Raw genomic sequence first — 1,153,433 nt, 5'->3', positions numbered from 1 at the left:
GTTTATACCCCTGCATCAGTAAGACAGACATTGGATGGTGGGTGTCCTGGGAGGAGTGGCAGCATAGCTTCCTGGATGAGACACCTCTCCTTATGTGAGGACCACACTCTGATGGACACAACTGGCAGCCTTTAGCAGCCAACAAGCAAAGCAGACAGGAAATAAGTGCGACACCTCTGTTAAGGGGCTAGGTAGGGTCAGGGCATCCTTACACTCCCTTCTTCACAACACATAGATTAGCTTGTTTATCAATAGCACATTATGGACAAATTCTGTGAAAAGTAACACAAAGAACATTAGTGTGGCCAACTAGAATCTCTGCTGCTTCAGTTGGTCCCAAATCTGATAACTAACATGTCAAACCCCGTATTCTCCCGGCGTCTACATTCTCTTTCCATGCACCTATCACTTCTGCAAAAATCACTGTAGAGCCACTTGTTGATGGCTTCCCTGGTGGGGGATATTGACTCTGACATATTATCTCTGAAGAGTCTGAACACCTGATAACCACAGAGCCCTGTAAGGCCCTGCCTGTGGGTAAAATGTTCACAGCTAAATATGTTGTAGGAATACTGAAAATGACTCTGCTGAATCTCCTGGGCTTGCCAGCCTACCGGGAGGCTATTAATAAATTCTGAAAAGACTAAAATATAAAGTTAATTCAAAATAAGTCATAAAAATTAAAATATAAGCTTATAGATTAAAATATATACTTGAAGGTCAAAATTATATAATGTAAAAATAATAACTTTCAATTTCTTATCTAGATTAAAAATATCAGATTATATTTACTCATTCCTGAAAACAGTTTGGGAAGAGAAAAGGAAAAAAAAATCTACTGTATTTCTTGCCTTTAACAGGGCTGGAAACTGTGAGGCTAGAGTGTGTCAGGGATATAGTTTGACATTTCAAAATATATGGTAATTTAATGTCTTTTTTTTTTAAACTGGATGTAAACAGTGGGAGGGTTCTAACCAGAGAGACAGATCTATAAAACACTATTAAAAAAAGAAAAAATGTTATAACAAGTTCATTTCACACTAGAAAACGGTAGGCAGTTTTGAGTGATCATAAAGAGATGAAAGGTGTCAGTTAAATATTACCAGTCTGCCAAAAAGGTCGAACCCACACATATCAAAAGTTTAAAGCCAATACTTCTAACACATGAATTTGTGTTTCTTTATATAAGGCAACTCACCAAGGTGAAAAAAATTAAGGGAAGAATTATGAAAAGATACTTGAAATGGAAGCAAAAGTGAAGCATAGATGTCATTAGTAACATCAAAATGAGCCGAACTCAAGGCATAAAGAATGAACTACAGCAAAGATGGTAAATTTATACCAATAAGTAGTTCAAAAGTAAATGAAGCCACAGTTATCAACTTGTGACTGTGAGTTCAGTATACATAATGGGTAAAAACAAACCTTGCTTGAAGGAAAAAAAAAAGTTACATTTCTCACTCTGATGACTCAAGAATTCAAAATAAATTCAGGGTATAGAAAATATTAACAAGAGTGTCATCTTGGTTATAAAATATGAGTTTCCATATTTAAGAAAAATCTTGAAGTAGGAACCATTGCACAGTTTATAACAGCATGTTATCTTTGTCTAAAAGCTACTTTAAATCAATAATGTCTATCAATTGATGGTTTAGAAGATAAATGTCATATTGTGAACATTTATATTAATTGAGAAAATGATTTGGCTGCTGTGACAGGGCAAAATCTATGTGGCCGAAAGAAAATGGAAGTTTGTTTATTTTCTCATACAATATTCTAAGCATAAAATATTGTGTGCTGAAAGGATGTTGCTATGATAGTGAGGGATCTGACTCATTCTATTCGGTTGCTCCACTTTTCCGAAAATGCAATTTCCTTTCTGAATAAGATGGTTTTCTTGCTCATATTTAATTTCACATTAACTTTAAAGTCAGTGGGAAACACTTAAGAGGGGGAAGTATATTTACATACAAAATTTTAAAAATAAATTTTACAAGAAAAATTTAAAAAGCATATATTTTAATGCTTTTTTTTAAAGTTTATTTTTATTTTTGAGAGAGAAGGACAGAGAGTGAGCTGGGAGAGGCAGAGAGAGAAAGAGAGAGAAAATCCCAAGCAGGGTCCACACTGTCACCATAGAGCCAGATGCGGGGTTTGAACCTACAAACCCTGAGATCATGACTTGAGCCAAAACCAAGAGTTGGATGCTCACCAAACTGAGCCACTCAGACACTCCTTACAATTTATATTTTAAGAATATAAATACTGATTTAACTGAAGAGCATGAAGAACACTTTCGCATCAAAATAAAGGAGTTTCAAAAGCATTAACTCATTTTTAAAAACATTTTCTGTTGGCTATTTGTATGTCCTCTTTGGAGAAATGTCAATTCAAGTGTTCAGCTCATTTTAAAAAATCAGGTTATTAGTTTTCAATTAACCTCTTATCAGATATATGGTTTGCAAATACTTGCTCCCATTCTGTAAGTTGCCTGTTCACTCTGTTGATCCTTTCTTTTATAGAGCAGAATCTTTTTAGTTTGAAGTAGTCCCACTTGTCTATTTTCCCTTTTGTTGCCCTTGCTTTGGTATCATATTCATGCAATCTCTATGTCACTAATCATCAAGGAAATGCAAGTCAAAACCACAATGTGATATCACCTCTCATCTGTCAGAATGGCTATTACCAGAAAAACAAAAGGCAGATATTGGCAAGCTCGGAACACTTGTATGCTATTGGAGGAAATGCAAAATTGTGCAACTACTATGGAAAACAATATAAAGGATCCTCAAAACATGAGTAATAGAACCACCATGCGATCCAGCATCCTCCTTTTAGGTTTTTATTCAAAATAATTGAAATCGGGATCTCAAAGAGTTATTAGCACTTCCACGTTCAGCATTATTCACAAAAGTCAAGATGTGGAAACAACCTAAATGTCAATTGACACATGAACGGATAAAGAAAATGTGGTGTATACATACAATGGAATAATATTCAACACTACAAATGAAGGAAATCCTGTCGTATGCAACACAGATGAATCTTGAGTACATGATGCTAAATGAAATAACACAGTCAGACAAAGATAAATACTGCACGACGTCACTTAAATGAGGTACTTAAAATAGTCAAATTCTTAGAATCTTAGGGTAGAATGGTGGTTGCTAGAAGCTTTGGGAAAGAAGCATGGGACAATTACTAAACAATAGGCATGAAGCTTTAACCAAGATGAATAAATTCTAGAGAGCTGCTGGACAAAACTGTACATTTATTGATTAGCAATTGTGTTAACAATTGGGTATTGTACACTTAAACTTGATAAGAGGCAGATCTGTTGTTAGGTATTCTTACAAAAATAAAATTTAAAAACAAAATTTAAAGCATCATTCAGTGGAAAAGAAATGGAATTTTCATTCAATTCTTATAACTGTTCACAAGCTCCCGTTTTCTTTTAGAGGTGGGAGAAAGTATTATTGCTATAAATAGTAACCCAAATATTTCTCATTTAAAACAATCACTCAGAAATAAGCATTGGTTTATATCCCTCATTTTATAACTTTTGGACCAAATGTGAATATGAAATGATAATTTTGTTGGATTTTAGAGAAGTAAAGTAGTCCATATATTTTCTGAAATGTCCATTAAGCTCTCAGGCAATGGACCATAATCAAACACATTCATAATTCTTCCATAAAATCTGTGACAATTCATATGTAGTTAAATCAGTAACAACTTGAAATAATTTCACTGTCATCAAATTATTTTGAGGGCCATTTGCATATTGGAACCATGGGCACAGAGTTGTGAATCTGGACCAAGTCTGTCAGTGTTTCTCCATTTCCTTTTATTCCCTGCTGAGTTCATCTAAATTCCTGGGAACCTTGCTATAATTCCAACTTTGGGGGATGATTGGGTGACTATACTCTTTTCTTTCCGGTTTGGTTTCTGCTGCAAAAAATGTTGATACTGTGTAAGAACTTGATTATATGTAAGGAAAAATAGTATGAAAGTGTTTTCCAACTTCAGGTACATGCTATTTAATCTTCTTATGTTTAGAAACTGCCCTCACTTTTTTGCATATAAACACAAACTTTTTCTAATATAATAACTGATTTTTTTTAGGTTGACTATTTAACATGCATTTAAAAATTAAAAATACAGTAAAACCTCAGATTGAGAGTAACTTGTTCTGTGAGTGTTCCACAAGACAAGCAAACATTTCTGACAAATTTTAACTTGATAAACGAGTGATGTTTTGCAAGATGTTGAGTGTCACATGATCACAACTGAGCCATTGGTTCTTGAAATTCACTTTGATATATGACTGTTTTGATTACAAGCATGCTTCTGGAATGAATTATGTTCCCAAACCAAGGTTTTACTCTACTACTAAAATGAACCTATATATGGTGCCCACCATGTGCCAGGGAATGTTATATGTGCTTTATAAATGATAATTTAATGGGCATAAATATTTCACTAACATTACCCATTTTTATGCAAGGAAGTTAGTTCACAGAACTTAAGTCCCAAGAACTACATAATTATTAAATGTTTTGGTATTTCCTTCCTGTACTGTTCAGTGTTTTTAAACAGTTTCTATATCATCTACCATTTGTGTTTTCTATATTACAGGGATTTAATAATCAGTTTTAATTTCAACCAAACCCTAAGTTGCTTCAAATCCCATAATCTTTTTTATTCCATATACTTTCCTTGTTATTGTAAGAAAGAACAACTCTTATTAGGAAAGATATCATTCCTATTATTTTCTACACTATGATTTTTAATTTTTGCATTGTTTTTTGGTTGGTGTCTCTGCTTAAATGTTTAAATTATGTCTTCTTTAACAAATACCAGGAAAATCTCAGTCATGATTGCCTGTATTACTGGTTTTTAAGCCATGCAATGCTTCTCAGTAATAATTTTTAAAGTAACAATTGCATTTTTAAAATATATTTGCTGCATAAACTACTATGAATCTATTTCATTAGTAAGCAGGAAAAAAATTAATAATAATAATAATAATAACAATAACAATAATAATAATAAAATTCCATCTCATCTAAGTGCTTTTCAGAATTCAACAGAAGAGGTGGGAAGAGTAGAGAAAAATTACCTGATTCCTCAGCTCATCTCCATTTTTGTAAATACAAACAACAATGGCTTAAAATGTTTTCCTTTAAAAACTGCAGCTGCAACTTTATTGCTTTTCTCAAATTGAATGTACATCTTGTCATATGATGCTGTTATTTTTAAAAAATTATTTCATGTTTTCATGCAGCTAAAGATTTAGACATTGATACAAAGATGGACTTTTTGGTTTTCTTGCCAATTCAACAAGCTGCTGTTATACTTCAGAGCGAAAAATCAGAAAAAGCACCACATGTATTAAACTCAAGACAGGAACAAAACAGAGGGCAAGAAGAGGTTCTTAAAACTGCTTCAGTCCTACCCTATGAAATTCCTGGCTCCTGTACAGAACAGCTTGCATTAGATGCATGAACCTTCGATAGATGTTCACCAGAACATTAGAAACCATGACACCAAGACTGTCTTAGCAAGATACTTGCTTGTTTCAAGTGGTAACAAAATTGGAGAAGTGTCTGCATCTTTCCAAGTGTTTCTTTCTCCTGGGCCATCATATCCTCTTTGTCTGCTGATACTTTTCAAAATTATTTTAAGAACGTATCTTTGACACCTCCCCTTATCCTCATCCCCACTATGGATCCACCTTTTCTCCCTTGACAACTGAGAAGGGTGGGGCTGTCAGGATGAGCAGTAACTATGATTTCAGGTTCTCAAGTTTTAACCTGCAGAGATAAGAAATCTTCATAATGTTTGCTGACTGTCAAGCTGGGCAAGTCTGGGCTTTGTTAGCAAAGTAACAGCTTAATTTTCAGAAACTGGAAAACAATTGACTGTTCTTTTTGTGTACAGAGAACTTAAATGAGCTCCTACTGAGATCCCCATTTTCTTGTTTTTGTTTAGAATTCCTATAGGGTTAGGCCAATTATAAATTAGGTCTACTCATTAAAGAAGCAATAAAGTCTCATTTTTCTCTGTGGCAAGCTACTTTAGTGAATTTCAAAAAAAATATTTCTGAATGATGCTGAACTACATCAAATTCTTAAAATGTTTTATACAATTATAGGAAAGATGGAACTACTGGCATTTGTATTAAATAAAATATTTGAAGTAAAGAGAAACTGATATTTTTGTTTAGCCTGATATTTCATAACAAGACAGAGATAGTGAAACTTTTTCCTTAGATCATCACATTTTAGATATAATGAAACCCAGAGAAGTTCAGTTAAGCACAATTAAATGATATCCACAAGCAATGCGACATAATAGTTGAGCAGATGGTCTCTGGAGTTTGACTCTGGATTAAAATACTAATTCTACAACATCTTAGACAAATTAAAAATTTAAAGAGTAATTAAACTAAAAAATCAACCATCTATAACGTTTTAGTTACTCTATTACACACAAAGACATAGATATCAAAACTGCAGTATGTAAACAAGAATATTCATTATTAAAATATCCAATCTCATAATCAATTCAGTATCATTAAAAAGATATTTGGAAGAAATAGTATATATTTTTTAAAATATATTAGAAGCAGAGAGAGAAAGAATGTGAAAATAGATTAAGCTAGTGAAACACATGATTTTTAAAAAATAAATTTGTTTTTTTAAGAGGAAAATTCAGAAAGTATATTTAAAGTAACCTATTCATGACTTGGGAATAATATATAAAAATAAAAATTTATATAATTGTATAAATATAAAAATCAGATCATGAGGATGGATCCCTAATGAAAGAGATTAGTGCCCTTGTAAGAGACATGGGAGAGAGTCTCTCTCTTTCCCTTTCCCACTGCCATCTGACTATACAGCAAGAAGGCAAATAATCTCAAAGCCAGGAAGAGGACTTTCACCAGAAGCTTATCATTCTGGAATCCTGAACTTGGACTTCTTAGCTTGCAGAACTCTGAGAAGTAAATTTCTGTTTAAGCCGGACATTATGGTATTTTGTTATGGCAGCCTGAGCTAAGACATTTGGATGGTTGTTGGTTAAGAACATATTCTGGAGTCCTTCTACCTGGGTTTCAGTCTTGGTTCTGCTGCTTATTGGCTTTTTGTTTGGTTTGCTTTGCTGTTTATTTATTTTCTGTTATTTATTTTCTGTTTGTTTCCTAGTTCATGTTTTATATATCTTAGTCTGTGAAAAATCTCAGAGCACAAATCAATGGCGTTTCTTCCACAGATTTATGTTTCCCTTTACCAGAGCAAGGAGAAAATTCTAGATCTAGGACCATCTTGGACCCTTTCCTTCTACTTAATCCAGGAGAAAGATCCTTTTTGTTTTCTCCTGGTTTAAAATTGACTAATATTTGCACTTGCCCACAGGGAAAATCCTCCCCTTTTATTCTTCTCGCTTAGTCTTCATATTTTATACACACACACACACACACACACACACACACTTTACGCAAGGTATTTTTTAGACCATGAAAACTAGCCTCTCACATTGTCAAAACTCTAACTACTTTACATGCTAAATTAATGGTAACTTATTTTATTATAATCTTAAATTATTGAAATAATTTAAATATAGGAATAATCATATCTTGTTGTAAAGGTTTTATAGCCATATACAGTGTTGTTACATTCATCCTTAAAATTTTCTTTAGTAAAAGTTTAGATCATAGTAATTACTTACATTTTGTGGTGATGTTCAAATTTTAATGACTGAATTAATAAGGACAAAAGCTTATGCCTTAGTTGGGGAGTGAAGTATTATGTATAATTTGGCAGTTCTATTCGTTTAGGGAAAGATATAAAACTAAATCAAGCTGCTTATAGTACTCTTACAGAACTTTAACAAAATATGTTTTTGAAAGTTTATTCTGACAAGATTTTAGGTGTTTCTATTTGTTTTCAGTTTTGGTTCTGCTGCTTATCAGCTTGTTTTTCTTTTATTATTTTTGCTTGTTTCTTAGCTCATGTTTTACAGTATATGTTACTATAGTAATCACATTTAATGAATAATAATAGTAATTATATTTAGTAATTCATTCAGAATTTTTCTCATCCTTACATATTTACACTGTCTGAGTTGTATTGGAATTGTGAAAATTTACGGTTCTTTATAGAGTTTCAGAGGCCATGTCACAAAACAAGGAAAGAGCAGAACTGGCTTTTGAATCTATTCTATGAGGATTGCTGGGCTATTACTCTTCTTATGTATATTCTGTAATTTATACCAGTTATTCATGGAATAAAGGACACAAGAGAGTGTTTTGTGACCGAACTCCAGATTATGGTCTCCACATCCAACCATGATCCCCATGATGTGCTCAGAGGGTCACCATTTAGAACTTATAATCAAACACGTGGGGTATGGGCTGGTGGCAACTCACAGCAATGTGTATTGTATTCAGTACCTTCCTCCACTGCTCTACATTAAGAAAACTCTCCGTAGCTGCCCTTTATTGTTAAGAACAGTCTATTTCCCTCATTTTCATTAATGAACACAGGGAAGTGTGGGTATAAAAATATGCAGCCATGAAAAGTAATCATGTTGAAAGAATTAAAACAAAAAGCTTGTAAATGCCTTTTTAATGCCTGCCAAGTTCCTTTATCTTATGTGAACTTTGGTAAAGGAAAATACTCAAAGTGAAGATGATTGTGGAGACAAGATTACACTCAACTAATCAGGCATTAGTTACATGAAGTCACAGACCCCATTTTTATTTCAAATTCTTCTATTCCTCAATGAATATAAAAATGAGTATAAAATTATAAATTCAGCAATGATCACTGTGGCAAATAATGTAGGCCATGAAGATCATATCTCATTTTCCTCAATTATTTTATTTACATTCCTTCTATTCTTTACTTCTCTGGGAATAATGCCATATATGGAATGCTCATTTATTGACTGCACCTTTTTAACGTTTACTTTTGAGACAGAGGGAGACAGAGCATGAACAGGGGAGGAGCAGAGAGAGAGGGAGACACAGAATCCAAAACAGGCTCCAGGCTCTGAGCTGTCAGCACAGAGCCCGACGCGGGGCTCAAACCCACGGACCGTGAGATCATGACCTGAGCCGAAGTCGAACGCTTAACCGACCAAGCCACCCAGGCGCCCCGACTGCACCTTTTTAAAGTAGGCACATGAATATGAGTAAATCAGCTTTCGATGAGATGTAGTGAATCTTACAGCCATTAAGAATAACTGTATCTGGGGGAAGCTCTTTCTACTCACAAGTCCTGTCTCTATGCTTTAATAAAATTACCATTTTGTGTGAAAAAAATATATTTCTGGGGCACCTGGGTGGCTCAGGTGGTTAAGCATCCCACTCTTGATTTCAGCTCAGGTCATGATCCCAGAGTCGTGGGATAGAGCCCCATGTCAAGTTCCATGTCAAGCCCCCTGTGGAGCCCTGCATCAGGCTCCATGATTGTGTGTGGACCCTGATTATGATTCTTTCTCTCTCTCCCTCTGCATCTTTCCCCCATTTGCACTCTCTCTCTCTCTAAAACAACAACAAAACCCAGAATAAGTATATCTGTTCAATAATCTCCTTAAATAGTAAGTTGTAATTTGTCTTTTTTGAGTTGAGGTATAATTGATACACAATACTATATTATTTTCAGGTGCACAACATAGTGATTTGGCATTTGTGTACATTGCAAAATGGTCACCACAATAAATCTAATTACCATCTGTCACTTGGTAAAGTTAATGCAATATTATTGACCATATTCCCCACTCTGTATGTTACATTCTCATGACTTATTATTTTATAACTGGAAGTTTGTACTTCTTAATCCCCTTCACCCATTTAATGCCCCTAAACACCCTCCCCTCCAGCAAACATCAGTCTCTCCTCTGTATATATAAGTCTGAGTTTTGTTTTGCCTGTTTTGTTTTTAGATTCCACACATAATCACGCAATATTTATCTTTCTCTTTAAGACTTATTTCACTTAGCATAATATCCTCTAGGTGTATTCATGTTGTCATAAATGGCAAGATTTCATTCTTTTTTATAGGTGAGTAATATTCCATTGTAGACACATATCGCATCTTCTTTATCCATTCATTCTTTGACAGACACTGCAATTGTCTCCATATCTTGGTTACTCTAAATAATGTTGCAGTGATCATAGGGGTGCGTATATCTTTCTGAATTAGTGTTTTTATTCTTTGAATCGATATCCAGTAGTGGAATTACTGTATCACATGGTAGCAATATTTATTTGTACTACTTCATCCAGTCTGCTGTTAAACCCAGTTGTGTTTTGTCTTGAGTGAGGACTACTGTTCATTTACATTTTTCAGAACATAAAGAGACTCAGAGTCAAAACTTACTTTTAATAAGATCTCACTCTAAGTGAAAAATGAATATATCATTATTTATTTTAACCACACAGAAGAACAGAAGCTCTAATCATTCTGCTACCCTGATAAGAACATTTGTTTGGCTCAGTTAAAATGGAGAAAAACCTGAAATTCACTGATGTATTTCCATGTGCTTAGGGTGGCTGGATACTTTGACCCCCCCCCAAGAAAAAAACAAACAAACATTTCTTTGCACAACTTTATTTCCTTAATGTTGACTGTTCATCATTTTTGTTTTAGTTATCATAATAATACATAAAACGTACATTGTGTGATGTCTAATACAAAAATGCAGGATACCCAAAAAGATACCCATAACTATTGTTATGATACTTGTAGTGCATTAATATATTTTCAAAAGGAAGAAAATATGTTAGTGCACTACAACTATCATAACAATATTTTCAATTGGATATTCTCCTGAAAATTTTTTCAATGTTGGTTTATTTTTGAGAGAAAAAGAGTGTGAGTGGGGGACGGGCAGAGGCAGAAGTAGGAGAATCTCAAGCAGGCTCTATGCTGACAGCAAGAGCCCCTCAAGGGGCTCCATCTCATGAACCACAAGATCATGACCTTGACCTGGTCCGAAATCAAGAGCGAGACACTTCACCAACTGAGCCACCCAGGCGTCCCTCCTGAAAATGTTTTTGATCAAAGGAGATCAAAGGAGGGGCACCTGGGTGGTTCAGTCTGTTGAAAGTCTGACTCTTGATTTCTGCTCAGTTCATGATCCCAAGGTTGTGGGACTGAGTCCCATGTTGGGCTCTGCACTGAGCATGGAGCCTGCTTAAGATTTTCTCTCTCTCTGACACTCTGCTTATTTACCCCACTCATACTCTCTCTCTAAGTAAATAAATATAAATAAAATAAATATATATTTTTTTTATTTTAAAAAAGGACATTAAAGGAGAATTCAATCTTAAGGGATTTCTTTTTATTTTAATCTGGAAAGAATTTTACAAGATAATTCACACTAACTCCCTTATTTTATCAATACAGATATAGAACTAAAACTCAAACTGACTGATTTTTAAGGTTAAATGCCAAAGATTTCTACCATGTGATTTTCTGAAGATGTTAATGAGTCTCTCAATGATAATAAATTAATTATTGATAAACTTACTAAAACCCATGTCAAAGAAAATTTATTAGAATCAGCACTGAAACTATATATTCATTGGTGTTATTTAAACCAAAAGAAATCAACATTTTTATAAAACATCTTCCAAATTATAATTAACAAGCCTGTTATTTTGCTTCACTATTCAATAAAGGTAGCCAAGATACAAATTAGCATAAAATTGAATTTCCTCTTCAACTCATTGATACAGAAGTCAATTCTTTGCCATGTGACTGCCTATGCTCATATTATTTTGTCATTGTGAGTTTAGTCTGATCTCAGAGCCAAGGTCTCTTTTCAAGTGTCCCTAATGGGTTTTTTCCATTTTTACAAGGAGGATAAAAATTGGCAGAGAATAATTTGTTCAAATGTTCATGGTAGGTGTCTAACACTGAGAAAATATTCCAGTAAAAATGTTGCTTAAACCAGCATATTCTGCAAACTTCAGAGGAAACTTCCTGCCACAATGTTTCTTTTCTATCAAGCAAAAAGAAACAAACAAACAAAATAGTCTGTTGGATCTATTATATTTTTCTAATTGTATTTTATTTATTTCATTGGTTCATGAAGAATATGTTTGAAAATATATATTTGGTTGGCAAATTTGTGATCATTTTCTCCAACTGAAAAAATATTTCTTAATAAATAATTTTACTTTTTGAAAATGGTTTAAAATTGTGGAAACTTGTAGCTCCACATGCTGATTTTCATCAGTTAAGAGAGAAGGAGAACATTTCCTCCGATGTGAGACTCATCCTTTTTCATTTTCAGTGTTTGTTTTGATTTTGAGTTTTGTTTTAAAAATATTTTTAATGTTTCTTTATCTTTGGAAGGGAGACACAGCATGAGTGAAGGAGAGTAGAGAGAGAGAGGGAGACACAGAATCTGAAGTAGGCTTCAGACGGAGCTGTACTCACAGAGCCCGATGTGGGGCTCGAACTCATGAACCATGAGATCATGACCTGAACCCAAATCCAATGCTTAACTGATTGAGACACCCAGGCACCCCTGATTTTGAGTTTCTTGTTGCAAAAATAGACAATTCTTCTGGATAAATTAATTAGACGAGAAAATTTTGGAAGGCTAGATGATAGGTCTTTGAATATATGGAAGGGTTAACAAGAAAACTTGAAAAATAGGCAAAAGCCTAGAGCAAGTCTACAACAGAAAACAGTCTTACTGTGTTTGTAATCACACCTGTAGATTCAAAGACCCATGCAGGAGGGGCTCCTGGGTGGCTCAGTCTGTTAAGCGTCCGACTTCGGCTCAGGTCACGATCTCGCGGTCCGTGAGTTGGAGCCCCGCGTCAGGCTCTGGGCTGATGGCTCAGAGCCTGGAGCCTGCTTCTGATTCTGTGTCTCCCTCTCTCTCTGCCCCTCCCCCGTTCATGCTCTGTCTCTCTCTGTCTCAAAAATAAATAAATGTTAAAAAAAAAAGTTAAAAAAAAAAAAAAAAACAAAAAAACAAAGACCCATGCAGGAGTTCTGATTGGCTGACATTATGTCTTCTGTGCTTGAACTAGTTCCCAGAATCTGTGGAGGACTGACTTGCTCGTTCTTTTTCTGTTAATGAGGATTCCTCAAAAATACAAAGAGTTCAAATGCTAGGGAAATATTTACTTTAGTCTATTCCTTTGGAGACCTAGTATCAAAGGAAACATTGGTTGATGTACATACTCCTGCCTTGCAAATCTGTTAAAACTGACCCTTGTTTAACCAAAACACATATTCTCCCAGGGGAAGCCCAAAGTCTCATCAGTTATGATAGCCAAATCCTAGTTTAGTACTTTCCCAATGTAATCATCCTTCCTATAATTTTCCTTTACCAGTTATTAATACATTGTGATTTTGTGACACTGTTGGTTTGCTTTAAATCTAAACTTAATTACTATCCAACAACACAGGCGCATAGTGAGGGGCAAATAAGCAGCCTAATCAGTACTTTGACTATTTTTTTAAGAGTTTGTGACATCGTTAATATTGTGTTAAATATCTCCATTGATCACACAAAAACTGTTATACTCAGTTAACTTCCTACTGACAATTGCTTTTGAACAAAGAAAGGTCTCATTTGTAACTCTGGACTGGGGATAGTTTCACTTGCACCATAGTGATATTCCTTATAAGACTACAAAGCCACTTTGAAAACTTTACTGTAATTCATATATATATATATATATATATATATATATATATATACACACACACACACACACACACACACACATATATATATAATTTATATATAATCTGTCTATATAAAATATACATTATATTAAATTTACCTTTTTAAAAATTTATTTATTTTAGGGAGAAAGAGAGCATGGACAGGAGAGAGGGGCAGAAGGAGAGAGAGAGAGAGAGAGAGAGGATCTCAAGCAGACTCTATGCTCAACGTGGAGCCCAACACAGGGCTTGATCCCACAATTCTGGAATCACGACCTGAGCTGAAATCAGGAGTCAGATACTCAACCAACTAAGCCACACAGGTGCCCCAAATTTACCTTTTAAAGTTGAAAAATGAATTAGAGATTGAAAATCAGATACCTGAAATACAATAGAGAAAATTATGAAAATAAATTTTAAAATCATGAACATCCAAACATCCTGAAAACACTGAAAGTTATTTAAAAAACAACGTTGAATATGACAATATATACAATGAACATGGGATTATGAAGAAATTGTCACCATCCCAAATGCAACTAATAAAGTTACATTCATCAACTACAATCTTTAACCAAACCGCTTAATACATATTCTGATGATTGTTTTAAATAATTCTTGTTATTGAAGAACTTGAAAAACCAGAACCTCAAATTCTTTAAAAAAGGAAATCAGTAAGAATTGCTTGCATAAAGCTCCCAATTCTGCAGTGATTTTTTAATGCAAAATTAAAAAAAAATAATAATTACTTGGAATAGATTACTTTTATAAGAGAAGCATCTTACCTAAGAATGATGTAATCAAAAACAAATCAATGCATTTAAGATTGCTGAACTTTTTTTTTTAAAGATAAGTTTCCGGGGCGCCTGCGTGGCTCAGTCGGTTGGGTGTCCGACTTCGGCTCAGGTCATGATATCGCGGTCCGTGAGTTCAAGCCCCGCATCGGGCTCTGTGCTGACAGCTCAGAGCCTGGAGCCTGTTTCAGATTCTGTGTCTCCCTCTCTCTCTGACCCACCCCTGCTCATGCTCTGTCTCTCTCTATCTCAAAAATAAATAAATGTTAAAAAAATTAAAAAAAAATAAAGATCAGTTTCAGAAGTCACCTTGAAAATGTTACAAACCATAAATTATGATGTTAGCAGTAAGTTTTTATAGCTGTTCTTAATAGTTTAGGAAAATTGCTTTAATTCTTAACTTGCTCAGAGTTTTAATCATGTATGGATATTGAAATTTGTCAAATGATTTTGCTGCATCTATGGAAGAAAACCTTTCTTATATACCTAATGCATGTATATTTCATCAAATAACACAGTTTGCAAATAAATAGTCTTGCCCTTAGATACTAAGCGTGACTGAACTCTTCCTGATTTGGATATAATCATGAAGCTTCTCAAAAAATGACACTGTGGTATCATGTCCAAATTCTCTGTTATTTCCTAATTTCTCTCTTTACTAGAGGAATGAAAAAGAAAGAAAATTCAGTTTACATCACCATATTTTCACTACATTTTTAATAAACTCTTTTCCTTCAGAATAATGTTGATTTACAGAAAAGTTACAAAGATAGTACAGAGAAATCTCATGTACCCCTCACTTAGTTTCTATCATTGTTAACATCTTACACTTCCATGATTTATTTGTCAAAGTCACGTATTCATTTTCTAAACTCACTTATTAGTTCTAGAAGTTTGAGCTAAGAAACTGACATTTATAACTACCATATTTTAATGTTCAGATACCACTTCTAATAATAGCAGGCATTTTACTCCTTTCCCCTTTTCCAGGTAATTTCTGAGAATCCACCTCTGTGGTACTAACCTGATTGATATTGTGCTGTTGATATATGGTACAGTCTGTCAACAGTCAATGTCAGCTATGGATGGGACAATACAAAGGCTAAGGTTGCCTCTGATATTTCATATTATTTCTCAATGTCTTACCACTTCTTTTTCTGAGGATGCTGTCTCTCACTTTCCAGATACACTGCGAATTTGGCACACAACATTTCCCAAATCTATCACTAAATTTTACACATAAACTCAATCTCAAGTTTTCTTACCTACTATTCCCCAGGCCACCATGTAGGAGGGAGAAAAACCAACTATAACTTTAAAATACATATTCTTGCACTAAAAAATTGATAATTCTCCTGGTGTTTTAATTATTCTTGTGGGAAAAATCTTCACTGATAATTTACAAACCCTTACAAATGGTTATATATTCTACATCATTATACAAAGAGTGAATTTGAAAAAGCCCATGGGACTGTGCTTCCTCACAGCCCAGAGATCAGACTTATTATGTGACAGTTCAAGTTTCCACAAGTTAGTTACCAAAGAGAACCAGATGGAAGCTGTATGATATAACCTCAGGAATCACACTGCATCATTTCTGTCATACTCTCTTGGTAGAGACATTTGCAAGCCATCTGAGATTTGGGAGGTCCAGAAGCAGAATTCACCTTTTAAAAAGAACACACCTCTTAGTGCTTTGCCAATAATTTACAAGCATGTTTTAAAATTTTGCCAACAAGATGGTTATTTAATTATAAATTGTGTGAAATTCTGGTAGAGAAAGCAATTCCTTCTAACACGTCAAAAAATATAGAGTTTACATCCAATTATTGGCAACTCAAAGTTCCACGTATATAAGCCCTGGCAGTTCACTACTGGATTAGTTGAATTTATAATCGTTCCAATCTGGTTATGTATAGTATGTAACTATTAACTATCATAACTAATTTCCAGCCTTTCTTTGTTTTGTACTATATCTATTTTGTAGCAAAGACAAATTTCAGTTCAAAGGTATTTAGTTTGTAATTAAATCCATGCCCTTATCATATCATTCTAAATGCATTTGCATTCCCATATATAAAATGAAGCCATTATAAAGCTCTCTCATAACTTGGAGATATCCTGTATATAGTATTTTAACAGTAACTATTTCCTTGGAGAACAGAATCAAGAAACAAATCTATAATGTGGCAGGTGGTTGTCTGACTAACACCCATGGAGAGTTCTAGCTGTGATTTGGAAATCTTTTCTACCACAAATCCCAAAGAACAGGTTACCTTGACAACAGACAATTTAAAATAACATATCAGCCACCCTAAAATGCTCTTTTACTTTTACAAAAATTTGGTTGTAGTTGTTTGGGAAACACAAATACTATATTAGAAACTATTTTAAGAGTTTTGAAAACTTTCTCCATGCTCTTTATCTCATTAATTCCAATTGATAACATTCCTGGTTTGTCAAAAACATGTAATTATTTAATAAGCAAACTAGCAATGGTTCCTATGCAGCATGTTGGTTTCTCTAGAGCTATTTCTCACACCACAATGGATGATTTTTCCGTATTATTGACAAATTGACATACTTAATTAAGTTCATTTAGCAGATGAAGTTTCAGAACCACAGATAGGTTAAGCGGCTTTGCCAGGATTTCCCTGTGAGCAAGAGGCAATGCCGCAGCAAAATACTCAGAATCACAGACTTTATCTTCTCCATTAACACCTATAAGGTAAAGAGCGGTGTTTGACAACATTAAATAAAATGCAGAGTAGGAAAGATAAATAAATAAAGATAAATAAATAAATAAATAAATAAAGAGAAGACATAAAAAGTCACATGGCAGTCAAAGGGCTTCGTGACCTGGTTAGTGAATTCTGAAACTTCTTTATCAGATTCTTTTCCACCTGTACTGAAACAGTTCCAACTCTCCAGATACACAAACTGTGTTCTTTCTCACATCCAATATTTGGCAAACGACTTTCCTGCTCTTTGATATATACTTTTCCTGGTTTAAGTTTTTCTAAATCATTTTCATCCTTTAAGATTACCTCACATGTCACTCAGTCTGGAAGTTCATCATGGTCTTTCCCAGTTTGGTATCCTTGCCCTTGTTCTGTTTTCTTATAGCAACTTGAGCGTGTCTTGATCTTACTGCCAAGCAAAAGTCACACTCTATTGTAAATCTTATAAATTTGACTGAGCCCCTCACTACCCTGCTAACAATTTGGTAGCAAGAACTGTATTTAAAGAGCTTTTTTTTTTTTTTTAAATGGGTTTCCTAGTCCTACTTTGCTCTTTTACTAACCCATTGCTTCATCACAATGACAGAGTGAAAATTAAAAAGGAACTTAAGCGTATTAACATGATTGTCTTAATTTGGACACTATTTTGGCTATCAAGAACTTAAAAGTTAAGTATAAAGATACTTTATTGACTTAATTTTTTTCTTTTTCCTGAAGGTCTTATGTAACCAAAGATCAGATATTTCAGTAGTATAAAGTATAGCATATCGATAAATACCTTATGAACACTTTCAAAGTATACACTTATAATTCTAATTGTTTTCCTTTCTTTATCCTTATGGAAAACTATTGATACCAAAAATTTGTGTCCCCAGAGTTATGAAACAATAAATAAATAAAAATAGGATATCTGCTTAAAGGTGAATTTCAAAAAATAGTAATTCTTATATAATTATTTTATGTTTAATTGTATGTAACTTGTGTTACAATGTGTATTTTTACTTCTTATTTCATTTTTAACCTATTTATTTATACTTCAGTATTTTTCTGGTAACACCATGTGATTTGGTCTTGCCATTTTTTCACTAGGATAATCTGTCTTTTAGATAGGTTATTTAGACTGTTTATAATTAATTCAATTATTGATATGATTAGCTTTTAGTCTATCATCTTACTTGTTTTTATATTGGTCCTATCTGGTCTTTATTCCCTTTCCCTCTAGTTTTTATGTTATTTTTTTCCTCCTTTTTGAATCAATACAGTGTGTTTTTATAATTCATTTTTGTCTCCTCTCCTGCCTTATTAGCCAAAACTCTTTATATTATTATGTCAGTGATTAAGTATTTACAGTGTATACATTTTAATCTGTCACAGTCTTTACCTTGAATTAAGTACCTTTAATTGGTATTATACCACTTCACATATAACATAAATACTTCCATTTTTCTTCTTTATGCCCTGTGCTACTATTGTCTCATATTTTACTTATGCATATGCATATATTGTTATTGTTCTTATTTTTATTCAAATAGCCAATTATATTTTTTAAATATTTAAAACATTCTATATTTTAATATATAATCTACATAATCATTCATCCATATATAACCATCTAGTTATCATTTCCAGTGTTCTATATTCCTTAGACCCATATTACCATAAGTAAAAAGCTGTGTTTTTCCCACACTTATTTTGAGATGCTTCACAGATAAGCCAATTAGCCATGTAGCAGGAACAGGTTATGACTGAATTTATTACCTTGAGAGTAATGGAGTTACAGTTTATTGCATGTAATCAGAATGGGACACATGATTTCAGAAGAACTCTGAGCTGACTAAATAAAATAGGGTATGTTAAGAACTAGACACATAAGTAGCTTAAAACTGAATTTGATAACGATAATAATTAACTTTATATGTAGTAATAAATCACTTTTTATATTTATGAATGTTAGGATGATATGTGAGTTCCATCCAAAATTTTGCCTAAGGATAAAAGAGAAAAACAAGTGGACTTTCAAATGATTCTTTGTATGCTAAATATAAAGATAGATGTAGAGTTTCCCCTAAGTGATAACTGATGCTGAAAGGAACTCAGTCTTCTCAAAAGACTTCCTAGATTGGTTTGATCTTTGAGTTATAGTCTAGGGTAAGTTTAATGTAAAGAAACGGCCACAAACAATATGTTATGATTATCTTGTATGCATTTATAAATGTATTTCTTTGAATTTTTTGTGTTAAGTATATCTACTGAATAATATTCATATTAGTTATTAGGGTTAGGGTTTCTTTGGGATAAACGTACACGTTAAAAGAGAGAAATTTGTACGGACTTCATAAACTGCTTAAAAATAATGATTTCTTCAACTCGATAGTCATATTTTCTTTGATTGATTTAAAACACTTTTAGAAATTAAATTAGAATTATGACATTACAAACCATTTTAACTTTAACTTCAAACTCCAAGTAGGTCAGTTGCATCACAACATTATGTTGCGTAAGTAACAGGGCACAACAGTATACACAAAGTATGACTCCTGTTGTAGAAAGTTCGAAAACAGGCAAAATTATTCTATGCTGTTAGAAGTCAAGGTAATGTTTTGCCTTAGCTGAGAAGTGGGAAGTAGATAAATGGTGAAAGAGAATAGGAGGAGAGCATTTGGGGCCCTGGTAATGTTCTGTTTATGAATTTGTATACTGGAAAACAGTGCCTAATAATATATGAACTTGCCTGAAGGTAGGTTACATGTTGTGAAATTTTGTATGTCAACTTGAGTGGATCATGGGATGCCCAGATATTTGACTGAACATTATTTCTGGGTCTGTCTGTGAGGGCGTTTCTGGGTGAAATTAATATTATATCAGTGGATTCATACAGCAGTTTATCTTTTGAATATGGGAGAGCATCACGCAATCCAGGTTGAAGGCCTGAATAAACAAAAAGGCAGAGGAAGGAAGAATTCTTCTCGTTCTGCCTGATTGCTGGAGGTGCAACATTGGTCTTCTGCCCTTGGCACTCATGGTTGTCAGGCTTTCACACCCAGACTGCACTGTGAACTCCCCTGGTTCTCAGGTTGTAGGATGCGATCTGAATTACACCACTGACTTTACTGTCAGTCTCTCTCTCTCTCTCTCTCTCTCTCTCTCTCTCTCTCTCTATATATATATATATATATATATATAATACAATATATATATATATATAATAGAATATATATATATATTCTATTTCTCCTGTTCCTCAGGAGAATGCTAATACATCCTATTCCATCAATAAACATTTATAAGATTCTTAATCAAAATACTTAGAAAGCTTACAGTTTGTAAAAACGTCCTCTCTGAAAACCATTGACCTACCAGTTATCTTAAAATAATAGATTCTGTTATAACCTATTCTTGTTATGCTCCTAATTGTTATCACCTTTAGGCAATCTAAGGGACATTTCAAACATGCATTCAAAACAAAATAAAGCAAAACATTAAAAACATTTTTTTTTGCTTTGGCTCTCTCCCACTCTAACCTCTTTTTTTTTTTTTCTTCCCCTCCCCCATAGGTTTCTGTTAAGTTTCTCAGGATCCACATAAGAGATTGAAAAAAAAATAATAAAATAAAATAAAATAAAATAAAATAAAATAAAATAAAATAAAAATATTTTTTTGCAAAGGCAAAAAGAGAGGCACTATTTTTCCTATATTCATTTTTAATTGTTATTATTGTTGATTTATTATTATTTTTTACCAATATTCCTAAAGCTAGTCTATCAATGTCTTAAATGATGTCGCTAACAAAACAAAACACATGGTAAATCCATCCACTTCTTTCTATCTTCACTACTAGGATTGCAAACTAAGCCCATATTATCAATCAACCAAACTGTTAAAATAATCTTACTTTTTTCCTTCCAAATTTTAATTTTATTTTTCTAAAACCCATTCTTTGCACAGCAATCAGAATGATATTTCTGATTATGCCATTTCATTATCCAAAACTCTCAGATGGCTTCCCATTATACCTGGAATAAAATGTAAACTGGAATTAAAACTAAATGCTCTGCCCCACCTCCTCTGTGACAGCATCTTACAAAGTCCCAATCTAGTTTCTGGTTTGGTCCCTGGAATGCATGGCCCTATGACCTTAACATTTTCTTTTCATCCTTAAGATGCCCATGAGATCTTGTTTAATACTGAATTATCAACCATGTCTCAAACACTTCACCTTGTTTTAATTCTCTGTAAGGTTTATTCATTTCCTCAGTATTTTTCTAAACCCACTAGAATGTACATCTGAAAGAGTTATGACCTTGTCTCATTTACTATTATAAGCAAAATATTTTTTAAAAAGATGCATGAGACATAATAGATGCTCAGTGAAAGAGAATGAATAAAAAGAAGTTGTACATATGCTATTAAATTAATATTTATTTAATTTTTACTTTTATTATTTGACATGCATATATATATATATATATCACTTTTAAATTTAATTCTACTTCAATATAAATATTTTCTATTCATGTAAACTACTAACAATGTTTATAAATCAAGATAACATTTTTCTCTATAGTCTTTATTAGCCCTTCAAATATAGAGTAAATTCATCACTTTTAAAGATAAGGCTTGTCTAATTAAAAAATTAAAAGGAAAAAAAGTAACATTAAAAATAAAGAAAAATGTGTCACTTCGATCTTTACTATAGCATCTAGTATTGTCAACTTGATTAAAGGGTAATTACCAGCTCAGAGAGTTAAAAAATAAAAAAAAGTAAGGATGATTTTGATGAGATTTCTTCTAATTAGTTTTCAGATAAAAATCAACCTTCACTACTGTGTGTTTAGTCTTGGCTGGGAGGTGGGAAAAGTCATCTATTTTATCATTATCTATCACTGTGTTATAAGTAAAAATTAGATTTAAAAAGCTTTTTTCTACCAAAATAGGTTATGAATCATTTATTAGCTTTTGAAGTATGCCAGAAATTACTAAATTGAAATTACTTACTGAAGCCATGTGTGTTCTCTCAACTTACCAATTGGATGAAAATCAATCAGTAAATTTATATGAGTGACAGGGTATGTTTTGTTTTGCTAATCAGTATCTTTTACACCATGTACTTGTATTCTTAAAGCATGGATGGACCTTGAGGTATCATGCTAAGTGAAATAAGTCAGACTGAGAAAGACAAATACTATATGATTTCACTTATATGTGGAATCTAACAACAATAAAAAACAAATAAACAAACAAAAAGCAGAATCAGATCTGTAAATACAGAGAACAAACTGATGGTTGTCAGAAAGGAGGGGGGTCGGGGAATAGTCAAAAATCAATGAAGGGGAGTGAGCTTCCAGTTTCACGATGACTAAGTCATGGGAATAAAAGGTTCAGCACAACGAACAGAGTCAATAATACTGTCACAGTGTGACAGATGGTACCTACACTTGTGGTGAGCATAACATAAGGTACAGAGAAGTTGAATTACTGTGTTTTCACCTGAAACTAATATAACATTGTGTGTCAACTCTAGTCAAATTAAAAAAATTTAGAAACTGCAAGGACATAAAAAAAGAAAAAACGTTTAATTTTACATAATCGTTTACCTAGAATTATATATATATACACACAAATATAGCTTTCTTTTCTAATTGCTGATACCTAGAAATACCTTTACAACTATAAATGGATACATTATTTACATATATTTAAAGATTTTAAAAGTTCAAAAATGGAGAGGAAACCATGATATGACCAAAATAGTTTCCAAACAAATAAGAAGCAATAAAATTTCAATTATAAACAACTTCACATCTTCTTGCTCTATGATTTTAATCATACTTAAAATATTAAATATCCTTGGGGCACCTGGGTGGCTCAGTCTGTTAAACATCCGACTTTGGCTCAGGTTTTGATCTCACACTTTCTGACTTCCAGCCTTGTGTTGTGCTCTGCGCTGACAGCTCAGAGCCCAGAGCCTACTTTGGGTTCCGTGTCTCCCTCTCTCTCTAACCCTCCCCACTCACTCTGTCTCTCTGTCTCTCTCTCAAAAATAAATAATAAACATTAAAAAAATAAAAAAATATATATTAATTTTCCTTCACTATATTTAAGGCATGTTCTTAAATAAATTTAACTTCTTTTTACTTTTGATTTGTAAAATATTCCCCTATAAATACTAAATGTCAGTTAATTGGTGTGCTAAACATGTAACAAATCAGCATGAACATTTTTACACGGAAGCAAGAGCCAGTGATGGTATCTAGTATTATAATGTTCTGAAATTCCTCATTTTGATATTGCGGATTGTAAGGTCTTCTTAATCCTTTACTGTGAGGTAAAATATTTCTTTGTTTTCATTGAAAAATAAATGTCACAGTATTATCCTTATGTGTAGCCATTTTACCATATAAAATCTATATTAATATTGACCAAATTATAAGGGTCACACAGCCTGTAGTTTTTAATATTTTTAATTCAGGCCAAACTTACTCCAGTGTAATAAATCCCATTGACAATCCACCCAAATTCCCTCATCTCACCCCTATATTCACCTGCAGGAGTGGTAGACATTTTCAAGCACTCTGAAGCTTTGGCAATTCACAGGGAATTTAAGAAATTTTAAGATAACTGTGATGTGGTGGTGATACTCAAATGGTTAGCTTTTTTCCCCCCATAGGCCCCTGGAAATGGGATTAAATTCTACATTAGTAAAACAAATAAAGCAATGAGCAATTATTGTACACCTGACTTTCTGATTGATAGTCACAAGACTGATAGATAATCTCGCTATGGAATATTAATATAGATAATGTCTTGTAACATTTACCCATACTAGGGAGTGACTACACATTCCAAAATGATTCTGATATGTGCCAAGGATCCCAACTTAACTGAATTTTAAGTTTTCCTTAAAAGTTAAATGACTCACAAATCACAGTAATGATGGCAGAAAGACTATTCAAAGTTACATCATGAAAGGAACTAGACCTGACTCCTTTCTTCTGAGTCTTAATTCACAACTCATCCTTTATCACAATGGAAGGAATGTTGGTGCGTTAAAAGCACCCTGTGGACCTTTAGGAGCTTTGTTCATTGCTAGATATTTCCCAGGGTTTATTTCAGTGCCTAGTCCAGGGTGAGCATTTATCAAATAAAGAAATGAATGAATGAGTGAATGAATGAATGAATGATTCAATGAATACTGATATGAAAAAGTATTATTCTATCATTGTTCTGAAACGAGTGATCAAAGTTGTCTGAGCATCAGCTTGTTAATTTCGTGAGCAGACAGTAAAATCCTACAATAATTATGTACAGGGAAAGGAGTTCCCAAAGGAGCACAAGTTAGAAAGACTTGGGTACCTTTCTAGGTAATCTCATTCAGTGGAACTTTGAATTAGCAGCCTTCCCAGACATTCTTATAAATACGAGACTTCCAGGTATTCTCAAACATTTAATAATTTAATTAAATAAAATGAAGCACATCCCCTGTTAATTCCACATGTGGTATAATGACAAATACCATCGTATATTATTTTGATATTTACAAAGCACTATTTTACTATTTTTTTTTCCTCATTAAAAACTCGTATTTGGTTAAAATGAATAAAAGTGATTAAGTGATATAAACTGACAGTTATAAAAGAAATAAGTGCTGGGGTATATAATTACAGCATAAAAAAAAAAACCCTGATTTTTAAAAGTCTAGAGGTGAATGATGACAGTACATTTTAAAGGGAAAAAGAGACAAAATGAAACCCAAACTCAAACCTTCAGCTTCAACCCATTATATTTCACCTATACCACATTTATATAAAACTATGATCTATCTTCCACTTTCTAATGGAGCCTCAACATATATGATGTATACATTTAATTTGTAATTTTGATTTTTTTTGTCTATTGTTTCTTCTTTGACCAGAAGACTAAATGGAAAATGTTAAATCCTTCCTGCCATACAGGTTGGTCCACAAAATTTCACATCTTCATATCAATAACTAAAGAAGAATGAGGCCAAACTGAAGATCTGAACATTGTTAATAAGGTAACCTTATAGGATAAAAAATGGTGAAGTGTGAATCTGAAATCCCATAGAACCCCACGGAGATACTAGAGACTTCCAGTAATCAAAATTTAACTAATCCATAAAATATACCATACTCTTCCAAATATTTTAGACTCTTTAGGACAAAGGATATAAGGTAATTATGGAATGCAGTTTATCTCATAGATGTTCTGTTCTTTTATTGTGCTTTCTGTACAAACAAGTCAGTGTTAAAAAAAAATAGGACAAATATAAAACATCAAAAATATTATCATAAGCACATATAATTAGTAGTATCTCTTATCCAAATAGAAGTGAAAGATATATAATATAATAACACAATCCTAACCATGAATATATAACATGTATATGTAACATTTATATAATATTTATTACATTTTCCAAACCAGAAAACATGTCTGCGAGTTTTATACTTTTTGGCTTTAAAAAAAATGGTGGACCAGTTTCATTCTTTTGTATGTTGCTGTAGCAGATTTTGTTGAAGAGACATTAGTTTTCCCACTGGACATTCTTTCCTGCTTTGTCAAAGATTTATTGACCATATAGTTGTGGGTTAACTTCTTGTTTTTTTATTCTGTTCTATTGAGCTATGTGTCTATTTTGATGCCAGTACCATATTGCTTTGATCACAATAGCTTTGTAATATAACTTGAAGTCCAGAATTGTGATGCCTCCAGGTTTGCTTTTTTTTTTCAAGATTTTTTTGGCTACTTGGGGTCTTTTGTGGTTCCATCCAAATTTTAGGATTGTTTGTTCTAGCTCTGTGAAAAATGCTTTTGGTATTTTGATAGTTAAAATGTAGATTGCTTTGGGTAGTACAAACAGTTTAACAATATTTGTTCTAATCCATAAACACGGCATGTTTTTCCATTTTGTAATGTCATCTTCAGTTTATTTCATCAGTATTTTATAGTTTTCAGAGTAGCAGTCTTTTACCCCTTTGGTTAGGTTTATTTCTAGATATCTTATGTATGTTTTTAAGTGCATTGTAAATGGGATCGATTCCTTAAATTCTCTCTGCTGCTTCATTACTGGTGTATAGAAATGCAACAAGTTTGTGTACATTGATTTTGTATCCTATGATTTTACTGAATTTGTTTCTCAGTTCTGGCAGTTTTTTGGTGGAGTATTATGGGTTCTGTATATATAGTATCATGCTATCTGCGAATAGTGAAAATTTTACTTCCAACAGACCCGTGAAAAGATGCTCAACATCACTCATCATCAGGGAAATACAAATCAAAACTACAAAGAGATATCACCTCACACATGTCAGAATGGCTAAAATCATCAACAATAGAAACAACAAGTGTTGGAGAGGATGTGGAGAAAGGGGAACTCTCTTGTGTTGGTGGGAATGCAAACTGGTGCAGCCACTCAGGAAAACAGTATGAAGGTTCCCTAAAAAGTTAAAATTAGAACTACCCTATAATCCAGCAATTACACTACTAAGATTTACAAAAAGAATACAAAACTACTAATTCAGAGGGCTACGTGCACCCCGATGTTTATAGCGGAATTAACTATAAGAGCCAAATTATGCAAACAATCAGTGTTCATTGCTTGATGAATGAATAAAGAAGATGTGAGGTAGGTGTGTGTGTGTGTGTGTGTGTGTGTGTGTGTGTGTGTGTAGAGAGAGAGACAGAAAGAGAGAGGGAGGGAGAATTGAATACTACTCAACCATAAAAAGGAATGAAATCTTGACATTTGCAATGACATGATTGGAGCTAGAGAGTATTATGCTAAGTGAAATAAGTCAGAGGAAGAGAAAACATGATTTCACTCACACATGGAATTTAAGAAACAAAAAAAAAATGAGCTAAGAAAAACAAAGACAGAGGCAAACCAAGAAACAGACTCTTAACGTTAGAGAACAAACTGCAGGTACCAGAGGAAAGGTGGGTGGGAGGATGAGTTAAATAGGTGATGAAAAGTAAGGAGTGAACTTGTGATGAGCACTGGGTGATGCATGGAAGTGTTGAATCATTATATTGTACACCTGAAACTAATATTACATTGCATGTTAACTACCTGGACTTAATACAAAAACTTTTTAAAAATACAAAAAAAAAAAGCTGTAATCTGTTCCTCTTGATTCTTATAAAAACAGACATGCAAATATAATTATACATTTTGTTTTGAGAATTTGTGAAGTACTTTTTCTCCTGGCCTCATGTACTCATTAAAAAATCCAATTGGCACCATGGGAGCTATAGATCGTTCATTGAAAATCTTGCTGCAAGATATAATTAATTTTCAGATTATAGTATTTCCACATAAAGTAGAACATATTTAATCTAAAAAACTGGCAATGAAGTTAACAAAATAAAATTTCCAAGATTTCCATTTATAAGCTCTTTTCATGGATTTACTTAAATATTTCTTTTTTCTCAACTTTATTTTTTATTTTTTAAAATTTACATCCAAATTAGTTGGCATATAGTGAAACAATGATTACAGGAGTAGATTCCTTAATGCCCCTTACTCACTTAGCCTATCCCCCTTGTCACAACCCCTCCAGCAAACCTCAGTTTGTTCTTCATATTTATCAGTCTCTTCTGTTTTGTCTCGCTCCCTGTTTTTATATGATTTTTGTTTCTCTTCCCTTATGTTCACCTGTTTTGTCTCTTAAAGTCCTCATATGAGCAAAGTCATATGATTTTTGTCATTCTCTGACTGACAATTTCGCTTAGCATAATACTCTCCAGTTCCATCCACATGGTTGCAAATGGCAAGATTTCATTCTTTTTGATTGCTGAGTAATACTCCATTGGATATATATATGTATCACATCTTATATATCTATTCACCCATTGATGGACATTTGGACTCTTCCATACTTTGGCTATTGTTGATAGTGCTGCTATAAACATGGGGGTGCCTGTGTTCGTTCAAAACAGCACACCTGTATCCCATGAATAAATGCCTAATAGTGCAATCGCTGGGTCGTAGGGTACTTCTATTTTTAGTTTTTTGAGGAAACTCCATTCTGTTTTCCATAGTGGCTGCCCAGCTTGCATTCCCACCAACAATGCCAAAGAGATCCTCTTTCTCTGCATCCTCGCCAACATCTGTTGTTGCCTGAGTTGTTAATGTTAGCCATTCTGACAGGTGTAAGGTGCTATCTCATTGTGGTTTTGATTTGTATTTCCCTGATGATGAGTGATGTTGAGCATTTTTTCATGTGTCAGTTGGCTGTCTGGATGTCTTCCTTGGAGAAGTGTCTATTCCTGTCTTTGCCCATTTCTTCACTGGATTATTTGTTTTTTGGGTGTTGAGTTTGATAAATTCTTTATATATTTTGGATACTAAGCCTTTATCTGATATGTCATTTGAAAATATCTTCTCCCATTCTGTCGGTTGCCTTTTAGTTTTGCTGACTGTTTCTTTGCTGTGCAGCAGATTTTACTTTGATGAGGTCCCAGTAGTTCATTTTTGCTTTTGTTTCCCTTGCTTCCAGAGATGTGTTGAGTAAGAAGTTGCTGCGGGCAAGATCAAAGAGGGTTTTGCCTGCTTACTCCTCGAGGATTTTGATGGCTTCCTGTCTTACACTGAGGTCTTTCATCCATTTTGACTTTATTTCTGTGTATGGTGTAAGAAAGAGGTCCAGGTTCATTCTTCTGCATATCTCTGTCCAGTTTTCCCAGCACCACATGCTGAAGAGCCTGTCTTTATTCCATTGGATATTCTTTCCTGCTTCGTCAAAGGTTAGTTGGCCATACGTTTGTGGATTCCTTTCTGGGTTCTCTATTCTGTTCCATTGATTTGAGTGTCTGTTCTTGTGCCAGTACCATACTGTCTTGATGATTACAGCTTTGTAGTATAGCTTGAAGTCTGGGATTGTGATGCGTCCTGCTTTGGTTTTCTTTTTCCAGATTGCTTTGGCTATTCAGGGCCTTTTGTGGTTCCACACAAATTTTAGGATTATTTTCTCTAGCTCTGTGAAGAATGCTGGTGTTACTTTGATAGGGATTGCATTGAATATGTAGATTGCTTTGGGTAGTATCGACATTTAACAATATTTGTTCTTCCTATCCAGGAGCATGGAATCTTTTTCCATTTTTTTTGTGTCTTCTTCAATTTCTTTCATAAGCTTTCCATAGTTTTCAGTGTAAGATTTTTCAACTCTTTGGTTAGATTTATTCCTAGGTACTTTATGGTTTTTGGTGCAACTGTAAATGGGATCCATTTCTTGATTTCTCTTTCTGTTGTTTCATTGTTGGTGTATAGGAATGCAACCAATTTCTGTGCATTGATTTTATACCTGCAAATTTGATGAATTCATGAATCAATTCTAGCAGGTTTTTGGTGGAATCTTTTGGGTTTTCCACATAGAGTATCATGTCATCTGCAAAGAGTGAAAGTTTGACCTCATTGTGGCCAATTTGGATGCCTTTTATTTCTTTGTGTTGTCTGATTGCAGAGGCTAAGACTTCCAATATTATGTTCAATAACAATGATGGGAGTGGACATCCATGTCTTGTTCCAGACCTTAGCGGGAAAGTTCTCAGTTTTTCTTCATTGAGGATTATATTAGCGTTGGGTCATTCATATATAGCTTTTATGATCTTGAGGTATGCTCCTTCTATCCCTACTTTCTTGAGGGTTTTTATCAAGAAAGGATGCTGTATTTTGTCAAATGCTTTTTCTGCATCTATTGAGAGGATCATATGGTTCTTGTCCTTTCTTTTATTGATGTGATGAATCATGTTATTTGTTTTGTGGATATTGAACCAACCCTGCATCCCAGGTATAAATCCCACTTGGTCGTGGTGAATAATTTTTTTAATGTATTGTTGGATCTGGTTGACTAATATCTTGTTGAGGATTTTTGCATCCATGTTCATCAGGGAAACGTCTATAGTTCTCCTCTTTAGTGGGGTCTTTGCCTGGCTTTGGAATCAAGGTAATGCTGGCTTCATAGAAAGAGTTTGGAAGTATTCCTTCCATTTCTATTTTTTGACACAGTTTCAAGAGAATATGTGTTAACTCTTCCTTAAATGTTTGTTAGAATTCCCCTGGAAAGCCATCCGGCCCTGGACTCTTGGTTTTTGGCAGATTTTTGATTACTAATTCGATTTCCTTACTGATAATGGGTCTGTTCAAATTTTCTAATTCTTCCTGTTTCAGATTTGGTAGTGTATATGTTTCTAGGAATTTGTCCATTTCTTCCAGATTACCCATTTTATTGTCTTATAATTGCTCATAATATTCTTTTATTATTGTTTTTATTTTCATTGTGTTGGTTGTGATCTCTCTTTCATTCTCGATCTTATTTATTTGGGTCCTTTCCTTTTTCTTTGTGATCAAACTGGCTAGTGGTTTATCAATTTTGTTAATTCTTTCAAAGAACCAGCTTCTGGTTTCATTAATCTGTTCTACTGTTTGTTTGTTTTGGTTTTGATAGCATTAATTTCTGCTCTGATCTTTATTATTTCCTGTCTTCTGCTGGTTTGAGGTTTTATTTGCTGTTCTTTTCCAGCTCCTTAAGACATAAGGTTAGGTTGTGTATCGGAGATCTTTCTTCCTTCTTTAGGAAGGCCTGGATTGCTATATACTTTCCTCTTATGACCACCTTTGCTGTGTCCCAGAGGTTTTGGGTTGTGGTGTTATCATTTTCATTGACTTCCATATAATTTTTAATTTCCTCTTTAACTTCTTGGTTAGCCCATTCATTCTTTAGTAGGATGTTCTTCAGTCTCCAAATATTTGTTACTTTTCAATTTTTTTTCTTGTGGTTGATTTTAAGTTTCATAGTGTTGTGGTCTGAAAATATGCACGATATGATCTCAATCTTTTTGTACTTACTTAGAGCTGATTTGTGTCCCAGTATATGGTCTATTCTGGAGAACGTTCCATGTGCCCTGAAGAAGAATGCATATTCTGCTGCTTTAGGATGAAATGTTCTGAATATATCTGTTAAGTCCATCTGGTCCAGTGTGTCATTCAAAGCCATTGAGTTTTTGTCATTCAAAGCCTTGTTGAGTTTTCGATTAGATGATCTGTCCATTGTTGTTAGTGGGGGTGTTGAAGTCTCCTACTATAATGGTATTACTATTGATGAGTTTCTTTATGTTTGTGATTAATTGATTTATGTATTTGGGTGCTCTCACATTTGGCACGTAATCTTTACAATTGTTAGGTCTTCTTGGTGGATGGACCCCTTAATTATTTACAAGGCCCTTCTTCATCTCTTGAGACAGTCTTTATTTTAAAGTCTAAATTATCTGATATTACTATGGCTACTCCGGCTTTCTTTTGTTGACCATTACAATGATAGATGGTTCTCCATCCCCTTATTTTCATTCTGTAGGTGTCTTTAGGTCTAACGTGGGTCTCTTGTAAACAGCATATAGATGGATCTTGTTTTCTTATCCATTCTGTTACCCTATGTCTTTTGATTGGAGCGTTGAGTCCATTGACATTTAGAGTGAGTACTGAAAGATATGAATTTATTGCCATTATGATGCTTGTAGAGTTGGAGTTTCTGGTGGTGTTCTCTGGTCCTTTCTAATCTGTTGTTGCTTTTGGTATTTATTTATTTTTATTTATATATTCTCATCTTTTCTCCCCTCAGAAATTCCCCCTTAAAATTTCTTGCAGGGCTGGTTTAGTGGTCACAAACTCCTTTAATTTTTGTCTGCCTGGGAAACTTTTTGTCTCTCTTTTTATTGTGAATGACAACCTTGCTTGATAAAGAATTCTGGGCTGCATATTTTTCTGATTCAGCACACTGAATATATCCTGCCACTCCTTTCTGGCCTGCCAAGTTTCTGTGGATAGATCTGCTGCAAAGCTGATCTGTCTTCCCTTGTAGGTTAGGGACTTTTTTTTTTCCCTTGAGGCTTTCACAATTCTCTCCTTGCCTGAGTATTTTGTGAATTTGACTATGATATGCCTTGTTGATGGTCAGTTTTTGTTGAATCTAATGGGGTTCCTCTGTGATTCCTGGATTTTGATGCCTGTGTCTTTCCCCAGGTTAGGAAAGTTTTCTGCTATGATTTGCTCACATAACCCTTCTACCCCTATTTCTCTCTCTTCCTCTTCTGGGACCCCTATGATTCTGATGTTGTTCCTTTTTAATGAGTCACTGATTTCTCTAATTCTTAAATCGTGCTCTTTTGCCTTAATCTCCCTCTTTTTTCTGTTTCATTATTCTCTATAAGTTTGTCCTCTACATCACTGATTCTCTGTTCTGCCTCATCCATCCTTGCCGCCACTGCATCTGTCTGTGATTGCAGCTCACTATATCATTTTTAATTTCTTTCTGGCTATTTTTTACTACTTTTATCTCTGCAGAAAGGGATTCTAATCTATTTTCAACTCTAGCTAGTACTGTTACTATCGTAATTCTAAATTCTGGTTCAGACATCTTGCTTGTATCTGTGTTGGTTAAATCCCTGGCTGTCGTTTCTTTGTGCTCTTTCTTTTGGGGTGAATTGCTTTGTTTTGTCATTTTGAAGGGAAAAAAGGAATTAATGAGGTAGAAAAATTGAAATTAAAAATAAAATTAAAATTAAAAACACATACACACAAAAATAGAATAGATGATGCTAGATCCTAGGTGTGTTTTGGTCTGGGTGTTGAAAGTGGTTTCATAGATTAGGGAAAGAAGGGGCGGGGGAAGGAAATCATTTGAGAATTTGAAAAATGAATACACTGAAGTAGACTAAAATGAGATGATGGGGGTAAGATAGAATTTGAGAAAATATACACAAAAGTAAAGAATACAGTTGAAAAAATTAAAGAAAAATATTTTTAATAAACGTTAAAAATAAATATTTTTTTGTTTTCTGTATTTAAGAAAAAGAAAAGAAACGAAAAAGGAAAAAAGATTTAAAAAAAGAAAAAAGAAAAAAAAAGAAATCATTTGAAAATTTGAAAAGTGAATACACTGTAGTAGACTAAACTAAAATGATGGAAGCAAAATAGAATTTGAAAAAAATTACATAAAAGCAAAAAATGTAATAAAAAATTAAATAAAAATATTTTTAATAGAAATTGAAAGTAAAAAATGAAGTTTTTCTCTTTCTGCATTCAAGAAAAAGAAAAGAAACGAAAAGTGAAGAAAAGAAAAAGGAAGAAGAAAAGGAAATTGTTTGAAAATTTGAAAAGGTGAGTACACTGAAGTAGACTAAAATAAAATGATTGAAGTAAAGTAGAAATTGAAAAAAAATTACACAAAAATAAAAAGTATAGTAATAAAAATTAAAGAAAGGTATTTTTAATAAAAATTGAAAATAAAAATGAATTTTTTCTCTTTCTGTATTCAAGAAAAGAATTGCAAAAGAGAAAAAGGAAAAAGAAAAAAAAAGAAAGAAGAAAATTGAATAGATGGACCTGCTAACAGATTGAAGTAGGACTGAAATTGGTTCATTTTTCCCTAGAAGTCAGTCTATGTAGCTCTTTATAATCCATAAATTAAGCCGGCAGTGAGACTTGTGTTCTTGAAGAGCAAAGTTGACCCATTTGGGCAGGGCTCAGTGTAACAGCTCCGCTGTCCACTAGATGGTGCTGCTAGCCTACTGGGGTGGATTGCTGGGACACTGGTAGGTGCCTATGCGCATGTGCGGGAGCAGTGAAAATGGCGCCACCCAGCCACCCAGTCTGTTCTCCTGAATCAGCAACTGCGCACCCGTCCTCTGTCTTCAGCTCTTGTGCACTCCCCACTTTTTCACTCTCTGTGATCAGGCCCCAGGCAGTACCTCTCTCCCAAGTTTTGTCTCAGATGCTGCTGGTTTCCCCTGCCCCTTACTTCGGGAGGACTGCAGCTTTGAGCCGTTCTGCCCCTCTGCGGGAGGGTCTCACTGGGCAGTGGCCGAATGAGCAATGGCCGAATGTCGGCTGCACCCAGGAACGCCCACTGGACCCTGTTGCTGCTGGTGCCCTGAGACTGCAGCCAGGTGCCAGCCCGCCCCAAAAGAAGATCGCGAGACAGTGTAGCATCAGTGTTTCAGGGACCATGGAAAATCGCAACACACATCTGGCACCAGGCTTCACCCTCAACGACCTTGCCCCAGCACCAGCAAACATGGCCGCCTTCTGGTGTCTGCTGGGACCAGGTGGCTTCAAGGGTCTCTACCAAATGTCCTTCCAGCAGTGGAACCACTTCCTGTGTGGCATGAGGACTTCCTGGACCCCACTCTGCCCCTGGGGATTCGCCCTTCCCACCAGAGCACCACCAGGTATGGAGCTGTGGAGTTGCAGACTGCACTCCCCTTGTTTAATGGAATGGGATTTAAACCCTCTCCTTTCTCCCTTTTTAGTTTAGTCCCTGCAGCTGTTTCCAATTTTCCACTTTCTCTCCAGCTGCCTTTGGGGAGGGGTGCTTTTCCTGTATTCTATCCCCTCCCCAGTCTCCGTCCTCTCTCTGCTCGCAAAAGTGGTTCCCTACCTTTCACAGCTTCTCACTGCCCAAGTTCAGCTCTCTGTGCCGCGTATCTGCTGAATTCTGTGGTTCAGGTTGTGCAGATTGTTGTGTTAATCCTCCAATCAGTGTTCTAGGTGTGTAGGATGGTTTATTGTTGGTCTGGGTGTATTTCATGGACACTAGACACACAAAAAGCTTCCATGCTCTTCTGCCATCTTGGCTCCTCCAAATATTTCTTAAATATAAGATAGTCATCTAATAGGACCTTATTTATAGAAAGCATATATTTGTCTCAAGAACGTATTAATAAATTAAGCTTTTGCTATTCTTGATTGAAACTTGGTTACATAAACTGAAAGCTTTTGCGAAACCATTAAAAAGCTAGTAAGAGCATTTAAACAAATTCGATTTCAGCATTTGGAAAAAGACATTAGAAACTATAGATATTTTTCTTTCATGTTCAATATATTTATTAAGATGCCAGGTGAGTAAATAGAATGAAATATTTAGGGACACAGAAAACAAATGAGGAGGGATTTAATATTAGTGCAATTAGTGAGGAATATTGATTCATGTAATGATAACAATTCAGAAAGTATTTACTGAAGATTCAGAAATAATCAAGACCCTTTAGGTGTTGAGCAGCATGGGAGAGGTTAGAGGTGGAGAGGAAAAGATAGTGTCACAGGTCACTAAACTTGAGGGTTTAGAATGACCATTATAAATGAAAAAGTGGTATGTATATTCAAATGAAAGTTTATATCTGGATAAGAAATCAATAAAGCATCAATAAAAGAGAGTTGTCTGAGTTGGTTCTTTGTAGATTATTGTGCTGCTAAATGGATTACGTTGTAAACGAAAAGGCTTCTGGATGAGGTGGGTAGCAGGAGCAAATATAAGCCATCTTGAGGCAAATTAAATGACCTTCTGTAGTTTACGCTGACTGGAGCTTAGGGCACCTAGAAAAGTGTAATGTGAACGAAGGCAGGCCAGGTTTATTAAGATAAACTGTGGAATGCTTTGGACAGTAGCACTGAATTACACATTTTTTAATCCATAGGAGATAAGGAACAAAGGCTTTGTTTGTCGTCTGGAACTATCCTTGCATTAAGTTCTTTGGAGGGTTGCCTGTCCGATGCTGAAGCATACTGAGTACGCTCTTTCACTCCACTGTTGAGTTAAATTTCAACAGTTTACAATGACATCAAGAGAAATTTTAGAATTACTTTTTGGGGAACTTGACTAGTTTAAATATCAAGCAGCTTGCTAAAACTGCTTAGTCATGGTTTTCTCACCTTGAATTGATTCACTCCTGACTGCTTCATTATAACTCCTTCAGACCTTCTTTAGTCTACTCAGAACACATGTTCAGCCCCTGCTGCTTTCATTTTGGTTGCTGACTGTACTGTCTACTATGAGGACTGATTTCATGTGACAGATGTATATTTTTTTCTAATCTTCTTCCTTTTAAAATGTTCTGAATTCTCATGAGTTATTTTCCATTTTCTTCCACATTTACAGGAAGTTGGTTCATCCCTGCTCGTCAAGTATCTCTTCCTACCTACACTCTATTCTTATGTCTTCTTTAATCCTCTTTCTTCTTTCATGCATCTTGAGTCACTCAATTTGCAATTCATCTTTTTTGTTTGGCAGATCAAAATTATTAATTCAAAAATTTGATTTTTATAAATACTCTAATTCAAACTATATTATGTTGCCTTTCTGGTCTTTCTCTCCAATTATTTCATGAAATTTTAAGTTAAATTTCTATCTCAACTACCATTTTCTCAAAGAGCTATACTGGAAATGATCCATGATCTTATAATCATTCAACAAATAGTTTTTTGTTTTTTGTTTTTTTTTGTTTTATTTTTGTTTTGTTCTGTTTTTTTGTGAGCACTGTGTCCAATCTTAGTTGTCTCAACTCTGAGTGAAATTTGTGTAAACCCACTTTTTAATTGGCTTTTAAGATATTTCACTTTACTTGTTCTCTGACCTGAAGGAACAATCTTCTTAATCTTTATTTCTCCAGTACAGTTTTGACAATATGATTATTTCCCCAATAACTGTGACAATTTGAAATTACATGATGACTTGGAAGCCAAAAAGAGTTCACTGTGCCAAACTACACCAATATTTTGGAAATGTCCTCCTATTTCTAGAGGTCTGCTCCATTTCCTTCTCAATGCTACCATGCAATAAGTTATTGGATCAATTACAGGTTGCTCAGGCATTAGAATCAGGTAGAGCTAGGTGCAAATTTCTGTTTCATAATGTATTAACTGGACAAATCTTCTTATTCCTTTGATATTAACTCATAAAGCTGTTATGGGATATAAGCCAAATAATGCTGATAATGTGAATGGATTAGTGACTTTCATAAATTCGACTCTCAACTCATCCATTTTTCATTGAATCTCTAATTGCATTTCCATAATCTGCTTGCGTAAGTCTCTACCTCTAACAACGACAAGTATCCTCAAAGTTTTCCTTGGAATCTGTAGTGTACCATCTTGTCTTTATGCCCAGGATAGTTGGCTGCTTAATTAGCTGATGCCTTTTCTTGTTATATTTTCGATTTCTTTCTTCGGCTGATTGAAAATCTGTGACAGTATGGTTACTTTGTTTTTATGCATTTTAACTTAACAAATCAAAACGTCAATGGCAATTATATTGATTGAAAATTGAACCTCACAGTAGTACATCTAGACACAGCTTCAAAGGGTTTTTACCTCAAAACAAAACAGAGCAAAAATGATTAAATCTGGAATTACCAAAATAATCTAAAGAATACTACTTAATATCTACTTATGTCTTAACCCAAGGGGTTGTGGAACATAGTAAAAAATACTTAACACGATTTTATTAATCAAAAGAGGGATAAACTTCAGTCTTCAATTTCAAGACTTCAAATCAGACATAAGACAGAGAGTGAATTCTGTTTGAATGATTAGAGAAGGCTTCCTGAGAGTCAATTAATTGAAGTGTATCCTTGTAAATAAGCAATAAGTGTTTCTGCTGATTCATTTTCCAAGATTGGAGAAACAATTTATGGTAAAGAGTAAACAAGAGGAGCATCTTTTGCCTCCAAGAATAAAGGACTTTTCTCAGATGCAGCATGTAAGTTGTTTTTATATTTCCTAATTTGTAAACAGTATTAGTAACACTTGTATGTTGCTCAAGAAATTTCTCTTCTTTCTCTGTATACAGTTACTTTATTTAAAAAAAAAATAGCAAGGTGAAATAAGTTACCATATAACCTATGGCTCTGAACAAACACAGAATTTTAAGTATTAGTTTGCTCTAATGTTGCAAGCCAAGGTGGAAGGATTAAGAAGATGAGTACAGAAGTCATGAATGGGCCTTGTAGTCCAGTGTGAAGACTGAACTCCAGACTTAGACAATGCTTCTCAGAAAGGATACCTACACCAATGCTACTGCCATCCTTTTGTTTTCCAAATCAAAACACTGAGACAACCAAAGAATTCAATAATTCATCAAACACCATGCATTCAAGTAATAGCAAATAAAAAAGAGCCTGAAATTATACCACCGGGGTTTTAACATCATGTAACACAAAGCAATGCTCCCAACCCAGGAAGCTGAGAGGTACAATTTACTTTTGTTTTGATAGAAAGCACTTGAAAGGAGATGTGTTTTGAAATCTATGGAGAGATATCCTTTTAAAAAGTATTCTTTTCATCTCTTTACATTTTTCTATAAGCTTAATGAATAAGCTTACAGCACCATCAAAGTTTGATTACTGTAAGTCAGTCAAACCATATAATTTGTCTCGAAATGACTGTCTTAGAAAAGAATGTGTTATCTATCCAACACTGGCCAATGAAATGTGAGGGAAAGTCTGCCACTATGAAATTTGGGGAAAATTTTCTCTGCTTTTAAAAAGGTCTGGTCTTTTCCTGGTTTTAGAATTTTGTGTGTGAAGATATGCCGATGACCCTTGAGCAACATGGGTTTGAACTGCATGGGTGTACTTCTATGCAGTTTTTTTTTTAATTATTATTTTTTGAAAAGCCACACGCATTTATTTACAACAGCCCACCCCAGTCTCCATGGGACCAAATGGAAGTTGACTGGCACGGAGGTCACACTTGCTGCCTCTGAGTACCCAGGGAAGCTCACTGAGGCTATTAGCAGCCCTGGGGACTGGGCAGGGCTGCAGGCCACCCTTCCTGCAGAGGGAGTGGTCTAGTCATGAACAGGGATTGTACGGGGATCCTTCCTTGAGGCAAGGTGCCCCACTGTGCTCATGTGTGTCTGCAGGTCATGGCCAAGAGCTGGTGGTACACATTCAAGCAAATTGGGCAGCTATAGTATTCCTCCAGGCTGCTGTCGCTGCTGGTGGGCCTGCCCAGCAACTGTTTCTGCTAAGCCAAGGCCACCTGGCTATGGAACACCGCCCCCACCAGGACCAAGCCCGCCACTGCAGTCACCACTGTATGGGCCTGGCCCTCCTCTCCTGTGTGTAGATTTTTTCCAATCAATATACATACAGTACTATAAATGCGTTTTTCTTTTTTTAAATTATTTCCATAATATATTTTTATCTTGCTTATTTTCTTATAAGAATATAGTGTATAGTATATATAATATACAAAATATGTTAGTCAACTATTTATATTATTGGTAAGGTCTGGTCTACAGTAGGATATTAGTAGCTAAGTTTTCAGGGAATTAAAAGTTATATGGATTTTCAATCATGCAGGATCTGGGCCCCTACCCATCATGTTGTTCAAGGGACAGCTCTAATTGTTGCTTCTACAGACATCTTGTAACCTTGAGGAAAACAGAATGAGGGTGGCAGAAAAGAAATACGGAAAATACCTTTGTCTTTGATGGTGACACTGAGCCACTAAAGTAACCTAATCGGGGTCTTCATGATCTCAGAACCTGATTTAAAGTGAGAAAATCAGGGGCGCCTGGGTGGCGCAGTCGGTTAAGCGTCCGACTTCAGCCAGGTCACGATCTCGCGGTCCGTGAGTTCGAGCCCCGCGTCAGGCTCTGGGCTGATGGCTCGGAACCTGGAGCCTGTTTCCGATTCTGTGTCTCCTTCTCTCTCTGCCCCTCCCCCGTTCATGCTCTGTCTCTCTCTGTCCCAAAAATAAATAAAAAATGTTGAAAAAAAAATTTTAAAGTGAGAAAATCAGGGGTGCCTGGGTGGCTCAGTCAGTTGAGTGTCACCTTCAGCTCAGGTCAGATCTCATGTTTCCTGAGTTAAGTGCCACATTGGGTTTGCTGCTGTCAGCACAGAGCCCTCTTTGGATCCCCCCTCTCTTTCTGCCCCTGCCCCATTCAAGCATTCCCTTTCAAAAGTGAATAAACATTAAAAAATAAATGAAATGAAAAAATCAATGCTTCTTTCTGAGAAAGCCACGTCAGTTGCGTTTTCTATTATAACAAAATAATCTCAACTGACCATGGCTTATAAAACCTAAAATGGAAAGTATGTAGGACACTACAATGATCACTGAATTAAAAAAACAAACAAACAAACAAAAAAAAAAACAAAACCACTAGAACATGCAGAGAAAGCATGTAGTAACTGTAGTACCTAAGAAGAAGGAAGTACTAAACAATTTTGTAAAGATGTTATCAATGAAAAGGACTGCATTTATTTCTACTTGTCATTTTGCTAATGATATAAATTCCAGAAAGGCAATATTTGATTATTGTAGCTTCTACTATGTGTTTAGTTTTTGGTTACAGGAATAAAATTTGGGCGCCTGGCTGGCCCAGTCTGTTAAGCCTCCAACTCTTGATGTTGGCTCAGGTCATGATCTCACGGTTCATGGGATCAGGCCCCAGGTTGGGCTTCGTGTTGACAGCATGGATCCTGCTTGGGATTCTCTCTCTCCTTCTCTCTCTACCCTTCCCCCAACTCACACATATTTTCTTTTTCTCACTCTCTCTTAAAATAAATAAACTTAAAAAATCATCTGATTAGCAGTCCCGCAAGAATATATCTAATAGAACAGAGATTTTTAAAAAGTGAATACTATTAAAGATGGTGGGATAGGTAATGTGAAACCAAGATTAATTTTTTTTATGAGTTCTTCCACCTGGTGAGAAACTGACGTAAGCACTGGAACTGTAAGTACTAGGAAGTCACCAGCTCTAGTCCAAACCCTCATGGAAGTTATGGTCGGGAAGGTAGACAATGCATTGCAATAAGTTTCATGAAAACATGAATAGAGTACAGAGGCAGGCAGTAATGATGGTTCTTGAATAAGCATGATTTAATTTTTTTAAGCGTAAAGAAAAGGGGGCACAGAATCCAAAGCAGGCTCCAGGCTCTGAGCTGTCAGCACAGAGCCAGACACAGGGCTCAAACTCACGAGCTGTGAGATCATGACCTGAACCGAAGTCGAACACCTAACCTACTGAGCCACCCAGGTGCCTCTAAATAGGCATGATTTAAAAGGACATTTCTGACAAAGCCAATCAATCAATAAATTAAAAAAAAAAAAAAAAAAAACATTTTTCTGACAGGCAATATTTAACGGTGAAGGATAACCATGGCAGCATAGTAGAGCCATGTGGCAAGTGTTCATGGCGGAGGAAAGAGCACAGGTAAAAAGTTTGGATGAGGAAAATGCTCAGTGTGTTTTAGAAAATAAAAGGAAGCAAATGGGCTTATGTGTAGAGGAAACAGGGGAGACAGGAACACCATGTGTTTGGCGAGATATGAAAGGCTCTGCTCAAACACAGCTTCTAGATCACAGTAAAGATGTTGAATTTTATTTGAAGTCAATAGAAAGCTTTCACAGGATGATGTAGCCCAATTAGTAAGTTTTTTAAGAATATCTGTGAATCACATGTGGAAAACACATATGAGGGGCCCAGGGGTGAAATCAAGAAGATATGTAAAAATGCTACTTGATGCTCTAACTGGAGGAGTGTAGTACCAATTTTGGAGACCTCGGCAGGATCAATGTGGGGGCTGGAGTAAGAGTGTAGCGTGAGGATGCCAAATTTGAGATAGTTGTAAATTGTGCATCTATAATTATGTGAATATTCAGTATTTAAAGACATGAGAATATATTAATCACTAAAGGAAGAAAGCAAAGGGGTAGAAGACGCAAAAGAATTTCCAACACTAAGATATAACATATGGAAGGAAGCACCAACATAAGAGTATTATCTGCCAAGAGTTCAGAGGAAAATAAAAAAAGTATGATATAAACGAAAGCAAAGCGAGAATGGTAATACGCAAAAGATGTAGTGGAATCTCTTATTTCTGGCACCCAGCTCAATTTTCTTTCCTTACCCTGATTCATGGCTTTTGTATGCTGTGGAACATGGGTAAGAAAGAGAAGAATGTTGGCTCTCTTTTCGTCATCTAAATGGCATGGAAATTTATAATGTGCCATGACTGTAGCACTTGACTTCACCATTTTCTTTTGGAAGCCAGCAGTGTTTTTAAGTACATTTCTGTGCTTTGGTAATCTAGTCCAAAAGCCTGGACGGTAGTCAGTCTTCCAGCAGAACATGCAGTAACCGTAAACTGAAATTAACTATCAGGCATTTATTAAGTACCGATCGAACCTGTGTGTAATTATACTGAGAACAGAGGGGCAGGGGATGAGCTTCAAGTTCAACTAAACTGATATCAAGGACAGTCTCATTTAAAGAACATTATCATAGTTCTCTAACACTCACATTAACGTTGTTTGCTCCATCATGCAAATATATTTGCTTCTCTTTCTAATTGGAATTAATAAACATCATTTATTTACAAAGACAGATTTCTCTTCTGTCTTCCTATGTCCCTCGGAAAATGTTGAAATTCTGTCAGTTTAATATGAAACTGTGTAAAGTTACCAGAAGTATATTTGGGTTGCAAGTTTTTTTTCTGTTGTTCACGTGTAAATTATGATATTGGGATACAAATGTCCCATTCATAATATACTTTTGAAGACATATCCACCTACTTTAATAATCGTACGTGCTTGAAAACCACTTAATATTGGCAACATGTTTACATTTAAAATAAACTAAAATAATAAGATTATATTAATATTATTTTATTTATCTTATCTTATTTTATTAATATATAACTTATTGTCAAATTGGTTAAATCAGAGCAAAAATGAGTTTCTATAGTTCCTGTAGCCAGGAAAGAAAACATGCATAACAAAATGGTCAATAAAGTTTCCAGCATCTTGTATTTGACTCCCTTGTTCTTCACTTTCAAACTCTCTTCACAATCATTCTGGTTTCTATCATTTAATTTTAAATGTGTTGAATCTCACAGCTTGTCTTATCACAATGCCGAATTAACGATCCTGAAGGAAATGTCCCTCCCTGGAAACATGAATAGACATTCTTAAAAGAGAATAATGTGACTTGCTATCCAAAGCATCTCATCAAAATACTTGTTTCAGACCAGTATGTTTGGTGTCGTAAAGTAATGTTTCCCTTCTATTGTCAATTCTTTCTGCCTTTTTCTTAGGAATGGATTTCACTGTGTTGTATTGGAGAGGGAATATTCTATCCCTGCATCTTAGAATGAAGGAAACCTCAATCAGTGTGGGTAGGATAGAATTTATTAAGAATTATGTAACAAGATGGCCCCAGAGATGCTCAAAGACATGACTGAATTCTGAAAAGAAAGTTTTGGGACTTTTTTTTCCCATAAGACTTTAAAATTTCTCTTAGCTTTTCAGTTTTATTTTGACTCATGATTGTGAAGTAGCCAAAAAGGTTGTACAACATGAAAGGAGACCTCAGTTCAGTCACTAACTAGATGTATGAATGGAATCCAGTTACATAGAATCCCAACGTCTCAGTATTATGTTGGGAAAATCAGAGTTTGGAGATAATAATTATTAAACCTCCTTTTTCCATTTCTTTAATTTTCCTGTATTGTTTTTCTAAACATTGATGGCTTCCAATAACATATTCTTATCAGTTTGTTTTGCCTCATTTACATCCTACTAAGGCAATCAAGTCAGAGTACTGTGTCAAAAGTTACTCGACTCAATTGTTCTGCATCGGCTCTATTATCAGTTTGATATATGTATATGACTATGTACATTGCTAGCAGTTTTGTATTCAATTATAGTCCTTGCTTCTTTTTAAAAAAAAATTTAATGTTCATTTTTGCCAGAGAGAGACAGAGCATAAACAGGGGAGGGGCAGGTTCCAGACTGTGAGCTGTCAGCACAGAGCCTGATGCAGGGCTCAAACTCATCAGCTGCGAGATCATGACGCGAGCTCAACTCGGACACTTAACCAGCTGAGCCACCCAAGCTCACCTCCATGCTTCTTTTCTTTTAAGTTTACTTATGTATTTTGAGAGAGACACAGAGAGAGAGAGAGAGAGAGAGAGAGAGCGTGCAGGGGAAGGGCAGAGAGAGAAAGAATCCCAAGCAGGCTCCACGCTGTCAGTGTATAGTATGAAGCTCAATCTCACAAACCAGGAGATGACCTGAACAGAGATGAAGAGTCGGACACTTAACTGATTGAGCCACCCGGGCGCTCCAATGGTCCTTACTCCTTAATTTTTTAATTATTTTTATTTGTATTTTGATTATATAAAATATTTGTCTTTCCCTAGGTTGAAGTACAATGTCCTTAACTGATAGTGTTTGGTTGATGGTGTGCTTCCATTTTTTATCCTGGTTCACATTTCTTAATTTCCCTTACCTGCTTCCTTCTTTCCCTTTGGTACAATATCTATAAAAAAAAAAAAATCCTTCTATATCCAGCTGGATTTCTTTTTGTTGAGAAGCTGAACCCTCCTGATAATGCTATCGCTTGCCCCTTACATTTTCAAGTCCATTTCTTTAAAACATGAAGTGCACTGGTTTATTGGATTATGAACGTGCCCTTAGCATCTCGCCCTCTTGGTTGCATGCTCTATACTTGAAGAGATTTCTATGTCCAATCACCAATGGGCCCTCTCCCCACTTGTTTCTATATATCCATTCATTTGTTGGACATATTTGCTGCCAAACATGACTCCAGGAATTAGGAATCCAGCAGTGACTAAAATAGATGAAAATGTTTTTCTTAAGTAGGTTATATTAGTTTGTGTATATTCAGATATAAATGCACAGAAAAAATATAACTAACAGACCTGATAGCAGCATTTCTCCTGCAAAAAAATAATGGTCAAGAGATTTTTGTTTTATTTTATTTTAATTATGTTCTAAGCATTATATTTTCTGTCCTATGTAAGTGAAAAGAACAGAAAACAGATTAAATAAAGTTTGCCAAAAATATATTTTAGGACAATAAAAGTAACATTTTTATTATAACACATTATTTTTCTAAGGCATATCTCTCATTCAGACATTGTTATGATAAAGATTTTAATGTCCTACATTGACTATGTTCTTATCAAGTCACTGTATTCTTAAATTTCCATTTTAGATATTGTAATACTAAATTTGTAATGATGATCTTTCATATTTGTAACCTCAAATATTTTTAACAAGTAAAAATATGTTTTTCTTCTTAAAGGAAGGTAAATTACCTTTCAAGATTCTTCTGGTGGAATTACTAAATTCATTTTACAGTTAAGAGACATAAGAAAAAGATATTTAAGAAATTTACCCACAGCCTCGTAAGAGAGAAGAAGATATGTATATCTGAGGAGATACAAATAAGAATGGCTATAATTGTGTAATGGAGTCTAAACAAATATCAGAATTTATTCAGAATCACCAAATAGTAAAAGTATCTGGGGTAAGAGACTTTGGTCTGCTCTTCTCTTGGAGATAATGCTGTCCAAAAATGGTGCCCAAACCTATGCTCATTCATTTGTCCATAGAGAGAGGAAACTGCCTCTAATCTTCACTGTGTATACTTCTCAAACATGTTAAAATAATTTCTCCCAAATACATTTTCCTTACGTCGCCATTCTATTGACAAACTTTTTTCTTTCCATGAGCTTTACAACCTCCTTCTATTCTTACTCCCTTACCTGGTTTGTATTCATTCCTATAAAAATTGTGCCTTTATCAGACAGTGATGTTCACAGTCCCTTAGCTCTCACCTTAGTGCTTCAGTACTCCCTGTAATCACCACTGATCTCTCTATTGCCTCCCTCATCCCTAAGCTTCCTTCAAATTCTTGCTCAAGTCCTGCTTCTCTACTGGCATGTCCTTTTTTTTAAATTGAGGTATAATTGATGTATAACACTGTGTAAGTTTAAGTTATATCAATGTACCAAAACACATTGTATATATCACAGTATGATTAGTGTCATAATATTAGCTAATACCACCATCAAGAACATAATTACCATTCCTTTTTCTGTGGTGATAACATTTAAGATCTAGTCTCTCAGCAATTTTGAAGTTTGAAATACACTGCTGTTGACTACAATCATTATACTGCTCATCAAATCTCTAAGACTTATTCATCTTCTAGTGGCAAGATTGTACCCTTTAACCTTTGTTTTCTGAAAAAGTGGGGCAATGTCTTAATTGGTTTTTATTCCTGTTGCTTGGCACTTCATGATTTCACATTAATCATAGATGACAAAAGTGCATTTGAATAAAACTATAATACAAATAGATTTTGTGATTCTAACCATCAGGTTATCCCTAAGCTTGAGTGAAGTCCTAGAAATTGCGAAAGAAGAAGCAGACGTCACATCTTTCAGGATGCTTGTAGTCAGACAATTGCCCTTTTCTGACCTGAAATAAACGTATTTTAGCAAAGACACTGGTCAATAAGAGGGATCAGTCTGCCCCAACATTCATTTTGCACTAAGGAGATTGTGCTCATCACTTCCTGAGAGTTATGTTCAGCATTCCATAAAAGAAAATCAATCAAAATTAATGAATAAAATAATCTTTATTATAATAAGTAAAACTATAAACTAAATGGTTTTCATGCTCTGGTATTTGCTGAGCTGATGCTCACTTGTACTGTCCTGGGAAATATTTTTTTATTAATATCAAAATGGTACTTATTTCTAATCTATCATGAAGAAAGCATAAAATACAAGCTGCTATAGTCTATTAAGATTTAGTTGCTTAGCTAATGAAATTCTTTCTCAACTTTGGGTCTGACCCTGTCTGTCATAGAGATTCATCATGAAATTTTTCATTTTTATTTTCCTTGGATAAATATCAGATCATTATAAAATATATTTTCTATCATCAAAAAAGTCAGTAATTTTTTTTTTATTACTTTGGATTGTTATTCAAGATGTCATTATGGGACATCATCTCATCACATTGCCTGATGTTACTGAATAAGTTAACATTGTGGTATCTGTTTCTAAGGGAGCTCTTGCTTGCTGCTGAATGATACATGTCTGTGTTTATTCTAGAAAGCTTACATGAGGTCTTTTGTATTATCTGTGAACAGTTTACTTCGTATTTATGTAATTACTCTAAAAGTGAGCTTTCTTTTCTTGTCATTTGCTTGTTTTAAATTTTATTTTATTTTTTTTTTGAGAGAGAGAGAGAGAGAGAGAGAGAGAGAGAGAGAGAGAGAGAGCCAAGCATGGGCGAGAGGGGTAGGGGAGGAGGGAGAGGGAGAGACAGTCTCAAGCAGGCTCCATGTTATCAGTGCAGAGCCCAATGTAGGGCTCAGTCTCACCAACCATGAGATCACGAGCTGGACCAAAATCAAGAGTCAGACGCTTTACTGCCTGAGCCACACAGATGTTCCTTAAATTCTTGATGTGTGGATTAAATTGAATTTTTTTCTTGCCCAAAATTTAAAAATAAAAATAGCTCAAGTTAAGTGTTAAAACTTCCAAAGGTAATGAAGATAACTGATTAAATTAATGAATGAAGATCTATATTTCACATATGATATCATCAACTGATTCTATTATTCAATTTTCATTGAGGAAATCAGTATTAATTCATGACATTTGGATTCAGAGGACTCTAACACAGTTTCTCCTTATATTAAAATGATAAATAATAGTTTCTTAAATTATAAAAACAAAGGAAATATGTGTTTCTAATCCATTCCCCTGTATCAGACACACAGTAAGCAAACTGTAGCTCGAAGTATTTAAATGACGTCTCCAAGGCTGATGCAGAAACAAGTGGAGGCAGCTTTGAACCTAGAAATGGCTCATTCCAAAGCCGGTCCTCTACACTTTCACCAGCTCCAGAGCCAGTAGCATTTATAATTTCAATGCTTCAGAGCCCTTTGTTCTTTTCTTTTCCTGCCCATGCTTCTGTCTATACACAGATACACAAAACATCTAGAATGAGTTTTATTTCATGTTAATGATAGTTTGGGCCCGTTAAGGAACAAACTTCAACTAAGTAGATTTTAAATACCCTATGTGGCTTAATTCAATAATTCACGATGCAGGCAGCATCCAATCTAGCAGAGAGAAAGGAGCTCTGAAGAGCTGTCTAAGGTGAGAGATTTTACAGACCAGAGTGAGTAGAAACAAGGAAGTTAGACTGGGCATTTGTTAATTGGTTAAAGCAGGGTTACTTTCCTTATAAGGGAGCCACAGGGACGTCTTGGATTTGGGTCAGGTAGCTTGTGCTGAGCACATTGGTGGTGACTGGATGACCTATGCCTTTCTTTTCTGGGACAGCCAAGCACAGAAACACAGGTAGGTTTTGGTTTGCTGATGTGGTGTGGGGCTCAGCATGAGCAACTCCGTGGTGAGCCATGACTGGATTCTTCAGAAGAATCGAAGTTTTGGATTGGAAGTGACTTGACCATATTTTTCATCATGATTTAAAGTTTTCTAGTGATCATGGTGAAGTGAAATCTAACCCAAAATAATAATTTTTAAATGTTCCATTTAAATATTTAGAGAGTCTATTTAGAGAGTCTATTTTAAAGAGAAGATCTAATTTGTAAAACTTGATTGCTACCACCACCTTAAATTGAGTAGATTAGTTTTATATTCACATAAACATATTTAAACACATTTATTTTTTTGCATTTTCCTGAAGAAATTAATTCTCATATATCACTCATTTCTTTTTTTTTTTTTACATTTTTAATTCTTTTTAGCATTTATTTTTGAGAGAGAGAGAGAGAGAGAGAGAGAGAGCGAGCACACGTGTGAGTGGGGGAGGGGCAGAGAGAGGGAGACACAGAATCCAAAGCAGGCTCCAGACTCTGAGCTGTCAGTACAGAGTCCGACTCCGGGCTCGAACTCATGGATCATGAGATCATGACCTGAGCTGAAGTCAGACACTTAACTGACTGAGCCACCCAGGCACCCCTATTTTTTGTACATTTTAAAGATGATGTCACTTATACTCTAATTGTATTAAACATATTTTTGCACATCCAAATAAGATCTCTGTAAATTAACTTTTATGTCTGGATAATATTCAAAACTTGGTGGTCTGGTGAGTAATCATGATTATAATTATTATAAGAGCATGGGTACATTAATATATCTGACCAAGCTGAATGAATAGCATCAAAATATAGCTGTTCAGCCTTTCAACAAAAATCTGTTGAATTCTTTGTCATTTGCATTAACTAAGCCCAAAGGTGAGTATACACTCTCTAGAATGTGAGAGACTAAAAAGGTACAGATAAACATAACAATAAATAAATAAAAAACAATACATTTCTCAACAACAGTAATACAATTTTGGAAGTTTGTTACATATTACAGGGTCCTATTTGAGATATTAGAAATAGCAGATGTGAACATTTGCATTAATGTAACTCAATAATAAGAAATTGAAAATTTTGTAAATCTTTAGTAGTTGTAGCTTATGTTCCCAATCTTCTTGTTTAAGGTAATGATTAATGGTGTCCACAGACATTTAGGCATCAGGAGTACATGCCCATTATTCACCATGAGTTCACACATCTTTCATGTATTGAACAGATAGAGGTGATCTCCTGTATCTAGAAGAGTATGTTATTGAAAGTCTTAAGGCATTACTGTATAATATATAATATATTATAAATATATAATATATAACATATAGGCATAGTACATATATTACAACAATGGGATTAAACCAAAGCATTTGTTGTTCTCAATATTTATAGATTTCCATATATCATTAAAATGGTTGCATGTTTAGGGGTGCCTGGCTGGCTCAGTCAGTTGTGTCCAACTCTTGATTTCTGCTCAGGTCATGATCTCATGGTCTGTGAGTTCAAGACCCTCTTAGGGCTCTACACTGAAAGTGTGGAGCCTGTTTGGGATTCTCTTTCTCCTTCTCTCTCTGTCCCTTCATGTGCTTGTGTTCTCTCTCTCTCTCTCTCTCTTTCTGTTTCTCTTCCTCTTTCTGTTTCTCTTCCTCTTTCTTTTTTTTCTGTCTCTCTCAAAAATAAACATTTTTTAAATGGTTGCATGTTTATTTGTAGTATCTATAATAGAATAGAATAAAACATATCTTTCTATAGCTTGAATAAGAATGTAAATATGGTTTAGGTATCATCACCACCAACCCTCTTTGTATAAAAAAAGTGGGGGGAGGTAGGTATTCTTGAGCTAGAAAAGAAATAGACAAATGTATACCTGTGGTAGCTGATTTCTAAGGATCTTCCTGCTATTTATAAAACTGTTGGAAATGGAATGGTACCTGTTCTCCTGACTCCTTTTCGCATTCCAAAACAAGTTCTCTTACTTGCAGAAGTCTTACAATAGTATAATAATATCTGATTCTTAGTTATTGTATTAGTGGATAAAGGAAATAGATACAAAAATTTTATTGACTACTTCTGTTCCTTACAGTTTTTAACCTTTTTTAATTCAAACTTTTCAATCAAAAGCATAAAACTCTATTAATTAATTTGGGATCCAGCAAGAGAAGAGGATTATTTTGATATTTGACCAAAAATTCCCAGATAACAAATTTTTTTAGCAAACTGTGGATTTCTTTGTTTATTTGGTTTTGGTTGTTGTTATTTTAATCCCTTGTCATGTTAGTTTATAGGAGGGGCACTTACTCATGATCTATGTTGTCAAACAGTTGATGTTACCATTAGAGCAAAATTCAGCATTCACCCCTAACCTATATAGAATTTCAGACTACTCTCTGGCAATTTTGAAGACCACTGGAATTGCTTGTCTTTAAGTAATATATTGCATTGGACTTTCTGTACTTCCTGATGGCCACTCATAGCATTTGAATTTATGGAAAAATTGAATCTTTGTCTAAAATATGTGCCTCTGTATCAATACTGGTACATAATCAAGACAAAAAGAAACTTACTGTGCTTCATTGTTACAACAACTGAACTTAAAAGCCATTTTTTTTCTTTCTTTGCAAATTTATTTATATCTTAGTTTAGTATTAGTTATTAGTTATTAGCTTTAGTTTCCTTGTTTCCTAAGCAAGAAAAAAGGGAAAAAATCATATATATTTATATTTGGGGAGGACACTAGTGAGAACGGTAGGGAGGGGGGAGAGATAGAGAGGGAGAGAGAATGAATGTGAGAAAATGCTTCCTAAAAAATATCAATCTTCAAAACTAAGAACAAAAATGAGAAATCTCTATTCTTTAGCAACTTCAAAGGCATGCTTTTTTAGAGACAACCTAAGTAAGTTTTTCACCTTTGTAAATCTCTAATTTCTAAGATAGGCTTACTAGGGGTTAGGGCCTGTTGTTTGGCAAGTAAAAATAAGTTAGAGGATGAGCTGATTCATGAATTATTCCACTGATTTGACATTATGACCCACTGAGTTTGTTTGGGCCTCTTGATAAAAGCACTCTGAAACGTCTGCCACTAAACACTAATGCATTTTGCATTAGATCTAATCAGCGGGAGATCCAGAATCTTACTTTTTAAGTGCAAAGAGGATAGTTTCCAGTATTGTTTTTAATAACTACATTTCATTTTGTTCTAATAATCTGTTTCTATGTTAAAATATCTCAAATAATCTATGTTTTAATTAATAACCAATTCAAATATACATTATATTTGTCCAAATTTCATATTTAATCAATTTTTCAATGTCATTGACTACCTCTTCATTGTTAAAGCCATTTTGTTCCTTATTCCATTGTCTGGATGTAAAATAAGTATTTCTTTAAGTCAAAAAGCAGTTGAGTTTCTATAAACTGCATGTGTTCCTCTATCCTAATTTATATTTCCAAATACATTTTAAGTAAATTGCACTTGCAGTATCAATGAAAATTAAATCCATGATAATTAGCATTAAATAAGAATGTTACTGATGGATCTTTTTCTATCATTTGTGGAATGCCTACTCTTGAACTTATTATTCCATTATGTTTTAAAGTTCAATTGTCTTCTCATTATGTAATGGTGTTTTTGTTTTCCGATCTACATATCTATTTTAGTAGTGATATCAAAGATTCATAGAGCTAAAGAAAATATTCTTACTTGAACGAGGTGAGTATGCTGTTATATCCTGTTGTGAAAAAATTACAAACAGGAACAGAAGATAGAACAAATTAGAACAAAGGGTGCTAGTTCAGTGAGACAGTGTGGTTTGTGCATAGTTTTCTCCTCTCCTTTTAGTTTGTTTTTTGGGAAAGAAGAAGGAGAAGGAGAAGGAGGAGAAGGAGGAGGAGAAGGAGGAGGAGAAGGAGGAGAAGGAGGAGGAGAAGGAGGAGGAGAAGGAGGAGAAGGAGGAGTAGAGGGAGGAGAAGGGAGAAGGAGGAGAAGGAGGAGAAGGGAGAAGGAGGAGAAGGACGAGCAGGAGAAGAAGAAGAAGAAGAAGAAGAAGAAGAAGAAGAAGAAGAAGAAGAAGAAGAAGAAGAAGAAGAAGAAGAAAGAAGGAGAAGAAGAAGAAGAAGAAGAAGAAGAAGAAGAAGAAGAAGAAGAAGAAAGAAGGAGAAGAAGAAGAAGAAGAAGAAGAAGAAGAAGAAGAAGAAGAAGAAGAAGAAGGAAGAAGGAAAAGAAGAAGAGGAGGAAGGGGAAGAGGAAGGAGAAGAAGAAAGAAGAAGAAAGATATCAAATGTGTATCATGGGCCTTTATCCACCTTAGCTTGGAAAACATCTGTAGTGATTCTCTCAGTAAGACCATATTCACCACCAGGCACCTATGAGATCAAGCCCCATATTAGGCTCAGTGCTGTGCAAGGAGCTTGCTTGAGATTCTCCTTCTCCTTCTGCCCCTCTTCTCTCCCTGGCTCATGTCTTTCCTCTCCTAAAAACAGAACAACGGCAACAACAATAACAATAACAACAAACTAAAAAAATTCACCAAAGAAATGAGGAGGCTGGAGTCTTTTCCTGTCCGTTTATAGTAATCCGAACCATGAAAATTATAGTTTATTCAAATCAATTTTGCATTTGGTATCTTTACTGCTTACCATAAGCTTTCAAATGTGGCATTATTCATATTTGACAGGTCAAAAAAGAGAAAGATGAAGAAAATTGGGTTATTTGATGCCAATATCCCCTGAATAGTAATTTCCAAAGGTGGGCTTGCATGTTGACCCACTCTGCTCCCTTCCACTTCACCCCTACATGTCCCAAAGGCTCCATCCAGGTCAAAGGCCCTCTTTTAAACATGGATGTTTCTACCTGATATGCTCCATTCCTGTTCAATGATGAAGTTTTATTTACAGGTTTAGATTCAATGATTTTGATATATGTACACACACATATACATATGTGAATATATACATAACATTATATTATGTATAATATATACAATAGGTTTTTTTAAAAGCGTGAATAGTAGTCAAAACATTAAGGAAAAATCATGACAAAAGGCTCAAATATCGATGACCCATGAAAATCATACAAGAAATATCAATATAGTATTTTATTAAGTAGCACTCATCAGATAGAACAATCATCTCTGTAATGTGTATTAGAGAGACTTGCTATGAAATATTTTCTTCAACAGCATATGAGAACAAAACGGCAAAGAGTCAATAGTCCCTGTGTAAAAACTGACACTATATAAATTAGAGAAGAAAAATGAATACAGGCAACTGAAATAAAAAAAAAAAATCCGTAAGGAAATTTGTAAATCCATAAGGAAATTTCAGGAAAACTTACCTACTTAAACAGACAATATTTCATTTTTTATAAATCACATCTTTAGAATACATTTGATAGTTAAAGTGGAAGTTTTAATATAATTTTTTAAACTTATGTCACACAAAATCGATTTCCAAAAAAAAATTTTTGAATAATTACTCTAGTTTTACATTTAGTATCTATTCTTGTTCTGCCAAATGTAATGTCAATATATAACTTTATTCATTCAAAAGACAAAAATCCCAGACTTTAATGGCATCATATCCTAAAAGTTAGCATGATTCTTATTACTAATATGACTGATATTTATATTATATTTGCATTTATTTTTTTTAATTAAAAAAATTAAGTGTACAAAAAACATATATACAAGAATAGCACAGATAGCATTTTTCTCCTGTACTATGTAAGTTAAATTGCTGATATACCTCAATTTTACTTAGAGTGACATTTATTTCTGATTAGCTTAAAATATATGATTGATTTTTATTCCTACTATTATAATGTGACTTTGAAGAAGCTTTTAAAGGAATAAGTACACAATTTCCTTTTTCTTATGAGAAGATTGTGTGAGGCTCAGGGAAGATAAAATAAAGTCACTGTGACATGCAAAATCCCTTTATGAAGGGTCTGAACATATTACTACTCTAAAGCATTTCTGAATTGAAGCAATGAAATAAATAACAGTTGTACCTAATATGAATGTTTCATTCCTCACACTTTGTTTTATTAAATCAAACATTATAAATTGTATCCATTTAAATCATCTACTTGTTTGCTTTTGACATACATATATATCCATAGTGTCACTGTCATAATTAAGATACAGAATGTTTTCACAATGCCCAAAAGGCTTTTGTGCCCCTTTGTAAGCTGATTTCTACCCCTGACTTTAGACTCAGGCAACCACAAGTCATTTATTTGCATTTTATCATATTTATAAAATTTAAGCTTTACACTATAAATTGTTTTATGTCTAAGTTTACTCAGCAAAATAACTTTGAGATTAACCCTTAGTTTATTCTATATAGTTAAGAGTCTGTTTTATGGTTTGCCTCTTTTCCTCACCCCTTATGTTCATCTGTTTTGTTTCTTAAATTCCACATATGAGTGAAATCATATGGCGTTTGTCTTTATCTAACTATTTCACTTAGCATGATACTCTCTGGCTCCAATATCATTGCAAATGGCAAGAGATTTCATTCCTTTTTATGGCTGAGTAATATTCCATTGTACACATATACGACTTCTTTATTCATCAGTTGATAGATATCTAGGCTCTTTCCATAATTTGGCTCTTGCTGACAAACACTGGGGAGCATGTATCCCTTCAAATCAGTATTTTGTATCCTCTGGGTGGATACATAGTAGTGCAGTTGCTGAGTTATAGGCTAGTCCTGTTTTTAACTATTTGAGAATACTTCATACTGTTTTTCAGAGTGACTGCACCAGTTTGTATTCCCACCAACAATAAGAGAGGTCCCCCTTTCTCTACATCCTCACCAACACCTGTTATTTCTTGTGTCGTTCGTTTTAGCCATTCTAACAGGTGTGAGGTAATATCTCATTGTAGTTTTGATTTGTATTTCCCCGATGATGAGTGATATTGAGCATCTTTTCATGTGTCCGTTAGTGATCTGTATGCCTTTAAAAAAAAAAAAAAAGTCAATTCAGATCTTCTGCCCTTTTCTTAACTGGATTATTTTTGGGGGGTGTTGAGTTTGATAAGTTCTTTATAGATTTTGGATACTAACCCTTTGTCTGCTACGTCATTTGCAAATATCTTCTCTCATTCAGATTGCCTTTTAGTTTTGTTGATTATTTCCTTCACTGTACAGAAGATTTTAATGTGATAATATCCTAATATTTTATGTTTACTTTTGTTTTCTTGTCTCGGGAGACTTATCTGGAGAAGTTTCTATGCCCAATGTCAAAGGTTCTTTGAGAAGACCTATGTTCTTCCCTAGGATTTCAATGGTTTCCTATATCACATTTAAATTGTTCATTCATTTTGAATTTCTTTTTGTGTGTGGTGTAAAAAAGTGGTCCAATTGCGTTCTTTTACATGCTGCTGTCCAGTTTTCCCAAAATCATTTCTTGAGGAACCTACCTTTTTTTCCATTGGATATGCTTTCCTGATCTGTCAAAGATTAGTCCACCATATAGTTGTGGGTCCATTTCTGAGGTTTTCTATTCTGTTGCCTTGATCTATGTATCTGTTTTTGTGCCAATATGATATTATTTTGATCACTACTGCTTTATAATATAACTTGAAATACAGAACTGTGATGCCTCCAGCTTTGCCTTTCTTTTTCAAGATTGCTTTGGTTATTCAGAGTTGTTTGTGGTTCCATAAAAATTTGGGGATTATTTGTTCTAGCCCTATGAAAAATACTAGTGGCATTTTGATAGTGATTGCATTAATTGTGTGGATTGATGTGGGTAGTGAAGCCATTTTAACAATATTTGTTCTTTCAGTTCATGAGCATGGAATGTTCTTCCATTTTTTGTGTCCTCTTCAATTTCTTTCATAAGTGTACTATAGCTTTCATGTTCTAGAGCTTACAGAACTTTTACCTCTTGGTTAAGTTTATTCCTAGGTATCATATGGGTTTTGTTGCAATTGTAAATGGTATCGATTCCTTGATTTCTCCTTCTGCTGCTTCATCATTGGTATATAGAAATGCACCAGATTTCTGTGTGTTGATTTCATATCCTAAAACTTTACTAAATTTATCTATTAGCTCTGGCACTTTTTGGTGAAGTCTTTTGGGTTTTTTGCATAGAATTTCATGTCAACGGGAAATAGTGACAGTTTGACTTTTTCCTTGCTGATTTGAATGCCTTTTGTTTCTTTTTGTTGTCTGATTGCTGAGGCTGGGATTGCATTCTGGACATTGTGCATATTATGTTGTGGGAACTGAATTCTTTTATATTCCTCTGAGGTAGCTGATATATTTGTTTTAAACTAATTCACTTAGATAAAATGTATACTCTGTCTTGCCTGTGGTGAACGACAACTTAGGTCTCAGTGCAGACTGCATTTAGCTTATCACACATATATGTGGTTCAGGGGTCATACAGAAACTAAGATATTTCTAATATACAACATTTGAGATCTCCTTTTTGTCTCCTTTCTGCAATAGGCTCTCACATTCCAGCAGCAGTTGTTGCTGTAGTCTCTTTTCTCCACTTCCTCTGGCCAAAGGCAGTGGAGTTTCTCTAGATATTTTAGCTGAACTGCACCATACCAAGTTATTTGGACATTGAGACAAAGCCACAAAAATGTGAAACTCTTTCTGTGGCAGTCTGTTTTGCAAAGTTTTGACAACACTCCAAATTCTCCTTACTCAGGTAATTTTCTTCTTTCTTCCCTTTTTCTTTCCTTCTCTTTCTTTCTTTCTCTTTCTTTCTTTCTTCTTTCTTTCTATTTCTTTCTTCTTTCTCTTTCTTTCTTCTTTCTTTCTTTCTTTTTTTCTTTCTCTTTTTTTCTTTCTTTTCTTTTTTTTTCTTTCTTTCTTATTTCTTTCTTTCTCTTTCTGTCTTTCTTTCTTTCTTTCTTTCTTTCTTCTTTCTTTCTTCTTTCTTTCTTCTTTCTTTCTCTTTCTTTCTTTCTTTCTTTCTTTCTTTCTTTCTTTCTTTCTTTCTTTCTTTCTTTCTTTCTTTCTTTCTTTCTTTCTTTCTTTCTTCCCAAAATGTGTAGTAGTTATCCATGAGTGGGTAAGTTTGTTAGTTATTTTTTTTTCTTTCCATAAGAAAATGGAACCTGCTGTAAATATTTCTATAAGGCAGTTCCTATGTTTTAAAAATACATAAAATTAAATGGTTGCCTTAAGGCTAGTATTGTCTTCCAGATTTACTAAAAACAAAATAGGTAGAATGGAGTGATCAGCTTTAGCAGTGAATAAATGCTTACAGGCTGTCAGAGCTTCACATATAAAAGGTTAACACAAGTAAACATTGCCAAAGAAAATGAAAATCTGTGCTCATTCATTCCCTTTCTGTCATCCATCAGTGATGACGCCAATCATCACCTCAACAGCCAACATAACTATGGCTGTTTTTTGTGACTTATTTAGCCTTTACATTACTTCCTTGATTTTAGCTATGTCTTCTTATATGTGAGTTCAGTTGGGGAGAATAAACCCTACCATATTTAATTTGCTTATGACATGGGTGTTTAACTTCTAGTTTTCCTCATGTTCTGAAGTTTTAGAGCATCAACTGATATTGAAACAGAGTGATTTAAGGACTTACACCTTCAACCACAACTTTATTCCAGGAAGAAAGAAAAAGTAGAGAACTGGAAAGCCTATGTAAAATAACTATTTTTAGGCATTAGATAACAGGCTTCACAGAGCTGCAATTCCAAGAGAAGGGAAATGTATGATATGAGCTCTACAATTGCCTTATATTTCTACCTGGAGGTATTTTTCCAGAATACTGGCTCAAGAAGAAGAACCCAAACTGAGTCCAAAAACTTTACTATGTAGAAGAGAAAAATATCAGAGTTCAGGAATGCTGAGACTTAAGAAGTAGCAAGGCAGAGTTTTGGAAATAAGCATCCAGACAGAAAAAAGAGCTATGGAAAGTCCACATAGCAGCTGCCTGGGTGGCTCAGCTGGTTAAGCATTCAAATCTTGACTTCAGCTCAGGCCATGATCTCATGGTTCATGAGTTTGAGCCCTACATCAGGCTCTGCACTTACAGTGTGGACCCAGTTTGGGATTCTCTATCTCCCTCTCTGCACCTCTCCTGCTCTCTCTCTCTCTCTCTCTCTCTCTCTCTCTCTCTTTCTCTCTCAAAATAAATAAATTAATTAAAAAAAAAAAAAAGTCCACACAGGGCTACCCTGGGTCTTTACCAAAAATCAGTGGCAAGATGGTAAATTTAAAGCCAACCATATTTTAATTGTATTAAATATACATGTTATTAACACAACAATTAAAACACAAGTTGAGAACCTGAAAAACAAAACAAAAATAAAACAGGCTCCAGCTATATATTATCTACAAAACAAAATGGCTTGTGCCATCATCTTTTGTACTGGAAGTCATATTCAAATACCACTTATAATCTTTGGAAAATAGTGCCCAATATTTTTCCTCATCATTATGCTACATTTTTCTGACTTTACCATTCAATTTTGATAGCCAAAAGATTGTCAAGGTGGCTTAATTATTATACTATCTCTCTTTAAGTCTTATTTCATCATAATGAATACAGAATTATGGGCATTAACATATCCCTTTATGGAATAAATTATTTGTACATAAATCTCTCAGACATAATTAATGTTGTGTTCTAATAAGGGTTAAAGAAAGTTCAGAAAACACAAAGTATATATATAAAGGGAAAAGAATCCACTTTACCAAACTGATTTTTTTTTCCCTCATAATCTTGCTCTATTCCTATGCTTTAAGCACTCAGGCTAGTTGAATTAAAGGATCAGGAAGACGGTGGCAATTCTGTGTTGAGACTTCATCAGTATTTGAAGTACTCTCTGATTCTTATATATTGTGCAGACTTTGGGTTTTCTCTGTGAGTTCAAAATGTCTAAAGATGAGGCTACTTGTTATAGGTGAAAGAGACAGTTACAACTACATGTAGGGAAAGGTAGAAAATCGGATGTAATGAAAAAAATATGGCATCATCTTTTTTATCAAGATTTTTATTAAGTTATGAACCAAAAATTTTTTAAGGTATGCCTTACATAATTAACCTATATTAATATTATTATATCATCTAAGTAACATAAAGATTTCTAATGGAAAATGTTCCCTCTTAATTACAATGATTATTTTTTAAGAATCCTGTGTTTGACCATAATAAAAATGAATTCTTTTATAGCTCATTGTCTTTTGTCTGTAGTTCGTGTTCTTTTGTTTCAGCATATATTGTATTCATTTATTTATTTATATTTAAAATAACCTCCAATTCCAGCCAGAGATTCAAACTTTCAAAAAGAATTGAATAGTTATATTATTAGCTGTGCATGACCTGCAGTGCTGAAGCAATGAGATTTAAAGGTTTGGTAAATTAATAGGAAAATAAAGTTCCAAAGCATAAGACAAAACTGTAAGTTCTAACATATTAAGTCATTTCCTTTGTTTGTCTGCCTACTGGAAGAGGTTTGCCTTACTAGTCTTTACAGACAAAACTCAGGGTAAAAGAGTTCCTTTTTATTTGAGTATTTTAAGAAATTAAATTATCGTGTAAGGTGCTCCCTCGGAGAATGTCCTTACTTTTTGTTAGCGTTCTCTCCCTTTCATGACCTTTGAAAATATTTTGCTTTTCAGACATACCTTTCCTCCAACTGTTGTCTAGAAAATAGATTTAAAGTTCACCTGATGGTGATCAGCTAATAAGAAATACTTTTCAATGTCAGATTGAAATTGGAGAAGCATATTAAAGTGTATTATGATTTTAGATATATTTTTTCCTCAGAAGCTAAAGCATTTTTCTCAAGCCTTCTGTTTTTTTCTTCTAAAAAATCAAATAAAAAACTCTTCTCTCTATAGAGTTTTTGAGTGGATTAAATAAGGTACTGTGTACATTGACTCCTAATATAGGACCTGATTTATGGCCTTAGAAATAAATAAATATGGTAATCTTTTCTTCCTTTACTCAAACTGTGGTTATTTATGTGCATGCTTTATCTTCCCTAGAATCATAATCATGAGATTATATGCAACATATCTATTTTATTTGCACAATTTCTCAAAACTAATGAAATGGTACATTTAATCCATAAAGTACTCAATAAACGTTTATTGGTGAATGTGGAATATTACATTTGTTATGAGCTTCATTGGTAACCAAATGGTCACAAATTCATTATTTATATTGATTATTTGATAAATCTTTTGAGGAGGGCATCTTTATTCCCATTTCACTGATGAATAACGAGGGCTTTCAAAGGTTAAGTAGTGTGCTAAACAAAGTCATACACTTAGGACATAAGTAATGTTTCAAAGTATAGAAAATATCTTCGCATTTTATCATTTTAATTACATGGCTTATAAGAAATTAATGTCAGCACAAGTGTGTAGCATACTATTTTAAAATAATATGACAAGGATAAAATGTGTTTTATTTCATTATTAATAACTGTAGTCTACATTATTTTACAGTAAATCACAGGACAGAAAAAGCCAATGGACAGCTTATCCTGTAACATCAGAAGGTGGTCAGCTTGATAGGATTTTACTAAAACCACTTTACAGGAAGCGCTAATAAAAGGGCTGTTATAGAGGTGGTGTTTAGTACATAGTTGTAGAATGAATGAAAAAATGGAAATTACACTAAATTTCATATTCTGAAGTAAAACCACCACTAATATCTGCATCATTTGGTAATCAAATTCTCGAAGGCTTTCTAGAGTATGCTGCCCACAAAATATATTTTTCTTCTTTGAACTTCCACTAACTTTTGACTTGCTGTTTACTTCATGCTCCTAAAGTTATAAAGGATAAAAATAATCTAATAAATAATGTGCAAAATAATCACATTCAAGAATTTTAGAAGATAGAAGAGACAAACATTGAATACAAAGTTATCATCATTAAATTATCAAACATTGTAATACTATACCAATATGATGCTGTTATTTGGATATCCCCAAATAAATGTCACAGGGTACATCCCCACACACATACAGGAAAATCTAGGAAAGTTTACTTTTCAAGAATAAATGAGTTAGATATGTCACAAATATATGCCAATTCACTTTATTGATTGACAAAAAAAAGAATGTTTTGTCTTGTTTCTATTTTGCTGTTTTCTGCAGGTGTTTTAAAACTAGAAAACATGTTAAAATGTTGGTAGGATAATTCAACCCCTGCATACCTGAAGGTTAGGGATTCTTTTCTATTCTATTCACTGCCCTGTGCTCCATATCTAAGACTTCTGGTTTCAGCTCCAATATTTAAAGAGCTTGAAAGTCATCACATTTTTACAACAATAAAAACCTTATTAACCTCCATATCTATTACCTGATACAACATGCTTGGCTTTTAATAAAAACTTACAAGACATGCGAAAAGGCAAGAAAAACACCATCTAAAGAGACAAAGTAAGAAACCATCAGGACCAGAAGTGAGACTGATGTCGGAGTTATCAGACAGGAAATGTTAAATAACTATGTATAATATTTTAAGGCTCTATTGAAAAGTGGGAACAAAATGAAATAACTGACAGGTAATATAAAAGATAGAAGCTCTAGTAGAGAATAAAAAGTAAATTTCTGACAGAAAGACGGATTGCTTTTAGAATGTTAAGGAAAGAATCAGTGACTTTGAAGATATGTCAATAGAAACATTTGAAATTTAAATTCAAAGAGAAAAAGAATGAAAAGTGAAACGAAGCATTCAAGAACCATGTGGCAATTTTGAAAGATATAATATATGAATAATTGGGATACCAGAAGAAAGAATGAACAGAAAACATATACTTGAAGTTATAATAATTCAGAACTTTCCAGAAGTAATCTCAAACACTAATTCAGAAATCCAGAAAAATCAGAGAATTCCAAACAGGATAAACACCAAAAACAAAACAACAAAACAAAACACTCTAGAGGTAGGTTATATTCAAACTGAAGTGAATCAATGACAAAGAGAAAATCTTGAAAGAAGACAGATATCTAAGGGACAAAGAGGATAAGAATTAGTGCAGACTTTTCATCTGAAACCACACAAGCAAGAAGACAGTGGAGTGAAATACTTTAATGTTGACAGAAAACAAAAAACAAAAACAAAAAACCACTATTCTAGAATTGTATAACCAGTAAAGTATCCTTTAAAAGCGAAGGAGAAAAACAAAACTTTCTCAGAGAAACAAAATCTTAGGAATTCATTCCCAGCATTCCTTCCCTGAAAGAAATGTTAAAAGAAGTTCCTTTCGGAGAAGGAAAATGATATAGCTTATTGACTCAGACCTACAAAAAGGAAGAAGGAGTGTCTGAGAAAGAATAATTGAAGGCAAGGTAAAATCATTTCTTATTCTCATTATTAGTTACCTAAGAGGTAACTCTTGAAAAAAAATAACAATGTATTGGGGGATCATACGGAAAAGTGAAATGAATACTAACGGTAATGCCATAAAGGACAAGATGGAGGACTTTAATAACTGGTACATATTGACTCAGTGCTATCAATATCAATTTTAAACATGAATGGTTTAGAATGTAACCATATTTGGAAGATATATGGATCCTAATCCAATATGATTGGCATCCTTATGAGAAGTGGAAAATACCATGTGACAACAAAAGCAGAGATTGAGATCATGAAAGTGCAAGCCAAGGAGCACCATGGGTCGAAGACAACCCCTGGAAAGGAAAGGAAAAGAAAGATTCCTTTCAGAATCTCAGAAGGATCATGGCCTTGATGGAATCTTGGGCTCCAGAACTGTGACAGAATGCATTTCTTCTTCTTTTTTTTTTAATGTTTATTTATTTTTGAGAGAGTGAGACAGAGCGTGAGCAGGGGAGGAACAGAGAGAGAGGGAGACACAGAATCAGAAGCAGCCTCCGGGCTCTGATCTGTCAGCACAGAGCCCGAGGTGGGGTTCAAACCAAGAACCGTGAGAACATGACCTGAGCCGAAGTTGGACACTTAACCAGCTGAGCCATCCAGGCACCCCAACAGAATGCATTTCTGTTGTCTTAAACAAAACACACAAATAAAAGAATGGTTTAAATCAATTAAAAGGAATAATTTGTCAGAGTGGATAAAAAACAGAAGATTCGTTTCTTTGTGCATGAGAAGCCCACGTTTAATACAAAACTCAAATAGGTTTAGGGTTAAGATTTTGAGAAAGATACATGATGCTAACACAAGTCAAAAGGAAGCTGGAATAGTTGTACTAATTAAAGACCAGAAAAAGTAGGCGGTTATAAAGGTATCAATGCTCTAAGAAAGCATAACAATTTTAAATGTGTATGTACCTAACAAGAAAGGGCCAAATTATTTGAGACAAAACTGATAGAACTGAAAGACTAATAGAGAAATCCATTAATGCAGTTGAAGGCTTCAATCAATACCTTTCTTTCAGTAATTGATAGGCCAATCAGGCAGTTAATCAATAAAGATAAGGTTGATCTGAGCAGTACTATCAATCAACATGATTTACTTGATATTTATAAACTCTTCCATTGGAATAGTAGCAGAATATACATTCTTCTCACACTCTGATGGAGCATTCACCATGATAGACCAAATTCTGCATCATAAGACATCTTAACAAACTGAGATAAAGAAAAATCATACAAAGTATTTCTCAGTTCACAATGGAATTAAGCTAGAATTTAATATGAGAGATGGAATATCCTCAAATATTTGGAAAGTAAACACTATGTTTCTAAATAACACATTGGTTAACAAAGAAGCCTCAATTAAATTAAACTTATTTAGAATTAAAATGAAAATAGAACAAATCCAAATTCGTAAATGCAGCAAAAGCAGTGCTCAGGTGGAACTTTATAGCACTGAATTCATATACTGGAAAAAATTGAAAATCAATAAACTAATCCTCCATGTTAGAAAATTAGAAAAAGAAGAGCAATTTAGTCTCAAAGGAAGGATAAGAATAATAAAAAGCAGAGCAGAAATGAATTAGACCTAAAACAGGAAATCAATAGAGAAAATAAAGAAAATCAAAAGCTAGTTCCATAAAAAGATGGTGACAATGGATAAAATACTAGACAAGCTAACCAAAACAAGTGAGAGTTATGAGAAGGAGAGAGAAAGGGAGGGAGTTGGGGAAGGAGGGGAAAAGAGTGGGGCAGGGGAGGAGGACAGGAGGGAGGAAGAGAATGAGTAGGAGAAAGAAGGAGGAAGAGAAGGAGGAGGGGTTGGGAATAAAGAAGAAGATACAAATTACTAACACGAGAAATAGTCAATCAGTACTGATCCCATGGACATTAAAAAGATAATAAAGGTATACTATGAACAATTCTGTGCCCATAAATTTGATAATTTAGATGAAATGGATCCTCACATAAAAAATAAAAACCACCAAAACTCACACAGGAGAAATATATAATTTAAATAGCACTCCCCCAACTTCGTATGTTGAAGTCCTAACTGCCAGTACCTCAAAATGTGACTGTATCTGGAGACAGAGTCTTTAAAGAAGTAATTAAGTTAAAATGAGGTCACTTAGGTGAGCCCTAATCCAATATGACACATGTTGTTATAAGAAGTGGAAATTAGGACACAGACACACACAGAGGGAAGGTCATAGGAAGATACACAGAGTCGATTGCCACCTACAAGTCAAGGAGAGGAGCCTCGGAATAAAACCAACCCTTCCAGTATCTTGATATTGGACTTCTAGCTTCCAGAACCATAAGGAAATACATTTCTGTTGTTTAAGACACTCAATCTGTGTACATGGTTATGGTAACCCAGGAAAACTAATACACAACCCAATTAAAACACAGGCAAAAATCTAAACATAACCACTCATCAATGAATATATACAGATGGAAGATATGCATATGAGAAAGTGATCAATGCCATTTCTCATTAAGGTATTGCTAATGAAAACAACAGTGGAATATGACCACACAACTATTAGAATGACCCAATCCCAAATACCTGGCAACAACAACACACACAATACCGCTGATTCAGTGTCAGTGGGAATGCAGGCTACCTTGTGAGACATTTCAGCATTTTCCTGAAAATAGTCTTACCTTACAATACAGCGATTGTGCTTCTAAGTATTTACCTAACTGATCTGAAAATGAATCCCGACACAAAAACCTGCATGTTAATGTTGACAGTTTTATCCACAATAGCCAAAAACTGGAAGCAACCATGATGCCCTTCAATAGATGAAAAGATAAAGAAATTGTGATGCATCTGCCAATGAGCTATCATTCAGCAGTTAAGTGAAGTATCAAGCCACAAAAAGATTTGAATGAATCTTTAATGCGTATTGCTAAGTGAAAGAAAACCAGTCTGAATAGGCTACATAATGTATGACTCCAATTATATGACATTCTGGAAATGACAAAACTATAGAGATAGTATTTAAAAAAAATCAGTAGTTGCCATGGTTGCAGGTGAGGAGGGAGGGTTTAGGTGAAGCGTGGAGGATTTTTTAGGGTGATAAAACTATTCTGTAGGACACTAATGGTGGATACATGACACTGTATTTGTCAAAGCTCATAAAATTTTGAAGCCTAAAAGGTTTATCTAATGTATTGAAATTAAAAAACAAATTAGGATACCAAGGGGACCTGGAGATGGAATGGAGAATGTCATAAAACTGTTACAAATGTGTGTACAGTCTGATTGAAAGTGATGAGGAAGGAGGTGCTGACCTAAAGAATTCTGGGAATAAGTAGAGTCTGTTAGACTAAAGGTAAAAGGAACTAATCACTACATTCTAGTTGTTAAAGCTGTGTCCATGAGGATATTGGTTAAAAATTCTGATACTGCTCTATGTGTAGAATGGAACTGATCAATTCAATAAATCAATGACAGATGGTATGATTTGAGTTTCTTACAGCTGGAGTGGAGGTTTACAGATACGTTAGGAGAAGAGGCTGAAAAAATCCATGTGGTAATGAATTGTAGTTAGACTTCTACTAACTCTTGTATAAGTAGATATATTTACTTACCTAAATATTTACAGTATATGCACAGTTTAGTATTCACACATATACTTCCTTATTCTCTCAGTTGAGAGGGCGTAGAAGCAATGACATCCCGGTAGCAATGAGTACACTGAGATATCAGATCTTGATTTCAAATACCATTCTCTAGTAAAAGGAGCTAGGCGTCTTAGAAAGAATGCCTGATTCTAAGAGTGAGGCGGAGATATCCAAAATAAGCCTGGAGTATCTTGTAGTGCCAGAAACTAATAAAATGCTTGAAAAAACCCTAGATCCATGTAATGATAGATGTATATCAAAGAGACACAGGACCCAATAGAAATACTTTTGTGGTGAAATCTGTAACAACTGAAGCAAAAATCAGCAATGTAGTATTGTATTATAGCCCAAGGGAAAAAAATAAATATGGATGATACCATGCAGATATAAATGAGTGAATGAGAAAGGGAGGAGTGGAGGAAGAGAGGGAGGGAAGGAAGAAGAAAGGAAAGGCAAAGGTCTGATGAGTCAGGATTTCAAACAGATACTCTGCTCTTGAAAAGGGGGACCATAACTTCCATCCCTTAAGTGTGAGGAACACATAGTGACTTTCTCTCCAAGAGTACACCACAGAAAGCAGTGAAAGGAAGAGTACCTTTCCAGTGGAGAAACTGACAAACAGTTCTTCGGCCAGATGGTCAAGGATACTATCAGCAATAATAATTCAGGTTGATAGTATGTACTGTTGATATGATATCATGAAAATGGCTCTTTTCTTTTATCATCCTCCTAGTAAAATTATATAACACTGGACTATTCATGAGAAAAATATCAGAAAATTTCCAATTGAGGGACATTCTACAAAGTAAGCAAACCGTACTCTTCAAAACTGTCAAGGTCGTCAAAAACAAGTCTGAGAAACTGTCACAGCCAAGAGGAGCTTAAGGAACATGGTGATTTAATCTAATGTGGCATCCTGAATGGGATTCTAGGACAGCAAAATGGAACTAGGTAATAACTAAGGAAATCTGAATAAAGTAGGGAATGTAGTTAATAATAATACACCTATATCAGCTCACTAATTATAACAATGTATCCTACTGATATAAGATGTCCTAAAAACTTGAGAGTCTTTCTTCATCACTGCCAAACTTTGTGGTGAACCTGAAAAGTGTGCCTTTTCCTAGTTTATTAAAAAACTTAAAGGAGGATTGCCACACTTTAAGCAGGCAAAGAAGGTACTTTTTTTCTTACATTTTTATAAGTCTTTATCACAAAGTTTTAAATCATATGCCTGCTGACAGAGGTTCTTTTTAATAGTACATCAGTTAAATAAAGATAGATATTACCCTGAAGGTGTTATTTACATAATATTACATTATATCGGTGTGATGCTTGTAATATCCAAAGTGCTTTTACATTCATTCCTTCATTCAACTACAAAATTAGTATTTCAAAAAGTCAGCAGTCTTCAGAACTATTTCCATTTACATTGTGGCCTTTCAACACATTATCCCTATATACAGAAATGGTCCTTTTAATGTGGATGCTGTGTTGTGATTCTCATAACCTTCCTCCTGGGTAGACACTCTAGTCCCAGGCATTGGGAGTGTTTACTGCTGACATCACAGGGAAATGCAGTCTCCACAGGGGAGCTGTCACCCTCACATTGTGCTCCCTCATGGGGGAAGTCTACATCCTTTTAGAAATCCATTTATGATTAAAAATTCCAGGCCCATTTGCTCAATAGGAAACATTCTGAAGTCACATCACAATTTTAATTATTTCTGTAGGATTATCTGGATCCTCTTTGTAACTGCACCTTAGTTCAACATTTCGGTTCTTTCAATTCTACTTCCCTCAAACCCTGATCGTGGTTATAAGAGAACTCTGCAATAAACCCCCTGCTTCCCAGATTCATAGTCCGATGTCTGGGAAAACCCTCCCAAAGACCAGACATTCAGGCAGCACACCTGATTATCCAATTTGTTCAGGAATACAAGTGGCCCAAGGGAAGAAGAAATGCCTGTGAATAGTGAGAAATGACTTACATGATTGGTGAAGAACCTGCATGGAAATATTTGGAGGTTAAGTGTTTATACCTGTGGAAGCAACATGAAGGAGGATCTGTGTGAGTCAGAACAAGTTATGAAGCTCTTTGAATTGCATTTTAACTCAACCAGTAAACACCCACTATAGAAAAATTAGTCACTAAACAACCACATAGAAACAATGACTTGGCGATTTCTATTTAGCCATGCTGTTGTTGGCTACCACATAGCCCAAGATGCATACATGGAGTAGACAAAGTATCAAACTGAGGCTATTCATAGTTCAAAAAGCATATCTTCCTACTCATGAAAGCTAATTTAGTTAATGCTGCTACTGGAATAACAAATCTCCAAGAAACAGAGACTGATAGTTCTTTGATATGGGACCATTTTTTTTAAGGAGAACTTCCTGCTGTATTCAATGAATATTTGATTACATTGGATACTCCCAATCTGGAAGCAGACTTGATTTTTCATTATTATAATACAGTTTTGCATTGTCTTCTATTCAAGGACTTGGCCCCTAATACTACAAAAATAATTTGTTGTAAATTTGAACCCCCAATTTGGTGATCTTGCAAAACCATTCTTTACACCATAAGAACTATTTTACAGCAAAGGAAATGTAACAGTAGGGATATGACCATGGGATCCATTAATCCTATCATATACTACGCTGCCAGAGATCAATAGGCAAGGAAAGGAGCCAACATATTGTCAAGAGTAATTGACCCTGATCATGGTGGTGGGGGGAGTGGGGGGATAGGGTTGCCATTATTCTACTGATCCAAGGTAGTAATTTAAGAAATTATCCTGTACCTACATTTCTACTTTACAATAAATTACTGCCATTTGTACGTATGTATTTTCCTAGAGATTCTCTTCTATTCCATTATTTTGTGTGCCTTTTTGCTGATACTACATTTCTTTATTTACTGTAGATTACAATAAACTTTGTCATCTAGCAGAATATACCCCCCACTTTGTTCCTCTTAAGATGTGTTTTGGTTTCTCTTGATCCTTTTTAATTTCTTAAATATTTTTTTAATTTTTTTGTTTATTTATTTATTTATTTAGGGGGAGAGAAAGAACCAGTGGGGGATGGGGGGAGAGAGAAAGAGGGGGGCAGAGGATCTGAAGCAGGCTCCACACTGATAGCGAGGAGCCTGATGCAGGGCTCTAACTCATGAACCATAAGATCATGACCTAAACCGTAAATAGACTATTTTAAGAAGAGATTGGCCTGGCTGGCTAGTTAAGGGTGCCCGGAATGAAAATCATTGGAACAACAGAAACAAGGAGTTCTAGGTAGACATATGGATGATCTTTATCTCCTTTTAACACTCAGCAGAGAGGATATTAACACAGTACAGGCAGTAGACAACCAAGTAAAAAAGATAGCCAGGAAAGTTCATGTCATCCATTGTCATTTTAGTCATTGGTGACACTAATATTGGCATGATGAGCACATGAACAACGTGGCATTAGTAATAGAGATGGAGACTAAGCATGAGAACCCGTGCATGACTGTTCTGGCTATTGACCACTAATGTCTGTTCCGGCCACAAGAAAAACCAAGGTTCCAATCTCAAGAAGATGAGATGACCTTTTAGTGACATGTTACTTATACCAGTTCTTTCCACTCTGGACTGGTGAGCACTTTATTCTCATAAGAAAACACATAAGGGTGCCTGGGTGGCTCAGTCGGTTAAACATCTGACTCTTGATTTCGACTCCAGTCATGATCTCACGATTGTGAGATTGAGTCGTATGTCAGACTCTGCACTGGGTGTGGAGCCTGCTTAAGAGTCTCGCACTCCCTCTCCCTCTGCCTCTCCCCTGCACACACACATGCTCTCTCTCACTTAAAAAAAAAAAAAAAAAGAATACACATAAATTTTGCATAGTGGTTTTCTTTTCTCACATGCATATCCTTAGCCAGTACCAATATCTGAGTGTTACTAGCCTGAGATCTCATATAATATCACATAAAACTACAGTAAATGTATTAGGACAAAGAATGAGGGGAGGGATTTTATGACTATGGTACTCACTGATCATATCACACCACCCAGAAGCTTCTACACTGATAAGCACTGTAGTAGCCTGTTGACTGCACAGATGAAGTACCAATCTGGAGTTAATACTGGGCAAGGATGGAATGCCATCCTTCCGGATAAGGAATGCACATTGAAACAAAGACATTGTGTTCTCAGTAGACAGCAACCATGGGTCTGGGGTTAAGTTACAGAAACATGAGTGCCCCCACTTATCACTCCCAGTGCCCCACTGGGTTTGTGTTACTTATTACTACATTTTGGAGTTCTGCAGGAGTAGAGGTATTAATCTCTAAATGGGGTATATTTTCTTCAGGATACAGAGCAAAAGTTCATTTAATTATATTTTATGACCAGTGCCTATATACCCATATACCTTGGGTATATGGATCTGTAAGTAAAAGAGAAATCACTGGCTTGGTAGGGATACCTGACCAATCATCAGGAGGAAATAGGGTTGCTCTTGCACAGAGAGAGCATGGAGAGATATATGTGGAAACCAGGTGATTTACTTGAAGCCTTCCCTTAGCTAAAATATTCATCATGGAAATGGACAGGTAAAGCAACCAGTAGGGATTACGGTGATAAGAGGCTAGGGCTCTTCATGAATCAAGATATAAGTCACCACACTAGGTAGGCAACTGAGGCCAAAACAGGAGCTTAAAGTGAAGAGAATCTAGAATGGATGATCAAAGAGGAAGATAAACAGAATCAGTTATAGTTCCGAGACCACCTACAGTGTCAGAGGTAAAGTTAATGTCACAGACTTCCTTCTTCTAAGTTTTCCTTAGGAAGATATGCCACCATATATGTGGTGGAGTGGATCCTTGAATGTTTATGCAGAATAGGAGATGATTGGCCCAAGGATTAGATTGCAGTTGACATGAAGATGTACTGTCATTTTCCTTCTTTAAGGGAAAACATTTTCCATGGTTCTAGGGAGTTCAGTCAGTAGAAGCCTCTAACCAACCATCAGTCAGTTCAGGATCTTCCAAAGCTGCAGATACCTTTCTTGCCTAAAGTCACATCCTTGCCACGGTCTGACCTAGGTGGTGATATAAAGGCTAGTTTGGCCTCATGGGGGATGACTGTCATATGCGAATCTCAATCCATGCTCTCTGCTGGTGGTTTGTACATTTTCCACAGCTCTGATTTGTCCTTCTACGCATCCTACTTTTTCTCACTCTTTTCACAGGTGTTGACCCTAATAAATATCTTAAACTCCTAATTCTGGCTTATCTCCTTCTGGAGATACCCACCATTAGGTATTCACTAAAAGAAGACAACAAATCACACTTCTTTAAAGACAATTACTATTGCCACAAAGCAATATGGTCTGCTCATTTTTTTTCTAAGATTTTTCTAGGCAGAGAGAATTCCAAACAAGCATCAGGTATACTGGCTTTCTAAAGGTAAGCCCACAACTTCTACATTTTAGGAATAAATAGACTATAGATGCAAATTTGCTTGTTAACAAAACCCAACATTCACTTCTAACATAGCTCAGAAAAATAAGTGCCTGGGAAGAAAATTTTAACATATTTGATGCTTTCAACAGCTTAAATTTGTATGTGATACATTTAGCACCAAATATCAACACTAACACTTATCTGAAAAAGCATAAATACATTTCTTGAAAACCCTTCCCCTTCATTACGATTCATTTAGAGCAATATAAAAGTATTGGGCTATAGAAGAAAAATTCAAATGCTCAATTTAACACATTTAAATTCTTAGATGGTTTTAGTACAACTTACTTTATTTTTGTATAGGCATATAAGAAAACATGTTACTTCATGAAATTGATTTTGCAGTTATTAAGTGTTCTTTCACCCTTCTTCACACCAATGTTAATTACTCGTAAAGTAAAAATTTGATCTTTGACAATATTACAATTCCTTCTAAATATTTATGTCTGCCACGTGTATTTATTCTCCTTTAAAAGAGCAAGCCAGAAAGGTGCCACCAAAGTGTTGCATCTGATTCAAATGGTATATTGAAGATGTGTAAGACTAGAAGTCAACATTTTTCAACAGTACGTTCCTTTTGATATTTAGTAGTTATACATTTGTCATTGTTTCTTTAGTGTTTCCTAATGTGTTTCATCAATGTATTCCAAATTTTAAAAAAATACACTAAAATTTGTATTTTTATTTTGGGTCAGGGAGTGAAATTATTTGAATTACATTTTGCCCTGGTTTCTTTGTCATTTCCCTATATTTAAATATGTATTTAGTATAAAACTAAAGTGAGCAGTTTTTTTGTTTTATAAAGCCCAAATATATTATAAAAGTGAACATATACAAAGAACATTCATAGAACTTCAGCTCCTAGGTATAAACACCAGATTGATTTGTTCGTATGTGTAAGGCAACCAGATGTTCAAAACAACAGGTTTTGTAATTTCAAAAACAAAAGTCACAAAATATCAATACACATCAATTATAGGGTTGCCAGTAGATTGAAATATACTTATAGACTTGATTTCTATGCAATAATGAAAAAGAACAGGGTACAGACATATATGTTAGGACGGATATATTGTGATTTGGGAGAAGAAGCCAAGTTGTAGGCAAATCTACAGAGTATGTTCCATTCCTAGGGAGTCCACAGAAAGGGAAAAACTAAGCAAACAAGCAAAACCTACAAAGAGAAACAGGACAGTAATTAACGTATAGACAGTCGGAAGTTGATCCCCTCTTGGAGAAAAGGAAGGTGACGTGGTTTTAAAGGATCATGCAGGAGACTCCAAAAGTTCTAGTGTTGTTTTCTTAAGTATACACGTGTTACTCAGATATTTATCTATCACTTTCAATTGTGTATATATGCTTTAATATGTGAAATAAAACAATAAAAATACAAATGATGGCATTTTATTGGAAAAAAATTCTGAGCACTTGTAGTTCATTTATTTAATAAATGTTTATCGACAATTTCTAGGTGGCAGGCACTGTACTAGGTGTTGGGGATAATAGTGAATAAGGAAATTAGGAAACTCGTTTCTTAAAGAAACTGATTTTAATTGGATCATGAGTCATGTAACAAGTTAATGAAATTACATTGTTACCATGACTATGCTGGGTGCTGTATAGTGTAGAGGCAGGCAAGTGAAACATTGTAAATGAAGAAGTCACTCTAACTGTGGTAGCAGACACACTTCTACTATACTAGTAAGACACATCTTACTAATATAGGGAGACATCCCTGTAAAAAGATAGAGTAAAATTTCCAGGCAAATAGGTATGAGAACTTAAGGACATTAGTTCATGATTTTGAGCCCCGTGTTGGGCTCTGTGCTGACAGCCCAGAGCCTGGAGCCTGTCTTGGATTCTGTGTCTCTGTCTCTTTCTGCCTCTTCTGCACTCACGCTCTGTCTCTCTCTGTCTCTCAAAAATAATTAAAAGTTAAAAAAAAATTTAAAAAAAATGAATAGTGAAAATGGATTTTAGGGAATGTGATTAGAAGTTAGTTTGGGACATAGAAGCCAGGTTCAGACAGTGATGATGGGTTTTGATTTATTTGAAAGATCTATAAATGGTTACATTTTTGTTTTATTTTACTATTATTCATAAAAAAGGAATAAACAAAGAGATGAAAAATATCCTACTGTATTTAGATGAAAGTATTGTGAGCCAATTGACATACTTTGTGTTATATTTTCAACATTTCAATTTCTTGACAACAGTAAACTCATCCAAAAGTTCTCATTTGAAATGGAGAAATACTGTTGCCTGAAGCATATTTAATTTCCTACACTGGTTTCCGCTGGGATTTGTCAAGCTTTTTCACTGACTCCAATATCTCTGATGTTCAATTATGACCAATGTTTTGATGTTCCCTTAATGTCTGAAAACTATAAATCACAAGCAAATAAATTAAGCACATTTGAATGAGGCCTAAATTTTGAAACAATATATTGATAAAACATCTATGAATAGAATAATAGTCTGCCGACCCAGTGTAATAGATGGCTACTCAAATAATTTAAAGATCTGAGAAAATATTCAGAACAACACAAATGGAATTTGTGATTTTATTGAAAATTGAAATATTACAATTAATTTTTAATTTATCAGGTTTAAGATATAAGCAATCAGATTTTTTTCCTTTATAACTTGAAATTTGACAATCAAAACCTGGTTCAAAACACATATTTCTGTCTTTGTGTGCTGTACACAGTTAGATTGGTATTCAATGCAAGCTGGCCCTAGTTTAGGGAGGATGGTTTTAACTACCACCCCATTAGCTGTTTACTCTGTAGTTTAAGTGATAACTCATACTTGGGAACTTATCTGACATATATAGACATAATTTTCAAGAGAAAAAAATAACGTAAACTTTTGTAGAATCTCTTATGGCCATCTTGGTTAAAAAGATAATTGACTTTTATGTTTGGTAATGATCTGTGATCCTATTTAGGTGTGTGCCTTGAAATCTACTTAAAATATTTTTAACAAGATTCCCAGAAATTCAAATCCAGATAAAGTCTTCTGGCTAATCATAAAAAAGAAAAAAATCTAAAATCTTATTGCCACCATTAAAAAGTTAATCCAGTAGCTATTTAGAAAAATAAACTTGAATAGGTCAAGTTGAGAAGCTATGAACTGATGTTTGTATTACAGTGTTTGTAAATCAATTTGGGTAATACAATAGCTATATATCATCTTGGTAGGAAATGATTTTTTTTTCTTTCTTCTCCCTCTACATCTTTGTCTCTTTCTTCCTATCCTCTTCTTCTTCCATAGTCTGTTATACTCTGATTCAGAGAAATAATATTCTGTGTTAATTTCCCATTTGGAAATTTCCCCTCCTCATCTGGAAGTAGTGGAGCATCTGACTTATGAATGCTAAAACAATAATATTAAAGAAGATTCCAAAAAAAATTTAACTTACTTTGAAGTATGAAGAGATCATCTTCCAAGAAAACTGAGATATAAAAACTCAAATCCATGTTTACATCTGGTTTATTCTCTTCAGTGTGGAGATCTTCGATTTTTCTTCTGTATTTCTAGAATTTATGCGTGGCTTTTTTTGTAAGATATGTGACATATTGGTGAGCCGCATTGCTATTAGACTTTTTTTTTTAACAGAAAGAATAAAATACACAGTCTTTCACTATAACACAGGACTAAGAGTGTATGAACCACTTAATAGTTGCCCATCCCCCTTGCCATGCCTGCTCCAAAGATTACTTCTCTCCTTCCCTCTCCTGAGGTTTTTGAAGAAACATCTGAGCCAAAAGAGTTGATCATATTAACATGGAAATTAGCATAGAATATAACTTCTCTGAATCAAAGTATAAATTTTTCCTGCTTTCAATTCCCTGGAACCCCAAGTGTGACTTTTAGTCTAAGCTATTGGGATAATTATCTCAATCCCTCATTTCTCCTGGTTATGAAAATTCAGCCTGGGTGTTTTATATAAACGAGAATACGGAATTGAGCTGTTAAATGAATATAAGCTCGGGCCATTTAAAAATTTTAATAGAATTATTTGGTGTGTGCACTTAATACTACCAGACCCTTCTATCCATTTCTATAAGTGCAACTACGAATCACTTAAATTAGAACGAACTGATATGTCAATAGCATCATCTTTAAACTCTTGGGGCTTGTATCCAAGCATATGAGGTACTTAATTTCATGCTCTAATAAAATTGTTGATTTATACTCTCTACTAACTAATCCTTCTAACTGCGTTTAATAATAATTAAATTGTATGGTGTTTTCCAAGAAGACAATTTTAAGCTGTCATTGAAAAGAGAAAAGATTTGCATGCATAAATGTAAATTGGCTCTGTTGTTTATTAATATAGCTAACATTTCTCACTAACTTGAAATATACCAATGTATAATGTAAGGATATAGGAGCTTAGAAATTTTTCAGAGTTAGCTTATGCTCTATACTTCCATTATGATTCAAGTGCAGAATTTAAATAAACCAACTTAGAACTTCCATTATTTTCTTTGGCAAAGCAAATCACACTATTTGCAAATGATGATGCATTTATATACTTTTACATAATTCCAACCAAACAAAACTGCTTAATGTGTAATTCATGCCCTCAGTTTGATCTTTTAAAAATGTTAATCCCATAGTAATATTGTGATTGTTATTTAATTACTTGATTTTTTTTATCTTTGAATTTATAGAGTTCTAGCTCCATAATAATAATTTAATAAGACCAAAACGCATGATTTTAAGAACATAATTTCAAACATGTGTTGAGCAATATAACAAAGAATAGTGAGTAAATTACTTTTCTAGAGTGTAATTCATTAAAAAGTCTTAGGTATGTTGTGCATTTATTTTCTACTTATAATTTTAATAAATTGTATTGAGTTAAGGGGGGACCTAGTAATGTCTATATGTTGGAAAAAAATATCATTTCAAATACCTGCTTTGGAAATAATTCAAACATCATGTCTGCTACCATTTTCACCTAAATCAATTGTGTGAGTGTGTGTGTGTGTGTGTGTGTGTGTGTGTGTTTTCCCTTATGGCATACTGTTTTAGATACATGGGTGTGAAGACAGTGACTTTATATGTATTTCCTGCTTTTTCTTTGGACCATCTGCTGCAATTCACTTGTGATTTAGTTTAATTTGATTTTCATTATAGTCTATATTCTCCTCTAATTTCTGGTGATCTTAGCTAACAGCTCATGATAAAGAGTAAGACACTAAGCAAGACTACTGTTCACTTCTACATGCACAGCAAGGCTTTAATTTTTCTTTACTGTTTATCATTCATTTTTGAGAGAGAGAGAGAGAGAAACAGACGGAGCATGAGCGAGGGAGGAACAGAGTGAGAGAGAGAGGGAGACAGAATCTGAAACAGGCCGCTCAACAGAGGGAGCCACCGAGACTCTCCAGCAAGGCCTTAATCTAAGGGTGACATTACTGGATTTTCCTTTGGGAGAACAAATGCCATTATTTAGATGTCTTTTCTTGGTACTTTTAGTTTTTCTTACAGAGAAATCTATCATTCTTCTTAATAAGGGGTGAAAGTTTGAGTGTAAGAGTCCTGGAGGCATGGCAAGAGAATAGGGATGGGAGAATGGCCACGTCATTCAATAAATACATTTTCTTCTAGTTCTTCTGTTTTCCATATGGTCTTCCCACCTCAACTGTGCCTGATTTCCTTAAGGCTGTATTTGGTGCGGAATTCTCTAGAAGTCTACCTGTATCTTTCAAACATTCCTCCTCTTTTAAATCCTGCAGCCATACTGAGGGTGCCTGGTGTGGTGAGAATCTGGGCTTAACCTAAGTTCTACAGGGCACTCAGAGAACATCTAGGCTTCCTATTCTTTTTTTTTCCCTCTCTTTATATTCTAGTCCAAGTCAGTTATTACTGATCTGTTTGCTGGTCCACTTTCAAGAAAAAAGTCAGCCTGACATTTTTCTCCTATTTCCTTTGTCCTTGTGTGATGCATGCCTCCTCCCTCTTCAGATATTTTTGTTGTCTTTTTTAATAGGAATTAAGAAGACATTGAAGAAAATATATGTGATAAATTTACCATCTTTATTTGAAAGTGTTCACTTGAAACTATTTAAAGAAAAAAATATTTAAGCAAAATATTTTAGAATCCAGTATATAGTCAATATATTTCCTCAATTAAAAGGTTTTAATGCATTATTTCTGAAAAAGAAATAGTTGTATATCCTAATTTGAGCAAGGTGTGCCTTTTTGGAAAGAAGCTATCATCTTGCTTTTCCTTTTCAAGACACTTTCATTGTTAAATAGTCAAAACTCTAGGTTCTAAGACCAAAAATTTATGACATGTTTTCCCCTGATGAGGTATACAGTAAGAAATATACCTCTCTTTAGAAGTTTCTTTTGATCTTAATTTGGAGGAATGCTTAAAAATCACTTGGCATTCTCTATAAATTGTCTGTTTAGTGTTGGTATTTGATTGGAAATTCAGCTACTTATCAAAGTTCTAAGTAAAAATTTCAACAATTGATTTTCTTGTGAGATTAAAAAACCATAGTTTAATGAATGGTTTTCCTGCCCCTAGAAATTTCTTTAATGTACTTCTTAGAAAATTTTTAAGTTTATTTATTCTTGAGAGAGAGAGAGAAAGAGAGCAAGCACAGCACAGACCCCAAACTCACAAACTGTGAGACCTTAACCTGAGCCGAGATCAAGGGTTAGATGCTTAGCCAACTGAGCCACCCAGGCACTCTTGCCCCTACAAATTTCTTAAGCTCTTTAAGGAGAGGGGGTTGAAGACAGTCACATCTACCACAGAAAATGGAGCTGAGCAAAATGGTAGATATTGTAGATTATTGGTCCTTCCAGAGTCCACATCTAATTCTCCATTATCTCAACATCCTCAGAAATAGCTTTTAAGGTTGTGTGTGTTGGGCGCCTGGGTGGCGCAGTCGGTTAAGCGTCCGACTTCAGCCAGGTCACGATCTCGCGGTCCGTGAGTTCGAGCCCCGCGTCAGGCTCTGGGCTGATGGCTCAGAGCCTGGAGCCTGTTTCCGATTCTGTGTCTCCCTCTCTCTCTGGCCCTCCCCCGTTCATGCTATGTCTCTCTCTGTCCCAAAAATAAAAATAAAAAAAAAAAAAAAAAAAAAAAAAACGTTGAAAGATTGTGTGTGTTAGCTGCATATTAAACGGTCTCCTAATTTAAGGAAAATTCTACTTGATATCATTAGGTCACTTAAAATATTTCAGAGATGTTAGCTGCCTTGTTGCCATAATGGATTAAAATGTTCTTGTTTGTTTGTTTTGCTTTGTTTTATAAACAATATTCTTTCAGATTCGCTATATATCACCTGATATCTTAAAAATATATATTTGGTTGAAGTTTATTTTTTAAATTTAATAAAAAATTATGTTTTAAAATACATATTGAAGGAAAGAAATGAAATAAAGTAGTTCTGCAAAAGAAATGTTACAGTTCCCAGGAAACTAAGATTAATTATATATGTAGCTCCCTCTTCTTTAGTATCTCTTTTAATAGGGATTTTATGGTTAAATCATTTTTGTTAAATCACCCAATTTCTTTGCCCTTCTTTTGCTTATATTTTCCTTTTAAAAGGTTATTAAAGTAAACCATTCCCTGTAGCCATAGTGTACTCAGGTGGCTTTAATGTATGCTATTACAACCTTGTCCCCTGTGGTTTTATTGGTCAAATGTGACCTGTCTATTAAATCAAAAATAAAGAATGGGAGGTTTCTTCTTGGTAATGTGGAAGAGGTCACATCACATGAAAATTAGACTGAAATGGTTTGCTTTAGAGAGCAGGTGGCTCTTATATCTGTTATTGACATGGAATTTTAAAACTCAAATGTCACTTGGACATCATGTTCACCACTATCCTTAGTCAGGAAATGTGAAAACGAATGTAGAAACATTCTTGTCTAAGATCACAGAGCATGTCATTAACATGGTCGGATGATGAATCCAGAAATTGATGTATAAGTCTATTGTTCGTAAGTTTTTTAGTGATTTACAGATAATATTTATGTTAAACAAAAATAAATGCCATAGGGACACTCTAGGATATAGTTATTATAACAATAAGTAATAATATGTCTTGTATTAAAGATATATTTAAGCAGATATATTTATAAAACAATTAAATAGAATAAACAGTAAATTACTTAGAGGTGATTCAGACCTTTCTTATATAACTAGCTCTTAAAATATATTTATATCTTTAAAACTGTTTTACACCTATAAGATATAGGGCTGTGTCACATGTGTCGAAGGACAACTAAAAATTTTGTATTATTATAAAAATCCATTTTTCTCTTGATTCTTTCAAAAAAATTACTAAGGATTTAAATTATAGAGACTAAAACTTATTTATTGATTTTCTTTTATGTTTTCTCTCCATATATACAAATATTTTCTCCTAGGATGACTACCCATTGGTACTTAGAAACTGGGGGCTCATCTGGTATCTGTGTCTCTTTCTCAGAATTTATATACATATATTATATGTGCATATAATATACTTCTATGGATAAAATGATTGACTTTATTTATTTTATTTGTTGTCTCCAAGATTTTATTTTTAAGTAATCTCTACCCAACATGGGCTCAATTCAAAACCCCAAGATCAAGAGTCACATGGTCATCCATCTGAGTCAGCCAGGCGGCCCATGACTTTCTTTTTTTTTTTTTTTTTTTAATTTTTTTTTCAACGTTTTTTATTTATTTTTGGGACAGAGAGAGACAGAGCATGAACGGGGGAGGGGCAGAGAGAGAGGGAGACACAGAATCGGAAACAGGCTCCAGGCTCCGAGCCATCAGCCCAGAGCCTGACGCGGGGCTCAAACTCACGGACCGCGAGATCGTGACCTGGCTGAAGTCGGACGCTTAACCGACTGCGCCACCCAGGCGCCCCCCCATGACTTTCTTTAAAAATTTGCTTTGACATCTCATGTCACATTGTTTTAATTACACATTTTTAACATACTTGATTTGCCTACATATATGTATACATATGTATATATGTATACACACATATATATATTTACTTATATTTATTTTATGTTATTTTGTTTTTCCTTTTACTATTTAAATGTCTACTTCCTAATGCCAGTTATGCTAGTTATCTAAGGAATTATTTAAATTTAGGTAATTTGGGCATAGTCCCTATGCATTTGGAGTATCCAGACTCATGTCCCTTTTATTTTTCCTTTATGTATTAATCCTACTACAGGTGAATGAATTTTACAAAGTAGACTGTAGGTTAGATCTGAAGATTATGATTTAGCAGTCCGTTTCAGGAGCTGAAGGTCTCCAGCATTTATTTACATACAAATGTATTTTGACTGTATAATGTTAGGAGAATAATCTCTATAGATGTTTCTTTGTTTTTTCTTGAAGTAATACAGAAATAAATAACAAATTTTTGCCCTCAAGAGTTAGCAAAAATATTATTGAAATAGTATGGCAAAAAAATAGTTTCCTATTAGTTGGGAAAGTAGTTTTATCCTGAAACAGTAGTCACTTTAATAAAAAATTATTTTATCCCTTTGGGTGATTCTGAGATCTTGAGTCACTGAGTGCAAGATTAACTAATACTCTTAATATTAGAAGTGAAAAGGATTGGAGGGATAGAATAAAGAAGAGTAAGAAAGAAAAGAGAGTGATAAGGTGAATAAGTCATCCTTCCCAGATCATTTTATATGAAGTGATCTCTTCATTCTATATCATTTTATATTTTATATATTTATATTTTATATATTTATATTATTTTATATTAAAAGTATGTAACATTTCTATATGTATAACTGTATTATTATGAAATGAGACAGTGCTTCATAGTCTCTCTTATTTTCTATTTCTTTTAAGTGGAGTCACTGATAGCTTTTATTCTGGACAGCGATTACAAGGATGATTGTATAGCAAATGCTGTGAAAAGTAGAGATACTCTCTCCTTCCAGAACAGAGGACTGATTTGTTTGCTTTCCAGGATAAGAAAGGTTTCCTTGTGTTGCAATGCTTGGACAGGTTTTTTACACTGCCCCCCTCTTATAGTCATTGGCATTTCTTACACTTAGGCTTCCTTGGCTGAGGCCCAGAGACACTGAGGGTACAGCATCCATGGTCCAACCACTGCATGACCCCAGTGGAACGAGAGAGGCAAGTGGAATTGATGCCATCATGAAGCTCATATCTCCTGCTGTGTGCTGAGCAATAAATTTCTTTTCTCTGAACCAATAAGCCTTTGTCTTCTCCTAGCACCCATGAAGCTGTGGCAAGGTAAATTGTTTGCTTACAAGTAGGGCAAAATCACAGACACGTCACAGTTCTTTAGACAGTATTCTCTTTAAAGATCTTTCCAGTTGTATGATGAATTCTAAAGTCCAAAATTCTTTTTGTTTTCTTAAGTTTATTTATTTATTTATTTATTTATTTATTTAGAGAGAGATTGAGCATGCACAAGCAGAGGAGGGACAGACAGAGAGGGAGAGGAAGAATCCCCAGCAGGCTCTGGGCTGTTAGTGCAGAACTCTACTTGGGGCTCGAACCCGGGAATCATGAGATCATGACCTGAGCCAAAATTGAGAGTTTGTCGCTCAACTGACTGAGCAACCCAGGTACCCCTAAAGTCCAAAACTCTTTATTGGTTTTGTTTACTTGAATTTTTTTGTTTTTCTCTTCTTCTTTCTTTTCTTTTTTTAAAGTTGTTTGTGTTCTTGCTTTTAGTGTATATCACAGAAATAGTCTTAGTCTTCTGGATTCAGATGACTCAGAATGACAATACCTGGGTCAGAGTGATATGATAAGATACATAACTACCAAAGATTCCTCAAAGTAAAATTGTGAGTTACGAAATGAACATGAAATATTCATGGGACTCATAGAAATATTGAGAAGGTGTAGAATTTTCTCCTAAGCAGACAGAGCCCAAATCTATCTGATGTAGATGTTAAAGGGCAAATTCATACAACTGACATCTGTGTTTCAATATGTTAGCACAAATAATGAGACAATATGTGAAGATATATTCTTTAATAATAACTATGAAGTCAATTCACAGCAGAGACATAGAGCATTTTGTATATATTTATAATCTACAGTTTGTAACATAGATTTTCACATTTTATGGGGCTTTCACTATAATCTACCTTCAGTTGTTTTCAACAAGGCAATCAGTTAGTGCTGCAGATTTAGCTTACTTTACTTTTAATACTCTTTCTTCCCCAAAATGTATCTTTAACTTATGAATTGGCCTACATTAGAGGACAGAGAGTGAATTGCCTTTTCCTTTGTAACAACTCCCAAGAGAAATTACAACACTAGGTAAAATTAATTCAGTTACTCTCTAGGGCCTTTGCTGGTCTCCCAGATCATTCCAGTCTACTTATAATCATTGTCAGAAAAAGCTATACAAGCAGTAGATGCAGAATTATCAAAATACATATTCTAAAACTGTTCAAACTTATTGATTTATTTGCTATAATTTTTTGCAACACTTGAAATAATAAAACAATGCAAACATACAAAAAAGAAACATTTATAATGACCTAGGTGAAGTCAGATCAAATGGAAAATAGTAACTGAAGACCTTGAATAATAACAGAAGAAAAATTGTTTTATAATTTCACAATGATATTTTCCTCCTTCCATTTTTGTCATTAATGTCCTCTGGGATCACTTTAATACAATATTATTCATTTAAACTATTCAATGTAACTTGAAATAATATTCATTAGAACAAACTTTGATTTATTTTTAAATTGTTTTCCATTAAAATTACAAACTTTGTAACTAGAGTAGACCCAAGAGAAGATCTTGTCCAAATTTCTTATTGTACAGATAATGAGATAAAGGAATTGAAAGATGAAGGCATATTCCCTAAACCTTTTCTCCACTATAGAGAATACTACAAGTTGTCATTAACATTCATTACACTGCTCGTTCCTCCATAAGATCCTGCATTGGAGATACTCACCTTGTTGTGAATTCAGGAAAACAATGCTTGGTTTGTTCCCTAAAGTATTGCTTACTCTCAGGAATTTACATGAATGGTTTATCCTAATTTTTCTCTGAAGTTTTACAGCCCTGCCAGAAACATTATAAAAATGTATCCTAAAATTTTCCAGATTATATTCACTATGTTGAGTAAAAATTGCAGTGATTGTTTGGCAGTTAAAGTGTGCCATAATGTAACAGACTTGCAAAGTTAAACACACACACACACACACACACACACACACTCAGAGGCTAGATTACAAAACCATTAAATAAATTATAAATATTTATTGGAATAAATGATGCATCAAGGGAAATATTAGGAATTTAAAATATATATTCACAGAGTAGATATAAAGACTCAAATTAAATGAAAAATAGCCTGGCACCTAATTAGCTCCTAATATAGTATTTTAGTATCACTATAATTGCCCCTGTTGTTATTTGGGTAGAAAAATAGAAATTTAAATGAAACAAATTCTTACCTTTGGGAAATTAATAGCTTCTGAACTACATGCAAACAGAATAAATATTTGATTAAGATGATTTCATATAAATCAAGTGCTATATCTATATACCAAAGTTATACCTAGTGAGGTTTTTATTTTTTAAAAAGTGTGATAAAAGTCTTATCAAGAAGGAGATGTTTTATAACCTAGATAATCTAGAAAACGGAGCCTGAAGTGAAGCTTAAATACTAATATTTAATTGTGGGCTGCAATCTCATGGCATTCATTTTTGAAATCCAGATCTTGACTGACCAAAAGATGTCCTATCTCCTGCAAACAGGGGAAGTGTCTGGAACTTCTTTGGAGAGGTGAAGAAGGTCAGTATTGCTAGAACATTAAGCAGTGGTGGAGGCAAGCAGAGCTCTACTGAGCAAGTTGCCAAAGCCCAAGGACCAATTGGGACCACACTAATTTGGACCAAATGGAAAGCAGGAGCCAGGGGTGCTAAAATTGGATCTGATACAATGTTCTTAGTTTGGTATTAGTTTTGTTTTTATTTTTTTATTTTTTAAAGTTTTACTTATTTATTTTGAGAGAGAGAAAGAGAGAGAATCCCAAGCAGGCTCCGCACTCAGTGCCAAGCCTGATTTGGGGCTGTCTCACTACCGTGAGAAATCAAGAGTCAGAAGCTAAACCATGTGAGCCACCCAGGCACCCCTTATTTGTTTTTACGTTCATCCTAATAGTGTTTATGTGTACCCTGAATTTGCTGGAGAATTTCTAACCAATTTAATTTGCTTCTTATATATAAGGATACATTTTTGATCAATGTGCTTTTGTTAAATTTATATGGAAGATAGTATAGTTATACCTCTGTCATCCAAGGTGTGTCCTTTTGTGGGATCCCCCTTTCATGTGCCAGGACCCAGAGTACAGTATATATCACTTAGTGTGGAAAAGGATATGCAGAAATTATTCCATTCTCTCATCGTACCATGGAGAACCGCGGTATTTGTCCATCCAGTGTTTTGATGATCTGTGGGACACACAGTTGGCTTGTATTCTAGTATAGGCACTCCAATCCTATTACTCTCCAATAAAGTTACAGCTTGTAGAAACACCTGGGTGGCTTAGTCAGTTAAGCGTCTGACTGCATCTCAGGTCATGATCTCATGGTTTGTGAGTTCAAGCCTCCCATTGAGTTCTGCGCTGATAGATCAGTCTGCCTGGAATTCTGGGTCTCCTCTCTCTCTCTCTGCCTGTTTGCTGCATGCTTTCTCTCTCTCTCTGTCTCTCAAAACTAAATAAACATTTTTTTAAAAGCTAAAGCTTATAAAACTTTACACAATTTTTGGTTCTAATCTAGAGACTAACAAAAATAATGATAAAGTAAATGCCATTGAAATAATTATGTTAAAAGATGGGCCCTAGAATTTAAAACTCAAGTATATAAAAGTTATTTTATCCTGTATTATTACAAAAATATGCATTAGAAAAACATTTTCTGAGAAAATGTATGTGCCTATCATTTTCTTGCCACATTGAGGCCATATGAATAAAATATAGTGAAGAAATTATATTATGAGTTAAATAAATAATATTATCTTTTGGCTTCAATTATTTGAATACTTAATAAAACCAAAAATTCTGAGTTTTAATCTAAAAGAGTCCATTTAAGTTATTCATGTTAAAAATAATATATTTTATGTTTTGAACTAAATAATCTAAGTGGATCAATAATTTACATTATATTGCCAAAGTAAGCTTGGCATTGATCTGGCTTATAAGAAAGAGTTCTAACTTGGTTAATTAATAATTATAGTCAAATACATAAAGTGTTTTTATTAAGATAATTGTGTTAGAAGAAATCTATACATGTGATTCTAAAATATAGTGAATATATTGCAACAATATACACCCACAAATTTAATGTATTTATGTAAAATTATGCAGACCACAAAACCTCAGTTTTTACAATAAGTGAATGAAATGATGTTTCTTTTTCTAGGATAGAAAATACTAAAGCTAAATATTAAAATGAATAAAAATAAAAATATAAATAAATATATATATACACACATATTCCCCTATTAAAGTCAAAATTTTCAAGGTAAGAAAACTTTAGAATATATTAGTGATTGATACTAGTAAATATAGAAATATGTAGGACTTACTATATTTAAACATTTCTTCTCTTGTAGTTGCATTTTTTATGTTGTTCATTAGTCATTATTTTACAAAATTGATTTTATGTGTTGTGTACCTATGTACATTTCAGATAAGTTATATCTATCTGAATGTTGTATTACAAAAAGGAAAACACATTCTGTCTGATAATATCTGAGCTGTGTTTTTCAGAAAAATTATATGATCTACAGAGACCATACAGTTTTTTGTTTCAATAAGAAACTGAGGAGCCGTTCACACAATAGCCATTTTTTTTCCAATGATTTCAGTACTAACCATTCATTACTGTAAGAAAATCCAAATTACAAAGGTCAAAACTGAAAAAATAAAAACCGATCACTTCTTCTCCCTTCAATTTGTAAACACATCTCTATCATCTTTGGACCTGACTTTACTCTATTTTTGTTGCAACCTGGTTTACAACTGCTAAAAAAACTACAAGAACAACCAGGTCAATGATGGAGCTGTGAATTCCTTCGGCTTTTCTGACTTTCAAGGTGTAGTTTCCTTTTGTTAGACATAAACCCAATAGCAGTTTGAAATATATAATTTGTGATATCTAATTAGTCAATCATCTAGATTCAATTTATCAAAATTAATGCTGTAGAATAAAGGGCTGTATCACACATAACAGGGGAATGTAATAAGCTGCTTTCAATACCAGCCCAACTTGTAGGGTAGGAAATCATGACTTCCCTGAGGTGTCCAAATTAACCTGGAACAAAGGTTAGAAATTCTCTTGGGGAGGCCAGGCAGTGAGGAACAAGCCATCTCTTCCATACCTGGACTTGAACCATCACAAATGTCCCTGGTGTTTCATAAGTCAGAAGCAGTCAATGGTTTCTCACTTCTCTGCTCTGAGGCTTCTCATCCTTCACCTTCCTCTTTACTGCTACAATATGATTTAGGTATCATTACATTTATCATGATGTATTATAATTTATTTGCTTATTTGTTTATCTTGTCAACTCCACGATGAATTATTTAAGGAAAGAGAACTTGTCCCATACTGGTTTATTCACAGTATCTTGCATTTGGGCCATTCCTGGAAATGTGAGGTAGGGCAACTCAACCCATTTGAGCTTGCCCAAGACAATTTTATTTGAAACAACAGCAACAACAACAAGAACAACAGGAATTGCTGGCATTTTCAGTGGGTCCCTTAGATATGATTAAAGAAAGAAGTTTTGAAGTCAGAATCAGAGCCATGTAACCCACTCTCCCCAGCTTTGGGTCCAGAACATTACAGTTGAGGTATCCAAAAAACCTAGCAGGGCTTTTTAAAACATACTTCCAGATCCACAATTTTAAGTTGCAATGTAAAAATTGGTAATTGTTATTCAAATAGAAGCTCCTATTCTTTCCTTCTTGTGAAAGTAATTATCAATACTTATTTTAATTTTTTAAATAGTATCACAAGTTTTTATTTTATTTATTTATTTTTCATTTGTTTATTTTACAAAGAGGGAATGAGAGAGAGAGAGTACGAGGTGGGGATAGGGGCAGAGGGAGAGAGAGAGAGAGAGAGAGAGAGAGAGAGAATCTTTAGCAGGCTCCAAGTTCAGTGTGGAGTCCAACACGGGGCTTAACCCCGTGACCCTAGGATCATGACCTGAGCCAAAATCAACAGTCAGACATTCAACTGACTGAACCACCCAGACGCCCCTTAATTTTAATTTTTGTATATTATCTGCTAGTCTCTTCCGCTGAAACTCAAAAACAATAGTTGATACATTGAAATGTTGGAATTAAAATTACTTTCTGCCTCTAAGAGTGATAGAAAAAGCTCATACCTGATTGCAGAGTGGAAAATTGTGAAGTAAGTGTCAGTGAAAGTTTAATATGGCTGTGTTACTTTGCTAGGGCTGCTGTAAGAAGGTATTACACTGTGGGTGGCTTATAAACATCAGAAGTCAATTTTTCTACTGTGCTAATGGGAGGCAGAAGTCCAAAATCAAGGTGACTACTGGTCTTGTTCCTTTGAGAGCCCTGAGGGAAGGATTTGATCTAGGCCTCTCCCCTTAGTTTGTAGATGATTAGCTTCTGTCTTCACATCATCTTTGCTTTGCACATCTGTATCCAAATTTCCTCTCATAAGGGCAGTAGTCATATGTGATTAAAACTCACCCCAAAGGGCCACCTGAGTGGCGCAGTCTCTTAAGCATCCAACTCTTGATTTCAGTTCAGGTCACGACCTCACAGTTCATGAGATCCAGCTACACATCAGTCTCTGTGCTGACAGCATGGAACCTGTTTGGGATTCTCTCTCTCTTTCTCTCTCTCTCTCTCTCTCTCTCTCTCTCTGCCCCTCCTTCACTTGTGCTCTCTCCCTCTCTCAAAATAAATAAATAAACATTAAAAAATCTTTATTAAAAATATGGGGCGCCTGGGTGGCTCAGTCGGTTAAGCGTCTGACTTCAGCTCAGGTCACGATCTCGCAGTCGGTGAGTTCAAGCCCCATGTTGGGCTCCGGGCTGATGGCTCGGAGCCTGGAGCCTGATTCCGATTCTGTGTCTCCCTCTCTCTCTGCCCCTCCCCCGTTCATGCTCTGTCTCTCTCTGTCTCAAAAATAAATAAAAACGTTAAAAAAATTAAAACAAAAAAAATAAAGACTCACCCCAAAGACCTTATTTTAATTTAATTACCTCTAGGAAGATCCTATCTTGAAAACAGTCACATCTGAGGTAATGGAGATCAGTACCACAATGTACAAATTTTGGGAAGGACATAATACAGCTTATAACAATAGCTAAATTAGTTCTGCAAAAGCCTTAAGACAGATCTTATTGAAATTACCGAGATTTGAAGTAGATATTCTCTTCTCTAACAACAGAGCCTCAGTTTTGCTGTTTGATTGCTAAAGAAAATAATGTGATTCCTTTCCAGGAAGATCACACCTACACAAATATATTTCAAAATGTTTATTTTGGACAGCTGCATCAGGAATGCAAATCTGCTGTCACCTTGTAGCATCACGTTTTCACTTACTCATGTGGAATGCCATAAGCAACATTTTAGAAACACACTCACTTCAGGTGGTAAAAATTCACAGTAAGGTTTCCTGTTCTGTTGCCTTAAAAGAACATCTATGCAGCCCATCTTCATTCTTCTGGATATTTTATTTTGCACATTAATAACTGATAATTTGACAAGTAGTGACAATTGCTTTCTGTAGAATCACCTATGCCAGATAATATATATGCTACTAAAATTTCACAATAACATCTGGCTAGAAGAATATGATATAAATGTCTAGACACATCATTTTGTGATTTTACTTGTATTTCACCTTTATTTGCTAGCAACATTAAAATGAAATTATTGTATATTTATTCCTTCCATCTGGGTAAAATGTACTTAAATGTCTTAGTGTATTAGTTATTTATGTCTAAGCAAATGCAATTATTTGACTAATAAAACAAACTGCTAAATAAGCCAGGCAATCATATAAACTATAAACCTATTTAAAGCTTTCAGCCCTCACCATGAGGAATCTTGCCTTAGAAAATGATAGTGAGTGGGGCGCCTGGGTGGCTCAGTCGGTTAAGCGGCCGACTTCGGCTCCGGTCATGATCCCGCGGTCTGTGAGTTCGAGCCCCGCGTCAGGCTCTGTGCTGACAGCTCGGAGCCTGGAGCCTGTTTCGGATTTTGTGTCTCCCTCTCTCTGACCCTCCCCCGTTCATGCTCTGTCTCTCTCTGTCTCAAAAATGAATAAACGTTAAAAAAAAAAATAAATAAATAAAAATAAAATGATAGTGAGGTACTTACTCTGTGCCAAACACAGGTTGAAATTCTTGAAACATATTGTCTACTTACACGTATCATTTTTGTGACTACCTTATCAATGAGGCCCTACTAGTATCTCTTTTGCATATGAGGAAACTAAGACACAGAGAGATTAGGTGATTTATCCAACATCACACTACTGATTATGAAATAGTGTGACCAAAATTCAAACCAAGGCAATGCGATTCCAGAATTACGACTATGAGCACACGCTAACATCTATGAGAACCGTTTGAAAAGTGCTGACGATTTAAATGCATTGACTTTAGACCGTGATACTTGAATTCGAATACTAGCTCTATTACTCATTGTCTGCATAACCTTCCCGAGTCTCAAAATATTCTTACCACCCAGTCTCAACCAAGCCAACCATATCTAGCAAATATAAATCTCCCTTGGGGTTGCCAGTCTCCTTGATGTTTATTCTAGATGCATTCCTTCAAATATATTATAGATTCTCTTTCTATGATAATGTGCCCCACATATTGCTATTGGATTAAAAGTGATAATAAACTGAAAAAGCTTAGTATAGTCCCAGTCACAGAGTAACCACCTAATTCTTAGCAGTTACTATCACTAAAACTTTTATCAATATTTTTACCAGTCTACTATGATTAATATTACTACAAGGACTGATCATACTACTAATAAATTTGAACTACAAGACCTAATATAAGTAATTAATTTTAATATTTTCTAATGTAAATCTTCTACTGGGATATAAAGTTCAATAAAATACATAACTTTTATACACTAGCCATAATGTTCAGAAGACAGAAGAACTTGTAAGTCAAAACTTTAAAAGAACTGCTATCATAGTTTAGAGACAAGAAGAGAGATGTCCTTACACCGCCTTTCACAGACACCAATGTTTCCTACATTTGTTTTCCTTGGGTGAGAGTTTCTTTCTAAACTAAGAAAAAGAATAAGAGTTCAATTTGACAGGTTCCCCAATATATTATATATGAATACATTTTTTCACTGATAAATACATATCCATACACTTACTTTACTGATTCATAAGCTATCAAAACTGTAGTGTAAAAAAGTCTTGTGAACTTTAGGAAATCATCAGCTACTCTTATTTTTCTACTTTTAAATAATTTGTATTGTTTTATTTTTCATAGGCAGCATATAACTTAGTTCATGATGACGGGAAGGAAATGTAGATATTTAGATTATTATCTATTTTGAATTTTAAAAGCATAAAAATTGGGGCGCCTGGGTGGCGCAGTCGGTTAAGCGTCCGACTTCAGCCAGGTCACGATCTCGCGGTCCGTGAGTTCGAGCCCCGCGTCAGGCTCTGGGCTGATGGCTCGGAGCCTGGAGCCTGTTTCCGATTCTGTGTCTCTCTCTCTCTCTGCCCCTCCCCCGTTCATGCTCTGTCTCTCTGTCCCAAAAATAAATAAATAAATAAAAAGTTGAAAAAAAAATTAAAAAAAAAAAAAAAAGCATAAAAATTATGTACAGCTGAAGATGCAAAAAAAAGCCTGTTAATTTGAAAAATAACTCTGATTATTGAGAATAATCATACAAAAATATGACATAGAAGAATTAGAAAACAAATATGTTTTCCCATGCAGGGATAGAATTTGTAATTTAAAAAAAAGTAAAATTACTTTTTACTTAAGAAAAAAGGAAATTACTAACGTTGTTACAGTTACTAATGGTGAAATGTATTTTATAGTAGGACTACTTGGAAATTTTCATGCTATGTTCTAAACAGTGATGATGACTAAAATGATAAAAAAGTATTATTTATTAATATCTACCTGATGAAATGTATTATTCTTTCTGCAAAAAAACAGTTTTATACTAATCTATATATTTTTATTTATCTTTTTACATTACTGAGAAAATTAAAAAATAAAACAAATGTAAATTCTTCTTTAGATTGTTTCATTAGTGCATGTGATTATAAATATTTTACTTACATAAGATCCCTGTTTCCAGCACTGTATTTAAAAATAATTTTGAACAAATAAATGGTAGTGTTATGAAAATATATATACTGTTTTATTGGCCACATAAGTGGTTAATGAAGGAATCCCAAATAAACAAGATAACTTAAACTAAGTTTTTTTTTTTATTAAGTAGTTCAATATTAGAGAGTGATACAACACTTAGAAAGCAAGGATTTTTATTCCCTATAATTTCTTAAAAGTTAGGGGCGCCTGGGTAGCGCAGTAGGTTAAGCGTCCGACTTCAGCCAGGTCACGATCTCGCGGTCTGTGAGTTCGAGCCCTGCGTCAGGCTCTGGGCTGATGGCTTGGAGCCTGGAGCCTGTTTCCGATTCTGTGTCTCCCTCTCTCTCTGCCCCTCCCCCGTTCATGCTCTGTCTCTCTCTGTCTCAAAATAAATTAAAAACGTTGAAAAAAAAATTAAAAAAAAAAAAAGTAAGTAGTATGTGAAAAATAACTAGTCTATTACTAGTTAACAGAAGAGACCCCAATGGTGGCATATTTGAGAACTATTCTAGATTGCCTTGATATATACTAAATAAAACATGCTTTCCTTTATTCTGAGTATATGTTTAAGAGCAAACTAACTGCATTCTAAATGTGGAATTAAGAATGGTGTCGGGGCGCCTGGGTGGCTCAGTCGGTTAAGCGTCCGACTTCAGCTCGCGGTCTGTGAGTTCGAGCCCCGCATCGGGCTCTGGGCTAATGGCTCAGAGCCTGGAGCCTGCTTCCGATTCTGTGTCTCCCTCTCTCTCTGCCCCTCCCCCGTTCATGCTCTGTCTCTCTCTGTCTCAAAAATAAATATAAAAACGTTAAAAAAAATTAAAAAAAAAAAAAGAATGGTGTCAATGCCATTAGTATCCGTTTTGTAACATTACAATGTATAGACCAAATAAATTCACTAGTGGATCAAATATCCTCGTGAAATAGGTAGAGGGCCAAGAAAGAAATATTTGAAACCTATGCATGCAAGCTTCATTTAGAGTATATTCTCATACAGGTCTACATCGTAGTTAATGAAAATCTCTTATTAAGTTTGAGACAAAAATGAAATCCATCAGGGGACAAGGTGAAAAATTGAAGTTAAAGAATAAATCAATTGATTAAACTAGCATTTCTGACTTTTAACAAACTGTACCCTTTCCTAAATATAGCACCTATCTGCTGACAGGTTAGTGCCATGATAAATTTGAGGTCTTGACCTAGTCTGTCAACAGAGTTTTTCAAGACAGTGGCCTGGACAAATTCTTCTCAAACTGTCTGGGAGAAGAGCTATACCATTAATTTCTAATTCCACATGTGTAAAATATGGAAAAAGTAAATAACTAGAAAAATTAAACTAAAATCATAAATATACAACCCAGACTCCATTAAAAAATTATTGGATCCTGTGGTCATGAATGACTCTATTATGCTACTAAAAATGTTCTGTTTTTTCTTAATATCTGTCCTTATATTATCACAGACTGATGACAGATGGAAATTGCCTAGGTCAACTGACCACACGATGAGTAGCACAGGGCTAGATCAGGTAGCTGGAATTGCACCGAAAGGTTAGAGATTCTGATTAACAGAGTTTTATGATTCACAGAACAGGTGTTTTTACTGTTGGTAATGGTGGCAGTAGCTTGTTTGTTTTGATGGTTGTTTAGTTTTGTTTTGAGGTTTCTATAAACCCAAGCTTCTAGGGGAAAGACCTAAAATCAAGTCACGCTTTTCTTCTGTCCCCTTACCAGTTCCCCTCCTCATTGTCAACTTTGCAACCAAAGACATGCATGTGTGCTTTGGTCGATCAGAAACATGACGTATAGCATGTAGAGAGTATTTTCCTCTGATGTGATGACAGCAGTCTTGCGTGGGATTGGAGACATACCTGGACCTCATTAACTCTAGTATTTATCCAGTCAAGTTGGGAAAACATTATTCAAAGCTGCACAGATTTTTTTCCACTTTAATTAATGTGACACATCCATTGAAAAGCTGTGTCAGTGCTATGGAACAAGGAAGTTATGCTTGGTAAATTACATTGTCCAAGAAAATGGGAACTTCATCTCATTCTCTTAGATGCAAGCTGTATCTGCATTATAACTGTAGTCAAGTACGGACCGATACCATCAGTTCACTTGGCAAATATTTGCCAAAGTTGCAGCTTTGCAAATGCTTTAGACAATTCATGGAAGTGCACTGATGAAAAGTAATTTTAGTTTTGGCATACTTGTTCTTTTAATGTAGCCTCTTTTTATTTCCTTCTTATAATACCTAAGCAATATCTACATGAGGATGCAACACAGAGGAAAATAGAGAGAGAGAGAGAGAGAGATCAAGGACAAGCCCCCGTGGAAACTTCATTCTAATATAGTTAACTTTTATTAATTTTTGGAGCAATATTCTAAGTCAGATGGTATGTGGATAGGGACAGATTTGGGAAAGGTCAAACATTTCAAGGCACCAAGTGAAATATCCACTGTGAGGGGGTTTTACTGAAAAGTTGTCTTTTACTGCTTTGATTTAAGCACTTATTATTTCAATGGCATTTTTCCCCTCATTAATGGTATAAGCAACAATTTATGAAATTAGACAGATCACCTCATTCCACTAAATTACTGATGGTACTTATTTTAAATCACTTAAAATGTTCTCTGTTCCCAATGCCATGCTTGGAAAAATGTGAAAAGATGTAAATATTCATAAATTCATGGATTTTATATATATTATTGAAAATTAAATACATGAATAGTTCATTTTTACCCACACAGTGATATCAGGAAGGATATCAACCAAAATATTAACCATAGTTAATTTGTTATCTTTGGTTTACAGATTTTCACTTATTTTACTTTGTCTTCATATTTTTGTATCATTTTAATTTTTCTATTAAACAGTTATAAGAATTTTAAGTCAAGAAACATCATGCTATTTTAATTTTGTAAAACACAGATATGTTCCCAACACGTTGGGTAATTATGACAGGTTAACATCAATCCTAATTTCACTCAGGGAATATAGTAAAGAGAATATTTGTTAATCATACTCCATTATGTCTCTGGACAATTACTGATGACCTCCACTGGTAGATAACTATGCTGTCCAATACAGTGGCTACTAGCCACGAGTAGCTAATGAGCAATTGAAACATTGCTAATCAGAATTGAAATATGCTTCAAGTATAAAATATACAATTGATTTTAAAGGCATAGTATGGAGTAAAGAATGTGAGTAACTCAACAGTTTTATATTTGTTTCATGTTGAAATGATATTTTGTTTATATTGGTTGACAAAATGTAGAATTAAAATTCATTTTAGTTGCGGCTTTTTCTTGCTTTTTAATTTCTTAATGGAGCAATTGAAATATTTAAAATTGTATGTGGTTTCTATCATATTTCTATTGGACAGCATTGTTTATAGGGTATATATTGAGAATTGTCTCATTCTTAGTGTCATGCACCTACCATTGCTGTGCTGCTGAAACTTGACATTGATTCAGCGCAGTTTACCATTCATTCTCCCTTCCTTTCCACAAAAGAGATGGCCCCAAACTATAAAACATTTTATATCCAAAAACATATCTAACAATATATGTAGAAAATGTATACACTGAAAAATGCAAACATTATTTTGAAATGTTATATAAAACATAAATAAATGGCATGATTCATGAATTGAGATGTTGCATTTTTACAGATCTCAATTGTTTTGAAACAAATCTCAGATTAATTCTAGACCAGTTCTCAACAAGCACTAATTTAATCCACTATATGGACTTATTAGCTATTTTACTATATGTAGAAAGTACCTTTTATCTAAAAGATGATATGTATTTTTTTAAAAAATTATAAAAATATGAAGGATCTGATTTTGTGATTGAAAAATGAACTCCACCTTGCTCTCAGCCCTATTTCATCTAAGCAGTTTCATGACATTTGAATTTCTACATTGATTTCATTTCTCTAGTTTAAAACATTTCTTAGTTTACCAACCATTTGTTACACCCATTCAAATCCAACAACCCCTGAGAGCTGTAGCTATTTGAGCTATAATAATTTACAACTAATGAGGAAAATGACTTCAGAGAAGACTTTTTATGAGGAAATTGGAAATAGGGAATTTAAGAGTATAGGAAAGGATCCAATGCAGTTGATCCTGAACTAAAGCTTTCATTTATAGCAATGGAATTAAAATGCTGGTGCACTAAAGATAAACTTTGACTTTTTAACAATTTTATCCAGTGACAATGTTTTTTTGACACGCATTAATTATAGCTGTGGAGTGTATTATTAATGTACTCTATCAAATACAGTGTTCTTTCTTCTGGAGAGTTCAAAGCATGAAAAGGAAACAATTGATCATCTTTGTGGTAAAAGTCATTATTTTCACTCCCACAAAACTGTAGAATAAAACTCATGTGTACTTTCACTTATAAAGTAATAAATCATTACCATTCATATTTGATGATGTTTGACTTTGGTCTCCTCTTAACATCAGTTGTACACATTTGTCCATTTTCCTCCTTTGTAAATACTATTTATTATTCTACATTAATACCATTGCTATATCTTTGCATCAATCATTAATTGAATATGAATGATTGTAAAAATAAACATAAAACAGATATATAATATAAACATATAAACATAAAAATAATTATAATTTATTCACCATTAACTTATGCAGGATTTCCAAAGTTAAGTACTTTGGCTTCCAACAGAGGTACCATTATATATAGATGAAAATATATGAGTGAGTGTTGGATTTCCCTGTATGTGTGGGATGATACCAAAGAAACACATTTCTTTCTCTCACTATCTAGAAAGCTGAGGTTTGATGCATGACTGGAGGGTGGGGAGGAATGGGGAGAATAGGAGCCAGGGCCCCTGGAAAGTATCAAAATGGCACAGATCCTAGGAAACCTGTCCATGAGATGCTTGGGATGGTATTTTTTGCAGATTTTGAAATTAGCCCACAAATACCATCAATGCTCTACAGATCTCACCTACACACACCCTACCCCAGTCCATGGCCAATTACTGGTGCACACTCCTAATGGCATTGAGTCTGAGCCTTTGCAGATTGCTAGTGACCATCCCCCAAAAACCAGCCCGACTGCAGAATTGGGAGCACACAAATGAGCATTCAGCACTTCCCTAAGGAAAGCAAGAGAACAGGAGGCTATCTGAACTTGGCCTGGCTTTACTGGACTGAGAGAAGGCATGCAACCTTAAGAATTGTGGAGAAAGGTATATACAGATAAGATATGTGCAGCAGGTATATACAGATGAAAATTCCTAAAAAGGCCTCCAAATCTCTAACAAGGCTGATGAAGTTTACTTCCCTCTCAAAGTCTAGTCAGTAAAAAACTGGAGAAGGTTACTCTTTCTTGAAATGTGAAGGCAGAAATATAAGATTTCAAGGAACATGAAAAATTAAGGACACATGGCATATACTACCAAAGAAATACAATAATTTTCCAGTAACTGACCTCAAGGAAATGGAGATCTGTGATTTGTCCAATAAAGAATCCAAAATAACTATTTTAAGAAAACCTAGTAAACTACAAGAAAAGACAGACAATTCAATGAACTAAGGAAAACAATACATGAACAAAATGAGAAGTTTAATAGAGACATAAAAATTATTTACAAAAAAGAATCAAACACCAAACTAACTGGAATTTAAATAAAAACTTTTAAAAAGTAGAAATTTGAGGGCAGGAAGCTTATATAAATAAGTAATGGCTGAGAACTTCGCAAATCTGGGGAGAGATCTGAACATCAAATTCATAAAGTGTATAATTCTCCCCAAAATTTAAAACAAAACAATCTTCTCTAAGAAACACACCAAAACTGTCTAAAATCAAAGTCAAGGAGATAATTTTAAAAGCAGCAAGAGGAAAAAAATACTTCACATACAATGAAGCCTCCAGAAGACTATGAGCAGATTTTTCAGCAGTAACCTCATGGGTTAGGAGAGAAAGGGAGGATATAATTAAAGCACTGAAAGAAAAATAAATAAATAAATAAATAAATAAATAAATAAATAAAACTGCCAACCAAGTCTACCTTACTCAGTAACGTTGTCTTTCAGAAATGAAAGAAAAATAAAGACTTTCCCAGAGAAACAAAGTTGAGGGAGTTCATCATCACTAGATGTCCCTACAAGAAATGATGAAAGTTTTCTCAGCTAAAACAAAACAAAACAAAATAAAACAAAACAAAACAAAACACCAGTGAATAACAAAATATGAAAATACAAAACACACTGATACAGGTATGTGTATAGTTGAATTCAGAATACTCTAATATGGTAAAGTTTTAATCATTTAACTCTAGCATAAAGGTTAAAGGATAAAAGCATTTAAATAACTTGAGCTACAATAATTTGTTAATGGATACACAACACAGAAAAGTGTCAATTGTGACATCAAAATTATAAAATATTGGGGGGTATAGTAGAAGAGTAGAGTTTTTGTATATAATCAAAGTTAAGTTGTTAGCAGTTCAAAATAGACTGTAAATATGTTAATATCTATAAACATGTTTTATTTATGCATCTTAGTAGCTACAATGCAAAAGCCTACAGCCTTAATCTAATCAGGTGTTGGTTCAGTCTTTTAAATTAAGCAGAAAGTTTTCATCAGCTAGTAGCAGAAGAACTCCCGAGATAAAGAATGAATGGGAGTTGATATGAAGCTGGTTTTACGTGGCAGAGATGTCAAAGTCACATTGACATGTAGTGCTGACATGAAATATTTGAGGGTATCTTTAGAAAATGAAAGTGGTCCTTGACTCATTACCAACAAGAAAACCAACATCTCAGCTCCACAATTAGAAGAGACTGGCTTCTTCCAACAACCTGAATGAACTTACCAGTAATTTTGCCCCCAGAGTCTCTAGAAAGAGTTTATGTTGGCCTATACCTTGATTATAGCCTCATGAAAACCTAAACAGAGAACCCAGTCAAGCCTAGACTTCTGTAGTGTGGGCCTGTGAGCTAATAAATATATTGTTTTAAGCTATGAAGTTTATGATCACTTGTTATACAGCCATGGAACACAAATGAAATTTGTTACCAGAGAAGAGTTGTTACCTCTAAGTAGAATTTTGGTTCATTAACTGTCTTATTCCATGGCTTTCCAATGAGCAAAACAATAATGTTTGTAATTTATCCACTTTTCCTTTTATTGTAGCAGCACTATGGTCTACCGCTAACAGCAACATTCCAACTAAAACCCAAATCTGTGCTCTTTTTTTTTTTAATTTTTTTTTCAACGTTTTTTATTTATTTTTGGGACAGAGAGAGACAGAGCATGAACGGGGGAGGGGCAGAGAGAGAGGGAGACACAGAATCGGAAACAGGCTCCAGGCTCCGAGCCATCAGCCCAGAGCCCGACACGGGGCTCGAACTCACAGACCGCGAGATCGTGACCTGGCTGAAGTCGGACGCTTAACCGACTGCGCCACCCAGGCGCCCCCCAAATCTGTGCTCTTAAACATAGACAGCTAGGAGTAAAGAGAAATGCAACTACTATCTGTAGAATGAAAGAGCATTCTTTTAAGAACTGAGTAAAAGTCTCCAGGGGAAACAAATTTCAAAGAACTGAAAAAGAGTAATAATGACAACAAAAATAGGACAAAGAAAAAAAAATAAACTCTTGATTGGTGACCTTGGAATTATAATAACTATACAAATACGTTGATTTTATTCATAATGCTTTCTAAAGTTTTATATGTATGCATTCACTAATTACTCACAAGAAACTTATCAGATAGTGCCTTATCTGTTTTATCAATATAGAAATTAAAGCACAAACAGAAGTCAAATAAATATTTTGCACAAATCTAGGTATATAGGTAGAATCAGAACTAAAACTTGAGCTGAAACAGTTTAAATCCAAAACCATGAAGGACAATACAGTACAAAATAAGGAATATTTAGAAAAACAAATGCATGCATATATCTATGTATGTATGCATGTAGAAATTTTAGAAGTTACAAAATATTGTTGAAATGTTTAGAGTAGTATCTAGACATAAGAATCATAAAAAAATATAAGGGAAATATGCAAAAACAATAGGGATATAAAGTAAGCTAAGGACATATGAGTCCCATGAAACTGCAAATATAGAAATCATCAAAAAAATTAACTGAAGAAATCTTCTTAGATTGGAAAGTGATAACAGCTGCCCAACAAACATTGAAATAGATAAATTCTGGACCCATGCCTACATATACTTCTGTAAAACTTTAGAACATTAAGTAAAAGAACAAAAATGAAAAATAGGATTTTGAAAGGAAAAAAAAAGAAAAAATCCCAACATGGCAGAAAAAAATGCTCCAAAAATTTGGACTCAGACTATCATTATTGGTCAAGCAGAGACCATTTTCATTTAAACAGTCCATGCATTGCAATAGTAGACTAATATTCCTTTAGCTATGTAGTGACTTATATGTATACTGCTACGATAATGTAAGTGAATTTTACTTTTTTTAATTTTTAGAATCAACTATACCTAAGACCCAGAAAAACTATTGCTATAGAATAGAACATTTCATGAATATGAAAACATTTACAAAAAGAGAAGAGAATGACAGCATGAGGGAATGGATGCTTCTCTTTATCTTTATTTTTCCTAAGATGAATCATTATCTAAAACTCATAAATAAATCCATATTGCACGAAATTTCATGAAAGGCTTTCAGCTGAAAACTATATATAATTACGTATATATCAAACTAGGGGATGGGTATATGAGATAAACAATGGATATTACGTTAGTTGTATATCCAGTTAGTCAGGCTCTGTGCTGCCAGCTCAGCTTGGAGCCTGCTTCAGATTCTCTGTCTCCTCTCTCTCTGTCCCTCCCCTACTCACACTCGGTCTCTCTGTCTCTCTCTCTCAAAAATAAACATTAAAAAAATATTTAAAAATAGTTATGTGTTAATCTGAAATATTAAGAAGTAGACATTCAAGTTTATTGTTAAAATTATGGATGTAACAATCCTGAGGGGAAATGAGGGCTAGGGGAAGAAGCTATTGTTTCTGATAGTAAGTACTTATGTATTCCTTTGAGACAATACATGTTACTTCTTACAGAAAAGTTTCTGAACAGCTTTCATCAAATCACACCTCTCAACTCTTTTCTGGATTCAAGTGCAAAATTGCAATCATAGGTGATGTATTCATGATTAAACATATATTAAGAATGTTGAGTAAAAAGCTACTTGGTTTTTACTGTGAACTATTTACTGTTTTACTATTTACTCTTTACTATTTACTGTTCTACTATTGCTGTGAACTATTTACTGTTTTACTAGGCTTTTCAAGATCAGTAGAATGTAGTATTGCAAAATTATGGTATGATTTTATGTCATATTCTTTTAAATTCAGCATAAGTCTTCCATTTATTATTTTTAAATTGTTATATACAGGTACCCCAACTATTTGGTGTCTCAACACCCATCTATGAAATAGAAATAATACCTTACTAACCTATCTAATAAAATTTATATTCAAATAAATTCATATCATCTGAAATATAGCATATATTTAAAAACTAATTTTGTGTACTTTACTCATCCATTTGAAAGTTTGTGTAAGTGACAAGATTGTATAATGTTAAATAATTACTAATACAAATTCCACCCAAATTTGAGGATATTGATTTAAGAATGTCTAACATGCAAAAAATAATGTATGGAATAATTTACTAGGTATGACTTGACAACATTTCATTTAAAGTCCAATTAAACAGGGGCGCCTGGGTGGCTCAGTCGGTTGAGCGTCCGACTTCGGCTCAGGTCACGATCTCGTGGTCCATGAGTTCAAGCCCCGCATCTGGCTCTGGGCTGATGGCTCAGAGCCTGGAGCCTGCTTCGGATTCTGTGTCTCCCTCTCTCTCTGCCCTTCCCCCGTTCATGCTTTGTCTCTCTCTGTCTCAAACATAATAAATAAACGTTAAAAAAAATAAATAAAGTCCAATTAAACAAATTAAAGGTATTTTAATTGTGAAAATGTTGAGGGTATAGCCAGTCCCGAATTCTAGAATTTGGAATACAGTTAGAAAACAATTTTCTGTACAATTCAAGTTATATGACAGAGAATAAAGGCAATATTTTTTAAAGTGTTATAAATAGAGCCTAGAGGAAATTTTATAAATTTATCCTAGAGAATTACACAGGCATATCACACAAGGTATTTTATACTTTAGCAAAAGGTGACTGCTTTGTGTATCATTAGGATACTGTCAGTGAAAAACAGCTTCCAATTTATGAATCATGATTAGTGATGTTTGTCCTAAAAAACTAGGCAACCAGTATATTAATTCTATACCAACTTACCCTTAGTTATAACTGTGTAGTATGGCTGAATAATCATTCATGTTTAAAATACGTTTTGAATTATTTTACTATGTATTTCAAAAATACACACTTTCATTGACTCTGGCATCTAGGTACGTGCAAAGTAACTCAACTTTAAGGTACTTGGAAATGAAAGAAAATATAGTATGTGACAAGTGCTGAATATATTCTAAGTACTTTCATATCTAAAACTACAATTTATTATCACAGCATCTTGAAGTAAATCAGATTATGGTCTGAACATTACAATTGATCAGGTAGGAGATTGAATCAAATATCACTGTAATTGGTATTGACACCAATGAAGCTGACTGTCTTCTAAAATGTGGAAGCTGTGACAATAATGAAAAGAACATCTATATCTGAATGTTTTACATACAACATCTCATTCTCTTCTCATTCAACAATCAGTTATGTGGCAGTTCGGAAGCACATGGAATACTTAACACTCAGACCCACATTGTATGAAGGAGAAACAAGGTCAAAAAAAAAAAAAAAAAAAAAAAACCCTGCAGCGGTTACTCTAAATCCAAATAAGCCCCTTGTGAATTTGTGTTTCCTGAACTATCAGATACTTACTGATAGATTATTTATCTCAAAATATAAAGGGAGAGGCTAGTTAAAATTCCTTTTCCACTGTGGAGGCCTGTCATATGCTCTGACTCGGAAATAAGATAGCACCCTGCATTAGCTCCAAGTAATGTACAGATTACTTAAGGATTTTTCAATAAGAGTTGCCATATTCTGGGAAAAAGTAGCATTTATAAAAAAAAATCAGTAGAAACAAACCATCCCAAAACCAATTAGATTAGTGTTTTGTGACTTATGATATATCGGCTTCCTTTAGAACAGATTTCATCCATTTCAAGTCATTCGTTCAGCCTTGAAAATATAAGCATTTTGTGCCATTGTTTTCTAAAGGGCAGATCATGCCTTTTCTATTTGGTATACTATTTTCAAAATGTCACAAAATGGCAAAGAGTAAAGAATCTTAGAGACCAAGAGAAACAAGTTTTGCATATTTAATTACAAAAGAGAGCAGAAAAATATTTCCAAGGCTTGCAAGTACTTTTAATCTAAAATATCCGTGAATACTTCATTTAGAGATATATCAAATAAAGAAACAATCATCTCCTAATTACTTGTGCACAGATATCATGCTTAAGTATATTCATGATTGAAAACATTTAGGAAAACTATTCTGAAAAAGCACATGTTTGGGATTGGCAGTTTCAAGTCTTTGCTTCTGTGTCTTCTCACCTCTATGTCTGTTAGGATGGGCGATAATGACACGTTCAAAGTTATGATCATCTGAATTTGGGGAAGACGTTGCACAACTTTCTCTCTTCTTGTTTAAAAATACCATGGAAAAAAACAAAATAATAAAAGTACCATTTTTTCCAGTTATGATCAGACTGAATTCAGGGAAAACGTTTTGCAACTTTCGCCCCTCTTGTTTAAAACTACCACTAAAAAACAGAATAAAAATAAAAATATCATATTTTCTGTGATCTCAATTATTTTCATACTTTCCAATAGTTGTGTCACTCTCCTGATAATATCCAAATTTTAAGGCCTTTTGAAAATTCAAACATGTAGGTTAAAACATTATACGTTGTTAAATTATCATCACTCATTTACACAAGTCAAACATGGCCCAAACTGAACTATTTATGATCTTGGCTGGATTCTGCGCTTTTCTGCAATTCATTACTCTATCTATGGCATAATCAGTTACTTTCAAACTGAAGCTTTTGGAGACATCATTGGTTCGTTTGTTTCCATCACTTCCTTGCACATTAGTCTGTAAATTATGCTAATTCCCATCTCAAACTGACCCTTTTTGGTAATAACTTGTGTCATTGTCTAAGCTCACCTTTCATTGTCTCCTAAGTAGGATTTTGTACTATTCTGTTAACAACATTAAATTTCTTTTTCCAATGCTGAAAGACCTTACTTTTTACCCCTACCCACCTTACCCCTCCTGCCCTGGCCACATACATGCTGGAGTCATTTTCTGCAAATAGACTATATACTGCAACAGCAATTACCTATCTTCTTTAACTTCGTTTTGCTCCTAGATTGTATTACAAATACCCTGACATGATGTAAATTGTTCATCAATATCTGGTCCCAACCATGCTCTCAGGTTTCATTTTCTGCTTTGCCCACATATCTCAGGAAAATTACACTATAGGCATAATCAACTGCTCACCTGTGATTAAGTGTATACATTATTTTATTATTGTTGCTTTCCTCTGTCTGAAATAGCCTTCACCCAACAAACTTCTTTTAAGTTCAACTTAGTATATCAATTTACCTTTCTCTGGGCTTTCCTTAAAATCCCTTAAACATTCAAAATTTACACTAAGTGTAATAGAGTATACGGTATAAAGTATACTAAAGTATACGGTAAGTGTAGGAAAACTTTTTTTTTCCTGAACCATTTGAACCAGTAATGTATCATTCAGAGTACAGCCAGAGAAGCAGAACCACTAGAGGATAAAGATATTGGGAAATACATTCCAAGGAATTGGCTTTGTGATTTTGGAGGCTGCCTAAAGTTGTCTGAAATCCACAGGCAGGTAGGCAGGAAGGGAAGGTCACAGGGAGTCTAGAATTCCATTTCAAGATTTTGTCCAAAGGTAGTCAGAAAGGAATTATCTTCCTAGACTTAAGTCAACTAGTTACAGACTTCACATTGCAATATTCTTTATTACCTTAGTCTAGTATTTGAATGACTGGGAAAAGGCATATGTTGGCTACAAAGTGATTGCAGCCCTCCCTTCCAACTTAATAGTTTGGCTTAAACAAATTGACTCAAAGAAACCATCACAAGTAATGACCTATTACCCCGAATACTTTAGTGTTTATATCCGACATCAACATTTATAAATTAACTTTACTACTACATTGTTATCTTCGAATTCTCAGATCCTACTCCCGTTAATTTTCTTAATAATGACTTATGTACCTTCTTTGAAAGACAATTTGGTAGGGTGTTACAAAACTAAGAACAGTCATCATATGGTCCAGCAATTACATTCCTTGATATTTACCCAAAGGAGTTGAAACCCTATATTCACACAAAAACCTTCACACATTTGTTTATAGCAGCTTTATTCAGAATTCCCCAAACTTAGAAACAACCAAGATGTCCTTCAGTAGCTTAATGGATAAATAAACTGTGGTACAACCAGAAAATAGAACATTTTGCTGCCAAAAAGCAATGAGTGACCAAGCCATGAAAATACATTGACAAATATTCAGTGTGTATTATTCAGTGAAAGAAGCCAATTTAAAGAGGCTACATATTGTGTGATTCCAACCGTATGACATTCTGTCAAATGGTAAAAGTATGGAGGCACTAAAAGGTCAGTGGTTGGCAGGGACTGGAAAGAAATGAGTTTTAGGACAGTGAAAATACTCTGTATGATACCATAATGGTGGATACATATCATTATACACTTTTCCAGACCCATAGACTATACAACACAATGAACATTAAGGTAAACTATGGACTTTGGGTAATTATGATGTGTCCATGTAGATCTATCATCTGTAATAAACGTACCACTTTCTTGGGGAATGTTGATAATAAGGGAGGCTATGCATGTAGGGAGGCAGGGAGAATAAGGGAAATGTCTACATCTATCTTTCAATTTTTCTATGAACCTAAAACTGCTCTAAAATAATGCCTTTAGGATACCTGGGTGGCTCAGTTAGTTGAGCATCTGATTTCTGTTCAGGTCATGGTCTCACAGTTCGTGAGCCCTGCATCAGGCTCAGTGCTGACAGCTTGGAGCCTGGAGCCTGCTTCTGATACTGTGACTCCCTCTCTCTCTGCCCCTCCCCTGCTCACTCACTCACTCACTCTCTCTCTTTCTCTCTCTTTTTCTCAAAGATAAATAAACATTAAACAATTTTAATAATAAAAATAATGTCTTTAATTTAAAAAGCATGAATTCACATCAGTGCTTTTCATCTAAAGGCAAAGGGTTCATTCTACTTTTCTTCTTCTTCATATTTCCAGTGATAAGTATGACCTGATGATTTTTAATAAATTTACTTATTTGATCAATCCCTCTTATGTAGTCAATATATCTCTGACTCCACCCTCCTCCTTGAGCAGATTACTTTACTGCTGTTTGTACTCTGACTCCCTATTCACTCTGCTCAGTTTCCAATACCTCACAACAGGCCTGCCATGAAAATCCCCTCCTCATCCTCCTGGGGACTTAACTATTCACTCAAAGTTATCAGTCTGTTTGAATAGAGGCTCTGTCCACCTTGCCTAAGTCTGACATCTTGGGAAGGTCATCTCCTTAATTTGTTGCTACACCTATGCTCTTCTCACTCTAGTTAGGCTTAAACCCTTCCCTGAGTTACCCTCACTGATGATTACCTCCTCTCACTGCTTTGGCTCTAACACCCTACAGCTATGCTGTCCTATCTCCATGTGGACATCCTTCTGAAACTACTCAGGTTGTAACACACTACACTTCAGAGCTCTAATGCATGGATACCTGGCTCACATTTAGGTTCTGCCTCCCAATGCTGGACCATCCTCTGGGTAGAAGCTCTCCTCAGCCTCTCTTCTGCTTTGATTTCCCATGGTAGGTTTCTCACTTGAGATGCCTTAGCTGTCCCACTCAAGCTCACAATTCCCACGTGGGAAGTCCCCCTGCATAGAAACCCTTTATATTAGAGATCCCTTACCACACTCAAAATCACACCTCTGCACCGTGCTTGGGTCTGACTCATCAGGCCAACCGTGGGGATACCATGCCCAGCCCACTTGGGTCCTGACATTCTGCTCTGGGACACGACAGCTTCCTTAGACTCAGAAATTGATCCCTGGCTTGTTCTGATCTATCTAATAGCTTTAAGACTGAATTATTCATTAATAGAAGGGAAGATAATTGGAAAATGAAGAGACTCAACTCTATAGCAAATTATTTTCCTATGTATTTGTGCAAGTGTTTTTGCTAGATTCTCTTGAAATTACAATATTCACTTTTAAGAAATCAATACACACTCAAATAATCTTAAGCTATTCCATAAAAAAGTGGGTATCCCACTCACACTATATGCTCCTGCTACCTTATATTTTAATTCTACATGTTATAAACTTCATAATACATTGTAATTATCTTGCTTTAAACTACCAACAATCCTTTGCATAAAATAAAGATGAATAGAAACATGATAAAATGTACTTTCATTTATGCCCACACATTTACTGTTTCTGATATTCGTTGTTATGAATATGTCATTTGATATATTCCCTTAAACTGGAGAGCTTCCTTTAGTTTTTCTTGTGATATAGGTATGCTGGCAACAAATTATTTAAGATTTTCATCCAAAAAATCTGCTTATTTAACATTTGTTAAAAAACTTTTTCTTGGATATATGATTTTGGGTTCACATCTTCTTTTTCCCTTATCATCCACTATCTTTGTATTTATTAATAAACTTATTTAGCTTCTTTTTATTGACCCTAAGTGGATTTGAGAACACATGATTGCTTTTTCATTTTCCTGGACTAATCCCATTCTCTCCTCACTCAGAAAATTCCCATAAAAAATTACTTGTTGAAAAGAGTTAACAGTGTGCTTGGGATTCCTTTAAATTCCAACCCAATATGTTAGCTCAGATTTGGTCAAAATGTGGCTATTATTTCAAGTGTTTTCTTAGGCGTTTGGCTCTTATATCTGTTTTTAACTCAACCTTAGCAACTGGACCTACATGTAAAAGTGTCTCATAACCCTATTCACCTAGGAAGGGCACCCCCTGCTGGAATTTAGTTCTTTTAATTACCCTGTGTCCACAGATCCTTATTATAGCTTTAAAGAAAAGTATGACTCCTTGTAATTTCTTACTGGTTTTTGTAGGAGTGAAGTTTATCCATGGCCTTCTATAACCTAACAGTAAGTGAAATGTCTCAAGTCTCACTTTAAAATGTATTTCTGCAAAAAATAAATAAATAAATAAATAAATAAATAAATACCTAATGTTTTTGTGAAAAAAAATAAAATGTATTTCTGAGGTGGAGTTCTTGATGCTATGCAAATAAGATGAAAGTTAAAATAGACCACAATTCCCTTTGTTAGAGGAATTTGCTGTTAATTCCCACATTCTTACATATATTACATGGTACTCATATATCATGGCATCTACCCATCAGTTTCTAAATACCTAGATACCTGTTGATCTTCTTGTATCTATCTTTCATATATAACAGGCTATTTCTTATTTTTACATTTAAGGCCTCTACTACTTAGGATATGCTTGTGAAATAATTATTGAATAAGCAGGTGAATGCATGAATGAATGTCTTAGACATATGCTTGCAGGGGCTACATTAAAAAAATTATACACAATATTTTACCTTTGATTAACACCCAAAAATCATTTTATATCATTATAGAAAAGGCAGGATAGAGATAAAACATCATCAAATAGGAAAATTTAGTATTAATGATTGCCTTTAGACCCCCACATTTGTCTCCTCAGGATGTCATCTCTTGGGATCTTGCCTCAGCATACTCATTTTTATCCACGGATATTTTGTGAAATTAACTGGACATGAATAGTAGTCTTTTTTTTTTTCTTTTTTGATAAAGACATTTACTCAATGTTAAAGTCTTTTTTTTTTAACTGATGTCCAAGTTATTTATTTACTTATTTTTTTAATTTTTTTTTTTTTTATTTATTTTTGGGACAGAGAGAGACATAGCATGAACGGGGGAGGGGCAGAGAGAGAGGGAGACACAGAATCGGAAACAGGCTCCAGGCTCTGAGCCATCAGCCCAGAGCCTGACGCGGGGCTCGAACTCACGGACCGCGAGATCGTGACCTGGCTGAAGTCGGACGCTTAACCGACTGCACCACCCAGGCGCCCCTTTTTTAATTTTTTAATGTTTATTTATTTTTGAGATAGAGAGAGAGAGAGAAGCAGAACACAAGCAGGGGAGGGGCACAGAGAGAGGGAGTCACAGAACCCAAAGCAGGCTTCAGGCTCTGAGCTGTTAGCACAGAACCCCACATGGGGCTCAAACTCACAAAGTATGAGATCATAACATGAGCCGAAGTCAGACACTTCACTGACTGAGCCACCCAGGTGCCCCACTGATGTCCAGTTTTTTAATCTGACTTGCTTATGTAATTGATCATTGACACCCTTGCTTTGCTTTTGTCTCTGGTACTTGTATGGTCCCTGCTTTTTGAATACACGAGTTCAGACTAATGTGTAAGTGGCAACAGGTTAGCACTGCTCAAGATGAGTCATGGTGATGAGCTTGTTAAGAAAGGAACCAGTGTATTCTAAAGTAGCAATAATGTCATAATGATAATTTGTATGCAGTTTCTCAAATAGGAAGTACAAAAAATAACTATAATAATAAATATAATAAAAATAATTCAGGAAAAAAGAGAATATCAATGGTATGGCTTTCTAATTCTGGTGAAACCGCTGTTGATAATTAATACTGGCCTCATGCCAATGCTTCTGAGACCCTGGCATCTATTCACCGATTAGCTTACCTCATGTCATTTCTGACTAGTTTTGAATATGCAACTGTTTCTGTATTTAGGTGTTTTGTATCTTTCCACATCTATTATTTTCTGCCATATTTTGGGTAAATAAAAATCAAGAGCTGAGTAGCATAAAAGAATGGAAGGACCAAGTGAAAACTGCAGGCAGGGCTAGTGAGGGCAGAGGTCAAGTCCACCTGAGACAGTTGAGAGCTGATGGGAAAGAGGATTGGGTGGCCCACACGAATGAGGTATACGGGTCAAGCACAGTGAGCAGTACTAAACAGACCTCACTAAACTGACCATTGATTCTCAGGTCACGACCTTGCTAGCTTTAGCCCCATCTGGGTGAATACGTTTCAGATTTAACCACAAAACGTGTTTGAAGCTTACAGGAAACTTTTGCCTCTGATTAAGACCAGCATAGATGCTGCCTGATATTGAACTGTATTTCTAACCTCGTAATTTCATTCTGACAACACTTCTGGGCGGTGTTAAAGATGGAAGGAGTGTGGTTTGTGGCTTTCATTTGCTGCACTGCTTCCATGTGCAAAGGCTTGGCTTAAAACCCTATTTTAAAGCTCCCAGCGCATTTCTTCATCACAATTTCCAAATGGGTTTAAGAACATGTCACTAGATGAACAATAAGATTTAAAAGGTTCTATTAGAGAAAAACATTAGTACCATTAAGTCTACAAGGAAGAATGCTAGGAGTATCATGGCAACTCTTTCCTTGCACATGCAAAATTACTAAAAGGGGAGCATCACCCTAATCAGCTATTTTCCAGTTCCACCAGTGGACTGAGATGTAGAAAGGCTATTACAACAGAGAATGGATGGAAATTAACTACGGAAGAAAAGTACTCTAGCAGTAAGTGTCTTTTTTTAAATGGAATGAGCTAATACATTTTCCTTCCCGAAGAAAAAGCTAACATCACAGAGGTATTGGAAGGTCTTTTCTCTGAGAGTTTGATTAGGTAATCATGGGAGATCCTTCCTTAAGTGCAATTCTCGCCCTTGTGAAAGCAGTAACTAATGAACTGAAAGCAAAGAGAAAAATAGTCTAATGCAACTAGAAAGGAATCCTGCCAGTGCTACACACATCTTGAGGTCCTTTTATTTTGCAAATGAGTACATGTCCAAATGACAAAGAAAAAGTTTAAATGTTATATTTGGATATTACAAGACAGTCTTACTTTGTATTTTTTTCTTTAGAAATAATCTAAATTTTGTGACACAATATTTTCACAAATGTCATATTTCACATTTGAACATCTATCATCAAAATAGTAAAATTAATATTTGACTTTACCAAGATCTTTACAGACTTAAACATATAGCATTTACTAGGAAAGTATAAAAATATTTATTACCTATTTGTTTCTTACAACATGTGATTATTTATGTGAAATCAAGATACTCACAAAAGTAAGATTATTTTTCAAAAGAATAGAGAGTACAAAAAACCAAAGTGAACATTTTTACAAAAAATTAAAAGTTATAAAAGAATATAAATAATGTAGTTAGACCAAATTAAAGTTTTACTATAATTAGGACAAATTGGAAAAGCTTGTTCTTTTGAATGTTATTCTTTCTGCTCTATAACAATAACTCAGGCTTATCAAAATAGGTCAGCAACTGTTTTCAAATTCAACATTATTAACCACATGATGTGTGAACATTTATGTATTCATTTTCCTTCTGTGGAATAAAAGTCACATTCTAGTTACTTTATTTCAAACTAATAAAAACCAGACTATAGCATTCAAATGAAGAAGGACTTCACACTGAAATCACATTGAATAAGATAGAGGGAAATTAATATTTGAGGATTTTCTTATTTGTCGTATTCATAGGAGGCTAGTGGAAAAAAAAGTATTCTATATAATTTTTGATCAGGTGAATTTATTCACAAGTCTCTTGTTATACAGATAGCAGGAGAAGTGGAAAGAGGGGTGGGCTAGACCCTACTAAGTTAGGCCATGATATTTGATTCCTGGTACAACGCATACAAAATATCAAATTGAGGACAGGCCAATTAATGTGCTGCATCTTAATTTGGGATAATAAATGAGTAGGATAAAATATTTCCTATTTGCCACATAGGATTGTTGGTAGAAATAAGTGAAACAGGGGGCGCCTGGGTGGCTTGGTCGGTTAAGCATCTGACTTTGGCTCAGGTCATGATCTCACGGTCCATGAGTTCGAGCCCCACGTCGGGCTCTGTGCTGACAGCTCAGAGCCTGGAGCCTGTTTCAGATTCTGTGTCTCCCTCTCTCTCTGCCCCTCCCCTGTTCATGCTCTGTCTCTCTCTGTCTCAAAAATAAAAAAAATTAAAAAAATTAAAAAAAAATTTAAAAAAAAGTTAAAAAAATTAAAAAAAAAGAAATAAGTGAAACAGTAGTGTGACAACTTTTTAAAACAGCAAAACCATCAATGAATATACAATGTCACTTTTAAGTGCCTGCTCTCTAGATATTTCTCATTTGTGACTCAATAAATATGAGATCAAAGAACAATTTTTAAATTTAAGGTAAGATATATTGTGAAAAATATGTGGTATAGAAGAATGATAAATGTAAGAATAATGAAAGCATTAGTGTGGTGTATCAGTTGACCATTGGAGAAAAAAAAATCGAAAAGTGTACATTTGTACATTCATTTAGAAATGAATTTTAGGGGCGCCCGGGTGGCTCAGTCAGTTGAGCGTCCGACTTCGGCTCGGGTCATGATCTCACAGTCTGTGAGTTCGAGCCCCGCATCAGGCTCTGTGCTGACAGCTCAGAGCTTAGAGCCTGTTTCTGATTCTGTGTCTCCCTCTCTCTCTGACCTTCCCCCATTCATGCTGTCTGTCCCTGTCTCAAAAATAAATAAATTTAAATTTAAAAAAAATTTAAAGAAAAGAAATGAAATTTATATGATGTATAAGTACACTGAAAACCATATTATAAAAAAACAAATACAACATTTTCAGATCATTAGAAATAATAAGTATATGTTAAAATATTTTCTAGGTTTCATGTATCAAATTTGTAAGTTGGAAATCAAATTATAGCATTCTAAAATTTTATTTAATAAAAGTAACAACAATGCATTTAATGAAAAATTAAGATATCTGCAAAATATGACTGATAAAAAATATTTGCTACAAATTTTAAAATATGTAATATTTAAAATTTAATGTAAAGTAATAAGAAAGTTATTCAAATTACAAGTATAAATAGACAAGGATAGTGAAATATTTATATAAACTGTTCTAAATAATTAGAAATTAATAAGCAGAGATAAAGACATGGTAATACAAGGTAGGAAAAAGTACATGAGCAAACTAAAATAAGAAAGAGTAGGATCCATTTAGCAAAATTCCACCAGTTCTGTGTAATCATGTGGACTTTAAGGTTGTATAATGGTGAGAATTAAGATTAAAGTATAAGCAGTTGAAGCTGTTTGTGTTATGGTGCTTCTATGTTCCTCGGTATGTTCATAATTTACAGTGTTTAAGTTCAATGCCTAAAAAAAGTGGAGTGATGTGTCTAACAAATGAGCATGAGAATCATGTTTGCTATTTTAAAAGATCACCAGGGAAATTTATGCCAACCCAAAACTCAGGAAAATATGATAACCCAGAAAAATGACTAGCATTAAAAATCAATATTGTCCTCAGGGTACTTACCAATAAGAAAAAACACAGTCATAAAATAGCTGAAAATTAGCTTTGCTACTTAAAAGGGACAGAAGTTATAGCCCAAAGCACTCCTAGATCGAGACCCCAAGTCTCCACACACCCACATTCACATATGAAACACAAATCTGGGACTCTAGAAGACTATATCCTACGGATAAGAGTGAATGGGAATGAAGTTAGTCTTCCATGGGCTTGCAGGTCTGATTAGTTCTACAAGGTCTGAGGAGCTTCAATTCTTGAATTTGGGTTAAAATTGCTCTGGTCTAGTAGGAAATGGACTCCTGGTAGATGTTGGATTCCTGACTAACAGCACATTCTCTTCAGCAAAAGATTATTTTGTACCAGACTTCAAATTATTTCTACAAATGATTTTTCGAATAAATGGCTGGTACAAGGTCAAAGATAACCAGAGGCTTGAGGTAAAAAAATCAAAAAGAGAAAACATTATGATCAAGAAGTAGCAGTAATAGTCATGCATTGGCTTCCAAATTAGAATTATCATACACAGAATATGAAATAGGTCAAAGGGACTAAGAGTATACTCATCATGATGATCACTGAGTAATGATGTATAGAATTGTTGAATCACTACATTATACACCTGAAACTAACATAACACTCTATGTTAACTACACTGGAATTAAAATTCAAAACTTAATTTAAAAAGATGATAAAAGAACTGTTTATAATCCATAAAAAATAAAAACAAGACTAAAATATCTTCATGAAAGAGAATACTATAAAAAAGTATGTAGCATATTAAAAATAAGGATAACTACATAAAAGGAAAAAAATATAATTAAAATTAAGAATCCAATGACTGTGATTAATAACAATTTAAACAGAACAAAAGTGGGAATTAACTATAACAAAAAAATAAAAGATATACAGCTTTGCTTTGGCAGAATAACCAATATTCTTAGAAAAGAGCGATAGTTTCATTTCACATCTTTTTATTCATATTGGTTTATATGTGTATGTGTTAAATATACTAAGTATACCATTTATATGGATATCAGATATCTAAGATACTTGTTTCAATACATGATAAATATATAGAAATTTAATAAAACTAAAATTCAAAATGCACTAAATTGTCAAGATTTTAGTTTCATAATTTCAAACAGTTAGAAAGTGGAGATGAGAGCTTATTCAGAAAGAAAGAAAACTACGAAAAATGTTGCATCTGGCATTCCACACTGCCTATTTTCTCCCGAGAAATAAAACAAGAATTAAAACACTAGTATTTGTTTCCCTTGTCAAAATGTCAAGTTCTATAGTACTGCAGATTATATAAATAACTCGAGTTTAACAAATAGATATAACTTTATGTTACTGATCAAGCTTGCAAAGATGAATTTAGACTCATGGTATATATCTGGGAATTCTATGAAACTCTAACAATGAACTTTGCTTGTTACTGATCACACTCATCGTCTTCCTGCCATGTGTAGGAAGTTTTATGACTCTTAAATTCTGGGTCATTAATGATAATTATCAAGACTCTCAAAGGTGGCGTGTTATTCTCATATTTGTGTGTTGTTTTCTCATACTAGAAGAGATATTTTATAAAGGATCCCATGAATATATTTTCTCTTCTCATGTCCTTCTTCCTCTAGCACCAATGCTCCAATAAAAACAGGCTTTAATATCAATGTTTTGGTGACTTCCTATATATAAAAGAAGCCATATTCCAATATTTATTTGTAACTCTAGAATGTAATTTTTCTTAGACGGTAAAAACATTTTATAAAAATTTTCCATTTAAAAATACTTGTTAAAAGAAAAAGAATAAAATATTGGACTCCTGGAACAAAATGTATTATTACGTATTTCTTTAAAAAGATGGATTTTCTCCATTTTCTCTGTTCTCTCACAGTACATGTATGTGTACTGGGAACAGGCCATCACAGCACCCTTATATAAGCATTATTCTTGAGTTTTCTGTGGATTCATGAAGTAATACAAATTTGAACACTTTAAATACTTTTGAGAGATCTGATCTTTTGTCTTGCTGTCAAGAACTTAATTATTTAGAAGTATGACTGGTAAACATTCTGGTCCTTCCCTACTTGACTTATAAGAGGAAAATCATGAAGAAAAAAATATAATGTGCTACAGCTTCTGTTTTACACAAGATTTTTGTGCCGAAGAAGACACTGTTCAATTCCCTATGGTGTGTGTGTGTGTGTGTGTGCGTGTGTACTGCAAGTAGAGAGTAGACACAAGGAAGATTGAACAGGCATAAACTTTGATTAAGAAATATCCTAAAAGCTAGAATTCTCTACCTAATGATGACAACTGTTCTTCATATGACCTTAAGTTGGAAAAACAAATGATTTTTGTTTGAAAAAAGTGAAACATTTTTGCAAATTTAGCATAGTTAATATACTTGAACGTGACTGTCTTGTGACTGCGAAATAGACAAGGTTACTCTACGTTGGTCACGAAGGTAATGAGCTATATTTCTCAGACATACTGCTCCAAAGACACGGTTAAAAAATTTAACAGAAATTCATCTGACAGTGCAAAAAGAGCAGTCAGGTTCTGGCTCTGTCTCCAAGCAGGACATATCCCTCTGTGGCCAAAGATATTTAGATTCCCTCTAGACACAGCTTCAGGATGAGCAAGACCTATAACAGTAGTCCCAAGGAGTAATTGCATTAAGCAAAGCCCTTTTGAATGTTGATTTCAGTGGGTGGACAAAGACTTAGAACACTTTATGAGAGTTGAGAGCAGATGGGAACCGGACCAAGTAAGAACTAGAGTATAAGCCACATTAGTTCAAGAGTACAAAATTATTTATTATAACATCATTTTTAAGATTTTAACAGAAACTGAAATCTTAAGCTACTATTGTTCTATATAGAAAGGATGTTAAGAACACTGGCTTTGACATCAAACTGGTTTTGGAGTCAAATCCATCTAGTCACTTACATCTGTGCTCTTTTTAAATGTCAACAAATAAACTATATAAATTGCTTAAAACAAGATTTGGCACATTATAGATACAGAACGCCTATTATTCATAGACAGCTAACTTAGTTGCTATTATTACATTGGTTCTTTTCTATGAAATGGTTTATAATACCCTCTCCCAAACCACATAGGGGAAGCACTATTACAATGTCTTTTGAAATTATAGTAACACAAAGAAACTAATAAATAGTTCATGTGACTTGCTCAACTCTAATAGATTGAAAGTGACAAAGCCAGGATTTGGACTCAAGAGTTTTACTATGTTGCTTACTAATGTAAAAACTTTTCCATGCTGTGGGATAAGAGATACTCAAACAGACACAGACAAAAACCAGGTTAGCTGATTAAGGACTACTGAGGAAAGTAGAATAATATTGGGAAATTCACACTAAGCCTTCAATTAGCAGTCTACCTATTGTCCCCACAGATTTTAAGACCTTACAACAAAAAGTTTTTACATTGCTGAAAATTATGAAGTGCTTGCTGTAGCCCTATCTACTAAGTTTATTACCTTCTCTTTATAGTTTAGTCATGGTGTGACTTTTTTTGGTTATTTGGCAAAGAGCAACTGGAAATACACTGACATCACCGTTAAATTACTTGTGATACTGACTGTGAATTAATACAAATGTCTTTTCCTCAAGGACATGCTTCTGAAAATTTAACACCAGGAATTAAAAGTTAAGAATTCTCTGCGATATAGAAGGAAATATAAAAGTTGATTATGTTAACACCACTATTAAAGGTGGTGCTAACATTTCAGTTAAGAATTTTACCCTGTAAGGGTTCAGAAATGATTTAAAAGAAAATTTTTGCTCCATTTGATTTTACTGAGATTTTATTAAACCAATAGGCATGAATTTTAGTGAAATGTTTAATTTTTTTTTTATATTTTCATGTATTTTCCCTATATTGAAATAGGGACTATTTCAATTTCAAATAGGGACTATTGAATAGTCTTCTGGAATTCAATGTTAGAGAACATATTTGCAAAAACAAATGATAAAAAAATGATCAAACTAGTATTTAATTTTTACCAAATCATGTGCACATGAACAGCTTAAAGAATAAAGAATTGAAGATCTGGTGATGATGCATTCAAATAACAATCCAAATTTCCTTTCTTGAAATTTGGGTTTTTGCTATCATAAAACCATAAAAACACTTAAATGATATAAAGCTTATATTTAAGGGCATTACATAAATATGGTGCAGCCAGTCCAAAATCATCTTAATCACAGACCTCGTTTTTGTTGTTTTTTATATGTTTTGCTGTGGGTTTTATTATTTGTTTTTTTTTTAGGACATTCCAAGTGTATACCTGTTGGGGTGGAACACTAATAATGATAATAATAATTATTATTACTAATTATCTGATTAATAACAGAGTTCCTTCCTTTCACAAAAGTGTCTATTTCTAAAATAAATTGTGTGATCACCCTTATTCCTTCTTTTTATCCTTTCTTCCTTTCTAGTATCTGTCTGTCTCTCTCTTATCTATCATCTCTCTAACACCTCTCTATCATCTATTGATTTATTTTATAAATTGCTTGTAGAAACACATTGTTAATGATTTCTAAAATAGAAAATCAAATACTGCATATCATTGAAGACTATCCTAAGGCTGTTTCTAAAAGAAATTTGTTTTCAAATATAACAAGAAACATAAAAATATTCAAGAGAACAATTGTTAAAACAGGTAAAACCTGAAAATAACCTATGTACTCATACATAGAACAGTGGATGTTTAAACTATGATATATTATCGCCATGCTATATTATATAATAGTTAAAATGAAAAATTCATAGCAAAATAATTTTAAAGCTGTGTCATAGTATATATGAGCTAAAATAATTTAAAAGAGAACATTTTACCTTGTAAGTAGTATGAATGCTATAAATTTCATTTAAAAAAACAAAATAAGATTATTAGTATCAGCTTTCAGAAAATGATCTTATCAAAAGTTAGGGTGGGATAAAGACACAAGGAATAGAGTGAAGATGTATCTATAAATTTTCCACATCCCAACACTTTAACTTGTGGGTGTGAATAGTTTTATAGGTTCTTATTGCATCATGAAAATAATTAACAATAAAGCAGATTATGCATAGGATGAGTTGTTTTGATCAAGAATTATGACAAATTCACTTCCATGGACAGGGACTCCCCCCAACACACACATGCAGACAACAGACACACCTACACATCAATACTCAGTGCTGGGTAATACTAACAACACATTCAAAGCAAATGGGAGTCAATTATAGTAAGTGTGATTATCGTGAGAGCTGTTAGTATTATCAGGCATAAAATATTTAAAGGTTATATTTGACAAACAAATTATCCCTCTAAATTGCAAAATATTTCTAGGTCATGTCTTACACTGAGATTATGAGAATGAAAATTCAAGTTCAGTTTTAGAAGTGATAGATATTCAAAAGATTGACTTACCTATAAACGTAATTGTAATGTTCCACTCTAAAACAAGCAGTATTGGTCATATTCACAGTAACAAAATCGGTGATTTTGCCACTAACAGAAACTGATCTCTTTTAATGTATACTATTTGTATTCTTTTTAGAAATATGTATTGAATTTGACAGTTGTAAACCTTCACTTTTAAAGCATCCGAACATACGCATCTCTCTCAAATAATCAGTAGTCTCTCATGGGAGCAATTAAGTCGCAGAGCCTTTCCTGAGCATGAGATATACAACTGGCTTCAAAAATATGTTTTTCCTTTAAAGCTGAGCACACAACCAAATGTAAAAGATGTTTTATGTAGGATACTATGTCCTTTAATAACAGAAGTCACTAAAACTATGAAGCATTAAACACAGGAATGAGCAGATAACTAATTCAAATGGATATCTGAGATGCAGGTCATTTTTAATTGAACTTCACATTATATTTATTCAACACTGACACTGATATTTTCAGATTAGTATATTAATTTGTTAGCTACTTAATGAAAAAAATGAAATATACAACCTGATATATTTTCAAATGGTGATCAAAAAAAAAAAACTCAAAGAAACGAACAAAGTATGTCTTGGATGAACTCACATTTTTTGTTTTTTTTTTAATTGTGATAAAATACATGTAAAATTTACCAATTTAACCATTTTAAGTGTACATTCAACAGTATTAATTTCATTCACATTGTGTATCAACATTACCACCATCCATCCCCAGAACTCCTTCCATCTTAAAAACCAGAACTCCACACCCATTAATAATAACTTTGCATTCCTGGGGACACCTGGATGGTTAGGTTGGTTAAGTGTCTGACTTTGGCTCAGGTCATGATCTCATGGTTCATGAGTTCAGGCTCCACACTGGGTTCTGTGCTGACAACTCAGAGCCTGGATCCTGCTTCAGATTCTGTGTCTCTCTCCTTTCTCTCTGCCTTTCCCGTGCTAGTGTGCTCGCCCTCTCCCTCTCTCTCTCTCTCTCTCTCTCCCTCTCTTTCTCAAAATAAATAAGCTTAAAAAACAAATTTATAACTCCACATTCCTGGTCCCCCAGTCCCTGACAACGACCTTTCCCAATCTTTTGTAGTAGCTTTGCCCACACCTAATGATAGCATTTATTCATTTTGTCTGCATGTTTGTTTATTTTGCTCAAACAGCATTTATTTCTGACAGTTCTGAAGGCTGGAAAGTCTGAGATCAAAGCACTGGTAGATCAGGTTTATGGTGGGAGCATTTTTCTGGTTTGCAGATGGCCTTCTCCATGCATCCTTCAAGGTGGAGACCAAAGAGAGAGGAGAGCCTTTATATTCTCATTTTATCAACCCCGCCCCCAGCTTAACTGAAGCATCATTGACAACCAAAATTTGCACATGTTTAAGGAATACAATCTGATGACCCAATGGTCCTGAATTCACATAGAAACATGGTCCCTTTCCTTTAATCATGTTACTCTATTCTCTTGCCAAATAAGTTGATACTAATTTTTTTAATGTTTATTTATTTTTGAGAGAGAGACAGGGAGAGAGTATGAACAAGGGAGGTGCAGAGTGAGAAGGGAACAGAGGATCCAAAGTGGGCTCTGTGTTGACAGCAGAGTCTGATGGGGGACTTGAACTCACGAACCATTAGATCCCGACCTGAGCTGAAGTCGGACACTCAACAGACTGAGCCACCCAGGTGACCCAGATTTTTAAAATTTCCATACCTGTGGATATTCTTTTTACTTTTTGGGGCACAAGTAATATATGCCCATTTATTTCCAAGGTTTTTATTCTTTGATTCCACACATACTGTAGTTTCATCTAACCACACATTTGTGAACTAATTTTTAATGTTGACGGCAGGATGTTACGGCCAACTTTCAGTTACACCAGACTTTGTAAAATACTTTGTATTTTTTATTATTATTTTGTTGAGTGTTGTATTAGACTTCCAGGAAGAGTGAAATACCAGTTATCAAATAAATTGTGGGGCTATAACATATAGCCAGAAGGAATATAGTCAATAATATTGTAATAACTTTGTATGATGACAGATGGTAACTAGAATTATCAAGGGGGTCATTTCATAATGTATAAAAATAAAGAATCACTCTGGTGCACACCTGAAACTAATAGGATATTGTGTGTCAATTATACTTCAATAAAAATAAATAAAATAATCATTTCTTTAAGAAGAAAGTGAAATTGAAAATGAGTCAGACTAATTTTTTTCTATTTTCAAACTTCTTTTTAAATTCCAGTTAGTTAACATACAGTGTAATCTTGGTTTCAGGAGTAGAATTTAGTGATTCATCCCTTACACACAACACCCACTGTTCATCACAAGTGTCCTCCTTAATACCCATCATGCCTTTAACTCATCCCCCACCACCACCCCTCCTGCATCTTTGTTCTCTATTTATGAGTCTGTTTTAGGGTTTACCTCTCTTTTTCCCACATGTTCAACTGTTTTGTTTCTTAAATTCCACATATAGGGGAAATCATATGGTATTTGTCTTTTTCTGGCTGATTTATTTCACGTAGCATAACACTCTCCAGCTCCACCCACATCGTTGAGACTTATTTCTGAGAGAAAAAGAGGTAAAAATATCACTAAGGATATCCTGCCTCATTTCTGTTTAAAACAAATACATATTTTATTCTTTGAAAAGGAGCCTTGCTGAGCTCTGACAGTCTCTTACAGCACCAAGATTTCCACTCACGTCTAAACTGACATCAGTGTTCTGTCAGTGGTAACACTCCCCCATTTATCATTTGGATCACCTTTGCATCAACAATTTTATAAACAATAATTCTTATAGTTCTTTAATGACCGCTTCTTTGTGCCAAATATCATACCTTTGCTACTAGCTTGTAATAGAGTCCGTATAGTACTACATGCACATTCCTTATATCTTCATTTTATGTCCTCAAAATAAACTTAACAACCTTTTAATAGATAAAAATAAGTATTTCTTACTCTATTGCTTCATGAAGAATTTCCCTGAGAAGACTGTCTCTACCATAAATTCAAGCTTTAATTAGGATGCCATCGGTCTCTTTTATGTGTTTTGATGGATTTATGGCTCCCGCTATGGAAGTGAACCAAACCATGCAAAGCTAATCTCCCTAGCAGGAATAAGCCTCTAGTACAGGACAAATGAAAGACACCTGAGTAATAGAGGTTCCCTATGTTCTTCATCAAATGTGTGGAGAAGTGCTTAATCAAAGAAAAGTACCACATAACATTAAACAGAAGTATTATTTTATATACCAAATAATGCCTCAAAATCCTACCGCTTATAGGAGTATGTGTATAGAGTAGAGAGACATAGCAATTCAATGTTGGCATTTAACTTTTAGTTAATTAATTTTTTCAGAATATTTTTGAGTGTACCATTTTTACAACTTTTGTAAAGCAAAATCAAAACAGCCTAGCAGGATTGCAGTTTGTTAGCATTTCATATTTATCAATCACGTTAAGGCATTCACAAACATCCTCTTGTCTTCCCCTACGTAACAAGGTATACCTTGTTTTTATTTTTTCCCTAAATTTTATTTGAAGAATTTCAAATTTATGGAAAAGTTACAAGAATATTTGCCTACATTTTTCTGCTTTCTCTCTTTCATATATGCATATTTTTTTTTCATTTTGCTAAGCCATTTACATATAAGTTGCAGACACCATTAAATTTTAATCCTAAATATGTTAACATGTTTTTCTTCAGAGGAAAAAATTTTTCCTATGTAGCTGCAACAAACCCCACTTGATCGGATTGTATAATCCTCTTTAATGTATTGTTGCATTTGATTGGTCAGTATTTTGTTGAGGACTTTTGCATCTATGTTCATCAAGGATATTGGTATAGAATTGACCTTTTTTTATGGTTTCCTTATCTGGTTTTGATATCAGAGTAATACTGGCCTCTAAAACAAGTTTGGAAGGGTTACATTCTCTTCAGTTATTTGAAATTGTTTAAGAAGGATGGGTATTAAATCTTATTTGAATGTTTGGTAAAATTAATTGGTGCAATTGTCTTCTCTTGGACTTTTGTTTGTTGGGAGTTTTTTGATTACTGTTTCAATTTTCTTACTAGAAATCAGTCTATTCAGATTTTTTTATGATTCACAAAATCATAGAGGATTGTGTATTTCTTGGAATTTATCCATTTCCTTAAGGTTGTTCAGTTTGTTGTTTATAACTGTTTATAGTGTTTTTTTTTTTTTTAAGTTCGTTTATTTATTTTGAGACAAAGAGCAAGAGCATATGAGTAAGCAGTAGGGAGAGAGTCCCAAGCAGGCTCCACGCTATCAATGCAGAGCTTGACATAGGGCCCAACCTCAGAAACCATGAGATTATGACCCGAGACGAAATAAAGAGTTAGGCACTCAACTGACTGAGTCAACCAGTCTTTCCATTTATAGTAGTTTCTTATGATTGTTTGTATTTTTCCCAAATCAGTTGTAACTTGTCTTTCATTTCAGATTTTATTTACTTGAGCACTCTTTTTTTTCTTGATGATTCCAGTTAAAGGCTTGCCAACTTTATCTTTTCAAAAAATCAGCTCTTAGTTTGATCCATCTTTGTTATTTTCTTTTCAGTCTTTATTTAATTTTTCCCATTCTATCTTTATTATTTCTTTTTTCTACTAACTCTGTGCTTTCTTTGTTCTTCTTTTTATAGTTCCTTCAGGTTTAAAGTTGATTGTTTACTTGAGGTTTTTCTTGCTTCTTGAGGTGGACCTGTGTTGCTATGAAATTCTCCTTAGAAATGCTTTTGTTGCATTTCATAGATTTCTGTATGTCACATTTCTGTTTTTATTTGTCTCTAGGTATTTTTTTTTATCTCTCCTCTGATTTCTTCAGTGACTTATTGGTTATTCAGTAACATGATGTTTAATCTCCACATTTTTTACCCAGTTTTCTCTAAAGATTGATTTCCAACTTCATACCATTGTGATTAGAAAACATGCTTGATATGATTTCAATCTTCTTGAATTTATTGAGATCTTGTTTTGTAGTCTAACATGTGATATATCCTAGAGAACGTTTCAAGTGTACTTGAGAAGAATTCTGCCAAATTATGGAAAGAGCCTAAATGTCCATCAACTGATGAATGGATAAAGATATTGTGGTTTATATACACAATGGAATACTATGTGGCAATGAGAAAGAATGAAATATGGTCTTTTGTAGCAACGTGGATGGAACTGGAGAGTGTTATGCTAAGTGAAATAAGTCATACGGAGAAAGACAGATACCATATGTTTTCACTCTTATGTGGATCCTGAGACACTTAACAGAAGACCATGGGGGAGGGGAAGAAAAAAAAATGTTAGAGAGGGAGGGGGCCAAAACATAAGAGACTCTACAAAACTGAGAACAAACAGGGTTGATGGGGGATGGGAGTGATGAGTGGGTGATGGGTATTGAGGAGGGCACCTGTTGGGATGAGCACTGGGTGTTGTATGGAAACCAATTTGACAATAAATTTCATATTAAAACAAAAGAGAAGAATTCTGCTGCTTTTGGATGAAATGTTCTATGATCTATTAATTCTATTGGCCTAATGTATTGTTTAAGGTCACTCTTTTCCTATTGATTTTTTTATTCTATCTGGATGATCTATCCAATGTTGTAAGTAGGATGTTAAAGCTCTCTATTTTTATTGTATTACTGCCAGTTTCTCCTTATAGGTCCCTTTATATTTGCTTTATATATTTTGGTAATCCTAAATTAGATGCATATATATTTATAAATGTTATATCTTCTTGTTGGATTGACTCCTTTATCATTATGTAGTGCCTTTCTTTATCTTTTATTATGGTCTTTCCTTTAAAGTCTATTTTGTGTGCTGTGAGTATAGCTACCTCAACTTTCTTTTCATTCCCATTCACATGTAATATCTTTCTTTATTTTTCAGTCTTGTGTGTGTCCTCATTCCTCATTTCTGAAGTAAGTCTCTTATAGGCAGCATGTAGATGGGTCTTGTGTTTATCTATCAATTCAGGCATTGTGTTTTCTGAATGGAGAATTTATTTCATTTACATTTAAATTAATTATTGATAGATATTTACTCATTGCCATTTGTTAATTGGTCCCTGGCTTTTGTGTAGTTTCTCTCTAGTTCTTCTCTTTCTTTATTCCCTTGTGATTTGATGGCTTTCTTTACTGGCTCAATTATTTCACAAAGAAAATGGAGGCCTTTATTACTTTCTGATAATCTATAAATTTTGCATGATAAAACAGGAGAATTTATAGCATGTCTGAGTCAAACCACAGTACTTGATAAGCTTTACCTTCATTCTGTTTTTGTTAGCATTTTTTAAGACACATCATTCATTTGGTTTCTTCAGAATTGTTTTAGATTTGCATATAAGGGTTTTTGCTTTTTTTTTTTTTTTTTTTACTTATTTCAAACTAATGCTCCAGAGAGCAAAAAAATTTTGAAGCCCCTAATGAAAATTTATGTGAACAATCTGCCATAAGTAGAATAAACACAATGGTATTATACTTCTCTGGGGTAGAGAAAAAAAAAATACTTCACAATAACATTGACTTTTTAATAGTGTGTTTGAATTTTCTACATTTACTTTATGTAAACTTGGCTGTGAACTCTGTTTATTTTTCCATCATTTGAATTACAGATTTTGTGTTAAGTCAAAATATGGGATAATTTGCCTTATAATATTAAATCCTCTTTCATTGAATGATACCCAAAACGTTAATATGTATTAGGTGATGCGTCCCACTGTGAGCATTAAAAAGTAAGTAAAAGTAAGGCAGCTTAAGAGATTTCCACCAGCTTTACACAGAAATCACTGTTCTTATTCAGGCACGTCTGTCATTTATCCTGTTGTTTTATACTTGTTTTTTTATATGACTTACATTTTATTCATTAAAGAGGATATCTATTTGTGTATTTATATGCAATTACAATTAATTACATTACAAATTAGTAGGTAATATATAGGTAATCTGTGGTTAAACAGTATATGTAGTCTTGATATTAAAAGAAAATAGTCTTTCAAAATATTTATAGAACACATGATTTGATATCTGGGATTTCAAAATAATGCAGTAGAGAAGATTGGGTGGTAATAGGGATGAAACAATATTAAGCTTGTGCTGACGATTGTTGAGGCTGAAAGGTAAGTACATAAGGATTCACGTAAAGTTGCTCTACTTTTTTGTATATGTTTTATGTTTTCATTTTAAAAAAAGGTTTAAAAGAACGAGAAAGAGAGAGAGAGAGAGACAGATGCTGTTGGTTGGAGAAGAAGTTTTTGTCCAGTGAAAAACCACAAACGCTACTTGGGGTTTTGATACCGCCTCTGAGTCCAAGGCTTTATTTTTCTTAATATGCAAAATACTTACAACAGTTATTCTCAAATAAGTCTGTTTTTCAGTGCTGTTGCCTGATGTGGTCATCTTGTTAAAGTAAAGAAATGTGTGGGTTAGTGGGAGCCTACCTTCCATGACAATAGTGTAGCATGAAGTTAGTCAATGAGGGAGATCAGGAAGGAGCGGAACAGTAGACAAATAGCCAAACACCAAGATTAGATGAAAGGGGTGCAGAGGAAAGACAGAGAAAGGAAAAAGTATGTCCCCACAACCCCATGCCCCCCACGCCAGCTGACCAAAAACCAAAAATTAAGGGAAAAAGTAAGATGGGGAAAATTTTTGATTTTCTATCTTTCTCATGTAATAACAAGTGGTTCTGTCCTACTTGGCTTGAAGACTTGCAAACAAAGCTCGTTGAGTTACATGAGAGACTGCTCAGAGTAATTCTGTGAAAAAGTAGGCAGAGGGAGTTCAAATTCTTTAGTGTAGAATTTTGAGCTAAAGTACAGCTTCTTAAACTATAGCTTGCTTCTATTAAATGTCGAAGTAGAAATAAAACATCCTTGGGTCTAGTGGGAATTTTTAAAAATGGGCCCAAAGAATTCCAAAGAAATTGGCCCAAAGAATAAGAATTTCATCCTATTTTTGTCGTCTCTGTCACTATTTTGCCAGTTTTATGCTTGCCCCATGGGACCCTGCCTCCTGATTTTATGCCACGTTCAGGCTCAAACTACTTCTTGACTTTTAGTATGGTTTGACTGTTGAAATACGGTCGTGTCCATTTGAGAGTATATATGCTATAGCTATTAAACTGAAGGCTAATGTTCCAGTCTTTCCAAGACATCTGCTCATTTTATTAGAAATTTCTTTATTTCCTTGCCATGTTAATAGTTGCCTTGGTCCTGATCAGTATACTTCACAAGTCCAGCCTACTCAATTTATGTTTAGACATTATGACTCCCATGGTAGTGTCCTGGCTGCCTGCCCAGAATGTGTTATTGGTGACCCTGTTGTTCTCTTTTTTAAACACAAAGTTAATTATGACTTGTTGGAGCCTCTAATGATATCTGGCGACTTTTTAGACATCATACACTCCCTTGCTAATCTTCTAACAAGTAGATCAGATTCTGTGTGAGAAAGTACCTTCTAAAAAAGTTCCAAATCTGACTAAAACAAAGCTAAATGGTCCTTTCTGATGAAATTATGCTACATGTGAGGATGTACATTCTTGGAATAGGATTCAATTATTTGGTTCCAAGAGAATGGAACTTCCACTCCCTCACCTCTGACCAGTATGTGCTGAATTAAGTATGAACTAGAGTAATCAGGCTAAGGAAAGAGGATTTTAAAATATGGGTAAATTTTTCCTAAGAAGTCTGGATTTTTATAGGTTTATGTAAAATCCCAGCCCTAAATTAGATTCATTTTATTGGTTAATTTTGTGTGACTTGAATCTAGATGTATTAGATATCAGAAACAATTTTAGGAGAAGATTTAAATTTCATTTTAGAATCCAACATAATAGCAAGTTTAGCAGATAGGTTCATATTCATGTGATATTTTGCAAGTATATGATTAGAAAAATTTAGCAAAATGTATATCATTTCATTTAATATTTTCATATATCATTTCATTTAATATTTTCATATAAATATACCATTTGCTATTAGTTTATGAAGATTTCCTAAAGTGATGCAGCTTTCCTTTGTAGAATAAAATTGAATTCATTCAACAGGAATATAAATTCAGTTATTAAGATATTCCTAGATAATGGAGTCTGACTATTTTGTATTAAAATCATGAAAAACATAGGAAAGTTATTTTTGACCTCTCCATTTTATTAAAGGGTAAGCAAACTTACATGTATTAGAAAGGGGGTATAACTTCATCAATCCATAAATATATTTACGTTAACCTTATATTCATAACATTGATAGTCTGAATTTGGGATGTCATGGATAATGAACAAATATACACTTAGTTATTAGGTACTGTAACCGTACTATCATTATTTGGACATGCGATCTGTAAAAATTATTCACTTAGTTATTAGGTACTATAACTGTATTATCATTATTTGGACACACTATCTGTAATATGACTTTACATTAATGACAAATTAGTTGAAAAATCGGTTACTCCAGAATATGATATTTATTCCTAAAAAAAAATTAAAAGAATATATATAATATTTAGAACATGCCTGAAAGGAAAAATAATGCAAATTAAATGATTGTGTTATGAAGCAATTAAGGGCAGCAAACAGGCTGATAACAGTTGAGACAAGTGGAGGATAAGACAAATAGATGCTTTTAAAAGACAAGGGAATATTGAGCTAATGAATACTGTCATCCACCTTTCTCTTCCCAAGTAACATGACACTTTCTACTTCAAGCAGTTCCTTGATTGGACACAATTCTCAGGAAAGAATTGATGCTATGTGTTTTTCAGAGGTTCCTAAACTGAGTCAATTGTAGCAGAAGTAGCAGAGAAAGCAAATCTTCAGTTTGCAATACTCACCTGTCAGCTGGCAACAGGATGCCATTGCTTGTAGCAAGTAAGACATGTTAACCTAGGATATGTCATAGCGTTATGACCCTGAGGTGGTCACTCTGAAGGACTGGAATGAGACACAGGTAGGAAATGAACGATTAAGTTATAACTTGTTCTAGCCCTTGAACAGAGTGAAGTCAATAGTAAAGATAAAGACTTAGAGGTTGATTGGTTTCTGTGGTCATTGGAAACCTGAAATCAAAAAAGGCTTATGTGGGCCAAATAACACTCAAACTATACTTTTGGAAGCCAGAGGCTCTGAAAGCATCTTAAGTTTGCAATTATTTCTGAGAACCACCAGAAGAACCACTTTTGTATTGCAGACTGAGAACCTGTGCTGATGTTTGTCACGATAATGACTGCGTAAAGCGATAATTCTCTCCACTCAAGACTTTCCTGTCTGGAATACATAGAAGGGCTTCTCATTCCTGATAGAATGTTACAAAGGGGTAACTGCCAAAAATATATTATGTCCCCTGTTGTGTAATCTCATTGTTTTACTACAACTGTAATTAAGTTATTGCATCTGTATTTCTACAAAATGATTATTAGTTTCCTAAGGACTCAGTAAAGACAGAGGATGGAGGAAGAAGAAATATAGATAGCAAGGTGAAGAATTTGAATGATGTGCAATAAAGATGTTTGAATAAAGAAATGAGTGAAATAGTAAAAGCACATTATATGTAATTTTATATTTTTATTTGTCTGATGTTTCTGACATTGACCATTTTGCTTTTTTATTTTGAGATCCCTCAAAAATGGAGTTAGGAGCAAATAGGAGCACCTGGGTGTCTCAGTCGATTGAGCATCCAACTCTTGATTTTAACTCAGGTCATGATCCCAGAGTCCTGGGATGGACCCCTGTGACAGGCTCTGTGCTGAGTTTGGAGACTGCTTAAGATTCTCTCTCTCTCTCTCTCTCTCTCTCTCTCTCTCTGTCTGTCTCTGTCTCTTTCTCTCTCTGCCCCTTTCTCACACTCACACTCTCATTCTCTAATATAAAAAAAAATTAAAATGCTGTTATAACTCAAGCATCGTAAGAATATTAGTTGTCTATAAATCACATGTGTTATAGCAAAAAAGAAAAGCAAAAAGAATCTGCTTGATAATTGTTTTTTGGGGTTTTTTTAGTTAAGTTTTATAAAAATCCAAAAATAAGAGAAAATGCCAAATGAGTGTCAGGCCAGACTTAAAATAAGTCGATATAAGTGGATTTAAGAGGTTTCCCATCCCCTTGCCCCCCAAAAAGTGATTTACAGTTTAAGGCAGTTTTGGAGACTGTGAGGACTATGTAAGAGGCAGCTTTGAAATCTGTGTGCATCTTCTCCCCGCTAATAATAATAGCAATAACAATAGCAGAAAGACAATACTCTGTCACCCATGGCTTGACTTTAATGACTGGAACACCGGGTGTATCGGTTGGCCCAACTATTAGTCTGGGCTCCTTTCCTTTTTCTAAGCTTCAGCTACGAAAATGCACTAAACCTTATGGGGAAAAGATAAATTACCAAGTCTTATTTTAACAATTTTAAATGATCTTCCGTTCCTGGAATGCTCTTAAGTCAAGTTAATGCTACCTTATAGGTTTTGCACAGAAGAATTCTTGCTCACTGGTTTCTTTTTATTTTGATGTGTGGTTTCACTAACTGATATTGCACATCACTTGTGACCAGGATCAATGTTGTATGCATGTTGAACTTGAATTCTGAAATGGCAGCAGGGGTACATTTCTAACAGAAAAGGGAGAGAAGGATAAAAAATCCAACTGTATGTGTGGGAAATAAGATGATGTTTAATAAATAAATGAACAGTCATACAAGTACTGATTCAGGAAAAAAGGAAAAGAAATTTCAGAGTAAATTTAAGGTGACAAGAGTTGGAGACCTTCTCTTTACTGACCACTACAGTTTCATTGCAAACTAGAGGAACAGCAGCAATTTATTTAGGTCTTTTGAAGTTATTTCTTAAATAGATAAGATAAAAGGATGAAAATTAAATTGTGTTGGTTAAGATGCAACCAATAAATAAATAAAGGTACAGCATTTTTTAGTAAGAACCAAGCCTGTGATTTTATTCTCCTCCAAAGACAAACATTAATTTCTTAACTGTATTAGTTTCCTCTTACTGCTGGAAAAAATTTAACCACAAATTTGGAAGCTTCAAACAATGAAAATGAATTATCTTACAGTTCTGAGGTCAGAAGTCCTACCTGCATCCCAGCAGGCTAAAATCAAGGTCTAACCTGTGTCCTTCTAATGTTCTAGAGGAGAAACTCTTTGCTTGTCTTTTTCACCTTCTAGAGGCTGTCTGTATTCTAGAAGGCTCATGCCCCTTCTCCATCTTCAAAATATTCACATTCAAATCTAGCAAGGTAGCATCTTCAAATCTCCCTCTGATTCTGCCCCACCTGCCTCTCTCAATCACTTGGAAGGACATTTGTGGCTACATTGGACCCACATGGATAATCCAGGATACTCTCCCTAAACAAGACTTTTGGCTTAATTACATGTAAAGTTCCTTTTGCTATGTAAGGCAAAATATTCATACTTTTGAGAGATAAGAAGATGGATATTTTGGAGGATTGTTATTCAACGACCTTACCATTATTTATTTCAAATTACATGCTTTCTCAGAAATATAGGAAATTACAATTAAAAGTGCATTCCTCTTCAGTGTACTCTATCTTCACTGGTCTTTTCAGTACCTTAATCAGTCAGTATTTTACCTCGCAAAATATTCAATATGGAACTCATTCAACAGGAGCATCAAGAAAAATCGTAACAGAAAATAAAGCATGAGAGTTAGGATGGTTAATTTGTGATGTGTTAAACTTGGCTGGGCTAAGAGATAGCTGGCAAAACATTGTCTGTGAGGGTGTTTCTGGAAGCGATTAGCATTTGAATCTATAGAATGAATAAAAGAAGATGGTTCTCCCCGGTGTGGGCAGGCATCATCCAATTTGTTAAAGGCTGAAGTAGAATCAAAAGGTGGAGGAAGGAGGAATTTGTTCTTTTTTGCTTGAGCTGGGACATCCATCTTCCCCGGCCTTGGACATTGGCTCTTTCAGTTCTCAGGCCTTCAGACTTAGACTGACTTATACCACTAGCTTTTGTGGTTCTCCAGGTTGCAGGCAGTAGACCATAGGACTTTGGGGCCTCCATAATTATGTGGGCCAGTTTTTTTTATAATAAATCTCCTCATATATTTGAGAACCTATTGGTTCTCTGGAGTACACTGACTGATAAGTAAGCTAAAATAGAACATAATTTCATGTAAATATGATTGTATAATACAAATAGTTTCCTACCATCACATATACTTATTCTATAGGTCTGTTAAGTTATACTGATAAATTGATCACTAAAAGTAACACTAATATTGCCCATTATCTTTATTAAGCTCTAAATTTCTTTTTTTAAATATTTTTAAAGTTTATTTATTTATTTTGAGAAAGACAGAGACAATATGAGTTGGAGGAGGGGCAGAGAGAGAGGGAGAGAGAGAGAATCCCAAGCAGGCTCCACACTGCCAACACAGAGCCTGATGTGGGGCTCGAACTCACGAACCGTGAGATCATGACCTGATCTGAAACTAAGAGTTGGACACTTAACCAACTGAGTCACCCAGGCACCCAATTGAGCTCTAAATTTCTTAAAGGTATTGTATTAAGAAAGACACCATGTTCTTTTATTCCAAAGGGTTTTTATCCATTTGTTTTTTAATATTGTAGTCTCTAAATATTACAAATTTAAATAAAAATATATTTGAAATCTACAATAAAAATACTTTAGCTTTGTCAAATTTGGGGCAAAAGGATTAGCTATTGAAAAAGAACGCAAGGGGGAAAAAGAGAAAAAGAACACAAGGTCAGTGAATTTTTTGGGAGTTAGAAGTGTGAAAACTAATATTTGATGGCAGGCTGAGATTGCTGTATCCATATGCCTCTGGAAATTAAAAGAATAAAATATAAGCTTTACACTGCCTTTGAAAGTATAGAATTAACCGGTGGAAAAGGTCCAGTATGGAAAGGTAAATATTTATGAATGCAAGTGAAAATTAAAAGAATAGATTATTTAAAATAATGTTGTAAAAATAATAAAAGTCACACGTATAATCTCTGATTATACATTTTCAGTTTTAAGATAGAATACTAAGGGGGTGCCTGGGTGCCTGGGTCGGTTAAGCATCAGACCCTTGATTTTGGCTCAGGTCATGGTCTCCTAGTTCATGAGTTTGAGACCTCTGTGAGGCTCTGTGCTGACAGCGTGGACCCTGCTTGGGATTCTCTCTCCCTCTCTCTCTCTCTCTCTCTCTCTCTCTCTTTCTCTCTCTCTGTCTCAAAATAAATAAATAAACTTAAAAGGATAAAATAAAATAAAAGAGAATATCAGGTAGGCATGTTCTTACCAGACTATAATTTGTTCAAAAATTATTTCAACTCCCATGTATTGATGGCTTACCTTGAAACACACATTGTGTTAGATGCCAATAGACACCAATAAGATAAGCTGTTTATAATCCAGTGGAGACATCATCAGACTTTTCAGTACGATTCTATGTAAGAAGGACTATAAGAAGATCAAGGAGCTATATATGCTTATAGGTGGGAAATCTGATCCAAACTTTGTGTGCCATGAAGGCTTCTCATAACTTTCATTTCAAACAGTTTGTTCAATAATTTCTAAAGTAAAAAGATGAAATCAACCCATTAAATGTAATTAAACCAATTATGAGACTTGTATCTATATATTTTTTAGTTTGAAATCTCAAAGCAGAATTTTAATGTATTTTCTTCTGATATACCTTTCTTTATTTTAGCCCAGAACTTCAAGTAGTTTATTATAGGAGAGTTCTGTTTGTGATCTTTTTGAGTTCTGGATCTGTAAAAGTCTTCATCTTACTTTCATTCAAGTCAAGATATCTGCTCTGGGTGTAGCATTTTTGGTTAACAACATGTGTCAGATTTCTGAAGACTTCCCACTGTCTACTAGCATTTAGTCATGAAGATATATTGCAGGCCAATTTGATTTTCTTCCTTTTTCTGTACCTGACTCTTTTTTTATTTTTTTGATCTAAAAATTTGTGGGTTTTCTTATTTTTAATGTTTAAAAATTAAAACAGGACTTCCTTTCCTCCTCTGTGTCTACTCTTAAGATTATAACTATAGTAGGAGCATTTTCTGTTACAAATATTGTCTGTCCTGTTATCTCTGAAATTTTAATTTCTCCACAGGATAAGTGTCTTAGATTCATTTCTCTTGACTTAAATGTTTACATTACTTGTTAAATCTATTTTTCTTACTTATTTTTATTTAAGTTCTTAGAATAATTTTGAGTTATTTTTAATGTGATTGTATTATTGGCATAAATTAAATCCATTTTTCCCAGTTTCCAAAGTGAATTTAATTTAAGTCATTCATTTTTACTCATATTAATGTGTTGAATGTGCCTTTTATGTTCAACTTACTTTACTGCATTAAAAAAAATCTCATTAGCATTTGTCAAGGCTTTTTAATGTTTTTGATGGCTTATTAAATATATTAACATTTTAGTGGTCTGAGTCATGTGGCTTACATACTGAAATATGTTACTAAATATTTCATCTGAAATATCTTGCACAAATAGTGGAATTTTTAAGTAAGAAAAAAAAAAATCAGAATTATGCTCAACAACCACAAAAGCTTCATCCCACACTTGGGTTAAAACTCAGTCTTTAACTGACCTAAAAGGTCTGAATGATCTTTGTCTCTCCTAACTCAGCTACCTCTTTGAACTCACCCCTAAACACTCTCACTTCCCAAAAGCTCCAGCCATACTGGCTTCCTGCTAAGCTCACACCAGCTCAGGCTCATTGTACTTAATATTCCTACAGCATGGAACTTTGCTGTCTGATATCTGTGCTTTATTTCCCTACTTTCTTTGGTTTTCTGCTTAAAGTTCACTTTCAGAGGGGTCTTCTGACTTCACTTTCTAAACTAGAACTCCTTCTTGACCCATCAAAATTGTCACTTTCTAGCTCCTTGTTTATTTTTATTTGGAGCTCCTTTCACAAGCTGGCATATACCATTTTCTTTGTTTATTTGTCAAACCCACAAAAGCATAAACTAGCTTTAAAACCACTCTTATTTTTAATATCTAGTGCTTCTCCAATGCTTAGAATAGTATCTGACATAGAAGAGGCTTTTAATTAATATCTGAATGGTTGAATGAAATAAGTTGCATTTTAATTTGTATTCTTAATATTTAATTACTTTTTTCAGAATGATATGCCAACATATTTCAATATTCCTTAATTTATTAAAATATATTAAAGAAGTTACTGAAAAAAAAATGTCTTCTCTGGATAAAAGCAGTTTTTTTGCTGTGAGATAATCAAGAAGTTATGACTTCCTAGTGCCTCATTGAACTGCCAAAGGGTAATCATGGTTACAAGAAAATAACAGAAGCTTGTTTAAAATTAAACATTGTGTATTTTATAAATTGAGAGAGCTGCAATAAATTCCATATCCTCTATACCACAATATAGTAAAGAGGCACTCTCTAAATCAAAGCTTTTACTATGTAAGTGGTAAAATAAATCAAGCCATTTACCAACACAACATAAGTTATTGAATCTTTGTTGAAGAAAATGTCACTTCAGGTAGAAACCTCCTTTGTAAACATGGCAACATCAGGGTAACTTCAACCAACACTAAATAAAGACTTTCACGTACACTGAGTGGATTTATACACAGTATTCTTCCAAAGGAAAATTTCACTTTATGAAAATGACAACACTCAGCAAAGCGGCAGCTATTCTGAAATGCTAGTCATCTAAGGAAATAATAGAATTTAAATGATGCGCTATTCAAGGTAGAAAGAGAATTAATGTGACATTTTTTATCAAGAGAAATACGACAAAATATCAGAATAAAGAAAATGGGCAACAGCAAATCAAATCCTTCTATCTTGACTGTAAGATGAATGTTGGTGAATCATTAATCTTTTAAAACTGTCTTTTGGGAAGAAATTACATTGTCAAATGCATCTGTTACACAACTCAGTGTTGCACTGGTGCACTATTAATATACCACACATTGGATTCTCTCTTCACCCCAGCAACTTTAATTGCTGCTTCTCATTTTCTTACTATGGCTGAAACCAGTAAACTGATGAAGGTGTTATCATAGGAAAGGAATATTTGTATATAGAAATGACAAGCTGCCACAATACATCACAGTACAACTACTCTACTCTAGAGTAGCATTACTTAAGGCCATAAATAAGATCTCTGCTAAACAAGAGAAGAACATCAATGACATTAACTGTCCAGTTGGAAAAATACGTAAGGATTCCCAAAGGACATCTTAGATGATAAAAAAAAAAAAAGGAACTTCTTAAAGACTGTAATATGAATTCAAAACACATCCTTACAATTGTCAAGGTCAATACATTTTCCCTATGTAAGTTTGTTGTTTAGATCATGCAAGTCAAGAATGCAAAGTGATATTTGCTCATTGCTTTTTTTAACCTATGTGGTACACTTCAGAGAGCTCTATTCCTAATCATAAAATCATATATATTTTCAATATAGTGGTTGTGTCCATCTACTCACTTTTTTTTCTTCAAATGACATTTGCCAAGGTGAAAAAAAAATGTTGTCATTGGATACACTGCCACTCTTACTTTATCCATCTGTGTGATTTTCTCACCCAGTAAAATATAGGGAGGTCTAATGCTGCTAAACTAATGCAGCATTCAAATGCTTATTGCATTTTCCTTTTACTTAATCTGATTTTTTGATTTGTACTTCACTTTCTGTAGGGAGAAAATATAAAAACATGAGAATAAAATTTGGGATGATTTTATATAATACTTCAGCTATTTATAAACAGTCCTATTCCACAAAGATTTGGAGAATGATAAGAACAAAAGCAGAGGCCAAAAAAAAGTAAAATTATTAACAGAAATACACCATTAGTGCAAGAAAAAAGATAAATAAGGACAGAATATGAAGAATGAGAGAAAGTATATCTATAAAAATATTGCAAAATTGATTAAGTGAACCTTGCTTGAATTTTAGCTTCCCAAAAGGCAAAGTGAAGTGGAGTTGTAACCATTTCATTGGTTTTAGTAAAAAGAGAGGAATACAGATATCTTAAAGAGAGTAAATAATTAACCTATTACAGTGATCTCAAATACAATTACCACACATTATCTCATATGTTGACAAGGAGGAGTATATTGAGTAATGTCATTAAAACTACTGTTGTGATAAAGAATGGATTTTACATTATTCTTTATTAACATGATTTTTGATCATGTAAAAATCACTGCAAGGTTATTTTTGGGAGAGTGCATAACATCATTTTAGTAAATTGCTTTATTGTCTGAAGAAAATTCTTATGGTAGCCTTTAGATAAAGAGATAGAATCCTTTACTGCAAAATATTTTCTATTAACACCTTATCTGTATGTCTACTTATGCTTCTTAAGAAGCTGGGTGGGAGATCATTTTTAAGGAGCATGCTCAGAACTGGAGCTAGCCCAAGTTCCGGGCAGGTTTGGCTAAAGATACACTGTCAGACAAAGTGAGGGTTCTTTTTTCCCACAAAAGAGATGTGAACCTAGTTAAGTGCACCAATGACTGGCTAAATAAATACCTAAAATTATGAACCATACAGCATGTTAATTTTAGCTTGAGAATTTCAAAATTTGGGTTATTATCAGTTGCTTATAATGGCATGAGGGTAAGAAGATCAATAATTCCTCCATGAAAATTTAACTTTCTGTAACATTGTGTCCGAAAATTTAACTTTCCGTAATTCGAGAAAAAAAAAATGTTTGCGAGTTACATCTGATATGTATGTGAAAAATGTGGACTGCTCTAAACATCATTAGAAAAAAGTAAACATGGAAAGCATGTCAAAAAGGAGATAACCGGTTTTTATAGTTGATAATTAGAATTTTGGGATGGTTTTGTAGACATTACCAATTTAAACTCAGAGCTAACTGTACTAACTAGTAGTTAATGACTACCACAATACCTAAGATTTATATATCTTGGTTATTTCTATTGGACAGCAATAACTTCTGATAGTGGTGTGCTGGCAATTACTCTGAGGAAGGAGGGGAGTAAGCCCTGATTTGTACGTTTGCTAACTTCACAGTATAAATACTCCCACCATAGCCAATTTCAAACTACTGACATGATGTCACTAAAAGTGGAATCGGGAAGAGATCATAGCACAATATTTTATAGTATTTTCAGCATACAGATTTCACCACACCAGTATATTTAAATAACTTTGAGTCAAATAGTAAAATCTGATAAAAAATTACAGATAAAGAATTCTTAGTGTTATTTATTTGTAAGCTTATATTGTTTAATATTTAATAGTGGCTATGTTTAACTGGTTAGCAAAATGCCTGAAATTTTTATAATTGACTCTTAGGAGTCTGTACGAACAGGTTCTAGCACACACAACACCAGCAAAAGACAACAGAATAAAAAGAAATGTTTTTAATTAGTGGGAGAACTAGCTTTAAAAAAGCCAAACATATATTGATCCTGAATTTGCTACATAGAGTAAAAATACATATAGAATATAAGCTCTAATGAATCAGATTTTACATTGCATGCAGGCAACAGAACTACAGACACAAAACTATTCCTAACCAGAGTCAAAAGTCAAGAAAAAGCTTAGAAACAAATATCTACATGTATGTGAGACAATGTGGAAGTAAATTCCTGTTGTCTTAGAATTGTGGCTGAATCCACGAAACTGAACCAATTGTAGCTTAGTGCCTCTACATTTTAAAGAGAAGTGCAAGACACATTTCTCTATTATTTATAAGAGTTAGCAGAACCTGCTTTGAACTTCATGAAGCTACCACTCACCAATTTTGCAAGCAGAAAATAGAGGAACTCATGATTAGGGTTAAGAGTTGTAGACCTAAATAATTCAGTGATCCTCCAGTAACCTCAGCTACCTCTTGCCCATTTTCTTTTTTCTCCTGGACCAATAGATATGTGGGGCAAACCAATCAGAGACTACAGAGGCAGATGGCAAATACAGGAATAATTTGCCAGCATCCTTTTTGCAAGGACCCCTATTTCCACAATCCCTTCCATGGAGGACATAGAAAAGAACTCATGTATTCACCCATACCTGGAGGTGATTACAGGAGCAATAGTTAGATAAAACAACAGTTGTATCCCCCCATTTTCCCTCTCTGCTTTGGACCGAAAGTTTGTGCTTCCTTTCAATTCATATATTTTAATCCTAACCCCCAATATGATGGTATTTGGAGGTGGGGACTTTGGGAGGTGTTTAGGCCCTTATAAAAGCGACCCCAGAAATCTCCCTTATTCCTTCTCCTATGTAAAGACAATCAAAAGATGGCCTTTTATGAACTAGGAAGCAGGCCTTCATCAGACATTGAATCTACTGGCCCCTTCATCCTGGATTTCCAACCTCCAGAACTGTGAAGAATAAATTTCTGCTGTTTATCAGCCACCCAGTCTACGGTATTTTTGTTATAGTAGCTTGAATGGATTAAGATACTCCCATTCTCCAATACAATAAAAGAGAAATACCCAAAGAAAGAGAGAATGCTACAGGGTAAAAAAGTCAAATTTTTATCCTTCCCATTCCAGATTCCTCAAAATCGAGGTAGTAATGGGCAAGAAAATATAAGAATGTGAACCCAGAGTTAAAAAATTTGAACTTTATGGACTGTTTCATACCCAAATTGTCAGAACCTCTATGGTACCTGTCCGATATGTAGCAGGAAAAGAAGATCTGACAGTTCATGCTCAAACACAATGATGGGGGGTAAAGAAAACAAAACAAAACAAAGTACATATAATTGATATGTATTAAGCTAGTATTGCAATTAACAACTTACTCTTCCAGAGATTATAAAGTGATTAGTTCTGTTAAACTATAATAAAACTCATATTACCCACATAATAAGTTGGTTTGATAAAAACTAATAAATACTTAACATATATTAGGAAAGAGGCATGTAAAATTGAGATGTAGGAAAGAGGAATGAAGGCACACTGCCTCATGAAGATTAGAGATGTATACATTTAGCCTCTCCAGTCTAGATCATATCATGGCGTTATTTAGTCTCAACTTGCAATAACCATATCTCTTAAACACATACAGAAAGAACTTCCTTTTTTTTTTTAAAGTTTATTTATTTATTTTGAGTGAGAGCATGAGCCGGGGAGGAGCAGAGAGAGATAGGGAGAAAAAGAGTCCCAAGCAGGTTCCACACTGTCAGCATAGAGCTCTATGTGGAGCTTGAACCCAGAACTGTGAGATCGTGACCTGAGCCAAAATCAAGAATCTGATACTTAAAGAACTGAGCCACCCAGGTGCCCCCAGAAAGACCTTTTTATCTATAATTCCATTTAAGACATTCTATGATGAGAAAACACATATTTAACAGGAATTCAAATGAAGTGCTTTAATTTGTAGCACATTGGTCTCATAATCAAATATAAAACCCTAACTCAAATATTAATAATGTGCCTTTTACTTCTGAAATAAAACATATAGCTGTTCACTTACTTAAGCGTACATTTAAAACTATCAACAAAAGTTACAAGTGTAATATAAAAAAGAAATTATAAGGAAAGTAATTTACAATAAATTAAGGCTCATTTTAGTCTGTAAAAGAACGGGAGTAAGTCACCACAAGACACAATGAAGATGCCAGGTGCTTGCAGCTGTATGTAGAATTGCGAAGAATGTTACAGCTCTATAGACTGACGTAGGTGTCATAGGTGGCTCAAATTGCACAAGCAGCATTGCCCTTGAAGATAAGAGTTTCCAAGATGGTAAGCCGCTCTTGATAAAATCTTGAAATTTTTCTTGATTTAAAGGGAATTTTAATTTGTAGAAGATTTTGCATATATTAGAACTTCAAAATATATCTTACGCTGATATCTGTTTTAATAGGTTCTAAATTAGATCATTATAAAGGTGTGTTTCACTTCACTGAATAACCGATGATCATTTGAAATGCTAGTGGAATACAAGACATGAGTTTCTTGCAGTCTTCAAACTTTCCTTCCAATATCTAGGACAACTGGAAACAACTCTATAAATTTGCAAGCTATTTCTTACTAGTCACACTACAGCCACTGAATATCATTGTTAGTGAGCATTATAAGGGAATCAAAGTAGCTGGGCTGTGGGCCTGTCTGTTAAATAGCAATAAATGCCTTTGTTAATCTCTTACCTAAAAAGTAGGTCCTGGTATCAAAAGTATTATTTTAATAATATCCAGTTAATGAAAATAAGGGTATTGACAAATTATCAAGAGGTCAATTCTTATTTCCTCCTAGTAACTCCCAAATTCATTATACTTGAAATTTCTGTGTGAACGTTATTCAATAAAGACTAACTTTTACCAGCCATGTATTGCTTTTATTAAACATAGCCGCAATGTGCTGTGGGGATTGTATTTCTACAATTTGTTGAGGTTATATTCCATAAACCACTTAGAGGCAAAAAAGACATAGATATTGATTTCTGTAAGTAAATTAGGTTTTGATTGTAAAGTGTTTGTCCATGTGATTGCTCACCCATTTAAAAATGACATCTTGAAGTACCCTAATTGCTACCTTGGTTAATATATCTCACATAGATACACCGTTAACCACCTAAAGAAACCAAGAGAAGTGCAGGACATAATTGCGTCTTAAAAATATAAGTATAACCTTCTGTATCATTCTAAGCTTCTTTTGAGATTACAAAGTAAAACGTGTAATTTTCAATGGCTTTTAAAGCAATGGTGCTTTCCAAATAAGCAGTTACATTCTAGTGGTATTTCCAAAGCTTCACACAAATTAAAAAATAAAACAAGCTATTTTCTTATTGATGTATAAATTATTTCTGTTTCACAAGTCTAAAGATTTTTAAACTGTGCAGCTGGATTGTTTTTACAGATTCATTTGATATAAGCAGGCAAAATAGTTTAGCCACGTAGATTCAACCTTAGATATTACTCCCATTTATGCTTTAGAGATCAATGGATACTTCCAGATGAATCTCAGATACCAATCTTTTTATCAAGATCTCGTGGTCTTATGGCTGGAACAGGTTCATAAATAGATCATTTGAATACAAAATGTGAAATGTTCATAGGGCATTATGGACTTTTAAATTAAGAGATTATGTAAATTAGAGTAAATCAAGCGTCTACAAAAAGTAAATCCCGGAAAACCTATGTGTTCACATAATTCAAGTTTTCTTTTCACTCACGTAAAGTTCAAAAATGGGATTCCTGAGCAGTGCCTGGGGGAGCTGGGAATGGGACAGTGCTCTGCTCCACTGAGTCACTTAAGAACCATAGTTTTCACCAATGTTTCTGGAGTCAACACAGTGATGGTTTCAGGTTAGCATAGCATAAATGAGTAGGGGTGAAAAAGGCATTACTTTCTTAACAGCCTTGTTACAAAGGTATATATAAAGGTAAGTAAATAATCTACTTACCTTTATTTTTGAAAGAGAGAGAGAAAGAGTGTGAGCTGGGGAGGGACAGAGAGAGAGGGAGACACAGAATTGGAAGCAGGCTCCAGGCTCTGAGCTGTCAGCACAGAGTCCAACATGGGACCTGAACTCGTGAACTGTGAGATCATGACCTGAGCCGAAGTCAGATGCTTAACCAACTGAGCCACCCAGGTTCCCCTATAGTATATATATTAACACACACACACACACACACACACACACACACACACACACACACAGAAGGAGAGAGGGAATAGAAGCAGGGAGAAAGGGAGAAAGGAAAGAAGGAGGAAAAAAAAAGAAAGAAAATAAGTCCATTTTGGAGACTATGTAGCATTCTCTGCTATTTTCCTGAGTGTTAAAAAAAAGTTCAAAAATCACAGCTGTAAGCAATAGGAGATTTTAAAGTTTCAATCAGAGAAGTAACATGATCAGTTGTGCATTTTAGATAGATCGTTCTGGCACCTGTGTGTCTGAAGGAATCTGGGGGTGGTACATTTCTGGAAAATTATATTTTTAGCCATCAATTAACACCAAGCCTGAACAAGGAGAAATTAAACATAGCATAAGTATCCTCATCTAAATATTCTTCAACGGAAGAAGTGGGGTGTATAATAGAAAAATCATTTTAATGAGGGTCAGATATTTCAATCAAACTCTGCCACGTTTTGTTGTTGTTGTTGTTGTTTGTCTTTCAAGTATAACTCTCTGTACCATAGATAAATGTGAAGATTTTGACCAGGTAAGCCAGCAGATCCCAGTAGTAATCCTGCTATTCTAGTGAATATTTTTCAATGTTTTATTTTAGTTTTGAGAGAGAGAGCACAAGCAAGGGAGAGGCATAGAGAAGGGGACAGAGGATCAGAAGCATGCTTCTTGCTGACAGCAGTGAGCCCAAAGTGAGGCATGAACTCAAAAACTGTGCGATCATGACCTGAGCAAAAGCTGGATGCTCAACCAACTGAGCTGCCCAGGTGCTTCTATTCTAGTGAATCTTGAGAAGAGTCATTAAAGATGAGTTAGGGCAGCTCCAACACCACCCACTGGACTTTTCCAGGAACATGCAACCCAGTCATAGTGAAAGGGTTCTGATTCCAGCTAATTCCCATGTATGTGTGTGTTGGGGGGTGGGGAGTCCCCATCAACAGGCAATTCTCTATACACTAGCTGGGTGTCCTACAATTCGACTCAATTCTGACACCAGCTACCCAGAAATAGGATCAGATTCCACAGGTCATGGGTTTGATTCTACAAGACCAGCAACCTCCAGCAGACTCTAATCACAAGTCCATGTTGTCACGTGGACTTTGGACCAAATGGCTCTAAATCAGAAGTTCCCATGACCCCCTCCTTGGGTTCCATTAGTTTACTAGAGTGACTCGAAGAATTCGGAGAAATATTTTACCTTCTGGATCACCAGTTTATGTAAAAAGATATAACTCAGGAACAGCCACCTGGACGAGATGTGCAGGGCAAGCTGCATATGGGCTTGGAGCTCCAATGTCCTTTCCTAGAGTACCACTATCACTATAACTCCACATGTTCACCAACACAGATGCTCTCTGAACCCTGTGTTCTTGCGTTTTGATAGAGTCTTCACTACACAGGCATGATTGATTAAATAATTGGCCATTGGCAATTGATTCATCCTCCAGGCTCTCTCCTCTCCCCAGAGGCTGGGGGTGAGACTAAAAGTTCCAGCCCGCTAATCGCATAGTTGTTTCCCCTAACAAATAGCCCCCATCCTCAGGGAATTTCCAAAAGTTACCTTATTAACTTACACACAGTTGTGATGAAAAGGAGCTTGTTATAAATAACAGGACACCCATTTCACCTTTTATGACTTTGCAGTAATTTCAGGAACTGAGGACAGGAGAACAAATATGATGACAATGCTCCCTTTGCTGTTATGGCTTAGGAAATTCCAAGGGTTTGGGGAGCTATAAAACAGGAAACATGCAAGACCAAATAAGTATGAAAAAATTATTTTGGTTGTCTGAATGACTAAATATATTTTATTTATAAATCACAATATCACAGAGAGTAATTTCACAATGAATGGCAGCAGAATTTACGGTGGTCATACAACCTGAATTCAAGATTTGAAAAATAAATTATTTTACTTGATTTTAACATATATAAAAGTAAGAAAGCAAGGTACTACATTAACCATATTACCTGAAGCAATCATTTAATATAATGTCATGTCAGTTTCTGTTGTAAAATGAGGCTTACCAAATCGAGTAGTTGTTTTGATTAAATCAGATCATCCATGTAAAGCAATCTACATATTTCATAGTGCAGAATAAGGAGTCAGCGAAGGCTACTAACTATAGTCATTACAAATTAGGTTATGTTTTACCTCTTAGTCCACCAGACCTGAAGGTGGAGTATAATTCAACTCAGTCCTGACACGATCTAGAATAGCATCAGATCCCACAAGTTAAGGGTTCAGTCCTTACAAGACCACCCCCTGTATACCACCACAGACTCTAATCACAAGCCCACATTGTCACCCAGGCTTCTGACCACATGGGTGTTAATTGTCAATTTTGCTCCTCCCGGCTACTTCTAGACCAATCTTCTAAACCCTGCTCCCACCATCTCCAGCTTCCTATCTCTTGTCATCACACTATCTTACTGATCCTCAAATTTTAGAGTGCATCAGAATCACCTGGAAGACCTGTTAAAATAGACAGCTGAGCCTGCCAGAATTTCTGATTAGCAGTCTTGCATGGACTTAGAATATTGCATTTCCAATAAGGTCCCATTGATGCTATTGTTGCAGGTCCACCCTTTGAGAACCACTGTGCTATACCTTACACAACCTCTCATTGTCACTAACATTCATAAACCTCTAAGCCTCTCCTCATTTCTCCCTTGGCTCACTGTCACTCTTTCCAAAGTACTTTGATGTTATCTTTAGTAATTTCAGTTAACATTTACATGGCCCTTTTACAAGTCTCTAGACCTGAAGCTTGGGCAACTGCTCTCTTGCAATAAACTATTTTTTCCACTGTACCCCAAACTGTTTTTGTCTGACCAACCCTACACGAGAACGCGCCATTAACAATAATAGGTCTCAGTCTCACACATCCCTCTCACAGATCAATATCTCTTGTATTTCCGCCTCCTTCTCACTAATGCTTCAACTCCAGAAATCTTCTAGACCTTCGTGCCACTCATCTTGTCATGTATTTGTGTGCTTCCTCTCAAGTTTTATTTCATAGTAAGCTATAATTGTATAAACTATCAATTTCATTGCTTCCCTTGCATTTAATCTTATTTGCCTAGGAAAAACAAACAGGATTAAATATAACTCCCCCATATTACACACTACATTCATAACTCAGAATACAAAAGGAGGGGAAAAATTAATACAAAAGGAGGGAAAATAGGGATACACTGACTTGCATTTTAAATTCATGATCCCTAATCTGAAAGTGCCTTTAACATTGCTTGACAATTAAATCTTTCTCATTCAGTTGACTCTCAGAATGATTATTTTATATTTTCTCATGTCTCTTATAATCTTTTCTGCCCTCTCTCCAATCTTCGTCGTATTTCTTCACTTACTTGTAAGTCATCAGAAGTTACCCAAACTAACATGTATCCTTTCATGCACCAAAGAGAATCTACCTATGTAATCTGACTCCTAAGACCCAGTTTCATCCAAAGGGAGCTCTTCACTCTTGGCATTACAACTTGTCTGCTCTTCGCAACTCAAGGACAATGCTAACAATTTGCCTGTATCTCTCCTAATCATTAACATTTCCCCACCTCTGGGTATTACTAACTCTAACATACAAACAAGTCTTTATCTCTCCCATTTTAAAGGAAGCAAAAAAAAAATCTCTCTCATGACCATTCTTTCCCTCCCAGTTACTGCTATGCTATTTCCCTTCTCCTTTTACTCCAAAGTTCATTTAGAGTTGTCTACTCTCACTTCTTCTTAGCCTTTCTAAGCCTATTTCATTTAGATTTTCACCCATACTATTGCACCAATCCTGCTCTTAATAAGGGCAATATGACTCACATTTCAATAATGTAATGGCCAAGTCTTGGTTTTATCTGACATGTCCTACCAAAAACAGAGAAAAAGATGGTCAAAATTTCATTATGCTTATAGAACACCATTTTTAATTGGTTTTCCTGCTTCTTCTTTGGCAGCTAATTGTCAGTTCTCTTTGCTGGTTTTGCTTCATCTACCTAACGTCTTAATGTCTGTTTAATTGTGTTATATTACTAACATCTAAAATAGAGAGTGGCACATAATTAGTGATCAAAAATACATATGTTGAGATCATTATTTGATTTGGCAGAGGATCAATGTATGCCTTCGACTCTGAAGGCAGACTTGGATGGATTTGGGCGTTGCCTATATTCACTGATAACTATTTGATTGAAGCTACTTAATCTCGCTATGATACAATTTCCTTGTTTGCAAATTCCTATGCACATATAATAAAAATTTAACAGCATTCTCATAAGGATTAAGTGATATAATAACATAGGAAAAGAACATAGTGCATTAGCTGTCATTATTATCAAGAATGACATTGGATCCTGTAGTTCAGAGTCTCGTATCACAAGGCTAAAATCAGGAGTTGGACAGGGCTGAGGCCTCAGCTGAAGTTCAGCTGGGGAACCAGCTTACGTGGCTACTGGCAGCATTTAGTTCCTTGTGGAGAGCTTCAGCTTCTTGCTAGCTGTCAGCAAAAGGCCATTCTCGGTCCCCTGCCATCTATGTCTTCCCAGAATTCCCTTTTGTTTCTTCAAAGCAGTCAAGGGAGAGTCTCTGTGCAAGAAGGCAATTATGATTATACACACATAAATCCTGTTCAAGTGTGCTCTATTCTACTGAGTGCGAGCTGGGGAGGAACAGAGAGAGAGGGAGACACAGAATCTGAAGCAGGCTCCAGGCTCCAAGCTGTTGGCATACAGCCTGACGTGGGGCTCAAAGTCACGAACTGTGAGATCATGACCTGAGCTGAAGTCAGATGCTTAACTGACTGAGCCACCCAGGCACTCCTAGACCCCTGGTCTTTTAATCTGGTCTATTCAATTTATTTATTGAATATTTATTGTATATTAATCACTATCAATACCATTATGTGAGGCACTGGGAATGCATCATGAACAGTTGTACCATCTGAAGTGACTAGTGTTTCCAATATTCCTAATATATTAATTACTTTTGATTTTTGCTGGACAGACGGACACCTAAGCATTTCCACTCTTTCTTGCAACTAGCACTGGCCATTGACTCAGTTCATATCTGAATGATGTCAGTGGAAATACTATGTATAAATCCTACTGAGTGTCTGAAAAACAGAGAGGTCATAAACCATTCCTCCTCTTTTCTCCCTGTTGCTGGTTGAAATATTGAAATAACAGCTCCAGTTGGGGTAACTGTCTTGGACCATGAGGTAGAGACTGCATTCTGTGAATGGCACACCAAAACAAAAGAGGAGCCAGAATCACCATGGTTCATAGAACTTCAGTACATATGTGAACTTTGCTTATGAGAGAAATAAACTTCAATTTTGTTTGTTACTATTAACTAGGTGTCTTCACTAATCAAAGCAAAACCAAACTGATAACAATAAAAAGAAAAAATAATGAGTGAATCTGATATTGTCCTTACCTTCATGGATCCATTAATTCTCATTTACAACATATTTTAAATAATATTCTATAATTATTCTATAATTAATAATTATATGTATTCTATAATTATATAATTAAGATGTAGATACTTCCTACAGGCCCTTTAAGCAGGTATCCAATTTTTTTTAAACTGTTGAATATATAACTACATTCCAGTAGATTGTATCTATACACTGAATATAAAATTAATTTTATGTCAGCAAACTGCTGTTTTTAACAAGTTGTACAATTCAGAGAACCATATAATTGTCTTGCTCTCCAAATATGCTGTCTTTCAAATAGAGATAATGAAGATAGCTAAAGAGCAATGCAAAAAAAAAAAAAAAATCACGTCTGTTCAATGAATTCTACTTTACAGGTGGTTGGCTGAAAAATTAGCAAGCCCTATTTTCTGTGGTAATAAATCCTAATATTTGAAGAAAGGAAGTGTAGATGAATTACCAGTTCATTGCTACTTGCCACAGTACAATGAAGATTTAATCTTTATGGTGAGAAATCCAATCTTTATACAACTGCCGTAGTGATATTATTAATATAAAATGCCATCATTTCATTTATAATGTGGATATCATGCTCCTTCATAGTTTTGCACAATTACAATATTGACATTTTGGATAATGTTGCAATTTTAAGTAATTGCAATGGTGTTTGTATGTGTGCTATACTCAAGGTTTTAAAATGGAAAAAGGGAATTATGGTTGTTACATAATCACACTATGTTTCTAGTGTGTTTAGATGAAAATTTTTAAACCATTTAAAAGGCAAATGCATTGAGGTCAAGTCAAACAAATTATTCTATGAATGAGATTTATGGAGTTTTTCATGACCTATCAATTTTCAATATATAAATAAATGTTGCTTACTCCTTCAAGTAAACAAAATTTTTAAAGCTATTTTCAATGGATGACTTTTCAAATTTACAAATAAAGAATAGTTTCCTAGGTATAAAGTTCACTTATAAAGATGAAAATTAAAATAAATTCAGGAGGTTGAGATGTTGTACATATGTGGGTTGGGAATGGTGAGGAGACATGGTATTATGGAGGCATGGACCACAGCAAACATTTTTATACAATGTATGTATAAAATGAAATATTTTTATACAATGTATATTGTTAACAAGTAGAGAGTGATTGCTAATGTGGATTTATCAATACTGTGTAACAAATGAGAACATTTCACCTCATCTGTACACAGATAGTAGATCAAATTCTAAAGTTAGTTGTTTGGATGCTGCATTTTGCAATATGTAAATGGGATATGTTTTTGTATTTATCCCATCGGTCCCTCTCTCTCTGTCCCTCCCTTCTTTATTTTCTACTCCTCTTCTCTACTTGTTATACCGCTGAGATTTCCAGGTAATCACACAGTCATTATTTAAAAAGTAAAAGGCTGCATGGGCACCTGGATGGCTCAATCCCTGGAGTTTCCCACTCTTGATTTCAGCTCAGGTCATGATCTCAGGGTTGTGGGATTGAGCCCTGCATCAAGCTCCATACTGAGTATGGAGCCTGCTTAAGATTCTCTCTCCCTCTCTCTCTCTCTCTCTCTCAATCTCTCTCTCTCTCTCTCTCTCTCTCTCTCAATCTCTCTCTCTCTCTCTCTGCCCCTCCCCTGCTTGCTTGTATGTGCTCTCTCACTCTCTCAAAAGCTTTTTTAATTAAAAAATAAAATAAAATAAAACATAAAATTTACTGCAGTAAATTTGTCCAAATAATATTTTTTTATGTTATTTCCTCCCCAAGGTCTGTTTGTTACTCACACATTGCTGATACCTGCTTTGTGGATGTTTCTTAGGACATCTGCTTCCTATCAAAGTCATGGTTTATTTTTGTTACTGTTTTTCACCCATTGTGTAAGGAATTATTGGGATCTATTTAATAACTCCACTAAAAATATAGATTCAGAGTATATACTTAGTTTTCTGGGCAAGAGGACATCTCACTCCCTTTCTCTATCTTTGCATCACAGGTGGTTGGCTACTTGGTTAGAGTATTGTTTCTTTTTCAAGTGAGTTAATCAGCTGAGGCTCTTTGATTGACAGACCATGCTCTAGTTTTATTCTTAGCACCCAGTCTATATTAATATATATTCTATAATATATATGTATATATATATATAATTGTATACATATAATATTATACATATATATAATACATATTATGCATACATTATATATATTATACATATATAATATTATATTAATATAATTTTATACATATATATTATATAAATATAATATTATATATATAAAATCTTTAACTCTCCTTTGACTTGTTTCTTTGTTTCATACCAAGTGTAATCATGCCAATTGGTTAGCCTGAGGCATTCTCAATCTGTTTCTGTTTTCCCAGTTTTTTCCAATTTAGCTTTCAAGTGATATTTTTATTTTTAATAAAATAATATTACTAATAGTTCCATTAAGTTAAGGCAACGTGGATTGCTTTCTGCATGTTTGTTTATTACAGATTCTGCCATGATCTCATCTGTTAGTGATTGAGATGCATGTGTAGTAAACAGTTCTCATTTGAACATGTGTTATGAAAGATGTGTATTGATAATTTCATCTCTCTTTTCTCAAAGCTTTCTGGACTCATCTTAATGAACATTTCTTTTTCAAGCATACCATTCAGAATGTTCAGTGAGTAAAGGAAAAAAAACCAAAAAGCAGTTCTCAGGCACAAGTGGCAAAAAAGCAGCCAAGGCCTTCCCGGTGATAGACGAAGAATTATGCCACACAACTGTCCTTACTAGTCACTAGCCCAAGCCAATATGCCAATGGTTTATCCAAAGCCTATAAGCTTTAGGCTGCCAGTTGGTGAAAGCCAGTGAGAAACAGAAAAAAAAAAAAATCAATTAAGTAAACATACAGTATGTACTGCAAATAGAGGATGAGTGGATGAGTTTTGTATGTCGAACGTGAAGAGATTAGTGTAAACACTCATTGCTTTGTCAGTTGTTATATATCCTAAACCTTCAGTATTTTTATTAGGAATGCTTTTCAAGTTTTTTTTTTAAGTCCTTAGGCAGCAATTAATGCAAATAAAGGTAAAATGCATATTAAATGGAAAATTGAATACTAAATTTGTTTCCTGAGAAAATCAATGTTGAGCATTTAATCTCCATAGTATCATCATTGATACTTATGATGCACTTTGAGTACCATGCTGATACCATAACCACATGAAAGTCAAAAGGAACAAGATATAGCAATTTCTGCTTGAAAAGTCAGTATTTTCCCAAGCTTATCCTTAAAAGGGGAAATTTTAAAAATCTAGCCACAGAAGATATGTTTACATGTCACCCTGTGAAGCAAGAATTTTTATTACGATCAAATGATTGGCTTCCTGAATTAATTTGTCTCATTTTTAAAATCAAACATTCTGTTGTACATGAGAAATTAAGTGACATCCATTAATAAGCTAGTTTGTGTTTTTTTTGTTTTTGTTCTTTTTTTGTTTTGTTTTGTTTTGTTTTTTTGGCAGCAAACTTCACAGGTAAATGATGCTCTCACCATCATCAGGTGCTTTAATGGAAAATGAATTAAGTAAATTCCAATCATGGAAATTTTTACACAGTTCAGTGAAAGTAAAACCTTTGAAATATATTCAGTCACATATATATTAGAAATTATATTGAACACTATGGTAAATGGTAAACAATGTTGAAATTTCAGGATTGGAGATAAAATTATTAGTCTCTGATAATAATACAAATTCTACATAAAGAAATCTATGCAGGAAACTTGTACTTCAAATTCATTGTGATGAAAAACATTATTTATATTGTATTCAAACATGCATCAGTATTTTGCCAATCGAAACTAAAGTGATTTTTCATTTTTTAAATTTGTTATATTGTTTTTAAATATACACACATAGAGGATTGATACAAAATTTTTTGTGATGAAACTCATGTTGAATGTAGAAAAAGTTTTTAGCATGCAAATATACTTTACTGTTCATTAGGAAGCAAATTTTAGGAAATCTTTGAAGAATCACTTTATAATCAACCTATATGTTCTATTAATGGTTTTGAACATTATCACAAATGAGTCCAGTAAGTTTTTATTTTATGTTTCTAAACTAGTTATGAACCTTCAATCGAAGTATTCAATAACTGAACACCTCAAAATCTTCACTTTTGAAAGTGATAGAAAATGCAATTACTGAAAATAATTGTTGCAAATGAAAAAATTCAAAAATATCTATTAAAGCAAATAAAAGGAGAATATCTAGATTTGGGGGAAGAATTATTGCCTGGAGCTCCTATTTTTATCTGCATTAGTTTATATTGTAGTTTTGGAATGAAATGAAATTGGGAAAATTTCTTAGCCTCTTCATTTAGCAGTATATCCAAATACTAGAAGTTATTTGAGAAGTTTTGTCTTCAAAAACTCTTTCTTGAAAAATGGCACCATGTGTAAAGGCAAATATTTGGACTGAAATATTAATATTTAAAATAAAATTGAATAGAAAATGTCTTCCAGCAGAATTTTCTGTGAGTTTACCAGTTATCTCAGTTCCTATAAAAAATAATTTCTCAGTTAAGTTTGTTACGTTGCAAAGAATAGAGTCAATTGAGTATCACAATTTTAAATTTATTAACCAAAAATGCAACTTTGAAGCAGATTATAGGAAATTATATGAAAATAAAATAAAAATCACACCATATTTTAAAAATTATATTCTTTAAAAATGAAGGTGATATAGACAAACACAGCTAAGAAATTGATTAAAATATATGGCAGTATATGTAGAATAATTATTCTGCTTATGAAATATTTTAATGTTCAGATAGTAAATTTAAAATTCTTTTTTTTAGGGGAGCCTGGGTGGCTCAGTCGGTTGAGCATCTGACTTTGGCTGAGGGCATGATCTCACAGCTCGTGAGTTCGAGCCCCGCGTCGGGCTCTGTGCTGACAGCTCACAGCCCGGAGCCTGCTTCTGCTTCGGTGTCTCCCTCTCTCTCTGCCCCTAACCCACTCACATTCTGTCTCTGTCTCTCTCAAAAATAAATAAACATTAAAAAAAAATTAAAAATAAATCTTTTTTTTTAATTTTAGCTTTAGGTGTATATATCTATTCTATTTATTTAAAAGGAGTTTTTACCTAAAATATTTTCAATACAATTGTAACTCAGGCCCACTAGTATCATGAAAACAATTTGTCATTCACTAAAACAATTGCGTGTAAATACTTTCAAAAATTCAATATATCATTTTAATTATTTTGCCATCCTGTTCCACTTTCAAAAGTTTCCAGTGTGGAAAAAAAATTGTATGATATCTTTATTCACATGCTGCATCCATACGCAGTCAGGAAATTTCTGCATCAAGAAATCATGTTGGTTAAACTCTGTGTCTCACTCCTTCTCTGCATCTCTGATGTCCTAAACCATTCCAAAGCCAGTATACTCTTTCACCAAAATATCTAACACATCTTCCTCTATTCTGGCTCTGCTAAATGCTGTTGTCAATACAACAGGTAGAACGAAACTTTTTTAAAATGTAAATCTGTTCAAAAATTTGTAGATGTTCTTTATTTCACTCATAATAAAAGGTCAGTCTTAATTATAACCTTCAAAGGCTCTATTAGAGTTCACCCCATTACCTCTTGGACCTTATTCTAATCAGGTCCTTGATCACTCTATTTTGGTTACATTCACCATTAACCTGCTATTGCTCTGACTGGAGAGTCACCTTCTTTATGTAAGAGTTTTGCTCTAGCTGTTCTCCCACAAAACCCTGTATGACTAACATCTCACATCCTTCAGATCTTGACTCAAATTTCACCTTGTCAATGAGCAATCACACCCTCCATGCATTCACCCTTCATGCTAACTGTTCTTTCTTGGGCATGAGAACTTCAGGTTCACCAAACCCTGCTTCCTTCTCTCCAACTTCCCTCTAATTTTTTCAGCGTGTAGTAGGCCATGTGATTTACTTATTACATGTTATGTTTACGGATTCTCTCACCTTCTAGAATGTCTCAGGGTGGACCTCTATTTGTTGTTCTTCACTGAGAAGTCTCAAGTACCTAGAACCATGCCTGAACATAGTAGGTTATCCTTAGGAAATAAAGCTCACATTTTTGAGCACTGATTAGAATTTATTATGAATACAGGGCACCTGGGTGGCTCAGTCAGTGAAGCATCCAACTTCAGCTCAGGTCAAGATCTCACAGTTTGGGAGTCCAAGCCCTGTGTCATGCTCTGTGCTGACAGCTTGGAGCTTGCACATGCTTCAAATTCTGTTTCTCTCTCTCTCTCTCTCTCTCTCTCTCTCTGTTCTTCCTTTACTCATTCTCTGTCTCTCAAAAATAAATAAATGTTAACAAAATTTAAAACAAAAGAATTTATTATGAATATATAGTAAAACTATTTTATAAATCTCTCTCTATATATATAACTACACATATCCCTTAAAATGTATGTGTGTATAATATATATACACATGCAATATATTATATACGTATACAATATACATTATATATATATATATATATATATAGCCATTTTTATTGTGATTTGGTGACAAAGGATTGTTTGGGAGATATATAAAGATATATCTAACATTTACCTATCTATATATGTAGATATCTAATCGCATATGTACATATGATTAGGTACCTATATATATAGATCTGTATTTATATACACATATCTACATAGATACATGTAGATATATTTGTATGTAGGTACACAAATCTATCCTTTTTGCCACCAAATCAAAATCTGCTATCCAGAAAAACTAATTTGAACAACACTTGGAAAAGTATCAAACATCTCCAGTTTGAAAAACCTCACAATTCAGCAAAAGCAATACGTTTAATGTTATAATAATTGAGAAACAGAATAAAGACTTGTCTTTTTTGGAATAAAATGCTCTATTTACCTTTTACATACTAGGTAAGATAGTTCAAACTATTTTGTTGTTTGTTTGGTTTGGCCGTTGCATTTTAACACCTTGAAGAGTGTTTAGATTTATGATACAGTAATTGGAAGATTTTACATAAACTATAAAAATCAGAAATAGAGCCCAAGAAACAAAATGGTTAGAATGTTTTTATTTTTCTATCTGTAAACACATATGGCAAAAAAAAGACAAGGGAAAACCACAACCATAGTAGGGTGTGTTGTGGGGTGTAAACAATACATTCAACTACTTTGAAGACCTACTATTATTTGTCAAAGATTTTAGAAACTGAGTGTTAAGACTAATTGTTCTTAATAATTTAGATTGCTTACCCTATGCCTTGCTCACATATTTCTTAAATTATAATTCAGAAAACATTGAAATATTTTAAATACCTGCATATTTTTTCTTCATATGTAAAGAACCACAAGCATAAGCAACAAAAGACATTGTTTTGTTATTATTAAGGGATAAAATATATTTTAATCTTATCTATTTTAACGTAATCCACTTAAAATTTCATTAGATTTTACTAAAGTTGTCTCCAGTGAGTAGAATTTTCATTTTCTAATTTAAAACGATGGAATTATAAGAGAAATAGTGTCCTAGAAAAGTTTATCTAGATATTTTTTATCCCTCAGAAGAATCCACCTTGGGGTTAAATGGAGCATTTGAGTGTGATGAGATAGACATAGTAGTAAGAATGTATTTTATCCTACATAATTTTGTTTTTCCCTAGTGTCAAAACTACTCCTGAGGTATGGAGAAATTCAAATTTAAATTAAGTATTAAATACTATAGTCTACTGGAATATGAAAACAAATGAATTATAATGAATAAAATAGGTAAATTAGAAATATATTTAGTTACAAGTAGGGGTGCCTGGGTGGCTCAGTTCGTTAAGCATGTGACTTTTGATTTTGGCTCATGTCATGATCTCATGGTTTGTGAGTTCAAGCCGCACCCGGGAATCCTCACTGACAGTGCAGAGCCTGCTTGGGATTCTGTGTCTCCCTCTCTCTCTGCCCCTTCCCTGCTTGTTCTCTCTCTCCCTGTCTCAAAATAAATAAATAAACATTTTTTAAGAAGAAAAAAAATAGCTACAAGTAGAGAAGAATTTCAGGAAATTTCTCAATTCGGGGAGGATCATTTCTTTTCTTTTCTCCCTGTAGCACTGTGGAGCATTATGCTAATGCAGTTCATAAGTATTCATTGCAAAAATGTAAAATTATAAATTTGCATGTTTATTTATATTGGTAAGAATACAGAGAAATAGTTTCAAAATCTTAAATCACTCAAAATATAATAGAGTAGGGTGGAGTAGCCTCAAAGGTAATTAATATTAGCTCTAAGAGCAGATAAAACTGGTCTGTTAAATTGGGAGTTTAGGAGTAGAAAGAGAGGAATTTGTGAATCCACAATCACATGAGGAGAACAGACTTCCACGCTGGACAAAAGACAAGAATGGTCAAAGCTCCGTGAGCAAACACTTCGGGTCAGTCTTCACTTAGCTCAAACCATCCCAAGATGCAGAATTTCCTTGGCCTCCTCCATCCAAATATTCTTCAGGAGACTTTTATTGACCATTTGTCTCCAAATTCAGAGCAACTGCAGAGAACTCTCCTGTAACACCGACCCTTGGCTCAATCCTGTTTTCTTTTGGCCCCCAAATAGCCTCAGAGAAACGTGTCTGTTATTGTGAGCAAGATAAGGCACTTGAGATTTAAAATTCAAACCCAAAATAACTTTCTTATAAGGAAAGAAGGAAGACAGAGCTCATCACTAGGAAGAAACTTTTTATTATCTATCAGAATTCATTTTAATTTTACATGAAGTAAAGTCATATGCACACAGATGTAACCACGGGGCTGGGAGCAAAAGTGAAACTAGCTGATTCAGATATGTATTCAAAAGGCAGAGGGAAAATGAGTCCCTCAACAGCCATTGTCCTGCTTAGCATCTGAAAAGAGGGAGCTAGGAACTGCAAAATGAAGATAAAGACTGAGTAGGGTAATATTGAGGAATAATAGCCGGAATACATACATATATAAGACTGAGCCAAAATTGTACTCACTTGGCAAATATATATTTGACATTGTTCTTATTATCAATACTACTAAACTCGAACAAGAGGAACAATATTTATCTCAATATATTTGGGTGTGCCTGTGAATTTATATCCATTTTATGAAAGAAATGGGAAAATCATAACAGTGTTGTAATTTTAATTTTGCCCGTTTCACTAAGCAGTTTATTTAACATAATTGCAAAAATCCCTGAAAACTTGATAAGTATGATTTGATAAACACATTAGTTTCCTAGGGTGGCAGTAGCAAATTTCCCCAAACTGGGTGTCTTAAAACAACAGAAATTTATTTTCACAGTTTTGGAGGCTAGAATTCTGCCTGAAAGGCAGAGCTGTGCTCTCTTGGAAGGTTCTAAGCCAGGGGGTCATTTCTTACCTCTTTCTAGCTTCAGTGGTTGCTAGTAATGCTTGGTGTTTCTTGATGCATCTTTCCAATCTGTCTATCTCATCTGGTCTTTTCTCACTTTGTCTTTAATGTTAAAAATGTCCTCTTCTTGTAAGGACATTAGTCATTGGATTCAAACTCACACTAGTGCAGTATGACCTAATTTTAACATCATTAAATCTGGGAAGACTCTCTCTCTAAATAAGGCTACATTTACAGTCACCTGGAATCAGGACTTAAACATATCTTTTTGAGAGACATAATTTAATTGTATAACAGGTAAGATAAACATGGATGAGTAAAATAAAGAAAAAATACTTTTGCAAAGCATATGGTAGGAGGGGTAAAAGTCACCATAGGCTGAAGAGGACAGTGGAAAAGCAAGAAAGATGGATATGACAGAAAACATGAAAGGGAGATAAAAAACAGATAAGGTAAGAATCATAAGATTCATACATTTCATATATATGAAGACAAGTAGCAGAATTATAGAAAATTTAAAGTCCATCTTTATTTAAACACAACAACTTGAAATAGATAAGCCAGTAGGAAGGCAACTGTGTGCCTCTCTCCAGACTTATGTCTCTATTACTATTAACTGAGAACTTGGGAACCTGAAATTCTAAAGCCACACAAGTGGTTCTTGCTTGTTGAAATCTATTTGGTTAATGAGAAATAAGCCAAAGTGTATTTTTTGTTGCAAACTTAATTGTGTCTCTTGAATTAAAAGGCATCTATGCGGCCGTGTGTAATATCAGAGCCCGTGCATTTTTCCACCCAGCTCTGTTAAATCAATTAAGTTCATCCAGTACAAGACAGCTCGTAAAAAGGGGCAATGTTTGCATACAATGAATCTTTCACTCCTGATTCTTTTATAAAAATTCAAGTGTCAATACCATTCACAGAACTAAGGTAACATCCAGTCACAATTTCCAATTTAAAATATCCAAGGTAGGATATGAACTTGCTGGAATGCAACACAAATGTTCTATGCATAAAAGGGTTTCAATTTTACTATCAATGTGACATGAAAAATATGTTGCACTTCTTTAATAAACTAATCTATATCTGTAGCTGTGGAAGAACTCAGTGAAAAGCACTCTTTAAAACTTACTTAAGTTATATTAACTTTGGAAAATACAATATCATTATTCAAAATACTTTAAAATTCTGAAGACACATATTTATGTATCTGTTAATTTTTTTTAAAGTTTATTTACTTATTTTGATAAAGAGAGAGCACATGTAGGGGAGGGGCAGAGAGACAGGGAGAGAGAATCCCAAGCTCTACACTGTCAGTGCAGAGCCTGATGTAGAGCTCGAACTCATGAACCAAGAGATCATGACCTGAGCCGAAATCAACAGGCAGATGCTTAACCGACTGAGCCACCCAGACACCCCTATATATGTTAAATTTTAAGTGGGTTATTATAAAGAACTTTTCTCATAAACCACAACACTCATATCAATTTAATAAAATGACAATACTTCTATCACCTAATGAAAGTAAAACCAAATAATAATGTACCTATGTAGAAATATACATAGCGATATTAGAGCATATTTCATATAAAACTATATTTTTATATAAAACCGTGTGTGTGTGTGTATATATAGATATCCATATGTGTATGTCCATATACATATATGTATGTGTGCAAATAATATAACAAATATTGATCTTCTATTTTTGAGAATCTTGCTTGTTGCAGAAAAGGAATATTTTGTTTTGTTATCCTGCTATGCAGTGAGGCACTTGCTTGAGGGGAGACAGAGGAAGCCCTTTCTTGTCCAATTTGACCTAAGACCAGATGTGGGTGTGAATCAATTTAAGTAAGTCAAGAGAGTATTAAAATATTGTCCCCATATTTAACTGTGCATTTTAATTAGTAACAGAAATGGACATTTTGATCTCTATCTTTCTGAATCCTGGATAATTATCTCAATGGATTTTTTTCTAATTTTTTTTAACGTTTATTCATCTTTGAGAGACAGAGAGAGACAGAGCATGAGCAGGGAAGGGGCAGAGAGAGGTCGACACAGAATCTGAAGCAGGCTCCATCCTCCGAGCTGTCAGCACCAAGCCCGATGAGGGGCTGGAACTCAGGAACTGCGAGATCATGACCTGAGCTGAAGTCAGACGCTCAACCAACTGAGCCATCCAGGCACCCCTCAATAGATTTTTCACTTGTGCAATAAATAAGGGTGTGATTTATCCACCCTCTAGGATTCCAAAAATATTTATACATATTTAACACAAATCCAGATTTACACATTTATCTAAACCAGAAATCTGACAGTTATCCTAGAATACCTTCCTTATCTTCAAATTGATGAAACTCATTATTCTGTCACCAAGTTTTATTGATTTGACCTCCAAAATAGATTTTTTTTTTCAATTTCATCAGATTTTCTCCATCTCCACGGTCATTGTTTTGACTTGGTTTTCATCATTTATTATCACACTAGTGCAGTTGCTTTCCAGCTTCCAGTCTTTCTCTTACCCACGCAGTTTACAAAATATTAATCAAACCCAAACTTAACCATGCCACTTTGCTACTTAAAATCCTTCTCTTACCCCTGTCCTTAGAGGATAATGTCCAAACCTGCTCGAGTGGTATTTGAGGACACTCAGGAGCTCTTTCACACTTCATCTCCCATCACTTTTCTTATCATTCTGTGTAGACATCCTCCATAGAATTCCTTGAAAAGGTTATGCCTGGAATCACCTCCCTCCATTAACTCACCTAATTCATATCCTCAAAGGTCAAGTTAAGATATGCACTGACACTTTTTCCAGTTTTCTCTCTGCTCAGAAATACGTGCTACCTCCATCGTCCCATACACCTCTATAAATGGCTGAAGCGTAGCATGCCTTGTCTCTTAATTATCAATGCACATGCTGTTCCCCCACGCCCAGGACACTGGTAAATATTTGAGCAAAGAACTATGCCTTAATCATTTATGTAAGATCCTATTCTAGTATATAACATATCATAGGAGGTGACCTATGATATAAACATCTTACAACTGAAAGAATAAAACAAAATTTTGATTCTAAGTTGAGGTTCAACCAAGAGTATTCATAATCTTTAAATACAGGGAAAGCACACTGTGAACTTTTTTTAACTTTTTAAAAATTTCGGTACAGTTGACATACGATGTTACATTAGTTTCAGGTGTGCAACAGTGATTTGACAAGTTTATACATTATGCTATGCTCACCACAAATATAGCTACCATCTGTCACCGTACAACGATTACAATATCATGGACCATGTTCCTCATGCTGTGCTTTTTATTCTTGTGACTTATTCCATAACTGGAAGCCTGTATCTCTCACTTCCCTTCACCCAGATTGTCCATCTGCCACCCGTCTTCCCTCGGGCAACCATTCGTTTGTTCTCCGTACTTATAGATATGATTCTACTTTTTGTTTGTTTACTCATTTGTTTTGTTTGTTTTTAGATTCCTCATATGAGTGAGATCATATGGCATTTGTCTTTCTCAACCTGACTTATTTCACTTAGCATAATACTCCTATGTTGTCACAAATTAACTCTTATTTATTGAAAATTTAGAAGAGGAAAGTCCTATGAGCCAGAGGGAGTCATATTTTCAGGATTCCACTGAATCCCCAAATTGGGACACATCCTCAACTGTATTGAACACACACCATGGTAAAATAATGGAAGAGTGAAAGCCAGAGAAGAGAAGGTCCTCACTTACACGTTGAACACAATGGTCACATACTCTTTGGATGTTGCCAAACTGAACACAGTGAACATAATGTTCACAAACACTTTTGGGTAACGCGTACAGATGCTTCTGGTACAAAATAATTGCTTGGGGGCAGGTAGGGAGTCTCACCCTATGTTTTAAACACACACACACACATACACACTCACATAGGGAAAATCAAGGATCATGAATAGGTTGGGCAATAATAGTTCACATAACCTTTAAAATACCTTGTTAAGATATTTGCAAATATAATAAAGTCATTTTTGCTTAAGCACATTTTTCAAGACTTACACTTATTTAAAAGAAAAAATGACTTTAAATTTCTGACATTTAGCATCCTATTTTCATGCCAAGTTTTCAGTAGATAGCAGTTTTTAGTGTGACATACATTACAATAAATCACAAGGCTTTCATTAAACACTTACCCAACTCCCATGCACTGATGCATATTCACACACACACACACACACACACACACGAAATCCCCTCAAATTTTCCCTCATCGTTTCAATTAGCATACACAGTTTTAACTTCTCTCACAGATTTTTTTTTTCCCTTCTGGAACCCTGAAACCATTTAGAATACTTTCAGAACAGAATATCCGTTTTAAAGTATATACCAAATGCTAACTGGTTCTTTCTAAGAATTACAAGCATTGTGTTCTCATTAGAAGACAGATTCAGTTTTCCCAAGAGCATAGTAATCTCAAGTAGGTCTCTCACTTTGTCCTCTGGCATGAAAAAAAAAAATTCTCTTAATGATACCAATTAAGAGGTGTGAATGTCATTTCTACATCTTTGTTCTGTTTCAGGTCAGCAAGTCCAGGGCTCAAAACAAAGTCATATCAACCTTGTTAAAGTTTATACAGACTTTTGTAACATTCGATCAGGAAGGCAAATATTTCAAAATAACTGCAAATATCTTAAGGTATTCTCAATAAGAGATTTACATTATTTATACCCTATTTTTATTTATTTTCTCTCTATAAAACAAAAGAAGGAAAAGGCATGAAATGTATCACTCTAATCTTACCTGAATTTCTCTTTTAGTTTCTACTTGTGAGTTTAACTATGCAGTATTAACTTTTCCTAAATCCCTTTACACAAATAATGCAATTTTCATGTAACATTACTTTGATTACTCTTTTCAAGAATGACAAGGGCAGCCGTTCTTGCATACTTTTTCTTTTGACCTTCCATCTCAAGATGTTGATTCCCTCCTCCTTAATGTTTACATGTGCTCATCCAGCAATAATTTGTCACTTTTGTCTGGATCAGCTAGTGTCTCAGTGCCATTCAAAACTGGTTCAGCTCAATGAGGCAGTAAAGATCTATGGCTTCTAGAGTACTCTGGTTAACAACTAAAAGTGAAGTATGGAGAAAAGAGGGCGGGGTTATATTGCAGGAGGCATTTTAATCCGGCAGAAGCTGAAAGAGCTGTGCCTTTTGCTGTAAAAAAGTCACGGGTCCCTTGTACATAAAATTAATGTTTTGTAACGATAATTGAACAAAAATATTAAGAGTACAATTGTTTACAATTGATTAATTTCACATAAGCTAATTTATAGTACACAATCTGGTTTAGTTATAAAAAATAGTATATCTTTGCATTATGTCTAATTTGCTTGAAGGGTTTTTTTTTTTTTTATTTTTTTATTTTTAAGTACACATTAAAGCTAAAAAATACATTTAGGAGAGCCTGGGTGGACCAGTCCGTTAAGCGTCCCACTTCGGCTCAGGTCATGAGTTAGTGGTTCATGAGTTTGCGCCCCGCAGCCTGCTCTGTGCTGACAGCTTGGAGCCTGGAGCCTGCTTCGGATTCTGTTTCTCCCTTTCATTCTGACCCTCCCCCACTCATGCCCTGTCTCTGTCTCTCTCTCTCTCAAAACAAATAAACATTAAAAAAATACATTTAGGTAATATTAGCATCAATAATATGAATTATCTCAAGCATGATTGAGAGTTCCAGATAGAGTGCTTACTATTTTTTCTCATATCATTTGAAATTTGTACTCAATTTTTTAGAGCAGTTTTAAAATTCAATACCATCTTGGGGCGCCTGGGTAGCTCAGTCGGTTAAGTGCCCGACTTCAGCTTAGGTCATGATCTCACACTCCTTGAGTTAGAGCCCTGTGTCAGGCTCTGTGCTGACAGCTCGGATCCTGGAGCCTGCTTCAGATGCTGTCTCCCTCTCTCCCTCTCTCTCTCTCTCTCTGCCCTTCTCCTGCCCATGCTCTGTCTCTCTGTGTCTCAAAAATAAATAAAAACATTATTTTTTTTTAATTCAATACAATCAGCCCTCAACACTTTGAAGTGCATTGGGCTATTGTTTCTATTTTATATATGAGAAACCCCAAATCCATAAAAGTAACAATGATTTTCCATGCTCACTAAGGAATAAGCAAACAATTTTGGAGCCCAATAAAATATCAGAGGTATAATTATATTTAGGGTCCTGAATATTATTTTCCCCAAATATGATTAAATCTTTTCTGAATATTAATTTCAGGGAACAGGTTGAATATAATCAAATTCTTCAATATATTTCCAAGAAGTTATAACTAGGTGGAATCAAATTTTATATTGAAGATTATATTCAATTTCTTTTTAACAGAACTACTCAAGAGTATACTTGTATTTCCTAATTTCTTCAGCATTCATTTTCACCATTAAAAGTATTACTCTTGAAAAAAGTAAAACATATAAACATAGTTTAAAAAGGTGTATTTTAAAATGAAAAGTCAAGTTCTCTCTCTACCAGAAAAGTATCAGACACACTCCTCTAGAAGTGAACACTCTTGAAAATTTTCTTAAATATCTTTCTATAATTGTATGCACAGAGAAGTATACACATGTACAGACACACACACACACACACACACATATATATATAAAATATGTGCACATGTACATAATGTTATTTATATATTTAAATATATACTTTGAGGGTTTTTTCAGTGTGTCATATATCTTGAAGACCTTTTCATATGGACACATATAATTTTATCTTATTTTTTCTAATGATAACCTAGTATCCTATCATCTTTAAAACATGGTATATAGTAATTGCTTACCCAATCATATTGTATATTATATTAGCATATATATAATATCAGATTATATAAAGTATCATATTGGTAGTTTGTTTTTCATTTCTTCAATAATGAACATGTTTCACAGTAATTTATGAATTCCCTGTTCATGTTCTAGGCCCATATTTCTCTCATGTTTCTGATGATTTGTGTCAGTTAGGTCAGTAGCAACTTTGCAATTTCTTTTTTGGTCTTTGACCCACTTAGAAACCTCACTGCTCTTCTCTTGCCATAGATCATCAAATAATCATGCAATTACATGCATTTTGTTATTTCCTTTCTGGCCTCAAGGCATTTCCCATGCACAGAAAACCAGGAGCATGTCAGTGCTTGGGGAAATCTTCCCACCCATCCGTTTGCTACTATCCTACTTCGGATCTCTTCCAATCACTTTCAAAAATAATTCTGGGAAACTCTAGACTAGATTAGATACTCTACAAGAGTATTTATCATACTCTATTAATGTTTTTCATTTAATTATTACTTTTCACTACTAGACATTTAAGTTTTAGGAATGAAGTCAGGGGATGCATCTGTATCCCCAGCATTTAGCACAATGCCTGGCACATAGAAGGTATTCAATAGATAGTGTTTTTATCTGAGTAAAATCTCTATTGGATTAAATACATCTTGAAGCTGTTATACACCTGTAGAGTAATTAAAAAGGAACAGTGGGATTAGGATTAAATTACATTATCTGCTTCTTCAATTATTCATGCACATGATCATTCTTTAAACATAGTTACCTATTATAAATTTGACATCAGTAACAAAAATAGCCAGCAATAACACTAAACTATTGAGCAAGTGGTATTTATGTACTTAAGACATTTGCATACATTTTGCATTAATTCTTCCAAAAATCCTGAATTGAACACTAGTTATGGAGGCTTTTTGAACACACACACACACACACACAAAAGTAAAATTAAGAAAGTTTAAGTGATATGTTAGTATTGCAGACCTCATAGGTGATAGAATCAGGAAAATTGAATTCTATATTTCATTGATTCTATTGTCTAGATTTTTTTTAGCCATATCCATAAAGAAGATATTATTTTTTAGTAGCCAATGATAGCCAATGTAGACCTAGTTACAAGATCATCAGTAAAATATTTCCATGAAATCCCTTTCTTTAATTTTCTATGTATCCCTTTGTGATTTCTTTTCTATCTGCATTTATTGAAATAATGCCAAGATTTGTTTCTTTTTATTCTGGTAACGTATTCAAATATAGTGATTGATTTTTAGAATGTTGAAATTCCCTTGAACTCCTAGGATAAAACATTCTTGGTGAAAATTTATTAAAATTTTAATATTCTACTGAATTTGATTTGTTAGCATTTTGTTGAAGATTTCTGCATCTATGTTTATAGGTAATTTGTTTTGATTTTCAGGTTTTTAAAAAATCTTTGTGTCAGGTGTTATTACGATTCATCTAGCTTTGTAAAAATCAATTGAGAAGTGTTTCCTCTATCTCTACTTTCTGAAAGAATTTGTGAAGTGTTGACATTATTTCTTTTTACAAGTTATGAAAATATACTCATAAATATAAAATTATGGTCCAGACAAGAGGGTGTGCACTCATTTCTCCTCACTGCTCCCTGTTTGGTACAACCGTAAACCCTATGACGAATGCAATAGGTAATTAAAAAATAAATGCAAAGGTAATAAATAGAACTTAAAAAGTGGACAAAGGAAGGCAGACTGATTTGAGATTCCAGAACTGGAGGAATAGCATAGTGTGTCTTGTGAAAACCCACCCAGCAGAAGAGGTGACTCAGACTTGCTGTTTTCCACCCTCCAACTTAGCAAGTAGAAGCGGCCAGGTATGTTCATCACTCGTTTAGATCAAATGGGAGTACTGGAAAGGCAGTACTGGAAAGAGAGATTGATAGAAACTCCACTGGCAGTGATCAACCAGGGGAAGTACGGTCTTACCCCACATGATCTCAATGGGGACAAGGAACACACACAAAAACACCAGGCAGTTGGTGCCACCAGCAGGTGGGAAGCTACCAAAACAAGCATCCAGCCAGGGACGACGTCTCAGTCTCCTACAAGCAAGGGGGCTCCCACTACAAAAAGAGGCCTCACCCAGGACAGATATTTTGTCCTTTTGGGCCTGAGTCTCCCCTCTCTCACCTAGAGATATTGGTGGCCAGTGGGCAGCAGCAAAGTGATCTGTCCACAAGCAGACCAGCTCCTGATGCATTTTTAATCACCACAGACCAAAAACGCACCTCCCCCACTGTGACCCAATCAAATTAAACAACTTTTGTCCACTTGAGCACCAGGAATTGTGACTCTGGAAGCCCTCTTGGAAGCAAAAACAAGCAAACAAACAAAAACAAAACCAAGGAGACTAAACTAGCCATGCAAAGATTCTAAAAATCAAGTAGTCATTGGACCCACAGCCTACAAATATAGGCCAGAGTTTGTATGGTAAACCTAAACAGAGTGAATGCCTGCCAAATTAAAAAATTAAACAGGACTCTAGTCTCCTAATATAATGCTCAAAATTGTCCAGAATACAATAAAATTGTTTTCATTTTGCCTAGAATCTGGTAAATCACAACTTGAAGGAGAAAAGGCATTTGCCTGATACCAACCCCAAAATGAATCAAATGTTGGAATTATCTAGTGATATTAAAATAGTACTAATAAAAATGCTTCAACAATACATTACACATCCCCTTGAAACAAATGAAAAATGAAAACATTAGCAGCAGCACCTGGGTGGCTCAGTTGGTTAAGAGTCTGACTTTGGCTCAGGTCATGATCCACGGTTCTTGACTTTGAGCCCAATGTCAGGCTCTGTACTGATGTCTCAGAGCCTGGAGTCTGCTTTGGATTTAATGTCTCCCTGTCTCTGCTCCTTCCCCACTCTTACTCTGTCGTCTCTCTCTCGGTCTCTCTCTCTCTCTCTCAACAATAGATAAACATTAATTATTTTTTTAATAATAAAACATTAGCAAAGAAGTACAAAGTTTGAAAAAGAACCAAATGGAAATCATAAAAATTCAATACAATAACAGATAAAAACTTCCTAGAAGAGTTCAATAGTACAGGGAGAAAATACAGGCTACAACCATTGAATTTGAGGGCAGATCAATAGAATTTACCAAATCTGAACAACAGAGGGAAGAAATATTGGGGAAAGCATAAACAGAGCAATAAGGTTTTGTGGGAAAATAACTTAAGATTCAATATTCTTGTAGGAGTCCCACCTGAATAATTAATATGTATTATGTATTGGATATGTGTTATCTGGTTATGTGGAGAATTTTCCAAATTATCAACTACTTGCTTCTCTTTACTTAGCAAGTTCTTCAACATATTTCTTTCTTCTCCCACTTTACTATATGCAGTAAGGTGCATACTCCACCTCCCACAATCTGCTTAGAAATCTACTCTAAAAAACATCCAAGTTCATCACTTTCCACCCAACATTAGAATACAATTTAGCCAAGTACTGATTTCAACAGTATCAATAATATATCAAATGCCTTTGTCTTCTAAGGCATCACCAGAAACACCTTTAACATTCGTAGCTCTACCAATATTCTTTTCATAATGATATTTGTATTCTTTAAGATGATGAGAGAAAGTTCTCCGTAGCTCTCCTCTTTTCAAGCTTTCACAGTCTCTACTGACTGTATTGCTGCCAAAAGTCCCTTCAGGGCAATCCAGGCTTTTTCTACAAAACATCTGAAAACGCTTACTAGCTCTATCCATTACCTGAGTCCAAAGCCATATCTACGTTTTTAGGTTTGTGTTACAGCATCACCCCTCCTTCTCTCCGCAAAGATCATTATTAGTTTGCTAGGACAGCCATAACCAAGTCCTACAGAATGTGTGGCTTAAAACAACAGAAATGTATTTTTCACAGTTCTGAAGGATAAAGGTCCTAAAGTGTGGCATTAGGAGAGTCACATCCTCCCTTCTTTGCCTCTTCCTAGATCCTGGTGGTTACTGACAATCCTTGTTATTTCTTGATTTGTAGTTGAATCACACCAGATTCTGCCTAGATAGACACATAATATTTTTTCTTTGTCTTTGTCTCTGCTTTCTTTTCTTTTCTTTTCTTTTCTTTTCTTTTCTTTTCTCTTTTCTTTTCTTTTCTTTTCTTTTCTTTTCTTTTCTTTTCTAAGTTTATTTATTTATTTTGAGTGGGGAGGGGCAGAGAGAGAGGGAGAGACAGAATCCCAAGCAGGCTCCATACTCTTCACAGAGCCAAGAGTCGGTCGTTTAACTGACTGAGGCACCCAGACACCCCTCTATTTTCTTTCCTCATAAGGACACCAGTAATTGGATTAGGGTACACTTTAACCAATCTGATTTCAACTTAATTTAACATCAGTTGCCCAGTTTCCAGTATGGTCACATTCTGTAGTTCTACATTTCTGGGAGACACTGCTGAAGACAGTATACCATCCTTCTTATGAGTTTTATGACTATCTGATGATTGAAGCATAAATTATAACACAATATTATACTCAAGATAATACAATTTGTAAGTGGTGAAACTAAAAAGAACTAAATGTAATTTGAAGTGCCTATATTTCACCCCATGTATTAAATGTCTGAAACCACACTTGAAATATTTTTTGTGGGAGGGTTTTGATTATGAATTAAGTTTCTTTAATCAGATTCCTTATTCCAGCACCTGGGTGGCTCAGTTGGTTAAGCGTCTGACTGGTGGTTTTGGCTCAACTCAGGATCTCGAGGTTTCATGAGTTCAAGCTCTACATCGGGCTCTGCGCTGGCAGTGCTGAGCCTGCTTGGAATTCTCCCCCCACCTCCCTGCCCCTCCCCTACTCACACTGCCTCTGTCTCTCTCAAAATAAATAAACTAAAAAAATTTTAATCAGATTCCTTATTGCTTCTTGAATTAGTTTTGCTATGTTATGTTTTTCAAGGAATTTTTTCTCATCTAAGTAATAAATATTACTATAAAGCTTTCCTTTCCTTTTCATTTTAATCTCTATGATCAATAATGATAACTCCTCTTTTATTCCTTATGGTGTTTGTGTTTGTCTTCTTTAAATTCCTTGACAAATCTTGATTTTGGTCTATCAATTTTATTTAAACTTTGAAATAATCAACTTTTTACTTTTTTTCCCATTCCTGCTTTCTATTTCTTTGATTTTTGTTTCCACTTTTATTCTGTTCTGCCTGTTATTTTAAATTTAATTTGCTCTTTGTTTTAATCTAGTTGAGTCAGAATTAATATGATTGTTTGGACATTTATTCTTTTGAAAAGTATAGACATTTACAGTTTCAATCTGCATCTGCTGCTAATCTTATGTCTTACAAATTTTGATATTTGGGGTTTTCCTCATTCATTTTCCAGTATTTTTAAATTACCCTTTGGACATTTCCTTTGGCTCATGTGTGACTTGGAAGTGAGGATGTTCCCTCAAATTTGGGAGTTTTCTGTTTCTTATTGTGTTGATTTCTAACTTAATAATTTGAGTCAGGTGATATACTGTGTATGATTTGTATGTTGTGAAGTTTATTGAACCTGATTTGATGGGTCAGAATATGGTCTTTACCATGTGAACTTTTAAAGCATGTTTGTTTGTTGCAGATGCAGTTGTTGGGTACCGTTTTTTTGTAAATAGTATTACAGGTTTATAGTATTGCTCTGATCTCCTACACGCATACTAGATTTTTATCTATTTGTTTTCTTAATTACTAAGAGAGCTACATTATAATCTCAAATTAAGTTGAAGAATTTGTCTATTTTTTTTTTTTCTTTAATGCTGTAGTTTTTGCTTCATATATTTTCAAATTCTGTGGTTAGGTGCATACACACGTAGAACTGTTAGGTCTTTCTAATGAATCTCCCCTTTATCGTTATGAAAGGTCACTTTTTATTTCTCCTCTGTTATTTTTTGTGAGGTTTCTTTTGTCTGATAATATAGCCTTAGGGCTTTCTTATGCTTACTGGCTGTATGATGTGTTCTTTTACTTTAAACCAATCATGTCTAATTTTAATGTATATCTTTTGGGCATAGTCCTTATTCCCAAATCAAAGCTTTCCCATTGTCTCTGGTGTCAGGCTCTGGGGATGAATGAGTGGCTGATGGGCTCTCACCCCTCAGGCAGGATTGAATCTTTAATATCCTTCAGCACTGTTTGACCTCTCTCACCCCTGCTCCTTTGTTCTCAATTTGGTTACAACCTTTCTGTTGTAAACCCTTTGCCTTCTTACCCTACACCTTCTCAGCCAAGCATTCATCAAAGATTTGCTGGAAGCCCTCATGTAGATTTCTGCCTCCCCATCCCCAAACCTTTGAAGTGAAGAGACTCTACAGAGCCACACCCTGAGGATTCCAGGTTGCTGTTCTGAACTCTGCCTCTTGAGTTCAGTAGTATCACCCGTGCTCTGCTAAGACTCCAGTGTTCTGTGTTTGGAAGATTTTCATCGGCAAGAACCCCGGGTGAAAATGAGATTCACCTCCTGACCGCCCCCCCCCCCCATGTTTTTCTTTGACTGAAGATAGTGGTCTCAAATGTTCTGTCCAGCTTTGAATATGACAAGTCCAGGACCAGTTCCTCTATCATCACAAGTCTCTGATTTTTGTGGTTACTTCATTTTATCCTTTCAACCTTCTTTATATTGCTTGTGGGAAACTAGCCAGGACTCAATAGGTATTAATTTCTGACATCTTAATATCCTCCAGGGGGAGCCAAAACATCAGTCTGCAGGTATACTGCACCTGGAACCCTGAGGTTCTGCTGACCATGAAGAGATTTCAGAGGAAAAGCGTACGAAGAAATACCTTTTTTTTGTTTTAAGTTTATTTACTTATTTTGAAAGAGACAGAGAGAGAGCGCGCGAAAGGGGTAGAGAGAGAGAAAGAGAGGATCCCAAGCAGGTTCTGCGCTGTCAGCACAGAGCTGGAGGCTGGGCTTGATCTCACAATCCTGGGACCATGATCTGAGTGGAGATCCGGAGTTGGATGCCTAACTGAGCCACCCAGGCGCCCCAAGAAATACCTTGAAATTTTAAACCACGATAGACATCTCCACCTAAACCAGGTGATTTACAGGAAGATTTCCTTGCAAAAATGGCCAACACATCACAGCCACATCTGTAAAGATTATCTATAGCTTCAGAGGAGATTAGAGGCCTTCGGACTTTAGAAGGAATTTTGAATTTTTGAAGTGGCAAATCTGCTATTTGATAAGTTCTTGCAATGGTGTTGTGGCAAGGATATTGTTTCACTTGAGTGGTTCCTGTAATAAAAGAAGCAGATTGTAAATGTGATGCATGTGCATATTTTGTGTAGCACTGTTTCTTTTCTGTTTTTTTTACAATTTTTTTTTAATATGAAATTTATTGTCAAATTGGTTTCCATACAACACCCAGTGCTCATCCTAACGGGTGTCCTCCTCCATGCCCATCACCCACTTTCCCCTATGTAGCACTATTTCTTTAAGTTAAGAATATTTCACCATAATTTTTTGGGGCTTAATTTATTTACATTGATTGAATTTAGCTTTGACTTTTTTTAAAAACTCCAGGCCACTTTCCATATTTTTCTTTTTGGCAATGCCCTTCCCATTATTTTTTATATTTGTTTGTTTCCTTGTTTATTTCTTGATTCCTTGTGTCTGCCTCTCCCTTCCAAACTTTGGCTCTAGGGTTCCAGTAATTGAGATTGAATTGGATTGTGAACAGAAGTCAAGTTAGAAATGGTTAAAATCTGAGGAGATGGTAAAAAAACAATTGTGATAGAAATGGAAGTAACTCCTTAAGTCTCCTGCAGTCATTTCCTAACCAGTCTCCACAATGTTAATTTCATCTTTTTTAATCCTCCCTCCCTTGTGCTTTCTCTAAATACAATCCTGTTTATATCCCTCTCCTGTATCCAATCTGTGAGTGGCTGACCATGACATAGAACTCAAAATTGCAGAAATTAGGAAGAAGTTAGGAAGGCATGATGGAGCACCTCCGTATCCATTAATTTTATCTCTATCCCTGTCTTCTCTGCACACTATGTGCTTCAGACATTCTATGAAGTTGTTAAATTCCCCCAGTGACCTGTTTACTTGCAACTTTATGTTTTTATGCATACTGCTTCTCAACCTGAAATTCCACTTCCAACCATATCCATCTGTAAAGTGCCTATTATGGTCTGAAAGCTTGTGTCCTTCCAAAATTCATATGTTGATATCCTAATCCCAAAGATGATGGGGCCTTTGGAAGGTAAGGCTAGTTCATAAAGCAGAACCCTTACAAATGTGTGTACTGCCTTTATAAAGGAAGCCCCACAGAGCTTTCCAACTCCTTCCACTTTGTAAGGGTACAAAGAGAAGTCTATGAACCAGAAGAAGGCCTTAACCAGAACCCTACCATGCTGGTACCCTGATCTTGGACTTCTAGCCTCCAAGAACTATGAAAAATAAATTTCTGCTCTTTGGTAAGCCATCAATCTATGGTATTTTGTTACAGAAGCCCAACTCAAACAGACTAAATTGGTGGCTACTTTCTTTTGTATTACTCCTTTTTCAAGTGTTAGTTTTTATGTTTAAGACTTTATTGACACCCTGTTTCTCCTTGAAGGAGTCTATAACTCTTTATTTCATTATAAACAATATTCTATGGACATTTCTACTGTAATAAGGTGTTGAAGCTATTTGTGTAATTTATGTTTTATTCCACATGTAGTGTGTGGTTCTTATATCCTTATGGGCTGAGTCCCACATAATTCTAAAATTCTAAAAGTCTGGAAATCAGTTTTATTTATTTTTATGATTCCCAAAACCTTGCAAAATTGCCTGATGCATAACAAATGACCTGGAGTTAGTAAAAATAAATGGAAGATGGAAGGAGCTCTATTCATATATAAACAAATATTTAGGCCAAATACAGTGTAAAACTCCTCTTAATATACCAGAAATGAATAAAAATTCAAACATAATGTATTTTTAACCATTGTTAAAACATTTTTAACCATTTTAACCATTGTTAAAATTTAACTTTTTTAACGATTGTTTTTAGTCATAATAAGAAATGCAGAAGAGATATAGATATGCGATGAGGAAATATTTTAATGTCTCTGGAGGATACTTTCTTTCCTATGTGAGTAGTTTAGTTGACATGATTCAACTGGTCTTCTGCAGAGAGACAAAGGATTTGGCTGATCTCAGTGTTCCTTCTATGCAAAACTCCTCTGCCCTCAATGTGTAGACATGGTCCTTGATATACACATTCCCTATGTTCCTGGGCCTGGGAATTTCTTGATACATTTTTTATTTCTTTGAAAAAAAGAGATACTTAACACTTCTTGGCATACCCTCTAGATATGCAACACAGGGTAGGAACAGGGCATATTCTCTTCCTTGGGGTACTCTCAGTCTCACATCCAGTCTGCTGGCCTGGGCATGATCCTCTCAGTTGGAAATTTTGAAAAATTATACACTAGTATGCCAGAGGCTATGGAATAATGAGGTAGGAGGACAATATGCACTATATTTCACCACTGTTATGAACTTTATCCAATAAAATGTGTGTTATAGCTGCACCATGAGGCTAGCAGTGTGTTTCAAAAGACAGGAGAAAACTGGCATTCAACATAGGTCACACTCTACTCATCCTGGTGCCATGCTTTTGTTCTTATTTTTATTTTTTGTTTTGTTTTGTTTTTTTGTTTGTTTGTTTTTGTTCTTTTTTTGGAAGTGAGAAAATTTCACTTGGCCATCTTATCCCTTAGGAAAAACAAGTAACCAGGAAGTGTTGTGGCTTGGTAACCTGTAACTCAGGACTGGACCCAGTGGTAATAGTGTCCACTAGCCCATAGTACTCAGATGGAGCTTCTGAGATATTTGTTCAGATTTCAGGAGGAGGCAGGGTGCCCACAGATTCCACTAGCCCAGAACCAATAAGGCCTCAGAAATGACTGGTCCAGGCCTCAGATAGAACAATGGCAAAGAAGTCTGTCATTAAAACTTCTAAACAAGTAGTTTCTTCGAAAACAAGATGGATTTGTCAAAAAGGAAAATAAACTTAGTAAAACATTGGTAACCAAAGGAAACAAAAATAAAACCATAAAATATATGTATTTTTTGGCCAAAGTCTAGGGGACTGATAAAAACATAATGAATACGCAGTTTGTTGAGATGGGAGCTTAGCAACTGAAAGTAGCACTGTGTGGAGAAGCTGATACCAAGACCTGTTTTTTGATTTTAGAAAATTCTAGGGATGGGATGAGCCAGGATAAAGGATAGGTAGGACATATTTCACTCTTCCTATCCCAAACAAAAAGTTCAAAAATTCCCAGGATAACAGGGCATAGATAGCTATTACTTTTACTTTTAAACCTGCATATAGGGGCGCCTGGGTGGCTCAGTCGGTTAAGCGTCCGACTTCAGCTCAGGTCACGATCTTGCGGTCCGCGAGTTCGAGCCCCGCGTCGGGCTCTAGGCTGATGGCTCAGAGCCTGGAGCTTGCTTCTGATTCTGTGTCTCCCTCTCTCTCTGCCCCTCCCCCGTTCATGCTGTGTCTCTCTCTGTCTCAAAAATAAATAAACGTTAAAAAAAAATTAAAAAAAAAAAACTGTGTATAATTATTATTCTTTTGACAGTGTGTACAAGTGATAGGGATGTTTTGGTGGTCAAATATACAGACAAGTCGGTTGGTTGGATCCAATGATATCTGCATCTTATGCATCAACAAAAGTCAATAGAACATAGCTAACTGTAGTCTCTACCTGGGAAGCTTGCTAGGAGCGTACAGTTGCAGTGATGTACCAGATCATAAAGAAAAAATTACTTTGTCTTTTCACAGAAGAGTTAGTATAGACTGAGATGCCACCTTGCTACCCAAGGTTATCTCCAGTGTCATATCCCTTACTGACCAATGGAAGCCACTAGTGCTTGAAGTGTTTGCGAAATTTAAAAACATAAACAAGAAAGTAGTTGCTATTGTTCCCATTTTGCTTGACATCATAGTGGTTACTTCTGCTGCCCCTATTGGCATTTGTATATATCCTTAGATATTGTTGATGCTTTACTTTTTATAGCCACTGGAAAGAAAACCAAAGCCAATTTCCATTTACATGGAAAGGCATTCCAATAACAGGCCATTAATGAGATGAACAAACCCAACTACAAGATGAACTCTTGGTGGACATAGAGATATTCCCTTGCAATGGCAGTTTTTTGATAATGACCACTACTGAGAAAACTATTTTTACTGTATTGCATGCCATCCTGGCTAATGGCTAATTGTGACTCTGAATGAAGACAAAGCTGAAGTCCCCACCATACCAGTGATCGTATGGAGAGTCATACAAAGAAATATTAAAAATGTGTTCTTGCCTCTGCAACCACCAGTTACCAAGAAAAAGACCCAAAATTGAACCGACCTCCTTGGATATTGGAAAAAACACATCCCACACCTGCAAATTTTATTCTAGCCTCTATACCAAAACACTAGGTAGCTAAATTTGAATGGAAGTGTCCACATCTGGAAGCCTTGAAAGCAATCCAAACAACTCAAGCCCTTCCCTGGAATCTCATATTTCCTTCAAACCCCATGAAATTGCAAATATCTGGGTTAACTTCCCAGTAGATTGAAACTTTTGTCAAAAAACTTTTGCCACAACTCTTTCTGTTGCTGGATGTCTATACGTAGACTGTACCTGCCCCCTAATAGAAAACGTTCACAAAAGGAAAATCTAATGTTATCAGTCTGATTTTCTCATTCTATAATTAAGTCTCCAATTAAGGTTTCATATTGGCCTTTAAAGTTTTAGTCTCCATTACCTACAGGTGTCTGCTCTCCCATTGGACACAGAGACAAACTTGCCTACTAGTGTAGCTAAATCACCAGATCAATGGGCCCTTGCCCTCAAGTCTTGATGCTGAAAAACACAATATCATTTACTGATAAAAGAGTCTGAGGGGCGCCTGGGTGGCGCAGTCGGTTAAGCGTCCGACTTCAGCCAGGTCACGATCTCGCGGTCTGTGAGTTCGAGCCCCGCGTCAGGCTCTGGGCTGATGGCTCGGAGCCTGGAGCCTGTTTCCAATTCTGTGTGTCTCCCTCTCTCTCTGCCCCTTCCCCGTTCATGATCTGTCTCTCTCTGTCCCAAAAATAAATAAAAACCGTTGAAAAAAAAATTAAAAAAAAAAAAAAAAAAAAAAAAAAAAAGAGTCTGCCTCCAATACCCTATAGAATTCAGCAGTCATCATAATATGGAGGCAGGCTATTTTGATATCTATGGCATTAAGTATTTTGCTTAATAGTCTCAACTTCAAATGGTTGTTAGCCAAAAACCATACCACCCCAAGTGTTATTAAAGATATATATTCATAAGCCAAAAAGTAATGGCTTAATTCTAAGGTTAGGCCACTGGGATACTAAAGAACATAATAGGAATGACAAACCAGATGCAACAATTCACTTATAATCTTAAACTCTATATCATGTAAAGAAAATATGGGAAGTATCAGACAGGTGCAACTATCACCTGTACTATGGCATTTGACATGTATGGATGCTCTTGCTAACGCAGGCCTTATTATTTTACAACTATGCCAGCGTCTGTAACAAGGATTTCTGTAGACAGGCATCTCTGTCACAACCCTGACAATGCAGCACACAGGATTTCTGGCCAAGTTGTAGAATAATGAATATTTGGGAGACAGCATCCACTCTGCTATTTCTCTGCTAGTACATTTTCATGATAACCCGTGGGTCATCTTTGCATCATGTGGACCTCATTGTCTTTGTATGTGACATTACCTTGCAAAAAAATATGCAATCAAATATGTATATGTTTGGAATACATTACTTTCCATTTAATATATATGAACATGTATGGAATACATTAGTCAATCACCCATATTTATGCAATGCTTGCAAATCTTTGGATTAAATGGATCTTTGGATCCGAACTCATTTGAGTTTGGAATACCGTTACATGGTAGATAATTAATTTTAACTTATCACCTCACATTAAGTTGACTGGCTGGAATACTATATGCATTCCTATGTTTTAATTTGAGGGTCAAGTAAGCAAATTACAAAGTAAATTATTCAGACACATGACCTGACAGTATGTGATTAGCTAACAAGTATTATTTATCGATGACGAGCATCGGTATTCATACTCTGGGAAATGTCCAAAAGTACTGTCTGATGCTGTACAGCATGGTAAGGACACAATCGAATATGTAAATAATTTCTTGTGACTAGTCAGTGAGAAAAATTAACTCTGACAGTGAGTCTCTGTAGTATACATGCAATCTTCACTGACAAAATACTTCTTGACCTTGCCAACCCTCAATTATTCCAGGTTTTTTGAAGACATATGTTTTAATTGCTAAAATCAATAAACTAAAACTACCTCTACCAGAGAGAAAAATTATGTTATGTTGGAGTTGAGATGACGGTATTTCCTCAGAGGTGTCAGGATAAACTTGCACTTAGAACAGTCCTTGGCCGAGAATAATTATGTAATATTTTCATACATGTAAGGATGATGCTGTTTTTATGAGATCCAAGAGGACTCCCAGTAAATAAATTTTGGATAGTTCCCAGTTGTAGGAAACCCTATAGTCCACTATCAAGTTTTATTGCTTTTACTGTATATTTAGATTGCTTTGGAAGTGCCTTAAGGATAAATGTTTAAATTAGTAATTAATCATTATTATCAGTGTTTGCAACATTAATTCATTATACCCAATATAATTCATTATTTAAATATAATTCATTATATTAAATATAAATGAATGTTTTATGAAATCCAGAATTCTGTTCACTTTAAGAAACAAACATAATAGATATATTTAAGAGAGAAAGATACTTTTATTTTGCTCTTCAGAAATAGCCTGGATCTAACTGTAAATCTAAAATGTCTCTGACCTTTTTTTACACTTGCAGGTTGAAACAAGTAATTACATTTGTCTCTAAGCAATTCTTGTCCATAAAGCCTTCAGAATCCAAAGAAACATCATTATTGTGACTATTGCTTCTTAGGTTCTTCCATTCTCTCTTTTGAGAATAATAGTATATATATAAAGAGTGCCCATCTAAATTTACAGTAAGAAATTTCAGAATATTTATAAAGCCTTCTATACATTGTGAAATTATAAAATGGGAAGGGTTAATTGGATCCAAAGAAAATAGGTTTGTTAGAAATAGCTTTTCTTTTCAATAGTCACATTTCCTGTGCCTTTTAGCTTCTCTTATAGTTTTTGCTTCCCCTTTTTGCTCAATTGGAACAAGAACAATGATGCCAGGAGGGATAAGGGACTCGCACCATGCTTACTAGAAAGAAGGGCACCCACGCTGCATGACAGTTATCACTGGATTTACTATCTGTCAGCAGATGCTCACCGAAATGAAAATGTTCCCTGAATTCATGTTGTGCCTGTCTTCTCTACTCCCCAGCGCCTTTCCTCCTCAGGGAATTACAGGGATAAGAATCTTTCTGTCTTATAACTAATGTTTTAGAGCTCACAGAGCAATATGTCTTTTGCCCCTCTCTGGGGAGTCATTTATCTCCTCGAAAGCACATTTTTATTATTTTGTTTTAAAGAGAAAGGTTTGGGTGCACATAACCCATTCTGTTATCGGGGTTAGATGCAATTGTTTCCATCTTCCAAGGTGCCTGCTTTTTTCCACATAATGAGTGATTTATAAATGTTTCACTACGTGGTTTCTGGCTTTGCTACCTATCCACTTTGAGAAAATCATCATTCATTCAAATGCACACTGCACACATAAAAATCCGGGGAAAATTATTTTTGCTGACAATATCCCAATTAGATGAGCTGGAAGGAAAGAGGCTAGTTGAAGAAACAGGGTGACACGGGGATATTTTGTAACCTCTCCAGGCTCCTGCTGCTGCATTTTGTTCAGAACCTGTGAGTATGGTTTTATATATCTGTTTGATATTCCTTCCCTTCCCTTCCTCTTCTCCTTTCTCTCTCTCACCATTTTGCCCATTCCTTTTTCATTGATGCATCTGCGGATTAGAGTGGATTAAAAAGTACATTAAGGTGTTACAAAGCTATTTAGAAGATATTTGAAATACATCTAGCAATATTAGGAATACTTCTATTAGTAATACTCTAGCAACAAGGCCAATAAAAATACTTGATATAAAAAAATACTTGATATATTCAACAAGCCTGTGAGGTAAGCAGAAATTAGAGGTATTCTTATCTCCATTTTGCAGAGGAGAAAAGCAAGGTTAAACTACTTATCCACAGTTACAGAATGGAAATGAAGCAGAGAATCAAATTTCACTCACCCCTTTTTAATTCTGGAAGATTGAAAGAGGTTTGCTCTTTGAAACCACTTGGTTTTGGCGTGCACCCTCGAGTGGTCAGGAATGTGTTATTTGCCTAACACACCAAGACTTATCATGGCCCTTTTGCTGTATTCGTCAATCCATTATTAGATGGCGATCCCAAGGGAAGGCTCATTGCATATAACGCTGAAGGCACAATACCGGCAGAGTATGAGACTCGTGTGTGCTCTACATGCACCCTTGTCAAAAGAGCACATCAAAGGCATCAATGACAACAAGTCCCTCTGGAGAGTATTGGGAGCACACGTAAGGACACAGATGATTTCACACACAGCACATTCTTCATTGAGATCGGTCAGCTAATTGAATGTTGATAATCTCCAAAATACACACAGGTTGTATCCCAAAAGAAAAGAAAATGAAAGAAAAGAAATCACTGTGCAAGTTGGTTATTTTTGTATCTAATACATTTTCCTAGAAGATATGTTCTAAATTGCAGTTAATTTACCAAGCTAGGAAAAAGATGACTTCAAAGGAAAATCACATATTATATAATACACACACTGCTATTCCAACTCTGGTACGTGTCCCGATGAGTGTACATTTATTGTGAGAGGGGTGAGTGTGTGTGTGTGAGATTATTTTACATTTTCTTAAGATAAGTCCTTATTCTTTTTTTTTTTTAAGTTTATTTATCTATTTTTGAGAGAGAGAGAGAGAACATGAGCCAGGGAGGGACAGAGAGAGAGGGAGAGAGAGAATCCCAAGCAGGCTCCAGCCTGTCAGTGCAGAGCCTAACGTGGGGCTCAATCCCACAAACTATGCGATCATAACCTGAGCCGAACTCAAGTCGGACGCTTCACCAACTGAGCCACCCAGGTGACCCAATGAGTCTTTATTCTAAGATAACTTACCACGTATTTCAACGATCCTTCTCTAGATCAATTGTATGAAGGGAATGGGAGGGAGTTATTACTACATTTGGACAGATTTTGAATATCTGTTAGAGTTTAAAATACTCCTCGGATGTATGGTGATGCAAAGTTTGGAACAGCAAGTGTTGTTTCAGTGAATATGTCACCAGGATGGCCTGTTTCCTAGAGAATGAACAATACAATGTACTCTTTTACTTATTTATCAGAGCATTTGGATTTTTTTTTAAGGAGAATCTCTACTTTTTTACTTAGTAATGCTGATTTGATTACAATCAATTACATCTTCAACCAAATACATATCTAATATTACACACCTATTACCCAATAGTACAGAGCAGCATGCTTGATAGCATTTTGCCAAAAGCTTCATTTCAGTTCTCAAGGCAAAAAAAGATAGGTAGTTATAAGCACACTGAAGAGCTTATTCAATACCTGTGAAGGCATGGACGTGTGGAGTATGGTTGCAATTCTGACCATGTTTTGATCCAATGAGGCTGCTATCCCTGCCTTGTGTTATTTAGAATGAGAGAACTTTCTCAGTAAAGCTACCAATTTCTATTGATGTCCCTGTCACATTCACATGCCTTTGTCAAATAAGTCATAATATGATTGTATTTTAAATAGATTTTGTTCTCAAAGCAATTTAAGTTGTCGGAGAATAACACAGAGCTTAGGTAAATTTGAGAAAAGCCACAAATGAAAATATGAAGGGCCATAAATCATTTGGCTTTCTGTTGATTAAAACAAGAAGGGAAAAAATATATATTGAACCAATCTGCCATTTCTTCCTCTTTTCTACAGTCAGTTCTTCCATAACCATGCCCCATCCCACCCACTCCATCCCAGCCTGAGAAAAACTATGCTAATATTGTAAACGGACAAAGATTTTAAAAAGTCACCAAATTATTACAAATATGTGACCAAACACTCCCATAATTGCTATATCTTCCTTTGTCATTGATGCTTGTGGCAGGGGAATAATGGACAACTAAATACATCAACGACGCATACTATCTGAAAAGAAAGTTAAAGATCACAGATGTGAATTTTTTTCTTCTTTGTGCTTGCAAGGTCCCAGATGTCATTGCCAAAATGATAGAATTTGTGAAACATAAAGCAATTCTTGAAGATTACTTAATTCAAGTACATTTCTGTTTGTATAGCTAAGTCACCAGTAGTTACCTTATTTTTGGAAAAGCTTATAGTTTCAAACTCTGTAATTGTCGAGAAGTTTACCCTTTAAATTTTTTTACAGATGATTTATTTTGAGAGAGAGAGAGAGAGAGAGAGAGAGAGAGAGAGAGAGAGAGAATCCCATGCAGGTTCCTTACTGTCAGCACAGAGCCCCGAAGCCACTAACCATGAGATCATGACCTGAGCCGAGTGGGATGCTTAACCGACTGAGCCATCCAACCAGGACCCCCACCCTCTAAATCTTTTTTAAAGTTTCTAGAATTAGAATCAATCTTATTCTTTACCTTAGTTTCATCTTATGGTACCTGTACTTTTTCTCAAACATCACTGTATTTATTTTGTTTTTATTTTTTTTGTTAACCTACCTAAAATCTTTCTACTTCAATTTTGCTGTAAATTCTAGTCTGATGTGATCAATTAAGTAATGGTAGTCAAAAGCAACAGAAAGCTCTTTTTTTCTCACTTTATATCATTTAGATAGATAGTTCTGTGTGTGTGTGTATGCATGTACGTCATAGGATAAATAAAAAAATAAATCTCAAACTGTTTGCAGATACAACTTGCATCTAATACTGTGACAGTTTTGTTTTGCTTAGCTTTGTTTCCTTAGTGGCTTTAAGTGATCGAGGTTAATTTGTTTCAGTGTCTTTGTAGAGGGTCTTTACTACTCCATTCCCTGGTTTCTCAGTATTAATTCTTCATTGGTAGTTAACAAGTTTGTTTATGGCCTGGAAATTATTGAAGAGTTCACCTCTTTCTAATTTCAGGAAATGCTATCTTTTTCCCTAAAAACTCAACTTAATGCACTTTCTCTTCCCCCTTGGGAAACATATGAGATATGGCAGGGAGTTTTGAATTAATTATTTTTTCTTCTCCTGTTCACTCATATCTTACACTGACCACTCCTCTAAAAGTCTGAAAGTTTACTACATAATATTAAAAAATAATGATTGTTTGGTGGAATATGTCCTTTATAATTTGGAATATTAGAATAGTTTTAAATGTCTGTTGGTGAAAATGGTTATATTTAGGTTAAATTTAACATAGTACTGACATACATATTTGCATAGCTTGCACCTATCTGGAAGCATACTAGAATGGAAAGTCTGAAGAATGTCATTTAACCTAACTATACAACACCAAGTTATCACAACACGATACCAGACTTGACTTTTTTTTTTTTTTGAGTCGTATAGCTTTTTCAGTGTGCCAGACTCACATCTCCATCCACAGCTATTAGAGTGACCATGTTGCCTCATCTTCAAACCATTTTCTTTCTCCTTGGGAAATTAGGCTGAAGACAAAACCAATACACATTTTTAAAAGCCATAATGTCCTTCGGTATGTGAATGGATGCATACATTGTGTTACATCCAGAAAATGGAATATGGGTCAGTGCTAAAAAGAAATGTGCTACAAAGCCATGAAAAGACATGGAAAAACTTTAAATGCGTGTTGCTAGTTGAAAGAAAACAATCTGAAGAGGCTACATACAATATGATTCCAACTACATGACATTCTGGAAAAGATAAAAGTATGGAGGCAATAAAAAGATGAATTGTCACCAGGGGCTGGAGGGTAAGCACAGAGGATTGTTATGGCAGTGAAATTACTCTGCATGATACCATAATGATAGATACATGCCATTATACATTTGTGCAAACCCATAGAATGCACAACAGCAATAGTGAATCCTGATGTCAACTATGGACTCTGGGTGATAATGGTGCGTCAATGTAGGTTCATCAATTATAACACATGTACCACTCTGTGGGGGATGTTGATAATGTGGGAGGGCTAAGTGTGTTGGGGGTTAGGGAGCATGGAAAACATCTATACCTTCCTCTCTATTTTCCTGTGAACGTAAAACTGCCCTAAAAAAATAAAATATTTTAAACACTAACAACTACATCAACCACAACAACTTAAGTTATTTATTATACCAGAGGTTCTCACAGTATAGTCCCAGAACAACAGCTTTGGTATCACCTGGGGACTTTTTAGAGAAGCAAATTCTTAGGCCCTCCTCTTGCCATACTGAATCAGAAATTCTGGGTGTGAGATCCAATAATCACCGTGAAAGAAGCCCTTCTGATCATAATGATGCACGCTAAAATCTGAGAAGCACAGTGTTTGATGATGTCATTCTACCCTTGGCCTCCTTGCAAGTCCAGTTTCCAAATAGTTTGTTCCTTATGTTCTCAATATTCTGTCCAGGGTCCAGGGCTTCAATTCTTGCTTCTTCAAGATATGAAATCTTACTGTTTTTTGTTTTTTTGGTTTTTTCAACATCTTGCGTATTGTCTTAGAATTGCATTTCCCCACTTGCCACAAAATTGAGTATTAGCTCCTGGATCTTCTCTCGGCTTCATCTAAATTTCATTGTAATAGGTAGATATATTTAAATGTATGGGATGATGATGGGAACTTGTCTAGTTTTACTGTAGATGAAGTTTTCATCTCTATTTTATTGTGATTTATATCACTTTTAATGGCTGTCAAACAATTTTGGAAATATGCCCCAACTCTCTATCTTTCTTGGAAGACTCTCAGTGCACTGCATATTTATTAGATACTAACACCTAATGGAATGTAACTTCTTTGCTTTAAAATATAAACTTCCTTGCAATGTCATGGTTTCAGGTACACAGGAGAGCTATTTCAGTGCATCGTTATCTCCACTGAAATGGAAAAGGGAATCTAGGGGTTATTTCTCTCTAACAGCAGAGAGGTATACCAGTCATGCTGGAAACTAAAGTAGGCTGTCCTGAAGTATTGACCAAAAAGAAAGTGGTATTTCAAAAGAGCATAACCCCACCACGTGTTAGAAGGTTCTGAAGAACCACGTTTGTTTCGCCATCTTGCTAAATATTCAGGTCACATATTGGCCTGTCACTGGTGTTCTTAATAAGGAAAGGTGTACTAAAGAAAAACTGGAGAAGGAAACTACTTAGGTTAGATAAAAAGAAATGCACATAAAATAACTGTAGGAAAAAAACACCTTCTCTGGAAGTGAACACCTTAGGACAAAACCTAAGGGGACAGCTACCCTAAATGCTGCCCACAGAAAAACACATGAGCCAACATGCTCAGCAACCAGATCCTCTTTCCTACTCACTTTGTTGTCCTTTCCTAAAAACAACTCCGGTTTTCTCTTTCTAGGCACGGCCCTGGATTCACTTTCATTGTTTCTTATTTGTCTCTGTATTAAAATCTTTACGGGCCTTGTCAGGAAGAAGGAACCAATTCTCACTTTCCTCATAATGACATAGGGATACTTTTAACATGATATCAAAGATGAAACTATTCTGAACAATATTTGGGCATTTTTTTGCATGCAGTTAGACCACTGACTGTAAGATCTAGCCATGACCATGAGTAATATTTTTGATTCTGAGCTACAAAGTTGTATATACACTAGCCACTGCTCTATCCTGGAAGCATTGACATTCATAACAAAATAAGAAGTATCCTTTCAAGGAGCACCATATTTCTTTTTTTTTTTTTTAATTTTTTTTTAACGTTTGTTTATTTTTGAGACAGAGAGAGACAGAGCATGAATGGGGGAGGGTCAGAGAGAGGGAGACACAGTATCTGAAACAGGCTCCAGGCTCTGAGCCGTCAGCACAGAGCCCGACGCGGGGCTTGAACCCACGGACAGTGAGATCGTGACCTGAGCCGAAGTCGGATGCTTAGCCGACTGAGCCACCCAGGCACCCCAAGGAGCACTATATTTCTTATACAAAGAATTCATGTCAGAGGCAAAATTCATTTGAAAAATTGGGAGACAGAGCAGTCGAAGGTGAGGTAAAACACCAGGATAAGGAAAGATAGACAAGAAAATGAGTTTTATTTTAAATGTGTTTGAAGAATTGGACTTAGACTATTATAAGTAACAATAAGAAACAGTGAACACGTTAACTTATTTTATTATTTTACTATTATGTAAACAATTAATTAATGTTACATAAAATATTAATTAATAGATTATGCTCTTTCTTGCTCCTGCCATATGTTTCATATACACAATCTCTCCTATTGACAATTCTTTATAAACTTAAAAAAATATGTTAATTATTCATAAAGAATACCACAATCCCATAGTTTATCAGGGACCTATTTTTGAAAATTCATTATTTTTAAGTAGTTTTATGTATAGTAACTACCTTTTAGGAAACACTTTTACAGACAAGATTTGGGGTATAAATTTAAAAATTCTCTGTGTAAATTAATTCCCAACACAAAACAATCTAACTTCTTTCTTACAGGAAGCAAAATTGTTCATCAACAATCCATAAATAAAATTTGCATACCTGGGAGTTAATTAAATATAGAGGATAACATAAAAAAATTAAACATGTAAATTTTAGTATAGCATTATTTAAATCTTCTAATAATACATAAAATTTGTATATATGTTAAGGAAAATTTCATAATGACTAACACATTTCATTTTGAGAGTTCCTTAATTTATAATGTAATATAATCCAGCATAAAATTTCCATTTTAATGATATAGCATGATGGGGAAAGGTGAATACGTCCTTGTAGTCCAGCAGAAATGGTCATGAAATTCAGCAGCTTATTTTAGGTATTTGACTTCATGCAATTATCTCTCAGAGCTTTAGTTTTCTCACACACGTATCAAATTCCAAGTGTGTGGGCATGCATGTACGTGTGTGTGTATACAGATCAAATTATACAACATTTCTGAAGGCACTATATATATGAAACAGAATTTTTTCAGCGGACTACATATCTTTGTTTATAAATTAAAAGATCAAAATAATAAGTTATATGATAAAATTCGGTTTTCTTAACTTTTATTTACCCTTAATTTTAGGTGAAATGGCACTTTGGGCTTGAATTATCCACATGAATCTCTCCAATTTTTATTATGATTTACATACATAGACATGGGTTATATAGAAATGCACTATGGCCCTTGTTTGTCATTTTTATATTGAAAACAAAGCAGCAAATTCATGAAATAATTGGTGTCATAAATAACAGATGCACTTGCCACACTTTTTCACTTGAATAGGTACATTTATTTTTCATCTGGTGTTAGATAGTGCTCTGCTTATATACCCTTGGGAAACAACAGAGTTATCTCTTTGTACCTAGAGAACAACCAGACTTTGATAAATGGTATGGGGCAGTGCTCGTGTACCATTGATTTCATATATTATTTCTTGCAACAGTTTTTTTGTATATTTAATGTGATACCAACAGTGTTTTATTTTATTATTTAGTGTCTTATTAAACGTTATTAGTTCCTGAGTATGAGTTTTGAGCCAATCAAGAATTTTCAGTGGAAAAAATTGTAGTTGCAGCAATTTTCCCAATTAAAGTAGAGAATACTTTTACATATTACAACCAGGCGGTAAACAAAACGTGCTACACTAAAAAAAAAAATCTTCATAATCCATATAATGCTACTACGACCTTGTTTTCCACAATTGAATTACAAGTGTGCACAAATGGGTAAAAAGTCCACAAAAATATTTATCTCCACTGGGTACCCAGTTAGCTAAGTGGGATATGAAATATTAAGCCAGATGCCTCTAACATCAAGTAACTTACTTATTTTCTTCAGCATGTCATATAATTTTAACATTTTCTATGCATGCCGTGGTATGAAAAATTTGAGAAGCAATTTAATGAAGGCAACTTTTTAAAAGAGAATTAAGTTGTCAGATGAAATATTTTAAAATGATATTCAAAATACATCACTTATATGTTTTCTTTTTAGTTTTTTTAAATGTTTATTCACTTTTTGAGAGAGACAGAGCATGAGTGAGGGAGGGGTAGAGAGAGAGAGGGAGACACAGAATCTGAAGCAGGCTTCAGCTTCTGAGCTGTCAGCACAGAGTCCAATGTGGGGCTGGAACTCATGAACCAGGAGATCAAGACCTGAAATAAAGTCAGATGCTCAACTGACTGAGACACCCAGGTGCCCTCTGTTCCTTTGTTTGTTTGCTTTGTTTGCTTTGTTTGTTTGTTTGTTTTTAATGTAGGATGTCTCCTGAGGCCAATAATAAAGTAAAAGTTGGATCCCTGGTGAGTAAGCAAACTCCAAAGGAAATCTTTCTCCCTGTGTCTTTTGGAAAAACTCTGGTGAAATTTAGCCTGTATAGGACAAGAAAAAAAGGAAAATACCCAAGAATGCCTGGGAAATCCCCAAATTAATAGCACTAGGATCAACCCAATTAGAGTTGGGCACAAAAGGAATATACCTCCAGTTTGTCTGAATACATCTATGAAACAGAAAAAAGCAGCAAGGAATCTTGGCTGTAGTACTAGATTGAATGAAAAAACAAATCCCTTCTGAGAAGCCATAACAAAGTAGCTCAACATAGATTTTGGATGGAATTCATCCCACTTGCAGGTCTGAAAATATTAAGTGAGGAATTAAAATGTTGTATGGCTGATAATGGCTCTGGAAACAGAAAGAAACATAAATTCTATTTTGAGGGACCCAGTTTTAATCTGGGCCTCAAATAATTGCTGAAAATAGTGTTTGAAAAATTATAATGATCAGTATAAGTTCAAAAATTACCAATAAAACACAAAAGGTACAATACCATGAGAGGTGTTAGAAATAAGCCCAAAAAGATCAGTAATCACAATAAAAGGTAACAGATTAAATCTGAAAACTGAAAGATCAGAAATCATAATAAATGAACTAAACTCAGAAATCAATAAAAAGACTTTCAAAATATAAAAAGGAAAAGAAAAGTAAATAAAAGAAAAGAAGGAAAGAAAGAACTAAAGAAAGAAAGAAAGAAAGAGAAAAAAGAAAGGAGGAAAGAAAGAAATTAAGCTCAGCTTGGTTTATGAAGGAAACATTCCAGAGTCAAAGACTTTTAAACCATGTTTTCAAGCATGCAGTCATTTGCACCTCCAGAGACTGGAGAATGTTAGACTTCATATTCTCAACATAAATATTTCGTGTATTTTATACATAAGAACAATCTAATACTGCTCCAGAAATTGTTCTGTATGTAACAGTTGGGGTAGGATCTTGTGATATTTATGTAGAAAAAGTGAGAACTCTGAGAGCTCTGAGCATTATCTGATCCTGTTTTATTTAAAATTTAAAATACAGAGGCACCTGGGTGGCTTAGTCGGTTAAGCATCCAACTCTTGGTTTTGGGCTGGGGTCATGATCTCTTGGTTTATGAGCTCCAGCCCCCATCCCCTTCTGTGCTAACAGCATAAAGCCAGTGTGAGATTTTCTCTCTCTCTCTCCCTCTTTCTCTGCTCCTGCTCACTCCTCTCTCTCTCTCAAAATTAATAAACTTTAAACATTTTTTAATAAAATTAAAATGTAGATATTTTCTTTGCTATTGCTATTTGCATTAATTTTGATTTTTAAAACTATATGGCATTAAAATATCATTTATCTAGTTAAATCACTTATCTAAATTTGGGGGCAACCTCACTTGCCTCACCCTGCTCCTGGTGCTGGTATTGGATGTAGCTGGTTAACCCTTTCTTTCCTGTAGGCTAAAGCTAGCAGAAGGTAGTGACAATATATGCGTGTCTTTCAAAGCTTCCATGGGGTATTCCACTGCAATATACAGTCATGGGGATGCATGAGATAACTTTAGAGGACCTCACCCACGCGTTGGCAAGGGATTTATTTTTCTGGAATTCCTTTACATAGATTTAATCCTCCAGCTATAATACTTCAGTTAGTGTGGAGTCTAGTGTTAGCCTATCAAATAAGAAATATGCTAAAAGAATGTTGATATTTTGTGAATCCTTGAAAATAAGATATAAAATTAAATTGCAACTGGGTAGCAGACCTCCGTTTTCCGTTTCACTCTATATGTTATTTGCACAGGTTTCTCCATTTTACAAGTAGCACATGTAAGGCAACATAAGACAAGAATTTCTACTGACTGAAAGTCACTATCTTCTCTACTACATATTATATGAAAAATATACACAAAAAATAGAAATGGCATTAAATAGAAAAAGAGTAAAAAGCGTTTTAGTAAGCAACTACTAACATAAAAGAAAAAAAAGTCAAATATTACTTTTCTTTTTTTTAAATTTTTTAAGTTTGTTTTTTGAACATGTAAGAGAAAAAGAGAAACCAAAGGAGGGGAGGGGAGAGAGAGAGAGGGAGAGAGAGAATCCCAAGCAGTCAGCACAGAGCCTGATGCGGGGCTCAAACTCATGAACTGTGAGATTGTGACCTGAGCTGAAACCAAGAGTTGGACACTTAATCCACTGAGCCACCCAGACACCCCAAACATTACTTTTTTGAAGATAATATTTGCATAAGAATAAAATCTCAATCCCCAATTAAATAATAAGGCATAGGGGCGCCTGGGTGGCTCAGTCGGTTGAGCGTCCGACTTCAGCTCAAGTCACAATCTCACGGACGGTGAGTTCCAGCCCCGCGTCGGGCTCGATCTCACGGACCGTGAGTTCGAGCCCCGCGTAGGGCTCTGGGCTGATGGCTCAGAGCCTGGAGCCTGCTTCCAGTTCTGTGTGTCTCCCTCTCTCTCTGCCCCTACCCCATTCATGCTCTGTCTCTCTCTGTCTCAAAAATAAATAAACGTTAAAAAAAATTAAAAAAAATAATAATAAGGCATATTTGTAGCTATAAAAGTTTAAAATATTGTATTTCTTTTAAAAAAATCTTTAAGTGACAACACCCACACACACAAAATGTCAGAAGCACTCAAAAATGCATACATATTTAGCTCATGATTGTTAGGTCAGCTATTTAAGTGTGGCTTTACTGTGCAGGGATTCCGGTCTGAAATGAATTTACTCATGAAACTGGTCACCAGTCTACTGCCAGCTAGTCTGGATGATCTTGCTAGAAAGTCTCCAAAAGACTGGCCTGGGCATGATCTCATGTTAATCAGCAGATGGCAAGAAACGAGCACTGTTCAAGCTCATGTCAGGTTTGCTAAAACTCCATTGACCAAAAAAGACAAATTCCAGAGCCAAGTGGGAGAATACTGTAGGGCACACAACAAAGGGTGCAGATTCAAGGAGAACTGAAGAATGAAAGTTACTGATGCAATCTACTATCATTATAAAAACAACTACAAGGCCAAATGAAGAATTTCTCCATTAGGGGCGACGGGCTCTTGGTTTTGGCTCAGTTCATGATCTCACGGTTTCATGAGTTCCAGCCCTGCATCAGGTTCTTCTGAGCTGGCAGTGCTGAGCCTCCTTGGGATTCTGTCTCTCTTCCTCTCTCCCTGCCCCTCCCCCACTTGTGCTGTCTCAGTCTCTCTCAAAATAAGTAAACAAACTTAAAAAAAGTTTTTAAAAAGGTTCTCCATTATTTGCAGATATTTTAACACATTTCTCTCAGTAATTGGTAAATACAGAAAAAAAATTAAGAAATGAAATATTTGAAAAACCAAGTTAATATATTTGTACATTTGTAGAACATAGAAGCACTCACATTTTTACCCACAAACATGAACATTCACCAACAATACACATATGAGGGGTCACAAGCAAACCTAAACAAAGTTGAAATAATTCATATTATTCTCTAACTAAATGAATCCAGTTAGAAATTTAAAAATACATGATTAACTATACCAAATAGATTGAGATTTAAAACACATACACTCACACATACACACACACACACATACTTCAACACATTTATGGCTTAAAGAAAAATTCACAATGGAAATTAGACATAACTTAGAATTACTGTTAAAAAAAAATCATGTCAAAATATAGAAGATGGGTCAATGAATACCTAAAAGGAAATTTTACTTGAAGAACTAATTTAGAGAAGAATGGTTAAAAATTAATAAATTGACTAATCAATTTAAAAGATTAGAAAAAGATCAAAGTAAACACCCAAAGAAGAAAGTGAGCAACAAACTAAAAATCTGAAAGAAATAAAATAAAAAAGAGAGAGAAAATAACAAAAGAGGGAAAGAAACACAAATGGATTAAAAGAAAACAAGTTGTAAGAAGAAGAGTAACACATTCAAATTTGGTTATTTGAACAACTGACCATCTAATCTCTGGAGAAATTACCAAATAAAAAGAAAATAGTACATACAAATATAGTAGATATGATATAAAACTTCATACAAATATATTTGAAAAGATAGATAAAATATGTAGATTCTTAGAAAATTAAGACTCACCAAAAGCAGACTCAGTGTGAAATAAGCAACCAAAACATTTGTAATTATTTAATCTTTGTTTATTTTTGAGAGAGAGAGAGAGACAGACAGACAGAGTTCAGGAAGGGGAAGGACAAAGAGAAAGGGAGGCACAGAATCTGAAGCAGGCTCCTGGCTCTGAGCTGTTAGCACAGAGCCCGACATGGGGCTCAAACTCACAAGCTGTGAGATCATGACCTGAGCCAAAGTCGGACGCCCAACCAATTGAACCGCACAGGCACCCCAACATTTCTATTTATTTAAAGGTACTAAATCTGTAATTTCAAATATTTCATTGAAAAGAACCCCACCACATTCAAATGTGCTTGCAACTGAGTTTTACTTAATATTCATAGAATTGATCATTCCAATCTTACACAAACTCTTCAAGAAATTAGAAGATGAGAGATTATCCCTAAATGAATGGGGTGCGTCTGGCATACACTAGAGATTGAAGAAACTTATATGTTATCTCTGCTATAGTAAATAATTTTATGTTTTAATTTTTAAGGAGTATTTTAATGGGTCACAGCGAATAATTCAGATTGAGCAGAAGTATTTGATTTTGTTCATTTCTACAAGAATGCCCCAATATGAGTAGACAATGACACAGTAAATAATGCTCTTTTGGGCATTTTATTGATTCCATTATTTTGATATTTAGTTAATTATAATATAATTCTACTTAAATAATTAAAGACACTCTGAATTTTCAAATTGATCATACTTTGCGTATTTGCAATTTATTAGATTCATTTTTATCCATTTTAAATACGCCATAGTTGCCACAGAGATTATGTTTGCTCAATAGATAGAAAGTGGAGCTTTGTAATTATTTGGTTAGCTAACAATCAATAGGAGATTACAAGCACTAAAGTGAATTGAGGGTGAAGTTGGTGCTAAATTATCTGTGTGGTTGTGGTTATTGATCAAGTTAATAACATAACAGCAGAATCCCTACTTCCTTCTCTAATATACATTCAATTCCACATTTGTAGTTCATTTGTTCCTTCAAGAAATGTGGAGGTTCGTGGTAATCACTTTCTCTTTAAAAATGTGATTTTTCACATACGTTTGTTAAGAGAAGCATCATAAGACTCTATTTTGTCCTCTCTATTTTATCCTTATTTCATTATTTACTCATTGTTCACTCCCCTGCTCCATATTTCCACTTTTCAATTTATTCACGCCTTCCTTATTTGGGTTGCTTGCCTTGTTTATCTTGATATTTGCCATCTTGTCTTCATCATTTTTCCACTATACTAAAGCCTTCCTCATTCTCAGGTAATCAAAGTTTGGTGGGACTTCATCACGAAGAAAGTGAAGAAGCAGGAATATTTTGGTTGCCACCAGTCAGAAATCCCCCAACACTAGATTAAAATGTTCTTAGTATCTTAGTTAAAACTTCTATGTGACTCATAACTGAGTAACCTACTTAATACATAAGTCCTGCTATATTATACCCTGCCTCTGCTCTGTGACTGCAATTTTATATGACATGTGTTTGGCTTTTTAGTTTCTCTTCCTGCTCCCCAAATACACAAGAACAAAGAAACTGCAGATTTCTGCTTTCTTCAGGTTTTATTAGATGGTCGATGAACATAAGCTTGGAGAAATAAAAGTATCGTAAATGGAAAAGTCCTTTGGCACGTTTTTTACTTCATGAGGTTTAACATTTAAATCCATCTTTGTTTTGTTTCTTTACCATTGGGTTGAATCCCTGATGTCTCGTTTCTACCTTCATGGAATTAGATCCTAAGGTGTTTTAAGAGCTTTATATTCTATTTACAGACGTTATGTCGAAACAAGAAGCAGTGTTTCACATGGTTCATAACTAGGTTGTTACTTTTAAAACAAATTTTAAACATGAATGACAATAAAAATGGCATAACAATCATGAAATTAAGAGACTATAATGAAGAAAGTGATGTTCGTAGAATAACATTCTCAATCATCTTCTCTAATAGTAGTATATAGATCTCTAACTCTTAGGGTAGAATATTCTATTCAAAATGATGTATTAAAATAAGTCTTGAGTCTTTAGACGTCTTTGTCTTAAGAACATAAAAAGATCTTTACACTATGGTAGAAAAAGCAATATATTAGAGCTTATCTGAACAAACCTTACAGCTTAACAAGATATTATATTTTCTTCGAGAGAGAAAGCATACAATGTTCAAAACTGAATATTCTTGAGTTCTTTTATTTTTTACCTTCTTGAAGATGCTATCTTTCTTGTATATTCCATTATAATTCATACATAAATGCATGAGATTCCTTAAATCCTTATCCATATCTCTGTTCTATGCAGTGCAGGCTCTCACTACATTAAAAACAGAATTAGAAAGCTGTATCTTCGGGTCTGCTTAAAACCTTGATCATAGTATACGTTAGCTAACATTGGTTTTCCCACTGCCAGATCTAACCATAAAGGTGAATGATTTTGTCACCTGTTCCTCAGTCCTCAGTCTCTGCTGACTAATCCTATTACTCCACCCCTTCAAGTGAATCCACAAACAATTCTACGACTTCTTTCTGTATACCTTTACGAAACTTTCCTTTTGCAATACTGCTAGGTAAAAGACAGACTTGGAATCAAATACCCATAAGCTCAAATCCCAGGTCCTACACTCCTTAGTTGTGGTAGCTTGAGAGGTTGACATTTTCCTTGACTTCTCTCAGTTTTACAAGTCTGGGTATTCTGCAAGAAAATAAGAGATCAACACAATGAAAAAGCTTGTGACATTCTAAATTTATTTTCTCATTTCTGCCAAGGTGTTACACATGGCCCGAGACTCCAAATCTAAAAGAAAATTTGTGTTCATAGAGAACACGTTTTTAAAAAATGATGCAAAAAAGATATCAGTGATCTCACATTTGGATCCCAATGTTTTTCTTAAGAATTTTGTGACAGATGTCATATACAACAGTGAATCCCTGGCCTCTGATCTAAGTAAATTTTTACTGAACTATTGAATCTAGCCCTAGATGCCTTTGTTGATTAAGCATGTGACTTTATAAACAGTAACAACTGTTACAAAGTAAAATGTTTTACTGGAGAAATTGCCCTTCAACAAAGAAAATCTGGTTTTCTGAAGCTGACGTATTAGGCAAGTTATTTCTTCAGGTTCCACCTAAGTAAAATGGAGATAAAAATTGCAGTAAGATCTTATGAAGTTTACTAACTTGAATTTAAATAAATAAATTAAAGGGAACCTGGATGGTTCAGTCGGTTAAGTGTCTAACTCAGTTTCAGCCCATGTCATGATCTCACGGTTCTTGAGTTCAAGCCCTGCGTTGGGCTCTGTGCGGTCAGCTGTAAATCCTGCTTGGGATTCTCTGTCTCCCTCTCTGTCTGCCCCTCCCCTACATGCTCTCTAACTCTCTCTCTCAAAATAAATAAACACTAAATTAATTAATTAATTAATTAATTAGTTAATTTTTAAAAAAGATCTTATGAAGTTTAAATATGGTAACACATGGAAAACAACGAAGCTAGTGACTATCAAAAGGAAAGGTTTAAGAAAGGTTAGCTATTATTATTATATGAGCTCTGTTTTTATTATTTACGAAACATGGGATGATTGCGTTTACAAATCCCACTGTTCTTCCTCTTGGAGAACTTCTGCTTGTCTGTTATAATTTTATTTTATTTTAATTTTTTTTACATTTATTTATTTTTGATAGACAGAGAGAGACAGAGCACAAGTGGGGAAGGGGCAGAGAAAGAAGACACAGAATCCAAAGCAGACTCCAGGCTCTGAGCTGTCAGCACAGAACCCCATGCGGAGCTGGAACTCACAGACTCTGAGATCATGGCCTGAGCCGAAGTCAGACCCTTAACCGACTGAGGCACCCAGTTGCCCCTTGTCTGTTATAATTTTAAATTGTACACCAGAGTGAAGATATTAGCTCTTCAAATATACTCCATGGATAAACTGCATGTTTAATTATGAGGACTCATTTCTTCCAAGATATATTCTGTCTTATCTGGATTGATTCATTAATGTGCAGTTTAGATCATCTTAACATGAATATTATTTAGATCACATGATGATAATATATATATATATATATATATATATATATATATGTGTGTGTGTGTGTGTGTGTATGTATACATATATCTGGGTGTGTGTGTGTGTGTGTGTGTGTGTGTGTATGATTTTGTCATCTTAGTGCCATACTTTACATTTTTTGGGACAAGGGAATAAACAAATGTCTAAAACACCATAAATCCCTTACTACCACCTATAAACATCCACACCCTTTGGACAAGTTGATGCCAGCTGATTGTTTGCAAAGAAAATTGTGTTGCTAATTCTATTTGCAAGAGAAACTGAACATCCCTCTCGCCTCTCATTGTAACACAGAAGAATGAATCAGCTTCTCCTTTTCCAAATCATCAGTGTTGGCAGAGTCAGAAGCCCAGTCATCCCCTACATGGGAAAATCAGCATTTGGGAATTGAGCAATATTTTTGAAATCTGAAAAAAACATTTTTCTGAACTTTAGTTTTTTTTTTTTTAACATTTATTTATTTTTGAGACAGAGAGAGAGCATGAACAGGGGAGGGTCAGAGAAAGAGGGAGAAACAGACTCCAGGCTCTGAGCTGTCAACACAGAGCCCGACGTGGGGCTCGAACCCACCGACCGCGAGATCATGACCTTAGCAGAAGTTGGACGCTCAACCGACTGAGCCCCCCAAGCGCCCCAGAACTTTAGTTTTTAAGAATGTAAGTTGAACACTTTTAATCGGAGAGAACATACCATTTTGCACTTTGCATTGTTTTACGTGAAAGTGTATTATAAATATTTTCCACATGTTATCATATTCAGTTATAATTGTATATGCTGCATAATATTCTAAAAATTTATGAATATTCATTTAGTTAAAGCTATCATTCCCAGTATTTCATTCTTTTTGATCCTGTAGTAATTGACATCTTTGTTCATGTAATTTTTACTTTCTAAAAATGTCCTTAAGATAAAAAGGACTATAATTATTAAGATACTAGAATTTTTACTACTCTTATTAAAAATATTCTAAAGTTGATGGAAATTTACACCACATATTTTACTGTTTGACAACTTATTTTTTTTATTTTTTAAAAAGATTTATTGATTTTGAGGGAGAGAGAGAGACAGAGTACGAGCAGGGGAGGGGCAGAGAGAGAGGGAGACGCAGAATCTGAAGAAGGCTCCAGGTTCTGAGCTGTCAGCCCAGAGCTCGATGCAAGGCTCGAACTCACGAACCGCGAAATCATGACCTGAGCTGAAGCCAGACACTTAACCAACTGAGCCACCCAGGCTCCCAGACAACTTACTTTTTAAACTTTGCCAAGCCCTGCAATTAACTTACCTCTGTCATTTTACTTCACTTGACCCTAAGAGATCTTTACGCTATTAGATGGCATTTTAAGCCATCATGTTTAATAGAATGCACCTGCGGCAACGAGTATTTGGGAGAATTATACATAAGCTAGAAGGAAGATTTCATATCTAGGTTACAAGGAAATAAATTGCATTTAATTGAATTTCCATTAAATACTAAGTACTGTGTTAAGACTAAGGAATGTTTTTAGCACTTAAGTTATTACGGCTAAAGAAGACTCAGCTTAGTTTAACTTAAATATTGTGTCAATTAATCAACTCGTTTGATTGATGATGGCATATCCATTAGGGTACTCTATGTACATAATTTCCTCTTTACAGGATTGATAGATGATAGAGGACCAGGAAAGGGGGGTCTGTAGTTGTCTAGTATCTTAAAGTTCAGCTCTAATATACACATTTTTTAATTAAAGTAGTAAGTTTTTTATTCATCCAACACATACTTATTGAGTGATAATATTTGCCCAATAATACTCCACACTCTAGATTTATTAACAAAAATGGGGAAGAAACAGCCAGAGATGATACTATTTACTAATTGATAGCACTTTAATTATAATGGAATATCTGTATACATTTAAAGTGGACTTGAATGAAAATTAAATTGATCTGCCTCTTCAACATGTCATGACATAATACTGAGTGTTTTTTTAAAAAAAATTTTTTTTAACGTTTATTCAGTTTTTGAGAGAGACAGAGTGCGAGTGACGGAGGGGCACAGAGAGAGACACACACACACACACAGAATCCAAAGCAGGCTCCAGACCCTGAGTTGTCAGTGCAGAGCCCAATGCGGGCAGGAACCATGAGATCATGACCTGAACCGAAGTCAGCCACTTAACTGACTGAGCCACCCAGGCGCCCCAAAACTGAGTGTTTTGCAAGGGCAAAAAGAGACAAGGGGCAGCAAGAATCACGCCTCAGAAATTGGGTTGGAAAGACTTATGCGCGGAGAGTTCAATGCTGTTTTAGAAATGAGAATGCCTTGGGATTAAATTTTCATACAGCCAGATGTATATAGCCATAAACTGGCAAATAAATAACAGGAAGTTAATAATAATAATAACATGCAACATTTATATATTAAGTACGCATTCTGCGACAAGAGCTACTCCAAATACTTTACATGAATTATCTCATGCATTCCCACAACAAATCTGTGAGCATGATATTGTCAAATCCGTTTTACAAATAAGGAAACTGAAGCTCAGATATATGAACTAATTGTGCCTGAGATGATACTGTTGGTATATGGTAAGGATAGTGTGCACTAAAAACACTCCTCGTAATATTGGAGCCTGCAGTCTTAGAGTTACGACCTAGATGTGACCAGACTTCTTAGAGTGCAGATGCTGATAAGACTGACTTATCTGGGAATGTTACAAGGAAGCCTATACTCCTCTAGAGAAGAAACATGTTGAAGCTAAGAAACGGAGACTTCTTTTATACCTTGGATGATTTGTGTGCGTGTGAAAATGTGTTTGTAATCACTTCTTGACCTTTGGGCTAAGATCAAGTGAAAATGTGTTTGTAGTATAATTGAATTTATCATATCTTTAAATACATACCCGTCTTTCCAAATTGCTAACTTCTCCAAAGAAATGTATCCGTTTGTGTGCTGGGACCATTTGAAATTGTCACTGTGTTCATTTATTTGCCATAATCTTGTGCAAGTTATAGTGAAATAAAAAACATAAGCAGGCTGTGATAGTCTAGGCATGACCAAATTATAATTAAACACATTTATTCTGCTTTATGTTTTCCCTGAGTAGATAAGTCCTGTAGGGATATTACCTAATTATTTAGGTCATAACTTTCTATTTACAAGTAAGAGAATTAAGCTGATGCCAAGTGCAATGGCAGAATGGTTACTCTTTGAAAGAGTAACAATTGCAAAAAATAAATAATAATAATAATACCCCCAAAACAAAACAAAAAATAACACAAAACTGCCAAAGTTGACCCTCTATTATTATTATTACAGTGATAGAATCATGTCATCTGATTTTCCACTGAGGTTATGGTAGGAAAGTTACAGTAATGATTCTGCTGTGCTCAAGAAGGTCTTTATGGGTCAAATATGTCACAGAAATTAAAAGGTGCACTTGAACTTTGGGAATTGATTTACACTTTCTGCTTTGGTTTTCAAAATTAATATTTGAAAATTTCCTTGGGTTGTATCATAGGAGGTAGCTGGTTATCTGGCAAAAGCTGTATGATTGGGCTTGTGAAATATAATTTTGAATACTTTCTCTTAATACAATGTTGAAATATAAGATAATGAATTCCCTTAGTAGAAAATTCATGATGAGTACCCTAAGACCACAAATAAAAACAATTTTCAGAGATCTGATCTTACTTACCGGTCTAGGGAAGGATTTTACCTTAAGGTTGGGAGTTCTGGTTTGGAATTGATGCAATGTATTACATCTATAATAGCCTGTTTAAAGGCCTGGTTATTTCATCATGTGTATTTGCTATCGAGATTTAAAATTTTATATTTAAAAAAGAATCAGTAACTTGGAGAGTGTTTTCCTCGGTGAGATTATAAAAACCTAAAAGTGTGGAAGATTATACACCACAGGGAAAACTAGAGAGTGCCATATTATATAATACTGTATAAAAGATTTTAGTAGAGTAATAAAGCTATAGTTTTACAAACCAAACCTAATGGTTGTGGTAAAAAGGATGTCTACATGATTCAGAAATACTGTAACTTTTACATTATATTAAGTTAATGAATATCAATGGGGAAATGTAATTCCTTAACCTTTACTAAAATATATTATATTTATGATTTGAATTAAGTGGAACATTTATATTTTATTTGTATTAAACAAGATGTTTAGGCAAAAAATGGGAAATTGAAGGAAAAATTTGAATGTCATACCTTTGGTATTTTTACACTATATATTTCAGGTTTATGAGATATTAGAAGAACTAGGCAAATTTCTTAATTCTGTTCTTTCACAGCCATTTACTATTTTACTATTTTAATCTGTTCCATCTGAGAGTAGAAATATATAGGATACAGATTTATAAATTTTAAATTCCTTTAAAAATGGAGTTATTTTATAACCTAATGCTTATCATTTTCATTCCATTTTTCCAGCTTCTAGTTATATTAACTGAAAAATAAACTCTAATTAAGTAAAAATGATTAACTTATTTATTTACACCATGTTTGAGGTTGGTACGCTATTAACTCCACTCATTTTTATATGCATAAGAAAATTCTTTTTTCTTTCCCTTGATAAAATTGTTATTTTGGAGGTTCCTCTTTGTTTTGTTTGTTTGTTTTAACTTTTTTTTTTCAGATCAGGGGCGACCCTGATCAGGGTGCATGAGAAGAAAGTGCATGGGTGTTGGAGACAGAAAGTTGAATTAATAATTAACTTCAAGGCTTATCACTAAGTAGTTCTGTGACTTTAAGTTAGGTTTATAAACAAAACACTGAAACCCAGGATTTTTGTCAATATCAGATAAGAAGACATAGGTGAATGGAGTTTATAAAATTCAAAGGCACTACAAAATTGTTGATTTTTACACTTAGAAAGATATGGGTATTATTTTTAGGTTAATGAAATAGTTAAAATTAATTAATATTAACAATTAATTTAAATTTCCCAACAAATCTACTTCGCTGGATTTCCAAGTACCTAGTCTTAATTAACTTTGTCAGTGGTTGGATATATTAGTCAGTTACACTGATCTTTTAGCACTATAGTGTAGGGGTTTCTTTCTACCAAGAGCCAGGTAGTAAATATCTGAGGTGGCGAAGAATACACCTAATAAATGCAAGGATAGGAAAATATCCTTACTGGCATATAGTCTCTCTTTGATCTTCTTCTTTTTAATACTTACATGTTTATTTGCTTACCTGTCTTCTATAACCCTTTAAAATGTAACAAAGCAACTTTTACCTTAGGGCAGTAGAAAAATATGCTGTGAACTGGATTTGGCCCAGGGGTCATACTTTGCCAATCCCTGGTCTAGTAGCATTAATGTCATCTGGACCTACACTACCTTAAATTCCCAGGTGAGAAATTGAATTCCAACTAAGGAAGGTTGACCTGGTTGCCCAAGGACGCAGTGTCATTTAAAAGATTACGTCTGATCCACTTCTCTGGGTATACACTTATTTTGGAAAATCATTCCTTTCTCATTTATTTGAAAATTACATTTGATATTAAAACTTTCAGAAGCCAGTGAAGATGCAATCAAATTGATGTTACTTCTTGAAAGCATGTAACTTAGTAGATTTCATGACGCAATGATCTAGGATTTGTGTAAGAATCCATTACCACCTTATGGACATATACATAAATGTTTTCTCATTTCAATTTCAAGAGCTTTCAACAATATCATCTGGCAGAAGTCAGGTATCCTATTTAAGCACGCACATGGGAAAGAAGAACTAAAATGATTCCACGCAGTGTCACCAAAGAGAAAAATAGCAGAAGTTGGAGTAGAACACATTGTCACATCCAGATTATATCTGGATTTAACTGCCCATAGATGCTAATTTTCAACTATATCCCAGATGGTGATTAAATTAATAAAATCTTTCACGTGTATTTTAGAACATCAGAGAAGCCATCTGGCTTGACTGTCACCTTAACTTTTAGTGTCTTTATTGTGAATTTTACAGTCCAGTGTACCATTTTAACACCAGGGAGTGTTGTATCATCCATATTTAATTATTAAGTACCTAAAAGCATGACATTCTGAAACTAGATAAGACTAAGATCATGCCAAATAGTGTGTTGGAAAATTCTTTGCAACTCAAGCCAGAATATTGACCTGAAATAGTCAGGTACCTTAGGTGGAAGTATTTATATAAATTGCATTATATATGTGAGTGTGACCGTTACCCAATTCACTGTGTGCATACAGACTCAGTTATAATATATTGTTAAGTTGCTTTCATAAAAATTCATGAGCAATAATTGTTGTGTGGAAAGTATAATAGATATACTCAGAACCAGGAAATGAAGAAATGTCCTGACTTGAATACAAGTTTGCTATTTGAGGGTAAATTATAGATAATGAAGAAGTTATCTGATGCTATTTTACTATGCTGAAAAAAATTAAAAATGCTATATGCTATACACTTTGGATACTAATTAAAATGTGACGTCTGCCCTTTGTGGCATTGTGTGTTTTCTAGTTTTATTCTAGAAGTGAGGAAAATATTTGGAAAGGTCACCCCACTACCACCACTATGACACACACGCTAAGTAAGAAGTATGATTCTCTAATGTCCATAAAGGGATAGTTAGCAATTCGGAAGTTATCAATTTTGAATTTCTGTGTTGTTTCTATAAAATGTAGATCTTCTCATGGATTTTAGTGTTTGTACAGAGCCAGATGAAAATTTGTTGATTTATTACATGAAGAAAGCATGTCAAAAGAGACGTGTGCAAAAAAGAAAAGTCCATTTTACTCTTTAGAGCCTAGTCACTTCTACATTTAGGCAGAGAACATGCGGTCAATACCGTGTAGGATTTACAAGAGGGAAGCAGTAGAAGATGAGACACTGATGACCTGTGGGAGAGATCAGAGGCCAGGACCTCTTTTTGCTCATGTATAAGTAATTCTTGTAGTCCAGATTGTCCACAATAGCTCTCTGTAGATTGTGGAACAGTAAAGATGAGGGTTGGAACACACTGGAGTAGAAGCAATAGTGAAATCATCAGTACTATTAAGTGGCATTTACATTGATTTGCAATTTGCTTTCTTCCTCGCAGTCAAATTAGTAGTTCTTTAACAACCGGGATGGTGTCTTATTTGTCCCTGTTTCCCTTACATTTAGCACTGGGCACTTTCTAAATGCTTAACAATATTTGGTGAACTCAACTGACCTAAGAAGCTACAATCACATGGAGGCTAGAACTCACCAGCAGGAGTTCCATATTGTCAGAAAATCGAGGTCATGTCAAGAGAAAGCGGTCAGAGTAGAAGACATAGTCGGTCCACAGCTCCATCACAAATTATGGTAGAATAAGGAAAACAAGACTCATACAGGTAGTGTCAGATTTGAAGGCAAAAAGACTTGTCCATGATGCCTAGCAATGGCCACATAACCAGTGGAAAATTAGACTGGAGTAAATGATACAGGGGTGGACCCTAAGCATCCATTAGTCAAGATTGGGTTAGAAACATCCCTAAAAGTCGTGGATAAGAAGAAGTGTAGAGCAGAATTGAAATAAAAGTGCATTAGAAGAAACTGATTAGGACAGTGTACAAAGACTCCAAATTACCTCTCTTTGGCCCAATTAAATCAGTATTAAAGGGAAAGAAAGAATGTCTGAGAGCATTTTCCTTTCCAAGGGAAGGAAGAAGCCTGGAAAGTAATAGACATTACTCATTATCAAGGACAGGAACTGGGAAAATGTTCTGACTAATTCATGTTTATGATTTTGAGACTGAGATATAAAGACTAACATGAGACGTGAAAATCCGGAAATTCAGTCAGATATTAAACCAGAATATATAAAATTACTTTCTAGAAATATATTTGTCCCCAAAATATGAGAATAAATACACAAAAGTCATTTTCCTACATTTTACAGATATTCACCTTTTCAGCTGTTTGACACTAATTAGGTTTCCATAAAAATGCAGGTAAAACTTCTAAAAGAACATTTGTGAGACAGCCCTGATTTATTCAAAAGTGATAGAAGTGAGAGTAGTCTGAGACTATTTCTCTTTATTTATGAGTTTGTCCACATTGTCTGTATTTCTTTAACATTTTTAAAGAGTACAAACTGTATGTGACAAAAATATCAAAGCCAATATTAAGCTTAAACTTCCAATTAGTAAGCCTTAGTTTGGGTGTTGTGTGTTTGTGTGTACATATTTTAAATATCTAGCTGAAAAGGAGAATAATGCATGTAATTACAGAGCAATGCCATGAAGGAGTCACTGAGAGTCTTGGTACTCTCCTCCTACCACAATTACTCATCCAGTAGTGTGGTCCATTTATTTCACCATATTGGATGTTTCCCATTGATATTACCCAGATTCTGTTGCACCATATTGTAGAAGATTCAGTACACCAAAGGACATTTGCTAAAAGTAGTTTAAGGTTTTCTCACTTAACATTCTTTTATCACAGGATACCCTCATTATGGTGATGGGGATACTTTTTTAAAAACTTTGTACACAGATTACACAACTTAGAAATATATGAAAGCCAAAGGTAACATTTCTATATTGTTATGGTGGTTGTAACACCCCCAAATGAAGCATTTAAAAATGTGATAGAGTAGACAGCTGGCAGACCATTAAATTTTCTTAGGAGGTTAGTTAATATTACATGGAGCTTCACAGAGAAGATATAAATATTTATTCATAACAATGTATTCGCTGTAAATTGACTTTTAATGGGGAAAAACTGGTAGATTCACATAAAGAGATCCACACGTATTTCCATCAATAAAAGTTTTCCTAGTGACATCTCAGTTTGAGAACATCTCAAGTCCCAGAACCACAGTTTTTTTGTTGTCTTTTCTTTTCAGAGAAGAGAATTTTATATATATATATTTTATATATATATATATATATATATATATATATAATTATATATATATATATAATTATATATATATAATATATAATCTACAACGTAAGGTATAAAAAACAGTGAATAATTGTTTCCTTTTCACAACAATTTCTTATTTCCTACTCCCCTAAAACAGTGTTTTGTTTTGTTGAATGGGACAGTCTATTTTGGTGTTTCTCCAGTGTAGATACACTCAGACCTCACTAATGTAGTAAAACCTTTTGCTTGAGAAGACCATTAGCTGAAGAATTGATTCTAATATGGACTGATAAATGGAAGCAAAGGAAGACGGATGTGGAAAGTAATCTTGGAGATTGAACATAAATATCAAGTCCCATCATGGGTAAAAATTTGCTGAGAGGACAAAACTGTAATTAACTGATGGCCCGTTCCCTCCTTATTATCTCATTTGTATTTTATCTTATCATTTTATTTATTTTAACAAGGGAGTCTACCATTTTGTAGAGCTCTGTGCTAAAAATTTCCTTCCCTAGTAATGGGTTTACACTTGGAGAGGAAATCTAAATTTTCTTATTTTATCTGCTACAGAAGAATGAATTCTTTTGGTTTTAAACTTAGAGTGAAAAAAAACTTGCTTTCTTTGATCAGGCCCCTGTCGAGTATGGGGGCATCTAAACATCAGGAAGATATGGATTGCTTATGTTTTATCAGATATAATTTAAACTACCTTTTACACACAGCACATGGTCAGTCTTATACATCACAGAGTGATATGAGACTCTGTAATAATCTCATACGTAATTTCCTTTCTCATTGTACAATTATTTACAATCATTACCACGTTCTCTCTAAAAGTAATTGATGCTAAAACTATCAAGATGAAACAAATGTCTTAACAGAGGTTATAATTTGTAAAGTGGAAAAGGAGTAAACACGTTTTTAGAGTGCAAAGTTGTTTTCATTTGTTATGCATGTCTCAGGTAAACATAATTGATTTGGCAGATGTATTGTGTCATTTAGGATGGCATAATACATGTCATCAGGGAAATATGTTGTAGTTATCACACTTTAAATTGGGCTGTCTCCCATTGTCTAAAAACAGCATTAACTAGAATGAATTCCAGGCATACCTTAGAGCTTTGCAGGTTTGGTTCCAGAACACCACAACTGAATATCACTATTAAACAAGACAAGTGAATTTTTTGGTTTCCCAGTGCATATAAAAGTTATGTCCTTGCTACACTGTAGTCCACTAAGTGTGCGATAGCATGTCTGAAAAAATTATAGATCTTAATTTAAAATACTTTATTTCCAAAAAATGCTAACCATCGTCTGAGCTTTCAGCAAGGAATAATCACTGATCACAGATAACCTAACAAATGTAATAATAATGACCAAGTTTGAAATATTGTGAGAATTACCATAATGTGGCACAGAGACACAAAATGAACAAATACTATTAGAAAAATGCACTGATATACTTGCTCAGCACGGGGTGGTCACAAAGGTTCAATTTATAAAAGATGTAGTTTCTGTGAAGGGAAGTGAAGTAAAGGATCATAAAATGCTTGCATTGAAAATATCAATGGGAAATGAGTAACACTGTACACAGGATTAAATCCTTCAGCCAAATCCAATATATTATGCTGTATTATATTTTACTAGTTAATTTTGTGGTTTTCTTGTATATTTCCAGACTGGGGAATGTCATTTTGTAAAGATCTATAAATATAGGGAAGATTTTCTGAATTATATGATACTGATATCAGTCACCCTTAATGGTGCTCTACAAGGTTTAGAAATGCTTCCTGTGTTGTTGGTGAAACTGATCATATTGAGAATCTGTCCCTGCCTAAGATAGAACCTCATCTAACTAGGCTTTCTATCCATCAGTACTCAGCCATGTGAAATGAGCTCCAACAACCAGAAATCCCACGTGAGCCTTTTATTCATTAAACTGGAGATGCCAATGGGGCTCCTGGGTGGCTCAGTTGGTTAAGCGTCTTACTTCGGCTCAAGTCATGATCCCATGGCTCGTGAGTTCGAGCCCCTCATAGGGCTCTGTGCAGACAGCTCAGAGCCTGGAGCCTGCTTCAGATTCTCTCTCTCTCTCTCTCTCTCTCTCTCTCTCTCCCCCCTCCCCTGCTTATGCGCTCATGCTCACTGTCTCTCAAAAATAAACAAACATTAAAAAAAATAAAAAAGTAAAAAATAAACTGGAAATGCCAAGAAATGGCACCCCTCCCCTCGTGCCTTTTCAACCACCATAGAAGCAGAGCTTCCCAAGACAAGGCACCTTGTGCGGTGTCTGTGAGGCAAACTGAGCTGGTTGCACCCAGCTCAGCAGTTTGTGCTTATGGGCCTGGAGCGTAGTTCTGCCATATGGTTGGAGTAGAACTTTGGGTTGTATAAACTCCAAAACTGAGTCTTCAGCCCTTATTGAGATAGCAAATATCATTTCATACATTCATGGTTCTCTCTAAACCAGTTTTTTTTTTTGTTTCTTTATTCATAACCAAAAAGTGAAACAAATTATTTAAAACACTGTTTTTCAAACTGATGGGTCATGAACTCAATTTATCCCTCTCATATCCAAAGAATTCAGTTCTGTCTCATGCTCCAGTAACTTTTTTCCTGTCCCAGTAGTACCTAAAATAATGTAATTGTGCTCGTTCTAAAATACATGATTTTATCCCTTGGCATGATCTTTATCATCAGAGATAGGACGCTCTCAGGATTATCTCTCAGAATGGCAAGAATCTATTCTCCAGAATTATAGAAGAATATCAAGAGATTCCTGGGGCCCTGGCTCAGTTGGTTGGGCAGCTGACTCTTGATTCTGTCATTCCGTCCCACGCCATGATCTCACGTCTTGTGGGCTCGAGTCCTGCACCAGGCTCTGTGCTGATAGTGCAGCATTCTGTCTCCCTTTCTCTCCCCTGCCCCCCACTCGGTCAAATCCAGCTTTTTTGAGCTATTTTATTTTATAAAATTCAATAATTTATTTCCTTTGTGGCCTTCTGTGGTCTTTTGTCTTTGTGAAAAATCTCTCAACAACCATGGAGACATGAAACTACTCCTGGGCAGACAAAGCGCCTAAGATCTTCACGACTTGAGGAGATTCTGTCTGATGGAACCTGCTACAAGTTAATAGCATCAAAATAACAACAGCAACTACTGAAGAAAATAAAACAGATGTGGGCCTCTACCAACTCGTTCAGTATGAATTCAATATGTGATTGAAAAGTAATTGATTTTTAATACGTTACTTTGATTTCAGAGCACGAGGTAATTAGGAGATGGATGTGCATACTCAGTAAGAGAGATTGGTATTGTAGATTTGACTTTCTGGGTTGATTTTATTTATTTACTTCTTAAATGTTTACTTTGTGAGAGATAGCATGTGTTTATGAGCAGGGGACAGGCAGAGAGAGGGGGAGAGAAAGCATCCCAAGCAGGCTCCATGTTGTTGGCGTGGAGCCTGACGAGGGACTATCCAATGAACTGTGAGATCCTGACTTGAGCCAAAATCAAGAGTCAGATGCTTAACTGACTGGGGCACCCAGGTACATTACATATACAATACATATACATAGACAATGCCCTATAGTACTTTTCTACATATAGCTATGTCATAGAAGCACAATCTATAACAACTATAACACCATTCAATTGTTTTACTGCACATATGACAATGCTCACACAATTTTTGATCTGTAACAGCAGTCATCAATAGGGAATTAATGTGATCATTTTTTCATGCATAAAATATCCAAAGACTGGATACCTCCAAAACAAGAGAAAAAAAAAAAAAAAAAAAAAAACAACACTTTCAAGATGTTTGATTTGTATCTGGGATATTGGTATGTGAACTCTCATTTTATCTTCAGAAATGTTTTCCAGGTATGTCTTATTATCCTGATTTAGACATGCAAAAACTGAGGTTAGACAGAAAAAGTTGATTTTATTTATAGCCAGGAAGACAAACTTACATTATAAAAGTAAAATATTTTTAAAATAAAATGTGCAATTGGATCACATTTGCCACTCTTGCCATGCTTTGCAGGGGGAGCACATTTTCTGCCCCATTAACTTCAGGTTTGGTCATATAACTTGAATTGCTCAATGAAATGTGGATAAACATGTCATAAGTCACATTGAGATTACAGCTGCGAATGTACTTGTGCGGTTCAGGTCTGCCTCCCCCCACCACTTCCAGCTTCTGCCCTCACCCAGAAGAATAGCTTGATCAATAGAGGAGCTTCTCCTTCATCCTAGGTCCTAGAATGAGAAGACAAAACTTTGGCCCGGCCCAGCCCCACACAGTCCAGCTGCAGATTAAGCATTTCCCTCACTTGCTATACGTGAGAATATAATGAAAACTACTGAGTTTTAAACGCTGTGTATCATTGAATCAAAGGCTTATTAATATAGAACGTAAAATAGTAAAGATTTTCTTGGATGTTTAGCTTATATTAGGTAAAAGAAAATTTTAAGTGTAACTCACAAGAAAAAACAAAAGAAAAAAAAATTTTTTTTATTCTTAGACAATTGGGAGCAACTGCTGAATTACTGTTTTGGCGTATATAAAATTAAAATTTCTGTACATTTCTAGATATGTAGAAGCACTTGTGATCCAGATTTTTTTTTTAAATCTTAGTTAAAAGAGAAGAAGGTAGAACATGAGTATTGCTTTTTTCAAAAGGTTTTTGAGTCTCAAAAGTGGCTTGATTGTTAATTAACACTTTGATTTTTACTATTTATGCTGTCACTAAGGGACATAAAGTAAGCAGTTTAATCTGTTACTGGAAAGGACAAAATAACCATAACATTTTAGAGTTTCCTCTCCCTAATCTGTTAAACTAAGGGTAAAGAATATCAATCTTAGATTTTCTTTTAGTTTAGGATCAAATTAGAAAACATACAAGGAACAAAGTTGTATCGGAACATTTATGATCACAGAGCTCCTGGGTGGCCCAGTCAGTTAAGCATTAGACTTCGGCTCAGGTCATGATCTCATGGTTCCTGAGTTTGAGCCAGGCACTGACTGTGCTCTGCACTGACCATGCGGAACCTGCTTGGGATTCTCTGTCCCTTTCTCGCTGCCCCTCCTCACCCTCTCTGTATCTCCAAATAAATAAAACTTAAAAACAATTATGATCACAATTCTCTATTGTGGTTATAAACCTGAGAACAAATAGTAACACTTGGTGGTGGAGAGCATTTGAGATGCAGAATTATCTGTTGATTTCCAGACTTTACACGTTTTCCCATACTTCCTCCCCTCCAAGCCCACTCCTGTAATCTGTGAAGTTCACCTGCTGCTTATTCTGTTACTCTACTTCCTGAAGTCACAAACCTTTGTGTCATCCTTGACTCTTCTCATTCATATATGTCTATTTTCAGTGAATCAGATTGACTCTACATTTAAAACATTCCCCAAACTTGACTTCTCATCAACTCACTTGTCACCATCTCGGTACAAGTCACATTGTCTCTCTGCAAAATTATTGCAAGAGTCTGATAGCTGGTGTCCCTATTCCTCCCTCTGCCCTCTTCAAGGTACTATCAACACAGCAATCATAGTGCCGTGTTCAAGCGTAAACACGATCATTTTCATCCTTTGCTCAGAGCCCTCCAGTGGTCTCCTGTTATATTCAGGATAAAATAGAGTCCAAAAGGCCTCCTAATAGCAAAGGGTACTTCTCAACACCACCACTTTAATTTTCTCCACCTCCTTATCTCATTTATTCCACTGCGTTGACACTGGCCTCAAGATTCCTTGAACATCCAGGCATGTTCTTACCTCAGGGCACTTTGAACATACTATCATCTGTCTGCAAAGATCTTCTCCCTTATCACCAACACTCATTCTCTCTCCTCATTAGGTCTCTACTCAAAGGTCATGTTCCCAGAGAGGCTGGCCCTGGACACCTCTGTCTAAAATTTCAACTGCACCCACCCGTGGAAATACACATCTTATCGTTGTCTTTCCTGCTTACTTTCCCTCCTTAGCATTTATTGCCATGTGGCACATGATGTATTTAACTTTTATTTTTAAAATGTCTAAGCTCAATGAGGGCATGATTTGATTTCTCCTTTGTTTTATAATATATTCCTGGTGCTGGCAGTTTTCAGGCACTGAAGAAAAAAGGTATGGCCTGCTGAATCAACCTACTGCAAAGAATTGCAAATAAATGCTAAATTTAGTGTTGGCACTCTTATCCTATCATGAGAGCAAAAGTGAATAAGCGATCAAGAGGCTTAAGGAGAGAGGGAGTGTGGTTTGGTTCGAGGTGCTCTATAAGTGTGTTGTATCAGAAAGAGTCTTTGTAGAAGGAGAATTGTAAACAGCCAGACTTGGAAAAAGTAGCTTCCTTATCAAAAGACTATTAGTTGGAATTTTGGCAAATGAGGGATCTAGGGAAGCCATAAAAGGGCCTTTGAAAAAAGAAAAAGCTGAAATCAGCCACTAAGCCAATGCTAGCTTCTACATTGCCTGCCATGTGAGAATGTGTAATTTCTAATCCTCACCCATGAACCCAACATTTGGAGAGGTGGGGATAATAGTAAATATGCATGCATGTGTGTGCACATGTGTGCGTGTTAGCATGGTAAGGCCAGTGTATCAAGATAGGGGTATCTAAGATAGGGGTGAATAGCCCCATGCCCACTGTGCATCCTACCATCCCTAGGCTGAAACAGTATGTAGCCAGAGGCTGGGAAATGATCTCAAATCTCTGACTCACAGCAGGTGCTTAGTTCTATTTCCGTGAGTTGGTAATACTGATGAAAGTATAAATTTTCTGCCAAAAGCTGAGGTACAAACAATATGTACTAGAGCTTAGAAAAACAACAACAACAACAAACCAGCATTAGCTGGGACATGAGGGAGGTTTCATGGGAGAAAAAAATAAAATTGTCATTGAAAATCTAGATGGGAAGGGACAGGTTTGGTCTTCAGGGAACAGGAGCTGGGGTTGAGAGACCTGAATGGGTTACCCTAAAGAATAACAGGTACAGAAGGAAGAAAAATGTGTTTGTGGTGGACTGAGAACTTTGATACATTTGCTGTGAATTTCTGGTGACTATGTTCAGCTGCCTCATAAATCGGAAACCCAAGGGTTGGTGGTTGTCATATTTGAAATAAAAAAAAAAAAAAAAGTAAATCAATGTTAAATTCACAACTGCACCGATGTTAGTGATTCTAGTAAAAATAGCCTATGTTGATTTATGAGTTGATCTGTAGGCTGAGGTTGGCTAGCTGTTCTATACATCTTATGTTAATCAGGGTTTGATATGTAAAAAGTAAGTTTTCATCTCGATTTCATCACCAATAGCTCTACAGTATTTTTTTTAAGGGACATGGTTTATCTTAAACGTTTTGCTTATCAACCTGGTATTTAAATTGGAATAATAAAGGAATATCTGAATATCAGCAGCTTATAATTAAGAACCAAAGTGAATGGTCACTTATGATCATTCACAAAATAATTGATTGATCAACAATATTTTCTCTTTTATGCTGCTATGTGGCAATATGTGCCAGAGTGAACTGATCTCTAGAAGTTTCCTCAGGGAACATGTATCATGTTTCCATAAGGAACAAGACTAATCTCTTATTTTGGACATGAAAAAAAAAGTACACTAATTAAAAATATATTAAATCTAGTTGTATATTTCCATTAAAAACCCTACAATACCACCCAATTTAAAAATGCTAATAAATAGAGAACTCATCTTACAGAACAATAGAAATAAGCTAGTTTCCTAACTTTATGAGGATGGCCTTAAATAAATTATTAATGTACCTTGAAATAAGTTGAATAGCTTTTTATGTTTATGGTAAAATGCCCTTTTATATTTTGACTTATCACTATGGATTGTTAAGCACATATTGTGCATAAATAATTTTGATAAAAATGTTAAGAGAAAATCATATTATGTGCTAACGAATCAATAGAAAGGTGGCTACTTCAGTTATATCCCATAATAATAACTTCATCTTTGTTAGGGAAGAAGCCTTGAAAGGCTACGTTATTGTAGCTACAGAAAATTGCTCTCACATCTGTATGTTAATAATAAAAAAGTAGAAATGTAAAATTTGAATGTGCAAATATAACTCCCCAAATTATAATAGAATTAAACATGAAGACATTATGTTTCATGCATATTTAACATTATGCACTAGGTATGTGCTGTATCCTCAATTCTGTTGGCATATTTGCATATTAAATTCTCCTTAGACCCGATTCACAAAGACATCCTAAGGTGTGATGCGGTAGTTGCTGTATCACAACAAATCGTTACCGTGGAACATCTTGACAGAGAGTATTATTGACTTGCCAAATTTCTGTTTCTTTGCATCTTTCTTAATGACTTTGGTGGCCTTAATCTTCAGCAGCTAAACTGGTTTGATTACAAGTACTAACCATAGCATGTTATGAATGGCAAATGTTCAAATCCTCTCTGCAGCTGTATCTCTGAGGAATGCACATAAATTCTCAAGTTTGCATCAAGGGCAGTGAGTTTATTCTCTGCGCCCAGGGTCAGCTCTCATGACCAAAAAGCAGACGATGAAGTTCAGGTGTGGGGTCTGACTCCCAGGCAGAAAGCACATTTCGTTGATCATTGCTAGTATTTTCATTTTTCCTCTTTTAATACAATGGCTTTTCTTCTACAATTAGTTCAGGAAGCCAGCAGGTGCAACAACACAATTGCAGTGATCTAAATCCTCTGTGAATTAACCATCATTACAATTGATTCATTTGTGCTTGTAAATGGGATGCTATATCCTTCGGGAATTGTATTATTGATCTCATTTCTAACAATGTAAACACTTGAAAACTTTAATGTCATTTATCTATTATAAAGATAGTATGAATTCAATTTGTTTGGAATTTTTGAAAGTGTATTGAGTTGATTAAGGTAGTTAAGAGTAAGATTAATAAATTCTTAAACACTACTTATGCTGATACTAGCTATGTTCATGAGTTTTAGTGTGAGACATATCTTTGGGACTGAAGAGGGCTAACTTTTATAAAATTACTTAGTTTTAAAATAAGATTTTGAATTTTTAAAAATGGCTTTTATGACAATTTTATGCCACTGGATATTTTTAACATTTTATTTTTGTATTTTTTAATGTTTATTTATTTTGAGAGGTAGAGAAAGCACAAGCGGGGAAGGGGCAGAGAGAGAGGGAGAGAGAGAATACTAAGCAGTCTCCATGCTTAGTACGAAGCCCAACACAGGCTCGACATGGGGCTGGATCTCATGACCTTGAGATCAAGACTTCTCATGACCTTGAGATCACAACTTGAGCAGATATCAAGAATCAGAAGCTTAACCAACTGAGCCACTCAGGGGCCTCAGATTTTTTAACATTTTAAAAATACTTTTTATTTTATTATTAGAGGGACATAATCATTTGCTTTCACAAAACATTATGATTAAATAATATGAAAAGAAGGGGTGCCTGTGTGGCTCAGCGAGTTAAGTGACTGACTCTCAATGTCAGCTCAGATCTTGATCTCAGGGTCTTAAGTTCAACCCCCCACACTGAGCTCCACACTGGGCATGAAGCCTATTTAAAAAATAAAAATAAATGACATGAAAGGCAATTTAAACATTCATAATATTTCAGCGTGGGAAATGGAATTGAAGACTGCGTTTTCAAAAAGTCTTCTTTAATACTTTATACATTGCCATAAAGATGGGTTCTGGCTACAATAGTTCATCTAAATTTTTAAAATATTATTACTTTTATGTGTAAAAATTATCAATACATGATTCTCTCTTTTAAGTCACAAGATTTTTATTTAATGGAGAAGATGCAAAGGTGCTCAGATTTTGAAATACTTAAGAGTATGTATCTATCAATGTTTCTCAAACAACTAAGGAAGCATTTTTTTTTCATTTAAAAATTTTGGTTATCATCTTTAAATATGCTAATACAATAGGTCTGGCAGAGTGCCCAGAAATCTAAAGTTTTAACCTCAGGGATTAGTACTCAAGTGACCACGATTTAAAAACACCAATGAGGATTTTACCCAGCATATTCTGTATCTCCCTTTAGTTGATACAAAATGGAAAATATATTTATTTATATAATATATATTAAATAATATGTAGAATATGTTAGGGGCTCCTGGGTGGCGCAGTCGGTTAAGCGTCCGACTTCAGCCAGGTCACGATCTCGCGGTCCGTGAGTTCGAGCCCCGCGTCAGGCTCTGGGCTGATGGCTCGGAGCCTGGAGCCTGTTTCCGATTCTGTGTCTCCCTCTCTCTCTGCCCCTCCCCCGTTCATGCTCTGTCTCTCTCTGTCCCAAAAATAAATAAAAAACGTTGAAAAAAAAATTAAAAAAAAAAAAAAAGAATCTTGCCAATATGTAGAATATGTTAAAAATTAGATAAGCATAGACAAGAAATTTGTAATAATACTAGGCATGCCCAGGATAGACATCAATTGATGTTTATTTTCTTAAATGTTTTTATGCACAAATAGCAAATCACAGAAAACCGTACTTGTTTGGCTTAAAAAATAAGAAAGAAATCATCCTGCCATCAAATAAAGGGCTAGATGTAGAAGTCTCCAGGATTGTGAGTTTAGCTGCTAAATTATTTCCTGAAGGACCAATGAACCTTTGAGAACCTGTGATGCCACTCTTAGCATATTGGCTTGTTCTCAGGCTAACTCCACACAAAACGCAAGGAACCTGCGGCAGTTCCAGCCAACACACCCAGAAATGAAAAGGAACAGTAAATGTGAAGGGGAAAAAAAAAAGAACATGATAGAAACCTATCCTGGAGGTTCCTGGGAAACATGGCTTTTTTATCTAATTGGCTAGAATTGCTTCACAAGTCAATGCCTAAATCCATCATTGGAAATAAGAATGGCACTTAAATAATTGGTTCTGACTGATCGAGTATGAAACCCAGAGCTGGAGATAGGTAACTACTGAGTTAGTGAAGGATGAACACAAAAATTTGATTTTTCCAGCAAAGAAGTAAATATCTACTGGTCAGGCAACCAGAAGTTTCTGCGATGATTCTAAGCTTCTCTTCAAATATTTTATAAAGGTTGTGTCTTTTTTTTTTTTTTGCAACCTGGATCCCATGAAATATTAATAAACCAGCTCTCCATTTTGTTTCCCTTGGATTTTTGAATGGATAAGGCAAATACGTTATTCAATTTGAATATTTTTATAATGTCATCATTTGCAAAGTCCACTTTGACGGATTTTAGATATTCCTTAAGAGTAGCAATTGGAGTTGTCCTAAGAGTATGTGGTGTAATGTTTTTGTTTTTTTTTTGCATCACTGATTATTGTGCAGGGAGAAGGGGAGATAAGAGATGAGGGCAAGAATGATGAATTACATAGGATAAGGTAATCAGGGTTTCTATTTTTAATATAATGTTTCTCAGTCCCACTAGATCCTCCATTAGTCACTATTTTCTATATGCTGTCTATCTCAAAGGATATAAATCACTAGTTAATCACGTTGCTTTTTATCGTCCCCTAATAGATCAGCATGCATTTCACACTGCACTAGACCAGCATGATAGGAATATGCAATCCAGGGTCTTTAGGATGTTATGCTTTCTCAGCTGGTACCTATGATTGATGCTATGGTTGCTAACATGGAATTCATGCTAGCTCCTATCAACGTAAGACAATTGGAACGGAAAGCTGAACTAATATTAAAGTGATAAATAAACCTGTCATCTAAAAACCAAATCTTCCTTTGAAATCTACCCCTTGTTTAACATATATTGTTAAACTGCATGGATTAGGAAACTCATCATCATCTACACTAAAATTTCTTTCCCTTAAAAGGAAAATATTTCTTTTCCTTAAGAAAGCTTGCTTGCTTTCTTTCTTTCTTTCTTTCTTTCTTTCTTTCTTTCTTGCCAGTGATGATATAAAGTCATTCAAATTGACTAAAACTGGGTCAAGACACAATGAACTAATTGCACTAATGAGTTAAGAATCGCATTTGGGCGAGAGAAGCAATGAGCCGCCAAGCAATGCTTTAAACAAATTTTAAAGTTGTTTTCACTTATAGGAACTTTTTAAGAAAAGAAATCTGGGACTGATGTTATGGCTCCGACTGGATTTCAGAGCAAGCCACTTCTTCCTTCCTGACGCCTTTTGTTTCCATCCTTTTGGTATGAGTCTTATTTTCACACTTGCAACATGTCTGCTAGAGATTCGGCCTTTAAGCTGGTGTTTCTTCTAAAGTAAGAAGACAAAACACCAGAGGTTCACGTGGAATTGATGAGCTCTCTTGGAAGGGCTCCTCGAAACTTCTGCCTTTATCTTGTTGATAAAAACTATTATACGATAGCGAGAGGTGCAAAGCAAGTTGGAGAAACTCTTTATGGGAACAAGGGAGGAACTTATTAGAGCCAGAAGTAAAGTTCTATACTTAAGAGAAAGGAGGGAATGGGTATGGGAGTACTTAGCTCTTCAGTCACATTTATCAAAGTGAGAAAAGGTTGCTTTTAGCAACTTGCTTCACTGTGCAAAAAAGAAATAATTCCATAAATAGATGAAATAAAGTTCATAATCAAGGAGAATTTTGATGGAGATGCTGATAACATCATAGGCAGAAAAGGTCAAAGGAAGAGTAAAATGCATTTTAACTCCTCCCCTTCAGGCCCGCTAGAATCTCATATACGTCCACAGTTTCATCTATTTGTTTTCTGTAGTGATGACTCTCAAATACACCATCAAATCTTTTTCCCCTTTCATCATTATTTTATGGTCACAGACATCTAAATATCCCAGTGTTGGTGAATTCATGTCAATGTATCCAAAACTGCATCTGATGCTTTTTCTGATTTCTGGTATCGGCCTGACCTTTTTTTCCTCAAGCAGGATTAAAATTCTGTAGTTAACTTTTATTCTGTATTTCCCTTAATTTACCATAGACATTAGCGCCCAGTCCTATAGGAACATCTGCAGAATTTCTTTAAATAACCATTTCATCTACCTTTACTCCCATTATCTTCAGTCATCTCTTGTTTTTTGTTTGTTTGTTTGTTTGTTTGTTTGTTTTTCTCCCAAGGGTGAACTTGTTTCCCAAGCTTTTACTCCTTCCTTTCTACAGTTCTTTTTCCGAAAACCTTGTGTATTAGAGTATCCAGAGAAAACAACTAACAGGATTATGGAAGCTGAGAAGTCCATTGATAAGGGAGAGTGGGGCAAGCTGAGGGCAAAATACAAGCTAACAGCACCCCCCCCCACCACCCGCCCAGTGGAATATGTGTGATATTCCTCAGACACTCTGGGCTACCCAAGAACAAAGAAAATTTTTTTTGTTTTTGTTTTTTTTAATATAAAATTTATTGTCAAATTGGTTTCCATGCAACACCCAGTGCTCATCCCAAAAGGTGCCCTCCTCAATGCCCATCACCTACTCATCCTTCCCAGCCCCCATCAACCCTGTTTGTTTTCAGTTTTTAAGAGCCTCCTATGGTTTGGCTCCCACCCTCTCTAACCTTTTTTTTTCTTTCCCCTCCACCATGGTCTTCTGTTAAGTGTCTCAGGATCCACATAAGAGTGAAAACATATGCTATCTGTCTTTCTCTGTATGACTTATTTCACTTAGCATCACACTCTCCAGTTCCATCCACATTGCTACAAAAGGCCATATTTCATTCTTTCTCATTGCCATGTAGTACTCCATTGTGTATATAAACCACAATTTCTTTATCCATTCATCAGTTGATGGACATTTAGGCTCTTTCCATAATTTGGCTATTGTTGAAAGTGCTGCTATAAACATGGGGATAGAAGTGCCCCTATGTATCATCACTCCTGTATCCCTTGGGTAAATTCCTAGTAGTGCTATTGCTGGGTCATAGGGTAGGTCTATTTTTAATTTTCTGAGGAACCTCCACACTGTTTTCCAGAGTGGCTGCACCAATTTGCATTCCCACCAACAGTGCAAGAGTGTTCCCATTTCTCCATATCCTCACCAGCATCTAGTCTCCTGATTTGTTCATTTTAGCCACTCTGACTGGCGTGAGGTGGTATCTGAGTGTGGTTTTGATTTGTATTTCCCTGATGAGGAGCGACGTTGAGCATCTTTTCATGTGCCTGTTGGCCATCTGGATGTCTTCTTTAGAGAAGTGCCTATTCATGTTTTCTGCCCATTTCTTCACTGGATTATTAGTTTTTCGGGTGTAGAGTTTGGTGAGCTCTTTATAGATTTTGGATACTAGCCCTTTGTCTGATACGTCATTTGCAAATATCTTTTCCGATTCCGTCGGTTGCCTTTTAGTTTAATTGATTGTTTCCTTTGCAGTGCAGAAGCTTTTTATCTTCATGAGGTCCCGATAGTTCATTTCTGCTTTTAATTCCCTTGCCTTTGGAGATGTGTCAAGTAAGAAATTGCTGCGGCTGAGGTCAGAGAGGTTTTTTCCTGCTTTCTCCTCTAAGGTTTTGATGGTTCCCTGTCTCACATTCAGGTCCTTTATCCATTTTGAGTTTAAGAAAAGGGGTTTAAATGCTTGCCAAGGTGATGTGGGAAAGTAAGGCAAATGAAAAGTTAAATTCCCTTACTGCCTGTAGCCCATCGATAAGTCCTTGACACCAACAGTGTTCTCCCTCTAGGAGCTCAGCTGCCTCAATGATGACACTTTGCTGGGGGCAAAAGAGAATCTTGCCTTAACATTATCTTGACCCTCCAGGAACTTGCAAGTCTACTTTAACATATAAAAATTCCTTTGGAAACTTTCTGTATCTCAACTCCCCCAAGATGTATGCTGGCAATCATACTCCAAGCTTATGGCCCCCTGATATACATCTGAAGGGTCTCATGACTCAAGTTTTACTAAAAGGTGATAAATGGCGTTTCTCTAGCAACAGCTAGCCCCACAATGTCCTGGAAACCTTGCTTCAAAAATACCTTAGAGACTTATTCTATCCCTAATCCCCTCCCAACCTGAGGGTATATAATAAGTTACCTGTCACAACCACAGTGCAGCTCTTCCTGCCCCACAAGTCCTGTCCCCGTGCTTTAATAAAATAACCTTTTTGCACCAAAGATGTCTTCAGTATTTTTCTTGGCCATTGGCTCCAGAACACTTCACCATTACCCCCAAATTCATCAATATGAAGATTCCTTCTGTTACAATATGAAGGTAGTCTAAATCAGTGTTATTTGAACTTTAATGCTCATATGAATCACCTAAGGATCTTCTTTAAAATGCATATTTTAACTCCGTAAGTCTTTGAGAAGGCCCGAAATTCTGCATTTCTTATAAGCTTCCCAGTGATGGTGAGCTGTGAAGCCTGGAACCACATGTTGAATAGGAAGGGCGATGGATAAAGGAACAGTTCAGAAGAAGAACATTTGAAAGTATTTTTTATGGTTATGTCTAGACAGCTATAAATAGTACTCTAGTAAAAATAAGATCTACCTTATGCTACTAATGCTACTACCTGCTAGAAGGTGTTTTAGAAACATCATTGTCTTACTCCTTTAATCAATATATCAATTGTGGAAATAGGTATATATTTTTCTTTAGAGAACTGAAATTATAGATGCTATAAATGGAAACAGAAGCTATTCATTTGTTGATGAACAAATCACATATATCTTTAATCGTAACCATTCAAAACCAATATTCTATTGTTACTTGGAAGACGTCTCAAAGATCTTTCCACTGACTTTTTCATCAAAATTTTTGCATCTGAAGTCCCTACAAAAATGATCAAATAAATTTAGAACATTGGACCCAAGATATCTGTTCCTAAAGTATTTTAAGTTACTCTGTAAAATTCTACCTTGTTTAAGCTTTAGAACACCTTGAAAAACTCATACCCAATACATAATAAGATATATGTAGCTAAAAAGAACATTTAAATACATTGACGCATTGTCAGTGAATCAAGGCAGCCACGCCATTTAACAATTAGCACCCACAGTCACAAAATGCCAACTAAATCCAGAAGCATGTTTCTCGCGTCAAACAGTCCAATAGTTTGTATTGATGCATGGTTTAGTCATAGACCAGGTGCTTGGAGATTTAAATATGAATTCATTTTCTGAAATTAAGTCTGAAAACCTAATGAAAAAGCTGACTGTAATTGCAAATGACACATTACAATCATGAGAATCACCAGTTGTAAATGATTTAAAGAGCAAATGAATATGTCTCTAACTTGTTTGACATAGGTAGTCCTTTAGCTTTACTTTTTGTATTTTACAGATACATTTCTAGAGAATATACAGCCCATTTCCACAATTAAAAGGCCAGTGGATTTTCTCTGCACAACATTCTATTGCATTGCCTAGCCCTGGCAGGGATACACATTTATCCTATTAAAAAAAAAACATTATTTCAAAAAACTTCTCCAATATTACAATGAAAATTGCAGTAATTGTTGGTGAAGATGATTTCTGTTTTGCTTTTTCACTAAATTAAATGTTTCTTTGTAACCCAGCATGATGGCTTTTGTAAACTTCTCAACATAAAATGAGCTAAACTGTTTACCCTTTACCAGAGTTTCTTTTTTTTCAGATAAATGAATTCAATTGATTGAAGCAATAAATTCATCCAAAAAAGTAAGAGGTTTATTTTTCCTATTTGCCCTATCTCTAAGGAATTTCCTGCTTTGAAAAGCTATTCCTCTCAAATATTATATTTGTCTGTTATAAATAAAGTCATATACTTTAGACTTTTTAATTAAGAAATGGCATATTTATTAGTGATTTGATGAATGAGAAAAAAAGAATAACAGCCCTAAGTTTAAGTTGGCATGTTAATGTTGGGAAAATTTCAAAAGGATAAAGTTTTTATAAAATTATCATAGTGTTCTTTCTCTATACTCTGCTACTCTTACAAATAATTCACCTATCTGAATTTTTAGCATACAGTTTTTAATACACAGCTGTTCAGTTATCCTATTCTGAACTTACTAGACATTTCAAACAAAATTGCCAATTTATTTCCCCATTTAAATTGCAAACGGTATTAGAAAAAAAAATTAATTAAATAGATTTTTGATCCCCCAAATTAAAAGTAAAGTATATACTTTATTTTAAAAAAAAATTTAACGTTTATTTTTGAGACAGAGAGAGACAGAGCATGAATGGGGGAGGGTCAGAGAGAGAGAGAGACACAGAATCTGAAACAGGTTCCAGGCTCTGAGCGGTCAGCACAGAGCCCGACGCAGGGCTCGAACTCACGGACCATGAGATCATGACCTGACCCAAAGTCGGAGGCTTAACCGACTGAGCCACCCAGACACCCCTAAAGTATATACTTTAAAGTAACCACATTGATCATGATTTAGTATTCTATAAACTTGAGAGTATGATCAGCAGATATTGTCCTAAAATATTAAACACTACATCTATAAAATCAGCAATTAATCTCAAATTGCTTTACTACATAAACCAAAGAATAATTTGGCAGTTGTGCTACCTAATTTAATCTCCAATATTCTGTAAATTTTGGTGGGGGGGGGGGAAAGGATTATCTGTGTATTATTGTGATGATAAGATCCTCAGATCAAAGATTAAATATTCCATGTGTAGGTTTTATTTTCCAAAATTGGTGGAGGGAGTGCAAATCATTCATGGGCGTGCCATGATCTCATGGGATCTGTAATCTGAGGGCACAATGGCTGCTATTTCAGCCAAGTGATAAAGTCAGGTAGCATACTTCATTTGTCTCAAGGAGACTTATTTTCTTTAATTTTTATCATATCAGTGTTTTGAAGTCTCTGTGACAGTCATGAACATTATATGATGAACGTGTGTGAAAAAAAATAGGATTAGAAGTCGTACAAAATATTGTTATTAAAAGTAGCATTCATCATTCTACTTCTATGATTTGGGTTACTGTAACATCAGTTTCATAAAAAGTATGTAATTTTTTTTTCATTCAGAAAAATAATACTGAGCATTTGTATACTTTGAGGTCAACTTACTCCAGGAACAATGGAGATTTTTCTAGGGAGCCTGCAGGAACATGTGATTTATAATGGTGGAACTGTGACCCATGAGGACAGTAATTATATTAGCCTGCCTTGAGGAGAACAGTCCGCTTCCACACTATCAATTTGAAAGGTCCCTGACAGTGGAATTCACACTAATGAAAGAACGAGTTTGTATTAAAAATTGTAACCCCTGATAGAGTGGACATAGTAGCAGGGAGAGAAACAGGAAAATCAATTCAGATGTAAGTGGGGTATTTTGAGAATGAAATCATGGAAATAATTGCAACTTGGCAGATGAAGATAACAAATTACAATATTTACTAAATATCTACCATGTGCTAGGAATCTTTCTGTGAGAGAAATAATGAAAAGTGTTGTCCGAAGAGGTAGGGCAAATGCTACTTTCAAAATGCAATAATAATGGAGTAGTTTTGAAGGGTACAGAAGATAGAATCTAACAGATTGTATAGTTGTAAAGTTGTAATAGCTTCCTGGCTTAGCTTAACCTGCTATAATAAAATACCATAGACTGGGTGGCTGAAACATTAGGTAATTATTTCTACCAAACTCTGGAGACTGGGAAGTCCAACATCAAAGTATCAGCAGATTTGGTTCCGGGCTACAGCCAGCCATCAAAAGTAACTAACTCCAAACACTCTTCCCCAAATACCATCACGCTGGGGATTATGGCTTAAAAGTATTATTTTAAGGGGAGGTGGGGCACACATATTCAGTCCATAACAGTTCCCTTGACAGTGAAGAGAAGAAAGTTAGTGTTGATTTCATACATATTCTAAATTACTCAGGTTGATTGTGTCTCTTAACCTTTATCACCTTTTGGGTAGCAGGGACCTTTTCTATAGTCTCGCACCTCAAATGCTCAGACTAAATCTAAGGAGATGATAAAGAGTATGTGCTTTCATGTCAGAAAAATCTGGTTCAGAATTCTGGGTCTACCTTCTGCTGGTTGTATAATACTTAGTAAATTGTTAACTATTTTGACACATGTTTTACTCATTGGGTAAGTATACTTAATACTATTTATTTCAGACTTTTTATTTTTGAGGATTAAATGAGTTAGCATATCCAAGGCACTCTGAATAGTTCCTAACCCAAGGTCAAAAGTTCTAAAAAAGTGGTCGATAAAAAAGAGGAATTGACCATTCTTTTTCAAACTTAATGAGGGTAAAATTTAGAAGAGCAGGTGTTGCTTGGAAGACCAAACAACATTGATATATATTAAAACAGAAAGTAATCCACCCAGACCCCATTTCAGAGTGCTGGATATTACAGAATCTAATGGAATTTAGTGAGTACCACTAAAGGGTACTTACACTGAAGACTGAGTTAGTGAATGATTATTCTGTAACAGGCATAAGTCAAATGCTGGAGTTTAATTACACTGCCTTCTTTTGTCCTCAAAAAAAATTCCTTTGCAGGTGTTTTGTTTTTTTTTTTTTTCCATTTTAAAGATGAGGAGAATAAGTCATAGATGAATTTTCTTGATGATATTCATACAGTCAGTAGGTAGCAAAACCAGGCCTAAATAGGCAATTTGACTCTGGAGTCCCTGCTTCTACAGTTTTCTATACTTATTCTCAAGATTAAGAATGGATGTTTAAAGTGGCATGTCCGGGTGCCTGGGTGGCTCACTTGGTTAAGCGTCCAACTCTTCATTTTGGCTCAGGTCATGTTCTCACCATTCTTGAGATCCAGCTCCACGTCGGGCTCTGCACTGACTTTGCAGAGTCTGCTTGGGATTCTCCATCTCTCTCCCCGTCTCTTTCTGCCTGTCCCCCAACTTGCTCTCTCTCTCTCTCTCAAAATAAATAAACTTTCAAAAAAATAAAGTGGCATATTTATTTTATTTGTAATATTTCTAGAATACTTGGAAATCTTATACTATACATGTTAAATATTTTCATAAATGCAGGTTTATTTTTTAAATTGATAATTGGCTTTCTGTTCAGAGAAATAGATATATTTTCAACTTAAATCTTTAAAGATCACAAATTATGTCTAGTGATAGATATATACAATTTTAAGTCGACTCAATAGCATCTCCTTGCATAAAAAATGCACATCCCAAGTTTATCGTTAAATTCTCAAATACTTGCAATAAAAGTATAACTTAAAAATGAATTTGATGATGATGAGATAGTAATTAAACACTGTGAAATAAATTTCATTTTTCACAATATCTATGACACCAACAAGTAAGCAGTTTGTATATATTTAGCATCACAAAATAAACTCAGAAGGGGCGCCTGGGTAGCTCAGTCGGTTAAGCATCCGACTTCAGCTCAGGTCACCATCTCGCGGTCCGTGAGTTCGAGCCCCGCGTCGGGCTCTGGGCTGATGGCTCAGAGCCTGCTTCCGATTCTGTGTCTCCCTCTCTCTCTGCCCCTTCCCTGTTCATGCTCGCTCTCTGTCTTAAAAATAAATAAAATGTTAAAAAAATAAAAAAATAAAAAAATAAAACAAAAAAAAAAATAAACTCAGAAGAAACCATCTCTTGAAACTGACCCCCCCACCCTCATCTTGGAAATATCCAAAGACCTGTAACACTACTAAAAATAAGAAAATAAAAATAATGTTTGAGTCAACATCAGATGACCAAATGCTTCAGATTTTCTACAACCAATATGCTTCGGGTCTCTATAGCTTCAGGATCTCCTTCTCCATTGCAATAAAGTTTAAAGGAAGGGATTTAGGAGTGGTGCACTCTCCAAATACATTCTCTACCACGATGTCATTCACTACAGAGCAACTATTAATATGTATAATTCTGGTTCAAGACCTTTCCAGTAATCTTAATTAGAATTTGGATCTAGTTTAAATTGGCAACATAGAAATTAAAATATATAATTATATTAAAAGTTCTGTTTGGGGGTGCCTGGGTAGCTCAATTGGTTGAGCATCCAACTCTTGATTTCAGCTCAGGTCATGATCTCAAGGTTCATGAGTTTGAGCCCTGTATTGGGCTTTGGGCTGGCAGCACAGAGCCTGCTTGGGATTTCTCTCTTCCTCTCTCTCTCTGCCCCTCTCCCCCACCCCTTTAAAATAAACTTAAAAAAAGACTTTTGTTTGTAAATAGCAATTTTATAAACCTAATAGGCACTGGATATGTGAAAGCAGCACAAATACATATTGCCTGTCATTATTCTTATAGATTGAAAAATTTGGTCAACTTATTAAACACACAAGGATTGTTGATAAATAAAATGTATAGTAATAATTGTGTGTCTTATTTGCACAACATCTTATTACTCTCACGAACTTTAACATCCAAGCTACTGATTATTTCTTTATTAATTTATTTAATGTAATTGCTCTTTAAGAAAGATTGGTTAAAGAGACATGTTTTCTTAATGTTTTAGACATAACATTAATAAACTAATATATGTAATTTAAACTAATAAACGTTAATAAACTAATATATGTGATCTAAATCCATATTTAAAATTATGAAAAGAAATAAAAATAATAAGACAATAAAATGATGGAATAACAGAAATAGCACAGGAGTTTGAGAGGTATATTATTATATATTATTCACCTAATGTGTGACAATGAACATTTTATAACTTCTTTGAGTTTCATTTCTATCATTTGTAAGATGAGGATTAAAACACATATATCAAAAATTCAAAAGGCTTTTTGTCAAATAACTACTTAGTGTAAGTTACTTAAAACAGTTTTTCAGCATCCAATTTACACCTTAATGGATTCATTTATTCATTTATGTATCAGGTATTTATCATGTACCAGGCACTTTTCTGGGAATGAGTAACATGAAACATGGGGAAAACAATGACCATACTTCATAGTTGTATTTCACACATTATACATGGATAGATAGATAGATAGATAGATAGATGATATAGATATTTGCATTGTAGATAAGAGTGTTATAAACATGGATATCATCTTAGGGGTTTATTTGGAGTATATCTCAAGTTTCATTAGAATTTAGTGATATAGTAAATTAAAGTCATCAAAAATCTATGTCATGATATCTATATTTTAGCTTGAGTTGAAAGGATATGACTTCTCTGCAGCCAGAACAATGGAATATTCTTTATTACTAATACATAGTGTTTATAATGAAAACACACCAATATCTGGGGAGAAAAATACTTAAGGACTGAGTTAAATTTTCCATAGAATGCACATTAAGGCTACAAGCAATACATTTTTATTGTTTCAGTAATAACCACAATAATGAATTTCAAATATGAATTCTTATAACAGCTCTCAAAATCTTATGTGTTTGAGTTAAAATGATTTTCAAAGGACCTTAGGATTATCAGTACATGGAATTCTGTGTCTAACAACTGACAACCTGTGGGTCCTCTTCAAACATTTTTTGAGCTAATTAAACAGTTTAGAATTACTTTTCAAAATTTGAATCTCTGGGGATATTAAATTAATATCCAGATTTCAAACTTCTTTCCCCAAACTGGAAGATACGACAGCACTTAGCCTTCATTCCTACCTAGCAATCAGGCTCTCCTTCCTAGAGTTTCTGCTACCTCTTTAAACAGGCAAGTTTTCTAGTTTGCATTGCATGCTTTGGCCTTACAGTTTGTCTACTCCGTGTGTATGTTTTTTGTGTTGGAATCCTGCAGAAAGTGATGTTGAAGTTTCCTCACTTTATCTAAGAAAAAACCTTAGCAGTGTAAGAGATATGCTTGGCTCTTTATTTTTTGAAATTGTTCTTTCACAATTTTTTGAACTTTTGATTAACATATGGAAGCACAAATTTGGAGCTCATTCTTCCAAATAACTTATCCATATTATCAAATAATTAAAATGGATATATGGTCAGATGATCTCCATTCTGGGTGGGCATTATTCTCTGAAATTGGAAGACATATGGCTTAACACAAGGCCAGTCATCTTATAAGAGTGTATGACCATGCTAAGGTCTGAAGGTTTATGCCTTCCAGATTTATATGATGAAATCCTAACCCCCAAAAATGATATTGGGCGGAGGGAGTCTGGCAGGTGCTTAAGTCATGAAGGTGAAGCCTTCATGAATGAGGTTATTGCCTTATACAATAGGCTTCTGAGAGATCCCTAGCCCCTTCTTCCAAGTGAGAACACAATGAGAAGGTGCCACCTATGAACCAGGAAGAGGGTCCTCATCATATGAGTTGAGGAATAAAATGCCTGTATGTTGATTTTGGACTTTGCAGCCTCCAGAACTGGGAGAAAAAAAGTTTTGTTATTTGTAAGCTATGCAGTCTGTGGCATTAGTTCACGTCTTCATGTAGTTTCCATTTTGGTGGAAAGACCAAAAATAAATCGACAAAAAAAGTAGATTTTGTAGATAACAAATACAATTTAAAAAATTAAAGGTAATAACAGATAATGATAGGGCATGGGGGATGTGTCCTGTAAAAGGTGGGTACAGAAAGTCCTATCTGATGACCCAATGTGTAAGCAGTGACATAGAGGAATGTGAGAGATAAGGCTTGTTGTGGGAGGAAGCATCAGAGGAGGACCTCTCGAGGCAACTTAAGATCACCCTGATGAAGATCCATTCACACTCCTAACAATCGTGTTATTGTCTTGAGAGCCTTTTCCATAGTGTGGAAATGGTTTACTTAAATCCTGTTTACTTCTCATGAAGAATATGTAACGTTATTATTCAAGGAGAAAACCAGCATATTATCTTAGATGGACTGTTTGGTAAGTTAATAGAATAGTACCTAATTTGGGAGACGATCCTACCTTTTAAAACCGGTTATACCACACTCTGGAATGGATAATAATTGATACCAACCAAACAGGATGGCAGATGGAAAACAGTAAATGTTAAAAGATTGTAAATTACTTCATGTGTTGTCAGATGGAAAGTCTAGATATCAGGACCATTGTATGAAATTGGGGCTATATTTTTTATTGTCTCAAAGGATATTAATTGAGTCACTTTTATGTGTAACGACCCCAAATCTTGGAGAGTGTGGAGGAAGAAATAAGGATTATGTCTAAGTTTCTGTCTTTGGGGAGGTGGAGGAGGCAGGTGGAGAGTTGTGTAACCCAACCATAACCAGGCTCTGCTGCTTTCAGGTAGGGGACAGAATGACAGCATTTTGGTAAGGTAAGAACATGGCCTGCACTGCCGATATTTCAACTGGTGCTTCCTTGAGGAAGGACTAGGGGAGGAGAATATGAACTCACAAAATGTTTTAGGGAGCTATTTTTGACTTCATATATCAATTAGACAAGTGGGACTGGTCCTTCGAGATGGATGCCACATGTGCAGGATGCACAGTACTGCAACATAATAGCCCATAACCTTGGCTGTCCCTGATGTTGAAATGCCTTCAGGTATTTCTTTTAATCACAGTAGAGATTATGAGAATTTAAAAACTATAATTTTTTCTTACACTACCACTTCAACATATTTCAAAGCTCAAAGAAGACAGCGTATCACACTATCATAATTCTTTCAGTGCATTCAGTCAACACTCACAGCCTGAAACACAAATGTGATGTTAATAAAATATTATTTAGTCATTTTTAGAGTATTTGTTATATAATAAGAAAATACAGTAGTATGAAAAATGTTCTGGGTGGCTCAGTTGATTGAGTGTCTGACTTCTGCTCAGGTCATAATCTCATGGTGAGCTCCAGCCTCACATTGGGCTCTGCGCTGAAAGCACCAAGTCGGCCTGGAGACTGCTTTGGATTCTGTGTCTCCCTCTCTCTCTGCCTCTCCCTTGCTCACGCTCTGTCTCCCTCTCTCTCTAAAAATGAATAAACATTTTAAAAATTAATTAAAAATGTTCTTTGCCCCCTCATTTTAAATCGGTCCAATTACAAATTAGAAAATTGGTAATTTGTAGAACATAATATTTATATCAGCTTCAGCCATGTAATATAAGATGCATCACAGAGTATTTGTGCAGAACTACCTAATGGGGTGCCCAGCTGCAGAATCACCTAAGATGTTACAATGAAATGGCAGCTTATCGACCTGTGAAAAATGTATTTATGTTTCCCAAACACTGACAATGTTAAAAAAAAAAGAGAGGGAGAGGGAGAGGGAGAGGGTGAGGGAGAGGAGAGAGACAGAGAGAGAGAAACCAAAACATGTTTGGTCAACTGTAGCTTATATAATTTTGGAAGATGTATACTTTTCTTCATAAAATTATGCTGTGTCTTTTGTAAATAATATAACATAAAAAAGGATGTAATCTTTGAATACTAAGCAGAGAGATTTTAGAATTAGTTGGGCATAGCTTTGGAATATTTAATAATATCATAATCATCATGAATTTTTACTGACAACTTCAATAAACTAAAATGTCAATTTTGGAGAATCTTCATCACAATTCTGTAACTGTCAGGTTTAAAGTAGGTTGTAACTTTATTTTGTTTATATTCCCCATTAAAGTCAAAGATTCTATTTGTTGGGTTTTATTTCAATATCCTATCTTCAAATTAAATCCACTATGTATCTGAGAAAATAATCTCGCATATAATAATCTGTTTTCCTACATTTTCTTAGAAATATATATGGTCTAGAAATGAAAGTTAACTGTTTTAATATGTAAATCATTAATCCATAAGTATCTGATTTACATGGTTGTTTCTTTTTTCTAATTACATATGTAGACACCTTAAAATAATTGGTATTATATTCTATAGTAAATAACAGGCCATACCTGTGTCCTAAATATATTTCATTTTCCATGAATATTATAGCTTATGTATAATCTTTTTTATGAGTGTTTTATAGGCTTCAATATTTCTGATGTGAAGTATATGCAATACGTTTTTTCAGAACTTTGATTTTTTTCCTCTCTGACACACTATAAGCAGTCTATTAATTTTGTGCAGATGATTAAAGTATAGTCAGTCTGCTTTGTTTATGGATTTTCCTATCTATCTGGAATAAAACCCTAAGTTAATATATCTGTAAAAACATAAATTAAAATACAATGACAATCTGTATATACATTAATTTAAATATAATACCATTTCAAATACAACATGACTGTTGACTGGCACCAGCTCTCAGACCCTTTCTTTTTCAATAATTAAAATATATCCTCCTTTGTCTTCTAAAAGTCTTTTCTATTTACAAGCTTTATAAAGAAAGAAAGGAACTGAGCAAAAATGTATCTGATTTCAGAATGATTTAATCTTAGAGACATACTCTAAGGGGTGCCTAGTTGGCTCAGTCAGAAGAACGTGTAACTCTTGACCTCCAGGTCCTAAATTCAAGCCCCATATTGGTTAGAGATTAGAAAGATAGAAAAAAAAAAAACTTAAAAAAAAAAGAAAAGAGAAAGTTACATGAACCTTGCAAGAATGTAAAATTCTTATTTGTAAATCTTTGCCTTATTTAAGCAATAGTCTTGATAGTTTGTCTTCCTATTTTTTTTATTTTTTAAACATTAATTGGTAGAGAATGAGATATGTTCTCTTTTTTAATAAATGAAAATAAACTAAATCTCCACCTTATACAAATAATACTTTTTTTATTTTTAGTAATGTTTCATTTTCAGAAAGTTTTAGATTTGCAGAAAAACTTCAAAGACAGTAGAGAGATTCCATATATCCTGCACCCCATTTATCTCATTGTTGACATCTTACCTTAATATGGCCCATTATTCACAACAAATGAACAAATATGAACACAGTTCTATTAACTAAAGTCCATATTTTATTGTATGATCTTAGTTTTCACTTAATGTCTTCTTTTTGTTCCAGGATTCCATACAAGATACATTATATTTAGTTGTCTTATATCTTTAAAATCTTTTTGACAATTTATTGTACTTGTTTTTCATGAACTTGGCAGTTTTGAGGAGACACATCTGACATTTTTTTGACTATCAATTTTGCTTTGTCTGATTTTTTTTTTTTAAGAATTAGAGTAGGGCTGTATGGTTTGGGGAAGAAGACAGTAAAGGTAAACTGGAATTTTCAAAACATCATTTCAAGGATTCATGGTATCAACATGACTTACCATTGATAATGTTAACAGAACTTATTTTTATAATAATTTATACTTACATGTTATAAAAATTAGAAATACATTTTTACTTGAAACACATTGACTTGAATGGTAATGTTAGCACACTAAGAGGAGATGTATGTGTGTGTGTGTGTGTGTGTGTGTGTGTGTATACATATATACATACATCTTGGGGAAAACTCATTTCTCAAGTATGTAACACTGTAATAGAGCAAAAATTTTACCTATGTAAGATGAAAAGGAAAAGTACATGTGCATATGTGGCACTAAATAGTCCATTCTTCTCATGCAGGCTCTTTGGGTAGTCAGATCATATTTAGTATGTTGTTGTTGACCTACTGTAAGTAAAACAAAGAGGAATAAACAAACTAAGTATTAAGAGGAAATGATGTAGAATAATTGGATGTATCCTTCTCTGCATTAAGCAGAACCTTGCTAATGAAACAGGAATAATTGAGGTCTGTGGGCTAAAATCTTCTGGGCAGTGTTGGATGGGTTTTAGTTGGATCTTTCTGTAATAAATAAACAAAAATGATCCAAGTTCTAATGACTTACACTTGCCATCATTTATTTCTCATTCATATGCCTATAGATTGGCTGTGGTGGTTCTGATCCAGATGTGAATCGAATTTGGTTCTGATCCTCTAGTTTTCTGATTTCAAAGCTCAGGAGGATGGAGCAGTGTCACTTGGACTATATTCTTCTCATGGTAGAGGGAAAAGGCTCGAGGGATCAAGTCAAGCCATGCAAATCATGTAAATAATTGACGTAGATGTGGAGTGTTTTATGTTTCAACTACTATTGGTCAAAGCAATTTATATCTCTAAGCTCAATACCAATGGGTGGAGATGTATACTCTTTCCCAGAAGGCCATAAGGGTAGTGAACGTTTAGTGAAAAAGCATACAATCTGCCAGAGATGAAGATTTACATTTTTCTATGCTTCTTTTGTGTCTATATGTAAAAGCAACATCATGAAGCATATTACTTATCTACTATTGCTTTCTGGTACTCTATCTTAGTATGTTACCAGTTCATATCTAAATCTATGCAAGTTTGAGAACCATTTTGTTTCTTTAAAAGTGCTATGGGGGTGCATCTGGATGGCTCACTCAGTTGAATGTCTGACTCTTGATTTCAGCTTAGGTCATGATCCCAGGATTATGAGATCAAGCCCCATGTTGGGCTCTGCACCTGAATGTGGAGCCCGCTTAAGATTCTCTCTCCTGGTTCCTCTGTCCCTCTCCTTGCTCCTCACTCTCTCTCTAAGATAATAAATAAATAAATAAATTTAGATTCATCATGTGTCATGTTATCTTAGTTTCCTTAATTGAAGTTTTGGTTTGAGTAGTGCCTAATTTTTTCTTCCAAGAAATAAAAACTCATGGTTATGCCATTACACTTTAAAAAATATAATTATTCTGTCATATAGAAAGCAATTTTAAAGATATATTCAAATATATATTCAGATATATTCAAATATTATAAATAAATAAAATATAAATATTTGACCAAAACTCAAGGTGCTTAATGCATTTAGATCATCTTTATTAGAAAAATACCTGATCTAAATATCAAGTCTGGCTTATACAACAAAATGTCACTATAAATTTATGATTATTTTATTGAACATAAGCAGAAAGGGCAATTCAAGAATAATATTTAATTCATTGTGAATGAGATAAGAAAAGTTAGCTTAAAACTAGGGCTTCCATAAAAATAGAAAATGTATATATATATATATATATATATATATATACTAATTCATATATTTTAATTAGAAACTCTGAGTTGGTTGAAGTGCTCATTACATGAAGTTGGACTGAAAAAGTTAGAGAGGGAAGGAGCCAAAGCATAAGAGACTCTTAAAAACTGAGAGTAAACTGAGGCTTGATGGGGGTGGGAGGGAGGGGAAACTGGGTGGTGGGCACCTGTTAGGATGAGCACTGGGTGTTGTATGGAAATCAATTTGACAATAAATTTCATATTAAAAAAAAAACCAAAAAACTACTGGCCTGTAAGACCAAGCTAAAATTACACAAAATGCTGCATAGCTATCCAAAGACTTGGGAAATTAAAATAGAAATTAAATATATAATATTAAATGACAATGTCTAAAATACATAAACTTGCATATACATATACATAATATATTCAACTGGTTGGATACATGGCTATATATGCTTCTTTCCACCTCATTAAGTATGGGTTTTACCTATGACATAATAATACCAGCCAGAAATCCATTGCTACTTTTTTCTCCCATATCTCTTCAGGATAGGAAACCAATTTCAGACCTTGATTTCAAGGAGTCAGTAAGGTTTGCATTGTAGGTACCCCTTTTCATGAGTTGCTTTGTCTTTATATTACATGTGCTTTCAGAATATGTTCTAGGAGAAATTGAGTGATGAGTTCACAAAATACATAATTTCATAAATACATAACTGAGTAAAAATGTATATGTTAAAAATAAAGAATAAATAAAATTATTTTCTAGCACACAAAAGCCAAAATAAGTTATTATTAGAACACAGACTACAAGATATATTAAAGGAAATGTGTCAGGCGGAAGGAAGAAGACACCAGATGGAAATATGGATTTACATACAAGGAATGTAAAACACCAGAAATTGGGACTACATGGATAAAAAATGAGATCTATTTCTTATTATTTAAATCTCTTGAAAGATAAGTTACTGCTTAAAATAATAATGCATCGTGGACTTTATAACATTCACTTGTATATCCACACATATATACAAATACATACCCACATGTAGTATTAAAATACATACACATATGTAGAAATGCATGGAAACATTTTTATAAGGGCTAGAAAGGAAAACAATGAACATATACTGTTTTATGGTTCTTATAAACTCTGTAGAGTGGTATAATAACTCTCGAAACCAGACTGCGTTTAGATGGAGTAATGGCTACACTAACAAAAACAAAGAGATAAAACTGAATAGGCTATCATGGTGATAAAATGCATACATAACAATACTCAGTTAACCCAAAGAAGGTAGAGAAAGAAGAAAAAAGGTGAATTAAGGGGCAAGACAAATAGAACATAAATAGTGTGATATAAGGCATAAACCTTACTCTATCAATAACATATTAAATTTAATGGTCTAAATACTTAAATTAAAAGACAGTTTTCAGATTGTATTAAAAAGCAAGCTCCAACTATATGCTGCCTATAAGGGAAAAATATCTACAAATATAAGACCACAAGTATATATAAAAAAGTAGAAGGATTGAAAAAAAAGAAATTAACAAGAAGCCAAAAGAAAGGTGGAATTACTATATTAATATCAAACACTATTGAATTCCAATCAAAAAGTATTACTGGGTATGTAGAAGATCATCCTATAATAATAAAACGGTCAATTCATCAAGACGATATAATAATCCTAAATGTCCATGCATGTAGTAACAGACCTTCAGAGTACAAGAAAATAAAGCCAGTACACTTCAAGAAGAAACAGAGGAATCCATAATTATAGTTAGAACTTTCAATTTCTCTTTTCCAGCAACTGAGAGAACAAATAGATTAAATCAATGGATAAAGAAGTCATGGTATATATTTAGAGCTCAGTCATAAAAAAGGATGAGATCTTGCAATTTGCAACAACATGGATGGACCTGGAGGATATTATGCTAAGTGAAATAAATCAGACTAAGAGAGACAAACATCATGATTTCACTCACATGTGGAACTTCAAAAGCAATACAAATGAATACACAGATAAAAAACAGAAACAACCCATAAATACAGAAAACAAACTGATGGTTGCCAGATGGGAGACGATTGAGAGGTTGGACCAAATGGGTGAAGAGGAGCAGGAGGTATAGGCTTCCAGTTACAGAATGAATAAGTCACAGGAATAGAAGACGCAACATAGGGAAATACAGTCAATAATATTATAATAGTATTGCATGTTGACAATTAGTAGCTACACTAATGGTGAAGCAAAGCATAACCTATAGAGTTGTTGAATCACTACGCTGAAAAATGTCACATCACGTGTCAACTTACTCAAATAAAAAGTGATTTTTTTAATTTTTACTTTTTGAGTTTATATATTTATTGAGAGAGAGAGTATTGCACATGCATGCACACGTGAGTGAGGGGCAGACAGAGAGGGAGAGAGGATACCAAGCAGGATCTGCGCTGGTAGCACGGAGCCCCAAGCAGGGCTTGATCTCACGAACTATGAGATCATGACCTGAACTGAAACCTAGAGTTAGGCTCTTAACCAACTGAGGCACCTAGATGCCCCCAAAGTGTTTTTTTAAATCATTGAGAATATGGAAGACTTGAGCAGCCCTACCAACCAATCTGACCTTACTGACAATGACAGACTTTCCAACCTATAACAGCAGCCACATACTGTTTTGAAGTACCTGTGAAATATTTAGCAAGTTGCACTGTATATCAAATCTCAATAAATTAAAGAGGATTGTAATCACATGAAGTATTCCTTTTGACTATAGAAAAATAAACAGCACATGTATCTGAATTAGTGGGATGCTGCTGAAGCAATACTAAAGAGAAAATTCATGGCAATAAATAAAAATAGTCTAAAAACACTACTCTCAGCTTTGACTTTAAGATACAAGAATAGGAAAATAAATTAAACCACCAAATAAACCAATGAGTGGAAGCCTGTATCTCCCTCTCCTCTTTACCCATTTTGCTCAACCCCCCATTCACCTCCTCCACTCACCCAACTACTATCAGTATGTTTTTTGTATTTATAGGTCTGATTTTTTTAAATGATTATTTATTTATTTTTGAGAAACAGAGAGATAGAATATGAGCAGGGGAAGGGCAGAGGGAGAGGGAGACAGAGAATCCAAAGCAGGCTTAACACTCTCAGCAGAGAGCTGAACTGGGGCTCGAACTCACCAACTGTGAGATCATGACTTGAGCTGAAGTTGGATGTCCAACCAACTGAGCCACCCAGGTGCACTTATAGGTCTGATTCTGCTTTTTGTTTATTCATCATTTTTTTAGATTTCACTTATGAATGGAATTATATGGCATTGGTCTTCTTCAGTCTGACTTATTTCATTTAGCAAGATACTCTCTAGGTTCATCCATGGTGCTGCAAACGGCACAATCTTATCCTTTTCTGTGGCTGTGTAATATTCCATTCACATTTTCCTTATGCTTTCATCTACTGATGAACAGGTTACATCCATATCTTTACTATTGTAAATAATTCTGTAATGAACATAGGGTGAAAATATCTTTTAAAATTAGTGATTTTGTTTTCTTTGGGTAAATACCCAAAATTATCAGATCATATGGTATCTCTATTTTTAATTTTTGAAGAACCTTCATATTGTTTTCCACAGTGACTTACCAATTTACATTCCCACCAACAGTTCATGAGGTTCCTTTTTCTCTACATCCTTGCCAAAACTTGGTTTTCTTGGCATTTTGATTTAGCCATTCTGATAGGTGTAAGGTGATAACTCATTGTGGTTTTGATTTGCATTTCTCTATTGATTAGTGATGTTGAGAATGTTTTCATGTGTCTGTTGGCAATCTGTATGTCTTCTTTGGAAAAATATCTATTCAGGTAGACCTACCTGTCATTCTTTAATTGAATTGTTTGGTGTGTTTTCAGTTGGTAAATTCTTTCCATATTTTGGATATTAACCCCTTATCAGACACATCATTTGCAAATATCTTCTCCCATTCAGTAGGTTGTCTTTTTGATTTGTCAATGGTTTTCTATGCTGTGCAAAAACATTTTATTTGGATGTAGTTTTAATCATTCATTTTTGTTTTTGCTTCCCTTGCCTTAGGACATATATCTAGAAAAAAGTTGCTCTTATGGCCAATGTCAGAAAAATTACTGCCTGTGCTCTCTTCTAGGGTTTTTATGGTTTTAGGTCTCACATTTAGATCTTTAATCCATTTTGAGTTTATTTTTGTGTATGGTGTTAGAAAGTGGTCCAGTTTCATGGAAATAAAAGGCACAGCATAGGGAATATAATCAATGATAACTGTAATAGCAATGTGACAGGACAGATAGTATCTACACTCAAAGTGAACATAGCATAATGTGTTAAACTTGTCACATCACTAAGTTTTACACCTGAAACTAATGTAAAATTGTGTGTCAACTATATTCAAATAAAAGAAAAAAAAAAAAAAGAAAGAAAAGAAAGGGGAGCCTGGATGGCTCAGTCAATTAAGCTTTGGACTCTTGATTTGGCTCAGGTCATGATCTCAGGATTTCTGGGATCAGCTGTCAGTGCAGACCCTGCTTAGGATTCTTTCTCTCCCTCTCTCTTTCTTTCTCAAAATAAAAATATAAATAAACATTAAAAAACTAATTTGCATTAAAAAGAAAGAAGGAAAGAATAGATTAAAATGTTGTAATAGGTTTCTAAAACTCCAAGGTTTTTATTATATTCCGAAGTTAGTTGCTTTTATTGAATTATTTTTTTAAATAAAGTGATATTTTTAAGTTGTAAATTAATATGAAAGAGATGGATTATTTAATTAAAAGTATCAGGGCAATTAGTCATTTGGACAAATAACTTAGGTACTTGCCTCAGGTCATATAACAAATTAATGCCATGTGAGTTTAACAAGTTAAATGTTAACTTTAAACTATAAAGAGGATTTGTTATTGTTTAAAAAATAAAACAATGAAAAGGAAATAATAATGAACAGAATAGAAATCAATGAAAGAGACAACAGATAAAAAATAAAGAAATAGTTATAAAACAAAACTAATTGTATGAGAAAATGAATAAAACTGACAATTCTCTAGCCAGATTGCTTAGGAAAAACAAAGTCACAATCCATTATTATAAGGATTCAGAAAGTTAACAAAACTCTAGATGCTTGATTCCAAAAATTCAAATTAAGTTCATATTTTAAATTCCTTGAATGTCAAACATGATCAACTTTACTAAAGAAGAAATACACTTAACAGATAAAAGAGACCTGGAAAAAATGTGTGTTTCGTGTAACCTGAATATTCTACAGCAACTAAAGACATTGAAATTTCAGTTAAATTTTTTTCTATAAAGACAACTTTAGGCCTAAATTGTTCTTCTAGAGAATTATAACAAACTTTTAAGAAGAGAGAACAGCACTTTTACAAAAACTCATAAAATTTGAAGAGGATGGAATGCTCATTCTATGAGACCAACATTACTTTAAAACAAAGACCAAACATATTGTAAGAAAACTCCAGTTCAGTAACTCTCTTAAATATAGATGCCAAGAAAATGTTTATCAAAATTTTAGCAAATAGAACCCAATATGTTAAAAAAACGATATTCGCCAGGATCATTATTTTAGAAATACAAATTTGGTTTCACTCTTAAAAGCACTTAATGTAATTAGCCATATTAAGAAACTAAAACAGGGGCGCCTGAGTGGCTCAGTCCGTTGAGTGTCCGACTTTGGCTCAGGTCATGATCTCACAGTCCATGAGTTTGAGCCCCATGTCAGGCTCTGTGCTGATGGCTCGGAGCCTGGAGCCTGCTTCTGATTCTGTGTCTCCCTCTCTCTCTGCCCCTAACCCACTCGCATTCTGTCTCTGTCTCTCTCAAAAATAAATAAACATTAAAAAAAAAAAAGAAACTACAACAAAAGCTAAAACATAAGATCATCTCAGAGATGCAGAAAAAAAGTTTGAAATTATCCAATATTTATTCATAATAAAGACTCATAAATCTAGAAACACAGAGGATAATCTGATATAAGGCATTATGGTAAAGAGAAAAATGTCCCTTTCCTCTAAATTGCTCAGATCCTAAAGGTACTAAAACTAAAAAACTAGTAAGTGAGCTTAGAAAGTTTATAGGATACAAAAGTAACCTACAAAATCAATTGTATTTTTATATACTGATCATAAAAATCAGAATTAATTAACAAAATACATTTAAAAAGGCTTTAAAACATAAAATGCTTAGGGATAAGTCTGAAAAACATACATGACTTGTTCACTAAAACCCATAAAGCTTGCTGACAGAAATTAGAGACCTAAAGAAATAGAAAAATACATGTTGTTCCTAGGTGAGTAGACTCAAATAATGTTCATATTTAATCCCCCTCCTCTAATTGGCTGGTTGGTAGATTTAACACAATCTCCAAATCTCATGAGACTTTTTTTTTTTGGTAGAAATTATCAAATTAATTATAAAATTCCATGAATTTGGAAGAGCCAAAATAACTTCGAATAAGACTCTGGGCTGAACAAAAACAAGCCTTGCAGAGTTAAAGGGATATTGTAGGTCTCCAGAGACCTACAAAATGTTATCTTCCTGGAGGTATATGTTTACATTTCAAAGGGGGAGGAAACATTCAGAATTTGTTTATAAATGAAAAGATTATAAACTAAAGATCTTCACCTTGTCTTCCTAGGGTAGACTTGACTCTATAGGAAAATAAACTGGTCTCTCTTCTCTTCTCCCCTCTCCTCCTCCTCCCCCCATCCCCCTCCCACTCTGTGTCTCTGTATGCTTCAATATAAACCTGAACTTCATTCATGTAAGGAAAGGAATTATAATCCACATCATCATATATTAGTTCTAATAATGCATAAAATATCATTAATAGCTGTGATAAAATTAGTTCAAGAGACAAATTTAATGTTAGAGATATGGCTAAAATATGATGAAAACTGTCTCTTTTTTCAAGTGTTTATTAAGACCCTATTAAGATCCTGAACTTTTCTTGGAACCAGAGCATATCAGTAAAAAGCACATATTTTTTGCCATTCAACATATTTAGATTAAAATGGTGAATATAGACCAAGAAGACAAAACAAAACTTACAATGGGTGCAATACTGGAGATTATACAGATGATATACCAGCGCAGAATAAAACCACTAGAAAACAGAAATACCAAGGTGTTTTATCTCTTAAATGTAGATTTAGTTCCCTCATCCCCATATCTCCCACACTCCCCATAAGAGAAAACAGGTATGTGCTCATGGCAAATGATGATTCAAGGAGAGGGATGTTAATTAACCCACCTACCTTCCCTTCCACCCAAAAAGGAAAGAGTCAGCAGTAGCATAACATAATGGGCAAACACCACAAACTGGTAACATAATACGAGGAATATCTCCTCAATGAAGATCACTAAATTAGAATAGGGATAAGACATAACAGTGGTAAAACATCAAAGTGCTAGAGTGCTCTATTTAAAGAACTTATAGTACACTGCTTACCTTCCTTATATAAAATTTTATTTCCCATAATATTGTAAAGGCAATAAGGGCTATTATTGTACTAGACTAACTTTGAATAAGAAAGATGAATTGTCTGGTAAAAATGTAAAATGAAAGCACTATAACTTGAAATTAGTGATTCTGAATGAATGATTTGGACATGTATCCTACACTTAAACCAGTGAAAATGCAGTTATTAAATCAAGGTTTGAATTTTTTTAAATTGTAAAAAGATTTAAAATATTTTGAAAATTATAATCTGAAAACATAATTTTAAATGAGCCAAGTGAGAATGAAAATGAAAATGATGTTATGATATTAACATATTTAAGATCAAATTCCAAAATTAACATACTTAAAGGTTAAGAAAAATGGAAAGACAGTTCATATGCAAGAAAATAAAAATGTCAGGAGTCCATAATACAGTATTAGGAGACCTCAACTTTAGAATATAACTACTGCTTACAAAAAACAGAAGACAGAGACAGAAACTCTTGGTTGTATCTGGAGGGAAAAAACAAAGAAGCCATAATTCTGATGCTTAGAAGAAATGGTCAAAAACCAAACTGAAACATAAGATAAAGTCCTCAAATGTTATTTTGAGTCCATTTTCTCTGTAATTTGGGAATGAGATGAAAACCACCATCTCCAGGCACTGAATGAATTTGGTAAGTTCATTAAAGTGATGCCAAATGTGTCTGAGAATTATGGGAAGGCAAAGTGTTGGTGAAGAGGCGAAATGTAGACTGAGTTTCACAGGAGAAGAAGATTCAGCCTAGACTCTTCACTAGACAGAGCTTGATATTGATTATGTGCAAGATGGCAGAACAACATCAGCTGGTTACATTGGAGGCACTTAAAAAAAGAAATGATGAAAATCTAGAATGTTATAAAATAGGGATTATTTAGAAAGAATGTAGATTAAATTTAATAAATCATAATGTATAGAGCAAGAGAGATAATAGGAGCACTATTTTCTGTGCTGGTTGTATTCACTTGGAATATTGTGATAAGTTAGTTGTTCTTGAAATACATTAAGAAAAATGCTGACACACTAAAGCAGTTTATATCTAGAAGTATAAGAATTATGTGCACAATTAAAGCCATGAAATGCAGTTGTGGGGGTCCAATGAAGATGTTCAATAAGAAGAGACACTTAGGAGAGACTATTATAAACATATATTTGAAGGGAGGACATTTGGACAAAGACTTGGAGGTGTTCTATTTAGTTTCATGAAAAAAAAAAAAAACCCACAGATGCCATAGCAAAAAAATACTTTCTAATAATTTCCCCCCTCCCCTAATAGTCCATTGTGGTATAATTTGATTGAAAATGTAGATACTAAAGTTGTGTTACCACTTATTGGAGATGTTTTACAAAGGATGCCAAAAATATGGAAACAATAGAACTGCTTACCTTAAGACTTTCTTCTAAATCTGAAGTTATGAATGAGTGATTGTGTGCTAATAGACACAACTATTGTGCCCACCAGTGTAATTTTGAGAGAAGAAAGTATAGTCTGATATTTTTCTACCGTTACTTGACTTACTATTATCAATATTAAAAAAAAAAAAAAACTATTTTGCTCTGGCTATAGAGCCACTTTTAAAGAATGATAGCTTATATTATTTAAAACTTGAAAAAATGCTAAAAAATATACTGTGGAGAATACCCTGCCTGTCAAGGTGATGATCCAGGTGACCCAATAAGTTTTATCTACCTATGAATTCTTTAGCACTGTAGAAAAATACCTGGCAGAAATAATATATGTAGTGCATCACCCTAAATATCTATTATAGTCATTACATTGCCAAATGCAATACATTTTCTCCCATTTAATCTGTAAATCTCCATAATTAACATCTTACTCATTACAGAAGCTATGTTTCATATATCATCCATTCACAGGATTAAGTAGCAGAGTTCCCAAGGGTAATTGCTTCATCTATCTATAAAAGAAAACAGAGCATTGCACAGTTTTACTTATAAAACATTTTCTCTCAATAAGTAGACTAACATATTTAATCTCATTATATATATTTTTTCACTTAGAAAGAAAATATTAGCCAATAAACAATGAATCAAGAGTTATAATTTGACTTCACTCTAAGCACTTCATGATATTAGGAAAACTACAAAAAAGACTATTTAAAGAAATAATCTAAGTTCAAAACAAACATCTTCTAGGAGCAAACAAAATACAAACATACAGCAACAGACAGGTTTAAATATACAAGCCTGTTAGTTTCAGGGCCAGAAACGAAGCAGAGAAAAAGGAAGATTCTTTGGGGGTAATAGGAATTAAGAGTTCCCTGAAATGCAGGACCTGGTTAACTATATAAAATAAAGATATCAAATTAGTTTCCTAGTCTTAAAGGAAATGAAAAAAAGTTGTGATGAATGTTCTGAATGGAGTTATGACTTATATAAAATGGTTACTTAATGAAGTGGAATGAATGAAGTAGGTACAACCATGCAGCCAACCATGTTGGCTAGGTTATGCATGGATATCACTATGGGACAGAACTTTGAACCAACCATATATAGAGAGTTCTGGTTCTGGTTAGGAGAAATGTTAAGTATGATATACAAAATTGCATTATAAGGAAGGGTGAGAGCATACACATACACACACATATATGCACACATACTTAAAAGAGAAAACTTTAGGAGCGCCTGGGTGGCTCAGTCCGTTAAGTATCTGACTCTTCATTTAGGCTTTGGTTGTGATCCCAGAGGTGTGGGATCAAGCCCCACCTAGGGTTCCCTTCTGACAGTGCAGAACCTGGTTGAGATTCTCTCTCTCTCCCTCTTTCTCTGTCCCTCCTCATTCTCTCTCTCTCTCTCTCTCTCTCTCTCTCTCTCTCAAAATAAATAACTAAACCTAAAAAAAAAAAAAAAAAAAAAACAAGAGTGAGAGAAAGAACCTTAAACAAAAATAAAAAGAACCCTTGCTTAACATGAACTTGCAACCCAAAATTTGGAAATTCAAATTGATATCAGGAAATATAACAAGGGTGCCTGGGTGGCTCATTTGTTGAGCATCAAACTCTTAATTTTGGCTCAGGTCATTATCCCAGGGTTATGGGATTGATCCCACATCAGGGTCTATGCTGGGCATGGAACCTCCTTAATATCCTCTCTCTCCTTCTCCCTCTGCCCATCTACCCCACTCAAGCTCTCTCTAAAATAAAAAAAAATTAAAAAGGAAATATAAAAAAACAAATCAAACAAATCTATTAGAAGATGAATTTACGCTAGATAAAATGAAAACAGAGAAAACTGAAAATGACTTTAATATAAATATTTTAGATACTTTCAAGGATAAAAAATTGAAGAACATTAATAAAAAGAAAAATATGTAGAAATTACATACATATATATGTAGTTATCAACTGAACTTAACAATCTTGAAAATGAGAAAATATGATGATTCAATTGAAAACAAAAAAAGAATTAGTAGAAAAAGCTATAGGACACACATAATTTAAGAAAGAATTAGTATATCAAAAGGCAGTTCTGAGGAATTTGCCTAAAGAGCAACATGGTGAAAGAAAGGGGGAAAAAAATAAAGAATAATAAGCAAAATTTTATTTTATTTTATTTTTTTTAAATTTTTTTTTCAACGTTTTTTATTTATTTTTGGGACAGAGAGAGACAGCGCATGAACGGGGGAGGGGCAGAGAGAGAGGGAGACACAGAATCGGAAACAGGCTCCAGGCTCCGAGCCATCAGCCCAGAGCCTGACGCGGGGCTCGAACTCACGGACCGCGAGATCGTGACCTGGCTGAAGTCGGACGCTTAACCGACTGCGCCACCCAGGCGCTCCAAGAATAATAAGCAAAATTTTAAAACAACACATGTCTAATCGGGTTTCTAGAGGCCAATAATAGAGGAAATGTCATAGACATAGTATGTGAAGGTAAAAATAACCTAGAATTTCCTCTGACTTTAAATGCTATGCAGGGATCCTGGTGGTGCAGTCAGTTAAGCGTTCCACTCTTGATTTTGGCTCAGGTCATGGTCCCAGGGTCATAGGATTGACCCCTGTGTCAGGCTCCATGGAGCCTGATTGGGATTCATTCTCTCTCTCTCTCTCTCTCTCTCTCTCTCTCTCTCTCCCTCTCCCTCTCCCTCTCTCTCCCCCTCTCTCCCTCCCTCCTCCTCTCTCTCCTACCCACATGCTCTCTTTCTCTCTCTTAAAAAAATAAATGCTATGAAACTTCAAATTGAGAACATACATTGAATGCTGGGAATGATAAACACAAGTAAAAACATACCAAGACACTTTTCAGTAAAATTGAGGACAGCTAAAAATGAAGAGTAAAGTCTTAAGAGCTGACAGGAAAAAAATGAAAAGAAAAAAAAATCCTGGAAAAAAAAAAAAGATAATTAGATTGACAGTAAGTTGGGTTTTTTTAGTTTTTGTTTTTATCATCAATATATGCCAGAAGTCATTGGGGTAAAATCTTTAAATTTTGCAGAAAACAACTGTCAACAAAACATTCTCTGTCCTGGTATATAAGTAGTCATAACTGAGGATAAATAAAGGCATTTTTCAAATACATAACTATGCAGAATGCTCACCTACAACATACTTTCACTTTAAAATCTACTAATAATAGGGGCGCCTTGGTGGCTCAGTCTGTTGAGCATCCAACTTCGGCTCAGGTCACGATCTCATGGTTCATGAGTTTGAGCCTCACGTCAGGTTCTGGGCTGACAGCTCAGAGCCAGAGCCTGCTTCAGATTCTGGGTCTCCCTCTCTCTCTGCCCCTCCCCTACTTGTGCTGTCTCTGTCTTTGTCTCTTTCTCTCAAAGATAAATAAACATTAAAACAAAAATTAAAAAATAAAAAAAAAAATCTAACAATAGATTTTGGCAGATGTGACCTTACGTCAAAGGAGTGAGGTGACAAAAACGATCAGTACATGGTGTAACTAATTGGCTCAGTTGGTAAAGCAGATGACTCTTGATCTCAGGGTCTTCAGTTTGAGCCCCATGCTCAATGTAGAAATTACTTAACAATAAAAATAAAATAAAATAAAAGGATTAACACAAAAAAGACTACACTATCGCAGTAATTTAACTATTATGTGCAAAAACAGTAATTGTTACCAATGTCCACCATTAAAACAAATATCTCTAGATAGAAACACTAAAGACAATATGAAAAAAAGTGTGTTTACTAGGTCTTAAATTTTGCTGAGTTCTTTCTCTTTTATAGCCAAAAGCTGGAGACACTGAATATGAAAATATTTACTTAAATATGTACACTAAATGTAACTACTGGTAGATTACAAATGCAATGTTTAAATTCCAAACCATCAAAACAAAAAAAAAGGGCTCTGAGTTGGGCATAATACAGTATGGTGGTGGATAGAGAGAAAATGTAAAACTGAGTAAAAAGAAGGTAATTAAGAATTAAAAGCAAGATTAATCCCAATGAAATTATACTAGGGTTTGGAGAAATTAAAGTCACTGGCAAAAGAATATGGGTTTGAATCAAGCCTCGCTATGCAATTGGTTCATATTTGAATTACTCATTCAAATACTTAGCACAGATCATTATGTATATATTTTTTGGAACATATCTAGAATTCTGTGCACTTAATCTAGGTTCACATGTCTTTTTGAAGAAGTCAACTTTTACCTTTGTAAAACAAAAATTGGGAGCTAGTTTATTTTCTCAGTGTATCTATGTCAGAATACAAAACTCTATTGAAAGTGCTTCCTTCTAGAATAGCAGTCATGGGTACAGAACACAGACGTTTCTTCCTCTGAATTTCTTACCACGCATGTGTCTTTCTTGTTGTGCAATGTACCGTCGCTTTGCTACCTTCAATTCACTCTCCAGCCTTCTCTACCTTCACTTCCACATAAGGCTGACCCCTGTTATCTACCTCAGTGAGCTTCCTTGAACTCTGGTGCTCTCCCTGGGCTCAGTCAGTGAGGCGCTTTGACAGGAAATACAGAGAGGTCAGGGTACTCATGCCTCTGGTTCCCTCCCTCTGAGGTTGCTTTGAACTGACTGTGTATCTTAATTGAATGTCACTGCTACTCTCAAAAGATCCTATATTGTACAATTTTCTCCTATTAAGTTATTGTTACTGCTCTCTTTCTTTTCTCCAGGGTTGTGGCTTGATGATTGTTCCATTGTTACCAAGCCCAGATCACTGTACAGTTATTTATGCTTCATCCACATCGGGTACAGAAATTCTCCTGATTTGACTGTGCCATCTGGTTCCTTCAGAAATTCCAATAGGTACACTGTTCAATAAATACGTAATTGTAAAAAGTGGTCACAATCTTCATGTACCAAATGGAAATATTTTATCTTTTACATATAAGGAGATAGAAGTTTCAGGGAGCTGTGGAAACTTGAGGAGTCATCATCCTCATTAAAACCTCTCTCCTTCAACATCTTAAATATAAAGGGTTCTTACATAGTATTTTAACATATAAATGCCAGATACTTGTCTCCTGAGGAGCCATTTTCCTCCTCTTTCCTTCTTGAAAAAAACAACCTTCCATGACAAAGACTGAAGACTATTGAAGTCTGTCTTCCCAAACTTCCTGCAGATAATAGTGGCCAAGCAACTCCATTTTCACCAATGAGATGTGTGATAAGACTGAGGTGAGAGGGATTTGGAAAAAGATTTTCACTCTAATAAATGTGGGTGTTGAAAGAAGAAAACATCTTTTTCCTGCTTGGAAAGCTGCTAACTTTGGATCATGATCCTTTTTTTTTTTTTTTTTTTTTTTTTTAAATTTTTTTTTTTCAACGTTTTTTTTTTTTTTTTTTATTTATTTTTGGACAGAGAGAGACAGAGCATGAACGGGGGAGGGGCAGAGAGAGAGGGAGACACAGAATCGGAAACAGGCTCCAGGCTCCGAGCCATCAGCCCAGAGCCTGACGCGGGGCTCGAACTCACGGACCGCGAGATCGTGACCTGGCTGAAGTCGGACGCTTAACCGACTGCGCCACCCAGGCGCCCCTCATGATCCTTTTAGATGGAACATTTGAATTTCAACTATGAGTGAGAAGAGTGGAGAGCAAGAACCTGGGTGATTTAGGGCTTACTGAGGCTTTGAATCAATTCTGGAAGAGCCAATTTTTGGCTTCTCATTATGTGTAATTTAATGTTGTTATTTTTTTTTTTTTTTAAAGAACCGAGTTTCTTTTTTTTTTTTACTTTTTTTTTTAATTATTTTTTTTATTTTTGAGACAGAGAGAGACAGAGCATGAACGGGGGAGGGTCAGAGAGAGGGAGACACAGAATCTGAAACAGTCTCCAGGCTCTGAGCTGTCAGCACAGAGCCCAACGCGGGGCTCGAACTCACGGACCGCGAGATCATGACCTGAGCCGAAGTCGGATGCTTAACCGACTGAGCCACCCAGGCGCCCCTAATGTTGTTATTTTTAATACATTATGATTTATTTTGTTATAGCCTAAACCATGTTTTATTGATAAAGAAGATGAGTTGCAAATGTCACAAAACCCAACTTAAAATATATGAATCAAAATAGTGATTTGAGTGAAGATATTGGGGACTTCCAAGGAACTCAATTATATAAAAACATCCTAGTTCCAGGAATAGTTGGAAGAAGTTTTACATTCCTCTCTACTTCTCTGTTCACTGTTGCTTCATTGCTTATGGAACCTTGTCACAAGAATGAAAGCTTAGTTTCTAACATCAGCCCCCAGGTACCCCTACCAAAGCTTTTACCTTATAGTGCGAGACACTTAAGAAGGTATGCTCAGTTCTAATTTTGAAATTCCACATAAAAAGCATACTGTATAAACATGCATCAATTTTCCAACCTACAACATCCAGCATGACTGATGGAAGGACGGTCGAGTAAAATGGGAAAGGCCTGGCAAGCCTTTGCCCTGAGTGCAATCAGTGGGGCTTTGCATTGCAGACAATTTATAAATAATAATAAAATAGGCCAAAAGTTGTTCTGCTTTACACTGTCATCATGTGTCAACCATTCCAAACAATGTTAGTGATGAAACAGTCCGCTTTGCTGAGGCAACTGCAGTCACCCACTTTTGCTATGTCACTGGGCGGTTCCAAAAGAGCAGTGAAGAGAGTGCAATCCCAGAAAGTAACTATAGTGTTTAGCTACACCATGAGAATTGAGTGTCTCTACTATATAGGCATTATGCTAGCCAATAGGAAGAGAGTAACATTTAAAACAATATTACCTGCTCTTATGGAGTTTATAATCTGGTGTCAGACAGACATTAATCACATGTAATACATGCTTTATTTACATTATCTTATGATTATATAGTACATTATTACACATTTTATATAAATACAATTGTATATTCTAATGCATACATATCATACTTTATATTATACTTGTATTTAATACACACAAAATAATGATAAACACAAATTACTCTATTCATATTCTATTTGGGCATAATACATTATCACCGTCATACATTCTATAAGAAGAAAGTACAAAAACCAAAACACCTTGAGGTACATTGGGATTCCAAGAAAGAAAGTTTAAGTAAGAAATTTTTAAGATGAAAACTAAATTGTATGCCAGGTGAAGCATAGGGTAAGAATGTTATAGATAGTAAATGAAGGATTTGAAACAAAGGAAAACTTGTTTCTATGTATGTACCACATAGTAGCCTTTAGAAAAGTGAGAACAAATTTTTAAAAAAAATGTATTTCCTTCAGAAGCTGCCATCAATTATTTGCTTTATTTTCTTCATTTGAAAAACAGGGATGATAGCTGTACCTAACTCATTAAACTGTGATGATCAAATGCAGTATTGTACTATACTCTGTACTTCTAACAATGCTTGCAGACCAGTATTCTGTAAGTGTGTGTTAATTAAACAAAAATGATGGATGAGTAGATAGGAGAGAAGAAGAGAGGGAAGGAGGGGCAAGGAGGAGAGGGAAAGACATAAGGAAAGGAGAGAAAGAGGGAGAAATAGTTAGAAAGAAGGAAGAAAGAGAGGAAGATAGACTTTTGCAATTGTTCAGAAGTTTCTAGTTTAGGCTGTAGGTGGATAGATAGATGATAGAATCTGAACATGCTGATTATCTATATTTATACCTGTATCTATATATCCAACAAGAGCAGAATTTGTGGGTCTTGAAATATGTACACGTTTAACTCTCTAGGTTGTTGCCAATCTGCTTTCTAAAGATTTTCTTTCTTTCTCTTCTCATTTTTGTTTCCAAACTTACACTTACACAGGTAGTTATGAGGGTTTGCATTTTACTATATCCCTACCAACATTTGTTATTATAGGCCATTTAATTTGTGTTAGATATAAAATGATTTTTTATTGTGATTTTATCTACTTTCCTTTGCTTACTATTGAGGTTAGGCATGTTTTTCTTTGGTGAAAAGTCTGTTGATGTCTCTCCAATGTCTTCAGCGGATTATCTTTGCCTGAGTTCTTTCATATTTTTATATTCTAAAGTTTTCTTTTTTTTGGTTTCGATTTTCAACAAATTTGTAAGTTTGTGAGCATATCTGCAATCTTTTCATGAGACACTTTAGCAGAAATATTAATTTAATTATATATTCCAAACTATCAATTTTTAAAATGTTTATTTATTTTTGAGAGAGAGAGACAGCGAGCATGTGCAAAAGCAGGGAAGGGGCAGAAAGAAAGGGGTACAGAGGATCTGAAGCAGGCTCTGTGGGTCCAAACCCACTAACCAGGAGATCATGACCTGAGCCAAAGTCCAACACTTAACCGACTGAGCCACACAGGCCCCCCAAATTATCAATCTTTCAAATTCTATTTCATTTTTTGTCTTGTTCAAAGATATTTTAAAGCTCAAAAGTGTGCCATTAATCACCTATATCTTTCTTAAAAGCTTTGAGTTACTGTATTTCATATTTAGGTTATTTTTCATCTGGAATTCATGTGCATATAAGCCCAATATAATATTTTCCACATTTATAATTAATTCCACTGCCAGTGACTAAAGAGTTTATCTTTTCTCATTAATGTGTTATTTTAAATATTTAATATTGAAATATTATATATATTATAAATATATATTCTAAATGTTATATATAATAATATTATAATATATATATTATTATGTTATAAATAATATTATTTTAAATATTTAATATTTAATTTAATTAAGTGTTTAAATATCTCATGTGTTATTTTAAATATTCATGGGTCTGTTTTTGAGCTCTATGTTAATTTGGTTATATCTCTGAAAAAACTTCCTCATTTACTTATATATTACTTATTAATGTCCAAATTCATTATGTACTTTTTTCCATTTTTTTTCTTTTTTTGATTTTAAACAGCCATATACACTTTTTTTTTTAAGTTTATTTATCTATTTGGAGACAAACAGAGATAGCACAAGCCAGGGAGGGGCAGAGAGAGAAGATGACAGACAGAGAATCCCAAGCCGACTCAGCACTGCCAGTGCAGAGCCTCATATGGGGCTCAAACCCACAAAATCATGAGATCATGACCTGAGCCGAAACCAAGAGTCAACAATTAACTGAGTGAGCCACAGAGGCACCCTGTCACATGCACTTTTGAAGCGATTTTCAGTTGTATTAATTAATGTAAAATTTGGTTATATGAGACAGTGTTCCAAAAAAATCTATTGCTTATAAAAGACAAATGTTTATTTTTCTCACTTAAAATATCCATTCAGTGGAGATCCTATTCTATCGTATTGTCTAAATTCTATTCTAAACTAAATTCTATTAATTTTTTGTTGTTGTTGTTTCACCATTCCACACACGTTGGCCTCATCCACATAAATGAAAACAGTTCTGCAAAACATCCTTGTTCCATACAGAAAGAAGGCAGGGAAGTCAAGGGTGACGGGCAAGTCCCATTTAATTAATGGGAAAACCCTGAAATTGAATACATATAAAAAATGTTTTTGCCGTCTTATCAGAGAGAATTTAGTCCTATGACCATATCTACATGCTGGGGAGTGAAGGAAATGTTATCCTTTTCTGTAGATAATGATATACTCAGTATAAAATTTAAAAATCAAGATTTGTTACCATGAAAGGACATAAAGGGACCTTTTTGTTGTTGTTAATTTATTTCTGTGGCTATCCGAATATCCACGCACTCACTTCTCATTCATGGTACAGACTCCTTTTCTCCAGCAAGAAAATCTTAAATTAACATTGTAACTAAATAACCATGAAGAATGAATAATGTTCAGCAAGTTTCAATATGGACATTTAGTTTAGACAACTAAGAGACAAATAATATGTTTATACACACCATGTTGAAATATGGATTAAGAATAGGAACACTGCAATAAAAATTCATTTGGAAAAGGTAAGAAGAAGAAACACGGTCAGCCTTAGCCAAAGCATTTATCAAATGTCACTGGGTAGGACACAGCACTTTAGAAACAACTCTGTTATTCATGGTCTATTGTGCATTCTAGCTCCGCCTCTGGGGAATTTTCCCTTGTGTAGATATGCCCCAGGTCACATTTAAGAGGAAATTGGAGAATATTCTCTTGGGAGGCTAGTGCTGGCTTGGTCTATTGGAGATTGTTTATTAGTTATACGATGCCTCTGCATATCAAGCTCTCCATTTCTTTGCCAACACAATTACTTGGGCAACCTGAAGTCCCCACCCCTTAAGTGTGTGATGTGCATAGCAACCTACTTCTAAAGGGTAGGAAAGCGGAGACTAAAGAAAGTAACTTGACACTGGAGAAAGCTGACGTTTAAACACTCCTTTAGTCAAGTGATAAAAGATCAACGTGAAATATTACATTGACTGTATGTATTCTTGATATGACAGGACATGCTATCCACTCTGAAGCTAGGTGGGATCGTCACCACCGTCCCCACCATAGGCTTCAGTGTGGAAACCATGGAGGAGAACGTCTGTTTCACCGTGTGGGGAAACGCGCGCCAGGACAAGATCCAGACTCTGTGGCTCCACGACTTCCAGAGCACGCCAGGTCTCGTCTTTGGGGGCCGGCGGCATCAACAGAGGGCTCGTGAACCCTGCCCGTGAGTTGCTCATGCGGATGCTGGTGAAGGGCGAGCTCAGGGACGCAATCCCGCTGGCGTTCGCCAACGAGCAGGACCTCCCCAACACCGTGAAAGTGGCCGAGATCACAGAGAAGCTGGGTGTGCACCACAGGAACTGCTACGTGCGGGCCACCTGTGCCACCCGTGCCCATGGGCTCTATGAGGGACCGGACTGGCTGTCCAATTGGCTCCGGAACCGGAAGTGAGCCACGCTCCTCCTCTTCCCTTTGGCTGCTTTAATTCCTTCCACCCTGCTTTCTTCTGCAGTGGTGTGAGCGCGGAAACGGTGTCCCTGGTGGGTCAGTGCGCCGCACCCTGCTGTAGATGTGCAAGCGCAGCCTGCAGCCGGGTTTTATTGACTGTAAATAATTATTGTTACCAACTAGGCAGTCTTCTGGTACTCCTATGCAATATTACTCAGCTTGCTTTTTTGGTGTTTTGTTTTGTTTTGTTTTTGTTTGTTTTTTTATTGTAAAAAGAGAATCAACTCACCGTTGGGTACTGAGAAGGGATGTTAGGCACACGGCGATCTCCAGGAGTCGCTGTGTGGGATCAGCCTAGCGCTCCTCCTCTGGGATCCATTCTGTGTGCTCAGGATAGGATCCCTGAGATTCGCTGTGTCTCCGGTCATCCCGCATCCCCTAGCTTTTGTGCTTACACTTGTGCTCACCCAGCGGCCCAGGAGATGGGCTGGGGGCTGCGGCCACCACTCCTGGGCCCCCAGCCTTTCCCTTTCCCCGGCTTCCCTGGGCTGCCCGCACCCCCAGAGCCCCCATCTATATGTGCTTTTATTCTTTCAGCCTGCAAGGGTCAGATTTGCCATCGAAAGGGCGACCGCTACTTTTTTCTTCTGAACTTTTTGGTAAACATGAAGAAGCTGGAGCTGTTCAACTTTAGCTTGGGGAAATCATCAGAACTGGTTTATGTCATGTGGAACCTCGTACAGCTTTCAATGCATCATGAGTAATCAACTGTTTTGTGTACTTCAGTTTTCATTTCAACAAATAAGCACTGTAATTATAGCCACTATAATAAAAACTCTTAACTATTAAAAAAACTACAAAATCTTAATAAAGTACTGCAGATAAAAATATACCAATAATATTTCATTAGCTGTGACAAATGTATCACATTAATATGAGATGTGGGCAACAAGGAAAAATGAGTACAGGGTAGAGGAGAACTCTTTCTACTCTGCTTGCAACTTTTCTATATATCCAAAATTAGGCTAAAATGAAATTTATTTAAAACAATTTAGTAGTATCTTGTCCATCTGTTTCCAATCAGCTCCATTTGTGAATGATGATGTCCAAATATTCCCTCTAACCATGATTTAAACCCGAAGTATTTGGTCTTCAATTTAATGTTCTCTGCTCTCTTATTCTTCATCCCTCCTGCTGTACAACAACATAATGGAAGATGTCTTGCTTTCCTAGACAGAATTTGAATGTTCTTCTGCTAGGCAGCTAACAGAATTACCCACTACTGATAATTTAAATTAAATTACAGGCTTAGGGTTTTCAGCCACATAAGTACCGTGTATTGTAGACCCAGAAATCTGTGAAGACAGGCTTGTCTGTATTTGCCCCTTCACCCAAAACTATTTTCCAAATTTCAACTGACAACCACGATTGTTACTTGTGTTCCTCAATGTGGAGAATGCCAAAAGATTGAAGATCTTAAGATCTATATCTGTATATTCCCGTAGTGTGAGGGCTCTAGTTCTATCAGTAAATTGAGTCATTTTGCCAGGATATGGGATTCTTACCAGAATGTAATTGCACAGCTACACTTTTAATTTAAGAAAAATGCTTTCTTAGGATTATTTCTTGGAAAACACCTACTACACATTTTTAAAAATATTAGAATTGGCTACCATTGCTCTCGTGGTCAGGTCACTTGCACATCTAGTAATCTTGCTAGAAAAATAGAGAATATATGCTCAAGTTCCAAAATCCCATATAGTAGTTTAATTCCTTTTTATGAAAGGCAGGAGAATGTGTCAAAATTGTAATGATTTGATTTGCTTTTCCATCTTGGACACCATTAGCAAGTGGTCTTTTATATTGAGTGGAGAAAGACCAGCAATTAGGTTGCTGAAGCCAAAGTAGAGGTTTAGACACAGGGTCAGTTGATTATTGAGTAGAGGGTGGAAAGGAAAATGATTCATCCAGAATTTAATCTTGTGAATGCATGATTCTGACTACTACATACTTTTTGTTTATGTTGTGATCTATTTATTTGAGGCTGAAGCAACACCTATAAATAGGTTGCCTTTTATTAGCATTTTTTCCTACTATTCTTTATTTCTTTAATTTTTATTAAAATGTCATATGCTCTGCTCACATATATCAGTATATATCACTGCTGATAGCCTTCAGAGCAACCCTACTTTCTTCTTCTTATGTTCACAGTTCTCATTTTGTCCAGTACTCAGACCTACCCTCTGGGACTTTGGTAAATCTTATTGGAAAGACAAGCTATGTCACCATGGTTCCACAACGATCCCATAGTGGCGTCACCATGATTGACACATGAATGAATTCCAGTGACTGACATGTGACTGAATGCTGAACAGTGAGAAATGGGGCAAGTCTGCAGTGGTCAGAAGTCTTTTTGGCATAGGTCTTTAGCTCCTAATTCAAGAAATGCAAGGAAGTGAGAGTTCTTTTAGTGACTTGGTTATTGGTGTGTGATGTGATGCCTGATGCTGCTGCAACCATCTTGTGACCATGAGAAAGACTAACCAATACTCCCAGAATGTTAGCATAAAAAGATGAAAATAAGCAAGAGCTACTGAAATGCTTACTTCCAAATTGCAGCTGTGTAATATAACAAATTTCTTAAAATTTGTTTAAAATGCTTAAATCATTTTGATTTAGATATTTGTTTCTTGAAAGTGAAAGTATCTTACCAATTACTGAGAAAATTGATACACTGTGAAGTAAATAAAATTTACCAAATTGTAACTATATGCAATAAGAGTCTGCTTTAATACAGTTAGTTTTAAAGAAGGCAGCTATTTTTAAAGACTACATATAGAAAGGGCTTGTTCATATTTATTTGTTTGATACTTTAAAATATTCTTTATTTAAATTTAAGTATCTACATGTGTTTTGTTAAATTTAAAACTAATATAAACAAATTAAAATCTATATAATCATATAATGAATATGGCAAAAAACAGTAAATCTCTCTCTTCCCTTAAGTAATTTTTTTTGTACTTTATAAAGGGAGGGGAGATATCTGAAGGATACTGTATTCTAAATCTCTGCCCACTACCTTTAAAATATTAGTTTATTTTGTCTCAAATTATGTTCACACATTTTTCATATGCATTTGGTAAGTTTTAAAATTGACTCTCACTCTTAACTCTATGTATGATCAGATAGTAATAAAATAAAAGATGGCAACACAATTCTTAAATAGTAGTACTGAATAATAAGACTAGAGAATTATGCTATTATATGTGACAGTCATAAATTATATCACCAGTTGTATGATAAACATATTGTTTTCTCTAACCCATAAAAGAAATTAAAAATTCTCATCACCAAAGGTAAGGCTTACCTTTGCACTAAAATTTGCTTTTTTTATTCATTGAAACTCAAACTTTATGAGAAACACACTAAAATAATTTTGACAGATAATGATAGTAAAGCCCATTGTCTGATATTTCTATCCATGCAAATTACTTCCTCATATGTTGCCTCATTTATTTTGTACATTTCCTTTATGGTCATCATTCATTTTGTATCTTAAATCACTTTGTATGCCAAATCCTAATCAACAGATCGTACCTTAATTATTTTGATTGTATGTCCTGATAACATGTATTGTGAATTTAATTTTATGAATTCATGAATAACTATTTCTCTTAATATCTACATTAGTGATGAGATTTTATCTCATCAAGAAGATGTTTATAAACATCTTCTTCCTAGCCTAGAATAAGAATTCACTTCAAAAATAATACATATCCTAATTATTGAAATGGTTCTGATATCAAAATACTTTAGCCTACAAAATTCTGCAAAATCTGAGACTATTTTTCCTTGAAATACAGTCCAGCTCATTCTGAATTTTGGTCTGAGACGAGGTTTGCACAATCACACTGATGAAACCATGCCAGAGATGTTAATATGTAAACTAAGAATATGCTTTATCTTTCTAGATCAAGGCACAATCCTATTGATTAAAACTTGGGAATATATTGAGTCCAATTTATGATCTTTCAGCCTAATGTTCCATACAGTAGTTTTTATTGTAACTTTATTTCACATAACCTGTAACTGCTTGGAATGGGTCTCAAAAATGATAAACTGAATTAAAAATCTTATGGTTTTCTTTAGTCAAAAGTCTCATCCAAAAAAAAAAAAAAGGTCTCATCCACTTACAAAAAAAGTGTATGAAATAGTTTCTATTAACTCTGATTTTAGAAATTTGGTGAGACAAAGACCTGTTTTCTAATTTTTTTTTTTTGATGTGGCTTTAGGTATTAATTATATCCCTTGTTTCTGTTTACTTTTTCTACCAAACTCTAGATTTTCAGCCTAGTTCATCACCTTCACCCATAAATCTAAATCGTGTCTTCTTTTCAATACAATAATTCCATTAAATAGCTTTTTTTTGATGGTAGAAATTGTGATTTGAGAGGTAGATTGATAGGAGTGTATGAATGCCTAAAATGCTATGTATCTTTATTTGTGGAGCTATAGTGGTTATTTATTAGACAGATTTTATTTGTAGTCTTTTCATCCCCTCTGTGTCTTCACTAAATTTGTCTAAGTTTTGTATCAATCATAGTGAAATTGTGATTCCCCAATAGAATGGTAGATTTGGCAATATACTTTCATCCTGTATTTTATCTTGGTTTTACATATTTTGAAAATACAGTATGCGACGCATAATTGTTTGGAATGAGTTTAAAATCTGGGATATTAACTTCAATCTGATATGTTTTAATACATTGTTACCAGCTTGTCTTATTTATTTATTTATTTTTCCTTTGGGCTATTATTTACTGGTTTGACCATTTTCTTTTTGCGAGTATATTTTCCATGTTTCATAAATTTGTGTGGTCTTATCTTCTGGGTACGTTGATTGTTTATATTGGGTATAGCGCGGAAGTACCACCTTACCCTCCCACCCCCAAACACATAACACACGCAATAACTAATACAGTAGATTCAACATCAGAAGACTTTGAACTATAAATATCAAACGTCGAGGAAAACTGAAAGTTTCTTTCCTGGATATGAAAAGTGAAATGTTTCCTTTCCAAACCCAACTTAAGAGACAGCTCTTGGTCACTAAATTTCCAGAGTGGGTATATGTACCCCAGCTCCCTGAGTCCTCTAGTGGGCTGTTACGTATGTCTCATGCAGTTTCCCACAGTTTGTTTTTGTTTGCTTGTTGTTTTTGTTTGCTTGTTTGTTTTTAAGATAAAAGTTTACTTGTTCTGTTCATTAGCAACTGAATGCATATTCTTTGCTGACTGCTTCCCCAGCCCCCACTTCTTTGCTTGTGTTCATGCAAACACCAAATGAATTACATGTACTTAAATCCTGTCTTTAAGTCCACTTCTGGGAGAACCAACAGAAAATACCAGTTCCCAATATTCAATTTATTAAATAGAAAACTTATTTATATTCACATTTATTGTGATTTTTGATATATCAGAATTCATTTCACATCTTATTTTACCCTTTGATTTGCCTCACATTTATGATTGTTTATCGCTTGGAGTACACACAAAGACCAGATACTTTACTTTGGACTTGCTTTTGTCTTCATTTAATTTCACCCAAGGGAAATGAAAACCCAGAAGAAGCTGGAAGTTAATTTCAGTGCTAAAATGTATTTTTAATATAAAGAGGAAAAATAAATATATGTATGTTAAAATAGAGGAAGCATTAAAAAAAATGATTCTAGAGTCAGATTTAAAATTACCAGACCAAAAGAAATGGATATAATTATAAATTGCTGAGAAATAGTTTATGCTCAAGCATGTGCTTTAATCATGTAAAAAAGTTAATATATCAAAATATGATTTATTTTGCAACTTTGAAGGCAGGAAGAAATTTTAAAAAATTGAATAAATATTAGTATAATAACAACTGCCATTTATCAAGTACTAGAACAAAGACATAGCACTCAGAACATTACATGCATTCTCTCTTTTACTCTTCATGACAACCCTGGAGTTGTACGCTGTTATCCCCAGTTTTTGATTTACAGACGAACAATCTGAAGTTTCTATTCATTCAGTAAATTGTTCACATCACAGACGGAAAGTGCCCAAGTCATTCTGTGAAGCACATGATCTAAGTAGCCGGAAATTGTAGCATACTGGAAAAGGTTGAAGTTGCAGCTGTTTTTCTGAAGCAAAAATATAAATTTTTTCAAGTACATAACACTATTCTGCAGCACAATACTCAATACTGTATAGTGCTATAATAAAGATACCGGTATTCTAAAAATCATCTGCTATCTAAACTTTTAAAATTATATTGTAAAATTTCAAAAGTGATTATTTTTATTGTTTCATAAATATCCTCCTCAATCTATAGGGTAGGTATACTTTTCAGATTATCTATCTATCTATCTATCTATGTGTCAAAATTTATTCTGCTTCTTCATGGAATCTTCATGAGAGAATAAGCTGAGTCCTACAATTACCTTGAAATGTCATAAATGTTTCTAACATCCTAGTATGGTGTATTTGAACACCACTAACTCTACTTAGCTTGAGGTCAAGTGCTATAAAATGTAAAAAGTATTGACTTTAAAATGATGTAAACATAATATTTCAGAGCAAAGATCAATGCATTTACTCAGAAAACTTTGAGCTTTCCATTTTTTAGTAATAATAAGTTTTTGAGCTAGACTTTTAACATCTCAAACCTTCTTTTCTCACCCCGCCCCCCACTCTAAGCATAAAACTGTCTCCACATTCTTCAGAGTTGTTGTAAAGGTCAAATGAAATCAGGGTAAATGCTCTAAAAACTGTCAAGTGATATATGGAGAAAAAGAATTAGGGTGTTATTGTTAATAAAGTAACCATTTACAGGAATTTCCCCTTTATAGTCTCCTCTACAGTCTCTCTGATGGAACGTTTTGCCTTAGCCACTTAAACTATGTCCACCGTAGATAGCCTCTACCGTCTTGACTTTTTTTCTGACGCCAAAATGATAAAAATCCTGTTCACTGCCTGTTAAAATTATGGGAAAATAACCCAATCTGCCAAGCCTGACTTTATTTCCCATAAGGTTCCTGTATGAAGATACAGCACCTGTCATACCGTCTCCCCAATGGAATTCTCACTAAAATTTTTGGTGATTTCAGTATTACTATTAAAAATCCTTTTAATCCCTTAACTCCAGAACTGCTTTAATGCTTCAACTCCAATGATCTTGACTTTCAGCCATTTACTCTGTGGCCATTGTTATTTCCAGCAGCCATCCTGCCTCCTGAATATCAGCTTCAACCATTCTGTTCTCCAACCACTGCCTCCTATTTTTCATTTTCACTCTATTATCACAGAATTCCAACAACATCAATTTGTTTCCATCTGAGAATAGTAAGTCAATCCGTTGACCTACAACTGGTATTCATCCCATCATGTCTTTATTTTCTCTATTGCCTGACTTGGTTTCATTATAATTACTCTACTGCATGAACTTGCAATTTCCTTCTCGCTCTCTTTTTTCTTTTCCTGCACTTCTCTATCTTAGAAAGATTCTAACCTTAATTAAATCTGATTTTCTACCTGTTCTGTTGCTGCATCTGAGCAAGTTAAAGTGGCTGGTGGAAAACACATACCCCTATTGACTGATCTCACTTTTAACCCATGGCCAGTAACCTCAATTTTCTTCCTGCTTGAGAGCCTGGTTCATGTTCTTTGTCTATGTACACTCCAATTCTAACCTCAAGGACTATATCACATCTTGTCTTTCATCTCAAAAACCTATTTAAAAACTGGAGGTGGGGGCACCTAGGTGGCTAAGTCCATTGAGCATCTGACTTCAGCTTAGGTCATGATCTCACATTTCATGGGTTTGAGCCCCATGTGGGGCTCTTGTGTGGCCAGCTCAAAGCTGTAGCTTGCTTTGGATTCAGAGCCCTCTTTCTCTGCCCCTCCCCTGCTCACGCTTTATCTCTCTTTCTCTCCAAAATAAACATTAAAAAATAACAAATTGGGAAAATATAATAAATCAGAAATAAAATATAACAAATTTCTACGATCTGTTTACCCATCTTACCTGCATTTATACTCACACTCTGGTTGCCCTGTTGGTTTAATTTTTTTATCTGTATTACCTGGCCAAAGGCCAAAGGTCAAATCCTACACTTTTGCAGTGAAATTATCATCTCTCAAACTATCTTGTTGCATATTTTCTTTGTATTTATTTACCAGTTAAATTTATTATTAATTAAAACTGAATTCAGAATACAGCTTTACTTGGGCTACTTTAAATGTTTAAATGTTTAAATGTAAAACTTTAAATGTTTTCAGCCACACATTCTCTTACCGACCACATTGCTCTCTTCTCTCTACAGTAAGACTCCCCCAACAGTTGTCTACATTTTGTATATCCAGTATTTCTCCTCCTACTCTCTCTTAAATGCAGTCATGTCAGGTATTTCAATGATTAAGCTAAAGTGCCCAATGAGATTTTGTTGTTAAATCAAATGGACGTGTATATGTCCTCATCTTACTTATCAGAAACAATTGGCACAGTGGATCACTCCTTTTCTAGAAGCATATTCTCTAACTAGTATCCAAGACCTATGCCCTCCTAATTCTCCTCTAACCTTACCTTTCAGCCACTTTTTCTGATTCCTTCCTACATGTTGAGCACTTTATTTTTGTCTTGGTCCGTATCTACTATCTGAAATATACCTACTCAAAACACTCACTTTCTTGCTTCTGGATCATCACAGTCTGAGCATAGCTGAATCCACAGTTTTGTTTTCATTCTCCCTTGAACTTATTTCTCATTCAATTGTCCCGGTTTCAAGAAATAACAACTCCATTCTTCCTGTTGTTCCTACCAAGACCTTGGATTCATCATGGACTCACCTCTTTCTCCTTCCTGACATATTAGTAACGAAAACTAAATGATTACTGTGTGATTACACAATTCTAGCTGCTATGGACACATAAACACACACACATATTAACAACAAATTTCTACAATAAGTAAGGTAGGAAACATAATTATTCATTTTTTATAGACAAGGCATTATAGTAAGTTTAAGAAGCACTTGGCTATAAAACATGAAACAGCCAGTTCTGGGATTTAAACCAAAGTAGTCTGTCTCCAGCGAACATGCTCTTAAGTCTGTCTTAGTCTGTTATGCTTTTGAAATATTGCCAAGATCCAAATCAATCAATTCTAAAGGTCTTCAGTTTACTGACTTGCTCTAAGCAACCACTGTCTAATTCTCCTGTTGCAGTGTCCTGCTAACTACTCTCCAGGTTTCCACTCTTACTGTAGAGCTCAAATTCAGAATGATAAGCATTTTTTAAATATCCACATAATATCATATCTCTCTGTTCAAACCCCCACTGTCCCTTCTCATGTCTCTCGCTCTTTAAATAAAAATCCACAATCTTTATCCTACAGGCATTGGTAAATCTGTTCCTCACCACCCTCTCTTTCCTTTCTGCCTTCACACCTTACCACTCTCCCCGTCTCTAGCCCGGAAGCCTTCTTGCCAAGTTCACTCTTGCCTTGGTGTATTTGCATTTGTTCTTCTTTCTGCCTGGAATGCCTTTCCTCTGGACACTTGCTAGTCTTTCTCCCTCCCCTCCAGCAGGTCTGTTCCAACATCACTTGCTTGGAGATGCTATTGCTTAACACCTCATAGAACATCACACCAGTCTCTCTCTGCTTATTATTTGACTTTGTTTTCTTCTTAGCTGAGTGTTCTGTTAGGTCAGGTGAATTTTACTTTTTTTCTTTTTTTTTTTACATTTTTTTCATTAGGAAAAAAATACATTTTTATTTCTTCAAAATTACCAGATATTTGTAGAACGTTCAGTATATGTGTGGTGTGTGGACAAATACTTTTTTGAATAAATTAGGAGTCCACGCATACGCTGAAAGTAGCCCAAGTTGTCCGTATGCCTTTGTAGTTAAGCTAAAATTTAAATTAACTAAAAATCACACACTGTGTCTTCTTTGAGACAGAAATTGACAACTCTAGGTGCTTATCTACGTGAAAAAATATTGTCACACATTATGGGATAATTTGATGTGAAGTTTTCTGGAACTGGTTCGCTACATTCTATCCAAAGATAGCAGCAGAATGGAATAGCTAGTCCACATCCATAACAAGTCTGGAATTAGACAACTTCCTAATTACCGAAAGCTGATTTACTAGATCTTCTGCTAAGTCTGTTTGAAAGTCTCCAGATACAATTCAAAAATTTTGGCATATACCCTTGGTTGGCTGCATTAATTTGTTCTCCGTTTTCCCTAAATTAGTTGTCTCTCAAGTGAGGTGTATGTATTTTCACAGGAGGTGAGCAAGATAATCCATCAGGGTGCAAGAAGGAAACATTTCAATAAATGACATCTAAACATAGAGAAATAAAGTAATTATATTAATATATAAAATATGGGTGAATAACGATCTTCTCACTCTATCTAACAACAGATGGAGGATTGGCCTACAGGGTACAACATTCTCCTTGAGGGAAAGGGTCAGAGTTCAACCAGAAGGGATTTACCGTGAATATTTTCCTTTTTTTCCCCCTGAACAGGTTGTTGGGGTTGTGACATACCTGTTTCGGGTTCAGGAATTTTCTGGATGGTATTCTCTAGTTGCAACAAAACTAAGTCTGAAGGGGACAAGCAGCTGAGAAAATCTCCCTACAAAGAACCGTGAATTGAAGATATCGCGAGTAGTACAAATGCCTGCCAAGAAGAAATAGCAGAGTGTATGCTTTTCTTAAATATAAGCACTTTGTCAGCAGCGACAGGATAAAACAGTGCCAGTGTAATAAGGTTTAAAAGAAAGATGACACACACTGAAATGGTCTGAAAACAATTGGAAAAGTGCAGTTAATTCCCATCTAACTGTGTGCTATGCCTTGAGATAATGGTGAATAATACTGTTAAGCTATTATTGTGAACAAAGCTGTTAAGGACTGAGTGCTGAGAAGTGTCAAATTTTACTGAGCAATCAATACCAGTAATTGATTGCATTGGAATTTTTTTGTGTGTCAGTAAGGAACGATATAAATTAAAATATCAGCTCATGTAAGTATTATTGCTTGTTTATACTATTCTCTTAAAACAGGATTTTTCAAATTTCAATTTTGTGTTTTTTTTAATAATTTACATGCCTATATGTCAGTATGTCAATATAGGTATATAAAGTATAAATGAATAGTGTGCATTTGTTAGGGGGGCATAAACTCAAAAATTTTGATAATAGAGGTACATGATTAAAATGGTTTGGCTATAACTGTCTCAGGATATGAATGGCTCATAGTCTACACATATTTGTACAAATCTAAAACCACTAATGGAATTTGTTTTATTCAAGCAATTGGTTAATATGATAAATATTTAAAATCCATTAAACAGACTGGCACCATGCAGAAAAAGAACGTGATTACATTAATGCTAAAAAGTCCTGTATTCAAAAATGAGAACTTTGATCATGTTTTAGCTAGTTTTTCTCACAACATGTAGTTAAATGAAGCTAATTCATCATATTACACAGACATGAGTTTAGGTCTCCTTATATAATGTGAAAAAAAGGCTTTCTAAAAAATAATAAAAGTAAAAATAGGTAATAATTTACAGTAACAGGTTAATAAATTTAAAAAAAATGTTGCGACATGCATAAATGAACTTACATTGACTTACAACTCCAAAAAGCTTGTTTTTGTATAATAAATTGGTAAATTTAACATAAACACACTATATAATTGATACTATACATCATTAAACTTTAAATATTTTAAATACAAATACTTATATTAATGTGAATTATAATTGCTCCTGATTAATAGAAAATACAAACATTTTTACAGACATACAATTGTATCTCTAAGGTATTATTAATATTATTATTTGAATGTGCAATATACATTAAATTTGTAAAATATAATAGTGCAATTTTTAAATTTCTGTACCTGCTAATGATTCATCTTTGTTTTTTAAATATAAAAATTATTTTATAAGTGCAAGATATTCACCTAAGTTCTGCATTCCACTTAGAGTTAAATATTCAAAATTAATTAATAAAATGTGGTTTTGAGAAATAATTTGTTCTTACATGCTTATTATTTAAAATTCAGAGGTATATTGAAAAGAACCCAAGAAATTGCCACAAGAATAGTATATCATGCTGTCACACATTTTAAATTGTATTTCCTTAAAACAAAGTCCTTAAATTTCCCAGTTAGAATCAATATGTTTATTGTGATTTTTGGCAATTTTGAGTGAAAAGAATAAAACAGAGCTATTGTACCTTAGAATAATCAAACTTGTCTAAAAGTCTTGGAGAAATTCTTACACCATGGTAACATACATAATATTCAAATTATTGTTTTAATTCTTCAGTTGGAAAACAGTGGTTAACACTTTATTTGCAAGGGTGCCTGGGTGGCTCAGTTGGTTAAGCATCTGACTCTTGATTTCAACTCAGGCCATGATCTCATGGTTTGTGAGTTTGAGCCCCACATTGGATCTGGACTAAAAGCATAGAGCCTGCCTGGGATCCTCTCTCTGCCTTTCTCTCTGCCTCTCCATCTTTCAGTCAAAATAAATAAATAAACTTAAAAAAAAATTTTTAATGTTTTATTTACAAACTTGAGTTTTTATTTTGAAGTTTGGAGAACGTATGGAAAGAAGACTTTCCCAATGTTGGTGAAAAGAGTCTCCTGAGCATTTATATAATTTTAATAACCCACTTAAATTTTTCCTCCTCAAATTAAGAAAATAAAAAGTAAATGAAAAACAAGAGCAGAGAAAAAAGAAACTACCAATCTAAAAAAAAAAAAAATGTTCCCAACAAAGAAATACACAATAGTTCTATTTTCAACTCTCAAACTCAATTGGTATTTCAATTAAATATGAGGTTGTCAAGTAGGGTAGTCAAATAAATGTAAGATAATGAAAAGATGAAGTGCTCTTAATATAATCATCCTCAATTTAGTGTGCAAATAATAAAGTGAGCTAACTGATGGCAAACCCAAATGCAAAGCAGTCCAGGCATTAATATTTATCACGTTCAAGGGAATTCCACACTTCGAGTAACGCCTAAGTAGAGTGAAATATTTTAATACGTTAAACCCACAAACTGCATTTCTGTAAAAAATGTTTGCACTATCTAATAATCAAGAGTAATTATAATTCACATGGTTGTAAGCTTTTGACCCTTAGAGGAAACTTCTTAGTAAAAAAGGCTATTCTTTGCTTTGTGCATCATTTATTAGGGCATGGCATCTTCCACATCTAAAATGTTAACTAAATAGGTCAATTCTACCTCCAAATTATCTGCCGCCATAATTCTGCCTATCTTTCCTGTGTGAAATGTTCTGTAGTTCCTTTTAGGTGAGATAATATGATTTCTCAACTTTCTTTTAAAATACTCGCCTTATTCTTAATCATGGATTCAAACCAACCACCACTGACACAAAATGTTATTCCTTAAAAACAAAGATATTTTGTCATTCACTGTTTATTTTATTTTTTTAATGTTTATTTATTTTTGAGAGAAACAGAGACAGAGTGCGAGTGGGTTGGGACAGAGACAGAAGGAGACACAGAATCTGAAACAGGCTCCAGGCTCTGAGCTGTCAGCACAGAGCCCAACGCGGGACTCGAACTCAGGAGCTGCGAGATCATGACCTGAGCTGAAGTCGGATGCTCAACCGACTGAGCAACCCAGGCGCCCCTGTCATTTCATTTAAAATAAGAAAAAGCACCAATAGTAAGCCGATATGCATGTCAAAACAAGCTTCTGTTACCTCCGTATTGCCTACCGGACAACCGTGTAATCCTGACTCCTTACCCTCTCCAGAAACATACTGGTCAATTTCCCCCTGGCCTAATTGTTCAAGACTATCACTCAAACTCAACTTCCTTTGCAGGACATCTAAACTTTGAGATTGCCACTCATGAACACATCTGACCTGCTCCACGCACTCCACCTTTACAAATACAGGTTAAAGAAGTCTCCAACGAATATATTTTACGTACAGTCTAAAAGTATCTTCATCAAAATATGTATTTCTGTTATTGTAGTGAATAACTTTCCCTCATACTTGTTGATACTTCTCCTCCTAGGACCTGTCGCATCCTTCTTTTCCCATTGACCTTAGATTATGCCCAGTTTGTGTGCAGACAACTTCTCCTCCTAGGACCTGTCGCATCCTTCTTTTCCCATTGACCTTAGATTATGCCCAGTTTGTGTGCAGACAACTTTAGAAGTTTATGGACAGGTACAGGAAGTTTAGACGTATTTGTAAAGAAACATACAATTAATCAGATCTTCAACTTCCTAGAATGTTCTAAAAATATTCACTTGAATTGGGGTAAATTCAGATTTTTCTGGTGCCTGGGTGGCTCAGTTGGTTGGGTGGCTGACTCTTGATTTAGGCTTAGTTCATGATCCCAGGTCATGGGATCAAGCCCGTGTCAGGCTTCATGCTCCTGCTTAAGCTTCTCTCTCCCTCTCTCTCTCTCTCTCTCTCTCTCTCTCTCCCCCTCAAATAAATAAATAAATAAATAAATAAAATTCTTTTAAAATGAGATTTTTACCACATAATATGTAAAAGACGAAATCATAAAGAGAGTTGTAAAATTATTGAAAACTCTGATTAATTATGTATTTGTTGTGAATGGATTTTGAAATTTTTGTTTGTAGTAAGATAAGAAAGTAAAACAATTTATAGGCTCTTTTTAAATTACACTTTATGTGGAGGCTATTGACTTCAAAGTAGCATAGTGGGAGACAGTTACATTATTTTAAATTAATTTTTAGAACAAATCCATGAAGTCAAGCTAAGAAAATGTTGCAAATTTGTTTAAATCACAGACCCATGAGCACATCTAGTTCCCCTCCCTAACTCGTAAGTAACCAGTCAGCAAAGACACATGCTAATAAACTGAAATAACACTCTTGTGGGAACCTACAAAAACATAAGAAGCTATACAGTAGCTTTTTTGCAGTAAATTTTAAAGTGTCCTTTTTTTCCATTTATATCTGAAAATAAACTTACTTCTGGATTAAAGTCTATTTCCTATTGTTTAGTCATCTGGGGACATGGAAAACTGCATCTCCTTCCTAATTACTCTGTGAATGACTCATTTCTATAATCAGATCAGCCTTGTCCTTCCTTTCTCTAAGCTAAACAAATCTAATTCATTTAATTTCTCTTTGCCAGAAGGTTAATTATCTTTGCTTCTTCTCTGACCATCTCCTGTTCTTTCATCTTTTTTTTTTTTTTTACTTTTTAAAGTTCAATATCTAGAACTAGAGACAATTATAAAAACTGATTGATGTAGAACAGCAGGAAGATTACTGTCTATTCCTTCCGTAATTGTTTTATTTAATACTCCTCATTACCTTATCAAATTATTTTTTATCATGACATTTCACTGCAGATTTCACATTGGCCATAGATACCATCTTCAGTGATCTTTAAAAAAATTTTTTTTTCTAACTCTTATAGCATCCTCCCTCCCAAGGAATCTCTCTTCTCAATTCGTTCATACATCAACAATTTTGAGGCTCTGACAGTGTCTTCTATCTGTGTCTCTATCCCCTCCAACCCATCTATGTTCCACCACCAGATTAATCATCCTAACGTAGCATTGCTTCACTATATCCTATGGGAAACCGTTCCCTGTTAACTGTCATATTGGGCCATAACCCCTCTGGGTGCTTGCAAGATGTTCCTTATTTCATTCCTGGACATGAAGGTGAGTTGCCTATACCAGCGACATCCCTCTGACAATTTCTCCTATGATACTCCCATCCTCCTCTACTGTAGCATTTATAATACTCTTCTGTAATTTTCTTTTAAATTTTCTTTTTGTCTTCCCCGTCCTACTCTAAACTCACTGAGAACTTAGACTATGCGAGTCACTACTTATCTTGATAGCCTGGCATTTTGTACTAGCACTGAGACTTTCAATACATTTTTGTTAGAAGAATAAATATGTAAATTAATTTACATGCAAATAACACTGTGAAAACATTAAATCAATGAATTCTAACTATGAAATAGTTAGAATTTCTTCCACACAATTACACCTGCCTGAATCTAAACCTTTGTCTATCCTACAAAAGGGGAAGGTGTGAGTATAACCTTGGAATGAGGAGAATATGACAAAGCAGTACCTCCTGGGTAGAGAAACTCTTTGCTTATAGAGGGGGAAGGAGAAAGATGACAAGCAGTGAGACTTGAGTTCCCTGATCACTCATCTGATTTATAACTTCATAGAGAAGAGGATCGCAGCACTACAAAATGCCTGCAGATAGAGGAGACAGTTGAGCCCAGAAGGGCTTTTGTTTATATTGCCATTTAGGGACTCTGGATGACCTTGAAAAGAGCCCAATATCTGTATCATTTTAAGAGAAGATAAATGGTGCTTGACTTATTCAGACCCAGAGGGATGTTTAAGAGTATTCCTATTGTATCTGAGTCCATTTTTGGCCACTGTGAACAGAGATGGTCAAGAGCAGTAGATCTAATGTATTGAGAGAAGATGATGACCCCATGGGAAAGGCTGCAGTTCAAAGAGCTTAGGGCAAGTACCCAACAGACAACATGTTGAGTTTCCAGAATTCAACTGTACCAGCAAGAGCTGTGATGGGGATGGGTCTAAAAGAAGGTCCCAGCAGGCTTCGACTATGGCCAGGACACAGATGAGTCTTCCCAGCCATAATCTGCACCATAAATGGCAGTAAGACACCCAATGTTATGGAGTATCAACGTATAAGCCAGTGAGTACCCAGAGGACAGCAGAAGGGTCTCATCAGAGGTTAGGCTCATTTTTTTGTCATGACGAAAGCACACAGGCAGTCCTCTGCACTTCAGGCATATTGAGGAGCAGAAGAATCCCTGGAAGACTGGGCATTTTCCCCAAAGGAGACAATTTTAAGATGAAAACAGGCTTTTTTAAAAAAAGTTTTAATGTTTATTTATTTTTGACAGAGATAAACAGAGTGCGAGTAAGGAAGAAGCAGAGAGAGAGGGAGACACAGAATCCGAAGCAGGCTCCAGATTCCAGGCTCTGAGCTGGAGCTCAGCACAGAGCCCAATCCAGGGCTTAAACTCACAAACTGTGAGATCATGACCTGAGCTGAAGTCGGACACTTGACCGACTGAGCCACCCAGGCACCCTGCTTCTTTACTTTTGATTGTAATTTTTCAAAGCTCCCCTGTCCTCAGCAGTAATGGAAATGACTTTAATGAAACTATATTTTTTGGAATACCTAAATGGTGCTATGAAAAAATTCTACTCAGCAACAGGTGAATGAAAAGACCACATACCCCATTAGCAGCAGGGTGGATGTATGCGAATATCTTGCCGCTACACACGCTCTGTGTATCCACTCTAAAGCCACAGGCAGAGCAAGAGCATAAAACTTTCCCGTGAAATCTGACTCTAATGTACTTGTACAAGCCTAACATCCACCTTACCTTAATATCTGTATCTCCTTGTTATAGGCTTCAAACTTCATCTGTTGAAATAAGTCCTACTCCCAGTGTGACTGTTTTTGGAGATAGAGCATTTAAGGAGGTAACTGAAGTTAAATAAGATCATAAGAGTGAGTCCCTAGTTGACAGGATTGGTGTCCTTATTATTGGTGTCTCTTTTCCTCAGTACACAGAGAAAAGGTCATGTGAGGACACAGAGCAAAGGTGGCAATCTATAAATTAGGAAGGGAGGTCTCGTGATCTTGAACTCCTTGCCTCCAGAACTGTGTGAAAATTAATTTCTTTTGTTTAAGCCATCTAACCTGTGACATCTTGTTATGGCAGCCCGAGCAGACTAATATAGCCCTCTAAATAAATTTTCTAAAGTCATACCAATCTCTTCACCACTTTGCATACCCATTGTTGTGTCTTTATTCATGAGTCACTTTGCCTTTCTCTTCATTTTTTCTAATCCAGCTACTATTGATCTTTAATTTTTTTTTAATGTTTATTTATTTTTGAGACAGAGAGAGACAGAGCATGAACGGGGGAGGGTCAGAGAGAGGGAGACACAGAATCCGAAACAGGCTCCAGGCTCTGAGCTGTCAGCACAGAGCCTGACGCGGGGCTCAAACCCACGGACCGTGAGATCATGACCCGAGCCGAAGTCGGCCGCCTAACCGACTGAGCCACCCAGGCGCCCCACTATTGATCTTTAATAACTAGGTCAGCTTCTACCTTCTAGATATTAGCACACATTATTCTCTCTCCATGCTAAAGTCCCAGAGCCACTCTTAAGTAAACCTATATCGCTCATGTGTAATTAGACTTCGTTCAGCAACTAGACTTTGGATTTCTCAGGAAAGTATGCGACAATTACAATTCTCTTTTTTTTTTTAATTTTTTTTAACATTTATTTATTTTTAAGAGAGAGAGAGAGACAGATTAAGAGCTGGGGAAGGGCAGAGAGAGTGAGACACAGAATCTGAAGCAGGCTCCAGGCTCTGAGCTGTCAGCACAGAGCCCAATGTGGGGCTCGAACTCACAAACTGCAAAATCATGACCTGACCTGAAGTCGGATGTTTAACCCACTGAGTCACCCAGGCCCCCCAACAATTACACTTCTTGAGTAAATGTTACTACATCCAGGAAGTTTGATTAGTTAGAACATTCTTTCAAGCTTATGGTTGGCGCTGACTTTCCAGGTCTATTCCATTTGTAGTTTCAAGAGGTTATTTTTTTTTAAGCATACATTTTAATCCCATACTAAGGATTAATTTCCTTTTCATTCTCCTTTCTTTTCTTCTTTTCTTTTCTTTTCTTTCTTCTTTCTTTCTCTTTTTTTTTTTTTTTTTTTTTTTTTAAAGAAAGGCAGATTGTCACATGCACCTCCTCATTTGGATGTGTCTGGAGTCTTGGAAGCCTGACCAGCCCATATTGTACAAATGGACCTGGAGAGCTTGTTTGGAGGTAATAGGAGGGGAGCACAGCTACTTGCATACCCTTGGCAGAACTGTCCTCCTCTATCAGGAAAGATCATCCTCTTTGATCCAACCTGCTGCTTCAGGAGGGACACACATGTAGCAGTGAGGGAGGAAGGGACACCCCCCTAGCCCGCCAGATCAGCTGAATCAACCCTGGCAATCAATGGGGTGACAGATGTCACAGCTAGGTCACCCTCACATCTTAATTTATTTTTCAAGTGTACTCTTCTTATTGATTTTATACTTTGGATAGTTTTTTAGACAAATGTATCTTTTTAGTTTCTATTGTTTGCTTGGTTTTTGTTTTGTTTTGTTTTTAAATTTTATTAAGTGGCCACCTGTTTAAAATATATATATTCCTTATATCTGAATATCCTTATAACATGTCTAAATATTATAGAAAAAGCAAAATGCATGGAGTCCAAAGACAAATAATGATCTTTTTTTTTTCTTTTGAGCTTCTTAGCACCCTCTTAAAATTATGAGAAATCTATTGTCTACTTTCTTGTAAAGAACAATTAGACAAATATATAAAAGTGTTTTTAAATCATGAAGAATGATAGAAATATATTATTCTTTGAAAAGACCAAACATTTAAAAATTCTGTTTCAACTAATTAAAACACTATATAAATAATTTTAAAAAATTATATCGTATTTTGTACACTGTTGCAAATGTCAATAGCTTATCAAATTCATTTATATTGTATTATTTGGTTAAAATAGAACGAAAACATTTAAACCCCTAAATTAGCATGGCAACTATATTCATAGCTTAGGTATAGTTATTCTCCTACAAACTTGCTATATGAACTATAACCAGCTTATGGTGTTTACGTAGGTCAAAGTATTCATCACATCACCAAATCTGTGATTTTAATGTTACTATTTCTCTGTATCTTCCTTTAAAATAAAAGGACCACATGAGATTAATAAAAGATGTTAGAAGGTGTTTGATGATGACATTGAGAGCAAAATCAAGTTTAAATAACACAGTGGCTTGCGTTCCAATAGAAGACACTTGAATTGTGCACAGAGAGGTAGGGAGGGGCCAAGAAAACCACCATTGCCTGTGGTTGGGGCACGAAAGAATGTGTGTACACAGATATGGAAGAACATGTGCAAGTTTACACACCCGCACATTTGATAGATTATTTTTTCCTTATATAGAATATGTACTCTATTGTACATATTCCCAGGACACATAAGGGCCCTGGGAAATCATTTACTTTGCCATCTGTTACCAATCACCATTCTATTTCAGCTTACAGTTATTACTGAAAAAAAAATGTTACCCTAAAAGTACCTGGTATCTCAAGCTTGATTTACATGTTACTATTTCATAAACACCCTCATACAGTCATATGGAGATAGGAACTTTAATTGTATAAGATTTATTATACAATGTTGTCTTTTCTTTTGTTTTTTTATCATCTTTCAGAATGTCTACTTTTTCATGACATAGCATAATTTTAACCAAATAAGATATCTTTATGTTGTTCATAGAATAAAAAAAAAAAAAACCCTCACGATTAAAGGCAAATTATAAAGTGTAAGTATCATTTCTATCTGGCTCTTAACTCTCTGATCAATATGAAAGTATCCAGGAAGCATAGGAGGTAATCTATTCACTAATAAACTGTAAATGAAACTCTGTGATTTATGATAGTTTTAGAATTTAATGTGCACATAAATATTTCAATTTGCTCATTTCAAATATATTAAGAAACATACTAATAGATATTTGGATAACACCAAAGTCATGAAGTCTAAGGTTTTTAAACTGAATTATTATACTAATGGAAATAACCAGTGATGAAGGGCTATTTTTTTATAAAGTATCATACTCCCTAGTTTTAATTATCTTTTACTCATATAAAATTTCCCTACTCCACTATTCCAAATCCTACAAATCCATAATAAAGCACCTTTTCATACATTATTGGTGTCTCTCTTAGGACACACTGCTTTCTATCTGAATTATACTCATGTACTTATGTAACTATTTTTCCATATTAGAGTCTATAAAAAGTATTTGAGGAAATATGCTTGTTCTCATTTCTTTATTTGCTGTGGAACCTCATACAGTGTCTTACACAAATTCAATGTTCCATAAATATCTCTGAGTCAGTAAATCTGTAACAGGTTGTTAGAGGGAAGTTTTCCCAACTCACTTTTGTCTGACACACAAAATTAATAGATGCTACATTCCAGAGTAGCTTGTGAGACATAGCTCCAAGAAGACTTTTTTTTTTTGTTTATTTATTTCTGAGACAGAGAGAAACAGAGCATGAGTAGGGGAGGGGCAGAGAGAGAGGGGGACACAGAATCCGAAGCAGGCTTCAGGCTCTGAGCGTCAGCACAGAGCCCGACGCGGGGCTTGAACTCATAAACTGGGAGATCATGACCTGAGCCAAAGCCAGACACGCAACTGACTGAGCCACCCAGGCGCCCCATCCAAGAAGACTTTTTATAGTAGGTGGCTGACAACCAGCTAGAGGATTCACCATACCTAACATATAAAAGGGTCAGAATATTGTAAGGAAAGTGTCATCAGAGAGGTCTGTAGATTCCACTCTACAGCAAGGTGGAGAATGCAGGCCACTTTTCTCAAGTCCACGGGGTCCAGTACCACTTGAAAATCTTACTATTTGTCTCCTACTGTTGGAGATGCAGGGGGCTGATGTCTGACCCACGTCTGACACCGATAAGGGTAGGGGGCTGACTAGCCCAGGACTGTGCCTGGAAATGAACAGCACTTTTCTCCCAAGTCAGTCAAGGTGTGTGAACCCCAACAACCTCTGAAATGTTTCCATTTCCCCAAAAATCTTACCAGAGAGTGGTATGTCCACAGAAGAAAGAAATGGAGTATATCTTCAAATACCAAAAGAGAAGCTGGGATTGAAAATATGCAAATGAAAGATTGGCATTGTCTACATTGAAAGAGCTGAAGTTGAAGGGGCCCAACATAGAACACACGACCACAGACCATGATAGCACTACAATCTGTCAGCAAAGACATGTTAAGATAATACTTATGTTGGGTAAAACTTTTTGGCTTTACTTTCACCTCTTCTCTTCTCTTAGATCAGCTTTGGAAAGGCCAGGAATCTTATACTGAAAGGGAAATATTAGACAGAAGAAAGAAGAAGGTCTCCTAATCTCCTTCCAAAACTGTAGGTTCTCAGCAGGTCTCAGCTGAAAATAAGGGAGAAAATTTCCTTTTTTCATCTCTTAAGAACTTTCTTGAGATGTAATTGAAATACAGTAAACTGCACAAATTTAAAGTGCAAAGTATCATAAGATTCAATGTGCATGTGAAGCCTACAACATAATCAATATGGTCAACATATCATGATCCCCCCAAATGCCTCATGTTACTTTATAATGCCTTTCTCCCTCTCAGCCCCACCTCACCTTTCCATCCCCATGTGACTACTTATCTACCTTATCACTACAGATTAGTTTGCATTTTCTTGAGTTTTACGTAAATGGGATCATATGGTATGTATTCTTTTGGAGGGGAGGGGAGACCTGGTTTCTTTCATTCAACAATTATTTTGAGGTTCATCCATGGTATTGAATATTTCAATAGTTCATCCACTCTTATAGATAAAATTCCATTTTTTTCTGGCATACCACAATTCACTCGTGAGGTAATAGACATTTAGATTGTTTTTGTCAATTAAACTCTCTCTGCTATGAATACATGTACAGGGCTTTGTATAGATACACGTTTCCTCATTTTTTCCCTTGAATAAAACTTAGTAGTAGAATGCCTCTGTCACATGGTTGCTATACTCTTAACTTAAAAAAAAAAAAAAAAGCACCTGCCAAACTTGGGCATATTTTAATGTGTATATTTGTAATTTACCTAAAACGGAGCATTTCAAAGTACAACATTTAGACAGTTTTTATGGCTTTAAGAGACTCCAGGTTTGTCTGTCCTTGCTTAAACAACACAACAGTCATAACTAAATACACTTTTTTCAGCATATTATTTCAGTAAACATCTTCTGACTTAGTAACTCATTAAAGCTATAACATGTTTAATTAGTTAAAAGTTGTGTAGCTGTTAATGTGGCAGATTCTTAATTGAAGAAAGCTGCTTTTAGGAAACAGCAGAACATTTTTCTTCGACTGTCATAGAACTAGGCAAGGCATTTATGAGAAATTAAACGTAATCCCAAAAATAAATGGCAAAGCTGGGGGATGGTTTGAGGTCTGCTGGATATTTTTTATATGTTTCAAAACAGATTTCAGACAACTGCTTCAGACTAGAGGCACCGCACTGAATATCATCTAACTAATAAATGAAAATTAAATGTAACTTCAATAAAATGTCACTGCAAAGTTGATTTAAAATAATTCAGTGTGTATTAAACACCAATATTATATCTAGTAAATTACAATTTAATAGAGGCTTCAAATCCATCATATATGTGTTCTGAAATCTTAGGTATGTTCAATTTTTAATATAAAACAGAAAGGAACTTAGTGTTACATAACCTTACATTTATTATGTTTTATTCTATTTACCAACTATCCATGTATTTCCCTCAATTTGTATGCTAACTTGGTTCATAAAATCTCCTAAAGTTATTTATTGATTCAATAAAATTCTTTCAGTAATGTTTTAAAACAGGCAGCAGGGTGGTGGGGGGAGTGCCACAAGATATTTCCAGTTTGATAAATGCAAGTCCTTTGACATTACATTAGACCTTTTGCATTATTGATCTAATGAGGAAGAAGAATATAAGAATGATGATTTAATATTAACCCTCAAAAGTAAGGCTTCAACTGCATCCATGCCATCAGTCTACTGGGACGAGTGTACTAAATTGGAAATAAATGCCACTCTACTAACACTCGCCTCATAATAAAAGACAAAATGATCACAAACTCAAATAAGTTTCTTTTTTCGATGTCCACATACTCTGAGAGAGCATAATGGATTTCTGATGTATTTTTCTTACTCAAGTTTTACGTTGGAAGATGGAGATACCAGAGAGGAAAAAAATGAACTCCACGGGTTAAAACATTTCCAGAATTGTTCAATACTTTTTATTAGTAACTTTTAAGAGGGAGGATAAGATGAATCACCCTTTTTGGGTTGAAATATGAGGAACATTGTCCTCTCATTAGCTAAACAAGCTGATACTTTCCATTCCAGTTCCATACTAGAAGATCTACTCTCTGTCCAACCCCTTCCTGTATTGCTACTCCCTTTCCCAAAAGGGAAACACCTTGTTACTGTGGTCCACAGTACGCATTCTCCTTTGTCAGTCTCGCAATACACAGAAGGCAATTTCAAATTTACTAATCCATGCCAATACAGAAAGCTTGCCAAGCAAATTTCAGAACCTTTAAAAAAAATCTATTTTCTTTTTTTGTCTTTATACCGAAGGCTTTATTGTCAAAGTACTGTGACAATGTGCTCACAAGTTACTTGAGTTATTTCTTTGTTCCACTTTTCAGTTTGGCTGTGCTAGTCATTTGAAATACAGTTAAGTTAATTTGTTTTCCATTTTAAAGATTTTCCCCAAACCTCATTTATTTTTATTTTATTGGCTCTATAAAAGTTTAATGTGGATCCAAATGACAAAACTATATCAAAAAGAAGAAAAGGGAGATCTGAGAAGTTTTAGAGCAATCATTCTTAGGTTTTGTTTTTTTTAGAAGTTGTGGATACATATATATTTCCTAATCTCCCTCTCAATGCAAATGTTAGCATACAGTGTATACTCTATTATTGTTGTCTTCACCTAACATTATATGGAAATTACTCCATATCAGTTAATGTAGACTTTCCTTGTTTTTCTACTAACTGAATAGACTCCAGTGTGTAATTACACCATAGTTTATTCAGCCAATATTCTATGCTTTTGAATGTATTTTCCTCCAGTATCTCATCCTTTTAAGCAATGTAGCAATCAATAACCTGTTGTATATGTATTTTCATATAATTGGAGATATGACTTCACTCTAAAAAGTGACACTTCTGGATCCAAATGTAAATCCATGTATTGTTTTAATATATATTGAAACATTCTCCTCCTTCAAAGTAGTACCAACTTATATTCTTTTTTTTTAATTTTTTAAAGTTTAATCACTTTATTTTGAGAGAGAAAGAGAGAGAGACAGTACTAGCAATGGAGGGGCAGAGAGAGAGAGAGAGAGAGAGAGAGAATCCCAAGCAGGCTCTGCACTGTCAGCACAGAGCTCAACACCGTGCTCAATCCCATGAATCAGACAGAGATCATGACCTGAGCGGAAATCAAGGGTCAGAAGCTTAACTGACTGAGCTACCCAGGGGTTCCACAACTTGTACTACTAATAACAATCACGAACAATATGAACAATATGAATGTTCATATTTATGAGAGAGAGAGAGAGAGAAGGGGAGAGAGAAAGAGAGAGAGCGTGGGGTGGGGGTGGGGGCAGGCAGTAGGGAAGGGAAGACTGATGTCAGACTGAGAACAAGCACTGAATGGAACCCAAAGCACAAGGTATAGCCCATGAAGAAAAGCTAAAACCTGGGTCCGTTTTGGTTGCTTCTTCTACCCTTAGCTCTTGGGTGTTCCATAGAGGCGGGCTTTCCATCACAGAGCTAAAACATGCCCAACTTATGAGTTGGTGAAGCCATAAAGGAACAAGGGGAAGGGGAAGCTGCTGTCTTACATGACGATGAGTTAACGGATCAGCAAGAAGGTGTGAGGGCTACAGAAGGCTCTGCTTCACTATCACCCCCCAAACCCTCAGAGTCTCTTCTATAACCTGTCCTAACTCAAAACATACAGGTGAGGAAACCATGGCAAACACATTTCATCATAACCAAGTTAACACGTTACTAAGTCACGTAAGAATTTAATACCAGAGTTTTCTATTTTCAAAGTCCGAGTTCTCGAGTTCATTGCTATATGATTATCATTGGAAGAGGATTGGAGACCTCTTTCATGGTTTCTAAGTGTAACTGTAGTAGAAGCTGCTCATGTCCAGGCAATGTTGAAAAACTCATTATCAGAGACATTAGATCTAACCAGAATTAACAATATTTGGCACTGTGCTTAGCACAATTGCTGACAAAAAGTAGGCAATTAATAAGTACATATTACATGCATGACTAGATTGGGAAGGTGGAGAAAAGGAGGAGAAACATAATTTATAATGGATATGAAAGCAGGACACATGGCGCCAGAAAGTCGATGGGCCTGGGAAACCAAAAGATGTCTGAGAACTAAATATTCTGAAGTCACAGCTAAAAGCTTAGTGAATCAGACTCTGGATTTTTACATAGTACTTGTAATCTAACACAGAGATGATTTTTTTGTTTGCTTTAAACTTCTTTCTACATCTTTACATTAAGAGGAACATTTACAAAATGACCTATGGATTTAGTGTTTTCCGGAATATGTACTGGAAAATTCTTGCCCTTGCTCTCTATCATCACCCACTTGCACAGATTTGTAAAATACTGATGAGTCAAAAAATTACTTTTCTTCTATTCAGTAAACACCATGAAGCCAGCAACTGTCCTTTAGAGCTATTGGCTTGTTAGTAAAGAAAAAATCTTTTATGATGAATTCTGAATGAATTAAACCTATAATTTTCTTTGACCCATATTTTTTTGGAAAACATTTTTAGAAATGGTCTAAATATTCTAGTTTTTCTAGAAAAACTTTCAGTACAAATGAAAGCTGGTAATTATTAAAATTTTATTTTTAGTGTTAGATTATCACAATAGACTAGGGGATATAATCAGAGACCATTAATTGTCCTAACAAAAGACCATGAGATATAATTTTGACCTGGAGTCCTGTCTTGATGAAGTATAAAAGCAACCTGTATAAGGGCAAAGTTATTTTAAAAATCAATAGTGGTTAGTGTTGGATGGAAAGTGCAAATCTATAACTTTGTAAGCAATGGTGTTTTTAATGGAACTAACCTACATGGCCAAAAGTGTATCATGTATCCCAGTTAGAGTTCATGCAGGTGAAAGGTGGGAATTAGTTTTGCAAAAAGCATAGGAAAAAAAATGAAAAGCTAGTCATTTTTTATCTTAAATACCATAGAGTATTCTATTCATTAGACTTTGAAGTTTCCTGTTTTTTCCATTGATTATTCAGTGTAATTATAACCATGCATTAAATAAGGTCACCTAGGACACAACTGAATATAGTAAGCTTGAATTTTAGTTTTGGAGACTCACTCCAAAATGGAAATGAATGTGGTTACATAGAAAAATAATTCGCAAAATAATTAACATATTCCCATTCTTTCCTTAATGATGCAAATTGACATTAAAGAGCTGTGCAAAATTTTACTGCACATCACTTCATGAAATAGAAAAGTCCTTGCCATCTAACTTTAACTTGTATAAGGAGGATCATTATAAATATTCCCACCATTCTAAATTATCCCTTAAACATTTCTCACCAAAATTCACAAACCTGTTATAACTGCCTGGCCACCTTATCACATCCGACAGTAAATTCCATGAAAGGAAATGGTAAATTGATTACTGATAAATGCACACATGTGCACATGCCCAGAGCACAAGATACCTAGTAGTCAACTTTTTGCTCCTACTTCTTGATTCACCAACAGCTCAGATACCCACTTTAGCTTTTGCTTCATTGTAAGCCATCCCCAAACCTACAACATAAAAACACAACCAACTCTTTATTTCTCAAATATATACCCATACATTGTGAAAGACACAATCAAGTTAATTAGCACATCCATCACCTCACAAAGTTACCTTTTGTCCCATTGTTTGTGAGAACTTTTAAGATTTCTTCCAGAAAATTTCAATTATATAAGACACTATTAGTAATTATAAACCTGCTATAAATTGGATCTTCAGAACTTAATCATCTTATAACTGAGAGTTTGTACCCTTTTACCAAACTCTCTCCATTCTCCCCCATCCCCAGCACCTGACAAACACCATTCTGCTCTGTTTCTATACGTTCATTTTTTTTTTTCCTTATGTAAGTGATAAAATGAAGTACTTGTATTTCTCTGTCTGGCTTATTTAACTTAGCATAATTCCTGCCAGGTTCATCCATGTAGTCTGAAGAGGAAAAATTTCATTTTTTTAGGGCCTGATATATTCCATAATACAGATATCACATTTTCTTTGTTCACTCATCTTTAATGGACCCACAGGTTGTTTTCTTTTCTTGGCTATTACAAAGAATGTCGCGATGAACGTGGGGGTACAAATATCTTAAGGTAGCGATTTAATTTCCTTCAGATATATATTTGGAAGTAAGATTGCTGAATCATAAAATAGTTCTTTTTAAATATTTTTGAGGAATCTTTATATTGTTTTCCATAGTGACTCTACCCGTTCACCTTCCCACTAACAGTGCGCAAAGATTCCCTTTACTCCACATCCTCAGGAACACTTCTTATCTCTTGTCTTTTTGATAATAGAGATACCTAATAAGAATAAGGTAAACAGCTCATTGTAGTTTTGATTTGTGTTTCCCTGATATTGAGCATAAATATACCTTTGGGACATCTGTATCATTTCTTTGGAAAAAAATGTCTATTCAGGTTCTCTGTTCATTTTCTAATTCAGGTTTTGTTTGTTTGCTACTGCATTTTATGAATTCCTTATATACTTTTGACATTTAACCCTTTGGATGTATGGTTTGCACACATTTTCTCCTATTCCATATGTTGCCCTTTCATTCTGTTGATGGTTATCTTTGCTGTGAAGAAGCTTTCTAGTTTGATATAGTCCCACTAGTTTGTTATTGCTCTCATTTCCTTTGCTTTTGGTGAAAAAAAAAAAAAAACAATAACAAAAAAGAACATTACTAAGACCAATTCAACAAGCTTATCCCTTAGATATTCTTTCAGGAGTGTTAGAGTCTAATGTCTTAAGTTCAAGTTTTTAATCCATTTTGAGTTAGTTTTATGTGCAGTGTTAAGCTAGGAGCTCACTTTCTTTCTTTTGCATGTGGATATTCAGTTTCATCAATGCTGTTTATTAGAGAGACTATTTTTCCCTCATTGTGTATTCTGGAGGCCTTGTCAAATGTTAATTGACCATATGTGTAGGTTTATTCCTGGGCTCTTGATTCTGTTCCATTGACCTCTATGTCTGCTTTTATTTCAATACCATACTCTTTTGATGACTGTAGCTTTGTTATATTGTTTGAACTCAGAAGTGTGATGCCTCCAGTTTTGTTCTTCTTGTGCAAGATAGCTTTAGCTATTTGAGGTCTTTTGTGGTTCCATGCAAATTTGGGGATATTTTTTCTATATCTGTGGAAAATGCCTTTGGAATTTTGATAGGCATTGCATTAAATCTACACTACCCAAATCACTTTGGGTAGTATAGGCATTTTAACAATATTAATTCCTCCAATCCATAAACTCAAATATCTTTCCATTCATTTGTGTGTTCTCAATTTCTTTAATCCATGTTTTATAGTTTTCCATATACAGAACATTTACCTCCTTTATTCTATTTATTCCTATGTATTTTATTGTTTTTATACTATTGTCAAATGGGTTTATTTCCTTAATTTCTTTTTCTGATAGTTTGTTTTTAGTATATAGAAACACAGCTGATATGTGTATATTGATTTTGTATCATACACCATTACTAAATTAATTCATTATTTCTAACCTTTTTGGTGGAATCTTTAGGATTCTCTTTATATAAAACCATGTTATGGAGCACCTGGGTGGCTCAGTTGGTTAAGCATCTGACTTCAGCTCAGGTCATGATCTCACAGTTCGTGAGTTCGGGCCTCATATCAGGCTCTGTACTGACAGCCCAGAGCCTGGAACTTGCTTTGGATTCTGTGTCTCCCTCTCTTTCTGCCCCCTTCCTGCTCACATTTTGTCTCTCAACAATAAATAAATGTTAAAAGAAAAAAATTAAAAAAAACACATGTTAGCTGCAAACAGAAACAATTTTCTTGCATTCTGATATGAATAACTTTTATTTCTATTTCTTGCTTAATTATACTTACTAGGACGTCCAGTACTATGTTGAATAAAAGTGGCAAGAGTGGACACCTTGTCATTTTCCTGACCTTAGAAGAAAAACTTTCAGCTTTTCACTGTTGAGTATGATGTTAGTTGTGAGCGTGTCATATGTGGTTCTTATTATGTTAATATAGGTTCCCTCTATACCCACTGTATTGAGAGTTTTTATCATGAGGTAATGAACTTTGTCAAATGCTTTCTCTGTATCTATTCAGATGGTCAAATGTTTTTACTTTTCATTTTGGCTGATGTGGGGTATCACATTTATTGATTTGCACATGCTGAACCATCCTTGCATCATAGGAATGAGTCCCACTTGATATGGTATGATCTTTTTAATGTGGTAGTGAATTTGGCTTGCTAAATTTTTTTTTGAAAAAAATTTTTGCATGTTTGTTCACCAGGAATATTGGCCTATAATTTTCTTTACTTTTAACAGCCTTATCTGGCTTTAGTATCAGGGAAATTCTGGCCTTACAAGATGTGTTTGGAAGTATTCTTTCCTCTTCAATTTTTTGGAAGATTTTGAGAAGTTTTGGTATTAATTCTTAAAATGTTTCGTAGAATTCACCAGTGAAGTAATTAGGTACTGGACTTCTCTTTGTTGGGAGGTTTTGGTTATTGATCCAATCTCCTTACTCATAAATGGTCTTTTGAGGGTTTTTTTAATTTCTTCATGATTCAGACTTGTTAGGTTGTATGTTTCTAGGAACGTATTTAGTTCTTCTAAGTTATCCAATTTTTGGTATATAATTGCTCATAGTAATGTCTTATGATCCATAGTATTTGTGTAATATCAGTCGGAATGTCTCATCTTTCATTTCTGCTATTGTTTATCTGGATTTTCTCTCCTTTTCATTTGTTAGTCTAGCTAAAGACTTATAAATGTTTATCTTTAAAAAAATTATCTTTTAGTTTCATAGATATATTTTATTGTCTTTCTGGTCTTTATTTCACTATTACCCACTCCAATATCTGTTATTTCCTTCCTTCTACCTACTTTGGGCTTTGTTTGTTCTTCTTTTTATAGTTCCTTGAGACTAAAGTTAAATTGTTTGAGATCTTTATGAGTATGTTTTGATGTATACTTACCTTTTTAGAAATGTATTTTGCTGCATCCCTTAAATTTGGTATGTTGTGCTTCTATTTTTATTTCTTTAAAGATATTTTTTCTTCCCCTTTTGATCCTTCTTTGATCCATTGATTGTTCAGGAGCATGTGATTTAATCTCTATTGACTTGAGAATTTTCAATTGTTTTAATTATTGAATTCTAGTTGCATACCATAGTGGTTGGATAAGATACTTGGTATGATTTCAATCTTCTTAAATTTATTAAGATTTGTTTTGTGGTCTAACATTAATCTGTCCTAGAGAATGTTCTATGTGCACTTGAGAATAATGCATTCTTGAGAACAATGTATATTCTCCTGCTCTGGATGGAATGTTCTTTATATTCTTGAGGGACATGTACATATCATTGCAGGAAATGCTCACACACCCATGTAAAAACTGTCTATTTGCTAACTATGGTTCTGTGGGATTCATGAAAGCTGAGACCTATTGGTTCACACATAGGTAATTTGGGGGCTCATTCTTATGATGGCAGCCTTAAAAGTTGGAGTGCTATATTTGTGGAGAAAGATCCTCACAGGGAGAAGCTGGTGACTTGGTTTTATTGTTGCAGTGAGACAGAAAGAAGGCATGGAGATTGCCCACTGGCTCTTTCAGGCTTCCGAGAAGATCTCATCCAGCTCTTGGATGTAGGCTGATTAGAAGCTTGACCCTGAGGTAGGTACTTTTTAAAGTTGTAGTCAATTCCCTTCCAGGGAAAGACTAGGAGATGGACATTTTTGCTACTTCTTCTATGCTGAGCCTGGAGTGGATAGTTGAAGAAAGTGATGAGTTTTAAAAGCTTAGGTGCTATATGTACAGTCCAACCCTTTACTCCTCACAGAAAACTTGGAGTTTTGGATTTCCTATATATTGTAAGGTGCTGTGCTGGGCGTGGGGTTTATGGTTATCGTGTGTCTCAGTCTTTCTTATCTGTTTCAATATGGATGTTTTCTGTCACCTGGTGTATTGGATTCATTCAACAAGTACCTGGATTTCTCTCAGAGGGAATTGATCATTTGTAGTTGTGTATTCAGTGCATCTGTGGGAAGAGGGAAAGTCAGGATCCTCCTATCCTGCCATCTTGGTCCATGTGCAAAACAAAAGGAAACAAAACAAAGCAAAACTTCCCCTCTCTTTATGCATGTTCTTTGGTAGTGCCTTCTCACTGATGCTGGGCTTGGCCATGTGACTTGCTTTAGACAATGACACAATAAAAAATGTACAAGCAAAGCTTTCCAGTTGCGCTCTGCAACTCTCTCTTTTGTGACAACACCAAGCCTTCCTAGAAACAGATTTATAGTTATGTGTGTTGGAAATAAAAAATACTGTCAGTGTTTCTCCAAGTACAATACCTAATTCATTTGAATCACCGGGAACTTGTTAAGAATGCAAACTACTGATTCACATCCCACAATGACTTAGTGAGAATCATGAGGATGAAGGAAAAAAAATCTGATTCTTATGCACTTCAAAAATAAATGCATCAATAAATAAATAAATAACAAAATGAAAGGCACTAAAAAGAAAATAATGTAAAATGTACATAAGAGCAAGGATGTAAAAAGTTTAGATGACATAACTAATCCACTAACAATTACGTATGTACTTAAAATTGTCTATATTATTCTGTATAAATAATCCAATTATACTCTCTCCTTTAAGGTAGAACAATCCCCTGGTTTAACAAAAATTGTACCAAAGTGTCAAGTATACAACGACCATAGAAAAGAAATATGTCAGGAATCCTTCTGGAAGTGAACTGGACCTTTGAAAATAATATCATATTGTTGTTCTTCCAAGGAATTTGAAATTCCAGATACTATTGATTACCTCTGAATAATTCTTTGTAGCTCATATGAGAGTTCTTATTATTAGCCTACCTGGTTAGCTTCAAGATCTGAATTTTGGATTATTTTCATAGACTTCATAGACTTTTAGATACAGATTTAATTCATAACTTGTTTTAAACAAGCTTGTGTTTAAAATAACTCCTAAAGTAGTTAAACAACTATTTGCTTTCTTAAAGTAATTAGGTTAGTTGATCTACTGAGATTACCAAATGTTCACTATTTTACAATGAGTTTATATATAATTTCTAGGTAAGAATGAACTTTTAAGCATCTTACACACTAAGGAATTTTTTTTCACTTCTGTTAAGTCATCTGTAATATTGTATGCTTGACTAGTAAAAATAGTGTTAGTCAAGACATTGTTGAAGAATACTGCTAATCAGCATAGACTGCTAATACAATTATTTATGCTTTTTGTATCAATTATAACCAGATATGGGCATTCAATAATTCTAAACAATCTTATTTCTGGAATTGTCTTAAACATGAGTGAGACTAAGACAAAAGATTAAGTAAAAACATACATTAAAGTAAGTATGGGACATCTGGGTGGCTCAGTCCATTAAGCATCCAACTCTTTATTTTGGCTCAGGTCCTGACGTCATGTTTCATGAGTTTGAGACCCACATCAGGCTCTGTTCTGACAGTGTGTGGCCTGATTGGGATTCTCTCTTCTTCTCTCTCTCTGTCCCTCCCCTGCTTGCTCACTCTCTCTCTCTCCTGCTCTCTCTCAAAAAATAAACTATTTCCTTAATTAAGTAATTATGAAAATGCTTATTGAGCTTGAAATATTAATTATTTGGCCTATATTATGATTTCACAAACCACTGGGAAATTGGTTCTGAATTCAGACTTCTTGGCTCCAGATTTGAAGCGTGTCACAATATTAGGCTTCTCTAAGTCTCAATTTCCTACTATAGATAGTTTGAGGACCAGTGAGTTATTAGTGAAATGTGTAGTTAATGCTCACTCAATAATAGCTATTATGAGATTATAGAGGTTTTTTTCTTAGTTAAAATCTTTTTATATTTCAAAGTAGCTATTTTTTTTCTGAGAAAAAGAGAGTGCGCACATGCACGTTAGTGAAGGAAGGGAGAGACAGAATCTTAAGTAGGCTCCAAGCTCAGTACAGAGCCCAATGCGGGACTTGATCTCAAGACCTTGGGATCATGACCTGAGCCCAAACTAAGAATGGGGCACTCAACTGACTGATCCACCCAGGTGCCCAAAATATATATATTTTTAATGTGGGTCTTTCTAGCTCTGTCACTGTATGTGTGTCAAACACATATCTGGGCTTACCTTTTGTGAACTAGGTGTCCTTCATTTGATGTGATAAGAAATCAAACTAATGGAGTTGTAAAGATTTTCCTAAGGGCAGAAGAGAATCTCACATAAGGTATAACATCAAGTTTTCTAAGGGCACTATGACTATTATTTGAAGTATAAGTTTCATTTAGAATTGTTCAGGTATTTTATTTTATTTTTTAAAAAGTTTATCTATTTATTTTAAGAGATAGAGACAGCGGGTGCATGTACACATGCTTGCACGCACGTGAGCAGGTTAGGCACAGAGAGAGGGAGAAAGCCTGATGCAGAGCTTGAACTCAGGAGCCGGATCATGACCTGAGCCAAAACTAAGAATCAGAGGCTTAACCAACTGAGCCACTCAGGCACCCCAAGACTTATTCAGGCATTTTAAAACATCTCAGATTCCTCCCTGTGTTTCCTTAGGTTTCCATTTTACAAATGAATACTCATCAAGTAATCGGTATGTTTTAACAGCATATGGTGATTCTGATCATCACAGATGTGGCCAAAGCCAGCAGATACAGTGGGCTACTCTTTACCATATGATGTGCACACTCAGGTGAAAAAATCCTAAAGGTGGAGTTCATCTAGTTTCCATTCTCAAGTGATGGTGTATTATAATAAAAAAGAACATGAGAAAGAACTATGGAATCTCAACCATTTTATTAAATACATTAAAGGGAGAGAATTATAATATCAGGTAACAAGAAGGAAAAATATGATATTCTACAGTGAATTTGTATAAAATGGAGTAGTGTGTATTATAATGTGAATGAGATAGGTTTTTTAACAAAGAACAATGTAGACTTCTAATTTTGTAACCTGTGACTTAACGTAAAAGAAATTCTATTTTTCATTTTCCTCAGGCTATTCCAACCAACTTCTTCTTCTAATTTACCAGCCAAATTGGTTTCCCAAATTCTAATGTCTGCCTATGCTAATAGAATCTATAGAGTAATGTAATTACCTAATCCATTCATTATATGGGTTAAAGATAGTACAGTTAAAATGTCAAATAGAATCAAGGCTATCTGAATGAGAAATATTTTCAATTGTAATTTTTCCTTTCCCAAAAGAGATATGAAGGTATAATTTCTTGCATGCATGAATGTTTTATATTAAGCTACTGAAAATAAAAGTCTCAGGAACCATTTCAAAGTATAAAGTACATCATATTTGTGACCTTGAACTAGTTTCCAAAATTTTAAGTCCTCAGTTTCCTCATCCCTTAAGTGAGGATTATCAGCCAAATTGTCCCCTCACTATATAATGACCAAGGAATTTATGAGTCCAGAAATTAATCAGTTTTTTAAGTAAGAAAAGAATTTAGTGGGATTTAGCAACTTAATGGGATTGAAGGAATTACAATATTTGATTGATTGACATTGAAAGCTGAAATTTAATTGAAAAGCATTTTATAGTAAAAGGTTAAAACTGCAATTCGGAATTGGCCGTCATATAGTTTGAAGAACTTTTATCTCTCGTAGACACCATGTATCTCTGGAAAAGGATGTGACCCAGAAGCAACATATTATCAAAAAGGAGAAAACCTGTTCAGAGCCCATTATAATTATTCTGTGAGAGTTTTCAACAGAAATATACTCATCCAGGATGGAGAATGTGAATGAGAACAAAAACGTTAATCAACATTTTATCTGCAAAACACGCACACATACACATATGCACATAAAAATAGATGTGATTTGGGAAATCTCAGTGAGTCCAAAATCAAACAATTTTCCTACAGTGTAGAGAATCTGAAGATGAGGATGTAAATTAAAAAAAAACATATTGTGTATATTCTTACAGCAAATATCTATGAATGTTTAACATATTAGACATATGTCTAACACAGACTTGATATATACCTGTGAACAAATCATCAAAGATCCCAGGTCTTGTAAGGATGTATGTTCTAAGAAAGGAAGTAGTCTTTAATACTTTATTTTTCAACACTTCAATTATTATAAATAAATAGTAACCAAATATGCAGATTACATAATAGTGTTGAAAGCAAGTAAGTGCTTTGAGAATACTAAAGAGAGAGAGAGAGAATGGGTAGATAAAGGAAATTGAGAATCTGTTTGCAAACTACTTTCCAGCCACATTCAGCTACATGCAATATAGGCATGGGACAGTCAGGAAGGTGAATTTAATCAGGTTTTTCAAAATCAGTATGTAAAACTGAGAAATGGAAAAGTGATTGGGAGACATAGGTAAGGGATGATTATTATGACTGATGATAGCATTAAACCTAGCAGGCAAGAGAAAGGAACCATCAAAGTAATGAAGAACAGTTGAAAAAAATGGTATGTAGGATTAATGAAATGTATGTTTGGTGAGTCAGGAAATGATTTAAATGAAGGAGTAAGAGGGAATACATTTATTTTAAACCTAGGTCTTTACATGCAATGAAGATTATTATAGATATTGGAGATATATAACAATAAAGATTCTTATCAAGAAAAGGTAAACATTGTTGGTATTCCTATAAAAATCATAAAGCAATAATAAAATAATATAACAAATTATTGAGTATTTTTATTAGGAAAAAGAAAGTCAATTGAATCATGTCATAGTGAATCCAACGAATGATGTAAATGTTTTTCTTTTATTTGCAACTTGACGTCCTTCATTGAGATAACATTGGAAGTGTGCATTTGTTTCCCTTACTTATACTGGCTGACATTTTGCAGACATGGAAACAAAGGCACAGATAAGAAATGGTGAGCTGATAGAAGTTACACGGCTTAGACTCAGGGATCAACTTCTGCTGGTACTTTCCAGAAAAAGCAAAACAAAACAAAAAAACACAAATCTTCTGTGGTACAAATGTTCAGCCACATCTCTTCACTCCATTCTGTGAGGAGAGCCCCAGACACAGAAGAAAATTAACTGCAATGTCACACGATAGGAGTTCACTGCAGATATTTAAACTAATATTTGCATTATTATGTAACATTCTGATCATTATATTTGTTATATATATGTCAAAATCAAATTCTGAAGATTCTTTTGTTTGTTATTTTGGAGGGAGAGGGAGGGACTCTCAAATACCTTGAAAGTGACTTCTGATTAGTTGTATTTTTACCAATCTCCATAGCAAAATTGCCATTTTTCTTGTAGCAAAGATGTCAATGATTGTTTTCCTAACAGCTGCAGTGGTGTCCAGTTTTATGCAATCCTGATGCCCTCCCCAAATACAACACAATATATCACTGTGCAATTTTACTATAATGAAAATCCTTCAATGTCATTTTTTCCTCCTTGGAATGTACTAAATAGAGGTGAAATTATTTTATTTCCTAATCTACAGTGAGTGTGCCTTTAAAAGAATAGAGGCTAATATTAGACTTTTTGATTGAAACACAATTAAACCTTAGTGTCATATTTTGAAACACTAAAATCTTCAGCTGTAATTGGTAAAACTAAATATTTTTATGCAGCCCAATATTTTTAAAAAGAAGAAAAAAAGTCTTTTTTAGTGCATTTAAAAAATACCAGAATCATCAGTGACAAGGCTAACATTTCAGGGCATTCAATATGTCTTTTGAATATGCATTGTCAGACAAGCCCTAGATATCACCAAAATATGTTTCCCTAACCGTAAATCATCATCATGATTGCCATTATTGATCTGTAGAGTCAGTAACCGAATCTATCCATGAGATTCAACACCATCTATCTTGATATTATATAGCCCCATCCTCCTGCCCAAACCCATTAAACTGTCATCTGTGGGTTTACATCATTTTTATTTGAGGGGCCTAGTGAAACTTTGCACTTTACTTGTTTTCCAAAACACTTCTAAAACCAAACTATCTCATCAGGAAAATTCCATTATTTCCTGTTAACATCTGTTACCGAGAATGGAGGCCATAATAACTTTAAACAAGAGGTTAACCATCATCACTGAACCTAGCAGGGCATGGATTGTGCATGCTTATTTTCATGTCTATACATATACTCATATGAGTGTATAATCCGATGATAATTTATACCCAGTGGAACCTGGGAAATATCATGTAACAAGGCCTGTGTTGGGGTACATTCACAAATAATTAAGAATTGGTGAATACCATTTAAATACAGTTATATATCTCCCCCAAATAATAAACCAGTAACAAATAAAATAGATTACTTGTAAATTATATAGTTAATAAAATTTGCTTGGGGTTAATTTGAAGATATTTTGGATGAGAAGGGTCTTTTGCTACCTTCTTTTCCAAGGATTTTCAGGGATTCATTAATGGCTTTGTTTCACTGTGTGCATGGGTATCTTGATAATGCTTGTGAAGAATTATGTCTATGTGCATTTCTGCTAACTGGTGAGGAAAAGGTCAATAGTTTTCAGTAAAATCTCCGAAGATATCATGATCCTTAAATTATTAAGAGATACAGGATAACAAAAAGGCATACTTTTTTTAATTTAAGGGATAATCACAAGAACCAATTTGCTGAAAATAAAAATGTGGCATATTTTGCTTAGTTTATACTCAAAACATTGAAAATGAGCACTGAATATCGGTTGCATATTAAAATGAAACACAAAACGCTACATCTGTAACCCAATGCTCATTGCATGAAATGTGTTAGAAGTTATCAGAAAAAAAACATGCAAAAGAGAAGAAATGTATATTTACATTTGGCTTTTGCATAACTTTTTATGTTCTATATGCTTATATCTTATCTTTTCCATGATTATAAAATTATTTCTTATACTTATAAAAGTATAAAATATGCCACTGCAAGATAGTCTATTTTGTCCATTATATTCTGTAAGTGGTGAAGTTTTCAATTTTTAAATCACAGACATTGTGTGCCATTAAACACTTTCATTCTAACCACTGTTCTAATTATGAGGTAAGAAAAGAAACTACAGCTAACTGACAATAATCTTTCCCATTTATGGTTCACATTTTCTCACATATCAATATCTTCAGAAAAAAATTGAGAGACTGGTAAGACACACAATTTTCTTTGACATGATGGAAATGACAATGTTCAGTTGGAGAGAAATCAAAATCTTTCCTGGCCATGTTTGCAAAACTACACTGTTGTTGTTGTTATTGTTTTTGTTGTTGTTGTTTTTCTTAAAGCCCTGAGAGACAAAGTTATAACGAATCTGCTTTGTTTTGTTTTTTTAATTTTTTTTGGAAAATGTAATCCTTTACATTAATGTAAGTTTTCTAGAATTTGTGATATCACAAACAAAAGCAATGCTTAAAGATTTTTAAGGACACACACTGTATCTTCTCTAAGGAAATGCATGTAATATAGGGTGTTTACCATATAATTATAAACACATTCAACTATCATACAACCAATACACAACGTACTGGATTTTCGGCATCAGAGAGAGAAAATTATAAATCTATTGTCTCTATCTTCAAGGAGCTCACACTGGTGAATTATATAATTATAATGCAGCTATAACAAAATGAGTTCCTTGCAGTGATGGAGATATACCCTAAGCAAGCTTAGAGCGCATCAATATTAGAGCACATTAGAATATCAAGTGACACTTTTCCTTACAAGATTAGTAGAATGCTAAAAACATTTTCCAAAGTCAGTGACAGAAGAACTATAATGTTGATAGTTGCATATTTATCTCGAATGCTACTATGCTGTGAGCTCCTTGATCACAGTCACCTTGTCTTGTATGACTGAATATAGCACAAGGCAAATATATCTCATGATATACATCGCATGGAATACATGACATGGCAAAGTACATTGCGTGCATTGGGTGCTGTAGAAATACTTGACAGTGAATGTATACATTCATCCAACTTTTATGATTTTCCATCCAAATTAGGTCTAAGTTATTTCTCTAAAAACTTGCTTTAGGTTAAGCATGTTTTGAAGATGGAAATTGAACATTAATAATAAAATATACATCTCAATTTTTAAGATTTCTAAGATATTGGTCATTGAAATCGTTCTAGCCTTGATGAATTTTAGTCATAGATACAAATTCTGTACACAGAAGACTTATTCTCTCTATACATATATATATTTCTTTATATACTTATATACATATAAGTATATATATATATATTTATATACTTATATATATATACTTATATATATATAAACGTTTCAAGATAGATAAGTTTTAGATTAAATCATCTCTAAAGATATAATTGAACATAGTTACTGACTTTTGTGTTTAAATTATATCTTGAAAATTTTCATGACAGATCTGTGTTTTACTCTGGTAGAATCCCATTTTATACTTTTTTTTTTTTAACAATAAGCACTTACTTAACATATGGTGGGCATATTTCTCACACTAGAAATTTTAATGAGAAATTAGAAATGTGCCTAAAAGTGGACCCAGAATTATGCATTCTGCATGACAGAGTCAGGAATATTTTCAGATAAACAGGTATTTTTCTGGGTCTTAAATTAAAAAAAATATCTTATCATCTCCACTCAAAATCACTAAGAGCTTTAAATTAAAAATGAAGCAACATGTCCAAGAGCTCATAGGTGCAAAAGAATCTGGCGCACTGGACGAGGAGGGACAAGCTGACCTCTCTGAGAGCTGGTGAGGACTCTGGAGGGGGTGGGGGGGGGGCGGATAGTCAGGGACTAATACCGGATGGGGTTAACGAATTAAAAGCATTATTCTACAAGCACAAGAAAGCAACTGGAGGATTTGTAAACAGATTCGTTTTTACAAAGTCTGGGTTCTGTGTGAGAGGGGGACTCAGAGAGGAAGTAACTCAAGGCAGCAACAGGGATTTTTGCAAGGGCTGAATGAGAGAGAAGCTAGCTGCCCTAATTCAACCTTTCCAACTTCCCTCAGTGAACACAAGGCTTATGTGTCTTCATTTAGTTGTATGACAAGAGTGGGGTAGCGGGAACAGTTTACCCTGGGGAAAGGCAATAAGCAGATGGGTACAATGTCTATGGAGAAATAAATTATTTGTTTATTTATTATTTATTTTAATTTTTTTTTTTATTTATTAGACAAATTGAGAGAGAGAGAGAGAGAGAGCACCAGAGTGCACATGCAGGGGAGGTGCAGAGAGAGAGAATTCCAAGCTGACTCTGCCCTCTCTGCTCTCTGGAACCATGAGACCATGAATGACTTGAGCGGAAATCAAGAGTTGGACACTTACCCAACTGACTGAGCCATCCAGGCACCCTGAGGAGTTTAAAACAATAATAACACTGACTGAAAGTCAGCCTTTCTTTTTTTTTTTTTTTATCATCACCAAAACCTAACAATGCCAAATAATTTCAAAAAATATCTTTCATTAGCCTAAGTTCTAAACAATTGCTGCAGTTAATGTTTAGTTTCAGTATTATCTCTGTAAGCTTCAGCTTCTTACATTTGTAATACTTCTACTTTAATAAACACTAATACAGAGTATTTTTACGTGAAAGTTAATACAGAGAATTTCTATAGTTATACAGACATCTCCGAGTGCTCTGAGACTCAGTTCGGCATGTTCACCTTGAGAATAAGTTTCTAAGAATTCATAATTGTTTTGACCTTCTTTCTTTGAGTGTATTTTGTGTCTCCAAACTCAAAATATTATATAATTTTTTGCAGGAGATGTATGCAATTCTTCTTTTGTGAGTTATCTTTCTCCCCCAATGTAAAGTTTTAAATGAAGTTAATCAGAAGCAAAAGGTATTCACAAACAGCCAGAATCAGCCTTAAAGAACGTACAGTGAAACACTAAGCTTTGAAATCATTCTTTGAAAGTCGGTGCATGGAAATTGTGGAGTACGATATTAATTATGCAGGCACACAAGTAAGAAAATGGAACCTTCCAAAGTAGAGTAGAATCAAATCTCAAAGAAGAATGCCCAGAGAACTGATAAAAGATGTTCATCTTATACTGTCAAAGACATCAAAAGAAATATTGTATTGTCTTGATTATTTCATGGAGAACTGATACTCATTCTAAATTAATGAATCAATAAAGTCAATGTTCACTATCATTCAGCCATTTAAAATAATTATTATAAAAGAAAAATAACTTCAGTAGTTTCTAATAAATATAATTGAAATTTATAATGTTTACTTTTTGTTTGAGATATTATAATAGGAAAATTATGAGAAGGAAGATAAAGAACTATAATAGATTCCCAAATAGGTTTTATGAATCTCTGAAACACTTGCATTTAAGACTTTTCTTAATTTGCATAGGTTGCTTCATGTGAAAGAATACTTTTGAAAATTAAAAAGCTTTCAAAATTAAAATTAGTAAAAATCATTCTTTGAACAACAAGGAGAGAAATAAGATTGATAATTCTGCTGATAATACCTATTGGGCATGAAGAAGATCAATTTTTAAAAAGTCATGGACAAATTTGTATAACTTAAGCCTCAAAAAACAAAAATTATAATTTATCAATGCAACAGATGAACATATAGGAATGACTTTTTTAATTCTTTAAAAAATTTTTGGAGTTAATTTATTTATTATTTGAGAGAGAGAGAGAGAGAGCACGAGTGGGGTAGAGGCAGAGAGAAAGAAAGACAGGACTCCAAGCAGGCTCAGCACCATCAGCACAGAGCTCGATGTGGGACTGGAACCCCCAAACTGAGATCACAACCAGAGCCAAGATCAAGAGGCAGACACCTAACTGACAGGGCCACCCAGGCACCCCTAAAAGAATTTTTTAATGTTTATTTTTGAGAGAGAAAGAGACAGAGCATGAGCGGGGGAGGGACAGAGAGAGGGAAACATAGAGTCCAAAGCAGGCTCCAGGCTCTGAGCTGTCAGCACAGAGCCCGAGGAAATCATGACCTGAGCTGAAGTCAGATGCCCAACAGACTGAGTCACGCACCCAAGCGCCCCAAAAAAAATTCTTAGTGCAAGTAAAAAGTATCCATTATTTTCGTCTTTATTATATATATATATATATATATATATATATATATATATATATATATATTTGTTGTTGTTGTTGCTGTTTGTTTGTTTGTTTTGTTTTGTCTGTTTTCCTGCCATGATTTCATCTATATGAAGTTCCATAAAATAAAAATCTTGCTCTGCAATTTTCTGGCCCCATTATTGCCACTTGTTTCATCTTATTATTATTCCTGAAAAGATCGTGTCATGTAGATAAGGTGGATGTTAAAAAATGATCCACTCTTGGGGCACTTGGAATGCTCAGTCGGTTAAACATCCAACTCTTGGTTTCAACTCAGGTCATGATCTCACTGTTTGTAAGTTCAATCCCCGACGGCACTGAGCCTGCTTGAGAGTCTCTCTCTCCTCTCTTTCTGCTCCTCCTCTGTTTGCACATGCTCTCTCTCTCTCCCTCCCTCTCTCTCTCTCACTTGCTCAAAATAAATAAATAAAACTTCAAAAGAAAAAATGATCCATTCTGGCTGTCAAATAAGCCAGGAATGCCACTACATTCATTAGACCTCCCAAAAATCCATTTTAAACATTTTTTTAATGTTTATTAATTTTTGAGAGAGAAAAGAGATAGAGCATGAGCAGGACCGGAGAAGAAAGGGAGGGAGACACAAAATCTGAAGCAGCTTCCAGGCTCTGAGCTGTCAGCACAGAGCCCGAGAAGGGGCTTGAACCCAAGAACTGTGAGATAATGACCTGAGCCAAAGTCAGACACTTAACCGACTGGGTCACCCAGGCGCCCCCAGAAAATTCATTTTAAATCTAACCTTGTGACAATCTCTAGGAAAGTTCAAATAAATTCTGCCAAGAATTCATCATCCTTATTGAATACTAAGGATACTAAGGAGTTATTATAAATTCTGTTAGGTATGATAATGGCACTGAGATTATGTAAGAAAATAACCCTATTTTTTATAGTCATACAATGAGTGAAAGGCTATGAAGTTCTGAGATTGGCTTAGAAATGCCCCATCATGGAAAAAGAAAGAAAATAAGGGAAGAAGGAAGAAACTGAAAAGAGATAAAACAAATTCAGAAAAATGCTGGTCATTTTCCATCTGAATCATGCATGTTTGGAGGGCTATTACCTTATTCTTCCTACCTGTTGAACAATTGGAATTTTTCATAATAAAAAATAATCAAAGATATGTTCATCTGGATATCCTGTCCTGGATTGACACATTATGGCATTGTATTTTCCAAGAGATGCTGACCTTTATCATTACTGATAAAAAAAAAATAAGTTTTATTTTCTTGTACTTGCCTTAAAGACCCAAGACTCAAGGTCTACAGTAAGGGTGTCAGAAAAAATAAAAGATGGAGAGGGCCCTTGTTGTGATGCTTAAAGGGAATTATGAATTAGTTCACTCATTAGGCCAGAGATTCAATGAAAAAAACCTCAGTGGAAATAAGAGAGGAATCCAACTTAATATAGTAATACCCCACTAAATAATACTAGTGGCTTAAGTTTGTCACTTTTTATAAACCAGGATCTTTTTCAGTTAACTAGATTCTATTTCTAGTTCATGAAAAAAAATTAAGGAAGGTTCACTAATTTAAAGAAAGTAAACCCCTCCCCCCCAAAAAAAGTTAGGAAAACGTTGCTATTAGTGTGGCTTTGGAAGTGGGAAAGGAACATAAACGTACTGCACTGAGAAAGCTGAACCCCAGCACCTCACCCATCACCCCTGTAGGCCTCAGGTAAGGCAGGGCAGCTAACACAAAATAGAAAATATGTTGAGTTAAGCTTAATAAAGCAATCAGTTGAATCTTACAAGGCCAAAAACCGTAGGAAAGCATGAAAGCAGTGATATACTTACATGTATGTAACTATTCAAGAACTGTCCTGAGTCTGAATAGATGGCAGGAATAAGAAAAGATCAACTCTGCAGAGGTGGGTGGCAGGAAGTTTGGAGTCATGAATGGGCAGATTTCACGGCTGGCTCAGAGACGAGCTGGCATGAGATAGAAGGGAGTCTGGACAACGCAAGACTGACAGCAACATCACAAGCCTGGTTATATACAAGATTGGTGGCTTACTGAACCCCTAAGGTAGACTTAGCAAGATTACTGAATAGAAACAGCTATAGAATAGATCAAAAACAAAGTTCAAGGTAATACGAATAATTAAAACCAGCAAAAGTCTGAGAAACAAGTAAAGTAAGCAGTAGGATCAAGGTTTGAGACAGGACTTGGGAGTGTTCTCAGGCAGTAGACAAACAAAAAAATTAAACCTGAAAAGTTGAACAGATAAGGAAGACAATTAAAGACTATTGCAATTGTGAAGAGAAAACACAGTGCAATCAGAATTCAAATCTGTTGGGGAAAAAAGGAAAAAAAAAAGATGGGAGAGCTTTTAAGTTGTGGACTAAAGGGTAGTGGTCTTTTTCTGTTTGCTAATTGGCTTTACCTTTAAAAAAAAAAAAGGAAAATTTCTCCTATGTTCATGACAAGAAGGAGTTTTATAACTTGGAGTTAGACTGGAAGGTGGTAGCTTTATCTTCCTTAATGATTACATTTCAAAAGGATGGCTCCTAGCTTTTTAAGAAACATAGTCCTTGGTTATAAAATCGGCAAGAGACTTTTTAGAAAGATTTACATTTCAAAAGGTAGAGAAAGAATGTTCAATTACAAATTTTCTAAAATAAATGTTCTAAGAAAAGGGACATCAGAAGCCTAGAGTCAGTAAGAAGCCTGTCCCAGTTTTATTAAAGCTGAGGGAAATGGTTAGGCTATCTTGGTAAGGCTATCATTACAATGGGAACCCAAGAAATGAAATGATCTCAACTTGGTAGTTAACTCTGCAATTCTTGAAGTAGATGCCTTCTATACTTCAAAGAGTCTCAGTTGTTAAGATTGGCCCTAATTCCAAACATCTATGGCCTTTTGCATTTTTCATATGATACTTTTTTTTTAATCAAGGCACATTTCTCTTTGAAGATTTAGGCAGAAGGATTAAATGGTTTTCTTCACCAAAGCCTTCAATAAGCCTAGAAGTCAACCACTATGGGAAGGACATGAACTAACTAAAGGATGAGGAGGCAAGACTGCGAAGAGTCTCCTGAGTGTTTACCAAATCATTATTTTCTTCCTGGATACAAAGTTAAATTATCCCTGCCTCCCTTACAGCTTCCCATCCCCCTGCCCCACCTTCTGGAAATGTGAGACAATGTGATCAGGTTTTGGCCAATGGAGTGTGGACTGAAAACATGTAGCTGTCTTCCATGTCTAATTAAATTTTCTTTTCTCTTTCTTTCCTACTGAGGACTGGCAGATGAAGAGGATCCTGTGAAGAACAGCATCTTCCTTGAGAACACGGGAACAACTTTGGGAAAAATCAAGAATCAAGAGCAAGATTTCAAATTGCAAAGAGCAGGGCATATGCATCTGTTGTGCTAAACCATTGGCTATTTATTTTGGCAGTATGTGGAGTTCATAGTTCCAGAGTTAAAGTGAAAAAAGGCAAGGCTTGGAATATAAATGTGAAATGTGGTAAAAAGAAAAAAAAATAAGTGGAGATGCATAAACTCTTCATGAAAAAGAAAAAGGTCAAAACAAAATGATGGTCCAAAATACACCCTTGGAAAACATCAAAAGTAAGAAACAAAAGAAGGATAAGTACCTATTAAGGGTGAAAGTAATCTGATTACAGAAGAAAAATACAATAACATAATGTCATAGAAAATAGTGGAGTAGAGATTTTCAAATTAAAGGGTTAAACTAAATGAGATCCAGGAAAATATTGATTAAATATTTACATGACAGATTTTGAAATTTGATTTTCTATTTATTATATGTTTTTTATTTATTCTGAGAGAGAGAGAGCAGAGGAGGGGGAGAGAGACAGGCAGAATCTTAGCAGATTTGGTGCTGTTAGCATGGAGCCAGATGCAAATCTCAGTCTCACAAACCATGGTACCATGACCTAAGCCAAAATCGAGTTGGACGCTTAACTGACTGAGTGACCCAGGCTCCCCAAATTCAATTCATTATGTAAGGATAGAAGACAATGTTTTCAGTGTTTTTATTTTTAAGAGATGTGGATTAATTTTGATAAAGGAAGATTGAATTATTATAATTGTGTCATATAGCTCTTAAAAAAACATAGTGTTTAATCAGAATAAGATACCATGGAGATGTGAGCAACAAATATTTTTTAAGGATTTGCCTGTGTTTGTTTTATGTCAATTTATATGCCAGATGCTAAGGCAGTCAATGCAAGTATAAGTAGACAGTGTTTCTGCCTTTCTGTTCCAAGGAGATTATTAGCAATTATTTTACTATTCTTCCTTACATAAGATGAGGGAGCTTTGCTCCTATTATTAGATAAAAGAGATATCTGCAAGTTTACAAAAATACATGTAAACTCCAGATAGTGATAACACATAAACAAAAGAGGGATTCTAGAATTTCATGCAATTGTAGATTTTGAGTCTGAAATTATTAACTAGTAAGAATCTCTGGAGATTATCCATGAATAAGCTTCAGGGCATTACTATATTCCTGAAATTAAAAGTAAAATTGTAGGGACGCCTGGGTGACTCAGTAAAGCCTATGACTTCAGCTCAGGTCATGATCTCACAGTCCATGAGTTCAAGCCCCACTTCGGGCTCTGTGCTGACAGCTCAGAACCTGGAGCCTGCTTTGGATTCTGTGTCTCCCTCTGTCTCTGGCCCTCCCCTGCTCACTTTCTGTTTCTCTCTCTTAAAAATATATAAACATTAAATTTTTTTAAAAAAGTAAAATTGTAAGAGCAAGATACTTTTCTGGAGAGAAGAGACATGATTTTCATCAAATTTGCAAAATGTCCTTGACTCAAAAGGATCAAAAGCCACCACTGTGGTCCATCTTTATCCTTTTTGGAATGAGGTACATGAAATTCAGGACAATGAAACATCTTAACACAAATTCACACAGGCAGTTATAAAACTAAAACCAGAACATCTGTTTTCTCATCTACAGTCTTTGATTTGCTTCCATATATCCTTTTCAGGATCTTTTCTTTTCTCTGAAGAATTCTAGAAACAGGAAAACATTTCAATTCTAATGATTTAGTTATAGTTATCCCGGGAGGCATTGGGCATGCGGCATCGGGTTTTTGAAGCTGCTATTTTCGTTGCTTTCCTCTGCAAAGCTGTTTGCAGCCATTCTAATAAACGCAACCTTCCATGTGTTTGAGGACAGATATTAAATCTGTGTGGGCCTCTCAGGAAAGATGCTTCTAATTCTTCTCTTTCTTTATATGTCACACTTTCCATTATGTTGTATTTGCTCTTTTATGAAAACCTCCAAGTCTTCTCCATGCATTTTTGTGCCCAATAACCACAAACAGAAGGTATGTAAATACTCTAGTAAAATATGCAGTGCGTGAAGCATTTTCTGTTATTTGTTCTCTGATTCTGTAGATATGTCCTTTATGCAATTACTTCTGTCTCTTTACAGCTGAAAAAAAGCATAGAAACCATTCATATAGTTGAATCCAATACTTCAGTGTTTTAACCCAAATTTTTGAGATTTTTATGAAATTTCATGGCAGTGTGGTAAAAAGACAATAGGCTATGACGTGTTTTCAGCTGCTTTGCAATCCTCTCTTGAACAACCCAATGTGTATCACTATTTTGTTTTACTCCTGTGAATCCCCAGCTCATTCTTAAAACGGAGGTATTAATACAGAGATTGAAATTTTTCAACCAAATCTATTAATTAATTAATTAATTAATTAAATTTCCAGGCCCTCCTCCTAAAATATGTATTTCCTCATTAAAACTGAGTGTGTTGTTTGCAATATATATTAGCATCCTTTCTCGAGGCTCATTTATACTGAATCTCTAGTCTCAAGGCCGTTTGCCATGTTAGAGTTGAATTCCACAAATAACTTATTTCAGTGCTTCTCAGTTGTATTTAGCCATGAAACTCCTCTTTCACAGGGGATCCTTGATGACCAAAATATCAAGTAAATAAAATCTCACCTGTCATTTAATCATAAGGTGGTAAGTCAGCAAGCACCTCATCACATCACTTTACCTTTTTCCCCATACCACTAACCGTCCAGAGAGTTTATTTTAAAAAGCACTCACTGGGGCGCCTGGGTGGCTCAGTCGGTTAAGCGACCGACTTCGGCTCAGGTCATGATCTCACGGTCCGTGAGTTTGAGCCCCACGTTGGGCTCTGTGCTGACCACTCAGAGCCTGGAGCCTGTTTCAGATTCTGTGTCTCCCTCTTTCTCTGACCCTCCCCCGTTCATGCTCTGTCGTCTCAAAAATAAACGTTAAGAAAAATTTTTTAAAAAAGCACTCCTTTAGGTATATATTGATAGGAGGATCACACTTGAACTGTTTATCTTCTCTAAGGTATAGATTTTTTTTTTATAAGAATACAATGTTTTTAAGATATAGGCTGTATGTGTGATCTGTGTTTATAGTGTGTGTGTCTGTGTGATTTGTGTGGTATGTATATGTGTGTGATGTGTGTGCATGTGTGTTATATGTGTGTGCGGGTGTATGTATATGTGGTGGGGTGTGTGTGTATGTGTGTGTGTGTATGGTGTGGTGTGTGTGTGTGTGTGTGTGTGTGTGTGGTGTGTGTGATGTGTGTCCATGTGGGTCTGTGTGGTTCTAGGTGATGGTGCTATGTGTCTATCTTCAACCCTATATATAATTTTGAATCCCAAAAGAATCAATTTTACTTCCTACAACTTCTTGTTACTCCATTTCTTTTGTCTAATAATTTATCTTTAAGGAATATTTTTTGAAAGTTTAAGGAGAGGGGCACCTGCATGGCTCGGTTGGCTAAGTGACCCACTCTTGATCTTGGCTCAAGTCATGATCTCGTGGTTCGTGAGTTCGAGCTCCACGTAAGACTCTGTGTTGACAGCAAGGAACTTGCTTGGGATTCTCTCCCCCTCTCTCCCTGCCCCTTCCCTGCTTGTGCTCGCTCTCTCTCTCTCAAAAAAGTAATAACTAAAGTTAAAAAAAAAAAGTTTGAGGAGGAAAAGCAAAATTGTCTTTCCTGCTTATAATGTTGTGAACACCACCGTCCCCATCAAGCCTGAGGAACACGGATGAAGAAGAACGGCAGTGCTATTATACAGCAAGTGCTCTATTAAAATAGCGTACTCCATGTTCTAGAATTTCATTAACTTGCAGCTCTTTGCTTATTTTATTTATGTATTTGCTTATTTTCTCAAGTTAATTTAAAATATGTTTACTAGTATATTATGAAGAATCCCAATAAATAATTGGAGCTAGTACTGTGGAAATAGATATATTTTGTAGTCTGAAATATGCAAATTCCAGCTTTTGAAGGAAATGAGAATACTATCTTTTTTTCTAGATAAAGGATAGTAGTAACATAAGTTAATGTCTGAATTACAGTATTATATAGCACGAGATACCATAATATGTCACAATAACAACAGTAGGTATAATGTGCCGGTGTGCTATAAACTTTGAATTGTTTTATTGATAGCCTAGCAATGTAAGTATGAGTATCTGGTTATAATTTAACATGAACAATGCTTCTTCAGGCATTTTAACAGTGGAAATTATTATTGTTAGTCAAATCTAGGTTTATGGATGGCAGGTAAGTATAAAACAACAAAGACATGTTACTTTATAGGTTAGTGACCAATATATTCAAAACCATTTTTTCCAAATGCAAATAACATTTGCATTTGTCATGCCAAAAGAGATATAATTTTTTGTCAATACTGAATTTGGTAAATGCTTTGTGTTTTACATGTGGTTTTTTCCACTGTTCTGTAAGTACATCAATTTTAACAATTTCACTCTTCATGCTCTATATTTATAAACAAAATATATAATTATATGAATTAATTAGAAAAGCATGTCATGGTTCTCTGAAGCTTGTTTATAATTATTAAGTACCTAACACAGTACATGGTACTCAACAAGAACTTATTTCTTTCAATTTCTTTATTCACCAAGTTTAAGTTTATGATTCACTTTCTACTGAGGGTTACTGGAGGGGTTGTGGGAAGAGGGATGGGCTAAATGGGTAAGGAGCACTAAGGAAGCTACTCCTGAAATCATTGTTGCACAATATGCTGACTAACTGGGATGTAAGTTTTAAAAAATAAAAAATAAAATTAAAAATAAATAAATAAATAAATAAATAAATAAATAAATAAATGATTTTATTTACTGTCAACCCACAAATTACCAGTGCATGTCAAAAGCCCCCCTTATCTTCAAGGTCAATACTCTTTTTCTTGGAAAGTCTCATTCAGTTGTTATATCTAAGCAAATTTCTCACAAAATTTAAATTAGATTTTATTTTCTTTCATTTGTTAATCTATTCAGAGGCTTGTATTGTATACACACATACATATATCACTCTAAGTGCTATAGTGAATATGGAAACACAGTGTCAACAAGAAAAATAATTTTCTTGTTTTCATGGGCCTCACATTCCAATGGGAGAAAACAGAATATAGAAAGAAAGAAAGAAAGAAAGAAAGAAAGAAAGAAAGAAAGAAAGAAAGAAAGAAAGAAAGAAAGAAAAAGAAAGAAAGAATATAATTTCAGAGAGTACTATGTACTTTGAAAAACCACAACAGAACTCTTGGTCAATGAATGACAAGACTCCCAACTATTTGAGTAAGATGTTGAAGGAGGGAGTCCTTGAGGAGGGTGTCAAGTCCTGTGATCTTGTTGATAATCATATGAATATCTGAGGCAAAGACCTTTCATGTAAAGGAAATGCAAAGATAATGCCTTGAGACTAGAACCAGGTTTGATTCAGCAAAGAAAAAGACACTCAACCAACTTTAGTTTACATTACAGAAATGATTTTCTATTTCTCTCCTTGCCACCCTGCATTTAGACTTACCATACCAGCAAAATCAAGTCAGCCTGAAACCTGAATTTCTGCCTGAAATCTTCCATTGGTTTTCTCACTCACACTGACTTGATGGTCAAGGGTATAACTCTAAACACACACATCAATTTATCAGTTTGTAGTTAGTGTTTTTGAAGACTAAGATGTAACAGTAAAGATGAAAAAGTCGGTGAAATTTGGCATATAATCATAATCTCTTCTCTCTGTAGATTTGTTGTAACAGAGAAAGAGACATCGAGAATATGCCCAAGACCCTTGGTGTGAGGATCCAGATTAAGAGGTGCAATGTGACCAGGTGTAACTCAGCAAAGACTGACTCTATTACTGCCCTCCCAATTTTAACCTTTCTGTCCATTAGCAGGAAAATAATTCATTTGGAGACTTTTTAGACTTTATTACCTGCACTCTCCATATCTAATCAGTAATCAGATTCAGTTGATTATAAAGTCTTAATATTTTTTGTGCCTGCTCTCCATATCAGAGTCATGTATTACCTGTGTTAATATTATCAGCTATATATGCACTGACCTCCCTGCTTTTAATCCTTCTCTCCTTGAAATGTTCTTCCTAAAATGCAAATCCAGCTATGTCATGTACTGAATAAAGTCTTTTGTAACTTTTTATTACCTTCAATATCAAATCTAAACTTTGCAGAATGAGATATATATGTGCCTCCATCAAGACTTTTACTTCTACATCCAACCTCTCTTTTACTATGTCCTATCTGGGACTTCCTGCTTCGGCTATTCAAAAATAGTTGAAGACCTTTAAAATCTGAATGTTTCATAATTGTATCTATTTATTTCCCCTTGACAGTACATCTTCCTCCACCGCTGGACATTTACTCACCTTTGAAGACTCAGTTCAAGGGCCTATCCTAATGAAGTTCACCTGCCCCTTATTGATCATGGTTTCTTTTGTGAACCCATTTGCAATAGTATACTCTTGCTTCTCTTTAGCTTTTTTGATTGCAGGAAACTGTGTTCATTGGTGACAGAGACGAGTATTATAAGAATTCAGATGGTACAATAAGGAAGAGGTAGTTTTCATGGGGATTTAAAGACATGAGTCACAGACAGCCAGCCTTCATCAGGATTAGCTTTATAACTCATCTGGATTCAAGGTCACAATGGCAAATTTAACAACATGATTTTCTGTTTATTCTCCCTTGCTCTGCATGATACATTCATATTCTAACAATCTTTTTGCTTTTCTTTTTGAAAACAAACCTTTTTTTTTTTTTACTTTAAATGTAATTTTATTTTAGAATCTAAGGGTTTTGAGAGCTGAAAGTAATTTTATTTTATTAAAAATTGTATTTTAATATAGTACAGTGATAGATGGTAGCTATGTTTACAATGAGCATAGCATTATGTATAAACTTGATGAATCACTGTGTTGTGCACCTGAAACTAAATATGTCTTACTGTCTCTGTTTGCCCAAAGTTTCTCTTTCTTCTCTTTATAAAACCCCATTACTTTGATAAACATAAAACTCAATATGTCCTTCTCTAGTTCCAATGCTCCTTTTGCAAATCATGTTTTTTGTTCAATTTTTAGAAAAGATAATCAGAACAATACAGCTAATCTTGTTATGAAACATGTCACAAAGTCTATATAGTTCACAGAAAAGCTTCTGGATTCCTTGCTTTACAACTTTTACTCCCGATCATTAGCTATGTGGTACAAACCAAGTATCCCTGGCTAAAAAATGGGCTATGAATCAAAAGTTTCCATGATAAGGAATTATGGGTGAAATGAACACCAACCCACCCAAACTATCTCATCCTCTATTATGAATGTTTTTTTATTTATCTGATATTCATGACATCGGTTATAAAGGTGGTGGTGTTTGCTAACTGTGGTCTAACCATCATATACAACCCCCATAGCCACCTTCATATCCACCATACAAAGAGTCTGATCAGACATACAACGTGTTATTCAATCCAGAGGTAAGGACACACAGTGTCCTTAAAGGAACCTACCAATCTTAGAGTCTAAGATTTCCAAGTGGTATTCATTAATTTTCTACTTCACTCACAACCCTATTCTGATATTATTTATAGTTCTCATGAATCTTATAAATAAACAGTAAATAGAGCCACCCTATTTGGCCCTGCTTAAGTACAGTATTAGGATAAAAGCAGAAAAACCGTAATAGTAACTCCCATTTATAAAAGGAACGTAAATTGCTACATAGGAACATCACAAAACTTTGCAGACTAAGAGAACAACAGTTATTTACTCATCATTTTTTTTCATGTATCCGTATTTTCGGCAGAGCTTGGATGGGATTCAGCAGGTACCTTGTCTTTAATTCAAGAGATTCAGCTGAAGCAATTCAACTGGAGCTGCTGAAATCCCATCTACACTGCTAGCCAAAACTCATGCACATAGTCTTTCCATGGAATCTCTCTCATTTTTCAAGATCAAGCATCCCACAAAACTATGGTGGATGGGCATGGCACTCTAATGCTTAGGTAGTCACAAAAAGCCATTCAATTTCAAGGGGAGAGGAAGCAGATCCTATCATAAGTCACACTATAGAAAGAACACATGGGATAGAGACATTGTTGGACTCCCCATTGAAAAAATCAATATACCACACTCTAAAACACATCACTGAAATTTCTGACTGTCATTCTAAAGCAACCAACCATTTGTTAGTGATAATAAATTTGATCAATTATTTAATCACATGGCAAATATTATTTTCCTCATGTATGTCCTCATTTACAGAGGATATGCTTTATGCTCTTGCCTAGAAATGACACGGTGGGGGGAGTCTCACTTTATTTCCCGTATGAATAACACACAAAACAAGGATCATCAGGCTTGGAATATTTTGGTAATTCAACTTCCCCCCAAAGTCAGCCCACATTCAACAGGATTATAAAGTCTTCCCAGCTCTGTTTACTTGGAGGTGATGACATCAGTGAGGATTCTCTTGCTTAACAGATTTGGCCCAGGCCAACTAATACCAGTTTACCTATCACAGTTCTCAACATATCCAATGTCACTCAGGTACTAACAGGAAGTAATGCACTCTTCCAAATGCAAGGAAACATGGTCCGTAATAGCTTCCCCAGCCTAACTTAATCTAATGACCTTTCAGAAACTTTTATATGACTCAAAGTCTTTACATAGGCTTAGCTTGCATTTCTGTGTCAGAAACTGTCCTTAGTTATTATCACCTTTTTAAGCCCATTCTGCATAAACTGTAGGTGCCTAGAAATTGAATGCTTTCATGATGAAATCTGATCAAATCTCCACGATAATGAATTGGAAAGTCTAGGTCACATAGTATGAAGTTTGACTACTGAGGCAGATGGAGCTGGAAGGATGAGGGGTGGGGAAGAAGCAGAAATAGGAAACTTCCATCACAAAAGCATATGGGAGAGCAGACATAAATATTTACATGTCCAGAATGCAACGGAACTTGAATTCTCAATATGTAGTTTCTTATTATACTACATCCCTTTTGCATTCACAGTATGTCTGATTCATACTCTGTGTAATATTGTAGGCACACAATAATACTCTACTAATGTTATATACATTAATAAATGACAGATTGAAGGAACCGACGGGTTATAGTCTTTACGATGGCCACTATGGTACTAGGAGATTACTGTCAATAGAGTTCATGTCAAGTATTAGTTACAATAAACCATGCTGTATATGATGAAAGTCAGAAAATTTTCAAAGACTGAGTCACGCACTTTCTACACAATGGAAAAGAAATAATGTGTGAAGCAATTTGCTTGTGTGCTTGGTTAATCAATTATTTAAATTTTTGCTATTAAACATATTTTCAGGAGATATGTGCACTCTAACCTGCCTATTAAAGGAAAATATTTCAAGCTTAGTTCCTAATCAGGAGACAGACATAATACTTTTCAGTTAAGTGCATGCTTATGAATTGATAACATGAATTTTCCTGTATAAAACATTAAAAGACTAATGTAGAAGCTCAATAAATTGGGTTTTAGAAATATTCTGTTCAATTCAGTGCATAGTCAACATTTTAAAACATCACATGGTTATCTTAGTTACATTTGAAGGTAGGCCCAGAAGAGTCAGAAAGGCAGAGTGGGAGAAACTGATCAAGACTAAGTGATATGAATAAGTTAGGAGTATTTATGTTGTGTAGGTAGGTCTTGAAAGGGGAAATACATAACATCAGAATACAAAGAGATAGCAAAAAAGTTTGCTGACAAAATAATGCATAAAAGACCATACGTATTTTTTCTCTGTTATTTTTCATTAAATAGTGTCTTCTAAGTAGAACAAAAACAGATCATTGAATACAAATCATAATAACAGAGAAATCATTCAGCTTACTGCTTCATATAAAGATTGAAATTCTGTCCAAAATTAGGGTTTAAATAATTTGGTGGTAGACACGAGATGGGAATGTTGATCCACAGATTATAACTGTAGAAATAACATAAAAGATGCATTTCCAGGAGAAGACTTGAACAACTTTAACTTGTCAATAATGTTTCTGCAAATATTGCCCTTCCAATGAGAATTAACTTTAGCAACACAATACTTCCATTGATGCAAAACACTCGTAAGACCCACGATCATGTAATTCTGGCTATAACTACAGTCCTTTTTGAAGCCTGACCAGGCCCTTGTCATCTGCTCTGGACCTTTTCTCATTGTGAAGTGATGCATTGTTCTTTGGGGGCTATAGCTCATGACCTGTTTGCTGGTAAGTTTGCCTGGGGAAGGGGTCATCCTACTGAACTTAAGTCATCCGCGAAAGGACTCAGAGATGTGGAAACTCTTGCCCTCCTGCAGAGAGTGTGAGATTGATATATTAAACTTGCTGTAACAAAAATGCCATGTGTGCACTCATTATATGCCTCGTTTTGAATTTTCATATGTTTAATGCAATCTGTGATTGTCAACAATTCAACATAGAATTACCTACTTACTAACAAGATAAGTTTTCCATCTCAGTGCTTTCAGGAATTAAGAATATATATGTATAAATATATGTGTGTTTTTAAGATATGTGTGTGTATGTGTAATTTTACATTAGATATCTTCCAAGCTGTGCAATTAAGGTATGCCTATATTAGGAAAGGTATCTAATAGGAAATAGCCCATGATGTGCTTAGGTGGCTCAGCGGGTTAAGTGTCCGACTCTAGGTCTCAGCTCAGGTCTTGATCTCAGGATTGTGAGTTCAAGCTCCGTGTTGGACTCCATGCCAGGCATGAAACCGACTTAAAAATAACAATAAATAAAAAAGATAATAAAATAAAATAGCCTAAATTTGACTCAGGAAAAACAACAGTTATCTGTATTGATTTTTGTTACAAATCCTCCTTGATTACTAACCCTTCTTAAGCTTCTTTGCACTAAAAAGTTGCACTTTCATCCTTTTCCTAGTAATTTGATGAATGTAGTATTTGGGGCATTTTTTTTAACACATCAATCTATTCATGCATTCTGGCAATACTTTTACATGTTGATCCAGAATGCTTCAAGAGGATCTGGAAGCTTCCAAAAGATTTAGACTTGACTTTTTGTATATCACACTGTGGCAGACCATCCTGGGGGACCCCTCATTATTCCCCCTTCCTGGTGTTCACATCTTTGTATGTGCCCCTCACCTTGCTGCAGGTGGGACCTGTGACTTGCTCCTAACACACAGAATGTGGCAAAGGTAATGAATCGTCACTCTTATGATTAGGTTAGATAACATGACCAAAATGATAGGACACCTCTTTCATAGTTTTAGCAGTCTTAAAAGAAAGATTCTCCCTTCCTATATTTGAAAGTAAGCTGGAATTTGTGAGAGGGTCTACAGAGAGTGCCATTTGGCAAAAATACTACAGATAGTTTCTAAGAGCTGAAACCAGTCCGCAGCTGATAGATAGCCAGCTAAAAACCAAGAAGATCAGGACATAGACATAGAAGATAAATTCTGCCAATGACCTGAGAGAACTGGGAAATGGGTCATGTCTTAGTAGAGCCTCTGATGAAAATGCAGCCATGGCCAGCACCTGGGGTGTATCATAGGCTGCTGTCACCCAGAGAATCCAGTTCATCTGTAGCAGGATTTCTGATTAACAGAAACTGTGAGGTACCGAATCTATATTATGTTAATATAACATAAAATGTGTTTTATATTAATTTGTGGTAATTTGTTATGCAGTATAGAAATTAATACACTCATATATTAATGTGCCTGATGCTTAATAGAATACTTCATTATATCTGAACCTTATGAGATCACCTATGATTAAAAACTTTATATCATTAAATATCATTTAACATTTTATAGAGAGATCTTTAACAAGGAATTATTTTCTTTCTGTAGTTTGTGGCTTAGATTTATTAGAATAAGCACCAACACAGACAAAGGAAAGGAGGTATTCTTCTCCCCTTGTTTATCATCTTTTTTTTTTTTTAATGGTTTTTTTTTTTTTATTTATTTTTGGGACAGAGAGAGACAGAGCATGAACGGGGGAGGGGCAGAGAGAGAGGGAGACACAGAATCGGAAACAGGCTCCAGGCTCCGAGCCATCAGCCCAGAGCCTGACGCGGGGCTCGAACTCACGGACCGCGAGATCGTGACCTGGCTGAAGTCGGACGCTTAACCGACTGCGCCACCCAGGCGCCCCTCCTTGTTTATCATCTTTAAATGTTATGGTTCTAAGGCAGCATTGTAAATCAGAATCATCTGTGCATGCTATGAAAAAGCCATAATAATAATTAAATCTGATTCACAACTTTTTAGTATTTGGGAATGAATATCTCCATGCTCTCTTTCTTTAGAAACACTGGGGGGGGGGGGGAGCAAGTAGCTTGTACCTTTCTTCAAAGGGAAGTGGCCTTTTCAAGGACTGTAAAAATAAATCTGATGTACTCTCCCAATTAAAAGCTACTATTTTAAAGGCTCTCTAGTTCCTGTAAGACGAAATGTAGTCTGACATTCAAGGCTGTTCACAGTATGACTCCACTTACCCTCCTAGTGTTACGCTGCATTTAAGCTATAGCAACATGTTAAGCTGTTTGAACAGCAACAGAATGTAAAGCCATTTGGTCTATGTTTCTTTAGTTCCTTCAAGCATGACTCCCTAAGCTGTGTCAATGAGCACCTCTTTCACACTGCAATCCTGCTACTGAATTCATTCTCCTTTTAGAGCCAAGAATGTTGTGCTGTGATGATTTGTACATATATTATCTTTTTTGTTAGACATCAATGTTCTTGAGTTGATGGTCAGTGTCTCATTCATCTTTATGTGCTTATGCCTTATGTTCAGTGCTTAGTAGATATCTATATATTTATATATATAATGTTATATTGTAAACACCTATCTAGTAATACATAGAGATAGGCTAATACAATATTACATAGAGTAATACAATAGAAAGCGACTGAATCAATAGATATAAGAAAATATTTAATTTAAATGCCATGACACAAATAACAAGTCCTTCGGATGAAGCATTTATTTCATGAGAATTGACATAAATGTGTTTAACAAATGTGATGTGTGTGTTTAGTTACACATTAGTCTAGATTTTGCTGTAAATGTAGTTGTGTATTTGCACTCAGTTGACTTAAAGTAAAGCAGATTACTCTTCACAAAGTGAGTGTAACTCATCCAATTAGTTGAAAGCCTTAAAAAGAGACTTAAGTTTCCTGAAGAAGTTCTTCCTCAAGACAGCAACATGCAAACCCTGCTTGAGTTTCCAGCCTGCTGATTGACCTATAGATTTTGAATTTAAGCCTGCAGCTTCAACTCTTACCTGCTAATTTTGGACATACCAAAATAAGCCCCCAGAGTTGTGTGACCCAATTGCTTGAAACAAATCTTTCTTTAGTTAGATGATTGACTAGATAGATAGATAGACAGGTAGATACATTTCTTAATAGTTCACTGGTTCCATTTTTCTGGAGAACTCTGTACACTGAACAAATTTAATTACTGATGGCTTCTTATTTACCTAGTTTTGAAAATTATCAATTCAGGGGCACCTTGGTGGCTCAGTTGGTAAAGCATCTGACTTCGGCTCAGGTCACAATCCCCAAGTTGAGGGGTTCGAGACCCACGTTGGGCTCTGTGCTGACAGCTCAGAGCCTGGAGCCTGCTTTGGATGATGTATCTCCCTCTCTCTCTCTCTTTGCCCCCTCCCCTGCTCATGCCTTCCCTCTCTCTCGCTCTCGCTCTCTCTCTCTCTCTCTGTCTCAACTATAAACATTAAAAAGATTTTTAATTATCAATTCAACTGGAGATGTAAAGGAGTCTTCCTAATTCCTTTATTTTGGACCTTAAATAGGATTTATCCTTTGGAATTTTTTTAAATGCTTTTCTCAGTGATAGCAAAGTAAAAATGTCAGATTCATAAAATCTGTTATATCTAAAAGATGAAAAAAAATATAAAGGAAGGTAAATCTTGCTTCTGATGTATGCTTGTTAATGTGTAAATCCAAGCCTTGGTTGGTTTGGATGGAAGATTAGATGATTTAAGGAAATCATAATGAGATAAGCTAATTTTAAAAAGGTTTTTCGTTGTTATGTGGGCAGGCAGAAATATTTTTATGCCATTGCAATGTGTTCTTTGGCAGAATACCTATGTGAAAGGAAAGAAATTATTACTTTTAACAGATTTATGTCCTGGAGAAAGACTCAGAGCAGCAGAGGTTGTGGTAAGCAGAGTAGTATCCCCCCTCAAAAGGTGCCCACAGCCTTCTAAGCACCAGAATCTATTAACATGCTATGGTAAAAGCAATGTTGCAAATGTGATTAAGTTAAGGATTTTGAGATGGGTAGATTATCCTGGGCCCAATATAACCACATGAATGCTAAGAAGGGAGGAACCTTTCCCATTTGGGTTCAGAGGGAAGATGCAATTAAGGAAGAAAGGTTGGACAAAGGCACTGACTTTAAAGATGAAATAAGCTGACCATGAGCCAAAGAATGTGGGCGGACTCTAGAAGCTGTGGAATATGAAGGAACAGATTCTCTTAAGAGCCTCTGGGGTATAATGTAGTCCGTGCCAACACCTTGATTTTAGCCCAGCGAGGCCCATGTCAAACAGTTAACATACAGAAATGCAAGGTAATAAATGTGTGTTCTTTAAGCCAAATAGTTTTTGATAATTTATTACAGCATTATTCAAGAACAAACACAGAGGTTTTCAAAGTAATGATGACACGGAGGCATAGCCCTAAAGTTACAAATACAGTAGAAAAAAACACAAAGCAGAAGGAAGTTCACAAATGTCCATCCTGTATCCCGTAACACTGATAGTCCAAAGTGGGCAACTTATTTGTAGTCACATTAATAGTCTAGCTAGAATTTTTCCCTTTCTCAGAACACTTCACATAAAGTCATCTGGCACATAAAAATGCGTTTGCTAACACCACTGACATCTTACCGTCAGCAGACAATTGTGAGCACACCTTCAATGGTTCAGCTCAACTATGCACAACTAGAACTTCATATTATTCCCATGAAGCAGACCATGGTTTAGAGCCACAGCCAACTTACCTGAGATGTGAGGCATTAACTAAGGAAAGACAAATTTTGGATGTCATAATACTGTCATCCTTCTTAGCCTATCATGGGCTGGAATCATTGTCTTCGGTGTTTCTAAGGAGGAGTTTTGCAATGCCATTGTCTCCGATAGGCCACAGATGCAATATCCAAAGTGAAACGAAATATCCAAAGTGAAATGATAACTTGAGAAGTAGAGCAGATTCATGCAGATGGAGAAGTAGCATGTTGAACTCCAAAAGAATGATATTGAGGACAGTCAGCTTTTCAAAAGTGTATGAATGTCATGAAAATAAGAAGCCATTGACTGTGAATGTTGAATGAATGACTACACTCGGAGTTTATATTTTCTTTAAGCTGCTCTATTCCCTAGATAGAGGCAAATGTGTAAAGGAAATGTAAAGATGAAATGGAGGTAATCTCTGTCTTGTCACACAGGGTTATTACGAAGATAAAATGAGATAAACAAAAATGTTTGAAATGACATACATAGAGAATAAACAAGAGGATTAAAAATAACAAAGTTACTGAAAAGAAGCAGACATGAAAAAAATCCATCTTTTTATTGATGATTCGTTAAAATTTTGAAAAGATCAATAGTAGCCATAACTTCAGAGCATTTTCCTTTCTAAGTAAACTTTTGGCTCAATCTTTACAAAAACTGAGGGTTTGCAAACAGCTAATTGCCACTGTGGTCTATGCCTTGTTATTCTTTGATGTTTTTTAATGCTCAAGTGCTTTGAGATCAGCATTGACCATCAAAACACAATGTGAGAAATATATTTAATTTCAAATTGTTAGTAGCTGCACTAAAAAGTTATAGGAAAGAAGGTGAAATTAATATTAATCATGTACTTCACCTAATCTAATATGCCCAAATGGTATTATTTCAACATGTAAATAGATATCAAAAATTATTATTAATGCATCTTATCCTTTCTTTTCAGTATGTCTGTGAAATATTGTGTGCAGATTGTATTTTATCCTAGCCACATTTCAAGGGCCTAATAACCACATGTGGTTAGTGGTTACCCTACTGGAAAGAAGAATTTTCAATTTAACATTTTACAGTCCTTGGCTAAACAAAGAAACAAAGAAACTAATCATTCATCAAATTCAAATATTTTTCTATTTGATTCCTTAGAAAACGTTTCCATATACTCTTAGCCCATGACTATCGACAATCTGCGATGGAGGTATGGTTGGCTGTCTTTACTAACCTCTTTTCACACCCTTACAGCTTCAACCAGAGTCTTTTTGGTTTATTCTAATAGGTTATTGTACATTTCTATATCATCCTTTTTGAACAAACTCTCCTTGATAAAAGATAACAATAATAATTTCAAATAACAATGCTTTAAGCCAGGGATCATAAAATATAACAAATCAGCAGGAAAAATAAAACATGGATATCATATATTTGGGGCCTATACAATATTTTTATTATTATTTCTCACATAAACAGCTACAATTTGTAGTTTCTTTCAAAGCAAGAAGAAATGCTGATTTACACATTCCTTGCATACCTATTCCTCAATCACCCAGAGACCCCTCTGCAACTAGAATCTTACACCAATCCCCAATATTTACTTGTGTCATCTATCAGGTTCCTGTGGAAAATGAAATTTGCAATTTGTGCTCTGGCATTAAAGGTAGCATCCAAGACGAGACACCCAGGATATCTGCTCATATCAAGAAAAAGTCTGCTATTTTCTTCTAGGTACTTGAAAAACACCAAATACTATGATTCAGCAAGAAATCTCAAAGTATATCACAAGCAAACACAAATCCCATTAATAAGCAATCCTGATAGGTGTTTCAGAAATGATAATTCAGGTACAGGAGTATATCAGAGATATTGCCGATTTGATTACAGAAAAAAGCAAGCAAAATGATTTTTTTTTTTTTTTTTGGTTTCCAATGCATATAGAAGTCATGTTTACACTACACTGTAGTCTATTAAGTATGCAATAGCATTATGCCTTAAAAAACAATGCACCTATCTGAATTTAAAAATATAACCAGGGGCGTCTGGGTAGATCAGGCAGTTAAGTGTCCAGCTCAACTCTTGATTTCAGCTTGGGTCATGATCTTGCAGGTTCACGGGTTCAAGCCCCATGTTGGGCTCTACTTTGAAAGCGTGGAGCCTGCTTGTGACTCCCTCCCTCCCTCCCTCTCTCTCTCTTTCTGCCCCTCCCCTTCTCTCTCTCAAAATAAATAAATAAACTTTTAAAACATTTAAAAAAATAAAAATACAAGCCATTATCTGTGCTTTCAGCAAGTTGCAATCTTTTTGTTTGTGGAGGGTCTTGCCTCGGTGTTGATGGCTACTGACTGATCGGGGTCATGGTTGCTGAAGGTTGGGGTGACTGTGGCAATTTCTGAAACAAAACAACAATGAATTTTGCTGCATTGATTGACTCTTCTTTTCACAAACGGTTTCTCTGCCATGCATGGTACTGCTTGATAACACTTTATCCACAGTAGAACTTCTTTCAAAATTGGAGTCAATCCTCTCAAAACTCGCCTCTGCTTTATTGACTAAGTTTTATAATATTCTAAATCCTTTGTTGTCATTTCAACAATCTTCAGAGAATCTTCACCAGGAATAGATTCTACCTCAAGAAACCACTTTCTTTGCTCGTCCATAAAAACAAACTCCTCGTCTGTTCAAGTTTGATCATGAGATAGCATTCATTCTGTCACATCTTCAGGCTCCACTTCTCATTCTAGTCTCTTGCTATTTCTACCACATCTGTAGTTACTTCCTCCACTGAAGTCTTAAAACCTTTGATTTATAAAAAATGCAGTATCTGCAAAGCATACAGGTATGTATGTATGTGTGTATATATATATGTATATATATACACAGGTATGTATATATGATATATATATGTATATATACATATATATATACATATATATATATCAGATTTTAAAGGAACACTAAAAAAATTATATTATTTATCATCTAGCATTACTTAATAAATTGAACTGATAAAAACCAAGAAAAATAGTGGATGTACTAAGGTTATCTCAATATAAAAGGCCCCTATCTAACTGAGAAGTTCCTAGTCAGATGATTAGCAAGGGAAATTCACTTCTGACCAAGAGAGAATAACAAAGAAAGGATTTTCTCTTTCATCTGAAAAACCTAAAAATCAGAACAAAATACATGAAAGGGTGTTTACAAAAAAAAAACCACAACATTGGACAATCAGCAATGAAGGATAGCAATCCATGAGATAGGAAACAAACTGGAAGAACACTACAATTGTCCTAAATTATTGCCTTGAGCATGCTGGCTTCAAGGCCATGAAACCTGTACAGTTGCAGAGTCAAACACTTGGTGTAATGTCTGCTGTCACTGTCTTGAAATTCTTAATAATATTTGAACAGAACTTTCCATTTATACTGGGCCTGGAAATTATGTAACTGGTTCAGGCTTTGAGACTTTCTACATTGCAGTGCAAAATGGGGGATCCCAGTTAATGGATTCCCTGAGTGGCAAAGATAGAGTTGGGAATGCGGAGAGGCAGAAGTAGATGAAATTGACAAGGCAGAATACCAAGGGGGAGAGGACTACACAGAAAATTCCAGAAAACTGCTGATGATGGGCTTTGAGTATTTATCAGATATGTAACAAACGGTACAGGAGGCTAGGATAGAAAAACCTGAAGGGGTCAGAGCAAATGATGATTTGAGACCTGGCTGAGAATAGTGACCACTCTCACTTGCCAGAGTTGAAATCATCATCATTCATGAGACACTGGGTTGAATATCGAGATAAATGCTGCTCTGGTCCAAGTTAACAAAATTTAAAAGCAAATGCTCAAAGGATCAGACTATTTCCAAGTAACTTCAATGCACTTTAGAACAAAGCACAAAATTATCTATAGGAGTACACACACACACACACACACACACACACACACACACAATGCATCCAGGAAAGTACAAAGCATCCAATACAAAGAAGTAGGAATATTCTATACATAATGAAAACAACAATCTACCATTTGAAATTTACATAGAATTGGTACATATGCTATAATGAATAGATAAGGATATTAAATACAGTTATTATAACTGTATTTCAGATATTCAAACAATGAATATTGTGAAAAACATGAGGGAAGAATGAACATTTTTAGAGAGCCATGGAAGATATAAGAAATGAACAAATCAGGCTTTGAGTGCTGAAAACTAGAGCGTTCAAAATAAAAAATAATACAGTGGGTAGGATTATCACCAAATGGACATTGTAGAAGAAAAATTAGTAAATTTGAAGTCATAGCAAAAGAAACTTTCTAAAACAAAACACTAACACAAAAAATAACAGTAATGTAAAAAAAAAAAACAGAGATGGATGACAACTTCTTGGGATCAAATGTGTAATGTAATTAGAGTCACCAAAGGAAGGGAAGAATAGGAAAAAAGAAAAAGAAAAAGTGCAATTATGTTTCACATTGCAAATTAAAGCTTTTACAGGAATGTAATATACATTAGTTCAGCTGATAACTCTTGGTCAGATCTGGTCATAAGAGCACCGGTTAGAGTATGATGTTTCCTAAAGACTGTTAATATTTAGTGAACAAGACAATGACTACCACACTCGCATTCTTTGTTATCATCTATATAGGTCCAAATCATATTTTCTTAGTGCATTATTTAGGAAGTTAGAGTAACACTAGCTGCTATTACTAACAAATTCTACAATTTTGGTAGCTTAACATGATCAGAACTCTTTTTTTATCACATAAAAATCTATTGCGGGTGTTACATTCATGTAACTTGTTTTCTTACACTTAAAATCCCAAGGAAGCAGGCTATTCTTCTGCATTTTCCTAAGACCTCAGATCAGTCTTCATCCAGGCTTAAAGAAAAACAGAGAGTGGAAAAGGCATTCATGCTTCCTAATTCATTTGGGCTCGAAATAACACATATCATTTCCAATCACATTCTACTGGGCATGGCCCCAATTTATTGCAAGGAAATGCAGTTTTAACTTGACAAGTTTATAGGGTACGTTTTTTGTTAGACAGCTATCTTAAAAAAAAAAAAACAGCAACAAAAAGAATTATTTCTTGAAAGACACCAAGATACCACAGTGTACTTCCAACTTAGAGGAAAGATTGGACAATCACCACACAGGAAGGTCAGGGCTGGAACTGGAGCACCTTAATAGCTCTCCTCCTATCTCTGATTCTCTCTTCTGTTTTTATTTGTCTGGTGTCTTTCTTCCACTTTGAGTTCAGACCGTCAGTTCCACATGGTGAAGAAAGACTCTCACAGAGTCCAAGTCTCACCCTTAATAGCTCCTCGTATTACAGAAGGAATGACTTGTGTTTATTCTTATTCCAAATTACAGAAGTCATGGGGAAGGGCTCTAACTGGTCCTTGACGGTCAGGTACTTATTCTGGATCATACTATTTGACACAAAAACAAGATATATAAGTATATGAGAGCTCTCTTATGGACGGCATTTTTTTTTCAGTGTGGATTTATTTTTTTCTTTCTTTTTTTTTATTATATGAAATTTATTGTCAAATTAGTTTCCATACAACACCCAGTGCTCATCCCAAAAGATGCCCTCTTCAATGCCCATCACCTACCCCCCTCTCCCTCCCACCCCCCATCAACCCTCAGTTTGTCCTCAGTTTTTAAGAGTCTCTTATGCTTTGGCTCTCTCCCACTCTAACCTCTTTTTTTTTTTTCCTTCCCCTCCTCCATGGGTTTCTGTTGAGTTTCTCAGGATTCACATAAGAGTGAAAACATATGGTATCTGTCTTTCTCTGTATGGCTTACTTCACTTAGCATAACACTCTCCAGTTCCATCCATGTTGCTACAAAGGGCCATATTTCATTCTTTCTCATTGCCACGTATAACTCCATTGTGTATATAAACCACAATTTCTTTATCCATTCATCAGTTGATGGACATTTAGGATTTTTCCACAATTTGGCTATTGTTGAGAGTGCTGCTATAAACATGTGGGTACAAGTGCCCCTATGCCTCAGCGCTCCTGTATCCCTTGGGTAAATTCCTAGCAGTGCTATTGCTGGGTCATAGGGTAGGTCTATTTTTAATTTTCTGAGGAACCTCCACACTGTTTTCCAGAGTAGCTGCACCAGTTTGCATTCCCACCAACAGTGCAAGAGGGTTCCCGTTTCTCCACATCCTCTCCAGCATCTATGGTCTCCTGATTTGTTCATTTTGGCCACTCTGACTGGCGTGAGGTGATATCTGAGTGGTTTTGATTCGTATTTCCCTGATGAGGAGCGATGTTGAGCATCTTTTCATGTGCCTGTTGGCCATCTGGATGTCTTCTTTAGAGAAGTGTCTATTCATGTTTTCTGCCCATTTCTTCACTGGATTATTTGTTTTTTGGTTGTGGAGTTTGGTGAGCTCTTTATAGATTTTGGATACTAGCCCTTTTGGATGACATTTTTTAATGTAGTGCTTAAAAGGGAATGTTTCCAGAAGTAGGAAAAATGTTCATGGGCAGAGCAAACAATAGAAAACAGTCGTTTGCCTGTGACCTTTTCTCTTCTTTTAAATGACTTCTCCCCCTAAGAAATTTCTGATCTTTACCCGCCCCCCCCTCACCAAGCATTCCAAGTTATGCAATTCCACAGCTGCAAGTGATTTTGTCAGCTCTCTACCTCAATTTCCTCTTTCCCTTTTGTCACTGGGGAGACAGCACAACCACTCCTTAAGAGAGGGATTGGAGGCTATTGGGCATGAGCATTCCAGCTTCCTGCTATTTTAGTGGAGACTATTCGTATCTAAGGCATGTGTTACCTCCTTTCCTTTTGCTCCCTTAAATTTGAAGTTTAGTATCTCCACCTCTACTCTACCTCCTACCCTCTCTCATCACCTCCAGGGCCATTTATTCTATTGTTATGCCATTTATTATATTTTCTAACCCTTTTTCTCTTTATGTGCTTTTTGACATACTCTCATCCACATTACATATCTGTAGCCTATCTAGGAAACAGCACTATTATCTATAGTTTGGCGGATGCCAAACTGGGCTGCACTGGGACTCACCTGGGGACTACTGCTCCTACCACAACTTCTGAATTAATTGTGAGGGATGTGGCTTGGGTATCAGGCTTGTTCAAAGTTGTTCCAAATTATTCTAATACGCAAAAGTTTGAGAAACATTGATCTATATAATTTCTTAGCTAGAGGCCAATTCAACCTTTATTTAGTCTGTAGCTGTACCAATCACATGCAATTAAGAACAAAAAAAAGAAGCCCTGTTAACTCACTTCTTGACTGTCTGTCAAATTCATTCCCTTGATGTATACACACTACCACCTCTTTATTGGAGGAACCCCTCTTTTCTCAGTATTATTTCATTAACAAAATTAATCTTACTAACCTCCATCTGCTTCCTGGTCAGTAAACACTGCAAACTGTCATCAGACTATTCTTTAAAATCACAGAACATGGAGCTTCCTTGTGGCTCAGTCAGTTGAGCATAGATTTTGATGCAGGTCAGGATCCCAGGGTTGTGGGATTGAGCCCTGGGTCAGGCTCCATGCTGAGCATGGAGCCAGCTCAAGATTCTCTCTGTCTGTCTGTCTCTCTCCCTCTGCCCCTTTGCCCTACTCACATTCTCTCTCTCTGTCTCTCAAAATATCAAACTAAAATAAAATCACAAAGCAGATATTTCACACCTGCTCAAAACACATTTGGAAATTCACTATTGTGTTCCGCATGAGATCCAAATGCTTTATTGGAGGGATTACACCATATTTAATCTGGCACCGGCCTAGTTCTTCAGTAATCTACTTTATCACTCTCCCTCTAGCCCAGGCTTCACCAACCTAAGCCCTGTGCCCTGACTAGTGTAAACTTTCTTGGAATTGAACACTTAGCTGCAACATCAACTCCTCTAACTTTTTTTTGCTGTTCACCTTTCAACTCCCCTCCCCCCCCCAACATAGACAATACTCCAACATGAGTAGAATTGTTATCCTCTGCTTTGGTGCCATAAATGAACTTTTTTGTCATTTTGAATGAGGTCTATATGCTTTGATGCATTATTTGCTTATAGGTTGAGTTTCATTCTGTAGATAGTAAGGTCCTAAAGAGCAGGGACCATACATTATTCATCTTTGTATTGCATTTGTGTCCGCCGAAGTGGTCATAGATGAATGAACAGACACTATCCCTCTCAAAATATTAATTCCCTTTAACAAGAGAAAATATGCTAGTGGAAAACAATGGTTTTCTAATGGTGGAATTCCAGACAAGAGGAAATATTTTGTGAATGATATCCTGCAATTAGATGATAGCCTGACCTTATTCAACCATAAGTAGCAAATACACTTCCTTCAATAAGGCCACTTTATAACCTTGATGGGTTTCTCCACATATCTGTTCTAGAACAGTGATGCTCAAAGAGTTATCCTGGAACCAGCAGCATTATTGCCACCGAGAATTGGCTATAAATACAAATTCTTGAGCATCCTCTTGAGTCCTAATTAACTGGAAACTCAGAGGAAGGACCCAGCAACTGATGTTTCAAGTAGTCCCTCACATATTTCTGATGGCCCAAAGTTTGAGAACAACTGTAAAGGGTAGAGCTGTAGAGGGAAAGAGCTGACATTTGCTACCTGACTAATTTTGTCCCCCTTGCATCATGTGTGGTGACTGCAAGGGCCAGCTGTGAATGGGAGTTACAGCCAGCATGCATCACCTGGGTCGCAAGAGGAAGTGGCTTAATCTTTTGAACCTAAGTTTCCTTATTTATGTAATGGGCGAAAATATTGCCTACCCCAGGAGTTGCTGTGAATATTAAATAAGTTAATCGATAGAAAAGGCCTAAAACAATTCATGGAGAAAATGCTTAGCATAACGCCTGCTCCACTTAGTTGGTTTCTTTCTCTTCGATGTTTTGCTGCTATTTGTACTGTTATCGCTGCACAACTGTGGTTAGTATCACTTCTGCCATGACTATCAGTTTTATAATGAAACTAAAAAAAAGTAGCTGTGACGTGTTGTATTCATGATCATCTTAGAGAGATGGAAACAGGCCAGAAGAGGTAAATGAAGAGGGTCACAGGGATTACGAAGTGAAACCAAGATTAAGCTATAAATCAGCTCGATCACACCAAAGAACAAAATTTTCACAGTAAATATTACTACTTAAATGACTTACATTTCAAGAGAAGCCAAAATACTTACTTTAGGAAATGTTTAGAGGCTCCATGGATGGCTCAGTTGGTTGAGCATCTGACTTTGGTTCAGGTCAGGATCTCATGGTTCGTGCCCTGCATCAAGCTCTGTGCTGACAGCTCAGAGTCTGGAGCCTGCTTTGGATTCTGTGTCCCTCCCCTTCTCTGCCCCCTCCCCCGCTTGCACTCTGTCTCTGTCTCTCTCTCTCTCAAAAATAAATAAACATTGAAAAAATTTTTAAAAAGAAATGTTTGGTACCTACATGAAAAAGAAGTTCAGTCATCTGATAAAAACTGCAGATACTGTTAATGCAAGGATAGTATATTTTTGGAGAGTAGTAACTCAATATGTCAAAGTGGAAGCATGTTAAAAGATGTCAAGAAATTGGGGCACCTGGGTGGCTCAGTCGGTTGAGTGTCCGACTTCGGCTCAGGTCATGATCTCACAGTTTGTGAGTTCGAGCCCCACATCAGGCTCTGTGCTGACAGCTTGGGGCCTGAAGCCTGCTTCACATTCTGTGTCTCCCCGTCTCTCTCAGCCCCTCCCCTGCTCATGCTCTGTCTCTCTCATCCCCTCCCCTGCTCATGCTCTGTCTCTCTCTGTCTCTCAATAATAAATAAACGTTTAAAAAAGTTTAATAAAAAAAATGTCAGGAAATATACAAAGTTTATGGGCCTATTGATATTTTTCTTTTGAGATTTATTTGTAGGTATGAATATCAACCCAAACTCAAGTGTGTAAAAGAAATAATATATTTTCCCCAATTATTCAACTTTTCTATTTTTTTTTTTATTTTTTTTTTATTTTTTTTTTTTAATTTTTTTTTTTTCAACGTTTTTTATTTATTTTTGGGACAGAGAGAGACAGAGCATGAACGGGGGAGGGGCAGAGAGAGAGGGAGACACAGAATCGGAAACAGGCTCCGGGCTCCGAGCCATCAGCCCAGAGCCCGACGCGGGGCTCGAACCCACGGACCGCGAGATCGTGACCTGGCTGAAGTCGGACGCTTAACCGACTGCGCCACCCAGGCGCCCCACAACTTTTCTATTTTGATTGCCCGTAACATTGGGGTTGAAGACTTTCACCCACTCCATCTATAGTTTGTACTCAGTGCCCAGATGGTGTTTTGCTCACTTAACCCTTGAAATAATCTCCTAACATGAGAATGCTAGGTTTTCTTCATCCCGTCTGGTCTTCAGTCAGGGATCCAGTCAGCTCGTCATTGAAACATTCCTCTTTCCTCTCTGCTGACTTTATTCAGATTTTATTGTTTTTGCTACCACTTTCACAACAAACCTAACATTATGGGCATCTCCTCTGACTTCTCTGCCACCTGGGACTGGAAATACCTGGAAGGTTATCTGTGATCTTTATCTGCTTAATGCTGAAAACATCCATTCCTCAATATATTGGTTATAAAATAGCCTAAATACTTTGCGTGATACAGAGTGAGTTACCAAGGGAGCAAAAAATATGTTAATATTTATCACACTCACAAAAATCAGCTACATTTATAAGTGTATCATATTTTCTGTGATATTACAAGGCTTAAGCCGTATGTCCTTCTTAAATTCACCTTCAGTCTGCAGTCACCTAAGCCCTTTAGCTCTCCGTCACAAAACAAATGAAAAAGTGACCATTCAGCTGATAAACTAATTCAATTCACTGGAACATGAGCTACACACAGTTCTAATATCTATAATGTGTTTGGCAACGATGAGAAAAGTTTGTATGTACCAGCACAGACATTAAAATTTTTACCCTGGAGGAAGATGAGGAGAAACATATGGTCCTCAAATGTTAGTGATTAAAGCTCAGCAAGTATAGACAGAATCATTAAACATACTGAAACTTGGGGAAAAAAAGAGAATATCAGTAATACTGCATACATTGGTAGGGAGTTAGGGGGAAAAACCGGCTGAAGAAGAAAACGTGAGTTCAAACTGATAAACTTATTTCAAATGGGCAGAAAGAAGTTCAAAACGGCATCAAGCCCCAGTCTCAGCCGTTGGAAAGAACTGACTCATGATAATTAGCTTTGGGTCCCTACACACTCATCAAACACACCCACACATATATACACCTATGTACACGTCCTTTCCTTTCTTTTTTTTTTTTTTTTTTTTTTTCCTGCTGTGGCACTTCTTTTAATAGGATCAGAGGCTATTTCTAGATTGAAACAAGTTGAAGTAAACATCCGCCTTTAGGAACTATTTTTCTTCAGCCAGGGTAGATTTATTTTTTTTTATTTAATTTTTTTTTTCAAATTTTTGTTTAAATTCTAATTAGGAAACATATATGATAAAAAATGGTTTCAGGTGTACAATTTAGTGATTCATCACTTACATATAACACCCAGTACTCATCCCAAGTGCCCTCCTTAGCCCCCGTCATTCGTTGAACCCACCCACCCCCTCCTTTCTCCATCAAACTTCAGTTTGTTGTCTCTAGTTGGTTATAATGTAGGAGTCTCTTACGGTTTTCTCCCCCCTCTATTTACTTCTGATATATGATTGTAATAACCTTTAGGCCATAGACAGTTTTGATTATGTAGGTTTATTTATTGCAGCAAATAACTCATACATTCATTTCAAAGTTATCCTAATAATTAAGGTGATATTTTCATCATCTATGTAAATTGAGTGGTAGTTTATCAGACTGAACAAGCTCCCTTCATGATTTGAAACTTAAATACCTAATCCCACTGGTAAGCTAATTCATAAGATTGTTATTGATCCAGAAAAAAAACAAAAACATTAACACAATAGGCGCTTACTGAGTATTTTTTTTTAAATAAAAATATTTAAAAACAGTGAAGAAGAGAGAAAGGTAGAGAAGGAGGAAAATGGAAATAAAGAAAGAGAGAAGAGAGAACTGAGGAAAGGGGGAAAGAAGGAAGGAATGAAAAAGAACTTTCAGAAGCTCTAGTGAGATAAAAATTCAAACCTCCTCTTTGATACTGTTCTATTATCATTAATTATTTCTTCTTTCAATTTAAACACAACTTTGTATTATGGTATCAGCCAGTTTTTCACAGTAGAACTGAAGAATCCTGTTTGTTTCAATATTCTTCCAGTTAGTTAACCTCAGAAACCACTTCTAAAAACTCACTTTCCTTAGACACAGATTGCAATAGCTTCTCATGAACTATTGATACATTCTTCTACTAAAGCATCCATGTTCCTTCTAAAAAGTTTGCGTCTACCCCCATATTTAGATTCTTACGTTCACCACTTTAATAATTTCCAGGCCCCAGACTCCTTATAGACTTTCCCCAAAAGGCACGTGAGAACTGTCAGGTTAACTTCCCTCAAAAATACTTGCTTGCTGTTACTTTTTTCACCAGCTCTCCATTTTCTGCAATATCGTATCCAAATGTGTACCCTCACGCTATTCACAATCTGCTCCTTGATTTCATTTCCAAATCAATCTCCCACGATCCCTAGACATAAAAGAAAAAAAAATATCTCTATGTGGGTCGGCCCCTAAATACAACTCTCCTATTCTTTTGCCATCCCTGTTTCAGGGGTTCCCTAATGGGAATATCCTGGGCCCCATTTCTGTCTCCTTTACTGTCTGAAAGTTACTTCTTACCCAAAGCTCATCAACCCCCACTCCTCTTGCAAGCTTTCTGGAGCCAGCTCAGCGCATGGGGCACTCAAACTCAGCTACAGCCTGGCCACAGGTACTGCCAGAACACGGTATGCCATATTCAGTGTTTCTAGTTAACATTTCCCAGAGGACTGCAATCACCTCCACCTTGTAGGCGACAGGGGTTTAGTTTTGGCAAACAGGCATTATGGTATAGTGGTTCGGAGCACGGATACTGAAGCCGGCCAGAGTGCACACATTCTGACTACATGACTACAGCACTTACTCTCTTGAACAAATTACTTAACAACTCTGGGTCTCAGGTTTCTTCCATGTCAAAAGGAGATAATTACCATATTAACCTGATAGTTATATTGTAAAGAGTAAATGAGTCAACGTATGTAAAGTTCTTTGAACAGTAATGAGGTGTAACAGATGATATTTGGAGTTTGGATATAATACCTTGATCATTATCATTATTATTTGAAAACAACCAGCGTTGAGGCACCTGGGTGGCTCAGTTGGTTAAGCATCCGACCTCAGCTCAGGTCATGATCGCATGGTTCCTGGGTTCCAGCCCCGTATTGGGCTCTGGGCTGACAGCTCAAAACATGGAGCCTGCTTCCGATTCCGTGTCTCCCTCCCTCTCTGTTCCCCCCTTGCTTGCACTCTGTGTGTGTGTGTGTCTCTTTCTCTCTCTCAAAAATAAATGAAGATATAAAAAAATTAGAAAAAAGAAAAGAACCAGTGTTTCCTGAGACACTGGACATGACATTGATGATTTACATATATCATGGCATTTAATACTCACAACCCCATTTTATGGACAGGCAAATGGAGCTCAGGGATACGAGTGACACTTTGTAGGACTTGCAGTGTTGGGCTAAACTCTAAACCCAACTGTGTCTCACTCTCAAGTTCTGCAGACCTGGCGTCAGTTCCTAATAAACTGGTTTTGATTTGTTTATTGACCTCGCCATCATGTGAAAAATAATACTTAATATAGCAGAAGGCAAATTTTAAGGCTCTTCTTGGTCTTTTGATTTCCATAACCCAACAAGTAGTCTTTTCTTTTACTTCCTGTTTTCCACACGAATGGTTTCAGTGACTTTCTGCAATAGCGTTTCTAGTTTTTTCGGGTCTCTAAGTATTTGTGATACTCCTATGTTTTAATCTCATTATATGTTGAACTAGTATTTCTGAAGCCAGATTATAAGCTAATAAAATGTATAAAAATAGCTGGTTTGCAAGGCAACACAAAACTAACACACAAATAGCAACAATTTAGTTTGCAGAAAAATATCCAGAGCTTTTCTATTGAAAATATTGCCAAGTACTAGAACATGTGTTCTGTGCATAAAGAGAGGGAAAGAGTAAAATGTTACCCTGAGTGTATTGACATATGTGCATTAGGTATGATGTTTTTCTTATGATGGTATTCATTTGTTTATGTGTAAGTCCAGTGTGAAAGCAGGTCTGTAAAATGCATCGATCTATGTTGTCCTACTGTTATGTAGCTTTAGCGATCTAACTATCTACAAATAAAGCCAGACTACCTCAAGAAACCAGACCATGTAACATATAAAGTGAAAAAACACAATATATAATCTGAGAAACCTTAACATACCTAACATCTGTTACACCTTTAAAATGATATTTTACCTAAATGATTATTATTCCAACTCTACTCCCAAAAGAGACTTCACTAAACAAAATATAAATGTTTTTTTAAAAAAAACAGATATTTAAGGGGTGCCTAGGTGAGTCAGTCAGTCAAGCATCTGCCTGTTGGTTTCAGCTCAGATCATGATCTCACAGTTTGTGAGATCGAGCCCTGCATGGGGCTCTGCTCTGACAGCGTGGAGCTTGCTTGGGATTCTCTCACTTCCTCTCTCTGCCCCTCCTCAATCTCTCTCTTTCATCCAAAATAAATAAATGAACTTTTAAAAAAAACAAACATATTTAAGAGGATTAAATTTTTAATAGCCACTCAACATATTTTCATTCATTGTCACAAAGAAATATTGAAATTTTTACATACCATTTTACCTTCCTTTATCATGACCTGGGCCATTGAATCACTTAAAACATTTTTTCACCAACATTCTTTTTTGCCGAACATACTATTAAAATCTGTCAATCACAATCCTTCCATTCTTTCAAGCAATCTGACTCCAATTTTAATTTGTTCTCTGTATCCTGCTGTTCTTTTAATTTTCAAATTAATGAAAAACCACATAAAGACAAACACTTTTTACTCTCCAATTGCAAATACCTAATCTTTTATTTAACTGTTTTGTTCATTGTCATGCATTAGTTTCTTATCCCCTTAACACGATTTTTAACTTTCAGAAAAAATATTCATGTCTTTTGCCCTAATAGATTAAGAGCTACAGAGTAAGGTTTCTCAATGACTTTATTTGATTAGGATGAGAATTCCATTATTTTCCTTCATTTCCAATCATATAATAGTAAAAGGTATAGGCAATACTTAAAGAGAATCCATCAGACTTGAATTTTATTTCCACACCAAAATGTACAAAAGTGGGGTGCCTGGGTGGCTCAGTCGGTTGAGCGTCCAACTTTGGCTCAGGTCATGATCTTGCGGTTTGTGAGTTCAAGCCCCACATCGGGGCTGTCTGTGCTGACAGTTCAGAGCCTGGAGTCTGCTTCAGATTCTGTGTCTCCCTCTCTCTCTGCCCCTCCCGCACTGTCTCTGTCTCTCTCTGTCAAAAATAAATAAACATTTAAAAAAATAAATAAACAAAATGTACAAGAGTTATAAAATAGGATTTTTAGCATTTAAACTGCAATCTGAAACCAATTAGAATCTAAAGCATTTGTATTTCAAGTGGTAGTTTCCAAAAGAACTGTTAATCATAATTATATTTAATTTATAATATTTATGCATGTTTTTTTAATATGAAATTTATTGTCAAATTGGTTTCCATACGACACCCAGTGTTCGTCCCAACAGGTGCCCTCCTCAGTACCCATACCCACTTTCCCCTCCCTCCCACCCCCATCAACCCTCAGACTGTTCTCAGTTTTTAAGAGTCTCTTATGCTTTGGCTCTCTCTCCCGCTCTAACCTCTTTTTTTTTCTTTTTTTCTCCTTCCTCTCCCCCATGGTCATTGGTAAGTTTCTCAGGATCCACATAAGAGTGAAACCATATGGTCACCACTGTCTTTCTCTGTATGGCTTATTTCACTTAGCATAACACTCTCCAGTTCCATCCACGTTGCTACAAAAGGCCATATTTCATTCTTTCTCATTGCCAAGTAGTATTCCATTGTGTACATAAACCACATCTTCTTTATCCATTCATCAGTTGATGGATATTTAGGCTCTTTCCATACTTTGGCTATTGTTGAGAGTGCTGCTATAAACATTGGGGTACAAGTGCCTATATGCATCAGCAGCCCTGTATCCCTTGGGTAAATTCCTAGCAGTGCTATTCCTGGGTCACAGGGTAGATCTATTTTTAGTTTTTTGAGGAACCTCCACACTGTTTTGCAGAGTGGCTGCACCAGTTTGCATTCCCACCAACAGTGCAAGAGAGTTGCCGTTTCTCCACATCCTCTCCAGCATCTATAATCTCCTGATTTGTTCATTTTAGCCACTCTGACTGGCATGAGGTTGTATCTCAGTGTGGTTTTGATTTGTATTTCTCTGATGAGAGGCAACATTGAGCATCTTTTCATGTGCCTGTTGGCCATCTGGACTATGTTTTATAATCAACTTTATCTTCTGGTTATGGGTCTCATCTACTAACTATATATTTTTGTATTTTGTATATTCCTGATGCTCTGGCATCTGGACCTGGCACTGACCAGAGAGGACTGTCCACCCCAAGGTTATCTATTCCTGAGAAATAACAAACAACTTCCCAGGAGTGTGCCATTCACTTGCCAACGAATCCATACTCCGTATTCCCCCTGTCCCCACATTCGCTATCTGGCTTTTTCACTATAGGTTAATAATTCCCTGTCCTAATCACCCCAGGGTCAGGAACCAGACAACTCAGGACAGCCCTTAAATCCCCCAGCCTGCAAACTACTCAAACTAGCCAATCCTATACCTGCTTATCTGCCTCACCCATTCTTTCTCAAGGAAACAACAAAGGACCTTGCCACATTTTCTTCCCATTTCTTCTGCCTCCTTACTGATCCTAGTGTTTCCCCATGGGCATGGCATATCCCACCATCTTGGAAGCTGCAATTAACAAATTATCTTTTCAGTGACAGTTCTCTCCTGATTTTTGTCCTCGCCACACCTGAAAAGAATAACACCTGAATTTCACAACAATTAAGCCAGGGTGGCTTAGCCTCAGACTGCTTTCAGCTCAGACAGAGACTGAGACTTAGATGGCTTTTGGATGTAGACTTCGTCTCTTGGATTGGGTTGTGATTTTGCATTTTGGATGAGAACTAGAATGGTAATTCCCTCTTCTAATGACTAGAGCCTAGCAGAGTGTAAACTACATGGTGGTATGTAAAAACAATTTATAAATTATAAAATACCGTAAGCTATAAATTGCTAGTACATCAAATAAGAAAATACTAAGAAGCATTTTACTGGGCAGGTAGACCATTACCTGAGATATTATAAATAAACAATAATCACTATTATAAATATATAAATGTAGGTCATGTTTTTAGTTTTAATTATTTGTAGTTACCCTTGCTTATTACAACTATTTACAGACAAGTAAATAGACACACTCAAATTTCAAATTTTTCACGCAATGGATCATTTGACCCTCTGGTAGTATATGACTAATTTACTGTGTATAAATAATGACAATTTTTATTAAAATCTAATGACTTCACTTAAGTAAGCTAACATGGGATCAGACCTCAGCCAGAATCAAAGAAAGAGCTTAGATGAATAAAAATAGTTAACCTCATTTGTGAACATGTATTTTTCATTTTCTTCAGTCCCTTAATAAAGAGCAGTTAGTATTCCCATATACTAACTTTTCCATTCCCACAGCATTACATTTTCCTTCCCCCATGTCTTTATTTGTATATATTTAAAACCTATAAAATGAGTGTATGCCTGTCCCTCACCAACTTGAATCCATTAATTTTTAATTTTTTGCAATATTTGTCTCCTTCTACTTGAATGCACATACACAAGCACACACATGCACGTTCACACACACACACACAATAACATATGTGCTGAAATATTAAAAAATAACCCACACAATATACTACCAAAGACTCTATGTATCTACTATAAAATAAAACCCATATATTCTTCTACCTTTGAGATACTGATATTGTTGAAGAGTTCAGGCCAGATGCCTTATATGTAGAAATAAGTGGACCATGCAAATGAGAATAAGCAAAATCTGTTTATTCAGAGCTTGTTGTACAAGGAAGTCAATCACCATCATTTGTGTTCTGGCAGATTCAAAGGCAGGCAGATGAGTGAGGAAGCATTTTAGTGGAAAAAAGAGACGGCTTCATGCCCGATTAGAGGCATTTACCTAAGGAAGCTCTTAGCTGGGCTACCTACACAGAGATATGCTGTGTAATTTGTTATGTGGCAGGATTCTTGCACAGAGAGTCGTGACACTGAGGCTTTTCTCTTCAGGAAGCAACTGTATTCGTGCCGGCCCCAGCTCAGTTGGGTTCATACCCTAAGAACTGAGCCCCAAGCGCCACATGGCATAGTTTTTTATATATTTTCTATTTCTTTGTTTCCCATATATGGTAAAACAATCATGCAGTCTGATAAACTGGTCTCATGTTACAAGGTTGTGAGGGATGTTGTCACGTATATGTACATCCAGGTTGCCTTGAGTTATTACTTTTTTTTTCTCCTTAGGGAGGGGACCCTACCACAGTTAGGGTACATATTTGGCTTTCTCCTATTAACCCTGAGTTAAAAGTGGAAGTAAAAATTAGGGAAGCTGTCAGTTATTAATTAGTTTTAGCCCTTTGGGGCCAAATTTTATAGGGGTTTTGTTTGACTTCCCAGGTTGGTTGCTAAAGAAATGTTCTGACTCTACAAGTCTTGTAGAAGTTCAAGATTCTACAAGTCTTGTAGAGATATGGTAGGTAGACTGGTTACTGTAGATTATGAGTTGTCTTGCAGAGCATGTTGCTCCAGATTGTGGGTCAAAATTCTATTTTCATGTATGGCCTAGACATTGTCCATTTGTATATTCAGTCTGTTATGAAATATCACACAATCTGGATATGGATGATCTGTTCTCATGATTACAACCTTATTAAACTTTGTTGCAAGTAACATTATGGTAGTATATATTTTTGTTGCATAACATATGTAGTAGGTAGGTATATAGAATTAGTGTGTCCTAATATTTATTAAGTTAAATCACTTGGATAAAATGTTCACAAATTTGCCCATTGTAAAGGATTTTTTTCTCTTTGCTATCAATAAGTAATTTGTTAGGTGATACTTTGAGATATTGTAAATATCTTATAAATATCCTGGTATCCAATAACATTTTACCCAATTTTTAGCTCCATTGATGATTATTACATAGATGGTGGCAAGGTAATGATATTTCCAATTTTATCATTCTTTCTCTTCATATTAGCTTTCATTGTTCAGCAACTAAGAGCTTTCTCTTTACTCTTCCTTCCTTGTTAAAATATTATTATGGATCCATGGAAACTTTTGTTATTCAAATTTTTTAAATCTGTTAACATCAATCATTTTCTTATTTCATTCTGTGCTTTTTTTTTCTTTCAGTACACAATCTGTCCTAAATTTGTCTTATGGAAACACCTTTGAACCAGATTTTTGCCCTTTTCATACATGCACATAAAAATTTGAATACTCCCTTGCTTTTTAGAACACCATATTGCATGCCCATATTCTAGTTTGCCTCACCTAAATATGAAATCAGCCATTTCTCCAAAGAATATTGGTGCTTTTATTGGAAAACATTATTATTTTATAATTAATGGAGACAAAATAAAAATAATATTTTCTACCTTGCTGAAAATAATTTAAGAAAAGCTATATTAAAAATATTAATAATCTTAACATTAAACAATTCTGCAATGAGCAAGTAATCAGTATCAGTATCATGTATACCTCCAAATTACTTATTTTCTTTAAAAAAAACTTTTAATGTTTATTTATTTTTGAGAGCGAGAGAGACGGAGGGTGAGCGGGTGAGGGGCAGAGAGAGAGGGAGACACAGAATCCGAAGCAGGTTCCAGGCTCCAAGGTGTCAGCACAGAGCCCTACGTGGGGCTCAATCTCACGAACTGTGAGATCACGACCTGAGCGAAGTCGGACACTTAACCAATTGAGCCACCCACATGCCCCAACTTAATAATTTTCTATGTCACTGGTTTATTGAGTGATACTGATCTCTGTTCTTTTCTTTGCATGTGTAAATTCACATGAGTATTCATGGACTAAAGTGATAAAACAAAGTAAAGTCTTGCAAGAGACAAAATTATGTCAAATCAGATGTTTTCTTGACAGTGACTTCTTTTTTGCAATATATCGGTAAATAAAAATGATAATGTCATTTTTTTTCAAATTTCTGAGTATGGATGAAAACAAATGCAGGAGAAGAAGGAAAAAAGTATTTTATGTATTTTAAACGTAATTTTATATAATTTTTATGTAATTCTCCTCAGCCAGAGAAAATATTTGCTAGTTGTTATAATATGAAAATTTTTGGACTTAATGAGTAAAAAGAAGTGGGATTTCTCATACCTAGCCACAATTAGAAAATAATTAAACTTACTTGTTTGACTACTTCCTAATGATGCAGGATGACCTCAACAATATACATATACAGTATTCTGGCTAATACATGATGAATGAGATATAATTTAAATAATATACACCACTTAGAAAGCTTATAAAAGAAAAGAAAAACAGCATGATTTACAGGCAAGTTTAGAAATCAATTAAAATTTGAATAATTCATTAAAATAATTTTTCAATTTAAATGTGACCTTTTCTATCTTTTATGTCAAATAGATCACATATTTCCAACATATTAAACTATTAATAACTCATGTAATATTCTTCCTAAACCCAGAAAAAAGTATTTGAGCAATACATTACTGGGTTTCTATGGAATGGTGTTAAAATAATTTTCAGTTAAATTAATGCAATTGACTTTTCATTTATATCAAAAATAATTACTTATTATGAGAGTTTTCTGCATTATTTCCAAGTTTTCTGTTCCCTTTTTAAAGGACTCTTAAAAACATTGAAAATGTTGAGGGCACTCATCAATATGATTTGACTCTAGAAATTAAATGCATGCATTTGCTTTATATGTTTTTTACATCAACCCTAAGCTCATTAGAAAAATTAACAAAAGTTATATATATATATATATCAAAATATAAAGCCAAATAATATAGGTGATCCTCAAATTGGTAAGAGAAGAAAATAGAGAAAGTAGAAATTCCATCCAGCCCTGTTTTATAACTATGCACACATGTTCATTGATTTAACAAACCTCTATTTAGCATATACTGAAAATGGATTAGAAGGAACATGGAAGTGTGTTCATGATGATAATCAGAAGAATCACAATGCATATTTACTATATGCTTGGCATTGTTGTGTTTGACTACCTAATCAATCTTCTTGACATCCCTATAGGAAAGAGACCATTACTGGCACCATTTTATAGAGGGGGAAATGAAGCTCAGGTAAATTATTGAATAATTCACCTGCAGCGGCTTAATATTTGGTGATAAGGCTGAGACTCCAAACCAGACAGTGTTATTCCATAATCTCTTGTCCTAAATCATGAGATAATAAGCCTTGAAAATAGCTTAAGAATAATATTAATAAAAAGGGAGATATATGCAACATAGAATATTTAAATGTCTACACATTTTAACAAAGAATTTTGTTTGAAACTTAAAGGAGAAGAATAAGGACACTCATTTTTGTTTGTGTCTTGCCATTTTATGCATAATAAAACTAACTTTCTTTAAAGTTAGATGATTTGCCATAAAATTCAGAAAGTATTGGGATGGGGACCAGGTCATATTTTCTCAAAATAAATTCAGTTGTATTTTTACAAGAACATAAAGCATACTAATGAAAATTACCAGGATTGTGACTGCTTAAATAAGGGAAGAAAGGAAATAATAACAACAAACTCATATATAATGTTCATTGTATGCTATACTCTTCCCTAAGTGTTATAGATTTCAATGCATGTAATACACAGAACAACCATGTGAGGTAAGTTTTTGTTATTAACCCCACTTCTGAGATGAAGAAAGTAAGGAACGAACAGAATAAGTAAATTTCTTACTAATAATTAGCTAGTAAGCTCGTGTAGTTTGGGTCCAGAGTGCTAGCTTTTAAATCCAAGAAGAAGCTGGCATCCCAGTTTTATGACTGGGAGAGCTATCGCTAGAAATAGAAAAGGTAGAGAAAGCAAATGGTGTCTCATAACTTTTCCCCTAACAGACGAAGGTGAGTAAAAGTTTTTCATATGCTATTTTTGAGGTTTTGAAGGTATGTCATCCAAACAGAAATTGCATCTAAAGAAAAGTAAGATAGGAGACTCAATCTTAGTACAGGAATCAGAATTGACATTTGTAATTCATTTACTAGAGGGGATATTTAAACTGAGAAAGTGGAAATAATAATACTATTAACAAAAATAATTCTTATTGCAAATATAATATAGACTATAATAATTCGTTACTTTTATATTTATTTTATAGTTTACAGCTAGAGTTCTTGTCCCATGTATTACCTTATTTAACCTCATATATTGTTTAATTTAATCTCAAAAATGAAGTTACAAAAGGAACAGAGTAGAATGCCAAGGCAACTCAGGAAGCAGTCAGTCAGGAGTAAGGAATGGTTGCAGAGATGAGAAATGATTCTAATATAAACCAGGTTTCAGGGGCTTGAGTATGGAGTGAATGATGAGCTAGTGAAATTGACAAGTTCTTTACATTTTCAAGAGGTTTGTAGAGAAAGAAAAAAAAAGATAAAGAGAAATTAAAGAGCTGGTCAGAACTGAAGAAAATAATAATTCTGGGGATAGAACAAATTAGAACAAATTTGGAAACAGGGAGGAAGAATTAATGAAGAAAGATGAATTAAAGCATAAAAGTGGGGAAGGAACAGTAAATGGATTGTGTTCCTTGAGACTTGAGTGAAGAGATGAGAAAGCCCCATATTCCCCTCCCGTTGGAGAACATGGACAACCTTATAGATAAAGGAAGTTTTGGTAGGAAATATGGTGTAGGTATATAAAAATTTTTGAGCCATACGGCTTCAGAAAGGTAGCTGGTAAATTAATCTGTTGAGAATATGGAATGAAAAGCACAGTACTGAGAAGAAAAAAATGGCATAGACATGTAAGGAAGTGTATTACAATGTCAAGATGAGAATCATTTTCAATAAAGATTGTGACATCTGTTAGTCAGCTTTCTGTCTAAAGCACTTTTAGTAAGACTATAGTTTTTAATCACTTCAATACTTTAAAATTAAAAAATAAGAATCATATTCCACTATAATAATAAAATTATTAGATATTCCTTTAATTGTTGTACTAAACAGGCAGTCAATGGCAAAATCTAAGAAAAACTGAATGGATTCTCAAATGGACCAGTAAAGGATTTCTGTCTTCATGAAATGTTAAATGGGAAGAGATTTTTAATAATAATTTTCATAATCTATATTGGAGCTCAGAGAATGTAGTAAAGTCAATCGCTAAGATTGGCAAACAGAAGCTGGGACATATTTTGGCATAGGCTTGTTGTGGCATGATAAATATGCAAATTCAGTTTTGTTCCAGTTCCTAATCAAGACATGAGGCTCAATGCCTATGTGCCACTAATTGGGCTATTAGTACTGTTGTCTTTGATAGTTAATGCTTCATGTGTTTAGACAATACCTCTTCAACTAGCATTGTTGCCCCTCACGAGATACAGCATAGATATAAGATATAAGCATGCACAACAATAAATATTCTGAGAAAAATATTTTCCCTTTTGACAGCAGAAAATCCAAGAGTTCAAAGTGAATTGTGTTCTAAAGTCACTCCAGCAAATCTTTTCCATCTATGGAAATGCCTAGCATAGCACCTGATACATAGAATGTCATAAGTAAAAGTATATTGAATAGAACCCATTGACACAATTTGTAAAAAACAACCAGTACCCAGATTAAAAAAATGTATTTTAAAAACAAGCAAAAAAATAGTGCCCGCCATCAGGAAATTCTTAGGCAAATAAGATACTGTCATGTTTTGCTGTGGAAAAATAATAGCACTCAGTCATGAGTTGAAGACTGTATCATGCTCATTTTTCATCTACCAATGACTTGAATTCATGGACATCACTCAGATTTCTAACTACGGCTTAAGATAGCTTCTCATAATGAAGGAAGGAGGGAGATGTTACAGAGACTATTCTATCTGGGCACATAGCCAATCAAAATAAAAATACATGTCCGAGTATAGTTTTAGATAGGTATAGTTTTGAAACTAAGTTCTGGACCCTGGGGATATAAGAATGCATAACCTTTGTACTTACTGAAATGTAGACGACTCAAACTTCTCTCTTTTTTTCTTGTCCTTTATGCAGTTTGGAATTTGTCCATGATAGTTACAGCTGGAACGGCTATCATACACTGTGAGAATCTATGTGAATAGAGTCTTTCTTCACAGGTTGAGTTGCAGATACTGAAATGCAGTTTGGAATGCAAGATGTTTATGAAGAATACCTTTCAGATCATCCACAGTAGAAGGTAGAGAAAGGATAGAGGATTGGACAGAGCGACAAATTGAACTGAGTGTGGGATCCCATAAGAGACTCCAGCAATCTCACGACATTTATGGAGATAGAATTGTCCTTCATAAATAGTCTCAAGATGGGTTGAAGTGGTATGGTCTTTATATTCCTGTATTGATCAGTCCCTGGCTGTGGCTAACCCTGGGAAGGCAGGAGGCCTTGGGAAAGACAGCTCTTTTCTCCTGAAACAACCCCTTAAGTGGTTGGCAACCACGTGCCCACAGCCCATCAATGACTGGGAAAGCAGATCCTTCAGTGACGGGGGCATTACAGTGTCCAAAGCAAGGGCATGTTCAATGGATAAGAAAATAGAGAAGTATCATGAGTCTTGGACCCCTGACAGAACTTTCCAGTCTTGGACTGCCGACTTCTGGACTTCAATATGACAGAAAAAATTCAAGTGATTCCATCTATTCCAGTTTTCTCCCTTTTCCAGTTCAGTGCCCACAGGTGATAAAAGTGGTGCAAAAAAACCCAAAAAACAAAAACAAAACAAAAACCCTGAAAAGTATATTAGAAAAGGTAAATTAGACTTAATTTTGTAGACAAAGTGGAAGAAGTCTTCAAGCAAAACCTTGAGTTTAAGTTCCAGGCTTTAGTCAATTAAAGATAACCAGAATGATAATTGCAAAATTGGAATTCTACTGGAAGTGTGTGGACAGTGTTCAGCTGTGAATCATTTAACAGATGGAACTCTGGAATCAAGATGATAGAATACCAACCCTGCTCATTAAGTCTTCAGATAGCATTAAACAGCAAGAGGGGAAAAGGAAGTAGCTTGAAACTAAGAGACTATGATAACAATTTAAAGTGACCTCTGGGAGTGTAAAGGCACACCGAACAAAATGCATTAAAGAGAAGATTAGGGGAATATAACTAGAGAGGAAAACAAATTTCAAAATGCAAAAACGTTAAGATGTGCAACTGTGGCAAATACATAGCTAAGTGTCACAGTAGATGACAAACCAGCCATGGTCAGTGGCACTGCTCCCGGGAGAGCAAATATAATGCTGAATCCTGAGAAGAAACGGTGCCCTCAGATAATGCAGTGATTCCCAAATTATATTCTCAGTGCTTTGGTTGTTTTTGTTTTTGTTTTTGTTTTTGTTTGGTTTCTTTGTTTTGTTTTGTTTTTTGTTTTTGTTTTTGTTTTTTTGTTTTGTTTACATTCGGCATCAAGGAGCTTTGTCGAAAATGTAGGGCAGATTCAGAGGAGGGAAAAAAATGTGTTTAGTGGTTAATTAGTAAAGGAAAGATTTGTACAGGAAAGGTAAGTAAGTGTGACCATACTGATGGTGACTGAAAGTTGGGTTCTGCAGATGATGGTGTCCAGGCCATCTCCCCCAAACTTTACAGTTTGGAAGGCAGTAAGAACAAACAGTAGTGTGAGGGACTTTATTATGACGAATGATTTCCCAATAGTTAAAAAAAAAACAACACAACAACATGAGAGTCTATAAAGGCAAAAACTAGAACTGAATTAAATAAAATTTTATTGAATAGAAAAGGATGAAAGAAATACTTTTTTGAATCACACTCATTCATAATAAACATTTTGATAGTTTTTTTTTAACGTTTGTTCATTTTTGAGAGACAGAAAGAGACAGCATGCGAGCAAGGGAGGGGCAGAGAGAGAGGGAGACACAGAATCTGAGGCAGGCTCCAGGTTCTAAGCTGTTGGCACAGGCCAGACGTGGGGCTCGAACCCATGAACCGCAAGATGATCTGAGCTGAAGTTGGATGCTTAACCGACTGAGCCACCCCAGCACCCCTTTATAGTATCTTTCTTGAATATTAGTCTGACAAACTGATTTAAAAAATATATTGTCCAGGATAGATATTCATATAGAGAAAAAAAACAATGATAGCATTGTAGAGAAAAAGAGTGACTAACACTTAGGCAAAATGACACAGTGGAATGAATGCGAGCCTCAGAGTGATCTTGAAAATAGCAATGAAGGTTATTACCAGTGATTTGGTGGGTTCTCTGCTGGGAACCATGCCATTCAGTGCTTGGTCACCTTGAATTCTGTTGATGATTCTGTGGATAAATACTATCAAATTTACAGTGGAGAAACAGACTTAACTAGACTAAGCAACGTGCCCACACTCATGTACCTGGAATATATACCGAAACCTATGTTCGTTGGACAGCAAAATACATGTTCTTAAGCATAAATAATACAAGAGTATCAGTCTCAAAAAAACCCCAGGAGAGTCAGGTTTTTTTTTTCTTTTATTCCTCTATATCCCCAATGTTAAGCACATGGTATTTACTTAAATATTTGTTGAAATGATATTATAAATGAAAAAAATTGGAAAATAAGATGAAGGTTGCTAATGAATTAATGTTAAGATTATGTATCCTTCTGTGATGTTAGATTGGATGATATATGGACTGAATTGTGTTCCCCCAAAATTCATATGTTGAAGCCCTCCTAATTTGAGGAGAAGTTCTTAAAACTGCATTTAGAGTCAAACCATTTTGTTGTAAAAGTCATTAAGAGTATTTCCGGATAAGGCAGAAGTATTTCCAGGTTAACAAGACCAGATTTGGCTTTGGCCTGTACTCTTTAAACAAATTGTAGAAAGTGGAGAAAAAATAGGTTGTTTACAGAAAGCAATATATGTGTATATACTCAGAGGTACAAATCTGATGACAGAAGAGACTTAAATACATGCTGCCATCTCAGAAGCAGTTCTCAAAAAACTTGTTTCTTTGTTTTCTTGAATTTTAAGAATACCTAAAACCCTTTTCCATCCTGGATATTTGGAGCCAAACAGCATTTTCCATGCCCACATCAGCAATTTTTTTTTCCTGTTAGGCACATTTTATTCCAAAACATTTTGGGGGCCATATTTTCAATGCTACTGAAAATTACAGAGAGTACAACCAGAACTTAGCTGTTCTAGAAAAACACACCAATGTAAGAGCCACTGACCCTCAGAATTCATAATTTTTAATTACATGGAAAACAAGACTTAAGGCCAGAAGACACTGAGCCTGAGATACACATATGCATGCACATGCACACACTTACAGTCTAACTTATAATGCACACTTATAGAATAACTATTTGTACAAGAAAAACAGATAATGTATTATGTATTATGAACATAGTTCAATATATTACAAATTCTAAAATAATTGACTGGATGTACAGTACACCAGAAAATCTCTAGTTTATTGCCAAGCTGCCGGTTCAGAAAAAGTAACAGCTGTTCAAAATGTCACTTTGATTTGTGGATCCAAGGCAGGAAGTAAAAGTATTGACATATCCTCTCCCATACATGTTCAGTATCATTGTTTAGCAGAGGAGGAAACAAAGCGAATCATAATCTAGATTACCAAAAAGATGGAACTAAAGTACAGTATATGATAGCGGACTGAAGTTCATATTAGGAAAAAAAAAGGAAAAACAGATTTTTGAACGAACAAAACTACTATGAGATGCCTGTCATCAATGCTGACAGGTGGGGACTTAAAAAGGAAGTAACGCGTTGAGTTTTTACTTGGATTGAGTCACTAAAGAACACAATGATTGGATGGCCGGCTGTCAAAGAAGGCAGAATATATCCAAAAAGAAATACACATGACTTTCTTAGACTTATATTCTGATTAACTAAAAATATATATAATTTTTATCTAATTCTATTTACTTATTTTTAAATTATGAATGTAATATATGCAAACTGAAAAATTCCAGGCAGTAAAGAAGGGCATGAAATAAAAAGTAAAAACTACCCTCTCTCCCAACAGTGTATTTCTCATATAGTATGCACTCTAAAAGTGTGTCAATAAACTACGTGCAAACATAGTTTTCTTCAATTTTTTTTTGCTCCTAGGAAAATATTGTAAAAATTTTTTTACATCTGTGAACACAATTAGGTATATGATGTGGTATTTCAAAGAAGAACTATAATATTATTTATGGATATTTGAATTACTACCATATTTTTTTATTTACTACATTGCCTTTTTCTCCTTTATTTTTTTTAATTTTATTTTTTATTTTTTAAAATTTACATGCAACAATGATTTCAGGAGTAGATTCCTTAATGCCCCTTACCCATTTAGCCCACCCCCCCCCACGACCCCTCCAGTAATCCTCAGTTTGTTCTCCATATTTATGAGTCTCTTCTGTTTTGTCCCCCTCCCTGTTTTTATATTATTTTTGTTTCCCTTCCCTTATGTTCATCTGTTTTGTCTCTTAAAGTCCTCATCAGCAATTTTATACTCCACAACAAGGTGTCCATCCACAGACATGCTGAGTGTTACCCTAGGAGAGAGTGGAGGGCTTTTGTAAACAAGTCAGATACTTTAGTGCAAAAGTTAGCTAAACTGGCTCCTTTCATCTCTGTGATAACAGATTCCTACTCTTTATTGAGATTACTTGTTTCTGACAACTTAATATTTCTATTTCCAAGTTCTGCGTGTGCTAAAGGAATAGACAGGGAGATTTGTTGTATTATTGTCATTGTCATTTTTTTTTAAATCCATTGTTAAGCATAGGAACAATGCTTTTAAATTCCCTCTTCATGTTTTTATTTTTTATTTTTTTGATATATTGTCCTCTACTGATGTTAAGTAGATCTAATTTTTCAATATTCATGTAATATTTACAATAATTGTACATATGCAAGAAAAGATAGCATGGAAGTAGGATGATAGAAATCTGTTGGGGTGGGAAAACACAGAAAATCCCCTTCATTATCATTTTTTTTAATAATTTTCTTTTTCTTCCCTTTTTTTTTATGTGAGAGCAAGAGTGTGCAAGTAGGGGAGAGAGGCCGAAGGACAAAGAGAATCTTAAGCAGCCCCCACGTTCACACATGGGGCTCGGTCCCATGACCACAACCCTGGGATCATGCCCTGTGAGGAAATCAAGAGTCAGATACTCAACCTGCCGAGCCACCTCGTAGTTCTTCATTCTTAATGTCACTTTATGATCTTTCTGGGGAGAAACTCGTCGTAACTTTAAGAGAACTATCCTGACATCTTAGGTTTATTTAAGTAGGAATTTGATTCATATTAAAAAGTAAAGTGGTTTGTCTTTACTTAAAATTGTACAGTGAACTAAAACTTGTGAACAACACAATATCACCATAATGTCATTTCCTTGATTAACCTTTTGAATTACTTCCAGTAGCAAAAAGTTTAAATAAGAAAACTAAATAAACAAACCACATTGAATTTCTTTGATAAAAGGAACTAAAGGGTTATAAGTAATTAGAGGATTAATGGATAATGGAATATATAGGGAAAGATTTTACTTTCTCCAAAATATAAATTTGTTGATAGAGATTTGGTTTTATATTCTAAGCCATTCCTTGATCCTCTGTGTCCCTCATGCATAATTTGTTTTCTGAGGAGAATGACTTTCTGTTATGATGTGATTTCTGATCCAATATTTTTAAGGATGTTCTTCATCATTTCTTGCAGAAATATATAGAGAGAAGGCTTTTTGATCATCAGTGTTGCTGTTTGTTAATTACAGATATAAGAAAGAGTATTTCACTGACTTTTGAAAAATGTAAGCCCCTAACAGTATATAATCTTAGTTCAATTTTTAATTATGTAGCAATGTTGGGAATTTTTACTATTTTCTGTCTTTAAGTATTAAGCTTCTCTGAAACTGTTTCCTTATTTATATTTTGAAAAGAAAAATTGCATCAATATGGTAGGCAGAACTGATGTGAGAAGTACCCGTTTTGCTCCAAAGACATAAAAATAATGCATTAAAAAAATCACACTTTAATTCATAACAAGGTCTTTACCACATAGCAACAAAATATTGACAATTTGCCCCAAAAGTAACCAAACAGGTGACATTTAGTCATATATAATATTAATTATGTTTCAACTTATTTGGTCTCCAAAATAGTTACATGTGTTCCATAAGTAAGCAGTGGCATGTAGGTAAAGATTGAAACATAGTTATTAATAATTAAGCATTCATTAGAAAAGAAAATGCATATTACGGTCTCAGAATAGAGATTCCAAAATATCATTTTAAAAGGAGAGATTATATAGAAACCCCATATTATAAATATATTAGAAAAATATAAAGCCTGAAATAGCATTTTTATAGTTCAAGTAAAATATCTTAGTGTAAAGCAATTTTAAATAGCATGTTACGCTACACTTATGGGTAAAGCAAGACCAATTTAATTTCTTGTTAGCTGTGTAGCCCAGGCAAATCAAATGCCATTTTGTGAATACCATTTTCAAAGTGAAAATCTTTTTTTTTTTACTTTTTTAAAACCACAACAACCAAATTGTTACTCAGAAACTAATCATATTTATAGAAAATTCCATTTTTGAAATGTGCATTTGATAGAACCCTTGCAGTTGAACTTCACTGAAGTTTTTCAGCTCTTAAGTTGCATTATTTGAGCCTCTGAATCTTAATAAGCTTTTACAGACACATTTTTTGCTGTTTGAGTAGCACTCTCCATCAATGTTAATGAATATTTTTACAACATAACTTGTAAAGAACTGTGCTGTCCATTAAATTAGATGGGACTTTTAGCATCATCTTGAAAAAAGGGTGCATCAGCTGTTTCCAAGCACTTTTAAGTACGAGATACAGAACTTCTAGACTACAAAATGAAGTTGGCAGAACTCATATAAAAATGCTCTTGATATTCTCATATAGAGTTTTCTAAGACTAGTATCAATGGAGAGGGCAAAGGTTAGATAAAAAAAGGAAGAAAATGTTGCGAATTCTGAGGAAAAATAGGACACAACACTTGGTAAATATGTTTGCAGCCAAAATGTGTGGAGAGCAATAATGAGCATACCTATTAAGGATAAACAAAGTTTTAGCATCGTATAATGACCTTGAGACAAATACAGGCAAAGACAGACTTAAAATATGTTCTAATACATATCTCTGATAAAGTTTTGCATTGCTTTTTCTTCCCAGAGACTTAAGGAATATTAGGAAGAGTTTTAGACATGACTAAATTGAGACTTTTTATTGCTGAAACTTTTTCTTGCTAGAGGGCTCTGGGAAATAAATTTATGTTACAGGAAGAAAATAAATATGTTATTAGTTCCTGCTGTGAAAGAAAATGCTACTTTTTCTGTATTGTTTTATAAAAATGTGTAAAGGGAAGGAAATTTTTCTTGAATGTTTTCACTGCTCACAATATTAACAAAATATTGTATTTTAAAAGTAAGAATAATTGAAATAACTCTTAACATTTACCAAATTAAACCGGTAGAAAACATTAATGAAATAAATATTTTATCACACCATGTTTTATGAGAGTACCTTCCAATATTTAAATTTAATAGCAATATAACCCAGAATGTAAAAAGAAAAAAAAATTAAACACATGTAAAAGGCAGTTTCTTTCCCTCAGTAAATCTAATGGCAAGTGAATTATGTTTTTGTGGAAGCTACTGAACTTTCTCTGTTCAGGTTGGAATAATACATCAGAAAAGTGACGGAAAACAAGTGTCTCCCGTGCCATAAAATTATGGCAACATAAAATACATTGTGAAGTCATCCTCTGGACATCAGTGAAAAAATATATCAAAATGTCTGTGTGTGTTTTATGTTTCTCATCCTGCCAGAAACACATCCTCCTATAAACTATGAAAATGTGAACAAGTTTCAATTAAACATGTCTTGGATTTTATGTACATTTCATTATTCAACCAGTGCTCAGATACACATTAGAGATAGTATATTCTGTCAATATTAAAATTTAGATCAGATAAAAATCTGAGAACTTAAGCTTTTGTATATAGTCTCTTTTTAGAATTGACAGCTAAATCTTCAGTCTCCTCAAAGTATTTCTGTTCCAAAAATCTTCAATTTTTTTTTTTTTTTTAATTCATCATGGCAGCCTAGTTTTACCATATGTCAAGATAGCACATATTGTGGGGCATTAATTTAAGGCCATCCACCACAAAGTATATTTGAAGCTTTTTATTAATCTTTTTTTTAAGATTAAGTGACTATATATTTGCAGCAACTGAGATAAAACATATGATAAAACACAGGTGCATAATTACTTATCTGAGATTAGAAAATCCAAAAACTCCTGGAAACTGGAAGTATTCTCGTAACTCAATGGGGAGTGATACTTGACCTGCTCTGTATGCACTTAGGATGTGACTAGATTTGAAGTTATTTACAGTTTTTCTTTCCTACTTAGTGTGAATATTCATATGACTTTCTGTGAACCTGACACTATGCTTGATGATAGACTTCACTAGGTGTGTTAAATATATAATATATGTGAAAATATCTCTAAAATTCTAAATTCTAAAATATACTGGTTTCACGGGTTTCAGGGAAAAAAACATTATGGATATGTATAAAGATTTAAGGACATTGGTTGACTTGCATATGTTGAACTATCCTTGTATCTCAAGGATAAATAACAATTGGTCATGACGTATGGTCCTTTTAATGTGCTTTTGGATTTGATTTGCTAGTTAGTATTTTACTAAGGATTGTTGCTTCTGTGTTCCAAGGATATTGACTTGTAGTTTTCTTTTCTTGTAGTGCTTTTGTCTGGTGTTGGTATTGGGGTGATGCTGACCTCATAAGATGAATGTAAAGTGTTTCCTCTTCTTTTATTTTTGGGACATTTAAGAATTGGTAATATATAGGGGCGCCTGGGTGGCTCAGTCGGCTAAGCGTCCAACTTCAGCTCAGGTCATGATCTTGCGGTCCATGAGTTCAAGCCCCGCGTCGGGCTCTGTGCTGACCGCTCAGAGCCTGGAGCCTGTTTCGGATTCTGTGTCTCCCTCTCTCTCTGACCCTCCCCCGTTCATGCTCTGTCTCTGTCTCAAAAATAAATAAACGTTAAAAAAAATTAAAAAAAAAAAGAATTGGTAATATATATTTTGTAATATTTGGTGGAATTTACCCATAAAGCCATCTAGTCCTGGATAATTTTTTCGATGGGAGGTTTTTGATTAATGATATAATTTTTTAAATTAAAATATGTTTTTAAGTTTATTATTTGTCTTTTTTAATTTGTTATTGGTCTGTTCAAGTTTTGCATTTCATCTTGATTCAGAAAGACTGGTGCACCCAGGCACACACAGAGAGATGTTGTACAGCCTTTAAAAAGAAGGAAATTCTGCCATTCGTAAAAACATGAATAACCTGCAGAACATTATGTTAAATGAAATAAGCTAGATAGAGAAAGACAAATATTGCATGATTTCACTTACATGCAAAATTTTAAAGTCAAAGATACAAAATCAGAGAGTAAAATGGTAGGTGCTAGAGACTGAGGGGCAGGGAAATGGGGAAATGTTGGTCAAAGGGAACAAAATTTCAGTTACTCAATGTGAATAAGATTTAGAGATCAGCGTTGTGACTATAGTTAACAACTGTGTCGTACACTTGAAATTAGCTGAGGAAAAATCTTAAGTGTTATCACCACACACACTCAAAAAGAAAGAAAATGGCCCACTCAGTCAGTGGAGCATATGACTCTTTATTAGGGTTTGAGTTTGAGCCCCATGTCGGGTGTGAGGAACAAAGAAAGAAAATGGTAAATATGTAAAGTGAAAATAAGTTAATTATCTTATGATGATTATTTCACAACATATCTGCATATCAAATCATCAAGTAGTACACCTTAAATGCATATAATTGTTAATTGTAACCATATCTCAAAAAGAAAAAAAGATGTATGGGTAATATTCTAGAGTAAGTAATTAAAAGCAGTCTTATGTTTTCCTCATATTCCTCATTGTAACAAGATCAGAGCTATGAAAGTCTCTCTGACCTTGGACCTACACCTCCTACATCTAGAAATTGCATCTATCTGGATGACGTTGTACTCACTATTTCACTTTTTGGGCAGTCTCACTATCCATTTTTGGCACCTGGGGTATCACCAGAGAACTCTCTTCCATAGTGGCAGAAATGAACTCCTTTGGCAATAATTTTGTTGGAAGAAAATATTTCCTTGTTTCACAGTCAGAACTCCCCATAAAATGCAGCCCTCCGATCTGACCACCCTAGGCTGAGCTGGGGTTACCTCAGGAGCCACCAAACTGGTGAACCTTTGTCCACTGTTATAACTTTAAGTTCACTTCTTAATAAAACAATTGGCATAAGTCATGCCATTCTTTTTACTAAAACTTTGCTGTGGTTCTCATTTCCATCAGAGTACAATACAAATTCCTTCTGATAACCCAAAGGCCCCTTTCTGTCCAAGCTTACCCATCTCTGATCTCCTTTTCTATAATAAGTGTCACACACTCTTATTTGCTCCAGCTACATTGGCCTCTGCATGGCTGTTCTCGAACAGCTTAAGAGTTTTGTGCTGACTACTTCCTCTGCCCAACATGTTGTTTTCCAAAATGTCCACCTGGTGAACTTTCTTAGACCTTTCTATTCTTTGCTAAAATCTCACCTCTTAAATGAGGGTTACGGACTACTCTTTTCAAGTTTCAGCAGTCTCTATACTCATTCTCTGCACTCTAAATGTCCCTTAATCTGTCCCATGTCCTTTTCCATAGTACATACAGTCTTTTGACATAGTATATCATTTGGTTAGTTAAGAGTCACAGTGATAATAGGGGATTTTGTATGTAATGCCAAGTTTATATGATAGATTTGTCATTCGAGAGCCACCCACTAAATACTTGTTATATGAATGAAAGAATGAATGACTAAAATAAAAAGATTGTTATTGATTTAATTCAGCCCGAATTCAGAAAGTATTGTATTACTAGAAAAAACATTGAGTGGGGTGCCTGAATGGCTCTGTCGGTTGAACCTCTGACTCTTGATTTTGGCTCAGGTCATGATCCCAGGGTGGTGGGATGGAGCTCCACACTGCTTAAGATTCTTTCTCTCTGGGCACCTGGGTGGCTCAGTTGGTGAAGCGTCCGACTTCAGCTCAGGTCATGATCTCGCGGTTTGTGAGTTCGAGCCCCGCGTCAGGCTCTGTGCTGACAGCTCAGAGCCTGGAACCTGCTTCAGATTCTGTCTCCCTCTCTCTCAGCCCCTCCCCTGATCACATTCTGTCTCTGTCTGTGTCTCAATAATAAATAAACATTAAACAATTTAAAAAAAAAAGATTCTCTCTCTCCCTCTGCCCTTCTCCCACACTCATGCTCTCTCTAAAAGAAAAAACAAAAAGAAAGAAAGATTAAAAAAAACTGGATGAGGAATTAGGAGATCTGGGGATTTTTTTTATTGTTTAGTTTGCAACTGATTTGGCTAACTTTGGACAAGTTACTTATATGGGCTTCAGTGATGTAATTTATTACAATAGAAAAAAAAAAAGGAAATTGGATGAGTTCATTTTTAATTTTCTTCCCTTCTCATTTTCCATCCTCTCACTCTGTGAGTATTCTATAGTTTTCCATAAAAAATATAGGAAACATGTTCAACAATCAGCTTACAAATGTTTGCAAAACATGACATATGATAGGGATTGAATATATAGCTGTTGAATAAATAAATGTATGGATGGCTGAAAATTTTCAAGTGCATCATTTTAAATATTCAAATGATAAGTTTGTGAGTATATTTTGGAAAGTAATTCTGGGACTAAATAGAAGTTGGAGAGGCGCTGCCAACTCTTCCATGATCTGAGCATTGAAAAGGGGCAACAACATAAAAGCCATTGATGGGTCACATTCCACTAAGTGCAATGAGAAATGATCCTTGTGGGATTATAGAAAGGATACTTATGGAAGCGTGCCATGCCTGGGAAATTCTTTCTTAGTCTTGTTAGTCTTAAAAATGTATCTGTAGTGGAAGGTGGATAATGGCCTTCTGGAAATAAAGGATGACCTAAGCTTTCACAATCTTGTTCTGAGCAGAGTAAGAAGAAATGTAGCCAACAATTAGTCCATGCGCTGTATTTCTGAAAACGCTGCAGTCTCTGTCTTCAAAACAGATGATGACATAGTAATACATTAATTTGTACTTTTACTACAAATCTGAAAAAATCATTCAATTCCACATGCCACCAATTCATAACACCCTTGAAAAGTTAGGCAAAGGTTAGTTTAGTCATACCGTTACACAATTTAAAAAATTAACTGGACTTGTCGAGGTTTCGATCAGAAATATCTTGGCTCAGAATTAGTGGTTTTGTGCTATTAATGATTGTGGTACAGTAAAAATAATCACTAGAGGTAAATACAAATGGATGTATTAAATCCTTTTACATAGGAGCAATACGTTGCATTGAGAGAAATTAGAAAGAATTTTGAAAGTATTTTTTTGGTCTCGTGTGAATGATAGAGTGTATCTGAGTATTTTCTAAAAGTTCAGGGTTAAAAAAAAAAAAAAAAAAAAAAAAAAAACTAAGTTCAGAGTAAACCAGGAAGGAACATAATCTACAGGGCACGGGAGTGACAGAAATGGATTAAGAGCGTTCTTTGAAATAGTCAAATCAGGAAGGAGGAAAAATCCACGGCGGCCTGAGGCAGTCAAAACGCAGTGGAAATTTGAAACAAAATTTGCGGGAAGCCAACACCATCATTTATGAGTCTAAGTGTTCCTCATATCAAGGGGATATAAGTAGTAGGAGATAAAACAACATGTGGAGGCAAACTGTCTGGGTTTCAGAGGTTCAGAAAGGGCCGCAAAGGGAGTGATTCTGAAGTAGACACGGGCAATCTGAGGGTAAAATAGAAGTGAAACAAGAAGCCCTTTAAGGGTGTCTGTCATGTGCCCTCGTAGGTGGCAACCTAAAACACGCACGTAGAGCGGACTGTCCCCTCCCATCACCGATGTGGGTGTGACGCTGTTATTGCTGTGAGCATCTGGGACTCAATCCCTTGGAGACCCTGTAAAGCACTATATAGAGCAGATTCTAGAATTGTCCTGCATAGGACAGGAGACTGGCACATTCATCCATTGACTCTCATCCCTAGGAAACAAGGTTTTTCCTAGTGGCCTTAATGTCCCTGAACTTCTGTATAGCACTTGCAGGAGGGCTGAGTGACCTGTTCAACTTTAGAAAAAAGGCTTCTTGTAGAAAGAGAAATGGGACGTGGCACTTTTCATGTGGGATAGTCAGCCTACAGGATATTTTCATCGAAGTTGTGCTGAAACCAGAGGTGTGCACCAGTGATATGATATGAGGCTTAAAAGCGTGTGCTGCATTGGGGCATTTGGGTGGCGTGGTCGGTCAAGCGTCCGACTTTGGCTCAGGTCATGATCTCCCAGCTCACCGGTTCGAGCCCTGCATCAGGCTCTGGGGTGGCCGCTCAGAGCCTGGAGCCTGCTTCAGATTCCGTGTCTCCGTCTCTCTCTGCCCTCTCCCACTTGCACTCTCTCTGTCTCTCAAAAATACAGAAACATTAAAATTTGTTTAAAAAGTATACGCCACATCAGGTTAGTTTAATATTCTATTTTTTTAATTTTATAAATCATGTTAATTAAAACGTGATCTCAATAAATTAAGTGGTTGGCAATATATCATAAAGTGCCAGTATATCATTTCTATACATGATCACCAGTCAAGTGCATGCCTACACTTGCGACAGAGAGCTCTGTCGCTTCAGGTGTGGTATTGACGGGTGAGTCATTTGCTATGCCTCAGTTGTTTATCAAGTAAGCATAATTTTTACACTTGAAATGATGAATGGGTAAAGAAATGGTGTATACATACAATTAAATAGATTTCAGTCATACAAAAGAATTAAATCTTGTCATTTTCAACAACATGGATGGAACTAGATAGTATAATGCCAAGCAAAAAAGTCAGTCAGAGAAAGACAAATATATGACTTCACTCATGTGGAATTTAAGAAACAAAACAAACAAGACACTTAATTATGGAGAATAAATTGATGGTTATCAGAAGAAGGGAGGGGCTTGAGAGAGATGGGTTAACTAGGTGATGGGGATTAAGGAGTACACTTGTGATGTATGGAAGGGTCGAATCCCTATATTGTATACTTGAATATAACACTGTATGTCAATGAAATGGATCAAAATAAAAACTTAGGGGCACCTGGGTGGTTTAGTTGTTTGAGCATCTGATTCTTGATTTCAACTCAGGTCATAATCTCACAGTTCGTGGGATTGAGCTTCACGTTGGGCTCTATGCTGTCAGCTCAGAGCCTGCTTGGGATTCTCTCTCTCCCTCTATCTCTGCCCCTTCCCTGCTCTCTCTCTCTCTTTCTCTCAAAATAAATAAGTGAACATAAAAAAAGACAACTCCATTACTCAGACTAAAGGTAAACACATTTCTTCCAAGAATTCTTAAAGTCCCAGAAGACAGTAAAGAGTGCATCGTATTTTCAAAGCATGTTTCATTTGTCACATAAGCTATGTATGAACTTAGATGTCTTTTTTTTTCTCCTTTCACAGCTATTAAGAAAAGACATTGGAAATATTTTTAAAGTGTGCTTTATCATTTTTGTCTTTTCCAATTCTTTTAAGTTATGATGCATGTTTACTCATCCTAAGTAAATGTATATATTTTAACAGAAGCCATGTTGATTGACCAGATTCTGGTCTTCACATTGTATTTCTAATGTTGCCTCTCTCTATACATCTCGAATCATAAGCATTGAGAAAACAAATCAGAAAAGTCGAAATAATTTTTAGTTTTAAATTGTATGTTATCTGTTGCAAAGTAAAACTTATTTTGTAGCTTATGTCCAAATCAACAAACTTTGACCAATATAGACCGTGATTTGACCATTTCAAGCCCCTCCCTTCTTCTGATAACCATCAATTTATTCTCCATAATTAAGTGTCTTGTTTGTTTTGTTTCTTAAATTCCACATGAGTGAAGTCATATATTTGTCTTTCTCTGACTGACTTTTTTGCTTGGCATTATACTATCTAGTTCCATCCATGTTGTTGAAAATGACAAGATTTAATTCTTTTGTATGACTGAAATCTATTTAATTGTATGTATACACCATTTCTTTACCCATTCATCAGTTGATGGACACTTGGCTGCTTCCATATCTTGGCTATTGTAAATAATGCTGCTATAAGCATAGTGATGCATGAATCCCTTTGAATTAGTGTTTTGGAATCTTTGGGTAAATACCCAGTAATGCAATTACTGGATCATAGGGTAGTTCTATTTTTAACTCTTTGAGGAACCTCCATACTGTTTTCCGCAGTGGCTGCACCAGTTTGCATTCCCACCAGCAATGCACAAGTGTTTCTTCACATCCTCACCAACAGTTTCTTGTGTTGTTGATTTTAGCCATTTCCCTGATGGTAACTGATGTTGAGTATATTTTCATGTTTCTGTTGGTCATCTGTATGTCCTCTTTAGAGAAATGTCTGCTTATGTCTTCTGCCCATTTTTTCATTGGATTATTTGTGTTTTGGTGTTGAGTTTTATAAATTCTTTATATATTTTGGTTACTGACCCTTTATCAGATACACCATTTGCAAATATCTTCTCCCATTCTGTAGCTTGCCTTTTAGTTTTGTCCATTATTACCTTCACTGTGCAGAAGCTTTTTATTTTGATGAGGTCCCAATAGTTTATTTTTGCTTTTGTTTCCCTTGACTCAGGAGACACATCTAGAAAAAAAGTTGCTATGGCCAATGTCAAAGAAGTTACTACCTGTGTTTTCTTCAAGGATTTTTATGGTTTCAGGTCTCACATTTAGGCCATTAATCCATTTTGAATTTATTTTAATATGAAATATTTTAATAATGTACATTTAATTTTTAAATGATGTTATTTTATTAGATACTATGTAAGAAAATTTTTGATTATTTGCACAGTAAATTTCTGTATTCTTTTAAGAAATGTTTGTTGAGGGGTACTTGGGTGGTTCAGTCAGTTGAGTGTACAACTCTTGTTTTGGCTCAGGTCATGATCACAGGGTGCTAGGATTGAGCCCTGCATTGGGCTCCATGCTGGGTGTGAAGCCTGCTTAAGATTCTCTCTCTCCCTCTGCTCCTCTCCCCCGCTCATCTATCTCTCTAAATAATAAGTATGTAAATAAATAAATGGAAAAAAAAAAGAAAGAAAGAAATGTTTACCTAGTACCTACGATATGCAAGGCATTATAACAGGTATTATGAGGGAGGAAAGATTTTAAAACATGTATAATCCAATGCTTAACTATTTTACATAAATACCTTTTGTATATAGTCTTCCTTTTTCATAAGCTTTATTTCCCTTTTTCTTTCTTTCTTTCTTTCTTTCTTTCTTTCTTTCTTTCTTTCCGCTTGCATGTTTCTGCTTCAACTGCTACATAAGCCATATCAACACTCAGAAAGCAAATGGTGAAAATAGCATATCTGCCATATATTCTCAAATTTGGAAAGGCCCTGACATTTCTATGTAAAGAAAGATCAGAATAAAGAGAAAGTGGATGAAGATAAAGGGAATTCTGAGGCATAAAGAAAGGGTAAAAATTTATATTAAACATATCCTTCATCTTTTCCAATTCATTAGCAATTTAGGCCACTTGATATGAGAAAGTGGGATAACTAATCTCCCCAACAAAGTAAAGTGTGAGCCTCATCCACTGGGCCTAGCCAGAGGATTCGAATAATTTACCTGACTGGGTACAGAATGGGGAGGGACATGCCATGGCTCCTGTGTGTTGACTCAAAGGAAGAATAGGAAAAACAGTTTTACAGAAAAGTTGACATTGAAAGCCAATGATATACTCTAATCGAGTAATTCCTCTGTAAAGGCGAAATAAAGAGCAGCTAGTAATGAAGCATAATAAGTCATGGGAAACCAAAATAAATATGGTGGGTAGAAGGTACAGTTCATACAAAACCCGTGAGGTCTGTGAAAAGAAATTCGCAAGTGTTGTGTACATGTGTGGGTGTGCATGTATGTATGTATTTATGTCAGTTTAGAGAGAATCCCTCATACAATGTGCTAGATGAAGCTATCAAGAAGACAAACCAAACTATCAGGGAGCTTAAAAAGTGGAAAAAGATTTAAAAACCCCTTTGGATTAGGTTGTGGGAAATCAAACAGCTATGTCCTGGGTTAGGAGATTATAGGAAATACATTGCAAAGCAGACCACTGCTTTCTTGCCTTGCTGAAAACCGCGGGCAAGCTTTGCTCATCTAGTTAATATATATCTAGGGGGTGGGTCCCGCTTGTGCTCATCAATTCCTTAGACCATGTTATCAATGGAGTATCTTATCTTGTTTCCCACCATTTTCTGCATCTGCTCTTTTGTAGTCTCTGGGATGCCTTAACTTCTTTTTCTGCACACGTTCTATACTTCCTAACTGGCACATAGCCCACTGACATATTGCACAATATTTTCCCTGTAATGTATACCTAATAAATATGGGAACTTGAGAGCAGCTTGGGGAGGCTTCCTTTAGCCTCCCTCTCACCTCTCTTGAATTGCATGGAGTCTGGAGTAATCTTTTTTGCTGTCCTCGGCTTTGCTGGACAAAGCTGAAAGTTGAACCCACATTATGTATTAGGGAAAATAATTTCAATGAGTAAAAGTTAATGATGAAGAATTATCTTAAGCTGGATGACAAGAATTTAAGTAGCCATCATTCATTTTAGGCTTTTTCTTACAACTTTTTAATGATGCAGTGGTATCAGAACAGGGCTGTCTAAATGTAAGGAGTTTTAAGATTGATGCAATTAAAAGCCAGAGAAAAATTAAGGGTGTTATGAGTAAGTTGACTGACGGAATTCAAGATGGACAGAAAAAAAGGCAAATAAGACTAGAAAGAAAATGATGAACTCTGATAATAACATTTTGAAGAATACATGGTGTGATGAAGGAAATATCAGATGTGTTAGACATGAAGGTGTGATAAATGAGAAGGATGGTATACAATAAAGGGAGACAAAATTTTAAAAATGTGAAGATTAGAAATGACTCTGTGTCTCTGTATTACTTAGTGAAGGCTACCATAACAAAATACCACAGACTAGGTGTCTTAAACAATAGAGCATTTACTCTTAACTATTACACAAAATAACTGTATATTGATTTATTCCCTGCATCAGACTCATTGAGGATTAACATAATAATAAGTATTTTACTTGCTATTTGAATTATAAACAATATAATTTTAACTAATATTTTTGTCACTTGAGAAAATACACCTATAGACTAAGCTTTCCTACTTACTGCATAACAGGTTCATAAAATTTTAAATATAAATCAGGTAGGTAAAGTTTTATTTTGCCTTATATCTTGCTTCTCCTACCAAATCAATTATTTCCCATCTGATTTTGCATTTTATTGTATACCTTAAAAGTTCCCAGACAGCTCAAATAATTTATTATTCTCTGTATGATTGTTTTTTAAAATCAAATATTGGAGAAATGTGACCTGAGCCTAGCCATAGCACAAATTTAGATATTCATAAACACCAAATAATTTTATTTATACTTACATTATACACTATGTATATTATATTTCTGAGATTATATATATATATGTATATATATATATATATATATATATATATATATATATATAATTTCTTCATATAAAGTAAAGAATCTATATTAGGAAAAAACTCTTCAAGTTCTTCACACTTTTTGAAGGCCTTTGCATTTTTTAAGACTTGTAAGTATAGGGGTGCCTGGGTGGCTCAGTCAGTTGAGCGTCCGACTTCAGCACAGGTCATGATCTCACATTCCATGAGTTCGAGCCCTATGTCGGGCTCTGTGCTGACAGCTCAGTTGCAGATTCTGTGTCTCCCTTTCTCTCTGTCCCTCCCCTGCTCATGTTCTGTCTCTCTCTGTCTCAAAAATAAATAAAAACATTAAAAAAAATGTAAAAAGACTTGTAAGTATGTACTTGTAGTATTTTGGGATATATTCTAAGTATACACCATACATAAATTTTATAGATGTTATCATATTCCTAAAGAACGTAGCTTTAAGCAATGTGAAAACACAAAACACTGTATATAAATTAGTATTTTTCATATTTTGCATCGTTGTCTTCTTTATATCCCAGATTTCTTTTCATGAACAAATTCACGATTTTGTTGTCATTTATGAGGTTTCTACCCTGTAGTATTCTTGATTCTTTAAGCCCTGTGTTCATAGACACATGTGGACTCTGCCAATATACCAGAGCATCTATTAAATAGAATAAGTGATATGACAGAATTCACACAAATAATGATCTAGAATTGAATGGATCTTAAAATTTTTGATTCATATGTGCAGCATCTTAGAGGTACGGTGCTAAAAAAAACCAAATATTTTAGAAGTGTTATTTATATGTTATAATATCACCACTGATCCTTGAATAAAAGTAATAATTAGCCAAATGTTAGCATCCTCTGCCACTGAGCCCTGGTATTCGTGTTCTCCAAAGAAACGGAACCAATGGGATTACATTTCATATAAGTATAAAATGAGGTTTATTATAAGATACTGGCTTATATAGACTAAGAACTCTCACAATCACCATCTGTCAGCTGGAGACCCAGGAAAGCTGGTGGTGTCATTTGAAGGCCTGGGAGCCAGAGAACTAATGATACAGACTCAGTCCATGTCTGAAAGCCAGAGAACCAGGAGAATAGAAGGCAGACTTCCTCTACCTTTGTGTTCTATTCATGCCCTTTATGGCCTGAATGATGCCCACCCACATTGGGGAGAGTCATCTGCATTAGTCAATTCACCAATTCAAATGTTAATCTCCCTCCAGAAACACCCTCACAAAGGTACCCAGAAATACTGTTTAGCAGGGTATTTGGGCATCCTGTGTTCCAATCAAGATGACACATAAAATTAACAATCACTGGTCTCATAAACATATTTTATCAGGCCAAGATGATTCAGTGATGATCTTAAATATTTGATCTTTCCTGGTATTTCTGAATAGCCAGTCAACTGAGCTCGTATTTTTCTCCCTTATATTCTAAATTCTAAAAAAAAAAAAAAAAACAAAAAGGCACCTTATAATCACAGTCTATTTCAGAGAAGAGAATGTACTGAATTTCTTTCTTCATTTGTACTTCCACCTGGTGAAATTGCAGCAAAGCATTAAAATCAAAGAGTTGATATAGGTCAGAGTGATTCTCCATACCACAGTTAAAGTTTTGTTTAACTATACAAGAAAACAATGGTTTAAGCCATGTTTGAGTTATCAACCCTTTGTAAACATAGTTCTAGAATTTTTTGAAGGCTCATGAATTTATTCCCATAGCTAAATTTTAAACAACTCATGAAAAAAACAAAGATCAAATCATCGATGGATTCTTTTTTCTTTAAAAAAATTAATGTTTATTTATTTTTGAAAGAGAAAAAGAGACAGAGCACCAGTGGGGGAAGGGGCAGAGAGAGGGAGACACAGAATCCAAAGCAGTTAGGCTCCAGGCTCTGAGCTGTCAAAACAGCTGACATGGCTCGAACCCATGAACCATGAGATCATGACCTGAGCCAAAGCCGGGCGCTTAACCGACTGAGCCACCCAGACACCCCACTGATGGATTTGTAATTTTTACTTTCCCATTTGAGACAATGTATTAGATATTAAACTTTGTATTGTTCATTATGGGGCCAAACACATTTGTTTCAAAGGGACTGTTTCTTACCCTAAGAATTTGGAATTTGGTTGGAAGGACTAATGTTCCTATTTTCCAATATCTTTATGAAAAGATATTTTGTATTCCCTCAGTACATTACTGGTAGAAGCTTAACTTAAACTGTGATTCAAAATTTTCCAAAGGGCAGGTGGAGACAGACAGCTAGAATTTTATTAAGATGTTAAGGAAAGTTCTGGGATAAACTCATTTTAAAGGATAAGTTGGACATAGTGAACCTGGCCTGACTAAGCCATTGGAGAACATGGTCATCGCTTCTGTCCTCAGGTTCTTCTCTAGGTTCTAAGGCAAATTTAAATTTAAATTCAGAAAGAACTATTTCCCTAAAATTATTTTGAGATATTGAGGCAGAAACAGAAATACTTTAGTATATTTTAAGCCAGAAGAAATGATCTATTGTGTTAAAGGCAGCTGAGATGTCTAATATGATATACTAAAAAGTACTCTTTGGACTTACAGACTAAAGCTTTATTTTGACATTTGACAAACCCCTCTAGAGTAGAGTGCACAGAGGAAGTGAATGGTGATGACTCTTCCAAAAAAAAATCTTGTGGTGAAAGCAAGATTCTATCCTCAGAGATACTGAATGAGTATATTGACCACAGACAAACTTCTGCTTTGTTTTGTTGAACGTGTGCCTATTTGCTTTAACAATGGGGAATATTGAACCATGTTATATGAACAGAGAATCAAAGAGTAGAAAGAGCGGAATCAAAGATCTTGGAGAGAAGTGAAGTGGAATGATGAGGTACCAAGAAAGAATGCAGGGATAAAATCCACAGCAGGTGTGGAGGGTTTAGCTTTTATCACAAGCAGATTCTGCCACACTGTAGTAGGAGAGAAAAAGAGTACAGATACAGATATCCTTGTAGAACTGGAGGTTGAAATTTGAGGCTGCAACCACCTATGTCCTCAATATTGTCTGTAAAGTAAGAAGTGAGAGCATATAGAAAAGTTTTGGTGTGCAGATGAGGAAGGAAGCAGAAATGAAGTTCATGTATTTGAAGACGGTGAATAGATGTCTGGCAGATAGCTCTCTAAAGACACACACAATGGTATTTCTGACCTTATATGCTCTTCCCACTGTGGAATGACCACTTTCCCCTCAAGAATTGAAATCTGCTTCTTAGCCTTTCTGAATCTGAGCAGACCAACTGACTGCTTTCACTAATAAAATACAGGCAAAAAGATAATGTGTCCGTTCCTGATGTAGACCTTAACTGAACATTCAGTTTCCGATTCCCATTCTTGGAAGCCAGCTCCTTATAAGATGTATGGATGTCCTGAGTCCAGCATGCTATACGAAGGGAAAGCCATGAGGAGAGGCCATAGGGAATGAGATACCGTTGAGAGAGAGATAGGGAAAGAAGCATCAGAGTTAGATACCCACTTTGAATGTGCAGCACACTTAAGAATTCAGACTAATCTATCCTGGGACATATCTGTCTAAAACTAAAGGACATGATTACTCAGCTGAGCAGAGGAAAATTGCAGAACTATGAGACATGTTAATGAGTAATTATTGATTTAAACCACTAAGTTTTGAGATCATTTGTTACATGGGAATAGATAATTGGAAAATAATGTAGAATATGTTGTTTTGGAGGGTTCCAGGCTGTGCTATCCAGAAAAGTACAGTAGGAGCTATGAACCAGTGTTTAAAGCCTAAATAAGTGTTAAACTAAACTTATTTTGGAAACTCGATGTGCAGTTGAGTAAATACAGCCAGCTGTAACCATGAGCTAAGTATGAGCACTGACACAAAGAAAAATACTTGTTCATAATCTAAAGAATGTTTATTCAGGGTGAGTACAAGAAAATGAAAGTCATTCAAGGAAGTAAAAGATCATAATAAAGAATATTTAAATTATTATTTTAAATAAATTATTATTTTAAACTAAATGAATGTTTCATTGTCTTTTTTATTTTTTAATGCTTATTTTCGGGAGAGAAAGAGAGACAGAGCATGAGTGGACAAGGGGCCGAGAGAGAGGGAGACACAGAATCCGAAGCAGGCTCCAGGTTCCGAGCTGTCAGCACAGAGCCCCACGCAGGGCTCGAACTCACAAACAACGAGATCATGGCCTGAGCTGAAGTCGGATGCTTAACCGACTGAGCCACCCAGGCGCTCTGTCTTTGATTGTTTTTACCACTTTTACTCAAACTGTTCTGGAGTGCTCTCAGTCTCCATCATCATCACCTCCATTGCCACTATCATCATCATCATCATCATCATCATCATCATCATCTCTTCTTTACCACCCCAAAATATGCTTTTCCACTGAATCTAATCAGAATTTCTCTGTAAAAAATTGTGGGTGGAAATCACTTTTCCTTTAAGCTGGTGTATAGTTTCTAACCTTCCTCAAATGATTGGCATTAATTATAGATCGTCATTCTTGGGAGGATCCATTCTTTCAAATGGTCTGATTTGGCACTGAAGATTCTTTTTGTTCCTCCACAAGTTGATGCTTTGTAATTTAAGATCCAGAAGACTGTATTGAATCTGGAAATAGCAGGCGGGCCCTTGTAAGCCCTTGTAATTCCTCCTAAATAAATTTATTTAATGTAGTTTCTTTCTTTTCCTTCCTTCCTTCCCTCCTTCCTTCCCTCTTTCCTTCCCTCCTTCTTGCCCTCCTGCCTTCCTTCCTTCATTCCTTGAAAACACTTCCTATACTGTTATTTAGGATTAGGATTATACCTGAAGAAATTACAGAAACTATCTAGAACAGAAAGTGAACTTTCTCTAGGTTTGCTTTATTTTTTAAGAAGTCTTGAGTACATGAAACTGTTGATGTTCTTCAGCAGGCAACTTTACAATGATATGTCACACATATGTCACACCTACGTTTTCACCACACTCCTGAACTGTGAGTTGCAGTTACAACTGCCAAGAAAAAAGAGCACTTTAAATTTTAAGAACTGATTTTGTGTGTTTTCTGTTTTGCTGGCTGCCAGAGAGGAACTGCTAGTCCTTTTTTTATGCCAATGGAAACCAAAATAGATTGAGACTCATTTATACTGATTGTGCCAAAGGGGAATGATGTGAGAAGCTGATATAAATGAAGTTGAAATGTTCTTTCTAGTTTTATTACTCCTTAGGAAAGGAATTTTCCTAAGAAAATATCAGAATCACATAACAATAATCATGTTGAATTAACTTTTTAAATTAAAAATTGAGTATTCCCTGTGTCCCTCAGCAATGCACAGGGGTAAATACTTGATGGAAAAATTTTAGCATAACTGTTCAAAGAAGTATGTAGAACATATTCAGTGGATAAAAAAAAAATGTGACCTCACTTTTTCTATTCAGTCAGTCATGCAGCCTACACCTAATTCTCTAGTTCAGCCATTCTATTAAGCAGTGCAGTCATGTCCAAAAAAGAAGAAAATATAAGCAAGGCGATTTGTCTTCTGAGGTAGTTTAGCCACTAGAATTTATCCCCTCCATTTTACAACACAATCCTGATAGATATTCAAATTTACTTTTATTTACATAATAGGGGATTAGACAAGCCCACATTTATATTCTCTTTCCATTTACAAATGCCCTATTTAGTCATCTATTTTTGTCTAATAGTCTTCCATAAGGCAAGGACCCCATATATCATTACGATAAGATTTCAATACTGCCCGTCCTCTAACCTGTAAAGACTTAACATCCATGCACGGAAAACATGAGACTCATATTATTGTTGCAGGGTTTTTTTCCCTCAATACCCGGGGTTCATGGTCTCACCACTTTGAAGACTGAAGAGGTGGACACAAAATGAGCAGCAGGCAAAAGTTTATTAGAGTAGAAGATCAGAAAGACAAATAGAATGAAAGCTCTCTTTACAGAAAAGAGGCATTCGAAAGTGAATGCGATGGGGCGCCTGGGTGGCTCCGTCGGTTAAGCGTCCGACTTCAGCTCAGGTCACGATCTCACGGTCAGTGGGTTCAAGCCCCGCATTGGGCTCTGTGCTGACAGCTCAGAGCCTGGAGCCTGTTTCAGATTCTGTGTCTCCTTCTCTCTGTGACCCTCCCCCGTTTATGCTCTGTCTCTCTCCGTCTCAAAAATAAATAAACGTTAAAAAAAAAATTAAAAAAAAAAAAGTGAGTGCGATGACTAATGCAAGGGTCCTTGTTTTGTAAGTTTCTGGTCAGCCCTTATTTCTCTTCCCCCTCCTTCCTTCTCAGGTCCTACCCTTATTGGCTTGATAACTCTAGGTGCTGGGTTGTCCATTCCTGATTGGTTTGATTCTGTTTCATGAGGGATGTTCTATGGCCCTATCATTCCTGTGGGTCATATGTTTTATTGTCTGCTACTTATTTTTAGCAGGTCTTTTGTCAAATTCCTGAAGGAAACCCGAGGGGGACTAGGTGGTGTGTGTTACATTCTCATGAGGAACCTTATGCCTGAGAGAGTTTGCTATGGTCAGATGCTCCCAGCATTGTTCCAAAATACCTGTTTTTCCCCACCCAGGGACCTCAGGTCCTATCCTTTTCCTCTCTGCCTAAAGAATCCTATCTTTTCCTATCATACTCTCTGTGTTGTAGTAAAACCAGAGATGCCTGATAAACCATTCCTTTCTGCTAGTGAATTATCTTTGAAAAATTTTAGACAAACAAATGGGCATGCACGCCGATATTGATTACAGACCCTTTTTATCCACCATTTCACTTTCTGAGGTGTCAGCTACCCACCCCCCCCCCCACCCCCCCCAGTCAACCACACTCAGGAAGCAGACGATCGTTCTTCTGACTATGGTCAGGTCAATAGTAGTTGAAGAGATGTCACAATGGCTGTGCCTTTCACCTCACTTCATCTCATTCTGTAGGCCTCGTGTCATCTCACATCATTACAAGAGAAGGGTGAGTACAGGGCAAAAAGATATTTTGAGAGAGAGAGAGAAACCACTTTCACATAACTTTTATTACAAGATCTATTATCTCAAATTTGTACGGAGTTAGATGTCACAGTGATAAAATACTCTGTCTCTCGGGTTCACATATTCCTAACAAACCGCAGTAGATAATATGATCCTAGTGTTTTACAGCTACTCAGAACTAAGATTGTCAGAGAACTTGAAAAAGCAGATAAATAATGATAGAATTAAGATTCAGACCCAATCAAGACCAAATCCAATATGACCTCCATGAACAAAGGAGTACTAATAAGAGAGTAATAAAGTAACAAAGTAATAAAAAGCACTATGAATTTTATCCTTTTTGAGAGAAAGAAGTTCGAATCATTACTTTTTGGGAGGAAAGAGTAAGAATTGTTTTTTTAATGTAGGTAGATACATGGAATGATACATAATTATTATGAGGTGCTAAGTTTTATTCAGTTCAAAAAATTTCTTTTATATAATTATCTACTGGTAATAGTTTCTAAAAGTTTTTTTCTTGAAAAATAAAAGAAATTGATATGGCCAAGGTATTTTTATATCTGGACCTGCATGTTTCACTTTATTCCTTTTCCAAATTAGCTTTGAAATTTAATGATAATAAAATTCACTGAGTAACAAAATCTCATCTTAAATGCTGCTGTCAGATGAAACTTAAGACAAAATATTAAACATAGAAAGAAATTTTTAAATATTCAATACTAAATATTTAAACATAATTCTGTAACATTTGGATATTGTAATTCCTTTAGTGTTTCTCTAAGATGTAATAAAACTTTCCCAGTTAATGGGGTGCCTGGGTGGCTCAGTCAGTTGAGTGTCCGACTTCGGCTCAGGTCACGATCTCACTGTCAGTGAGTTCAAGCCCTGCATCAGGCTCTGTGCTGACAGCTCAGAGCCTGGAGCCTGTTTCAGATTGTGGTTCCCTCTCTCTCTGCCCCTCTCCCACTCATGCTGAGTCTGTCTCTCTCTCTCTGTCAAAAGTAAATAAACATGAAAAAAAAATTTTTGAAAACCTTTCCCAGTTAAAATTGTGATTATGCACAATAATGATCAATCACTTAAAAAATAACATTTAACAAAAGTATATTTTATTTTTCTACACTGAATTAAATGATAACATTCAGGAAATTAACAATGTTCAGAGAATATTTTATTCTGGGCTTTGAATTTATTCCTTTTTTTCTTTCATTTGTCTATAGTATATCCTGCTAGCTGAATAAGTAATTTGCTATTTGTTATTGTTTTTCTTGATGGGTTAAATACCTTAGCCAGTTATAATTATCTGCATATTTTTTAAATGTTTATTGATTCATTTTGAGAGAGAGAGAGAGAGAGAGATAGAGCCTGATCAGCAAGCTGATGAGGGACAGAGAGAGAGGGAGAGAGAGGACCCCAAAGAGGCTCCATGTTGTCAGAGTGGAGTCAGATGCGGGGCTCAATTTCACAAACTGTGAGATCATGACCTGAGCTGAAATCAAGAGTCAGACCCTTAACCAACTGAGCGTCCCAGGTGCCCCAATTATCTGCATATTTAAATCAGGTACATTTCTATCTTAAAGCTAATTTTTAAAAAATGTTTATTTATTTTTGACACAATGCGAGAGACAGAGTGCAAGCAGCAGATGGGGCAGACAGAGGGAGACACAGAATCCAAGGCAGTCTCCAGGCTCTGAGCTGTCAGCACAGAGCCCGACGCAGGGCTCGAACTCATGAACCGTGAGATCATGACCTGAGCTGAAATCAGACGCTTAACTGACTGAGCCACTCAAATGCTCCATTAAAGCTAATTTTTAAAGAGTCCTTAGTAGTACTTAACTTGTCTTCCTATTTTATCTAGAACAGCCCTATACAGTTTAAACACAACATAAGTGACACATGTAATTTTTAATTTTCTCATAGCCACATTAAGAAAGTTAAAAGAATTAAGAAAATCTATCCACTAAGATATTTGCATGAACCAATATATTCAAGATATCATTATTTAAACATGTAATCGATATAAAAACTATAAATAGGATATTGTACTTTCTATACTGTATATGAAATGTATTGTGAATTTACACCTTAATTTAAATTAGCTACATTTCAAGGGCTCGGTATTCATATGTGACTAGTGGATATCACATTGGACAGTGTTGTTCTTGAAAGCAGAATGTGTCTTTAAATTACTCCAAATAAGTGCATAGAAATTGCTTAATTAAACTAAGTGCTAAAGTATGCTCACTTTCTCTAAATGTTAACATTGTTTTTAATTTTTATAATGGAATATTTCCCCACTAATTGAAAAGTAGATTCAATAATGTAATAGATCTCTTGGGTGCATCACTCAGCTGCCAGAATGATCCACTTATGGTGGTGTTTCTTCTCAACTCATGTGTCATCTATATCTCCACCCACTCTTACCTTTATTTTTATGATAAAGCAAATTAGATACATCATAGCATTTTATTCATATGGTTAAGTATGTATCTTTTCTTTCTTTCTTTCTTTTTTTATATATTTTTATTTATTTTTTTTATTTTAGAGAGAGAGAGAGAGAACAAACGAGTGGAAGAAGGGGAGGGGCAGAGGGGAGGGAAAGAATCCCAAGCATTCTCCACACCCATCAGGGAAAGGATGCAGGCTGGATTCCCAGGACCTTGGGATCATGACCTGAGCAGAAATCAAGAGTGGAATGTTCAACAGACTGAGCCACCCAGGTGCCAGGTTAAGTACGTATCTTTAAAAGGTAAGCCTTTTAAAAAATATAACCACAGTATCTTTAATACACCTAAAATATGTGCAAATACTTTTAACATTCAGTGTCAGTATTCGAATTCCAATCATTCTATAAGTGGCACAATATTTTAACAGTTCATTAAAATATATGCAAGTTGCTATTTTTTTAAGTTTCTTTTCCTCTACAGACTTTCATTCTTTCTCTTCTTTCTCTCTCCTCCTTCCCCCCTTTCTCTCCTTTTCATTCATTTGCTGATTCAACTGTTCTTGAGTTTTGTGTTATTTCCATTTTGTTTTGTTTTTAAAGTTTTTGCTCTGAAGGATTTCCCACATTCTGAATTTTGCTGACTATATTGCGGTGAAGTAATGAAATGCTTCCTCTGTTCATGGTATACCCTATGTATTGGTAGATGAAATCCAGATTCAGGTTTGATTTTTTTAACAAGATTATTTTATAACATACGTATACATTGTTTTTTGTGTGTGTTTTGTTCTGTTTTGTTTTCAACAGAAGATGTAGCAGGATTCTCCCAGAGAGAGTCTTGACACGGAAGCTTTTATATCCAGGAAGCAACTTTATTCGTTCTGGAAGCACTGAGTCCCGAAAGCCATGTGGCATAGTTTTTTCTACATTTTCTATTTATTTGTCTCCCATATGTGGTAACACACACAAATACGTAGTCTGATAAAGCAGTCTCACTTTACAAGATCTTGAGGGATGTTGTCATATAGGCACATCGCCAGGTTACCTTGAAGTTACCTCTTTTTTTTTTTTTTCACTCTCTCCATAAGGAGGAGACCCTACCGCAAGGACACGAATTTTTCATCAGGCGACACACATGGTCTGGTCATCTTTTTTTTTTACGATGCTAGCAACTATTGGTGATTGGTGATTAATGCATAAAATCATTACTTCACTGAAGATTGAAAAAAAAAAAATCCTTGCCCAATTGTTCATTCTTCAGGTATTATCTGGAAAATTTCTGTGAAAAAAAAAAAAAAGTTTCCCATCATTTGCTGTTTGATTACCCAGTAGCAAATACAATTTTTAAGAGAAAGGCTGAAATACTTAAAAAAAAATTAGCAGTTAATAACACAGTTTTTCCTCAAGTTTCAAAAATGAATTTTTAAAAAAATTAACTAATTCATAGGTCTAAATACATTTGATTTTTGTTTTGTTTTGTTTTGTTTTGTTTTGTTATTTTTGTGATGTCAAGCATGAGCTACCTTTGGCCAGTGGACATTGCTTCCCTTAGGTTGCTGACTTTTTTTTGAAATAATACTAACATTTTTCCAGAGCTTCCTTGCTATCTGATATTAGGATGTGGGGACTCATCTTGTTTATTATATTATCCATAGCTAGAATAAGACATTTCTCCTCCATATCCTGACTCACCTTTTGTGGAAAGGCTATCTGGGCACTACCTATATACGCTATCACTAGGGGATAAGCCATTGTTTCTAGGTCTTCTTAGTAAAGTGCTAGAAAATTTTTGTTATTGTTTGCTGCTTTTCAAGATAAAGTACATAGTGAGTTCATGGTAATATTTATTTAAAATGCCAGATGATAGGAATTTCACTTAATCTATTTACCTTATATTTGTATCTCCTTTACTTATGATGGGAAGGTCATTCTTATAGGACCTCAGGAGTGATTAGAAATAAAATATTATATAATTACTCAATTTGTATGCTTCACAATACATACGGCTATCTCAGAATGGAAATATTAACCCTACTTTAAGCAATATGATTTTTGAAAAAAATTAATATTTTTATAACACTTATTTGGGTTCTGCTACAAATTTAGTCACATTACTGTGTTTGAAATTCATTTGGCATAATTCCCACCCGTGTGGATATGACCAACTTTGTGCATATTTATATGCATTTGTTACATTTTACTGTTTGTATTATTTGGGATTTTTAATTTAATTTTGTTTAATAGTCATATGAAATATTTGCATGGCTCCAAAGCAAAATGTACAAAACAAGGGTTATTTAAAGGATCTTATTTTTTACAGAAGTCCCCTTTATTTTATTTCTTTCATTATAGAAAAACTTTATTTTTTTATTTTACTGTATTTTTTATGCTTTGCTTATTATAAGCAGATATTTTTGTATACACCACCTTTCTGAGATAAACTGAACCATACTATAAATCACCTCTATATAATAATATATAGACATGAAATGTTTTTTTTTTATTTCTTTTTAACATTTATTTATTATTGAGAGACAGAGAGAGATAGAGCATGAGAATGGGAGGGGCAGAGAGAAGAGGAGACACAAAATCCGAAGGAGGCTCCAGGCTCTGAGCTGTTAGCATGGAGCCCGACGCGGGGCTCGAACTCACGAACTATGAGATCATGACCTGAGCCGAAGTCAGACGCTTTACGGACTGAGCCACCCAGGCGCCCCTGGACATGAAATGTTTTGACTTTAATTCAGAAATTCTGTAACCTAAAAAACCTTTTTACATAAAATGGAAGAGTAAGATTATTTTTCATATTTTGTAATGTCATATTTGTATTTCATATTTTATATTATCATATTTGTATTTCATATTTTGTATTGTAAACTTTCTGAGGTAAGAACATATATCCAAAAGGTGAAAACTTTATTGTCTCCTTATGAAGGGAAGGCTACATGGCTTTTATATATCATAGACTTTTTATTGGGATACATAGTTGAACCCAGGTCAGTCTTTCAGAGAAGGGGCAAAGATGTGATAGAGTTGCCTGTCACTTAGGGTGGAAAAAATGGCCATTGTATCTGGTTCATTTTGGAAACTGGAGGGTGGTTTCTAAAAACCTCTTATTTCTTTTGAGTTTGAGAATACACCTTCTCCAGCAGGCAGTGAAATTGGCCCTCAGCAAGATGAACCCATCTTCTATAAGTATCTTGTATTCAATTAAGCTTTGCTTTTTAAAATAGCATTTATTAATATGTCTCATTTAATGGATGATAGATCCAAGTGAGAACATTTCGCTTTAAGTAATGTAAACCAATTCAAAATTGCCATTAAGTTGTGAATTTGAATTGCTCTAGTCATGGCTAATTACCAAAGAACTAGTTTTAAATTCTTTCCATTAGTCTTCTCTCTTAAATTTACAAAAGAGAAAAGATGTTGATGGCTGAGGTGGAGTGTCATTTGCTCCAATCAGAGAATTTTGTCAGGTGTTTATACTTACCCTCTCCAAAGAAAATTTACATGTCCAAAATGCCTGGAAACAAACCTGCTAGAAATCATCAACCTCACATTGCACATTTGGGAATTTTAAGTGTGTTTACTTTATCCAAAAATGATATTACACACACACACACACACCCACACACACACACACACACACACAGCTAGAATTCCTGTAAGAACTCATTATGAGAAGGTCAGAAATAGATTGATTCCATGTATGTACGCATGTATGTATATTTATATATATTGCATAAATTTAAACATCAACTACCATGTCAATTAGACTACATATTTTAAAAGTAAGCACTTAGGAAATCAGTTCTCTCTCCAAAATAAAATATTCTTTTATTTTTATTTTAACGCTCAAGAATATGAACAAGGACTTATCAGTTAAAAATAAAGGAAAACATCCACCCATAGCCTAGAGTGTTGCATGCATGTGATAAGAGAATATGTGAGCAAAGGTCACTACAGTGTGAGAGAGTAAAATGTTCTGATAGAGAGATTTAAGGCATAAGAAATGCAACTTTTCTTTAAGTATAGATAATATTGACCTCATATCCTCCAGTTACAGAGAGATACAATTCATTTAGTAAGCCATCTTCACAAAAGATTGGCGTATTGAGACAGGGACCAAAGGATAGCATAATGATGATGAAGCATGTTTTGAAAAATCCCATGAGCTTATATGGCTTTTGAGATAAGCTGCTTTTCCAACTTCTTGGTTTTTGGGAATCCAACCACACGAACGAAGTTAAAGCAGTTAGGAGCTGGTTACAAAAGCCGAGCAATGATTAGCTGAAAGTGTATGCATCGGGTAAGCAGTTGCATGTTGAACAGAGTCTCTGTATCTAACTTTATTGCAAAAATATTTACCAATTCCCTCCATATTATAATTGTTAAATTATATGTGACTCTTCCACTATCATGGATAATTCAGAGCTGAAATCTAATTCATTTCATTTTTCAAATGCACCAGCAAATGATTAATTAAAGATTTTATGATATGCAGGAAAAAAAAATACCTAGAGGCTTAAAGATAATCATAACAAAAGAGATCCACTGAAATTGACGGAAAATGCATGAGTCAAATATCTTATTCCTTTCCATTCCCTGTTACACATTGTCCTTCTAGCAATTAAGCTCCTTTTCATTCAGCTCTTGCCGATATTGAATTCTAAATATTGAAGAAACCACATTCATTGAAAAATGCAACACTTTCATTTTGGGATAAAAGATTTAGTTTATAAGAGATGAAACTTTAATCTGAATTTCTCTTTTAAGGGTATTGCATTCCATTATCTGAAAGCCCTACATATAAATGGGGGATGATAGATTATTTTTTCCATACTCAGGATGTTTAGAGATCTTTTCAAAAAATGTTAATTTACTTTTTAGATATGGAGATTTGATTTTTGAACTGTTGGATTGTTGGATTGTTATTTTAAGGCTGAAAATTGTTTATCAGTCAACCTAATTTTCCATTGCTCACCTTTAAATGAGTCCTCTCCTTTCTTAGCCATTATTTCAGATGTGTGGTAGGTGGCTGAATTCCTATTTGTAGCAACGTTACTATGCTTCACCCCAGGAACACAGAGGCATTGACAATTGTCTTCACTGTCTCAGCTCCTACTCTTGTCTACTAAAGTCAATAGGAAACGCATGGATTTTACTGGTGACCCAATCCAGCTTACCAACACTGTCTTAAAAGTTCCAAGATCAGTGGAAAATGTAGTTTTTAATCAAACCACTCCATAAAACCTGTGTTCGTATAAAGCTGAATTAAGAATTTATATAAACTACAGCCCTAATTTTTAATTTACTGTTAGTACAGAAGGATGGGTATTATTATTTTCACTTTACAAATAAGGTGACTCAAGCCCAAGAATAGTTACAAGTCATGCTCAAAAAGAACCAGCTTGGTGAGACTGAAGCAAAGATTTAACCTACAAGCTCTGGCTCCAAATCCAGGGTTTCTATACACAGTCTCCATGCATATGTGTGGACCAGGCTTAGTAAAAAGTGAATGTCTTGAAAGATATATAGATGCTTAATTTCTCATTCCATGTTTACCTCCTAGTGTTGAGCATCTCGGGATTAACTTTGGTCCACTTTTTCCTTGTCTGTTAATATCCATTCCCCAGGCATTTCACCCCTCCCCTCTCAATGATAGCAACAATGGTTTTAAAATCATGGAATAAACAAATCTGTACTTCAATCCTGTCTTCTCATCTGTTGTTTTGTTTTGTTTTGTTGTTTTGTTTTAATCTCAAGTGTCCAACTTTATCACGTGTCTTTTTATAAATGTCCTACTAATGTCTCCAGAGTAAGTGCTCAATTGTTGCCTTTCTTCATAATTTCTCTGCAATGCCAGTAGTTTTGCATTGCCATTTAACTTTTGTTAAAAGTTTGATTGTCCTTTACCCTGAATAACCCATATACGATAGTTTTTTGGTCCAAAGGCCTTATTATCTCTTCTCACCATTGTCACCCTATGCCAGCATTTGGGGAAACATGAACTAGAGACATTTACCACAGAGTGATAAAAATGCACATGTAAAAAGTAACTTTAAAAAATAACTTCAGGGGCGCCTGGGTGGCGCAGTCGGTTAAGCGTCCGACTTCAGCCAGGTCACGATCTCGCGGTCTGTGAGTTCGAGCCCCACATCAGACTCTGTGCTGACGGCTCGGAGCCTGGAGCCTGTTTCCGATTCTGTGTCTCCCTCTCTCTCTGCCCCTCCCCCGTTCATGCTATGTCTCTCTCTGTCCCAAAAATAAATAAAAACCGTTGAAAAAAAAAAAATAACTTCAATATTTCCATCCAAAATTTACATCAAAAAATATCATGAAATAATTGTACTACAAAATTAAATATATATACGTATATATATATACGTATATATATACGTATATATATTTAACTGAACATATTGCTGAAGCAATTATGCTTATTAAGAGGTCCTTACTCTAAGATATTATCTCTAGATCGTCCAGATTCCTCACTCAGATGGCTCAGTCACATATGGCTCACCTTCAGAAGCAACGTGAACTCCTAAGGCTGTTTGTAAAACAGCTACTCCTTTTAAACAAAAAACAAGGAGGAGAAAAGAGTTTTAGCGGCATATTGAATTTCTGGTAACCTCACAATTTTCATCTCTCATTTTGTAGATTTTACTCCTTTAATTATAATCATTTCTTACCACCATCACAGCCATCTTCCTATGACTTATGCAATCAATCTTGCAAAATCTCCATTGGTCACCACACCCACCAGTCCTTCCACCCAGCCTCCTGTTGTACCTCTAAGTTATATCTAATTTCCCTGAATGTTCTTATCTCAGACAGAAAACTTCCTCGGGTTCATGCTGTATACATTCTTCTATTTTACTTATGTTATTATTATTTTCTTAATTTGCTTTCAAGTTTTCTTGTTCACCATATACTAATTCTCTTAGCCATTTCTTCTTGGTTGCATGATTGACAAATGAATGGCAACTCCTTCCAATAGAGGCTAAAAAGGTGGTTAATCTCTTTTATAAATCTCTCTATCACTTATAATGAAGGGTCACACGGAAACTTGCTTGACGAGATTATCTCTCCTTAAGTGTTACTGCCAATAACCCATTTTGCTAAGATATTGATATTGAACACACTTTTTCTGTTTTCCATTGTTCTCTTTTTCTGTAGGACAATATTATGTAGCAAACCAAGAATTGGACTCAGAGTCATGCAAATTGAGTTTTAATCTCAGTTCTGCCACTGAATAAATTTTTTGTCTACTCTTAGGCAAAGTCATTAAAACACTTTGGGCTTTAGTTTTCTCAGTCATGAAAAAATAATGTAAAGTTGGTAATATTTCATTTTTCTTCCAGTTTTAAAACACATTGAAATATTTTCATATATCATATTATGTCAGAGCTACAGTAAATCTGTCAAAAGCAGAAACAAATTCTTTTCCTCTTTCCCTGGTCATGTGTAGTGCATGAGACAAGATAAAACTTCTTGTGCTCATGAAATATTTAGTAATTAAAAAAATAAAGGAAAATAAGTCTTGCTATTTGCTACATATTATTTAGCTATTTAATTATTTTCAAAATCTGAGTAATGTGCAGAAATACATATCACTAGATTCAGTTTGACCTAAGTAGACTAATGCTTGGACAAGTTATCAATATAAAAATACTGGAACCAATATTAGTTTCTAGAAATTAAGTAAATATTTTTGATAATATACTTATTTAGTACTTTTAGTACTAGCTCACAGCCTATTTTCATTATATATTTGATTACTTGTATATTTAAGGAAAATCTGAGGGCGCCTGGGTCGTTCTGTCGGTTAAGCATCCAGCTTCAGCTAGGGTCATGATCTCACAGTTCCCAAGCTCGAGCCCCCCACTGGGGTTCTGTGCTGACAGTGCGGAGCCTGCTTCTGATTCTCTGTCTCCCTCTTTCTCTGCCCCTCCCCTGCTCGCATAAAATATATTCTCTCTCAAAAATAAATAAACATTAATTTTCTAATAAAAGGTATTTTTTATCTGATTCATAGACTTTTTTTATTTTTTTAATTTAATTTAATTTAATTTATTTATTTATTTATTTATTGCCAGACATGTAGTACCTGCACAAACAATATAAACAGATTTTTCCCAACCTGGCAAAAAACTTTCACCAAATATCAGAATTATCAGCATATCAGAATATCAGAATTTTAAAGACTTCATGCTACAATAGTAATTTCTAAGAATGATCACATTTATCCATCTGGGTTTTTTTGTGTGTTAGTTTGTTTCGCAAATGTTCAAAGCAATTTACACAAAGTATTATGTGTAAATTTAAACTGAGTGTTACTGAGAGACAAAATAAATCTGTAGGCTTCCTTATTCTATGTTCATATATTTGCAGGTTCTACTACCAATTTTTGAAAATACATTTAGATTTGAATATATTTTTATACTTTTAACCAATCCTTCCCCAAAATGTTATTTAGTAAATTCAAAACAAACAAGTAAATAAATAAAGACTTCTAAGATTCAGTTTTGTGAAGATGGTATTTATCTCATGTCCTGAAAGACTGCACTTTGCAATAAACCTGAATTTAAGAAAAAAACGATATTTTCCTTGTATGCTGCCAGAGACCCAGGCATTCTTGTTAAACATCATATTTAAATTTCCTTTATGGACCCACACTAAATTACAATGTGAGTGTGTATAATAAGATCTTTCCCACTCTCGTAAAATATAAAGACTCAGTTAACGTGCTATCAACGTATATTTCCAAAAAGTTAAAAATGTGATTTCCATCCAGGTATAGATTTAACACATATCAAAGATTTATAAACTTATAAATGAGGGAGCCAGCAAGATCGTAAAGCTGCTTACAAGAGCACTTGAGAAACTGATTCCGTCTAGACAAAAATAAATAAATAAGTAAACCGATAGTATTGCTAGTTTAGACACAAAATTGGTTAATGTGTGTCTTAGAGCGCAATTAAACCATATCTTTTGAATTACTTTTTCTTACAGACAGAAGTATATGACTCAATGTGTAATCTTATAGCCTCAATCTAAATAGTAACACCAAACAAGTTCTATTCTTCTACAGCTGGAGTCCCTAAAAGGCTGTTCTCAGTAACTCTTTGTGATATCAAAAGTTATTGAAAACTTACACAGAGAAAAACATTCAAGATACTAATGGGTTTTGGGGCGCCTGGGTGGCTCAGTCGGTTGAGCGGCCGACTTCGGCTCAGGTCATGATCTCACGGTCCGTGAGTTCGAGCCCCGCGTCGGGCTCTGTGCTGACAGCTCAGAGCCTGGAGCCTGCTTAGGATTCTGTGTCTCCCTCTCTCTCTGACCCTCCCCTGTTCATGCTCTGTCTCTCTCTGTTTCAAAAAACTAAATAAATATTAAAAAAAAAAAAGATACTAATGGGTTTTGTTCTTGCAGCTTATAGCTGCTGATTTTTAACATATTAGAAATTAAACCTAACAAATCCTTAGACATGTTTAATATTTCATTTAAAAACAGTAAATCCATTGAACATTAACATAAATAACATGCAGTATCCTGAAAAATAAAGATATTTCCATAAAAAAAGGAAAACCTGGTGGCAAGTGTAACATTATGTTATATCTATTTGCAAATCTTTTCAATATTAGGAATAAAGCTGCAGGATTTTTATTTCTGCTTCTGCATTCCATAGGATGTAATATATTATTTACCTTGAAATATATGAAGAAAAATCAGTCTCACACCACTATGAAGTAGGAAAGGTAAGTAGGAAACAGAGATTTTTGAAAGGATTTTGGAGAGGGCTTGGGACCTCCAAACTATACTTTGAGAATCAAATAGTTCTTAGACAGACCTGTTGAAACGAACCCAATTATAACACTAAAAGAACATTATAGCAAATATTCCATTTCTCCTTGTTTCCAGATTTTAGATAATTTTTAACACTCTATCCTTTTGACAAATCGTATTGTTCTGCCATCTTCAATCAATTTCTTTTATTTTATAGACATGTTTTATTAAAACATTAGTCACATAAGAAAGAAAGGAAGACAGGAAGAGAAGCAAAGAAGAAAACTCATAATATGTAGCAGTGTAAAGCTATGAAGAAATAAAACTACTAGTTTCAAGAGCTATTTCTTCCCATTCTTGAACAGGAAAATGGTGGTGATTCTAGTTTCCACACAAGCATTATACCCAGTTTAAAGGAATCTGTCAGAATCTAAGGAATGAATAAAAATTATATTTGATTTGATCTTTCAAGTAATCTATGTACAAAATTTGTGGACTAGAATAAAAGCAAAACGCTCCAAGTACAATGAAGATGAAGAAGGTCCTTACTCAAACTGAGCTTCCAAAGGCCTCTCACAGTACTTACTATTCAGTACTGACTGGGTTCAGCATCACATTAGTCCCAGGGAAACTGTCGTGGGCAATAAATGACCTTGTGTGCCCTCTTTCATACAGTGAATAAGATTTGCATTATTCGCTGTCATCAAGGAAGCAGAGTAATAACCACGAGTGAGTTCTGAGAGGCCAATACTAACAGGTGGCACAATGGGTGATGCAGAACCATGAGTAGTGATGTAACCAGCATAAAATGTTATGTCAAGAAACCGTGAGGAAACATTCATTTAGTTTTAATACAAAGCCGTGGCTTTGTGCTGTCTTTTTTCGATGTGGATGACGTGGAATTAGCCAACAACGCTACAAATGACAAACACACACACACACACACACACACACACACGCACAGACACACACGTGCATGCGCATGCCTGTATACACATATACACATTTCGATAATCCCATACAGCATAGGAAGAAATGTACCTGAACACCGGGAGCATTTTCACAGGCCCTGACTGAATAATAAACAAGTATGCCCGTGCTTCTTCCCATTCATTATTTTATTTTTTTTTTATTTTTTTTTTTTTAAATTTTTTTTTTCAACGTTTTTTATTCATTTTTGGGACAGAGAGAGACAAAGCATGAATGGGGGAGGGGCAGAGAGAGAGGGAGACACAGAATCGGAAACAAGCTCCAGGCTCCGAGCCATCAGCCCAGAGCCTGACGCGGGGCTCGAACTCATGGACCGCGAGATCGTGACCTGGCTGAAGTCGGAGGCTTAACCGACTGCGCCACCCAGGCGCCCCCCCATTCATTATTTTAAAACTTAATTGACGAATTACAATAATTCACATTGGCCATATATAAATAAGGCCCAGCAAATATTTGCCTGGCCCTATGTCTTCTCTATGTGATCTTGACCTAGTCACAGGTCTGGTCTTCTACTCTTAACAGCCAGTTGCCTCCATAAGGTTAAATATTAAGACAGCAGGTTCATGAGAAAACTATCTACAACCATCAAGTTGAATTTACTAATTAAAAAAACATGTCAAGTCAATTGTACTATTCCGGGACATTTCTCACCAGAAAGATGAGGTTGCATATAACATTATTGTTTATTTAGGTAACTTCCTGAATATCTCTTTATCCAAATACCAGAGTAATAGTCCTCTTCTCAGAACGACTGATTGTTGAATTTTAAAAAATTATTTCAGAACTTTTGACTTATTCTGAGCACTATTACGTCACAAAATTTGATTGGGAGTCTAATTTTTAAAATCCACTTTAAATCAATCTGAAATTCTTATAAATATCCTGGCTTTGACCCCTCCTCACTGTATGGTATCAAGATTACAAAGTGTAGGAAGCAATACATTTGGGGTGACTCTAGCGGCGTCTTTGGGAAGTTGACTGTTGACCTACACGCACAGTTAAAGTCCTTAAACAAATATGCGAACAAATAGAGTAGTAAATATTTATCCTCTTGGAAATAAGACAATTTTAATAAATATAAAATTATTTTATTTTCTTAATTTATTTTTTAAATGTTTTTTAATTTATCTTTGAGAGGAGGGGTAGGAGCAGAGAGAGAATCCTAAGCAGGCTCCGTGCTGTCACAGCCCACCATGAGGCTTGATCCCATGAGCCGCGAGATAATGACCTAAGTCAAAATCAAGATTCAGACGCTTAACCAGCTGAGCCATCCAGGCACCCCCTGTAACAATGATATATATTAAACTGTATTTTACAGTATTTATTAGTTACTTATTACCGTAAGTGACCTAATAAAGGGTTTTGCATTTTTTTTATTTTTTTTTTAAGGTTTATTTATTTTTGGGACAGAGAGAGACAGAGCATGAATGGGCGAGGGTCAGAGAGAGAGGGAGACACAGAATCTGAAACAGGCTCCAGGCTCTGAGCCGTCAGCACAGAGCCCGACACGGGGCTCGAACTCACGGACCGCGAGATCATGACCTGAGCCAAAGTCGGCCGCTCAACCGACTGAGCCACCCAGGCGCCCCGGGTTTTGCATTTTAAAGACAACATTTATAAGACAAAAGTGTCTTATGTACATTCTAGTTTCATACCTATATGTAAAAATAATACTGTTACAAGGCGAGAACTACTCTAAAAAAATTGACTGCCAAATGACGGAAAAACAATTCCAGACAAATCGTGTATATTAAGGTTTATTTAAACCTCTTTATTGCATAATAAGAAAAAAACAGGCCCTTTATTATGCATACCAAATAGTTTCAAATACTTATCTCTCTTCTTTGAAGCTATTTTAAGGATTGATTACTAAAGTTCATCTTTCCATTTTAATATCATGTTAATCAACATCTTAAAATGTAAAGCATTCAAAATATCACTTCTTCAATACTAATTTTTCCTCCAGTAGATATTCTAATCTAAAACAAATTTTAGTATTCCTATCTCATAGATGGACATGGTTTAGTCTGTCAAATAAATGTATGTGAAATGTCAAGTCTCACTTTTGCTCACAGAAAGCTCTGTAGCATTCCATGATTTTTAGCTTTGGGTTTTGGCAATCAGTATGGATGTAAGGGGGATGAGACTCATTCTGTGCCTTAAAGTAATGTATACTCCGATGAAACTCCAGGAAAGTACAGAGGGAATTGCAATATAACTGGCTAAATATGAAGATTAAAAAGGAATAGTTGGAACTAGAAGAGGAACAAGCGAGCCTTGGAGGTAGAATTCTCACTAAGAACTACTAAGAAAACTAGATGTGATTTGAACATTTTGTATCATATGGGAGCTTATGTAGTTGACAATTAGGGTTTGACTGCCCAACGATGAGGGAAAACCCCCCATTTATAATCAGCAGAACACTGTGATATATGTACTAAACCATCAAAATATATCTTTAACGATTTTTACTCCTTTAATGTTTTATTTCCTTTTGATTATTTTGTATTCTTATTTTTGTAATTACTGTGACTCACTTTGTTTTCAAATATGTATTTAAATATCTCAGTATACTTTGCCATTATTGAAATTTCCCTTTTAAGAAAATGAGTATTTAAATATTTTTTCAGATGTAGATTTACCTTATTGCTTCAGTCCTCACCCTTTCCGACATGTACAGTTAAATCACTTTCCAAATACATATTACTAGGCACTGTAATTTCTTTTGCTTTTGAATGTAAAAAATTTTCCTTCCTTTTCTAATCTCAAAATTGATAATTGAAAATGTGGGAAAATTTTGAATTGCACTCATAGCATTAAAGTGTTATAACTGGTGTGGTATCTACTGTTTCTGGATGGTGCTCGATTCCCTTAGTTTTTCCACACAGAAGATTTCCAGTAAACAACAAACTATGTGTTTCAGGACATGTGCTTTCATGAAAGATTTCTTTAAAGAGTGTGCTTTTGTTTCTTTAAATCTTGGCTTTACTGGGGGAAGTCCCATCAACTCAAGATTGATTTCAAAAAAACTGAAAGTATCAGCCTCTGTTGGAGTCAAGATTCAGATATATAGCACTGGTTTGCCAATCAGATGAACTCAAGAGAGACTTAAATTTGGAAGGGACTACAGTTGAACAGCATGGGTTTGAACTCTGGTCCACTTATATGTGATTTTTTTTTTGATAAATATAGTAAAGTATTATTGTATTTTCTCTTCCTTGAGATTTTCTTAATAACATTTTATTTCCTCCAGTTTACTTTCTTATAAGGATACAGTATAAAATACTGTACAAAATATGTATTAATTGACTTTTATTGATAAGGTTTTTGGTGAATAATAGGCTGTTTCTAATTAAATTTGGAGAGTTCAAGTGTTGTATATGCAGCTTTTCAATTGCACAGCGGTCAATGCCCCTAAACTCCACTACGTTCCAGGGTCAACTGTCATTGGAAAAAGCAAACACACGCCCAACTCTCAGAAGTGGTAGTGATTGTAGGCTTGAGTCCTTTCTTTCTTTCTTTCTTTCTTTCTTTCTTTCTTTCTTTCTTTCTGTTTTTAATGTTTATTTATTTTTGAGAGAGACAGAGTGCAAGCAGGAGAGGGGCAGAGAAACACACACACACACACACACACACACACACAGAATCTGACGCAGGCTCCAGGCTCCGACTTGTCAGCACAGAGCCTGATGCGGGGTGGAACTCATGGATGGTGAGATCATGACCTGAGCAGAAGTCAGACGCTTAACCAACTGAGCCACCCAGGTGCCCCATGAGTCCTTTCTTATATCAGTTTCTGTGGCTCTGGAAGCTTCCTCTGGCTGTTAGCCTGAGGTGGTTTAAAGATACTTGTTGGGTGGGCCCTCTCACGTGCCAGTTTGCTTCATCAAAGAACAAATTGGGGAGGCAATTGGAAGAGTGTGCTAGCAATACAGATGTTACAGTCTTTTCTAAAACATCTGGGAAGTGACATCTCCTCAACTTTGCTATGTACTGATTGTTAGAAGCAAATGACTAAAGGATAATACTCAAGACTGAATATGAGGAACTGAGACGATTGTTCGTTCTCTTGAAGTCTGCTAAAACACAATTAGACTTTAACCAACCTACAGATGACCTTTCTTAGGCTTAGTCAAAAAAATAGCTTAAAAATAAGTTTTTATGTTGAAAGCCATGGAAGGTATTGACATATAGGTAAAGCAATTGCATTTGTTAAGGAATTCATTTGGGGGAAGATTTGAGTTTCAACTATTTGTGTGGATTGTATAATTAGAAATTAACAACCTAAGAGCTCTAACATGAAATAATAATAATAAAAAAACTGTAGTAGAGGGGAAAAAAATAGTGAATGAAGACAGATTTGGAAGCTTCAGAAGACATCCACAAACTTACTCTCTTTAATTACTGCTTCAACACAGATATAAAGACATTTCTATTCAATTGTGAATATTGCAAATAATATTCGACTAAAAATAGTTTGTGCTATAAAATGAGACCAAAAGAAGAAATCTTAGATAACAAAAAGGAAAACACTATAGCATGGTGAAGGATTTGATCACAACTAGGGAAAATTTTAAAACTACTTTTTATTTGACTGACAAATGTGTTTTTCCCCCCACATTTATGGTAAGCCTATGACATAGGCAGCTTAGATTTTTGACTCCCCAAAAGATTATCAGAATAACCTGTTCATCAACCAAAGCTGAGTTTACAACCTGCTGTATTAAGGGCAAGTATCAATTTGACAGGATTTGAGTACTGCCTGGGAAAAGGAAAAATAGTGACAAATAGTAGTGTCATCAGTTAAAGGAGACATTTTTACCAAGAATAAAAATGTGCAAATCTTATTATATAATTAGAGAATTGTTGAAACAGGTTCTCTTTCCCAGGGAAAAAAAATAAACTCAGAATTTGGGAAATGGATGATAGGAAATTAGAACTCAACCCCATTTAAATCATCAGTCTCCATTACTTTTAGAGAGACCTCAGAGAAGCAAGTCATTTCTGAAACAGGAGTATTGAACAGCAGTGGTAAAGGGACTCAGTTCCATCTTCCCAGGACTTCTAGGACTGTTGGCTATAGGTCTCCAGAAGATCATCAGAGCTGATCACTCAAAGTTGAGTTTATTGTCTGCTCCTATAAGGCATCAATTTGATGCATCTTAGTGGTGCGGCCATGGGTCAAATAATACTAGGTGTTCACTGTCTGGGAGTAAGATTTTAAGGTAGACCTATCAATGTGGACATTGATTGAAGTGAGCAAATTTTATGAAATAATTGTTTTTTTTAGGATTAATGGGCACAGTGAGTCTTGAAAGTGAGTGTGAACGAAGGTTTGTTCCAAAATTTAATGGTTTGAACAAGTTATTGTTCAAAGGGGGCTTTTGACCCAGATAAGCTAATTGCTGTCCCGAGATGGGAATTACTTGAGTAGGTTGTCTTCAGATAAATTGATTTCTGAGAAGTTCCAGAAGCAAACAATGAAATGATTTACTGACTTACAGAATTGTCTTCCAGGGAAAGAATTTCCTGGAACAAATAGCAGAACGTAGGCAGCTTTAATTCTCAGTTTTAACAGATATGCTGTGTCTTCGGGCAGTATTAGTTGTCAGTATTGTTATTTTCCATACTTGTAAACAGGGAAAATTAAGCTTATAAGAGGTTTAGTAAGTTTCCATCAAGTATTCTGGAATAAGAGCCAAAGGAATAGAGAGAAGGAGAAAAGGAAAGTATTAATTACTGCTAGCAGGAAGATTATTCTGAAAGTAAGAAGATACCTATTTATTGGCCATGAGGAGACATTTTATATATTATTCACATTTAGATTGGTCATGCATGATAAAAGGGACAGAAAAGCAAGAATTTGGGTTACTAGGGGATGGGTATGAAGCAAAATGAATGAACAATCTCTAGTTCTCAGAAGCACATGTCATAAGGGTAAATAAATTGGGGGTAAATACATTTTGAAGATTAGGTTTATCAATAAATTGGGTGATTTAATCCCTATGACTGTAACTTTGGCAACATTAGCTTTGCAGGAAACATCTTAACTACTTACCATCCAAAGTTATACAATTATGGCACAATCTATAAGGGCATCTAAGAGTACCTTAATAAAAAACAAAAGAAACAACTATGCTTTCAAGTAGGGGTTGCATTGTCTTATAGATTGTTATGTCACACACACACACACACACACACACACACACACACACCAGATGCTTGATGTACATATATAATAGATGTTTGGCAAGCAAATAAATATGCTATGATGTCTCCAGTTTTGTACATTGATAGTTATTCATTATTTTAGTTTTATCCATTTACTATGCATAGGTGAATACATGTGGGGGGGAAGTAAATATATGGCAGCTTATTTTATTTCTTGTGCTATTTAGAAGGCAATGTAATAATGGATACTTATTCTGATGAAATAAAGTGATTTCCTGTTCTTTTTCCTAATAAGGAGAAGTAAGAGAATTTATTATTTTCCTTAAGAAAAAATGTGCACTGAACTTTTTGTTCTAGTTATTCTTTATCCAACTTTATTTAAATATTACCACTTAAATACATAGATTGAAAAATTTTATGGCCATAAACAAAAAGTATTATAGGGCTGTAGGAACTGACAGACAACACATTCATCTATTGGTTGATTTATTCAGTATATTTAATAGAATATTTATTAATGATTTTTATGTGCCAGATGCTGTTCAAAACAATGGTTTAATTTTAGGATCCTTATATTGGCTTAATACAATGATATACTATTAGATAAAACAAGTTATAGGACAATCATATAAATTCACATGTGATGATTTTATATATATAAAACATATACAGATATGTATGTTATATATGTACATATAAATATGAATACATAAATATATCATTTGTATTTCGTCAATAGGTCCAAAAAATACTTTTTACCTATGAACACTAACATTTGAAAAATAGGAAAAAGTATTTAGCTTTCTTTTTTTTCCTCAATTGAGAATATTTGTATGATTTTTACTTTTACAACAAGCATACATTATTCAAAATGAAAAATAAAGTCAAATATTATTATTGAGCAAAGTTCTTGTTTAGCAAGAAATTTATTTTAAGAAATGCATTAAAATAGTGTCAGTACTAGCTCTAATACGAGAACAAGTATTACATATGTCGAATTTTTTAATTAAATTATCTTAAATCATTACTTTTATTTTATTTGTTTATTTTTATTTTATTTTAGATATAGAGAGATTAAACACAAGTGGGGGAAAGGGGCCAAAGGTCCTTAACGTGGCTCTATCCCATGACTTTGAGACCATGACCTGAGCCCAAATCAAGGGTTGGATCTCAACTGACTAGGCCACCCAGGCACCCTTGTCATTACTTTTAAAGCAAAAGCCATATATTTTCTGAATAAACAGGTTCTTCATCTGTGAAGTGAGTTACTTTAGTATAAAGTAATGTAATATCCAATATAAAGTTCAATGTCTTCTGATTCTAAATGACAACCAATCGGAATACCCATGAAAGAAAAATATGAAGAGTAGGGAAAATGCAAAACAAACTGGTAACCTTATGGTCACTAAAGTTTACATATAAAAACAGGAATCTTCAGATTTAAAAGTATGCCTTCATTTTTCTCCATAATTGTATAAGATTTTTTAAATATGTCCACTGATTGCAATTTGCATAAAGCATGGGGAAAAGAGACAATCGCTCAGGTAAGGGAACCAACTTAAATCCTTAAATAATTTTTCTCCAAGCAAGGTCTTTGGAAAACTAGAAGCAGAATAATTAGAGTTTATTAAATATGCTGATTCCTGGACTGCACCCATTGAGCCATTGAATTAGAAACTTGAGGTGGATCCCAATAACTGACATTTATTCTTATAGCCGATGACATCGGAGAACCACCTAGAATTCGTATCAGAATTAGGAAAACATGGTAGCCAGTAATAACTAAGAAATAAAAGTAAGCAGTTAATTGTAGACTTCATCATATATGATTTAACATGTTTTTTAATGAACCTGCCTTGAGTCCCCAACACTGTATCTGGATGACCACTGACTTAACTTATACAAATTTGAATTGATAACCTTGGAAAGAATGTAGCAGTAATATCGCCGGAGTGAAGTTAATGAGAAATTTCCAGGGTAACGCAGAAGTAGATTTAAGCAATGGTAACACATCAATGGCTGTGCAGTGTGTTCACGTAGTTCAGTGCGACCATAAGGAAGTTTCACAAGTTAGAGTCACTCCCATACCAACTAATATAAAGCTCTCAAATATACTGCAATTATAGCAGCTTTCTTAGCATTGACTCTGAAGGGAAATGTGGTTGCCCCACCACATGTCAAGGTAAGGTGTTAAAGGACAAAGTGGTTATTCCCAAGTTCTCCACACTGAGCCTAATCAAGCAGTGACGTGTTAACCCCTTAGAAATGACACAAGTCCAAATGCAAAATAAGACCTTTTGTACTACTCTTGCTCAGCAGTGCACTTAAAGCGAACTATTTCAAAGGATTTCATGTCAATAAAGACAGCCGACAATTTTAAGAGATACAAGTAAGTTAGGGAATGGTATATTTGGGTGGGGGGGGGGGGAGAGAAGAGATTTATATTAGATTCTTCCACTGGAGCCATACATTTGCAATATATTTTTGGTAGGGTCATCATTTTATTATTTGTTCCACAAATGCTTTAAATGTCATATAAAGCAGTGACAGTAACATAACTTTACCAAAGTCACAAACTTGACAATATGATGGAGATTTTGAACTTCGCACAAGCAAAGAGCATATATATATATATATAAGAAATGTTCATATTTTCCAGAATCTCTTGGAATCTCATTCATGGAATCTGAATTTTTAGTTTAGAGGATGTTTCTGTGAAATTCGCGTAAGAAAGTAACAAATATAAATTGATCTTATTAAAGATTCAGCTTTTCAAAGTTGGAAAACTGAAAGGTGCTTTATGATTTTTTTAAGTGTCAATCACACCACAGCATTAGGTAGGTTGTTCTACATATTAGTCATTTAATTTTATCTGTCAAAAGGGAAAATATGTGGGTAGTCACTTGAAAGTTCAAGCAAATTTAAATGAATTAAAGGTTCAAATAAGTAATTACTGTCATTGGATAAAAGGTTACTTAGGATTAAACCTGACCACTCCATCTATTTTATCGTCTCCAGTCAGTTAGGTGGCTGTATATCATTGCCACTCTTTTTTAAAAAGCTGACATAGGCATTAGCATGCTGACATTGAAACTAATTTTACAAGATATTTTGAATGTAACTAAGCATGAGACCTGAGCTCTAAAGATAACCTGTTCCTCTTTAATTCTAAGGACGAATCTCTGACAGGTTAAGTGCTGTAAATCTCCTCCAGATGCTGTCATCACTGCCTTCAGATGCCACTCAATGTCCCCAAAATGCTGTCAAGAAAGAAAGATCAATTATGGGTAAACATAAAGGGAAAGTAGCAGGAAAATCAAATTCTTCAAAGAATTATAACGCTGATTTGAATTTCATAAAATGTTAGTCAAAATCCTTGACGACAGAATTAATGACAGTTGAGAAGGTCAATTACGAGCTCTAAAGCTTTGACAGCAAAAATTTTAATAATAGAAATTTAAGGAAACATAGATAAATTATATTAAGCCTATATAATGAACATGTAATGAATAAATTAATAGTTTATTGAGCATCTACTACGTGTTGAGTGTATTTTATTCACCAAGTTTAATCATCCCAAATGAGCACAACACTCCGTTTTATACACTGGGACCAGTCTCCTTCTCTTATGCGTACGAAACTGAATCTTGCATTTATGGAAAATAATTGAGCATAATCAGCCTCTCTGATGAACAATCCATGAGATATGGCATCTTCAAAATTTTCCTGAAATCCTTTGCACCAGTTAGTATTCAGGTGTAGCCAAGTTATCATTTACAGACTACGAGTGTGATGGTAAAAGTGCTTCATATTACTAGATTAAAAAATCAACTTTGTTTTTCATTGTCTGTAACTTTCATTTCCTACCCATTTGGGTTTTTTTTTTTTTTTTTTTTTTTTTTTTTTTTTTTTGGGACAGAGAGAGACAGAGCATGAACAGGGGAGGGGCAGAGAGAGAGGGAGACACAGAATCGGAATCAGGCTCCAGGCTCTGAGCCATCAGCCCAGAGCCTGACGCGGGGCTCGAACTCACAGACCGCGAGATCGTGACCTGGCTAAAGTCGGACGCTTAACCGACTGCGCCACCCAGGCGCCCCATTTCCTACCCATTTGTAAAAGACACTTACCAGGACATTAACCAGCACATTTAAAAGCTGGTATTTATCAGCATGTTTGAACTTTTTTCTAAAATAGTAATTGTTTGATATCTATGTTATAGATTTTTACTCTTCCCAATGTATATAAGGGAGTACGATGCTCATAGTCTTCCTATGATGCTTGATTTTGAATGTTTTCATAATGATGATTTTGAATTATTCTAAGTGAAATAAGGAACTAAAATTTACCCTGAATTCAGAAGAAAAGTATTCTCTGAAAGCATTAACTAAAGTTTAAAAGGCCATCTTAACGTATGTATGTATGTGTATGTATGTGTGTATGTGTGTGTGTCTGTATTCAGCCATTTGTCATTTTATGTTTTACATTAAATGTATAGATATGTGCTTTCATTCCCTTTTCACCTTGTAATTGCCTGGCAAACTTCACAATAAAAGGAAATCATTAAAAAATTGCTGAAAGAACATATATATTTGGATAAAAAAAAAAAAGGGATCACTATGGTGCTGTCATAAAGAGTAAAGCCAATACGTCCAGTGTTTTACCAATATGCTATGTGGATCTAAATAAAACCAAAAATGGAGAATTCGCCTTTATTGCCTCTTTCTTACACATCTTTTTACTTGTCTCCCAACCCTACCATATAATTTTTTTCCTAGATATAGGCTATCTAGATTAAATATGCTAGCTAGGACACTACTTCAAACTCTGGTCTATTTAAGGAACTACCTCTGGTTTATTCTCTCACAAGTCTCACCAGACCCAGTGCAGTTTTCAAACATGGCTCCAAAGTGTTTGGTATTCATTCCATCAAGAGTAGGATCTCTGTCTCCTCCCCTTAAAATCCGCATGGGCTTGCGCCAGCCTCAACCAATAGAGTATAGAGGAAGTGGTGCTCTAACACTTGGGAGGCTCTACCTCAGAAGGGCAGCTACCGCCTGGTTATCCTATTTCACTGGCTGTCTGCATGGTCTCTCTTGGGATGTACCCTCTCACAATCGAAATTCCATTCTGGGAGAAGTTCCAGCCTCAAAGACAGGCATCTATAGGTGTTTTGATCCATCTTCCTTGCTGATCCCAGCCTTGGAATCATCCCACTCAGGCATCGGATATGGGAGCAAAGGAGTCTCCAGATCTTTGATTTTCCCCAAATCCTTGGCGTCTTTCCATGGGAGATAAGCCAGTCCCTCTGTGTCCTGGTTCTAATTCAAAATATAGAAAATAAGCAGTCATAGGGAAATGGTGGGTATTGAAGCCATTAGGTTCTAAGTTTGTTATACCTCGATAAGCAATTGGAACACTTAACAGCTGCTCCTCACCCTAACTGAACAACTGATTATAAGCTGCTCTTCTTTAATCAAGATGCGTTTACATGAGCAACCCAAAATTTTGGGTTATCATTGACTATTTCATCATGGAAAGAAAAATAGATACTGATAATCCATCAAGGAAAAAAAATCTACAAAATAGGTAGATCTCTTAAAACACTCCACTTAACATGGTCCCCATAGCTGACCTAGAAAGAAGCACTTTCTTTCTAGGTCAGCTAGCTTGTCAGGGACAAATTGGCTGCACCAGTGCATTCAATAGAGACACCTCTACCCCATTGCAGTAAGAGGAGCCAGCTAAACCTGAACTGATATTATAGCTATCGTAACATAGCAAAAATAATCTCTTGTTAAAGTACAAAGAGAGAAGAAAGACAAGAATTATTGCTACTTCCAACAAATACCGTGAAAGCTGAGAAGATTTAGTTAGTAAACAAATCATAATTTCCACTCTAGAAAATATTTTGTGACTCTATAAATGCAACTTACATGCACATCAATAAACACACTTATAGGAGAAACTCAGTTGTTCATAGCTAAGGCACAAATTAACGTTTTTCAAGTAGCCACTAAATTAATCCATATATTAAAAAAGAGATACATATAAATTGTATTCAGTCTGACATCTTCAACAAAAAACAAATCTTTGACTTAAATGTCTATAGTTGGGTTTTCATATACATGCCAAAAATTATAGCACTAATTAACTAAATCATCTGTAAGTATTTTGATTTTAATCAGTTTTACCTAGACTGTTAATGGCCAAGGGATTCTACCCCCACCCCGAGGGATTTTTTTTATCAATTTTATTAATAATGCATTTCAATAACACTTATTTGCCTATAATCCATTTTCACTTTTAGTTTACTAGATTTCTGTTATATATGATACTGCTGTATGTGTGTAACTACATGTATATAATTATGCATGATCAACACTAAAGAATATGCTATAATCAAAACGCTATTAAAGAGTGTTACATTAAATGCATTACATTCTTAAATTCACATTTGCGATTAGAAAGGCTTTTTCATTTACCTACATTCTGTGATGGTTAATGTGGAAGAGCAATGAGCATAGTGGCAATATTTCTGTAAAAATGAATCAGCAATGAAGAAAATAGTAATTTATAAAAAAAAAAGTACATAAAATCCAAAGAACTTTGTCTTGTCATTTTTTACATTACCCACAAATATTGCATTTATTTTATTTCATTTACATGTTTAGTTCATCACATATTCCCCTCCTGAAGATTTGTTAAGAGTTACCTTGGTAGGCTGGATTGAAAGATCGTTTAAGTAATACTTCTCAAAGCTGCACTCAAAATCTTCTATTGGCCTTCATAAGCAGCCTCTATCTTAATTCGTTCTAATACTTTTTTCTGGGGTTGGTGGTGGGAAGAAGAGAGGGGATTCCCTCCAAGTTCAGTACAGTGTCCCAGGTATTAGAGAAGGTACTTAGTGTCCACATCTTCCTGAGTGTCTAGGCCTAAAGAGTTGACAATCAGTCTCAACAAGTCTGGTCACATGATTCCCATGAATTCCGTCACCTTCTCAAGCACACTGATGATTTCAATCACTAAAACCTCTGCTGACATGTCTGAAATCACAGATTCTGCAAATTGGGCTTCTTCTGGGGGCTCTCACCATGTATGTCACCCTTAGAAAACATATTTAAGGCTATTTACTTAAAGTACTTTATATAAAGACATTTATAATTTTACACTTATTTAAACCGTACATATTATAATACACCCTAAAACATCTTTTGAGGACATGCTCCTGCTGAAGGCCAAAAGTGAGTGAGGCAGCATCTCAGTTATGATTGGCAATGCATGCAGGTTTTGAATACTATCAAGAGAATAACTAGTTAATTAAGTGACTCCTTCGCACTTACTGCAACTAAGTTCTCGAATCCAATTCTCATATGGGTCAGTTAGCATCACCCTATCCTGTCCTCCAACTGCAACACTAATGTCAACCGGACATTTTAGGAGTGTTTGTTGCCTCTTGGTAGCTAGGCCAAGATAATATGAAGGATTTCATGCCAACCGTCAAACTTCTGGGGGAAAAGAATTCAAAGCCTGTGCTCTACTAACAGAGGGTATTATACCATATTTCATAAGTGACACTCAGGCTAGAGATACTAGCCTATAGGTATGATAGATAGTAGTTTTAGAAAAAAGCTTAATGTGTATTCCATATGCCAGTTGAGAGCAACAAAATATTTATTATAATGAAATGATTTTATCAAAATGTCCCTTTTAATCAAAAATTTGTATTAAGTATATGGAGTGTAGATTTTCTCTCTCTCTCTCTCTGTCTCTGTCACACACACACACACACACACACACACACACAACCGAGGAGTTTATTAAACTTAACTGGGAGTAATTCAGCATTCTGCAAGATTAGATAGATGACCAAAATTGATCTCTAGTTCAGCAGTGCAATTAAGTCATCGTCCAGATTACCTGATTTAGTCCTTATGAAACATGAGAATGGGAAGGAAACTCAGGTATCTTGAAAAGTATATATCTTGCCACTTGAAGAAACTTCCAACATAAATGAAACAAGATAAGTGTATCAACATCTGTATGTATGTCAATAACATTACAACCCCCCTGGCCCTTGGAAAATATGTTCACTCTTCACATCACTGAGGAATGAACATCAGGCATTGGTTGGGAAAATTGAAATTAACCTTACTGTCTTACAATCCTAAGAATAAAGTAGAACTGTAACTGTAGAAATGCCGAAAGTTAATCAAATTTGCAAAGCTCAAATGGCAACACTCTCATAATGTTACAGAGACATTTGTTCCATATTGTACAGTGGACACTTAATTTTCAAACATGCATAGCATATATGTGGGTAAATTCTCTAGATTTGCAAGCAAACTAACAATGTTGTTGAATGAATGAGGATTGGGGAAAAGGGAACAAAATATGTAACACAATACTGGTTAATATCCACAAATACTATCCCATAACACATGATGTCTTTTGAGAAGTGATTTGCATTTGTAAGTCATACTTTAAAATAGATGAATCCCACTAGTGGGATAAGAGAGTTTATATTTAAGATAAGAGTTTATAGTTAAAATGGCTGAAAATTCATACCTAGAGTATGCATTAAATAGAGGCTTAATTTTTTTTTACATTTATTTATTTTTGAGAGACAGAGTGAGACAAAGTGAGAGTGGGAAGGGGCAGAGAGAGAGGGAGACACAGGATCTGAAGCAGGCTCCTGGCTCTGAGCTGTCAGCACACATCTCGACATGGGGCTTGAACTCACGGAGGGCGAGATCATGACCTGAGCCGAAGTCAGACACTCAACCGACTGAGCCACCCAGGTGCCCCTAGAGGCTTAATTTTTTTAAGTCACGTGCTTCTATAGAAGGGAGAAAAGAAGGGGAAAGAGTGAGCATCACATTACTACAGGCACTTGTAGGATTGTGATTTAGGGTTCTTTACAGTATACTCATGTTCACGCGCTTGAGCTAAAAGAGTATATGTCCCAGGACTGTGGCCTATTTAACTGAAGCATGTGAGGTGGCCAAAGTAGGTCACTGTTACTTAAAAGTCACATAAGGAATTTAAGGTTCATGAAATTAAGATGAATTTATAGTATTCTGGGTGTATGTGTGTGTTTGTGTACTTGCACGTAATTCTGAGACTAAAAGTCACATGATATCAAATCGTCAAGGGTTCCAACGGAAAACATTAGCGAGACTCATCCGACCATAAAATTTCACGTATTTTATTACTCAGAAACCTTTATTAGTCATCTTTTTAACCCCAGAAAAATTGGCCATGTTTGGTGGTCTACTAGGGTTGGGGCAGATTTACATCAAGGAGAAAATAGAAATTCTAGACACAGAGAAAGGAAATACCCAACTCTGGAATCATTTGCATTTATTCAACCTGTAGCTATTGTGGCTCCACTTGTCTGCAGGCACTAATTCCAAGTGCTGGATATTATCAGTTCGATCAGGTCCCTGCTCGCATAGAGCTCGCATTCACGTGGGATGTGACAGACAATAAACACAGGCTACATCTCTCAAAGCTAGCTGGTGGCATTTTTGTAGAGAACAAACATAAGCAAACAGGAGGAAAGGGAATCCAGGGGTGGAGATGCATATGAGTGTGCAAAAGGCCTTTTGAATGAGGCGAAAATTGAGCCTGGAAGAAGTCTCAGTACAGTGTGTGTGCAAGTTCATCCAAAGCAGAGAGAAAAGCGAGTGAAAAGGTCCTGGAGAAGGAACGAAGTTGGCATGCTTGAGAAAAAAACAGAGCAGCGTAGGGAAGGGAAGGGGTCAGAAGAGAGTGGACAGACTTGCACCCAACACGAGGGGATCCAGAGCAAGAATACAAGTGGGGCTCAAGAATTTCATGTCCGGTACGTAAGATGTATAAATCAGTGCAGCCGACTCCTGAATAAAATACATTCGAGCTTCCTACATTGACAAATTTACTTTCCAAACAATCGAGAAGTCTGTTTGAAGTTAGAATTCTAGGACTCCATAGTGTTATCACAAAAATACAGTGACACAGAGAGCCCAATAGGGAGACCAGTTAGGATCTACTGCAGTTATCTACATGAGATGATGGCGGGGTAGGGCTGGGTTGTATAGATGAACACGTAGGACCTGATAGATTCTGGATATGTCTCAAAGGCAGATTAGATAGGGTTTGTTGATGGACAAGATGTGTGACATCAGATAAAAAGAGACATCAAGGATAAATGCAAGATTTAGAACATAAGTAATTGGAAGAATAAATCTACCCCCTCCCTTTTTAGCATGGGATTGGAAGGTTTTTTTGGACACACTAAAATTTGAATGTCTCTTACACATCCAAGTGTGTATGGTGAGTAAGCTTCCAGATGTATTAGTCTGGAGTTCAGGGGAAAGTTTACGGCTAGGGTTAAGTATTTGGGAATGCTCACTGAACAGGTGCTGTTTAAACCTGGTGTATTCACCCTGTGAGCAGGCGGGTGAATTTTGTGGTCAGAACATGTGAATGTTCTCTTCGGCTTGTTCATATTCTCTCAGTAAAATAGGAAGTAAGATTATCTTCTGTGAGTAAGGATGGTGGGGGAGCTTTGGAAAGTTTGAGAAGAGGGGGCAAAGCATGAAATCACCCAGGAGCATGGATCGGAGAATTCCCACATAGCATTAATGGCTTATATCTACAAACAAATGTATCTCCCTGAGGACAAACCCTATGTATTAACTTCCTTTGTGTGCCCACAATATTGATAGCATATCTAGCATATAACATTTACTAAGATTTTATGGAGTAAAATTTGAATGAAAATGAGTGCTACATCATGAGACTTATCCCTGACCTAATAGTTATTGGCTCAAGCTCATCTAGGATTCAGTCAAAGGGAGAAAATCTTTACATTTGATTTCCTGATTTTCCTTCATCACTAATGCGGGGACTTGGATACAGAGCACTGGTGTTGGACAGTGTTGCACTCCCTCGTACATGATTTTTGTTGCATTCGTTGCCGTCAGTCCTTAGAGAGGAAGTTGTAAGCTTGGGTAATGGAGGACTGCCTTTGCTTAAGTCATTTCCACCGGAGTCAACTGAGGTGATTCTGGGGAAGAGAGCTCAGCAATTTTAGACGCTTCTTCCTGTGATTGCACTGCTGGTCTTAATCCTTCCGGCCTTTTCTAGTGTTCTACTTTCTCTTCCCTCTTTAAAAGTGCTTTCTCTCCAAATATCCTTGAAAATGAAATGTCCCTCTTTTGTAGACCATTTAAGCTGAGAGAAAACAAAAATAATAAAGCGAAGCTTCTACCTTTCCGACTCCTTTTTCCCTCTCCCCACCTTGCATCACGTCAAGAACTCATTGTGTCGTACCAGAAACCTGAGAGCCGCTTGCCTAGGGGTGAAGGTATAATAATTATCTTTTATATGTACCCCTGGGTTTTTTTTTCTGAGCACCCCTGGTGATGCTAGCTCATGACCATTGAATCAAATTGAACTGTAATTTTAAATATCACACTGAACTTAATTTAATGTAGTAATTAAAATGACTTATAGCTCAATCATTTTTCACTGTTCAATTTAGATACCCTCCCTTACTCTCCCTTTTACTGAGTGCCTCACACACTGCACTGTGCTTAGCAGAGAAGACAGTATTGAGAAGTATCATACTAGATCTTTCTCCTCAGGACATTTACAATGTTAATGGGGAGACAAGAAATGTATGCTTAAGAGTTTTGAAAACCACTGTCAAATTTCTGTATCATAATGAAGTCCAGAGAATTACATTTTTGGTGTAGAAGAGTTTAGTTTAAATGGTGTCAGTTAAATGGTGTCAGATGATGGAAAAGCATTCAAGTGGAAAAGTCCTGCAGGCAGTTGAAAATGTAGGGCGGATGCTCAGAGAATGGTGAAAACGAGAGATAAAGATGAATTATTCTATCGCATAGAAGTGGGTGGGTTTTTAAAGAAGCTTAACTATACGGAGAAAAAAGTAGTAGGGCATTGAAATGACTGAACACATTGGAGAACTTTGAGTCAAGCCATGGATTAGAACCTGATTCCACATCATTCACCTGAGTGTTATGGTACAAATCAGTTGCCTTCTCTGAGACTCCATTTCTTCATTAAGTGCTAAAAGAAAACATTTCTACCTTTGCAGTGTATAAAATAAGTGTAAGTTGTCAAGCTGTCAAGTAAGTGTCGACTGCTGACGTCATCACAAAAGCAACAGAAAAATCTGTTAGTCAAGTAAAGTTTACTGGTCCTACTACAGAGAGAGAGTCTAAGAGTCTTTGCAGTGTCTCAGAAGGGGATGGTCAGAGGAGGACATTTATAGGTTATCGGGGTCTGAGATAAAGCAGGTATATCAGATTACTTTAGATTATTCCCCTCCTTCAAAGAGGAGAATTAATTGGGTTTGGGCAAAGATTATGACATAATAATTTAAAAGTAATGGAAACAGTGAGTTGAGGGTCTTGCAATGTAAATTGGTGTTTAATAAGCAAGGGTTTTGGCCAGTTTACAGCCTATTACCTGAGGGGAGACTTGTTTGCTCAAATGAGCTAATTCCTTGCTTGGAAAAAAAAATAGCTTGTAAGAATTTCCTGAATAAAAGTAAACTTGTTTATTGATTTACACCCTTATTTATCTGGGTAAAATTTATGGACAAAATTGATAAGTCATGCCACTTGCCTTTAGCTCAGTGAGACTGATTTTAGACGTCTGGACCTCCATAAATGTAAGATAGTAAATCTGTGCTATTGGAAGCCACTAGGTTTGTAAAAACTTGTTATGACAGCAGTTGGAATGTAATACAACTGAACCCACAAGTCCCGAGATATTTTTAATTTCTGTCATGTTGGGTATACTCAGTTCTTGTGGAAGGGTAGAAGTGTTTGAGGTCAGGGGGATAGGAGGGACGCATTCCTACCAAAGTGTTTCAAAACTGACTGCACTATAGAATTACTCAGAAAACCTAAAACAAAATGTAGTAGGCAGAATTCTAAAAATATTCCCACCAACTTCCCAACCCCTGGTTATTTCATCAAACACCAATCTAGATACTGCAATGAAGGGGCATTATAGGGGAAAGCAAAATAAGGAGATGGTTTTGAACTATCCAGGTGGGTTCAATGTAATCACATGGGCCTTCTGATTTGAAGGAGGAAAAAAGTCACATGGATACGGAAGAATAGGCAAGAGAGATGAAGCATAGGGTTGGTCAGAGGGATTTGATACATAAAAAGGACTCAGTCCAGTGATGGAGTTAGGTGGGTCATGAGCCAGGGAATGTGAGAGGACTCTAGGATCCGGTAATAGTTCACAGCTTAGAACCAACAAGGACACAAAGACCTCAGTCCTACCTATGCAAAGAATTGAATTCTGTCAACAATCTGAAAGAGCAAGAAATTCATTCCCAAAATCTCCAGATATGAACATATACCTGCTGACACCTTTTGGTCTTTTGAAATTCTGACCAGACTAAGGACCAGCGAAGTCATCTGATCTACAGAACTGTGACGTAATAGATTTGCATTGTTTTAAATCACTGTTTGTGGTCATCTGTAATGGCAACAGTAGAAAAGTAATAAACAAAACAATACCAGACTCCCATCCCAGATGAATTTAAATAGAATCAGTTGGTAGGAGCTTGGGCATACATTTTTTTTTTCTTGCAAAAATTCCAAGATAGTTTGTACAGTTGGAACCAAAGTTAAGGTGATCCACTAGTCCTGCCTTGGTAGGATTTTCCTTGTTTGAGCACTCGAAGTCCTATGTCCTGAGAAAGACTTTAGTGTTGGACAACAGATGCATTTGGTCAACCCAAAAGTCTTCCTAAATGAAGTTAAAGCCATATGGAATATATAAGAGATGTTTTTGGAATTGTACCTTTTAAACTCCCTGAAAATTCCTGTGCAAATAGTTTCTTTCAGAACCATTTCAAGAGTTCTCTCCCTGTCTTCCTAGAATATGGTCCTGTGCTTGTTGAACTTCTATTCCTTCCAGCATTTTCATGTCAGTTCAGCCTGCAGCTTAACTAAAACTTTCACCAAATATACTTCGTGTCTTTGCAGGAAATTTGGTATAGCCATTCATGCAGTTGTTGTTAGCTATTATGGGATGAAAGTGTTACTGAAACTTTACTGTGTTATAATTGTACCATGTTGGGCATTTCCACCGATAACATCTCAATTATGTTAAGAAGCAATATTCCTTCATATTGCATTGAATCCTAGTTCATACTTTTGTGAATTGTTTTTACATGATTTGAAAGAAAATCAGTATTCAGTTTTAGCATGCAATATCTGTATGGAATATCTGTAGACTATAATATGACTGTATTTATCTTTTTCAATTCTTGGTGACTAAACTCTTATTGTATGTTACCTTTATAATGAATACTTATTCATCTATATTCAAACAATTTGTCCTCCAAAAATTATTTTCTATAACGAACAACATAATATTATAGAAGCAGCTAGTTTCAGCTATGCATAGCATAAGTGCTCCCCTCAATAATATCATTCTTCACATTTTACATAATTTTTTTTTGCTAACCCATATTCAAAGAGGCAAACAAATGTATTTACCTTTACTGCAGATTTTTCAAGGGAACACACACACTTAAACACTGCAAGGCAAAATTACTTGATATTTGCATATCAAGTAATACTTGATAAATGCATCCTTAGCATAAAAATGACAAATATATTGATTTAAAAGTTTACATGTTTACATACTAAAATAAAATCCAGGGGGGAAATCATAAGTTACAATAATTAGTATGTCAAATTGCTGACTTTGTGTTGTGTAATCTAAATAAAACAAATAAAAATATAAAAGTAAGCTCTACAAGGAAATACTGTTAAAATTTTTCCATTTAAAAATGACAATAGTAAAGGAAACTAGAACATCAAGTGATTTTTGCTAATGCCACCAAATAAAACTTTGATTAGAGTAATTATAGGCACTAAAATATATCAACCTTCGTTTTTCTTTGAGTATTCCTTATCCTATTTTTGCTTTATCATATTCTCAGCTAGATCTCAATAATTATTAAGTTTTGTATTTTACACAAGTCCTTAAGGTAGAATATCTGCTTCAAAAATTGTTATACTTCTTATTAAATATTAAATTTTTCAAATTTGTGTTCCATTTGTATATTTTATGCTTACTCTGGAAAACTGAAACATGAGGTTCGGAATTATATTTGTCTTTATGTCATATCCTTCTTCATGTATAAATAAACATGATACTTTTGGCTAAATTGATTTTTAGCTCAGGGAAATATAAATATAGAATGGATATGAATATCCTGTATTATTTTAACCAAAATCTCTCTCTAGCCTCAAGTAAGATTGATTGAATCTTATCTTTCTTCAAACTAGTTCCAAAAATAACTCAAAATTTCTTTTTTGAAGGACATTTATTTATTACACACTCAAATCAAATATTTTCTGAACAGTTCAAGAGGGTTTCTTTTCCCCACCTTAGAGAGGATCATGCAAAGTTAATATCACCTGACCAAGGTAGTTCACACTATTGAACACTCTCTAAATTTAGTATTTTATATTAAGTTGGATTCTCCATGCGTGTTTCCACAATGACATGTTCAAATGACCTGAAACTATTTAATTTGTTCATTGTGATCAGCATGGTCAAATTGCAAGACTGAATCTAATATGAATAAATTGGAATTTGTTAACCCCATCCCCCAGTTTGGTTATTTTAATAGCAGGGCTAGTGAGATGTTGAAACAAGTAATTACATAAGGCAGCTCATTGTAGTGGACATACAAAGAGTGACCCCTTATGTGTTATGCCCTTGAAAATCCACTTACCGTGAGTGCGGTGGAAACTTTTAACTTGATTATGCTAATAGAATATGGCAAAGGTGGTGAAATAGTCACCCCTATGACTGTGTTATGTTATAAAAGACGCCATCTTAGAAGACTAAGCCAGAGAGACTGCTAGTCTTTAAGAAGCACACTGTCATGAGAAAGCTCACATGACAGAAAACTGGATGGTCTCTGGGAACTAAGAGCAGTTCCCAATAGCTGCCAGCAAGAAAAGTAATGCCATACTTGTATAGTTATCAAGGAGATGGATTCTACTAATAATCACATGAGCTTGGAAGAGGATCCCAAGCTCCAGAAAGGAATCCAGCCTTACCGACACCTTCACTGTGAAAATTCTGAGCAGAGGCCCTATCTATGTAATGCCTGGCCTCCTGGTACACACACACACACACACACACACACACACACACACTATGAAATAATACACGCTTACCAACGGTCGGTTTCAAACCTTATTATTTTGCCAATATATTATGTATAATATGGTGTCTTACTTATTTTAATTTGCATTTCTCTACTTATAAATGGATTTGTACATCTTTTATATATTTACAAGACATTTTAATAGAAAATTTTTATTGAGGGTTGTCTGGGTGGCTCATTTGGCTAAGCATCCTACTCTTGGTTTCAACTCAGGTCACTATCTCACAGTTCATGAGTGCGAGCCCTGTGTTGGGCTCTGTGATGACAGGGCATTGCTTGGGATTCTCTCTGTCTCTCTCTCTCTCTCTCTCTCTCTCTCTGCCCCTTCCCCATTCTGTCTCTCAAATATAAATAAACATTAAAAAATAATTTTTAGAGATAATTGTAGTTTCAAATACAATTATTGGACCTGTAATGTCCAATATTTATTATGTTTTGAACCAAATATACTAAACATATATTGTTATTATTTCTACTTTATTAATTAAATATATTTGTTATATTATATTTTGTTAGTTAAACACATATTTTTCTTTTCAGTGTATTTGCTCTCCAAGTAAACAAGCAGTAAAACAAGCATAAAATATGCTTATTTGGTGACCATATTTCTTCAGTAAATATATATGATTTATTAATTTATTTCAGGTTGTCTGGTAGTAAGCAACAGAAACAAGTATGGCACAGTAAGCAAGTAAACAAACTCAAGTATATAGTCTGACTCATAGAACTTACAGAGAAGCTAAGCACATGTCATATATAGAGCAAAAAATGGATAAGCTTCAAGGATATAACTAACAGACACCAAGGGACATTCAGTCTTAGGTTCCCCTGTTGAGATTAATCAGCTCTAAGTGTTGAGTGCCTGTGTCGCTCCACTCAAGATACAAGAGAGTGGAGGACATTTTGACACTTCTCATCAGGACTCTGCCCATTCTGTGGGTGGCAGGAAGAGAGGTAGGAGTATGAAAAGGCTAATTAGTATGAGTAACCAGAAAAAAAGGTCAAATGGATGTGATTCCAGCAGCTACAACAGATGTCTACTACATCTATAATGTTATTTTAATGACTTATTAGTATTCCACTTAATGGATTATTTAATCAATCACTTTCTGTTGGACATTAACTGCTTTCTAATTTTTGTCAGTTTATTCAACATTGTGATTATTGAACTAGCAGTCAAGGCTTTCTAAGACATCTCCAATGTCTGGTTCAATGCAATATGAACCTTTTTCAGCTGTCCATCAGAAAGTTTATATTAATTTCAGTGCTTGAGTGGCTGAGTCAGTAAAAGAATCTGACTCTTGATATGGGCTCAGGTCCTGATGTCCGGGTGGTAGGCTCGGGCCCCCATGGGGCTCCTCTCTGAGTGTAGAGCCTGCTTGTTATTTTTTATCTGCCTCTCTCTCTCTCTCTCAAAATAAATAAACTTAACAAAAGTTTATACCAATTTAAACTTAAACTCCTAATTGAAAGGACTATTTTCTAAACACAAGACACTTGCTTGGTGTTTTATTTCATGGCTATTTTATTTGCAGTTCTTGGATCTCCAGTTAGATTTTCAAAATAATGTATGTGCTATTCATGATAAGTTTTTCTTTTGTGTGTTGTCTGGCCTAACTATAGGCTCAATTTTTTCACTAGAAAGTTTGTCTATTATTTATTGACTTACAAGAGGTCTTTAAATGTTTTGTTTGTTAACTCTATGTATCTTATATATACAGTGATTACTTTTAAGACATTGTTGCCTCATCTCTGAGCTCCCATTTCTGCCTAAATTGCATAAAAAGAGGGCTTTCCCCCTAGAATGTACATGCTGCAGGGAGGTTCTACTAAACTGTCTGTTACCTACAGGTAAGATACTGACAGTGCTATTGTCAAGGCAAACTTTATTCTGGAGCTGACTTATACGGATATTTAAAAGTACTGGAAGCACAATTAGCCATGGTCAAACCAACATATGAACTCCAACTTTGAATGGTACTTACTTAAAAAAAATATATGGATGTTGGGTGCTTGGGTGGCTCAGTTGGTTAAGTGTGTCACTCTTGGTTTTGGCTCAGGTCATGATCTCACAGTTCATGTGTTCGAGCCCCAGCACAGAGCCTGCTTGGGATTCTCTCTCTCCCTCTCTGTCTGCTCCTCCTCTTCTCAATCTCTCTCTCAAAATAAACAAATAAACAAAAAATATGGATGTCATAATTTTCATTTTTGAAATAAAATAGAAATTCTGACATTTAAATGTTAATGGGATATTATCATGTAGACTCTAAATAAAACTTACATAGTTTTGGGTATCACAGAACGAACAATTGTATTTTTAAATTATTTCCTGATATTGTAATATGGAAATAATAGGCAGTGCTTTTTTAAAAATTTACTTCTAAAAGATAACCTGAAAATAGTAGGATTAGCAATTATTAACAAAATTCATTTCAATCTATTTTCACAAAAAAGAAAACATATGAAGTCACAGAAGTCAATACAAAAATTTTTTATACAGGTTTTTGAATAAACACAAAGGTATAATTCTTCTCTCACAAATCTGTATTAGTGTCACAGACATTTTTGAAAGGAAATACTGCCTCATTTCTTTCTCTGGACCAATCTCTCTTGTCCTAAGCTTGAGGGAATTCATTACATAGGTCAAGGTTTTACTATAGTTAATGGTTGGCTTTGGCTTTCCTGATTTCCTATAATTGTAACAGCATTGGTATTATTTCAGGCTACAGTCTAGAGTCTTTAATAAAAGCATGGACTTTTTTTTTAATCCTTGATCATCCTTTTCCTCCTTTACTCTGTCACGTAACTCAACAGGACTTGGTTCAGAGTGTGAACTGCAAAGCTGCAAGTGAACCAGTTTTAGAATCAGAAGGTCTAGACTTATGGCTCAGCACTTTTTCCTAAAGAGGTGACCTATGGAAAAAGCTGTATGATACAGAGCATTGACTAGGGGCTTTGGAAGCAGTAGAAATGCATGCAAACCCAGGTCATATCTCTTTACAGTTGCATAAACTTGGCAGGTTACTTACTCTCCTTGAACCTTGGTTATTTTTCTGTAGAACAGTGATTGATGCTGTCTGCACATCATTGCGCTGAATCTTAACCAGGAAAACTTTCTGAAAGATTGGACCCGGAAAGAAGTTCCAAAAAATGGTAGGTGTTTGCAACTTCCCTGTCCCCCTGTACTACAACTGTTTATCTGTATATAAACCTTCTTGATGCTTCTGTGATCGTACCTAAGCACCCCTCTTCCATCCCCTCAAGATTTCGGCCCCAATTATGTTCCCTCTAGCACAGAAGCAGTACCTTTTGAATTCTCGTTTGAGAATTCGAGAAAGGAGACATTTGTGTTTCCATCTGTCCCCTTACAACCGTCCCCTAATTACAGCTGTCATACTCAGCTGGCTGTGCTCTCATTTCTATCTCATTAACTTTGGGAAGATTTTTACTCTGTACTAAAGCCACAGTTATCTTTACTAGACAGTGTCCATGAGATGAGATTCTAAAAAAATGCATACCAACAGAAGACACTTGCTTTCCTATGACTATGAATATTCTTCAGAATTGAGCAGAGGGTGAGCAAGGATTTTAGTTGTTACACTTTGGATCTAATGTCACTGATGGAGAACGTTAATGACACAAAGGATGTTAAATCTCTGTTTTTGGTACCACACAGGATGCCTTTAACTTATCCACAAGAGTTTCAGAGTGTGCAGCCATATATCCTTTCCATCAATGCCTCATTTTTATCAAGAAATACTACTCTCCAGAACCTTCGTTTGAATCAAATCAACCAGGGAATTTTCTGCTCTGCTTCCCTGGTTCATTGTTCTTCTTTTTCCTCTATTCATGATTTCCATTTTCTTTCTAAAATGTTCAGTCGTCACCTATTAATTTTTTTTTTCTATCCTCAATGGATGTATTGTTTGGAGGAATATGGAAATTTGGATAAATAGCTATTTTTTCAGAGATCTTTGCTCCACTGTCTTCTAGTCTCTTGTTATTGGTAAAATACGTGCCACCAGGTTGACAATTGTTACTGTTTACCGGTTTCTTGTTTACTGTTTGGATCCACTGTGTCGTCTCTTGGCCGTAAGAAGTTGGAAATCCCACGGTGTTATGTATTGCCTAAGTCTTTATGTAGTTGTTCCATAATTGTTTTGAACAATCAATAGACCTTTTCAGTCAGAGGCATAGATCCTTATTCATCAGTAGAAAAATAAGTAAGTAAGTAAATAAATAAATCGTTAAGAAATAAAGCTTGATATTTTTTCTCAGTTCTGCTTTCTACTTTTCTTTGTTTTGGAAAATCTCTTAAGTCTAGTATGGAATCTCCTTATGTCTTTGGGTGTCACTTCTTACTACTTTCATGCATGGTGTTTGCTTCTGCTTCATCCGGATTTTATTGGTAGGACTGCCCCCCTCCTCTGAAGCAGACCTCCCGTATCCAAACAGTTTCAAGCTGTGACTTCATTTGGGCTTGCATTTTCATTTTCAGTCAAAATTCATGTCTCCTGTCTTAATTCCATTAATCTGTTAAAATCTCTCAGGTGCTATTCCCTATGTCATGCAGTGACTCGATAGTCCCATTGTCCTTAGTCCTTTGCTGTCATTTTAACACACATAAGAAAAGATAAATGCGTTTTTTTTTTTCAACACAATATCCTGACTTAGCTATCTGAGAATTTAGAAATAAATGAAGAACAAGTTGGCTGATGTTTTAATTTGGACCTAGAATGTCCACAATTTGATACTTTGCAGTGATTCTTAGTGAAAGGTGAGGTCCTATCACAACTGCCTGGAAAGCTCTAACAGACATATGGCCATCTCCTCTCTGCTTTTACTACGCCTTCCGAGAGAGGGCACACCATTCTTTCCACGGAGAGGTCTCTGAACAGGAGTGGAATTAAAACATAACAAGGTAAGACAAGACCTGTCCAGGAACCTCAACTAAAGTTCCTTAAACTCGACAATCACCAAATACAGAGATTGTTCTTATCTGTTCAATCTTACTTCAATTTATTCAGTCAGATCCTCCACTGTTTTCTCTAATACTTAGCCTGATGGCACTTTTTCAAGTTCTAATACAAACCAAATGGAAAAAGCGATGTTGCTAGGTGAATGGTTGATACTTCTGCTGCCTCGCTTCCAGGGTGCCCTAATCAAAGAGCTGTTGAAGAGTAAACCAATTTGCTGCTTCTGGTTAAGAACTCTCCCTAATCTTTCTTATACCCTGCTTCCCTTGCTTCCATTTTAAGGTCTATAGCATTTCTCATTTGTTACTACATGGAGACAGTAGGACAAACTTTCAGGAGACAGCTTTCAGGACAAGTTTTAATTATTGATAAAGCAAGTCATTTAAAATAAACTCTTTCTGGGGTGCCTATGTGGCTCTGTCTGTTCAGCTTGAGACTCTTGATTTCGGCTCCAGTCATGATGTCATGGTCATGAGATGGATCCCTGTGGGCTCTGTGCTGAACATAGAGCCTACTTAAGATTCTCTCTCTCTGTCTCTCTCTCTCTCTCTCCCTTTACCCCTTCCCCACTCACACGCAAGGTCTTTCTCTCTCAAATAAAATGAAATAGAACTCTCTCTTTGTATTTCCCAGCTGGTTTTGCTATTAAGAAACCGGTGTTTACAATCCACTTTTTAATTCAGGAAATATTCCATGAAATTTCCAACTTAACTATCTAATACAAAATTGTTGAGAAAGAGCCTATAGAAATTTCATATCTGTGGAAATTCACAAAAGACTAAGCCAGGGGACACCTGGGTGGCTCAGTTGGTTAAGCTTTGGACTCTGGCTCAGATCATGATCTCACAGTTCGTGAGTTTGAGACCTGCATCATGCTCCCTGCTGTCAGCTCTGATCCTGCTTGGGATCCTCTGTTCCACCCCCTCAATCCCCACCTCTCTGTCCCTCCCCCACTCATGCTATATCTCTCTCAAAAATAAATATACATTTAAAAAGAAAGAAAGAAAGAAAGAAAGAAAGAAAGAAAGAAAGAAAGAGCAAGCCAGAAGTGAGCTGCCGCCTTAACACTTTAGAAATACTGCATAGACATTGTTTACAAACTTAGAAAGAGCAAAGCAGAGATTCTGGAAACCCTCACCCGTGATAATTTATAATGGCAACGCTTGAAAGAGAAGCATAATGGGAGGCTGAAAGGAGAGGAGAGGTCAGATATATGGGCAATGACGGGGAAGATGTGAGTGTAGAATATGCTTTATTTTCTTCTCTCAGTATTTCAGTAGGTGAGTATTTGACACCGAGATCAAATCACAAACTTATCCTGAACTCTGAAACTTTGTTTCTGATGCTTTCTTTTTTCATTTATATCACAATTTTTATGAATTCTATTCTTTAATGACCATTTTATTCTGTAGAGTCTCCCTCAATTATTTCAATACACATTAAATATGTGTCATTTAAATGCCTATAATTTTTTTAAGTTTATTTATTTACTTTGAGAGAAAGAGAGAGAACATGAGTAAGGGAAGGACAGAGAGAAAGGGAGAGAGAATCCCAAGGTGGCCCCCCACTGTCAGCACAGAGCCTGATGTGACACAGGCTCAGTCTCACAACCTCAAGATCATGACTTGAACCAAAATCGAGAGTTGGACGCTTAACTGACTGAGCCATCCCGGTGTCCCAAGTCAAAATATTTCTATGTAGGTGGCAATGCCTCGGGATTCTAATCCCCACTTTATTATATTACATATTTTTTCTACCTTCCAGTTAGCTTTAGTCAGAATGGAAATCTCCCCCTGACACATGTGCACAGGAAATAGCAAAGAGAATAGAGTGATGGCTTCAGATTTATACTAAATCCCTTAGAAAAGTGTTGGAGCTACTTAAGAATTATAGGGGTGCCTGGGTGGCTCGGCCGGTTGAGTGACCGACTTCGGCTCAGGTCATGATCTCACGGTTTGTGAGTTCAAGCCCCACGTCAGGCTCTGTGCTGGCGGCTCAGAGCCTGGAACCTGCTTCTGATTCTGTGTCTCCTTGTCTCTCTCTGCCCCTCCCCCACTCATGCTCTGTCTCTCTCTCTGTCTCGGAAACAAATAAACATTAAAAAAAAAAGAACTATATGAAGAATCTTTATGTGAAATATTTTATATGTTTATAACAATAGATGAAGAAAATTATTAGTGAGATTTTAATTTCAGTTTTATTGGACACTGAGTGCAAAAAATGCATTGTAGAAAAAGTATGTATTGAAGAAAGCTGATATTTTAGAATTACTTGTAACTGTCCTTTCAAAAATTCATTATGCTCACTTTTTATTATCATGATCGTGACCAAAAAACATTTATGTGAGTGTGCCAACACCTTTGTTTCATCTCATTTCTTTTTCAGTCCAGCTGGGCTTGTAGCCACATCAATTGGGCAAAAATGGTAATTATATAAATATATAAAAACTACAGAAAACTCCATACTTTAATAAATCATTGCTAAATACTTAATTCATTAAACAATTAAGAAATGCTTAATAATACATATGTCTAGATTGTCACAAAGTAAAAAATCACACTCTCGTTAATCTAAATTATGTAACTGGTTAATAACATCAGTTATAAAAAAAAAAGACATTCTGGAAAAAAATCAAGTTAAGTCTCCTCAAATACAATTAGAAACCCACAGAATTTCTCTCTTGCTGAAGTGATCTGCAATTTCATAACAACATGTTCTGCTCTATAACGTTTCTCCCTTGAATCACTCATAGCAAAATTGGTACAGCAGAAGGGATTTTGTTTATCTCTATAGTATTGTTCTATCATGCTTCAGGTCATGTTTAATTTCTTCACACCACTGTTTGAAAAATCAACTTCTGACTTCAAGGGTAGAAGAACAACCCTGAAGGATTCTGTTTGTTTTACAGCTCTGTAAGACATGTTTAATCTTCAGATTCCTACAAGTTCAAGATGACAATGGAGTACAAAACACAAGGGTCTTAGGTCTTAATAAGAGTGCTGATATTATAAAATCCTTGCTTTTCTTAATCACGTAAAATATTTATTAAAATCAGGTTTTAATTTTTGCATTAGCCGGCGTGCTTCTACAAGATAGAGTTTCCAGACCAGATTTATCTTTTAGTTTATTCTCTTTTCCCAGAGGCAGTGCTGAAAAACTGTGCTGCCTTTATAAGTCAGCCTACATAATTGGAGACAAGTGATGTAAATAATTTGCCCTGCATAAGTAAAACTAAAAGACAGCATGTTAAATCTTTTTAGTTCCAATTACTAGGTAACACTGCTATTAAATTATTGAGCTCAAGGTTTCTGGAATAAATTTAGAATTTATACTTGGTATGCAATACCGTTTTTGAAATGTGAAATCTACATCATTATTCTGTCAAGATGTAGGTTTAGTGATTGAACATGTATATGATCAATTTCTTGCTCTGGTTGAACTTCAACCTTGTGAGAATTATGATATTGGCTTAGGTTTCTTCTAGAAATACAGTGTGAGAATCTGGGCCAAAATTAATAATCACCCTAATTTTTAACTTCTCCACAGACCCATCTATCTCATCTTGCATGAAGGACCCTTTAATTTCAAGGAATTCTCAAAGTTCAGTAAAGATATATGTGTGCGTAAAGAAAGGATTATAGTAGAGGACGTAATAGCATGCTGCAGTAATGCAGCATCTGTATTAAAATGACTTCCCTTTCGGGCGCCTGGGTGGCGCAGTCGGTTAAGCGTCCGACTTCAGCCAGGTCACGATCTCCCGGTCCGTGAGTTCGAGCCCCGCGTCAGGCTCTGGGCTGACGGCTCGGAGCCTGGAGCCTGTTTCCGATTCTGTGTCTCCCTCTCTCTCTGCCCCTCCCCCGTTCATGCTCTGTCTCTCTCTGTCCCAAAAATAAATAAATAAAAAAATTAAAAAAATAAAAAAAAAAACGTTGAAAAAAAAATAAAATGACTTCCCTTTCTTTTCCTTTTCAGTAATATCTTGACATATTCATGGTTATTTTTAAAAATTGTAGGGTGGGGCAATGAATGGATGTTGATTTTATATAATAGCTGCATGGTGAAACTGTTGGGCATAGGAATCAGGTAGGAGCAAACCTACCCGGATGTGCATTGTTGTTTATCAGTATACTGAGAGAAGACTTGTATAACAATATTTCCAATATCCCATATTTCTCTATAAGAGACAAATTATTAAGACAGTAAATCATAGGTCAATGGAAGAGAATGGATTCTGAAGTCAAACTTGCGTGTGATCACTGGATCCATCGACGCCGGCATTATATATAACTTCTTAAGGATCTTTGAACTACACTCTTAAGGGTGGAATTAAATCTTTACTTACATACATCGTGGACAACAGGGTAGGTTTTCAGTATAATTTATGTTTCTTTCCTGCTAAACTCTCATTTGCTGAGTAACAACTGTCAGGTACCATGAAAGCAGCTGGGCTAATTCATTCAAAAACCAGTTGCAGAGTCCTACTGGGTCTCTGGTTTTGAATTACATATGAGTATGGTCTGATCTTGGATACCAGCAGTCTCTACTCTGTCTGGTCTTCAGTTAAATATGAATCTGATTTGATCTTTGCCACCGAAGCTCACAATGAAACAGCTATGAATATGTTCTGGTCAGATCATCTCTGAAATGGGATAACAATGAAAAAGTAGGGTTGTTTGGGGAAGGAAAAACTGGATATCTTTTCACTAGAAACATGTATATCATCCTTTGTATTAAATATTTTTTACACAGAAAATTTTGTTTTAAAGATTTTGAAGGACAATAAAACAGCTGTGCATAAAAGCTGTCTTTGTAAAAGAGTAAGTAGGTTATATATTTAGGAGGGCAGAGGCTTTCCTTACAGTTTTGCGTTGCACGATACTCAGCGAGTGTCGATTGTGCGACAGTCCAGAATCCAGAACTGAAATGGAGTTTGATAAAGTATGGGTTCCGGCAAAGTTCTTTAGCAATTGTGTTTTCAGTACTAATGAATTTCCACAATGTGTGTCTCTGTTAGTCTTTTTCATTACCACACTATCTGTGTTCAAGTCTTGTGAACTCTTCTTTGTGCTCTAGCTTCTCCTGCATTCATATACAGTCCCCACCTTACAGCCACCACAACTCTACCGATCCACCAACTATACCCCAACGAAGTAAGATTACAGCTTGATGAATATAAGAGAAACTGCTCCAAATGCTAACCCAACCAAGTGGATACATTTGACTGAACCTCAAGAAAAATATCTAAAAGAAGTGTAATTGTTGTAAATCAACAAATCATGCGGGGAGTGTGGGGAATACTCAAGGAGTAGTTGCAGTCATCATTTGCTCTCTATTGTTAGATTTGCTTTCAAAGAGAATGCATTTTTTTTTCTCTTTTGTCAGGGTTGATACAAACTTTCAACTGTGTAACATTTTATGGAATCACCACAACACTGAATTTGTGATGAAGCAGTTGCTGCCCCAGACCTCTTAAGCCTTGCTCCTAGAAAACAAGTTAGCAGCTCAAGAAGGATCTATTGTTTCTGTCAATAAAACATGGTAAGAAAAAAAATCTAAGTTGTACTCATTTTAGTTGCTTATACTCTTTACTTCTCCTCCTTTCTATTTAAATTCCTTTTTAATTGAAGTATAATTAGCATACAAGGTTGTATTAGATTCAGATGTCCACCACATTGATTCAACAATTCTATACATTACTCACCATAAGTGCAGTCCCTATCTGTCATCAAACATTATTACAATATTATTGATTATATTCCCTGTGCTGTACTTTTAGTCTCTGTGACATATGTGTTTTATAAATGGAAGTGTATACCTCTTAATCCCTGGATTTATATGTATCTTCTTTTAACCTCTGTCAAGCGCCAATTAAAAACTGCATGCCTCATGGAGTTGTTATGATTCAATGGTATAGTGGAGTTAAAATTCTTAGCCCAGAGCCCAGTATATAATAAATGCTTATTTAATCCTACTTATTGTTCAGTATTGTTGCACCATACACATGAAAATTGAAAGTTTAACTGTTTGCCACTGTTAGGGTATTTTCTTTATGACGTGTTATTATGACTTGGATTTTTCATGATAAATATATCAGGATTTTAAGCTACGTATGATTGCTTAAACTTTTCCCTTTTCAATAGCAATAATAAAAATTCCCACCCCCTTATACATTTAAAACATAATGTTTATGCAAAGTATCAGAATTTAGTCCCCCCAGATCAATAAGGTACCCTTTGAGTTTTATATTTAGAGGAGATCTTGGACTGTGGTCTTTCAATTACTACCTACCCTTTTGACAGATATCCATTTGAATGAAAACCTAATCTGTCCACCATTATGGTACAGGTCATAAGACAAGAAAACTACCTGTTTTTTTTAGAAATGAGCCACGGATCTTTGCTTTTATCAGCTGTGTGCAACTTTCACTTGATAAAGAATGCAGCTGATGTTTAAAAATTGCCCTGGATGAAAGGCATTAGTGTGGGCAAGGTGAAAATCAAGAGCTTGTGAATGCATTATAGGCTTAAAGAATTTTTGGAAACTATTTCCAAGTATGTGTAATGCACAATTTTAAAATGAATAAAAGTTTGAAATAAGCTTTAAATAAGATGTTAAGAAGATGTAAGAAGTGTAGCTACTTTCATCTTAATCAATGCAGCTTGTGATGAGGTAATGAAGAGCAGGCAATCAGTCAGAACCCAATCTACCCAAATGAAATCTCGAACAACAACAGAGGTTGTTTTTTCACTTTAGTTTGTGTTAAGAGAAATGGGCAATGTGAGTGCTGTGCCGACTTAATGTGCTAATGAAATCAATTCATCAAGTTTTAAATTATGTAGGAAATTAAAATAAGAAACTGTTCTGTACACAAAAGAGACTATGCCCCAAGAGAATATCCAGTCTTGGGAGGGAAAAAAAAAAAAAAAAAAAAAAAACCCTAACAAATTTAGGTAAGATTAAAAAAAAAAAAAGTTATACATCAGCTGCTTTTATAGACTTTCCTTCTCTCTCTCTCTCTCTCTCTTTTTAATTTCCCTGTGAGTCTCCAGAATTCCTATTTAGATGGGAGACCAGGAATGGAAATCTGGAAGAAGCACTCAAAATATCCCTTGTGAAGCTGTTTGGCTAACTTGTGAGGTGGTGTTCCTCAGATTAGGGGTTGACCACCTGGCTTTGGGGCACCACTGAAGTATGCAGAGGCATTCAAGGAGAGGTGAGTACAGATAGTTTGACAAATTAAAGAATTACATATTTTACATTAAATCTTCCCTAAGAGTCTTTGGCAGAGCTTCAGGTCTAATTTTCCACTACTGTATAAATTCTCCAAACTTTTAAAAATAAAATACCTCCATCCCAGCACTAAACCTATAGTGGTAACCGTTCCAGAATATTACAAATCTATGAGGTATCATTACAAGGGACCAATTAAAATACTGTTATTGATTTTGAGAAAACAAAGAATTCCAATGACAAGATAAAAATAAATTTGAAAGAGCAGAGGTTTTCAACGAACTGTCTTCAACCAAATTGATGGAGTATTTACATAAATTGTGAGCTGACAGATCATTTAAGAAGGATATTTGTTGAAGAATTATAGCAAGGCTTTTGCATACACCCTAAGAGGAGTTCAAATAATTCAATGATACTGCTAGATTAACACTCCTCTTTGTTTCACAGCCAATTCTTATTTTCTTTCTTTCTTTTTAAAATTTTTACTTTTTATTTTAATTCCAGTATAGTTAACCTACAGTGTTATATTAGTTTCAGGTGTACAATGTAGCAATTCAACACTTGTATATATTACTCAACGCTTATCACAACCAGTGCACCCCTATTCCTATCTACTTACTTATGTGAGCAAGGTATTTCAATACTTACGTGTTTAAAAATGAACCAAAATATAGTAAGAACAGATTTTATAGTAAACTTTGTCTCATCCTAACAATGAGTGATTCATGCATAGACAATAGATTTAATATAATTAAAAAGTCCAATATATTTCATAAAGTGATATGTTTTACACAAAAAACATATGTGTAAAAGTTGTTTATGAATATATGAATAGGGGCGCCTGGGTGGCTCTGTTAGTTAACTGCCCTACCCTTGGTTTCAGCTCAGGTGATGATCTCATGGTTTGTGGGTTCCAGCCCCATATCAGGCTCTGTGCTGATGGTACAGTGCCTGCTTGGGATTCTCTCTCTCTCTGCCCCTCTTTTGTTCTCTCTCTGTCTCAAATAAATAAACTTAAAAAAATAAAATATGAATAAATTTATATTGTCAATTCAATTAGGTACTATTAATTATCATCATAATTTATCAGCATTAATAATTACCCACAATAACACTCCTGAAAGAATTTTTCAATATTTAGAGAGGCTTATGGTCACAAAACTAAATTAAATCAATAAAAATCTTCCTAGCAAAAAAATATATCACCTTAATGTAAAAGTTAAGTGTGGGGAGTTGAATGGAATTGGTTTTAGAAGGGAAAAAAATGTAAAATTTCTGATAGTTAAACAAAAAGTGTTGATAAATTTCAAAAATGGATATTAGTGGATATCAAATCACTATAGTATTTTTATTTCATTGAAAATGTTGAAAGCAATGATGTGACTGCTTCACTTTAAAATGTCAATATCTACGTCACATTGGAAATTAAATTCTTGGTAATTATTAAAGCTTAAGATATAAAGCATAGCTGTCTGTTTAAAAGTATATCTTATGTATTTCATTTATATAAATTCTTTTTTTTCCCACATTTTTGTAATGTTGATTTATTTTTGAGAGAGAAAGACAGAACACAAGCGGGGGCGGGGTAGAGAGAGGAGGACACAGAATCCAAGGCAGGATCCAGGTTCTGAGCTATCAGCACAGAGACTGATGTAGGCCTCGAACCCATGAACCATGAGATCATGACCTGCGCTGAAGTCGGACACTTAACCAACTGAGGGACCCAGTCTTCCCTATATAAATTCTTATGTAAATTAAAGTCAGGTTAAATATTGATTGGGGTGGCTTAGACATATCTAAGGAAATCTGAGGGCTGGGAAGAGGTCAACACTGAAAATACTCATTTGCCCATTATGAAGTAGAATCTCATTAGTTCAATATCCTTATTTACCCTGTTATATTTTACTAGTCTTTAAAGAAGCTAAAACTTTTATAGATTTTTATAATATACTACCTTTTAAAACATTGTTGAGTAATAGGTATTTTCCATAAATTATTTCACATAAAGTCTCACTAGACCTGTGACAGCCTTATACTGGTCTCTGGTTTAGAGGTGGTTAACATTCAGAACGAGGAAGGGAATGTTCCATGACCACCCACCTACAAATGGAAGAGTTGAAATTCAAATCAGAGGACTCTGACCATGGATTTTTATCCTTTAATCTTTTATGTCTTGGCATTTCTCAATTCCTGAGACAAAAAAAAGAAAAAAAAAAAGAAAAAAAAAAAAGAAAAAAAAATCTGCCCATCTTAATTGAACAGATTCTTTCTACTTACCAGTAATACATAAGACAATAAGAGCCATATTTGACCACACTTTCACTATGTCACAATAACTTTCCCATACATTTAAGAAAAACTATGTCTTGGAGAGCCTGGGTGGCTCAGTTCGTTAAGCGTCCAACTTCCACTTAGGTCATGATCTCACAGTTCGTGAGTTCAAGCCCCTCATTGGGCTCTGTGTTGACAGCCTGGAGCCTGGGGCCTGCTTTGGATTTTGTGTCTCCCTCTCTCTTTGCCCCTCCCCCGCTCATACTCTGTCTCGCTCACTCTCTTGAAAATAAATAAACATTAAAAACCAATATTTTTAAAGAAACTATGGTCTCATTTAAAATATGCTCACTTAATTTTTTCTTTGGTATATTGGAAAATAATTATTTTCTTTTTTTTTTTTTTTTTTTTTTTTTTTTTTTAACATTTTAAATTTATTTTTGGGACAGAGAGAGACAGAGCATGAACGGGGGAGGGGCAGAGAGAGAGGGAGACACAGAATCGGAAACAGGCTCCAGGCTCCGAGCCATCAGCCCAGAGCCTGACGCGGGGCTCGAACTCACGGATCGCGAGATCGTGACCTGGCTGAAGTCGGACGCTTAACCGACTGCGCCACCCAGGCGCCCCGAAAATAATTATTTTCTAAATAAAAATAATATTAATACATTTCTATATTTTACTGCAGATTATGTATATCTCTGGTAAGTAGGGACAAAATAAAAAAAAGATTTAGAGTGAAAATCTAAAGAAACTGTCCATGTTAAATAAGAACTCTATTTTTTTTTTTTTTACTGAAATTTCTCTTAAGAATACTCAAAATAATTACTGGAATTGAGAAATTTGTTTAACTTCCTATGAAATATTTATTATAATGCAAAGATCATATTTTTCATAAAACTGTTTTCTGAAGACAAATGTCAATACAATGAGATATGTAAATTTAATTGTTTAAATTTATCACTACCTTGTTGATGAATGATGCAGACTTGAAAGGAATTCATAACAATTCACATATTTTTTAACAAGTTTATAATACAAATTCTAACTGCAAAAGACTGAATGTGTCTCCCCACCACACCATAATTCAAGTATTGAAATCCTAACCTCCACTGTGATTCATCATATGAGGAGGTGGAGCCCTGTGGAGGTGATTAGGTCAGAGGGTGGAGCCCTTAGGAATGGGATTAATGCCCTCATCTTAAAAACACTCAGAGTTCTCACACCTTATTTCTATCATGTGAGAACTCAGAAAGATGGCAATCCACAGTCTAGAAAAGGACCCTCACCAGAACCTGACCATGCCGGCACCCTGATCTTGGACTTTCAGCCTCTAAAACTGTGAGAAATGATATTTATTATTCACAAGCCACTCAGTTTATGGTACTTCATTATAGCAACACCAACTAAGACAATAACCACATATGAAGAAATGTAACAGAAAGGTTAACAAAAGCATCAAAGTCTGACCAATTTTCAGTCTTTAGCCTAGCAATTACTATGTCACTAGTTTTACATTTTGTTTCATTTATGCTAGATATCCAAACAGATTTTTAGTTTTATTTGTTTATGTTTTTACAAATGTGGGTGGATGCTCAGAGTGTTAATTTAGGCTAAATAACTTACTAAAGATGATTTGGTAATTACTGAGACTAGAAAATAAATGAAACTTACAATTTTTGACTTATCAGCTATCGTCAGACATGGAAAGGTATGAAGAAATTAACAAATTTTGGTTAGGTTTGATCTGTTCAGAAACTATTGACCAATTTGTCTCTGAACTATACTTTCCACATTCAATACATCTTAGAAAGCAGTAGATCACTGAGGAAGACCAAGAGAAACAAGTGTTCTAATCATAATCTATGTATTAAGCATATATATATATATATATATATGTATATGCATGAGTATATGTGTATATATATATTCATGTATAGTCATATATACTTATATACCTTCATACACCCATATACTTACACACACACACACACACACACACACACTCACACACACACACACACACTCACACACACACACGCAGTGGTTAACTGATGACAGAGAGGATACTGTAATTTTCTTAGGCATTGCTAAAGAACATTGCACTAAATCTAATCAGGAATGGGGGTTTTTGTTGTTGTCTTTTGTTTTTTGATTTTTGGCAAAGGACAGCAGCTCTTTTGACTTGCTGAGACCTCCAGGCCTACTCCACACCACCGTATCCTATTAGCCACAAACACCATACTCAAAATTATTTACTTATCTAACTCTTTTTTTCATTTCTATTACTATTTACTAAACTCAGATCCTTAACATTAGCTCATCACCCCTCAAGCCTAAGTCTTCCTTCAACCCAGATGCTTCACTAGTGCCAGACACCTTTCTAGCATAGACACAATAACAACATTCAACTTTATACCTTTAACGGACTGTCCTTTTCCTTTTGCATCGTGTATGACATTAATTACGTTCGAAAACAAAACAAAACAAAATCTTGTTTACCTAATCTCTTTTACCTAATCTTGGATGCTTTCATCCAGTGGCTTTCTATTTCTTTATTCCTTGTTAACCCATCAGTGCAAGCTCAAGGAATTCCTAAGCTTATTCCCCACAATGGAGAAGTGGGAGGAAAACCAGAAGAGATATGTTGTCATAAAAGACAAGGGAAAAAAGTGTTTCAAGGAGAGCTTTAGTGAAGATCAAACATGGGACCCTCTCTCCAATGTTTGCTAACAATTGTGATAGTACCTTCTGCAGATGAGTGAGAATGTAATCCACACTGAAACAGATTGTTTACAATGGAGATAATGCATATATATATATATATATATATATAACCTTTCAAATATTTGACTTAAAAAAATGAGGAGATAACGAAGATGAGAAAGACCAGGGCATGTATAAATATCAGTTGTACAGAGCTGGTTGGGATGGATAAATTGCTTGAGACCTCATGATCACAATTGAAATAAAAGGAGTAATTAACAAGGTTTGAGCAGTGGGTCAAATTTCACTTTCTCCACTTTTCATTTGCTACTAGTCTCCACTTTCTATTTGAGTTGAGGTTTGTGGAGTACATCTGCATGTCCTTAAAATGCGTAGAGCACTCTCAGCCTTGTGTTCTGAGAGGGAAAGACAATTTGAAAAGCATCAATGAGTAAATGCTGATACCTCAATGCAAATAGAATGCAGCAGAAACATGAGGAGTAGAGACCTTTTTACATCATTTGTGTAGAATTTTTGTCAACTAGTGTTAGCATGGGTGAAAAACTAAGGTTATTTGCTTATGTTAATCACTAGTTGTTACTCTCAACCATTGGTTACACAAGCACACACCCACACACACATATGCCTGCCTGTTTCTGTAGCAATAAAATAGTAAAACAATGAAAATGATAACACAAGCACATTATGAAACGGATTTCAGTAATGTCTGGCACTTATATTCAAACTTTCATTCTAAATGATTGGTATGTTCTTTACATAATATATGCATAGCAGGTGTTTCAACCTCCAAAACAGAAGCTCCACTGAGGTAGAAATAAAATAATTTTTCTGCTTCAGCAACTGGGAAGATATTTTTTAAGGAAAAAAATAATTTTTGCCACCAAAGCAGAAATGGGGAGGCAAGATAGGGTCAGTCTTATCTTAATTATTGATAATAGACCTGACAAGATAAAGGCTTGTATAGTTGGCAAGGGTCATTTAATCAAATATTTACAGGTAAAATTAAAAAAAAAAAAGGCTCTGATTTGAATGTATCCAAGTACATAAATATTCAAAGTAGCGTAAAAAAATCCACATGACTGTATAAATCACTATCTTATTATCTATACATTAGGCTGTAGTTTATTTTGCTGCAGCTGTAATTCCTGGTGATGAAAAAAATCAGAGTGTGGCAAAATAATTAGAAACATTCATTTATAGCCTGTTTTATTTTAACTGAAATGATCACTCGGATATGATGAGCTATGATAGCTAAATGCACTCAGGTTTGTAAAGTATCAGCATCAATTAATAATGTATTTTATATTCAATATGTTAGTCTCTAGAACTTCAAACTAAGATTTTAGAATTTTTCAAGAAAAGAACAGAAATATTATAAAGGTTTAAGTTGGTTTTACCAGTCAAGTAACTCAGAACTCTTTATTAAGGCTGATAAACAACATAGCATTGCAGTTTGGAAGTTTAGATACTGCAGGGGGGCCTGGGTGGCTCAGTCAGTTAAGCATCCAACTTCAGCCTAGGTCATGATCTCGCTCTTGTGAGTTGCAGTCTCACATCGGGCTCTGTGCTGACAGCTCAGAGCCTGGAGCCTGCTTCAGATTCTGTGTCTCCCTCTCTCTCTGCCCCTCCTCCACTCTCTCTCTCTCTCTCTCTCTCTCTCTCAAAAATAAATACTCTAAAAAAATTTAGAAGTTCAGATATTGCGATAACTACAGGTATCAAGTAGAAAATAAATAAATTTTAAAGTAAATTAATATACACTTTTAAGATTATATACGTGTTTATGCCATAAACAGAACCAAAAAACGGCTTTACTTTAAGAAAGATACTTGGGTCATTCCTTTTTGTTGTTATTGTTGTCATTTTCACCCACCTATGGGCAATGAAAGTGTTGAAATAACTCTTGAAAGCCAAGATGGAACTGCTCCTGCCCCACGTGGAACATCAGCAAACTGAAACTCAGATAACTTTCATGTCCCTGAAAATCTTTGCTTGACTAGAAATGTAGGGCTGTAAAGCCAGTCAGCCAGTCCCCAGACACAAAGCCAACTCTGGGCTCCACACTTACTTCTTGGTTCCTTCTCTCCCCAAACAAGGTTGACAATGTGGCCAATCAAAAATGTTCTATTTGTCTCTTCCTTGTTTGTTATTCTTTATGTTATAAAAGCTTCCTGCCTTTCTCTCTTTTTGCAGTTCTCAAAATGAAGACTGCATTTTCAGTAATTGTTAAATAAAGTTTCTTTGCATCACCTACTGTTTGTTTAATCATTTTCTTAACAAAAGTGAACAAATGAAAATGAAAATAGAATTATTAACTTTATTATCTTGTGTCTTAGTATAATAGCAAAAAGCAGCCAAGGGCAACCTCTTTATCCACCCTTGACTTGAAATCTACACAGGAGCGTTTACCACAAGATTTTCCAATTAGAATAGTCATCCTTTGAGTTAATAAGTAAATACAGTCTGTTCTCAGTATTCTTTTTATTTTTTTATTTTTTTAATGTTTATTTATTTTGAGAGAGAGAGAGCATGAGTGGGGGAGAGGCAGAGAGAGAGGGAGACACAGAATCTGAAGTAGGCTCCAGGCTCTGAGCTATCAGCACAGAGCCCTATGTGGGGTTTGAACCCACAAACCGAGAGATGATGACCTGAGCCAAAGTTGGATGCTCAACCAACTGAGCCACCCAGATGCCCCTGTTCTCAATATTCTTGATAATTATAAAGTCTCTGTGAACACTGATTTGGCAAGTTTGGAACCATTGTTCCTAGGGAAAATATAGAATAAGAAACTGTGAGACTCTGGTCAAAACATGTTCATCAACCTTATACATAACCTTTTTTTAATGTGTGTTTCTGTTTAAAGACACTTTATTTAATGTATAGTGCTCAATCACTAACACTGAACTCAAGGCCAACAGCAGTATATCTCATTCTTGAATGAAGCTTACCTAACACATGTATTTTATCAATAAGGCACAGCATAATCACCTTGCCTTTAGGAAATTTAGACCACACTTTAACAATACGCTCAGTGGTCATTATAAACAACTAAATCATCATCAACAACAATAAAAACAAAAATACAGAAAACATGGCACTAAACAGACCACGGAAAGGATACTTGTCTAGAGTATGAATGCTGACAGTAAAGCCAGAGTGGCTTTGTTCCATGTCAGCTGGGCAAATCAAATTTTTTGCTGTCCTGAGCATGCCTGTGAATGCCCTTGAAAGTGCTGGGAATACTGATTTGGGGGTTATATATATAAATTTAAGCAAGTCAGCAAATTTGCAAATATGAAATCTAAGAATCATGAGGATTGACTGTCTCCTTTATACTGTCACTTCCTGATAAATGTCTCCAATGGCATGGCCAGCTAGAATTTGGGGAGTTGTCAAAAGCACTTGAAAGACTTCAAAACTTTAAAAAAACTAAACACACGGATTAAGAGTAAATTACTAAGAGTGTGTCATTGAATAAAGACACACAAGACCATAGCAACTAAAAATAAGCTGCACATCTAGAAACTTTTTCTATAGTTAAATTAGATGTAAGGGTTTTTTGGTGTTTCTTGGTTTTGTCTTTGCTTTTGCTGTCATTGGGAAGGAAATAATGTACGGGAGGATTGATCTAAAATTTGCATTCCTGGAAAATAAATAAATAAATATTAAAATATGCATTTCGGTCCCATAGCAGATCTGTGGGTAAAATCAATGCCCATTGTATTGAATTGAGGTTGTCAATTCTAGCTGATTGATAGTGAACCTATCCGGTAGCATGAGACCATTAGAAAGACTACAAGACCAGCTTCTGAACCTATTATTACTCAAGTTTTCACGGTTCCAACTGCCAACAGCTAAAGTTATAATATACCATGGTCTTCTGGGGTGACTGTTTTCTATCTTTTTCTTTTTTAAATTTTTTTAATGTTTATTTATTTTTGAGAGAGACAGAGACAGAGACAGGATGAGCAGGGGAGTGGCAGAGAGAGAGGGAGACACAGAATCTGAAGCAGGCTCCAGGCTCTGAGCTGTCAGCTCAGACCCCGACGCGGGACTCGGTTTCACAGACTGCAAGATAATGACCTGAGTCAGACGCCTAACCAACTGAGCCACCCAGGTGCCCCTGGGGTGACTGTTTTCTAAGGGCAAATGTTTATTAACCTATTGAGATACCTGTGTATATATGCAGGCCACTGATTTTAAGGAGATGCTTAAAGTATAGGCATCATTCTATAATCAGTTTTCAAAGTGATTGATGTACTCTTATGTGGACTATAAAGCAAGTCCGAGACGTTACTAAAATCTATTAGCAGAAGCATGGGCACCTGAAAATCATTTCTGAGTTATTTATAATTCTTAACAAAAATGAAATGCAGGGACTCTGGGGAATGTAAGTGGTGAATTTAAGGGACAAAAATGAGTGCATTGGGGGATAACACTAAATACCAAGAAGTGACTTTAAGAGATAAAAGAAGCTTTTGTATTGTTTCAAAGATTCATTGAAAAAAAAACTTTCATATTCCAAAGAGAATACAGAATATAAAATTCAGAGATATGGAGGCAGGAACAAAAGAGATTAAAGTGAATGGGGGAATTTCTAGATAATCAAGGTAGTTTGACTACATGTGGTTATCTCCTCTCCCACTCAAACCTAAAATATAGAAAAGAAGTTTAAAAAAAAAAAAGGGAAAGTCAATATGTACAAACCCTAATGAGATTTCAACATGTTTTTGTAAGAGATACAGATGCATTAGAGACTTTCTCTGATTTAGCAGAGAAAGGGAAGGAACAATTCAGGAGCAAAATGTCCCCGTCAAAGCCTAGAATGTTTAGCATGAGGGTGTATCAGGTACCCTGAAACCATGACTGAACACATGAAGCTTGAGGCTGAGACTGAAAAGAGAAGATAGAGAATTCTAGGAAGATCAAGAAAGAAAATCAAAGTTGATAGTTTATCTGATATATTTGAGCATTTGAGAAGCAATATTCCTAAAAATATATATATTTGACAGGCTTAATGGAGCAGATTAAGTGAAACCTATTTGATTTAAAAAAAAATGCATCATACTCATAGCCCTACGTGACTCAGTGGAGAACAGTATTGACATAAGCTAAATATTCACATAGTCCAAATAAACACTGACTCATAATGTGACCAAAAGATTCTATTTGAGGAGAAGTAGGAGTGGATGTCAACTTGGCAGGATGACAAGAGATGATGTCTGAAATTGAAAATTTAAGATGAAACAGTATAAACATTACGTAGAAATATGAAGCTGATATATAAAGAAACATGAAAGTATTTTTCTCTAGTGTGGAAGTGTGGGGAGGAGAGAGGCTAACAAGACAGAGGCAGACAAAAAGGCAATTTTTAATATAAACCTTGGTAACATTTATGTTTTTACAAACTCACTTGAATGTGTTGCTTCTGCTAAAATAAATGTGAAAAGAAATGATAATTTAATCTGGGAGGGGATGTTGGCAATTGTCTTACATTGTTTGTGGTATCATCACCCATATAATTTTGCAGGGCCAGAGACAGGATGATATTACTGATATCTATAACTATATCTATATCTGTCTATATATCTAAAGTATATATATATATATATATATATATATATATATATATATGTGTGTGTGTGTGTGTGTGTGTGTGTGTTTTCCCTTCTCTATCGGTTATTTGTATTCCTCTTTATAGGCTTCCTGCATAATTTCAGTTTCGCTATTCCATTGCTTAAATATGAGTGCCCTTAAGGTCATCTACCAACTGCTAACTTTGCTGAACTGAGTCCTTGCCCTTTTATAAAACTGTGTTTCTTTACATACATGAAGCCACCCTATATTATACATAATTAGACTTTAAACTTCACACTATGGATTTTTGCCCTCTACATTTTCCCTGTCTTAAATGTCCTTTTCATCCTTCCCTCTCAATTGAGTTTTTTTTTTTTAATTTTTTTTTTAATGTTTTATTTATTTTTGAGACAGGGAGAGACAGAGCATGAACAGGGGAGGGTCAGAGAGAGGGAGACACAGAATCTGAAACAGGCTCTGGGCTCTGAGCTGTCAGCACAGAGCCCGACGCGGGGCTCGAACTCACGGACCGCGAGATCATGACCTGAGCCGAAGTCGGACGCCCAACCGACTGAGCCACCCAGGCGCCCCTCAATTGAGTTTTAAACAGCATTCGGGATTCCGTTCAAATCAATCCAAAGAAGTCCTCTTGAACCATTTCAGCCATCAAGTGACTACTCCTCCTGTGTGAATCAGGACTCATGTAGTGGCTGGTTTTGTGATTTCAATTTAAACTGATATAGGAATAAAAGGAGTTTTTTGGCCAACATCCCTGGGAAAGCCCCGTGGCATAGAAGACCTTAGGTATAACGAGATCCAGGAATACCTCTCTGCATCTCTCAATACTATTTTCTTTGTCTTAGCTTTATTCCCAGAAGGGTCGTCTAATTGAGGGGCCAAGATGATCAGGACACCCATGACTTAATCCTACTAGTCTATGACCTGCACAGAAATAGTTCCATCTACAATCGGTCCAGTAAATCAGGAAGCAGATTTTCATTGGTCCAGCTTGAGACAGTGTCGCTAGCAGAAGGATATGCTAATTAACCAGGCAGGAGTGTTGTACATACAACTGGGCTTGGAGATTCATTGTTATATCACATGGTCTGAAGGGGTCTGACTTCAACTCAGGAATGTACCTCTGTACATTCGTAAAACCACCTGAGTGGATAAAAAGAGATTTCCACCATAGACCCCTCCTCTAGCCTCCATATTTTTGGTCTGTAGCCTCTGACATTTAGCATTTACTTTACATGACGATAACTACACTCTATCTACCCACATAGGTTCATGAATGCATGTGTTTTCTCATCTAGACAAGTAGTTTAGGCTTTTATAGAAGGTTACATTTTATATTTATTTTTCATACCCAGAGACCAAGCCAGTGATCTGTGCAAAATAGAAGTTCAATAAAAATTTGTGGATAATGCAGAATTACAGGAAAGGAGGTCCAATAATTAACCAGCATATCTTATGCCAGCTTGTGTGTGAAAGCCTATGATAGGGAGATGTTTCAATACGTATCACATCACTCAGTATAAGGATCGGTTATGAAAAAATGCTATGTACACAGAGTCTAACCTATTAGCTGTGGCTCTATTCTCCTAAAGACCAAAAATTGATTTAGTTTGTCAAACTGCATATAAACAGGCAGAAAATAATTCTGACCTTATGCAACAACAGAGCATGATATTTGTGAAACCAAAAGTTTTAAAGAAACACATCATCTAATAAACTGGAAATGGTGGTGACATTTTATAGCTTAAATGTGAAATGAAAGGGCATTTCATCAACATTCATGATGTTTTCAAAACAAAGGAAATTACATTGTATAAACTGCATTAAGTAACCTACCAGTGTTTCCCCACTTTGTTGATTATTCATGAAGTCTCTGGATGGGTCTCCGCTGGCTCATACACTGCTCTGCCCTGCTCAACTCTGCACCCCTGTGTGTGGCTCCCTCTCACTTGGCTACATAAAAGCAGCCACTTTATCCGCTAGGTTGGCCTCAGCCACCTCTGTGGCTTCTGAAGCGTACTCACGGCTCAGGGTTCTCTGGTTCTTGAGCTGAGACCAGAGACAAGTCAGGGTTCTCTGGGTCTTTAGCTGAGACCAAAGACAGCTTCTTATCCCAGGCTCTGTATGAATCGAGCTGAGAGTTTCACACAGGCAGAAAGCCCTTGGATACTATGGACTGTTCTCTCCCATCTAAATCCATGGGCATCCACCTGCAAGAAAGGTATCAATGGACCTGGAGGGGACAGAGACTCAAAATCTGTGTAGTGTGAAATTAATGGTCAAGCTGAACGGAGATTGGCAGAATATGGAAAAGTCACCTCTAAAGAGCATGGAGACCGGAGGTAGCTGTGTAGAGCACAGGGGCCGCCATATACGAAGCGGTCTCAAGGTGTACTGTGTGTTGCCATTGTTCTTAATGGGTTTGGGGATCGCTAGGTGTTCTAAGGCCTTTTCATTGGCAGCTAAAAGGTCAACCGACTTATTTTCATAAAAAGTAGAGTAAAACCTTGGATTGTGAGTCACATTCGTTCTGCGAGTGTTCCTCAAGGCAAGCAAACATTTCTAATAACTTTTAACTCGATAAACGAGTGATGTCTTCCAATACAAGTAGTACATGATGCCGAAGGTCACGTGATCACAACTGAGCCAAAGGTTCTTAAAATTTGCTTTGATATACAAGTACTTTAAAATACAATCACGTTTCCAGAACGTGATTATGCTTGCACACCAAGGTTTTACTGTACTAAGATTTTACATATCTTTCACTCTTAATCTCCCAGGAACATACAGTGTAATTTCCTTACTGATACCATTAGTCTAAAGACTAATGAATCACATACTTGTGTGTGTAAAGGAAAAGGATCGTTTTAAGAGACAGAAGGCCTATTTCCAGTCTGAACTATGATCCTACAGAATTTATTTGAATTCTCACTTTTGTTTCCTGATGTAAAAGGGGAGGCTAAGGGTATCTGTTCAGTCTACTTCATAGGTTAATTGCAGGTGTTTGAGGACTGTTAAGATCATAGAAATGGGAAAGAAGAGGTGGTAAATCTAAATGATACATTACCACTAATAACAGCTAACACCCGGGTACTCAAAAGACAAGTAGTGTTCTAAGCAATAGAAATCTGCTGATTTAGCCTTATAACTATTTTATGAAATGGAGGTATTATTACCTTCCTTCTACATTTGATAAAACTGAAGTTGGGAGAGGGTAAATAACTTTCATTTAATTCATAAATTTAATTTCTTAGAGAGGTTTCATTTACATGAGCAGAAAATACAGAGAGTAGCTATATACCTCCTGTCCCCACACATGCATAGCCTCACCCACTGTCTAAATCCTCCACCATAGTGGTATATTTGTACAAAAATGAAGCTACATCAAACCATCATTATCATTTAAGGTCCATAGTTAACATTTGGGTTCACCCTTGGTGTTGGGCATTCTATGAGTTTTCACAAAGATATAAATACATGTGTCCACTATTGTAGTATCATTCAAAATAGTTTCACTGCATTAAAAATCCTCTGTAATCTGCCTATCCATCCCTCCCTCTCCCCTAACCCCTAGGAAACACTAATCTTTGCATCTTCTACACAGTTTTATCTTTTCCAGAATATCATATACTCGAAACCATAAGCTATATAGCCTTTTCAGATTGGCTTCTTATTGGCTTCTTTCACTCAGTGATGCACATTTGCATTTCCCCATGTCTTTTCATGGCTTGATAGCTCATTTCTTTTTTTAAATATTAAAAAAAAATTTTTTACTGTTTATTTATTTTTGAGAGAGAGAGACAGAGTGCCGGGGGGGGGGGGAGGGGTGGAGAGAGAGGTAACACAGAATCCAAAACAGGTCAAAGTTGGACACTTAACCAACTGAGCCACCCAGTTTCCCCTGAAAAAAAATTATTTTAAGAAAATCCCCATTTTAGGGGCGCCTGGGTGGCTCAGTCGGTTAAGCATCTGACTTCAACTCAGGTCACGATCTCGCGGGTCCATGAGTTTGAGCACCCGCGTTGGGCTCTGGGCTGATGCCTCAGAGCCTGGAGCCTGCTTCCGATTCTGTGTCTCCCTCTCTCTCTCTCTGCCCCTCCCCCGTTCATGCTCTGTCTCTCTCTGTCTCAAAAATAAACGTTAAAAAAAAAAAAAAGAAAATCCCCATTTTATGTAATCAGTGGAAATTTTGGAGCTGCAATCTTTCTTCCTAGGTATTTGCAAATATATTACATGTGAAACTTCAGGGATTGGTTTAGTGGCATTATTGTAGGCAATATTCTCTTATCCTATTCCTGGTATTCCTGGTGTGATCAGAGTATCTGTGTTTGCTAATTGCCCCTTATTGGTAGTTAGACTCAAACTTTCCCACTGACACTGGGAGATGGGGCACTATCTTTCTTGGTAAATAGATTTCAAAGGAACGGCTCCCAGGTTCTTGAGAAAAACATTCCTAGGTTGTAAAACTGACAGGAGGCTGGCAGATATATATCTCAAAAGGCAGGGATAGAATTACAATTGAAAATGTGCTAAAGAAGAAAGAAATACAGAAAGAAAGATGGCAGAAAGAAAGAAAGAAAGAAAGAAAGAAAGAAAGAAAGAAAGAAAGAAAGGAAAGGAAAAGGGAAAGGAAGGAAAGGAAGCAAGAGGGAGGGAGGAAGGAAGGAAGGAAGGAAGGATGGAAGGGTGAAGAAAGAAAAAGTAAAAAAGATAATTATTTTTAAAAAATCTTTGAATTTTATGTAATTATACTATTCAAATCCATTACCTTTATTTTTAGAATTATTTCCTAACCTATTGGTATTCTCCCCAAAATAATTTGTATAAAATTTTAAAAATTCCAAGTGATTTCAGTATCTACAATGCTTCTCCTAAGATTCCTGGCCTCAAGGAGCCTTTTCTTCTCCAACAAACTTGCCCTTCCACAATCTATTCTCATGACCAAGCTTTGATTTTAGCATTACCTATAAGTCCCAAATCCCATGTTCTGATCATGACTAATTATTTGCATACACCATCAACTTGCTTGCCTTTCTCTTGCTCTGTTGTATTCTTTAACGCACCACCTTAATGAAATCCACTTTTTTGCTTCTCTTTGTTTGTCACCTTGAATTTGAACATGGCTAAAGGGGGAAAAATGTGTTGACTGGTCTTGATTTAAAATTATTGCTGTTTTTTTTTTCATGCAGAAAGCAGGCACAGATACTTCCCTTAATTCTTTACTGTAATATCTGAGGACAAGATGTATGTTTATCAAAATTGAATGGACATGTGTTTAACAAAATTCAAGACTTGTGCTTTCATTTACTTTGTCTTAATTTTTTTGTAACAGCTTTTGTGAGATATAATTTACATTCTATACAATTGACCCACTTGAAGCATACATCTGAGATGGTTGTTAGAGGGAAGGGGGTTTGGGGGTTGGGAAAATGTGTGAGGGAGAATGGGAGATACAGGCTTCCAGCTGTGGAATGAGTAAATCACCTGAATAAAAGGTACAACAACTAGTCAGTGGGATTGCAACAGTGTTGAATGGTGACAGAATGTACCCATACTTGTGGTGAGCGTAGCTGCTACCTGTTAGATGTTGTCTGTTAGAACCTTGAGAGCATTTGAGTTTGGGTTTCCTGGGAGGAACTAGAACATGCCTTATATAAATAAAATATAATTATGTAAACCTATGCAGACATTTTTAATACTGTGCTGAAATCTTAATAAGAAGTTATGGTCACGGACAAAAGTTACTTAACTTTTTCTACCTGAAATGTCTCCTCTCTGAAGAAAGGTTAATAGCATGTAACTCATGAAACTCTTTTAAGTATCAAACAGCAATAACAACAAAAATGTGTTAGGTGAACGTACAGTGCATTAAAAACTGAAAGCTTTAACACACTTTAGTTCTTTTCTTTAATATTTTATATTCATCTTCAATCCTTCTTGGTTGACTTTTCTTTATTCAGGTAATAAAAGAATATTCAAAATTTCTTTGAGGATATTATTTCAGAATTCACTTCTTTTGGGGTGCCTAGGTGGCTCATTCAGTTACGTGTCTGACTTGGGCTCAGTTCATGATCTCACAGCTCATGAGTTCAAGCCCCATGTCGAGCTCTGTGCTGACAGCTTGGAGCCTGGACCTGCTTCGCATTCTTTGTCTCCCTCTCTCTCTGACCCTCCCTTTCTCATGCTCTGTCTCCCTCTCTCTCTCAAAAGTAAACATTAAAAAAATTCATTTCTTTTTAACAAGAAGTAACTTACATTGACTTTCTCTCTAAAGGGCTAAAAACAAAACAAACAGAAACAAACCCTTCTAATTGAAGACATCAGTCAAACATCCATATTGATTTAGAGGTGTTGTGGAATCATTGAATTGGAAATGTTGAACCACACCTTTGGTATTTACTCCAGAATCTATGCAGGAGGACATCAAAGGGTGTGTTACCTGCTGTGACTGTCACAGTTCAGTTTCTGTAGGTCCTCCTTTTCACTTTCTCATTCATATGGGGTTAAACCCCAGGTTTTCCCACCACAGCCCCACCCCCACGCAAATACACATTTCAAAAATTATTTTGGAATTCAGAAAAATAAACACAAATCAAAACCATGATTAAATACCACCTCACACCTGTCAGAATGGCTAAAATTAACAACACAAGAAACAAGTATTGAAAAGAGGAGGAGCCCTCTTGCATCACTGGTGGGAATCCAAACTGGGGCAGCCACTCTGGGGAATAGTATGGAGATTCCTCAAAAAACAAAAAACAGAGTTATCCTACAATCCAGCAATTGCACTAGTAGGTATTTATCCAAAGAATATAAAAATACAGATTTGAAGGGGTACATGCACCCCAATGTTTATGGCAGCATTATCAGCATTATCAACAATAGCCAAACTATGGAGAGAGTCCAAATGTCCATCAACTGATGGATAAAGAAGATGTGGGGTGTACACACACACACACACACACAGGAATATTATTCAGCTATCAAAAAGAATGAAATCTTGCCATTTGCAACGATGTGGATAGAGCTAGAATGTATTATGCTAAGATAAGTCAATCAAAGAGAGACAAATACTATATGATTTCACTTATATGTGGAATTTATGAAACAAAACAGATGAATGCATGGGAATGGGCGGGGATTGGGGGGGAAGAGGAGAGAGAGAAACAAACCACAAGAGACTCAGTGATAGAGAACAAACTGAGGGTTGTTGGAGGGAGCTGAGTGGGAAATGGCCAAATGGTTGATGGAAATTTAGGAGGGTACTACTTGTGGTGAGCACTCGGTATGTGTGTGAGTGATAAATCACTGAAAAAAAATAAAGTAAGGAAACCCTAAATTGATTATATGTATTTGAAGAGTGATTCAAGTATATATTTTAAACAATGGGAAAAGTAAGAGTAAATGAGGTTAAGTATATAAATATGCATTTGCAAATAAAGAAAGTTAGTATATGGAAAATTTACAACTGAAAGGAGAATCAGATAAAATAAAAATATGCATGTTTGTGTATACACACTGACTTTAAGAAACAACATGTTTTCATGGGGCGCCTGGGTGACTCAGTCGGTTGAGCGTCCAACTTCTGCTCAGGTCATGATCTCAGGGTCCGTGAGTTCCAGCCCCGCATCGGGCTCTGTGCTGACAGCTCAGAGCCTGGAGCCTGCTTCGGATTCTGTGTTTCCCTCTCTCTGCCCCTTCCCCACTCATGCTCTGTCTCTCTCTATCTCTGCCAAAAATATATAAACTTAAAAAAAAAGCAATATGTTTTCAGATTCAAAAGGAATCTATTATACTAACTCTGAAAATTTTAATTCTAAAATATAAAGCCATCATAACACCAATATTTTAACAAATTAATTTACATAATTTTAATAAATATTTTAATATTAACAATCTGTGCAAAAACTGTATGCAATGGTGTTTACAACATTAAATATAGATGAATATTTCAAAATACCACCAAAATATTTTTGTTGAAAAATTATAGCTATTATTTACATAGAACTTTTATATGTTAACTACTATCTTAAATTATTTAAAGATTAATTCATTAACTTATTTAATACCCATAGTGATCTCACTCATGTATGAGGAAGCCAAGACAAGCCAACGGAAATAAACTTGCCTACAGTCACACAGCCAGAAAGCGGTATAGTCAAGATTTGAACACAGACTAGGCCCAGAATCCATGCTAATACTTATTTTACTAAAATTCATACAACAGAAAACAAAGAAAATCAAAGAATTTCACCCCAGAATCAGAAAAAGAATGAGTTAATAAAACTTTTCTTCAAGTTTTGCTAACATGTATTTTATGGACATTTATTAATTGTGATATATAAGGAATATTTTTCCTTGAAAAGTGAGTAACAATAACCAAAATTTAGAAGCAATTACAAAGTACCAGATTCTCTACCAGATCATGTAATCTCCATCTTACTGTCTATAAAGATGTTGCCATTCTCCTGTTCCAAATGCATAAAATGAGGCTCAACAATGTATAGTAATTTATTCTTAAGAGGTGTGTGAATGGTAGGATCATGACATTAACCCAGGTTGGCCCTGCTCCATTGGGTGTCGCTTCCATATCATAATATATGTGTCTAGAGATACCTACCCTGTTTACCTTTCTGATATTCAGGCCTCTGCTACTGGCTCATCCTGACCACTTTTATCTGACCAGATAGACATTCATTCCCAGTACTTATTTATTTTAAGAAAAAGGAAAAGGAACTATCAAATATTGGACTGTATTGTTGACATAACACTGGAATGAATAGATTTCTTACTGTTAAAGGATAAATGAGAGTCAGAGAATTCTCAGAGCCAGATGAGAACCCTAACTACCTCATTGGTTGTCAAAGGATATTTTTCTGAATGATTCTGCCAGACCAAAATTTTCTGGGATCATTATTTGGTCAGTATTTTCTCCACTGATGACAAGGCCTTCAAAGTTCCTGAAGTCGGCTTTTAGGAAAACTGATGTCATTCATATAATTTCTATCACTCAAAAAATCCAGTCGGTAGGCCCAGGTGTTACTGAGGCATTAGGACACATCATGACTTTAAAAGGGCAATGGGTCTCCTGGGACACAGATTTGAGGGATCATCAAAATGTCATATCTCTAGTTAGTAAATCATCAACTGCAAAGTGTGTCCTTGAATCCACTTTAGATTCTTTTAAAGATGTTTTTTTCCACATAAAAATGCATATTCAAACATTTATATTCAAGTACAAATTTAATGAGCACAGCCAATGTTGAAATATGACTTTGATAAGCATATTAGAAAAGGATCACTATGTGTTATGTTTTCCTAAAAAGTCTGCATTTAGAATATTGATCAGTGACAGCTTTCAAAAAGTATTGCATTTCTCTCTGTTGAAACTACACACCTCTAGGTTCTTGACTGAAAGCAATAGTGAGAGTTTCCAAGAGGTCTGTATTGTTCCTTCTCTATACCCTTGTCAGTTTAATAGTGCTTGACATGGTTTGGGCACATAAAATTCACGCCTTGCATTTATATAATGAGATACTGAGTCTGAAGCTCAATTTGGATGCGAGCAATGTTTACCAATATTCTAAGACCGTTCATGATGGAATAGTTCGTTGAGCTGCCATTAACGGCGTTGTGTCTGGGCCATTTCTAATTCCAATAAAGCGCAACGTGTCTGTATCATACACCCAGTTCTAATAAAAAAATTTTACACAACCATACATGAGGTCATAAGAATAACCTGAAAGCTGATACTAAGAAATGTGTCATATTTCCTTGATAAATTCAAAACTACCATGACCATATTTTAGAATCTGTACATTTTGTAATTATATGCATTATAATCAGTTATACTCCATATTCTCAAGTAAAGATAAAAAATCATCTGAGATTTAAAATTCTAGCTCTCAGTAGATTTTAAGCCTTCAGAAATCCTGTTGTGTTTTATATCAACCATCCAAGACCACTATACTTTTTAAGTCCCATTCAGTTTAAATGTGTCTTTAGTCCTCTAAATAAATGTTTTGGTTCTGAATATTAATAGACTTTCACTTACCTGCAATTGTTCCAATAACTTTGGCCTTCATTGATTTTTGATTTTCAAACAGTATTTTGCCTCCTATGTGGGCTGCTTAGTGGTGCCTCGTGGTCTTGAAACTATTCTCCCCATCTCTGTGCCCAGAGAAAAGTGGACCAACCTTTCCTTTCAACCCACACATGAGCAACACCAGCTATAATTTTTAGTGTTTTCAGAGGTTGAGCTTCAAAAATTTCATTCAGAGAAGAAACAAAAAAGGATGTGGTGTTTACTGCTAAGATGAAAGTTTTCAATACAATTTTCCAGATCATGGTATAGAAACTGCCAATTCAAGGAATTGGAAATATAGAAGGGTTACCTAATTGGTTTATATCTGTCAGCCTGGGGATCCCAAACCTCTTGATACATTCTAAGCCATGATAACCACAGACATTTGAAAATGAAATGAAATGAAATGAAATGAAATGAAATGAAATGAAATGAAATGAAATTACAAGGACATTTTGTTCAAAAATAACTGAGAATTTCAAGATAGTGATGACACAACATAACACCATGAACAGGGCCATGTTACGTGTGGAATTTTGTGCAATTGAATGGGTTGTGTCATGAAGCCCACCCACCCTGAGCAGAGAAAGAAAGTCTATGTATTGGTATTTTAAATTATAATTATTATAAACTGTTTAGAATAGTCTTTTTGTACTTTGATGAATTATAAAAGAGACAGTCTTTGGTAAACAAATAAAATCAGCCATTCAGGCACACTTCTTTATTGAGAGCTGTGCCCCTGAAACTCATGCAGAAAGACATGAACCGCATCATGCATCTTGGAGCGCCAGCACAGCACGATGTTGACAATAAACTTGAAGGAGAATGAGGTCATTTATCAGACAGCTTTGGCAAAGTGCCTCTTTAAAATTCTTAGTTCCTTAACTGCAATAAATATCCATGTTTCCAATCTGTAGAACTGTAAAAGAGAGTTGTAGCCCACTGGAGGTGATTTCTTTGTTAAAAGTAAGGTGAACAGTAGACAACCCTGTCAGGAATAAAATCCTAGCTATTAAAATAAGTAGGATGGCCACTGCTTGTTCCACAAGGATTTCCCTATGTTTTGGAAACAACTGTGTCAATAAGAACTTTAATTAAACTAAAGTCGTTTCTATTTCAGTAGATGTCCAGCTGGAGAGTTCATCACCACAGGAAGACACTGAATGTGTTTAATATCCAGAAGGAGTGTAAGAAAGCTTTTTGTGTGCTTATGCATAGGTGGTTTTTATACATTTATTTTTGTTGTTCTTATAACTAATATAGAATAATAATAAATATATAAATATATGCTTAGGTGAAATAAATAGAAAATGCAATAGACCTAAGTATAATAGTCTTTTTCTTAACTGTTATTTTTATTTTTATTTGTATTTATTTTATTTTTAAATTTGTTTACTTTTTTTTTTTAATTTTTTTTCAACGTTTTTTATTTATTTTTGGGACAGAGAGAGACAGAGCATGAACGGGGGAGGGGCAGAGAGAGAGGGAGACACAGAATCGGAAACAGGCTCCAGGCTGCGAGCCATCAGCCCAGAGCCTGACGCGGGGCTCGAACTCCCAGACCGCGAGATCGTGACCTGGCTGAAGTCGGACGCTTAACCACTGCGCCACCCAGGCGCCCCAAAATTTGTTTACTTTTTATTATTATTTATATTTTAGTTAATATACAGTGCCTATGATTTCAGAAATAGGATTCAGTAATTCATCACTTACATACAACACCCAGTGCTCATCACAACAAGTGCCCTCCTTAATACCCATCTAACCTGTCACCCACCCACCTCCCTCCATCAACCATCAGTTTGTTCTGTATCATTAAGAGTCACTTATGGTTTGGTGCACCTGAGTGGAGCACCTGGGTGGCTCAGTTGGTTGAGTGACTGACTCTTGGTTTCAGCTCAGATCAGGATCTCGTGGTTTGTGAGCCTGCATCCAGCTCCACGGTGGCAGTGCAGAGCCTACTTGGGATTCTATCTGTCTCTCTCTGCCCCTACCTCTCTCTTTGTCTCAAAATAAATTAGCAAACTTAAAAAAAGAGTCTCTTGTGATTTGTTTCCCTTTCTTCTCTTCTCCTCCTTCCCATGTGTTCACTGCTTTTGTTTCTTACACTCCATTATATGAGGGAAATGGTATTTGTCTTTCACTGGTTGACTTATTTCACTTAGCATAGTATAGTCTAGCTCTGTCCCTGTTGTTGCAAACGGCAAGATTTCACTTTTTTGATGGCTAATAGTCCATTGTGTATATACATAACAACTTCTTTATCTATTGATCAGTTAATGGACATTGGAGCCCTCTCCATAGTTTGGCTATTGTTGATAATGCTTCTATAAACGTTGGGGTGCATGTACCCCTTCAAATCTGTATTTTTCTATCCTTTGGGTAAATACCTAGTAGTGCAATTCCTGGATTGTAGGGTTGTTCTTTTTTTAGTTTTTTGAGGAGCCTGGATACTGTTCCCCAGAGTGGATGCATCAGTTTGCATTTCAACCAACAATGCAAGAGTGTTCCCCTTTCTCTGCATCCTCACCAACACATGTTGTTTCTTGTGTTGTTAATTTTAGCCATTCTTACAGGTATGAGGTGATATCTCATCATGGTTTTGATTTATATTGCCCTGATGATGAGTGATGTTGAGCATCTTTCATGTGTCTGTTAGCCATCTGGATGTCTTCTTTGGAAAAGTATCTATTCATGTCTGCTGAACATTTTTAACTGGGTTATTTTCTTTTTGGGTGTTGAGTTTGATAAGTTCTTTACAGATTTTGGATATGAAGCTTTTGTCAGATATGTCATTTGCAAAGATCTCCTCCCATTCCGTAGGCTGTCTTTTAGTTTTTTTGATTGTTGCCTTCACAGTGCAGAAGGTTTTTATCTTGATGAGGTCCCAACAGTTTATGTTTGCTGTCATTTCCCTTCCCTTCAATGATATGTCTAGTAAGAAGTTGCCCCAACTGAGATCAAAGACGTTGCTGCCTAAGTTGTCCTCTAGGATTTTAATGATTTCCTGTCTCACATTTCATCCATTTCAAATTTATTTTTGTACATGGTGTTAGAAAGTGGTCCAATCTCATTCTTCTACATGTTGCAATCCAGGTTTCCAACATGATTTGTGGAAGATACTATCTTTTTTTCCATTGGATATTCTTTCCTACTTTGTTGAAGATAAGTTGACCATATAGTTGTGGGTCCATTTCTGGATTTCTATTGCATTCCACTGATTTGTGTGTCTGTTTTTGTGCCAGTACCATACTGTCTTGATGACTATAGCTTTTCAATATAGCTAGAAACCCAGAATTGTGATGTCTCCTGTTTTGTTTTTCTTTTTCAGGATAAATTGTTAGTTTTAAGTTAAACCAAAAAATACCTATAAGGACTAATACCAAAACATATATCTATAACTAAGCTTAATTCAGATTATGGAAATTTTGGAGTTTCACCTCAGTTTCTTTGAGCAATAAATTAATAATATGAGGCAGTACATCAATTAAGTAAAGAATTTTGAACAATAATTATGTTCAAGGCATAACCCTTGAAATCTCTTTATTTCCAAGGAGATACGAAACTTGTAAAGTTGGTCTCTGACCTCAATGAGCTAACACTTTATTAGGTAGAATGGAAATATTACTGAGTATATAGGGTTTATATCAGTATATGTTACCAGTTGTAATGCACATCTCAATATTGATACATGTAATCACATTATAGAGAAAGTGTTAGAGGATAGAATGAATAGAAGTGATGATGCATTAATCATGAATAAGAGAATCAGGGTAAGTTTTACAATGTTGGTCATCTGTGAGTTAGGTGTTTAGAGATAAGAATTTAGACATGGAAAGAGAAAAGCAAATTCTAAATGTGGAGAAGAGTTGAGCAAAGACACAGACACAGAAATGTTTGACATGTGCAGAAATTAGGCACACAACTTCAAGGGATCCAGACATTTTTGCTATGAGCATGCATGGGTTATTTCAAGTTCCTCCTCTAATACTCCTTTCTTAATTTCTCACAGTCATTATATGATTCATTCTGTATGAAAACTCATAAATAAATCTACAGAGAGAAAAAAGAGGTAATCAGTTCATAAAAGGGATGACTTTGGGATAAGCATATGAATTTCTAATTCAATTTATATTGTTTAAAGCTGAACCTCTCTTTATCAGCTGCCCAAGGGATAAAGGTCATTTAACATGGAGTAGTTAGCTACAATGACTTTTTAAATTATTCATTAATCAAACCATTTAAGATGCTTTAAAATATGTTCTTTGGCAGTTATACGGTTTCATAAATGCTTTCACTCTTGCAAAATCTTATTGTTTCCATTTATTCATTCTTCAGTGCCATTTTAAACAATATAATGAAACCTCAAGAAGAATAACTTAAGAATTGGTTCCAGAAGTTCAAACACATTGCCTCTAGATAGATGGATTTTTGTTTAATTTTTTTGTAGTTATCCTAGCATGTTCTATAAGAATTTCAGAAAAATGGCTCTAAGATCTAAGATATTTGAAACACTTCATGAAACTTATGGACACTAATCCACTTCTAATTATTCAGGTGTGAATTTCGGACCCAAATTTTACACATTTTTAGTAACATCTTCATGATTCAGCTTGTTTGTGCCTTAATAGTTCAAAATAATTTTAATAGTTGTTTATTGTAAGTAATCTTTTCTACAAGGCAAATGATTACTATTTAAAAGAAATGGAGATAAGATGGAGACTTAATATCAACTCAATTCGGGTGGAAAGAAAAGAGGAATTTAGGATTTTATGTTAAGCAGCTCATAAGGATATTAGTAATAGATGTAAGGAAAACTAACAGGGAGTGCACTGGAAATACAGGGAAGGAGGTCACACCGAATTTAAGTTTATTGGAGCATCAAATTGGAAATACTGAAGAGATGCACTTGAAGAGGATGCTTGATGAATACTTTCCATATGAGCACATAATATGAATAAACTTGAGAATGAATAACTACAGTTTTAGATCTCAGGAAAGACTTTATAAACTTCAGTAAGTAGATCACAGTTGAGACAACGAGATTAGATCATCAGGCAGATCATGAAAGAGAGATGAGAAGACTATTAAAATTAAGCCTAGAAAAATATCATTGAATTCCGGTGTGTGAGCGGAATAAGAGTCAGCAATATATCCAGAGAATAGGTGGCCAGAAAAAAGAAAAGGAGAAACAAAGGAAACAATGGTTCAGAAACCAAAGGCATCAACTAAAATGACAGTAGAGAGGGCACTGAGTTTGGTTTTTATAAGACACATGATTGATCTCAGCTTTAGAATATTAGAAATAAAAATCATTTTCTGTTTGAGGCATATTTTTTCCTATTTATGTTGTAAAGTGAGGAAGAAAGGATACATGATGTCATTTCATTACATTGAAGTTTTACTTAGGCTTGATATAATCACCTGTTGCTTTATTCCATCCAGGGACTGCCAAGCCAAACCTCACCCACTACTCCAGCTGCCTGTGATCCAGGTCCTGGTCCAAATCTGAGAGCTGAGTTTTACCTAGAATTGAGCAAAGACTTGAGGAAGTGCTTACCTTTCAATAGGCAGAGGCAACGGGAACTTAATTTTAAACTACTGATACCACTAACAATCATAAATACCATCGCGATTCATGTTTCCATAACTCATTTAAGGCCTAGGAAGACCAAGAAGGTTGTATAATTAATGGTTATGGCCTTGGAATATATCCTGGTGGCTGTCATGAGAATTGACAGAAAAGTTTTGGCTAAACATTTGGGTGTGTAAATTCAAACAGAAAAATCCAATTAAAGAAGGCTGCTGAAAAATGTTCTGACAGGAAGACATCACACAGCATGTGCTCAAGTTTTCACTTCACCACTTAGGAGTTATGTAGATCACATTTTGTCTCTAAGCCTAATTTCCCTTATACGTGATACAATGATAATAGTATTTTCCTCACCCACCTTACACGGTTCTGCAAAACAAAATTTGTGGCACTATTTCCATATACTGAGAACTTCTCTGGTTTATGAGCAGCCTGTTAAATATATCTATATACTAGACATATCATAAGTGTAATACATTTTTAAATGTAAGGTAACTTGTTTTCCATATCATAATATCACAAGACTTTCTCTTTCAGAACAAAATAATGGACTATGAGTTCCAAGCCCCCTTTCTCCAATAGAAACATCAAAAAACAACCAGAAACTGACTTTATGAGCCTTATTGGATCTCTGAAGAACGATGAAAGTTCTATAGCAATCAAGCAAATGCTTAATCAAGAAAAAGTGAGCTTCAAACCAGTAGGAAATTCTGTGGCGTTATGACTAGCCCTTGCCCCCACAGATATTTACAAACCAATGTTCAGAGCGGCATTACTCACAATAGCCAATATAGTGGAAACAACCCTAATGTCCATTAACAGATGGATGGACAAGCCAATGTGATATATATATATGCACAATACAATATTCATCCTTAAAAAGGAATGAAATTCTGGTACATGTTACAATACAAATAAACCTTGAAAACATTATGCTAAATGAAATAAGGCAGACAACAAAGTGATATATTTTACAATTCCAGTTATGTGAGATATCAAAAATAGTCAAATTTGCAGACATTCAAAGTACAGTAGAGGTGAGCAGGGCCTGAAGGGAACGGGGAATGAGGAGTTGTTTTTTAACAACAGAGTTTTGGTACAGAGTTTTGTTTCAGATGATGAAAAATTTCTGGAGATGGGTAGTGGTGATGTAATGTATTGTGTACATCACTCAATGAGACTGAACTGTGGGCTTAAAATGGTCAAAATGGTAAATTTTATATTATGTATATTTTATAACAATGAAAAATCTTCATAACGTACATTTTTAACTGTTAGTGATTCCTTAGAGAATTGTAAGATTTATTCTTACAGCCCTATTAATAACCAGAGGAAAAACCATCAACTGTTTTAAATTCACAGAATAGATATTAGTTTTTTCTACATTCCCCCCTATATTCTTTTAGGAAAAAAAAAGGTCTGGGAATGTATCAATGTGAAATTTGTTTTATTTTTAATGTCCATGCATATAGTTTTGGATGCAGAAAATATTACTCAGATGTTATCCTTTGCCTTTACAAATTAATATTCATTAAATATCCAGACATAAAAACTTAGTTCATTCTAAAGCTTGTTAAGTTCAACCTAGAATACTATTCTGCTTACAAACCAGAGACATTTTAATTTCTTGCTTATTTCCAAATCTTGGATACATTTCTTAACCATAGAAATTCAATTCTCAGTGTAACTGCAAATAATGATTGTATCAAACAAATTAGCAAATTATGTTAATTTAAGAACTGTTCATATATTTTCCTATAATTATTAAAAGTATAACCATGGCCAAATACCAAATAGGAAACATGGGCCTCAAATTATTGCATAAAACAATATATATATATACATATATATAAACAATATACATATATAAAACAATATATATATAAAAATATAAATATATATATATATATAAGTAATAACCAACATATTTATTAGTGTTTTAAATTTTGTATTACCTTGGTTGCTCAAATTTATTTAAACAAATTTTGATGATTACAACATTCATTTCCACAAATTTGTTTTTGAAAAATTGCTTAGAGCTGGAAATAATATTTAAAATGTTATGAACATATTGCCATAAAATAGAGTAGACATAATTGACTAAAAATACATTTAAATTTTTAAATGATAAATTTGAATATATTAGACAAATGGCTTAAAATGCTGATGACAACTTAAAGTACACAAATGTCTTCGTCCATTAAAAGTTACCATTACAGGAGAGGGAACATATGATAAGTATATTATTTTGACCAGCTCATTATTTTGATCAATTTGTTTTCAACTAAAATCCTTTCTACAAATTTAGGTGCCGTCAGTTCCCCTGGAGCTGGTAGGTTCAGCAGCTGGTGGTGGTTGGATGGCGTGAGTTGAACTATTTCACAAGGCAGAGTTTTTCTTTGCAGTGAAATAGGCTCTAAAATTATCTGCTGTGAAGGCCAGAAGTGAGGAAAGTGTCTTTAAGGACATAAAATGTTTTGAACTCACATTCATAATAGGACAAAAGAACAGAAGAAAGAAGAAAAAAAATACAGATTTTATTCAACTGGGGTTTAAACGACAAACTTAAGAGCACAAGCACGCTTACATAATATGGCGAACATTTTTATGATTCCTGTAACCTAAACCCATGACCCAAAGGACACAGGTTTGACATTCTTCCTGTGCTCCCCCCACTTCAGATGTATCGGAGGCTATGATTCTAGGTGGAAACATGCATCCATTCTCTGCCATATCAAAATGGCTTTTCTGGGGCCTTTTTGCCCTCCCTGCTTCTTTTCTCTCCTGTTACTTCTTCTTCTCTTCCTCCTTCTCCTCCTCCTTCTCTTTCTCCCCCCCCCTTTTTTTTTTTTTGTCTCTCATTCTGTGTGTCTATCTCTCTCTATGTACACATTCACACACACACACACACACACACACACACACTCATCTACCTTACTCTCCACCATATCCCCTATCCAATCTAAGGACAACTAAAGATAGGGACCCATACTATTTATCTGTATTTCGCTCTAGAAATGAAAGGTTTTCATTTGAGTCACTATAGCTAAATAGACTCCGTATAAGACACAGACTTGCTAAAGTTACAGAATCTAGAATTCTCAGAAGTTACAGAGGTTACAGAAGGGCTCAAACATAGACTGGCATAAAGACTTCATTCTGAGATGGTAACTATTCTACTTAATCTATTGATTCTGTGCTTTTCCCTTGAGAGTGGTGTTTACTATATTTTTTCCTTTTCTTTCTATCACCACTCTCTATTTGTACAGCTAAAATTCTTTCCTCATCATACAAACCCCTTCTATAGCATGATAGAACAGCTGCCTATTTTATAATGGTACTTTGTAACTCTAAGGATCCTTAGGTTTCCAATCCATGACACCTAGAGCTGAAATAACCTCCTATTGCTATTACTATTACTCCTCAAAACACCTGTTAGCCATTAAGGATATTCACCTCTACATTTTTGTATTCTCCCAGAGCATTCAGGTCTTTATTTCCTCAACTATTCATCAGGATACAACTTGGGCCAAGCAATACATGCAGTCAATAAATGCTTAGTATTTGAAATGCATTCCCTTATTTTCTATTAGTTCTAGCCCCAGATGGTATGTCTGCTGTCCTTTTGAGTTATCTAGTCACTTCTGATCCTACTTAAGAATTGAAAGCACAGATTTCCCTTTGTGTTTTTAATTCAAGTTCTAGGTTTGAGAACTTGACTCCACTTAATATAATTCCTGAGAGCTTTTTTTAACATATTTTTTGGAAGCATATATTTCTTGAAATTAAATTGTACTTACCTTTATGATGCACAGTATATTTTGAGATAAAAGCAAACTTGTGAAATAATATATTGATTTTGTGTATTGAAATCTCTATGGTGGGAGATTCTAGAATAACATCACAATTGTTTACAGCATATGGAGGATTATAAAACATGAAGATAGTCAAACCAGAGTTATCAAATCAAGAAAACCTCAGCCTTGGACACAACTAGAAGACTCTCAGGAAAAAATTTTCCACAATGTGCAAATGACAAATAAGTTTACTGGATTTCCTTTCACTGCAGTTCTAGACATTGTCTAATGGTCCTTAAAGGGCTATTAAATTTTATCTGTTTTCACCTTTGATTGCCCTTTGATTGATTGATTGATTGATTGAGTAGATTATTTTATAACTGTGTAAGGATGGAAATTAAATTGTAGAAACTGAATGGAAATGCAAGTAATTCTTAACCATTGCAAAGTGCAAATTTTTTTTAAGTGGAGACACAATTGACTTCTAGTCTGTAGAAAACATGACCCCAATTACTGCATTTGCATTTTATTTCCCTATGCAATATGAACTATTTTGCAGCTAATAGTAAATCTGTTTTAGAATATATAGACATGACTGTTCTTCAAATTTCTCTTTGAATCAATTTTCTATCTTCCTAGTTTCCACATGAATTAATGAGTTAAAACATTCAACACAGGTTAATTTGATATTTGTATAAAATCCATACTTTTTCTTCTTACAATTATAGTTTAGCAGCACTAATAAGTCATAAATAAGTCACAGATGAGAGCTTTCTTGACCTATCCTTCACAGGCCTTGAGCTACAAAAAAGTGGTTCAGAAGGTAAACACTGCTCAAAGAAAAGAATTCTAGACCAGTAGTTCAGATGAACTATGGGGTCTCTGCATGGAGTTGTGAAAATCGGAGTAACACTGGACCTACTTCTGTCTCAGAAGCAGGAGAGGGTCAAGGTTTTCTCTTTGCTTTCACCATTGTTCACTGAGCAGGAAGGAGCCTTTACATCAGCCTAAGAGTCTGGTGTCTGTGTCATGTATTAACACTTAATGGTACTTTATTATACTTTATGAGTCTCAACTGGTTATAATCAGATATAATAACATGTGAAATACAGTTTTGATATCTCTTAGACAAGATCTGTTCTCAATTTGAAAGTTAATTTTCACATCTTTAGGGAAAACACCCATCTGAAATCAAAATTCACACTGGGGGGGGGGGAGGTGGGAAACAAAATTCACATTGGAAATAAAAATGTTAAGACTGGGGTGCCTGGGTGGCTCAGTTGGTTAAAGATCTGACTCTTGATTTCAGCTCAAGTCGTGATCTCATGTTTCATGGATTTGAGCCTGGCATCAGGTTCTGAGCTGATGATGTGGAGCCTGCTTGGGATTTTCTCTCTCCCTCTCTCTCTGCCCCTCACACACCCATGCTCTCTTTCTCTCTATCTCTTTCAAAATAAATACACAGACGTTTTAAAAAATTAAGATTTTTAAAATAAAAAACTTTTAAGTTTAAGTTTTAACCTTAAAAAAACTATGCTATCCTTAGATGTTAATAATGTATTTTTTTCTTAATTCCTGATTTGTTCTTTTGTCCAACTGCAAAGTTAGATAAGTCTTAATGTTTTTCTTTTGTTTATAATTACTATTCTTTATTATCTTATATCTATTTGGAAGATCTATCTTTGAGTTTCAAAAATTAAAATTGTCATTTTTTCAGTCCTTGATATCTTGAATGATTCATTTTCCATATAATTAGTTTCCTATAAAAATCAAATACCTTTTGAACTAAGTTCATATTTTAAGCAGACTCCTAGAATATATTTATCTCCTTGAAATAATAACATTTCTAAAACAGTATCAAGATAGCTAACTTATTAAAGCTCTTCATATTTTGAAGGGATCCCAAAATATTCTCAAACTTTTATCAAAAAGAAACAGTAGAGAGCCTTTTAATTTATTAACAACCTTGAGGAAAATGGTAATGTGAGAATCAATATGCAATAATCACATTTTAATATCAAATGTGCTTTGAGTGCTTTAATATATGAGCATTGCACTTGATATCATATTTACTTTGGATTTTAATATAGTCAAAACTCTGAACAGACATGATTTAAAACATTGTATCTAGATGAATAAGTCCTAGAAATCTACTGTAAAGCATGCCTGTAGTTAGCAAATTATATTGCCTACATTATAGACAAATTATATTGTATATACATTTGCTGTATGTTAAGTGTTTTTTTTTTAATCACAAAATAATAAAAATAAAGAGAGTAAGAGGAAACTTTTGTAGGTGATGGATATGTTTATAGCATTGATTATAGTGATAGATGCACAGATATATACTTATCCCCAAACCCTTTAGGTTGTACACATTAAATACATACACTTTTTTGTTTTTCAATCATAACTCAGTAAAATGGTTAAAAAAATCATTGTACATAAAAATGAATTGTTAGAAAACAGCATAGCCAAGAAAGCATGGAAATATACAGTTTTAAAAGCTCACACTAGTTTGATGAATGGACTTAATAATAAATACAAAGTATGGACTGAAAAATTTTCTATTTGTTTCCATAAAAATTTTATTAATACATAAAATTTTGACATTCCAACCATATCAACAAAAATGTGGAAAAAACAAACCAAAAACGAAGAACAGAAAAGCATAGGCATTCAAATCCATATAGATGGTTTAAATACTAAAGAAAAAATTTTCAGCTGTCCAGTATTAATAGATGGTCAAAAGCAGATTTATCATTTATTAATCTAGTCAACAACATGTCATTATTAAACCAAGAAATGGACCAAAGTAAGATGAGACATAATTTTCCATATTCATTTATTTACTGAAATATAGTTTCCACTTACAGCACCTGAAAATTTCCCAAGTTTGTATGTTATCCCATTTAATGCCATTTCAAAATGATTCTATAGGTTTTAAATTTTCCAATGATATCATTAATAATAATAGTAATGATAATGGATATTATAATAGGATGGGAATTAAATCTATAGAACTTTTAAAATATTATTTTAAAGACTATGAAATATGGGCCTAATAACTAGTTCTGAACTACTCTTGTTGGCATACAAATCACCAGTGAAGATGTGAATTAGGCTTATAACATGCTATTAAATAATCAGATGGATTTAAATTGGGCTGGAATAAAAATCTGTATTTTGAGCCTCTAGTTGCTGCCAAATTCTGTTTTCTGCCATTTTCTAGTTACCTTTCTGGAGTTAATGATGCTTTTGTGTCTTTTGTGAGCTCAAGACTACTTTAAAACACATGCTGCAGGAGTGCTGATGCATAGGGGCACTTGTAACCCAATGTTTATAGCAGCACTTTCAACAATAGCCAAATTATGGAAAGAGCCTGAATGTCCATCAACTGATGAATGGATAAAGAAATTGTGGTTTATATACACACAATGGAATACTACATGGCAATGAGAAAGAATGAAATATGGCCTTTTGTAGCAACGTGGATGGAACTGGAGTGTTATGCTGAGTGAAATAAGTCATACAGAGAAAGACAGATACCATATGTTTTCACTCTTATGTGGATCCTGAGAAACTTAACAGAAACCCATGGGGGAGCGGAAGGAAAAAAAAAGTTAGAGAGAGAGGGAGCCAAACCATAGGAGACTCTTAAAAACTGAGAACAGGGGCGCCTGGGTGGCGCAGTCGGTTAAGCGTCCGACTTCGGCCAGGTCACGATCTCGCGGTCCGGTCCGTGAGTTCGAGCCCCGTGTCAGGCTCTGGGCTGACGGCTCGGAGCCTGGAGCCTGGAGCCTGTTTCCGATTCTGTGTCTCCCTCTCTCTCTGCCCCTCCCCTGTTCATGCTCTGTCTCTCTCTGTCCCAAAAATAAATAAAAGACGTTGAAAAAAAAAATTAAAAAAAAAAAAAACTGAGAACAATCTGAGGGTTGATGGGGGGTGGGAGGGAGGGGAGGGTGGGTGATGGGTATTGAGGAGGGCAACTGTTGGGATGAGCACTGGGTGTTGTGTGGAAACCAATTTGACAATAAATTCCATATTAAAAAAAAACAAACACACATGCTGAAATGCCACTCAGGGACCATGGGCATACAACTGAGTTTGGAGTGGAATTACTCCCCCACTTTTCGCACTGTCCTTTTTTTTTTTTTTTTTAATTTTTTTTTTTCAACGTTTTTTATTTTTATTTTTGGGACAGAGAGAGACAGAGCATGAACGGGGGAGGGGCAGAGAGAGAGGGAGACACAGAATCGGAAACAGGCTCCAGGCTCCGAGCCATCAGCCCAGAGCCTGACGCGGGGCTCGAACTCACGGACCGTGAGATCGTGACCTGGCTGAAGTCGGACGCTTAACCGACTGCGCCACCCAGGCGCCCCTGTCCTTTTATTCCACATTCCATTCTACTAGGGTTTTGCAGATCTCTTTAATTATGTGCATGGAAAGAGCAGGAAATTTTCTTTTCCATCTAGTTGTTTTTTTTTTTTTTTTTTTTTCTTAAGTAACAAAATCACAAGGAGCATGAAGTGGAGTCAAGGGTAAATTCCTACTTAGGAGAGGGTGGGTATCCTTTCTTAACTATCTAGTTCATCAATTTTCACTAAGCATATCTATTTGTTAATTCCATTTTCTTACCTTAGCTAGTCCAACAAGGTTTTAGTCTTAACATCCAATTCAATGAGTCTTCTAATTTGTCATACTTTTGTTAATTCTCTACTATGTTGACATTTCAGGACCTTCATCTGTAGTTCTGAAATTCATATATCTCTAAAAACAAAGATATTTTTTATAACTCATTTGGAAGCAAAACCTGACTTGATCTGACATGAATTTTATAGCCTTTATTTATTGGGAATATTTATTTGTTTTGCTTCAGAATAATGTATTGTGAGATATTGTTCTGGACTCTGCTGAAAAAATGCTACGAAACATACCATATATGCCTTCTAATAACTTTATAAGGTCTGCCAGTTCTATATTCCATACACCTTTGACCCTAACAGTTTAGATAAAAGTTTATGGAACTTTACTGCTTATTCTCTAACTTTGTATCTCCATAATTACTTAAGCTAAAAATTTCTTCTCTCATTAATCTGTGTCTTTTTCTTCTTCTTTTTTTTTCTTTTTCTTTTTCTTTTTTTTTCTTTTTCTTTTTCTTTTCCTTTTCCTTTTCTTTTTTTCTTTTTCTTTTTCTTTTTCTTTTTCATTTTCTTTTTCTTTTTTCTTTTCCTGATTACACTTTCTCTGTCCCCAGTGGCATCATCTCCTGCATCAACTCTGCTTCTGGTGGCTGAAGCCCTCCCCCCCCTGGCTATTGCTGGCTACATAGCTAACACAGAACGTAGAGGTTTAAAGCAGCACGGTTTTTCATCAATCATATATCTGCAGCGGGCTGCGTGCTCAGTGGACCTTAGGTGGTGTCTGCTGTTCACTGTAGCTCTGTGAACAGGCTGAGGATACACAGATTGTGGCTGCAGTGAATGGGGCAATTCAGTTTCCAAATCCTTGGGCTTCTGCCTCCTGGAAGAAGATGCCCACATTCTTTTCCTGGTGAGACAGAGCTTCAAAGAGGAAAGATTTACAGAGAAACTAGAAGGATGGAGGAAATAGGGACCAGGAGGAGGAGAAAGTGAAAATTAGAGGAGCACATGACTGAATCTGATAGATTTTCTTAAAACTAAATTTCTACTATTTTGTCCCCTCCCAACTATCATTATATTTTTTTGGGTGTAGAAGATATCGTAATGGCTTATGGCCTCTTGTGATGAGATTATAAGTACTGAAAATTAGAACATAAATAAAAACTGAAGAATAAACTACCCTATTTCATTATAGCCAATCTCAATCTCAAAGAGATAATGAGATTTTTACCACCTAAACAAATGTTTCCCAGTATGACCATTGTAGGCATTACTCCCAGGTTTACACACTGGAAATGTATTTTTCTTTAAAATACTTCCAATTGAGAAACAACTATTGATTGTTTTCTGAGAGACAACTTTGTATATTGCATATACATTTGATTTAAGAACGCGGTCACTGAACATATAAGGGAGAAAAAAAAACCCTCTACTTTAAATGTCTCATTTAAAATTTTTTTCTATTTTAAATGAATTTAAATATTTTATTTACTTAAATGCCACTCAGCAATCACAAATTTTCACGGGTCTATGAAATTCAATCTTTGTATTTGGAAGGCGAAGTAATAAACACTTTCAGTTAGAATTATTCAGAAAATATAGGTAACGAAGTTATTTGGCATGGAAAAATTTGGCATGATTTCAAGTGATAGAGAAGGTAGTCTTTCAGATTTTAAAAAGTAAAGTTTCATTTCAATCCACTGGATTTCAAAACCTCTATTTCTCTAAACACAATTCCCCAAACCATCAATTTGGGACAATTATTCAAAGCAGAGGCTCAGTCTCTTCTCCAACCTCCGGTAGAGAGAATTCTAATGGTGGGGACTGGAAGTCTTGATATTCAGGAGCATTTTGGAAATTCTTAATTACATTAATGTTAGAGGATGCTGAAAGCTTTTATAATGCAGGGTGCTTTTGCTTAATGCTACTTAGTTGCTGGCTAAAGTAAATGCATCACTGGTGTTTCAAACTAAAACAAATGCTGATTAAATCAAGGGAAGAATGCATAATGATTTATCTTTATGAAAATTACCTTTCTCCAAATATATTTATAATTGTGATAAAATGAAAATTAAGTAATCAATTCCACCACCATTAGACACTGCAGCTGTGTCTACAAAGTTGTCAGTCATTCAGAAGGAGTTTTGTTTTGGGTGAGAGTAGCTAGTCCAGTTTTGGCCAAAATATAAAGATGTTAAGAATTATGTAAGGGAGGCGCCTGGGTGGCGCAGTCGGTTAAGCGTCCGACTTCAGCCAGGTCACGATCTCGCGGTCCGTGAGTTCGAGACCCGCGTCAGGCTCTGGGCTGATGGCTCGGAGCCTGGAGCCTGTTTCCGATTCTGTGTCTCCCTCTCTCTCTGCCCCTCCCCTGTTCATGCTCTGTCTCTCTCTGTCCCAAAAATAAATTAAAAATGTTGAAAAAAAAAAGAATTATGTAAGGAAAAGAATACTCCTTTTATCTGAATAATTTTATATGTTAGAGGTAAAATATCTCTATAGCAAAAAAGGGAAAGAAAACTGGCTGATATTCAATAATTAAATTGGTACTGCGGATAGTTTTCTCTGTAATGTAAAATTATAGTATTAATTCAGAGAGGCATCAGGTGTTTGTGTCTCTGATTTGGAGCAGCAGGTAAGATTGAAAAGGCAGTTAGGTAATTGTGTAGATATTTTTCATTTAGGACACATGGATTAGTCGTTTCCACAAAATGGCAAAATAATTAAGAATAATTGTATTAAGACAATCTTACAAAAATGGGCTTAACCTACAATATAGCCTTGGGGGCAACTATAAATAATGGGTCTGCTTTTCGGTTAATCACAGTGAAATAAGACCATCAGTTTTTGTTCTCATCACCTTTTCAGAGGAAAATCAAGAGTAACCCTTTTGTTAATAATTTCCCTTCTTATTTTCCACTTGAAACAGCAAAAATTGCTCTCAGGACACCTAATAATTGTCAAACTTGATATTAAAATTTTATTAGGAACATTTCTTTAGGTTTGCAAATGGTACACCAATGACGTTGCGTGTGCATGTTTGAAACTTTTTTTAAATTTTTTAAATGTTTTATTATTTACGTTTGATAGTGAGAGCACAAGTGGGGGAGGGGCAGAGAGAGGGAGAGACACAGAACCCCAAGCAGGTTCCAGGCTCTGAGCTGTCAGCACAGAGCCGGTGGAAGGGCTCGAACTCAGGAAGTGCGATATCATGACTTGAGTGGAAGTCAGATGCCTAACGACTGAGCCACCCAGGTGCCCCAAATTATTTGTTTAGTAGAAACATCAACTAAAATATTTATAAATTAAAAGAATATTCATATCTGTCATAGTGAAATGAGGTATATTGATTAAAGGGGTGGAGCGCCTGGGAGGCTCAGTCCGTTAAGTTTGCCCCTCTTGATTTCAGCTCAGGTCATGATCTCCTGGTTTGTGGGTTTGAGCCCTGCTTCCGGCTCTGCACAGACAGCATACATAGAGTCTGTGTGGAATTCTCTCTCTTTCTCTCTCTCTCTGTCTCTGTCTCTCTCTCTCTGTCTCTCCTCCCTCCCCCAGTCACACTTTCCCTCTGACCCCCCAGTCTCAAAATAAGTAAAAATTAAAAAAAATTAAAGGGACTATTTTTTGATATAAATTGTACTAGATAGATTTATGGTATTTACTGTTATCTCCCCTCAGTAACTTCCTTTTCCCTTAACTGAAGTCCTGAGCCTACAAAAATCTAGAACAGAATGTCAATGAAGTGCAGAAACAAAGGCAGGGAATGTATTTAGGTTTCCAGCACAGCTCTGATCCCTCAGAAAGGACGCAGTGACCTGGAAATTTAGTTTCACTTATATTTTGCTTATTCTACAGAAGCTAAAAGTGGGAAATAGTAAAGATAACTTGAGATGTAAAGAAGTTTACTTCAAATATCTCTTTTTTCTGTAATTTAATTTTTGAAAAACATATATTAGTATTCGCTAATGTAGTGTTTTCTGATAACTTCTAGGATATAAAAAACTGAACAATACACTGGAAGTTAGCATGCTGGAGATTTTGCTACTATCCTATATGAAAATGTGTACATGTTAGGATGTGACAAGGTAAATGCTACCTAAGGTGTACATCTTCACAAATGCACAGTGATGTGAGGAGGAGATACCTATCAACAAGTGTGTGATGCCTTCTAGTCTTGCCTGAGAAACTGGGATGTGGTGGTCACCATTTGTGAGTCTCTTCATTGTATGTAACAATTTGGTGCAAAATCTCAGAGATTCCAATTTATTTCTTTAGAAGATAGATCAGCAATTATGGACCAGAAAAGATGACTTTAACAACTTTGCAAAGTTTCTTATGTTTTAAATTTTGTCATGTCAATTACTTTTTATTTCCTACTTTTTCATAATGGTTAGCAAAAAATACTCAACTAAATCAATCTGGAGACTTCCTTCAATAGCAGCAAATGGCAGTTGGAAGTCTTGGGCCTAAAAAACACCAAGAATTGGGCAATGGCAGCATTCAGGGGGAAATGGCAAACAACTGGGACTTCACAGCCTGCTGCGAAGACAATTTTGATCCATAGGCAACAGCTGGAACTCAAAGTAGGCTGTGGCCCCAAGGAGTGGCAAGAGCCCTGTGAACTATCTCTGCCACTCAGGACAGATGCCCAGGACTCAAATCCTTCCTCTATCTAGCAAGCAAGTGATTGAGAACAGTTTTATAGTACAGAAAACCATTAAAGGAAAGAGGGAAGGGAGGAGAGGAGAGGAGAGGAGAGGAGAGGAGAGGAGAGGAGAGGAGAGGAGAGGAGAGGAAGAAAACACCAATTCACAATTAGTCATAAATACCTTGTGGCCCATGTGTTAAGACCCAGGAGTTGAAAACTCCTTGCCCTGAAGGTAAGTCACTTTATTTTTTTGAAACTCGGGTTTTTCATTTAAAGTAAGGCAACTAGATTATTTTTATATATATTTTTTTTTATTTCAATATTCTCTATCATCTTTAGATGTAGTGCTGACACTGCACCTACTCATGTAGCCTCAAGACAAGGGGTCGACTCATTTTAGATGCCAGTTTCTTCCTCTATAATAGTGGGTTGACTTAATAGTTATTAAGTCTATTAGATGAACAGAATCATTTGAGGAACTAGTTAGAAATACTGATTCCTTGACCCCAAGCTATATCTGAATCAGTCTTCTGGAATGCAGGAAAGCTTGAGACTTTCAACTTTTTTTTAATGCAAATTCTAGTCTGCGCATAGTAACATCCACACACATTGGAGGATATGTTCATTTTAAACATGTATGCATGATATTTACCTCAGATCTCCTCAATCTTGATCTCCTAAAGTGATACCTAAAGGTCTATAACAAATGTTCCAAGTAATTTCAAGAGGAATTCAGGAATAGCCACTGCTAGGTTAGATGCCTTCCTAGTTATAATCATAGCAAAAAGGCAATTTCCAGAGTACTCAAGGCTGTGATATTTTGGATTGGCATTGGTCTTTAGTATGTAAGAGTGAATCTCACAGAGATGTACAAGTCTTTCCTTTCATCTGGCTAACACCAGATACTCATAACTTGATCCATTTGCCCTCCCCAGCTGTTTAGGGAAGAGATATTTAAAGTGGGCATGAGGGAAGAAAGAATGCCTTGAGTTATGTGAGGCCAGTTAGGTGGTCATTATTATGGTTCCAAATATTTCTGGTTATCTTTCTGGAACATAATAGGATTGCATTTTCCTACTCTCATGAAATTAGGCATGGCTACAAGATTTGCTTTAGACGATGTAATTAGAAGTGGTGTGTGCATGTTTTCTACACTGTGTTAGGATCAGCATTCTTTTGAATTCTAATCAGAAACAAGGTGATGAGCCAAGGCTAATACTTCCTGGCATCATTACTGTATATAGTAATTGTGGGCTTCTCTAGAGAAGGAACTTTTCTCATGCAAATGTAGAGTTCTTGGACTTTGGGTCTCTACTGTAAGACCTAGCAATACCTTCATGGATTTGCATCATCATGCAGAATACACATAGTGACTTTTGGCAAATTTAGCCAAATGAACTTGTAAGGATACGCAAACATACGCACACAGAAAATATTGATATAGCACCACCAATTGTCCTGATTTGTCCTCCATGAGAAATTACCCAGAGTAACTGTGAGTTAGAATATGGAAATTTTCTCTTCTCTCAGTTATTTATTTAGGCATTCATGACACAAAATATTTACTGAATGCCACATATTCTGGCTACTTGAGACCATTGTTGAACTGAATAAAGATTCCCTGCTTTAGGGAGCTTACGTTCTAATGGAAGGAAATACGTAATAAATAGTAAACCTAGTAAGTAAGTAAATTGTGGAACATATTATAATTGAAAAGTGCTATTGAAAATGGGAAGGGGCACCTGGGTGGCTCAATCGGTTAAGCATCAGACTTTGGCTCAGGTCATGATCTCATGGTTCGTGAGTTTGAGCCCTGCATCAGGCTCAGCTCAGAGCATGGAACCTGTTTTGGATTCTGTGTCTCTCTCTCTTTCTCTGCCCCTCCCTGGCTCACACTGTCTCTCTCTCTCTCTCTCTCTCTCTCTCTCTCTCTCTCTCTCTCAAAAATAAATAGACATTTAAAAAAAGAAACTGGGGAAAGTGGAATAGAATGAGAAAAGATTGGTAGCAAGGTGGTATCATTGGAGAGCAAGTTAGAGCATTGAATTAATGATTTAGGTGGACCCCTTTGAGAAAGTGTGGTCTGAAAAAAGACATGAAGGAGGTGAGAGGATTAGCTAAGCACATGTCTTTGGAAATAGTGCTCTAAGCAGAATGAATATCTAGAATAAATGCCCTACGTTCTTCTCCTGTATTTCTGATCATAGAGTAGCAAGAGATAAGGTGATAGAATTAACATCTTATGGCCATTATCTGGAATATATTTGTTGTTTGGATTGGAATGTGAATTGATCACACTGATCACAGTGTGAATTTGAATAGAAAAATTACATGATCTGACTTAATTTTTTGAAGAAAGAATGGCAATTTTAAAAATGAAATAGACTACATCAAGGAAGGGTTGGGGAGGAAGCAGGGAGACCATTTGTCATGCAATTGCAACAATACACAAGGGACAGAGGTGGTTCAGACCAAGTAGGTTAATGATGGAATGGAGTTAGGCACTGCTCATTTTCCGTCTTCTATGCCTTGGAGGGAAAAAGGAAAGATCAGAGAATAAAATAGCAATCACCTATATGAAATCCATATTTTTTCATCATAAATATATCTATGAGCTGGAAAGCTATAGTAAAAATTAAAACACCTGTGAGCCCACCCGCAAGATAAACTATTCTAGAATCAAATGAAGTCTTATGTACCCCTCCTCAATGATAGCCCCTAACCACTGTTCCAAGAAGTAACCATTTTTGCTATTTATAAATGTATCCATAAACCATAATAGGTTTGATTTGCCTGTTTTTGTTTTATATAAGTGGTACCCTAGTATATAGACAGTAGGATACATAAGTATACATACCTTTTTTAAATCTAAAGTTATTTTTTAAGAATTTAAATCAAAGGTTTATTTTTTTAAGAATTATCCATGTTTATAATGTAGCTGTAGTTCAATTTGTTTCGATGACACTGTTTTTGTCTATTAGACAAAATTTGTTTTTGTCTATTAGTCTAAATAGAATTTATCTATTTCTGTGATCACAGAATTTTAGGAAATAACACTTGCACCCAGGGAAATTAAAATTAAAACCACAATGAGATCATTGGTATCACATTTTGTGAAATGTTTTCAAAATTAAGATGTTTTAAAATTGAGCAATAATTAAAATCTGCCAATACTAAGAATTGAATATTAAGCTATGGTAAGATCATTATTGTCAGGCAGAAATCTAAATTGGTACAACTACTTAAGGGCATATTCAGCATAATTCGTAAAATTGAAAATTAATATAAAAAACTCATTATATAGGAAAAACTTTTTTGTAGTTCCAAGTTTTTATTTAAATTTCAGTTAGTTAATTAACATATAGTGTGATATTAGTTGCAGGAATAGAATTTAGTGATTGACCACTTTATACAATATCTGGTACTCATCATAACAAGAGCCCTTCTTAATACCCATCACTCATTTAACTCACCCCCAGCCCATCTCCCCTCCAGCAACCCTCTGTTTGTTCTCTTTAATTAAGCATTTGTTTCATGGTTTGCCTCTTTTTCTTTTTCCCTCCTATGTTCATGTGTTTCATTTCTTAAATTCCACATATGAATGAAATTGTATGGTATTTTTCTTTCTCTGGCTGATTGATTTCACTTAGCATAATACGCTCTAGCTCCATCCACGTCATAGCAAATGGCAAGATTTCATCATTTTTGATGGCTTATAGTCCAGTGTATATACACACAATATGTTCTTTATTCATTCATCAGTCAATGGACATTTGGGGTCTTTCCATAATTTGGCTATTGTTGACAGTGCTGCTATAAACATTAGGATGCTTGTGTCCCTTTGAGTCAGTATTTTTGTACCCTTAGAGTAAATATCTAGTAGTGCAATTGCTGGGTCATAAAGTAGTTCTACTTTTAACTTTTTGAACCTCTATACTGTTTTCCAGAGTGGCTACACCAGTTTGCATTCCCACCAGCAGTGTAAGAGGGTCACCTTTTCTCTGCATCCTTGCCAACATCTGTTGTTTCTTGTTTTTAATTTTAACTAGTCTGACTGGTGTGAGGCAATATCTACTTGTAGTTTTGATTTGTATTTTGCTGAAGATGAGTGATGTTGAGCACTTTTTCATGTGTTTCTTGGCCATCTGGATGTCTTCTTTGGAAAAATGTCTATTCATGTCTTCTGCCCATTTTTTAAACTGAAGTATTTGGTTTTTGGCTGTTGAGTTTGGTAAGTTCTCTACAGATTTTGTAAACTAACCTTTTTTTTTTTTTTTTAATCAGATATGTCAGTTGCAAATATCTTCTCCCATTCTGAAGGTTGCCTGTAAGTTTTGTTGATTATTTCCTTCGCTTGCAGGAGCATATCTTGATGACGTCTCTATAGTGCATTTTTGCTTTTGTTTCCCTTGCCTCCAAACATAAACATAAACATAAACATAAACATAAACATAAACACATGTGGTTTTAAGGGATACCAACAATTGTAAGCTCAAATTATCCTACTGCCCTCAAACGGTTAAGTTAAAATAACCCAAACAACAAAGGCCACATGAAGGTCAAAGGGGACTGATTTAAGACACATTCCCATCAAAAACAGCTCCTGGCAGGATTTACACTTCTATGGTGTTAGCATGTCCAACAGCCCCCCCATCTTTAAAAACATACTTTTTATCTTATTTTTATACATATTTTAAATGTTAATTCCAGCACAGTTAACATACAGTTTTATATTAGTTTAGGTGTACAATACAGTGATTCAACAATTCTATACATTATTCAGCGCTCATCATGATAAGTGTGCTCTTAATCCCCTTCACTTAGTTCACAAATGGTGTTGGGCAAACTGGACAGCCACATACAAAAGAATGACACTGGACCACTTTCTTACACCATACACAAAAATAAATGTGAAATGGATTAAGGTAGTTAAATGTGAGGTCTGAAAGCATAAATATCCTAGAAGAGAGCATAGACAGTAATTTCTCTGACATTGGCCCTCAAAACATTTTTCTAGATATGTCTCCTGAGGCAAGGGAAACAAAGGCAAAAATAAACTATTCAGACTACAGTTGTCTTCTCTTAAAACCTAATGAGCTGGAAAAAGGACCCTTGTACTGGGATTTCCCCTTTCAGTCCTGGTGAATGATCAACTCTGGAGCCAGGGCTCTTGGCCTCTGGCCAGGCCCAGCATCAGCTCCTGCCCCCAGAAAAGGTGGCTCACATAGATATCCCTTGAAAAGAAAAGAGAAATTTGCAGGAGTTTCTGCTTCAGTTCTTGCTGCCTCCCATCAGAACAGAACTCTGCCAACCACTTCCTGAAGGTGATACACATGCAGTGGGCTTCCATATCTCTGTGGTGAATGGCATGCTTCTTACTGGTGCCATGTGGCTCCAGTGAGAACGAATGGAGAGTAGTGGGGGAACCGGAAACGAATCTCCACCTCCTGGCACAGGATGGACATGCTGGGAGCCATCATACCTTCTATAAAACCTCTGGGAAGCCAGGCAGAGCTAGGCAGTAAAATATAAAAATACTATTTACAATAGCCTTAAAAATGGAAATTATGAAAATATGGGTATCTGTCATGGGGGGAAGAAACAGAGTGATCAATACATGAAGCTAAGAAAATATAGGCATGTCTTAGGATTCGTGTCAGTTTGTAAAGGATGTGACATGTGGTCTGTCTATAAAAGGCTGATTAACATCGAATCATGGAAGGCTTTGCATAACATGGCAAGAAATACATACTTTTGTCTACGGACAGTAGATAATAAAAGCAGAGTCTCAAAACAATCACAGACAATAAGAAGACATATCAATTTATGTCTTAAAGCAAAAAGACCCATAACGAATATTTGTTAACAAGCGCATTTACAAAGTAGCATCACATTAAGAGCAATAATATAAAATGAAGAAGGAGTGACTGTTAAGTAACAACTAAATTGCATTGAAAACTTTACACAATGATCTACAAGGTAGAAGAAATGAAAACAATTTTAAAGGAGCACACGGCCGACATGGTTGATGAGCAAATAGTTCATGGTTGATGAGTAGTGACTAAACTCTTGGGGCTACTGACTAGGTAATTAACACATTGTTCCTGGTATGATGGAGTTGTGTCTATAGCTCACTGCTCCCTTGCTTAGAAAGAAGTAAAGTGTCTAAAATCAGAGACATCTGCTGAAGTCATGAATACCTTGTTTACCAAACTCAGTAATAGGAAAAGCCTGCGATAGCTCAGCTGTTATTGTGCTGCCATAATTAGAAAATAATATCTGAATTCATGGGAAATCAAGAAAACAAGGGCAGCGTGAAATATCAAAATGGAAAGCTTCAATAAAGAGTGATTTCAAACATAATTGTTCTAGTCCTCTCTCTTTTATTCAAACAAGTAACAAAAGGGTCATAATAAGAGAGGTGGATACACTTTCTATTTTCTTAGGAACAAAGCACTTTAGATCTGAGTGAAAATATTATGCCAACACTAAGCTTCACCAAAAACAATATTAAATATTGGGAAACATCTGTTAACATATTCCCAATATATTTTAAAATATTTTCTTTGACATTTAGCCCAATATGTCTTTCTCTCATTTGCTATATTTTGAAAGCTAGATCAGAGCCAATATTCATATAATCAGCAAACACATTTCCATATGTTTTTTAAAAGGGTATGTTTCTTTGGTAGAATGTAATGTGAACTCAGTAATATTAAATATGACTCGAGAAGGAGTGAACCACTATCATGACTACTGTTAAAAGTCAATTATTAAGTTTCCATCTACGCAGCTGCCCTCCTGTGCATTGCATAGGGTGAATTAGTGGTACCTTCCTTTGACATCTGATATTTAACAATTGAGGACCAATACCTGTAAAGCAAGCAAACAAAAAAGAGGCATTTTGTTTTGACAAAAATATATATCAAGGTAACAAGGCTAACCTTTTTTGAAAGTCAGTTTACTTATACAATCCTTATCATCTTCTTATACCCCATCACTGTCCTTTTTGTTGGAGTAGAGAAACATCAGCTTGCAAAACCGTAACAATACAGCCAGTATACTTAGTGGAAGATTAAAATTAGACCTCTTTGCCACGAAACTTTGGCATTTTACTTCAGTGGCAGAACATATCAGTCTACAGATGCCTGACGCTATCTGTACCTTTTCATCTTTGGTCTTGGACACTAATCAACTGTTCTTCCCTCTTTGGGGACTTCGCACAGGCAGCTTTCCAGATCCATTTCTTTCTCTTTCCCAACTTATGTTCTTGGGACTTTGGCTCCATATGCAGATTCCTGAGTAAAAAAACAAAAATTTGCATACAGTAGATATAGAGCAGGAGAAACAACTTAGCATGTTTAAGCACCAGCAGGTAACTCTAATGTAGGTAACCTATTAACCAAATTTTGGAAAACACTGATTTTTTTCTCAGAAGGCTTCTCTTATCTCCCAAGCCTAGCAAAATTGTTCCTCTTGTATTCTCACATAACACTTTCTATTTGTTTATTTATAATGCTCACCTCACTATTCCTATGATTGTCCATTGACTTCTCAGTCTTCTTCGCTAGACTTAAGCATTTTTTTTTAAGTTTATTTATTCATTCTGAGAGAGAGAAAGAGAGCACAAGTCGGGGGGGGGGGGGTAGAGAGGAGAGACAGAATCCCAAGCAGGCTCCACACCAGCAGCACGGAGCCTAATGTGGGGCTCGAAACCACGAACCTTGAGATCATTACCTAAGCCGAGATCCAAAATTGGAGGCTTTATCGACTGCACCACCCAGGCACCCTATACTTAAATATTCTTGAGGCAAAGAATTATGTTATTAGTCTTTGCCTATCCTGCACCCCACTCTGTTCTTGGGATATTGTAGGTACTGAATAAGTGTTTGAATGACTGAATGCATGAATGATAAATGCCATTTACAAATGCGATTGATAAATAACTGGCCGACTACTGAACAGATGTTTCTCTCAATTTCATCAATCTGTTTCTTTGTCATAAAAAAAAGAATCAAAGGTGCCTGGGTGGCTCAGTCAGTTAAGCATCTGACTCTTGACCTGTAACCACTGCTGTTCCCTAACATCAGACACCCCTATCATCATTTGCCCCAGCAAAAGGATGGCTGGATTCAGACTCGTGCCTTCACTTTGCTCACTTGAGGTGTCAGACAGGCACATCTGAGAGGAAACACACGTTGTGCGCCCACATCTTGGCTGTACGAAAAGCTGAGACTCCCAGTTACTTCACCTCTATGTTGAATAACATGGGAGCTTAAGCAAATATAAGAAGAGGGCTAATCAAAAGATGACAGGCGATGATACACATTCACTATGTCAGTCTTTTTCTGCACCCATTATGTGTAAAACATTGAACCTGCCTGGGGGTGGGTACAGATATCTTCTTTACATTCAAAAAGCCCAGGATTCACTCAGTTTAATAATTACAATGCCTTTAACAAGGTCTTCGTGGTGCTGAATTTTTAGAACACCTATATGTTACTGAATTGACACATTTGAATAACCATAAGAGAAAATAAATCCTCCAAAACTTTTTGATTAACTTTAGGAAATAAATTTGAGTGGCACGTTGGTATATAAGGGTAAAGCTCTTCCTTGTCTCCTGATAGTATTCATAAAAAGGTGAAAATAAAAACTTGGAAAGACTGACAATAAAATTTTATTGCTAGAATGAACTTATTGGTATGGAAATGAAAGTCAGGTGAAAGTTATTTAAAATGAGGAAAAGTGGAACACCAGATCTTAACAAGAATAAGACAATGCCTAAAACCTGACACACAGAGCATGCAAAACATCCTTAGAGCATTGCTGAATAAAATTCAAAATGCAGCCTAAGCAATGATGCCCAATTTCTTACATTATACTTTAGTTCACACACACATTGATATATTATACATTAAATTGATGTGGAATACATTCTTAAATATTTATGCCTGTTTTTCATGAATTCATTCAAGTAAGAAGACTCACTGATTCACTGAATTCAATATTTTTCTAATTTTTTTATTGCAGTAAAATACATATAACATAAATTTACCACTTCAATCTTTTTTTATGTGTCAAGTTCAGTACACATTAAGTACATTCACATTATTGCAAACTATTGTCACTATCCAGCTCTAGAAATTTTTCATCTTCCCCAACTGAAATTCTGTACCCATTGAACACTGACTTCCCATTCCCTCCTCCCCTCAGCCCCTGGCAACCAGCATTTTTCGTTCAGTCTCTGAATTTCACTACTTTAGATACCTCCAATGAATGGAATCTTGCAATAGTTGTCATTTTGTGACCGGCTTATATCATTTAGCGTAATTTATTCATCTTCAAGTTTGTTGTTGTTGTTGTTGTTGTTGTTGTTGTTGTTGTTTTCCCGTGTTGTAGCATGTGTCTTGAGTTGAATGCTCACTAAATATATCCATCGCATTTATCGTAGGAATTCTGGAAATATTAAAGATAGAAGGCATGCTTTTAACAGATCTACAGGTCATTTTTGACATATCTGTTTTCTAAACTCCCATATGCAATCAGTCACCTTGATTGATTATTATTATATTATTTTGCCCCCAAAGCAATACAAAACCATGTACACTTCACCCCATTTTCCTTGGTTCCAGATTAGTACTAGTCAACAAAACCTCTTGCCTCTGCTACTGTGATAACTTGTCTACCTCATTTCTCCATTTCTATTCTTGTCAACCATTTCCAGGTAGCAGCAATGGTGATCTTTCCAAAACAAATTAGATTATATCATTCTTCAACTCAAAATCCATCCAAAGGATTCTCAATCCTCTTAGAAAAAAACTGATATTCTAGGCTTTATAGGACCTAGCTTTCCCCACCTTCCCAAAATTTAGCTCTTGGCACTCTTAGATTCACTCCTGTCCCTCTAGCAGCCCTTCAGAGCTCCAAACTCTAACCCATCTCTCAGATTTCACTCTTCCTTTTCCTTGGCCTGCTCATCCTTTGATTATCTCTCAATCCATCCTTCTCTTTGTTTCTTTATAGAGCACCTTGTTGTTCTTTATACCAAAACTTTTATTACAATGTCAAATTTCATACTTGTGTGACTATTTGTTAAAAATATGTGTCTCCCACTGGAGTGTAACCTGCATGAACCAGGCACCATGTTGGTTTTGTATACACCCATGTAGCCAGGTCTTAGCATGACACCTGAAACACAGTAGGCACTGTGCAAAGATTGATTAAATGGATGAAGGAGTGACAATACGTGATGAAGTTAAAGCATAATTTTTCTCCAATGCGTATATCTGACCATGAGTAGGTAATATCGCATATGGGCACTGAGAATTCCCAGAGTCACCTAAGACTGCAAATTCCTTTTACCTATTTGAGAAACCAAGAGATGTATACACTTCATGATCCTGCTTAAAGTTGTTTTTATTCACAGGCAATGACTTCCTCACTGTGCAAAGTTGCTGCCATTGGAAATCAGGTTTAGAAGCTTCCATAACTCTCTTTGGTGCCCTAAAGTAAAACTATGGGTCAAATAAGTAACCTGGTCCTCAAGGGTAAAAAGAAGAAGAAAGGAGGGCATAATACAAAAATTCACATTTAAAATAAATCAAGTAAAATCAAATTTGGTTTTCATTTTTTTGTTTTTGTTTTTTCAAAAAAAGACAATGTTCTTGAAGTAAGAATTTGGTTCTAATCCTGACTCTTAACTACTTTGTGAAATTTAATACACTAATTCTCTGTATTTTTTTCTGTCTCTAATATAAAATGAAATTAGTAATTCTCTCTGAAGCTATGTCTCCCTGGATTGTTGACATCATGATAACAAAAATGACATTTTATGCACTTGAGAGAGTTTCACAAATATATTATGATAAGATGTCTGTGTAGATGTGGTTAAGTGCTGAGTTCCTATACAATGGTAACAAATGTAACATATAATATACTTAAATCATAATGGCTTTATGGCTAATAGGTATGAAACATAAAGAAAGAGATTTTTTAAAAAGAGTAACATTGTCAAATCATGGAATCCTTACAGGTTTGTTAAAGAGATAAATCGGTCAATTCATTGATTTTGCTGTTGAATTATTCCAGAGAAAATAGCTGAGAGCAATGGCCACATTGTGTTTGACACGCTCTATTTCACAATATGATTCCCAGTTTTCCACTTCTACTGAGAGTTATGCGAACTGTTTTTCATTAAAACCATGGCATATTTTGATTTTCCACTTCAGTTTTCTCAGGGAGAGAATGTCTCTGAGACCACTCATTTGTGCTGCACACCCTTTGAGAAACACCACTATTAATTGGAACAAAAATGTTTGGATAGCAAATGTCACTGAATCTCTCAGGATGTTTCCTGCCTCTGCGCTATGAGAAAACATAAAGCAAGTCATGACCGCATTATCTGGATAAGCTAAGGAAACAAGAGGTATCTTAAATTTTGCCAATGTGTTACAAATAGCCTGGACACTTTGACTGAATTCACCAGTTAATAGTATTTACTGCATCTCTCTCTCTCTCTCTCTCTCTCTCTTTTTTTTTTTGCCAGGCCTTGAACCTAGTTGGAAGGTTACAAAGATAAGCAAGGAGCGGCCCCTGTCCTTGTGGTATATGTGGTTCACAAAAGAAGAAAAACATGTCAAAGAGTAATGTGATAAGTGGCTAGGGAAAGAGTGCAATGTACTGTTGGCCCACCAAGGTAAAATAAATAAATAAATAAATGTGCCTTAGGACATGAGGACTAGTTAGTTATTTCCATGAAACTAACCACTCTGATACTCAGTGGCGTAAAACAACTCGCATGCATTCAGCTCTCAAGTTTGAAAAGCAGCTAGCAATTGGCTTTGCCCTATGTTGGATATATTAATCTTGACTGGGCTAACACATATCTGAGGCTTCGACTGGGAAATTGAGCTGCCTCAATTCTGGTCCATGGGTCACTCCTTCTTCAGTGTGTCAGTCCAGACTTGTTTACGTGGCAGTCACAGAGGACAAAGAGAGAATGCAGAAATGTGAAAAGACTCTAGAAACCTACCCATGGAACTGGCATGACGTTGTGTCCAAAATGTCCAACTCAGATTCAAGGGGTGGGGAAATGGAGTCTCTCATTTGAAAGAAAGAGCTGCAAAGACAGGTCGCAAAGGAGAATGGACACAGGGAAAGGGATAGTTGTCATTTTTGCAATCTATTGCAGCAGACAGTTAAAACAAATGATTTTGACCTGTGTCTTGAAGATTACTGATACATTAGAGGAGGCAAGGAAATTCCTTGATAAGACTAAAGACAGGAATATTCTGAGTTTAATTTGTTTTATACGTTCTTCCATTCCATTTTCACACCAACATTATTCATATAAAATTAAGATTTTACAGCTAAAAAAAAACCCCATAAAGTCAGAGAAGGAATAAGTTACTCAAGAGAAACTGTACAGATAATAAATGTTGACTAATTAATTGACCCACATTGGTTTGACTCCAGAGGTGTTATCATTTCAGTTTTACTGCACCATCTGTTTACAAATGGTACAGGAAATCTCCCCAAATGTAATATAGTTCATGGAGTTTGTTCTGAACCTTCTGAACTTCTTTACTAAAAGTAAGCTTCTTTAATTTCCATTTTATTATTTATTTTTAAGCATTTATCAACTTGTTAGCCATATATTGTTTGTTCATTTTATATATTTATTTATTAGTTGCAAATGACACATATATTTGTTGTACTGGAAATGTTGAATGCCTGTATAGAACCTTTTTTTCCTTTCATTTCTAAAGGGAGTTAATTTGTTCATTTACTGTCCTTGTGTCCCATATGACTCAGGGGCTCCATCCTGAGCTACAGAGCTGTATCCATCTTATCCTAAGCAAATTAATGCATGATATTCTGATGGTGACTCCCTTTAGTCCCAGGGAAGTCACATGACCTAAACTGAACAAGTCTGGCTGATGTCATAAACTTTGGGAAGTTGCTTGTTGAGTAGGAATAATGAAACATGTAGTTATGGTCATAATAAGCATTCATTTTGTGATAAGAAAGGAAACCAGACATAGATAATTACTCCCTATTGCTCCCTTATAGGATGGACAGATGGTGAAAATAATCTGACCCTTTATGATATTACCAAGCAATTGATCTCACTTTCACTCCACCTTGGATTTCCAATTATAAGACAATGCTTTTATAAAAATTGCGTAGGCCATTTTTATTGCTTTTGTCATTACTGTTATTTTGTGATTACTTGCAGCCAAGTAAAGATTTGCTGACCTAGATCTTGTAATGTCCAACTTACCATCTCCTAGTCTCCACCTCCATGATCTTGTTTGAGTTTTTAAATTATTCCTATGCATAAAAGCTTGACTCCTATTTACTCTATTGACCCAAATTCACTTGGGATCCCTGCTTTTCCTTTATCTTATTAAAAGCTTTTACAACTAAATTAAGTTCTTCCTAGAAATTCAATTTTTTTTCCTTTTTCTTTTTAAGAAAGAGAGAGAGCACAAGCAGGGGAGGGGTGGGGCTGGGGAGGAAGAGAAAATCTTATGCAGGCTCCACACCCAGTCTAGTGTGGGGCTCCACTCAGGTCTCCATCCCATGACCATGAGTGAGATCATGACCTGAGTGGAAATCAAAAGTTGGATGTGTAACCAAATGATCCACCCAGGCAACCTGAAATTCAACTTCTAATACAGCCTCAACTTGATTTCTCAAGACACGATTTGGAGGGATAGTAAGAAAGTTGGGATGGAACATTGAAAGATTTTAGGTTAGTCAAGTAAGTTCAGACTAACTTGTAAAGGACCTCGTTTAATATTCTAATGAATTTTGACTTCTTTCTGAGAGTTTAACATTACTACCATTAATGTGAACACAAGGAAGATCTGACAATGGAATAGAATTTACGATCTCCGGGAAATCAGGGTGGGGGGTAAAGCAATGGTATAGCATTGAAGAGCTGTCAGATTGTTTTAAAAATATAACTGGAGATGTTGATGAATATCATCTAGAAAGTAGATAATATATAAATCTAGATAAGATGATTAGAAAGTAAAATACAGCAGTGAAGATGGAAATAAGGGAAGAGATTGAATAAAATGTTCCTTAGTTTCTTATATAATAAATTAATTACATATAAACAAAATAACACATATTGTGTGCCTTAGCTCACATTACATATATCAAAAGCTATTAAGTTAAATCAAAACTTTCCAAATTATACTGGATATGTTAAGTCAAGTGAAAACTGACAACAAAATTTAAATTCATGATTCACATCCTATAAAAAGTATTTATCATTATATAAATTGTTATTCAAATAAAACTTCTACCTGGTAAGACAAAGTGATCTCATTTACTGTCTATGATTTTGTGTTTCATATATTTGTTTTCTACAATTCAAGATCAAACTAAACATATAATTGCATCATATTAATAAAGATACAATTTGACATTGTAATTTCTAAAAAAAAAAATCCTGATTACTCTGCCTACCAAATGTTGCACTGTTATAACTACTCAATTTGAATTTGATGAATGAATAAAAATGATTCTTAAAAGTCTGATCTCCATTAGTCAATAAATGTTCTTATATACCAAACTTTGGGAACTGTTTTATATACTTTATAAACCTGGGGTGCCTGGGTAGCTCAGTTAGTTAAGCATCTGACTCTCGATTTCAGCTCAGGTCATGATCTCATGGTTCGTGAGTTCAAGCCCTGTGCTGGGCTCCGTCCTGACAGTGCAGAGCCTGCCTGGGATTTTCTCTCTCCCTCTCTCTCTGTCACTCTCCCATGCGTGTTTGCTCTCTGTCTTAAAATAAGTAAACATTAGAAAAAAATTATATACTTTATAAACCTCAGAAATATTTTTAAATAAGACAAGCATGCATAAAATTTAATGTCACAAAAATGTAAAGCAATATAGTTTATAATAATGTATATTCATGAAACAGATATCATTTTATTAGAATTTTAATGGAGAGTATAATCACAAATTTTAAACTGTTTAGTGAAAATACCCTAGACATTTATAATTGCCTTAGCTTACAATTGTATCAGTGCATTATTTCCAACTAGGTTTTAAAAATAAACGGATTTGAAAGCAAAACAAACAATAGTAGAATCCTTGGAATCAAAGATTCCAGTGCATAATTTTTTTCCAGTGGCTTCAAACGTCACTATGTTTAACAAATTTGTTTGACAAAAAAACTTACCTAGCATTCTCTACTTTAATTAAGCTTACATACACTGATAAAGCATATTCCAGCATAATGCATCATTTTCAGAAATGGGACTTTCACTTTGGGGCAAAGAAAGTAATTAAAAACCAGAAGAATTGGTTACAAGTAACTTAAGAAAGTGACGTTTATTTCTGTGGAAAAGGGGACAAATTAAACAAGAAGCATAATTAGCATAAATCAGTATGTGAATGTATAAACATCTGGGAAGACATTTGATTAGTCTCAATCAGAGAACAGAAAACTACCACCAGGAAATGCAGTCAGCTAAGTTAATGGTTGATTAAATAAATATTGCTTGAACATATAGCATGTTGCAGTCTATGACCTACTCTTCTGAGGTTTATTTTCTAGTTAGAGAGGCAGATACATTTCACTTTTCTAATAATTAATGCTTTGATAATAATTGTAGAAATGGTAGAGCAGTCGTACTGAACAGGCCGAGTCAATGGAGCACATACACAAGAACAGTCAACCGAGTATTATAAACATCCACTGGGAGTTACCTTAACTGACACAAATGAAGACATTAAAGGGAACTTTGTCTTGCCAACACAGTTAAATAACAGAATCAGCCTATTAAGAGAACTAAATATGATCCCCCATCAAGGATTTTTCAAACTCAGATAACACATACACCTAGAAACTTGTTTTGTGTACAAATTTGATACGGCATTTTTATAGAAGGGGTTTTGGAATTATATTTAAAAGCCTATTTTAATACCTTAATTGGATGATCTTTAAGGTTAAACTGGTTAGTTATTAGAGTTATTCTTAATCCCCACTGCATGCTTCAAAAACAAAATTTTATCTTTTTTTTTTTTTAACGTTTATTTATTTTTGAGACAGAGAGAGACAGAGCATGAACGGGGGAGGGGCAGAGAGAGAGGGAGACACAGAATCGGAAGCAGGCTCCAGGCTCTGAGCCATCAGCCCAGAGCCCGACGCGGGGCTCGAACTCACGGACCGTGAGATCGTGACCTGAGCTGAAGTCGGATGCTTAACCGACTGAGCCACCCAGGCGCCCCACAAAAACAAAATTTTAAATATTGGCTTATCTCTTCTACTAGGCCTTCACTTCAGGAAGATGGCTTCTTAGCTTTAAGCTGACAGAGTGACTATTATTCACTAATAGTCAATGAATGCTTTTGAATATATCCAGGAATGGATACAGAAATGAATGAATAGATTATGACATTCTGTCCTGTCAGGAAGACGAAAGGCATCTAACTTCTTGAAGCAGCATATTATTCTTATACCTGACTGTTCCATGACAATGATGCTTCCCTAACTTTTAAAAGTAAATTGTATAGAAACCAATTTGACAATAAATTTCATATATTAAAAAAATAAAATAAAATAAAAATAAACTAAAAATAAACAAAAAAAATAAATAAATAAAAGTAAATTACTTTAGGGGTGCCTGGGTAGCTCACCCAGTTGAGCATCCAACTTTGGCTCAAGGCACAATCTCACAGTTCTGGGTTTGAGTCCCACATTAGGCTCGGGGCCACAGAGCCTGCTTCAGATCCTCCATCTGTCCCTTTCTTTCTGTCCCTCCCCTGCTCACACTCTCTCTCACACAAATAAATAATAGATAGATAGATAGATAAATAAATGTAAATTAATTTAGGGGTGTCTGGGTGGTTCAGTTGGTTAAGCACCTGACTCTTGATTTTGACTCTGGTCATGATCTCACGGTCATTAGATCGAGCCTTGTGTTGGGCTCCAGACTAGGTGTGGAGCCTGCTTAAGATTCTCTCTCTCTCCTTCTGCACCTCCTGGCCTGCATGCACCCACTCTCTCAGAAAAAAGAAAGCAAATTACTTTATAGTTTCCCATGGAAATATACACACACACACACACACACATACACACACACACACACACACACAAATATATATATATATATATATATGTCATATATATATATATATATATATATATATATATATGACACATTTACCTTCCATGGGAAACTTTAAAATAATTTGCTTATATATATATATATATATGTATATATATACATGTAATATATATATTACATAAATATATATACATGTAATATATATGTATATATACACATATATATGTAATGTTTATATACTATATATATGTATATACTATGTACATACAATAAAAAGTATCCATATATACATGCACATAAATTATATATATTATATATATACATATATATACACACACATATGTATATATATGACTTCTGTTGATAACTAAAGAAATCCCTGTATGCAGAAGAATCCAGGTGGACATTAAATAACCAAAGGCCAGAAGGGGGATGTTACTACATGATTTCTTGAGATACCACTACTATAGCTCTTTGTTTTATACATAGATAAAAGCCAAGATACTTTCAATCACCTCCTACTTTGTTGAGTAATTTCGGGATTCATAGAGAAACAAGGTACTTTTACTCCAAAGTATACAAACTTTAAAGTCTTGACTAATATTGCATATTTTAAAAGTGATACTATATATTTAAAAAGTGTCCAAGTATACAGTTCGACATCAAAAGCACCAGAAAATGAAATCAAATCCATGTAAATTTAAAAAGATACTTAAAACACTTATCTTGAAAAAAGAGAGAATAAAGTCAAATATAAATTGAAAATATATTTAAAGACATATTTTGAAAACACAGTAAAACATTTGTTTAAAAAAGGATTTGTGTGTGTATGAAGTGAAGGAGAGTCACAATTATTTGTTCAAAAGAATAAGCTAATTTGGCATTGAGGGAGAAAAACAGTATTTGTTAGTGGAAATTTAAACTGTTAGATCTGTGGCATAAGTTTTGTGATTATGGAAGACTGTGAATATTTGTCATTCTTCCCATTGTGGATTTATAAAACCACACATGTATAGCACATGCTCATTAGGCTATAATACTAAAAGACTTGTACTGAATTCTGCACTTTCTCTCCTGGGTCTCCAGCTTAAAGATGGCAGTCTTTAAGAGTTCTTGGCCTCCATAATTATGTCAGTCAATTCCTTATAATAAATATCTTTATTTATGTTATATATATCATATATATAACATATAATGATATATAAAATATATGTCTATATAAAATATAGATATATTATATATGTAATTTATATATTTGTATTTATAAATATTATATATAAATATATATATACAACTATATGATATATATATATATATATATATATATATATATATATATGAATCCAACTGTGTGTGTGTGTGTGTGTGTGTATTTCTGTTTCTCTAGAGAACCTTTAACTAATACAGGAAGAATCATGACCCTACCTTCATTAATTTAGGTTATTCCACCTATTTTGTCTAATAGAAGACTCAAGCTCCTAAGTAAGTTAATAATTTCGTATTTTTCTCCTTTTAAACCTAAAATTTCCACTCTAAATAGTCCTAAAAAATATAATTTATAAAGAGTTTTTGTAAGATATATTTCACGTAACCTAATTCACCCATTTAAAGGGTAAAACATTAAAACCCATTCAATGTTTTTTAGTATATTCATAAAGTTGTGCAACAGTGATGACAATCCACTATGAGAGTACATTTGTCACCTCAACATGAATCCTCATATTCATTAGTAGTTTCTCCCTGTCTTCCTTCCACCTCCTACAAATGCTTGGCCCTAGTAAATCACCAATGTCCTTTCTGTCTCTGTAGACTTGCCGATTCTGGACATTTCAGATAAATGCAGTCATATGATATGTGGTATTTTATGACTGAATTTTTTCATTTACCACAATGTTTCTAAGGTCTATCTATAGTGTAGCCTGTGTCAAGACTCCAATGATAAATAATTCCCATTGTATGGATATACCACATTGTATTTATCTATGCATAAATTCATTCTGTTCACATGGACATTTAGGGTTCTTCAACTTTTTGGCCATTATAAATAACGCTACTATGAATATTCATGTACATGTTTTTGTGTGGCTATATTTTCATGTCCCTTGGGTCGACTTATGTGTGGAACTGCCAGGTTATATGGTAACGCTACGTTTAACCACTTGAGGAACTGCCAAAATATTTTTCAAAACCCTTTAATTTCCGAAGCCCATCAGAAATACATAAGGATAGCATTTTCTCTACATCCTCAACACCTGTTATTATCTGCCTTTGACTAAAGCCATCAGAGAAGACCTGATACGCCATTTCAAGGTTTTGATTTACATTTCCCTACTGATCAGTAATATTGAGTGTATTTCATGTGCTCATTGGTTATTTATATGCCTTCTTTGGAGAAATCTGTGTTCAGGTTTTTGTCCGTATTTAATTGTATTATTTATATTTCTACTATTTGATCTTTTTTTCCTAGATACAAACCCTTTATCAGAGATATGAATTTCAAATACATACTCCTGTTTTGTGCGTTGCCTTTCCAATTCTTTGATATATCATTTGCAGCATAAAAGTTTATAACTATGATGAAGATAATTTATCTTTTTTTTTTCTTTTGGTGTCATATCTAAGAAATCATTGCTTAACTCAAGGTCATGAATATTTACTCCTAAGTTTTCCTTTTCTAAAAATTCTGTAATGTTTTCTCTTACATTTAAGTCTACAGTATATTTTTGATTAATTTTGGTGAATGGTATGAAAAATAACTTCAGTGGTTTGGGCACCAGAGTGGCTCAGTTGGTTAAGCGTCCAACTCTTGATTTCAGCTCAGGTCATGATCTCTATGATCTCATGGCTCTTGATTTCAAGCTCATATCAGGCTCTGCACTGAGTGCAGATTCTCTGTCTCCCTCTCTGTCTGCCCCTCCCCTGCTCCCTCTCTAACTCCCTCTATGTCAAAATAAAGAAATACACATTAAAAAACATTCCGTGGTATTATTTTCAATGTATATATGTACTTGTCTCAATATCATTTGTTGAAAAGACTATTATTTCCCTATTAAATTGATTTTGATACACTTGCCAAAAATCAATTGACTATAAATATAAGGGCTTATTTCTGTATTCTCAAATCTATTTCCTTGACCAACATATCTCATGTAAACCAATACCACTCTATCTTGATTACTGTAGCTTTGTAGTAAGTTATGGAATAAGGAAGCGTGAGTCTTCCAATTCTCCTCATTTTTAAGGTTGTTTGGCTGTTCTATGTCCTTTGCTGTATTAATTTGCTGGAGCCACCATCACCAAGTGTGACAAACTAGGTGACTTAAGCAAGAGAAATTTATTTTCTCCAATTCGGAAACCTAGAGTCTGAAATCAAGGAATCGGCAAGGTTAGTTTCTTCTGAGATCGCCGTCTTTGGCTCACAGGTGGCCATCTACTTGTAGATTGTCTTCACCTGGTCTTCTTTTTATGTCTGTCTGTGTCCAAATTTCTCCTGCTTATAAGGATACTGTTAGTATTGGATTATGGCCAACCCTAATGACCCATTGTAACTTAATTACCTTTTTTAAGGACCTGCTTTTAAATACAGTCACATTCTCAGATAAAAGAGGTTAGGACTTTAACATATAAATTTGAGCAGGACACAATTCATAACAGTTGTATAACCATATTCATTTTAAGATCATTTTTTTTATATAAAACAAAAAGACACCTAGGAATTTGCTATGTACTGTATTGAATCTGTACATAATTTGGGGGAATGTTGCCATTTTAACACTATTGCTTTCTGATGAAACAGAATGTGTTTCCATTTATTTAGATCTCCTGTAATTTCTTTCAATAATGATTTGTAGTTTTTAATGTAAAAGTCTTGAGCTTGTTCTGTTTTCTAAGATATTTTGTCTTCTTAATGTGACTGTAAATGTTATTAGTTTTTATTTCATTTTTGCATTTTTTATTGCTGGCCTATAGAAATGCAACTGACTTTGGTATAGTGATCTTGCATCCTGTAACTTTACTGAGAGCATTTATTATTTCTAATATGTGTGCATGTGTGTATGCTTATGTGTCTGCATGTGTATATTCTTTAGAATTCCCCACTACTCCTCTAGATAGATAGATAGATAGATCTTATAAGATGCTGTGTATGTGTGAGAATAGTTTTAATTCTTCCTTCCCAATTTCAATGCCTTTTACTTCATTAACTTGTCTAATTTCCCTGGGTAGAACTCCCTGCACACTATTGAAGAAAGTGGTGATAACAAATATCCTTGACTTGTTCCTTATATTAGGGAGAAAAAGGTTCAGTCTTGAACTTTTACCCTAAGTGTGAGTCGTGTCAGGGTGATTGGAATCCAGTTTTATTGGCCTGCCTGGTTATTTTGGGCATTGTGGAGGAAGTGAACTCCAGTGCACTTGAATGCATTTGCTAGAATATAGCCTCTGCAACACATAGCTACATGGTATGAACGTTTCTGGTGTCCTGTCACTCCTGGATTGGAACTAAAGCCTTAAGACTGAGAGCTATGTGGAGAAAGAGCTCTATCAATGGAGTTCTATTCTTTTGATCTAAAGTTGTTTCCACTTAGCCAATATGACCCTCTGTTAATTTAGTCTCCGGGTCTTCAACATGAACCAATTAAACTTGAAAGCTGTCTTACTTTCCAACAGCAATGCATTCCAAGCTTACTTTATAACTTTCAACTCCAAACATGATGAATTCATTTCTCCAGGGGGTCATGATTCCGTTTAGTGGAAAAATAGTATTGAATAACAAGAGTCTGGATTCTTAGGTGAATCATGGGTTTGAAATTGCTCCTGGAACATTTTAATGGATATAGCCAGAAAAAAAATATTTTAAATTTAATGTTATTTAGTATTATCTTTTATTGACATTCACAATACAGGTTAAGAGACATGGTTCTCCTTAAAAATTCTTGTTTCATAATTGTGCTTCTCATTGTCAACTTTGAAATAGATGTAAAAATGAGTCAGCTTTAGCTTTGGGTTTGCTTATTAAGCAAAATTATTTTTTTTTTATGTTGTAGAAGTTTATTATCCATTGTTATTCCAGTAAATGTCACAGAAATAAAAGGCCAAGAGGGAAGTTTAAACAGTTGGAGATTCCATATGAGAGCAAGGAACAAATACTTGTAGAAGAATTTGTGACAAGAATTCCAGTCATAGTCTTTTCATTCTTTTCAAACCTTAAATCTTTGCATGAAATGATATCCAAACAGGGCTTCTTAGCCTTTGCTTATTGAGATCTCCATCTCCTCTATCTTCAGCAGAAACAAGAAGGAGTTAGGAACCTGACACAGCAGTTAGGAACTTGAACTCTGATTCCAGATGGATAAAGGTCAACCACTTCGGCTTTGAAACTTTTTAACTGCATTATCTGGGCAAATTTCTTAAGCACATTTTGCTAGAGTTGCCTTGTCATGTGAGAAGGGGCAGATGATAATTGTTTCTATCCAAGTTGCTGTGAGGATTAAATGAGTTAATGTTTACAAACGCATAATATCAAATGAGTTAATATTTATAAAACGCTTATAACCTTGCCGGGCACAGATTGTTAAATAAACTAAATACGATCCATAAAGACTTCTTCCTAACAATGAGAATGGTCAGACCGTACTATTTTTCTTCCTGATGAGTGTACCATCTTTGTCCAATTTTTTTGAGTTATAGATACCTTTTCTGAGAAAATATGACTAGAGATTTTTACAAATATTTAAAAAAAAACCCATTTGTGCGAGAAGCAAAAGCATGGATAAAGTGTTTTACAAAATGTGTTTATCAATCTTCAGTATTTATTACTACTATATAATAGTTTAAATCAAAATAAACTATGATTCAGGAAAAGAACACTTTAAAAATCACATTAAATGGTGGCTATTTACTCTGAATATTCATATAAAACACATATCACTTCAAAGGAAGTGCATAGCAGTATAGGAAATGATGATTAAGGTGGCTGCTCTTTCCTCTACTTGCCTTTTATAATAAGAATTGGCCTCAATTGTTGTCTCTGATGGAGGCAATACCAGATGTGCTCCTGAAGGTTCTTAAAACATATGAGGTTCCTGGGGGTTAATTTCTGCTTCCATGGAAACTACCCTGGCGCGCCCCAGTTTTAAATGACTTCCTGCAGGCTGACACCTGGAGGCACCTGCTTGAAGAAACATCTTTCTCAGGACCGGAGCAACATGCAAAATGAGAAAAAAGCTTCATGTTTACCCTCTTCTGCATTAAATATACCAGTTAACATTTTCAGTTTTTAGGAAATGATTTCTTTGGAATATACTTAGCTATGATTTTTTTTCAACACTGGTGGCTTAGCAATACTGGTAATTCAAAAACATCTCTCCTGACATTTAAGAGGCATGCTATGCCTACTGATAAAAGAATCATTAATGGGTCATTTGTTCACTAATTCATTTATTTGGCAAGCATTTATTTGATGTGCTACTAGGATAAGAGGTAATTAAGACACAGATGCTGACCCCAAGAATCTAGCTATCTGAAAAACAAACCCACAAAAAAAGAGATGATTTTAAGACAACCTGGCAAGTGCAATGAGTACTAATTACAGGATAATATGTGTTTAGAAGGTATACACTACTAAGCATGGAGAAGCACTGGTCCAAGGTGAGCGTAGTGGGAGGGCAAGCAAATTATAAAGAAAAGAAACATTTTGGCATCTGGATATATGTAGGATATGGCAAGCGATTTGGGATTGTGGAAATAGAAAATACAAAGGAGGAAATTTAAAAGGTGTCTGAAAATATAGATAATATGGAAAGTCACATAATTGTTGTATTGTGGCTGTTAGCCCATACCTCCTAGGTGAAGGGGAGCCCCAGAAAGATTTAGAGCCCCTGAAAGCTTTAGAGAAGAAGTATAGTTAGATTTTCATTTTAGGCAATTTTCTCTGATGACCATGTTGAAAATGGGGCATTCAAGAAGGCTGAAAGCAGAGGATATGTCAGGGTTCTACTGTGGGGTTATAGACCAGAATACATGAAAGCTTAAAATAACACAAAGAAGAAAGATGGGGGGGGGGATTAAATATTTGCATGGAAAAAAACAAACAAATTTGATTTGCTGAAGGATTGGTTCAATGAGAGAGGTATCCACTAAGATCATTTGCTCTATTAGATCACTAGTGATTTCAACAACTGAGAGAGCCAGTATTGGATATGACGCATTTGAGATGCCCTTGGGTCACCCAGATAGAGATAACCAGCGGGAAGCTTTATATCTGAGTATGAAGTGTAAGGGAAACCAGTGAACTAGACATAAAGACTTGGGATCCACACACATATTAGCAGTTACTAAATTCAAGCAATAGGTACAGTCAACCAACATAAATGATTAGACAAAAACAGCAAGGATCCAAGTACAACTTTCAGGTAATATTGAAATATCTATGCTGTGTAATGGATAGAGTCAGTATAAAAGGGGAAAATAGATCTTGAACTTTTGGTGAAAAATCATGGAATAATTGAGAATTCAGTGGCAATCAGAAGGCTTGGGATTATCATAGTTCACAAATAAGATATACCGTATGCATGAAAATTAAAAGTCTTTCGTCCTCTATTCTATCTTTAATCTCAATTCATAAAAGTTACTTCCGTTAATAGTATTTGTTTTTATTAATTCTGCTAAATAGTTTTATGACTATTCTATATCATAATATATAATAACTTTTAGGCAGGATGTACTAACAACCCCCCCCCCCCCATAAAATATTAGTACCTGGGTCTTTATTTTGAATTTTTTCTAATGTCATACTTCCAATATTTATACTTTATATTATGAAAGAATATAATATTTGTAACCTACTCTAAAACTATAATTATGCTTCTCTTTTTTAACTATAAATTCTTTCTAACATTAAAAATACATTGCTGTTGTTTCCAACGCTGTCAATATGTAAATATTGATTACTTTAGAATCAGACTGTAGGACTGGATTTATAGTAAAGGAAATGTAAACTTTGAACCTATATCTGTGTCCCTTAAAGGAACATATTGCAGGCATCTTTAAAATAGAGTCAGCTTTAGTTATGAGCTGCAGAAGGTTGACACGAACCAGAATTGTCAATTCAATTTTTAATGTAACACTTTTATTATTTTCCCATGTCACATCCCTGTTTTTAATTATTTACTCTGAGTTTATGTCTGTTCTGGTTCTTCTTAAAAAAGAATTACCCTTTTTTTTCCTTTTACAGAATTATACTTTCTTTTCATGTTCTGTGCTGCAGTTAATCTGCCAGTGCGCTCCCTTTTAATGTCCATTTCCCCCCCAATTTTCCAAATAACTGGTTCAGCATTTGGTGTCACACAGGTAAGACTGGACCTCTGAGCAGGGAGGCCAGTATTCTTCAACCTTGCCTTCCGGTAGGACAGAGGCTAGAAAGTGAAACACAAAATGAACAAAAGCCAACATTTCTGAAATGCCTTTACAATTTGGGTTGTACAAATTATATGAAAAAGGGAATTGACGGGGTCACATAGGTTGGATGCTCAAGCCATCTGTTTTGCTCCTGAGAATGGAAGCATACACACACTTGCTCTGGGGCCCACGCAGCAAGAAATAAGTGCCTGGAGTCAGCATGCAACAGTTATGATGGTTTCAATAAAAGCTTTGGGAGTCATGGTCTGGTGGCCCAACTTAAAACTTTGCAACATTTTTGTGTTTACCAATTCCCCTGTACTAAAAACTTTGTTTCAGGTGTATAATATGCTTTTTGTTAACCGCAAGTAACTTTTGCTTGACACTCATTCCTTAGTTCATCAATAGTGTAAACATATAGAACTATATTCCATTTATATATGCATATTAATATAGCTTAAAATACACATCAAATGTATTTAGCATAATTTTTTATCTTCATGAAACTTTAGAAGTTCTGGCATTTTTTAATCTTTATTTATTTTGAGGGAGAGAGAGAGAGTGCGAGCAGCGGAGGGGCAGAGAGAGAGAGAGAGAGAGAGAGAGAATCCCAAGCAGACTCTGTACTTCCAGCACACAGCCCAACCTGGGACTCGATCCCACCCACTGTGAAATCGTGACCTGAGCCGAAATCAAGAATCAGAGGCTTGCCTGACTGAGCCACCCAGACTCCCCTAGAAGGTCTGACATTTAATGAGACTTTGAGAAGGCAAAGAGAAGATATTTGAACCCAGTCTGATATGTAATTTATACATATTCATATTTTTATTTATTAATAGCTATAAAACAGATTGAGCTAAAAGTATGCATATTATTATGAACAATTATACCTTACTTTATGCATCGTTTTCATTAAAGGGATTTAACTATTTCTCTTTTTAAATCTAAGTTCTGTATAATTCTCACTATGAAATAGATGTTAAGGTTGTGCCGGAATTTGACAGGGAAATATTAAGCTCATATGCACATACTCTGGAACTAATAGTTTATACTCTGTTCTAAATTTGACACTTCAGACTATGAAGAACCTTTGTTGCAATTGTCACTTTATTCATCATTTAAATACAGTACCTTGACAGTTGCTGGAGGCACATGCAAGGCCCAAGACTGTCTTGATTAAATGCTAATGAGTAATTTTGCCTAGAAACTTGTGTCAGAATAGACTGGTTTGAAAGGCATATTTTGCTAAAATGTTTCATCGGATACTACCAATCCCATTCTTGCAAAAGCATTGTCCACTTTATGGTAGATTTGTTTATTTTTTCCCCCTTGCTTTTGCAACCATGAAATTCAGCTTTCAAGAATATAGTTTAATCTGAAGATCTCCACCTGGAAAAGATACAAATGAGAGATTCCTTGGGCCATACATAACTTCACAATTAATTTTGAGGTAGACACAAAAGCATATCCTGATTAGTTTTAGTAGTAACAAGAGAATTAGAGACACAATGATGGATTTTACAAGAACTTGAAATAGAAGTTAATTCTTGTTAATAACAGTCTCCCTGCTCACTGCTTCAAATGCAGGGGTTCGCATAACAAGATGATTACATAGGAGTGGTAAGTTGCACATGCATGCAAACACACACAGAAAATAAAGTGGCATCTGGGAGGCTCAGTTTTCTCTAAATAAATATTAAGTTCTTTTTATTAAAATTATATTTACTAAGCTTTATGAAATTCCAAGTTCTAATTATATGTTGGGAAATACTGCTTAAAAATGTTACACTGAAAGGGATAGAAATCTTAGTAGGTGAAGACATTGTAAAATCTGTGTCGGATAACTAGAGCCACATTTTTAGTTTCTTTCTTTCTCAAGCTTGGGTATGGTAAGAGCTGCTAAATGTGGCGTAGGAGAGCAGAAGATAACAGCTTATGAGAAATGGAATGGGTCATATAAAAGATGGGCTATCTGCACCAGACTTTGTTTACTCTTTGCAACATCTTAGCCTCCAACTAGTTATGAATGAAAGAATGGTGGCTGATGCCATGTCATAATAACATAGGCCCTTCTGGAATATGTCTGTGTCTCAACCAGTAGGGCAGCAGTCTCCATTCTAAGACCTACAACAGAGAAATGTAAAAAGAAAGAAAATACAGAAAGGGGTAGGTGTTGGGGTGCGTGCGCGCGCGCGTGTGTGTGTGTGTGTGTGTGTGTGTGTGTAAGGGGACAGTGGGTATGAGAGAACTATGGAGGGTGATTCCACAATATGCTACTTTCATCAAACACTCACCAGAAGGCACTGAATATCCTCAGCATAATGAGACTAAAGTTCCTACACCCCATGGTGCATGAATGAGACATAACATTGGTCAAGGAGTCCGTCTCAAGAACTAAGATGAGCTTCTCTGCTTTTTGTCTTTCTAGCATATTCATATGAAAGAATGTAGCCAGCTTGCTGTTGAATCATCACTAAAATGAAAGACACTCATCAAACAGCCTTATTATTATTGAATACTAGTTTGAATCAGATTAGACACAATCAAATAAGAACACACAGGGCATTTTCTTACCAAAATCATGAAAAGAAGTCATTTCCAAAATCACACATATATAAAGGTCAAATATCCTCTAAAATAAGAATGCATAATTTAAATATGCCTGGGAGCAGCTGAAACTTGCCCTCTAGCTATGTAAACATATTTTCATTCTAATATTTGCTCAAGTATTCATTATACATGGTTAATTTTCCATTTGCTTCCCTCCCCCAAAGTTGCCCACACTATGCCTGAAAACACTGTGTAGTGTTATGATGCAGAGTATTTCAGATTTATGAAAAATTTACAATTAAGAGATAGTATAACTAAGAGATTACACTGTTGTATTTTTTCAAGTTTTATATGCATTTCTATACTAATTAAGTTCCTAAGGAGGTACTATAGGTAATAAATGATGTGTGCCAACATTTATTCTATAAGACATATTTCGTGTTTCCTTTAATTTTTTTTTTCACTGAATAATCTTCTCATCCTATTAGGAAAAAATGTACAAATATAACACCAAGTGAAATTGAAAATAGACAATATTATGGTATGTGCATGAATTTTAACTGATAGCCAAGGGAAAAAACTTGTGTAAAAAAATAAACTATGGCCTAAAAGTGCTATAGAACTAACCTTTATTGTGCATTTACTATGAGCCAGATTCTGTGTGATGCAATTTCCATAAGATTATCTTATTTAGTCTTCATGGTTCTTCTATGAGATTAACTTTAATCTTCCTGTTTTAAGAAGATAAAGAAACTGGAAGTTGGAAGTCTAATGTATCCAAGGTCACACAGGTGAAATACAGAGCAATAGTGACTACTTTTGCTCACCGTTATCTGCTCTCTCTGCTTTGGGTGCTGGGAAGATTCCAAACCTTCTTGGATATTCACTGGGGCCATGTGACACTCTTGACTAATGGCAAAGTAGCATGTGCCACTTTTGGTAGGAGTCAATTCTTTCATTTTCAGCCTTTGTGAGTTACCCACATTTTTTTTCACCCGTGCGGCAGCCCTTGACGTCATAAGATGACCTAGTTGAGCTGTTAGGATGGAATTGACCTCTATCTCTTAGGCGTAGCACACAGCTGTGCACATCCACCAAGCAGCACAGGACTTCAAAATATGAAATCAAATACCTGTTCTGTTAATACCTGTTCTGTTCATACCCCGAACTTGAGGGAATACTGGCTAATTGAACAGTCTAGTCTATATTGACTTAAATCTACAAAGGAAAGTAATATCTTTTCTTGGTATTTCTAAATAGCAAGGAAAAATTTCATCTCACAGAGCAAGTATATTTAAAAAAAATTGTAATGTTTATTTATTTTTGAGAGAGAGAGAAAGAGAGAGACAGAACACGAGTGGGGGAGAGACAGAACACAAGAGAAGGAGAGAGGGAGACACAGAATCTGAAGCAAGCTCCAGGCTCTGAGCTGTCAACACAAAGCGGAACAGGGGGCTCGCACCCACAAACCGTGAGATCATGACCTGAGCTGAAGTTGGACACAAAGTATTGAGCCACCCAGGCACTCCAAGCTAGCACATTTTAAATGCAGCATCACATGCTGCACTGAATAATAGGGTAGCAGCTAATTTCCTGTGGTAATTTAAGCTCAAATGAATTAAAATGAAAAAATTAAAATTTTTCTTAACCATATTAGTTAAAAGTATTCAGTTGTCATATGCAGCAAGTGGTTCTTGTACTGGACAGCAAGAACATTTCCAATATCATCACAGATGATATCAAATAGTTTGACTGATTCCCTCTATAAAAAAATTTTTTTAACGTTTATTCATTTTTGAAAGACAGAGACAGAGCGCTAGTGGGAGAGGGTCAGAGAGACAGGGAGACACAGAATCCGAAGCAAGTTTCAGGCTCCAGCTATCAGCACAGAGCCCGATGCGGGGCTGGAACTCAAGGACCTTGAGATCATGACCTGAGCTGAAGTCAGACACCTAACTGACTGAGCCACCCAGGCACCCCCTTATTCCCTCTTTATACATTCTAGGTATAGATAGATGGTTTCTGAAATTCTTTTGAGTCATGGGTGGCTCAGTTGGTTAACTGTCCGACTTCAGATCAGGTCATGATCTCACGGTTCATGGGTTCAGGTTCCTCGTGGGTCTCTGTGCTGACAGCTCAGAGCATGAAGCCTGCTTAGGATTTTGTGTCTCTCTCTCTGTCCCTCCCCCACCTGCACTAGGTCTCTCTGTGTCTCAAAAATAAATATACATTGGGGCACCTGGGCAGCTCAGTCGGTTAAGCATCCGACTTTGGCTCTGGTCATGATCTTGCAGCTCTGGGTTCCAGTCCTGCTTTAGGCTCTTTGCTGACAACTCAAAACCTGGAGTCTACTTTGGATCCTGCGTCTCCCTCTCTCTCTGCCCCTCCCCTGCCTGTGCTCTCTCTCTGCTTCTCAAAAATAAATAAAGATGTTTTAAAAAATTTAATAAAAATAAATATTTTAAAAATTTTTGGGTGAAATTGTTTTGAGTCATAAATACTTTGAGAAAAAAAATGATATATTGTTGCTAAAAATAAAATCATTTCGGGGAAGAATAAAAAAGAGAGTCATGGATTTTCCCCTCCAGAAAGATCTTTGCTTTTCTGAAAATATATATTTAATATATATATTTAAAATATATATTTAAAAGTTTAATTTCTCTATATGATATCTAATTATAATGGATAATGTTATATAGAACCTCCCAAGTAATAATAAATCCATATCTTAATATGTTTTTGTTCATGTACCCACACTCAAATGCACACATTCCACTTCTCTGTCCATTAGCATCCATGATAATAGAATTTCACTGCATGTAGAAAGAAAAAAATTGTAAGCAGGCATAGGTCCTTTTAATTAAAGTAAAATCTCAGATTTATTTCTTACTACTGGTCCTAAATTTAAGTGTGTGACTTTTTTTCTCATGTGAAAGAAAGGGGGAAATAAATTGAACACCAGAAAGGGGTTAACAGAGATGGAGAATGAGAAACTTTATGAGCCAAAGCCAACAATGGCATAAATATACCTGTAACTTTGTAGCCCTTTGGGAAGCAATTTCATCCAAGATCGAAACTTTTTTTGTAATTTTCTCCTTTGCCCAACTCTCCATCTCAGTAACCAACAGAGAAATAAACTTTAAGAAATTAGTACCTTAAGAAATTCCCTGGAACAAATTTCTCAAGGTTCCAGTTTTACTTTAAGTTTTAGCCCTATCTATCCTTATCAAGATAAAATGGACTTTTAAGAAATGCATTTAAGTAACACCTGGGGAAAAAAACGGCAGCTCTTTCCTTCTCAACCCAGGACAGTGGAAAGCAGAAAAAAATGACTACAGGGTCCATGAATTCCACTTTTGTTTTATAATCAAATGCACTCTTGAATCACACATGGCAGGCTCCATTCTTGACCCCTAATGAGTGACATACCAAGGGAGAGAGGCCATGGGAGCAATCTGCCCTGTCTTGAAGAACATTTTATCACTGGAATTGTCAACATATAATGATAATAAAAAGTAGAACAAATTGTAGTTGGATTTTATTGTTGTCTTTTGTTTTTATTCTCCATTGAAAACTTGGCCCTAATGACTTGTACCACTCTTACAGACCCATACACGTCGTGGTAGCCTCTCAAATTGGTCACTCGGACATGCTAGTGACACGAGTCTGGGACTCTGTCTGGTCTACAGTGTGGAGAAAGTCAAGCACTTACTTTTCCTGTAACAATTCTGTGCTCCTATAAAAATTTAGCAGCCTTCTTCCGTTACAGTAAGATTTTTCTTTTCTCAAGTTATACATTGTAGAATAGCTTCTTTCCATTTTTAATTGACTGTCAATTTAGTCTCAAATACTCCATGAAATAAGGTATTAAAATAGATATTTTAATTCATTATGTCTATTCAATACTTCTTTAGTTGTTTGTTGTGTATTTGATATTGAATTGTCCTAATACTCTTTAAGGTGTAATTGGTATAAACCGTACCAGCAAAAGTTAAGAAACATTGTTTTGAGTGAATGCCTTTTAATTTTAAAGGAATGGATTTTCCAACTTCAAGAAAAATGGTTACCAGCAGGGTAAGGGTGAAACAAAAACAAAACTAAACTTAAATCTTTACAACCCTAACATTTATCCTAAGGCTGTTTAAGAACACCCATGTTAAATAGTTATAGGAAAAGAAAATACTGAATACCCACAGTCAAGCAGAATATATGCTGAGATTCAGAAAAGATGGGATTTTATTCAAGTGAATTGCTTTTCTATGAGAAAAAAAAGATTAGAGGGAAAACTAATGATGGGAACTATATAACAGTAATTCACTTTAAAGTGAAAAGGTCAGGGGTAGGAATGTTCACTTATTTCCATTAAATACCAGCTATCAAATTGACTGCCACTGAGATCAAATAATATCTCAAAAATTTTCTCTGCCTTTGCTACAGCTTTCCTATTGCATTTGTACCGCTTCAGATTCACCACAGAAATTCCCAGTGTAATGGTGCTAAACACAGAGAAAAATTCAGTCAAAATAAAAACACAGGTGGCAGTATAGACTTACTGATAACCTCACTGAATAAAGGAAAATAACTTAAAAAAAACATCACATTGCATTCTTTGAAAATGGAAAAGATGGGTACGATTATTACACAACATGGCGGCAAGATGAATAACCAAAAGTTTGTGATAAGCAATCAACTTCTTCCAAATTTCAAGCTTTCTTCACTCACTTTCTACTCTGTGTCAGGAATTCCCAGTCCTATTGATCATAGCATGTCTGTACAGTATAGAGATTTCAATGACCTCTTCTTCTTTTCACATCTCAGGCCTCTCTTTGGAATTCAAGTCAAAAGAGCTATAAGCTAGATCACTGTGGGGCTAAAAGGGAAGTAAATGACTGAGACGGCATTGCTGAGTTAAATACTTTTTTTTCTTTTTAACTTTTGAGAGGTTATTGCAGAAATAATTGGTGGCTCTTGGAAAGATTTTGGTTAATTTCATCGTAGGAATTTAGTATAATATTCACAAATGTCTGGTGGCTTATGCATAATGCTGAGCTGCTTTTCTTAAAGTAGTGAAATAAGTGTTACTAAGTGTATATCAAAATAGGTAACAGGAGAAGTTGATCAGCAGTAATGGAGAGAATTAAGCCCTTGGAATTAGATGGATCTGACTCTGAATCCTGCTTTTGTAGATTATCACTGTGTGGTGGGATGTTGTGACATATTTAACTGATCCAAATCTTTATTTTAGAATCTATATAAAGTGAAGATGTCACTACATGTCTCATAGATTCTACTGAGGACCTAACTTATTAATTTACAAAAGTGCTTCTTACAGGTTTCTACAGTGTTCTAAGGGTCTACAGAGGGATACTATATTTTTGGTCATGGGTTTTAAACTGCATGCTAATCTTGAAAAAAATCTGTCAAAATATTCTGCATCAACTAGATGTCAATTTCATAAACAAACACGGCCACAGGATTTTTGTATTTATTTGCTTTTGCACATGAGCATGTCTGTGGCAAGTGAAAGTAAAATCATATTATGGTTCGGAATTTAAGTAAAGATTTCACTGTGGTTTACATTGAGGGGAAAAAGTGAAAGTGGGAGGAGATTTAAGTTATCCTAAAGTGCAAACTAGCATGGACATACTGAACTAAAACAAAACAAGACAACTGAATGAACAAAAAAGCAGGTCAACGAAACCTTCACATTTCAAGTATATCTGACTATGGTCCTTTTACTTACTAACACATAACTGTTCTTTAGAAATGGTATTAACGTAAAATCGTTATATTTGGTGGGTATATTATTGGTCCTGTAAGATATGGGGAACTGATAAAAACTAATTTTTAAAGGTTATATAACCATAACAATAATAGAAACATCTCAAAGGGGATATTACCTTCTGAATTGTGATGATCAAGGAAAGAAGTGAAATGCGAAAGACCCTTTTTACTGCCAAACCTAACACCAACATTAGTTTCAATAAATCAACAGTACCAATCACATTAATGTAATGATGCTAATTCAATTTTTTAAGTTTATTTATTTATTTTTGAGAGAGAGAAAGAGGGAGAGAGAGAGAGAGAGACAGTGAGTGATCAAGGGAGGGGCAGGGAGAGAGGGAGAGAGAGAATCCTAAGTAGGCTCCACACTGTCGTTGCAGAGCCTGAATCAGGGCTTGAACTCACAAACTGTCAGATCATTACTTGAGCCAAAATCAAGAGTCAGACGCTTTACCAACTGAGCCAGCCTGGTGCCCCTAATTCAAATTTTATTGAGAATGTGATTTTCTTTATAATTAATTCATGTGTTTGGTGTTACATGTGGCCTTAAGCCTAAGAATATTTTTTTATCTGTTTTATTTTGGGTCTATGTATATTTCATTGCATAAAATTTTAACTTAATAGTTGTCAAGATCTGCTATAGAGAAAAACCACATTCTAATAGCCAATAATTGAAACAACTACACAAACTCATAACTGATTATTAGCACATTAAAAAAAAAAAAACTATGTGGTGCAAGGATTTTGAGTGTGTATGTCTGTGAGTTTTTCTTAGATTGTTAAGATTGACCTCTTTTTCAGTAATGTTTTTCTCACCCTATGTTTCTGGGGTGTATAGACCATTTTTATGTCAAGGATTCCAAACCCACAGGATAAAAAAATCTAGAGTCTAGGAACACAAACAAGAAAATGAAGCATTTTTTTTAGTAATAAAAAAATAAACATTTATAGCATCTTACCTTTTGAATAATTCAGAGTATTTTGCCACACTGAAGTAAAAGAAAGAAATTCTAAAAAATATGTGGACAATATAACAGAGAAGAGTTCCCTATTATTTCTTCATCTTTCTTCCCTAATCCCTTAGAGCTATGGTCCTCAACCTCTATTGTCCATGGGACACATTTGAGAATCTGTCTGATCAAATGATTGTTTCTTTGTGTACATGAGCAAACATGCACAGTATTTTTGGATAATTTCTTAGGTTTCATAGACATCCTTTACACTATCTCTGAGCTTTAGAAAGGATTTGCCCCCTAGAATCGTCTTGGAATCATTTTTAAGTCATTGACCCATTAAAGAAAGATTTCTTGTGAAAAACAAATCCTCAAAGAAACTATACCAAATGAACAATTCTTCTTCTTGTCCAGTTCATTCTGCTGAGGAATCAGAACCAAATAATTAAAATAAAGGCATGGAGGGGTACAGTGGGAGAAGAGGGAGGAAGTGACTGAGTCAGGACAGGAAATGCATAGATTTTAAGACATGAGCCAGTTCATAAAAAAGGGAAAGGGGCTTTACAACTGAGAAGAAAGGAAGAATAGTTTAGACAGAAGAAACACTGCAGGCAATGTCTTGAGAGGGTCTGTGGTGTAGGCAATAGAATAGGGATTACATTATGAATGAGACATACAGAGATTGGGACAATGGGTAGAGAAGAAGCTGGGAGGCTAGGCATTAACAGTTTGTATGTATCAGCCTGTGTTGTGTGGGAATGATTGGGTGGGCCACCACAAAATGGAACTGAAATGGACAGGCTGAACAGGAAGGTTATTGTCCTTGGCATGGAATTGAATCTCTTCCAAATGAGCTCACTGCTGGCAATAGAAATAATGTACTTGATTTGCTACTGAGCACAACTTCAGGGAAACCACTGTGGAAAATGTGAGTGTGACCATTTAGTTTTTCCATGGAATAAAAACCTGTCAATGGGTTTGACACTGCTCTGGCTACGTGACAGTATGAAGACACATAAAGCATGAGAACACGTCAGTTTTCATTGGTGACCTACCTAATAATCTACAAGCAATATCCATCTGAAATTATATAACTGGAGCCAGAAAACAGCTTTTTGATAGTTTTTTAAAAATCTTTCAGTTATTTTAGATTTGCAAATCTGGAAAGGCTAAGAATTTAGACAGCATAATTATCTTTGATAATTTAGAATGCTTCAATTTTGATATAAGTTTTTGTAGCAAAAATTTTATGAGCTATAATACAAGTATACTCTCCTTCAACCTCATTCCCATCTTGGAATGTCCTCTATTTAGAGTAAAATTTTGAATAGCAAAAACCTTAATGACTCATTCATGGTCATGATCATTTACGGCCATTACAACATAGGTCACTCACAGCTTCTGTTATTATCAGAACATTAAAAACCCTGCCGGGGCTTTTCATTGTTATTTGTTTGACATCCACTTATTATTTACCATTGGGAACATCACAGATGGCCCAGTTTCCTTCTGATTCTCTTAATGAAGAGTGATCATTATTTTTATGGGTCCTCCTGGGTACCCTATCTGTAAGTAAATAGCTAGTGGGAAGAGATAAATTATATTCAGAGAGTTATTACCAATTGACCACACCTCACAAAGAAACCTGTACAGTTAAATTGGACCCAAACTTTTTAAATTTTAATCTACCAGGAAAGATGTAGAAAATGAGTTAAATAAACGTGAAAGCACACTGTAATCGTTGCATTACTTAGGAATATTTAAGACAGATAAAAAGACTTTACTCAAACTGGCTTAAGCTAAGGAATGTGTTAACTTCACTAACTGAAAATTCCAGAGGGATGGATAGCTTTGGCACAACTTCTTGTACAATTTCAACGAATGTCATTAAATTTGTTTTTTCTCCATCAATTGATTCTGTTTCTTTAGGTTACCTTTTTCAGACAGGAAACCAGATGTGATTGCAAGATTGAGACCTAGCTTTTGGGATTAACATCTACATCTAAGAGGAAAGTGTATTTACCCTGATCTTCCCTGCCAAAATCCAAGTACAATAAAACCTTGGATTGCGAGTGACTTGTTCTATGAGTGTTCCACAAGATAAACAAATATTTCTAATAAATTTTAACTTGCTGAATAAGCAATGTTTTATGGTATGAGTAGTACCTGACACTGAACATCACATGATCACAGCTGAGTCAGTGTTGTTCTCTGTCTCTCTCTCTCTGTGGGATTGTGGGTGATGTCTCCCAAGCTCCAATGATCAGTTTTTCAGGCCACAGTGTTTGGTAGAAATTTGTGATTTTTCAGAACATTGGAAGGTTCTCACAACTGGTGTATTTTTTGTCACTTCAAAGCACTGGTGAACAGTCCTTTGCTTTTCCATACAGGAGTAAGCTTAGTAATTCTTTGCTTCATTCGAGGTCAGGCTGCCTGCAGATAGAGACCCTTTCCTCTGCTGCCTTATTGCCAGTTACATTAAATATGGTATACGACAAGAGTTTATTAATACTGTACTGTAGTCAACATCCATGAGAGCGTATGTTGGCCCGCATACAGAAAAAGATTGAAAAGAGAGGAAGGAAGGGGGGAAGAAGAAGGAGATAATTATGGTGGAAGTTAGGAAGGAAATCAGTGAGAACTACAAGCGAGATATGCAAGTGGCCAAAATTGCAAGATTTTATAAGAATTCTACATCTGCATGTTGTCTGCAGAGGAGGAAGAGAAAAAGGCAGAGGAGTCCCTCACTTTAAATGAGATTAGGGAGATATGCAAAATGTGGGAAACAGTTGCAAATTTTTGTAGAAAAGCACCACCCAAATAAGGCTGTAGCAGTGCCATCAATGAATCAGTTCAAGGACAATGCAATGTCACATTTCCGAAAAATCCTTAAAAGGAGGCAAAAGCAAGTGTCATTGCATAGGTTACTTGTTAAGAGTGCAGGAAAAGAAAAGATTCTATTTAGCCAACAGATAGCAGTCATTCCATTAGTGATAGTGAAAGTCGTCCTATGGGGCGCCTGGGTGGCGCAGTCGGTTAAGCGTCCGACTTCAGCCAGGTCACGATCTCGCGGTCCGTGAGTTCGAGCCCCGCGTCAGGCTCTGGGCCGATGGCTCGGAGCCTGGAGCCTGTTTCCGATTCTGTGTCTCCCTCTCTCTCTGCCCCTCCCCCGTTCATGCTCTGTCTCTCTCTGTCCCAAAAATAAATAGAAAACGTTGAAAAAAAAAAAATTTAGAAAGTCGTCCTATACAATAACCCTGCTGCCTCTTGTCTCCCTCACAGCAGCCACGAAGGTTTTCAAAGTGCAGGTTAATTTGTTTATATTTCTTTATATTTTGTATTTTCTTTATTATTTTGTATCATATTACTGTATATAATCATTTTTATATGAATATTTTTGGGTTGTGGAATGAATCATCTGATTTTCCATTATTTCTTTTGGGGAGATTTGCTTTGATATACAAGAGCTTTGGATTACAAGCACGTTTCTAGAAGGAACTATGCTTGCAAACGAGGGTTTTACTGTATTCTCTTACAATCCTTTGCATTTCTGTGGTGTCAGTTGTTATTTCTCTTTTTTCATTTCTGATTTTGTTTTTTGAGTCCTCTCTCTTTATTTTTTGATGCATCTGGCTAGCAGTTTATCAATTTTGTCAAGTGTTTCAAAGAACCAGCTCTGGTTCAAAGAACCAGATCAACAATGGATTTGTTGATCTATTCTCGTTTTTGTTTTTGTTTTCGTTTTTTGTTGTTGTTGTTTGTTGGTTTGTTTCTATTTTGTTCATTTATGCACTAATATTTATTATTTCCTTCCTTCTATTTTTGGGTCTTGTTTGTTCTTCTTGCTTAGCTCCTTAGATGATAGGTTAGGTTGTTTATTTGAGATTGCTTCTTGAATTAGGCCCGTATTGCTATAAACTTCCCTCTTAGAACCATTTTGCTACATCCCAAAGATTTTAGATTCTTGTGTTTTCATTTGTCTCCATGTATTTTTTTAATTTCCTTTTTGATTTCTTTGTTGGCTCATTCATTGTTTAGTAACATGCTACTTAACCTCAATGTATTTCTTTTCTTTCCAGATTTTTTCTTGTGATTGCTTTACGTTTTCATAGCCTTGTGGTTGGAAAAGGCACACTGTATGACATCAATTGTTTTGAATTTGTTGAGACTTTTTCTGTACCCTGAGATACGGTTTTGTTACGGACTTTTCTTAAGAGCAGTTTTCAGCTTACAACAGAATTCGGAAGAAGATGCAGAGATTTCCTATACATTTCCTGCTCCTACACATGCAGAGACTCCCTTATTATCAACAGCACTCACCAGAGTGGAACATTTGTTACCAACCATGAATCTACAGTGACACATCATAATCAACCAAAGTCCGCAGTTCACCTTCAGGCTCATTTAATGTACATTCTACAAAATTAGAAAAAGATGTAATGACGTAAGTCAATTTTTATAGTATCATACGGAGTATTTTCAATGCCCAAAATTCTCTGTGCTCTGCCTATTCATCTCTCCCTCACTCCCATAGATGCAACCACTGAGGTTCTTCTTGTCTCCATAGTTTTGTCTTTTCCAGAATGTCATAAAGTTGGAATCATGCACTATGTAGCCTTTTCAGATTAGCTACTTTCACTTAGTAAGATGAATTTAAATTTTCTCCATTTACTTTTGTGGCTTGATAGTTCATTTACTTTTAGTACTGAATAATATCCCATTGTCTGGATATCCATTCACCTAAGAAAGAACATCTTGGTTGCTTCCAAGTTTTGGCGTTTATGAATAAAGGGGCCAATTAACATGGATGGTTTTGTGTAAATATATCTTCAACTACTTTGGGTAAATACCTTGGAGCACAATTACTGGATCATATGGTAAGACTATGTTTAGTGTTGTGAGAAAACACTAAACTGTCTTCCTAAATGGTTGTACAATCTTTCATTCCTATCAGCATTGTATGAGAATTCTTACTGCTCCACGCTCTTACTAGTGTTTGGTGTTGTCAGGGTCCTAGATTTATGGCCATTGTAATAGGTGTGTGTAGTATCTTATTACTGTTTTGATTTGCATTCCGTGATGATGTATGATATATAGCATCTTTTCATATGCTTATTAGCTATCTATATATCTTCTTTGGTGAGGTCTGTGTTAGTACAGTCCTTTTTTTTTTTTTTAATCAAGTTGTTTGTTTTCTTATTGTTGAATTGTAAGAGTTTTTTTTTCTTTTTTAATAGTCTCTTATCAGATATGTATTTTGCAAAAGTTTTCTCCTAGTCTATAGTTTCTCTTCTTCTTCTCTTGACATTGTCTTTCACAGAGCAGAAGTTTTTAACTTTAATGAAGTCCAGTTTATAAATTATTTCTTTCATGGATCATGTCTTTGGTATCATATATAGAGAGTCTCACCATACCCAAGGTCATCTAAATTTTCTCCTATGTTACCTACCAAGAGTTTTATAGTGCATTTCACAGTTAGGTCTATTAGCTTTCATTCAATCATTGAGTCATTCATTTATTCTTTTTTTCTTATTTTTAAAAAAAAACTTATTTATTTATTTTGAGAGAGAGGGACAGAAAGAGAAAGAACACACACACAAGTGGGGGAGGAGCAAAGACAGAGAATCCCAAGCAGTCTCCATGCTACCAACACAAAGCTCAATGCTATCTCACAAACCCAAGAGATCATGACCTAAGCCAAAACCAAGATGTTCAACCAACTGAGACACCAAAGCACCCCTAATCCATTCATTCTTTCTTAATGAAGTGACAAAGTTCATTTATTTTACTTCCTTTTTTTCACTTTGGGTTTTAGGTGATGGTGCTCTTTTCACAATCATAATTTTTAAATATAATTTCTAAGTTACAGCCACTATTTACTTTAATTAAAACTTAATTTTCCACCATAGCTGTTAAAATGTCTCCAAACTATAAAATAAGTATCCCACTTTATTTAAGAAAGAAGTTCAGTTTTCTTAATTGTTAGAATTTTAAATAAAATAAGATTTTTTCAGATGGGATATCAAAGAAAGTGAATTTAAAGACCAAATTATGGTAATGTTTTATAGTACATTTCATTAATTATTCTTAGTAGTTGGATTTTCCCATCTATAAATTGAAGGGCACTTGATGAATAATGTTTTACATCTTCACAGTAAAATACATATTCTTTTTTGGAGAAGTTACAACTTAACCTCATCAAGTGTTACATAGCACAATTTTGTTATATTTTGATCACAGCCATAGAAATGTATGTTTCATTTGAACAACTTTATTGAGGCACAATTAGTGAACAGTAGAATGTATGTGTGTATTTATACTATATAACCAGTTTTGTCAAATGAATGTAACTATGAAAACATAAAAATAATCATGGTAAGTATATGTATCACCCCTCCCAAATTTGTCCTGTATCACTTTGTAATCTCTTCCTTCTATTCCATCCCAGTTTCCCCATGCCTAGAAAACCACTGATATTTAATTTACTATGGGTTAGGTTACATTTTCTAAAGTTTTGCTTCTTTTTATTTGTTTTTTTTGTTTGTTTGTTTAAATAAATGATCAGGTTTAAAAACCTGATCTCTTGTTTCTGGACTTTTTCACGCAAGCAAATAATTTTGAGAATCACGTATATTGTTTGTGACAATATTTTATTTATTTTATTTTAAGTTCAGATATAATTGACATATAACATTCTGTAAGTTTAAGGTGTGTATTGTGTTGTCTGATTTCTTAACAACTTTGAAGTATATAATATAGTATTTTTTTACTATAACCACAATGCTGGGCATTAGACCTCCAAAACTTATTTATGTGACTGTAAGTGTGTACCCTTTTACCACATATTTCCAGTTTCCCCACTCAGTCCCTAGGTATAACTACCATTATCTCTCTGCTTCTACAAGATCAACTTTTTTAGATTCTACATGTAACTGACATCATAGAGTATTTGTCTTTCTCTGCCTGACTTCTTTCACTTAGCACAGTGCCCTCAAAGGTCCATCATGTTGTCACAAATAACAGAAAGTTCTTTCTTATGGATGAATAATACTCCATTGAGCGTAGGTATTTTATCTATGTACTATATACCACATGTTCTTTGTTCATTTAAGTTGGATTCTTAAGTTGCTTCCATATTTTGGATCCTACAACTCGGTGACAAAAACAAACAATCTGATTAAAAAATGGGTGCAGAAACTGAATAGACATCTCTCCAAAGAAGACACATAAAATGGCTAACAGGTACATGAAAAGATACTCAACATCATGAATCATCAGGAAAATGCAAATCGAAGCGACAATGAGATACCACCTCACACCTGTTGGAATGGCTGTAACAAAGAACACAAGAGATAACAAGTGTTGGCAAGTATGTAGAGAAGAGGGAACACCGCCCGCTGTTGGTGGGAATGGAAATATACATAGCCGCCACGTAAACAGTAAAGATGTTCCTCAAAAACTGAGAAATGCAATTGCTATGTGACTCAACAATTCCACTTCTGGGTATGTAACCCAAGGAAAAGAAAACAGGATATCAAAAAAGATATCACGGCTACCATATTTATTGCTGCATTGTTCATGATCGTTCTCTCCTTTTGTTGGTAGCAGTATAGTGTCTATCTTAATTTCAGACAAAACAGGTTTGAGAACAGAGAATTTTATAAGGGATAAGTAAGTAGAATCTTTTCATAATGATAAAGGAGCCAATTCATCAAGAAGACATAACAATCCTAAATATTTCTATATAGAATAACAAGCTTCAAAACAAAAGCAGCAGAAACTGATAGAATGGCAAGAAGAAATAGACCAATTCACAGATGTAACTGCAGATTTTAACGCCATTCTGTGAGTAATTGATAGAACCAAGAGACCGAAAATCAGTAAGGGTATAGAACCCTTACGTAGTCTTATCAACCAAATTGACATAATGGATATTCATAGAATACTCCACAAAAATGCAGCACCGAACACATTCTTTTCAAATTTAGATGGAATATTTGCCAGGATAGATGGTATTTTGTGTCATAATATAAGTCTCAATACATTTAAAAGTAGTTGAGCCATACGAAGTGTGTTCTCTGTAATAATTTGATTTTTCATTCACCTATTGATGAACAATTGAAAACCACAATTATTGCTAAATTTGTAAGGTACGGGATACTTTAAAATCTGGATAAATGAATTTGAAATCTCCAAGAAACATGGATTATTATAAATATATGGTTTTTAATTAGTGACCTATGAATAATTTCTTGTCAACAGGAGATAGAACAAAGACTGTAAAAACATAGCCAGTTCTCTCCTTTAAAATATTACTAATTTTTAAAAATTACTGATTATTTTAAGGTAATCAGTTTTTCAAACGTTCTTAGATGGCACAATCAGACTTTGAATGTTCCTTACAACTCTGGAGTAAAAACATGGTAGGTGATTATTTGAATCAATTTTATTTGAGGTTGATAAATTTTTCTCTGAATTTTAAAAAACAAAGCTTTAGGGGCACCTGGGTGGCTCAGTCGGTTAAGTGTCCGACTTCAGCTCAGGTCATGATCTTGTGGTTCACGAGTTCGAGCCCCGCATCGGGCTCTGTGCTGACAGCTCGGAGCCTGGAGCCTGCTTCCGATTCTGTGTCTTCCTCTCTCTCTGACCCTCCCCCCGTTCATGCTCTGTCTCTCTCTGTCTCAAAAATAAACAAATGTTAAAAAAAATTAAAAAAAAAACGAAGCTTTAATATGTGTTCTGTAATGTTGTTCCTTATATTTTTTAGACTATACTTATTTTATTTCTTACGGTTAATATATTATCATCATGTATATTTTAAAGTTATGTAGTTGATTCTAGTAATATTGCTTTATTGCCAAATCTGTATATGTGGAGAGTGTGACTGAAGATCTTGCATTTAAACCAGTTATATTCTGAGATTAATTTTTTTAATTTTATTCATTTATTTTGAGAGAAAGGAAAAGTGTGTGCATGAGTGGGGGAGGGGCAGAGAGTGAGGGAAAGAGAGAGAGAGAATCTCAAGCAGGCTTCGCACTATCAGCACAGAGCCCAGTGCAGGGCTCGAACTCACAAACCATGAGATTATGACCTGAGCTGAAGTTGGATGCTTGACTGAGCCACCTAGGTGTCCCTGAGATTAACTTTAAATATATTAATATATATTTTTTCTTGATATGTGATGCTTAAGGGAAAAAATCTGAACAGAAGTGGCTTAACATGAATTTGAATCTTGTTTCTGTCCTTCCTCAGATATATAAAACGAAGAAAAATCATTTCACCTTTCTGTTGATCAGAATTCTAGTTATAAAAATAATGGGAATTGGAACACCTGGGTGACTCAGTCGTTTGGGTATCCAACTTCGAAACAGGTCATGATCTCACAGTTCGTGGGTTTGAGCCCCGCGTTGGGCTCTGTGCTGACAGCTCAGAGCCTGGAGCCTGCTTTGGATACTCTGTCCCCCTCTCTCTCTACACCCCCACTTGTGCTCTGTTTCCCTCTCTTTCTCAAAAATAAATAAACATTATTTTTTTTTAAATAATGGGAATTAATAATGAGGCGTCGAGTATCTATATACACTGTATTATTTATTTCATTCACTGTGATTTTCTAAGTGTAAAACCTTTCTATCTATTGCAACTTTAGTATTTTGAGCCATTTCACTGCTTGGTATGATGTATTTTATTGGTCACTGCCAATCCATCATGCCTCTTGATGAAATCCTCTCACAGTGGCTGGGTGAGCACAACCTTTGGATGTTGTCATATTAACAAGAGGAGTGCAGAGGCTTGATAAAAAATTGCACACTGGAACTTGCGCTCCTGAAAAACTCCCTTTTGAAAGCCATTCACCATACTCTAAAGATCTTTGGACTGGACTGCAGAATGATCTGAGGTTCTGCAGAGAAAGACCTAGAGGGAGAGAAGCCATTTTCCACATTCTTGTTTCCCCTGAGATTCCAGCCAAATGCAGCTGTGTAATTGACCTGAGCACATCAACAAGGCAAAAGAACTTCAAATTGAGCAAAATCTATACACAAAAATCATAATATAATAGTGTAGTTGCTTTGCCATTATATTTGGCAGTGGTTTATAACGTAGACTGGTGGGCAGAATAATAGCCCTCAAAGGATGCCTAGGTCCTAATCCTTAAAATCTGCAAATATATTGGCTTACCTGGGAGAAAAAAAAAAAAAAAAAGTTTGCACATTTGATTAAGTTAGGAATGAGGAGAAGGGACATTATGTTGGATTATCCAGGTAGACTCAATATGATCTCAGAGCTTTTTAACAAGAAATAGGGAGGCAGGGAGCATGGGTCAGAGAAGGCATGTTGATAAAAACAGAGATCTGAGTTATGCAATTGATGGCTTTGTAGACGGAAGGTTACTATGAGTTAAGGGATATGGGCAATCTTATAAACTGAATGTTTCTATCCCATTCAAATTTATATGTTGAAACTCAATCCCCAGTGTGAAGGTACTTGGAGGTGAGGTCTGTGGGAAGTCATTAAGGTTAGATTAGGTCATGAGAGTCAGGCCTTCGTGATGAGGTGAATGCCTTCATAAAAAGAGAATTATAATTGGGGTCTCCCCCTGCTCTTCCTTTCTTTCCCTCTCTTCCTCTTTCTCTCTCTTCTTTTACACACCAAGGAAAGGCCACGTGAGGACATCACCAGGAAGACGACCTTCACCAAACCCCCATCCTTGCTGGCACCCTAATCCCAGACTTCCAGCTTCCAAAACTGTAAGAAACAAATGTTGTTTAAGCCATGGATACTATAGTAACATGTTATAGTAGCTTGAACTAAGACATTCTAGAAGCCTTCAGACTAACATAATCATGCAGGCACTTTGATTTTAGCCCAGTGAGGCCCATATCAGAGCCTCACGTGTACAACGGTGGAATAATAAATTACTCTCTTGTTTTGTTCTGTTTTGTTTTGAAGTTACTAACTTCCTTTTACTTTCTTACAGCAGCAGTAGGAAACAATACAACTCAGGTTAGCGAAACACAAATTGTACCTGCAAGTGGGTGACTATTGTAACAAAACCTGAGACTTCTGTCCTTACCTTTGTGACTGGATAGGAGCTAAAGAACTGGGTAAGGAGACTGTGAAGTGCACTAAAACAGTTGCTATTAGAGACTGGAGACAAAGATAACCAAGTTTTATACAGACAGAACAATTAGGGAAGCTGTTACCTGTGATAAAATGGAAAACGGAAAATGTATCTAATGAGTTTGTGAATCTGACTAAGGAGATTTCCAGGCAGCATACTGAATGAGGTAACTGTCTTTCTTTTCTTTTCAGGGATGATAAGCTCTTTCAAGAGAAAGATGTGCTAACAAGATATATGCTCAAGTTGTAAGCAGAATTTAGAAGGATTAATTTGTACGCAAGACTTGTTCCCTCCTTCCACATTTATAGCCTTCAAAAATTTCTCAAAGTAATAAATGGCATAAGGATAAATATCAAATTAGGCTATTGTCAGTAAAATATAGTCTTGAGGTCAAAATCACAATAAGGGTATCCTTTGTTTAGGTCACATAGAAACTTAGGGAAGTGCTTGTAAGCTTTCTTAATTAGACAAATGAGTTTTTAAGAAACTTAAAGGCAGTATTCAATAGGACCTCAATTTGCAGCCCAATGTAGAGAGGAGACTGTTTTAAAGAGATTTGAGAAGGTGGATTTTGTCTAATGCAGTGGTTATAATTTGATACATAAAAAACCTCACAGTTTTTAAAGGAGTTATATCAGCTTGAACTTAATGGGACTTGGTTTAAATTAAAATACATTCCTAAGTACTAGATATACCTGACCAGAGAGCAAGACAAGAAATGTGTTCAGCTACAATCACACACAATTTCCTACAAAAAAGGATGAATGCCTCAAAGAGTTATCCTAAGAGCCCCTGAGAGCAATGGATTTAGTAACCATACCCAGGGTGAGTAGAACTGGATCCAAGCCAAGGAAAGCGTCTTAGGCTGGAGACAAGGGGAACTGGTAACGTTTGATCGGATGGATTTCAAAATTTCTATAGACTTGTAATCGTTGAATTCCTGTATTTCCTCCTTCTTTATATTAAATGATAATGTCAATTGTTATTTTTCTGCTCATGTCTCACAATTGTCTGTAGAGGTTTCTGGGGGGCAGTTAAACTGTCTTTTGAGGTCCCAGGCCTCTGCACTGAAAAAGCACACCCAAGACATAATAACTGAGGAGTCTTACTAACACCTCAAATTTATTTAGTTGAATTAAGTCCGAAATTTAAGCTTGATTCTCTTAACATAATGAAATAAGACTTTGGAAGTCTTGGGAAGGGGATATGTAAATTTTGCATGTGGAAGAGATGTGAAACATTAGGAGACAGAAGGAGGATGTTTCCATACTTATAACATGAATATTGCTTATATATATCATGCTGTTGACACACCCTGTTATGGTCACACATTGCCTATATGTTTATTCACCAGTCGAATATTCTAAGTGTGATGCAAACAGAGTCTTGTCAAGCATGTATATACACCAAGGCTTCCATGTGTAAGGTTTCCTCTTCGAAACCAGTAGCCACATGAGTGAACTCAGCTATACCATTTGGAGTCAAATTATCACCAAGCTGAATCAAGCCAATCGATATGATCATGAAAAATAATATATTGTTGACGGTGTAAGCCATTACACTTTGGCTTGATTTGGTATTCAGCAAAAGATAATTAAAACAGAAGAAGAAGTAATGAAAGGAGAAATCATGCTTTCAACTTTTTCGGGGACTCAAATTTAACCTATTGATAAATAATTTAATGAATTATGAAATGATTTATTTATGGTCACTCTCTAAAGGATGGGAAGTAGCTGTCTAACACAACTTAGTTGAAGTAGTGTTGAGGTGCGCCTGGGTGGCTCAGTCGCTTAAAGTGTCCCACTGCTGATTTTGGCTCACGTCATGATCTCATGGTTAATGAATTCGAGCCCCACACATGGCTCTGTGCTGACAGTGCAGAGCCTGCTTAGGATTCTCTTTCCCTTCTCCTTCTGCTACCTTGCTTGCATGCTCTCTCTCTCAAAAAAAAAATAATAATAATAATAATACATGATTATCTCTGTATTGAAATACAGAGATAATCATGGCCACCACTTATTGGTATTCTCTGTGGTAGACACTGCATAAGGAGTTTTATAAACATTATCTCAATAAATCCTTACATCAACTCTTGGAAATGAATATTATTCACTTGACAATCATATTTTACAGATGATGAAATCAAGGTTTAAATTTTCATATACATTGCTTAAGTTCAGAGCTAGCAATGGGTTGTAGAATTGGAATGTGAACCCAGGCATATTCTACTTCCAATATCTGGCTTCTATGTATTGTGTAATACTACTTTAGTGATGTCAGTTCTATCCCCGCTGCAACTTTGTGGGACATTCTTGTCTCATCTTTTTTTCTGGTGAATACAGATGTGGATCTCTTGGTTTTTTGAATCAGTGAAAATTTTATTTATGCTTTTCAAGGGATGTTTCTATTTGAATTGGCAAGAGAGCTTCACGTAGTCAATCTTCCCCAACTCCCACTGAGTGATCTTTAGTATAAGTTTCTTCCCCCTTCATAAGGGGGAATATTATGCCTTCCTTCTAGACCCCTCCTTTTATAAAATGACTCTTCTAAGAATGTTTGTAGTTGCTTGATTCTCAATGTGATTGGTTTGATTTTGGCAATCATTCCTTCTTGTATATATCTCAATTTTGTCAGGCCATTTCAGGCATGGTTCATGCTTGTGCTATGGCAGATAATGGAAGATAAATGATCTCTAGAGGGGAATGTGGAAATTGGAGGTGAAAGAAGAGACGTTGATATGAACTGAATCATCAGGTGAAACTATTTTTTTTCTCCAAATACTAAGATATGTTAATACTGGAAACCTCTGCCTTTATAGCCTGCTGCATTAATAAAAAGACCCAGTAAATTAAATTTTGAGCAAATTTAATATTATTCTAGTACAATAGTATAGTTGCCTCCCCTATGTCCCCCACCAAATATTCTGTCTGAGAAAGGTAAGTTAAGTTATCCAGGAAAGTTAAAATACCCAAATGTGTGTATTTTCTTTTAGAAAACAAAGTTATGCCAAGGACACATATATATATGAGACACTTCACATAAAATAGAAAATATTATTTATGATTTGAGAACATTCTAAGTTGTACGTTGAAAATTCATTCAGAAAAGTTAATGCAATTGAGAGCGAAATTTAAAGCGCTGACTCCATATATGACATCAATCTTAGGAGCATGTATTCATTACCTATATTACAAATAAAAAGAATTATAGTAGGCAATGGCTTATGTTAGAAAGAAATAAAAGAAATTCTCTAAAATACTAACAAAGTTACATGATCCATTTTTATCATATATCAGAGACTTCATTTTGGCCTCTTTCTCATGGTATGTTTTGTATTTTATTATCATTGTTCTTTTAATTAAATATAGGATACTGACAGAGCAAGCACAATATCCACCTATTTAATATTTTTTTTCACTCTTGACCACGTATTTAATGTTATTTTTATTCTATATGTGTATGTACTTCGTGATATTCGTATGGCTGATATTAAAAATTGCTCCCTTGTGAAAACTTGATATTTACTTTTTTTTTCATTTAAGAATAAGTTGAACTTTACACTGATTAAAAAAATGAAAACACCTTGTATAAGCATGTGAGGAATGGTTAGCTTTATTCTTTTATAACTCATGAAATCCTGCACGTAGATAATCTATATAATAATGGGAAATAAAATTCCCCATGAACTAGAAGTTATTAACTTCTAGATTGTCACTTCAAATGTGTCTCCAACCCACTGAACCTCTAATTTCTGTGTGCATCAGAGTCACCAGAAAGTCCCAAAGCCCTTTCCAGATTCTTCTGATTTAGGACATGTGTAGTGGGGTCCAGAAACTTACATTTATTTCTAGCAAATTCCCAGGTGCTGCTGATGTTGCTGGTCTGGGGATCAGACTTTGAGAACCACTGTTACCGACTGTTTATTACCAAAAGATTGGGACTCAGGGTAAGGCAAAGTGGCAGAAAGCATTCTCTTTTCTTTTCAAATATATAGAGATAGGTTTGGAATTTTTTATTTTAAATGAAAATATTTGTCAAGTCATAAGCTCACTCACTGCAGAGATATTATTCAAAATAAACATAAATGCAACACTTTATTAAAGTAAAAGTATCTTTACTATTAATATACAAATGGTGAAGAGTGACAATTTTGATATACTGTAAGCCATACTTTCAATGTCTCTCATAAATACAAAACTTCAACATTTGCAGTATAATTTTTACAGTTTAGACATATATATACAGCATTTCATAGGGACATACCATATTGAAATAATAATAAAACTTTGTGGTAGCTAACTTAAGAGTATAGAATTTGAATGGATCTATATGTTAAAGAAAATAAAAGTATGTTTTAATGAATACTGAACACAGCATAGAATTCATACGCCAAAAGAAAAAAACAAGGTTTTTTAACCTTTATTTCTAAGAAGTTCACATATTCCTAAGAGAGTTTAGAGCAAAAATGCTAAACCATGAACATTCCTTTAAGAACTGGAACAAATATATTTGCGCTTAACAGTACCATTTATTGTATATAATGCATATGGTTCTCGAAAAAAATCCTATCTGCAAAATTGAGGCTTAGGTTCTGTCTATGTTAACTTCTTCTCCTCTGGATTTCAGTACATTTTCTGTTCGCATCAGTATAATTGGCCTCAATTTTTACCTAATCAGCGTTCCTAGTCCCTGGTCCAGCACTTCTCCCACTGATGTCCTTCCTGTCTATCTCAAACGTAGAAGTTCAGTTTGCCTTTCTGGATTCTCAGTCTTTGTTCCTCTATTCTCCTATCCCTGGCTGTGATTTGAAGTGCTCCGAGTCATTTGCTTAATTTTTTTTTTCCAAGGAGGGCTAAAACCAGATGTTACTTTTAATGTGTTTTCTGTGTTTTCATTTTAGAAAAAAAAGTGGCAATATTAAATTTCTATAACCAGTTTTTTTTATGCGTAATTATGAACATGATGTGGGCCAACCTGAAAATTATATAAAAAAAGTAAAGTGGTGTTACCAGCTAAGGTATTTAAGTTATTGATAAAATTCTATAGAGAATAATGAGCTATTTTTTTAAGAATATTAAATGTGTTATCAAATAAATATTAAGGATTATATATAATACAAAAGTCTACGAGGGGAAATAATTAATCTATTAGCATTCTTGTATAATGTTGTTAAACAGCTGCATCCACATGACTAAATGCAATTTTTAAAAAAGGGAGAGGAAGGACCTGGAAATTATATTTATTCAGCAAGTACTATATCTAGGCTCTTGTAAGTTTCCCATTTACACATATAATTGTTTCATCTCAGAATGTGATTAAACCCATGAATAGAATACTTTCTTGAAAGATTTCCATTTTTGGATTGAAGTACTTCATTTCCGTGACCTTCCACAGTTTATTTTTAGCATACTAATACTTCCAAATGCAATTTCAGTGTAAGAGACAATGTAATAATGCTTCGAAGAATGAGTTAGAAAATGAGAACCTTTCCTCTCTAAAGACAAATAATGCAAAAAAATCATTTTAAAAATATCTTCATGTACTCATAAAGTTTGTCAAGTAAGCACTCTTGATATGATTGTGAGAAAGAACTCCACAATCAATTGTGAGCAATTGAAATTGAGCATTCACATTATTCTTCAAGAAAAAGACCATTGTAACTTTAATAAGTAATTGTAATATGCTATTCCTATATTTCTCAAATTAAGAAATGGAGAGTATTCTATCATTTCAGTTGTAGATATTTTTATCAGTGATTATCTTATCATCAACAATAAAGGATGATCTATGATCCTCAAATAAATCATCAGGATAAATACATCAGGATAATGTAGACCCAAGTAACACTAAAATAATTTATCCTATCTTAAAAAGTTATCTGTTGTCTTTGTCTAACAAGCGGTAAAACACAATTTTAACAATATCTGGAACGTATTTATTACTTAGAACAACAGTACAGACAAAATGAAATATATTTAGTGTGCATCAAAAGAATTGTCATGAATGGAAATAAGTTACACACTATAATTTTTATATTTAGATATTTTACTCAAGTAAAGTGATTTGAATTGAGCTTCTTGATTAAATGTAAATAAGACAGTACAATTTCAGTGTCACAGATATGAGCAAAATATATCAATAAAGATTGCAGTTTTTTTTCTTTTAATAAAGCTGAATGTCATGCTAATCCAAAGGCACAAATATATCTTAATTATTTAAATAAGAAGCATAAAATAAAGGTATGATTATAAAGTTACAATTCATTGTTGGCACTCAAATAAATAATTTGATCAATAAAATCCTATTTATATAAATGTTTAAATCAAAGACTAAGATTCATGTAAACTTTACTGGATCAAATAACCTTTGAAAAATGCTTTTATAGGTATTAATATTAAATATTAAGGGAAATTTTGAGAAACATTACATTAATGTTAGACATTAGCATCAATAAAATGGCAATAAGTCAACCCACAAAAATAATAAATAAATCTTTAGAAATCACAATCCTTAAATTCTTTTGAAGATCCTTGTAAAATGTGTCGACACATCAGTTTGTGCCAGTTAAAAGACAAAACGCGTCAAAAATATTACTGTTCCTTCTTACATGTTGCTGAATATAGATTGTCATTGCCTAATTGCACCTAAGCAACCTATCAAGAAATACCAATATTTTCAGTGATGTTTTTCTTCTTTAAAGTAGAATAGGGTTCTGAATATTTAACCCTACTTTTATTCAGTCAACTCCTTTGACATTTTATACATTTAAGAGTACTCTCAGACAGTAAAAATAACATTTATACAGTTATATGGTATGTTTAATCTAGATAAGAATGAAAAATAAGAACAGATTATTTCAGTTCTACTCATATTTTACAATTTACTACAAGCATCGCTTATTTGGAAACTTTTACAAGTAGATTAAGTTGGAGCATTCCATTGAAATGTTAATTTTTTTTTTTTTTTTTTTTTTTTTTTTTTTTTTTAAATCACAGTATTGCCTTGCTCCTGCATGGCATAGATTTCAAGGACAAGAGATAAGGACCACTCAGACAATTGAAACAGTGCACTTGAAACAATCTGTCTACAATTAGTTTCAAATTATCTGCTAACTTCAGATCATTATTCCACATTAGTGGCAAGAAATTTAACAGCATATATATGTATATGTATATATATATTTATATAAAAGAAATATTTAAGTAAACTGCTTTACATGGAAAGTCCATAGAAATGAGAGAAACAGAACTTTCAGATTGAGGAAACACAAAAATATTTGTTCTTTATTATGATTTCTCTGCTCTTGAAGTAGCACAAATATAATAATAGTAAACATGCTAAACTGGTTTCCCAGGTTTTCTAATTCTTTCACCATTATTAGTTTAAAACCATGTAGCCCTACCCAGGAAAAATTAGCGTTCATGGCTATTGCTTCATGGACACTTTACTAAGCCCCTTTACTTTGCACAAACAAATTCAAGTATTTTGACTAGTGATAAAAGGGGGGAAAACCGTCAAATAAAGCAAATAGGTGATCAAACATAACTTAAATAACAACAGTCAAATCCATCAAAAGACCAGTTGGATAACTTCTACTCAAATTCCTAGGTAGGCCCAGGAATTCCTTTTCTTCAAAATATGCCAGAAAAAAAAAAAATAGCTAGGAGAGTTTCCTGCACTATAATCCTGTGAATTATGCTAAGGACACTGGAGATTTAGTGCACGAACATGCAGATGGGCACGATCTGCCCTGCTGATAACTAAAGTTTTGTAAAATTAGTTGTCTTTCCTTGCCTGACAGTTTCAAACACTTTGTAAATAGAAGTGTCCATGGGTAGCATTAATATTACATCTAATATTCATCAAATTATCTTTATAGAGAGACATGCTAAGCAAGTTGCTCCTCACTGTGGAAACTTTCCTCCAATGTTCTATTGGTACGCATTCCCCAACCAGCCAGGATCTGAGTCATAATACCACCTGAAATATTAAAGATTAAGAATGTAACAGGGCCCAAAGAAACCTTTTGCTCTCTAGGGTAAGAAATAATTTAAAACCTGCTCCCAACTGGTATGTATATTTATAACCAACCATAAATACATTTATTTTACCTCCCATATAAGTGAAAATCATGTTTCAGGCTTTTACCTCTGGGAGTTTGCATAGCTTGGAAGTTAATAAGTATTTATTCTGGTATAGGCCTTAACAAGTCATGTTAGAAACACTGTGTTGAATAGCCAAGGAATTTCTCCAACCAAAGTTGCTTATCAAAACCTTAAAATGGCTTCTAGCTACAACATCCGAAAGAAAAACAGTGACAATTCAGTCGGTTATCACTGACACTTTTGTGGAATGTTTAAATGTTAATTTCTTCTTAATTTAACCACTAAGGATTTTAATTTCTGTTTGCCAATTACATTTAATGACTGACCTATAACATTCGCAAAATAAAGTTTTAAACAAAGATTATTTAAAATCATGGTCAAAAAAATGTATCTGAGTTTAAAGTATTTGAACACTAAAGACTAATTTTTTTGATAAAATTATTTAAAAAGCAAAAGATAATCACAGATTTATAAATATATCAAGACAACATTGATATTGTTACCATTTCAGTTTACTTTATTTGAAGCTGAGGGCAGAAATCAATATTATTTTCACTTGCAATACATTTATTGTTTTGTGTAATCCATAGTGAGTGATTATGGCATATATAAAGAGATAGAGATTTACGGAATCTTTCTAATCTAATTATACACACAAATATTCTTTCAGATGGGTAACAATTTTAATCTGGCACTTTAGTCTATCAAAAATGAACATTGAAATAGCACTGTAATTATAACTTAAAAAGAAATTTCCAAAGTTTCTCTCGATTTTTAATATCTGCTAAAGATAACTGGCTCCTTCAAGCCCAAGTTCCCTGAAATTCTCCTGATAAAAAGTGTAACCTTTATCAACTGCTTTCATCTTAAACTGAAATCCACTTTAATAATCTATTTGCCCAAGATAAGATTAAAAACATGCAGGGCTTTCTTACACATTTAGCTCACAAAGATTTTGTTTTCTTTCGTGTTTTTTTTTTTTTTTTTTTCTTAAACCCCTATGTGTTGGAGAGGTTGTTGGATGAAATATATAGTTCTTAAGAAACAGAGCACTTCAGCTGTATAACAAATTGCAGTACTTGAATCACAGAATTAAATTGATACCCAGGAGGTGGTGCCAGTCAGGTCTCTATATTGAAATTCATAAAAAAATAAACAACAACAATAACAACGACAACAACAAAAGGTAATGGACCATGGGCAGGAATATTTCATCATATGTATATGTGTACAAGCTATTCCAAGCTAGAAGTTTCCCAAGAAATTAAGGTCAATGGAATAGTTTTGGTCATAGGGTCACTGCAATCCAAATGCTCTTTGTAGTGTTGTTTAAGCCTCTGTAATCTCGGTGTTATGCTTTACTGTCATCTTCTTTTGATTGGATGATGTCATTAGAAACCTTAATTTCTATAGTTTCTGGATTTAAGACTTCTTTTCCATTTTCTTCTTTCAAAGGCAATTTTCTGGAAGAAAATAGAAAAATAATAAACTTCATTTTCTAAGGCAATTTATGTGGTATTTCTTAATATTTAAGTTACTGTTTTACAGAAGGAAATATTGACAATTATTAGAATGGAAAAAAAAAGATTTGTTCTAGTAATAGCAAATTGATAGAAAAATAAGTAAATAATTAGACAATATTGTCTATTTTAAAGATCTGACATACTGCAGAGTGATGAATGAAACAATATACTTGTGGATTTAGATGTACCAAAACTTTCACCATAGGGTGGCTTAGATTTGGTAATCACTTTTTGATATGAAAAATATAATTGTTTGGAATCTCAAAAAGCCAATAATCTTATATGTCAACTAGATGAATTACTAGTACCTAAATCGGGTTTTTCGTTTTTGTTTTTTGTAGATAAAAGCAATGAATAGCCGCTGCCATATTGTTACATCTAAACTTCAAAAGCTGGGTGAATGAGCTCTATTCTTTGGAACTTGTGAAAGTAAATATATTTCAGCATTTTCTCACTTTTCTACAGTTACTGCGTATGTTTTCTTTAATTGGTCTCTTTCCACTATTATTTTTTGTATTATTTCTGTATCATCTATGAGCATATTTTTGAGAGTTGTTTTCAATTATAACCTATGAAGCAAAACAACCTTTATTTCTTAATATTAAGACAGCTTCACAAATCTTACTGTGATGACAATTATGTAAGATTTACAGTTTTTTCTACCAGTCTTGAGTTGGTTTACTATTATGCCTTGTGTATATAACTTTGGGGGTCAAATTCCCTCCCTTGACAAAATATTTTTTCTACAACAACAAAAATTCAAATTTGGTTCTATACTTAACGTCGCCATTTTGTGGGGTAGTGAACGTTACTATACTAGTTTCTCTGGGATTTACTTATAATTTCTTTTCTATTTTTGAAGGAGAAGAGCAAGCCATTGTATTCTGAAGATCAAAGCTATTATGTGAAAACTAACCGATCAAAAGTAAGTCACAGGTAAAAACTACTACGGCTCACTGCTGAGAATGAAATAGCTTCTACTTTGTACCCACGAGGGCGGGCTCTTCTATGTGTATTATAAATAGTGCTGTTACCTTTCTTACCTTCTCCCATTCCCAAGTACTGCACACATGGACAACAGAAGATAAAAACAATGGGTCACTTCTAGCAGCGAAACAGAGAAATTTAGAGCGTGGATGGTTAGCATAATGCTTAACATATCTCTTACTTAAAGAACTACCTATGAAGTTTGTAATTCACCAGTGTCTTCGACTAATTCTTGGACGATGAATATCTGTGTATCTAATTTTTCACTACTTACGTTTCTGTTAAATTGTTCTTATTAGATTATAGTTAATTCTATTATTTTTATATTGAGTATTTCTTTTCAATAATTGAGGACTGGAGTAGTTCTTAAAACATCTTTTTTTGTTTTGTTTTTGTTTTATTTTCGCAAAACATACCCCTGTCACGTGTAAGATAATTCTTAGCTGGAATTTTTTTTTTGAAGTTTAAAGATTTTCTTTCTTTCTTTCTTTCTTTCTTTCTTTCTTTCTTTCTTTCTTTCTTTCTTCTTTCTTTCTTTCAAGATTTTATTTAAATTCAAGTTAGTTAATGTATAGTGTAGTCTTGGTTTCAGGAGAAGAATATAGTGATTTATCGCTTACAGTGTTTTATAACACTGTAAGTCCTTAACATTTCTTGGCTAGTTTCCACACACACCAATCTCTCATTGAATGTGTTCATTAATAGATAGAAATTTGTTTTGTTGTGTAGTATTTTGCTTCATTTGAAATACATCTGATTTCTGATGGGGAAACCTATAGTACCCACCACATAAAAGCTGCCTCTACAAGAGTAAACTTCAATATAGAAGGTAATAATCTCTAAATGCAGTCACTGACATGACCTGAGGATTTATACTGAAATTTTAGCAGCAGAGTAGTGCTTTGTACTTCTCTAAATTGTAATTATTTCAGCCCCTTGAGAGTAGATAGGAGGGATTTCTGAAACAAGTTATTTTCTTCACCTGTGACAACACTCATCTTTAGATTTAGGATGAGAAGCCTAAATCAAATTTCTCTGCAAGGGAATGTTTGTTGCTAAAGAAAAAGGGATCCTTAAAAAAACAAAAACAAAAACAAACAAAAAAAAACAAAAATAAAAAAAATAAAATTTAAAAGTCATTTTAATGAGCAGTATTTAAAGAATAATGTGATAGCCCTGCTTTTGTTAGTATCCAATAGATTCCATAGAATACTATTATCACTGCTTAATAATGCCTTTGGCTTTAATCATTTTAACTTTTATGTGCCTGAACATCATCTTTGCACATGTTCATCATCTTTGAATTGAAATATCTGCTATGGCTATAACGGAGCTCTGATAGGTGTAGAAAGAAGTAAATAATATAATCTTGAATGGAGAGCAAGCACCATTTCCTATATAGACATTAAAATGATAGACAATATAACACTATTTAGTCCTCTTCCTAACGAATAATCTTTCTTTTTAAAGTAGACTTTTGTGTATTTCACACTATTAATTTTTATTTTAAATTAAAAATGCATTTGAAAGTATTACTTTCTTAAAGAGTAACATATGTGTAAGAAAATCCATCTCTAAAACCTTCCAGCTTTTTGACATTTTTACATCAAATTATAACTGTATGTTTGAACAGTAGATTTTCTCTGGCATCCATACAAAATTTTTATGTGGAATGTCTCGGTAGAAAATGGATTTTTAATATTCACATGTATTTTCTTTGAAAGAGAAATACTTTTCCACAAATGATATTATTGTAAATATATGCTACCATTTTACAAATATTTATCGAAAAATAATTAAGCATTTGAAGCTACATACTCAGGTTCTGTTAATGGTGTGGTTTCATTTGGCTCATTTACTGGGCTCCCATCCTCATGGTTAGTAATTCTTTCATCCTCTGTTCTCATCTCCACTATTGGTTCTTTTGATCCATCTTTCCTAGAAAAATAACCAAACAAAACACCTTACCCAAATAATGAAAAAATAGATGCATTATGAAACATAGTTTAGAACCTCCACTAATCCCTTCCTCAAATCCAGCATGCTCATATTAAGAATACTAGGGGGTCCTTGGGTGGTTCATTTGGTTGAGAATAGGACTTTGGCTCATGTCATGATCTCATAGTTCATGGGATCCAGCCCCACTGGGGGCTTTGCCCTGACAGTGTGGAGCCTGCTTGGGATTCTGTCTCTCTGTCTCTCTTTGCCCCTCCCCTACACTCTCTCTCTCTCTCTCTCTCTCTCCCTCCCTCCCACATGTGCCTTCTCTCTAAAAAATAAACATTAAACACATTTTTAAAAAAAGAAAAAGGGGCACCTGGGTGGTTTAGTGGATTGGGCCTCTGACTTTGGCTCAGGTCATGATCTCGTGGTTCATGGGTTCAAGTCCCGTGACAGGCTTTGTGCTGACAGTTCAGAGTCTGGAGCCTGCTTCAGATTTTGTGTGTCTCTCTCTATCTCTCTGCCTTCCCCCACTTGTGCTTTCTCACTCTCTCTCTCAATAATAAATATTAAAAATAAAAGAATATCCCTAAGAATTTTTTCATTTAAATTCATCATGTAATTTTCACTCAGAAAAAAGTAGAAAGAAGAAATTCCATTTTGTCTAGATGCTTTTTCTCATCAAAACTGTTATACAAAAGTCCAAATTTTGAATGTGATTGTGCAGTTTATTTAGAGAAATAAATTAAAAAAATATTTTTAAATAAAATTATGACATGAAGTAGCTTTTTCCCCTAACTAGCCATATGTTTTAATTTTTTATTTGAAATATAGCATCAGCAATATTGCTTTTATATTAAAATTTGGAAGATAAAATTTATATATTTTGTTGTTTTAAATGCCTCTATGAATTTATATGAATGATTTTAACTATAATATATATTGACTTAACATATGTTTTCAATAAAATAGTTTAAATAATAATAATATTATAACATGTATGCGTGATGTTTTCATTTGTAATTTCAAATCCATGCCAACTTTATTGGATTTTTAAAATAAGAGAGTAAGTGTAATTGTTCATAATTGTGAAAAGTATAAAGTTTGTTGCAAAGTCTCATACCTCAAAATATGAACAAAAAAACAAGGAAGGCATTCAGTGATGATAAAGAGTAAAATGAGATGTAAAGATTAGAAATGATGCATTCATAATATAGATTATCATGATGGAGCACATCCAAAAGCAAAAATAAAAACAAAAAAAAAAACAAAACAAAATGTCAGGAAAGAGATAGCGGTCTTCTACCCAGGGACATGGTCTCACCACACAATCCTGCAACTGTACTCTAACATCCTTACCCAAATGAATTGAAAATCTAGGCCCACACAGAAATCTGCACATAAATGTTTATAGAAGTTTTATAAATGGGAACCAATGAAGATGTCTCTCAAGAGTGAATGGATAAACAAACTGTGGTATATCTGTACATTTAGATATTATTAAGCAATAAAGAGAAATGAAATATCAAGCCCCAAAGACATGGAGGAAGTTTAAATACATATTGCTAAGCAAAATAAACCAATCTGAAAAAGGCTATCTATTGTGTAACCCCAATTACATAATATTTGGGAAAAAAGCAGTTACAGAGAAAACAAAAAGACCAATGGTTGTCAGGGGTTCAAGGTGAGGGAGGGATATAATGTGGAACTCTGGATACATTAAATCTATTTAATACTGTAATGGCAGATATATGACGTTAAAATCAGTTAAGAATCAAGTAAACTAGGAGTACACACAAAACAAAGCAAACAACAAAACCCCAACAATGGCACGAATATTTAACAGACCTCACACGTGCTGACACTTGAACAGGAAGTATTAAGAATGATAAAACACTTTTGATCACGTGGCACATTTGATATCACTCTTCTCTCAGTATGTAGGTCTCTCACATACATACACATCAAAATCCGAAGAGTGGATGTCAGTAAAAATAGAAGAAGATCTAGAACTCTATCGGCTAGTGTTAATAGTGAAGAATTCTTTATAAGTCTAAAATACAAATGCCTGGGAGAAATGGTGATTCAGACACGTTCAGCAACATTTTCCGAATAGGGGCTCGATGTAAACAAGACCTACATAATAGTAAAGATGATTAAAGAGTCCACCACCATTAAATTTTAGTCTTATGTTGTTCTGTTTGCTGGTGTTGTTATTCTTCGATTGATCCTTTTAAAAAATTCTTCATGAGTGGTGCCTGGATGGCTTGGTCCCTTAATCATCCAACTCTTGGTTTCGGCTCAGGTCATGATTCCACATTTCTTGGGTTTGAGGCCCGCATCAGGCTCTGTACTGACACCTGGAGCCTGCTCAAGATTCTCCCTCTCTCCCTCTCTCTCTACCCTCCACCACTGGAGCATGCTCTCTCTCCTTCTCTCAAAATATTAATTAAACTTTACTAAAAATTAAAAAATAAAAAAATTCTTCATGGTACCAATGCTTTTGATGACACAGAGGATGATACTCTGAAAAAATGTGGTCATTGATGATTCTGAGCAAAAAAGTGATTCGAAAGGCTGGCTTTTATTTTTAATTATATTAACAATAGGTGAAGATATATGGGTTTCGATGAAATAGAAAAGAGTGAATTTGACTTTAATTATATCTTCCTTATTGAAAATACTATGTAAACAAACAACTTCAAACTAGAAATAAAATAAACACTACTAAAAGGAAATTAAATAGCAATGAGAAATGGTGAGTTGTCTTAAAAATCCTTATTTTTGTTTATATATATATATTCTTTTCTTGAGAGAGAGAGAGAGAGAGAAAGAGAGAGAGAGAGAGAGAGAGAGAGAGAGAGAGAGAGAAAGAGAGAGAAAGCACCAGTGGGGGAGGGACAGAGAGAGAGGGAGACAGAGGCTCGGAAGCAGGCTCCAGGATCTGAGCTGTCAGCAAAGAGACCAATGAGGGGCTCAAACCCACAAGTTGCAAGATCATGACCTGAGTGAAGTCAGACACTTAACCGACTGAGCCACCCAGGTGCCCTCTTATTTTTATTTTAATGATCTTTAAAATGTTTAACTAGCTAGCCTATTCATGTAACATAGAATTCTACAAAAGGATAGAGAGAGAAAAGTATACCTCCCCACCATTCCTTGTTTACCGGATATTTAGTTCCCTATCAAAGAGACAATCACTGTTACGTTTTTATTTTTTTTTATTTATTTTTATTTTTTTTTAACGTTTATTTATTTTTGAGACAGAGAGAGACAGAGCATGAACAGGGGAGGAGCAGAGAGAGAAGGAGACACAGAATCTGAAACAGGCTCCAGGCTCTGAGCTGTCAACACAGAGCCCGACGCGGGGCTTGAACTCATAGACCATGAGATCATGACCTGAACCAAAGTCGGACGCTTAACCGACCAAGCCACCCAGGCGCCCCACACTGTTACGTTTTTAAATATTGCTTTCCAGAGACATCCCTTCTATACATATACTAGCATATATGCGTAAAAAAGCAGGTAGTTATTTTCACACAAATGGTACATAAGAATTGAATACAATTTGCCTTTTCTTTTTTTTTTTTCTTTTTAGAGAGAAAGAGCAAGTGGTGGAGAGGGGCAGAGTGAGAGACAATCTTAAGCAGGCTCCACACTGAGCGCAGAGTCCAATGTGGGGCTTGATCCTATGACCCTGGGATCACGATCTGAGCCAAAATCAAGAGTTGGCCGCTCAACCGACTGAGCCACCTACGTGCCCCTAATTTTGCCTTTTTGTTTAGTGTGACACTAGACATTAGTGTGAGCTTATAAAAGAACAGTTTGAGTTGCCTCTTTCTTTTTCATAGTGCATATTATGCCAATGTGTATATGCACCACCATATATTTGGCCAGTGTCCAACTGACTGACATTTAGGTTATTTCCAATATTTTCTATTACAATAAATACTGCAAGGAGTATAAAGTGCATCTTTTACTTAACCTTAGGTGAAAATATCTGAAGCACACATAACTTACATGAGTCTAATTCCTATCGTATATAAATTATTTTTAATTTGACTTGAAGTGATACCAGAATGATGACTTATATTTACTGTAGAATTATAAAAAGTGGCAAGGCAATATTTTGTTTGAATTGGCATAAAAGTATATGCCACAATTTATAGACAATTTCACAATGTATAGACTGATAAAAAATGAATACACTCCAGCCATGTGTCTAGAACTGATTATTAAGCAGAAAATGACAAGTACAGCAGAGTAGTTAAGACATGTTCCCTGGAGCCAAACTGATAGCTCTAACTCACTGCACAAGCTTTTCCGTGTCCTGTTGTTTGTACAGTAAAACGGAGACACCAAACTAATTTCTTCGGAGTGTTTAAAATGGGGCCTATATGCAGCACTTAATTAATAACCGTCTTCATTATCCTGGGAGAGCAAGTAGGATTTATGTTGGGAATACATTACTAACACTTGTAACTTCAACAGATTAAAGGAAAACAAAATGAAAATATCTCCAAGCACAAGCACATCAAGAAAGAAATATTTTATAAAAATTCATCAGTTCTTGAATAAAAATGAAAAGATTCATATAACTAATAGAATCATAAGCAAAACCCAAATTTTGGGATACACTGGGAAAAATACTTGCAACAAATACAACATCAAATACAAATCAAAAAATTATATAATTAAAAAATAATTGAGAGGTGCCTGGGTGGCTCAGTCAATTAAGCACCCTCTCTTGATTTTGGCTGAGGTTGTGATCTCCTTGTTCGAGGGTTCAGGCCCAGTGTTGGGCTCTGCATTGAGAATGTGGAGCCTGTTTGGGATTCCAGGTCTCCCCCTCTCTGTCTACCCCTCCCTCCTCCTCTCGCTCTCTTAAAATAAATAAATAAATACACTTAAAAATTTTTTTAGGTAAAAGTTAAATCACTCCGTGAAAAAATAAACGACTCCATGAAAATGTGTAAAGAACATGAATAACAAATTCCCATAAGAAATAAGTTGACCAAAGCAAAATTAAGTAAGCTCAGCTTAACTTGGATCAGAAAAAAAAATGCATATTTTAAATGGTATCTTTCACTTATATTGACAAAAATAAAAAATTGATAATATTTAATATTTGAGAAGCTGTAGAGAAATATATATTATTTCAATATATATTATTTATCTCAATATATAAATATATATTATTTATATATAGATTATATATCTCAAAATATATATTACTTATCTCAATAAAAATCAAGAGTACGAATTGGTATAGACTTTTGTGGGTAGTTTGCCAATATTTTTCAGTTTTGATCTACATCCCATATCTAGGAGTTAGTGTACATTTACAAGATTTATGTGAAAGTTAACCTCAAAACAGTATATTATACTTCAATATGATAAAATATTGAAAGTTTCATGTAAATTGCTGCGAAAGAAAAGTGGGTAAATGCATTATGGTATCTGATACTATGGAATATTACCTATAAATAAAAAGAATGAATCAGGAAATTTACATGCTGAAAAAGGTACATTATTGAAGCTGCATTGCTATGTGAGGAAACTGCAATAATAGATATACACATAAACATATGAATGTGTACATATCAGTGTGTGTATATAAGTCAGATGTAATTTTTACCTTTACTTCCTATAGATACAGTATTTATTTCCTCCAGCTTCTTTGAGGATTTTTTCTTTATCTTTCAATTTCTGTAGTTTGAAAATTATATGACTAGGTACAGTTTTGTTTTGTTTTGTTTTGTTTTGTTTTGTTTTGTTTGGGGTATTTGCCCTCCTTGATGTTCTCTGAGCTTCCTGCACCTGCAGTTTCATGCCATGTATTAATTTGGAGACGTTCTCAGTCATTAATGTTTCAGATATTTCTGTTCCTTCCTCTTCTGGTATTCCTATTATACATATGTTTCACCATTTGTAGTTGTCCCATAGTTCTTAGATTTTTTTTTCAGTCTTTCTTCCGTTCTGTTTTGGTGTTTTGTTTTGTTTTGTTTTGTTTTGTTTTGTTTTTGGTATTTTCTATTAAGATCTTCTCAAAGCTCAGAGATTCTTTTTTCAGCCATGTCTAGTCTACTAATCTATTCCTCATTTCTATTAGAATGTTTTTGATCTCTGGCATATTTTTTTGGATTATTTTTTAGAAATTCCATCTTTCTACTTGCATGGCCCATCTCTTCTTTCATGCTGTCCTATAGTGCTCTCACCATATTAATCATATATTTCAAAACAAGTGTTTGTCTGATAATTCCGACATCCCTGCTTTCTCTGAATCTGGCCTGATGCTAGCTCGCCTCTTCAAAAATGATTTTTGCTTCGAGTTTTTTCTTGATACTGGGACATGATGTACTACTCAGAAGAAACTGCTAAACACAGGTCTCCACTAATGTGATGGTAAAGTGGGATGTGGAGAGGGGGCATTCAATCATCCTGTCTTTATGTCTCTGTCATTTAGTAAGTCTGTACCCCTGGGCTGACCTTCACAATGACTTCTTGGATTTCCCCCCCACCCCCCCATTAAGAGGGTCAGGATGGTAGAAGTGAACTGAGTTAGGTATTTCTCTTTTCTCATGTGGCAAAAAAGGGGATGGATTTGGGTATTTCTCTTTCTGCCCATTGAGAAGCCATTTCCACACATACAGTCTCTCTCTATCTCTGTCTCTGTCTCTGTCTGTCTCTTTCTCTCTCACACACACACATACACACAGGCGCTCACACACACACACTTTGGCTAGTTCTTTTACAACCTGCTCAGGTATTTCTGACCAGGAAAATTCTTTCTGTTTTTTTTTTTTTCTTACATAGCATATATAACAGAAATTATTTCCTCATTTATTTGATTGTTTCTTCATTGAAATGTGTTTCCCAGCAGAGTTAAAAGCTAGATGATGGAAGCGACTAGTTTGCTTTTCCTCACAGTTGCATCTCTGGGCCTTTGAATAGTGCCTGATTATGTAGGTATTGAATAAATATTTATTAGTATAAATTAATGCTTGGGTAAACAAGAGTAGAAGTAGTGTTTGATAAAATAAAAATCATTCACCATTTTACTAGATAAATAATGAGAATGAAAGATAAATGTAAGTTTAATTTAAATTTATAAGAGGCGAACAAAGGAATATTCTAGAACTTTACATGAATGTCATTCTGTATGACATTGACTTTAATTTTTCTTTTCTGCAACTTGATAATCTTTAAAAAAGAACACCCTGTGTAACTAACATATTTTGTAATACATCTGCACAGTCTTATAATTGTGATAACATAAAAGTGTTAGTCTAAGAATGCTTTGGATCACGTTTAGGGGTCAGTAGGGAGCCAATCCATCCAATCAGTTATATTCTATTTGTCATCATGATTTTGTATAATATTTATAATATTTAATAAAGTATTGACAGATTTGTACAACGAATTTTTGAATAGGCATTGAAAACTCTTTTCCCAAGGCAGAGGAAATGGTGATATTAAAAGTTATGATGGATAACAAGGATGGAATGAACCCTGTGTTTTCGTCTTCCCAAATCTTTAAGGTTAATTAAACTCAGCAGGATTTACAAACAGAAGTGTTGATGGAAAAAATACCAATTAATGGAGTGAAATAAAAATAAATACCAGAATTTGAATGTACCTCATTGTTTTGCACCCGGTCACCAATATTTCTCCAGTTAATTAAGATAAAAACATGATTTCTCTCTTTCTTTCACTCTAAAGCCAAATCAGTCAATAGTAGTTGACTCTATCTCAGCTACATCTAAATTCTGTACATTTTAATATGCCTGTAGTACTACGACCTTGGTCCAAAAGACTAATTTTGTATGTGTGGTATTCCAAGACCCTCCCACTCAGTCTTTCCGGTTCTAAATCTTTCCTCTGCACCACCAACCTTTGAGTAATTCATTCTTCACAAGTAAAGTAATCTTTAAAAACTTTCAGGAGCTTTCTATTAAAAGAAATAACAATGTTCCTTACTTTGACTGAAGATTTAATATTTTGGTACCTAGATAATTCTCCAGCCTGACATTCGCACCAGACCCTCTTGGCCTCACACCACTCATGTTCATTTGGCCTTTAACATTGTAAGATTATTCCTGTTTCAACGACTTTTGTATTAATTGTTCCACCTTCTAGAATGTTCCCTTCCCCTGCAAGACCTTTCATGACCCTATCTGTAGTCACTCCTTTTTGCCACTCCTTTTTTCTTTCTTGTTTTTTTTTTTTTTTTTTTTTTAGTGCTTAGTGCTTATTTTTAGTGCTTATTATTACTAGACACTTTCTTTTTTAGTTAGTACTTATTATCTGTCTTGGTAAATCAGAACAAGAGTTTCATGTGAATACAAATCGTATTTGCTTTGGTCACCATTTTATTGCTAGGTTGTACAGAAGTGCCTGTTACCTTGTATTTATCCAGTACATATTTGCTCAATGGGTCACCAAAAACGAAGATGTATAAAATTCAGCTTTGACTTATGTGTGTGTGTATACATGTGTGATATGTATATATGTATAATTATGTTATATAGTACATTGTTTTCTCAATATGTGAAAAATAAACTAAAGTTTGGTATATATTTATTTAGTTAATAAGACAATGTAGAAGCACAGCAAGGTAGAAAAATATGTTCTAATAAGGAAAGTGAGAGATACTGGATAGTGAATAGATCCCACTATGTTTACTCTGACATACATTAATATCCCATTCAAGTCTGAAGTAGAGCCTGATTTCTGTTTGTCCTTTGTTGTGTTCTGTTTCCAACAAGTAAGCAGGTGGCATTTTGATTGTGAAATGAATCTAATGTTTTTGAAATGAAAATGTAAGCTATCTAATTTAGCATCCCATGAAGGGAAAATATCCCTTAAAAGGTATCCATAAGAAATGGTCATAGACAAATTGTTTAGTAGGATTGAAACAGGTGTGGAGAAAAAAAGCAAAAACAATGCAGCCATGCAGAGTGGATTCTCCTATATTGCTAAGCCTAGAAATTAATGCATGATCATACTTGCCTAAATGTATGCATAGAAAAACAAATAGAAATAATTCAACTTTAATTTTTTTAATGTTTATTTATTTTTGAGAGAAAGAGAGAGATAGAGCGCAAGCAGGGTAAGGACAAACAGAGAGAGAGAGAGACGCCGAATCAGAAGCAGGCTCCATGCTCCAAACTGTCAGCACAGAGCCTGGTGGGGGGCTTGAACTCACAAACTGTGAGATCATGGCCTGAGTCGAAGTTGGGCACTTAACCAACTAAGCCACCCAGGTACCCCAGAAATAACTCAACTTTAAAAAGAAATGAATTACTGAAAAATGTAACACCATGAATGAATCCTAAAATGTGATGCTGAATGAAAGAAGCCAGACACATTAGAGTAAATATTACAGGAATCCATTTATATCAAGTTCTATAACAGCTAAAAATTATTTATGGTGAAAACATCAGAATAGTAATTGCCTGGGCAGGGGTGGGGTAGTATGTGCTGTTTGGGTAAAAGCACGAGAGAAAAAAAAATTTAAGTTTATTTATTTTGAGAGACAGAGAGGAAGTGAGCTAGCAAGTGTGAGTGAGTGGGGGAGGGGCAAAGAGAAAGAGAGAGAATCCCAAGCAGGTTCCATGCTGTCAGTGCAGAGCCCCACATGGAACTCCATCTTACAAACTAAGAGATTATGACCTGGGCCGAAATCAAGAGTCAGACACTTAATCAACTAAGCCACCCAGCGGTCCCAGAAATTTTGAGGATGATGCTAAGTTTCTGAAATTGATAAGTCTTGAGTTATACAGATATAAACATTTGTTAAAATTCATTAAGGGAACATTTTGTGCATTTTGTGTTATGCAAATTTTACATAAAATCGGTATGCAATGATAGGCAAGTTGCATTGTGTAAGAGCTAAGTGTACTGATGCATTCTGAAAGGCAAAAAGAAAATAATGGATAAAGGATCGAAAAATACATAATAAGAGAAATATAACAAAATATTTCTGTAGAACCCAAGTGGTTGCTAAATGGGTGTTTGCTATAAAATTCTTTCACCTCTTTTGTCTGTTTAAAAATATTCAAATGAGGGGCGCCTGGGTGGCGCAGTCGGTTAAGCGTCCGAATTCAGCCAGGTCACGATCTCGCGGTCCGTGAGTTCGAGCCCCGCGTCAGGCTCTGGGCTGATGGCTCGGAGCCTGGGGCCTGTTTCCGACTCTGTGTCTCCCTCTCTCTCTGCCCCTCCCCCGTTCATGCTCTGTCTCTCTCTGTCCCAAAAATAAAAAAAAAAAAAAAAAAAAAAATGTAAAAAAAAAAAAAAAAAAAAAAAAAATTCAAATGAATTATTAGAAAACCACATACAGAAAAACTGTAAGTTTAAAAAGTAAAGCAAATGTTAATTCTTAAGAATGCTTATTTTTGATTGCTGGGTTTAATATACACACATATGTATACGTATACAAATACACCTATATCTACACATAAACACTGTGTGTTTATATGTGAGTGTGCCTGCTTTCCAACTTTTTATTTTTAATTTTCTTTTTATTTTTGAGAGAGAGAGAAAGTGCCTGAGCGGGGAGGTCCCAGAGAGAGAGAAACAGAGGATCCAAAGCGGGCTCCGGGCTGACAGCAGAGAGCCCAATGTGGGATTTGAACTCAAGAACCCATGAGGTCATGACCTGGACCAAAGCTGGGTTCTTAACCAACTGAGCCATCCAGGTGGCCCTCTCCAATGTCTTTTTTCACTGAGCCTTTTGTACTTTTTAAATTAGATACAAAGCTATTAAAAGACACACAAAACAAAACAAAACAAAAGTATTAAAATCTCTTAGTTGCTCTTTTACATGACAAAAGAGGCTTATATTCAGGAGTACAGTCATGTATTCAGTTGTATTCAAAGGAGTCTACAGTATTCAGCTCTGTGTATTTTCGTGGAATTTATATTCTGTCTAATTGTTTGAGATGCCTCAGAGAGCTCCAAATTCTAACATATAATCATCTTTTGATCAAAACTTGAGAGTAAATTCACAATCTGCAATAATGTATTGCATGGCACATAGAATATTTCTATACAGACAATCTGGAAACCTCTACGGAGTCACTTCATACACTTGTAGGAATTGTCATAATTTATGATTTTACTCAGTTTAACCACGTTTTTGCTGTTGATGTCCTTCTTTTATTCAACATAAACTGAAAAATGGTGGAAGAAATCACAAATGCATTTATACCATTATGTATCTTTCTATCCATAGTTATTTATTTTTTCTATCTGTATTTAAATCATCTATTTTTTTGTGTGGACCCCATTTAAAAAAATTTTTAATAGTCTGTTTTCAAAAGCACTTGGCTCTATAACATGTCATATTGAAGGTCGTTTAAGATCAGAAAGCAGACACTACCGTGCCCAACAGTCTTATGGTCAAGCTCTTCACTTGGAAAACAAAGTCACTGAATGAAGTATTCAAGCTCAATTGTAGCATTTGTGTAATGGAATTCGGTGCAAATGTCTGATACTCACAGGTATGCTGCTTTTCCTTCTTCGAGTTCTTTACTCTTCCCACTGGAGCCACTTTTCTTCCCGCACATTCTCCTCGTGATGCACATCAATAACCCGCATTGTCGGATGAAGAAACAGCTGACGTCTGTTACCACCAGGATTAGCAAGAGTGCCGCAACTCCCAGGCCGATGACTGCTCCAAGCCCAAGACCATTAAAAAGTGTATCTTAAAAAAAAAAAAACAAAAACAAAACTTTTACTAAGCTCCAAATCAGAAAAGTTTAGACAGTTATGTTGAAAATTAATCATAACCAAAGAGACAGGAAAAAGTGATAGTCACTGGCAGGTTTCAATTTCATAATTGTTGGGAACCATTCTCCGGCGTTCAAACAATATTTTAAGCAACTGACATGTTAATGACTTGAAATATTTTTTCAAACTTAATTTAGGTTAAAAAAAAAAACAAACCTCTCAAGTAACTCTTCTTTCCAATGTACTTTTTGATTTCCTCAGAGGAAGATAATGAATTTTATCACATCCCTAACTGTAAGAGAGGGTTAAATAAATGTTCTATATGGAATTATTTTAGTTTTAAGTCTTAAACTTGCAAATTCTGTGTGCTCAAAGCACTTTGTTTTGACAGAGAATACATTTTAAAATATCTGTATGTGAATACTTTGAAAATCATCATCTTAGAATAAATGGCTTACTTGTATTTTTTCAGTTAATATTTTAACAAATCATATTAGATTAGAGGCAACATTTTACAGAGCTATTGTACTTATGACTTTTCTGGAATATAACATGGGAAGGTAGGGGAAGACGGGAGTCATTTTTCCTTGGCATGTGGTTGCAGGAATTCCTGAATGTCGTACAGAGTCCATGAAAAAGGTGATGGGGACTAGGATGAAATATGCTGACAGAGTAGAAATAGCAAGGAGAGCAGTGGTGGTGACAATGAATCAAGTGTTTCATGCCTGTAGTTGAATATGAGGGTAGACTACACAGTTATAACCGTATTGGGACACAAATAAGCACAATGGAAACAGATTAAACTGGTCATACTGTGTGTTACCTGGAGGGAAAATAAGATTGTCACAAGACAATTTTAGAGACTTATTCAAAATGAATCAGCACAATTATGTTAGCATTTGCTTACATAACATTATAAAATTACAATGATCTGTTTTAATGATAAAACACATTTACTCCTCAGTAGCATAATGACATGTCAAATATGTGAGTGGTGTGGAATGCGAATAACGCACAGGGACAGACTTGGTTTTGTGAAAACCACTTTGGAAAAAAATACACATGTAAAACAAAGGTTTTCTAAGTTATAGTTTTAAAAATTAGGTTGTAATATTTTAATAATGACTTAAAGAAGTTTTATTCTAACGGAATCACTATGATTGTTCTTATTTTGAATCAAGTTGGTACTGAATTATGGTACACCTGTCTGAATCCTGGTTTATTTTTCTGCAGAATGACTGAGTCTCACAACTACATGTATTTAATCTTTTTTTTTTCCTTCAGGGAATACACGTTATGTAAAAAGTTAATTCTGTTTATGACTTGATTCTTGACACTTTCCCCAGGCGACTGTGCAGTTCACCAGTGCTAGAATATGTAGGTACTTTTAAGCATCTCCATGAAGTCGCAGATGAGAATTCCTTAAGTATTGAATCAGCAAATTGCACCTCTCATGCCCAACAAAAGTATAATTTTTATCATAGTTCTTTTATTTCTGATAAAGAGAAACAGTAACAAACACATAATTGTGTTGGAGGAAGGATAATTTTTCCATGCCATTTTCAGAATCTTCTTCACCCACCAAATTTTAACACTACGTAGGTAGTGATGGTTTAGGAAAACTGAGCTAGCTAACTAAGATCCAGAGAAATTAGTAGTTTCCACAGAACTATTCTCTTATTACATGAAACCACTTTGAGGAAAAACTAAAGGGAGCAAAGCATTTTTCAACCAAGGGAAATTCGTGTTTTTGTTTTTGTTTTTCCCGCAAAGTTCCAATATGAACATGGAGAGTGAGATTCTAAATATTATTTATCAATTTTTGAAAATAGGGCTATATGCAAGATTTTTAAAAAAAATAGTGTCTCATGCTATAAAAATAATATATTAAGCAAACTATGCTTTCTTGAAACATATGAAAACAATAATGAAAAATGAAACAATGAAAAACTCATGTTACACATTTTCTTCTATTATCCATTTTCAAATGTAAATGATTCTTACCTGAAATGTACAGTTAGAGTATAATAAAGACAATTCACCTATGAACTTTTTTGATTACATATAAAGACAATTTTTTTTCAAAATCCGTAGGAGTTCATTTTGCTATGCTTTATATGATTCATCAACCAAAGCTCAGAAAAGATGAGTTGAAAAATAACGTGTCTGATTGGGCATGAGCCCCTATGAATATATTGGCTCAAGGTCACTCTTTTTCCACTTTAGTTAGGTTCCTCTCACGTACAGAAAGGCTCTAGGCAATAAATCCCACAGAACAATGATGATCTATCTACTAAATTTTCATTTACCTTTTTTAGGTATGAAAAGACTGGCTTTTTCACTCCAATGCACTAAACCTGGGGTCCATCACATAAGGCTGTACATCCCTGGGTGAGGCAGCTAACTTCTCTGAGGCTGAGATGCCACTTTATTCAAATGAGGACGGTTACGGAAACAGCAGTAATCACAAACTAGGTCTCGGGGTTTTTGGAAAAGACTGTTGCGAATATATTAATGTACTTAATACATCTAACACTTACTGCCCAGCACTAGGTAAAAATTTAACAAGTATTGGCAACATGACTACTACCACTACTATTCTGCTATTTTAAAATTCTAAAGAAATGAGATTTTGGGGGGAAAAATAGACCATCTAAAGTGAAATTAGTCTGGGGGCGCCTGGGTGGCTCAATCAGGTAAGCATCCGACTCATGATTTTGGCTCAGGTCATGATCTTGTGGTTCGTGAGTTTGAGCCCAGTGTCGGGCTCTGAGCTGGCAGCACAGAGCCTGCTTGGGATTCTTTCTCTGGCTTCCTCTCTCTCTCTCTCTCTGCCCCTCCCCTGCTAGCACACTCTCTCTCCTCTCTCCAAATAAATGCACATTAAAAAAATTTTTTTAAATAAAAAATAAAAAATTTAAATAAAAAAATTTTAAAGAAAAAAATAAAATTTTTTTAAAAATAATTTTAATAAATTAAATTAGTCTGTAAACATATTTATTTTATCAGCAGCCTAAGGTGGGATACTATCACTTATTAACCACTATTCTCTTGAGAATACAGTCACATTTTTCCCCTTAGATTTGGCTAGTTAGCTTTTAAATGATAAATATTTTATTTGTGATCTTTTTAGCATTAAACCAGTATATTGATCTGCTTCATTTCTATCTTTAGAAAAGCTCTTAGAAACATATTTGTAAAGCACCTTATGGTAAAGGAATATTGATGCTAAAATAGCTATTACTTTTTTTCTAGGGAAACAAAACTCTACCTTTTAAACTTATGATTAAAATTTTTGAAGGTTACTTGAAGTTATTTTTATGGAAAACCAAAATTTTTTTTTCGTTGCAGAGGATAGGATGGACATCAAGTGGGTTTATGTAATATATAATATTTTCTTTTGAATAATGTATATTATATATATAATATTTGTAATATATCTAATATATAATAATATATGTAATATAATAATATTTTCTTTTGAAAGCTGTGTTTTTTTAATTGGCTTATGAATATATTTAAATGCTAATACTTTCTCACATCCCATGAGATTAGGCTACAATAACTATGAAAGTTAAATTTTCTAATGTTTTTATTTTTATTATTTCTGCCACCTGTTTACTCTGGTGTGGAAGTTTATTTGTCTTCGGCTTTTTCACAGACAAAATCATGACCATATGTAAAATTACATCGCTAGGATTTGGGGACTAGCAATGATTTATTTTCCCAGTAACATACAGAAAATTATTTCTTTTTAAATTAATTATAGTTTTGGGGCTCCTGGGTGGCTCAGTCGGTTGAGGGTCCGACTTCAGCTCAGGTCACGTTCTCCCGGTCCGTGAGTTCGAGCCCCGCGTCGGGCTCTGGGCTGATGGCTCAGAGTCTGGAGCCTGCTTCTGATTCTGTGTCTCCCTCTCTCTCTGCCCCTCCCCCGTTCGTGCTCTGTCTCTCTTTGTCTCAAAAATAAATAAACGTTAAAAAAATTAAAAAAAATTAATTATAGTTTTAATTATTTAACCAATGGAAACTGAGCATAACAATCATTTAAAGGGTTATAGTTTTTTTTTTTTTTTTACTTTTTTTTAAGTTTATTTATTTTGAGAATGACAGAGAGAGTACGAGTGGGGGAAGAACAGAGAAAGAGGGAGAATCTCAAGCAGGCTCCATGCTGTCAGCGCAGAGTCTGTGTGGGGCTGGAACTCACCACCTCAAAATCACAACCAAGCTGAATCAAGAGTCAGAATCAAGAGTCAGAAGCTTAACCAACACAGCCACCCAGGCGCCCCTAAAGTGTTTTAAATTCAACTCTTCTTTTTTAGCTTTCCAGAATACCTATACATGTGCTTTATCATACATGGTATTTTTATGATCATTTTTATTACTCCATCACAAAGGAAAACAATGTTTTCAGCTCTACTTTACAGATAAGAAAATTGAGCGAGTACAGTGACCAGAGTCACTGGATAACCTTTGCTATTAGATCAGTACGAAGACCATTTAGCTTCAGGTTTTATATCGTTTATACCTGTGTTAGATTTATGTTGTATATTCATCATCAAATAATCAGGAGAGGAATAAAACACAGAGATTAAATTAAAGTGTGTAGTTTCCTTCCAGAAAATGTCCATTTCCCCTTACACTGCTAGAGGAGGAACAATTATTTAAATGATACACAACAATGGAAATCATTTATTTATATATTCCTGCTATTAGGTCTCTTTTTAGTGATCATTTTGTATTGCTCTTTGAAAAAAAACCCTTTTTTATATTCTAATTTTATATAAGAATTTAATAAGAATAAATAATTTAAGAATTATAAAATTTAAACATCTATTTTTTGGTATATATTTTATCAAAGTGAATATTAGAAATGGTCTAACTGAATTTCTGTAACTTTACTCCCAGCTACCCTTCCTTCCCATGAAATCTAGAAATTGTACAGGTGAATCAATATAAGTCCCCAGACCTTTATGTACTCACATCCAAATTGCAATAAAAACACAAAATCCAAGTGTTAAAATTAGAAAAAAAAAAGAACTGTGTTTTAAATTTATCACATGCATGTCTGTCTGCATGTGTCTATTGTAGAAATTAACTCACAACTAAAACACTGAATTAATTTCCATGAAATTTATTAGATTTGATAATACTAGTTTTTCAAGAAGCAGTATACTATATTCACACAACTAGCCTTGGTTTTTGAATCCTTAAATAGTTTACTATTTTATTTAAATATTTTTCTGTGTCTACATATAATCTCCAAATAGATTGAAAGTGGTTTTCAGAGTTGGAAAGATAATATAGACATGAAGAAAAAAAAATTTTTAATTAAAAAGTCTTAAAAATGGGAATTTCATTTTTGCCCCCAGAAGAGTGGTGGCTATTTTCATAAGAGATATTCCTAAATATCAGTAAGTAAACAGTTTAAGTATGAAAAACAAGAAGACATTCAACATCCATTTTTGGTGTTTCTCATAACCTTGCTAGGTGCAATATCCTCCTATAATTTCAGGAGATCTACTTGTCTCCTGTTTCTGTGTTCTTTCCTCATCCTGTTCAGGAAACTCATTGTCAAACATAACGTGATTTATGGAAAATCTAGGTGTACTCTATGCGCATACATGTTTACATGTACATGTCCTAGGTGCTATGTGAAAAGAGGAGGAGGCCTCTTTCTGCAGTTGGACTCCATCTGAGCCACAATGATCAGTTACTGTAAAATCAGACATCTGGATTGTCTAAAGACTTTGTGGTTGCATAATTTAAAAAAAAAAAAAAGTTCCTAAACTTTAATTTCATTCATCGAATTCCACAAAACATAAAGAACAAAAGATTAAGGTTTTTATGTTAACAATGGCATAGGTTTAATAGTAAGGGCTTTCACTAGAGTTGTGGTAATTTTGTATTGTAGAAGGCACACTCTAGGGTAATGTATCCTTTAAAAAAAAGACATTTCACTAATTTAAAAACCAACTACCATCCCTAAGGATTTCACACAGTGTCTCATTGTCTTATGTTAGACAAGCTGTTTTCAAAAATCACCCGTCACAGACTTGGAAATGATGTTAAGTTGGTAAATTAAATTTATGTTTTGTGATTTTTTCCTTAGGCTCCCCCAGATTAGCAAAGAATAAAAAAATGTAACAGAAATAACAAAAGTATAGAAATGAGACAAGCATCTAGACTGGTTCAATGAAAAAATATTTTTTTAAAAAAGATATAAAATGTTTTGGGGCACCTGGGTGGCTCAGTCGGTTAAGCATCCGACTTCGGCTCAGGTCATGATCTCACAGTTCGTGGGTTCGAGTCCTGTGTCGGGCTTTGTGCTGACAGCTCGGAGCCTGAAGCCTGCTTTGGATTCTGTGTCTCCCTCTATCTCTGCCCCTCCCTTGCCCACGCTCATCTCTCAAAAATAAATAAATGTAAAAATATATATATAAAATTTTTAATAAGCTTCACAATTTTAAAAATGAGGGGACACTGAAAATAAAGTCTAATCACAGTATTCCCCTAGCACACACAAAGCTGAATCTTTTGTATTCCTTGACATAATATAAGAAAGAAAATAATATTTTCCAGCCCTATGGAGTTGTGTAGAGAAATGTCTTATTATGCATTTACAAGACTTTCTATTCCCTACTGTGAATACTAGATCTGCTAAACAGAACCTACATTAGGTAAGATTTGTCTTTGGACTTGATAGTCTTCTCTCGGTTAAACTAAATGGGGAATCAATCATACAGGTATAAATGTGATATTTATAAGGGCGCTTGGGTGGCTTAGTGGGTTGAGCATCCAACTTCAGCTCAGGTCATGATCTCTCGGTCTGTGAGTTCGAGCCCCACGTCGGACTCTGTGCTGACAGCTCAGAGCCTGGAGCCTGTTTCAGATTTTGTGTCTCCCTCTCTCTCTGACCTTCCCCCACTCATGCTCTGTCTCTCTCTCTCTGTCAAAAGTAAATAAACATTAAATAAATAAATAAATAAATGTGATATTTCTATATTTTAGGTATTTAGAAAAATTGATTCCAAATACCTCTTTTTGTGCATTCAAAACAACATGACTTTCAGATTACTTCAATAGGTGTAATCACAAATAGAAAAAAAAAAAGTAAACTCTGATTTATTCATAGTATAAAATTCACTATTAAAGAGGAAAATGTTAAAACCACTGAGATTTTCTGAGTACAATGTTACACTATTTCTATTTCTCCAGAAACCACATTTCTCTTCTGTGTCATGACCATGGGCTTCCTGCATTTATGGTGCCTGACGGTCGTCCCAAATTGATGGATTCAGTCCATTTTGATTCCTATTTAATTTCCCTATTTGAAACAAAGGCTTGGGGCGCCTGGGTGGCGCAGTCGGTTAAGCGTCCGACTTCAGCCAGGTCACGATCTCGCGGTCCGTGAGTTCGAGCCCCGCGTCGGGCTCTGGGCCGATGGCTCGGAGCCTGGAGCCTGTTTCCGATTCTGCGTCTCCCTCTCTCTCTGCCCCTCCCCCGTTCATGCTCTGTCTCTCTCTGTCCCAAAAAATAAATAAAAAACGTTGAAAAAAAAATTAAAAAAAAAAAAAAAAAAGAAACAAAGGCTTGAACTTCTGAGGTTTCAAAGGTCTGGCTAATACCCCTTTAACTGCATTAATCAGGAAGAAGGACAACATCATTCTTTGCATCAGCAAGGAGGATTAAACATACCATTTCCCATAAATTTAAACACATTTAAAAATCAAACAGAAAGCTTAAGAGCAACCATAATTGGATTTTATATTCTTTGTCCCCTCTAAGCCACTTCTTAAATTACTTCCCCATACACCCTGAAAAAAAATAGAATGTACCCTCCTAAGGTATATGTTTTTCATTTACATTATTAGCAGGTAATATTTTAGAACATATTTATACTTTGAAAGATGCAACGCAATGCAATGTATTGTTCATACATTTTGTTGCTCACACACTACAATTAGATATATCTAAATCATAATTACAATTTTATTCTGTTTCATTGTTGACAAAATGTTCATAATAATTCTCACATATCCTAGCTAAAGTATTCTTTGAGAATCATATTATGAAAACAGTTTGGGAATTCCAAAGAACTGTCCAAATGTGTTATTATTTCATTTATAATACTTATTACTTTATGCTCAATTTGTTTATAGTAACTTATTTTTGTTATTTGTTCATAGTATGTTTTTTTTTTAAAAAATTAGAACTTCTCCACTTTTACCCAAAACTTTCCTAGATTTTAGAAGCTTAAACATTTGAATATTGCTAACATTTATGAATTATGATGCATAAAAATAAAAATTATATGTTTTTTTATTATTGTTTTTGATAAACTGTCTTCATTAAGGCCTAAGTTTTAAGATCATTTTCATTCTTCTGATTTAAAATTTTTTAAATGTTTTTATTTATTTTTGAAGGATTGAGAGAGAGAGCAGGGAAGGGGCAGAGAGTGAAGGAGACACAAAATCTGGAGCAGGCTCCAGGCTCTGAGCTCAGCACAGAGCCTGATGCAGGGCTCAAACTCACAAACTATGAGATCATGACCTGAGCGGAAGTTGGACGCTTAACCAACCGAGCCACCCAGGCACCCCACCATTCCTCTGGTTTTAGATGTGCATTTCACTGTAGCTAGAACTCAACATGATTTGTTTAATGTTATTCCTTTATTCATATTTCATATAGCAAATTATCTTTTGGTCATTCCCATACTTCTGTATGTCAAATTAAAGTCTTTTTTGGGATGCCTGTATGACTCAGTTGGTGAAATGTCCAACTCTTGATTTTGGCTCAGGTCATGATTACAGGGTTATGGGATTGAGCCCCGGCTCCCACTAATGCTGAGAATGGAGCCTGTTTAGGATTCTCTCTCTCCTTCTCTCTCTCTCTCTCTCTTTCTCCCTCCCCCCCCGACCCTCTCCCCTGCGTGTTCTCTCTCTCTCATATATATATATATATATATACATACATACATATATATTTATCTTTGTTAAGAGTGATATTGAAAAAATGAAAGCAAGGGAATTATTAAAAATGCTTATGGTCTGTGATAGGTGAAATTGATTTTTGCTTGGTTTGGGCACTGGAATATATATATATATATACACACACACACACACACACACACACATATATATATATATATATTAGTATTCACTTCTGTAATTCATTTGCCCTCTTTACCATTAGATTTTTTTGTTGTTATCATTGTTGTTACTTTTATGGCTCTGGTTATTCTGCACATTTTAGACACATTTGTCTTCACTGGAATAAAAAAAAAAAGATTGAAATTTTCAAAAGATTATTGCTAAGTGAATCAAAACCTCCTCCCTAAAATAAAGACCGTACTTCTTTTGTGTTCTAATCTTTTACTCTGTCAAATCTTGTTCCCTCTTGGACAGCTTATAGTATTCGTGAGATAAAGAAAGCATTTGCATCATTCAGCTTCCTGACAAAATGCAGTTAGTAGCAACTTTTCAAGATCACTCAAGTTCATATTATTCAGATATTTAACTGCTTAGTGAACTAGCTGAATGAAAACTGTGTGGGCACAACATGTAATTTTTGGCATGCAGTTTTCGATGAACAATGTAAAGGAAAAAAAAGTATGTGATGCTAGTAATATTTGTGATGGCTATGAAAGAGTATTATTATCAGTGAAAAGAAAACTGCAGTCTTTTATAAGGGATTGCATTTTGGGGAAAGAATTTCGGGATTTTAAATTTTAAAATCCTTAAAAATATATTAAAAATCATAAGTTTATAATGATGAGAGAAGTATATAACTGTGTGAAATTGCCCTATTTGTAAGTGCATTGCGACCAGTTTGACAGATTTTTAATTTTTAGGATCACACAAAAGTAATTTTCTGTGTATTAAAGGAACATGTATTGAGTTTATTGGACCTGTTTAAATTATCTAAAAACAAATTATAAAAGTTCATATCAGACATTAATACTTATGCAGAAGTTCCTTTTTGTATGATTTTCTAGCTTTCTTATTCCTTGATAATACTGTTTGTGCATCCGCACATTAATTTAAAAGGTTGAAGTTTTCAGATTTTAAATATTATAATTAAAATTCATCAATAGTTTTCGGTATTATTCAAATATATTAACAAAGCCTATCGTTGTTATTTATGTTTTAAATCCTTAAGCTATTTCAGTACATTTTAATAAAGTGGTCATGTCTTTCATAGGTAGTCAAATAGTATTGATGTAGATTGTTTATTGTTTACTACTGAATATCTTTAGCGGGGGATGGTGAAGGTTGTATTTTACATCACCTATTTCTAACTACTGTGTCTCCATTTTTTAGTCATTTTGATTATTATGTCAAAATGGTCTGTTACATTTATAACTATTTTTTACATGTATGTATACAAATTTATATATATATATACACACACACACACACACACATATAGTCAATGATAATCAAAATTTCCCTTCAATCACTTATCCCTACTAGGAATTATTATTTGGGAGAAGGTAGGGTAAAAAGTCTGCACAGACAAAATTTATTATTTATTTATTTATTTATTTACCCATTTTTACTATGTGATTTGGGGCAGGACAGTTGGCTAGTTAAAGATATTTGATTTAGTAATGGAAAGGGAGTTGTAAACAAGTATATTCTATAAATGGTATTTATAATTATAAAACTCTCTATATAAACACATCAGCCAAAACAAATTGAGAAACACCACCACCATCAAAAGTGAGCTTTTCCCAAAAGATAGTAGAGAGTTGTAGACAGGAAACAGAATCTGTTGCAATGGTCAGGAGAGGGAGCTAGAGTGGCCTGGGATTATGGCTCAGAATGTCTGTCCAGGCCTCCCCCTTTCTTATTCCACGCCCATTTCCATAATGCACACAAGCTTGTCAACGCCTGCTAGGCGTCCAAAGTAGGAAATAGGCTTAGCCTATAACAAGTGATTAGTGATTGAATTAGCATTAGATAATTAGTATCCGTTAATATATTTTAAAAATAGAGACTGTATATGATAAATATTATAATTTCTATCATATATATTTACAATCATGAATAATTATTCTGTATGGAATAACAATGCAAGTGGCTCATCACCTTCACTTTTTTTAACACCTACCTAATACCCCCTAAGGTCTCAGTATTTATCTTTTGAAAAGAGTTTCCTGTAAAAATAAACAATCTAATATATAAAGTTAGTATTCTTCTATGGGAGTGTTTTTGGAAACTTGCCACATCCTTCGAAAAAGTTAAAGCAATATTTTTTAATCTAAGAAAAGGAATTACAGAAATAAGCCGTACTAATTTTGAAAAACAATTGGCAAAAAACTAATATATAACAGCACTTTTCTTATAAATGTTTCAGATAGCTGAAAACTTTAGAAAGGCATATTTTTAAGTGTCCTTATAAATCTGTTGCAATGATAAACCGTGACAAATTGTGAAACAGCTAAAGTCTTTGCACAACAGAATACCTATGCTCCTATCTAGCTGACATTTCAAATTGTTACATATGTTGGAACAGAGACCACTGGCTACATAACCTTCTCAAAAAGTGAAATGAAGAGATACAAAATATTTTACATGTCATAATTACTTATTTGAACTGTTACTTTTTCAAATTTATGCTTATCTCACTAACTCTATACTTTTTCTATATGCAGTTTAAGTCTTATGATACATATTCAGATTCTTTTGGTAAAGGTGATTTACAGTGTTTCTCCTAAGATAACGAAGAAATGAAGGTTTTTATTGGCACAAAAGAAATGAAGCTTCTTTGATTAGAATGAATAAGACCAAAAGAGACATTAGTCAGTGTTAAGGAACTGGATAATTTAAATTTTAGTTCCTTGGTTCAACTATTAACTGGCTAAATGTATTTTCTGTTAATATTAAAAGGCTGTTCCATATAGAGAAAGTAAAATTCTTCACAAAATAGAAAATACCTTTTTTCTTAAAGACTATATTGCAACATTGAATGTCACCCTTAAAATATTAAACTACAATTAATATTTTACAAATTTTTTGTTGAAATTCTAAGATGCTTAATCTGTTATGAAATTATTAAACATACATACTTTTGAATTTTATAAATATATGACAATAAATGAAAAATGTGAATGGTATTATTTCCCAAGGAATTTATCACATTCTGTTTTGAAAAATGCCCAGTTTTAGACACTCACTATATTGTTTTAGAGACTTCAATTTCTGCATTAGGATTATATAAAAAATCAAGTTACATTTTTATAATTAAACACTTAAACTTGTAGGGCCATTCATCATGTATATTTAGTGCATCTAAATAATATATTGTGTAGGATACTTCAACTCTAAAATGTAAGTGCAGACTTTAAATATATTTTAAAAACACATCTAAGATATCCTTCCCTAGGTAAATAGATAAACTGGTACATCCAGACATGTAATATTATTCAATGCTAAAAAGAAATGAGCCATTGCATCATGAAAAAAACCATGAAAGAACCTTAAATGCACATTATTAAGTGAAAGAAACCAATCTGAATAAGCTACATACCATATGATTCCAACTATATGATATTCTGGAAAAGGAAAAGCTATCGAGACAGTTAAAAATATCAGTGGTCCCCAAGGGTTAGGAGAGAAGGAGGGATGAAAAAGCAGAATACAGAGGAGTTTTAGGGCAGGAAACTATTTTGTACAATACTGTAATGGTGGGTACATTTTATTATGCATTCATCAAAACCCATATAATGACAACACAAAGAGTAAATCTTAATGCAAACTATGTATTTACTCTGGGTAAAAATGATGTCAATGGTGTCAATCTAAGTTCATCGATTGTAACAAATGTACCATTCTCCATGTTCATAATGGGGGGGAGGCTATACATGTATTGGGGCAGGCAGTATGTGAGAATTCTGTAGATTTCTCTCAATTTTGGTGTGAACCCGAAACTTCTCTAAAAAGTAAAGTGTATCTAAAAAAATGGAGGAAAAAAATACAGTGTCCTACTTTTAAAATCTTCCAAGGAATGGCTAGCAGGCCTGGATTTACTGAGAATGTCTATAAACACAATACACAATCTTTTATGTCATTTAATACTTAAAAAAAAATGACATGTTAGGGGGGCCCTGGGTGGCTCAGTCGGTTAAGTGTCCAACTTGAGCTCGGGTCATGATCTCATGGTCGGTGGATTCGAGCCCCATGTTGGCCTCTGTGCTGACAGCTCCAAGCCTGGAGCCTCCTTCGGATTCTGCCTCAGTCTCTCTGCTCCTCCCCTGCTTATGCCTCTGTCTCTGTCTCTTAAAAGTAAATAAGCATTAAAAAAAAAAAAAAAATGACACCTTAGGTGATTACTAACACATGCGTAAGTCTTAAACATTTTCAACTTCCTATTTTTGTATGATGGGACCCACCAATGAACCAGACCAGATCTTGCTGTAAAGAAATATTTCTATTTCCTTAAATAAACTTTCCTCTGATGGGACAGTAAGTCTCAGGCTTAGTATATAAAAACCCCAGAATATTTTTGTCCGTTTTCCACCAATAAGCACTGGGAAGCAGAATATTGGCTTAGCCTTGGTGACATTATATAGAAATGACAGCAAATTGAAAGTTATTGTTCATAGATTCCTCAAAACAGAAATGGTAGTTTGAGGAGCTAATTTTTACTCTTGTTAACCACATTTAAGCAGGAAAAAAGTCTATATTTATTATACTATGAATATTAAAATATTTTAATATTTCTTTTTGTAATAATAAATGAGAAATCAGAATAGCAAGCATAGAACCACTATAAAAATTCTTTTTTGAAGCCATTTATTTTGATTTCTTAAAATGGAAAGGGCAGATGCTGATATGGAAATATCTGTTTTAGTTTTTATTAGACAGTAGGTAAAAATATTTCATATTAATAGAAAATGACCTATTTCTACAATGTAAAAAAGTCATTTTATAAAGTACTTTCAGAAAATATTTAAAAATCATAAGGTGATTAAATTTAACTTAATATCCTTTTAGGGTTGTAAACGGAGAGTTTATTACAGTGATCATGGGAGAACAGCCATGTGTAGGAGTTGGAGAAAGAAAGATAAGCTGACTTGTTGAAGTACCATGATTACTGGAGGGAACTGTGGTTAGTTAACACATGGCCTTTTTTCCTATGAGGCAATCAAGAAGAAATCAAAGGAACTAGGTCAAAGACACAAGACCATATAAATATAGACTAGGGATTTAGTTATGCCATCTCAGATTCAGTGTAGTTTGATAAAACAAAGAGGAAGGGGCGCCTGGGTGGCGCAGTCGGTTAAGCGTCCGACTTCAGCCAGGTCACGATCTCGCAGTCCGTGAGTTCGAGCCCCGCGTCAGGCTCTGGGCTGATGGCTCGGAGCCTGGAGCCTGTTTCTGATTCTGTGTCTCCCTCTCTCTCTGCCCCTCCCCCGTTCATGCTCTGTCTCTCTCTGTCCCAAAAATAAATTAAAAACGTTGAAAAAAAATTAAAAAAAAAAAAAAAAAACAAACAAAGAGGAAAACTGAGAGTCAATGACTAGTCATTTGGCTTCTCTGATCCTCAGTTTGTTGACCTAATAAGATAATGGTATTGATTAGAATATTAGAATAGCAAACAATAAAATAAATATAAAGCTAATAGATCAATGTAATGTTAAGTGACGGTCACTGTAAAAATGTCCAGAAATTCCCAGATACTTCCCATTTGATACTATCTTATTGTCAAGGGGTTTCAAGAAAAATAAAAATAAGAACAACAAAGAAAAATTACTTAACTTTCATTCTCTCCCACTGTACAAAACTTCTGTAACTACTTAATTGAAAGAAGTTCAGAAATTATAACAAAACACAGATACTATATAAAAATTTTCATTTTGAAATGTATACTCATATGTTTTAATGGGCGGTATATATATTAAGATATACATTTGAGAGTGGGCTATTCCGAAATAAGAAAGATTAAGCGTGCCTTAAAATAATGCATATCTTGAAAATGAACATTTTCTCTTTTGTAATTTCTATACTATGTCATTTTTATCTGGCAATGAAGTACTTGATGATGTTTATATAAGAGAAATAAATATTTATGTTTAAGCCACCAATTTTTTTCACTGTATAAAAACAATTTAACTTCCATATAAAGAATTATCATTTATGAGGTGCCTGAGTGGCTCAGTTGGTTAAGCTTCTGACTATGGATTTCAGCTTAGGTCAGGATCTTATGACTAGTGAGATCAAGCCCCGTATCAGGCTCTGTGCTGACAGCATGGAGAGTGCTTGGGATTTTTTGTCTATCTGCCCCTCCTTTGCTTGTACACATGCACACTCTTTCTCTCTCTCAAAATAAAAAAATAAATAAATAAACACTAAAAAAATTATCATTTGAACCCAGATTCAGTACTAAAACAAAAAACAAACGTAATGATTTATTCAGAGCACAGGACCTGGATTCTAAATGTGACTCTACATAAATTATTCAACTTCTTTAGGCCTCACTGTTCTCATCTAAAACATGAGAGAAATGATACTTACTTCCGAGAGGTTTTTATGAGGAGTGATTGAAATATTGCACGTATGGCATTCCACACAGCGTGTGACACAGTACACATTAAAAAATAAAACCAATGCCATTTTTGTTTCATACCTTGGGTGTGGATGAGCAGCGGACCCTAGTAATTTTCTACAACTTTACTCTTATGATGTTTAAACTGAATTACAGTTAATACATTAACCAAGGAGATTTAAAAAATCTCGTTAAGTATTTATATCTGCCTTTATAAACGTTTGCTAGCAATGGAAACTACTTAACAATTCTTTCATTATTAAAGTTATTAACTATATTCCTGTATTCTATTAAGATAATGTCTGATTACTTTGGCCTCCTACTAGTCATCGACGTTTCTAAGACGACTCTGGAACTAGTTTACTATGAAAGAAACAGTATTTAGTAGTGTTTCTAAATTACTTTTGCAATATGAGTCTACTGATGATATATTATTTATCCCCAAATAGAAGTCACTCAATGATTATACATTTATTACACTGAGACCTTGGATTTGATCAAGTTAGAAATGAGAACACACAAGGACATAAAAAATTTGTACCAGTAATAAAGAAAACACATATAACAAAGTTTTTCCTCAGTTTTCTTTATTACAACAATGGAGACACAGAGGTACAGAAAATAAAATGACATTTAATATACTATGAAACACATGCATAGGATTACACATAGTGCTGGATATTATGTCGGGGTTTTAAATAAGAAATGATATTGAAGACGATACATTTATAACGCACATTTTTTTTCAAGAAAATAAGCTATGATGAAAACAAATGCAATTAAAATGGTCAGAAACAGTCACTTTAAAACACAAGTGTTATACATAAAATCAGTGTAAGATGTGAGATAAAAATATTCTGAAAGAAGTTCATGAATCATGGATGTTACTTAAAATAGCAATTTTTAATTGCTTGCATTAAAAAAAAGATTAGCTAAGAGATCTATTTCATAGTATCCATTTAGTACACATACAGAATAAAAATAAATATGGTATAATTAAGAAAAAGATGCCATCTCTTAATATATGCAGTGCTTGCAATGTGTAACTTTTATATTTTTATTAAAGTGGAATGATAAAGAATAAGTTAATTTAACTTGAACATACACACATTAAGAAATTTTACAATATACCTAAACTTAATACATTCAATTAGTTAATACTTAAAATTAAAATTAATTCTACTTGAATGAACCTATCTTTAAAAATTAGGTAAAATAAAAGTCCAGCAACGAAGCCATTGGGACATCAGTTTGCAGTTCAGATCAGCATAGATATAGTACTCTTACACATATGTGTTTTCCTTAGTTATTTCACTTTTTTTCAATTCAGGCTGTGAAATTAGTTAATAGCCATAAAGGAAGAGTGGATTACTACCAGAAATCTTTAAGCAGCTCATAATCTTAGATAAGATAATAAGACCAAAGGTATTTGGAAAACAAAGCATTGGTATTAAACTCCTATCTCTGCCTTATTTCAGAACAATTAAATTAGATTTAAGATTACTGAATTTTTTACCTTAGATAAGAATTGAGATGTTGCTTAATATAGTGTTATAACCTTTATGTATTTCATCAAGTTTTTAAGTACAATAAATGAGAAAGAAATAATACTACAGCTTTATATTTAAAAGTTAAAAAAATGTTAATTCTAAATTTTAATTCTACCAATTTAAATAGTAAACCAGAAGAGATCAGGTTAATTAGATGTTAGAAAGATATTTGGTTTGTTTGTTTAGTTAGTTCTTAAAATTTACTTGCTAATATCTTCTGAATTCTAATATAATTAGAATTATAATATTAATAGTGATTAAATAATACTCTTTATTTTTTATGACATAACAGCTGATTTGGAAATGGAATTTTTACCAACTTCAACTTATATTGAAATGATTTCAAGGGCTGTTTGTAGAATATTTGCATCTCCAATCATGTGAAATATGCAAATTTGAGCTATCCATTCAAGAATGCAGAAAGGCATTAGCCTTTCTGAAGGTTTTCTGATATATATCCCTACCACGAATGCTAAGATTTTAAAATTTACCAGTTCATCAACAGAAAAGGAGTAGAAAAAATACACCCTATTCATTCATGGTCAGAAATTGAGAGGGAGGAAACAAAACCTAGAGGGGGTGGGAAAAAGAAAGACAGAGCAATAGAGACAAAGAGGAGGGAAATAAAGGGAATATAGGAGAGAGAAAGAGAATATTAGACAAAATGAATTGGAAGAAAAGAAGAAAGGAAGAAGGAAGCAAGGAAACAAACTAAAATTAGAGAAAACCTACTTCATTTGTACTTATTCAAAGGTTGTTTTGAGCCATAATAAAATACATAAAATGATACAATTAGATATGACCTTCATGATCTTATATTCATTAAGTAAAATTACCATATAAGGGCTAAAGAAGATTATAAATAATATTTATTTATGTAGTATTGTAACACACTATTTAAAGCTCTTAATGCTACTAATATCTAAACCAAAACCAAACAGGTGGACATTTTCCAATAATTTTACATGACTAGAGAGATTTCTCGACTACTTCAAACTGAAAGTATTATTATACATAACATTACCTAATTATTCTTGAAAATTAAACCCAGACATACTTAATGATTGTATTGGTGATATAAATATCTTAAATCACCAAGATAATTTGTAATTTTAAAATTTACTTTTCCATTCTTAGGGTATGTATACCATATTAAGAAATAAAATACTTTTCAGATATCTAAAAGAGTTCATTCAGATCCCAAAAAGATTAATTATGTCTTACATACTGTATTTTCTTAAATATAAATGAATAATCATAAATCCATTTGACTCAAACTATACAACCTATGAAGTACTGCATGTACTTGTATTTTTAATTCTTAATTTAAAAAAATTCTGTGTATTTAATAGTAAAAACGATTTGCAATGAAATTATTTGTGCATGAATTCATTTTATATATACAACTAAAATTATACAAAACTGTTAATCCAATGTCCAGACTATATGTATTTATTGCATTAAAAAAAGCACTTAAGATATTTTAGGCTAAAAAAAAAAAAAGAGAAATTAAAAAAAATAAAGCCATAAGACATATTAACCTTGTCCATGTCTACCACTAATGAATGCATATATATTCATCTGTGTAATTATTTGGAAACAGTAGGAGTGTAGCATTTATAAAATACAGTATTCCCAATGACTAATATGAGAAGAAAGAGGATGAAAAATGGCCATTGACCTAAATTGCCCATGTAAGAAGTTTCGTAAGAAAGAATTTACTGCTATCTCCTAGGCATAGCCTGTTGGCATATCTGGCCCATGGTATTGGCAAGCCAGTGATCTGAGAAATAATTAGAGTTTTGTCTGAAGTAGAGAAAAACAGTAAGACTAAATGATAAAAGGAGACAAGAAGATAGACAAGTAAAGAGCTGAGAGGAGAAAAACAAGGAGATATTCATGTTTATATAAGAAGTTAATCCTCATGCTCCATATGCGGATACAATAATCATCCTTAAGTAAATCAACCTAAAGTTATAACCGGTATAACATGATCAAAACAAACTTCTGGAATGATTTAATATTTGGAGATATGATATACACATCAACAGACATAGACACATACTTCTGATTATATACAATGATTAACATAAAACTTACCTTAACACACAGTTCACATTTTATATGTTTCAGGCAAAGGATTTTTATTTTATTTAGACCTATAGATAGATACTAATTAGACTGTCAGATTACATGGTTGCATATAACAAAACTAAAACTCAGAGACTTAAAAAGATAATTTAGCAACATTTACATATTTATTAAGATTTTTTTAATCTGAGAAGATAATTTATGATCTCTAAGGTCTCATTTATTGAACTGTTTTAGCTGTACTGTTTAGAATTTTGTGCTTTCCTATGTCCCATGGAAATAAGCTAAACACAGAGCTTGTATGTTAAGATGTCTGAAGATCTATTTTCAAGAATTTATGCATATCTCGGAACTGTAAAATAACTGCTCTTCTAATCATAACATTTGGTCAAATGAAATATTACTTATTAATTTCAGGATTAAAAACTTGATCTGGGGCACCTGGGTAGCTCAGTTGGTTAAGCATCCTACTATTTCAGCTCAGGTCATGGTCTCATGGTTGTGAGATCAAGCGCCACACTGGGCTCCGTGCTGAGCCTGGCGCCTGCAGCCTGCCTGAGATTCTCTCTTTCCCTCTCTTTCTGCTCCTCCCCACCCCTAAAATATAGTTCAGGAAAAAAAGTTGATCTGTACTGAGATGTACTGAATTTAATATCATTCATTAAATAATGAAGAATTTAATAAGTGTAAATAATTATGCTGAGACAATAAATTTTTAATTTTAAATTCTTTTCTCAACTGTCAAAATATCACTTTAGGTACCATGTAAACTTGACTTTGAGCATTCTTCATACCACTGTTGGTTACTTTGAGTCGTAGAATGTTAAATAAAAAAAATCAACTCTGTTATCTTATGAAAGACATATTCCATATTCTCCACAAAATTATGTTGATATCATATACTAGCCTAAATAATTTCTACCGGACTTTCTTGTGGAAACATTTATCTTCTTGAAAAGGTCCAGTGAGATTATGGTAAACAGGAAATATTGTTCCTCGAAGAGTTATTGGAACTCTTTTCTTTCCTAGCGCTTTCTCCATATTAGTAACCAACAAATCTACATATCTTCTCCAAAAATAGACATACTATGCACTTATAATTGGTTAATTAATAATTTTAAAATGTTGGCTATGGTCTTTTTAAAAACAGAACATTCCCCAAACTGCATAAGTCTGGATATTCCTTTGTCTCAGTGGAAGAGAAAGGAAGGAAGCAAAAGCATGTTTAATCTGTGGCTGGGTTACTCCTGCATTCTAAAGGTCTGTTGCTAGGTGAGAAGAAAAAAGGACAGCAGTAGACAGAAGAGTTTAGAAAAGATAATGACAGACTACTAAAGAGAAATCTAGCTTTAGATCTTACATTATAGGTCCTGTAGCTATTGTTTTAAGGAGTAAAAGAATACTTTCATGAAACAAAATAAATAGTTTTTGATGAGTGAATCTCAAAGCCCAAAATCCAACAATTTAATTTCGCACATTAGTATGGTCACTCTTGTCATATACATAAACCTGCTTGCTTTCTAATTGTCCTGAATGAACAGTAAGAATCACTTGCTAGGCAGGGTGTGGCTAGAAGTGAAAAACACAAAACACTTTTCTCATTTTATAATAAATGAAAATTGAACACTAAAATCATTGCTTGTGATAATCCCTCAAATATAGCTTCCTCTGAAAAATGTAGTAACACCTCCTCATCTCAATTTCATCTTCTTGCAAGCAAGAGCTAAAATATTTGCTTCTCTCTCTGGTCTTTACAAAGAAACTGACTCTTTGTGTCCAGGAAGTTGTAATAAAGAAGTATACATATATGTTGTGAGAAAATCAATACTCGATGCCAACTCATAGCACAGTCCATATCCAGTGAACAGAGTGCAACTTTTTAAACACATTCATATTTAAATTACTAAATTGGATATTTTAAAGTTAGTGTTCAAATTTAAAAGAAGAAAACTATTTCATTTTTATTTCTTATGATATTTTAGGTCAAAAAAAATGAAAATAGGCAACACAGTACGGATACATATCTAATATAACAAAAGCTATTAGTTTTTGTTGTATATAAATGGTAAACACCATGAAATTTTATAAACGTCCATAAAGTTGGAAATTTACATTTAAAAGAATAACAATTAAAACCAATATAAAAGATCCACAATTCTACATAATAAAATACAATGTATGGTCATGGATTTTGAATTATTTTTGCAAAATAATCAAATGAGAGAAGATTAGATGTAGCAAATGCTTAAATTCCAAGTAAGAGTGACATGATATTTAACAAGGTCAACTTTAGAAACTAAAGGAAACTTCAGAATGAAGCAAGTTATGCAATGAACTGCATCCTGGAAGAAACAATCCTGATTCTATTTCTTTCAGTGATTTTCTGACAAATTATCTACTTTAAAGGTTGACAATTTGGGGAAGGGAAAATAGGCTAATTGTTCATGAGTGAAATACATGCATAATTAGTCGGACCACAGAAAAACTTTCATCATAATATGAGATTAGCCTTTTAAATTTGCGGGGCATGAAAGGAAATATCATATAACAGCAACATTAAAACATCCAAGACAAACTGAGGGCTATAATGAAAGAAAACCCAGCAGCATTCAGCTGCCATGACTGGCTTCCATTTTCGCCTTTATTCGCTTCACAGCATTTATCTGCATGACGGAAATTGTTTTTGAAAATAGAATAAGAATAAAGTAATTAAGGAAAAAAAGAGTAGAGTTACAACATGAAAGTAAAGAAAAAGAAAAAAAGTGACAGTGGGAAAGAAAAAAAAGAGAAAATAATTAATGCAAGATTTACACAAAGCCATTACAAATTCCTACAAAAAAATTATTTTGATACAAGAAAAAGAATGGCTAAAATCTGTATACAACTTTTCTAAATAGTTGTCACATATTTAAAACATAACTGAATCTCAATATTAATAAAGTTTATTTCACATAAATCAGACAGTTGTTCTGTCATTGATTCTTTAGAAATAAGTATCTTATTTATTCTCTATTGAAGATACAACTTATGAGTGAGAAGGCACCTGTCATTTCACTGTGCTACTGGTAAGTTCACATTGCTACTGTAAATATGAACTCATCATATTCTATAATGTTTACAGATATTACTTTTTGCTACCATCATATCTGAGAAGAAATATTTAATAAAAGTAGTTACGTTTTTAACAATGAATGAACTACCAAGATATACCCATGAAAATGACATATTCATAATGGAAATTTGCCATAAGGGTAGAAGCAAGGAGCATTGACCCAACTGACCATAAGCATGGTCTAGACATATGTCATTGTACCACTTTAAAAATAATTTTGAGAACAAAGGATCATGAAAATATACTTTTTCATTATGTGCTAAATTCAAAGGAATATTGTTTTGGGTATAGTATTAATATTTAGCATTGACTGAGATTTCCAAATAGTTAAAATAAAGGTCTCTCCAATTTTAACTGAACTTTAATTTCACCATTGTTTTAGAATTTCTCTAATGTATGTTCTGAATAGATCATAAATTTAACTTTAAGAAAACATGTTTGCATTTGCCATGCACTTGAATGTGTTGTTTCTGGGTTCATGTTGAGTTATTCAGAACTGCAAGGGTATACTAGTGTGGCTTGGAACTAGACTGAGTGCCATCAAAATAATTTTACTGTACAGTTCATTAGAAGTATAATGAAAAACACCGTGTAAATACACACACACACACACACACACACACACACACACACACACCCCTGAACATTTTTAACAATTTATTTAGTGGTGGTGATTTATATAATTTCTTTGTCAGCTTCTTATATTTGAGGAACTCTCATAGATGCGTTACATGCTTGAATTCAGATGATAGAATTGTTTTACCATCAGATCTAAACAATGCATGAATGGAATTGTTCGTCATCAAATTATATTGATAATGTTAAAATTAGACATGTGTTCAATTCATAGCAACAAAATCAGAAAAAGGAAGCAATTACTAAATGAAAAATGGTCTTTTTTTGGTTAAAAAACCGGTATTAAAAATGTCATAAACCAAAAGAAATGGTGGGAAATGCTTTTCAAAATAAATTCATCTCCAAGGATTTTTAAAAGAGTAGTATATTTAGTAATAAAAATTACAGAATGAATCAATAAATGTCATTTTATCAGGTTCTCATTTATAGATTTATAATCATTTTATAAGAATTAATTTGTCATAACTATTCAATATTCTCATTGTTTATAAATAAATGAGATGGAATTATGCTGTATGAATATTCCAAAAGGGAATACAATTGTGATTTTGCACTCTATTTCTATGTAAATCAACAAATACATCTTCCAAAATAAACATGTTGAGAGTGAAAATGAGAAAATATTATTCATCACAAAGTATCTTTTAAATTACAATAATAAACTATGGAGAAATGTGGTATCCACTAATGTACATGCATAGAAAAACCATTGTTATCAACGTAATATGTAATATATGAGTTTAAGGTGAGCATATTGTTAAAAAAATAGCTCTTCAGCCCAATGAATACATGTACTCTATATTTAGCCTGCTGCTTACCAAAAATTAAACACATGGAATGCACATAAGCGATGACTTTCTAAATTCAAAAGCCCATAAACTTATTTAGACAATTTACAATGCATGCTACCAAAAATGAATTAAAACTAAATTAATTTGTAAAGTTCACATCTTCTAAAACTTGAATAAAAAGACTTAAGGTCTGCTAGTTTATTACAGAGAACTCATTTCAGATTTGAGCTTGAATTTATAATATTTATTTTAAAATGGAATAAGAAATTATAAAGCCACAAGAATAACTTTGATGAAGATGTATGAAGATCATTTTCCTCATTTTACCAATACGTAATTCTAACTCTATAGGATATTGTGGGTGTAAAGGCTCCCAAATTCACCATCACCCATCATAGTCTTTAAAACCGCCCCATGAAACCTTCTACAGCTAAACTGAACAATTTTTAAACTATAAAGGCATGCCTTTAATGTGGCTTTCCACGAGGCTTTAGCAGTCAGTGGATTCTTAACGATGAATTAATCTTTTATTATTTCTCCTTTTCCAGGAAGTGGCTAATTGCTTTGTATCAGCAACACAGTTTAATGGGGGAAAGAAATATATCTCCTATCTTCTCAGATAGCTTTGTCTGACTTCTCCTTGACCACATGATCTGCTTTATCAGCTGTGAAACACATTCCAGCTTTTTTCATCCTAAAGTCCTTCTGACACTGTTTCCCCTCCCTCCCCTCTCTGCTCACCTTCATAGCTACAGTCTTCTTATTTTTCCAGGAATTCTACAACATCTTACTCTCACTGGGTATGGTGGTGTGGTTTCCTCTTCCTGTATAATATCACAGTTCCTTTGGGCACAACTCTTAATCCTCTATTCCTTAGTAACCCAAGAAGTACACCTTGAACATCGATGCTGCGCTCATCACCCTTCTAGGGTGACATCAATGAGTATTTCAGACATCAACGCTTTTTCATAGAGATAAGGCATTACTCATTGTGTGATTTTATCCTCACCCAGGCCTCAAATACCATTCACCTGTTAATGTTATCATCATAATGTATATTTCCAAGCTATGACTATCTTCTCATCTTTATACACACACATGTAACTACTACTTGACATTTCAAACTTAATGGATACCAAACTGAAAAGAAACTCAAAAGTCATCAATATCTACTGAATTGAATCTATTACACATGTAAGCTTAACTTAAATACACATTGTGTCCAGGATTTATTCATGGCTTTCTTTTTCTACTGCCATCTTTATTTTTTCAAGCATTCCTGTTTATCCATCTCTTTCTTTTACCCATATGAGCAAGATTAATCTGTCATTAATGCCTATCTATTCATATAACACCCCTGTTTCAAACGACTTCTTACTGTTTTTAGGATCTCTTTTAAAAGTGTTTATGTAGTTTTCAGAAGACCTGGGATTATCTGGGTCACAGGTCCCTCTCTATCCTTATCTTTGTTCACACGGTTCCAGGTTCTCTTCAGTAATGTTTTTTTCAGTTCCTAAAGCAGATCAATTTCTTTTTTTCTTTTAGAGATTTCTTCCATATAGGACACCTTCCCCAGAAGGCTCATTTCCTGTGGGTTTCTTCAGGAAAGGTATTTTCTAAGGGAACGCTTCCCTTGCCCCTACCTAACCCCTACCCTACCATCACAAGTTAGGTATAATTGCCAACCCCCTCATGGCAGCATATGGCACCAGCCTGTCTCTTAGTTGTAATTGTTAATGGTTATTCTAACGCTAATTTTATGTCTATCTTCCTTACTAGACTGTAAAGTCTTTGAGGGCAAGGGCCAGTTTTGTACTTTTCACAGGTCATTCCTTTATACTCATTTCAGTCCTTGTCACAAAGCAAAACCCCAATAAACATCTGGAACAAATGAATGATTTTTACCATTTAAGAACCAGAAGTAACTCGCTTGGCTAAGAGGAAATGCATATTGAGAGAAATTAAGTGACAACAGCAAAGCTGAAACTATAAACCATAATTCTCTCCATTTTCCTTCTAGGCACTGCCTGCCCACAATGTGATTCTGAAATTGGAACAAAATATGTTTTTATAGTAAATGTATCATAATATATCTTAGATATTTTTGTGCCTATATATGTATGTTTGTGTGTGTATAGATGTGTATATATATACAAACACACAAACATGCATATATGTATATATATGTATATATATATATATATATATATATATATATATATATATATTCTTATTTATTTACCCTATTGTCCATACCTATTTTTGTTTTTTATTAACAATATTTTTTTTAATAAAATAGTAAGGACTCTGGAAGTATAATATAAACAAACCTGTCTAAAATTGATTATTTGTTTTACAGTTTGTGTTTTACTTATAAACTGTTATTAAAATGTCACCTTCTAACTTCATACAATATTAATTTTTATCCTGATAAAAACAGTTATTTCCTCCAAACACATGAGCTAAATTAAAGATTTAGGAAAATGGGAATACACAGTTGCAACCCACCTTTGAAGATTCTGACTCAGATTCAGAATCATATTTATATTATGTTGCTGATATTTGCATAGAGGATAGTTATTACAAACATAAAACATTATAATTGTAGAGTTATTGATGTATCAAACTCACAGAGACAATGAACTTGATAGCATATTCAACCATTCTTCTTGGATCTATCATCTTATAAGGGTATTGGATTTGTCATATGACTAAGTAGCTCTGACCTTGAACAGATCCCTTAACCTTCCAAATTTATATTTGTAAAATGAGTATAAGTCTTCCTTGTTCAATACAGATTAAGAGATATATGAATGAGATAATGGGATAATAAATGCAAAACTGATTTGTAAATCAAAAAAAACATTATAACATGATATCAAAATTAGTTCTAGATGCTCCCAACTTCCTACTTTCAAATTATAATTGGAAGCACTTATTAATTAATGTTACCAATACAAAGCCAAAATATCAATTATTTTTAAAACATATAAGCAACAGTAATTATTTTATAATAGAAAGACTAACTGTATAAAGATGCTTTCAATTAAAAACAGATGTGTGATATCACAAAATCATAATAATGAGATTAATATCCATTTGAAATTGCAAAAGTGTTAAAGAGCATGACTGAACTGACAAACTATTTTTTCCCAGTATCAAAAATGTTATGTACCAATACTGATACTCTAATATGACTTCAATAAGCCATGCTTATGAATATGCTCCTTTCAGCTCTACATATATACATATGAAGAATATATGTATGTTATGTATATTTATACATATTTGCATAAAATTTACCTGTAAATATTACAGATATATTTAAAGGATTGATAAATGTTAAAATATAACCCATGTGACAACTCAAAGTTAAATAAGACTACAAATCAGGACAAATTCTTGCACCTTTGCCTCTATAGCATGTATCTGAAAAAAAAATGTTAATATCCTTCCTGTGGACTTTGATAGTATTGCTAGCATATAATCATGGAAGCACTGTTACTTAATAAAGGCAGAATCCACCAGGGTGCTGTGAATACCAATATAGCATGTCCTGCAATGTTGTGAGCCTCCTTGAAACTCTAGTTATAGTTTTTTTTCTGGGGCTACCTCTGTGGCTGTTTCTGCCTTACTATGTGACGGATTCTATCTTTCTAAATTCAACTTGTTTGATCCGTTATGGATGGTGTCATCATCTTTGACTGCATTTTCCCAAAAGTGAAGGACCAGCCTTCACGTGTTTGGTAGAGATGTTGTCTTCTTTACAAAAGATTTTCTGGTCTCAAAAGAAGTATTTCATGTTGATTTTTGACACTTCACTCTTACCTTCCATCCTGTCCCTCTGTTCGTTCTCTCCTCACTACTTCAACCACTGAAATTGTCATGGTGTATTTACAAGTTACTAATAACCCCGTGGCAAGAATGATTTAGGAAATCTTGAGTAAGACATGTCACAATAATCATGATTGGAACTCAGAATTTACACTTCCTTCTATAAAATTACTGTTTCCGATTCTGTGTCTCCCTCTCTCTCTGCCCCTCCCCTGTTCATGCTCTGTCTCTCTCTGTCCCAAAAATAAAATAAAAAAAACGTTGAAAAAAAATTAAAAAAAAAAAAAAAAAAAAAAAAAAGGGGCGCCTGGGTGGCGCAGTCGGTTAAGCGTCCGACTTCAGCCAGGTCACGATCTCGCGGTCCGTGAGTTCGAGCCCCGCGTCAGGCTCTGGGCTGATGGCTCGGAGCCTGGAGCCTGTTTCCGATTCTGTGTCTCCCTCTCTCTCTGCCCCTCCCCTGTTCATGCTCTGTCTCTCTCTGTCCCAAAAATAAAATAAAAAAAACGTTGAAAAAAAAAAAATTTAAAAAAAAAAAATAAAATTATAGAAGAAATATATATAAAAATATCTTTATATATATACAAAGATATATAAAATTTTCCTTAATTGAATATTAAGGAAAAATCCACAGGAGTTGCAAAAAGTTGGTATCCTATTTGTTTTCATCCTAAGAAAGCATAGAGTTTTGCTTACCTTTAATAATGTTGGGCTTTGGTGGCATGCTGAACTCATAGACTGTCGGTTCTGAATATCCCAATCTGTTGGCGGCTGTAATTTGAACTTCATACCCCATTGTCCACTGTAGATGCTCCAAAATAATGTGGTCTTTATTTCCCTGAACCTTTTTCTCTAGCCACTGATCTTCTTTATCTTTCTGTAGAGGCAACACAAATACATTTTGTAAATACTCATACACTTAAGTTGTGGTTTTTAAAAAATTTAATTTATCTTCAGGTGGAACAAATAGTTTTATTAATAACAAAAAAGATATTTTACCATTGACAGGGATAAATAAAGTTGCTTTATCAATGAAATCATTTCTAAGAATTTTCTATAAAAAGTGTAATGTTTTTATTTTAGCCAAAGGGTGATGATTTCATAATTAAGTCTTGACAACTCAGTGGTTGATAATTCATCTTTGTTGATTTTATTTTTATTTCACAGACATCAGTTTGCTGTTTAGCCACTTTTTGACTGTTAATAGTCATATAAACAGAAAACATTCAACATGATTTATAGAAAAAGCCTAGTATATCCATTAAACTAATTGCCAGAGACTATTGCTTAAAATTTGAGGTGTGTGTTGGGGGACATAAAATGTAGCCTGGATATTTTTTATATATGTAATTTACCACTAGTATTTTTATTATTCTGGTGTTTTAGATTCATAGTATAACAACATATAAGAAATTATTACCTGTTAAAAATGTTACTAGCATCAGAAAAAAAAAATGTTATGCTCCCCTTGAACATACTACACTTAAATCCTGATTCTTTTTCTAAAATAAATGCTTTAAATAACATATTTCAATTACCCTTTATTTGAAAAATATACTATGATTATAATTAACACAGAAAGAGTTTATATATATATATATATATATAATTTAATGAATTATATATAAAGATTATATATATGTAAAGAGTATATATATATATGTATATGTATATATATATGTAATTTAATGAATTAAACAATTTTAAACAATGTTAACATTTGGTTGTGCCATGTTAACCATTTAAACACTGGCAAGTTCCTTAACTTCTTTGCTTTATTTCTCTCATCTCTATTACAGAATAATAGTAATCAGCTGCCTTTGTCAGCTTTCATATGGGAGCAGTGAGGAAAATCAAGTACTTTGGATAGTCCAGGGCCTTAGGGATCATAAACACTTAACTAATGACAGCTATTATTAAGGAGAACCTATTTTCATAATAACTGTATGAAAATAAAATAATATTTTTCTACAATGATGTCTTTAATAAATCATTACTGCAATTGTAAACTTGAATTTCCCAGAGACATGATTGTAAGTAAATTAGAGCCTGGCCATATTAATAGATAGGTAGATAGATAGATAGATGATAGATAGATAGATAGATAGATAGTTGATAGATAGATAGATGGTACATAAATGACATGTAGAAAATATTATATCTTTTTAACCTCAGAGACAAGCCCAGTATTACTTTATGTTGGGCCAATATTTTACAATGTGTCTTTAACAATAAAGCATAACAATGTTTCCCCCATTTATGATGAAAAATGAGGATTTATGCTCCAAAATCAAGTTAAATGCATGACTGCATTAAACTGATGGACTACAAACATGAATTATCCATTCAAAGGAGACAAGAAGACATTATTATTTTGATGCCATACAATGATTCTATTTTCCTACTTAATTATTTTTGGTTACATAGAAGTTTTTTTTATTTTTTTTATTTTGCACCACCTATTACAAAGCCTATTTTGATATCTCTTCTAAAACTAAAGATACTAACACCCCTAATGAAGCCATGGGTTTCAGGAAAGCACCTAAAAGTTTAGGATAAACAAGAAGCATCTCCTTTGCTTTTTGAAACTTATCAATGGATTAAGTTTATATATTGTTTTCCAGTACTATTTAAGGTATTATGAGATGTACTGAAAAGGCATTGGAAAACTGAATAGTTTGGGCCAGGATATTTGTAAACTGGAAGTCACTAAATGACTAGCAAGGCTAAGAAAAGAAATGAAGTGTGCTTTTGAAATGCTTAGGACAGCTGTACCAAATAGCCATGATTTTCCCAACACCTTTCAATTCATTCATCAATTGTTCATTCAGCCTTTATTGGGGAGTGGGGCTATACTAGAACTATGAACACAATAGTGAACAAGACATATACAATACCCTCACCTTGGAGTTTACAAGCCAGTCCAAAATAAAGACATGAGCTCTTTGAAAGACCAAGGATGCTCTGGGAGCATTAAAGAGGGAAATTCAATAGAGTACAGGGACTAGGAATGTCTCCTCTGGAGAAGTGATGTCACCCTCAATGGAAATAACAAACTCTAGTGCCATTTTTCATTTGTCTTAACCTACTAATAAAAAGAAGCGATCTTCTTTCACAGAAGTATAGATGCAAAAATAAACACAATGGCTGAAAATCTCAGAAAGATGCACAACCACTGAGAGATATAAAAATGTACACTATAGGTTCATTATTTTCAGTAAATGTAAAAACACTGTAAGTATTGACCAAAAACCTAAAGCTAAAAACATTTATTCAAAAATAATTTTAGATGATATTGTACATATATGTGCATATACATATACATCCATACATAGACACAATAAAATCTATATAACAAAAATCTGATTATTCTACACTGTATATAGGAAGGAGGGGGTGAGAAGCAGGTGAACTGAAAGGTTAGATAAAGACAAGAGGTATACAAAGGAGTAGAGAGTTTCCCCTACAGCCTTCATTTTATTCCAATAAATTCCGTAAATTCTATGTAACTATTTTTATTCTCATCTTGGTGAGAATGAATATTTTTGTGAAGATTCAGAATCAAGTTTTGCTTTGAATCTTAGTGGAGATGTGGATTACCCAGGATAAAATTTATTCTTCAGAGGGATGGATAGACTTCATGTCCTTCACGTAATCCTCAAAAAGCCTATTTCTGGGAATTGAGAATTTGAAGTGAAACTTCCTGACAAGCACAAGACATGCAGATAGTCTCTTTTGAATTACCCATCATTTAACTCTTAATTGTTGAAGCCCTTAGCATGATAAATTAAAAGCCCCTCCATCACTTTAGATAGTTGGAATGATGGCATAAGGAACCAAAGGGAGTTCTAATATTTCCCCCAATTTAAGTCAATTTCATTTTCCATTCAACATTAGACAAGGAGGCTTTTTAATCCCCTAATTGCTATTCCCAGGGAATAGGAAAAAAATTAAAGTGGGTGTTACCAAATACTCCCCTAGGTATCAAAATCTCAATTATCCATTTGTGGAGTGCCTAATTTACAGAATTTAAATGCCTAGGGAATAATTTAAGATAATCTAGATGCAAAATGTTCCCCTAGGTAACTTAATGAGATGATTTGCTGAATAGGGCTATTATTAATAAGCCAATTAAAGGTTGAAGGGCAGCTACTGAAAGAAAAATGGTCATTTTGTTTTGATATAGCTTCTCTTAAGCAATCTTTTTTTTCTTTTTTTTTTTTCAGAAAATAGATACGGCCAAATGACAGTTAAGAGCTTTCCTTAATAGTTATTTTAACATCGTAATATCAGCATGCAGGGAAATATTTGCCATAACTGTATGGAGAGGAGAACTGAGAAGAGATAAAAGAGGGTTTTTTTGTTTGTTTTTTTCTTTTGTTTTGTTTTGTTTTTTTGTAGAGGACTCCTGACTGCTTTTATTTATAACAGGAAGTAATTCACTCATCCTTCTTAAAGTCTCAGGAAATATATGGGCAACATCATCTTAAATGAAAACTAAATAAATATAATAACAGAGGGCAATAGAGGAGGTGAGCTTATACTAACTAGATTGATTTTAAGGTTCTTGTGACTCCCATGTGTTATGCTTTAAGATTTTCTGTTTGCATATAAGGTAGTTTCTGGTTCCTGGATTTCCTGGTAGCAATGATTCAGCTATTCAATACTTGTATGACTTTACAAAGGGCCCCAGAATTCTCTACAGTTCCGTTCATTACTCTGAATATGAGAGAAGTGATTTAGCAATCATACACACACACACACACACACATACACACACACACTCATGCATGCACACATACACCCCAATGTGATTTGAAAAGATACAGACTTTGGAGAGTTTTAATAAAGTTTCAAATTCTACTTTATTTCCTTTTAATTGAAGTATAATTGGCTCAGATTGTAATTTCTCGGAGTGCCTGGGTGGCTCAGTGGGTTAAGTGACCTACTTCGGCTCAGGTCATGATCTTGCGGTTCATGAGTTAAGCCCCACATTGGGCTCTGTGCTGACAGCTTGGAGCCTGATTTGGATTCTGTGTCTCCCTCTCTCTCTGCCCACCCCCAACCCACTCACTCTCTGCCTCTGTGTCTCTCTCAAAAATAAATATTTTTAAAATTCCAATTTTTCTTTTCTATTATCCTGATTCAAATTGCCTTTGTTTCATGTCTTAAAGCTTGATAAATTTTTGTAAACTGGACCCTACTACTTAATCTATTGCTAGTCTCCATGACCCATGTGTTTCTTTAGGGAAAACTAAAATCTAATTCTCTTATTCATCACCTTCTGTGTTCTCATAACCCATAAAAATTCACCCAGTGCAAGTTTTTTTTTTCTCTTGCGTCCATTGTTTCTCATATTTATTAATCTAGTTATACAATTACTTAAAATTGTTCAACAGAGTCTTATTTACTCATTGATTCATTGATGCATTTATTCATTCAGGTAACAAGTAGTCTTTTTGAAGTTATCAATATGAGGATGAATAAAACCCATCCTCTTCACTAGCAGCAAAGAAAAATTATCAAAATCTTAGGACTCTTTAATGCCCATAGTTATTATTTGAAAATATTTCAAACTTATACTGATGGTTTTAAATAAATTTCAGAGTACTCACCTAAACATAAGTTAATCATAAATTGTTAATATTATTGATAATTAATCAGAAAATAAGGTATCTCAACAACAAGAATTCAATTTTACATTTTTTTAAATTTTAAGACCTTTTTCAAAATTATCTTTTCCTTTCTATTGCCATTGAGATACAACCTTCCAGACTCCAAATAGCTTAAGAAGGTCAATTAAGACTCAGAAACATATGCTAGAGCAGTGTTGCTAGTCCCTAAAGTAACTTCTTCACAATTGATTTTAAGCAACCAATTTTCTTTAGCCCTTCTTAGCTCAGGAAATTTATTTAATGTGAACACTAAGTGATAGTTATGATCCCATAGCTATCATCAAATTAGGAAGAAAACAGTGAAAAACTCATGGAAGCATGTAAAAAACTATTTATTAAATTATATGGAGTTACATTGACTCTACAAAATAGATGTAAAATATTCTGTACATAAGGTAACTTCTTTCATTTTTCCAAACACATTATGAGATTAATAAGCTTGTCTTTATTCTCCAAATACATGGTTTAATCCTACTGACTTACTGTTAGAGACATTAATTTTCCCAAAGAATCCACAGAGACATATAATTCTGCTTTTAGCACTCTAGTTCTGTTCTAATAAATTCTGTCTTCTTAATGAGTAACTGAAGAAAGCCATGTGCTCTATCTACTATATGATAACATAGAATAGTATGTGTTTCCTCATCTACATTAAGTTACACATTCTCTACTTTAGGATATGATTTGTCTTGTCCTCATCCCCATGAAATGCAGCTTCAATAATTATATTCAGTGTTTGCTAGAAATCAACACTCGATCTTGTTGTTTCTAGATTATAAAACATCTAGTCCCATGCACATGGGGAGTTGAAAGATAATGTCTAACGAGCAGTCAAGTGAAAAATCCTTATGATGTTGCTTACTTCCTAAATTCCACTATTTGGTTTCCATAGAGGTTCTCCAATTAAAGCATGCACTGCATATGGGTATATAATTTTTCAAGTTATTCAACTGCAGTTTAGTCCACTGTGAAATGCATGGAGTTTGACAAACAAATAGATGAAGTGGCTTGGAATCATACAAAGAGAACAGATGATTAAAAACCTTTCTGAAATCGTTACTATTTCAATACAAGTGCAAATATCAAGGCAAATACTGCTACAAATATCTAGCCACCAAATCTTGAACATGCAAGTTTTTAAATGTGAAGAAGTAATCTGTTGAGAAAGAAAGTGTGGAGAAAACTATCCCTTCCTAAAATCTGCTATTGTTTGGCTATAGTAACAGAATCTACATTGAATTATGGAATTTCCTACTGGACCTGTAAAGCTTGAAATTTATAGGATGGAGAAGGAAGAGGAGGAAGGAAAAAAAAAAGTAGAAATCTGGAAGTTATTTCAATGTGTGGGAGTAGAAAGCATACCATAAATGATATGGAAAAGAGAAAGTAGATCAGAATGGCTGTACTTTGGAGGCACAGAGTTGGCTAACTGAAGTGAGATGGGACAGTGTTTGAGGGGCTGATATAATCTCCATAGGCAGATTCTAATTCAACACTTAGTGCTGCGAAACTCTTCAGATTATAAAGTCTTATGTTCTGATATCTGTTCCCCATGCCCATCAAGTTACCCACATTCTGTAAGGTTCAGTTTGCCCATTAAAAAGTAATAGAAAGTATTACTTTATTTTTTGGTGCAGTTGACACACAATGTTATATGCATCTCAGGCGTTCAATCAACATAGTGATTCAACAAGTTTATACATTATGCTATGCTTACTGCAGGTATAGCTACCGTCTTCCCAGACACATCACGTCTCTATTACAATATCATTGACTATTCCTTATGGTGTGTCTTTTAGACCAGTGACTTAGTCATTCCATAACTGTGTTTCCCACTTCCCTTCACTTTACTAGTGGTATGTATATATATATATATATATATATATATATATATATATATATATACACACACACATATATATATATATGAAATGTATAAATAAACAAATAAATAAAAGTAGATATTCAAGTGTGAGAAATGCCATCCCTGAAACACAAAGGGATGGAGAGGAATTACTTTTATAAATCTTGCCATAAGAGCCTAAAATTCTGTTGCTAAAACAGTGTTCCATCCTAAAGCACTAGTAAGTCTGATAACACAGTCATTGATTATCAGTCAATGGTAGCTATGTTTTAATTATGCAACCAATTATTTTCATTATGATATTTAAAAACAAACCCTCTCGCACTTTTTCAAAGTTAGAAAGGGCTGGGGATTGGAAAGAGGAGGGGTATGGCAAGACAGAAGTAAGATGGAATTGAGAAGGGACTGAAACCTTCTTTTCCTGGTAAGATAAAAAATGATATTTAGTAAATAGCAGAAACAGGGCTTTGCTACTATTAGTTTTGGAGGGGGAGAGAAGGGAAAAAGAATTGAAGGTACAAATTTATTGAAAATCAAATTTGTCTGTGTTCCAATTTTAATCTGCTCTAGGGAACATTTTTGGTTTCAATAATGATCGGGGACACAACTGGCAATATAAAGAGTGGGGTCAAGGATACTAAACATTCTGTAATGGGAGGTAGATATCTGGATGGCCCACTATTCTACTGCTCAAAATGCCAATACTGTGTCCTTTGAGATACACAGGATTCATGACAGGTAACCATTGTTATGAACTGAATTGTGTTCCCCCCACAAATTTATATGTAAATCCCTAACCTCCAATGTGACTTTGTTAGGAGATGTAGCTTTAAAAGTTTTTTTACACTTGATCTTAGCCAAAAGGCCGAGAAGCGATTTTTAAAAGTTTTTTTAACGGTTATTCATTTTTAGGAGACAGAGAGAGACAGAGTGTGAGTGGGGGAGGGGCACAGAGAGAGTGAGATACAGAATCTGAAGCAGGCTCCAGACTCTGAGCTGTCGGAACAGAGCCCGACACGGGGCTCGAACTTGTGGACTGCGAGATGATGACCTGAGCCAAACCGACTTGGATTGGACACTTAACCAACTTGGACACTTAACCGACTGAGCCACCCAGGCGCCCCTCCAATATCCAACTCTTCAGAAAGGATATGTCAAACTTCACCTTTAGGTAAAAATTACATTTATAGAAAATATGTTAGACATATTTTTATAACTCCTTATTGCATCTCAATGTTCACCATGGAATTTTATTGGGATTACCTACAAATTCTTATCATCCACCTGTATTTTATGCCATAAATTCTTCTGGGCCCAATTGTGGGCCACAATCTGCATGTGAGGTCTATTCTCCCAGTCCAATTCATGAATTCTGTTCAAGCCTATGACCCATAGAGACTCTTTCCCTTCCAAAGAGTTTCCAGATGGTCAAATAAGAATGGCCATGAAACCTGGCTTGAGTAGCATGAAACAATCAAATTCATAGAAAGACTGGTGAGCCATTCAGAGCTATTTTAGGGTAGAGGCATGAAGCCTTCATAGACAATTAGCCACAAAACACCCACAGCTGCTCATCATTCCCAGCATGAAACCTGCAACAAAGAGGGGTCCTGGCTATTAATCTTAAATTTAAAGGCTGATGTCTAAAATTAATTATTTAAATATGTTTTTCAAAATCAAACTCCTTTTTTACCTAACCTTTAAAACTTAGATATTTGAATTAAAAAGACTATTAAATTTAGAAAATTATGAATTTGTGGGAAAATAGTTAAGATTCATCAATATACTATTAAGGAGCAATTACTTAAAAGACTATAATAAGCTAGGGAAGTATTAAAATAAGCGTCCAGGGGCGCCTGGGTGGCGCAGTCGGTTAAGCGTCCGACTTCAGCCAGGTCACGATCTCGCGGTCCGTGAGTTCGAGCCCCGCGTCAGGCTCTGGGCCGATGGCTCAGAGCCTGGAGCCTGTTTCCGATTCTGTGTCTCCCTCTCTCTCTGCCCCTCCCCCGTTCATGCTCTGTCTCTCTCTGTCCCAAAAATAAAAAAAATAAAAAATGTTGAAAAAAAAATTTAAAAAAAAAAAAAAAATAAAATAAGCGTCCAGTTAGCATAAACATAAAATTGAGACTGCATTATAGGGATCATCATAAATGTTAATAAATAAACTTCACAAAATTTAATTTAAAATTGTGTTTCACTTTTAACATATTCCACAGCAGACACAAATAATGAATGGTACTTATGGCAAAGTTGTTAAGCGAAGTCACTTTTAGTGGCCTTTGGTATAATTTTCAGCCAAAGGCAAAGTCCACTGGTCTACTTTCTTTACCATTCTGCCACCAGAAGATGTTTTTTATCTCCTACACATCTAAGTCCCGTGACAGGTCTTAGCTGTCCAAGATCCCATTTTAGCTAGTGTTATTAAACTTGAAAAAAAAAAAAAAAACAAACCTTCTTCCTCAAGCTCAATGTGGCCATAGTTTGTTAAATGTTGATTAGGGTTAATTTTTTTTTAATGAAATGATTAATACCGAACAATTAAGGTATTATTTAAGGCATTAATAACTTAATTCATAAAAATAAAGAAAATAAAGTAAGTATTTTGATACAATAGCTAAATAATTACCTACAATAACTAAAATTCAGAACAGGGGCTTAGCTTGAAGTTACTAATATCAAGCAGAATGGAAAATGAAAATATCCTGCTAAACTTGCCAGAAAAACAAGGGGAAAATGTTACTTCATTTCTCAAATGTTGCAAAGTTTAAAAATCACAAGATTTATACCATGTCATTATTCTGATGATCAATGATGCGATTTTACCCAAGAAAAGGCAAGTATTTCACAATTTACAATGATGAATTTCAGCAATGGACAATTAGCAGTCGAATTCCTATGAGAACTGTTTATCATTGTGTGCATTCTCGCCCAATATGTCAATGAATCGAATGCAAATTTAACGCAATTTGAAAACATCTTACAAACAATAATAAAAAAGGTACTTACACTTCTATATTTTACAATGTATTCCAAAATAGGAGCCCCTCCATCATCTTGTTTGGTGATACTGAGTTTAAAGCTCTTCCCACTGCTTGGCTGCCCATGTATGGATGGAGGACTTGGTTCACCTAAATAAGCAATACAACATCCTTGATTTTTACATGCATCTCAGAAACCTAGAGAAACTGAATTTCAATAAAGAGAACACTGTCATGTAAAAAAAAATGATTTAACCTGAATTTACCATTTTTCATTTGCCCTTTGTTGTAATAAAACCCTGATCCTTTCTCCCCACCCAAGAAACAGCAACATTCACAAATCTAGAAGTGACATGACAAAATCGTGATACCTGAGAACCAAAATATTATTTATATTGATGTGCAAATGTTCTGAGAATAGTATTGCATTATACAAGCATAAGCTTTATTTCTCATGTTATTAACAGTGCACAATACTATTTATTAATGTAATTTTGGCAACTATTTTGTGTATATGTATTACTACAAACATATGAAGTTATCAAACTATATAGGATATATACTTACCAGGAAAGATAATAGTTTAGCTATTATTTATCTGCTTTAATGAGTATTTTTTTAACGAGATACAGATTTGAATACAGAAATTTTATAGTATCCAACCAATAGACATGTGTTCCATCCAATATATATATTTTTCCTTCTGACTTCACAAATATACTTGCCTTTCATGTTTCTTCCCATGGAGGTGGTCTTATAACAAAGATGCTTGTATGTTTAATATGAACAGGATCTACTGAAATATAAGAGTTTTCTATACGAAGGATGCCATCACTGCTTGGCAATTTGGAACGCGAACTCCTTGCTACGTGTCACTTATGTGATGTCTTTCGGCAACACTGGCATCCTCTTCCCCTATTTCTTCCAATTCCTTATAGATATGAATATAGTAATACGGAGGAACTTTCACAGGGTATGCTTTCGTTTTCAAGGTTACATAGACTTGTAGTATTGGTCTAGTCAGAGGAATGTCAAGACAAACTAAGCAGAATACAGTGAAGATGATTTAATGCCTCCAAACATGGAGAATCTAGTTTTATTCTCAGCAGGTTATCTTTTTTTGATATGGTGTTTATAACCTTATGTAGTGAGTAGTTCATTTGAGTAAAGTCATATCGTTAAGGAAATATGCCAGCTGGGTGTGCTGACATGCAAGTAAATGGTAAATAAATGATAAGTAAATGATAAAATAGTCTTTACTAGGGTCATATAGAAACAAAGCAAATAGATGAATTTTGGAGTGATTCTTCATTAAAATAAATTAAATTAGTGTGCATATATTATGACATGACATGATTTCTATTCAATGTATTTTCAATAAAGGAATTAAAATGTCTGTAAAAAGCAGTACAATAATTTCTTTAAAAGACTTAATAAGAGATTATGGGAAAACCTAAATATTATAAAATGGATTTTATACTTGGTTGGTTTAGTATAATTTCTAAATTGAATTTTAGAACATTTGTGTTGTACAGTATAAGTTTAATAATATTGTAATCATATTATTTTAATAACAGCATTTTGAGATAATAATTATACAGCAGAAACTGCATTTTCAGTTAACATATGTATTTAAAATATTTATGTCTATATATAACCTTTACAATATACTAAATTTGTGGGGCGCCTGGGTAGCTCAGTCGATTAAGGATCTGACTTGGGCTCAGGTCATGATCTCGTAATTCCTGATTTCAAGCCCCATGATGGGCTCTGTGCTGACAGTTCAGAGCCTGGAGCCTGCTTCTGATTCTGTGTCTCCCTCTCTCTCTGCCCCTGCCGTTCTCACGAGCGCGCTCTCTCTCTCTCTCTCAAAAATAATAAATAAACATTTAAAAAATTAAAAAAAAACCCAATATACTAAATTTGTGATTCCATTACAGTTGCTACTTCCTTTGAAAGGAAAATAAAGTTCAGAACAAACGTAATGTCTATCAGAAAGGAATTGATTAAAATAATGGTTTCTATCCGCAATTACAGTGGAATGTTTATGCAAAAGTAATAATATAAATAACAATCAAGAAGTAATAATGGATAATTATGACACATTAAGTACTTTGTATATAATATCATCTTTTTTATTTTTTATTTTTTGAATTTTTGAAAGAGAGAGAGACAGAGTGCGAGTGGGGAAGGGGGAGGACAGAGAGAGAGGAAGACACAGAATCTGAAGCAGGCTTCAGGCTTTGCACAGAATCTATGCAAGGCTCGAACTCACAAGCTGTGAGATCACGACCTGAGCTGAAGTCGGTTGCCCAACTGACTGAGCCACCCAGGTGCCCCGCATATATCATCTTATTTAAACTTCAAAAAAATCTTGAGAAGCAGATAAAATACATGGGTATTATCAAATAAAACTAAGACCTGACCCTTAAAGTCTCAATGTCTAGGACAGAGGTCTGCAAGTCAACAGCAGGACATTAAGAGATTAGAAGCATCATAATTTTTAAAGAAGAGATAAAAAAAATAAAAAAGAGTAGAAGAGTAGAGTTTTATGGGTGAAACAACAAGGACGGTGTTCTATGAGTGAAGGGTAGTGTGCCTAATTAAAAGAGGAGAAAACATTGGAGAGGTTAGCCAAGGTCTCACTGGTCCTGCCTTGTTTGGGGATTGATGTGCAGTGACCTGGAGAGAGGAATCAAGAGAGAATGCACAGTACTTTGGAAAGAGAAAACAGTATGACCAAACTCAAGTTCCATCTACTGATGCAGACGGCGCTGTGGCCACAGAGGAAGGAGGTATGAGGAGGTCAGGCAGGCAGATGTGTGTGTGGACAGAAGGCGCAAAGGTGAAGGTTGGTGTTAAGGATTATAGGTAGAGAAGGGATAGATCTGTTTATATTTGCGTAAAGTCACTCCAGAATTATTTTGGTTTGAAAATGTGATTGTGAGTCAAGATGTATCAGTAGTCATTCTTGGGAGAAAATAATGAGGGGCTGAAAAAAGACATAGGCATCAGACGTGGAGAAAAGAGAAGACATCTGACAGATTTTATGAGAACCAAGAGTTGGTCACAAATAAGGGCAAGATAATTTATTGTGGCCAATTTGACTGTCCTAGTAGGTGTATATAACAAGCAGGGTGATGCATGGATTTTATAACAGTGTTTGTTGAGTCACAGTCAAATTTTCTCACATTTTCAAATTTTTTTTTTCAACGTTTTTAATTTATTTTTGGGACAGAGAGAGACAGAGCATGAACGGGGGAGGGGCAGAGAGAGAGGGAGACACAGAATCGGAAACAGGCTCCAGGCTCCGAGCCATCAGCCCAGAGCCCGACGCGGGGCTCGAACTCACGGACCGCGAGATCGTGACCTGGCTGAAGTCGGACGCTTAACCGACTGCGCCACCCAGGCGCCCCAAATTTTCTCACATTTTCAAATAATTTATTCAACATAAAGGAAACAGAAGTCTCTTCAAATTTACCTTAACTTTGTATAATTCAACTGATTTACAACACCCCAAAACAGGATAATAGCAGGAACAAGGCTACAATAGCTAGTCTTCTGTAGTCACCATGGTAATGGACTTATTTAGTGGCGCCTTTTTCTCACAGTTAGGGCCTATATAATTTATGGGATAAAGGCAATGGTCATGTCTCATCAAAAGAATAGAATATTGGACATGTTACATAGTCACTGTTTTTGCTTTCTCACAGACTATAGACTAAACCTTATAATCTAATTAATCAGACAGCAAATGAATAGGACACGTTGCTGATGGGGACAATTTCCCAAGAGTAGTTTCGCTGTATATATTGTAGTACACCTTTTCTTTTTTGCCTTGTTCCAGAGCAAAGTTATTTTTATAAATCTTAGATGCCACCATTTTCAGAAACCACTTCAGCAAAGACATAATTCACTCCCCCAGAGTATTGAAACACCTCCATGAATTTTAAAATCCCTTAAATTTGCAAGTGAAGAGAAAGGCAACAGAGAGCAAAACAGATGATTACTTACGAACTGGTAATGTCTGGAAGATTTCTACTTTACTGTAGTCTCCTTGCCCTTTTCCATTTACTGCTGCAACCCTGACTTCATAAGTTGTATTTGGTTCCAGGTTGCTCAAAACAACCATTGCTAGAGGAGGAAAAAAAACCAAACAATACGAATATATATGGATGTAAATATGTACATGTACATATATATATGCTTATGCTTAATAATTTTTAGTAAGTAAATGTATACTTTCATCGTAAATCTTTCCAAAAAATACTTGAAAAAATAGGAAATACAAATAAGAAATGATTTGTGAATAGTCCCCTTCTTCATCTCTATTTGAGCTTTCTCTTATGATACTTACACTCAACAATATATTCAAGAAATAAGAATGGTATAAATAAAACATCCTTACTCTGTGCATCGCAAATAATTTATCTACTTTAAATGGATTGTTTTTATGGAACTTTATGGAGATATGGAATTCAATAGACAGAACTCTGGCCTCCGGTATAAGATGTTTCACTCATGTCTGAAGAGTGTCACACCAAAGTAGATCATTTATTTGATAATCTCAAATCAAATTAAATTAGTTTTTAATGCTGGTTTGAAGGTTGTCTCCTCCTGTATTTGTTTCTGAATTTCTTCTCAATGCTATGCTTTATTAGACTTGGATTCAACATGACACCAAGAAGAGAGAATCTGAAAAAGTGCAAGAATGTAAATGCTATCAGAAACATCTCCTGGGTCATGTCAACCTCTTCAATTTGCCAAAAAAAAAAAAAAAAAAAAAATCTGGGTACAATTGCGGTTTTCAAAATCTCGTATTTTTACAAATTCCTCCGATGAAGCCAACAAAATCCCATAGATGCCTCTATCCTTACTGCTTTCACTAATGAGTGCAAACATTTACTAGTGGAAGTGGCAAAGCCTTGATAAACAATCAAAAGGAAATTATGTCTGGCATACATAATAAATCAAGTGACCAATTCATAATAGAAGATATAATCGATCATAAAATAAAAGTTTCATAAAAGGATCATATTTGTAGAGATATTGCTTTCTATGAACCATGACTGAAGATGGTATACATTCAATAAATTACAATATAACTTATTAGCATATTTTTGAAAACTAATTCCATTATAATACAGATTCTTTAGGTGATATTTTTTATTCTACATTATATGAATATACATCATGAATCTGTTTTGATACTTCCTTTTGTTTCATTATTTTCCCCAATATTCATTATCATGACATCTCTTTAGCTTTTTGATTATAATTATTTAAATCTTCATTGAATTATTTATTAAACTACAGAAAAGAAAAAAGTTTCTGAATGCACATTAAAGATTTTTTTCTAAAATACAGAATTTAAAAAGTATAAAAAATTATATATATATTTTTTACATGTATCTGATATATATCAGACACCTATTAATGGAAAAAAACATTCCAGATATCAACCAGACCTTATTTAATATAGTACAGATGTTCTAAAACCAGCAAAAAGATGTATTCCTAATCAGCAAAATTTACATTTGTATTTCTCAATTTCTCTACCTTGTAAAAAAACTGAACTTGTTTTTGAGAGTGCATTGCCTTGTCAAAGGCTCAGATTATAATATTTGGTGTCAAAGTCAAGGGAGGCCTTGTGGGAAAACACTGATGGTCAGGGATATCCAACTAATTAGAAGTTACAAGATTAAATGGGAAAACCCAGACCAAGGTTTGAATCCAACTGTTGCTGACAAAGTAACAATCTGTGAGCTTTTCAGGAAACCCAAATCCAGTTGATTAGTGACCTGGAATCAAGGTGTATATAATATTAGCCCGAGGGGAAAAATAGTTGTAACTGAGAGATTAGTGGGTTAGGTCATGCAGACGATGGAGGGAATCAAATTAAAAGTTAGAAAGCCGAGATCCTGAGACAGTGGAAACCTACCATCCTTGAGAGAAAGTTTCTGTTCAAGGTCAGCATAATAAGGAACTCAAGAGTTTAAAAGTCATCACATCTTATCAATTTTTCCAGTAAATAAATAAAACAAATCTGAAACCAATGTGAACTAGGCTTACTGTTCTGCAGAGATTTTTAAAGCTTTATGAAAGTGTATTTGTTCCTCAGGGCTTGTAACAAAATGCTTAGGCCCTTGGGCAGTCAATATTGTCATGGACCAGTCAGTGTTCAATGTGATATTAGGGAGGAGCCAGTGTTTGATTATCCTTTACTTTACCTTTATGGTGAATGACTTGGGGTAGCATGGGGACATGTAAGACGCAGGCAGATATTAGTCTGACTACAAAAACCTTTGCAAGAAGACACTATTGTGATGCATGCTTTAAAATCATGAAAAAAGTCATTTGTTTCTGAGACTCATTCCACCAGACTGAGTTAGGGCTGAGTTAGTCTCCCAACTTATAAAGGAAGACATTTTTAGTAGATGTCATAGAAACAAAAGTATAAAGATAAACTGAAAGAAGGTATAGATAAAATAATTTGTGACCTGTAAAATCATCATCACTATGCATCAGTGATCTATGCAAATAGGGATATAATATGGAGACTGTGAGGTAATGCAAATAATGGATATTCCAGTTGTTCATCTTTGACTCTGTGTTTAATGGCAAAATAGTCTGTATTTAGTCTCAGAGATACTTACTTATAAATATTAATATTTACATAGGTATCTACATAGTATGCTACAAATGATATAGGAGAGATTGCTATAGACGTCTTTACTGCTGCCAACAACTTTGATATGTGCTATGCTTCTCCATATTTCTATGACGTAAAGATGGAACCACTACCATCATTTTAAGATCACTGATAAACTGTAACTCAGCCGAGTAGGTGAGAACAATTAGTAATGTTTATGTTTGGTTGTTTGCCTTGATACAACTCAGCAAGAAAATCAACAGAATTTAAATCATACAATTTTAATTGTAAATAAAATTATCTGCAAATCAAAAGTGTGGAAATCAGACCGTTCCTTATTTTAGGTTAAAAGTAGATAACAATAGAGCTATTAAAGTATCAGAGCACATCACATGAAGGAAAATCGAGGTTATTAGATTAAACAATGGAAACAACAACCCACCTCTCCCCCCCAAAAAAACTCTACATTTTACTTGAATTATCTGAATATTTCTAGTCAAAGCTCTCTCTGGCCTGAACTGTCACCATTCTCCTCTGTTCACCATTTCACAGGGCATGTGAGGAGCTTTGAGTGTCCCTCTATCTCTACCAGAGGGGAAACTCATTTCTTTAATTACATTATAATCAATTCAGAATCAAGTCTCCCAAGTTTCCTCACAGTCTTCTGTTCTCCATGACAAGATTCTCCCCAGGGCGCCTGGGTGGCTCAATCTGTTGAGGGTTGAGCATCAACTTCAGCTCAGGCAGGTCATGATCTCACAATTCCTAAATTCAAGCCCTGCATTGGGCTTTCTGCTGTTAGCACAGAGCCCACTTTGAATCCCCTGCCCTCCTCTCTCTGCCCCTCGGCTGCTCAGGATTTCTCACTCTCTTCTTCTGTCAATCTCTCTTTCTCTCTCTCTCCAAAATGAATAAACATTAAACAAAAACGATTCTCCCCTTTGCCGACTGAGTTTCACAGCAGAGCAGTTTGCAGAGGAGAGAAGCAAAGAGGTTAAATGATGGCTGCACGGTTATTACAAGGCTGGGCTATAACACTCAAAGGTAAAATGGATGGCGGGGCCTCCTAGAGGGCCTTCAAAAATTATAGGGGAGAGGCACGGAAGTAAACCTATGGAAGCAAATTTTAGAAAGTTTATATACAAGAAGAAGTCAGTCTGTTTTTGAGTTATGACTGTAAGGGTTTTGTACAATAACCCTCATTATGAGGCTTATTAACATTGTGTGAACATAAAGATTATTGTGTGAAACAGAAAGAACTCCATAAATTGGGACCAATTTAAAGAGAGGGAACGGAAAAAAGTCAGGGGAGGCAAAGCCCGTATCTGTAATTTGACTTGCCTTTCTTAAATGAGAGGATATATACATTAAATCATCCACAATTTCCTGGCATATTACCAAACATAGGGTTTTTGAATAGCCAAGGTAGAGCATGAAAGCAAACTACCACTTGAAAAACGAAAGGCTGCTTACTCTACAATAGAGTCATACCTCAAATTATGAAGTTAGTTAATGGAAGACTTTCTTTCCCCAAATGTGCCCATACAATAGAACAAAAGAACCACAGACTGAGGTGTGGGATGGGTTCTTTCCTTATAATTTGTTAGAAATTCAAACTTGAAAATTAGGTGAAAGTCGATCTAGATTACAAACCACTGAAAGTTCTCTAAGGACAAATGGCATAAATTAAGGTATTTTATAGTTATATTTAGTCAGCATGATTTGGAAATCATAACGTAATTCTTCTGAAAAGTATACACCACAATGAATTTTTCTTTGACATGGCAACAGGTACAGGTTCTATAAAGAGTCTGGTTTGCCTCATTAATTTAATGTTGCTGCTTGACTTAAATATAATTGAGTTTCATAAATGACCATTTTGTCACCTGGGTATACATGCAAAAGTGCAGCAAATATTGAAGTGTGCAAAAATAATGACATTTAAACTGGCAAATGAAGGAAAACAGAAACTATTTAACATTATTTTTGCAAGTATGGGAATGGCATTGCTAGAGAGAAAAATCTGAAGTTTCATTTTCCCTTTAAGAAGGGAATCAATCAGACTTTATTAAAGGAAGTTGAATAAAGTTACGTTTTTGTTTGTTCAGGTTATGTATTCTTGTAAATCCCATCCCTACAGCTGTCAAGAGAACCAGAGGCTACAGACTATTTATGACCCTTGTGGCAAAATAAATTACATATTTGCAAACTAATTAGGCTGAGCCAAGTTCTAAAGTAAGATTAAATGTAGCCATGCTCTCTTTGCTCTCTTAAGCCTCAGGCCTCTCCACGGCTTTTCCAGCCGGTCAGTGTAAGCAGATAAGGACTCCCTGGGTCTGGAACTGCTGTATCACCCACTGGAAATGAAACTTATTCAGGCTGTCATGAACTGTGAAACATGTCAGACAGCTATGAGAAACCACAAAGCTTAGCTAGGATGGGACTGATGTTTCAAAATTACACTTGCTGCTAATCTTCTCGGTTAAAACTGAAAATACAAAATCCCTTGAAGTTTCTCACCTAAGATTCAGCTTTTGTTCTCTAAACAATTAAAACAAGCCCAAAACCTTTTTTTTTCCTCTTTTTTTTTTGACAGAATTATCTGACTTTCTGTAACAGTTTGCAGCAGGTTTAAATAAAAGTGTATTCTATCCATAATGTTGAATTTTTTTTAATACTTTCACTCCAGTTATTCACTACATACCTACGAAGGACTTGAGGAATTATTCCATTTACCAGTGCAAAGTGTGTCTTTAAGTCTTAACTTTTAAGAAGTTTAGTTCAGTTGGATTTTCATTTGCTTTTAAAAAGTAAAATATGCAGGGCGCCTGGGTGGTTCAGTCGCTTAAGCATCCGACTCTTGATTTCAGCTCAGGTCATGATCTCACTATCTGAGATTGAGCCCCACATCCAGCCCTGTGCTGACAGCACTGAACCTGTTTGGGATTCTCTCTCTCTCTCCCTCTCTCTCTACCCCTCACCCACTCACGCATGTGTGCCCACACTCTCTCTCTCTCTCTCTCTCTCTCTCTCCAAATAAATAAATAAACATTAAAAATGTAAAAAGTAAAATATGCATTTTTGCACAAATCATATTGTGTTTCAAGATTCCATTACTTACAAAAGAATATAATCTTATCTTTTTAAAAGTACCCAAAGACTTCAATGAATCATAATAATATATGACTTGCATGGATATATACTTTAATATATATATATATATATATATATATATATATATATATATATAACATCTATGAACAAATTCTGTGTGATGTATAATTCATATTGATACAGACTGATGCAAAGTAGAAAGAAAAATAATTATGTGGTTTATATGGGGCTTTCACCTCAAAAAAAATGGTATACTGATGACCCTATTTTAAGACCATAGCTTATCAGTTATGAAATTCCTAATTTTTTCTTTATTGTACTGCTTTTATGTTCTTTTTCATTATGAGTATAAACTATTCATAAAAACAAACAGTTTAACAACTGAGTTTTAACTGATAGAAGGTTTTACACAAGAAGCACATACTGTCTTTTGCAAACAAATGTCTTCCCTTTGAAGTATACTCTGGATAAAAACTTTGATTTAAACACAGGACAATTTAAGGGCACCTGGGTGGCTCAGTTAATTGGTTAACTGTCAGACCCTTGGTTTCAGGTCAGGTCATGATCTCACGGTTTGTGAAATCGAGACCCATGTCGGGCTCTGTGTTGACTGATCAGAGCCTGCTTCAGATTCTCTCTCTTTCTCTCAAAATAAATAAATAAACTTAAATAAGTATATAAATAAAACAGGACAGAGTCCTCAAAAATATTTTTTCACAAACAATTCATACTTTTTTCACTTCAAATACATTTCTTAGCATATAAAAATTACTCACCCAAGAAAAGTTTAATTGATACTTGTTTTCAGGATCCACTTAGTACGTAAAATATGACAGATGTATAATTACCAAATGTCTCCTTCTATAGTCTAAAACAATAGGTTTTCGGAAAATGCTCACGAAATCTCAACAATTGAAAATAATCATAGTATTATTTTTTACTTATAAATATGCTAATTGTTCAAAATGTGTGTGCCCAAAAAACTCTTAATGCTACAAGTTTTGTTGTTGTTGTTGTTTTGTTTTGTTTGTTTGTTTTGGCAGGGGTAGCGAGCATGAGCTGAGCTTTTGAAATTAAACGTCTCCCCACCATGCCTAATGAAAATTCAAGACTCATTTTAGTTATTTAACCTCCTAGTCATTACGTACTTTTTCTGTTACTGATTATGCTCCCTGTTTTTGTACTTAGCTCTTTTATTGTTGGAAGCTCTTTATTGTAAGAATATGGTGAGCAAGACACACATACACACACACAAATATATATATGTGTGTGTATATATGTAAAGACATATAAAACATGTAAAAGACATATAAAAACATATAAAGAGAGAGAGAAAGAGAGAGAGAGAGAGAGAGTGTCTCCAGCCCTCACAGAGCCTACATATTTTGAATGCAAAGTAAGAATTCAATAGAGTTTTTTGTATTGACATTTTAAAAACTATGCCAAACAAAACATCACTTTAAAAGAAACTGGCCCAAAGAGGACACTGCTAAATCTATAGTTGCTCTCCTTTGTCATTTTTTGACTCCACTCTTGTATTGCTGAGCATTTAAAGCACATTTTACTTCTCCAACAAAAACTTCTTGTTCATGGGGGAAAAATCCATTATTCAAATCCCATTTGATGGTATTTCATTTCATACTTAGACTAGGACAGTTTGGTTGCATTCCACATTTCATAAATAAATAAATGGTAGCTCAGAAAGACCAAGCAGCCAGTATGTATCAAAGCTTAGATTTGAACAAGATTCTGTCTTAGAGTTAAAGCATTGCATCTTCCCATGACTGTATTGTGGCCTGTAAAGCCAGAGTACAGAAAATCATTTGTGAAAAAGGAATTTGAAAAAATCTTCCTTAACCTGAATGCAGGAATATTTATATTCTCTTCCCAGAGACACTAAGTACATATAAGGCTAAAAACGATAAACGAACAAAAATGGTAAGACTGTATATACTTTTTAAGATTTATTTTAAGCTATTAGAGAACACAGTCTCTTTCTTAGAATATTTTACTGCATTATGTGTTTCTGGATTGTCATTAGAAAGAACCATGTAAACCCATGCTGATGATCTTCATAAATTCCCAGCACTATAATACAAATACAATCCCCCGACTTTTCCTTTGGTTCTCAGGTGCATGTTGTAATGGTAGAAACGCAAAGATGAAGAATTCAGAGCAAAGTCAGATCAGACTATCCGATCATGGAGTTCTGATTCTGAGTCCTCTCACAGTACAAGAGAGGCATTTACTAGCTAGTTCTCCTTATTGTGCACTCTGGGCAATTTATTTTTTCTGTCTTATTTATTTTTAAACTAAATCAAACAGAGTATTTCGTATATCCCGCACAAGCTTCGTAGCCACATTTCCAAATAATGAGTAATGAACCGGTTTTGCTCTGTCATTTATGTTCTTGTTAAATGCAACACAGCAAACCATACAGACAGCTTAGAGGTTCCCTTCGAATGTGAGTAAGATTCAGAACCAAGTGCAACTTGAGCAGTTTTTCCCCACAGTTTCTTTTTTAAAAGTTTGCTTTCTCTACTTTCAAGAAAGTTATGTACTATTTTTTTTAAACTCACACCATTTATAATTTCACCTAGAGTAGCCATGCTTTTCTGTGGCTAATCCAGACATCTCCATTAGTTCTAATCAATTGCTAGCTATTTTTCAATGAATTTCAGAACATAGAAACATTCTACTTTATCCAGATATTCTGGATCATGTGTATTCCTTCCTTTATCTTGTTTAATATGGATGTATTTCATTTTCCATCAAACTTTAAGTGTTTCAAGTAAACTAATATGAAGGCTTGTCATTCATATTTTGCAGCTATCATATCCCTACACAACTTGTAACAAAAAATTACCTGTAAATATTTTGTGTATTTAAGGAAAATATACTACATTTCTATACAGCTATTTTTATGAGTACAAAATTATTTGATTTAGAGCATTTAAAAATGTCTTTTGGAGAATTAAAATCATAAGCCAGATAATTCCATTGCTAAATATTCATGTGCACAATTCATGTCATTATGAATACTTTATACAAACTGAAGATGCTCATCTGAACAATTGCACTGGAATCCCTCATGAAAATTTTAAGAAATCATCTGAATCTTGAATTTTAAAACTGAAAGAATGAGTGTCTATATAAAGTTTCAATGAATGTGAAGAGTTATAAATGGAAAGGGAGGATTCTAGAAAGGTAGTGGAGGAGGAAGCACAAGGAATCTTCTCTCTCCACCTAGACAACAATTATACTGGCAGAGTCTGTCTGATGTAAATATTTTGGAATCTTCGAGTCTGTTAAAGACTTGCAACTTCCAGGGGGAATATATGGATAGTAAACTGTGGTCAATTTGGTCAATTTCAGCTGTTAGCACAATAGTAGCTACACGTCCCTGCCCAATCAAGTAGCAGGCAGTTGAGCACATGTTCCTAGAGTGGCTTGCACACAGCATGTGGGAGTCAGGTGTGTAAAAAGGACCTTCTCCTTCAAATATCGGGGATCCTGCTCTGATTTTGGTTGCTGCTTTTGATCACACAGGTGCAGACAAGAAAGTGGGCAGCCATTGTTGTTGCACCTCTCCTTATCGTTGTATGCCTTTCCCCTTTTGGCAGAAGTGACTTCCTGGGTATTTAAGGAACCAGTGCCCTAAGAAGACCTTAAGTTTTCATGTCAGTTTGATCCTTGGCACAGACATAGCCTACAACAATAGTTTTAAAAAGCAATAAGCAAGAATAACAAATAAGAATTGATGCTCTGGAAGGGGCCCCCCGGGTGGCTCAACTGGTTAAGCGTCTGACTCTTGGTTTTGGCTCAGGTCATGATCTCACAGTTCATGGGCTTGAGTCCCATGTTGGGCTCTGCATTGACAGCATGGAGCCTGCCAGGGATTCTCTCTCTTCCTCTCTCTCTGCCCCAGCTTATGTGCTCTCTCTCAAAATAAATAAATAAACTTAAAAAAAAGAGTTAACACTGCAGAAGAGGGATAACTGATTTCCAGGGTTGTTATATTATTAAAATCAAATGTCTAATTTTTAGCATATAAATCACAAGGCATGCAATGAAACAACAACAAATTATGGCCCATTGAAGGAAAAATTTTAATCACAGAAACTTTCCCTGAAAAATATTTCACGGTAGATATACTACAAAAAAACTTTTGAAACAACGATTTTAAAGTTGCTAAAAGAACTAAAGGAAGAAATAAAGAATAAAGCAAGCAAACAGAAAAAAACAAAAAAACAATAAAAAACACAATATATGACCAAAATAAAGAGAGAAAAATCTAAAAAAGAAACCAAAAATTAAATTGTGGAGCTTAAAAATAATTTTTGTCAATAAATGTGTTCGTTCAGTAGATGAACTCAGAGAGGCCCACACCAAGACACATCATAATCCACTTTCAAAAACTAAAGGCCAAGAGAGAATCTTGAAAGCACCAAGCGAGAAGGTAACTCATTGTATACAAGACATCCTCAATAACATTATTAGCAGATTTCTCATCAGAAACTTTGGAGGCCAAAAGGCAGAGGGATGGTTTATTCAAAGTACTAAAAGGGAAAAAACTGTCCTATATTTGACAAAACTATTTGTCAAAAATGAGGACATGCTGGATAAATAAACATTCTGGATAAATAAATGGTGAGTTACTCTATTACTGCTGGACTTGCTCTGCAAGAAATGCTCAAGGGAGTCTTTCAAGGTAAAATAAAAAGACCTAGTTAATAACTCAAGTCTTATGAGGAAATAAAGATCTCAGTAAAGGTAAATACATGGACAACTACAAAAGCTAGTACTACTGGGACAATGATTTGCAACTGCACTGGTGATTTTCTACATCGCTTAAGAGACTATATATATTTTTTTAAATATTATTCTAAAAGCTAGTATTATTGTAACTTTAGTTTCTAACTGCAGATTTTGTTTTCTACATAATTTAAGATATTAACACATTTGAAAGAATTATTGGTTCATGTTCTTGGCACACAATGCATAAAGATGTAATTTTTTGATGCCAACAACAAAAAAGGATGGGGATGGAGATATATAAGAGCATATTTTTTGTATATTATTGAAGTTAAGCTAATATAAATTCCAATTAAAGTGTTATAACTTTAGGATGTTAAAGAAAGTCCCCATGGTAACCACAAAGAAAATAGCCATAGGATATACACACAAAAAAAAAATGAGACAGGAATTTAAACATTTTACCACAAAAAATGACTAAATACAAAAGAAGACAGTAATATGGAAAATAAAGGACAAAAATCTGTAAGGCATGTAGAAAATTACAGAAGTCCCTGCATACTGGTAACTATGTTAAGTATAAATGGATTAAAGTCTCCAATCAAAAGACAGAGATTGGAAGAATGACTTGAATCATATTATCCAACTATATATTGTCTACAAGAGATTTACTTTAGATCCAAAGACACAGATAGATTGAAAGCGAGAGGATGGAGAGGATTATCCATGCAAATATTAAGAAAGCAGAGCTGGCTATACTGATTATCAGACAGAATAAACTTTAAATTAAAAAAAAATGCTACAAGAGACTAAAAGTATATTAATAGAAGTTTCAACAATAGAAGTTTCAATACAGCAAGAAGATACAACAATTATAAACATTTACATGTTACTGACAGACCATCAAAATATGTGAAGCAAAAACTGACAGAAATAGAGGGAGAAAAAGTTCAAAAATAGTAGTTGGAGTTTTCAATACTCTACTCACAATAATGGATAGAACAATCAGACAGAAGGTAAGTTAGGAAACAGGACTTAACAAAATAAACCAACTAGATTTAGCAGACATATACAGAATACTATCCAAAAGCAATGGCAAATGCATTATTTTTAAAAGCACACAGGACATTTTCCAAAATAAATATGTTAGGTCACAAATTTAAGTCTAAAAAGACTTCAAAAGCTAGAGATCATATAAAGTAACTTTTCTGACCACTATAAAGTTAGAAATCATTAACATAAATAAAACTAAAAACAATTACAAAATAAACATTATATTCTCAAATTGATGAGTCAAAGAAGAAATAACAAAGGTAGTTAAAGAAATTCTTAGAGATGAATGAAAACAGAAACACCATGTATGAGAAACTAATGAGACACAGCAAACGCAGGAGCAGGGAGGGATTCAGAGCTCTAAATGCTTACATTAAGAAACAAGAAAGATCTCAAATCGGCAACTTAACTTTACAAGTTAAAGAACTAGGAAAAGAAATGACTAAACTCAAAGTTAGCAGAGTTAAGACAATAATAAATATAAGACTGATATAAATGAAATAGAGAATAGAAAAATAATAGATATAATCAATTAAACCAAAAGTTGATTCTTCAAAATGGTCAAGATAAAAAAAAATTTCAGCTATACAGACTAAGACAAAAAAAAAAAAAGATACTCAAATTACTAAAACCAGAAATTAAGTGGAGACATTATTACCAATTTTACAGAAGTAAAAAGGATTATAAGAGACTACTATGACCAACTGTATGCTGACCGACTGAATAACCTAGATGAAAAGGATAAATATCCAGATACACAAAACCTACCAAGATGAAATCATAAGTTAATAGAAAATCTGAATAGACCTATAGTTAGTGTGAAGACTGAATCAGTAATCAAAAATCTCCTGACAAAGAAAAGTCCTGGACTCAATAGCTTCTGATCAATCCCATCAAACATTTAAATAAAAACTAATTGCAATTATTGTCAACAATTCCTAAAAAAAATAAAGAAATAAAGAGGAAAGAACCCTTCCTGACGCATTCTATGAGGCCAGCATTAATCCATTAGCCTGATGTCAAAACCAGACAAAAACACTAGAAAAATAAGTAAATAAATAAACAAATTTAAAAACCTGCAGACCATTATCTTTTAGGAATATTAATATAAAACTCCTCAATAACATCGTAGCAAACCAAATTCAGCAGCATTTTAAAAGATTCATTTACTATGGCCAAAAGAATTTATTCCTGGAATGCATGGATATTTCAACATACAAAAATCAAACAATGTAGTACATTACAATTCCAGGATAAAGGGAAAAAATGCATCATCACCTTAATTGATGCAGAAAAAGCATTCGACAAAATTTAATACCCTATTCATGATAAAAGCACTCAAAACACTAGGAATAAAAAGTAAGTACTTCAGCAAAATAAAAGCCATATATTAAAAATATACAGTTAATAATACTCAATGGTGAAAGATTGAAGTATTTTCCTCCAGAAACAGTAACAAGGCAAGGATGCCTGCTTTCACCACTTCTATTTAACTAGGATTACTAGCCAGAGCAATCAGACAAAATTAAAGGCATCTAAATTTGAAAGAAAGAAGTGAATTTATCTCTCTTCACAATCATGTGATCTTATATGTAGAAAATTCCAAAGATTCCACAAAAATCTTTTAGAACTAAAAATGAATCCAATAAAATGTGAACATACAGTCAACACCCAAAATCAGTTGCATTTCTATACACTAACAATGAACAAACCAAAGAGGAAAATTCAAAACATAATTCCATTTTAATAGCATCAAAGATACCATTCTTAGTAATTAACAAAAGAAATTTAAGACATGCACAACAGAAACTACAAAATATTTTTGTAAAAGTTTTTGAAAGAAATTAAAGGAAACATTAATTAATGGAAATGCATCCCCTATGCACAGATTGGAGTATTTTAAGTATTAAAATGTCAATAGTACCCAAGACTTTAATGATATGAAATGTAGGATAAGTGGCCCCGCCAATACACGGGGAGATAAAACAATGCTACTCTGGACAGAAGATCACATGTCTCTAACCCTAAATCCAAAGTTCCTGCTAAGTGTGTGTCTGTCACAAGACCCAGTTGTGAGGATGAAGATTTCTAGCAAATTACTCCAAATGGAAGCACCTTCACAGTGCACACTAGTATTTTGGTGATAAGAGAAATACCCTAACTGTTCATTGACATGTCAAGTTGTCAGAAGTGCACGGACATGTTTTACCACCTATACAGGCTTTCTTTCTTGAATGTTAGCTGAGCCAGTGGCAGGAGCACATGTCATACAGTGGTTGGATGCTTCTCTTTGGTCTGAAGTGTGAAGAAAAGAAATAGGAACAATTACGACTGCTTTTTTAGAGAAAGAGAAGCTGCGGTCTCCATTTTCTCAATAGTCTCTTTATGTTTAGACGTAGATTATCTTTTAAAAAGCTATAATAGGTTTTTTAAATTTATTTTGAGAGAGAGAGAGAATTCCAGGCAGGCTCTGGATAGTGCAGAGCCTGATGTGTGGCTCAAATTCATGAACCCTGAGACCCTGACCCAAGCCGAAGTCAGATGCTTAACTAACTGAGCCACCCAGATGCCCCTATATATATATTTTTTAATCTTTGCAAGTGAAAAGAAGTTTTTAAAATATACAATAGAATTAAGTTTTATTAAACAGCTAATTCCATAACATCAGTACTTAGAAAAGCTCGTGGAATCTTTGGAAATTTCAAAGAAAGGAAAAAACAACCAACTTGCTTAGATGGTTCCATTTAACTTAGCCTAGATACAGTAATAACTTATACATGTTTAGAAATACTTAACAACTATATAACTTTGAGTATAAACAAGCTTAGTAATGAAATAATCCATTTATTCATCTCAGGTGATGTAGAAGATTCAGAAGTCCATACAACATGTTATATAGGCTCTCAGATGTGCAGTCAAGATAGAGAAATGTGACTTATGTCTTAATACTTATATTATGAGGTGAGAAGCTGGAAAATACTAATGCAAGCAATATTGACTACAGAGTTTCAAAAGAATGCAAAAATATTTCTACTGAAAAATAAACCTTTGTAAAAAAGCTCAAATTTATATTGGACCTTGAAGGAAGGATAAGAAAGAGTAGGAGTAACATAAACTGAAGCATGGCCAGAACAGAGAATGCATGTATGACACAATGAGTGGACAGGCTTTGATGTGCCATGTGTTTATTTAGGGACCTGGTACGAGAGACGGAGAGGGACACATAAAGCATGTGCATACATGCATACACACATACACACACACACACACACACACACACACACACACACACAGATTATAGTCAACCATTTTTAAATGTGATTACCTGAATCATAACTTACATAATTAAATAAATGGAAATATTTTCCAGTTTACTTTATGGACCCCAATGGCTGATCTTTTACATATCCTGGAAAATTAGAATTCTATTTTAGAAATCACTGCTATACACAATAGTGATTATTTGTTTGTTTATTAAATGTATTTATTTATTGAGAGAGAGAGAGAGAGAGAGAGAGAATGAGTGGAGGAGGGGTAGAGAGGGAGAGAGAGAATCTCAAGCAGGCTCTGCGCTGTCAACATGAAGCCCGAAGTGGGGCTGGATCCCATGAACCATGAGATCATGACCTGAGCCAAAACCCAGTTGGTTGCTTAACTGACTGAGCCACACATGATGTAAAAGAGTAGAGAACCAGAGTAGTGTCAGTCTCTGAAACCATTTCTGATTATGCCAGTCCATGGTGTTCAACCTTTCCTACAGGATAGCACTACTGAAGAAGGCATTAGAACCTTCTTAATAATAGAATCTTGAGACACTTACCAGATAAAGAAAAAGCTCTTTACTCCTCCTTAAACTTTGAGAATATTTATGTATATAAATATATACATATATAAATATTATGTATTATAGTATTATAGTACAGAAAATATTGTTCATAATAATGAACTTTAACAATAAAAAATCAATGTTTACTAAAATGGAATATATTGGCACGATTTAAAAAATTATAGGGGTGGGGCACCTGGGTGGCTCAGTCGATTGAGCGAACAACTTCGGCTCAGGTCATGATCTCATGGTTTGTGAGTTCGAGCCCCGTGTCGGGCTCTGTGCTGACAGCTCAGAGCCTGGAGCCTGCTTAGGATTCTGTGCCTCCCTCTCTCTCTGCCCTTCCCCCACTCATGCTCTGTCTCTCTCTGTCTCAAATATAAATAAACATAATTTTTTTTTAATTATAAGGTTAAAAAATTCAAAAACATGTCTTCTAAAATTATATATCAGTTACATTCACTATTAAAATAACCATGATTGTCAGCCCACAGCTATTCTTCGCTAGAAATAAGAAAATTTTATGAGCTATATTCTAGGCAAAAATCATATTTACACTGAATATTAAAGTATCCAAAAAAGTGTATATTTGAGCAGCTAACTGGGTCTATTTTTTTTTAAGTTTCTAATGACTATGAATACTTCCATCCTCCTGTACATTAAATTTTTATAAAACACTCATGAAACATTCATGTTTCTTTTCTCACTACTCACAAATATCTTTCACATATAAATTAGTTTCATTTCTTCATACATTTATTTCTCTGATTTATAAAATTATATACATAGGGGAGCCTGTGTGGCTCTGCCGGATGAGCATCTGACTTCAGCTTAGGTCATGATCTCATGGTTTGTGTGTTCAAGCCCCATATCAGGCTCTATGCTGACAGCTCAGAGACTGGAGCCTGTTTTGAATTCTGTGTCTCCCTCTCTCTCTGCCCCTCCTCAACTCACACTCTCTCTCTCTCAATCTCTCAATGATAAAAACACGTTAAAAATAAAATAAAATAAAATAAAATAAAATAAAATAAAATAAATAAAATAATACACATAAATAAAACTCATTTTCTTAAAAATTTAAAAATTATTTGCATAGAAGTTCTTTTATTATTACAGCAGCGACCAGGCAAAGTACAGAATTATGAATGAATTTGGGTCTTCATATTAAGACATCTGGGTAAGTTTCCAGCATACAAATAATTTTACTTAAAGCTGTTATTCACTCAGTTTTCCTATTGACCTCGTTCCCTATATATTTTGATCTACATAGTTTAAACTCATTAAGACTGCTATTTTATATACATTTCTAATTTAGATTGGATTTATTTTTTTAATGTATACAATGAAAATAGTCCAATATATTCTTGTTTTGATTTTTAACATGTAGACATCCTTCCATTACATTCAAATTAGAAGAAATGTCCTTTCACTGAAAATACAGAATTAATGTAGATTACTTTTATCCCCCTATCTTTGCAATTCACAAGATTTTAGAGCACTTGTATTTCATATAGACAGATGATTTTTATAGTCTATTTCTCTTATACCATGTGAAATATAGTCTTTAAAATGATAACCATTTTTCTTCAGGCAGATTTATATGGGAAATCGTGTAATTGTAGAAAATATTCCTTGTAGAGAATTTTTTAAAAGCATCGGAATTTATCAAGCTTTCAAAAACTGCAGTAGTTTAGAACTAATGCTAAACAATGATTATTTAAAATTGTTTCTAAAATAGTAAAATTGAATAGTATGATATATGCAAATACAGTTTCATCCAGGCAACTGTAAATAACATGGATTAAAGAAACACTGGAATAAAAATCTTAAGTGTAACTTAACATGATATTACAATTACTTTTAGCTATCGGAAAACTACAGGAAAACTACACAACCTCCTATAGAAAAACCATCACTACCATAATAGAAAAGAGTTATGTCTCATAGATTACTTAAAAAGAAACAAACCCCCAAACCCTCTGAGACCCATTTCATCACAATTAGTAGCCAAAGAAGTTCGTTGAGAACTAGTATATTACAGAACTGAGAACACGAAATAACCATCATGTTCATGTCATTGAACCACATGAACCTTTTACTCATTATTTATAAAAGATGCTTGCTAATATATCATAAAACAAAGAAAATTTGTGAAAATATGTGTTTTTACTTTTTTTTATTTTTTAAAGTTTTTTAATGTTTATTTATTTTAAGAGAGATAGAGAGCATGAGCAGGACCAGGAGTGGGGAAGGGGCAGAAAGAGAAGAAGACAGAATCCTAAGCGTGCTTCAGGCTCTGAGGGAGGTGTCAGCACAGCGCCAGACAGGGGGTGGGGGGCCTGAACTCCAAGCCGCAAGATCATGACCTGAGCTGAAGTCAGATGCTTAACCGACTGTGCCACCCAGACGCCCCTGTGATAATATGTGTTTTAAGAACACAGACAAAAACACACACAATGATAAGATAAAATAAAACTTTGAAAGGGACCGTTGTGTGTTTGGTTGGTAGAGAGGGGAGACAGAAGACAGAAAGACCTAAAAGTATGATCATGTCATATGTCATGCAGGCACATCTGAGATGCAGTTCCAAAAGAACCCCAACAATAAAAAAGTTTTTAAGTAACAAAGACATATCAATTATTTATTTCATTATTTTTAGTAGCACCATAACACAACACAGAAAACTCCTGACAAATTTAGGAAAGTCACACATTAGGTCACATCGTAATATGACAAAACAGATTTACTTATTTTTTATTTTTTTAACGTTTTTTTAACTTATTTTTGAGACAGGGAGAGACAGAGCATGAACAGGGGAGGGTCAGAGAGAGGGAGACACAGAATCTGAAACAGGCTCCAGGCTTTGAGCTGTCAGCACAGAGCCCGATGTGGGGCTCGAACTCACGGACCACGAGATCATGACCTGAGCCGAAGTTGGCCGCTTAACCGACTGAGCCACCCAGGCACCCCGAAAAAAATAGATTTAAAGAAATATCTGGGGGTGCCTGGGTGGCTCAGTCGGTTAAGCACCAGACTTCAGCTCAGGTCACGATCTCCCGGTTCACAAGTTCGAGCCCCAAGTCGAGTTCTGCTGACAGCTAGGAACCTGGGTCCTGCTTCAGATTCTGTGCCTCCCTCTCTCTCTCTGCTCCTCACACTCATGCTCTCTCTCTCTCTTTCAAATATAAATAATAAAAATTAAAAAAAAGAAATATCTGTATGGGCTTACTCTAACTTTAGTTGAGTTGTGATGCTCATTCTCGCTATTTTCATCCTGTATTTTAAATAATCACTGGCCTTCTTTTCTAAGTATCAACAACAATAAAAAGGTTTTATATTCAATAATGGTCATAGAAAAACATGTATCGACAATAACTTCAATAAAATATTTCCACTGGAAATAAGTTACTTTCTTTTTGAGTCACAATGCAGAACAAAAGTAGTTCAATCTTGTATATCTTCACTACAAAAATGAATTAATAATTTAATAGAAAGAAATCTTCCCTATTATATTATTATTCACTCTGTTTATAGACATAGCATTGCATACTTAACATATGTTCTTCAATTATCAATGAAGAATCCAGGAACTGTTGAATAATCCAAATTTTACTGCATAATTAGTGGGTTTTCGAACAATAAAATTTGAAGTGAGTGTCAAATAACATGTTTTCCAATAAAGACCTGGTTGTATCAAAATTATCTTTTGGATTCTAGCAGGTTCTAGTACACAATGAAAAATATCTACCAGTAGGCAGACCTGCGTCACACTGGGGGCAGGGAGATGGTTATGTCAACCCACAGTGTGCCATCTGCCAGGGACTTCAGGGCACTGGCTCCAATCTGGATCAGTACTGCAGCTTTCCCTGAGGATCAGGGAGAGCACCATTGCCTTTCTCTCCTATCCCCCTTGGGACAGAGGGACTATATTTTTACTGTACCCTGCATTATCGAATAATTTCAACAGGTACCATTTATATCATAGTCTATGTAAATGGCTCTTCTTATGGTTGCATATTACACAATGTATGGATCCATACACTGTGTGCACATCTGATGGCCTTTGTTATTCTGGGTATCATTGGGAAAACTGCCAAGTTTTGAAGCTTAAATTTATATTTAAAATTTCTGCTGAATATGCATAGGAAGCTAGAAAGTTTCCAGGAAAAAAATGTGAATTTGTTTGACGATAAGCCACACTACAAAGCAAGAAGTTTAGCTAATTACAGGTACTAATCATTACTCAGTAAGAAACACTGATATGCTCATTTTTCTTAAAAGCGTAATTTTCAATGCTGCGTCATCAATATATTAACAAATTAATTTAACACTTTTAAAAATGGAAAAGTCCCACATATAAAAATATAATATTACAACAAAAATTATAAATATCTGTATAAGGGGTGAGACAGTGGAGATACACTAATAGACCTACAGAACTCAGGAAAGTCTCAGAAATTTTAAGTGCAATGAATGAGAGCATAAAACTGAATGATCATCAAATATTTAAACAATTGTACTCTCATGCCCTCTTCCCAGATTAAAGAGAAGATGAGTTCCTCTCTGTCTTCTTAACAGAAGATGCAGGGTCTATTATTTGGTAAGTGGGACCAAAGAAGTTTTGTACTCTAGAATTCTAAACATGAGGAACATGGAATTGATGTGCCAAATAAAATTTTGTGGGAATCATCTGACACCATTTGACACTAGCTGCCTTTCCACAGTGTCCTGACAGCCAGGTATGCCAGTAGTAACTGAACAGCCTCAAAACAGATATCCGAAAATAGTTACCATTTCTCAGACTCTTGTTGATGGGGAAGCTAGAAACCCATCTGATCTCAAGGCTTGAAAACACTGTCTTTACAAACCGAGATGAGGGTGTTTTTCTTTCACTTATCCAGGCAAGGATCACCAAATACTTGGGGAACGTTTCCATTGTGAATGACAGAGACAAAGCAAACAACAACAACAAAATAAATCTAGGAAAAGAAAACCAAATCAGGGAGCAAAAACAATGCTGAAAATGAAATATCATGATAATTATCAGAGAAAAAAGACTATATTGCATAAATGAGATGAGAAATGACCAGAGAATAAAATATTTAACAATTTTAAAAACTTATAGGTAAATTGAAAGATATGTGTTGAAAACCTTAGGGGAGAGTAAAGATAAAAGTAGAGACAATGAGAGAAAACACAGGAAACATGGGGGGATTAATTGAAAAAGCTAACATTTGATGAGATTGATAAGAAACATTTGATAAGAAATTCTAATACAAAGCAATGGGGAAAAATTACTCAAAAAAAAAAAAAAAAGTACCCAACTCTATCTTACTCCTTAGGGCATTAATGTCCAGTTTTAAAAGCGAAATAATTTTCCAATGCAAATCCTGTAAAAGAACACTTTATAGGCCATATGAAGCCTGCTGCACTAAGAGAAAGTGAGTGGGCATGTGAGGGTGGGGGCAGAGCATGGAGGTGATTCCTAGTGAAAAATGAAAACATGGAGGACGTAGGTGCTGTAATGGGGTTGTTGGTACATGGAAATTCCATACATGTAACAAATAAATTTTTCATTGTTGATGTGGAGCCTCAGCTTGAATCAATATAAATACTATTAAGCTTTCGGTTTTGGAGTATTCAAGCCAGAAAGATTCTTTATTCCAAGGGAGTTGCTGGTGCCACTGAATTTAGGGCACCCACTTTGGGACAAAGGTACTGGGACATAGCATCTCTTTAGTTGTATCGAAATCTTTCTTGGTATTTGATTTATTAATCTTCACTCTATTCCAATTTAAGCTCCTGTATTTAAAATCAGTTTGTGGGCCTATCGGGCACAGGCATAGAATTTGTAAATCCAAACACCTATCTTCCAAAACAATCTTGGAAAAAAATCCTTATTGAATGCCACTTCTTCACAAAGCTGAAAATGGATTTCTCTACCATATAAATTGATTTTTTTCTTCAGGTTTCAATTAAAATAGAACTTTTGCTAAAATTAAAATCTGGATTAAAAATTTTGGCATTATATGTAGTAATGAAGCAGGTACATAACCTTAATCACAAACTAAATGCTATAAGGTTAAAATGACCATCTATAGATTAAAATATACGTACTGCAATTGCATCCTGCGGAGCAATATTGAAGGTTTAGTGAAATTATGCAGTGAAAAAACTGTAAAGTCCAACTGTGAATTTATTTCTAAATTGTAGTTAGTTATTACACCCTTCGATTAGTAAAAATGGCAAGAATTTGAGTAAGTTTCCAATGAATGTTCCATTTACAAAATGCTACTATTTTCAAATAAAAATTATCTCCCTTATTTTCAGGAACAAAGAGAAATTCTACTACAACCTTAGGTCCAAATAAACCAGAGCATCTAATAATCTCAGTTGAGATTGAAAGGATGTTTATGTGTGATTGTACCTGGCTAAACATTTCACAAATTAAAATTACGCTATTTGAGAGAATTGTTTTATGCTCTGATAAAAATAACTTGATATTGTAAAATGTCAATTTTTCATTTTTGTTTTGAATACTGAAAAGTGAGTACTTGTTTTGAAACATTATTATCTTCTCTTCATTTGTGCCCAATGAGGTATATAGAACATGCTTACCAAGTGTTAAATGATAGGGTAATGGAAATGCCATGTAACCCTCCCAATCAAAAAAATCTTGCTACACCTGTGACACACATTTTTCACTCAAAACTAAATGTCAAAATGACTTCCATTTGAAATTTAAATAGTTCAAGTTGTGATCAGATTTGTTCACAATTCATGTTTTGAAATTTAGTTTTAGGTCAATTAGTGATTGGTATGATCAGTAAGGTTTCAGCTAAACCTTGAAGAATATAATAACTGGTCTAGACAGCAACTGTACCCTAAACCTTGGACCAGGTGCAGAGTAAGCAAGTGAAATTCACAGGAAATTATTTAATGCATTATTTAGAATCAGAATCTACTAACAGGAGATTTTTTTTCCAAAAATTTTCTTGCTTATGCCACCACAATCAAGCAAGAGATGATATTTATTTTTAGGTAGACGAAGATACATGAGTAGTATATAATGGATTACAGGTATTTATGAACTAGGAAAAAAAACTGAACATCAACTAAACTCATGTAAATTAAAAGAAAGAAATAAAACTATGCCGAAGGAAAAAAGTAGTAGCTGAAATGTTCTTGACTATAGTCCCTGTCTTTTCAGATAAATCTAAATCTATCTTCTAACAAATGCCTCAAAAGCAATGAGTATAATTATACTTACAAAATTCTTCCTCAAACTTTAAAATGATTAGTGTGAACTGCAAAAGAAGCATTTCTTCCCTATTCAAAACTATGCATGTTCTTTAAAAAAACATCAGAATTTCAACAATGTCGTTACCTATACAGCCAGAAGAGCGCCTTTTAAATATAGTTACAATTATACATATCATTTTCAAAAATCTTTTTAGGTGTACATGTTAGATCACAGAAAAGGAAGGAAAACTGAAATATGAAAAATGATGTGGATGGAGAGACTGTAGCTAGAGGACCAGCCATGTAATTGTTTTTTTGTAAAGTACTGCCGTCCTTTGGAAAATCTCAACTGGTACTCAGAAAATGAGAGCTATTGCACGGATCTGTAGTACACAAGGTTCCAGTGTCCTCATGGGGGAGAGAAGAAAGAAGGAGATCTGAGGCTTGGACCCCTGCACGGAGCTAGGAATGTCAACGTTCTTGGAAGAAAGGAAAAGTGTGGGCTAAAAAAATTTGTTTGACTTGGCAAGGAGGTGGGATAAATACTTCTTTGAAAATTAGTAACTGTAAGTCTGCTCTCATAGCGCAGGAACTCTCAAATCAAGAAATTAATTTAAGATGCTTCCACCTTTGTAAAATTTCAGAGCAGCTGTTCAAAGTACAGGGATATTTTCTGTGGAAGACTGCACCCAAACCCCAGGTCTTGCATGATTCCAATAAATAAGATTAGCAAAATATGAGATCGCAATTTAAAATCATAAAATATACTACTAAACAAGCCACCATGAGTGAGATAGTGTTGAAACATACAATGAACTAATGTAATTTATATAAATTAAAAATGTGATTGTTGCGGTGCCTGGGTGGCTCGGTTGGGCATCCGACTTTGGCTCAGGTCATGATCTCACAGTCCGTCAGTTCGAACCCTGCATCGGGCTCTATGCTGGCAGCTCGGAGCCTGGAGCCTGCTTCAATTCTGTGTCTCCCTCTTTCTCTGCCCCTACCCTGCCTGTGCTCTGCCTCGCTCTCAAAAATAAAATAAAAACATTAAAAAAATTTTTAATGTGATTGTTAAATTAAAATCTTAATAGACAGGTTTAATGGTAGCTTAAACATAAGTGAACAAAGAATTAGTGAACTGGTAGGCAGAACTGAATAATAACATGGTAAAATAATGAAACATAATAAAATATAGGTACAGAGATATGGTATTCTAACTTCTAAAAAAACAAGTTTAGGATTTATAACTGGGATTTTTCAGAATAAGGGAATAGAGAGAATGAGGGAAAAGACAACATTCGTATTCAAGAATGTAATGATATAACATTTTCCAGGATGGATGAAAGACATCAATCTTTAGATTGAGGAACATTATGAACCTCAAACAGAACAAGAACTCCACATGAAGACATGTAATTAAACCTCAAGACACCAAATTAAAATAGATATCACAAAACCAGCGTAAGAAAAAAGTAAAAATATTTACAAAGAAAAAATTTCCAAAAGACAGTGATATTTCAGCTTTCTAATTCATATTTAACGTAGGCAAATTACTCCCTCAGTTCTCTATAGAAGTCCTTCCAGTAGCTATCTAAAATACATTGCAACAAACACACACACACATTACACCATACACATATATATATGTGTACATATATAAGTATATGTATGTATATATGTACACACACACACACACACATATATATATATACATATATATATATATATATGTATATATATATATAAATATATATACACACACACTTAGGGTGCCTGGGTGGTTCAGTCAGTTAAGCGTCTGACTTTGGCTCATCATGATCTCATGGTTCGTGATTTCAGGCCCCACTTAGGGCTTGTGCTGACAGCTCAGAGCCTGGAGCCTGCTTCAGATGCTGTGTCTCCCTCTCTCTCTGCCCCTCCCTCTCTCACACTCTGTGTCTCTCTCTCTCCCAAAAATAAACATTAAAATTTTTTAAAAATATATACTTAAAATTATATATATGGGCTATACTCATACTTTACAGGGAAGTAATTTGTATTCCACTTTCACAACTTTTTTTTGTTTGTTTATTTGAGAGAGAGAGAGAGAGAGAGAGAGAGAGAGAGAGAGAGAGAAGGAAAGCACCTGAGTAGGGGGAGGGTCAGAGCAGGGAGAGAGAGAAGGAGAGGGTGAGAGAGAGAGAGAGAGAGAGAGAGAGAGAGAGAGAGAGAGAATCTCAAGCAGGCTCCATGCTCAGCTTGAATCCCGATGTGGGGCTCAATCCATGACCCTGGGATCATGACCTGAGCCGAGATCAAGAGTCGGATGCTCAACTGACTGAGCCACCCAGGCACCCCACTTTTGCAACTCTTTACTGAATAAAGGAAAAACGGTGCCTAACGGTCAACAGTACTGGCTTTGGAATCTGATTTCCTGTCAGGGTTTGAATTTTAGTTTCACTATTATTTATCCACATGACCTTATAGATAAGAAGCTAAATTTTATAGTCCCAGTATTCTTCTTTATATGGATTGCCCTCAGCTTCATCCTCTGTAAGAGGATATTCATACTACCAAATTCTTCATTTTGTAGTCAAAATCTATTGACGTAATTTATTTTCAGTTCTTAACAGAGTGACTAAAATAGAATGAATATTTGGGAACTATGAACTGAATTGTGCCCCACCCCCCCATTCATATGTTGAAACCCTAGCCTCTAATGTAATAGTAGTTAGAGGTGGGTCTTGGGGAGGTAATTAGACTTAGTGAAGTCATGAGGGTGGAGCCCCATGATGGGATCAGCATTCTCATAGGAAGAGGAAGAGAAACCAGAACCATGAGTATTCTGATCTCACTGGCAAGTTTTAAGCTATCCAAGGCTGAGTGTACTGACTGTCATTCATGTAAGGTCCCTGACTGATACTCAAAATTCACCAAACAGGTTTCTGACACGTTTTCTTTCTACATAAAATACTCACAGGTAAAGAATATACCTATCATATATAACTGAATGTCTAATTTCTGAGACAGTGATTTCTCATTGTAAATTAACAAATGTTCTTTATTATATATCAGTTTTATAAACATGGAAATCTACTTCTGAGATAGGGATATATAGAGTAACAAAATCAGGTCTTTGAAAGTGAACAACTCTGTCAGATCAAAGCCATTATAAATTCTTCATGGTTTTGCAACTTTGTAAGAAGTCTCAGAAGAATCTATTAACCTTCTTCCCTGGGGTGGAGGGGTAAGGGGTGGCGGTACTCTTCTGTCAAGTTTAATTTCTCTAATGTTCAGCTTCAACATTACTTGTCTCCAGGGTTGTGCCCAAGCACCCACTTTGAATGTTCTGTAGTGTCAGAAATAATTCATCTCTCTTTCTGTCTCTCCCTTTTCACCCTCTTTTGTTTTCTCTCTCTTAAAAATATTATTCTTGCATCTAGGGTAATGGTTGCTTCCACTGGAATCCTAGAACTCACAAGGTCATTCTTTTGGGGCACTATCCTCTCTCCTAAACCACACAGCATTTGCACAAAGACATTACTTACCCAAACCCTCTTATTATTAGAAGAAATTATAAAAGCTGACATGTTGGGGGGGACATTACTTGAAGTATGTGGTAAATGACTGAAGACAGATTAATATTTCTGGCACTTCTATCAAAAACCTATTATTCTCAGTAAAAATGAATAAGCAGGTGCCAACACAGATGAAACTAGGATGATTTTTATCTGTTCTGTCTCCATTGTCCACTAAGCCAACCCTTCATAGAAGGGCTCACGCTTTTCTTCATAGAACAAACAGCTAGCTCATGCTTTTTACAGAACCCTTACACCATACATATTAGGATCAGGCCAGGGCCCAGGGCCAGCACAGGAGGGACAGTATAATTTTCATTACTATATACTCACCAATACTTTATATTACTATATACTCATCATTTTCCTTACTATCCTTTTGTAGTTCTATATCCCAATCAATACACTCCACCTCTCATAATTTACTATGATTTCCTACTTTAGTTTCTTCTTTTTTTTTTTTCAACGTTTTTTTTTTTTTTATTTATTTTTGGGACAGAGAGAGACAGAGCATGAACGGGGGAGGGGCAGAGAGAGAGGGAGACACAGAATCGGAAACAGGCTCCAGGCTCCGAGCCATCGGCCCAGAGCCTGACGCGGGGCTCGAACTCACGGACCGCGAGATCGTGACCTGGCTGAAGTCGGACGCTTAACCGACTGCGCCACCCAGGCGCCCCTTTAGTTTCTTCTTTTAATGGGAAAACAAACCACATTTTCACAACATGATGAAACTCTATATAAGTGAACAGAAGTGCTATAAATTGTTTTAACTTCTCAGAATTAGCTTATTCTATTAATCCACCTGCCATAATTAGTAGTAATAGCTTGAGTTTTCAAAACACAATTTTGAAATAAATTTTAGTAGACAGATGACTTTTTATAGATTGTTTCATAAATGCATGTAAAGTACACTTACTTGTGGAAGAAATCTTATTAATAAATGAAAAACAAGCACATATTTTAGAATATTCAGGCATCCAATATGACATGTCAGCAGTTGTTTTTCCCATCACCACATTTTTAAATACTAACTTTCCCCCCAATATTGAACTTTGGAGATTTTGTGAAACTTTCCATCTTTGTTAAAGATAAAAAGTTTCCCACTCCTTATTCAAGTTATTCTCAAGAAGAATAGGACAGTGGAAATGTCTTCCCAACTCTACTAAAAAAAAAAAGGACATATTGAAGAAAAATGAAAGCCCACTCACACAAGCACACTGAAGGTCAGCTTGAATTAACCAACACAATTTGAAAGCACTGACTCACTTTGAACTCCATGGGAGCGTACTATTTTCCAGGTTTCTGATGCCACTTCTTTGACATCCACCTGATAGTGATGAATGGGCACACCTCCATGGGAGTCCGGCTTGTTGAAAGAAACCTTGGCTGTGGTCTGTGACAGCTCTATAATCTTCACTCCATAGGGACTGGATGGCACATCTACAAATTGGTAGAAACAAAGGAAGTATAAGCCAGGTAATATGGATGGCCATTATTAAAATTTATGGTATTTTGAAAATTAGAAATAAAGGAACATTTCTCCCTATGTCACTTAGTATATGTGAACTACAAAGCTTGCATAAACTGATGAATGATGTCTTCAAATTGCAAGAAAGTACACATTAGTCAATCTTTCCAACTATATCAAATAAAGAATATTCAATATCAAATCTCATTGACTGGGGCAGTAATTTTACTTGTCTTTTCTATACAATATTAGGATTTTATTTGCATTCATGGAAAACAAGCTTGTGTGTGTGTTTGTGTGTGTGTGTGTGTGTGAGAGAGAGAGAGAGAGAGAGAGAGAGAGAGAGAGAGGAGAGACAGAGAGAGAGAGAGAGAGAGAGAGAGAGAGAGAGGGAGAAAGGGAGGGAGAGAAAAGGAGTGACAGAGACACACACACACACACACACAGAGAGAGAGAGAGAGAGAGAGAGAGAGAGAGAATGCAGATACAATTAGAAGAAGAAGCAGGGGTGCTTGGGTGGGTCAGTCAGTTAAGCATGCAACTTTAGTTCAGGTCAAGATTCACGTTCATGGGTAGGAGCCCTTCATTGGGCTCTGTGCTGACAGGTCAGAACCTGGAGCCCACTTCATATTCTGTGTCTCCCTCTCTCTCTGCCCCTCCCCTGCACACACTCTGTCTCTCTCTGTCTCTCAAAAAATATATATGTATATATATGAAAAAAACAGACTTTATTGAATTTTTAGTATAAATAATTATCTTTGTGAAAATTTGAGATTTATTTTCTTCTTGTTCATTCAAATTATATTAATAATTTTGGGAAAGTATTAAGTTTAGAACACACGTCATTATGAACTAAATAAAATTGCAAGCTGTCCGTTTTAGTTTCTTTTATGTATTATTTAACTAAAATAAACCTTTATTTGAAATAGTTAAGTTGTAATCACTGTATTTAAAAAAATAGCTATAAAATCTTTCTTGTGTGTGTTTTTGTATCAATTCATTACTCACATTATTTAAAGGTCAATAAAGTATCCTGAAGGAAAATTTATATCATTTTCCAGCATACAAAACTTTATAAACAAGTATCAAAAATGGTAAAAAGGCAAGAGGGGAAAAAAAAACAAGGGAGAAAAATTCTCATTGGAATTAACGAATTGAAACTTCTAGTGCAGAAACATGAAGAATTAGAGGCACATTAAACATTGAAGGGATCTATGTCTATGTCTCTCAATTTATCTTTCTTTTTTTTTCCTTTTTAAAAAAGTAATCTCTATACCCAACATGGGGTTCAAACCCAAGATCCCAAGGAAGGTCAAAGAATCACATGCTTATACTGACTGAGCCAGCCAGGAGCACCTGTCTCTCTTTCTTTTCAATACCACATTGGAAACAATCATAAAATTGGAAAATTACATAAAATTTACTTAAAAATATACATATACTATAAAAATATGATTAAATATGTCATTTCATCTTTGAACATAATTTTATTTTAAAAAGGTGATTGAAAATAGCAGCAAATGCAAATCCCTATTCTATATAATCAAACATTAATATAAAAGTCTCTAATGGCTGTCAAAAGTCAACTGTCCCTTATTTGCTGAAGCTGAAGGAGAGCACAGTAGATCACATAAAAATATGCCTTATAATTGGTATTGGCAAGAGCCAGGAGGTCAGGTTTTTGGTCTTTGGATGTGAATATTGCAGAGAAATGTATCAATGTACATTTCAGCTCTAATTAGTAACAGTAAATTATCTGGAGATAATATTTTAAATGCATTATGGAATAACTCAAAGGTTTGGAAATAAATGTATAGAATACTGACGCCTCCCAAAGTCATATTGCTATTAAAATCTTATCTGGAAATAAAAATTGTAAATTATCTAAATAATCTATGAAATGTCACCATACATAAACCTTATAATATTTTCATGTTTCTTTAATCCCTAAACTGTAGGTTCTTTTCACCTGTAGGTTTGATCTAAAGTTTACAGAAAGGAAACACACACACACCAACACATTGAGTGTTTTTTTTAATATGAAATTTATTGTCAAATTGGTTTCCATACAACACCCAGTGCTCATCCCAACAGGTGCTCTCCTCAGTGCCCATCACCCAACCTCCCCTCTCTTCCACCCCCTCCCCATCACCCCTCAGTTTATTCTCAGTTTTTAAGAGTTTCTTATGGTTTGGCTCCCTCTCTCTCTAACTTTTTTTCCCTTCCCTTCCCCTCCCCCATGGTCTTCTGTTAAGTTTCTGAGGATCCACATAAGAGTGAAAACATGGTATCTGTCTTTCCCTGTATGACTTATTTCACTCAGCATAACACTCCAGTTCCATCCACGCTGCTACAAAAGGCCATATTTCATTCTTTCTCATTGCCAAGTAGTATTTCATTGTGTATATAAACCACAATTTCTTTATCCATTCATCAGTTGATGGACATTTAGGCTCTTTCCATAATTTGCCTATTGTTGAAAGTGCTGCTATAAACATTGGGGTACAAGTGACCCTATGCATCAGCACTCCTGTATCCCTTGGGTAAATTCCTAGCAGTGCTATTGCTGGGTCATAGGGTAGTTCTATTTTTAATTTTTTGAGGAACCTCCACACTGTTTTCCAGAGTGGCTGCACCAATTTGCATTCCCACCAACAGTGCAAGAGGGTTCCTGTTTCTCCACATCCTCTCCAGCATCTATAGTCTCCTGATTTGTTCATTTTAGCCACTCTGACTGGCATGAGGTTGTATCTCAGTGTGGTTTTGATTTGTATTTCCCTGATGAGGAGTGACGTTGAACATCTTTTCATATGCCTGTTGGCCATCTGGATGTCTTCTTTAGAGAAGTGTCTATTCATGTTTTCTGCCCATTTCTTCACTGGATTATTTGTTTTTTGGGCGTGAGAAGAATGAAACTAGACCACTTTCTTACACCATTCACAAAAATAAACTCAAAATGGATAAAGGGCCTGAATGTGAGACAGGAAACTATCAAAACCCTAGAGGAGAAAGCAGGAAAAAAACCTCTCTGACCTCAGCCGCAGCAATTTCTTACTTGACACATCTCCAAAGGCAAGGGAATTAAAAGCAAAAATTGACTATTGGGACCTCATGAAGATAAAAACCTTCTGCACTGCAAAGGAAACAATCAACAAAACTAAAAAGCAACTAACGGAATTGGAAAAGATATTTGCAAATGACATCGGACAAAGGGCTAGTATGCAAAATCTATAAAGAACTCACATTGATTGTTTAGAAGACTGCCAATTCTTCACTCCCATGCCCATGACTCTCTAATGTCAACTAGGCCTAAATTGGACAAAATGGCAATTATAATCTTCAGTTTAAGGATACTTTTAGAAAACAATGATTCAGTTGGTTAAGTGCCTGACTGTTGATTTCAGCTCAGGTCATGATCTCATGGTTTGTGAGTTCAAACCCCACAATGGGCTCTGCATTGACAGTGCTGAACCTGCTTGGGATTCTCTCTCTCTCTCTCTCTCTCAAAATAAAGAAATAAACTTAAAAAAATAAAAAAAGAAAGGTACTAAGTACTAAGGTTGGGAGGAAGAGATGTGAGACCTCTTGGGCTCCACCTTTGAGCCCATTTGGAAGGGGTCCACACATTTGGAAGGGACATGGTCCTTGATTCTTACTCTGACCACAGACATATGCAGTATCAGCTGAGCTGTGCACTTGACATGATACAACTATAGATAAATAAGGCTTTTTTTCTTAGCATGAAGGTGCCACTACCAAAACTTGAGCCAGTGGGTATCTTTTTCTAGCCAGATAGTCTATTTTCAGACCTGTTGACTCTTACTCTGGTTTTCCATTTATATTTACTTTTTGTTGGCCTCTACTTTCTGTTACCTGACTAAAAGAAAAACATGCTTATGACTGATATCTTCCTAAATATTTTTCTTTTATATTCTGATTTTATATGTCCAACCACTTACTGGCTACCAAATTATTCCATGTACATGTGTATACACACGCACACACACACACACACACACACACACACACACTGAGTGAGTAAAAGGGACTGGAATATACTCAGTCCCCAGGAAATATATGATGAATTAAACATTTCAGTAATTAAAAATAATATACAAAGGTAGATAACATATTCAAGTGAATAGGGCCGAATATGCCTAGAACCAATGTCTCTAATTCTTCACCCTCTCCATTGTTTGTTTTTTTTTTTTTTAACACAGGTAACTTTATTTTTTTTTCAATATATGAAGTTTATTGTCAAATTGGTTTCCATACAACACCCAGTGCTCATCCCAAAAGATGCCCTCTTCAATACCCATCACCCACCCTCCCCTCCCTCCCACCCCCATCAACCCTCAGCTTGTTCTCAGTTTTTAAGAGTCTCTTATGCTTTGGCTCTCTCCCACTCTAACCTCTTTTTTTTTTTTCCTTCCCCTCCCCCATGGGTTTCTGTTAAGTTTCTCAGGATCCACATAAGAGTGAAACCATATGGTATCTGTCTTTCTCTGTATGGCTTATTTCACTTAGCATAACACTCTCCAGTGTTTTTTAATCGCATTCATCCTTGAGCCTATCTCTTATATACAACACAATAAGTCAAAGTTATTTCCATCATTCCCACATCATAATTTTTGTGTTCATCTCCTCCTTCCTGTTTCCACTGTGAAGTCCAAGTCCTATCTGCCTCTACCTGCAATGCCATTAGTGGCTCTTGGCTTCCTTTCCTATTGGACATCCCACCAAATTTCAATCCATATGGTGTGTAAATGCAAAATCAATCTTTCTAAAGCACCACTCTACTCACGCCACTTCCCTAAGCAGGGTATTCAGAAGCTTCCTCCTCTTTATACCATGAAGCTTAGACCTTTCAGTCTGGCTTTCAATATCCTGAATTACCTAACCTCACTGGGTCTATGCAAACAGAGGATCATATTGTAGAAGGCTATCAAACACAGTCCAATGTTTCAAATGGGGCTTGTGGATCTTGAATTCCATACACAAAGCTTCCATCACTGTTAGCATATTTTTCTAAACTATTTCTTAGCATCCTCCGTCTCAATAATTAATGAATGCTACCCATCAGTGAATGAATAGAACAATTGTACAAACACGCGTTTCTTTATTTATTCTTTCTTTTCACCTCTACTAGAACCAATATAGAGTTGGATGAAGAGCCTAGATATATATCATCAGAGTCTATGGATCCAAAGTCTGGTTTTGCTACCTTTCTCAGCTGCAATCTTGGACAAATCTTGTCTTTTCAACCATCAGTATTTTTCTTTCTAAAATGGAGATTGGAATAATACCCAATGTTAAGGTTGCTATGAGTATCAAGTAATGGATAACACAAAACAGATCCTGAGATACATTAAGCACTTAGTAAGTGTTAGTCATTGTAATTTTGTTATCCCTCCCTGGTAACTATCCCCCTTCTATTACATTATTGTGTATCCACTGACACCTATCAATATTTCAGTTTAAGGTAATAGATCTAACACTGAGGTTCAGCTTAGAAATGTGAACTGTGTGTAACAGCAAAAATTGGTGCCATAATCTAGGAGTAGGACAGAAACAATCTTTAGCAGATTGTTGTAGGAGTTGCCAGATGACCCTGCACAAATTAAATGTATTGACTCTTAGTTTCCTCATAAACAAAAAGGTAATAATGCCAACACTGAAGTTGCTATTGTGAGGATACATTGCTGGATATAAGTCACTGGAAATTCACAAAAACTATTTTCCCTTATCCTTTCTGTAAAAAGGCTGTCGGTATATTCATAATGTTGATAAATTTTTGATATTATGCATATACCTAAAGCCATAGTTTGGTCAAAGCATAAAGGCAAAAACTTCTAAAAAGTCTGCCTTGGTGATTATTTTATCTTGTAATAGATCAAGAAACAATGGAAAAGGTTGATTCTGACTTTAATTCTGATAAATAAAAGAATGGAATTAAATAAAGAGATAGTAGTAAATGAAGCGGAAGAACATGAAGCCTTATTTAAAAAAAGAGCACAGCAATCTGATATATATATATATATATATATATATATATATATATATATATATATAATTTTTTTTAACGTTTATTTATTTTTGAGACAGAGAGAGACAGAGCATGAATAGGGGAGGGGCAGAGAGAGAGGGAGACACAGAATCTGAAACAGGCTCCAGGCTCTGAGCTGTCAGCACAGAGCCCGACGCGGGGCTCGAACTCACAGACTGTGAGATCATGACCTGAGCCGAAGTCGGACACTTAACTGACTGAGCCACCCAGGCGCCCCTGATATATATATAAATGTTTGAAAACAGATTCAAAATAATACATCAAATATTACGTTCCTCTGCCTAACAGAAAAAGGAGACCAAAGTGAGGCTATACTCTAGAAAGCAAAATTCTGAAAATATATGTCCGAAGATACTCATGTGGAAGATAAAGAATGGAGCTCATAAATATAATGTAAGCACACAGGAGATCACAGATGACTAAATGTTTTAGAAACATTTTTAAAGTGAAGGGCACATGGGTAGCTCAGTCTGTTAAAGTGTCCAGCGTGGGTTTGAGCCCTGCATCGGGCTCTGTGCTGACAGCTCTGAGCCTGGGGTCTGCTTTGAATTCTCTGTCTCCGCCACCCTCTCTCTGCCTCTTCCCTGCTTGTGTTCTCTCTCTCCAAAATAAATAAATAAATAAATAAATAAATAAATAAATAAATACTGAAAAAAAAAACCTGTCTAAAGTGAGATGAAACATGGAATTACAAAACTGTATTTCCTCAGGCTTCAGGATAAACTGAGATATAATATGTTGAAGACAGCAACAGCCACAAGGATTAGTTGTGTGTGTGTGTGTGTGTGTGTGTGAGTGTGTGTGTGTATATGTTTTAGCTCTTCACACTCTCTTCCTCAACTGCATCCACAAGTCTCAGCAAACATAAATAGACCTCAATATCAAGTGTGAAAACAGAAGTAATCAAGCAAGTTCGCTCAAATCGTACCCTATCATTTCTGGAATGAACCTGTAATGGAAAGCTTCCCTTCTCTTTTCGAAGACCAAACACTCCATCTTTGAAGGGAATTTCTTTACCTTTTCTCTTCTCCAGAACACTGCGTCACCAGATAGCTCTTCTCTTCCCTTTTCTTCTCTTTATAATTTTAGTCTTTCTTGGCAACTTATTACCACGAACTATAATTCCCACATGACAAATTTTCTTCAGTCCTACTCTCTCCTCAGGCAATAAACTCTTGTTTTGCTTCCCTGTCACTCTATTTCAACAGGTTAATTTTTGCTCTAACATCTTTACTTCTGGGAATTTGATTTCCTCGAATGCTGGGAAGCTGGTGACTAAGGTATGGCTCAGAGTCACTGACTCAGCTCTTTCCCCACAGATGAGGATGTGGTATGACTAAACTTAGATCAATTGGAAGAGTTTGATATTTGTCAACCTTCCCTTAAGTGGAAGTACTCAAGCGAGTATTTGGCCAGAAATACGCTTTAAATCTAGACAATAGAAGTATCTTAGACATTTTCTATTGACACATCACATCCATTTTTATCATCTAAGCTACTGCCCTTTATCATAAGAAAGGGAAGGCAAACTCTTCCTTAACTCTTCCTTTCCCAGACTCGCTTGCTGGTATGGTTTTAAGTGTTAAGAAGGCACTTAGGATGAGGTGTACGAGTAAGCGGTGTAGAATGCTGAGGGGGTGTCAACGCCATTCCTGCTTTTCTGAGGAGGTGCCCTGGATGATGGATGGCAGAAGCCGGACTCCCTACCCCACCGCCTGTCTGTGCAGTTTCTGGTGCAGAGTGGCTGTGAAGTCAGTACAGTGGTAGCTTGGCAGTAGGTCAGCTTCCTGACCTCTTGTTAGCAGTTGCAGACTTGACCCCTGAACCGCACTTTGCTAATTTGTGAGCTCAGGAACAGAACACTGGTGGCTCTCTCTTCATCCCCTTCCTCTGCCTTCCCAATGATTCTAGAACCACCCCACTCTCAATTTCAGGTTTCTTTCTGCTTGGTTTCTACATCAGTCTCCATCTGATAAACGTCCTAAATATTAAGGGAATTGTCACATGAAGGATTGATCTTCCTGGATTTAGCAAGCCCGTGTAATATGCAGTATTACTATCGATGCATTGCCCCTCAGGGACTATGTTGCGATGGGTTCTATCTGCTTCTGCTCTGACACCCACACTTTTTCAAATAAGATTTTGTGCATATTTTTCCTACTTCAATTGTAAACATAATCTAACATCATAGCAAATCCTCAGCACATCTTAAACCCTATCCATTTCCTCTTATTTCACTGCCTTTCTGGTTTTCTCCAAATAATTATTCTACTAATCTTTTCACCAAACTTGATCACCTATGTTTAAAATTTTCTTCGTACAAGTGGATATATTAAGTCTCTGAATAATTGTTTTTCATTTTATTTGTTCCTACACTTTTAAGTCCAACAATTAAGCTTAGGTAACCCAGGGATCTCTCCCTAATTATATCACTTTTACCTCTGATATTCTCCACTGAAGTGCTCATTTACTCCTGAGGTACAAGTGGAAATTATTTCCCTCCATAATACCTAAATGTTGACCCTTCTCACAAGTCATGGGCTCCAATCTCCCATTATTAAGTGGACATTTCAACTATGACCAATAAACAAATTAAATAAAACATAATAAGTCTCTGATGCATTCAATAATTCATGTAAACTTACTATAAGCCAGGCAGTTGTCTATATCTGGGGTAAAATTGAGACATCAGTCACTACTCTTATGGTGGTTACATTCCAGTTACATAAAAGTAATTATATATATTAATTTTTTATTGTAATTATTGTGGTCAAAATTTAAGCAGGTAAGGGAGAGGGTTGGTGGGGATGGGCATGAGAGTTGGAGTGTTATAGTTTCAAATTAGGTGAACAAGAGTATCTTTGCTAAAAAAGTAATATTTAAACAAGGACTTAACAGAGAAAAACACAGCTCATGAAAATGCTAGGAAGATAAAATAGTAAGCATAAAGATGAGATATGCTTTGGGTTTTTAAATAAGAGAGGGACCATCTGTGCAGAGGGGCATGACTCAGGTGGAAAAAAGAGACAAAAGTCAGAGGAGGCCAATGGGAGCAGGGTAGGAAGAAACCTTGAAAAGGCTGATAGGCTTTTACAATCACGATGGCTCCATCCCTGGACAAAATGTTAAACCACTGAAATGCTTTAAGCATAAAGGAATTACGTGTTTGTTTGTTTGCTTGGTTTTTGCTACAGAATAAGTCTTCTTGATTTTTTTTTAATTTAAACTATACTCTAAGCAGGCATAGGCCAAAGCAGGAAGGAAAGTTTCGGAATTTATGCAATGATCTATATTAAAAGCAAAAGCAAACCAACTAACCAAATGAACAACAACAACAAAAAAAACAACTAGAGAGGTGCCTGGGTAGTTAAGTCAGTTAAGTATCTGACCCTGGATTTCAGTTTAGATCATGATCCCAGGGTAATAGGATAGAGCACCATGTCAGGCTCTGTGCTGAGTATGGCACCTGCTTAACATTCTCTCTCTTTCTTCCTCTGCCCCTCTCCCTTGTTCACATGCAAACAGTCTAGAATACAGAGTTTTAGTTCATGAGAGCAATGAGACTGGAAATAACTTGCCAGTAGATGAACAAGAACTCTCAAGGGGTTGGGCCTGGGTAAATAAGTAGATTCAAGGATGCTTGGTCCAAACAACTGGAAAAAGACAGTTGCCATTTGCTGAGATGGTAAAGAATGCCACAGGAAGATATATAGGGGTGAATATAGGAGACTGGCTTTGGATATCTGGGCATCTGGACATTTGTACTGACTTCAGGACATGTAAGTGGAGAGGGAATTAAACACGGAGATATAAAAGCATAGCATTCAGGGAAAAGATCCAAGCTAAAGGTGTATATTGGAGTTACAGAGTACAGGTGGTATTTAAATCCATAAGAATTTATTAGCATAGCATAGGGTTATGAGTTTTTATGAAACAAAAAACTATCCAAAAAACTGAGGCACAGTGACTTTTAACAGGTCAAAGAGATTTGTAACAACTAGCAAAAGAGCCTAAGCAAAGCCCCATGAGGAAGAAGGAAAACCAGAAAAAATGGTGACATGCTAGCTATGTTGGGTGGTGGAGAGATTGTTCAAGGAGAAAGAAGTTATCAACTTCTTTTTGGGTAATATTCTGCCTCTAGATCAAGAAGTCTGAGGATTGAGAATGGACCACTGAATTGAGCATGGGAAGGTCAACAGATACCTTAATAATAGCGGGTTTTATAAGAGAAGTAGAGGTAAAAACCTGACTGGAAGGGTGAGAGGAAAATAATTAGGTTCAGAAAATATAAATGATTCTTTTGTGAAGTTTATTTATTAAGGGAGAGTAGGGGTGCAGAGAAATGACATAGTGGCCAGAAGGATTTATAAGGTCAAGATGATTTTCTTAAGACAAGAACATTTTTACTATGGAAATAAAAGCTTACTCTTTTTACACTGACACCCACCAGAACAAAAGAAAAGCAACCCATCTGCCTATTATATACATATGCAGTCACACACGTATATGTACATACCTATAAAGAATATGTATATTCTATGTTCCCCCTTTCTGGAACAGTGGACAATACTTTAAGATGTTTGAGTTCACGCTTATGTATTTTGGGCTACTTATGTATATTATATATTTCCCCTTTCTGGAACAGTGGACAATACTTTAAGATGTTTGAGTTCACGCTTACGTATTTTGGGCTACTTAGAGAAACATGGAAATAGGCAATTGCCCCATACCCTATGCTATGTTGAAATCAGTCTCTATAATGCTACCAAGATAAATGGATCATGCTGCTTCGTGACTAAGGAACTGCAAACTTCCCTTGTTATATACATGATGTAGCAGAACGTGAACATGATGGATGTTTTAAAAGGGATCTGTAATTTGACCTTACTTTTCTATTTTCATCACCACCATGGCTCCCCTCATACCATATAGCCTCCAGGTTCCCCTTTCTCTACAGTCTATGCCACTTCACAGCAGGGGATCTTTGTACAGTCACTTTGATGTTTTCTATCTTACCCTTTATTTTCACTGGACCTGTTTCTACTCAGTCTTTCAGACTTAACTCAGAAGTCAACACCTGTTTGAAGCCTTCCCCAAGAATTCCAAACAGAGCTCCATTTTGTGTTCCCAAGCATTTAACCTACACTTCTACAGCAATCCTTTTCTTTTGTACTCTAACTTAAATGTAAAAACCAGGGGCCCTATGTTACTCATCTTCAGATTCCCAAGGTCTCAAACAGTGTTTGACACTTACTAGAAACTCATTATACATATGTCGAGTACGTGAAACAACGATTAAAAATTGATACAAGTATGGACTCCTTAAAAATGAGATCTAGCTATCCCATTTCCTTTATTTTCAGAGAAGCATGGTTGTTAGAAAATTAAGATGATGCCATACATAGTTTCTGAAGACTTGCAAAAGTTTTCCTCATAGTTTTGAGGGGAAAAAAGGAGCCTGTTGTAGACGTTTCCAGACTAGATAATAAAACCGATCAGGTAAGACAAACCTGGCTTTATATTCAGTTGAAGAAAGTGTGTTTTCAAATGAACTTTCACCTGATTTCAAGTTTTATGTAACAAGGGTCTGGATAAAATATGATCCCAATATAAGGACAAGTAGATTGACTATAATTCCACATATACCGAATTCTATTCAGTTTATTCAGGTTAGCCTGTAAGCAGATCTCTATTCTCAAAAATGACTTGATAGACTTCTCCATGACTTGGGTGAAAACACAGATAACCACACTTCATGATATTTTTGAATTAAGTCAATCCTGGAAAAAAGGCTAGACATTGGATTTGACAGGGCCTCTCAATAGGTTAAAAAGATGAGCCCAATGGACAAGATGAGATTTAATAGGGGTAAGTACAGGGTCCTGACTGAGGTTAAAAGAAAAATCAATTGTGGGGCACAGGACTGGAGAACTCACTTAAGAACAGTCTGTGGGAAAAAGATGTAGGCTAGAAGGAAAAAAAGTGGCAAAATCAAATGAAATTTTGTATCCTTTAATAGAAATATAGTGTCCAGAGTAAGTGAGGTCATTATCCCATTATCAAATTTTACTATGCATTACTCTACAAGGTCTAGATCTAAGTATTTTTTCCTAGATCTAAGTATTATATCTAAAGAGGCATTTAACAAACTGACTTTTACCCAAAGATGAATTATCAATATGAACGACAGCTTGGCCATAATAGTAGCTAGCTAGTATTTACTGAGTACATGACCTGTGCTGCTGTTTTGAATTCATTTTCTCACTTAGTTTTCACATACGTCTAATCAAGTGGAGCTTGGAATGGCTTCTGGGGAGCATTGAAACCCCCTTCAGGACAGAAGCACCCATTTGCCAATGTGGGATGTGTTGCCTGACAGCTGACAGCGGATTCCATCTCCTCAAAGTCCCCAGGAGAAGGTGACTTTACCAGAAAATCATATCAATTAATGAAGCCACTGTGAGCTCATCATATTAAGATTTAATATGAAAAGTTTACAGTTAAAAGTGAAATACAACAAACATCAAATGAATTAGGAAAGTTAAGATTATGAATCATTTGATAAAGTTTAAAAGTTAGATTAAATGTCTTGAGGAAAACTTTAAAATATACTATATACATAGGAGTATGTAGACTGCCTTGTCAGAACATGATTTACTGGAAGTAGAAAATTATGAGGAAGGAATGATAATTGTTAACAATATGATTGTAATTTGATTTGCCTTAAATGCGCTTTACATTTTTTTGCCCCAAGATAGGAATCTAAATCAAAAATGAAATTATGTTTTCTCCAAAGAAGGATTATCACCTAAGAAGTACACTTGAAAAAAATTCATGACGAAGTCTTCAAATATATATACATATGTGTATATATATATACGTATATATATATATTCATATGTATATATATATATATATATATATATATATGTATATATATATTCTTCTCTCCCAGAATAAATAAAGGCAAATGAAGTGAGAGGCATGGAGGTGAAATAGCCAGCTCATGAACATAAGTGGTATCTGTATGCCAATTTTCATATATATATATATATATATATATATATATATATATATGTCTCGCTCTTAATCTAATTGTGTTTGTCCCTGGTACTTTGGTAAAAAGTTAATATAACAAAACTGATTATAAGACATATATGGGCTGGTTTATAATTACAGTTTTATAAAGATAGGAAACAAACCAAAGAGAACTGAATCAATCCTTGCTCATAAACATGAAACCAGGGCCTAATAGAAAGACCTGTTCGGGGCTTTTCTGATTTAATCCAAGCACAGGTAAATATGTTTTATTTTAGAAAAATCATTTTAAAAATGGATACAAGTTCCTTCATGTTATTTGGGAGAACGAGAAAAGAAAACTGGCAGTTACTACTAGGACTTGGCCAATTAAGATCACATGTAGGAAACAGCAGCAGAAGAAAAAGGATGTTGCCTTCCTACTGACCCTCATAGGACACCTTTGATCTAGCCACTATTTTATCCTACTTATTATTTAAATCATCATAATAGATATAATAAATTACGTGTTTACATATTGTTTTCTAATTTTTAAATGTCTCTTTCTTCCTTAAAATAAGTATAAATAATATCTCATGTATTTCTTTGAGCTACTGTGAGAATTATGTTGATGACTACTCACGATTCAATGTAAATAATCACTCCTATTTTTCTTCTCGCTACAACTTTATCAAACTGTTCTCTCCCAGAAGAAATAAAGGCAAATGAAGAGGGAGGCATGGAAGTGAAATATCCAGCTCATGAACATAAGTGCTGTCTGTATGCCAATGTCAATACCCTGTTATACCATACACTTCCATAGCCTACTTAATCAAAGATTATACCTCCACTGTTAAGAAAAGACCTATCATCATACTTACTAAGAGATTTTAGAAAAAAAGATGTCTAGGGCACCGGGGTAGCTCAGTCAGTTAAGTGTACGATTTGAGTTCAAGCCCTGCATCGGGCTTTGTGCTGACAGCTCAGAGCCTGGAGCCTGCTTCCAATTCTGTGTCTCCCTCTCTCTCTGCCCCTCCCCTGCTCACACTCTGTCTCTCTCACCTTCAAAACTAAATAAACATTAAAAAAACATGAAGGGCATTACTAGAATGACAGGTAGGATCAGATTTTAGTCTTTGGATTAGACAGTAATTTAATTGTTTTATAGAGCTTTTGTAGGAGAATGTTTTGTTACATACAGTAAATACACACTGAAGTTGGCCCCCGATAAATGGCTCAGATAAAAAAATATAAGTTCTATGAACTATTCTCACAAATTTCCTATGAGTATGAAATTATGTTCAAAGAAAAAAGAATAAAGAGAAAGGAAACTAAGGCCAATAAATACACATAAGATATCTTGTGAACATAACCTGTGAGCAGAGAGAGAGGGAGACACAGAATCTGAAGCAGGCTCCAGGCTCTGACCTGTAAGCATAGAGGCCTATGTGGGGCTCAAAGTCACAAACTGCGAGATCACAACCTGGGCCCAAGTCAGAGGCTTAACCAACTGAGCCACCCAGGCGCTCCCCTAGTAATGTCCTTTGTAGCAAAAGATGCAGGCATGGCATTTATTTGTTATTTATCTTTACTGTCCTTTAATCTAGAAAGTTTCCTCAATCAGTCCTTTGTTTGCATGGCTTTGATACTTTGAAGGCTGGTTATTTTGTAGATGGTTGGACAAGACAATTTGGACTTGTCTTACATTTCCTCATACTAGATCCTGATTATGCACGTTTGGCAGGAATATTACAATTGTTTTTATGTGTTCTTCTCATTACCTATTTCTGGTAGCACCCAAGTTTAATTTTCTCATTACTGGTGATGTTAATTTTGATCACTTAATTAAAGTGGGATCTGGTAGGTTTATCAACCGTAATGTTATTATTTTTCCATTGTATTTAAAAATAATTTGAGGAGTAGACACTTTAAAAACATTTCCATTTATTTTTTTGTCATCTGACTAAATTTTTTCTCATTGTACTCGCATTAGCAACCATTGATGCCCCTCAGCTGAATTCATTTGTATTATGATATTTGTTAAAATTGGTTGATGGATGTTTTTGACATGTCTCTCTCTCTCTACTTTTTTTTATTAATTTCTTTTCCTCCTGGCACAACACATTTTTCTAGGCTTATTTTGTACTTGGTTCCACTGTTAGAATCAGCAATTTTACAAGAAACCCTGGTTACTTTTACTGAAGAATGGTATTTAGAAACCAAGAAGTAGGGGAGCCTGGGTGGCTCAGTTGGTTAAGCCTCTGACTCTTGACTTCAGTTCAGGTCATGATCTCATGTTCATGGGTTCTAGCCCCACATTGGGCTCTATACTAGTGGTGGGGAGCCTGCTTGGGATTGTCTCTCCCTATCTCTCTGCCCCTCCCCTGCTAGTTGCAGACTCTCTCTCTCCCTCCCTCTCTCTCTCTCTCAAAATAAATAAATAAACTTTAGAAACAAATAAAACCAAGAAGTGGGTACCAGGCTAGTATGCTCTTTGCTGCTGAGGTGTTACACGTCCCAAGTCCTCTTGGTGGATAGAGATAGATCAGAAATTGTTTTCTAAGGAAGATTCCTGACAAAAAGAAGTTCCTTGTAGAAATGGCTGAATACACACACACACACACACACACACACACACACACACACACATCTTTACTTCTTTTCTCCTTTCTATCTTTATCAACATACGTTAAAACCAGACTTCACACTGGTAACTCCAATCCCCAACCATTATCCCAGGGTTATTCTAGTTTTTGTCCTTTATCTGCAACTTTAAAGGTGAGATGACTACTTCATACTGTATTATACTTTATATATTTACTGATGTTACTCCATACACTTGTAGAAATGAGTCATGAATCACTGTCCCCACCCTTTTACTTGGTTGGATCCCTCCTTAACACTGATTAGGTTCCAATACTCCTCTCTGGGTTGCTGTATCTGTCTTGGCACATGGAAATCCTTCTCACCTGCCTAGACTCCAACATCCCACACTAGACCACTGAGGCCCCCTTTAGTCTATTAACTCTGCTGAGGGTATGACACCCTATTCCAGGCTGTTGTGCCCCCACCCACATACAGATGTCTACCTTACTTTGATGTAGGACTTAATTATAAAGGAGGCAAAAAAGGAAGATAAGGAAGGAAAAGAAAAAGGAAAAAAATGATTTTTGAAACAAAGGAAGTTAAAAGGGTAGCTTTTTCCTGTATTTATCACTGAATATGTAGCACATAATTTCATATGCAATTTTAGCTGCTTTATTTTATTGCCCCTTTGAATCTAAATAACCTGGTATAGTATAAAATACCATATAATAAATTATCTGTAATTTTACTAGGTCAGACAGGCCAATGAAATTTTGAGCTGTGATATTTACACCCGTTTTGAAATATTTAACTTTTTATATAACATTTCTCTTATATTTTATTTAAAATCACATTGCATTTTCATTGTTCAAATTCTTCAGGAAAGACTGCATTTTGTAAGCATTAAATAAAGAGGTCCCGGGGCGCCTGGGTGGCGCAGTCGGTTAAGCGTCCGACTTCAGCCAGGTCACGATCTCGCGGTCCGTGAGTTCGAGCCCCGCGTCAGGCTCTGGGCTGATGGCTCGGAGCCTGGAGCCTGTTTCCGATTCTGTGTCTCCCTCTCTCTCTGCCCCTCCCCCGTTCATGCTCTGTCTCTCTGTCCCAAAAATAAATAAAAAACATTGAAAAAAAATTTTTTTTAAAAATAAATAAAGAGGTCCCATCAAAGGAATAATGTTTATAAATGTTGATACTTAAATGTAGGTTTCTCATGTAAGGCTCAGGATCTAATTCATTTTTATATCTCCATTACAATTTCAGTTGAATCTACCTCTTTCTGAAACAAATTTTAGGTATGCATTTATCACAAAATTTTAAATATTAAGAAAATTGTGCTATTCAATAAATAGTTCCAATAACCTTTTAGTTCTTACCTGAGGTGAACATTTTCTATTTTTCAAGCTGAGGGAAACTCAGTAAGTTAATACTTTCATTATAAGTATAGGTATCAGACACACCCAGACCCCATGTCAGGATAAGTATCAAATATATTTTCATTTTTCAATGAAAAATTTTCCAGTATGGAATGTGAAATATGAATAAATGTGAGATATTAAATGTTTCCTGAGAATTTAATAATGTCTATTCATTATGAATATAATGTTCTATTTTTCATATTTTTTCTAGAATTATAAGCACTTAAAAATTTAAGAAAATCTGGTCATTAGTAAAGTTTACCTAATAGATACAAACTTATATCATCTGTAAAAAAAGAACATGTAAAATAGTGCATCAATATTATTATAATTCTATATATATATATATATATATATATATATTTGTCACATACATAGTTATTATTTATAAAAAGTTCATATTAATTACAAGGAAATTCATCTAATTTCCTGAGCTTGGAATTAATATAAGTAGTGAATGCTCTGATCAGTACAGATCATATTCACTTCAATTTAGTATCAGTGAATTTTGATATGACTTAGCACATTTCATTTTCCTAGAATTTAATTGCTTGTTAATGGTTTATTCATATGCCTAAATGTGGATAGTCTACTTCCTATGATTTTCATTGAGATTAATTTTCTAATAACGTCGTGGTAGATAATAAATATTCATTTCTTTCTTTCCTTTATCCCTTCCTCCTTCCTTCCCTTCCCAAGTTCTCTTTCATGTCAATATTTTTCTTTCTCCTTCCTTCCCCAAGAACCTTTCATACAATCCCTTCTCGTCCTTTTCCCTTAGTGTAACAAAACTTGACTTGGAGAGTAACGGGTTCCAGTTACATAATATTTTGAGTATTGATTAGTTTTGTAAACTTTTGTTTTATTTTTTTAAATATTTATTTATTTTTGAGAGAGAGAGAGAGTGAAAGACAGAGAATGAGCAGGGGAGGGGTAGAGAGAGAGGGAGACACAGAATCTGAAGGCTCCAAGTGGTCAGCACAGAGCCCAACTTGGGGCTCGAACTCACCAACCATGAGATCATGACCTGAGCCAAAGTCGGAGGCTTAACCGACTGAGCCACCCAGGGTCTCCAGGTTTTAAAAACTTTTAAACTTCCCTTTGGTCTTTACAACTAATAACATTACTTCAGGAGTATATTTATATCATATAATCATATCATTATGATATATATCAGTATCATATCATATCAGTAATAATAAATACCTTTCTTAACTTAATATAAAATTATAGTTATATACTGGAACTCTACTTAGAAAACAGTTTAAAATATTTTCATAGAAGGTATGTATTCTATTAAAACATAATATTACAATATTTTTTTGATATTTCTCTACCTACTCTTAAAATGCAATAAATCAAGTTTTTGTATCATAGGAGCTATAAAAAATATACTACAATGTATATCTTCTGACTTCCAGTCTTGTAAAACATAATGGCAAATTCTATAAATATGTATGTATATTTTATATATAACTGTTATTTATATAACTAAAAACATAACTAGATTTCTAGTTAAAATGAATTGTATTCTACATGTCATTATTTCTATATCTTTAAGCTCTGGGAATAACTAGAATGTTTTCAAACAAAAAATGCAACAGTTTTCAATGGCAGTTATATAATCCTAAATTTTCTATTTGCCTTAAAAATAAGCTTACTATTTGTAGTTTCAACTTTAAGATTTTAAAACAGATTAATTTTAGTTTGTTTTCTATCAAGATGTCTTTTATTTTTAGTTTTTTTTGATAGGGTTCTAACTTTACATAAAATATAATTTGCTTTCTTTTTTAATGTTTATTTATTTATTTTTGAAAGAGAGAGAACACAAGCAGGGGAGGGATAGAGAGAGAGAAGGAGACACAGAATCTGAAGCAGGCTCCAGGCTCTGAACTGTCAGCGCAGAACCCGATGAGGGGCCTGAAATCACAAACTGAGATCATGACCTGAGCCGAAGTCAGACGCTTAACCGACTGAGCCACCCAGGCGCCCCTATTATTTGCTTTCCTAAGATATTTTCACCTTTTTTTTCATAGACAGTTCACTCATAAAGTTGGGGGATCCGAACCAAGGTTTAAAATCAATCTTGATTAGTAAATATGTTCTAAGTCCTCACTATCTTCCCTCAGATGCAACTGTTCTAAATTTTTAAGTATTGGTTCATTCCTCCTAATAATAACCTGTATCATTACTTATTAAAATGTAAAGCTATTTGATTACAGAAATATTTTAGGAGATCTCAGAAATTATTGTGTTATACTTACCAGCCAAAGCAAGAATATATTCTTGAAATCTTGTTCCTATACGGTTAGTGGCTGTGCAATTATATCGTCCAAAGTCATTGTCAGATGTAGGTGCAATCTAAAATAATCATAATAATAAATGTTGAACAATTTTAAAACAATATCACAACGGTTTTAAAATAGACTCTAGTATGCTTACCATCTTCACAACTGTTTTATTATTTACAACTCCTTGTCATATTCTTTTTTTTTTTTTCTGTATCAAGTAAGTATCACACCCTTTCAAGATGTAATCCATAGACCTGTGTTTCCATGGGACTAGGTGAAATATAGTTTAGCTATTAATTTATTAAGTAGATAAATGCTACATCTACTGAATAGAAAAATCACTAGATATTAATGTATGTAAGGATCTGAAAGTAGTACACATTTTGAAAAAAAATATATTCTGCAATCACTGCAGACATGAACTTGAAAACAGAAAATTGTTCCCAAAGCATCAATTAACTCTTTGTTTTCTGTTTTAGCCTCAAGTCAGGCAGACTTAAAGTTCAAAAAAGGTTGGAAATACATCAGTTTTCTTTCCCTCTCATGACTTTATTGAATATGAAATATTAATGAAGGATGAGGACTCATTCTAAAAAAAAATAATAATCTTTCCAGGAAGGTACTTTGCAAGAAAAATGTTGCTCTTGTGTAGTAATCCCTGTAGACAGGCATATTATCTTGATAACTAATAACAGTATCTCGCCTCCATTTATGTTCAATTCTTATCATTCTCTTTCAGTTTAGGTGCAAAATAACTGACCTCAATCCTTACACATTCGAAATCCATAATTAAGTTAACCTTCCAGAATTCTATTGCTGAACGTTGGGACCAACCCTGTAATTCTAATGTACCGAAATTCTGAAGTATCAATTCAGAAAAGAGATTTGATGATAGTAATAGATACAATTTTCAATCCCAGTAACTATTATTAAGGGAGCATATGCTTACAACAAGAGTTGCTGTTAATTTCAACTCTATCCCAAAAAGGGGAAAATGATTTTGTGGTAATGAGAGGCCATTAACTAAAAGTGCAATTTTGAGGTCCATTGAAGATGGTAATTCTGAAAGAGTACAAAAAAAATCTGTGTTATTCATTCTCTGGTTAGCTGTCTATCTAGGAGTAGATCATAAGTTTAAGGATTAGAACATTTAACCGTTCTTATGTAAGTACTTTTGAGTGATTAAAATATTCATTTTTCTTACATTCAGTTTTTAATAAACTAGGTTAATTTAACTTTAAAACAATTTTACTAGTGAGAAAGAAATCTGCCAACAAAAAATTTCTTCATTTTACAAGCATTTGAGAGTTATTTATATAGTCCACAGGAAAGAATGTGTACTGAACTGACACAATGCAGAGACAGAATGGCCATGACAAAGTATGAGAACTATCATGCAGCTCCTCCATATTAAAAAGGTAATTTAAATATAACCAGTTTAATTGGAACGACTTTTAGAAGGCTCAATTCGAGGTTTTTTCACTTGTTTGTTTGTTTTCTGTTCCTGGGAGTTTGCCTATCCCAAGATAGAAGTTTCATAATTTTGTCTGAAATAATTTCTTTATAATGTTGTATGATGAACAAATACAGAAAACACACCCTTAATAGAATAGATTATTTAAAAGAAAAGCACAGATCTAGATATAACCTGACCAAATCATGAGCCCAACAGCATATTTGATGTGTTCTAGGAAAGCAATATGAAAACAATGTCCAAGAGTGGCTTGACGCCCAATATGAACACAATGAAATAAGAAGTAATCTTATCAAAAAATAAAATAATGTACAAATAGGTATATTATAAAGCACTAACTTAAAAATATTTAAATTTAAAATATACCAGTTATTCCTGCTATTTATCCAAGAACTAGGAACATCTTACATATGAAACCACTTTTTCATATTTAAATATGCAATTAAAATAATTCAAGTTACTTAAGATGTTGGGCTTTCATAGTACATAATAGAACAACATTTAGTTTTGAACATCAATAAGGGCTGGGAATACATTGTTGATAAGGGAATTCAATAATCTTTTTCCTAAGCCTTCAAAAACTTGGTTTCATTTCTCTGTGTTCCATTGTGAGAAAAAATCATATATTTAATAGTTAGCACTTTACTTAAGAAACAACAGAGAACAATAAAACAATATTATTCCAATCAATCCATTAGAAAGTTCCTACATCAATTTTTGCCCATATATTAAAAATATGTCCAATTACCTCAGGAAGCACTCAGGGAAAAAAAAAATGGATGGGCTATAGAAATGAATTTATTGGCAGCAATCCAAAGGATTTATATAATATTTTATTATGTCTTAAAATTCATAATTTAAAAGATTGAAAATATATATTTACTCAATGTGAAAGGAAAAAATTTAAAATCAATTCAAGAAATCTATTATTGACCAACTTGTTATCAATTGCAAACTCTATTTTTCTATATTGTATTACATCTTAAGAATTAGCAATTATATGACTATTATAATAATTACCAAAAAAATAAAAATGTGGTATCATAACCAACTATATATGTTATTGATTCAAGATTAGTAATGCTTATCATTGCTTTTTCTTTTTTATAGTTATTGTTATTTTGTTTTATTTTGTCTTCTTATTGTATTAGTTATACATTAGTTATTTATTCATGATTTTAATTCGATCTTTGAAAATAGTATGCACATAAAAAGTGTATATTCAAGGTCAATGCTCTAACCAACAAACCGTGCGGCTGTGTATAAATAAAAATTGCTTAGTTTTCACTTTGGGATGGAGAGAAATGCCATTTGGGCAGAATATTAAATAACATGAGAGCTTTATATGAATAAAATATTTAAATATAAAATAATTAATATATTTAAATGTCGGATTTATTACATGTTGCTTGAAATTGACTATGGAGAATTATGAGCTATCCCAGAAACTGAAAACTGGTAAAATGATGTAAAGCAGAAATTGCAGATTAGTCTGTCATTTAAACATGAATTTAAATCTACCTGTTACGGAATGAATTGTGTTGACCCATGGAATTCACATGTTGAAACCCTAACCTCTAATGTTATTTGGAGATAGGGTCTTTAAAGAGATAACTGAAGTTAAGTGAGGTCATAAAAATGGGTCTTAATGTCCTTATAAAAAGACAAGAAACCAGAGCTCTCTCTTTATGTGCACATAGGAAAGTCTATGTTAGTAAATGGTTAGAGGGAACATCTGCAAACAAGGACAGGGATTTCATAAACAAACAAACAAACAAACCACCCTGGCACCTTGTTCCTGGACTTCTAGCCTACAGAAATGTGGATGTGGGGAAGGGTTTCTTTGTTGAAACTACCCAATCTGGTATTCATTATAGCAACAAAAACACAGTAACACAGTACCCCAAACTAAGATTAAATCTAACCTTGGTTTTTAACTATGGTTAAATACCTACATTTTAGGTTAAATCCACCCAAATGTCTTTGTGAACTTGACCTCTGTGTCAATTCACCAATAGCTAGCTCTTCTAATAAAGTTACAAAGGAACCAATTTAAACCAAAATGGATTTAGACAGAGTAGCTTAATTATTAGTCAGCTATAATAATTGGGGAAGTAATGGTTAAATCCTTCTATCAACCAAACATTTCACTAAGTCCAGTTACCAGGTAGAAGACTTAACAAGGCACCAATGAGAACACCTTGAAGTTCATGCAGTCTGGATATCAGATGTTATTTTAAACCATGCGTCTTTAAAATTTATGTAAACTGAACTACAGGGAAAAAATATAGTGTCCTTTCAGCTAAATAAGGCTGGTGGGGAAGATTCCTAATTATACTGAAAGAATGATAAACTGGAAGGGTCCCTGATTATGGTCATAGAAACACAAACTTTGGGAATTGATACAGACACATAATCAGCAATTACTAAATAAGAGGTAGTGTACTCAAACAGAATTTAAAGCCCAGGCACTAGGCAGTATAAAAACAATGATATACAATCTTAATTTAAACTATAAAATGAAAGGCGCCTCTGTGGCTCAGTTGGTTAAGCGTCCAACTCTCTATTTTGGCTCGGGTCATGATCTCACAGTTCGTAAGTTTGAGTCCCGCCTTGGGCTCTGTGCTGACAGTGCAGAGCCTGCTTAGGATTCTCTCTCCCTCTCCCTCTACCCCACCCCTGCTCTCTCTCTCTCTCACAATAAATAAACTTAACAAAATAAAATATGCATACATGTAAAATACATACACAAAATAAAATGAAATGAGGCAGTGAACAAGTAAATCTGGTTTATTTAGAAACTTGTAAGTATGTAACAGCAAGAAGTAACATATGCCAGTCCTAGAAACAAAGCATAACCTCAAAAACAATGGCTACAATCAACAGTGAAACTGAACTTTTGGCCCTCGATAACTGATGAATTAATTACTCATTCCCTCACTCTATTTTTTTCCTGATATAACTGACTTTTTCCAAATATTACTTCATGAAAAATAATGGCTTTTGTTATACACTCATAATCCTACATAAGTAAATTATGAGAAATTAATCATTAATGGGCCATGATCCAAATGCATAAAATTTCCTTTTTAAGTAAAAGGACATGAAAAATATACAATAAGATTTGTATGTGTATATGTATTATATGAAATATATAAGTGTATTTATATCAAGGTATTTAAAAATATAACATAGTAGTTAACTGCTAAAATAATACAACTTATTCATATGTACATAAAGACTTACCTCTAATATCATCTTTCTCCCTGCACTATATGTCTTTAAATTAGTGGTGTTTTTAGCTGGCAAGACTAATTTCTCTCTTCTCCAAAGGACTGATGCTGGTGGATTAGATTTCACATCACAGCTTATATTGATCGGGTTTCCTTCCCAAGAGTAATAAATTGTTTGGTTTGATATAAACTTGGGAGCATCTGTAAAGCAAAATAACGTAACATTTATAGACCTTTCTTTTAGGTAAATAATCAATTAGCGTTAACAACAGTAATTATTACTCAACTACAAAAAAAAAAGCCACATGGGGCGCCTGGGTGGCTCAGTCGGTTAAGCGGCCGACTTCAGCTCGGGTCATGATCTCGCGGTCCGTGAGTTCGAGCCCCGCGTCGGGCTCTGTGCTGACAGCTCAGAGCCTGGAGCCTGTTTCAGATTCTGTGTCTCCCTCTCTGCCCCTCCCCCATTCATGCTCTGTCTCTCTCTGTCTCAAAAATAAATAAACGTTAAAAAAAAATTAAAAAAAAAAACCACATCAATTCTAATTTCATATATTTAGTGTGTGACAGCAGAACTCATGAAAATATGTTGCTTGACTCTTTCATCAAATCATTTTAAAATTAATATAAAAATATTCAAAGTTTGTCAATTATTAAAACATGAAACATTAGTGTACAAAATTTGCTTTTAATAATCTGAGAAAAAATTATCTATCCAGTTAATTAATAGTTATGTACGTATATGAAATCTGTTTCCACAACAAACTTCATTATAAAGTGAGAGTTTAGGATAATGGAATCAGTGGTCATGTGTCATTTTTAAATCTTGTCTTATTCATATAATTTATTTTATAAGATATGTTGAAGCATATATAAAATCTAAATTGAAATGTCAATATCACAATTAAGAGACTTTTTTTTTCCTGAAAAATAATTTCCAGTTTTAATTAAACCAGAGATGATTTAATTTAATTGACAAAGTTGATTTGAAAATTAATCAGTGCCTCTGAGGGTCTGTCAAAACTGAGGCCCCTACATCAGACCTCTGTAAAAACAGTTAAGAGAAAACAGACAATATTATTATATTGTTTTATCAAAATAACCTAATTGCGAAGACACACAAGCGTGGTTTTTAGCCTTGCTCCATGCCAATCACAACCTCTTCAAGTTTCAGTATTCTTGACTGTATAACTATTTGAGAGAATTCATTTTTAAAATTTTTACTAAATATCATAATCCTAAATTAAGTGGTAGCTAAAATGTTGCTGGTAGAAAATGTTGATTGTTATTGTTATTAATTATTTAGAACTTAGTATCATTTCACAGACTATCAATTTCAGTTTTGTTTTGTTTTACTACCTGCAATTACTTAAAAATGAGCTACACCAATTTTGTTATATCAATAGATTATATATCTGATATATAAGAATTGTAATTTATAGTACAAATGCACACAAGTAATTTTAAAATCCTTGTCCTTTATTTGTTTTAGTGTGTGTTTTTAATGCCAATCTCACAGATTTGAATATTATCATAATACTGGTATGGAATATTAATTGAATGTTTTCCATGTAAGACAGTAGGATGGTACATTTTATTCTGTTTTATCTTTTTAACAACCTTGTGAGGAAGGTGCTATTCTATTTTAAGCATGAAGGATCTGGAGTAAGGGCTGTGCAGCTTATTCTAGCACTAAGCTGTAGGTGTGGGATACGAATCTAGGGTGATTTTAACCAGAGGCCATTCATTAGATAGCCATTCAACCCAGGAACAAAATTATATTATTCAGTGCTAGCAATGTGTTCGTGATGTGGACTCTATCATACGTTGTTGAGGTAAATACAATTTGAACAACCCCTCAGGAAGATAAAGAGCCTTAAAAACCTTTATAATTTTGATTCTGCAATCTGGTCTTACGTTTCTCTCCAGAGAAAATAAATAGAAACATCCAAAGTTTATATAAAGGACTTTTAATGCATTATTATCTTAACAAAAACTCAAAACAACTTAATGTCCCTCAAAAGAGAATTGTCTAAATAAGTAGTAACACATCTTGGCCCTTAGGTGTGCTTAAATATCACACACAGACATCTCTACCTATGGTTATCCTCAGCTTGCAGGGTGCCCGTCCTTCCCGTCTGACTGTCTTCAAAACTGAGCCCCACACTTCCTCAACGCAGCCTGTCCACAACCTTCAGTTGGGGCTGGGCTTCTGTACTTGGTGCTCCCACAGACTCTATGTTTTCCCTCAGCATGGTCACAGGCATTGGCCGGATCCATGTCATTGTGTTTTCACTAAATGCTCTGACTCTTACAAGTTAAGATATGCCTTGTTCACAATTATATACCTGATAGCTTACACAGTGTAAGGTGCTTACTCAAAAACCGTACATCAAATTTACTTGAACTTAATCAGCCAATTAATTTTCAATTCAACAGCTCAGTTAAATTGAACGGAAGGTATTTTCAAGGAGAAAAGAAAAAAAGAAAAGAAAAAAGATAAAGAAGACCTTTTTCAAGGCGTGGAAAGACAAAGTGAAAAATCTAGGAACGTATAACTAATTAGGGGTACAAGTGTGAGAGAAGCCAAACTTCCTGATGTTCAGAGTGAAAAGCTAAGGTTATATAGATATACAGCTCTATCTGTAAAACATTTTATTACTCTTCATAAATATGAAATATAATCTCTTTAACATTATAATATTCTAAGGAAAGGTTTATGGATAATTTACTTGCATATAAGTATAGCCCAATATGAAAATCATACATGCTAATGGAACTATTAATAGACGGCTGACTCACAGTCTACTCTGTCCATGATGCGGCATCTGTATAAATATGTATTATATTATTATAATTTGACCATAAACTTAGGGCAAGATTTGATTTTTCTCCAAAAGCAAGCAATTGCTACTAATTGTCTGCCTGATGATCTCAGTAGGAATTTAATTTGGAATCACTGACGTTGAGTGCAAACACGCTGCAGGCAATACATGCTATCCTGAAAGGCACATTAAAAAAAAATGTATTTGTGGTGTGAGGCAAGAAAATATTGATAACTTCCATCTACAATAAAACATAAAGTAAATTCCCGTACATTACATGCTTTGTAGCCTCAAAACACTGCCAATGCAGCAATATGCACTAGCACAACATTGGCACGTTAATAAAACCGAACAATTGGTGTTGGGTCACTGTTTGAAGAAGGATACGATTCTGGCACAGGCAACATGAGAAAGCTTCAGGCTAAAAACAAGCAGCCATATTTCATGTTGATAATCAAAAAGAGTGATTTTCAGAGAATTGGCCTTTTTAAAGAGTAGGCCTTTCACATCCTGAAAGACTTGAAGTATTGTGCCGAACAAATAAACTTTGGCAGTTAAGAAAACAGCAGGCAGAAGGAGGAGGAGAGAGGAATACGGCATCAATAAACCATAAAGAAATGGAAACATCTCTCAGGGCATTATATGTCCCCCAAATCCTAGTGAAGCCCAAAATAAAATATTCTACAAAATTCAATGAACAGAAATAACTTTATGGGAAAAACACATTTTTTATCTGAGCGAAGTAGTGAAAAAATCAGAGAAACGTGAATACTGACACGATAAAATATGTCATTTGCTGGATGGAAAAGTAGCGGTGTCCCTTCAGAAAGCTTCAGGTAACAATGAGAACTGAGGAAAGTGGCAAAAATGCCCTCCTTGACAAAACTTTTGTCAGGTTTCTATAACCCTTTTTAAAAAAAATGTGTATGTATGTATGTATGTATGTATGTATTTATTTATTTTTATTTTTTATATGTAATTTATTGTCAAGTTAGCTAACATACAGTGTCTACAGTGTGCTCTTGGTTTTAGGGGTAGATTCCCATGATTCATCATCACTTACCTACAACACCCAGTGCTCATCTCAACAAGTGCCCTCCTCAATGCCCATCACCCATTCCTCCCTCTCCCCAGCTCCCCCAAGCAAACCTCAGTTTGTTCTCTGAATTTAGGAGTTTTTTATGGTTTGCCTCCCTCGATTTGAAACTATTTTTTCCCCTTCTCTTCCCCCATGGTCTTCTGTTAAGTTTCTCAAGTTCCACAGATGAGTGAACACATATGATATCAGTCTTTCTCTAACTATTTCTGAGAGAGAGAGAGAGAGAGAGAGAGCACAAGCAGTGGTGGGGGGCAGAGAAAGAGGGGAACAGAGGATCAGAAGCAGACTCTGACAGCAAAGAGGCTGACAGCACAGAGTCCAAGAGTTCATGACCTGAGCCAAAGTCGGATGTTTAACCAACTGAGTCAACCAGGTGCCCCTCTATAAGCCTTTTTATAAGGACTAGGGTTTATCCTCAGGACCTTCCCTGATCAGCTGCGTTCTTCAGTAAAGAATCCTGAGCCAGTTTAGTGGAAATCTTTCTATCCTGGATATCTCAGTATCTTTGAAATCTGGTCAAGTTCCTTATTACCCACCCTTAATGCCTGTATACGTGGCTTACTTTTATAAGAATTTGGTCAGGTTAGTTTAGCAAGAATCACATTGTAGTTGAAATGTAATCAAGTTTCTCTTAGTAATTTTCCATCCACTGACTTCCATCATTCTGTTCAATGACTGTAAGTCTCCACCTACTTTTGTTGTCTTTGGAATTTAGTTCAATCTCTCTTCCCCATTAGAACAGTCGTGACCCCTATTGCGATCAATTTAAATACAAGTCTACCTTAACATTTTTAAGTGCCAACATAATTTCTCTCTGACAAAAGGTAGAGTACATTCCCCAAAAAAGGCAATTAAAGGAAAACTTGTTTCCTTTTGTTTAAGAAGAAAGAGAAAAGCAAAGAAAGACATGAAAGAAACATGGCGGTGTTAGAATCTATTGGATTATTTTCTATAATTTTGAATGAAACAGTTTTGAACAATCAATCACACAATAAAGAAATTCACCCCAACCAGACTTTCATGCAGGGAGACAGGGAAGATTTATATCCAACTGTTTGTGTATTCACCAAGTTCTCCTTACGCAAATAAGGGATCTTTGTGTTTATTGTATTTACCTATGAACAAAGTTAAACTTGTAATACTTTTGTGCAGATGGTCATTTTAAGTTATGCAGAACTGGGACAGATATTATAGCATCAAATATCTGAAAAAGGAACCGGAGAGTCCTCTACAAATCTTTGTTCTACACACAAGAAATTTGACTCTTGGATATTTGGGAAGGTGGTGGCAGAGACAACCCGTAATCTTTTGCTCTTTTCGATCAGGTTATGAAACCACAACACTATGCCAATTATTCTATTAATAACTAAGTACATTCTCAGAGAGTGGTTTTAATAGATCATTAATAGTGAAATTAGTGTTTGAAGTGATTATACCAAGTAATCAAGAAGTATTTTACTAGTCCTGTATGCTGCATTTAAGCAATAAAGGAAACATGTAATAGAGTTTGGAAAAAAATTTGATGGAAACAAATGCACATTGGTACACTCATTTCAGGATGATGTCAATAAAATGAGATAATTAACATCATAACCACTTTGCCAATTTCTCTGCTGAGGTATGAGGAGCTAAGATGTAAGATGAAATGTATTCTGGGGCATGTCGATTATTTTCTGCACTCAGGGTTTTATGGCTAGAATCACATTTTGGCAACATACCCTTGAATAGATAGTGCTTAGATGAAAATTCAGGAGTTAGCTAACCTTACATTGAGAATTGAAAAATAACAAAAAAGAGTGGTGAGAAAGAGAAGGAGAGAGAATGAAAGAGGGCAGGAGGAAACAGGAAAAAAAGAAGGAAAATAAAATTAAAAAGGACAAGAAGACAATAAAGTGTATTTTGCTTTGTTGTAGAATTTATATTTCACAAATAGTTCCTGATTTCATCCAGTGCTCTCTTCTGCGTATTGGGGATCAAATGCTGAACATGAAAGATAAGATCCCCACCTTCTTGAAGTTTTTATGTTCTCTCAAGTTTATTTTATAATTTGGGGTAACTTGAACCAACTCACTGATACACTTACATCAAGTTCAGCATCAAAACACAAAAAAACTAAAATAGTAAACTATGAATTTATTTAAACCTGTAAACAGAGAGAAAAGTAAACCCATTCTTTCAATATCACAAAGTCAAAGATAATGCTCTAAACTTCAGTTGGAAAATGTGAATATACCTTTTATTCTTAATTAATAAGATATGTTAAACTATTGTATATAATTTGATTGGTTGGGGTGTCTGGGTGGCTTGGCCATTTAAGCATCTGACTCTTGATTTCAGTGCAGGTCATGATCTCAGTTCATGAGATAGAGCCCTGAATTGAGCTCTGTGCTATCATCACAGATCCTGCCTGGGATTCAATCTCTCTCTCTTTCTTTCTCTGCCCCTCCCTGTTCACGTTCTCTCTTCTTTCTCAAAATAAATAGACATTAAAAAATAAAATAAGGGGTTCCTGGGTGGCTCGGTCAGTTAGGTGTCCAACTTCAGCCCAAGTCATGATCTCACAGATCCTGAGATCGAACCCCATGTCAGGCTCTGTGCTGACAGCTCAGAGCCTGAAACCTGCTTCAGATTCCATGTCTCCCTCTCTCTCTAGGGGATCAGGCAGATACAAAAATATATAAGTATAATGAAGGCAATATGTATCACAATAGAAGTGGAATGGGTAAAGTTCTTGTCTGAAAGGTATCAGCACTGAGCCTAATTAGGATATGCAGGGGAGGCTCAAAGAAAACTTCCCAAAGATCATGATCCTTACTTCTAAATTTTTTGAGCATATAAAATGTGTTGAATACAGTGCTACATGCTTCCCATGGATTGTCACAACAAGCCTGACATTAGGAATCTGGACACACACACACACACAGGCACGCGCGTGATGAACTACCAGTGGAAGCCAGAATTTTGCAGCTGCTGTTTATAAGTAAAATATTACATTAGAAATAATGTCAGGCCTGCCATTGGATTCAAGTCCCAACTCTGCCAGATAGCAACGATGTCACCTTGATTTTTTGTTTATTAGTTTGGGCTTTGGGTTTTTTTATTTTATTTCTTTTTAGAATTAATAGTTGAACAAGTTTCTTTAATCTCTAGGAGTTTATTAACACAGAAAACATGAATCTTGGACAAATTAAAAATATAGACAGAGGATTATAATATTTACCATATATAAAGAGGCATTGGACCATATAAAAGGTGAAATTTGTTTTTGGTTAAAATTATAAATTCCTCAGGATAATGTTAATTATCTCAAGTTTATAAAAGCCTCTGGTTGGTAGTTTACTATACATACATACATGTAATTTTATGTATATATATATATATATATATATATATATGCATGTATGCTTATAATGAAAATGAAGAATAATGCTTTTAGTAAATACCATTTTAATAAGTTAACATGTTTAAAACCAAAGGATGCATGTGAGAAAATCATGTGAGTTCCTCAGTGGCAAAAATATTGGGAAGTACATGATTTTTAGGCCCCCATATTTTCTACTTCTACTTACATGATTAATAAAACTATATTTTTGCACAGACTGTGAGAAGAAAAATACATAAAACTGGATGTAAAATGAATACAATTCTTAACAATCAAAGAACTATGTTCTCCTATCTATCATCACAATGGAAAGATCTCTAAAGTATAATTATTTAAATCTAATTAAATGGAAGCCGTATAGGTAAAAAGCTGAGCTAGAACATTTCAACAGTACTTACATCCATAACCTTAAGTGAATCTCTAATTTAAAGTTACCAGCATAAGAAGAAACACCAGAGTGTGTCAGGATCTGAATTTGTCATTTCCTCAAAGCGGGGATCAGGAAAAGTATGTTCCAGGCATACAAGAAGACATTAAAGAAACTTCTAAGACTGCTTTCAGACCTAGTGCCAAGTTACTCCTGTTTTGATAAATGTACTTTTAAATTTTTTTGCCTTATGGCTGAGACTTAGGGCTGAACACGCAGCTGGCACTCATCAATGCATTCCTAACACTGCACAACTTCCCTCCCTGATTATTTGCTTACTACAAGCTTTTCACTTTCTCCTGTCATTCCCTCTCAGGCTCTGAAGGCTTTTTTTCTGAACATGGTTTATTTGTGGTTGGTAACTGTGACCTGAGTAAAGTCTTACATTCTTGCTGAGTGCTGGTCTGAATTCCTGAAGTCAGCTTGCTCATGAGCTGGCCAAAGCTGATAACGACACACAACACACGGGCTTTGGGAGCTGAACTATAAAAATCTTTGACCTGAATTTCCACAGGTTCATGAATAATAGAAATCAGGCAGCTCACTCTACAAACTCACTATGCCCTATCTGTTTTGTGAATCGAACTGAAAAGCATAATAGGGTAAGATTGGCAATCAATGAAAATAAATTTGTCTTTAAAAATCATATTGATGGTATAACATGTACTGCTCTTGTAAAACAATTTTGGGATCAGAGCAAATCTGTCTTGCACACACTCCAAATAATTTACATACTGCCATGAAATACTAACCCTTCTTGTAGTCATCATACTTTGTGGTATAAACGTTTCCATTTTTTTCTTTAATATAGATTTTAAGAACCACGGTAAAATAAAATAGGATATTCTTAAAAGTTTGACATTCATTCTTCACCAATAAATCACAGTATATAGAAATACCATTCACTTCTCTCCCACTGTCTGGTTCATTGTGTGGCCTGGCCATTACTGGCTTACTAGCCAACCAGTTTCTATTTTAAGACAATGTTGGGGTGCCTGGGCAGCTCAGGCGGTTAAGCATCTATCGGTTTCGGCTCAGGTCATGATCTCACAGTTTGTGGGTTCAAGACCCATGTCAAGCTCTGTGCTGACAGCATGGAACCTGTTTGAGATTCTCTCTCTCCCTCTCTCTGCCCTTTCCTTTTTTCTCTCTCTGTCTCCCAAAATAAAAATAAATATAATAATAATAAACTTTAAAAAAAGACAAAATCACTATTCTGATTAATCCTTTCTATAAGGTTATCCTCATACTTTTGAAATTAAAACGTTTTATGAAGATTTATAACATTTCACATTAGCTAACCTATGCCTGTCTACTTTGTCTCTATTTGAATCCACTTCAATCCTTAGACCCTCACCATCCCTGACCCTTTCCTGCGTTCAGCACATTGCACTAGCTTCCCATCTGTCTGATCACTATGACATACTTCATCTTAATGCGTCCATTTCCCAAATTAAAACAAAAATTCTCCCCGCAAAACCCACATAAGTTCCATGAGAGCAAGGACAATGTTACTTTTCTCACAGTTCTGTATAGCACCTGAATTTATATTTCACATCCAGTAGATACCCAGCAAATAATAGTTAAGTCAATAAATGAAAATCCAGGTAAGTGTGGAGAAAAACTATACCAACATTTGTCTCATTTTCCTAATATCACAGAATGTAGTACTTTAATCCAGTATTAATTCTGTGGTGATACATTGTTTTTCATGGACTCATTGCTTATTTTGTGAAGAAGCCAGCCCCTTAAATTAACTAAGAATTAACTGCACATGTTGTTTTAATATGTAAATCACCTTGACGCTTTTTTCAGTCATTGGATTTTCTCATTTGATTTATGCTGAGGGAATCTATCAAGGGAATAAAAACTAATATATCCTTTGGCACTTTTAGAGGATAATTCAATTAATAATTTTATAGATCCAGCTCTCCTGAATGTTCACTCATAGGCAGAATCAGCTATGGCAATTAACTGGATTGAGTCCATGTATCATGGGAATTCTAGTGGCTACATGGAATACTAAATTAGATGTGCGTTTATTGCCAATTAACCCTAGTGTTGGATGTGCATTTTCTGTACCAAATTTGAAACAAGTTATGCATAAATCTCAGCATATTTTATGACTCTAGAGTCATAAGTGTCATATTAAGATAATGCTTATGTATGACTTCTTAGCACACATTGGGTTTCTCTTTAATTTGACTGCTATTAGTGATATAATTATTACTGATAATAATATAAGCTTGATTAGGAGTACCGTGAATTATTCTTCTTTCTCTTGTCTTAATATTTTTCCATAAATTGTATGTGCATATATATATATATATATATACATAATATATATATTTTTATCTGAATATAAATGCATTTACAAAATAAAGGTATTTTACTATCTCTGGCTATTTCTCCTCTATTTATGCTTTATATAATTGAATTTTCCATAAAGCTACAGTATTTTATTTTATATATATTTTTTTGAGTTTATTTTATTTTATTTTTTTTTATTTTTTTAAAAAAATTTTTTTTTTCAACGTTTTTTATTTATTTTTGGGACAGAGAGAGACAGAGCATGAACGGGGGAGGGGCAGAGAGAGAGAGGGAGACACAGAATCGGAAACAGGCTCCAGGCTCCGAGCCGTCAGCCCAGAGCCTGACGCGGGGCTCGAACTCACGGTCCGCAAGATCGTGACCTGGCTGAAGTCGGACGCTTAACCGACTGCGCCACCCAGGCGCCCCTATATTTTTTTGAGTTTAAAAGGAGGCAAGCATTTTGTAGTTTATTTATTTATTTATTTATTTATTTATTTATTTATTTTAATATATGAAATTTATTGTCAAATTGGTTTCCATACAACACCCAGTGCTCATCCCAAAAGATGCCCTCTTCAATACCCATCACCCACCCTCCCCTCCCTCCCACCCCCATCAACCCTCAGCTTGTTCTCAGTTTTTAAGAGTCTCTTATGCTTTGGCTCTCTCCCACTCTAACCTCTTTTTTTTTTTTTTCCTTCCCCTCCCCCACGGGTTTCTGTTAAGTTTCTCAGGATCCACATAAGAGTGAAACCATATGGTATCTGTCTTTCTCTGTATGGCTTATTTCACTTAGCATCACACTCTCCAGTTCCATCCACGTTGCTACAAAAGGCCATATTTCATTCTTTCTCATTGCCACGTAGTACTCCATTGTGTATATAAACCACAATTTCTTTATCCATTCATCAGCTGATGGACATTTAGGCTCTTTCCAAAATTTGGCTATTGTTGAGAGTGCTGCTATAAACATTGGGGTACAAGTGCCCCTATGCATCAGTACTCCTGTATCCCTTGGATAAATTCCTAGCAGTGTTATAAGCTACAGTATTTTAAAGACTACATTATTATTATGCACAATTCTACACAGAAATTTAGGAAACAAAGCTTAAGTGAATCTCTTTCATAAAAACTACTAAGTTGTCAAAAGAAGAATAATCGGTCATACGGATATAACAGTGTTAAAGTTGTTCTATAAATAACAAAAACTCTCAGTATTATTACCATAATACAATAATAATAATAATAATAAATAATAATAGCAACATTTGAAATAATGATGATGAGGGGGTGCCTATGTGACTCCGTCAGTTAAGCGTCACAGTCTTGATTTCAGCTCAGGTCACGATCTCACAGATTTGTGCATCAAACCCAGGGTCGGGCTCTCTGCTGATGGTGTGGAGCCTGCTTGGGATTCACTCCCTCTCCCTCTCTCTCTGCCTCTTCCCTGCTTGCTCTCTCTCTCTCTCTCAATAAATAAATTAAAAAAAAAAGAAAAAGAAATAATGATGATGATAATAGTTAATGTGGTGTTTATCATCTATCAATCAGTGTTTAGGTGTGTTATGTAATGAACAAATTTAATTGCAATTACATTACATTGGTACTATTTATTGTCAGTATTTTACCTTTATATTCATTACCTCTTAATTGAAAAGCTGAAATATAGGTAATTATGTAAACCTTTTCTACCTTCCTTTAAATGTCTTCAATAAAAATTGGTATCAAATTGTTACATATTTTTAACTTTCAAATAACCACAGTATTATTTAGTTGGACTTAGATCACAATTTCATTCTGCCTAACTACCGTTTATGTTAACATATATTTTATATTTTTAATGTGCATTTGATTAGAATACTTTTTAATTTAAAGAGGTGATAAACTACCATCAAAATTTAATTAATTATACATAATATAGAAAAATATTTTCAGCCAAATTGAATAAAAGCAATTTGAGTTATGATTAGAAATGAATCATATGTGATATATTTTCAGAGTACTGCATCATGGTAAACAAAGTAAAAAATTATACAGCTTCTCCTAAAATAAAATTGACATGGATCTCCATCGTTAGTATTTTTTTTTCGGCTAAAAAATGTGCATTCCTTAATTGTGTTTACCCAAGGTCAATCTGCCCCCTAGCATATGATAAGCATTAAATAAATATAAAATTAATGAATGAATATGGCAATAATTATCAAATAGCCGGTACCATACTATTATGCACAAAATTTGTATTACAAATAATCAACAGTTTTATAATATTAATGGATTTAAGAAGTAGAGAAATTAAATGAAAATAATGTTGAAATAAGAACACATTGTAAACCACAGTATAAATAAAAAATACCCATAGCAAAGATTTAATTAATGAAGCATTTTTTTGTTTACCTTTTATGTTTATTTTAAAACGTTTTATTGTCAATTTTATTAAATAGGTAACCAAGTTGCTTCTCAGTCACCTACAATTTTTATTCAGCCAAGTGAATAAATTAGTGAAAGTGCTATTGATTTTGCTTTTCCAAAATAAAACTGTAAATTTACAGGAAAAGTTAAGATTTAAGGATATCTACTACATATAAATATATCTTTGGGATTTCCCAGAGAGTTTTTGGAAAATCATAAATATGTGTTTTCTTTTCTTTTCTTTATTTCTTTTTCCCCCCACTTTAGAAAAAGGGATATTAGAAATAATTGGCTTTGGTTTTGTGCATATTACATTAGAGTGGAAACGTTTCTACTCATTCTAGGAAATAATATTTCACTGTGCAAAACCAAACAATTTGAAATAAAATTTAAAACTAAATATGTACATATTCAAGTGAAATTATTATCTTGGTTTATGAGCCTATGATCTGGAATTTTATATATCTAATTTTTATTATTGTATGAAAATGTAAAATAACAATCTTTCCAAAAAATAATTAAAATGAGCAATCACAATGTGAAATGCTGCTCAAGGCGAGAAAAATGGTTAAATCAATTGTTAGCATTGATGACTCATGACTACTAGGAGCAAAAATTAATCACATTGAAGTTTGAGGAAATCACAGAAAAAAATAAAAGTATCTCAAAATAGAATACCTTTTATGGTATTAGGCTGACTACATTGGTAATTGTTCTTATAATCTTAGAAGACTTTTTATCAAGCCCAAGATAAATCAAAGGTTTCCTAAACAAACAGGATAATCACTGAATTACTTGTATCTAACAAGTAATATTTGAAATCCTGCTACAGAGGAAGCATTTTAAGATACCAAGAGTGCTAAAAATATTTTAAAGAGTGAATTGCTCTTAACAAGCATCAGAGGGGCAGAAACAGTTTTTCTTATCAGCAATATGAGAGCACACAGGACATTTCACTCTGGATGACCCAAAACATATGAAATAAAGTGATCTATGTGAGTAAATATAGTAAGTCAAGTGAGTCACATAGGTTTTTGAAATGGTGTGGATGCAGAACCAGTATAATCTGGTCCTTCCTTTCTAGATCTTTAAAATATTGTGATGATACTACAGTTCTTTAAAATATTGTGATGATATTACATTTCTAAGAGGATTTTTTGTTTTTTCTTTGTTACTGCTCATTTGTATAGTCTCTATGACACATTTTTAATTACAATTGCATTAAATTATATGTTATTTTATGATACTTTCTATGCTGACCCATATAAGTAGATCCCATCTTCCTAAACATATTGCAATATTTGTATATCCCTTCAATCATTTTGCATTTGAAAAGCACTAATAATACACTATTTCTAATGTTATACAATAAATATCATTAACCTGAGAGATTATTATGAGGGTTGTTAAATGAAGATACAAAAATACCATTTACTTCTTTAACATCTTTAAAAAAATTATTGAAAATTATGTTGGTTTTTCTTATTCAATATGTGATGACACAAGCAAGTTTGAAGCAAATGAGAGAAAAATGTAAATAAACCTGTAATCAGGATTCACAAACCCGATTATTACTTTAAAATTATCTTGTACTCATGGGCATGTACTTCTGATATAGCTTATTTTATTTAGCAAATATTTGCTCCCGAAGCCCTCTCAATAGGAGCGCATTACCATACTGGAGTGATGATAGGCTTAGCCACATGACTTTTTGGATGTGACATGAGCTAGCACTTGAAATCAAGCTCCCATTATGGGGTTTGTTCTCTTGTGCCTCTGCCATCACCATGAGGTGGCTTCCTCCCTGTAAGGGGTCACCTCTTCTGCCTGGTGACAAGTGTTACTGGACCCACAGCATGGAGTTAAGCATTGCTGCTTGACATAAGGCTCCCTACTGAAAGCCTGCCTATGTCAGCTGATTGCAGTTGAGCATGAGAACTCTTATTATATAGCGCTGCTGAGTTCTGGAATGTTTATTATGTATGATTATGGTGGCGTTAGCTGCTGATGTATCTCACCGCAGTGCTCTATGTAGTTCTCATTGACTCTTTTCACTGTTTCTCATGTTATATATTTTGCTACTTTGTTTTGTTTATTATCTGTTTTCCCTTCTAGAATGTAAAGTTCACAAAGTCATTTTTGCTTGCTTAATTTGGTTCTCTATACCCAACACCTGGAAGAGTGCTTGGTTTGTAGGACATGCCTGATAAATACTGTTGAGTGAAAATATATGTAATTAAGATCCTAACCTCAGTATGCCTCAATTCGTAAAATAATGAATTTAGATCCATTTCTTCCTCTTCACAAATCAGGAAACTGAAGTTTCGATAATTTAAATAACCAATGTCTTAGGATTAGTTCCAGCAGGTTCATTAAAATTTAAGGACAGCCGCTAATACTATGACATTCAAATATTGTTTTAGTAAAGCCCAATATATTAGAAAACTACTATCTAGCTTAAATCATCACAAACAAAAGCTGGCTTAAGTCAGTAGATAGGTATCAACAATACATGGATAATATTAGGAAAAACTTGTCCTTGCCACTGCTCCACCGAAATTAAATAATAGAATTCCAAGGATTAAAGGATTTAATGATCACAGAGTTCTGGCTGGTTGGATTCGAGTTGTTTTACCTGCCTTTCTCAAGAATCAATACCATAAGTTTTGGTGGCCATGCTATTATGGACTAAGGTATAAAGTAATAAATCCAACAGGGTAAATCTTCATCCTAGGGAAGAGGAGGAAAGTGGAGAAGCATTGTTATGAACTGATTGTTTGTGCTCTCCCCAATTCAAATGTTGCAACTCTGCTCCCCAATACAATGGTATTAGGAGGTGTGGCTTCGGGGAGATGATGAGGAGTAGATGAGGTCATAAGGGTGGAGTTCTCACAATGCGATCAGTACCCTGTAAGAGTCAGAAGACAGCATTGTTCCTGGGCTCTGTTCTACATCCTATGGGGATAGAAATAGAAGCCAGCAATCTGCACCAGAACCCCACCATGTTGGTTCACTGACCTTGGACTTACAGCCTCCAGAGCCATGCAAAATAAACTTCTGTTGTTTATAAACCACCCAATCTATGGCACTTTGTTACAGCAGCCTGTACCAACTAAAATTGTTTGTAAACAGTCTGCCACAAGGTCTTGTGGGCAGCTTCACTCTGTGAAGTTCTGCATTAGTTCCATCTGTGATATGGTCCTTTCTGTTAAATCCACAAAACTCACTGCTATGGACTGAATGTGTATCCTCCCTATGCCTCCCCAATTCATAGATTGAAGCCCTAGTCTTTAAAGACACGGTTTGGAGGTGGGCCCTTTGAGAAGTAATTCACAGATGAAATCATGAGAGTAGAATCCCATCACGGGATTAATGCCCTCAAATAAAATGGAAGAGATAAGAGGTGTCTGTCTCTGTGTGCATATACCAAGGAGAGGCCATGTAAAGACATAACCAGAAAAAAAGCTCTCACCAATAACCTGGCCACTCTGGCATCCTGATCTTGGACTTCCAGATTCCAGAATGGTGAGAAATAAATGCTTGTGTCTAAACCACTCAGTCTATGATATATTTATTTTTTATAGCAGCTCAAATTAAGACACTCACTTGCTAGTGAGAACTGTAATTCCTGGGGCAAAGTCTTCAATCCAAAGGAAGGACAGCAAGCTGTGACAAACTGGAGGTAGAGTTTGATACTTCTGGACAACTTAGTTAAGCAGGTGCCAAGAGGCAGTGATAAATGCAGTAGCTATACAGTATGACTATTTCTATTTCTTTGTTTGAAATTTCTTTGTTCGTTTCTAAGGTTTGTCCTCTCAAGGGTTGGATATTTCCTAAAATTCCCGAACAACTTTTCATTACCGCAATCTCTAAAGTACATTTGAACAATAAGATTTGATTTGAATCAAATGATACCTGTCAGAGAGAGATGAAATGTGATAAGACTAGAATAAAACTGATAGTAGCTTTATATAAGGAGCGTGGTATTTCAAATTTTCCCAAGGGGTACATGTTAAGTTTGGGTTAAAAAAAAATACAGCTGAACAGTAAAAGGTTTTTCACCTTTTCCTCTTAATATTCTGTTCTTATCTCCTGCATATAGAGATAAGCTTTACATTTCTCTCAGACACTGTCCTTGAAATGATCATACTGGGTATAGCACTAGAACCAACTGATTTCTACAAATGAGCTTCGTTTTTAACCTCTATATTAAACTCGGTGTTATGGTGAGTGTAGAAGTTAAGGTCATAAGACAAGATTTCAATCACAGATATATGTGTGTGTCTACTGTGACTAAGAAGGTTTTCTAATTTCAAGGTGTTTATTAAGATAATTTTTAAATGTTAAAATCCTGGTCACATATTATCTACCTCATCCTGTACATGCAACAGATCAAGCTACTAGAATCACTGTTATCTTGAGAGACTGTAAAACGTAAGGAAAGAATTATCTGATAGAGCAAAGACTTATCAATTCTATGGAATACATGTAAATAGGGAAGTAACATGAGTCTGTTATAAGATTAAAGAATTAATGTTGTCGTATCCTTAAAAGGTTTATGATATTGCTAACACTAATATACCACAAGAGAAAATGCGTGCAAAAATTGCTATTATGTCTGACAAGAGATAAAAGCAGGTACAAAGAGGTGGATGAGAAAAAACGTAAATGAAAAATTTAATACTTCTTAACATGCATTGTTATCATTTGTTAAATTAAATCTATCACATGAAAGAATTAAGTCTAATTAATAGGTAATATTCAATAGCCACAAAACTTAATGATATTCTATTTTTTACCAAATGTACTATGTAATCAGTGCTTATTCTATTAAACCACATATCACATGCCTGTTATCTCCTTTGATCTATAAATTGGAACTTTAGTTCAACCTATGTTTCTTAGTAAGGGTAATGCCTTTGAAATGTTGAAAGTGAGCTGGCAGGAACCCAAGAAATCTGTTAAAATAAAATATAAAAGAGGTTTTGAATTTTATACAAAGGAGGTCTAATCTCCTAAACACCTTAAGTTTAGTGTTATTACAGCAAATGTGGTTGGTATGAATAATAAAGGGCTTGATTCTTGTTGACTCACTCTTAGAAAGAGTATATGGTACCAGCTTGAATCAGGCAGTGAAGATTGTTCTGGTCGGTGGTTTATGACACTGTGTCATGCTTTTGTGTTTTCAAGGTTTCTACACTGTTTCGATTTAAAGATGCAGAATAAAAATATTCTTACCATTTATAACTTATAAATATTTATTTACAACAATAACTTCTCATGGCCTTGCATGTCAGGTTCTAAAAGTTTTCTTGCTAGTATAAATTAGCTACTAAGTAAAATATCTTATCTTATAACAACCCCGGCTTTAATTACCAAGAAATAAGCTTATTAGGTAGTTTTATTACTTATTATTGGTGCAATGCCCAATCAAAACTTCTACTAATATGAAAGCATATAGGATTTGTTACAATAGGGGTGTCATAAATGTAAGAAAAGTTCCAAATTTCATAATACAATTACACTACATTACAAAGATGACCATTGAAAAAGAAGAGTAGGCTGCCTAACTAAATTATGACCATGGTTATAATTTCCAATTGATCATTTAACATTCTACCTCAAAATAATGCTAACTGTAGACAAATGGTAACATTGTGGCATTTCCTCTATTTGTATATCAAGGGTAAAATCTAAACTTTAGCAATTAAGGAGATTAAGATTAATAATTATGCTAATTTGTACTTACATATAAATTCATCTTTCACTAGCATACTTACAGAACTTATCATAAAAGAGTTTTCCACCATCATTTTCATCAATTTTAAGCATTTTTCTTAAATGCTCTTAATTTCTTAAAAACTCTGAACATCTAACTTTAAACCTCAGGTAAAGCTCTCCTATATCTTAATTTAAAATCTGAAATGATTTACAAATAGACAACTTAATACACTTTCCAGGATGATTAAGGTTTGCGTAGATAAATGAAACTGACTGAGCAGAAGATCAATATACTGAATGGGAAAACGGAAACTCAACTTTTTCTTAGGACTTTGCATTTTAAACAATCTTTGATCAGTGTAGTGTTTTATTTGAGAACGTAAAACAAATGAAATTTGGAAAAGAAAAGTGAAGGAAAGAAATGTACTAGAAACAACTCAAAACTGAAACTAAGACATTCATATCTCAATTCCAGAAACTAGGGATACCGAATATTTTTATAGTTTAAGGTTGTATGAAAAACAGAATATTTATAAATTTCTGTTTCCATAACGGCAGTATAAATCTGTGATTGTCCATCTCCCCTAAGGGTAATAACTAAAGGCTCTAGAGATGACACATTAAACAAAAAGACAAAAACAATCATAAAAACCACTACCTAAGGCTTCTGTAGAGTAAACAAAATCAAGGAGATTGTGGAAGGAAATTAAAATTAGTTTCCCACTTCCTTTTCACCATAGCTGAGGAGGTTCACCCTGATTCTGGAGCTAAAATCTGTCCAGAAGTACAGTGGTACCTTGGAAGAAGCCAATAGAAGTTGAATAGTGAGGGGGAATCCCAAATAGGGGTCACAGAAGGAGAGGCCATAATTCTGCATATAAAACCATAAAAGCCTAAACCCTGAGCTTTGAATGCATGGAACAGGAACAAGCTTGAATTGCAAAGTCTTCAGGAAGTTAACTGAGATTTGAGTCACTGCTTACTGGAGGCAACACAGAACTTAGGAGTGAATGTCTGCTTAATATATTTTTTCCAGATGGTTGTCAAAAGATTAGAGTCTGCACAACATAATATTTACAGTATCCAGGACACAATCTAACATTTCTTTACATTCAATGAACCAGGAACATATGATCAATTCTAAGGGAAAAGATAATTAACAAATGCATTTCAAGATGACCCAGATGTTGACTCTACCAGATTTTAGATTTATAGATATTGGAGTGTCTATTCTCATGATGCTCCATGAGATAAAGGAGAGCAGACATAATATGAATAAGAATTTTAAAAAATGTCAGCAGAGAAACAGAAAATATAAAACAGAACAAAATTAGAAATTTAGGAAAAAATTAATATCTTAACTCACTGATTGGGCTCAGGAACAGAAAGGAGATGGTGAAATAAAGATCAGTTAATTTAAAGAGAAAACAGGAAAAATGATCTAATCTAAAGAACAGTGAATAGTTAAATACGTAAAGCTGAAGGACTATAACATCAGAAAGAAACTTGGATATTTAAGGGTGAAGAAAGAGCAAAATGGCTAAGTAAATGAAAGTATTTTATTTTCTCTTCAGTTCCTAAAAATATTTATGACTCTTTAATACAAAACTTACCATAATTTATGCTGAGATTTCAATGAATGTAGAAGTAACATATATGAAATCAGCAATAAAAAGCTCACTGGTGGGCAGGTGTAAAAGGATCGATATGGTTGCAGTTTCTCTATTTAACATAAGGTGTCAAAATATTAACTCTAGGTAGACAGTGAAATGTTAGGTTTTTGTATCATAATTCCTAGAGAATCACTTAAACAAAAACAAAAAACATATGTTGCCAATATACAAATTAAAATATCAAAATCGCATATAATTCAAAATAATGCAGAAAAATTGAACAGAATGTGAAAATAACAGAGGGAAAAAGCAGAAAACAAAATTGTACACCTAAATGAAACTGTATCAATAACAGTATTAAAGTTAATAGTCTGAAGCATGAACTATGGCAAACTATGAACCATGGACAAAACGTAGTCCAAGGACCTCATATATGTATTCTTACAGTTAAGAATGGTTTTTACATTTTTAATTATTTGTAAGAAAGAAATGCACAAGCCTTTAAGATAGTTTGCAAGTACCACTTAAGGCTCAGGAAAATCTGAAATATTTATTACCTGGCCCATTTATTGCTCATCCTTACTTTAAATATTCTAATATAAGGTAGAGATTGACACAAAGAATGAAAAAGCAATATTCGGTCATATGCTGCCTAAAAAGGCACATTTTTATTTCATATAAAAATATAAGTAGATGGAAAGTAAGCAAATGAAAACGGGTGTACAAGCAGTAAACCAAGGAAGGTATGAGTAGTTATGTGCATATTAGGTAAAATACATCAAGTCAAATGATTAGTGGAGAAAGTAAAAGAAAGAACTCATGAGGAAGACATATGTGGGAGAGAAAATAATGACCTATCCCCCAAAGATATTCACGTCATAATCTGCGGAACCTGTAAGCGCGTTACACCAGGAACTTTGTTTCCAACAGGAACTTTGCAGCTGCAATTAAGTTAAAGATGTTGCATTGAGAAGAATATCCTAGATTATCCAATGTGGGTCTCATGTAATGGCAGGAAATTCAGAGACAGAGAAGATGTGAGAAAAGAAGCAGAATTAGAGTGGGGTGATGTGAGAGAGACTCCATCTGCCATTGCTGGCTTTAGAGATGGAAGAGGACCAAGAGCCAACAAATGTGGGCAGATTCTAGAAGCTGAAAGGGACAAGAAAACAATCCCCACAAAGGAACACAGCCCTACTGACTTTTCATTGCAGTGAAAATCATTTTGAACCTCCGACTTCCAGAACTGAAGGGTAACGTATTTGTGTTGCTTATAGCAATTAAGTTTGTGGTCACTGGTTATAGAAGAAATAGAAAACTAAAACAATATACAAACTGTACATGTGCACAGCCTCACTGAGCCTAAAGATACATGACACAAAAATCAACAGGAGGAAAATGAGAGAGAAAAGTTCACAGTCATGGTAGAGGATTTTAACACCTCTCATTCTCATAAAACAGCTATACAAAGAAAGTCAATAAAGACATAGAAGATTTAAATAAGACTATCACCTACCTCCATCTGATTGGTATTTCTAACACACAGCATTCTATGACTGCAGAATACATGTGCTTTCCATACACACTGTGTAGTTACCAAAATAGATCATATGCTGGGACATAAAACAAATCTCAATAAATAAAAAATAATAATCATATAAGGGGGTTATTTTAAACAGAGTGAAGAAATAAATAACAGCAAGAAATCTAGGAAAATACTAAATATCTGGAGATTAAATAAACACTTATAAATAACTATGGACTAATGATAAAATCACAAGAAGAATTAGGAAGTATTTTCAACTAATGACAAGAAAACACAACATATCGTAATTTGCAGGTTGTGCTGAAGTATTATTTAGTGAAAAAATTAGAGTTTTATATGGTTATATTAGAAAATAAGAAATATCTGAAGTAAATGACCTAATATTCCACTTTAAGAATCTATGGCCAAAAACCAAAGCAAGACCAAAATATATAGAATGGAAATAAAATGTAAATCAACAAACTAGAAAATAGATTTATGATAAAGAATATAAATTGATAAAGCCCCAAACTAATATTTTGTAAACTCAACAATATTGGCAAATCCTTAGCTAAGATAAAGAAAGTCTTTTCAATAAAGAGTGCTGAATCATTTGGATGTAGGCATGAAAAAAAAATATATGTTGACTCCACAAAAAGAATCCAAAATAGATCATATATTTTAATGCAAAATGTAAAGCAATATAACAATAAAAAGAAAGCCTAGACATAAGTCTCTGTGGCTTTAGGTTAGGTAATGATTTCCTAGATGGAACATGAATTATATTACACATGAGTCAAATTTGATAAGTTGGACTTGAGCAAAGTTAAAACCTTTTGCTTTTCAAAGAAACATATTTATTCCAGAAAAAAGAAGAAATATGTCCACATGATGTTCAAAAATGTTCACAAAGGCTTTTCATAATCGCCTCAAATTGAAAACAACCAAATGCTCATCAACAGGTGACTAAATACATAAACTCTGTTTCAATCATACAATGCAAAGACAGGAACAACTTATAAATTTTTGCATCACATGTGTACCAATGCATACTGACTGAAAGTGTTTAGTAAAAAGTTAAAATTAACATAATATTGTATGATTCCATATATAAAAAGTTCTGGAAGTGTCTCTAAATTATGATAGAAAGTAGATTTACAGTTGCCTGGGGAAGAGAATGGAAGGGCAAATACATTACAAAGGAGTTTGAGAAAACTCTTGGGGGTGATGTAAATGTTTGTTTAGGTTATTGTGATAGATTTGAGGGCACATACATATGTCAAAACTGATCACATTTTGCCTTTTATATATTGGCATTGTACTACAGTTCAACTCTATTTCAATAAAATTGTCCACAGAGGATATATATTTTTTTAATTATTTCCACTAAAGAAGAATAAAATTAAACACTCAAAATTGTTTTAAAAAGCAAAAAATGATGACGTGCTCTAAGAGCTATCAAAGTCAGTTTCAACAAAACGAAATAAAAATCATCTTAAAGGAATGATTTAAGAGTTGAAAAAAAATATTTTCTTATTTTTAAAATAGATTTACCTAGCCAGCTTCTCATCAACAAGATAGGAACCACAACCTCAAGGAATGTTCAAAGAATTGTCAAAACATTCTTTTACATAGCAAGATTTTTTTTTATCCTATCTAAATAAGAGATACTATATAGTTCGCTCATAAGCTGTATTCTAAACATTTACTTCAGAAAAATGAAACAGGCTGACCAATGTCTAAAACTTTAAAGCAAAGAGGTAATACATCTGTGACCAAAAGCAACTTGTACTTTATTACATCAGTGGTTGAAAACCAGAGTATTTGGGGTTTATTTTTTTGTATTAAAATATTTATTTTCTTAAAAGGTCACAAGAACATACAATTCATACTGCAGTTCACAATCATTTGTGTATATCCCATTATTCTCTACCTAGTTGAAATCAGTAATAACTAAAAATCTCACATCATTATATACCAGTGTTTCACACTATCTTGATATTTTTCTCCATCTATCACTTTAAAATTTGAATTTAAGTTGAGGTTTGATTTAAATCTGTCAACCCCAGTGTTCTAATAAAGCGTGAGTTCCATTTTATTCATTTTGTGTCCATAATCACTCAGTACTGATTCCGAATCTTAAAAGAGCTTAATGAAAAGAACCAAGGTTTGACCCAGTATGGCTTTTTAAAATTCTTTTCAATGAGGTTTTAAAATATAGACACTGAAATTATAGGTCTTAATTTAACTTTTAATTCATTTCATACTGAACACGTATGTAGGCATGCATGGAGGACAACGAGGAAGCTACAGGGAACCTTTGAGGGATGTGGGTATGCTTGAGTCAAAGCATTTTTAAATGGTTGAGTATAACAAAGCCCCAAGAATCTCTTCCTTCAACCTTCTTATTTGACATAAATGGTAACTGAGGTTCCAGAAATGCAGGTCACACAATTAATCAGCACCAATCCTAGTGCTGGTATGTTAACCTGATACTGTCTATATGAGCCAGTCTGCCTTACCCTGTTTTGGAAATATCAACGATATTCTTTTCTCATGAGCTCCACTTTTCTGGGCACTTAGAGCAGTGATTTCATAATAATTCTGTGATCTGTCAAAAAAGCTTTTAAATGTTTACAAAACACAAAACAAAAAGTCTTATATATTAAGTCTTCTTAAGAGAATATGATGCTTATCACTTTTTTTAGGACAGTGGGAAGGGGCTGGAAGTATTCTACAAACTTCCTCTCTAAACTGGTTGGGCAGTTCTAATACAAAACATGCTTCAGCACTCTTAAATTGTTGCTTATGTTGGTCCACATTAGAGAAAAGGAAAAAAATAATAAAGTAAACTTTGGTTTAAAATACATATTTTGAATTACAAAATATAAACAGACATGTTGAAAGTTGGAGAAATGTTTATAATTTGTTACAAGTGTTGTTGACATGAAAAAGATATATATATGTATACACAAAATAATGGGAAAATACCAGAAAACAGTATTATAAAAGAAAGCTAAATAAGTTATCAGCATCACTTCTTCCTTTGTGTCCTGAATAACATCATGGCTTTTTTGTTTGTTTGTTTCTTTTTTTAAGATGTATGATAGTAATAAAATGACTTTATTGGAGGTTCCCTAACTTAAGCAATGAAATCAGTGATTTGTGATAGAATTACTTAATATCCTTCATAATTTTTTAGAATTATTTAATTGTCCTTTCCATGAATTTCTTAATAAGAACATTTATGAAAATAATATGGATTATTTGTGCTTGTTCTTGAAAAAATATTTGCTTTCAAAACACATTCTCAATAAGAAAATACACCTTATTTCACAGTTACCCCCATATTCTGTCAGTATTAATGTACTATAAATTACCCAATAGAAATGTGTTATCAATAAGAGCATCTTGGGGCACTTGGGTGGCTCAGTCGGTTAAGCATGTGACTCTTGGTTTTGACTTGATCATGATCTCACAGTCCGTGAGTTCAAGCCCAGCATTGGGCTTTGTGCTGACAGCGTAGAACCTGCTTGGGATTCTCTGTCTCCCCCTTTCTCTCTGCCCCTTCCCTGCTCTCTTTCTCTCTGAAGATAAATTAACATTAAAACACACACACACATACACACACACACACACACACACACACACACACACACACAAGTTCATTTAAAAAGAGCATCTTATACATTCCCACTAAGACAGCTATGTCTTCAACATCAGAAAACCTCCAAAATTGATGATTTATTGAAAATAATATTAAAACTCTTTCTTTTTTATGAACATATATATGAAATTATTCTAAAATCCCATGCAATGACCTAAGGTGGATTGAGCATTCACATTAGCCCTCATAATCCCCAAATCACACAAAATTATGAAAACCCTTGTATTTATTTAACAACTCTCCTTGTCATCGTTTCCACTTCCAGACAATAAACATTACTTCGATAAAATATAAGTGCTGATGCATTCAATCATTTTGAAAACACTATTTTTGTATCTTAGGAGGATGCAAAATATCTCAACAAAATAACCACATAAGTGAAACACAGGACCATCAATCTTAGAACTCTAAGGAGATACTGACAACCACTGAAAACTAATGTGGTTTAATGTATATTGTGTTTGGGTTAAAGGCTGCAAAAAAAGTAAAAATGAAAATCACAGTTTTCAGAATAAGCAGTATGGAAAAGCATTCAACACACGGCACTGCGAAATGTCCCACAGCATCCACTAGATGTCTCTAATAACTGACTGAGTGGCCGCATTTGTTCCAGAGCTTGCGTTAAATAGTAAAATCATGAATTACACATGTATTTTGGTTTTCCTACTCAAATTCATACTTTCTAAAGCAGAAAAAGCTGTTTCAATAAACATACAAAAAGAAAATAACTTACATTCAATATCAAGGTACATGCTCTTTTGGTGCCCTCCAATCCTACTTGCGGCTTCACAGTCATATCTCCCTGAATCTGACAACTTCACATCTTTAATGTGCAGTGATGAGCTTCCATGCTGCCCTTTGACTTCGATACGGCCGTCTGGGCTCTGTTTGCATCGATTCAGGAAAAAGAAAGATTTTACGCTTGGTTCGTGCAAAATGATGACCAAACATAGGGCGTTTATCACACATATAATAAATGAAAACAGAAAGTCTTACCTGCATTAAGGATTTTTAAAGTCATGTTTCTGTATTTATGATTTACTGCTTTTAGCTTTTCCATTTTTACCTGCCCATTTGCTCACAGGGAACCTGACATGTAGTAAAAACTTAAACACGTGTTTTATCAACCTCCTTTATATAATGCGCTCTTTGCTTTTTCAAAACCTTACATGTTCTTCTAGGAAGGGCTTTGTTGGCTTCCAATTATGCTCCTTGCAAACATAGCAAAACAACAATGCCTATTCAATTCTTGCTAAAACTCACCAGTCAAAATGATATTCTTGTTTTCACCTTAGTTCCCTATTTCACCATGTAAAGGCAATGTATCAAGATGTATGACAACTGAAGCCCAAGAGGAATTTATAGTTATTGTTGAATGAATGAAACAGTACTGTTCATAAGCCTAATTAGCACTGTACCTATCACAGGTAAATTATTAAAAACAGCACTATGAAAGTCACTCTTAGAAAGTCAATGGAAACAACATAAAAATGATTAATCATGTACTCCACGAATATTGATTCAAATCAAGGAATTGCTCATAATCCAATAGTTTATAGATTATATTTCAAATAAGAATTCTTGTGTGCAACCTAATGGGTAGAACTACAATTATTTTCTTAAATCACTTAAATGCCTTTATAGCACACATGTTAAAACACAGATAATTTACTCACTGAATTTTACTTTCTACAATCAGGAAATATAGTAAAATTTGTCATTTTATAATTCATTTGAAACATGTATTTACTATTATTGAAATGATTATTTTCAACGTCTGAGGTTTTAGTGACTCAATAAACACTGCATGCCACACATTTATTTTGAAATATGTAAGTTATTATGTAATAACATAATGGTTGTTTAATTTTCTATGTAACTGAAATTGAAATAAATTTCAATACATGTGTGCACTTTGTATTATTAAAACTTGGTGTTTATTTTCTTGTATTCATATCAACAGACTATTTTAAAGCTCTTTTTCAAACATGAAATTGCTTGGGACACAATACAACCATTTTTTGCTTTCTACTTTTATATAGGAATGTAATTACTACACAATCATATCAGTCACTCATAATTTATTTACTATCATTATCATAAAAATGGTCTTCAAAAACAAAGAAACAAAAACATGCTGGGAATGTATTATGCAACTTAGATCAGGATTTCTAGGCCAAAAACATGTTCTCCAACTTTCAAGAATTGCTAAAAAATAGTAAGGTGAGGTTTTCAAGCAGAAGGCATTCTCTTCTGCCAATATTTAAGATGTTTGGCTGCCAACCCAATTACTTACTTGAGAGAAAAGGGAAAAAAATGCAGAAACTCACAAAAGTTAAAATTAGAATGAGTAAACTCAAAAGCAGAGTGGCCAATTTGTTATACAAAGTAAGTAACTACTTTTCAGTCACTAAGTGGGTATTCCGAGTTCTTTATCTTACTGCACTTCTATTTATCATTGGATCTCACTGAACTATCCTTCCTTCCTTATGTGCAGACTTCCTTTGGCTTTCAGGACACCCACGCTCTCCTATTTTTTCTCCCAGTGTCATTTCTCTGTCTACTTTTTAATCTGGGTTGCAGCTTCCTCTCTCTCTGGAGGCCCCTGTACTCTGTCCTAGACAGTCTCATCCTCTCCCTTACACTTGCGATCATTAGTCACCCTTCTCCATCCAGAATCTCTTTTTCTCTGGAGAGTTACAGGACCAGATACCTCTCCTTCAGGGCCTTCTTGTTTCATGTGTTTCTCCAACCAGCACGAACAAATGTGAGCCATCACTCCATCACCCAGAGTAACTTCTTCTACCCCTCTTGTCTTCCCTTCCATGACTGATACTAATTCTTCCCCATGTCCCATGCTTGACCGTGTCTTCAGTCTTGGATCAGTTTCTGAGCCTTTATCTATTTGTATTTTAAATGATGACAATGATTTATCATCTTGCTCAATATTATCATTTTCAATGTCTAGCAACCGTGTTTCCATAGACCTCTCTGCTCTCTGCTTCTACTATCTGGAACCTTGGCTGTGCTGCTGCATTGGACGGATGCTCACGCGCATCTCTGGATTTCAAGAGAACAATCACACTCAGGGTGAATGTGACCGAAAAAGATTCCCCGACTCTGCAAAAGCCATCAGCATTATGTTATTTCCCATGTTTCTCTAGCAAAATCTCATTGCAGATGCAGAAATTCTTGTGTAGCTAAGAATACATTTTTTAAAAAGCAAACTTTTAATTCTCATACCAACTTCATGAAGGTTTCACATCTGCTGCACTCTATGATCGTGAATAACATTGTGCTGATACCTAAATAAACTCCCAGTGTCTCAACCTGACATTTCAGTACTTCCATATGACATCACCTTTCTAAGACATCACTTTTTTGTCTAAGCACACTTTACAATTTGGATACCACTAATTTGGATTCCAATTAATGCGAATTACATGTACTGTTATTTCCTGAAGCACTCTCCACAGACCTGTTTCAACCTTTCCCTCTTTATCTCTTCCATATTTACATGGCAGGATTCTCCCACATTCTTTTAATTTCCTGGAAAAATATAAATTTATATTCAAAATAGTCCCTGGTTGACTATTTTAAATAATTATTAAATGTGGTAGGACATGCCAATATAGTAATTGCTTATAATTACTACTTTGAACTCTGTGCATTTCTTAGGACACACTACTCTTCTAATCTTACTGAAACTTCGGGATTCATCCTGTAGGGTGATATTATAGTTGAACAAAGGTGAGAACATTTTTATTTTTATGGTACTTTATGTTAAAGTCACCTGGACTAGTACCAAGGACAGGACCATTATGTTCTAATATCTTATAAGGCAAATTAAGTTATAGTGAAAACGTAAATGTGGTTGAGTAAAGGAAATATATTCCTCCAGCTATTATTTAGTATTATTATTATTTACTATGGATTAACAACTTGCACTTATTATCTTTATTAATGTGATAAAATAGCTTATTAATGATACAAAACAAATTCTTCATTTTTCTATTAGGAAAAATACTGTTCTTTCACAGAATTGAAAGGCAAATATATCTCCTTTGAAAATAAACATGTGCTTTTGTTATTTCCTGTTGTAAATGATATGGTTTTGACTTGCAAAAAACTACTGGTGTTTGTAAAATTAGTATGAGATTAGTAAAGATGCGGAGATTGAAAAGTTATTTTCAATGTATCTGAAGTTATTAACAGAAATTCTGGAAGAACAGAATTTCTTTGGGAAGGTATGTGATTCCCCGGGAAATCATAAGTCACTTTCAGACTTGACATTGGCTCTATAATAATTACAATATCCATTTGTCTCAAATACTTATACTAGAAGACCAAAGTCATTCCTTCTCATATCTAACATTTCAAAGGACATCTTTCTCTTTGTGTCACAAAAAGGCACTACACATTTCTGAAAGAAAATTAATTTATATCTTGGCTTTGATTCACCACCTACTGAAGATTCATTTAAGACATCTGATATTTGACTGAGACAGGTTAATGGGCATATTAGCTGTCCGTCTAGTATTTTCAGGTTCTATCATTGCATTAAGTAAGATGATTGGAAAGTAAAGTGCCTGACTATACATTATTATTCCAATCCTTTTTAGAAAGGCACTCTTTGAAATTTGATTTAATGTTATATTCTTTGCCTTTCAGAAGGTCAGTTTAAGAATTGCTTATTTGAAGAGTATTTCAATATTTTTATAAAATGTTTATTGATAGAGTTTACTGTCCTTTGAAGAATCACTTAATGAAAAATCATTGTGATAACTACCTTCTGGAGTTTAATTCCAACACAAATATTTTGTTGTCAATTTTAATTGTTGGACATTTGAAATTATAGAATGTATCCTGTTTATTAGTTGTTTTTGTAACCTCACCTGACTAGACATCTATTGCCAAGTTTAGAACCCAATTGTAGTACATAACACACTTGAGTTGCCTGTATTCCCAATCTTCCTTCTTCTTTATACTGATGTCTTTGACAATTTTTAGAGTCACTGACCCCTTTGGCCTTTTGCGAGATTTGTGAATCATGTCACTTAGTTATTCAGCAATTATTTTCTGGTGCAATTATTCTACAAGATGCACTTAGGCACTGGGGTTACATGCTGAGCAAAACTGAACAATTTTTACCCTTTGGGAAATTAAAGTACAACAAGTATCCATTTTTTAAAATAATGCAAATAGCGACACCTGGGTGACTCAGTTGGTTAAACGTCCGACTTTGGCTCAGGTCATGATCTCGTGGTCCATGAGTTCAAGCCCATTATTGGGCTCTGTGCTGTCAGCTTAGAGCCTGGAGCCTGCTTTAGATTCTGGGTGTCCCTCTCTCTACCCCACTTGGATTCTGTCTGTCTATCTCTCTCTCAAATAAATAAACATTAAAAAAATAATAATAATAATACAAATAAACTGAAAGGTTCCAGGTAGGAACACCCAAGTTTTATCTTGGGTTGAGTAAATGGAGGGGTAGGGTAGAGTCACAGGCATGTTCCTTGATAAAATGAAAGTGTGGACTATGAACTGTAAATAGTGAAAGAGGAACAGCTTTGCAGACATAAGTCCGCGCCTGCGCCCCCAGAAAGCATATGAAGGAACTGAGAGAAGCCAGCAAGCACAAAGGAGAGTGTTATGGGCACATGCGATCTCCTCATGTTGGACAAGCAGAGACAGCATATATAATCCAAGACAAATGTAGACATACAGAAAACATGTACCCCTTTATTATACATTCTGTTTGCCTTTTCATAATGGCATTATATCTCTGCTGACTATAAATTAAGCTCAACTTCAAATACTTACAGGTAATGTCAAAGCATGACTACTAATTATATAAACAAGAAAACACTTTCCAAAGGTTACTGGCATTAATTTACTCAAACTCATCTCCTAAAATTGTGTTAACATTGTGTTCAGTTGAACAGTTTCTGTAAAGAATTTTAAACAGAAAGATTCTCTTCCCTCCTTATAAGATCCTTATACTTGCTCTTAGCATTAATTTCTCTTTCCTTCGGGTTTGTTCCCAGCTTCCTAATTTTCTTCCTATTTTGGTTTCATAAACAACTTTTGTACAATTAACCTTCTTCTTAGCATTGCAAATTCATGTAAGGAAGAGTAATGTGTACAGTGTAACTACTTAAAAAAAATTAAAGTTTATATATTTATTTTAAGAGAGACAGAGATACTTTGAGCGGGGAGTGGGGAAGGGGAAGATAGAGAAGGAGACAGACAGACAATCCCAACCAGACTCAGCACTGTGAGCATGGAGCCAGATGTGAGGCTCTGAACTCACAAACCAAGAGTCGATGCTTAACTGACTGAGCCACCCAGGCGCCCCTATACAGTATAACTCCTTAACTTGCATAGTTTTTCACGAGGTTCTAGTGCCCTTCTCTTCTCTTTGCATATAGAATCAATAATTTATTCAGCAAACAGAAACTTAATATAACAATGATAGCAGGTAACAAATATAGTAAATGGTAGTTAGATGTTATTTTCGATGTTTTACATTTATTAGTTCACTTAATCCCTATTATAAGATTTGGACTAATATTATCCTCACTTTAAAGATGAGAAATTGAGGAAACAATACATTAAATACCCAGTTTCCAAACAGTTTACAAATGATATGACTGAATATCGAGGCTGTCTGGCCCTGGAGCTCATGTTTGGAATTATTCCCTCTATGGCCCATCACCTGAGCCATAACTATGTAGTTGAAGTACACATCTTACGAAGGCTGAGTAACAGGCACTATGCTGGTTTCTGAGGATAGAAAAATAGATCAGAAAGGCAAAGCCTTTAGTCTAATAGGTCAAAGGCTTAGACGAAAAAATGGCAAACCATAATACATGCTGGTATAGATGAAATACAGGAAGACACATAATACAGTCTACAGTGGTGGGGAACACCTCTTGTAGGTATCTCTGTCTAAACTGAGACCTGAAGGGTAAGTAATAATGATAAGACAGGCACCAGACTGGCTACATAATTTGCAGGGCCTACTGCAAAATGAAATGTGGGGTTTCTTATCCAAAAATTATCATGGATTTCAACGCAAACACAGCAATATATGGAAGCAAATATAGGGCCCTTTTGAATGTCAGGCTCTACGCTATTATGCACATCATACATTCATGAAGTCAGCTCTGGCCAAGCAACAAAGAGGAAAAGGTAGGAAGGAAATGGGAACCGACAGACCTGAACTAGAAGGGAAACTGAATCATTCAAAAAGATGACAGAAGCTTACTAGAACTGTAATATTCAATATAAAGTGGAGAGGGATAGGACACAAAGTGTCTGGAGAGGGACAAGGCTGCCATAACAAGCCTCAGAAGTCAAGGGAAGATCACTGAAAACATGAAAAGATGCTCAAATTCATTAGCTACCACGAAAATGTAAATCACAACCACAATACCACGTCACACCCTCGGGGCTGGCTGTAATAAAACAGACGGATAATAGTGTCGGCGAAGCTACGGACAAATTGGCACTTTCATGCACTGCTGGTGGGTGAGAATGTAAAAAATGGAGCAGGTGCTCTGGATAAAAAGTCTAACAGTTACCCAGAATGTTAAACACAGAGTTATCGTATGACTCAGCAATTACATTCCCAAGAGAATTAAAGATAGATGTCCACAATAAAACCTTATACATGAACATCCATAACAGAATTATTAATAAAACCAAAAAGTTAAAGCAACACACTTGGTTGTTTAGGTCTTTTATCTCTGCAGTAAGCGACTCCCTGGTGTCTTCTTTGCTTTTCTCAACCCCAACTAGTGTCCTTTTGTTTCATGTTTTAAATTCTGGATCAGGCATATTACTTATATAAGTTTCTATTAAATCCCTGGCCATTAACTTTTCTTATTCTTTCTTTTGGGACGAATTCCTCTATCTTGGTATTTTGTCTAGGTCTTCGTCTTCTTCTGTGTGTTAGGAAAGCCTGTTATGCTTCCTGCTGCTGAGAGTAATGGCTTTGTTAAGAAGAGGTGATATCCTCTCCAGAGCCCAGTGCTTCAGGAAGTGTCTTTTGTGTCTTCTCTGTGCAGTCTGCTGTGTGTTTTGGCTGCTCTTTCCCTCAGGTCAGTCCTCTGCAAGTTTCTCCTTTCCTGCAGTGGGGAGTGTATGGACCTTGGACAGAGTGTGGTGACTTTTAACTAGATGTGCTCTGGTCCGCTTGATAAAAGACACCTGGTTCAGTTGACATGATGTGTGAGGGGAGACGGGGGTGCTTGTGCTGGTCTTCTAGGGGAGAGGTCCATTACTCTGGTTCTCAGGCACACTTGCCCCAGAAAAACATCACCAGCAGAGTGCAGGGGATGGGCCTTGGTGTAAGCAGTTTAGGCCGCCAGTGTTGGTGCTGTGCTGCTAACTGAAGTTAGTTTATGCTGGGGGGCAAGGGACAAAAATGGCACCGGCTAGCTCTTTTGTCACTGGAGAGACAATGCCACCTCTCCCCAGTGTGCTCCAAGAAGAAGAAAATGTCTGTCCCAGTACTTCTCAGGGTATCCTCAGATCTCACTGTCTGTTCCCAGACTATCTTCCCCTCTTCTCCATAGGAGCACTGCAGTGCCCTTAGGCCTTCACATCGGCCACTCCACGGACCTCTGAAACCCCAGTATTTGAGTCCTGCTCGTTGTGAAAACTCCCTATAATTAGCCTGTCTCGTTTTCCCAGTCAACAGCTTTGAGGAAATGTTTTCCTTGTGTGATTCCCTGTGAAGTCCTCTCTCTCTCTCTCTCTCTCTCCTCTCTCTGTGACCAGGGCTCCCTCCACTCTTCAGCACCTATGATTCATTTCCCCCCTAAACCACATCTCTGCACCTAGTACCTTCCATGATGTGACTTTGTCTCTCCCTCTAGTTGTGCAGTTTGTTCTGTCAGTCCTCCAGGTCGATTTCTTGGCTATACAGAATGATTTGCTCTTTATCTAGGTGTATCAATGGATGAGGCAACCTAAGGGCCTCCTACTACTCTGCCATCTTAGCTTGTCCTAGCTAGGTACGTTTTAATTCGTGCCATCAGTCTGATAAAAATGACGTTGTTAAGTGTGTCGTGTTGTGTACTATGAGGATTCTCGTATCTGTGACAAAAAGTGGTCACTAGAGGGTAAACGCATTGCATTTTCTGGTGTTAAGTGTGGCATTAGTGACAATCTAAAATACTTGTTAGAGCTTCACTTTTATAATGGATAAAGAAAGGCTTGATTTACACTCTGACTTTAAACGATGACAACAACAAACACCATTTATGACATTATGGGAAGCACATTTATTCCTGACAGAAAAGAAACGAATGACGTGAGTCCTATGATTTCTCAAGCCTAACGTCTCAAGAGAGTTTCCAGGCTACAGCCAAGAGATGAACAGTCTGGTTGTTTCTCTGTGTTGAAGCGACAGCATTCTGAGTTTGAGTGATCCATGGTGCTAGAATTCATAGGATGGGATATTAGAGAGGAGGGAGCTCTGTGGAGGAGAGAGATATTCACACAGTCAGCTCCAGAGGCCTTCAGCACTTTTCCCAAGAGTCTGCAGCTGAGTACCAATAGGTGTATGTGTGGGAGGAGACTATTCACAGCCACAGAAAGAACCACTGGTATACTGAGCAATGTAGCTTTAGTAGTGTAGCCAAATTAGTCCTGAATTGAAGATTGCTTCCAACTCCCCTAGCAAAGTTCACGATTCTCAAAATAATAAAATTGTTTCCGAGGAATTTAACAGGGTCTCCGAGAAAAGACCAAACATATTTAGAAGAATAAAAAATGCTGCATTCAAAATGTCTGGCCTCCAAAAAATTATGATATGCAAGATGCATAAAAATAGAACTCATAGTAAGGAATAACAAATTAATCAATAGCAACAGATCCATGAATGACATAGAAGATGGGAGATAGGAACATTCACATTTGTGTTTTTTACATATACTGTATATACTGTATAAAAGACAGCATGAGCATAATGAGGAGAGACATGAAAGATATACAACAAATTGAGTAAAAATCTAAAGATTAAAAAATGTGTGAAGTGAAAAAGATATGGGATAAGCAGCAGATTAGATACTGCAGAAGAAAAGATTAGTGAAATCAAAGAATATAATTTATTCAAATGAATATAGGCAGGAAGCAAACTAATATATATTCTTTGAGTAGTCTTGTCTTTTTTTTTTTCCTGCAAAAAAAGGAAAAAAGTCTTCTCTTCCTGACCAGAGAAGACTAAGGATGGGTCTGTATTTATTTTATTATATAGAACAAAGAAAAAATGTTTCCCAAATATTTTTAGTTTCTTCATACTGCAGTGGAAAAAAATCCACTATAGAACATCTTGCAGGGATTTATATAAAGATGTACTAATTGGAAAACATAATGACTATAGTTAGCCCTTACTGAATATATAGACTTTATGTCTGGTATTTTGTAACCATTTCATCTAACATTATTATACTACTTCCTATTTCGTGTGGTGCTGCTTGCTTTTAAAACATCTTTTAGGGGCGCCTGGATGGCGCAGTCGGTTAAGCGTCCGACTTCAGCCAGGTCACGATCTCGCGGTCCGTGAGTTCGAGCCCCGCGTCAGGCTCTGGGCTGATGGCTCGGAGCCTGGAGCCTGTTTCCGATTCTGTGTCTCCCTCTCTTTCTGCCCCTCCCCCGTTCATGCTCTGGCTTTCTCTGTCCCAAAATAAATAAAACGTTGAAAAAAAAAATTAAAAAAAATAAATAAATAAAAAATAAAACATTTTTTATTTGTCTATAGTTTGAACTAGATTGCCATACTTCTTAAGCTGGTTACAACACTGATGATAATAACATTTCTCATGTACCTAGAACTAAGCTTGCATAATCTTATGCATTTCTAACCAGATGTGGGGAAAAGCAGCCAAGACTAAATGCCGTATACTACTCAACTTGTACTGTGATAACTCTAGCAAAACAAATGACATTGACATCTCAGTGGCTTTCCACTTAAAAACTTGGTGGATTTTTAAGTAGGTTGCAGCAGCACACCCTGGACTTGAATTTGGGTTCTGGTATACCAGAACTGTTGTTACAGTTCAGGAAATGGTCTAAAGGAACAGATCCATCTTGACCATGCTGTTTAAAATTTCCCATGGTAAGTGATGAACCACGGGAATCTACCCCCAAAACAAGAGCACACTGTACACACTGTATGCTAGCCAGTTTGACAATAAATTGTATTAAAAAAAGAAAAAGTAAAATTCCCTATGGTAAAATGTATGATTTAATTAAGAACAAAGACATAAAGAATAGTATAGTGAAATCTCATGTGTCTATTGTTCACCTTTACCAGTTATTAATATTATGCTATTCCACTTCTAATATTTTTGATATTGTGCTTCATCTCTTTCCAATGGACTATCTTTGTGTGAGATAGCAGGACATTTTAAATTTTGGATTAAAAAAAAACATGGTACCAGATGGCCTATGACTTCTTCAAAACCTTGAAATCATGGAATTCAGGCTTACTAGCAATTACTCACATGACTTTCAGAGCAGTATGATTGAATAACACGATATCGGTGTCTACAGGATAAGTTCAATCATGTGGCAGACGTTATTGCAACACATCTGAGCATCTTGCAATAAATGCTGACTAACAAGGTTAGAGTATCACATGCCTCAATTTTTCACATGTCTTTTTTGTCTTCTCATGGTTGTGTGACTAAATTTTACCTCAGCAGAGATGTAAATTTTAGATGGGAATGTCTTCTTGGCTTCTTTATTTCTTATCGATATTTTTAATAATCAATTGTTCTTACACTTCTTATTTTCCATTATGAAGGATACGTGAACAAAATGGGAATTCAGAAATGATAGTGATCATCCTATTTTTCTTGGTTTCTTAGCCTTGGAGAAAGCACTGGAATTTTACATACATTGATGATTTGAATCAGTGGGACTTTCTAGGTCCTGACTTTCTATGCTAGCCCCATACTTATGACTTAAACTCACATGTTCTGAATTTTCTGAACAACTTGATATCGAACATTTTGTTTTATTATCTTTAGATTTGATTAAAATTGCACATACAATTACACAACAAAAAAATAAGTATCTTGTCAAGCAGAGTAGCCAACAGTTAGGTTAGAATTATAGTCAACCATACTACAAGCATATTCCCCTTAATTCTAACTTACTTTCTTAGAGGTCCAATCACAATGAATGATCATAATAAGTGACAGTAATATAGACATGGAGTCAGGTTACTTTATATCACTTTGACCAGTATAAATTTGAGGGAGGTGATGCATAATCGTTGGGATCTAAAAATTTAAGACCACTGAATGGTATCATAGGGTTCATATCAATGTAACAACTGCAAGACTGAACTTTGACCCCAGAGTCATGGGAGTTGAACAAGGAAGTTCATCCTAATGAAGATCAAGGTCAAGGATACATGCAAACCATCCACAAGTGTAATGGCAATTATGGACAAATTCAATATCTAGAGTTTTATTAGTAGTATTATGGATGTAATAAAATATAAATCCCATCATTCAGTAATTATTTATATGTGAAATGTTTTATCATTTATCAGTAGAAATTTTATTCTTCTATAGTAGTTTTTTGTCCTGATTTTAATTTTGTTCTTTACTGAATATATTACATTTTTATTGACAAAATATTATAAATAATTGGGATATAGTTCATAGGATTGTGAGAAAAGTCTAGCAGCAGTAAAATACTGGTGAGTAAGAAGAAAATAGGAGAGTTATTATTTCTCTTTGACACAGAATGCCTTCAGCTATCACAATGAAATAGATGTTGTATAAGCTAGTATATTTATCACTGAGATCTGGATATCAGATGTTTTATGCCAGTGTATTTATCGTGTACTAACAAGTCCTAAGCTCTTTACAAATATTCACTCATTTAATCTCCATAGCAATATTATGAATGTTGCATTCTTATTCCCATTTTACAGACAGAGAAACTGAGGTACAGCTAACTTAAGTAGCTAATTCCCAGTCACCAAGGTTGGAGGAAGCACAATCAGGATGCCAACTTCCCAGTCTGGTTCTGCAGTCTTAGCTGCTGTGTTATGCTGGCATTGGTAGCACATCCAGGCAGTAATAGAAAATAAGCAGGTCACATTCTGAAAACCATTATTTTCACAATTATTAGCTGGAACCTGGCTCATATAATTTTTTAAAATTAAAATCTCTGAAAAAGTTTGTCTTTCATTTTATATCATTGTTTCATTTTATATCATTTCAATTTTAAATATCAGTTTTAAAGTACTGAATATATAATGTGGAACAGATTGTGAGCCAGTTATTAAAATATGGGCACATATAGTAAAATATGCATATATATATAAATGTATATATGTTTATATACATAAATTTATATATAAATATATATAAATATGCAAATATATAAATATGCATGTATATGTATGTGTATATATATATATATAATCTTATAGACATGCAATAGTTTACTAATGACAGATAATACTTTCCATCTTGGGGTCTGTGACAGAAACCTAGAAACACTCTTTTCCTCTTTCCTTTCATCACCACCTTTCATCCAAACATTCACTAAACACTGTTGATGCCTTTTCAAAACATTTCTAGAATTTATTCACTTCTCTCCATCTCTCCTACTCCTGCCTTTCTCCAACACCTTATCAGTGCCGTATGTTTCCCATGGGCCTCACTTCCCCCTCTTGAATTCATTCTTCACCCTGCAGCATGAGTGATTTTTTTTTAAATATCAAATGCATTTGCCTTATAACCCTAAAACCTTTCATGTCCTTTTCCGGTTGCTTAGAGAGCACCCAAAATCCTTCCTTTGTCTTTAATTCTCAATACTTTTATTTACAAATAATTCACATAGAATGAAATTCACCCATTAAAATGTACAATAAAATGCACGTTGGTGTATTTCCAGAGCTGTGCACCTATCCACAAAATCAATTTTGGAGTATTCTCATCGTCTCAAAAAGAAATTCCTCTTCTTTTGACCATTACTCCCGATCTCACACCACCGGCCACCCCTAGACAATCACAATACACTTCTGAATCTATAGATTTGTCTATTCTGGATATTTCATATACATGGAAGCATTCAATATGTGGCTTTGTTACTAGCTTTTTTCACTTACCTTAATGTTTTCAAGGTTCATCCATATTGTAGTTTGTGTAAGTACTTTCTTTTTATTGCTATAGCATACTCCACTGTGTAAATATATCACATTCTATTTATGCAGGCATTAATAGATGGACAAAAGGACACTAGTTGGGGTTGAGAAAAGCAAAGAAGACACCAGGGAGTCGCTTACTGCAGAGATAAAAGACCTAAAATCTAGTCAGGCTGAAATAAAAATGCTACACCTGAGATGCAAAAACAACTGCATGTAATAACCACAAGGATGGAAGAAGCAGAGAAACCAATAATACAGAAGATAAAATTATGGAAAATAAAGAGGCTAAAAAGAAGAGGGAAATAAAAATATTGGATCAAGAATGTAAACTTAAGGAACTCAGTGACTTTATAAAATGTAATAACATTTGTACCCTAGGAATCCCAGAAGAAAAAGAGTGGGAAAAGGACCAAAAGGTTTATTTGAGGAAATTATAACTGAAAACTTCCCTAATCTGGGGAAAGAAATAGACACCCAAATGTAGGAAGCACAGAGAACTCCCACCAAAGTGAACAAAAGCCAGCCAACACTAAGACACACTGTAGTTAAATTTGCAAAAAATATAGAGATAAGGAAAAAATCCTAAAAGAAGCAGCAAGAGAAAAGAAATCCCTAACTTACAAGGGAAGACAAATAAGGTTAGCAGCACACCTCTCCACAGAAACTGGCAGAACAGAAGGGAGTGGCATAATATATTCAATGTGCTGAATAGGAACATTAGGCAGCCAAGAATAGTCTACCCAACAAAGCTGTTGCTCAGAATAGAAGGAGAGATAAAGAGTTTCCTAAACAAACAGAAACTAAAGGAGTTTGTGACCACTAAATATCAGTGATGACAGAAATATTAAAAGGGACGCTTTGAGTGGGAAGGAAAGACCAAAAGCAACAAAGACTAGAAAGGAGCAGAGAAAATCTCCAGAAATGATGACTTAATTAGTAATACAATGTCACTAAATTTATATCTATCAATAATCACTCTGAGTGTAAGTGGACTAAATGTTCCAATCAAAAGACATAGAGTGTCAGAATGGATAAAAAAAATAAGACCCATCTTTATGCTGCCTACAAGTAAGACTAATTTTAGACTTAAAGACACCTGTAGATTAAAAGTGAGGGGATGGAGAACCATCTATCATGCTTATGGATGTCAAATGAAAGCTGTAGTAGCCATACTTCTATCAGACAAATGAGATTTTAAACCAAAAACTGTAATAAGAAATTAAGAAGGGCACTATATCATAATAAAGGGTTCTATCCAACAAGAAGATCTAACAATTATAAATATTTATTCCCCCAACTTGAGACCACCCAAATATATAAAGCAATTAACAAGAAACATAAAGGAACTCATTGATAATAATACAATAATAGTAGGGGACTTTAACACCTACTTACAGCAATCGACAGATCATCTTGGCAGAAAATCAATAAGGAAACAATGGCTTTGAATGATACACTGGACCAGATAGACTTAACAGATATATTCAGAAAATAACATCTTAAAGCAGCAGAGTAAGCATTCTTTTTTTGAGTGCACACGGGATATCCATCAGAATAGATGACATACTGGGTCACAAGTCAGGCCTCAAAAAGTACAAAAAGACTAAGATCATACCATCCATATTTTCAGATCACAACGCTATGAAACTTGAAGTCAACCACAGGAAAAAATTTAGACAGTTGAACATGGGGGAGAGGAGAGAGAAAGAGGGGCAAACCATAAAGCACTCTTCGCTGTAGAGAACAAACTGAGGGTTACTGGAGGGGAGTTAGGTGGGGGGATGGGCTAAATGGGTGACAGGTATTAAGGAGGGCACTTGTGATGAGCACTGGGTATTATATGTAAGTGATGAATCACTAAATGCTACTCCTGAAACTAGTATTACACTATATGTTAACTAACTAGAATTTAAATAAAAACTTGAAACAAACAAAAAAAAATGGAAAGAAAAAAACCCTGGTAATATATGTGTATGGTTTTCCTTATCACATCATGACAAAAACATATTCAAATGCTTACATCACTGGATACATAAGAAATTATATATATATATATATATATATATATATATATATATATATGTATATATATATATAATTATTATTATCTGTGTCCTTAGTATTACAGCAAATATATGCTCCTTTATGAATAGAGAGCTATGCTGAGTGATTAATATACTTCATTTCAATGTTTATAACTAAACATTGGGTAGAAGTTTGAGGGAGGTAAAAGATATATCCATATAGCTATGCTGTGAACTCTTCTCAAGCTAACTCATACATAATTAACATAACTATCTTCAGTGAAAGCAGTGTGTATTTATTGGAACTGCTTTGTATAAGTCATGAACATGAAAACCAAAACTACTCACCATACACCAAAATACCAAAAACCACAATTTCATCAAATCATTTTGTTACACATACATAGGAACAACCTACTTCCAAGAGATATCTAAAAATTAAAACTGTATGTAACAAATATATAAATGCCATTGACCTGCTTTTGTTTGTGGTTTGGATTTTGCTTGCTTTATAGTAAATAGTAACCTACCATAAAGAATAGGCAAGTTAACAGAAAGACTGCATATACAAATGAAACTTTATATAATTGTTAGAAATCTTCAATTAAAGAGAAGGAACTCTTCAGAAAGGACTTGATACAAGTTATTAAGATAATGCAAAGGAGGAAGAGAGTTAAAATGTTACACACACACACACACACATACATACATACATACACACAAATACATACACACACACACACACACACACATAATCAAAAGCCAGAAAATTTATTAAAACAGTACCCAAATATGGTATAAATGGATCAATACTACCACCTTAAACCACGGAAAAGACAAGGTACAGTGTGAAATTTGTCAAAAACCTTAAGAGAAGATAAAGAATCTTATATTTCTATATTATCTACCTTGTATAACACAATCCAAATTATGGATCAGACAGGTCTGTGATGAATCTTTACAGTTGATGTATATCAATCATTAGATAATGAAAAATTATGAACATTATCATTAAAGTATGGTGGAGCTAAAGACTCAGGAAGCAGAGATGGTCTGGGAAATTATACTACCTTTGCTACAGGACATAAAATTGATGAGAAACAGCTTTCATCAAGCCTCTAATTGGGTGTTGGAACATGCAGGTATAAGAAGAGGTCAAATAATTATACCACAGAGCATTTTATGAGAAGGTACTAAAAAAGCATACTCTTAGTGAATAAATATGTAAAGTGCTATCTCAAGGTACTGACCAAACAGCCATCCAGGCATGATTCTTGTAATATAGGAAGACATAGATAGGCCTCAATAAAATTCCAACATCTTCTCTATGGTACACATAGGAAAAGTGTGCAATTCCACTGCTTGGTAATCTTCTACATCTATATATCTTGTGTATGGGATTCCTCTAATTATTACCTTTTCTATCATTTGCCTCCAAAGATATTTTAATTTAAGGATACACAAATTATTAACTTACTAAGCAAACAAAGGATTATATCAATTCATTCAAATTATTGATCAACAGATACGCTACTATTACTTTAGCATTACATGTTTGTGTTTTTGAAATTCTGTCCCATATATCCGGTTCCTATGACTCTTCTAGATATAGCGAACTTCAGAGTGAATGCAAATATCCATATACTAAATTAGCTCTAGTGTTGCAGCTATAGATTAAGTTCCTAACTGGCTTTGAATTTTGTAATTGAAAGAACAGTGGTCTGCACTTCATCCTCAGTTTACCTAAAGAACTCAACAATTAACCTAAATATATTCATAGTTAATACCTGTTAAAAGTCAATAGTCTATCATATAGACTTCAGTTTGGCAGTCAAGAACTCTCTCAGAAGACTCAAGAGTACTGGAAACTGCAGTCAGTACATCAAAGATTTGTGATTGTTTTCACTGCACTTAAGACTTGCTATGTGCAGTCAGTGTTCCAGGTAAATAAAGTAGACACACCATTGAAAAACTTGCAATATCCAAGGAATTATAGAGGAATATGAAATCTTACTTGGCTGAAACTAATTGATCTTAATAGTAGGATATGAGGGGGAAAGGAGATAACAGAGACTGGAAGAGTGGCTTACCATACAGAGTCATGGAGGTAATAGAAAGACTTTCCAAATGATATGAAAAACTATTGGAGGCTTCTGAACAAAAGATTGATATTATCTTGCTTATTTCAAATCTTTTTTTTTTTAATGTTTATTTATTTTTGAGAGACACAGAGAGACAGAGCATGCGAGGGGGAGGGGCACAGAGAGAGAGACACAGAATCAGAAACAGGCTCCAGGCTCTTAGCTGTCAGCACTGAATCCAACATGGGGTTCAAACCCATGAACCGTGAGATCATGACCTGAGCCGAAGTGAAAGTCTTAACCAACAGAGCCACCCAGGCGCTCCTATCTTGCTTGTTTCAAATGGGGCAATCTAGCTCTTCTATTGAGACTAATGGGGGGCAAGGATGGATGCATTGAGACCTCTTAAAAAGTTATTGCGACAATCCAGGCAAGCAGTTATGATGGCTTGGACCAGAGCAGTAATAGGTAGGTGTTAAGAAATAATCAAGTTTAGGATATATTTAAAATTTGGCTAACAGGATTTGCAACAAGAAAATGAATATGGGTATATGAATAGACAGGAATCACAGATGATTCCAATATATTCAGTCTATATAACTGGAAGGAAAGAGGCACCAGTTAATGAGGTTGGGATGACTAAGGAAGAAGCAAATGTGAAGTTCATGTACAAAATTGCACTGGGTATTTTCACTTTAAGCTATTTACTTAATATCCAAAGGGAGCTGTCTGGCAGTGAAGAAGTCCATTGGTTGAAATTTAGAGTTTACTGGATCCAAGTGGTAATCAAAGCCATGAGAGTAGTTGAATAAAGTCCAAGGAATAAGCATAGAAAAAGGAATTCAAGAAAGGACACCAAACTGGGGCCCTTGATCACTTAGAGGTCAATTAGAAGACAAAAACTGATCAAAGGGTATTGAAAGGAGTGAGAAGTGTGACAAAAGAAAAACCAGGAGCATACTGCAAGCCAAAGAACATGCCTTAAGCAAAAGAGATAATTTATAACCAGTTCATTACTGCTACTAGGTAGAAAAAAAAATGAGGATTGATAATTTGCCATTAAATTTAAGAAGATGAAGGTTACTGGTAAACTTGTCAGAGAGCTTCAGTGGAGTGATATGACCCAAGTCTTTATTCAGGAGATAATTGGAGGAAGAAAATTAGGTCAAGGTTAAACAACATTTTTAAAGGATTTTGCTATGAACAGATGATAGAGAATCAGATGGCTTGTGGAGGCTATATGGGATTTTCTTTCTTTCTTTCTTTCTTTCTTTCTTTCTTTCTTTCTTTCTTTCTTTCTTTCTTTCTTTCTTTCTATCTTTCTACCATCTGCCTGTCTATATGCTATTTACCCACACATAAATATACTCCCATGTATGAAGAGTATGTGTAGTAAGAATTGTGTATGTTACACATAAACATATAAAATGTATGTTATAAATTATGTTATGTATAACATACTTATAAATAAAAGAAAAATAATAGAATATTTTTGAATGTTGATGGGAATGATAAATAAGGTACTGACTGAGGAAAAATACTAGTGAGAATAGAGACCTGAATCCATCATATGTTAGAGAGGGTACTAGGATCCATGTAAAAACTCAGATATTTCACTCATGGTAACATACAGGTCCAGTTATGTATGAGTGTAGATGTAGTAGTAAGCATATGTTAAAGTTTTCTTTGTTTAATTTCTTAGTAAAACACGAAGCAGGTCATCAGCAAAGCTTCTGGGGATAGAGGAAATTTGCCAATTTGAGGATAGAGGAAATGTATAAGGTAGTTAGCTAAAATTGGCCAAGAAAATGGACCAGGAAAATGTGGGATGAATGGTACAGGACACAAAGTGCAAACATTGGGTGTGGGCCACAGCTTCAAAGAGAGACCATTCAGGAATGAGGACAGGTTTTTCCTCCAGGTAAGCTCAGCTGTCCTACCACAGTGTGGAATAGACATGGAGGTTAATTAAACCATGAGTGGTGTTTTGCCAGAAATATTGCACGAAGCCAAAAAAGATCGAGGAGTGAATATAATGCCATAATTATACTAATAGGCAATGAAATTTAGGCTGGGGATTAAGAGAAGTGAGGAAGATGGGTGGTCTGGGTCAGGGAAAAAATGGTAGGATTCCACAAATATTAGAGTTACATTGCTTCTACATATTTGATAAAGGACAGATACATTTTTCTTATAAGTAGATGCACTATTAAATATGAATCTAAAAATAATCTGGAAGCTGAGAAAAGAGATTTAGAAAGCTAGAGAAGAACGTTTTGTGGATTTCAAACCAACAGTAATGATGCTGCTCCAAGGTGTCTATCATGACAATGCAACATTATAGCCAAGGTGATTTACATCTAAGAGATTTTTGTCCCACCCCCAACCCCTATCATAAACAAGTTATGCAAGTTGTTTGTTACATGTGTGCTTAAATATTTTCACAGGTAGGCTGTGTCTTTTATACAATAACTTAAATTTATTTTTTCATAAGTATTATTTTAAATTGTACCAAAATGACTGCATAGTTGTCATGCATTTATTCAAATTTACTTCATGTTTTTTCTTGAATTTAATTAATATTAATTCACTAAATAGCAACTTACAAAAACCATAAAATTTATTTTTAAGTCTATTAATGTGCACTGACATCTCCATATTTCTTTATTGCAATATATTTATATTTTTTCAGGGATAGCACTAGATTGCTTCATATGAAGAAATAAGTATCAACTGAATTTGATGTAGGATAAAGTACGTGCATGAGAAAATATATTCTGCTACAAAGCCATAGCAAAATCACTTTTGGTATATAAATTGCATTTTCCCCCAAACAATTATTGTAAAATTGTGAACTAGCATTTTATCACCTTACAAACTTGATGACAGTTTCTTTCAAGTGGAAATTCTTACAATACATTTAAAAAATAATAGTTCATTAATAAATAGTATTTTTAAAAAGAACAAAGGCATTTTATTTTTAAAATGTTTCACAGAGTTTTCTCAAAAGTAGTTTTTAAAAGAATATGTTGAACTTATGACTTGACTTCTTTGATAATTGTTATTCAAGCTGTGGGCTGGAAAAGAAATTTCAGGAAGCTATAAATGATTGAAAACCCTCCTCTCAGCAAGCTCAGAAGCATCCAGGAAGATTTTCAACCTGCCTAATTATATTCTACCACCTACATCAGATGGGGAATAGAGGTATCCATTTTGCCAATTGCCCAGCAGGGACCTATAATATTGCTCTCAGAGCACTAGTATGAAAAAATGCATTAGAAGGACCTTAAAAATGTCATTCAAATACAAAATCCTTCAGCCCATTATCTCTACCAAAGGGCGGGGAGGGGGACAGGCATTCAAATCTACAGGTGCCAGGAGTATGTTCTTCGACATTCTTCTCTACAATCAGAAATTGACTTTTTTTTTCCCCAATGTAAAGATATTACCAAGGTAATCTTAACTTTTCTCATAATTGAATTGTATGGAAAAGCTATATAGAAAAATGAAATTGCAAACACACTCCCTCACTATACCAAGGTATTTGAAAATCATGAACTAAAAATTATAAATAATTTAAAAAGGGCTTAACATCGGAATGAAACTATATATTAAAAATGTGTGATTATCTACTGAGTTGATAAAGAGGTTTACAGAATAAGGAAATGTTAGAGCTTAATGGGGACTTAGTGTATAAACAGTGGGACTGTACCTCGGAGAAATATGGCAATTTACCTGATATGAGAGAGCAGATAAATGGCAAATCTAGGAATTGCAAAAAAGAATCAATGTTATAACCACTACAAAACACTAATCCATTATTAATTTAAGAGAATGGGCATTCTCTCATTTGAAATTTAATTACTTCATTATCTGTATTCTCTGATTCATGGAAAGTTTATGCCTTTTCTAAAATTTCCACTCTTTTGTCATACAATTACCCACATTAAGCAATATGGATAGTTCAACTATATGTATGGTGGTCTTTAAAATATTTGAACACATATATCATTACTGCTCTTTCAATTATTTACGAAAACATTTTATTGGTTTTGTTTGCCTGTTTGTTTTCTGAATTATCGTTCTCACTTTGGCCTCTGTTCCTGTGATTCTGTTTTGTTTTGTTTTGTTTTGTTTTGTTTTGTTTTGTTTTGTTGGTCTTTGAATCAGGTACTAAGAATTGCCCATAACCGCATACCGAAATGCATCTCCTAGGTTTGATAAAAAAGTAAAAGTAAAATTCATCATAAAAGCAATAAAAATACAGCTGTAAAAAATGTGCCCAGATGTACAGCTACTTAAAAGATATACAAAAGATATGTATATACTGTCCTTCATACTTAAAGATGATGCTATAAATATGCCATCATATTTTAGTTTTTCATTTCACTAGAGCATTTTTAATAAAGTGTAAGTATTTGAAACTCTATTGTCTCTCTTTTTTAAATCAGTAATTGTGGATTTGTTGATCTCATTTTGGTATTTTTTTTTCTTTTCTGAATGTTTATTTTTGAGAGATGAGAGGGGAGAGAGAGAGAGAGAGAGATCTCGCACATTGGGGGAGGGGCAGAGAGAGTTGGGGCACAGAGAATACAAAGCTGGCTCTGCGCCAACAGCCGAGAGCCCCAGTGGGGCTTGAAGTCACAAACTGTGAGATCACAACCTGAGACAAAGTCGGATGCTCAACTGACTGAACCACCCAGGCACCCCCATCATTTTGGTACTTTCTATTTAAAGAGAAAAAGGAAGTTGCAAATCTTAAAATTTTCCCTATAATACCAAGGTGCTGCCAATTATACCATTATTTTGATTTTGTTTTTGTTTTTGTTTTTTAAATTGGAGTCTAAGCAATTTTTACCAGCCTGGAGCGAATTAAGTAGAGATATTCTTTTTTTTTTTCTTTTAAGTTTATTTATTTAGTTTTGAGAGAGACAGAGAGAGTGTGAGCAGGGGTGTGGGGCAGAGAGACAGAGAGAGAGAGAAAGAGAAAGAGAGAGAAAGAGAATATTAAGCAGACCCCATGCAGTCAGCACAGAGCTCGTTGTGAGGCTTGAACTCACAAACCATGGGATCATGACCTGAGCCAAAATCAAAAGTCGGATGCTAAACTGACTAAGCCACCCAAGTGTCGCAAGTGGAGACATTTTGGTGAGAGTAGACCTACTTTCCAACATGCGTGAATACAGAGGCCACTCAGAAGAACAAGTCCATCTGGGTCTGTGATAGGACAGAAAAATATGCCAAAGCTGTATTCGTAGCCTTGTAAAAGTTCACTTACATACTCAAAGTTGATATTTTGGATGTGAAAATTGCATAATTCAAAATTGCATATTCATAAGGAAAAGACTGTGGATTTTATTTTATTTTTATTTTTTATTTTTTTTTCAACATTTTTTATTTATTTTTGGGACAGAGAGAGACAGAGCATGAACGGGGGAGGGGCAGAGAGAGAGGGAGACACAGAATCGGAAACAGGCTCCAGGCTCCGAGCCATCAGCCCAGAGCCTGACGCGGGGCTCGAACTCACGGACCGCGAGATCGTGACCTGGCTGAAGTCGGACGCTTAACCGACTGCGCCACCCAGGCGCCCCAAGACTGTGGATTTTAAATATGCTTTGATTCCATCTCCCCTTCTAAATTGTATGTACCATAAAGCAGGAAAATCTTTTCACTGCTGCATTCTTTGTGCCTAGCATAGTTCTTGCAAACAGAGTTCATGCAAACAGTAGTGTTTGTTGATAGTTGTTAAATGAATTTGGGTACGTGATAAAGAAAACATTAGTCATATGAAATCCTATCATTTTAAAGATTATTTTACTGCTTACATTTTCTGCAATTTATCTTTTCAAGAAGTCATATTTGCTTTAGAGTTAGAAAAGAAACACAGAAAAGGTTAATGTAATCTTCATATTTTTATATCAAAGAGATCTAAGAATTTTTAGCGGAGCTTGTCATGGGTTGTGAAACAGTCACTTCATTACCTTCTGCCTTCATTAAAAGGGATTTAAATAAATCATTTTTTAAAAACAGAAAAAGTCCTTAGGTCCACAGCTGTACATACACAATAAAGAATAATATCCCACAGCATAAAAAAATAATATAATAATAAATGCATGTAATAATAATGAAGTCATGTAATAATAAATATATGCTGAGATATCTAAATTGTTACAACGTTTACAACGTTCTATTTTTGTTCAAGGAGTTGTGTGAAAGAACTGCCTATCCTTATAATCACCAGAAATCCCTCAGACCTGGTATTTTAGTCTGCAGGAGCATTTTAAGTATCAACCAGAGCAGAGTGCCTAAATTCATGGAGAAAATTGCTCACCATTTCCACACTATTAAAATAGAAATGACCATTTTGGTACAACTATGACTTTTGTATGTAAGTACAAAACTAAACGTTAAACTATTCATGCCTAGTTTTTTTTAATCTTAAGTTTCAGTTTAAATACATCTCTTGGAAGCAACAAAAAGCAATATGGACCTAAAGTCAGTTAGGTTGCTTTCTTTGACACAGAAAGATACATTTTTCAAAATGAATGTAAAAGAACAAAAAATCCTATTGTTTTAATAACAAAGATTTTAATTGATTTAGATACAGAATAAGACTAGACTTTCATATTTTACTTTAGCAAAAATAGGAACAAATTGAAGTTAATCACTCTGCTTTATTTATTGCACTTATTTGCATCATTTTGAAAGGACCACTTGGAATTAAGGACTGAAACTAAATGAGTTTCTGTGACTATGATCTGTAAACTCTTTAGCCATTAATTAATAATGAAACATATTTATTTACTGGAGGGAAGTGCTTGGATCCAACAATAAAAGGATGGAGAATGGGTTCTGTCCCAGTAAGAATATGTTTGAATGTGTTCCAGTCTTCAGAATTTCATAAGTAAACTTGGCATCATATTAATTCAAAGTATGTTTGACACAAAGGCAGTATTTAAAAGTGTGGTACCAGTGAAGGTACACATACTAAGTTTGGTATGACTTGGAAAAACAATTTTTATTTTATTTAAATCTTTTAAGTTTATTTTATTTTTTTAATTTTTTTAACGTTTATTTATTATTGAGAGACAGAGAGACACAGAGCATGAGAAGGGGACGGGTAGAGAGAGGGGGAGACACAGAATCTGAAATAGGCTCCAGGCTCCAAGCTGTCAGCACAGAGCCCAACGCGGGGCTCGAACTCACAAACTGTGAGATCATGACCTGAACCGAAGTCGGTCACCCAACCAACTGAGCCACCCAGGCGTCCCTTAAATCTTTTAAGTTTATTTATTTATTCTGAGAGTGTGGGAGGGGCAGAGAGAGAGAGAGAGACAGAGAGAGAGAGAGAGAGAGAGAGAGAGAGAGAGAGAGAGAATCCCAAACAGGCTCTGGTTGGATGCTTAACCGACTAAGCTATCCAGGTGCCCCAACAATTTTTATTTTATAGTTTGGTATTTATTTTAATGATATTTAAAAATATAAGTAATGTGTCACCATGCTTTTTATTCCACAGGTATTTTTGGTTAGGATTAGAATAAATGAAAAACTAATTTAAAGAAAACTAAGTGTTTAACAGTATAACAGGCAGCACCATGCATATAGTAAAGAGAAAAGCTCACTGCCAAGGGACTGAAATTCAAGAAATTCTGCTTAAGACAGTTATAACTTATTGCTATACATTTCAAATACTTCTTATCAGTGTAGGGTGGGATTAATTTCTGGTAGAGGAAGGCCTATAATTTACTATGTAGGACAAGTATAACAGGAATAAAATAATTATAGATTCTGTATCTTAGGAGTGGATAAATGGCACATGTGAGATGACATCTCCCAGACAATATTACAAGCACTTTGTAATTATTACATAAAACATTCTATTCATATAGATGGGATTGCATGCTGTTAGTTTACCATTTTGTAAGAATTCTAGAAGTCAAAATCACTCCCTGTAGATCTTTTTACTTCCATTTACTCTTAACATAACAAGTAACAATATTTTTCTTTGAAAATGTTTAAAAGACACCAGGTTTATTCTATGAATCTGAAATCATATTTCAAAAATTTATGGACAAAGCACTGTTAAGTAATCTTGCTTTGTGGCATGTAGCATTTTTTCTTCCTATTTAATGACCTGTTTAGTTTTTCGTACAATGTGAGTCTATTTAGAATCAATATTTATTGCTATAGAGTGTGGGAGTTTTACATGAGCCCAAAAGAAGGCAAATAATGAATCACTTCCTAGAGAAGAAACTTGGGGGGTGGGGGAGAAGACAGATCTGAGAGAGTGCAAAGAAGTCTATGATATTTCTGGTCCTGATTTTGTGTCTCCCAAGAAGAAAGACCAGCCTTTCTTTAGCATAAGAATCTATCCTCATCCCAAATAGGAAGCTGGAGCTCTCATCTGTACTTCCCTGCAGAGATCGAGATTGACACCAATCATACAATGATTAAGATGAAACTCAGATGCAGGTTCTGGACATTTTCAGCTTCCAAGAAGAATGTGATATATAGTTACCAGACCTGGAATTTAGCGTGGTAAGACAAGTTCGTATCTGAGCCATTAAATTAATAGGGCTAGAGATGATTTTATTTTATTATTTTTTATTTACTTTTATATTTAGTGTGAGAGAATGTGAGTAGGGGAGAGGGGCAAAGGGAAAGAGAGAAAATCTTAAGCAGGCTCCATGCTGACCTTGGAGCCCAATGTGGGGCTCAATCCCACAACCCTGGGATAATAACCTGAGACAAAATCAAGAGTCAGATAGTCAATGGACTGTATCACCCAAGGGCCCTATAGTAAATTTCTACATATTGCTATGGCAGAGAAGCACAAACTATAACAACTATGACACCATTCTGTTCTCGTGTTATTCAATGCAGCACATATGACAATGCTCACACATTTTTGATCTGTGACAGCAGTCATTAATAGGTTTAATAGTCATTAATAGTCATTAATCATAATTAACATGATCATTTTCTCATGCATAAAATATCTAAAGACTGGATACCTCCAAGACAAGATAAAAAAAAAAACAAAACTTTTAAGATGTTTGATTTGTATCTGGGATGTTGTTATGTGAACTCTCATTTTATCTTCAGAAATATTTTTCCAGGTATGTCTTATTATCCTGATTTAGACATGCAAAACCTGAGGTTAGATATAAGAGGTAATATAGTGAATGACACATCAACGTGACGAAATTAGGATTAAACTTTGATGTGTGACATTTTGCATGACTTCCCATACAAATTCATCAATATTTATAATCTTACACATATTAACATGTCTTGATTAATAAGGATGATAATAACGAATGATCTAAAGAAACTTTTAAAATAAATGGCAAGTATTAATGCCAGGGACTATGTCAACACACTGAAGACAAATATAATCTTACATAATCCCCAGGTCAACTCTGTGAAAGAAGCATGGTTTTATTTTAAAGATAAAGATTTTAGGGGTGCCTAGGTGGCTCAGCCGGTTAAGCGTCTGACTCTTGACTTTGGCTCATGTCATGATCTCATGGTTTGTGAGACAGAGCCCTGTGCTGGGCTCATCGCTGACGGTGTGGAACTTGTTTGGAATTCTCTCTCTTCCTCTCTCTCTACCCGTTGCTTTCTCTCTCCCTCTCTGTCTCAAATATATAAACTTAAAAAAATATTAGATTGCATAGTTTGTAAATTAGATTAGATTAGATTGCATAGTTTGTAAATTGCAAAACAATTTACAACTTTTAATCCATGGCTACTTTATATTCCACAACGATAGCTTTGGTTTTGTCTTAAACTTTATTGTATATACTTATATACTATTAAAATTATGTATATAGCATCTATTAAATGAAGAGGCTAGGGATTTCTGATTTTTATAAACAAATATATCTTAAGATGACTACAATATAATCTGTTAATAACAAGCTGTCAGTTTAATGGTTTCTGGATAACCCTGGTAAATCAATATTTTATGGAAAATTATAAATAATATTTTAGTTGCATGAAAATAAAGTGCTTAGAAATCTTCAATAAATGGATAACTAAAAGTTAGTGAAAACTGAAATTTCTTTAAAAATGGAGAACAAAATATTATTTTGAAGTAGCAATGAATATTAAGAAAATATTTTTAAAGTGGACACTATTTTTCTTACATATTACACATGCTTTTGAAATTTCCTAAAGTTTCCAAAATTACATATATTATTTTAAATGTAGACAAAATGCATTAAAGTGAATTAGAAGAGATAGTCATGAGTTTAAGAGAGCTCTGTGTTTAAGCACCATATTTTTTGTTGTAATTTCTGAAGGACACCATATTTGCAAGGATATTTTATGGTATGTTAATATGTATAGTTCAATCATTCTACAAAACTATAGCTACAGAAAACATCTGCATGTCAGCATATTCAAAATGCCTCATGATATCCACTTAGCTGAGTCTCCCCAAATTCTTGATCCACAAAATCATGAGCAAAAGAAAATGGTTGCTTTGTGCCACTATGTTCTGGGGTCATTTATTATGTAATAAGGATACCAGAACACAAACTGAGACAATATATATACAGTGTTTATTAAGATGCATTAACACAATGGTTGCTAAGCAGTGAACACTTCTCATGGACTCCTAACATTTATTCCATGGGAAGGGAGGTCTGCTAACATACCAATCCTAGACTTTCCAAATTCTTTTTTTTTTTTTTTTTTCAACGTTTTTTATTTATTTTTGGGACAGACAGAGACAGAGCATGAACGGGGGAGGGGCAGAGAGAGAGGGAGACACAGAATCGGAAACAGGCTCCAGGCTCTGAGCCATCAGCCCAGAGCCTGACGCGGGGCTCGAACTCACGGACCGCGAGATCGTGACCTGGCTGAAGTCGGATGCTTAACCGACTGCGCCACCCAGGCGCCCCTAGACTTTCCAAATTCTTAATAAATCTTTCCCATGAGGAAAGTTCTTTTCAAACAAAACGAGTTGATAATTTTTCATAACTACTAGAGAAGAAATGTCTGTATATAGTTTTGAGTGGCCTGGGATTTAGACTATAAAATAAAATATCACAACCTTCTGGTTATTTGCTAACTTTTCATTAATAAAATAACTGAATATAATGTATCTTTCATTTTTGGTACACACATAAAGAAACATCTATTAAATGAAGAGTAAATACTACCTTTAAGATGAGAACTCTTAGGAATTTTAGAGTGGTCAGGAAAATAATGAAAACGTGAGTTAAGAATATGAAGGTATACTTAATAAGGCTTTATAGATATGAAAATCATTATTTTGAGAGTGATCTTGTCTCAAGAAATATACTAAACTGGCATAAAAACAATCACCTACAGTTTTATATATCTAAAATATAAGTCCTTTCAGATTTTGCAACTGTGCCATAATAATATCTATGATTTCCTGTTAATAAAAATTGAAAGCAAACTCTATATCATTTCTCTGGATTGCCAAAAGATATTTTATAAATTTGATTTTCAATTTGTATATATAAAATAAGTAAATAAAAACAGCATAACTATTACCAAAAGTGATACAAGGTCTTAAAAAATGCCATCATTTGGGGTGCCTGGGTAGCTCAGTTGGTTAGGTGTCAGACTCTTGGTTTCAGCTCAGGTCATGATCTCACGGGTTCGTGGTCGGAGCCCTGCTCCATGCTGACAGTGCAGGACCTGCTTGGGATTCTCTCTCCCTCTCTGTCTCTGCTTCTTCCCTGCTTGTGCACTCTCTCTCTCTCAAAATAAATAAACTTTAAAAAAAATGCCATCATGAGGAGAAAATGAGGTAAATAAGTGTGATATATCATATGTATAATATTATATATGATACATACATATATATATCATATATATGAATACAATTCTTGCAAAGAATAAATAGCAAATAAACAGGTAAATGGCTATTTTGTCAATTTATGGAGTCAGCATGTTAAAAAATTACATAACGTGTTAGAGGGACAGAAAGTATATTTCAAATAAGGTGGTTTCAAATTTTTCTGCTATCACTGTTGGTAAGTCAAATGCGCTTATATTTCAGAAATAACTATGTTTTGCGGACCTTGATTTAAATTAATGAAAGGTTTAAAGGAGTTTCTCTTCAATATTGAGAAAAGAAATCTAAGCTTAATCCTACCCTCTTTCATACGTGTAAAATGACAGTTCCATCGTATCATTAATTCACTCTTCTTTCTGTTTCACTTTCTTCTATACTTTGGAGTTTTATATCAGTAATTATGAAAAATAACAATAATGAAAACCTACTAATTCATTTCTTAGTAATTGAATGCATTCTATTGACAGGTCACCAATTTACATGGGAATGACAATTGCCAGAATGCTGTTCACTTACTTCTCTTTCTTAGATTCTAAATTATATGAAAGCAGCAACCTAATCTTCTGCTACACGAAGACAATTCTAAAGAGTAAAGAGTTAATAACAATCAGCATCTGGAGAATGTAAATGACTTCCCTTTTCACAACACTGGGTACAGGAAGGGGGATGTTAAAATTGCAATAAGAAAATTTACAGATTCGAAGTATGCCAAAAGTCCATGAAAGCAAACTTAAGAATATCAATAACCTAATATTTTGTGGCTTAATGAAAAACATCTTTAAATATTATACTTTCACTCTTTTCTCCCCTGATCTTATTTTTAGGCTGCCTGTGGTGGAGTTACCCTTTTAAAAATTAAACCATTTCTTGTATTCCTACAAGTTACTTGAGAAGCTGGAGTCCACGGTGAGATTTAATAATAGGCAAAAACTCTGAAAACACAAAGGTACTGAAAATCACTAGATATTGAGTTCCTGTTACCTTATCGCCTTCAGAAAACGTGATGCCATCTACGGCTCTTTTCCAAGTGATTTCTGGAATAGGCTCCCCTTCTGCTTCACATGTAAGCGTGACTTCACCGTTCTCATGTGTAGTCTCATTTTTAAGCTGTATTATGTGAGGCTGTACTGTAAAGAATATATACATTACTCAATCTGTATGGGAGGAAAATATTACCACTCAGACTTAAAAGCCATGGCAGGCATTTGAGTCCACATGAGTCCAGTACAAAATTATCAACTTTGTGGCAGTTCCTGCAACTTGCTTTGCTTTAAAGGAGTGCCAAGAGACAGTTGAACGCACAGAAGAAAAAAACTTTAAAAATAATTCTCATTGATTATCAGAAAAATAATTTGAAGTGGCTTAGAAACCAGCATACAAATTATGATTCCTTTCAAATTTTTGCAATTTAAAAGACACTTAATTATTTTTTCCCTCTCTTAATGCAATAAAATTAAAAATTTCCAGTTTAAAAGTCTCAGAGTATCTATGTTTCTGTGTGTGTGTGTGTGTGTGTGTGTGTGTGTTTATGTGTGACATCAGCTTATTTAGTGATTATCTCTTATGCTCTAAAAATGATTTCACCAAAGAAGGAAAATGATGACTATATCTTGAAGATGTATGAAGTATAATTATGCATAATATTTAAAATATTTATGAAGTAAGTATATATACATGTTATTTTTTGATATTCCAATTGATTTATTTTACCTTAGTTTATTTTAACAATATTTTAGGTATTTTGGCTAATAATTTCTTTATAATTATGACTTCAAAAATGAGAAAAAATGTCTCCTAATTGAAATTATTTTTATATTAAAAACTATGTCTATCCACAAATTTACATGACACCACAGAGCTTTATGATTGTAAAACTGTATTATCTGTACTTATATTTTGGTACACCACAAAGGGATAAAAGCTAGCACTTGTTATTTCATAAAAAGTAACAGTTTATTTAATCTTTAAATGGAATTAATCATGTAATATAAATAAGTTGTTTTAATCTGAGAAAATTAGGTTCCTATTATAGGAAATATGGCATATATACTTTTTACTAACTCAGTGTTTACTCCCTTGACTTTAATGGATTTAGGTAGATTTCTACTACACATATATTTGATTTTGTGTCAAACATAATACAAATTTGTTCAGTGTTACTATACAAAAGTGATTACAACAGCAATGTAGAATATCATGCAGTATTTTCTACTTGAAAAGATGAAAGTATTAGAAACATTCTATTATTTATCTCTGTTCTCATTCACTGCCATCCTAATAAGAAAAAAAACCTAATATTTCATAAGAGCTCTTTGATGCAAATTGAGAATATCTACCTTTTGGGATTATCTCAGAAACTATCATTTGTAATTAATTAATTTATTTTTATACTGAGTCATATTTATTTAGTGTAGGTTTTAAAGAGAACAACCTTGTTAAGTGAGGAATAGTGCTATAACAAGATAAGGGCTTCCTATAATTTCTAACAGTTTTAAGTTTGTTTACTTTTTCCTCTGCATGAACCATTGTCCTTCTTACTCTTAAAGAATCTTCCTTCTTTCCTTTCCCTGCCCTCTGTTGTGAAATCATTTTGATAAGTGTTTTGAAAAATGGAGAAAACATATTAATTATTACTAGTGCATTTAATTTTTAGTATTATGGTTGTTAAAGACAATGATATATTCTAAATACACTAGAAAAATTGCTTTTCTTCTTACAATCATATATGGAAGCTAAATCAATCATAATAATTTTAAAACCCTTACTAGTTATCTACTTTTTGTAAGTTCCCCAAAGAAGGCAATATGGATCTTAGTAAATATGGAAGATATTCATATTTCCTTTTAAAAAAATGAAAAAAGGAGTATTTACTAATGGTTACACATAGACATTTCCTAATTATAGCTTTACAGAGGTATTGTTTTGAAGTATATTCAAAGTACAACTAATCTCAATATGTGTCACTTAAAGATTTATGAAGACCAACCCATATTATATATAAATTGTAACGGATCCCAATATGTGTAATTTAAATGAATTTTCTTCCATCTTCTGTTATGAGTCAGCCAATATTTTACAAGAATATACATGTATCGTTTCATGTAATTCTCAAAATAATTCTATCTGGTAGCTGCAATGCTAAAATATATTTCAGATGAGAAATGAGATTTAGTGAAAGTTAGTGACATATAAGTAACAGTACAATTTGACTCAGACCTCCCTCTAGACATCATAATTTTAACCACTATGCTATAATACTTACCAAAGACCTGGAGGAATGCCTGTTTTTCATCTTCTCCTGCTTTATTTGTGGCCCTGCAGATATAAGGACCCCCATCACTATTAATTATGTTCCTGACAGTGAGTTCTGTATTGCTTCCTTTTAATACGTATTTTTCATTTTCTTCAATGAACTTGCCATTCCTAAAGAAGAAAACAGAGGTTGATCTTCATAAATCTGACTTCATAACTCAGAAGGAGATTGTACTCAATTTTTTGATCACTCATTGTCAATCATTTCATGGCTATTGATAGACAAGGCTATATTCCAATCACAAGTGTACTTTTAGTAGCTCAGTGAAAACTCAATTACTAGGCATTAGAATTATACTTGAAAACTGCTTTGGATTTAGAGACAAGAGTAACTTTTGAGCTATGTTGAAATCATAACACTTTTTCGGCAAAAAAGCACATTCGTTCAATTTTTACCTTATTAGCAAAAAAATTTTGTGTTGCTGATCTTAATTCTATATACACTTTTTATGTTGGTGAGTCAACACACATTTACTGGGTCCCTAGGACACACTTAAGATAGTTTCTATGGAAATATCCCTTAAAGAAGTTTCAAAGTAAATGCAATTTAAATACATTACCAATTTATATTGCAAATAAGTATTACCAATAAAGGGGTAAGATTAAACAATTATTTGCAAGTGCAGTTAGAGAAATTATGCTGAATATGATGACTTAATTCATTAATGAGAAGAAATCACTTTTCTTAGATATGTTCCCTCTTAGACATCAATAATTTTCAATATTTTCCAAGTTCTTTCTGAACTGAAATAGTCTTCACTCTCTTCCAATTCCAGTTTGTGTTGTCTGTTAAAACAATGTTTTTCAATTTTTGCCTGTAATACGTACAGTAAAAAAATATTTTAAATATATTTAAATCGTAAGCAATCCACAGTTCCCCTTAATATGTGTGGAACCTTCTTGTAATGTATATTCCCTTCCATTCAAGTTTATTCTCCTTATTTACTCTTCCTCCTCCTTTGTTCTCTTCAGTTTTCCTTCCATATTTTTTTTTTGTATAATGGTATTTTGAATGACTGAATTGATTGCAAGGCCCATGGATGTAAAATGTTTAGGATCTGTCCTTAGAGGATGGGGTATCTATTTGTCTACACAAGTTTAAATTTAAAAACGAATCTCTGAAAAAATTATTTTAAAAAATTCCTAGAATGAGAGAACATTTCTTCAACACACTAAATGATCATTCCAGTGAATTCTGGTTTCACTTAACCAAAAGCAAGGTATGGTGCATATCCTAATACAATACTTATCTTTCTATGACTCATTAGCATCTGTTTTTCCAGTTTCTACTGACATCTCTAAAGATATCATGAAATGTGCAAAAATATCATAAGAGTGGGCTCCAAAAGTAGGGTTTGTAAAATACCCAAAGCAAATGTATATCTATATATATAGAGAGATACATAGATCTCTCTCTCTCTCTCTCTCTCTCTCTCTACATATAGATATGTATGTTGCTCTGTATTTTTATATATTTTTATATTTTATGAATCTAAAACTAACAACAATGAAATATGATATTCCATCTTTTTTGTCCAGAATGTAATATATATAGCCTTCATAGTAATTAGTGATATATTTCTTACACTAGCCAAGTAGAAATTACTAATTTGTATAACCATAACAAAACAACAGTAAGAATAATAATAATACATAGAAATTTAAGCAATCTGTGGTTTATAATATACTTTCCCTATAAATTCTACCTGATTAAAAGCTCACAATTAGCTCACAGATGTCTATTTTCACTCCCACCGTCATTCACAGATTAGAAAACAAAAATTTTAAGTATAATTTTCACACCCCTTAATTCACAGATGAAGACAAATAGGTTCACACAGTAATATAAGAAGCATAATAACTAAATTCTAGTGCTCTTTCTGATAAAGAGGGTTGTTTCTCTACCTCATGTGAAATATTGTGATAAATGTTTGAAGTATGGCAAATGAGTGAGACATGGCTACCTATCATGAAGAATTGATAATATGACTGGCAGTAACAGAGGATAAGGTAGATATCATTAATGAATTTATTCATAACTTCTCGTATGTTAGGTAGGGGAAAGAGGGATCTACTGTAGTAGGAGAAAAGGCAAAAGATGAGTGAAATACTTCTAATTTTCATGGGGAAAAATTATGATTTGGGCTTTGCAGTGGATGGGAAGATCTAGAAGAGATTTAGAGGAAATAAGTATATAAAGACTATGTTCCCTTCAAGAACTTAATTTAAAAATATCAGCAAGGGAACTAACCAAAGTAATAGTTTCTAAATTCCTCTCTCTTAACAAACTTCTGATATAGAATATACTTGTTATTATTCACAATCCACTTCTGGAGAATGCCATGTGTGCAAAAGACTTTCAAAGAATTCTGGTGGAATTATATAAGCTCATACTTGAAACTCAAACCACTTCTCTAAGTAATGCTTTTCTAGGCACAAGAAAATAGGTATGAGAATCACGGAATCCACCAGAAACTCCAACTCTGCAAGAAACATAATGGCAATAAATTCATATCTTTTAGTACTCACTCTAAATGTCAATGGACTCAGTGCTCCAATGAAAAGACACAGGGTAACAGAATGGATAAGAAAAGATCCATCTATATGCTGTTTACAAGAGACCCACTTTAGACCTAAAGACAATGGACTAAATGTTGAAATCAAAAGACATAAGGTAACAGAATGGTTAAGAAAACAAAATCCATCTCTGTGCTGTTCACAAGAGACCTACTTGAGACCTAAAGACACCTTCAGATTGAAAGTAAGGGGATGAGAACCATCTATCATGCTAATGGTCAACAAAAGAAAGCTGGAGTAGCCATACTTACAGACATTAAAAAGAGACTGTAACAAGAGATGAAGAGGGCATTATATCATAATTAAGGGCTCTATCCGCCAAGAAGACCTAATAATTGTAAACATTTATGCTCCCAATGTGAAAGCACCCAAATATACAAATCAATTCAGCACAAACATAAACTCCTTGATAGTAATACCATCAGCATCCTTTCTTGATAAAAACCCTCAAGAAAGTAGGGAGAGAAGGATCACACCTCAAGATCATAAGAGCCATATATGAAAGACCCAATGCTAATATCATCCTCAACAGGGAAATACTAAGAGTTTTCCCCCTGAAGTTAGGAACAAGACAGGGATATCCACTCTCATCACTGTTATTCAAAGTAGTATTGGAAGTCTAAGCCTCCACCAATCAGACAATGCAAAGAAATAAAAAGCATCCAAATTGGCCAGGAGGAGGTCAAACTTTCACTCTTGGCAGATCACAAGATATACTATATGGAAAACCCAAAAGAGTCCATCAAAAAAACGCTAAAACTGATCCATGAATTCAGCAAAACTGCAGGATATAAATCAATGCACAGAAATCGGTTGCATTCCTATACACCAACAATGAATCAACAGAAAGAGAAATCAAGGAATCGATCCCATTTACAGTTGCACCAAAACGCATAAAATGCCTAGGAATAAATCTAACCAAAGAGGTGAAAAATCTACACACTGAAACTATAAAAAGCTTATGAGAGAAATTTAAGAAGACACACACAGAAAAGGAAAAAGATTCCATGCTTCTGGATAGGAAGAACAAATATTGTTAAAATGTCAATACTACCCAAAGCAATCCACATATTCAATACAATACCTATCAAAATAATACCAGCATTCTTCACAGAGCTAGAACAAACAATCCTAAAATTTGTATGGAACCAGAGAAGACTCCAAATAGCCAAAGCAATCTTGAAAAAGAAAACCAAAGCAGGAGGCATCATAATCCCAGACTTCAAGCTATACTACAAAGCTGTAATCATCAAGACAGTATGGTACTGGCACAAAAACAGACATTCAGATCAATGGAACCGAATAGAGAACCCAGAAATGGACCCACAAATTTATGGCCAGTTAATCTTTGACAAAGCAGGAAAGAATATCCAATGGAATAAAGACAGTCTCTTCAGCAAGTGGTGCTGGGAAAACTGGACAGCGACATGCAGAAGAATGAACCTGGACCACTTTCTTACACCATACACAAAAATAAACTCAAAATGGATGAAACACCTCAATGTAAGACAGGAAGCCATCAAAATCCTTGAGGAGAAAGCAGGCAAAACCTCTCTGATCTTGGCCACAGCAACTTCTTACTCAACACGTCTCCAGCGGTAAGGGAAACAAAAGCAAAAATGAACTACTGGGACCTCATCAAAATAAAAAGCTTCTGTACAGCGAAGGAAACAATCAGCAAAACTAAAAGGCAACCGACAGAATGGGAGAAGATATTTGCAAATGACATATCAGATGAAGGGTTAGTATCCAAAATCTATAAAGAACTTATCAAACTCAACACCCAGAAAACAAATAATCCAGTGAAGAAATGGGCAAAAAACAGGAATAGACACTTCTCCAAGGAAGACATGCAGATGGCCAACCGACACATGAAAAAATGCTCACCATCACTCATCATCAGGGAAATACAAATCAAAACCACAATGAGATACAACCTCACACCTGTCAGAATGGCTAACATTAACAACTCAAGCAACAACAGATGTTAGCGAGGATGCGGAAAAAGAGGATCTCTTTTGCATTGTTGGTAGCAGTGCAAGCTGGTGCAGCCACTCTGGAAAACAGTATGGAGGTTCCTCAAAAAACTAAAAATAGAACTACCCTATGACCCAGCAATTGCACTACTAGGCATTTATCCATAGGATACAGGTGTGCTGTTTCAAAGGGACACAAGCACCCCCATGCTTATAGCAGCACTATCAACAAAAGCCAAAGTACGGAAAGAGCCCAAATGTCCATCGCCATTGGTGGATGAATGGATAAAGAAGATGTAGTATGTGTGTGTGTGTGTGTGTGTGTGTGTGTGTGTGTGTGTGTGTATATATATATATATATATATATGCACAATGGAGTATTACTTGGCAATCAAAAAGAATGAAATTTTGCCAATCTCAACAGCATGGATGGAACTAGAGGGTATTATGCTAAGCGAAATTAGTCAGAGAAAAACAAATATGACTTCACTCACATGAGGACGTTAAGATACAAAACAGATGAACATAAAGGAAGGGAAGCAAATCAATATAAAAACAGTGATGGGGACAAAACATAAGAGACTCTTAAATATGGAGAACAAACAGAGGGTTACTGGAGGAGTTGTGGGAGAGGGGGGATGGGCTAAATGGGTAAGGGGCATTAAGGAATCTACCCCTGAAATCATTGTTGCACTCTATGGTAACTAACTTGGATGTAGATTAAAGAGAGAGAGAGACAGAGAGGAAAGAGAAAGAGAATGAATCATGGAATTATGGAATTAGTGGAAATGATAAAGAAAGGAGAATAATTCCACTTTCAACCACAATGGAGTAACAGGGAACCATATATACCCTCTAATTGTAAACAGAAAACAACACCAGACACAGATTAAATAATAGTTTTCAAGTAGCTCAAGACAGTGACCTCAGAAGACCACCATATCCTGGTACTTGAAGAGTGTTTCCAGGCTGTGGCTCACAGAGGGAGAGCCCAAACACAGCTAGGGAGAGTTCTCAGTAGGAAGTGGTTAAAGTAGCTAGAATTTGTGGATCAGTGAATGTTAAGAAAAAAGAGCTACACAAGAAAGATAGTAGAGAGATCTGCAATGTGTTCCTAACCAATTTTTAACTGAATACTTATCAGTAATTGCATGCCAGTAAGACCTTCCAAAGAAGGGAAATAACCATTGGAAAAGATAAAGCACAACAATCCCAGAACCAGGAATAATTTGCATCTCAACCATCCAGAGTAGAGAAATTTCTTAAAATGCAGGACATTAAGTCACCCCTTTTAGAATATTGGCTCAATAACAGAAGCATATTAATCCCAGGTTGTAGTTGCACTAAAAGAGCCTAAACGCAATCTTCAAAACATCAAACTTTTCCCAAGCTATTTCTGTATATAAAAACAAAGTAAGAAAATACAAAAACAATCACCACTCCAAAACATAAAATCCTTAATATCTGCACCCAATCAAAAATTACCAGGATAGTATATAACTGGGAAAATATGACGCATAACAAAGAGAAAATTCAATCAATTAAAAGATCCAGAAATGACATAGATTATCAAGTTAGGAGAAAATGCTGTTAAAATAACAGTTTCTCGTTGAGAAGTGAAGGTTTTATACCCTATATCAGGCACCCCAAACCTTGGGACCTACACTATAGAAATGAACACCCAAAAACAGCTGACTCTGCAAAGCAAAAGGGCTTACATCCAGGACATCCAAAAGGCTATGGAAAATGAAAAGTTTGCTTTTAAAAAAAGTCTTACCCAGACTTACTCATGCCAGGAATCTACAAAAAATGCAGTTTTGAAAGCACCTTTCTATATGCAATGGAGATTCATTAGCTAATGTTCAAGAATGTGCTGGAGACACAGGGACCTTGTAGGACTTTCTCCAGAGGAGAAGATGCTGGTCGGCACCATTTTTAAATTCTCACTCAACATTTCTAGTGTTGTAGGGCTTCTCCACCCCTGTGCTCTCCCACAGTCCTACTGCAGGTGCCTGGCTTGCCCTGCCCATGAGCTCTGCCAGTCTTATTATTTCCAGTTGGCTCACTCTTGTTCTGGGCTCCCTCCGGGCTCCCTCACAGCCTCTCTGAAGCCAGCAGGCTCACTCTTCCCACATGCTGTGTATCCCTGGGCCCTGCAATAGCAAGCTTCCCATTCCACCCATGGGTTCTACTTTATTAAAAATAAATTATACTACACAGATAAGCACAAATGTGAAAGAGTCAACCAAGAACTCAGGCAAGGTTGAATCATAGTTCCATCATGTGCACAAGGGCACTCCTCTAGAATGGGAGAGGTAGCTGTTCCATCTAATACACAGAAACAAAAATATGATGGAGAAAAGGAAAATTGGAAAGCAAGAATACACTCCAAAAGAAAAAAGAAAAACAAGATACAACCCAGAAAAGAAAAAAAAAAATCCTTGATAAAAGAGAGATAAGTAATTTACCTGACAAAGAGTTCAAAGTAATGGTCATAAAGATGTTCATTGAATTGGAAGAAGGATAGATGAACACAGTGAGAACTTCAAACAAAGAGACAGAAAATGTAAGAAAGTGTCAAACAGAAGTCACAATACTTAAGAATACAATAACTGAACTAAAAAAAATACACTAAACTAAAGAATTTCAACAGCAGTTTAGATGAGTCAGAAGAACACATCAGCAACCTGGAAGACAGGGCAGTGGAACTCACCCAAAGAGAACAACTAAAAAAACAACAATAAAAAGGGAATTTTAAAAAGTGAAGATAGCTTATGGGAACTATGGGACAACATCAAGTGGCATAACATTCACATTATAGAGTCCTAGAAGAAGAGAAAGAGAAATGGATACTTTAAGAAATAATGGCTGAAAATTTAACCAACCTAGGGAAGGAAAGAGACATCCAGGCCCAGAAAGAACAAAGAGTTCCAAAGAAGATGAAACCAAAGAGATCCATATCATGACACATTATAATTAAAATGTTAACAGTTAAAGAAAAAGAGAAAATCTTAAAGTTTGCAAGAGAACAACATGATACATATAAAGACTATCATAAAAGTACCTATAAGACTATCAGTTAATTTTTCAGCATAAACTCTTCAGGCCAAAAGAAAGTGGCATGATATATTCAAAGTGCTGAAAGGAAAGATTGCCAACCAAGAATATTCTACCCAGCAAGGCTATCATTCAAAATAAAGGAGAGATAGTTTTCCAGACAACCAAAAGTTAAGTGATTTCATACCATTAGACCAGCCTTACAAGAAATGTTGAAGGTACTTCTTCAAGTTGAAAATAAAAGGTACTAACTAGTAACAAGAAAATATATGAAACTAAATATCTGATTGGAAAAGCCAAATTTACAGTAAATATAGTGGATCAACCACTTAAAAATTTACAAGGAAGGTTAAAAAACAAATGTAAAATCAACTATAGTTACAATAATTTGTTAAGGTATACACACACACAAAAGATGTAATATATAACATCAGAAACATAAAACATGTGGTGGGGGAATAAAAATCTAGAGTCTAATATGTATTCAAAATTATGTTGCTATCAACTTAGAATAAAATGCTACACTGTCTGTTATATGGGAACCCTAGTAGACACACAAAGGATAATGGGAAAGTAATCTAAACACAACACTATAAAGAAGTATCAAACCACAAGGGAAGAGAGCAAGAGAAAAAAGAAAGGAACAGAGAGGAACTACAAACCATTCAGAAAACAATGAAAAAAATGGCAATAAGTACATACCTATCAATAATTACTTTAAATGCAAATGGACTAAATTCTCCAATCAAAAGATAAGTGACTAAATGGAAAAAAACAAGACCTATTGATGTGTTGTCTATAAGAGACTCACTTCAGATCTAAGGACACAGAGATTTAAAGTGAAGGGATTGAGGGATGCCTGGATGGCTCAGTTGCTTAAGTATCTGACTTTTGATTTAGGCTCATGTCATGATCTCAGGGTCATGAGAGATTGAACCCAGCATCAGGCTCCATGCTAAACATGGAACCTGCTTAAAAATTATCTCTCTCCCTCTGCCCCTCTCTTCAACTCACATGTGCGCTCTTTCTCTTTCTAAAATAAAATAATAATTAAAAAACAAAGTGAAGGGATAGGAAAAGATATTCCATGCAAATGAAAATGAAAACAAAGCTATACTATATCAGACAAAATGATGACTTTAAAACAAGTACTACACATGTAACAAGGAAGGCATTATGTAATGGTAATGGGGTCATTACAAAATGAGGATATAACATTTGTAAATAATTATGTGCCCAATATAGGAATACCTAAATATATAAAGCAGGTATTAAGAGACCTAAAGGTAAAAATTGACAGCAAGACAATAAGAGTAGAGGACTTTAATACCCCATTTACACCAACAGATCTATCATCCAGACATAAAATCAATAAGAAACATTGGCCTTAAACAACACATTAGTCCAGATGGACTTAATAGATATAAACAGAACAGTCCATTTAAAAGTAGTAGAATACATGTTCTTCTCAAGTGACATGGAACATTCTCCAGGATAAATGGCATTAGGCTACATACAAGTCTCAATAAATTTAAGAAGATATTTCACATACCAAGCATCTTTTCTAACCACAATGGTATGACACTAGAAATCAGTTACAAGAAAAAAAAACTGGAAAAATCCCATAAAAAGGAAGAAAATCTTGCCATTTTTCACAACACAAATGGATCTTAAATGTGTTATGCTAAGTGATACAAGTCAGACAGAGAAATATAAATACCATATGATTTCACTTACATGTGGAAGCTGAAAAATAAAACAAGTGAACAAATAAAACAAAACTATCTCCTGGATACAGAGAATGGATTGGTAGATATCAGAGGGTAAAGGAATTAGAGGGTGGGTGAGATGGGTGAAGGGAATCAATTGCATGGTGACAGATGGTAACTAGACTCACTATGGTGATCACTTTGAAATTTATATGAAAATCAAATTATGATTTACACCTGAAACTAATAATGCTATATACCAATTTGCCTTGGAAATAAAGTCCTCCATCAAATGTGTAGAGATAAAAAATAGAAGGATGAAAAATACTCTGGTGGATCTGAAAGTAGATTAAACATTACAAAAGAAAAATAATCAACAATTTTGAAAATATATCAATATAATTTAGTGAACTTGAAGACATAAAAAATTTGCAAAAACAAAAAAAAGGGCTGAAAGTTCTATCTGATATCATTTTATTCCTAAACAAATTCCTTTAATAATTTTATAATATTGATATGATGTTGATAAATGTATAAACACATACCAGAGCTTCAAAAGACATGAAACAAAACAGAGAGAACTGAGCACAGAAAAATAGACAATGCTTGTAAAATCATTAAGGATATAGAAGATGTGAACAATATTAATCAACCAGCTGACCTATTTGATATTTAGAGACTACTCCATACAACAGTGGAATATATATTCTTTTCAAGTGCACAAAGAACATTTAAAAATTTAGATTATAAAATGAGACCCAATAAATTTAAGCAAATTGATATTATACAAAGTATGTTTTATGACAATTAAGAAATTCAGTTAGAAACTAGTAGCAGAAATATATATGAAATATACTCAAATATTTGGAAACAAATTAACAACATTCTAAATAACCAATGTCAAAAATAACATTACAAGAACAGGTTTGAAGGAGCACTTGCACCCCAATGTTTACAGCAGCCTTATCAATAATAGCCAAATTACGGAAAGAGCCCAAATGTCCACTGACTGATGAATGGATAAAGAAGTTGTGGTATATTTGTAAAATGGAATATTACTCAGCCATCAAATAAATGAAATCTTGCCATTTGCAATGACATGGATGGAGCTTGAGTGTATTATGCTAAGTGGAATAAGCCATTACAGAAAGAAATACCATATGATTTCACTCATATGTGGAATTAAAGAAATGAAACAGAGGGACATATAGGAAAGGAAAAAACAAAAACAAAAAAAGGGGGGCGGAAACAAACCATTAAGAGACTCTAACAACAGAGAACAAACAGGGTGGTTAGAGGGAGGTGGGTGGGGATGGGCTAAATGGGTGTGATGGGTATTAAGGTGTGCACATGTGATGAGCACCGGGTGTTATGTGTAGTGATGAATCACTAAATTCTACACCTGAAACCAATTTTACACTATATGTTAACTAACTAGAATTTAAATAAAAATTTTGAAAAGTAAAAAAAGTATAGCAAGGGAATACTGTAAATGACTTAAAGCTAGTAAAAACAACTGGAATGAAATGGACACATTGCTGAAAAGATATACATCACAAGAGACCACTAAAGACAAAGGTATTCCTGGGATAGACCCAGATCTGTGAAATAACTTGAATTTGTAGTTTAACCTCTACACAAGAAAAGTTCTAACACAGGTGGTTTCACTGTAAATTTTTCCAAATATTTAAGTAAAAAAATAGTATTATATACAAACTCTATCAGAAAACCAAAGAGGAAAAACTTCCCTAACTCATTCTATGAATTCAGTGTTTCCCTGATCCCAAACAAGTCAAGAATAAGAACACAATAAAACAATATCTCTCATAACCGTGAATGTGGCAGTTTTCACAAATTATCTGCATAGTAACTCCAGCAATACATAAAAAGGACAATATGGCATAATCAAGTGGGTGTAATCCAAGGAATGCAAAATTATTTTAACATTTGGAAATCAATCTGATCTAACTGGCTTAATGCTAAAAATCCATATGGTATTTTCAACAGATGTAGAAGAGCCATTTGAATGGCACAAGGGGAGAGATATTTTATTTTATTTTTTTAATTTTTTTTTCAACGTTTTTTATTTTTATTTTTGGGACAGAGAGAGACAGAGCATGAACGGGGGAGGGGCAGAGAGAGAGGGAGACACAGAATCGGAAACAGGCTCCAGGCTCCGAGCCATCAGCCCAGAGCCTGACGCGGGGCTCGAACTCACGGACCGCGAGATCGTGACCTGGCTGAAGTCGGACGCTTAACCGACTGCGCCACCCAGGCGCCCCAGGGGAGAGATATTTTAGTGTAGCTGCCCTTTCTCCCACTTTAGCTTTCATGTCACCAAGTGTTCCTGATTATCTTTGTGAAAACTTCTTATTTTTCCCCACTGTTTGGTCCTCAACTACTTCCCTTATAGGCTGCACTTATTTCCTTTGGATATAGTATCTCTGTGCAACAGGTAGGATCCAGTACCTGGATCCTTCTCGCTGGGCTGCTTCCCTACATTACTTAATGTTTATAGTATTTTACATTTTTTTTAGCAAGGATAACATGCTTATAGCCCTACATAAATATGTCAAAATAAAAACTTCTAATACTAATTTTCACTCTGTCAATGTCACTACCATATACTTCCATTCGCCCATTATATATTAAATATCCAGAGAATAGAACAATTATTATTTACACCATTATAGACATTAAACTAATGTCATATGAAGATATAAAGATTAAAAAATGTAGATTTAAATGATTTATTATGTTAGCCTCAGAATCTGATTTATTCTAGCCTGTATAATTATGTTTCCACTTAAATATGAGAATTTTGAACAAATGTTGAACTTTAAGACAGAAATTTAAACAGAAGGAAGTCTCTCTGGAAAGATATAATGATGAGAATGAGATTCTAGAACAATATTTGTTCATTGTAATGAATGGTCCAAGAGCTTTTCTGTGCTGCAATTAGATGTAATATTGACTCTTTAAGATACACACTAGAAACCAGAAGTCTCTGAGATACATGATTATTATCTGGGGTGAATATGTTAATGTTTGATGTGTAATCCTTTTAAAAATACCAACATTATGTTACAAAGGAATCAGTTTGCAAAGAACATCTAAAAACACCTATTTAAAGAAATATCTCGTTTATTGCTACCTGCTATATTAAATGGATAAAGGTTTGGAACTTGCAGAATATCAGTAAATGTTCAAGAAGTGACAGAATAAAATAAAATTGGACTGCAATTATTCTTCTTTAATATTTTTTTTAAACCTAATCCTTACAATTGGCCCATTTTTGACAATGTGGAATATATTTTTACTTATTGTTTTCTTGTGATTATTCTTACACTATTTGGTTTGTGAAGTGTAGAAGAGATTCTATAAATATTTGTAGCTATGCTTAAGTAGTAACCCGAATTAATAACTAGTATGAATTTATAAAATTGTCCATCTGTAAAGTTTCATTGTCTCCCTTTTAACAGTTAAAGCCACAACCTAAAAGAATGACAACGTTGATATCTGTTTGATGTTAATAAAAATGAAGTAACATTTAACAATTCTAAAAATATATATATATATATAAGTAAACTGTTAAAGAATGGACTTAGGATAGAGTGTTTATTCATTTGATGAAGTAAGCTTTTTAAAAATGACATTAAATTTATGAAAATTTAACTGCACATAATTAGCTTTTTTTCTGAATAATACAGTCCATAAAGAAAATATATAATTGAATTGAATAAAATACACTTTTATATACATACAACAATGGTGCCATTAATGCTAGCATTCCTATTTCCATATAGTCTCTAGCTGTAACATTAATGTGGCTGAATCAGTCATAGGCGTCCTTGGGCCCATTTTGGGCAGAAGCCTGCATTCTAGAAAGAATAACCAGTGCAATGGGTATAGTCTTTGACTTGGGTTAAATCACTCTGTTAATCTCTTTTACAATTTAACTAAAAACAAAACTGTCATAAACTTCAAATGAAACTCCAAAGAATGCTCTTATTCTTGATAAAATAAGATCAGAAATATTTTTCCATGAGATTGATCCTGGACACAAGCCAGAAGGATATGTATCTGTAACCTACCTGTACCAGGAGATAGAGGGTTCGGGAGAGCCAGAGGCCCTGCAGGATAATGTCATCTCTTCTCCTCTCTCTGCTGTGGCATTAAAGGATTTCTGAGGCATTGTGATCGCTGGCGGCACTGAAAAAAGAGATGAACACAGATTAAATAGAGATGAAAAACATTTTATAAACACCATTGGGACTTTCTTACAGGTACTTTTTGTTGTTGCTAATTTTAAGCTTTAAAACTTCATTGTTTACGTCTGTATTTATATCAACAGGACTGACTTGGTTGCACAGTAAAATAACTTTAAGACCACTGATCTGCGTGCCATGTACAATAATGAGATAATTCGTTCTAATGCTATTGTACTATTTTTAATCTATCAAACTAAACAAGAAAGTAGACATTTTAACCAATTTATATGTATACTTTTTTGAAATATTTCTCAGAAAAAGACAGACAATACTATCCTGACTTACATCAATACTGAGATCTACTTGGAGCATAAATGGATTTCCTATTTGAGTTCTCATCGGTATATGTAATTCTATAAGCAATTATTCACCGCTTCAAGACAGGGCTTTCAAATTAGGTGTCAAACCATAATGTTCTTTCTGATTAACTGCACTTAATTTCTTCACACAACTACAGAACATTTTATGAAGAGAAACTGCTCAAGACATAGAGAGTATGAAATAGATTTTCATGAACAATTCAATTTTAAAAACTAAGCTTCCCCAATTTCTAACTAATTACATTGCAAAAACTGTATATGCTGCACATTTCGGACATGTTGAAACTGTTACTAAAATGTACTGTTTGCAATAAACAAATCAATAGCATCCATAATAGAAACTAAATTTCAAAGTACAGCATAAATTTTGATTTAATGCACGCTTTTATGATTTTCAATTAAATGACAAAATGATGCTCTTAAAATTAATTATATTAGTAGAATTGTTTTTTACATATTTAGAAGTGTGATAACAACTGGGGTGCCTGGGTAGCTCAGTTGGTTAGGCACCTGACATTGACTCAGGTCAAGATCTCGCATTTGTGGGTTCGAGCCCCACAACAGGGTCTGTGCGGACAGCCCAGAGCCTAGAGCCTAGAGCCTAGAGCCTGCTTCAGATTCTGTGTCTCCCTCTCTTTCTCTGCCCTTCCCCTACGCACACTCTGTTGTTAAAAAATAAATAAACATTAAAAAAAAGTGTGATAATAACTAAATATCTCGTTTATTGCTACAATAGCATTCAGGTCAGCATTCATGCTGTATTGTTGATGCTGATGGTGCGGATAGGAACTGATATGTATCTTAGCAATTAAGCGCAATAAATCAAGTCTCTGCCTTTATGAATTTAAATACAAGGTACATGATCTGACATGCTGTCTCTAAAATAACATAATAATTACACGTATTACAATAGGATGGACTTTTTTTCAGACATTAACTCTGCATTTTAAATACATTGAAATTTGACTTTCTGTATCTAGTTTTCCTTCTTTTGTAATTATGGAAAAGAACACTTTAATCAAAATGTATTGCCTTTCCTTTTCTTATGATAAACATAGGTGCAAGAACACTGTCACTATTTTTATTACAACAATAAATATTTTAACCATTAAATAATTACAATGAAAATGTACTTCTTAATAGAAATCCTCTCTAGAGCAAAGTATTTGTGTAAATAGAAACACCTCCAATCGGAGAATCACATGCTCCAGTTCTTGTCCTATGACTGTTACTCGCTTAAACAAACTATTTGTTCCTTATCATAATTCTCTTTTCTATAAACTGAACTGCAAGATGATCTGCAAGAACTGACAAATCTTAATGTTTACATGTTATGATACAGTAGCTCTACTAATGAAATGGGTGTTCTTACTTAGAGTGTGCACTTGTAGAACAATATTACTATTGCATATTTATACAGTAGTAATTTGAAGAGTAATTCCAGAACTATTCTGAAAGATAATAGCCTCCAAACCTGCAGAAGTTTTCACTAGTTCTGATGCCAAGATGTGCAGGGAATTTCTTAGCCACTGTGTTAGACTATAGAGCACTTTTACGTATATTATCTTTGGTTCAGAATTTGCTATTGAGTTGGATTAAACAATTTTAAAAGGGATTACAATTATATTTCATCCAAATTTCTTGTCTCATAAGACCCATATGTAGTATGTTTTTTCTACTCTATTTTACCTTCTTATAAATACTTTTTTTTTTGTATTTGACTATATCCGAAATATCTAGTTCTAATAACTTTACAAAGATTTATATTGTGTATATTATGTAGTCAATCCTTTCTGATAAATTTCGGTTTTCATTCTTCAGCTTCAAGACACATGAGAACGTGTAGGGAACTGGCTCCAGAACTCACTTAGACAAAGGTTTTGGCCCACCTTCATGTTACAATTAATTCCCTTTGCTGGCTGCAGAGGCACCAAAGATACCTCTAATTTGATGGCTTAATTCACTTGCATCAACAATGACATCCAGCGGTTCCATTTGCCTTCTGTGTCTTGCAGTCTTCTTCTATGCACTGTCCCTAAATATGTCTCAGAAGATGAAGAACATTGTACTAAGCATGGAATACTCACGTGATTCAAGTTGATCAGAACAATAATCCCTCCAAATTTATTCAGGATAAGGAAAACAACTTCCCAATCCCCAATCACCACCACTGTCAGGAAAGCTACTCTTTTATAACGCATTGATTAATCAGATCTGGCCAAAATGTATGTCATCAAATAAATTCACATGTATGTCCTCTCTCTGGCAGAGGACTACTAACATGAAGACTCATGGTCCTTTCTTACTTACTTTTCCTTGCTTACACTCTTAAGGCTGTGTGGCATTCAGAAATTAGCGTAAGGGAGGATTTGAAAAAGATCGTAGAATAGTCAGCACCAGGCATCTGTCTCCCTACCTAGGCAGCAATTGCACAGACAGAATCTGTCTAATGTAACTATCTTGGATCTCTGGAGTCTAGGGTAGGCTTGCAGCTTCCACAGGGAGGCATGGAAGGTAAGTTGTAAGCAATATCTCAAACAGGTATCTGTATAGCCATCTTCATAGCAGCATTATTCACAATATTTAAGAGTGGAAGCAATACAAATGTCCGTAAATGAATAAATGGATAAGCAAAATGTGTTATATGCACAGAATGGAATACTATTCATAAAGTTAAGGGGAGCCTGGGTGGCTCAGTTGGTTGAACATCTGACTCTTGATTTTGGCTCAGGTCATGATCTCAGGGTCATGGGATCTAGCCCTGTTCTGGGCTCTGTGCTGAGTGTGCAGACTGCTTAAGATACTCTCTCTCTCTCTCTCTCTCTCTCTCTGCTCCTCTCCCCCACTTTCCATTTCTCTCTCTAAAATTAAAAAAAAAGGAAAAAATTTTAAAAAAGTTAATTCTGACATATACTTCACATGGATGAACCTTTAGGATGCTATGCTAAGTGAAATACCAGTCACAGAAAGACAAATACTCTATGAATCCACTTATTATGTACTTGGAATAGTCAAAATTATAGAGACAGAACTTGAAATGGTGGTTGCTAGGAGCTCTTGGGAGGGGGGAATAACAGGGAAAATATGGAGAGGACAGGAGGTGAAAGAAGGAAATAGGAAGTTATTGTTAAATGGGTACAGAGATTCAGTCTTACAAGAGGAAAAGAATTACAGAGATGGATGGTGCTGGATGGTGCACATTATGAACATATTTAATGCCACATAACTTATACTTTAAATGGGTTAAGATCATAAATTTTATGCTATGTGATTTTTACCAAAATGAAAAATAAGAGAAGGGGAAAAAAGTCACATAAGCTATCTTAGTCCTTGGCCAAGAGAAGAAATAGTCTATGTTCATGCTTAAGTACCTGGTATTTTTTAATGTTTATTCTTTTTTTTTTTTTTTTTTTTTTTAATTTTTTTTTTCAACATTTTTTATTTTTATTTATTTTTGGGACAGAGAGAGACAGAGCATGAATGGGGGAGGGGCAGAGAGAGAGGGAGACACAGAATCGGAAACAGGCTCCAGGCTCCGAGCCATCAGCCCAGAGCCTGACGCGGGGCTCGAACTCACGGACCGCGAGATCGTGACCTGGCTGAAGTCGGACGCTTAACCGACTGCGCCACCCAGGCGCCCCAATGTTTATTCATTTTTGAGGGAGACAGAGACAGAATGTGAGTGGGTTAGGGGCAGAGAGCGAGGAAGACACAGAATCCAAAGCAGGCTCCAGGCTCTGAGCTGTCAGCACAGAGCCTGAAGTGGGGCTCTAACCCATGAGCCATGAGATCATGACCTGAGCCAAAGTTGGATGCTCAACCAACTGAGCCACCCAAGCACCCCTAAAGTACCTGGTATTTTTAACATTCTATATTGTTGGTCTCAATGTATATGGAACATAACTTAATTTCTTTCCTCAGGTTTTTCCATGAGTTCATTAACACATGGTTCTTTCTACTTTATATAAGCACTGAAGAGAGAAAAATGAACCAACCAAGAAGCCACCTATGCAAACTTGCTTCATAGTATTCAGGGATGCTAGAAAATTGTATTTTTTTAATTTTTATTCTAAGACTCCTTCTTTGATATGGAAGCAAGTATCCTCATTCTGCAACTTACCTCTTCAGCAATTTTTCATATACTTAATTGCTTATAATATCATATAGTTAAAAAATGATTAATATTTTAATATTATGTAGACTCTCCCTATGGAATAAGATATTGAAATTATGGACAATGCATTCTCATCATGATTTTGATCATCATTACTTTCCAGTAGTCTTATTATGTCTCAATGTCTCATGTGTGCATTTTTTTTTATTTGTTCTATTTTTATTTGTTTGTTTTGCTCTTCTGCTTCACAGGTTATTATATCATCTAACACCTCTCAATTTTTTTTCTTTTTTCTTTTTTTTTTTCTATTTTTCCTTATGCTTATTTATTTTGAGATGAGGGGGAGGGGCACAGAGAGAGGGAGAGAGAATCCCAAACAGACTCCACACTGTCTGCATGGAGCCCGATGTGGGCTTGAACTCATGAACCACGAGATCATCACCTAAGCCAAAATTAAGAGTCAGACTGAATCACCCAGGTGCCCCACACCTCTCAATCTTCATTGATTCTGGTTATTTGTAATAATCCTTCCTCTTATATTTATGAGGATGGTTAATTTAAAGTGCTACTTGGTAAAAATAAGTTTTCTTTGGAATACAACAAAATTTTAACAAATACAGAATGTCAAATGATTAACATAAAGAAAAGCTAATTAATTGTATAATTTCATTTGGAAAAAATCTAGCTTCTTGGTTACAGCAGACTAAGCATTGTAGTCAGTTATTTTCAAATAAACAGTGGTTTCTAATGTGGAGTGTCAGCATACTTATTACTGTCTTGCATAAAATCCAATCAATATTTTTTCATATACTTGATTGAGAATTGGCAAATAATTGGTGGGCATATGCTGCAATATGGGAATACAGTAAAATAGTAATATAATTACAATTATCTGTTGAGTATTGAGTTCTAAAATCAATCCTATCTGAGTGAAACAGTAAGAGTTTTATTTGATATCAGTTTACAAAATAGGATCAAACTGGCCCATTATATTCATTTAAAAAAAAAAAAAACTCAAGGAAAATGTTTCCATTGGCATTTCAAATTCTTAGTAAACTCTAATATGAAAAATATCTGGTATGTGGGCAAATAAATACTGCTTTCAGTGGAAAGTATAAAAACAATGTGAAAATGTTAATGAGAACTTTATTGCATAATTTATGTTTTCCTATATTTTCCAAATTTTGCCAAATAAATCTGATTTTTATGTTCTTTTAATTTGACTTTTAAAGTAGATCACATTCACAGGTTCAAAAATAAAATAAAATTAAGAGGAAAATTCTAGACCTTACTCTTTTCCTTGTTAACCACTTGATTATTTGTATTTTTATGCAACTATTAGCACATAATTTTATGTTTACTTCTTCTTTCCACAAAATATACCATATTCTGTACCATGCTTCTTTTCTCAAATTAATAATGCATGTAAAGAATATATTCATGTCACTATGTAGAGTACTTCCTCAAAACTGTTCGTATTGCACAGTCTTCTACCCTGTGGATGAACTATTGGCCACATGTTATATCTCCTGAGGATATCCAAATATTTATCTACTACAATCTTATCTACTGCTACCAATGTACCAGTTAATTATCTAGAAGTAAAATTGATACGTCAGAGACTAAACGAATATGTAATCTTGACTGAAGAAGACTAAATCAAATTACCCTCAGTGGTCATTACTCCAATTTTCTATCCCAACTGTGTATTATTTTTATAATCAGAAAAAATATATATAAATGAACAAGTAAGAAAATAAAACAATAAAAGTTAAAGGAGATAATTCTCAGATAATTTCCTGAAGTTAATTCATAGCTATAGGTCTAAAAGCATTATAACCCTTATTAAAGAAAATCCAAGTGAAAAATTAAAGTTGGAAGCATGAAAAGCATTATTTTGAATTTCTTTTTGTTTCCATGTTAAGAGGTGATAACTAAATAAAGGGCCAAAGTTAATGTGAAAGATAACTCTTGTCAAAAAAAAAAAAAAGTCTGAAAATTTTAGACACATTAGAGGATATTTTCATGATTAAACATGGCTATTTTTATGCTTTATGAGTATAGTGTATGATCAGCAATATTCTTTAATCCTCAAAGTATGTTTCAATGACCCCAGAAGTCCTCAAAACCCATTCATGGGGTCTTATGATGCCTTCCATTTTACCAGCCATATATCTGTGTGAAAATGAATTTCTCCTGCAAAATTCTCACAATTTTCCCATTCCCAGTTACTGGACTATGCTAATGGAGGAAAAGTTCAATAATTTCCTGATCTAAAAAAGTCTTTTTCTCAGGTTTAAAAATATATTACAAAAGATTGAATGCAGCAACTGATAAGAGAATTTTTGTTTTCTTGATGGCTTCCTTTACTATGCAAAAGCTTTTTATTTTGATGTAGTACCAATAGTTTATTTTTGCTTTTGCTTTCTTTGTCTGAGGAGACATATTCATATAGTATTTGTAAATTATGTACCCAATAAGGGGTTAGTATGAAAAAATATATAAAGAACTTATACAACTCAACACCAAAACTTCAAACAATCTGATTTAAGAGGACCTGAATTTACATTTTTCCAAAGAAGACATATAGATGGCAAACAGACACATGGAAAGATGTTCAAAATCACTAATCATGGGGGAAATCAAAACCACAATGAGGTATCACGTCACACCAGTCAGAATGGCTAGTATCAAAAAGACAATAACAAGTGTTGGTGAGGATGTGGAGAAAAGGGAATCCTCAGGCACTGTTGGTCAGAATGTAAATTGGTACAAATGCTATGGAAATGGTATGGAGTTTCCTCAAAAAAATTAAAAATAGAAATATTATATAATCCAGCAATTTCACTACTGGGTTTTTACCCAAAGAAAATGAAAATACTAATTCAAAAAGATAAATGCACTCTTCTGTTCACTGCAGCATTATTTACAATAGCCAAGATATGGAAATAACCTAAGTGTCCACTGATGAATGAATGGATAAAGAATAGTGGTATATTACTCAGCCATTAAAAAAGAATAAAATTTTGCCATCTGTGACAACATGGATGACACTTGAGAGTATTATGCTAAATGAAATAAGTCAGACTGAGAAGACAAATGCCATATAAATTCACTTATATCTAAACTATTTAAAAACCAAATGAACAAACAAGCAAATAAACAAACAAAAAAACTAGACTAGTAAATACAGAGAATAAACTAATGGTTGCCAGAAGGGAGGTGGGTGGGAAGTCGGCTAAAATAGGTGAAGAGGATGAAGAGGTAGAAACTTCTAGTTACAAGATAAATAAATCATAGAGATAAGAAGTACAGCAGGGAACCTAGTCACTAATATCATAATCACATTGTATAGTGACAGAGGATGACGACACTTATCATGGTGAGCAATGAGTGATGTACATAATTGTTGAATCAGTTGAGTGTACATCTGAAACTAACGTGACATTGTCTGCCAAATATACCTCAATAATAATTTTAAAAATTTTTTAAATTTAAGTTTATTAATTTTGAAAGAGAGAGGGAATGAGACACAGCGAGTGGAGGAGGAGCACAGAGAGGGAGAGAGAGAGAATCCCAAGTAGGATCCACACTGTCAGCACAGAGCCCGATGCAGGGGTGAATCCCACAAACTGTGAGATCACAACCGGAACCAAAATCAAGAGTCAGACGCTTAACCGACAGAGCCACTCAAGCACCCCAAACATAAATTTTTTTAATGTAAAAAAGAAGAAGCCACTGTTTTACTGTATTTCTCAAAATGTTGCTATTTTCTTTAACATGCTATTTAGGTTAACATACTTATTATTTTTGACAGTTCATAAATCAACATCTTAAAATTTATTTAATTTTTATTTTTTAACATCTTAAAACTTAAATAAATTAATCAAACATTTTAAAAACTTCTCATTTCAATGCCTAATACGATATTGATATGACACATATAAATAGATATGACCTACATAAAAATTCCTTGGGGAATCCACAATAATTTTACAAATATGAAGAGTTCTAAGGCAAAAACTTCTGAGGTCACCTGAGGTACAAAATGAGATAGAATACAATTTGGTAATTCAAATTAGCATTTAAAGAAAAATATTATAAAATGGCCAAGAAAAATAATTTAAAATCAAACCCATCGTGTATGTTTAAAATTAATCTAAATGTATAAAGTTTCAGAGCATTATTCCTAGAGTTGAGAAATTCTAGAGAAATGAAGCTGTTGGGAAATGTGATCAGCTGAAGGATTTCAGGACTGGTCAAGGAAAAGACCTGACAACAAAGTGGGAGCAGTAGACAGTGGGCTTTATTTGGGGGGGTGCGTGGACAAGTCACATTAAAGTATGGATTCTTCGCAGCAGGAGCCCTTCCAGAGACTGCATATTTGGGAGGGAGAACGACCCAGAGTGGGAGGAGTGCAAGGAAACTCCTGGGCGAAGTGGATTTGCGAGGGAGGCTTATGTGTCTCTGTGACGTCGCTCAGCAGCACAGCAGAACTCCAAAGGGCAGCAGTGGCATGGGGCCGTGTTTAGGCCCCGAGTTTGTCTTGTCTACAGCTAGCAGAGTGCGAGTGCACTTTTCCAAGGTGTGCAAAGCGGACTGATGCTAAATGTTAAAAATATGCATATTTTGGCTATTATTTAAAACAATGGGTGTAAAAATTTGAATTTGGTGCTAATGAGGCTTTGAGCTACTGGTCCCAACATGCTCTGAATATGAAGAAGAAATCAACATAAGGACAAATATAGGAGGTGGGGGGTCTTCTTTGGCTCATTTATATAACAGGAATGAAGGTAACGCTAATGATAAGAAAAATGTTAGGAAGAAAGGGTTATCCTGGTGTTAAACATGGTTCTGTTTACTATAATATCTGAATAAATATCAGAACAAACCATCAAATGATTATATAGCTTGTAATTTTGGGAAGTTACTATTACATATTTTTTTTAAAGAACAAATTTTGTAAGACCAGGATAATTTGCATCTGTGATAGACTGCCAGGAAGAAAAGAGATTTGAAGGCTCTTTTCCTTTTTTTCCTCTGTAAGTCCTTTAATGTTGCCCCATTTACTAAAGCAGACACATATGGTTTTAAATACACTCTTGTCAAAAGTTAAACAAGTAGTTAAACTTCTCCTAAAGTGTGAGCTAAATGTTCAGAGCCACACTAGGATGACAAATGAATATCAATCAAATGAGCTTCTATAAATCATTTCAGTTAATATCTTTATTAAAAAGATATTGGGGCACCTGGGTGGCTCAGTGGGTTGAGTGCCTGTCTCTTGATTTCAGTTCAGGTCATGATCTCACAGTTTGTGGGATCGAGACCTGCATCAGTGCTCCTGCTGTCAGTGTGGAGCCTGCTTGGCTCTCTTTTCTCTCTTTCCTCTCTCTCTTCCCCTCCCCATGCTTGGGCTCTATCAAAATAAAGAAATGAACATACAAAAAACAAACAAACAAAAAAAAACCTACAAAACCTGGAAACTTGCAGAACAGGAAACTATGGGAGGGATGGCAGAGTAGAAAGAGCTTGGAAAAGTAATTGCATCAAGTATTCATGAAATTTGGGCCTCAGCCCTCAGCTGTGCATTTGTAGATCTGATATTAAACAGTACCAAGAGTATGAGAACGGACTAAAGAGATAAATCGCCACACAGGTACTGAAATGGTCATTGGTACACATGCAAAAGTTGTGAAAATGTAACTGATTTTTAATCCACAAACCACAGAAGTCTGGTCACAATATGTGGCCTGAATTTAAACAGACTGTTTTTTTTTTTTAATTTTTTTTAACGTTTATTCATTTTTGAGAGACAGAGAGAGACAGGGCATGAGTGGGGAAGGGGCAGAGAGAGGGAGACACACGATCTGAAACAGGCTCCAGGCTCTGAGCTCTCAGCACAGAGCCTGATGCAGGGCTTGAACTCACAGACCGTGAGATCACAACCTGAGCTGAAGTCGGATGCTTAACTGACTGAGCCACCCAGGCGCCCCTAAACAGACTGTCTATGAAAATAAAAATATAAATATTCTCAATAGACTGAAGTAACACCCAGAATCTCATAAGGTAATATTCAAAATCCAGTATTTAATCTAAACATTTTTCACCTACGAAAAACTAGGAAAATCTCATATTAATGGGAAATGCCAATGGCATGCTGACATGTGTTGGATTATCAAAAAACTATTTTAAGGCAACTATTTTAAACATTTTCCAAAAAGCAAGAGTAAACTGAAGTAAGAATGAACTATCTTGAAATAAATGAAATGATAGACAACTTGCAAATATGGACAATATATTTAAAAATAAACAAATATTAGAACTAGATGCTTAAACAATAAAACACCGTGGATATGCTGGATCGATATGACAGAGGAAAGAGTTTCTGAACATGAAAGGATGATCAGTAGAAATTATCCAATCTTCAAAACAGAGGAAGTAAAGAAAAAAATGAACACAGCTTCAAGAACTTGTGAGACAATACCAAAATATCACCAAATCTAAGAAGGAAAGGAGAAAGAGCACCATAAAAAATGTATGCATATATAAGTATACATGTGTATATGTATCTACAGGGCTAACATCTGAAAACTTCTTAAATGGCAAAGGACATCGAACCATAAATTCAAAACCAGCTATGGACTTGAATACCAAATGGCATAAACTCAAAGATGTTCATATCCAGTCACAACATAATCAAATTGCTGAAAACAAAACATACAGATATACAAAAGATGTATTAGCTACAGGAGAACAATAATTCAAGTAACTGGAGATTTCTTATCAGAAACCATGGAGGCCAAAAGGAGGGGAAACAATATTTTTAAAGTGCCATAAAGACAGATATGCCAAAATAAAGTTCCATGTCCAGCAAAAATATCCTTCAGAAACGCAGGTAAAATAATGCATTATCATTCTCAGATAAAAGACAATAAATCTTCTACTAGAAGGTTTGATCTTAAAAGAATTAGAAAAGGAAACTCTTCAGGCAAAAGAAAAATTTTATCAAAGGGAGTTTCAAGGATGAAGAAAGAACAAAAGAAATGGTAAATATCTTTGTAAAGATATGTTTAATGTTCAAAATAGAAGGTTAACATTGTGTAATGGGGTTTTCAGCGAATGCAGGTATAATACAGATGACAACTAAGACAAAGAAGAGAGGCATATAAGGACCTATATGGTGTGATAGTTTCTACATTTCAATTGAAATAGTAAAATATCGGTTCAAAGATAAACAGGAACATTGTAATCACATGAACAATCAGAAAAAAAAAAACAGATATGGCCAAAAACATAATAGATAAAACAAAATAGAATACTAAATAATACATAATCCAAAGAAGGCAAGGAAGGGTAAACAGAAGAATGAAAAACAGAACAAACTGAAAACAAATCAAAACACATGGATGTTCAGGTAAAACAATGAATACTTTATTTCCAAGATTGGGGACAAGTAAGGAAGTCTCCATTCAACACTCCTATTTAACATCGTACTGAAGGCCAACACAGTACTAAGTGAGAAATAAGAATGAAAAGCAAACAATTAAAAAGGAAGAAATAAATTTCTTCCAACTAGCAGATGCATTGTTGTATTCATTGCAAATCCAAGAATCTGTAAAAACACTGCTAGAACTAATAAATGTACATAACACAATCACAGGATATGAGAAAAACACAAAAACAATTGTTTTCCATATACGTACTTGCAATGAACAACCGAAGCCAACATTAAAATGCACAAAACCACATACAATAGCTCGAAAAATACAACACTTAAGGATTAATCAAAAAAAAGTCACATATGGCATCTAAATGCTAAAAACTACAAAAATGTTAAAGAGTTGAAAAAAAATACCTTCATAAATGAAGAAACATACCTTCATTTATTTGTAGACTCCATTTGTAGAGTCCGTATATTTGTAGACTCAACATTGAGAAAAAATGTCAGATTTTCCAAAATTGTTATCAAGACACTACACAATTCTCATTAAAATCCCAGCAGTATATTACTTTGAAGATAGAATAATTCTAAAGCTTAAGTAGAAGATAAACTAGAATTTACAAGTTTTTTCTAAAAGAACAAAGTCATAGAAATAATACCCCCTGATTTTAAGGTATGAGTAAAAAGCTACACAATTCAGGAGGCATGATAATGGTGCAGGGATAGGTGCATAGGTCAATGGCAGAAAAGAAAGTCCATAAATAGAAGCTTACAATACAACAAAAGTTTTAAAAATTTAGTTTACAAAGTGCAAAGTGCAAAGGAAACAATAGTATCCTCAGAATGGTTTTTAAATAATTGGATTTCCATTTGCAAATACATGAACCTGAGGATAGAAATCATATCATATACAAAAATGAACCCCAAATGAATCAAAGATGTAAACTGAAAACATTAAAGTAGAAAACTTGGGAGCAAAATCTTGTGACTTGGGGATAAGTGAAGAGTTCTTAAACATGACACAAAAAGAATGGTCCATAAAAGATTAGTCCTTGGAATTTAAAATTAAAATTAAAAGACTTTGCTTTCTGAATTACACTTGTTAAGAGAATGAAATGATAAACCCCAGCATGGAGGAAAGTACTTTGAATCACATGTCTGAGCAAGGAATAATATCTGAAATATATAAAGACAATCTAAATTCAACAATAAGAAAGAAAATGCAAAATAAATGAAAAGACACATCATTAAAGAAGCTGTTTAGAGGGCAAAACTGCATTTATAGAATTTGTAAGGAACTCTAAAACTGTAATAGTGAAAAAAAATAATCCACCGAGAATGTCTGAAATGCAGACATTTCAAAGAGGCATTTCACTGAAGAGTATACAGGGATATAGAAATGAGCACATGAAAAGGTGCATGCTATCATTAGCTACTGCATAAAACCATCACAATATCATTACAGAAATGCAAATTAAAACCACAGAGATTTCATTACACACATATTTTGAAGTGTAGAATTAAATACAAAAAAAAAAAAAAAAAAAAAAAGCACACACACACACAACCAACAAACAAAAACCTGAAAAGATCCACACTGGTGAGAGTGAGAAGCAACTTGACTTCTTACACACTATTAGAGAGAATTCAAAATTACACAGCCATTGTGAAAAATGATTTGGCAGTTTCCCATGAAGTTAAAAGCATGCACTTACCATGACTCTGCAACCTAACTCTCAGGTACTTACCCTAGATAAAGGAAACTGATGCTCACACAATATATTGCACACATGTTTAGAGCAGCTCGATTTACAATTGCAAGAAGTGGGTACACGCCACAGCTAGATAAATCTCAAGGCATTATTATCCTAAATGGATTAATATATTCCAAAAAGGTTAGATTTTAGATGATTCCATTTATTTGATACTCCTGAAATACAAAATTGTACTGAAGGAAAGAAATTAGAGGTTTTTTGCGGCTTAGAGGTTGTAGAAGATGTAATTTCAAAGGGAAAAAAAATTCCCTTTTGTTTGTTTGGGGGTGATGGAAAAATTTGTTTACTGATTGTAGTGGTGGGACATGAATATATGCATATATTAAAATTCACAGGACTATAGAGTAAAAATTAAAAAAAAGAGTAAAGTTGGGGCTCCTGGGTGGCCCAGTTGGTTAAGCGTCTGACTTGTGCTCAGGTCATGATCTCATGGTTTTTGAGTTCCAGTCCCACAAGGGGCTTTGCACTGACAGCAGGGAGCCTGCTTCAGATCCTCTGTCCCCCTTTCTTTTTGCCCCTTCCCAGGTGCATGTGCTCTCTCTCTCTCTCAATAATAAATCAACTTTTAAAAAAAGTTTAAAAAAGGAGTAAAGTTTACTGTATGTTAACATGAACCAAACTTACGAAAACTTTTAAACATTTACATAGTGAGTTTTTTAAAAAAATGTAATTGTAGTATAAGTACAATAATTATATAATATAAATAACTGTGTTATTTAATATATAATTAAATGTATAACAATTATTCACCAGATTTAATAAGGTGACATAAAAAACAGTCCACAACTCCTGGAGAAATCAGTTCCTCATTGTTCAGAAGCAGGAAAAAAATCTCAAAAATTTCCCAATCTGAGGGAGTCTTGACTCATGTTCAAGGTATTCTTGTTTCTACTTTATCAAACTCATCCCCTTTCTTTTACTCATTACTCTGATCTGCCAAATGTATTCTGAAAACCCCTTTAATTCTTCCTGCTTGTTTTTTTATCTGTCATGACTGCAGATTCCACATCTTCTATAGTCTTCCTGTTTCATGAAACACCTAGAATGTTGGCCACATTTCAGTTCATGGCTCTGGCTCTTTCAGAACAGCTTTGTCATACCCTGCTATCAATAGTCAACTGTCAAAACTGGAGTATGATTAAACTCATTAATTTAATTTCAAAACAAAACTGCGGGCGACATGAAATTTCGACATGGATCTGCAGTTACAAAATGATTTTGAATTCAGTACAGAATGGGAGACTGCAATATTTTGAGGTCAGGATTTAGGTATAAGTAAGCAACATCACATTAAACAAAACACACTGCTAACATTATTCAAATCCTTATCATTCTCTGTAGAATTCTGTTTGCTACCTTGAAATATATATATATATATATAATATATATATATATATATATATAATATATATATATTATATATTATATATATATATTATATATTATATATTATATATTATATATCGTATATGTGTATATATGTATACACATATATGAGAATGTCAGCTTCCAACCAAGATATACAAAGAGGTACCCAATTTATCCTACTAACTAAACAGAAGCAAGAAATCAGATGTATGGACTGTATAGAACAATAGTTTTCAAGACATTGTGAATCAGTCAACAAAGTAGTCAACAGTGATTTCTGAAATACAAGAGGAAATGAGTGAGTCCTATTACTGTGCCAGCTAATTGTCTAGAGAGAGTTTCTAAGCTGCAGTACAGAGGGGAAGAGCCCAGTTGGAGTCTGGCAGTCTTCCTGAATTGAGCCAGGGAAGGCTCTGGGGAGAAGCAAAGAAGGCTACAGTTCAAAGGGCAGAAAGCCAGACAGAAGACAGGTGTGCAATGAGGACTTCCTGAGATCTGCAGTGAGTTTTCTTTTTTTTTTTTTTTTTTTTTTTTTTTTTTTAATTTTTTTTTTTCAACGTTTTTTATTTATTTTTGGGACAGAGAGAGACAGAGCATGAACGGGGGAGGGGCAGAGAGAGAGGGAGACACAGAATCGGAAACAGGCTCCAGGCTCCGAGCCATCAGCCCAGAGCCTGACGCGGGGCTCGAACTCACGGACCGCGAGATCGTGACCTGGCTGAAGTCGGACGCTTAACCGACTGCGCCACCCAGGCGCCCCTACAGTGAGTTTTCTTGAGGTCTTCCAGATGAGTACTGCCGAGTACATCCATGAGAAGAAACTAGTGAAGCCAGGGAAAGAATTTCCCAAAAGATTCAGGAGAAACAACTTCCAAACTCAAACAGAGAAAAGAATAGTTTTTATTCCCATGAGCCAGAATTTTGCTTTAAAAATGAGAAAAAAAAAACTCATAAAATATGTGAAATAAGGAATTAAGAGAGATTTTACCTCACAAGTGGGGCAAAATTAGCTCTGGACTATTTTGGTCCCACCTGACAAAGCTTAAAAGCATGAAGGATTAAACTGTTTCCAAGTCATTCATCTACATTCCTGAAAAAGACCTAAAATATTTAAGGAAATACAAAAACACTCAGCATATTAAAGGAGTAAAAATCCACAAATTCTGGCATCCAATCTAAAATTACTCATGATGAATAGAAGCAGGAAATATGAGACATGATGAGGGGGAAAAAATACAATCAACCAAAAGTGACCCAGAAATGGCACATTTGATAAAATTAGCAGACAGGAACATTAAAGCAGTTACTATAACTGCATTCCATATGTTCAAGACTCTAGAGGAAAGACTGATCATGTTATAGACTTAGAGAATATTTTAAAAATCAAATTTATGCATATTAAAACTATAGCATCTTAGGGCAAAATGCACAAGACAGGATTAATAGTGGATTAAACACTATAAAAGAAAAGAGAACTTGAAGAAAGCAACAGAAACTATCCACATAGTAATACAGCAAAAAAAGAAAATGAACATAACATCTGAGAGATGTAGGGATGTTCAAATGGCCTAGTCTATGTGAAATTTGAGTTCCAAATTTCTGTGTGGGACAGAAAACAACATGTGAAGACCTACGAACTGAAAGATTTCCAAATTTGATAAAAATTATAACTCAAGTTTGTCAGCAAAACCCAAGTACAAGAATAAGGAAGAAAATTACACCAAGGTATATAATATCCAAATTGCTTAAAGCAAATTGCTTCAAGCAAGTGAAGCAAATCTTCAAGAATCTAGGAGAACTAGATGGGTGGGGCACTTTAGGAACAGAAGCAAAAGATAAGGATTAGGATGAACTTTTCATCTGAAATAACTCTGGCCAAAGATGTTATTTATGGCTCAGAATTTTTAAGGTACTGAAAGGAAAACAAAACAAAACAAAACATTCAATTTAGAATTCTATACTCAGCAAAATTTTATTTCAAATATGAAAGGAAAATAAATATTTTCTCAGAAATACAGTAGGTGAAGTGAATCATCACTAGCAGACTTGTACCACAAGAAATGCTAAAGGAAGTCATTCGGGCATTTGGGAACAGATACCAGACGGAACTCTGGATATACACAAAATAATGAAGAACTCTAGAAACGGTAACAATGGCGATACAATCATACAAAAGTTTTCCTTTCTTTATGAAAATCCCTTAAGAGCTCATTGACAATTTAAACAAGTGCATATATAAGAGAGAAAGGTGCTATTATTCTCCACTATTATTCCCCTCTGTAAAGATATCGATGCCATCAATGCAGTAAACCCAGCCGTTTATAAATATGCTAAGTTAAATGGCAAAGGGAATTTGCAGTTAATAATTAAGATTATAGATATGTGGGGCTCAGTCAATTAAGCGACTGACTTTGGCTCAGATCATGATCTCATAGTTCGTGAGTTTGAGTCCTGCACCTGGTAAGCTTGAGCCCCATTTCAGGTTGAGCAGGTGCCCCACTCTGGGTGAGCTCCTGTGTGCCCCGCTTCAGGTAAACACGAGCTCTGCTCCGGGTGAGCCTGGCTTCTCTCTCTCTTTCTCTCCCTCTCTGCCCTTTGCTCACTTGTTCCCCCTCCCCCCAAAAAACATACAAATTATAGACATTAAAATGGGAAAAGTATCCTAGATAATCCAGGTGAGACCAATTGCAGGAGCCCTTAAAAACAGAGCTCTCTCCAGTTGGAATACAAAACAGAAGGCAGAAGGAGAGGCAGCAGAAGGGAGTCAGAAATATTCCAAGTTTGAGAAGGTTTTACTGTACCATTATTGGCACTGGAGGAAGAAGCTTGCATGTAAGGACCAAAGATACCCCTCAAAGCTAAGGACAACCTTTTCTGGGTGAAATCTAGCAAGGAATTAGAACCTTAGTCCTACAACAAAAAGAGGACAAATTCTGTCAACAACCTGAGTATTAGAAGAGATTCTTCTTCAGAGTCTATAGCAAGGAGCATAATCCTGCTGATACCTTGATTCTGGACCTATAATAACCTGAGTATACCCTGGCTGAGCCTCCTTGGATTTCTGATGTGTAGAAACTATGAAGTAATAAATCTGTGTTGTTTCAAGCCACCAAGTTTGTGGTCATTTGTTACCACAGATGGAAAACCAATATGGGGTTTATAATTTATATAGATGTAAAACATATGATGATAATTGCACAAAAGCTGGAAGGGAGTACTGTTATTCAATGTGTGAATAGTGTAACATCACTTGAAGGAGGACTGTGAAAATCAGCTACTAAAATAACATGGCAATGATTTATAGCTAACGAGACAAGATAGAAAATTAATTGATTGATACAAAATACTCCAAAAATATAAAGTAGTCATAAATATAAGAAGTGAACAAAGAACAGATAAGGAATATAGGAAACAAACAGCAAGATTTAAACCTAACTAAATCAATAAGATATTTAATATAAATTGTGTAAACACTCCAATACAAAGTCAAGGACTATCACAATAGACAATGAAAACAAAACCCACAATACCAAACCGACTATATACTGCCTAATCTCCTAATGATAAAGCAGTCAATTCATCAGGCAGACATAATTCTAAACTCTTATGCATATAATAACAAAGTTTCAAAACTCATGAGGCAGAAACTAACAGAACTCCAAGGAGAAATAGACAAATCTATAACTTTATTAGAGACTAAATAGCCCTCTCTCAATAATTAATAGAGCAAGTAGACAAGAAGTTAAAAAAGATAAAGAAGACTTGATCAACGTTATTAATTGATCCTAAGTTAACTGATTACTATTAAAACTCTTAACTAAGCCAGCAAATCACACACTCTTTTCTACTGCACAGGGAATACATTTAGAAAGATCTAAATCAAAGAAAGTGTGTTCTCTAACTATATTAGAACCAGATTAGAAACTACAACAGAACAATATCTGGAAAACCCTCATATACTTGAAAACTAAATAACACAGTTCTAAATAACCCATAGGACAAATAAGAAATCAGAAGGGAAATTGCAAAGCATTTGAACTGAATGCCAAGGTATACACAACACCTTAAAAGTTGTGGAATGAAGTTAAAACAGTACAAATAGGGAATTCTCAGTTTGTTCTCTGTATTTAAACTGAGGATTGATGGGGTTGGGGCAGAGGGGAAAGTGGGTGATGGGCATTGAGGAGGGCACTTGTTGGGATGAGCACTGGGTGTTGTATGGAAGCCAATTTGACAATAAATTTTATTTAAAAAATAGGGAATTCTCAAGCATTAAGTATATGCCATAGAAGAGAAAAAAGGTTTCAATTTAGTATATTCAGGTGTAACTTTAAGAAAATGAAAAAGAAGATCAAGTTAAACCCAAAATAAGAAAAAATATAATAATAAAGATTATATTAGAAATTGATAAAATAAAAAAGGAAAACAAATAGAACACTAAATCATATCGGTTTCTTTAAGAGACCAATATAACTAGTAAAATTTCAGCCACACTGATCAGAAAAGAAGAGTGAGAATGAGGGGCAGACAGAGAAAGTGAGAGAACAAGAGACATACAGACAGACAGAAAAAGAGGGGCTGAGAGAGAGTATAAGGTAGCAATACTGGAACTGAAAAGTCAAGATGACTATAGACTCTAAAGATATTAGCAGGATAATAGAAGGATATCGTGAACAATTTTATGCCAATAAAGTCAGCAACTTAGATGAAATGGACAAATTCCTTGAAAGGTATTAACCACCAAATTTCACTTAAAAATAAATAACTTGAAATGAATAGCATTTATCTACTAAAAGACTGAAAAAGCAGTTTAAAATCTTCCTACAATGTAAACTCTAGATCCATATGGCTTTAATGATGAGTTTTTACTAAATATTTAATGAAAAAAATTAAACCAAGCACAAACTTTCCCAATATAAAGAAAGTTCTTTCCAATTCATTCAATTAGGCCAATACGCTGGTTACCAAAATCAGACAAAGGTGTAACAAGAGAATAAAACAGCAGAACAATACCTCCTAAGAAGACAGATGCAAAAATTCTAAACAAAATTTTAGGAAATTAAATCCAATGTTATATAAAAGAATAACACATTTTGGCCATGTGGAAATACAAGGTTAGTTAACATTCTAAAATTGAACAATTTATTTCACTAACTTAATAGATTAAAAGATACAAATTATGTTATTTTCTCATCATTAGATTCATATCTCATCATTAGATTCAGAAAAGAAGTATTTGGAAAAATCCGGAATTTTTGATAAAATTTCTTACCAGTCTAGGAAAAGGTCACTTTCAATCTGATAAAGAACATCTCTGAAAAGGCTACAGTTAACCATACATTTAATATTGAAAGAGTGAATATTTCCCCTGAAATATTAGGGTCAGGGCAATTGAAATCTCAGTAATAAGAAAGTAATCCATTAAAACAAGTGGATTAAAGATTTTAAAAGGAAATTGATGCATGGTAAACAAGCAAATGAGAAGATACTCAACATCCGTAGTCATCTGAAAAAGGTAAACTAAATCCTCAGTGTGAAACTACCAAACACTTACCTAACTGTAAAAGGTCTGACCATATGAAGTTTCGCTGAGAATGTGGACCAACTGAAAGGCCAATACACTGCTTCTGGGAAAATAAAATACTACAACCCCTTTGGAAAACAATTTGGTGGATTTTATAAAAGGAAGGTTAAACACATACATATCATATGATGAGCCATACTTCTCACAGGTATTAACCCCAGAGAAAGAAAAGCATATATCCATGCAAAGAATTACATACAAGTGTTTATAGCAGCTTTATTTGTAAGGCAAAAACTTGAAACATCCCAAGTAGTCATTTGGGTAAACACATAAGCAAATTGTGAAATATTTCTACAATTGAATGATGCTTAGCAATAAAAAAAAATGAAATACTATTGCATGGAACAACATGGATGAATCTCCAAATAATTTTGCTGAGTGAAAGAAGTCACTTAGAAGTGTATACGCTGCATGATTACTTTTATACAGATTCTGAGAACTGTGTGGGTAATGAGTATATTCACTTATATTCACTATCTTGGTTGTGGTGATTGGTTCATATCATATATATGGCATTCATATATACATATATATGTACATATGGTTCATATCATATATATGACATTCATATATACATATATATGTACATATATACATACATATATACATATATACACATAGCATTTTAATATGCAGTTTATTATATATATAACTCAATAAACCATTAAAATACATGCAAGATAACTGAAATTGTATTAGGAGATTGATAGCATAAGGGGCAAATGCCTTTACAGTAATAGTAAAGTCATTTGGATTATTAAGCCTAAGGAGAATAAAAGGTAAACAGTAATAATTATCAAGTAAAATGCCTTCTGTCATTGGGATAATGATATTTTTGTAAAAAATAATTGAAAACTGAAGAAACTATTCCAAAAGTTGTTGACTGCTTTCTATATCGAAAAATCTAAGGTATTTCTTGATGCTATAAAATATTACTTTTGTTCTTTTGTCCTCTTGCTGCATTCATATTCTTTCCTTTTTTTTTTTTTTTTCAACGTTTTTTATTTATTTTTGGGACAGAGAGAGACATAGCATGAACGGGGGAGGGGCAGAGAGAGAGGGAGACACAGAATCGGAAACAGGCTCCAGGCTCTGAGCCATCAGCCCAGAGCCTGACGCGGGGCTCGAACTCACGGACCGCGAGATCATGACCTGGCTGAAGTCGGACGCTTAACCGACTGCGCCACCCAGACGCCCCCATATTCTTTCCTTTAAAATAAGACCTTTCTATGAGTATACTCTACTGGAATCTGGGGAGTCCGTTCAAATATCTGAACTTGGGACAATTTTATAGAGATGAACCTAGTGCTAGGAGATCTCAAGGTAAGGAAGTCATGTAATAAGGCAGATAAAATTAAGAAAAGTTTGCTAGATGATACTTGAACTAAGTCTTACAGGGAAAATAGAAATCAGGCTGGTGTGTGTGTGGTGTGTTTGTCTGTGTCTATGTGTGTGTGTAAGAGATAGAATACTCATTTTACATTGAGATTGCACACTCATTAATCTTAGTAAAACTAAATGTACCTCTGTAAAAGGGGAACCCATATTGTACTTAAAAATATGATCAGTACAGGAATTAATATTACTTACAACTGGGTGTTTATTTAATTTATATCTAACTTAAATGGAAGTCTTTCTGTTTCTTTTTTTTTTAATTTTTTTTAACGTTTATTTATTTTTGAGACAGAGAGAGACAGAGCATGAACAGGGGAGTGGCAGAGAGAGAGGGAGACACAGAATCTGAAACGGGCTCCAGGCTCTGAGCTGTCAGCACAGAGCTGGACGCGGGGCTCGAACTCACAGATCGTGAGATCGTGACCTGAGCCGAAGTCGGCCGCTTAACCGACTGAGCCACCCAGGCGCCCCAGTCTTTCTGTTTCTTAACTATTTTCCCTATTAAAAATATACATGTTCTGATACCTACACTTTCATTGAAAGCCATAGGATATGATGCTAAAAAAAAAAGGAAAATCAAGACATACAGATCATAAGTAATTTACAGTATGAATAAAATAGTGGCATTGCCTCCTAACTTATCCTTTAGTGCAGCACATTCTGAAGAACAGAATCATGAATATCATGAATGTAATTTAGACACTAATTGTCTTCAATGTCATTCATCTGCACAATGTCAGGTAATACTTAGATGGTGTCTTTTACTTTACTGATTCCATGAAATGTAAAATATTTTAAGTACAGTATCTTGTGGCCACTATAAATTTCTTGAAATTTTCATTGTTGATTTTACAAATGATGGTGTTCACATTATTAACCAAATGTTAGAGAAACATTTCAAAGACCAATCTCTACATGACCAGCCAGGGGATGGGTGAGTTCAGAACCAGGATCTGATTCAAGTAATGAGATAATTTTGTCTTCTCTTATAATTAGAGATTGAAAATAGGTTGTAAAATAAATGTATGTTTTTTCTACAGCCTTATAACATAACATTATGCCCTTTACGTGTACCTGGGAAATTCTGGGCAAAAGAGAAATACGGATTGAAGAAAAGGTAAGAAACTGTATTAACTTTTCACTCCAACTATTTATGTTGAGGAGATAGGCAAAGAGAAATGTTCTAGATATCCAAAGATGATCGATCTATCATCTATCTATCTATCTATCTATCTATCTATCTATCTATATTTCTAGCTGATAGAGTGCACAGTTAGCTACATATCAACAGGGAACAGGTGTTTTCTGACTGATAAAAAAGGCAAAAGGCAGGAACAAAGTTCCAAATAGCTGGGGAAGACCCCAGAGGATCCATATGCATTCTTCCCAATAACCACGGTCCTACAGCAACCTATAGCTTCATTATGATACATTTACATTGCGGTTTTGACCACCTCCCAGCTGGGGAAGGCCGCCATGATACTTCTGACAAAGAACTCCCGAACTCTCCCTTTGGACAGGTAGGAGGAGTCCCTTACATGAATGAAAACAATTCCAGTCAGAAACAGCCCTATGACTCATAACATATGCAAACATAACAAGAAAAGATAATCTTGACCCCCGGTGAGGTTGCCACCTCTGGACCTGCTTGCTCTCAGACCTTGAGAGTGCACTTTCCCTTTGCCCATTATTAAACACCTGCTTGCTTAAGAGTTTGGCTCTGAATTCTTTTTGGCCAAACTCAAGAGCCAGGGCTGCGGAACAGGCCTCGCCGCTAACATATGTATCACATTTTCTATATTATGGAAATTTCTAAATGTTGGATAAAAGTAAAAAGAAAAAAATATTCTATATATTCCCAGTTATCTAATCTTTCATTTATTTTTTATATATTTTTAATGTTTATTTTTGAGAGACAGGGTGAGAGAGAGAGAGAGAGAGAGAGCAAGGGGCAGAAAGAGAGGGAGACACAGAATGTGAAGCAGGCTCCAGGTTCCGAGCTGTCAGCACAGAGCCCAATGTGGGGCTCCCACCCACAAAATGCAAGATCATGACCTGAGCCAAAGTAGGAGGCTTAACTGACTGAGCCACCCAGGCGCCCCAAACTCTTAATCTTTTAAACTTAATTGGATCACTAAGGATAGAAATATTAACATCATAAAATATCTGGTTTTGACAAATGTTTATTTATTGACTCTTTGAATTATATATTATACATTATTGCTAAAATTAGAAATTCCATCATAATTTGCAATAATTAACTGCTCTGAATGATGAATTCAATTGTATTATTGACATACAAGAGGCTAGTTCACTGTATTTTATATTGTTATATTTCCTTTATGTTATATAACATTGCATAAAATTTAAAGAGAAAAAAATTTGACTTTTCATTTTTTTATAAAAATAAAAGTACTTTTTCCAATTGTCTTAATTTTAAGAAATGGCTAGAAATGGGTAGGAATACTGTCTGAGGACCACTGCATTAACAAAGTGCACTCACTGTACATTCTGACACGTACTTGCACAAATATCTTCTGCCATTGTCATTTACCATTGATTTAATGGTAATGTTCAAAGGAAGACTAAAGACACAATCGCTTTAAAATTATACTACTAGGTATTTTCCCTCCACTCTACATTGTTCCTGCCTCCATTATCCCAAGTTTGAATTGGCAATTAGTGGATCACTCTTCACAAATTTACAAAAGATTCAGAAAATAATGAATCATTATACTTTAAAAGAGCATTTTATAAAAATAACTCTCTATTGACCATACTTTAAATTTAAAAGTTAGTTCTAGGTCTGTCTTTTATATGGACATTTTCTGAGTAGTTTTAGAGAGCATTTTATTTAACTAAGTGCTAGGAACCTGATGAAGGACAATGGGCATGTGTTAAAAAGAGAAATGATTTTGATCCTCTTTTAAAGAAATGTATCTGAGATTTTTATAGTAGTGTGTGTGTGTGTGTGTGTGTGTGTGTGTGGAAGGGTGTATAATATGATTACATAGTAAAAAAGAGTGCAGGAATTTATAGAAAAGATGAACAGCCAATTTATCAAATGTGTAATAATATAATAAGGTATAATAATAAAAGGAAGGCAGCTGATGAAAGATTTGTGAAAATTTGTTAGGCATGTTAGAAAGCTTACTTGAAAATCCAATAAAGAGCAGATGCAAACACATAAAACTGTGGAGAAATATTTCAGAAATATCCAGAGTACATCAAGGAGAGACAGGTGATTAGAAATAGAATATTGAAGTCATGTGGCAAGCTTTCTCTCAAATTATCAACCAGACCCATCTTTGAATTAATTTATCCACATCCTAACTCATTTTGGACTCACTTCCTCCAGGCTCATCATAAAAGATATCCTCTTTATGTGCAAGGTATATCTTCCTTATAAATGTCCAACCACTTCCTCTATTCTTTAATTCAACCTTGTGATGTTTCCCATTTAACAGTTGATCCCAATAAGCTGAGGTAACAAATGTTGTGCCTTTGCTACCTTCATCCTTCAGTGAATGCAAAAGGTACATTTATCCTTCAAGTCACTGCAGTATGAATTTTGTCCAGGCTATTCAGATGATATCATTGACCCTAATGTCTCTTGTAATCTCATAATGGTCAAATTCAGCAAATACATTTCAAGTCTCACTATATGGGTCACATTTGTTTGCATTTAGTATGCTGGAAACCTAAAACCCACGCTAAAAGTCTTCAAATTACCCTTGATTGCTCTAGCCTCTGTGACATACATGTGATACAAAGGCTTTGTTTTGAATAATACCTGATTATATACCTTCCCCTTCATTTCTTTGTCTTTTAGCACAAGCCACAATTATCTCTCCCTTGAACTCACTTCCTCTCCCTGCCTCCATCATTCTGTCAATTTCCTTGCTCTCTAGTTTGGATGTCAGTTTGTCTTTGCCTCATAGAAGAGAGTCCATAGTCCTATATGATCTGACCCTCCAACTCTCCAGCTATATCTCATCTAACACTACCATCACTCCCCAAAATATCACATTCCAGTCACAGTTATTAGATATTTTTCACATCATACGACTTTTGTTTTTGCACAATCTGTTCTATTTGTCCTTCTGTCTCTTTCTCTCTGTTCTAAAAGGTAGCACTTTTCCACCAATAGATCTATCCCAAATACCAAGGAAGTCTCCCCTTAAGTTACATTAGGTGCTCCTTCTTATTAAAAAATAGTCTGTGAATATCTATAAAAATTGCCTTTAGTAAATGCTTTTGTATCCAACTGTCCCATAAACAATAAGGGATTTTAGTAAAGTTGATTATTTTAGTAAGATAAAACTCGAAGTGCCTTGAGGGAAATGATGATACATTAAGCCCTATAGTATTTTGAGCATAACATAGTGTGAAACACATAGCTAGCACTTCATACGTACCTGTTGAATCAATACACAAGTGCAATATAAATTAATACTGAAACTGCAGTCAAAAATCTTCAGTTGGATTTCCAATTGTCTGATAAGGTGATAAGAAAATCTCAAGAAATGATCACCATCAGAAGAAAATGGGATTATACGACATCTGCAGCATACTCAGGGAAGTAATTTCAGAAGTATCCCTAGGTCAGGTAGTGTTTAATTTGCTTATTTAAGTAGGAAAAGGCCACTGGCACTGCATTTGCCTGCTTTTCTGCAATAAACAACGGTTCTAAAATTCAGGGCTTAAAAAATGTGCTCTATTTCTTATTTATGTTATGTGTCTGCACCTGCAGATCAGCTGTGACTCTGCTCCACATGTCTTTATTGAGGTATCCAAGGTGATGGAAAAGTCTCTCTTTGGGGTCATGCTAGTTTCATGTCAGAAGGAAAGAACATGATAAAAAAAACCAAAACATATTATTCTTCTTGCAGCCTAATTTCAGTCATAGCGTATATTGTTTGGTTATATGTGCCATTGGCCAGGACAAGTGGCTTCATCACTTGGGTGGGGGTGCACAACTCTCCCACTGGAAGCGCCACAATCCACATGTCAATGAGCAGTAATACATAACCTCTTCAAGGGAGGAAAGAAAGTATTTGCAAAAAAACTATACACAGGCATTGAGAAATATGATAAGAAAGTCAGAGAGGGAGTTAAGAAAAAAAAAATATTCCTAAGATTTAGTATTGTTGGTACCAAAGAGGAACCTAGCAAAAATACCTTTCAATTATTTATTGAAACAAAAGTATATGCATTGGAAGAAAAGAAACATGAGGGAAAAATTTTCAAGGAGTAAAAAATAAAAGAAAGAACAGAGTTTTTTCCAGAGCTAAGATCTCACAAGGAAGCAGTGAATATACATAAATAGTTGCTGGAGCCTTTGGTCAGGATTCCAGGGCACTTGAGGGGGAAGGAGACAAAGAAAGGAGGTCCAGGATAAAATCCAAATCATGATAAAAAAATAAGTAGCAATTAAGAGAGAGGGGCTCTCAATATAAGTTGAGGAAAAGGTCATAGAACAGGTCATATTTGTAGTTGAAGAAAGATAAGGTGGATAAAGCTATTGCTTTTATTTTATGGTTATTTTTTGCAGCCTCGAACTTTCCACTGAAATATCTTCAAGAGGTTTTATAAGAGAGAAATATTAAGAAGATACTTTTAAGGAGAGCTCAACATTTAAAAGGAGCCAGTAACAGGACAAGAGTCAATAAGACTGTAGCAGAATGACTCTTCTGTCTGAAATAAAGGCAAAATGTGAGAGAAAAGCACAGATGAACTGGTGGCATTAGTCAATGCATTCCCTTGACAGGGTCCAAACGTATCATCCAGAAGGCGAATAAATCGATGGTTGATTTTTGTGAACACTGTTATTTTGAAGAAAAGTGATGCCAGGAATTCTAAGGTATGAGAGTTTTTTACCATAAAGGGGAAATGTGACTAATTAGAATGAGGGGAGATAAAGCAGTGTTTGAGCAAAGGTCAGATTAGGATCTGTAGTTGATTCTGTTAGAGGAAATTGGGATGTGGAAGGAGAATGATTTCCCTTTGGGAGGGTCAGTGGGATGCAGACAGAACAGAAAACTACCTACAGGATTGATTTGAATGGCACAAAAGAACACAATCCAGTGATTATCCTCTTGTGAACCCCGGCATAATAGGAATAGATATACAGAACAAAATATTCCAGTTTGAGGGCTTACCATGATGGACTCGAAGATTCAAACTTTGTTACTTGAAAACAATTTGCTTCCTTCAAAATAAATATAATCATATATAAAAATTCACAGGTCAACTAGTGTGGAAACAGATTAGGACATTTATAAATGTGTTAAAGTATTTAAAATATTAATTTAATATTAATATTGTATTAAAATTACAATAGCAAAATAGTTAATAAAGGGTGAATATGCTATGTCTGCCAGATATCGTTTATTTTTTTTATTAAAAAATTTTTTAATGTTTATTTATTTTGAGAGAGAGAGAGAGAGAGAGAGAAGGGAGGGGCAGAGAGAGAGAAGGGAGAATTCCAAGTAGGATCCAAACTGTCAGCACAGAGCCCAACATGGGGTTTGATCCCATGGACCCTGAGATCATTACCTGAGCCAAAACCAAAAGTTGGATGCTTAATCAACTGAGCCCCTCAGGCGCCCCTCATTTCTTTTTATATCATATTTGAGTTATTGTTTTAGTGTAAAAATATGGGCATGATTTGACACATATATATGTGTGTGTATATATATATATATATATATATATATACATATATATATATGAATATATAACATCTAATAGTAAATATTTATATACTGCTTCCAAAACTTTACATATAATACTAATATTATAATCTCCATTTTCATAAAAGAATACTGAACACAGTATTTGCTTGTGACAAAATATATTTATATATGGCAACGAAAATTATTTTGGAAATAAAGCACACTAGAAAGTTAAGTCAATAATTAAACTAAATAATGTAAGTTATGTATGTCTACTGTATATAATAAAGACAGAAATAGTTTAGAGATACTCATAGATAATAGAAATAGATGGAGATATAGCTACAAACCTCCATTTTAAAACTATTCTTCATGCACTGAAATCTTCCACCTGTGTGGAAGGTCAAAATCTCCAGACTATAGTGCTCTTCATAAATACCAGACTCAACACCTCTAAAAAAGAAAATCTTTTCCTCTGAAGGCCTGGCACTTTGGCCTCCTCCATGAGCATGTGCAATTTCTACGAGCCTGTCTAGCTTCCCTGTCATAACACCTATTCTATTCCATTATATTATCCACAAATCCCAATTAATTATAGGCTTAGAGAAGGAGAGAAAAAGATAGCAGTGTTTTAATATTCTCTTTGTCTTTCAGCATGAACTTTGTGGTTAAACTGCCTTTACTGCAGAAAAGGAAAGACCAATGAACTCTTTCAGAGGTATATGAGATTCCTAGTGTTCTCCAGTCTTAAAGAACTGGAGAGCTAGCTTGTGGCAGGATGGGGAAAGTATATAGAAGACACAGATTTATTCCTCCCTGTCCCAGCCCCAACTCATAGGAAATGTGTGGCTAACTCCTTAATTTTAGATCTTGTCTATCCCAGAAAGAACAAATGACATTCTGCTTATAGAACCGTGTGGGATTATAGGTACCACTAACTTTTTATTTTAAAACAGAAGAAAAACCAAAAGTGCATTTTGTGCAGTGTTACTACTAATATTTCCATATGGCTGAGGCATGGGCTACTCATGAATGAATGTTAGGGAAGAGGGGTTGGTGACCATAAAAGAAATCCAACGCCATGAAAAGTGGTTTTAATTTTGTCTCAAAGTTAACAGGAAGCATTGGCAATTTTAAGTGGTGAAAGGTCGGATGGAGAAGAAGTTGAATTATGGGACTGGGAGAAGAGGAAACAGCTTGTAGCAATTCAAGAAAAAGAAGAAAAGCAATTTGAAAGGGCAGCACTCTTATGGAGGGCATCATGGTAGAATATATTTGAGAGATGTTAAAAAGTGTGTTGCATATGTCAATTATAGATTAGATCATCAACATGGAGGCACTAGGAGGATAACAATATATCTTCTGGGCTCATAGAATGTCATGTTAACACAGGCAGAAAATACAGCAGGAGAAGGCAAATTAGGAAGAAGAGATGTCATCGTGATGCCATAAACTTAGTTATTAATCTCCTTGTGGATTCAATTATTAAATTTAAATTTGAGAAAACCTACAAAACTGTTAAATAGATTAGTTTAAGCCACCAGTGATTCATGCAATTTAAAAGTCAAATCTAGTATGACACTTTACTATGTTTCACTTGGCATTCTTTCAACAACTACAAAGCCAGCAAAAGGCAACTACTCCCTTACAGAGTAGAAGAGTGAAAGAAGATGACAGTGTTAAATAAGTCGCAGATCCTGCCCGTGAGACTATAGACAATGTAATAGATGTGATCATAGAGGTGGGGAGATTTCCTCCAGGTACCAAAAGGTTATTAAAGTGCCGTATTTACAGAGTTGCCCTTTTAATAAAAATATTGCTAAAATGCAACAATAAAATATGTACAAATTATTCTCTGCTTACCATTAACAATAACGATGATATCACGGAAGTCAATTTCTCCCCTAGCTTCCACTCTTCCTTCACACCTGTATATACCTTCATCACTTTTATTGATGTTGAGAATCTGCAGATTATTGTTGGCTAGCATAGCAAAGCGATCTAGAAAGTAAGCAAAGGGGAGGAAATGATATCAGTAATTGAAAGCAGAGTCCAGTATGTTCTAAATTGCTAAGAGTTAAAATACGGCACTTGTCTGACACTATCAAACTTTTCATCAACAAACAAATTCAAATTTGAAAGTAAAATGTAATTTCATGGCTTCAATTTTTCCACTCCACACTGCCTTGTTACACCTTTTTTTCTAAAATACATTCAAGACTTTATTTCCACATAAAATGGTTAGGCTATTATTTTCCCCTTGGTACTTTGAATGCAGAAATGATACACAAAAGAACAATGCTGAGAGATTAGATATTGCAGGCATGAAGACATTTTGACTGCAAATATGTAGCAACTAAAGGATGGAAAAGGGTTAGAAAATTGATTGAATAGCCTTCCTTACACAATAATTAAACTAATAATTTTGTATACCCTTAGGAGAAAGCTAAATGATACAGTAATATTCAAGTCACATAAAGGACATATAAAATGGCCATATCTTGAATTTATTTGAATTTTTTTCTAAATGCAAGATAATCCACTTTAATAATGAATAGATTAGACTTTATTAATTTTATTTCAAGATTCCATTTTGTGTATGAGTGTATGCACATGAATATACATAAAAAATAGGCTGTTAGAGGGCATGCATTAGTTGATTGCTTAAAATAATCTGGCTAGCCTAGGCATCATCTCAGCCTGAACATGTTTTCCATAATGTCTGGTCTGTTTTTTTAGTCATGGCAATTTTGTTGCAGTGTTAGGTCCTTTTCTCTTCTTATCAAGTAAACAATATTCTCACATCTAGTCCATTTTGAAACATGTTGTAAAAGCAATATCTTAAATTTCATCAGTTAATATATCATTGAACATCATCTTTTTGGTATGCATAGTATTTGAGATACTTTGGTAAATATGAGAGAGACATCCTCAACCCCATTGTACCTTTTGGTAAAGTAGAAATGGCATTAGTTTAAGGTGCTCTCCTCCAGGGTATTTACTGTTATACCATTAAAGGTTACTTTTTGGACCTATTCCAATGATTACTGCTCTTCCCCTATCTGCTGGCTTGATAGACAGGTAGGGTAAACATGGAAGCCACATGAGAAAAAGGTACAGCTTCCCTCAGCTTGGATCACTGAATGGATGGCTGGGGCTGCCGACTGGACGTAATCTGCTATATTAGGTTGTTTTGGGTTCGATTCAGATTTGGGATTCATTTGCCATAGTGATTCCTTAATACAATTTCTTAATGCCATACCAATTCTAGTTTGGACTACAAATACAAATAGGAGAGTGATCAGAATATGAGAAGACTGCGCTTAATACAGGTAAGGAAGAGATAATTAATAAAGAGGGGAAATAGGTAGATTCAGAGGCTCCCGGAAATAGAAAATATTGATTGTAAAGCAAGAGACACATGATTTTCAGCTCAGGAAGGATGATAGTCCCCCTTATTTATGGCTTTGCCTTCTGCAGTTTCATTTACCTTCAGTCAACTGTGGCCCGGAAGCAGATGATCCTCCTTATGACATCTTACCAGAACTATATCACAATGCCTATGTCATTCACCTCATTGCATCCCATCATGTAGGCATTGTACCATCTTGCCTCATCAAAGGAAAAAGGGTGAGTACAGTACAATAAGCTATTTTTAGAGAGTGGCCACATTCACATAACTTTTATTACAATAAAATTGTTGTAATTGTTCTATTTCATTATTAGTGATTGCTGTTAATCTCTTAATTTATAAGTTAAATGCCTAATTTATAAATTAAACTTTATCATAAGCACATTTTTTTTAGAAAAAAAGTATATACAGGGTTTGGTACTTCTGGTAGCCACTGGGGAGTCTTGAAATATATCTCCTGTGGACATGGAGGGACTACTATACAAACTTTCCCATAATATTTATTTCTTCTTTAGGTTGACCCAAAGAAGAGAGACACAAATTTTTATACATACGCTTTCCCTGGTAAATTTTCCTTTTCTCTAAGAAAAGCCTGGAGAAAAAGAATCCTCAAGAAATTGTAAAGTTTAACTCACAAGAAGTCCTGGAATAACTCAGAACTCCTAAAAATTAAGAACGTTTCAAAGTCAATTAAAAGAGCCTCTACTTGAGCATGTGGCTGGAAATTAGAATGAGAAGCAATTATAAATTGTAATAGTTCAAACTTAGGGATGCCCATAATTATACCTTGATTATTGTAGTATTTTTAAATTACTAAAATATGTATTATCCTTTAACTATAATGTTCTTTAACACTTATAGGATACTTAGTTACAAAATTAGTAAGCAGAAGAATTATTTTAATCAGGAAGGCAATATTTGATATAAAAAGGAAAATGACTTGAATGTCTATAATACATATTTTGATAGGAATAAATCAATCTTTCTTCTAATTGTAAACTTTTAATCAAATGGCCATTTTAATATAGTATTTCTACTGTCTGAGAGAAGTTATTAGAACATTAGAAAAATAGTAGTTACCTGCTAAATGTAAATACATCCCAATGTTTCCATACAGAAAACAAACCATGTGAAAATTGCATGTCAAATTGTAGATATGGGTGTCAAGTCCATGGAATGATATAGTGAACTATCAAACTGAAGTACATCATGAATATGTGCTTGTAGAAAACACTTGAAGAAAGCACTGCTTCAATCAATTACACATAACTATGGATATTAGGACTATTTGACTATTAGAGGTTATTAGCTTCTCTCAATTATACAGAACTTTCGTGTTTTTTTTTAATTTCATTATTGCATTAAAAAATAAATGAAAAAATGTAATACTCAGTAAGTGATCTGCTTTAGGCTTCTTTAGGCAGATTATTTTCTAGCCCTCTTTTGTTCTCATTCCCCAGCCACTGATGATATGTCTCATCTACTCTTATGGCTTCAATTACCATCAATATTTTGAGTCTCACAATTTTTCTTCAGACAAGACCATTACCTGAATTAGAAAAGTCTGTAACAGTATAGCAGATGTACCTACTGAAAAGGGTTGGAAATACTTTAATCTCAGCAAACTTAAAATTCACTGTACTATTTCCACCTGAAATTTCTCACATGGTCTCTCCAGTTCTGTCTTAGCATGTCTGTACATTGAACTATTTGCCCGAGTCCAATTCCTTGAATCATCCTTGACTTCTCCATCTCCCTCCATCTACATATCCAATTAAATCCCATGTCCTGTCACTTCCCCCTTTATCATTACTTAGTCTAAATCTCCTTCTCCTTCAGCAATTATTTCATTAGGGTTTGAACTGTTATCAATGCCTGGAGTTTTGCTTTGACTACCATCCAACTCATTCTTCTCACTGAAGCACTAATATCCTTCCCAAATTCATATCAGGTCATGTTACTGCTCTGATTAAAATGCTTTAGTGATGTTGCTTTTGGATAAATTCCTTAGCAGAGATGTCAGGGTCATTATGACTCGGCTCAACCTTCCTTTTCAGTCTCCTATCTTATTAGTTCTTTATGACCAACCCTAGTTTATATTTATCTATTAGTATAAGTATTCCAGTTGCACTTATTCATAAATTTTCATTATAATAAACTTATTCCAGGTTCTAGAGCACCATTCATGGTATTTTTCACCTCCAGGCCACTGCAGATGATGTTCTCCCTCCTGACAAGTCCCCACCACTTAAGTGTTACTTCTCTATTCAGCAGGCATCTTGGACTCCCACCTCTGCCCTAACTAGTTGAGGTATTCTTTCTTTATCTTCTATCATTACACTTTCCTTCTCATAGACTTCAACATACTTTGTTTTCACTGATTTCTCTATTAATCTTTTCTACTAGATTATTAGCATTTGAAGGCAGTGAACTTGTTTATCGAGTTAACTATGAATAACAACCATCTAGCATGCTAGATGGCACATAGTAGGCTTTCAACAGCTAGTTCAAAATTGAATAAATTTCTATACTGGAGGGAGATTACATAAAAAAATATTGAACAAGATGATTTTATCCACAGTTTTTGATGCAAAAAGGGTACTTCATTTGGCAATGATCAAAGCACTTAGAATATTTTAGAAATAACTTTCAAACTGGCTGAGGTTGAAACAGGCATCTGCGATATCATATCCCTCCATTGAGGGATCCTAAAAGTCAGGATTTTCAACTTTTGTAACAAAATGCCACCTTTACTTCCTAAATGCTTAGGTTATTTAGCAGATGGGTTATTTTCAGCAAGTAGCATGGAAAGGACCTCCACTCAGAATATTTTGTTGGAATTTTAATTAAGACTACCTGCCATACAGCTGCTACCAAAAGCATGGGTAATAAGATGGACATATCCAAGCCTTCATTATTTCATCTAGAGCCTGCCAGCTTTACTCACGCACCACATTAAGGCTTCAGAAAGTTACCTGGATACACCATATTCTTCTAAATCCCCTTATATGTTCCTTTCAAGGTTATAAACCTAATCTTTTTTTAAAAAAAAATTTTTAATATTTATTTATTTTTGAGAGAGACAGAGACAGAATGCGAGTGGGTTAGGGGCAGAGAGAGAGGGAGACACAGAATCGGAAACAGGCTCCAGGCTCTGAGCTGTCAGCACAGAGCCCAACGCAGGGCACGAACTCACGAGCCATAAGATCATGACCTGAGCCGAAGTCGGATGCTCAACTGACTGAGCCACCCAGGTGCCCCTATAAACCTAATCTTATTCCATTAGCTTTAATAAAGGGATCATACAAGGTATAATCAGATGAAGAATATTATTTCTTGTAAATTATTTATGAATGTACAAGCTGTCCAACAATAAACTACGTGGCAGGTTCCTCTGATATTAAAAGGTTAGAAAAGCTTGCCCTTCCTCACAATTCACCTAATTCCTTTATGTCCTAGAATTAAAAAGAAAAAAAAAAGATGTCATTTCTTTTCTTTGCTTGCCATGCAATTCAGAGCTAGGTTTCATGCTTAGACTAGTCCCTTCATTTACATGGGATTTTTTTATTCTAGATAAAACCTGAGTGTCTATAATTTTGGTAAAACTTCTTCTCAACATTTAAAAACTCAATGAGAAGGAAGGAGAAAGATCAATGTCATTTTGTTGAGAACCTGATATATACACAAAAATTTTATTCATTCATTTAACAAATATTTATTATATGCCTAAAGTCTTATTTGAAACTCACAAGCATTGTTTAAAATAGAGATAATAACCCACTGTTTACAGATACAGAATCTGAATTAGATAACAGTTAGAAAAGTTATTCAAAGCATCACGGCCAAGGAGTAGAGCCATAATCGAATTCTACCTTCAAACACGTCTGTCCCTGCATACTGGAGAAAAGTGTGTGAGTTGTGGCATAGAAGCAGTGCTCCTCCAACACCATCACACTGGACTATAAGTCCTGGCTTTGAGCCTTTTGTTCCATGTGTCTTTTAAAAACTATAATTCAGGGGCGCCTGGGTGGCTCAGTCGGTTGAGCGGCCGACTTCAGCTCAGGTCATGATCTCGCAGTCCATGAGTTCGAGCCCCACGTCGGGCTCTGTGCTGACAGCTCAGAGCCTGGAGCCTGCTTCAGATTCTGTGTCTCCCTCTCTCTGACCCTCCCCCATTCATGCTCTGTCTCTCTCTGTCTCAAAAATAAATAAACGTTAAAAAAATAAAAATAAAAAAATAAAAACTATAATTCATTTCAAAACCTTCTTGTAATTAAGGTTTACAATAAGCCAGATGTACACTTAAAGCCTAAGATGAGGCAATGTGAAAATGTTTAGACATTGTCATTTAACTTTTATACAAGAACTGCCTTTTATTATTGAGGGTAATATAGCTGAAAATACATTATACAATGTACCCATGTGATATGTTAATAAAATATAAAGCAGTTGTCCTAAAATAAAATAAGAGGAAATAAAGTACCATTTCTCACCTATTATAATACAGAAAAAGAGAGCTAGTCGATAACTGACAAGCACTGAAAATGCCAAGACCAGAAAAATTATCTCAAAATTAAAAAAAGACTATTAAACATGATTATGATACATTCTCTGTACATACTCAAAAATAGATACTATCTGCTTTCTCTCCTTTATGCTATAAAAGTTTTATCTCTTAGAAACACACAACGGAATCATCCAAGATGGAAAGTATTTAAAAAGATTCAATTATTTCGTATCTCTCTGCAATGCAGGTGCATTGAAAAATATTCTAAATTGAAAATGCTCCCAATGCACAATGGTAAAATAGCATAATGTAAGCAAATTATGCTTTCAATTTCAGATGTCATATTATTCTGGAATTTTAGCTCAGTCTGAATCAAAATTATGAAGACAATTTGAATGAATGTACTTTTCTGTCTATTATCCATATGCATCATACCATAATATTTAGAACATGTAGGTGTCTTTGAGAGAACAGTGCCAGAATAATAAATAGGATTCATATGGTTATTATTTTAAGATTACAGAGTGAGCCCATGGGATCATGTATAAACTGTAATATATAGAATTTGAATGCATCAGGATTAATTCTTTCTTTTATTTATTACCCTTCTACTGTTTTTACTAAGTTTTTCTTGAATAGGATAAGGGTAAGCAAACTTTTTCTGTAAATCTGCAAGTGATAAGTATCGTAGACTTTGTAGGCCACATCATCTGTATCACAGCTGTTCAACCCTGTCCCCAAAGCAGCCATGCAAACTGTGTAATGGTCAGGATTGGCTGTAATCCCATGACACCATACAAAAACAGCAGAGAGGCTGACTGTGGCCCAAGACCCATGGTTTGCCAACACCCACTTTAGAGCTGGAAGATTCTCAAAACCGTTTGATACTTGAGATCAAAAAAAATAAAATTTCTCTATTCAGTCAGGTAGATTCAGTCTCTTTAAAAATTGCAATATTATTAGAACATATAATTTAGGGAGTTACCAAAATACTAACTGTCGGAAATAGCGGTGACTTCCTCATTATGATACAACCAGCTGACAGCAGGGGCAGGTGAGCTGCTAACTCGGCAAACCACTTCTGCATCCTCCCCTTGTTTGAATTCTTGAGGAGATACCACTTCTCTGAAAGTGAGTTTTTCTGCATCAAGAAAGTAAAACAAACCGTAAAAGTATTATTGCTCACTTCTCCCAATAAAATATTCCAAAATCTGTGTGTGGATTGATGCTGCAATAAAATCATTAGTTAATGCTAGATCTTTTAAAACCTGATTCCAGATAATGTGATTCCTCTACTCGAGAACTTCCCATCTCACCGAGAAGAAAGGTCAAAGTCCTCGCGATGCCAGACTAGGTCCTATGTGAACTGGAGTCAGCCCCCCAACTCCAATCCCAGTATCTTCTCTCTTTTCCAAGTCCTTGTGATCCAGACAAACTGTCTTCTTTGCAATTCCTTGAACACTCCAGGTTTGTTCTCATCCTTGGCCATCTGTGCTCCTTTGAATCCCTTCAGATTTCTGCTGCACCTTCACAAGTAAAATAACCATCTCCCTTCCCCATTCAACTCCTCTCTTTACCCCCTTATTTCCTTCACTGTAGAATTCTACAGCATGGATATCTAGCATTCATGTATTCTTCTAAGCTCATTCATTGGTTGTGTTTCTCCGCTCACTAAAATATACGTACCAAGTAGCCAGTGACATTTTCTGTTTTAGTTGCTACTCCTTAGGACTTAGAATATTGTGTGTTATGTAGTAGACACCCAGTAAGTGTGTTGAATGAATGAATGAACATAGATATTTATGCTTGTTGAGAAATTTTCAAAGAAGTTATTCATTGTTCTTGCCAGGAAAAAAAAGTCATTTCTTTAGTATACAAACAAAACACCAGCCACCTTCCTTTGCATCATTCAAAGTAATGAAAAATCTTTCCAAATATTATGTCCATGAAATGACAGTTTCAATTTAATTTTTTCTACTTATCAAATAGGTACAGTAGGAATCACATAAACAAATATACTACCTTTTCTTAAGGAGCTTAGAAACTAAAAGGAGTAGGGGGAGTCTAAATCAGGAAAAATGAGGACAATACTATCCCAACAAATTGCCCTGCACATCAAAAAGGAAGTCATGGCATGGGAAGACTTTGCCTTTTTTTCTCATGTCTTATCTCCCAAATAATAACAATAAAGCTGTAGGGAGGGGGTGCCTTATGAGTTATTATTTCAAAAATTTGTAATTTTTCACATATTTTTCATTAATATGTGGTAAAAATACTATCATATATGAATTGTGAGGCATTTTTCTAAGGAGTTTATACAATATTAATTAATGTAGTGCTCAAAACAATTCTATGTAAGAGGTAGGTACTCCTATTATTCCATTTTATTTTTTTTTAATTTTTTTAACGTTTATTTATTTTTGAGACAGAGAGAGACAGAGCTTGAACAGGGGAGGGGCAGAGAGAGAAGGAGACACAGAATCTGAAACAGGCTCCAGGCTCTGAGCTGTCAGCACAGAGCCCGACACGGGGCTCGAACTCACGGACCGTGAGTTCATGACCTGAACCGAAGTCGGACGCTTAACCGACCAAGCCACCCAGGTGCCCCTATTATTCCATTTTATACATGACGAAACTGAAGACAGAGAGGTTAGGCAATTGCTCAAGGCCACAGAATTAAGTGATACAGCCTGGTTTCACCCCTAAGGAGTCAACAGGCTTCATTCATAGTATTCTTAAACATGATTCCTAAATGTTCACCAACTGATGAATGGATAAAGAAATCGTGGTTTATATACACAATGGAATACTACATGGTAATGAGAAAGAATGAAATATGGCCTTTTGTAGCAATGTGGATGGAACTGGAGAGTGTTATGCTAAGTGAAATAAGTCATACAGAGGAAGACAGATACCATATGTTTTCACTCTTATGTGGATCCTGAGAAACTTAACAGAAAACCATGGGGAAGGGAAAGGAAAAAAAAAAAAAAAAAAGGTTAGAGAGGGAGGGAGCCAAAACATAAGAGACTCTTAAAAACTGAGAACAAACTGAGGGTTGATGGGGGGGTGGGAGGGAGGAGAGGGTGGGTGATGGGTATTGAGGAGGGCACCTGTTGGGATGAGCACTGGGTGTTGTATGGAAACCAATTTGACAATAAATGTCATATTTAAAAAAAACATGATTCCTATATGTAAGAAAGGGGAAGGAATATAGAAAACTGTCAATCTTAATTCCTAAAATCAAGTGTAAATATGGAAAATCATCTTAAAGAAAATTCTGTTGGTGAAGAATCCAGCTAGATATTACTCTCCACTAGATGAATTTCCAGCTTTTTCTGTGTCTACTCCTGTTCACTGACCCTCAATTCTCATTCTAGACTGGTCACTGCTATCATATACGTAATGTCATTTGTTCTAATCCTGACCTTTTATTTTAGAGTGAAAAACTACTTCTGATAAATTTCCTAACACTAAATATTCTACTGTTTTCTATTTACCCAATAGATTTTTAATGGCTGGAGAACATGAAAACATTTTCATCTCTACTATTTTACCAAGAGAATTGGCTCCATCTATATTTATAATAAACTATTTCCTATTATCGATTCCATTTTAGAGATGCACCATGGCAAAATATAAATAAACTGATACTTGCAATGGTCTTACAACATTACCTAGCACATAATTATTAATGGGTGTTAATTTTTACTAAATGCATTATGTTCAAGTTTTTATACAACCACAAATTCAATTAACTAATAAATGCATAACTTACGGTAAATTTCCAATACAACTGTAGCTTCTTGTGTCTGTCCTTTGGCATCTGTTGCTTGACAACGATATATCCCTGCATCCTCTATATTTGCGTTGTAGATGGTTAATCGTGATCTAACACCTTCCTTTTGCACTGCTACCCTCTGTGTTGAAATTATCTTCTCCCCTTGAGGATTATACCAATCTATACTCTCAGGTTCACCAATTGCTGCAGAGAGCCATGGAAAAGAAATGTTTGAAAATACGTCTCAAGTGTTTGTTTTGGCATTGACATTTACTATTATGTAACAACTTTTAACAATTTAGAAAAAAAATGTAAATAAGAGAAGGCTGGAAGTCTCAAAATCTTACAAAATTGAAAGTAAACACAAATGTTAGCACACATGTTCATCTTTATTTATCCAATGTTGAGAATTCAGCCCTGTTTGTGTAAGCAAAACCCAAAAGTTCTATAGGAAACTTCCAGTATGGAATTTCAGCCCTGATAGTTGAAACTTTACCATAGCAATCTATGAACTATTACTACAGTTAAGTTATGAAACTGCCTTGGCCACTGTGTCAGACATAAATTATATGTGATAGATATATCTGACCAGAAACACAATTACTAACATGATTTCACCTGTTCCCAAGTCTCTTTGCTAGGGTCAGGAGACAGTACTTTTTTCCCCGATAAAGCACAGCTCATAAAAATGTAAATCTTACGCAAAATCAACTTTGGCTTTTGATAATACTGAATTTGGAATTAATTCCCCAAGTTGTTAAACTTGTACAGATAAGGCCAATGACTATTTTTAAAATGGAGCCCTAATCTTTTTTCTCAACTAAAATGAATAGTTTCATCATTTTAATCTAAAACTGTTAACTATTTAATCACATGATAATTAGAATGCATTGAAATGATACTTATACTGCTAGGCAATTACAACCAAATCATTACAAGGTAAACATTTATTTAAGTTTTCCAATTCAGAATCCAGGTTATTATCCTCTTCGTAAAAGCTGAAACTTCCAAAGTTTGCTTTTACTGACAAAAAGGATGTATTTCACCTAATTACTTGAAGGATAATTTGTGGAAGCGGTATGTGCTATTAACTCAAAAGTATCAGGGGAAATGCATAAAGGGGAAATGCTAACATCTGCAGGACCACTTTGAAGAACATTGTTCTTTCTTATACTTTTCCCAAGAAATGGCTTTAGAAACAAATTATTGTGTTTTCCATATCAAATTAGACATGCTGGAGCAAAAAGTATGAAAGAACATTTAGCTAAATATTAAATGGATCTTAGTTATGTTATCTTCAGATCTTTCTGGACAGAACTATAAAACCACAGTGGTTACGGGATAACTCATTTAGGGGAAGTATTTGTTTTAATTCCCATCTCCATAAAGAACTACAAATGAGTAATTTAAATGAACATCATTTTAAATTTGAACAATATAAACTTTCATTTTATACAGTAAATTATATAGGACATTTTGTGAAATATTTTGGATATTTTCACTCTTGATAATATGGTATAAAATTTCATTCTCAGGGAGAATTCATTTTGGATTTTCATAGAGCAGTCATGACTCTCTTTTTTTAAAATTTTTTTTAATGTTTATTAATTTTTGAGAGACAGAGCACAAGCAGGGGAGGGACAGAGAGAGGAGACATAGAATCTGAAGCAGGCTCCAGGCTCTGAGCTGTCAGCACAGAGCCTGACAAGGGGCTTGAACTCACAGGCCATGAGATCATGACCTGAGCCAAAGTCAGACGCTTAACTGACTGAACCACCCAGGCACCCTATCATGATTCTCTTTTGATTACATCTCTAATAAATAATTTCCTTTAAAACTTTTCGTATTTTTTATTAAGCCTGAACTACTGTATATACTGGATATACAGTACTGAACTACTGGATATACTAATAAATAACATTACAATTTTTATTTTCTTAAAAATGTGGAGTACAAATTCATTTGCTAATTATGACATAATCTTATTTAGCTCTCTGAAGGTCTGACTCCCTTCTAGTGTAAATTTAAGACATTCATTTTACTGGATTTAGATGTCTATGTTCTAGTGTCAGGAAACTTTAGAGTCATGTCAACTTAGTCAACCTTGTAATAAAATATATTATATATATATATATTTTGTAAATATATATATATAACATATATTATATATGTTATATATATATTTTGTAAAATATATATACATATATTTTACATATATTACATATATTACATATATTATATATGTTATATATATATTTGCAAACCGGAAAGCTTCCATATGTATATATACATATATATAATATATATGTATATATATATATGGAAGGGTTGCAAGGTTTTCTAGCATCTTTATTTTTAGATTCTTGTTTCACTATTGTGTATTTAACATATATAAGACTGCTTCCACAATAACAATATGGCTCTTGGTTATACATCTTTGTATAAAAGGAAAAAAGATGTTTAATTATTTTGCCTTATTTTAAGAGCAAAACGTAGTACCATTGAATGATGTTAATTCATTCTTTTAAATTATTCCTTACTTTGACCTTATGTAATACCTACAGATGTAATAACATTATGTAGTGCATAACATATATATATATAACATAAATAACATATATTATATATATGTTATATATAATGAATCTAAGAAAATAATACAATGTCATTTTCAAACTTAATTTTTAGACTATTTAATTATTCTGTGAATATGTTACACAATTGAGCTCTGTATGTGCATCTGTGCATTTGTGTATATAAAATATGGATAAGATTTAAAAACAATGATCTTTACTCTTATTCCAAAGCTCTGCTGACATGATAAGTGATATTGAACCAGTATCTCACTTGCTGTCTTCCTTTCTACTTGTCAATATGCAAAAATATGTATCAACAGACCTATCAATTTAGTTAGACCTTTAGGAAGGCAAAATATGAAGAATCATGCCCTCCTAGTTTTTCATAAGATGTGATATTATATATACATACTCTAATGTAATATATATTATAATGTATTATATATGATTTATAAATATGTTATAACTTTCTATCTTTTTTGAGAGAGAGAGGAGAGAGAGAAGAGCACAAATGGGGTAGGAGCAGAGGGAGCGGGGGAGAGAGAATTTTAAACAGGCTTCATGCTCAGCACAGAGCCCAACACTGGGCTCTGTCCTGTGAACTGTGAGATCATGACCTGAGCTGAAATCAAGAGTCAGCCGCTTAACCAACTGAGCCACCCCAGCCACCGTATGTGAATATTTTTCATAACTTTACGTATGAAGGCTTATATGCATAAAAATGAATTTGATGAATATAAATAGAAGTACAATGTGTGCATTTGTGACTTCTACAGTACGCTAAATTAGAATTTGTCGCTTAAGTATTTAAATGTCTTCTGAAAAAATTCTGCATGTGCATGATTAAACTAAATGAGGTCCATATAATTTCCCACAGGTATTATGATATATGATACTTTTGATTAATAGTCATAAAATTCTTGCCAAAGTTTTGCTGATTAAATATCTTTTTTTTAATTCACTTTTCATAAGGACAGATTTGATTTTCTTTGAAAGTTTTCATTCAGGTATAGCTATAATGTAGTGTGCCATATCTAATTTATTCATTGCATATTTATAAAGGTAATTCAGTTATAATATTTATATTCATCCTAATATTATTATTTATACAGGAATAACATTTGAATTTATTTAAGTTATTGTGGATACATTTTATTTGATAAGTTATTTTCAAAATAAGTGAGCTAGTTTGATGGTCAAAATTAATAATTTGAAATTAACAGAAATAAACTCCATAGTTTTTAATATGTAAAATACGGCTAACACCTTCCATCATCAGAAGCCCAGTGGTATTATAAGATTTTATTTTTGGAGAATTATTTTTCACTATTTAAATTTTGCCAATGTATAATATTAATTAAAGCCAAAACAAGTAATCATCTTAAAATATTTGTACACATACATACCTGTACATGTGAAGAATTTAGATTCACCCACGCTAAGCTCTACTTTGCTAAGTGAAATTGTCACTTGAAGAAGAGCTGAAAAAAAAATTTAAATAATAATTAAGTATGGTTTTAAACATAAATTCTAAGATTTTATCACATGATCTATAAACTACATGATCCAAGCAGAAACTATTTTCCTGTAAATTTTTATTACCTGTAAAAAGAAATGGAACTTTTATAAAATACAATCTAATTATAAAAATCAAACAACATTATGTCTGTTACATTAGTATAAAATTTACAACTAGACCAAATACAGGACTTAATTAACCTAACATGTTGAAATTTATTTCCCAAGTAAATGAATAAATTCATACTCACTTCCATATTTACATTCTTGGCCATATACGTGCTACCACATGGGGCAAAAACTACAGAAAATTCTTGCCCAATATTTGGAATCTTATTTGAAATCCTATACTGTCATTATAACAATAGAAATATAAATTAACTACATTTTGGCTACCTACTAAATTATTTCCATGAAAGAAGGAAAAATATTGCATAAGAAACATGAATAAACACTATTTTCACAAGATAAATAAATTAAGTGAAGGAACCAGGACAATGGCAATAAAATAGAGGAGCTGTTTAATAAGTTTATTGTCAAACTTGAAAATAAAATAGCTGAATACTCTAACATGTTAGAAGATAATTAGAATTATAGTTTAATACAAATTGAAAGACGTGTTTCTAATAATATGGTAGACAAGATAATGTAACTACATCCCAAACCCATTCCACCATCTCTTACTTCCCGACACGCATTATCTGAGTTTTCAGTAAAGTAATGGAGTCTCAAGGGGAAAAAAAATGAAGAAAAAAAAATCTAAAAGCCAGAGTATAAAGTGCTACTGACAATCGTTGGATGGGAGTAACCAAAAGGTGCACAGATAGTACAAACATAGGATCAAAACTTGTCTATAAAAGGGGATGCTATAGAACACCAGATAACACTGGACCAGAATAAAATTCACCCTTAGGAACGAGAAGGGGATACAATAAATCAGCCCACTAGCAGAAAGGCAGTGATAAAGAGAGTTAAGTTGTTTTATTGTTTGGTTGGTTGGTTGGTTGGTTGGTTGGTTGTTTTAAATAGGCTCCAGGCCTAGCATGTGGAACTTGAACTCAAGCTAGAGATCAAGACCTGAGCTGAGATCAAGAGTCCGACGCTTAGACTGAGCCACACAGGCGCTTCCACATGGCCTAAGATTTTTGTAAATGAAGTTCTTCTTAACCTAAACTCATATTCTAACATTATAAAAACCGTGGTCAAATAAGGCACTATGAGCAAGAGTCAATTAAAACATCCAAAAGGAGAAACAGACCCTCGAAATTTCAAAAAATGGAATTAGGCTAAAAGTGTAACTTAACTATGTTGAAAACAACTAGAGAAATGAAATGTAGAATCAAAAACATAAGAAAAGAAGAAAGTATTTATCAAGAAAGACTTGTGGTACATGTTTAAGCTCTTTAAAATATGTTTCCTTGTACTCTTCACCATCGAGGGATAAATTCCCTTTTTTTCAGGACACCTTTCTGGGAACCAGGCTGGCTTACATAGCTTTCTTCTCTCCTCTCGGTCTTGGGTCCAGTTTCTTTTTATAATTCCTTATTCTCAAAGAGTGCTTGCTACATATAGGGGCTCAATGAGTGTTCAAGTAATTCTAACATTTCAGGGAGAATAGATTAAGAAAAGCACAGAAGTTAGAAAGAATAGGAAGAAAACTAGTAGAACCAAGGGACAAGAGAATATCTAAAAATATAAACAAGGCCAATTCCAATGAGAATTCACAGAGGGGGACTTTTCCTTCTGAAGAATAACTAATCCTCTTGGTGCATTTAGTTTAAGTGTAATGGGCTTAGAGGCAAATTGCAAAAGTTAAGTACATTGAGATTGCCCATATAGCAAGTAAACTTGAATCTGAAGAGATGGCTGGGGCTTTGGGGATCCACAATTCTGGGCATGTGGTCAGGGTTTTTATAAATTGGGGAAGATCTGAGCATACGTACAGATAGAAAGGAAGGAGGCAGAAAAGACGGATGGCTGAAAATAAAAAGGGAATTGCCATTCTGTTCCACTTTTTTTTTTCCTCCCTCTTCTTTGTCCTTTAAGATATTTATCCTATTTCCTTTTCTCTTTGGATCTTTAGTGTGCGCTGTTCTAAAATTTAATCCTATGATTTCCAAACTTCAGCTAGAATCCAGTTGGATAGCGTATTTTAATTTCAAATTTTCTATGTGCAAACTGAACCCATTCCCCTTCCACCAAAAATGCCTACTGTTCATATTCCATTTTTGGTCATCATCAATGAATTTTTAAGTCTTAGAGATATAGCCTCTGAAATATCATTTGTATGCATTCTTACTTATTTCCAACACTTTTCCCCTAATACATGGACTCATTAATTTTAATGTGAGATGTTTATTTTAATCCAAGAGAGTGATATATCAGATTCTATATTTCTTTTTCTGACTTGTACCTCTTCAAGCTTTCTTTCCATGAAGTATTTCTCAGGGTGCTGCATGCATAAGTTTATAAAACTGTTTAATTTCACCTGCTTGTTTCAAAAGTCCTCAGAGTGGATTTGCTTAATCCAATTAGTTAATTATTATACAAATTTTAATTGAAGGAAAACCTACCTTTCCAAGTTTATTTCCAATTACTCTTCCCTAATGTTCTGCAGCTAGAGACAATCATTATTAGCTCTCCCTGCCCTTTCTCCACGGACTCAATTTCCTGCAAGTGTGTACTCGCTCAAACTATTTCCTCTGCCTTTCTCTCCCTTTCTCACATGTCCACATAGCTGGCTACATTCTATCTTCAAAGCAAAACTAATATACCAATAACTTTACACATCTTCTTTGATAGCCTCCTCTATGGTATCACCAAATAAATACCTTTGGTCAGTAGGCATTTTTACTAAACAAATGAAACCTACATGATTGCTAATTAAATTCTCTACCTTATTTAAATGTAAATTTCTAAAGGCAGAGGCTTATCAACCTCACTTCTGTGTCTCTTAAACTGATAAAATATGAATACATGGCAGAATAATGGATAAAAACCAAGGGCTTCTTGTACAGTAGGTACAGAACACTGACAATATTGACAATATAAAATTTTAGAATGACTTCATTGCCTTAAATTGAATTTAAAGATATCAGACAGTTTGAGAAATGTCTGCCAATTATTATTTAAATAATTCCCCTCACTTGTCTTTGTAGTAAATTTGCTTTTCAGAGGAAAAGTTTATAGAAAAGACAAAACTTGAAGGATGTAAGCACTTTAAATGTCAAATACAGTTCTGGATAATTTTACACTGATTTGCTAATGGGTATAATAAATAATAACCTATTCATTGTAATAAAATGAAATTGAGCCTGAAATTAATTAGTTAATTTATATTAAAATACGTGGTTAATTTTTCATTCAGTAAAAACTATCAATTCGCCCATTAATCAAGACCATATTTTTCACGGACATTTTGGTGACTAGACAAATCGTTATATTTCAGGTATTAAAGCATATGAAGAAAACACATAATTCTCTAGTTTAAAACATTTCCCAAAGGCTGGATTTGCTCTAATTGACCTCTACAGATACATTAAAACACGTGCATATTAGGAAAAACCTGGAGAACTAAAATTTAAGGTCATCTCTTATTCGTGGCTCTAGTGATTTAACATCCAGAGTTTCTTGTAATCATTCTTGACCCATAGCCACCTACAATGGTTTCATTTTGGAGCCAAATGTCAGAAGAAAATTAAAGTTTTGTAGTGTCAAAAGTTGTGTTCAGAGAAAACTGGGCAGGGCTGACATATTTAATACCTACCTAGTTAATCTCTCCTTCATTTTTGTTGTCTCAAGGTACACACCAAAAAATTAATGTGTATCATAATGAGACTTTTAGTTCATTTAGAAAAAAATATTAAGCATTTCTAATTAAAATTTCTATTTAGGAATGGAATTTGAAAATAAAATAGCATTCACCGATGTTGAAAAATCTGATTTTTATGTTTTACTTTTTTTATGTATTTTGAACAGACATAGTAATGTTAAATAAAACTGTAAAGGGTATAATATTTCATAGATTAAATTCATGTAAGGACCATTACTGATTAAATATTGGCATTCCCTATAAATTAATCAATAAATCATCTTTTTTATTAAAATTGGGGTTGAATAGTAAAAAAAAAAAAAATGCCAGTATCTTCACAATAGATTCTCAAAGTAAGGAAAAGCTTTAACCCACATATGAAAGAGTGCAGCCATGATAAATCTATGTCTTCTGAGAACTATTCTCAAAGAAATGCATGTAATATCAACCTTAAAAGTAGAGTTAGGTAAATTAAAAACTGTCTACAAAAATCAGTATTTATTAACTACATGCATTTTGCAAATCACTCTTTTAAATGCAATGATATACAAAAATAATAAACCATAGTTCAAACATCAAGGGAAGTACAATTTATTTTGAAAAACTACCACTACATAAAATGACAAATGATAAAACAAGATGACCTGCATCAATTATGGCCATAGTGAGATTCATAACCAAGAAGGCTACAGAGAGGGCAATAAAACAAAAAAAACAAAAAAAAACAAAACAAAACAAAGAGATGTGATAAATATTATAATAAACAGAAGAAGATAGACATTCCATATAAGGAATATATAATGATGATGGATATTGTAGGTTAGGCAAAGTGTTCAAGGAACATTCAGAGAATAGCTAGTAAATCAATGTAAAGTAAGTTGTCTTCGTGTATAATATGGGTAATATATTACCATTGGAGAAACAGTTTTGAAAAGACATTGGAGGATCTCAAAAGCCATGATAAATGTCAAGCCTCAAATTTTTCTACATTAATTATTTATAAATAGATACTGACATGATAAAATTGGCATTTAGTAAAGGTTAGGAAGAAGACAAGATAACTGACAAATTGAATTAAGCGGACAAACACCTTGGGGCATGTTACGTTGAGTATCTGGGTTTGCTGGTGACAAAGAATATGGAAATATAGGAGTGGAGGTTACAACAAAGATCAAAATAGAAGTTATATCTGTAATCAATGAGACCATTGGCAAAAAAGGGAAAAAGTCAAAGGTGTTAAGACCTTTCTACTTCAGTGAAGCAAGGGTCACCAATGTGAAAAAGAATTATCAGGAGAAGCTAACGGAGGAAATATATAGAGCTAGAATTTATTTCCTAAATGACAATTATTTCTCAAAATAGAACATAGGCAACATTTTAATGAAGATAACTGCTATCATAGCAAAGCTTAAATTAATATTTATAATTTAAGCACGCACATCAAATAGTAGATATTCAAAAGAGCTTTTCTTAATTTATAGGAATATAAATATAATGAAGTCATTGGCATTTCTAAGTTCCATGAGGGGCCCCAGAGCCTGTTGCAATTTAATACAACATTTAACAATGGCATTTAAAATGGCCAGTTTATCCCCTGCAGAGGAGTAAAAACTGACAACTTAATCAGTCTACTACATGCCTGACACAAAGCAAAGCTGGATCCACTTAAAATTCAACAGACATGCAGAGAGAACTTACGGCACTGATTTATCTTGGTACAATGACTTGTAACATTTTTCAAGCAAGCACTTTTATACCTTGGCCTCCACATCAAGGAACTTGGGAGAATTAAGGCACTTACCAAATAATCATAGAAACTCTCAAGGAGTCACTTATTGAAAGTTCTTACAAACTGTTAATTATACCAAATGAGTATGATTATTTTCAATTTTTCATTGAAAACATTTTAAAACTATATCTGCTTTAAGAGAATTATGTATATAGTTTACTTATCACTTTTTTATTATTGAATATCTATATCACTACATGACAACAGTCTAAGTGGTTTATTAGATTTTTAAAATGTTCAAGAAAATTCAGAACCTTTGAAGCATTTAAGAAATACTCTGTCATCAAACACTTTAGGAAATTTGATGGCTATGAATGTTTTATGAAAACTACTTTTATTTACTTTATTTCTATGTATTTATTTATGTATTTATTTGTTTATGTATTTATTTATTTTAAAGGGAGAGAGAGTGCTAGCAGGGAAGAGGGGCAGAGAGGGAGTGAGAGAGAGTGAGAAAGAGAGAGAGAATCTCAAGCAGGCTGGGTGTCGACACAGGGCTCGATTCCACAATCCAGGGATCATGACCTGAGCTGAAATCAAGAGTTGGATGCTCAACAGACTGAACCACCCAGGCTCCCCTATAAAAACTATTTTTAAGTAAATTTTTTCATCTAAGTTTACCAAGATGAAGTTAAGCTTTTTAGCATAATTCCTCTCCAACTCTGTGCTATATTTTAATTTAATTTTCCTATCCTAAGTTAGGAAAATAAATTTTGCAGTTGCTAGATCACCTGGGCCCTTTTAAAAGCAACTGGTCTACCTCCTTAATGCTTCTGTTTCAATTGGCCCCTTCCTGCCAAGCTATAGACACTGTTTAATCACTTACATCCTAATAATAATAATAATAATAATAATAATAATAATAATAAAACAAGAAAAGAAAACAAAACAAAATAAGCAAATAAGATAAAATGGGAAATCACCCTTTCCTTGCCTTTTTCTCAAATTACTATGGTATATCCTACTTGTCTTATCACATTATCGAAGAAAGAAAGAAAGAAAGAAAGAAAGAAAGAAAGAAAGAAAGAAAGAAAGAAAGAAAGAAAAGAAAAGGAAAGAAAAAAGGAGAAAGGAAACAGAAAGAAAGAAAGAAAGAAAGAAAGAAAGAAAGAAAGAAAGAAAGAAACTCTTGATGTCCCCAATCATTCTTTATCCTATGCCTATTTACTTCTGTCCTCCTCATTCACTTAATAAGTTTGCCATTCCTAAGGTCAATCACACCATCTAATTTTCAAATCCGATAAAAATTTTCAGCTTTTAAAAGTTTTGACTTAATGAAGGATGAGACACTGCTGTTTAATTTAACTGTCCAATTCCTTGATTCCTACATATTTATTCTCTGCTCACTTTTCTGTTGCCTCCTATTTTAGTCTTTTTGAATACATCGATTCTTCTTATAGCCTTAAATCTTTATATTTCTTAGCAATCTCTTCTTTGTTTTCTTCTCTTGGAGTTTTATATACTTTTTCTTCTACTCCAAATACATATATGATGTTTATTATGTGCTAGGCAGTGTTTTAATCAGTGTATCTAAAATAACTTACTTAATTCTTAAACAGTCCTATTAAGCAGGAACTATTTTCATTCCTATTTCAGTGGTGAGAAAGTTGAGGCAAAGGATGGTTTCATGAGTTGCTAAAGGTCACTCATGCAATACATAGTAAAGCCAGATTTCAATCAGCAATTCGTGCTTGGTCTTTTTGATCTTAAGTACTTCACTATGTCCTTCACACATATTCTAAAAATGTCCACTATAATCTGGCTCCATTGTAAACACTCAAAACTCAGCTTCCATTTGCACACCATCCCCTCTTCTATATGTTAATTATACACAGAATTCATGTGTATCTCCCTATCATCATTTTTGAGACCCAGAAATATATTTGCTAATACCTACTACACTTATTTACTTAAAAAACTTTTATATTTTTCAAAATCATCACAAAACTCAAGATCATTCTCTTCCTGTCATAACCCATTCATTATTCTCTATCTTAAGTTATGCTATTATTATCTATTAAATCTAGTTTGCCAAATAAACTAGAAATATCCAAGATTATTTCACCCTCTTCTCTCATAAATATAAAACTCATAAAATGCAACTCACTCTTCATTTGGATGTCTCTCAAATCTGCTTCCATTTTGCATCCTCACTGACTTAGTTTGGTCCAGAAGAAAGTCCATAATAAATATATGTGCATACTACTAGGTATTTACTCAAAAAATACAAAACTACTAATTCAAAGGGATACATGCACTCCAGTGTCTACAGCAGCATTATCTCCAACAGCCAAATTATAGAAAAAGCCCAAGTGTCCACTGACTGATGAATGGATAAAGAAGATGTGGTGTAGAGTGAAATCTTGGGGTGCCTGGGTGGCTCAGTCGGTTAAGCTTCCAACTCTTGATTTCAGCTCAGGTCATGATCTCATGGTTCCTGAGATCGAGTTCCCCATGGGGCTCTGCACTGGCAGCACTCCATGACAGCATGGAGCCCACTTGGGATCCTCTCTCTCTGCCCCTATTCCCCCCTCAAAATAAACAATAAAAATAAGAATGAAATCTTGCTAATTGCAGTGTAATGGATGGAGCTAGAGAGTATTATGCTGAGCAAAATAAATCAGTCAGAGAAAGATAAATACCATATTATTTCACTCATATGTGGAACTTAAGAAACAAAGCAAATTAGAAAAGGGGAAAAAAAAGAGAAAGTCAAACCAAGAAATAGGCTTTTAACTACAGAGAAGAAACTGATGGTTACCAGAGGGGAAGTGGGTAGCATGATGGGTAAAATAGGTGATGGGATGAAGGATATCACTTGTGATGAGCACCAAGTGCTGTATGTAACTGTTGAATCACTATATTGTACACCTGAAACTAATATTATGTCGTGTGCTAACTAACCAGAATTTAAATAAAAACTTGAAAAAATGTGTGCATAAACAAAGTGATATGATGGGAAATGAAACAAAAACAAATGAAAATTTCTTATTAATATTTATCCATGGATGTTTCTGCTGGTTGCACTGAATAAAAAGCAATTTTAAGTGTTCTTTTATTCTCTATAGATTATTCTATTTTTGAGAATCTATATCTTGCTAAATTTATGAAAATTTGCATAAATTAAATTAATGACATATTAATTTGAGTAAAATTTGCATAAATTAAATTAATGACATATTTAATTTGAGTAAAAGGTATTGATACCATGGATTATTCAGTGATTATGTTTGTGGTGTGTGTGTGTGTGTGTTTCAATCTACACATGAATTTTAGATGTGAATATAAATATACAAAAATGTCATTCCAGTGACTGGTACTCAAAAAGTAACTGGTACTCAAAAAGTACTCAAAAAGAGAACGTGTGAAGAAAAAGAAAGGGCAAAAAAGGATAAAAAGAAAGAACTACAAGTGAAAGGGAAAACGTTTGTAAGGAAATGTCACGAAATGATGAACTTGGGAAGACCATAGTGGTGCGGCAATGTATTTCATGATCATTACACTCTCATATGTCACTGAACCACAACACTGAGCAAAAATCAATCACTTATGTTTTGAGATTCTCCCACATGTCAAGCATTTAAAAACCTGGGCTTACCAAGAAATTAAACTGAATAAATCATACCAAAGAAGAAATGTTTGTGAAATGAAGCTCATGCTGATTCAAATATATTTTTTTTGTTTTGAAAACAAAATTATTTTTTTCCTAAAATACATTGTTTGAAATGAAATAACATGCAACAAGGTTAGAAGGAGATATAGAAGTTGAAACTCCAAATTTAAATAAACTTCATCACATAGCATACTCAGCAAAATAGTTTATAAACAAAAGTAAAATAATTGTTACTTTAATACTTACAAAACAGGAAGCAGTGAGACCATCTGTCCCATATTTTAAGATAAACCCTTTTTCTTAAATCACTTAATGTAAATAAAAGTAAAAAATACCCTTTCATGCCAATTAGTCTGGAAAATGTCATTTGAGTGATGAATGAAAAAATCTGTGCTTACGTAATAGGTAGTCCTGAAGTCCATTACCAGACCAAGCACAGCTCACTCATCACTTATTTTGAGTGTGACATTTAATTAAAACTAAAATATCGTGAAGTGGCTGCTAAGTCCAAGTTCTACATCTAATCCAAGTTTATTTCAACAGACACCACTTAGACATGTAACTTATTAGCTTCCTTGATGAAACCAGCATAGAACATTGTGTGAAATTTTGAATCACTCCTAATACCATGCAGTAATAAATTAAATTAAGGAAGAGTGTTTGCACTGGGCCTAATTCCTAAGTGTCTGGATGCCTGTGTAAGTGCTTTGTCTACTCCCAAGTGTGTGGACTTTCTCTCCAGATTAAGGTTAGCCTAAACCTTATTCATAAGCTTGACAAATCAGACATCACACATGTGTCACAACACAGCTACGCCAAAATGTTTGACCTTGCTTCTTTTCCTGAGTCGTTTTTCAGGACTGGCCATTCAACACTTCAGTGCTTATCAGCATATCTTGATATACATTGTCAGAAAATGTAAACCTGTTAGGATGTTGCAAATTCTACTATGAAACAGTGCAGAAAAAAAAGCAAGAACACGTCCTTCTTAGCTTTAGGGACAAAAATATTTTCAATTAGAAGTACTACAATAAGGGACCAATGAAAGATGTCCTTAATGTAAGAGTATCCTAATTTCTTTTGGTTGGTACAAATCATAAAATTACTATAACATGAGTACAGTATGTCATAGGGTCCACAATATTTCTATAGGAATGTGCTCTTTTAAGATAAACAACTTTGAAAGAACATTATAAGTCATGAATCATAATATTTTTAAAGGTTTTCCGGGGCGCCTGGGTGGCTCAGTTGGTTGAGCATCTGACTTCAGCTCAGGTCATGGTCTCATGGTTGTGAGTTCGAGCCCCGTGTTGGGCTCTGTGCTGACAGCTTAGAGCCTGGAGCCTGCTTTGGATTCTGTGTCTCCCTCTCTCTCTGCCCCTCCCCCACTCATGCTCTGTTTCTCTCTGTCTCAGAAATAAACATTAAAAAAAATTAAAAAAAAAATAAAGGTTTTCAATAGCATGGCGTAACAATGACTACTAGAATAAAAATGACATTTACAATTCAAAGATATATGGAATTATTTATACTCATTAATTGAGTGACTCACTCAACAACCATGTATGGAATCACTGAGTAGATTCAACTGAGCACATAATTAAAGTTCATATAACCACAAGAAAAATATTTCACTAAGACGAAAGTTTATACTTTCATAAAATCAACAATTTAAATGTTAAAGATATCAACAGCAGTTCTGTTTTTTAGGCCCCCAAATCAATAATAACTTTAATTTTGACAAGGGATGTGTATATGTAATACTAAGATTAAGTATTACAAAAGGCAAGCATATTTTGCAAATCATTTATTTAAATGTGTTCATAGAGACATGGAAGGAAAGCCAGAGAAATTTAAAAAACAGCAAATTAGTTTGGATGGTTAAATACAGGGAAAACTTTGTGTTCTTTTTTAAACCCTTTTTAACATATATTTATTTATTTTGAGAGAGAAAGAGAGCGAGAAAGAGGAAGAGAGAGAGGGAGAGAATCCCAAGCAGGCTCTGCACTGTCAACACAGAGCTTGATGCAGGGCTCGAATTCAAGAGCCATTAGATCATGACTCTGATCATAATCAAGAGTCAGATACTTAACTGACTGAGCCACCCAGATGTCCCAAGAAACATGTTTTTTGTTTTTTTTTTTTCTGAAAGTATTTTAAGCATCTCAGTCTTAGATTATTATAGCCTGAAGGTACCTACGGGATCCCTAATGTAGTGATTGCAGTTTACAGATGAGGAAAGGGGTCCAGAAGGTTTATCTGTTTAGGAAGTCCCCAGGATAAAGGAGAAGTGGGTCTGTGCTTAAACTACTTATCCCTGGCCTGAACTAACGTTAGATCTCCAAAATACTTGGTGCTATTTCGTTGGAAACTTAGTGAAAGAGCAGTCTGCTTCCCTCCTCAGAAGGGAGGAAAAATTGACTTGGGGGCAATCCTTTCCAGATGGAAGAGAACAGATAGCCTACCCCCTCTCCCAGGGAGCTGAGTGAATCAGAAAAGAGACGTAAAACTTGGAGTTGCCAGGACTCATTCTTCCATGGCGTAGCTTCCTAGTTTGGGCTAACATAACAGAATGAGAGGTTTTCCACTGGTTGAGAGGAAGGCTGAAATCAGAGAAAATGGAGCTCACAATTCTGTGTGGCTCTATGTGTGAACAGGCTCTAGGTGTGAACAGCAAGTCCATAAATGGTGACTGTCTAACAGCCTGAGGCAACCAAGAAAAACTCAGTGTGACACAATCAGTAAAGAGAATAAGAGTTAGTATTGTTATGTTGTTCTTGACTCCTGTGTGGAATCCAAGCCTGCTTGGGATTCTCTCCCTCTCTCTCTTCCTCTTTCTCGCTCTCTTTCTCTCTCAAAATAAATAAATATATGTTAAAAAGGGTTTAAAAAAGAACACAAAGTTTTCCCTGTATTTAACCATCCAAACCCACAGGAGTCTCATATAGCAGAAAGTGGCATCAGTCATTAGGCTTGCTGTGGGGGTCCCCTGGCGAGAGGTAAGTAACTCGCTTTGAGGCCCATACCTGCCAGGAATAGGACAGAAACTGTGGGTGAACTCTGAGAAGTCCTCCTCTCCAACGTTAACTGAAATGGAGCTGAGGCAGCATGAGGGAATCCCTCGTCCCTGACCTACTTCTAAGTACAAACCACATATTCAGCAGCAATTTATCTAAGACAACCAGTTCAAAGGTCAGAAACCCTAGCAGAGCTGGAAACAAAACAAAAACCAACATAAAACAAAACAAAAAATAAAAACGGTAGCGGAAGCAAGGACCAGAGTGTGAGCATGTACCTAAGAGCCACTCCCCCCAAGAGCTACAAGTTTTCATAAGAAAGTTTCCCCTCCACATCAGACACACAGATGATATCTGGGGAAGGTGATAGGAAAGACAGAGTTTGGGGCGCCTGGGTGGCTCAGCCGGTCGAGAGTCCGACTTTGGCTCAGGTCATGATCTCACTGCTCATCAGTGCTAGGCGGACAGCTCAGAGCCTGGAGCCTGCTTTGGATTCTGTGCCTCCCTCTCTCTCTCTGCCTCTCTCTCTCTCTCAAAAATAAACATTTTTAATGTTTATTAAATTAAAAAAAAGAAAAAAAATTAAAAAGAGATTGAGAGTTTACCTGAAAGATACTGAATCAACTGTATAAATGGGAATAAACCAAGATTCTGTCTTTGGTCTGATGTAAAGTGTCTGATACAAGGTAAATACTAAATAAGTGTTAACTGCTCTCACTGTAATCCCTCCTCTTAATTAGCTCTAGAGGTGCTCACAAAGATAAATTTAATACCTTTGTTTGTTTTACGTAAGAGAACTGCTTCATGCATACACAACACTAAGTTAAGACTGCCATTCAAAATTGTATTTATAGTTTTCCTTCCATATAAACTGAAAAATTATTTATTCAATCCAAATTTAATCAGTATGTATTTGAGCAACATTTGTTCACTTCTGTCTTAGTGCATTCAGGCTGCTATAACAAAATACCCTAAGCTGGGTGGCTTACAAACAACAAACATGCATTTCTCAGTTCTGAAGGTTGGGAGTCCAAGATCGTGGTACTTCTGGAAAAGGCCCTTTCCCAGATCTCAGACCATGGGAAGACACAAAAAGGAGTGTGAAAAGAGAAGGAGAGCTCTTTGGGGTCTCTTTTATAAGGATGCTAATCTCATCAAGAGGGCTCCACCCTCCAAAACCTTATCACCTCCAGAGGTCTCACTTTCTAACATCAATATACTGGGCATTAGGATGCTACCATTGTAGTTCTGGAAGGGCACAAACATTCAGATCAGAGAGCCCTCCATTCAACAATGCTGACTGAAGTACTAAAGATTTCTTCCCCCAGGAAGGATTTTCTTCAACAGTCTGTGGAACTTGTTGACATATGCACAAATAATATAAACATTTCTGGGGCTCATTTCCATGATACCCACTACCCTGGTGAGGGGTAGGAAAAGCAGTGCAAAATTTGAAGTTTTATCCTTTGGAACAACAACAACAAAGAAAAAAAAAAAAAAAGGTCATGACTCAGTCACCATTTACAGAAAATTATGGACTGGATAGTTATGATAAATCTTATTTTAATGTGATAAACACACTTGCAGTAACCAAATTTCTAAATCAATGCTAAGAAAAATTAGAATAGTATCGAAGTGATTAATTTCTGCCAAACTAGTATAGGAATAAATGTAAATACTTAAGTGTGTCATATGTTTCAAGTTCTGTCACATGTAAGTATGACTCCTTCTCCAACTAAACCCCTTGAAAGTTGCTTGATACATCAGAAGTCTCCTCAGACCTTGTCCCATGAAGCCCCTCTTCAACATGTCAGGCCTCCTATTTCTTCCGTTCTCTTTCACCTTACAGAATTAGGTTGTCTTTCTCTCTCTCTCTCTCTCTCTCTCTCTCTCTCTCTCTCTCTGTCTCTTTGTGTCTATAGCTCCTTCATCATTGCACTCTTGTTAACTTACCATATTTGAGAGATAATTTTTGGTTTATACGGCCATATCTCTAATTCAAATTTTCTGAGAAAGACAATGCCTTACTCAATTTATTAAATGCCTTGGAACATCACAGGCATCCATTTCCTTTCCTAAATAATAAATGTATACATGAGTTGGATATTTTTTTAAAAATCAGTATGTCAAAAAAATCTAGGGGCGCCTGGGTGGCGCAGTCGGTTAAGCGTCCGACTTCAGCCAGGTCACGATCTCGCGGTCCGTGAGTTCGAGCCCCGCGTCGGGCTCTGGGCTGATGGCTCGGAGCCTGGAGCCTGTTTCCGATTCTGTGTCTCCCTCTCTGCCCCTCCCCCGTTCATGCTCTGTCTCTATCTGTCCCAAAAATAAATAAAAAACGTTGAAAAAAAAAATCTGAATTTGCCCAATAAAAATATGCAAATTGATTACTCATTCCCATCCCCAAGAAAGAGTGGGTACTTATTTTACTTGCATTTTTAAAAGATATTCTAGAATCATACCATTTTATTTTATCATCAGGTAATGAAAGAAACAAATCTGAATACATACTATTTCATTGATTGATTGATTGATTTGTTGATTGCAAAGAAACTGGATTATTACTGTATCAGTGAGTTCTATGATAGGTTTCAAAACCAAAATAACACCCCCACCTATTCATTAATCTTTGTCATTCAAACCAACCATATCTCATGCAATTGTGTTAGTACTGGGGATGATAAAGATATTTTATACTTTAATATTTTGTGACCCAGCTTAGAACTTTTTTTCCCCTACAGTTAATTTATTCATTTTGAGAGAGAAAGAGAGTAAGCAAGGGAGGGGCGAAGAAAGAAAGAGAGAGAGATAGAGAGAGAGAGAGAATCCCAAACAAGCTCCCCACTGTCAGTGCAGAGCCCGATGCAGGGCTCGAACTCATGAACTCCAAGATCATGACCTGAGATGAAATCAAGAATCAGATGCTTAACCAACCAAGCCATCCAGTTGCCCCAAGAACCTTAACAGAAGTAAAGAAAGAGTATATATAGAATACATATACTTACTAGTACATTTTGAACACAAATATTTTAAAATAGAATATTAACAGTAACAACATATTCTATAACTCAACGCTTAACTTTGTCTACTTGTTCAATATTAATTAAATTTATGTGACTGTGTTATAGTTGTTCTTTTAAAAACCTTCTTCAGTTAGTCCCTTTAGAAACAACAAGTCCAAGTGGTCAGGAAATTGATCAGAGCTCAAAACGTACAGCTGGACCTAAGAATAACAGAATGATGCATATATCTACAGATCTCCTTAATCACTGAAAATTTACATAAGTGGGCTGCCCCTCCCCACTATGTATGTATTAGTGTAGCTGGCTCAGAAAAATCAAGTTACCTGTTCTTTCTCTTACATCTCTGGCTCCCAGATTCTTGATTTTATTTGTTGTACCATTTGCTTTGGTAAAAATTTAGAAGACACTGTTAGATTTCTTGAGCTCTTACAGTCTCAGATGACAAGTAACCTGCTCTAATCACAGCCACAAGGATTTCATAGGACATTTTCTCTGGCTTCTAAAGTTCCTGAAGATTTTGTCTCTCATACAAAATGAGGGATAAAATTATGTACAGTTTACCTCACTCTCCACTTAATTGACAAAAGGATTCACTTGGCTGTCAAGTCTGTGATTACTCTGGTAACCAGTCTTTGTTCCTAACTTGCAGAGAAATTGGTTGTATTCTAACTCAATCCATCATTTAATTTTACAAGGCAAAGTGTTTACAGTTTAATGGCAATCTTAGGCAAGTCGTTTCTTTTTTATCTTGTTTATCTGAAAGACTGGAAGAGTATGAAGTTCACCTCCTACACACAGAAAGCCTATAATAATGACTCGTAGAACTGGATATTCTAAATCCCTGCAGAGTACTGCTCTATATTAGCAGCTTGATTAAAAAGATGAATGATTGCAGGTCCTATGCAGAAAAGCCACACGAGGACACAAACACAGACATCTTCAAAGATGCTTCTGGTAAAGAACAAAGGACTACTGCTTTTCTAGCATTACTGAGTACACACCATTCAAAGTCAAGACACTCTCTGTAATATTACATGAAGCTGACTTTCAAGATATATAGGATCTCTTCTGCATGGGGATCACAGGTGTTTCCAATGCACAGAAGTGACTTCTTCTAGTCTCTTCTAGAAGTGACTTCTTCATTAACAGGTTAGTACTTGAATTTCTAGGCTAAGAAGCCATAATATAATTGAAATATATTGTTACTTGTTCTTTAGATTGGACTTGTGTGAAGCTCTGTTTTCTGCAGTTGCAAATAGGATCTTTCTTTAGAAATGTACATGATTAGGGGCACTCGGGTGGCTCAGTTGGTTAGGTATCCGACTCTTGATTTCAGCTCAGGTCATATTCTCACAGTTCATGAATTTGAGCCCTGCATCGGGCTCTGAACTGACAGTGAAGAGCCTGCTTGGGATTCTCTCTCTCCCCTCTCTCTCTCTTTTCCCTTCTCTCTCTCCCTCTCTCTGTCCCCCTACCCCACTTGCATGCACATGCACTCTCTCTCAAAATAAATAACAGAAATTTTTTTTAATGTATGTGATTGTATAGGGACTGAATTTTAGGTCATCAACAAGCGGAGGAAAGACTCTATTTTAGTCTCTGAACGTGGGACACACTCCAACAATCAAGGGTATCCAACAGTTCTTGTGTATGTAGGATGATCTAAGCAGTCATCACTCAACTTTATACAACCCAGGTGAAATAATCGACCTCTATATGCAGGGAAAGGGACTAGTCTGGTCTCCAGTAACATCTGTAGTAATCTAATAATTGAAAATACTATTATTTCTGCTCTCATCCTGGTCTGCTCTGCAATGGATTGAAGATATGTGTTCCCCTAAAATTCATATGTTGACCCCAATGTGATGGAAGTATGAAGTGAGGCCTCTGGGAGGTAATCAGATCATGTGAGTGGAGCCCTCATGATGGGATCAGTGGCCTTGTAAAAGGGACTCTACAGAGCTCTTTCACTCTATTTCTGCCATGTGAAGATTCAATAAGTAGGCAGTCTGTAGCCTTGGAGAGGGCCCTCACCAGAATTGACCGTGCTGGCACCCCTGTTCTTAGACTTTCAGCCTCCGCAATTGTAAGGAATAAATATTTGTTGCTTAAGCCACCCAGTCTACGGTAATTTGTTATAGCAGCCTGAATTAAGACATATCTGAACCTGTTCTATCCTATCTTACTGAAAAGTCATCTTCAAACATTGACTTAGGCGGGACTACGTACATATATTAAAAAGGCAGTTACCTCAGTGCTTACTCATCTGGTGTCAGTCATAACCAGGGACCATATTTGAGGGCTAAATTCTCAATGAAACTATATTCCGGGGAAAATAGCAATTACTGAAAGAGTCTGACACCCTGAAACTCTTAGGCCTAATCACCATAGTCTAGCGTAGGTTGGGCATAGCTCAGCCTATGCCAAAAACCTTGCAACTATTAACAGGGAACTTACTACACGCCAAGTACTATTCTAGGCAGTCAGGTTACATTTGTGAAGAAGACAGACATCCCTACCCTTGTGAAGTTTCCATTCCAGCAGGTGGGAGACAGACTAATATGAGAAATAAGTAGTGCTATGGAAAAACACTAATTATGGAAATAATCTGTGCCATGGGGAGAAAACAAAAACATGGACCATTCTTCAGAATACTTTGATAAAAGTGTTTTAGTCAAATACTTTGAAAGGCACTCTATCACATAAGCTAAAACACCATCAGATGAAGGACAGACTATATAATGCTAGCAGCAAATTACTCCCTCCCGGCCACAATGCCAGGGATGCAGAAGTAAGCAGAGATAGCATAGAGGGTTCATAGCATAGTGAAGCCCTGCTTGATTAAAATGGCCAGCCTTAGATCCTGGAAGGGAAATTCTTTAACAAAGTGAGACACAAAAAGCACTCCAGTCTCTTCAATATAAAGGGCATACCTCCCAGGGAAGTCTGGAAGCTACTGATAAGCTCTAGCACTGGAAAGCCTGATTCTAGTGTCAAGTGCCATGACCAGTCCCAAAAAGCACAAAGAGACATTATGACCCCAAACTTCAAAAGACTTCAGAATACCAACACTCCTGCTCTTTACCCCAAACCTAGACTGGGCAACTGAAGAGGTGAATCATATTGCATAGTAGAATAGGGTCAATTTCAGTAATTTGCACAATAAGAAGATGATGGGCCAGATGACTGGTTATTGTTAAGTCTTTTTTTTTTTTTTTAATTTTTTTTTTCAACGTTTTTTATTTATTTTTGGGACAGAGAGAGACAGAGCATGAACGGGGGAGGGGCAGAGAGAGAGGGAGACACAGAATCGGAAACAGGCTCCAGGCTCCGAGCCATCAGCCCAGAGCCTGACGCGGGGCTCGAACTCACGGACCGCGAGATCGTGACCTGGCTGAAGTCGGACGCTTTATTGTGAAGTCTTCAAACCCAACCTCTTTTCAAAAGATCTTCCAGAGGTGGGCACATGAGCCAAAGGGTATGCCAACTGATCAACATCACATTTACTCATCATTCACAAACATGGCCCATCTAGCAAATAAAATTTAAGTCACAAATAACAGTTTTGATTACAGGCAATTTGCCAATATTTCTGAGGAAGGGTCATGAATTATTAGGAGCTCAGGTTTTGGCAACACTTGATTAAGAGAACCAGGCCTTTCCACTCAATAGCTACGAAGTGTCCATTGGCTTTCTTGATGTCTCCTAGTCTCAAATTCTTCATCTGCAAAGTGGCAGATGAACACCACTGAATTCATAGAGTCTTTCTAAGAATTAAAATGAATAATAATAGAACAAGCTTAATGAAGGGTTTGACCCATAGCTAAAGAAAATAAATAAGATAAAAAAACAAAAATAAATTTGGACTATCTTGGTTTTTAAACTCCTGTAGTTCAATCCTTGTTTTGGTATTTGCTTCTGATCAACGCTTTTGGTTTGACTATTCTTAAAATTCTCCCTTTTGATTCTTGGATTTGGCATTCAGAAAAGGTTCCGGGTTTTATAATTCCTCTGTGTTTCAAACTTTCTAGTATCCTCCCTCATATGAGATTTAACATATCTCACTGAGTTCTGATGCCAAAACCTGGGCTCATAATCATGAGCAACCCTGCTTCAGAAATCTTGGCCAGCTGACTACTGAGCTCTAGAACCCCAGTGTCTAAGCTGGTTTCCTGATATCTATAAGTTTGAAAGTATAGGCAATTTATTTTTAACAGTGTCCTAATATAACAACACAACAATTTTCTAAAGATTGGCTGATTTGGGGAAAATTCAGTTAAATAGTATTTATTAAGGAGGAATTGTTCTAGGTACTTTTAAGATTACAAGAATAAATCAGCTGAAGCTCAAATTAAGTAATTGCATCAGTTCATTAACTTCATCATTAATACATTAAGTTAATTAATACATCAAAAAATGAAGTCTTCATACTCCGTTAGGAATTTTTGCAAAAAAAAAAAAAAAATGCCATGAACAGATTCTTTAGTATTCAATGTTTCTGGACATATTTTTTGATAACAAAAACTAACATTTAAAGAGAAGAAAAAATGAAGAGATGAGCCATACCCAACCGTATTAATATTCAAGAAAGAATGTGGGAATGGGGGCACCTGGGTGGCTCAGTCAGTTAAGCATCAGATTTCTGCTCAGGTCATGATCTCACAGCTTGTGAGCTCCATATCAAGCACTGCTGACAGCTCAGAGACTGGAGCCTGCTTCAATTCTGTTTTCCTCTTTCTCTTCCCCTACCCCACTCGTGGTCTCTGTTGGTTATAAATAAATAAATGTTAAAAAAAATAAAGAAAAAAAGAAGGTGGGAACGTGCATAAGCAAAGTGTGATAATAGTAAAAAGAAGGCAACGTTAATACTGACAGTGTTGTGGATGGACTTTAGAAGAAGCAGTACAAAAGCTACTTATTCAGCAAATGGAATCAGAGAGAAAGAAAAATACCCCGAGAACATGGAAAGAATAAAATCAAGAACACAAGGAAGGAAAACAAAAAGACATTTTCCAGTAGTTTTAGTAGATTTGACAATTTAGATATAAATTGTTGGGATGCTTCTAAAGCCATAGAAATAGGCTGAACATTAGTATATGTTAGAACTTAAATGGAAGTCTTGGACCTGGCTGAGGGGTAGGAATATGATGTCTCTGCAGGGGCAGAGAAGGAAGGAAGTGAGGAGAGGGGGAGTAGGAATGAGAGAAGAAAGAAAAAGAAAAGTTTTGGAAGTCTGACAGAAGATGATTTCATTTTCACTTTATAATTGATTCTGGCTACTACTTTATCCAGTGTAATTTCTCACATGTTTAAGAACACAATAAGAGCACACGGATATGAGATTTTTTTTAAGTTTATTTATTTATTTTGAGAGACTGTGTGTGAGCTGGGGAGGGGCAGAGAGAGAGAGGGAAACAGCAAATCCCAAACGGGCTCTGTGCTGTCTCCATGGAGCCCAACATGGGGCCCGATCCCACAAACCGTGAGATCATGACTTGAGCCCAAACCAAGAACTGGATGCTTAACCTACTGAGCCACCCAGGTGTCCTGGGTATGGGAATATTTTTATTTGTTTAATTGCTTGATATAAAGTAGTATGATTACTTAATCCATGTAACTGTTCTATTTACGTCACTCTTGTTTTGTTTTTATTTCATTTTTGGAAGATTTTCCTGAGGGCGTGTGGGTGGCTCATTTGGTTAAGCATCCAACTCTTCATCTCTGTCTCTCCCCTGCATGGGTATGCGCGCTCTCTCTCTCTCTCAAAAATAAATAAATATTTAAAAAAAGATTTTCCTGTGCATCTCATATTTTGGTATCTTCCATAATCTAACTTTTTTCTTTAAAAATTGTATTTGTATAGGTTATAAACAAAGAGTTAGATCCAGTGTTCGATAAATTTATATGTTGAGTAATGCTACTTAATGCATGTTAGAGAAAGAGAAAGATCACCTAGCTTTTTTTAATGACATATAATCAAAAAGAAAAACAAAACAAAACAAAACAAAAAAATGCATTTAATTTTCTCCCCATTAGAGAGAATAGACAAGTCAGGTACTAAAAAGATTCATGCACTTAATTTAATTTAGTTCTGCACTAGTGGAGGACATACTATGTAATAAACAATAAGCAGGTATAATCATGTAATATTTGATTAGCGGTAGAGAAAAATCTATGATCAAAATTGGTTTTTGTGAATAAAATATAGCCATACTAGAAGGAGAATTTATTTAATAGTTACTTATACATCTCATAAAATAAACCTTACAATTCCACTGGATGAAATTTAATATACTTAATAACATATTCACAAATTAAGAGAAAGTTTGGAGTTGAAATTTTCTCTCCCGGGTTACAGACAGGCCATATAAGATGGCCAGTAGGAATGTCTTATTTGGCCCATGGTGTTGTTTTAAAAAGTGAATTTGAACGTCTTCTGGGGATTCACTCACGCTCAGGTTTGCAAGGGTCTCTGCATTTCCTCTCTTCATTAATGCAGTTAGCTGCCAGGGTCTGTATAAACGTCAGACTTGTTGACCCACGTGCTGCTTATCTTGATATGTTTGCTTATATCTTTTTTTCCTTTTAGGAAAAATGTTGAGAAAAAACTGATCATGATTCTTATATTTTCTGAAGTCACTCTCCATCAAATGCAAGTTTTGAACACGCGGCACACATAGTCACATTCTATAAGTCATTTGGAAGTTTTTCCAATTTGCTAATGAACAATGAAAGCAAAATTTCTAGGGAAAGGAAGCAGCTCCCTCGGCAGCATGCCCTGAGCAGGACCAAAGTGCTTGTATCAAGTGTGATGCAAATATAATTTTTCCTAGCATCCATTTAGAATTTCGGCAACTCCAAGTATACTTTCTTCCTTATAAGCTTTGCCTTGCCCAATTAGCTTTCAATGGTGCTTGAAATTCCCACTTGAAATGCCTTATGTTGACCTGTCCATTTTAATCAAGTTAAATACTATCTTGGAGGAAGATATATTAGCTATCACTTAGGCACAAATTAGTCTATCTGAACCTATTACTGCACATTATCAACCAGCACACACACACAAAAAAGGCCTTAGGGCACTAGTTCTTGAAATCATTCAAACACTAGACCACAGAGAGGCATGGTACACTTGGTGAAAAACCATGCAATATTAATCCATTACTCTTATAGCCATTAAATATATTTGGTTGTGTTAAATCTGATGTCACTTCATTCTATAATCCATGCAGTAGGAAAAAATCACAGATTTAAAGAATTTAACAGAAGAAAAAATCAATTATAAATATTCTATCCAATTTAAATTTTAACAATTGTTATAACATTTTATTTGGAGGGAAAAAAAAGTCGTGTTTGCTTCAGGGACATTATATTTTAGTCCCAACGGACAGAGGGAGAAAAGTAAATCTTTAAGGGGGTACCGATGGGATGCTAAAAGAAGGTATTCAATTTTCTTGACCCTGATAGACATTTATTGTAAGGTAGGTCATCATCTTAGCAAAAATGTATCAGGAAACAAAATATTACTCTACTGACTATACACATTGGCCACACAACACATCCAAATTTCAGAAATGTGAGAACATAATGTAACTGAAGATGGAGGCCCTAATGAGGACTTCAACTGCTTTCCCTGGTTGGCCAAATAAGGAGGGAGGTTGGGTGAACAGATAATTTTTGGTACTGTGGAGGTAGAACAACTCTTTTGAACCACAGTTCTATAGGAGAATTAAGCTCCAGTTCCCTAAGGTATTGTATGCAAGCTAAGAACTCTTCTCACATGCATCAATAATGACATTAGCGATATACTTTGCTTGAAAGAATGAGTCAGGGGGGCCTGGGTGATCCAGTCGGTCAGGCATCTGACTCTTGATTTCGACTCAGTTCATGATCTCACAGTTTGTGAGTTCGAGCCCTGTATCTGGCTCCGCACTACCAGTGTGGAATTCTCTCTCTCTGCCTCTGCTTCCCACCTCTTTCTTTCAAAATAAATAAGCTTTAAAGAAAAGAAAGAATGAGTCAAATCATTTTCTATAAAACTTAATTCTCTTGTGGAATCCCATGTGAAAATGTTGGAGTATGGTGTTATTGAATAATTGGTTCAGAGTCAGAAAAAAATCTACATTCTTTTTGATTTACCTCTGAGGTAACATTACCGTCTCACCTTGACTTATTGTTATTATTACCACTATTGACATTATTATTATCTCTCTTCTTTACCACATTATTGGAAAAGACAAAGGGAGCTAGAAGATCAGGAGAAATAAAGCTAAAGGTTTTCTTGAAAATTAGCATTATCTAAGATATTTTTCTAACTCACATAGTCAATCAACCCAATGGATACTTGGATTTTGTTTGTTTTAGTACCTGAAAGTTTAATCAAAGTCTTGTTACTAATTAGAGAACAAAGCCTTTTTGTACATGAGGAAAGCTGTGAATCTTAGTGGACTCTATACTTTCATAAGAAAACAAGAACTCATAAGTGTGATGGCTTGTCTTGTGAATCAAAGAACATTTAGAAGAAAAGCACTAAAATATTATAAAGGGAGAAAAGGAAAGTTGCTCAAGTGTTTAATGAGAAGCAAAATTATATTCTTTATATCGTGAAAGGATGAAAATTGGCAAATGGGCAGAAAGCAATGGGACTTAGAGATCATAATTTGGGGTCTCATTACACAACCGCACTGTTTAAAAAATTGCTGTTTTATGCGAGGTAGGGGTCAACGATCAGGCAAGAACTAAACATATGGATCAGCAAATTAGTTAGATTCTCACTTCTGGAGGATTGATACTTTACATGGAGATAATATGGTCTGTAGTCTTTCTTTACTTCAGGGATTTCTCTTTCTCTCTCTCTCTCTCTCTCTCTCTCTCTCTCTCTTTCTCTCTCTCTCTCTCTCTCTCTCTCTCTCTCTCTCTCACACACACACACACACACACACACACACACACATACACACACGTGTAATTTTCCCTTCCCATTCTGTCACCCTTCTGTCTGTTCTTTCCTCCAACCTTAGGACTTTAAAGTCAGTTTACACTTATGTATTTTTTTTATAATAAAAGAAAGAAAGAAAGCCTCTGCGCAGTAATGAGCAGTGGTAAAAAAAAAAAAAAAATTCTCCTCTGAGTTAATCACATCGATTAAGGTGATCGAAGAAAAGCAGGTGTGAATAAGAATGAATGTGCATTTGTCCTACTTTATATTTTAATACTGTAATTACATGGCAATATGAATCTACAAGCACTGGTTACGATAAACAATATGATTATATGGTGACTCATTTCATTCAACACAGAGTTCTTCAGGGAATAAGAAACAATTCATCATAAATTACAGGGTAGTTATATTTCACTTTCACCATAATTATTTTAGGAATACCTAGATAGATTTTCATTCATCAAAAGCACAGTTAGTGAAAAGCAAATATTCCAAAATAAAGTGGATTTTAACTTTTAAAGCAAATTCAGAGATCCATTCTGAATTCTTCTTGTCTTTCATATATTTCTCTGTTTAATTAATGTTCTTTAGCATATTAAACTCTGCTATAGAGACAGTACAATGAAAACAGGGCCCATAATTCACATACCAGTCACATACTAGTTACGTGGCCTTAGAATTCTAAGTCTCCCCATCTACAAGTAAAGTTTACATCCATTATTCTCCAAAAAGTAGATAGAGGTCATGACTTATAGCTTTGTATGCTGTAAGTTTTGAATGCACGTGTTTGATGTCTAAATCAGTGGTGGTGTTAAATACTGGAGCGAGTTTGAGTGTACTGGGGAAAATAAAATAGAGGGATTAGACAATTCAATCACAGACATGCTAACATTAGACAGATAAGCTAAAGTGGCTCAAATCAGTGAAGATAATGACGGTGTCACTAAAAGAATAAGTTAATGAAGTGCTGGAACTCGTGAAATTGGCTATTACAAAAAAAAAAAACCCTCATGGGCAAAAAGAATTTATAAAAAAATGGTAGCTATTGCTCTGTCATTACATGTATTTGTGAATTTGTATACATCTGTAATAACCTATCTTTCTATATTTCTATTTCTCTCTGATGTATCATCCATCTACTTGTCTCTAATTTACTGTAGTATCTACTGATGCAAATCATATTATCCCAAACATAATAACTTAAAACAACAAATATTTATCTAACAGGTTCTGGAATCAAGAAATCAGAAATGGCTAAGTCGGGTGGTCTATTGGGCTAGGTTTTACGTGGTTTAGTCATGATGTCACCTGGATGATTCACTTCCAAGATGACTTACACACACCCCTGGTGACCAGAAACCTCTTTCCTGGTTCCTGGCCACATCAGCACCCCCAAAGACTGCTTGTGTGCCCCCTGAGGGCATGGCAGCTAACTTTCCCCACAGTGAGGGATCCAGTAAAGAGACAGTGAGGAAGAAGTCTCAGTGCCTTTTATCATCTAGTCTCAAAAATAGCACATTGTCATTTCAGCTCTATTCTATTTGCCAGAAGTGAGCCATTAACTACAATCCATTCTAAAAGGGAGAAAATTAGACTCCATCATTTGAAAGGAGAACTATGAAAGAATTTATGGGCTTATTTTAAAACCACCAAATCTACCATCTATCAAGTCAATCTCACCTCCCACCATCTACCTATCTACCTATTTCCTTTTATCCTTCCTTTGTTCCTTCTCATTCTCTCCTTCCCTCCCTCCCTCTCTCTCAGAAGGAAGAGAGGGAGAAAAAGAGAAAGGAAGAATCTAGATAAGGTTTTCATAAGAAAAATGCTAGAAAATTAATGGTATAAAATAAAGCAATAAACATGAGCTCTGTATTTGCAACATTTTAGGGGAGTGGCTCAATGAAACACTATGGCACATGTTTAAAGAGGCAATTTCTGGTAATTTGGATCCAAGGAAAGAGATACCCTGACCCATATTATTTTCATGTCTCCTCCTAGCAATCTTACTGAAGAGATGGCTTATCTGGCCATTGAAGCTCTCTGCCATTTACAAGTCTGTCCGGATGATAAAGCAACTTTTCATGTACACCCAACAACAGGGACAAAACTTGTGCTTATACCAAAGGAAAAAGCCACATTCATGTTCTCAAATAACTTCCTCCCCAAAATATGGGTTATATATATATATATAACATAGATGCAATCATTCCAATATAAATACACAATGTGATAAAATTGCAAAAGTTGATGGAAACACAAAGGACCAGTGGCATATAACAAAGGGTTCACAGATTTATGATATTTGTTCTCTGAATGAAGAATTAGTGGTACAGGGGAGAAAGGGTATTCTAGGCAGAGAAAACAGCTTAAAGCTTGAAGGAATGCATGTGCATGAAATATGGTTGTGATGGACGATATGGTTGGCCCATGGAAACATGGAGAAACACATAAGGAGTGGTTCAAGATGTTTCTCAACCTTATTTCAATCATCAATCTTACAGGCTATATTCTCCTTGGATCCAGGGTACTCTCAACTTATTTCAAATGGTGATTTGAAGAATTTTGACTTTTTATGGCTCTGCTTGTCACTGAAGAGGCACATCATTTGTCACGGATTCAATTTAAGGGGGAAGTTGGGAAAACAGTTAATCCAAGTTAAAAGATAGCTCAATGAAGTACCATGATAGAGCATGTCTTTATCTTGTTGTTATTGTTTATATGTAATTTTGGCATTTAATGTGAAGGGGATATGTAAATTCAATTCAAAACAAAAATTTTTAAAGGTGTTTTCCTCCCTCTGGAAACTTCCTAGAGGTTATAACAAAATTTCATCTTCTAAGAAGAAAAGCAGCAATGTGCTTAAACTGTATGGAAACCAATTTGACAATAAACCATATTTTAAAAATTGAGTTAACAATGGGGTTACAATAGGTATTAGAATCTGCACAGATTGTGTACTTGATGTCAAAACTAGATTAACTACACATTTCCAATAACTATCATTTTTAGTGTTGCTATTCCTTTCATTAAGTTTTATTTTTTCCATCTAGGAAGGAAACATTTCCTTTCATATTGAAGGGAATTTACTCTTTTCACTGGCTACCTGAAACTTCTAATGCAGAAGATAGGATATCCTATGTCCTTCTAGAACTTTCCACCACCTTTGATGTGGTCTCACTTTAGTATATAGGTAGTCAGAAAAATATTCTTTCTAATCTTCGCGAATGGTTATCAAATCTGTTTGTACATAAGATTACCTAGGAAGCTTTAAAAATATCCCAATGCTTGGGAACCATCCTAGATCAATTAAAACAGAATTTGGGGAGAGGATAGAAAAAGCATTCCTTAGGTGGTTCAGATGTGCATCTTGGAATTAGAACCCTTGCTGTTGTCTATCTTTCCCCATACCTTTTTTTTTTTTTTTTTTTTTATGTGTAAAACAGGCTCTACTTTACTTTTCCTTGAATAGGACCTATCCCTTCTTCCCTATTTGTTCCCAGACACATGTGCTTTGTGACAATTCTAGAGGACAAGTTATGGCATCTATAAGCAATTTATATGGAAACCCATCTTCTAATCAGCATCTGAGTGCTGGCAAGTGGCCTCAGTTATGTGCTAAGTTACATGACCATATGACTATACTACTATGATCACCCATATCAGGACAAAGTGGCAGGGCCAAAGTCAAAGGTAGCCAACTACAATACAGAAAACAGCTTTGAAGACTTACTTTTCAACATATCTTAACAGTAAAATAAATTCTTATCAACTGTAAGCCCAAGCATGTCTGTGCTTCTTAAAACCCCAAAAAGGTAATTCAGCCCCAAACACGTTTCAATCAGTAATAATAGAACTTCTGCTAAACTTTATGAGCTATAATATTTCCCCTACAAAGAATTAATAGTATTTTATGATTTTTTTCAAGGTGTAACTCTCTTTCTCAAATGGTCTGGAACATATCTATGCATTCTAAATGATTCTTTCCTATAGATCTAAAACTTTTGCTCTTTATTAATAGAAATATTGAACCTCTGGGACACTGAGTTTCATGCAAACATTGCCAGCACTGACATTAAATTGTTTCTTTGGTTTTTAAAACCTTGGAAGCATCTGCCCTGTGGGTTTTCTGGATCTCTTTTAAGATTTCTTGCTTTATCTCTCAATTATCTCTTTGTATGAAGTATTAATTTAGGTATTTATGACACCTTAGCTGATAGTTCATCTGTTTTTACTTGAAATAAGAGTCTCTAAACTATACAGGGAACAATTATCTTCCTCTATATCTTTTCTTCAACCATTTCTCCTGCTATTCTCATTTCTTCTATGACTGGCAAAGCTTCACTCACGTCTTACACACTTCTTTCCCTTAGTGGTGGTTCCAAAAGCCTCATCTCCTACTTAAATATTAAGAACAAATAACTAGTAAATATTTGCCAATATACTTCCTATGTTGTTTTTGTATTCCTACCACCCAGAATAGTTCCAGGACTTTAACTGGTGCTCAACAATTGTTGTGTAATGGCTCACTGAATGAATAAGTTAATTTCGACAGTCTTTTTCTGAGATCCATTATTTTAATAATTTCCAAATCTTTATTTAATGACATTATCCGTCAAGCTCTCAACCTAGATTTCTAGCTAGAGCTTATTTACAATTAGGAGTGGTGTTTTTTTTTTTCTTTTTCCTTGTACCATCAATTAGGGGGGAAGCTAACCAAGTAATGAAGACAGTTTTTGAACTCACAGGACCAAACTTTATTGACCACAAGCACAATGCACTCTGGTCAACAGCGGTACTCAGAAGTTTACATGTTTTTGTACCAAATCATGGGTTACATTTTTAAAAATTAAACCCGTCTCTATTTCAGTCCCTTTAATTACCTGAAATAAACCCTTCACAACCTGGCAAGTGCTTCACATGAATGGTGTTGGCAAGACTTCCCAGACAGCTTGTCATTAGAGCCCTCTCCAGCATCTGCCTTACTGCAGAGGGATAAAACACGCACGACTTGGGCTGAATAAATGCGGGTTACAGCGTAAACTCCATCACCCATCCTCAGTGAGCTCAGCCAAGTTAATTTGCATATATGTGTTTTAATTCCATAATTTATAAAATATGGAAAGTAACAGGTATATGAGAAACACATCACAGAACTTCAAAGTTTAAATAGGGCCAGCCTATATAAATCGTGAAATGATACTTTTGTTATCATTTAGACTGGTGCCCTAAAATGCTTTTCTCATAGACAAATCATCCAAACTATGATTGTTTTAAGGTCAGTAAAAATAATTTCCAAAAGCACAATGTATATATTTTTAAACCATTTTTTGTTATTGCCATTGTTGTATGGACATTATCAAAGTCAGGTGATTTTTTTGTTTGTTTGTTTTTAACTGAAAGTGTTTGGGACACACATTGGTCCCAAGTGTGTTCTGAATTTATTAATAATACTGCACAAAAAGAGGATGTCACAGTTCTTAAAAAACTTCCAGATCCTTTATATGGGCTTTTAATCTAATCACTATGATACAGTCCTATAAGACATCTGGTCCTAATAATTGTAACTGCAACGTGGTAATGCTAATGACGCTGTTGTTTATAATAACAACAATAATAATTACCATATTTATTTGGTATTTATTTGTGCCAAGGACTGTTCAAAAAGTTTCATAAATATTAACTCAATTAATCCTCACAACTCCATGAAATAGATATAATTATTCCCATTTCTTCAGATGAGAGTTGATATATACAAGATAAATAACTTGCTCACATTCATTTTAAACTTTTAACAGGTCATGACATCCTAATGGGTCACAGATTTAGCCTAGGTGATATGATAATTCGCTAATGTCATAGGATTGATGTAGGAAAAATAGAAGATGGTAGATATAAAAATATAAATTTATAAACTATTATAAAGAGCACAATTTTCCAGAAGGATAAATTGTCACTCAAATAAGAGGAAATTTCTCCAGAGACAATTTAGATAATTAATGACAGAATAAGAACAAGAATTAGGCTACGCACATTTTTCAACCACACCAACTCTCAGATAAAGAAGGAGAAAAATAAAATAGTCTTTCCATAGGCTGGATATGCAACAGTGTACAAAAGTCAATTCTGTTTTTGGAAGCAGTTAATGCAGAATTGTAGAATTTTGCTTTTTAAAAATATTTTAATTTTAGTGACTTCACCTAAAATACTTTTGCATGCTAATATTATTTTAATCTTTAAAACTTTCTAAACTTCTGGGAGATAACATTTATGCTTTCGCACATTACTTTTAGGTATGTGTGCAACCATTAATGGGAATAGTTTACAATTCACAAATGGCTAGAAGTTTGTTGGGCACTTGACACAGTACCATTTAAAACAGTTTTATTTTGGGGCGCCTGGGTGGCGCAGCCGGTTAAGCGTCCGACTTCAGCCAGGTCACGATCTCACGGTCCGTGAGTTCGAGCCCCGCGTCAGGCTCTGGGCTGATGGCTCGGAGCCTGGAGCCTGTTTCCGATTCTGTGTCTCCCTCTCTCTCTGCCCCTCCCCCGTTCATGCTCTGTCTCTCTCTGTCCCAAAAATAAAATAAAAAACGTTGAAAAAAAAAAAAATAAAAATAAAACAGTTTTATTTTATCTCTACTTTTAATACTTCTTCAGTAGAGGCACTTTGCAATATTAAAAATATGTATTAGCTAAAACACAAAACTTCTTCTAGAAGAAATGGAAGCTGGGTGAGAGTGTCATTTTGTGTGTGTGTGTGTGTGTGTGTGTGCGTGTGTGTGCATGAGAGACAGAGAGAGAGAGAGAGAGGGAGAGAGAGAGAGAGAGACAGAATCAGCCACAGATTTTCCTAAGGCAATTGCTGTCTGGAAGGAAAAAAAATGTGAAATCACCTAAATAATTTATATTTATTTATGCTTATATTTGTATTACATGTAATATTAATATATATTTAAAAATTATCATATAAATTTTATATACATAATTTATATAATTTTTATATTTATTTTATATATGTATATAATTTTATATTTAATGTATATACATAAATAATTATATATATAATTTATATTTAATTTATATATATAATTATATATATAATTTATATTTAATATATATATATAATTTTAAAGTATCTCTGACTTAATCTTTAAAATTCTATTCCATAAAATGTTTTTAATATTTTTTGATGTTTATTTATTTTTAAGAGAGAGAGAGAGAGAGACAGAGCACAAGCTGGGGAGGGGCAGAGAGAGAGGGAGACACAGATTCTGAAGTGGGCTCTAGGCTCTGAGCTGTCAGCACAGAGCCCAACTCGGGGCTCCAACTCAGAAACCACAGATCATGACCTGAGCCGAAGTCGGACGCTTAGCTGACTGAGCCAACGAGGCGCCCCATTTCTATAAAATGTTTTTAAATTAAATCATGTATACTTTATACATTAGAATGTTTTCATTTCAAGTCTGCCCTGTCCCATAGGTATAGGCTGGTTAATGAAACAATGTGCTGTAAGAGCAGAAAAAAATTCCCATCATTTTGGGAACCAGTGTCTAAATGTTATTCCTTCATGGTCTCTAATTTGTGGTCATGAACACATCACATACAAATTTGAAAAAAATCATTAATAATTAGATAGATCCCCATGTGATACCTGCAAATTCAATGCTTAATCATAGAAAGCTTTACATTTTACTAACACCACCCTAACACTGAACAATCACAACACTGAACCATTATCAAGAATATCCAATAAGTTCTTTAAAGGTAGATCATTAATTTTTATGAATACTTGCTGGTTGCAAAGCATAATATCCTATATATAGATTATGGGTAACAGACTGCTTGCCTACCATTCATGCCATCAACCATATTTTTTCTCTCTTAAAATTTTCTGCTCCAGATGTCTCCTTGGATGAGCTTTGCCTGAAGATGACTGCAATGGCATGCACACTCTCCTGTTTCATACAGAAACATTTTTTTTTTAACATGGGTTGCAAATGCCTCAGGGAAAAAGCCCTCACCAGCCCTTTGAGCATTGGGCTTGCATAGCATCTGAATTTACACTTTGCATAAATGTTTAATTTAAAGAACAAACATTCTAGAGATGAAGCTAAAGGAGATGGGGGAGCTCTATGTCTCTCTCTCTTTTGTACAATGTCAACTCCCCAGTTTATTGCTCAATAAATGCTGACAACATTAGGAAATATTCTCCTATGAAGAAAATTGGGAATCTAATCTCATTTAGTCCAATTTTATCTACAGATTACAAATGCTTCCATTATTTGCTGTAATGACCCACCAAGGGGAATTGCTCTGAGAAGATTAGGCCACGCGATTGAAGCTTTTATCAGTATTATAATACATATTTGAGGAGTTGCCACTTTGCAACCCTAGGAAATCGAGGTAAACAACTCTCTGAACTTCCCGCTGATTATGTCAGGGGAAAATGGCCACCTTATTACAACTCGTTACAAGAAAGACCATTGCCTTAATGTTTGTGGCTAACATGACTAAAGATTCCAATTTTTACATGTTTCACCTTCTTCAAAGGTGATTTGAGGTAGGACTGAGTTAACAAATGCTAATGTTAAGAAGGAAAAAATACTGACACACCCTGATTTCATTCAATTAAAAACAAAAACTTGCTTTTAAAATTAAATGTAAACTCAAAACTAAAATGTTCATGATTTTAAATGTTTCTATGATTTCATTTTGATCCGCTTTTGTATTTTCACATATGATAATATATTTGGTCTTCTCTTACAATCTCTATATTAAAAAATAAACTCTACTGCATAATTAAAAGGCTATTTGTCAGGGTACCTGGGTGGCTCAGTCAGTTGTGCAGTCGACTTTGGTTTAAGCGGAGCCCACATTGGGCTCCCTGCTGTCAGCGTAGAGCCTGATTCAGATCCTCTGCCTCACCCTCCCTGCCCCTCTTTTGCTGTTGTGTGCACCTGCGTACTCTCTCTCTCAAAAATAAATAAATGTTTAAAAAATAAAAAGTTATTTGTAAAACTTTCAATGCACAGTGTCAGAAGAATACTGTTCGACTAAGAAAAAATGAATTTAAGTATCATTTTAATGGAAACAAAAAGATGCACATCTAGTTTTCTTTTGTTTTGTCCTAATGATCAATTCTTATGGAAAACTTTCATAGCACATGAAGGTAATTCATTTTGCAAATTTATCATGTTTTAAGCATTAAAATACCTTGAATAAAATATTTCAAAGGAATGGAAGATCCTCCAAAAACCCTATCCTTTTTTTCTTTTAGTATCTGCATTTCAGTATTTAATAATGTTTAATTTTTTTTAAGTTTAATTGATTTACTTTGAGAGAGAGACAGAGAGAGTGACAGAGGGAGGGACAGAGCGAGGGGGAGAGAGAATCCCAAGCAGGCTCCGCACTGCCAGCGCAGTGTCTGACACGAGGCTCAAACCCACAAAACCTCGAGATCATAACCTGACCTGAAACCAAGAGTTGGACACTTAACCAACTGAACCACCCTGAGGCTGCTTAATCATGTTTAAAACTTTCAAGCAATACTAAATATGAATATTGTTTTAAAAAACTCCACTGAAACCATAACTATATTGCATGAGTTGATGAATGAAGTTACTTATTTTTTGCAGTAGTGCTCTTCATTACGATAAAAGCAAATAGAATTTACCTTTTATTACAATTTTTGGAAAGGTAAGTCTCAAATTAATCAGGAGAACAGTAAACCTTGAACTGATTACTACTCGGTAGAACATGTGCTTTGTTGAAGTGGGAAATAGTATATAAAATAGATAAACTGTGAGAGAAATCCTTTATTTAGAGACATAAACTTCGGGCTATAAAGCAAGCTAAAGAGCATTTAAATGGAGAGTTTGCCAGAAGTTAGGAAACTGGGGTTCTGATTCATACAGGAATTGAGAATTCAGAGTTCAAATATTACAAAGAGAAAACAGTGGTCACAGTATCCATAATGTACCATCATTTGCTATGAAATATTTAAATATGCCAAGAGTTTTATGTTCCACCTACCTATTGTCATAGCTTATTATAGAAAGTAGTTAGAACTTTTCTTCAGAAGATGTAATGATAGGAAATCTTAAAAAATTAGAAACCACAGTGACACTATGAGCTGATCCCTCGGGGCTCTCTCTGCAGGATTAAATACTCTCCTAAATGGGATGCCTGACTAATGAAGGGATTATGGAATTAGGCAGTCATGTCCATTACAGAGGTATTATTTCTGTTCATTCTCCTGAAAATACCAACCATGTGCCTCCAGAAATAGGATTAAATATCAATCAGTAATTAATAGCTTGGAAAGCAGAGAAACCAGGGATAGAAACATGAATAAGGGATGGAATTCTAAGGTTAACAGTTTTGGCCTTAACAAACTTTGAAACTTTGAAAGTGGACATATAAGACAGAGAAACTGTACTAAAACAGAATTAGATATTTAACACGAGTTATCTGTCCTACATCTCAAAACTGCCAGAGTGTCTACATTAAAGATTCTATTATTCTAAATGATATTTTAGATAACAGGGAAAACATGAAGACTCCAAATTTTAATTGTAAAATGCACACACACACACACACACACACACACATACACACAGTGATTTCTGTGATTATTGCTGGAACCTGAGAGTTTGCTATTATTATGTGTGTTTATTAGGTCATCTGATATGCTCTGGCCCCAAATAATCCTAAATTAAGAGTTTTATACATTCTACAGTGTCATAAACTTAAATCCAATGCTCCCAAATTTAAAGATTTTATTTTGAAAATGCCTAGAAACATAGGAAACAATAGTATTTCAATAGTTCATATCAATAGTTATTTTAACTGAGCACAATATTCATGATTTAACAGTTATACAGAAATAAACAAGTTTTATATATAAAGGTAAAACTACTAATTATATATACATAATACTTTATATATATATATATAATTAGTAGTTTTACTAAGTATATATAAAAGTAAAACTACTACTTTATATATATATATATACTTTATATATATACTTTATATATATATATATATATATATATATATACACATATATATACACTTAGTAGTTTTACTTTTATATAAAGATATAAATTTTTATAGAAAGATATAAATTATTTTGGAAATAGTTTACTCATCAAAATCAACACTTTCACCTATTAATGGCTGTACATGTTTCTTAGATATTAAAAAAAAACTCAAATGTTTTTTAAAGAACTATTATTTGAAAACTTATAGAAACATTTTCATTTTATATATATTGGAATTAGTAATTGCCCATGTTGCATATATATTATCTAGCTAAACTTTGATTTTTTAGATCTTACATATCTACTGATCTTACTGAGATTCTATCTCTTGGGAAAGGGAACCTATGAAATAAGTATTTCATGTTTATGCAATCCTAGGTATAATAAAAGACAACTGAGTTTATCTCATTCCATTTTACTGACAAATGGATCGAGGAGACCATTATATAACAAAATTATATTTTGTTATTTATTTTTTATTAGAGGATAATTCTTTTAAAAGCAGGCAGTCCTGTGTGGTGTAATTTGCACAAATTTGATTAAATCTGATTTGTGCCCAAATCAAGATACAGATCCCTTTCACATATACAAGGAAACACTGGCAGCTGTAAACAACATCAAACTGTCAAATAAGTGGAGTACATCTTTAATTTATTTATTAACTCAAAATATTTATTTATAGCTGTGAATTCTCCACCATGGAAAGCTGAAACATGAGACAATTCATGCTATTTAAATTTCATGATTTAGGAGAGTAAATAACACATAACAAATAACTAAAGGATATTTGACCATGTCCGATGCTAAAAGACAGATAGTAACTCCTGGGGTTTCAAAGACAGAGATTTGTTTTTGTTTTGTTTTCAGAATAAGGGAAGTTTCATGGAAGGCAGAATTTCAGCAGAGAGCAATGCAATGACAAATACTGAACAAAGTAACGCTGACAGTATTTATGTTTATGGTCAATGTTACGTGTTAAGAATGGTGATGGGTGCTCGACTTCATTGAAGCATTCATTAAACTCAGTAAGTGCAGACTACAGCCTAAGATATGCCAGGCAAGGAAATAATTATTTACAAACTTTAATAATAAGTAAATTTCTACTGATGTTATACTTATTACTACTAATAAATACAATGAAAAACAATAGAGGCTGCTATGAGAACATATAACAAGGGCACTTGATTTAATCCAGTAAAGATAGAGATTGATAACAGGTGGTCCTAAGTGGTACTGACCTTTGAGCTAACAACTGAATGTAGAGTAGGAACTAAGCAAACAGTAGCAGGCAGATAGAGAAGTGAATATTCTGCTGAGTTTGAGCAGCTGGATAAAGGTGCATCTACAGTCAGTCATACCGCTATACCTTTAATTAGGTGAGTCAATTAATTCCATTCATTATAGACACCAGCTTTATTTTAATTTTCTGTTACATTCAATACAAAGGGTCCTAATTGATTTGGAAGTGTATTGACCACTTGCACGCAAACCATTTTCAGTTTATAATTTTAGATATCTCTAGAGAGTTTCATGATTAATGAATTTAATTTAATAGAATTTCTAGGAGTAATGAAGTGGACTAAGTCCATACACTAATGTATTTTTTTGATGCTGGTCAATTTAATTTACATATGAAATAATAAATAATTTTGATATTATTCAATCAGAGTATAAATAAACTATGTATTGAATTTCCTTGCAAACCAACCTCTGGAAATGTTTCAATCCCAAGTACTTCCAACTTGCCAAAACCTAAAATATAAAATATGTGAACATTTATATTTCATTAAGTTCTAATAAAAATTTAAATTGGTAAAAATAAAAACAGTAAAGCTATTTTTATCTTTGCCATCAAAGCATGTCAATATTTCATGTTAACCATCCTTTTCTTTTTCCTATACCCCTGCCATAAAATGATCTAACACTAAAGGTGTTTAAATATTGAATTTGATGTCCTATTTTGACTTGCCAGATGGATATGTGGAAATTACTTAAAAACTCTTTTGCTGCAATGTTTCACTTTTAAAATTGGAAAATATTATAGAGGATGTTATGTCATTATAAATGTAGACACTATAAAAGTAAAATATGGAACTAAAATACCATTAGCTACAATGTACTTTTTACTAAATATCTATGTGAATTGGAAAAGAATCTACTGAGCAATTTATTCATCATTTATTTAAATTCTCAGCACAATAACAGCAATAATGACCTGTTGGTCAGGCATTTCCTGTAAGGTAATGACCATACAGATCAAAGGTCCTCAACTCCTTTTAAAAAGCTCCTACTACTCCAGATACTCATTAACTCTTAGGGAAAGCTTGGGCTAAGAGGTCATTAATGCTGGTGGAAAAAAGTGCACATACGGTTCATACCATGGATAATGTGCAAATGAGAAATGTCATCACTAAAAAAGTTATTATAGAATTGAAAATCAGCATCTTATTTTCACAGAGTATTTTAACAGAAAAGGTTTCCTTGGGAATAAACCAATACTTCAAACACTCTTAAGAAGAAGAGTTCATTCAAATTCTGATTTAAATTTCTTTCATATGCACGTGCCCATTACTATCTTTTCCTACAGGAAATGTTTCCTGATCTTGCCTCCAAACTAAGATACTTCTACTGCATGCTCACACACTGTCTTGTAGTTTTCCCATCATTGCACATATTTGCTCATTTTCTTATTGCTCCTAGAGTGTAAAGTTCATGAGGCCAGATGTCCGACCTTATTCCTGCACCAATCAGGGCATCTCCTGAGCAAGCTGATTTTCTGGTACATAGTATATTGTTAATAAATGGACAGATAAATTACTTAGCAATTTACAATATACAGTTTATTCAAGGGGTGATAGTTAATTTTTCCAATATTAGTAAGTCTACTTTAGGCCATTAGTAAAACCTCCACAAGCATTTTAAAAACTACCCCTCAGTACCTCCTTTTCTTTACTAGGAGTGTATGTTAATAAAACATTCACAATTAACATCAAATAAATTATGACTTAATGTGAAATAATGAATACATAATACTTTAAAATATTAGACCTCCACATCAATTTAATCATAATTCCTAAGTTTTTTTCATTGTGTGTAAAAATTATAAACCTTATGTATGCTATTAAATATAGTATATACTTTCCATTGCACTATATAGAAATTATGTTTTATTTCAGGTCAGGTATGTATATTGATGATAGTTTTTTGACATAATTACCAGATTTAACTTCCATTACCAAATACAAAAACTCACAATTTATCTTTTTTGGTTGTTCTCTCTACATAGCAAGAAAGATATTTATTATAACCAAAATTAATAATTTCATATATAGCGTATATAACTTCTTGTGGTTTTACATTTTATTTTAATCCACAGTTGGTGGTACCAGAAATTAATCTGCCATACAAAGTACATTAAAACAATTCCAATTTAAATTTAAGTATACTTAATATCAGTGTCTTGACAATAAGAAATACTTGACTAGAAGGCTAATGATGAAAAGGATCTTATCCAAAATTAAAACAATCTTGGTATTACACCAGGGAATGATTTTAAAAGACAAAATCCCTTTTAAAATATTTTTAAAATAATATTACTCTTCATTAAAAAAACACCCTACCTATGGAATGGGAGAAAATAACTGTAAACCACATGTCTGATGTATAAGATGTATACAACACACTTATAAGAATGTATAAGAAACACATACAACTCAATAGCAAAAAATCAAATAACCCAATTAAAAAATGGGCAAAGGACCTGAATATACATTTTTCCAAAGAAAACATACAAATGGCCAACAAGCGCATGAAAAGGTGCTCCACATCACTAATATCAGAGAAATGCAATTTGAACTACAATGAAATAATATCTGAAACCTGTAATAACGTGTATTATCAAAAAGATAATAACAAATACTAGAGAGGATGTGGAGAAAAGGAAACCCTTGTACAGGTGATAGGAATGTAAAATACTATGGAGTAAATGTAAAGCATTATAAAGGTTCTTCAAGAAATTAAAAATAGAACTACCATATGATCCAGCAATTGCTGGATACATACTTCTAAGTATATATACAAAAGAAATAAAAGCATTATATCTAAGAGATTTCTGCACTTTCATGCTCTTGGTAGCATTATTCACAATAGCCAAGATATGGAAACAATCTAAATGCCCATGGACTGATGAATGGATATTAAAAATGTGGTGTACAAACACACACACACACACACACACACACACACCGCACTATTAGTCAGTCTTTAAAAGGAAGGGACTTGTCATTGCAACTACATGGATGAACCTGGAAAGAATTATGCTAAGTGCAAGAAGCCAGGTAGAGAATAGAAGCATGGTGTCATATGTGGGATAAGAAAGGAAAAGTTGAGCTCACAGAAGTAGGGAGGAAAAAAGTGGTTGTCAAGGGCTGGAGGAGAGGGGAATAGGAAGAGGTTGGTGAAAGGGTAAAAACTTGTAATTATAGGATAAATAAGGTCTGAATATCTAATGTAAAACATGGTGACTATAGTTGATAACACCATATCACCATAATTGAAATTTGTCAAAGAAGTAGGATGTAAATGCTGTCACACACACAAAAAAGGTAAGTATGTGAGGTGATGGATAAGTTAATTAACTTGATTGGTAGAATCCTTTTACAATGTATACATACATCAAATTGTCATGCTGTACATTTTAAATATATTACAATTTTATTTGTCAAATGCTACCTCAATAAAACTGGAAAAAAAAACATGTATGCATTATATACTTAACACATAGAGCAAAGATTAGTCTTGTTAATTGAAATAATTCTCCACATAACGAGTTTAATTTTCCTAAGATCATTGACTATGTTTCTAAATCATCTAAACCCCATTTACCAGGAAAGAAGCTGACTGCCCTCTGATACCAAACACATGACTGACATCAGGTGGTAATTCAAGCTATATTCCAACATAGCTGTACAACTTACTCACAATAATCACTGACTGATTCTTCTAATAAGAGATACAAAAGTATTTAGTTCTGAGACTTTATAATTAGAGTAACATTGATCTTGTCAGTTAATATAATTCGTGCTCTTAAGTTATCAATCTCAATTTATGTTCCGGTGGGAATATAAACATGTATTTGTATATATTTTCTTTTCAGAAATTATTTTCTTACATTTATGTCATATAATTTGAGTGTAATAATAACTTCAGATGTGCATGACTGGTCTATATTTAAGTAATGTAGGATTATGTGTAAGACAGGAATCTAGTGCCCTCGACCATCCCAAAGCCCCTGGTGAACCTCTGTAAGGATTAGGTATCATTACAGATTTACAATCTAGAGCAAGAAAATTATCTGTGAAACTACACATATAAAAAGAATGAGGTGGATATGCAGAAGAGCGTTCCTAAGTTAGAAGCTAAAAACAACCTGAGAACACTGGTCAATTTCAAGAGAACATAATTTCATTAAAATAAACAAAGTTGGCTTTTATAATGATGCGAGAATACTCATCACTGTGTTCTGTGTAAGCTGTTTAAGTAGGCATAAAACATACAAATGTGTTTGAAATATTTATGAAAAATGGTAATTATATATAACCCTAAATAAGGTTAGATACTTAAAGAAATAGAAATCAGTTTTTGTAACTCATAGCCTCCCAACAGTTGTTAAAGTGATGCACTAATGTAAGATCATTTTGGTTGGAAACAGCATGAACTACATAATATCTATAAATAGTATCTTCTTGTGATTGTTCCTCAAATCACACAAAATGATTCTGAGATTTACATCAATCGGTTCATGTTTTCAAGTTTTTAGAAACAAGCAAGATTTGTTAACTTTCTCCTACATTCTGTTTTTTTTTTAAGTGTATTTATTTTTAGAAAGAGAGAGAGCGTGAGCAGGGGAGGAACAGAAAGAGGGAAAGAGAAAGAATCCCAAGCAGGCTCTGCACTGTCAGCTCAGAGCCCAATGTGGGGCTCGAACCCACGAACCATGAGATCATGACCTGAGCTGAAACCAAGAGTCAGACGCTCAACCGACTGAGCCACCCAGGTGCCCCATAAATTTTTCCCTTTTAATAATTTCTAGCAATAATTAAGCCATGAATATATAGTAAGGTTCTTAAATTGCAATGGTCTACAATAATATGCACTCATGCTATAGTATAAAGTTACAGTTAAAATCAGCCAAGTCTTTTGGCACTTATATTTAATTTTATAGTGTGTTACTTTCTTCAAAACTGCATGTCTCATACTGTTTTCCCAGGAAGTATATGATAATGATACATATATTCCTGTAAGTTTTTTGTCAGAACTTTTCCCATTAAATTATAAAAGGGAGAACTGTCATATAAATTCTACAGCAGTTCAATTTATTAGGCAAGATTTTGGATGTTCCATCCACATCTCTGTTTTATGAAAAGTTCGGTTAAATTTATTGCCCCCTCACCTACTAAATCAGCTCGATAGCTGCAATAGTTAGACAACCAGGTACTTTTGGCATTGTACTTTTAATTTTTTCTTAGTGCAAATCAATATACCACTTCTACATTTTTAGCAATGATTAATTTCCAATTGCTAGTCTTGCCATCATTCTTAATTGCTTGACAATTTTGTAGGGATGTCAAAATTTTAGCACTCAGAACACATTGGAGTAATATCTTCAAAACTATTTTATGATTGCACAAATTATTACTACACACCTCTCTCATTTCTCTTGCTATACTGAAATATCCTACTCACCTACAACTGTGTGCATAAAGTGGAAAAGAATACACTATGGTTCTCAACTTCGTAAGTATTCTCAGGAATATTCCTGAACCATCCACTAAGTATATTGTATGCAATATTTATGTTCTTAAATTACAAACTCCCAAAACAAGCTTTCATTAAATCTGTAATTTTCCAATTTTCTGATCGTAACATCACCTGGAAACATTTTCGAGAACAACACAATTCAATTTTAACAAAAATTTTAAAAGACAGATTATGGATAAGAACCTTACTAGCAACAAAAATCTTACAGAGATGAATAAGGTGGACTTACTAATTTTCATCATAAGCAAGTGAGAGTGGGGAAAAAAGGGGTAGAGGGAAAGAAAAAAATATCGCAGAGTAATATTTGTACTTTCAGTATCAAAGCACACTACGACGGGAAGCTGGTGCTTTGATATCTTTAGGCTGCAGGCTTAGATTTCATGGTCCAGCAGAATTTACATAATAAAAACAAAGCAATAACTTGGGGACACATAGGGTTTCCAATTTTTATGTTTTGAAGCAAGGCCATTAAAATAAAGCAAATATGAAACTGCCTTTTACCATTCACAATTTCAAAACATAAAAAAAATTAAAAGAGTGAGACAGTTTAAAAAAAAAAAAGTTAAGCATAATGGAAGGAGGGGAAAGAGAGACAAGATAGGAGACCAAGATAGTGCTGGTATCAACACCAAGTGAGAGAGCCGGACACAGTCTGCAATGGCAAAGTGTTGCTTGGAGGCCAAGAAAGAAACAAAATCAAAGAATGTTTAATGAGAACTTTTTAAAAAAAATTTTTTTAACATTTATTTATTTTTGAGACAGAGAGAGACACAGCATGAACGGGGGAGGAGCAGAGAGAGAGGGAGACACAGAATCGGAAGCAGGCTCCAGGCTCTGAGCCATCAGCCCAGAGCCCGATGCGGGGCTCGAACCCACGGACCGCGAGATCGTGACCTGAGCTGAAGTCGGATGCTTAACCGACTGAGCCACCCAGGCGCCCCAAGAGAACTTTTAAAAGTAATAATAGTTTTTTGGGGCGCCTGGGTGGCGCAGTCGGTTAAGCGTCTGACTTCAGCCAGGTCACGATCTCGCGGTCCGTGAGTTCGAGCCCCGCGTCGGCTCTGGGCTGATGGCTGGGAGCCTGGAGCCTGTTTCCGATTCTGTGTCTCCCTCTCTCTCTGCCCCTCCCCCGTTCATGCTCTGTCTCTCTCTGTCCCAAAAATAAATAAAAAAACGTTGCAAAAAAAAATTAAAAAAAAGTAATAATAGTTTTAAAAGTATACAGACTAAATAAACATAGAATATCCTTTTAATTTATTAATGGATTCTAGCTTTGTTAAAATAAAACAATATTTTCTTCATTATGATATTTTTATTTTTATTTTTATTTATTTGGCAAAAGAATGGCATTTGATGACTACTAATAGAGCCCAAATTAGACAAATTAGTTAATATATCTGTGTTTCAGAGTGTTCGTTGTTAAATGGCGATCATCACAATTATGTCATGTGCGTGTGTGCGTGTGCGTGTGTGTGTGTGTTTCAAATAAATCAGTATACCTAAACTGAACTCTCAGAACGGTTCCCTGGCATATCATACATACTCAAAAATGTTAGATGTATTATTTTTGTCGTTTTTATTCGAGATTTAATTTAATATGATTTCCAAAAACTCTACTAGGTGATTATTCAGATACATTTCAATCCCTTAGCTTGTAAACACATCTGAGGTAAATTTACTGTTTACAGGATTAAAAACTTGTATTGCTTCCATATTCCCAATTTAGGAACAATAACTAATACAAGACTAAATATTTGTTGGACTAGTTATGGAACAGATACAGATATAGTGTGAAGAGAAGGGATTGATATACAGAATGAATGAGATCATGAAATAAGAGCTTATCACTAAAGACGGACGATCAGAATGCAAATGCCAAATGCACCATTTCCCAGCTATGTGATCTTGGGACAGTAACTTGACATTCATTTTCTCATCTGTCGGAATCATGGCATAGGATTTTATGAGGATTAGATAAATTTATACTTGCAAAGTCCTTAGAAATGTTCATAGAATAGAGAAGCCAATAGAAATGTAGTTATTAGTACTATAAAGCTTAAGATATCAGTCAATAAACTAAGCTTTTTTTTTTTTTAATGTTTTTTTTTTTTTTTTTTTTTTTTTTTTGGGACAGACAGAGACAGAGCATGAACGGGGGAGGGGCAGAGAGAGAGGGAGACACAGAATCGGAAACAGGCTCCAGGCTCCGAGCCATCAGCCCAGAGCCTGACGCGGGGCTCGAACTCACGGACCGCGAGATCGTGACCTGGCTGAAATCGGACGCTTAACCGACTGCGCCACCCAGGCGCCCCAATAAACTAAGCTTTCTTTGAAAATGCAACATTCCCTGGGGTGCCTGGGTGGCTCACTCTGATAAGCATCTGACTCTTCAGCTCGAGTCATGATGTCACAGTTCATGAGTTTGAGCCCTGCATGAGGCTCCGTGTTGACAGTGCAGAGCCTGCGTGGGATTCTCTCTCTCTCATCTCTCTGTCCCTCCCACGTTTGTGCCCTCTCTCTCTCTCTCTCTCTCAAAGTAAATAAGTAAAAACTTTAAAAAAAAATACAAAATTCCCTTTGAGAAAGACAAAACTTCCCTCTATATAAATACAAACTTACATGTCATTCTCATTGTTATGTCTGTTCTTTGAAAGTTATCTCCCCTCCCCCCAAAAAAGAACCATAATCTGTGCCCTGAAAACTAAAAAAAATTAAAAAGACATTTTGCAGACAGAATGACAGTGATTTACCCCAAGACAAGTTCTGTGGCCCCTTTAAAATAGGAGAAAAATATGAAATTTTGGTTGAATTCAATTCAAATTTAAGAAAATATATTTAGGTATTTATCTCTCCAAACTAAACTTCCACAAATACATTTGTAGGTAGAGAAACATAATATGGTAAAGACTGTAGGGCATTCCCATGGACTCCATGTTGAAAGTCAGTCTAGAAGTAAGTATTGGGACCAAAAAAAAAAAAAAAAAAAAAAAAGGCCTGATGACAGTATTTATATTTTGGCATAAGGTGGCCATGTAAAAAATGTTAAAACAGATCAAGAAAACAAGTTGGTTCCAACAAACTGGAGTAAGTGGAATACGATGAGACTCAAATAGAGTCGAAGGCTGGCTTTTGAGAATCAGTAAAGATGTGATGAATTTGCACATACCATGCATTTAGGGAGCTAAGAATGAGACATACGTACATTTTGCTGTATTCTATTCCTACAGTAGGGAGCAGGATTTTTCCATTCACTCTATAAATAAAATTCTATGACATGTTTGAACCCCTCTTGAAGTAGAATGCAGGTTCTCAATTTTTTTGTGACGTACTATAAAACGTGTATAGATATTACATAATACTTAACATTCAGAGTAGGAAATAAATTCTTACAAAAACAATTAAACACTTCTGTTTACACGGCTTGATATTATTCTCCTCCCGTCCCACAAACAATAAATCACTTCCCCGAATAGTGTTTATATTTCCACATGTTTTAAATCTATAATCAATCAATCTATCTATCATCTACCTATCATCTATCATATTGTTTCAGATATATTTATGCTTTACAGAAGTACTGTACTGTATATAACTTCATGCACCTTGTCCTTTTCACCCAACATATAACATTATGTGTTTGGCTTTTAAGCATAGAGACTGGCACTTGCAGCTTAGATCAGATGTTTTAATTGTTCTATATTTTAATTGCTCTTAGAAGCTGTGGTTGACAGTTTCTAAGATGTATGCCAATGATCCCTGCTTCCTACTGACTTGTTCTAAATGAAAATCAAAAGCAACGAGATGCCACTTCTAAAATTAGATTACAAAGCTTCTGGCTTCTCTCTTGCTCACCTTCTCTTACCCTTTCACTTGTTTGAAAGTCGGCTACCATGTTGTGAGCTGCAGTATGGAGAAACCCATATAACAAGAAAGTAAGGGATGCCTCTAATAGCCAGTGAGGATCTGAGGATCTGAGGCTTTAGGCCTAACAGCTCACAAGGAACTGAATCCTGCCAACAAATACTTGAATGAGCTTAGAAATAGAATTTCTCCAAATTTTAGTCTTGAAATAAGACAACTCTGGCTAACATCTTGACTACAGTCTTATGAGAGATCCTGAGCCAGAGAACTCAGCTAACTCATGCCAGCCTCCTGACCCACAGCAACTGTAAAATAATTAAATGCATGTTGTCTTAAGCAGTTATATTTTGCGGTTATTTGTTACATAACAATGGATAAATAATGAACTCCATTGTATAAATAATAAAATATATGCGTTCACATGTTGATAAGCATCAAGATTATTACTATTAATTTTTTTGGCTATTACAAAGTATTATGTGGTGCATATTCAAATGCCTCCTTGAGAAGATGTGTAATAGAATCTATAGTATGTATACCTAGGGGAAGATGTGCTGGGTTAAAGTAAAGAAATTTTTTATTAAATTGTTTTTGCTGTTTTGCACTCCCATCAAAAACATATGAGAGTGATTCCTTCTTCATGTACTTACCAACATTTTCCATTAACATATTTTAACTTTCTCACCTAACTGACATGTTTCGAGCGGTGTCTCACCGCTGTTTTAATCTACATTTCCATGATCATGATGAGGATGTTTATCTTTTCATATATTTATTGACTGGTGGTCATGATTTGGTCATGGCAAGTATTTAGTACTTCTTTCATCATGAGTTTCAGGTCCTCTTTATAAACAATAGTAGAGCTGGACCGATAAAAAGTAAAAATCTGGTGTATTAGGAGTTGTGGTGTGGTGTGGTGTATATGGAATTGTGGAACATATTGCTTCCTTAAGAAGCATAGAAACTGGTGGAGAAATACTATGATTTGATAATTTGCATAATCTTTATCCTCTCTCTCCTTCATAACTGACATGTGATAAATCAGAAAATCCTAACGGGTTTACCTTGAAATGATATTTAGATCTGATCATTCCCTGCCATTTCTACTGTTACAATTCTCACATAAATCAATTCTCTCCCATCTTGCATACGTGCCATAACATCCTAATTGGTTTCCCTCTTTCAATATTTTATTCGATTATAAATAGTGCAGTAAGTTCAGTCATTTAAAAACTGAAATTAGATCAACACAGCAGCAAGATTATTTAAAAAGTGATTACTTAAAAACACAAGTTAGATATTGTCATGTATCTAATCAAAATTTATCAGCAGCTCCACTTTTCACTCAGAGCAAAAATCAAAAAACTGTTATCAATCCAGCCGTATGACTGATCACTCCCTTACTTCTTCAGTATTTGCTCACATGTCTATCCTGACCTCCTCCATGACATACTCTCCCTTGCCTAATTTGCTATTTTTATTTATTTCTAATGTGTATTTACTTTTGAAAGAGAGAGAGAGAGAGAGAGAGAGAGAGAGAGCAGGGGAGGGATAGAGAGAGGGGAGATAGAGGATTTGAAATGGGCTCTGAGCTGAGCCCCAATTTGGGGCTCAAACTCATGAACTGTGAGATCATGACCTGAGCCAAAGTTGGATGCTTAACTGACTGAGGAACCCAGGCACCCCATATTTAATAATCCTTACCATCTTTAGCACATTGTACACCTTACTTGTTTACTTTACTATCTCTTTAGAGTTAGTGGAGTAGATGGCCCATGAGTACAAGTATTCTATTTATTCACCAAGAATACCCAGAATAATATGCTCTCAATGAGTATCTGTTGAATGAATGAAGAATCATAAATGGTTTTAAATAGTAGTCTTCTAATTTTTTGGCAGGACAATGTATATGATGAGAGGATAACCAAAGAGCATCTCCTAACTGAATCATATTTCTGTAACCAGGGAATGCCATAGTACAGTGTGTATAGCTCCTGGAGCACTTACAAATATTCCTGAGTGGCCAGTATCCAAAGACAGCCGCTATTACTCAAGGTTTACAAACTTTAAAAAAAGATGCAACTCCTGGGAAAAGAAATTACAAAGAGTTGCTCTGTCCTTCCAGCTGATGTGACCCTGAACCAGGATCCTAAGTTTGGGGATCAGAACAAAATCTCTCACTGGCCCCTGGTCAGGTAACTTGGGAAGGACAAAACTTGTACAACTGGTGGCTAAGCAGAGACCTCTTTCAGATACTAGCAAGTGTGGAGATGATATTATTTGGAAGTGTTATCAAGTTTTAGATATAGAAGATATAGATATCATGGAATCATTTTTTCCTGGATGAAAAGTGTACAGATTTTTTTAAAGCATCACTGAGATGAATGAAGGATATTCTGCAATCTGTGAATTAATGTGAAAATACCCAGATTGATATAACAAAATGTATCATTCAGTTACTGAATTATATGAGTGCCCTTCCTAAAGTCATTCAACTACATTTTGCAGAGATCCAAATGTTCTACACTTAATTATTTTCAGATATGAATACACATGTATTTTGTTTTTCAGAAAGTTGTTCTCTCTGAATAATAATCGCTGTGGATCTATGTGTAGGTACATGCACATGTATATGTATATATACACACACATATCTCCAGATGATCTTAAGCAAATCCAAAGTGACCTTATCAGAGCATTTGCCTTCCTGCTATTTTCTATGTTAGGTGGTACTTTATACATCTTTAGTTCTGGAATATTAACAGTAGACCTTATAGCATTTAGTCCACAAAAACTGCCTTTCCTAAAATTCTCATGCTTCTGTTTTTCAATATTTGCACTTGGAATTCTATCAGGAATTTCTGAGTGTTATTCTGAATTTTATTTATTCAAAATTAAGTCTGAAGCAATGTATATACGTATCCTATGAACATTATCTCTTTGTGTGGCTTATTCTAAAGTCCTTGAATAAAGTTAATTTAAATGCTACCATGGATGATAGTAGATAAGTACATCCATAAATTCTTTAGTGTGTTGACCTCATTCAAAATCAATGTTGGAATATTGTTACTGGAAAATAACAATATTGCAAATTCAATTCCATTCTGATTTTCTGTATATTTTATCATTTTAACTTTAGGTAAAGTTTAAGAGTAAAGATTAAGTCATTAAACAGAATACGAGGTAAAAAGAAAATCAAAAGGAAATTAATGGATTCATATCTAGTATCAGTGTTATAATATGCATACATATTTTGACACCTGTAATAAATTATTCAGTATTATTTTAATTACTACACTAAGGTAGAAAGGTCCAACTATAACTTTAACAATGTGAGCTTAAGTGAGTCTGTAAACTTTTTATATGTGAATTTTATCACCTTCAAAATAAATAATGCATTCCAGATGACTGTAAGTATTTTCTAGAATTTCAAAATTGATTTACTCTCCTGTGCAAAGGAGCAAGCTTTTCGTGGATGCCATTCTAATATATAATGAATATATAATGAAGCAGAGTTCTTAGTATATTTCTATTGCAATTGATAATGTTTAATTATCTTAACGACAATGTGCAAGGAACTTTTCTATTTCATCATCAGCTTTAATCACTTTAAAAATATTTAAGATAGATGATATTACTGACAGTGTTTCCATATAAAATATTTAAAATCCATTAATTTTCCAAAACACTCCCCAAGGATATCTGTCCAGGTTCAGTCTTTGACTGCCAATCATGCATTAAAAGTAGGATTTTTTCCAAATGCTGTCTTTATGTAAATGCTAATCTCATTTTAATTTTTTTTGGATTTAATGAAAATTCAAAATATAAAATGAAGATGGTTAAGTGAATTTTACAAAGTTATATATTACCTCTAAAACATATTTAACATCTATCTGTGTGTTTCTATAACAATAACAAGTATTTGTACAAGAAATTAAAATAATTCCTAAGTGAAGGATATCTGCTTGAAAATACGAGATAACAATATCGAACCATTTGTTTATATTCTACCTAGATTATCTTTAACCATCCTATATATTCCCGGCACAACTACGACATCTTAAGCACAGTGGAAATTCAGTAGCATCCGAAGCAGAATGGAAAGAGCCACTTTATGCCAGTTACAGTAAATAAGATTGTTTTTCTCTTGGAGAAATTCATTTCCTATTCACAGATGAGAACAGATGTGAAAAACCTTTAAGTCATAACGGCTTTGCAGTATTTGATAACACCCATGGGGAGAAATTTTGTCTTTGACCTTCTGTGCTAACATTCAAATGGCTGCACATTTGTGTGGCTGGATTGAAAACTGGGTGTCAGTGGTTTTGCAAGAAAAGTACTTGTGGAGCCCCAGTGTGATAACAAATGTTCTACAGACCTCTGAATCTCCCACTCCCCCACCCTGCCATGCACTGTGTTCAGTGATTGTTTTCTCCTTCCGATGCGCTATATTTCAGATCTCTCCAATTGTGTTTGAAATGTGATGACTGCAAATGCTTTTTTCTGCTTTATTTTCTGCTTCTAGATTATGCTTTATTCTTTTTAAGCATGTCACTTTATCTCTGTTTACATTGTATTTAGTTTGGCAGTGTTTTGAGATAAAGCATAGCTTCTGAATCTCATTAATATAACTATTATCTCTTCCAATTGTATGCCTCACTCAAGCTCTATTCTGAAAATAACTTGCAAAGCAAGGCTGTTTCAATGCTACTGACAAAATTTTCTATATATCATATAACATTGCATGGTGCATTAATTCAAGCTTTATGTTCTCCTGTTTAGATATTCTTTAGAGGCACTGCATGGCTCACAAAAGCCAAACACTAGTACTCTCTAAGGTGGCTATTACTTATCTGAAGACATGTATATTTGGCTTGAAAGAAAGAAGGGCAATGTTTTCTTTTCTCCTACTTCACCATTTCCTTTATATACCAAAAAAAAATCTGAGTTTTGTTGAGAAATGAGAAAGTAAGTATGTCCTTTTAGAGAATATAACAGGAAGGTCAAGATTTTAAAAACCTGATACTGATGTGTCTAAATGGTTCTCACAGATATGAGAGGGAAAAAATCAGAAACGTAAGGCACAATTTTTAAAAACTACTAAATGTTGCTGAATATGGCTTTACTGCTTGCATATTTTTATTATTTTAGAAATTTCCTAACTTTCAATATCATTTATAGAATCAGGAACCATGTATGAAGTTATGTAAAGGTGACTGAACACAATGTGACATTTAATCGAGACAATTTAGTGAATAGTACTGAAGCTAAGTGTTCACACAGCTATGTACATATGTGTGTTGTACAAAATGAAACAAAAAAGAATTAGAGTAAGTCTTCCAGGAAAGTTGTTAACAAAGTATGTAATAAATAATAATGTGTAATGAAAACATCATCTCTTTAGAAGGATTTCCAATAATTTTAGTTAAAAGAAGCATTTGATGTAGTCTTGAAAAATGGGTTTGATTTCAAGAACAGACTAAATAGACAATGTTTACCAGGAAGACAGATTTAAGAGGGATTTTCAAATAAATTTAACATCTTGATAGACATTTTTTAGTTTTTCGAATAGCTGTCGATAATCACTGGCCACTTTGTTACTTGTACATTAAAATAAAATGTAGGCATTAAAAGGAATATTTTGAGAATGGAGTACAGAATGACACAAAATGAAGGAAACTGAGCAGAGATTAGTGCAACAGTCAAAAAAGTAGTGAGAAAGTGAGAGCTGAATCTAGAACATAAGAACAGAATAATTAGAGGTAGTCAAAAATAAAATAATATACAGAAACATGAGTTATTTTACAATGAATTATACAATAGAGAGATACAAATAAAATGTGTGGGAGAAGAGGGTTCAATGACAAAACTGAACTTTAGAAAACCCATACATCTCACGGCCTCATTCTCAAAACTAAATTAGTAAGGCAATACAACCAAATTTTGAAGTGTCATATGAAACATGTTAGGTGTCTTATGAATGTTATCCAGTCTTCATAACATATTTCAATACAAGATGAGTACTATTATTATCCAGCAAGATAAGTACTATTATTATCCACTGATGAGCAAACATAGCTGAGAAATAGAGATTTAACTGAGACTATAGGATTCTAACCCAGGTCCATATCCACAGTCCAGTCCTCTTCTACCACAAAATGAGACAAGTGAATCAGACTACCAGTGAGAGAAGAGGAGGGCCAAGGGGGTGTAGGATAGCAGAATGTTAAAAAAAGGAGAAGGACTTCCAGAGTGACGATGGCTTTGTGACAAAAAATAAGATTAAGAAAACTTGGATTTTTGATGTTTCAGATATTGGCAATATTTGAATGAAGAATGTCAATGGCTTAGTAGAAGCAGATGTCATGTTGAAGAGGAACAGACAAGTAGCCTATGAAAAATAAAGTACTGTGCTCCCATGCAGGCTCTCTATTCGGTCTCACATGTGAATTGTGACTACGGTCTGAAGGGATTAGAGACGTTAACCATCTTTGAACATCAGTTACTTTATCATTAATAGGGAGTAGAATGCCTACCTCATTGAGGTTGTTATGGATGTTGAGGTAATATATATAAACCACTAAACACATATCACAGTTACATGATAGATAAGTTTATATACCAGATACAAGGGATATTCTTTAAAATAATAATCTGAGAGGACATGTCTGTACATACGCATATGGTTTGTAAAAAATGGCTACATCAACAATATAACACAGATGTGCCATTTCTGTGTAGATCAGTATAGGCACTACAGACTATTTATTATAGAAAATAATTGCAGTTGCCCCTTGAACAATGCAGGAATTAGGGTGCTGACTCCACCCCACAGCTGAAATCTACGCATAACTTTAGACTCCTGAAAAACTTAAGTTCTCATACCCTAGAGTTGACTAGAAGCCTTAGCAATAAACAGAAATAATCAACACGTAACTTGTATGCCATATGTACTACACCCACACCCACACACACACATACACACACACATATATATATTTTCTTACAATAAGTTAAGCTAGAGAGAGAAAAATGTTATTAAGAAAGTCATGAGAAAAAGAAAATACACTAACAGTACTGTATTTACCAATACTATAAGCTTATACGGATACCGAAAAAAATGTAAGTGAACCTGTGAAGTTCAAACCCATGTTGCTGTTCAAAGGGTCAACTATATACAGCACTTTTATCACAACCATGTAGGAAATGCTCTTTTCCCTATTTTACAGGTTAGGCTTTTTAAAGTTTGAGAGAGATTAAGTCACAGTCATTGACTATCAAAAGAAGGACTTGAATTCACGTTTGCCAGGCCCTTTTCTTTTTTCTTACTTAACCTGTATTGCAACAACGACATCACAACTTAATCAGTGAACAGGAGCTTACTGCTTAGGTCAAGATTTCAGCCAAAGAGGCAGGGAATCAAAGAGATAGAGTGGCCATCAATTTAAAAACATAACACTGTTTCTCTGTTCTTCATGATGATGTTGAAAATACACGGGATTCTGGTTGAGTATGTATAATATGAACTTCTGCTTTAAAAGAATCATGAAGCTATTCCATTTTTAAATATTTTAGCTTCACTTTGCTAATGATTTGCATACCAATTAGTTCATTATATTTTCCTTCCACTGTATTCACTCAATTAGTTTTTGTGCAATTGGCATTAATGAAAAGAATTTTATGATGTGCTCTAATAGGCATTAGCAGGATATAAGAAAATTAAATGTTTTAGTGGATAAAATTATATAACTGTTCAGATCTATCTATTAACTTATTCACTGTTTCTAACTTCTGTAAAGCCAAAGTGTTAAAAATATGAATGATACTGAAGAAATAAGCCAGAATGAAAAGAAACATCCTTATATGACAAGGGAACAATACAAAGTTAAAAAATAAATACACTAAATATATTGATAGAAGACTAAATATATAAAAAGCCAGTGGACATTAGAGTAAGACTGTATCAAAAATGCATTATAGCTACTTCATAGTCCAATGAACACTACTTAATGTAATCATGATATTTAAATGAGAGAAGTGATTAGAAGCTAGAACTTTTAGACTGGCTTAGTGAGCTGAAATCATTACTACTGTGTGGTTTCTTCCAAGTGGATACAGCATCCTTCACCTGTGTTGCCCTTACTTTCTATACTTAGGACCTATGTACATATGAAATACTCACAAGTAATAACTTCTTCAGTATTTTTCTTAATTCTATACTTCATAACTGATAAATTACCCCAAATATGTGATTTTTACCAACAATTCTACAGTTCTTTTAAATTTGTGAACTGAAATTTTAAATTTCATTTATTTTACTAAAAATCCTCTAAATGACCCATATTTTTGAATTCTATCTAATGGACTCACTTCCAACAATATATACTAACTTAATAAAATATATATCAGTCATGATTGGTTTAATTGTATTCTCATGCAGACTCCAGCTATTTAGAGAATGGGAACATAGAATTATGTATTTTCCATGTAGAGTTGGTATTTCTGTGATTCTGAACTTTACTGGCTCCTCTAAGTAAAGGAGGAGTCACTCTATATATGCTTGTGTGTGTGTGTGTGTGTGTGTGTGTGTCTGTACAGATTTTTGTGTAATTTAAGATAGCTAATCATTTAGATATTTTTTTTTTTTTTTTTGGGACAGAGAGAGACAGAGCATGAACGGGGGAGGGGCAGAGAGAGAGGGAGACACAGAATCGGAAACAGGCTCCAGGCTCCGAGCCATCAGCCCAGAGCCTGACGCGGGGCTCGAACTCACGGACCGCGAGATCGTGACCTGGCTGAAGTCGGACGCTTAACCGACTGCGCCACCCAGGCGCCCCTCATTTAGATATTTTTTAAGTTTACTTATTTTTAGTAATCTATATACCCAATATTGGGATTGAACTCATGACCCCAAGATCAAGAATTGCATGGTCTTCCAACTGAGCCAGCCAGCCACCCCTAGATATCTTCATTATGTGAGGCTTTCAATCACTTCAGAATATAGCTACTCCGCTATAAACTTTTAGGTAGGTAGATAGATAGATAGATAGATAGATAGATAGATAGATAGATAGATGATAGATAGATAGATAATATATGGAGATATTGACATAAATAAAATGGTAAATTTGTGTGTGTTTAGGCATATATATACACTTTATATTATGTGTCCACTTGGCTAGGTGCCTATGGTGTCAGTTGGTTGACCAAATACTAGTCCAGTGAGGGTATTTTATAAATGTGATTAGCATTCACAATTAGGTGATATAAATAAAGAAGACTGTCCTCAATAATGTGGGTGGGCCTCATCTAATCAGCAGAAGACCTAACAGCAAAAACACACTCTCAATAAACAAAATAATTCCACCTCAAGACTATAACACAGAAATCTTCTTTTTCCAACCTAACAAGCTTTCCTACAAATTTCAGACTTGCCAGTCTCATGACCACATGTGCTAAATCCTTAAAATAAATCTCTTTCATTAATATGCACACATATATCCTATTTTTTGAGATATTACTGACATATAACATTATATTAGTGTCAGGAGTACAACATAATGATATGATATTCATACACGATGTGAAGTGATCACTATAATAAGTCTTCTTTCCCTGTCACCATATAAAATTGCATTATATACGATACAATATTATTGACTGTAGTCACCATGCTGTACATTACATCCCCATGATTTATATATTTAATGACTGAAAGTTTGTACCTCTTGAACTCCTTCTGCATTTCACCCATCCTTCATCCTTCAACCACTCTCCCCACTAGCAACCACCAATCTGTTCTCTGTATGTGTCTTTTTGTTTTGTTTGTTTTACTTTCTAGATCCCATATAGAAGTTAAATCATTTGGTATTTTTCTTTCTCTGTCTGACTTATTTCACTTAGCATAATATCCTCAAAGCCCATCAATGTTAAAATATGACAAATTTTCATTCGTTTTTATGAGCGAGTATATTCCTTTTTTTATTTAGTTTTAGATATATAAATAAATATACATCAAATATTCAAAATAAATATAAACAACATGAATATGTATTAAAGTAAATATAAATAAGTATAAATATATATAAGTAATATATATATATTTAAATATATATTACATCTTCTTTATCCATCAATAGACACTTAGGCTATAGACACATTTATCCATCAATAGACATCAATAGACACTTAGGCTGTTTCCAAATTTTGGCTATAATGAATAATTCTTCAATGAACACAAGATTGCATATAACTTTTCAAGTTAGTGTTTTAATTTTCATCAGATAAATATCCAAAAGTGGAATTGCTGGATGATACAGTAGTTATATTTTTTTTGAGGAATCTCCATACTGTTTTCCATAGTATCTTCACGAGTTCACATTCTCACCAACAGTGCTCAAGGCTTCCCTTTCCTCCACATTCCTCCCCCTTTCCTCACCAACACTCTTCTTTTTTTGATAATAGCCATTCTGACAGTTGTGAAATGACACCTCATTGTGGTTTTGATTTGCATTTTCCTAGTGATTGTGATGTTGAGCATCTTTTCATGTGCCTATTGGCATTCTTTTTTGAAAAATGTGTACTCAGATCCTCTACCTGTTTTTTTAAATTGGATTGTATAATTTGTTGTTGTTGCTGTTGTTGACTTGTATGAGTTCTTTATATATTTTGGATCTTAATCACTCATTGGACATATACTTTGTAAACATCTTCTATTCATTAAGTTGCCTTTTTATTTTTATTTTTTGAGAGTTTCCAAGTTGCCTTTTTATTTTTATTTTTTGAGAGTTTCCTTTGCGATGCCGATGCTTTTTAGTGTGATGTAGTCACATTTGTTTATTTTAGCTCTTGCTGCCATTGCCTTTGAAATCACGTCCAGGAAAAAAAAAATCACCAAAAGCAATGTCATAGAGCTTACTGCTTATGTTTTCTTCTATGAGCATGATGGTTTTTGGTCAGAAACTGAAGACTTTACTCCATCCTGAGTTAATATTTATGTACGGTGCATGATAGTGGTCCAATTTCATTCTTTTGCATATGACTGTCCACTTTTCTCAAGACCAATTGAGACAAGATTGTCCTTTTCTCATTGTATATTCTTGCCTCTTTTGTCATAAATTAACTGACCACGCATGCATGGTCTTATTTCTGAGCTCTATTCAGTTCCATTTATTTTTGTGTCTGTTTTTACGACAAATAACATTTTGATTACTACAGCTTAGTAATATGGTTTGAAATCATGGAGTGCGATGCCTCTGCCTTTGTTATTTCTTAAGATTGCTTTGACTATTTGGTATCTGTTGTTCTTTCATACAAATTTTAGAATTTGTTCTCTAATTTTTGTGAAAAAAAAATGTCACTGACTGGAATTTTGATAGACTGAATCTATAGATTGGGTAATATGGACATTTTAACAATACACATTCCTCCAATTCATAAGTATGGAATATACTGCCATTTATTTCTTTCTATAATTTCCTTCATTAATGTCTTATAGTTTTCAGTGAGCACCTGAAATGTCTTACAGTTTTCAGTCACCTCCTGGTTAGATTTATTCTTAGATATTTTATTGTTTTTAATACAATTGTATATGGGATGGTTTTCTTAATTTCTCTTTCTTATAGTCCATTTTTAGTGGTATAAAAATGCAAAAGGTTTTTGTATACTGATTTTGCATCCTGCAACTTTATTGAATTTATTATTTGTAATAGGTTTTCTTGGTGGTGTTTTTAATATTTTCTATACATAAAATTATGTTGCTTGCAAATAGTCAAGGTTTTACTTATTCCTTTAAATTACATATCCCAAAAAATAAAAAATAAAATAAAATATATAACGTTTTTTAATTTATTTTTCTTGCCCAATTGTTTTGCTAGGACTTCCAACAAACACCATGTTGAATAAAAGGGGAGAGCATAGGAATCCTTGTCTTCTTCTTCCTAATCTTAAAGAAAAACCTTTCAACTTTTCACCACGGAGTATGTTCACCGTAGGCTTGCCATATATTGATTTAATCATGTTAAGGTAAATTCCTCTATACCCACTTTGTTCAGAATTTTTGTCATAAATGGATAATGAATTTTACCAAATCCTTTTTCTGTACCTATTGAGATAGTTATACTTTTATCATTCGTTCTGTTACTGATTTATGAATGTTAAACCATACTTGCATCCCTGGAATAAATCCCAGTTGATCGTGGTATATGATCTTTTTAAATACATTTAATGTATTATTGAATTAGGTTCACTAATATTTTGTTGAGAATTTTGCATCCATGTTCATGGGGATATTGGCTTGTAATTTTCTTTTTCCTGTAGTTTCCTTGTGGTCAGATTTTAGTATCAGGGTAATGCTGGGATGGCCTCATAAAAGAAGTTTAGAAGAATTTCACCTACTCAATTTTTTTTGGAAGAGTGTGAGAAGGGTAAGTATTAAATCTTCTTTGAATGTTTTATAGAATTCATCAGTGAAGATGTCTGGTCCTGGACATGTGTTTATAGGGGGAGGTTTTCAAATACTGATTCATTTTCTTTTCTGTAATCAGTCTATTCAGGTTTTCTATTTCTTTCATGATGTAGGGTTGAAAGATTGTATATTTCTAGAAATTTATTCATTTCATTTAGGTTGTCCAATTTGTTGGCATGATTGTTCATATGAGTCTCATGGCCCTTTATGTTTCTTTGTTATCGGTTGTAACTTTCCCTCTTTCATTTCTGATTTTATTTGAGCCCTCCTTTTTTCTTAGTGAGTGTAACTAAAGATTTGTCAATTTTGTTTATCCTTTCAAAAAGTCATCTCCTAGTTTAATGGATCTTTTCTATTGTTTTTTTTTACTCTTTTTTTCATTTATTTCCATTCTGTTATTGTTTCTTTCTTCCAACTAACTTTGGGTTCCATTGGCTCCTCTTTTTCCACTTCCATTATGTGTAAAATTAGACTATTTGATTTTTTTTTTCTTGAACTTTCCTCTTTAGGACAGCTTTTGTTGCATCTACTGAATTTGGTATGTTTTATTTTCATTTATCTCAAGATATTTCTTGACTTCTCCTTTTATTTCTTCATTGACCCATTGGTTTTTCAGTAGTATATTGTTTAATCTCCACATATTTGTGGACTTTTCCACTTTTCTTCTTATGATTGATTTCCAGTTTCATAACATTGTGCCCTAAGATGTTTCATATGATTTCAATCTTCTTAAACTTATTGAGAGCTGTTTTGTGGCCTAACATATGATCTGTCCTGGTAAGTGTTCCATGTGCTCTTGAGAAGAATGTATTTTCTGCTGTTTTGGCATGGAATGTTCTGTGTGTATCTGGTAAATCCATCTTGTCTACCATGTCTTTTAAAACTTATGTTTTCTTACTGATTTTCTGTTTGAATGATCTATCCATTGATATCAGTGGGGTCTTAAAATCTCTTACTATTATTATATTGATGTTTATTTCTCTCTTTAGATCTGTTAATATTTGCTTTAAATATTTAGGTGATCCTATGTTGGGTACTTAAATATTTACAAATACATTACAAATATCTATTACATGTTAACATTTGCTTTAAATAAATTGGGTGTTGAGATATTTACAAATACATTTTTTATGATTCTGTAGTGCCCATTTTGGTCTTCTATTACAGTCTTTGTTTTAAAGTCCATTTTGTCCAAGTATAAATTTTTTTAATGTTTATTTATTTTTGAGAGAGAGCCAGAGTACAAGCAGAGGAGGGGCAGAGAAGAAGGGAGTCACAGAATCTGAAGCAGGCTCCAGGCTCCGAGCTGACAGCACAGAGCCTGACGTAGGGCTTGAACTCATACACCGTGAGATCATGACCGAGCTGAGGTCAGAGGCTCAACCTACTTAACCACCCAGGCGTCCCCTTTAGAAAATGTTTTTTAATGTTTAATGTCTGATATAAGTATAGCTACCCTAGTTTTCATTTGGTTTCCAATTGTCTGGAATACTTTTCCATTCATTTGACTTTCAGTCTGTTTGTGTCCTTATATCTGAGTCTCTAGTAGGCAGCAGTATATAAGTGGATTTTGTTTTTTTTTTTTTAATTTTTTTTTTAGTCCATTCAGGAACTATATGTCCTTTGATTGGAGATTTTATTCCATTTACATTTAAATTATAGATAGGTATGCACTTAATGCTATTTTGTTAATTACTTTATGACCATTTTTAATTTTCTTTCTTCTTTCCTTGCTCTCTTCTTTTGTGGTTTGATGTTTTCTTTAGTGTTTTCTCTAAATAGCTAATTATGGTATTTAGATAATTCTCATTATCTTTTTTGTATCTCCTATAAGATTTTTTTTACCATGAGGCTTACATATATCAACTAATATATTTATCAGTCTATTTTAAGTTGATAGTAAGTTCAGTTTGAATGCATTCTAAACTACATTTTTACTGCATGCCCCCCCACTACCCATGTTTTAGGGTTTTGATGTCGCATTTTACATATTTTTATTTTTTTACTTTGTGTATCTCTTTTTTCTTAAAATCTGTGTATCTCTTAACTGATTTTGCAGTTATGGTTATTTTTGCTTCTTTTGTCTTTTAGCCTTTAAGTTAGCCTTAAAGTGATTAATCCACTACCCGTATTATATATTTACCTTTATCAGTGATATTTTTACTTTCATATAATTTCTTATTACTATTTAGTACCTTTCCTTTTCAGTTTATAGAAGTTCCTTTTATGTTTCTCTAATGCCAGTTTAACAGTGGTGAACTCTTTCCGTTTTTACTTGTCTAAAAAATTCCTTATCTCTCCTTCAATTCCTGATAACCTTATCAGACAGAGTATTCTATGGCTGGAAGTTTTTTTCCTTTCAGCACTCTCTTCTAGCTTGCAAAGCTTATGCTGAAAAATCTGCTGGCAGTCTTAACAGACTGAGCCACCCAGGTGCCCTTGTCTGGCACTTTCTTATATTTTCTATGTCTTAGTTGAAGTTCTCTGTGTTCATCCATTCTTCTTTTGAAATCAGTAAGCATCTTTATGATCATTACTTTGAAACCTTTATCAGGTAATAGTTATCTTTGTTTCATTAAGGTTTATTCTGGGGTTTTATCTCATTCTTTTGTGTGTAACATATCCCTCTGTTTCCTCATTTTGCTTGAACTCTGAATTTGTTTGTATGTATTAGACAAAAAACCTATCCTTCCCAGTCTTGAAGAAGTGACCACAGGAAAATAGGTATGTTTCAGTCTGCTGTCTATGCAGGTCCCTGGGGATAGTAATCTACAAATAACAGTCTCTCTAATTGTTTCAGTCCCCTGGGGCCCAGAAACACAAGCTTCTTTGGCCACAAGGGCTAGGCATTCAAGAGGGGGGGGTCCCCTGTATAAATTGTGCTCACTCACTGGCTTTGGTGGACTTCGGTGGGGGGGGAGGGGTCCTCCATGATCTGGGGCAAGTCTGCCCACCAAGTTTAGCAGAGATGAGCCATGAGGAAGTGCCAGGCTGGGGCAGGCCTACCCCCCTACTGGGTTATTGGGGCAGGGTTGTGCAAGAGCACACTGGTGGGGCAAGACTGCCTGCTGGGTCTAGCAGGGAGGGCCACAGAAGAGCACAGGGGCAGGACAAGAGGCACTAGCAAGGTGGAGAGTGCAAAAATCACTTCTGCCAAAACTTCTGTCCCCAGAGTGAGTTCTAACAGACCACTGCCTGCCCAACAAATGCTGTGAGGTGAGCCCATGCATCTCCTTCATATGTATTCTAGGCACTTTTCAACCTGCTGCTTTTGTGTTAGGTTCTGAGGCAAGTGAGTCTTAAAGTCTTAAAGCCCTTTAAGAGAGGAGTGTCATTTTCCTACAGGCTTTTAGGTCTCCCTACTGGTTTGCAAAGCCAGGTGTTTTAGGGGCTCATCTCTTTGGGGAAGGTCCCAAGGTTGGGTTACCTGAAATGGGTCTTATGCCCTTTGCTCCTCAAGGATATGTTCCATATTTGTGAGATCCCTCCTGCTTGTGAGTCACTACACCAGGGGTGGAGTTTCTGGTGAGATCTCATCTTGCACCACCTACCCATCCTGATCTGGCCTTTTCATCCTTCATCGTGGAAGGGCTATTCAGCAAGGTTTCGGGTCTTTTTCGGAAAGAACCATTCTATATGCAACTGTAGATTTGGTGTGCCTGTGGGAGGGGGTAAGTTCAGGTCTTTCTATGACACCATTTTGAACTGACCCCCACCTATATCATACTTATACTGTTTCTGTGGAGAACCATTACTAATATGATAAACAGGTGTGTGTATGTCATACATATACACTCCCAAATGTGTGTAATTTTAATTCTTAGAAATACTTTTTAAACTTCCATATTTCATGTATTTTTGGAAAATAATTACTTTTCTAAAAGAGTGTAAGTAATGAAGAGTATGTAGAATGAGAGGCAGGCTTCACATGAATCAATAAAGCTTCATGTCCCAAAAGAAAAAGTAGAGAAAAGAGTGAAAACCAGAATGAAAGAGCATATAATATTTTCCTTAAATTTTCTCATAAAGTGACAGGGAACTGATTGAGGGATTGATCTCTTCCAACAGAAGAAAAAGAATAACTAATTTGTCTAGCTCACCTGATGACATACAGTCTTAAAAGGTTTATATTCTCTGACTCCTCTACAAATATGAAAGGAGTTAAGAACAGAGAAGAAATCAAAAGGCAGATAAAAAGGAGAGTGGAAAAAAACCAATGTAGTTATTGTACAAATGATCCCAGATCACCACATTCCTCTTGCATATGTGAAGGCATGATCATTTTCCAAAATAAAGGAGGTTACATTTTTTTCCCATTTTATTTCACCAGTACATAATAATCAGTGTTTCTTCACTTATTATATTTAAAGAAAAATGTCTCCTGAAAAAACATTTTTGTAGGATTTTGCTATATATCATACTGAGATATGCAGTAAAACTTTATTGACCGTAAACAATAAAATAATGACCTCATCATCTGTGGGGTTCACATATTCATTGAGGAATAGAAAGAAGAAAAGATCCACAGGGAAAAGCTTAGAGATGTCCATGATAGCTGACTTGCTTCACTCAATGTCTACTAAAGTAGTACTAGGATAGTTTGGGCACTAGCAGTTTGAACTACATTCAAAGAAAGAGTGAAGTAACAGCAGAAAAGAAGAGTGCTCTGTGACTAACAGATGAGAAGCACATATGACTTTCTAGATGATGACTGAATAGAAGTATTAAAAAAGTTACAAGGGCAAGCCACATAAATCATTTAAAATTTTTCAGCAGGTACATTAATAAAAGTAAAAAGAAACAGGAACTGTTCATTTTCACAACATAGTATTTGACCCAATATACCCAAATGATTATCATTTCAACATGTAATCAATATAAAAATTACAAATGAGATATTTTACGTTCATTTTTCACATTAAGCCCTCGACATTTGGTGTGTTTTTATATTTTCAGCATTTCTCAATTTGAACTACACATATGTCAAGTGCTCAATATTTACATGTGGCTGGCGGTTACTATATTAGGCAGTGCAGTTCCAGACCAATGAACCTCAGCCCTGACCTGACAGACTGATGGAATCATCTGGATTTGAAACATCTACTTTGAAAAATCTTCTAGCTTTGAAAAACTACTAATGCTTTCTGTCTACCTCCAGAAATTCTGTTTTAGCTGGTTTGGAACAAGTCTTAAATACTGGTTTTTTGTTGTTTATGTTTTTTAATTTAAATTTATTTTTTTAGAGGCGCCTTGGATGGCTCAGTTGGTAAAGCATCCAACTTCAGCTTAGGTCATGATCTCACTGTTCATGAGTTTGAGCCCCACATCGGGCTCTGTGTTGACAGCTCAGAGCTTGGAGCCTGCCTTAGATTCTGTGTCTCCCTTTCTCTCTGCCCCTCCCCTGCTCTCTCTCTCTCTTTCAAAATAAATAAACATTAAAAAATTTTTTTAGGGGCGCCTGGGTGGCTCAGTCAGTTGAGCGTCCGACTTCAGCTCAGGTCACCATCTCGCGGTCCATGAGTTCGAGCCCCGCATCAGGCTCTGGGCTGATGGCTCAGAGCCTGGAGCCTTCCGATTCTATGTCTCCCTCTCTCTCTGACCCTCCCCTGTTCATGCTCTGTCTCTCTCTGTCTCAAAAATAAATAAATGTTAAAATTTTTTTTAATTTTTTAATTATTTCTTTAATTCAAGTATAATTAAGACATGGTTTTATATTAGTTTCAGGTGTACAATACAGTGATCGAATAATCCTGTCCATTACACAGTGCTCATCACAATACATGTGTACTTTTTTGTTTTGGTGGGGTTTTTTGTGTTTTTTGTTTTTTTTTTGTTTGTTTGTTAGTTTGCTTATTTTATTTTGTTTTAGATTCAAGTTAGTTGACATATAGTGTCGAATTGATTTTAGAAGTAGAATTTCCTGATTCATCAATTACATATAACACCAAGTGCTCATCACATCAAATGCCCTCCTTAATGCTCATCACCCATTTAGCCATCCCCCTCACCCACCTGCCTCTATCAATGCTCAATTTGTTCTCACACTGGTTTTGAAAAGGCCCCTGGATGATTGGAAACCATGATGTGATGTATACGGGTCTATTTATTTAGATCATCTCCTGGAATTACTAGGAGGTTATTATTTCTTTTACCACCATCTAACTATAGCTCTTCTTGGAGATAATGACTATGTGTGAAGACAAATGCAGACTTTCAAAGGGAAGTGGTTATCTTTGCACTTAGTCATAATAGCAGAGGCATTCACTTGATTTTGTAATTTGTACTGAATTATGGAGAGCACATCGATTAAAAAGCTCCAATGCAAGAGAAATTTCATATTCTAGTACGTATCTCTAAACACTAGTCACTAATTATCAAAAGGCTTTATGTATAAAAAAATTCAGAAAGGTAGCCAAACTGTTTTGTTTAACTAGCACTCTGAGTACTTTGTAACACAATACTTTGGGAGATTTTCTCCAGCAACTCTAATCCTCACGGTGTTACCTAACCTCTCAAACCCATTTATTTTATCAATATGTAAGTTAGACTCTAAGAATTTCTAGCATATGTAAGAATTTTCCAAAAATGTGCCCCGCATCCAGCTCTGTGCTGACAGCTCAGAGCCTGGAGCCTGCTTTGGATTCTGTGTCTTCCTCTCTCTCTGCCCCTCCTTTGCTTGCTCTCTCTCTCTCTCTCTCTCAAAATAAACATTAAAAAACGCGTTTTTTTAAAAATACAGAGAAATGATTATGTAAGATTCAGCTGGAAGTTTGAGGGTAGTCCCACCTGTGGTAAACTCATTGACTCAGGGTAGCAAAGTATGATCTGTGGACCAGCGTCTTGTTACAAATGAGGAACCCAAGGCTCCACCCCAGACTAAAAAAGAACTTGCATTTTAACATGATAAGATGGGATTCCTATACACATTACATTTTGAGATGTACAGAGGAATTATTTCGAGAGATCACTAAGTGGAAATAGATCTGGCAGATGGAACAGAATAGTCAGAAGTCTGACACAGGTCTTACAGGGCTAAATTTAGGGTGTCAGCAGGGCTGTGTTTCTTTCTGAAGGCTCTAAGGAAAATATTTCTATTTTAAGGTCAGCTGATTAGCAACCTTAATTCCACCTGTAACTTTATTTCCCCTTTGCCATGTAACACAACATATTCACAGGTTCCTGGGACAGAGACATCTTTGGTGAGGGAAGGGGGCATTTTTCTCTCTAACACAACCTTCAATGTAACTATTCACTATCTGGTTGGCAACTGGTATCACCTAATAAAACAGCTGACATCTGCAGTTTCCTAGGGGAGAAGAAAAAGTAGAAGGCTGTGTGTCCTTTAAAGAAATGGTTTCTCTTGTTTTCTACTAGGAGAAAGTCACAGAATTAAAACACATAGGTATTAGCTAATGAGGCTTCCATTTAGAAACTACAATGTAAACAATCTCATTTTATTACAGCTGCTATTTGCAAATGGGCATATTTTTGCTTATGAGCTATCCATATAAAAGTTGCTACTCCCTCTTTTTAAGATAATGTGCAGACCATTTTAACGAGCATTATAGGGCAAAAATATCAAAAAGGAAACCTTCAAGGGTGCCAGGTTAAGTGACTGACTTCAGCTCAGGTCATGATCTCACAGTTCATGAGTTCGAGCCCTAAGTCAGGCTCTGTGCTAAAACCTTAGAGCCTGGAGCCTGCTTCAGATTCTGTGTCTCCTCTCTCTCTGCCCCTCCCCTGCTCACATCCTCTCTCTCTCTCTCTCTCTCTGTCTCTGTCTCTCTCTCTCTCAAAAATAAATTAACATTAAAAAATTTAAAAACAAAAAGGAAACCTTCAGGATGCTGATTTTGGGAAAACCACTTATAATCTTTGGACCTCAGGAGCTCAGTGATAACTGCTATTTACAACAGGATCTTCAAAGGTTTGAATCCACTTTATGCTCTAAAAGCTTACAGCATGTGATATCAAAAACAATGTCTCTATAAGATCTCATCTCATTTTCTCTGCATATCAACAGATCTAATTCTTCCAAATTTTATCCATAATCTGGGCTACTGATATACTGGTGTATATCTGGAAAAGGCTAGCGAATGGTGTTTTGGTTCACAGAAATAACTCACAACATGATTCTCACAATCATCCACTGCTTTTTGGTTTTTGGTTTTTAAATTTTCCTTTGTTAAACTTCTGGAAGCAAATTTACTTCCAAAACCATATTAGATATTTAGATAGTATTAGGATAGCTTCCTGCTCTTCTTTTAAAAGCAAATTAAGCAATGCAGTGAGTGAGGCAGCACAGATGGGCTGGTCTGCCCTGCAGGCTATGATTAGGCCACATATTTTGGTATATTTCCATATGATTCCTAGCCCCTGAATAGCCTTCCAAACTGCAAATCCACTATATGAAAGTCTGAATAGCAGTGAACTGGAACTCCGAGAGGACTTTCTGAAAGTGTACCGCATTGCAAATCTTCCAGTACGAAACAATTCTATTACTTCTAGTTCAATACGTGCTAGCTGGAATCTGGTGACTAAGTTTTCTGTGCCCTGGATTGCTCTTGGTTCAGCATACTGGCCATGCCTGAAAGCACAAGAAGGCCCCACCTAAGGGCCTATACTAAATACATTTGTGCTACGTATCTGGTTCCTATTGCTGCTATACCAGATGGCCACAAACTTAGTGGCTTGAAGGAACCCGTTTATTGCCTCTCAGCTTTTGTGGTTCAGAAGTATCAGCAACACATAGAACTTGTCCTCTGCACAAGGCCAAAGTGAAGGTGCTTGTAGGGTTGGGCTCCCAGGGAAGGTTTTAAGGTTGTTTACAGAATTCAGTTCCATGTGGTTGTAGAACTGAGTTTTCCATTTTTTTTTTTTTCCTGGCTTTCAGCCTGGGATTATTGTCATCTTCTGGAGGCCACCTGCATTCCTTGGATGCAGTTCCCTTCCTTCATCTTCTATGCCAGCAAATGTGCTTGAGTCCTTCTCTGCTTTGAATCTCTGACCCCTCCTTTTGCTGTATCTCTTCTCTGCCTCTCTTTTCTCCTGCATCCAACTGACACTTCTGTCTTCCTCTGCTGATTTAAAAGCTTATGTGATTACACTGGAACCAGGATAATCGTCCTATTTAAGGTCAGTTGATGAGTACTCTTATTTCATCTGCAAAGTCCCTTCCCAGCAATACTTAGATTCATGCTTGACTGAAGAGCCACAGGATGAGAATCTTGGGGGATTATTTTTAGAATTCTTCCTGCCACTCTTAGGAACTACGTTTAAGATTTTCTTTTCATTTTTACAGTGCCTTACAAACCTCCATTTTTGCAACAGTGATAAGATTAAGTAAATCAGAGAAAGAAAATGTATATCTAAATACGACTTCAGTATCAGCAACATATACCAGCTGGTATTTAGTATTTCTGTGCTCCAAAGCCAGATGGTTGCCTTCCACATTACTGTGTTCAGACTGTACTCTAGAGTTTTGTACACAAAGGTAGACCACCGTACATCATTTACCTCAGCACTGATTCTCCCCAGATGTCACTCATACTGAGCTATCAACGCCCTGGTAGTATGTTAAATTATTATTATTGTCACTGGGTGTCATATATATTCTTCTCTACTCCTTTAATTCTCGCCTATCTGTATTCACACGCCGTCACAGCAGAAACTGTATTTTCTACCCAGAGGAAAACTGCTGGACATCCTCGGGATTTCCCTTGTGCTACGAACACCCCCTACACCTTCAATCTGCACATCAGTAGTCTTTCCAAGTTTAAAATAACGGCTTTATTTCTTTGGCGAATTTCTGCCTGCCAAAGATTATCACTTGCCCGGTGATCATAAAGTAAATTTCAGCCATGTTTTCCGAATTACCTGCTCCCACCAGTAGAACCCTGCTGAACACATTTGGACTTCTTTCTCCTCTGATTTGGCTGATGTCCCTCTGGTCTATGCTATCCAGGTTTTGCCTGTATATGCCTAATAGAGGAGAGCCTAAAGCAATTCCTCTTCACATCTCTAGAGGAAAGGAATTCCCATTCCAGGACAAGTTTACCTTTCCAATCCGCTCCCTTTCTCATTATAAGCAAGTAAAGAATGACGTGACAGAATTAATAAGCTAGTGAGAAGGAACTGGGCATATGTGGTCCAGCCTCGCACTGGGTAGGATAGTGCATTCTGCTGTGTCCTCCAATCCTACAATAATCCCACTGGAACAGTCCTATAGTTTTGGATGAATAAGTTCATCTCAGATAACAAGTATTAGGAAGCCAGACTGTGACCATATATCTAGGTCATGCCCTGCAAACCAGTTTTAGCAATGATGAAGCTAAAGTTTTGTTCTCCAGTGTCCAACTCCATGTTTATTTTCAGTTTGTTTGTAATTCACAGAGGAAGAAAAAGGTCTTAAATTGTGACCCCTCAGGGGAACCTGGGTGGCTCAGTCGGTTAAGCGTCCGACTTCGGCTCAGGTCATGATCTCGAGGTCCGTGAGTTCCAGCCCCGCGTCGGGCTCTGTGCTGACCGCTCAGAGCCTGGAGCCTGTTTCAGATTCTGTGTCTCCCTCTCTCTCTGACCCTCCCCCGTTCATGTTCTGTCTCTCCCTGCCTCAAAAATAAATAAACATTTAAAAAAATTTAAATTATGACCCCTCAATCCCAGCCGTTTCTGGCATATGGTCTTATTTTTATTCATCTCTACCCCCACATACACCATTTATTCAATCTGTGCCTTTCATATATCTGGTCTTTGTTACTTTTGTCTTTTCCAGGTGTTATAAAATCCTAGTGACTGATAATTAGCTCTTGACTACCTGATATCTTCTTGATGCCTTAGCACAGTGGCAGACATACAGCCAAACCCACTAAATATTTCTTGACTATCTCTAAAATTGGATATAGCAGGTCTGAGGCCCAGAGGCCCAGGAAATGGAAAATACCTGTTTCGGTTATCAAAAGACTTACTTTATCAGCCTTCTACCTCAGCTTAGCTTGAATTTTCACTCCAGGTTCAGTGAGAATCTCCTTGCCAAACTAGTTCTATTCCTTCCCATGCAAACAGAAAGAGACAGGAAAAAGAGATCAAAGATTTTGTTATCAGAGTGATTTTCTTTTTTCCTCCATGGAAAGAATCCTTATCAAATATCTGATAACCCAGATTATCTACCCATCTATAAATCTATATCTATCTATGTCTGTCTCCATGTCCTTTTGAAAAGCTGAACAAAAGTATAAGCTCCATTTTATTTATTAGAGCAACATTTAACAAATACTAATTTTGTTTAATGAACTGACTGAATTAAAAATAATCCTTAAGTATGTTCTTCAAACACTCTTAACACTGTTGCTGCTTTAATGTGAGTACATCTCTATGGCTCTGTTCCATCCAGCATTGCCCAAACTGTTTTATCCTGAAAGCTTTTGATACAGCCTGTATTACTCTTGGTAGAAAAATGAACACATACACATAGAGAAAATCTTAAGCACATACGTTCAATTGATTCATGGAGCTTCTTTTAGAATACTGTTAACATCTAGAGTTGGTTCCACAGAAGTTCTTTATACTCTACAATCTCTCCATCATTACAGCTTTTTATTTTGTAGGTTTTGATCTTCACAACTATAATGGTCAGTAAAACTTTGGTACCAGCTTTTCACCTTCAATGTTCCATATTGTTAAATGTATTCAAGATTTCTGAAACCAGCATACTTCCAGTTAAAACATTCCTCTTGTCACGAGTTTGTTTTAGTGATACTTCAAACTAAAATTAATTATACTAGAGCTTCAGTCCCGCTAAGAAGCCAATCCTATTTTCATTATTTTTTTTTTTACAAACTTATTTGCTTTACTTGAGGCAGTCATAATTCTGTTGATATTCTTTAATGCAAATACCCAAGTATACTTCAAGGTCTAAAACTCGATTGTAAATATTTCCCTTTCCTCGTAATGTCTTGTGCTGAGAGCACAGCCTGTATCGTATCAAGAAATTATCTTGTATCAAAAAAATAAAACTCTCTAGGAATTTCTCAGGAATTAAAAATAATTACTTGGACTAGAGAGAAAAAAAAAACTCACATCGTAAGACTTTGTACTTACATAGCCAATCGTCTTGGCATCCATATTAAATATGTGACTTTACTCAAATTAACTTTTCACTAAGTGTTGTATAATTTAATAAGTACTTCACAGAAATGAAATCTCATGGAAAGAAAATTGGAGCTGAATATTTAGAAATACTGACATTACTAAAGAATGCAAAGTATGGGTAATTACCATACTTATTTCAATAATCTGGACCCCACAAGCCCATTTCACAAAATGCTTTACTTGGAAAGACTGTAATTCTCAAAAAATGAAAAATTACACAAAAATAAGTGGAAAGCACAAAAGCACCCACACAGTACCATGAGCTTCACTTCCTACACATCTTTGGTGTAAGTAAAATTCATTCACAGAAGGAAGGAAAATAGAACAAACACTTAGAGTTTCATTTTCGTATATCTTAGCATATTGAGCTCAAAGTAGAAATCGATTTTCAGATATTGTCCTCTCAAATAAATCACCAAGATTTCAGGTGCACATGTCTATTTAGTGGCAGCTACCCACATGTGGTTGTCAATTATTCAGTTTTGTTGATCTGAGTTGAGCAAAAGGTCTGTATGTAGAATATGTGAAACGTCCTTCACTCATCCCTAATATTGTGTGTCTATTTACAGTAGGCATATTTTAAATTTATTTTTTATAAATTAAAAAATATTTTAATGTTTATTTATTTTTGAGTGAGAGAGGCAGAGCAAGAATGGGATAGGGGCAGAGAAAGAGGGAGACACAGAATCCAAAGCGGGCTCTGTGCTGACAGGTCAGCTGACGACTCAGGGCTTGAACCCACAAACAGCGAGATCATGAGCTGAATCGAAGTTGACGCTTAAACGATCGAGCCACCCAGGCTCCCCTAGACAGTTTTTTAAAATAAAAGCTATCAAAGAACAGGATATGTAATCCTTGTTGACACTTACTGTGCACCTAGTTACGTTGTCAGTTGATGTGATATTTGTACATTGCTGTGACATTTTAACATCATGGGTAGCCATGTTCATATGAAACCTGAGGATTTACAGATGTATTTCAAATGGAAATGAGCTCATGGAGTACCCTGGGGAGAAGAATAAGATTCTTCTTCTGTAAAAGGTGTAAAAAGGCCGTAATGTGAACCCATCTCAGAAGTGCTGTTCCTAACAGCATCACCCCAATGCTTTTATCTTGAAAGTTCTTGATATAGCATGCAACACTCAGAGTTTGAGCAATAGGATTTCTTAGCATATTTTAGGAGGTCACGAACTACATGTAATATTTTAAATGAGGTAATAGTATAAAATGTTATTTATCAATCAGTTGAAGAGTGGGAAGCATTTACCAAAATTATGACTTTAAAATATTTAAAACTGTAGCTTAGCCTTTGTCAGTATTAGGCAACTGAATTTAGTACTAAAGTTACAAGTTAGATAGACTAAATCCATACTAGTCACATGAGAAGAATGCCTGCCTTTATACGTGCTATTGCCATCATGAATGTATCTAGGAAGTCTAAAAGTGATTTTAGGTCATTAATAAACAAGTTAAGGGGCGCCTGGGTGGCGCAGTCGGTTAAGCGTCCGACTTCAGCCAGGTCACGATCTCACGGTCCGTGAGTTCGAGCCCCGCGTCAGGCTCTGGGCTGATGGCTCGGAGCCTGGAGCCTGTTTCCGATTCTGTGTCTCCCTCTCTCTCTGCCCCTCCCCCGTTCATGCTCTGTCTCTCTCTGTCCCAAAAATAAATAAAAAACGTTGAAAAAAAAAAAACAAGTTAAAAAGAATGTAAGCCATTAAGTCATTATAGATTCACATACAAGCTAGAAATTGTTTACTTATTATTCATTCATGGAACAAGTATTTACTGCGTTATCTACATTTTCTTTTTATTTTAGAGTGAGAAAAAGAGAGAGAGGATGAGTGGGGAAGAGAGACAGAGGGGGAGAGTGAGAGAGAGAGAGACAGAGAGAGAGAGACAGAGAGAGAGAGAGAGAGAGAGAGAGAATCTTAAGCAGGCTCCATGGTCAGCACAAAGCCTGACATGGGGCTCGATCCCAGGACACTGGGACCACCTGAACCAAAATCAAGAGTCAGACGCTTAACTGACTGAACCACTGAGAAGCCCCCAGTTATCAACATTTTTAACTTGAGATTTTAACAGAGATAATTGAAGATTTCCATGAAGATATAAGAAGTAATACAACAATACCCCATATACACAATGCCCAATTTTCTCTGATGATAGCATTTTGCAAAACTATAGTATAATACCACAAATAGGATACTATCATTGGTACAATCCACCTATTTTATTCAGATTTAATCATTTTAGCTTATCGTCATTCGGATGTGTGTGTTATGTATGTGTATTAAGCTCTCTACAACTTTTTTATCTGTATAATTTTATAAATCTACCACCATAGCCATTAACAATACCAAATGCCTCCAACAACACACGGATGTTGCTTTTTATTCTCACATATACTCTTCTTTCAGGTACCCCACCAACATCCTTAACCCTGAGAATCAATAATGTGTTCTCTATTTCTAAATTTTGCTACCTCAAAAACTTTAGATAATAACATAATATAGGATACAACTTTCTTGGACTGGCTTTTTTTTTCATCCAGCACAACAACCTGATATTCATGTAACTTGTTGCAAATTCAACTACTCTTATTTAAACAGAAGAGTATTCATGGGGCACCTGGGTGGCTCAGTCAGTTAAGCATCCAACTTCAGCTCAGGTCATGATCTCACAGCTCGTGAGGTCGAGCCCTGTGTCTGGCTCTGTGCTGAAAGCTCAGAGCCTGAAGCCTGCTTCAGATTCTGTGTCTCTAGCTCTCTCTGCCCATCCTTCACTCATGCTCTGTCTCTCTGTCTCAAAAAATTAATTAATTAATTAATTAATTAATTAAAACATTAAGAAATTAAAAAAATAAACAGAATACTATTCCTTGTCATGTATGTTCTACAGTGTATTTAACCATTCACCTGTTGAAATACAGCTGAACTAATTCCAGTTTGGGAAAATAAGGCTACAATGGACATTTGTATGCAGGTTTCATGCAAGTATAAGTTTTTTCATTTCCCTGGAATACATACTGAAGAATGTAATTGTTGGGTCATATGGTTAACTGCATATACAGTTGTATAAGAAACTACCAAACGAATTCCTAGAGTGGCTGTATCATTTTAAATACCCACCAACAGTGTCCAGTTAATCCATTTTCTCTGAATCTTCACCAGTATAAAGGTATAAGACTTGGGACTCAGGGTAAAGACCACTAACAAAGCTCTATCCACAGGAGTTTATAATCAGGCCAGATCAGCATCTCAGAGGCTGCATTTGACAGTATATTTCTTTGTTTTTTAAACAGAAATTTATTGTCAAATTGGTTTCTGTACAACACCCAGTGCTCATCCCAACAGGTGCCCTTCTCAATGCCCATTACCCACTTTCCCCTCCCTCCCACCCCTCATCAACCCTCAGTTTATTCTCAGTTTTTAAGAGTGTCTTATGGTTTGACTCCTTCCCTCTCTGTAACTTTTTTCTTCCCCTTCTCCTCCCCCATGGTCTTCTGCTAAGTTTCTCAGGATCCACGTAAGAGTGAAAACATATGGTGTCTGTCTTTCTCTGTATGACGTATTTCACTAGACATAACACTCTCCAGTTCCATCCACATTGATACAAAAGGCCATATTTCATTCTTTCTCATTGCCAAGTAGTATTCCATTGTATATAAAAACCACAACTTCTTTATCCATTCATCAGTTGATGGACATTTAGGCTCTTTCCATAATTTGCCTATTGTTGAAAGTGCTGCTATAAACATTGGGGTACAAGTGCCCCTATGCATCAGCACTCCTGTATCCCTTGGGTAAATTCCTAGCACTGCTATTGCTGGGTAATAGGGCAGATCTATTTTTAATTTTTTGAGGAACCTCCACACTGTTTTCCAGAGTGGCTGCACCAATTTGCATTCCCACTAACAGTGCAAGAGGGTTCCCATTTCTCCACATCCTCTCCAGCATCTATAGTCTCCTGATTTGTTCATTTTAGCCACTCTGACTGGCGTGAGGTGGTATCTCAGTGTGGTTTTGATTTGTATTTCCCTGATGAGGAGTGATGTTGAGCATCTTTTCATGTGCCTGTTGGCCATCTGGATGTCTTCTTTAGAGAAGTGTCTATTCATGTCTTCTGCCCATTTCTTGACTGGATTATTTGTTTTTTGGGTATGGACTTTGGTGAGTTGTTTACAAGTTTTGGATACTAGCCCTTTGTCCTATAGATCATTTGCAAATATCTTAATAAGTATAAAAGAACTGAGACATTACCATGCACACTTTCAGACCACAATGCTATGAAACAGGAAAAAGTCAGGAAAACCTCCAAAAGCATGGAGGTTAAAGAACACCCTACTAAAGAATGAATGGGTCAACCAGGCAATTAGAGAAGAAATTTAAAAACATATGGAAACAAGTGAAAATGAAAATACAACAATCCAAATGCTTTGGGATGCAGCAAAGGCAGTCCTGAAAAGAAAATACAGGGGCGCCTGGGTGGCGCAGTCGGTTAAGCGTCCGACTTCAGCCAGGTCACGATCTCGCGGTCCGTGAGTTCGAGCCCCGCGTCAGGCTCTGGGCTGATGGCTCGGAGCCTGGAGCCTGTTTCCGATTCTGTGTCTCCCTCTCTCTCTGCCCCTCCCCCGTTCATGCTCTGTCTCTCTCTGTCCCAAAAATAAATAAAAAACGTTGAAAAAATAAAAATAAAAAAAAAAAAAAAAAAAAAAGAAAAGAAAATACATTGCAACCCAGGCCTATCTCAAGAAACAAGAAAAATCCCAAATACAAAATCTAACGGCACACCTGAAGGAAATAGAAGTTGAACAGCAAAGACATCCCAAACCCAGCAGAAGAAGAGAAATAATAAAGATGAGAGCAGAAATAAACAACATAGAATCTAAAAAAACAGGAGAGCAGATCAATGAAACCAAGAGTTGTTTTTTTTGAAAAATAAACAAAATTGATAAACCTCTAGCCAGGCTTCTCAAAAAGAAAAGGGAGAGGACCCAAATAGATAAAATCATGAATAAAAATGGAATTATTACAACCAATCCCTCAGAAATATAAGCAATTATCAGGGAATACTGTGAAAAATTATATGCCAACAAACTGGACACCCTGGAAGAAATGGACAAATTCCTAAGGACCCGCATACTTCCAAAACTCAGACAGAAAGAATTAGAAAATTTGAACAGACCCATAACCAGAGAAGAAATTGAATCAGTTATTAAAAATCTCCCAAACAGATAAGAGTCCAAGACCGGATGGCTTCCCTGGGGAATCCTACCAGACATTTAAAGCAGAGATAATACCTATCCTTCTTAAGCTGTTCCAAAAAATAGAAAGGGAAGGAAAACTTCCAGTATATTTCTGCTATAGGACTATGGAGCAAAGGAAATTCATTTTCAGAGAGGGAGAAGACAACGAAAGGGACATGGGATGGGGAGAGAAGGAGTGACTGCAGCAGAGACGAAATTAATTGCATCTCCATCTTGGACCCAGCTATTGTTTTTTAGAAAATGAAAGATGCCTTTTCTGTAACATGGATATTATAAGGCATTTCAGTGTATTTTCCTCTCCTTATTTAGTTAACTTCTATAGCTCAGCACAAAACAAACAAATAATCCTTTCTAACACACTAGGTGGTAAAGAGTATAACGATGGGTTATGGTACCTACATTAAGGCTATTTCCCGAAACACGCTGAAAATACCAAGGAGCCAAGGACTCTAGGGTCAGGCAGATTTGAATTGGACTTGAATCCTGGATCATAACATACGGTACCTATGATTCTTGTAACGTTTTATTTAATCCTTGATTTATCACAATGCCTGGTGAATATGACAGTATATTGTTCCTAATAATAAAAATTCTTTACGAAAAAATCAGGTGTACTACTGTTAATCAAGAAGTTTTCATGCATTTTGGATGAAACTGCCCATCAGTTGTTAAGTCTGTATTTGGGGAAAGGGTGGTGTTGATTTTGAAACTGAACCCCTCCCCCACAAAGGCATAATATTTTAAATAATATTTAATATTTAGATTTATTTAGTGTAGAGTTTAAGATTATTAAAATTTATTTAGTGATTTATGAAAGAAGGATGGGAAATAACTGCTGGTAGCAATTTCCAATATTACTAACTCATTGCATATGTGTGTGTGTGTGCGTGTGTGTGCGCGTGTGTCTACGTTTGGATAGAATACTAAAAAGCCCTGTACCCTCTCCTATATAGAAGGCCCCTTAGTGTCCAGTTTCGTGGTTTCTCCCCACTTCCCACCCCCTCACTCTCTTTCTCTTCCCCCTTATGCCGACACCACTAGTGACTTATCAGAGGATCTCTTTCAACTACAAAACATATTCTGCCTCCAGGAGAATTCTGGTAAATAAGATGTTCTCCATCTTATTGCCTTTCAATGACATTCTAACACACCTTATAGATTACACCCCTGGGCAACTGTCCAGCTGGCCTGTCCTATAATCTGTCTCTGGTTGCCCTTTTTCAAGATAGAATGCTTGCCTCATCTGTTTCCAGTCAACAAAGAAAACTTGCCTGTTGATTATTATAGGTAAATGTGCCCTCACAAACCCACGCTCACCATTTATGGTACTCTTGAAATAACTCTGCAAAGAGAGGAAAGTCTTGTTTTGGTCTCCTATTCTCTGGAATTTTTAAGAATTTATATTTCATAAAGGATTCTTACAGCAAATCAGTCTTGGAGTGGCCTGGTGCTCTTAAGTATCTCACTATTTGAAGAAGTATTAAAGAAATTATACTTAAGCCTTAAACAATATGGGAGTTAGTGTGCTGACCCCCTATGCAGTGGAAAATTCATGTATAACTTCTGACTCCCCCAAAATTTACCTGCTGCTAATAGTGTACTACTGACCAAAAGCCTTATGAATAACATGAATTGTCAATTAATACATATTTTGTATGTTATATATATTAATACTGTATTCTTACAATAAAGTAAGCAAGAGAAAAGAAAATGTCATTAAGAAAATTATAAAGAAGAGAAAATACATTTATAGTCTTACACTGTAAAAAAATCTATGTGTAAGTGGACTCATGCAGTTCAAACCCATGTTCAAGGACCAACTGTAACTCCTTCAGCCTGTAGAACTTAGTTGATTAAAACTTTAGGTTATGACCATCGGGGCGCCTGGGTGGCGCAGTCGGTTAAGCGTCCGACTTCAGCCAGGTCACGATCTCGCGGTCCGTGAGTTCGAGCCCCGCGTCAGGCTCTGGGCTGATGGCTCGGAGCCTGGAGCCTGTTTCCGATTCTGTGTCTCCCTCTCTCTCTGCCCCTCCCCCGTTCATGCTCTGTCTCTCTCTGTCCCAAAAATAAATAAAAAATGTTGAAAAAAAAAAAATTAAAAAAAAAAAAAAACTTTAGGTTATGACCATTAAATGGTACAAGAGTTTAGGATTATCTCAACTGGTAAATAAACACTGTGCTTGTATATATACATATACATATACATATACATATACATATACATATACATATATACATATACATATATATATATATGTATATATATATATATACATATATATATATATTCTTTTTAAAGTTTATTTATTTTAAGAGAGAGAGAGAGAGAGCACGCACAGGGGAGGGGCAGAGAGAGAGGGAGAGAAAGAATCCCAAGCAGGCTCCGCACTGTCAGCACAGAGCATGATGCGGGGGTTGATCTCGTGAACTGTGAGATCATGACCTGGGCTGAAATCAAGAGTCAGACACTTAACCAACTGGGCCACCCAGGTGCTCTAATCTATTACCAAATGTAAGTGCAGTAAACACAAAGATGGCAATGTTCAGCCAACTAATAAAATGTCTCAAGGTAAAATGAACTTGATTGGAGATAGGGGAAATGATGAATTACATGGCCAAGTCTGACCCATCATAGTATTTCAACAATTTGTGGTAGAGGGAGCAACTGTTTAGTTTCCGTGTCCTCATCCAAACCCATTACAGTGACATAAGCTCTTGAGTTTATAATAAAAAATTAGCCAGCCCTATCAGTCCCAGCCTACTCCTCAGGGCTGTGCTCTGGACAAGTTTCTCAGGATCTTCTACTCTCAACACTGTGCCATAACACCATCCTGCTTTGGGAGGATTGGAGGTGGGTGGGCAGCAAAAGTGTGGCAAGCACCATTTTTTAATAATGGTGGGCTTCTAGTGTCTACCGCTTCTTCTCATTGGTCCTCCAAGTGAAGGGACACCACCAGCCCTAGCCCTCATTATTTTCTCTCATGTGTTGGAACACACACTTTGTCTTACTTTCTCAACAGAGAGCAGAGAGACAGAGCATCTATGATAGCAGGCTATACGAAAAATGGAATTAAAAGACAGATATGCTCTGCAATTACTCCATATATCTGTAGATGGATCCACTCTCATGACTCACTGAAAGTCTTTCTAATCTTCCTACCTCATGTGACCAAGACCTGCTCCTCCCATCACCAGATGTACCACTTTGCTTTAAAATGCAAGCTAAACCCATAATCAACACCAGAAATGGGAATTAATTCTGAATTCTTGCCCATTACCATTTCATGCTCTCAAATTTAGTTCTTAATAGGATTCTGAGAGTAGAAATTTCAGGGTGTAAATAAAGCAATGACCTGGAAATAAAGCATGAGTATATCATTGACTCGGGATTATTTTAATATTAAACCAAAACATAAACAAGGTATTGAGGTATCAATCCAGATTTTTTAATCCTGTTCAATCCCTGCTTATTAACGGTGAAACTCTTATAGTCCACTCTCAACAATATTTACCTCACTAAACATAAACCAGATAAAGAGAAAACGTGTATAAATTTAAATAGATAATTTTAGTTGAAATAGAAACCTACCATGCATAAGATGAAATGATGCAATGAGAACACTTTTGCCGAGAATTTTAAGAACTGAATAGCTACTTATTTTCTATGGTTATCTTTGCCTATAAGCTAAACAGGTTCAGGGTGAGAATGTCCATTTTTTTTCCTTAAGATCTCTTCTATAATAACCTCCATATAGGTAGTACCACTTTCTAAGCATTCATCTTATAATCAAAATATGATATATCATCAAATACATCCATTAAATAAGAGCTGAAACTTACATACATTTTGCCACAAAGGAGCTAAAATAAAAAAAAGATTCTAAGTATTTTACCCAAGGTCATCCTGATTTAAAAATGGACCAAGAATAAAATCATGATATTTAATAGGTGTCTGCCTGCCCAGGCTCTTAATATTACAAAATCTTTTAATTGGTATTAATATTACAACAGAGACGACAATTTCCATCCTCCCCTGCTGCCTAGTACAGATTGCATTTTATTAGTCTGAAGACATTTAAATGGTTTGAAGTGATAATTAAAATGTTTCTTTAATATGTCCTATTTTATTCATTGTCATTTGATTCAAGGTCACATACCATTGTCCAGTGCTATATTCCACACTTTAAACATTTTTCTACTGGGAATATTATAGCTTGTTATACTTTTAGTATACCTTGGAAAATTCTTTCTAGCAACTAATTGTAATCAACTTCAAAGGGGCTTGTGATCTAACAGCATTTCCATTAATTTGGTAACTTAAGTTCATAGTCAACAAAAATTAATAATGTATTAAACAGTTATTTCATAATTCAGAGCCACAGTTTTACTTATTTAACTTGGAAAAATAACGGTCATACCTTTCTTAAGATACATTAAATTAAAAAAAAAAGGAACATTAAATTAACACCACCTGATGTATTATAGCTTGAATTCCTGTTGAATTCCTCTTGACAAGGTTACATGAATAGAAGACACTAAAACATGTAAACCATTATGATTTGCAGTTTACCTTTAACTGTGATAATTCTGCAATCAATCAATTTTTGTACACATGAAATATTTAATATTTTATCATTTGGGTAGGGTCTTCTTATAGTGATAGGCTTAGCTCTCTGTCATCATATATATTCATTCTCCCACTAACTGACAAGTTCTTATGCTATCCTTGACTTGGGATGGGTACCTGAAAAAACTAACATAATTCATAGCTGTAGTGGACACTAGAGGTTAGTTATTTACAAATGTGTAATAATTTTGTGGGCTGCTCCTAATAATCAGGTTCTTATGCAGCTCTCTGTGGGCAAACCCCACCTAAAAGTCTAGTTCAAATGACTGGGTTTGCTCCCTTGTGCTAGAGTCCCAGACCTGATCCCCTGGCTTCATGCGACAGATTCAACAGAATGGCTTTAATTCCCATCAAGCACTGAAGTTCCATGCCTCAACCTTTGTTCTGGATCCTGGTCATAGGAAAACTGCAAAGACATAGACAAACATCCAGTACAGGTAACACTCCACTGTTTCTTGACTGCCAAAACTCACCCTTGCACACATTCCTTCCTACCCTTTAAATTAAAGCTCACTTTTGCTGAAGTTTTCCCCCAATTAATGGGACAATTTGTGTTGCAATATAACAATATTTTGATTCACCTGTGCTATGTGTTATATGCAAGCAAACAAATATGACTATATAATCTATAATTGGATCTTGTTTCTGTTTCCTTTATTTTATTTTTAAAATAATTTTTAGGGAGGTTTTTTTGTACAATATTACATGCCAAAGTTATTTTAAAAAACAATCTAGATTAAATATACATTCTATCATGCCATTGTCTGATTTAGCAGGTTCTAAATTCCATGGAAAATGACTATATAGTCCCTGATGTAGTAAAACTAAGAAAATAAAAATAAAAACAAAAACAAAATAAGGTAGTACGGGAGTTAAGTGAGCAAATGGTGCATTATTATGATAAATTCTCAAAGAAGGACTTAATCTTGATGAAGTAGCCAAGGCACGCTGAATTTGTTGCTTTCTGACTGGGTAGTATTTTTTCTTGGGGCACAAAGGTCCATTTGAATGATACAGTTCTCTGATACCTACAAGTTCTGTATCTAATTACTCAGCAAAGAAGGCAGATGATATGACAGATGAACAGATAAATGTTTCTTGTGTTTTCTATGTCTTAAATGAGGATCACTACTTGTTTTCAACTTCTTTTAGCAATGTACTTTTTTTTTGTAGTAGAGTTGACACACAGTGTTACATTAGTTTCAGGTGTACAAAAAAAGTGATTAAACAATTCTATAGGTTATACTATGCTCAACATAGTTGGGAGTGAAATTTATTTTCATTACCAAACCATTTACATTCTACTTCCCAGGGGATGTTAAACCAATAGGGCTCTGATGTTATGCAAACGTGGTTTAATTTATAAAAAGTCAATAGGCACACAATTGACTTATGAATGTCTGCTTGATGCTTTTTGCTTTTGTCGGATTCAGTGACAATATATTAAAATCCAAATTCTCTTATTTAGCACAAAAGATCCTAAACAATGATCTCTATTTCTATCACTTCCTCATATAGTAAGTTGTTTTGTTTTTTGGTTTTTGTTTTTTTTTTTTTTTTTTTTTTGGCCTTTTTACATGTCTTACTGTCCTTCTCCTTTCACTTCCCCTGTCTTGGCCCATCATATGTGTACTCATTCTCCAAAATAAGAATTCTCAAAATGGCAAGATGTTGGCAATGCCATTTGTTTCATCCTTATGACCTCAGGGTCTGTATTTGGATTATAATATAGTATATAGTATAGTATGATTGTAAAGGAAAGTATTTTCTATATCTCCTGTCTGCAAATTATAATATTTAAAAACATAAAACTATTAAACCTAGAATTTAAAAATTAAACACAAGGAAAACTAAAGCATGATGAATTCAAACACCAGTAGTAATTTAATACCCATTAAATCACTGTTCACATGGTACTTATTACTATGGTCCTAGTTCCTTTGACTCTTTAGAAGAGCCAATTATCCCTGAACTTTTATTTATCAAAGCTAAAGCCAACTTTGTTTCATTAAGTGCATCAAACATTATTTGAGCTCTGCTTCATACAAAAGCACCCTATTTTATTTTGATATTCAATAATTATCACAGTGTCTTTTTAAAAAAATTTCTAAAGACAATTTTAAATTTCTGAGAGATGCCCATTAATATGATTTTGGCTTATTTGGACATTGATGAATACCTCGTATATTCTTTTTTTTAATGTTTATTTATTTTTGAGACAGAGAGATAGAGCATGAGCAAGGGAGGGGCAGAGAGAGAGGGAGACACAGAACCCGAAGCAGGCTCCAGGCTCTGAGCTGTCAGTACAGAGCCCAATGTGGGGCTCGAACTCATGGACCGTGAGATCATGACCTGAGTTGAAGTCGGATGCTTAACCAATTGAGCCACCCAGGTGCCCAATACCCTGTATATTCTAAAGAGACATGGCTATCCCTCATCCATATGCAAATTATCCACTCATAATTTTAATAAGATGTTATTTAGTATCTATAATAATCTGAGTTAGCTGTAAATATTATAGATACCAAACCAAACAGTACTCTATATTATTCCATTGTGTTCTTACTGAATGAATCAGTGCTTTTATCCTTTTATTTAAGAATCATTACGGAAATAGTTACATTATCTCCAAATCACATGCTGAGAAACTAAAGTATGAATTTAAAATAACCTAGATTCCGAATTGTGACAAAATTGAAAAAGTTATTCAGCATGACGTTTTATGTTGCAGAAGCATATAACAACCTTTATAACACGAAGTCATAAAAAACAGTATTTTAAAAAATGGATTCCTTAAAAAATTTTACATCATATGATTTACTGGAGATAGTATTTCTGATGCCAGTAAATGCTCAAACTTAGTAGGGCTATGTGACATTTTATACCATGCTTCAGGGATCTGTCTGTTAAGGTCACAGCAGCACTGTGGAACATAATTAGCTAAAAATATTTAGGTGACTCAATGATAAAGTGGGCTAACTGTTATATTTTCATATATAACTGTAATTTAAATAGTTGTTGAATGTAGTTTGAAGACTTTGTAATAATAAGCATTTCCAAGTCCTATATTCAACTTTATACTGTGAAAATCTATCCTATCAAGATAAAGTTGAGCTTGTTGATACATATGAATTTACAACCATGTTGTGGAATTTAATTCATTGCAAGTTAAAACATTATAAAACACAAGATAACCATCCTTCTATCATCCATATACTCTTCTAAACACTTTTCATTCATTTAAGCTATAGTTGCTAATCATCTATTCCCAAGAAAACACAAAGTATTTTAGGTGACATGAAATTGGATAGGTTGCTAAGAGTACTCTTTTAGAGTTTTAACTTTAAAGTTTCTTTAAATATTAAGGATTTTGGAAATCACTTTTGAGTAGTCAAATGTATAAATACAGGTTATTTATTGTGCTGGTTGCATTTCACTGTTATTCTATTTTAAATGGAAAAAAACTGTAGGATTTATAAAATAATTCTCAAAACTGGAAACCAGATTTAAACAAGATATGATCTATATAAAAAACAGTAGTTTTCAAGGATGACATAAGAAAGTTAAAATGAATTACATGTCTGGACCATATTCTAGCAGATCTGATTTAATCAATCTGCTGTAGTTGTTCAGGCACTAATATAAATTAAAATACAGTTTGTTTTGTTTTTTTGAGAGAGAGCATAAGTGGGGGAGGGAGGGAGGGAGGGAGGGAGGGAGAGAGAGAGAGAGGGAGAGAGAGAGAGAGAGAGAGAGAGAATCTTGAGCAGGTTCCATGACCAGCATGGAGCTCAACATGGGGCTCAATCTCACCACCGTGAGATCATGACCTCAGCTGAAATCAAGGGTCAAATACTTAACCAACTGAGCCACCTAGGTGACCCTAAATTAAAATATAATTTTAAATATCCACAATTAAAAGGTTCATGGTTCTGACATACTGAGTATTTACAACACTCAGTTCTAAACTACTGAACAGTTTTATGAGAAACTTATGATGAAAACATCTGTAGGTATATACAGAAAAGAAACTAATGTTCAGTTTTGATATTAAAATATATTTAAATTTCATCAGCAGGTAAAGTATTACAAAATCCACATCATTAATTTAAGATTATGTGAACAAGAAATTAATGTTTTCCCATCAGAATTTTTAGCACATAAGTGTGCATACACTATAGTTAGACATAGGTCCACATAAATATACATACTTATATATACCTCCATGTAAGTATATAATTTTTATAGAAACATCCACTAAATATCTCACATGTCTGTCATTACAAAGAATGATGCATGTGCCTATAAAAAGGAAATTGAAAAATTAAACAAAGTGTGTTAAAAGAAAAATGGAAAGTGGAAGTAACCATTATCAAAGGATCAAGGTCCATATTAACATAGAAACCTAGTCAGGAGAGCTACAACAGTTCTTTGCTGTGCATAACACCCCAAAAAGTAATTAAGAAAAACACTCGCAAGATGGCTGTATGCAATGATATGAATAAATTGGCAACAAGCCAGTTTTTCTAAAATCTTTTACTATATGTTAGAGAGCAGAAGTATCACCAATCTGAAAAAAAGGTTATTTCAAATCAAGTAGACAGTTCCATTTCAGTCCATGCACATATTTACGGTACAATCTGAGGAGTCCGTTGTAACCCTAGTGCCAAGGTTAGATGGCTCTTTATCAAAATATTGGCTGGGATCCAGATCTGATTTCCAGTGTGGCCTTTTTTCCAGTTTAAAAATTATTCTAAGTTTGAAAATCTTACTTAAGCAAAAAGAAATGAACAAAAAAGGCTTCCAAAGAAATCTCTCTGTCCTCATTGATTTATATATATTATGCACCGCAAGGTTATAGAGTATGGGTTTATTATCAAATACAGCAAAGCTTTTGGAGATCTCAAAGATAAAACAAGCCCATAAAAATAATTTCAGCAGTAACTATCTTGAGCACCATAAATATTCATTTTATATTTTTATTATGCTGGCATGGCTTTCTGTGAATAATTGTCATGCTTAGATGTTATAAGTAATAGATGTCAAAGTCAAAGCCTAAAGCTAAAATTCTAAGAATCAAGAAAGACAATAGTAAAATCACTTTTAGATGAGAGTTCTGGCTCAGAAAGTAAACACACTTCAAAATTGAAGATGGAGCATATATTGTATGTAACCAGAGGTCAAAGTAACCATGTACATCAGGAAATACTTGCTAATACTCAATACATACTTAGTGAATGAAAAAATGAATGACTTTCTCCATGTTAAAAAAACACATAGCAAATATTCTGTAACAATGTCAAAGTCTTTTACTGATTAATAAGAAGAAACACAAACAAAAGTGATTGATTTTAAATTGGCATGGTCCAAAGGAAGAATTCATAAAATAGATGCTTAGTAAACATAACTTATAAATAATTCTCTACACTTATAAATCAATCAATTCAGAATCCCAGTGACAGAACAAAAATCAATTTCTCAATATCAATATTTTCTAAAGGAATTAGGAAAGACATTAAATTCTATTTGTTTCAAATACTGAGGATTATCCCAAGAAAGTCACCTGTGACACACACACACTTCTGCATAGCACAGGCTTTTCTACAGCAGAACAGCCTCAATTCATGCTTTTTACTCCTTTATTCACAAAATATTGCTTGAGCATTTACTATATGTTAGGAAATGCTCTGGACTCTGGGGACTTAGGAATGAATAATATAAAATTTTTAACCTATAGAAAATCATACTGCTGGAAGATGATATGAGCAATTTCAATCTTACTCTGAATTCATTACTATATATATGAAATGATGCCCCCCAAAGAACTTGAGACTGGCAAAATAAATGTCATTAAATCCATGTGTGAAAAGTTTGTACAGCTGAATCTTAAGAGCTTGCAGAAAATTATTCTAGAGTATAAAGGCTAGTTTTTCAGATTTCCTACATGAAATACATAATAACGAGTAAACAAATAAGCAGATCTAGAGCTAGTTATTAACAAGAGAGAGACAAGAAAACAACAGCAAAAGAAATAAAGACCATAGTTATGAGGATTCAATTAATTTAAAAGTCAATTATTCTTACACAGGAGTCCTTAACCTTTTTTGACCTTTTGGAAATTTTTGTGTCAATGACTCATTCGACAGTCTGACAACTCTGTCTCAGAATTGTAATTTAAATAAAATATAAATATTAAATACAGGGTCTCCTGGGTGGCTCAGCCGGTTAAACATCTGACTCTTGATTTCAGCTCAGGTCATGATCTTTCAGTTCATGGGATCAAGCCCCACGTTGGGCTCTGCACTAACAGGGCATTGTCTGATTGGGATTATCTCTCTCTCCCTCTCTCTCTGCCCCCTCCCCTGCTCACAAAGGTGGTCTCTCAAAAGAAAAAATAAACTTTAAAAATATGCACATACATATAATATATATATGATACAATAATTATATTATGTTGTATTATGCATATTATATATAATCTATATTTATAGATTACATATAAATAAATATAAATAAATAAATGCAATAATAAATATAAAATAAAATAGAGTTCCCAAATACTTATTACATTTTTTTTTTAATTTTTAATGTTTATTTTTGAGAGAGAGACAAAGACATAACGTGAGCGGGGAGGGGCTGAGAGAAAGGGGGACACAGAATCTGAAGCAAGCTCCAGACTCTGAGCTATCAGCACAGAGCTGGTGGCGGGGCTCGAATACACAAACCACGAGATTATGATCTAAGCCAGACAGATGCTTAACCACTTGACCCACTGAGCCACCCAGCCGCCCCTAAATACTCATTACATTTAAATAAAGTTCTCCATGGAATCATTGGTGTTCTTGGACCCCGTATTAGTTTGCCCACTTCAGTAGCCTCTGTAATTGGAGGCAAACACTGGTATTTATGATTACCAGAGAAGCAAATAATGACATCCACAATACTCTGATGAAAAGGAAACAGTGTACATTTTAGAAAGTTACCTCTCTGAAACTGATCCAGAGCTGCTGGCTTCAATCAATGGAAAAAGGAAAATCTAAGGGTGGGTATAACTCCTCAAGGAACTAAGTTCAGGCTATGGATAAGAACCACTGCTTTATACTATCTACTTCATTGTAATTGTTAGAAGTTTTTGTTTGTTTGTTTGTTTGTTTGTTTGTTTGTTTGTTTAAGTGTATTAAAAACAACTGAGGATGAACTACCTTGCGTACCCAGTTTAAGGATCACAGATATCCATTTAGTGGACATTTAAACTGCCTGAGTCTTCCTTTTTTTTCTTCTTCTAGATTTTTTTTCTTTCCATTAATTGATAGGACAAATATCATTATTTTCCTTTTTCTATCAGAAAAGGGTCTGTCGTCATTTGTTGTCACTGAGCCATATTTAGGTTACATGAGCTGGATTCTTAGGTGGTAAAATTGCTCTTCTAGAATTCTGGTCTTCACCTACTAATCACAGGAGGTGACACCTATCTCATTAAAAGAGGCATTCCTTGTTAAAAGAGAATGGGAGCCGTAGACCTCAAGATCATGAACTTGGCAAGTTGTCTCATCTTTGAGTCCTGATCAACTATTTCAATCAGCCCAAAAACAAGATCCTTGAAACTGGAGGCTATCATTATATTTATAGTCTTAGCTCTCACGTTTTGTACTATCAACTCATAAAATAAACTATGAACATGTATTGTAAAGTAATGGGATGAAAATGGGAATACTGTTTTACTATGGAGGTGGGCTTAATTATCTGCACCTATAGTGTCAGCAAGCAAAAGTAAAGTCTCATATTACACTTCCATTACATTATTCCAGCAAGCTGCTTAGGAAGTGGAAATACACATAAAATAAAAAATAAATAAATAAATAAATAAATAAATAAATAAATAAATAAAATAAAAAATAAAATAAATGTATTCTTCATTCACTCATTACTACAGCTATAAAAAAAGATATACACATATATTCTATTATAACTAAAAATTTATAGTCTGAAGTTAGAGTGTAACATAAGCATATGCATTAATGTGCATGCACACAGGCGTGTGCACACACACACACATACACACACCACAGTTTAAAAGACTAATTTGATTCTTCAAAGAATCAAAATGCTGTTGAGAGGTTTGAGATTCAAAGAAGCAAAGGACTGCATTAATTAGAAGATTATTTTTAGAACAATCACATTTTGAGCCTTGTCAGTAATTTAGCCAAATCATAACCTGATAACTGCAAGATAGCATTATAAATTAAATAGCAAATACATTATTTGAAGATGTAACCTTCATTTTCTGAGTATCTGATTCCCTGTTCCATAGTAACCAGAAAGTTCTAAGGCTTTCCAAATTTGTACCGGACAGTTTTCTCTGGCCACTTACTGTTTCCTATCCTTTTTATCTTTTAGAACTTGAAAAACTAATACCTGGAAAAAATACTAATGAAAGACAATGAAGATTTCAGTTTTTTTACTGGTATGGCATTGTCTCATTTGGAATTCTCAGAATCCTGAGGGTTGATCAGCTACATGAGTCATTCGACTTCTGAGAACCACCATGAAGTGTTTCCTGGTATGAACTAAATGTTGACCTCAATGTAAGTTCATTTCATCGTTATCCAAAGTAAAGCACCCCTTTTTCAAAGTACGTTTTCTATTTATCCTTTCATGGCACTGTTCGGGGTCAAGTCAGGATTTCATGGCCTAGGTATTGGATCTATCAGCTAAGTTAGTCCAGACGGTGTTGCCTTAATTTGTTATTCTCTTTGCTCTACCTTTAGGTCTGCCTCCTTAAGGATTAAAAAAGAAAAAAGAAAAAAAACTGAAACATTTTCTTATTAGAAATCCATGAAATTCAGGAGCCAGTCTTGATGTAATGGCTAAGAAATATATTCAGTTAATACACACATCAATGAAATTATGAACAACTGAATTATCCTACAGTTTGATTTTCTTGCTCAATGGCCATTTATTAGACTGCATAAGTCACTGTATAAATGCTATGGGATATTCAAAGGGCCAGGCTCTAACCTTGAAGTGTTTTGTGTAACAGGAGACACAAGATATGACATAAATAACACACTACTTAAGTATTTTACAGGAATTTTAGACAATTATAAAACAGAAAACACAAGATATGACATAAATAACACACTACTTAGGTATTTTACAGGAATTTTAGACAATTATATAATAGGGAAAAAAACTTGTATAATAAAGCATTTACAAACTAACTGACATATGCTTTATCTTATTATACTACAGTCTATTACTACAGTCTGTATACTACAGACTATTATACATAGTCATATACACTATGCAGTGTATATGTGCATTTCTCATATATATGTTAAATTTATTTTGTTCTTGTTCTCTATTGAGGTCATGAAGTAAGGTCATCTATTGTTGGTTAGGTACATCTTCTGAATAAGGTCACTAAATTCAAGTTAAACGTGGAATGTTAATTTTCTATGTTTGCATTCTTTTTGTTTTCTTCCTGACCTGATAGTAAAAACACTTTTTAATGTTCCATTTTGGTCTCTGACACTTATGTTTATTAAGGAATTATGTATCTGTTATATGCAAAGCTCTGTGCTGTTGACTGAAGTTCTATTGTATATAATATACAGAGAGGCACAGGCAAGTTTATAGCCACAGGCAGGAGCCTTAAAGAACACAATGCCTTTTTCTGTTCCATATTCTTAGACCACTTTTTATTATTAACAGACCTTGAGAAGAAAGTTAATCTTGACGACAAGAGTCAGAATGGTAAATATTCTTTCTCCTCCATTGCAGCCTTGAACGGCCAATGTTTGATTTTATTAAGTGAACCAGCAGGTTTCCTTACAACTTTCAAAGCATTTTAATTCATCTTTTTCTATTTACGGTATGAAGGTGCTAATTCAACTCATTTTTTATATAGTTTTCTTCCCTGTAATAATACATTCTAGCCAAATGGAAAGAACATGTTATTTTTTTGTATTCTGCCTGGTTGTACTAAATCAAAGTAAATGCAAAAAAGAAACATAATAACTTTAATTGTATTAAAATGCAAATAGAATAGAGTTAATGACATTAAAAATTGAAAAAAAGATCCCCAAAGGGATATATACATGTAAAAAATAAGTGATTCTCTTTGGGTAGACGGGAAGTGGCTAAAAACACTCTAAAGAATACATACGTCTGTGTGTGTGTGTGCGCATGTGTATGATGAAGCAATAAACACTGATAAAGTATTTTCATATACATTAACTCCCATGATCCGCACAAGAGTGTGATGAACCAGGTCAACTGGTAAGTATTAATATTAGTATAACTTAACAGAGAAAAAGACCAAGGCATGGAAAGTATCATTTATATCCCTAGCTGTAGTAACTATGGAGACAACCTTCAGACCGAATCTTTTGTCACCAAATGTTCAGTGCTTCCATTTCACAAAGCCCATCTGATATTTCAGTTGCATGTTAACTGTTCAAGAGAGCTTTTGATTTTTCTTTCAGCATTTTCCTCAGCTGAGTCTCCTGTAAGTTTCTTACTGACCTTCCTCATTTCTATACTGACAACAGTTTAATCATGGAGTGGGAAGGAACTTGGCAAAGTATATTCCTTACACAAAAATGTGCAGAAATAATTTGCATTGGATTTTGCCCAGTCATATTTTAGTTAGAAAATGTAACATGTGGGGCACCTGGGTGGCTCAGTCAGTTAAGCGTCCGACTTTGGCTCAGGTCGTGATCTCGCGGTCCGTGAGTTCGAGCCCTGTGTCGGGCTCTGTGCTGACCGCTCAGAGCCTGGAGACTGTTTCAGATTCTGTGTCTCTCTCTCTCTCTGATCCTCCCCCGTTCATGCTCTGTCTCTCTCTGTCTCAAAAATAAATAAACGTTAAAAAAATTAAAAAAAAAAAAAAGAAATCGTAACATGTTCAGAGTTTAATATCTGAAATTGCTGAGTATTGCTTTTATTTCTATTCTCCCTCCCTTGCCACACATGACTTTATGCTTTGAAGATTGAGCAACCGTGAGCCTTCTTCCCTTTTGGTGCAAACATATATTGTTTGCTTCACATTTATTTTAAATTTGTTTTGTTTTGTTTTTTAGAGGAGGCTCGTGCTCTCCAGTTTCTGGTCCCCATGGTCCCACTGCCATATTCACTATTATTTGAAGCTTAGACTGATTCACTCAGTAAGTCACCCCCTTGGCTTCCATTGTGGTCTAAATGTTTGCATCCAGTAAAATGTAAAATGCACATATTGGAATTGTAGTGCCCAGTGTGATGGTATTAGATGATGAGGCCTTTGGGTGGTGATTTGGCAGAGCTTTCGTGAATGGTATCATAGCCCAGAAAAAAAGATCCCACAGAGGTCCCTGCCCTGCAGCCACGTGAGGACTTGAGAAGTCCCCTGACTGAAAGCCGGCCCTCACCAAACCATGCTGGCTCCCTGATCTTGGATTTCCAGTCCCCAGAACTGCGAACAATACATTTCTGCTGTACATAAGCTACCCAGTCTCTGGAATTTTTATTATAGCAGCCCAAACAAACTGAGACAACTCCTACAGAATTTGATCTTGAGACTCTAGGGCCTAGATGGAAACTCTGGTAGGAGCTTCATATTCTTATGTCATAACTTGGATCCTCTGTGCAGCAGACTCCAAAAAATAGTGTTCAGAAGCCAACCCCTTTGGAAAAGAAGTGAGGAATGCAGGATCGGGTGGGGAAGAAAATTCAACTGTGAGGCAGGTGAAGGCCCCATAGGGTCAGCAATCCTCACAGGGAGTCGTGGAATATAAACGGTCCCTCAGAGCTACCTTGCACCTGCCTGGAATACTCAAGTCTTTTTATTCCCACCTTAGTCCGTCAGACCACGCTGTTCCAGCAATCACATGACGTTGTGTGAAATGAGTGCAGTTGTGCAATCCCAAAGTGGCCTGACAGCTGAAGCCTCTTCATAAATCTCCCAAAAGAAGGAACAAGTCCTTTCTTGGGTATCTGAGCGGTGCCTATCCATGCTTATCACAGCATATGACCTTCCTCAAGCCCAAATGTGACTGGTTAGATTTAGATCAACTACCTTCACAAAACCTTCACACTCTGACGCAGCTTAAGATGACCGAGAATGTGAAATGTATTTTTGGAAGTCAGATTATTTTCATAATCCAAACTCAGACTAAACTGAGATATTCACCAATCTTACCGAATTTTAACGTCTTTCCCTCCCCACTCCAAGTTCCTAAGGTCAGTTTAGCTCACAGGTTTACTTCACATCCAGCCACTTCCTTACTAGGTTTGGCATATCTGAAAATCTAAAATTAAGGAACTCTTACTGGAGTCTAACATTCCCTATGCACACATTGAACTCTTCATGACAGCTACAACAATATCTGGAACACTGCACAAACTGTCAAAATACATGCTGAAGAGTTAGTTGATCAAACACATCAGAGTAATTTTTATTCCGTCTTTTTTTTACCACTTTATATAAAACACAATATGTGGTCCACATTCCATATCTTGTTCTTTACTTCTTCGATAAAAAATTACTTCTTGCCGAGGCACCTAAGTGGCTTAGTCCGTTAAGCGGCTAACTTCAGCTCAGGTCATGATCTTGCGGTTCGTGAGTTCAAGCCCCATGTTGGGCTCTGTGCTGGCAGCTCAGAGCCTGGATCCTGCTTCGGATTCTGTGTCTCCCCCTCTCTCTGCCCCTCCTTTGCTTGTACTCTCTCTCTCTGTCTCTCAAAAATAAGTAACATGTTAAAAAACAACAACAAAAAAAAACTACTTCTTGCTAATGATGCTGTATTAATATTAATTTTTGGAATCCCCTGCCTTTGTGATGATCTACTATAACAGAATCTCATGTCATAACAGAAACAAAAATATAGTGATTCTGAAAAGAAAATATGCACAGTCACCTACTTATTTTACTTTCTCTTTTGAGTCTGTTTTTTTAACTGATTATTTTAGGTTCTTAAATATGTATTTCTATATAGATCTTTAAGAATAAGGTAAATACCCAAAACTTTTACTGTAGAACAAAATTGTCCTTAAAGGCATAAACATGGAATACTTTTAATTCAGATTTATTCTTTTTCTTTTATTCTTAACTTTTGGACACTAAGTTGAATGTTACAGTTCTTATATCTTAACAGTTTTATACGTTCCATTCATATTTATTTCCTTCTGTTTGTATTTGTTTTTCTACTGAAATACAGCAATAAAAATGAATGATGTTTGTTTATGTTCTCCCTTCCTATATTGCCTCAGTGGTTGCTATAAAATTTATTCCCTTGCTCTCAACTTGCAATATCACTTCCACTCTTTAATTATCATCAAGTATTCCTGGCATCTCCGCCTTCTCACTTTCAAAATGGGGGTCAGGTCCAGTTAATTATTTATTTTCCAAAATATTGAAATCAATTGTATATAAGCTCATACTTCTTATTTTAATTTGTTTTTTATTTTGTAAATATTTTTTACAAATTGTAAATTATTTTTAATGTTTATTTTTTTTATATTTTATGAGAGAGAAAGAGAGAGACAATGAGCGGGAAAAGGGAAGAGAGAGAGGGAGACACAGACAGAATCCAAAGCAGGCTCCAGCCTTTGAGCACAGAGCCCGACACGGGGCTCAAACCCACGAACCACAAGATTCTGACCTGAGCTGAAGTCGGATGCTTAACCAACTGAACCACCCAGGCACCCCTAATTTTGTAAATTCTTAATATCATAATTACTAGTAAGATTTACTACTTCTATTAGGGTCTCCAGAAACACTTCAGTGCATAATTGAGTTGTTAGAATGACACTGGGTTTGCCCCTTTCTGGCTAAACTACTTTGGACAAGTTAGCTAAACCCTGTGTCTGTCTCGGTTTTCTTGTCTTTAAAAAGAGAGATATACCTACCCATTATGAAAATTAATGAATTAATAGATGTGAAGTCCTAGCATATTATAAGAACTCAATAATTATGATTATAAATGGAATTATATGTGCATGTATCGTGTGTGTGTGTGTGTGTGTGTGTGTGTGTAGCCATACTTCAAATTCATTCTAACTTGGAATGCTTTGCTGATAAATTAAAAGCATATGATAAAGTAAAGAAAAACTATATACTAACTGCAATTATGGTTTTAATAAAAGAGAAATTAGAACCATTCACTAAGGTCAGAATTTATCCTATTAAAGGCAAAAATTTCACACTGGGCACTGGGCACCTATTTCAAATGATTAAATGTGGATTGTTCAATTATCATATTTTATTCTCTTTTTAACCTATTTTTAAAAAGTTGTAGTCTTCTCATATGAAAGAGAAACATGTATCACATGTAGTGCAATTTACTACAAAATGATCACTAGGATAAATAATGATGTTTTCAGTTCAATACAAGTATTTAAAGGTAACAACTATATTTACCTCTAAATTTGAAATAATAACTCATTGAGAACTTCTAAACAGAACTGTGATATTAACTAATAAAATAAAGGGAGGTATATATATCCTCCCCACTTATTTTTAGCTGTTCTTTGAAGTTTCTCATGTTGTTTTTACTAACATGGCTACAATTATTCCCAGGACAGGCTGTTTTAACTTAAACTTTCTGCCATTGATAGGTAAAAATGCCTTATCTTTTCTTCCCCTTAGCATGGTTCAAACAGGTCAGATTTTACAGGACATTTTATTAAATAAGGAAGGAAATAACCAAATAAAATATAAATATTATACACCTAAAATCCATTCATTCATCCAACATCCAATTGAAATTTGAGTGTTCACTATATACACAGGCTGGCCTGGACACGAGTGATACGGATGTACCTGTTAGGATGGACTGGGATGAAAGAGAGAGATGGGCACGGAATTAACTTTCTAGGTAACTTGCATAATCAAGAAAAGGAGCTTAAACTTAAGGCTAAATCTGTTGAATCCAAACCTAAGTATTTCAAATAAACAAAGTACCCTGAAGAAGAAACAGAAATAGCCCATTATTTTTAAGTATATTAAAGAATTCTTTTATCCTCCTTAAAGCTATGTACCTTGGTCAATCACTCTGGCCCACTAGCCCCACCACCACACTAAGAGATACACATAAAACCTTGAGGCTAGTGCTCAGGCCCAAGAAATTTCTTCCTTTCAAGTCTCTTCCCATCAGCAATAGATCGGTATTGCTGACTCCAACCTGCAGTTTCGCTATGCCCTGCTGTCATGCTAGAACCATCATTCATTCATTCTTAGGTTTTTCACCTACACCATCATTTCAGCTCTGCAGGGCTCATTCTGTCATGCTCTAATATCCAGTGCCTTTAAAACTCATCCTGAGCCCACATTTCCCTCCAGCAAACATCCCAATTCTCTGTTTGGCTAAACTTTGTGAAAGGAACGTTTGCTGTACAGCCTCCACTTCTCTTTTCTGATTGATTCCTAAGTCCCCTTCAGTTTGTTTTCAACTGCAACCCTTACCATGAACAGGGTGTGTCAAGATTTCCAATAAACTATATGTTTCTACATCATACATGAAGTATCAGTGACAGTTGTGGAATTTACCACCTTCTCCCTTTGGTAACAATCTCTTCTGCCTCGGTTTAGAGCACTCATAATTTTCATCCTGCCTCACTTGTTCTCTTTCTCACTCACTGACTTCTCTACTCAGCTTTTAAAATTTTTTTTTTCAACGTTTTTTATTTTATTTTTGGGACAGAGAGAGACAGAGCATGAATGGGGGAGGGGCAGAGAGAGAGGGAGACACAGAATCGGAAACAGGCTCCAGGCTCCGAGCCATCAGCCCAGAGCCTGACGCGGGGCTCGAACTCACGGACCGCGAGATCGTGACCTGGCTGAAGTCGGACGCTTAACCGACTGCGCCACCCAGGCGCCCCTCTACTCAGCTTTTAAAATCAACCCTCTACTCAAGTTTCCCCAGGTGATCTAATCCACGCCCTCAAAATGACAACAAGTCGAAAATGTAATGTTGTTGACAATCCATCCCATCCCCAGGTTGTACAACTCATGAGGACACTGACCTGGTCTGCTTTTTGTTCATGTTTCTATCTCCAGTGCCTGGCTTTATTCTTACTGCACAACAGAAACTCAATAAATACAAGAATGCACTAATAAAAATAATCTTTAAACCACCTTAAAACACACTTTTACACAAGTGTGTCTAAAGTATCTATGCCTCAGAGTTTCATAAATCTTTCCAAAGGCAAAGGAAATTACATGATTCCTAAAACTGCTTTAAACACACATTTGTTTAAATAACAACAACAACAACAAAAAGGATTGAGGCACATACAGAAAGACTGACTTAAAATAAAACGCGTAAGGTTATCCTATGACATGAAATATATATTTAAATATATAATTATGAAACTTTTAGCTGTTTCTGAAAACACTGCCACAAGCTTGAATATGAAAAGGTCACAACAGGATTTGAGAATATTAAGAAAAGAAGTCAAGGAAATCCATCATTGGTCTTATAGCCTATAATCAGGACATCATTACAAGCCAAATGAGCATAATTTGTCACTTTGAAAATTCTCAAGTTGAGAATCAGGTCATTTCAAATACCAATTTTCATAGGGCAAACGGGTCATACAGTCCACCTGGTCTGTGTATTTCTCCCAAAAAACTTTCAAAGCAGTTGGCTCTCTATACATTGTCATTCATTGCTAAAAGATCTTCCTGATGTTTTCTTTCACATGGCCTCCATTTATATATAGCTTTTGCTTTTAAATCTAAAGGGAGATTATCTGTAAATGGCTTTTCAGAGCATAGTTTGACAGTTTTTAATAAATATGTAAATATGTCTAACCTTTGATCTAACATTGTCAGTAACAAGACACCCAGATTACCAGCACTCATTTATAACAAGGTAGCAATAATAAATAATTTTATGGAACTTTACATATGCTGAGACTTGTTCAACTTACTCATTCCTTGAAACAGCCCTATTAGGTAGGTACAATTCTTACACACATTTTACGGATAAGCAAACTAAGGAACCAAGAAATAAGTAAATGAATGGAGGTCGCACTGTTGGTAAGGAGTAGACTTGTTATATAATCTCAGCAAGTCTTGATCTAGAGTCTGTTTTCTTAACTTCCTGCACTAGGTTCCTAACGCACAAAACACACACACACACACACACACACACACACACACACACACACACACACTGAATTCAGTCAGTGGAAGAGAATCAGGGAGCTCTGTAATCTTAACTAGGAGTGTGGAATTAATCCTGCTCCCAAATGTATTATTACTATAAATGGTACATTCTTACATCAATAACTACAATACTGAAAAAAACAAGGTTCAGGTTCTTAGCATAAAGCAAATTCATTTTTCTCCCATTATCTCATTTCAAATTTGATTCATGGAAAAATTTCTTCTCTTGGCCCTAGATGAAACCTTGTAGGTTGGAGCAGGTAGTGGGAGTGGAGTGTGGATGGGTGGGTAGATGGGTGGGTAGATAAGATAGGCAAACCCTCTTATTTGATATGACAATGTTTGGAAATGGTCCTGTGCTTTCTAGAGTTAGGAAATATTTGAAACTAATGTATTTGTTCACACACAGTTGTGATGTTATTTGGAGATCTGTCCTCACTTGAGGTAACTTTCCAGCTGTCCTTTGTTCACTTCTTAACACCTAGGAATCCAACGGTCTCTCTCCAGCTTCTGTTTTGTCAGTTTTCATTGCTCAGTTGGATAGAGCCTAAATAGGCCCTCTCCTCCCCAATGCATCTCTTCTGTATGGCCCAAATCTTGTCATTGTTAACACATATGTATTCTTCTACTGGATAACTCTAGAAATCAAGAATGACTGCAATTTAGCAACTACTTCCTTTATTCCATCACCAATATAACCCTCTTGCCCATCTCTCTCCTACAGAATATTCAGAGACTAGCTAGACACCATTTTTCAGTGTTCCTCTGACTGCCAGGGACACATCTCTGAGTGGTCCCATAAAGGCTGATCAGAGAAGACAGGAGCACCAACTTGCATTTTGGCCTTTGGCACAGAAAGGAGTAAATCCCTAGCAGTTTTCTGTAAAGAAATGTACTTCAAAAATACCTTTTCCACTGCAACATCAAAGAATTCATCAATTTTATACCCTTTCGTGAGTGAGGATTCAATAGTAATTCAAAAGTAACCAGGTTTAAAATAACTGTTTTTGAAAATGTGAATCCTGTTCAACTTTGGTTTATGATACCATTTAAATCTTGGGACTGCAGTCAAGTCTGAAAACTTAACATTCAATTACTAATCCTTGACATCCTTAATATTTAAATCTTATCTAGAAGTAGCTTTTCTTAAATTTTCATTATTAACTGCAAAGCCACGCTGTAAGAGATGATCCATTTTTATTCTTTTTATTTTTTCATTATATATTGAAAGTCACCTTTAAAAAATTTTTGCTACTCAAATAGGGACCAACTGAGCCAACTTTTAAGAACCAAGTGGTTTTAAAACCCCCGATTTGGTTTCAGAAGACAGCAAGTTTCTGACTGTTTCCTTTGGGATTAAAAGACAACCCCCAAACCCAAAGAACTTTAATATCTCATTTGTACAATAAAGGAGTGGGATTAGATAAACACTGAAGTTTTATCGGGCCTAATGTTGTATAACCTAAAATGCACATGTGTTCTACCGAAGGCTTGGGATCTCTGGAGGTTTCTTATAAGTTTCTGGGCTGGTTTCCAAGACACCTGCCCCATTTTAATCAGTCCTCCTTTTTATACTTTGTGTGCCAGGGGACTCTAAATAAAATTGCACTTGATAAAAAGGTTCTGTAATTTGAAGGTTTACATTTCTTTTGTTTTTGACTACTGCTCAAGGCACAGTGAATGCATCTAGTTCTCATATGCTGTTGTTTTTTATATGGACTAAACTATTCACCATTGGACAGAACGTTTCATCTCTTTTGACGTGTCTCTTTGTGATCCATGGCACCCACGCAGGCAATCAGCCCTGCCCTTTCCTGCAGTCCACTGGCATTGTTTACTTTCGCCATTGGCAAAGAGCACGAATGTGGGTACTGCTTCCTGGCTAGAAAACCCAAGAACCCTTATGAAGTTATTTATCAAACACTTATTTTAATCCAGCATTTTGCTGATTGTTAATGGAGCATCTCTAGTCAGAATTATATCCAGCTTTATTTTAATAAGAGCTTCCTTTAGAGATAAACACCATGAAATGAGATTTCTCGGGTTTTTTTTTCAAAAGCACAGCCAATTTTAGAAATATTTCAATCTTCCATATGAAACAACTCATTTTTATTTTAAAGTGCATTTGTTAAAGAACTCTAGTGGTTAGTAATTATATCTTTATACCATCATTGAACATGAAGAACGATTATCTCCAAACTCTGTTCTGATTTCCCTGCACCATTTAATATTTGCTAAAACCACAAGTATTGATTATCTATTAACAGCTATACTGACCAATATTTGAGGAGTTATTCCCTTCATATTTTACTTTTGTTCATTATAACTTTAGTACTCAATTTCCAGTCCTTTTTGTGCTTCTTTTGAACTCTGTAAAGTACACAGATGTTGGAAAGTAAATGAATATACTCCATATTTGTCAAAGTATTTATTCTTACTAACCCAGTGAATATTATGTGTAGCACATGCATTTATTTTAGTTGTAATACTGTCTAGAAATACATTTTTACAAAGTTTGAAGTATAGAATTTCACAGATATTATCTATCTGACCATGGTGACATAATCTACCCTTTTGATTTCAACTCTCATGACAATTTGAGGTGTTATCTCACTAATGTGCTCAGTCACCAGGGAGACAAGTTTAATGAACACCCAAGACACAACAATTATACAAAGTCATATGGCGTAATCCCAAGGAAGGGATAAAGTTTTAATAACTAGAACCACTTGTGTCATTACCTTCTATTTGCTTGGTTTATGTCATATAATAGCTATATTTTGACAAAAAAATTGATTTAGTCCTTCACTCTATAATGACATCATTAAAAAATAAAGAAAAAAGAACGAAAAAAATAAGTTCTCCTTTCAAAGCCCTTCATGATCCAAAGTGTACTTATTACTAAGGATGAATGTTTGGGTATAATCAAGATTTATGTTCAACTAATAATACTTTTCACATAATAATCTTATATTTATTTTCAAAGTATATTCAAAATTCTTACAATATAATTTCTTAAAGTTCACTTTTATTGTATTTTTTGTATAGCTAGAAAACAGGATAAAATGAATTATTGCCACTAAAGTAAATAATTTCTTATATATTAGTGGTATGAGATACCATGGTCTTATGTATTTTTTAATTTGTGAAGTTGAAATTATTTCTAAAATTGTGAATTTAATGGATGTCATACAACTCAAAAAAAAACTCATTTTTTTTTCTTTTATTTTGCTGAATTGGACCAATTTCAAATATAATCTTGAAATGTTTTTTTAACAGTGATCATGTTCTGTAAACTCCTGGCCAATCTGGGCACACATATCAAGTTAATTAGAGAAAGAGACAAAAAAATTAGAAGATACAGATTCTGGTCCTTACGCAAACAACTATTACCCTTGTGACCTCTGCAAAGTCATTTAACCCATCTGGGTCCTAATTCACTTCTCTTTATAATGGGATTATAATAACTTATTTTTCCTACTCTTTAAAGTTTCCCTAAAAACAATACAATTGAGGATAATAAGATAAAAAAAAATAGTAAACACATGGAAAACTGTAAATTATTAAACTTGTGGAGTACAGTATTTACTGTTTTGTGTAGGAGTCCTTAGAGTACAGCATTCGCAGACCTGTATAAAAATGTAATCAGTTTTAATAGATGCAAACTCACAAAAACATAATCTATATGATCACTGATGTTTAACCATGACTAATAAAAATGCTTCTTCATTTTCAGGGCAATTAATAATAAATTATACCCCTCCCACCCCATCGTGCAGAATTACTCAATCTGGTCTTTTCCAGACTGACAGGGATTAATATTAGGAAAATCATTTACAAATGTTGTCCATATGTGCAGCATTGGTGGTATCATGGTGAGCACAACTCCCTTCCAAATAGTGTCCATATAGCTTTGCTAATAAAAAAATGTTGCCAGTACTTTAAAAGTAGTAAATGTCTGCAAACTTTTCTTTTTTTAAAATTTTTTTAATGTTTATTTATCTTTTTTGAGAGAGAGAGAGAGAGAGAGAGAGAGAGAGAGAGAGGCAGCACGTGAGCAGGGGAGGGGCAGAGAGAGGAAGACACAGAATCTGAAGCAGGCTCCAGGCTCCGAGCTGTCAGCACACAGCCCGACACAGGGCTGGAACTCACAGACCGCAAGACCATGACCTGAGTCTAAGTCAGAAGCTTAACCTACTGAGCCACCCAGGTGCCCCTGTCTGCAAACTTTTCTTAAAGATATAGTGAATTCTTAATGGTATTTAAATTTTATTTTTAGAATGTCATTTAAGTGAGTAATTCACGCACACACACATGCACACACATACATTCTCTCTGTCTCTCTCTGTTTCTCTCTCCCTCCCTCCCTCTTTTCCTCCCCCCTCTCTCTTCCTTTTCCCTTTTTTCTTCTAAGAATGTTATGCTTCCAAATCCTAAAAATACATTGAAATAAATTACAATACAAGAACTATCGTAAATTTGAGACAATAAAAATAGTTGAATTTCCAGAAAGGCTTTGAAACAAGAAGTTTCTAATCATAATATTATTTATGTGCATAATTATTGCACTTAAGAATCTCTTAAAAATTGTCATTTATTCTTTAAAAATTACTTTTAAATGATACTATGTCTTTATAAGGCTGTCATGTGTCTCTTTAAAAAAGACAGTATGTTTTACTAAGAATTGTTCATTCCTGGGACAATTCTGCAGACAAGATATATAAATAAGAAATAGGTAATTCTGTCATACATAAAAAGCAAGTAATACTCTGCAACTTGAATTAATTAGCATGATTTATCCCTTTAAAGAATAGTGATAATAAGACCACATTTAAAAATCAGGAATACATCTATTTTCTTATAATTTCTAAATTTTAGTAATCTTAATTTCCATGTACTACTTTTTAATATCATGATTATGTAATATAAAAGCTATCTTAAATCTATCTAAATTAGTTACTAAGTAGACAATAAAATTGAAATAAAAGCACTAGAATTTCCCCAATGAAACTTATTTTCCTTGTTTTTTTATAATTCACAATGAATTCCAAAACAACATTTTTCTCACTTGCCAACCACCTGAATTCTCACTTTTGAACCTTTTAAATACACACACACACACACACACACACACACACACACACGTAGTTTTTTCTCCCTAGAGATTAGTTTAAACCCATTTAGCATGTACATATGACATGTAAGTTGAAAAGTTTAAAAAGCCTTTTAGAAAAAGTAGGATAATGGTATACTTAGAATAAATCCCACCAGGTCTCTTGCTGGGTTATACAAAGGACTAAACCTCTTGTTGACTATGATAGTATTAGCTCAAATATCACAAATATAAAAGTAAGGGAGTAGTTGATTTTTGACCTGTGAACTACTGATGGTTTAGAACACCTACAAACACATTTTGCTCTTACAATAACTTCAAATTCCGTATGTTGTACTCTAAATTATTTTTTTAATGTTTTTATTTATTTTTGAGACGGAGAGAGACAGAGCATGAGCAGGGGAGGGGCAGAGAGAGAGGGAGACACAGAATCCGAAGCAGGCTCAGGCTCTGAGCTGTCAGCACAGAGCCTGACACGGGGCTCGAACTCACGAACTGTGAGATCATGACCTGAGCCGAAGTCAGATGCTTAACCGACTGAGCCACCCAGCTGCCCCTACTCTAAGTTATTTTTGAGAAAATGCTGAAAAAAGAAAAATAAAAAGGGAAACAGCTATCCTTATATTTTGGTATTTTTAAGGTTGCAGCTCAGGTTCTGGCAAAATTTGGAATGTTTCTTTTAACATTTTCTTAAAGAAGGACAGACATAGCGAAAAACACACATGTTGTAAAGTACATCTTGATGAATCTTCACAACTGAGAATAACTAGAGTCTGCATCAAGGAAGATGACAGTATCTTTGTCCTAGAAGCACCTCCTGTGTTGTCTTCTAGTCATAAACTTGCCCCGGACCATTTATCCTGTCTTCTAAAATAATACCTTAGTTTTGGTTGTATCTTTACTGTATGTTAACGTAAGTGCATGTTATTTGCTTTTATTTTTCTCATTCCTCTTCCTCAACATGATATGTGGAAAATCCACCCATATTATGCATAGATCTTCTTTTGTTATTGCTGTATAATAATTATTGTGTGAACATACTGCAACATATTTTTCCTTTTTATTATTGATGGGCAATGATATAATTTCCAATTTGGGGTTACTTGAAATAGTGCTATGAACATAACTTTTTAATTTCTGCTGCCAATTATATATGACCAGGCAAGCTGAGTGGCCAAACAATTTTCCAAAGTGGCTATAAGGCAAACTTTTAAAGATAAAAGCAAATAATTAACTTTATTAATTATATTCCCATACGGGTTGGTGAAAATAATGGAAAAGGTATGTTTCTGTAAGTGAAAAAAAATTCTAGAAGAAAAATAGCAATTTTAAGAGTCAAAAAGGGTATGCTTGAAATCAAATGTGATGAGCAACTTAGTCAAACATAAATTTGCTGAATAAATAGCTGAATACAAAATGACCCATTACCACACAGCATATGAGTTTACCCTCTAGCACGAGTTAGCTAACCCCCATCTAATGTCAAAAGTAACAAGCACAGAAAAAAATTACATCTAGGGCACATTGGACAAATGTGATTTTTTGGCAGGCATTCTTATAAATTTATATGCATACATCTGAAAACCAAAACACTACCAATAAATATCTGTATGCATAAAAGTGTGTTAAGTGTTAGACTTCACAACTGCAGACGATTAAGCCACCATTGTAACTTGCTTTGTGGTACTATCCAATTTCTGAAAAATGCATCATTATTTTGCCTATATATTTTGCATGATATTTGGCATATTACTCTCCTTGTACTGAGAATATGGTGTAATTTGTCCAAATCGACCAAATTAAAGCTGACTCCTCCATCATCTCTGACAAACGTAAGTGTATTCTATGTACCGTTTCCCCTCCGCTTGAAATCATAAGCTCCTTTCGTAAAAATAGGCTACAGAAGTGCTAAAATGACTGTATTTGCTGAACAGTTTCCCAAAGAATACATTTCATTTGCTCTTCCTAGAAAGAGGCTAAACTTTTCAATACTGATTCATTTCAATAGAAGTTCCTTGGGAATGTGAGAGAATTTCTTTAATAACACTCTGGGTATTTACTAGATGGAAACATTGGTAAGAAATAGAGAATCCACATACAAACACTGTTATCTGAATATTAACTCATCTTGCCAACTTTAATTTGCTATAGAGCCTTGAATTATTTGTTTTCAACAATGTCTGTGCCTTGGAATCACCTGGGAACTTTAAAAACTATATTCAGACCCAGGTCTTCATCAAGGCCCAATTAAATCTTAATCTATAGGGGGAACCCAGGCATCAGTATTTTTAAGCATTCCCTTGGTGATTCTAAGAAGCAGCCTGTTTTAAGAACAAGGGCATGATGCCATCTGCCTTTGAAAAGTGCCAAAATATACTCTACAGTTAAAGCAGGGAATGTTCAAGTACTCTTTCAAGTTAAGATATACTTTCTTGTGTTTCTTCTTTTTCTTTTTCTTCTTCTTTTTTTTTTTTTTTTTACAAATTCCAACTTTAAAGCATTCCCTTGGCATATGAAGTCATTAGCATTTCCCATATCTCACAGAAATTGACTCTCTAATTTTATTCTTTTCTCCACAGATTCCTAATCTTAACTGTATGTTTCTGTCAACATACAGTATGTTGTTGACCTCAATAAACTAAATTATCCCTCTCTTAAAAGCATTTTAAACATAACAGACAAAAACTATACAATAATAGTAAAACTCCTCCAGAGCACTGGAAAAAAAAATGCTGAAGCACATTCTTCCTATAATTTTTTAAAGATTAATTTTATTTTGAGAGAGAGAGTCTGTGGGTGCACCAGCAGGGGAGAGAGGCAGAGGTGGTGAGTGAGAGAGAGAGAGAGAGAGAGAGAGAGAGAGAGAATATGAATCTTAAGCAGGCTCCACACTGAGTGCGGATCCCTATGTGGGACTCAATCACATGACCCTGGAACCATGACCTGAGCCAAGATTGAGTCAGATGCTCAACTGACTGAGCATCAGGTGCACCTTCCTGTTATATTTTATGGAGATTATATATATATATATATATATATATATATATATATATATACATATATATATATGTATATATATATATACACATATATATATGAATATGGTTTCATTTGTCCAAATTGACTATATATATATATATATATATATATATATATACACACACACACAAACACACACACACACACACACACATATATACATTGCCATATATATATATATATATATATATATATATATATGCTCTCTCTCTCTCTCTAGTCAGTTAATATTTTTCTCCATTCTCATATTTTAATTCTGGTAAATGCATATTTTGGTCAGAAACTTTAAAATGTGGTGATTAACATTCAAATATAAACCTCTATTAAGTTGCTATATCATTAAATGAAAATGTGAGATTATGGAGTTGGTAGGATTTGTTTTGGTTTTTATTCACTTTTTTGTTGCTTTTTCAGTTTAGTCTCAGAACAATAAACTGGACTTTGACACCTAAGTCTTCCTGGTCAGTAAAGATTATGGTATTCTTTTAGTACAACAGACTAAGAATACAACAAGGGCTATGAAAAGTACTTTCCGCTCATATCAGCTCAGATCCATATGAAATTTTCAAAAGAGAATCCTCCGTATTTCATAGTTGAGGTTTTTAGGATTTTGTTTAGATGTCACATCTGTTTAGTGCATTCTCTCACCAAGTACTGTCATAAGCAGGTTGGGGAATCTAGCAATGAAAAGACAAACTCGGTCTGTATTCTCAAGTTTCCTCAACGTATTTCCTAGCCACCTAACGCTCCTTTAGCTGGGTGCTGAATCATGTTCTCATGGCATCCCTCACTTACCCGTCTCATAAAATTCACTGCACAGTAAAGACAGATCTGTTTGTTTCTCTCTCTCATTGACAATAACTGTGGTAGCTCAATTATTCACAGTTATGTGGGAGGCAGCATAGCATTGGGTGAAGAAACTGGCTTCTACAGTCAAACCACAAGCATTTGAATTCTGGCTTCATAATTTATCAGTTGTATGACCCAGCCAAATTATTTAACCTTGGTGTCCCTGCATTTCCTCTTCTGTAAAATGGAAATGATAAATTAATGCCTGTCTCATAAAGTTGGAGCACAGGATGCATAAAGTAATTTATATAAGGTAATAGCACAGTGCCTAAGATACACTAACTTCTCAAGAACTGTTACCCGTTATTATCTTCCTATTTTTAGCACGAAGTGTGTCAGGGAATATATGCACAACTGATGCTGGTTGCATGAATTATCATTTGTATTGCCCTATTTAACATAAATACCATAAATACATTTTCAAATTTTAATTTTAAGGATAATTTTATAAAAATTATCTTGCTCTTCCTAGACAATTTTATTTCACATTAGAGAAATCATTATTATTGGGTTATTTCCAATGTTCCATGGAACACTTTGAGCAAGTGACTAAAATGATTTGAATAAAGCATAACGTGCATCTTAGTAAGAAGAATACTGCCCAGCCTGTCAAGCTGTCAAGTGCCAATCTTAATCATCGTAACTAAAGGATATTTTTACAAACATATTGGCTTTCTAGTGCATTAGGGCTATGATAGCAATTGTGTGTGAAGTAATATTCTAAATTGAAGAGCTAAAATAAAATTGGGTTGGTGAAGATCGCTAATATAACTTAGTCAAAGCCAATTCAACTAGAGCAAAACACTAATGAACATTTTTAAAACAGACACATGACAAAATTTATAGACGTTATTTGGGATCATGAAATACATTAATAGCTGGTATAATGGAGATGAATATCAAAGTTGTCTCTACAATCCAAGACCAGAGTAAAACTGTAGGAATATGTCATTTGAAAATATGTATTTGGAAAATATGGATTCAAACTTAAGTGACCATCAACTTAATATAGACTGTTATATGCACAGGATGTTATATAGGAACCTAATGGTAACCATAAACCAAAACCCTGTAACAAATGCAGAAAAAATAAAGAGAAAGGAGTCCAGAATAACATTAAAGAAAGCCATCAAATCGCAAGGGAAAAGAGCAAGAGAAGAAGAAAGGAACAGAGAAGAACTACAAAAACAATGGTAAAACAAGTAACAAAATGGTAATAAGTACATACCTATCAGTTATTACTTTAAATGTAAATGGGCTAAATGCTCTGATCAAAAGACATAGGGTGACTGGGTAAAAAAAAAATATGTATTCTGAAATTACTATGAAAGTAGCTATCACACTAAATCTCAACCAACTGTTAAAACAGTTTTATACTGTCCAGAGACTTCATGTTATATATATTTGTTTCTTACATTTAGTGAGATGTGTCAAAGTACAAACTAATATGTATTTCCTATTACTGTTGGGAATTTCACCTTGTCATAAAGTTACTAAGTAATTCTCTAAAAGAATCAACATAAGAAGGTATATGTGAACACCAGTTAAATAGATATATTAAATACTTCCTTAGCATCAGTGCTGAGCTATCACTGCTTCAATCATGACCCATTCATTCATCCAAAAAGATTACTAAGTGTCTACTATGTATCAGCAGCTATTGTAGGTGCTAGGGATACAGTTATGAATAATACTAAAATCAAAAATATTCCTGGTAGTCACAAAGATTACACCTAATGGGGTAGGGATAGAGCAGATTGATAAATTAATACAATATATTATCTGCCTAACGATGACAAATACTGTGCAAAAAACAACAGAAAAGGGGATAAGAAATACTGGAAGACTAAGGGGTTGTCACAGAGAATGTAACATTTCAGTAAAGATCTGAGGAAAGTATGAAAAGGCCAAGTTATGAAAGTATCTGGGGAGATGCATTCCAGCAGAAGTTTCAAAAGTGCTGAGGCCCTAATACAAGAATGGGTTTAACTGGTGAGCAGTTGTCCTACAAAGGGTGCATGGCCATCACAGTCATCAGCATAATCATAAAATGCATACTGTAAAAGAATTATTTTATTGCAATGCACCCACCAAAAAAGGCTTAGGTAAGTATGAAAACATTAGTTGTTGCAAATTATGTATTTCTATACCAATATTGCCTATCCCACTTCTATTAAATAAAACATGTAAGATGAGACTAGAATAGGATTTTGCTGAGATTATGTGCCACAAAATGGTAATTTTGTGAAGAGACACATTCAACTACTACCTATTTACAGAAGAAACCATAGAGTTGTGCCCCGTAAAAGACAATGTGATTTTAGAACTTAAATCAAAAGTAATTTTTGTTCTATCAGCACATTCCCTTATTGCACTGAAATTCAACACTAGGGAATAACATGTGGGAAAGGCATATAAAACTGAGTTTGCATCTTTATAAAATGTAAATCAATCTTTTTTTTTCCCAATGTGAAAATGCATAGTTGTATCAATGAGCTAGGTTTGAGATTATGGCTTGTTTTCAACAAAACTGAGGCTGAAGTATCCATGAACAGAGGAAGACATAAAAAAGAAAAATGTCACTTTCAGGCAGTTGACATGACTGCAGAATACCACAACATTATGTTTTTTAATGTTTATTTATTTATTTATTTATTTATTTATTTATTTATTTATTTATTTTGAGAGAGACAGAGTACAAGCAGGAGAGAGACAGAGAGAGAAGGAGAGAGAGAATCCCAGGTAGGCTCTGTGCTGTCAGCACAGAGCCCAGTGCGAGGCTCTATCTCACAAACCCTAAGACCATGACCTGAGCTGAGATCAAGAGTCAGATGCTTAACCGATCAAGCCACCCAGGCACCCCACCACAACATTCTTTTAAAATATACATGTGCATATACATACCACATGCTTCTAAGAAAGATCACATTGATAGCTTTATAATAAGAGAATGTTCCTGAATTGTCCACAGCTTTGCTACCATATGAGGGCTAAGACATCAATACAATATATATATTTCTCTATAAGACCTTCTTCCTACTTCCTAGGATGATGGCTTTCTATTTTGTATTGCTCTGCTTGTGATATTGTTTTATAGTGCTTTACCACAAGCTACAACTAATACATTAACCTTTGTGAAACAAGGCAAAGAATTAATAAGTAAATGAATGAGAAAAATTTATCCTTCTCCACTCAAAATCTACAAGATTCTCAGCACAGCAAGCAATCAGTTAACATTTGTTGGATAAGTGAATTGTGCATACTCACGGGCAAGGGGAGGAAAACCTATTTTACTTCTTCTGTGTCTCAACTCACAAACTCCTTTGAAAAACTGTGTGTATGGGAAGAGTGATACTGTGTAACTTTGAGGTCTGGATCTTAAGAGTTGCATGGTTTTCTCAACACCTAGTGGAAGGTTCCTCCTTGGGATCTAGCCATTATTCTCCAAGGAACCCCAAGGAGGGTTGAGAGGAAGCCAATCTGGAAGACAAATGAAGTCCTTGCCCCAAAACTCCAGTTGATGTCTCCTAATTCGGTGACGCCACATGGTCAGGCATTTAAGGGAGGTCATTTTGAACCTTGTAGGTGCCCCATCTAACAATGAAAGGGAATTCCCAATGAACCAACAACATTAGGAGGAATAATACATTGGTTCTTTTACTAACTATGGAGTTTGTGTCTGTTTTTGTTTCACACCAATAGATAACTGAAACAACACATGGGTGGTCCCTCTACAGTGGATACCCTGCTGTTTTCCGGAATAGTCCTGACACTGAAGTTTCCAGGAGATTTATTGTTATTTTTTATTTAAAAAAAAAATTTTAATGTTTATTTATTTTTGAGAGAAAGGGCAGACAGAGCGTGAGTGGGGGAGAGGCAGACAGAGGGACAGAGAGACACAGAATTTGAAGCAGGCTCCAGGCTCCGAGCTGTCAGCACAGAGCCCGACGTGGGGCTCAAACCCACAAACCGTGAGATCATGACCTGAGCCGAAGTCGGACACTTAACTGACTGAGCCACCCAGGTGCCCCAAATGAAGTTTCCAAGAGATTTAGTCCATAATGTCCTACATCTGCACAAGCAAAGCTGACTGTGGAACAATTACATCTTCCTCATGAAAATGACACATGTAATAATCAGAGATATTTATTTCTATCATGAAATAAAGATACTTTCTAATTTGAATAAAACTTCCCAGATACACAAAAAGCTGATATTATGAGGACAGCTTTTTGGCAAATGTCACACATAAAAGAAGACAACAGCTACTGGGATTTATTATCGTTAATGTTCATAGCATTTTGGGAGAATGTCATTTTAGAATTGACTGGAATTTTCTCATTAGTATTTTTACACTAAAAAAATAATGTCTTGGGGGCGCCTGGGTGGCGCAGTCGGTTAAGCGTCCGACTTCAGCCAGGTCACGATCTCACGGTCTGTGAGTTCGAGCCCCGCGTCAGGCTCTGGGCTGATGGCTCAGAGCCTGGAGCCTGTTTCCGATTCTGTGTCTCCCTCTCTCTCTGTCCCTCCCCCGTTCATGCTCTGTCTCTCTCTGTCCCAAAAAATAAAATAAACGTTGAAAAAAAAAATTTTTTTTAAAAAAAATAATGTCTTAAGGCCAAGTAGTTCGTGAAGGGAGAAAAAGACGAATCTACATGATAAATTCAGTCCTTTTCAGGTACACATGATTTTGCTCTGCTTTCAAATATACAATTTGAGAAATACATCAAATAAACTATCTGAAAACATTAATAATGCAATCAGCCACTATATTTAGTACACTCTCTAAGTAGGTTTTAAGACACAAAAGCTCTTAAGTTCTTCAGAAGGGAGAAAACATTTTAAAACTTAATTTCATGAAAACATTATAAGAACTGAGAGGCAGCCCTGAAAAGTACTTATGAGGACTCTTTTGCTCAAGACAGAGTGATGTTCAGATATTATGTTCAGACAACTAAAAAATATACGTAAGGTGGACATGACCTTGTGACAAGGAATTAATATAAGACCAGATTAAGAGTTTAAACAAATGATTACATAAGAGAATGCAGGTGAAGGCAGATGATAAATCATAACACACTTTAAAAACATACTTTCGGAAATCCTAGAGTATATGATCAGCAAGCATGGCTACTCATCCTTAAGTCTCAGTCATAGTGTGGACTCAACATATATTATTATTTTGCATGAAGTTATTTTTTAGAAAATGTCTGTTTACTGAAAAAAAAAAATTAGAAAATTAAAGTTTTCCTAAACCGAATGAACAGTTTATATAAGATTTGGCAATTTTAGAGGGAATAGTGAAGCAATCAGAAATTAACTTAGTCAATCTATGGTGCGCCTGGGTGACTCGGTTGGTTAAGCATCCGACTTCAGCTCCAGTCATGATCTCACCATTTGTGAGTTCGAGCCCTGAGTCTGGCTCTGTCTTGACAGCTCAAGGCCTTGAGCCTGCTTTGGATTCTGTGTCTTCCTCTCTCTCACCCCCTCCCCTGCTCGTGCTCTCTCTCTCTCTCAAAAATAAACATAAAAAATAAAATAAAATAATTATAAATTAAGTTAATATATCTAAATCTTTAAATTAAAATGCAAACCAAGCAGTTCTTGGTACATTTAATGTTTGCTATAAACTGAACTATGGCATGCGGCCTCCCTCTCTCCATCCCTCCCCTTTTTCTCCCCCCACCTCCTCACTGTCTGGGTCTCTGTCTTTCTTTCAGAAAAGGTAAATCAAGGGTACTAGCCAAATTCAGGATTATAACTGTTCTATCAGAAATGATGAAAATAGAATAATGCATCCAGACTGGTTGCCTTGGCAAGAAAAAATCCATGTGAATTATCATAAGAAGAAAATAGCAATAATATGCCTTAATAGTAATTCATTTGCCAATATCCTTATTACTATCATCATCATCATCATTACTATCCTTCAACTAGATACAAAAGACTCATTTTCAACTTAAGTTAACTTCAAAAACTGACAGTAAAATTTTTAGTACTTAATTATTATCCAATCCTACTCAAAATAAAATTATAAATGTGTAAAATGTTTTCACAAAATATATGTCAGGAACTGTACAGCAAAATACTCCTCTTTTTATATTATAAACTTACCTATCAGTAATATTATCCCAGGGCAAAAGCAGTGATGGTCAGTATGACAAGGAAGATGAAGTACAGTTCATTTCATTGAGGGGAAAATGTGCCATTCAGTGTTGGAAGGAAGAAAAGGAGAAAGGGAAGGAGGGAAAGAGGGAGGAAGAAAGGGCCAGTAAGAAAGACAGAAAAGAGACAGAAGGTGAGAGAGAGAGGGAGAGGAGAGAGAGAGAGGAATATATGTTAATATACTATTATATTAATATATATTATACATAATAAGTTTTTTACAAAAAGTAATCTATAGTTCCCTTTCATTTTATTGGCTTTTAATATATATATACGAGATATGATAAATAATTTTGATAGAAGAGTATGAAATATAAAACACCTTCACAAATCACTATTATTATTATTATTTGTTGCTCATGTGAAATGATAACCATTTCAAAGGTATTTAATAATCCTAATTAATAAATGTTTCTACAACTGCCCATTATAGCGCTATGAATAAAAGAATAGTAAGTTTCTAGATATGCTACAAAGTCATTCAGAAACATTATAAATAAATACAAATTTTGAATCAGAGACATATGTTAGGTTAAACCTTAAAAAATATATAACTGATATTTAGAAAGTAGTTACAGGAATACAAAGGAAAAACATATGAAGTTTAACATTAACTTATTTGTAGGAAATAAATCACTAACACCAAACTAGTAAACATAGGCTATGCACAACATGGTCTTCCTCTAAGTTTCTTTTTTTTTTTTTTAATTTTTTTAACGTTTATTTATTTTTGAGACAGAGAGAGACAGAGCATGAACGGGGGAGGGGCAGAGAGAGAGGGAGACACAGAATCGGAAGCAGGCTCCAGGTTCTGAGCCATCAGCTCAGCGCCCAACATGGGGCTCGAACTCACGGGCTGCGAGATCGTGACCTGAGCTGAAGTCGGAGGCTCAACTGACTGAGCCACCCAGGCGCCCCTCTAAGTTTCTAATAAAGTTAAAGATGATTTCTAAAAAAATAAAAACAAAAACAAAAAAAAAGTTGTTTGGGAGGTAACTGTCATATACAGCTCCTATCAAATACCTATTCTGTCACTTCCTCTTCTCCCTCTCTCTGTCTCCCTCCTTTTCTCCCTCTCCCTCTCTCTGTCCCTTTCTGCCAATGTGGTTGGCACTGTCTTATGAAACACATTAAAGTTATGCCAATAAAATAACCAGAAATATTCTAAGTAAGCAGGCATTGACACTTAATATGGCTTAGGCATTTCTATTTAGTTACAATTTTTGGTTGTAATAGAGAATGATGTTAAGAAGATTTTAATTTATAAGGCTTGTTATGGTTTCCTTGTTTGGTTTTCTTTCTTATCATTACATCAACAAACAGCTCTATAATCCTGAACAATAAATAACGAGTACAACAACCGTCTTGTACAGTTAAATGTTGATTCTATAAAGAAAAATATACCACACAATATACTTGCTTTAACAAAACCATGGTTTACTACAATTTCATGAATGTATAAGAGCTGGAAAAAAGTATATATTTTCATTTGGAAAAAATTTATCACCAAAGCCATAAATATATAAATAAATGCATTTAATAAAATTTATTTAATAAAATTTCAAACATCCTTCATAGAAAGTGAAATTCTGAAAAATACATTTTAAAATATTTTTCCAATTTTTAATATATTTTACATAAAAGCTGTTTTTTAATGTTTATTTATTTTTGACACACACATGCAGGCACAGGTGCGTGAGTGGGCAAGGGGCAGAGAGATGGAAAATCCCAAGCAGGCTCCCTGCTGTCAGCACAGAATCCAAGGCTGGACTTAATCCCAGCAACCCTGAGATCATGACCTGAGCTGAAATCAAGAGTCAGATGCTTAGCCGACTGAGCCACCCAGGTGCTCCCATAAAAGCTATGTTATGTTTTCTTCCTCTAAATAAGTTTACTTCTATTTTGATTATGTTTTAATTTCCTCTTGTTAAAAACAAGACAACAGGCCAAAAGGGAGTCATTTATGCTAAGCCCCACATGACCAAATCAAGACTGAATTCCAGATTTAGCTCTCCCAGAAATGGATTCTTAAACCAGTCAGTCTATCAGGAATCGCCTGATCAGAGCTAGTTAGGTAATCTGCCTGATAGACACCTCCATCCCCTAAAGGAAATCATCCTTGAAAAACCAACCTGCTTTTCTCCCTTGTAGACCTTCCTTGTTCCCACTTCCTTTTGCCTATAAAAGTCTTTCCTGTTCCCCAGCACTTTCTATCTGCTAGACTGGAAGCTGCCCAATTCAAATAAGTTTTTGCTCAGATAAACTCTTAAAATTTTTAATATACCTCAGTTTATCTTTTTATAATCCTGGTGTCAGAAGGGGGAACTGAAGGCACCTAGGAGCAATGAGTGACAAGACATAGGTGGGGCACCTTTTGGGATGAGCACTGGGTGTTGTATGGAAACCAATTTGACAGTAAATTTCATATATTAAAAAATAAAAAAAAAAAAAAGACATAGGTGACTGTGAATCCCACAAGCTCACTGCTTTCTCGTTGCCTCTTCAGGCTGTGGGTAAGGCCCTCTCACATCTGGCTCTCAGTTTTCGCATTATGTGCTCTCAGACTTTATTTGAGAGAATTTGTTTTTCCAGACTGGGTCCAGAAATCAATTGGCATCACACTGGGTCTGACTTAGAAACTGGACTGGGTTCAATATGAGGCCACCGGGGAATAAAATTTTGTTTTAAGGCTGAACAAGCAGGTTAACCTCACCAAAGATAATCTCGAATTACAGTGGCCGCAGTAGAGAACTTTTAACCCAGATAACCTTGTCCATTTATGAGATGCCGAGAGAAAAAGGGGTCTCAGCCACATACTCACCATAAAGGGTAGAATAAAAATTATTCTTCCTCCTCTACAATTTCTGGTGACCAGGATGAGATCCACTGGGACACCCCATTCATTCCACAGCCTATAGCTTGGATTGTGGAAAAACTAGCAGAAGCTGGCAAAGGGTGAGAATTGTTGCCAAAGCCACTTTTCCCAGATCTCTATCTGTAGTTCCTGCTCAAGAGAGGAAGGTAACATTTCATATTGTCCTTTTCTTCCCAAATTCAGACTGGCAGGCAACAGTTTGGCTTAAAAATCTGACTCCTTCTGGGGTGCCAGGGTTGTTCAGTTGTTTAAGCTTTGGACTCTTGGTTTCAGCTCAGGTCATGATCTCATGGTTTGTGAGTTCATGCTCCACGTCGGGCTATGTGCTGACAGTGTAAAGCCTGCTGGGGATTCTCTCTCTCTTCCTCTCTCTGCTCCTCCCCTGTCCGCATGCACTCTCTCTCTCCAAATAAATAAATAAACTTAAAAAAAAAAACAAAACCCAAAAAACTGACTCCTTTCAATGGAGGGGGAGGGTTCTTCATTTGACTTATTTGTCTGTGATTGGTTTGGGTTTTGAGAATCATGGCTCCAAAGTGCACCCCAGACATTGGGATTATCCTGCTTATAAGAACCATAGTAGTTTCCATGGTATTCTGTATTCTCTCAAAACTTTTAAATACAGTTGTTTTGACTGTCACAACCCCCTCACCACGAAGCAAATGACATCCCTATGACTAGAATTCAGGGAAAGAAACTAAGAGAACGAATGGGCAGGTCAAGACTGTGAACCCAACATCATGACCTAAGAAACCCATACAGAGATCCAGCAAAAACTGTGAGAACTCTGAAGCATTACATGGGAGTAGCACTACTACCTTACTTTTTTTTTTTTTTTTTTTTTTTTTTTTTTTTTTTTACCACATCTCCCAGTGTAGGCTGAGAGGCTGATCAAAAAGAACTGTCAAAATTAAGGCAACAAACCCAACAGGAGTCACTTTTTGGCAAAGCTCCATGTCACCAAACTAAGACTTAATTACAGTTTATTGTCGTTTCATCTCTCCCAGAAGTAGAGTCTTAAACCAGTCAGTCAGGACTTATCTTTAGTTCTCCCAAAGATAAGGAACCTGTTTTTTTGCCTGTGAAAGTCTCTCATTTTGTACAGCTCTTAGGAGCTCCTTTTATCTGCTAGATTGGATGCTGCCAAATCAAATTGATTTTTGTTCGAAAACACTCTTAAAAATTTCAGTGTGCTTCGGTTTATCTTTTAATACTATGTTACATTCTCAAAATGTATCATGCCCCTTTACATTTTCATAAAAAATTCTAAATTCAATATGCTTCTAAAAACCAGATTGATATTAGCCATGATATTATTAGAAAACCAAATCAGCAAATGGATGAGAAGGACAGATGGTTAATAATGAAATTCAATTATGATTATCCATCACCATTAGAAGGATATCTCAATTATATAGAGATTTTTGAAATGACACTCCCATTTCTCAATATTTATGGTGATAGAACTTTCTGTGAATTATTCTGATGATAACTTTTAGTCAAATAAACTAGAAATGGCACTGAAGTCATCAATATACTTAAGAAGTATGATTTATTTAATCTAAGGTCTCAAGTCAAATGACTCAGAAAGGGTAACAGAGTAATACAAATAGTTCATTCATTCCTTCAAAATCAAATAATTCACAGGTGTTATCTCTTGACTGAGAAAACTGGGTTTTTCAGGATTTCATAGCGACCTCCATGCTTTTTTTTTTTTTTTTTTTGAATACCATGTATTGCCTAAACATACTTCACGTTTCTGGAATTTAAGGGAAAGTTAATTTTTAGATATTTCTGTTTTTAACCAAAGTTTCTACAGAGAATTAGTCTTCTAAAAGATAAGGGAAAAAAGTTAAAGTTAGTTGTTTTGACTGTTAGGTGGTAATGTTGGGCTCTTTCATTCTAGGAATCAAACAAAAAATAATTAGGATACCTACCAAAGCATATGTCCACATGTCACTAATAAACACTGACATTCAATTTTATTTCACGATCCCCTTCTTTCTATGACCTTCCTTCTCTAAGTGCCCTGTTATTACTCTTAGCCAAAATGCTCACTCATCCATTATTATTATTTTTCTCTTAGTCCAAACAACTAAGCCTTTAGCAGGTCTCACATGTTCTTCTCACTACTTCCAAAGCAAATCTTACATTTCTCCACTTCTTGTCATTTTTACCGCCACCTCTCTGGCTTTTCAAGACTGCCATCTTTCCACCTGCCCCCCCAGACTACTGCATTTGCACCTTAACCTGCCTTCCAGTTTGTATTTTTGCTCTTCTCCCATATATTCTCCTTCTGTTATTTATTTATTACTCATCTTCTGAAAATATAAACCAAAGTTTGTTATTCTTCTGCGTTACAGAATCCAATGGCTTTCCACTTTGAAAAATGAAAAAAGAAATTAAAAGAAAAGGAACCTAAATTCTTACTATGATGTGCAAGGACCTATTTAATTTTTCTATAAAACATTTCACTATTAGGGCGCCTGGGTGGATCACTCGGTTAAGTGCTGGACTCGATTTCAGTTCAGGTCATGATCTCACGGTTCATGAGTTGAGCTCTGCATTGACAGTGCAGAGTCTGCTTGGGGTTATCTCCCTCCTCCTCTCTCTGACACACGCTGTGTGTATATGTGTCTCTCAAAATAAATAAATTAGTTAATTAAAAAGCAAAACAAAACAAAAAGCAAAGAAAACGTTTCACTATGTTCCATAAAAAAATTTCCTTTACATTCCATATTAGGTCCTTTCTTGATTTAGGGCACTGTTATATATGGATTCCCACTCCCCTAGCACACTCTTAACTCAGATTTTGGTATGACTAGTTCAGATCACTCTTATTTTTTAGGCCTCAGCTAGCTTTTCCCTGCTCCCCACCCCCCCCCCCGTTTAAAGATGGCCCTCCTCTTTCACATTATTGTTTTATTCATTTCATAACATCTTTCTCCATTTATAACTACTGATTCATTTTGTTTATTGTCTGCCTCCTAGCTAAACTGTTCTCTTGCTAAGAAAGTCAGTGATTGGATGTTTTCACTGCCAGGTCCCTTGCAGAATTTCTTACATCTCAGTAGACACTCAATAAATATTTGTTGAATGAATTGAATTTTAAAATTCAATTCATGCTTATTGCCTTCCAAAAATATAGTTTTGTGGGAAGTTCATTATCCCTCAGACAGTTTTGGTCATGTGGCACAAATGATGTCCACCCCCACCTGCTCCTAGATGACTCACTTAATACTGGGCTGCCAGATGAAATACTGGAACCCATAAAAATTTAAATAAAAATTGATTTTTTTAAGTATAAATATATCCCAAATATTGGATGGGAGATACTTACACTGAGAAATTACTCACTGTTTATCTGAAATTCAAATTTAAGTAGGAATTCTGTATTTGCATTTGCCTAATCAGGCAATTCTATCACTAAACGTATTGTATATATTGTATATAGGGGGTGAATGGCCCACTTTTTAAAGAAAAGCTTTGTTTAACCCTCTAAGCTTCAAAATTATATCAACTCTAGCTCTTGTGACTATTAAAACTTATAGATATGCTGCTTATTAGCCACATGGATCCTTATGATCTAGGCTTGCTGGGGGTATGACTGTGAAAGATCCCTGCTTAATTTTTATCAGAAATCTGATAAAAAGCGACAATTATAGCAGACACTTTGAAAGTGTTAAGGATATTTATTTATCTAAGCCTACTACTTATTATTCCAAGGATGTAGTAAAATGTAGGATTTAATACCCAAGAATATTAGTGTCTTTGTGTGACACTGTCTTAGGCCTCTTACAAAAGAAGTTTCATGGCATTGCCCTTGGAGTTGTGCTCTGGACTTACTCTAAGGAAACCTAAAGAAATAACTAAATAAAGCCAACTTAGCATGTTTCATAGTGATATTCTTCAGGTCATTCTCTGCTACGTTTCTTAATAGTCACTAAATGAAAGTCTGAATAATGCATTATTTTTTTATACTTCACTGCCATGGTGAAGTATATCATCTAACTGGATACCAGGCTCACTGTCACTGACAACCTTGAAAAAGCTATTAATATGTCTTTAACCAAGTTTGTGTTACTCTGATATACAGTGACTGTAAAATATAGTACTATATGTACTATATATATATATATATATGTATATATATATATATATACGCACACAGTATATATATATATAGCATATATATACATTATATGCATATATATACACTATATATATATATATACTATACATATATACTATATACATATATATACTGTATATGTGTATATAGTATATATGTATAGTATATATATATATATATCTATATATATATATATATCTTCATCATGCTGTCATATTTAATACCACTGAACTTTATTCACGTTCTTTCCAATGAAGAACAAAACATAAACACCTAAGTACAAATAGTTCCTTTCTGAAATACACTTCTATATCAACAGAGAAATTTTCTTGTATGTTAATAAATAAAAATATAAAATGCCATAATTTTATAAGTCACTTGTATAACTCTTGAATACCCTCTCTGCTCCAGGCATTGTGTTCTATTAATTATTTACATTACTCTGCACTCTCAAATCCCCACACAAGAAAGCAAAGTGAAGATACATTCTACCCTGTAATTATTAGTCAAGTCTACTAGTACTGAGTTTCATAAATAATATTACAGGGTAAAAACTGAAAGCAGTGGAAGATCAAGTAGGAGAAGTGAATTAAACAAATATATTTTATTTTTACTGTTCTTTTTCTTCTTTATAAAATATACATTTGGAATATAATATTATGAGATATATATGAAAAATTATTTCATATGTCTGTAAATTTTACAAAAAATCTCAGCCAATAGCATGATTGTTGCACTTTATGTGTTCAGTTTTCAGTTAGATAAATATTTTAAATGTCATATATTCATGTGCTAAAGTATTAATGAATTGCCTGAAGCTCTAGATGAAATTGATGGTGTTGTTTAGTGAGAGGAAACACTTTACCAACTTAAGCATCGAAGTACTTTTAAACCAATGCCCTTGCTTCTCCCATATAATTATGCCAAACCTTATAAATGGCAACCAACTGATTATATATTTATATATGACCTCAACTGTGCGATATGCAATGTGTATGTAAAATATATATTAGGAAGCAATTATTCCAATATGTCTTTCTACAGGACAATCTTCCATGCTTACAGATAGAATGTAGTAGGAATAAGAAGTCTATATATATAGATATATCTTTATCTCTCTCTCTCTCTCTCTAATAATATATATATATATATATATATCGATATGATATATATATATATATGCCTCTCTCTCTCTCTCTCTCTCTCTCTCTCTATATATATATATATATATATATATATATATATGCCTATACACATGTATTTCTTTAAATTTCTCCTAAAGGTTAAAATTAAGTCAGATCAAAATGACATAAATGTATCAAGGAAGAAAATGATTTCATTATTGGGTTATTTGTAAGACATCACAAACTATTATGATATTCGTAAATAAAGGTATTATTAGTGTCTAAAGAACCTTTTTTTTTTTTTAATTTAGCCTGAGGTTCAAGGATGTGAAAATCTGTTATCTTTTCCTCCCAATTTACCAGACTGATGACTTTGTCACTATTCTGTCAGAAAACAATTGGAAACAAATGCAAGCTTGCTAAAAAAGTTTAAATAGGACACTAGACCAGGAAAAAAGAAAGATCATCTATATTTGGTAAGGCAAATAAATATGTGGAAAAATCACATTCTGTCAGGGCTATGCTGTTTTATTAAGGTTACTGGGGAATAAAGGCATAAAAAGTGATTCATTTGCTTACAATGATTAGGCTTTTTAAAAATATAAGGAGAAGTTGTTGAAATATAAAAATACAAATGGTATATAAACGTCCTACTACACTAATTAGTACAATTCCATTTATCTAGCTACCAAAACACTATTCTAATGATTTAATATTGACCTCACTGTCCACCCACATTAGCATTCTCAGTGAAAATAGTTTGTGCAATCAACCACACTCCACCATCTTTAAGTTACAGATAATACTCCTGAGATATTTTGTTTTGTTTTATTTCTTTACCCATCAATCTTTTCAGGTTACTACTGACCTAGAAAATGGTAGAATTAAATATTTTCTTTTAAACTCACTGCTCCTGCATTTCCAGTCAGTGACATTCAAGAGTGACCATGGGAAGCAAAAGAGAAAGGTGGGAGACAAGATAGTAAAGTAACTATAAGGCACACTATAGCGGCAAGACCTTTGTCATCTGACCCCAACATTCTCTATCTGTGTGGCTTTGAGTAATTTGCTGTATGTCTGGGTGCACCACAAGTTTCTTGATGCCAAAACAGGGCAAAATATACCCTACAAAACAGGTATAATCGCAAGATAAAATATTATTTGTGCGATGTTTCTCACTACCAGTGTCTGGAACACATGGAACGCTCAATACAGTTAAGTTTTTATTACTATATTACTATTACTAATGGCTCACCATTTACAAGGCATTGAGTACAAACCTTTGTAATTTGAAATCATGTCTTAAGAGAATATCCTACAAGTCTTTGTCTTCTCAGTTTGGAATCCTGTTCAAATAGCAATAATCCCATGATCATTACTAAGTGTGGGTTCTCAGCCAATGTTTAATGCATAGCAATTAATCACATGGAAGCTGAAAGTGTCACATTATAAATGTATTACCACACCCTTGTCTAATTGACCATGTAATCTTACAATATCAAAATTTAAAGCTGAATATGTGTCCAAGTATCTCTAAAAAAAAGAAAGGAAGATCACCAAAGACTTTTTTTTTAATAAATAATCTTTATTTTAGAGCAGTTGAGGTTCACAACAAAGTTGGCTGGAAAGTATGAAGAGTTCCCATATGCCCCCTGTTCTCACATGCACACAACTTCCCCCAATGCCAACATGCCCCACCACTGCGGTATATTGGTACCAATCAATCTATGTTGATATATCATCACCCAAAGTCTACAGTTTACATTATAGTTCGCTCTTGGTATTTGAGAAATGTGTAATGATATGTATCCATTGTTGTAATAAAATACAAATAGTTTTACTGCACTAAAAATCCTCTGTGTTCTGCCTATTCATCCCTCTCTCTGCCCCGACACCTGACAAACACTGATTTTTTACTGTCTCCAGTTTTGCTTTTTTCTAGAATATATGTGGTTGCAATAATGTGGTACGTAGCCTTTTCAGATTGGCTTCTTTCACTTAATAATATGTATTTAAGTTCTCTCCATGCGTTTTCATAGCTTGATATCTAACTTCTTATTAGCACTGAATAATATCCCATTGTCTAAGTATACCAGAGTTATTCACTCATTCATTACTGAAGGACATTTACTTACTTCCAAGTTTTGATAATTAAGAATAAAGGTGCTACAAAGATCCATGTGCAAGTTTCTGTGGTAAACTTAAGTTTTCAAATCATGGGGGTAAGTATCAAGGAGTGTGATTGCTGTGTATGGTAAGACTGTTCAGTTTTGAAAGAAGTTGCCAAACTGTCTTCCAAAGTGCCTGTACCATTCTGCATTCCCACAAGCAATTTCTCCACATCCTCATCAGCATTTCATATTTTCAGTATTTTAGATATTGGTCACTCTACCAGGCTTGTAGGGGTATCTCACTGTTTTAATTTGCAATCCTCTAGTGACATATGAGGTTGAACATCTTTCCACCTTACTTGCCATTGTATATCATCTTTGGTGAGGTTTCTATTCATGTCTTTTGCCCATCTATCAATTGCATTGTCCATTTTCTTAATGTTCAGTTTTAAGAGTTCTTTGTATATTCTGGGTAATCTTTTGTCAATTGTGTCTTCTGCAAATATTTTCTCCCAATGTGTGGCCTGTCTTCTCATTTCGTGACAGTCTCTTTTGTGATTTGTTTTCTTTGTTTGTTGTTTTATTTAGTTTTAGTTTTATTGAAGTCTAGCTTAATTCTTTCTTTCATGGATAATGCTTTTAGTGTTGTGTATAAAAAGTTATTGCCATACCCAAAGTAATGTAGGTTTTCCTCTATTTTATCTTCTAGGACTTTTATAGTTTTGCAATTTAAATTTGACACTTAAGTCTATGATCATTTTGAGTTAATTTTTTGAAGGGTATAATGTCTGTGTCTAGACTCTTTTTTTGTTTTTGTTTTTGCTTGTTTGTTTGGCATGTAGAAACCAGGTTGTTCCGGCATGTGTGGAAAAAAAAAAGCAGTATTTGTTCCATTGTATTGCCTTTGCTCCTGTGTCAAAGAGCAGTTGACTATTTATATGGACCTACTGTTGCCTCTCTATTCTGTTCCACTGATCTATTTGTCTATTATTTCATCAATACTACAGTGTCTTGATTACAGAAGCTCTTTGGTAAGTCTCAGAAGCTGAGTTGTGTTAATCCTCCAACTTTGTTCTTCAATATTGAGTTGGCTATTCCAGGTTTCTTGCTTCACCACATAAGATTTAGAATCAGTCTATTGATATTCACAAAATAACTTGCTAGGGTTTTGACTGGGATTGCACTGAATCTATAGAGCAAGTTGAGAAGAACTGACATCTTGGCAATATTGAGTCTTACCATCCATGAAAACAGAATATATCTCCCATTTATTTAGATGTTCTTTGATATCTTTCATCAGAGTTTTCTTGTTTTCCCCATATAGACTTTTTGTACATATTTCCTTATATTTATAGCTAAGTATTTCTTTGTCTTTTTGGTACTATGGTAAATGGTAATGTGTTTTTAATTTCAAATTCCACTTGTACATTTCTGTACATAGGAAAACAATTGACATTTTGCTTATTAGTACTTAGTTCTAGGAGGTTTTTTCATCAGTTCTTTCAGATTTTTTATATAGATAATCTGAGAAAAAGTTTTGTTTCTTCCTTCCCAAACTGTATGCTTTTTACATCTTTTTCTTGTCTTATTGCCTGAAATAGGACTTCCAGTACAATTTCAAAAAGCAGTGATGAGAAGGGGTATCCTTACCTTGTTCCTGATCTTGGTGGGAAGGCTTCAAGTTTGTCATTCTTTATTATGGTGTTAGCTATAGGTTTTTTGTACATGTCCTTTATCAAGTTAAAGAAGTTACCCTCTATTAGTTTCCTGAGAGATTTTAGTCATGAAAGGTAGTTGAATTTTTTCAAAACCTCTTCTGTATCTGTTGACATGACCATGTGATTTTCTTCATTAGCCTGTGATGTGATGAAATGCATCAGTTGATTCTGATTATATTTTATTTTTTTTGATTTTATTTATTTGAGAGACAGAAAGAGAAAGCATGAGCAGAGGAGGGGCAGAGAGAAAGGGAGAGAGAGACAATCCTAAGCAGGCTCCACACTGTCAGCACTGTCAGTATGGAGCCCAAGGAGGGGCTCAAACTCACAAACTGTGAGATTATGACCTGAGCTGAAATCAAGTCAGACACTTAACTTACTGAGCCACCCAGGCACCCCACATCAGTTGATTTTTAAATGTTGAACCAACCTTGCATATCTAGAATATGCCTCACTTGATCATGGTGTATAGTTTTGTTTACACATTGTTGGATTCAATTTGCTAACATTTTATTGAAAATATTTACATCCATATTAATGAAAGCTATTGGCTGGTGGTGTATCTTCTTTTTATGTATATGTTTATTTTTGTAATGGCACTGTCTGGTTTTTGTAATTCAAGCCTAACAAAATAGGAGGAATTACCTCTGTTTCTGTTTTCTGAAAGAGATTGTTGAAAATTTATTTGAGAGAGTGCATGCACTAGTGGAGAGGGGGAGAGAGAGAGAGAGAGAGAGAGAGAGAGAGAGAGAGAGAGAGAGAGAGAGAGAAAGAGAGAGAGAGAATCCTAAGCAGACTCCGTGCTGTCAGAGTGGAGCCTAATGTGGGGCTCAATCTCAGGAACAGTGAGATCATAACCTGAGCTGATTCAAGAGTCGCACATTCAACCAACTAAGCCACCCAGGTGCTCCTATAATTTCTTCTTTCAATGTTTGATAGAATTCACCAGTGAATCCATCTAGATCTGCTTCTTTCTGTTCTGGAAGATTACTAGTTGTTGTTTCAATGTCTTTAATAGATATAGGCCTATTTGGATTGTCTATTTCTTATTTTGTGAGTTATTTTGTGAGTTTTGGCAGATTATGACTTCCAAGGAATTTGTCCATTCATCTAGATTCTCAGATTTGTAATTATAGAATTGTTTATAGTATTCTTTTAGTATCCTTTTAGTGTGTATTGAATCTGTAGTGACAATCCTTCTTGCATTTATTCTGGTATTAGTAATTTGTGTTTTCTCTCTTTTTTTCTTTCTTAGCCTGGCTAGATACTTATCAAATTTTCTTTTGATAAGAAAAAATTTTGGTTTTGTTGATAATTGCTATTGATTTCCTGTTTTCAATTTCATTGATTTCTGCTCTAAATTTTATTATTGATTTTCTTCTGCTGCTTCCTTTGAATTAATGTATTCTTCTTTTTCTAGTTTTCAAAAGTTAAGCTCGTAAGATTTTTAAGGACAATATGTTGTAATGTGGTATCTTTCTTCTAAATTATTCACACTAAAAACAAATATTTATTTGCCATATGAAAGTAAATTCTATCTCATTGGGGTATGTCTTTTATCCATTTCAAAATCTGGATCTAATCATGATTAAATCTTTTTGATAATCTGATTATAAAACATAATAAATTTCAAGAAGAGAGTGAGAGAGAGAATGTCATTCTGCCTTAGGTAATATTGGCAGGCCTCTCTGGAAATTGGACAATATTCACTTTAATTCCCACCCACTCACTGGCAAGCCTCCTTTCCGTACTTTACTCCCGGCCAAAATTGGAAACCACTTCTACGGAGTTCAGCTCAATAAGAAAAATAGAAAAAGAAAAAAAAAAAAATGAAACTAAGAACATCAGTGGGAGGTAAGGCAACAATTAGAGCAGGGTACTAAACAGGTAATGGCAAAGAATGTGAATATTTCTTACACTGGTATTGATAAAATTTGATGGAATGGAATATTATAAGTAACGAGAATGATCCTATTCCACCAAAGTATCTTTCAGGAAGGGACATAGTATGGTGAAGGATAAACCACTGCTTAGAAACCCATAAACCATTAAGGAAATGCAACAAACAGATTTTTATTGTATGGAGTATGACAACTAGAAACCCAACCAGGTGAAGAATATTGATATTTTTCCTGAAACACATCACAAAAAAAGAAGCAAATTAGATTAAGAGGATCAAGATATCTGGAGAAATACTGGAAGTATTGGCTCCAATGCCAGTTTTACAAGACCATACTGACCACTCAAGTCAAGGTAGTGCTTCTTTCTTTTCCTCTACTCCTAATCTCCCTTGCCTTGTTCTACTTTTCCATATTACTTAGATCTTTAATATATAATTTCCTTAACTTTTATATTTATTGTGTCTCTCTCAAACAGAACGCAAGCTCAGTAAAAACAAAATTATATGCCTGATTTTTCACTGATGTATCCTAATCACCTCCATGTACTCTTGATTTTATCTCCAAAATTTAACTCAAATCCATCTCTTGTTGCATTGCTCACCATTATCCTACCTAGAACTACAATGAACCTCTATCCATCATCTCTTCATCTACCATAAAGAATGATTCTTTTTGAAAAGTAAACATCATCATGTCACTCTCCAATTCCCTATTCTTATAAAAGCTTTAAAAGCCCTGTATAATCTGGCGCAGCCTATCTCTTGAACTTTATCTCCCGTCATGTTCTCCTTTGTTCACTCTTGACTATTTATATCCTCATTTAACTTTCTGCAATCCCCTGAACATCCAGGGTTTTCTCTGCAGACTTTACACTGGTTACTCCCTCATTCGGAGCTCCTTCCATTCTATTCTATGAATAGCTCCTTTTCATTCTGTCAGCTTTATTTAAATGTCACTCTCTCCTTCTTTTATCATCCTTTCTAAAGTAGCATCATTGGACCTTGAGAAGGTTATTAACCTCATGTCCAAGTTTAACTGTCAACTGGGGATACATATAGTAGTTACCTGGGCAGTAAAGGGTGATCTCTACAGTCTTGGGTTGTTCAAACTGTGCATATTCCAAAGAAAGATCTCTTAGCACAGTTATTACACTAGATGTGCAAAAGTGTGAAGCGATTCATTTTCCAAGACAATCTCCACCTCTCCCAGCTTCATAGTATGTGATCAGTCACTCCTCACAACCCCAGTACAGCTTTTTGCCCACAGGTCCTGTCCCTGGGCTTTTAATAAAAGCACCAAAGACGTCTCAAGAATTTTTTCTTGGCCATCAGCCCTGGATCCCCACCACCATCACTCCAAAACCACATCAAGTGTCATCGCTATACCACAGGGAATATGAAGATACTACTACTTACCCACTAGAAAGCAAGTGTGGAGAGTTCCGGAAGATGGCGGCGTAGGAGGACGCTGGGCTCACCGCGCGTCCTGCTGATCACTTAGATTCCACCTACACCTGCCTAAAGAACCCAGAAAACCGCCAGAGGATTAGCAGAACGGAGTCTCCGGAGCCAAGCGCAGACGAGAGGCCCACGGAAGAGGGTAGGAAGGGCGGCGAGGCGGTGCGCGCTCCACGGACTGGCGGGAGGGAGCCGGGGCGGAGGGGCGGCTCGCCGGCCAAGCAGAGCCCCCGAGTCGGGCTGGCAAAAGCGGAGGGGCCGGACGGACTGTGTTCCGACAGCAAGCGCGACTTAGCGTCTGGGAGGTCAGAAGTTAACAGCTCTGCTCAGAAAGCGGGAAGGCTGGAGGACAAAGGGAGGGAGAGCTGCTGAGCCCCCGGACAGCAGAGCTCAGCTTGGCGGGGAACAAAGGCGCTCGCCAGCGCCATCTCCCCCACCCATCCCCCAGCCAAAATCCCAAAGAGAACCAGTTCCTGCCAGGGAACTTGCTCGCTCCGCGCAAACACCCAACTCTGTGCTTCTGCGGAGCCAAACCTCCTGCAGCGGATCTGACTCCCTCCCGCTGCCACAGGGCCCCTCCTGAAGTGGATCACCTAAGGAGAAGCGAGCTAAGCCTGCCCCTCCCGCCCCCGTGCACCTTGCCTACCCACCCCAGCTAATACGCCAGCTCCCCAGCACCACAAGCCTGGCAGTGTGCAAGTAGACCAGACGGGCCCCACCACCCCACAGTGAATCCCGCCCCTAGGAGAGGGGAAGAGAAGGCACACACCAGTCTGACTGTGGCCCCAGCGGTGGGCTGGGGGCAGACATCAGGTCGGACTGCGGCCCCGCCCACCAACTCCAGTTATACACCACAGCACGGGGGAAGTGCCCTGCGGGTCCTCACCACTCCAGGGACTGTCCAAAATGACCAAACGGAAGAATTCCCCTCAGAAGAATCTCCAGGAAATAACAACAGCTAATGAACTGATCAAAAAGGATTTAAATAATATAACAGAAAGTGAATTTAGAATAATAGTCATAAAATTAATCGCTGGGCTTGAAAACAGTATACAGGACAGCAGAGAATCTCTTGCCACAGAGATCAAGGGACTAAGGAACAGTCACGAGGAGCTGAAAAACGCTTTAAATGAAATGCAAAACAAAATGGAAACCACGACGGCTCGGATCGAAGAGGCAGAGGAGAGAATAGGTGAACTAGAAGATAAAGTTATGGAGAAAGAGGAAGCTGAAAGAAAGAGAGATAAAAAAATCCAGGAGTATGAGGGGAAAATTAGAGAACTAAGTGATACACTAAAAAGAAATAATATACGCATAATTGGTATTCCAGAGGAGGAAGAGAGAGGGAAAGGTGCTGAAGGGGTACTTGAAGAAATTATAGCTGAGAACTTCCCTGAACTGGGGAAGGAAAAAGGCATTGAAATCCAAGAGGCACAGAGAACTCCCTTCAGACGTAACTTGAATCGATCTTCTGCACGACATATCATAGTGAAACTGGCAAAATACAAGGATAAAGAGAAAATTCTGAAAGCAGCAAGGGATAAACGTGCCCTCACATATAAAGGGAGACCTATAAGACTCGTGACTGATCTCTCCTTTGAAACTTGGCAGGCCAGAAAGGCTTGGCACGATATCTTCAGTGTGCTAAACAGAAAAAATATGCAGCCGAGAATCCTTTATCCAGCAAGTCTGTCATTTAGAATAGAAGGAGAGATAAAGGTCTTCCCAAACAAACAAAAACTGAAGGAATTTGTCACCACGAAACCAGCCCTACAAGAGATCCTAAGGGGGATCCTGTGAGACAAAGTACCAGAGACATCGCTACAAGCATAAAACATACAGACATCACAATGACTCTAAACCCGTATCTTTCTATAATAACACTGAATGTAAATGGATTAAATGCGCCAACCAAAAGACATAGGGTATCAGAATGGATAAAAAAACAAGACCCATCTATTTGCTGTCTACAAGAGACTCATTTTAGGTCTGAGGACACCTTTAGATTGAGAGTGAGGGGATGGAGAACTATTTATCATGCTACTGGAAGCCAAAAGAAAGCTGGAGTAGCCATACTTATATCAGACAAACTAGACTTTAAATTAAAGGCTGTAACAAGAGATGAAGAAGGGCATTATATAATAATTACAGGGTCTATCCATCAGGAAGACCAAGACAATCTATACTTTTGGAAAGAAACAAGTTCAAATGAAAACCTATAAATATGAGTGGCGTTGCTCTGAGAAACATTTTTGTCATACAATATGATGGTGCCAATCATTGATGACTGAGTAGAATCCTAGTAATGTACCAGTAGCTTTTGGATCCTCTTTTTCTGGTTACTGCTACTACAAAAGATACCATTTGGAAAGAAATTTCTAGAAACTATTCCCCACTAGGCCAGAATATGAGGTGATGTACAATTCTTAGCATACTAATCACTCTGTAACTCTGAACACTGATGACTAAATGCTTAGAGAGGTCCCTGATTACATGGACAAAATAGGTGACTGCATACCCAATAGGTCACAGTGTGCTGTGCACAAATACTTATGACCTGTGCTTTTGTTACGCTATTGAACAGAATTGTCAAAGACAATGGTTTTCTAGTGAGAACAAATCAGTAGGCAACACAGAATGGATCTGAAATGGCACATAGGATGACCCTATCTTAAAAAGACAAGGAATGCTTAAACTAAATTATTACCCCCACCCTGTCTCAATTCAAACCTGAGACTGAGACAGAGTGACTGGCTTGTCTCCGACTGACTTAGAACCCAGAAGTAACTGAATCATGGCCAATTTTAATGATGTGTGTTCATAATATGTCTGTTATATATGAAAAGGCTAATTCTGTTGGGAAGGCATAGCAAATACTTTTGTAATTCTCCTTGGTTTATCGTGTGATGGATATATAAATGCTATACTAAAAGTGGATGTTCAGAAATATATAATTGTTTTAAAATAAGAGAGCCTAGGACAGAACCAGGTAAGTGACTAAGAAGTCAAATTTAATTCAGCAGACTCGGATTGTTCTAACCCTTCACATTCCAAAGAAGGCTTGGCTGGTTCTTGGAGAATAATCTTCTAACTCTTGAAATGATCTGCCTGAAAGAGTGTTTTTGTATGTCTGAGGCCTTTGGCCATGTGGAACCAGTTTGGATAAACTGTGTGATTTATGGTGAATGTTTGTTTTTGCTCTGGGAGGGGGCTGGATTCTGAGTAGCTAAGGTCAGCCATGAGAGTACTGCACGCCTATGTGACTGACCTCAATAAAATTTCTAGATATCAAAGCTTGGTTGGCCACCCCCCTAGTTGACACTGTCTCACATATACTGTCGCACATCATTGCTGGGAGAATTGTGTATCCCAGTGTGACTTCACTGAGAAGAGACATTTTGAAGACTACCCCTGGCTTCTCCTAGACTTTGTCTTATGCATCATTTCCTTTTCCCCATTTCAATCATTACCAGTTCACTGTAATGGACAGTAACACAAATACAAGAGCTTTTCTGAGCCTCTGAGTTCTATCTAGTGAATAATCAAGGATGGTTTAGGGGACATACAAACACTAACAAGGTTGTTTTAAGAATGAAATATAACAGTGCATGAAGAGTACTTACAACGGTATCTGGCACATAACAAAAACTGGATCGTTTTATTTTCATAATTACTACCTCAAATCTTTCTCTTTTGCATTCAGAGAACTTAACACAATCTATAATCACAATGTTTGTCTGAGAATTGTCTGTCCTTCCCAGTAGAATATAAAGCCCACGACGGTCAGGGTTTTGTCTGTTTGACCCACCATTTGACCCCTGACCATTTGACATCTCACAAAGGGTCAAGCATAGAGTTAATCACTCAATTAATATTTCTTGAATAAGTGAATTAATAAATATAAACATGAGTAAGAAGCAAAAGAATTGTGATGAATTGGCTTCAGAAATAGCTCTAAAGAGTATCACGTTTTTATCCAAATATCTGAAGAAAAGTTAGACTGGAAAGGACTCATTTGGTTTTGTAATGCGCCCCACCCCCCACCCCCACCACCAAATTAGAACTGAGAACAGTAAAAAGTAAAAGTTATTTAAATGTAGATTTTGGCTGAATTTTAAAAGAGCATTTGACCAAAGGTGGCACAGGTATTCTTGGGACTCTGTTTCTCATTAGAGAGGTTCAGGCAATAGCTCTTTTTTTTTTTTTTTTAAACAGAGCTATTATAAAGGGAATTGAATCATTCCATCTGTTTAGATTAATAGGTTTTAAATTTCCTTGCAAGTATCAGATTCTTATTCAGATGACCAAATATAGTTTTCTCTAAAAGTATTTGCAATCATGCATAAAATTTTAATATTGTTCTTTCCAGATTTTTTTTCCAATTTCAAAATCAAAATATAGAAATCCCCACCATAACAAGAATATGTGAAGTCCAAAAATTCTCACTACTGTAAACTACAGAATTGCAAAAATTATAAGGCTGAACTTTAATCTAGAGTACTTGATATCTGGGACGCTAGCTTATACATCTATTTCTGGTTGCATTTGGTGCCACCTGGTGGCAAATGTCTACTCTAGTTTAATCTAATTAGAGAGTTCTGGGTACTGGAGTGTTAGCTGAGACTCCCAGTACACCTGCAGTGATTCCAGGTATCATTTTTAGTTTTCACTTCACTGCAATAGTCCAACCCAGGGATACTGGGCCAGGAGTAAACTAGAGTTATCAAGTCCCTATCTGGTCCCACTGTAATAATTAAGGGCTCGAACACAAGACTCTGGGAGCAAACAGCAGGCTTGTATCTTAGTCCCACCACTTGCTAAATGTAAAACCTTTCATTTACCTGAATTTGTCTGGCTTTAATTTATTTATGTGTAATGAGGAATAATAACAGTAATTTCTCCATAGAGTTTTTGTAATGATTAAATGGATAATCCATATAAGTTCCTACAAGTGCTCTTGGAACTCAGAAAACAACAACAAAAGTTCTTTTGGTGGTTTTCTGTTTCCCTTCTTGTGGAACAGAATATGATGGAAGCAGACCACTCTGTGTATCAACCTAAAAAAATCACCGAGAAAAATGCCTGTAGAATGTGCTGCCTTGTATAAAGGTGGCAGGAAGACAGTTTTAAAAAGCTTATTTCCTGAATTTTTTTTTAATTATGAGATGAAATGCCTTTCAAGCATTATCTTATTTTTCTTCCTGCTTCTTTGACCCCAAGATTCAGCAATCAGGTACTTATTGCACACCTATTACACTATAATTTGTTGTTGTTTTTGCATACTTCAAACCACTGGTGGCTCAGTAACTGCCCATCCTTTGTCTTATCTAACAAATGTTGCCTGGGAGGTGGATAGGAAGTAAACATTGATCTCCCTGTGTAACTCAGTGCTGCTGCTCACATCCCATGAAAACATGGGCATAACCAAATATTTGTCCAGCCTGACTGCTGCTGGCTTTTCATGACTTTAAAATAAATTGTGTTCAATAATAATAGATATAACTATACATTTATTACTGAATATGTAAGAGTGTTGAGTTTGTGGACTGTGTGTGTGTGTGTGTGTGTGTGAGAGAGAGAGAGAGAGAGAGAGAGAGAGAGAGGAATTAGAACCATAAAATATCACTTTTCAAAATAAAGTATCTTCAGTAAGAAAGAATGCAGATTATTACAAATCATTTAGCATAGTAAAGGGAACCAGACAAACAGGCTGTATTGTTAACAATAAAGGAGTTTTATTCTCCTTTCTATCTTCCTACATCCTTCCTTTTTAGTGAACTGTCTTTGAAGTACTTCAATTATGCTCTCTCCTACAGGTAATTGCTGACCTTGATTTTGGCGGTCACCACAAAAATAATGCATTTATCTTTATTTTTACTGGAGTGTAAGCTTCTTCAGGGGACTTGCTGAGTTTATTTTTTAGTCTGCATCCCTGACATCATTAATTTAATGCCATACATCAAGGACAGAAATATATGATTATATAAATGTCTCTTCTTGCTTCAACATTACTATTTAGGAAAGGGGATGAAAGAATATGCTAATTGGCCACTTCATTATTTTAAGCACAAGGACTGAGTAAGCAATTGGGACTTCCCTTTTTTATCTATTCATAAAAGCAGTTTAATCTCCTCACAGGAACTGCCAAATTTCTTCCAAGTGACAAACTTAAACTACTTATTCGTGATACTTTTTGACAGATGAAATGTCAACTTCTTTTTTCCACCATTAAAGGATGTATTTCAGATCAGTGTTGATGCTGGTAACATTCAGAAAAAACAATTACTTGCTTCCTAGGGTTTGGGGTAATCCAACAGGTTTTTCAAGCTTTTGTCTGTTTCTTGGTACACACCAATCATTACCAAGAATTTTTCTCTTCTTTTCCATGCCTGTAATCATTTAACGTACATATGTCAAATGTAAGACTGGGAAAGAGTAATGCAAAATGTGGGCTTTTAAGCTAAATGTGAAGAGAGAAGGTATATGAACTTGAGAGGACCTTTGTTTTTCACGTCAAGTTTCTGATGATCTAAATATACTCCAACCACCTTAACAGCCTACAGTCATATGTAAATTATGATATTTTATGCTAGTAATTTGCTAAACTGGTATTTAAACAAAGTTTTAAGTACAACTGCTCATGAAAATGTACAATCTGGTGAATCAGCAAACATTTGTCTCTATGTTTTATGTATATTTTTCAGACACATGACCCATTTTATTTTCCTATTCCATAGGAAGAATGTTTTTTAAACTTCTATAAAGAGTTGTCCTTCATTATATGAAATAGTTCTGAAATCACGTCCTAGAATTTTATTTTGTGAAAATATGACTACATTTCAAATGTGTTGCAGATGAATATCTGTGTGAAATAAATCATTCTCTGAATTTGCTTCTCAAATGGATGTGGGGTAATAGTTTTTAAAGCAGTATAAGAAATGACCGAATATGCAAATATGAGCATTGTAATAAATATCTCAAGGAGATTCTAGTTACAGAATTCCTCCTGCCAAAATCCCAATTATTTTTCAGAGATATGATGCAAAGACTAAATGAGAAACAAATGAGAAATGAAATACTTTTACTCTTTACATTCTATCAAGTCTCTCATGAACCAAATTATCCCAAAACTGTCTAAACTGTACCCAAGTACTACATTCTTCCGTCCTCATGGATATGGCTTTGAATTCAAAGATGACATAAAATGATGGCTCTTATATAATAAGGAATTTGCGTAGCTTCATCCCTGGTTCCTGGGAAGATTCTAACTCCTTGGAATTTCATAATTTCAGTCATATGGCCAATGATTTCAGTCACATGGTCACTGATTTAATCAGTCATGGTCTGGGTGATGCAACCTTAATAAAAATGGGACATCATAGAATGGAGCTTCCTGGTTAATGCACAAATTAATGTGCAACTTGCCCTGATTGCACTAAAAGAGGGCACCAAACACTATTTGGGACTCTTCCTGACCTTACTCTCTGTGTCTCTTTATTAAGTTCTTCCTGAGTGGTAAATTCATAATAATAATTCCTTTATAATGTAATTATAAATGTTGAGTGCTTTTCTGAGTTCTATGAGTTGTCCTGACAAATTAACAAACCTAAGGGAGTCATGCAAACCTTTGTATTTGAGTTCAGGCACTCAGGAGTATGGGTGGACTGGTGACCCCCCTTGCAGCTTGTCTCAAATGAGGGCAGTCTTGTGGAGCACTGAGGCCTTAATTCATGGGGTCTGCACTACCTCCAGGTGGTGATCCCTGTTAGAATTAAACCACAGTACACCAAGTGCATTTGAAGCAAAATAGTGGACATTTTACTTTATTTTATTTTACTGTTTTATTTTACTGTTTTATTTTACTGTTTTATTTTATTTTATTTTATTTTTTTCTTAATTTGATAGAGAGTGCAAGTGAGGGGAGAGGGCAGAGGGAGAGTGAGAGAAACAGTAAGAGAGAGAAAGAGAGAGAGAATCTTAAGCAAACTCAGCACAGAGCCCAACGTGGGGCTGGATCCCATGACCCTGGGATCATTACCTGAGCCAAAATCAAGAATCAGACAATCAACTGATTGAGCCACCCAGGCACCCATGGACAACATTTTTAAAGCCATATATCCTAAATATATATTCCATATAGTAAATGTAAAGTTTTTCCAAACTTACAAATATATATAAAAATCCTATAGGAAAAAAGATGCTCATGTGCACCCAAAGTTGACTAGCTTAATAGAAACTCCTAAAACTAATACCAACCGACTACAAAATCCAAACTAATTTAAAAACATTAAAGTACAGGGACACCTGGGTTGTTCAGTCGGTTAAGTGACTGACTTCAGCCTCAGGTCCATGATTTCACCAGTTTGTGAGTTTGAGCCCCACGTCGGGCTTTTTACTGCCAGCTCAGAGCCCAAAGCCTGCTTCAGATTCTATGTCTCCCTCTCTCTGCCCCTCCCACTCGCACACTCTCTCAAAAATAAATAAACACTAAAAAAATTAATAATAATACAACTAATATAATTAAACACAGTAATGGGACAAATGCTTTTGCTACTATTATGTAGACCTGGAATAATAATTTGCACAACTGATTTGCACAACTGCAAATGTCTGTTCAGTTGGCCTCTCCTTGGTCTGAAAGCATCAACTATCAATTATTCAAGGGTACACTTCTAGCTTTTCTTTTTAGCTTACGGCCTTCATGTTTATGTTTGGCCCTCACAGTAATATTAATATGATAACATTCACCCAGGTCACCCAAAGTGCCCAATTATGAGATTATCATAAATCTAGTATAGTGGACTGTCATTTGAAATAAACTTTTAGTGATCATCTGGTTGTGAATATACTAAAAATAACTCTAACCCCCAATAAGTTACTCTAAAACTTGGACATCATAAGGGCTTAACTCGTATTTGTTGAACAAATAAATAGAAAATATATAAGTGAAAAAATGCATCAAATGCTTTACAGGCATTTTAATCCCTAACTTAGTCCTTTTTTCTGTGTCAAAATTACTGATCTTTTTTTGTTGTTGTTGTATATTGATGTATTATAATTTTTTTTCAATGATCTAGCTTTTTTTGTCTAAATTGATTCATAACATATTTTCTTTCTATGTTTTGTAATGGACGTGTGCTAGAAAGCAAGAGAAAACCCATATGTAGGTTGATAGTCCAAAGTTCTCAGTTATTTCAGGGACTTCTTTGTTACAGTATGAAGTGATCCTGTGCATTTGTAGTCAAAATCCTTTTAATCAATAACCTAAACTGAATAAAAAAAACCTATCCAACATTTTTCAGTGCTTCAGTGCTCATTCAGTATAATATATGATCAAGACTAAACAATTACATGAATAACTGAAGCAAAATGTCATTGGAAATCAGGACTAAAAAGTAACAATGTTGGAGCCTTGTTTTCACACTTCACTGATGTCCTAGAAAATTAACCTTACCCAATATCCTCTTGTACACACACACTCTGTTATGGAGTTAATTTTTTTTTAATTTTTTAACATTTATTTATTTTTCAGAGACAGAGACAGAGCATGCGTGGGGGAGGGGCAGAGAGAGAGGGAGACACAGAATCCTAAGCAGGCTCCAGGCTCTGAGCTGTCAGCACAGAACCTGACGTAGGGCTGGAAGCCCGGAACCTTGAGATCGTGACCTGAGGCAAAGTCAGGCACAACCGACTGAGCAACCCAGGAGCCCCTGGAATCAAACTTTTAAAAATGAATTAGTAAGAAATTAATAAATAATTGCACAGATAAGACTTATTCAATTTTACTGATAATGAGGGCACAGTATAGTTCCTAAATCTTTTCACCTTTAGATTTCTTCTTCAACTTTAAAATTGTTCAAATAATTTTAACACTCTTTTAAACTTCATATAAATATTTCAGAAAATGTAAGATTTTAGAATCTTGGTGGGAAATAAAATACTTATCCTTAAAAAAAATTTTAATGTTTATTTATTTTGAGAGAGAGAGAGAGAGACAGTGCAATTAAAGGGGCAGAGAGAGAGGGAAGCAGAGAGAAAGAATCACAAGTAGGCTCTGCCCCATCGGCACACAGCCCAATGTGAGGCTCAAAGTCACAAACCGCAAGATCATGACTTGAGCTGAAATCAAGTATCAGATGCTTAACAGACTGAGCCACCCAGGCACCCCTAAAATATTTATCTTTAATAAAACAGTCCTCATTAACTTTAGTTTCATCTGTTATATAGCACAAATATTCACTAGAAACTAAGTTTTGTAAACCTCTTGACTGTGATAAGTGTAGATTTAAAACATTTTTTCTACAAGGAAATGATATTTAAATTGAATATTATATCATGGGAATAGACGGATCAATGATATTACTATGTAAGCTATTGTTTCTCTATGCTTATTTTAAACTTTCATAAACTTTCTCTTTTTTTTCCTTTTTTCACATGATGATCCTAAATATTCATATTGTGAAGATTAAATAAAAATAATTTAATCTGGTAGAAAAAATTACATAAGGAATATAGTTAGAAGACTTGATAATGAGCAATGATGACTCAGTAGTCTAACCAGGGTCCACAAAGACACAGCATATTTGGGAACATGATAAGCATAAACTGACTTCTCTCAGTTGTTCTTTACTTCAATAGCAATAAATACCTGCCTATTGGAGCCTCTTTTTCCCCTATGTAAATCAATCATCCAGTCCAATTCCAATGCTAGAGTTCAAATATTTTATGTATACACATACATATTACTTTAGTGGATAAAATATTCACATTGTAAAAATTAAGGAGACTATAACACACATATACAATATATACACACACAATATGCAAACATATATACACCTACATGTGTGCATGTAAAATTATGTGAATGAGTTTTAAATTATAGTTAATTTTAGACTTTAGAAGAGGAGAAAATGTAAATTCTATTCTGCACACATTGTGTTCCATATATTTAATTCATTAATCTAAATCAATTATTATATTTAATTCTTATAAGCCAAGAAGGTAGGCTTGCCAGTATTTTATATTTATGCCTCTCATAGTTCAATAACCTTTTGAGTAAACAAATATATCAGAAAACACTGAGGTTAAATTTTTAAGGATCACATGGCTAGTAAAAGTTTCAGAGGTGAAATTTAAACCCAGGTCAAGATGAGTTCAGAATCCAGAACTTTAACCTAAATGCCTCCCTTCTATTAAGTACAAATATCTATATCTGTGAGCCTGATGAGTGCATCCAAGTTTTACATTTCTGCAGTTAGAGGAAGAAGTTATGGTAAAGGATATTCAATTTAGCTGGAAATTAAACAACAAGAACAATGACCAAACTTCAAAGACCACCATTTTGCCTAGAGTGGATCCTTCTAACCTTCACCTGTCTTGGTACAAATAGAAACTGTGTACTGATGTATTTCTGTCTTGCAGCTGCATGTACAGACAGCTGTTCTTTGCATGTTTTATGAAGATCTTTTTTAAAAATGCAGATGATTCCATATAAAGGAAGTTCTCATTCTGAAGATTTTATAACAGGGCACACATTATAAAATGTAATGCAGTTAATTCTCTGCCTTCATTTGCTTGACAATGTACAAATATGGTGATACATGATTACTCTCTAAAATTTAAATATATTATTGTTTTCTGATCATAAGCCTACATAGCATCCTAAAGACTTCCAACTATCCTGTGTTCAAAATAATTTGTGATGGTACAAAGGCAGAATTTTTGCCGATTCTCAGAGCTACTGCAATCCGTAACCTTGTGTGCAAAATATAGTTAAGACAAATTTGTAGTGCGGCAGCCAGGGAAAAATGTTCAATGGTATTGCATAGGACATAACAAGGTGTTCATATTTCTAACCAATGTGGAGGCTAATTTCTGCTCAGATTCAAGCAGTGAATTATTCTTCCTGCCAAAATTCTGGGGAGGATGTAACTCCTTTCTATTAATGCAGCAGTGAGTAACACATCAGTTGAGTGAAAGATATAGCCATGAGTCCACAGATGAACAGAGATGCCATTCCATGGGAATAAGGAACATGTAGTAAGCATGTTACAGAGCCTATCAGAGAAAAGCAGAAAAAAAATGTATCTGTAGGAATACAGCTGCTCCTCTGTGGTGAAATGAAAAACCTGTGGGTACAGAAACTTGGAAATTTCTACCAGTAATAATTTGGATTCTGATAAAAAGAAGAGGTATTAAGCAATTGAGAGAGAAGAGGGTGGCACTTAGACAATGAATGAGGAGACACTGAGTCCTTTTTAGAACAGATGCAATCTTCCTGGCCAACCCTGGATAAGATATTCTCCAGTGTCTTTGTTTGAAGATCAATTACAACTGAAACACATGCACAGTTGTGTATACAGTTATGATTGTGATTTCTGGAATAAATTTTTCATTCTTTTTCATATGCTCAGTTGTTCTCAACTCATTTTGTTACTTCTAGGAAATGTCCATAAAATAATACCATCTAGATAGTATGACACATATCTATGATTACAGCCATATCTACATTTATACCTTAATCTATGTATCTATGTATCTATGCATTTATTTATGTCTATCTACCTATCTACAATTGATTCCATAGTTATTACTTACTGGTTATTATAGGCAAAGGAACAAGCAACCAATTAGTATCACTTTTGTAGGATTATCAAGAGGATTATCAAGAAGTTCCTGACAAGCTATACCACACTTGTATGTCATATATACTTCACATAACCACACCAAATATGAAGGGCAAACATTTGTTATGAAATGACCTAATGTCAAAATAGCGTTGTTCTTGCTGACTCTATTACCATCTAATCAAAGATGTTTATGGGGCTCCTGGGTGGCTCAGTGGGTTAAGCGTCTGACTTCAGCTCGGGTCATGATCTTGCAGTTTGTGAGTTCGAGCCTCATGTTGGGCTTTGTACTGACAGCTCAGACCCTGGAGCCTGCTTCAGATTCTGTGTCTCCCTCTCTGCCCCTCCCCAGCTCATGCTTTGTCTATCTATCTATGTCTTTCTTTCTCTCTCTGTAAAATAAATAAACATTAAACAAAATTTTAAAAAAAGATGTTTAGGTGTGCCCAGAATCACTTTATTCCTTAGCAATTCAAACACTACTAATTTGGAATTTACCTTGTTTTTGGTTTCTTTCTGTTAAACAGAAGAAAAATATTCCATCTTTTATATTAAGAGACAAATATTATAGAAACACAATGCTACAGTAGCAAGACCATTTTTAGTTTGACATCATTGTATATAGGCGTCTGAAAATATTGATGGGGATTCAAAATGAGTTGGAGTGGTCTCTGAACATTTTCCAGATATTGAGTCCATATTGCGTCCAAGGATAGGAAGCAGAGTGTACAGATTACTATGTCTATCAATGATAATTTAACTAAAGACAGAAAGACTTTCTTTATAGATGGAAATAAAGGTTTAAGATGGTCATTTTACATACCAAATTAAACTAATTATTTAATATTTTTAAGCTATTTTAAACGGTGTTTTCCGAGGTTTTTTTGTATTTCATGCATCTTCACTCAGGATTAAAATATTTTTTAAAAAATCTTATTATTAAAAAAAAATGTCCCCAAGATTTTAAAGGATAGAATCCATACCTGGTTTTATTTGGGAAGAATATAACCAAATTAAATTGCATTGCAATTACAAAATTCATGTTTAATGATCTACAATTGCTCTGCATATTTTGAATATTACAACAATTTCTATTAAAATTTTACTGATTTAGGGGCGCCTGGGTGGCGCAGTCGGTTGAGCGTCCGACTTCAGCCAGGTCACGATCTCGCGGTCCGTGAGTTCGAGCCCCGCGTCAGGCTCTGGGCTGATGGCTCAGAGCCTGGAGCCTGTTTCCAATTCTGTGTCTCCCTCTCTCTCTGCCCCTCCCCCGTTCATGCTCTGTCTCTCTCTGTCCCAAAAATAAAAAACGTTGAAAAAAAAATTAAAAAAAAAAAAAAATAAAATTTTACTGATTTAAAGGTCTTATTTCAAAAAAGGAGCCCATACCATAAATTAAAGTCAAAGTAAATGCCCAAATTTCATCATGCCACAAATAAATCATTTATTTAGCCAGAAGCTGACAAAAAAAGAAGAGTAAACTATGATAGTCATAGTGATGTTATGAATAACCATGATTAACACAAGACTACAGTGCCCTCTACTAAATTTTAAAAATAAAAATGAAGTATAGAAGATCCACAAGATACAGACATAGATACAACTAATTCCAACATGTTAGTGAGTTGCTATAAAATGTCAAAATTTGAATGAATCCAATTTTTAAATATATTCAAATAAATACATTTCAATAGTGGTATTAAGGGAGACTCAAAAATCAGAGTGTGTGGGAAGGGATAATGGGTTGTCACTCACCAGTATGAGAACTCATATGGCAAACAATTTCTGAAGTGTCTTTTCTTTAATGTACTATCTTACAATTAGATCACACCCATCATATTTCCTCCTAAGGCTACAATCCTTTCTCTGTTTGCTATTTTGGTTAATGGCATCACTACAATCAAGTCCAAAAACCTTGGTTTGAATGTTGAATTTGCTTCCCTCTTTTACCCCAAACGTGAAGCAGTTGCCAATTCCTTGGATTTTACCAAAACAATGGTGCATCTTGCATTTCTCCTTTCCTCATAATTTTAACTTTCATTATCATAGTGAAAGCCCCACCACCATTACCATTTTTGCAGATGTGTGTGTGGCTTCTATACCCAATCATTTTCCAACTACTTCAATGACCGTTAGTTTTGAGATATCTGCTACTGCTCTGCTAATTCTATATTTCATTCTATAGCAATTTTATACATTTCATAGATGTAAGAATCATACACACACATACACATGTATTTGGGTATATATTAGCATATATGTGTATTTCTCTAAAATCTGTAGATAAAACTTTCTTTCAAATTCCACACTTCAATTTTCAGTATCACAGAAATTTTCAAACATAGGTAACACAGAAAACATTGCTTCCAGAATGAATAAAATGTTCCCACTTGTGTTGTATGTCCTTCCCTTATTGGCTTTTGATTACAGTATTTTAAAGTAAATCTCAGATAAAATACCATTGATCTATAAAGTCATCATGCATCTCTTACTAATACAAACCTATCTTTTTAGACTTCTCTATTTTAAGTTTTTAAATTTTAATTTATTTTGAGAGAGAGGCAGAGACAACATGTGGGAGAGGGGCAGAGAAAGAGGAAGAAAGAGAATCCCAAGCAGGTTCCGTACTGTCAGCCCAATCTGGGGTTCAAACCCACGAGCCATGAGATCATGACCTGAGTTGAAACAAATAGAATCCTAACCAACTAAGCCACACAGACACCTCTAGACTTCTTTTTTAATGGAACCACTATTTTATCCTTATACTGAATTAAATTTAAAAAAAAAACTTCTACAAGATCAAATAGTATGCAATCCACATTCAATTTCCCTGATAAATATTTTTTTAGAATTGGTTTGTGCAAATCATCATCAAATAATATTCACATACAGCATTGTTGTCAAAGTGCATAAAATTTTTATTCAATAACAATTCTCCTTTTTTTACATACAATTGGTATGCTAGGTAAAATGGGTTGTTTTATCTATATAATTTCCCACATGAAATTGATTACTTGCCTCTTTTATGTTATCTACCTTCTTATTCTATGCCCTATACTTTTTTGTTATCTGGAAAATCCAAATCCAATTTCCAGATAAATATATCACCCAAAGTTGAAGCAGGCCTCTTCAACCTTACATGCTGAAAGTTATGTGATCTCATCCCCTCAACTTTTTATGTATCATATATTCTCCAGCTCAGTTATAGAAACATAAGCAGATATCAGGCAGAAAAAATAAAAACGAGGCATACACTTTGAACATTCCACGTCCCTCACTCCCATACATCTATTTGAGCTTTATATCTTGACTTTGCTACTCTAACAGCTTCTCTTAGTGAAAAACTTTGATGAGTTGAATGTAATTTTTCAATCGTCACTGTATTATTCAACATCCTTCAGATTTCCTCCAAGTTATATTTATCTTCACTTTTATGTTTTCAATTTTTCAAATTTCTGTGCCTTTGTTCACATGGTCCCCTATATGTGGCTACCTCCTGTTTCATATTGCTCACATTCTGTCATGCCCTATAAACGTCATAAAATTTTCTTTCCCAACTTAAAATTAATTTCTTTCTCCCCTAAATTTGAATTTAATTATTCACATTTATGGGACTAAATATTTCATTATTTTCTATTACAATATTTTGAGCATAGTTATGCACATAAACAAGTCAATGTCAAATAAATATGGTGTAGTATAGTAAATGGACTGATAGAGAAAGCACAGAATACCATGGCAGTAAATAAAGAGGATATAAGGATTCACAGATCCCAAAGAGCTTCCAGTGGTGGGGGGGGGGGGGGGGGGGAGATGGTGGAAGTTGGGATAGATGACATTTAACTGAGATCAGAAGGATTCGTAAAAAAGGATAAGGAAATTATGTTCTGGATAAAAGAATGAGGTTTTATGGGCACCTGGGTGGCTCAGTCAGTTAAGCAAATGACTTTGGTTCAGGTCATGAACTGGCGATTCATGAGTTCAAGTCCCACGTCAGGCTCTGTGCTAAGAGCTCAGAGCCTGGAGCCTGCTTCGGATTCTGTGTCTCCCTCTCTCTCTGCCCCTCCCCTGCTCATGCTCCCTCTAAAAAAATAAAAATAAACATTTTTTAAAAATTAAATAAAAAAAAAAGAATGAAGTTTTAGAAAGGCTTCAAATAAAGAATATATTATTAAAAAGAAGATAGTAGTCCTCCCATTGCTGGCCATAATGGTAGAATTGGTTCCAGACAAGCCCTCTCTTCTAAACAACTTAAAAACAAAACATTTAAAACATATTTCCATAATTGGACAACAGGCTCTATAGCACACTCATCCATGAGAAATGAAAAATAATTAGATGAGATTTAAAATCACCCTAACTTTCTGCCTGGAGGCATATACTACACACCAGTACAGGGTGGGGACAGAGAACAATAATTTCTATTAATTTATGAAGACAGAAAGTTAAGCTCAGAGGAGTTAAGGTGGATAAAATTTGTGTCAGGGTATTAGAAAGAGAAGTCTACACAGATAAGGAGCTCCAGTATCTACATATGTCTCTTTGAGTCTTTTGCTGAATACTAACTAAACTTTCAGAGAAAAAGAACAACCACTGAGGAATGATTAGCTTAAAACCACTACAACTTAGAAGGCTGAGGATTTACAAGCTTGAATAAGGCAGAGTAATTTGTTGAGTAAATTGAACATTCAGTATGGACTTCAAAAAGGCCAAGACTTTGAAGCTGAGCTATGCTAGTTTTAAAGTACTGCCACTTCAAAGTCTCCCATAAAATTCTTTAAAGAGGTGCTTAAGTGGATCAACTTAATCCTCAACTAAAAAAATTGTTATCCCAGCAAAACCCAATCCTCTTTAGAAGAAAACATCAAGATCCAGAACCGCAACAATGTGATATTCACAATGACCAATATACAACAAAAAATAGTAGACTAATGAAGAATCACAGACCAAGAGAAAAATATATGAAAAGAAATTGAATTGACAAAAAACAATGGAATTAGGTGACATGTTAAAGGATTTAAAGGGAAATATGAGTTATAATACAGAAATGGAATTATAGAAAAAAAGAAATCAAGAAATCAAATGAAACCTTAGAGATCTCAGTACAATATCTAAAATTAAATATTCACTATGTGAGTTTAATACCAGATTAGAAACTGTGGGAAAAAGTATTAATGAACTTGAAGACATATCAGAAATATTATCTAATAAAAATTAAATAAATAAATAAATATTAAATAAATGAGTAAAGTATCCGTGGTCTGAATTAACATCAAGAAATCAAATATACATGAATTATAAGTCCCAGAAAAGTGGGGTAAAGCATGTTTGAAAAAATAACATAAAATTTCCAAATTTTAGGAAAAAATACAAACCTATGAATTCAAAAAGTTCAATCAATTCTAATTACAATGAATATACCAACCAGTGATATTTTTTGGGGGGGGGCGGTGCCTCAGTGGCTCAGTAGGTTAAGCATCCACCTGCTGATTTCAGTTCAGGTCATGATCTCACAGTCCTGAGATCAAGCCCACATTGGGCTCCATGCTGGATGTGGAGCTTGCTTAAGATTCTCTCTCTCTCTCTCTCTCTCTCTCTCTCTCTCTCTCTCTCTCCCTCTGCCCTTCCTCTCTTCACACGTGCATGTACTCTCTCTCAGAAAAAAAAAAAATCAGTGGCATTTTTAAAAACCCACATAAAATGATAAAGTGCTAATTAGATTTATTTAAAAATTTAAAAATCACACTGAGGTACATCATAACAATATTGCTAAAAATCACTGATAAATATAAGACCTTAGAAACAACTAGAGAAAAAAAAAGTCCTTTATTCATACAGGAACAAATATTGCATCAGAAAAAAATGCAAATCATAAAACATGAAAACACATATTTAAAAATGTAAGCATGGGAAAAACACGCTATGCAAATATTAATAATAAGACAGCAGGGAAGGCTATATTACTGTTGGGCAAAACCAAGTTCATTATAATATTACCAGATACAAAGAGAGGTGTTTCATCTAATAAAAGAGTAATTTCATAAGACATAAAAATCTTTTATGTGTATGTCACCAATAACAGAGCTTCAACATAAATGAAGAACTGAAAGGAATTACCTGACAGAACTTTCTGAAAGAAACAAATGAACAATTTTGTTAGAGATTTTATTTTTTTATTTTTTTTTATTTTTTTTTTTTCAACTTTTTTTTATTTTATTTTTGGGACAGAGAGAGACAGAGCAGGGGAGGGGCAGAGAGAGAGGGAGACACAGAATCGGAAACAGGCTCCAGGCTCCGAGCCATCGGCCCAGAGCCCGACGCGGGGCTCGAACTCACGGGCCGCGAGATCGTGACCTGGCTGAAGTCGGACGCTTAACCGACTGTGCCACCCAGGCGCCCCATAGAGATTTTAATACTATTCTTTGAGTAATTTAAACAAGTAGACCGAAATAGGAAAAAAATTGGAAGATGTGAATGATCCTATTAACAACTTCACATAATAAACATTAATAGTACTCTATAACCAATCATTGTTGAATAAACCTCTTTTCTAGTATGCATTGAATATTCTCCACGATAGATGATATTCTGTGCCATAAAATAAATCTTGCAAGTTTGATATAACTAAACCATCCAAAGTATATTCTCTGAGCAAAAGATAAGTAAATTCAAAATAAATAGGAAGACATTAGGCATATTACACATATTTAAATTTAATACACACTTCTAAATAACCCACAGATCAAAAAAGGGAATAAGAAAATATTGCATGTTGGGGCAACTCGGAAGCTCAGTTGGTTAAGCATTTGACTTTAGCTCAGGTCATGATCTCATGGTTTGTGAGTTTGAGTCCCACAACAGGCTCTGGGCTGACAGCTCAGAGACTGGAGCCTACTTTGGATTCTGTGTCTCCCTCTCTCTCCGCCTCTCCCCTGCTGGCTCTCTCTCTCTCTCTCTCTCTCCCTCTCTCTCAAAAATAAATAAACACAGACAATTAATTAAAAAAGAAAATATTGTGTGTTAATGAAATACATCAAAATTTATCAGATGCAGAAGTATTTTTTTAAAAAATATGAGTATACTCATATACTTTATGTTTTGGTTTAAATGATAATATTAGAAAATGAAGATGCAAATTTAATTATCCTTAAAAGACAAAAGATAAAACCTACCGAAACTGGCATAAGAATATCAGTTAAATAAACATGTAAATATTAAAGAAATAGAAATGACATTTTAAAAATATTCCCACAAAGAACAGTCTAGATCAAGATGACTTTGCTGGTGAAATTTATCAACTAATTTAAGAAAGAAAGAACATCAAATTTATATAAACTCTTTCAGAAAACAAACAGAACATTTCTCAACTAATTTATACCAAATGCAGAAAGATATCACTAAAAAATAATAGTACAGTCACAAACACAGACTTGACAGTCAAAAGGAAACATTAGCAAGTCAAAACCAACAATATATGAAACAGACCAAGTTATATTTATCCAAAGAATGGAAATCAAACAATATAAATTGCCACATTTATAAAATAAACGAGAAAAATCGTATGATCATCTGTATAGATGTCATAAATATATCTCACCAAATTCAACATTCATTAATAATAAAACATCTCACCAAACCAGAAACAGAACATTTTCCCAGTCTAATAAAGAATACCTGTAAAATACCTACATTTAAAATTATCCTTAATGGTGAAAACCTGAATCTGTTCTCCATAAAATTAGGAATAAGACAAGGATGTCTGTTCTCACCACTTCTATTGAACATTGTGCTGGAGTTCCCAAGCAGTAAAGTGGGCAAGTAGACAAATATACAAAAAGAAACTATAAATATTGAAAGAAGTAAAACTATCTAATTCACAAGTGATTTGTAACAAACTTCTAGAAACTACATAAAAAACTGTAAGAATCAATAAGTAAATATATTTGTGGAGCACAAGGCAATATACAAAAATTAATTGTATTTCTCTATATCGGCAAATAAATATATCTCTGCTGTAAAAACAATACCTTTTAAAGTAATATGAAAATATAAGATAATTAGAAGATTAACAAAATATATGTGACACTTGAACACTTAGAAGTAGCAAAACATCCTGAAAGAAATTAAAGATCTGAATAAATTGAGAAAATTGATCTATACATTCAATTTGATCTCCCGCAAATTCTCTGTAGACAACTTTTTAAGGACATTTTCAAGAAGTTTCTAAATTCATAAGAAAAAGAAAGAAAATACCTAAAATGATTTTGAAAAATGAAAGTAAGACAATGCCTACTACCTAATTTCAATAATTTACATAAACCTATAGAAATCAAGATAGTTTGGTGTTGGAATAATAATAGAAATATAGATTAATGGGACATAATACAGTCCAGAAATAGATCCATATATATGTGGTCGGTTGGTTTTGCAAAGGCCCTATGATATTAAAACTGGAAAAATAGACCTTCAAGAAGTTTTGCTAAATGAAGCGGATTCCCATTTGAAAACAAAACAAAATAAAACAAAAAACAAAGGTAGCTATGCGTGCATTACTAGCACAATCAATAAATACGGTAAACATTATATGATATTTATAACTTTCGGATCACATTTTATTTCTGCTCTAATAATTATTTGCAGATTAGTAAATAAATTCAATTCAGTGTGTACGCAGAAATGTGAGCCTTAACTGAATATACTGGGAAGTCTCGGGGAAATTCTCAGAACTATTAATAACTATGACAACTTAAGCACATATGAATACTTCTCACTGCACTTGCTAAAAAAGCTTTCCACAAAGAAAACTGCAGCCCAGCATTATTCTCTACTTTTAAAGTTTCCAATAAATAAATAAAGGTTTCTGGAATGAAATGTTATATATTTGCCTTCTTTTAGGTTTGTTTTAAAAATCTCCATTTTAACAGTATCTTCTCTTTACAGGAGAAATGGATTTTCCCTGGGAGTATACCTGAATAGAAAGCAATGAAGGAAAGGTGACACTCACTATGAAGCAACAGTAATCGGCTCTCTTGCCAAACCGTGCTGTGCATCCTCCTTCTTGTTCAACAAAATTTAAAAGAGAGAAAGCCTTCCTTTCTTGTGATCCTAATATTTAAGCACAAACCCTTCAGGTAATTTCAGTCCATATTAGGTATTTAAGATCACCACAGAAGGCTTACACATCTGCACAAAAGAATCAGATCACATTCATGATCACATTCATGTCAGAAAGACAGTTGGCTTTTCATAATGTGTAATCGGGGGTGGGGGGGTGGGGGGCACCTGGGTGGCTCAGTCAGTTAAGCGTCCCATTCTCGGTTTCTGCTCAAGTCATGATCTCGCAGTTTGTGAGTTCAAGCCCCGCATCGGGCTCAGCACCACCAGTGCAGTAAAATGAAAGTAAGATTCTCTCTCTTGGGATTCTCTCTCTCTCCTTTCTCTGCCCCTTCCCCACTTGTGCGCTCTCTCTTTCTCAAAATAATTAAGTAAACTTAAAAATAGAGTAACAAAAATAATAAGTAATAATGCAAAAAAAAAATAACTGAATATAAGCTAAAGGTAAAGTAAGGCTGTGATTTTACCTACAGAAATAGCTTCTCTTCTTAAAGTTATGTGAAGTATAATATTTAGGAACACTTTGTTCAGTAAAAATATGACGAATATTTTAGATAATTACAAATTCTTATTCTTACATTTTAAATACTTTTATAACAGCACACAGTGATAGAATTTACTCATTATTCCCACTTTATCCATTATTATTTTTATTTTTGAAGACTGTAGAAAAATGTGCCTCTCCACTGCAAAAGTTTCCAGGCACAGCTGCTATTTAAAGATATTTCCATCTTTACTGTCTGTAAGCCTGCTCCTCTGAAACCTTACTTCTCTTGCTTCCCTCAGGCAAATGTAATCAGAGCCTTCACTACTTTACCAAGCTCCTTTAAGTACACTGCTATTGTTAAATGTATCACACTCCACCTAAGTCATTGCCTATCTTTCCTACTAGACTGTTAAATCCTTAGGTTAAAAAAATCTTATTTATTCATCTCTTTTATCCTTAGTGTGTTGAATTGTTCCCTGGTTCCCTGCATACTGGAGATCATAAACCTCTTACAGATAAAGCTTTAATTTATAAATTCTCTTGTGTTGATCATAGTTTACTATTCATAGTTTCCTTTTGCAATAATCTTCTTACCCTCTTCTCTTTAGGCTTCATCTTGTTGTTTGTAGCATATGGATTTATAAACTACCCTAAACCACTGGAGAATACAAAAGACTAAAATTATATTACATAACAAAACCAAAATCAAAATAGTTTCCATCAATATTTAATTCTGTAGAAGACAGTGCATGGTTACATGGGGGAAAAAAAAACTCGTAAAGATTGTTTTCCTCATTGTGATTACCCATATAAATTTCAGTAAGTTGTTAATAATTTATACTCCATTTCATAACTATTCAACTTAAAAACATCTAAGTAATAATCAAGATGGTGAAAAATATTGCCAATAAAAACAACACAGTTTAAAATTTTTGTTGTTTTTCTTGTCATATTGAGTGAAGCTATTGTACAAAATGATTTGCAATTCACATTAGCATTCAAAACCTTCCATTTGGCTTTTGCTTCATCATTATCAAAGGTTTTCTTGTTTTTCAATGATAAGAATCTTTGAAAAAGTTTAGTGGAGTAATCATAAAATAAAATAACTTTGATGTATCAAAATACTTTGGAATTTTCTACTAGGAATTCATTCTTGCAGAGTAAGATTGCTTAATATTCATATCAGTGGCAATAACGTTTTCAATCCTTAGTGATCATTCTGTCTTTCAACTTACCATACATTGGTATGCTTTTCCTATGCATGCCAATCACTGACTTTTCAAAGAAAAGTTCCACTAATGTTGGCATGCTTTCTGCCTGTTTCTCTGTATTTCCCTATATTCCATTTACTGATTAAGCATATCATTAATCAAGAGGTCTTAGATTTCCTATTGTGGCTTCTTTTTCCTATCAGTAAATCTATGAATGGAAAAAGGAATGATGGAGGCATTGTGTTGGGCATTTGGGAGCAGGTATGTTGGATCTAAGCTGGGGAGGACTTCTCCTGTGTTGTATGGCGATAGGACAAAAGAAATTCAAAGATGTGTCATGAATTGAAATCCTAAAGTTAAAAAATATGTATGTATTTAAAATGTATAATATAAAATTATGTATAGTATAAATAAAAAGATTGGAATTAAGTGTAATGCACGGATCAATTTGGGAAGAAGCACCACCTTGATACTGTTGAGTCTTCCAAAAAATGGTCATGGTGCATGTCTGCATGTGTTTGGGTCTTAATTTCTCTCAGAAATGTTCTTCGGTTGGCAATGTACACATCTTGAACTCATTTTTTAATGCGTCATTGTTTAAGATCATTTTAAATGCCCTTTTAATTTTGATTTTTTACTTGCCTTTCAATTGTATAATGCTGGCATATAATAATAAAACAACTATACTTTGAAATATTGAAAAAAATATAATCATAGACAGGCATAAAAGCAGACTCACAGAACTGAAAAACAAATACCCTATCCTGGGGTGGGAAGACCCCCACATCATAAAGATGTGACTTATCTATAAGCTAACTCAAGTATTTAATTGTTGGATGCATAAGAATATGATTTAAAAGTTTATCTGAAAAAACAAACAAGTAGAATTAATTATTAGCCAAAACATCCGGAGGAAAAACAAAATAAGCAAAAAGGGGAAAAGGCCTACAAGATACCAAACATTTTAAACATTCTAAACTGTGTTTGGGTGCAAGAATAGATAAAAACAAAAACAAAAACAAAACACAAAAAGGGGATCAAAAGAGAAAATGGCATATTAGAAAAAAGACCAAAAAAATGTATTCTTAATAAGAATAAGTGCTGCTTGGATAACTGGAGACTTTAAGGAAAAGAGATAAAATGGTATCTATGCATCATATACATGAGGATAAATTCCAAAAGGGCTACAGATTTAAATATAAAAGGATAAAACTATGCACATAACAGAAGAAAACTTGTTTGCCTTTTCTATAAATGGGGGAGGAAAAAATATTTTAAGCTATAATTCAAACTCCAGAAGCAACAAGGAAAAATGAGAGACACTTGATTACATTTAACAATTTGCATAGCAAAAGACACCATAAGTAAACAGACTGATGTCAAACTGTGAAAAACATTTGCAACTTACAATATCAAAGGGCTAATATGCTTAATAAAGAGCTCTAAAGTTAGAGAAAATCTTCAACAACATTAAAAACTAGAGAAAGGAACACACACTTCATAGATAAAGAAATGGAAATAATCCAGAAACTGAAATGCTGTTTGCATACCTACCTCTTCCATTGGCAAAAAGTCAAAAATGTAACAACATATTCAGCTAATAGGGGGCAGCTAAATATTAACCTTCATGCATTGCTGGTGACATGACAAAATGATAAAATCACTGTGAAGAGTAATTTGGCATGTGTGTGTGCTGAAGGAGGTCATCAAGTTGTGACCACCAGTTGACTCATGAACTCAACGGGGTGATCAGAGGCTTCACATCCATCCCGTCTTCTGTCTCTGTAATGTGAGTTCTGTTTGCCTTCCCTGCTCCCAGAAGTCGCTTCAAGGACACGGCCTTGAGATAGTGATGTGGCGTTAAGACCATCTGGAAGGTATACTTGACTGGACCCAGGTAAGGCGTCTATGTAAAGTTTTAAGATCTGGCAGCAGGTGTGGACATCTACTCACCTTGCAGCCACCTAAGACAAGTCTCGCATGTGCCTTCTCCTGCTTATTAAACCTGGCACCTACCAATCTGGCCTGTGTCTTTCTTCAGTTTCTCTCTGTGCCCTCTGAGTACAGGGACCAGTTTCAGAGTAGACCTGGGAAGCACCCCAGGAGCTTGCAAACCAACAATGTGACAAATTTTTAAATTATTTACCCTTTGACCCAAGAATACAACTTCTAGGAATATATCTAAAATACACACTAATAAAAATATTTTTGAAAAGAGTATTTTTTGAAAACAAAGCAAATAATTGCAGCACTTGATGCGAGGGAGTAGAACGCAACGAAACTAGCAATAATCCAAATTTCTGCCAGAGGAGATTCAGGTGAATAAAGTGTGCTGTATCTCTGAAATCACACCTCTACAAAGGAATGAATGCTCTCGTATATAACTATCATTTGATCCCCATGTGTCATAAGTGAAAAAAATGGAGAAAAGTAATGCATCCATATAATATACACTTTTCTCTACTTTGCTTTTTGCCTGGAAACCCATGCAAAATATTTTACACAAATGCAATGAAAACGAAACAAAAAAATGAAAAAGTGAACTTAAATACGTGCCTAGTTATTGCACACACACACACACAAACACACACACAGATGAATGACGCCAAGTGACTTTAACCATCGCAATTTGACTATATGTTTATAGCGAGATATAACCTAAGGACAGAAAGAACTATCAAAACATAATCTTAAACTATTTACAGTATTCGTTATTGGTTGTTCTTTTATATTGCTAAGAATCTTTTATGTACTTTGTGCAGTAAAGCAAATGTTAATCTAACTCATTTATTTCTAATGTTGCTGAAAAGCAGAAGAAAGGTAAAGATGGAAAATGTATTGACTATGCAAAAATGCCGAACAGCCGAATTTGAGTTGGAAAACTGCTATGAATGCTTGACTTATTTCATCTATGTATCTATGTCACATAGATCAGAGATCTATCATCTATTTTTCTGTTTTCATAGCTCTGTTCTCTAACGTGTATAGAAACCAGGTATAATGCAGTAGGAATAAGCATACTTACTTAGCACCCAGATTACAATGTCCAGATACAATTGCCCAATGAAAGTAGCCAGTTCATTTTGGAGATATGTCTGATTCCTGGTCTGTGGAAGGAGACGTATAACTTAAACCTGGAATACAGTTATTCTGGATAGCTTAGAAGCTACATGACTTACTAGGGCTGTGTCAGAAGAACTTAGTTAAACTAAAGAGGCTCCTATCAGTAAAAGTTGCAAAATTTTGAGTATCAGTAGGGAGAATAACCTAAGTGGGTTGGAATCCATCAAATTCATTTATACCCAAGAGTTTGTAATGATGTTTATAAAAACTACTAATTGTTCATTAATGAAGGTTCTAAATAAGGAAATCTTCATTTTGAAAGCTAGTCACTGATAGGAAAGAATGAAGCATTTATCCTACCTTTCTGATGTGACTGGTGACCATGTAGTTGATGAAGTGATGTTTTCCTTTTGTTATTGTTTTTTTTTCCTATTTACATGAATAGAGATGATCTTCAGGGTGAAGGGGAAAATATAATCAGGAGAAAGAAAGGACTGGCAGAGCATGTGGAAGACTGGCATTGGAGTGAGAACACATGGATTTCAATCCTAGCCCTATTGCTTTCCAGCTCTCTTGTCCATTTGCAAGCCAACCTCTAAGCCTCAGTGTCCTCATCTATAAAACAGATGATGATACCAGTCTCACCTACGCTACAATGCTCTTCTTAGATTCAAATGATTTAAACATAATCGTGGGATTATAATCATGGGTGTCTCATGGTGCGTAATTTTGAAACCTTCCCTCATTAACTGCACAAAAGTTCTAGAAGGAATTCAGTAAATACTTAACACTGATGTTTATCATTGTCATGAGAGCAGAACTGTAACACAGCAAAGCTTACTATAATTTGGGATATGAGTACATCCTACCTGTACTGGGAGCAGGGTGGGGAAGAGAAAGCGGGTGGTTGGTGTGCTGGAGCAGTGAACTGTCCACAGCAAACAAATGTGTGTGTATAACTGATGAGGTCGTTTTTGTACTCTCAGGGCACAAGTGGTTCTTATCTCCTTTATGATGTTCAGTTAATCACTGGATCCCTGAAGGGATGTTTTTCTTTATAAAAATATCTGCTAATAAGTGAGGAAAGAATGATGGAATTAAAAGAGCATCATTTTTAACTGCTGGTGAATTAACGGATGGAAGCAAAGATCACCAGCAGCTGTTAACACAATGAAAGGAGACACCAGACAAGCCGTGCCTCTTGATAGAAGAACAATTTCCAGGAAACAGAAAATGTGTCAAGCTACATCACGTCGTATTCATGTACACACACTTGCAGCCACTCTACAATATTTCTAGCAACAAAACGTGAAAAATATTTTATGTAAGTATAAAATTTGAAACGATGAAATGCTGTGTTCTCCAATCTTATCAAGATCAAAAAGTCAAATTTACAAGAAATGTGCAAAGATGGGAAGATGTTCATTGTTTAGGACACTATGTCTCCCTCGATGGAGAGAATTTACTGCCTCCAGGACTGTGTAGAAACAGTCCATTTTGATGGTTACAAAAGGCCTTCGGGGCAGGGTGCGTCTCAAGTCAGGGTTAAATTAAGAAAATAGTTTCTCTCCGTTCTTGCTGTTCGCTATAAACTGTCCCAGAGAAGACTCTGCACCCTGGCCACCAGAAATATGCAGAGATTTTTATGAACTACTTAATTAGAGTCCTTAAATTGAATTAGGGAGCATTCCTGAAAAAATCTGTGGATTAAAAAATCGCAACCTGTTATAACACTGAAAAAAGTAAAGTGATTTTTTAAGATTTTCTAGGAGGCAGTTTGAACAAAAACAAGAAAAAAAACCACTAAAGAATAATGTAAGCTCTTGCTGAGCACCTCTGAGTAAAGTAACAGCTGTAATCAAGAGTACAAGATTCTGGACCCTGGTAATCCCACTAAGAGAGGGCAGTTGATGAGACTCGTACTGAAGAAAAATCTGTTGATCTCATGTGTTTTTATTCTGTATTTTCAAAATTAACGTACATCTTGCTTGTTAACATCATGATAATCATTTATTGGAGCTCAAAAGGAAAATGGCACTAATGGTAGGATACAAATTATCATGTTTCTATTAACAGTTTTATTTCACTAAGAATCATTTACTGAAGGTCTGGCTTCCTGAACATATTTGCTGTGCCCAAAGGCCCCATATAGAATTTCCAGGTGCTCTAGCCAACATTACTAAAATAGAAAACTTTATCTTTGATATCCAGGTACTGCAATATAATTTATCCTTGTATCTCACAAAACTGTGTTTAAATTTTCAGTACCATTTGTTTTTAAGACTTATTTTTCTTTATGTTTATTTTTCTTTGACTTCTGACATCGATACAAAGCAACAACATTATATCAATTCTACTGATTTAGCAGTGGATTTTAATATTTTTCTTACTTTCTAAATAACAACTTATTCTTGCCACAGAGAAGTTTTCTTTAAAAAGAAACTGCATAAATCTCAAAATCCATCATTACTATGTCCTAAATTCTTCGAAACACCATCTTCTTGAGTGAGTGAACTGCTCATGGTGAATACATTCTTCAAATAGAAGTTACCAGTATATTTCCAACAGAGCAGATCTTTATAACAATAAACTGCAAATAATTTTAGATTTATTTATACTAGATACCTCAAGTTTACAATTAAGTCTTAGCAAATTGAGTTTAACAAACAGGGATAGTAGTCTTTTTCACACACAGAACTAAATACTCATTATGCATTGGCATTTTAAATATTTTCATATATAGATATATGCATATATATGTTACTGGCAAATCCTTCTAAGTTTATATTGTAGACTTCTTTTCTGTACACATATTTTCAAACAACCTTACTTTTCTCCAGCATCTCGAAATCTTACAAATCAGAATTTAAAAATTTCTTGTATATTTATCCCACATCAAATATAAAAGATGGAAAATGAAATAAAGACATCTATAGGCAATTGCAATTATATGTGTATATGTACATATTTTACTGTGTATCTTGTGTATTAATTTCCTTCTTGTATTCCACAGAAACAATTAACTAGATTAAGGGTGTTTATGAAAAATCATTCTAAATCTTCAGGCACAGGTGCCAAGAACTAGACACATTGACAAATCTGTGTTAGTTATCTGAAGCTTTCATAATAAATTACCACAAACTTGGTGGCTTAAAACAACAGAAATGGATTGTCTCACAGTTCTAGAGGCTAGAATTCTGAAATTTGGTGGGGCCACACTCCCTCTGTGCTCTAGGGGATAATCAGTTCCTCTCCTCTTCCAGCCTCTAGTGTATGCTTGCAGTCCTTGATTTGTGGGCATATTACTCCAATCTCTGCCTCTTTGGTCATATTACCCCCTTCTTTTGTGTCAGCCTCAAATCCCCCTCTACCTTTTTCTTAGAAGGACACTTCTCCTTGAATTTAGGGCCCACCCAGATAATCCTCATATCAAAATCCTTCATTCAATTACATCTGCTGCTATGGGCTGAAATGTGTCCTCACAACGTTCATCTGTTAAAGGCCTACCCCCCACTACCACGGGATGTAGCTGTATTTGGAATTAGGGTAAAATGAGGCCACATGTCTGGGTCCTAATACAATCTGACTGGTGTCCTTATCAGAAGAGGAAATTTGTACACAGAAAGGCACTAGGGAGGGGCACACACAGAGGAAAGACCATCTGCAAGCCAAGGAGGATGGCCACATCTGCTGATCCCTCAGTCTGGACTCCTAGCCTCCAAAACTGTAAGAAGATGAATTTATGTAGCTGAAGTCCTCAATCTGTGGACCTAGCAAACTAATTAATCTGCAAAGACCTTGCTTCCAAAGAAGGTAAGTTTTTACAGGTTCTGGGGAAGGCCACCATCCATCTCACTACCTTATATAACTATTCTTTACTGTGAAAATATCCTAGCATGAAAGAGTGATGAATAACTATGTAAAACATTACTAAATAAAGACTGCATTGTAAATGCAGAGGAACTGAAAATCACCTAAAGTCAATGATCACAATGTCAAACAAATAGCCAATCAAGTACTGAAACATGAAACATATTTTTGGCATTAAAATGCTTGGCTAGGGGCGCCTGGGTGGCTCAGTCGGTTAAGCGTCCGACTTCGGCTCAGGTCGTGATCTCGCGATCTCGCGGTCCGTGAGTTCAAGCCCCGCGTCAGGCTCTGTGCTGACTGCTCAGAGCCTGGAACCTGTTTCAGATTCTGTGTCTCCCTCTCTCTCTGACCCTCCCCCGTTCATGCTCTGTCTCTCTCTGTCTCAAAAATAAATAAACGTTAAAAAAAAATGCTTGGCTATAAAATTGTGTTTTAATTATTAGGTCTAGTTTTCAACATTACCAAAACCAACACATACCATTTTTTTTTTACTAAGAATATGCCACATTTAAAAGCAGTTATCTATCAAGAGTCTAATGATAGTATATACTGATTGCATTCTGTTCACAATATTGCTGATTTGGGAGGTGATGATATGAAAAAACTGCAACCTTTATTCTCATGTAGTTCACAAAATGGTTTGAAAGACAGCCTGTCAACTGATACAAATAATTACTTTTCATCAATTCCTATGATGCAGTAGGCAAATAAAGACACTGAATAGAAGATATAGCTTAAGATTTGGGAACTATGGGGGCGCCTGGGTGGCTCAGTCAGTTAAGCTTCTGACTTGGACTCAAGTCATGATCTCACGGTTCATGGGTTCAAGCCCCGCATCCAGCTGTGTGTTGACAGCTTAGAGCCTGGAGCCTGCTTCAGATTCTGTGTCTCCCTCTCTGTCTACCCCTCTCCTGCTCATGTTCTCTCTCTGTCTCTCTCTCAAAAATAAAAATTAATTTTTTTAAAAAAGATTTGGGAACTATGATTGTCATTACCATCTCAAATTCATAGATAGTGAAGATGAGGTATAGAAAAACCAACTCAAATGCATCTGTCTGGCTCCAAAGCCCCTGTTTTGTTTTATTTTGTTTTGTTTGGTTTTGGTGTGTGTGTGTGTGTGTGTGTGTGTGTGTGTGTTTAATCTTCACTATCACACCAAGGTTGAAAAGTGCTGTAAAGGTGGTTTGCAGAGTGGATTGGATAGGACTGTAATATCTGGGTCAGCTCATGGTGTACCATTGGGGGAAATTTCACTTTGACATTTTAGCCCAACAAGTAACGAAGTCTATGCTTGCACACACTTAGGGAATGTGAAATGCGGCTGTTCCCAAAATAAAGCATTAGCATGTGGCAGGGCTGGCTTTTTGAAATGCCTTGATCAGAGTTTGGAAGGGGGACTTAAGATGTGTTTCTCTGTTCTAGGAATGTAGACTCTAGAGGAGATGGCAATAAGTTAATGTCTGAAGTGAGCTAAGGAAACCCTGTTATAAATGCTTTTACCAAGTATACCAATACCAAGGAAAGAAAAGAAGGAAAAGGAAAGAAAAGAAGCCATAACAAGGAGCACTGAAAAGAATCTCAGCACACAAACAAAAAAAAATCCCCCCAAAAAAACTGACAACTGTCTTTAAAGGATATCCTCTAAATCTGGGAAGCAACTAAAATGAACTATTCCTTATGCTGTCAGCATTGTCCTAAATCATACTGAATGCCTCACAAGTCTCATCTGCTTGAAAATATTTTCCAGGCACTTTTAAGTACTAACATTTTTAAAAGTATGCTATGAAATGTCACAATATAAGAAAGCATGATTCTTCACAAAGTTCTAATTCTGTAAGTGACTTTTTTTAGGTAAGATCATTTTTATATATTCTGGCATACGCAGTCATATTTTTAGCACAATACTGGTAGTGCAATGTTCTTTTAAATTTTACTATACAAGTAGCATGTTTCACCCACATTTTAAAATAGGTTCACAAAATTTTAACTTGCTAATTCCATTTTCCCAATATTGTTACCAGTTAATAAAGTACTTTTTATACTATGACCATGTACTTGAGGATTATTTTGTGAGCAGAAGTGATAATAAATTGAGTATCTGATGGTTAATTGACACTGCAGTAGCGAACTGATCAGGGCAGTTCATGAGATACAGCAAGGTCTTTCCCCTCCAGGTACACGAAGTAATTGTACTGCCCTGCCTTCTAGAAATCAGGTATGGACATGTGATGTGACCTACTTGGGTTATGGTCACGAGTGGAAGTTCCACGTCATTTCTGGGAAGAAGCTTTAAAGGATAAAACCCAATTCAACCCATTTACTTGTTCCCTTTGCCACAGAAATTGTAACTATCTCAGATACGGCTGCTGCTTCAAACTAAGTCCTAGAGTAAAGAACGTGTTAAAGAGACTAGTGATAGTGTAATGAGATAGGAAAGCCAACATATTTCTTTATTATCATCACTATTACTGTATCTTCTTATTTCAGTTTGTACTTTTCAATATGCTCCATTCTAAGACTCTTGTATTATAAATGAAATCAGCGGAATGCTGTACAGAAATCATATAAATAATCCAGATTTATATACAAAATGATGGATAGATTTTTACAAATATAATCTGAGCAAAGAAATAAAGACAAATCATAAAATGTAGAATGTAACTTGATAAAAGCAGGCATGAATACATTGTTTAAGGACATATTTCTAAGGATTAAAAAGATCAAGGAAGAGATCACTGGAAGTTAGGGGTGTGGTTATCTCTAAAGATTACATCCTGGAAGCAACATGCAAATGTTTGTATAGTGGTGGCAGGTTTCTCTTCTTACAGGGTTCTCTAGTGTGCAGTGGTTATGAGGGTGACACTTTTTTTTACAAGTATTAATTATGGTGTAAATTTCTGCTTTACATACTTGTCTCTATTTTATATCCCATAATAAAATGTTTTCATAAAAATAGATTTTATCTATACTGATAATACAAAACCAAAATCTGTGTTTATACTCTAAAGAACCTTACATTAAAATCTGTAGCAAGGTTTATGAAATTTAGTAGTAACTTATTTTAATATGTACAAAGATTCTGTTAAACCTGAAATTAGAACACCGAACATTTTTTCTCCCATTCAAAATACACACATATATTATAAATGCAAACTGTAGCAGAAATACAGATATACCTCCTGCAGGTGACAGAAAAATGCTCCCCCCCACTGAAGATGTCCATTTATAATCCCTAGAACCCATGAAATTGTTTATTTATATGGGGAGGAAAGACTTTGCTGATGCAATTAAGGTTTTGAGATGAGATGGGAAGATTACTGTGGATTATCTGTGTGCCCCAATGTGACCACAAGTGTCTTTGTAAGGGCAAGAAGATGGCAGGGTGTCAGAGAACAACACGTGACTAATGGCAGCTCAAAGGAAAAGAGGAGGGCAGGACTGAGAACAAGGGAGAACAAAAGAGACAGAATTGAAGATGCCACACAGGTGGCTCTAAAGACAGGAGTGGCTGCAGCAAATGCATGGAGGCAGCCTGGAGAAGGAAAATATGCCAACACCAAGATGTTAGTTCTTTATGATTCATTTCAAAATTGTAACTTCCAGCACTCTAGAATGATACATTGGTGTTGTTTTCAACTACTGACTTCATAGCCAGTTGCTACAGTAGCAATAGAAAACTAAGATATCTACTTAGCTATTTAAAGAAATATGTATTTTATATTTTTCACTTCTATGTATACAGAATCTTACCCATGATCTTGCACCTAGTAGAAGTCCTATATATATTGAAACAAAAGAAGGAAGGATAACACACAAAATAAGTATCAAATCAAGAAAAAGAGAAAGAAGTAGGTAAAGTTACTGAAGGAGGTAACATTTTAATTAATCCTATAAGAATATTTTATGTGATAGGCTTTACTACACTTATTCTTGAGTTAAAATCTTTTGAATGAAATAAAAACTGAATATATGAATATGAATATAAACTGAAAATAAATCGGTGTTCACTTTTCCTACAGCCCTATTCTGTAGGCGGTGTCAGCTATACATAGAACTGCAGTAATTAACAGCTCTAATTACAAAACAATATGGTATAATTCTACACAGAATATAAATCGATACATCATTTTTAAGACAGTAGAGCATAAAGACTAATTTGGATATATAAATTAGGCTCTAGACATAACGTTACAAATCTGACATTCATTCTAGACAGTGTTACTCAATTGTGATCCTTGCTTCAGGCTCTATCACTACCCCTAACATTTTCCCCAGGCTTCAATCAGGAACGTCTGTGTTAGGTACTATTTTCATAGGTAGTAGCATAACTTGACTTTTCTAGATGACGATTTCAACCATACTAAAATTAACTATTATTTTTTTTCTGATATAATTACATTTTTGCATGTGCATATTTGGCTCACAGAGACAAGCAAAACATCTACGGAATTTTACAATAAAACCTTAAATATATTCTCTTATGTTTTATGTAAAGTCAAGAGTAATCACTTTATACTTAAAACACCCAGTGTAACTGAACATCAGTATTCCTGCATGGCTAATTCATATGCCTATGAACTAAAATATTAATAAATCTATGGCTTACATTTTTGGATATATGTCTTATCCTTTTTAATATTTAACCAAGTCACATTTTCAACTGGTTTTCATTTAATAAGCCAATTTTTAAATACTACAATAATTTGGTAATTTATAAAGAAGCAAAAGTTAGAGAACATGGTTTTTGTCAAATAATATTCCATGGCATGGATCTACCACATTTTATTTATTCATTCATCTGTCAACGTATGTTCGAGTTGCTTATACTTTTTGGCTATAGTGAATAATGCAACAAAGAGGAATAAAGTTCTGGTAGATGCTATAACATGAATGAACCTTGAATACATCATGCTACATGAAGGAAATCAGAAACAAAGTTCAAATGGATCATTTGATTCCATTTATATGAAATATCCATAGTAAGCAAAGCCATATAGACAGAAAGTAGGTTAGGAGTTTCTTAGTATAAGGGAAGTATCAGAGGGAAAGCGGGAGGGACTGCCCAGGGATAAACTGGTATGGGGAGAAGAAAATGCTCAACAACTGTGTGCTTTTTTGAGAGGTAATGAAAATGTTCCAAAATTTATTTTTGTAATGGTTGCACACCTCTGTAAATATACTAAGAATCAATAGTTTTAAATTGTTGAATTATATATGTGAATTATAGCTGAATAAGGGTGTTCTGAAACTAAAACTAAAGGAAAACAAAACAAAAACCTGTTTTTTTTTTCCACAGAGGACAACACTGTCAATGCAAAAAAATCCCAAAATAACTGAAAAAAAAAAAAAAGCCTACCAGACTAACAAGCAATTTATCAAGATTGCAGGACACAAGGTTATATGCAGAAGGCAGTTGCTTTCCTACACAACAGCAGTGAAGAAGTGGAATTTGAAATAAAAAATACAATACCATTTTCATTAGCATGCCCACAAATGAAATACTTAGGTATAAATCTGAATAAGTATGTGTAAAATCTATATGAAGAAAACTATGAAACCCTGATGACTTAAATCAAGAAAGAACTAAATTATTGGAGAAATATTCCATGTTCATGGGTAGGAAGCCTGTATATTGTTAAGGTGTCAGTTGTTTCCAATTTGATCTACAGATTCAGTGCAATCCCAGTCAAACCCCCAGCAAGTTTTTCTGTGGATATTGACAAACTGATTCTGAAGTTTATATGGAAGGTTAAAAGACCCAGAATAGCCAACATAATTTTGGAGAAAAAGAACAAAGTTGGAGTACTGACACTACCCTCTTCAAGGCTTACTCAATTATTCTACTGAAACCAATATTACCCTTTAAGTTAACTAACTATAAATTAAATAGAAACTTGAATCAAAAAAGTAGTGATTTCAGTAAAAGGAATTCAAATGTCAGATAACCAAGAAAATTAAAATGTGGAAAAAATATTAAAAAAAAAAAAAAAAAAAGACTTACTATACAGGTGCCTGGGTGGCTCAGCGACCTGGGTGGTTAAGCAACCGACTTTGGCTCAGGTCATAATCTCATAGTTTGTAGGTTCAAGCCCCACATTGGGCTCTGTGCTGACAGCTCAGAGCCTGGAGCCTGCTTTGGATTCTGTGTACCCCTCTCTCTGCGCCCCTCCCCAACTTGTGCTCCGTCTTTCTCTCTCTCTCTCTCTCAAAAATACATAAACATTTAAAAATTTTTTAAAAAGACTTACTATAAAACTACAGTAATAAACACAGTGTTAGTATTGGCAAAAAAAAAAAAAAAGAGAGAGACAAATAAATCAGTGAAACAGAACAGAGAGCCTAGAAGTAGATCAACATAAGCAGAGTCAACTGTTCTTTGACACAGAAGCAAAGACAATACCATGAAGCAAAGGATTGTCTTTTCAACAAAGGAACGAACAGTGCTGGAACAATTAGGCGCACGTGTGCGTGCACGCGCATGCACGCGCGCGCACACACACACACACACACACACACACACACACACACCCCTAGATATAGACTTCAAATCCTGTACAAAAACAAATTCAAAATGGATCACAGACTTAGATGTAAAATGCAAAAGTATAAAATTCCTAAAAGATAACATAGGAGAAAATCTAGATGACCTTGAGTATACTGATGCTTTTGTGGATACAACATCAAAGTTACGATCCATGAAAAGAAGAACCTACAGGCTGGGCTTCATTTAAATTTAAAACTATTGTTCTATCACCCAAAATGTTAGAGAAAAATGAGAAAACAAACCACAGACAGGGAGAAAATATTTGCAAAAGACACAATTAACAAAGAACTGTGATCCAAAACATAAGAAGAACACTTAAAACTCAAAATTAAGAAAACAAACAACCAGACTAAAAACTAGGTCAAAGACCTTAACTGGCACCTCATCTAAGAAGATATACAAATGAAAAATAAGCATATGAAAAGATGCTCTTCATCATATGTCATAAGGGAAATGCAAATTAAAGATATAATAAGATACCACTCATATTGATTGCAACAGCAAAAATTTAGGACATTGACAACAAATACTAGCAAGGATATGAACCCATAGGAACTGTCATACATTGCTGGTGGGAATGCAAAATGGTACAGTCACCAGGAGAGTTTGGTGGTTTCCTGTAAAGCCAAATATACAATTACTAAACAATCTAGCAATTGTGTTCCTTGATATTTATCTCCCAAAACTGATGCTTATGTCCTCAAAAAAATCTTCACACTGATGTTTATACCAGCTTTATTTATAACTGCAAAAACATGGAAGCAACGAAGATGCCCTTCATTAAATAAATAGATGAAAAATGGTACATTCAGAAAATGGAATATTATTCAGCATTAAAAAGAAATGAGCTATCAAGACATGAAAAGTCACAGAGGAACCTTAAATGTGTATTACTAATTGAAAGAGAACAGTTTGAAAAGACTACATAGGAGTGCCTGGGTGGCTCAGTTGGTTTTGTGTGGACTTATGCTCAGGTAATGATATCACGGTTCATGGGTTCAAGCCCCACATAGGGCTCTGTGCTGACAGGTCAGAGCCTGAAGCCTGCTTCAGATTCTGTGTGTGTGTGTGCGTGTGTCCCTCTCTCTGCCTCTCTCTCTCAAAATTAAATAAACATTAAAAAAAAGAAAGAATCATATTGTATGATTCCAACTATATGAAATTTTGGGAAACGCAAAACTATGGACACAGCAAAGAGCTCAGTAGTTGCCAGGGGGTTGGGGTAAGAGGAAGAATAAATAGATAGGACAGAGGGCAGTGTAGCTCCTCAGCATGATATTATAATGATGAATACATGTCATTATGCATTTGTCCAAATCCACAGAATGTACAGCACCAAGAGTGAACCCTAAGATAAATTATAGGCTTGGGTGATAATCATGTATGAGTATAGGTTCATGTGCTGTAACAAATGTACCACTCTGGTAAGTGATGTTGATAATGGGTTTGCCTATGCATGTGTGTAGACGGGGAACATATGGGAACTCTCTGTACTTTCCTCTCAATTTTTCTGTGAATTTAAAATGTCTCTGAGGAAAAATCTGCCTTTAAAAGAACATATTTTTAACTTATATTGATTTAATTAATATCTTTAAAAAATACAACAGGTAGTAATTCACATAAAAGCAAAGTTATAGTACAGAATAAGCAAGTAAAATGAAAGTATATCCTCAGCTACAAATAGTATTCAATGGCAGTGATGTTTTACCACATCAAATTAATATTAAATCATATGAATTCATTTCTACTGATTATCCCCTATAGGTTATCAATTAGGATTTGGGATTAGTTACGATTATATATGTTTCTTTTTTATACATTATGTTGAAATTACACAGCCACCTGTCTGGGACACTGAATCCACATAAACTTATACTTTATTCCACAACTAGAGGGCTGGCCAATATTGACTAAAAATACTTTAATATAAGAGGGATTCCACTAAATATTTTATTAGCTGTCTTTAATAAAATCCTCTTGAAAATATTTATTTCCCTTGATAAACAAGATAACTTTTGCATAATTTCCAGTTGTATAAAATGTCGAGGAGTTACCCGGGTGACTTAGTTAAGTGTGGAACTTTTGGTTTTAGCTCAGGTCATGATAGAGTCCACCTTTGGGCTCTACGCTTGGTGTGGAGCCTGCTTAACATTCTCTCCATCTGCCCCCCCTCCACCACTCGCATGCAAGTGGGCACATACTCTAAAAATAACTAACTAAATAATAAACTGTCTAGTTACAAAGTGCTCAATCCTGGCAAATTATGATGTTAGCATTATGCCATTGAGCACAAAATTGTAAGAAATAACCTGAAAGACATTTCATGCCTAATTTTATTGTTTAAAATATATTTAGATCATATTAACCACCTTGATTACTTTTTATTTTACATTTTTATTTTCTGATTCTTCCTTATTTAACATTTTTGTAACTGCATATCTCACAATATAATTTAGAAAGCATGGAGAGGTCCATATCTAACAAAACATATTCATTCTTCTAAAGACACTGATTTCATGTTTCTATTTTAATGAAATGATACTCATTCAAGTAATTTCTCAGCAAACACTCATTTACTCTTGTACAATGATTGCATTTTCTAAATCCAAAATCCACCCTGCATTTCCCAATACCAGTACCACTAAAAGCTGCATAGTGGAGGGGCGCCTGCGTGGCTCAGTCGGTTAGGCGGCCGACTTTGGCTCAGGTCATGATCTCGCGGTCCATGAGTTTGAGCCCCGCGTCGGGCTCTGTGCTGACAGCTCAGAGCCTGGAGCCTGTTTCAGATTCTGTGTCTCCCTCTCTCTGACCCTCCCCCGTTCATGCTCTGTCTCTCTCTGTCTCAAAAATAAATAAACGTTAAAAAAATTTTAAAAAAAAAGCTGCATAGTGGATTTTTGTAAAAATGCATTTTAATCATACAATGAATTTACCATACGTATCATCGTTTCTTATGTTAAACTTTCTAGTGCTTGCAGAATTAATAGTTAGAGGAACTAGTTAAATTATTATTTAAATCTTCTCATTTTCTCTAATTAAATTAATAAGGGGCTTGATAAAGAAAACTATATAGTAACTAATCTAAATTGTTTTCAATCTACCACTTTTAAAAGACTGCTAAAATTATGATATTATAAAGATTCATGTGATCAATAGACTTGTAATAAATAGTACATGTAAATTCATGTTTTAAAATTTGTTTATCTGTAAAATTGATTATTGCTATTCAATAAGCAATCTAAGCACATCTTACAATTTAATCTTTATTACACAGATTTGTAGTATTTGCCACATTTACTTTAAATCATTTCTATCCATTATTCCTTTTTGTTTTTTGGTTATTTTTTCCATGAACATGTATAATATATTAAGGTGTCTCTAGTCCCTATGTTAAATGTTAATTCTTTCTTATTTCCTGTGTTGTTTATCATACAATTCTGATTACATTTTGTACAGAAATAATTATGATCTTCACCATCTCAAAGGTAGATTAATTTAGCTATTGATTCTTTGTGCCATCACCATCTTATGTCAAACCACTTTTTATCTTGAGATATGCTTTCAACTCATTTTTATTTCTTGCCTTACAAAGTCTAAATATTTTATATTTCATTTTTATCTTACATTTCATTCAGAATCAGATCAAATGTTTAAAAAGCATCTATAAATTATCATATACTACCTTTGCTCTGTTTCTACAGGATCTTATAAATTTCAACTTTTGTATGTAGTAACATAGAATTCTCAATTTTTATTTTCCTTCATCCTTTATTTTTTATTTGTCACAACTAACTGTTAATTAAAAAGAGATCTTGATCTTTTCAGCACATGTTATATGAAGAGTTTACTACATCAGTCACCCTGTCTCTCCATTTGCATACTGATGAAGTTCTCCCATCAGATGTTAAGTTGGAAGTCTTGGTGATATGTACAATACTTAGATAAACCTCCTGTGAGTACCAGGCATGCATCAATTTTAATTCTGAACTAAAGACTTGACTTTAATCTTATGGCCTTGTCTTTGATATATAAAAAAATAATAATAATAATTATTCCTGTACAAATCTGACTCACTCTGTATTACTTCTTTGACCAACACAAATAAGCAAAGCCAGTGTTAACTATCGTCTACCATTCACAGTATATTTTCTCTTATTTCATTTAAAAATTTTTTTTTAATGTTTATTTATTTTTGAGACAGAGAGAGACAGAGCATGAATGGGGGAGGGTCAGAGAGAGGGAGACACAGAATCTGAAACAGGCTCCGGGCTCTGAGCTGTCAGCCCAGAGCCTGACGCGGGGCTCGAACTCATGGACCGTGAGATAGTGACCTGGCTGAAGTCGGATGCTTAACCGACTGAGCCACCCAGGCGCCCCTCTTATTTCACTTTTAAAACACATCCCAGATGTAGAATGTAGTAGCATGGTCACACTATTTCACTCCTGGCATACAGTTCTTGTTTTTGACTGAAGAGAAATGGTAAGTAGTGACAAACGGTGGTAAATATACCACATTTGCCATCACAAAATACCAATCCCATCTATGAGCTGAGTGTCAGCCAAATCTGGACAGTTTAGCATATAAATTTTATGTTTATATAGACATACAGATATGTTTCTACTTAAATATGTTTATATAAAAATGTAATCAGTTACTTGGCCATACTTGCAAATGTTTCACTTCAACCCTTTTCTTCTAAACATATCTTGTTTCCTGATATTTATCTCTAAATCTATATTCAAGTATTCATTTTAAACCTGTGCTAAACTTATTATTTATGTAATAATTTCCTTAAGGGTTAGGTGAAAACTATTTATAAACAAAAAAAAAATCATGTAAAAATTATAAGGTTGGTATATGTATATAACAGTGACTGATCCTTATTCTTTTTTAATAATGGGAAAATATATGAGTAAAGATGTATATGTACTACTCATTTTTTCAAAGTTCTTATGATTAGAACATTTGGAAGAGTAAAATTTAGTTGCAATTTTTTTGATATCTATCTGTTTTATTTCTGGAAAGCGAAAGTACCATTACGCTGAGCTTTAAGATGTTTCTTTGAACTTATGAAATATGACAATAACTTTTTTTTTTTGAGGAAAAAATTTATTTATTTTTTTAATTTTTTAATATATGAAATTTACTGTCAAATTGGTTTCCATACAACACCCAGTGCTCATCCCAAAAGGTGCCCTCCTCAATACCCATCACCCACCCTGCCCTCCCTCCCACCCCCCATCAACCCTCAGTTTGTTCTCAGTTTTTAACAGTCTCTTATGCTTTGGCTCTCTCCCACTCTAACCTCTTTTTTTTTTTTTTTTTCCTTCCCCTCCCCCATGGGTTTCTGTTAAGTTTCTCAGGATCCACCTAAGAGTGAAAACATATGGTATCTGTCTTTCTCTGTATCGCTTATTTCACTTAGCATCACACTCTCCAGTTCCATCCACGTTGCTACAAAAGGCCATATTTCATTTTTTCTCATTGCCACGTAGTATTCCATTGTGTATATAAACCACAATTTCTTTATCCATTCATCAGTTGATGGACATTTAGGCTCTTTCCATAATTTGGCTATTGTTGAGAGTGCTGCTATAAACATTGGGGTACAAGTGCTCCTATGCATCAGTACTCCTGTATCCCATGGATAAATTCCTAGCAGTGCTAGTGCTGGGTCATAGGGTAGGTCTATTTTTAATTTTCTGAGGAACCTCCACACTGCTTTCCAGAGCAGCTGCACCAATTTGCATTCCCACCAACAGTGCAAGAGGGTTCCCGTTTCTCCACATCCTCTCCAGCATCTATAGTCTCCTGATTTGTTCATTTTGGCCACTCTGACTGGCGTGAGATGGTATCTGAGTGTGGTTTTGATTTGTATTTCCCTGATGAGGAGCGACGTTGAACATCTTTTCATGTGCCTGTTGGCCATCCGGATGTCTTCTTTAGAGAAGTGTCTATTCATGTTTTCTGCCCATTTCTTCACTGGGTTATTTGTTTTTCGGGTGTGGAGTTTGATGAGCTCTTTATAGATTTTGGATACTAGCCCTTTGTCCGATGTGTCACTTGCAAATATCTTTTCCCATTCCGTTAGTTGCCTTTTAGTTTTGTTGGTTGTTTCCTTTGCTGTGCAGAAGCTTTTTATCTTCATAAGGTCCCAGTAATTCACTTTTGCTTTTAATTCCCTTGCCTTTGGGGATGTGCCGAGTAAGAGATTGCTACGGCTGAGGTCAGAGAGGTCTTTTCCTGCTTTCTCCTCTAAGGTTTTGATGGTTTCCTGTCTCACATTCAGGTCCTTTATCCATTTTGAGTTTATTTTTGTGAATGGTGTGAGAAAGTGGTCTAGTTTCAACCTTCTGCATGTTGCTGTCCAGTTCTCCCAGCACCATTTCTTAAAGAGACTGTCTTTTTTCCATTGGATGTTCTTTCCTGCTTTGTCAAAGATGAGTTGGCCATACGTTTGTGGGTCTAGTTCTGGGGTTTCTATTCTATTCCATTGGTCTATGTGTCTGTTTTTATGCCAATACCATGCTGTCTTGATGATGACAGCTCTGTAGTACAGGCTAAAGTCTGGGATTGTGATGCCTCCTGCTTTGGTCTTCTTCTTCAAAATTACTTTGGCTATTCGGGGCCTTTTGTGGTTCCATATGAATTTTAGGATTGCTTGTTCTAGTTTCAAGAAGAATGCTGGTGCAATTTTGATTGGGATTGCATTGAATGTGTAGATAGCTTTGGGTAGTATTGACATTTTGACAATATTTATTCTTCCAATCCATGAGCAGGGAATGTCTTTCCATTTCTTTATATCTTCTTCAATTACCTGCATAAGCTTTCTGTAGTTTTCAGCATACAGATCTTTTACATCTTTGGTTAGATTTATTCCTAGGTATTTTATGCTTCTTGGTGCAATTGTGAATGGGATCAGTTTCTTTATTTGTCTTTCTGTTGCTTCATTGTTAGTGTATAAGAATGCAACTGATTTCTGTACATTGATTTTGTATCCTGCAACTTTGCTGAATTCATGTATCAGTTCTAGCAGACTTTTGGTGGAGTCTATCGGATTTTCCATGTATAATATCATGTCATCTGCAAAAAGCGAAAGCTTGACTTCATCTTTGCCAATTTTGATGCCTTTGATTTCCTTTTGTTGTCTGATTGCTGATGCTAGAACTTCCAGCACTATATTAAACAACAGCGGTGAGAGTGGGCATCCCTGTCGTGTTCCTGATCTCAGGGAAAAAGCTCTCAGTTTTTCCCTGTTGAGGATGATGTCACCTGTGGGCTTTTCATTAATGGCTTTTATGATCTTTAAGTATGTTCCTTCTATCCCGACTTTCTCAAGGGTTTTTATTAAGAAAGGGTGCTGGATTTTGTCAAAGGCCTTTTCTGCATCGATTGACAGGATCATATGGTTCTTCTCTTTTTTTTGTTAATGTGATGTATCACGTTGATCGATTTGCGAATGTTGAACCAGCCCTGCATCCCAGGAATGAATCCCACTTGATCATGGTGAATAATTCTTTTTATATGCTGTTGAATTCGCTTTGCTAGTATCTTATTGAGAATTTTTGCATCCATATTCATCAGGGATATTGGCCTGTAGTTCTCTTTTTTTACTGGGTCTCTGTCTGGTTTAGAAATCAAAGTAATACTGGCTTCATAGAATGAGTCTGGAAGTTTTCCTTCCCTTTCTATTTCTTGGAATAGCTTGAGAAGGATAGGTATTATCTCTGCTTTAAACGTCTGGTAGAACTCCCCTGGGAAGCCATCTGGTCCTGGACTCTTATTTGTTGGGAGATTTTTGATAACCGATTCAATTTCTTCGCTGGTTATGGGTCTGTTCAAGCTTTCTATTTCCTCCTGATTGAGTTTTGGAAGAGTGTGGGTGTTTAGGAATTTGTCCATTTCTTCCAGGTTGTCCAATTTGTTGGCATATAATTTTTCATAGTATTCCCTGATAATTGTTTGTATCTCTGAGGGATTGGTTGTAATAATTCCATTTTCATTCATGATTTTATCTATTTGGGTCATCTCCCTTTTCTTTTTGAGAAGTCTGGCTAGAGGTTTGTCAATTTTGTTTATTTTTTCAAAAAACCAACTCTTGGTTTCATTGATCTGCTCTACAGTTTTTTTAGATTCTATATTGTTTATTTCTGCTCTGATCTTTATTATTTCTCTTCTTCTGCTCGGTTTAGGCTGCCTTTGCTGTTCTGCTTCTATTTCCTTTAGGTGTGCTGTTAGATTTTGTATTTGGGATTTTTCTTGTTTCTTGAGATAGGCCTGGATTGCAATGTCTTTTCCTCTCAGGACTGCCTTCGCTGCGTCCCAAAGCATTTGGATTGTTGTATTTTCATTTTCGTTTGTTTCCATATATTTTTTAATTTCTTCTCTAATTGCCTGGTTGACCCACTCATTCGTTAGTAGGGTGTTCTTTAACCTCCACGCTTTTGGAGGTTTTCCAGACTTTTTCCTGTGGTTGATTTCAAGCTTCATAGCATTGTGGTCTGAAAGTATGCATGGTATAATTTCAATTCTTGTAAACTTATGAAGGGCTGTTTTGTGACCCAGTATATGATCTATCTTGGAGAATGTTCCATGTGCACTCGAGAAGAAAGTATATTCTGTTGCTTTGGGATGCAGAGTTCTAAATATATCTGTCAAGTCCATCTGATCCAATGTATCATTCAGGGCCCTTGTTTCTTTATTGACTGTGTGTCTAGATGATCTATCCATTTCTGTAAGTGGGGTGTTAAAGTCCCCTGCAATGACCACATTCTTATCAATAACGTTGCTTATGTTTATGAGTAATTGTTTTATATATCTGGGGACTCCGGTATTTGGCGCATAGACATTTATAATTGTTAGCTCTTCCTGATGGATAGACCCTGTAATTATTATATAATGCCCTTCTTCATCTCTTGTTACAGACTTTAATTTAAAGTCTAGTTTGTCTGATATAAGTATGGCTACTCCAGCTTTCTTTTGGCTTCCAGTAGCATGATAAATAGTTCTCCATCCCCTCACTCTCAATCTAAAGGTGTCCTCAGATCTAAAATGAGTCTCTTGTAGACAGCAAATAGATGGGTCTTGTTTTTTTATCCATTCTGATACCCTATGTCTTTTGGTTGGCGCATTTAATCCATTTACATTCAGTGTTATTATAGAAAGATACGGGTTTAGAGTCATTGTGATGTCTGTATGTTTTATGCTTGTAGCGATGTCTCTGGTACTTTGTCTCACAGGATCCCCCTTAGGATCTCTTGTAGGGCTGGTTTCGTGGTGACAAATTCCTTCAGTTTTTGTTTGTTTGGGAAGACCTTTATCTCTCCTTCTATTCTAAATGACAGACTTGCTGGATAAAGGATTCTCGGCTGCATATTTTTTCTGTTTAGCACACTGAAGATATCGTGCCAAGCCTTTCTGGCCTGCCAAGTTTCAAAGGAGAGATCAGTCACGAGTCTTATAGGTCTCCCTTTATATGTGAGGGCACGTTTATCCCTTGCTGCTTTCAGAATTTTCTCTTTATCCTTGTATTTTGCCAGTTTCACTATGATATGTCGTGCAGAAGATCGATTCAAGTTACGTCTGAAGGGAGTTCTCTGTGCCTCTTGGATTTCAATGCCTTTTTCCTCCCCCAGTTCAGGGAAGTTCTCAGCTATAATTTCTTCAAGTACCCCTTCAGCACCTTTCCCTCTCTCTTCCTCCTCTGGGATACCAATTATGCGTATATTATTTCTTTTTAGTGTATCACTTAGTTCTCTAATTTTCCCCTCATACTCCTGGATTTTTTTATCTCTCTTTCTTTCAGCTTCCTCTTTCTCCATAACTTTATCTTCTAGTTCACCTATTCTCTCCTCTGCCTCTTCAATCCGAGCCGTCGTGGTTTCCATTTTAAACAAAATGGAAAATGCATTTCGTTTAAAGCGTTTTTCAGCTCCTCATGACTGTTCCTTAGTCCCTTGATCTCTGTGGCAAGAGATTCTCTGCTGTCCTGTATACTGTTTTCAAGCCCAGCGATTAATTTTATGACTATTATTCTAAATTCACTTTCTGTTATATTATTTAAATCCTTTTTGATCAGTTCATTAGCTGTTGTTATTTCCTGAAGATTCTTCTGAGGGGAATTCTTCCGTTTGGTCATTTTGGATAGTCCCTGGAGTGATGAGGACCTGCAGGGCACTTCCCCCGTGCTGTGGTGTATAACTGGAGTTGGTGGGCGGGGCCACAGTCTGACCTGATGTCTGCCCCCAGCCCACCGCTGGGGCCACAGTCAGACTGGTGTGTGCCTTCTCTTCCCCTCTCCTAGGGGTGGGATTCACTGTGGAGTGGCGTGGCCCGTCTGGGCTACTCGCACACTGCCAGGCTTGTGGTGCTGGGGATCTGGCATATTAGCTGGGGTGGGTAGGCAAGGTGCACGGGGGCGGGAGGGGCAGGCTTAGCTGGCTTCTCCTTAGGTGATCCACTTCAGGAGGGGCCCTGTGGCAGCGGGAGGGAGTCAGATCCGCTGCAGGAGGTTTGGCTCCACAGAAGCACAGAGTTGGGTGTTTGCGCGGAGCAAGCAAGTTCCCTGGCGGGAACTGGTTCTCTTTGGGATTTTGGCTGGGGGATGGGCGGGGGAGATGGCGCTGGCGAGCGCCTTTGTTCCCCGCCAAGCTGAGCTCTGCCGTCAGGGGGCTCAGCAGCTCTCCCTCCCTTTGTCCTCCAGCCTTCCCGCTTTCTGAGCAGAGCTGTTAATTTATGATCTCCCAGACGCTAAGTCGCGCTTGCTGTGGGAACACAGTCCGTCCGGCCCCTCCGCTTTTGCCAGCCAGACTCGGGGGCTCTGCTTGGCCAGCGAGCCGCCCCTCCGCCCCGGCTCCCTCCTGCCAGTCCGTGGAGCGCGCACCGCCTCGCCGCCCTTCCTACCCTCTTCCCTGGGCCTCTCGTCTGCGCTTGGCTCCGGAGACTCAGTTCTGCTAATCCTCTGGCGGTTTTCTGGGTTCTTTAGGCAGGTGTAGGTGGAATCTAAGTGATCAGCAGGACGCGCGGTGAGCCCAGCGTCCTCCTACGCCGCCATCTTCCGGAACTCCCCTCTGACAGTGACTTTTGAGGGGTGCCTGGGTGGCGCAGTCGGTTAAGCATCTGACTTCAGCCAGGTCACAATCTCACGGTCCGTGAGTTCGAGCCCCGCGTCGGGCTCTGGGTGATGGCTCAGAGCCTGGAGCCTGTTTCTGATTCTGTGTCTCCCTCTCTCTCTGCCCCTCCCCCGTTCATGCTCTGTCTCTCTCTGTCCCAAAAATAAATAAACGTTGAAAAAAAAAATATATGACAATGACTTTTGAAATGCACACATATGCCATTGAGAAAAATAAAATTGGATATATAAAAATACATTTGGGTTTTTTTCAGTATTACTGCAAAGCAAATAACTTGGTATTTAATTTGTAATATTTCTATTATGAGGTCATAAATTTTTATAAAGTTTATATATGTAATAAGATTTTTTAATGATAAGATGAGCTTCTCTTTCCATTGAAGTGCCATTGAAATTTCACTTTCTTTTTTAAAAAAAATATTTTAGTGTTTTTTTTATTTTTGAGAGGGACAAGCAGGGGAGGGGCAGAGAGAGAAGACGACACAGAATCTGAAGCAGGCTCCAGGCTCTGAGCTATTAGCACAGAGCCTGACATGGAGCTTGAACCCATGAACCATGAGTATGTGAACTGAACCGAAGTTGGACGCTTAACCAACTGAGCCACCTAACTGCCCCGAAATTTCGCTTTCATTATAAGATTAAGTGGGACTCAAAATATACATCAAATATATGATTTTCCACAAATTATATGCGCATACAGCCACAAGACACATATATGCACATATACCCTCAATAAAGCATGCATATGGGGCTATATTAAATATACTTAATAATATGCTCATATATTTTGGTTATTGTGTAACTGTGATAGAAACATATAGATCAAAGGATAAAAATAATCTCTTGTATTTAAAGTACATGTATATATATGTATATGCATGTTTAGCCCTAATGAATAAGCAAATCTATGTGGATATATCTTACCATTTTATACAATCTGAGAAGGGTACAATAATTTAAAAAATAAAAAAATAATAAAAAATATTTTCACTAGGTTACATTAACTCAAATAAATGTTTTCTCTATAAATTTTTTAATGCTCCACAACATCAGAAATGAAACTCAAATCTGACCTCATCTTTTCATAGCACTTACCTCATCAAAGTTCCCTCACTAAACACTGTCAAAAGCAATTATTTCATTATGTTTTGCTAAGAAAAATACTCTTTATAAATGAGACTAATAGAACACTCTCATTAGGAAACATAATTAAACATGGTCATATTTTGAAAGCATGTTACAATATTAGTAGAGGTTTAGGGATGCTCTGGCACACACAGAATGTAAATGTAAAGAGAAAGTTTTGCAGACAGTATTTTGTTGGGTAAACTTGATACACGGGAGAAGAAAAAAATGAGGTATTTTCTTGGCTTCTTTTCCATCATTTCTTTCCATCAAATGTGAAAATGAATGACATATGAAGTTCATTCAAGTTCAATTTAGAGACTATTGTGCCCTGCTGATTTCATGCCAGTTCAACAATTTTGGAAAACTAGATTTGTTTGGAGTTTAAGGGGTTCACAAAGAAAAGAATATGTGCTTTCTACTCTGGCTGAAATAGCTTGATTTAAAAAGTATATGATTATCTCCATGCAGAAATTTCAAATCAGGTTTCCAAGAAGCAGTTAGGGTAAGTAAATCCTACACCAGGGTATGATATAGTCGAAGGCAGATCCTGTGTAGGGAAACAGTAAAACCTCATTGGGGAATAACGGCATAGGAGGTCCCACACAAACGTGGTTAAACAGCCATAAAGGTGGCATTACTGAATGTGGTATTTAAAGAAGAGGTAGAGGAATACTAAATTATATAGTATTTCTACCATGCATATACAACAGATGTAAATAACCTAAAGAACACAGATAATAGTGATATGCAATGAAATAATTACAAAGGGAGGAGTTTCAGTATTTATTATCTTTGTTTTTAATGAAACTTATATTTGTAGTTTATGTAATTTAATTCTTGATGTCTGTGCTTAACAACCAGCTCACCAGTATATTTCAGCAGCAAAGACAGGCTGGAAGATGGGCAGGGAGAGAGGAGTGGCCAAGTCTTAGTTAGCTGGCACTGACACAATTTAGTGTATTTTTTGTAAATGTTTACTTATTTATTTTGAGAGAGAGAGAGAGAGAGAGAGAGAGAGAGAGAGACTGTGTGTGTGTGTGAATGTGTGCATAAACGAGTGCAGGGAGGGGCAGAGAGAGAATCCCAAGCAGACTCCATGGTGGCTGATACCATGACTATGCGATCATGACCTGAGCTAAAATCAAGAGTCACAAGTTTAACTGACTGAGCTACCCAGGCACCGTGCAATTTGGTGTTTTGATACTTCCAGGGGGCACATACCCAAATGTACACTCTATAGTTTCTCTCATGGAGAGAATGACCAAAGTGTCCTCATGTTGTCTCTTTTCATCTTGCTTTCAGTATCAAAGACTTTCTAGTTATAAAGCTGTGTGCCCTGGATTACTATTTATGAGCTCTGCATAGCAACCTTGACTGATGGAGGGAATTGGGACAGGTGCCTGCAAGACCTCATCCTCAAGTGTTACATATTCCATTATTTTTCCCAAGGTAAAAGCAGTGATGCTAATGACTCAAGGAGACCATTCCTAAGAGAAGCAGGATCCAGTTTTATTATTAATTCTAATAGGATGGCTGTAGAATGAGGACGGGAACTCAGGTAACTTAAGAAGCGATGTCACAACCTACGAAAGCCTAGAAGAGGAAGAAAAATGTACTTAAAATAATTACAATATGACTCCAGTTGGAAACTATTTGTTAGGTTTGGTTCATGGTTCATAAATTCAATGCAATGGGTTTATTTAAGTTTCAAATGTTTTGTAAGTATAAGGTTTTTCCCTGATTCTATGTCTCTGTGATATTTTGCTCTTTCTAATATTCTAGTTAAATTAGCAAACATAGCTTTCAAAAACTGATGGTTACTTAACTGTTTTAGAAATCTACACTAACTATTTGAAATGCCAAAGTGTCTCAGGTGAGTAACAGATGCTATTTGATACTGCTTTCTTTGTGTAAGCCAGACAAAGTCCAAGTTGTCTAATAATGTGTGTAGATTGTGTTAACTTATAAATACTATATAATTATTCACTATAATTTCACGGTAAATGAATTAAAGGTATTGTGTTAAACAGCGTAAGTTTGGACAACGTAACCTGGTGGGCCACATTTTGGGTAATCTTTGACATGGCCCCTACATTTGCAAAAGATGGTCAACTCAATTTGAAAATCAGGAATGAATTTAAATGTTATCTCTTTTCTGTGCCTCTGATTCATCATCTGTAAAATAGGATAACAATAACATCTAAATCATGAAGTTGTAAAGAATAAGGTGATCAATATCAAACCCAATATATTTCAACTCTTCTAATTTACCTATTTCATCATATGCAGCAAAAGCTGTTCTCTGCAACACCATCATATATATTTGCTAAAGAAATAAATCAACCAGATGAAAATATCCCAAGACACGCATCACATCAGGCAATAGCACTGCAGGTTAAATTTAATAACCAGTGTGTTATAATCCTAGGTCATGGAGTATAGTATATACAGTGAAGAAAGGTAGAAGATAAAATCCAACTGGTGTTAAAAGGAGGTAGACACCACTCATTGTTTATTTTTTAAATAAACATGTTTTGAAGTAGTTTTAAGTTCATAGCAGTATTGAGCAAAAGGTACAGAGATTTCCCAAATAGCCACTCCCACACATGCCTAACCTCTCCCATTATGGACATCCACCACCAGAGTGATACAATTGTTATAACTGACGAATTTTGATGAGCCCAAACATCATTACCATCCAAGTCCACAGTTACTTCAGGGTTCACTCTTGGTGTTGTACATTCTATGGATTTGTAGAAATGTATAATGATATGTATTCACCATCATAGTATCATAGAGAATGCTGCCCTAAAAATCCTCTCAGTCCCACCTATTCATCCACCTCTCTGTCCTAACCCTTGGAAACCACTGAATTTTGTTTATTGTTTCCAAAAGTTTGCCTTTTCCTGAATGTCATATACTTGAAAATCATACATTATGTAACCTTTTACGATTGGCTTCTGGATGTACCACATTTTATCCATTTACCCACTGAAGGGCATTTTGGTTGCTATCAAGTAATGGCCATTATGAATAAAGCTACCATAAACATCTTAATGCAGTTTTTGTGTGGACATAGATTTTCAACTCTTTTGTGGAAATACTAAGGGGCACAACTGCCAGATCATTTGGTAAGAGTATGTTTAGTTTTTTAAGAGACTGGCAAACGATCTTCCAAAGTGGCTGTACCGTTTTGTACTCCCACCAACAATGAAGGAGAGTCTATGGTGCTCCATATCCTTACCAGAATTTGGTGGTGTCAGTGTTCTGGATTCTGGCCATTCACATAGGTGTGTAGCTGTATTTCTGATTGTTTTAATTTGCAATTCCCTAGTGTCATGATGTCGAACATCTCTTCACATGCTTGAATATGGTCATACATATTCAAATACATTGTTATTATTTTGGACAAATTGTTACCTGTTAGGTCAATTAAGACTAAGTGAAAATAAATGTTCTTAACTTCATTTATTTCTTGCTCCATTCTCTTCCTTCCTTTTTGATCTGAGTTTCTCACCTACATCATTTTCCTTTTCTCTAATGAACCTCTTTTAACATTTATTGCAAGGCAGGTTTACTGGAACAGATTCCCTAAATTTTTGTTCATATCGGAAAGTATTTCTCCTTCACTTCTTAAAAAAAAAATAAATGTTTATTTATTTTTGAGAGAGAGAGAGAGAGAGAGAGAGAGAGAGCGCGCGCAGGGGAGGGGCAGAGAGGGAGACAAAGAATCTGAAGCAGGTTCCAGGCTCTGAGCTGTCAGCACAGAGGTCCAATGTAGGGCTCGAACTCACAGACCGTGAGATCATGACCTGAGCTGCAGTCAGACGTTTTAACCTACTGAGCCACCCAGGTGTCCCTCTCCTTCACTTTTGAAGGATAATTTTGCAGGGCTTAAATCTCTTGGACTCCTGCCTCTAATTTAAGAATACAGGGCTATGTTGCTAAAAGCTGGGAGACCATGTGAAGGAGAACTGAATAGCTCAGCTAAGACCCAGCCAATTCTCCTGTCAACATACCAGCTGACTGCAGATACCTGAACGAGCTCAGCCCAAATTAGCCAATGTAGGCTCAGGTCAGAAATACCTCTCAGCTGACCCAGAGAATTATGAGAAATACGAAATAGTTGATGTTTTATATCAATAATTATTGGGATAGCATCCTTATGGAAATTCACAATTAATATTAAAAGAAATGATGCACTGTGGGACAAAGTACTCAAAACTATTTTTCTTCTGTCTGTTACTAAAATTAGGACTGTAGATTGCACGTCTTATGACACTCAGGCTTTATATAGTGTATGGAGTACCTCTGACATATACAGAAAATAGGATCTTTTTAAAATATTGAACCATGTGTCATCTCACATAATCACCTTACCAGATTATATTAAGAAGTTTAATAAAATGTGTCATCACTATTAAACTACTGAATTATTATTAAATTATGCATGGACAATCACAGGACAGAATTCCTCTAACTAAAAGGTCGGTTGACTCTAGTTTCTTTTCCTATCAGTGTTTGCTGCTTCTGATACCTTACTTCATAACTTCTAAGCATTACCAGACTTCAACTAATAGTGGTAATTGGTTTTAGTTTCTTGTAAAACCCAAGTGGGCCAAATTCTCATCTAAAGGCACGGTCTTTAAAGCTCATACTCCTATATTCACAGTTGTTTTTGGAAGCAGGTGTAATAATCCATTTGGATTCAGCTCAATGAATTGTCCTTCAACCTGTCTCACCACCTCTTCTGAAAGCAATGTCGATCTACAGCCTGTAGGTATTAGCTTCCTGATTTCTCTTATACCTCATCATGATGGAGGCATCAGATTCATCGGTGGGACCACTTGAACAGCAGGATTCTGACAGGCATTCCTGAAGCCTCAGCCTATATATAGCCTTTTTCCAGCAGCTCTCAAAACACTTCAGTGAGCAAGCTATAATCCTGATAAGTCCTTTTCTGTTTAAACTGGCTAGAATGGATTCTCTTATCTTTAAGAGTTCTGGACTTAAAAGAAGGATTATGATTACTCTTGTATCCTTAATCATACTTGGACACATCTTAATTGCTTAATAAATACAGCAGAATAAAAAGCTCTCATAACTTTACCAATCATAATTAGAGACTCATCAAAGTTATTCCTATATTTAGCTGTGATACGCAACTAAATATGAAACTATGACACAAAAGAATTTCTCTCATCATTTGAAGTTTATATCAAACAGCAAATGGGGCGCCTGGGTGGCGCAGTCGGTTAAGCGTCCGACTTCAGCCAGGTCACGATCTCGCGGTCCGTGAGTTCGAGCCCCGCGTCAGGCTCTGGGCTGATGGCTCGGAGCCTGGAGCCTGTTTCCGATTCTGTGTCTCCCTCTCTCTCTGCCCCTCCCCCGTTCATGCTCTGTCTCTCTCTGTCCCAAAAAAAATAAATAAATAAAATGTTGAAAAAAAAAAAAAAATTCAAACAGCAAATATCGAATAAGACTACCAATTTCATCCACTCTCTCTTTGACATTGATTAATGAACTTGGAAGATTATAACTATCTTAAATTATTTTATCTAAATCGTTTTATCTTAAATAAAATTGAAAGAATAGTTTTTATTAAATAGCTTAAAGACAAAAAAGGTGGGGCGGGGGAAGGTCAGAAAATAGGAGTAAGACTCTATGACGTTCATTGTAAAAAATCAGAGCTGCTGAAATCAACATTGCCGGAGTGTAATCGTTCACACTTTTACACACAGAAACTTCTATGATATTTGAAGGAAACTCCCAAAATATTAGAAAACAATATTTTAAATAGGAATTATATGAGATATCAATGAAAAACAGAGAAATCCAATAGGCACAGAAAGAAAAAAGATACTTTAAGTAAAGTCCTTCACAATATACAAATAGATACCAATTTCTTTTGCTTTTAAATTTTTCATTTCCTTTAAAAAGGTAATTACATTCCTCTCCATGTTGGACCAAGCTGGTCTTTTCCCCTTCCTGCCGAACCCAAGCTCCCTTTTAATGTAGGGACTCTGCATAAAAAGCTTCCACTGCCTGTAAATACCTATTTCCTGCTCTCACCTCATACTTCCAATATCATCTTTAAACCATGTCCTAGGGAGACACATGCACGCATATACACATACAGAGACATAAATACAATCACACCACAGAAATTCATTTTTTATCCCCATAGTAATGTTAATTTCTTCTTTAGCAAACCCCTCGAATTTTTAACATGATATGACTGCCAACCGTCAAGTGATACCATTTTCTTTTCCAACTTTTCACTTTAAGACAAAGTTCTGGAAAACCTAAATTTATATGTCATTATCCTCAGAAATCATTAATAAAGCTATTAATATAAACAAAATCCCTATATTCACAAAATGTGCTATGTCCCCTAATACAATAACGAAGCCTAAGAAAATAGCTTTAATTCTCTATAGCGTGTAAGGAACAAACAGGACAACTTTCTAACTAAAGGCAGTATATTAAAGCAATTATAACAATGATGTGTTTCAATGTAATCATCACTACTAACTGGGCAACAAGTCAAACACTGAGGTAATGGAGAAAAATCAGTGCTTAGGGATCAAGGCAGGTTAAGGTCACAATGGGACTTTGCAAAAAATCAATGTAGAAAATCAAAGTAGAAAGATTATACTTGAACACAAACAATAGAGTTTACTTTAATATGAAGCTATTTATGTTCTGAGATTCAAAATTTTCAGTGGAGTAATATAAAAATATAAATTTCAAAATTTGTAAGCTGCATTTGGGGTTATTTTTTTTCTAACAGTTTAGATGTAATATTAATAAGATGTCTCTAGAGAATTTCTTCTTCTTTTGTTCCTAGACATTATCATCAAAGAAAAAATGGAGTCCGTGAACAAATCTTAATGCTTCTAAAAAACTTGCATTATTTTCTATATTGGCTTATTAAATAGGATAATAATAAAATAAAACAGTTATTCTAAGATACACCTGATTAGAATTTGTGCATTTTCTGGCACTTTATAAAGTATGAATGATTCTAGCAATAACAAAATATATTAGCTGAAGAGCAATTATCGCTTAATATGCAACTGAGGGCCAAGAAACAATACTACAGTTCTTTTAAAATCAAATACCTAACAGGATAGCAGAAAATCCTTCATTAAAACACTAATTTCTTGTTATTGATGGGAACACGGAATAGCTATATGACTATCATAACCACCAGAAATCTGAGCTTACAGTCAGCTAATTTAAGAAACAAGATATGAAATTAGTACCCCGGGGCTGAAAACAAGCACTTCGAATTGAGATGTGACATTAATTAAAGTAAGAAAAAGACTATAATATTACTGTGAAGTAATCATTATGCTAAAAGGAACATATAAAAAGAGAATTAGAACTGAAGGAAAATGCCCAATTACCTTGCTCTGAATGAGGTTTAAATGTAGTATCATAATCTTCCAAATGAAAAATTACAGTTGAACTTTCGAAAAAATAATCTACAATATGCTCAAAACAAAATACAATGAAAACAAAAACAGGAACCAGTAAATAAAACAAAAACAAAAACAGGAGATGAGAATGATTATAGGTACCCTTACGATAGTGCTCACTAATCCAAAAACCTTGGAGTGAGCATAAAATTAAGAACCAGCATAACACAAACATAATTAAACATAATTGTGTTCCTAAAAACAATCATACAGAAATCCTGGGAATGAGGTGCTGATCTCTTTGTATCAGAAATTAGCAAGTGTGGGAGAGTACAAGCGAACAATCTCAAACATCCTAAATTCACAGGCACCAGAGTGTATATTTTGGGACAGAGACAGAGAAAGGAATATTAACTGGTGGAAAGGGAAAGATAAGAATGAGATGGAAGAAGAAAAATGAAAGAGGAGTGAAGGAGGGGATGAGCAAAAGAAAGAAGGAAAAAGAAAGAGAATAAAGAAAATTAAGGCAAAAGCCTTTCTTTCAGTGTTACTCTAATTGAGATCAGTTCAGATTGCATACTGTAGCTTCATATGCAGCATTTTTCCTTATTAATTTCTCTCCACCTACAACGTTCTTTTCTCTTAGCTTGTTTGAATCGACTGAGCCTGCGGGGTCCAGTTCAGATCACCCATCTTGCAGAAGACAGAATGACCTCTCCCATTCCTATACTACACCAAGGCGACTTCTCTTCCATTCATTTTCAGATTGAATCATATCTTTCCCCTCTATGTCATGGTGGTTACTTGTAATAAATAATTCCTTAGAACAGATGGTTAGGCATGTGCAATGATAACTTGAACTCCTTTCCTGCTGATGAAGTGATCCATTTAACCAATCAAGGGTATTGAGCATGAAAAAAAGTCTCATTTTGAAGAACATCCAAAGGTACCAAATAGTGTCATCACAAGCACTTACTGTTTATTTTTTGTTGAGAGTCTCAGTAGGCACTCTAACAGGTGGGCACTTTGACAAGGGGAAATTGAGAATTTTCCTCCAATTTAGTAGTCACTGATTATTCCATGAAGATTTGAAAAGTTATTCCAAAATAAATTCACAGTCATTTCTAGTTCTATCAGTATAATTAAATATCATGAATATCATATAACTTAATCTCATTCATCTCTTCATTATTCCAATCATTACACCAAATTGGATTCAGTTTTCAGTATGTGTGCCTAATATTGAGCCAGTTTCTTGGTTAAACTGTCAATCAAATGAGACACAAGTTCTGTTTTCATAGAACTTGAAATCAAGTGAGGAAAACCATCATTACTCAAAGAAACACACATATAAGTGTGAATCATAAACTATGATTCATCCTTTGAAGAATAAGGACGAACTCCATTAGTTATCAATAAATCTTCATAAGCTGAATCAAATGACGGAAGATCAGAGTCTGTACAAAGAGTATTAGTGGTGGTTTTCTGTTTTTCTTCAAAGACCACTGCCTTCCAACTTTGTTTCTGCGATTCATTCATTTATTCACATTATTGGGTGAATCAGTCAGTGAACAACTGTTTCTCACTACGTTATATGGGCCAAACAGGTGCTGAAGACAGGGTATTAAACTCAGTGTATCGTTCCATAAGGCAAAAGCCACCAGATCAATGATTACCCAACTGGTATTTAAGTAATAGAAAAAAAAAAAAATACAAAGGGATTTGAAGTCATTTGAAAGATCTAGGAAGATTCTTCAAAATTCCTCAAAGGAGTGATCTGAGGAAGCTAGTGAAGAGAATTAAAGAGACAAATAAAAGTAGGCTCAACATTAGGAAAGGACCTAAGACTGAAAGAAATTCAACGAAGGCCAGTATGCCCAAACCACTTCACCAAATCCCTCTAGGCATCATGTATTATATATATCAATAAACTTACAAAGTACTTAAGGGTACATTTTCTTTATTTTATGTCATCTCCCACACAATCTAACAATGTTCTAGAAAACAACTATTTCCCCACTGAGTACTACCCTAGTCAGAGTGGTGGTGTCCCCAGATTCTTCATCCAAGGAATTACGACACTCTGTTCATATAGGCCACATGATTTACTTCTGGCCAATGAGACATCTGCTGGGAGCATCTGAAAATTAATTAATTGATCATCCGGTGAGAAATGGAAGAAGATATAGTCTCTTCCTTTGGACATTACTATATCTGGATATGATGCCTGGAACTGCTGTATCCAAACTGGAATCAGTCTGAGGAAAAACCCAACCTATGAAAATGGAAAAAGGGAACCTCAGAGAAGTGGACTGGAACGCTGAACTCCAGTCCTACTTGTGAACTTGTTATCTCACGAGATGACATTTCAATATCTCTGAGCCAATGTTAATTTTTACGCCTCTCCATAGAAGACATTGCAAATTACACACACACACATTCACGTACACTCACACACACACATACACACACAGAATTTCCATGGTTCTGAACTCATAATTAAACTTTATCCAGGAAAATAACATACGATTGTTGAGCAATTTTTAGAATTATGAGTACCCAAAATATGAAGGTGCTTAATGCAGAATGTAGAGGTGTATGATAGCGATCTGGGAAAAGTCATGTTAGGGAAGATTTTCTTAAAAGGCTCCATAACCAGGAAAAGAAACATTGAATACAGAGACATTACATGAACCTACACAGAAGAGCTGGTGAGAGCAGTTAATTGCCTGTGAGAAAAGCAGTTCTAACAACTTATCTGGCTATTAGAACCAGAATGAACCTAATATTTTAACTGTTGAGAAGAGATGCAGTGAAAAATTAAATGGAATAAGGAACTGAAAATAAACTTGACATTTTTAATGCTTTTATTTAACTTAACTAACTCCCATAGAATTTGTACTTTGAGTCTGTACTGTATGGTAATTAAACAAGGCTGCTAAATGGTGACTGAGCATTCCGGGCTGAGGCAGACAGTGAAGACTAATGCTAAGAGCACGGACTAGAAGAAGCTCTAATAAAATTTCTTTTTTCATGCTAGTCAATACTGGTGCACATATTCTCAAGCCAACGTAACAATGACTTTCAGGAGCAGTCATTAATTACGGCTTCCTTGAATCTTTTTCACACCATTTCATGCAGGAAAACTGTGTCTTCAAATGAAAGCAAAAGACAAAATGAGTAAACCAGGTTATTAAAATAAAAAACAAAAAAGGCAGAGGTCCTCTAGTTAAAGGTGAGGAAGCCCTGGAAAGCTCTGAGCTCTGTTCGGTCTGTCATTCAGTCTCCCACCCTTGCCCTAGGAAGTCTGCTCACTGGCTCCCTGTGACAGTTTTCATAAACCACTCTCTCAGTACTCTTGGCATCATTAAAATAGCCTAAGCCACATTGTTTACCATGCTCTTTAGATGTAAGAAACAGCTTTTGGCACAGATGACACCTCCACTCTTATTACTAACCTGTTCCTATGGCACTGCATTAACACTAACCCTTGTAAACTAAGGGTTATATCCCAGGAGATCCATTAGTCCATGATCACACTTGTATTCCCAAACAATTTTAGAAACACATTCATGCAAATCCACTTGCAATTTACAAATGTTATTTTTAAATGTACCATACAGGATAAATGACACATTGCTTATGATAGCCGACATTCTGTTTTAAAAATAAGGTATTGTACAAAACACAGACAGGCTTAAAAATGAATATCAAAAGAAGAATAAGATATCAGGTGTTTTATATTACTTTCAAGGTGCATATGCCTAGATATTCTCAGGGAAGCCTGCCATACTCTTCTCCCAAAACCTGGGTAGAGATTCAGGATCATGGGCAGTCACGTATAATCTAAAAGGTGTACTCAAAAAGGTTATCATTTTTCTAATAAAGGCCATGGTTTGTTTCATTCTTTGGTTCATGAGTATTCACAGACTAAACAGTAAGAATATATTCTAGAAACCCAGATTAAAAGAGGGATAGAAATAGGGGCTTAAAAAGACAGCAAATTAGCTGATTCATGTAAGTGATTATAACTCAGAGAATGATGTGGTACTTTTAGACTGTCTTACCTCTAAAATACAGCAATTAGTATGAAGTTGAGGTCATACAAATATACAAATTTTAAATCAACTGCCTACCAGTATTACTAAACCTAGTAAAACTCAGCATTAATACTGGATTACCAGAAGGTCAATCAAAGATGAAAGAGGCATTAATTTAAGTCCTAAAACTTAGATAAATAACTGAAGAAAAAAATCCACATCAGGGGCGCCTGGGTGGTTCAGTCAGTTAAGTGTCCAACTTTGGTTCAGGTCACGATCTCATGGTTCCAGAGTTCGGGCCCCATGTGAGTCTCTGTGCCCACAGCTCAGAGCCTAGAGCCTGCTTCAGATTCTGTGTTTCCCTCTCTCCGCCCCTCCCCTGCTCATACTCTGTCTCTCTCTCTCTCTCTCGCTCAAAAACAAATAAACATTAAAAAAATATTTTAAAAAATCCACATCAAATATTCATACTGTAAGAGATTTCTCACTATTTAGGATTAGTTGATTAAATGCATAAATTATATGAATGACAACAAATACTGTTAGTACTTTCCTCAAAGAGACAGGCTTACTTTGGATATTTTAGGGGGAAAAATGTCTGCTAACCCAAATCTGAATAACCATATTGTGTCAGTCATTTTTTTCAAGTAAAAATAGTGTCCCATGTTAAAACACACACACACACACACACACACACACACACACACACACACACACAGCTAGTTCAGTTCACACTCAAATAACCCACATTTGCTTCTTCCTCAAGATAGTTATATCTTTGTTTGGAGCAAAAATGCTCTATACGTAGTTGCAATTTTGTCATACCGAATATTGAAAAGATGTATAGTCAAGTGTTGGGATGTAAAACACTACTACATTTAATGCTCATTGAAGAACACTCTTAAATGAAATTGGCTTTCTTCTCCCTGTGATTATATGGTAGTGAAGAAAACGGTCACTATTAGAATAATTTCATGCCACTGTCTAATTTTTGCTAAGTGGCAGCAGATTTGCCCATCACAGCTTTTATACCACTAGTGCAAAGGTCAATACAATGAAGAAGTCCAACTAATTGTCTTAGCATTATTATGAAAATGGCTTCTTTAATTCACAAGCCTCTGAAAGTTTTAGTCCAGGGATCTGAGGATATTCTTACTTTGAGAACCACTAGTGCAGGTCTAAAATTCTAAAAGACCCAATAGTTTAATGCTAACTCTTAGCAGAGAAGTTTTATGGAACAATGACCATGTGCAGGACAGCAACGTAGGCATAGCATTTCACGATCATGTGTAAGAAAGTCACAGAACACAGTGCATTCTTTCTAATCCTAGGAAGCCAATTCTAAACCTAAGTAGTTTAAGGGGGGCCTCAAGATATGCTTTTACTAATACCTGTTATTGATTCAAGAGTGAAAAGATGAGTCCTTTGCAACTTGCTCAATCTTATGGCCAATCTCCTATAATAATCTGCTTTGGGGCATTCTTTATGATCTGCACTATTCTTCTGGCTTGACCACTTGCCTGTGGGTGATAAGGCCTGATGGTGACAGACTGATAAAGTTTTCTCTTCCTACATTTCTGAAATGGAGTTATCAGGACTGATACCATCTGGCAATCAGTGTGTCACAAAATAACTGCCAGAGAGCAGTGACTGCAGCCCTTGAAGTATGAGAAGAAACTGAGACATTTCAATTCCTTTTGAGGTATATTTAAAGTACATTCAGGTTGCCTGTTACGGTTCAACTTTATTTCAAATAGGAAAGCAACACTGTTGATAGAAGTTATAATAGAAACAAGTAAGAAAAGAATGAGAAGGAGGGGTCATGCTTTTAGAAAAACAGTTACTTTTTTCAAGCCACCTCTCTATTCTCTACAGGCAATATATATATATATTTATATATGTGTGTGTGTGTATATATATATATAAGATATATATATATTTATATTTATATATGTGTGTGTGTGTATATATATATATATATATATATATATATATATATATAAGATATATATATATATATATATTTAAACACAAAATTCAGAATTCAGAGCAAAATTTAAGGGAAAAAAACCAAAATATGCTTTAGGGGAAGAAAAGGAAAATGTATATATAGAGAGACAGTGAGGGAGAAAACAGTGCAAAGTAGATTTCAAACGCAATGAATTATCATATAATATTATGTCTTTAAAAAGACAAAAGAAACTTTGAATATTAAGAATGCAGTATTTAGTTTTAACAGAGAAGGCAAAAATAAAATAAAATAAAATAAAATAAATAAAATAAATAATTTATTTAATAAAATTAAATAAATAAAAAATAAATCACATTATGTCTGAAAATTAATATATACCTTAATTAAAAAATACTTTATTACTAGGGCACCTGGGTGGCTCAGTCGGTTAGGCGTCTGACTTAGGCTCAGGTCATGATCTCACAGTCTGTGAGTTCGAGCCCAACGTCGGGCTCTGTGCTGACAGCTCGGAGCCTGGAGCCTGTTTCGGATTCTGTGTCTCCCTCTCTCTCTCTGCCCCTCCCCTGCTCATGCTGTGTGTCTCTGTGTCTCAAAAATAAATAAAAACACTTAAAAAATTATAAAATTAAAAAATACTTTATTGCTAAAAAATGCAAACCATCACCTGAGCTTGCAGTGAATTATGGTCACAGATCAACAGAACAAATATAGTAATAATAATAACGTTTGAAATACTGTGAGAAAAAAACAATGTGACACAGAGACAAAAAGTGAGCAAATGCTGTTGCAAAACGGCACCAACAGACTTGCCTTGAGGCAGAGTTGCCACAAACCTTCAATTTATAAAAAACTCAGAGTCTGTGCAGTGCAATAAAGTGACATGTAATAAAAGGAGGTATGTCTGGATAATGTGATTCATTAAAATAACGGTTCGGTAGTTCACACAATAAACATTAATCTGCTGTGTCATAATTCACCTATTGCATTTATATCTAGTGATCCTGAGACTCATTTTTTGCTTTGGAAAATGCACAAGCCAGTGAGAGGACAGAGAACCTCCTTAGTCCATGAGCTTCGAGTCTTCTGGTGGAGTGCTCCACACCTTCTCCACTTTTCTCACCTCAAACATTCCCTCCCACCTCTTCACATCTATCAGATGAATGGGACGTTAATGTTGCAAAATGAGATAGCAGAATCAGAGGATAACTTTCACCTTCCCCATCTACTCACTAGTTTTACCAAGAATCTGTTTCTGTAAACACCTACTTTGTCTTTCTTCTTGTTCCAGTGAGTGGACTATCCCTGCTCTGTATCTACTCTGCCCTGATCCATAACAGGATTCAGTCAATTTCTCCTCCTCAAATCACTTTCTCCACTTGGCTTTTGGAGCAATTCCCTCTTGCTTCTTTTCCATGTCAGTCCTAAGTCTTCTTGTGAGACTAACCTCATCTGGCAGACCTCCAAATGCTGTAATGTTCCAGAGCTCAGCCTCGAATCTCTTCTGCCATTCATTTTCCCCCTGTAATGGATCATATCCAATCCCATGTCTTGAAATAATATCTCTGTGCTTTCAGTTTCCAATGTACAATTCTAGTCCTGAGTTCTACTGAAATACAGATGTATTTTAAAAGAACTGGAGGGTATTATGCTAAGTGAAATAAGTCAATCAGAGAAAGACAGATATCATGTTTTCACTCATATGTGGAACTTGAGAAACTTAACAAGAGCATGGGGCAATGATGGGGAAAAAATTGTTTCATACAGAGAGAGAGGCAAACCACAAGAGACTCTTACATACAGACAACAAACTGAGGTTTGATGGTAGGAGTGGGGGAGAGAGGAAATGGGTGATGGGCATTGAGGAGACAACTTGTTGGGATGAGCACTGGGTGTTAATCATGGGAATCTACTCCCAAAACCAAGAGCACACTGTATACACTGTATGTTAGCTAACTTGACAATAAATTATATTTTCTAAAAAAGAGCAGTATTGTATGAAGAAAGTACAATAAAATAGTCAGCACTTGGAAAAACATAGTCATTGCAATTTATTATTTAGGTTTGAGTTTCTTCAAAATGTATAAAGATTGACTACAAAGGAAAACCTGATGGATATTATGCTATTTCAGATGAAAGTAAGCATACTCTTTTGTTTGGAGAATTATCCTTTGCCTAAAACTATATTCTGTGAAGAATTAATTTTGCTCCCTTTTAATCCTTTTAATTTTTTTTTTTAATTTTTAGAGAAAGAGAAAGCAACCAGAGCAGGGGAGACAGGCAGAGGAGGAGGAGGAGGGGAGAGGAATTGAGAGAGAGAAAAAGACAGAGAGAGAGAATCTCAAGCAGACTCCACACTCAGCATGGAGCCCCACTGGGGCTTGATCCCACAACCCTGGGATCATGACCCAAGCGAAATCAAAAGTCGGACGCTCAATCAACTGAGCTACTCAGGCGCCCCAATTCTGTTGCCTTTTAAACAAAGGATAGTACTGATGGTTACCAGAAGGGAGGTGGGTGGGGGAATGGGTTAAATAGGTGATGGGGATTAAGGAGTGCACTTGTTGTGATGAGCACTAGGTGTTGTATAGAATTTTTGAATCACTATATTGTACACATGAAACTAATATTACACTGTATGTTAACTAACTGGAATTTGAATAAAAACTTCAAAAAAAACCCACTAAAGATAGTACACAAAGAATATGCTTCCTAAAACAATATTTATGTAATGAATTCTTGTGTTTACTAGTTTGATATGTTCATTATCAGCTATTGTTATTAAACATTCACAATATCTGGACACTTTTTACCCCCAACTTTTTTGACGATATCACCAAGTCTGTAATTATTATCTGTATTTACTGGAAAAAGAACTGAAGCTTCTAGTTTAAGGTACTAAGTTTGCTCCATCTGTAAGTCGTAGAGCCAGTGTTCAGTCACAAATTATTTTCCTTGCTCTTGTTCAATGTTCACTGATAGTTTTGTAGTAGAAAAACGTGTAGTCTCCAAGTAAATGTTTTAGTAAAATATTAGAATAGGATGTTTTCAAAAACTAAGTCACAGAAAAAAGCATTCTGTATTACCTTCATGAAAAGCACAGATTAATTTGGTGTGTTAATGTGATAAACCACAGTTTATAAAACAGAGGAAATTGCTCTTACATTACATATCTGAATTTAAAGAATTATTGTGTGTGATATTTTACACTTAATTTGCAGTTTGGACAGGAAATACTTACCCTGTTTCTCTTTTACCTAACTGGACTGGCATTCCATGTTTAAGGTTCTTCTCTTTGAATATTAAGTGAGATGCTACTACATTCCAAATATTGCGTTAATAGCTGGGGAATAAAGAGATGAGTTAGACACTGATCATCCTCAAAAAGCTAATAGATATGAAAAATAAAATAATACTATAATTGAATTAACAGGTTGACTATATATTTACAAGAAAGTTCAAGCTTAACAAATAAGCTTTTAGAAGTTCAACAAGTCAGTCGTACAACTACATTAAAAACTGAGATTAAATTTAACAACCAATTTTATTTCACTAAAATGAAATGTTAGTTTCATTAACACTAAAATAGAATGAAAATAAGACAAGGAATATAACATTAGGAGCAATGATAGAAAAGAGAGTTACTGTTACATTCCTCTATGAAGGAAAAAAAGTTCACTTTTATACTGTGAAGGTTATTTCATGCATTTAGCAAACTTTTAAATTAAAAAAAATCAATGACATATATGTATATATGTATATATAAAACAATGCAACTCAAATATTTGCATTACTTTATATGAGAGTTTCCAATAAATGCAGATCCATATTTAACTGCCATTCACATCATTAATCTTAAACAATAGTCATATCTCACTTATACCAGGCTTATCCTTGGAATGACATTTTTTATAAGTTTATTTATTTAGTTTGAGAGGCAGAAAGAAAATGAGAGAGAGAGAGAGAGAAAGAGAGCACAGAGGCCTGTGCCAGCGGGGAGGGGCAGAGAGAGAGGGAAAGAGAATCCCAAGCAGGTTCTCTGTCAGCACAGAACCCGACCCTGGGGCTGATCTCACAGTTCATGAAATTATGTCCTGGGCCAAAATCAGGAGTTGGATGCTTAACCAACTGAGCCACCCACGCATTTCCTTATAAAGACGCTTTAAAGACAACATGTTTTCTTTCCAATTAGATCTAAATATATATTCCAGCCACTGCAAAAAGCATTATCTTTTTCTAGTAGCAGTTGACCCCAGCAACTAAAAAACCCTTACATATATGCTATGTTATTTTTACAATAATTTAGACATCAGAAACGTATATTGGGTGAAAAAAAAAGCTACAGACCATTACCATAACTACAATCAGAATCAACTGACTCTCACCCTAAAGCAACCATTGGTGATATCTGAGAATTAGTAAGTAGTAAGGTTGATTTATCCTGCATTTTTGGATATATAATCTGAAATAAAGAATAAAAGCAAATAATTTTGAAGTTTGACTGCCAATTCCTGAAATTCAGTATTTTGTGTACCAGATAGTCCTCCAAATCCAACAGAAATTGAGAAGATTCGAGAGCTATGCTGGTAAGGAATTTTAGATCCAGGTAGAAATATCCTTATTCCAATTTCTAATTGTCTTTACAACAAATCAGAAATTGAAAATTTCATCTACTATAGGATTTTCTAATTGTGGCCTACTCTTACAATTTGATAATCAATTCGCCTTAAAACCCACGCATTATATAGAGTTCTTATCTCTGCTTGGGAAAACTATAACACGTCCTTTCATAGCCACATCTTTTCAATTAGCACACTCCTCTTTGACAATCACTTGGACAGCAGTGTGACCGCCTCAGTATAGCTTCAAAATTAAAGTGCCATTGATGGACAAATGTGTTCTACATTGCTGTTTTTCAACTTTTACAACAGAAATTAAACGGTGTGAAAGAAATTCAGTTGTCTGAAAATATGACCTCACTAGGTAGACTTCCTGAGTGAGACTTAAGGCCTGGCACATTTTAATGTCTTTAATGAAAAAAAAAAAAAATCAAGTACTTATAAGCCAAATACCTTTTTTAACATATTTTATTATAATTGTGTCAAACAATTTAGTTTTTCAGACATAAGGCCATTTTTGATGCATAAAGTAACAAAATAAAAAATTCAATAGTAAATAAAAGACTACTAAGAATTCAAAATTATCACTACAAAGAAAACGCTTGAATGGACAAAATGACTACTGCAATAGAACTGTTTCTACTGTTATTTGTTATAATAGAAAATCATGATATAGATTAAGATTTGTAAGTATTTGTCTTTGTTTTTTTTCAAGTTTTTACAGCGTTTTGAAAATTTTGTCTTTGTAAAAATAACCTGTCAAACCAAAGGCACAGCCCATGAAAGAAAGAAGTAATAAGCCGGACTTCACTGAAATCAAAACTTCTGTTCTGCTAAAGTGTCAACAGAATGAGAATAAAAGCCACAGACTGGGAGAAAACATTTGTAAATGACACATTTGATAAAGAAACATTACCCAAACTATACAAAGAATTCTCAAAACTCAGCAATAAGAAAATAAATAACCCAGTAAAAAAAAAAAAAAAAAATGGCCAAACACTTTAACACATACTTCACCTTAAAAGATATACAGATGGCAAATAAGCATATGAAAAGAGGCTCAAGATCATATCTCATCAGAGAAATGCAAATTAAAACAACAATGAAATATTACCACGCAGCTATTAAAAAAGTAAAAATCCAGACTACTGATAATACCAAATGCTGGTGAGGATGCGGAATAACAGGAACTTTCATTCATTACTGGTGACAATGCAGCCACTTTGTAAGACATTTTGGCAGGGTTTTTTGTTTTGTTTTTTGTTTTTGTTTTTTCCCCAAGAGTCAGATGCTTTACCAACTGAGCTACCCAGGCGTCCATTTTGGCAGTATTTCAAAGAACTAAACACACCCTTACTATATGAAATAGCAATATAGGAATTAAATTCCTTGGTATTTATTTTTCCAAAGGAGTTGAACACATATGCTTACACAAAAACCTGTACACAGATGTCTATGGCAGGTTTATTCGTAACTGCCAAAATTTGGAAGCAACCAAGATGTCCTTTGGTGAATGGATAAATAAACTATAGCACATCCAGACAATGGAATATTATTCAGTGCAGAAAACCAATAAGCTATAAAGCATTGAAAAGTCATAGAGAGGAGCCTTAAATGCATATCACTAAGTGCAAGAAGTGAAAAAAGGTACACATTATATTATTCCAACTATATAATGTTCTGGAAAAACAAAACTATGGGGACAATAAGAAAATCAATGGTTGTCAGGAGTTAGGCAGAAGGGAGGGATGAGTATGAGTAGGCAGAAGACAGAAGAATTTTAGTGAAAATATTCTCTATGATAGTGTAAAGATGGATATATGCCATTATACATTTGTCCAAACCCACAGAATGTACCACACCAAGGAGAACTATGGACTTTGGGTTATAAAGGTGGGTCTATGTAGGTTCATTAATTATAACAAATGGACCACTCTCGTGGGGGAATGTTAATAATGGGAGAAGCAGCTAGGCATAACTTGCAGGGGGTATATGGGAAATCTCTCTTTTTTTCTTAATACTTCTGTGAACCTAAAACTTCTTCAGAAACTAAAGTCTATATAAAAAATTGAAAAAAAAACATGTCAGCAAACAAGAATCTCTTAAAAGAGAAAAATCTAAAGAAAATAAAAATCATCTCCAAATCAACTATTTAGAAATATTAGCAATTGCTGCACATTCTTCTAAATATTATCTTTTTTAAACGTTTTTTAATGTTTATTTATTTTTGAGAGACAGAGAGAGACAGAGCATGAGTGGGGAAGGAGCAGAGAGAGTGGGAGACACAGAATCTGAAGCAGGCTCCTGGCTCTGGGCTGTCAGCACAGAACCCGACGCGGAGCTCAAACTCAGGAACCCAACCGCGAGATCATGACCTGAGCCGAAGTTGGCGCTTAACTGACGAAGCCACCCAGGCGCCCCTAAATATTACCTTTTAACACATACACACACATACACACACAACTCCCATGGGAAAATGGCATGGATGTTTTACATACATGGATTGGTGATAAACACACTATGTCAAAACCCTTATTTTACTTAACATTATGCCATAAGCATGATTCACCACATATACCAGGATGAGTCTATAGATTACTTCCATATTTCCACCAATATAATCTTGCAATGAACAATGAGTACTCATTAATACTGCAAACATTTCATTAGAATAAATTCCTAGAAGTAGAATCCCTGGAACAAATTGTATGCACTTTGCAGACTAGCATCAGAGAGTTTATATCAATTTAGATTTATATTTACAATAAATGAGACTGAATAGTTTTCCAATCTTGCCAATGAAGAATGTTATCAGTCTTTTTAAATCCACAGGAAGAAAAATGTCATTATTATTGATTTTTTGCCCATAATAATGAGATTGAGCATCTTTTACAATGCATTTTTGTCATTTATAAATTCATTAGTTACTTGCCTTTTATTTTTCTCATCGATCTTAAGTAATCATGTATATTAAGGATATCCCCATCGGTAGTATTTCTTGCCAGTTCTATCTCCTTTGTATCCCAAATAGCTCCACTTGTGTTTGTTCTATTAGAATCTAATCATTATTTCACGCATATCTGGATTACTCCTATTAACTTGACATCCTGATTAATTCTTATAGTCCTCCAAATTACTGTACCTTCAAGAATCAATATATTTTTATTTATAACAAATTCAAATCCATTTACACATATATTTCATAATTTCAAATTACTTAATAGCTTAGGTTTTCTAATGACTCAAAATTCAAACTCTACCAAGGCCTATGAAGTCCTACATTGCATCACGTCATTTCTAACCACTCTTTTTTTGTGTGTTCATTATTTATTCCTGCATAAAAAGAATCCCCAAATATGACACTAGAGGTGATAAGCAGTTACTTTTCCATACTATTTCTGAAGTCCAAGAATCTGGGAGGGGTATAACTAAACAGTTCTGGCTCTAACAAAACTGCAGCCAAGCTGTTGGCTAATGGTGCAATTTTGGAAGACTTGTTTGGGGCTGGCAGATCCACTCTAATCTCACTCGCAGAAATGAGTGGCAGAAGTGGCAGAAATCTTAATTCCCCTCCACATAAGTGTCCCCACAAGACCGTTCACAACATGCTTTCTCCCAGAACAAGAAATCCAAGAGAAAGAAAAAATAATATCCAAGAAAAAGAGCCACAGTGGTTCTTATAACTTGATCTCAGAAGGAATACACCATCAATTGGGCCACATTGTGTTGTGCATATAAACCAATCCCAGCACAACGTGGCAACAGATCACACAAGCAGGGATCACTGAGAGCCTGCTGATGGCTTGTTACCATATCTTGAGAAGCATACTCCAGTCACAGAACCTTCTTTCTATTCTGTGCCATTCCAAGATCATTCTCTCCTTAAGAATTCTGCGTTAGCTGTTCTTTTGCCCTGAAACAATCTTCTCCAGATTATAGCATGGTTGATTTTAACCTACCATTCAGTTCTCAGTTCAAATGCAACTGCCTTGAAAAAATTTTTAAATACTCTAATCTTGTTTTTTTGATTTTGTTTGTTTTATTTGCTTGCTTTTGTTTTGAGTCTTTCAAGTTTTTATTTAAATTCTAGTTAGTTAACATACAGTGTAACATTATTAGCTTCAAGCGTGGAGTCTAGGGATGCATCACTTACATACAACACCTGGTGCTCATCACAGGTCCTCTCCTTAATCCACATCATCCATTTAACCCATCCTCCGCTCATCTCCTCTCCAGTAACCCTCACAGTTTGTTCTCTACAGTTAAGAGTCTGTTTTCTGGTTTGACTCTCTTTTTTCTCCTTATGTTCATCTGGTTTTTTTTCTTAAATTTCACATATGAGTGAAATCATATGGTATTGGTCTTTCTCTGACTGACTTATTTCACTTAGCATAATACTCTCTCCATCCATGTCATTGCAAGTGGCAAGATTTCATTCTTTTTGATGGCTGAGTAATATTCCTGTGTGTGTGTGTGTGTGTGTGTGTGTGTGTGTGTACTTGTTTATCCATCATTCAGTTGATGTACATTTGGGCTCTTTCCATAATTTGGCTATTGTTGATAATACTGCTATAAACATCAGGGTGCATGTGTCCCTTTGAATCAGTATTTTTTTTTATCCTTTGGATAAATACCTAGTAGTGCAATTGCTTATTAATTCTCTCATTTTCTCTTGTTCACTGGAATACATAGTCCATGAAGGCAAAAAATATCTGCCCTGTTAAATGTCATGCCTAAAGTAAATGCATGGCAAGTAGTAAATATCTCTATAAAGGCATATATATAAGCAACTAACTATGAGATCAAATACATAGATGTAACATAACATGTATGGCAAATATTTTCCATTTTTTAAATTTTTCCATCTTATTTATTTTGCATTTGACATGCAAATACACAAAACACACTAGTATATATATCTATATCTATATCTATATATCAGAATATATCAGTATATCAGAATATACTAACTGCTTAAAAAGTACTTACATCTCTATGGGAAGGGAGAGTAGAAAGAATGATAACATTTACTAAAAACTTAAGATAGTATCTCAATTTTTAAAAAAATTCCTAAACCCGTCTGAGGTAATTATAATGTCTGTAATTTTCACATAAATAATTTGAGTTTCAGAGAAGTTACTTAACTTTCCCAAAGTCCTAGAAATAATATTGAAGAAAACAATTTTTTTTTTTTAATTTAGAACTGCCGGATGTCAGACACTCCTCTGTTGTACTCCATTCTGGCAAGCATGAGTCAACATGCTGAAAATTCCACAAGCATGTTTATTTTCTCAGCTGTTATTTTTTGTTGTCAAGGCAATGGTTCTAGAATTTAATTTTTCATTCTTAAAACTAGCTAGTTTCTCATCAAGATCCATTGATAATAAAGGAGCCATTAACACACACAAATGAACATTAGTCACTAACATTAGTCAGTGTTCACTTAATTACAAAAACTTAATTTTCCCATGAAAGCAAAACGCATAACCATCTTCCATAGGAGCACGGAAATGTAAAACAGAGGTACATATTTCTAAAAGCAATATTCCACTGCACCGCTCTCTTAGCATCCAAAAGTGAAAATAAGCAACAAACAGCATGCTAGACACTTAAAAAGTAAGAAAGTATCATAGAATTTTTTTTTCTCTTGATAGCAATTTTGAAGCTCATTTAGCTCAAGCTCTTAATTTCATGGAGAGAAATTGGCTATTTCATGTATTGTTAATTTTTATATTTTATATTTTGAAATACATATTTCTCTGGGATGGATATACATTTCTCCTAATTAATTGCCTTATACTGCCTCATTAATTATTCTGTTTGTGCTTACTGGATTGGTATTTTTTTTCTGTGTTTGTTTGACGACCATTCCTTCAAATAATCAGCCTTTTGTTAAGTTTCCTGAGTTTAATTGCAGTTCCACACAGATCAAGGAATATGGAAACTGTCCAAATCCGGGTTTTGTTCATTTTTTTCTTCTTGTAACAAATGGCTAACCAAAAACACTGTATAAGTATTTCTTCGACCAAATTTAAAAATAAGGTGAGATTGCAGGGAATGCTTCTTTGGAAGATTTTATCCTCAATAATAGCTGTTTTGTAAAACTTGGACTTTCTACAGCTGGTGAATTTTTGAGTTTCCTAGGAGACTGTAAGCTAGCGTCACTTTCTTAAAAACGATGAAAGCTCTCTTTAGTCTGGGTCTATGCCTTGTTGATTCACAAGAATGAATCCTTTGATAAAAAGACAAGACAAGAATGCATGCATTAGATGATGAGACTTAAAACTATGACAGATTTTAGAAAGAATGGTAAAATCACAAACGTATGATAAAGACACTGGGAAATATTATGTAATTACATGTGAGGATTTTTGTTTATTATTTTGCCTTAACACCTTTCAGGAAAACAGCAACATCCAGAGAATGGTGTCTTTCTCTCCCTTTCTTTCTTTCTGTCTTTCCTTCTTTCCTTCTTTTGTTCTTTCTCTCATTTTGAATAAATCTGAAAACTAAAGACAGGTCGATTCACTGGAAGACCTTTTCAAACTGTTTCACAATATATTAATGATAGTTTCTACTGGAATTTTTATAACGTAGCATCATTAAGTAAGAAAACCATCAAACGTGGATATCTCATTTCAAATATTTTCATTTATTTCTTCCTTCAGAAATTTATCACAGTGCTTTACACATATTTTGCACTTGAAATCAATTTTGTTATAATTGCTTTGATGCATATCCATGAGTTATTAAAGTGCCAAAGAATCTTATTAAATGTCCAATTCACTTCCCTTGAGCTGCTCTGCTTAAAGTTTTCTGTAATACACCAGAACTACACCATACACAAACTACTATCCAAGAAGTACTGTATTTTGAGGAATTAAAAAATTAAATTAAATTGTCAAGTTTTACACCCTTTTCAAAATGAGGATTATAGGTAAATAGCGTCGCTAATAAAAAGTTTTCTATCATGTCATATTATATCCTATATCGTACTATACCACACGTTTTTGTACTTTTAAAAGTAAAAATAAATATAAACTATGATTCGAAATCTAAATAAGCGTTGCGACAATCAGGACAGCTTAGACTAGCTATGTTGTAGTTACCTACAACCCCGAACTGTCATATTTGAACACAAGGGTTTATGTTCTGCTTCTGCTTCATCTCCAGTGAAGGTCAGCAGAGGGCTCTCTCATCATGGCCACAGTCTCTGAAGATGGAATCTTCCCCTCCACTGGAGCTTCCACAAGCCATCAGAGCAGAGCAGAGCAAAGTGATAACTACCACTCCTTGAACGTCACCGGCCAAAACCTGTTACATGTGAGGCCTAACTTCAGAGGCAGGAAAATACAATCCTAGAACACACCCCAAAGCTGGAGTGAAAGCTGGAGATGAAACACCGCTAATAATTGTCAATGCTGTGGCTTCAGGTAGCAGCTTTGTGTAAACTCAGAAAGTAAAAGTGAAAAATAAAAAGTGGGTTCACAAAACTAATGATTTTAAATTAGTTTTCTTTCTTTGAATGACTCAGTTACTTGTGCAACAACCTAAATTCGTTCTTCATTTCTGCTGCTTTTGTTCTTTTGGTTATCTCAAAATCCAGATAATATTATTCTGATTTTTTTGAAAAATGATTATATGTAAATATATTACATATCAGGATTAGCTATTCTTTTACTTGCCCAACAATGGCACCATGTTTTACCCTACTGCATCAGGATTATAGATTTGAAATAAAAGAAAGCTTTAAAGTTATGAGTATCTATAAAAAGATTAATCATAAATAACAATCATTTTGTGCTTACTAGGTGGTCTATATTATCCTGCTTAATCCTCAACACTATAAATTATATATGATATCATCACTTTTCAGCCTAGGAAACTGAGGCATGGAGAGCTCCAATGACTTGCACAGAGTCAAACAGCCAGTAAACACTGAAAATGGCACTCAGACATGGGCACTCAGAAAACCAGTTGATTATATGAAGTCTGTCTTGATTCTTCCAGAATACGCATGTTTCGGTATCACTAAGTTATAAAGTTACTGGGCACTGCTTATGCTTCCAAAAACAAAAACTGGTAGCTAGTTTTCAAAGTACTAGTAATCATAATCACAGAATGAAAAACACAAGAGAAATGAAACATTAGCTTCTATTTCATAGTTAACTATGATTGTTTGTTATATTTCTCATGCATATTTTCCCATGTCAATAAACATATTTATTGCCTATTATCTGTACAGCTTAGGGGTATGCATGCTTCTGCACATTATTTTTTAAGAAAAACTGACATGTGCTATTTATTATTTATTCACATAATTTTAAAGTTAAATTGAGATGTCTGTGAAAGTATTTTTTAAAGAGTAAATATTATAAACTCACATTAGACCATTAGCTAACTACTTCCTCAGAAAATAGGTAGGATCCCACCTTACATACATAGTATGTCCTTATATGCCATGTTATGTAGATTTCCTTGGGGGATACTGCTGGAGACATTTGGGGCTTAGCAAGTCAATATCACAGATCAAATGTATTAGGACTAGCAAACTGAATCCTAGGGAAGTACATTTACCACATTAGGATAAATGAGGCAAAGGTACCCCTGAGAAGAAGTGTGCTCCCAAGAAAATGGATACATATCTGTATGTGTCTAGGCCTTGCACGGGTCAGAAAGGAGGACAAGAGCAGACTGACTAGAAGTCATACGCCAGAGAAACAAGAAAGGAGGAAAGAAGGCAATCTAAGCAGAATCAAGGCCAAGTATGTCAAAAGTCTATATTTGGAAAAACTAGCCTCAAGTTTGAGAAATGGAAAAAGATGAAGGAAAGAGAGGAGGGAGGGAGAAAAGCTATAATTTAAAATAAAATAATAAACAAAAACATTGCTTAATTCCTTAAGTCTGTGCTGGCCGGCAGAAGACACACGATATTAAAAAACATGGCAAGTTACAGCCAGGGAAAGGAATCAAGCTGGAAGACAGGTAGCCAGAGGCTAGATGCATTTTTTTTTTTCCCAAAAAGAAAGTGAAAAAAAATGGCAAGATAAGATGTGTCATGACTAAGTTGTAGCCGGTAGTACAGAAGTGAAGATGCTATGGCAGGTGGGTCAGGTGCATTGGGATATCTACTATAAACTTTAGGTTCAAGGAAAGAAATAGAGGAATACTGCTAATGTTCTTTCTGACATTTAAAAAAGATTTATGCTAGCAACTGTCCCTTTTCTTAGAGCCCATTTCCTTACTCTTACTTTATACATGTAATGCAGCTTGGCTGAGCCAGGTTACCCCAAAACTGATGATAAATAAAGGCAAAACATATATACTTCACTAGCATTCAAAGCAGCATTCAGGATCCACCTTTCTACAGTGTAGAATTCTGTCTGGTTACTGATCCTCAGGTTTGACTTTCTTTCTCACTCACTTTGTTTCACTGCCCCCACTTCCATGGCCCTTGGGATAATGTCTAACACACTGTCTGAAAACTCATCAATACATACCTATTGACGCACCGGTGAGCAAATGAATTCACAGATGGCCACTCCACCTGGGCATGGGTTCCCACTGGATACCTATCATCCTCTAATCCTATCACCAAACCTCCTCCCCTAGCTTCTCCTACACCTGGACCTTTCAGGCAGGAAAGTTTCCCTTTGTTGGCTGCCTGGAATGGCGCAGCAAACCCTGCACCTAAGGAAGAAAGATTACTCCACACTTTGCTAGGAAAGAGAGAAGACATGGGGGTCAGCGTTCACAGAGGAAGACCCCATTCGCCTCACTTGTATTCACATGTATTGCAGTATCAGGAAAATCACAAAACTTAATTCGCTTGTTGTGCACAGAAGGCATACAAGAACAAAGGGTGCACAACTTAAAGATGAACAATCACAAGAGACTAATGAAATTAGAGGTATGCAGCAAGGGGCTCTGTGTCCACTGTTCTCCTAAACTTAGAATACAATGTATAGATAACAGACTTCCCCAAGGCCTGCAGAAACACCTGGGAGGGTGGCCCCTCGGCCCCTCCCCCACCCCTCACAGCATTCCGCAGTCAGGGCAGTTACTCAGGCCTCCTTTTTCCTAGGGACCCAGGCCTCTCCCAAGCTTAACTGCAGCCCACCAGCATCGTGTATAATCTCCTCATCCTCAGTAATAACCCCAACCATCTGCCTCTGGCAGTATCTTAAAATTAGTGCCCTGGTTGAATCCATTTTAGGTCTCTGAGCAATACTGGATTTAAAAAACAAAAATGGTTTCCATATTGATATAAACTTCAAAGACACTTCTTTTTTGTCAGTCTTTACATCCCAGTCAAGTAAGCTAATGAACAGAGAAAGTTATGAAGCACATTCCCTCACTTCTTAGTGCATGTCACAGAAAATACTTCGGTTTTGGCATTAAATAGAACTAATTCCTCAGCACAATCCATTGAGCCTCAACTTACTGTCTGTAAAAGGGAGATAATAATACCTCCCTAACAGAGCTAGTGTTAGCAATACATCTGATAATAGGCTTCATATCTAATCTATGGTAACACACTAAAAATGGATCAACCCCATTTTGTTCTGAAATCCATTTGAATATTTTTAATATAACATCAGATGTGAGTTATAACAGTAAGGCTAGTTCTATGAAGATACACAAAGAAATTCATCACATTACAAAATAAATCTATTATGAAGACATAGAGAGAAAAAAGCTAATACGTCTAACAGTTGGAAAATACAGCGATAGCACTGAAATTATAGTATTATAGATCTTTAAGCTTGTATTTTTATAACAATATCAATGCACATTTTTATAAATATTAATTTTCCAATAGACTTCAATGCTACAGAAGCCAAAAAAATACAAAAACCAAAACATTGAAATGAAAATATTCACTAAAATTTTATTCATATAGTACTAAAAATTTAAAAATAGTTTAGAATTATATGCTATAACGTATACTTTCATTTTTATAAAATTAAACTCTAAAGGTATATATCTGAGTAAGAATTTAAAAAGTAGTTCATATATATTTACTTGTTCTTTGTCATTTAAACAAATTATACTTTAAAACATTATAGTTCCAATAAATGTAAAAATAAATGTAAATACAAAAATATAAAAATAGTATAAATGTATATAAATTATAACTATTACTATCTAAATATCTGTATGGTGTATATTTTTGTGAGGCAAATATAACAGACAAAAAGATCAATGTTGGGCTTAAGAAAAATTAACACAGTTATAATTCCAATCTAGAGAATTGTATTCTACTTTTATCCATTGAAAATATCTATTAATACCTAATATTGTGCATTCAATGGCTAAAGTACTTATCACCCCTGCAAATATATGAAAATCAAGAAAAACTGCAGATTTCAGAACTGTCAGAAAAACGGAATATTTTGACATTGTAGATACCATTTTTCATCAAAAATTTCTCTTTAGTTTGTTTATATTTGAAGTATAGCATTATACATCTTGTTAATTAAATCTTTTTGCAAATGAAATAAAAATAATACAAGTTCTATGTTAATAAATTTAGTGTCATAAATGTTTTATGCGGTTTTTTTAATTTAAATTTAAATTATTAAATAATTTTCAGGGTGTTATGGGATAAAATGCATCTCCTTAAAAAAAATGTATGTTGAAGTCTTAACCCCCTATACCTCAAAATGTGACCATATTTGGAAATAGGGTCTTTGAAAGGATAATTAAGTTACAGAGGGGTTACTAGAGTGGGTCCTAATCCACTATAACTGGTGTCCTAATAAGAATAGGAAATTTGGGCACTGACATGTAAGGAAGGAAGAGGATGTGAGGACACAAGTAAAAGGCGGCCGGCTACAAGCCAAAAAGAAAAATCTCAAAAGGTCCCAACTGGGCCAACACCTTAGCCCAGACTCTAGCCTCTACACCTGTAAAAAAGACCATTTTTGTTGTTTAAGCCACCCAATCATGGTACTTGTTACTTTTTTTTCAGTTTATTTATTTATTTTGAGAGGGAGAGAGAAAGAGCACAAGCAGGGGAGGAGTAGAGACGAGGGACAGAATCCCAAGCAGGCTCCATGCTATCAGCACAGAGTTGGGGCTTGAACTCACAAACTGTGAGATAATAACCTGAGCTGAGATCAAGAGTCAGACACAACCAACTGCACCATCCAGGTGCCCCTGTTTTTTCTTTATTAAGGTCGCACCTTCTTTTTACTGATCACTTGCACCTGCATAAAGATAACAGTTTTAAACAAAATATTTTGTGTCCTATTTAAAATTACCAATAAAAGAGAATCTTGTTTTGCGCTTTTAACTGTTTTCATACTACAAAGCTAAATAACAATACTCTATAACAATATTAAAGATTGATGGCATATGTCATAGTGCTATCTGTCTAGCAGATGATAAATATCTTGTTTTTTTTACTTTTTGAATTGGGCAGATTTTCAGACTAGCTGTAATTGTACTATTTTCTAAATATTTACAGACTTCATAGCAGAATCAGTGGAAGTATCTTCTTCCTGAGACTGATTATGATATTTCTCCATCTAAATAAATGTTACTACAGAGATTCTCATTTCCTCTGTCCCCATGATTAAAAGTGAAAGATAAAGTTGAAAAAATTGTGAAACGATACCTTTTAAAACTTGAACTATATTATATTTTATAATAATTATTTCTGACAAATTTGTTGACCATGAGAATTTAGAGTTTAAAGACATAGTTAAGATTATATCCTTGGGAAATTCCAGTTAAAATAACTAGTAAGTTCAACTAGAAAAATAATCTATTCTATTATTTAATGATTATTATTAGTCCATTAAATGCATACTTAAATCACAGAATGTAATATAAAACGAACAACAGAAGTTGAATTAAGAGGGACAAAGGTTAACATCTGCTGTAGAATTATACTCATGGAAATGTATTTAGGGAGCAAGGCAAATGCACACCTGGTAAAGCATGATTTGATTAATTAGAGCCAACATGAATTCAGGCAGGAGAATTCATGCTCAACAAACCCATTACAATACTTTGAAGTTATTACTGCCTCAACACATTCAAATTCAATTCATAAAGTACAGTTAAGGTTTAGGAATGCTCTAGATGAAGTTGATCATCTGATATTAATAGATAAGTTAACTAACCATAGGATGGGGAGTAAAATGAAGAAAAGAGGGTATCTTTTTAAGAGAAAACAAGAACATCAGAATAGAAATATTTCAAACTGAAAAAATTCATAACTGAGATAAAAACTACGTTAAAATCTTGTGTTCCCATTGACCATAGGAATGATGGGCATGGTCACCTATGAATATCTGTTATGACCATATTGTAAGCCTAGACACTGAGAAAAATAAAAGGATACAGAAACACTAGACTATGTGATTGAAAGCCTGTGTTTTGAGGAACAGCTATTTTGCATCATGATTATTCCAATTGTAGAAATACCACTCATTAAATAACACAGAGAAGGAAATTGATATACAGCCCATCATCACTTATGCTGAAGAAACGCAAAATTACATTACAGATATCTAAAAGAATTGTTTTCTCAAAATATCTAAACAGAGAATTTCTAACATAAAACAGATATGAATCCTTGATTTACCACAGAAATCTAGTTAAGCCAACTACATTTAGAAATAATTTCCATACTAAAATATTTTTAAGTTTATTTTGAGAGAGAGAGAAAGAAAAAGAGCACAGTGGAGGAGGGAGGGAGGGAGGAGAGAGAGAGAGAGAGAGAGAGAGAGAGAGAGAGAGAGAGAGAGAGAGAGAATCCCAAGCAGGCTCCCTGCTGTCAGAGCATAGGCTGATGGGGGCTCAATCCCCCCGAAATGTGAGATCATGACCTGAACTGAAACCAAGAGGCAGAGGTTTAACCAACGGAGCCATCCAGCTGCTTCCACACTAAAAATATTTTACAAAAATATATCTAAAATTTACATTCATCACTCAATGAACCTATAACCTGTAACCTAAAAACATATATGGTTTATATAACACGTATAGTTATTTGGCACTATAATAGGAATCACAGAACCACATACTAGTAGTAAACCTTCTTATATTCAAAATTCCACTTAATATTTACATATTATAATTTAATTTTATATCAAATGTAAATTAAGAGTTACTTTTGAACTTGTGATGAGCACCATGTGTTGAATCATTAGTACACCTGAAACTAATATTACATGGTATGTTAACTGGAATTTAAATAAAAACTTTAAAAATTAAAAATTAAAAAAAATAAGCATGCATGTAGATACATATTGGAAAAAAGTTACCCTCAAAACTAAATGGCATAATCACTTTTTAGCTAAGAAAAGAGGCCCCATATAAAAGAAAGGAAAAGAGCTCCCATTATTTTGCCACAATGTGAGAAAAAAAGACAACCTTTGGCAAAGAAAGTAATAATAATTAAAACAGACATACACACACACACAACGGATACAATTATACACAGAAGTAAACCAAAAAGTACTATAATGTGTGAATATGCTCATGAGGAAATATAAACACAATGGTGATGAAATTGGGCTGTGTTTCAACTCTCTGTCACTAGTCCTATGTGTATTCTTAGGAAAAGATACCTCGATATGGCTGATGTAAAGAAAGCATAATCTGATCCAATTATACAGCAACATGTCCAGGAAGAGTAAATGATGCTGATTGTAAGGACACAAAAATACAAAAAAAAGTTTAAAAGAAAGAATATGGTCACTGCATTTCCTGCATTGGTCAACACTTGACAATAATAATTAACATAGCGCTTAACTAAACATCAGGCAAATATCCAAGTGCTTAAGACTTATTGTTAATTTATTTCCATAAAGCTTTTGTGTTTTATTCTAGTAATCGTTACTTTCTCCATTTGACAGGTAAAGTGCCAGGCCCACTGTCACACAACAAGGCAACTGTGAAGCCGGGGTTTGAACTGAGGCACCGTGGCTCTGCAGCAGGGCACAGCCCACAAACACAATGTGAGTCACACAGCGATTTTAAAATTTTCTGTAGCCACACTGAAAAAGGTAAAAAGAAACGGGTGAAATTAAAATGAATAACATATTTTATTTAAACCAATCTATCCCAGTAATATCATTTCAACATATAACTGATACCAAATTTATTGAGATTTTTACGTTATTTTTTCAGAGTAGTCCTTGATATTCAGCATGCGTTTTATACTGAAGACACATTTTGATGTGGACTAGTCACATTTCAAGGGCTCAAAGGCCATGGCAGTTAACGGCTACCATAAGGGGATGCTGTGTTCTCAGGTGATGGCCACCCTGCCTATCAAGGGGCCCGTCAATGGGAACATGGATTCACTTTCTATTTGAAGGTAGAGCCCTCTTATTCTAGTTCTTTCTCCAAGCCCATCACATGATCAACTCAAAGTAGTGTTGAGATCCCTATCTGTGAAAGAATGTATTCCAAACCTCAGTGTGATAATACTCATCCAATTCACGGTTGCATCTTTTGATTATCAATTCAAACATTTTATTTGAGTAATCAATTGCTTTTTGTGTGTTTTTGATTAGAATGAACTAATCCCAGAGGTCTGGTAAACAATGGGTGTGCTGGTGTAACAATTTCTCCAGACTCTTTCTTACAGACACTAGACTTGGCATGCTTGAAACAGCCAGATAGGTTTTTACTGTTCACTCAACAGATATCTATTATGTGGCCAAGTTAATGCAATGTAAATAGGAAATTACGTGCAATTTAAAGTACAGAAAAGTCTGTATTTGAAATAGTAAGTATATGAGTTTTGAAGTGACATCTCTATTAAAACTGGATAATTTTCAATCTGTTTCTTTTTTACTTCTCTTTTTCCCTTTTCTCATTTATTTCTTAAACTACACATGAGTGAAATCATATGGTATTTGTCTTTCTCTGACTGACTCATTTCACTTAGCAGAATACTCTCTAGCTCCATTGATGTCCTTGCCAATTGCAAGATTTCATTCTTTTTGTGGCTGAGTAATATTCAAATGTGTATGTACACATGCACACACACACACACACACACACACACACACACACACACACACGCATATACACATATCTTCTTTATCCATTCATCAGTCAATGGCCACCTGTGCTGTTCCCATAATTTGGCTATTGTAGATAATCCTGCTACAAACACTGGGGTACATGTATTCCTTTGACTCAGTATTTTTGTTTTCTTTGGGTAAATACCTAGTAATGCAATCACTAGATCGTAGGATAGTCATATTTTTAACTTTCTGAGGAAACTCCATACTATAGAGAACAAAATGATGGTTACCAGAGGGGAGGTAGGAGGCGGATGGGTAAAATAGGTGATGGGGATCAAGGAGAACACTTGTTATAAAGAGCACCAGCTATTATATAGAAGTGCCAAATCACTATAGTGTACACCTGAAACTAATATTACACTATATGTTAACTAACTGTAATTTAAATAAAAACTTAAATAATTAAATAAATTAAAAAAAAGAATTCCAAGAAGTAGAAGAAACAGACCTTAAACCTCCAGGCCAAAAGAAGAGGCAGGGCCTGTGCTTTAGTCTTATTAGGTTCTATTTTCATTTCCATAAACTCCCATAATTTTGTTTTAGAGAAAATAAATAAGTAAACTGGGAAAAAAGTAGATAATTTTACATATATGTCCACACAAATAATGAAATATTCAATATTTATGCCAAGTAATAAAATGCAAGTAGTCCTTGTTCTGCACAGTTCCTAGGTGTTTGGATTTTGGTTACCACAGTTCAATTAAATAATATACAGACCCCAAGTGACAGATGCTTATCATGACCGATGACCAATAGTGTCACTTTTTTCATAGTTTGTTGGTGATTGATCACTATCAATCTATTCACTTCATGCATCGAAAACAAAACTGATGGTTCTATCGCCTCTTTGTTTCCCAGTGATAAACTCATGTGACATTTAATAAAAACGGATCATGAATGAGGGACCTGGCCAATGAAAAGTAAGGAAGAAACGAAAGGCGATAATGCTGAAGTGAAGTGAAATTTAAGTCAAAGGCAAATGGGAGTCATAGAAGAAATAACTTACTTGGGAATGTAGATACTGCTGCCTTTGAAAAGGTGCTAGATATGAAGCCAGAGGAACTTGGTTAAGACGAAAATTGGCAGAGATGAAAAAACTATGACAAAAAGGAGGAAGATATTCCAAAGAAAGCAAGGCCAACAAAAACATTATATTAAAGGAACTCACAGAAATATTTCATGATACTGAAAGAGCAAAGAATAAAGTATCGGAAAGCTGCTCCAAACTTAGAAAGAAATATGACAACCTATCAAAGCATCAGAAAGATGATACTAACCATGAATTATAAATCGAGAAGGCAAGCACTGTTCATACAACTCTGGAAGAGTATTTTAAAAAGAAAGAAATCACTTTAATTCTCAGTGTGCCTAATACTTTAAAGTACAGTGCACTAAATATTAGTTTTAATATTTTGTCATGTCTCTATGCATTTATGACCAGAGTGAGAGATATTTTAATGTTTTGACCAAAAAAATGTTAAATGTGACAGACAATCATAACCTTTCCATTGACTTCTTGCACTGTCATTTTATGGTCCTGCACTACCATGTAAATGTACTTTGAGAGATCATTACAGTGAAAATGTATAAAGAAATTCATCTAACCAATTGAGAATTTAAGATGAAGTGGATTAAAATACATAAAGTCAACATCTTATCTACTCTGAGATAATGAACTTCGAAACAACTTGACAAACACCCTTGTTGATAAGAATTTGTGACACTGTTACCTAATGCTTTAAATAAAATTAACAACAATAGGTAAGGGGTTTTAGGTAAGAAAAAAACAACATGCAAGAGGAAATGAAGAATCTTCATGAATCTTCCCATCAGATAATTAAGGACTTTTTAGCTTCCCATAAACAGATGTTCTGCTCATATTGCCTTTGATACATATCTGCCTCATTAGTTTCTTTTCTCTTATCTCTCACTTCCCATTTATTTTAAAAAGTACATCTGTGAATTTCTGATGGAAAAGGGTAATGGAAACAGCCAACCCATAATGAGTTCTACTCTATGTCAGATACTGTGCTAGATTAGCAATATAAAGACGATAAATCATAGCTCTCTGAAAGAAAATATGGGAAAGCTGATACTTTGAAATGTGAAACAAAGGATAAAAATTAATATGACTTCCTTTAATAAATGATACACAAGTATTTAATGTTTCCTTATTTACTGATACTTAACTTTTTGCATTTATTTATTTATTTATTTAATTCTTTTATTTATTTATTTTTTGAGAAAGAGAGCAAAAGCATGAGTGGGAGGAGAGGCAGATGGAGAGGGAGAGAAAGAATCTTAAAAAGGCTCACGCCCAGCATTGAGCCCAACACAGGGCTCAATCTCATGACCGTGAGATCATGATCTGAGTCAAAATCAAGAGATTTACACTCAACCAACTAAGCCACCCAGGTATCCCTGATGTTTTTCTCTATAATACTCACGTTCCATTGATTTTATTTATATTTTCACAGGTACACAATACCTTCATTCTAGAAACAGGTGTATGTGAGAAGTATTTTATCAAGTCTTTCTCCCTTAAAGATCTTACTTATTTAGCTTCCTTTTATTTTTGCTTCCATGTTTAGTTTTTGGACATGGACTTCTTGTCTATATATTTCATGTTTTTTTCCCTTTTACTTTTTTTAAAGGCAAAGTTAGCTGTGTCTTTTTTTTTTTAATGATTTTAATTTTTGATAGAACTCAAGCGGAGGAGGGGCAGACAGAAAGGGACAGAGGACCCAAAGTAGGCTCTGCACTGACAGCAGGGAGCCCAGTGTAGGGCTTGAAATCAGGAGCTGCATGATCATGACCTGAGCTTCAGTTGGACAGTTGGATGTTCAACTGGCTGAGCCACCCAGATGTCTTTTGATAGACAGATGACTTGGAAAAACTTGTGAAATATTTATATGCTTAACATAATAATTAGTCATACTAGTATTTAACTGTATCAACAGTCTTATGTATATACATGTGCCTTCATTTTTCTCCTGTAACTAATAAGTTACTCATATGATTTGTACAAATATGAATCCTCTAATGCATGCTTTGAAGGAATCCATTTGTTGCCTTATATTTTTTGACAATTAAGTCATACTTTCATTTTAGAACTGCTATACATTTCACTTTTTAAAACACAGACATAACCTGAATTGACTTGATATTTCTTAAGACATTCAAGACAACAGTTCTACTTCATGAAAGTGATCATATTTAACTAATCAACTGTTAATTAATAAATCTATCTAGTGAAATCTAATGAACTAATTTCTTTTTAATGGTGAATATCAACGCTCAGAGAAACTTAAAACTCTTCTAGAAGTCAACAATTATGTCTCTAATATGCACCAATATTCTTTATTATTCACTGATTATGATTAATATCCCTATGGAAATCTTACCAATTAGAAGTGTTTAATTTGAATTTTCTTAAAATCTTTTAGCTAATCCATCCTTTGAGAATTGTCTTTAAACATGTTCACTTACATCTACACATAAGCCTTCAAATTATGCCATATCTCATATCCCTGCACAAAGCTACCTTATAATATACAAGGTTTTTAAGTTTAAAACAAAGCTGATATTCACTCATTCTGAAAGCATATTTTAACACCCTGAAATAAGTTACATTTATAAAAATACATTAGCTTGTTTTCATCCAAGCAAATCTCAATTTCTTGAAATACACTTGATACTCTAAGTAATAGTTTATCTTAAAGGATCATACTTAATGACCAAGCAAATTCCTTACCTTACCGGTAAGAAAAAAAATGTCCAAGGAATTGTCTTTATGTTACCATTCCTGTAGGCTTTTTTAGGGCATACTATTTCCCTTTTCTTCCTAAGTACATTTGTTTTTTGAACTACCTGGCTAATTATTTATTTTCTCTGTTGTTTGCATGCTCTTAAAACAACTCAATTTATCTATAAGTTAACATCAAATGTGTATTTGTGCATATAAATTTGACAATGGACACTTTAATTTTGTTATCTTTCAATAAATTTCAGTTTCCAAGTTGTGATTTTTTTTCAATTTTCAACCTATACAGCTGGTCATAATGCTAACAGATCAAATATATAATCTGTGGTAAAATGAGGCACTGGATCTCTTCTCATGGAGTTGACTTGTTGGGGAACATAAACATATCTCTGGAAACAAGATTAATATATATTTGCAAATTTGATGAGTGATATAAAGGAAAAGTACAAGACTTAATGAGAGCTTAGAGAAGAGGACTCTGACCCACTCAGAGACATTTCCTTGAGAATAAGGTCTCCTTGAGGAAATTATACTATAGATGAAATATAAAAAGCAAAGAAGAAAGGTAAAATCACTCTAGGCAAAGGAAGTGCAAATGATGGAAGTACAAAGGACTGAAATACGGACAGCAATTTGGAGCCTGGAGACCAACATGAGTCACAGAGAAAGATGCTGCTAGGGAGAGAGTTGGGAGAAATGAGGCAATGCAAAAGCAGGCCACAGTAAGGGAACTGTTCCTACCACAGTGTTTCTACTTCATTCTCAGACTGAGAGGTGACTAAATTAAATTTTTTGGCAGCAAAAGTGTGGTATAATCATATCTCCAATTTAAAAAGGATGCTCTCTTTAGAAGAGGGACTAGAATGGATGTGAACAATTAGGAAGTGATTACAGCACTGATGTCCTGGTACATGAAGGAGGCTGTGAAGATGGAAACTGGTGGATGAGATCCAAGATAATTGTATTTAAGAGGTTGAACCTTCGTGATTTGTGATGGATTGTGTATGGGAGGGTGAATGAATAGGAAATGATCCCAAGGCATCTTTTTTGGTCAATGGAATGACTGGCAATGCTATTCACAGTCATAAAATATTAGAAGGTTAGAAGTTTGGAGATGGGAGTATAATGAATTCTGGACTCAGCAAAAGCCATGTGAGTAACAGTCACAACTAGAGCCAGAAAGAGAGACAAGTAAGCCAAGTTTAACTAACCCTTTAGACTAGAAAAAGCAGGGCCCATGATGAGGTCCAAATCCCATAGACCCCAGGCTTCCTAATGCCTTTTAAGAAATTATCTCAATTCCTCTTTGGTCCTTAAGATTGATCAGGGCTAGGGGCACCTCTGTGGCTCATAGGTCAAGCGGCCAACTTCGGCTCAGGTCATGATCTCACGGTTCATGAGTTTGAGCCCCGCGTCAGGCTCTGTGCTGACAGCTCAGACCCTGGATCCTGCTTCAGATTCTGTGTCTCCCTTTCTCTCTGACCCTTCCCTGCTCGCACTCTCTCTCTCTCAAAAATAAATAAACATTAAAAAAATTTTTTTTTAAGATTGATCAGGGCTGGAACTGGTCTTTGGATGGGGTCCTCTGGACCAGGACCAACATGAATCCCTTTCTCATATTTCTATGTTTCATGATATTTTCCAACATGTTCAAGAGGTCAATCTTCTGCCATTAAGATCTCTGAGACTTATGTCTATGTGATCTTCTAGGGACCCAGTGGTAGGGCAGGTTTTAGGAGAGTAGCCTGATGAAAACATCACTCTCACAGGCCAGCATGGGGTATTTTTCTAAGATTATGAAACTGGGGCGCCTGGGTGGCTCAGTCAGTTAGGCGTCAGACTTCAGCTCAGGTCATGATCTCATGGTCCATGAATTCGAGCCCCACGTCAGGGTCTGTGCTGACAGCTCAGAGCTGCTTTGGATTCTGTGTCTTCTTCTCTCTCTCTCTGCCCCTTCCTCACTCATACTCTGTCTCTCTCTCTCTCTCTCTATCACAAATAAACATTAAAAAAATTAATTTAAAAAAAGTAAAATTATGAAACTGGCTCACCAGAATTTCCCTGATATGCTGATTTGGGGACTCACATTATTCATACCAGGCAAGAATGCTGCAAAATATTTGGGTCCCCCTTTCCCCTCCACACCCACACAGTCTTGGTCCCATGGCCAAAACCATTGGGAAAATCTGTGATTCAAAGAAAGACCCATAAATGCTTCCCAAACCAAAGCCAAAGGAGAAGGAGTACCAAGAAGAAAATCTGAATGCTAGGCTGGAAGGAAAAAGACACACATTGAACCAAAATAGTAAACAATCCCTATCTGGATCAAGGTTAGAAGTTAAGCAAGACCTGTTCAAGAAATAGTATCACAAACTTTGATGGATTGAGACCTAGGTAACAGACAAATCTTGATCTAGATTGTCTTCTTTTTACTTGGTTTTTAGGCTGTTGCTTGATGATGTGAGAGTTCTGAAAGGAATAGCTTTCTATGAAAAGTTGGGGATTACAGATCTGAGACTCAACATGATGATTCATTAATTAAATGAGCTGGGACATCTCACTGAAATAAAATACTGTGGGAATTTTTTGCTTCATTATCCATAATAATGGATACTGATATCTTTAGCATCCTTTCATCTTTATCTTCTACTTTCCTATATTATGTTTGTTTCCTGTTTCTTCAGTTCTTTAAACTATGGGTTCAGTACAGCCCATCCTGATATACAATCTAACCTCAAACATCACTATTAAGAGCTGTTCTTGTCAAAGAAGATACATTAATCAGAACTTCAGCTGAGAATTAAAGAACGAACCTAGTTTCAGTCTAAGCAAGAATTATAGGCTCACGTAACCACATCGTGGGGAAGGCAAAGTGAAGCTGAGGATGAGAGGGGCAAGGACTTGCAGGCTATCGGGAACTTCATTATCATTTTTTCTTGGTTTCCCTTGAAGGATCATCTACAGAGCCTTTCATGTACACATCCTATTAGCCATGATCCAAAGAGGAACAGGCTCTTCCCTCCCATCTCCACTTGGAAATACCCTTAACAGTGAATGACTGGATGAGTTTATACCACATACCCATCTCTGGGTTGGTGGAAGTGTCCAATAGCATCTATCAGTTGGATCCCTAACTAGAGAAGGCAGAGAGGTGGTTCCTAAAACACTGTGCTATTCTAGGGGAGAAGAGAATGAAGAGGCAAAATAATAAGACAGGAGGCAGATGACAGAATCTCAGCTTCCCTGTTGTTCATACACTATGCCTGCTCTTAAGCACCCCATCATTTAAACCTTGACCCGATTTATTATTCCTATTGATTAATTTTCCTGAATGTGACCAATTACCTTCCTGATCTTCCTCTCACCCTGTAATTTCTGGTATCTTTGGACTTGACAAGTTATGATGAGTTATTATGGGGTACCTGGGTGGCTCAGTCAGTTAAGCAGCCGGCTCTTAGTTCGGGTTCATGTCGTGATCTCAGGGTTTTGTGAGTTCAAGTCCCACCTTAGGCTCTGTGCACTGACCACGCTTAGCCTGCTTGGGATTCTCCCTCTCTCCTTCTTTCTTTGCCCCACCTCTGCTCATGCTCTCTCTTGTCTCTCTCAAAATAAATAAACATAAAAAAAAGCTTTAAAAACTATAGGAACAGGTAATGTCAAGTAACTGATATTCCACTCTGCTACAAAAATTCTATTGACTATTTATAATTGACATTATTTTCTTTAAATATGTTATATAACATTAAATAAAACTTTACTGTATAAATGAAAATAATAAACTTTATTTATAAAGACATATAAAGTATTTTCCATTATATACTAATTGAATTATGTATCAGTTTAGTATCTCCGGAGAAAGTCTACAATATATAATTATATACTACATGTATATATGTGGCTTAGTTGAGAATCAAGGGATACAAGTTCTTACCCAGATTTCCCAATCTGTATCATTCTTTTGACTCATATTTTGTTTTCCACATTAAAATAGAAATATTAAGTCAACTAACTTGATATTTATTTAAACTAATATTTCTCTAAGCATTCTGAAAAATGCTACTCATTTATGTGTCTTCTACTAGCATCAAAGCAGGTAGCTACTATGAGTTGCTATTTATAAAATAATAATAACTATACGCACTAATGGATATTTTCACTAAAACTGAAAGGTAAAATTAATTAGTTCAGTAAATGCTTCTTGCCTGACAATATATTTTGCAGCACAGAAGGGTAAAATAAATATTTAAAATTATTTTTAATACTTAAATTGAAATTTAATCAAAGATGTTATTATAAGAAATCTACTAAATCTTCTATGTCACTAAAGTAAATTAAAAGAGAATTCAAGGGGCGCCTGGGTGGCTCAGTCGGTTAAGCGTCTGACTTCGGCTCAAGGTCATGATCTCGTGGTCCGTGAGTTCGAGCCCCACGTCGGGCTCTGTGCTGACAGCTCAGAGCCTGGAGCCTGTTTCCGATTCTGTGTCTCCCTCTCTCTGACCCTCCCCCGTTCATGCTCTGTCTCTCTCTGTCTCAAAAATAAATAAACGTTAAAAAAATTTTTTTTAATTAAAAAAAAAGAGAGAATTCAAAATTTCCTCCCTTTACAGTTATTATCTATCACAGTGGGAACATTTGACAATGCTCCAGAGAGTACATTTAAACTCTTTAGGCATGAGACCCCATATCAACTACATATTCCATTTTATATAAAGAACATCAACAACCGTTCTCATGACAGGCAAGCTCTCCACCTATAACTGAGAACTCAGTGCAAGAACTTACCTATTGTATAGAAAATGCATATGTCGACCACAAACTCATTTTTAATGAATTCATTTGTTACTCATTAAATATTTATTGAGCACCTAGTTTGTTAAAGCTTCTTTCATGTATTAAAAACAAAGGTATCCAAAACCAATTCCTGGGAAACTTGGTGGCTCAGTCAGGTAAGCATCTGACTCTTGACTTCAGCTCAAGTCATGATCTAACAGTCATGGGATCGAGCCCTATGTCAGGTTCCATGCTGAATGGGAGCTTGCTTGGGATTCTCTCTCTGCTTCCCCTCCTGCCACCTCTACCTCTCATCTCTCTCTCAAAATAAAAAAATAAATATTGAAAATATAATAAAATAAAATAAAACCCATTCCCCAATTGATAGAGAAGATATAAAACGTTAGCCTCCAAGATGTTCCTGTGCACATCTTTGCAATATTTTATAAAAAGTAAAAAAAAAAAGGTGAAATAATGAAAAATATTTTTTAAAAAGCATTATTTCTTGGACACTGAGACTTCTTATAGTAATAAATGACCTTCTGCATTTAAGATATTCTATCTAGAGCAACCTATTCAGTGTCAGATAATTATGAGGCTAGCTAGTGCACCTGAGGAAAGTAACATAAAGTTTCAAATCACTTTCTTAGAATGAGAACTGAATAGTTCTTATAATCATACTTATTATTCTCAGTAAAATGTAAAATATTTCAAGAAAGAGTTATATAAGATCATTTCACTGTCATTTTGATTTAGCAGGGAAAAAACCTTTTCTCATGATAACTGGACTTTTTTATTATACTTTGTGAGATTCTCTATTTTATTTTAAGTTGTATTTTTTTCATAACAAATAATAAAGTAGAGCTCAAATATTCAATTTAGAATTGAGTCGATAATCACAATTTAGCATTCAGAATTTAAAAGAATTTTATTAAAGAAGATGTTATGTGTGCCCCTGATTAAAGATACTATGTTACAGGCACATTTAAAAATGGAAAAATATTCCATGCTCATGGATTGGAAGAACAAATATGGTTAAAATGTCAATACCACCCAAAGCAATCTACATATTCAATGGAATTGCTATCAAAATAACACCAACATTCTTCACAGAGCTAAAACAAACAATCCTAAAATTTGTATGGAGCCAGAAAAGACTCCAAATAGCCAAAGCAATCCTGGAAAAGAAAACCAAAGCTGAAGGCATCCCAACCCCAGACTTCAAGATGTATTACAAAGCTGTAATCATCAAGACAGTATGGTACTGGCACAAAACAGACACTCAGATCAATGGAACAGTATTAATAGAGAACCCAGAAATGGACCCACAAACGTATGGCCAACTAATCTTTGACAAATCAGGAAAGAATATCCAATTGAGTAAAGACAGTCTCTTCAGCAAATGGTGCTGGGAAACCCGGACAGTGACATGCAGAAAAATGAATCTGGACCACTTCTTACACCATACACAAAAATAAACTCTAAATGGGTGAAAGACCTAAACGTAAGACAAAAAGCCATCAAAATCCTTGAGCAGAAAGCAGGCAAAAACCTCTTTGACCTTGGCCACAGCAACTTCTTACTCAACACATTTCTGGAGGCAAGGGAAATAAAAACAAAAATGAACAGTTGGGACCTCATCAAGATAAAAAGCTTCTGCACAGTAAAGGAAACCATCAGCAAAACTAAAAGGCAACCAACGGAATGGGAGAAGATATTTGTAAATGACATATAAGATAAAGGGTTAGTATCCAAAATCTACCAAGAACTTATCAAACTCAGTACCCCTCCAAAAAGAAATTCAGTGAAGAAATGGGCAAAACACATGAATAGACACTTCTCCAAAGAAGACATCCAGATGGCCAACTGACACATGAAAAAATGCTCAACATCACTTATCATCAGGGAAATACAAATCAAAACCACAATGAGATACCACCTCACACCTGTCAGAATGGCTTAAATTAACAACTCAGGCAACAACAGATGTTGTTGAGGATGTGGAGAAAGGAGATCTCTTTTGCATTGCTGGTGGGAATGCAAACTGGTGCAGCTACTCTGAGAAAGAGTATGGAGATTCCTCAAAAATTAAAAATAGAGCTACCCTACAAGCCAGAAATTGTACTACTAGGTATTTACCCAAGGGATACCGGTGTGCTGTTTCGAAGGGGCACATGCACCCCAATGTTTATAGCGGTGCTGTTGACAATAGCCAAAGTATGGAAAGAGCCCAAAAGTCCATCAACAGATGAATGGATAAAGAAGATGGGGTGTGTGTGTGTGTGTGTGTGTGTGTACACACACACACACACACACACACACACACATATACATCTATATACAATGGAGTATTACTCAGCAGTCAAAAAGAATGAAATCTCAAAAAGAATGAAATCTTGCCTTTTGCAACTACATGGATCGAACTAGATGGTATTATGCTAAGCAAAATTAGCCAAGCATAGAAAGACAAATATCATATGACTTCACTCATATGAGGAATTTAAGATACAAAACAGATGAACATAAGGGAGGGGTAACAAAAATAATATTAAAAACAGGGAGGGGGACAAAACATAAGAGACTCTTAAATGCAGAGAACAAATTGAGGGTTGCTGGAGGGGCTGCGGTTGGAGGGAATGGGCTAAACAGTCAAGGGGCATTGGGGAGGACACTTGTTGGGATGAATACTGGGTGTTGTACATAGGGGATGAGTTACTGGAATCTACTCCTGAAATCCTGATAGCACTATATGCTAACTAACTTGGATGTAAATTTAAAAATTAATAATAAAAAAATGAATAATAATAAGTAAAGTAATGTAGTTGTAAAACTTTCAGGATAGCAGAAGAGTAAATAATCCTCAGATACATATAACCTACAGAATAAAAAAGATTCTAATCATGTTACACCTGCCCCATATATTTATATGATAAAATCTGCTTCAACTGTGACTATTACCAAACAAACTAAAACTTATATGGATAAGTGAGTAGTGTCACATGATTTTTAAGTGAGGATGTAAGCCATTCATGCCACACCTATTAGTAAGAATGCATGTGCCAAGCCTTGTACTCAGATCAGGGATACAGCATGAACAAAGACCTGAAATCCCCTCTTTCACAGAATAAACATTCGAGTGGTGACAGACAGGCAATAAACAAATAAATAAACCAATTTACAGAAGTCTGATGGTGCTGAATGCTCTGGAGGGAAAGCATGAAAGAGAGGGGGGCTGAAGTTAGAATGGGGGGCTAGCAACTTCCAGTTTTCATCAGAGAAGGCCTCATTGTAGAAACTGCATTGGAGACAGCACTGAAGCAGGTGCAGGGCAAGTCTTGCACATACCTGGGTAGAGAACACTGAGACAAGAGTTTTTCTAGGTGGTAGAAGGAATAGTAAGCTTGCTCGCCGGGAGAAACCTGAGTGAGAGTCTCAAAAAGCTTGCAAGGCGCTGACTTTTATTCCTGAGTAACATAGAGGCCACTGGAGGAACTGATAGTTTAGAATTTGTTTCTAAAGGGTCACAGCAGCTGCTATGAAAACAACACACAGGGTGGAATAGTGAAAGCAGACAGCATTCTAGGTAAAATAAACTTGGGGCATTTATTATCAACTAAATAAAACTTGGCATATCTACTGATGGCAATACTTGATTTTTCACTGTAATGATTTTGCTTAGTTATTTAGGTATGTCTGTTTCCTGAAAATACAAGAATAAGGCTGCTCACATTCACTTTTGGCATTACATGTTTTAGAAAAGTTTGCAAACTGGGGGCCTCTCAGACCTAATGACACTTTGAGTTTGTTTTATTGGTCCCAGAAAGTATAGAAAAAAAGTGGTAACAACAACAAAAACTGAACTAGGTAACTTTTGATAATTAAGAACTTTCACATTAAAAATCCACATACTTTGAAAAACCAGCAGATCTGACAATAGTAGATAGAAAGACACAAAGGAAGTAAAAAAAGGGAGAGAAAAGCAGTGTCTCCCAACCTTTCATGTGCATGCACATCACTTGGGAAACTGTGAATGGCAGATTCTGATTATGTCTGGAGTCAGACATGAGAGTTTGCATTTCCAACCTTCCAGGGGCCGCTGCTGCTGCTGGTGGTCCTCAGACCAGATCTTGAGAAGAAAGGTGTCGAAGGGCAGTAGCAGCCGTTCACACCCCCTCCCCCAATCCCCACATTCCTACCCATTCACTGTTGTTGCTCCTATTGTTAGTGTTAAGACATTGATGTCTGTTGGCTTTTGAATGTTTATTCTTCTGTTTCAGAATATGGTCTCTTGGATAAAATAAATAAACAGGATGGCAATTTTTAAACTAGGAGTTGCAATTTAATGCACACAGGGGATATACTTATAAACTCAAAAGAAAAAAATTATTAACATGTTCCATATAGTCAGTTTACTTTCAGAAACACATGAGCAGAGAGCTTAAATATGCTACGTAAAGAGCAGTGATAGATCTCAGTGGAGGATGCCAGGGGAGGGCGGGGGGCACAATAACTGAACAAAGTAAACATAGGAAAGAAAAAAAAGAAAGAAAGAAAGCAGAGATGTTTTAGATGTCAGTGGCATCCATGCTCAAATCTCAGTTTCAGACAAATTCATTCAGGCATAGGTATCCAGTTTCAATTAGAAATAGATGTACAGAGAAATATTCAGCCCGCATCACTATCAACAGTGCAAGAATCTCAGAAAACGAACAGAAAAAAAAAGAGTAGTGGTTTTTAATGTGATTCTTTATTGTGGGTTTGATTGCCACTAATAGCCAGCAGATGGGATAGATACATTAGGGAGAAAAAAAGCTCAAAGAAGTTTTCTGGCCAAAATAAGCAGTTATATTCTAAATTGCACCATAACTTTGAGAACAGCAGAATGCTATTGAGGAAAGTTTTTCAGAAAACAAAATTATTTTAAAAGGTAGGTTTCTTTATTAACAGTAATTGTTCCAAATGCTTCTCTATTAGGGTAATTTTTTATTGTATTTTCAAATAAAGATTCCCTTTTCTTCCAAAGCATAATTTCTCAGTTCTAAATTCCTTGCATTGAGTGGAAGCCTTTGAACAGCCAGCTTTTGCGAAAAAGCAAAACAAAACAAACAAAAAACTCACAAAAGATTATGATCATATAGCTAGCTACCCAAATTGTGTATCTATGATCCCTAATGCCTAAAAACCACTACCTATGAAGGTCTCTGGCTATGAATGGACGTGCTCAGTAAACAGTTTCACTGAACACTGATTGTTAAAATCATAAATAAATCTCTGCAGATCTCATGTACAGCACAGCAATTACAGCTAACAATACTGTATTATAAAATTCAAGACTGCTAAGAGACTAGATCCAAATTATTCTCACCAAAAAAAAAAAATGATAATTATGGGACACGGTACAAGTGTTAACAAACGTTATGGTATTAATCATATTGCAATATATAAATGTGTCAAATCAATACATGTATGCCTGAAACTTCCATAAGGTTACATGCCAATTATATCACAATTAAAAAAAAGAAAACACTCAAAAGCTGATCCTGAAGGAAAAATTAATCCCAAAATGAACCTCTGGGATAGAAGACTATTCAGTATTTGTCCCAGTGCAACATGATTGATCACAAGGATTGTTCAATACGATTTGGAGTTTTCCTCTAGTATGAAAATATGAGGTAACAACATGGGCATTCTGTTTTTAATTCAGCCTCAAAATGTGAAGAATTCCAACACAACTTTTTCTTGAAAATTCACAGCCAGTAAATGCAATTTTATATAATTGAAATACAGTTCTTGAAGATTATTTTATTTTTATTTTATTTATTTTAATATCCTGGATATTAGTACATCAAACAATGTAACATGAATTATAATTTGACATGACCCAATATCTATTATTTTAGCTTTGCATTATTTAAATTTTTATTGATATCTGCTTCGCTTGAAAAGGAGGTAATGCTTCTTCTAAAGTGATCGAGGCAGTGCACTTAATATTTGTATTGATTGCTAATATGGATCATATTTAACTATTTGAAAGCTATTAACTTCATATAAATTAAAATTTAAAAGCATATAAAATTAAAAGCACTTATTATTTAATATAGTGTCATATTCTTACTGTAATAGTTACAGTTCCACATCACTTTGAAGAACTTCAACAGATAAAACAAATGAGATATTTATCTCAAGATAAATTTGGATCGTTTATATGTGTTTGAAAAATGATATTCAGAAAGTAAGGATAAATTCATGACATGGCTAATTTCTGACATATTAGTCTTAATTATACTGAGTCTTCATGTGATCACACAATTATTGATCACACACAAAATCAGGTTTGCCAGTGATGAGGCAAAGCAGACCACCATTTCAGCCTCACAAAGACCAAAGGAAAAACAGAAGACTCCCATTCGATTTCTTAGTCCAGAGTCCAAATGGGATGCATTCTCAGTACCTTAGGCAATTATCTCACATTCTCCTGTCTCACTGAATTCCACATTCTGTCTCTGCTACCCAGAATGCTGTATCTCCTGATGGTGCAACAAGATTTGGATGGTACTTTCAAATTAAGATAACACCGTACATACAAAGGGACTAATCACAAAGCTGTGGGCAAGGAATAAGGAGAACTCTAAAGGAGAGTTCAGGGACCAGGGCTAAGAGCAGAAGTGCTATTGCTACTAGTTGTCTCCTCAGTGGGAGAAGAGGCTATCAAGAAGATTGTTGTGGGGATGAGTCACCTGCAGGGAAACACTGGCATTAGGGCAGGACAAGTCTCAAAGAGTAGGTCACGGAATAAATACTCAGTGTCTCTTGAAAGGACTACTCAGTGGACAATCCCAACTGACTAAAATAGAAGTCCATTTTGGGGACGAGTGTGCAGAAGTGTAGAGGGGATCTGAAGAAGCAAATGAAAGAAAGCCAACATAAGTCCTCAGCAGACTATGAAAAGTATGCTTTGATTCTTTTTAAACCTGGAATTTCCTTTCTAATCTTAGCAATTAATCAGGAAAGAATTTAGGAGGAAAACAACAATGCATAATCCCAATGTTAGGGGCAACATCCATTCCCACACAATTCTTGTCTTCCCAGGAAGACATGGTACAATGTTAGATATGTCCAAAAAAGGGTAATTATCATTATTAAAAGAATAAACTTATTTTTATATTTGAAAAAGAGTAAGAAAAATCTTTTAAATTCAAAAACAAATCAGTACAACATAAGTACACTGAATAAAATTGTAAAGACTATGAATAGGAAGAAAATTACAAATGTACACACACATTTGACCTGGGAACTTATTTTTCTAAGTTTATTTATTTTGAGAGAGAGAGAGAGAGTGTGTGAGCAGGAGAGGGGCAGAGAGAGAGGGAGAGAGAGAATCCCAATCAGTCCCCATGCTCTCACTGGAGAGCCCAACATGGGGCTCAATCTCACAAAACCGTGAGATCATTCTCTGGGCCAAAATCAAGAGTCAGATGCTCAACTAACTGAGACACCAAGGAACCCCCATGAACTGGGAACTTCTTGAAGCATAAACTGTGATGTTTTAACACAAAACTATTCTATTCACTATTCTAGTTAAAGTAACGAACGGTCCTTTTATTTAGGACTCCCATTTAAGCACCACCACAACCACTATTACACATCTTGCTATGAAAATCTTGCTCAAAATGTCTAATTACAGTTTCTGAAGTGGTGGAATTTTGCTACACCAAAGCAACTTGCATTACTCTTTGACGGCCCTGATCCTTGTTGCACCGCAAAATCAACCTTATGCATTCTAAGCCTTATATGACAGACGAATGAAGTGGTGTGGAAATATGAGATAAAACTTTCCTGACCATGTAAGACATAGTATGCATTTTGAGCAGTGGTCTTCTGTGTACATACAATTCTACCACTACATATTTCCTTATAATCAGCAAGTATGTGATAAAAGAGATTCCTGCCCTTGGAACACTGACCGGTCTTGGCAGACCCTCAACAATGGGGACATATCAAGAATAAATCAGGTAGTTTAGACAATCACAAAGCTTCAAGGGTCAACTGACAAGTAGGGCAGGGTTGAACAGAAAGTTTCATCACCTACACAGGCCACCCCTTTAAAACCAAGAGAGGTAGGTATTTTCTCTAATACGTAGAAACAAATACAGAGAGTCAAGCAAAATAAGGTTACAAAGGAATATGTTCCAAATGAAAAGGCAAGACAAAACCTCAACAAAAATATCTTAATGATGCAGATATCAGTATTTTACTTGATAAAGAATTCCAAGTAATGGTCAAAGATGCTCACCAAACTCAGGAGAACAATGAATGAACACAGTGAGAACTTCAACAAAGACATAGAAAATATAAGAAAGTACCAAACAGAAGTAATAGAGCTGAAGAATATAATAAATGAACTAAAATAAACACACTAGAGCAGTGTGTGCTCAACATGTCAACAGTGGACTAGATGACAAAGAAGTAAAAATCAATGACCTATAAGACAAAGCAATGGAAGTCACCAGAGAGAGTAGGAAAAAAAAAATTAATGAAGATATCTTAAGGGACTTATAGGAAAACATCAAGTGAAATACCATTCACACTATGTGGGTCCCAGAAGGAGAAGAGAGAGAAAGGGGCAGAATATTTATTCGAAGAAATAATGGTTGAAAACTTCCCTAAACTAAGGGGAAAAAAAAGAGAAAACAGACATCTACGTCCAAGAATTCCAGAGTTCCAAATAATATCAACACAAAGAGATCTACAACAACACATTATAGTTAAAATGTCAAAAGTTAAAGGTAAAGAGAGAACTTAAAAGCATCAAGTAGAAAAATGAATTGGTATATACAAGAGGAACCCCATAAGGTTATCAGCAGATTTCTCAGCATAAATTTTGCAGGCGCGAAGGGAATGGGATGACATATTCCAAGTACTGAAAGGAAAAAATTTGAACCAAGAATACTCTACCTGGCAAAGTTATTACTCAGAGTTAAAGGAAAGGTAAAGGGATTTTTAGATAAGCAACAGCTAAAGGAGTTCATCACTAGTCAATCCATCTTACAAGAAATATTAAAGGAACTTCTTTAAACTGAAAAGGAATTACATTAACTCATAACAAGAAAACATGTGAAAGTAAAAATGGAAAGGGCTAATATATAGTAAAGGTAGTGCATTAATCACTTATAAAGCTACTATGAAGGTTAAAACACAATGATAGTAAAATTAATACAATAATTAGTTAAGAAATACATAAAATTAAAAAATGTGAAATATGACATCAAAACATAAAATGTGGAAGGGGAATAAAAAGGTAGAGTTTTGGAATATGTTCAAATTTAAGTTACTATCATTTAAAAGAAAACTGTTCTAAGAATAGGATGATATATGTCAACCTCACAGTAATCACAAAGCCAAAAACTTATAGTAAATACACAAAAGAAAATAAGACTCTAAATATAACAATATAGGAAATTATCAAACCACAAGGTATGACACAAAGAGAAGAGAGGAACAGAGAGGAACTATAAAAACAGCCAGAAAACAAATGACAGTAAGTACATATCTACCAACTGATAATTACTTTAAATGTATGGACTAAAAATATCCTATCAAAAGACAGAATGGCTAAATGGAGGAACTAAAAAAAAAGAAAGACACATCTATATATTGCGTACTCACTTCAGAAGTAAGGTCACACAGACTGAAAGTGAGGGGATGGGAAAAGATATTACATGCAAATGGAAGCAAAAAGAAAGCTAGTATACCTATAATGTATTAGACAAAGTACACTTTAATAAAGACTGTAAACAGGGAGGTGGGGGGTGGGTCTGGGATGCTCAGTTGGTTAAGCATCTGACTGGATTTCAGCCCAGGTCATGATCTCACGGTTCCTGAGATTCAGCCCTGTATCAGGCTCTGCACTCACTGCATCAGAGCCTTCTTGGGATTCTCTCTCTCTTTCTCTCTGCCCCTCCCCTGCTTGAACATGCTTTCTTTCTCTCTCAAAATAAATAAACAAACAAACAAACAAACAAACAAAGGGTGTAGAGGGGCACCTAGCTGGCTCAGTTTGAGGAGCATGTGTCTCTTGATTTCAGGGTTGTGAGTTTGAGCCTCACGTTAAGTGCAGATATTACTTAAAAATAAAATCTTTCAAGAAAGACTGTAGAGGGGGCAAGACAAAGATAATGATAAAGGGTTCAATTCAACAAGGATGTATAACATATAACATATGTATATAACATATATGTATATAACATATATATACACACAAGTGTGTATAGATAGATAGATAGATAGATAGATAGATAGATTGATAGATATGGATATATCCAACACAGAGGCACCAAATATATAAAGCAAATATTAATAGACCTAAAGGAAGAAATTAACAGCAATACAATAATAAGGGACTTTAAGATGCTACTTACATCAATGGATAGATCACCCAGATAGAAAATATAAAGATTAACCTTAAATTACACATTAGATCAGATGGACTTCATAGATATATAAAGAACATTCCATCCAAAAGCAAAATACACATTCTTCTCAAGAGCACATGGAACATTCTCCAGGATAGATCACATGTTAGACCACAAAACAACTATCAATAAATTTGAGATGGAAAACATATTAAGCATCATTCTTTTCCAACCATGATGGTATGAAACTAGAAACCAATTACAAGAAGAAAACCGAAAAAAATTACAAACAAATGGAGATTAAACATGTTATTGAACAACTACTGGGTCATAGAAGAAATCAAAGAAAAAATTTAAAAATACTAAAGACAAATGAAAATAGAATCACAACAAAAATACAACAAAAATACAAACCCAAGACAAATACAACAAAGTCTATGGGATGCAGCAAAAAGTATCCTAAAAAGGGCGTCATAGCAATCCAGGTCTCTCTCAGGAAATAAGAGAAATCTCAAATAATTTAACATTATATCTAAAGGAATTAGAAAAAAGAAGAACAAGTCAAGCCCAAATACAGTAAAAGGAAGGAAATAATGAAGATCAGAGTGAAAATAGAGAAAATATAGATGAAAAAGGCAACAGAAAAGATCAATAAAACTAAGAGCAGATTCTCTGAAGAGATAAACAAAATAGACAAACCTGTATCTAGACTCCTCAAGAAAAAAAGAAGGATCAAACAAATAAAATCCAAAATGAAAGAGAAGCTACAAATTATATCACAGAAATACAAAGGAACATAAGAGACTACTATGAACAATTATATACCAATAAATTGGACAACCTGAAAAAAATGAATAGATTCCTAGAAATTCACAACATTCCAAGATTAAATCAAGAAGAAATAGAAAATCTGAATAGACCAATTCCTTGTAAGATGACTAAATCAGTAATCAAAAACCTCCCAACAAACAAAAGCCAGGACCAGACAGCTTCACTGGTAAGTCTACCAAACATGCAAAGATTTAATACCTATCCTTCTCAAAGTCTTCCAAAATTGAAGATGAAGGAATGCTTCCAACTTCAGTTTATATAGTTAGCATTACTCTGATATTAAGATGAAACAAGGATACCACAAAAAAAAAAGAAAGAAAGAAAATTACAGGCCAATATCCCTGAGGAACACGGAGGCAGAAAAACTCAATAAGACACTATTAAACTGAATTCAAAAATACAAAGAATCACACACCATGATCAAGTGGAATTTATTCCAGAGCACAAGAATGGTTCAACATCCTAGAAAATCAATGTGATACACCACAATGACAAAAAAAAAGTTTAAAATCATCTGATTGTTCAACAGACACAGAAAAATCATCTGACAAAATTCAACTTCCATTTACCTAATGTCAACAATTTGGGAAGAGAGGGGAACACACGTCAACAAAATTAAGGCCATATATGACAAACTTACAGCTAATATCATACTCAATAATGAAAAGCTAAAAGCTTTTCTTCTAAGATCAGGAAAAAGACCAGGATTCCCATTCTCCCCACTTTTATTCAACATAGTATTAGAAGTTCTAGGCACAGCAATGAGGCAAGAAAAAGAAATAAAAACATGCAAATTGGAAAGAAAGAAGTAAAACTGTTGCTATTTGTAGATGACATGATACTACATATAGAAAACCCTAAAGACTCCACCAAAAAAAGCTTCAGGACTAATAAATAAATTTAGTAAAGCTGTAAAACACAAAATTAATATACAGAAATATGTTGCATTTCTATATGCTATTAACAAACTATCAGAACAAAAAGTCAAGAAAACAATCACATTTACAATTGCATCAAAAAGAATAAAATACCTAGGATTGAATTTAACCAAGGAAGTGGAAATATGTAGACTGAACATTAGAAGACACTGATGGAAAGGGCGCCTGGGTGGCTCAGTTGGTTAGGCGACCCACTTCAGCTCAGGTCACGATCTCGCGGTTTGAGTTCGAGCCCTGCGTCTGGCTCTGTGCTGACAGCTCAGAGCCTGGAGCCTGCTTCAGATTCTGTGTCTCCCCCTCTCTCTGCCCCTCCCCTGCTCACACTCTGTGTCTCTCTGCTTCTCAATAATAAATAAATGTTAATTTAAAAAAAAAAAAAAGAAGACACTGATGACACTGATGGAAGAAACTAAAAAAGACATAAATAAATGGAAAGATATTCTGTGCTCATGGCTCAGAATAATTCGTATTGTTAAAATGCCCACACTACCCAAAGCAATCTACAGATTCAATGCAACCACTTTCAAAATTCCAACATTATTTTTCACAGGACTAGAACAAATAATTCTAAAATTTACATGTAATCACAAAAGACTCCAGAAGGCCAAAACAATCTTAAAGAAGAACGAAGTTGGAGGTATCATACTCCCTGATTTCAGACTACAGTACAAAGCCACAGCAATGAAAACAGTATGATACTGTCACAGAAACAAGCACCTAGATCAAAGGAACAGAACAGAGGGCCCAGGAATAAACTCATGTACATAACATCAATTAATATCTGACAAAGGAGGTAACGATATACAACAGGGAAAGGAGAGTCCCTTCAATAAATAAGGCTGAGAAAACTGGACAGCTTCATGTAAAAGAATGAAATTAGACTATTATCTTATACTAATGCAAAAATTAATTCAAAATGGATTAAAGACTTAAATGTAAGACCTTAAGCCATAAAACTTATAAAAGAAAATATAAGCTATAAGCTTGGACTTAATGATTTTTTTTTTTTAAATCTGACTCCAAAGGCAAGGAAAACAAAAGCAAAAGTAAACAGATGGGACTACTCCAAACTGAAAAGCTTCTATACAGCAAGGAAAACCACAACAAAATCAAAAAGCAAGCTACTGAATGGAAGAAGATATTTGAAAATTATGCATCCAATAAGAAGACATGGGGTTTTTATATACACATACACACACAATGGACTACTAATTCAGTCATAAGGAATGAAATCTTGCCATTTGCAACAACATGGATGGGCTTTGAGAGTATCATGCTAAGTGAACTAAGTCAAACAGAGAAAGACAAATTCTGCACAGTTATATATGGAATCTAAAGTCAAAACAAATGCACAAAAACAAGACAAAACTCAGACTTCTACACACAGAGAACAGATTAGGGATTGCCAGAGGTAAAGGAGGTTGAGGAGGAAAAAAATGCATGAAGCATATCAAGAAGTACAAACTTCCAGTTATAAAAGAAATAAGTCATGGGGATACAATGTGAAGCATGGAGAATATGGTCAATAATACAGTATTAACACTGCATGGTGATGAATGGTAACTAGACTTTTTTCATGGTGATCATTTTGCAATGCATACCAATGTGGAATCACTATGTTGTACACCTAAAACTAATATAATATTGTGTGTCAATTATAACTCAATTTGTAAAAAAGATTAAATTTTAGCCTTCCAAATCCTATGATAATGTGATAATGAAGAACTTTAACTACTCGTTGAAGTAGAAGTGACGACAGGAGGAAGAATGCATGGGTTTCTCTAGTACCTGTAAAATCACATCAGCACAGTAACCAAGTATTATAACTCAATATAAAAATATTTTATTTACAGAAGCGATGATTATCCAACAAGAGAAGGTCCTATTTTTACTAAAAGCCAAAAGTATAAAAGTCTAGAATTTTAACTACAAATTTATGCATTCTTTATACAAATATTTATTGAGTATCATCTCTATGACGTGTGCTGCACAAAACAGTTGGGAAGCAGAAAAACTGGGGGAGACTGAAATAGTCCCTATCTTCGTGGAATGGAGAGGAAGTATCCAAAGATGATAGTCTCTTATCAATGATATATAACATGCACAGATGAAAGTAAATTATTATTAATATTATTATTACTACTTTATTGATCACAATATTTTAAATTGAAGAAATTTAAAGATTACATGCTACATAATTCCATTTAAACAGCATTGTTGAAATAACTAGTTTATTTTTTATTTTTTTAAGTTTTGTAATGTTTATGTTTGAAAGAGAGAGCGAGAGAGTGCGAGTGGGGGAGGGGCAGAGAAAGAGAGAGAGAGAGAGAGAGTGACAGAAATCAAAGCAGGCTCCAGGCTCTGAGCTGTCAGCACAGAGCCAGATGTGGGGATCAAACTCACAAACCACAAGATCATTATCTAAGCCAAATTCAGACATTTAACTGACTGAACCACCCAGGTGCCCCTGAAATAACAGAATTTTAGAAACGGAGGGCAGATTAGTGATTGCCAGGAGTTAGGAACCAGGAAGGAGGTAGAAGGGAGGTAGGTGTGGTTTATGAATAAACAATATGAAAATCCTTGTGCTGCTGGAACTGTTTAGTATCTCCACTATGCTGATTGATACAGGAACCCAATTCAGTGATAAGACTGAAACACCCAACACACACACAAAAGAGTAAAAGTAAAACCGAGAGAAATTTGAATCAGCTAGGCGCATCAATATCAATATTCTAGTCATAATATTATAATTAGATTTGCAAAATCTTACCATTGAGGAAAACTGGACAAAGTTTACAAGGAATTTCTCTGTATAATTTCTTACAACTACATGTGTAATAGTTAATTTTATGTGTCAACTTGACTGGATCAAAAAGAAAATTCAGATAGATAGTTAAACATTGTATCTTGGTGTATCTTGGTGTATCTTGAGAGTAATTCTAGAAGAGACTAGCATTTGAATTGGTGGACGCAATAATGCAGATGGCCCTCCTCGAAGGTGGTGGGCACCATCCAATCCTTGGAGGTCCTGAACAGAACAAAAAGGCAAAGTTGAATTCGCTCTCTGCTGGTTGAGCTGGGACACTGATCTTCTCCCATCCTTAGTATTCTTATCTCTTAAGCTTTCAACTTGGATAGCATCTACACCATTGGCTTTCCAGCCCTCAGGCCTTCAAACACTACCACCAGGTCTCCTGGGTCTCCAGCTTTCAGTACACAGGTCATGACACTTCTCATTACCATGTGAGCCAGTATCTTGTAATACATCTTTCCTATCTTTCTATCTATCTATCTATCTATCTATCTATCTATCTATCTATCCATCCATCCATTCATCCATCCATCCATCCATCCATCCATCTCTTACTGGTTCTGTTTCTCTGGAAAACCCTAATATAACACTGAATCTACAATTATCTCAGTAAAAGTCTCAACTAAATAAAAAGAAAGATGGATTTTAAAGTTCACTGGAAGCTAGATTCTAAGCTCAGATGATATGTCTGCACAGAAATAGTTTTACCTATCTAACTCTCAGCCTTCTCCCCTATAAAATGGAGATGATAATTACCATAAAGATATCATGTGATCCATTCTTTCATTCATTCATTTATCCATTCAAACATCAGGTCTGCACTGAGTTCCAGGTGCTGTACTAACAAGCTGGAAATACACATGCTACTACTATTAAAACTTCTACTACCACCAAATATTACCCCGACTGTGGCCACTGCTACTATCACTGTTACTGATTATAATGGAGATTCCTGACCTCAGAGAATAGAGGAGCCAGTAAAAGAGGCAAATTAACAGATGCTCTGTTTTGATGAATGCCATTGTAGAAAGAAAAGACTGCAGAAGTAGCAAACAGTAGGCCTCCCACCGAGATTTTTAGAAGCTAGGGAGAGGGGTGCCTGGGTGGCCCAGTCGGTTGAGCCACCGACTTTGGCTCGGGTCATGATCTCACGGTTTGTGAGTTCGGGCCCCACGTCGGGCTCTGTGCTGACAGCGTAGAGTCTGGAGCCTGCTTCTGATTCTGTGTCTCCCTCTCTCTCTGTCCCTCCCCTGCTCATGCTCTGTCTCTGTCTCAGAAATAAATAAATATTAAAAAAAAAATTTTTTTAAAAAGAAGCTAGGGAGATTTCTAGACTACGTGATGCTTGATGCTTGGATATTCGTCCTGAAGTAGACATCCAGGAAAAGTGTAAGGGCTTTACACGCATTGGAAGCAGAGTGCAAAAGCTCAAAGACCTAAGAGATTTGGTGAATTTGTGAAAATCTAAGGCATCCAGTACATCTGAAATATAGAGGAGACAGATAATCTGCAGTTCTACTACAATAGAACATGTAATATAAAGATGACCATAAAAAATCAGTCCAGTAACTCCTTCCAGTGACACAAGACTTGGATAAGATCCAGAAATACTACTGACAGTGCATGGCAATCACACAGCACTTTAGCTATTGTTAGCTGTAGTATCATTAGGTATAATCACAGTAATAGTAATAGCAAAAGTAGTAACATTTAATATTACTTTTAATAAAGTCTTTAATAAAAACTGACTTTTACTGAGCTAGCTACTTTTCAAACTAAATTAAACTGCCATCGTGGTAGAGAGATTAAGTATTCTGCGAAACAGGACACTTAAGATAAGTGTGACCTATGTCGCTGGTCAGATGATGATCCACAATTTTTTTTAATGTTTATTCATTTTTGAGAGAGACAGACAGACAGAGCACAAGCCAGGGAGAGCAGAGAGAGGAAGACACATAATCCAAAGCTGGCCCCAGACTCTGAGTTGTCAGCACAGAGCCTGACGTGGGGCTCAAACTCACAAACCGTGAGATCATGACCTCAGCCAAAGCCAGACGCTTAACCAACTGAGCCACCCAGGCACCCCCAGGATATTTTTATAAGTCAGAAGTTACAATCAATTCTTCAGTTCAAAAGCAGGCCGAATCCATATTGTATCCCAGGATTTTACATGATGAAACATGTATACAGCCAAGCCCCAAACTCATACACAAGCACTCAAATACACAAGCATATTACATGTGGCCCAAAAAATAAATGAGCCTAAACAAGAGGTATTAATACTAAATGCTTCTACTTGATTATATGTCAAATGGAACAAAATCAAATACACACGCCTTACATATGAGATAACATCTTACTAAAAGATAATTCTGCCACTATTCTTGTTTAGTTAAAACCAAAATTTGATTATTCTCTAAATGATAACCTTCAAAATTCACTGTTGGACCTCACCAAAACCTTAAAGAGTTAGGTGAAATTTGGCCTATGACAGTCATATGAAAATTTCCTCTCTCTAAATCAAGTAAATGAGTAAAATGGTGTTCCAGTAAATGAATAAAATTGTATGCTATAAAATATTGACCCATGGTCTATTATTAAAAGTCAGTTAAAATACACCTGTAGCTCTTAAAAACAAACAATAAAAAATGCACACATATAGCACTTTTGCAATAGAGTCTGCGAAAGTTCATCTCAAATGTATCTTAACATTCTGAGTTCCTGTTTCTTCTATGTGTTTGAACTATTTTATCGCTTTCTACAGGAGAACAAGAATTTTCATTGTGTACTTCTCTTTAGTTTTTACTTATAAAATTTGCATTGTAAGTATGAAAGCAAAGGTTCTGAATTATTTTTTAGGTCATATAATATTGATGACATATGGGCATTATCATTTAAAAAATGTTATAGTCTCATAATGTAATGAGTCCAATTAATCTGAAATTGAGAAACAAGATGGAAAAACAGGGTTTTGCTGTTTTTACTTTGTACAAGGACCAGCAGATGATTCCTTTTCAATAATCCTTCAATTATCTTTGAAAGGCAACTGAGGGTCTATCTTATTAAGCAAAAAAGAAAAAAATCCAAAACTAAAATCTACAACACAAGGCAGAATGTTTTCTTTGCTTAAGTTTAAATCATCTAACGTGGTGATACTGGGATGAAGTAAAACACTAAGTCAATTCCAGTGCTACATGTAACTTACCATGTAATGAGCATCACCTAAGTTGCAAATTATGAAAAAAATCTGAACTATGACATGCACTTCATCTAAAATGTTTTGTCATAAAGTTTTCTTAAAAGGTCGGGATTGTGCCCCTTTATTCTAAATAAGAATCTGAAACTAAGAGAAGTTGAGTAACTTGCATCAGATCATGGATCTTACATAGGGTGAAAATGATTCAAGATCTTTTTCTGAACTCTCTATTCAACACACTGCCTCATTTTCCCTGACAAACAATGTGATCATGGGAAGAAATCAGCCTCAACAATTTTTCCAAGGTTATAGTCACGTCACACTAACCATCAATGTACTCAGTCCTTTTCCAATTCTCTGAGCCCCCTTGGCCAGATGGAAGAAGAAGGCCAAGAGAAGGGATTTGTGCCTTGTGATATTCTGCCCATTTTGCTCCAGGAAAAAGAGCCAATTTGAGCAGAATTATGTTGTTTTTTCAAGGGACATGAAAAAAAGTAGCCAATTAGGAACACGGAAAGTATTACACATACACATAGCTGGTCGTGGAACTCTAAAAACTATTTTATGAATCATATATAATATCAAATGTCAGGGAGCTTCTTTATTTTGGAATCAATGATCTTCAGAAAGCAAGGAAATGAAATCAAAGTAGACTGACCCAGTTTTAAAACAAATGATAGGAAAGGAACAAAAGAAGGAAGGGGGAATGACGTGTCTCAAACTTAATTGACAGAGCTATAAAGATCTTTAAAAGAGAAAACTAGACAAAGCGAAATGTGCATAAAAGAAAACAGTAAAAAAAAAAAAATCAACAACAACAACTAAATGGCTCTAATTTCCTGACAAATTTTTGCAAGTATAAGCCTGAAATAATTACTTAGCATAGCACTCAAAGAGATCAGAACAGAAACTAAAGACATCTTTTTGTTTAAGTTTTTTTTTTGTTTTTTTCTTTTTAGTAAATTATAAGGGCCCAAGTTTCATTATGTGCAGCATTAAATGCACAGTCAGCTTTTAAATATCCCATAAAAGCACTATAGAAAAAAGTTTTCAGTTCATTTCCCTTGTAATACAAATTATACTTTTATCGAACTTCTTTTGAAAATGCTGATCTTCATGATCATATGCTTAGGCTACATCATCATAAACAATACAGTTTTTCATTTTTAAACATGTTTCTCAGTTTATCTTTATAGAAGGTTTTCACTGTTTTAGTTAAGTTTCTCTCATTTTATAGTTCTGTACTGAATCGTGTTCGTATGGGATTTAAAGACTGAATACTCCAAAAAAGGGAAATCTAAACACATTTAAAACATGACCAATTATACCAGGTTATTGTGACTTTGGGACAAGGTAGAGGTTCCACATGAAGAACATGCTGAAGACTCCTGGAACTGCCATTTATAGCTATCAACACTGCAACAGAGGCAGGCGTATCTGTTAGTCTATGATTTCATTTAGGCACTAGCAAACACAGGTAGATCCACAGGTACCACAGTCAGACCTGATTACGAATTAACAGAAGCTGTCCTGGAATAAGTTCTTGCTTTTATCACCTTCTTGCCATCATGGCTGATACAGAATTATTGTGTCTCCTACACTTTAAACCCATCCACGTAATCCTGTATGGTACCTGCTTGTGTTCACTGGCTATTACCTATCAGCTACTGCATCCAACAATACATATTAATTCTATCCATCTCAACAATATTCGTGGGATTGCGCTCTTGGTTATCTATCACAGTCTGTCTAAGTATATGATGAATTTGTCCCCATACTGTCACCAAGGCATGACTCAGGAAAGAGAACGTGGCTCTAATAGCAATTGTTAAAATGAGAGCTGAGTCTTATACATGTAATAGTCACACATAAAACAATCACCACCATCTATAAAGATATGACATGATTCTTTAGTATCAAAATTTAGTATCATGATTCTTTAGTAACAAAAACAAGTGTTAGCTGAACCTCACCTAGTCTTAGCGATGGTTTTTCAGAAGCAAACAGTGACTCATGCTTTTCACCTTCTCCATCTATCACACCCTGACCCACTGATGAATTCCAGATCCTGACTCAATGGAAGAATTCAGTCAACTGACCTGGATTCTAAGATTAAATAAGCATTCTACCTGATAATGAATATTAAAGTATATCTTTAAGATATCTCTGTATTAATCATTTATCACATAAATTCACTTAATTTATTTTAAAATCATTAAAATACTTTAAATCATATATTACCTTTATTGTAATATCAGCAAATTGATGACAATAATTATATTTCTTTATATATCATATCTTGGACAGGAATATGGCACACTTGGATATCTTCTAGGGAGACAAGGCATTAAACACAGCTTTACGTGACAATTTCTAGACACAATTATGGAAGTATACTTGTATCAAACCAAGGCTAAACAAACAGACTTGTAATAAAAATAATACATTAGAAACCACAAAGAACACTGTATTGTAGAAAGGGCTATGGCTGGAGAACAAAGACATTTTACCTCTATTCCTCACTCTAACAAAAGTACTTGACCCTCAGCAAGTGACTTAAATCTTCAATCAGAGTTTCAGATCCCTTTTATATAAAATAAGGAAGACCAACCTGCCTAACACCCACTGTGGTCACAAAGAATAGAAATATAAGCATATATTTGACTTATTATGTTAAGTAAACTATAAATGCCTGCACTTGAGAGGGTAGGGGAAGGTCACCTGGGGTGGGTCCAACAAAATGGCACACCATTCCATTATGCCAGAGTGGGGGAAACATTGTGGACTTATAATTTCCAAAACTAGATGAGATAATGTAGTTATATACAGTGGGCTTGAAGGTCCTAAATATGAACCTCTTAAATACTTCATCTTGGGTATATTAAAGATGCAGTGAAATCAGAGGCACAACTCTTCTATGGTGCATAAGTAAGCATGTGCAGGATCTAATGGAAATGCTGAGTTATCGTACCACGTTCACTGCGATTCTGCATTATACACTGAATTATGCATTATGATTGAGGAACAACACCCCGGATATGACATGTTTTAATGCAATGTCAATAAACTTTAAAATTTTATGAATAAAATTTGAAAGGATAAGCAAAAGATAGATAGATAGATCTATATACAATGAAATTTATTCAGTCAAAAAATGAAGGGAATTGTGACACATGCTACAATATAGATGGACCTTGTGGCCATTAAGCTAAGTGAAATAAGCCATTACAAAAAACAAAAATGTATAAATGTATAATTTTATAGGATATATTCTATTTCTTGTTGAAATGGCTGAAAGAAAATTAGAACTTATAGATTAAGTCATTTAAAGTGATACAGTGAAAATGATTGATGATAGATAGATAGATAGATAGATAGATAGATAGATGCCTCATATATCCATCTCATTGTTTCTCAACACCCACTCTAGTTCGGTACCACTCATCCTTCGTTCAACTTATAACCAAGTGCTTATTCTTTGGCATATATTATGTTATACAATAAATCAAGAGTGTATAGTGGAATGTTTGTATGTGCTTTTGGGAAACACTCTGTTTTGATCAATTCCTTTCACTGGATGATAGCAGTCATTCTGATCACCTTCATAAACAGTCAAATTCAAACTTACTTTTAAAAATTGAAATAAAAATAAATCACATTTGTTATAACCAATGATTTTTCCTTATCTTTTATGAAGGAACAATGAGTGAGAAATCAATTCTTACCTTGCAGGAGGGAAAATTTTAATAAATTTAATAAAATTTAATAAATTTTAAACCCCTCCTTACAAGTCTCCCCATCTAACCTTTCTCCAAAATATTAGAGGTTCTTGGCTGAAACCAAATCTGTAATGATTTATAATATTTAGTATCTTTCTAATAAAATACTTCCAAGGGGTGCCAATAAAATCAAATTCTCTAAAACTAAAAACATGATTTAAACTAAAAGCCAAATGGCGAAAGGTATTTCTAAAGTTTCTGAAATATGTCTACAGTTTGTTACACATTATCTTCAACACGATAATGACTTAAATCGCTACTTGTCTAAGTGTTTATATAGCTACCATTATAATTAATGGGCAAATAGCTCACTCTTCAGTTAGTAATCCATATTATGGAAATCAAAGTTAATTTTACAAATACAACAGGTTACCAAGAGAAGTTGTAGAATTTCATTCATATTGACCTTAAAAATCAGATCGTTGATGACCTCTAAGGAAGGCTACTATAGATAAACTTGAAGGAAAGGAAATAAAACAATAACTTTGGTGGACGTCTTCACATTCTGATACTGTGCAAACTCCTCATGACGAACACTCACTCCATCTTAATCTTCTTCAAAATGAAGCCCCAGTAAGTGGATGATAGAAATATACATTTTTATCTTGCTAGAGTTTAGTCAAGATACTTATACTGGAATCCTTTTTTACCATGACCACGAAGGAAACGGCGTCTGAATATGTGTAGACATTGTTTGTATAGAAACTTATTCTGACCTGAAAAGTTAAAGGAATATATTAGATACATGAAAACCAAGTTCCTCGGTGATTTCTTTCATCAAGAAAGCAAGCTCGGGGCACCTGGGTGGCTCAGTCAGTTAAGCATCTGACTCTTGGTTTCGCCTCAGGTCATGACTTTGTGGTCTATGTGTCGGAGCTCCACATTAAGCTCTGAGCTAACAGTGTGGAGCCTGCTTGGGATTCTCTCTCTCCCTCTCTCTCTGCCCTTCCCCCTCTCATTCTCTCTGTCTCTCTCTCAAAATAAATAAACTTAAAAAAAATTTTTTTTAAAAAGAAAGCAAGCTTGACGAATACATCACATTTTTTAAGAAATCAGTTGTCCCTTATGTATTCCTAAAATAACTCCTCACAGTGTATCCCAATATACATAATCTTAGCCCCCTATTACAGCCCATATTAACCAGTCAATGTGCTCAATTCCATAATTCCCATGGTTATACAAACATATATACAAATACATACACTAATTTTGTGTGTATCAAAATAGAATTATTCTATAGTATATTCCTTTCCTTTAATTATTTGTTATATATCATGAGAATCTTCTCAAGTAACTTACGGAAGTCTACTTTTTTCCTTCTTCAAAGGAATTTAAGATAACTTTATATAATTAATGTAAATAATAAAATTATGTTACATTTATACAAATGTATACAAATGCTTGCCAGTGTTTGAAGAAAGGCCTGTAGAAAAGTATTATGATACAAAGAAGTACACAGAATGTTTTGTGTTTTAACTTATGAGTAATATCAAGGTTTAGATATTCCAAAAGATTTCCATACGTATTAAGAATTGAGTGATGTATTATTGGAGAATTATCATTCTTAAGATAATGCCCATTATGCCCATGTTAAACAAATACCCATATTTTAAGATCAATATTCTATTCTCTATTCTCTATGTCACAAAAAACTAAAATTTATATTCATAATATTCATTTATTAGTTCTCATATTTTATATGCAAATATAGGACAGTTTCCGTTCTGACATACATTTATAGTTTATCTTTTCTTATAAAAGTATTTTTCAGTAATGCATTTTTAATTGATGCATTATTCTCTTTCACATGCCAGCTTTAGAGGTAGTTAATTACATTTGACAATTAAGTCTCACATTTTATGTACCACCTAGTAAATTTTCATATTTAAATAATTTTTGAGCTGATAAGCATATTATCAAATAATTTTACTGAGTAGTTGTTTATGCAGACAGCTCCTCTCTTAATAATTTATATTCCAGATGTATATAAACCTACTTAGCTGGATGCATCAATTTTTAAAGATTTCCTATAGCAAGGTGACACTTAGATAACATTAGTAACATGCTCAGTAGATGGGTAACTTAGGTTGTGGTTCTCTCAAAGTGCTAAAATCAAATGAGCACTTTCAATGTACAAAATAATTGGGGATTTCTATAGGACTACCTAACAATGTTGTGGGCACATTAAATACTCATCATCAAAATTTAGCTCCCATTTCATATATTTGTGAAGGCTTTCAATAGGAATATACGCATAATGCTTTAAAAACATAACGGATTCTAAAGTCATGCTAAATTTCCTTTTGATTTTTAAGTAAAAGGCAGAATAGAAAATCCAACAACCTAAAATACACCATCTCAAAAATTCATTTTACAATGTTATAATTTTTATGTTTACATTGAATTTTCCTGTCCACAGAGTTACCATTGATAATTTGACACAAGGTCAAGTATTGGCTTTAACAGCTATATTATTTTGTAGCTGACAGAAACCTATACAACCAATAACAATAGCAGAAGCAACAATGGTAACAGCAAACAAGTAATGGTTTGAGTAGACACCTTAAGGGTTTATGTATGTTACAGAAAACAATGCATTCATAGTAAGTAATACTACATATGGAATAATCTCAAATCAAGTATCTTTTTAAAATGTGCTAATATTTACAAAAATTAACCTAAAGACTGATCCCCATCTCCCGAAAAGGGTATACTAATGAAAAAAATACATATTCAAAGACTAAAATCTGATTATAAAATCAAGCATTTATTGACTTATAAAGAAGATGATAAATTCATCAGCAAAAGATGAATTTTTTTTAACATCTCAAATTTTACCAAACTGCATAGAGAACATCCCATGAGGAAATATTGTCCTTGTGTCTTTAACTGGAGATTCATTCACTGATCATGGGACACTAAAACAAGGACACTCCCTCCTCAGTAAATCTGCAGACAGGTCATAGAGGCATCTGTTCTCCATATACCTATTTAATGAGGTCATTTGGTACACATGCCATGCATTGGGGAGTGCTTAATTTTTATTAGAACCATTAATCTAGCTAAGAGTTAGTGAATTAAAATTATCTTTGAAATGAAATAGAACACTCCTTTGTCTAATTTGCTCAAATTTATTGACATACAACTCTTACATATAAACCATTTTGCAAATGGCTAAGAATAAATATATTAGTCATAGCACATATTTCCATCAAAATAACCAAACACTTCCACGACCTTGAATAATAATTAGTACTCACCAATTTTGAACTGTGAATACTGAACTAACTAGCAATAGCCATCTTTGACGATTTGGGACTCTGGACACCCTGCCATACAGGAATACAGGAATAACCTTTTAAGCCACTATTTTTAATAACAAGGAATATTTACATGAGTAGAAACACTCTCTAAAGAAGATTTAGCTGTTTAAAAACAAATAAAAATATTCATGCAGTGCCAGTATGCCTACAAGTTTATGATGCTTGAGCTGTGGATTTAAGTATTTGTTTTTGTTGTTATTTTAGGGGGATTTTGTGATTCACAGATATAAACAGAAGCAGTAAAGCTTGATTCTTGAAGGTGTTCATATGATCAAATTGAGAAACCAGTGCACATAAAGACTTGGAATTTTCTTTTTTTTTTTTTTTAATTTTTTTTTCAACGTTTTTTATTTATTTTTGGGACAGAGAGAGACAGAGCATGAACGGGGGAGGGGCAGAGAGAGAGGGAGACACAGAATCGGAAACAGGCTCCAGGCTCCGAGCCATCGGCCCAGAGCCCGACGCGGGGCTCGAACTCACGGACCGCGAGATCGCGACCTGGCTGAAGCCGGACGCTTAACCGACTGCGCCACCCAGGCGCCCCAAGACTTGGAATTTTCAAGTTAGTATCTGTATTAAATGGAATTCAAGGAACAGAAGTACTGTTGGGCCTTAATTTCTAAAATATTATATTATGTTTAAGTGAGACTCCTGACTCTGAAAAAGAGGTGACGGTGGGTAATCAATCAGTCCACTGACCAAGATCTTGCAGATTTGATGTCTAGGTTAACATATGGGAAAAATCTAGTAAGAGTCCCACAACTATACAAAATTACAATAAGCTAAAAACTGTGTCTGGAGACCTGAGGTTAACATTTCTCACCTTCATGGGACACAGTGAAGAATTTTTTTTAGTACTGTCCATGTGAATTTCTAATAAACAAGCAATGAAAGTGACAGAGAAACCACACTTCTCAGAGGGGTCTGAACCTACAGCAATTCCTACAACGACTAGTGTGGCTGGTCACCACTTGCAGGTAGAAGCTGGGGGACTTTGAGGGGAGAAAAAAGAAATAAATGACAAGAAACCACAACCACTGATGCATCAATATATCAATGACAAAGCAGGAGTGCAATTTTTAATGAGTGCTGTGAGGAACTCTGGAGAGAAGATATCCAAAAAGTTTTTTTGCACAGCATATTCCATAAAAGTGCTAGGTCAGACTTTTTAAGAAGCAGAATAAAGATTAACACTGTTCTTCAGGACAGCTGCACTGGGACTCCTTTTATTGTACTCAAAGCATCAACTGAGACCTCAAGGATGATTAAGGTTATGTATTTGGATTAATATCAAAATCCTTAACATGTTCTTCAGGGACTGGTTGTAGTCTTACCCCTGTCTGTACCTCCAGTTCCAGAACATCCACATTCACTGTGCTGTCACCACGCTGGACTTATTTTATTTCCAGTATGTACTAAAATCTCACATAGGTCCTGTTCCTTCTATTGACATTTGTGTTCCCCAAGTCTTTGCCAGGAATTTCCAGCATCACTCACATCTCAGATCAGATAACACGTCACTTCCTACATGTCTAAACCAAAAAAACTGACCCATTATTATTTCTCATTATGTCCTTCCGTTTTGTTTTCTTCCCAGAGGTCATCAAAATATAACTATGTATGCAAAAACTCCACTGATTAAAAAAAGCCTTTTGTGGGGGTGCCTCTGTAGCTCAGCCGGTTGAGCATCCAACTCTTGGTTCTGGCTCCAGTCATCATCTCACAGTTTGTGAGTTTGAACCCTGTGTCAGGCTCTGTGCTGCCTGTGCAGAGCCTTGCCTGGGGTTCTCTCTGTCTCTGCCCCTCCCCTGCTAGCGCTCTCTCTCTCAAATAAATAAACCTGGGAAAGAAAATTTAAAAGACTTTCTTTTATTATTTTATTCCAAAACTTAACAATGTGCCTCATAATGAATAAGCTCTTAAAGGTATTGAAAAATGCAAGTAAATATTAATTAGAATAAATAATACCACTAATAAATACTATAAGGAGCATGTGATTTGATTTTTGTTTGGTTAGTTTTTGTTATGCTGTTTCTTTTTTTCTTTTAAAGTTTCTCACATATATTAATGTGGGAATCGTATTCTTTCCTCTGGCATGTAAATTTATTATGTGATTTTTAAACTTCACAATTATGTATTTCATCATTTCCATGGTGCTAAGATGAAGATAAGTAGTTTTCTGACTTGAGGGACAAGTTCAAGATTAGCACTGATCCACAGAGATGTAAATCTATTCACTTGTATGTACTATAGAGCTAGTTTTGCCAATAGTGGGTAAAAGAAAAGAGTTAGGGGCGCCTGGGTGGCTCAGTCAGTTAAGTGTCCGACTACGGCCCAGGTCATGATCTTGCGGTTCGTGAGTTCGAGCCCCGCGTCGGGCTCTGTGCTGACAGTTTGGAGCCTGAAACCTCCTTCGGATTCTGTGTGTGTGTGTGTGTCTCTCTCTGCCCCTCCCCAGCTCATGCTCACATTCTGTCTCTGTCAAAAATAAATAAACTTAAAAACATTTTTAAAAAAAAAGGAGTCAGGATCATTTTGGACTAGAAAAAGATGACTAAAGAGTTTTTATTTTATGTTAATTTTCATGCTCTCTTTTCTCAGGTTAGATTTCATTATGATAAACTATAGTGTAAGATTAACACTCAGCATAAAGATCAAGAAAGGGCAAATGGTTCCCTTTTGAGAACTCAAAACACTATTTTGTTTTATTCATGCATATTTCTTCATATGTATTTTATACATAATCATCTCTTTTGCTTTCTGACATAGAATAAACTTTTCAAATCCAGAAAAGCATTATAATTTTGCTTTCTGAAAATGTATGATTATTTTCAATCATAGATATGAGAGCTTTCTCTCTCTCTCTCTTTCTTTCCTTTCTTATTTTTGAGGGCTTTCTTTTCTAGGCAAGCTAGAATTGACTTTTTTACTAGTGTAAAATTAAAAACACACAATACATTTTTCTCCTCCAAAATATGTGTTTATTAGTTGATATATTAGTTTGATAGGGTTACTATTACAGAATACCACAAACTTCGTGGTTTAAACAACAGAAACTTGTCTCACAGTCTGGAGGCTAGAAGTCTGACATCAAGATGTCCACAGGGTTCGTTCCTTCCGAAGTCTCTGAGGGAAAATTTTCAGAGGGAAAATCATGCCTTTTTCCTAGCTTCTGGTGATTTTCTAGCAATCTTTGGTAGCCCTTCACTTTTGCTGAATCCCTATTTCTGCCTTCATCTCCATAAGGCATTCTCCTCGGGTGTCTATCCCCAAATTGCCCCTTTTTATAAAGACATCAGTCACATTGGATTAGGGCCCACCCTAATAGACCCCATCTCCACCTCAGGTCACATTCTGAGGTCCCGGTGTATAGGATTTCAACATAGGAATTTGGGGGAGATACAAATCAGTCTCTCACTGTTGGTTGAGTAGTTTTAAGACATCACATAGCTTCACAGGCCATCAATCAGAACATACAGAACAAATAAAGAAAAAGGAAATTAACAAGTAAATTAATTTACAATGAATTTAAAAGATATTTCAAGTTAAAATTATACAAAGTAAACCAGATCATTGTAAAATAATTTTGGAAAAAAAATTGTCAATTGATGGGACCTACGTCACACTTGTTAAAAAAAAAAAGTCACTATATTGGGTAAAATACAGAAAAACATAGTTAAATAAATGTAAATACTATGAAAGCTCCAAAAGAGTACTGGCTGTAAAACCAGAAATAAAATAGGCTTGAATCCAAATTCTACTTTTTACTAGCCTAAGAACCTAGTTGGAGCCAAATATTTTCTCTAAGTCTCAGCATTCTTGTAAATAAAATAAGAATAATATCACCCCTACTCCTACTTATCACAACGCTCTAATTATGTATTTATTTATGTATTTATGTATCTAATTATTTATGTATTCTCCCTCCAGCTACCTCTCTAGTTACCAAGTCCTAAAAGGGCAGGCATGATCTTCCCCTGACTGCCTAAAGCATGGCACTAAGTAGATGCCAACTGTTTGCTGGGTGTATATCACAGGGGGATAATGAAACTGTGTGTAAGTTGGGATTTACCATCAAATGTTATTTTTTGTGATTTATTGATGCGATTAAAATAGATGTTCTATAACTAAGACATTCTATATGGGGATGGCGATTTCTGTATATTTAAGAAAAAAGTAACCAAAAAAAATATCTTGAGATGTTGCCAGTAGTGTTTTGTAGATGGTGATCATTTTATGTATATCCAACTATTATCCTTCAGCTTTGTTCACATTTATCTATACACTGACAGTTAAAAATTAAAAATTAAAAAACCCTCTCTTTCCTTCAAGACATTTTCCTCCCTTAAAAAAACAGCATCCCCATTAATGTTTTAACTTTACATTTGATCATTTCCAATAACCAAGTAAACATATGAGTGATATTTTGCTTTATCATTTATGTGAGGAGAGAGAATATCTAGCTTAAAGGTACCTAGACAATCCTTACTTTGTAAAGCTGGTTCCCCTCCATCCTCTATTCTGTATTACATCTGCTCTCCAACACAGAATATACAATGTGATGATAATTGCTATTACAATAAAGTACTAGTACTGTTTCTGTGATATTATTGTAATTGACTATCAGAACACTGTAAATAAAGATTATTTTTAAAATGCACCATGAATATTTAATAGATTAATAGAATTAAATAACAGCAGTCCAGACCCAAAGACCAAAGAGAGGATTATAAATAGTCAGACCTTTAAGTCATAACCACATGTCAAACCAAATTTATATTTTAAACATCCAATCAATCCTAATAACTATTTAATTTCTATTAATTTGCTGAAGTATATATTTCAAAAAAATAAAAGGTTAATTTTTGTTTTTCAAGCATCAGCAAAATTATCTGTGTAAATTCTAACTCACCACTGGATGAATGAATTAAATGTTTCCATTCAGATTATTTATTGAAAGTTTCATCTTTTTATTATAAGAAAGCTCCCTCTCCTTCAACTCAGATAAGAAAGGGATCATTAACATTTATCAAGTCTAGTAGTATAAAATGCATCTAAATCTAAATGGTCTTGTTCTTTATCTTTAAAACTGGAAAAAACAGCAGTACACCTTACAATAGAAAAAAATGATGTGTTCAGTATCTATAACTGTGGTTGTTAAGAGCAGCCAACTAATAATCAAGCCAAGCCTCAGCACTAACTTGAAATGACACTAAGACTATATTTTCAAGAACACTTTGAAAGAGACTGTTTAATATTTAACATGGCCTTTAACTCTCTTTTAGAATAGAAATATCAAAGTAGCTGCATATTATGTAGATTGGTACCATTCAGCTGAACTCTTCAGACTCCCAGCTTATGTCCATAGCTGGTTTCTTTGCTATGAATAGCTATTCTGAACCTGCACATCTTTTCAAACCTTATACTGTCCTTCCTCTCTCTCCACTAAGCACTTACATACCTTGGAGAGAAAGGAAAGAAGTCAGCTGAGAACATCCCTTATGAACACAGGGGATGAAAAAAAAAGAGGCAAACCAGAAAACATACTCTTGACAATAGAGAACAAACTGAGGGTTGCTCGAGGGGAGGCGGGCAGGGGGATGGGCTAAATGGGTGGTGGGCATTAAGGGCACCTGTCGTGATGAACACTGGGTGTTATATGCAAATGATGAATCACTAAATTCTACACCTACAACATATATTATACTGTATGCTAACTGGAATTTGAATAAAAATTTGAAAAAAGAAAACAAATTTAATTTTAGGCCCATCTTCATTTGGACTGTTCCCTTCCCTCAGCATTTCTAGCTGCATGCCTACTGCCCACAAAAGTCTCTACTTGGGTCCATCAAGCAGCTCCTCATCATTTTATAGCTTACACTTCTCCTCCTTTGCTTGTCCCAGTGCTCAAGCTTGTCACATTAAAACATGCCAGTGAACAGGCAAAAAACCTTCTTCCTTTTCCCAATAAAAACACATACATACATCTATACCTATATCTTTACCTCCCCTGCTATCTGAAAGTAGAGTAGTTTCTATGAAACATCCCATAAGCCAAAATAGTGAAAAGTGAAGAAGTGATTACCATTAATTTATGTGGAAAATATTTTTGAGCTTTCCCAGACCCCAAAAATAACCTCCCTTAGGCTTATCAATGCCTTAGGATGGATCTTGCTAACAGATGCACAAACTAAATCGAGATTGAGCACACAGGTCAAGCTATGGCCACTCAACGCTGAGATATTGAGTGCAGTTTCCAGGGAAGGAGGTTGGCGGGCCACTCCTGTTACCTGGGGTGTGTGCCACCTCCGATAATGGCTCGCTACAAAACAAACACTGAACGATATTTTTCATTTTTCAACTTTTTTTTTTAACAGTGAAAATCCTCTTTGGATTTATTTTGGTTAGCGGAAACAGGTATTAATGTGGGTCTTTGGTAAAAGTGAAGTGGCCTAACATGAACTTCCCAAAAGTGGGGGATACCTGTATACACATATGTACATATATATACACTACTCACTCCCCCCATTAAGCTGTGGTTATTGAAAAAACAGACACATCTCAGCATTCCAATTTTCTCACTTTCTACCTCTGCTTAATACGGTGTGATAGATTACACTCTGTCATCATAGACAGTTTTACTTGGCATTTAATATTATTAGTGTTCCTATATGTCTTGAAACTTGTGTTTCTGGTCTTTTGATGCCTGAAATTATCTGCATAATACATTTACATGTCACTGAATGCTAGAATAGGTATTAAAATGGTTTTACAATTGGTGATTATTTTCACCACTTATTTGATCCTTTTACTGTTTTTCAGTAATGTGGTAAGTTGAAATGTATCAAAATATCACTACTTTGGGGCGCCTGGGTGGCGCAGTCGGTTAAGCGTCCGACTTCAGCCAGGTCACGATCTCGCGGTCCGTGAGTTCGAGCCCCGCGTCAGGCTCTGGGCTGATGGCTCGGAGCCTGGAGCCTGTTTCCGATTCTGTGTCTCCCTCTCTCTCTGCCCCTCCCCCGTTCATGCTCTGTCTCTCTCTGTCCCAAAAATAAATAAAAAAACGTTGAAAAAAAAATTTAAAAAAAAAAAAAAAAAACAAAATATCACTACTTTAACCCGGGTATTATGCATAAGAAATTCTATTATATTTAGTAGCAATGGAATAAGTATACATTTGTTATTAGCGTATCTATAATAACCACTCTTTACAAATATATGTCAAGCATGTGCAAACATAACCCTAACTTTATAATCAGATTAGTTCAGACATGTTTGCGTTATATTTCACATAATTAATTATAATTATACAAAATCCATAAAGGTGGGCATTTCCCCATCTGAACAAGCACATTTCCAAAAAAAAAATCATTCAGACATTACAACCTTTTTAATCTCTAGAGCAGAATGTCTCAACCTCCACTTTATTGACAATTCACACTGGATAATTCTTGGTTGATGGCAGTGGTGTTGCACAAGGCAGAAGATTATCAGCATTGTTGGTCTCTATCCACTAATACTGACAGCACCCCCACACTCACGCACAACTGAGATGACCAAAAATATCTCTAGACATTGCCTAACATCTTCTGGGGGACAAATCATCCTCTCTGAGAACCACTGTTTTAGAGACTGAGAATAAGTTAATTTAAAATCAAAGAGGATACTGTGCAAAGCCATTTTTAACTTCTCAATAAAATATGACTTGTAACATAAATGCTATGTGAAAGATAAAGACTACATTAATATACACAACAGGCTATTGTATTCTAAATATAAAAAGGTTCTTAGGTTAAAATGGTCCCTAATACTATGATCATTGAATCCACTGTTCCTATTTACAAAACACTCCTCCATATGCATTCCATCAGTCACAAAGTCTAGAATGAAATATTGATTTCATTTAAATTAAACTTTTTTTAAATGCTTGATTTTTTTAAGAACGCTTAACATGAGATCTACCCTCCCAACAATGTTTAAGTCTACAGTAGAGTACTGTTGACTATAGGTGCAATGTTGTACAGCAGATTTCTGGAACTTACTCATCTTATATATCTGAAATTTGTGCTCATTGATTATTAACGCTCCATTTCCCCCTGTTCCCATCTGCTGGCAACCACCATTCCTTTTTTTTTTTTTTTAATTCTATGAGTTTGACAATTTTAGATACCTCATGTAAATGGAACCATGCAGTATTTGTCTTTCTATGATTGGCTTATTTCACTTAGCACAATGTCCTCAAGGTTCATCATCCATGTTGTGACATATTGCAGAATTTGCTGCTTCATTAAAACAGCATAGTATTCCATTATATTTTCTTTATCCATTCATCTGCTGATGGACATATAGGTCGTTTCTACATATTGGGAACAGCACTCTCATAAACACAGGCATGCTAATAGCTCTTTGAGATCCCAATTGCAAGTCTTTTGTATAAATACCCAGAAGTGAGATTGCTAGATCACATGGTTCTATTCTTAATTTTTGAGCGACTTCCATACTGTTTTTCCATAGCAGCTGCACCATTTTGCATTCCTACCAATAGTGTACAAGGGTTGCAAGTTCACCACATCCTGGACAACCATCTTTTTTTTTTTTTTTTAAATAATAGCCATCCTGACAGGTATGAGGTGATATCTCAGTGCAGTTTTAAATTAAGCTAACCAAAGTCACATCTGAAATTCTGAAACATTTTCTTCAAATACCATATCTTATTAATGTCCCCAAATCTCTGACTTATTTAGCTTCAAACCTTAGCTTTAAACATTCTCTTCGGAATCAACTGATACAGTATAAGGTTTTTTGCTCTCCTTGATCTATGCTTCTCTTATGTTTCAAATGCTATACACTAGATCAAAAAACACAAAAATGCAAAGAAGTTGACATAGATAAAATAAAAGGAAGCTCTTCATTTCAAGCATAAAAAGAGTCAAACGTGTGACATGTAGATGAAATAGCTAAAGAAAACTGAAGTGCTTTGGAGGAAACAATGTCCACGCCACAGGAAGAGAGTGAGAGTGGGTGAATCAGTCGGAAAAGGAAGAGGGAGAATGGGGAAAAAGAAGACAGTGAAGGAGGAGGAGGAGAAGGAGAGGAAGAGAGGGAGAAATACACTCACCCATGGTCAAAGAATATTTGGGTCATTAAAGTCAAGTTTGAGTGTCATATTTAAGCAACTATTGGAAGCCAATGATCATGAATGGTCCTTCAAACAAGGTTTGAAGAGGTTTCTAGATGAATAAGGTTCTAGTTGAACAAGGTGTCAGACTAGAAAGTCTGAAAACAGTGCAATGTAAATCATATAAAGACAGCTCTATTTGGCTGGCTGCAGTGAAAAATGCAATAAAGAATGGAAAAGCTATTTTCAAATATCAAAAAATAAAAATGGGACTATAACAAAAAACCCCACAATTTTTCTTGTTTAGACTACATGGAAAAATGACCCAATGATTCAATATACAAGTGAAACTTAAAAAAAGAAAAAAAATATTCTTGTGAATTTCAATGTAAGACTACTTCTACAAATACCTGAATGTATGGCTGACAAAAGTGTTTCAATATCTATGTAAATCATACCCTTGACATTATATACTTCTAACTCTCTAGACAATTGCTATATGTTTCTCTTTTCCTTTGAGTATATCAACAAATGTTTGATGATGCTGTTAATATAAATCAACAATAAAATATAGTTTGCTTTATTACAGAGTAGACATGTACTTAAAGTGTTCTCTCCAAGAAAGACATCCAGATGGCCAACCGACACATGAAAACATGCTCAACCTCACTCATCATCAGGGAAATACAAATCAAAACCACAATCAGATACCACCTCACACCTGTCAGAATGGCTAACATTAACAACTCAGGCAACAACCGATGTTGGCAAGGATGCAGAGAAAGAGGATCTCTTTTGCATTGTTGGTGGGGATGCAAGCTGGTGCAGCCACTCTGGAAAATAGTATGGAGGTTCCTCAAAAAACTAAAAATAGAAGTACCCTACGACCCAGTAATTACACTACTAGGCATTTATCCACGGGATACAGGTGTGCTGTTTCGAAGGAACACATGCACCCCCATGTTTATAGCAGCACTATCCACAATAGCCAAAGTATGGAAAGAGCCCAAATGTCCACTGATAGATGAATGGATGAAGAAGATGTGGCGCATATATATATATATATATATATATATATATATATATATATACACACACACACACACACACACACATACATACACAATGGAGTATTACTTGGCAATCAAAAAGAATGAAATCTTGCCATTTGCAACTACGTGGATGGAACTGGAGGGTATTATGCTAAGTGAAATTAGTCAGAGAAAGACTAATCATATGACTTCAAGTATCATATGACTTCACACATATGAGGACTTTAAGAGACAAAACAGATGAACATAAGGGAAGGGAAACAAAAATAATATAAAAACAGGGAGGGGGACCAAACAGAAGAGACTCATAAATATGGAGAACAAACTGAAGGTTGCTGGAGGGGTTGTGGGAGGGGGGATGGGCTAAACGGGTAAGGGGCATTAAGGAATCTACTCCTGAAATCATTGTTCCACTATATGCTAACTAATTTGGATGTAAATTTTAAAAAATAAAAAAAAAATTAATAAAAAAACTGTTCTCAGCATAATAATGTGAAAACTGTTCTTAGGTATCCATGAGTACAATGAAATAACATCACAAAACACATACACATACACACTTAGCAACTAGATCCCAGTATCTCTGAAATTTAAATGACTGAACATGTCTCCCATTTTCTCTGCCCCCCCTGTTCTCTCTCTCTCTCTCTCTCTCTCTCTCTCTCTCTCTCTCTCTCTCTCAAAAATAAATAAACATTATTAAAAACAAAAATTTCTAGATGACAACTTTAAAAATGCTTTGGTTAAATGTAAGGGCATCAAGTGCCTGGAGACATTCCCAAGAATACCAGTATAACTGGGGAGGAACTGTGAAGATCCAATGAGATATGACGAGTAACAACCAGAATTTGTGCAATGTGTAAGTACTTTGTCCCAATTATGGATCACTTACACTTGTGGAGTATAAGTGTTCAAATACTGGAGAATAAAAGGAGACGTTACTCCTCCAACGTCTGGAAACCTTGAGAATATTAGAGTTATGTATGTGATATCTTGAAAATGAAATTGCCACTATATGGTAAACCATTTCAAGCTACAAAAGCAGAATACATAACTGGTTTACCCACTGACAAATAATTCCATCTCTTTATTATATCTCAATAGTTTATTTGTACTTGTTGCAATCACTCCTTTCTTCCCTGTAATCTTTGACCTTCATGTAATGGCTATTGTAAATTCTTTATATTTTCATCAGCGTCTAAAAGGTGAAGTTTAAAGTGCTTACAAAGAAAGCATTTTAACTCCTCCAGAAGCGTGCCTTTAAATCTGGTTTTAGAGGCCTGAATCTTCCAATATTTTAAGTTTATATATTATATAGTTATACATTCTATATTTACATATATTTTGTCATATATTATATATTTATATATTCTAAGTTTATAAGTTTACTATATAAATTTATTATAAGTTTAATATTTTACAGGTTGCTTTTCCAGTATATTTAACATACAGTGTTATATTAGTTTCAGGTGTACAATACAGTGATCAACAATTGTATCTAAGGCCTTTTTCGGGCAAAGAAACACTCCTTAAAAGGTATTTCACAAAGGAGTCAGATTATGGATAATAAAAAGTTTTCCTTACAACATATTATTAAAGAGGTTATATAATGCCCAAGAAACATATGGGAAGAAAAATACAAAGAGTCCACTGTTTGGTTTCTTTGGTGTTACATGATTCCAGCTCCAATTACTGAAGTGTATCTTTCTCAAATCAGCAAGTTTCCCTTTGCCTTTTCATCTTGATAACCTTTTCTATTTGTGTATTCTCAATTTTTAAATGTTTAAATCAAAGCTACACTGCAACTTTCTACACTACCAGCAACTGGATGAGTTCAGCAACCTTGAACAGGACTGACTCCTCCTTGCCTTTCAGATCAGTTTTTTCTTTAGGAGAAGTAACAAGAAGTCTGTGATAAAAACACATATCTCTGTCACTTGATCTCCACTGACAATTATCTATTTATTTTAATGTGTATCTTGAGGAATTTTTGCAACTTGATAAATGAGTTAGAAGAGTGGGCAACAAATGTAAAATAAAATTACACCACAGGATAAAGCAAGAAAAAGTCAAACATAATCTATTTCCTCATTAATTTCTATTGGATATTCTACAGTGCTTCTGCCACTTTTCCTCACAAATATATTCAATACACTTTGTTGATCAAGGTATATACTATTGGAAAGTTTCATTAATAAATATCACAACCTGACTCTAGGTTTAGATCTTAAAATGAATCCTGTCAGCATTTGTAAGGTTTCTAATATATATACACTGGCTTTTGTTCTTGATTTTTTTTTACTATGGGTACAGACAGTAGTTGATTCAGTGTAAATAAAAATGCCCAAGCCAGAGTTTCTATCCCGAGAGAGGAAATAGTTTATTGAATATAAAGCTAGTCCTGAAATGAGGTATTTTAAGAACGGGTGTACCATTTTATCTTTTATTCATCCTAATGGATTTCTAGTCCCAAAGAAATGTGTAATATACATTTAGGGATGTGTAAATGTAATAATAATGGTGATAAGAGCTAATAATTACTGAGAATGGGATGATCCAGACACTGTATTAATGTGGATTTTCTCTTTCAGTTCTTCTATCAAGTGTGTGAGTTAGGCTCCTTATTATAATTTTACAAATGAGGAAATGAAGGCTTAGGAAGTATAAACAACAGGTACATCGTGATGAGGTTATTAGCCTAATCCCTCATGTGGGGCTCTTGAGCTTTCTCCTCACCACTAACCTCTACCAGCACTTCCCCCAGTGCTTCCCATTTGTTTTGAGATGTGATATGCTTTTGTACTTAACATACAACAGAGGAACTGTATGTCCCTCTGAGAGTTCATCCCACTTCAAATTAATGAGCACAGACTAATACAACACTGGTGGAGCAGGACTGCTCTCAAAAGTATCTCAGGTCCCCCATCATTATCCTCTACCTAAAGAGTATCCTATTAATACATTAAAACTATCATTATTTTAAAAGGAATCATCAGTGTAGTTTCCTGATCATGATCTATTAGATAATATGTTGCTAGATCAAGAGAAACGATAAAATTACTTTTAAACTATCCTACTAAGGTGTCCAATGGACGTAATCACATACGCATGCATAAATCATATGAATGGCTTCACAGGATGATGATGTAGTTGATGTCTAAGTGTTTGGGAGTTAAATTTAGCTTACCTTAGTGGAATCTCTGCTTTTAACCTCTTTTCTCTGTTTATCCAGAAATATCAAATATATACCAAACTAACGTGTAACAAAGCTGGTTTGTCCAAAAATTAAGGAATGTTAGAAAAAGAAATAGCATACATGCATTTCTTTCCTTTGGCTGAAATCTTGTTTCATTATCCATTAAAGTGCTTGTGATATACTCTCCCGTTAATCTCAAAATAAAATTATCCCAACTTAGGGATTTAAGGGATAGCTTCTTTATTTCTGCATTGAAAAAAATTCATTCTAAGGTTTTATTTATTAACCTGTAAAGATTTGTGAGACATAAACACTCTCATTGATTCTTCTCTCAGGACCAGGAGAGAAGAGTCTAAAAAGTTAAAGGTTAGCTTCAAGTAAGTAGTCCACATTCAGGTTTTGTCATGCTTGGCCCACATTTGTATTTCTCTTCAAGACAAACATTCAGACTCTAAATTTAATGGGCAAACTTGAATTAACTTTTACAAAAATATATTGTGCTTAGTCAAATTTTCAATTCATTTCCCTTCTAACAATTTAAAGTAGAGCTTGATATAACTTCTTTAAGAACCAATTTATTTACTTTTTGAATTACTACTATAGAGTGGCCAACTATCAACTAACCTGGAGACAGTATTTTCTTTCATATTTTGAAACTTGGCATTGGTATTTTATTTCTACTTATGCACAGACTTGTAGATGGAACTGTCAAATATGTCTACTAATTGAGTGTCTAAAGATCATAAATAATGAACATTGAGGTATTAATATATACTTATTCTATATGTATGTGTGTTAATATTAATATTTAAGTAATTATTCTTTAGCAGTACATCTTAATAGATTTTATTAAGTCTGTGGTTACAAACCATGACTCTATATATTTTGTTATAATCATCATGAGCTATCATGAATAGTATATCTTAATGTCCTTAATCAAAATTATAATCCTAACATTTTACATTAATCTATGAAGTTAAGCCACAGGAATATATTAAGTAGTAAGATTTAAAAATTGAAGTCAAAGAGTTAAAATGAATTTTTAAAAGCAGATAATCTGTCTGAATACCTTATATCTTCTACACTATGGCAACATGTCCAAACTATATCCAACAATGAATTTATATTTATGCCTAGACTCCTAATATGTAATATTATTGAAAATATTTGTAATTTAGATTTGCAATAGCACAAAATGACAAAAAGATATGGCAATGGCAGTTGACTGGGGAAGAGTGACCTGTAGGATACTGTAGTAAACAATGCTTATTTTATCAAAATCAGAGTTTCTAATTCTAAAGTCAAACCAGTGAAAATTTGAAATTTCATTCTAGATCTGGGTTGGCTGAGTAATTAGTATTTCTAAGGATCATTTCCTAAACCTACACAGAAATAAATTCTGAGATTCCCAATTATATAAAGATATAAAGAGTTTAAAAAATAGTTTAAATCTAAACCTATGAGAATAGTATGTGTGTACATGTATAACACACATCATTATACTATATATAACGAAATAATAGCATGTACTATATATGGAGAAGAAAATGAGCAGTAAAATACAAAGAAAAAATTAGAAGATGTATGGATAAAACTTAATTTAATGTAACAGAAAATAAAACACAAAAAGATAAAAAGAAGTAAATAAAAATAAAAGCTAATTTCTTAAAAAGGATATACTTGTGACCAAAAAATAGAGGAAAAATATACAGCATTAGGAATATTATAAGGGGGCATAAACATGTGTATGTAAATTAATAATTTTTAAACATGTCACATACAAATAAATGGCAAAAAAATTAAATTTATAGATAACAATAGATTATTTATAAAATTTAGTCTACAAAGTTGACCTCTAGAATTCAGAAAACCTAATCAAAACACATAAAAATAACTGGAAATTAATGAAAGTTAACTATTTTAAATGGTATCTGGTTTATATTCTTCACAGATGAGTTTCATCAAGATCTGTAATAAAAAATTATTGGAAATACAGACAACATGAAAGAATGAGAAAAGTTATCAACTATACCCTGATGTCCATCACCAATTTTTATATTACAAAGACACTTTAGCTTTCAACATTTAAATGTATAACCACCATATAAATACTCAGAAGTAATTTTAAAATTCTAAATAGCCCTGTCAGTATGATTTGTTAATTCTATAAAATTACAATAACACTTCCTCAACATCTTCACCACACACACACACACACACACACACACACACACAAGTTCTTTTTCTGGCTTTTGGCTTTTTTTTTTTTTTCTGCTACTCAATAACATGTCTTCTCTAAGTAAAAAATTATATGCACACCTTTGAAGGGTAAGTACATGGTGGAAAATGGTAATGAGAATAGTGAAACATGGCAAAATACAAAAATAAAAAAAATCAGAATTTACCATCTGGGGCTTACGAACCCTTTATTTTCTGAGAGTTCTGTGCTAAATAGTCTAATATTGTCTATTTTTATTTTTGCTTCAGAGGAAAAGAATAAGCAAGATACTATGCAATAGTGTACTTTCTAATTAACAGTGGAAACTTCAGCTGGAACCTAAATTGGGTTCATTACAGGGTTTCTAACCTGTCTGAGCTTGTCTGGTTGACAAGAATATTGTGTCGGCCACCAGAGGTCTATTGCCTAAGGGACCAAAAGCTTTCTGGGAAAGAAATTCATTCTAAGGAAAATGGGAGTTTATGGGCTTGAGGGAAGGGAAGATTTTCAATGCCCAGTGTAGACGACAATTCCTTAAATTCTATCCAGCATAGGCTCCACAGAATCTTTACTAAGTGCTAGAAAGATTCTACAAAGATATTCTGTAGTAAACTTGGACGAAAATCTCTGGAGTGCACTGAAGAAAAAGGTACCATCAGTTAGAGTCCCCAATTATAGAGCTCACTAAGATGATGGTTAAAAGATTCTCTCCCTTCATTGGAGAAGCTAGCCTGATAGCAACAATAATGGAGAAATGTCTTTGAGGTTGATTACCTGAGCCACTGTTTCTGTTAAATCCTAGCTATGGAGAGCAGCAAAACAGGAAATTAGTAACTGTCCTGCAGTAACAGAGATAAAGGTATTCCTACGCTTTTGTGAGACTCCAAAGGACTGACTTGGAAAAGGAGTGGACAACGGAAGTTGTTTAATAGCAAATGTTACAAAGTAACAGCCAAATGTAGCCGAGGAAATCTGAGTTGTCAAAACCTTGGATGTTGAAGATAGAATTCTTTGTATTTTGTTTTCAGCTCAATTTTACATCTGTTTATTAAACATCCACTATGTGAAAAGTTATAGTACTACATATCTCAGGCTGAGTTTCCTGGAAACAGCTCCTGAGGTGCTTTAGCATTTAGGATGTTTATTAAGGAGTGCTCTTGGGGTTAACACCTGTGAAAATGGAGGGGGACATACAGGATTAAGAAAAGGGAGATGTCAAATTGCAATTTAGACCCAATGGCAGCTTCAGCTAACCCCATGGGAATCTCTGGAGTCGGGACTGCTTTAAAAGTTTTCTGAGATGGGCAGTGAGGCCCAGACTTTAATATCCCATCTCTACTGGTCACTGGCTAATAGACAAACCCAGGAAAAAGGGAGTGACCTTAGGCATGGGACCATCTACAACAGAAACAGTTCCCAAAGAGGCACAAAATTAGAGAACAAACTGATGGTTATCCAAGGGGAGGTGGATGGGGGATGGGTGAAACAGGTGCTAGCGATTAACGAGGGCACCCGTTACAATACCCGAGTATTGTACACCCGTTACAATACCCGAGTACCAGGTATTGTATGTAAGTGTTGAATTCCTAAATTTTATCCATGAAACTAATATCATGCTGTATGTTAACTAACTGGAATTTAAATAAAAACTTCTTTAAAATCTGCTGTTGCCAGCCTCCCTGCAGCTATACAAACTCCCGTTCCATCTGCACCACACATCACAGTGAAAACCAAGTGATGTTGGTCCCAGATTACTTGGTCTAAAGAGTAGAAAATATAAAGTCATTGATAAAAGGAAATCAAAGTTCTTATACTGTTACCAAACAAATATTTAATAATTTCCACAGCCAAATTCATTTTGGATAGTGCTATCAGAGTTCCTACAACCCTCAAGAAAAGAACATTAATGATAACCAACAATAGATAACATTTTTAATGCCTGTGTATGCCAAGCACTGACTTCGGGCATTAACCCATTTAACTCTTACGATCACACAGGGATTTGCATGGTGTGTTCATTTTTGTTTCCCTGATAAGAGAGTAAGGCACCAGAAAGGTAATACACCCAATGCTAAAACAGCTCTCAGCCTCTTGCTATACCAGTGATGAACCCGATGGGGAATCCAAAGATCAATAAGACACAGTCTCTGACTTTGATATTTACATTTGATCTTGCATTCTAGTAGAACAAACAAAAATGTTACAAATCTAAAACTGAAATACTAGACTAAGTGGGGTTGGCAAAACACAGAGCTGGAATAAAAAAGAAGAAACCAAAACGGACAATGAGGAACACAGAAAGCAATATGAATCAATGTATGTTCTTTATTTTGGCCAAATTGTTGGTATTTGAGACTCTAGATTTCTGTTGACATTCATAATCCCCACCACCACCAAAAACAAACAAACAAAACAAACAAAATCTCTGACTTAAATCCCTGACTTTATCTCTGACTTAAATCCTGCTAAAAGCAGAGTTTGGTATAATTATATCACATGGATTCTAAAACGATTTTTTTCCAGGTCACCCTTAAACAAATTTGTATCTTTCCCTTTTCTATCTCTGTTATAAAGTGGGACGGTCTGTGAAATACAAACTAAGGAGTGATCATATTAGAGTGGATTCATGAGGAATAAACCCAGTTTTGCATTTTACATACAATACTCAGTATCAATTGGATAAACATCCAAATTTTGCAAATTCAGTTAATCAATGCAAGTAGTCATTCAATCAGTCACTTGACCTCAAACAGACCTGTAAGATTACTGTGCATCTAATAAGCCAGGATAATGAATCAGGTTGTCCTCAGATGCTTCCACCCTGATATCAATACCTCCACTTGCACACCATTTACATTTTCAAAAGCCCATTTATACACATAATCTTATGTAATATTAACTATAACATTAAATGGAAACTTCAGGGTATAAATTCCTTATACTTACACACAGATAAACTCTTTATAGTAACAGAGGAAGAAGTGGCTGTGATACTCAGTGGCTGATTCCAATTCTCATGCTCTTTTTATTAGGCAATTCAGAAAGGTCTTTGCCATCAATTATAAATCCATTAAAAAGAATCAAACGTGTAATTAGAAGCCTAATGTTGTGGTATTTTATGGACATAAAAAATTACATTTGGATTTGATCATTATAGGGTATTTAATCCGTATGGTTTAGTTGCATATAAATTAAATATAAAAATAAAGGAAATAACATATTAAACCTAGTATTGTAAGATTTCCTTAATGACTACAGAGATAAATTCTGGAATAAATTATAATTAATTCAACTGTGTTATCCCTCAAAATGTGTTCCATATTTAGACTGAGGAGGGTGGGCCAAATAAAACAATTTTATTTCATCAGTAGAGATAAAGTAAAATTCAGAGAAAAGCTGTAATTTTTGCTTTGGTGATTTCCGTAGGGAAGTAATGTAAAATTACAATTGATCGATAATAAAATGTAGTGCTTAAGAGCCCATAAAAGGAAACCATTTGCACAGATGGATCAGCAAAGGATTTTTATTAAGGTAGAAGCACAACAACTTGCTTCTTTGACAAATTTCACTTAGAAGACCAAAATTTAAGAGTTCTGTATCTGAAAATTAGTTTTAAATGTTAGGCCAATAGAATAACGTAAAAAACAGCTGTTTCAAAATGGAAAAGTCTTCTGAAAATTGGGATTTTCCGTTTTATAAAATGAAAACTCATTTAATATATCTTCCAAGTGTTCTATTAAAGATGTGCATAAAATGTTCTAATGCTTTTTTAGTAGCTTTGTGATTATCTTATGAGAGATGCATAGTGTATAAAAAAATCTCAGGTAAGTAATCTTGAGCCCAACATGGAGGAATCCATGTATATACAGAATTTGAAAAACAAAAAAGCCACATAACTTCATACCCCAGTATTACCAAGGTAATGAGATACAAAAGAGGGTAAGAAAACATTGCATAATATACTGAATGAGTTGATTACATTTGTTTCAATAATTTTTATTAATGTTATTTGTATACTACTTCATTTATCTCTAAAATTATATCAATAATTTTCTGAAATTCTAATGCAAGTTTCCACACCATATTAAATTCTATTAATAGAATATCTCTCCATTTAGTCATATCCAATTGGATATTATTTAGATTTTTTCATTTCATCAACCACATCCGTACCTTCAGTCAGTGTGAAATAAACAAGCAAAATAAAAAAAAAACCTTTCTATTCATTTTTGTTGCTCATTAAACATCTGCTCATTAGCCACCTCCTGACTAATAAATACTTAGAATCTAAATGACAACCTATTAGCAAAACTAATTTTTGTTTTCAAGCATATTTTTCTATTTTTCAAATAGTTGTTATTTACAAAAAAATATTTATTTGGCAAAAATTCATATAATAGTATCAAAGAAATCACTGTAGAATTACAAGCTTTGTCTTAAGTACCCCAGTAAAAATAGAAATTTCCTTAGTGCATTTTTAAGTATATAATCATTATCATTTAAAACAAATCTAACAACACTATTTAGTTATACCTTCTCTCACCTGTACAACTGGTAATAACATAAAGCCTTTCCGAAAAAGGACATAGACTGTTTCAGATACAGACTTTAGATGGATTATTTCAAACGGTGTTTAGAAAGCTGTAGTATGTTCTAGTGGCGAGTAGTATCTTACTTAATTCCTTTAGAGGCTAGTTTAATAAAATAAGTCATATGCATAAATTCAGAAGAAAATCATTAAATAAATACCATTTAGAGAAAAATTTTAATTCTGATAAAATAATTATTAAATTTTCTCAGATTTTTTGCTATTATTGGTTGGTTTTTGCTTGTCTTCCCTTGCACTTTCTTCTTTGTCAAGTAACAGAAGCTAGAGCTTTGTTTCTTTACTTAGCTTATGCCATTGTAAAAATTATCTTTAATTAGGGGCACCTGGGTGGCTCAGTCAGTTGAGCGTCCGACTTCAGCTCAGGTTATGATCTCACAGTCTGAGTTCGAGCCCCACTCGGGCTCCGTGCTAACCGCTCAGAACCTGGAGCCTGCTTCGGATTCTGTGTCTCCCTCTCTCTCTGCCCCTCCCTGGCTCATGCTCTGTCTCTCTCTCTCTCTCTCTCTGTCAAAAATAAATAAAAATTAATTTTTTTTAAATTGTCTTTAGTTAAACTGAAAAAAAATCAATAAGAATAAAGTGTCCCTGAACTAGAGTATCAATGCAGACATGTAACTAAGAAGTGAGCTAGAAGTACTCTTTGGTGCTGGCAAAAAAATCTAAACCACGAGATGAAGCAGAAATGGTTAGAGAGGACAATCTGTATAAGACTGGACTATGATGATAATGGTAAGTGGGAAGGAGAATGAAAGGATTTATTTGAAAAGTTGTTTTAAGAGAAAAATATATATGATTTTATGGGGCATGATTTGAGATTTAAATGTTTGGATTTGTGAAAAGATTTAAATGTTTGGATTGTGTTTGGATTTCAGACCAAATGTAATACTAAAATCTCAGATACACCAGCAGAGCAATAGGGACCACAGATTACAAAACCTTCTCTTCTGTTGTTAGTCAAGCTATCCACAGTCTTGAAAAGGAAGGTCAACTCTTTCTAGCAAAAATCTGCAACAAGATTATATTTTTTAAGATTGTAATAGCTATAAAATAGATCCTTAGGACATATTGACTGAGATTCATATTTTGGTATGTTAAATGTACTGATTTGTTTTGCAGTAAAATTTCACATTTATAAGCACATTCTCTGTTTCTCTGTTCTCTCCCTCTCTCTCTCTCTCTCTCTCTCTCTCTCTCTCTCTCACACACACACACACACACACACAGTCTTTAAATAGAATATTTAGAAAAAATACTCTTTCTAGGGCTAAAATAGTCAAAATTATCAATTCTCCAAAATACTTGATTAGCAAATTTCAGCAAAGCATATTGTAAGTTCCATGACTTATGTTTCTGTACAGTTTTTATCTTTTCAAAGACTGACATGCATATTTTACCTTTAAATTAAAACAATGACAGCATTTCCTAAAAAGACAAATTATTAACATTGTATATAATAGGTTTCTTCATAAATAATTTTTTCCTTTAAAACAAAAGCTATTTACTAGGTGCCAGAAATGTACCATCCAATTTATCTCTATATCTCATTTAAGTCTCAGAATAACACCACGGGATAAATATTATAATCATTCTTATTTTACAGAATATTAAATTACTCATCCTAGATTCCACCCTGTGTCACTAGAATTCTGTATTAGTTATACTGAGTTCAGAACCCTAGTTTTTAACCACTGAACTATATTTCCTACATAAATCCAATTACTGTGTTTGCGATACTGTCATGGACTTTAATATAGCCATTTATAGAGGAATAATCAGTTCCTTTAAATTGGACTGTGGCTTCACATACAAATGTTCCCCTGGATATAATTCATATTTGTAAATTAGTTACCACTTCACATGTTTTAAAATGTTGAAGTAGTTAAACAAGGAAGCAAGTAGACTGGGGTCGTTCTAAAGTCTTTGGTAGCCTCCTAAAGAAACCAAAACCAAAGCCAGAGTCAATGATCTTAAATCCCAGAAAAATTTAAACATGAGAACACCCAGTCACAAACAGCCAACTAGGCTTTCCCAAATAAGGGAACTGCTCAAAACTGTAGCCAGGCCAACAATGTCCTTGATTTGTTTCCACATCTTCTCTACAAAAACCTCTCCCTTAGCTCCAGTGAGCCAAATCCTCCTAAACCACTTTGAGTTTGGTGCTGCCCCATTTGAATCAACATATGCTCTGACTTTTAAAAGTATCAGTGTGCTTCAATTTATCTTTTAACAAAAGGAATGCCAGGGCACCTGGGTGGCTCAGTCCGTTAAGCATCCACCTCGTGATTTCAGCTCAGTTCATGATCTCACGGTTCATGGGAGTGAGCCCTGTGTTGAGCTCTGCACGGACAGCACAGCCGTGTACATGCTCACTCGCTCTCTCGCTCACTCTCTCTCCCTCAAAGTAAGTAAACTTCTCAAAAATAAAAAGAATGTCTGCCATTTCCTGGTATAACGATTAAGAAACATAAATGGTAGATACATTATGGTGATAGTACATGTTAAAATAAAATTGAATACCGTTATTGATATTTGGATTTCAGGCATTTTATTTTGTTTCTCTGGCCTTTTTATAAAGCTTTCAAAGACAGAAAATGTAGTAATGTGTTCTCTAAGAAAATTAAGTTTGTTGTTATTTAAATCTATTGATCAAGCACAGCTCTTGCAGAAAATAAGATCTATATAAAGCTTGCATTCCATTTACCGAGCCAACTCAATTCCTCATTATTTAGAACCTAGTTCATTTCAGGTGCCTCACATCAACCTGTATAACAGCTGCTATGGGAAATGAAGGGTCTGAATGGAATAATTCACACTTCATTTTTAGTTGGCCACATTCCTCATTTACAGATAAAAAATTCAAACTCAAAGAATTTAAGATACATGAAAAAACAAATCCCTGATATTTTTGCACATTAACACCTACTTCTAAATTTAGAAAGATAAATCTTACCTCCATGTGTTAATTCCTAGAAATATAAAATGCTCACCTCACAAAGCAAGTAGAGATTTATGCCTACTTACCTCACAGAGTAATCAGATTGAACAATATCCAGACACTTTCCAAGTTTTAGATTCTTAATCTGTTTAAACAGCATAATCCTGGTCTTTGTATACATGTTACTGTTTATGAAATAAAATGTAACCATCTTAAAAAGTGTGCTACTGTGCTTAAAATTAATGAAGGTTGACACATTAAACCTATTACAAATAAATTCTTCTGTCCATATTTCTCCATATTAACCACCAGATAGGCTTCTATTAAATGCTGAGCTCATATTCAGGTTTGAAAACTTTGCCTACTAATCAGTCTAATGACTAACCACAAAGTCAACAACATCCAAACAATCACTACCTTCCCTCTTCCCGCTCAAGTATTTGAAGGTACAAGGACACACACAAATGTACACATACACACACACACAAACACACACACAAAGCTATTTATTGTACTTTGAAGTCTTTCCCAGAATCCAAGTCAAATTTGCATATGCATAGTTTGTGGTATCTACTTTGTGAAAAACTTAAAAAGTTCACATCTTCAGAGCAACTTTCCCTACTTCAAAGACTGCACAGTAAAATGTTCTCATCTAGGTTCAGGTACTATTTTGTAATATAATCTATTGGAATAAGGAAGATGAAAAACATTTAGGATAATTGTTTTCCTAAAGACCACTCACCTAACTCTACTGTCAGTACTCCTGAAATATCTCTTCTGAAAAACACTCTCAAGGAATTAAAATTGAGTGGTGCATTAATCATTTGTCTGAAATTGGGGCACCAGGTGGCTCAGTCAGTTAAACATCCAATGCTTGATTTTGCCTCAGGTCATTTCAACAGTTCATGAGATCAAGCCTTGCATCAGGCTCTGTGCTGACAATGAGGAGGCCACTTGGGATTCCCTCTCTACTTTTCTCTGCCCCTCTCTGTTGCTTTCTCTCTTTCTCTCTCTCTCTCTCTCTCTCTCTCTCAAACATAAATAAGCATTTAAAGAAAGCCCATCTATTTACATAATTGGTGAGTGACAGCATCTTTTTACATCACACCACAGCTTCACCAAGTGACTTTTTATTGTTATCAAATTTTCCAAAAGCCTCACTTTATTCTTGGCTATGATAATTTTGTAATATTCTCATACAGAAGGAATGTTGTTTTGTATTCATTGGTTCTATGTTACTATTATGGCCCTTTGTAAATATGAGACTATCAGAAAACCCTTTCTCAATTGATACTTTGCTTTCTTTTTTAATCTCGATAAATTATTTTTGTGACATACTTATTATAGAATATTGCATTATTTCTATATAGAGGTTTCCACTGGCTTATTGCAAAACAAAGCAATTTTTTTGTAGGTAACAATGCATTAAGAGAGACAGAGACAGAAAATGAATGAATTGTATGCTAGAACAGGACAAGTCGGTTGTATAATTTGAAGTAAGCAAATTAAATACCTTCTATAGGCCAGAACGTAGTAAGTCCCCAATAATGAAAATGCATCAGTATCTTCTACAGGAAAATGAAGACTCATAAGATATCCTGTATAGTTCCCTTTCAACCCTTTCTAAGATTCTATAACTCCATAAAACTGCACTTGGCTGGCAGCTGTTAGCTTGGTAAAGGGAGTAAATAACGTTGTGTCATGACAAGAATTAAAATGGAGGACTCTGGAGAGAATTACGATGTGCTTGCTGAGGTTGCCCTTAACAGTAATAACTGGCAATGTGTAGCCTCCTTACCGGTGTGAAATATCTGTAGCCTCTCATCACAGACTCCCCTCTCTGGGAAGCTGTCAGAATAAAAAACACTCCTAACTGTTTTGAAATATAATAACTCTAGTTAATATGCTTCCCTGATCTGACAAGCGCTGATTTATGATGTTAACTGAGGATTAGATATCAACAAGCAATCCTAACATTTAGTGCTGCACTTGAGAGAGAATACCACGAGTGACCCTCTGGCAACTTCTGTGATTTGCATACGTCCAAGTTATGGGGTTGCTGGGAAAATATTCTCATTTTAATTTTTAATGTTTCACACATCAAAAACCGAAATGATTATTAAAATATTAATTTAACATATGCATAAATTTCACTATAGGCCTGATTTTTTCCTGAAGTTACATTATTTTTCTACACAATTTGCTGTTCCCTGTGAAAAAGATATCCCTCACTAATCCACTACTGTCAAAGAACAAATTTATATTAATGTGCCCATTACATCTACTTTTTTAAATAAAGGAAACATCAGAAACTGTAAAAGAACAAGTGTGGGAAACATTTCTTTATGGAGATTAATGGAATAAACAAACTTCATAGTTATAGGTCTTACTTTCTCTGACCAAGAAATATATCTGTTGGTAGTGTGGTTGGAAAGGTGAGTGGTGTGGTTAACATTCTAAGATGATAAATACTGAAAGAATGTCTTCCAAAAGAAGAAAGAGGTTCTGCCTTATCAGAGTGTTGCCTGTGCAGAGCCATCCTAATCAAAACCTACTGAGCATGAAGACTGCTTACACATTCAGTCCACGGTCAAAACGAGATTAAATAAATCAGTAAATTTCAGAGGTGACAGAAGATCAGGATTTGGGTTCCCTTGGCAAAGAGCAATTCATAATGTGTATTTCTTTCAGAGACTAAGAGCATTTAAAACAGCAAATTAATATATGGAATTCCTTTTACGTACAAAAAATTTAGCTCCAACAATTTCTGTAGATCTGTATGCATTCTTTTTGGGGGGAAGTGACTCAACGATCCTTAGCATGCCTATTGATCTGCTTCTTAATCTCTGTATTCACAATAAAAATCAATCTTGTGAGCCAAATTTAGATTTGGATCATGCCGATTGGTAATTTCACAGTAGCAACAGGAAAAATCTTAAGGCAATTGTGAAGAGAAACAACTCAAAGTAAACTACAAATTAAGGCTAAAAAACAAGAGAGACCATCTTCAGTATGTTTTCCTCCCATTTTTCATAATCTCATGAGCAGATTAAGTAGACTAATTAATAAAATATCCCAAGACAAAAGACACTATCTGCATTAATATGTCATTAAAATGGGCATTCTGCTTTTCAAGTAGAGAAGTTCTGTTATCATAAGATCAAAATTATCAGAAAATTGAATCATTCTACTCTATAGTTTCCAATTTTAATCAAGTAAACACACCAACTTAAAGTATGTGGTATATAAAGTAACTGTATGTCAAAATGAATCACTCCATTCAAACCAAATTATTCTTATCCACCTACCCCACTTTTAGGTTACAATTTCTAATTGACAAAATCTGATCTCCATATGTTCTTTTACACTTTCATTTATGGTAGTCATGAAGACTTACCAATTAACTTTAGGCTGCAAATTAGCCAATTAGTGCTTATCTGTAGTATCTTATTGGACATGTAGACTAAAATACAGCCTGTAAATACAACAAATGCCTTGAATTTCTTACTATTTAAGAAATACATGGAACAGGGGTTCCTGGTTGCTCAGTTGGTGGAAAGTATGACTTTTCTTTAACATTTATTCAATTTTGAAAGATAGAGAGATAGAGCATGAACGGGGGAGGGTCAGAGAGAGAGGGAGACACAGAATCTGAAGCGGCTCCAGACTCTGAGCTGTCAGCACAGAGCCCGATGCGGGGCTCGAACTCACAGACTAAGAGATCAGGACCTAAGCTGAAGTTGGATGCTTAACCAACTAAGCCACCCAGGCACCCCAGAAAGTGTGACTCTTGATCTCAGGGTTGTGAGTTTGAGCCCTACACTGGGAATGGAGCCTACTTAAAAAAATAAAAAAATAAAAAATAAATAAAAAATAAATATGGAGCATAAACAACTTGAAGTGAATAATCAATTAGAAGTCATTCAATTTCACTATCTCATTTTGAAGTTTCAACATCATCCATAAAATCATTTGTCTTCTTGGAAACCCTTAAACAGCTCAGTAGCTTTTAGGAAAATATGAACACACAAAGTAACAGGAAAGCATGAACTACCACTGAAAATTATATTCTATAATCAACATCACTCCATATTTAAGAAAGACAAACATTTTCTTCCAACACCATGGTCTAAGCTATGGTCACTTAACACTTTATCATCCCATGTAAAAAAAAAAAAAAAAGAAAAATGTACTGTTAGGAATTAAAGTTACTACCAGAGACAAAACAGAACAGAATTTTGCCAAGGTGTGTGGATAAATTTCTAAATGTATTTTATGAAAATGAGATTCAGGTCACAAAACAGTACTGATGAGTTTGTTCCTAGCTACCAATAACCATTAATTTACCTCAAATAAGTTAATAATTGTGTCTCTGACTATTCTATTGTTTGAGTAAATTAGTACTTGACTACTTCAGTGAAATAACATTCTGATATAGTTTCATAATACACTGTAATTATATTCCTTCAAAAAAACAGTAAGAGATAAGCCATATTTTAGAACTAAGGCAAAATGCAGAATATTGATGTGAAATACTGAGTATTTAGATTATTTTGATTTGCTATAGTCAACACATATTTTTCTTTTCAAATTGAGGTAATATAGACATTAGAATTATTTGCTGATGGTGTTTCTTGCAATTACAATAACATTTTCCGGTGTTAATAGGTAGCCACCCTATAATTCACAGACTAACACCAGTGGTTTTCTGGAAGAAGGGATCATAGAGACTTATTAGCTTGCGTGACAAGCAGATAACAGAAAACTTTAACTTTAAAACAGCCATTTTACATATTATGCTTAAGTAAATAAATTATAATTTATTTTCCTTACTAAACAATAAATAAAAATATTTTAACGTCTGTAGTTTCATTTCTATTTCCATAATCACTGGTGGCTATAATATGTTGCCACTGGGTGGAGATCACTTCCTAAAGAAAATTATCTATGGACTAATTTGGAATGAAACCAATTTTTTAAATAAATTAGTTTAAAAGGATCAAAAACAGGAGCGTCTGGGTAGCTTGGTCAGTTAAGTATCTGACTCTTGATTTCAGCTCAGGTCATGATCTCACGGTTTCATGAGATTAAGCCCCGCATCAGGCTCTGTACGGACAGTACGGATCCTGCTTGGGATTCTCTCTCTTTCCCTCTGCCCCTCTCCTGTTCATGCTCTCTCTCTTCCTCTCTCTCTCTCTCTCTCTCTCTCTCTCTCTAAAAATAAATAAATAAACTGAAAAACAGTTAGATGAAAAAAAGCTAGATATTTTCCTAAATTAGACTGTTCACTATTACACTGATATCACATCAAAGAGAATAACAGTCTTTGCTAAGTTTAAAAATATCTAATCAATATTGAAATTTAGCAAACCACATTTACCTTAATGTGGTTCCACTATAAAGCAAGCTCTATATTAAGATCTCTGAAGATTACAAAAATTAAAAATCTCCTAAGACCATACAAAGACTATATGACAACATTCAACATGTACATTTACAAATAAAGATAACAAAATTGTGTACGTGTGTGTGTGTGTGTGTGTGTGTGCGTGTATGAGAGAGAGAGAGGAAGAGAGAGGAAGAGAGAGAGAGAGAGAGAGATGGAGGGAGAGGGGGAATATATTTAATAAATGTTAATACATATTGAGGCAAAGGTGATCAGTTAACTTGGCAAAGGCTTATTTCAGAACATTAAATATGGTTCAGGTTTACTTGCTAACTCCATTGACCATCACTGCCTGCTTGCATAGTAAAGGCCTACTTCAAGAGTTTCATAAGATGCAGAGATTTTGTCTACCAAGAACAAGATGATCTAGATCACAACAGAAGACTAATTCTTGCCAATTACTATATTACACAAATGAACCTATTCTGTTATAGTTTCATAATGCACTGTAATTATACATATGCAATATACATATACATATATATATATAATATTATATTATATATAATTAACCTATTCAGGCTCATTTGTATAACATAGTATGTAAAATCAGAAAAAAGTGTAGTAAAATCAGAAGGCCAAGCACTCACTAAGTTCTGTCTTAGAATTTGGGAAGTGGTTGGAGTGGGAGTCCGGTGAATAAAGTAGCAGGTAAGGCTCTATTACCAATAAGCTCGTGTGAGTCTGGGGAATTTACTAAAACTTCACCATGTCTCAGGATGGCATTTTGTTTATTAGGATTAATACCCTGTCTAGTCTTTAAAAATCATTACAGCAAGTTAAAAAAACAACTCAATATAAAATGGCAACAACAAAATTAAAAATGGCAGAAAAAATAAACAGTAAAACTAATGGTACATGTTAGTTGTCATGCCTCAAGAGAGGTAATGTATTTGTAAAGTGGTTTTAAAAGCACTAGTTCTAATATCTCTAAGATTAATGTTTAATCAAATGGAAAGACAGCCTGGAAATTTTTTTGTAAAGAATCAAGTGCTATGCAGTTAAAATATTTCTTAACGTAGGTGCTTTTTAATTCCACAGAAAATGAAACATCGAAAATGAAACACTCTCTATTCACCTTAGTCCTTGCCATTATCTTTGTAGATTAAATATTAATACATTTAGGTAAACATATTAATATTAATATTTATCAATTAAAATTACTGTGATGAGTTTCTTGTCATACAATTTGTACAACTTTTGAAGTCCACTGTACCTTTATATTTTTGCATTATGTAACTTTCAAACATTAGCTGCTGAGTTTAAATGTGTTAACATCTCTCTGACTAATCAATTAATACTGAATCATCTCTTCTGAGTTCTTCACAGAGAGAACTAATATGTTCTTCAATTTATCTCCTTTAACATCACACATTGTAAAGTATACTTGTGGTTGGAAAAAAAATAACCCTGGAAAATGTCCTCATCCTAATCCCCAGAACCTGTGAATGATGCCTTACACGGCCAAAGAGAATTTGCAGAAATGATTAAAACTCTTGAGATGGGAGATTATCCTGACTTATCTATATGGATTCATTATCATGGCAAGGGCCCTTATAAAGAAAAAGGGAGGTGGGTGATTCAGATGAAGATGTAATAGAAGAAGAGGAAACAGAGAGGGAAGGACAGGGAGGGAGAAAAGTGAACATTCTACACTGCTGGCTTTGAAGATGGTGGAGGGGGCCATAAACGAAGGAAGTGCAGATGTCCTTTAGGAGCTAGGAAAAGAAAGGACACAGATTCCCAGAGCTTCAAGAAAGAACACAGTCCTGCTGACATCTTGATTGTAGCGCAGTGAGACTTCTGACCTCCAAAACAGTAAGACAAAAACTCTGTATTGCAGGGCACTTGGGTAGCTCATTTGGTTGAGCATCCAACTCTTGATTTTGGCTCAGGTCATGATCCCAAGGTTGTGGAATTGAGCCCCATGTTGGGCTCTATGCTAGCTGTGGAGGCTGCTTAAGAGTCTCTCTCTCTCTCTCTCTCTCTCTCTCTCTCTCTCTCTCTCTCTGCCTGTCTCTCCCACTCACATACATTCTCTCTCTCTCCCTCTCTGAAAACTAAAATAATAGTAATAAAATAAGTCTGTATTGCTTAAGCCACTAACTCTGTGGTAATCTGTTATAGCAGAAATAGGAAACTAACCTCTTAAAGTCAAAGGCATGCTCTTTGAAGTAAGTTACCTTGTCTTGACATTTAGAAAAGTCACTTAGAGTTTCTGAGTACTGTTTTCATCTTCTGAAAATGGTTCAGTAATAGCATTTACCTTGTAAGGTTAGGTTTAGGCTCAAGTGAGAGAATATATGTCTACTGTTTAGCACAGCGTCTGGGATAGTTAATGCTCAAAAAACATAATCATATTTTCACAGACCTTTTCTCAAATATTCAATATCATAATATCATTCCCTTCCCTCCATCATCATGAAGGTAGTAAGCAATGACCATTTAAGTTGTAGCCAAAGGTACATAGAGCCAAGGCTGTGTACAATCAGGTGAACAAGAACTTTGAAAGCAGGCAGACAATCACAGTTTTTGAATTCCAGATTCTTCCTTATCAATTGGACAATCTTGGACATGTGATTTGCCTTTTCTGAGACTTAGTTTCTAAATTGGGAATTTATATAAAATGAACATTCCTCATAGATTTGTTACTAGGATTCATTCAAAGTATCTTACAGAACCTAGGATATAGTATTGTATTCACTTAATGTGAATTTTCTTACCTTCCATTCCTACCTAGCACGAATGATGTGACAAAAGTAAAACAGATTCATATAATGAAGATATGGAAGCCCAGAGAAATTAAGTCAATGATGGATATGAACCCAGGAATTTCGTTTTCAACCCAAGCATTGTCTTTTCATTAAATCACATTTGGCTAGAATATTAACCAATCATCCACAGAATTAAAGCAAATCAGGTAACACTGCCCTTGAATGTTGCTGACTTTCACCTCCAGCTAAAAAGCAGGGAATTCTAGAAACTAAAATACCATGAATAAATATGTAATCCAACTTTTAACAGATAATCTTTATTAAATTCCTTCAGTTTTATATGAAATCTGTTGAACATTTAGATTAAAAGCATAGGACAATTTAAAAAGCAAACGTGATGCCGAGGAAACTTTTGGTCTATGAAGAAAATTATTTGTTTTCTAATTCTGAAAGCTAACACTCTTGTTAAATATACATTAAACACAAATCCACTGTCCTGAGTTCTCCTGCCCCTACATTTGTTTCAAGCTGACAACCTCAAAAGTTAATCGCAGACATAGACTTGGCAGGCATCCCAGCACAGAAAAAAGGATGTATGGATTAAAACTACTTTGCATTCTAGTCACAAAGAGTACACTAGCAACATGACAACTAAGAATTTTACATCAGAAAGAATCTATTGTTCTCTGATTGCTTGTGATTAAGTCAAAATATACCTTGACCACCATCACGGATTTCCTCTGGAAATATAACAATTAAAGTCTGAAGCAATGTAGGAAGTCAAAATAGAAGGGAAAAGAAAATTGCAAATGTTTGTATAAAAGCATACCTTCATTATTGAGTTTTTAATATCAAAGCGCATTGATTTGTATTCATGGGTTACGACCACAACCTTTCTACAGGAGCCACACTTTGCTCATCTCCCTGTACTTCTTTCTTTTTTTTAATTTTTTTTTTAATGTTTATTTATTTTTGAGAGAAAGACACAGAGTGCAAGCAGGGGAGAGGTGGGTGGGGGGGGGGACAGAAAATCTGAAGCAGGCTCCAAGCGGTCAGCACAGAGCCCAATGTGGGGCTAGAACCCTTGAACCGCGAGATCATGACCTGAGCGGGAGCTCAACTGACTGAACCACTCAGGCGCCCTCCTGTACTTCTAAGTCCACACTTCAAGCAAGACAGCCAAAGAAGCACTATCTTTTCATTCAAATGAACACTCTTTCTCTCCTATACTGAATTTGAACACTAAAAGTAATTTTAAACATTCTTACTTACAAAAAACGTGGATTACATATCTCCGATGGTAGATTACACAGTTTTAAAAATTTTGCTCTAACATTAAATATCTTCCACATGTGTGTGCATACACACACGCGCACTCGCTCACACACACACACACACACACACACACACACGCTGCAGGAGCATGTTTTGTTTCCCTATGCTGCAGGAGAATATTAAGTACAATCAGGTACATTCATATAAGTCACTGATTTTTATTTAACAGTATTAGTATACTACAGATATGTCCTACCTATATATGTATTGCCAAAGACAGATTATTTGGGCATTTCATGTACACATTTAGTATGTCTGTCTTGTATAAGTCTGCATGTTGTATGGCACTGTCTCATTTTAATTCAGTTAAAGTAGTCTATGCTGCAGTTTTCTGTCCCTGATTACATGCAGGCTGCACACCAAAGTTTTCTGGCAATAACGATGAGATGCTGGGAAGATTAAGTACAGTGACAACAACAAAGTGACCTCAAATATGACTCGAAATCATTTACACTGAAGGTCTGTTTGGGAAATGTGAATCACTCTACTTGGTTTTCACTCAAAAGAGCCGGCCAGGCCTCATTAAAGAACCTAATAAGTAAATAGTTTCACACAACATAAATTTTTGAATTGGATTATGAGTTTAACATTATTTGTTCAATAACAAGATGACTGGAATTGGGAGACTCACATCACTTCCAAAGAATCAAAACAACAAATTTGGTACCTGTGAAAAATGTCAAAATTATAAAGCAATCAATGAGCCAATGAGCGTAAGAGACATCCTAGCAAGAACCTTGGTCACTCTAGAAACTTAAGAAATAAATACAGTTCAGTGAAAAGGGCACGTTAAAAAATTGTGTATTTATATTCAGAAACCACTTTGGTCTATTAAAATCATTAAAATAACAAGGGAAGTAACGTACATAGCACGGGATATGCTCCTGAGTAATTAAAAGGAAGTGTGGAGGGCTCAAATAATGTGTCTGTTTTTCGACATATTTGTAATGTGACACATCTGTAACGTGAACTCACCATATGTGTTAAACTAGGAAAAGTATTTTTACTCATAGTTCTTCCCTTGATATAAAGCAAGTTTGAAATAAAAGTATATTCTCATTTCCACAATTGAAGAAATAATTCTAAAACTGAAAGCAGACTAGTCAAATAATATGATGAAATTATGTTTCAATATTATTTCCATGTTCAAAAATTGTTCCCCACATTTGAGAGTTTGGTTATAATTACAATAATTTATTGGAACAGCCTGCCTAATTGTTTTCTCTATTGAAAACTTAAAGCTCCCTGAGGGAAAAGACAAAAGTTTTACTCATCTCTACAAACCTAATTTATATCATAGTGCTTATCAAAATAACAGAAAAAAATCAAACAGTTGATTCTCCAAAAATACCTTAAAATAAGTAAATCCTTAAGGAACTCAGACTATCTAGCAAATCAGGAAAAGGAATGGAAAATATATAGTAATACCCAATGGTATTATATAGTAAATTGCCAATGGTCAATTAAAAATAAAATCAAAACTTAAAAAAATAAGAAAGAATGAATGTTTGTGTCCCTCCTCTCCCCACCCCCACCGCCCTATCTGCCTCAAATTTAAATGTTGAAATCCTAACCCCCAACGTGATGATATTCAAAGGTGAGACCTTTGGGATGTGATTAGATCATGAGGGTGGAGTCCTCATTAAGGGGATTAGTGCCCTAAGCAAAGAGGCTGAAGTGAGCTTCCTAACCCATTCTAGCAATGAGGACACAGCAGGAAGATAGCTTCCTGAACTAGGAAGCAGGCTCTCACCAGACACTCAATCTGCTGCTGCCCTGACCTTGGATTTCCCAAGATTTCAAGAGAACTTTCCATTCTGAGCATTTAATCTCAAACGTCAAAATGTGTTTACACCTTCTCCAACCTCCTCCTTTTCTCAGAACGACCTAGTTATCTCCAGGTAACTATTCTTCTATTTGCCTTTAACACAATGTTAGAAAGTGGCCAGTCAGCCTGAACTTGCTCTACCTTCAAGCATCACCTTCATCCCTCTCTTAACCACCATCACCAGGATGAGTTTTCAGGAAGAGTCCATGTTACACCAACACTTTCAAAGTTCTCAGTGTTCTCATTAAACTTATTTCTGGACTTCAACCTTTTAAATGACTCTATATAAGAAAAATGGCTTAGGTTATGCTCGGTCTCCTGTTATCATTCACAATTCAATAAAAAATAGTGACTGTCCTTGAACTTACTCAACTCTATCTTCATGTAATTTGCCCAAAGGCATTTTCAATTTGTTCAACACTCTTTGGCCAAGACTTCACATATACTTGTGGGTATACTTCACAAACCCACTCCCTCTGGACCTACTCTCTCACTCTGATTCACAGCAGCTCAGACCTCCAGTATACCCAGTTCACTGACTCCACCCTACCAACACGGCATTCTCTGCCCTGGAAGTATAGCAGTACTTCTATTCTTTTTTTCTTTTTCTTTTTCTTTTTTTAAGTATATTTATTTATTGGGGGAGGGGGGAGGGAGGGAGGGAGGGAGAGAGAGAGAGAGAGAGAGAGAGAGAGAGAATCCCAAGCAGGCTCCACACTGGCAGCACAGAGCACAATGCAGGGGCTTGAACACAGGAACCATGAGACCATGACCTGAGCTAAAACCAAGAGTCAGATATTTAATCCACAGAGCCGCTCAGGCACCCCTCTATTATTTTTCTTTTAAATATCCCCTCTTTAGGGCACCTGGATGGCTCAGTCGGTTGAGCGTCCGACTTTGGCTCAGGTCATCATCTCACAGTTCATGAGTTCGAGTCCCACGTAAAGCTCTGTGCTGACAGCTCGGAGCCTGGAGCCTGCTTCAGATTCTGTGCCTCCCTCTCTCTCTGCCCCAACCCACTCACATTCTGTCTCTGTCTCTCTCAAAAATAAATAAACATTAAAAAAAATTTTTTTTAATATCCCCACTTTGGGGAAAATAAACATTTATATCACAGAATAAACTCCTGGAAAATAAAATATACTAGTTGATTCCAAGTAAAATAAACATGTTTACTTCAGATGCAACAAAGGCTCTTATTTTAATAAGAGTGATTTCAGTATTTAAAAAGCTAGGAATTTAACTCCTCCAAATAATCACAAAACATTAAAGAAACAATGGAATACTCAGTATCTTGGAAATGTCTTCTCTGATATAAAGGTATTGCCACTCCTGGAGAAAGAGAACATATTACAACACTTCTACTCTTTAATTTGTAAATCCTTTCCCTTTGGAATAAAGCACTATAATGGATATTTGGATAAAATATTGGAAACAATCTAGTACATTTAAAATAATTTTTAAAGCACATGAAATTTTGGCCAAACACGATTTTTCCCCTAATACGAACCATTTAAAAATTTTCTACCTAAGTTGAAAGCCAATTTAGATTAAGCCGTGCTACTTGCTAGCTGTCAATAATTGAACAAGTCACTTATCCCTTTAAGGGATTTTTTTTTCTTTTCATCTGTAAAATCAGATTTTTGACGGAAATAATTTGTAACCCCTTCACATATAAATGAATATTTCACATTTCTCAGTTTTTTCTAGGAATTCTTGGAAAACACAAAACCTAACCATCTTCTTTGCTCCAGGGAGAAGTGCACAAGCAAAAGCAAGGTGACTGACCCCAGCAATAATGGTACCATACAGAACTGGTGCTATCTTATGGGTGGCAGGATAAAACTGGTTGATGTTACAGTTCTTTCTGAGTCAGAGCTTCATTTCCCTGTGTTGTTTCAATCAAATTCTCAGCACTTGGTGGACACCCATATAATCAAAATGCATGCACAGGTTGATATCACAGTTTGCCACTTATATAGAAATATCACATATTCTTTGTATTATTGCTTTGGGAATAAGTGTATTATTACTGATGCTAGATGTCAAATCCCTTGAGAAAGTGATCCAGGGTTTATATATCTTTTTATTACCCACAGGCTTCAATGGCTGCAAAGATTTGACAAATAGGAATGAGAAAACGATATACAAGCCAATCTAAAAAATGCATTTGTGAATTTTTCTTCTCATTATTCATCACTCTAAATTGTGTTTCAACACCTTGCTTTAATGTAAAAAGTCTAGTTATCACTGGACTATCTAAAAATATAAACTAATAAACACTAAACAATGTTTATCTCTTTGATTTACATTGTATATGGAAATGATATAGATTAATACAATCTGCTCCAACCAAGCCTCTTTCCAAGGACGGCTATATGAAATGGTACCATTAAAAAAATATCTGGATCTTTCTTAAAACTAGTATGGAAGTCATCATCTATTAAACTGTTTAAAATTATCTGACCTCAGAAGTCACACATTAAATCAATTTTAATCTTCCGTCTGGATAACAGAATAGTACATTTTGATCATTTAATAATAAAAATTATATATCCTATTTTCCCTTTTTCACCTTTACCCAGAAAACTCTGAATTAAATGTAACTTTAAATGCACTAACATAGCTAGTGTACTTTTTTTAACATAGCTATTTATGCTATTATCTTTCTTGTCCCTCATGTTTTGTTTAGGTTTTAGGAGTACTGTGTGTATATATCTTTCACAGTGTGACCATAGATAAATTTACACATATGCAGGCTATAAATCTTAACACATTTTAAAGTAAATTAAATATTCAGTAATATTTTATTTTAAACCATAAACATTTTTAGGATGGCTAATTTCTCCTACTTTAACTTTTAGTGTGCTTCTGTTATTGCTGTTTTGCTTATTTAATTACTGTAAGATATATATTCATATACAAATCAAGTCTGACTTTCTGACCTTTTTCCCATTAAAATTAAACTGAAAAAAGATTAGAAGAGTTTTAACATTTGTTTCATCACAGTGAAACATTAAAAATAATCAGCAAAAGATTACTCAGAAATTAGCAATACTCTATAATATTACATGGACACAAATGGACTATTTAGAAGATGATGATGCTTAAAATATTTTGTAATAATTTCAAAATATATCTGTTGTAGAGTACTCCTTGGACACATTTAGTTCTCAGAATGAATTAACTTTGGTGTAACTATTAACTAATATAGTAGTTTTAGTAATAAAATAATTCAAATATTTATTTGGATGGTGCCATTTGAAAAGTCATTCCATACTTTTTATAGCTGAAATAAATTTTTGCTATAGAAGATGAGTCAGAAAAGCATTGAACAAATTTAGGTAGGTAGGGAATGCACATAAGTAACTAAAGCATATACAAGAAGATAAACTTCTAGGTTTCTGACTATTATACTTGCTATCTTCTCTAAAAATTTATAAGATAGATCACTGAGAAGGAAAAGTGTAAATATTTCTTATTAAGTTGCTAACCCAAGCTACTGAATTAATACAAATAAAAGAGGCAAAACATAGGAGTTTAATATTTAAGCATATATTTTCAGAGAACTTTTTTTTAATTAATTTATTTATTTTGAGAGAGAGAGAGAGAGAGAGAGAGAGAGAGAGACCACAAGCTGGGGAGGGGCACAGAGAGGGAGAGACAGAATCCCAAGCAGGTTCCATGCCATCAGCACTGAGCCCGACGTGGAGTTTGAACTCATGAACTATGAGATCACAACCTGAGCGGAGCTTAAGAATCAGACACTTAACCAACTGCGGCACCCAAGTGCCCCTATTTTTAGAGAACTTCGAGGCAACTTTATTTAATTTATATTTCCACCAAAACTGTTCTAATCAAAGTATATGTTTACCTTTTTTTAATGTTTAGTTATTTATTTTGAGAGAGACAGAGCATGAGTGGGGAAGGGGCAGAGAGAGAGGAGAGAGAGAGAAATCCCAGGCAGGCTCCTCACTGTCAGCACAGAGCCCAGTATGGGGTTCAAACTCACGAAACCGCGAGATCATGACCTGAGCTGAGATCAAGAGTCTGGATGTTTAACTGACTGAGCCACCCAGGTGCCCTTGTGTTTATCTTTTTAAAAAAAAATATTCTTTTGAAAGAATAAGTATTCTGTAACATTTATCAGTAAAATACGCTTATAACAGCCCTCACAGCCAGATACTTATCTATTTTGTTTAACACAAATTCCTTTTGTCACAGTTTTAAATTCTACTTTTATTGTAAATATAAACGCAGCATAAGGGCATCACTCATTTATTTTTTCAACAGCATTTACTATAAGCATCCACTGTGTGCATCACGGTAACATAAACTTTTGTCTGTAAGCTTAGAATCTGATTTAGAAGACAAGATTAATGAAATTGAAACACCTATAACCCAGGATAATATAAGACTATAAGTGAAGAGTATTAATCTGTATTCTACTGATTTATAAGAGAGAAATGTAGTTTGGAATGACTAAGAAAGGTTTCAAAAACGAATCAGGGTTTGAGCTTCATTTTATATGAAAAATTGAGGTAAACAGAATTCAAAACTGCTGTCTCATGAAGTGTCTAAAAAGCTACCTCTAGAAAATTATTCTGGAATTTCTAGTGGGGGATCAAATCAATTCTACTTTTTGTAAACATAATAATCACAATACACTCACTGTCCCCTCTTCTGTATTTCCATTTCTTTCTTATATGTCTACACACTGAGTCTTTATCATGTTGCCACTATCTGAACCTGCTGCCTGTGACTTCCCACTCAGTGTGCTGAGCCATCCAGCTCCTGGACAGGGAGTGAAGAGTGGAGAACCAAGATGTCACTATCAGCTTTGATTCTCAAATAGCACTTTTAAGTAGACCATGGCACAATGGATAGCTTTGAATGCTAGGATTTTAGAGTCAAAATCCAGGCACTTGAAAGAAAAGAGTATTTTCATAACAAGTGTCCCTTTAAATATGAATAACTAATGACTCAGAGCAAAGAGGTTATAAAAAATGATGCCCTGAAAAGGAAGAGTGGACCTGCTGTAAGGACAGCTTGCCATTCCCTAAAAAAGAGAAGAACTACAAGTAGTTGTTGGGAAAGATGAAAACAGGTGACTGTCAAGTGTCTCTGAGACAGTTACCTTTTCCTTCCTAGTGTTGTACTTCTCGATGGGACCCAGGAGGCAACTGGCTAGCTTGCCCTGTCATCACTACCACCATAATATCTACTACCATCCCCACTCAGAGATTTGAGAGCTGAATGGGTTTTTTTCTTTGTTCTCCATCTGCAAGCATGCAAAGATCACCAGCATGACTGGCTACAACAGGGAACAAAGATTGGGAAGATCAGTTGGCCCCAGAGGGTCCAAACTGTGCTCCTCCCTCCAAGCCTTCACCGACTCTACTGTGATGTACAGGGGGTGTGGGGTGTGGAAGATCACTAACGCTTAAACCAGAAAACCCAGTAGCCTAGGAAAACACCAACAGGTAGGTCATGAGAGAGGAACTGCTAAGTCTCTGAGCATAATCAGAGTCAGTGGGAGCTGAGGAGGAGCTTTATTCAATAGTGTGGGAACCACTGATCATGCTGTGAAAACAGACTATATGAAGTGTCAGTGTTGGGGGAGGCCATCGAGAGGACATGACTGCCAGCTAGCTAAACCACAAACTGGACCCGGGCAACTGGAGGCTCCTCACTGCCTCCCCAGTCCTTGGAATATACACTCTGCTCATTGTTGCCACAATGGGAGCCACTGTCTAATATATAGCCTTGAGAACAATGTGTTGGTGAGACCATATGGATAGTAGAAGTGACTGCACCCAGTTAAGGCCTTTATATAAACTTTTAAGATTGTGGCAGGTGGGTGCAGAGATCTACTGTCTATGGCCACTCAAGACAATCCTCGTCTGGAAATTTAGTAAACCCAGTGCATACCAATCTACCTCTTTCTTCAGTCTCTTCTTGCCCCCATGTTATGTGGGCCAGATTGTAAACCAACAGCCAGTAGTACAGATACTGCCTACCTTCCAGGCAGAACCAAGAGCCACACTTGAGTTAGGGATGGATAAGAGGAGAGAAACAAACAAGAACAATAAGCTTCCACCTAAACCCAGACACAAGTCTGAGTAGAGTTATGGGAAGAAGAGGAAGCCCTTGAGAGGGAGACAGAACTTGGCAGTAGACTTAGACAGTTCTGAGTTGCTCACATAATAAATAGTGTAATTATCCTTAAATCCTCATTCTGCATCAGCTTTGAAGCCCTGCACCATGACAGCAACAGCTAACAAAGAGAAGCAGAGACCCCAGATATCATCAAGATCCCAAATGCCAAACTTACCAGCCGCCATGTACCCTCAGCAATGTATGGGAAAACTAAACAGAATGTAATGAATGATGCAGTGACAACACAGCTTTCCAAAACTAATAATTACCTCAAAAAATATTCTGACATCTTACCAGAACATTGTTTGCCATAGAGTCAAACTCTCTTCAGAAAACTTCCAAGGAAGGTGGGTTAATAAATTATCAAAAAAAAAAACAAAAAAAAAAACATGCAATTATACCTTGACTTCATAATTGATGATATAGCTAATATTAATTGAACACTTACTATGTAAGCAGTGCTATTACTATCCCCATTGTACAGCTGAGAATATTAAAGAATAAAGAAGTGAATCACTTGTTTGCGATCTCTCATTAAGCAAGTGAGTGAGCAGGATGTGAATTCAAATCTGTCAGAGTTCGGGCTTTGTGCTCTTCACCATCATACAGCCTCTGACATGAAAAAAAAAAAAAAAAAAAAAAAAAAAAATATATATATATATATATATATATATATATGTGTGTGTGTGTGTGTATATGAGGCTCAAAGCATTTACATAGCCACAAATCAAAACAAAAATTTTTGCAAGTAACATTAACAAAAATTTTGCTTTGATGCTAGAGGGAACGTAAAGATATTTAGATAGTCAGCTCTAAGTAGAGATCTGGTCTTCACGGGGTATGGAACAGAGCTGGAAATAAAACACAGATGTTGAGTTGTTTCTTGAAGACATCATTTGGGCCACAGGATCCAAATTTATTCGCAGGAAACCACTACCAGCTTGTGCTTGGGAAAGGGTTTTGCCCCAGCACTAAGCAGCCACTGGCCTCAGTGCCTGGAACTGCCATGTGCTGGCACAAATTCATTTAGCACCCAACCACTCAGGCAGAACGCTTCAACAAACAGCCACGCGATGTGAATTCTGAACACTTCAGAAACAATTTTGACCGGTGTCACCAAACCGTACGAACTAAAACAGTATCAAAGAAATCTTTTAAAATGGGACCATTCAACGTCATTTATAGGAAAAGGAAAGACGCTCTCAAAGTACTTTTTAGCTCCATAAAACCATAAACCAGTCTAGGATAAACTTAATCGAAACTATTTAATTTGAACACTATTACCTGGCTGCAAATAAGTAAATTCAGTTGTACTGAATACCTGCAAATACAGAAATGCTTTATATGAAAAACATTAGCAACAAAACTCACAAAAGCTCTTTACATAAATGAATTTGTTCTCTGTCATCAGAAATAGAAGATTATCTACTTAGTAATCCTCAAAAGGGACATGGTAATCAAACACATATACAAAAGAATTTGTATCTACAATTTTATGATTTAATCCTTATTGTGATATTACAAATATGTTAAACAATTTGTTCAGCAGCTTTGAAACAAATGTTATAACTCAGTTGTACAGCACGATGTAAAAGAGAGCATAACACTGCTAGAAACTCAGCAGCCTTCATGTCTTCAGTTACAAATTGGGGAAAATGAAAATGAAGAATTCAAGCATGTGCATGCATTTCAATCACAGTCCCTGAGCTGGAACCAAAGCACCCATGCTCCAAATGCTGATTTTATCTATATTCATGGAATGTGTTTTGATGGAAAACATCATAAATTATGAATGTTTGTGTGCTGGGAGTTTCTTTTAAAAAAATAAGGTGGGAGAACTGTTTAGCTGTTCATTTTGTGTAACAGAGAGACAACAGATATTGTTTTGTAGTCTTGAGAAATTAAACACTAGCTAATTAGTCTTGAGTTACACAAAGTGTGAATAATAAGTCCAATGTTTTATCATGGAGTACATTTTCTTCTTAGAGGCAAAAAACAGCAAAGAACAAATCATTAAAATATTCATGAATTTCAGCCCTAATGAAAACAATGAAACAAATAGAGCAAGCATTTTGACACAGCATAGAGTGATGGAATGATTTTCCAAAGTGTGTGTGTGTGTGTGTGTGTGTGACCTATATTATATATATATATATATATATATATATATATATATATATATAGGTTTTATATATACATATATATACATATATATATGCACACACACATACATATTCCTCCACACAAAAATTTATATATATATATAATTTTACATTTGGCCATTCAGGAAAAAAAAAAAAAAAGCAGTGTTGGTGAGAGTACCTGGCATAGGGAAGAAAAGAAGCAGAAAAAAAGCCATCCAAGAAAAAGTAATTACAGATCAGGGACACAGTTTTATACCTTAAGCATCTCAATCTCTATCCTGCATAGTCTCGGGAGAAAAACCATCTAGAGGCCAGGAACTGGTGTGGTTCACAACTTGGTCTAGCCATGTAGTAGGTTAGTACCCTGATCAATGAGTCTACTCATTTCAATACATGGCCTGTCTCGTCAGTCAATATCAAATCAATATTCTTTGTTTTCAGTTTCCACTTTTCCCTCTAAAGGAGACCCCGACCCCCATTCCTATTTTTCATCCTACTTTTCCAGAAATCAAATGAACATTTTTTCTTGACCTTCTTAAATTTGAGAACATTATTCTCCTGTCTAGTTTGAAAACAATAAATAAATAACAGCAATGAAATATATTTCCTTTAAAAAATTAGCTTCTTCTATATCATAAGCTTATGGAGGACTAGTCAGGCTTACGTAATTTGTTTTATCCCAAATCTATTACCCTACCCCTGCCATACTTTGACCACAGTCTTCAAGCATTGTATGGTGGAAAACATTCAGGCCCTCAAATTCAAAATTAGCCTTTATTCAAATCCCACTTTAGCCACGTCACAGCTATGTGACCTCAGGCAAACAGCTTTATCACACTATCTCTTAATTTCACTTATCTGTAAAATTTTTAAGAAAAGATACTAACAGATGTGTATACACAGATATTAAATAAGATCAAGCACAAGAGCTTTCTTAGGAGATTTTCCAGGATAGAGCCTACGCGCAAAGGAGTTAGTATCCTTACCTACCGTTCTTAAACGTAACAACGGTAAAACCATGCACAGTGTTAACAGCTTCCTTTTATAGTGGCCTGGCAGAAAAAGATGACACTGTTACCGGCCAGCCAAGGGTCCAACCCAACTTTGCCACTGAGCAGCTTTGTGAGTTTGACAAGTCATTTAAACTCTTCAAAATCTGTTCATACCTCCTTCTCTAAAACAGAATCATCCTCACAGGTCAGGGTGAAGAATTAAATTAGATCACACATACAAAGTACATGAAAATGGCACATAGTGACTCTTGACGCAGCTTATGTTCTTTGTCAAAAACGGCCCTTTGCACATCCCTGTGGCAGACACAGGTGACCACCGCACACTATGTCCTCTCCCTCATTCTTCTTACTAAACGAACACTGAATTTGACTGAACGATCATATGTGTCCAGGGAGACTGACCTTCCCCTCAGCAACAGAAAGGAGTTGATTAGTCAGGGGAAATCATGGTGGTGTCATTCTCCTCACCAGCCATTAGTTAAGCGGAGTTCATACGATACAATTTTAGCCAATGAGAACTGAGGGAAGGCTGCTGGATGACATTTGAGAATTTTTTTTTTTTTTTTAGTAAAGAGGCCAGTGAAATATTTATCTTTCCTAACTTCAGATTTTATTGCCAAAAAACGTGATACATGAAACTGTTGCAGCCACCTTTCCTCCAGGAGGTCACGGAAAACTAGCAAAAGACAAAGAGAAATGTGAAGTCCAAACCTGACTCCGGATGGTTTCTTAAATGCTACAATAGATTATTATTTTTAAGCCATTTTAAATTTGTCCTACTCTTCTTTGCCCCTAAAAGCATCCTAAACTGATGTAGTTTCCTTATGGAAGTATTCAGTAAGTCAACCACGAACTGATGACTTCATGAATTATTAATAATTATAGTGTCTCACTGTAAGAGAAGCCATTTAAAATATAGCTTATATTTAAATATTAATGTTATATAGCCTTTAATGAATTATACTAACCTGGACAATCAAATTGCCCCACTTTGCAACCACCATGAACCCAGTGTTTCCAAATCTTGTTGGTTCTCCGTGCTCATTAATCTTTTAGGTCTCTAAAAGATTTACTCCTTTGCCAATCGGTACTTGCTCACATAGAATTTGGCCATTCAAAAGAAATGGCTGCAAAGAGTGGTGAAAACCTGAAACTACAGCCACTCCCAATAACTCCTTTCTCCCTTCAGCCATGTCTTGCTATTGCATAGGTACCATGTTTCAGTCAGAGAAATGAGTAAATTTTTAAAACCAAATATTAACTAAATTTGAATTTCAAGTCCTTCACTTATTAGATGCCACTTAACTTTTATGAAATGCAATTCCCTCATCTGTAAAATAGTAACTTCAGAATTCCTATATATGTTGTGAATATAAAAATGAGGTAACCCTTATGAAGGTACTCTGCAGGGTGACTGACAGATTTTTTTTTCTGACAAATGTTGTCCCCTTTACCAAACTCTAACCAGGCTCCACTGAGCCCTTTTCTCAACAAGGCCTCAATCCTGACCTTTAAAGATTTGAATGAAACACTAACATTCTTTTTAACAGCTCAAGGCTGCATCCCTGGAATGACTCTAAACCCCTTAAAGTACCTGCCTGAGAAAACTCAAGCCTGCCAAAAGAGCTTACTGTTAGTTCCAGCCTAAACCTCAAGATAGGACCCTGTCTCCCAGCCTCTGTGGGATGCTGGGAGCGTAACTTTGATAACCATCAGTTAACAAACCCAGGTGGGTTTCAAATACACCAAATCACTCCTTCCTGCTTTTTGTAATTTTTCACTTCTCTTACTCTACTGAACCCCAAGCACCTCCCTCCCTATTCTCTATTCTCCCTTTAAAACACCCAGTCACCTCTACACAAATCAAAGATGAGTTCAGTTCCCACTTGGGCCCCTTACCCTACTGAATATAGTCATATACTTCATTCTGATTAAAATCTATCCTTAACCACTAGTGTCTGGCTTTGTTTATCTCTGACACTTCCTTCATCCAATTAACTCATTAAATATTTAAAAACAGACACTGTTCACTGGGGACACAAGGTTGTCTGTAACCACTCTCTGTTTTGTCGGGCATCTCCTTCTCTCCTTGTATGCATGTAACTGTCAGACTTTATCCCAGATCTTCAAAGTCTGACCCTACCACCCACTTCCTCATTACCTTTTAGCTGATGAATTATCCTTGAAACAAAGCAGCAATTGATCTTTACTAATAGTATTTACTTTCGCTTCTCATTCTCAGCTCCCTGTGTGCTTTTCTGCTCAAGTAGTCAGAATGTGTTCTGGAGTCACAAATTGTAAAAGACAATTTACACTTCTTATGACAATCTCCCTCTGCCCATCACACATCCATGTGCAGGTACATCACCTGAGATATGGAGACTTTAAAATCATGTGCCTTCTGAGAAGCAGCCACACAGGAAGAGACCGCGAAAGTTCACTAACAGATAAGTTCCCTTCCCCACCCCCACCAGAGTCAGTAGTTTTAATCCTTGATTCTAGCAGGAAGGAGATACATTCTGCTTACAGAAGTCATCGTTCACCAAATAATCTGTATTCATGCACGGTGTAGGATAGAGGGTATTTCTAATAAAATGTTTCATACAATAGAAATTAAACAGGACCCTGAAAGAGAAAATACATTAGCAATTTAGGGTACTTCATAATCGCTCACAACTCTGTACTAAGTGTTATTTAAATATCACGAGAATAGTAAAGTTGAATACTTCATAGCCACTTTGGATATAATGGTGAAAGTTTTCAGTAAAGCACAGAGAACGACATGATATCTATCATTTAATAATCTGTGCTGAGTTTTGTTCCTAAATTGCAGACCACACATAATCCCCACAGAGGTAAAATGCATTAGCATAGGGTTTATGAGAGGCCTCTGAACTAAAATGACTTACAGAGATAACCAATTAAAGTGATTATAAATTATGTCAAATTTGAGGGGAGAAATGAAAGTAAAAATGGATGAATCAGAAGCAGTAGTAATCTCTCTAACTGCAAGCCGTGTTTCAAGTTAAAAGGGGCATATACAATGCTGGTAATATTAGTGGATAAATGGAAGGCAGAAAAAATAAATAGGTGATAAAGACATTCTGGAGTGTCTGAAAATGTATTCTGTCCAATTAACTGTCTTACCACTGAAGTCAGACAGAAAAAAAAACATCATAAACTCATGACAAAACATGGCTACCAGACAAGAGAGAATTTGTTTAGGTTAAACTGAATTTCATTTTTTAAAAAAGAAAACAAAACCCAAGTGCCTATGAAAAAAATAAGATAAAATACTCTTATCTTGCTTGTCTTCCTGTACATACAGTTTAGGATCGGTTTCCAATAATCATTGATTGAATAATCAACTTTTAATTAACCCCAGCAGATTATCTTTGATTTTTGAGGACTTTAAATACTTGCTTTATTGACAAATCAGACATTTACTATTGACAGTATCTAATCTGTTTAATTATACCATTATCAACATATTATATCTCCCTCATTTATTTCTATGCATGGAAAACTTGAAACCTTAACCACAGAATGGTCTCCTAAGCCTCAGATAAGGCTTCAAGAGAACAAATCTTATAGCAAGATTTAAAAGTTTCCTTTAGTCCCAGACTGATTTATTTTCAATGTAGGAGATAAAGGCAGATCATCTTTCCTTTCCTTCTGAATTAAATAATCACTGTGACTTGATTACTTTATAGCTACTCATATATTTATTGAAGGCCTACCACATGCAGTGGTGATGTAAACAAAATTTTTAAAACAAATACCCAGACCAGCAACTAATACATTTCCAACAGTCAAAACTAAATATATTTTTAAACAGGTAGTTTGTTTTACTCCTGCTGGGTAATATTTAAATATTCATTTAGCACATATTTACTAAACATCTACTATGTTCCAGGAATAAATGTATGAATTTACAGTGAACTCTCTAACCAAGTACATTGTATGGAAGGCAGCATGGAAATGCATTCTTGCTCTCGGGGAGTTCACACAGAAAGTCGCAAGAGTTGCAGTGAAGTCTGACAGGCAGAATTCTGGTATATTACCAACAAGTATGATTGGAGCATCCGTGTCTTGCACATTGACTGGTGATTAGTGTGTATTTGTTGAGAGAAAGAAAAATGTTTTCAGTGATGAAATGGCTGAGCTAAGTCTTGAGAAAAAAAAAAGGAATAGTCTAGGCAAGGTTAAGAGAAGTGTAAAATATATGGGCTGTGTAGACACAGGGCCCAAGTCTGGGAATTCCAGGAGTGGTGCAAAAGCGTTTGGTGCACATAGTAACAATCACGAAGCTAAGAAAACAGGATCCTGAAAATGAATAAAAGGTAAAAGTCTCAACAGTGCTAAGTCAGGAACTCTCAAACAATACAAGCGAAAGGGAATCCTCCAAAATGAACAGCATGTGTCCTGTGAACACAGTCCAAAAGTAACTTTGAAGAAGAGCACACACACATAAAGTACGTACTGTACCACAAAGTTCGTTTTGAGAATTACTCCATAAATAGGAGAAAAATATATTTCGGTGAAAGCAGAGAAATTACAACAGGAAAAATGCTACATGTGGAATAAAATATTTCTATCAAGTCCTGGGCCGACCACTTTTTAAGTCTTTCTTCTTGGACAAGTAATTTCACCTCTTAAAGGTTCATTTTCCTCTTTTCTAAATCTACCTTTCGGGGTAATTATGGGACTTCAAGTAGGTAAATTTTAAGCTGACCATCAAAGTTTTTGTCTCAGTATATAATATACACATGCTAAACAATGTTAACAACAACTCTTTGATAATTCAAAAGTTTAACCTAAGGTATTAGCATAAAATCTGCACAGGAGGTAGGGTGAAGCCAGGGATTTTGCGATAAAGGGTATGAAAAAGTAGTGAATAAGATTGAAAATGTACTTAATTTCAGTTGGCATTAGAAAATTGTAAGCGATTCACCTAAGTAAATAAAAAAAGAAAATTTTTAAAAATACAGGTAAATATCACTGGTCAGTACTTTGACAAAGATTATGGTATACACGTCATGTTATTTTTTTTAACATTTATTTATTTTTGAGAAACAGAGACAGAGCATGAGCGGGGGAGGGGTAGAGAGAGAGAAAGACACAGAATCTGAAGCAGGCTGCAGGCTCTGAGCAAGCTGTCAGCACAGAGCCTGATGCAGGGCTCTAACCCCCAAACTGTGAGATCATGACCTGAGCCGAAGTCGTATGCTCCACCGACTGAGCCACCCAGGCGCCCCTAATGTTCACATAATCTCTGTTTAACGTTTCTTGTGTCAATGAAACAAAGCTATCGCTACAATATATAGATGCAATGCTCTGCTCAGGCAGTATATTCAATATTTGTCACGAGTAGATAATAACCAGGGAGAAATTAAGTAGGGAAGTCAATTTAAAAATAATCAGAAAGAATAGTAAGTAGTTACTAGAAAGCTGGTTGGGAGTGCACAAGTTACAGTATTAGAAAAACTATCTACAAATCCTCATTAATACTTAGAACAAAGTATAAGTGTGCTTATTTTCTTAAATTAGGATGTGCTCTACTGTAAGTTTTAGCTTTATGACATTGGTTTATTTTACAAGTACTGGCATGCATTTCTATGCTAGCATCATATTTGCATCCCTGAAAAACGCTGGTGACTGCAAAGTTATACAGTAAAAAATATCATGGCATATGGGAAAAGACAGGATGAGAGGTCAGAACATTCCAAACCTACAGAAATGTATAACCAAGCACTAACGACAACCATAACAATCTTAATTAAAATACTAGCGCAGTTAAATCTCTCGTGATGTTTGTACCTCGCATTTGCATCTTCTTTCAAGATGCAAAGCCTGAAGGGCTTTCACTTTAAAACGAAAACTGATCCAGGGTGCAGCCTTTTAAAAAATATATAAAAACAAACACGTCATTTTAACACAGGAGAAAATGACTTTCCAGTTTTTTTTTATCTACACTCTCAACATTTCCAGATACATAGTATATTGAAAATCAAGATGGCTCTTAAACTGCTAAATGAACAAATACTTGCAGTAAAGGAAAGCATGTGAGTTGATTTTTCATATTTTTTACAAACACCTTGCTCGCAAATTGTTAAGGCTTTCTCTTTAGTAATGAGAGAGCTTGCTCTTGATCACTTAAGAAGTTAATGAGCTGAAGAAGTCATATGTGGACCAACACAATTCCTGCATCATTTCCCTATTAAACAATCGTGTATCAAAGAAACACACAAAGAAACAAACTGAATTACTCCTTGAATGCATATGATGCTCTTTGGCTACAACTTTGGATGTCAGCAACAGAACATACTTCATAGCTCAAGGCAAATCCGGCACTCTCAATCTCAAAACATCATCTATCAAGGGTAATGTTACCAGAATTAAATGAGACAACGGGTGAAAACACCCAGCAGAGCTCCCTGGCAGGCAAAAGACACTCAAAAATATCAATCCCCTTGGACACTAACAGAAAAACGTTCAATTCCATATATTTAATATCAAACTTTTTTAAATTTTTGTTTTAGTTTAGTTATTTTTGGTTCTTTTTTATTTTCTTATGTCTTCACGTTTTGTTTTGTTCTGCTTCCCCAGAATAAAAAGAAAAAGGGAAAAAAAAGCTCTGGCTAAGCAGTGAAAATAAATGAAGAATATACAATGAAAGCAAATTTGACCTACATGCTTCCGAGATTTTACCCAAAATTCCACACACACACACAAAACAAATAATATTGGAGTGCAAACAGTGATGGAAGAAAGAGGGAACCAAGTTAAATAAAAGTGGAGAAAAATTCTGAAATCGACAAAGATCACATTTCTATCTAGATGTTCCATGGACACCTCAGACTCCTATATATCCATGTAGAAAATTACAAACAAGCAAAACAAAAACAAAAGTAAAAACAAAAACGCCTCTTGCCTAAAATAAGTGGTTTTATTTATTCCCCTATTTCTACTAAGATAGGCTTAAAACATCAGGCACCACCTTCCTCCCAATTTGCCAAATCAAATGCGTTATTAAGATCCATTAATTCTTCCAGAGAAATATGTGACATGCCCCCTCACTCCTTTTTCATTCCCCTCTGTTTTACCCCATACACAGCCAGGAGACTTAAAACTTTAATCATGTTCTTAATTTTTATTAACATTTATTTATTTTTGAGAGAGAAAGAGAGAGCAAAGGAGGGGCAGAGACAGAGGGAGACACAGAATCCGAAGCAGAATCTGAAGCTGAGCTGTCCACGCAGAGCCCGACGTGGGGCTTGAACCCACGAACCATGAGATCATGACCTGAGCAAAAGTTGGACGCTTAACTGACTAAGCCACCCAAGGCGCCCCAGTCATGTTCTTTTTCTGCCCAAACAATGGCTCCTAAAGATCTACACCAAAGAGTCAAGCTCAGCTTGGTCTCCAGGCCTTCCTGCCTCATAGTCCCACCAATATTTCCACAACTCACCTTTCCAAACCCTTAAGTTAATTAAATCGGATTACTTCTGTCCTCTGAACACTTAGGGCATCCTTACTTACAACTTGTTCACCTGTTTTAACACCTTGTATTATCTTCTCCATCTACCACGTTGAATCTCTTTCTGCATTAGTGAACGGCAAGGTGGTATCCTGGTTAAAAGGCAAGTCTGCACATGTCTTAGGTTCACATCTTTGTTTCCTGGCTGGGCAGCCTTAGACAGTTATTTAAATTTTCTATGCCTCACAGCCCTCAAGTGTAAAAGGGGAATATTAATATGATAAAAATTAGAGGGCCGTTCTACATATTAAGCTACTTAGTACGCGTAAAGTGCTTACAATAGAGACTGGCAGTTAGCAAACACTCAAAAAATTTTAGCTCTTTCCAGGGGCTGAACTCCTAGCGGCTTATTTAGACCATTTGATTCTTAATTAATTATATATCCTTTGTCATTTTGCAACATTTTGTTGAAGTTTATTGACCTCTTGTATGCTCATTTGGTTTTATATTGTTTGTCCTGTCAACTATCAAAGTTGAAATCTATGCACTACCCCTTCCACACACATGCAAATTTTCAAACAAATACTATAAATACACTAAAAATAGGAATTCAACTAGAAATTCCTAATTCCAGATAACTACTAACTATAATTCATAATAGGCAAATCAGGTAATTCCTCTGTACCTCAATTTCTTCATCCATAAAATAAAGTTAATAGTCCCTTGGATTCCTGATGATCATTTGTTATAAGAAGGTTGAATGTACTTTGAACTAGTGGACTATGCTATTAGGAGATGCTGGCATTATACTCATTGTAAGCCCTGCACAAGTATTTGCTCCTTGATTAACCGACAAAATGCCACAAAATTCAAATATTATCATCACTTTGAGCTGAAGACATGTTGGATTAATTTTTTTAAACTGATGCAAAACTTTGGTGTTCAGAGAACTGAATTAAGAGTTTAGAAACCAGAGTTCTAGTTAGTAACCCTTGTATTTTTCTGTTTGACCTTTGGTAAATTACTTATCCAAATTGTGTCCCCGTCCTAAGCCTCTATGAGACTAGTGTCAACCTGGTGTTGGTCCATAAAAAGGATTCATGATACAATAAGAAACCCATTCCTCAAGACCCTTTACTGCCATCTGCTGGAAAACTGTGGAAATAAATATGTATTCTATCACCACAGCTACGAGTGGCGCCCCCTGGAGTTGTTCACCACACAACCTATACAACCATTCCTAGGAATGCTGCTGAATAAGGTGTCTGAGGCATCACAGACATTTAATAAATGTTTGATGAATGAGTAAATGAATGAGCCATCTTCGTCAATAAATCAGATTATCTCTGCCCCCTCAATACTCTTTCTAATCACAGAGCAGTTTTTGATGACTTAAAAAAAATCAAGGAAGTGGAATGTTTTTAAACCACAGGCAGATTTATCTGCATTCATAATACACATTGACATAGTAGGGTTGACATTTTATAGGAGGCCTACTATGTATCTATTATCACAATTGTTCAGTACAATTGTGGCAGTACAGCAACTATCAGATATATTTATGTCAGATTTTCAAGTAAACAAATGATGACTCTGAGAGTTTGCTTCTTCAAAGTCAAGAGACTTAGTGATCTAAGTCTCCTGATTTCAAATCCAATGTTTTTTTTCCCCTTCCCTGCTAGTTTTAATAACAAAATAGAGCCAAAAAAATTTGGACCACTGACCTGAAACTCTTAAAACTGTCATCTGTTGATTGCTATGCTTATAAATACTCTCAAAATTCCCTATCATACCTCCTCGCTATTTAAATTCAGACAAGTCTGTTTCATGACATCGTAACTTTCTAAAACGTCTTATAATGAATGTTTGATGAATTATGAGTGGAATAAGTGAGTATGTGACACCAGGAAGTATGTCAATAGCCATGTGGAATCAGCACTATTATAACTATAAAAACTGTAAATAGTTAAAAGTTATTAAAATATTTTAAATAGTGCCATATAGAAGCACTTACATTTGCTGAACAATTAAAGATACCTTGGCTTTATGAAGTTCAGGAATATTACATTTAATAAAAGCATAAAAACACTGGGTGCATCTCAAAAGTGCTCTTGTATCACATAATTTGGAAAATTAAAACTAATTTATAATCTTTTAAATAGGCCTTCAATATAATTGGGATAGTGTAAAGGACACAAGAAATTCTGAATCTAGGTCAGTAAACCTTGAAAAACAATGATACCCCCTTTACAAGAATATTAAAATTATTAAACTAATTTTGCATAAACCCACAGCCAGGGGAATAATTTTATTTTAGACCAAAAAAAAAAAAAAAAAAAACCCCACAGAAAAAACAAAAGCAATTCAAAGTTGCTCTACTACTTATCAAGCACTTTCTTCATGCTTTCAAAAGTTCACTGCTATGAGAGGTGACCCTGAATACAGATAAATTAAAATCATTTCCCAAATGTCAAAAGCCAGAGAGAGCAGAGGACTAGTTCCAGGGTCTTCTGATTGACACCCTTATTTCCATTCACATTGTTCCCTCACAAGGAAATAGACGAAAACAAATCACACTGTGTTCGGCTCGGTCACCAGACTCCATCTCTATAGCTCAATTCTCAGTCCCATTACAAACTAGTTCTAGGTTTGAAAGAAAGCCATTTTACTTACTAAATTATATGAGGTTTGACTTTCTTCTTGTACTGAATGAGGTTGTTTTCTTCCATTAATCGCTTCTCTCGTCGGATATTACCTCCGGGGGAACATTAGCCCCTCGTGTCAATGACAAGACTCACTAGACACCCAGGACCCACCACCTTCCCTTCTTGCTCTTCGGGCTCCAATTCAGCACTAGAAACTAAAGTGACCAGATGCTATGCTTAACTTCTTTGGCATAAAGCAGGAAAGGAAACCTTCCGGGTTGTTCATTGACAAATAACGATACTAGTTTACACAGCCTACCTTCTCTAAGTGCAAATGAATACGGAGTTGATTCAACAACAATGTTGCAAGAGAGGCTGCCATCAAAGAATTAGAGGGGGGTAGATTCAAAAGGACGTGAGAGAGGCTGTCTGTCACAGCCTACAGAGAAGACAGGGGTGTGGAGGGGACCTTCCTGTAGACCTGAAACCAGTAGTGACCCACACAGCTGCGCTTTATTTTTAGAAGGTACACTTCCCTAGCCAAGGATGACCTACCAGCACGTCACCAGAAAGAGAAAATGTAAGCAGATGCCTGTAAGTTCAACTCATTAACTAGGCAATTCACTTCCATCGCCACATGATTTTGGCTTAGGTAAGGGTTCTGCGTAGGGCTGAACTGGGTTGCAAAAGAGATGAATAGCTCTGTTCTCACCTTACATTTTCATACAAAAATGCTTCTATTTCATAAATATAAACGTCCAGTAATAGATGCTTATTAATCATACTTGAGTAATTTTTAAGGAGAAGACAACGATTTTAGAAAGTAAAAAAAAAAGCTTCAGGAAAGCAGCCCATACATATTACCACTTGGGAATCTGAATATAGATATATCCAAACAGCAAATGCACCATGAATCACAGACTCAAGTTATCACTTGAGATTTATGAGGACAGAGACAGTGACCAAGTTTTGAATACAAAGAAAAAATAATTGCAGAAGTGAAGAGTTATAGAATCTCCTCTCTGTTGACAATTAAATTCAGACTTGACAATTAAATCCCAACCTTACTTCATTAGATATTAATCTTGCAGTGGAAATGAGAGGCTTTTAAAGGAGCATTTCTGCTATAATCAAAAAGGCTTTCACTACAGTAGAACAATAATGTTGTGTTTAAAGTTAGAACTATTAGACCTTGTTAGCTAATTATGGTATTGGCATCCACTTAAGTTGCTCAGTTTTTCACTTCTGTCATTTTCTCCTATTCAACTGCTGCAGTTCAAAACGTTTTGACTACTTAAAAGGGAATACATCATCGTTGCCTTTCCCCAGTCTAACTGCACACCACTTTCCAAAGCAATAGCTTCAATCATGCTTCATAAAATCCCCTGCAAGTATATTGTTGGAAACATAAATCAGCAAGCTGGGGTTTTAGTATTTCTAAGGCAAGCCCAGGGATCACTAACAGGAGGCTGTGCCATGGCCCCATTTATAATAGAATAAACAAAATTATGAGTTACACTGGATCCATTTCTTTTTCAAAGATTGCTCCAGTGGTGTGGCTGATACTTGGCTTCTGCATCCTTAATTGGAGAACAAGACACTAGCATAGAAAACTGGACTCTGGGCTCAGGACTGCTGTTTCCAAGCATCTCTGACTTCATTAGGACACATGGCACAGAAGTACTACATGCTCGGTTTCACAAAAGCTAGGTCTCTCTGATAAGCATCTATTCCTCTATGAGTGCCATGCATTTTTAAATTGCTCTAGATACAGAGATCTTTAGAACGATGCTCTCTCCTCCTTCTCTGTTTCATTACAGTGAATATAGGCTCCCTTTCAGGCATGCTTTAGTCTTAGAGTCCCTCTTCACAATCACCCTGCATTCGGAATTATAAGCTAGGAGAATCACAATTTCAGAGGGTGCAACCTAGACCCAAATTAAATGTGTCTGTGTGTAATACTTAAACATTCCTAGATTTCCTTTTTGTCCCCCAAATCCCAACACACTTAGTGTCTATAAATGTAAATTCAGACTCCACAACTGAGACATATTTCTCCTCCAAACCAGTCACAACGTAATCATAAGTCTGCATAAACTTGCTTTCTATTATGCCCCCATCTTACTCCACACTAGCTACACTCGGTTAATTGCAGTGGTATTTTAAGCAATTTTCAGGGACAGCTTCTGAGGATTCACTAATACCTGTTTGTATTATAAATGAACAGTTAAACATAACCAGCAGCTCTACAAAAATTTAAGCAGCATTATCTGCAGGGCATAAAGTATATGTTGATCTTTGTTACCATAGTGATTAAATTAACTGACTGGCCTGGTGTTAGCTTCAGATGGACATATCTGCAATTTTGCTATGACTGAAATTTTGCATACTCTCTGTTATTAAGGGAAAATGAGCTGCATCTTACCAAGACACTCTATAATAAACTATAGCAATATTCAGTGTTTGAATTCTGATTTCTGAACCTAAAATCTGCATCCAGTCCTGTTTCATCAGCCACTAACACTATATAGCTTTAGGGAGGTGAGGGCAGAGAAAGGAGGGCTTCATATCCAAAATGTCAAGCCCTGCTGAAGAATGATAGAAAGACCCAGGGAGTGTGGAAGAACAGAAAACAACCATTTCTGGGTTTAAAATGGAGTTCTACCACCCCCTGCTGGACCAAATGAGCAACACAGAGGAGGCTAAAAAAAATGCTTAGAATTGAATACAGTGGAGATATTTTAACTTGTCTTGTAATTTATGTTTTCTCAAAAAACAATTTTCATGCCACACTAATGATATAACATTCTATGCAAATATTACACATCACAAAATTACATCTATTTTCTTTTTCTTTAAAGATTTCCACCAATGCATGTTTTAGTATTTTGTGTTCTCAATTAAATGTCCAAACTTGTCTGGACAGTTGAAAATGCTTCCATTTATTATAAATATATTTTATGTGAAAGTGAACTATCCAAACGAAGCAAGATAAATTCAGATCTAGCTCTCTACAGATAAACAGAGACAGCTTTCACAAATTCTCTCAGGTTATTCTAGTAAGCTATTCTTTTTTTTTTTTCCTCAAGAGATAAAAATCTCACCAGTTCTCCACAAGCTAAAACATCCCTTACAGGTGTAATTACAATCTGACGCTATAAAAATTTTCAACCTTGATGTATTAACAAGGGTGGGGGGAGCTGAGAATGAATGACTGCAACACATGCCTAGTTTTATCCATTTGCCTTCTTACACACAACATCCATGGCCCCTCTCTTAGTTTCAACAGAAATAAACCATCACCGTTCACTTCATAGTCAGGAATTGGGGTCTTGGGAAAGGGGGGGGGGAAGAAAGAGTGTCTAAGAATTGAATTTCTTGCACACGAGAGATAATTCAAAAACGAGTTTAATGCTGATAGTTTCTGCTGCTTCTGTAAAACATCATCGTTCCCTTTCCTTCCGCAACCTCAGATATTTAACTGTTAATACACACCAACATACTCGTCCAATTTTTGATAATGAAAATCGGAGAAAGCCAAGAACCCGGAAAAAGAAGCAGTTTGCCTCGCTCTCCTGCTCACCGATGCCAATCTCCAATTCTGTATTTTCTCTTATTTACGGGTCTCCACAGAACAGACCTAATTTTCACCGGCAGCTAAAATAAACAGTGAAAACAATAACAACAACAACAACAATAACTATAACTTTAGTTCTTTCATTTAATTCTTCTTGTGCCTCCCCCTGCCTCTCTTGGTTGGGCGGAAGGGGGAGGGAAAGTAAATGCAATAAAGCACCACACTCCTACCTTGCCCGCTACTGACAAGCAACCCGAGCAGGTAGAAGGAGAGGAGGAGGCTCATGTTCAGGACGTGACACTGGAGGACAGTTCCAAAGTTATTAAGTCCAGCCCTGGAGAGAGAACCTTCCGCTGCCACGGCCGCCTCAGCTAGAGCCGCCGCCGCTCCCGGGGTGCCCCAGCCGCCCGCAGCCCGCGCGCTCCTCCTCGCAAAGTGACTGCAAGCTCCGCTCCTTGCCGCACTATATCCAGGCAGCAGCGGCGGCGGCGGCGGCGGCGGCGGCGGCAGCAGCGGCGGCAGCAGCAGTAGCAGCAGCAGCAGCGGCCGCCGCGGCGGCAGCAGAGCCGGGCGGGGAGGGAGGCGGGGGCGGGGGCGCGGGGAGGGGAGGCGCGGCCGAGGTGTATCCCTCCGCGTCGCACGGCGGCCGCTTCTCCCGAGACGCGCGGCCCCAGGATTCGTCCGCAGTCGAGCTCGGAGGCGCGGGTTCGGTTCCCGGTGCCTCCAGCTAGAGTGGCCGCCGCGGTCAGGCTGGCACGAGCACGTCTGCGAGTGGCGGCCGCACGCTCAGCCTCGCGGTGATCCGCACGTTGACGGACGCCCCCGGGCCGAGGAGGGAGGGCAGTCTCGAGTTCCTGCACCGCCGCCGGCCGGTTCGCGGAAGTGGGCAGCTTGAGCTGATGCTGAGGCTGCAGGCGGCCACCCGGCCCCGCGCTCTAAGCGCGCCCGGACTTAGCGGGAGCGGGGGACCTGGGGGCGGGTGGTATTTTCTGCTGCTCTCATTCCTCCAAGGGCGTGGGAGGGGGAAGATTCTGTCTCTCCCAGGCCTTCCCTCTCGCTCAACCCTTCAGCAGGCTGCCCCCTTCCCACGCTTTCCACTCTGCCGCGGCACAAGGGGAGCGGTGTCCTCTAAGTGCCTACACTGCTTGTCTCCTCCGGCTCTAGAGGGTAGGCGGAAAGATGTGAACGGTGATTCTCATCCACGTCGACCCACTGCCGTTAAGAGCAGGTACTTAAAGGAGAGAGATTTAGCGGGGTGGGGAGCTGAGATGTTGGAGGGGCTGCGTTAAACTCGGCTGTCAGCGTCTGCCGCGTCCTTGGACAAGTCCGAAGTCTCCCCTAGCCACTCTCAGCGGGCTCTGCCCTCGGTCCCCAACGCACAGCACCGGCCAGGTCCCCGCGAGGTGTGCGACGAGGGAGGTCCTGGAAATGTACAAAGATGAGTTGCGCGGGGATCCGTCCCCAGCCCTCCCACCACGCATACACACACCTGCGTGTGCGCGCGTGTAATTTGGAATGATGGGGCCGTGGCAGGCGCCCAGAACTAACTCTCCTCCGCTGAAGGTTGGGGCATATCATTACTCTCCTGGAAGGGTAAGAAAGGTTTGTCAGTGTGATGTCAAGCCTGCGGCAAGAGCGAGCCAGAGTCAGACTCTCTGGCCCCAGGGCCCTCGTCGGTCAGCCTAGGTCACAGTGCCCGCTGGAATTGACCATGGATCCTTTCATGTGCACGTTCCTTCTGGTTCCTTAGGGTACTCCAGGGCCTCACCTCATAGCCAGTGAGACCACTGGTCATTTCCTTATCAGTGAGGACACAGAAGTAGCAAGTCGGAGGGGATAGAAATAATTGCAGAGCTCAGAATCCAGCCCACGCCCTCCCTTTCCCCCGAAACACACCCAACCGGATTTGGTGCTGATTTGGTGGTTTCCTTGCTTCAGGAGGGCCGAGGGGGTAGACATAGAAACAAGCTAACATGGGTAGGGGAGATATTGTCTGCGATTTGTGTCCCGCCCCGGGCAGAACACAATCTTCTTACACGGAAGATTCACGTACTTGGCATGTGGGATGGGTTTTTGAGACTAGTGGAGGCAAAGGCAGCTGTCAACAGACACCATGGCTGGGCTGTAACCAATGGGCTCTCAGCACCTCGCAGTTTGAGAACCTCTTCCTTCTATTTGACTTTACAGGAGTACATTTAGGACAATATATTTAGGAAGTTCTTTTGTCAGAGCTCCCGCTTCACACCCTTTCCTCATTCTGGGAGGCACCAACTGTGCTTAAGTAAGGTCACAGTCAGCTCCTTGCAGGAAAGGGTGGAAACGCACATTCATAGGCGTGAATGGCAAATGAGTCCTTTAATTTCACCAGTTCTGGATTTCTCCAGGGAATCAAGAAATACCGCGCCCCCCCACCCCCCCACACACACACACAGAGTCACAGAAGAAATTTGAAAGGATACTACCCGTGTCAAATAGCCTCTTCACCAAAAAACCTGAATTGTTCAATGTGACATCAGGACAGTCAAGTGCGCAATGACATAAACATACACACACACACACACACACACACACTCACACACACTCCTGGTAGTCTTGACAATTAGATTCCCTTATTTTTTTAATTTTTTAAATGTTTATTCAATTTTGAGAGACAGAGCGTGAGTGGGGGAGCGGAAAAGAAAGAGGGAGACACAGAATCCGAAGCAGGCTCCAGACTCTGAGCTGTCAGCACGGAGCCGGACGTGGCGCTCAAACTCACAAGCAGTGAGATCATGACCTGGGCTGAAGTGGATGCTTACCTGACAGCCACCCGGGTGCCCCTAGATTCCCCACTTTATTGTTGGAAGTCAGATTATTTTTATCTCATAGTGTTGAACTATGCCAGAGGAGAATTTGACTGGTGCCCTTTGAGGTTATTTAGCTATTAAATCTTCTTAGAATATGGCGGAGGGAGGAGAGAGGGTAGAAGTGATCCATCAGACATTAATGAAATTTCTGAGTAGAGGTTTATATCACAAGACCATGTACAAACTATCTGTGAAGGGTGGGGGGAAGGAAGTGTGTGTGTGTGTGTGTGTGTGTGTGTACCTACCTGTGTGTGTGTGTGGAAACAATGAACAAATAAAGCATTGGTACTCAGGAATATACAAAGGTGATGTAAATATCGATCCTACCCTCAATTTGCTAATAGTGTTATTGAATAGATCAAGAATAAACACAAGTTGTGATCATATAAATCAAGTTGTAAAAATGTCATAAGAGAAAACAAACTGCTATTGTGACATAAAAGGAGGGGATCATTTCTGAATGGAGGATTGAGAAAGGCTTCAGGAAGCTTTGAAGAAAGAGTAGAAATTAGATAGGGAGCAACATGGGCAGGACAGAGAGGAGCTTAAGCAAAGCCTGGGGATGTGAAAACACACAGCTTGTGTGGAGAACAGAAGTCTAATTTGAAAAAAGTGCAGAGTGTAAAGTATAAGGATTGGATGGAGTTGGAAAAGGGGTCTAGGACCATGTTGTGCTAAAAAAAATAAAAAATCTCAGTAGTATTTGCAACCTCTCAGAATATAAGTCCAGACATGCATGGTGAAGAAGAACCAGAATGGCTCTCTCTCCTTCCCTGGGGCTTAAGTTGTGAGTCGTGAACCCATGGGAAGAGTATCAACCCAGGCTCTTCTATGGGGTTTTATTCATAGTTAGCCTGAATTAATGTTGCTGTGAGGTCTCGATAGCTGGGTGACACATAGTCCAAGAAGGCCTCCCCACACTTGCTCAAGCTGCTTCTTACCCAGAGGTTAAAGTGCCTCTCCAAGGCTCCTTCAGAAACACATTCATTCGCCATTGCAGTGATGAAATGACATAAAGCCTGACATTTGCCTTGGTCAGTTCTGCTTCGCAACAGATTGCCAGTGAAGACAACATGTAGAAAAATCACCTTCGCCCACTGACCTCCTCCCCACTCCAAGGGTACGCTTCCAACGTGCAGACTCTGAATACTGTTATCAAATGTACCAAATCTCTGAACATGACTAAGCCATGAGCACTAGGTAGGATAAAAAGGTATAGAAATGCATCCTCCCTCCTTTATGTGACTCAGAATTACATATAAGACTAATTATCATAATCTCCATCTACCTGGGGAAGTTTAGTTGGCTTAGTTCAGAGGCTTAGTTGGGGCTTTGGTTATTTCATTTATAAAAATAGAGAAAGTTGAACAGAACTCAGGAAGCTATGAAGAGCTGAGTGGTAGGAAATATCAACAGGACTGGATGCATGGTTAAATGAAAGCAGATAAATTTGTTTTAAAAGAATCAATAAAGTGAACATGAAGGAGTAGCAGAGAGATAGAAAACAATAAGGTGCATTATGTGTGGAAATTATCTTCTCAGAGAGAGTCTACTTCTCTCATCTGCAATCTGTTCTTGCAAAAGGCATGCAGGTATGCAATCCACACATAGATCCTGGGCATGAATGGTGAGTTGTGGGCAGGATTGAAACATTAGTTCTGTTTGTGTATTTCTGATGTTATTTTTGTTTAGTCTCTGTTCACAGAATGCATGTGTGTTAAGATCATACTATTAGGAAATGGGACATTCTGGGCGTTCATTTATATTTTTGAAATGTCATAAACCATTATGCCTATTCATTTACTTGTCTAGAAAATTGCCTGTTTTGACTTTTTTTTATTACCACAAAGGAAAAAAAAAATCACTGTGTATATAGGCAAATAGCCTGAAACCTCTATAAATAGATTATCTTGCTCTTGCTTTTCCTTCTCCATTAATGCCATTTTTTCTAACGGTCATGCCTTTGAAAATAATTTCAACATTCTTGATACAACAGCACTTTAGATGTTTTACCAGGCTATTTGTGAGCAGCTGACAGTAGCTACTTTAGCAGTAGAATTTAGATTTTAACACCTTCCTTTGTAAATGCTTTACTTTCTTAGCCGTTCTATTTGAAATTAAGAAACAGAAGAGAGAGATTTATGATACTTGAGGCACCCTAATTGTCACATATTCTTACTTTTTAATTCCTTTCAAGATACATGGGGTCATTTTCCTTCATGGCTACTTCATGTTCCCTCTGGGCAAATAACTGCTCACTTCGCTCTGAAATTATGCAATAACTGCCTATAATTTGCCACTTGCCAGAATAATATTTTCTTAACTCTAAGGGGTATTATATTTTTCTTCACCGAGACATCGCTGGCAAATATAATGATGGACAGAGCAGATAATGTATTGAACCTAAAACACATTGACAAAACAGTGAGTGACACAATTTCAAGAACACATTCGGGCAAAGTGAGATAGGAAAAAGGGATCAAGCAGTGGCTAGCAATGAACCTCTTTTATATGACATGGAGCATAATGGGAAGTGCTGGTTGCCCAAATATTGATCACAGCACTCAGAAATCATATTTTTGTCCATAAGGAGTATTGACCAAGGTGATGTCTGCACAAATCCCATCATGTGAAGGGCAGTTATTACATCCTAGATAACAGCAAATCCTTCATTTCTGCCAAGTGATCCTATATAGGTATAGGTCTGAGGGGATACAACATTAACCTAACGCATTTGGGCAGGACAATACAGTAGGTTGAATTTGAAAATTTGAAATTGGAAAATCTCTTATTGCATAAGATTATTTGGTTCTTGCCTTAATGGAATTATGTTTCTGTTAATTTTCAAGTTAGATAAGCAATTCTGCTAATAATAGGCAAACACTGGTATCAATGAGATTCCCTCTTATATATCTACAAGGCTTTAATAATCTACCTAATAATTCACCAGTGCACATTATTTGAATACACACGTTCTTTTAATGTGCATTATTTAGGTTAAAAACACTTGCATTTTACATTTACATGAGATGATCCTCAGTCATTACAAAGTAATAATAAATTTTCCCCACAACCAAATTAAATCATTAGTCCTCATATTTAAATAAATATGTACTTAATACCTGTTGCTTGCTTTGATAACCTCCCTAAAACTGAGGAAGTCAACGGATGAACTTGACCTGATAATATATAAATGAGATAGAAAAGTGAAATAACATTTCTGCACATGTTTTATTGTATATTAATATTTACTATTCCCAAATTCCTGGATTCTAAAAATTAGAAATATCCATACCCTATCAGTCAGACAGACACTGCTTTTGAATACTTTGGCACATTTTCTTCAATCTTTCATACATCTATTTTTTTCCTAACATGGCTTGACATAATACTATTTGGCACATTTCAACTTGTCTTATATTGGAAAGTAGTATTTTACATTGTCACTAATTTTACAAATATAAATTTCATAATTTCATTGATTACATGGACTGCACTCTAATACATTTAACAGTTTTGTTACACTTAGACATTAGCTGTTTTTCTGTAATTTTTATTCTTATTAAAAACGCTTCAATGTGAAAATCTTTTTCCAAAGTGCTTTGGACATGGTAGAGATTTTATCCTTAGGCTATTAGAGGTTGAATAACTTAGTTTAAAAATATGACCACTTGTAGGTACTGGATTCATGTTGCCTAAATTGTTTTCCTAAATGTATAATTCATCCTCTGATCAAGAAAACCTAAAATCACTTTACTCACATTATCATAACTGTTTATTTTATTTATATTTTATATTTTTGTGTGAATTTCCTGAGAATTTCTATTCTGTGGTTTCTTCCTTTAATTATCTTCAACTGAAACATCAGACTCTAGAAAAATTGTCAAATTTAAGGTGAACTGAAGGACCTCTCCTTAATATCCTATGTCCTTTCAATGCCACTTTTCTTCTCCAGGATCCACAGATTCTCATTTTCTTCATTAGAATAAGATGTTGAGGGGCGCCTGGGTAGCTCAGTAAGTTAAGCATCTGATTCTTGATCTCAGCTCAGGTCTTGATCTCAGGGTAATGAGTTGAAGCCTAGTGTTGGGCTCCATGCTGGGCAAAAACCTACTTAAAAAAAGAAAAGGAAAGGAAAGGAAAAGAAAAGAAAAAAAGAAAAGAAAAGAAAAAAGAAAAGAAAAGAAAAAGATGTTGAGAAACTCTGTAATCGTTAGTAACCAAATAGTTTTAATTTCTCTAGTTCACCAGCAGTAAGTTTTCCCTTCTATTTCCACTCTACAAGCACACAATAAACCATAGTCTAATATCCCAATGCATTTGCTACTAGGGATAAAGGATGCCTGAGAAATGCAGGCATGTTTCACATGTAAGACCTGTTGATTGTTTGTAATCCCAACACCACCTTGTACTACTCTCTCCTGGCAGTTACTTTTGCCATCTTATAAATGGCTACTCAAGGCTGTACCTTCTTTCTGTATCACTTCACCTGAAGCCTAAAACACAGCCACCCACCTTAATTGCTCAGAGCTCAAGCAGAGGTGTTCAATAAAGCATAAAGCATACTGAAAGATTGAGAATAATAGAGACACAATAAAACATAAAAGAAAACCCAACCTTGAATAATACATAGCACCATACAGCCACTTTGGAAGACAGTTTGCTAAACATAGTCTTACCATATGATCCAGCAATTGTGTCCCTTGGTATTTATCCAAAATAGGTGAAAATTTATGTTCACACAAAAACCTGTACACATGTTTGTAGCAGCTTTATTCATAATTGCCAAAATTAGAAGCATGTCCTTGAAGGATGTCCTTCAGTAGGTGAATGGATAAATAAATTATAGTACATCCAGACAATGGAATATCATTCAGCACTGAAGAGAAATGAGCTAACAAGCCACGAAACCTCATGGAGGAGCTTTCAATGCATAGTATTAAGTGAAAGAAGCCAATCTAAGAAGGCTATGACTGTATGATTTCAATGATATGCCATTCGAGAAAAGGAAAAATTAGGGAGATGACAAAAAAGATCAGGGGTTAAGGGAGAGATGAAAGGTATAGCACAAAGGACTTTTAAGGCAATGAAAATACTCTGTATGATAGTATAACGATGAATATATGGTATTATACACTCGTCTGAAGACATAGAGTGTGCAACACCAAGAGGGAACCCTCAGGTAAACTATGGACTTTGGGTGATTATGATGTGTCAATGTAGGTTCATCCTTGGTAAAAAAAAAAAAAAAAAAAAAATGTACCATTCTCATGAGTGATGTTTATAACAGGGGAGGCTATGCACATATGGGGACAGGGAGTAAACGAGAAATCACTTTATCTCCCTCTCAATTTTGTTGTCAACTTAAAACCGTTCTAAAAAATATTAAGTCTTAAAAAAATAAATACCCATTGTAGAGACTATCAGCCACTTCTCCATCTATCCACATAGAGTCTCCCTAATGAATTCTCTTTCTTCATGACGTGAATTTTTTAGGCACCAATCAGCTTCCCAAGAATTTCTCCAATCCAGTCCTTCACAGCTGAGGACTATTTAGTTCTCCAGGAAACATTTGACAATGTCTGGAGCCCTTTCGATTATCATGACTGGGAGGATGTGGTAATACTGGTACCCAGCAGCATCCTTAGGAACATCTTACAATGCACGGAACTGCCTTCCACAACGAATAATTATCCAATGTCAGGGTAAAAACCCTGTTCTAAACTGTCTTGCTCAAGTTGAGCTTAGGAACAACTGCCCCAGGTCCCCAGAAAAAAGAGCAGTTTGTCTGCTCCTTTATAGTCAGTGCCTGTCCCATTCTCTTCTCAGAAGTATTTTTTTTTTCAACGCTTTTTTATTTTTTTTATTTTTGGGACAGAGAGAGACAGAGCATGAACGGGGGAGGGGCAGAGAGAGAGGGAGACACAGAATCGGAAACAGGCTCCAGGCTCCGAGCCATCAGCCCAGAGCCTGACGCGGGGCTCGAACTCACAGACCGCGAGATCGTGACCTGGCTGAAGTCGGACGCTTAACCGACTGCGCCACCCAGGCGCCCCTCTCAGAAGTATTTTTAATGGTGCACTTCTCATCTTCCAGAACAAAATTTGACCCTAGATATAGTGTGACCTTTTGTGGTCCAAAGAAAGCAATAATTATAATGAAAAATTAATTTCCAAAAGTTTTTTTCCCTCAATTTAAATGATATCATGAGCTGGACCCCAAAGGGAAAAATTAATGCAATAGGGCAACGCCAAGGGGGCTCCATATTCTTTACATGAAATGCCTTCATTCAAGTATAAATCTATGAGCAGAGCAGCCTATAAGAAGCCCAGTCTGACCAGTGCCACTGACTTGACACATTGTCTCTCAATGTCCTTATAAACTAATGTTTGATAATGGCGTGATTTGGAGACAGAGATAGGAAAAGCAAATCTTAAAGGCCAACTATTGCTTTAAATCCATCACAGTCCATATTTATTAAAGCAAAAAGACAAACGTTATATTTCTGGAAACATCTAGTGTCCAACTCATTCACTCAACATGTGTTTTAAAATATCTTCGACATTTAAGGTGGAAACAGCCACACTTAGATGACTTCATTAAGTCAGAGCTATCCCAGAAAAACAGATGTATATATACCTTCTATATCTGTATTGAAATGGACTCATCAATAGAATCCCTCCGAGAATGAATACATGTCTGACCCATGCTCAAAAATGCAGAAATTGCTAACAGCTGACATGGCTATTTACAAAACATTATGATCTGGACCCCATTTAACAAACTGTTATGTGTCCAGAGTCCTAAAATAATTGTATCAGTATGTTGAATGAATGTGCGCAAGTAAAACAATGGAGGAGGGCTGATAACTAGAAGGAAGCATAGTGAAGAAAAGTATGGCTTATATATTAATTGCCTTTTGACTAAAACCCCCATTCAAGATCAAAGCAGAATTAAAAGTTCTTTAATCAACTTTTGGAGAAACTTTATTTTTCTACAAAGAGTTGTTATTTTTTTAAGTTTTTTTAAAGTTTATTTATATTTTTATTTTTTGAGAGAGTGAGAGAGAGAAGAGAGTAGGACAGGGACAGAGAGAGAGGGAGATAGAGACACCCAAGGAGACTCCTCACTGTCAGTGCAGAGTCCAATGTGGGGTTTGAAATCATGAACTGGGAGATCATAACCAGAGCCGAGATCAAAAGTCTGAGGCTTAACTCAGCCATCCAGGTACCCCAAACAGTTGTTATTTAAATAGTATTTTACCATTAAATGACATGAGCCCTGTTTAAACATACCTAATACTCTGCCGTATACTAAATGAAACTGAGAATAACGTCATTCATACTGGCTTGCAGCCACTCAAGTGACATCAGTGACGTAGGTGCCTTTTCGTTATTAAAAATGTGCCCAAGTAAACCAGAATGGGGGTGTGCCCATAGGCTTCCAATGTATCTACAGACTTGCTACAGACTCACATAAAACAGCGGTGTCTTTCTTAGTTTCTCTGCTCTGGCGTATGGTTACCCATATCCTTTGAGCATGTCAGCTTTGCAGGCCAGTTTTATACCGCCTTTCTCGGGTTTGATACTGACTCCATCCCTTCCTTACCACTTCAGATCAGGTCTTTGGATATTTCACAATGATCTCATACATCCTACCATGGAAACTGTTTCTTGCCTGGATTCACCCACCAATTAAGGCTATAGTACCTCTCTGCTCTCATAACTGTTTCCGTAATAACGCTAATAAATAGCTGTCAAGACCACCTCCCAGAAAGGTGAATATAGCAGCGTTCCTACTTAAACTACAGCACTTGTACTGAAGATCCAGGGTCATTCTAAAATAAATTGTAGAATTATTAAATTCATCAGAGTTAAAGCAACAGCGTCTTAGAACACTTAAGAATCTGTTCTTTAACTCACCCCTGAAATAGAGCAGTAGTATTTAAGAATCTTGTGATATTGAGAAACTGGTGCTAATAAGGGTTGCAGAATGGAGACAGAAAATGCTGTAGGGAGGAAGCAGGAATATGGTAACTTCCATGAAGCCTGATACTTGAATACACTTTTTACTGCTGCCCTTATTAAAAAAATAATTATACCTAATGCACCTTGAAATTAGCAAATGGCAATATTAAAGAGTGGTCATAAAATGTAACTTCAAAATTCATTGTTCATACAAGAAAGAAAATCAATGTTCAGAAAATCTGACCTTTAAGTAGATTTTCTTCAAATTACAGGTGGTGTCTCAAGAAAGTATCACAGTAACACCTAAGTATAGTATAGTAATTTCAGGTTCATTCAATATTAGAAAGGCCAAAGTGTTCTTTAATTCAATGTTCCTGTCTTAACTCCATTTACTTGAATATATTATTTGGTAGATTTACAAGACATATTTCTTCTTTGAAATCAGAAGTCATAATAGTAATTGTTCCTAAGCCTCTTTTTTTATTTTTTTTAAGAGAGAGAGAGCATGCATACATGAGTGGGGGAAGATCAGAGAGAGAGGTAGAGAGAGAATCCCGATCAGGCTCCATGCCTAGCACAGAACCCGATTCAAAGCTGGATCTCACAACTGTGAGATCATGACCTGAGCAGAAATCAAGGGTCAGACGCTTAACCAACTGAGTCACCCATGTGCCTCTATTATGCTTGGATTTCCTTCTACCTACAGACAAATATATAGTCATAAACTAAAAATCTTATTCTATATACCATCATCATTTGTATTCCATAGTCAGTCAAAGAAAGGAGAAAACTTATATATAACATATGAGTCTGGCTCTCTAAATTTACAAATGAAAAAAAATGACACTAAGAAAGATTAAATGACCTGCCCAATTTCATTGAGCTTCTAGAGCAAAACTCTAACTTGAATCCAGAGTAATAATTTTTCTGCTACAGAATGCTTAAAAATGGAAAAATGCAAGATCAATTTCCTAATCACTACATAATATAATTCTATAATTTATTTCCTAAATGAAATCTGAGAGTATTGCCTGTTAAGATATTTTTTAAAAGTTATATTCTACTCTAATGATTTCAGAGGAGCAGTTTTATTTATTGGTGACTCTGATGCCATTATTATATATTAATAGATTCCTTCTTCTTAATTTGGCTTTCATCTCTAATTACCAAAGTGACTATAGCTACCAATGCCAAAAACTGATTTAAAAGTGCAAAACTGAGCCAAATTATCACAGGCTGACAATTTATTGGCTAAAATTCCCAAATAACTAGTTTATATATTTTTTTCTAAATGTGTTTGATCAACAAAATCGATGCTCAATAAATAATAGGTAATTGGCTGTGATCAACTCTTTAAGCATAATGCAAAGAGAGAAAACACAAGTTAAAATAGGGTTTTTTTAAGGCACTTAGGTAGTTCAGAAAGCATTGCCTATCAGTTCTCAATAGTAGATCCCTTTTTCTATGCCCTTTGTAGCATACAGAATTGCTTTTTTGACTGTAGGTGCTTACTAGATGTCTATGGAAAAGAAAATTTAAATTTAATTTGCATATAATTTAAATGACTAAACTCTTAGCATGATGGCTATAATATAATGAGAAAAAATGGCATAGGGTAGAGGTAATTATAGAAGGAAATGTCTATTAAATATGTTTTTAATATAAAGTATATGTTTTATCTACAGCTAGAGTATATGCTGATATTTACATGTTTTGGTTTGTGACCTTGGAAGCTTCCCAAGAGAAGTCTGAAACCAGCACCCCACATGCAGGTAGAAACCAAAGAAAGAGGGAGGCCGCTCCAGATTCATAAGGGGAAGGTTTAATGAACAAGGGAATTTACATATGAGGCTTGTCTTGGGTGATTACAAGATGAGCAGATCTCTGCACCCACACCACCAGAATCTTAAAAGTTTAGATAATGGCTTTAACATAGTTCCATCATGTATATCGTCCAGATAGCCTCAACAACACATTGCTCTCTCAAGGCTGCATCCTTGAAAGTGGCTCCCACTGTAGTAATGAGGCGTAGAATATACATTCCATGGACAGGGGAAGGGGCGAGGAGCCTCAGACTGCCCAGTCCAGCTCCAGTGTCAACCAGAGGTCATGTCCTCCCCGTGAACTCCTCCGACAGCATCCATTAGCAATTTGGTAAACTTCGAATAGCTAGTACGTGCTATGTATTTGTTAAGACCTTTGTAAAAACCATATAATTTATTTCTCACAGAAACTTTATCACACATTATTATTCCCATTTTATATATGAGAGAGACTGGAGGACAGAAAGCTCTAGCATCTGGATAAGATCAGAGTTATGAAGTATCAGAGCTATGGTTTGGACGCAGCCATACCTATCTGCAAAGGTCTGCATTTCCGTCCGTCAAAACCTCTCCTTTAGGGGCGCCTGGGTGGCTCAGTTAAGCATCAGACTCTTGCTTTCAGCTCAGGTCATGGTCTCAGGATTCAGGTCATGATCTCATGATTCGTGCTTTGAGCCCTGCGTCGGACTGCGTACTGGCAGAGCGGAGTCTGCTTGGGATTCTTTCTCTCTCCTTCTCCCTCTGCCCCTTCCCTGCTTGCTCTCTCTCTCTCTCTCTCTCTCTCTCTCAAAATAAATAAATAAACATTAAAAAAACACCTTTCTTTTAAATATAATGCACTCATAAGCCATTTACTAAAGGCTCTTAGAAAAGCAAAGATGTTTTAAAAGGGAAAAGTGGAAAACTTTCAAAATTCTTCACTCACAGTACAATTTTGATTACTTGGATGACCTAAGCAAGTGAGGAAATGATCTAATTAAATTAACATAAATTCTAGATGGATAAGTTAACATTGAAAAGGTTGACAATATTAGCCTGTTGATTTCTAATAGCAATGAACAAATCTTGAAACATGGCATATACAAAGAGATTTATACACATATTTACACAAAATTATGTAAAATTCACAATTTTAAAAACTATTTTTATTGGTTGTCAACAATTAGGCAGAATGAAACCACTTACAAATAAATAATACCCAATGTTCTGTTAAATAAGTATTAATGACTACCCATCATTTTATATGTAGAGATATGACATTTAGTAATTTTATTTATTTTGCATTTCAAATATATTTATCACCTGTAAGTGTCTTTAGCATATATTTAATTTCCCCTAAGTCATAACATTTATAATTTTTAGCATAAAAATCATAAATACATTTAACATATCATTTTTTGGCATAATAAATTGTACACATAAAAAAAGGAAAATAAGCCTGCTCTCTCTTTGCCAAATAAGACAGTCTCATGAACAACTTAAAAGTACAAAAACACTTAGAAGAAATTTCTTAAAATATTCTGGTGGAGAGAGGATGAAAGGGGCACTTATTTATACTTTGTAGGTCTGAGTGTTTGTAGGAAATTCTCTCCTCGCAACATTTTGAGTAATTTTCTGAAGTGATCATGAACCAAATTACCCATGTTCGTGAAGATGAGTAATTATCCAACAGAATGCTTCCTTAGGAATACTGCAAACACAATTAAAGAGGCACTAACGTAAATTATGCTATAGTGTACCACTAACTATATCACTCTCTTTTTTTCACTTGGTAAAAATATCATGAAGATTGGCCGCAGATCTGTTATTGGTTCTGTTTTAGTTCTAACATCGTTAAGAAAGCAGTGGCGTTCAAAATAAAGTTGGCCTGATAAAGTGCCAGAAGCTGTGGTCCTTCAGACCTTCACCTGAAGGCTTCCTTCACTCTCAAGAAATGACCAGTGTGTTGGGGACAGCTGTCACTGTTTGGGTTGGTTTGATTTACCTGTCTAATTTGGACTGTAATTATGCCCACTGGGTGGGGAATGTGACTAACTTTGTGTTCCGACACCACCTGGCACACAGTTGGATCTCCACGAAGTGTTGAATAATAATCTACAGAAATCAGTTTACTAGTAGCAAAATAGGCCTTTATGCAGGGAAATTCTTTTTTTGTGTCTAAGAATCATTGGGAAAAGTTCAGGCATAGCAAAGAATGTGCTAGACTTGGGGTCATTCTGTCCTACCGGAAAATGCCATGTGTCTCCTGAGTGTACTTTCTGTCTGTAACAGACAAGAACAAAGCAGTGAACTCTAAAATGAATGAAGTGCGAATGGGGGAGGGAAAGAGCACGCTCGACATGCCATATTCTTCTGGTGTGTTCTCCAAAAAGGCTGGCATGGGTACTCGCAAAGCAGATGCAGCTCTAGGCAATTCATATGCCCTGTGCTCTCCTCTTAAACCATGTGGCCACTGAGAGTTCCTAAAGAGCATGCCCTAGGATTATAGGATTCCATAGCCACTACCTTTCAGCAGAACTCATCCAAGCCCTTAAGCTTGAAACTGAAGACTAGAGCTGAGACGTCATATGGTCAGAGTCGTGCATACATTTGGTGGTAACTTTTTCACAATGCTACCCTCTCTTCTAAACCAAAAATAATAAACATATAGTCCCATCACAGGCATAAACAGAAAACTCTGTGCCTAAAATTATATTTTATATATTTCTCTTAAAAACACACTTTATTGGGGCGTCTGGGTGGCTCAGTCAGTTAAGCATGCAACTTTGGCTCAGGTCTGATCTCACAGTTGGTGGGTTCGAGTCCTGCATGGGGCTCTGTGCTGACATCTTGGAGCCTGGAGCCTGCTTCAGATTCTGTGTCTCCCTCTCTCTCTGACCCTCCCCCACTCTCACTCTGTGTGTGTCTCTCTCTCTAAAAAATAAGTTAACATTTAAAAAATGAAAATAAACTTTATCTCTGTCCATATTTATATTTAGTTGGAAAAATAAGTCAAACAAATATTGCTACAACACTGTTAAGTGTGCAAAGTAATGTAATGTATTATTGATCAGTAGATACCATTCAAGTATTTGTCAGAAAATCTGGTATTTTGTTGTGACTTCCGTGTACCTGTCTTTTCTCCTCTGCTATTTTGAACACTTATTTGAAGCGATTTCCATCCTGCATTATTCCCTGTTGGGTTTTGATTGCCCATCCAAGGCTCATAATTGGTTTGGTTGTCCAGACCCACTACTCTGATATATATCACAATGATAGTAGCAGTGGGTACATTAACAATCGCATTTCAACACTTCTATCTTTGGGTAATGGATTCAGGGCAGAGTACTTTGATCTATCCAATATTGCCATAGCCACTGGGTCCTTTTTTCTTTCAACAAAACTATGATACAAATGAAGTAATATTGTTTAAAAATCTTGGTAATCATACACACTGGAAGCTATTCGCTGTGTGTTGTTTGCTATGTGTGATAAAAGTCCTCTACAACCTGGCTGATTGCTGAATTATAGGTAACACTTTGGAACAAACAATTGAATGTGATTTTATAGTTTGCGATCATACATAACTATGACTTTTTGGAATTGCTTCGAGAATATGCGTTATCTACTTAGAAATACAAATGTAGGGGCGCCTGGGTGGCTCAGTCGGTTAAGCTTCCGACTTCAGCTCAGGTCCTGATCTCACGGTTCATGGGTTCGAGCCCTGCATCAGGCTCTGTGCTGACAGCTCAGAGCCTGGAGCCGGCCTTGGATTCTATGTCTCCCTCTCTGCCCCTCCCCCGCTCATGCTCTGTCTCTCTCTCTCTCTCTCTCTCTCTCTCTCTCTCTCTGTCAAAAATAAATAAACATTAAAAAAATTAAAAAAAAAAAGAAATACAAATGTATTCTGATTCACCATTCATTTGCCTTATACAACTTGCTGCCCCTTTTCTCATGCCCTTTTAAAATAAAAATAATTAGAATAGTGATGGCAATATTTTTGCCCCTCCTAAATCCACATGTGAAAGTTATACATATCCTCCTTTAAACGGACTTGATCAATACCTGAAGATTTGTTGAACTTTAACGCACATTATTTTACTTTCTTTTTCACTTTTTCTTTTCTTGAACTTACAGAAAACACCATGACAGAGTTGATATGAAAATTCTTACTTCTACCTTGAAATGTGTTTATGTCTGATAAAAAGCAGTTGCTTTGGCTACACAGAATTACAAAATGCAAAATTTTAAACTAGAAATTCAAGGCAATGTTATAATGACAAAACTACCAAAAATAATACAACTAAATATAGTGAATTTTAAATTCATAATTTATGTTTTTTTTCAGAGAAGTGAAAAGTAACTGCCAATTTATTTCAACATCTAGATGGAGCATGATCTGGCTCTTAGCTTTCTGCCCAAATGGTGGTTTCTTGCTAACTGTCAGGGAAGCCTATTTCTGCATTTGCATGCCTGTGTTTATTAGGGTGATATCCTCTCCTTTTGTCCTTCCTTTTTCTGTTATGGCCTCTGGTGATTCTGCAAGGTAACCTAGGGTGAAAGCAGATTTTATCTTCTCTGTGGTCCATGAAAGGTGAATAAGTTACCTTTCTTCTCCGTTCCTTCCCTGAGAACCTAATGCCCTATACAAATTCTCTAGTTTAAAAACATGCAAAAAGTGAGTCCAGGTACACAAAGTTATTTACTGCGTGCCAGGTGGGTTGCAAATGAGCAAAAGAAAGTGTGGAAATTAGAGACTAGAGTTTGCAGCTCCTTCTAACAGAGTAGTTCCTTTTACCATAAAAGGATAAAGCTTTTAGAGCCAGGCTTTTAAACAGATTCATCATCAGCTAGACTCTCCCTCTTTCCAAAGCTCTTCTTTTCCATCTCTCACCATGATCTGTCAATGCGAGCACCTCAAATTTCCACATGATGCTAAAAAAAGTTCCTCTTTGTTCATACATGCTGCTGTCCTTGAGAGGTGATGACTGGGGCCATGGGAAAAGGCAGGACCAAAGCAAACACTCAACTCCATTCTTCCCACCGGAGAGAGCTGGAGATGATTTTCTCACTAGTTGCCCTAAGAAGCAAACACATCTTATGGAGGAAAACCTACATTTTTTTCATAGGTAATACACTAGATTCTCAAAGAAAGAAAGGACATTTCTCTTGTCCCCTTCCTCCCTCAGGGTTTCTTAAAGGCAGCAATAAACTATAAAAATGTCATTTTTTTTTATAAAGGAGCTTTAGATTTCTCACCTGGCTAGATGTATTTGACAAAGATTGATAGAAGCACAGATCCTGGGCTTTTCTGTTGTTGTTTTTTGTTTGTTTGTTTGTTTGTTTGTTTGTTTGTTTGTTTTTTAATTTTGAACTTTTCCTAAGCTTGGTTGGAGGACTTGTGGATTATTTCTGTTATATGAAACAATTTTTGCATATGTTTCACCCTTCCTTGGGGAAAACTTTCTACATATTTAACATGGCAATCAAGTTAAGTTGTCCAGCAATCTGAGATGTAAGTATGAAATACTAGTAGAAGGCATGTACTTACAAATATATATGGAGCACATGCCTTCATTAAGGTCCCTGGATGGAGTGCTCTGGAGTTCTCAGGCTAAAGCCAGATTGGTCAATTCACACCACAAAATCAGAGTGTTGGTAAGTTACACAGAAGGCTTGTCTAAGGGCCACCTAAGGGGAAGTCACTGGGAGGCAGGGGAAGGGAGACTGTTGATCAAAGGGCTGCTGGGGAGTCACATCAGGAAATTACACTTCCTTGTGACTGCAGGCTGCTATCTAGAGCACATGCTGTCTGAGGGGACTAACCCCAGTTTAGGGCCCCGGGAAGCTTCTTGGTCACATAAAATGGAAGCCAAGGCAGCAATACCAAGGCACAGCTTACCTAAATTCTTGACGGTCATTATTCAATCATTATTTTCCTGTATGTGCTTGTGTGTGTGTGTGTGTGTGTGTGTGTGTGTGTGTGTGTTTTAATTTTTATCTTCCATTAACTTTCTACTTTGGATCTGAATTATTTTGTAAGCTAATGATGGCCTGATTCCTATATTTAATTCTAGAACTATATTTACATTTAGAAAATTATATTTTGTTTCCTGCATATTTTACCCAATTGTAATTATTTACTTTTGAAATAGCATTACATGCATGATTATCAGTGATATTATTATAGGTAATAAGAAATATATAGGGGTGCCTGGGTGGCTCAGCCAGGTATGCTTCCAGAAGATTCTTGATTTTGGCTCAGGTCAGGATCTCAGGGTTCGTGAGTTGGAGCCCCACATCAGAGCTGACAGTGTGGAACTTGCTTGAGATTCTCTCTCTCCCTCCCTCTGCCCCTCCCTCACTTGCATGTGTGCGTGTGTACAATTGTACTTTCCCTCTCAAACAAATAAATTTTAAAATGTTTTAAAAAGAAATACATATTTGGTCTTTGGCCTTGTTATGTTTGTGGCACAGAGTTCCCCAAACCCTTGGACTTTCCTAAGTGTTGAGACTGACCAAGGTGTCTCTGGTTATGTTAATTAGGGGCTTTTAGAATCTGCCTAAAATGGGGGCTGGTTGCCAGAGGGAGGGCTGGAACTTTTAGTTCCATCCCCAATCCCCAAATCTTGGGAGGAGAGAAGACTTGGAATTTGAATCAATAACCAGTGGGTAATGATTTCATCAACTGTACCAATGAAATGAAGCCGCCATAAAAACCCAAGAGGACAAGGTTCAGAGAGGTTCCAGGATGATGAACATATGGAACTTTCCAGAGAGTGGTGCCCTGCAGAGGACATGGAAATTCCATGGCCTTTCCCGATACCTTGCTCTATGCATCTCTCACCTGACTGTTCCTGAATCATATACATTTCAATGAACTAGTAATCTAGTAAGTAATGTTTCTCTGAGTTCTGTGAGCAAACTAATGGAACCCAAGGAGGAGGTTGTGGGAACCTCCAAACTATAGCTGCTCAGTCAGAAGCACAGGTGACAACCTGGGCTTGCACTTGGCATCTGAAGTTGTGGAGGAAGGGGCAGTCTCATAGGTGTGAGCCCTCAGCCTGTGGAATATGACATTCCCTTCTGTAGATAGTCTCAGAATTGACTTGAATTCTTGGACACCCTGCTGACTTGTGAGAATTGCTTTGTGTTGTGTGGCAAGCCCCCCCACCCCACACAAAATGTTGAAATTGGATCCAGGAACCTAATTTATGATCACATATGAGAAAATATCAATGACTATACATATATAAATATATATATATATGTATATATATATATATGTGCATACATATATAAATTTTAAAGTTATAATTATACAAATACTAACATTGGTAATCTATATGAAGCTGCATGATTTATATTAATATATATGATCACATAAATATATATAATTTATATTCTATATATTTGTAATTATATACGTACATATGGAGCACAGACAGACCTAGCATGTGTAACAGATAAATCAGTCAAGGAGATTTAAATGTACTCATTCATACCAGAATTTAATGAAATAAACAAGGTAAACTATAAGGACATGGAGTGTCTTCCATATAAGTATAACCTGTCACCTCTTCTCTTTGTTACCTCTCTTAAATTACATGACAGCCTTTTATAAAGTTTGTAAAACTTGTGATTTTTTTCTGACATTTCCTGAAATTATCTCCATTCTTAAATAAAGGCTTTTTTGGACACAAATACTGGTGTTTTTTTGTACAAATAGTTTTGATTTAATATTGGTGATGCTAATGAGCTCACTTATTAAATCCAAATTTAAACACTGACTCTTTTAACAGTGAACAACTTGTACAGTTGAGAGACTTAAATGGCAAAATTTCTAGACATTCCTAAATTACATTTGTCTCATGTTTTCATTTTCAGTAAACAACAGTCTGTGGATAATAAATGTCTATCATAAGAATGCCTATTTCCTTGTTTCAAATTAACTTAAAAGTCATACTCACTTATTATGGAAGGCTTTATAAAAATGTACCTTATTCTTGCTATTTTTATCATAGTTTTTATTACAGAAGTTGATAGTTTAAAACTTTGATCCTTTCTTCTGTCCCTTTTAGCTACTGCAAAAGGGACTAGGCAGACACGAGAGGGAGCCCACATTACCTACCTATCTCAGGAGCTAAAGTGACATCATCTGTTACCCTGTTTACAAGCAGTAGATTTAATATTCAGACTCAGCCCAACACATCTAAGAATGGAAAAAAGCAACAAATAGCTTAATTTATTAAGTTTATTAAAAAAAATAAGCTGCACCATAGATTTTCATTCTTTAACACTGTCATTTAAAAAATTACTTTGAATACAATTACTTGGAATGTTTCCAATAAAATGCAAAGGCGTGAATAATTTCTAAACCACTTCGAATCTAGGGTGAGACATGGAGATATGAGGGTGATGTAGCCCCTTCAGGCTTTGAATTTCAGTAAGGTTGAGACATAGGGTCTATCTCCCCACCCTGTTGTAAGAACCTGTTGGTTCGCAGTATTCACAGCCTACATTTTTGCTTTATTGTGTTAGAGGTGATAAAACCCTTCTCTAGGGGCGCCTGGGTGGCGCAGTCGGTTAAGCGTCCGACTTCAGCCAGGTCACGATCTCGCGGTCCGTGAGTTCGAGCCCCGCGTCGGGCTCTGGGCTGATGGCTCGGAGCCTGGAGCCTGCTTCCGATTCTGTGTCTCCCTCTCTCTCTGCCCCTCCCCCGTTCATGCTCTGTCTCTCTCTGTCCCAAAAATAAATAAAAAACGTTGAAAAAAAAAACCCTTCTCTAAGCCCCTTTTCCATTTCTGCCTCCTCACCACCCAGACTTTATTTTTTCCCTAAATCGAATGTATGTAAAAAACAATACCCAGCACAAAGGCGATTCACTTTGTATTCCGGCCTTGGGCAATAACAAAATAGAAATTGCAACATTTTACCATACTCATAATTCAGTGATACAAGGTCTCTTTGAAACAAGCACACCAGGCAAAAGACAGGGAGGACCTGTGTTGGGGTTGATCCTTTCCGGCTACAGTACAGCTATCCGAGTTTCAGCCATATAACAACAAAAAGAATTTCTAAATTGTCTTTTATACCTTCTCAAAAATGCATATTGATTTCATGTTTTTAAAATAATTCTAATGTCACACCATATGAAGATAATGTTCTATTTGCCATGAATGTTTAATGCGCTTCGGTTTTATTGTTGTTTTATTTGGGCATGTTCTGTCAGAACAGATAATGTGTTTCATAGCAGTAGAGGTAAAAACAAACAAACAAACAAACTCTGGCATATTTAGAATGAATCCAGATATGAAACCCTCGGGACCCCTTTTGGAAATCATTCTTCCAAATTCCTAAGTAAGTTTACATTCATGTGAAGTTCTTATGTAAAAGTAATTCTGTGAGCGATTTAAAAATTTAGGGGGCCCTGGGTGGCTCAGTCGGTTAAGCATCCAACTTTGGCTCAGGTCATGATCTCTTGGTTCATGAGTTAGAGCCCCACATCAGGCTCTGTGGCTGACAGCTGGGAGCCTGGAGCCTGCTTCGGATTCTGTGTCTCCTTCTCTCTTTGCCCCCACCGTCAAAAATAAACATTAAATGAATAAATAAATAAATAAAAGCAAATTATTTGAATATACCTTTCAAAAATCAATTTTATGATACCTATAATGCATATCTTTTTTGTAATAGCTATGATGCATATCTCTGATTCTTTTCATTAATCCGTTTTTCCTTCTGGGCTTTCTGTCATCCATTGATAATATTTATCTTAATTACTAAGAGCTTCTTTTACTGCAACCATTCACCTCCATTATGCGGCCAGTTCCTGCCACCCTCCCTTCCCTCACCATCACCAGTCCTATGTCCCTGCTCCTAAAATAATCTTCTGTGAGAAAAGGACTAGGGGCACCTGGTGGCTCAGTCGGTTATGCAGCTCACTCTTGATTTTGGCTCAAGTCATGATCTCAGGGTCCCTGAATTCAAGTCCACAATCAGGCTCTGTGATGATATTGTGGAGCCGACTTGGGATTCTCTCTCTCCCTCTATCTCTGCCCCTCCCCCACTCACATTCGAATACTCTCTCTCTCTCTTTCTCTCTCAAAATAAATATTTTTTAAAAAAAGAAAGAAAGAAAAGTGATAGATATCAGCTATTGCACTGAATAGTAAATTAAACCTGTACATTTACAATGTAGGGAATATTTTCATTTCTCAGACATTTTAAAACTGACTAGGGCATTATCGGCAGGAAGAGGAGATTTTTAGGGGTGACGATGTTACTTCTTGACTGCACATGATATTTTATTGAGGGCAAATATTTGTGCATCTGGAAGGAGCAATGCTTTATTTTTAAAAATGTGTATACTCTGGGCACCTGGGTGGCTCGGTAGCTTAAGCATCCAGCTTCGGCTCAGGTCATGATCTCACAGTTGGTGAGTTCGATCCCTGCATTGGGCTCTGTGCTGACAGCTCAGAGCCCGGAGCCTGTTTTGGATTCTGTGTCTCCCTCTCTCTCTCTGCCCCTTCTCCACTCGCACTCTGTCTCTCTCTCTCTCTCAATTTCAAAAATAAATAAATATTTAAAAAAAAAATTTAACGTGTGCACCCACTATCAATATGGCCAGTGTATTTAAAAATGTGTATGTTCTTCTAAGAATCATTCATTTGGGAAATATTTACATGTATATTTTCAAGAAATTAGCCGTTTTCTGCTAATAAGATTTGACAATATGCTAGTGTTTTGAAGTTTTATTAGGTCGATGGTAGGTGGGATGGTATTTGTCAACAAAACGAAAGCATCTTATACACTACTCACTATTAACCATGTGATCTTGATCCCATTTCTTAGATCTTCTTATTTTCAGTTTCCATGTTTGCAAAATTCTAAAAATGTATCTCATTAAAATGCTGTCAGAATGTAATGGATAATCGGGGCAACTTGGTGGCTCAGTCAGTTGAGCGACCAACTTCAGCTCCGGTCATGATCTCATGGTTTGTGAGTCCCAGACCCACGTCGGACTCTGTGCTGACAGTTTGGAGCCTGAAGCCTGCTTCAGATTCTGTGTCTCCCTCTCTCTCTGCCCCTCCCCCACTCATGTGCTGTCTCAGAAATAAATAAACATTAAGAAAATTTAAAAAAAGAAGAATGTAATGGATAATTTATATGATATATTTAGCATACTATATTTCTATATGAGATAACTTTACACTATTCTCCAAAGGAATTCTCTAATTATGTTGGAAGCAAATTTTCACCTTCATAAGTTTTCCTCTAACATACTGATTGAATTTTTACCAAAATAGATAGATAGATAGATAGATAGATGATAGATAGATAGATAGATGCCGGCAAAGATAATATTACAAATCAGTCAGAGTGTGTATTACATGTCCCTCTCCCCCCAAAATCTCTCATGTATTTATATTTTTCCTCAGTAGGTAGTCAATAGGAAGCAGACACGTTTGTAAGTTATTAAGGATAGTAAATCCACTTATAGTTTGCAACATACATTCTGTGTGAACTTAAATCCTGCTCTGCCCTCACCTGTCCTGGCCCCTCACATCCCTCTGTGAGTCATGGGCAGCATTCTTGCCTGAATTCTAGGAGTTTGTCTCATTAAACTGAGCTTTTTTTTTTTTTTTTTTTTTTTTTTAATCTTTATTTTTGAGAGAGAAAGACAGCTCAAGCAGGGAGGGGCAGAGAGAGAGAGAGAGAGAGAGCGAGACAGAATCTGAAGCAGGCTCCAGGCTCCAAGCTGTCAGCACAGAGCCTGATGCGGGGCCTCGAACCCACGAACTGTGAGATCATGACCCGAGCTGAAGTCGGACACTTAACCCACCGAGCCACCCAGGCACCCCAAACTGAGCTTTTTATTGAAGAAATAACAAACAAACAAAACCAGACGTTCATCAAAAGTGTTTCCAGTTGTACTGTATATTTTGTGCTCTAGCCCTCTTGAATAGGAGAGAAAAGCTGTAACTGGGGATTTGCGGCTCAGGAAGCTGCCATGACATATTTTGGTCTTAGCCCTGTTCTCACTTCAGCTCCAGGTACTACACAGCCAGTTTGGTATCTGAGCATTTCCCTTCATAGCTCAAAGCACCGTTCCCAGGATATCTGGTCTGAGTGTATAACCATTTTCTGATTACTTGTTTAGGATTTAAAACCGCATCCAGAAAAATATTAAGTGAATATTCAAAAACATGTCACAGAAGTGATAAAGAGGATTACTAGTTTCTGTTGGCAGCATATGTCTTAATTTAATTTAAATACTTGATGAATAAATATGTACCCAGCACCACGCGTATTGAAAATATAGTCGAAATGAAAAAATTGTCATCTTCTTAAATAGTAGTTAGGAAAAAATCCTGGGCACATAGTGGGTATACAATAAATACAGAAAATCATGGATGGTGAGTGCAATTTACTGAAAAAAAAATCATATTTATTCACTATAACTCAGATACAAGAAAGCAGGAATAAAAAGCATATCCTTAATCTTTAAAATATAGTAGCTTCCTCTTACATTAGCCATTGTACATATTTAAAAAGAAAAAGTTTCAAAATACTATGAGCTACATATATCAAGCAGTAAGGAAGTGTCCCCAAAATTTGAACATTAATTTGCTGATACTCTTATTTTTGAAATCCTGTTGAAAAATTATACTGGTGTATTCTTAGCCATTTTACAACATGTATAGCAAGCCCCTAGTGAAAAGGCGTTTCTCTGTCTCCGTGACATTCGGGTGGTGCATTTGCTCCATACTGATTCAGAGACAGGCCGTTCAATTACAGTGAAGGGAGCTGTATATCCAATTCCCTCCGCACAGGTTGTGCTGGGGAACTGCCCCTTCATGCTCCTCTACTTTCCATCATTCAGACAGAACAGGTGGTTGCCATGGGCAGCAAAACAGTAGAGCAGCCATGATCGTTTAGTGACTGCTGATCATATGAGCCACTGCAGTCCGTGAGGACTTGAGTTTCTGTGTTTACTTTCAGAATGAATATCCTAGAATGATGTAAGCCTAGACAAGGAAAAGCCTGCTTCGGAAAGAGACTTTTTTTTTCACCCTGGAAAAGTTTAGACAGCTTTTCTTCGGTTGGGGGGAGGGGGGGGGTGGGAGATGGGAGGTGGGGTACCAAAAGCCTCATCCGAAAGTTATCAGTGACGTTGTGAAGTCATCACGTAGAAACTAAATAGAGTTTTTTTCTCTCTTTTTAATTTCTTTTGTGGGTTTTATTATGCTTTCAGTATACCTGCATGAAATGGCTTGTGGAAGAATAGATAATTCATCTCTCCATGTAATAGATTACATTCCTTTTCAATAGTTTTGACTGATAAGCAATTACTCCAAAATTCAGTGTTCAGTAAAATTTTGTTTATCAGAAGGAATGGAGTGTAACCAGAACATAGGTAATCCAAAGTGATGAGTAATATAAAAGCAGTTAATCTTAAATTAAATTTAGCTTTGCATTACAATTAGAAAAATTAAGCTGGTATCATTTTTTTCCCTTTTATTTCTTTATACTTTACAAAATAAACCCATTTACAAGAACTGATTTTAATGTTCTAAATATTATGAACTGTTATACATTTTACATTTTAGATACATACAAATGCACACGTACACATGTAGTTGCATCTCCCCAAAATAATGTCCAACAACATTAGAACCTTCTTCAAGCATTTTTTGGTCCCACCTACTCCAGCCAGAAAGTTTCACGCAGTGACATGTTGAAAAAAATACTTTTTATGCCCTTTTTTGTAACAACTTTAATTCAGAAAAAAAAAAAACACATAGATATGGAAACAAAACTAAAAAACAATAATGAAGCTATGCCAAATACAATCTGGAAAAATTATCAGACAATGTCAGTGCTTTGTTTATAGAGTTGTTTGTTTAGTGGCTTTGACGTGAATTTGTGACCACAGTGAATATTTGTATCCAGGTGCTCTTAGTTATAGACATGTTGATAATTGTTACATTATATTGAAGATAAGTCTAAAATCTTATAATACCAGTTATGGAATCTGCTATGCTTTCCATTGAAGAGTTTTCCCACCTGAAATGATGAGTTCAAACATAAACAGGGGGTTTCCTTTGTAATGTTTCATCCTAAAATCCAGTGATTGAAGCTGACTATGAATGAGCATCTGACATTTCTGAAAAAATGCAGAATTATGTAAATAAGATACACATTTTTGTAGGATAATGAAAAAGGATAGAAGCAGCATAACTGATAAATTAAGGGTAACATACATACATATGTGTATATTTATGTCACTAGTTTAAAGAACATCATCAAGGGTGATAAAATGTGTAAAGAATGAAAGAGTTTAAATAACAAAATTGACTTTACCAGAGTTATTTCTTATATTAAATTCCATACAAAGGGAACATTTTATTTAGACTTTAAGTCTGAAAAATCGAGTTTATATATTTCTTAATATAATTTTTCTCTTTTCATGATTACAACTAGCATACCAAGAGCTCCAGCTTCTTTGGTTTACGATCAAACATGGAGATATTTATATATGTTTCTTTAATGCTTGCTTCTCATGGAAATGAGGAATTCTTAGCTTTTTAAGTTGCACAGACTCCAAAAGAAAAAAATTGCAGAACAGATTTAAATATATGAGACCATAATCTTTTATTATGTGTTAGGATTAAGGGATAAATTAATAGCAAAACTAAGAAAATAAAGAAATTAAAGTTTATCAAAAACACATGGCAAATCATAGGACAAAAATGAAAAGAATTAGCTGGAAAGAAAAAAGAACATGTGTGTTGCAAGGAATAATGCAAAAATAAAAACATTTTATTAAGAAATAAGTATGTGGTCATGAGTTATGACTACCATTTAGAAAACAGACTAAATTTGAAGAGAAGCATCATATAAATAAAGACAAGGACCAAATTTTTAAATGATGACTCAGACTATTTTAAGAACAGCTAACATTCGTTAAAATATAAAATTTGAAAACACAAAAGAAAGTGCATAGAACAATGAAACAAATAATGGCAGAAATGAAAACATTTACAATAAAAGTCAACCAAGATTAAAAGATGATGCAAAGTATATTTCTCCTTTTTGTTAGAAAACCTGTGTGAGTTTCAAATGGAAAATAGGATTGCAAACTTAAAGACTGTTAGGTTCTGTGATGTTAAAGTCTAGTTTCTAAAAATGTGTACCCAGATCTTATGAGAAACATGACATATACTGAATATTTGTCAAAGATGCAGTATTACACTGGGTACCAAATCTTATTCAGTGTAATGGTGTCTCTGTAGACCCTAGAGTTGTCCTCCGGTCATTAACTTTATGTAGATCTCAGAGTCCTATGTCTGTGGGATTTCTAAGACATGTTACTACACTTTCATTCAGGTCATCACAGAGCTCAGAAATTCCATTAAAAATTAATCAATGGTGACACTGAAGCACTTAATTGTTTATTTGGGAAATGATTTCACACCAGGTAATACAGTGTAACCTCCCTTTCTATTGTATCCTTTAGCCAAGACCTTGGGGATCCTTCAGCATATCAAAGGCTTCTGCAAATGCTCTGTACCTGACAGTCAAGCAAGTCCCTATTCACCACCTTGTAAAAAGAACGGAGGATGTGGACTGGCCTGAACTCCTCTTAGGTGATTTAGAAGTTTCACCATTCCATCATTGTTTTGGCATGAGGAATTTATGCTTTCAAAGCCCAGTTTTAAAAGACTAGAAGTGAAGGGATTTTAGAAATTTGTCAATTCCCTGTTCATAAAGGCTTGGTAGCAATTGGAATGGATTACCCCCTCTGCCATTCCTTTTTTATTTGTAAGAAATATTTGGCTCTTTGTTCCAGAGTGTCTTTTTTTTTAACTCACGGTGAGTGTACTGCATATCTATGATCATCAAATAACTGCCTAAAGATTTTTGAATCTTAATTTTGTCAAACTTCATATTAACTATTCATCTAAGTGTAATAGGGTGCGTGTTAAGAGAGAGATTAAACACAGTGCCCTTTCATAAGTCTTTAAATGCCAACTTCTTTAAGTGCCTGGAGCGGACTAGATTTTAAGAAACAAGTAAATGAAATTATACTTAATTTACAGGACAAGACTTTTTTTAATTAAACTTCGTGACAGTTATTGTGCTTTGAATAGGTTATTCATTCAATTGTCATAACAAATCTTTAAAGCGGATACTATTTTTTATTCCCGTTTTACATATGAAGAATCAATGTCTTGTAAACATTAAATGCCTTGCCCAGAGTCACGTAGATATTAAAATGTAGTAGCAAGACTCTATGAAGTATATTCTTCACTACAATTCCACACTATATAATAGTGAAATTAATAGATGGCTTTCATGATAAGTGAATGACCTTATCAGCTTCATGCCAGGTGGACACCAATTAGTGAGGTGACTGGCAATACCCACTGATAAGAAACTTCACTCAAACAATGTAAAAAAGTAGACATTATATATTTACACAATCTCTAGCTTTTGCTTTTCTCTTACACACCAAGGGCATTGTTCGTGACAATGTGAATTATTTTCAAATCAAATTAAACTTTTACAAGTCAAGAATTTAAAATGAATAAGGAATATGCAAATTTTATTAAGGAAGTCACCACGAGGTTGAATTGTGTACCAATTAAACATAGAATAGCTGCAAGTGAAGATAAGTAGTACATACATGAAGGCACAGGGTTGAGGTCACCATTGGCTTTACCCCTGCTGTCTTCCCAGCTCCCTCCCCTATGCATTCTCTGCCCCTGCGGTTGCACACTGTGCTACTTGGGTACCTGGACCCCAGGCTCTCCCTTGTTTAGAAATGATCGAGCCAACTGTTGCAACTAGTCGCTGGAAAGGATGCCAAGAGTGAACATGGTTTTAGTCACAGGTGCACAGCACCTCTGGGGGGAGTGCACCCTCAGATGCTGCTCCTTTGGGGTCACTCTTTGAGATACAAATAAGACTGCTTGTGAGTAGCAGTGACTAGCCCATGATCACTGGCTGTCCAGTCTCCACCAGGATGCCCTATAACCCAGTGTTATCATTTTCCTCATGTTCTCCTGTTACTCATTTGGGACACATAAGGATGCATGGCATATGATTTAGAAAGCTCTCCCATTGAGCATTTTCTAGAATCCCATTGTTATTCTGATTTCTGTTCATGAAAAAAAATAAACTAAATCAAAAATACAGGCTAACATATCTGCCTTGGACCTAAAACTTAAGGTAAAATTTAGTTTATGCTATATTTGCAATTGGTTTGATTAACACCTATGCACGTTCAGTTGGAAGTTGCTATTATTATCAGACATTGCTGTTTAATTTATGAAAACTATAGAAAAAATTTTGTACTCCAGTGGAAAACTACGCACTGTCTACAGCATACGCTTCTGAGTTATTTGATTTTAGTCTTTTATTATCTTTGAGCTATTTCACAATCATAATTTGTAGATCACTGATTAACATGCAAATTCCACCGTAGCTAGTAGAGATTCAATTGACTTTTCTCTCTCACCCTATGGAAAACCCAACTTTGCCCCCAAGTATACATGAATTTGAATATTCCTGATCTATAGATTTGTCTACTTTTTGTATTCTCTTTTTTTTTTTTAAATGAGTATTTATTTTGAGAAAGAGAGCACAAGCAGGGGAGGGGCAGAGAGATAGGGAGACAGAATCCAAGGCAGGCTCCAAGCTGCATCAATGCAGGGCTCAATCTCACAAACCATAAGATCATGACTTGAGCTGAAACCAAGAGTTGGATGTTTAATCAACTGAGCCACCCAGGCGCCCCTCCCCGCCGATGACTTTTTCAAACAGAAATTCAACTTGGGGGCTGCAAGAGCTGGGGTGGGGATGGGAGGCTGAGAGGGTAAAGGCAAAGGGGGTGAAGTGTGGGTCAGGGTACACAGCCCCCACCCCAGCAGCCGAGACCACGAGGTCAACTGAGTGCATATCCTCTTGGAGCCCACAAAGACTAGAAAAAGGTGGCACTGACCTGATACATCAGGGAAAGTTTTTTCTCTTCCCTGTATTACAGGCAATAAGACAATTTAATGACAGTCCTCAGGTCTACGAAGGGTTATGAGAGATAATGAGATGATTGCCTCTTTCTTACTTTTCTTCTTGGAAAAGGAAAAGAAGAAAGTCTCTGCTGCAGCAGGAGGGAACTGGGCCAGGTTCGGGAAGTGGCAGTCTAATGGGAGAGTTGGGCTCAGGAAGTGGAGGGTTTCTGCAAAACCCGGCGGGGAGCTCCCAGGCTCCAGAGGATGTCTGGATCTCAGTGCCCTCCACTCAGTGAAACTCCTTGCCCTGCTTTGCTTCACCCCTCCCTCCTGGGTGCCACACCCACCCACCCCCCACCCCGGCCTCCAGGGCTTTCCTCTTCACACTGGGCAGCACCCTGCCCATGCCCTGCACCTGACTTAGTCTCCCCTCCTTCCTTCTATCTCAGCCTCAGGGCGCTGCCAGTTCCTGTCTTCTCACCAGGATGAACTCGCTGGTTTCTTGGCAGCTGATGCTTTTCCTCTGTGCCACCTCCTTCAGGGAGACATTTGAAAAACTGTATTCTCTTTTGAACAAATGTAACATCTGCCTGGAGCCTTCATTAAATAAATTAAGTAAAATGTTAACCATTGTTTATTTTTTTTCTGAAAATGATTGTTTAACAAAATCGATTCATGTACTACTATCTTATAACCCATATAAAAAGGTAAATTTAAATGAGATAATGTATGTGAACTTCTAAAAGCCCTTTACAGACAAAACATAGAATTATTACAATAAAACATTAAAGAGATATAAGAAATATCTTATTGGAGAAAAAATCTAGTACTTTCAGTAGAAAGAGAACTGCAAGTCTTATTTTTCTGTCAGAATAAATTCAAGTACACTGAAAATAACAGGAAATGCTGATCAGAGTTGAGAAAACAGAGCATTCAGAGAGTGATGAATTGTTTAAAGAAAATCAGCCTGGATCACAGGGAGACAGCCACACCTGACAAAACTGATAGTATTTTGCTTGATAAAATAATACAGTTGTCAGAGAAAATTGGGGACATAATTTTCCTACGGTACAAATCGTTCCCTAAATGACCAGATAGAAAACTCAATCTACAAGGTCAACCATTATGGAGGGATGTGGAAGACGGCTACTTGGATAAAGAACTGTCTTCAAGAATGAAGACAAATGATAACACAAGAAGAAAACCTCCACATGGATAGGAGTGACAAGTGTGATGTGTCAAAGATCCACATTAGTTCCAATTGTAGAAAGTTAGATACCAGTGATGTGAAAGGCAGCATACTCAACAAGATAAACAAGTGTTCACCTGAAAAAAAACTTTGAGTCTAAAGTCCGCAATTCGTTCAAGGATTAAGGTCACTAACTTCTCAAAGATTTGGCGAGACTGTGTTGAACAATGGTTTCCATAGACCAATGGTTTGAATGTCAGTCATTGTAGTGAAACTAAGAAAATTAAGCCACGGACAAGGGAAGCAAAGATCATGTCAAGTTCTTCAAGGTTACAATATGTTAAAAAAAGAGAAAATGTCTTGGGTATATAGTGTGTGTGTATCTGTATATGGGCATATGTGTGCACATGCTTGTGCAGGCATGCAACGGAATAATCTTTTGTTTTATAGCGTCCTTCACCTTTCTTTTTTAATGTTTTTAATTTATTTTTGAAAGGGGGGAATGGAGGAGGGGCAGAGATAGAGAGGGAGACAGAGGATCCAAAGTGGCTCCACACTGAAAGCAGCGAGCCTGATGTGGGGCTGGAACTCACAAACCACGAGATCATGACCTGAGCCGAGGTCAGACTGAGCCACCCAGGAGCTCCCGTCCTTTACTTTTTTACCTAAACCAGAAGAACTGATGTCATCATTTCAAATCTCAAGAGAAAGTTGCCTATTTATTTTAGCAGAGCAGGACATATTAGTAAAAACAGTGCTGAAATCATGAATGTGACAATGAGCAACCAAATTGAAATTGCTGTGCAACCTTGGTGTCTTGGGTTTTTTTTTTTTTTTAATTTTATTTATTTTTTTTTTCAACTTTTTTTTTTTTAATTTTTTTTATTTTTGGGACAGAGAGAGACAGAGCATGAACGGGGGAGGGGCAGAGAGAGAGGGAGACACAGAATCGGAAACAGGCTCCAGGCTCCGAGCCATCAGCCCAGAGCCTGACGCGGGGCTCGAACTCACGGACCGCGAGATCGTGACCTGGCTGAAGTCGGACGCTTAACCGACTGCGCCACCCAGGCGCCCCGGTGTCTTGGGTTTTTAAGAGAGAATTTCTGAGTTGGAAAGTGTCTTTAGTTAGCTGATTATCACGCTACTTCGAACAATTTGATAATTGAAAAGATACTAGTTGTACACAAGTACTAAAGCTAATAGTGAAAAAGCTGTATTCTGTAAGGGCAGGTGCTAGGACAGGAAATGAATTATATCGAGGATATTACACAATCTTTTCAGATCAATTTAAATTGTTTTGTTTCCTAAGTATACATTAAAGACATGAAAATTATGAAAATATAGCAAAGCTTATAGAATAAAAGACTTTTAAAGAATGGATATTTGATACTTAACCTGCATGTATGTAATGGTAGTTTCACTAGTTGTTCTTGGTGTTGGTTCCCTCTAAAATTAGAGAAGAAAATGTTTATTGAGTTATAACATGGTACTAATGACTTCTCTAGGCATTTTTTAACATAAATGGCCTCAGTTTTTAGAAAAAAAATTTGAATACCCAGATGTAAAACATATACTTTATTTCATCCACATAGAGAAGAATGGAGCCTATGATTTTTGTATGTAATAATGTGAATATGTCATATATTGTGAATATGTATATTCACATAATTTGAATATGTCCTTTCCTTTTTTTTTTCAGCGCAATGTACAATGTATAGGATCACTAAATGAGTAGAAATTCAAATGATTAAGTTTTTTAATTTAAATTTTAGTTAGTTAATATAAAGTGCATTATTGGTTTCTCAATGATTAATTTTTTTAAAAAACTAAAACTTGGGTGACAGTATTAAAATTTTATAACCTGATTACTGAATAGAAATGATGTACAGTATTTTTGTTTACTTCTTTTTAAAAAAATTAGACCAGCATTGCCTCCCAGAATTTTCTGCAAGCATAGAAATATTCTAGAATTTGTGCCGTCTGATACAGAAGCCACTAGCCACACGTCTCTATTGAGTAAGTGAAATAAGGAACATATTTTTACATTTTATTTAATTTCCAATACTTTAAATTTAAATTGTCATGTGTAACTATTGGCTCTCATATTGGACAATGCATATCTAGGCAATTGTATTTTTCCTCTGGTTAAGTTTGTATATTATTTGTGTTTTCATAAAGCTATCCACATGGAGATAAGATAACAACCCCGTGGGTGCTTTTATGACATCCGGGAGTTATCAGATCCTTAATATCTATGTTCTCATTCTCACTCCCTATATATAAATTCTGACACTTGTATGCATTTTACTAACTTTAAAATAACAAAGCATCTATGAGCATTCCTTTGATAAGACTTGTACAAATGGGGAAAAATATGATGATCTGAGCTTTAAAGAATGTAGGAAATATTAAAAAGTCACTAAAATTGCTAATACCACACCATTTTCAAAGCTTGTTGTCCGTGTTCCTTTCTGAGCTCAGTTCAACCTGAATTCGCTGAATACTTTCCAATGGATGTCATTTTGTTTGAATCTCAGTGGAGATTCAAATATTAATGGGAGATACTTCTTTTCTAGTGTGTGTGTCCTGGGAAATGTACTTTAATCACTTTTGTTTTATTTCTAACTCATTTTTTGTTGGTATGTTTAATATCCCTTCAGATTCTGGGGATAAAATGTGGGATATGTGTTGATCAAAACAGAACTTCTCTCGAGGTATTCAGAGTATGGAAGGATCATGGCCATATAACACTGTAATGAAAATGCCAAACTAAGTTTATAGAATATTGTGGGATTTAAAAAGAACTTTTCTTATTTGGCTGGTTTTGAAATCCATTACCTAGTGAGTCAGGTAAAGCATTAACCAGTGAGAAAACTGAGACCCCAAGTCATTAATTGATGATTGAGGAAGCAAGAACTTGAACCATGTCCTGATTTTGCATCTAGGATTCCTTCCACTGAACCAATATATGGTTAAGCCAGAAGTGATATCACTATCACTACACTAGAGGACCTGTATATGAATGATGTTGAATTATTACAGAGTGATCTCAGAGACACTGGAAAATACTCAGATAAACAGTGCCATTTGAAAAATAAACTCTGAATATTAATGGTTCAAATGGAAAATACATTTTTAAAATCAGTGAAGATTAGCTTTATGGGTTGGCCTGTAGATTCTGCACATTTATAAGTCCCCATAGACTTGCTTTAAAATGTTGCCTCTAAATATAATGTACAAATCACTATACATGTGCTTTAGGGTTGATTTGTTAAATGATTTCAAGAGGGTGTATTTTATTCATAATAAATTACATGAATACTTGCAATAAAAGTATTTCAGCAAATAAAATTTAAAATCTAGGGCCCTAATCCTCTAGTTTATGGGTTCAAGGAAAACTCCAAATGTGTTAAGGAAAGCATTACCAGGACCCACAGTCAGACAAATGGTAAATTTCTCTGAATCTGAGCTCTGGTTTGACTCTCACAAATCACGGGGAATGGATACAGAACTACATTTCTCAAAACATGTTCTGTAATGACATAATTAAATATTTGCAAAAAACAATCAAAAAATATGTAAACTATAGTAGTCAAGGGGTTGTAGCAATTTGAATGGTTTATTTATGTCAGAGTATTTCTGATCCCTTAATATACTAACACAAATGTGGAGAGGGATATCAAAGAAAACCAGAGGAGGAGAGATGGTAAAGTTGTGAAAACAGATATTATTTATAAAAACTATTGCAATAGGGAAAAAGAGACTTTGGCATTGAACTGGGCTCCATTCTGAATGCAGCATGAACAAGTGGAAATGTATAGCCAAGGAGCAGGGTGGGAGTATTGGATGGAAAATTACTGAGAGGAAACACCAGAGATATGGAGGCATTATGGCAATAGTAACCTAAAAGGATCTTGCTCAAGGCAGTCCCATCAAATACCAAAGATGGAGAATGAGGAATTTGATCAGATATCAAGGCTTGATATTCTTACAGAATTGACTTTACAGGATTCTTGCTAGAACTGGACTCTACAAAGAAGGACACTGAAGCCCAACATGGGACTTAGTCAAAAAGAGAGCTCAGAAGAGCCTCTCCAAAATTTGGTCAAGGAGAGAATCTTGCCAAGCACTTGTATTCTAAATGTCAAAGATATTGTTGTTTTCCATTACACCTCTCATAGGACCTGCTGTCACTTGGAACATACTTTGAGAAATTATAGGTGCAGCATCATTTCAGTCTGTATTTAGTTCATAGTCTAGGGTTCTCCAGTTTTAGCACTAAGGATAATAATTGAATGGCTTAATAACTTTTGCTGTTCCTGTCATGATGGGATAGGAAAGAAAAAGGATAATTTAATAAGAGACTTGAGTTGCAGATCTGGCTTTGATATTATCTACTGTAATTACGCTGTGCAAACAATTTAAACTCTCTAATCTTCAGTTAGATCATCTGTAAAATACAGATGTGGAATTTGTTGATAGTAAATTTATTTCCTCCAGGGGCTACTATCTGACTTTCTTTTGCTCGCTTTTATATTTTTTATTTGGCTGAGGCACTTCCCTGATATTACTTTGAAAACTGTTTATATTAACTTCCCTTACTTCTTCCTTACCTGTCCGGTTTTTCATACAACTCTCTACACTCTACCAGGGTAGAATAAAGGTAACTGAATCCTTTAAATTCTTCTTATATCACCGTGTCCGTCTTTTTCAAAATTGAGAAAATCACTTTCTAGCAACAATCTGATCTTTAATTTTGAACCGCTGTTCCAAAGGGTTAAGGAATATCTTTCAGCTAAAAGACTTAAATTGCTGTCTCCGGAAATTAACTGAAAACTCTGTCAGTCATTCTCCACCAATCCTAGGGGCTAAGTCTCTGAATGGAAAAACAAAACAATTGTCCAAAGTCTTAAATATCCTCCTACCATATTTTATGCCATTTCATCACAATTTTTACACCATATAACATATACGAGATAAAGGAAATATAACAAAAGTTTAGCTACCTGAAATACAAGACAGGGAAGTAAGGGATGAATGTATTATTTGTTAAGCATTCCTTGATTTTAGGCAAATGCTAGGGACAATACACTGAACACAATGCATCTCTCCCTCAAAGCCATCTTATAGGTCATATTTTTTGCCATGCTCTTACGTATAAGAAAACAAGGTCCAGATGTTGTTAAAGAGCACTTGTCTACCAACTTGGAGAACCGGGATGCAAACAACGTCTTCCAGAGTCAACGTACGTTAAAAAGCAGAATTTGTAACCACGTTGGAAAACAAGAGCAAACAGAGATAAATACGAAGCAGAGCTGGGGCTTTTTTATAAGAGACAGAGAGAGAAAGATCTGTGCACATGTAATGTAGGTGGGTTCATCCCGGAGAGACATCAGAAGGACATTCCTATTAAAATTATTTTTTTTTTGGAGGGGCACCTGGGTGGCTCATTCAGTTAAGTGTCCAACACTTGATTTCAGCTTAGGTCATGGTCTTGCGGTTCCTGGTTTTGAGCCCCCCATCGGGCTCTATACTGACAGTGCTGAGCTTGTTTGGGGTTCTCTCTCTCTCTCTCCCTCTGCCCCTCCCCTGCTTGTGCGTTCTCTCTCTCTCTCTCTGTCTCTCTCTCTCTCTCAAAGTAAATAAACAAAAAAATTTTAATTAATTTCTTTTGGAATAGGACATCCCAGAAGGGATGTAAATGATAACCTCAGGCTAGAAAGATGAAGGCCCAGTGCCCAGATTAGATCTTGAACTTCTGCATCGCTTCAAAATAAAAGTAGCATCTTAATTAGTGGTTCTCCAGTCATGGTTACATATATCGTATTTTTCTAAGTTGATATTATAAAAAGTCCTGAATTATAAAATACATTATGCCATAAACAGTCCATACCCTACTACCCATCTTTCCTTGACTATTCCAAAACAAACAAGCAAGGTAACAAACAAAAACAAAACAAAACAAACAAGGGCATTATATTAGGTAAATGCTACAATTCTGTACCCTTAAAGGTTTTTAAAAAAATAATCAGTAATATCCTCAATAATAACACATTACACCTTTCTTCTATCTTATTAAGATAGAGGTAGGAATACGGAAATTGCATGTTTCCTTAGACTGCTTTGCATTCTAAAACATCTAACTTTGTTGTGAACATTTACAAATTTACAAGAGAACATCCTACCCCTTTTCCTATTATGAAACCATTCCTTTGTAACAAATTCCAATGTCTCTAAAGGCTTAAGTAAAGGGACACCCTTTGTGCCAAGATGCTAACTCACATTTTTTATTGTTTGTTAAAGGTTAGGCAATTAGGACTTTTTGTTTTTTTCTCCAAAATACATAGTATAAAATAAATAATTCCATAGATTATGAAAAGGACAAACTTATGCAGAATTGGATGCAAACCCTATCTTGAGATCCAATCAGAGATTCAATGAAACTGAGGAAATTAAACCTGTCCTATGAGAGACACTTCAGTTATTTTTCAGTGTTTTCATTTTTCTAGAGAAGATCAAGATTTCCTGCCCAAAACAAATGAAATGTAGAGCAAATAAGGAAAATTGACCTAGGTCAAAACACGAAAGTTAGTGAACTGGGACCTACAGGTCAAAGTTAGTGTACATCTACAGAATTGTCTAATATTTATTAACAGTGCTTATGTCACTGATGCATGTGATGGGAATGACTTCGCTTGCTACTGTACAGGCTAACCAATATTTTTCTCATGAGAATAAAAATCGAATTCTGTTTTTTTTAGATTTATTGAAAACATTAAGGCATAAACTTTTCTTTTCTTTTCTTTTCTTTTTTTTTTCTTGCCTTTTATGATCTCTGTTAGATCTTTATATTGTGCACATACAGGGAAGTAGTGTAGTAAAAAACAATGCAAAAAAGAAAAAAGGGGGGGAGGGTGGAGGGAAGGTGAAAATAAATCTTTAGCAGGATATTATCCTCATTACTTTTATTGTAAAAATTAGGGTAAGGTTTGATCTCACAATGCATATTTGGTCATGTCAATGATGTGCTATGTATTTTAATTGCCATTTTGACTAATGACTAATGATTTTATCTTAGAGGGGTATGGAAAATTTAAAGGAATTCCTGCACAGAGGAAATAATTTGAATTTTCAAAGCATGCATGATAACATTAAAACTAAGAGAAACTGAGGCTTTACATATAAATATGTTGGCTGATTTTTCATTATCTTTATAACTTTGTGGTCTTTTCAATTTTATTATAATAAATGCATAAATGTCACATAAAAGCATACTGAGTTCTTTTTCATAGTCAATGCAATCCTTAATTCTTTCGCTATAAGATATTGTTTTTTATTTTGCCAGGGGAAGCCATTTTTAGTTTGTAATATGATAAGAAAAATGGCTTTAATTAACTTGCTTTTAATGCCAATTACAGATATTTTATTATACTTTTATCATAACTTACTAAAGATTCAAAGTACAGGCATATTTTATTTAAAAAGAAAAGTTTTACAGGAATATTATATTATAATTCCTGTATTATATTATATATAATATATATATTATTGTATTATACTATATATAATATTTATATTATATTATATTATATTATATTATATTATATTATATTATCTGAATGTTTGGGGACATTTTTCTATACTTTCATAATAAGAACAAAAAAGATAATTGGCATAGTTAGGGACCAGAGTTGAGAACTAAAATTAGTACCTGACACAAATTCAAGTTTTAAATTAAGATAGTATTTAGAATATTGAATCTATTTTTACTTTAAGCTAAGATAGTATTTAAAATATTGAATCTATTTTTCCTCAACCTGTTAGAAAAGTAAGCTTGAGATCTTAGTGTGGTGGATGGATATTTCATGAGATACAGGAAATACTAGTAATCAGTTGTTGGTCTCCAACTACATTTTTATTTTGAAAGGAAACCTTTAGATTTTTTTTAAATAAAACTTCAAAATATAAGGAGTCAGTTCTTTTATATTAAATATGGAAAGCAAACATCGACCACCACAATTTTTAAAGAGTGTATCCCTTTATCTACTATTCTGTATTGCAAAATATTGGAATTTCCATTATAAATAAGTTCAGGATGATCACTCAAATAATTTAAATACAATAACTAAAATTGCTGATCAGTAGGATGCATGCATTTAGAAATTTACAATATTTGCTTGAAGACGATACTGCATATTATTTTTAGGGGAATAGGAAAATAGTTACCATTGAAAATGCTAAATCAGTAGAAATGTCAAATATATCATTGAACAAGCAGTATTCAATTTTTGACTGGTGTTGAGAGGGACAACTTGAATAAGGAAAAGTAAGAAACTGTCTTGTGGAGCTCTGAATTTATCAAAAATAAGAAGAATTAAGATAAGAATTTTTAAATATTTTTTATTTATTTTGCTGGACCTCCTTTGTTGAGATGACTTTAAACTTCTGGAAACTGAGTGAGCGTTAGCCGTACCTGAATTTCAAAAATAAATGCATATCTTGGGCCTTATTCTTTGTCACACTTAGCCCTTCTTTCCCTACTTTTTTGTCTGACAACATTTTCCAGTAAAACAATTACTTGTCTTCCATGCTTTCAGAAGAAGTTTCAGAGGGAACTTTGATCTCTGGTCCCTGATGATCATTGATTTTGGACAATGAGAATTAAATCTTAAATTATAGCACTTGTGAAGTGAAATAAATTCTAGAAACAATCGTTAAAAGGAAACGAGAATTATAATTCAGTGATTGCTTAATTTTCAGAAGTAAATTATCTTGTAGAAGCAATAATAACTCAAGAATGCATGTTGTAATTTCTAGTTTCACCATGAAACATTTTTAAATGTCTCTGTAATTAATAGCTTGTAAAGAAAAAATTTAAAAATGAAGGAAGGAAAGTAAGAAGAATACAAAAGAAGTGAGTAAAATAGAAAAAATATATTAGAAAGGAAGACATAAAAGCCAAGTGTATCATTAAGTAATCATTTAATTATAAACTAAATACTCAGAATAAAGGTTCAAGATTGTCTTCATTGACTAAAAATAAATACAGCCACAGACAACTTACAAGAGCTGTAAATCAAGTGAACACAGAAAGATTTAAGTAAAAGGCTAGAAAAGATATATTATATTCTAATAAAATGAAATTCTTGTATATGCATGTAAACAGGATAAAGGCAAATGAGTCTTATTTCAGTTACAAAAAATGGTTTAACATTTAAAGATAAAGCCCTTTTCACTAACAGTGTGATAGAAAAAAATTATGGAAAAAAATGTATCAATAGATACAGAAAAACTGATGACAAAACTCAACACACATTCATGGTACAACCTCCTTGATGACAATGATTCCAATAATTCCTTGGAAATTCGGAATGAGACAAAAATATCTGCTATCACCACTTCTGTTCAAGTAATATCTTCACACTATAAAACATGAAAATAAAGAAAAAGCAAATAATTTGACAAGAAAGATGAACATAGCAATTATTTGCAGATCATACAATTTTGGTCACGGAAAGTCTAGAATTTTACATTTAGAATTAATAAGAGTTTACCAAGGTTACCAGACACTAGCAAATTTACACAAATTTGAAAATTACTTGTATTTCTATCTACTAGCAACAAACACACTATATAGTTTTAAAAAAAATGATTTCCACTTAGGCTATCCCAAGACATCAAATGTCCAAGAACAATGAAAGATGTGTAGGACATACACATTAAAAATTTCAGAAGACCATTAAGTAAAATCAAGTTAGAGTAGAGAAAATGGAGGTGTGTGGAGAGATGAAAAGAAGGAGTACTTAGAATTTTTATGGCAGCGAAACTACTCTATGATACAACAATAGGTACATGTCATTTTACATTTATCCAAACCTATAGAATATACAACATCAAGAGTGAATACTCAATTGTGCTGTGACCCTAAAACTGCTTTAAGAGAGTCTTTAAATTTAAAAAAAAAAAAAAGGAAAAATTGTAAAACTCAAAAACCCTGTTCCTTTCTGAAGCTGGAGGTCCTCTTCTCAGTTAACTGCGGAGGTTGGCAGCATTCAATTCCTTGAACAATCAGCACAGAGTCTCTACTTTCTCGGCTGTCAGCTAGCGCCTCCTAGAGGCTGCCCCCCAAGCCCCGTCACAACATGGCTATTTGATTATTTAAGACGGTAGAAGTCTCTCTGACTTTAAATCTCTTCCTTCAGAGAAGGCTGAGACCCTCTTCAGATGCTCACCTAAATAAGTTATTTTATCCAGATAATCTTCTTTTGGATTAACTCAACCTAATCATAGGTGTGAATCCCATCAAATTCATTCACTTAAGTCACTTGCTCACACTCGAGATCAGGGAAATATATAGGCATGCTCACCAGAGGTGGGAATCTTGGGGGCCAATTTACATTCTGCCTGCCACAGGTGTGTTCACTGTGAAAATTCATCAAGCTGTATATTTATGACATACATAGACACGTTTCTATATGTTCTATATGTTATACCTTAAAAAGAAACAGGTAAAGCAAGGCAGAAGTTAAAGACTAAAGCAGATGCCACAGGATAACTGTGGGGAGATCCTCATAGGAGTCAATGAGAGATACTTGATAACTCCAGACACTAGAATGTGGAGAACCAGAGGAAGGGAATTAGTATGAAAGAAGCAGTTCTAGAGTGACAACATCTTGAGGCAATTTTTTATTAAATGTCAGAATCATATCATTTGCTTTCTTCTAAATGAATCATATCACTTGCTTTCTTCTAAATGAAAAGCAACCTCAAGAGTTTAGGAAGTGAAAAGAAGTCCGTGGTTGCATGTACATATGCTTAAAAGAACTATGCACACTTAGAGCAAATATTCTAAGAGAAACCAGAAAACTTTGCCATGGCAGATTCAGTGAAATAGTGAAAGAAAAAATTATTTAAAAGAAATTCTATATAGCAGTGCCTGGGTGGCTCGGTCAGTTAAGCATCCGACTTCAGCTCAGGTCATGATCTCACAGTTTGTGAGTTTGAGTTCCACATGGGGCTCTGTGCCAATAGCTTAGAGCTTGGAGTCTCCTTCAGATTCTGTGTCTCCCTCTGTCTCTACCCGACTCACGCTCTGTTTCTCTCTCTCAAAAAATAAATAAAACATTAGGGGCGCCTGGGTGGCTCAGTCGGTTGGTTAAGTGTCCGACTTCGACTTTGGCTCAGGTCATGATTTTCGTGGTCCATCAGTTCGAGGCCCACGTCGGGCTCTGTGTTAACAGCTCAGAGCCTGGAGCCTGCTTTGGATTCTGTGTCTCCCTCTCTCTCTGTCCGTCCCCTGCTCAAACTCTGTCTCTGTCTCTCAAAATAATACATAAACATTAAAAAAAATTAAAAATAAATAAATAAATAAATAAATAAATAAAACCATTAAAAAAAGAAATTCTATAGATAATGTTTGGAGAGGTAGATGTAAATTGAGATACTTAATACTTCATAATTCTATGATTTTAAAAGTGCAAAAGTTAGGGGCTTCTGCATGACTCAGTTGGTTATGTGTCTTACTCTTAATTTTGCCTCAGGTCATGATCTCACAGTTTGGGGGATCAAGTCCCATGTGGGACTCTGTGCTGACAGTGTAGAGTCTGCTTGGGATTCTCTTTCTCCCTCTCTCTCTGCCCCTCCACCACTGATGTTCTCTCTCTCTCTCTCTCTCTCTCTCTCTCTCTCTCTCTGTCTCTCTCTCTCTCAAAAATTTGTAAATAAACTTTCAAAGTGGAAAAGTTGAAAGAAAATTTTAAAAAACCTCTTCAACAACAGACAAGTGATATTTTAAACTATGATACACCTATAGGATGTATTATACAGTACATTTTAGAAAACTTATTTTTGCAATCATGTGGTATTTTTCATGGAAACAGAGAATAGATATAGTTCATAGACTTAAGAATTTTAATAATAAAAATGATAATAAGTTGCACAGAATGTAAAGGAAATATTTTTATTTTTTTAATTGTTTTAAAATAATAAGTGCATGTACATTAAGGAAGAAATAAATAGCTCTGTATAAAATATAAAACTGCAGACATCAGAGGATAGATTGTAGATTTCTTAGGAAGTAAGAGAAGAGTTAGAACAAAAAAATATTCACAAAGTAGGGTAAACAGATATTGCTAATAGCTGGCTAGGACATTTCTCTCGTCTTCAGAAAAGAGTAGAGGAAGGGGTGGCCAAATCCATCATTTAGCCATTGAGCCTAAGTCTGTAGAACATTAAGAATTAGAGTTAGGTGGGGGCGCCTGGACGGCTCAGTTGGTTGAGTATCTGACTTTGGCTCAGGCCAGGATCTTGCGATTCATGGGTTCAAGCCCCGCCTCATGCTCTGTGCTGACAGCTCAGAGCCTGAAGCCTACTTTGGATTCTGTGTCTCCCTCTCTTTCTCCCTCTCTTCCACTTGTACTCTCTCTCTTTTTCTCAAAAATAAGTAAATATTAAAAAAAAGAGTTAAAGTTAGGTGTGAAGTAGGGAATATTCTTCTAATATGTAGATATTTTAAAACTGGAATGTACTTCTCTCACAAATATCTGGTCTCCTTCACTCAACAGCCCTAACAAATGGGAAAGGTGAGGCAGTCTTTTGCATAACTTATGTTTTAGGTGACATTTTCAAAATTGCATAGATTAATTAAAAAATTTTTCAACAAGGCTTCATGCCTTTTTCTGCCTTCCATGTCGCCTGCTTTGTAACAATTTGGATCATAATGCTATTGCTTGAAAGTGATCTTGTTTTTAATATTTTAACAGAAGAGTGGACCATTGTCACTCTAATTTTCTACTTTGATCTTTCTTGCTAATATTAGGGTCACATTTCCACACATTCTGTTATCTCAGTAACCTGCAGATATGATGAATCCACTCTCCACAAAGGGATTTCTCATAATGTTTCAAAGGATGGCTTAAGAATTCCTTTGAAGAATAATGCAGTCATGGATTATTTTAACTTTTCCTGAGCTTTATTTCATTCTCCTTCTTCTTGATAGAAAGCATTGAGGATGAACTGAATCTGCATATGAAAAAGATGTCAGATGCAGAATTTTGTTTAAATTAGTAGTGGTATTGTGGATTGAGTGGTGAATGTGGTACTGAGTATATGAATAAAGTGATTAATTATCTAGCTAATCAAAGAATATATTAAAGACTGCATGAGCTTATACCTGCCTAGGGAATTGCTGTAGCTTTGAACACTTTTGCATGCATAAGTATTAAAAATAAGGAACTTCCGTCAAATGCCTATCATTTAATAGGCATTAGGAAATAGAATTCCCAATAAAGACCCATCAGGAAATAGAATTCAAACTCAAACTGAGGCAACCTATTCCAGCATCATCATCAATATTTTCTTAATTTACTAAAAATAATGACTTTAATTGAGCCGATCGTTCATGCAGGAAGAAACAGTTCGAAGAGAAAACTAGATTTTCTTTACCCTTCATTTTACAGCTAAAATCAACTTAGGAATTAAATAAGAATTGACCAAGAAACAATGTTTCCTTCCTCAGATAAGAATCACTTGATTGTTTAGAGACTTGTGATGAGTTACAAAGCATTTCATCTCTAGTCCAAACACCATCAGGATTAGTTGTGGATAAAAGTTGCTATAATTTAATGGATATTAAGTGACCCATGCGAATTCGCTAGTAGTCTGATGTGAGTCCTGGAGGGCAAACTGTCATATCTCAAGCCCACGCACATGGGCTTATAATTTATAAGGGGTTATAATTTAATGCATCAGCCTTTAATAAATAGTCCTTTGGAGTGAACTGTTTGCCCCTCAAAAGGTAAATCCCACAAGAAATATTAGGGATTTATGCATTTGCACGTCTTATTGCATGAATAAACATATCATTCTATGATTTGCCTTGATTTGAATAGAATTTAAAGGGTGTTTTTTTTTTATTTTTTAAAAAACGAATCAAATAAAATGGGCCCAATGCATTATTAAAAGCACTAGATGAATGTTTTCATTATTTTTTTTTTTCACTTGCTAGGATTGGAAGCTAGCTCAGTGGTAAGTTCGCCACCATTTATTCTTCAGCTAAAAGTAACAGGACACGCTAAGCATCTTGACATATCCATTTAACCTCTGCTTTGTGTCTAAAAGCTGAACATTTATCAACCTCCACAGCCTTGGCTCTTTGAATTGCTTAGAGTAAGCATCTGTATTCAAACATATGCTGTGGATAACTACTGAGATATTTTAGCCAGTTTGGCGTAGCAGCTGTTCTGTAAAAGTGAGATGAGTAATTTAATAAGCAACTCTCCTTGACTCTGATACTCTTCCCCCAAGTGTATGCCAACCTCAGCCAGAAATGCAGCCTAAAAAGGGTTCACTGCTTGTGAGACATAAAGACAAGATAATGATTTATGCAGAGGACCATCTTCCAGGCGCTGACAGGCACTCACTGTCCCATAGAAGTCATCAATGCGCTCCAAGGAAACAGAAGGAATTCTGCACGGATAGCATGAAACTTTGCTACCTTTCTGGACACATGTTGTTTGAACCAAGTAATAAAAAGAACTTGCCAAAATACAACTTGCCAAAGTACAACAAATATGGACCTTGGTCTTGCTCCTAGAAAAACATAACATACATTAAAAAATACTTTAAGAGGTGGATGAAGGTGAACTACCATGTTTGTTATTTCCTATATTAAACCAAATAGTCTTACAACATGAATCCAAAGCAAATTCTTTGATGTATTGAAAGGTTATACCTGTGAAGCTATCAGAAAAAGTCTGAATTCAATAATATGATGACCGCTATTTGTTCATTCATAAAGTGTTTGAAATGCTTCAGTATTTAATTAGAAATGTATCCTGGTTTTATATATTTTTTAATATTTTTAAAAGAGAAAACAGTAGACGACAGCTGGATTTGTAATATTTTTTGATGTTCCGTGTAATGATAGTGTGCTCCCCAACAATGCCCCAATAGACTGCTTCCTTTATGATGCACCAATTTTTTTAAATTTAATTTATTTTGTTATTTACGTCCAAGTTAGTTAGCACATAGTGCAACATTTTATTTAATTTATTTTTTTAATTTACATCCAAGTTATATGATGCACCAATTTTCATCCCATTATTACCTTACAGCATATTCAGTGTGTTAGGCCTTATAATATATCCTAAAACTTATAGGAAACATGTGACTTTATTCAGAAAGCATATTTGTTCACAATTGGACCCTAGGAACATGGGTGTAGACAGCATAACCAATTGTGGACCAACGTGGCAAAACAATATATATGTCCATCGGAAAAACAAACGAAAAGTTGTAAGTGGAGATTTTGAGGTTCCTGTTTAACATTGTTAAAAAAGAGATTTGGCATTACAGCCATTGTTAAAACTGGCATTTTGGTGAGTTTGCCATCATAGCTGCCATATCTTCTCAGCCCTGGCTACACAATAGTACATCCAAACATCCAACATTGGCATCCACATCCTATAGGGAGTTTGTGGAAATACATACTTTCAGGACTCGGTACCTACTAAATCAGAATCTGCATTTTGGCAAGATAACTGGGGCTTCTATGCACCAATTTTGGAAGCACTACTCTAATGCTTCTCAACCTTGACTCCACATTGGAAGAATCTGAGGAGTTTTGAAAAATTAGCCATGCCTGGGAAGCATGCCCAGGCCAATTACATCAGTGAAATAAGTGTGAACAGTACAGTCAAGGCCCCTATTCCTTTTGAGAAGGCTTTCATTCTAGTGTTTTTATCCCTAAGAGCACATAAGTCCATATGCAGGGCATGGACAAAATTGGTGATCACTGGACAATTCCAATAAATGTAGTTAATGTTAATATTTCAAAAGCCAAACAGCTCTGTTGAAAATATGAGGCATTGTTTGATTTGGGTCATGATCCCTTTTTATTGACAAAGCATTCTGAAAAGCTCTCTACTCTCTGCCTGCTTAACAATAGAAAGAAACACAATTTCAGATCCCTGAGCCACAAATTGATCTGTATGCCATTGTTTCTCTAGTCCATATCTTTATCAATATATGAAAACATGCTTTATTCTCTTTCCCTCCTTGCCATTGCTCAGCTGTAGGTCAATATAGAGTAAACACATGGAAGCCTCCTCTATGACTAGATAAGTAGGCCAGCCACAAAGACAAAACAGAACAAAACAAGGCAAAAACCTCAGAGGCAGCAAGGGAACCAGAGAGCATTCCTGAAATATATTTGAAAAGAATCAGAAATAACTTGATTTTTAACTGCAGATACATGGTACAGATCCCTAACAGTCTGAAGTGGGGTACTAATAAAAGGAAAATGCCATCTGCTATGAAAACAATGCCATAATATTTGAAATCCATCCATAATTATTCATGTAGAATTCGATAAATTATAATTCATTTTGGGCATTCTGTGATATTGGTGCAGATAACATTATATTTTGAATATGTGAATTTCTGCTGATGAATGTACATATGTATGAGTCAATATATACGTGTGTGTGTGTGTGTGTGTGTGTGTGTGTGTGTGTTTATTTGTATTAAAACAAAAGACACATGCAACATCTTCTCTGTGATTTGGAACATAATTGATATCATGGAAGTGATTGGCCACACATTAGCCTTAAGGTTTGAGTACAGGACTACATACAGTTTATTCTTTTCTCACTTCAATCACTGACATATATAACATAAAATCATTTTAAGTGGATATATATGCTAGTTGGACCTCTTCCTATGAGTAGAGGAAACGGGTGTTAAGCATCTCCATGCAGCTGCAATATTCCAGAACAGAGCTTATTCTTAGTCCGGACAAGTTCAAGTGCTCTGCGTCACCTCTTCAGTGTCATGAGAGAGGGCCTTGTCACCTGGGGCCTTCACTGACCCACTCTTCATTTCATACCAACACACCCTTTTACTAGTGCCATTTCTGTCTGCCTGGGTCCTAGGCAACTTCTGGTGACTTAATTTCTGGTTGTAAATATAACCGTACCTGGTACGAATGTTCCCTTCTTGTAGATAAGCTGAGGAAGTGTAGTCACATCGGAATGGGCTAGGTCAGACAAATTGCTGACAGGGCTCTCCTAGTCCCTGCTGCAATACAAGTTGTGTGGGAGCTGACAACGCTTTCCAACCCCAGAATTCATTTATTCCCTTGTCAGGAAGTGTTGATTTAGCACAGAGCCAAACTTTCTCATGTATCGTTAAATAGGTCTGAGTCACAAGATGGAAAGATGATGGATACTGACCTCCCAACGCCAGGGTCCAGGTGATGTATTTGTGACAGAAAAGGCCCTTGGTGTTTAAAATTAAGTAACCCGTAAGTAGTAGACAGCAGTATAGTGATCAAGTTCAAAGGCTTAGAAAGAACATGTGATTTACTGCCTCTCCCCTGATATAAAAGAGAAGACTATTTGAATGAGGATTATTCCAAAACTTGACACTGATAAAATAGTATTGGTCAAAACAATGAATAAATGAGTGCCTAATGCAGAATTGCCAGCTCAGGAGAATATATGATGGTTGTGGGCTCTGTCAATTCAATTCGTTTCATTAGAGAAAATTTGTGTCGAGATCCTAATCTCTTCAAAACCATCTCTTAGTCTAGGCCACACTATGTCTAGATCGTAGTATTGTGTCTGAAGCAGAATAGGTCCTCACTGAATATTTATTGCATAGTGTGCCCTTATGTGGTATTATTGTGGAGTGTATATCAGTTTCAGACAGGTCCGTTGAATAAAATTATTAAGTTTATTATCTCCTGGACTTTCAGAGAACATAGGGAATTTAAATCTGCAGAATTCTGGAAGAGCCTCAGTGCTCAGTTGCACACAGAGTGGCAATATCACACTTGATCTCATCAGAAACGATGCTGGCTCTCAATTTACCCACCAAAAGGAGAACAAGGTGCTTGAGTTCACAAATAACATTTAATCAGCTGCCAGACTGGCAGGTTTTTCTCGACAACTAGAATTTTAATATTCAGTGTTCTCTCAGGCAAAGGCAAGCCTCTTTCTATGGGCAACCATAGATAAATCCCAACACTTTCACAAAGGTCTATCTCACAACAACAACAGCAAAACAAAACGAAACAGAAAAGAAAGAAAGAAAAGAAAAAAAGAAAAAAGAAATGACAAACTAAAAGTAATTATGGAAACTAGTAACAAACAAAAAGAAAGTGGTAAGACAAGAGGACAGAACAAGAGAGCACACTGTACTTGGAAACTTTTTGTCTTTCGGCCATTTACTCTACTTTGAAGCTAAAATCGGTGAAAAGCCCAGCTGCAAAGAACACTTATTGTTTTAACTCTTCTAATATTTGTTATTCTGCATACACGTTGTTAGAAAATATAGCTCTTGGCAAAAATGTTTAAAATCTGTCAGAATCAATGTTTTTCTTCCCCCAATCTCAATTAAATTTCCATGGTGAAAAAAAAAAAGGATAGCCCAAGTAAAAACACATTTTTTATTTGAAAGCTCATTTCACATTCTTTGAAGAAGTGGTACTATTAGAATCTTGGGTGAAATCTAAGTCCTTACACCATAAAAAGAGACCAATAAATAATATGCTACAGTAGACTTTACAGTTGCCAATTCAAGTTTCTCAGTTTAATATTTTGAATAACAGAGTACAAAATGTTCTAGCTTTGGGGGCAGTAACTTTTAAAAATCTGGATGTCTCAATTCTAAAATGCCATACGGTGTGTGTGTGTGTGTGTGTGTGTGTGTGTGTGTGTGTTGTGTGAATGTGTAAAATAAACACTTTGGAATTATACTCTGATGAATGTCAGTAGCTCCTCAGCACAGCCCTAGTGATCCAGTTAATGTCGAGTGCACAGTGCTAACTTGTAAGACCTCCCTTTCCTGCATTGTTACTTTGGAGCTCCTTGAAGAATATCTACTCTGTGTCCCTAGTCCACAGAATCACCCAGCTCCAAACACAGGGAACCAGGGGGCAAGTTTTCATGTCATTTTCTGCTAAGAACTTTTATTATCTCTTACTTGAGAGCCTTCCCTACACGTCTTTGGTGAGTCTAAAAAATGTCGAAAGAGGATGAGTATAAGTCTGTTACAATGGCTCCATCTTTATGATATCTCAGATGTGTAAAACTTCAGTTTGAAAATGTGTGTTCAGGGGCGCCTGGGTGGCGCAGTCGGTTAAGCGTCCGACGTCAGCCAGGTCACGATCTCGCGGTCCGTGAGTTCGAGCCCCGCGTCAGGCTCTGGGCTGATGGCTCAGAGCCTGGAGCCTGTTTCCAATTCTGTGTCTCCCTCTCTCTCTGCCCCTTCCCCGTTCATGCTCTGTCTCTCTCTGTCCCAAAAATAAAAATAAAAAATGTTAAAAAAAAAAAAAAAAAAAAAAAAAAAAAAGAAATGTGTGTTCAGTGAAGGTCACTTTTACTAGAAAATAAATAAGTGCTTTTATGGCAGGTTAATCAGCGTACATGTTTCTGGAAAGAACTACTTCACATCATCATCAATTATCCTGCAGAAAAGCCATACGTGCATAGTTTTTGTGAACTCAATTTTATATTCTTTTATATTACATGGAATTATTTTTACAAGGCATTGTAGTACATTTGTTTGAGGTCACATATATTTCTTTTTTTTTTAATTTTTTTTTTCAACGTTTTTTATTTATTTTTGGGACAGAGAGAGACAGAGCATGAACGGGGGAGGTGCAGAGAGAGGGAGACACAGAATCGGAAACAGGCTCCAGGCTCCGAGCCATCAGCCCAGAGCCTGACGCGGGGCTCGAACTCACGGACCGCGAGATCGTGAGGTCACATATATTTCTAAGATGGTTTATAATTTTTCACAACTACTGTCATCTTACATTTACGAATATTTTCTACTTTATCCTTGCTATGTTTTAGCAACTGGAATCACGTTAAGAAGCCATTGCTCTTCAGTGGGTTCTGCAGTAGGCACATGGAAAGCTGAGATTTTGCTACTTGTTTCCAGATAAGCAAAGTGTTCATTTTAACTCTATAGAAAGTTGAGAGAATATGCTAGAATGCTTTTCAGATCTTGAAACCCCAAGCTCTTCCAAAATACTGTGTAAGTTTAAAATTCCCTATATTATACTCCCTTCTGTTAAATATGTCCAGAGGGTTGTTGTCCTGACCTGAATACTGTTTTAATATTTATGTGTGATGTTGAGATCTAATACCTAATTACCCTTCACATTAATGTAAAGCAGGCATCAGATGTGTTTACTATCTGCTTTTCCTATTTATGACCCAAATTTTTATGGCTAGCTGTGGTATCTTGACAAATGAGAAAAATCTTCAATTGCTTATAATATAATGCTTAAATTCAATCCTCCCAGTCTGACTTTAACTGAAGAACTAATATCCACTATGAGTCCAAAATTAGTAAGTCAACATGCACAGAGTTTTAAAGGAAGTGTCTAAGAACTTATTTCTTGACTCTTGAATATCCTTCTTTTATTCAAATCACATTTTAAAACTCAAAAGGTTGAATGTTTTAAGGAAGATTTGCAGAAAGATACACTGTTAATTCCATTTCAGTCTCCCACGAAACTGAATTGATTGTTGGTCCTTCCTTCAGCTCAAAGTCAAAAGGGGAGGAGCTTCACCAAAGCTCCAGTCGTTTTCCTACATTGGGACCACTCAGGCACATGGCCTTCTGTAAGGCAGAGCCAAGAGAGTGCTAGTACCCAAGACTGGTCTAATACTCCAGAGTACTGAGGCAAAGTATAAAAGGTAAATCCTACGATTTGCATGCATCATGCATTGTGAAAACAACCTGGTGAGCAGTAGCTTTGTATCCTGTCCAAGATGGCTGTCTAGAAGGATGGAGAAATCTCAGCTAAAAGAAACTGCAGATTAACCACAAGATACCTAAATCTAAGGAAACTGTCGCAAGTGACCACCCTTACTAAAGTGTCGAGATACCTCCATCCAAAGCGAGATAATTGCAGAAGAAGGGAGCGGGAGCAGGACAGTTCCAAAGAAACCTTTGCCAGATCCAGAGAAGGTGAAATTGACTCATAACAGCATCTATTCAAATAAGATCTTTCTGATCCTCTTCCCAGTCACCCAAGGCTGATGAACAGATAAACTAGATAGTTTTTGTGGAGGAAAGAGCCAAGAGGAAGATCAGTGCCTGGAAGATGAAATACAAAAGCTGTCAAGTCTGCCTATGTCATTCAGCAGTCTCTTACTCTAACCAGGCCCTAATCAGAAAGGGAGGAAGATTTGAAACAAAATCAGGTTCATAGTATTGGTTAACATCTTGGACTGGACATTCCATTTCCTGAGTTAAGATGTGTTAAGACAATGAGACCATATATGTATCTATTTCCTATGAGAGAGCAGGAAAGCCATGGAATCTATAAGTTTTCTTGGAGGGGCAAGTCAGACTGCACCCCAGAATACTGCTTAAAAGAATAATGGAAGAAAAGCTTGAGTTAGAATTTGGGTCATAATTCATAGAATTGTGGTCAGAATTTAGGTCACCCATGTTATGCAGGTACAGCTTAATTACATATTATATATCCATAATGACAAACAGGAGCATATTGACAAAAATTGGACAAGTAAAAAAAATCTATCAGAATTCCATGTTGCATCTTGATTCAAGGTATTTTCTTTGTACTCATAAGAGGAGCATTTAATTAGTTACACTTAAGAAAATACCCCTTCAGCGTGCCTGGGTGGCTCAGTCAGTTAAGAGTCTGACTTCAACTCAACTGACTTCATCTCAAGGTCTGTGAATTCAAGCCTCACATCAGGTTCTGTGCTGACAGCTCAGAGCCTGGAGCCTGCTTCGCATTCTGCGTCTCTCTCTCTCTCTCTCTCTCTCTCTGCTCTTCCCTTGCTCGTGCTCAGTCTCTCTCCTCTCTCTCTCTCTCTCCCACTTTCTCTCAAAAATAAACATTAAAAAAGAAAAAGAAAATATCCCCTTCAAGCAGATTGGACAATTTCTCTCAATGTTATCCTATAAGGAAGGAATAGCTCCCAGATGAAACCTCTTATTTTTTTTTAAATGAAAAAAAAAAAAGCAGTTGCTTTGGAATCAGACATATGGAGTTCTGAGTCATGATCGACACAATAATTAAATTCTTAGAGTTTTACTTTTCTAAACTTACACTTAAAATTGGGGATGGGGCAGAAGAAGAGACAGGACACCAGTATCTGTCTCATATGGTATGATCACAGGAATGAAATTAGAGAATATTTGTAAAATCCTAAAAATCAAAATAAATTTTAAGTTCTTTCTTTTTTATCCACTCTTCACATAGAAATAAACTGATAATGGACCTTCTTGCAATTTGAACTGAACACATCACCTTCTGATAATGGAAATAGATCCCCATTCATCCCTAATGCAAGGAAAATAAGATGTTGACCACAACTGGGTGTTGAATTTTCTGGATGAGAATTGTGCTGGAATGAGAATAGACCCTTTTTTATATTATAAAAAATATAGCAATATAAAAATAAAGTTATTCTTAAAATTTATCTTAAAATTGATCTGCAAGTCAAAACCCCCATATGTAAGTCATATTAATATAGTTACTAGATTTATATCAATATCAATTATTTTTTGGTGTCCTCTAATTACTGATGATACATCCCTCTTTTCTTTATTTCCCAAACAAATAGAGGCGAAAAAGAAATTCATCCTACCAGTTTTTCTTAACTATCAGCAAAGGAAGCTACCAAATGTGAAAAACTTTAAAATGCATTTAAAATGTAACTTCTACTTATAAACCTCAAACTCCTTTCCTAAAACTTTGACAAGAAGAAGAATACTGCTCACAGCTCAGCTGAATGACTTACTCCTCCTCAGAAAGCTATTGATTAACTCCCACAACTTGGTGTTCTTTTTATCTTGAAGATTCCACTGAGATCACCATTTCTCCTCAACCAGGCTGAAGCAGCATTTTGAGATTGGGTGGGTGTGAACATTGATTTTTGGAACTGGCAGCTGAGGTCAGCTCTTAATTTTTCTTGCTTTTATCTTTTACTATTAGAATATAATCCATAGTCCTGTGGGGTTAGGATTGAGTAGGAAGGTTTGAAAGCCAAGATACAGCTTCTAAAATACAAAGCACTGGCTTACTTCATCTGTGAGCTTGGGGTTCCCCACAAGTCTGTAAGAATGCATTTAGGTGGGGCGCCTGGGTGGCGCAGTCGGTTAAGCGTCCGACTTCAGCCAGGTCACGATCTCGCGGTCCGTGAGTTCGAGCCCCGCGTCAGGCTCTGGGCTGATGGCTCGGAGCCTGGAGCCTGTTTCCGATTCTGTGTCTCCCTCTCTCTCTGCCCCTCCCCCGTTCATGCTCTGTCTCTCTCTGTCCCAAAAAAAATAAATAAAAAACGTTGAAAAAAAAATTAAAAAAAAAAAAAAAAGAATGCATTTAGGCTCCAGTTTGCTCAGTTCAGAAGTAGGATGCTCATTCATTATAGGCATATATTTGGTTATCATTTATTAGAGGTGCAAGGAAGAAGCACAGCAAGAGTGCCAGGAGAGGTATACTACTAAAAGATCACATGAGTTCCCCAGTTGCAGACATCAGTGCTATTGGCAAACAGGACAAGTTTTTGGAATCAGAGGACAAGGGAGAAATCCTTGCTTAGCTCTTCAAACAATACAGTCCATGTGTTTATTGTTTAACAGGCACTGAAATGAAGTATGGAGGCTACCTCGAATAGAACTGCTCTCCCTAGGGCAGTCTCAGAATTGCGGCCTTCTGGTTTGTTTTCTAACCTGTAAACCAAGGATACTGATCAGAATTCTCAGCACTAGATTAGTTATGAGCATTGAATCAGATGATTCATTTAAAGTATTCTCTATATTGCCAACCTCTCTAAATATTAGGTGTCTCTTCTGTTAGTGTGGAGTAACAGACCTTAAGTTGTCTCCTGAATGATCAGTGTGTTAGGGGACCCACCAACTTTGACCCATTACATATTAATTAAGCTCTATATACTTTATGTGGGCATTGATTTCTAAAAATAATATTTGGTCCATTAGAGTTAAAATTTTCATAATTTGGTACTAAGATAAAATCTTGTTCAAGGGTTAAACATCTTGTACCTTCTCAAAGCCATTGTTATGAACATCAGTAAGCACAGATTACGTGGTAGTCTAGATATGCATGGTGAGAAAGCTGAGCCAATTCTGTGTTGAATTCAGGTTTCTTTTTAAAAAAAAATCAGAATCAAGATATTTTGCATACAATACGCATCTTCCTTATAAAATTAACTGAGAAAATGGGAGGGAAAACCCATTTACTCTGTTTAACAACGGGAAATTCATACAAGTTGACTCACTTTTACACACACACATGCAGACACACACACATATACTTACATGTCATTTGTTTTAAGATTACCTTATGATTCAAATAGTTGTTTTAGTCAGACAGATGAGCTGCTATGACAAATAACCCCGAATATCAATGGATGAGCATCATTTAAATTTATAATTTAGTCCAATATGGGTGTTCTTGGTCAGACAACTCTCCTGGGCCACTCTTCTTCAAGGAGTAATTTAAGGAAGGAAATTTCTTCTCTCACTGGGGGTATGGAACTTTGGCTCTTGCCATTTTGCCACTGAAAACAAGGAGGTAAAGTGTTAAGAATGTGTGATATTTTAGGTTCGGGAGTGGACCTACAGTACTTCTACCCATATCCCATTGCCCAGGAACGTGCTACTTGCCCCCATCTACTTGATGGGGGAGTGATGAAATGGACCCTTAGTATGTGCACAGCAGAAAATTGAAATAGTCCAAATAAATTATAGCATTGCTTTTATCATGGAAGCTCATTACTATGACTATACATGGATTTTTTACAAAAGTAAATACTATTTGTCATTATCAATAACTGAGATATTCTCTAAATAAATACCTTGCATTTGCTTACTATATATTTACAAAACGAATGGAAGAAATCACTAGAATTTGTGATCATGCAGTCAGTTCCTTTGCCAGATATTAATCTTAGGTTTTAACAAGAAGTGGACAGTTCATATTACTAAAGCCAAATTGCTACATAACTTTTTATTCACAATTTTTGGTATCATGTGTAAGATAATATACTCTCTAAACAACTTTCCACCTATACTTAAGCTTGAAAGCAAGACCTATATACCAGAACTCAGATGTTTTCGTATAACAAACATAATCTCATTTTGTCTTACTGAAATTGAAAAATACAACTGCATAGAAAACCTCTTTCCTTTTCTTTTCAGCCATAACAAATTTGAATGAACATAACATTCAAGCTGTTTAGTGGTGATTTCTTTTCCTGACATGGTGAATAAAATACATTTCATTGTGATGTGAGTAAAATTTCATGGGGTGAAGCCTATTATACAAGAAACACACCCACATAAATGTTGTTGAGCCCTTTGTAAGTTGTCATAGGTCTACACTCGAGATCATCCATAAAAAAGTAATATGGCAAATCTCTTATAATTTCATATTTATCTTAAAATTAATAACATCGAACTGTTGGAAATGTGAGTAAGGGTTATATATATTTGTTATACGAGATGATTTTAAGTGTGTGCTTGATAACCTCTCTTATCACCTCATCAGATTTAGAGTGATGAAACTATGTATCATGTCATCTGTCTCAAACTCTATTGCACGTGTGATACAATAAAATCTACTCCACGCTTTTTAAACTAATGGTGTCATGATAGATAATTATTTGGCCAATGGTACTTGACTTTTTCATCATTTTAAATAAAAAAATAATTAAGCATGCTTCATGTATAATAGACATACAGTGTGATAGCATTGTGATGCAGATGACTAGTTCATTAAAAAGTACTTGGGAGAAATGAATTTTCCTCTGGATTGTTGGCTCTGTGGTTAATCACAGAAAAATCCTAATTATCCCCAATTAGTGTGTCTGTTAATCTAGTCAAGAAATTAGAAAACATACTTTCTGTTAGAACAGAAGGATGCATGACAAAGGATTGACAGATAAATAACAGTCAGTCCCTAATCTTCTAATTTTATTTTAATAATATATTCCCCAAGAGACTATGAGTAACTTTAGATGTTGGCAGCAGTATCCGTACAGTGTTTTCCATTTTGTCATGGTGACATTTCAAACATAATAAAGCATTGCAAGTATAGTATGAAACTGTACCATGATCCCTTCACCAAGACATCCCATTTAAGCTTGCCAACTGTCTCAACTATGCCACTGGGGGGAAATCTAATCATTGGTCATTTCTTGCATTGATCACCAAGTTTCTTTAGGTTTCCTCATCTTGAAGTACTTCCTCAGGGCTCCTTTGATCTTCATGGCCTTCAATTTTGTAGACTATAGGCCATTCATTTTGTAAAATGTTCTTCAATTTGAGGTTGTCATGTTTCCTCATGATTAGATTCAGGTTATGCATTTTTGACAAGAATATCAGAATCCATTCTGTGTGCTTCTCATTGCATGTCAATCTATCACATTTCTGGGAATATTAACTTTGATCACTATGCTAAAGTTGTGTACTAGCTTTAACTACTCTTTCCTGCTTATAGTCAACAAGAATTCGATAGGGAAGTACTTGGAGACTATGCAAATATCCCAATGTTCATCTAACTTTTACATAGTATCTCTATCATCCATTGATGTTTGGGTTAATTATTACTATGATGATTACCAAATGGAGATTTACTATTTCAATCATTCCTTCTACATTTATTACTTTTTTATTTTGAGAAAGAACTTTCCTCTCTCTCCATTTATAATCGACTTGTATATTTACATCAGTATAGACTCATAGATTCTTATTTTGTTCAAAGGGATGTGTTTTGTTAGTATGAGTATATTGATGTTCAAGTTATCTTCAAAAACATGATCTTTGGATGAGTAGGATGAGGAGTAGGATGAGGAGATGTTCACAAATGCTGAATTTATGGTGCAGTTCAATATAGTTTATGCTGGATTTAGGATTAGGAATACAATATCTTCCTGGATATATAATATCTGAAAAAAAAAACCCTTTTGGAAAGTCTTTGACAGTATTGTACTTCTTATTTTATATTATTAAATATTGTATTTTAATAATTCCAGAATTCTCTTATTCTAACCATTCAAGGAGACTCAAGAATGAGACTTCAAAGGGAGAGGAACCAAGATGGCAGAACAGCATGGAAGTTTTTTTGTGTCTGGCTGATCAACACCAAACCATCCTGCACACCTAGAAAACTGATTTGAGGATTAACACAACAATCTGCACAACCCAAACCACAGAACTCAGCAGGTACATGGTGCAGAGAGGTGAACTGTGGTAGGGAGAAGTCACAGAGGTCAGGGAGCCATTTTTGCGCGTGGAGAGAAGACAGAGATGGCGGGGGAGAGAATATGGGAAAAGCACCCCTCCCCCAAAAGCAGCTAGAGAGAAAGTGGAAAAGTGGAAACAGCCACAGGGACTGAACTGAAAAGGGAGAAAAGAGAAAGGAGGTTTTAAATTCCATTAAGACTCTATAAACAGGGGGAGTGCAGAGTCTGAAACTCCACAGCCTGACACATGGTGGTGCTCTGGTGGGAAGGGCAAACCCCCAGGAGCAGAGTGAAGTCCAGGCAGTCTCCGGGCCACATGGGCAGAGGTGGTTCCCCTACTGGGAGGACATCTGGTAGAGGTTGTGTGGCTCCCCCACAGTCAAAGGCCCCAGTAGACCTGGGAGAACAACTACATTCACAGGTGGTGGAAAAAGGTCGTTGGAGGTGAAGCCTGGGGCCAGATGTGTGTTGTGATTTTCCATAATCCTTGAAATGCTGCTGCAACACGATTGCATGAACTTTTTCTGGGGTGGGCTGGCACACAGCCACATTCTCAGCATCTACAGCAGCGCAGTCGCAGGAATGTTCTTGGGTGCAGCCAGCACCCGGCCATTGCTTGGTGAGTCCCTCCCACAGAGAGGCAATATGGGTCAAAGCCGCAGTCCCTCAGAAATAAGGGGTCAGGAAAAATGGCCGCATCTGAGATAAAACTCGGGAGGGAGGTGCTTCCTGGGGTGCAGTCATGGACAATGTAGCAGTGAGGAGTGGGCAGAAGCTGAAGACAAAGGACGGTGAGCAATTGTTCTTGGGGAGAACAGAGTTCCGATACTAGAGACTGGGTAGCTGAGTGATGCCATTTTCACCGCTCCTGCACATGAATGTACACCACAACAACCCACCCCAGTAAGCTAAGCAGTGCCATCTAGTAGAGAAAGGAGCTGTTACACTAAGCCCTGCCCAATTGGGCCAACCTCACTATTCAGGAACAGAGATCTCTCTGCCTGCTTACTTTACAGACTATCAAGTGCTTCATAGTTTGACTTCTAGGGGAAAACAAAGTAATTTCAATCTTATTTTGGTCTGTTTCCTCGTCCATCTATTCAGTTTTCTTTTCTTTTTTTTCTTTTTTATTTCTTTTCTTTTTCTTAAATACTGGAAGAGAAAAAAATATTTTTATTTCCAATTTTTATTAAAAATATTTTTCTTTAATTTTTTCTACAATATTTTTTACTTTTGTGTAATTTTCTTCAAATTCTCTTTTACTTCCGTCATTTCATTTTATTCTATTTCAGTGTATTCATTTTTTCAAATTTTCAAACGATTTCCTTTATTTTTTTGTCCCCTTTTTTCTCCACTCTATCAAGCCCCTTCAACACCCAGACCAAAACACACCTAGGATCTAGCATCATTTATTTGATGTGTGTGTGTGTGTGTGTGTGTGTGTGTGTGTTGTCTTTAATTTTTTAATTTTAATTTTTTTAATTTTATTTTTTTTTACTTCATTAATTCCTTTTCTCCCTTCAAAATGACAAAATGAAGGAATTCATCCCATAAGAAAGGGCAGGAAGAAATGACAGCCAGGGACTTAACCAACACAGATACAACAAGAAAGATGTCTGAACCAGAACTTAGAATCATGATAATAAGTATACTAGCTTGAGTCGAAAATAGATTAACATCCCTTTCTGTGGAGATAAAAGAAGTAAAAGTTAGTCAGGATGAAATTTTAAAAAGCTATAACTGAGCTGCAATCTCGAATGGATGCCACAGCGGCAAAGATGGATAAGGCAGAGCAGAGAATCAGCGATACAGAGGATAAATTTATGGAGAATAATGAAGCAGAAAAAAAAGGAGATTAAGGCAAAAGAGAAGATTTAAGAATTAGAGAAATCAGTGACTCATTAAAAAGGAACAACATCAGAATTATAGAGGTTCCAGAAGATGAAGAGAAAGAAAAAAGGGTAGAAGGGTTAGACATCAAAAATGAGGAAGCACAGAGGACTCCCATTAGATTCAACAGAAACTGACCATCAACAAGGCAAATCATAGTCATATTCACAGAATACTCAGGCAAGGAGAGAATCATGAAAGCAGCAGGGAAAAAAAGTTCTTAACCTACAAGGGAAGACAGATCAGGTTTGCAGCAGACCTATCCACAGAAACTTGGCAGGCCAGAAAGGAGTGGCAGGATATATTCAATGTGCTGAATCGGAAAAAATATGCAGCCAAGAATTATTTATCCAACAAGTCTGTCATTCAAAATAGAAGGAGAGAGGGGCGCCTGGGTGGCGCAGTCGGTTAAGCGTCCGACTTCAGCCAGGTCACGATCTCGCGGCCCGTGAGTTCGAGCCCCGCGTCAGGCTCTGGGCTGATGGCTCGGAGCCTGGAGCCTGTTTCCGATTCTGTGTCTCCCTCTCTCTCTGCCCCTCCCCCGTTCATGCTCTGTCTCTCTCTGTCCCAAAAATAAATAAAAAACGTTGAAAAAAAAAATTAAAAAAAAAAATAAAAAAAAACAAAATAGAAGGAGAGAATAAAATTTTCCCAAACAAAAATTAAAGGAGTTAGTAGCCACTAAACTAACCCTGCAAGAAATTTTAAGGGGGACTCTCTGAGGGAAGAAAAGACAGAAAATAAATAAATAAATAAATAAATAAATAAATACCAAAAGCAACAAAGACTAGAAAGAACCAGAGAACACCACCAGACATTCCAATTCTACAAGCAACATAATGGCAATAAATTCATACTTTTCAGTACTCACTCTAAATGTCAATGCATAAATGTTCAAATCAAAAGACATAGGGTAATAGAATGGTTAAGAAAACAACATCCATCTATATGCTGTTTACAAGAGACCTGTTTTAGACCTAAAGACACCTTCAGATTGAAAGTAAGGAGATGAGAACCATCTATCATGCTAATGGTCAACAAAAGAAAGCTGGAGTAGCCATACTTATATCAAACAATCTAGACTTTTTAATAAAGACTGTATCAAGAGATAAAGAAGGGCATTATATCATAATTAAGGGGTCTATCCACCAAGAAGACCTAAAAATTGTAAACATTTATGTTCCCAATGTGAAATCACCCAAATATATAAATCAATTAAGCACAAACATATAGAAACTCATTGATAATAATAACATGATAGTAGGGGATTTCAACTCCCCACTTACAACAATGGACAGATTATCAAGTCAGAAAATCAACAAGGAAACAATGACTTAGAATGACACACTGGAACAGATGGAATTAACAGATATATGCAGAACATTGCATCCTAAAGCAGCAAAATATACATTCTTCTCCAGTGCACATGGAACATTCTCCAGAATAGACCACACACTGGGACACAAATCAGCCCTCTACAAGTACAAAAAAGATCGATATCATACCGTGCATATTTTCAGACCACAACACTGTGAAACTCGAAATCAATCACAAGAAAAAATTTGGAAAGGTAACAAAATACTTGGAGACTAAAGACCATCCTACTAAAGAATGAATGGGCTAACCAAGAAGTTAAAGAGGAAATTAAAAAGTACATGGAAGCCAATGAAAATGATAACACCACAATTCAAAACCTCTGGGACTCAGCAAAGGCAGTCAAAAGAGGAAAGTATATAGCAATCCAGGCCTTCCTATGGAAGGAAGAAAGGTCCCAGATACACAACCTAAACTTATACCTTAAAGAGCTGGAAAAAGAACAGCAAATAAAACCCAAAACAGCATAAGACAGGAAATAATGAAGATTAGAGCAGAAATTAATGCTATCAAAACGAAAAAAACAGTAGAACAGATCAGTGAAACCAGAAGCTGGTTCTTTGAAAGAATTAACAAAATTAATAAACCCCTAGCCAGTTTGATCAAAAAGTAAAAGGAAAGGACCCAAATAAATAAAATCAAGAATGAAAGAGGAGAGATCACAACCAACAAGTAGAAATAAAAACAATAATAAGAGAATATTATGAGAAATTATATGCCAATAAAATGGGTAATCTGGAAGAAATGGACAAATTCCTAGAAACATATACACTACCAAAACTGAAACAGGAAAAAATAGAAAATTTGAACAAACCCATAACCAGTAAAGAAATTGAATTAGATACCAAAAATCTCCCAAAAAACTAGAGTCCAGGACCAGATGGCTTTCCAGGGGACTTCTACCAAACATTTAAGGAAGAGTTAACACCTATTCTCTTGAAGCTGTTCCAAAAAATAGAAATGGAAGGAAAACTTCCAAACCTTTCTATGAAGCCAGCATTACCTTCATTCCAAAACCAGAAAAGACCCCACTAAAAAGGAGAACTACAGACCAATTTCCCTGATGAACATGGTTGCAAAAATCCTCAACAAGATATTAGACAACCGGATCCAACAGCACATTAAAAAAATTATTCACCATGACCAAGTAGAATTTATACCTGGAATGCAGGGCTGGCTCAATATCCGCAAAACAATCAGTATGAATCGTCACATCAATAAAAGAAGGGACAGGAACCATATGATCCTCTCAATAGATGCAGAGAAAGCATTTGACAAAATACGGCATCCTTTCTTGATAAAAACCCTCAAGAAAGTAGGGATAGAAGGATCATACCTCGATGATCATAAAAGCCATATATGAATGACTCAACACTAATATCATCCTCAATGGGGAAAAACTGAGAGCTTTCCCCCTAAGTTCAGGAAGAAGACAGGGATGTCCACTCTCATCACTGTTATTCAACATAGTACTGGAAGTCTTAGCCTCTGCAATCAGAAAATACAAAGAGATAAAAGACATCCAAATTGTCTAGGAGGAGGTCAAACTTTCACTCTTGGCAGGTAACATGATATTCTATATGGAGAATCCAAAATAATTCCATCAAAAAACTGCTAAAACTGATCCATGAATTCAGCAAAGTTGCAGGATATAAAGTCAATGCACAGAAATAGGTTGCATTCCTATACACCAACAATGAAGTGACAGAAAGAGAAATCAAGGAATCTATCCCATTTACAATTGTGCCAAAAACCATAAAATACCTAGGAATAAATCTAACCAAAGAGGTGAAAAATCTATACACTGAAAACTATAAAAAGCTTATGAAAGAAATTTAAGAAGACACAAAAAAAATAGAAAAAGATTCCATGCACAGAGACTCATTAAAATAGCTAATATCCATATACCTGTCTCCATAACCAAATAAGTGCCTTTATATTCTGCTCATATGACTGCATATTGCATAGAATTTCATATGTGAGTATGATCATTTATAAGATTTTAGCCATGAAACAGAGTTTTCCATAAATATATCAGGCTAATATGGTTGATAATCATTATACTATAGAATACTATTTTGTGACTTTGCCAAATTCTAAATGAAGAACAAACCTGTATTTCCACTTTGCTAAATCAATAAGTAGCTACCAATAAAAACTACATCAAAATGAATTCCTGAATATCACAAAATGATGCTTAAAATATAACTAAGCAGAAGCAGCTAAAATTAACCATTAAATAAACATTTAAATTGTTTATTTTGCAGCCTTATTTATTTTGACTATTGAATTTTTTAAATCTCTTTAAGGAGATTTTCATAAATACTCTTAAATACTTTCAACCAAAATTTAGTACTCAGCATTTTTGAATCACAGATTTTAGAGGATATTTTAGGGAAAAAAAGAACTCTTAAGTCTGGGAAAGTAGTTTATTTCTAAAGTATATAGCAATTCAAATGGAGGCTAAGTTATTATAATGTTATAATTTTTATAATCAAAACAATGGGTGAGTAAGAAATGTTTATTTCACCATGGCTTATTTTATTATTATAATTAACCCAGTTAGAAATGTTGTATGAAAACAAACAAACAAACAAAAACAAAAAACAACTCTCTGGAATCCTTGTGACATTGCAAATATGGCCATGGACATTCTATCAACTGCTTATAATAAAGAGCAGCTCAGAAAAAAAGCAACAAGCAACTTGGGAGAATTAAAGACAACTTGGAAAAGACTGTTGAATTCAAGTGAGAAATAAGCCAACAGTTATAACCCTGAGCTTTTTCCAGAATAAGTTTAGCATTAGAACAATTTCATCTTTCTCTCCATTCTCCAAATTAGTTTTGAAAATAACTCAATGGATGTTAAAGGGTGAAACTTTTGCATAACTGTATATTTAGGGATATACACTTAGGTAAAGGTTCAGAAATATAAATTGGGTTGCTATTGCATTCCACATGTAAAGGTAACAGTTATATACTCCTCAGTTGGACAATATTCTTCATTGATTATAAACATAAAAAGAAGCTTCCGAGAGCTTAATCTGAAGGAATATTTTCACTCAAAATTACATCAAGATAATTTACTACCTGTATTTTTAGATATTTTAATATAATATTAAATAATACATTTTAATATAGTGTTATTGTGTTACAATATGTGAATTAGACAAAATACTTGTTCACAAAAATTGATGATGAATACACAGGAAGGTTTACACAAATACATACACACACACCATACATATATTTGCAGTATAGCAGTGTTTTAATTTTCTATATATTTTCAATATATAAAATAGTTTTTAAATATTCAACATGTAAATTTTTACGTATTTTTATGTATTATTTACTTTTATTTTATAATACAAGATAATCTTTAAATTACTTAAAATTTATTTCATTAAGTTTAAGTTATATTGTGGTGACGAAAACTGTATTTTACTTCATGATCTTCTTTTAGGCATAATTCATTAGTCAATGGGAAATCCCATCATTCCATGCCAAAAATCTGTGTATGTGGTTAATAGGTTACTAAACTTATACTGCTAAATCTGTACATATATTAAAGCTACCACTGTCCTTCAGGAACTGTGAAATTTACCTGCTGTTCCTCTGTAATCTAAACTGTTTTAACAATATTTAAAAGTGATGCATAACTCCCTACATCGGTCCCCATAATCTGTGCTTAACATTTCCATCCATAGGGGCGCCTGGGTGGCTCAGTTGGTTAAGTCTGACTTCAACTGAGGTCATGATCTCACAGTTCATGAGTTGCAGCACCCCCCCCCCCATCAGGCTCTGTGCTGACAGCTTGGAACCTGGAGCCTACTTCGGATTCTGTGTCTTCCTCTCGCTCTGCCCCTCCCCTGATCGCACTCTGTTTCTCTGTTTCTCAAAAATGAATAAATGTTAAAAAATAAAAAAATAAATTAAAAAAAAATAAACATTGCCGTCCAACCTGCATTTGCTGCCCATTTCTTCAACAACTACCATACTTACTGCTTCCAGTTTGCTCTTTCCTGCCATTATATTTTTTTCTGGAGCAATTGCAATTCAAGTAATCCTTAAACCTCTAGTACTTTCCGTTGAATTTTAATGTCTTGGGATAGCTTTATTTGCTTAAAAATAATTTTGTTTGTAAGAATCTTCAACACAATAAATTCTCCTGCTTGTCCAAAGGGAAATTCTCAGCAATATTACTTTTCAAAAATGACTTGTCTATTTTGTGTATTCATTTACACAAAAATAATAGTGACTATAATAGTATGACACATAATTGGCATCCAATAAATATTTGTCAATTAGGTAAATATGAATTAGCTTCCATTTTTTTATAACTTTCATTTTTAGTTGCTTATATACTAGATACTTGACATTGATATATACTGTTATACATATATATTGATACATATATACGTATGTATACATACATATGTGTGTCTATAGATGGATGTATAAATAGAGAGAGAAGGAGAGAAGAATGGAGGGACAGTCAGATGGATGGGCAGACAGATACATAGAATTATCCCTACTCCTAGAAGGTGAGAGTGAAGTTGAAGAACTGGTCGTGGACTAAGTCTTACAGTTGGCAACATTGGCAGGACTCAAAACCTCTGGCCTTTCCATTACATCCCTTCCTCTGATAATATTTATCTTCTTATGCAAAAGTTCCATATTTAGAAGAAAAAAATTCTGACTAAACAATGAATTCATTTTTTATGCATCCATATACCTTTTAATTTTATTTTTAATTTATTTATTTAAATTCAAGTTAGTTAACATACAGTATAGCTTTCAGGAGTAGAAACTAGTGATTCATCACTTACATTTAACACCCAGTGCTTATCCCAGTAAAAGAGGAATCCATTGTATAGTCCTCGGATCTTTAAATTTGCCGGGGCATCCTCATGAAAATAAGGCCCTGGGAAAGGATTTTATACATTTAAGTTTAAATGCAAAAGAAGTCACTATGTTAAAAACCAAACTACTATTTTCTGAGAAAAGGATATGCTAAAAAGCTTAGAACTCAGTGTATAAAATGAATCAGAGGAGTAAATCTTAGGGAAGTTACCTCTGTTTCTTTCCAGTGTACTCTCGAAGCAATGTATTTATGAAGCATTTATTGTTTTTAGCTCCAACTATAGCCATTTGATTCCCATCTGATCCAGATTTGGAATTCCTTTCTATCTTCACTCTACAAAATAAATCGGTAATGCGAGGAGAACCCCATCATAGGAAGAAAATATTTTCACAGTTGTCTGCCTTTCAGTAATTAACACTCACTTCTCAATACACAAAACACTGGGCTCACACATGCACATGTTTATGAAATATTTCTTAGGTGAGTAATAAATATAAGTCTTCTAACATATTATACCCCAGATTGGTATATTTTATGCTAATTCATTTGGTATAGAAAACAAAGAACACAGCCTTTAAGCATTCCCCAAAACACTAATAGCTTACAATAGAACAGTTTATTTTTATCAAGAATGAAAAATAAAAGGTGAAAAAAATTACATGCATTGGGAAAAAAAAGTGATGTAATATAAGAAAGATTTTGTGATTTTCCTTCCATTCGAGCATTAAAGAATAATATCACTTTAATAATATTAAATAATAATATCACAGTTTCTTTTTATCAAGAATGAAAAATAAAAGGTGAAAAAAATTACATGCATTGGGAAAAAAAGTGATGTAATATAAGAAAGATTTTGTGATTTTCCTTCCATTCAAGCATTAAAGAATAATATCACTTCAGGGAACTTATAGCCAAAATTGCAGTGAGTATCTATATTAAGGGCCAACTCTGAAAAGCAATGAAATGTTAAGGTATTAAAAAAAGGCTTTGAAAACTTTTTTAAAAGTCATTTTTTACTTGAATTAGCCAGGATGTAAAGTCTTCTTGGCACTCAATTGTTTGCTTAAAAGGATGAATGAATGAATGAATGAATGGTTGGTTGGTCACTAGAAATATTCCTTAGGAATACAGCTTTTAGACCAGATTATTATGTCTGTCAGTTGATAAAGGTTTCATATTGTTTTCCCAACTCTGTCTCTCTATTTCTTAAGCTTCTACTGTCTAACAGATTCCTAAGCTTTCAGCTCTACTCTGCGCCTCCTGTCTCAGGGCCTCTGACTGCTGCAATTCACCGAGGTACAGCTCAGGGAGCTTCGGTGCATCCTCCAAGTGGACCTGAAGGTCAGCATGCCTGCCCTTGGACTCAAGTGTCTCAAAGTTATTCTGGATCTTCTTAATCGGATCTAACATCTGCAGTTGTTTTCCCCTGTTCTCCGATCTGCATGTTAATTTTTCAAGATAAAGCAAGTGAAATACTAGGAACATATTCTTATCAAAATGGAATGCATTACATATCAAATGATCATCTTTAATGTCATTGACATGGGAATCATCTGTATGACATTTCATTAGCAATCAGTCTAGAAAAATAAAGAAGTAATGATAGACCAAATCTTTGGACAAGTTCTTGGGTTTTTTTTTCCTCCTGATAATGATGAGGTAAAACATTAAAATTCAAAGGTTAAAAAAAGATCTATCATGACAACTCTTCCTCCCACCTTGTACCCTCGCCACTCGGTTTTCCCACACTAACTACAAAACCCGTCTTATTAAACTTGCATATTTTTTTCAGAGATAACTTGCGTGCATGCATGAAGGACTAACTACCTAGCTGGACGTTTGTATTTTTTATACAAAAAGATGCATAACATAGAGTAGTTTTCACCTTACTATTTCCTTTAGCAATATTTTTAGAACTCCTTTCTTCCAATTTTCACTCATGTCCCTCTATCTTTCATAGGACTATGTGCAGCACATCCCTAAATCCTTACTACTTTGCTTGACTTTTGCTTATGTGTTTATTTGCCATTTCAAATTTGTAAATATATTGTAACGAAACACTCCAGGATGGGGTCTTATTGATTTAAAGGGTATATTTGTTAGTTTGAAAGATAACTTGCCCACATGCATTTTTAGTGCTTTGCAAACCCACCACCAATATATGGGAGGGTCTCTTATTGCCCATCTTACTAATGTATAAATAGAATCCAGCATTAGCAACTTTGCCCATCTGACAGTAGAAAACCATACCGCAGTGATTTGTGTTTCATTCATTTATTTGTTATCAGAAGGAAGGTTGAAGACTGTTTGTCATGTTTAAAAGCTACTTGTATCTGCTTTTTTTCAGAACTCTTTACCGTATTGCCTATTTTTTCTATAAAGTTTGTTTACTTAAGAATTTAAGAATTTTTTATGACTATATATTTTTATAACTATATATTGTTTCAGTTAGGTGTTGTAAATGTTTTTCCACATTTAACAAATTCTTTCTTAAGGTGATTTGTTTTCTTATCTAGAAGATTTTTATTTTTGTTAGGTCAGATAAATTTTCATTGCCGGGCGCCTGAGTGGCTCAGTCAGTTAGTGTCCAACTCTTGAGTTTGATTCAGGTCACGCTGTCAGGGTTTGTGGGCTCAGGCCCCGTGTCAGGCTCTGTGCTGACAGCCCGGAGCCTGGAGCTGGTTTCAGATTCTGTGTCTCCCTCTCTCTCTGCCCCTCCCCTGTTCAAGCTCTGTCTCACTCTCTCTTTTTCAAAAATAAACATAAAAAAAAAAAAGTAAAACTGTCATCATGTGGTTTCTTCTCTACTTTTATGATTCTACTTTCTATCTTTAAATTTGTTTTCTGGGGTGCCTGGGAGGCTCAATCAGTTGAGCATCTGACTTTGGCTCATCATGATCTCACGGTTCGTGAGTTTGAGTCCCATGTCAGGCTCTGTGCTGACAGCTGGGAGCCTGGACCCTGTTTCTCATTCTGTGTCTCCATCTCTCTCTGCCCCTCCCCTGCTTGCGCTCTGTCTGTCTGTCTCTCTCTCAAAAATAAACATTTTAAATAAATAAATAAATAAATAAATAAATAAATAAATAAATAAATTTGTTTTCCATTTGGATATGGATTCAAGCATTTTCCCCCAGACAACTGTCATTAATTTATCAAAGATTTTCTTCTTGGCCTTTGCTATGTACTAAATTTTTATAGGCATTTAGGTACCTTTCTGGACATTCCGTTGTTTTACATTTACCTGTCTGCTCATACACTACTATCATACTTTCCTAATAATTTTATCTTATTACATAAGTATTTATCCATATTTTGTTAATAATTTTATTTCCTGATTTCCTATTAAAATTTTATTTACTTATTTATCATCTTAAAAATATAACATGTGTTCATAATATAATTGTTAAATTATATATATCATTGTGTATACATGTATATATGTATATATCATATAGATGTATGCATAATACATATAGTATAACATATATACTTCTCACTAAATAGATGATTTTTGCCTTCCTGAGGATGGAAAAAATGTTTCCTGTTATGTTTCATTGTTATTTTAATATGTTTCTGGCTCATGTTTGCTAATACATGGTATTTTTGCTTGTATATTAATAAATTAGATTGTTTTATTTTTCTTTTTTCCTTTTTTGCAACATCTTTGAAGAGTTGGGACATCATGGCAGGAAAATTTCAGAAACAGTGAAAAAATCTTTTTCTTGTGACACCTGGGTGGCTCAGTTGGTTAAGTGACCGACTTCGGCTCAAGTCATGATCTCACAGTTCGTGGGTTCAAGCCCCGCATCGGCTCTGTGCTGAACATTTGGTCGGAGCCTGGAGCCTGCTTCAGATTCTGTATCTCCTCTCACTGCCCCTCCCCTGCTTGTGCTCTGTCTCACTCTGTCTTTCAAAAAAAAAAAAAAAGTTAGAGAGGGAGGGAGCCAAACCATAAGAGACTCTTAAAAACTGAGAATAAACTGAGGGTTGATGGAGGGATAGGAGGGAGGGGAAAGTGGGTGATGGGCATTGAGGAGGGCACCTGTTGGGATGAGCACTGGGTGTTGTTTGGAAACCAATTTGACAATAAACTTCATATTAAAAAATAATAAATAAATAAATATAAAAAATATTTTTCTTTTCAGAAATAAGTTCAAAAACTGTGGAAATTTCTGTTCTCTAAAGTTGAATTCTCCATTAATATGCTCTGGCCCTTTGGGTTTTTGAGGATTTAGGATCAAATTTATCTGTTTTTTTCAATGAACTATTTGTGTATTTGGTGTCTTGTCTGCACTAGTATTATTTATAGTAACATGTGTTCATACTAAATTGTCCTTTTCATTCAGGATTTCACTTATTTTCATAGTTTTGAGCTAAACTGTTCCTGTTTCTTTAAAGTTTCAATGTATCAATGGTTATTTTCCCATTATAGTTGTATATGTGTGTTGTACGTGTTCCTCCTTATTTCTGATTATTACTGCTTCTTAAGTATGTTCATATATTATTCAGAGAACTGGATTAAATATTTAATTACCAAATATAATACCATTTTGCCACTGACCTATTACTTTTAGCTATTTAGTATTTTCTGCCATCTTCTTTATTTTGTGGTTTTTCCTTAAGCTTTTGAATTATATGCTAAAAATGTTAAATTTTATTTTTAATTTAATATAAAAATTTAGAATTATCCATTATTCTCATAGTAATTATTTTAGTTGTATCCCAGGTAAAGATGCAGTTTTGACTTCATTTTGACCTAAGAGTTGTTTGAAGAAGAGTTTTCTTGTTGATTTGTTTTTTATTCCTTTTTAATGTTTATTTATTTATTTTGAGAGAAAAAGCACAAGAGGGTGAGGGGCAGAGAGAAAGGGAGAGAGACTCCCAGGCACTGTCAGCCCAGAACCTGACAGGGGGCTCAATCCCATGAACCGTGAGATCATCACCTGAACTGAAATCAAGATTTGGACACTTCACCGATTGAACCACCCAGGGGCCCATGCTTTTTAATTTTTATGTGGGGTGGGCTTTTTAAATTCCGATTTGTTATCCGTAACTAGTTTTATTTCATTGAGATTAAAGAATGTTCTCTGAACTATTTTTTTATTGACAGAATTCATTGAAAATTTCTTTGTAGAGAGATAGATAAGATTGTGTAAATGTTCCCTGTATAAGTGAAAAAGAATGTCTAATTTCTGTTTCCCAGAAGTATAGTGCGATATATTGGAATTAGATCTGACTTGCTATTAAGTCTTTGTATAATTATCTCACTTGGTTTGCCATGGGATTATGGGGGTATAGTAAAATGTTTTCTTCCTACACTCTGTCTCCATCTGTTTTTCTATTTTGTCCCCTGTGGTTGTTGTATGAATGCAGATGCTGTGTTATGTGTTGCATAGACATTTGTATAGTACTTTGATATAAACTTTAAGTGTTTGGGTATAAACTTTGTTGTTTTTCAGTTATTTACAATAGTTTCCAGTTCCACCCCCATCTCTTCAAAATCTGGAAGTTATTGTACTGTTTATTTTTTGGCAATCAGCTAGATGAACAGTTGTAGTTCATTGTGAATTTAATTTTCTTTTCCTTGACCATTAAGAAGATGAGGCACCATTTTCCATCACATGTTAATTGGTCATTTGGTTTTCCTATTAGTGATTTTTTTGTATAATTTTTCTGTTTCTATGTTGTATTGGATTTAATTTTGTTGTCAATATATATACATGATTTGTATAATAGAGTTATTAACCCTTTATTTGCTATCTGAATTTCAAACATTCCTCCTGTTTATTTATATATCCTGAGTGTGCCGTATAGTTTGTCTTATCAAAGTTTTAAATTTTATAGAGCTAAATATATCTTCTTTTTTGTGTACAGCTTCTAGGTTTCCTGTGTTGATAGGAAAGTCAAGCTTGAGATTACCTTTTTGACTTCCTAATGTTTCTCTAATAAGTTGGACCTTTATTTCCACCATAAACACAAAATTTTCAAGTAAACCAGCCGTATGATTTCTGCCCCTTCAGGAACAGTCAGTCTATTCATGGCCTTTAGCTGTTGTGATCACTGCCCAGTACTATGGTGAACTGTGTGACTTTTAATTTCATTTTTATAGTTCTTATTTAAGAATGTGTTATATTTCACCATTGACATAAATTCTCTTTTAATGTGTATGTGCTTCATATATTTTTGTTTCTGCTCTAAATTGTCTTTTTTTTAAACTATTAAAATAAGACCAGGGGCACGGCCTTTTGCAAAAATAGTTGTTCTAATTTGACTTGAGAATAATATGTAATCTCAAATTATTGGATGCAATAGTCTACTTATATTCATTAGATGACTTCAAACTGTTTCTAATTGTGCTGATTTTATTCCACATGCTTTTATTAGCTTTTTTATCTGCTTTGTCTGACAGAAATATATTCTAAAAATAGTGAAGTTTATCTATTTTCCCTTTCATATTATGTCAAATTTTCTTGTCTATATGTTGGAGTTATGTGATCCTTTACAGAAAAATTTTGTATCCTCATCTATCTATCCCTCTATCTATCCAGAAACTATTATGTTTCAATGATCTCTTTAAAGAATAGGCATTAAATTTGTATGTTATAGACATTGTGATTTAGTTATTAAGCGTACGTGCTCAAGTAGAACTGGTTTTAATTCCATATCCACTATTTACTTTCTATTTGACCTTGGCACTTCCTGCCTATTTCTAGGTCTTAGTTCTTTATGTAAAATGGAGATAAATGTCAGCCTCAAAGAGCTGTTATAAGGATTCAATGCAATAAGGTATTCAGAACACTAAACATGGTCTGACACTGAGAATGAGTTCAAGAACTTAAGGATACTGTCACTCCTCAGTTTTTCAGTTTGCAACTTCATTAAATATACATTTTTAAATTTGCATCCTAACTACTGCTTCTCTACTATTGATTTTATTCTTTTTTTTTTTTACTTTCTTGAGATAAATACTTTCAGTATTCCTTTTTTTTATCAAAAACAATAAGGTATTTGAAGGATAATTGGTCTTTTTTTTTAATTTTTTTTAACGTTTATTTATTTTTGAGACAGAGCGAGACAGAGCATGAACGGGGGAGGGTCACAGAGAGAGGGAGACACAGAATCTGAAACAGGCTCCAGGCTCTGAGCTGTCAGCACAGAGCCCGACGCGGGGCTTGAACTCACAGACCGCGAGATCATGACCTGAGCCGAAGTCAGACGTTTAACCGACCGAGCCACCCAGGTGCCCCTAATTGTTCTTATTTTGACATAGCTTTGGTCACACTCCTAATTTTTTATTGGTAATACTTTTACTTTTCTTATTTTTTCCAACAGATTTTATTTTTAGAAAAGTTTTAGGTTCACAACAAAATTGAACAAAGGGTACAGTGGTTTTCCTTTACCTCCTGCCCCCACATGCATATAGTGTCCCCTATTACCAACATTACCCACTAGACTGGTATTTTGTGACTGTTGATGAATTTCCATTGACACATAATTATCACCCAAAGGCCATAGCTTACAATTAGAGTTTACTCAGTGTTGTACATTCTATTTTTTTAAATTATCCATTATTATGATTTTTGCAAAATGTTACAGGAAGATTATTTAGCATTATATATACATACTTAATGTTGACCAATTCTACCTCAAAGTTATCAGGTATGTAATCAAGAACTCAGCTCTTAGATTCATAGCAGCGTTATTTATTATAGCATAGGCTGGAAAACCAACTAATCTCTGTGATTCTGGATTGATTTGAAAAATAGTTTTAAATATTCATATAATGACTCAATTTGAAATTAAATTGTAATATATACCCAAACTTTATTAGTATTGCAAACTTTTCATATGTATTTTTATGGAAAACATAAACTATTTGTATGTCTGTGTACCTGTATGCATATGTGGGCATGTGTGCCTGCTTATAATTTTGCAATGAGGCAGATTGAAAGCTCCTCATGGAGGCTAGGCATTCTGTTTTCCACAGGAACCCTAATTCGGCTCCAGTGGTGCCTGTGAAGGATTACTGGGCCAGTGGAAGAGGCAAATCACAATTGTACCAGATATCCATATCTTCGGAAAAAGGATAAATATCCATGGCATACTGTCCCCATTTAAAACGGTAAGTAGAAAAAGTAGAATATATTTTTTAAAAATATGCAGATATAGTTGTTTTTACTAGAGGATTATGTATTATGATAGTAACAATTTTTAGAAACTTTTGTTAAGTAAGCACAGCTAATAGAACCCTCTATTCAACTCAAGCCCTGAAGGAATATCTGGATTCTGCAGATCATTTGATGAAAAAAACATAGGCGGGGCGCCTGGCTGGCTCAGCGGGTTAAGCGTCCAACTTCAGCTCAGATCATGATCTCCCAGTCCCTCATGATCTTGAGGTCTGGGAGTTTGAGCCCCACGTCAGGCTCTGTGCTGACTGCTAAGAGCCTGGAGCCTGCTTCGGATTCTGTGTCCGCCCCTCTCGTCCCTCCCCCACTCGAGCTCTCTCTCGCTGTCTCTCAAAAATAAATAAATGTTTAAAAAATTTTTTTTTAAAACATAGGCATGTGGGTAATATAATGCTGGCATCCGCCATCATTATACACTCTTAACTACGTTGCTAATTCGGGCCTCAAAACATAGAAAATCCCAAAGTATGAGATACAGATATTTTTGAAACAAATATTGTGTGGGAAGTATTGTAATTTTCAGAAGAGCTCTTTAAACTAACTTTATGGTTTGAATCAGAATGTATATAATAAACAAAACATGTAACACATAATCACAATGTATAAGATACCACAAAGGAAATCGTGTGTAAGAGAAATCAACATGGATGTCTGTAACTAAAGGAAATTTATCTATAGCTTTCTTTTGGAAAAATGAACAGATGCTGTTTTTCAGTGTAAACACCTAACTTGCTGTCAAGTAGATTCTATAAGGAAAAGTTAGTTCCTTTTCTGGCAAAAAAAAAAAAAAAGAGAGAGAGAGAGATAATTAGGAATTGCAATATTAATGGACATAGACTTCTTGAACTTATGTCTTATGAGAAAATTGGAAAGCATAAAAATGACAAATAACTGTCTTGTATTGAATATTCCTTCTGCCATAAATTGAACTTAATTTGACTCTTTCTGGACATACTACTCAAATGCTATTTGCTGCTACACAGCAATTTGATCTAAAAGGCCTGTGGGATATTCCAAAAAGTGTCAGCACATTTTTTCAGCATTTATTGTCTGCCTAGCACCATATCTAACACAGGAAAAGCAATTAAATGATAGATGAGTAATTGCATTGGTGAATTAATGAATGGATGAAAGAAAAATGTTCAATATGTCCACAATGTATATCGTAATTATTTGACATAGCATTATTTCTTCAATCTCCTAGGATATGTTCAAAAGACTCCCTATCTTCTGTCTCTATCTCTGTCTCTCTCCCTCACAGACATTTGTGTGAAAACCCAGTCATCCCATACAAAAACCTTACACAATTTTCAATGAAGGCAAATATTGCTTTGACTTCAGAACTTTGAGAACTATTATCACATCCAAATGCTTCCCTCACATCCCTCACATCCCTCACATCCAAATGTTTCCCCAGCAAACATTTCCTGGGGGCAATGGGGGAGCAGACTAGGGGTCCTGCAAGAACTGGTGTCACTCATGTCTAAATCTCTAAACTCTTCTAGAATCCATCACCCTTACCACTCATTTGACACTTCAAATATATATAGCTTCATCTGGTATAAACTTTTATTTCTATTAGCTATACTTCCCCACTAAAAGGAAAAATAAACCTAATAGCAAGGGAGGAAACACCCTCTTATAGTCAGTGGGTACACAGTTCTGATTGCTTAGAAGACTTGCAGAGGCAATAAAAGCAAATTCCTAAGTCAAAGGCAGGACCTAAACAGCCCACTTCTCGTATATAGAATTACAAGTTTCTTATCACTTCTATAGCTATGTACTCTCTCCTGACATGTGGGTAGCACTTAAAATTCTCCCAGAGCTCTTTAGTCTTGTGTTGAAAAGTATTTTGAACTGCAGAGATGGTGTCCCACCTCAGGTCTTAACTTTTATCATGCCACCCCGAAATCCAAAATCTTTGAATTCAGAATTTTCTTATAACTCGTTTTGAATGACAAAGTATGGTCAGAATGATAATGAAGCTATTTAGAAGGTTTTCTTTGCATTGTGTTGCTGTTTTTAATTCCAATTAACATGTGTATGTTTCATCCACTGTCCTTCAGAAATACTTGTGTATTGCCAAGACCCTACTGACCTATGGAGTGATATGCATCGTATCTGTGCCAATTTATCTTGCTAAATTATGGAACACCTGAATTCTGAAACACATTTGGCCCCAAAGATTTTGAGTAAGGGTTTGAGAATCTGTACTATTTATTGACCACATACTTTAGGCCATGCTTTCTCAAAAGTATACATATGCAAGAAGTTGATTAAAAAAAAATAAAGCAAATAAACTCTGCAGTGAATTGAACCAAAATAATTCCTAGCATGGTGAATTTTAACCTCCTTTATGAAAAACAGAAAATAATTTTTCATATTCAGTAGTTTAATAATAATTTTAACAATAAAAATGTTCTTCTAAATAATTCAGATTATGTAGAGTCTGTTTCTGTAGAGCAGAGAAAATACACAGTGAGAAAATAATCCATATACTATTTCCTACATCATGTATATGTTCTTGTATTAGTAATTCATTTTGAAGTTTGGCACAGTTTATTAATATTTAGTGCATCTAACTCAGTGCTTTGCACATTGACTTGAAAATATGCTGGAGAGGTAAATTTAAATGACATTTTAAATTAAAACCAATTAGAAAACATTTTAAAAGGTAAACACAATAAAAAATAATTTTATAATACCTATTAAACAGAATATTGAAAAAATATTTTTTCCATAGCTAAAATATAAATGTTTAGATTCTTCTGGTTTAATAACTCCCTCAATGACATTTAAATCTATTGCATTTTCAGCTTACTAGATTTTTGTTGGTATATTAAAATCTTTAATATTTATCATCTCATCATTCATTTTCTCAATTATTCTTTGCAATGTACATGCTGTCTTTGAGAAAAAAAGGGAGATGGCGAGAGAGAGGGACAGAGGGAAAGAAAGAAAGAGAGAGAAATTACATTCATTCCTATAATGAATATGGTCTTCACATTTATTGATATAAAAATTGAATTATTATATGAACTACTTCAAAAAGTCATTAAGGGTGTGGATACAGAACATGTTGCAATTTGTTTCTGATGTTTCCTGTTTTCCTCCTTTAAACCACACAGAATTAAAAACAAAACAAAACAAAACAAAACAAAAACAAAAAAACAAAAAAAAAAAAAACAACCAGAAAACCAAAACTTTATAAGCTGGGCTGCATTTTCAGCAAAACTAGAAGGCAGAGAACATCCTCATAATTCACATTACTTTTAAGTCATCACACATTCACTCAGAGTAGTACAGCCCCGTAAGAAGACATTCAGAAGTAAAACCAAAGCAGCGAGGAGGAATAGAAACCATCAGGAGGCCTTAGCAGTGGCAGATCTCAGCAAAAGTCAATAAAAACTTATTTCCGGAAGGAGAGTACGTCACCCAAAATAGGAATCATTGCGAACAGGGCCGATGTCAACCAGAGTAAGAACATCAGACAAGGAAGAGTAAGAATGCTCATAAAGCACACATTCAGCCTGGAGGTGGGAAATCCCAGAATATAGTAACAAATCTATTCATCCTAGCATGTCCTGTGCCTTGGAGTTGGTAGCAGTGGGATCATGGGTAACTCAGGGCTGGGCAAGAAGCTGTCCTTAACCAAGGGAGGTGTAAGGAGAAGAGTCACCATAATTTATTGAAACAGTCTGTCAATGAAACAACTGAAAGGGAAGCATTAATTTGAAAATTCTGAGGTCTACCTGACCCTTTCTAATTTCCCCTTCTCCAAATATCTGAAAATAGCAGGACAAGTAAAATCCAACTAAGCATGAATTTTTGAAAAGGAAAGATCACATCAACCATGAAAAAGTATATAAAAAGTTTGAGTGTGGGGAAATTTCTCCACAAGAGAAACAACAACAATAACAAAACAAAAGAAAGAAAGAAAGAAAGAAAGAAAGAAAGAAAGAAAGAAAGAAAGAAAGAAAGAAAGGAAAAAAGGAAGGTAGAAGACTTGGGTATAGGTAGAGGTTGAGCATATTGCAAGTTACGAAATTGTCACTTAAGTAAGAATATGAATGGACAAGAGCAATAGGAAAAGCCCACTTGAGCTTTATGGCTATAACAGGTTTCCCCTGCTATCCAAAACTAGAGCAAAGGAGAGTGTTCCTATGAGACCTTTTCCAAGCTGAAACGACGTAAGGAAAAGGTAGCCCCCACTTTCCGAAGTTCACGTTATATCACTTCACTGCTATGAATACAGTGGAAATTTGGATTGGGAGTGACATGTTCTGTGAGTGTTCCACAAGACGAGCAAACACTTCTAATAAATTTTAACTTGATAAATGAGGGATGTCTTGCAGTGTGAGTAGTATGTGATGCTAAATGTCACATGATCACAGCTGAGCCAATGGTTCTTCAAATTTGCTTTGATATACAAGTGCTTTGGATTACAAACATGTTTCTGGAATGAACAGTGCTCTCAAATGAAGGTTTTGCTTGTACTTGTTTTTTTTTTTTTTTGTTAACCAATAGAAATCCAAAGAGGATTTCTGTTTTTACAAAAAAAAAAAAAAAAGCCATTACTATTCTAATATAGGTACTTCATAAAAGGCAAGTGGCATAAAGCAAAATTTCAGAAAGCAGGGGATACCTATAACTGGAAATGAGATCAATGATCTTGGTTTGTGCTAAAAATACATTTTTATTCAAGTCTAGTGATTGATTCAAACTATTGCACATTACTTCCTGTAACCTCAGGTATGTCTTTTGAAAACTTTAGATCCCGTTGTGGTAGAATGACTTCTACAAGCTGATGCCAAGAATTTGAAGATTACTTCCTGTTATTGTCTCCAACGCACCACAATTAAGGTTAGCACTCCAACACTTTGAAATTGAAACTAGACCCAGTTGCTGAGTGTATGGACATAAAACTCTAGTTGTAAATTGCCCCCTTCACTCAGTCCACACCCTTCCACACTTTGTTCCAGGTAAAAAGGCTTTCTTGAGTCATCTTTGGTTGTATGTGGCTTATAAGTCATGTGACCAATTTTCCCCATTGGCCAGCGCAGTATTGGCTTAAATATGTTTTCCCAGTGTAATTATTGTCTTAAGTTTTTATTTATTTATTTTGAGAGAGAGAGAGAAAGTATGTGTGAGCATGAGGGAGGGAGGGGCAGAGGGAGAGAGAGAATCCCAGGCAGGCTCCATGCTGTCAGTCCAGAGCCCAATGTGGGGCTCCATCTCTCAAAGATGGAGAATACTGACAGAAATAATTGATATAGTTTTTCCCCTTCACATGCCAAAGCTTGTGTTTATTAGCTAGTAGATTCATTCCTTTTACTACTTCAAACATTAAGTCTTAACGTGTTGGATTGAGGTACCATCAGCTTTAAAAAGCAAAAATCTTCACAGTATTTCTAGAAAGAGCATGGTTAATAGGCACGCTTGCCATCATTGTCGTTTAGTTCAAAATGCTCAAGATCTACTTCTCAAATGTATTGTCTTATCTACTTTTTTTTCTTCTCCCATTTACATTATACCAACCCTTCCTCATCTAATCATAAGCAGTGACCTTTTTACAACTAAACTTTTTTTTTATATTTGGTTGGCAGTAATATTTCAGAATTTTTCAACCTTACCACTAAATCACAATTTGGTCACAGAGAAAAAAGTGATATAATCATATTTTTTTCTCAGGCCAGGTCCATAGAGATTTTTCAGAGACACAGTTTTGATTTGAAAATTTTATAGACATCCGAGCACATTCAACAACAAGGTTTTTGAGGGAAGACAGGCTTTCACATTCCACACAGCAACTTTTCTTCCTGAACAGGTAGGCAGCATCTCCATTTTTGATTCATGTAAACAGGGTTTCTCACCCTCTTGTGCTGAATAATCATGGCAAGGCTCTTCTGTGCACTGTGGGATGTTGATCAGCATCTCTGACTGCTTCCTACTAAATGACAGTAACACCTCTCCAGTCGTGAAAACCAAAAATATTTGTAGACAGGGCAAAATGTCCCCCGGAGGGAAAAATCACCCCCTGGTGGAGAACCACAGCTTTAAAACAAATCTAAAACAAATATATTAGATTTTCAGGCTGCATTTCCCAAAGGAGCTCAGTGAATTTTCATGCAATAATCCATAAAGCTACTCTAAGAAAGCGTACAAGACAAATGAAATACAGATTCCATTTTATTGATATAATAGCAAATCTTCCCAGTACTATGAATGTGTTTATGTTTTTATATTAAATTTAAAAAGAGTTACGTTTAAAGTGATGTGGCCTGGAGTTGTGCCTTGGCCTGTTAAGCTTGCATATTACTTCTGCCGTCATTGTACTGGTGTCACAAATTGTACTTAGGTCACAATGTGCTCTGCTTATATGCCAAAGTAGGAGAAGAAAGGCACCATAGTCTTTGGGGCTGAACGTTTGTTCACTTATCACACATATTCATATAATCATGTCATCTCAGACTGTCTCCACTTAACAATATAACCATTTGAACGAAGAAGAAAATCAAACAGCTCCATAAAAGATGAACCCATAACTGTTTTCACTGATTGTTTTTTACTGTCTCCTTGCACAGATTCCCTGGATCTCTTATGTTTATGATTGTCTTTACCTTCAAAGGGTGAAGCAATCACACTATTGTACTTGAAGAAAAGATAAAGGATGAATTAACTGGCCGTTTGGATGGGTTCAATTCAATTGGCTGACCTAGAAAATGTGCTTAGATGTATTTCAGTGAAGGTTGAATTGCCTACATCTACACAGTTATGTTCCCCATTTTTAAAAATCTCCTTATAATTAGCCTTTATTTAACATCTCCTTATTTTCTGTCATTCAAGATAAATTCATCTGAACACAGAATTCCAGAAAACTCAAAAGCAAATATATTCACCCTGGAAAATGAGAGCTAGAACAGGACAGACAACTATGGATTTAACACTATTTCTACATATTCTCCATTAATGGAAATTAAGAAAATGATTAAGAAAGAATAGTTACTTTGACCACAAACTAGTAAGCTTAAGTGACTGAACTATTAAATTAGATTATAAAAAATTTAACGTTTATTTTTAAAACTGTTTTACTTGTATTTTTACAAGTTGATTGCTTTGTTGTTTTTTTTCCTTTAGATTACAAATGATAACTGATACACACTTAAACTATCGAAAAATTATTTCTCTATCTTGGCCTTTATTGCATGATTCTTTATCTGCATCACACTGTGATTAAAATTTGAGGGGAGGTAACAATGGTTTACTAAGCATGATTAATAATTTACAAAGTCTGAGCTTTGCTTTCAATGATGTTTATATTCCAGGGAGGGTCTTGAGCAAGATTTAGTAAAAGCATTGGTTCCCTAGTATTAGTGCCAGAAGGTCATGAAGCTCTGTTGAAAGGGGACTCCCATAATGTCTTATAATCATATAGCATCTAGAAATGCCTCTACTTTGTAATCCGAAATGAAAAAGGATTAGAGTATGCAAATATGAAAACCTCTAGCATAGAGATTTCTGAATCACTCTTGGTATTATAGTCCTACCACTTAAAAGTGAGTTATTTTGGAAAAATATTGCAATCAAGACATAAAATATAATAGACAATCAATATGCAGGATGCCAGCAAAACATCATATAAACTATGCATTTTTCCTTGTTAAAGTCTTATGTGAGCCATGAATTATGCAAAACAACCAAGAGATCCTATTAAAAAGGCGATACATCTTCAGGATCCTAAGACATGAAAGACCATTTGAGCTTTCCTCTCAAGGTTATTACAGAGTTATCAGAAGTCCTCAGAGTCTGAAAGTTTTAAATGGAAGTAAGGATATATTGCAAATTATATGGTGGTGGAAGAGAAACACTTCAGAAAAAAAATTATTTTTGATGAAGTAATAAAAATCATTTATTTAGTAGGCCACTGATTTGCTCAAGAGCACAATTTATAAAGCAATAGCTTGATGTCAACAGTGATGTCATTGGTTAGAGCATGTTCTTTGAAGACGTTTCCATTAACATGCAAAACATACTGCCCAATGAGAATTTATATTTACTTATCTGGCAGAGTTCAGTATATTTTAGATGTCTCTTTTAAAGCTTTAAATTATGATTGCCAAATTATTAGAATTATTAGTAATAACACTGTCACTCAACCATGACTTAGGAGACTCTGATTAATTATGAGAAATCACAGAATAGTGGGTTCAGATGGTCTGTTGTGAGCAAGATTATGGATTTAGATCTGGTGCCCTGTTTGTAAGCCACCCTATATATTAAATATATTACATATTTACATATATATTATAATTATAATTTATATATTATATCTTATAATATATATTTATATATTACATATGTATAATTATATATATATTTATTAGCTTTTCCCTTAACAAATTATTTTGGCAAAACTAAGGCTGACGAATTTCAGTCAGATGTGTCTACAGAAGCAAAAGAGTAGATATCTGGTTAGTCAATGAAAGGAATGACAAAATGCCTTTCAGCACAATTTAAACAGTACAATTTTTACCCCACAGGATGTCTAATTTCAATAATCTGTGTGCTGTTTTTCAGTTCTCCCCCCCACAACACACACAGTTTCAATTTAAATAAATGCACACTGCCATAACATTTACAAAAAGGGATTAGAAGGAAACAAAGCATAACATTAAATGTGATATTACTACTTCAAACACCTGGAAACACTCAATTGAACTAAATCACTTTGAGAATACATTCTGGAGGGTTTATATAACACACACACACACACACACACACATGCAGATCCTTGATGCTCTGTGTTACCATTAGTGTTGTGCAATTACCATATTCCTTGTCATAGTCCAAGTTTGCACTGAAAATGGTGAAAGGAGTAGCAAAGGAAGGTTGTTACCCCATAAATCTTCAGAAACCTTAGAGCTTCTTAACCAAGAATCAGCATAGCTACTGGTTAAAAGCAGGGTTTTGGAAGCATAACTAGCTGTGTGACTTCAGGTGAGTAGCTTGACGTATCTGATCCTCTTGAGAGCTGCCTTCTCTTTAAAATAGGGTAAGAAGGTAGCATAATATTTAGGGTTGCTACAGTGCATGCTGTCCTGGCACTTTCAGTTGCTCTTCTTTGTATCACCAGCGGGAGGTGAGGGGTGTGGGGTGGGCAGCTGGGTGGCTCAGTTGGTGAAATACCCTACTCATGATTTTGACTCCTAAGAGACACAGTGACAAGGCAGCCATGTACAAGCCAGGAGAAAGGCCTCAGAGAAAATAAACCTGCTGGCACCTTGATCTTAGACTTCTAATGTCCAGAACTGTGAGAAAAAAAGCTTCAGTTGTTTAAGCTGTGGTATTTTGTTGTGGTGGCCCTACAAACTGGTATAGAGAGGCTGGGGATATACTCTGGCTTCTTTCCTCTAACCAGAATGTCCCTGGTCTCTGCCTCCCATGGGCAAATATTGCTAGGGAATGAATGTGCATCCTGCAGGAGTAGAGCCCCTTGTGATATAACATTTTTTAATATTTATTTATTTTGAGAGAGAGAGAGAGAGAGAATGAGAGGGGCAGGGCAGAATGAGGAGAGAGACAGAGAGAGAGAGAGAGAGAGAGAGAGAGAGAGAGAGAATCTCAACCACAGCCCACACCACCAGCACAGAGCCAGACTCGGGGCTTGAACCCACGAACCAGGAGATCATAACTTGAGCCGAAAGCAAGAGTCACATGCTCAACCAACCGAACCACCAGACCCCACCCCCCGCCCCTCATGTCTCTTTATGTGTCCAAATCTCCTCTTCTTGTAAGGACACCAGGCAGATGGATTGCGGTTCACCTGCATGATGCCATTTACCTAATTACTACTTTAAAGGCCTTATCTCCAAATACAATCACATTCTGAGGTACTGTGGGCTAGGACTTCAATTTTGCGTGGGGTTGGGGGCACCCCCACAAGTGTTTAGTCCACAACACTTTCTCTGCTTCTGTGGCCTCCCTAAGAACCACTGTATATCCTCCGTAAGTTCATCTCCCCCTTGTCATGTCTGCAGCTCTCCAGGGACAGTGGGTCTAGCTGCCACCAGAGAGGTCCTCTGTCATTCCAGCTTCTACTAGTGACTTAGGTCCAGGGCTCTGGCAATCCCTCCCCTCGTTTGTCCTTCCAGTTGAAAACTGGTATAGGTTTCTGCTGTTGTTAATTGGGATATCCTACCTTCCCTTGTTTAGGTGCTCAGCTCTTTCATCCATGACCAGTTCCCTGAATTAAATTTTCTTTGTTTTAAATACAATTGTGTCCCCTTTCCTACAAAAGAAAAAGTAAATAGAAACAGATAAGGAGCAAATGAATCAATGTTTGCAAAGTCAGCAGGAAGCAGTGTGACAAGCACCCTGCATGTGTTAAAACAAATGAATAATATTTCCTTATTCTGTGAACGGCTTCTGAAGATCTTCTGTACCTCACAGGAAATTTACTTTATAAACAGCTTCAAATCTGCTCTACTCAAGCCCTTTGTTATTTGTTATTACTTCTCTTTCATAAACTGTTGTTCCTAAAAACCAAAGATTTGTAGTAAAACTTGGAAAATTTTGTTTTGTTTTTAAAGAACAGGACAGGTTTTCTGTGGAGTGCTTGGGGGGCTCAGTCAGTTAAGGGTCAGACTCTGGATCTCGGCTCAGGTCATTATCTCATGGTTCATGGAATTGAGCCCTGCATGGGGCTGTATGGTAACGGCACAGAGCCTGCTTGGAATTCTCTCTCCCTATCTCTCAACCCCTACCCTATCTGTGCTGTCGTTCTCCCTCAAAATAAATAAACTTTAAAAAAAATGAGAAAAAAAAAAGAATGGGTTTTCTGGGCTCATAGTCTTAGTTCTATTATTTCTAAGTGTTCTCATTCCTCTACAGTGATGGAGTTAATATGTGGGAGTTTTCACAGATTTGTAAAATCTGTGTTTTCATCCAGCTGTACTCTTTTACAAGGGTGCTAGTTACCACTTTCTCGTCTGTAGTTCAGAGAGAGCCACACCCACCTGAAATTTAATATAAAAATTAATGTGAATTGTTAATTGTTAATGTGAATTAATGTGAATTGTTCTTTCAATCTCACTACTTTCTCATCTTTTCCACATCATATTATTATAACTCGACTAAATTTTGCCCCCACTTGGAGAAATATCATTATACCTGCTTTTAAGATGTAAATAAAACTTTACCCCAAAAGACTTAAAATTTGCAAAAACAGGATTATACCACAAAGAGGCATTTTATTTTTTTATTTTATTTTTCTTATTAAAAAAAAACTTTTTTAACGTTTATTTATTTTTGAGACAGAGAGAGACAGAGAATGAACGGGGGAGGGTCACAGAATCTGAAACAGGCTCCAGGCTCCAAGCGGTCAGCACAGAGCCCCACGCAGGGCTCGAACCCACGGACCGTGAGATCGTGACCTGAGCCGAAGTCGGCCACTCAGCCGACTGAGCCACCCAGGTGCCCCAAGAGGCATTTTATTAATACATCCTTTTGATCTTTCACTTAATAATTTCTACTTTGTAACACAGCTGCTGGCTTCTCCTCACAAAAAAAATTCTCAAAACTGAAGCCACTTCTCATTCTTTCTTCCCTTTCCCTTGATCCTTCCAGCGATTTTACTGTCTTGATCAATCCATTCCCTAATGAAAACCAACTGCTTAGAGTCTTCTCCTCCTTCCAAGCTATTTTTCTTCAACCCATGATCATCTCAAGTATGCATCCAGAAACAAAGCACCATCAACCCAGAAACACACTGTGACAAATATACTTTGCCATTTTTGTCTCTATTGGGTAATTGTGCAAGTATTCTCATTGTCTTCCAGTATAACAGACAAGCAAATCAACAAACAAGCAAAGAAAACACACACACACACACACACACACACACACCCCTGACATCCCTTATACTTTTGCTTCTATGATCCTGGACTTTAACTTGACATCACCAAATACCTCTTTTGCTTTATGGCCAAACGTTTGGGGAAAGTGATTCATTTTCACTATTCCTTTTTCCCTTATCAATTTTTCCATCCTCAACTCCATGAATTCCAGTTTCTTCCCTTGTCATTTCATTCTAAATACTCTTACCAATGTTTCCAATGACTTAGGGATTATCCCCATAAATATTCTATCAATATGATCTTCTTTGACCTCTCCATAACCTTTAGCATTCTCAGCCATTGAACTAGGGCTTTCTTATATTGTCTGCCAAAGCTTTGCTCATGTCTTCTTTTTCAGGGCTTCTTTTTACTGGAAAGTTTGTTTTCTGGAAGTTTTTATTCCATGTTTTGCTGCCTCTGCACAGTTTGATATCTAAGACCTTACTTACCTTATCTAAATAATAGCTACAACCATGGCATTATTTATTACCTATGTATAAATGTTCATAAAATACTTATTCTTGCAACAGATCTTTCCCTCATGTAACACTTGTTGTCCATGTAATTAACTATATGTAAAATATCTCCTAGTGGAAGATCTTCAGCAGGTAAATATACTAAATATGTGGAGTTGAACTCATCATGTTCTCCCCAAACCTGTGTCTACAACTAAGAATAGTTCTACAATCTAAATTTTTTTCTAAATCTGGGGTGCCTCAGTCAGTTAAGCCTCAGACTTCAGCTCAGGTCATGATCTTGCAATTCATGAGTTCAAGCCCCGGGTCGGGCTCTGTGCTGACAGCTCAGAGCCTGGAGCCTGCTTCAGATCCTGTGTCTCCCTTTCTCTCTGCCCCTCCCTTGCTTGTGCTCTGCCTCTCTCTCTACCTCAAAAATAAATAAACATTAAATTTTTTTTAAATTTTTTCTAAATCTATAATTATCTACTTCTAATACTCTAAATATTTATAGATACATAATTATAGCCCCTAATACATAAACTGCCCTCTTTCCATTAACATTGCTATAAAATCCTTCATATTCTTATCATTTTTATTTAGTGATTTGCAAATACCCACCTCATCTCCCTGCTTCCTGTCTTGCCTGCCGTATGCCTGGAGCACCAATTCCCACCCAAACCAGGTTTCATATTGCTCTGGACTCTCCATCCATAAATGCAAATATGATTAGTTTCTCTGTACTTAAAATAATTCCAATAACTCCCTAACAACACAGGATGAAATTCATGTTCTTACTGGGGCTTTGACAGTCACTGTGGGGTGCCTGGGTGGCTGTCGCTTGAGTGTCTGACTTTACCTCAGGTCATAATCTCACAGCTCCTGAGTTCTAGCCCCTCATCGGGCTCTGTGCTGACAGCTCGGATCCTGGATCCTGCTTCAGATCCATGTCTCCCTCTCTGTTTGCCTCTAACCCACTCGCATTCTGTCTCTGTCTCTCTCAAAAGTAAATAAACATTAAAATAAAAAAAAAATTAATAAGAGTCACCATACCTTACTTTCTTCACAGATTTTCAAGTTTGGCTCATCATTTCATGTTTCAAGTTCTTCTCTCTAGCTAACAAACAAGTAGCAAACAGAAGTACCTTCTAGAAAACAAATAGCTTGGAAATAAAAAATATGCCATAAGATCTCCATTAAGCAATTTAACAACTGTTTTCCTCTTTGGGATCTGCTAATACTTTTTTCTTTGCTAGTAACTCCAGTCAGTAGTTTTATTTGTCTGTTCATGTGTTTTTATTTTTTTTTTTATTTTATTTTATTTTTTTATTTATTTTTGGGACAGAGAGAGACAGAGCATGAACGGGGGAGGGGCAGAGAGAGAGGGAGACACAGAATCGGAAGCAGGCTCCAGGCTCTGAGCCATCAGCCCAGAGCCTGACGCGGGGCTCGAACTCACGGACCGCGAGATCGTGACCTGGCTGAAGTCGGACGCTTAACCGACTGCGCCACCCAGGCGCCCCTGTTCATGTGTTTTTAAAAAATCAGTTTGTGTGCATCTACTGTTAGAAGGTCTCTTTTGATTACCCAATCTGTAAAAATCTTTTAAATTAAAAGAAGATGGAAAGATGTCATCTACTACAGTGTATTGGCATCCTCTATAGCGATAATTATGTTTTGCTTCCTGTGTTACAGTATCTGGAAAGCTAATTTCCTTCCCCAGACCACCTTGTGACTGGGGTGATGGATATACTGAGGTTCTATCAGATGCAATCTCACAAAATATGAATTTAGAGCCTATTTATGAAAAGAAAGAATGCCACCACTTTGGACTACATGAGCCATGCATTTGCAATTAATGATCTAACAGAGATAGTTTGGTTCTAGAATAAAATATGGAAACAGTGGGTCCCTGATCCATGGACAGAAGTAGCAGTGATGCATTTCTGGAGACATCAGCTCCATCAGTGGTTTATTGATTCTCCAACTTCCTGATTGTGGCACAGAGGGACCTATTCTCAACAGTTTTCTGCAAGTCTTAACCAGATCTTAGAACATGCTGCTTTGAGTTTACCAGTGATTGTGGAACACACTGTGCCCTATCTTAAGCCCCATTCTGTTTAATGTAGCTTGGATATCTTCATAATAATTCTATTAAGTGAGTAACATAATTGTTTTCATTTCATAGATAAAGAAGCTGGGGTACAGAAAGTAAGTCTTCCAAGGTTATACAGACAGCAGGCAGTGGATCCAGAAAATGAACTCATGCATTCTCTTCCAAATTCTGCCCAAACCTCTATATCTATTATCTCTTCTATGTTGAAGAATTTTCAGTCTTTCAGTCTTGCAGGCAGTGGAACTTGATTTCTTTTTTGTCTTAAGCATTTTTTAAAGTTTATTTATTTTGAGAAGGAGAGAGAGAGAGCACACCCACGAGCAGGGGAGGGGCAGAGAAAGAAAATCCCAAGCAGGCTCCACACTGTCAGCGTGAAGCTCAACGTGGGCTTGAACCCACCAACCACGAGATCATGACCTGAGCCAAAACCAAGAGGCGAACTCTTAACTGACTGAGCCACCCAGATGCCCCTAGAACTTGATTTATTTAGAACATTTTGGAACTCTATTCCTAATGGTGTATGCACATTAAAGGAATTCATATCAGAATGCCATCTGTTAACACAACAAGAAATGTAATTCCCACAGAGATGGAAATGTTTATCTCAGCCTAACTAGCATTGTTTTTCTGTCCTGCAGGAGATTTGTGAGGGAAGCCACATCATAATTAAAATGTTCTTGATTATCATTCATTAATAATGAAAAAATTAAGGAATAAAATATTTAATGGCTTTCATATCCATGAAAGGTATGGTCTTAAATATAGGAGTGGATTCTTGAAAATTATTAGGCTTTAACTTCTTATACAACTTTTAAGATATAATCAACCTTAGCAATAAATGTAGAATTTTTTTTTTAATTTGGCTAAGCCCACTCCCATGAATAGCTCTTTAATAAAAGCTGTCTACCTTTGCTTCCATGGTCTCCTTGTATCTTAATTTTTTCCACTGGCTGACCTCTCTTCTGAGTAACCTTTCTTTCTTTAGATCTGATACTTACATTCAGTAAATTATTGCTTATGTCTTCATGCTTTTGGACCATTGTTTTTTCATGAATTCATTTATCACTCAAAAGGTAATGTTGTTTACCTTACCTTGAATTTCTTACAGAAAACTCAATATCACCTCTATAGTAAGTACCCAAATACACTTACTATCCTTAATTCTAATCATCCATTATCTATTTCTCCAATGAAAACGAAAGCTCCAGAAAAGTAGACTGTCACATTTATTTTTGTAGCCTCAGTTCTTAGCATAGCACAGGGCAAGATCCAAAAGTACCCCAAATAATATTAGGAACGAAATAACAATATACTTGAAGGGATTTTGCCAGTTGTAAAATGCACACTAATGTAAGATATTGATATTATGAGGTTTGTTGTTCAAAATATACTATCAGGATTTAAAGATAACGTCTATTGTGTTTGCCAAAGAGCAAATTATTAGAAAAGGTTTTATGTTCTTTATTTTTTATTCATTTCCATAGTGCTAGCTCTCAAGAACTCAATATGGTAAATTATCATTTTGAGTTCTGAGATAAGAGAAAAAAGATAAATGCATATTATTTCAGCACTTCACACTTCAGAATTGCTCCAAAAATGCCTTCTGAAAAATGTGAATACTCAATTGCCTTATTTGGCATTTCTAAAGATGAAGGAGCTAAAGAAAATATAAGATTAATTCAAAATCTCTCTAATGGGGTAATAACTTATTCCCAGTATTGTACCATAAATATGCCACTGCAGCCTTATTAACTGATTCAATCTAATTAGTGTCAAAGGCAAGGTGCATGTCTTGAATGTAAGATTGCATTCAACAATAGCCATTGGGGCCAAAATACACGTAATGAGACACATTTTTCAAAGAAATGTTTTCATTGTGAGGATTTCTGGAAAGATGTTATGGGATGTCAGTTTAGTTTACTCCAACAAATGTTTCCTGAGAATTTATCATGTACACAATGTACTAAGCTCAAGGCAGGCACAAGTGAATTAAAAGCTATCTCATCAAAGAGTTTATAGTTGGAAAATTAGATATTCAAAAAGAAAATTCCAATTACATGTGACAAACACAGTGATAAAAGTTTCAAAGTGCTCTAGAGAAGAAAAGAGGAGGATATATAACCCTGCCATAAGGATTAGAGTTGGGATAGTGATAAGAAATATGGAGGTTTTCTGGTTAGGGTAAGATCTAAGCTATGTGCTAAACAATGAGAAGTCTGAATCCAAGAGAATGGGAAGGGAACAATCTTTTTTCAAAGCAAGGGACTTGTGAAGTTGCAGAAACATGAAATTAATTGGTAGGTCTGGGAACCAAAAATAGATCATCAAAGTTGGAATATAAATTGCGAGATGGAAACTTAGTGGAAGATCACATCTTTTTTCAGTGACGGAAAACATCCATGTCATGGAAGACTTTGTCTGCAAGGATTAAGAGTGGGTGGTGGAGACTGCCCAAAATATCTGTGCACATACAGTGTTTTGCACAAAGATGTTCTATGCATGCTATTGCCTCATCATATGCTGTGCAAACATTTAGTAACAGGGACATAAAGTTAGAACCCATTTAATTTGCTTTTAAAAAGTTATCTAATGTGAACCCACTTCAATATTTAAATAACACTGAACTTAGTAAACTATTACAGACAATACTTGAACCTGAAAACTGTAGAATCAGTGGAAGTTGCTACCTCCCCATTAAGCAAGCTTGCAGTGGTGGGTTACATTTGTACCTTATTATTTTATAAAATGTGTCTTTCTGAACCTGGCCAAAACTATAACTGGAATAGCATCCAGGCTAAGAGGCAGTCTGAAAACTACAGATGGAAAAGTGAGGTTACAAGCTACATAGTAAAGTTGGAAGATTTTTCTAACTCACTCTAGTTGAAACAAATCTCACACCGGGTATTGCGATTGCATCCTTAAGGAGTATTGCAATTGCTTCCTTAATCTGTCATCCAGGTCTGTATGCTTCTCTCCACAAGATATTTATCCAAACTGCAGCCTAATGTACTCTTTTTAAAACAGTAGTTGTGTTCTCCACTTCCACTCTCAGTTAACAACCCTATAATGTATTAGCACTGCCTTTATGATTAAAAATTCATATTTAACATAGCCTGTCAGGCCTTGCATATTTGGTTCTCTGTAAGAATCTCTAGCCTTACATTTTGCTTCTAAGAATCCTCACTCAAAATGAGCCCCACTAGCCTGTTTTTGTACCAGCACTAAGCCACTGTATCAGGAATTCTCTCTGCCTAGGATGTTTTTCCTAGTTCTCCCCACGCTCCACTCTCTTTAATCAAGTTTATTGGTGCTCAACTTTCAGATCTCATCTGAATGGCCTCTCACTTACAAAAACCTCAACCAACCTCTTTATTGGTCCAAACCATCCTTAAGATGTGATTCACAGCAGCATTTACCTTTCCTTCTAAGCACTTGCTCAGTTGTTATCACTGTCACTGTTATTATCATTTGAATAATGGGAACTCTTTCTTATAAAGTAAGCTCCATAGGGACAGGGACCACATGGGGACAGGGACCAGAATTCTTTCAGTTACCATTGCATCCCTATGGCAATGCCTAATGTTACTACAGCTATTAAAAAATAAATGTTAAACTCCAACTTTCAGTAAGTACAATTTTTTCTTCTGTATTTTGAAAGATTGGATGGTGCATACAATCTTTAAAGTTGGTGACTGTTAAGTGGTTCCCTTATTCATATCTCTGATGTAAAGTGTTTTGAGGGAGTGAACATTGAAGGAGTAATTTTGAGCCAGATTGATAGGACCTGTTTTGAGTCTTAATCCGTTCTCCACCAAAGTAAGTAGTGATGCAAGGATGGGGTTCTTTCTCTAATGTCAAGCCTAGTCAGAAGGGGTTTCAACCTGGTCATTCCTGGAGCTTATTATGTGCTTTATGTAGTTGAAAGGCACAGAGAATGAGATTCTGACTCATACTTAAGTAGAGTGGTGACCAGGAGCACCTGAGTGGCTCAGTCAGTTAAGCATTCAACTTTGGCTCAGGTCATGATCTCACAGCTTGTGAGTTTGAGCCCCATGCCGGGCTCTGTGCTGACAGCTCAAAGCCTGGAGTCTGCTTCAGATTCCATGTTTCCCTCTCTCTCTGCCCCTCCCCAACTAGTGCTCTGTGTCTCTGTCTCTCTCTCTCTCAAAAATAAATAAACATTAAAAAAAAAAAAAAAACAAGAGTAGTGACCAATGGCAATAGGAAGAAGTCTAAAACGTGGAAGTAACTACTCACTAGGTGGGAAACAAAGATGTGTGATTCCTGGGGCCAGCTGAGGCAACCAGCATAAGGAAGTCAGCACAAGAGATAGTCTACAGGGTGATAAGACACCGACAGTACGAGGTTGTAGCCTGCTCCACAGGGAGAAGATGCTCAAGTGTGTAAATCTGGGCTGCTGGTTAAAAGAAAAACAAAGTTCATGTCATGACAATTGAGGGAAACAGCAGGGAATTCAGAAAATATCTGTGAAGGAAAAGGAAAAAACATTTACTACTCAAGACAGTGCAAAGCCATCTTGCATAGTACCAATGAATTAACCCTTTCTGATTTCCTAACCTCTTCTCTGTCCAACCTCTTTGTTCCCAATGGAGTTAAAATAGCAGAAAATAAAGGTAAACTGATGAATGATAACTGAAAGTTGAAGAACCATAGCTCTACCTCAAGGCAGCCAGCAACCCACTATAGCTGGGTTTAGCTGGCCAAAAAACCAAAAAAAACAAAACAAAACCTCATCATTGAATGATACTTACTGATTGATCAATATGTTGGATGGTTTTAATTAGTGAATTGAAGATGTATTTTCATTACAATGTAACTATTTGACTTTCTGCTATTTAATAGTGACAAAAAAGATGTCATGGAGTCATTCTAGCTTTTCAATCAGGATTAAGGGAAGGACTGTTCATTTTGGGAAGGTTTAAAAAAATAGAAGAAAAAGTAAAGTTAATTTATAATTATACCCCATGAGTACCACCAATTCAGTGTATCTGTTGCATAGTACTTTATGCACATTTGTTGAATGAGTAAGCTGCATTTCATCTTGCCTTTTACTAATAAGCTGTATGACCTCGGAAAATATCTGATAAAATTGGCCTCATGTGTAAAAGTAAGAAAGTCTTCTGGATCTCAGAGTCCATTTGCAGTCTCAAATGTCTACTATTCTTTAGTAACCTTAATTGCTTGGAAATCCCTTTGTAGAAAGTTTAGAATACTATAATGCCCCCAACTAATAACTACTTTGCATTTTTAATATAGAGACACCAATGAATAGATATATAGCTGATATCATGGAGCTGAACATTTAGCCGAAGAAAAAGAAAATAGATAATCGCAATATATTTTATAAATGAAATGAAAGAGCACAGAATCTAAAGATATAATATAAAACATATTTAACACCTTTAAAATATAGATGTTTGGGGCACCTGGGTAGCTCAGTTGGTTGAGCATCCAACTTTGGCTCAGGTCATGATCTCATGGTTTGTGAGTTTGAGCCCTGCTTCAGGCTCTGTGCTGACAGCTCAGAGCCTGGAACCTGTTTCAGATTCTGTGTCTCCCCCGTCTCTGTCCCTCCCATGCTCATGCTCTGTCTCTCTCTGTCTCTCAATAGTAAATAAACATTAAAAATTTTTAAATAAATAAATAAAATAAAAAATAGAATAGATGTTGGTTCTTTGTATGCAAAACCTTAAAACCAGAATTATACTCAGGATATCAAAGCTTCAAAGTCAGCTTAAATTTGAAAACAAAATAAATACCTATTATTTAAAACTAAGAAGATTTTTTTTTTTTAACCAATGTGTTTTGTGGGGAATAAGTTTAGGAATTCCCTGAGCCTGCACTAATGGGTTAACAAGGCATAAAGAATTAGAAAGCCATAGGATATACACACTCAAGTTTGGGTAAACAAGATTAGGTAAATAAGAATAGGTAAGGTGGGGCAAAGGTCCCAACATAGGGCAGGGCAAAGGCCCCAGTAAATATAGGGCAGGGCAAAAGCCCCAGTATAAGACAAAGTTGTATGAGGTAAATAAGATTAGGTATTCAGGGCAGAAATGCCCCCCAACTTAGTACAGTAGCAGAAAGCTGTTTCACAAGAAGGAAGGACCAAATTAGGTAAACAGGTAAATAGGACTATAGACCTCTGCAGGGCAAAGGTGCCCAGAGCAGAGCTAATTAGCAAAAGAAAGGTGCTTTGTTGACCTTGAGGTAGCATGCTCTTTCTTGTCCCCTAGACCAGTTTAGGTAAACAGAAGTGATGCCTCATGTCTGCTGTAAACTACTTTTCCTCCCCCACCCCCCCCAACTCCCCCCCTCCCTGCGCCAGGATTTTGTTTTGTATTAACCCAAACCCCTAACCCTACATATCTTCAAAACCCCCTTTCCCTCACACCCATGAGTTAATGTTCACAGTTTCATTGTCTCTTTGTGCACGTCTGCAACCACGTTTGTAAGCCTTCTGACCCTAATAAAAAATGGAGCAAAGACCCTTAATCAGGGCTCTTGTCTTCTCCTGGACATTAGCCATCTCTCACATTTGTAATCCTGTGTCCCACTTTCTTGCTGGACAAGAAAAAAAACTCCAGACCCAGAGTCTATGATAGTGTTTAATATAATAGATTTCTTTCTTTTTTTTTTAAAGTTTATTTATGTATTTTGAGGATCACAGAGACAGTGTGAGCAGGGGAGGGGCAGAGGGAGAGGGAGAGAGAATCCCAAGCAGGCTCTGTGCTATCACCACAGGGCCTGATGTGGGGTTTGAACTCACAAAACCATGAGATCATGACCTGAGCCAAAATCAAGAGTCACACATTTAACAGACTGAGCCACCCAGGTGCCTCTATAATACATTTATTTCTTTGTTTGGTTTCATGAATCGCTTATTTGTGTGGGCAATTACAACTTAATAACATGTTTTTTCCAAGCATCTTTGAATGCTTGACCAATTTGAAACTCCAGGTATAGCGATTCAACCTGCAAAGAAAGGGCATGGTGTAAAATGCTTAATTAGTTGTGTAGGGCAGCATTTCATGAATATGTGGGGAATAATATCAACTTCATATCTTGTGTTAGCTTCTGAGAAAAGGAAAACAATTTTCTCCTTTCTTGTTAATTCTAGTCAAATAATTTAAATAGTTTTATTTTGATTACTATTATAGGTGGTAAGATAAACATCATAAAACAGTAAGTAATTTTATACCATCAGTAAATTTTATTTAAAAATATTTGAGAAACAATTCATCAAGATTAAACTTTGAAAAATGCAATACAGTAACTATCTTAGGAAAAATCATATAAGAATAGCTTTCCATGGGGCGTCTGGATGGCTCAGTCGGTTAAACGTCCAACTTCAGCTCAGGTCATGATCTCACTGTCCGTGAGTTCGAGCCCCGTGTCAGGCTCTAACAGCTCGGAGCCTGGAGCCTGCTTCAGATTCTGTGTCTCCCTCTCTCTCTGACCCTCCCCCATTCATGCTCTGTCTCTCTCTGTCTCAAAAATAAATAAACGTTAAAAAAATTTTTTTTAAAAGAATAGCTTTCCAGTGGGAAGGAACAACCTGGGATATTATACTGCCAAAAGATACCTAATAGTTGTAGATAGTGGATTAGACATCAAACATAATGTAAAGCTTTTTTCTAAAGTCTTAACTTCATGTTTTGAATTTTCTATTCACTTTACCTTGATGCATATAAAATTTTAAGTCCAACTACATGAACTTGTGTAAAGCTAACAGACAAAACTCGTAAGTCTATAAAACACTGGCAATTCATACAGGCCATTGACCCAAATGAAGTTACCCATTAAAATTAAGGGAGGAAAATGGCACAGAAAGTCCAGATTATATGTTTTATTTTAAGACAGCTATCTTGGGTTTTGGTCACCAATTTTAGTGTGTGTGTGTGTGTGTGTGTGTGTGTGTGTGTGTGAGTGTGAGGGGCAGGATTCCCCCCTACCAATAAGCAATGCTCAAGGTATCAGTTAGATATCCTTCAATCCAACTCAATTCTGACACTATCTACCCAGAGATAGTATCAGATCTCACAGAGGGCAGAGCCCCACAAAACTCCCCCTCCCCAACTTCAAACACCAATAACAAGTCCAGGTTGTTGATTGTGTTTCTGACCAACTGATTATAGACTACATATTTCATCATGAACTCCCTCCTTGGGTTCTATTAATTTGCTAGAGTGGCTCACAGAACTTCAACATTTTATTACTAGATTACTGATTTATTATAAAAAGGTATGTCTTGGGAATAGCCAGAGGGAAGAGATGCATAGGGCAAGGTATGTGGAAAGGGCACAGAGCTTCTATGCTCTCTGGGAGCGCCACTGTCCTCAAATCTTCACATTTTCATCATCCCGGAAGTCCTCCAAATTCCGTGCTTTTGGCTTTTTATGAAGGCTTTATTATATTGGCATGGTTGATTACATCATTGACCATTGGCTACTGACTTGTCTCCAGTCCCACTCCCCTCCCTAGAGGTCAGGGGGATGGGGCCAAAAGTTTCAACCCTTCAGTCACTTGTTTGCTTCCTCAAATCCAGCCCTCATCCTTGGGTGATCTAAAAGTCACCTCATTAACATAAAAAAAGACATTTTTTTTTTAAATCTGTCTCACCACTTAAGAAATTCCAAGGGTGTTAGGAGGTCTGTGCCAGAAGGGATAAAGACCCAATATATATTTCTGATCATAAATCACAATATCACAACAGCTTAGCAAGTTTTCTTAGTATTAAAAACACAAAAACTGCATTTTTTAACAATAGTAAAATTAAAGACATTCAATTAGTTTTTAAAATATTTACAATATTTGGGAACATTTAGGCACTTTGGGACACAAGTGAGAATAGCTGTGAGAATATATATATATCATATTAGGCATATGTTTGAATACAAATTTAAATTTTGGTTAACTATGTAGAGCAATACTCTGAGTAAAAATTCATAATGATATTAACAAATCCAAGTTTTAAGAAGTTTGACAACAGAGAATTAAAAGGAAACGCATAAAAGGTTTTATAATAGTCTCAGTTGGCATGAATAAGAAAAATTGATTCTATATAATCCAGTAGGAAAAATAGAGCTGTGAAAAATTGACATGACTGGAGCCATTTTAAAATAGAGCAAGAGTGGTGACTACAGAAGAACTACTGTACCCATCTTTGTTTGAACTGGGCCAAAACCTTTGGATTGGGTGAAAGGGCAATTGTCTTAAGCAATTGATCGAGAAGTCGGAGGCAAAAGGGATACCCTGATCACAAGGCTGATGGTTGTGGACTTTCTAAAGGTAGAATCAGTAGTCAATGTATAATCCAGAGTATCTTGGCTTGCTTAATACCCATAGAAAACTCTTTCCATTTCTCCAACTTATAGAATTTCCTTCCTTCCTTTTCCTAATAAAAACCCCTTATTTTCACCCTATCAGCAGGACATTATTTGGGTTTCTACCTGAATCTGTGCTGCCTGAAATGCAGTTCTTTGATCTCAGAAAAACCCTCATTCACCTCTCATCATTGGTCTTTATTTTCAAGGTAACAGATGGTAAGTAATACATTATATAAGAGATCAAAATGATAGGTGAATATTGGTGAGATAGAGGGTTGGCCAAAACTAATGTTGCTCTACCCAATTTATTCTTTCTTTGTAGTCCTTCTATATATTGAGAAGAAACATATTTTCATAATTTACCATATACAATTTAGTAAAATTTTTAATTTCATAATATATAATACATTACATAATGCACTTTCAGGTCTCTTCAACACATTCTGTAAGATTCTACATAATTCTTAGGACATATCCAAGTGTAAATACAACATGGACACCATATAATAAATGGTCATACATTTAGGCTCCACGAGAGTTCACAATTCCTTTAAAGAAAACATCTGCCAAGGATTGAAATTAGTAAATAATAACATGAGCACCCACTGTCTGTGAGGATGTCTTGGGTTGGGTTACTGTTAGTTTGTTATATAACCTACCAACATCCATAAATTGCAGCAGGAATATGTCAATAATTTAATCTCTACATTGGTTAATTTGTGCCTAAAGAAAAATGGTGCCTAAAGAAATTCAGAATCTCATATAATATCACAAAACTATACACTGTATTTTATGTGGCCTGTCCAGTCATCTCCTTTGTCCATTAATAAAAATGTTTTACAGTCTTAAAATGTTTTAAATATCTATACATTTCCTACAAGAAGACTTGCAGGACTTCATTACTGTTATGGAAGCCAGCCTCCAGTATTATTCCAGTAACGCTCACCTTGTTGTGTTCACGCTTTTGTCAGGTCCCTTCTAACATGGCATCAAGTTGACTGGTGTAACCAGTAGGACACTGTGGAAATTACAGAATATGACTTCAAGGCTAGATCATGAAAGATATATTGATGTCTGTGTTTATTGCATCACTCCCTTTGGGAGAATTCAGTTGCTATGTTGTAAGTCATCTGTAACACCCCTAAGGATAGGGCTATGTGGTGAAAAACTGAGAACTCCTGCCAACAGCCAGATAAGTTTGCCGGTTCTGGAAATGAGCCCATCATAAAAACAGATCCTCCAGCCTTAGACAAGCCTTCAGATATCTGCAGCCAGAGCCATAATCTTAACAGGAACTTTATGAGAGATTCAGAGCCAGAGTCATTCAACTAAAGTATTCCAGGATTTCCCCACCCACAGACGCTGTGTGAGATGATGTATATTGTTTTAAACCATTAAGTTTTTGGATAATTCATTGTGCAGCTAGATGGCTAGCACAACTGCTAATTGTATTGGCAATTTGCATACTACATACTAATTTTTTTTTTCACAAACTGTGTACATTGGTATATTTTATTCTTTATGGTCACATTTCCACTTGTTTTCCAGATATTTATTTATTTATTTATTTATTTATTTATTTATTTATTTTTAATGTATAGATGTTAGAAAAAACCTACTCACTCCTCACAATGGATGATTTCCTCAAGAGAAAAATAGTGAGTTAACAATGATTTCTTCCCAAATCCTTATATTCATTCGCTCAGAAATATTTTTGAGAGCCTATCATGTGCAGATGGAGGTAATAACATATAAAATCCCTTCCCTCATGTAGATTGCATTCCAGAGTGGGGACACAGAAAATAAACAATGAAGTAAATCAGACTGTGCTGAATATTATGGAGAATAATAAATCTTCTGGCAGGAGGAGAAAGCTTTTGTGACACATGAACTGACTCATGTTTCAGTAGAATCCCAGGGCTGCCAATGCCAATAGGCAGAGTTTATGCAGCTCACATTGTTGACACAACTACCAATGGATACTGGAAAATGCAGCTGCTGGGTTTAGAAATTCAATATAGCACCTGATTTTTCATATGAACACTTTCAGTTGAAAATGGGCAATGTAGCCAATTGTTGAATTCAGTCATGTAACTACATTCTAGCCATAAGATGTCAAGTAAAATGAAGAAGAGTCTGTAATTTTACCCTACTTGCCAACTAACAAATTAGCCTGCCATGGAAAATCAAGGACCAGGGGCACCTGGGTGGCTTAGTTGGTTAAGAATCTGACTCCGGCTCAGGTCATAATCTCATGGTTCATGAGTTTGAGCCCTGCATTGGTCTCTGTGCGGACCGCTCGGAGCCTGGAGCCTGCTTTGGATTCTGTGTCTCCCTCTCTCTTTCTGCCCTTCCCCCACTCACACTCTGCCTCTTTCAAAAATAAATAAACATTAAAAAAAGAAGAAAGAAGGAAAGAAAGAAAGAAAGAAAGAAAGAAAGAAAGAAAGAAAGAAAGAAAGAAAGAAAGAAAGAAAGAAAGTCAAGGACCATGCTGCCATGCTGAGTCCATTCTGTCATTGTGTTCCGTGTATAGACAGAATGTTGAACACATACCTGTGGCAGGCTAATAAAATACATATGACTCCTTGGTCAGAGACCAACATCATTTATCACTTACATTTGTTCCCTATACATCAATTCCCACAGGGAAATATAATGAGACCCAGAAGTTATCTGTATGTGCCGTAGGGTGCATCACAAGAAAGAAAGGTCAAAATTAGAGAACTTGGTCTTATGTAGCGCTGCTCATGACCTGTCTATCCTCACCTCCAGAGCAAGAAAGAGCAACAAGAATATTATCTTTATTGTGGAATGTAAGAGAATATGATGGTGAGGGAGAAGCTATCTCTCTGTATATAGCCTTGGAATATGAACAAATCTCCTCCAAAAAAGGGAAAAGAGTCTTAAATCTCCTAGTCTGTCTCCATACACAAAAATTGACTGTACATGCTTTTGCTCAAGGGACTCCAGCTGTGTAGGAATGGAATCCATGGGAAAATGTCTTCGAACACAAAGGAGGCTAAGAAAAAGAATATGTGGCATTTTCAGAACGGTAGTGAGTTTCAGGCTCTTCTTCAAAAGGTAGAAGATTCTGAAAATATATAAAAGAAGTCAGATGCTGGGTAAACAAGAGAATTGCTAATAGCTGCTAAAATTGACCTCAAAAGTGGCTGATTCATTGGCATCGCAATGTGGACAGAAACCTAATTTCTTCTCATGTCTTCATGAATCCACCATTTTGGTTAATTTCAACCTCAAGCTGTTAAAAATATAGTAACAGTCTCAGGAATCATGTAAAAATAATATCAACAGCAACAATGACAGAAGCAACAAAAAGTTTTAAAAACAGAAGAGATACTGTATTTTCCTGTGGCTCTATTTTGTGCACGAAAAAAACTTTCAAAGCCTGCCAACAGAGTTTGCTTCTGGTTCTACTGTCTAGAATTGGATCATATGTCTGTTTCTGAAATTGCAAGTAGTATAGAGTATGGAATTACCAGAATCGGCTTAATCAATTTAGGTGGATATGGAAATGACCACCAGAGGGTGCACTGGGAATGGCAACGGCCCTGGCTTTGGAGGATCAAGAAACATTCTGAAGTACCAGACCAGGTAGGTTAAGTCTGAGCAAAATAGTTGAAGGGAGTGAAAGTGTTCCCGGTAGAAAATACAGCATAGGAACAGGGTGGGGCAGATACAGTTTTTCCAGGAATAGAAAGGAGTTTAATTTAAATGGAACTTTGATTTCAAGTGTGTAGTTACTGGAAAGAAGACCAAAAAGGCAGATTGAATTTAATCACAAAGAATCAAGTATAAGAATGTTTAAATTTTCCCAAAGGCTATGTTTGTGTACAATACTATATAACAATTCCAGCACAAGTGATTCTTTAACTCCATACAACACATATCCTACGCTAACATTAATTTCAAAATTTGGAACTACTTTTATAAATTTATACATATTCATTCAGTCTTCTATCTCCTTCCCCGAGAGTAAGTTTTTATTATTTGGTACTATCTTCCATGAGACTAGAATTCAAGATGAGACCAATGCTTATAAGTAAAGAAGGAATGGCATATGTTAATCATGACACAATAGAAATGTTGGAAAGGATAATAACTTAGTAGTTTTTTTAATAAATGTGTAACATAATGGTTTTATTACCTATATAGAACATTTCATGTCTTTTCGTCTTCCAAATATTTCCAAGGCTTTGAAGGAGAACTTTTTGTTTAATTTAGCAAGCATTTCTTTTGAGTTTCTGATCCTCTTTACCCTACTTGAAGTCATATTGCACAGTTACAATGAACAAGGCAGCATGGAGAATTTTAAGGATAAAGAGTTGTAACCTATTACACTTTCAAGATGACTTTAGTGGACTACTCTGACATTAAGGTCCTCTGAGATGTATTCTCATGAGTAGTAAATACATGAAATATTCAGTCTAGATTAAAGAATTTTCCTTCTTCCTTCGTTTTTATCTCATCACAATGCAGTAAGATATTATGTTTTCATTGACAATATCAAAATGAGAAACATTTTTTGGAAGAAACCCCCTGAATCACGATGAATAAGAGAACATCTTAACACCCACACAGTTAAATTAAAATTTGTTTTCATTAGAATTTGATACACAAGAGGAAATAAAAAAATAATTTTGTAAAAATACAATACACACTTTTTTTTTTATTCTAAAATAAGACACATTCATAATTGAACACACTAGACAATGAGACATCTTTTATGGTATGTTACTTCTTGAAAGTAAGTTATTACCTAACCTGATTGAAAGAGATTTTGGCTGTTCCATATTTCCCCTTTAATGCAGTTCTGTCGGCGGGGGGAGGGGGGATGGATTATAAAAACATAAATATCCTATGAAGGAGGATTATATAGAAAGAAATAAGCAGCTTTCATAGAATTGTCAAAAAGCCTAAACTTTTATATAATAGGTACGCATCTTAAAAATAGGCAATTAATGGAACCAAAACATGTCACCATAGGTTAGAAAGAATGCAAATGCCCCTTCACACTTTGTTTTCCAACCTGCCCTTGGTTGGGAATACCCCAAAACTGTATATTGAGGTTTAGGAGAATTTTTATCTTGAGAAGACTATGATCGGTAGGTTACTTTAGTATCGAGTGATTCAATTAGCTCCAGAGAAGGAGAAATTTTGATTTCTTTGGTTTAAGGAAGTAACATAAGTGTACTATCACTATCAAGAGTTTTTATCCTAGGCTGGCCTGTCCCACTCACCTTAATATGATGGAAGTTAAGTTTTCCTGACAAATACTCCAAGTAAGAACAAAAATTATGGCTCTGAACAGAATCATTCAGAACTCAAGTGTAGAAAAAATTAAAAAGTAAAATATACTGCAGGCACAGGAACTGAAAATAAGCCACTGTCAAGATGTTATCACCTTTTCCTGGTTCATTTGGCATCAGCAATGAGTGTTGGGGACTACTGGAAGGAGAGCGAGCAGGGACAATTCCCAAGAAATCATTGGGAGACATTAAAATAAAATCAAGTGATAACTAGAAAGTACTGAGAACATTTCACTAACATACTTCACAAAGTTGCATTTCTTTCCCCCCACTCACAATGAGCATCAGACACCAACAACCACAGCTAGATTATGATGTCTATTTTTGGAAGTAAAAGTAAGCAGTTGTGTTTTCCTATTTTGTGGCTTTTATTCTTTTGATGACTTCATAATACTATCACCACTTCCACAATTTTCTCTCTTATTCTACATTTTCCTTTGAAAATAAGCTTCTACTCTAATGTCTGGCAGATGGGTAGGAAGGCATAATTGGATTAGGTGGTGTGGAGCGTGCTCATGGTTGGTAAAAGAAATAATGAATTTTTCTTTCTTGTCCACATTCAACTTTCTCAATTTCTCATAGAAAGATGTTGAAAATAGCAATTCTGCTTAAGTATTTATAGCATGTGAACTCCTTGTGTCCAAGCAGAAAATATATAAAATTTGTTCTGCAATGTCCAGCTTGTTTCAATGCATACAAAGTGGAATAATTCATACATGCATAGAAAGACCACTGAAAAAGATGTCATGAACATTTTGAAAGCCCTGTGCATTTTATTATCTCCAATTTCCCTCTCTTGTAAAATTCTATTCAATTACCCATTCCTTTATTCTTAGCACATATGTTCTCAATTTGCACTGTATCAATTTGCATTTATTTGTAGATCCCTGTTGGTAAAACATTTCTTAATGTTATGTGAATGTACATTTATTTTTTTATCTCCACAACTGGATTGAAATTTCGTGTAGGACAAGCACTTAATTGACTCTCTCTGCCTCTGAGCTAGGATGAGTGCTCAATAAAAGTTTATTGAAAATGAAAACTCTTGCCTCAAAATCACTCTTCACCACCAAACACAGAAATCATAAAGGAAAAGATTGACTGGCCCATACAAACATTTTAACTTCTGTGCTTTAAATATGGATGAATGAGCAAATTGAAAAGTAAATAAAAATTGAGAAAACATAGACAGCATTTACGATATACAAAGCTTTTTAATCATTACTCAAGGAGTTAATTTAAATCAGTAGTAAAAAAATGAATACTTCGAGATATGAGAAGGGGTTACGATCATACAATTTGCAATGAAGATGATAGATACATACATATGTACATGGATACATATATACTTAGATATAATCATACGAGAAATATACTGACACCAATACTAATGGAAGAAAATAAGATTTAAACTAATTCAAAACTTGTGTTTATCTCTTAAATTGGCATAGACTCTAGGAATAATAAAGTTAAATATCAGTATAGTTGTGGAGGAATCAGGAACTTTTTTAGACCTGTGGGTGGAGTGCCACATGGTATACACTTTATGGAGGAAGTTTTTACCATGTGAATCATATATTTAAATACATATTCAAATCTTGGCCCACAATTCTACCTCTGTGAATTTATTATATAAAAAAAATAATGAGTGTATTCAATAACATACACTCTGTAGACAACTAAACGTATTGTCTGAAAAGGGTATTGTTACCAGAAAATTAGTGGTAAACATAAAAAGATTGAATATTTGTCTACAGATTGCTGGTTGGCACATTGTGTAAACATATTGCATATGATGGATTTGGATTTCGTTTAAAAAATGAAATATAATTCTATCACAAATAGCTGATTTTCATACTTTAAATTTTTAGTCACATAATGACTTCACAATACTTAGACCTTAGATCCTGCATGCTAACATACAGTAATTGTCCAAAAGCAATCTAAATCTAAAAGATTAGAGTGTATAAAATTGTTCATGTTTGTGACTACTTCTACTTTTTTTTAAAAAAACTGTGTTCAGGATTATTTCAAACTCAACTAATTTCAGAAATTAGGTAATATCAAATGCACTATGTATTTTTTCTTGAAAGAATAACTGATAACACTGATAATAATGTTATAAGTAATTGAATTTTAAATTACACACTATTCCAATTAGCTGAAGTATCAGAGAAAGTTGGTCATTGATATATAATTGGTACTTTGCTAGATTCAATATGACCAAAGAAAAGCAATTTTTTTTATATAATAAGTAGTCAATCAGCAACTTCCTAAAAATATAAGAGTAGCATAAACAGGTCCCTTTTGGGGTAATCACCTTTAATGGATTAGAGAAAATAATGCTAACTGTATATTGTGCTTATTGTGTTTTCTTGGCCTACCGTATTTTCTGCATGTTTTTGTGACATAAACATCTGTTTTCTTTGCTTGCGGTTATAATGCCAACAGAAAGAAGCTAGACAGAGTAGCAATTTGATTGTTATACTTTTCCAAGTGCAAAGATAAGTAATAATAAGAACGGTAATCATGTTTCCAAGCAGCACAGCACGTAATCCCTTAAAAAATTGAAGTATCTCACATGTAGGAGAACAACTGTGGCCAATTCCAACTGGTGGCTACAGGGTATATGGGAGAACTACTCCAGAAAAGATTGATGGAGCACACCTGTTAGGAAAAACAATATGGGTGATCATAAAACTTAACTTACATACTTATGAAAAGGATGAATTTGAAAGCAAACCATAGACCTATTTACTTATGGCTCCTATGCCTACTCCATGACTCTGACTCTCAATTGTGACTTTCCACCTATAATTTTTGGTAGATTTATGGCTGTATATATATATTTTTTTCAATTTTTGTTCTCCTCAAGGCAAGCTGTTCATGTTTTCAACTGCCACTGAAGTATCTCTTGAAGGTAAATAGAACAGTTGAAAAGCTGTGAATAACTTGTTTGCTGGAAGTAAGAGAAAGATTCTCCTACTACTCGTAGTTTTCTACAAAGGCTCATACCAAGAATCCAAAGACTCAGCCTGAGGGGCTACCTCCACAGCCCAAGATAAATTTCAGCACTCCTCACATCTCTAAGCTCATTGTGATAGTGGCCTTAACAGTTAAACAAAGGAGAATGCGGACCCAACTTCATGACAGTCTGGAAAAAGCAAAACTATAGAGACAGTAAGAAGATCAGTGGTTGTCAGTGTTTAAGGGGGAGGGATGAATAGATGGAACAGAGGGGCTTTTTAGGGCAGTTAAACTATTGTGTATGATACCATAATGATGGGTACATGTCATTACACATTTGAATGTACAATACAACATGCAATGTGAACTATGGACTTTACTGGAAAATACAGCAATATTGGTTCATCAATTACAATAAAGGTGCCACACTAATGGAATGGTGCTGACAGTGTCCTTTCAAGTTCATCTCTGTACTACTCAGATCCACTTGTTTCTCACAATAAATCCTCTCTGTACTGATAATGTTTCTTTCTTCATGATGGCAACAAAGCATAATTTCTTTAGAAAAAAAAAAAACTTACAAGAGGAAAAGTAATAGAACAATCTATACTAGCCACTGATACAATTGGTACTGAGGCTAAAATTAATACTCATCCTCTTCTACCTGTTGGTCAGGTCTAGGTGGCACACCTTGTGGGATAATCCATACTGAGACCCTGGTTTCCATACCATTGTCAAACTATGGTTACTCAATATGTAAGTATGTAAGTATGCCAACAAGAGACCCAAAGAATCAACTCAGGTCCCGTAATACCTTCTATTCCTACTGTGTTGCAACTATCCACATTTCCATGAAAACCAGAGTCAGTTTCTCCTATAAGGATATTAACTCTAGGGGCGCCTGGGTGGCGCAGTCGGTTAAGCGGCCGACTTCAGCCAGGTCACGATCTCGCGGTCCGTGAGTTCGAGCCCCGCGTCAGGCTCTGGGCTGATGGCTCGGAGCCTGGAGCCTGTTTCCGATTCTGTGTCTCCCTCTCTCTCTGCCCCTCCCCCGTTCATGCTCTGTCTCTCTCTGTCCCAAAAATAAATAAAAAAAAACATTGAAAAAAAAAAAAATTAAAAGGATATTAACTCTGTATTGTGCTTACTGGTTTGCTGTCAGGTGGACACCAAATGACCAAACAGCACCAATAACGATAGATTAAGTGAAATGCTAAGAAAGGTTCAGTTGACCTAGAATGGGTTTGTCTGGGAGGTTTTGCTTAGCTAGGTTCTGAAGTTGGAGGTTGAATTCAGGTCCTCTGCTAATATGTTAATTTTGGCTAAAGGAACAGTGCCTAATATATTATCATAGCATAAGAAGCCAAAACATGCAATTACACTGAAGACCTCTGTTCCCATCAAATTTCTTACATTTCTGTAAGCAAATAAAGCCATCCATTGGCAAAAGTAAGCCTGAAGTCCAAGCCCAGCTTCTTCGGGTAGGGTAATCAACTCACCCACAGTAGGTGGAAGAGGGAAAGAATAATTGCCTGGGAAAATTATTTTCCTACAGCTGACATTGTTAAATGATTAAATTAATTAATGTTTTAATTTCTTAGGACATCTCCTGGCCCAAAACACATGCTATGTAAGAAAATGCTAAATAAAAATAAATAAACAAACCAGTGATCACTTGCAAAACCAAATAATTTTCGCAGTAGTATATATCCCTAGTATTAAAAGAAATAGTGATTCCAATGCTATAACTCTTCAAACTATCAGAAATAACTACCAATGCTAACGTGATAGAACTAGAAAAGGAAAATCTCTTACCTCTGCACTATGAATATTATACCATATAATATAGAGAAGAAACTCTTTTCCAGAATACTATACTGCTTACACTTATGTTTATTAAATAAAAATTCTTAAGGCTAAAGTAAATCTTCAAGTTCAGTTCAGCTTCCTTAAAAGAACTGTAAATTCATTACAGAAAAATGTTATTGAGGCAAAATTTCAAGTACAGCAAGCTGAACATCCCAATTATAAAACCAATTGTCTATGTGAGAGAATGTTGGCCAGGAATCCACATCAGTGGGCTGTACAGCAATTGCTTACAGTGATACATCAAAACCATAATTTATGCTTTGAGATGATATTTAGAGTTTGTATTTGGAATTCAAAGTTAGTATGTTGAAATAATAAGAAAGAGAATCAAGATATCTTTCCAAATCTTGCACTCTTCCTATGACAACCACCTTTATGTTATAAAGTGTATCCTTTAAATATTGATGTATATGATAGTGTTTTTCTTTCTTTTAATCATTTTTATAGAGCCTGTTATTCCATCCATACACAACTATGCTTCATTTCTATAAATAAAGTAGCTATTCTGAGACAACAGCCATAAGTGGCTTTCTAATGTGTAACCATCCACAAGCTGATAGCTGTGTGTGACATAAGCCATAAGACTGTAGAAACCCTCAAGGGAAAGATCTCATTTTTCTCTAGGTGTGAGATAAAGCTACAACTATTAAAGAAATCTGCACCCAAGATTTGTCTATCTATTATTTCACCCCACATTATCCAACCCTTCAAGTGAAAGCCACACTCTGGAATGATATTTAGATCATACAAGACAGCAGAAGTCCAACCAGCATGAAGTTAGTGGTGAGTTTTGTAGCCAGCAGTTGCTGGTGCTGAACAATGTGAATGGGAACTATTTTCCAGGAGGAAAATCAGATTGACACTTTGATCTTAATGGATCATAAGGTAAGAAAATATGTCTGGAATTTAAACAAAGATTTTAGCAGGTAAGATTTCCACTATATATTTTATCCCATCATAACAAATCCCATGGTAACCCATATGTTATTAAAATACTGTGCACAGATTTATTAGACAAATGTATTATTCTCTTTACAAAAATTAAGACTTGATGCTCCATTTTGCTCCCTTTTCCCAGTGTATCATTGATATGAATAGAAAGCTCTTAATCAAATACACTGTTGTTCTATATTTTTAACTGAGATAAATACACAACTTGATGACCTCTGCTATTTCTAATATTAAGCTATAAATAAGGAAAATAAGAAAATGACTTCCATTAGCTGGAAAATATCTGAATTCAGTCACATTCGTGTATGAATTATTTTGCTTCAACCTCAGAGTCATTTAAAGGGAATTTGTGTTTTCTCTTGGACATTGTTAGATCTATAAAAATGTTACTAGGCATTATGCCATCTCAGCACTTCAGCAGTGTGATGATAATGGATTCCTCTCTTTGTTCCATTTTAAAATCTGCTACAATATTAAAAGAATGAGGATTTGTGATATCAATGTGTATAAACTTAAGTCGTATAAACTAACTTCACAATTAAGTCCATTAGGTAAAATACTATGTGCTGAAAACTACCTTAAATTCCTAACCACTAGTTTTTGTCAGAGATTTTTTTATTCAGGTTAGAAAGTTTGTAAATTTGTACTATATATAGTTATATATATAGTTATATATATATATTCTATATAGTTATATATGTTATATTTTTGTACATATATGTTATATATTGTACATATACATGGATACATGTGCATATATGTTATATATTTGTACATATATGTATTTAAGACTTATATGTATGACATGTATGATTTACATGACAAATCCTGTATAATGTGATGAATAGCATAATATACATCCACATATCTCTATGATTAGGGATCACAAATCTAAATGCTTTCAGGACCTGAGTGAAAGTCAGCCCCCCAACTGACTGAACCACCCAGGTGCCCCTAAACATTAAAAAAAATTTTTTTTAAATAATGCATAAAAAGGAGAAATTTGAACATGGGGACAGACACACAATGAGGAAAGACAAAGTAAGGCCACACAGGGAAAAGATGACGTGTGACTGAAGCTATGTATCTACAAGTCAAAATATGACAAGGATTGCAGATGTCAGGGAGGGAGAAATTTTTCACTGTCCAGGGTCCCTCTGGCTGGATTAAGAATTAAACTTTCATGGGAAGTTTAACAGGAGATTAACAGGAGAAAAAAAATCAAAATTTTTTTTATGGGTCCACAGAGGCCCAACAATGAAATCCGGACCTAAAGAAATAACCAAGGCAGACAGTTTTTGTGATTTTTAGACAAAGACAGTAAATCTGTGAGGACTAGGATGATGAAAACTTAACTTTGGACTTCAGTTAGCAAGCAATTCTAACCAGAATTTGGGCTGTAATAGTAAATTGGTAAAAACTAACAAGTCTGTATATAGCCTTCTCTGCTTTAAATTCTCTATCGCTAGTGGTAAGGGTGTCCTCTTTACCCCTTGGTACAGGGAGCTTACCTTCACATGGGATGTTTATTTCCTCCTTTTAGGGGAATAGCAGAGGGTCTGAGTGTCCCTTCTGCACAGACTGTCTCATAAGCAATTTTTATTTAAAATAATATGCCAACGTGGCACACCTTGGGCAACCTGTCCTCAGACCCTACACAAACACCAGAAGTTAGAGGAGACGAGTACGGATTCTACCCCAGAATCATCAGAGAGAGCATGGTTCTACCAACAAGCATTCCTCCAGATCTACCAGAGATGAAATTTTTGTTGTTTTAAGCCTCTCAGTTTTTGGTATTTTGCTACAACAGCTCTAAAAAACCAATAGACCTTCCTGGGCATTTACAAAAATAACTGACTGACTAATGAAAATACTTACATGAATCATATTTAGCCCTGGAGATTTTGTTTTGCATCCTCAAGCATAGATGCATTTTAATCAAATTTGCCATAAACACAAATGTGAAATTGCTACTTAATATCATAGATGTCAGCAGTAAGATTTAGAATTATCTCAATACCCTGGAAACCTGGGACGGACGGAAACAACAGCTATCATCTTAATGGGAACAAATGAAGTGTGAAAATGCACAAACTCCAGTTGATGTTAAAATTGTGGAGTATTTGCTACTCACAAGTATGAGGCAACAAGGACATAAATTGCTTACAAAATTGACACAATTTTAGAAGACTACATTAAAAATATTTCAATCATAGGAACTATTATTATTCCAGGCTGAATGGAATAATACATAAAAATCATATCTATTTAGAAATGTCACCATATAACTGAGATTATGCAGACTCCAGGGTAAAGGCTGTGTGATATAAAAGCAAATGTAATGAATTAACTGACCTGCATTTTAGTACAAACCTGGCTGCAAACTATATGATTTGAAGAGGTGCACCTGGGTGTGCAGTCAGTTAAGCTTCTGGCTCTTGATTTCAGCTCATGTCATGATCTCCTAGTTCACGAGTTTGAGCCCCACATCGGGGTCTGACCTGATGGCACAGAACCTTCTTAGGATTCTGTCTCTCCTTCTCTCTACTCCTTCCCCACCTGTACACACACAGTCTCTCTAAATAAATAAATAAATAAACATAAAAAAAGTTTTGTTAAATGAAAATATAAAACAATTCACTTGTCTTTTTGTAGCTCAGTATCATAGATCATCAAAGAAGGGGCTTATATTCAGTGCTTATTCCCTAGGATCATTTGAAGCTACAAGATTCATACGTCTATCCATTTGTATAATAGCAATTTACTGAATATATGATGTGCTAAGAATTGTAGTATATTTTAAGCCTTTAATAATGAAGAGGACAGATAAGTTTCATTTTGCAGGGAACTTACTTCAATGTGCAAAAGGAGACAATGAATAAGGAGTAAGTACTATAAAGTTAGGGGGGAAATATGAGGTCATAAAGAATGAACATGGTGTAAGGGATCCCAGATTATTGACCTGTATGAAAAGCATTTCATGAGAGTAGATCATTGCATTGTGGATATCATCTTGAAAAGAAAATGTTAAAACCATAGTACGTTGAAAATTGAACAGGTACGATTTTTCAGAAGGAGATTGTTTTGTGTGTCCCATAGGTACAAATAGTAAGGGGAAGATAATGGTCATAGTTTTGGATTCAATATAAGATATTACTGAAAGTAAAAAATAAAAACTGGATGGATTATTTTAATGTCCTGAGTTCCGTGATGATAATTTGATAGGACATTATATCAGAATTCCAACATTGAGCATTGTACCGTCCATCACTAACATTTAGCATAATTTTTATAACATAAACAATATTACGTTCATAAATTTGAACAATTTGCTAATCACCCTGGAAAAAAAAATCTGAGAAAGAATAACAAACCAATAGAGATTTTCATTTCAGTTTTACAACTTGAGAGAGTAACATAATTACTCCAAGTGTTATTTGTTTTATCTAAAGGTGTGTGTGTGTGTGTGTGTGTGCTTCCCTTGAAGCTATACATAGTTGTTTAATCAAATTTTTGTGAGTAGATAATTAAGAAAAGAGTGGGAAGTGAATTTGGAAAGTAGACTATCAACTATTTTAGAATGAAGACATTATGAACAAGAGATTTGCGAATGGAGTGTGCCTGAAAGATGGGCCAACAGAGTATTATCATTTTGTTGGAAGTAGGCTCCCTTTCTTCTGTATCCCTGCTGCTCTGGGACTTTAATGTATTCTCCTTCCAGAAATGTCAGACTTAGAGATTTAAGGGTGTGATAGACTGTGAAGAAAAGAAAATCCAGTAATAGTATATCTGCTACATCATAATTTTAAGCTTACCCAAAATATGGGTTCAACACAACTCCAAAGACCAACTTTGAAATATTTTATTCAAAATCTTCAAAATGATTGTTTTTCACACTACATTTTGAAATTATTTTGATTTCACAATATCTTATTTTTTTAAGCCAAGACTGCTGATTTTCATTCTTGGTTCTGTGTCTGAATGCCTGGGAGGCCATTTCTTATTCTCTCATCAGTTGAATAACCCATTTATAAATGGATATAATATTTAAATAGAGACAAAGGGCTATGTTAAAATTAATACATTTTTACACGGCACACTAAGATTTTTGCTTACTGCCTCATTTAAGGAAAAAATAATCTCAGCCTAAAAATATCTTAATGATATAATGGAATTGTTCAAGAAAATTTAAGTGTCAGCTCTGTCCAGTAATTTTTCAGAACTAAGTAGATATCTGAATTTCGGCCAGACATTTTAAACCAAGGATCTCCAATATTCTTTGATGAGTTCTAATTTGAAAGAGATGAGCAGTTGTTTACAAATGGTGTAGTGTAGCCGATTTGAGCTGAAAGGTGTTCTTTCTTGGTTTCTGGAGGAAAGCCTTGCTCATGTATAGGTTTACACTGACAGAATGTGCACAACAGTTAATTAAAAAAAGATAAAGCAAAAATTTACTACATTTTAGTTTATAATTTGGTGGGAAAGCAATAAAACATGCAGAATGGTGGCTGTTCCATGGCCATGGCAAACTAGGTGGAGATAGAATTGTCATGGACCTATCTCAATGATGCAGTGGAGAGTTATGAACAATAATTACAGTACAGACTACAAGGCTGCAATTAGGGAGACTGATAATAACATTAGACATTGTTTTTCTTCCATATTTCCCTGGAAAATCTACTTAAGTAATGAAATTATGTTCTACAATTTTTCCATTGTATTCAAAAACAAGGGGAAAGGAGAGTGATCCCAAGATGGTGACATAGAAGACTCCAGAATTTCCCTCCTCCTATGGACACACAGAATACACAGCTACATGTGGTGCAATTCCCTTTGTGAGAAATCCGGAAACCAGGTTTGAATGGCTCCTACACATTGAGACTAGGAAACCGCCCACACTGAAACAAGCAGAAACAAGCAAGATGCCATATAACCCACCCCAGACACAGTGCCTTACACCTAGGCACTCCCAACTCCCAGCTTTTCCCTGAGGAGCAAAGGGTTTAGACCACACCTACCAACTTCTAACGCTGTCATCCAAGGGACGAGTCCCCAAATCACCCAGCTTTGATAGCCCCTGAGGCTTGTATTCATGAGTTCCAGAGGACTATAGCAAACACATAAGTGGTTGTTAAAGGGATATACAAACACTACCTCTGACTATTGTCCCCAGATTCAGTGCAGAGGAAGCAGACAAAAATGGCCATCTTTCAGTTTTTCCTGGAAGAGTTTGAGTGCATACCTTACTAATGTATCCACTGCTTGAGGGTCCAGCTTCTAATTAGCCTGCATCTAGTGCTGACTGACCTCCTCCCAGGAACCTAAAGAGCCAGTCGGCGCTTGCTCACATCCTTCACTTGGCTTGCTCCAACAATAAAACCAAACCTCCAACTTCTCCCTAGAAGGATCTTATTCATGAATTTAATCACCCTACATTTAGGACTGTCACACAGAGCCCTAACAAACACAGCAGTTTTTAAATAAGTGCACAATCACTCCCTGCAGCTACACACCTGGGCTCAATGCAGAGGGCACAGGCAAAAGCACCCATCTCCCTGTTTTTCTCTGGAAATGAGTTGACTGAATACTTGTCAGGCTGCTAGCAGAGGTTGCAGTTTCTAAGCATCTTGCACATAGGACCTGTCTGGGATTCTCCCAGAAGCCTGAAGGAGCTTGAGCATGTTCCACTGTCTCCCCTGCCACCCCTCACACACACATTTCTCCAACAGTAAAACCAAGTCTCCAGTTTCTCCTTAGGAGCTTGTTCACATATATGGCACCCCAAATTTTATATCTTCTATCAGAGAAATTGGATCCCAAATCACCTAGCCCTGGAAGCTAGTGGGGCTCAGCAACCACAGTCTCCCAGGGTCACACAAAACAAAAAGGTAGTTCTATTATGGAGCACAAACATTTCCAGAAACTATTCCCTCTGGCTTAGCAAGTATGAGTGAGCAAACACCCAGTCCCAGTTTCTCTCTGATAAGGAGCTAGACTGCATTATTTCATGTTCCACTGCTGGAAGTCAGGCTTCCAATTAGCCTGCATTGGAGAGCTGAAGGACCAAGCATTTATGCCAGGGATCTGGAGTAGTCATATGGGCATTTCCCCTGCTTTTGGGACACTGATGGGTCTTGGCACACCATCAACTACAGGAAGCTATTAAGAACAAAAAAAAAAATGGCTTGGACAAATCACCAAGGTTTTAGAGGCAATTGGGATCTCAGACAAGGCTGACAACGATTCAATTCCTACACAGGACTACTCTGTAAGGACTAGGAGAGGTGGCTGTTTTACCTAATGCACAGAAACCAACACAGAGAGTCAAAGAGAATAAACAGGGAACTATATTCCAAACAAAAGAACAAGATCAATATCCTGAAACCAACCTTAATAAAATAGAGATAAGTGATTTACCCAACAGAGAGTTCAAAATAATGGCCACAAATATGGTCAGTGAGGTCAGGAGAGCAGTGCATGAACAAAGTGATAATTTCAAAGACGTAAAAATACAATAAAGTATCAAGCAGAAATCATACAGATGAAGAACACAAGAACTAAACTAGAAAACTCAGTAGAGGATTTTAACAGCATACTAGACAAAGCAGAAGAAAGGATTAATTAACTGGAACACAGGGCAGTGGAAATCATGTTACCCTATTGTTAACATGATGGAAGAGCAGAAATTCTATTTTGTTTTGGGGCTCCTGGGTGACTCAGTTGATTGAGCGTCCAATGACCCAGGTCATGATCTCACTGTTCTGGGATCAAGCGCTGAGTCAGCCTCTGCCCTGACAGCCCACAACCTGTGTGAGATACTCTCTCTCCCTCTGTCTCCACCCTCCCCTGCTCTCTCTCTCTCTCTCTCTCTCTCTCTCAAAATAAATAAACTTAAAAAAAAAGCAGTTCAGTTTTTTTTTTCTTGTTGGTAACCAATATATGTTCATCAACATAAAATAAATGGACATTAAACAACTCTAATAACTAATGTATCCATATCTTGTTTCTTTATAGAATTTGTACCTAACAAATTCCTCTGTACCCAACTCGCTTCATTCCCAATGGTCTTCATGAGCTAGTACAAATTCTTTTTAATGTGCCATAGAAAGTTATTTATATTCTTGTTTCTGACATCCAATACAGCATGTTCTCTTACCATTCTGTATGTTATGCCCTTTCCTCATTCTGTAAATTATTAGGTTTTGGTAGACTTCTCTTTGTTTTACACCTCCTTGTTTTTGTATACGGTATTCCCGCTGTCTGGAATGCCCTACATCTCACCTCCCACCCTGCTTCAACATATTAGTGTGTACACATGTGCACGCAGACATACACACACACACACACACACACACACACACACACACACTGACCTGGCTTAGGCTACATTTTCCCAGAGACAGACCCTGAAAAAAAATATTTGAGTACAAGTAGTTTATTTGTGTCTCCAGGAAGTAACAAAACGCCTGTAATATAGTAGATGCTGTATCTCATGTATTTAGCAACCAAAGAATGATAGTTTATGATGATAAATAACTTACTAATATTTGCTTCGTATGCTTACAACACTAAAGTGTTTTTATATCCACCATATTAATTAAGACAATTAGAGTCATTTTCCACCTTTTTACTAAAACAAAACTAATAAATGACAAACAAAAATGTAGACTTAACATTTTGGAAATTTCTGGCTCTGTAGTTCTGTTAAAAAAAAGCTGGAGTTGCTCAGCAAGCTTGTAGAAGGAGAACATATTTACCATTAGTCTCTATACTCTCGAAGCTTGGTTTTACAAAACCAGCTGGCTTCCATCTCCACATAGGCCCATGTTGTCTAATTGAGAAAATCATCTCCATAAGACCCTGCAGTGCTGCTCTCAATCTCTATTTTAACAGTTGATATTGTAACTTCTAACTCAGTGGTTGAGTTGCGATGTTCTCAAAAATTTGCTCTGTGGCATTCTCGCTGTGCACCTTGACTCCTCCTCATTGTGTAGAGTTAAATC

General features: G+C 35.1%; 1 protein-coding gene and 1 pseudogene across 3 annotated transcripts; one reads left to right on the top strand and one right to left on the bottom strand.

Moving 5' to 3' along the window:
- Positions 1-252,906: 252,906 nt before the first annotated feature.
- On the top strand, positions 252,907-253,345 carry LOC131513202 (ADP-ribosylation factor 1-like; annotated as a pseudogene).
- A 253,138-nt stretch (positions 253,346-506,483) lies between these two features.
- Positions 506,484-1,035,517, bottom strand: NCAM2 (neural cell adhesion molecule 2). 3 transcript variants are annotated; one of them, XM_058731784.1, is made up of 18 exons: positions 1,035,343-1,035,517; positions 732,363-732,437; positions 728,378-728,584; positions 725,597-725,740; positions 718,544-718,681; positions 687,830-687,947; positions 674,367-674,527; positions 672,086-672,231; positions 641,712-641,862; positions 616,014-616,201; positions 611,267-611,363; positions 591,716-591,889; positions 564,265-564,384; positions 560,279-560,400; positions 550,430-550,610; positions 521,943-522,147; positions 510,318-510,437; positions 506,484-507,452 (listed from the first exon to the last, which is right to left on the bottom strand). In XM_058731784.1, the coding sequence occupies exons 1-18, from the start codon at positions 1,035,395-1,035,397 to the stop codon at positions 507,341-507,343; spliced, it is 2,514 nt and encodes an 837-aa protein (XP_058587767.1). In that variant the 5' UTR covers positions 1,035,398-1,035,517; the 3' UTR covers positions 506,484-507,340. The 3 variants fall into 3 exon arrangements, with proteins under 3 accessions (XP_058587767.1, XP_058587768.1, XP_058587769.1); XM_058731785.1 differs by lacking the exon at positions 725,597-725,740; XM_058731786.1 differs by lacking the exons at positions 506,484-507,452; positions 510,318-510,437; positions 521,943-522,147 and adding an exon at positions 542,034-544,026.
- Between the last annotated feature and the right edge of the window lie 117,916 nt (positions 1,035,518-1,153,433).

The sequence above is a fragment of the Neofelis nebulosa genome, chromosome 5 (assembly GCF_028018385.1).
Source record: "Neofelis nebulosa isolate mNeoNeb1 chromosome 5, mNeoNeb1.pri, whole genome shotgun sequence".
In the NCBI taxonomy this organism is placed as follows: Eukaryota; Metazoa; Chordata; class Mammalia; order Carnivora; family Felidae; genus Neofelis; species Neofelis nebulosa.
Note: the sequence above shows the minus strand (reverse complement) of the source record. Positions and strands in the feature narration are given on the sequence as shown.

What these genes read in the sequence shown, in the direction of transcription:
- NCAM2 (XM_058731784.1), bottom strand. Translation starts at nt 1,035,397, where the DNA reads ATGAGCCTCCTCCTCTCCTTCTACCTGCTCGGGTTGCTTGTCAGTAGC. An exon ending in AGTTGTATTGGAAATTTACC is followed by an intron (nt 725,741 to 728,377) that starts GTAAGTTATGCA and finishes TTCTTGATGCAG; the next exon opens with AAAAACTCACTTTCAGAGAA. An exon ending in GGCATTCCTCCAGGTCTTTG is followed by an intron (nt 672,232 to 674,366) that starts GTAAGTATTATA and finishes TATTCTTTACAG; the next exon opens with TACAGCCTCACATAATACAG.